Source organism: Dermochelys coriacea, chromosome 6 (genome assembly GCF_009764565.3).
Source record: "Dermochelys coriacea isolate rDerCor1 chromosome 6, rDerCor1.pri.v4, whole genome shotgun sequence".
Lineage (NCBI taxonomy): Eukaryota > Metazoa > Chordata > Testudines > Dermochelyidae > Dermochelys > Dermochelys coriacea.
Window position 1 is genome coordinate 57,358,080 of NC_050073.1, and position 858,482 is coordinate 58,216,561.

At 42.1% G+C, this 858,482-nt stretch overlaps 5 protein-coding genes and 2 long non-coding RNA genes across 37 annotated transcripts; 5 read left to right on the forward strand and 2 right to left on the reverse strand.

The window, feature by feature from the left end:
• Nucleotides 1-910: 910 nt before the first annotated feature.
• LOC122460701 lies at nucleotides 911-29,059 on the reverse strand. Its single transcript, XM_043516831.1, has 4 exons — nucleotides 29,021-29,059; nucleotides 9,791-10,130; nucleotides 9,043-9,238; nucleotides 911-971 (listed from the first exon to the last, which is right to left on the reverse strand). The coding sequence occupies exons 1-4, from the start codon at nucleotides 29,057-29,059 to the stop codon at nucleotides 911-913; spliced, it is 636 nt and encodes a 211-aa protein (XP_043372766.1).
• An 18,843-nt stretch (nucleotides 29,060-47,902) lies between these two features.
• Nucleotides 47,903-592,682, forward strand: GPHN (gephyrin). 23 transcript variants are annotated; one of them, XM_043517379.1, is made up of 28 exons: nucleotides 48,010-48,160; nucleotides 123,770-123,844; nucleotides 218,159-218,237; nucleotides 293,427-293,484; nucleotides 321,222-321,314; nucleotides 344,944-344,982; nucleotides 374,814-374,908; nucleotides 388,070-388,136; nucleotides 396,756-397,028; nucleotides 398,435-398,542; nucleotides 410,243-410,377; nucleotides 421,793-421,903; nucleotides 422,276-422,335; nucleotides 464,462-464,504; nucleotides 481,592-481,729; nucleotides 499,698-499,790; nucleotides 509,242-509,297; nucleotides 519,161-519,280; nucleotides 535,020-535,078; nucleotides 535,301-535,454; nucleotides 537,637-537,758; nucleotides 552,549-552,620; nucleotides 572,959-573,046; nucleotides 579,902-579,975; nucleotides 583,018-583,082; nucleotides 586,004-586,107; nucleotides 589,286-589,382; nucleotides 591,666-592,682. In XM_043517379.1, exons 1-28 carry the CDS (start codon nucleotides 48,097-48,099, stop codon nucleotides 591,797-591,799), a joined length of 2,676 nt encoding a protein of 891 aa, XP_043373314.1. In that variant the 5' UTR covers nucleotides 48,010-48,096; the 3' UTR covers nucleotides 591,800-592,682. The 23 variants fall into 23 exon arrangements, with proteins under 23 accessions (XP_038260374.1, XP_038260377.1, XP_043373327.1 ...); XM_043517383.1 differs by lacking the exon at nucleotides 123,770-123,844 and adding an exon at nucleotides 66,430-66,488 and having other exon boundaries at nucleotides 48,045-48,160; XM_043517382.1 differs by lacking the exon at nucleotides 123,770-123,844 and having other exon boundaries at nucleotides 48,000-48,160.
• Nucleotides 234,734-242,848, forward strand: LOC122460796. Its single transcript, XR_006282305.1, has 2 exons — nucleotides 234,734-235,276; nucleotides 242,679-242,848. It is a non-coding gene; the product is annotated as an uncharacterized LOC122460796 (long non-coding RNA).
• LOC122460797 lies at nucleotides 247,893-258,049 on the forward strand. The gene is made up of 3 exons (XR_006282306.1): nucleotides 247,893-247,903; nucleotides 248,882-248,887; nucleotides 257,873-258,049. It is a non-coding gene; the product is annotated as an uncharacterized LOC122460797 (long non-coding RNA).
• Nucleotides 592,683-658,948: 66,266 nt separating the features above from the next.
• Nucleotides 658,949-816,857, forward strand: PALS1 (protein associated with LIN7 1, MAGUK family member). Of its 9 annotated transcripts, XM_038405029.2 has the most exons (16): nucleotides 659,634-659,743; nucleotides 699,484-699,651; nucleotides 700,273-700,370; nucleotides 743,725-744,237; nucleotides 755,479-755,687; nucleotides 766,608-766,685; nucleotides 769,532-769,678; nucleotides 770,505-770,666; nucleotides 774,710-774,787; nucleotides 779,920-780,103; nucleotides 782,621-782,692; nucleotides 792,747-792,818; nucleotides 794,496-794,663; nucleotides 798,067-798,269; nucleotides 801,550-801,660; nucleotides 813,819-816,857. In XM_038405029.2, the coding sequence occupies exons 4-16, from the start codon at nucleotides 743,871-743,873 to the stop codon at nucleotides 813,993-813,995; spliced, it is 2,028 nt and encodes a 675-aa protein (XP_038260957.1). In that variant the 5' UTR covers nucleotides 659,634-659,743; nucleotides 699,484-699,651; nucleotides 700,273-700,370; nucleotides 743,725-743,870; the 3' UTR covers nucleotides 813,996-816,857. The 9 variants fall into 9 exon arrangements, with proteins under 9 accessions (XP_043373330.1, XP_038260958.1, XP_038260956.1 ...); XM_038405028.1 differs by lacking the exon at nucleotides 699,484-699,651 and having other exon boundaries at nucleotides 659,545-659,743; XM_038405033.1 differs by lacking the exons at nucleotides 699,484-699,651; nucleotides 813,819-816,857 and adding an exon at nucleotides 802,390-803,342 and having other exon boundaries at nucleotides 659,545-659,743.
• Nucleotides 816,858-816,998: 141 nt separating this feature from the next.
• Nucleotides 816,999-837,524, reverse strand: ATP6V1D (ATPase H+ transporting V1 subunit D). The gene is made up of 9 exons (XM_038405039.2): nucleotides 836,979-837,524; nucleotides 830,244-830,361; nucleotides 828,955-829,034; nucleotides 827,647-827,714; nucleotides 825,871-825,915; nucleotides 825,299-825,402; nucleotides 824,586-824,652; nucleotides 820,205-820,283; nucleotides 816,999-818,269 (listed from the first exon to the last, which is right to left on the reverse strand). Exons 1-9 carry the CDS (start codon nucleotides 837,017-837,019, stop codon nucleotides 818,128-818,130), a joined length of 744 nt encoding a protein of 247 aa, XP_038260967.1. The 5' UTR covers nucleotides 837,020-837,524; the 3' UTR covers nucleotides 816,999-818,127.
• Nucleotides 837,525-837,538: 14 nt separating this feature from the next.
• Nucleotides 837,539-853,558, forward strand: EIF2S1 (eukaryotic translation initiation factor 2 subunit alpha). The gene is made up of 8 exons (XM_038405037.2): nucleotides 837,539-837,731; nucleotides 839,656-839,897; nucleotides 842,244-842,323; nucleotides 842,944-843,095; nucleotides 849,380-849,486; nucleotides 851,399-851,496; nucleotides 852,293-852,436; nucleotides 852,999-853,558. Exons 2-8 carry the CDS (start codon nucleotides 839,657-839,659, stop codon nucleotides 853,122-853,124), a joined length of 948 nt encoding a protein of 315 aa, XP_038260965.1. The 5' UTR covers nucleotides 837,539-837,731; nucleotide 839,656; the 3' UTR covers nucleotides 853,125-853,558.
• The last annotated feature ends 4,924 nt before the right edge of the window (nucleotides 853,559-858,482 follow it).

Sequence of the window (858,482 nt, forward strand, 5' to 3'; positions counted from 1 at the left end):
CTCCACATTCAGTAAGTCTCAGGCATTCCAATCATGAAAATAGATTCATATAACGTGAGTATCTATCTGAGACATAGATGCACTGCACAGTAGCAATTAAGGTGATATTCTCAGATTTATTAGTCTCTTAGATGTCAGGAATTCCTTATAAACCTTTACACCACTTTCCATGTGGATCTTACAAAGAACACTGAGCCCTAATCCAGCGGATTCTGGACAACATGTAAGGAGGAGTTGTGAATGGAAGACTAGAATCATAAAAGGATACAGGCTGAGAAACTCAATGCTCAAAAACTTCACCTGTAAGGAACTCTGCAAAATTATTTTGTATGTGCTACCAAGTAAAAACTAGCCCCTTGAACAGCTTCTCTTAAAGAATTATGGATGCCCATCCAATAAGCAAGCAGAAGAGTTCTTTTGGTATTAACATAATTGATAGTTACATAGGCAAATTAGTAGGGGACCATCTGATGGCCTTCTGTAGCTTCCATCACTGTAGTATCTAAACATTTCCCAGATAAGGTTACTCTTATAAGGTCTATGGTAGATTTTGAGAGTCTCCTGCTTTGCCCTCTGCTCTGGCAGAAGAGGTGATGCTTAGAATATGCATGTATAAACAAGCAAGGAGGTTGTTTGTTTATTCGGCAATCAGACTCTGGATCACCATGGACAGATCTTTATCTGTGAGGGAAGAGAGAAGTTTTCTGGAGCCACTTGAAGGGGGAAGAAGACAAAATCCATGAACTCATGCTACCTGGTCTCACAGGATAATTGCAAAGGTCCAAGCTGAAGAGGATCCCTCCACATCTTTGCATCACTTTGACAAATGGGAGACAAATACCTTTTATGGGAGGTGAGGTTAATGATTAGCATCTTTTCTGTCTTGTGTAAGTTATGAGCCAGCTGGTCTTCATCCTGGTATTGACCTCCTGCAGGCATTGTGGCATCCGGTGATGATGTTGGTTGTGTCTCTGGAAAAAGAAGTATACAGCTGGGTGTCATCAGCAAATTGCTGGCAATGGAGGCCAAGAGGAGAATATATACCTACTGTGTAGGCAAAATGAATTAGAGATAGAAATCACTGCTGACGCTGACAATTAAATACTAAGCCAACTCAAAGGAATGAAATCACATATTCATGTGGAAAAAAGCTTGGTGAAATACCCTGGTCTCCAGTAATATGTGAGATGCAGATTGATTCATAAAGGGATATTTCATCAAAATTATATAATCCTCCAAAACAAGAAGAGGCAGTAAATACATAAAATAGAAATGGCAGATGAAGAAGAAAACTTGATCAGGAATGCAAAACACTTACTCCGTATTCTCAAAAGTGAGGCTGACTATATACACATTTGAGTGTTTTTACTGACAACATTTCAAATAAGGTAATCAATTAATCCAGATGATATTATTAAATTAATTATAGTTCCTTAGCCCTTTCTCTCCCCCCTAAGGTACTTCACACCTTCCCTTAATTCCCAAAGTTATCTTCTCCCCCACAACAACACTCAGACCACCATCCTCTTCCCTAGTACTTCCACAGCATTCCTCCCTTTAAAATATGACGACCAGACTCTTTCTTTTTTCCCATGAATTTCTTCCTTTCTCTGACCCACCCACCCATTGTTTCCCATTTGTCTTGTACTGACTACTTGGGCTTATATTGGTTCCCACTCCACTTGCAGGAGGCATGCTCCAAACACACCTTGTCCCAAGACTTGGGTTTCCTAATTGCAGGAAAACATGTTAAATCAGAGATCAATGAAGGTTTCAGTTAGTTAGGATGCAGGTTGGTTCATCACTAGAGTCCTACCTTGTCCCACCACTGCTGTGATGGAGAACATCCCTGACCTCTTGCTATCTACCGCTCATCCAGTCTTTCCTGCCTATACTCATAGGAATTCCCTGTTACCAGGTTCTATCAGTCTTTCTAGGAATCCAGCTAGGTCACTAAGGCTTTTTAAAACAACTCATTGTGCAAAACTATTATTTCAAAGTAATTCTGGACCAATATGTCTGCTCAAGGTCATACAGATCAATGTTTGCAGAAATCATGCTAAACTACATTGCCTTTGTAAATGCCTTTCATCCGACTATCTCAGAGGACCTTATAAACCACTATTAAACCTCGTAAAATCCCATAAGGAAGATGATGCAGACTTTACAAATAAAAAAATAAAAAAACACCTGGGCACCGAGAAGCCAGGGTCAAAATTGCCAAATGGGTGCCTAAAGTTGGGAATCTGAATACATATTTAGGCACCTAAATAAGTGGCCTGATTTTTAAATGTGCTGAAATTTCACTAACTTCAATGGGAGTCAGCAGAGTCTCTGTATTTTTGAAAAATCAAATCACTTATGTTTTGGTACATGAATATAAACATAGATGCCTAACTTTGAAACCTGAATGTTGACAATTTTGGCTTAACTCTGATTGACTTTTGTTTAGCATTAGAAGGAATATGAAAATCTTACATTTCAGCAGCACCTTTCATCAAAGATCTCAAAGTACTTTATAAGCTGTACAATCATTTCACCAAGCACTGAAATGTAGCCATCTCTGGGGTGGATTGTGACAGCTGTTTCACACCTCACAACAACACTACAAAACAGTTTTGAAAATGAAGTGAAGAATATTGTATTCAACTGAAACTGCAGGGAGAATCTAGGTCAGCAGAATGTAATTACTAGAGCTGAGTGAGCAGTTGAAAAATTTTCCACTGATATTAATTCTAAGTCAAAAACAATCAAGCTTTACTGATACTTGCAAAATGTGTGTTTTAAATATGAAAGCTTAAATGGTCAACAAATATATTTGAAATTGTATATTCACATGTAATGTTTGAAACTTGCAGTGTGTTGGTTAGTTACATAAGTCACCCAGTCATGATACAGAAACTTTACCACTTATGTAATTAACTAACACAGAATGAATTTAAAAATACAAATAATGAATATTCACAGCAAACTGTCGATGAGCTACATATAGTGAAAACATTTTCCAAATAAATTTGCAAATTTCACATCAAAATAAGAATTATTCTGGACATTTTGTGAAAAGAAAAAGGGAAGGAATGTATTTCATCAATTACCTATTAGTAATAGTTAGTTCATTTTTATCTTCTGATTATACAACCTTGAAACTAGCTAGAATTCAAGGAATAACAACCTTTTTCTTGAAGAAAACATCATGGGATCTTTAACTACAAATATTAGCATCTCACTTCTGTAATTGTTTTGAACTGTATGATAAATGAAGAGCGGGGTTGCCCCTGTTTATGAACACCCAGCCAGCAAGTTAGCTGTAAAATCTCTCTTGGTGTCTGTTCTCCGCTTGCTTTACCTGTAAAGGGTTAACAAGCCCACAGGTAAAAGAAAAGGAGTGGGCGCCTGACCAAAAGAGCCAATGGGAAGGCTAGAACTTTTAAATTTGGGAAAGAAACTTTCCCTTTGTCTGTCGTTCTCTGGGCTGGAGGGACAGAGCAGCAATATTGTAAGCAGCTTTAAGCCAGGTATGATCATAAATCATCAGATCATACCTAGAACTACTTATCTGAACTCCAAATGTGTAAGTAGATCAGAATGTTTAGCTATACGCGATCAGGTTTACTTCTGTTTATTTTTTAAGGCTTGTGGATCTCCTCTGTGCTAACCCCTGATGCTTTTGTTTGCTTGTAACCTTTAAGCTGAACCCCCAAGAAAGCTATTTTGGGTGCTTAATTTTTGTAATTGTTTCTTTTAAGATCTAGCAAAAAGTCTAAATTCCAGATATAATTTTTTCCTTTTTGTTTTTAATAAAATTTTACCTTTTTTAAGAACAGGTTTGGATTTTTGGTGTCCTAAGAGGTTTGTGCATGTTGTTTGATTAGCTGCTAGCCACAGCTAATTTCCTTTGTTTTCCTTCTTAGCTCTTCCCCGGAGGGCGGTGGGGGAGGGCTTGAGGATACCCCACAGGGAGGAATTCCCAAGTGCTCCTTCCTGGGTTCAAAGGGTTTTTTTTTGCATTTGGGTGGTGGCAGCGTTTACTAAGCCAAGATCAGAGAGAAGCTGTAACCTAGGGAGTATAATACAAGTCTGGAGTGACAAATATTAATTTTTAAAATCCTTGCGGGCCCCCACTTCCTGTACTCGGAGTGACAGAGTGGGGATTCAGCCTTGACAAACTGAAATATCAGTTAATCCAAAAATCAGCACAGTACAGCACCTAAGCCTCATTTAATTAATTGAATAGCACCCCTGCCACTGCACTGGGACAGTATTAACCTAAACAAATGTTACCCTTCACACTGGGACAGTACTGATGTAAAATTTTTGACCTTCTTAGATTGTATGTTCTTCAGCGCAGGGGATGTCTTCTGCTGTGTTTTGTCAGTTCCTGGTATATTTTGGGTGATAACACATGCTTGCTACAATTGAAATACTGATCACACCCCTCTTTCCTTTAATGTATGAGGTCAAGCTAAAATAGACTGATAAAAATGGAAGCCAATTTCAATCTTTATAACTAGTCAAAATACAAAACATTTTTATTTAATATTTGGTTGTGTAAAACAACTGCTTTTGGAATAATATTGTAATATTTAGAGTACACAATAAAATTTAGTATCAAGCTGTAGTAGAGAGAGCCTAGACCATTAGGTCTGGTGCAAGACCTGAGACCTGAACCAGAGACTGTGAACCAAAGTCAAGCCATGCATTAAAGCAAATGCCTATAAGTTCAATGTCTGCTACATGAACTTGGCATAGATACCTCTAGCATTGCTAAAATACACTGAATATGTAAACATATTCCTGCAGACTAACACATGTACACCCCAACCTAGCACAAGATAAGACGAATAGTTTTGTCTGTAACATCGGGGAAATGTTTTGTCTATAACACTGGGGGAAGGTACAAGAGGAGGTAACAAACATCATGAAATGTGTAAGGAGATGTGTAAGTTGTTTATTCCATATTGTTTGCCTCAGTCTATAAATGTTGGGATACCTCGCCTTAACTCTTTGTCTGGCCTATGGGGCAGTGGGAAGTCCTTGTTGCTAATCCCATTGTCATGGGCATACATGTATTAGTGTACCTGAAGAATCTATGGAGTGCTAGTACCATGCTTTGTCGGCAATAAACCGGGTTGAGCGCCTTTGCCACTGAACCAAGTTTGCGGTCTTTCCTGGCAGTTCTCTCAAGGTTTGCTGAACCAGCTACCTGTTCAGAGCTGGGACAGCACACAGAGAGGACACACACACATACCACCACTGACAACCAGTTTAGTAGCGTGCTTTATTTTACTTTAATTCAAAAACATTTCAATATTGTTGTTTGATTCAGATAATATATTACAAATGAATCCCATTCATACAATACAAGTAAGTGTTATATATGAATTTCTGTGGAGTATGTAGGGTACTTCTTATTTGTAAGTATTTTACTTCCCATGGATATCTATAAGAAACTTTACAAGCAGTAATAGCCTTAGGAATGCTTTAGACTAGAGTGCCTGCCCAGCTGTTGAGATCTATTTATTGCTTTCTTAAAAAAAGAAAAAAAAATAGGAATTCCGGGTTCATGATAATTGTGAATTTTTTGCTAAAAAACAAAAAACACCACAACAAAAAATCCCTTTCATATGTTCTTTTTTTGCAAGAAAATCAAAAAGGAGCCCTGCATATTATCAAATTCGATACGGTTAGTGTAAAAAAATCTGCCAAAATATCTTGCCGGTTGTTTTATTGTTTTTAAGGGGGGCATATTTTAAAATAGATTTAATTTAAAAAATGGCTTATTTTGTTTTAAAAATAAAATGTTATGGCTGATTTTACTGTTGATGAAAGCCAACACTGAGATAAGCCAGATATAGTACAGAAAGGAACTGTTAAAGCTTTGTCAATAGAAGTACATTCTGACCTATAGCTGTTCTAATTTCAGGCCCCTCATGAAGTTCTGTCTAGGGCCTTCAGACCTAGGTACCTAAAGTTAGAGTTTCTAAATCCATTTTTGGCAACTAAATGAAAAGGGACTGATTTTGCAGAGGTTCTAAGCAACTCCAGTTCCTATTCAACTCAATGGGAGCCGCAACTGTTTAACAATTTTGAAAATCAGGACACCTCTTAGTACAGGGGCGGGCAAACTATGGCTCAGGGGCCACATCTGGCCCTTCAGATATTTTAATCAGGCCCTTGAGCTCCTGCTGGGGAGTGGGGTATGGGGCTTGCCCCACTCTACGCATGCCATGGCTCCACGCCACTCCCACCGCTTCCATTGGCCGGAAACCAATGGGAGCTGCAGGGGCAGTGCCTGTGGATGGGGCAGCGCGCAGTGTCGCCTGGCCGCACCGATGTGTAGGAGCCAGAGGGTGAACGTTCTGCTGCTTTTGGGAGCAGCTTGAGGTAAGTGCTGCCTGGAGCCTGCACCCCTGACCCCTTCCCATGCCCCCAACCCCCTGCCCCAGCCCTGATCCCCGTCCCACCCTCACTCCCTCCTGCACTCCAACCTCCAATTTCGTGAGCATCATGGCCCACCATACAATTTTCATACCCAGATGTGGCCCTCATGCCAAAAAGTTTGCCCACCCCTGTCTTGGTAGGTGTCTACACTATGAAATTAGGTCGATTTTATAGAAGTCAATTTTTAGAAATCGATTTTATACAGTCGATTGCGTACGTTCACACTATGTGCATTAAGTCGGCAGAGTGCGTCCTCACTACCGTGACTAGCATCAACTTACGGAGTGGTGCACTGTGGGTAGCTATCCCACAGTTCCCGCAGTCTCCACCACTCATTGGAATTCTGGGTTAAGCTCCCAATGCCTGATGGGGCAAAAGCATTGTCGCGGGTGGTTTTGGGTACATGTCATCAGTCGCCCCTCCCTCTGTGAAAGCAACGGAAGACAATAGTTTTGCACCTCTTTTCTGCGCAGATGCCATACCACAGCAAACGTGCAGCCCACTCAGCTAAGCTCACCAACACTGTGGCTGTGTCCTGGGTGCTGCCGGCAGCAGACGGTGCAGTAGGACTGCTAACCGTCATCATCCATTGCTTCCGCTGCAACTCTGCTCTCCTATACTCGGGGAATACATTCTGGTCTTCCTGGGTGCTGCTAACCATAGTCATCCACCACTTCCACTGTAACTCTGCTCTCCTGCAGACACCATACCACAGCAAGCATTGAGCCCGCTCAGCTCACCATCACCGCGGCTATTGTGTCCTGGGTGCTGCTGTCAGCAGACATGCAGTACGTCTGCTAACCATCATCATCCACCACTTCCGCTGCAACTCTCCTCTCCTGCAGACGCCATACCATGGCAAGAATGGAGCCCACTTAGCTCACCATCACCACTGCTGTTGTGAGCATTGTAAACACCTCGCATATTATCCTGGAGTATATGCAGAACCGGGCTAAGAGATGCCTGCACGAGGAGGATTTTGATGAGGACATGGACACAGATGTTCCTGAAAGCACGGGCTGTGGCAATTGTGACATCACGGTGGCAGTAGGGCTGGTTGATACAGTGGAACGCTGATTCTGGGCCAGGCAAACAAGCACAGACTGGTGGGACCGCATAGTGTTGCAGGTATGGGATGATTCACATTGGCTGCAAAACTTTTGCATGCATAGGGCCACTTTCCTGGAACTCGGTGAGTTGCTTTCGCCCATCCTGAAGCACAGGAATACCAAGATGAGAGCTGCCCTGACAGTTGAGAAGCGAGTGACGATAGCCCTGTTGAAGCTTGCAACGCCTGACTGCTACCGGTCAGTTGGGAATCAATTTGGAGTGGGCAAGTCTACTGTGGGGGCTGCTGTGATCCAAGTAGCCAATGCAATCATTGACATTCTGTTATCAAGGGGTAGTGATTCTGGGAAATGTGCAGGTCAAAGTGGATGGCTCTGCTGCAATGGGATTCCCTAACTGTGGTGGGGCAATAGACAGAACGCATATCCCAATCTTGGCCCCAGACCACCTTGGCAGCCATTACGTAAACCACAAGGGGTACTTCTCAATGATGCTGCAAGCACTGGTGGATCACAAGGGATGTTTCACCAACATCAACATGAGATGGCAGGGAAAGGTGCATGATGTGCACATATTTAGGAACTCCAGGCTGTTTGAGCAGCTGCAAGAAGGGACTGACTTTCCAGACCACAAAATTACCATTGGAGATGTTGAAATGCCAGTAGTTATCCTTGAGGACCCAGCCTACCCCTTGCTCCCATAGCTCATGAAGCTGTACACAGGCAGCCTGGACAGTAGTAGGGAGCAATTCAACTATAGGCTGAGCAAGTGCAGAATGTGCCTTTGAACATTTAAAAGCTCACTTGCACTGTTTACTGACTAGGTCAGACCTCAGCGCAGCCAACATTCTGATTATTATTGCTGCTTGCTGTGTGCTCCATAATATCTGTGAGAGTAAGGGGGAGACGTTTATGGTGGGGTGGGAGGTTGAGGCAAATCGCCTGGCATCCAATTTTGAGCAGCCAGACACCAAAGCGATTAGAAGAGCACAACAAGGTGCGCTGCACATCAGAGAGGATTTGAAAACCAGTTTCATGACTGGCCAGGCTACGGTGTGACCATTGTGTGTGTTTCTCCTTGATGCAAACTCAGCCCCCTTGGTTGATTTTAATTCCCTGTAACCAAACCACTCTCCCTCCCGCCTTCAAAATAAAGTAACTATTGTTTTGAAACCATGCATTCTTTCTTTATTAGTTACAAATAAAGGGAGATAACTGACAAGGTAACCTGGGTGGGGGAGGAGGGAAGGACAAGGCCACATTGCTTTTTGTAGCCACACTACAAATCAAACTGTTTGAATGACAGCCTTCTGTTGCTTGGGCCATCCTCTAGAGTGCAGTGGCTGGGTGCCGGAGCCTCCCCGGCTGCATTCTTAGGCATCTGGGTGAGGAAGATATGGAACTTGGGGAGGATGTCAGGTGGTTGTACAATGGATGCAGCTGGGGTCTGTGCTCCTGTTGGCTTTCCTGCAGCTCCACCAGATGCTTCATCATGTCCGTTTGCTCCCCCATTAGCCTCAGCATCGCCTCCTGCCTCAGCTCTTCATGATCACTTAATGCTTTCCTAGCCTCTAACACTGAATGCCTCCATGCATTAAGCTGTGCCCTATCAGTGTGGGAGGACTGCATAAGCTCGTAAAACATGTCATCATCAGTGCGCTTTTTTCGCCTTCTAATCTGCGATAACCTCAGGGATGGAGCTGATCGGGGGAGCTTAGAAACATTTGCACCTGTGGGGGAGATAAAAAGGGAGAGTAAAATTTAAGATGATACGTTTCTGAAAACAAAATGGAGACTCCTTCACAGTGAATGAAGCAATTCACAGCAGACAGCACATGTGCTTTAGGTACAAGGTGGCATTTTGCCTTTTATATTGAGTGCCTGATGGTATGGTGACACATCACGCACAGCTAGGCAACAGAATTTGGTTTCCAGGCAGCCATGGTAAGGCACAAGGTACGCGGGGTTGGCTTCTTACACATAAAATGTGGGAATGGTTTCAAACTGCAGCACCATCCTTTCCCATAGCAAGCAATGGGTTGGGTTTCACATTTAAAAGGAGGGACTGCGGTTTTTGAGTGGATGTGAAGCACACACCTCCCCGCACCCCACCGTGTGGCTATTCTCTGGAATGAGCCCTTCACCTGTTCCCCCATCACGTGGCTATTCTCTGGGATGACCCCTTTCAGCCAAACGCAAACAGCCGAGCATGAATGGGGTAAATCAAACATTAAACACTATTGCTTTTAAACCCTGTAGTGTAGCAACAAATGTGCATTCACCAGAGCTGCCTTCTCCAGCGTCAGGGTTGGGGATCCCGCCTTCGGAGGGTATTGGGTCCAGGATGATGAAAAGGTCCTGGCTGCTGGGGAGAACGGATTCACCACTTGCCTGCTGTGCATTCTCCTCCTCCTCCTCATCCACAAAATCCTCCTCCCTGTTGCGTGAGACTCCCCCCTTGCAGGTGTTCACAGACAGTGGTAGGGTAGTGGTAGGGTTCCCCCCTAGAATGCCATGCAGCTGATCATAGAAGCGGCATGTATGGGGGTCCGACCCAGAGCGACTGTTTGCCTCCTTTGTCTTTTGGTAGGCTTGCCTGAGCTCCTTAACTTTCACGCGGCACTGCTATGTGTCCCTGTGTAGCCTCTCTCCAACATGCCCTGTGCGATTTTGGCAAATATATTTGCATTTCTTTTTTTTAATCAGAGTTTGGCCTGCACAGATTCTTCTCCCCATACAGCAATCAGATCCAGTGTCTCCCGTTCGGTCCATGCTGGAGCTCGTTTGCGATTCTGGGACTGCATGATCACCGGTGCTGCTGAGCTCACCACACTGACCAAACAGGAAATGAAATTCAAAAGTTCCCGGGGCTTTTCCTGTGTACCTGGCTAGTGCATCGGAGTTCAAAGTGCTATCCAGAGCGATCACATTGGAGCACTCTGGGATAGCTCCCAGAGGCCAATACCATCTATTTGTGTCTGCACTACTCCAAATTCAACCCAGCAAAGTCGATTTTAGCGCTACTCCCCTCACCAGGGAGGAGTACAGAATTGATTTTAAGAGCCCTTTAAGTTGACGGAATGGGGTTGGTTGTGTGGACACATCCATTTTAAAATCAACCCAACACAGCTAAATTCGACCTAACCCCGTAGTGTAGACCAGGGCTAAATATGGTTGTAAGAACCTAAGTTTCAAAATCTGGGTCTAGCCTGTTGCATCCATGATTTATCACTTTGGGGCTCTCTATATGGCTTTACCAGTGTGTCTCACTCAGAACTTACAGCAACTCCCGATATGTCAATCCTAGGCTCTCAATGCACCTCAGTTCTGTTGTTCCAGTACTAGCAACCCAGGTGTTCCAGTACTTCTTCTTGTACTGCTCTGCCAAAGAACTTCAGTCCTCAGCTGCGCTCTCCCCACTTGCGATTACAATTTTCATCGTTCCATACCTCAGTGCCCATGCTCTTCTATCCTTATCTATGGTACCCCTACTCTTTACAGTCCTGGACTTCCACTCAGTCTTGCCAATAAATCTCAACCCTAACTTGCAGTAACCTGACTTGGACTCTCACAGACCTATGCCTCTGCATCTAAATCTCCTTTGTCTTGCAGCATCTCTTTTTATTATAGTCCTGCACTACAATCCTGACAGTGTAATAAAACTTTAGGTTTTGAAATCACATTTCTAAAGGTAAAAGTCCACCAACTACCTGGCCTCCCCTAAGCTCTATAATCATAAGCGTACAATTCTGTATGCCTGATTCTCCACTGCCTTGACCTTGTGTGTGTAAATTGCTAGCAAATCTGAATATCAGCATTCACATGCACATTGCACAGATGTAAATGACCATACAAGGCCGTGGAGAATCCGGTTGTGTGTGATTTAAAAGTGCAGGAGTCTGATTGAAATGAGTTTCACATTGCTCTTTAAAGACACTAGCTATTCTGAGAGTCCAAAGTATCATGTTTTATGGGCCCTTATTACTAATCCCAAGACTCAGGCTTCTGGGGAATTGCTAAATCCAAAGCAGGACAGTTACATAGAATGGAAATGAAAGTTTAAAATGCAGAAATCAGAAAAATAAATTTATGTAAAACTGTCGCTGTGGGGCCCATTTTTATTCTTTCACAGATTCCAGTTCAAAATGAAAGTTTACATGTCAAAAGATTTTTTTTTAATTGCCCATTGCACAAATTCTACCTGGCACTAGAGAACCTAGATATGTCCTTTCTGACTTTTATATCACCAGCAATAAAGAACCTGATCCTGCAGCTCTTACTGACATAAATAGTCTAATTTATCACAATAGATTCTTTGATTTGTCAGTGTAACATAAGTGAGAACTAGGTGATCAGTCTCAAATATGCTGTATTCATCTAAATTCTGAAGGTCTAAATTCTACTCTCAATTGCACACAAAGCAGAATAGAGCCCTACTCACTCTCTTAGATGGAGCAACCTGCATGGAACTTGGAGGGAGGAGCACAGGCTGTAGGAGGAGGAAGTGTTTGGGAGACACCCAGAAGTCGATATGTGTGCATATGGCTTGAATGCTAGCTGCCCTGGCAGAATCTGTGTAAATAGTTCTCTTAATAAAAAGTGTGTTTAGTTCTATAGGCATTGAGTCCTCTCATATTATTATCCAGCACACAGCACATGAAACATGGTGGCAGCAGACAACCTAGTGAGAGACCCACAAAAAGTGTGATTAACAGGCAAACAAAGCAGCACCTAGAAACAGAGCAAAGTAAGCAGCATGGAGATACTGAGGTCATCAGGAATTCTGGACTTCCAGACAAAAAAAGCCTTGCACAAGCATGGAAGAAAGAACTGAGTCTGTATACAGAACTGATCAAGGGATAAAGATGAGAAAATGAAGATAAAGTTTTTTACTAATTGATTGAGGAGAAAGGATGAGAAGTCAGAGAAGCACTGTTGCCTGATAATGCCTGAAATACTGGAACAGCTGATAAGTGTTTGATGAGTACCTCAACTTCCAGACAGAATGAGACAGTTTATTTACCTGAAACCAAGACGTAGACGAGGGAATAGATTCTTACATCATAGAAATGAGAACTCTGGCATCCACATCTAACTTGGAAAGATTAAAAATTCCCTAATTAATTATTAGTGGACACGTGATTCCAGTTTATGGAAGAGATTGTTGACAGAAACAGATCTAACCCTAGAGAAATGCCTCCAAAGAGCAAGGACAGCTGAACTGTCATGGGAAAGGATCAAAACAGTATCAGTTACAGTCTCAAGCTAAAGGAATCCAGGAAACAGGAAGGAGACAGATGGACTGAAAATGCAGACATCATTGTCCAGTGTATGTACCTTGGAAAGCAACACAAAAGGCAGAAAGAAAAATGTCCAGCAAGGAGCACAGGAAACAGAACCACTTTATGTCCCAATCCTGCAACTACCCTAGGAAGAAAAAGAGCACCTGTGCATGCACTGTTTGGAGGACATAGAGACTTTTAATAAAGAGGAGCATATCTGCAGTGTGACTTTAGCAGATTCAAACACCTTCAATCTACACATGCTATTAGATCATTGACTAATTCTGTTCCAACTGTAGAGCCAGCTGCATGGTAATCCCAGCAACACTGATAAGCAGCAATATTGGATCAGAAAAATGTGACCAAGTGCTGGTGTTGTATAATATATCCATTCTGAGGCCAGTGGGCAAATGCAGACTGTCAGTAAGAAACCCATGAAATGAGATGTTGTCACTTGGAGTTTATAATAGTTGACACATTGGAGTACCACCCATTGCTGGTCAAGAAGGCAGTGCAAGCCATGGATTTGGTTGCCGTACAAGACCAGAACATCTTCTGCATGAAAGAGGAGGGTGAATAGTCACAATGGGCTCTGTCCAGCAATCTAACAGTGAAAGGATATATTTCAAAGAGATAGCTTGCCTTCTGGATGTCAAAGTTAGAAATAGACTCCCATGTGAAGCACATGAGATTACCAAAATGCATCAGCCAGACCCCAGAGGTGTGCTAGTGTAAACTGAACCAGGCACTAAAGGGACTCCAAGACAAGAAGATTGTAGCTGATGACATTCTTATTGTATGTAGAGAGGACAGGAAGAAGGGATACAGAACCATGATATGAAGCAACAACAGCTCCTGGTTGCTGGGAGTGGAATATTAGGCTGAATGCAAACAAAGTGAAGCTGAGAACTGTGGTCCTCTACACTGGATATCTGTTGACTTCTGAAACACTCCAGCCAGACCCTAGGAAACTGAGAGCCATTAAGGAAATGCCCAGAACAAAGAATGTGAAAGGAGTCCAGAGATCTACAGAGATGGCCAACTATCTTTCCAGATTCTATGCACACCTGTCAGAAGATTCTGAATGATGCAGCATGGAAGTGGTCAGAGACCCAAGAACAGGCAGCTGAAAAACTTTGCACAGGCACTGATGGCACCAATCCTAAAGTATTACAACCCTGCGGAGCAGCTAGAGCTACAGTATAAGGTTTCAGAAGGAGGCCTATGACTAGCAGTCCATAGGACTTGCTAGGACAACCCTGACAGACAGAGAAAGGGGACATGCTCAGATAATAGGAGCTACTGGCTGTGCTCTTTGGAATAAACAATTCCATCTGTTAACGGTTCGCCACAAGGTGGACTTGCAGTCCGATCACAAGCTATAAGAGAGCAGCATGAAGAAGCCACTGCTGTGACTACAGCATGTTACTGAGACTCCAGCACAATGATATGAGGATAAGGTACTGCCCAAGAAAGTCACTATTGGTGCCATACACTTGGCAGGCCATACCTTCCTCAGTACAACGAAGATAGTCTATCAACATGTTACAATGTCTTCATATCTCTGATAGGCAGCTCCAGGCAATCCAACAAAGCACCAAACAGGATGGAGTGTTACAAGCAGTAAAATTATTCCTACTCCAGGGTTGGCCAAACTGCCAGGAGCAAGTGCCACATGAGGTTATACCCTACTGCCAGGTGAGGGATGAGCTGTGTGTGCAAGATGGGATTTTGTTTAAATGGGACCAAGCAGTAATTCCAGTAGACTTAAAAGCTGAAATCAAGAAACAGCCAAGCATGAATGCCCAACTGGGAGTGGGTAAATGGAACAATGTGAGGTGAGCAAAAAATATAGTGATTGAAAATAGGAGACTCTAGAGCCTCCTGAAATCTCAACCTAGCCCTAGGAAAAGTTCTAATTCACTTTTAATGACAGGAACTACAAGGTCGCAGTAGATTACTGCTCCAATTTTCTAGGAGGTGGATACTCAGGCAAGATCTATGTTCAGGAAATTGAAGATGCATTTTGCAAGGTATGGTATACCTGACATGCTATGCTCAGACAATGGACCACAGCACAGTGCAGCACAATTCAAATGATTCAGTGCCAAATGAGCACAAGACATCTTCCCATGGGTACCCACAAAGCATTAGGAAGGCAGAGTCAGCAGTTAAGACATCCAAGAGATTGATGGCAACAGTAAAACAGACAGGAAGTGATCACTACTGGCAATGTTGGACCATAGCAATATGCCCTCCTAGGGATGAGGTAGAAACCCAGCACACAGACTGATTGGCCAGAGAATTAAGACCACTTCCCATGAGGGGCAGTCTGCAACTGCCCAGCAGAGGAACAGTGGACTGGACACAGAAGCAATTAAGAGAACACCAAGCTAGGCATCCCACTAGAACAATAGAGCCAAGGATCTAAGGACACTGCTCATGGGTGACCAGTTCTGGGTCCAACCCTCAAATAGCTACACAAAACAATGGCATAAGACAACAATCCAAGCTGCCGTGGAACACAGGTCAATGCAGACTCGGGACAGCAGTGGAGATGCAACTGAGGACCAGCATACATGGACAAACAGGACCAAAGCCAGGACCAGGAGAACTTAGGAAAAGCCTCTGTTATTAGTTGGCTTCACATAGAAGAGCTGTCAGAAACAAGGTGTATAAGCAATACTGAGGGTGAACAGGATACCCCCCCACCAGACAAAAAGCAGCAACAGGTGGAAGCAAGTCCTGCACCACCAGTGAAAACACAACCATTAAATAGGAGACTGATTTGAAGACTAGCATGCTGAAACACTGAGGCCTAACAGGCTGCAATTGGCCAGTGGTAAAGGCCATGTCCCTCGGGTGAACTGCGTACCAGTAACCTCTGGCCATTACAAGCCAGCAAACACTTTAAAAAAAGACACAACAACAGACATTGTTAAAAAGAAAGCTGTAGCAACATGCATGGAACTTGGAGGGAGGAACAGGTTGCAAAAGCGAAGAGTTTGGAGCAGATGCCAGTAAGTAGATCTGCGTGCATGTGACTTGAATGCTAGATACCGTTGCAGCATCTCTGTAAATAGTTCTCTTAATAAAAGAGCCATTGGAGCCCTTGCTTGTTGTTGTCCAGTGCAGGGCTCCTGAAACACTGTAACTATATTGGCTCTGCAGGGCTAGCAACAAAAATTGTTTGCATCAACAAATTTGTAATTTGTGACTTAACTTGACATACAGAGAACTTGAATAAGAAGGAACTATTTATAGTGCATCCACAATTAATGAATATAGAGCAATCTTTCGAAGGTAACCTGGAAATTGATAGCAAGGAAACTAAAGAAATGAATCAAAGAAAGAGTTGGGGAAAATCTGAGATTTTACAAAAGGCTCTTTCTGATTAATGAATAAAATGCCAAGGAAGGAAGGGAGGATCCAAAATAAGGAAAAGAAGGAGAGTAACCATGAAACATGCATAATTAACCCAGCATATGATTATCATTTCCATTGCCTTACCCTTCTATTGTCTGTCATTATTATCTAAGCATTGACAATCCTAACAATTAGTTTCCGCAGGACAGGGACTGTTTCTTCTGTTAGTTCTGTGGGAGAGAAGCAGTGGGGAAGAGACATGGATTTCTTTCTTGAATCCTGTGTGTCTCATCACACATGTAGAGGGCACCTAGTTAGAAAGGTCCAGAGAAATCTAAAGGGGGTGGGGATGGTAAGTTACTAGACATATGCCCAGTAGCTCTCACTGAAGCTAAGCACAGGGTTCCAAATAAGGGCAAAAGAGCCTAGCGAGTTCTACACATTCATCATCTGAGAGCTGAATCAAGCAGAGCTCAGTGGGGGAAAATTTATAAATAAGGATTTGGAGACAACCCTGTTGACTCAGCAGGTAAACAATGCAGGACTAAGATTTGTCTGTGATTAAATGCAGGGGCAGGGTGGGGTCGCAGAACATCAGGGAGGGTGAAGAGCTATTTAAGCTAAAGAACAATATTGGCACGAGCAAATGAGCAAAAACAAGTTAGAAATTAGAAGGTTTCTAACCATCAGAGGAACTAGGTTCTTGAACAGCCTCCCAATAGAACTGTGAGGGGAAACAACTTAGTTAATTTTAAGAGGGAGCTGGACAAATTTATGAGTGGGATTGTTGATGAGGTTGCTTCCAATGGTGGGGGGAGTGGGGAGCTTTGCAGCCCTGGAGGTCTCTTCTGGCTTGTGTCTTATGTTCCTAAAATTCATGCTTTGGGGCTTCAGCTGGTTACTTGCAGTGGTAAGAAGGATTAGCCCTCCAGCATATTCTGGGTTTTCTGTGGGGGTTTTGGGTTTTTTGTCTCCTTCCTCTGAAGCTTCAGAGATAGCCACAGGTGGAGATGAGACATTGGATGGGGTGGACCAGTACTTTATGGTAGTAACTGAACATTCTCTCTCTCATATGTTTAGCTGGCTGATTCTTGGTCACATGCTCAGGGACTGACCGCCATGTGTGGGGTCAGGAAGCAGTTTCCCCCTTAGGTCAGATTGGCAGTGACTTAGGGGTGCGTTTTGCTTTCCTGTGCAGGATGTGGGTGCAGATCACTTGGCAGGATTATCTGGGTATATCTCATTTCATCATTTTCCTGCTATTACAGGGCCCTCAGGCATGGGTGCACCTCCATCCCTCCTAGTCTCTCTTTGTGGCACATGATCTTCCTGTGGGCTATAGTATTTCAGTGTAACTTTGGTTGTTTGTTTGGTTTAGTGTCCAGGTGGCCTGTGATACACAGGAGGTCAGACAAAGTGATCTGGTGGTTCCTTCTGTCCTTAAACTCTTATTCTGACAAGCAAGTAGTATCTCTCCATGGGGATAGAGGATCTAAGTTTGTGTCAATCTCCTCCTGTCAATTATAATTAACTGCAAATATGTTTACAAACAATATTGATACACAAAGAAAACACAGGAGAAACAAATGGCATTTCCAGAAATGGATGATAAGGCAGATCCCCTGGGTAATGAGTGAGTTGGATTGGTGGTGGAGGCAGAGAGTTCATACTGATTTTTCAGAAGGGTGCAAAGTCTGCCCACATGTCCACCCAGTATTACTGCCCTGATTGTGTTAGGGAGATGACTACCTTAGCAGGTGGAAATGAACTCACTCACCTGCCACCAAGTCTTTGGATGAATCAGGTGAGGCACACTTGATGAACATTAAACATCACTTTGCCCTCTAACAATATTGCTGTGATGTTGATAAAGTTTGTCTTTTAAAGCGCCTATTGATTTGTTCCCTTAAAAGTGTGTCAGACCCAATGCCACAGGTCTTCTTTAGAGTAGCAGCCGTGTTAGTCTGTATTCGCAAAAAGAAAAGGAGTACTTGTGGCACCTTAGAGACTAACAAATTTATTAGAGCATAAGCTTTCGTGAGAAGTGATCTGTAGCTCATGAAAGCTTATGCTCTAATAAATTTGTTAGTCTCTAAGGTGCCACAGGTCTTCTTTAGTTTCACAAGATGATTTTTTATGTTCACATCTCTTGAAAGATAAGTTCACCTGACTACTCAGACTGCTGAGGCCCCATATCAAGAGTATGCCATTCAGTCTTATTTTTCTACTCTGGAAAGCATGCATTCTGTGGTGATTCGTGTGATATTAAAGCTTAGATAGAATATAGTCATAAGGGTGTCTGAGTGATTGTTTTTATCTAACAGGAGAAAACTCATTCAAGCCATGTCCTTCTCAGGACACCAACTGTTATCCAGTTCATGGAGCGATATTTCCATGGTTACTTCTGACCTATTAGCTACAATAAAGAAGGAGCAGCCACACTGCTAGATTAGAACATGCAAGGTGAAAAAGGTGATTCCAGATGGTCAGGTAGATAGTTGCTTAAGCTCTGAGCATGTGGAAATGGTAATTTGTACAGAAAGACTAAGATTCCTATAGGACACAGCAAGTCACGCTCTAAAAATCAAAGCTGTATTGTATATCTTAGTCTGTAGATTGGAGGGATGTGTCTGGCCCCTCTGCAGATATATTGTAGTTAGTGAGAGCTAGCTAGTGGCACTCTGATACTGTTAAAAGAGAGCAGCACATCTTCCCAGCTGTCTCTGTGCACTCCTGCTCTAGCCAGCCAGGGGTCCATTAGTAGAAGAAATGGTGGGCAACATCTTGGCTTTCCAGACCTGTGCTGGCCAAGTCACAATTTGGCCTTAGCTGTTCTAACTAAAAATAGAGCTGTCAAGCAATTAAAAAAATTAATTGTGATTAATCACGCTATTAAACAATAGAATATAATTTATTTTAAATATTTGTGGATGCTTTCTACATTTTCAAATATATTGATTTCATTTACAACACAGAATACAAAGTGTACAGTGCTCACTTTATATTTCTTTTTGATTAAAAATATTTGCACAGTAAAAAAAAGTATTTTTCAATTCACCTAATACAAGTATTGTAGTGCAATTTCTTTATCATGAAAGCTGAACTTACAAATGTAGAAATATGTACAAAAAACCTGCATTATTTTATTTTTGAATGTAAAACTTTAGAGCCTACAGGTCTACGCAGTCCTACTACTTGTTCAGCCAATCACTCAGACAAACAAGTTTGTTTACATTTGCAGGAGATAATGCTGCCCACTTCTTGTCACATGAAAGTGAGAACAGGCATTCACATGGCACTGTTGTAGCCAGCATCACAAGATATTTAAGTGCCAGATGCACTAAAGATTCATATGTCCCTTCATGCTTTAACCACTATTCTCTAGGATGTGCATCCATGCTGATGATGGATTCCGCTCGATAACGATCCAAAGCAATGTGAACTGACGCATGTTTATTTTCCTCATCTGAGTCAGATGCCACCAGCAGAAAGTTGATTTTCATTTTTGGTGGTTCAGGTTCTGTAGTTTCCGCATCGGAGTGTTTCTCTTTTAAGACTTCTGAAAGCATGCTCCACAACTCATCCCTCTCAGATTTTGGAAGGCACTTCAGATTCTTAAACCCTGGGTCGAGTGCTGTAGCTATCTTTAGAAATCTCACATTGTTACCTTCTTTGCGTTTTGTCAAATCTGCAGTGAAAATATTCTTAAAAGGAACAACATGTTCTGGGTCATCATCCGAGACTTCTACAACATGAAATATATGGCAGAATGTGTGTAAAACAGAGTAGGAGATGTACAATTCTCCCCAAGGAGTTCAGTCACAAATTTAATTAATGCATCTTTTTTTAATGAATGTCAGCAGCATGGAAGCGAGTCCTCTGGAATGGTGGCCAAAGCATGAAGGGGCATACAAATGTTTAACATATCTGGTACATAAATACCTTGCAATGCCAGCTACAAAAGTGCCATGCAAACACCTATTCCCACTTTCAGGTGACATTGTAAATAAGGAGCAGGCAGCATTATCTCCCATAAATGTAAACAAACTTGTTTGTTTTAGTGATTGGCTGAACAAGAAGTAGGACTGAGTGGACTTGTTTCCAAAGTTTTACATTTTGTTTTTGATTGCAGTTATGTAACAAAAAAATCTACATTTGTAAGTTACACTTTCATGATAAAGAGATTGCGCTACAATATTTGCATGAGGTAAACTGAAAAATACTATTTCATTTATCATTTTACAGTGTAAATATTTGTAATAAAAATAATATAAAGTGAGCAATGTACACTTTGTATTCTGTGTTGTAATTGAAATCAATATATTTGAAAATGTAGAAAAACATCCAAAATATTTAATAAATTTCAGTTGGTATTCTATTGTTTAATAGTGCAATTAAAACTGCAATTAAGCTTGATTAATTTTTTAAATTGAGATTAATTTTTGAGTTAATTGTGTGAGTTAACTGTGATTAATCAACAGCCCTAATTAAAAACAATACTGCCCTTTCCTGTTTTGACAAAAAAATACCATAAACAGTTTAATATCTAAATTAAGTATAATGCTCTCAAAGTGCAGATTATTAAGGGTCCAGTTCTAATCAGAGGGATTTTTAGACTAATCATGGATGGTATTGATATTCTTAGTTAATTATTCAAAGGGCTAATCTTTTTTTTTCCCTAAATGGCTGTTCAAGTGATTAAAAGAAATCATGGCAATCATCAGATATGAAAATGTGCAATTTTCAGGTGACTCAGGAGATAAAGAATTTACTTGCCATCTCAGAGGAAAAATTCTACCTACCAAAATTTGCTGTGCAGTTTCAGTTGGATAAATTAAAGTAGTTTTTACTTTCCCTCCACTTCTCTTTCCTTTATATTGGCTGTCCTGTACCATCCCAAAAGTAGTTGAATTTCAGTGGTGGGTGAAGTGACCCTATATCTACCATAAAACTGTGGCTTGCAAATTATTATAGTACATGTATAAATTACTAATGCTCAGCAGAGATATGATGGGTCACAGAGTGATAGCATCTCCTCATTTCCAGTTGCTTCCACAGGTGTCCAGGCACTTCTTTGAAAAAACAAGCCTGGATGCCTGTAAAAGCAACTGGAAATGAGGAGGAGGAGCCAGGCTAATTACCTCCATTAATGACAGGTTCCAGAGTAGCAGCCGTGTTAGTCTGTATTCGCAAAAAGAAAAGGAGTACTTGTGGCACCTTAGAGACTAACAAATTTATTAGAGCATAAGCTTTCGTGAGCTACAGCATCGGATGCATTTGCATCCGATGAAGTGAGCTGTAGCTCACAAAAGCTTATGCTCTAATAAATTTGTTAGTCTCTAAGGTGCCACAAGTATTCCTTTTCTTTTTACCTCCATTAAGTGATTGTTACTAAAGGAACAGAGAGAAAAAGAGAGAGTAGCTGCGCTTGGAGACCAGAGCAACCAGCAAGACCAGAGCTACCAAACACTGGCATGACTGCAACTGCCAGTTACTATGAGGAAATTCAAATGGGAGAGAAATGTGAAGGCAAGCAGAAAAAGAAGGACCTAGTTGGGGGAAAATATGTGCTAGGGAGTGTGGGAAAGGAACAGATGAGATGGTAGGAGGAAATAAAATGAGGAGCAAGATGAGATGACTAATTTTTATCTAAAAGGCCAAAATGTTTTTCACTGTGAAAGTTAATGTATTATTACTTTTCCATATAAATAATTGCTGTAAGTTGCCGCAAATATGTTGTATGACTGGAATATTGGGAAGGGAACTGATCCATAAAATGATCTCTCTACTATGATATGATCCACACCATGAAAATGAAGTTTGAGAGTCTCTCCCAGAAAACACTTTCCTTCTTTCAGGATGATGGACACTGTAAAAATTGAAGGCACTGCTGTTCATAAAGAATTACAGGTAGAAACCAGTATTTTCAAAGTGGGGGAAAACGGGTGCTCAGCTCTGTTGGTAGACATTAATGCCCTCCTTTAGAAAATGTTTTAACATCTCAAACTGTCACACACAAACTTTTGAAAATTCTGGTGATAGTGTCCATTTGATGTGGCGGTGATTGATATGAGATTTCAGCCACTTCCTCCCAACCATCTTCATTCCCTAATGATACTCACCCTTGAAAAACCTCAGTCCTGCAACGTGTACTAACTGGGTAGATGATTGCACCCATGCATTGCATTTTTTTATGCATCAGTGGAAAAATAGCCTATTCATTCCATAAAAACTTGCCCTGGTATTGCAAACAAAGTGAGTTTTTGCAATTGCAACATAACTACAGCCGGGAACACACAACTCCATAGGAAACTTAAAGTTAATAGTAGTAATTGGTGTTTTTATAGCACTTTTTCTTCCAGTGATTCCAAAATATTCAAATAACTTCAAAGTGATATATAAACTTTGGGCCCAGTTCTATGGATTACTTGCATGAATAAATACTACTCAGTCTGGGTAAGGGATATAGAATCACTTCACCCTATACTGAAGTACTGCAGCCGTCTTTGGCGTGGAACAGGACAGTTACTTAGATAGAATTTCCTTCAGAAAGTGAAAGAGGAAGCAATATTCACTTGAAACTGAATGGTTGATTTTTAGGGACTGTTGAAGGTTAGAATTTCTAGGTTACTCCTTTGGGGTGAGAGCAGGTCTCTCTCTTCCCTTTTAACCCTATATCATTCTCCCGGCAGCCACAACTCTGTGGTCTAGTTCTGAGGCATGGAGTAAAGCCCTCCAGCTGTGCTTTATAGTGAGTCCGCCCCCTTTTAGTGATATAACACAGTCCAAACAAAAGGAAAATCCTTCCCTATCCCCGTTTCTTGTGCAAGAGAGAGGGAAGCAGTCTCTCAGGCCTCACAAGCAAGTCTCATTTCCCACTATTCAGTGCAAGTAAAAGTCAGGCTTAATCAAGGAAGAATTTCAACAAAGAAAACCAGCCCATCATCTTCCTCTGAGGGCTCAAACAAGTCATAGGTCAGTTAGTGCCACAGGACCCCCAGTCTGGCTCTGCTTGATTCTGATTGTCACCCCTACTGCACTGAGATCTTCCCTTTTAAGAGCCCATCTCCTAGCCTGACAAATCCCATGGGTGCAGTGGTTTACCACTGATTGCAACCCCAGTTCTTTAATCCTTGCCTGGCTTGGTGTTGGGGAGAGCGGGGAGCTCATCTGTCCCATGAAAGCGAAGGAGAATGTTATAAATAGTAATTTAGCTAGGGTAGTAGGGTTAACATATTCTTTAGAGAAGTGCCATGGTATCCTTAGTGACCACATGTATATGCTTAATATCTTTGTTTTACATCTCATTCAAAGGTCTGGTTCTTTCAGTTCCTGTTTGAACACAGTTGCTAACACAGCACACTGATGCACTCTGATATCTTTTTATAAACTGTGTTATTCTTGAATAAATGTTATTCACCAAGTGAGTGACCACTGAGTTCCTATTTAAACTGTGTCTTTGATGAAATGCCTGCATGCACAGTTGCTGCACTAGAGGGAGTAGGAACCTCATCTCTGCCATGGACAGCTTTGTCTCACTTAGGCTTGGACAGTATGCATGGTGCATTGAGGCCATCAGATTGATCAACTCCCCTGGTTACTAAATATAGAATATTGAATACATCATTACATAACAATTCTGGAGCTCAGTGAGAGAACAAGGCTCTTCTAGAGATTAAAACTTTTCATCTTCAAACAGCTTGATATACATGTCAAAAATAATTCTTTTCGTAAGGAATCACCAACCCAGGCACTTTCTGGAATTGCTCCATCCTGAATCTGGGAATCCCTCATCCCAGGCTGTCTGTATTTACTCTTTCCTGTAGAAGAGGAGACTCCTCTGTCCCATTATATAAGATGGATAGAAAGCTAGCTAGATTGTCAGGCTCAACAGGTAGTGATCAACGCTCGATGTCTAGTTGGCAGCTGGTATCAAGCTGAGTGCCCCAGGGCCGGTACAAGTCCCTGTACTGCAGATGATACAGAACTACTAGGCTGAAAGGATGTGGGGCTTGGTCTATCTGTAAACCTGGAGAGCTGCAGTTAGAACCTTACCTTTCAGTGCCGAAAACACAGGCCTCTATCACACCAGCTAAAGGAGGTCTTCCTTAGCTGAAAGTTGTTAAAGTTTCCCAAATACAAAAAATAACCATATAATTCTTTGAGTGATGATCCCTATTATCAAAAATAGAACAGGATACTTGTGGCACCTTAGAGACTAACAAATTTATTAGTGCATAAGCTTTCGTGTTTCAAGTTTAATCTTGAAGCCAGATAGGCCTTTTGCTCCCACTGCTTCCCTTGGAAGGCCATTCCAGAACTTCACTGCTCTGATGGTTAGAAACCTTCGTCTAATTTCAAGTCTAAACTTCCCAATGGCCAGTTTATATCCATTTGTTCTTGTGTAGAAGTAGTTTTTAGGATTTTAAGGACTTTGTGACACCATTTTACTGGTCGCTTCCCCCCCGCCCCGCCCTGCACCCAGACCTCAGTACAGGATTGTGCTGAAGACGCCAGGGTTCAAGATCTGTGTCTCCTGCCCTCATTCATTCTCGGTCAGCGATGAGCACCAGCACTGCCTTTACTGCTTGAGGGAAGCCCACATTGCATCTAGGTGCAGTATCTGCCTCTTCTTCCCAAGCCATACACGGGAATGCTGGGCTGTCCTCCTCAAGAAGAATCTCGTGGAGGTTGCCATGAGGCTGCAGTTGGATGCAGGCCAGAGAACTCCCCCCACCCCACCTGTATGTTGGCCTGAGCAATCAAGAAGCATACCTCCTACCATGGAGCACCAGTTCGGTTTTGCTGGTACTAGTGCTATAGACCCTGTGCCGGGGCCTTATCATGAGGCAAGGAAACAGATCCATAAAGATGGCAGTAAGTCTTCCTCCTGACTGAAGAAGGATACTGCTCCATCCACCAGTTCCAGCCACGAAGAAATGATACATTCCAAGGCTCACAAGCACTATAAAGAAGCCACACAGACTGGCAGATCCTCAGTTCCACCCACTGAGCTGTGAACTCCTTCCAGGTCGGCACCACCAAAGTCAAGGCAACCTTCAGTTCCGAGGCAGTCCTCTGTTCCGGCTCCCATTCCTGCTCCGGTTCTGACTGTGGAGCATGTACTGCTGAGGCCAAGGAAATTTGAGTCAGCCTCCGAGTTTCATGAACTCTGCCTTGGCAAAGGTGAGGTCTCCACACTGGTAAACATACATTAGACTTGCCTCTTTCAGACCATGTTCCTGCTCGGTCCCCAACAGCTCCCATCATTTGAATTGATTCTCAGCATCGGAGGACTTGGATGGAACGCAGGATCCCCCCACTTTTGTACCATCAGCATGACTAAGGTCATAAGGTCCCATTGACTCAATGGCAATAAACTTCCTGCTCCTTGGGGCCCTCCACAGCAACCACCGGATCTGCCTGGTTGGCTAAACTGGGAGTTGTGGCCGCAGTATCCGCTGTCAGATCTCTCCCACTCCTCTTGTGAGGAGTCTCCAAACTTGCCCCTTCAACTGTCATCGAGTAGGCATTTAGAATTGCTGTTGGAGGATAAGCCACTTAGTTTGACTCTGACAGTACTGGCTGAAGCGGAGCAATTCCCCTCATCGTTCCCTGATGCCATGGTGTCTTTGACTCCCTCTTCGCCCCTGGATGACTACTGCCAATTTCAAAACTGCTATGTAGGGTGGCTGATGACCTCCACATTCCACTGAAGGAAGTACAAGACGAACTGCACCAGCTCCTTGACATCTTACATGCCTTACATTACCAGCCAGAGTGGCTCTACCAATCAACAATGCTATTCTTCAACTGGCATGGACAGTACAGCACACACCAGCTACCTGCACACACACCCCACCCCTGGGGGCAGAGAAGAGGTATTATGTGCCTCTGAAGGGGTCTGAGTTTCTCTTCTCTCACCCCCACCTAATTCCCTCATCATTCAGGCAATGATGGGACGGGCCCAGCAGCAACACCTGCACTCCACCCCGGCAGACAAGGAGGGCAAGGGACTGGGCATACTGGGTCACAAGTTCTGCCAGCATCCAGTTTCACATTTCCAATTACTTGACTCTATTCACCAGATACAACTTCCTTACCAGCAGCAAGTTGGTGGACTTCACAGACAAACTGCTCCAGCAGGACCAAGCCCACTTTCAGGCTATCCTAGGAGAGCGGAAGTTGGTTACAAGGACAACATGCCAGGCCACAGTGGATGCAGCGGATATTTCTTCACACATAATGGCTATGGGGATTGTCATGCAAAGGGACTCATGGCTACATTAATCAGATTTCCCGAGGGAAGTTCAGACCACCACAGAGGACCTCCTTTTCAAGAGTCTCATCCCTTCACTCCCTCAAAGACTTCAGGTCCACTCTGTGATTGCTGGGTATCTACAAATGAGCAATCAAATCCAATTCTACCTGCTGCCTCCAATGCAAAGATTTAGAGTTCCCGAATTCTTCCACCAATGATCTTATGAGCCTCCTCGCAAGCAGCAGAAAAACCAACAGCCCCATCCTCTGGGTTCATCATAGAATCATAGGGTTAGAAGGGACTGGAAGGGTCATCTTAATCTAGACCCCTGCCAAGATGCAGGCTTTGTTGTTTCTAAACCATCCAAGACAGATGACTATCCAGCCTCCTTTTGAAAAATTCCAGTGAAGGTGCTTCCACAACCTCCCTAGCCAGTCTGTTTCATTGTTCTGTTCTTACAGTAAGGAAGATTTTCCTGAGATTTAATCTAAATTTGCGATAGTGTAGTTTCTTCATCACAACCTTCAGTGTCTCATACTCAGTCTTTGCAGAAGCCTTATTTCTGAGTGAACCAGAGAGCTGCCAACCACCCTCCCTCACACTGTGCATCTGACCCACCTCCTTTGGGGGGCATCTAGAACTCTTTTTACCAGCTTGGAGTGTGATAACAGGCAAATTGGTGTTAGACATCATTAGACATGGCTATATGATCAACTTCACGATGCTACCTCACCCATGACCCTTCCCCACAGCCCCACCTCAGGGGCCACTCTCACAACAGTATCCTTGCCCATGAAGTAGACTCCTACTACAAAGAGGAATGATAAAACCTGGTCCTATGATGTATTAAGGCACAGGGTTCTATTCCACCTATTTCCTGGTCCCCAAGAACAAGGGCAGTCAGAGGCCAATTTTAGGCTTCCGCCATCTCAACCACTTCATACACAAGCCATACACAACATGGGTGAGTGCATGACTATGGGGACTTGGATTGCTCAGAAATCCCAGATGCACATCAACATCCCGGAACTCCGAGTAGTGCAGAAAGTGTGTCAGGCTCTCATCCATCCATTCCAGTCATGTTCTTGTCATGTCAGACAACACCACCACAGTTTACTACATCAGCAAACAATGGGGCATGAGGTTGCCTGTGCTTTGTATGGAGACTATTTGCCTTTGGGACTGCTGCATTGCACACCAAATCCTGCTGTCAGTGGCACACCATTCTGGGACTCAGAACATATTTGCAGACTCTCTCAGCAGAAAATTTGTGACCGACAGCCAGTGGGAGCTCCATGACACTGAAGTCGCCAGCATCTTCGACCACTGGGAAGACTCTGACCAGATACCTTTTCACTTCCCACCCCAACATCAAATGCACTCAATACTGCTCTGGGGAAGAGGGGGACTCGGCACCCTTTCCCAATGCAATGTTCTGGTCATCTGCTGGTTGGACCATGTCAATTACGCCTTTCCTCCTCTACCACTTCTGCTGTTCTTTCTGCACAAGATCAGATGGGAGTGGTTTCTGGTTTCCCCTTCTTCTCTGTATGTCAGCATGCTCCCCACTTCTGCTGCCACTTCTTCCAGAACTCCTCATGCAACAAAGCACCTGGACCCGACATCCCGATCCACAGAACCTTCACTTTAGAGCATGATTTTTGGATGGGCATATTAACTAGAGTGAGAATGTTCATCAGCAGTTCAAGACATCCTCTTGTGTAGCCTAAAAGAATCCACAAGGTTTTCTTATAGGGCCAAGTGAAAGCGTTTCTCCTCATGGGTGCAACGGAGGGATCATGCCCCTGGGAATTGGACATTCATCTTCTTTTGGTCTATCTCCTCTCTCTGAAGACGCCAGGCCCTACTCTCAACTCCATCAAGGTACACATAGCTGCTATCAGTACCTTCCAACCCCCTGTGGATGGGCACTCTGTCTTAACTCACCCCTTGACTACCAGGTTTTGTAAGGGCCTCCTATCCACCTATCACCCCATCCAACCTTTTGCTCCCCAATGCGACCTCAACATTGTCCTCATGGCATTGACAAAGTCACCCTTTGAACCTCTGACCTCATACTCTCTGTCTAGCCTCTCCATGCAAGTCACCTTCATGGTAGCTATTACTTCCAGAAGAAGGACAGGCGAACTGGGGACCATGATGGCAGACCCCCTTCACCACGTTCCATAAGGGCAAAGTTTCCCTGCATTTTGCATCCCAATTTTCATCTCAGCCAACCCATACACTTACCTGCTTTCTTTCTGAAGCCTCGTGCCTCAGCAGAGGAGTGGCGCCTCCACTCCCTTGATATCCAGAGAGCCCTAGTCTTCTGCTGGCAGAGAATTAGATCATTCAGGAAGTCCCCATGACTGTTTATCACCATAGCAGAAAGGATTAAGGGGCAAGTGATCTCCACTCAGAGGCTTTCTATGTGGGTTTTGAGGTGCATTACGCTCTATCGGGACTATCTCCATCTCTTGAGGTATAAGCCCAGTCCATGAGAGCGCAAGCATCAACTACAGCCACACTTCACAATGTGCCACTTACAGACATATGTAAGACAGCCACATGGAATTCGGTACATACCTTCTCTTCCATTATACCTTGGTGCAAGACTCTGCAAGAGATGCCTCATTCGGCATGGCTGTTCTCTGTTTTACAGTTCCATCATCTTCCTCGCACCCTTCTCCTAACCAGGTACTACTTGTTAATCACCGTCAGTAGAATACAATAGGGACCATCACTTGAAGAAGAAGAGGCGGTTACTTACCTGTAACTGGAGGTTCTTTGAGTGGTCCCTATCTGTATTCCAATTCTGCCCTCCTTTCCCTCTGCTGCAGATCTTTGATTTGTGGTGGAGAAGGAAATGAGGATGGGTCAGTCCACACTGCCCTTTATCACCTTGGATGAAACCATGAGGCAGAGCAAGGGCAGATGTGCAGACCAATGGGTACAACTACTTTCAAAATCTCTGGCTTCAGATACATGGCTCAGTGGAATACTGATAGGGACCACACATCTCAAAGAACCTCCAGTTACAGGTAAGTAACCTCCTTTTTCACCTAAAATTACTTATTTTAGAGTAAGAGTTTAAAACAACCGTCCAGAAATCCATGAGAGAACACAATGTGTGTATATTCCTCCTAGTCAGAGATCAGGGCCTACAGCAGAACCAGTTTCTGGGCAACTTAATGAGCAAAGTAGGCTGCCTGATTGGCTACACCACCCAATTGGTGGGAAGAGTCAGCAGCCCAACTGCTCAAACCATTTGTCCATGGCAGCAATAGCTTCTATGCCTGCTTATTCCCAGCCCTGCCCCCGCCCCATGAAAGGTAACCCAGCTCTGACCTTCTGCTCCAATTCCTGACATCTGACTCCAGCTCTTACTCTGGGCTCCTATTCCTGGCTACCAACCCCTGCTCTAACCACTAGGTAAGACCACCCAGTCACAGTCTGATACTTTTTAATAGTCTGCATTGACCCCTGCCATTCAAAATGGCTGCCTGTAGCTGCAGAGTCCTAAAAGATTAAAAATATTCAGTATGCAGAAAACTGAAGGCCTCCTTTTTATAGCAATGGTGCATACACCTCAGTAATAATGGTAGAAGTAGATCCCTTATTCCTGCTGTATGCCAATCTTTAGGAGAAGACATGATCACACTCTCAGAATCCATAGATAACCTTTTCTTATTTCTCCTACCTTTCCAGGTGCCACCGCATATTCCTGCTCCCTTTCGTATCTAAGATCCTTTGGCATGTAGTCCATTCCCATCTACTAAAGTTTCTCACCTCAAACGCTCCTTGACCCTTTACATTCTGGCTTTTATCACATCTTTTCTATTGAGACTGGCTTCACTGTCATCACAAGTGACCTCTCCCTAGGCCAGTTGGGAAGGCTCCTTTCCAGTCTTGTTCCCTTCATCCTTTCCATTACTTTTGACACTGTTGACCACACTGTCCTTCCAAATGTTCTCCCCTCTCTCGACATTTTTGAGTCCATGTTGACAGGTTCTCTTTCCCACTCTCAAACTACTCCTTCATGGTCTCCCTTGGCCTCCATCTTCTCCTCACTCCTTGCTGGTATGCCTCAGTGCTTTGCCCTTGCCTTTTCTGCTTCTCAGTCTGTGCCCCCTTCCTGTAGCTCAGGGAACCCTATGATCTCTGGCATATTCTGATTGATGCAAGAAATGGTCCTTGGCAATTCTGGGCAGACCACTGTCAGAGCATGCAAAGACACTGTCAAAGTATTTTCAGGCAACAACTCCCAACCCCTTTCATTCCCTGCCCCTTCACAAGAACTTCATTTATTTTCTGGTTGTTAACAATTGATCTTATATAAGTAACCCTTTCATCTTTTGGTGAAAGATATCAAATTGAATTAACTGCCATGGACACTGAAGCATTCTGCTCATTCCCAGAACAGGAACAGTAGCAGTTTAAGCTTCCCACACATGCCCAATGTATTTCAGTGCTGCCGTGAAAGACAAGGTTTCAAGTTAACCTTGCAAAACAAGGAATTGTGGCTCAAGGGATTAGTGATAAGCTATGTGCAGCCTTATACATGCATTAGCTGAACTGTGGAAGGGCATGTATGCTAGGAAGAGCAGAAGGTGTTGCAGGCCTGGCTTGAGGTGCATCACCAGTGCTGCTAGTTCTCAACCCACATGAGCACAAATTCACACAACTTTTTTAAATGCCAACAAAATTAAATTAGTTTTACCCTTTTATGCCCACCTCAATATAGGGGGCATATTGAAGACAGGGAGAGAACCAACTAGGAGTGGGACTAAAGCACATAGCACTCTTCCCAACCCTTAGTTGCTGTCATGGTATCTGGGAGAACCTGCTACCCAGCACAATTTAGGGCAGAGGTGGGCAAACTACCCACACCTACCCACAGGACCATCCTGCCCGGTCCTTGAGCTCCTGGCTGGGGAGGCTAGCCCCCGGCCCCTCCACTGCTGTCCCCCCCCCTGAAGCCTCAGCGCGCTGCGCCGCCAGTGCTCTGGCCTGCTGCTCCTGCCGGGCAGCATGGCAATGTGGCTGGCTCCATCGGGTGGCAGGGCTGCAAGCTCCTGCTGCCTTCAGTGGCATAGTAAGGGGGACGGGAGTGGGGGGGTTGGATGGGGGCAGGGTGTTCCGGGCAGCAGTCAGGGGACAAGGAATAGTGGGATGGGAAGCAGTCAGGGGACGGGGAGTAGGGGGGGTTGGATAAGGGGCAGGGAATCCTGGGGGCAGTCAGGGGACAGGGAGCGGTTGGATAGGCATGGGAGTCCTGGGGGGCCTGTCATGGGGTGGGGGTGTGGATAGGGGTTGGTGCAGTTAGGGGACAGGGAGCAATGGGGGGGTTGGATGAGGAGTGGGGTTCTGGGGAGGGGGTTAGGGTGGGGGGTCCTGGGAGGGTGTGGTCAGGGGACAAGGAATGGGGGCAGGTTGGATGGGTTGGGGGTTCTGAGGGGGGCAGTCAGAGGGTGGGAAGCGGGAGGGGGGAGGGTGCCAGGCTGTTTGGGGAGGCACAGCCTTCCCTACCCGGCCCTCCATACAGTTTTGCAACCCTGATGTTGCCCTCGAGCCAAAAAGTTTGCCCACCCCTGATTTAGGGTATGTCTACACTAGTGCCTGCATGTGTCCATAGGCAAGCTTGTGCCATAACCCCCTATTGTTCATGCTTAAAACCTTGAAGCACATGTCTCCAGGCAAGTAGAGGTGAGTAAGCTAGCACATCTGTGAGTAAGTACACACCTTAGTGTGGCACACCCCCATACCTGTGCTAGTTTTCAGAGTGAATGGGGGTTGGGGTGCATACCAGGCCTTGAGTTTTATTAGTCCTCCATTCCCATTCCCACGATGCACTGAACTCTTTTCTTCCTGACCCTTATACATTCTAGGTCTCTATCCCACTGTGTATTCAATAGTAGCGAAATGCACTGACTGATCACAGCTTTTTGCTGCACTCCTTACAAGTGAAAATGGATCCAGCTCCAAGAGCAGCCGCTAGGCCTGGGTGCTGATCAGTGTATGGGTGGAGTACACCATCCTCCACAATTTTGGCAGGAGCGGCAGGAACATTCACCTATACTGGGAAATTTCATGGAGGCTGGAACAAGTTGGCATTTAGTGGACTCTGTCTCAGTGCTGGGAACTCACAAAGCACTCAAGGCTCCTGTATGGGAAGGCCAGAGATGCCAACAAGCAGTCTGGGAGGGCTCATTGTATATGCCCCCTCTACAAGGGGCTTGACCAGGTGCTCTTGAGGTCCCCGAGCCCCTCCTGAGTGCTGCCACCCTCATTGTCTGACAGGATATTTTTGAGGGTCAGGGCAAGGAGGTAGCAGGGACAGTGGAGGACACCCCAGAAGAACTGGAGGACAAGAAGCATGTGATTCTGCATCTTTACGCAGAGGAACAGGTTGAAGAATCCCCTGACAACAAATCTGAGGAGGATCCCAAGGCGTGGCAGGAACCAGAATACCAGGTTGGTATGTTACAATGGCTCCTCACCTATATCCCCTCTTGCGGTGATACAGTTCTAATTTCCTGATTTTAAGATCAAGGGCATTTGATCTTAAAGTGCACTTACTTTTCTTCCCTGGATAATATGCTAGGCATTGCTTTGTAACATGCCCCATTCCCTTACCAAACTCCTCCAACTTTCCCTTCCTAAGTGCCCAATTTCTCCATCTACTTGAACCTTCAGTGAAGGCATAGGCTCAAATTATTCCTTTGCATGTTTTCACAGGCCCTCACTGAAGAAAACAAGTCCTTGTGCATACCCTTGATTGCTGCACAGTTCTGCATAATTCTGGATACACACCCCCACACACAGGAGTTGCACTTATCAGGAGGTACACTTAAATCCAGACAGAAAAACTATGACCACTTTGTTCATCTTTTTATTAAAGCTGCTACAAAATACATTCCTCATGACTATCATAAGGTCTATACTCCTTGCTGGCAGCCAGAAACAGAAACACTCTTCAAAAACTATGAGAAGAGTGGTGATCCAAATACAGCAAAAGCACTAATAGTCACTGAACTCTGCCCACCTGAAGAGATGGAATGAAACAGTGGAAGTGACTTCACTCAATCCAGTTACAAAGCAGGGCACTCCTCTGTAAGCTTGAAGCCACTGATTCAGTAAGATACTGTCAACTGAAAGGTTTCAGAGTAGCAGCCGTGTTAGTCTGTATTCACAAAAAGAAAAGGAGTACTTGTGGCACCTTAGAGACTAACAAATTTATTAGAGCATAAGCTTTCGTGAGCTACAGCATCCGATGAAGTGAGCTGTAGCTCACAAAAGCTTATGCTCTAATAAATTTGTTAGTCTCTAAGGTGCCACAAGTACTCCTTTTCTTTTTGTCAACTGAAAGTGACAGCCAGTGCTGTCACCTCACATCTTCTCTGTAATTCAAAGACCAAAACTGACAAGCTGATGATTAGACAGAAGGTTCAGAAAGAGCTCTTGTTTTAAACATCTGACAAAGCCCTGACACTTCACCTTTAACATCTCCATATACTACAGAAGAAATAAACAAAGCTCTTGTGGCCCCTAAAAATGAAAAAGCTGCTGGCAAGGATGGCATTTATCCCAAATGCCTTATTCCTAAATTCCAAATTTGGGGCCCAAGGGATGAACATGGTTGGCAGACTTATTCAGTACTGTATGTTTGATGGGAAAGATCCCAAAAAGCTGGTATGAGTAATAGTTATTACCTTCCTTAAACGTGGGAAACCACCAAATGATGCCACTAGCTATCGCTCAAAATCACTCCTCCCTACATCTCATAAATTAACGAAGGGTATTATTGGCCCATCTCATCCCTATCTTTGAGGCCATCCTGCCATAGGAAAAGGCTGGTTTCAGACCAGACCAAAGTTGCTGTGGCCAGTTACACTAAAGCTGCTTCCAGGGAAACCAAAAAACCAGAACAGCAATGATTGATTTATCAGTCGCTTACGACACAATTTGGATAAATAGGCTATTGCTCAAGGGTCATCAAATGCCACAGCACTGTTGATAATAATTGATAAGTAATAATTTGTCAATAATCAATAACTAATAATAACCAATCATTAGATAAGCATTTGGATTGTGATAATATGTTTAGTGGGAGGGGTTCTCTCAAGTCTGGATTACTTTAATAATAACAAACCTTGGATAAGTCAACTCCACTAGATTTATTGATGACCATTAGTAAAGACAACACATACACTGTGAGGGCACACCCGCACTCAAGTAGAGAGGAGGCTAACAAGTTCTTGTGGGCCCAGCCAGCACTAACCAGACACACTTACAAGGCTTGCTTTGCCTGGAGGGAAGAGGCTTTAAAAGGGAAAGCGTACCACAGAACAGGGCAGTGACTAGGTGAAAGACTGCTCTACCTCAGAGACTGCTGGCTATGGAGACAGATCAGCAAAGAGGAAGGCAGTCGCAGATCCTGCTGCCTCTGAGACTGCATGGACCAGATATAAAGTAGGGGTTACCAAAAGGAGGGCCTGGAGGCAGACCTTAACTCTGATAAAGGACAGTAGAACCTGCAGATAAGCCAAACCCCAAGGGGGTGACCAAAAGTCTGCCTAAAAGACTAAACACCTTTGTCTTTTTCTTTTACTTTGATTCTCTCCCAGGAGAAGGGGAGGGAAAGAACCTTTTTGTTTGTTTGTTTTGTTTGTGGCACACAAGACATTCTCCAAACTGGGGAAGGACTCTGTAAGTAGCCCAAATTGCAGTCACATACACAGCGAGGAATATAAATTATCAACAGCAGTAGAAAATGTACCCTGTAGTTCACTGACAATCTGCATCCAGCCTACAGATGATCTTACTCCCTCAAAATCTTTAATGTTTTGAGACTTCAGAGATATACAGTATTCCGTACCTGGATGACTGGCTCCTGGTAGGCCAGTCCTGCCAAAAGGTTATATCAGCAACAAAGTTATGCTACCTTGATGTTTGCATAAATGAAGACAAATCCTTTTTGTCATACACAAGGACAATACATTTTATAAGAGCATGGCTGGATGCAATCTCTGCAACAACTATCTTCCCCGCAGACAGATTTTATGCAATGAGCAACTTGATCTCTTGCATCACCTGAAAACCTCAAACTATGGTGCATCATGCCTCTTCCTGTTAGGCCACATTGCTGCATGCACCTACATGACATCTTTTGCCAGACTCCACTTATGGTGCCTACAAGTTTGGCACCACTCGCCCTACTGACCCAGCAGGAATTGCATTGATTCCAAAGTCACCATTCTTACTAGAGTTCTCACTTCCCTTGCTTGGTGGTCCAACGTGAATAAAGTCCTGGTGGAGATTCCCTTCAGCCCTCCCATTCTGAGAGCCACCATCTTAATGGATGCCTCCCTTACAGGATGGAGTGCTCACTTGGATTGTCACACTGCTCAGGGTACCTCCACCCCACAAGAGTCCACACTACATGTAAACTTAGGGAGCTAAGAGCAGTCCAACCTGGCATGCAAGGCCTTCCTTCCCATCATACATTCACTTCATATATAATGTCAGACAGTATCACTACAGTGGTCTATAGAAACAAACAGAGAGGAGCAAGTTCTTGTCCCTTCTGCCTGAAAGCAATCAGATTTTGGAACTGATGTATCAGAATTCAGACCATCATACAGACTGCATATCTCCCAGGTGTGCAGAACTCCCTGGCAGACAGACTAAGCAGAAGCTTCTCTGCAGACCACCAATGGGAGATCCACAACACAGTCCTAACCATCATATTTGCACAATGGGGAATTCTGCTATGGGATTTTTGCATCCCAGACCAACAGGAAGCTTCCCATTTATTGCTCTAGGGGAACCATAGGCCAAGACTCTCAGGGAGATGATCTCCTGGACAGACAACCTTAGATATGCCTTTCCTCCGATCTCTTTACTACCACAAGTTATACAGAAGATCTGGTGTGACAAAGCCACTGTCATCCTCCTGCCACCCTACTGGCCCAGACAATTCTGGTTTATAGAACTCCTAACAATGTCCACACCCCTCCCACATCAAGATCCCCACATTTCAGGATCTCCAAATTCAGGATGGGAGCAGGGAAGTCAAGCACCCCAATCCAAGCTTACTCCAGTTCCCGGCCTGGTGTTTGGATGGGTGTTGAACATAGAATGCTCATGCTCCATCCTATTCAGGAAATACTGACCCAAAGCAGGAAGGATTCTATTAGGCTCTACTTAGCTAAATGGTGGCACTTTTCGACCTGGGCACATTGCCACCCCAGCATGCCCTTGATACTGTGGGCATTACAGTTATCCTAGACTATCTTCTCCTCTTAAAGACCTCAGGTTTAGCTCTCAGTTCATTGCAATTACACCTAGAAGCAATTAATGCCTTCCTCCCCACAGTGGAAGGACATTCTATCGTCACACACCTGACTACAGTTCAATTTTATGAAGGGCTTGATCAGAACCATCCCAGCTTGATGGGTGTAAGGTAACATATTAAGAGATTGTCCTGCTTAGCTTCCAGGTCTGAGATCCATCTTACAACAGATCCAAACACGGAACAGATTGAGGGAATCAGCAATACCATCTGATTTCTAGCTGTACTCCACAAATAATTCTTATGTAGTAGTGTTCGGGCATGCTTAAAAATAAAAAGGGCCCTGTTAGGTATCTGGCCAAATATTAGTAGTGCAAAGTTAAAAAACTAATAGGTCCATTGTCCTTCTTGCATTAGTGCCCCTGATGTTGCAAGTGCTCCATTATGAGAAACTTGGGGAAAGAAGTTCATAGCTAAAGCATTAACCAAGTTCTTGGGCCAGGATGGAGAACTTCATGCTTCAGAGTTCTGTGCCCTGTTGCAAGTTGTCATAAATATACAGCAAAGGGTAGCATAAAATCCCTCCTTTACCTGTAAGGGGTTCAGAAGCTCAAATAACCTGTTTGGCACCTGACCAAAAGGACCAATAAGGGAAGAAGATCCTTTCAAATCTGTGGGGGGAGGTTTTGTTTGTGGGGTCTTTTGTTGTTCTCTCCGGAACAAAGAGAGACCAGGGCAGGAAAAACACATCTCCTAAAACCCTACCTGAAATAAGCATTTAAGATTACAAATTGTAAGTAATAACAAGGAAAGGCATTAGATTATCCTTTGTTTTAGCTTATGAATTTGCCCTATGCTAAGAGGGAGGTTTATTCCTGGTTTTTGTAACTTTAAAGTTTTGCCTAGAGGGGAATCCTCTGTGTTTTAAATCTTATTACCCTGTAAAATTACCTTCTATCCTGATTTTACAGAGGTGCTTCTTTTACTTTTTTCTTTATAATAAAGTTCTGTTTTCAAGACCTGATTGGTTTTTAATGTCCTAAAAACCCAAGGATCTGGTCTGTGCTCACCTTGTTTACCTATTTGGTTGGTATATTATTCTCAAGCCTCCCCAGGAAAGGGGGTGAAGGGGCTTTGGGGGGTATTTTGGGGAAACAAGAACTCCAAGTGGTTCTTTTCCTGAATCTTTGTCTAACTCACTTGGTGGTGGCAGTGATACCGTCCAAGGACAAGGAAGAATTTGTGCCTTGGGGAAGTTTTTAACCTAAACTGCTAGAATTAAGCTTAGGGGGTCTTTCATGCGGGTCTCCACATCTGAACTCCAGAGTTCAGCGTGGGGAGGGAACTCTGACACAAGTGAACAAAATATGGATGATCCCAAACCACCTAATGGTCAGAGGGACTAGTTGAACAGTTTACTAGAACAGTCTAGTTTTGTGAGATCAGATCAAGAAGACTGGAACTAGCATTGATCTTTTGTCATGTTGGCATACCAAACAAGTGTGCAAGCTTCTTCGGGGTTTATACTTTTCCATATTGTTTTAAATTTATTATTCATATCATCATATTGCCTAGTAGCCCCAGTCATGAACACAGTGTACTAGGTACCGTACACACATTTTTGATAGTGAAGTAAATTTACTAGACTATATAGTTCTCCTTGCAATTTATTACATTTTATCAGTGTATATCAGGTGTTGGGATATGTAAGATCTGAGGCTGTAAAGATTCATTTAGAGTGAGCTGGGGAGAGACACAGAAAGTTCACTGTGATTTAAAGGTAATTCCTCACACTTATAAAGAAGAAATGATTTGGGCAAGAGAGTCCCAATGCAGAATAGGACAATCTGCCAATTTACAGAAATAGTTTCAAAATTGTACAACTGTCAGAAATACTGTATGAGGTGAATAGAGCCAGATCCTGTACAAACTGGTTACAGCTCTACCAAGTTCCATTCTGGAAGTGTTACAAACTCTCTTTTGTTTTCAAAATCAGTACCTATGTTTGTGCTATTAACTCTGCTGATGGTGAGTCTAGATGCTAGAGATGCTGGCAAAAAGCCTAAAAATACAGAAAAAATAAAGAAAACAGACTTTTCTTCAGCCATGTGGGAATATGGATCTTCTGGCATCACCAGAAGAAAGAGAATTTGGAGACACCCAAATAATACCAGTGATGTTTGAAGTCTTAATAGAGAAAAGTGACATTGTGAATAATACCTTATAAAAGAAAATCAAATGCATGACAGATAAGCTGACAGATATATAGAAAATAGACTGATAATATTAGAAGCTAATGCTGAAAACCAGCACTTAAGAGTTTAAAATGATGAATCAAATAACCTTATTCAGAATAAAACCAAAAAGGGAATGTGGCTGCAGAAGAAAGACTACAATATCTGGAAAATCAGATTACACACAAAAGTATAGAAGCTCTTGGAGATAGTTTTGGTACTCTATGCAGTGCTATACTGTGCTTAAATTGATGGGGAAAACAAGTGGTTACGCCATACCACCATTTTTCGCTGCTACTGATTGGGGGAAAATAGGTTAAAATTGTATTTAGAAATAGCTGGAATATGTTGCAATTTTTTTTCTTTTTTTAAGGAGGGGTACAAGGGAGGATGGGCATACGATGGCTTTGTGGGGCACATCATCACATTTTTTCCCTCAGTTCAAGCTCTGATCCTATAGACCTTTCTTTCTCCTTGTAACTGTGTATAAGCATACCCCAAGTATTATTAGCTAGGATAATTTCCTGTTACCGTGGTCTTATGGTGAGAATAGGACATTAGCCATCAAGATTTTGCTGGTGTATACCCAGTTCTGACATACCCTCATTCTATGACCTTGCACAGTCACTTGATTCCTCTATGCCTTATTTTCCTCATCAGTAAAATGGGAGTAATAATGCTTACCTTACACTAGAGTTGGTTGGTGAATCTGAACATTTCAAAAATTCAAAAAAAAAAAAAGGAAAAATCTGCATAATTTCCCCCATTTTTCACTAGGCATGCATACCACACAACGATGTATGGGGATTAATTAATTAATGTTTATATAACTCTTTGAGATCTTTCATAAATGAGGAAAAATAACCATCCAGATGCTATGGAATTTCTTTTTACAATCTTGCAGGGTATGACTACACTGCAATGTAAACCCAGGTTTAGTAGAACTTCAGTTAGCAGGGCTTGAGTGTCTACACTCATTTGTAATCCCAGGTTAGGAATTGTTGAACCCTGGTTCTCAGTGTGGGGCTCCATTGTCTAAATTACATTATACAGGACTGAGTCCAAACACATAGACTAGTCCTAGACTTGCTAGCGCCCTCCGTAAATGTGGTTGCTCTAGCAATTTGTTTATGGTGCAGTATGGAAAAACTTGCCTGTGCACCAAATTTACTCCTGGGGGAAATTCTGCACTATTGTGCATGTGCATAATTAATGAGCCCCACATATTTTTTTTTTTGTGTAGAAAATAACTGCTGAAATGTTGATGTAGTTCTGTTTTTGCCCACCAGAGGGTACTGTGGTGAAAGAACAGCAGCAGCTCCAGGCAAGTGAGGGAAGAGACAGAGGCCTGCCTTCTTTGCAGCAGGCCAGGTCAGGAGATGGGCTATGGGGAGAGAGACAGCATGGGATGCTGGGTGGGGGGGTCAGACAGGGGCTTATAAGGGCTAATGGGGGAGGACAGACTGGCAGGGGCCAAATGGGAGTGGAAGCACAGGGCCATGGGGGCAGGGAGATGCAGGGCCACATGGGCACAGGGGGGAGGGGTACAGGGACACATAGGGACAGGGAAGTGGCTAGGTGGGGGCACAGAGACACATGGGGATGGGGGAAGGGGTTCAGAGCCACAGAGGGACAGAGGGAGGGCTGCAGGGACATATAGGAACAATGGCTGGGTCGGGGATAGAGACACATGGGGATGGGGGAATTGCTGGGGAATTGCTGGGGGAGAGGGTACAGAGCCACATAGGGATGCAGGGAGTGGTGGTGCAGAAACATATAGGGACAGGGGAGTGGCTGGGTGAGGCACAGAGACACAAGGGAATGGGGAGGGGGTACAGAGCCACATAGGGACAGGGGGACAGGGTGCAGGGCTACATGGGGATGGGGGGAGTGGGCATCTGAGTGAGCACGGAGTGACAAATGGACAGGGGGGTGCAAAGACACACAGGGGTGCAGGAGCACATGGGGACAGTGGCAGATGCCTGAATGGGAGAGGCTAGGGGTCAGCCAGGGTCTGCATGTGGGAAGCTCCCTAACAATCCCTCCCAAACCAACAAAAAAACTGTTCCATACTTTTCCCACCCATACCCAACAACCCTCCAAGTTCACACCCAGGCTCCTTCCCAGCAATTTACTTTCCTCTCCTCAGCTCCTCTGTTACCCCTGACTTCCCCAAGCCTTTGCTCTGCTTCTGAGGGGTGTGGGAAATACAGTTCTGAATTTTAGTTTAAATGAATTATAACTCAGAGTTCTGTATTAATATGCCTAATATGGAATCTGTTTGTAAAAAAACATTTCCTGAATCTTTTTTGTTGTCTGTATTGTTACAGACAGATTTGCTGACAGGTATTTTGAAATAAATGATCAAAAATAATGGAAACTGGTATGATTATACTGTGTTATTTTGACAAATGAAATATTCAGAATTTTGCAGAATTTTAAAATATTGTGCACAGAATTTTTAATTTTTTGTTGCAGAACTTTTAATTTTTTGGCACAGAATTCCCCCAGGAGTAACCAAACTTGACTATCTAGAGGACAAAGAAAGTCAGGTCATGGGATTGGGATATTTCTGGTGAACTTCTAAAGGATGAGTTCAGTAGGGTTGTGCCTATACTGCAAAAACAATAGGGCTTGAAACCTTGATTCAGGCTCGCACCCTCCACCCCCCAGGGGGAACTGATACCCTGAGTAAGCACAGAGTTAGACGTGAATCTGAGTTTGAACCTTGAGCTTACATTGCAATGTAGACATAAGCATAACGATCAGATGTGGAGCACACTGGGTTCTTTGTTCCAGTTCTGTCTGAATTGTGACTCAGGTGAGCTTTATGACTCAGTCAGATGGATCATGCACTATTATAAGTTGACATGTTATGTAGATCAAAAAAGTGCCACCCTTATTGACTAAAAAGTATTTGAGAAATTGCTAAATGTGGTTATTATCAGGTTAAAAAACCAGAGGCTTTCTTTTGCTTTCAGTCTTCTTTAAAATTTATTTTTTCTCTTTAAATTACAGGCAAAAACTCAGAAGTATCCCTTATGTTTCTTTACTGATCTATATATATGATGATATGGTTGTGCATTGGTGTAGTAATGAAACAAAATAAAAAGAAGCACCATGACATATGCTGGCTTAGATAAAGAATAATAATTAAAAATTCACTTCCTGAAGAAGCTGTTCCATTGTACACTATTTCTATCTACAAAAAATTATATTCTTGTCATTCTTGTTCTCAGAAGGTGTACAAATTATGGCATTGGCACTCTTGGGTCTCTGTTTCACTAGCATGACTGATGAGTTTCCCTTAGTAATTAAGTATTTGACATCAAGGAGGAAGGCATTGTATGCCTATCCTTGCCTAGAATGCTGACAATCCCTAAGGCAGTGACAGGAAGATCATGAATATAAGATCTAGCAGAAGTGGGTGGTATAGCATTAAACTTGCTTTGCTCAGTCTTTTTTGGCAGATCCTTGAAAATTATGATGAACAACAGTGCTCCTTCCTTGAAAACCTTCCCATAGGAAACCCTTCAAAATTCCATTCTATCCCCTCTCCATGCAAAAACTACAAAGTTAATGAGCCGCAATGTTTTTCTGTACCACCTGTATGTTTACACCCAGCTTTAATCTCAATCTATGCTATCGTTCAGATATCTTAGTGCCTGCATGAAATCAGCTTAAGGATAAACAGTTGGCTAAAACTGAAGCCAGGCAAAACTGGAAGTGATTTTGGTAGGAAGGGGAAAACACTGTAATGGAAATGGCCAAATTACTCCTCTGCAGCCAACTATCCTACAGTCATGAAGGTAATGCCTCATTTTGGACTCATACCCTTTAGACACTCACGGTTAAATTGAAATCAATGGGAATTTTGCTGTTGACTTCAGCTAGGATTTCACCTTCAAATTGTGAAACAGATGATAAATGCTTATGTTCAGAGGACTGCACCCACTCTTAAGCCCAAAGCAGTCTATGAGTAGTTACAAAGGGATCTCACAAAACTGGGTGACTGGGCAACAAAGTGGAAGATGAAATTCAGTGTTGATAAATGCAAATGCACATTGGAAAACATAATCCCAACTATATATATAAAATGATGGAGTTTAAATTAGCTGTTACCACTCAAGAAAGAGATCTTGGAGTCATTGTGAATAGTTCTCTGAAAATATCTACTCAATGTGCAGTGGCAGTCAAAAAAGCTAACATTCATTAGGAAAGGGATAGATAAGACAGAAAATAGCATACTGCTTCTATATAAATCCATGGTATACCCACAGCTTGAATACTGCATGCAGATCTGGTCACCCCATCTCAAAAAAAGATATATTGGAATTGGAAAATTATGGATTATGGAACAGCTTCCATATCGGGAGAGATTAAGAAGACTGAGGCATTTCATCTTAGAAAAGAGACGACTAAGGCAGGGATATGATAGAGGTCTATAAAATCATGACTGGTGTGGAGAAAGTAAATAAGGAAGTGTTATTGACTCCTTCACATAACACAAGAACGGGGGGGTTACCAAATGAAATTAATAGGCAGCAGGTTTAAAACAAACAAAAGGACGTATGGCTTCACACGACCCACAGTCAACCTGTGGAACTCATTGCCAGGGGATGTTGTGAAGGCCAAGACTATAACCGAGTTAAAAAAAGAACTAGATAAGTTCATGGAGGATAGGTCCATCAATGGCTATTAGCCAGTATGGGCAGGGATGCAAAACCATGCTCTGAAGTGACCCTAGTCTCTGTTGCCAGAAGCTGGGAATAGGCGACAGGATGGATAACTTGATGATTACCTGTTCTGTTCATTCCCCCTGAAGCATGTGGCATTGGCCATTGTTGGAAGATAGGATACAGGGCTAGATGGACCATTGGTCTGACCCAGTATGGCCTTTCTTATGTTCTTCTCAGAGGAGCATCTAGACATATTGATCTATACAGCTTCTCCTTCAGGATAATTTATATAACATGTTCTACCTAGGCATGAAAGTCCCAGATGCTACAACATGCAGCAGCCCCTCTATTAGGCAGTAAAAAGGACAGACCACATAGGGGAATGGTGTTAAATATGCCTGCCTGCAAATGAGTTATTGGAAAAACCAAGAAGGAAACTGAGACATGATGCCTGGGTTTGCCTCACCTTACAGTGAGCTGATATGCTCACTCTCTCTCTCTCTGGTCCAATGACTGTTTCACCTGGGTGAGAGCGAGAGAGAGAACAATTCTGTAGTTCTATAGTGGCTAAGGTACCCACAGAGGAGGTGGGAGATCCCAGCTCCAGATCTCCTGTGATTGGAGCAGCTTCAACAGGAGAGTTTGACAGAATATCCCATAGTTCAGTGGTTAGAGCATGCTCCTGAGATGGGGGGAGACCCTGTTTAAATCCTTTCTCCCCCCTGCCAGAGAGTGGGGAATGGACCTGGGTCTCCCATATCCCAGGTGAGTACTCAAACCACCTGGCTAAAAGTTATAAGATGGGCAGCACCACTTCTCTGGCCAGAATGGGGACCAATCCAGGAGGCACGCTCTGAGGCTGCTTACTGGATTGGGTCCTGCATCAGCTTAGGAGTCCAAACATATATCATCCTCTAGTTTGTGAATCGCTCTGGGGTTTAGGTGGCATATAGGCATCTAGACGCCTAGAGGGATGCAGCAGTGTGCATACCCCCAGCGTCTAAATGGCACCTAGGGAACTTTTACAGTGGAAAGTTACCCTATCAGAAACTTCATGGATTGGAGTGGTGCCACACACAGGGACTGAGGTGCCTAACTTTGGAAAAATACAGGTGGATCAGGGGACCAACTTTACATCCAAGGTTATGTGGGAGCTATGCTCGCTACTGAAGATCAAGTCACTGAGGACCGCCATCTATCATCCACAAATGGATGGATTAGTTGAGAGAGTCAACAAAATGCTGAAGGTGATACTAAGAAGATAGGGCCTCTGGTCCCAAGTATTGGGACCAGCTACTTCCTTCCCTTTTGTTCACCATAAGGGTGGTACCCCAAGACTTCACCAGGGTCTCTCCCTTCCAACTGTTATATGGCACCAGTTTCAAGGAATATTAGACCTCCTGTGTGAGGACTGGGAAAGGCAAGACCTGAAGGTATCCAACACAGCTCAATATGTTCTCCAACGAAGGGAGCACCTGAAGAAGCTAGGGGATTTTGCTCATGAAAGCTTTTTTAGGGTTCAGCAGGCACAAGAAAAACCATGCAGCCAAGGTGCACACCTACAGACCTTCCAACCCAGTGGCCAAATACTGTTATTCTTCTCCAGCATGAAATCCAGATTGCTAGCCAGTGGACAAGGGCATTTTGAAGTGATTGCCAGGTTGGCCGAGTAGACTCCGCCTGCCCCATTCCACCCCTTCCCTCAATGCCCCACCCCTCTCCTGCTTCTTCCTACCCCTGCTCCACCCCCGCCCCTTCCCATGCCCACCCAGTTTTGCCCCCTCCCTTGAGCACCCTGCGGCCTTGCTCCTTCCCCCACCCCACAAGCGCCTCCTGATACTGCAAAACAGCTGATCCGCGGCAAGCAGTAGGTGCTGGGAAGAAGGGGAAGGTGCTGATCGGCAGGGCCCCCCCGGCAGGTGGGAGGCACTGAGGGAGAGGAGGAGGTGCTGATAGGGGGCTGCTGGTGGGTGCTCTGCACCCACTATTTTTTCCCTGTGGGTGCTCCAGCCCCAGATCACCCATGGAGCTGGCACCTATGCTGCTGAAGTCCCATCATTCTTGTCTGAAAGCCCGATAGTTCAATGCGCTTCTGTGAGATTGCATTAAATTTTTAGAAGTCTATGTGTAATCCACACACCTCCTGGGTGTGGTGCTCTGTCCCATCTAGTGACACCAAGACCACTTAGAGCAGGGATTCTCAAACTGGAGGTAGGGACCCCTGAGGGGTTCATGAGGATATTACATGGGGGGTCATGAGCTTTCAGCCTCCACCCCAAACCCTGCTTTGCTTCCAGCATTTATAATGGTGTTAGATATATAAAAAAGTGTTTTAATTTATAAAGGGTGTTGTACTCAGAGGCTTGATATGTGAAAGGGGTCACGAGTAAAAAAGTTTGAGAACCACTGATTTAAAGAGAGATTAATGAGTCTGCTACAACTTAGCTAACTGCTACATGGCTTTTAGCTCATGCAGTAGAGCTCATGCATTTAGTTCCTGAGGTCCCAGGTTCATTCCTGCCCGCTGGAGATCAGGGTTTGTTGGTGTTACATATGCAGCTTGACATGTACCCAGTTCCAGGGGACAAGATATTGGAACATTTAGGATCTTTTAGGTATATATCAGTACTTTAGATCTTACAAAAGGGTCTTGGCAGGTCCCCTTGTTGTCTGTGTCACAAGAAAAATCAGCCTTCTCAATACTTTTTGTGTTCTTCCACTTGAGACAGTGCCTTCTCTTGTGTGGAGCAGTTGCAATGTTTCAAGATTAATGGATAGACTATTCATACCCAAGGGGGCAAAAAGAATTTTCCTAAGGAGGGGGCCTAGGTTACCTGTCAGGTAGCAGAGGTTGGTGGGATCCCACCTTATGAATGCATTGCATTCCGAGAGGCACATGCATATATGGGGTTTTCCTTTTCCTTCCTTTTTATTACCACGCATGTCCTTACTGAGCCACCATCTCTCCTTCTGGAGTGGCATTGGAAGCAGAAGGGGTGGAGGAGGAGGCATGAGAAAATGGCAGCCTAGCATTCTGGGAAATGTTCACATAAAACTGGCTTACATATAGAAAAAGAATTGGAGGTAACAAAACAGAAAGGCTTAATGTACACTCTGGATTCAGGTTTGTCAGGAAGGTAGGTAAAACACATTTTATTAACTGCATGAGTACACAGCTCAGTCTATGGGGGTCAAGCTTCTGGAAAACCTGGATAGATTCAGAGCTTTAATACAGGCATAAGAATAGTTATGACCATATTAATATTACATCATTATTAATTTACATGATTGGAGCTTGACCTACTACTGGCCATGGAACTGAAACTGGTGATCTCAGCATTCAGATTTAGATGAAATAAGAATCTGGAAAAAGATCTAAAGGATTTGGCTTTCTAGTCAAGTCACTAGTCAAAGTATATAGTGGGCCACATTTCAGCTGCATATGGATGTTAGTGTCTTTCCTTATCTAATCAGACTGAATTTTATAAAAAGTAAAGTTTAGTTTTATTTATAAATTTAATTGTGTACTGTTCTGCGTGTATGCTAGGGGAGACAGTGAGACAATTTTGGCTGTGGATCATACATAGCTGTGTCTTATTTTTGTCAGCCCTGGTTGGTGAGATATTGCTTTCGAAGACCTGGTCTATATTTAAAAATTAGATCAACCTAATTACATTGCTTGGGACTGTAAAAAACTTAAAGCCAAGTGCTGGAGTTACTTTGATCTAGCCCCTGATGCAGATGCAGCTAGGTCAAAGGAAGCAAACAGACATGGGAGTCTTTTTTTACCGTTTGGAAATACCAATATCGGTTGACATACAAATAAAATCTCAGTGAATTAACCTGAACTGAATTTGAATGGGTGCAATGCAGGTGAGAACAGTACAGCTCGGTGAGCTTGTGTGTGGTAGTGCAATGCTGATGAGCGTGGTGCATTATGGTTAGCATTGCATGGGCAGCTGCAGCGCAGGTGTATGTAGTAGAAAGCCGGTGAGTGCAATACAGGCGAGTGCTGTAAGTATATTATTTGCACAGGTCAGCCAATGTACATTTATGATCTGCAAACATGTAAACAGCGGTGGTTTCTGGCTGCTCTGAGTGACGGCACAGGCACACGCATGAAATCTGTCTCTGACTAGGCAGCGGGCAAGGCAGAATCAGAACAGTCCGCTCACAACACCTCACTGCCAATCTATGCCTCGGCGATAGATTGATGCTGCTTGAGTCCGAGACCGCGGGTTGGTTGCCTCGAGCTCATTCGTCCGCGTTGTTGGCTCCGCCCCACGTTAGCTTCGCCCCCCCCCCCCTTTCACGCTGGCTCCCTCCTCCTCACGGGTCTTCCCTCAGGCGAGCTCCGCCCCTCCGGCTCTGCCTCGCGCTCCTTCCCTTCCCCCCCTCCTCGCGCTCGCGCCGCTCTCGCGCTCCCTTTCCCCTCCCCCCTCCCTGTCAGTGCGGTGGCTGCGCTGGGAAACATGGCGTCGGAGGGGATGATTTTAACCAACCACGACCATCAAATCCGCGTCGGGGTCCTCACAGGTAACGGGCCGCGGCCGGGCACGGCACGGGGCGGGGCGGGGAAGAGCCGGTAGAGGGTCGGTGCTCCCTGTTAGGCCGCCCCGCGGGGTGTCCCAACGGCTGTCTCCTCCCGTGACGGCGCCGCCGCGCGGGGCGCCATAGCTGGTCGCCAGTGTTTCTGGGCCTAGGCCTGGGTTTGGGGGCTCCGGCCAGAGGGGTGGCCCCGGCTGCGGCGGCCGTGCGCGTGAGGCCGGGGGAATGGTTTGGGCGCCGCTGCCGCATGCGGGCGGGCTGCTCCGCGCTGCACTGGGGACTGGCCCGTAAATAACCTGAGCCGTGGGGTGGGGGAGGGGAGATGGCCGGGCCCCGGGATTATTATAGGTGCAGCGGTGCCTGGGATAAGTGTCTCTTCGGCCAAGCTGAGCTCAGGGGAGGTGGACCTGCAGTTCTCACCCGGGCGGGAGGCGAGCTCAGCTCAGCTAAGCTTACGCCCCCGGGGAAATGCCTCTGAGCGTGGCACGCACAGCGCAGGAGGCACCTTTGCAGTCACTCTTTCCCTTCCCTCCTGTGTCCTTTACTTCCAGGAAGGTGGAGCGCGCCTGTGTGTGGGCATGTATGGTGCTGCTACTCATAGCGCACGGTTGATCCTTTAATAAACTCGTAGTACATTACATGCTATTGCTGTAAAGAATGACTTCTAGATCCATAGTGTGTGTTGCAGCTTCGGGGTTTATTCGGCTTTTGAGGTTGTATGGCCTGATGTAGTGTGGAGATTCAGGCTCCTGATTGAGAGCCACACGCCTAAAACCCATGAGGGTATGCCTTTTTACAGAGAATAAATCTGAATATGTGGGTGCAAAGATATTAGAGATATTTATATCATGTCCAGTTCACATAGCTTTTAGCAGAAGTTCGAGAAGGGATAGATGTTAATGAAAAGCTGTTTTATGAACACATTGACGAGTCTGTAGGTGTTCGGGATGGAAAGGGATAAATTAGCAGAAGAGAGACTGAAGAGCTAATCGGAGAGTTATTTATTGAGCTTGGTGATGTTAAATAAGAACGACCCTACCTCTTCTCTTTTTAAAAATGGATTGTATTTGTCTGTGTTCTTGTCGGTCCCAGATATTGGATGAGGGTATGTTCTGCCTATCAGTGTCCTATTGGAAGCTCCCCTGGGTAGGGAAGCAAGTCTGAATGTGACAGGTAGAGGGAAACCCCCGAGTCTGATGGTGTGCTGTTCTTTCCTCCTGGTGCTGAAATTGTCAGCCCACTGACTTTCATCAGCAGTACCCACCAATAGAATTAAAGGGTTAGAACAGGGATAGGAATTTCAAGCATTATTGCAAGATTATTGTGGCAGAATATAAACCTCTAGAAAACTCCACTGTAATAGTAATAGAAAAGTAAATCTGTAGTGTTGGTTTCACAGTTTAAACAATCAGCTTGTTCATAATGACATAAGTGGTTTGACAAAGTGTGAAAGTCAAATTGCAGGAGTTTATTCCTTTCTGTTTATGTACCCTATGGCACAAACACAATTTAATTTTATAAAACTTAAAGTATGGGGGGAGGAGTATGGCAGTTATAGAATATTAATTGCATGTTTTGTACATTTTTATGTAGCTTCAATTTTTCTCCATGTTGATTGGTGATTTCTGGTATCTTGCATGTTACTTTTAGAAACTAAAAGTCTAAAAGTTTTAGTTCTTGTACATTTTAAAGAAATGCAATATAAGCCATAAGTGATGCAACAATTTCTTAAACAATTGTTTCAGAGGCTTGAAATAGCCACATGATATCACAAAGATCTGTTCTCTGTTATATATCTGTGATTATAATTCCTATCTGATTATTAAATTCTTGTACTTGTTACCATAAATTGTGGTTCCAATTGTGGTTCCAAGACAGGGCCTGTCTTTAAAAAGCAAATACACCTGTCCTTGTTCCTTAAATCCATGATTTTTATTAAAATATTCAAGGTTGCACTAAAGTGTTCTTTCCAGTGATAAGAAATGGTTTATGTACTTAATAATTTTTAATAACCCTTTGTAGTTTAGCCAGTGGACTTTTTACAGACTTCCAGTCAGAATTCATACAAATATATTATTTGAAAATAATATCATTGCCTGAGCTTCATTCTCTTCTCTGTGGTGTTTCTGTTTATCCATTGAGAGCTAATATTTGTACTTTGAGGGTTTTTGTCCTCTGGATGTTTTTATCTTCTCTCCAGCTGTGAATTCAGCAAATATAGTATGCGGTCTATTGAAATTTCTCATAAAAATGAACTAATAATTGTATGTTTGGCTAATTTCTGAAAGAATAAGAGTAGGAAGAGAAACATTAAACATAAGCAGTATTTTTCTGGTTTAGTCTTTCAGATTCATTTAGGAATTAGAAATCAGATAATTAACTTAGCATGGGCTCTTTAGCTTTCTACTTAAGATTATATCTATATATTTGTTTCATTATCAGTGAAGTAGTAAAAGTACATATGTGTATGTTTTATCAGTAGAGGCATATACACTTCTATTCCTGTCACACTTTGAAATGTACAATTAGAAATGCTATATTGCATATAGACTAAATCATTATCGCTCCTTTAAAATGATATTCAAATAGAATTTAAATGTACTGTAAAAAGTAAGTGGTTTATATTGATTTGTCAGGAGAAAAGGTTACATCTATTTCAGTGATTGATTATTATGTGGTAGTTACTAATAGATGTGTTTTGCTTATTGTAGATATTGAAGGTTGTTCAATAATAATAAATTATTAATGTCAAGTGAATATTTTCTACCTTATAACTTGAATCAGTTATGTTCAAATAGGCTTTTAGAATACCTTCTGAAAGTGATCATGGTTTGTATATCTTCAAGAGTGTGTATTGCTACTTTTAACAGTTTGCTGTTTAAAAATAAATGTTGCTTCTCACCTCTCTGTTCTTACTGCAACAATTTATTACAATAGAAATTTAGAATGTAAAAGATTCTGCTGTCTGTATATGTGAAAATATATTTAATACTGACATTCAAAAATATACGGAAGATATATACTTGATATCTTAGTTTTATTTATTTTAATTAATGCAGCATATACTATAGTTGTTAAACTTTTTGTTAGCTGGGGTCAATAAGAAGTGGTTGTATACAGAAGCCACTGTCTCAAAATCCAGGAAGAGTCTCTTTGAAATGTAGAAGTGTATTGTGCATTGTACAGCATTCGAAAGCTGACTTTCACATTTTCATTCACATATACTGCTATGTCTTTATTCAAAAAGCTACAGCCTTGACCTTACTCACAGAAATATGGACAAGTCTAAACACTATTGATAAAATACAGAACTAATAAACTAGGGCAGTATTTCCCATATGGACAGAAAAGCTCTTTAGCTAATGGATAGATAATTGTTTCTAGTTTTTGTATAGTGTGCATTCCAAGACATTTCTCAGTGTTAAAAGTATGCAACCTCAAAAATATCAAATAGCGTGCCACTGCTAATGCAGTGTTGAAGTTAAAGAAAGTGATCACACAGATTAATTTCAAAATTTCAGTTTCCTACTTGATCTCTGTATTTATGGTACACATTGAACAATAAGTCTTTATATTTGCTGTGTTCTCATGGGGATAATACAGCAATTAAAAGGTCCTCATAGAATCATAGAAACATAGAACTGGAAGGACCTCGAGAGGTCTTCTAGTCCAGTCCCCTGCACTCAAGGCAGGATTAAGTATTGTCTAGACCATCCCTGACAGGTGTTTGTCCAACCTCTTAAAAATCCCTGATGATGGAGATTTCACAACCTCCCTAGACAATTTATTCCAGTGTTTAACCACTCTGACAGTTAGGAATTTTTTCCTAATGTCCAACCTAAACCACAGTTGCTGCAATTAAAACCCATTGCTTCCTGTCCTATCCTCAGAGGTTAAGAAGAACAATTTTTCTCCATCCTCCTTGTAATAACCTTTTATGTACTTGAGAACTGTTATCATGTCCCCTCTCAGTCTTCTCTTCTCCAGACTAAACAAAGCCAATTTTTAAAATCTTCCTTAATATGTCATGTTTTCTAGACCTTTAATAATTTTTGTTGCTCTTCTCTGGACTTTCTCCAATTTGTGCACATCTTTCCTGAGATGTGGTGCCCAGAACTGGACACAATACTCCAGTTGAGGTGTAATCAGTGTGGAGTAGAGCAGAAGAATTACTTCTCGTTTCTTGTTTAAAATACTCCTGCTAATACATTCCAGCATGATGTTTGCTTTTTTTGCAACAGTGTTACACTGTTGACTCATATTTAGCTTGTGATCCACTATGACCCCCAGATCCCTTTCCGCAGTACTCCTTTCTAGGCAGTCATTTCCTGTTTTGTATGTGTCCAACTGATTGTTCCTTCCTAAATGAAGTACTTTGCATTTGTCCTTATTGCATTTCATCCTATTTACTTCAAATAATTTCTCCAGTTTGTCGAGATCATTTTGAATTTTAATCCTATCCTGCAAAGCACTTGCAACCCTTCCCAGCTTCGTATTGTCTGCAAACTTTATAAGTGTACTCTCTATGCCATTATTTAAATCATTGATGAAGATATTGAACAGAACTGGACCCAGAACTGATCCCTGCTGGACCCCACTCATTATGCCCTTCCAGTATGACACTGAGCCACTGATAATTACTCTCTGGGAATGATTTTCCAACTGGTTATGCACCCACCTTATAATAGTTCCATCTAGGTTGTATTTCCCTAGTTTGTTTATGAGAAGGTCATGCGAGATCGTATCAAAAGCCTTACTAAAGTCAAGATATACCACATCTACTGCTCCCCCCCATGCACAAGGCTTGTTACCCTGTCAAAGAAAGCTGTCAGGTTGGTTTGACACGATTTGTTCTTAATAAATCCATGCTGACTGTTATTTATCACCTTATTATCTTCTAGGTGTTTGAAAATTGATTTCTTAATTATTTGCTCCATTATCTTTCAGAGTACAGAAGTGAAGTTGACTGGTCTATAATTCCCCGGGTTGTCCTTATTTCCCTTTTTATAGATGGGCACTATATTTTCCCTTTTCCAGTCTTCTGGAATGATTCTGACTTTGTCGAAGCAGGAGAATCCCTTTCAGGGAGAATGGACTAGTATAGTTCTGTTGAGCATGAGCTTTGGCTTCACTAACATTCAGCGTGCCAGGTGGCTTCCCTTGGAAAAATAATATGTAGGAGAGATGCAGTGAAATTGATCAGTTTTAGTCAAAGATTGCATTTATATATTTTAAATAGAACTCCTTATCTGAAACTGTACTCCTTTTGCCACCTCACCCCCCAAAATATCAGACTAGACCAAAGTTTATTCATCTTCCTGATCTACATCACCTTCATCTTCCTGATCTACGTGCCTGATATAAGTAGTAGATCACCACTACTATCACCAGTAGATCACCACTGATGCCAGAATATTATTCTGGGCATCAATCTTGGGAAAAGTAAACTTCTTTTACATTGATTTTTCTTTTAGAAATATTTCTGGCAAAACAATCACGCCTCAACTCTGGGTTGTCTCTCCAGTCTTCTCTTCAGTTTCAAGTTGCAGCCTTAGGTACTGTCAAAGGTAAAATTGGTGGCTTCTCATTATGGTCCTTTTCTTAGCAAAAAGATGCATTTGAGTAGCCACTTATCTGAAACCTAGATTCAAGTCAGTGGCTCCTCCCAGGAGCCTCAGATAAGTCTCAAAAGTGCTTGGTTCTCCCCTGAACTAATTGGCTAGATTCCCATGGATTTACGGATCTTTAAAAGAATGCTCTTTGTAACCATCTTTTCAGCTAAAAGAGTAGAGTTTAGGCCCTTCTTCATTTTTGCGGAGGGGTCTTGCTAAATTCATGGAATGTACTGCTAAGTGCAGTTGTGAAGTGAGAAAGTTAACAAAAACCTGTAGGCCTTGCCTCCTTCACTATGCATTTTGCAAGATAAAAATTGAACATATTCAAAGGTTTGCAAAAGAAGTGCTCCCTCCTATGGAACTTGTGAAGAGTGTGGGTTTAAGTGATGCCATGGTATCTCTCAAGTAGTGAAATACTTTCACATAACTCCTCTCACTTTGCCCCTGCCATACATGGAGTCTTAGGTTTCATGATTAATCACTGAAAAGTCCAAGTAATGTAAGTGAAAAAATGTGTTAATTTTATTGTCATAATGGTTTATTATGATTGACTTAGACTAAAGTTCTTTTCTCTTAAAGGTATGTGTTTTAGGGCCTGTTCCTACTGCTATTGGGATAAAGGGAAAAACTTCCATGGACTTCATTGGTAACTCATAGGTCTTGTCGGTACTGCGCTATAGTGCGGACTATTGGGATATTAATTGCAGAGTGCACCAAAGTGTTGTACTCTATCTGCCCTGTGTGAATGCTGCTGGCACAAATGAAAAGATACCTAATTCATGTTAACATAATCCTGTTTGAGAGAGGACTACATTAATGTGAACTAGATACTTTTAAGTTCGTGCCAACAACATCCACATGGGCTAGTTATAATGCAATACTTCGATGCACTCTGCAGTTCACGTACTCATAATCTGCACTGTAGCATAGTGTAGACCAGGGACTGGCAACCTTTGGCACATAGCCCATCAGGGAAATCCGCTGGCAGGCCAGGACGGTTTGTTTACCTGCAGCGTCTGCAGCTCCGACCGATCGCAGCTCCCATTGGCCACGTTTTGTCGTTCCATGCCAATGGGGACTGTGGGAAGTGGCGGCCAGCACATCCCTCGGCCCGCGCCGCTTCCCACAGCCCCCATTGGTCTGGAATGGTGAACCGCGGCCAGTGGGATCTGCGATCGGCTGAACCTGCGGACACTGCAGGTAAACTGTCCCGGCTGATCAGCCGATTTCCCTGATGGGCCATGTGCCAAAGGTTGCCGATCCCTGGTGTAGACATAGGCTTAGTCAGCAGTTACGTACTATAAAATTTATTTTCAAAGAGCAGCAGCAAGACATTTGTAGCTGTAGTCCAGGGGTTGGAGTGACTAACTACAAACCTAATTTAGCTGCAAATGTAAGTGGCCTATATATGCCAACAAACTTCAGTGTTGCTCTCTGGTGTTCTACAAAATGTGTAAATATATTTTAGTGTGTATTTCTTATACAAATGACATTGAAGTGTTTGGCAAATGTAGTACACTACTACGGCATGCTGTATATGTATCTTAGATTGAAGAAAAATTGTATGTTTCAGAAATAGGATGTGATTGTTTAGTTTTTTTTAGAGTGTATCATGATTATGCAGAAGAGGGCAGTGGCAAGGGGGCACATGAATCCTTAACTTCGGCATTTCCTTGACTTTTAGGTACTTAACTGCATGATCTTAATATTCTAATTTTTTTTAAATAATGGTTATATCTTTTTAGAATTTTGAAAACTATATATTACTTGGAAATAGTTTTGTTTTTTTACAATTTTACTTGTGATCTTATTTTGACGAGACTAGAATGTGACTAAATTAAACAGATGTACAAATGTAACTGATCACAAAAGGCAAGAAATAGAACCATAAGGGACCATTTCAGGGTGATTCAGTTGGGGTCTGTGTTTTAATAGTTAAAACTGTTGGTCCACTGATTAAAGATTACTGTTTCAGTGTATACTGTGCAATACGGACAATAGTGTGAGTGTATATTAAGCAGCATCTTAAATCGCCATATTTTAAATAGTAACATGAAATGGGAGGGTGGAAAAACACTTGCATGACTAACCTGTTTGTATTACTAAGTAATTTGCTAGTAGCAGGGTCATGTCAAGCAAACATACTAATTTAAGTTAGAAACATTTAAAAAGTTAACCCTAAAGTTACCATTTTGGAGATATTTTATTGAACAGTAGGCAACCAGGTTATATAAACAAGTAGAATTACAGTATTACTACTTTCTTGTCCTTACAGGGCTTTCCCATTTGTCAGCAATAGCAGTAAAGTCATTCTGGTTAATTTGACTGTGCCCAGAGGTCTTATGGGTTGGTGTATCACTGGCATGATACTTTGTTGGTAGAAGGATGGGAAAGTGACCTTCACTGTCCCTCCCTGTGTTCTTCCCATATTGTGCCCATGTGGCAGCAGAGGATCACAGCTGTGTGACTGGTGTTTCCTAGATATAGTGCTGCTTCTGTGGCTTAGTAGGAGTCCAACTAGAACTGGATCAGCTTAATTCTGTCACTGTTGGAGATAGGAGGAAGGCTCTACTTGCAGAGCTGCACACCTTTAGGGGAGTGTATGGATGAAGAGCTGTGCATCTTTGAGGATCACATTCTATTGCCTGCTGCAGAACTGACCCAGGGAAGTCCCCAGAATGACAGGAACAAGTTGGGGAGTGGACAGAGAGCAGGTGGAACAGGTGGCTCCTCAGATAGGCTGCACAGGAGTGGATTGAGGCAAGGCACAAGGACAAGTCCCACAAGGGTAAGAAGTCTCCCTGCATAGCCTCTTGAAAGGGCATCAAATCACCTGGATAAATGGCTGTAGCTGAGGCTGTGGAAAACAAGTCCCTTTCTACCTAGACTACTCAATGTTGTCTTCCTCCCTTCACAGGATTTCTACTGTGAGAACAGAGAGCAGACCAGACCCCAAAAGCCAGGCAGTTGCTAACAGACCAAAAGGCCCATATTGTCCATTCCTTCCCTCTTTCCCATCCCCCCGTACTCTTTTCTTGCCCCCCTCCGTGAGTCACCTGGTCTTCCACATGCTCTGGGCTATTTAGTTATCTGTAACTGGGGTGCCTCAGGACTTGTCAGGATGATTGCTTTTGCCTCCCTAAAGGGCTACATCATTTCCTTACTTAGAGAATCAGCTAGGATTAAACAACACAAGTCAAAGGTGTTCACACAATATGGTTAGACAGCTTCAGCTGGAGCTTAGTTTTTTCCCTGCCCAATTCATCATGGACATGCACAATGATTCATGGAACTTGGACATAGTATAAAGGTGAAAAAACTCTAGGGTCTCTGTATGCTACCCATTGGAGTCTTCAGAGGGACATCTCTCCCTCTCTGAATTTGACAAATTTGACAAAATTTGGAAATAAGAGCAAAAAAATTTCAGGGAAGAAAAAGGTTTCATCTGCATCTATATCTAATAAGAGGAGGAAATGGTGGTGTGTAGGTTTGAGAGAGATCCTTTCTTCTACCAACAGTGTTCCTAAAACTAGTCTCCAGAAAAACAAGGAGCAAGAGGTGTAGACACTTCTAATTTTCCTTCCTTTCCTTCATCTCTGATTCCCTTGTTTGCAAGTCATATAAGCATAACAGTCTCAAAAGGGACAAAAAGAGTCTAAGAAACTGTTAGGGTTTTCAAAATCTGTTTCATAGGAAGATGAGCCCCAAAATAAGTGTCTCAAGAAGGAGTATTTTGAAATTATTCTCAAGAAGCTAGTAAAGGGACTACGTATTCTGCTGGATGATTTCACCCAAAAAAGGAAACATTGGAGGAGGTGGAGAAGGTGTGTAGCAAGGCCGTGGTCAAATATATGTATTTCTGCTCAGGATCAAAATCAGATCCATATATCTGTCTATATCCTCTTCTGGAGAACACACATTTTGGAAAATTCTGCAGAAGCAAAGCATCTAGAAAGTGTAGCTAAGAAACAATATAATGTACACAAATCTAAATCTGACTGGTTACATTCCCTAAAATGGACACAGCCTTCTCTACTCTGATTAAGATATGGCAATGCCAGTAGAAGGTGAATTTCTCCTGTGGAACATGGCAGTCAGGAACATATCAGAGGAGAAATTTTGAGGACACCTCAGTTCTCCTACATCTGTTACCTCCACCTCTTTTACTGGGGCCATCATAACTTGGATGGATTTTCTCTCTGATACCATCACTCTCAAGGTTACAATATCTTTTGATCTGGGAGCCATATTGAGAGATTTACTCAGCTGTGGCCTTCATGACACACTCCAGTTGATTGACAGATACACCCACTGCTCCTGCACTGTAACTCAGCACCATGTCACTAACTTCGGCTTTAAGACTATAGAAAGCAGACCTTAAAGAAAAATAAATGTGAGTCAGTGGACTACACTGGAAGTTAGACTTTTTGGTGAGTCTATAGATCAAGCAGCAACTGAGTCCTCTGGTAAAGCAGAAAAAGAGTTTTTTAGCCACAAAAACCTCCAGAAGAGATTCCATGTTATTCTGTAGATCCTGGAACTCCTTTTGCTGCTATTCAGCAAAACAATACAGGCAGGATAACCAACCAGCAAGAGGTAGTTAGAACAACCTAAGAGGCTTTGAGAGGTCAGTGAGACTCCACAGAGGAAACTTTGCCTCCTCCAAGCAAGCATACTTACAAGGCAACCCCGTATAGTGTGGGTCCTTAGAAAGAGAGCAAGTTGCAGGACTTCTAAAAGGTTTGGTATGCCCATGTTTGACATATGAGTCCTTATATATAGTTATTCTGGGTTTCACCTTAGAATTAAATGCAGTTCTGAAATTTGAGATTTTGTTTTTTATATCTTCAGCATTGTCCAATCCATTGGAACCCCAGAGTATGAAGATGGCTATAGATCACTTACTTCTGCTTGGAGCAAGAAGCTCAGGGACTCTATGCTTTTCCTAGTACCCTAGTATTCTGGGGAATGCAGGACAGTTCTCAACCTGAAATTCTCAAAAACTTTTCTATGGAAGCCAAAGATCAGGAAGAGAACTTAAAGTCCACCTTAGTGGTGACTGATGAAAAGGACTTCCTGTCATTGATAGACTTGAAGACATGCCTACCTGTGTGTTCCTATTCAATCTTTCTAGAGGAGGTATCTCCAGTTTGCACATGACTAGTGTTACCTCTACATGGCTTTACCCTTTGGCCTGGCAGTAGATCCAAGGTGTTTCCTGAACTGCTGATCATTGTTTTCCCATTTCTTAGGCAGCAAGGGGTTCATGTATGACTATTTTAGATCTCATCATCAGTAAGGCAAGAACAAAGTACTACATCTCGAAAGGAAAAATCCAGCACACCAATACAAAATGGGGAAGGAAGCAGTACTGCAGAAAAGGCTCTGAGTGTTATAGTGGATCACAAATTGAATGAGTCAACAGCGTGAAGCTGTTACAAAAACGTAAAAGTGATTCTGGGATGTATTAAGAGGAGTATCATCTAAGGCATAGGAGTTAATTGTTTTTGGGCAAACACTTTAAGAAAGAGGTGAGCAAATTGGGAAGAGTGCAAAAGAGAGCAACAAAAATAAGAAGTTTAGAAAATGCGACCTACAAAGAAAGAATTGACATGTTCAGTCTAGAGATGAGAGGGCAGAGGGGGGACATAAGTCTTCAAATATGTAAAAGGTTGTTATAACGATGATGGTAATCAATTGTTTTTCATGCCCAGCGAGGATAGGACAAGAAGTAATTGACTTAGTTTGCAGCAAGGGAGATTTAGATTAACTATTTGGAAAAACTTTCTACATATAAGGGTAGTTAAGCACTGAAACAGGTTATCTAGGGAGGTTGTGGTCACTCTGTCATTGGAGGATTTAAAGAATGGATTAGACCAGGGTTTCTCAAACTTCATTGCACGGCGACCCCCTTCTGACCACAAAAATTACTATACGATCCCAGGACGGGGCACCGAAGCCTGAGTACATCTGATTCCCACTACCCTGGATTGGGGAGCTAAAGCCTGAGCCCCACTGCTCTGGGTGGCGTAGTGGTCAAAGCTGAAATCCAAGGGCTTCAGCCCCAGCTGGTGGGCCTGTAACCTGAGCCCCACCACCCAAGGCTGAATCCCTCAGGCTTTGGCTTTGGCCCCGGGTGGTGGGGCTTGGGCTTCAGCCCCGAGCCCCAGCAAGTCAAAGCCAGCCCTGGCAACCCCATTAAAATGGGGTTGCTACCCACAGTTTAAGAACCGCTGGATTAGACAAATATCTGTCAGGAATGGTTTAGATTAGGGCTGTCAAGCAATAAAAAAAAATTATTCGCGATTAATCATGCTATTAAAAAAATTATTTGTGATTAATCATGCTGTTAAACAACAATAGAATGCCATTTATTTTAAATATTTTTGGATGTTTACTACATTTTCAAATACATTAATTTCAATTAAAGCACAAAATGAAAAGGAGTACTTGTGGCACCTTAGAGACTAACACATTTATTTGAGCATAATCTGTCGTGAGCTACAGCTCACTTCATCGGATGCATTTAGTGGAAAATACAGTGGGGAGATTTATATACACAGAGAACATGAAACAATGAGTGTTATACACACCGTAAGGAGAGTGATCACTTAAGATGAGCTATTACCAGCAGGAGAGTGGGGTGGGGGGGAGAAAATCTTTTGTAGTGATAATCAAGGTGGGCCATCTCCAGCCGTTGACAAGAATCTCTGAGGAACAGTGGAGGGGGGGGAATAACATGGGGAAATAGTTTTACTTTGTGTAATGACCCATCCACTCCGAGTCTCTATTCAAGCCTGAGTTAATTGTATCCAGTTTGCAAATTAATTCCAATTCAGCAGTCTCTCGTTGGAGTCTGTTTTTGAAGTTTTTTTTGTTGAAGAATAGCCACTCTCAGGTCTGTAATCGAGTGACCGGAGAGATTGAAGTGTTCTCCGACTGATTTTTGAATGTTACAATTCTTGACGTCTGATTTGTGTCCATTTATTCTTTTACATAGAGAATGTCCAGTTTGACCAATGTACATAGCAGAGGGGCATTGCTGGCACATGATGGCATATATCACATTGGTAGATGCACAGGTGAACGAGCCTCTGATAATGTGGCTGATGTGATTAGGCCCTATGATGGTGTCCCCTGAATAGATATGTGGACAGAGTTGGCAACGGGCTTTGTTCCAAGGATAGGTTCCTGGGTTAGTGGTTCTGTTGTGTGGTGTGTGGTTGCTGGTGAGTATTTGCTTCAGGTTGGGGGGCTGTCTGTAAGCAAGGACTGGCCTGTCTCCCAAGATCCGTGAGAGTGATGGGTCATCCTTCAGGATAGGTTGTAGATCCTTGATGATGCGTTGGAGAGGTTTTAGTTGGGGGCTGAAGGTGATGGCTAGTGGCGTTCTGTTATTTTCTTTGTTGGGCCTGTCCTGTAGTAGGTGACTTCTGGGTACTCTTCTGCCCCCCCCCCACTTTCCTGTTGGTAATAGCTCATCTTAAGTGATCACTCTCCTTACGGTGTGTATGGTAACATTCATTGTTTCATGTTCTCTGTGTATATAAATCTCCCCACTGTATTTTACACTGGATGCATCCGATGAAGGGAACTGTAACTCACGAAAGCTTGTGCTCAAATAAATTTGTTAGTCTCTAAGGTGCCACAAGTATTCCTTTTCTTTTTGCGAATACAGACTAACACGGCTGCTACTCTGAAACCTGTAATTTAAAACACAGAATACAGAGTGTACAGTGCTCACTTTATATTTATTTTTTATTACAAATATTTGCATTGTAAAAAACAAGTGTTTCAATTCACCTCATACAAGTACTATAGTGCAATCTCTTTATCTTCATCTCTTTATGGAAGTTGACTTACAAATGTAGAATTACGTTAAAAAAACAACAACAAACCTACGTTCAAAAATAAAACAATGTAAATCTTTAGAGCCTACAAGTCCACTCAGTCCTACTTCTTAGTCAGCCAATCACTCAGACAAACAAGGTTGGTTACAATTTACAGGAGATAATGCTGCCTGCTTCTTGTTTACAGTGTCACCTGAAAGTGAGAACAGGCGTTCACATGGCACTATTGTAGTTGGCGTTGCAAGATATTTACATGCCGGATGCGCTAAAGATTCATATGTCCCTTCGTGCTTCAACCACCATTCATGCTGATGATAGGTTCTGCTTGATAACGATCCAAACTAGTGCAGACTGATGCATGTTCATTTTCATCATCTGCCACCAGCAGAAGGTTGATTTTCTTTTTTGGTGGTTTGGGTTCTGTAGTTTTGCATCAGAGTATTGCTCTTTTAAGACATCTGAAAGCATGCCCCACACCTCGTGCCTCTCGGATTTTGAATGGCACTTCAGATTCTTAAACCTTGGGTCTAGTGCTGTAGCTATTTTTAGAAATCTCTCATTGTTACCTTCTTTGTGTTTTTGTCAAATCTGCAGTGAAAATGTTCTTAAAACGAACATGTGCTGGGTCATCATCAGAGACTGCTATAACATGAAATATATGCAGAATGTGGGTAAAACAGAGCAGGAGACATACAATTCTCTCCCCAAGGAGTACAGTCACAAATTTAATTGACACATTTTTTTAACAAGCAACATCAGCATGGAAGCATGTCCTTTGGAATGGTGGCTGAAGCATGAAGGGGCATATGAATGTTTTGTAGCCAGCGTTACAAGGTATTTATGTGCCAGATATGCTAAAGTGCCATGCGAACACCTGTTCTCACTTTCAGGTGACATTGTAAATAAGAAGCAGTCAACAGTATCTCCCGTCAATAGCAGTTGGCAGAATAAGAAGTAGGACTGAGTGGACTTGCAGGCTATAAAGTTTTACACTGTTTTGTTTTTGAGTGCAGTTATGTAATCAAAAAAAATCTGCATTTGTAAGTTGCACTTTCACAATAGAGATTGCACTTCAGTAACTGTATGAGGGGAATTTCTGTTTTTACAAATATGTGCACTGTAAAAATGATAATCAAAAATAATAGTAATATGAAGTGAGCACTGTGCACTTTGTATTCTGTTGTAATTGAAATCAATATTGAAAATATAGAAAAACATCCAAAAATATTTAATACATTTCAATTAGTATTCTATAGTTATAAGTGCGATTAATCACGATTAAATTTTTTTGAGTTAACTGCAATTAATTGACAGCTCTAGTCTAGATATATTTAATCTTGGCTCAACATGCGGGGATGGACTAGATGGTCCCTTCCAGACCTACACTTCTATGATTCTATGAATCATCCAGCTAGGAAGGTGAAGCATGTGACTAAGTGACCAGTGTGCCCCTTGTGGCACAGTATTGCATAGCAGGCTTTTCTCCTTTAGCACCACCTGCTGACAGCCTCTCCTGGTGGGCCAGGTCACGTGTAGTCCTGGACCTTCTGAGGTAAATCAACATTCCAACAAATAACAGTCCATCTCCCTCACACTGGGCCTTCTGTCCAATTTTGGACTCAGTCTTTATGCCTTGCCAGAGGGGTTCCAATCCACTTTTATCAATGGTCCAGGAGGGGAACCCAGACCCTCCCTCCCTCTCCACTGGATTCTGGTCCAAGGACCCTTTATTAAGCAGTCAAGGCCTGTTGACACAGAGCCCTTGCCAGTTTTCTGGATCACATCCTACCTTACCCTGTCTTGGGCCTTTTTGTCATAGCAGGTTCACAGTATATTGACTCTTCCCTTTCTAAACTTCTTCCACAGGCTTGCTGCAGAGCTTTCTAGCGCTTTCTGCCATCCAGCTAGTTCTGCTACTGGAGAGTTTTCTCTACTCTCCTAGCAGGGCAGTCCCTAACTTCGTTGGAGTCTTCCTATTCCCTGCAGGCCCCTCCACCAGCATAGAGATTCTGGAGCCTACTTGTTTCCTGTTGCTTTTCTTCACAACTATCTTGGGCTCCCTGTTGCAGAGAGACCTTACTTCTGCCAGCAGTCCAGCTCAGCTTCCAGACTCCAGAAGGGCATCTTTCACTGAGAGAGAGCCAGTAATCTGCTCTCCCTCCTTTGCAGCCCCCAACTGAGCCCAGTTCAATCTTTTTAACTCCTCCTTCCAGGCTTGACACCTACCACAGTTATAGCAGGGCAAGCCCCCAGGCTCTCACTAACCTCCTTCTGCGCCAGTGTGGAGTTAGTACTCTCCATCAGAACGGTTTTAGAGCGTGGGGCTTTATCAATAGAACTGCAGTACTGTACCTTTCATAAAAATAAAGTTTGTGCTGAGAATTATTGTGGCCTTCATACGTAAAGTAAGTTCAGATAGGTCACAGGAAAATATCTTTCCATCTTTCTGTTCTCATTTGAAACATTCCTTGGGAAACTATGGTACCCCTTGAACATCAGGAGAATGTTAAAGACCTCTATTGCATGCACTATGCCCTTCAGAAAGTTTTTGGCCCTGATCATTCTGTACCACCTATCAAGGAGTTAAGGGGAAAAAAAGCTTTGAAGGCTTTCATTTTTAAAGGTGTAAAATGGTGTATTGCTGAGATGTATAAGACCAGAAGCCTGCCTTTCCCCCCTCAAACATTTGTGCATACTTCCTCAGAAACATCCTGTGCTGAAAGATATGTAAGGTGGCTGCCTAGCTGTGCATCCACATACATTAATTGGTATAGGTTAGAAGTTTTAGCCTCAGCTGAGATTATATTTGAAGGTTTCTGCATACTTTGGTCACTTGTTAGCCATATAAATAAAGCTAAGCTTATATATAGTTATTTTATGCACTTTTGGTTCTCTCCCCAGCTGTATACTTTTATTGGAAATCCCATTCTTAAGGGATCTGTAGAATTTTTTACGGAATAGGATAATGTGTCTTAACCTATCTGAAAACTTCCTTCTTTCTCATGGGATGGTTCGCAGATCCATCCCATATGATGCAAGTTTGCAGTTTAGGGGGATGGGTTGTGCCTTTGTTGCTTTTTTTCTTCTCCCTCTTAAGTGCAATTTCTTTCTATACTCTGCTGATGCTTGAAGCAGATTTAAAATTACAGTACATTTTTCTGGTTTCAGAGTAGCAGCCGTGTTAGTCTGTATTCGCAAAAAAGAAAAGGAGTACTTGTGGCACCTTAGAGACTAACAAATTTATTTGAGCATAAGCTTTCGTGAGCTACAGCTCACTTCATCGGATGCATTTTTCTGTGATTGTTTTTGCTATGTTAATTACCTGTTAGTGGAGTTTTAGGAGAATTGGCCTCTATGTGGCAGCTTTGGAAGAATCTCAAACTGGCAGGGTACCCCAGGATGTGGCCATTTTCAGCCTGCTGTGATTGACAAGTTAGGGCTCTGCTTTCAGTGAATTGCAAGAAGGGGAAACCCGCTGTAAAGTATCTACAGACTTTACAGCTAGAAGAAAAGAAATTTTCTGGGTAATTCAAGATACGTTTTCCTGTTATCAAGTGTATATTTTCTGATTGACATGCATAATAGCTAGGTCAGCATATAGTCCGTTCCAGATGTTTGTGCCCAACATAGAGCCAAGCATCCAGGATCTTATCTAGGTGTAAGCAGCTGGAAAAGCTGCATGATATGTTTATAGAACTATTTAAATTTATGCTAAAAACTGAGATAAAAATAATTGGTCTGGCTACGTAAACTGTCTTGGAATGGGGAGAAGTGAGTACTGGATCTAGCATTTGTGGAGAAGCAGGAATGGGTTTTGTAGATTTGTATACCACAATTTAAATAGAATAAGCATAAAAACATCTAGATTAAGACAATCTGTCTCACTTTAGCTAAATTGAAGCATGATAAAGAACAGATATGCAGTACTAATTGCTTATAGTGGTGACATCTGCTCTAGCCCAGTGATTTGCTTGATTATTGTTTCTGTTTTTAGAATTTTAGAAAACTTCAGTGTTCAGGTGCCACTTTGGGAACTAAATAGGTTTGTTTCAGGGTATATTGTCAGTGTTGCTCAAAATGGCAACTGCTTCTGCCTTAAAGGTTTATGGTGCAAACCAAAATGCACATTTGTTAGGGATGGGAAATTTGGCCTAGGAACTTATAGTTTAAACATCAAGGTCAGGAAACCTGTTTCACCACATTTGGCATTATGTATCTCTGAAAATGTGGCTAATAGCAGGTAGTGAGATGGACTGAAGATGAAGTCGGGAAACTTACGCTGTCACAAAAACTGGTTCTGTTGTGATTTTTTTTTTTTTTTTAAGGGATACTGGGGAAGAAGTGCTCTTTCCTCTTCTGTTACTTACCACTACCAGCTCTGGTCTCCCTTGTTTTCACTTTTTCCACAGACCATATGCCAGTCACGCTCTCTGTGGTCTTGTTTACATTGGGAATTGTTAATTGTGTTGAAACACTATTTTTATCAATCAAATTACCTAGCATGATGTTGACTATGAGTTTTTGGTCTGTATAGAAGAGAATGAGTAACCTTTTGGAAGCTAGGCTGGCATACAGTTGTCTTCTAGTAAATGCTAGCTGACATTCTATATTGAACTTGATTTGTCCTTGTATGCACTGACCAGAAAGTCATAGTTAGCATCATGTTAGCAAATTGTTTGGACTTTTTTTTTCCAATTTTTAATTTTTCTTTTTGCAACATCCTTTTGGCCTGAATACTTTCCTCACTGTTGATATTGAGCAGTGTCCTGATCTCTCTCTGGATACGCTCTAGGGTTATCCCTTTGAGATTGATGTGGATGGCACACCCAGCTGCAGGCTTCCCTGAATCAGGTAAATTGAACACTAGTATGCCTGAGGTGGCCTGGAAAAAGAGGTGGGATAAGGATCAGTGGCAGCTTGATTAAACTGGCACAGTTATAGGATCCTGTCTTCCAAGCAAAATGTTAGATGCATTTACCAGAAGACAGCTGTGTGCCATCATAGGCTGCAGACAAATCTGGTACACAGTTAGCTTCAATGGTTTATAATTATGTACTAACCATATTTGTGTGTGGACACAAACTGTGTATGGAGGTAACCAAGTCATGACCTGGTTTAAAATGAATGTTAAAAAGTGTAGTGAAAGTGGAATCTTAGTTATGAAGGCTCAGCATGTAGCAAAAGTAAGGAGAAAATGCAGTTCGAAATATTTGGAATTTTAATGCACGTAATAATCACAGAATAAAGCAATAATGCAAATGGAAAAATAGGAAATGTAAAAGGTTAGTGTGATTGCACAGGGACTTTTTAAGATAAATAAAAAGGGAATCGTAGAAAATGAAATGGAGAAATTACAGGAGTCTAGGCTTATAGTAATGCTATGTAGGTAGAAAGATGTAGCATAAAGTACAGTTTTAACAAAGGATATAAAGGGACACAAGTTATAAAAATGAAGCAAGAGGATGATGCTGGAAAGTACAGATTTGCTGAAAATGAAAAAGAGGTTCGTGTGCTTAGTGTTTACACAGCCTTCACTAGAAAGCCTAGTAGTAGGCTAGTTAATGTGATACACTAAGTAACCAAAAGGACAAAATGAGGAAGGAACAGGTTAAAGAAAAGTTGAAGTAAACTGAATGTAGTAAAAGCAACTGGTTGTAGTCAACTCTCCTTAGTATTTAAGGTGAGCTTTTCATCTTCCAAATGCTTTATGAACACTGAACCTGACAACTCTCTGCGGTAAATATTTTGCAGATGGTGAAATTGAGGGTATGTCTACTCTTCAAACTTGGAGTGTGGATCTCAGGTCCAGGAGACATACTGGTGCTAAATGTTACTGGTGCTAAAAATAGACTGTAGCCATGGTAACGTGAACAATGGAAGGGGCTAGCCACCCTGAGTACACCGCTTGTGTCTCAGATGGGCTGAGCTGTGTTCTACTTTTAGCTCACTAGCTCTGTGAAAGCTAGTGCGAGTGTATCTTCTGAAGCTGAGAATCACCCTCTCAGCTTGAAATGTAGACATATCCTAAGGTGTGCAAAAACTGTCAGCTGCTTTAAGGCAAAGTAGCAGTGCCTGAATTCCAGTTTTGCTCAGTCCATTGACCATGTTGCCTGATCAGAACCATTAACTGTTTGTTTTTTATAACTGTTGGAGGACAAGTGAAATTCCAGACTATTTGTCAAGAATACACATCACATATCATAATTAGGGAGTCCTTTTTTAATTCTCTACCTAAGGGCCAATATATATATATTTTTTTAAATCTTCAGTGTGTGGTAAAATGCTGGAACAAACTAACTGCTGACTTTTTCAGTAACTGTAAGCACCTAGAAGAAAATAAGATACTAAATAATAGGCAACATGGATTTATCAAAAATGAAGAATGTCAAACTGACATTTTTGAGTTCTTCCTGCCAAACTTAATTTTTTTCTTTTGGTTAGGATAACAAGTTTGGTTGATAAAGGAAATGCAGTAGTCTTGGTATATCTTGACTTTAGTAAGGTCACTGATAAGGTTCTGCACAACCCTTTCATAGGGGAAACAGGTAATGGGGATTAGCTAAAACTTTATACAGTTGGCCTCAAAAGTCTTTATATAGTTGGCCTCAAAAGTCTGACACACAGTGATTAATAAAGATTTTATGTTGAGTCGAGTCCTGTATGGTCTATTCTGGATCCAACGTTACTTAAAAGATTATTGATGAGTTTCACTGTTAGCGAATGATTTACAGGAGGGTGTAGGGGAGATTATGTGAAATTGCAAATGAAATTTTAGTATGATATAAACCTGAGAGAAATCACATTCTTATAAGATTTTATTTAAAATTCAGGTCAGCATTGATGAACTGAGAATACCGGGATGAAACCAAAATTATTTACTAAAACTTCAATGAGTAAATAATTCTTTAATAGAAGGAATAATCAAAAGTACAAATACAGACTAGAGGAATAGTGACTAGCTTCTGTATATCTCTAACTGATCTGTGTCCACAGGTGGTCTAAAAATTAAACTTTTTGAGAGCCAAGCATGTGTTGGAAGGAGAGGTGAATTCATAGAGGATTTCTTGAAAAGTGATCTGTAGAATATTAAAATAGAAGCAACACTGGGCTAGATAAGAATGTTTGTTACAAGTACAAAAATGGACTTTGTGATAGACAAGTTGAGACCTGAGCTGTAGCTCATGAAAGCTTACGCTCAAATAAATTTGTTAGTCTCTAAGGTGCCACAAGTACTCCTTTTCTTTTTGCGAATACAGACTAACACGGCTGCTACTCTGAAACTTGTCAAGTAATGCAACACTATCTCAAATAGTCAAATGCTATATTGAGTTGTTTTAACAGAAGAACTAGTCGATCTTGCTGCAGATTAATTAGACCTCATTTGGAGTACTACATTGAATTCTGCATATCAGATTTTAAAAAAGCAGCATTGGGATCAAGCATGTGTGGCTATTGTTTTTAACTCCCCCAAATCTACATTGACAGATTATGTGGCTGGAGTCCCACTAAGTGGAACTTCTAACATTCTCTAGCTTAAGGGAGTAAAATAGCTACTTATTTTGTTTCTTTGGATCACGTTGTTTAGAGTGACAAAGATTCTTTTCTCCACACTTGAAAACCCATACCTCCAGGGGAAAAAAAACCTGGAAAATACTCACAGGTTTACAAAGTGAACCATAAAATGTGTGCTGTATACTTTTCTTTGTAAGTATATTTATTCCTGAAACACAAAAAGGCAGAGATATTGTCAAAAATGAAAAGCTTGCAATTCTTAAGTAAATCACAAATCCATAAATGAATGCATCAGTCTACTAATTAGTTAGATCTACTGCTCTTATCTATCTTTAGCTACCGATATACTTTTGCCAACCTATTTTTTTTTCCAGTGTCTTGCTTTTTGATCAAACAAATATAAATGCAGTTAAAAACAAATAATTAACAGATGTTGAATTGGCAGGAAGAGAGTTATGGGCATTATAAAAACTGGCAAAATTCTGAATTACATTATTTTCTCTTCCGTGCATTTTACTTCCACAATTTTACACAGTGAACTGAGAGAAAACTGCCTTCACAATTGTAAATTTGGGGATAGAAATCTGGTTCTCCCATTCTAAATAGTAGAGAAGAATAAACAAAATTTTGGGATTACCTTCCCTTAGCCACACTTGAGTCTCTCTTTCCTGTTCTAGGCTCAATTTAACATCTTTGCAATAAGGCTCACCCATGTTGGTTAAGTATTGGAAAGGTTCCATACCTTCTCAATTTCTTTTCATTGTGCAATTACAGTTCTTTTTTAATTAGATCAAGCCAGATGTCCATTGAAACTATGAGATGAGTGTCATGAGCCTGTAGTCTTCATTTGCTTTTCTAACTTTTTTGTGCCTTGTTGTGTGAAATGAGTGTTGTGTTTTGATTGAGGAGTTGTTGTGCTCAGTGAAAGTTGCAACAATACTGGATGCAAACAGGTATGACATTTTCTTTCAGAATTCCTACTGGATATCATTAGGAAACTAGGGCATCAATCCTTTTTTCAGTCAACTAACTTTGAGGCTGAGAGTGGTTATGGAACTTTTAAACTTCCCTGGTTGCTTTAGGACTGTTTTTTAGTGTTGGCTCTTACTGAATGAGGTTTGAATAATGTACTGAACACCCATATCTCAGAAACTTGAGAAGGCTGCACTTTTGAAGTGTTCTTACTTCGTTTTGTTTTTCTTGTCTGAGAAGATGACAAGACCTCCTTGTCATATTTTTCTCTGCATTCTTGAATGGCATCATCAGCAACTTGGATAGAATATTCTGTGACTTTTTTTTCTTTTCAGGCATAGACTCAGTAGCATTAAAAAAGAATATATTTTTCCCTGTATGGCTGCTTTAAACCATTATTGTGTTTGACCATGTTGTCAGTTTTGATTCTTCTAAATATTTCTTCAATTTGTCCTTTTGTTTGTTCATTTTGCAGCATCTACTAGTGGACTTACAAGTTATCGACTGTCTGTATAGAGGAGTATATCCAGAGAGAAGTGCTTTAATGTAGAACAAAAGGAGAAATTGAAAGAAATGTTTGAAGGAGATTTTGTCATAAAAGAAGATTATAATTGTCTTAAGTTCAAGTCTTTGCCTTTCACTTTTTCTTAATAGTATAATCACCAATTGATCTCTGCCATTTTTTGGGAGTCAAAAATAAAGACTGTTCCTGAATGAATCTGATGGTGAACGAGCTGCTGGAAAGCTTGGAACAGCAACTTAAATAATCAGCACAATATCAAAAATGTCTCTCGCAGGATCAGCAGAATTATCAAACTCATCAATGTCCCAATTTTTCTAGATTTTAATTTAATGGCATAGTTGTTTTTGAAGTCTGAAGAAACTGACTTTCTGCATTTCTGGAGATTAATAGTAACCTATTCAGTCTTGCTACTTTAATTTTTCTTGCTGTTTACGTCTTAATTTAGAAGAATTACCCATTTTCATGATTTAAATCGCTTGCTCCTTCCACTTCCTTCAGCTTTATCATGTTGAGTCAGATAAATTAATACTGATTTTTGATACTCAAACACCAATTGCCTGTTTGTAATATTGATCATAGACATTTACTAACTAATGGAATTTAACATTGTGAAGATAAAGATAAGATGAAGTAGCCTCCTTTAACTAGAGCATCTGCTAGATTTGAGCAAACCAAGCCCACTCGTTAACAATTCCATCCACTCCCTTCTTTTAGTCATCTAATGACAGTTGATTCCAGTCACTAATTAGACCTCTCTCTCTCTCTCCCTCTCTCTCTTTTTCCACCAAATGCATCCGATGAAGTGAGCTGAAGCTCACGAAAGCTTATGCTCAAATAAATTTGTTAGTCTCTAAGGTGCCACAAGTACTCCTTTTTCTCTCTCTCCAGTCACCACTAACTCCTCCTTTTCTATTTAGGTGTACAAATCATTTTATTACCTAGATTTTTAATAGTGACTAGAGATTTTGCGTAGCTCACCTTTTTTGGTGTCCATTGTGAGATAACTTTAAAAGGGATCAAATGTTCAGAAAATATACCCACTCTCTAAAACTTAGCACCTTTTAAGGTATCTCAAGTTGGGTACCCAGAAATTGAGCCATACAAAGTCACTGGTCACTTCTGAACGTTAGGCCTATGTATATTTTTTCTTGTTCTGTAAGAGGCATAACCTTGATGTTCTTATTGCATCCTTCTAAACTTTTTAGGCAAGTTAAAGGATAACCTAATAAGAACTGGTGGTCGAAAAATTAGAATATTTTCTGTGAAAAGTTTCATAAAAAGATTTGAATTTTTTCAATTGGCCCTAAGCCTAATGGTTCTTCTAGTTGTTTTAACCTTTCAAATGTGCCATCTTCATTAAAATATTTCAGAGTGCAAACAGTACAGAATACTTGAGATAGAGTGACTTCAAAATTGTGTGCAAGAGGTTATTTGGAGTTATTTTGGCTAGACGAGCTGTGTGATGAGGATTTTACATAACTCTGCATCTATTGTCTTTTTGTTTTCCACTGTATCAAATTCAAGCTATTTGTCCCTATCTTTAAGGCATGTCAGGACACACCTGTGAGGAAGGAGAGTCATTGCTTACAGATGGGGAACTGAAAAAACAGATGTCATACAGGAAGTATGTGGCGCAGCTGGGAACAACTGTCTGATCTCTGGAGTGCTAATTGAGTGCCTTAAGAGAGACCACATTCTTCCTTTCATTGTCAGAAAACCCATTCTAGTGGCTATGAGTAGGGAGAGGTCAAGTAGGATTGTGGGACAGCAAAGAATATGTGCAAAATGTATGTAGTGGACCAGAGAAAATATGATGAGAGATGGAGGATATAGTGGGGGGTCACTAAGAAGCAAACTTAAAGTGAAGATTTTTATTTTTTTTGGCTATAAATTCAAGTAACAGAAAGAAACACATGCACGTGACTTGCCCCCACCCCAACTCAGAAAACAAAACATTTTGAACCCTGTCTGTGTTTGGGAGTACATAGATATGGAATATTTATAACCTAAAACTTGATTTTGGCTGTTCAGATGCTTTCATGGTGTCTTCTTTCAATACTAATTCCCCTTAGTAAACATTCAATTAGAATGAAACAATATTAATAATAGTTGGGAGACTGGCTTCTGCTAGCCATTAATAAAAGCAATCAATCATTTAAAATTTCAAAACAATTTTTTTTTGAGTTGATAACGTGTCAGAAAATTTCTCAGAGTTCTCTGAAACAAATGGTGTGTAGGGAACTCGGTCTGCTGTCTCACTTATTTTCAGTAACATTACTTTGTGAATGTTAGACTGCTTGGCAAAGCAGGAGCGGACTGTAGCCAGCGATTTTACTGTAATGCTAATTGATAACTCTCTAGAAATATCAAAACCTATAATAAGCAGTTTGATCATGATTAAAACTATAGAACTGTAAGTCATGCTGCCAATTATAAATTAAATTTAGAAATGGCATGTAGTGATATAGATTTTATGCTATAAAATGGAAAAAAAATTGGTATATTTGAATATATGCTAACCGTTTGTACAGATTCATGATGGACATAGTCTCCTCTTTTTGTAACAGATACTGTATATCAATGCCAGCGTGCTTTACTTTACCAAAATAGTAGGTAGTGTCAGAAAATAGGACATTTTACCTTTCTTCCATAGTATAAGCATGAATGGGTTCAAATTTATCTATTTGCCACTGTGCCTGTTAATTTAGCTCAAATTTCACAAACAAGATTTTCACAAAAAAGATTTAACGAGTTTGATGAAAACTAATATTGAATATTGTCTGGCAATATTATAACCTTGTTTTGGTTTGAGTTTATGGAGCATTAGTTTACTAACTTTAATGCTGGGTTCTTTTCACTGAGCAATTTTTTCTTTGGACAGCATTCTTGCACCAGGACATTTAATTATTCTTAATTGCTGTTTTTATGCATTCACCAGATACAAATTTATATGTATTCAACAGTTGGAAAAGATCTATAAATCAAGTCTGGATGCACAAGATATTCTAGGCATATAAGTTCACAATGTACTGTCTTTCAGGTGTTCTACATAGACTTTTGTGTTGAGACTAAGCATTTATACAAGAAAACTAATCACTACTAATTTCTTATAACATTTATAAAATGAGTTACTAAATTTCTAGAAAGAAAAGGAGTACTTGTGGCACCTTAGAGACTAACAAATTTATTTGAGCATAAGCTTTGATTTTCTCCATACGGCTAAATTCAGTGCCTTGCATAATGATAGGTTTCAGAGTAGCAGTCGTGTTAGTCTGTATTTGCAAAAAGGAGTACTTGTGACACCTTAGTACTCTTTTCTTTTTGCAAATACAGACTAACTCAGCTACTACTCTGAAACCTGTCATTATGCAAGGCACAGAATTTAGCCGTAGGGAGAAATTCTAAGGTGCCACAAGTACTCTTTTGTTTTTGTGAATACAGACTAACACGGCTGCTACTCTGAAACCTAAATTTCTAGAGTATTTTAACTCTGAACACACACCAAAATAACTCTCAAAGGAGAAATGGTTGCATTTTGACTGACTGTATTATATAAATGTTGTTCCTGAGATTTTCTATTACTTTTTTTAGAAGGCACTAGTTTTATAATAGCAAAAGACCTTGCTGTAAGGAATGTTCTTTGGTGGCCATTACATCTGTGCCCCAGTTTTCCCTAGTGAACTTTCAGTATGCCCGGCGAAGCTGATGTATATTGAACAGTACCTCTTCAGAAGTCTGGTTTATTTAACCCAAAGGTTAAATCCAATGAAATTAATAAGCAGCATTAATAAAACAAACAAAAAAAAACAAGTACTTCTTCACACAACACCCAGTCAACCCGGAAATGTTGTGAAGGCCAAAACTGTAACAAGGTTCAACAAACAAGTAGATAAGTTCATGGAAGATAGGAGTATCAATGGATATTAGCCAAATGGTCAAGGATGCAACCCCATGCTCTAGGTGTCTCTAGCCTCTGATTGCCAGAAGCTGGGAGTGGATGACGGGATGGATCACTTTATTGTTGCCTGTTCTGTTTATTCCTTCTGAAGTACCTGGCATTGGCCACTGTTAGAAGACAGGATACTAGGCTAGATGGTTCATCTAGCTCATCAACTCCACTTATGCCTAGATCCCTTACTAGCAAGGCTCTCTTGACCCAGAACCCTCTTCTGGAGCCAGGGTCTCTTGTCATCAGATGAGGAAGGGTCTCTCCTCCTGTGTCAAGATGCTCACAACAGTCAAACCACAACAGCCCTTCCTTGAAACAGCATATAATTCCTCTGATCTGGGGCTTCTACTGCTACCAGGTGAAGTCCTTCCATGGTGGGCTAGGTTCCACTGAGACTTTGCAATCTTTTCTCTCTCCTTTCAGTGCCCCTCCCACCTAGGAGCATTTTCCTTGGTTTCCTTTCCTGGTGAACTCTCTCACCAGATTTCCCCTGAGAAGACCTCCCCTTGGAAACTTTGTTTCTTTGTTCTGAAAACTGTTCCTCTCCTTAGGAACCTCTGTTCTCTAGCCAACATCCCCCACCCCTCCCGGGGAGTAGCAGCCTTTAAAAATGTCTGTGTGTTTCCCTGTGTAATTTACTGCCTCCCAGTTACTTCATGAGTTAATTAGTCCCAGGTGAACCTAAGTTGCCTCATCTCCTCCCTCCGTGGAGCCTGTCAGGTAGGCGTAACCCCTCACCCCTTTGGAGGGCCAGCTATCCTCTGACATATATTTTTAGGGTTTTTCTTAAGCTACCTTGCTTGGATTTATAAAGAGGAAACTTGTATATTAAATTACTTGGGCTTTGTCTGCACTAGTACTTTTGTCAGTAAAACTTTTGTTGGTCAGTGGTGTGAAAAAAATCTCTCTACCTACGAAAGTTTGTGACAAAAACTCTAGTGTGGACAGCGCTATGTTGGCGTGAGACTGCTGCTTGTTAGGGTTGGTTCAATTATGCCAATGGGAGAGCTCTCTCCCGCTGGCAGAGAGCGACTACGTGGGAGACCTTACAGTGGCGCAGCTGCAGTGGTACAGTGTGCTTCTGTAAGGTTTGTAGGGTAGACAAAGCCTTAATAAAACCCAACATTCAGTTCCTTAGGATCTTGCTCGAAGGAGTGAAGCTCCAGCAAGGTAACTTTGAGATCATTAATAAAACAAAAAGAGAGCCAATCTTTTATTTAAGTGAAATCTCACAACTTTTTCTGGTTTCTGGTAATCAGTGGATAAGGGGTGAGGCTGCTCTTAGTGTAGTCTTAAGTTTTGTATAGATTCTGTTGCTCTTGGATTCAGCATCTCTGGAGGCTCTTTCTTGACATCTGAACTTTTATAACCTTTTTGGGGGAGAGGCTGGAGCAGGGACTTACCCCTGTTTCTATTGGATATTGACTCTCAGATTTCTGATCCTCAGGTTTTTGTTCTGCTTCTGTTGATGTCCATTAGATAGTGTCAGTATATCTAAAATCTTGTTTGATTTTTCTTTTTCTTTTTCCAGATGATTTTAGGTTTTATGCATTTCAGGACTGTTTTCTTTAACCCATATTATTAATACAGAATTCTTTACTCAATTCTTTTTAATGTCCTAAAGCTGCATCCAGGTTGGGTGTTTATATCTTACAATATTTTCTTCTGTCTCTATATAATGTAGTTCACATTATTAGAAGATTATTATTTCCAAAATGCAACAACTTTTCAAAATCTTATAGTTCTCATGTTTGGTGGCAGTGTTCCATACATTCTCTGAGTTAAATTACATCTAACATATTTAATTAATAATTTTTGATGTTTCCATTAGAATAAAATACACAGAATTACCCAAATGAAATAAAATGTATTGGTACCGAAAGGCCAACTATCTGATTTGTAACAACAGATAAAACTACTTTCTAGCTTGGAATGAAAACCTATTAGTTTTATTTTTTTGAGGTGATGATAATAAGAGTGAGTTTGCTAGATATAGGCTCTGTCTATACAGGGGGTTTAGTCTGCACTGAGTTGACATGTACTAGTTGGTGCACAATGTGCAAGCTGCACACAGGACGGCTGTGCCCTCTTTCAGTTCTCCTCATTGTGTACACATGGTGGGGGGCTTTGTGCACAGTAAGCGAATTGCTTTGTAGGAGGGTATCCCATGATCCTTTGCTTTGCTGTTGAGCTGCGTATTGTGGGATGCATAATAGAAGCCAGGAGGAAACCATCTTAATTCTGGAATTTGGGGTCAAACTCCAAAAATCCCATGATTCCACTCCCTCTGTCTCATGGATCCTCTCTATCTTGGCAGATTAGTGCCATTTTTGAACTGTGTTGACCAGCATGGATCCAACAATTCTGTGCACCACTTTGTTGGCAACCATGAATATGCAGAGGCAGTTTGCATTTTATTTGAGCTTTCTGAGCCAGGTGGCTTTGGTTTTGGATTTCACTTTGTAGCAAATGATGTGGTTGCAGTAGTGGCTCCTGCTCCTGCAGCAGTAGCAGAGGTGGGAGGACAAGGAAGAAGAGGGCAACATTAAGCAACTGCTACTAAACGAGTTGTTCGTGGAGCATCTTTATACAACGCAGTGTCATTTCTGGGCTTAGGAAACCAGTGCTGATTAGGGGGAAAGGACTGTTCGGCAGACCTAGGATGATGGAAGTGGCAACAGAGTTTCAGGATGGCAAAGACGACCTTTTTTGAGATCTGTTCTGAACTAGCCCCAGAGCTGCAGTGGCAGCATACCAACATGTGATATCCTGTAACTGTTGAGAAGCCAGTCACCATTGCCATCTGAAATCTGTCCACTCCTTAATGTTACAAATCCATAGCCAACAGTTTGGCATAGGGAAATCGATCGTTGATGCCATTGTTATGGAGGTGCCATTGTCATTGGAGGTTTATAAAGCTTGGTAATGCTCTGGAGGTAGGTTATTGATGGCTTTGCACAGGCGGGATTCCAAAACTGTATGGGGGCAGTTAATGGAACCTATGTGCCTTTGTTGTGCTTCCTGCACCAGGCTTGGAGTTTGTAAACAGAAAGGTATTTTTCCCTGGTTCTCCAAGGCCTCACAGATTGCTATAGCAGATTTCACAAACATAAATACAGAGTGGTTTTGAAAGGCCCATGATACTAGGATTTTTTGGAATTCAGCTCCGTTTACCTTAATGAATAAAGGAGACTTTGCCCTCAGGATCACTATGGACATTAATGTTGTGGAGATAGTCCAGTTATCCTGGGAGACCTGGCTTATCCTCTGCTTCCGTGGCTAATGAAGCTGTTCACAGGCCACGTGAATAAAAAGAAGGAACTGTTTAACTGTTGCATCAATAGTTGCAGAATGACAGTGGAGTGTGCCTTTGGACATCTTAACGGAAGTTGGTGTTTTACGAGCTAAGTTGAAAGCCACAGAAAAATAATGTCCTAAGATGATAGCTGATTGTTATATTTTTCACAATATTTGTGAGAGTAAGGAAGAAAGTTTTAATCATGGGTTGGAGGGTGTAATGTTGAGATTTGCCCAGCCATTTGAGAAGCCAGCAAGGTGTCCACTAGAAAATATAAATGACCGGGGCAGTATCGTCAGGGATGCCTAATTGTCCTCATTTTGAGTCTGGGGTGTGAAAATGCAAGGGAGGGGGACAGACTGTGAACACTGCAGGATTTTTTTTGTGGATTGTAGAATTGGCATGTTATGGGAGTCATTTTGGAGTTATTTTGTCGTGTGTGTACGTGTTTTTTCTTTGTAGAAATCTGATTTATGCAAAATTCATATTTTTTGTGTGTACCATGCGTGACACTGCAACCCATATTCTTCACAGTAGTATTATTATGATATGATTATGACATAACCATAATGTATTTCATGCAAGATAGTTCATATGAGAGATCATTGGAAAGGTTATGATTTACTGAAATGATTATCCTGTTTGTATGTATGCATCATTTTTGTATCTGAAGTTAGGAATATTGACTATGTATCTGTATCACAAATGTGTTTACACCTGGGGAATGCCCACTAGGCAAAGGACTATCAGTCTAGATGGTTGGCTGGGAAGAGCCCATTCAGATTACAGGGCCATTAGGAGAAAACAATAGGTTTTAGAAGAAGTTAATCTCTCACCTGGGAGCCTTCCTGAGGAAGCTGTAAACAGCCTCCGATTTATGGCCGCTAGGACCTTACAGAGGCAGGTGACCAGGTCACCTGGTGCTGGACTCTGTCTTGGAATACCAGTGTTTTTCCACTGCCTGGCATGGGAACGAAGCTTGGAGACAAAGGGTTCCTGTCATATGCAAAAGCTATTTAAGGCAAGGGATTGACATCATCGAAATTCTTCACTGACTCCTCTCCCAAAGAAGACTCCTGAAAACACCTGAGGAACAAGGACTGACTGGGGAGAAGTGCTGGACTCAGGCTGAAGGGATTTTTAGCCTGCGAAAGGAACACCTTTGTTTTTAAGCTGTAAGTGCAACTGGCCCCTTAAGAATTTTTGCAGCTGCTCGAATCATCATTTAGGGTGAGAATTTGCTACTCATATGCAATTTCTTTAATATATTAAGATTAGTTTGTGTGTTTTGTTCGTTTGCTAGGTAATCTGCTTTGATCTATTTTCTATCTCTTATACTCACTTAAAATCTATCTTTTGTAGTTAATAAATTTGTTTTTGCTTCTTCACAAACCAGTGTGTGGGAGTCATAACTTGAGGCAAAAAGCTGTTGTATATTTCCTCTCAACATTGAGGGAGGGGGCGAATTTCATGAGCTTATGCTGTACAGATCTCTGTGCAGTGCAAGACGGTATAAATTTGGGTTTACACTCTGTGGGGGGGCCTTAGGAACTGGGAGGTGCCTTAGCTGTGCCTTTCCATGTGAGGGCTGGTTAAAGGTTTCACGTGCAAGGGCTGTGTGTATGTAACTGCAGCTGGGTGTGTTCCTACCTTTATGTGTGCGCTGGAGTCTGGGAGAGAGTTTGGCAGGCTGGTCACAGCAATATAGTGTATAAAGAGCCCAGGCTGGTGGGTTGCGGGGGCTCAGTGGTACCCCAGTTCCAAGTGGCACTCTGAGGGGAACCTGTCACACCATACATTGCAGGTTCTTTATGAATGTATTCTAATGGTTTTTGTCTTCACATTTTTTTTAAATAAATCAACTAGAAGTAAATCTTTGATTAAAACAACAATGAAAAACAGGTGTAAAGTGAAACAGTGCAGTGGATGGCAGCACACAATAATAGTGGGAGAGAAGGCTCCAATTTATAGGCAAGTATGTGTCTTGTCCCTGCATTTCTTCTTCTGTCTTCTGGTGTTGAGTGTCAAGGCTCAACGTTACCAGGGGCTTTTGATAGCTCAAAAGAGCTAAGTTTTCAGGTGTGGTTCTTCTTGCTGCCCTGAGTTGGGGCCAAGGAGGGAAATGGCATGTGGGAACACAGTTGTGGGATACATCTGGGGGTCATCTGCTGTTGCAGAATATGACTGGATCCTATTTAAGAGGACAGGATAGTCTGTGGGCCAGCTTGCAACAAGCACTCCAAAAGAGCATCTGCTTCTGTATTGCATTCAGTAGTTGCCTCTTCATGTCCTTGTCTTTCTCTACAGTGTCTTTGGCCATGACTGAGCTGTCTCTGGCCACTTCAGTGCTCTCTCTGGATATCTGCCTGTCTTTTTCCCTCTCTGACTTCAAAAACAACATCTAGCTGTATGTTGATTTTGGTGAGGTTTTTTGAGTCTTCAGTGTGGTTTCCGAAAAATCTTATTTTGATTTCTGTTTCTCCTGCTCCCCCTGCCCCTCAGGTTAGCCAGCCATTCAGCTGTTGACATTCTGAAAGTGTAGAGAAAAATAGATTTAGTTTTGCACTGATTGGGAGCAGTTAAGGTTTCAAACAGTCTTTTTTTAGCAAGCCTGTAGGGATCTGTAGTCTTATTACTTTAATGGCATTCAGTGCCCATGTCTACATCATATAAACTGAGACTAACAACCAAAGCTTTTTTCTTATAGCCACTGTTCCAGTAAATTTTGCACAACTGAATATTTTCATTGTTTCACTATGCTTGGAACAGGAGGTGGGGCTGAGGTTGGAGCTGCGCCATCCTGCTGGCTGCCATTTTAAGTAGGCAAATGGGGTTTTGAGTGGGAGAGGGGTGTTCACTGGGCAGAACAGAGGTGGGTAAAGAAAATGAAAATAGGTGCCCTCTGTGTCATGGGCTTGTAAACAGTCTGTGGTCATTGTGGCTTTAGCTTGAGACAGAAGCTGATTGCCTGGCCAGTCCAGACACCATTTTAAACACATGATGGAGGGAACAAACAAAAGGGGATAGTGTGGGGAGAGGGAGATAGGAAGGGAGGTGGGGGCTGGAGACTTGGAAAGGCATCTGCCAAAAATGCCTCACATCTGCCAAAAATGTCTGTGGCTGGAAAAGTTAAGCACAGCAGTATAGTATAATAATTTTTAAAAAATAAATACTAACATGCTGAGGTTCCCTTGATAGGATCTGCCTCCAGAGTCCTGGGCTGGATTTCTACGTGGCCACTCTCAGGGTCCGGAGTTCCAAAGTGATCCTGAGTTTCTGAGTAGATCTCTTCACTCCCCTCCTTGTGTTCCTCCTCTGATGACTGGAATAATATTGCTGTGATGCCAGTATGTTGGAATCCGGGAGCAAATGAGCCAATCCTGGCACTGCACCAGCTTTTAAATGGGAGGAATCAGCTTGACTCCTGAGCAGTGGAGGGCACACAGGTGGGTATGTTGGTCATACACACCCACAAAACAGTGTGGGATAGCAGTTGGAGGACAGCTGGAGTAGTCGATGGCAGCATTGCATGCCAACAAACAATAGACTGCACTAACTCAATTTCACATCAAAGTTAGTACACCTTTAAGGACAACTCAAGAGTGCACAAAAAGGGCAGAGTTAGTGCATTCTAACAAGTTGCGTCCTGTACACAGGCATTTTCAGATCAGACCAGCTTAAGTTAATGTGGACTAAACCCGCCCATGTAGAGATACTCATGTATATAGTGAGGGGAAAAAACTCCCACTTTCTTTAGTGAAGCAATCAAGACATGATTATACTGTCAAAACAAATACACACGTACTTGTAATCAAGTTTCATTGTAATTTAATGAATAGAGGCATGTATATATGGAAAATTAATATTGAGAGGCTTGTGGAGTCTTAAAACAGCATAAGAGAAGGAAAATTGATTAATAAAACTTACTTATAAAGTGTTTGACTACATGGAGAGTTTCACTTATTCAACTAAAGATGTGAAGTAAAACCAGTGCAAACCTACACATGGAGACTTTTATTTCAGTTTGAGAGTGACTTTATTGTGGTTTAGTTAAAGTCAGTTTGGAACAGGCTTAAGATAGACCAAATAAGCCACTGTCAAACCAAAATAAGAGTATCTACATGGGGCTTGGCCCTAGTTTAACAAAACCTGTGCAAGTTTGTGTGTAGACAAAGTTTTTAAGATTTTTTTTCATTCTTGATCTGACCAACAGTTTGAGAGCTTTTAAAATATCAATATTTTGAGGAAGTTTGGTTACATATCAAAGATTCTGTATTGCCCATGTCTTGGAGAAAAATGTTTTGACTCATTTGAAAGGGACATGATTCTGGCAGTTACGTTACCTTGGTTTCTGGACATCAAGATATCTTTTCCTATTGTCCCAAGTTTAGGGTGAAACTTGAATAAGCACTTGTTTGGGGATATCTAGAGTTGGATAGCTACATGTTTTGCTGCATCATTGTGATGGGAATAGATGAAAAGGGTTATAGGTGCTTGTTCTGGGAGACGTAGGGCCCCCCACTTTATTAATAGTAGTTATGAAGTACCACTCTATTTAGGTCACATTTGGCATCTATATATACCACGATAGAAAGTGTGCAAAAATAGACTTCTTAAATTTAACATTTCATTATCAAGAAAAAAAAACAAATAAGTTGTAGCTCCATCCCTTAATTGCCCTTTTTCCAGAGTTTTTTCAGTCCTTTTTTCCTGCTGCTCATTTATTCTCAACATGATAGTTTTATACAAATTAGTCCCATTCATGGAAGTAACACCAAGATTTCTCTTCAGAATTTTTTTTTATAATCCAGGTAACTTCCTCTGCTGGCAAATTAAAAATACTTCACCCATGCTTTTTATTCCTAGTATATTGTCTTGTTATTGAAGAGAGAGAGAGGAATCTAGTTAGTTCCTCACAGCTTCTTCAACAAGAAGCTTTGACTATTTTTCCCCCCGTGGGCAGAAGGCAGGGTCTCCTGCCTAGTAGTTAGGGCCCCAGGTGGCAGCTCCACTAATAGGCACAGTTCTTGGTGGCAATCCTGCCTAGTAGGTTTAGTTCATGAGTGGTGGGGTAGGGGGACCCTACTCCACCAGATTCTGACCTAGGCTCTTAAAAAAACCACTTCCCTGAGAGGTGTAGCTACTAGCGCTGGGAGTGCAGCTACCAGTGCTGGTGCACTTTCTATACCGGCGCTTTACAGCGCTGAAACTTGCTGTGCTCAGGGGGGTGTTTTTTCACACCCCTGAGCAAGGAAGTTGCAGCGCTGTAAATTGCCAGTGTAGACAAGCCCTTAGGCTGAGCATACTTTGTATACTTCTGAGATTTTAAAGGGTTTCAATCATGGTCTCTTTTGCCCACTTCATTGCTTGGTTCCCAAAAGGGAATTACTGGTGCAAGTGAAGACATTGTAGCAAAACAGTGTTGCAAGCCACCACCTCTCTTTTAGGTACTGTATTGCTAATGCTTTTACCACCAGGAATCTTGACACCAAAGGTAAGAGTTACATTAAAGTGGTTCACAAAGTTATTCACCAGTCCTTGTTATTCAGCCTCTTTTTTGCTTTTCTCCCTCACTTATCTTTGGGCTGTGTTGCTGACAGTAGTCTTTTGAGAAAAGTCAGGATCAAGCTTATTCTAATTCTTTTTGTTTAGATGTTCCATTGTTATGCTTATAAGAAGCACATGGGATCTTTTTCAGGGGAAAAGGCAACACACCGCATTTATTGAGAGTACAGCAGTTAGCATATGCTTTTCAGTCTCTCTCACACACTCATTCACTCGCTTCTGCCAGTCAATATTTATAGGTACCAGTCCAGAGTCTGGATCAATCTAGTGGCCAGCCAGATTGGTTGCAGAGGGGAGTCGGGCTCTGTTGGTCGCCATCCAATGCTCCTGGAGTTGTGGCAAACAAACCCAAAGTCCCATGGCCAAGCACCCTGTTCTTAGTCTTTTTTTTTTCCCCCTCTGTTGAAGTCTATGGATTTTGCTGTGTCGGTTTGTGACCTTAATTGGTGTTATCTTTTGATGTTAACATTCCAAATCACCTCCGAGAGGGTCGTCCTGTCTTGATTTCGATGTAATCAATTGTCTTCTCTTTGGGGGTGCCAGCCTCCACTTCAGGGTCGTCAATCTGCTCTTCCTCACTTATGGATGCACGTCGATGGTTCTCTGGTATCCTTAAGTTTCTTCACTCCTTCTTCCTTGACCATCTGGCTATAACAGTGGCCTTCACACCTTATCTTGTCCTGATGCATACATTCCTCATTCACACAAACAGTCTCTTACAGAGACCTTTAGACAGAATAACATTTTGGAAAGGATTATATGGTTACTAAAGAATCTTACAGAATTTAGTTTGCAATGCATACAAGAAGCAAGATCTTATAGCAAATTACTGTAATGAAATCTTATCCTAAAACAAAAGCGTGACCATAATCAGTCATAAGGATTGTTCTGGTCTGTCCCTGCCTTAACATCAGTACAGACACGGCAGTCTCTCAGATGCGTTTCTGTTGATGTCTCAGAGGGTCATTCCTTTCTGCTATTCGAAAAGGGTGGCTGGCAGGATGATCAAATCTAAAATTAATTTTTAGAGTACAAATATAAAATCCTGCTCCTACATCATGATGATCCACAGTTAAGGGCTTTCTACTGAGAATACTATTCCCTGTGCTTTCCATGAGTTTTTGCCTTTGTTGTGGTGAGCACTGTTGTTCTCTTTGTGCTTATCTGCCTTAGATCACTGATGGACAGGTGCTTTCTAAATCCACTGGGATTAGACTATTAAGGTAATATCTGGTCCTTGAATCCTTTATAATTAGTTTGAATTGTTGATAACTAGCCTCTACTACTCCAGCGTGATTTTAAAACGTATGGTTTATTAATTAATAGTACAAATAATACTATACACAGTTGCTGGGTATTTGAGAATCATTTATAAATGTATTATTTAATGTTTACATTGCAGACCCTTAGAGGTGACAACCAGTTTAGGCCGCATTATGTTAGGCACTGTACAAACATACAATCAATAATACTTCCTTAAAAGCTTAAAATCTAAAAGACCAGATATTTACAAGTGGATGAGACACACTACTAGAAGACAAATACTTGCTGCCTTTTCTCTGAGGATCTCAAAGTTCAGTATAGAAGAGGGGTGGTATCTTTACTCTTGAAAGTTGTTTCAAGTTACATTTTTCCACATTAAGTAATTGGGAATAACTGTTCTGAAAGCAGAGCATTCACATTGCATTGTTATCCCAGGTTAAATTACTTCTGTTAGGCTCACTGGCCTATAATTGCCCAACTTTAGTACCGGGAAAATTGATAGAAACTATAGTAAAGAACAGAATTATCAGATACATAGATGAACACAGTTTTTGAGGAAGAGTCAATACGGTTTTTGTAAAGGGAAGTTGTCCCTATCATTTTAGGAGACTCAGTTTGCCCTCTGCTTACTTGGTTTATAAAGACTTTTACTGAACAGTTGGATAGGAGAAAGTACAGTTAAACAGCTCCTCTTGAGCAGCTGCGGAATGACAGTAGAATGTGGATTTGGAAGGCTGAAGGGTCGATAGAGATACCTCATGGCAAGGCTAGAGCCTGTGCAGCAATATCTACCCCTTGTGATAGCTGCCTGCTATGTTTTTCACAACCCCTGGGAAAGTAAAGGAGAGAACCTCATTGATAGGCGGGTGCAGGAAGTAGACAGACTTTATGAACATTATGAACAGTTGCAGCTGGTTAGGGATGTGGGCAATAAGTTCCATGGGTTAACTGTGTGTTGTGTGAAAAAGTATTTCCTCTTGTTTGTATTATACCAGCTGCCTATTAATTTCATCAGGTGACCACTGGTTTTTGTATTATGGCAAAGGGTAAATAACACTTCTTTATTCACTTTCTCAACATCATTCATGATTTTATAGACCTCTATTGTATCTTTTATTAATTGTCCCTTTTCTAAGCTGAAGAGACTTCATTTTTTTAGTCTCTCCTTGTATGGAAGCTGTTCCATACCCTTGATCATCTTTGTTGCCCTTCTCTGTACCTTTTCCAGTTACACTTATTAAGTTATCCTTATTGAGACAGGATGACCAGAAATGGACACATTATTCAAGGGGTGGGAGCTCCATAGTTTTATCCAGTGGCACTATGATAGTTTCAGTCTTATTTTCTACCCCTTTTCTAATAGTTCCTAGCATTCTGTTAGTCTTTGACTGCTGCTGTGCATTGATCTGAAGTTTTTAGAGAATTATCCACAACAACTCCAAGATCTCTTTCCTGAGTGGTAACAGCTCCTTGGCAAAGGCTTTCTGAACATCCAAGTGGACTCTCTGCCATAATAGCAGGGCTCTACTATTACCCTTATTCATGATCACCTTTATCCACATGCTTGTTGACATCCTCAAAGAAATCTGTGTTGTGGGCTGGTGAGGAATTGGGGAAGTGAAGGGTATCTCCCACTATGCAGCATTCTTAGATTGCTGCACGGGATATGGCTAGGTTGGGGTGGTGTCCGTAAAGAAAGCGCCACTGTGTTCTCCAGTAGGGCTGTATTTTTTCCTACCATCCGCAGCAGCTGTGCCTGCATATCTCTTGACGGTCCCTGTCCTCTCTCTCACAAAGAGTCTTACCTGGATGTGCACCAGCATTTAATCAGGGAGGTGACATCTTCTCAAGGTGACCTCAAAGAAGTAGCGGTCACACAATTAAATAGACAATCTGATTCAGGTGGGCAGCAAAGCAGTGAGGGATAGCAGTGGGAGGACTGCCAGAGACAGAACAGTAGATCTGGAGTGGGAATGCATCCCACATCTATCTTGTTTTGGAAAAACAAATCTTACAGTTTGGGTTAATTAACATGGGTTGAGACACCAGATGGTTTGAAACAAAAACTTCTGTGTGGATGCAAATGCAGTTGATCACCAAAAAACTCATTAATCCAAAACAATTTTCAAGTATAGACAAGCCCCTACAGTCGGAAAGAGCTAATGGATCTTTGCTTATGTGGAACCAATGGGTGGGAATTCTAACATAGGAACTGTGGAGGGACTGTGGGCTTGGAGTAGCAAATATAGAAATAACTTTGTCATAGCTGCATGGTTTACTTGACGGTTGGAGTTGGATTTCTTTCCTGTTAGCTCCTGCACAAGTCATTAACATGTAAAGCCCAGTTACTTGGACTTTGTACATTCTGACATATAACTGGCTTGATTCAGAAATGCTGAGCACCTGCACCTTCTATTGAAACAATTTTTTTAAAAGTATTTTTTCAAAATAAGAATTGGGGGGGAAAAGATCTAGGCAGCCATTCTTTCAAATCAGTTCTCTGCCAGTTGTCGTCTTTATCTTGCTTTCTGGAGCATTCTTCACATAACTGCACAATTATTTTATTTTTGAAAGATAATTTTCCCTCTTTAATTTAGGGATTACTCTTGCTTCTATTGAATTTAATTGAACTTTGCTTGTTGAGTCCGCTGGAAGCAGGATCAGCCCCTAAATTAAATGTTTTTCTTTTTTTGTTTTGTTTTTGTTTTAAAGTCTGTCAGAGTGAGCTGTTTGTCAGTGGGTTGCTATACTGAAGAACCATACTAAATCCTATATAGAGTCTGCTCAATCCTTTGGGTTTGGGAATTTTCTAATATTGTATAATAATGATTCCTCAAGCTAAATTGTATTTATATGTATTTTAAGGCTCCTAAAGATATTCAGGTATAGAGGTATCACCGGGCCTCAGTGGGTCACAGCTGAGAATGCCAAATTCAGAACACACTGCTGAGAAATAGGGCAGATTCACTCCAAACTGGTGATGATTCTATCATTAAATTATACCAAGCCAATAACAAATGTATACTTCTGTATCACCACACCAGTTAACAAATCAAAAGTGCAGTCACCTTAGGCATTCTATCCCTGGTTCACCATCCAGACACAGGATTTTATGAAAACCAATTTAATCAAATATAGGGTCAGTCTAATCCCAAGAGATCAACCATTTAGCCAGGTCAGTTTATAACTCTGATCTTATCCAATAATCATGCTGCTGCCAATCTTTTAGTAAGTAAAACTAAGGGCTTAATAATAAAATAAAAGAAGAGGAGGAGTTAATAATGGTTAATAGATCATACACATAAAGTGATTTTTCAGTGTTCATAGGTCAGGTTCATAACAGTGTTGGAATAAACTGCTAGCTTGCAAAAGTCTCACTGGAAGTTATCCAATCATACTGGGGGTCATCAGTCCTTGTTAAAAGCTTCCTTGTTAGAAATACAGTCCAGAGAAATGAAGCAGGAAATGAAGACAAGATGGAGATGTTTCCGGGGTCTTTTATATCCTCTGCCAAGTGCATGGAATTTTACTATTCCAAGCAAAGCTCACGGCCTTAGTTTGTGGAAAGTTACTGGCCCAAGATGGAGTTCAGGGTCACGTGAGCGTATCCCATGTCCTGACATGCTTTGAATCACAGGGGCAGCCATTGTCCATATTTTTGCTTAGGCGTCCACAAGAAGAGCTGTCTGGGCAGAATGAGTTTCTTCTATGGCTCACTGTGAAAGCTAAGTGTCCTTGATGAGCCATCAATAAGTAGCTGTCTGGCCTTACTACAAATTCCATCTGGTGCTATTACCCAGGAATACAACACATGTAAGATACCAGTGCATAGCCAATATTTATAACCTCTGATACAAAGTTGATATATGCATATAAACAGGATAATCATACTTAGAAAATCATAACTTTTCCATTGATATCTTAATGACATACTTTGTACAAGATTTATTGCAATTGTTTGACAGTGGTAGCTACAAAGATATAAATGGTCCTGTTCAATCATACAACATCACAAGGGGCCAAAAAAAAGTGCTAAATTAATTAGTGTATTACTGAGATAGGGTGGACTAGGCCCAGAGGCTCCCTGCTCAAGGCCTCAAGGTCCTGCCACACCTATCCCAGGAAAAGGAGCAGTGGAGCTATGTACTCTGAGTGGTCTAGAGAGGCTACAGAGAGCAGCCTGTCAGGGCCAGGAAGGGCCATATAAAAAGGAGCTGCAGAGCCAGAGACAGGCAGGTCCTTGCTAGAGCCAGAGGAGTACAGATGGTCCTCCTGGCTGGCCAAAGGGGACTGCAGCACCATGGACCGCTCAGTGCTAGCCGGTACCTGGGGAATAAGGAAAAGCTCCTGGCTGGCTGCTGGGCCTGAACACAGAAGAGCCCTGAACTAAGGGTGAAACATCAGTGAACGTTGGGTCCACGGGGAAGTGGCCCAGGGAATTGAAGGCAGTTTCATTAAAGGAGCATGGTGGCACGTGGCGGCTACTCTTAAGATCCCTGTGCTGGGACCTGGAGTAGTAGGCGGGCCTGGGTCCCCTCCAGAGGCACTGAGGAAGTGTCCTACAATCAGACAGTGATAAACCTGTGGAAGGGGAACTGAACTGTTAGAGGCCCAGCTGGAGAACTGGAGCCAGAACAGAGCAAGAGGGCAAAATCATTGGCTCCAGGGAGGAAGCCCTGGGGGTACAGCCCAATACCAGGGCTGGGACTCTAAAGATCTCAGACACACTTGACCAGCAGGGGGCTCTTGCAAGAGGTGGGTTTCACCCTGTTACATTTACACTAAAGGAACAGTAGGAGTCCTTGGCCAGAAGGTTGTCAGCTGTGAAGCAGGGCCTTCAGAATTGTCTGCAAAAAGCAGGAAAAATTGTGACAATCTCCTTAGGACTGTGAAAGGAAGTCTGAGATGCTAACATCAAAGCATCTAAATTTTAAGGGTCTTTTTTATTTGGAATGAACTCATCTGAACAAGAGGTATTGTACTCATTTCATGTTTATATTACCATTCTAATTATATAGTGAAACATTTTACAATCTTTTGATAAACTATTTAGAAATACACAGTTGGATACGCTTTTCCCTTTTGCTGCAGGGGAATTGTGTGCAACTGTTTTCTTAATATAAGGTTAAATACAGATATGGGGTATTGGTAATATATTCAATAATGTAAGGTAAGATGAACTCTCCAATTTTCCAGGACAAAAATGAAACAATGGGGGAATTCGAATAAAAGGGGAGAATTACCTCAGGATTGCTGCAGTATGAAATTGCATCACTTCCTAGAAATCAAAATATATAAATACCTCTTGTAGTCAACCAGCACTTGATAAGCAAGTTCTACAAAGATATAGAATCATAGGATAAAAAGTGAGAATTAACAGTTGTCAGAGTGAGTTGTCTTTAATTTGCACTGCTTTAAACTACATATTAGTAGAGATGTTTTGATGAGGTAACTTATTAAATTATCCATCTGGCACTTATGCTACTTTTACTACGTTTGCTATCAAGATTTAATTGATGCCAAGTGTGATAAAATACACCCCTGTATTTACACCCTACACAATATTGTAATAACCTTTGTCCAAAGCATGCCTTGTAAGGTATAATTTGCTGGTCAGTATTCTCCTGGTAAAATATGTGTGGCAACATTGTATGTGAAGTTATAAGATTCCTGTGTATCATGATGTTTACACATGTTCTATACCCCTCAGCCCTGCCCAGGCAGAAGTCAGGTTAATCCTAAGCAAAGGAAGGAATGTGTGCTTACCTTTATTTGCATTTAAGCAATAAACAGAGTTATCAAGCAGAAGTTAAAAACCACACAGGGAATATCCTTCCTCATGGACTTTTTGTCTCCTGAGTCTCAGCTGGAAATATTTCTCAAGAGGGGGACTGAAACTAAAAAGGAAGGACAAACAGCCGAAAGAACCCTCCTCCCACCCATCACATTCTCTGCACCTGAAGAAACAAAGAAAGCAGCTGTTAGACTCTGACAGAGATGTATTGACCTAAAAAGTTTGATCAGTAAGACTGCTGAAAGCATGTGGTTAGAAACTTTGCTTGAATCTGCTATAGTTTGTTGGGCATTAGTAAACATAGTATCTCCCCCCCCCCCTTGTAACCAGTTCTGACTTTTATGTCTCATTGCTTGTACTCACTTAAAATCTATCTCCTTGTAGTTAATAAACTTGTTTTATTGTTTTATCTAATCCAGTGTGTTCAAGCGGAAGTGTCTGGGTAACTCCATTTCGGGTAACAAGTTGTGTGCATTTCCCCTTTAAAGAAATAACAGACTCAGTATATTTATACTGTCTAGGAGTGGGCTGGGCAATACAGGATATATATTTCTGAGGGAAAATCTGGGACTCGGAGTGTGTTGGGATCACCCTTTGGTAATTTTTAAGGCTGGTTAGAACCAAAGTGCAGCTGATTGGCTGCAGCACATGCACAGACATAGCAGGGAGTGAATTGCATGCTGGAGGCTGTGTGTGAGCAGTCCAGGTCGAAGAATACAGCAGCAAGGCATTGTAAGGGGCACTTCAGTTACAGGGCCAGAGGGACACAGCTACTTATTAGTCTGGATTGTATCCTGGTATGTCACACCAAGGTTTCTGAAACTTTATGCTGTACTAGTTGAAATAAGCGGAAGCTTATCTTCTTCACGTGGAGTCCATGTATTCTCCACTTTAGGTGATTGTGTGCACCTGTGCCACTAGTTGGAGAATTTTGACAGTGGTACCTAGCTGGGCTGCACATGCACTCTCCCCATCTCATGCCTGCAGTGATGATTAATTAGCGCTGTGCAGCCATGCCCCCTCCCCTCAGTTCCTTCTCAACCACTGTTGGTCCAAGTTGGAGCTCCAGCAGTGCGTCACTCGATTAACCTCAGACCTTAATGTTAGCAGTACATAACAGCTAGAGTAGTGTTAGTCTATAATAGGTTAGTTTAATAAAACCCTTTCTCTGTTTTTCTTCCCCATTTAAAAAAACAAACAAAACCTTTCCTTTATCATTTCATCCCACTTGGCATATTTTCTTCAAAATGCCAGGATCTCCAGGCTTTAAACATTGCCTCTCCTCCCATGAGGCAATTCCACTTTTGGATGGATACTCACAATGAGTCCAGTGCCTCAGGGAAACATGTACCCCAAAAGTGCACCCATTGCTACAACCTCAAGGCTTGCACAAGAAAGGCTAGGGACCTTAAATTAAAACGTATTCTTATAGAGAAGTCCCTCCGTCCAGCTTTGGACCAAGAGCCTCAAGCTTGTCCCAGTGGCTGATTGCTGAATACCGCTTCTGACAGAGCTCCCTCCTCCTCAACCCTGCACGGGAAGGACCTGTCTCCTAAAGAACATGCAAAGAGGAGTATCACCTCTCTTACCAAGTCCATGTCTAAGAGGCAGTGTTCCCTGACTCGGGCTTCAGCATCGGTACTGACAGTGGTGCAGCAAAGAACCTACAAGTCGGCAAGGACTTCCAGTACTCTCCATACCATTAAAGCCACAGACTCTAAGCAGGCAGGCTCTAAAAAGGAAGGCAGAGAAACGACTGCCCATTCCACCATGGCACTGGCAGTAACAACTAAATACTTGGTGCCGAGTGCCTCTGCAGTTTTTAAGGCACTGACGTCACCTCCTGGCTTATTGCCTCATAGCAAGGATGCATCGGCACTGAAGCTTGCTGTGTCCTCCTCTGTGCAGTTGATGTTGGCACCTATTCCCCAGGTGCCGCAATACCTCCCAGTACGGCATCAACTCTTGGCACGCAGAAATGCAGGCGTCTCTGCCAGTACCAAACTTTCAACAGTTCCTTACACCTATAGAACTGATAGTGGCCCTGGCATCTGAATCGCCTCTCCTTGGTGCAGACAGTGCCTTGGTGTTTTCACCACCATCCTCATGACTGGCTGTATCTGCCCTTCCCTTCTACCGCGAGGAGGATAAGGAAAGGGAAGTGTCTTAATCCCAACACTCCTCACCTCTGCAAGCCAGTCTCAGATCTGAGCCACAAGTAAAGCTTAGGCATCACCCCAGACCAGATATCCATAGGGACCTCCACTAGTTCTTTTCCCAATGTTTCCCATGCACAATCTTTTGAGGAAACAGAGGAGGCTGTGCCCCAGGAGGCTATTCCTGCCACCAACCCTCCTCCCTCCCCTGACGAGACCATCATGCCTCCGCCACCTACTACTGGAGATGACTTCAAACAGTTTCAAGATCTATTTAAAAGGATATCTGACACGCTCCAAATACCCCTCGAGGAAGTCACTGAATCATAGCACAAGCTCTTGGACATACTCCACACACAGACCTTCTCCAAGATCACCCTGCTGATAAATGTTGCAACCATGGAGCCCGCCACAATCATTTGGCAGGCACCCCTCCCTGCCACAATCCCACCTACATGTAAGAGGATAGATTAAAAAATACTATGTCCCTTAGAAAGGGCTGGACTTTTTATTCCCTCACCCCAGCCAAACTCTCTGGTGGTAGACACAGTAAATGACTGGGGCAGGCAACGTTATTCCAGGACCAGCCCGTATAAGAAAGAGTGGAAGAGACTGGACCTACTCGTCTGCAAGGCTTATTCATCAGCAAGATTACAATTTAGAATTGCCAATTATGAAGCCCTAATGGCGAAATAGGACCACATGAATTATTCCAAAGTATCTGAATTTATTGACTGCATACCTGAAGGAAAAAAAAAACAATTTATATCACTCATCTCAGAAGAACACTTCTTGGCCCATATGGCCCATCAGGAATATTTGGATTCCGCTAACACGGCAATTAGGTCCATCACTACCACCGTTGTAATGGGCCAAGCCTCCTCGCTTCACCTCTCAGGATTTCCAAGGTAGGTGCAATCCACAGTAGAGGGCCTCCCCTTCGAGGTTCAAAAACTGTTCGCGGGTAAAACTGAATTCTTCTGCTCACTAAAGGATTCGAGAGCCACTCTCAGATCTCTTGGCATATATACACCGGCAACAAAACGTAAACAGGGAGGGTATTACACCTTGCCTGTCCTAGACAGGCTCCCTATATGCAGACCCAGAGACAATACGATCCCCAGAGGTGCAGACAAAGGCCACCCAAGCATAGAATAAACTCTTCTCAACCCCCTGTACCACAACAACTTACGCCTAAACATCAAAATTTGAAGGTTTGGTCAAGGGCTTGGCTGACCTCCCCCAATTACTAGTGCTGAAACTACTCTCCTACAACCATCCATTTACAGATCATCTAATACTATTCTACCTAATATGACAAACCATCACTTCTGCCAAATGAGTATTAGAAATCATCAAAACAGGATACCCCATCCAATTCTTCTCCATCCCCTCTACCTACTTTCCCCCCTTGGGACCTCTCTCATAAGCTCCTCCTGAGACAGGAAGTAGAGCACCTTTTGCAACTCAGTGCAGTAGAACTAGTGACACTACAACACAGAGGGAATGGGTAGTCTTGATCTCAGGAACCTAAACAGATTTGTCAAAACACAATGATTCGAGACGGTTAATTTGGCAAAAATCATTCCAGCTCTGAAATGAAGGGATTGGTTTGTAGCCCTTGATGTGCAAGATGCTTGTTTTCACATCACCATTCATCCAGCACACAGACAATTCCTCAGATTTGTCCTTGGGCAGGATCACTATCAATACATGGTACTGCCTTTGGCCTCTCCACAGTTTTTTCCAAAGTTCTAGCAGTGGCAGCAGTCCACCTACACAAGCAAGGGGTCATGATATATCCATATTTAGATGACTGTCTCCTCAAGGCTCCCACTCAGAAAGAAGCCATCAAGCCACCATGTCACTCTTCACAAACCTCAGCCTGCAAATAAACCTTCAAAAGTCAACGTTAACACCAGTTCAAGAACTGGAATTGACTGGGGCTCATCTAAACTCGCTAGAAGCAAAATCGTCTTTACCATTTCACAGATTTGTCACCCTAGTGAACCTGATCAATACCACTGTGAGCAGCCCACAAACATCTGCCAGGACTTGCCTCCGACTACTGGGACACATGGTGGCAACCACTTACATCATCTGACAAGCCAAACTGCGCATGTGCTGCCTGCAAGGATGGCCTACACAAACACAGTCTGAAAAAACTTTTAAACATGCCAACAAAAGTCAAGGACTCCCTTCAGTGATGGACCCGCTCACACAGTGTGTGTGTACAAATGTGCCTTTTCTGCAAACTCCCTCTGAACTGATAATCACAAGACACCTCCCTACTGGGGTGGGATGCCCACTTAGACAATCTCACCATCCAGGGCAGATGGTCTTCTTCAGAATCAACACTGCACATAAATGTTCTGGAACTGTGCGCAGTTTGCAATGCTTGAGCACATTTCCCACCTCTGATCAAAAACAAGGCCATACAGATCATGATGGACAAACAAGGAGGAGCGAGGTCACACTCCCTATGCATGGAGGCCATAAGGCTGTGGACATGGTGTATTCAACACAACAGCTCCATATCAGTCACTTACTTACCGGGAACTGATAACATCACTGTGGACATGTTAAGCTGAAATTTCTCCCACGACCAGGAGTGGGAAATAAACACCTCAGTAATTCACAACATATTCCAACAGTGGGTCTTCCCTCTAATAGATCTATTTGCCATGAGTTGGAACAGCAAATGTCCAATGTTCTGTTCCAGAGAAGGCCTGGGACCAAGATCCAGGGGTGATGCGTTCTTCATCTGATGGGGTGTGCCTCTCCTGTATGCCTTTCCCCATACCTTGTTATTAGCTAGGGTTATCCACAAGATCAGAATCAAACGCACCAAAGTCATCCTGATAGCCCCAGCCTGGCCCAGGCAAACCTAGTATCCTAACCTACAACAGATGTCTGCATGCCCACCTCATGTCCTTCCACTTTTTCCAAACTGCTTGTCACAGGATACAGGCCATACTTTACACCTGAACATGGAGACACCACCTGAGAGGTTGGCTCCTCAATGGTTCCAAGGCGAGGAGATGATCTGTTCTGAGGAAGTTAAAGACATCTTGTTAAACAGCAGACGGTCAACTACAGGCTCAACATACCTCCACAAATGAAAGAGATTCTACATGTACTGTCTAAACAAACAAATAGAAGCCATTACCTCTACCCTGCCATTAGTCCTGGATTATTACTCCAATTTAAGAAATCAGGTCTCTCAGTGAGCTTGATACAAGTTCACCTGACAGCGATCACAACCTTCCATAACAAAGTAGATGCAGTCTCAGTCTTTCCACATCCAGTTATCAAAAGATTCCAACAGGGAATCTACCCAGAACCCAGAGCCCCAATCCTCCATGCGACTTCACTTTAGAGCTTCAGTCCCTCACAAGTGCCCCTTTCGAACCTTTGGCTACCTGCTCACTACTACACCTGTCCATGAAAGTTGCTTGTCTTGTTGCCATCACGTCCGCAAGGTGTGTAGGAGAACTCGGGGCCCTTATGGCACACTTTCTATATACAATCTTTCTTAAGAATAAGGTCACTCTAAGGCCGCACCCAAAGTTTCTACCTAAAGTCCCTTCTTCGTTCCACATTAACCAACCCATTCATCTCCCCCATGTTTCTTTCCTAAAATGTTTACACCTGGGGGAATTCTCCATCACTGCACATGCACAGAATTTAGGCCCCCCCCCCCCAGATTTATTTGCTTCCCTGCAGAAAAATGACTTTCTGATGGGGAAGCAAGGGGAAGCCAGAAGAGCTGTCATGCGACCCTCCCCAGCAGTATGTTTCGGGCAGCCGGCAGAAAGGTAAATCACTGTTGGGCAGGAGGCGGGACTGCGGAAGACCTGGCTGGTGGCTCCCCTCATACCCAGACCCTCCTGCTGAGCCTCACCCCCCACCCCTGCATGCTCAAAATCCCCCTGCTGAGTCCTACGCCCCTTGCATCTGGGCCACCTCAACGAGCCACCTGCACATGGATCCCGCACCCCACTGAGTCCCACTTGCCCAGCATCTGGAACCCCCACTGAGCCCCCCCCGCACACTGAGCCCCAACCACCTTCACCCACCTGTAGTCTCATTACCATTTCACCCAAAACCCCCCAACAAGGCCCTATGAATACAGATACCCTCTGCACCCGCATATTCTACTGAGGTGCCCACAACCACATTGCTCCACACAGAGCCCTCTCAACTCACACCTGGATCTCCCCACACTAAGTCCCTCCACACTTGGATCCTTCCTTGCTGAGCCTGCCTGCCCTTACTTGGTGCACTTGGCATAGTGGGGCTGGGCCCTGGGGTGTTTCTGGGGCAGGCATGATCCTTGTACTGTGTCAGGGTTGGGTGCAGCCTCACTGCTGAGTCCGTGTCCGGGGGTGGGGGGGAGGAGCTGCACAGTGATCTCCAACCTCTGTGCAGCCAGTGGCCTGTGCTCTCCAGTGCCATGCTGGAGCCTCCACATTTATTTGACCATAGATTATGCAGAATTTTAAAATATTGTGTGCAGAATTTTTAATTTTTTGATGCAGAATGCCCTTAGGAGAAACCTCTCAAAAACAAATGAGGCAGCATGCCACACCCTGGACATCAAAAGGTCACTAGCTTTTTATCTATAATGGACTGAAGTGTTCAGAAGGACTCCTAAATTATTTCTCTCCATGACAGAACGGTCTAAAGCAAATCCATATCTAAGCAGAAACACTCCAAATGGATTTCTGGCTGCATCCAGCTTTGCTATCCCGCCAACATGAACTGCAACCTCCATCATGGATCAGAACACACTCCACAAGATCCGTAGCCACATTGGTAGCCTTTTTGAATGGCGTGCCTATTACTAATATATGTAAAGCAGCCACTTGTACATCCTGTCACATGTTCATACAACATTACATCATTGATCAGGATTCAGCCTCTGATGCTCGGTTGGGATGCAGTCTTGTAGTCCATTCAGACCTAACTCTGAAGCCCCTCCTTTCCCTTGAGAGGCATTGCTCTACAGTCACCTAAATTTACATTTAGGCATTTACAAGGACTCCACTTGAAGAAGAGGAGAGGGTTAGTTACCTTGTGCAGTTACTGAGGTTCTTTGAGATGTGAGTCCCTGAGGGTGCTCCACTGTCTACTCTCCTCTCCTCTACTTTGGAGTTCTAATTTAGTCCTCTATGGTAGAGAAGAAACTGAGGGGGCGGACAGGGGAGGCACGCAGCTCTAGTTAATCGCCGCTGCAGGTGCGAGACAGGGAGAGCCCATGTGCAGCCCAGCCAGGTACTGCTGTCGAAATTTTTCAAATAGAGGCGCAGGGGCATGCAATCACCTGAAGTGGAGCACCCATAGGGACTCACATCTCAAAGAACCTCAGTTACTGCACAAGGTGAGTAACTCTCTCTTGTTTTGCTCTAATACAGGAAGAATCAGACTTTTGCAAAACTGAAATCCATATAAGCAACTTGTCCAGTAACCAACTTTATGAAAATTACGTGATCAGTTTGCAGCCACTTTCCTTTAATACAGTAGTATGATCTGTGGAGACTATGGGGCCACAGTGTATACTATTCTGTCTTAGTGGGCAGTTCAGATCAAGATAGAACAGTGCAAGCTGGGACTTGCAATTCTCTGTGGGCCACATCTCCATATTAAAAACAAAAAAATACAAGGATAGCTGTACGTCACATTTTCAAAATCCATGGGCTGAATTTGGCCTGCAGATTGCTCTTTGGGCAACTCTAATCTTGCTACAATTATCAACAGTTCCCCTTGCTGACATGACATTGAAGAGCTGGGTGAAGCACCCAGTGATAATGGATCAAAAGCACAAGGTGCTCACTTCAAAGAGATACATTTTCCTACATTCTCTGATCTCCATCTAATTCATTGACTCATTGCTGGTATCGAGGTGCCAAGAAATGTACATAGCATTCCTGGAATGGCCTCACTAATATGGTATAAAAAGGGACTATTCGTTCTCTGTAACAGTATTGCCACAATACAAGCATCCAAACATCAGATTGCCTCTTAGTTTGGCTGATGTCTGACCAAAAGGTTGTTTATACATCATTGGTCAATTTTGTATAAGGCAAGTTCACCCTAATCCAAGTACCCTGGAGTTTTAACACAGAGAATATCTTCGTGCGTGGAAGAGGAAGAGTGTTTTTTCTAGCTATCTGGGATTAAACATGGCGGGGAGGGTGTAAAGTGGTGGTAGTGTGAAGGTTGGTAGGGTTACAGCTGGAAGCTTTTATGCAAGAAAATCAGGTGCAGTACTAATAGGACCACTAGTTCTGGAAGATTACTTTCCAATTTCTTTAAATATTAAATACCTACCTTGGGTCCCTTTCAGTTAAAATATAACTGAGCAACATATACAAATATCAGGCCAAAGCCTAGCTATATAGCCATGTAATCCAGTGTGCATAAAGCAGTTCTGACCTGAACATTAAAAAATATAGAACAAATTAAGAGTTTTTCACAGAATCAGTCAAAATTAATTAAAAAAAGCCCCTGCTTTAAAAAATTAAATCTGACTGTGTTTATCAATGTATTTTAGACTTGCAACTATTGAAACAACATAATTATACTGTCCTCAACCATTCATGCAAAAAGCTGCTGTTTTATTTCCTTTCAGAAAGTGAGATGGTGCATAGGACAAGAGCGGTATGTATTTGCTCTGCACCCAAGTGATAAAACCTAGGAGCAACAGCAAAACCAATAATTGCTAATGATCTGACAAAGGAGTTGTTACCATCCATAGTGACTTAGATCCCCGTTATTCAGGCTACGTCTACACTGGCACTTTTGTCACTAAAACATGTTGCTCAGGGGTGTGAAAAAATACACCCCTGAATGACAAAAGTTTTAGTGACGAAAAGTGCCGGTGTGTACAGCGCTTCATCGGTGGGAGCCATGCTCCAGTCGACGAAACTACCGCCCCTTGTTGGGGGTGGTTTTATTTTGTCGCTAGGAGAGCGCACTCCCAGCGATAAGGAGCAGCCACGCAGTGTACCTTTCAATGGCGTACCTGCAATGGCACAGCTGCGCCGTTGTAAGGTGCACAGTGTAGACGTAGCCTCAGTCGCTATATTCAGGTTGCATGTGTATATATATTTCTTTTAAGCTAGTTACACAGTACAATTACTGATCTACAAATGGTGAATGAGTCACTGACTTCATCACCGTAGACAGCTTCTTTGAAAATGGATGAAGTTGTGAACTAAATAAAAGGGTTCAGAGTACTGTTCTTTTTAAATAAAAAGGGTTACTGATGAATCTTGATATCTCTCCTCCCTCCCTCCCATTTTGAATTTTAGCTCATTTTGCACCCCATCCCTCCTGGCCTAATCCTTCTCATTTTTTTTTTCTAATGGCTATAATTTCCTGCTGAGTCTCTGATGCCATCAACAGGGGAAGGCAGTGCAGTTGAAAGAAGAGAGGCTGCCGCTTTAGAAAGCGTGGGTAATCTGAGGGACAAGTGATAAGATAGTCTTTTGCAAACCAACAGCACTAGACACATCTGTCCGTCTTTCATGCCCAGCTGGTATAAAACATTTAAACTCAGAACTGACCACAGAGAGTTGATAAAACTGGGTAGAATGGAAGAGGAAGGGAAAGTACGATAATCAGCATGAAATAAATTTGGTCTGAAGAGCAAATGTTTTCTAATTCCAGTGTAACATACTTTAATGCTTCTTTCAGAGTAGCAGCCGTGTTAGTCTGTATTCGCAAAAAGAAAAGGAGGACTTGTGGCAACCTTAGAGACTAACAAATTTATTTGAGCATAAACTTTCGTGAGCTACAGCTCACTTCATCGCATGCATTTAATGCTTTTGGGAATCCTGGTCTTCGAATCACAAATTGCATTTTTACCCCTTGTAGTTTGTGAATTATTGAACCTTGGAACTGTCACAGCTCCCTTGGTCTGGTTGTGCTTTTTGAGGTGACCACCTTTCTTCTTTCAGCAGCAGCAGAAAGTTTACTTTCCCCTGCTGTTGATACTGCTCCTGACACTGCTAAGTGTTTCCTGTATAGTTTGAAACACTCTCAAATTGAGGTCTGGTAAGGTGCAGGTACTCAGCATATTACAGGACTGTCCCTATTAGAAGAATTTTAACAGATGGTGATATGACAGCTTTCTAGATCAAGGAAGAAAATAAGAAAATGAAAGTGGGGATAGTGCAAATTCAGAGAAAATTTGAAAAGACCTAAAAATAAACCAAGATTTGAGCTATAAGTCACTATGAATCTTTGATTTAAAAAAAAACAAAAAGAGCAAGGGTCAGTTAAAAGGGAGAGAAAAATGCACCAATTCCATATTGAACTCATAAAGAGAGAAATATACATGTATGCCTCAATTGCAAATATAGAAATTAAGATAAATAATAAATGGAAGACTTACCTTACTAAGAAATGCTAACTTTAATCCAAAACATTTTACATGTACAAATTTTTTTTAAAGGCCAGACATTCTTTACTTCAGGCACTTCTCTGCTAGATATCACTTTTCCTGTTCCTTTTTCACCTCTTAGGCCTTAGTGCACTCAATTTCACATAACTGCAGAGGGGTTTCGAGAGGATGGGAAGAAGTCAGTCTGTAGTGGTAGGGATGGTTGAATTTGTGGAAGGGGTTGCTGGAATCTTGGCATACATACTGATACAGAGTTAAGGTTGTGATGTTTTTTCTGGTGTCTTTAGTGGTTGTGCAGGTAATAATGGATGTTGTGGGAGGGGGACGAGTAGAATGAATCTATTGTTGGTTGTATTAAGTTTTCATTTTCTTGATTTCAATTTTGTATGTTATGCATAGTCAATCCTTAACTGAATAACAACACGGTGCTTTTATGCATTGTTTATATAGTATCATCATAGCAGATTCTCATACTATTGGATTTTTTAGCATTTTTATTAGTTTTCTCTATTTCTGATTCCATATTAGTTATAGGTAAATTTTATAGTTTATTGCAGCATGGTTTATGCCCATTCATCAGCCTATTCATGTGAGCTAATTCAAAGAAATACTTTGGTGACAAAACAGTATTGTCTGTACTTAGTTCCTGTGTATCACAAACGTAACATTTTGCTTTGGATTGTACAGTTCCATCTTTAACAGAGTTAATATTTACATATTTAAAAAGTGCTCTGGTATCAAAAAGCTATTATGAATAAAAAGGACTTATCATGATCAACGCATCCATGTCTCAACTTCCTGGGAAAAGGCTGATGTTCTCCCTGGCATTTATTCATCTATCACATTCACTGAATGCAAGCACTTGCTTCTAGTAAAAATAGTGGGCTGACAGTAATCATCCTGAAGCAGACCTTATTTGGTGTGCCCATCGGCACTGAAGGAAATCAGGCTGTTCAGGTCTAAAAAAAAAGTACACTTCTCCGATCCTAATGTAGTGGAATAAAGTAGAAAATCTTAGATTTGTGCTTATTGGCTCTGGGTGCTGAGAATCTTCACAGGCACATGGAATTAATTGTGCAGTGGGTTAAAAGGTCAGAGATTTGTATAGGTATTTGTATATGGTGCTTATGGGCTTTTTGGAGAAGGGAGGGATGACTAATTAGATTCTGTGGTCAGTATCACCACATTTTGGTCCTGGATCTGTAACAGGATTTCTTGTTATCGCTGGGAATTCAGCACACGAGCAGTTATATTTTGTCATCTTCAGATCAGTCTTCAGATCTTGGCTCCTATCCTTCTCATAGATTCTAAGATTGATAGATTCCAAGGCCCGAAGGGACCATTGTGATAATGTAGTCTGACCTCTTGTATAGTTCTATAGACTATAGAACTTTCCCCAAATTAATTCCTAGAGCATATCTTTAGACAGGTTTCAGAGTAGCAGCCGTGTTAGTCTGTATTCGCAAAAAGAAAAGGAGTACTTGTGGCACCTTAGAGACTAACAAATTTATCGGATGCATTTGGTGGAAAAAGCAGAGGAGAGAATCTCTCCTCTGCTTTTTCCACCAAATGCATCCGATGAAGTGAGCTGTAGCTCACGAAAGCTTATGCTCTAATAAATTTGTTAGTCTCTAAGGTGCCACAAGTACTCCTTTTCTTTTTATCTTTAGACAAACATCTAATCTTGATTTAGAAATTGTCAATGATGGAGAATCCACCATGACCCTTGGAAAGTTGTTCCAGTGGTTAATTCCTCTCCTGTTAAACATATATGCCTTATTTCCTTCAATGCTCATGTGATCCAACTCTTCTTTCTTCTTCCAAGAATCCAGTGTCTGCTCAAATATGTATTCTATGTCTTCCTCCTCATGATGATTTTAATGCCTTCTAAGATTAGGCCCGCAACTTCTTGACACATTGGGGTACTTCTCTCTATAGTCAGTGACAAGTGTCATTGAGTAATGTAAGGTATTTCCTCCTCCTCTGTTCCTTACCATCAGGGGAGCTAATTTATACTATCTACAGCACTTCTGGCCTCAGGAAGTAGGAGTCTGGGACTGGAAATTTTACTTTGGTTTTCCTCATGGTAATGCAAGGCGCAATTAATGGACCAATACACAATTTAAAATAACTTGTTCAATAGTGTATAAATCAATCTAAACCAGTCCAGTTTCCTTTTTGACAGTGTAACTGGCCTAGTGGATGAGGGTAAGCAGTACACATGATATAGCTTGACTTTAGTGAGGCTTAATACACAGTCCCCCATGACATACTTAAAAACAAACTAGGAAAATGGGGTCTAGATGAAATTGCTATGAGATGGATGTATAACTGGTTGAAAGATCATGATAAAATATTAGTTATCAGTGGTTTGCTGTCAACGAGGAGTCCCACATGGGTTCTGTCCTTGGTTTTGTGCTATGCAACATTTTGATTAATGATTCATGTAACGGAGTGAAGAGTATGCTTATAAAATTTGTGGATGACGCCAAGTTGGGCAGTATTGCAAGCACTTTGGAGAACAGGATTAGAATTCGGAAGGACCTTGATAAATTGGAGAATTGGTCTGAAATGGACAACATGAAATTCAATAGAGAAAACTGCAAAGTACAATACTTAGAAAAGATAGCAAATGCACAAATATAAAATGGAGACTAACTAGCTAAGCAATAGTACTGATGAAAAGGATTTGGGAGTTTTAGTGGATTACAAATTAAATGTCCACTAAAAGTCTAATATCATTCTGGGGTATATTAATGGCAATATCATATTTAAAACATGGGAGGTAATGGTTCCACTCTACTTGGCACTTGTGAGGCTTCAGCTGGAGTACACTCTCCAGTTCTGGACACCACACTTTAGGAAAGATGTAGGTAAATTGGAGAGAATCTGGAGGAAAGCAGCAACAAACAGAGGTTTAGAAAACCTGATCTATAAGGACAGATTTAAAAAACTGGGCATATTTAGTCCTGAGAAAAGAAGACTGAGGGGAGCATGCTAACAGTCTTCAAGGTTAAGGTTTGTAATAAAGAGTAATGTGGTCAATTGTTCTCCATGTCCACTGAAGGTAGGACAAGAAATAATCAGCTTAATCTGCAGCAAGGGAAATTTAGGTTAGATATTAGGAAAAACTTTCTAGTTTTAAGTATAATCGTAGTTAAGTAATGGAACAGGTACCCAAGGGAGATTGGGGAATCACCATCATGAGAGGTTCAGAACAGTGAGACAAGCACCTGTCAGGGATTGTCTAGATATTGTGCCAACCCCCACGTGGGACTCAAGTGTTTTTAAATGTCTTAAATAGTGAGCCTGCACCCCTTCCTCTCTGGGGTGGACATTTGCCCCTTTGCTTATGTGGGTCCAGAAACTCCTGATACAAAATTCCTGTGTGTAATTTGGTTTTGTAACAGTGTATAAAAGAATATTAGGCAAGGGAACAGACTGATGGACTAAAATGGGACTGGGAAACTTCGGGGAATTCAACAGTGAAACAATAGCACAGTCCCTTCCTCCACCTCTGGAGGTGAGCATAATCTTTAGTCCCCACCTGAGGCCTTTAATCCCACCAGTGGTGCACATAAAACAGAGATGCACTAGCCTGGTGAGCTGCTCTTCTGGTGGCTGCTCAGTCTGGATCTCTGGCCTGGTTGGTTATGTTGTTTCTCCGCTCTTCAGCCTTTACCTTCCTTTGGGACACAAGTGAGTCTAAATCCAAAATGCTCACAAGTGTGTCTATCAGTGTTCATCACAAGTTCATCCCCTGGGCTCACGTCCATTTGTATTCAGGGCAACACAGCTTTTTGTTTCACAGAGGTCCCACATACACATTACTACAGCCAAGATGGCACCCACCCTTCAGGTCTTCCCAACTGTCATGGAATCCTTCTCCTTTTTGCCCCTCTAAGCAGTTGATCCTCCAGGACTTGATTGCTTGATCCAGAACTTAGGTGCCATCTGCTGACTTATTATATTATCCCCACATCCTACTGTAGCTACTTCAGGTAGTCCTTAAGCCACGTAGTCTGTCTGTGCATGCACTGTGGTCTGCCCTGGGGATCTGAGCCTGGAGCCAGAAGTGGCAGAGATGAATTTCAGGAATGGTCCTCTGCCATAGCTTGCTCTGCCAACACATTGCTCTTACCATTCCCATCTTCATCATGCTGGGGTACCCAAGCTAAGCTTTTTGACTCAAGAACATTCCTCGTGGGTTGCGTATTAGAATTGCAGGGGGATGTAATACAGGACTCCAGAGAATGTGTTGGCTGAGGTTGGGTGGTACCACCCAGGGCTCCTGTGTAGGATCATTGTCCCTGCATTGTGAATTCCCATGAGCCTTCAACCAGTCGTAGTGTACCACAGAAGATTGTCCACTTGGCTCAACTTACAGCTCATACATCACTCTGGACAGTTTCCCGAGGACTATATAGGGACCATTAAACATTTTGTGTAAATTTTTTACATTGCCCCTTTCTTCTAGTCTGGTCCTGTACCCACACCAACTTTTCTGGCTTGTACACCTGGCAACCTTGAGGTCATAGTATTCCTTCTTTCTGTGTGTGGCTGTAGCCTGATGCCTTTTAACAGTCTGTCTCATGGTACTCAGTTACCCTGCTACCCATGTGACATACTCAGATTGCTGAACTTTTCTGATATATCTATCCCAGATATAAGCTTAACAGGTAGGCAGTTCTGCCCAAATAACACAGTATTATAGGGTATATATTCCACAGAAGACTGGACACTGCTCCGATATGTCCTCATAATGCAGGGGGGTAACTTTTGATTATCTGATCAGAGAAGACATATTAACAAATGTGCGGTTGAATCACCTGACGAACCCATTTGATTGGTGGTGATAAGGAGTAGTGTGGATTTTTTTTTTTGGATCTCCAAAAGGTTATGCAACTGTTAGAACAATTGGGATTTAAGATTTTTCTCCCTCATCAGTATGCAAGGACTGAGGCACCCCATGGTAGCACACAAACCTATTGACAAATGCCCTTGCTGCTGTCTGAACTTCATAATCAGGAATGGGGTATTTTTGAAAAACTGTCATCCACTACCAGCACATATTTGTTTCCTCGAGGTGTAATGGGCAGAGAACTCAGGATATCCATTCAAGGGGCTGCCTGGCCAGAGTGGAGGTCATAAGAACCCTCTGTTTACTTCCTGTTTCTTTTTGAGACCCCAACATCTTGTACAACCTACACCAATTCCTCATGTACTTCCTCCACTCCAGCCAGAAATACTGGGACAGGAACTTACGAACAACTTTTTTTTATATCCAAATGCCCCCCCCATATTTACATTATGAAGAGTCCTCAAAATTCCTGGCACTTTCTTCTTTGGCATCACTACTTGAACAAGTTCTGACCTTTGCCTAGATCTTGACAGTGTCCACACCAGTATCCCTTGTCTAACTCTCAGCTCAGGCCACAAAGTCTGATACCTTTTCAGGTGAGGAGGATGCTGAATTTCCTCTGGGAGCTCCCTGCTACCATTTCTTTTTAATAATTTTAACTTTTTTTATACCTGTATCTTCCTGCTGGCTCCTGGCCCACTGATCTTTTCTGAATCTCTGAGTGCTACAACCCTGGTTGACACGCATGTAGAGAATAACAGCATCTCCGCCACCTCATGCTTTTGTTCAATTTCTTCCAAATCAGGCCTCCGGGAAAAGGTATCGGCATTTGGGTGTTGCTTCCCTGGGCAGTATATAATCTGATAGTCAAACTGAGCCAGCTGTTCCAACCATTTGGCTAACTGCCCTCCAGGTTAATGGAAATTGTGCAGGAGAGAACTGTTATCTGTTCTCCCTAGAAGAAAATGCTGAAAATGTTTGTTTGATAAAGGTGACCACAGTGAGCAGCTCCTTCTTTATCATCACATACTTGAGTTGTGCTCTACTTTGGGCTTGGCTACCATAGGGTATCGCCTTCTATTGGCCGTCTTCCACTTGTGACAGAACTGCCCCAATACCAACCTCACTTACGTCAGTATCCATCAAGAAAGGCACTTGAGGATTTAGATACACTGGGATGAAAGATGACATCAGCCATTGCTTCAGCTCTATGAAGGCATCTTGACACTCCTGAATCCAGAGGAACTTTACCTTGTCCAAAATCCTGTGTAAAGGGGTAGCAAAGTATTCTGTGAATCTTTTGTAGTAAGAGGCCAAACCCAAGAAAACGTCTACTCTTGGTAGTTCACTTTTTTCCCTCATCCTCATATTTATATGATGAATAGTTCTTTGTATCTTTCTAAGTAGTTCCACCTAAATTTTGCATGGAACTTAATTTGTATTTTAACCTTGGCAGTGAGACTGCTATACAAAATTAAAAATTGAAAGGTGCTATGTAGGTGATAAGTATTTTGATACTTCTATTAAAAAAAAACCCACCAACTAGCACTATTTAAGAAAATTATTTCCAAACTGAGACTCTGTAGACTAAATCAGAAACCTGAGTGGAATTTTGTAGCTAAGAGTAAGATAGCTCTGAAATTACAAAGGGTATTCCACAGAGATGCTGACATATCCTTGACAATAGCTAGGCTAGTGGGTGCTATTAGAATATTTCACACCTTTCTGGTGAGTTACAGCATCTTGATGGCAAGTATTCCCACTTGGAATTTATTTTCAGAAATGACAAAAACACCTTGTTATAATTAATCTTTTGCACAAATAGTACTGGAATGTAACAAAGAAAATATACAAAGAAACCAACAGTCTCTGGAGTCAAACATAGAATTAATTTTTCTGTGAAGTTCTCTAATCTGTACATTGAGAGACAAGGTGTCAGAGAGAGAAGGAACACAATACCATTTCAGTATCTCTCATTGAGACAATGATACTGATCATACTTGTATATAGTTTTGTTCCATGTAACAGACTTGTTTCTTTTAAGAAGTCTTTAATATAATCTCTGCCATAAAATGTGAACTTTTTGTTAAGTAAAAGCTTTTTATAGGTTATTCTTTTAAATGGTACAAATGCCATTAAGTGTAGACCTGATGGTTACAAATGGCAGCATGTAGAGAAGATCTTTATAATGCAGTCCTTTAGAATAGTAGAATATCCAGTTCATCTACTAATAGGTGATCTATTGACTTAGGGCCCAGCTTACCATGATTTACTTCAGGCTTAAGGCATAATTGAAAAAGGAAAGTCACTAAAAGAAAGGTCTTTGGGACAGGTAATTACATGATGTACTCCTGCAAGCTGTCCATATCCACCCCAGATACAAGGATCAGGACAGCATTTTCTCACGGGTGTTGCAGATGTTTTCCACCATAGCTGGAATACCTTCAAAACATGGGAATGACTGTTAGCACTTTGAGGTAAATTTGTTGATAAATTCACCTTTAATCTATTAAACTCATTTAAATTAAAAAATATTATTAAGTTGTTGCCAAGTTTTAAAGAAGATTAAACTACTGAACTGGTGTAAGTCACTGGCTAAACACCTGAAACCAGAATTTGTTGGTGTGCTACACCAGATTTTGATTGAATGTAATGGCTTTTTTTGCAGGTTTAGAGAGAACGTTCTCCATTTTAGTTTGTCAGTGACTAGTTTGTTCAAAGTTAAGAAAATTGGGAGTTGAAAAATCAGGAAACGCTTGTTTTCCTCTTCTGATTGATGAATGACAGCTAGGTGGCAGGATGAAATCTACTAGTTCTAAAACCCTGAATAACACAATAACCAGAAAGTCAGTTCAGTTCACTAACTACAGATACTTCTTTTGTTTAATAAATCCATTAGTTTTAAATACAAAACATGTTTTGATCAACTTTTTTATGTATTCAGAACATTTAAAGTAGTATTTCACTCAAAAAAAATTTCTTGCATTTTAACTGAATTTTAATTTTCATCAGAGTTTGACAAATCACAAGTTTAAAATTTTTTAGCATCTATTAAATGAGAAATGCACTATTTACCATTTTCTAACATAAACAAGATAACTTACATTTATTTTGATTTTTAATATTTAAGCTATATATTGCTTAAATAAATGTGTATAGATATCGTGTATTCTCCTGGCTAGCAAAAAGAAGCACCAAGTCTTATCCCTGGACCGGTGTAATTTTGTGGGGCAGGCAGGGTGTAGATTGATTTAAATCAGAGTGACTTAAATCACTTATTTTAGTCATGACTTATAGTCATACTTGTATCAGCAGAGAGAACCTTTATTTAAATTGATTTTAATATTGTTTTGAATTTGTACTTTTTAGTTAGTTTCCCAAAGAAAAGTTGATTCTCATTGTTTGTTTCATATAATTTAATTGTACTTTTTGCTAGCCAAAGGGATACACTATATCTATACTCTTATTTAAATAATTATGTATCTTAACATACATTTATTCAGATTGTTCGTTTTAAAAAAATTGTTAGAAAATGGGGAATGCCAAAATAATTTTTTACCCATGATTTGAGCCATGCTGCATTGAGCTAGAAATTGGAATTGAATTAAAAACACACCATTTTACTATAGTTTTATTAGTTAAATAAAACAATCTTAAATGCATTGGGTACATAAACTTTTTTCTTATCAAAATAGTTTTATTTAAAAAGGACTGATTTATTAACCAAAAAGTATTTTGAACTGATTGTTTCCGGTCACCATATTCTTCAAGATTTTGGAACTGGTAGATCTTACCCTGTCACACCTAGCTTTTATTAATAGGATGGAAAACATTTTTTTCCTCATTCTAAACTACCTATTCATTTCTCAACTGTCAAATAATTTAGATTCCGTAAAAAATAATATTGAAGCAGTACATGTTTGCAATCAAAGTTTTTTAAGAAAGTCAGTCCACAGAACTGGTGGATGTCACTGGCTATGCACCTGGAACTAGAGTTTATTGAAGTGTTAAAGAAGTTTTTAATAGCATTAATCTCTTCTGCAGGTAAAGAGAGAATAATTTCATTTAATCTGTTTTTTCAGTGCCTGCAATTTAAACTTATCCTAAAATAAACTCCTGCAGTGTTTCATGAAATTTATTCAAAATGTAAACAGTATCAGAGCTACCTGTTTGTAGTTTAACTTACGCAATGGAAGTAGGCTTCAGTATATTCTCTTTACTCTGTCTTTACTACTTTGGCAGTGATATCACCTATTTTTTTTCCAGAATTTTCTTCATAGTTTGTCCCTAATCCTGTAGTTAAATACATTGTTCAAAACTCCTGTTGTGGAAGATCAGGTGGTTGAGATGCCACTTCTCCTCCTCTCTCATCCCAGCCACCATTCTCTAGAAGCACCTGAATATTACGCTAAAGATTAGGCTATGGAGTTGAGTGGGAAATGGTTTAAGGGGTAAACTTCATCCAGTTTATTAAGAATCGGAGAGAGGAGGACGTGGGGAAAATAGAGGAGCTGGCAAAGGAAGCAGATATGATAGTGGAGGGACCCTGCAAGCCTGGCAACTTTTGCAGCAAAAGGCCATAACATTTTAACAGTAAAACCTGTAAACCTATTATGTGTTTGGTGGGTTGAAAGGGAATTGGGGGAATTTAATAAAAACAGTGGAGAAAAAGTGTGTGTAACCTTTTCTGTTTTTTTTTCTTTTTACTAGGATCTAGTTTTAATATTGTAATAATATATTCTTTAAGGGTCTCTGTTCATTCCCTCTTGTGGGATTTGCTTCCCCTGGTGTTGAGCTGCAGAAATACCTTGAAAAGCAGTGTCCATTCAGAGACTTTATTTAATACAAGAAGGGACCATTAGATTATCTAGTCTCGCTTTCTGTAAATCACAGGCCATTACATTTTACACTGTTAGTTATTGGGTGCAATAAAGGACTATGTTTGACTAAAGCATGACTCCAGAAGGTCATCCAGTCTTCATTTGAAGACATCAAGTTATGGAGAATCCATTACTTCCCTTGGTAGTTCAAATGGTTAATCACTGTCGCTGTTACATGTGTCTTATTTCCAGTTTGAATTTGTATGGCTTCATGTTCCAGTCAGTGGTTCTTGTTATACCTTTCTCTAGATTGAAGAGCCCTTTAGTACCTGGTCTTTTTTCTCCATGAAGATGTCACTGTGCCTCAGTGGGTCACAGCTGAGAATACCAGATTCAAGACAAACTGCTGCGAAATAGAGCAGACTCACCCCAAACTGGTGGTTATTCCATCATTAGGTTATACTAAGCCAGTACCAAAATAAACTGTCTCACCACATTCGTTATTAAGAAGTCAAAAATGCAGTCTCGTTAGGCATTCCAGCTCTTATCTCATCATGCAGACACTATACTTTATGATAAGTGATTATTGAAAACCAATTTAATCAAATATAGAGTCCTTCTAATCCCAAGGGACCAGCCACTTAGCCAGGTCAGTATATAACCCTCATCTTACTCAATAATCGCGCTGCGGCTGGTCCTTTAGTAACTAAAATCTAAAGAACAACAAGGAGTTCGGTGGCACCGGACTCCTTATTGTTTTTGTGGATACAGACTAACGCGGCTACCCCCTGATAAAATCTGAAGATTTGTTGTTAAAAGAAAAGAAGGGAGTTAAAATGGTTAATAGATCATTTACCTACAATAATTGCAGTGTCCATATATCAGGTTTATAGCAGTGATTTTATAGAGTGTTGAATTGTAAAGTCTCTGTGATTGGAAGGTCCTCAGTGCATAGTTCAATAAATTTCTTTTAGTTGTAAATCCGCAGTCCAGAAAATTAGGGCAGGAAAGAGGCAAAATGGAGTCATCCCAGTGGTCTTTTATACCTTTTGCCATGTGCCTGGAAATTTTCTGTTTCATATAAAGTTCACAGCCCAGTTTGTGGAAAGTTACTGGCACAAGATGGAGTCCACAGTCACAGGAACATATAACATGTCCTTACAAGGCTTGATGCCTCACAGGGGTTGCCACTGGCTGGTTGGAGGCTGAGGTGTCCGCAGGAATTGATACCTGGGTGGAATGAGTTTCCATAAAGCTTGATTAATCCATGCACAATGGCTTGCTAGACTGGAAGTAAACTATCTTGTGGATGATACCCCAAGAACAAACACATTTGAGACTAGGGTTGCCAACTTTCTACTCGCACAAAACTGAACACCCTGGCCCCACCCCTGCTCACTCCATCACCCCTCCCTCCCTTGCTTGCTCTCCCCACCCTCCCTTGCTCGCTCATTTTCACCAGGTTGGCTCAGGGAGTTGAGGTGTGTGTGGGGGGGTGAGGGTTCTGGATGGGGGTGCGGGCTCTGGGTTGGGGCCAGGAATGAACGGTTTGGAGTACGTAGGTGGGGGGGTGGAGTGAAGGGTTTGGAGTATAGGAGGAGGCTCTGGGCTGAGGCAAAGGGTTGGGGTGTGGGAGGGAGTACGGGCTCTGAGCTGAGGGCGTGAGGTCCAGGGTTGGCCAGAAATGAGGGGTTCAGGGTGTCGGAGGGGGCTCCTGGCTGGGGCAGTGGGTTGGGGTTCCGGGGGGGGCTCCAGTATAGGGCCAGGGATGAGGGATTTGGGGTGCAGGAGGGGGGCTCTGGGCTGGGGCTGAGGGATTTGGAGTGTGAGAGGGGGCTCTGGGCTGGGGCAAGGGGCTGGGGTACGGGGGTGTGAGAGAGCTCCAGCGGGGAGTACAGACTCTGGGGCAGGGCTGGGGATGAGGGGTTTGGGGTGTAGGAAGGGGCGCTGGGGTGGGACCGAGAGGTTTGGAGGGCAGGAGGGGGATCAGGGCTGAGGCAGGGGGTTGGAGCATGGAAGACGGTCAGGGTGGAGGCTCCAGGTGGTGCTTACCTCAAGAAGCTCCCGGAAGCAGCGGCATGTCCCCCCTCTGGCTCCTACGCAGAGGTGCGGCTAGATGGCTCTGCGCACCGCCCCGTTCCCAGGAGCCACCCTGTTACCAGGCGCCACCGCAGCTCCCACTGGTCACTGTTCCCAGCCAATGGGAGCTGCGGAGTGGCGCTTGGGATGGGGGCAGCACACGGAGCCCCCCTGGCTGCCCCTATGCATAGGAACTGGAGGGGGACATGCCGCTTCTGGGAGCTGTGTGGAGCCACGCTAGGAAGAGAGCCTGCCTTAGCTCCACTGTGCTGCCAACCGGACTTTTATGGCCCAGTCAGCGGTGCTGACCAGAGCCTCATTTTTCGACCCGGCATTCTGGTCAAAAATCTATACCTGGCAACCCTATTTGAGACACAGGTATGTAGCCAATATTCATAACTTGAGATATAGTAATGATACATGGATTTAAAAAGGATAATCTTAATTAGCAAATCATAGCATTTCCAGGGACACCTTACATGATATACTTCGTACAAGACTTGTTGCAATTGTCTAACAGTGGCAATATCAATGATGTACAGGGTCAATCAGACAGTATCACAGAAGGTACTGATAGATTCTGATCAAGTCACCTCTCAATCTTCTTTTTGATATGATAAAGAGATTGAGCTCTTCAAATCTCTCACTGTAAGGTATTTTCTCCAGCCCTCAAATTATTTTTGTGGCTCTTTTCTGCAATTTTTTAACATTCTTTTAAAAATGTGCACATCAGAACTGTACATAGTATTCCAGTACCTGTGTCACCAGTCCTATATGCAGAAGTAAAATTATCTCCATAATTCTTCTTTACTCTGTTTATAATCCAAAGATCACATTGGCCCTTCTTGCCACCGCACCTCTCTAGGAGCTTATGTTTAGTTGCTTATCCACTGTGACCCATAAATCCTTTTCAGAATCACTGTTTTCCAGGATACAGAATCCAATTCCATAACTAAGGTCATCATTCCTTGTTCCAAGATGAATGACCTTGCATTTGGCTGTATTAAGAACACATTAGGTTTGAACGGGCCCACCATAACAAGCGAACCTGTTTGCTCTGTGTAACTGCCGTATCCTTATCATTATGTACTGCTCCATCAATCTTTGTAAAAAGAAAAGGAGTACTTGTGGCACCTTAGAGACTAACAAATTTATTAGAGCATAAGCTTTCGTGAGCTACAGCTCACTTCATCGGATGCATTTGGTGGAAAAAAAAAACACATCAATCTTTGTGTCAGCCACAAATTTTATCAACAGTGAATTTGTTTCTTCTTCAAGTAGTGTCCCTACTGGTACTACACTGTAGTTGTGCTTGGGTCCCTGCGCTGCTGATAGGAGACCTGTGGTAGCAGTGTCCATTAGGCCTGCATATACACTGTCTCTCCGTGTGCTGTACCACAAGGTTAGTCAGTGTGCATGGGGTAACCCTGTTCAACTGCTCCTGGCTTCTCAACTGCCCCTGGCTAGAGATAGAGGTTTTCACAGTCCGTTAGGATCATTGCTTCAATTTGCATTCAGTTAGCCGCCTACGTCTTTGTTTACTCCTGAGGGCATTCTGTGCCAAAAAAATAAAATTTCTGCACACAATCTTGAAAAATTTTGCAAATGTTATTTGACAAATAAATGTGGAGGCTCCAGCATGGCATTGGGGAGCACAGGCCACTGGCTGCACAGAGGTGGGAGATCACTGTGCATTTCCCCACTTGGACACGGACTCAGCGGTGAGGCTGCAACCAACCCTAACACAATGCCAAGGATTGGGCCTGCCCCAGAAACACCCAGGGCCCTGGCCCTCTATGCTAAGTGCACCAGGTGTGGGCAGGCAGGCAGGCTCAGCAAGGCAGGAAGGGCTTAGTGTGGGGAGATACAGGTGTGGGTTAAGAGGGTTCTGTGTGGGACAATCTGGGTGTAGGTGGCTTACTGGGGGATCTGGGTGCGGGGGGATCTGGATTTACAGGGGCTTGTTGGGGGCTTCTGGGTGCAACAGTAATGGGACTCTGCAGGGGGGTCCTGGTGAAGGTGAATGGGGCTCATCGAGGGAGGGTCTGGGTGTAGAGGGCTCAGTGGTGGGGTCCAGATGCTGGGAGAGTGAGGCTCGGTGGGGTCAGGATCTATGTGTGGGTGGCTCGTCGGGGTGGTCCAGGTTCAGGGGGAATGAGGCTCGGTGGGGGGTGTTCTGGATGCGGGGGTGATGCTCAGTGGGAGGGTCTGGGTATGAGGAGGTCTTGGGTGCACGGGGGTTAGGCGGATGGGGGAGCAGCTCCCTGCACAGTAATCGCTTCCCCTGCAACTGAGGAGTGATGAGTACAGGAAGTGCCCAGAGAGCAGGGGGAGATTGCAGAGCTTCCTGCAGCTGGGGGGAAATTTGTGGGAGGGTTTGATCCAGCCCCGGATGCCATGCATGGGAAAAGGAAGTCCCATTCTCCCCAGCCCAGCTGGGACTAGCAACTGAGCCCAGGGCAATGTAGGAGCCACCAGTTGGGTCTTCCCCAAGTCCTGCCCTCTGCCTCACAGTGGTTTACCTCTCTGACGGCTGCCTTAGTCATCTGAAAAATACTGCTGGGGAGGGTCATATGACCGCTCTTGGGTTTCCCTTTGCTTCCCTGTCAGAAAGTCCTTTTTTTGTGGGGAAGCAATGAAATCTGCGGGGGACATAAATTCTGCACATGCGCAGTCATGCAGAATTCTCGCAGGAGTTTTTGTTGTAGTCCTAATTGTAGGGGTTTTTGTTCTTATTTTTTCACTTAAAAATAAATAATAAAAATACCCTTTAGTTTCTTTTCCTGCTTCTTTGCTTCTTGGGGACCCTTCCCCCAACGGAGTATGCCTGGCGCACCGGGCTTCAGATAGTGCCTCTCTTGCAAAGAGGCAATCCCTGTTACAGAGAAGCACTCACAGTGCTTTTGCTGCCTCGGGAAGGCCACATTCAACAAAAGTGTGGTCTTTGGCTGAAACTCAGGCCCAGGTCTCATAAGGATAGAGAGCTCAGGCAGAAAATTATCTTCATAGAGAAGGTTTTCTGACCCTCTCCAGACTTGCGCCACGAGTCACCTGGCACATGTAAGTCTTCCCCAAAATCTTCAACATTTAAAGGTTGTGAATTGAAGAAACAAGTCGCTGACCCTTCCCACAAATCATCAAAAAAGACAGCAGGAAGACTACGTAAATTATTCAAAGCTGAATGATTTTATTGAACAGCTGCCCGAGTCACATCACGACCAATTTAAGGCCATCATTTCGGAGGGACAGTTAGTAGCAAAGACAATACTATAATCTGCCCTTGATGCAGCTGACATTGTGGCCAGGTCCAACTCCACGGTGGTGGTGATATGACATGCATCTTGGCTTCATCTGTCAGGTTTTCCAAAGGAGGTACACTCAACCATTGAAGATCTTTGAGGGCACTAAGTTCTTTGCAGAAAAGACTGATGTCTCTCTTCATACCCTGAAGGATTCTCAGGCCACTCTCCATTTGCTGGGCATCTACACGCCATGACAGAAGAGAAAATTTAGTTCATAGCCCCAGCATAAGCCACGCACCTCCCAATACCCAGCTCAATGCTACTACGAGCCACAAAGAAAGAGATCTAAATTTTTGAGGCATAAACGATCTGGCCCGCAATTTTCCTCATCGTAGCCATCCACTTCCAAGCACCAGTTTTGATCTGTTGGTTGAGGTGCCGATAGACCATTTCCTCCCAACTGCTACAACTGACCACCGCTGCCTTCCCAATTGGCCACCAGTTCGCAGCGTTCTGCAGCACGTGGGAATGCATAACATTGGACTGATTGGACCTAGAGATTGTTAATGAGTACTCTGTCCACTTTACCTCCCTACCTCCCTCCACAACACCCTCCTTGTTCCTCTTCAGGGACCATTCTCATGAGAGTTTACTAAAAGAGGTGAATCATCTCCAATTAGGAGCTATAGAACCAGTACCTCAATATTTACAAGGCAAAGGGTTCTACTCTCATTATTTCCTAATATTCAAGATACCCTACATACCAGGTTGGCGGTTCTCTGCCTCAAGGCATAGCTACTTCTTGGTTCAAACACCTAGAAAGTGCTTGTTCAAAGTACTTGTGAGAGGGTATTGTTACACGGTAGAAAGTCCTCAACATGATGTATTTACCTGCAAAAATTTTCCAGGTTTCGAATTTGGTATACTTCCCAACAAATCTCCCCATCATCTGTGACTCTTCGACACATCTTAGATTATACTCTGGCCCTAAAAAGATTGGAACTGTCTCTAAGATCTCAGAGTCCACCTAGCAGCTATAACAGCCCTTCCATCGTGCAGTGGAGATGTACTCAGTGCTGTAATTGACAGGGATCCACAGTAGACAGAGCAGGGAGAACCTGGTAAGAGACCCTCCATTCCTTAGCATGCCTCTCCCACTCGGTCTTTCAGTGGCTCAGGACTACTCTCTGGCACCAATGTCAGCCTGTCACTCTGTCTTTCAGCACAGCAGGTGGGCTAAGGAACCCCTTTGAACTTTCTGTCTTGGAGCATGGCGCCCCAAGTGTTGGGTCAGCCTAGTTCTAGGCCACGTCCATGAATCTCCCTTGTACAAAGAGTGGGATACTGAGAAGTCCCCTCCTGAATCCAGTCCAGCACAAATCTCCATCCTGAACCTACTCTTAGGGCTAGATATCTTCCCAGAAGAGTAATCATAAGGTTTCCCCCTCCCAAGAGAACTTAGTCTAAAATTTCTGTCTTCCTTTCTGAGGAGGCAGAAGATCCAGGGAGGCATAAGAAGGGGTCCCAAAGATGTTCTGATCTATCTAGTTGCCTGGACAAAAACACTGAGGAAAGAAAAAAAAGCCCCCTGATTCCCTTCATCTTCAGATGACTTTGATTAAGGGAATTCCTCTAGGAGTCTCTCTAAAGAGGTATAAAGTGAAATCTGTTTTTCTGATGCTGCATGAATCTGGAGAGTGCAGCAGGGCAGATAATCCTCAGTGCTTGGTTCACCTGTACACCTTCCTGGAATGCATCATGGAAAAATCAATGCAAAAAAACCCGCAAACAAAACACACAAATCCAGGCCATGGACATGTGCTGATTCTTTTGGGTGTACATATTTCCCTCCCCCCCCAAGTGAATTCTTCCCTTTTAAAAGAGTAAAGCCAGCATTCCAAATCAGAGTTAGAGAATCAAATAGTAAAATATATTAAACAAAAAACCAAAACATGATATAGAGGATAGAGAGTGTATTGAGTATTGGAAACTATTGTTATGTCTGCAGATTTCCTAGACAAATTATAGCTAATTATTCCTCCTTGAGCACCCTGGGAGTATAATTATGGGATAGGGATTTTCTTGCCTCACCTAAAAGACTGAGAAAGTATCAGGCTGTCGTTTCTTGTTGTTGCTGTGGGTCACCATGCCCTCATATCCAGATTATTGCTCCCAGCTCTGTTGCAGGTTCACGTGTCTCGCCACCATCTCTTGCCTCCAGCAGATGGCTATGGAGTGATAAGAGGGATAGCGGTCCAGAAATGGAAGAATTGGCAGGTAGTAAGAGGCTTCTTGGCCCATCATGTCTTTCTTTCTACTCCCTCCCACCCTACCCCAGGCCTCTGTTTTATAGGGCCAGAAGATATTTCAGCATGCACCAATCCATATTTATCTTTGTATCGTTAAACAAAGATAAATGTGCATGTTTTCCTGATAGTCAAGGACTAGTTGTTTCATATAAAAATCTCTCCTAGTTAGAAAGAGTGGCTTCCTCTTCCTTCATTATATAGGTTCTTCATAGGCAGGCATAGTCTTAACCCCCTCCGTTGGTCATGAAAACTACTGGGGACATTAGGCCAACAAGAATAAACAAACCAACAAATATGAGCTATATGTCATGCTAAATGCTCCATATGCTTTCACAAGCAGTGCTGTTATAGTTGGACAGTATTGCAAGTATGGTCCCTCATCCTACCAAAAATGAAAAATCACATGATGTAAGGGCTTCTCCCTGAGTAAGAAGAATCAAGGCATGCAGACTGCCGTCCTAGATTTACAAATGGGAGCAATAGAACCTGTCCCTCTTCTACAGAGCAAATAAGGCCTTTACTTCATATTGTATCGAGTTTTAAAAAAAAGATCAGAAGGCTACAGAGCAGTTCTCTGCTTCAAGTACTTGAATAGGTACATGAAAAAATAAAAATTCAAGATGGAGACCTTAAAATCCATATTAGTCTCTATCAAAACAACAAACTCCATGTCATAAGTAGATTTTAGGCTATCTATCTACGTATCCCAGTTTGACACTCTCACAGGTGCTTGCTAAGCTTTGTTTTTAGATCATGACACTACTAGTACAAGCCCATGCCAATTAGAATGTTAACATCACTGCAAATATTTACAAAATGCTGTTGGTGATGCTGGCAGTTCTCAGACAGAAAGGGGTCCATGTGTTTCACCAGTTGTATATTCCTGAAGAGGAGGCTGAATCCTTCCTCGTCAATATATTCATGTAACTTCTTTCTAATTCACTGGGACATATTAGGGTCTCTAAGCCCTGGTCTACACTACGAGTTTAGGTCAAATTTAGCGGTGTTAGGTCGATTTAACCCTGCACCCGTTCACATGACCAAACCTGTCTTGTCGACTTAAAGGGCTCTTAAAATTGATTTCTGTACTCCTCCCTGGTGAGGGGAGTAGCGCTAAAATCGACCTCGCTGGGCCAAATTTGGGGTAGTTTGGATGCAATTTGACGGTATTGGCCTCTAGGAGATATCCCAGAGGGCTCCATTGTGACAGCTCTGGACAGCACTCTCAACTCAGATACACTGGCCAGGTAGACAGGAAAAGCCCCGGGAACTTTTGAATTTCATTTCCTGTTTGGCCAGCTTGGCGAGCTGATCAGCACAGGTGGCCATGCAGAGCTCATCAGCACAGGTGACCATGGAGTCCCAGAATTGCAAAAGACCTCCAGTCTGGATCTAATGGGAGACACTGGATCTGATCTCTGTATGGGGAGAAGAATCTGTGCAGGTAGAACTTCGTTCCAAAAGACGAAATGCCGATATATTAACCAAAATCTCCAAGGACATGATGGACAGAGGCTACAAAAAGGACACACAGCAGTACCGTGTGAAAGTTAAGGAGCTGAGAAAAGCCTACCAAAAACCAAAGGATGCAAACAGTCACTCTGGGTCAGAGCCCCATATATGCTGCTTCTATGATGAGCAGCATGCAATTCTAGGGAGCGCCCCTACCACTACCCCACCACTGTCCATGGACACCTGCAAGGGGGGAGTCTCACACAACAAGGAAGAGGATTTTATGGATGAGGAAGATGAGGAGGAGGTTGAGGATAGCGCACAGCAGGCAAGCGGAGGATCTGTTCTCCCCGGCAGCCAGGAACTGTTCATCACCCTGGAGCCAATACCGTCCCAAGGTGGGCTCCTGGACTGTGAAGCCGGAGAAGGCACCTCTGGTGAGTGTACCTTTGTAAATATAATACATGGTTTAAAAGCAAGCATTTAATGATTAATTTGCCCAGAAGACTTGGGATGCATTCGTGGCCAGTACTGCTACTGGAAAAGTCTGTTAACGTGTCTGGAGATGGAGCGGAAATCCTCCAGGGACATCTCCATGAAGCTCTCCTGGAGGTACTCCAAAAGCCTTTGCAAAAGGTTTCTGGGGAGGTCAGCCTTATTCCGTCCCCTATGGTAGAACACTTTTACCATGCCAAGCCAGTAGCAAGTAGTCTGGATTCATTGCAGAACAAAGCATTGCAGCAAATTGGGCCGGGCTTTGGTGGCATTCAAGCAACATCTGTTCTTTATCTCTTTGTGTTAGCTTCAGGAGAGTGATATCATTCATGGTCACCTGGTTCAAATATGGAAAATTTGTTTAAGGGGACATTCAGAGGTGCCCATTCAGGGGATCAGGAGAGAAGAGGATACTGATAGGTTAGCAGAAGGGAGAGGGATAGAAAGATTGTTTCCCTACCTCAGGGCTTAGGAAAGAAGTACCTTTCCAAGCAGCCAGGGGAGAATTTCATGTTTTTGGTAGTGCATATAAAATTGAACTTTTAACTGGAAATGTTCAAACAAAAATCAGGATTATTTTTTCAGGTTAGTTTAGTTCCTGAATGTCCCATCAAGGAGCCTAAATAGATCGGGTTGGGGGAATGGAAGGGGAGTGGTGTTGGCTTGAGTTTTTTTACATGAGAAATCAATGTTTCTCAGGCTGGGCCTCATACTAAATGTGCCCAAATCCACGCTGGTCCCTGCACAGAGAATAGAGTTCATAAGGGCTCTCTTGGATTCTGTGCAAGCCATGGCATCCCTGTCCTAGCCATGCTTCCAAGCCTTCAGGGCCATTATCAAGAACCTTCGCCAGTTCCCCACAACGATGTCCAGAAACTGTATGAAGCTGCTGGGGCATATACATGGTCCAGCATGCCAGACTACATCTCAGACCCTTCCAGGCGTGGTTAGCTCAACTGTACAGACCCAGCCGAGACCCACTGGACAGGATAGTTACCCTTCCTCCTCCCATTCTTGAGTCTCTACGTTGGTGGCTATGGCTGCAAGTGGTCTGTGCGAGAGTTCCCTTTGCCAAACCGCAACCTACCATGTCACTGGTCATGGACACCTCAGCCCTGGGTTGGGGAGCACACCTAGGCAGTATCAGAATTCAAGGCCTATGGTTGCAGGCAGAACTATCGCTGCACATCAGCGTGTGGGAGTTGAGGACGATCTGTCTGGCATGCCGAACGTTCCAGAACCATCTTGGAGGTAGATGTGTGTCAGTGCTCACAGACAACACCATGGTGATGTTTTGTATAAACAAACAGGGTGGTGCTTGCTCCTCTCCCCTGTGCCAGGAAGCCCTAGAGCTCTGGGAATTTTACATCGCCAACTCGATACACATACAAGCGTTGTACCTCCGATGGGTGCAGAACAAGCTAGCCGACTGACTCAGCCACTCTTTCCTTAGTCATGAATGGTCCCTCAGGCTGAATATTGCCCTTTCAGTTTTCCAGAAGTGGGGCTTTCCCCACATAGACCTGTTTGCGACATGGAGCAACAGGAAGTGCCAGCGGTTCTGCTCCTTTCTGAACCACAGCCTGAGCTCCATTGCACACATTTTTCACCTCGTGGATGAGTCACATGCTCTATGCATTCTCGTCCTTCCCTCTCATGCACAGAGTTCTCCTCAGTGTCCCCCAGGACAGGGCTTCGTTGATCTTCATAGTGCTGGCGTGGCCCTGCCGGCACGGTTCACCACACTGTTAAGCCTGTCGGTCAACAGACCAGTAACCCTTCCCTTTATGCCCGGACCTCATCACTCAGGATCACGGCAAGCTCCAGCACCCCAACCCGGAGTCCCTCCACCTCATCGTGTGGAAACTCCTTGGTTGAACTCGTTGGAGCGCCAGTGTTCGGACTCAGTGAGAGAAGTTCTCCTGGGAAGTAGGAAACCTTCCACCCAAGCCATGTATCTGGCAAAGTGGAAGCAGTTTTCTATTTGGTCCTTGCAGAAGGTCGCACCGCAGCAAGCTCCAATTCCCCTAGTTTTGGACTACTTACTGGACCTGAAGCAACAAGGGCCAGCAATATAATCTATAAAAGTGCCCCTGGCCACCATCTCTGCTTTTCACCCAGAGGCAGCAAGTAAATCAGTCTTTGAAAATCCCATAGTGGATCGATTCCTCAAGGGCTTGGATAGGCTTTACTCCCGCGTGCAGCAGCCCGTTCCTCAGTGGTACCTCAGCCTAGTCTTGTCCAGGCTCATGGGCCCTCCATTTGAGCCCATAGCCATCTGCCGTCTCTCCTATCTCTTTTGGAAGGTTGCCTTTCTGGTGGCTATAACATTGGCCAGAATGGTCTCTGAGCTCAAAGTGCTTACCTCCGAGACCCCCATACTGTCTTTTACAAAGACAAGGTTCAGCTTTGTCCTCACCCTACGTTTCTGCCCAAAGTGGTCTCCCAGTTTCATATGAATCAGGATATATTTTTACTGTTCTTTTTCCTTAAGCCTGATGCCACTGGAAGAGAGCAGATGCTCCATTCCCTTGATGTCAGGTGTGCCCTAGCCTTCTACATTGAATGCAAAAAGCCATTTTGTAAGTCACCACAGCTCTTTATTGCAATCGCCAAAAGGATGAGAGGGCTTCTCATCTAATCCCAGCGCAATCCCTGGATCATGTCCTGCATTAGAACGTGCTACGACCTGGCCAAAATTCCACTTCGCCATTGACTGCGCACTCCACAAGAGCTCAGGCTTCGTCCGCAGCTTTCCTTGTGCACATCCCTGTTCAAGACATATGCAATATGGCAATGTGGTCTTCCATCCACACCTTCACCTCACATATACCATCACCCAACAAGCGAGAGATGATGCAGCATTCGGCAGGGCAGTCATACAATCATCAACCAGATGAACTCCGACCCCTCCTCCAGAGAAACTGCTTGGGAGTCACCTATTGGAATGGACATGAGCAAGCACTCGAAGAAGAAAAAATGGTTGTTTACCTCTCATAACTGTTCTTCAAGATGTGTTGCTCATGTCCATTCCAAATACCACCCACCTTCCCTCCGTTGGAGTCTTCTGGCAAGAAGGAACTGAATAGGGGGTGGGTTGGCAGTGTTCTATATACACTGCCATGAGGGTGCCACTCCAGGGGGCTCCATGGCTGACCCGACATGTACTGCTATGGGAGAAACCTTCCGACGATCATGCATGCGGCATGCGCACACACCTATTGGAATGGACATGAGAAACACATCTCGAAGAACAACAGTTACGAGAGGTAGGTTACCATTTTTTCAATTTGGATGAGTCCTTAAGACTCTGCTATGAGGGTTTCTCTAAACTTAATCCTGTTTTTAAAAGAGCATGAATGAGGTTTCCTCTGGATCTGATAGGTTTCCAGCTTTCTTACAGTACTTTCACTTTTTTCTTTATCCTTTTAGGATGGGTACCTGATTTGGACCAAGCTAAGGCAACTATGACTGAAGCTATCAGATCACATCTGCTCTTAATCATTGGTTGAGAAATACAAATATTTATTTTTTATTTTGAAAACACAGTGTGTGTGGGTATGGGTATGTAAATGTATAATTTTTAGGGCAGATTATATGTCATACTTTCTTGGTTTATCATGGACTCAGCAATTATTGTAATTTTTTTTTAAAAAAGTCACAGCTCCTAAGTAATCTTGGCTTTGGATTTGTTCAACAAATGATTGATAAAATGTACCTTTAGTTTCAGATGAGGTTTTTTTTTCTTTTCTGTAATTAGTAATTTCTAACACAAATGCTTCTTAGGTCTTGTCACCTAGTTTTCTGATGATGGCTATACAGTATTTCTCCGTTTGGCTGCATTTGCAATTCTTGTTGCTAACAGTGGAAGTGTTAGTACTGATCTTTTTCTGTAGCAGTACAACCACTTGCTTGTCAGTGGTCTTCAACACCACTCTTTCACATTGCTATGTTGCCACAAATACTATAAGGTGATGGGATAGGCTATGTCACTAGTGTGTCCACTTGGAGTAAGGAGGAATTCAGACTAGTGGATTCCAAATCTCACCTTTCCCTAAATGATTCCAACAACTTGGAAGATGAGCTTCATCTGACAGGCTGAAGGTACTGGTTAAGTGCTCTGCCATTTGCTGAAGGAAGCAAGTGATTGGTAAGGTAAAATACTACACTGGACTGGGTGCACACACACACACGTATACATTTTCTCAAACTAGGTCTTTCATTGTGGATGAAAATATCTATATATTACAACTACGAACAATTAAATTTGTTTGCCCACACACACTCAGAATCCAGGATTCTTAGACTGCTACAGCACTGGAAATCACTATCATCTCCTAGGATAGAATACTGGCACAGTGAATAAAGTGACATGGCAGTTCTTAAGAGTAGCATAGTAGAATGGAAAAACTCCACAGATGTGCCATTTAATCTTTCTGCTTTTAGGTCTAGAAACTTATAGAATGATTGTATGGGGAGTTTTATTAATAGATTTGGTGAAACAGTGCTGACAACTGTTGCTAGATTGATGTCATTGTTGTATGACGACCATTTGATTGTGTGGTATTTCATCCAACTAGAATGTTCCATATGTGTTCTTTCCCTAATTTCCTACCACTTTTTTTGCTGTACTCTTTGCTGTTTTTTTCCTGAAATTTCTTATAACCTAAAGCCCTGAACAGATGTGAAATATTATCTTAGACATGATTAATATGGCTTTATAGTAGATAGATATAGTTTTTTCTTATCTGATTGCAATTGTATGTCTTCCCCCTCTTACTTACAGAGGAAAACATTTAATCAAAAAAGGTCAATACTGTGAAATGATTTGAAAATCCAGTTTATTTAGCATTCCTAATATTTAATAGCAAATAATTCTCACACTCCTAAACTCTCAGGTAGAAAAGTGACTCTGAAGTTGCTCTCTTAAAAGGCAACAGTAATCTTCATCTTCTCCCCTACACTTGAGGTTGCACAGGTCTTATTAGGGCATCATTTGAAGACAATGGGATTGCTCTGAAGCCTCTGCAGTTGGTTCATATTTAACAATTTTAAGGATGATGCACATGCTGGAAAAGAATCCTGTTCACTCTCCTAAAACTGTATTGATATTTTGCAGGGCTGACTTTGGAAAAATATTACTGTTAGCTAAGACTTTCAAAGGAGCCTGAGGAAGTTAGGAATCCAGCTCCCAAAGAATTTCAGAGTTGGGTTCCTAACTTTCTTAGGCTCCTTTGAAAATTCCATACCTTGTTATGAAAGTAAATAGGCCATGAATACACACTGAGCAGACTTGCTGAGTGAGAAGTTGCTATTTTTACAGTAATTTTTCAGAGTAAATCTTCACTTTAAGGACATTCTCTCAAATATATAGTATTTAATTTCCTCTGAGTTGCAACCCTCTCCGCCCTTTTAAAAATCTGAAAAGTGGCTCTTTAGCTATCTTAATGACATACATTTTTGAAAAGGTAAAAGTTGAAGCTGTCACTACATTTTGTTTTTTTTTTTCAGTTCACCACCACTATAGAAAAAAATGAATCCTAATTGTGGAAGCATGTACCTATATCACAGAGATTTCTCAGTTTTATGATATGCTTTATACTACAGATAATAATGGTGTTGGTTACAAATCACTGTGGTCTGCTGGCAGGTTGGTGTTATGCTGAAATATTTCATAATTGACCCAAGAAACTGATATTTAAATGCAACCTAAGACCACCTGCATGCATGCAATATGTAATTTTTTCTTATGCTAGTGTGCACACCTTTATTTTGTTATATTTGAACTCCTTGAACCACTTTTGGAAAACTATTTTTTGTAAATGTCTAGTCATCTTGCAAGGTCTTTTCTTAAAATATGAAATATTTCTAAAGCAGCTTGAACAAACTTGACAGGACATTAATATTAAACTTCAAATAACAAACACTGGTTTTTAAAAAACATGAATGGTAGTTTGATAAATTGTATGAAATGAGTTGTTTCCACTTACATAATTTCCTTATGCTTATTTGAGACAGAACTATACACTTTTTAAAATTAGATTTCAAGATCAAGACGGGGACCTTATCTGCCTTGTGGTTTTACTTTAACACAATAGTGCCCAGACCCTGATGGGGCCTCTTGATGTTAATGTAATATAAATAATAACTACAGTTGTTAACATTCTGAGGAGTAAAAATAATATTTGCCTCTAAGTTGCTTGCAAGCAAGTCTTTAAACCACGATTTGAGGACTTCAGTAGCTCAGACATAGGTTAGAGTTTTGTTACAGGAGTGGGTGGGTGAGATTCTGTGGCCTGCGTTGTGCAGGAGGTCAGATTAGATGATCATAATGGTCCCGTCTGACCTTAAAGTCTATGATTCTAGGTAAGCAAACTGGCATTATTTTCAGAAAGCACCAGGTGCCATTTTCAACTGTCTGACATTAACAGTAGAGAGCCTTTTCTAAATATGTCAAGTTGCTCCCCTGCACTTTATGAACTAGTGTCATTTCCTCCACCATGCCCTGCCTAGAAGATAGACATTTAAAAAGAAGTAATTCTATTACTTACTTAAGTAATTAAGGTCAATTAAGTATTAGAGAGGGCCAGCCAGGGCTTTGTGAATGTTGTAAGAGGAAAGACTGATGGTGCTTATAGATCTGAAATTTGGCAGCCTGTAATAAAGTTCCATTTCAATAAATTAGACTGTAGACCAGGGAGGATTGGAAACGTCTCTGGTTTTCCCACACTTTTTCTTTTCTTCCCTTCCTCTATTTTCAATCTTTTGATTTCCAGTTCTGTTCACTTATAGTGATGGATCCCAGCAGCTTTTTATATATATAATTTATGCAGCAATTTACATTTGTAAAGGAGAGAATACTCTATACATATAAATATACATTTTTAATACTGTACTCTAAAGTTTTGTAGAGCAGGTACAAGACTGTCTATTATTTACTGCAGTAGCAGCGGACAGGGTTAAATCCTGGCCTCATTCAAGTCAATGGAAATTTTACCATTGATTTGAAAGAGGCCAAGATTTCACACAGGGTCTTTAACACCATTTTTCTGATTGAGCTGACTAGAAGGTTGCACACTTCATTGCTTCTGAGGCATCAATTTTGAGGGAAGAGGCTTCTAGTATAAGGCACTCATTTCTCTCACTCTGGGAGTGGCAGTTTTCTGTCACCTGATCCTATGCTCTCTCCACTACACTTCATACTAGGAGCTCTCTAACTTTTGTGATTTGCATTCATGACTTATGACTTGCTCTACTTGGGGGATTCCTAGCACTTGTGTTTAGCAGCCGTGGAGCAAGTTTCTGTTGTCAAAATTTGCTTGTCTCATTGCTGTGGGAAAGTACTGCTTGTGTGCTGTTCTTTGGAAATGGGATGTAGTATATGTGGTCATATATTGCAGAGGTTAGTTCTTTCAGCCTCTCTGGAATGCCATAGTTTACAACTTAACGACTCCAGCATTTTTCTCCATCAGCTAGCCATGGATGAAAGAACCTGAATCCTAAGGGTAAGGTCATAGGAGAATCTTTGAAAAAATCGAAGACAACCTTGACCACTACCAGGAGTTAAAAGGGAATGTAACACCTTGATTTATAATAAGGCAATACCTACACTGTTCTCCTTGTTCTCCTAAGGCATATAAGGGTATGTCTACACTACAAAGTAAGACAAAAAAGTTTGTTAGGGGCTGGGAGAATAGAGAACAGTTTGGGGAGAATCTTGACCTTAACTTGGCAGTCAACATAATTCTAGGTCAGACTAGTCCAAAATGGAGCTTCTCATAGGAGGAAGATTACAGAGTACTACAAGAAAATTGATTTGTACCATGATGGACAGACGGGTGTTGTGCCTACGATGCTAAGGCTACATGATAATGTTGTTTCAAGTAGTCTTGGCTCTGAGATGCAGGTGTGTAGCATTCCCAACTTCAGACAATATCTCACCCTCACTTCCTCTTCCCCTGAACAATAAAAAACACAACATGAAATCAGAAAACCCATGAAAACAGCTATACTTTACTCAAATCGGCATTCACACAGCAGATAGGGTTTTATACTCCATCTTTTCCTTGATTCCCAGGTGCTCAAAGGAAGACAGTTGAACTAGATCCTGAACATAGTCGTGCGAGTGCTGCGGGAGGGCAGCCCAGCTGCTTAGGGGTGGGGGCGGGCAGGCGGAAGCGTGCAGCCTGGGACCCCTGCTGGTGTTGGGGGGATTGGGGGGTCGGCAGGATCCCTGCCTGATTCCTCACCTCCCCACCCCATCAGCAGCAGAGTTTCGATGTGGGAGGTGGAAGGAGGTTGCGGCACGGGATGGGGTGAGGCGGGCTTTGGGCGGCATTTACCTGGGCAGAAGCGGCAACATCCCCCTCGCTCAGCTGCTAGGCGGAGGCGTAGCCAGGCAGCTTTGTGCACTGCCTCTGCTCAACTCCCATTGGCTGCAGTTCACTTGGATATGGGAAGGTATCTCAGAGCAGCTTCACTAGTCAGTCCTCCACCATGCTGTAGGATGCAAATATATGAGCTTAATTTGAGCTTTAAAGCATTAATTTAAGCATCCCCTTGAATAGTTGGATGGGTGTACTTTTTATCCCTGATAGTCTTCATAATTGCAATTACTTTTGCACAAAAAATTTTAGAACTTGGAAGAGTGCCTGTTGTGGAAAGTAAAATACTGTGGAACAAGGATTTAGTAGTATTAAGAACAAACTCTGCATCTGTTTCCCAAAGTGTGAACTCCATGTTCCTATAGTCATGGCATAATGTTGCCTACTGTGTGTTTTTATCCAAAGCACCCATCAGAAAAACAGTGGCATACTTTGAAGTGAGAAGCTTTCTCAAGATTTTCTTGGACCAGACTATAGCTTTCCGATGTTCCCTCTCTTTTATCCATGTTCTACCACTTGGCAGCTAAGGACAAGAAAGTCTCAAAGGCATTAATTTACAGAAGGATAAAGAGAAGCATTTGAAAAACATACTTTACTCCTTTTTTGTGGTGCAGGACTCTCTCCCTAAAAGTCATGATGTTTACATGGACAGAAGGGAGGTAATATCTTTCATATGAAGAAATATACAAGCAATAAAGTGGTCACTTGTCAGTCCATTCACCAAATTGTACTAGTTATGCAATTCCACCTCTAGCAGAAGATCCTAGATACAGTGGCTTGTTAGTGATTAGCCAGAGGGGTACTCTTTTATGAATATGTAGTAATATCTGTTGAATTTTTCTTCATTGCTTCACACTACTGCTTAAATCCTGCTGTTAAAGAACTATGTGCTTTCCTGCACAAGAGAAAAATAACATATTTTTGCTTACCTGAAAATTTCCTTTCTTCCAGTGGGAAAGTCCACAGATTCAGCCCCACCATGGACAAGTCTTGAGATTTCTTTTTGTGGGGGCCCGGGTCTTCTGGGAAAGAGGAGTAGACACTCTTCAGTAAATTAGGTTGACAGGACTAAGCTGATTATAGAATACAATTTGTTAAATCAGCTAGTTGCCTGAGAACAGCTATGGAAGTTATTTTGAATTGCCAGTCTTCAGAGGTCGGATGAATCCCTTCCTAACAGCTATTGACAAGTCTGGTTCTGTTTCCTTAGCAGGACACAGGCTGAAGTCCCACAGTTAAAGATTTGTGGACCTTCGTACCACAAGAAAGAACGTTTTCAGGTAAACACAGATGCATTTTTCTATTCTCCTTCCCCCACAACCAAACAGTCAAATATATTAATTTGGTCACTCATTTTTACTTCCTACCTCTTTGTGGGATTATTCTGTTTCTGCTGCAGCCACCCGTGTTGCTCGTCTTCCGGTAGATGGGCCCTCTAAGTCTCCATGTTCTTTCACCTCTACTACAGAAAGTGCAGCAGTTCCAGATGTTTTGCTCTCTCCCCTTCTAAACAAATTAGTGGTGGATGGTCTGCTCTGCTTTCTGTGGCCCATTTCCCTCACATTGAAAAGATTCATGTGTTAAGTGAGGACAGAAACAACACTGGATGTGAGGTCCACTGGAGCTGGGAGTGGTGGGTTAGGACATTTTCTGGTATGGGAGAGCAGAGGTTGAATTACCAGCCTAGTGCCAGAGTCCTAAGGCAGGAGTTCAAAATCCAATACTGTCTTGGGCATGCTGTAAGTTTTGGCAGCTAAATCTATTGTGCTTTATTCTGATCGGCTTTTTTGTATGTGCTACCATTCTCTACAGACATTGGTTATTATAGCATAATATTCAAAATTGACTAGAAAAGGATTTGTTTATCCTAAGGGTGATGTAACTGGAGGTTTGTAATGTTTGATGCTGCAGTGTCACTAACATAGACAAAGTCTTAATTACAGCTAGTAAATTAGTCTTCACAACCTGCATCTGTTCCAGGCATGTGACCAATTTCTAATGGAATTGCTGTTGGAAATCATACAACAGGAACTTGAACAGATGTTCAGTGGATGTTGGTGTATAGCAGACTGCTACCTCTGCTTTGAGTATTCAAGCATATCTGGCAGCACTTTTATATTTTATATACAGCATTTTCTGGGTGAATGAGTTGTATTTTAACAATAACCTCTGCTTGCTGTATCCCAAAATATGTAAAAAGAAGAAGATAGAATAGTGTTCAGAGGCTAAAAGTGTGACCTAGAAGTAATAGTGCAAAGCCCTTGCAATACTTGCAGATTTTCTTTAGAACAAACTGTTTCTTACTATGAAGTTTGATAGAGAATTGACAGCACCTCCTCAGTCTGTTCTTAAAAACCTCTGATGATGGGGATTCCATAACTTCCCGTGGAAGCCTGTTCCATATCTTAACTTCCCTTGTAGTTAAAAATATTTTCCTAATATCTAATCTAAATCTCCCTTACTGCAGATAAAATCTATATTTACTTGTCCTTCCTTCAGTGGACATTTGTTCAATTCAGTGATCAGTTGTTCTCCATTGTTTTTATAATAGATCATAATATATTTGAAGATTATCAGGTTCTTCCCCTGCCCCGTCATCTTTTCTCAAAACTAAACATGCCCAGTTTTTTTTAACCTTTCCTCATAGGTCAGGTTCTTCTTTGAGTGATGGTCTCTATAGTATTCCACTGAGGGTTAAACGCATGTGTCCAGAGCCAGAGATTTTGCACCCTTGCTCTACCTCATGGTTTTGTCCGAAGTGATAAATTGCGGAGTGAACCAACAGCACCCTCAGTTCCTTCTCATCTCCATATGGTGTGAGTCGGAGCCTCTGCTGTTTTGATAGGGGGAATCTACCTTATGTCTTGTGATGTACTTTCTAAAATACAGAAAAAAAGACTTATATTCTTGTAAATAGTATTTTTGTTATTTTTGTAGTGTTTTTAGTGTTAGTAGTAGTTTTTAGGATTTTAAGACTTTGGGATGCCATTTTGCCAATCTCCCACTTCCCTCCCTCTGCCCCCAGTACCCACGCCTGAATATTAGATTATGCCGAAGAAGCAAGATCTGCCCTTGCTTGTTCTTGGTTAGCGATGAGCACCAACGCCACCTTTACTGTTTGGGGGAAGCCCACATTGCATCCAGGTGCGGTATATTCCTCTCCTTCCCAAGCCGAACCCAGGAAGGCCAGTCTCTCTGCCTCAAGAAGCACCTCATGAAGGTTGCCAGGAGGCCGCAGTCAGATCCAGGCTGGGGAATCCTTCCCTTTACATTGGCCTGAGTAATCAAGAAGCATACCTCCCACTGTGGAGCTCCAGTCCAGTTCTGCTGGTACGAGTGCTATGGATATTGTGCCAGGGTCTTGTCGTGAAGCAAGGAAGCATGCAGTAAATCTTCCTCCAGACCCAAGAAGGATACCTCTTCATCCATAGTTCTAGCCACAGAGAAGCAGCGCATTCCAAGACTCACAAATTCGTTAAGAAGTCGCACACACCGTCTGATCCATTGGTTCCATCCACGGAGCCATGTACTCCTTCCAGGTCAGCACCACCAAATTCAAGGGAACCTTCGGTTTTGAGGCAGTCCTCCGTTCTAGCTCCAGTTCCAACTGTGGAGTATGAACTATTGACACTGGGGAGACTCGAGTCATCCCCTGAGCCAAAGGTGAGGTCTCTGTGTCTTCAAGTGCCATCACCTCTTAGGGGGGTACGTTCTCCTACCTTAGATTTGCCTCCTTCAGTTCATGTTCCCACCCGTTCCCCTCTGGCTCCTGCGGTTCTGCCAGTTGCAATGGCCCCGCCATTCAAACTGGACTCTGATTTTTTGGCATTGGAGGATTTGGACGGCACGTAGAGTTCGCCCCTTCTGTATGATATGATTACCCTAAGGTTCCGCTGACTCAGTGGCAGTACCCTCCCTTTCCCCAGCAATGGAGCCATGGTACCCCACTCCTTAGGGCCCTCCACAGCAACCGCTGGATCTGCCTGGTTGGCTGAACTCGGGGTTGTGGCCACAGTATCTGCCTTCATAACCTTTTGGCTCCCCTTGAGGAGTCCCTGACCTCACCTCTTCGACTGTCATCAAGTAGGCATTCTGAACCAATGTTGGAGAATACTTCACTTAGTCAAACTCTGATGGTACTGCTGTAACCGGACCAGTTCTCTTTGTTGTCTACAGATGCTGCAGTGTCTTTGACTCGCTCCTTGCCACCAGATGACTACCATCAGGTCCAGGGACTGTTATGTAGGGTGGCTGATGCCCTCCACATTCCACTGGGGGAAGTCCAGGACAAGCAACACCAGCTGCTTTGTACCTTACACACCTCAGTACCGGCCAGAGTCATTCTATCAATCAACAGTGCCATTCTTCAATTGGCCCAGACTGTCTTGCACACTCCAGCCACTTGCACACCCCACTCCTAAGGGGGCGGAGAAGAGATACTGTGTACTTGCAAAGGGGTCTGAGTTTCTGTTCTCTCACCCCCCTCCACCCAATTCTCTTGTCATACAGGCAATGACAGAGCAGGCCCGACAACAGCACCCATGCTCCACCCTGGCAGACAAATAGGGCAAGCGACTGGCTTTTCTGGGTCGCAAGGTATTCTCTGCCAGCCTCCAATTTTGCATTTCCAATTACTTGGCTCTATTTGCTAAATACAACTTCTTTACTTATGGCAAGTTGGTGAACTTTGCAGACAGACTTCCCCAGCAGGATCAAGCCTGCTTCCAGGCTATCCTACAGGAGGTGAAACTAGTTGCAAGGACAACACTCTAGGCCACAGTGGATGTGGCACACTTCTTCGCACACAATGGCTATGGGGATCGTCTTGTGGAGGGAGTTATGGCTGCATTCGTCAGATTTTCCAAGGGAAGTCCAGAATACCATAGAGAATGTCCCTTTCAATGAGTTTTATCTCTTCAATTAGAAGACTGACGATTCCTTCCACCCCCTCAAAGAGCCACTCTGCAGTCACTGGGTATATACACATCAGCACTCAAGTGCAAATTTTACTGCTCGCTACTGGCACAATGTTTTAGAGTTCCCTAATTCTTCCATCAGTGGTCCTATGATCCTCCTTGCAAATGGCAGAAGACCCAACAACCCCGCTTTCTGGGTTCATTGTCACAACGTGCAGCATCTCATACTCTGTCTTTGCAGAGGGGATATTTCTGAGCTGCCATCCATCCTGGATCATGCTGTACACTCAACATCTTTGAGGGCATCTAGCACTCTTTTTACCAGTTTGGAGTTTGATAAAAATGGAGAAATGGGTCCTGGATGTCATTTGACATAGCTATATGATTGAGTTCATGACGTTACTTCATCCATGTTCTCTGGGACCAGAGGACAGTTCCAGATCCTACAAGAGCTGATTTTCAAGAGGATTTCTAGTCCTCCGGTTCTGGCCAGGACTTGCCTTTCTCTTCTTGGCCACGTGGTGGCTTACACCTACATTACTGCCTTTTCTCATCTCTGCTTTCGCTGCTGTGACTCCAGGGGACCTATTCTTCCACATGCCGCACCATGGACTTCCTACTTGACAGTTCCCCACAAGGTTCGCTCCTCCCTCCAGTGGTGGGTGGACCCAGGTCAGGTCTGCACCGGGATACCATTCCTTCTATCCTTTCCAAGCATAATGATCATCACAGACTCATTGCTTGTAGGATGAGGCACCCACATGGGCAAGCACATGACTTAAGGGACTTGGACCAGTTGGGAATCCTTGATGCCCATCAACAACTTGGAACTTCGGGTGGTGCATAGAGCATGTCACACATTTTTCCCATCCCTTCAGTCCTGACATGGTCTCATAATGTCACCACTGTTTACTACGTCCCAAAATAAGGGTGCATGAGGTCCTTGCACTTTGCATGGAGACAGTTCATCTTTGGAATTGGTGCATTGCCCACAAGATCCTGTTGTTGGCAGCATGCCTTCCTGGCCCTCTGAATGTAATTTCAGACTCTCTCAGTAGGAAATTCATGACTGACCACAAATCAGAGCTCCATGACACTGTGGTCGCCAACATTTTCAAACACTGGGGGACTCCAGCCAGGGACCTCTTCTCCTCCCATGCCCACAGCAAATGCATCCATTACTGCTTTGGGAAGAAGGGAGGCTCGGTGTCCTTTCCCAACTTGAACCCCTAGTCATCCGCTAGTCAAAGCAGATCAATTGCATCTTTCCTTCCTACTGTTCCTGCTGCGTGTCCTATCAAAGATCAGATGGGAGAGATCACCCCATTCTAGTCTTGCCAGTTCCAGTTTCCCCTTCTTCTCTGCATGTCAGCATGTCCTCTGCTTCCACTGCCAGCTTTCTCGGAACTCCTTACACAACACAGTGGTAGGATCCGGCATCCCGATCCACAGACTCTTCACCTCAGAGCTTAGTTTTTGGATGGGAATGTTCGTGAGTGGGACTGTTCATGAGCAGTACAAGACATTGTCTTGAGTAGCAGAAAAGAGACCACAAGGTGGTCCTATAGAGCCAAGTGGAAGTGTTTCACCACATGGGCCCAAAAGAGGGGTCTTGCCCTTGAAGATGTGGACATCCCTCCTCTTTTGGACTATCTCCTCTCCTCCTCTTTACTCATCCCTTGACTATCAGGTTTTGGAAGGGCAGGTCTCCTATGGACTTTCCCTCCCATTCAATCCTTCACTCCCCAAGGGGACCTCAACCTTGGCCTCATGGCGTTGATGACCTCGCCTTTTGAATCTCTGGCCTCCTGCTCTCCGTCTCTCCTCTCCATGAAGGTCACCTTCTTGATAGCTATTACTTCTGCAAGAAGGGTTGGCGAACTGGGAGCCATGATGGCAGGCACCCCCCACTTTACTCCATTCCATAAAGACAAAGTTTCCCTGGCACCCCAAGTTTCTGCCAATGATTGTATCCCGATTTCATCTCAAACAATCCATACACTTACCTGATTTCTTTACAAAAGAATGGCACCTTCATCCCCTAGACATCTGCCCTGGCTTTTTACCTGCCGAGGATGAAATCAGGAGGTTCCTGAGACTTTTTATTGTTATAGTGGAAACTATTAAAGGGCAAGCGACCTCCACTCAGAGCATTTCTAAGTGGGTTTTGGGGTGCGTTACTCTGTGTTATCCCTTATCTCCACCTGTTGGTGTATGAGCCCACTCCACGCATTGACTATGGCTGTGCTCAACGACATACCACTTACAGACATATGTTGGGTGGTTGGGTCGAATTCTGTATGTACCTTCTCTTCCCATTAATCCTTGGTGTGAGACTCTGCAATGGATGCCTCGTTCAGTGTGGCTGTTCTTTATTCCACAGTTCCATCATCTTCCTCTCACCCTCCTCCTAGCTAGGTACTGTTTGTTAATCACCCTCAGTGGAATATAATGGGGACCATCACTTGAAGAAGAGACAGGTAAAGAAATCTCCTTAACTGGGGGTTCTTTGAGATGTGTGGTCCATATCCATATTCTAATCCCTCCCTCTTTTTCTTCTGCTGTGGATTTTTTGGTTTGCAGTGGCAAGGAACTGAGGCTATGGTCAGTTTGCCCTGCCTTTTATCACCTTGGATGAAACCATGAGGCAGAGCAAGGATGCATGTGCAGACCAGCGGACACTTTTACTTTCAAAATCTCTAGCTCCAAACACATAGTGAATGCATATAACCCTGTATGTACGGACCACACATACGGACCACACATCTCAAAGAACCTCCAGTTACAGGGTAAGAAACCTCCTCTTTTCTAAAACAAAAATTATGAAAGCAGTTCTCCTGGGCTGTCTAGAAATGATGTGGGCAAATTGGAAAGTACGGTGCCCAAATTGGACACATTTGGAAGTAGGTTTCAGAGTAGCAGCCGTGTTAGTCTGTATTCACAAAAAGAAAAGGAGTACTTGTGGCACCTTAGAGACTAACAAATTTATTTGAGCATAAGCTTTCGTGAGCTACAGCTCACTTCATTGGATGCATTTGGTGGAAAATACAGTGGGGAGATTTATATACACTCACAGAGAACATGAAACAATGGGTTTTATCATACACACTGTAAGGAGAGTGATCACTTAAGATGAGCCATCACCAGCAGCGGGGGGGGGAGAGGAGGAAAACCTTTCATGGTGACAAGCAAGGTAGGCCATTTCCAGCAGTTAACAAGAACATCTGAGGAACAGTGGAGGGGTGGGGTGGGGAGGAGAAATAACATGAGGAAATAGTTTTACTTTGTGTAATGACTCATCCATTCCCAGTCTCTATTCAAGCCTAAGTTAATTGTATCCAGTTTGCAAATTAATTCCAATTCAGCAGTCTCTCGTTGGAGTCTGTTTTTGAAGCTTTTTTGTTGAAGTATAGCCACTCTTAGGTCTGTGATCGAGTGACTGGAGAGATTGAAGTGTTCTCCGACTAGTTTTTGAACGTTATAATTCTTGACGTCTGATTTGTGCCCATTTATTCTTTTACGTAGAGACTGTCCAGTTTGACCAATGTACATGGCAGAGGGGCATTGCTGGCACATGATGACATATATCACATTGGTAGATGCGCAGGTGAATGAGCCTCTGATAGTGTGGCTGATGTGATTAGGCCCTATGATGGTGTCTCCTGAATAGATATGTGGACAGAGTTGGCAACGGGCTTTGTTGCAAGGATAGGTTCCTCGGTTAATGGTTCTGTTGTGTGGTTGCTGGTGAGTATTTGCTTCAGGTTGGGGGGCTGTTTGTAAGCAAGGACTGGCCTGTCTCCCAAGATCTGTGAGAGTGATGGGTCGTCCTTCAGGATAGGTTGTAGATCCTTGATGATGCATTGCCCCATAACCTCTGCCGTGCAGAACACAATGCCATCCACAGCCTCAGAAACAACTCTGACATCATAATCAAAAAGGCTGACAAAGGAGGTGCTGTCGTCATCATGAATAGGTCGGAATATGAACAAGAGGCTACTAGGCAGCTCTCCAACACCACTTTCTACAAGCCATTACCCTCTGATCCCACTGAGAGTTACCAAAAGAAACTACAGCATTTGCTCAAGAAACTCCCTGAAAGGGCACAAAAACAAATCTGCACAGACACACCCCTAGAACCCCGACCTGGGGTATTCTATCTGCTACCCAAGATCCATAAACCTGGAAATCCTGGACGCCCCATCATCTCAGGCATTGGCACCCTGACAGCAGGATTGTCTGGCTATGTAGACTCCCTCCTCAGGCCCTACATTACCGGCACTCCCAGCTATCTTCAAGACACCACTGACTTCCTGAGTAAAACTACAATCCATTGGTGATCTTCCTAAAAACACCATCCTAGCCACTATGGATGTAGAAGCCCTCTACACCAACATTCCACACAAGGATGGACTACAAGCCGTCAGGAACAGTATCCCCGATAATGTCACGGCTAACCTGGTGGCTGAACTTTGTGACTTGGTCCTCACCCATAACTATTTCACATTTGGGGACAATGTATACCTTCAAATTAGTGGCACTGCGATGGGTACCCGCATGACCCCACAGTATGCCAACATTTTTATGGCTGACTTAGAACAATGCTTCCTCAGCTCTCGTCCCCTAATGCCCCTACTCTACTTGCGCTACATTGATGACATCTTCATCATCTGGACCCATGGAAAAGAAGCCCTTGAGGAATTCCACCATGATTTCAACAATTTCCATCCCACTATCAACCTCAGCCTGGACCAGTTCACACAAGAGATCCACTTCCTGGACACTATGGTGCTAATACGCGATGGTCACATAAACACCACTCTATATCGGAAACCTATTGACCACTATTCCTACCTACATGCCTCCTAGCTTTCATCCAGATCATACCACATGATCCATTGTCTACAGCCAAACTCTACGATATAATCACATTTGCTCCAACCCCTCAGACAGAGACAAACACCTACAAGATCTCTATCATGCATTCCTACAACTACAATACCCACCTGCTGAAGTGAAGAAACAGATTGACAGAGCCAGAAGAGTACCCAGAAGTCACCTACTACAGGACAGGCCCAACAAAGAAAATAACAGAATGCCACTAGCCATCACCTTCAGCCCCCAACTAAAACCTCTCCAATGCATCATCAAGGATCTACAACCTATCCTGAAGGACGACCCATCACTCCCACAGAACTTGGGAGACAGGCCAGTCCTTGCTTACAGACAGCCCCCCAACCTGAAGCAAATACTCACCAGCAACCACACACCACACAACAGAACCACTAACCCAGGAACCTATCCTTGCAACAAAGCCTGTTGCCAATTCTGTCCGCATATCTATTCAGGGGACACCATCATAGGGCCTAATCACATCAGCCATATTATCAGAGGCTCGTTCACCTGCGCATCTACCAATGTGATATATGCCATCATGTGCCAGCAATGCCCCTCTGCCATGTACATTGGTCAAACTAGACAGTCTCTTTGTAAAAGAATAAATGGACACAAATCAGACGTCAAGAATTATAACATTCAGTCTCTCCAGTCACTCGATTACAGACCTGAGGGTGGCTATCCTTCAACAAAAAAACTTCAAAAACAGACTCCAACGAGAGACTGCTGAATTGGAATTAATTTGCAAACTGGATACAATTAACTTAGGCTTGAATAGAGACTGGGAATGGATGAGTCATTACACAAAGTAAAACTATTTCCTCATGTTATTTCTCCCCCCCACCCCACCCCCACTGTTCCTCAGATGTTCTTGTTAACTGCTGGAAATGGCCTACCTTGCTTGTCACCATGAAAGGTTTTCCTCCTTCCCCCCACCCCCACTGCTGGTGATGGCTCATCTTAAGTGATCACTCTCCTTACAGTGTGTATGATAAAACCCATTGTTTCATGTTCTCTGTGAGTGTATATAAATCTCCCCACTGTATTTTCCACCAAATGCATCCGATGAAGTGAGCTGTAGCTCACAAAAGCTTATGCTCAAATAAATTTTAGTCTCTAAGGTGCCACAAGTACTCCTTCTGTAGTTGGAAGTAGGTAAGTAGTTATTTTGGCACCAGCCTGTATAATAATATAGTATGTTTTTATGTATGATGTACATTGTTTTGAACTTCTCAAGGTTATGAAAATAACTAAAACAACAGTCTTGACAGTTTTTCTATCAGACATGAAATGCTGTAATTGGACACCGAAGCATTTATCTATAATCATTCTGTATGAAAATTAGAAGAAGGAATAAGGGGAAGTAGTTCTTTGAACTTGGACTTCATTAGACAGATTTCCCTCCTTAATTTTAATCTCTGTCAGAATACTAGTGTAGGAGTTTGTATTTGACACTGCCCAATGTTTAAAAGATCCTTTAAATTCCTCTGAAGGCTCATTTGGAGTCACTTAGAATAACAGCAGCTTCCCTTTCAAGTTTTCCAATAAAACAGCCTAGTGGAGGCAAAACAATCAAAAGATAACAAGAATCCACCTAGTAAATTACTTTCCCTTTTTTTACAGAAAATGTATATGACTGTTTATATGCTATGACTATTGTGAAATGTTTGTGAAGTGACTATTGTGAAGCAATGTTCCCTCAAATTTTTCACATGCATGTGCAGAATGAATTTTGTTATGTGCACTAATATGGAGGTGATGTGTGGTGGGGGTGGGGCCAAAGGGTTTGAAGAGTGGGAAGGGGCACAGAGCTGGGGCAGAGGGTTGGGGTACAAGGGGGTGAGGGCTCTCGCTGGAGATGTAGGCTCGGGGGTGAAACCGGGGATGATGGGTTCAGGGTACAGGAGGGGGCTCAGGACTGGGGCAAAGGATTGCGGTGCGGGGGGGGTGCGGGCTCTGGGCTGGGACCAGGGATGAGGGGTTTCGGGTGCAGATTGCCTTGGGGTCACAGCAGGGAGAGAGGACTTCAGCCCTCTCTCACCACAGCAGCACCTGGGGTGGGGGGCAGGCATCTCTCCCCAGCTGCAGCAGCTCCGGAGCTGGGGGAGAGCACCTCTCCCCACCACTGCAGCTCAGGAGCTGGGAGAAAGCACCTCTCCCTGCATCTTCTGCCCCCTCACCCCCAACGGCAGCTCCCGAGCTGGGGGAGAGCATCTCTCCTCAGCTGCAGCAGGTCCAGGTCTGGGGCCGCAAGAGAGGTGCCTTCATGTGCCTCTCCCTGCTGCAGCCCTGAGCATCTGCGCAGCCCTTGATAGGCTGCTGCGTGGTTGCGCAGTTTAGAGGTAACTTAGGCCATTAGTTGCTAAAGTAGCTCCTTCTTTTAAGTAATGTTTCTTTGCAATTTAATTAATTTGTGCCTGTCATGATGGAGACATGAGCCATCTAACTTAGTGGGTGCAGGACTTGGGAGTTAGGAGGCAGGCCAGATGGCAGACTGGGAGTCAGGTTCAGTATAGCAGATGGTCAGGATAAGGCAGCAGGAGAAGGTAGTACAGGGGAGGCAGACGCAAGCAAGGAAAAACCCAGTTGCATGGATGACTTCCTGTTCCTCTGCTTGTTTTAAATAGAATCAAGGAACCAATCAGGACTCTCAGAATTTTGGTAATCATGTCCCAGGATTGGCACTCTCTCTGAAAGTTGAGCTTCACATCTGGCAACCTGTTAACAAGGGATGGGTTATAACATACTGGTTCCAGAGTCCTGTGGACCGGGGTTCAAGACCTGTGGCCCTTGACATCACCTTCCTTTTGTTATTGTTCTTCATCTGACTGCATGGCGTTAACTCCGGCAATAAATAAATAATAAAATTTATTAAAAATAACTAGAATTTGAATTAATTAAAAGAACATTTAAAACAGTATACAAGTGGAAACTTTAGCTGAGTTTGCACCTAAACTACCTTTTAGGCCATTCCCTTCATGTTTTATGTAAAATCCTTTTTGCTTCGAAGAACTGAAATTTAAGTGAGATAAAGAGCCTTCTGAAAGAACTGCTTTTACTCGTCTTCTGACTTTGAGACAAGCTTTTCTAGTGACATGTTGGTAGTTTTAGTAACATTGACCTACAATTTCATAAATTCCCTGTGTACTAAGAAAGTGCCACCAGCACTGATGGACTTAGGGTTATTTTACATTGAACATAGATAGACAGTTGAACATGGGTTGTATTTTGCAATATTGCAATGTGGTAACTGTCAGAATCATGACTCAATAAAAATAACATCTGCTTTGAATATTGATTCCTCCGCAGCGACTTCCACATCCATTTTGTTCTGCTTGCATATCAAAGGCAGATACTTCCGCAACCCTTCTGCCCATCAGAGTTGGTAGCACCAAGGGCCGAGTTCAGTATCTAGGGGTTCCATTCCAATAACACAATGCAAAACCGGCTCGAACCCCCACCCAGTGACCTGGGACAAATATATACCACCTCCAAGAGGCAATACTTCCCCTCTCACAAGCACAGAGCCCGAGTGTAGCAAAAAGCCTTTTAATAGCAGAGAGAAACAATGTGGCATTATGTTGGGGAAACACCACCAACAGGATTGATAACACAACCCATGAGCAAAAAACCCATTCCAAGCAAATTGGGGCATGTCCTTTCCCTTTGGTTCTTGAGTCCAGCAAACCAAAATCATTCAAAGTCCCTGTCCCTGGTCAGGGCAGCCCCAGAGTTCAAAAGTTTATCTGCAGAGTTTTACCTCCCAACCTGGGTGGAGATGGGGGGGGGGCGCATCTTACATGGTCCAAAGCTGATTGCCCCACCTCTCCATAGGCTCCGCTCTGCCAGCTGCCCCAGGCATCCAACAAACTGCTCTGCTCCACCAGCTGTCCTGCAAACTGCTCCACAATATATGTTCAGGCCCCCCCCCACTACTTAACGCAACACTCAGTGTTTTCAGCTCTTAGTAAGTTTAGCTCTTTTGTGGTTTCAGCTTGTAGTAGGGGAGCCTCAGTGCTGGTGCACCATTGGCCCAAAGCGAATTCAGTCCAGCAGCCTGTGACTAGACTCCTAATGGAATCAAAATTAGCTCTGATATTCCACAGTGAAGAGAGGAGGAAGTGCAATTAGCATGTAAGGCCCTCACCAGGGGGCCCATGCCACCAAGTATTAATACCTGTCCCCAGCCTCTCTCCATTCACTGGATTTTGGAACCCTGACCCTTGCCTAGCGAGTGCTGCTTAGTTGATGGTGAGTCTCTCCATCAAAACAAAAGGCCAAGTATAGTTCCACTGTCCTTGATTCACATAATCAGAGTAATAACAGTTTATTCCTGCCCCAATAACAGAGAAACTGGGGCTCCTACAGCAGCCAAAGTGACCATCTGGGCAGGGTGTGCCTATGCAAATGAGATCAGCCCCTGAAGTTCTTTTCCACAACCAACCATGACTCGCCACCAGATGTCAGGATAGAGCTCGTCCTGACTCTGCTTACACTTGTAACTGCAGTGTGAGCTTGTGTTGAAAAATAAACCTGTTTCTGCTTCATACATCACTACCAAATAAAGACTTAGGATTTGGAACATAGCTGGCCATATTTTGGTGGTTCATGAAGCTGAAGAGAATCCTGCTTGATTTTCTGTGGCTGTGTCAATTTTGCATGAGTAATGGCAATTAAAACTTTTTTGTCAAACTATGAAGGCAAATTATTAGGGGACAGTCTCACCTAGTTTAGTCGTGTCCTATTTCAGAATGGAGGCTTGCACAGCAACAGTTAGGGTCACAGTGCATGATTGCAGAAAAGAACGAGTGGAGTGCTAGGTTGTATAAATAAGGAGGTAAATTAGGATCTATAGAAATAATACTTTAATAGAAGACATTAAGGTTACAGTTGAAATACTGTGTATATTTTTAATCGCCTAACATATCCAGGGAATTTAAGAATCATTGGGAAAGGTCTCTGTCTCATGAGGAAAAACTATAATAAAGAACATTCTAAAAATACAACTTCCCATCAGTGTGTATGCCTTGAATGCCCAGGTGAAATCAAAACTGAATGATGCTTTTTTGGTGCTAGCTCCTTCTCCCTCTGCAAGCTGTCTTTCTCATTTCTCTTGGCTCAGCTAGGGCTCAGCTAGGGCAACAGCAGCTGGCACCTTGTTCTCCACTATTTTAGAGGATTGGTGCTTCCAAAATAATCCAGATGAGAAAACATGAGGTCAGGAAAGAGGGGCAAGAAGTGCCCATTCATTTTTACCCTGCTTCTGCTTTCAACTTCCTTTAGTTGTGACAAGAAAGCTTGCCCTTTCCCCACTGCATTTTCATTCAGTGCAGTCACAGTCAGACGTAACTGTAAGTTGTTTGGGGGTTAGGGCCAGGGACTGTTTTCTTGTTATGTGCTTTTACAGTGCTGGTTGCATGTGACTTCTAGTATATGTCTCTCAGATGAAGTCCCCGTGATAACACAATTTCTCATTCCACATGTTACAGATATGTGTTTAAGGAGCAACTCTAGCTTGATTTGGTGGTCTGTAAAAGACCCCCACCACAATCGCATCCTGGGCTTTGTTAGTTAACATGTTGATCCATACGGATTCATAAGCCTGTGGCTCTGATTTATCATCTCTAATGTAGAGTGCCATGCCCTGCCTTTTTTACCTGCTTGATCCTTCTTTAAAAAGTTTAGCCAGTGATTTTAACATTCCAGTCATGAGATGCATCCCACCAGGGTTTCAGTAATGCCAATTATATCTCATTTCATATAAACAACAAAAATTTCCTTTCCTTTTGCTGATTACTCATACTCCTAGCATTGGTATAGATATAAGGCTGTCAATTAATTGTGGTTAACTCAAGTGATTAACTAAAAAACTTAATCATGATAAAAAAAATTAATCATGATATAATCGCAGTTTTAATGGCCTTGTTAAGCAATAGAATACCAATTGAAATGTATTCAGTATTTTGGATGTTTTTCTACATTTTCATATATATTATATTCTGTGTTGTAATTGAAACCAAAGTGTATATTATTTTTTATTGCAAATATTTGCACTGTAAAAATTATAAACAAAAGAAAGAGTATTCTTCTTTGAGTGCTTGCTCATGTCAGTTCCAATCTGGTAAGCGTGCGTTGCGTGCATGGTAGCTGGAAAACTTTTCCCCTAGCAGTATCATTTGGGTTATTCTGGGTGTCCCCTGGAGTCACACCTTCATGGCGCTCAATAAAGAGCCCTGCCAACCTGCCACCCCCTAAGTTCCTCCTTACCACCAGTGATGGTTAGCCGGAACATTATTTCTCTTGCTTCGGCAAGCGTCCCCACTTTTGGCCGTGAACTTTTTTCCTGTTTCTGTATGTAGAAGTTAGCAGTTATTATTAGTTATTTAGTTGTCTCTCGGTTTCAGTTGGGGGTCCCCACTCCCCCATTTTCTCCCGGCGCCAGGGCATGCCTTGGTCCCTGGATTTTGAAGCCTGTAAGGTGTGTGGCAAGTCTGTGCCCAAGAGCGACCAGCACACTTTGTGTTTGAAGTGTCTGGGAGAGAGTCATCTCAAGAAGTGCTGCAAAATTTGTAGAGGGGTCCACCCCAGAACCCTAAAGGACTGGGCCCAGCGCCTTCGTATCCTGCTAATGGAGGCCATGTTCAGTCCACAGTCGGACCCCAGCTCGGTGGACCCGGCCCCAAGCAGCTCCTGCTTAGTGTGCAGTGCACCGGCACCGAGGAAGGACTCATCCAGAGACCCTAGGCATGGCCATGGCTCCACCCACAGAGCCCCGGCACACATCTCTGTGTGGCACCAGTCTCAATTCCTGGTGCCCAGAAAAAGAGGAGACTGGCGAGGGGTTGTTCTCTAGCCAAGTCCAAGGACTAGTCGGTTGGGAAACCCGCGGCAAGCCATGCCAACTTGGTCCAGTTACCAAGGGTTGCATTGACTCCTGCCCCCACGGGGGGTCAATCAAGTCCGGACTGCCACCGCTCACCAGCCCGCCATGGTAGAGAGCAGCAGTTCTCCTCCATGCTGGAGGCGTTTGAGACAGCAACATACCTTCTGGCGCTCACAGCCCCATTCTCCCCTACGAAGTGGGAGAGATTTTCAAGCTGATCGGAGCAATACTGTCAGTCGCCATCACTCATATCCATACCTCTCATACTGGACTATGTTCTCCACCTCAAACAGCAAGGGCTATCCATGTAATCAATAAAAGTTCATCTGGTTGCCATTTCAACCTTCCATCCAGGTGCAGGGGGCCAGTTGGTCTTTGCCAACCCCATGGCAAGTTGTTTCATGAAAGACCTCGACAGGATATATCCAAACGTCCATCAGCCAGTCCTGGCATGGGACCTCAACCTTGTTCTTACCAGGCTAACGGGGCCACCTTTTGAACCGCTGGCGACATGCTCCCTGCTGCATCTCTCATACAAGGTAGAGTTTCTGGTAGCAATAACTTCAGACAGAAGGGTATCTGAGGTCAGAGCCTTAATATCAGAGCCTCCTTACACCGTGTTCTCTAAGGACAAGCTCAGGCCACATTCAGCTTTCCTCGCTAAGGTTGTCTCCCAATTTCACATCTTCCTCCCAGTTTCCTATCATAAGCTGCACTCAAGCAGCAGAGAACAGAGACTTCACTCATTGGACGTTCGTAGAGCATTAGCCTTTTGCATCAAGTGAACGAAACCATTCCAGAAGTCATCCAGCTGTTTGTTGATGTGGCAGACAGGATGAAGGGGCTTCCAGTCTCCTCCCAAAGGATTTCATCATGGCTCATGTCCTGCGTCCGTGAATGCCACAAACTGGCAGAAGTGCCTGCCCCTCCATTCACTGCGGTACAGGCTTTGTCAGCAGCATTCCTGGTGCAGGTTCTGACCCAGGAAATATGCAAAGTGGCGACGTGGTCCTCGATACAAACTTTCACATCGCATTTGCAGTCGCCCAGCAGGCCAGAGATGATTCAGCCTTTGGTAGAGTGGTGCTTCAATTAGCAGATATTTGAACTTTGACCCCCACCTCCAGAACTTAGGCTTGGGAATCACCTGATTGGAATTGACATGAGCAAGCACTCAAAGAAAAAATCATTACTCACCTTCTCGTAATTGTTGTTCTTCGAGATGTGTTGCTCAGGTCCATTCCAATACCCACCCACCTACCCCTCAGTTGGAGTAGCTGGCAAGAAGGAACTGAGGGAGTGGCAGTCGGCAGGACTCTTTATTGAGTGACATGAAAGTACTGTAGAAGTACTGTAGTGTAATCTTTCCTCTCAATAGCACTTCTGTTCTTGTCCAGAGACTTGTATGTTGCTGTTCTGATTAGCAATGTATGGTACCTGCGTTAAAAAAATCAGGAAAATAAAAACTATGCTGGATGGCAGATTACTATGAGCACAATATAATTTATTGTAGACCTTTACCAGTTAATGAGATACTATTAATAAAGTAAGCTGTGATAAATGACATGCAACTAGTTGCATAGCAATGGACTGTATAATATGACATTCATTGTATTTTATTTTAAATGTTTGTAGAAAAATATAAGTGCTTCTATGTAGACACACCGAACATATCTGGATGTGGTAGTCGTGATTGATTTGTAGTCATGATAAATTGCAAGCCATGTGATAAATTAACTTCTGCACTTTGGAGCAACTCACCTACCCTGTTCCCATTCAGCCATCTCCCTGGGACTTGTTCTAAGATTTTGAACCACTGAACAGTTCAGACAGCTAGTGCTTTTAATTTAAAATTAACTGGCTAACTAAATGTTTTCTCCTATTTTGAAATGCCACCCCCACAATTGTCCAAAGCCCAGAATGCATATGATTCAGTTCTGCACAAGTGACAACTTCACTGTCACAAATATTGAAGTTTGTTATCCTGCCCCATTGCTAGAAATGGATTACAGCTTTCAAAGCATTGCAGGGGACTTAGTCACACATCTTCCAATATTTTTCCTGGAAGAAGGGTGGCTAGATCCCCTACACCACTTTGAAATTCTCAGCTAGAAGCTTTATGTGATTGGAAAAGGGAGATTCACAACTTTTCACTGGGAGGAAGGGAGGGAATCACAAGACATGTTTCTAGCTCTGTAGAGTCCTGAGATAACAGAGCTTAGTATTGTGGTGCTTTTATTTATTCAAAAGCTATTTCACATTATTTTATGGGTTGCTGACACTTAATACCTACAATTTTACTCTCCCTGTGATCCCTGAACAGTTAGAAGCATGATGCGTAAGGTACTTAGCTTTACAGGTAGAAGGATGTAAATAGTTCCCAACTAACTTTAAATTCCTAAAATATTTTCTCTATAATACGTGTGGCATGAATAGAATGTATGATGGTGTGCTTAGGTATAAAAATTTCATTAGCACACACTTGAAATTGTATGAATTATTCACTTGTGGTTTCAGCATTGGGAGTAATGTGGAAATCCCAAACTCCAGATAAAACCTTTACACCACATCACACTATCAACTAGTCTTCCCCTCTCTCTTTACTGAAGATATGGGGCCAGATCCTAGGTGATGGCCAAGCAGCACTTAGTGTAGTTTTGGGATAGGGTGAGGAACCTAAACCTTGTCAAAACTCAGATATAACTTGGAGCAACCTAAGGCTGCTCTAATTTATGCCAGATGCTCAAAACCCAAAGAGACTGTTCCAGTATCTAGGGACAGCATAAAGTCTTGACTACTCCAGTAGTTTTGACTGCTATTCTTTACTTCTCCAGCCAAATGTCCTGTTCTGGTCAGAAGGAGTAATGGTGGTGTAGGAGCCATTATGGCAGCTCTGTCTCCCAGTATAGTGAGAGAATCTTCACCAGCATTGCACTCGTTGATGGGCTCAAAGCTCCCCAAAGGTAGGGCTGGAGCTGGGCTATAGAATTTATGATCGGGAGATAGAGGTGACCTTGCAAGTCACATGAATTCACTGTTAACTTTTCACTGAGAATGGTCTGAAAATGAAAAACTTGTATTTTACTTTGTTGTTCTGAACTATGCTGTTCCCTCCATGTAATGTATTTGTATTAAGTGCAAATGATAAAGAATTCACGCATAAGTTAAATTTAATTAGAATTGTATAATTCTTAACATTTAGGTCATGCTTTATAACTTCAAAATGGTGTACAAATATTCAGTTTCTGAAAATAGATAAGTATTAATTATGTAGCCACAGACACTTAATTGTAATGTCTGGGTTCTTTCTCAGACCCTAGTATGTAGCTACTGGCTTGATGATTTGGATGCCTTTTGCCTAGCTCTGCCCATGTTATATAGCAATAGCAGCTTCTTTGCCTTAGCTGTTTTTTAAAAAACAGCACATCAGCACACCGCTCTTCTTCACCCAAAAATAAATGGGAGCGGGGGGGAGGGAACAAGGTGGGGAAGAGGGGGCAAGGAATTTGTTTTGCTCTACACCACTACTTGGACAATTTGCCCATGCTTTCAGGTGCTGAGAAGGAGAGTCATCAGACTTGTTACCTGCAGGTTGCAGTTCACCTTCATGCAACAGAACTCAACCCTCATGGGAGTTAGGAATCCTAACAGATTCCCCTTGTGTGGAGGAGGCATAGAGGGGGCTCCCATTCCTCCAGTATGGAATCTGGAATGTCTGTGAAACGACTGTTCCATGTGTCTTTATCCAGAACCAGACCTGGTAGTCAATATGGGGTAGGGTGGGAGAGATCTATCTACTAAAGAGCCTAGCAGTTTTTTTTTCCTGCCTCCTTAGGGGCAGGCTTTTTTTCCCCCCCAAACCTCCCTTTTACAGAACAGAAATTGAAAACAAGAGTGGTGAGAAATGTTTAATTCAATCAGTTGTGTCTTTTTAGAGCTGTGTGGCCAGGTTTGTCTAAGGGTACTTCTTGAATCCTATTTTTTTCAATGAACACTGCAGCAGTTATTTCCCTTGAAGAACCTCTGGAAGTGCAAACTTAGCAGACAAACAAAAAGAAAGGAGAAAGAAAAGGTCTGTATCTCTTGTTTTTCCCCACCCGCTATCGTGGAATTTAGGAATAGAGCTCTTGTTCTCTGGGCATCTAGACCCATTCTCTGAAACTCCACCAGCCAACTATTCCTGAAGACACCTCAGGCTAGACAGGAGCAGAGCCAAACAAGCAGTTGCTTTAAACAGCATCCAGAGGTTACTCATACCCTTCTTCCTCACATGGTAAGCTACCTAAAGCACAGCACAGCTAGTCCAGCTGGAGTGGGCATGAAGTTCCCTGGGCTTCCACCATTGCTGCTGCTGCTGACTGTGATGCCCCATGTGGTTGTACCTTTGACAGCAACTCAGACCCAGTGTAGCACTGGATGCTGGTAAGGGATTTCTGGATTTAGGTGTTCATTCATTTAGTATCTCTCTGACTCCTGTTCTCTAGGTGATGTGCCAGCCCTCATTTCCAGTTGGCCCTTCTTAGGTGGCTTTCATCATTCAGATCCTAGGTGTAGGGATGTCTCAGCACCTCCTGAGTTGGAGGGTAGTGCACCATATTACCTGTATGGCCAACCCAGTTTAATAAAGGTTCACTGACTGATGTGGGCATCTTCATGGCTCCTAAGTTGCTGATTCATTTGGAACTCCTCAGTAGGCAAAGAGAACGTGGGGAGAACCTTGCTCGTCACAGGGGATGTAGGAATGCCAACAGTAATTAGTTGATTGTTCAGCAAGCAATAGCATAGTAATGAGTGGGCACTATATGGTCAGGCAAGTACCAATACAACCTGCTGCCATGGCTCTACTGGCCCTATTGGGGCTCACCCTCTCACAGGTCACAAAGCAGGGTCCCTTCCCATTTCTCAGCAAAGAAGAAGCAATTTCAGTCACCATCAGCATTGATTCTATGATTCTGTGTGTTGGAGTTTGATCTTTTTCTTGTGGCATTTGAAGCTATCTTAAAAGCACTTTTATGTATGTGTGTGTGGGGGGGGACAATATGTAGAACCAATAATGGGGCAGTATTCAGCCGATTTTTAGATATAATGGATTGCAAAATATCATACATTAAATCTTTTCACTGGACCAAGACTGAATATGGACCATCATTCACCTTGGGCCAATGAAATGTTATGGGGAAGCAAAACATTTATCTCTCTGCTTTTTGGGGGTGGGTGGTTCCCCAAAGGGAGTATATATGAAGAAGCTCAAATTTTGGAGGATTGAAAGTGGTTTCAGGGAGATGGATTAGTGGATATGGTGCAGATGGGGTTGTCAGAGATGAGTGATTAAGTTTATCATATGAATTTCAATCCTTTTTATGCATATTCAGTGACATATAAATGTCTTATTGGAACAAATATGAATTTGAGAACATACACACTTGTTATTTCAGTAGTAGTATAAATTATATAATATAGTATAAATCAGGAATGGGACTGGAAAGAGGAACTAGGATCTTATTGAGAAAGGAAGTGGGTAGGAGACCAAGTAAGAATCGCAGCCATTTTGTAACTCTCAAAGAAGGATTTTCTGCAGAAGCTGAGCAGAACAGTGTTAGAAGAACAGGATCTTAAAAACCAAAGAGCTTTTTCACCTAGGACAAAAAGTCTTAAATTTATAAAATTAAAGATACATTTTTAAAAGATTTCCTTGTGTATTTCAGAAGGCAGGAAGTCTGGGGACTGCTAATGTTTATTTTTGGAAGTAAATCTCATTAGGCATCTTCTACAAGTGCAGATCTAAAGACTTGTCTACACTTACTGGGGGATTGATGAGTGGCAATCGATGCATCAGCGGTTGATTTAGCGGGTCTAGTGACCACAGATCATTCTCCCATTGACTTCTGTACTCCACCGGATCGAGATGAGTAGGGGGAGTTGATAGGAGAGTGTCTCCCGTTGACATTGCGTAGTGTGGACCCCATGGTAAGTAGATCTAAGCTACGTCGATTTGAGTTATGCTAGTTACTTAACTCAAATTGTGTAGCTTAGATTTAATTTAAGAGAGATCAATACAGTGATATCACTATATTTACAGTTCATTTAAATGTTAAGATCTCCTTTTGATCTCTGAATTAACAGAATACAACATAGACAGGAACTGTTCGGTTACATTGTTAACCTCTAATAATATATATGTAAACACACAAAACCACAAATATTATCTACCAATATGTCCCTAAAGGTTGAATTTGGATAATTTATCCTTTAGGATGCTTAACATTTCTGGCCATCACAGCAGGTAAGAACAAATTTATCTTTAAAGTGTAGTTACACTCTTAAATTTTGGGAGGCTTCTGGCTGCTAAAATAATTTAGGACCTTAAAATAAATAGAAAATTTTAAATACTTTATTTTACATTTTTATGCATATTTCAGATGGGGGCTGGGGGCTTGCTCCTAGGAAAATGTTCCACTCATGGGAGGAATTGGGACTATTCAGAAGCCTCCAAAAGTAATAGTGTGGTGAGGGTTAGAAATACTTTAACATAGTTTTTTGTTTTGTTTTGTTATTCAAGGGAATCAAAAAGATTGTGTACTAAATGTGTTCTTTTCATTCTGAGTGAGTCAATAGATAGAGATTACATTTGCCATTAGCAGTCTGGATGAACTATACAGTTCTTAGATGTCTCTGGTTGCTCCTACAAGCTTGGCTGATGTCATAGGCTTTCATGGTTCTGGGAGGCACTCTTCTTAGTAACTCATATTGTTTTGGAACAAGTAATACTATCAGAACAGTTGTCATCTTTAATAATGCCATCATAAGGTTCTCATTCTTGGGCCTCTTCTTCCAGCCCTGAAGAATTTGACCTTTTGGGTACTTGTAGCACCTTCTTGCACTTTAGTAAAGGCAGTACCAGTAATGTTCCTCAACATTGGAATGTCAGTTTTGTTGTTACTGTAGTTGGTATTGGAACTCTAGGAAAATATTTCAGCCCACCCAGCTCATGATGCTTTGGTATGCTAATGATTTTTCTTTTCCATGTCTTCTCTGCTCATTCCTTCTTTTGTTGCCTTTTTGTATTGCTGGTTTCTCCAAATATAACTGGACAACAAGAGACGTTAGATATTGCACATTGTTTTATCTATACCATTGTTGCGTCACTACATTGAGTTTTGGTGGACCTCCATTGTGCTTCTGACCCTGTTATGACACCATGATATTATGATATATATATGATGATAATAATAATAATACAAATATAATTAAGGCATTTTAGTGTTTGTGGTTCTAGATTAGCTTTAACTGTTTTTTAAAGACATATTCAGGGTTTTTTCATATTTCTTCCCCTCGCAATATCAGTGCAGGGCACAGTTAAGGATGTTAAGTACTATAATGTTCATTTCCATACTTTAACATGTTTGGATTTCTTTTAAGTGTAAACTTAATTCTAAAGATACTGATATGTGCTCTCCACCTTAAGGCCATTTTAATGCAGTTTTCTGTCTTTGAAGTGACTGATTTTTGTTGTTTAAATAATTAAAAACTTTAAATACTAACGCTAAATAAGTAACCCAAGTAGAAGACTACCGTGTGATATTTGAATATATGCAGTATCAGCTTTTTAAAAAAAAATATTTTAAATGTTAAGGGCAAGTTAATTGGCATGCCAGAGCAACATAAAGCACTTAGAGCACATAGGCCAGTTAAGATGGGTTTACAGTTGTGTTGCATAACCAGAGCAGTGCAGTTCAGCTGAAGTATAGTGGAGAAATCTGACCCTTATTGCGACACATTGATTTATTGGTTTAGAGCGTTGTGTTATTGAGACCAACCCTATGTGACGTGGATGTGAGGAACCCAGTCCTCTGAATCTCAGTATTTCTGTGCTTTAAGAACTTCTCATGCTCCTGGAATATGTTGGTGTACAGTGGAGCTGAAGCACCAGTGTCATTTGGAGACTTACAAGCACAGATGTTCAAGATAGAAAGCAGCCATGGAATCTAAAGGGCACTGACAGTTGACTAAGTAATCTGTCCATGAGAATTCTTGATACTTGTCCAGTCTCCCTTATACTATGGATTCTTTACAACCCATAATATTGTTGCATGCAAATTAGCTGTTGAGAGAGGATTCGTTGAATTACTCTGATGTCATAATGACCCCTCTTACAGAATTTCCTGACACTGTCTGTAGCATATGTAATCACAACAATTAAATATAATTTAGCTTATTGCAACCTAATTTCTTCAAATATAATCTATGCGTAAGATTTCAGTTAACTTTACATGGAAAGTTTGAAGAGTTTGTATTGTTTTGTTAAGGTCATTTGGGACAAATTAAAAAGGCATGGATACTAAGTTTTTTAAAGCATCTATTTTTCAGTTAAATTTAATTTAAGCTAATTAACACATGTAAATTCTCAGAAAATTTATTCTCTGTCCAAAGTGCCAGCTGTTTGGAAAGGATACTGTGTATTTTGTGTAGGGCATGTCTACACTTCCTTGCAGTCCAGACTACAGAGGTGTGAACTGCAGTGTGCGCTGTAACTCCTCTATTTAAGACTCTGCCGGCATGAACTAAAATGTTCTTAGTTCACGTTCCTAGTTCTCATGTTTGAAGAGGGCTAGAGTAACCACATTTTTTGAGGTGGGGGGGTGACTGGGTGCTAGGGACTCTGGGATATAGTTACTTTGACTCAGGTTTGTGCAGTGTGGATGCCAGAGGCCTAGGTTCGAATATGGGTTAGAAATGTCTTAAAATAGAGTTAAAATACGATGTAGATGCCCAAGCCCAGGGTTTCCTTACACAGGTCAGCTGACTCGAGTCCAACTAACCCTGAGCTTACATTGCAGTGTAGATATACCCATGGTGACCTCCAGGTGATCCTAATCATTATATTAACATTTGAGCCTTTGATACTCCATATAAAAAAAATTGGATTACTAATTTCTTTAGCTGAGTTTTGAATGGTCGCACCTTCCAGAGCCTCTCATATATCAGGAGATTCTTCAGAAGATCTAGTGGTGATGGGATTTTTTATTTTTTTTGGCCCAGGTCTTGTGTTACAAGTGGTGTGCAAGAACCTATCCTTTGACTGCTGGGATCGCTAGAGATACTGGTGATTGTATTGTTTCTGTTAATCCTAGTGGGCATATTTATTTAATCTAATCTAATCATTCACACATCATACCTCTTAAATCTCTTTAAATACTCCACTTGTAGTGTTTAAGTGGAGAGCTTCACAAAACATATATGGTAAAGAATGAAAAATTAGGCACCACAGGCAACCACACAACAAAAACACTAACCCAGGAACCTATCCTTGCAACAGAGCCCATTGCCAACTCTGTCCACATATCTATTCAGGAGACACCATCATAGGGCCTAATCACATCAGCCACACTATCAGTGGCTCGTTCACCTGCAGATCTACCAATGTGATATATGCCATCATGTGCCAGCAATGCCCCTCTGCCATATACATTGGCCAAACTGGACAGTCTCTACATAAAAGAATAAATGGACACAAATCAGACGTCAAAAATTATAACATTCAAAAACCAGTCGGAGTACACTTCAATCTCTCCAGTCACTCGATTACAGACCAAAAGTGGCAATTCTTCAACAAAAAAACTTCAAAAACAGACTCCAACGAGAGACTGCTGAATTGGAATTAATTTGCAAACTGGATACCATTAATTTAGGCTTGAATAAAGACTGGGAGTGGATGTGTCATTACACAAAGTAAAACTATTTCCCCATGTTTATTCCCCCCCCCCCCCCCCACACACACACACTGTTTCTCAGACGTTCTTGTCAACTGCTGGAAATGGCCCACCTTGATTATCACTACAAAAGGTTCCCGCCACCACCCCCACTCTCCTGCGGATAATAGGTTACCTTACCTGATCCCTCTTGTTACAGTCTGTATGGTAACACCCATTGTTTCATGTTTTCTGTGTATATAAAATCTCCCCACTGTATTTTCCACTAAATGCATCCGATGAAGTGAGCTGTAGCTCACAAAAGCTTATGCTCAAATAACTTAGTCTCTAAGATGCCACAAGTACTCCTTTTCTTTTTGCGGATACAGATTAACAGGGCTGCTACTCTGAAACCTGACATTAGGAGGTTACAGTACAGCATGATGGAATCAAACAACATTGGATGGAGATAAACTTTGATCAGCTTCGAAAATTTTTGGCAATGCTGACATCCCTTGAGATATCTATGGTATTAAAGGGACAGAGTGAACTTCAGAATCACATTTCTGTTAGAATTCCACCCCCATCCCACATGTTTATTACAAGAAATGTGTAAGTTTTCTGTAACTGGAAGATATTATAGAAAACAGAACAGGGTAGATAAAAATCATATGTTTCTATTTAAATGAAACCTTTGTAATACTAAATTTGAAATTATAACAACCTGCGTTAAGGCCTAAATTTATTATAATCTATTAAATGTGTTCAAATTATGTACATAAAGGGTGTTAAGCAATACCAGTTTGCTGCTAAAATTTTGGAGAAAGTCAAATCACTGAACTGGTGGAAGGTCACTGGCTAAGCACCTGAAAGCAGTGTGTTGAAGTTCTAAACCAACTTTTGAGATCAGGTGCAGAGAGACTAGTTCAGTTTAATTACTTAGTTCATTCGAAGTTAAGAAACCAGCTGAGAGTTGAAAAACCAAGGAGGCTTGTTTTTCTCTTCCAATGTATGAATAAGAACTAAATGTGACAGGATGAATCCCAGTACTTCTCAAATCCTGAAAAAAGAAAAGGAGTACGTGTGGCACCTTAGAGACTAACAAATTTATTAGAGCATAAGCTTTCGTGAGCTACAGCTCACTTCATCGGATGCATTTGGTGGAAAAAGCAGAGGAGAGATTTATATACACACACACACAGAGAACATGAAACAATGGGTTTATCATACACACTGTAAGGAGAGTGATCACTTTGATGGCTCATCTTAAGTGATCACTCTCCTTACAGTGTGTATGATAAACCCATTGTTTCATGTTCTCTGTGTGTGTGTGTATATAAATCTCTCCTCTGCTTTTTCCACCAAATGCATCCGATGAAGTGAGCTGTAGCTCACGAAAGCTTATGCTCTAATAAATTTGTTAGTCTCTAAGGTGCCACACGTACTCCTTTTCTTTTTGCGAATACAGACTAACACGGCTGCTACTCTGAAACCTCAAATCCTGAAGGACATGATGACCAGAAGCAATCAGTTCATTTCTTTAAAGGTAATATTTCCTTTGTTAAATAAATCAGTTAGTTTTACGTACAAAACTTGTTTTGGGAAACTTTTTTGTATGTATTAAACATGTTTAAGGTAGTTTTACTTAACAAAAAAAATTAAAGGCTGTTTTGTGCATTTTTAAATTAAATTTGAATTTCCATCCAGTTAGACCTTGACACAAATCACAAGTAAAAAAGTAATCAACTAGTGAAAATAAAAAATGCATCATTCACCATTTACCGTTTTCTAACATAATAAAAAGCTAAAAAGTAAGAATCTGAATAAAATGTATGTGCGTAGTCCATCTATTTGATTAGCAAAAAGACTAAATTTAGTGTGAAGGCTATATGTTGTTGAAAATCAACATGTTTTAATGATTACTGACCAATGGGAGTCAACCTTTCTTTAGGAAAATATCTAAATAGTACAAATGCAAAACAAGATTAAAATCAATTTAAATCAAGGTTTCCTGCCTCCTGATTTAAATCATTATTAAAATCATTAATTTAAATTTCTTTGAATTAAATCATCCCACTCTCAAACAAAATGTAACTGTCAGTTTGCTTACTTTGACCATTTGGTGGCATTTTGTAAATCATCATCTGTCTAGTGATTTTTTTTTTGGAGCAGGGGGGAAGGGTGGGCTGTTTGTTTTAGATTGGAACAAGAAAGGAAAAAAAGCATTAAAAAATAGAAAATGTTTTTAAGTCCACAAATACTGGCAGAAGAACTTAGTGGCAGGAAGACCTAAAATTAACACTTAAAAATGTACTTCTTCGAGTGCTTGCTCATATCGATTCCAGTTAGGTGTGTGCGTGCTGTGTGAACAGCCATCGGAAAGTTTTACCCTTGCAACACCCCGGGGGTTGGCTGTGGAGCCCCCTGGAGTTGCGCCTTCATGGCGCTTGATATATACCCCAGCCAACCCATTGCCTCTTCATTTCCTTCTTACCGCCCGTGATGGTTGTTGGAACTGTGGAGTCTTGCTTCACTTGCTTTCCACTCTCCTTAGCGTTATAGTTAATAGTTTGTTAGTTATAGTTCTTAGTTTGGTTTTTACTTAGTCTTAGTTGGGTTGGGGGGCTTTCCCCTCTACCCCGATTCTTCTTCTCAGGCTTCATGCCTAGTGCTCCAGGATTCAAGTCCTGCAGTTCCTGCTCTAAGCCTATGCCAATGGTCAACCCCCAGGACTCTTGCCTGAAGTGTCTGGGGAAGGCTCATCAAACTGAGAAGTGCAGGATCTGCAAAGGGTTTCATCCTTGGACTAAAAAGGAGCGGGACTTTTGTTTAAAGCAGCTCTTCATGGAGACAGCTCTTAGCCCTCAGCCTCCTGCGGTGTGGCAAGACCTGGCACCGAGCGCCTTGGTGCAAAATGCCCCGGCGGCGGCAGCAGGGACCGCACCATGGTTGGACTCTGACTGAGACTCGCAGCACCAATGCTCCCTGGTACCGCAACCGATGAAATCAGCCCAGCACCGCTCCCACTTTCCTGGTCAGAAGTGGCGCCGGAAGAGGGAGGCTCTCCTACGCAGAGACCAGTTTTCCTGGAGCCGCCTGTGGTGGCGCATCCCAGAGGGGAGCGCCCAGGAGCAAAGGCTACAGCCCCGGGACTGTTGACTCTGGTCCTGAGAGGGGAGCCGTTGAGTCTGGTACCGCGGGACTCCCTGACCTGCAGTGTGGTAGAACTCCAGCTGCATCTACTCCGGCCACCTTTGTGGCTGCGAGGGACCTTATTGCCATGACGGCATCGGCATCCCCTCAGCTACACGCCAAGACCCTGGTGCCTCTGTTGTACAGCAGCGTCTCGGGGAAAGCCAGCCCTGATTCACCCGTTGGCATCGTGAGTTGAGCTTTGGCACCGATCCCACTCTCAGTACTGTTCTTGCTCTCACCACTGCTCGGAGTCCCGCCGCCACTCAGAGTCCCAATACCGCTCTCCTTCGCGGCGCCGGTCGTACTTGCCGGAGCAGGGTCTTAGCAGGCGCCCGGGCAGAGACCCACTCAGTGACCGTTCTGGATGCCATTGGTGTACCACCAGGCCTAAGGTGCTCTGTCTGGGGCTTCCCGATTGGCCCCTTCCGAGGCGCAAGTGCCAGAGGCTACTGCCAGTCAACCTGCTTCGGGGAGCATGGAGGTGGCGGCTACTCTCCCCACTTCCGATCCTGATTCCTGGGCCAACCTCTAAGATCGGTGACACAAAACAGCGGGCCCCAACACCGCAAGGAGCTCTAGATGACCCTCTTCCTCCTCACCTGATGAGGCAGTAGCAGGTACTTCCGGTCTTGGGTCCTCCTCCAGTAGACCTCTGTGCCCACCGGGACCTCCTGCGCAGGGTGGCATGAAATATGAACGTGCAGGCAGAGGAGGTGATGGAGTCAGAGGACCTTGTGGTGGACATTGTGACTGCGGAAGCCCCGTCAAGGGTGGCCCTGCCTCTCATTAGGACCATCCAGACTAATGCCACGACAATCTGGCAGGCCCCTGCACCCATTTCCCCGACGGCCAAGGGAGTGGAACGGAAATACTTTGTCCCCTTGAAGGGGTAGCATTACCTGTTCACCCACCTGCACCCCTGTTTGCTCGTGGTTGCAGCTGTGGATGAAAAGGAGCGGCATGGCCAGCAGGCTCCAGCACCCAAGTTGAACGACGCCAAGCGTCTTGATATGTTTGGACGCAAAGTCTATTCTATGGGGGGGCTTCCACTCATGATCACTAATCAGCAGGCACTCCTGCGTCATTATAGTTTTAACTCCTGGAACTCCATGCTGAAATTTAAGGAGCTGGTGCCTCCTGAGTCCAGAGAGGAGTTTGGGGCTTTGGTTGACGAGGGCAAAACAATGGCATGGACCTCTTTGCAGGCCTTGCTGGACGCTGTGGACTCAGCTGTGCGTACTTTGTCCTCAGGGATCGCAATGAGGCATATCTCCTGGCTGCAAGCCTCCGGCCTGCCCCCAGAGCTTCAAAAGACACTGCAGGACCTCCCCTTTGTTGGAGAGGGCCTGGTTTCAGAAAAGACTGACTCAAGACTGCATAGCCTTAAAGATTCGAGGGTGACAGTGAAGTCCCTGGACATGCACACCCAGTCTACCCAGCGGAAACCCTTCAAGCCTTAGCAGGCACAGCAGTGCTCGTATCCTCCTCAGCTAAGGGCAGGATTTCTATAGGCTGTGGGGGCATAATGGCAGGAGGAAGCCTTCCAATCCCCTGTCAGGACAGGGCTTGGGACCGACAAAGCCATCGTCGAGCTCAAAACAGGCCTTTTGAAAGGACGCCCGAGGACGGTGTACCAGACCTCATTCAGGATTCTACCCCACCTTTCTTGCATCGCTTATCCCATTTCTACCGTGCTTAGTCTCAGATAACCACGGACCGCTGGGTCCTCCGCATGGTGGAAGTGGGATACTCTCTCCAATTTTCTTCCTCCCCGTCCATCTTGAGGGACCTTTCTCACAAGCAACTCCTTATTCAGGAGGTTCAGGCGCTCCTTGCCATGGGGGCAATCGAGGAGGTTCTGAGGGAACTAAGGGGCAGGGGGTTTTACTCCCGATATTTCCTAATCCCCAAGGCCAAGGGGGGCCTCCAGCCCATTTCGGAACTGTGCGGACTCAACAAATTCATGGTAAAGTTGAACTTCCGCATGGTCTCCTTGGGCACCATTATACCTTCCCTGGTCCTGGAGACTGGTACTTTGCCCTCAACATGAAGGATGCATACTTCCACATAGCGATTCATCCAGCTCACAGACGCTTCCACCACTTTGTGATCAACCGTGAACACTACCAGTTCATGCCCTTCCCTTCAGACTTTCCACTGCCCTCCGGGTGTTCACCAAATGTATGTTGGTCGTGGCAGCCTTCCTTCGTCGACGGCGGGTGCAAGTATACCCTGACCTTGATGACTGGCTGATCTAGGGTCGCACCAGAGAACAGGTGCAGTCCCATCTCCGCCTGGTCAGGGACACATTTCTTTGGCTGGGCCTCCTCCTCAATGTAGCAAAATCAACCCTAGAACCGACCGAGGATAGAATTCATCAGGGCGGTTCTGGACTCTGTTCAGGCCCGAGCCCTCCTGCCAGACGCTCGTTTCCAAGCTATCGTGGACGTCGTCTGGAGCCGTTAGAGCTTCCGAACCTCATCAGCAAGAAGTTGCCTGAGTCTTCTCAGCCACATGGCTTCCTTTTCATACGTGACCAGGCACGCCAGGCTCGACTCCACCCATTATGAGCCTGGCTTGTTTCAGTCTATTGCCCCGGTCATGACAGTCTGAACTTGGTGGTCACCGTCCCGGAGCGGTTCCTGGCTTAGACTGCCTCTACCTTCAGGTCCAGCAGCCTGTCCCTATGTGGGACCTTAACCTGGTGCTTTCAAGACTCATGGGCCCCTGTTCGAGCCGCTGGCCACATGCTCCCTCCAATATCTCTCCTGGAAGATGGCTTTCCTTGTCGCCATTACATCGGCGAGGCGTGTCTCTGAGTTAAAGGCCCTTATCTTAGAACCGCCTTACACTGTCTTCCATAAGGATAAGGTGCAGCTTAGACCTCACCTGGCCTTCCTTCCAAGGTGGTGTTGACCTTCCATACCAGCCAGGACATTTTCCTGCCAGTTTTTTTACCCCAAACCATCCGCTGGTCCCAGGAACAGCGGCTGCATTCCCTCAACATCCACAAGGCACTTGCCTTCTACATAGAGTGCACAAAGCCGTTCAGGAAATGGACCCAGCTTTTCGTCGTGGTGGCGGACCGGATGAAAGGCCTCCCAGTCTCCTCTCAATGGATTTTCTCCTGGACCATGTCCTGCATCTGTGCTTACTATGAGCTGGCCAGTGTACCAACTCCAGCTCTCACCATTCAATCCACTAGGGCCCAGGCCTCGGCAGTGGCATTCCTGGCCCAGGTGCCGATCTAGGAGATCTGTAAAGTGGTGACTTGGTCCTCAGTGCATACTTTCGCCTCGCACTACGCCATTGTCCGGCATGCCAGAGATGATGCGGCGTTTGGCAGAGCAGTGCTCCAGTCCACGTTACTTTACTCCGACCCCACCACCTAGGTAAGGCTTGGGAGTCACCTAATTGGAATCAATATGAACAAGCACTCAAAGAAGAAAAAATGGTTACTCACCTTTGTAACTGTTGTTCTTCAAGATGTGTTGCTCATATCCATTCCAAACCCGCCCCCCTTCCCCTCTGTCAGAGTAGCCGGCAAGAAGGAACTGAGGAGGTGCCGGGTCGGCTGGGGTATATATCGAGCACCATGAAGGCGCCACTCCAGGGGGCTCCACAGCTGACACGCTGGGTGTTGCTAGGGTAAAACTTTCCGACGGCCATGCACACGGTGCGCACACATCTAATTGGAATGAATATGAGCAGCACATCTCGAAGAACAAGTTACAAAGGTGAGTAACCATTTTTTTCAAGTAGACAGTGTCCTTTTAAAGGCAACACAGTCCAGCACTGACGGCTGAAAATAAAAACTGACCCAGGGAAGTGCAGGTTTAACACTCTCTTCTCACCCAACTACCATACCAATTCATGTTGTGAGTCGGAGGAAGGAAAGAGGCCAGCTGAACAGCAACCCTTAGCCTGCCCTGACCACCAGTTTGATTTACTCAAATTAACAAAGAAGTGTTTAAATATTCACAATTAGTAATGATATTGCAAGAAAAATGTATATACATTCTAGTTATTCATAGTTTGTGTCTTGTAAGTGTAGATTCTATTTCTGTCAATTTTGAAGGGATTTTCTGTTTGATATTTTTGTCGGTAAAGCCTTCATTCCATCAGCTCTAGACTGGTGTCCGTTCTGAGATTGTAGAATATGAATAATACTCTGTTGAACAGTAATGTTTTGATTGATATATGTTTTCTTTGTTTGGAAAATGGTTTAAGAAAGGAAAAATTTACTTTTATTCATTCTACAATGCAGATGAACACTTACTGTAGCCCAGCAAATTCTTTTTTAACCATACACCATCTTTGGTATGAAGAGCTTTGAAATTGGCCCTGCAAACTCTGATATAATGAGCTCTCTTGCATCCCTTCCTTAATGCTACATTATTGAGGAAGGAATATAGGAATAATATTGAGGAATATCAGTTTGTGGTAGAGCTGTTAAGAAACTTACTTTAAAGTGTTCATAGATAAGAAAGGAAAAGGTTATACTGTCAAAATAATTCTTCCTGAAAAGTCTTTATTTAGCATAATCTTACTGAACACTTCAAATATCCTTTCTTGCCATGCCCCAAATATATATCTGCACTACACTGTCTATATGTGCAATACTGCATCACATCCTATTCTCTGTACGCTATAAATATATTGGATTGAAGTAAAAGATCAAGATTTCTAGTAGCCAATTTAAAAATAAAATTAATTCTGCTAGATTATTCAGACCAACTGACCGCCTGTTTGCTGAGCTGATTCATGTGATTCTGTAAATCAAAAAAAGCCTGAGTCCAGGACAGGTTTAGTGCTGTACTTAAAATATCATGCCCTATTTTTTAGGCTTCTTAGTGCTTGTCTACACTGCCCCACAATTGAGACAAAAGGGGCATGAATAGCAGTGCGCACTGAAGTGCTGCGCTGTAAAACTCCCTTGAGAGCATGAACTAAAAGGTTCCTAATTCATATTAATGTAGTCCCCTTCAAACAGGGCTACATTTAATGCGAACAAGGAATCTTTATTTTGTGCCCGCAGTGTCCACACAGGCAGCACTTTGGTACACGGTGCTGTTCACACCCCATAATGTGAACTGCAGGGCAGTGAAGACATAGCATTAGACACATTGTTAGAAACATAAATCCTGGAGAGAAAAAAGCAAAACTTAGTGCGACAGTAAGCGAGAATATATACTATTAAACATTCCTAGATCACTGAAGGAGTCCTGCAATTTGTTAAATTAAAACAATTTCATAGTTACTGTGAAGCTAGTGACACTGTAAAAGCAGAGTACATTTTTTCTCTTTTATGTAATATGGCTGCGGTTATTATTGCTGGAAGTCTGTGATTGGTTGAAAGTCACTCTCAGGTAAAATAGATACCTTATCAGGGGATAATTAAATCTGTTAATATTCCGGACAAAAATACATTTTTAAAAGAGTATGATAACATATGTAGAACAATATTTGTAGGTTATAGAGAAAACAATTCCCATTTAGTTTGAAGCAGTGACTTCCATAGTGCCTTACTGCTCTATAGGTCATTTTTCCAACCTGCCTAGAAATATTTTTTTAAAATTGTATTTCCATTATGAAACCTAGTTTTCAGTTGCTATAATTTTTACAAACTTTAACCATTCCATACTGAAATGTTTAATGTTTGTCTGCCTCGGGCTAAATTTTTATTTTGAAAGTTTAAGCAAAAATGGTTCATCCATTTCTGAGAATGAGATTAGGATAAAATGTTATTTTGCCAATGATAAAAATGTCTTACAGCTGTTTCCTTGAGAGGTTCTAGTATGTCTACATGTTTTGAAGCAAGGACTTGAAGCTAAAGAGATGAGGTTAGAGAGCTGCCTTTTTGCTATCCTTGTGAAAATTCATCTAAATTTGGCAGCTCTCAGTTTGGCCACTTTTGCTAGTGACTCAAGCCTGCCCTTCACTCAGCTAACCTCATCACTGGCCAGCATGGGGAAAAGGTAGGAGAACAATCCCCGCAGTCTCTGCTGGTCCACCTAATGGGTTGGGGGACAGGCCAGGGACCTTCCCCTCTGATGGACCCACAGTCCAGGTCAACTCCTCCTGTATCCAATAGGGAGTTGGGCGGAACCCAGGACCATCCTCTACTCCAGGTTCCAGCCCAGGGCCTTGTGGATCACAGCTGTCTAAGTGTTTCATGTAACACCTGTGTGACAGCCTGGGCTACTTCCCCATGGCCTCCTCCCAACACCTTCTGTATCCTCACCACAGGACCTTCCTCCTGATGCCAGATAGCATTTGTACTCCTCAGTCCTCCAGCAGCACGCCCTCTCACTCTCAGCTCCTTGCACACCCCTCACTGACTGAAGTGAGGTCCTTTTTAAACCAGGTGCCCTGATTAGCCTGCCTGTCTTAATTGATTCTAGCAGCTTCTTAATTGGCTCCAGGTGTTCTAATCAGCCTGTCTGCCTTAATTGGTTCCAGCAAGTTCCTGATTGTTCTGGAACTGCCCTTGTTACCTTACCCAGGAAAAAAAGGACCTGCTTAACCTGGGGTAATATATCTGCCTTCTATCACTCTCCTGTAGCCATCTGGCCGACCCTGTCACATCTGCTAGTTCGAGAGGTGGAGGCCTGTGCAATAAATCTAAAGGTTCCAGTTCTGCTTATGACCCATGTGGGGGTCAGTATGTTTCCACATGACAGAATTTCTGCAGTTTCAGTTAATTTTTTGTATATAATTTCCTAGTTATTTTTAAAGCTATATTAAATGAAAATTTAAGATTCAAAATTAAGCATTCAAAAGCTAGGAAATGCCAGAATTAAGGTGACCAAGCAATCTTAGTTCAACTCCTGTGTGCCTGTGGACTATGACAGTCTTTAATTACATGATCACATATTGTTTTTTCCACGGATGCCTGCATCATTCTTTGTTGCAGATGATGTATGTAGTGAATGAAGCCGTAGGAAAAGAAAGGATGTGTTCATGGTGAAGGAAGTTGAGTGCAACTCTAGATAATTTGATTCTATCCCCGCAGCAGACTCTCTATGTGATGCTGGAGAAACACGTAAACCAACGGTTCTCAGCTGGGACTCTGTGGCCCCTTGGGGGTCTGCGAACCTTTTCCAAGGGGCCATGGGGCCCCACCTCTGAAGCTCCAATCCCTGCTGGTGCCAGGAGGCGTGGGGCTGAAAGCACAGTCCCCGCTGGTGTAGTGGCACAAATAGCTCCCTGGCAGAAGAATTTCCTATCTAGGTTGTACTGAGCATGCTCAACTGAACTGAACAGGCTCAGTAGGTAACTGCTATTGGCGGGAAAATGTGCTGGCGGCTGTGTTGGCCATTACACCTGGCAGCGCAGGGCAGCTGCTGCTCTGGCTGGTGCCATGGAGCAGGCAGCTGCAGCATTCCCTCCTCTCCTGCTGGTGCCCTCCCCAACCCGGTTGAAGCTGCTTCTCAGCTCCCAGCCCCCTTTGCTCCCGCAGAGGCAGCTAGTAAGAGCCGCCCAGGTGGGGAGTCCCAGCTCCATGGCTGGCAGACCCCTCTGGGAACAGGGACCACAGGGGAGTCCTCCCAGCACACAGCCTCTGATACCCCTCTCTCTGCACCCTGAGTTACGCCCTCCCTATACCCTGAGCTACCCCCTACCTGCACACAGTCCCAGCTATCCCTCTCCCTGCACCCATGAGCTACTGCCTGCGTGCACACAGCCCCAGCTACCCCTCCCTGCACCCTGAGCTACCCCCTACCTGCACACAGCTTGTAGCTACCCCCTGTCTGCACCCTGAGGTACCCCCTTGCCTGCATGCAGCCTCTAGCTACCCCCTGCCTGCACCCTATGCTACCTTTCTGTGTGCACACAGCCCCTAGCTATCCCCTCCCTGCACCCTATTTCAAATGTTTCAGCTGTTTTCAAATGTTTTGAGCTAAGCCCCCCACCTTTAAGTTATAATTTTGGTTGCATCCCTCACCCCCCAACCCAGACAGTTGGGGTGGCCCGCTGAGGTGAGTCAGGGGGTGGAGGTGGCACTCCCTCCATGGACCCCACCATGTGGAGGTGGCTCGAGCCCCGCTGGCCCCTGTTCCCCCAAAATAGAAGTCAAACTACACCTCTGCCCAAGGCCCCTGCCCTGTGGCCCCCTCTGGGCCCTGGAGTTTTTATAGCATGTCAAGGGGTGCCTCAGAGAGAAAAAGGTTGAGAATCCATGACTTAAACCAAATTTTTTCACATCTGGCCACTGTGAATTCCTTGTTTTTGTGCGTGTGTGTGCGGGGAGAAGTGGGGGAGTGATGCCGTTGGGAATCGCGCAGTCGTGGAAAAGTCATCCAAGGTGGCAAAGTGAGGTTCCAGACCAAAAAATCCAATTCCCCCCCATCAGGTCCTCAACAGAAGAGGAGGCAGACAAAGAGGCAATTTCTCTCAACGGCTGTGAAGCCAGATGAAGGATGCAGCAGGATGAACATCTCCAGTTGTCTTGGTTTCCTTGATGTTGGATTATGATCCTCATTATATCAAGCACTGTGTGGACACTGGTGTGTAATGGTGTCTCCATGTTAAAAGAAATTATGTATATGTGTCTTCCATATAGATCTCCAAGTCCTGTGCAGATCGACAAGTGGTGACAGGAGCAGAACAGAGATGACCAGAAGCCTCTAGTTGTGGACCAGCTTGCAGGCAGCGGCTGTCAGACTGTCTTTTTGGATGGAGGCAGGCGTGCAACTTGGCAGCTGCAACTGTGACTGAGCAGCCCTTTTTAGGACTCACTCTGCTCACCCACTTGGGGAGAGGGCTAGAAAAGGTGCCCTAAACATAGTATGCTTCACCTCCCCCCCACTGGATAACTGCATCCAGAGAGATCACCTTACTGCAGTAGAAACTGAACAATGAAATTTGGAACCTGGAACGTTCAAACCCTGATGGACACCCAAAAAGTAACCTGCCAGGGCAAAGAACAGCCAGAGAACTCCGGAGACATGACATCAACGTTGCTGCACTGAGACCTGACGTGCAGGAGAGATACAGCTCAAAGAATAAGGTGGTGGTTACACTTTTTTCTGGAAAGAACCAGGAGATGATGAATGGAAAATTCATGGCATTGGTTTCACCATCAAAAATGAAATTGTCAACTAACTCTTGGAACTACCAGATAGCGTCAATGAACGATTCATGAACCTCCATCTTAAACTTGCCAAAAACTAGCATGCAACACCCATCAGTGCATACACTCCAACCCTTGATACTGATGATGAAACCAAAGGAGGATACTACGCCAACCATGAGCAGATTCTTTCCACCATCCCCAAAGAGGACAAGCTCATACTCTTTGTCAATTTTAACACAAACGACAGAATGACAGTAAGTGCAAAGCCTTTTGTGCTTGTCAGAACAACATCAATTCCAAGCAGAAGCAGTATGTCCACCATCAACTCAAAGCTGAGGTTTAAAGGAAAACCCGCAAAATGAAGAATAAGTGGTGGGAGAACAAAGTGAAGGAGATCCAATAACTTGCCGACACTCATGAGATGTAGATTTTTCAGTGCCATCAAAACAATCTATGGACCATGACCAAAGGGCTACTCTGCCTTAGATCCAGGGATGGAGCCAACCTCCTCAGGGACAAAGAATTGATCAATGCATGGTGGAAGGAATACTTTGAACACCTCCTGAATCCTGATTCCAGCATTGACAAAAGTGTCTTTGCCTTAATATTTGAACATCCTATCAAGGTTGAGCTCAGAATCCCAACAACACTAGTCAAGATAAAGAAAATTATCAAATAGATGAAGAATAGTAAGGCATCTGGACCTGATGTAATCTCTGTTGAAATTTTCAAAGGAGCAAAAGAAGAACTAGTTTACCAGGTTCAAGATATGGAATTGAGAAGAAATCCCAGCTGACCTTAGGGATGCCATGATTGTGACCATCTTCAAGAAAGGAGACAAATTGAATTATGGAAACTATTGAGGAACCACCTGTTGTCCACCTCTGGAAAGATTCTCGCCAGAATTCTCCTCAACTGGCTGCTCTGCCTTGTCAAGGAAATTCTCCTAGAATCGCAATGCAGATTCAAAATATCTCAAGGTACCACCAACATGATTTTCCTCACCTGCCAACTTCAGGAAAAGTGCGTTGAACAACATTGACTGCTGTACTTGGCCGTCATTGATTTCATGAAAGCATTCGACTCCATCAATCATGAAGCTCTGTAGAGAATTCTCCTTAATTTTGATGCTTGCCAAAATTTGTTGCCATCCTCCGACTCCTCCATGACAACATGTCTATGATGGTCAACATCAGTGGATCCAAAATGGACCCCTTCTTACAGAAGACAGGAGTCAAGCAAGTCTGTATTATCACTCCAACCCTTTTATCTATCTTCCTTGCTGTCATCCTCCTTCTCATCGCTGACAAGCTCCCCTTTGGACTTGACATCCGATGCAGAATGGACAGCAAGCTCTTCAACTTCAGTCACCTCTGATCCAAGACACCAGACTATCTCTAAATCAGTCATTGAACTTCAGTATGCAGATGACTGTACCCTGTGTGACCACTCAGAAGATCTTAAAAAAACAGTCAAAATTTTTACTGAGGCCTACAACCAACTTGGCCTTGCATTCAATACAAAGAAAATGAAAGTACTCCACTAACAGGCTCAGAATCACCAGGATCCTGCTCCTGTAATTAAGATAAATAAAGAGACCCTAGAAAACGTTGAGCACTTTCTTTATCTCAGCAGCCATATGTCACAGAAAGTTGACATTGGTGAGGAAATTCAGCACTGCCTCCAATGTGCCAGTGCAGTTTTTGGAAGCTTGAAAAAATGTGTCTTTGAAGATCATGACATCAAGAATCAAACCAAGTTTCTTGTATACCAATTTGTTATCCCTGCTCTTCTGTATGGTGTTGAAACTTGGGTCACACATAGTAGACTCCTTGAGGTTCTTGAGTGATACTATCAACTGTGCCTCTGCAACATCTTCCAAATCAAATGGGATGACTGATGCATCAGCATCAGTGTTCTGTCCCAAGCCAAAACCTCCAGCATTAAAGCTGTGATCATCCATTACCAATTCTGTTGGGCTGGTCATGTTCTTCCAATGTCAGAAAATCAATTTTCAATGCAGGTCATGTTCTCATAACTGCACCATAGCCAACCGATGAGGAGTGGGCAAAAAAAACACCCTCAAAGCCAACATGAAGAATTGCAATATTTGTATAAACTCATGGGAAACCCAAGCGCTCAACAAACCAAAATGGAAAAACACCTTGTGGCGAGGATCCCAGTATTTCAAGATCCACCAAAGACAACAGGAAACTGAGAAATGGGAAAGGAGAAAAGAATGTGTTGAAGCCTGACTCAACAATTCAGATCCACCCTTTCCACCAGGAAATGTCTGCCCCAACTCTGACAAGATCTGTGGATCCTGGATTGGTCTCATTAGGCACATGCAGATCCATCCGCAATAACTGTCTGTCATTTTATGGAAGACAATCATCCTCAAATTCTGAGGGATCACCAACAATGTTCCTTGTTTTCTGAGCACCCCCTTCAGACCCTTGGGGCCTGATCTGAAAAAGTACAGAGGACTCACAACCGCAACTGAAGTCAGTGAGAGCTGTGCTTTGAATATGTCACGTTGGTCCAGCTTGTCCTCTTCCGTCCCTCCACAAATGCAAGTTTACACCACACCATTCTGTTTTGTTGCAAGCACATTTTTTCTATTTCTGGACAAAGTGTTTTCAGTCTGCCCAGCGGTCACTTTTGGTCTGTGGGGATCTAGTCAGTGATGCGGGTTGTCCACCTCTTGTCTTGCCTGCGGACTACATGACCTGCCCATCTCTGCTTTGTGTCGTACATGGCCTGTTCATTCCGCATCCACTTCATTTTCAGCGTGTTCACTTCCAACCCGATATCATGTGAAAGTGTTTGCAGTTGCTGCAATTTGTTCTCCAGTTCTGCTGTGTCCTTTGCAAATATTACACAGTCATCAGCGAAGAGAGGATGAATTAACTGCTCTCCATCAATTCTGATTCCTTCTTTCCAGTTCAATTTCTCGAATGGCAACACCAGTACTGCTACAAACGGCTTTGGTGAGATTGTGTCTCCTTGTTTCACTCCTCTACATGTAATAATAATAATGCACTGGACATCGAATAATGTTATCTCTGTCAAACAATTGTAGTTAATTTCTTCCAGCAGGTCAATGTACTTTGGGTTGATTCCGATTTCGTTGAGTGCGTTGAGTACAGCATTAATCTCCACCAAGTCAAATGCCTTTTTGTAGTAGACAAATGCAAGACACAATGGTGTCTTATATTCCTTGTATTTTTTGATGAGCTGCTGAACTGAATGGATATGACCAATTGTCGAATACCCTGAGCAGAAACCGGTTTGTTCTCTGCTTTTGTGCATTCCAAGATTCTTCTTAATCCCATTGAGTATGACGCGGGTGAAGGCTTTATACACTTGAGAAGAGTGTGATCGGACGGTAGTTGCTCAATTCTTCTGGATTGCCTTTCTTCATAAATAGTATGTTTTTAGATTTTTTCCCCTGTATCTGGAATACGCTTGCCATTGATGTAGATGGTGAACCATTGCACCAGTGCTTTGAAGAGAGTATCTTCCCCTGCTTTGAGATATTCCAGCCAAATATCGTCCACTCCTGGGCTCTTCGCTCTCTTTATGTTACGAACCGTGTATTCGATTTCTTCCCACATAACGTCGGGAACTTCTTCTGTAGCCTGCTGCCTTGATGGTGTACACAGGACATTGACATGCAAGAAGTAGAGATCGTTGTAGAATTTTGTTCAGATTTCATACATCTTGCTCCTTTCTGATGTCCTTTCACCATTATCATCTTTCAGCGCTGCTGGGATAACCTGTTTCAGCCTAACATCTCTTTCTACCTTCTTCAGTCTCTCGTTCTTTTCAGCTGCCTCTCTGAATTTCTTCTTTCTGAAGTCTTCGTAGTCTTCTTTGATCTTCACGCAAATTTCTTTGCACAGTGTTCTATGTTCTTTGCCTATTTTTCCTTCTAATTTCATGTGTTCCCTCCTCACTACCAGATTCACAAATTCCTCACTGATCCGCTGTCTGTGTCCCAGCATTTTCATTGCCTTTGCCTTCTTAGTTCCTGAGATTATCTGTGAGATAAACTCCTCGTAGTCTTCATTGATGTCCTTGTTGACCTTATGCTCGAGGTCCATTCCACTCACTTCCTGTGCAAATGCCTCTTTGTTGAAGTGCCCTTTTCCCTTCAGTTTCTGGTTTTTCTTGACACCGTCTTTGTAGGCATTGTCAACGCATAGTTTTGAGCGCACATATGATGATCTGAGCCTCTGCAAATGATTCATTCTCCTGTTTTCACTATATTGTTGACCACACAAAGATTGAATATATAGTGATATAAAATATTAAGTAGTCTTGTGATGGGGTCCACAGGGTGCAACCTGGACTGTGGGACCACTGAGTCCCCTGAACCCACCAAACTGGGCTGGCCCTCACACTGTAATGCTGTGGTCCAGCGACAAACCTCTGGTAGCTACTGCAGTTAGACAGCCATCCACAGGCAGGGACACATCCAACTGAATTACATGAATGCTCTCCCACCCACTCATGAACCAACAATAGAGCGGCTCAAGACAATTCCCCCAGCCTTGCACCCCAGAATTATATTGTCTTCCACTGCTCAGAAGCCTGGCCAGTGTAAGTTGAGTATCCAGTTTGCCACTTCTTCAAGGGAAAGTGGACGTGTACCAGCCTTTGTAACTTGAGCAAATTTCCCAAGCGCTTCAACCAAAACACGCTGTTTTAGATAAAATGTAAAACAGGTTTATTAACTACAAAAAGATAGATTTTAAGTGATTATAAGTAGCAGGCATAGAGTTCAAAGTCTTTGTCTTCCAGACATTCCTTCAGGTGTTGAGTTGGGGGGCAGGGAGAGAGAGAAGAGAGGCCAGGCTTGCTGGAAAGATCTTTGCTGTGACATGGGGATTAGGCAATCCCCATTGGTCAAGCAGTCTCCATTGCATATAGTCTATAGGATAGTGAATTCTTTCCTTGATTGGTGTTGATGAGCCATTAATGTTGTCTGGCTACTCTGTTGTTATATCTGAAAGGCTGGTTGTGGGTGTTCCCAACCTCACAACATATTTCAGTAACATATACAGCAATACTTCATAACCTCACATACAACGATAGCACATACAATCCGACAGGATATTAATGGTCAACATAATGTTCAATGATACCTCAGAAGGCGTACTTTGTACAAAACATATAATTATATGACAGTGGTGAATATGGGGGTTCCCGTATGCTGCTTTTGAGGTACAGAGTGTCACAACTCTGAAAACCCAGGTGTCTCAAATTGGGCATCCAACATGAGTGGATGCTTTTAACATCTGAGGCCTTGATCGCCCTGTGCCTCAGTATATTGGGAAACTGCTCACTTCATGGAAAAGAAAATTCATTGCTGTTTGTGAAGCAGTTAGATGCTAGAGTGGTGATTGCCTCTGAAAAGCCCATGAGGAAATTAATAACTGTGTATTTAATGAATGGTTGGGCTGGTAAATTAAGCTTCGAGGCTCACATTAAATGAGCATAAAATAAATACTGCTACACACTCAATGAGCAATATCCAATTAATGCACAGAATGAGGCAGGGGTCTGGTAGAAAAAAAGTATATTGAACATTAATGATAGTATTGTAATGCAGATGCATAAAAGGGATGGAATTAATATTGTACAGGCAACCTAAATTTTGGCATTTTCTAATTTTCGAGTGCTTGATTTTGTAACCTAAATAAAATTCTTTTAATGCAGGTTTTTAAAAATACAATTAAGACATAATTAGGGTCCTTAGATTCTGCAGTGCTCTGGTAGAAACTCATGTAAATTTAGTATTCTTTTAGTATAATTTTACACCGTATTTTTTTTAAAGTGAATGAAACAGCCTAGGATTCTTCTACCTAGAGATATATTAGTCAGGTATTATATTTCTGCTTTTATTGATTCAGCTTTTAAAATATTCTACAAAAATTGCCACTTGCTTTTGTCCTGAATCATTAATTTCACTTTCTTGCACATGAACTGTAAAAATCTTGTAAAGTCAGTGCTGGTGTAGAAGTCAGCCTGTTATTTTTTGTATGGGGGAAGACAGGGTTGCCAGGTGTCCAGTTTTCGACGGAACACCCAGTTGAAAAGGGACCCTGGAGGCTCCGGTCAGCACTGTAGACCAGGCCATTAAAAGTCCAGTCGACAGTGCTGCAGGGCTAAGGCAGGTTAGTCCCTACTTGTTCTGGCACTGCTCTGTGCCTCGGAAGTGGCCAGCAGGTCTGGCTCCTAGGCGGGGGGTCACAGGGCTCTGCGCCGCTGTCCCCGCCTTGAGCACTGGCTCCACACTTCGATTGGCTGGGAACTGCGGCCAATGGGAGCTGGGACAGGGGGGCAATGCCTTCAGGCGAGAGCAGAGTGCAGAGCCTCCTGGACCCCCCGCCTAGCTAGCTGCTTCCAGGGCGCAGCGCGGAGTCAGGACTGGCAGGGAGCCTGCCTTAGCTCCACTTAACTGCTGACTGGGAGCCACCCGAGGTAAGTCTGTGCCCCTACCCCAGCCCTGGGCCCCCCATCCCAGAGTCCCCTCCTGTACCCCAAACCCCTCATCCCCACCCCAGAGCCTGCATCCCCAGCCCAGAGCATGTACCTTCTCCTGCACCCCAGAGCCTACAACCCTGCCCCAGCCCAGGGAAAGTGAGTGAGGGTGGGGGAGAGCAAGCCACCAACGGAGGGGGAATGCAATGAGCGGAGGGTGCGGCCTCGGGAGTGGCGGGGCTAGGGTGTTCGGTTTTGTGCAATTAGAAAGTTGACAACCCTGGGGGAAGGGAAGGAAGCAAGTAACCTAAGTGTGAAAACTCTCCTTCATAATGAACATTGGATGGCTGAGCAAGGAAAGTGCTGATTTTACACACACACACACACACACACACACACACACACTAAACTATTTTAACCTACTGTACTATTTTTAAGCAATATTGCCATATCATTTTCTCTTCCATATGCATACACACCTAATATTAGGCTAATGATTTCTTGGCGTGCAAATTGTTTAAGTACGTTCCTATGTGTTATGAGTATCATATCATGTATACTAACACCTGAAGGCTATTAATATGCATATTTGCGATGAAAACCGAGACAGTGCTACAAATACTTTGCAGTAGATTAGGGCTTGAAAAATATTACTCCACGATGGCATGTTGAACCTTTTCCAGGCAAATAGCTGGCTTTACCATTAGCATCTGCAAAATATAAACTTTAATTTGAGGAAAAAATATATTCTAGCTCTTGCACTTTTGAAGATAAGTTTCCAAATGTGACCTGACCCACTGTACTCTTCTTGAATCTGCCTGGAGCAATAGAGGTGTGACGTGTTTAAGGCCCAAATGCTGGACCCAGTCCATAGCTAAAACATTTTGACTCTATGGCAGGGAGGTTTTTTTTGGGGGGGGGGGTCTAAAAGCGGGGAAGGAATCCTTATAAATACCTGAGGCTTGCAGCAGTGGAGCTACTCTGCTGCCACTGTTCCAGCAAAGAAAGGTTTGCATTGCCTCCCTTAATCTCAAAGGAATTTTCACTCTGAAGCCTTCCTGTCTCTCTGGCCCATCTATGTTGGTAAATTGATCCATTGCTGACAACATTTAATACAAAAGTTATGCATGCCCCCTTAATGTAGAAATTTCTTGACTTTTTAAGTGCTTATCTTTGCAACATTCTATAAGAACAATAGTGGCATATAAAGTATAATCTCTTTGTTGAGGGCTAGATTGAAATTTCACAATCTAGACAGAGCGAGGCTGGAATGTAGCTGCACTACTCCAGGTTTCAGAGGAACAGCTGTGTTAGTCTGTATTCGCAAAAAAGAAAAGGAGTACTTGTGGCACCTTAGAGACGAACCAATTTATTTGAGCATAAGCTTTCGTGAGCTACAGCTCACTTCATCCGATGAAGTGAGCTGTAGCTCACGAAAGTTTATGCTCAAATAAATTGGTTCGTCTCTAAGGTGCCACAAGTACTCCTTTTCTTTTTTGTACTACTCCAGGTTCACACTGGGGAGGGAGTTATGTTGAGTCACATTCCCCTCCCTCATTTCTCACCTTGTTCCATTGCGGAAGTAATCTGCTTTTAGTCTGTACCAGTCTATAGTCTGCTGGTGTCAAAATTCCATGTATTACCCACACCTTTCTGCACCCTCCCCATCCATCTGTAAAGAAAGAGCCTTACTCAGGCTACTCTCCTCCTCCTGCCCTTCATTCACTGTATTGTGACCTGCCTTGCATCTCCTTACTGTGTGGTATCACTGATATGCACCTTCATCTTAACTTTGCTGTAATAGTTGTTTTTGAGTGTGTTTAAAATCACAAGGAAAACTTTAGGACATTTTCTGTTTAATCTCCAATTTGTGTTTCCCCAGAAGTCTCAGGAAAAAAAATCTGGTGACACATGGTGGAAGTCTACTACTACTTTTCTCTAATACACTGCAGCTTTTTCAGATTAATGGAGGGAAAAGTAGGCCATTGACAGAGTGGGGGTGTCCACCTCAAAAGAATGGTCCACCTCAAATTTGTGCTACATTAAGGTAACATAAGCAGCATTATTGTAGTGTAAACACGCCAGGGATTACAGACTCCTGCCTAGGCTCAAAATAGCAGCTCAGTTCTGTTTAGAGTTTGTTGCACTGGATGGATGTAGGGGAAAAGGGTTTTCTATTTTTGAAGAAGCACAGGAATTGTGGTCTCTGTTATTGACTTCTATGGCTGTTTTTAATCAGATTCCTGCTCCTGGGGTTTTTTTATTGAGCTTTTTGACAAGCATCATTAGAGCTTTGGTGAATGATGAGATGGTGCCTTAGCTCCCAAAATGAGAGAAAATGTCTCACTTTGTCAAGATACCAGTAGCTTATATAAGGAGCACCAGTGTTAAGCTTTTAAGACAGTTCCCATCCTTTGATCTGGAAGAAAGTAGCTATAACACAGGTTATTAATCATTAGGGGGATGGTGAAACAGAAAAACTACAAGCAGTGGTCACAGCACACCAGCTGTTGAATATTTATTGTCATTACAGCTAAGGAGGGATTTGAGGTAGGAAAGTGAGGTGGCTTTGTGGATATTCATAGGAAGCTTTTCCCGTGCATGAGGAGCATCATGGGAAAGAAAAGTGAAGGAACTTGTTTGAAAAATTTAACAAATAAGTGATAAAAACAGGTGGTGGTTTTGGAAGAACTGAGATGGGAGTCAGCATATAGGAGATGATAGGTAAGAGTACAGCAGACTGTGAAGTGCACTGAAAATGAAGAAAAGTCATTTGAATTTGATGTGGTGGAGAACGAGCGGCCAGTGTAGGGAAACAAAGAGAGAGGAGCCAGGAAAGTGATTTTTGCAGCAGTGTTTTGACTAGATGTAAGTGTGGCAAGATGGGGTTTATTAAGATGATGAGGGCATGGATAAGAGTTTTAGTTATGTTATGGCGTGGAAAGGCCAGACTTTGCAGCTTCTTCCTGGATACTGGCACTAAGATTTAAACAGAGCCTGGGTGTGAGAAAAAGGGGTTTTATTTGTTTTCTAAAGCCAACAAACTAGCATGGTTTTTGTAGAAATTTGCTGGAATACTATGTGAATTTGAGCATTATGTCTGATGATGTAATTACCTGGCAGTCTGATTCATCATAATAAAAATGTTTTAAAAAAAAAAACAGAATTAGATCATTTACATGTTAGTCCTTTATGGGCCAAATAATAAATAATCTGAATTTCTCAAATTGGAAACATTTAGATAAAAAAAACCTAGTTATAAAAACAAAATTAAATAACATTATTCATACATGACTAAAGCCACCAAAGATCACAAGGATCATCTATAAGGTTATTAAAAAAGTGAAAGGACAGGAATTAGAAATTTAAAAGAAAATTTTTGTTGATTTGCTACTCCTCTCTTTAGCTTGTGCTGTTGTGCCTAAATATTTCAGTACATTGTGGCTTTTGCGAATCTCAGACCATTTCCCCCTTTTTGTTACCCCCGAAGAAGGAGATAACAGAATCATAGAAACGTTGGGTTGGAAGGGACCTCAAAAGGTTGTCTTGTCCAAACCCCCACCTTGAGGCAGGACTGTCCCTGACAGGTGTCTGTCTAACCTGTTCTTTAAAACCTCCAATTATGAGGATTCCACCACCTCCCTTTGTAACTAACCTGTTCCATTGCTTAACTATCCTTACTTAGATAGGTTTTCCTAATAGCAACCTAAATATTCCTTGCTGCAGGTTAAGTTGATTTCTACTTGTCCTACCATCAGTGAACATGGAGAACAATTGATCACTATCCTTTTTATAACAGACCTTAAGATACTTGAAGACTGTTAGCAGGTCCACCTTCAGTCTTCTTTTCTCAAGACTAAACTTGCCCAATTTTTTTAAAACTGTCTTTGTAGGTCAGATCTAAACCTTTTATCATTTTTGTTGCTCTCCTCTGGACTCTCTCCATTTTTTCCACATCTTTCTTAAAGCGTGGCATCCAAAACTGAACATAGTTTAGTTGAGGCTTCACCCAATGCGGAGTAGAGTGAGACAGTTACCTCCTGGGCTTACATATGGCACTCCTGTTAATGTGCCCCAGAATGACATCAGCCTTTTTTGCAGTTACATCACATTGTTAATTCATATTCAGCTTCTTATGGACTATATTCCCACAGATTCTTTCCTGCAGTTCTACAACATAGCCACTTATTCACCATTTGATAATACTGCATTTGATTTTTCATTCCTAACTGTAGTACTTTGCACTTGTTTGTACTGAATTTCATCATGTTGATTTCAGGCCAATTCTGTAAGGTCCTTTTGAATTCTAATTCTTTCCCGCAAAGTGAACCCTCACCCAGTTTGGTATCATTTGCAAATTTTATAAGCATACTCTTCACACCATTATCCAAGTTATTAATAAAAATAATGAATAGTACTAGGATCGCACTAGATATTTCCTTCAGTTTGACAGCAATCTATTGATGTATACTCTTTTGAGTATATTTTTTCAAGCAGTTGTGGAACCACTTTTTAGAGATGAGATTTGGATGCACTATCAGCTTGCCACGAAAACCCCTCCATTCATTTGTCATAATATTAGCAATGCATTTGTTTCTGCTCAAACTTTGTTTTGACTTGTGATCCTACAGCACATCTGAGGCATATACTTACTTAAAAGATAACTTGTTCTTCCTTTTCACAGAATTGCTATATAGACTAAGATAACATCATCTCATTGTAACTTAGGAAAAGAGAATTGACCCTGACAAAAGTAATTAAAAATTAACATGCTATCTGTAGATCACATCCTTCATTTCAAATCAGTCCATGCTTTAAGTTTGTCATTGAATTTTGAAACACCCTGGACTGTTACACAAAGTCTGAGAACAAAGCCGAAATACCAGGACATTTTCAAAATCGAACAAATTAACAAAAATAGTTTGATAAAGATACCATTTGTGCAGGCTTTTTACCTCTGGTTCTTGGATTCTTAGAGTGAGACTGGTAGAACTCCTCTTGCTTTTATGGTTTTTATATCACTGGCAGTGGCGGTATGGTAGAATGTATACAAGATATGCTGCTGGTCTTCATGTGCAACCTGCTGCCAAAGATGCTGTGTTCTGAATTTTCCAAGCAGATTCATAGATATTAAGGTCAGAAGGGACCATTATGATCATCTAGTCCGACCTCCTGCACAATGCAGGCCACAGAATCTCACCCACCTACTCCTGCGATAAACCTCTCACCTATCTCTGAGCTATTGAAGTCCTCAAAATCATGGTTTAAAGACTTCAAGGAGCAGAGAATCCTCCAGCAAGTGACCCGTGCCCCAGCCTACAGAGGAAGGTGAGAAACCTCCAGGGCCTTTTCCAATCTGCCCTGGAGGAAAATTCCTTCCCAACTCCAAATATGGCAATCAGCTAAACCCTTAGCATGGAGGCAAGATGCACCAGCCAGACACCCAGGAAAGAATTCTCTGTAGTAACTCAGATCCTACCCCATCTAATATCCCATCACAGGCCATTGGGCCTATTTACCATGAATATTTAAAGATCAATTAATTGCCAAAATCATGTTATCCCATCATACCATCTCCTCCATAAACTTATGAAGCTTAGTCTTTTGCTCCCACTGCTTCCCTTGGAAGGCTGTTCCAGAACTTCACTACTCTGATGGTTAGAAACCTTCATCTAATTTCTAGTCTAAACTTCCTGATGGCCAGTTTATATCCATTTGTTCTTGTGTCCACATTGGTACTGAGCTTAAATAATTCTTCTCTCTCTGTGCTATTTATCTCTCTGATATATTTATAGAGAGCAATCATATCTCCGCTCAGCCTTCTTTTGGTTAGGGTAAACAAGCTAAGCTCCTTGAGTCACCTTTCATAAAACAGGTTTTCCATTCCTCGGATCATCCTAGTAGCCCTTTTCTGTACCTGTTCCAGTTTGAATTCATCTTTCTTAAACATGGGAGACCAGAACTGCACACAATATTCCAGATGCGGTCTCACCAATGCCTTGTATAATGGTACTAAAATCTCCTTATCTCTACTGAAAATATCTCGCCTGATACATCCCAAGACTGCATTAGCTTTTTTCATGGCCATATCACATTGGCTGGTCAGAGTCATCCTGTGATCAACTACTACTCCGAGATCCTTCTCCTCCTCTGTTACTTCCAAGTGATGCATCCCTGGTTTATAACAAAAATTCTTGGTATTAATCCCTAAATGCATGACCATACACTTCTCACTATTAAATTTCATCCTATTATTATTACTGCCGTTTACAAGGTCATCCAGATCTTCCCGTATGATATCCTGGTCTCTCTCTAAATTGGCAATACCTCCCAGCTTTGTATCATCAGCAAACTTTATTAGCACACTCCCACTTTTTGTGCCAAGGTCAGTAATAAAAAGATTAAATAAGATTTGGTCCCAAAACCAATCCTTAAGGAACTCCACTGGTACCCTCCCTCCAGCCTGACAGTTCACCTTTCAGTATGACCTGCTGTAGTCTCCCCTTTAACCAACTCCTTATCCACCTTTGAATTTTCATATTGATCCCCATCTTTTCCAATTTAACTAATAATTCTCCATGTGGCATGGTATCAAACACCTGACTGAAATCTAGGTAAATTAGATCCACTGCGTTTCCTTTGTCTAAAAAATCTGTTACTTTCTCAAAGAAGGAGATCAGGTTGGTTTGGCATGATCTACCTTTTGTAAAACCATGTTGTATTTTGTCCCATTTACCATTGACCTCAATGTCCTTAACTACTTCCTCCTTCAACATTTTTTCCAAGACCTTGCATACTACAGATGTCAAACTAACAGGTCTGTATTTACCTGGATTTTTTCCCCCTTTCTTAAATATACAAACTGTGTTAGCAATTCTCCAATCATACGGTACAACCCCTGAGTTTAGAGATTCATTAAAAATTCTTGCTAATGGGCTTGCAATTTCATGTGCCAATTCCTTTAATATTCTTGAATGAAGATTTTCTGGGCCTCCCGATTTAATCCCATTAAGCTGTTCAAGTTTTGCCTCTACCTCTGATATGGTAATATCTACCTCCATATCCTCATTCGTCATGCTACCATTATCCCCAAGATCCTCATTAGCCTCATTAAAGACTGAGGCTAAGTATTTGTTTAGCTATTGGGCCATGCCTAGATTATCCTTATCCACTCCATCCACAGTGTTTAGCGGTCCCACTTCTTCTTTCTTTGTTTTCTTCTTATTTATATGGCTATAGAACCTTTTACTATTGGTTTTAATTCCCTTTGCAAGGTCCAACTCTACTTGACTTTTAGCCTGTCTCACTTTATCCCTACATGTTCTGACCTCAATAAGGTAGCTTTCCTTGCTGATCCCTCCCATCTTCCACTCCCTGTAGGCTTTCTGCTTTTTTTTTAATCACCTCTCTGAGATGCTTGCTCATCCAGTTTGGTCTACAACTCCTTCCTATGAATTTTTTCCCCTTTCATGGGATGCAGGCTTCCGATAGGTTCTGCCGTTTTGACTTAAAATAATCCCAGGCCGCCTCTGCCTTTAGATTCATAAATTCTTCAGTCCAATCCACTTCCCTAACTAATTTCCTTAATTTTTGAAAGTCAGCCCTTTAGAAATCAAAAACCGTAGTCACAGATTTATTTTTGTTTATTCTTCCGTTCAGTTTGAATTGAATTAGCTCATGATCACTTGAACCAAGATTGTCCCCTATAACCATTTCTTCTATGAGGTCCTCACTACTCACCAAAACCAAATCTAAAATGGCATCCCCTCTAGTCGGTTCAGCAACTACTTGATGAAGGAATCGATCAGCTATCACATTTAGGAAAATCTGAGCCCTATTATTATTACTAGCACTTGTCCTCCAGTCTATATCGGGGAAGTTAAAGTCTCCCATGATCATGCAGTTTCCATTAGTATTTACTTCATTAAAAACATTAAAAAGGGCTCTATCCATATCCTGATTAGATTCCGGAGGTCTATAGCACACCCCAAGCACTATCACAGGGGAGGCTCTAGTAATTTTCTTCCCCAATGTGATTTTTGCCCAGATGGACTCTGTCTTATCCATTCCATTGCTTCTTATTTCTTTACATTCTACCTCATCATTGATATACAATGCTATTCCACCACTTTTACCTTTATTTCTGTCTTTTCTAAACAGCACATACCCTTCAATACCTGTAGTCCAGTCATGGCTACTATTTCACCATGTTTCTGTTATTCCTATAATATCTGGTTTCACTTCCTGCACCAGTAGCTCTAGTTCCTCCATTTTGTTATCTAGGCTTCTCACATTGGTGTACAAACATCTTAATTTTTGCTGTTTGGCCTCGCTCACATTCTTTACCCGATTAGGCATGGTCATTCTACTGCCAGTGTGACCTATCAGACTGGTATCCTCACTGCCCTTCCTCCTTATGTCCATTCTCCTACCCATGGCTGTATCCTTTCTTACTTTGTTTTCTTCCGTCTTAATGCTAAAATCCGGCTTGGAGATTACCTGGACATCTCCCAGCCATCTCCCCCAAATTCCTAGTTTAAAGCTCTCTTCATTAGTTGTGCCAGCTTCCATCCTAGAAGTTTGTTTCCTTCCCTACTCAGGTGAAGTCCATCCCGAGAGAACTGTCCTCTTTCCATTAATGCCTCCCAGTGGCCATACATCCCAAAGCCCTCCTTATAGCACCACTGCCTAGTAGTTCCTTTTTCACTGGTCAGCAAAGGATCTCCCTGTAAGACATTACACCTCATCAGGAGAGCATAAAGGTGAAAGTAGCAATGGCTAAAGGGAAGACTGGCCATGTCTATGGTACTATATCCAAGAATTCTGAGCTGTGGCAATAGGATTCATTTGGAAAAAGAGATTACCCATTTTATTGCCACAACCTGTTAAATCCTGGATTACCAGATTTTATGGCAAAAGAGAGACAAGGTGGATGAAGATTTATTGGACTAATTTCTGTTGGTGAGAGAGAGAGAGAGAAGCTTTCAAGTAAAAGAGGGAGACACCTTGATCAATCCCCTTCCCCAAGAGAAATGACAGGTGCTTATGAAGTTTTGGAAGCCAGACTACAGGTTCATTGGTTTGATCTGGTATCAGGTTCAAGTATCTTCGGTGTTGTTGATACTGTGTTGAGATATGCTGTGCCAGAGGTGGATGTCTACAAGTCTACTAAGCTTCAGACATCCAGATTCCAAAAAGAGGGCCAGAAAAAGCTCAAGGAGTTGCCTAACAGGAGAGATGCATTTTTGGAGGAGTAGGTAGAATCCTCTTTACAAAGTGAGAAGGAGACATAGGCCATGTTAATTTTGCTCTCCTGGGTTTCATCTTTCATTCTTTCTTTCAACAGAGGGAAAGGAAAGGCTCTGCTTCAAAAGCCTGCTTTCACAATAAGTGGCTTCAGTAGTTTGGTTGATAAAGTGTGGACATAATATACTCTGACTTCTTTAAGGCATTTGACTTAGGGTATGTGTACACTGCAGTCAGGTGTAACTGCAGCACATGTAGACACACCTGAGCTAGCTTTGATGTAGCTAGATAAAATAACAATAGCAGTGAAACTACAGCAGTATGGGCTAGCTGCTTAAGTATATACCAAGAGTCCTGGGCAGGGTTGTACAGCCTATTCTGCAACAGCTTCACTGCTTTTGTTGTTCAAAGGAGCTAGATCAACGCTATGGCTTTGTCTACACTACCTCACTTTTAGCGACACGGCTGTGCTGCCACAGCCATGCTGCTAAGAGGCGCGCAGCGTAGCTGTTGTTTGTTGGCAGAAGAGAGCTCTCCTCCCAACAAAAACCTTCCACCCCACACAAGAGACAGTGGCTTTGTCGGCAGGAGAGTGCTCCTGTCGACAAAGCGCTCTTCACACTGGTGCTTTTTGTCGATAAAACTTTTGTCATTCTGCGGTATTTTTTTTTTAACATCTCCGAATGACACAAGTTTTGCCAATTGAGTTCCAGTGTAGACACAGCCTAACTCTGATATGTCTACAGGTCCACCTCTAATTGCAATGTAGGACTACCCTTAGTCCTACATGACAATTTGACTATATATACACACACACACACACAAAATATAATTTTATCCCATATTAAATGGATTAAAAACTGGTTAACTAATGAATCATAGAAAGTATTTGTAAATGCGTAATAGTCATCTGGGGGAGGAGGGAGGAGTCTCACAAGGTTCTGTTCTTGGCCCAATGGTGTTCAATATTTTTAGCAATAATCTAGAATAAAATATTAAATTATTGCTAGTAAAGTTTGTAGATGACACAAAAATTGGTACAGTACAATATATAATGATGACAGACCAACCTGGATCACTTGGTGAGATGGACTCATGTGAACAATGTGTTTTTAACACAGCCAGATGCAAAGTCAGACATGCAAGAACAAAGAATGGAGGTCATATTTATAAGATAGGGGACTGTTTCCTGGCATGTAGTAACACTGAAAAGGGCTTGAGGGTCATGATAGATAACCAGATGAACATGTGATGCTGTAGTTAAGAGGATGAACATAATCATGAATGAATAAGCATGGCAATATCAAGTATGAGTAAAGAAGTGTTATGAATTCTGAATACAGTGTTAGTGAGACCATTGCTGGAGTCCTGTGTCTAGAAGTGGTGTCCACAGTTTAAAAAGGATGTCCAAAAATTGGAAAGGGTTTAGAAAAGAAGCTACAAAAATGATTTGAGTTCTTGAAAATCTCAACATTAAATCTATACTGAGAGATCAAAGAAGCTCAATCTATGTAACATAGAAGAGAAGGGTAAGGGGTGACTTGATCTCACCTTCCCCACAGCATGAGATGTAGTTCTCTTGTAGTTATGATTTCTTAGTTTACCACCTACGTGCCTTGTGAAAGTTTTCGCAAAGTAATCTACCTTTATTTCATTTGTCCAGCTATGTCTATATATGGTATCTGTGGTGATTTCTGATCTCCATCCCACACTTCATATGTTTTATCTATTTAGACTAAGCTCTTTGGCAGGAATTGATAGTTACCATATTGCACCTAGCACAAAAGTGCCTTCAGCTCAGATGGGGCCTCTATATGCTATTATAATAATAACTAATAGTAGTAGTAGCAGAATTTTAAAAAAAGTTTTATCTGTGATGGGATACCCGGGGTGCAGCCTGGGACCGTGGGACTGCTGTGCCCCCTGAACACTCTCCATCCTGGGCTGTCTCTCACAATGCCTTGCTAGTGACCAGCAGCAAACCCCTCCAGGTGCTGTTTTCACTCAGCACAACCACATGTGGAAACCCCACACCCAACTAGATTGCATGAATGCTCCCAGTGCCACTCAGGAATCACACAGGGAAAGGCATCAGCCAAATCCCCCCATCTCCCAGCACTGTACCTCTGGAATATACCCGTCTTGTACTGCTCAAGACAAGCAATGCAGATTTATTAATTGGTTCACCACTTCATCAGTGGAAAGTGGATATACACCAACCTTTGCAAAACCTGAGCAGATTTGCCACACACTTCATACAAACTTACTGATAAAAATACACAGTAAAACAAATGTATTGACTACAAAAGATAGATTTTAAGTGATACTAAATGATAGGCAAAAAGTCAGAGTTAGTTACCAAAATAAAATAAAATATAAGCATGCAGTCTAAACTCTCAAACCTATTAGACTGGGCAACAACTAGACTACGTTTTTCTCACCCCACTCAATATTGAAGTTCATAGTACACAGATTTCACTCTTGAAATCTGGGCCAGTCCCCTCAGTAGGAGCTTCAGGGTGTCCTTGTTGCTTACAGCATGGGTGGGTGAAGAAGAAAGACCCAGCATGTGGCCACTGTGTTGTTTTATAACCTCAGTCCCATGTGCTTGGGGAGCACAAGTCCAGGCATGTCTGGGGGCATTGCTGAGTCTCTAGGCAAGGTTGAGCAATTCCCCTAGTGTTGTCTCATGCAGGTGAGTCATTTGCATTTAGCTCCCTTGCTGGACAATGGGTTCTGATAGGTTGATTGACACTCTGCCCGGGTGTTGGCTTCTTTCATTGCTGTTGCCTCTGGGGAGCTAATTTCTGGTTGATTCCCCAATTTACAGCATGTTTTAGTTAAAACCATACAACATAATTCTCATAACTTCATATGCATTAAGATATACATATATGGATAGAGAAATGACTTTCAGCAGATCGTAATCTTTGTCCTGATACCTTTCAAGGCATGCTTTATATGTAAGATCATGATTATATAAAAATGAGGAATATGGGGGTTCCAGGTCACTTCCCTAAGGTATAGAAAGTCACAGTATCATGTTTGTGTATTTGAAGAGTTGCATATTCACTTTTAAGATCACAGTAATTAGATGCAGATAATTTTTCCTTAGTTAGGAATTTCTTTTTTTCAGTATCTTCTGTACTACTCAGAAACTTGGGTATAGTACCCCACAGTTCATGCTTCACCCTCTTGAGATGCCATACTGAGACATGATTACCAGTAGATTGTGCAGATGTCTAAAATATGATTATATGGACTCTACTGGGCTCCTTAGGCTTGACTTCCTCTCAGTGGGGTTCAGATAAATCATTGAACAGGCTGTATTATGAATGGGGGAGCTCAGACTTGTCAGAACTTTTGTTTCAAGCTTCTGCAGATTGTGACAGACATCTTTGCATTGGTTTGCACTTGGGTCACATTTTCAAGGTTTTCCTCACATCCCTAAGGGTTATAGACTTACATAATAATGAATAATTAATTAATTAATTAATTAATTAATTAATAGACCCAAACCAACTGAGATTCTCTAGAACAAGTTGGCAGCCTCAAACAAGCAAAACAAGACAAAAACAAACACGAACAAGAAACAGTGCCATGTCACTGACTCAGCGCAACCTGGCCCACTGGCTTGATTTGTGTCTTGTTTATAGTTCATTTCACTTTCTGGTTCCTATGGACAGCTGTAACCTGCTTCCCTTAAGCAAACTGGGAAATACGACGTTTACTCAAACAAAAAGTAACAAAACATTTTGGTTGAGAATACATACCCCCAGTTGGTTGTCAGTCCACAGTTTAGGAATGCTTCTGAATTCCTTAATGTTCATAAGTGGTCACTTAGCACTTGCAGTATCTGCCGCTAATGCTTTCTACCATGTCTAGTTGTGAAGCAGATGGTGTCCCATTCTGGCAAATTATGACCTGGTTTTAGTAATGCTTTCATCACCTCCTAGCCGAACTACAGCAATGCAATCTACCTGGGCATGAAGTCTTCTGCCCTTGGGAAACTCCAGCTGGTTCAGAATGCTGCACCATTTCTCCACAGAAACCGAGGCTATTGTGGAGCACTTCATATACTATGGTCTGCTGTCTATAGTGGGTTCTTACAGAATTTCTATTCAAATTCAAGATCTCTGTCCTTATCTCCAGAGTGCTCAAATGGTCTGGGTGCAGCGTATTTAAAAGATTGCCTGAGGCTCTGACAGAAGGACTGTGGTCAACAGCTCTGCTCCAGAGCCACAATGGAGCAGTCCACAGCAGTTCAATAACAAATGCATTTAGCGTAGAAAACAAAATGAAATAATTAAAAATACATAAATGGAACACATAACTTTCTCATTGGAGAGAAAAGGCGGCGGGGGGGAGGGGGAGAGAATGACACATGACAAATGCTAAACATGTCACTTAATTCAGTGGCTGTCAACCTTTCTAGACTACTGTACCCTTTTCAGGCATCTAATTTTTTTCCCCTCACTTAAAAACTACTTGCTTACAAAATCAAACATAAAAATACAAAAGTGTCACAGCACACTATTTCTGAAAAAATGCTTACTTTCTCATTTTTACTATATAATTTTAAAATATAAAATCGGAATATAAATATTGTGCTTACATTCAAGCGTGTAGTATATAGAGCAGTATAAATAAGTTGTTGTCTGTGTGAAATTTTACTTTGTACTGGCTTCGCTAGTACTTTTTATGTAGCCTGTTGTAAAACTAGGCAAATATATAGATGAGTTGTTGTGCCCCCTGTAAGACCTCTCCGTACCTTCTCTCAATCCCCGTGCCTTGGCTGAAAACTACTGACTTAATTCATTTCTAGAAGGTTTTCATATACTATGTTGATGAGGTAGGTATAAATCAGAATAAAATATGGAAATCTTTCCATTTTGACTAAGAACTTCTTTATCTTAATCCTCCTCCTCCCACTCTTTCCCCAGTCTCCTTTTGAGGGATTTTTTTTAATGATTTCAGTGGTGGGTGTTTGCAAAACAATACTCTAATCCCCTTGTCCTGGGCCCAGTGAAGACAGAGGAGCCTTCCAAAAAAAAACCCCTAAAAAACAAAAAAAACCCAACAAAAACAGAGGGGGACATAGAGGGGAAGTCAGAAGCGGCCTCTTTTAACTTTGTTTAGAGTGAGAATTATGCTGTTTGTGCTTCTAGACTAGTGTGTCTGCACTGAGATTGATCTTTACTAGATATTTCCTGCTAGCTGCTGCTTCACCAGCCATTGATGTTGTGATAGTGAGCCTAGGAGCTCCCTAAGAGCCTCCACTGACAGTGGTAGCAGCTGCTTCATCCATAAGCAGCACAGCTTCCCTTTTGACCTCAGTGCTAGAAGGCACAGCAGCTCCAAAGGGAAGAGGGAGGAAACGTGACTCTAGGAGAAGGGATTGAGATAGCTTCTGGAGGCCCCAGTTGCCATTTAAAGCCAGTGTCATTCAGCCAAGCTCTTATCACCAGTCTCACTGTACTTCTAGCCTCATCACCACAGGCTCTGGCTCAGTGCCTCTTCAGCCAGTCCTAGGCCTGATCCAGTGACTTCCACCAGGATCAGCAGCCCCCCGATTCTCTATGTCTAGATCTGAGTGCAAGACAATGGAGCATTGCAACTTTCGTCATCTCCTGAAACCCTGTGAACTGTGGGCAGTCAGTCTCTCCATGGCCCATTCTCAGCCATGTCCGCAGAGTACCTCATAGTGCCACTAGGGGTCCTTTTATAATTCTGCCAACCAAATGGAGACCCTGCTACAGAAGCCCTTTTCATTTGGATCCTCTGCTCCCTTCATTTTTCCTCTAAAACAGATTTCCAAATCTCTGTCCCTGGGATTTTGAAAGTAAAGATTATCCCAGAGCCTCCTGGGCTCTAGTCTAACTTTTAGTCCAAGTAATGTCCCAAATTATGTTTGGAGAGCTTCTGGACAAAAAAATACGTAAGGCAAGGGATAAGTCTAAAAAACCTACCATCATCAGTACAACAGAGGGAAGGACTGAAGTCTTTCATCAAAATCTCGGCTGTCTTTTTAAGGGTATTTGTATACCAGTTTCTGTAGATGAACTCCTCAAGAGGATGAGAGAATAGATCCCAGGGAAGAAGAGCCAGAAACAATTTATAGTAATCTTGCATCATGACCTCCATCAAGAACATCTGGCTCCCCTTTCCATCTCTTTGAGGAGCATAGTCTTTAGAGGGCAGTCTCCTTCAGTTTTCAGGCCAGTGGACTGTCACTTCTTCAGACTGATTAGTAACAGAAATAGTAATCTTTGGCTGTATTTTAAAATAGTTTCATAACCCCTCTTCCCAAAGATTCCTTCTAAGGGCCTTGTAGCTTCTCAGACTTGCATAAATTAGTGTTCTGACTGAGAACTCTAGAGTGAATGCTCACATAAATTACAGATGAGTTATCTGAACTCACTTAATCTTCTGTGCCACTTTTGTCATGTTTAGATCGATGTTCCACTGCATTGCCTCATTGGACTCACCTAAGAAGTCCATGTGGGTGAAGCAGTAGGCATCAAATAACTCCTTTAGGCTACCTGCTCTACCCTTCAATCCTTGTTTGAAGAGGAGCTAGAAAAGATCCAACAGTTGCTGCCTAGTTCCAAGAATGCATGCCTAATGCAGAACAGGCCTGTGAAGTGAACCTCAAAGCACAATTTTCTAAGAGCAGATTCAGAAATATAGGTTTCTACTAATCAGGCAAAGGGGCTCAAAATAAGCATTAGGAGGGTTCCACAGCATTAGTTCCTTTCTGCACCAAAGAAGAGGTAACAAAACACAGCAAATGCCTGAAAACGTGAAACAATTGGATTGAAGGCATACATGCCTGTTGGTTAAGTCCCATAAGTTGCTTGTCTTATTTTCAAGGCCCTTCATATCCTATCCCCTTCCTATCATCTTGTTCATTACCAAGCTGTTGACCCATGTCTCTGATCAGTTAATGGTACTGGTTAAATTTTCAAACAAGCACCTTTGTGCTTTTTCCCTTGCTGCTCTTCACACTTGGGAGAAGCTCCTCACAAATATTTTATTATTCTCCTTGAAATCTCTCCTTAAAACTCTCCTTTTCTATGATGCCTACGAAAAACTTGTTAGTGGTTAGGTTGCTGGAGTGCTGATACCACAACCTGTTATGCTGACCAATATTATCTCATTGTTTCCTTGTACTATCCCATCTGTCTGTCTGTATCTATGTGTTGTCTCTTGTCTTATACTTAAATTGCAAATTGTTTTTGTTCATACAGCTTCTAGCACAGTGGAGTCCTGGTACATGACTAGGGCTTCTAGTTAATGGGGATATATTGAAACACACCATAAATAAATATAATAGTCATGGTAAGACTGTATTTGGGCCCAGAAAATGTCAGGCAATTAGGTCTTCAACATAATGTGTTGGAGGAGCCCAAGAATTTTTTTTTGTTTCACCAGGAGAGCTGTAACTTGTACTGAAAATGGTCAGTGCTTTTCTCAGGTTCCCAAGCCTTAGGCCTTGGCTACACTTCCAAGTTAGAGCTCATTAAATCAGCCCCAGGCGCCCTAACTCCTGAGACGTCCACACTGAAAAGGCACTTAGAGCGCCTGGACTCTGAAGCTGGAGTGCTCCTGGTAATGCACCTCCACGAGAAGCATAGAGGTTGCTGTGCCTTGGCTGAAACACTGGGGTGTCAGTGTGGATGATGTGTTGCATTACTGCGCTGTGATTGGCCTCTGGAAATGTCCCATAATCCCTTGAAGTCAAGTGGCCATTCTGGTCATTGTTTTGAACTTGGCTGCAGGCATACTTGTATCCCCTTTCAAAGCTCCGTTTCTGACAGCCAGCATGCTTATCTGCTCCGGGACAAAGCAAACCGTTACTGTGGAATGATCCTGCTGCAGAGGCAGGTGTGTGTGTGTGTGTGTGTGTGTGAGAGAGAGAGAGAGAGAGAGAGAGAGAGAGGTGGGGGTGGGGGCTGATGTCGGGGTTTCCCCCTTCCCCCGCCACTCTCTGAACTTACAAGACAGCATGCTGACACACTCTCTGCTCCCCAAAACACACTGTCTCTCCCCCTACGTACGCTCCCTGTCACACTCCATACAACTCCCATTTGAAAAGCATGCTGCAGCCACTTGCATACTGGGATAGCTACCACAATGCACTGCTTTTTGTGGCGTTGCAAGAGCTGCTAATGTGGTCACGCCACTGCACTTGCAGCTGACAGTGTGAACACACATCAGCACTTTCCCTGCTGCGGTCTCCAAGGGCTGGTTTTACTCCTGGTGCTCTAAGTCTGCAAGTGTAGCCATGCCCTTAGGATGGAGTCTTTATAGTCAGTCATTCAGGGAGTGAACTTTGGTAAATTGTTGTACTTCTTCCATTGTTGTGAATTTCTGAAATGCTTCTCCCACAGTGTACCCATCATCTCGTACCCGGATATGCATGCATGTTTTGACTCAGGATGCCCCTTTAGGCTGACAAGAGCACCAAGGACCAATAAAATAATGGTGATACCTGTAGCTGCACTGAGGAAAAAGGGAATGTATGTCCATTATACTTGCCTAGTTACAGCCAAATAAGAGCAAGCAACTAGGCTGACAATCAGAAAGTCTGTAACTTCCTGGAAGTGTATAGGTTAATAATAAGCAAAGAGAATAGCTCTTCACTCCATCCTCAAAACTGGTATACCTGGGAGCAAGGCCTAACTGTAGGAAGAGAAATGTATTTGCTTGTACAAAGCAAAGGGAATCCCATTGTTGGAATGGTTGCCCATAGGAGGAAATTTATTAGGAGAAAAAGTATCTTGTTCTATTCACGTTCAGGTAGATTTGACAGAACAATGTATTTAGAAAAACACTACAAATGTTGAGGCTATAGTATTTGACAAGTCTCTTCAAATAGCTCCAAAATACCAGTGATTCCCTGTTTTGGTGTGCCCCAACTGAAAGCTATTACACTGTTTGTTTTCTCATCAATTTTGCCACTTATGATCTCCCTGTGTAACTTCTGTAAACATAATTAAAAATATATGAATAATCGAATGCTGCATAACTATAATTTCTCCCATGTTGCTTAGCCTAAAAACCAGATTTGCAGTGTACACATTTTATAAAACTGCAACTCAACACGCTTGATTCAAGATACTGAAAGATAGGCAGATCTGTATCAATTCTGCTGTTTTGAATTGTTGTCTTGTTTGTGAAAGTAAGTCTCTCCTGCTTTTTCACTAAAGAAACGTGTTTGATTCTTTCAAAAAGCTTTCAGAACTGCAGGGCATATCAGTGTAAATTTCAAGGTGCAATATTTAAGCTTCTTAAATGCACCCTTGAATGCCCACATTTTTACATAATACTTCAGCAGTGATGTTATGGGGAAAATTAAAACTTTTTTTCTTTTGTAATATCCAGTAAATTGTTGTTAATTTGGGAAAGACAGCTTTCAGAGTGTTCTGCCCTCAGTATATGATCAGGCAATGAGAATTCATTCTGCTGATATAGTGCTTCAAACGGGTTCTTCACTGATTGCATTTGTTATCACTGTATATTATGCAGAGTTCTATGGAATTCTATGAAAGTCAAGAACTAACTCAATTTTAATTAAATTGTTATTAAACTCAGTTGTTACTTTTGAACTCTCTTCTGGGCTCTTAATCTCTATTGCTTCAAACACAATTCATTCCTTTTGTAGTTTTTCTTTTTATGCTTGTGGGATAATCTTGTGGCTACTGACCTTGGGCAGTATGTATTAGGGCCAGTATTTTCAAATCTACTAGCCTAAAGTTAAGGACCAAAAGACCTTAGCCACCTAAATAAGTGGCTTGACTTTCAGAGTTGTTGAGCACGCTTGGAGTGTTTCAGTGAATAGGTTTCCTAAATCACTGCCATTTTCTTACAAGAGTCACTTCAATGAGATTTTGAGAAACACATGCATCTGTTTTTCCAGCCTGCATTATGGATTATATAAAAAGAAAAAGAAAATCACTTTTAAATGGAAACTTGATAAACATCAAAGCCTGTGTTGAAAAATGTTGTTTGTGTCTTGGAAACTCATTAGGCTGTGCACTCAGTCTTTGGGGGTATGCTGCAGGTCACTTTGACCCACCCTTTGAGCAGTAGACTGGCTCTGAAGGAAGTTTTGTCCTATCCTTGGCCAAAGGAAAAGGGAAGATTTCTGTGAGATGGTATCTTTTGAAAGAGGGAGGAAGTAAGTAGCCAGGAGAAAATAGGAAGTCTGCAAAAGAACCCTTCCTTCTTTCTACTTACTCAGACTGTATTTATGTATATTTTTTTCTTGCAAATGTCCGTTTCTCAATCCAGTCCTCTGAATTGACAATGAATGTAATTTGTAGAGATCCAGCAAGCATCTCTTTCTCCTATCACAATGAACACCTGTAAGAGCAGTTGTCTGTCTTTGTAACTTGTTGGGGTGGATTTCAAATTAAATTCTAGAAATTCAAACTGATGATCATTATTTTATATTGACATTGCTGTGAATTATTGCTAATGCTATCAAGCTTTACCTTGTTCAGATCTTGTAAGGTTTAGAAAAGGTACGTTCTAACAGCTGTAACAGGAAATGGCATGATTGCTTTTGCAAGATTAATTCATTGGTTAAATTTAAAGCTTAATGCTCTGGATGATACGTTGCCTGCTTTTGGTCCTGACATTTCAGTGAGGCTTTGCCTTTATAGGTAAAAAATAAAAGAGGAGAGTCTTACTGCCCTTTGGGTGAAATCCCAATATAGCAAATAATCCAAGAGAACATCAAAAAGAGCCAAAGGACATCAATGAGAATGTGGATTTCATGAATATTGTTTGAGAGAATACAGCTGTTCTACTGTAGTTGGTGATTGTATTCAGCTATTGGGTAAAGAGATGAAATAGGAGTCAAGTTGTCTTATCTGAATAATGTTTATTTAAACTTGTACTGCTTGTTTGGTTTTAATATGGTAGTGTCACATAAGATTTATATCTGATATATCACTGAGGACTTCCCTGTACCTAAACATCTAAAATAAGAGTTGTTTCAGACTCATGTTTGAATTTTCTAGCTTTCATGAACTTTCCAGGTCCTTAATGTTAGTTATAGGTAAAGCTAAGATTTTGTCATGGCAGTCATGGAAGTCACAGAATCCGTGACTTCCAGAGACTTCAATGACATTTTCACTTCAGCCCTAGGGTAGAGGGGCTGGAGCTGTCAGCCGACAGGGCCCCCTTGCAACTTCCAGCCACCATGGGTACTGAGCCTCCCTGTTAGCCCCAAGCCACTGCCACAAGGGGCAGGCAGGACCCTGCAGCTCCCAGCCACCATGGGCAGACCTCTATCTCCAAGCTGCTGCCAGCTCTCAGAACCCCCAATCTCAGAAACCATGGGTGAGGGGAACCCTGGAGCCCTGGCAGCGATAGGTGCTGGACCCTCCTTCCAACCCATTTTGTCATAGTTATTTTTAATAAAAGTCAGTGACTGGTCACAGGCTTCTGTGAATTTTTGGTTACTGCCCCTGTCTTTGACAAAAATAACCATGACAAAATCTTATCCCTATAACTAAGGCTAACATCATAGGCTCAACATCTGGTCTGTTTAAAAAAATTTTCTATGTATTTTCTTGGTCCATATGTTCTTTTTTAATTATTTAAAATGCTGTAAAAACAAATATGCTCAGAATGTAGAGTTGCGAAGTAAATAAGTTAAATTTTGGACTTGCTAAATTTAATAATTGTACTTAAATCACAATATAACCGCAACCAAACAACGAAACAGTATGTTAAACATAATGTATGACTTAATGGCCTTCCCACAGAAAAAAAAATCTCATTATTACTTTACCAAAGTGTTTTTTGTTGTTGTTAATTATTCATAAGTAACTTGTCAGCGTGAGGGATATTGAGAGGGTATCAAGTACTCTGACAGTCTTGTAAACCTAGGAAGTTACCATCTGAAAAGTGTAGCATGCTCTTGCAAATCGTAGAACAAAATTCTTAGATATAATTGTTAAGTAAAAGGCAAATTAAGCTCATGGTTTTCTGGTTCTGTCTGTGAAAGGATGATTTAATGGTTAAGATACAAGATTAGGACCTCATGAGTATGCAATCAACTGTTCATCAATCAAGTGTATATGCAACAAAGGTTATAGGCATGTAACTGAATATGCAAATTCAGTCTTGCAAGTAGTTGTCATAGAGTAGGGCTAAGGCTCAGCAGTTATACCATATAACAATACAAATTGCCAAGATTTCTCCTTACATTTAATTATAATAATCAGTTATCAATTCTTTAGTACTTTTAATACATTTATTTCACTTCTAGTACCTCTCCAAGGAGTAAGGATGTACTTGTCTTAAAAGCAGTCTGAAGTATATGGTCCCTGCTATTTGAATAGCATGGTATGAAAGGGACAAGTTTAAACTATCAAAAGCAACTGCTTAAAGCTATTATTTAAACCTCTCTTAGGCCAGTTTGCTTGGGCATACAAAGGAGAGCATGCATATAGCATGAGTTAATTAAAATAAAAAATATATTTATTTGAAGCCTTGTTATAAAGAGTAGAACTCAACAAGGTAACTTTGTTATTTATATTTAAAGAACAGAAAGAGAAATAGACTTTGAAATTAAATCTCACTCCTTTTTCACAGCCCTGTTAACTCTGGAATAGGGAAGAGTCTTTTCACATGACTGGCATGAGCATTAGTAGCACTTTGGGATTCTGCTGCTTTTTTGTGCATTCACTTAACTCTGCTTTGTCCAGTAACACTGGAGGATGGGAGAGGCTGTCCACAGAGGGTCCGCAAAGCTTTGGGGTACCACACTGTGACATCAGGTTTATATACCCTGTTTCAGAGGCTACTGGAAGAAGGCAGTCCTCTTTTCTATTAGACCCTGGCCAACTGAGTACTCAGATTTCAGCTCTCAGTTTTTCTTCAGCTTTCATCAGTACCAGTAGATGGTGGTGGTAAATACGTTTTTGTCAATCCTTCTCTTATAAGAGGGCTTTTATGTTTGATTTATTTAAAGGACTGTATCTGTGTACTAGCCAAACTCTTAATTGGAATGCCCCTCTTTTTAAGCAATTTCTTTTAATAATTCAGTTATACCCTGGTTAGGTAATTATATCGTTCAATATTCTTTTTCCTTGTGTCATATGATTCATACAACTTAAATCTAGTGAACATAGTCCATATTTTCTTTGGTTTCACATCCTTTAGGGCAATAAAATGGCAGATGGAATTCAATGTTGATAAATGCAAAGTAGTGTATATTGGAAAACATAATCCCAACTATACATATAAAATTGTGGGGGTCTAAATTAGCTATTACCACTCAAGAAAGAGATCTTGGAGTCATTGTGGATAGTTCTCTGAAAACATCCACTCAATGTGCAGCAGCAGTCAAAAGAGCTAACAATGTTGGGAACCATTAAGAAAGGGACAGATGATAAGGCAGAAAATATCATATTGCCTCTATATAAATCTATGGTATGCCCACATCTTGAATACTGTGTTCAGATGTGGTTTCCCCATCTCAAAAAAGATGTATTGGAATTGGAAAAGGTTCAGAAAAGGGCAACAAAATGATTAGGGGTATGGAACAGTTTTCATATGAGGAGAGATTAATGAGACTGGGACTTTTCAGCTTGGAAAAGAGACAACTACGGAGGAATATGATGGAGGCTTATAAAATTATGATAGGTGTGGAGAAAGTAAATAAGTGAAAATTACTTCTCAGAACACAAGAATTAGGGGGTCATCAAATTAAATTAATAGACAGGTTTAGAACAAACAAAAGGAAATATTTCTTTACACAACGTACTTTCAACATGTGAAACTCGTTGCCATAGACAGGTTTCAGAGTAGCAGCTGTGTTAGTCTGTATTCGCAAAAAGAAAAGGAGTAATTGTGGCACCTTAGAGACTCCTTTTCTTTTAAATTTATTAGTCTCTAAGGTGCCACAAGTACTCCTTTTCTCATTGCCATAGGATGTTGGAAGGCCAAGACTATAACAGGGTTCAAAAAAGAATTAGATAAGTTCATGGAGGATAGGTCCATCAATGACTATTAGCCAGGATGGGCAGGGATGGTGTCTCTAGCCTCTGTTTGCTAGAAGCTGGGAATGGGCGACAGGGGATGAATCACTTGATAATATCTGTTCTGTTCATTCCCTGTGGGGCACATAGCATTGGCCGCTGTCCGAAGACAGAATACTGAGCTAGATGGACCTTTGGTCTAACCCAGTATGGCCTTTCTTATGTTCTCTTATGTTCTTATCTTAAAAAATCACAGCACCAATTAGTGTGGCTGCTGGCAAAAACCAGCATTTGGTGTTGATGAAAAGTTGTCCATCATAAAAGCAAGATAGATTTTAACAAATCTTCTATAAGAAGATTCTATTGAATGAATATAACTGAATTTTTCTGCTTCCTTCTTTTCTAGGGCACTGTAATTTGAGGTTTGATTATTCTATGTAGCTTGAATGGCCTCACTTTTTCCTTGTTTGGAAGTAAAATTTTCACATTAATACTAAAGCTGTGTATGAAACAGAAATCTTTTTATAATTTTGAAAAGAAAAAAAAATACAATATAAAGTTAATATATTTCATTTCAGGGAAAAGTGTGCTTTTGTGGTTGTGTAAGATAATGGTTAAATTGTAATTAATATAATTGAAACTGAATTGCTAATTTTGGGCTTTGTTCTATCTACAATATGAAAAACATATTTAATGGAAAATGTACATATTCTCTACTGATGACAAACCACTACCAGTCTTTTCATGAATAATTCCTAAAATATCAAATGTCATATTTTCCAAGATGAAATATATTCCACTCCTCATGTACTCTATAACTCCTATCTGTCTGGGGTTTTACCTGCATGGCTCTCTTTAAGGAGAATGGGCATAATTAATGGAAAGTGCAGCAGAATTAATTCAGAACATATCTGATGGTGTTTTAATAGAATACAAAAATCATTAGCTGAATAAATTTACTTCAGTTCATATTACATATGATGTATGCATATTTGATATACATTGTGTATGTTATATTTGTATATATACATACGTGTATATAACATACATACATCTGATGGTGGTATCAGTGTGAAAATAACAGGACCATGTAGTAGAGTGCGTAATACATGCAACCTATACTCTGCTCACTTATCCATTCCCAGAAAGACCACTATTAATATTCTAAATCTAAAATAGCTTCAAACAATCACTATTTTAAAAAAAAATAGTTTGACAGAGAAATGTTTCCTTTTTTCCTCACCCATTATTTATAACGACCTAAGGCCTAGGATCGGTACTATTCACTCTTGGATAAGTGACAGGTTTAATGTCTCAGAAATCTTGAGTGACAGGTATTTGAAGAAGCTTTTTTAACTTGAGTAGCAGAGATTCCAAGCTTTTCAGTGGGATATAGCACTTGCTTCTAGGGATGTAAAAGGTTAACCGATTAACTAGTAAGCATTAGGGTTGCCGTTAACCGTTAACTCTGGCAGCTGGCCGCATTGGGCTGGCCAGCCAGAGGGACCCCATCCCTGGCTGGCCGGTGGGTGGGTAGGCGGGGCCATGGCAGGCTGGAGCAGCTCTGGCCGCAGCAGGCAAACGGAACCCGGATGTGGCAGGCTGGTGGGCTGAAGTGGCCCCAGCCCCGTCTGGGTGGGCCAGAGAGACCTCAGCTCGGGCTGGGCCAGGCCGGCAGGACCCCACCCATGGCTGGGCCAGGCCGGGTGGACTGGAGCAGCCCCAGCCACGGTGGGCAGGCAGGACCCTGGCTACGGCTATGTTGGAGCGGCCCCAATTGTATGTGTGAAGGATGTGATAGATGCCTGTATTATTTTATGAATATTGTGTGTTCAAATGTTGGCTTGATTATTTTTGTGTTGGTTGCTATATGATTACCGATGGTCAATTCAGCCATGTGCTGACTGTCAGACAAGTAGGCAGACAGAGATATCTTGCCCCTTCATCCCCTCATTTGTCAATACTTAAAAGACAATGTAGCCGTGTTTCTCACTGAGTATGCGTCTGCGGAGCAGATTGTCCTCCCAAACCCAGGTGTGGGTGTGTTGGGATAAGCTAAACCTATTTAAACTTTATTAAAACAATTATGAATGTACAGTATTTGTGCTAAAAACATCTTTTCTTGTTATGTTTTCATTCCTTCTACTTGGATTAAACTATACTCTGGTTTGAAAAGGTTGTTTGGGGTCACTATGTACATTCTGGTGTAAACTCCCAAAGGGAAGGCTTGAAGGGTAGCAGAATCTAGTTGAGCCTCCTGAACAAACACAGTTTGTATACAGGAAGTGGTGGTCTAGTATCCTGTTCTGAGAGTGGGAGAATCACAAGATTCCACCCTATGGAGGTGAAGGCAAGAGGCCTGTCACCTAAGGGGTTTACAGTTAACAAGAGACTGAGAGTGGCCAGAGATACAGCTAGCCATGAACTGTGACAGTATGGTATGGTATAAAAGTTTTATTTGTACTTTTATAGGATGACTTGTATAATTCACTCATGGTTTTACCACTTGTGAGTAATATGGCCATACCAAAGTCATGCATTTATGGCCTTCTGCTACACCACAACATCATATGTTGCTTATCTAGTATAGATGAAGCAGCTGCAGCCCCTATATTTAGGTTACCTAGCACATTCTATTGTGAACATTATTCACACTTTTTTTCACAGCTCTAGCACTTCATTCTTTGCAGGAGTGTGACAGGGTGCTGAGTAAGGAGGACTTAATCAGACCCCTGCCACTCCAGCCCCAATCAAGGGGAATGGATTGGGGCTGGTTGAACAGCCCTGTGCCTGCCTGGCAATGAGAAACAGCTGCCAGCCTAATCAGCCAGGGGCTATAAAGGCTGCCAGGAAGGAAGCCACAGGAGGATGGGGGAAAAGAAAGGCCAGACACAAGCGGTGTGGGGCCTGGCCCGGCCCTCTAGTCTGCTGCTGGCAAAGTTTGGCTGTGAAAAACCTGTACATAGATAGTAAGGTGGTGGTGGGAAACAGCTGTAAATAAAGAGCACTGGTGTTTGCATCAACCTGAGGTGTCCCTGACTGATTTGAGAGGGAAGCAGGGGCAGAAACAAGAGGGGTTCAGCTTACGCCTCGCTACAAGGAGGAATTCAGAGTTTACAGAGGGATAGTCCTGGGATCCATGAACAGCCTTTTGCTGTGTAAATTTGTGTAAATTCAGTCAGATTTGGCTGGTTCATGAACTGTTGATACAATTTTCCATAGGTGTTTTGCCTACTACAGTTTGTTCCAAAATAGCTGCCAAAATTCTGAATATTGAGTTAGCACTATGTGATGGGATCCCTGGGGTGTAGCCTGGGACTGTGGAACCGCTATGCCCCCTTAACTCTCTCCAGCCTGGGCTTTTTCTCACAATGCCTTGCTAGTGACCAGCAGCAAAACCCCTCCAGGTGCTGTTATCACTCAGAACAACCGCATGTGTAGACCCAATACCCAGCTAGGTTGCATGAATGCTCCCAGAGCCACTCATGAATCTCACACAGAAAGGCACCAGAGCCAAATCCTCCCTGCTGTACCTCCGGAATATACTGTCTTGCACTGCTCGAGATGGGCAGTGCAGATTTATTAATTGGTTCACCACTTCATCAATGGAAAATGGATATACACTAGCCTTTGCAACTTGAGCAGATTACCAAACCCTTCAGGCAAACTCACTGGTAAAGATAAACAGTAAAACAAATTTATTGACTACAAAAGATAGATTTTGAGTGATATTAAATGACAGGCAAAATGTCAGAGTTAGTTACCAAAATAAAATAAAATAAAATATAAGCACACAGTCTAAACTCCTAACTCTACTAGATTAAGCAGTTTTTCTCATGCCACTGGATATTGCAGTTCATAGTTTCACCCTTGAAACCTGGGCCAGTCCCCTCAGTTGGAGTCTTCAGAGTGTAGGTGGGGGAAGGGGAAAAGGCCAAGCATGGGTCCCCTGTGTTCTGTTTTATGTTCTTAGTCCCATGTGCTTGAGGAACACAAGTCCAGGCATGTCTGGGGGACATTTCTGAGTCTCCAGGCAAGGATGAGCAATTCCCCGATGTGGCCTCATGCCGGTGAGTCATTGCATTGTAGCTCCCTTGCTGGACAATAGCTGTTGATGGGTTGATTGACAGTGCACCTGGGCATTGGTTACTTTCCTTGCTGTTGCCTCTGGGGAGCTAATATCTGGCTGATTCCCCAATTTACAGCATGTTTTAGTTAAAACCATACAACACAATTCTCATAACTTCATATGCATTAATGATATACATACTAAATGATAAAATACAGCTCAATGACTTTCATTAGATCATTATCTTTTCCCTGATACTTTACAAGGCGTGCTTTATATGTAATATCACTATATATATATATATATATATATATATATATATATATATATATATATATATATATATAGTGATATTACATATATATACAGATGAGGAATATGGGGGGTTACTATACCCCCACGGTATAGTATGTCACACACTGTGCATGCACTGCCTCACTTTAGTATGCTATACACACAAGACATCCAAATGGAACATAGACAAAATGGATCCTCTTGCTTTGAACGAGGATACAATGAATTCAAAACTCACTATTTCTCCTGACTGTTGTTAATTCACAATCCTTACTATTGAGCAAAGTCGCTGTGACAAGGTAGAGTGTCCCCTTTAAGTACTCAGAAAAAGCAGGCCCTGTGTGTCTCAGATTGAATGTCTGATCATCGAGGGATCAAAAATTAAGAATTTTGCAAATTTTACCCTTAATCTCCTTGTGCCTCAGTTCTCCAGCTGTGAAAAATCATCCCTACTTCACAGGGGTATGGTGAAGATTAATTTTTTGTTAGGCTCATATACCACAATGATAAGTATGATAGAAGAAAACATGAGGAAAGGAATAATTTTGTATTCAGAGCAGGCTTTGGATGGTGTGCAGTAAATAAAGGATAGGTCTACACATTGAATGAGCAGTATAAAAAATATTGAACATGTGTCTTATTGCTTGAGCACTGAATGAGATAAGGGTCCTTTGCAAAAAAAAAACCAAAAAACCAACCCACCTTATTGTATAATTAAAGACTGTATCATAATAATGCATAAACAGGTGGGCAATTTTAATTCTGACAGTTTCTAACTGCTGAGTGCTTCACTTTGCAACCTAAACGTTCTTATAACTTAATTTTTTACTGCAATATACATAATTTTCTATATATGTATATTTGTTTTTCATGGTATAATTAGATAATAAAACTAAAAATACAAGATTACTCTTTAGTCGTTAATATTTTTATATCTTTCTCATCATAATAAAATAACTTTAAAATATTATACTCAGAAACTTGATTCTGTAAATGACATTGTGGATTCTTATTTATATATCCTAAAATAGTGTCTGCATCACAATTGGTCAAGTTAAGAGGCTCTTTCTGTTTCTTATATAATCTCCGGTAATGAAGATCCTGCAATTTGAATTTAACTGATAATTCTGTTGATAATAAATGAGCAGAATAGATTCCAGCTCATTCTTCCACACCTTTGTTGACTTGCAAGGCTGATAGGATTAGAAACTTATTTGTATTAGTGAAGTCAGTAGCTGTGACTCAGAGACATAAGGATCACATGAATATGCCAGATTGACATGATTTCTTGTCTAACAATTGTAACTATTAACATAGACACAATTTAGGTCTGAATGCCAACACTTGATCTCTATCTCTCCCCTTTCTTGTCTACAGAGTGCCATTTTGCTTGGTATGGGGCAACTTCACTTTTTTTTTTTTTTTTAAGTCAGCTACTCAATGCTTAGGAAGAGCTCCGTAAAAATGAGTGCATGGAAATCAGGGTGGAAAAGCATTTCAATAAGGAAACAGGAATCTATTTCAAGCTACCAAATGGTAATTATGAGAAAAAGTGAGGGGTTAAAAATGGGCTGTTGTTTTCTTAATTGACAAAACAATTAGTAATAGTTAACAAAATAGTAGTTAGTAATTAAGTATTAACATGACATAAAGCTGTGCAGTTTAAAGGAAGAATTATTACATATAGATAAACAAAACAAATGAGGTGCTGATTTAAGAGACATTGTCCAAGGTATTGGACCTGAAAATAAACCTTGGCTTTTTTGCTACATTTTCTCTCTCCCTGCAAGGATTCCAAACTTGATCGTGTCTTAAAAACTACTACCAATCAACAAAACCACTAACTTTATTACATCTGTTTTTATTTTTGAATTCCACAGCTCTTCTGAGTCTTCCCAAAAGTGAAAGTTTCAAACTACCTCAAGCCATTCTCAGAGAACTTCCAGCCTGTTGAGAAGGAAGAATGGAAAACTGTTCTTGTGTGATTTCCATCCCAATTTGGCAGGTTTAGAGGCGAAATTCTTTCTCCATTAAAGTCACCAGGAGTTTTGCTTTTAAATTCAATGAGGCCAGAAGTTTACCCTAGGTGTTTATCCCATCTGAACCATAGAAACCCCTTAGGTTCAGTTTTACTTAAGTTCTCATTAAGAATATTATAGCTGTTGCACTGTTCATTGAAACAAGTGGGAAAGAGATGGTCTTTTGTCTTGTCCAGAACATTTTATTGTCAAGTGTAAAAATGCAGGAGTCATCATACTATGTCGGTTTTTTTGGTCCCCCCGGTCCCCGGTACTTGCTTGGTATTTCAGCATTCATATCTGCAAGTTATTCATGCCTTACTTGTGATCTCCTCTGATTAACAGCTCCCCAACTTTTTTTCTCATTAAAGTGTTTCTTTTGCTGAAATCCACAACACATTTGGTTCTTATGTTTGAATCAAATAAATTTTATTCATGCTGTCTGAAGGAAATACTTCAGTAAGTTACATTACACAGGAAGAGAAGGCAGAGACAAAGTAGAGTGAATGGTTTACTTTATATCTAAAAAAAGGTGAAATACACATTTTTATTGGAGGGAGGGGAAAAGAGATATTGTGTAGTTGAAACTCTGGAGATCTGGGGGTATGTAAACAAATTGAAGTCAGCACACCCTGACTTTGTCATAATAAGTACATGTTTGCCCTGTGTGTGTGTTGTGAGGCAGAATGGGGAGAAATGTATATGATCTCCTCATGACCCATTTTCCTGGTGTGCTATGAATTACTCATTTATAAACAAATGTATTGATCTGTTATATTGATAACTTAGGGAATGCTTGAGTGATGCTCAGCCTTTCTCTTTTAGGTCTCCAGGTATCTGTAAAAAGGAGACGTTTTTAATGGAAATATGTGTTGAAATATGAATAATGAATATTTCTTTAAAACTGACAGAGTCCAATAAGAGTGTATCTCTTAGAGGATTTAATATGATTAGCTTCAAAGTGTTGGGAATTTACAGTAGCATGCAAACTATTATAAGTATCATTACTATTAAATCTTTTGAATGTTCTTCATAGCCTTGAATTATCCTTTCAAACGCTAGCCTGACCACTATTAAGAGGATAGTACAGTTGAATTGAAGCACAAATGAGAGTTATGCATTATATGAATATGAGATTTGAAATACCAAATAAGTTCAGTGGCCCTAGGCCACATAAATATTATAAGGTTTGACGTACATAATTGGAAACAGTTGTAATCTCTGGGGTCAGTGAATACAAAGGATAAATGTCTCATTTAATTAATGTTTGAGAATGTAAGAAGTCTGGGAGTATTTTTTAAGAGTTTCAGAATCTGCAGACTATCTCTTTCTAATTACATTCAACAGCATTTAGGGGATTGTGTGATAAATAAAACTGTGTGAACATTCAGAATTTTTTGTGACTTTTGCATCTAAAAGTTGTCTCTCACTGGGCAGCTATCTATTTTGCATCTGTCCCATGATAACAGTTGGTTTTTTTTCCATTTTCAGGTTACACTGAAGGAGAAGATATCTAAATTTCAATAGAAGTTATTTCATAAGTTATTTTTATTCTTATTTTAAGTGTTTTGTACAAAATCTGTATGATGACCTGAGGGCTCCTCTGTAATAATGGATAATCTTAATTTTGTACAGAGTAGATTCCCTCCATTTTATTTCTCTAACTTATAGCTTTAGAAGCAGAATCATGAATGAAACTGTCATAGTTACAGGGTAAGCTGCACCTCTGAACTCTCTTCAGTCTTTCCAAAATTTACCCTTAGCAGTGACGGGCCCTGGGCCTTCACTCCTCTCAGGATGGAATATAGGGTTGCCAGATGTCCGATTTTTGACCCGAACAAAAGGGGCCCTGGTGGCTCCGGTCAGCAATGCTGGCCGTTAAATGTCCGGTTGGTGGGGCTGGCAGCCCTGAGCCCCCTCCTGCACTCAAATTCCCTCCTGGAGCCCACAGCCCCTCACAACCCTGTGCCCCAGCCTTGAGCCCCCTCCCACACCCAAACTCCCTCCTGGAGCCTGTACTATGCAACCCCTCAGCCCTGAGCTCCCTCCCCCTCCCCCTCCCGCACCCTGAACCCCTCATTTCTGGCCTCATCCTAGAGTCCACACCCCTAGTTGGGGCCCTCACCCCTCCTATATCCCTGCCCTACCCCGGAAAAAACAGGCAAGTGAGTGAGGGTCGGGGAGAGCAAGCAACGGGGGGGGGATGGAGTGAGCAGGGGCAGGGCATCAGAGAAGGGGCGGGGGCTCAGAGAAGAGACGGGGCAAGGGTATTCAGTTTTGTGTGATTAGAAAGTTGGCAATCTTGTGATTCTCGCATTGACATACCTGGATTCCTGGGCTACAGTATCCTTCTTTACCAACAATATTTCCTCAGCAGGTCCGATTGGGTTTGGCACCTGCAAGAGACTTTCTTTTGGGAGCTATATCTAATAGGTTAATGCAGTGACTCAAAGCAGTTCCTTCAGAACAAAGTTTTCATTCTGCTACCCTGCAGATACTTCATCTGTGTCCCCACCATACTGAAACACAACAATCACATAAACAGAGGTATGCATGATATTCAGAAAATGAATACAGACAGGCTTTGGAAAAACAGTCCATAAGGTTTTGGAGATGAGCTTCTGTGTGGGTTATCACTGAAGTGTCATCAGCAAAGAGGAGGTATTGGATAAGGGCTTCCTGAGTCTTGGTTTTAGATCCAAGTCTTGCAAGATTGAACAGCATTCCATCAGGTCTTATAGCAAGTAGATTCCCTCAGTTGAGGAACCAAAAGCTTGTTTCAGTAGCCAGGAGAAGAAGATCCCAAACATAGTTAGGGCAAGTACACAGCCGTTCTTAACTTGGTGACAAATCTGGAAAGACAAATCAGAGACTGTGCCGTTGTATTGAACTGTGCTGTACATGTTTTCATAGAAGGATCGAATCATGCTTAAGAGCTTGTGGGGATAGCCAATCTTTTCTAGAAGTGCAAATAGTACACTTCTACTGACAAAGTCAAAAGCTTTGTGTGAGATTGACGAAGGCTACGTAAAGGGGCTTTTTTTGTTCTCTACATTTGTCTTGTAGTTGTCTCATTGAGAAGATAATGTCGATAGTAGACCTTTGAGCTCTGAAGCTACACTGTGATTCAGGATGGATTCTGTCTGCAAAGGTCTGAAGCCTGGTAAGGACAACTCAGGCAATTTTTCCATAATGCTAAGAAGGAAAATGCCATGATAGTTTTTACAGTCTCTCCTGTCACCCTTGTTTTTATAGAGAGTGATGATGTTGCCGTCTCTCATTTCTTATGGTACTTTGCCTTCTTTCCAGCACAGGCAGAGCAACTCATGAAGATGTTGCAGTAGAATAGGTTTTCCACATGTTATGACCTCTGACGCTATCCAGCCTTTTCTGGGGGCCCTTCCACTAGGGAGGCCATCTCTGGCAAGGTTAACCTCCTTGACAGTTGGTTCATTGTTGAGTTAGTTCATAACAGGCAGGCTTTCGATGGCGTTGATTGCTGCATCTGTAACAATATTTTCATGACAGTAAAGCTTAGAGTAGTGTTCTACGCAGCGATCCATCTGCTTGGTGCAGTTGTTGACTGTTTTCCCTGTTGTTGATTTCAGTGGGGCTGTCATCTTTGAAATTGGACTCAAAGCTTTCTTGATCATGTCAGTGGTCAGACTTGGGATGTTTCCAAGACACTTTGCATTGCGGCTTTATCTGGAAGAATGAGTTTGTTACACAGAGGTCATAATAGGAACAAAGTTCTAGCAGTCTCTGTTGGCTTCCTTTCATCTTACCAGTTCCATGTTGACTAAGACAGTTGGTCCATGCTTCATGATCAGTTTCCACCCTTTCATTGATGTCTCCTAGCAGGAAAACATATTCGTGTTTCGGAATCCTGCTGATGGTGGTGTTCAATTGGTCATAGAACTGGTCCTTGATGTCAAAAGATGAGGAGAGTGTTGGGACATACACACTCACAAAGTTGCTAAGGCAATCAGATGTGAACAAGTGTAGTGCAAAATTCTCTGATCCATTTATGGATGGCTCAATCATCCCCAGAAGTGAGTTCTTGATGGCAAATGTCATTCGGTGCTCTCACGTTTCTTCAGCTCTCACGTTTCTTCTTTTTCCCTGCCAGAAAAATGTGTAGTCTTTTTCCCTGAGAGATCCACTTGATGCTAGCTGTATTTCTTGGGGGGATGCAATATCCACATGGAGTCATTTCAGCTTGTTATTGATCATGGCAGTTTTACAAGCATCGTTGATTTCTTGAAGGTCCTCAGATAATCCGGTTGTCACGGTGCGAACGTTCCAGCACCCTGTCTTTAAGGATCTTTTCTTTCTTTTACTTGACTTGCTTGGTGCATTGGTTACAGTCCGCTTGTCAAGTTATAAAACTCCAAGCTCTGAGCACCCATTGAAGCAGGCAGTCCGTGGGGGGACAACACTCTATTATCTGGGGGCTGCCCAGTTTTATGGCGGGCGATGGTTGTCCAGTGAGATATGATCTATCCCGCTGTCGGAGACAGCCCCCGGTGCCCAACTCTACACCAATTGAGTAAGAGTTTAGAACTGGTGACTGCTGCCTTCTATGTCTTGTCGACGCTCGAGGTGAAGCTGGAGTACCTCTCCAGAGCGCAAGCCTGGGCAGATGATATGGAGGCCCTGAGTTACCCATTAATCAGGACCCCCCACTCGGTGTCATTGGTAAAATTCAGAAGAGAGGAAGAACCAATACATCTGGTACCTGATCCACTGCAGGAGTTGCTGGAAAGATACTAAGATCTTAGTACCTGACTGCCTTTGGGGCTCCATTCCAGATTTTCTGTCTGAATTTACTCTCATAGCCTTACATTCTCCCGAACTCACCCACAAGGCAGTGGGGCTTTTCTGTCAGGGATTGCTCCCTTAGCCTTACATCCTCCTGGGCTACCCATAAGGCAGTGGGTTTGATGACTCATAGGTAGTACTGTCTACTCATTACGGTAGCACGCATATCCTGATCTGACACTGAAATATCAGTAGCAACACAGAAACACTCGCACTGGGTGGAGGAAGAAGAGAGGCTGGTGTTTGAGATGAGTTAATTGCAATCACCTTGCTGCTGTTCAGAAATGTCTCTTCTGAAGTGATTGCATTAGCTTAAATCAGGAAGTTCATTTGTAGAAGATGTGGATCTCAGTAATTTTTCTTATACATCTGCCATTTCTGTTTAAGTAGTTGAGTCTTCTGTAAATAAACTATAATCTACTACTCCCTCCACCTCCATTACCAAGAAAAAATACAGAAGGGAATACACTGATTTTTCAAAGATGTTGAACACCTTCACTTCTTATTGACTTCAATGGCATAAGGGTACTCAGGACCTTTGAAAGTCAGGCCATAAATATTCAGCTGAACTTAGGTTTGAGATGGGTTATGTTCTGCTATGAAACATTAATGTATTTATTGTTAGTAAATTTAAACTGGACCATCCTAAACAAGCTACAAGATTACTCCTAACCTCACTAATTAACCCCCAAACGCCACTCACTGCACACTTCTCCCAGTAAAGGGAGAAACCTTCCCAATAAATATCCAGTAATATTTATGGGGAAGGTTTATTTTGAATTGAAGAAAATTATGTGCAATTTGTGATCTTAAAGAACTGTTAGTATCTGCGTTCTTGTTGAGGCTCTTGATTTGAGTAAGGCTCACTGTCAATAGAGCTATTGATAGTACAGTATATTTCTTTCTATACAATGGGGTTAGATATTTTTAAGACAAATGCACTAATCTAAAAGAAAGGGAACCAAAATTTCTATTGCTGAGGATGAAGTTTTTGAATTTGAATGCTATTTTCAGCTCAGAGCTCATTTAAAAAATATTAAAACAAACCCCTTCTCAATATCATGTGTTCAGAATGATCGATGAAAATAAACAAGACTAAGCAAGTGGAAGTTATTGGGTTAATGTTAAATGACAAGTGCCCCTCATCCTTCCCTGCACACTTGCTGGGAGCTAATTTGGTCCTCAGGTAGTTTACAGAACCAGAACCGTGATTTCTCTTCCTTACTTTGTGTAGGCCCATCAAACTTTTACATAACACAAACCATTTGGGTAAACTAGTTGTGCTGATTTATTTTTCAATTATATTTAGGGATGAAAATTTCCCCTCTATTAAAAAATTACTGGATGAAATTCTATGCTCTCTGTTTCGTAGGAAGTCAGACTAGAAGATCATAGGTTGCTTTTGACATTAAAACTATGGTTCTGTGGAGTACAATGAGCATTTTTCTTTTATAAATATTAAGCAGTACATTCCTGAGGAAAATGAGGCATTGCTAATATTTGATCTGTTTAGACGTTGCACTATGGGTCAGTTATTTACAAAACTCTAGCAATGCGAGATTATGCTAGTATTTGTTCCACCTTCTTGCACAGACTTTAGGCTCTAGATCTCTCACATGACAAACTTTTCAAAGATTAAATGAAAAATGAGTACTAAATTTCTCCTCAATTTGGCAAAGGCAGTAGTGCTTCTAAGATCAGTATGGACTTGAAAATGCTAATTCTGGAAGAAAACCATGCCCAGTGGCCTGTTGCCAGCTATGGGCAAATGAAAACTCACCAAAAAGATTGCCCCATAGGCTTTCAATTTCCTGGAATCACTGCTGCTCACTGTACATGTTCTGACAGTCAAGATGAAGTGAATATCTGAATAGAAACTATAATATTTTGACTTAACATCACAATATTGTCCTATTAATAGCACCCTATTGTATTATTTGAATTTTAAACATTATTTCTTTTCAGTTGAAAAAATCCATTAACATTTATGAACATTTATCTTTGTTGCTTGATCCTTAGTTGGTCCTGTTTCCTATAGCTTTCATGTCAGAATATGTAAACCCTTTGAAGAAGCCAAGATAGTACAATGTCTTCTTTAATTCACTATGTGCACACTTAAACAGCTTTTATAACATGCCTGATTAATTACTATAGGTATCACACCTTTCTGTTACTAAACTGTTTTTCTGAATTGGCTGCATTATGGTATGAAATGTTTTTCATCAGATATTACAGAAAGTGCCTATTTAGTTAATATATTTTGAGATGATATGACAAATTCTGTTATGGCAGGTGTTTGGTATCCTCAAGATGCAAAAGTTTCCATTTTAATTCCATGTTTTCACACAGCAATTTTTAGTAGCGTGAGATTAAAATAAATTGCTTTTTCCCATCTGAAAAATGTGAGCCAAACTTTTTTAGGAAGGCCTGTAGCAAAAGTAAATAATTAGAGCATTTGTTTGAAAATAATTGTTTTTTTAACCATTCTGAACATTTGAATATTGCATGCCGATCATGCACATTTTCAGGTTTTTAAGAGCAGTTGGACAAACACCTGTCAAGAATGGTCCAGGTATATTTGGTCCTGCCTCAGTGCAGAGGGTTGAACTTGATGAGTTCAAGAGCCCTTCCAGCCCTACATTTCTCTGATTCAGTCCATCAGGGTGGGATCCACAAAAGTACTTTAGCACCTACATCCTGTTTTTAGGCACCACTGTGATCCACTAAACCCCCACTCAGCTGCTGCCTAACCTGGTAGGCACTTAAACTCACTTGGTGCCTAAGGATGTTTTTTTGTTGTTGTTTTTTTCCTCTATAGACATGTGAACTGCAGCCTCACTCTAGGTGCTGAGGTGCCAATCTTCTGCATGAGCATGTGCACTACTGCCTCATGATAGATATCTCCAGATGCCTATCTCCCACCAAAGCCCAAGAGCAATTCACAAACTGGGAAAGATAGGCATTTGATCAACTAAGTTATATGCAGGGCAGGGAGGTGGAGGACTTCCCTTATAACCTTTAGCCTAATGGATAGGGTACTCAGCCAGGATGTGGGAGACTCCTGATTCAAGTCATCCCTCAATCTGAGTGGGGGAAGGGATCTTAACCAGGGATCTGCCATCTCTCAGGTGAGTGCCCTAGCCATTACGCTAGAGTCATTCTAACTCTTTCTGAGTAGCAGCCGTCTTAGTTGTATTCACAAAAAGAAAAGGAGTACTTGTGGCAACTTAGAGAGTAACAAATTTATTTGAGCATAAGTGAGCTATAGCTCACGAAAGCTTATGCTCAAATAAATTTGTTAGTCTCTAAGGTGCCACAAGTACTCCTTTTCTTTTTGCTAACTCTTTCTGTGGCCCAATTTATATTTAATTATTCAGTTGTTTAAAGTGGAACAACTTCAATAGGAGAAATTAAGGGAACCCCATATCAGAATATCCCATAGCCCAGTGGCTAGGGTATGCACCTGAGAGGTGGCAGACCCCTGTTCAAATCCTTTCTCCCCCTCAAGAGGAGGGAGAACTTGAATTGGGGATTCAAGTGGGATTGGTGAGTATCCTGTCTATTAGGCTAAAAGTTAAAGGGAGCTGCTGCTCTTCCTCCTTCCCCCTGGTTTTGTTTCGCTGCACCCATCCCCCTTCTATTTTGTTTTAGTCCCCATATGCAACTTAGGTGGCTGAACACCTATCTTCCCCTGGTTCATGGATCACTAGGGAAGCTAGGTGTGGTGTTTGCCTCCCCCCCCAGCCTGGATTTATGCACATGTCATCAAGAGAGGGTTTGGCACACATCCCTCTGACCGGCACACATCCCTCTGACCAGTGTCTCCCATTGGCTAGTTTAGTCAGCACCCAGCTGGCTGGCTTTGTTGATAGCATTCTTAGGTGCCTACCTCTACCCATTCATAGTATTGGGGAGCCTAGGTGTCTAACCTAAACTTTGTGGATCGCAGTGTTGTTTCTGTGACTTTCTAGGCACCTAAAAGTTAGGTACCATGATGCTCAGCATTGTAATTCTTTCATCCCTCCATGGATCCCATCCTAAGAGCATACATAAAGAGATGCATTGTGATTGCTTGTACAGGTAGTTAAGCACAATTTTCAAAACAGGTTTTGCTGACTTTAATGTCCATGGACCACATTCAGTGAAGGATGTGGGACAATCCTCTATGGGATAAGGCTTGCATGATGACTCCTATATATGCCACAGGAAAGGGAACATAGGCAGGGCATGAACTCTGGCTGACAAAACTGTCTGTGGGGCGGTTAGCTGATCTGGTGTAGAAGCAGCCTTCAGGTGCCAGATTGGCATCCACTGGTCACACAAATGTGTCAGCAAAGTTCATTTAAAGCTGCTCTAATGGGATATACTGATCCTTTAAGGCTGATGAAGGAGTCCTCAGCTGCCCGTACTATCCTGTCCCAGGCTATTCTTTTGTAAAGACATACCTATTAAGAATGCTATTGGTGATGAAGAGTAGCCTTTCTGGAAGAAGAAATGGAGTACTTGTGGCACCTTAGAGACTAACAAATTTATTTGAGCATAAGCTTTCATGAGCTACAGCTCACTTCATCCGATGAAATGAGCTGTAGCTCACGATAGCTTATGCTCAAATAAATTTGTTAGTCTCTAAGGTGCCACAAGTACTCCATTTCTTTTTGCGAATACGGACTAACACGGCTGCTACTCTGAAACTTTTCTGGAAGAAGCATTTTGTAATTTGGAAAAGAAACCTACTGCTATCTCTGTTTAGGGCCTAAGATCTGAGTTCCAAAAGCCGTTACTTCTTGTTACAAAAGGATGCATCTTTAAGTTAGAGAGGAGCCGCTCATGAACACAAGCATTTACTGAATCAGGACTTTAGATTGTAAGCTTATTTGGTTAGGGACTGTGTCTCACTGTATATGCAAACAATGCCCAGAACAATGGGATCTGAATCTGAATTGGGACTTCTGGGCAACATTATAATGCAAATGATGATTCTAAGGGAAAATTCTATATAAATGCGAAATAAATCTAATTCTGCTGTGGACTGTTCACAGAAGAACATCATAAAGACAGCTAGGTCAAAGAAGATCAAGACATTTTCGTAAGATAAATCATATTCTTTTTAGGAAATTCTAAGGTACTTGACATTTTAAAAAAACAAAACAAAAAAGGAATAATTTATAAGAAAAATTTAATCATTATAAAATACTGTATAGTAAAGAAATTCTTTATATGAAGGCCAAAGTTCTCATACTTTTTTTGTTGACATACTCCTTTTCAAATGCAATGTTAATCATGGACCCCCCAAGTGAGAAACTGATTGACAAAAGCATATGTTTACTTCATATAAACACATTCTATTAGTAATGCTTTAAGAAAAAGAGTATGAGTACTTACAGATAATCAGTGAGATGGGTGTGCCTATGTCTTACTGCAGTCTGTCTATTCTTGGTGTGATGGTTGACAAGTAAACTCATAAATCATTCTCAGTTTCCAGTCGGGACCTGAACTTTGTCTTCATTGCTGTCATGGCAGAGAATGATGCTTTATACATATATATATATATATATATATATATATGTATATGTATGTTATCGGGAAAGGTAGTGACACTTTCATTGCTTCTGTAACTAAAATTGGGTACTTCGGAGCACCAGTTGGCCAAAACTGTCAAGGTGTCTGTTCCTGAAACTTAATTTTCAGTATCGGGGTAGCCGTGTTAGTCTGGATCTGTAAAATGGCAAAGAGTCCTGTGGCACCTTATAGACTAATAGACGTATTGGAGCATAAGCTTTCATCGGTGAATACCCACTTCGTCGGATGCATGCTTCCACGAAGTGGGTATCACCCACAAAAGCTTATGCTCCAATATGTCTGTTAGTCTATAAGGTGCCACAGGACTCTTTAATGCTTTTAATTTTCAGTGTGCAGAAACAGGATAGTTTGAGCAGCTCCTGTCCTGCTTTTCCACTCCAGTGGCAGGATGACATAGCAAAAGTTGAGAACGGATCCAGAACTCAGTTATATTCCTCCATGTTTATATTATTGAAAGTTGAGCAACGATTCTCTCTCTCATGCAGTCAGTTGTGATGCTATTAGTATTCAGAAATTCTGTCAATAGTGGAAACATCTCTGAGATTCCACTGCTCAGTCTAGTTTTCCAAATTTATATTTTCTTCTGAAAAGCTGCAGTCTTGTCACTCACCTCAAGTATGGTTGTATCGCCCCCTTGTGTGGACAGGTTTAGTGCATTCAACAAGTTAAAAATGTCTGTGAGGTAAGCAAGCTTCACAATCCCTATCAAGTTAGAAAAGTTTACAGTGATCTTGGGATTGTGCACAGAAAGAAAACCCAGCAGCTCTTTGTGGAGCTCAAAAACTCTTTCCAACACTCTGCTTTGAGATAGCCAACACACTTCTGTATGAAACAATAATTTGTCATGTCCTGCACCCATTTCTAAACACAGCTTTGGAAAAAGGCATGAATTCAAAGGCCAGGACTTTATAAAATTCACAACTGTCACAGATGCATTTAGCACATCATTTAATTCAGGTTCCCTTTTTTTTGATGCAAGGGCCTGGTGATGTAACATATAGTGTGTTACAATTACCCATGGGGTTTATGACTCATATTCTTGCAACAGCATCACTCTTATTTCCTACCATAGCAGCACCACCGTCCATGCAAACAGCACCATACTTCTCCAAATTTAGCAATTCAGTTTTCATGAAATATCCAATAATTTGACTATTTCCTGACCTGTTGTCTGTTCCAGTAATTCCTGACAAAAATTAAAATCTTCTAAAATTTTTCCCCAGCCAAACCTAACGAACAAAAATTAATAATTGTACTGCATTACCAACATTGGTTGTCTTATGAAGCTGAATTGAAAACTCTTCACATGTACATAGACTTTCAGTTAGTTGGCATTTTACATCATTTGAAAGCTCTTCAATTATCCTACTAACTGTGTTGTTATAATGCGATTTGAGTTTTCTGTCAGTTGTATTCTTCTTTCATTGAAAAAAGTCTCTAAATTTATCTTTATACTCCAGGTGCCTTGTTGTGTGGTGTCATTTCGGTTTTTCAGGTTTCATTGCTTCGTTTGATAGGATTTGTAAGCATATAAACCCTTGGCTGATGATCTATATATGAATGTGAAGTTTTTATTTAGTTCCTTCCTAGTCAAGATTAACAGTAAAACTGTCAGTAATGGATTTAATTTATGCTCACAATATTTATGTAGGTATTTCATTTTTGCATGTTTATTTTTATGTATTTATTTTGTTTTTATAGTCTATAGCATCTTTTGATTGGTTAATGTGTGTGCAATATTCAGTGGTGCAAGTACATTTTAATTATCTTTCTTTGTTTTGCTTTCTCCAAGTGTACAAGGAAGTGTTCTTTTATGTTGTGTTCAGATCAGAAGCCTAGATAATTACTGTATTAGTGATTTGAGAGATGCAGCTTAATAATCCTGTGATACTCCATAAAACATGCATTGTAGAACACTTAAAGTTAAAACGCTACATGCATTTGTAACAAAAATTGGCATCTTTCAATAAGCATTACATTTTGAATCAAGATGGCAAATATTCTCCTGGGGAATGCATTCCCATAAATGTCCTGTTCAGTCTCTGAGAACTTGACTCTAGACACAAGGATCTGAGGCTGGCTGGCTGCAATGAGGATTGCTCTAACTTGCATTGGCTACCAATAGCCCTAAGAGACCAATATGATAGTTATAGATTTTTTCAGGACAGAAAGGACTGTGATGATCATCTAGTCTGGCCTCCTGCATAACACAGACCATATAAGTTCACTTAGTAATTTCTAGCACAATAAACTGGTTTTGAATTAGAAAAAAAAACCCCAAGCATATAGGGATAAAATTAGAAAGGCCAAGGCACAAAACAAGATTAAACTTGCTAGGGCATTCAGGTTAAAAAAATATTTTACAAATACATGAGAAGCAAGAGGAAGATCAAGGACAGAGTAGGCCCATTATTCAAGAGTAGGGAAAAACAATAACAGGAAATTCAACAATGGCTTAAAGGTTAAATGCCTTTTTTGTTTCAGTTTTCACCAAAAAGGTTAGCAGTGAATGGATGACTAACATACTGAACATCAGTGTAAGTGGTGTAGTGTCTAAGGCTAAAATAGGGAAAGAACAAGCTAAGAATTATTTAGACAAGTTAGATGATTCCAAGTAAGCAGGGCCTGCTGAAATACAACCTAGAGTACACCTCTATCCTGATATAAGCGACCCGATATAACATGAATTTGGATATAACGCGGTAAAGCAGTGCTCTGGGGGGGGGCGGGGCTGCGCGCTCCGTGGATCAAAGCAAGTTCAGTATAACGCAGTTTCAGCTATAACGCGATAAGATTTTTTGGCTCCCAAGGACAGCGTTATATCGGGGTAGAGGTGTACTTAAGAAACAGAAGAAATCTCTGAACTGTTCGTGATTATCTTTGAGAATTCATAAAGGGCAGGAGAGATCCTGGTGGACTGGAAAAGGGCAAATATACTGCCTATCTATAAAAAGGGGAATAAGGCTCACCCAGGGAATTATGGACCAGTCAGTTTAACTTTGGTACCCAGAAAGTTAATGAATAAATAATCTATCAGTTTGTAAGTGTCTAGAAGATAATAAGTAACACCTTGGATTTGTCAAGAACAACTCATGTCAAACCAACCTAATATCCTTCTTTGACAGGGTAAAAACACTTAATGGGGAAGCAATAGATGTGATATATCTTGACTTTAGTAAGGCTTTTGATGCTGTCTCACATGATCCCCTCATAAGGAAACTAGGGAAATATAGCCTAGACAAAGTTACTATAAGGTGGGTGCACAACTGCAGGAAGAGCATATTGAGTGGGGTCCTGCAGGGATCTGTCCTAGATCCAGTTCCGTGTAACATATTCATAAATTATTTGGATAATGGCACAGAGAGTACAGTTATAAAGTTTGAGGCTGATACCAAGCTGGGAGCATTTTGGAGGACAGGATTAGAATTCAAAATAATCTTTCTTGACAAATTGGAGAAATGGTCTGAAATACATGGGATGAAATTCAGTAAGGACAAATGCAAAATATTACATTGTAACAATGCTGCAAAGAGTACTGAGGGTGTGTATATGAGGAGGGAATTATGCAAAAAGTAGCTTTTGGGCTCCAGGTTCAAGCAACAAATATGTTTTTCAGGAAACAAAACAAAAATACATGGATAATGTTCTTTTAAACTTAATCGCCTATGTAATTCACTGTGTCTTGAATTATTTATGGTAAATCTCCTAGGTGGATTATTCCACTCAAACTGTTTTAAACACAATTTTAATATCATTTATAAGTTGTATTAATAATTATACTATCTAAATTATTGCATGTTTACTGCAATTCAAGTAAACAATTTATACCATACTATAAACTATTGAAAACTTAAAATGAAATGTTAAAATATAGCAATTCTCAATATTTTTAGCCCTTTAGAGTATTGAATTATGTGTGATAGACACAATTACACTATAATTTTTCAAATTTGTGTATATTTATGCCTCTAATATCATGTTGGATGAGATTGTGTGGTTGGCTTGTCAGAGCAAGGGATTTAGGAGTATTGAGGACCCTGGCTGAGGCACTTAATGATCCTCCTCATGACAAGTTTTCTGACCTCTTTGTGCTTTAGTCAACATATCTAAATTAGGTGAAATTTACTGAAAAGTAATTTAATGGATGAGCTCTGAGCTTTCCTTTAAATAAACAACCTGCCAACCAAACAAATATTATTATTTGGCTGACAAAAACTGTACACAGTTCTCAAATTTTCATTTCTTGTGTTTCTCTTTTTTAGTGAGCGACAGTTGTTTCAGGAACCTTGCTGAAGATCGCAGTGGGATAAACCTTAAAGATCTGGTCCAAGACCCATCTTTGTGAGTATCTGGCTGCTACAGCTGAGCATAGAAAAGCTATGCTATTATATCCTGTGTGTGTAATTGTAATTAGGAACAGATTTAGATATGATGAAGCACACTTTGCTTTTTAGGAGTCTGTGTACCATGTGCTGAGTCTATAATACAGATAGATGTGACAGGAACCACATTGTGTCTTTCTCTGAGGAGACAGAGGAAAAGGAATGGCATCATTGATTTAACTCCCAAAGAGCACAGATAATAAATGGAACACTTTGTCAGCAGCAGGGTTATTGTTGTAAAGGAAGACACATTGTACCCATGGCCTCTTCCTTCATTTTTTATAGGCACAAAACATTATATAACTAGATTTTAATCTCCTGATTTTGAATTTACTCTGAGTTTTCTTTACTTTGGAAGTCTTTGTTTTCTTCATATCTCATCTGGTTTTCTTCCAGCTGATTTTTTAAAAACTCCTGTTTCTTTCAGTACTTTTTATTTATGCCAAACAAATTTTTGGCAACTTCACTTCATACTAGGAGAACAGGTCTGTTACAGTCACTTATTTGTCCTATAACCCTTTGAAAGTCTAAGGCAAGAGGCCAAAAAACTATGTGCCCATCCTTTCTAATCTTACTTGTTTAGTGGCCAGGACAATGCACACATCCTCCCACTCAGCAGTAGTCCAATATAGGACTGTCTGTCTCTTTCTATAAATCCTATTTTCCCCTTACAAGCCCTGTCACTAGGAAGTGAAGCCATGTTTAGTATTGTGTCACACATGGCTTTCCCCAGGTTCCTCCTGAAGTAATATTAAAAATGCTTTTCCCATTGCTATAGATAAACACCTAAGTGTATCACCTGTTGTAAGAAAATGTGGTCCTGTCTCTTTCTAGCAGAGTTGATTGTGCCTTTCTAATAATGGGTATTGAACATGATTGGCCCTGTCAATATAAACAGGTAAAAAGTTTTCAATATTGGTTGAGAAACAGCAGAGAAGGGGCCTTATTTCAAACATGGAAGATTTTTACTGATAGATGCAAGCACACCAATTAATTTGTCACATTTCTAGAGCAAAAATGCGACATCAAGGTCCTGAAGTTTCAAACTGAGGAAACTAGCTCATAATGTATTTAGTGTATGATAATTCATACCACAGAAAAATATAAAGAAGAGGAGGGGAGATATACATTCATTGCCTGAGAAGTTATTGAATGGTTAGAAACAGAAAGCTAAATTTTCAAAAATGACTAGAGATTTTCGGTGCCTCAGTTTTGCGTGTCCAATTTGAGACTATTTCAAGGGGCCTCGTTTTCAGCTGCTCTTCATTTCGTGGGTTTTTTTTTATTCTTGAGAATTGTGTCTGTTGTAGTGAGATGCAAATATGATTTCAAGAGCTGTACATAATGTACAACAGTGACTTAGGAGTCATGTACAGCTGTAGTCCTATTACAAAGATTCACTGCAGAGATGGTGAACGGTGTTTGTTGTGGAGTATTGGTTTTTCTTTCCACTACCTCAAAGTAATGAAATCCTTTAACTCTTTCCCCCAGCCTATAACTTGTATGATTGTATTGTAATCCAATAATTAGTTTAAACTAGGAAAATCAAAAATAAATTCTGACTATTGTTTGCAGCATAAGTAATAGTAAGTGGCTGCTGAGATTGATTAAAAGGTGAGGCAAGTTTGGGATATTTACTCAGCCTCGCAACCAATTACTTTTTTCAAGAATAGTGATCATAATAGGTATATTGTACAACAAAGTATAATACAAGAAAGAAATAGTATTTTTATCTTCCCTCCTGATGATGTGAATGTGTTGTGCTCTCTCTTTCTATAACTTTCCTGATGGACATTCTTATGAGGTAGGGATTTAATAATGAGTAACTATTTAAGAATAGTTCTTATAAAATGTGCAGTTGTGTGCAGTTGTGTGCCAGTATGGAAAATGACTGAAGTGATTTGACACACAATGCCACAATTTTGGGTCTAGTGCTTTGCCAGAGGAAACCCACCTAGCTGTTAAAGAGAGCTTTTTTGTCTCCTTCTGCCACCAGAACCGTGCAAAGGGGACAAAGCAGGGCCAATGATTGGACCTACAATGTCAATAAAGGTGATATATCAGCATTTTTATGGGAGAAGGGTAAAGCTGAATTACATTCTGAGGAGCAATTGGCTGAAATTATCTTGTATAATTGTTGAACAGAATAGTGTTTCAGTTGCTGGCTGTGTGTGAGTTCATTCTCTCTTTGTACTGTGCCAGCTCTGCGCAGATAGCCAGCCCAGCAGACCTCGGTCGAACTGTCCCAAGAGACCACAGATTCGGTTTAGTGGGGAAGGCACATGGCCAGATTTATTGTCAACGAAGCATGGCCTTAGCTCCCCAGATCAATGTCTACATTTACACTAGCACATGTATACCTGTTACAGTGGACCAGCTCAGTGAGTGGCGGGACTTTCTGCTCCCCCCCCGAGGCCAGACAAAGGGTTAAGGCGAGGCATCCCAACATTTATATACTGAGACAAACAATCTGGGATAAACAACTTACGTATCACCTTATCTGTTTCATGACATGTTTGTTACCTCCCTTTGTACCTTTCTCCTGATGGTTCAGACAAAACATCACTATTTATCACTTCTGTCAAACCATCTTATCGTGTGCTAAATTGGAGTGTTCTTGTCCTAGGCTACTGGAATATATCTACATATTCAGTGTGTTTTAGCAATGCTAGCAATACCAGTGCCAAGTTCATGTCCAGGACAGTGAACTTGCAGGTAAGCATCTGCATTTGACAGGGCATAACTTTTGCTGACTTTGGTTCAGGCCTCGGGCCTTGTACCACACCTCATGCTCCAGACACACTCTCTCTCTCTCTCTCTCTACTACAAATAGCATGTCCTGATTCAAATAAAACAGTTTAAGAGAGCTGGAATTCAAAAGAATGTAGGTTTATTAATATATATTAATACTGATACTTTGTGTATAATATTAATATCTAAATTCACATTATCAGTAAGTGTTGTGGACTACGGTCAGAGGTGGTAGAAATACAGTATTACTCTTACAGTCTGACATTAACAATGTTTTATTGGTGACAAGCAAGATAGGCTAACTGCTGGAAATAGCCTACCTTGCTTGTCACCATGAAAGGTTTTCCTCCTTTCCCCCCCCCCAGCTGCTGGTGATGGCTCAACTTAAGTGATCACTCTCCTTACAGTGTGTATGATAAAACCCATTGTTTCATGTTCTCTGTGTGTGTATATAAATCTCCCCTCTGTATTTTCCACCAAATGCATCTGATGAAGTGAACTGTAGCTCACGAAAGCTTATGCTCAAATAAATTTGTTAATCTCTAAGGTGCCACAAGTACTCCTTTTCTTTTTGCAAATACAGACTAACACGGCTGCTACTCTGAAACCAGTTTAATTTCAGGCACTCCTAAACCATTCCCTTTTCCTGATTTGTTGTCTTTAATTTTCCTGAATTGCCTCCTGCCTGATCCCATTCTTCCAAGGCCTTGTTTGAAGGGGATTGGATTAGATTACCTATTGATGTCCCTTCCAATCCTACACTTATATTATTTGTTCCTTCTTTACTCCCACTTGCTGTCTCCTCAGCTCATATTCTCTATTAGCTTCCCACTCCTGCCTTTTGACTCTGTCCCCTAACTCCTTGCTTTCTCATGGACTACACTGTTGCCTTCTGGACCAGCTCAGCACTCTTGGCTCCCAGTCTGGTCCCCAGCTCCATGTTCTGTATCTTCTGGCCCAACTACCATCTGTTTTATCAAAGAGCAGCTTTTAATAGTGACAGCTCTTCCCTCCCACGGAGCTCCTGGCTGGAGCCAAATCAAGTGGGCAGAGCCAACAGCCCTGCTGTCCACCGGCAAAATTGGGGAATCGCTGCTGTACATTAATAATTTTCTGATGGGACTGTTTCTACATCTAAATATGCAGTATTGTTGTTACCTTGTCATTACCAGGATCTTAGAGAGACACGGTGGGTGAGATAATATCTTTTATTGGACCAACTTCTGTTGATGAGAAAGACAAGCTTTCCAGCCACACACAGCTCTTCCTTAGGTCTGAGAAAGTGTCACAACTAAATACAAGATCAAACAGACAGTTTAGCATAAGAAGTGAGCATGTATTCTAAGGGACCATTTAAGGTGAAGTGACCTGTTAACACACCTGCAGTCATAGGACTAAAAGGGGGGATTAGTGGGTTACAGATAGTTGTAATAAATTGTAAATCCAGTATCTGTCTTAAGACCATGCTTTTTAGTGTCTAACAAAGTTATGAATTTAAGCTCCCAGGCTCGTTTTTTGAAAAAGTTGTGCAGGTGTCCTTTGAGGATGAGAACTGAGAGTTCAGATGTGGTGTGATTGCTTTGTCAAAAGCGTTCACCAGCAGGTGATAGTGGTTTTGTCATCGTTTTCCTGTGTGAGTTCATTCGAGAGTGTAGCAATTGTCTGGTTTCACCCATATAATTGTTACTGTGGGCATGTAAATGCACTCAGTGAAGTTTATAACATGTTGTGATAGGCATGTGTAGAACCCATGGCTCTTCAAAGGTGTATTGTAGGGGGTGTTGATCACTGTAGCTGTGGAAATATGTTTGCAGATTTTGAATCTGTGATTTTGGCAGGGTCTGGTGCCCCTTAGAACTGGTGTGTCTTGATCTGTGGGGAGCTTGCTTCAAATGATGAGCTTGGAGAGCTCAGGGGGTTGTTTGAAGGCCAAAGGAGTGGGTTCAGGAAAGACTTCTTTCAAGATGGGGTCCCCATTGAGTATGGGTCATAGTTGTTTGATGATATCCTGTATGGGTTCCCAAGTGGGGTGCTAGGTATCAAGAAGGGGTATGTGGTTGCAGGAGGGTTTATTTCTGTATTGAAACATTTTGGTAGACCATTCCCTGATGCGATCTACTTCTCTGGTAGAGTGTCTTTGTTTGGTAAAGGTGGTTTTGAGTGTGGAACATATTCTGTGGTATCTGAGTGCCTGGCTGTAGACAACAGATTTCTTGGTGTGTTTGTGGTGGTTACTGGATCTATGGCGGTAGGTGATCCGAGGGTTTCTTGTATATAGTTGTCTGTAGGGTTCCATTGTTGAAGCTGATCATAATGTCCAGGGAAATGGTGCTAGTGTGGGAGTGTTCCCAAGTGAGTTAGTGTATGGGTGGTGGTTGTTGAAGTTGTGGTGGAAATCTATGAGGTAGTTGAAGTCGTCTGTCCAGAGGATGAAAATATTATTGATGTATCTCAGGTATATCATTGGTTTTATGGTGCATTTGTCCAGAAATTCTTCAAGGTGGCCCATGAAGTGATTGGCATATTGGGGAACCATCCTCGTACCCATGGCTGTTTCCATTGTTTGGACAAAGCGATGGTTGAATATAAAATTGTTATGAGTGACAATGAAATAGAACTTGCTGAGGGTGCAATCCATCCCATCATCCAGATCATTAATGAAGATGTTGAACAAAACCGACCGACCCTGGGGCAAACCTCATGATACCAGCTGCCAGCTAGACATCGAGCTGTTTATCACTACCTGTTGAGGCTGATGATCTAGCCAGCTTTCTATCCACCTTATAGTCCATTCATACAATCCATACTTCTTTAGCTTGCTGGCAAGAATACTGTGGGAGACTGTATCTAAAACTTTGTTTAGGCTATGTTTTGTAAAGGGTTGTTTCCTTATGGATAAGAAATCAGTGAAAAGAGTCAGATATAGTCTTAGTGTAATCTTTTTATTCACAAAAAAATTACATAAAATCCTGTTTCCATGAAAACAGTAGAAACAAACAGCAAGCAATTTCCTTGCTCAGAGATCTCAAATGCACCCCTCTCACAAGCTCTGTGCCCAAGAAGCTCTGTATCTTCACTTCCTTTCAGGGTCATGTTCATAACCCCTACTGGCCTGTCCTTCCAACACACACAGCCTACAACCAATATTCTAGCCTCTATGTTCACAACCACAGACTCCATTGTTAATTCAGCTCTACCCTGGTCATGCAACCTAGTTTCTCGAGCTATAGCCCCTATTTGTATGCAACTGTTTCTACTATATAAAGGAGCTTGATTACTCTTTCTGTTGATCCTGAAAGAGGGCTTAGCACAACTATTGGCCTGAATGAGCTCTGAAATTATTTTTGGATCCAAGACCCCTTGATTATAGCCATTAGCACTTTTTCAGTATAACATTTATATTATCCTCCTCATTTTACACATTGAGGCAGCAAGGCCAGGTCTACACTAAAAAGTTAAATTGATCTAGCTCCATTGCTCAGGGGTGTGAAAAATTCCTTACTTACCTAGTTAAACTGACTTATCCCTCCACATAGGCTACATCTACACTACAGCACTTACAGTGGTCCTGCAGCGCTTCTGGTGAAGATGTTCTAAATTGACTGGAGCTCTTAGTGAGAGCTGTCTTGTTGGCTTAATAACTCCTGCCTCTGCAAGAGGCGATGAGAGAATCTCTCCTGATGACATAGCGCTGTCTAGACCAGTGTTTAGCTTAGTGTAATTTACCTTGCTCAGGGGTGTGGATTATTCACACCCCTGAGCAACATAAATTATACTGAAGTAACCTGTAGTTTAGACAAGTTTGTAGACAGCACTAGGTTGATAGAAGAATTCTTTGGTGACCTAGCTACCACCTTTCAGGGAGATGAATTAACTTCAGTGATGGGAAAATGCCTCCCATCGCTGTAATGAGTGTCTTCTACACTGAACCAGTACAGCAGCACAGCTAGAGCTGTGCCACTTTAGCGGTTTAAGTGTAGACAGTGTCTAAGATAGAGAAGCGCTAAATGACTTGCAAAAGTACCAGAGCAAGACTATGGCAATGTCAGGAATGGAACCTAGATCTTCCTAACTACATCTAAATTGGAGTAATTATACTGGATTAGAATCACTTTTATTCCAGAATAGAGTATCCAGCTGGGGAGTTATACTGTTATAGCTATAGTGGTATAATTTCTACTGTAGTTTTGCCCGTAAGCTTCCAGGTGTAGACAAGCCCTTGATTTCTAGTTTTGGAAGTATGAACCAGAGGCCTTCTTCCATGCATTAACCAAGATTAGTCTCCAAATATATTGTACCTTGAATTGTTAAAAATTGTCATGAGTGCTCTCCCTGTGTGTGTTATATAACATTATGCATTGTACTAAACAAACTGTTAAAAATAAACCAGAAAGACAAAAGGGACAAAAGTACATACTGAAGTATGTATATATAAGTGGGAAATAAGGGTCAGAGATTTCCACAAGTAAAATATTCTTGAAGAATTCATAGTTCCTCCTGGCACCAACAGTTCCAACTTTCAGTTTCAATTTCAGTCTAACTTTACTTTGAATCACCTTTAGTTGTAGCAAGGTCCAAAAGTGCAAATTAGGTTTGTTTTGTAGTTCATTTTTACCAGTGCCTTTCCAAATAAATTGTAATTGCTTCAACCCTTTTACCTCTTAAGTTTTTCAAGAATCCTATCATTTTCACTAAGGATATTCTCTGAGAAGATTTGTCATGAAGTATCTAAGAAGTGAATTATAGCCTTTATCAAGGAAAAAACTAGACTTTCGAGAGGCTGAAATGTCAAGTATTGTGTTTGCCTTTGTAAGTCTGAACTTCAAGTGTAGGACGTCTTTGTATCTATTTACAGAGAGATAGTGACCCAACTGAGCACAAGTGCTACAGGAATACTGTTGTTTTCACTACTGGAGGCAGAGGAAAAATAGTGAACTCTAGTCTCCTTGTTTCAGCACTGCCTACCTGATCTGGCTTCAGGCTAGCTGATGCTTCAGTTTTCACTCAGGTTGGAGCTTCTGACCTCCCAGCCTGGTTTACATGCTGCAGAGACTTTTGCAGTGTCTTGGCTATCTAACTAAATGATTGATGCAAATATCCTCAAATTCCAGGGCATCTAAAACAAACATAAGGGACTTCCACCCCAGTCTCAGGTGGGGATCAGCCCCTACTTCTTGAGGATCTGTTTTCTTTTCAGACTTCAAGCCGTCTTCAGCCCTAGTCTCAAGCTGGGCCCAGTCTCTCCTTCTTGAAGGTCCTTCTCTTCTCGAACCCTTCTGGGCTCCTTTGAGATTCCACCAAGCACCAGCTCCCTGGGATTCCTACCCAGTGTCTCTCTTCTCGTCTTTTTTGTTTTCCACAGGCTTCTATTTTATACTCGCCCCCAAAGGCCTACTTTAGCACATAACCTGTCTGTCATATGGCTTTGCTCATTTTCTCCATCTGGGGAGGCAAGGTAAGGGTGTCACAGGTGGGGTTGAGCCCATCTCAGAGAGCCAGTCACCCTGTGACAGTCTTGTTACTGTAAGAGGTGTACACTCAACAGTGTCATTTATAGGAAGTTAAACTCCATTTCAGCAGAGAATAGAAAGTCATAGTTAACTATAATGAAAGCAGATTTTAAAAATCGTCAATCCATTTACAATTGTCCTTGCAGTTCCCAGTTCAGCAGGTGAAATTGTATTTAAAAAAAAACACCCAAAAACCAATTTGCATCAATAATTAGAAAATAAAACTCTTTTAAAAGTAAATTATCTAAGTCACACTGAATGTTACTAAAATACTCTTGTTGTTTTGAAGTTTTGTTTCTCCCAAAATCTTGTGAACTTTCACATGTTCTGGTTGAACTTAGGGTAAAGATTTACGGTATTCAAACTTTATCCAGATATATTTTTTCTTTTGTTTTTATTGGATGCATTGTGTTGAATGAGCTTTTATAAAGGTATGCCATAGTCATTTTCAATTTATTATGGTTCACTCTACTGGAATTAGATACTTTTATTACAAGTACTATATGAGATAATAAATAAAAGAAATATGACTCTTTGTGCTGGGGACTTGTAGCTTCATTGCATAGTAGAATTAATTCCAAAGAACAAAATTATATGCTTTGAGCATTAAGATAGTAAAATATAAGAAGGTGGAAGCTTTGTCCTACAATTTTACCCTTTTTGGATGAGTCTTTTACCCTTTGGAAGGGATCCCATGCGAAAAGGGGCAAAGAAGTAGGTACGATAAAGAGTAGATTTCCACCTATACCTTCCAGAGAATTTATTTATGTGAGACTGGTTGCCCAGAGATCCACAATTTAACAGGACCTGGCCCAAAGCCATAGTGTATGACACTTCTGCTGGGATTAAATCTGCTAATAGGGTCATCATAATTATTCTTTGGGTTGGCTCTGCCGTTTCTCACTTGTGGGATCAAGACACCTTTACTATAAGCTGCCAGACTTTGATAAAGAACAGTGTGCATTGGGGCTAGTGTTTCTATATATTTGATCTGTGTGATTTTTTCCAGAGACAGACTCTCTTTCTAAGCCAGGAGTGAGTATCTCTTATGCATCAATCGTTTATGGGCACTTTAATAAAATTAAAAACTTGGCTCTGTAATTCTAATATTGTTCAGTTGAATTGTGGTAAGGGAAGCAAAAAGACTTAGATTTCCTGCTTTAAGAAATGGAAAAATGAAGTTGATTATCAAGAAAATGTTTTCCTAGTGGTAAGCTCTATTAGACTGCAGAATAATTTCCCAAGGGGAGTTGTACAGTTCCCATTGTTTCTGTCCTTCTAAACAAAAGTAGGCAAAGCTCTGTAACTTATCGAAAATATTGAAGTCTGCCTTTCTCCTCTGATTTTAACCTGTCTGTTGATAACAGCTGGCACACTCTTGTTATTTATCTAGAAATTTCCCCATTATGATATATCTGAGCACCTCACTAACATTAATGCCCATATAATTGATGAGAAGCTGAGGCACAAAGAGATAAAGTGAATTGCCCGAATTCATACAGGAAGTGTTGTACAGAGCACAGGGCTGGACCTAGAGTTCCTGTGTTCCATTCTTCTGCTTTGACCACAGAACCATCTGTTTTCCCTAGCTTAGATGTGTTGAGAAAGGGCATTCTCAGTGGAGGATCCTCTTCATTGGAACTTATTACCTCCTTAACTTGTTTTGACAGAGTTCTCATTTGACTGTTAGGGTATATTGTAAGGCCTATATATTTACCTATGTTTTCTCTGAGGGACAGGTTGAGTAGAAAGGGTCTTAGTTCTTTTAGGTTTGGGTGTTTTTAGTGTTGACATAATTTATTTCAATTTTTTTAGTAATGCTTTCTTAAAGATGGAGTTATTCATGTCCTTAGAGTTTAAAGAGGGTGAATTACCATTACTATTAAAAATTTGCATCTTATTTCTAGTATGAATTTGTCTAGTTTCAGCTTTCAACTATCGTTCTTGTGTGTTTTCTGCTAGATTAGAGAGCAGTGTACTATTGAAGATCTCTTGTAGACAGTGTTCAAATCAATTCTTAACCTTCTCTTGGATAAACTTAAACTACATAGACTGAACTTCTTTTGTTTCTCATTTTAAGGCCTGTTTCCCAGACCTCAGTTTATTCTCGTAGCTCTTTGCAAAATCCTTTCCAATTTTTCATCATACTTTTTGAAGAATGGGACACAATACTTCAGTAATAGTCTTGGCTGAATACAGAATTCCACCTCCCTACTTGTAGCTGATATATCCCTGCTTATTCGTCCAAGGATTGCATTCACCCTCTTAGCTACACCATTGCACTGGAAGCTCATGGTCAGTTGATTGTCTAGCATGACTCTCAAGTCCTTTTCAATGTCACTGTATACCATATGTTTAAGTGTCTAACTCCCAGTGATATTACTGGGAGTTAGGTGCCTAACAGATTTTGCGTGTTTCAGTTTTTGGATCCTCAATTCAAGACATTCTAAAGATGTTTCTGATTTTTAGAAATGCTGAACCCATATTTGCTTCTTAACTGCAGTCTTGTCTCAATGCAGTCACTTGAGAGGCAACCATGTACAGATGCTACTGTATTTCTCCAGTGGTAGAGTCTTCAGCCTCTTTCATGCAGAGAGCACGAGATTGTGTAGTCTTCAGCATCCTGTATAAGAGAAACAGGTTGCAGTAAAATCTTTCCATATCTCTTCTATCCAGGGCGATATGTTGTGGAATCTTCTCTCTCACACACTGAAAACCGCAGTGGTACATATGGTGGCATCTTACCCCATAGTAATGGAACCACTTTGATTTAATTGGGGGAAAGGGAAAATAATGAGGCTAAAGAAAAAGATGGTGAATCATTAAATTCATTACTTCCATAAGCATCATTACAATATGCCACTATGTGTACAATTGAATTGGTGAGAGGCATCAGTAGTGCATCAGCAAAACCGAACACAGACTTCTTTAGTAGAGTGTACATTGTGCTTGTTGTTCCTGTTAACTGAATAAGATCTACAGAAAGTCTTGCAGACTTCAGAAGAATACAAAGCTGGATGTGACACTGGCAGACCAGGTCATGGCAGAGTGTATTCAGGCTAATTCACTTGTGTATTAGTGTAAAGCAAAGTGATTGTTGAAGGTATAAGAGTGTATTTGGTGTTTAGACTTCATAAAACTAATAAAACTAATGGGATGTTACTTGCATTGTTTTCACTTATCTGAATCCTGTTACAATGCAACAGCAAACATTTACATTGTGTATGTTACTAAATAGCCCATCAAAGAAGCATTGTGGGATGCTAATGAAGGATTTTAACAAAAAAGTGCTAAGTTCAAAGCAAGTGGCCATTGTGTATGATGACTGGAGGTCAAAGATTAAAAGTGCATTCCTCATTCACTGTCATCAAAGAAAAAGCCCATCTGGGTAGAGACACTATCAGTTTGGTTTCTGTCAGAAGATGTTATAAGTATAGATTCAAGGAAAGACCCTTGCTTTCTGGACTGTTACAGGGAAGTGTACCAGATGCAAAATGGAGATCAACAGAGACAATCTGGGTATCCTGAAAAGACTTTTGGGAAGTTGGCAGTTCATTACATCACTGCCACCATAGATTCATAGATTCGTACATACTAAGGTCAGAAGGGACCATTATGATCATCTAGTCCGACCTCCTGCATAACACAGGCCACAGAATCTCACCCACCCACTCCTGCGTAAAACCTCTCACCTATGTCTGAGCTATTGAAGTCCTCAAATCGTGGTTTAAAGACTTCAAGGAGCAGAGAATCCTCCAGCAAGTGACCCGTGCCCCATGCTACAGAGGAAGGCGAAAAACCTCCACGGCCTCTTCCAATCTGCCCTGGAGGAAAATTCCTTCCCAACCCCAAATATGGCGATCAGCTAAACCCTGAGCATATGGTCAAGATTCACCAGCCAGATACCCAGGAAAGAATTTTCTGTAGTAACTCAGATCCCACCTCATCTAACATCCCATCACAGGCCATTAGGCCTATTTACCATGAATATTTAAAGATCAATTAATTCCCAAAATCATGTTATCCCATCATACCATCTCCTCTATAAATTTATCGAGTTTAATCTTAAAGCCAGATAGGTCTTTTGCCCCCACTGCTTCCCTTGGAAGGCTATTCCAAAACTTCACTCCTCTGATGGTTAGAAACCTTCATCTAATTTCAAGTCTAAACTTCCCAATGACCAGTTTATATCCATTTGTTCTTGTGTCCACATTGGTACTGAGCTTAAATAATTCCTTTCCCTCTCTGGTATTTATCCCTCTGATATATTTAGAGAGAGCAATCATATCTCCCTTCAACCTTCTTTTAGTTAGGCTAAACAAGCCAAGCTCCTTGAGTCTCCTTTCATAAAACAAGTTTTCCATTCCTTGGATCATCCTAGTAGCCCTTCTGTACCTGTTCCAGTTTGAATTCATCCTTCTTAAACATGGGAGACCAGAACTGCACACAGTATTCCAGTACTGGTATAATGGTACTAAAACCTCCTTATCTCTACTGGAAATACCTCACCTGATGCATCCCAAGACCGCATTAGCTTTTTTCATGGCCATATCACATTGGTGGCTCATAGTCATCCTATGATCAACCAATACTCCAAGGTCCTTTTGGAATTACAAACGGTGACTCACCTGTGCATAAGCTTAACTTGCTTTAACCTCTCAACAACTCTCATTTCCTTTTCTTAGCTAATAATTCTTTAGTTACTTCACTATAGAATTGACTACCAGCGTTGTCTTTGGTGTTAAGATCTGAAGTACCAATTGATCTGGGGCAAATAACTGGTCTCTTGGGACTGGGAGCAGCCTGATGTGGTGTGATTTTTTTGGTTTAAGTGACCTTTTATCACAAAGTCCAATTTGTCTGGGTGACAAGGTAGGCTGGAGAGTCTAAGAGGACTGTCTGTGACTCCGTAGTAAGACTGGTATAGTGATCCAAGAGTTCAAATTTGTTACTGGCTTGGTGAAATCTAATTATAGAATACACCACAAGCTGGAGGTATCTGCCCTATATTATGACGGTCTGTTCTGAGGTAAGCACTCACAGTTATGAGTCACTTCAGACAGCATGACACTAGGAATGGGGAGAAGTAGGAAGCTGAGGGTCTGTTTTCTTTTCAGACTTGCAAAAACGGGCAACGGATCCATAATTATGTGGGGCTCCTAAGTTCCATATACTTGCTCTCTGGTTCTGCATAGTTTGTAGTGTGTTACGAAGCTCACTTGCCCCATTGCAATCTGCACCTTAGGGTAAGGTGTTCTGTTCCCTATAAATATTTCAAACTTTTAAAAAAGTAAGGAAATCTCACACACAAAAATTCATTAAGATTGGGAGTATATATGACTGTCATAAGGGTAAAACTTCTTATAAGAATGTTGTAATAAAAAAACCAAACATTAGAAACCCAGGAAATTCAGAAAAAAAGAAAAGGAGTACTTGTGGCACCTTAGAGACTAACAAATTTATTTGAGCATAAGCTTTCGTGAGCTACAGCTACGGATGGTTAATGTAATACTTTTAAAAAAGTCAAACATTTGAATGTACAGAACTGCACAATTAAAATGAGCAGTTATCCTTTCTCTGTGTGTGTAAATGAAGGGAAAAGTCACGTTTTTAAGACTAGTGTTTCCATTTGGGCAGAGGTGCTACTGAGGCTCTTGAAGGACTTTTTGCCTACTTAGGCTCATTAAGCTGCATTTATGGATTTTTATTTCTTTTGGTTTAGTTCATATTAAGTGACGTACTGCAGTTATAAAATGAATAAAGCATTTCATCTTACTAAAAGGAAGCTATTTATCTTGTAAAAGTTGGATCCTTAGCAAGGGCTAATTGGTGACCTTGACTATAGTTGTATTTTTGTGAATTATTGTATATTTTAATGGCAGTCACCTTAGAACAGAAAGATGAATAGGTGTAGATGAAATACTGCAGATATAAGTTACTTGCAGAACATTCCATCTTTATGTCTTTAAGCTAATAATTTAAAATATGCACAGGTTGTTTTTTTGCAAGATGGAAGAAATAGTCTTCTAAAAATCATTCAGCCTTATTGGCTCTACATCAACAAGTTACCTTTCTACTTAGGTGCATAGAGAACCTTAAAATGATTTCCTGGTGCAACAGTCTTTCTTAGTTATAGATGGGATAACCACTGAGGACCAAATTAGACTTCTGCCAAACCTGTTATGTTGTTGAGGACTAATTTTAGGTCTGCATCAACCCCTGAGGCTTGCCAGGGTGCTTCTTTGCATATGACTTTGCTGCAAGTTTGTGTCAGTGATTTGTCACATGAGTATTGTGTATTGGATTTTCCTGAATTTTAAGGCTGGATTTGTGAGACCTACTTAAACTCAAGTTATTTCTCATTTGTCTGCTCTTAATTTCTAAGTAAATTGTACTATGCTGAGTCATTTCTTAGATATAAATAATTGAATCCACACATGCATGTGTGCAGACATAAGAGTATAATCATAGTTTCTGTTAATCTGATTTTGTAGTAGGGCTTGTGACTAACAGTATCCAAATGCAAGAGGGCCAGGGACTAACTGGTATCTGGTAATGCTTTTCAGCTGGCCTGACCGGTTCAGTGTACCCCAATTCATTAATGTCCTAAACTGTATCTGAAATGTGTCATGTAAAACTGAAAAACTAATTTATTTGGGCATAAGCTTTTGTGGGCTAGAAGCCACTTCACCAGATGCATGGAGTGGAAAATACAGGAGCAGGTATAAATACATGAAAAGATGTGTATTCATATATTTATACCTGCTCCTATATTTTCCACTCCATGCATCTGATGAAGTGGGTTCTAGCCAGTGGCGAGCTGGAGCCAGTTTGCACGAACTGGTTGTTAAATTTTGAAGCAGTTTTAGAACCGGTTGTTAACCCGCTTCCATGCAGGGGGAGCTGAGGCTTTGATGGGCTCTGGCTGGGAAGTGATGTAATTCCTCCTCCGGCCGCCAGGGGCGCTGCGCTGCGGGAGCCATGTGGGCTGATGCCTGACCCTGAGCACGAGCCCTTTTGCTGCTGCTGCTGCTCTCCCGACCCCTGGCCCTGGGGCTCCCGCTGCTGCCTGGTGGGTCCCCGGCTGCTCTGCTGGGCCTCGGCTGCATCCTGCTGCTCAGGCTGCTCTGAGCCACTCTCCCCATGAGCACCCACCACCCTGCCCGCAGCCAGCCCCTGTCTCCAGCCACCCCCTGCCTGCAGCCAGCCCCTGCCGCACCCCCTGCCCTGCCTCCAGCCACTCCCATACCCCCTGCCTGCAGCCAGCCCCTGCCGCACCCCTTGCCTGCAGCCAGCCCCTATCTCCAGCCACCCCCTGCACCCCCTGCCTGCAGCCAGCCCGTCTCCAGCCACCCCTGCACCCCCCGCCCGCAGCCAGCCCCTGCCGCACCCCCTGCCCTGCCTGCAGCCAGCCCCTATCTCCAGCCACCCCCTGCACCCCCTGCCTGCAGCCAGCCCCTGCCGCACCCCCTGCCCTGCCCGCACCAGCCCCTGTCTCCAGCCACCCTGCCCGCAGCCAGCCCCTGCCTGCAGCCAGCCCTTCCCGCACTCCCTGCCCTGTATCCAGCCAGCACCTCTTTCTAGGCTCCCCTGCACACCCTGCCTGCAGCCAGCCTCTGCCTCCAGCCACCCCTGCCTGCAGCCAGCCCCTGTCTCCAGCTTCCCCTGCACGCCCTGCCTGCAGCCATCCCCTGCCACACCCCCTGCCCTGCCCACAGCCAGCTCCTGTCTCCAGCCAGGCCCTAGCTCCAGCCAGCCCCACACCCACTTGCCTCCAGCCAACCCCGCACCCTCCTGTCTACAGCCAACTACACACCCTCTGCCCTGCCTGCAGCCAGCCCCGCACCCCCTTGCCTCCAGCCAATCCTCACCCTCCTGTCTCCAGCCAGCTCCGCACCCCCTGCCCTGCCCGCAGCCAGCCCCACACCCCCTGCCTCCAGCTAGCCCTGCCCCACCCTCCTTTCTGCAGCTGGCCCCACGTCCACTGGTGCCCTGCAGTTCCCAGGGCAGTAACCCTTCACACCTGCTTCAATATGGTAACCCTGTTGGTACAAAAAATACATACTGGGGCACATCCCTTAAATCAGAACTTTTTATAGGGAGCCGGTTGTTAAGATTTTGGCAGCTCATCACTGGTTCTAGCCCATGAAAGCTTATGAATTTGTTAGTCTGTAAGGTCCTCTAACAAGGACTCCTCGTTGTTTTTGCTGATACAGACTAACCCGGCTATCACTCTGAAACCTGGAAAACTAATAACAGATTTATCATTAATATTTTTGCATTATATTTATGATAAATGCCCAAGGGACCAAACAAATATGAAGAAAAAGTCTGGGGAGAGGATAAACAGGTTACTCCCAGACAAAGAACAAGCCATTGCCTCCAAGCATGTTTCAAAATCGATTAGTATTCACATGTCAAGGGCCCATTCATTTGCATTGGAGAAGGCAGGAACAGATTGCTTTGCATTTTAGCAAACACCAGTGGAGGAAGAAACCAGAATGGAACTTCATTCACCACTAGATGCCATGTCTGCTCCCCCCCAGCTTGAATAAACTTTATTTGGAGGAGGGAAGTAGCCTTCAGAAGAATCCATTTCAGAGGTTCAGTGGACAATAAAAGAGAGAGGCAAAGAACCACAAGTTATCTTGTCACCTAAGAAGACGAAAGCATTTTGTCTTTAGAGAGAAATCCTGACTAGAGGGGTGGTCAGCCATCTTGCTTGAAGAAGTGTGTGGTAAGAACATTACCCAATATCTATACAATAGCTTGTTAAAGTCTGAGCATTAGAAAGTGTATTTTTACTTTTGTTTGCAACTCTTTCTAATTTTATTCCTTCTACTTGGTATCCGTGAAAATCCTATCTCTTTTTCTTAATAAACTTGTTCAACTTTTCATCTAAACCAATCCAGTGCTCTGTTTGAATTGAAGTAATTGTTAACTTAAATTAAAGTGATAAGCTGTGCATATTTATCTTTTTGGGGGAGAAAACTAACTTTATTATTCCTCTGAATGGTCCAAGAAAGGAATGGATATTGCAGAGCACATGGTTTTGCAAAAATTTGGGACTGGAGAGTGTTGGGGTCATCTTGACATGTGTAACCAAAGCTGGTGGATACTAGAGTGTGGCTGGAACAACAAGCAGATTGCTGGAATCAGAACTGCTGAACCAGAGCTATTTAACACACAGACACTCAGTGTCATTCATCTGCTGGTTGTTGGTGTGCAGACTGTGACCCACAGCAGCAGAGCATTTAAGTCACCCAAGCTGACTGGACAGGCTGTTAGAAAAACCCCCATTGGTCTGGATTGAACCTCAGAATTTGACAGTGGTAAAAGCTCTTAATAGTGTACTTTAGTGGAGGCAATTTAATATTAATGTATAGACTTGCAGTAATTTCCATATATCAAAGAAATATACGCACTACTGCTCCCACTTGTTTAGCAACAATTAGTGAATAAAATCCTGGCAAAACTCACTGACTTGAATGGGTCCAAGATTTCACTTAGTGTATTTTTAACAGAAACAGAGAGTGGACAACATGTTACCTTCCACTGAGAATTGTAGGGGGAAGCAAAATATGGAAAAAAGCCTCCAAAATGAAGTCAGAAGTTTCACAATACCCAACATGTTGGTGTTCAAATTGTGAAAACGTTAACATATAGTGACTGAAGTAAATAATGTAGCAAAGAAATCAAGTGAACTTAAGGATGCTAACAATTATATTTGCCAGTCTATGGATCTTTCCTCACTTTCTACTTGAAGCAATGTAATCATGTGAAGGTGCGATGACAATTTGTTGATGGGATATTTAATGATAATCGTTATTCAAAGAGAAAATTTGAGATAATAATTAAAGCACTAAATTTAATAGTTCTTCTTCAAGGAGTATCCCTGTGGGCGCTCCATTTTAGGTGTCTTGGCGCCCTGCGCTTGTAATCAGAGATTTGTAGTAGCAGTGCCCCGGTTGGCTGCGCATGCACGGCAGCCGTCTAACGCCACTCCAAGTGGCTACTTGATGTGCGCAGCCAACCATCCCCCAACTCCTTTTCTACCGCCTTTGGCTTGAGTCGCAGCGACATCAGTACCTCTCTAACTTTAGATAGCTTAATATTTTCTGTTTTTCCTGATAGTGATAGCCTATCCATTTTGTTCTTTATAGACCCTATATTTTATATTTACTTAAAGTTTCCCCCCCAAAAAATCCCTTTTTCTTCATTTTTACCTTTCCTTCCACCTGTCACGCTGGCGGGTCCCCGGCTTGAAAAACAACAATGAAAGAAATATAAATGGGCTTCTCCCGTTTCATTCTCCAAAACAAGTATCCTCTCAGGCATGCCCAGGTCTTCTGGCTTTAAACGCTGCCTGACTTGCAGACTTTCGATACCTATCTCAGATGGCCACACACAGTGTGTTTGCTGCCTCAGTGAGACACACATTGCTCAAAAGTGTCCACACTGCAAAAAATTAACTGCTCGGAGAAGGAAGACCAGAAATCTTCAGCTGAAACTCCTGATGATGGAGAAATCCCTCATGCCAGCCTCCGACCCCGAGTCCAGGATGTCTCCTGGCCAACGGTTGCCAGCATCTGACGGGTTCTACCTCATAAATGGCTGCTCAAGTGCCTGCTCCGAAAAATGCTAGTAAAAAGTGGTTTCCCTCTTCCCCACAACGAGACTTGCCCAAAAGAAAGCAATTTCCAAGTGAAAAATCTGCCCCGGTACCAACGCACTGAGAGTGTCGGACTGCGAGGCACCGGGAATGTTCAGTACCGAGACTTCCCAAGGAGTTAAGGACCCAGTGCAGGCAAGCTCTCTTGGAGATATGCGCCCTAAAGCCAAACCTCCCAGTGTGGCACCGACAGAGCTGAAGAAAACCTTGTCACGAAATATTGCAATGGCACTAGCTGCTGTACCTGCACAACAGAGCCAGAGTCATCGGAAGCAACAGTTCTGGCCCTGATTCCTATTCAGAGAATGGTACTGTCCCCAGCACTGGGCTTCATGGTGCCACACAAGTTCATAAGACAGGCAGATCTGACAGTTACTTCAACACTGGGAACTCCTCTGTTCAGTACCAGTGGTACTCCAGCAAGGCTGAGACCAAGCAGAATGACTACTCCCAGTAGCTCAGCACCTCCCCCCTCCAGTGATGATCAGGAGTAGAAGGAGGCAGACATATACACCGCTCGCTACTCCTCCCCTAAACCAAGACCCTCTCATCATCAACCACATGCGGAAGTGCGAGGCTGGCAGACTAAACATTGGCTACTGCATCCATGGGCTATATATAGGGCCCAAAACCTCAGGCCTTCCAAAGGACATGGTCCCCTTCACCAATGGACCCAGCACTCTCTGAGGCACAGGGTGAAGAGACTGAAGAGCCTGAGGATACACCTCAAGGTGATACACTGCTGCCCACATATATTTCGCCTTCGTGTCTGGATGAAATAATAATGCCCTCACACCCCATGGTGGGAGATGATTTTAAATCTTTTCAGGATCTCTTTAAAAGGGTAGCCGAATCCCTGGATATTTCATTATCAGAGCTACCAGAGACCCAACATAAATTCACAGACATACTCCAGGCGTCCCCAACAGCAAAGATAGTGCTGCCTATTAATGCTGCCATAATGGACCCAGCAAAAACAATCTGGCACCTGCCACAGCCCCTCCCTCTTGCAAGATGTCAGACAAAAAGTATTATGTGCTATCTAAAGGGGCTGAGTTTCTATTTATACACCCCCACCACTGCTTGTGGTAGAGGCGGTCAATCAAAAGGGAAAACAACATTAGTCCAAAACCACCCTTCCGATAAGGACTGGAAAAGACTGGACCCTTTCGAGTGGAAAGCCTATTCTTCTGCTATGCTACAATTCTGCATAGCAAACTACTTGGCCCTACTGGTCAAATACACACACAACCTGTTTTCTAAAATGTCAACCTTTATTGAACATCTACCAGATGACAAAAGAGAAATGTTCAAAGCAAACATTTCTGAAGGGTCTCTCGTCACCAGGACGGCCCTCCAGGTCTCCCTCAACTCTGCAGATATGGCAGCATGGTACTTCGCTACATATGTAGTCATGTGCCGGGCATCCTAGCTCCACCTCTCAGGGCTCCCAATGGGAGGTTCAGGTAACTGCCGAAGACCTGCCATTTGAAGGCCAAAAATTGTTTGCAGAAAGCACCAACGTGTCCTTATACACTTTTTAAAGGACTCATGCGCCATCTTGAAAACTCTGGGCATCTGTACACCTGCAAAAAAAAAGAAACAAAGCAGATTTTACAATCAAAGATTCTGGGCCGCGCCATACTCCCTGCCCCCAAAGACATTATAACCAACGACGAAATCAGAGACAGACAAGGTGCCGGCAGAAGCAAGCTCAATCTTCCATGTCTCAACCATCCAGCTCCAGATAATCATTTTGAAGGCGTGGTCTAGTTCCTTACTTCCGGAACTAGAACCAGTCTCCAGACCATTCAGAGACCGCCTGTCACCATATTACCCAGTCTGGAACAACATCACTACAGACAAATGGGTGCTGAAAACCATCCAGAAGGGTTACTTCATCCCGTTTATTTCTGTTCCACCTATCCCATCCCCCCTTCCCCGTCCCTCTTCAGGGACCCCTCTCACGAGCATCTGTTAGCAGGAAGTAAACCATCTTGTTCAATTACGTGCCGTTGAACCCATACCAGTTCAACACAGGGGGAGAGGGTTTTACTCCCATTACTTTCTTACTCAGAAAAAGACTGGTGGATGGAGACCCATCCTGGATTTATGAAAGCTCAACAAATTTGTAGGAACACAATGTTTCAAAATGGTGACTGTATCCATAATAATTCTAGCATTAGAGAAAGGAGATTGGCTCTAGCCCTTTACTTTCAAGCCGCTTATTTTCACGTTATCATTCACCCGGCACACAGAAGAGTCCTGAGATTCACCCTAGGGAATCAGCATTTCCAATACAGAGTGCTACCCTTCGGCCTGTCAGCTGCCCCAAGGGTCTTTTCCAAAGTTCTTGCTGTCGTCGTAGCTGACCTCCACAGACAGGGGAAGATGATTTTTCCATACTTAGACAATGGCCTTCTACAAGCAACAATACAACAGGCAGCAATGAATGCCACTCACACCTTGATAACCCTGTTCATGGAAATTGGGTTACAAATAAATCATCAGAAGTCCACCATGGTTCCTCCCCAACAATTGGAATTTATAGTAGCTCACGTCAACTGTCTCGTAGCATTAGCGAGGTTACCCAAACACTGTTTCCTCACCTTAATCAATCTAATAGCAATAGTGATGGACAGTCCACAAATGTCTGCAGAACATGCTTACAACTCTTGGGGCACACAGCTGCAACAACATTCATTGTAAAATATGCTAGGTTTCACACGAGATGCCTACAAGCCTGCCTCCAAACTATCTGTATACCACACAGACATTCTCTCAACAGACGGCTCACGATGGCCCGCAGGGTAAAGGACTCGTTCACATCATGGGCACAGGCACAGAACGTTTGTTCAGGTGTCGCCTTTCAACAGAAAGCTCCAACCATAACAACCATGACAGATGCTTCCCTTCTAGGTATTACATGACAATACCATCCGGGGCCGCTGGTTCCCTGCAAATTCCAATCTCCACATCAATGTACTGGAGCTAAGGGCAGTCTGAAATGCGTGTCCGCACTTTCTCCCCTTAATTCAGAATAAAACCATCAAGATTCTCACAGACAGTATAGCATGCATGTTCTAGATAAGCCGCCAAGGGGGACCTCGTTCATACCCCCTCGGCGCAGAGGCAATACATCTCTGGAACTGGTGCATCACCAACAACATAGACATTTCGACATCCTATCTACTGAGATTTCAGAACATGACAGCGGACCAACTAAGCAGGGATTTCTCTCAAAAACACACAAGTAGGAGATAGATACCAGAACCCTAACAACCATATTCCAGCTATGGGGGTTTCCCACTATAGACCTATTTGCAACAGCTCTGAATACCAAATGCCCACAATACTGCTCCCAAACTTGGTTGGGACACTGCTCCCTGGGCAATGCTGTCCTTGTGAAGTGCGAAGCCCCAGTATTGTATGCATTCCCTGTGATCCCACTACTGGGTTGTGTCATTCACAAGAGCAAACAGGACAAATCCAGGGTCATTCTCATGCACCCTCATGGCCCAGGCAAACATGGTTCCTCTACCTGAGACAGATGGCAGTGAAACCACCTTGAATTCTTCCTTTAGTACCTCACCTGCTGACACAGGACGCGGGAAGTGTCCGCCATCCCCATCTTGCAGTACTTCGTCTTAAGGCTGGCTACTGGGGGCCGAGAAAGACTGTTCCAAGAAAGTAGAAAACATACTATTGAACAGCTGTAGACTGAGCACAAGAAAGACATATATACATAAGTGGAAACGATTCTGCACTTGGTGCCAGGACAAACAAATTGTTCCACAGTCAACTCCATTACCTAGAATCCTCGATTACATATTGGCAGTTAAAAATTGAGTCTATCCACCATCTCACTCAGAGTATATCTCTCTGCCATGAACTCCTTCCATGGCAAGGTGGACAGAGTCACTGTCTTCACTCATCCCATGATTAAACACTTCCTTAAAGGCATAGAAAACACTTATACCACACTAAGAGATGCTCTCCCCATGTGGGATCTCAGCTTTGTGCTCTGCAGTCTCATGGGCAAACCATTTGAACCCCTCGCAACTTGTTCCTTGTTGCACTTCTCAGTGAAGGTAGCCTTCCTCATTGCTATCACGTCAGCAAGACGAGTAGGAGAATTAGGTGCCCTAATGGCACACTCACCTTATACTACATTCTTTAAGGACAAAGTTGTCCTACGGCTGCAGCCTATTTGTAGTTAGACTACATTGGATATTGTTAGTGTTCCTATCTAAAGTTGCCTCCCCATTTCATTTAAATCAACCAATCTACTTACCTGTATTTTTTCTGAAGCCGGATGCTGACAAAAGATAGGCACCCTTTACATGCTAGATGTCCGCAGAGCACTAACTTTCTATCTAGAAAGAACAAAAACATTCAGGAAATCATCTCTTCGTGTCTACAACTGAACGTTCAAAGAGTCAAACAGTCTCGAAATAGACAGTATCCAAATGGATATCTTGCTGTATCCATTTATGTTACTAAAACAGCAATCCTCCAGCTCCGTCTCAAGTTCACACACTCTCCACCAGAACGTTATCTGTTTGGACTCAGTGTTATCAACCATTAATAAATCAACTCCAAAGCCCCTCTCCTCCATTGAGAGGCACTGCTCAACAGTCACCTAAAGTGGAGCACTCACAGGGACACTCCTCGAAAAAGAAGTAGTAGTAATAATAATAATTTACTCACCTTGTGCAGTAACTTGGGTTTGTTGAAATGGTTGTTCTTGTGGGTGCTCCACAACCACCCCCCCCCCCCACTTCAGCGTTTCAGGCCAATCCTCTGGGGTAGAGAAGGAACTGGGGGATGGTTGGCTGTGCATGCCAAGTAGTCACTCGGAGTGGCGGAGACAGCTGCTGTACATGCACAGCCAACCAGGGCACTGCTATTACAAATCTCTGATTACAAGCACAGGGCGCAAGACACCTAAAGTGGAGCACTGACAGGGACAACCATCTCGAAGAACCTCAGTTACTGCACAAGGTAAGTAACCTTCTCTTTATAAAATGAGAAGATTATTAAAGGATTATCTTAAAGCAAAAACTTGGCTAAAATACGAATCACTTCTGCCCAGAACGGCATAATACAAGCAAAAATATGAATATGACTCTTCAGCTTTGACTGACGGTAGTATGTGTATGCTCTGGTACCAATTAAAGATCTTTTCTTTTTGTTTCCATGCTATTATTGATCATATTAGGTGTTTTTTTTTCAGAAAAAATATAAACTGTCAGTTCAGGCAAGCATGTAGTATTTAATAAAATTGAGAATTTAATTAAAACCAGAGCAGTTTTAAATGAGATTTGCAGTGCCAATGGCATGAGTGTTAGTCCCAGTGGTGAATTACAAAAGAGAACTTCAGCTATGAACAGCCCTCATAAGAAGTTGTTTTGATCAGTAAATGAAAAATCAGTTCTAAATACAATTTTTTTTTTTGCCTTTCTAGTTTGAAATTGGAAAACTCTCCATGGAACATGTTCAAGTTAACCTTAATGCTATTTACTTGGTATGGTCACAGCCAGTCTCAATACAGGAATGTTGTATGGTTAGGTTACTTACTTCTATGTGTATGGTAGTGTTCAGTAACTGTACAAAATAAAAATCTCTGAAAGCTGATGTTCTGTTGCTCTCAGAATTTGCTATTCATATGTTTACATATGTAATTTATATGTTAATTATGTGTAAAATATTGAAGCAGACAGTTCAGTGTAATGATGACTTCAGGATACTTCCGGTTAACTTATAAATAACTGTGCCATAGACTAATAAATACATACGCTTTCAGCCCTGGAGCTCATTTAGCTCAGATTACATTTATTACTGTGGAAAACAGAATTGCCTCAAGTTGTTAACTAAAACTTTAGAAAAGAGAAACTTGTGCCATATGATCAGTTAGGCTCTTCCTTCTTCATGGAGTTGGTGCCTTTTTGTATTCTGTCCTCAACCCATTTTTCAAAATGAGGTTGACTTCAGGCACTAGATGATGTCCTGGATAAGAATGCTCTGATCTTAGTTTTGAGCCAGTTTTTTAAACGAAAAGTATTTTTATTATACCCTTATTATTTCTGTACATAAAAATTGACGTTTTCCCCACTCTAGCTGTAAATTATCCTTCTGTTATAACTTGTTTTTTACATCTATGAATTAGTAATATGTGACATGCAGCCTATTTGTAGTTAAACTACATTGGATATTGTTAGTGTTCCTATATCCTACACACACCATGGAGGATGTGTTGTATGTCCCACTCTTCACCATATTTCCCCTAATTGTGGTTTTACCTAAACTCTGATTTTTTTCTGCATTGTGTATATTTCTTGATTTTGCATAATTGAACCTAAGTGATATAAATACTATATTTTTTTAGTTATTGGGACAAGCTTCCAAGACATTTGTGGACCAGAAAATTGAGAGCTCTCTAAAAAGAGGATTCAAATCTTCCTCTGTCACCTTGCAAGCAACTATGTCTTCTGATGTCTCAGCTTGAGCTGCTGTCTATCATTTGCTTATTGTTACACTAGAAACTGAAGACGTTGTGCAAGGTTCTGGACAGAGATTTGAATAAGAAGGCAAAATATATCGTATTGTCATTAGCTTTCTTGTACGACATCACTTGTGACATTATAAAGTTTTCTGCCACATCCCTCCTCAGCAATACCTTAGCCAAGTGCAATAACTGGTGTAGAGCCTTGGACACTGCCACCCCTTTTAGGAGCAACTTTCAGTGGGGTAAAGCTGTTTAGAGCACCTTTCAAGAAGGCTTTAAAAGATTCCTCAGACCCAACCATTCTTCTTCCAGAGACTCTAAAGCAGGGGTCCCCAACGCAGTGCCCATGGGCGCCATGGCACCCGCCGGGGCATTTTTGTGCGCCCGCAGGACACCCCGCCACCGAAATGCTGCCGAGAAGCGTTGCCATTTCTCGGCGGCATTTCGCGGTGGGGTGTCTTGCGCCCGCCACAGTCTTCTGGGAATAGCAATATGCTATTCCCACAAGAAAGGTTGGGGACCACTGCTCTAGAGTGATCTTCAAGGACTTTAATTGTAGGTCAGATTGACAATAACCTGGCGGGGGTGGGGGGGTTTCACTTTCCTCTGCAGCATTTACCGGGGTTATCTGGGTATATCTCATTTAATCATTTCCCTGCCATTGCAGGGGACTTGAGCACTGGTGCACCTTGGGTCCCTCTTGTTCTCTTCCTGTGGCACATAATGATCTAGTCTTCGGTGGGTCTCATTTATTTTAGTCTCCTTTCCAATGTTGGGTTTAGTGTAGGGGGTGTTTGGTGATGTTGGTGGCCTGTGATTTACAAGAGGTCAAACTAGATGATCTAGTGGTTCCTTCTGGCCTTAAACTTTATGGCTCTACAAAACTTTCAACTGCACCAGAATCAGTACTTTCTGCACTTTCACTCCTTCATGGCAAGAAACTTCTTTCCAAATACCACCAGGGTGGTCCAATCACTCTTGCAAGCAAAAATGATCTGCTGGCTAGGGAGCCCATCCCTCCTGGAAGAAGGCTGAAGGACTTGCTCTCTTTCTGAGTTTGTACCACTCTAGAGAAATGTGTTCAACCTTGTCCACATTGTCCTTATTGTTAATACTCCCAGAGAATTCTAATAGATTGGTGAATCATGATTTCCCTTTATAAAAGCCATATTGACTCTTGGCCAACATATTGTGTTCATGTATTTGTTTGATAATTCTGTTTTTACTATAGTTTCAACCAATTTGCTTGGTACTGAAATTAGGCTTACTGGCCTGTAATTACCAGGGTTTGCCTCTGGAGCCTTTTTAAAAAATAGCAGTAACATTAGCCACCCTCCAGTCATATGGTACAGAGGCTGATTTAAGCAGTACATTACGTACCACAGTTAGTAGTTCTGCAGTTTCACATTTGAGTTCCTTCATAACTCTTGGATGAAGACCTGTGTTCCCTCTAAACTGCACGGTTGGGCAGCCACCCAGTGATTCAAGTGCCATGTACTTGATTAGCAGAGCCGCGCACAGCCAGCAGTGTGTGGTCAGGTGCCCAACACGCCACCCCACTTTGCAGCCATGTTGCTCCTTCAGCTGCTCCTGAGACCCTCCTGCTGGCTGTGCAGAGCGGGGGGAAGGAGGGAGGTGCTGATGTCTGGGTGTCCCCCTTTCTCCGCCCCTGTATCCCATCTCCACAGAGCAGGGGGGAGGAGACAGCCTGGCTCAGGACTCGGAGCAGGAGAGAGCTTCTCAGGTCTGAACCAGCCTTCTCTCCCCAGTGAGAGAGTGCCTTAAAGAGACGGCACATGGCATCTCTCAGAAACTTCCCCAGCAGCCAGCTCACACACTATTTGTGGGTGTCTCTCACTCACATGCACACACAAGTCTTTCACACTCACCTCCCAACACATACTTGTATTATTGTTGTTGTTACTTCTTGGTTCTTCCTGTAATGCACATATATTCTCTGTAATTCTATTCTTTCAAAGAATAGAACTGTTATTTTAGTTCTTTGACTGGTCTATGCATTTCATAATTTTTATTTCTCTCTTACACTTAAATTTAATTCTTTCAGTTGTGAGTTCTAAAATGCCTCACCTGGAGTAATTATCCCTATGGTAACTTTTTAAAAATATATATTATAACTAGGTGTTTTGTTTCTACTGACGGTGCACAGCTGCATATACCTCAGTGCACATAAAATTTATTCCGCACATGGATGGAAAAAATTAGAGGGAACACTGGTGAAGACCATCTGGTCCTGGTGACTTATTACTGTTTAACTTATCCATTTGTTCCAAAACCTTCTTTATTAACATCTCAGTCTGGGACAGTCTCTCAGATTTGTCAAGTAAAAAGAATGCCTCGGGTGTGGGAATCTCCCTCACATCCTCTTCGGTGAAGACTGATGCACAAACAGCTGCAGCAGCACAGGAGCCAGCAAACAGAGCTGTAAATGGGTGTTTGAGTGGGAGTTCTGTTGGAGGAGAAGGTATTTGTATTTGCATTGGTATTTACAGAGGCTGGTAGGGGCAGTGTGCTGGGAGAGATTAGTTTGTAAGGGGAGTTTGGTGGGGAAAAGACTAAGAGAGCCAGACAAAGGAACAGACAGGCTAGTGAAGGGAATGTGTGGTGGTCTGGCTGTGTTTTAGTGCTCATTAGGGATTTGTTTTGCTGTAGGTTGTGGTGTTTTGGTTTGGTTTGTGTTTCTCAGACTAATAGGACTTAGGTGAGAAGGCTATGACAGATACAGAGGCAGCAGTGGTAGTGACCCAAGTAGTGGAAGACACAATGAAGATGACTAGATGTAGAAGCTGTGTCATGTACATGAACCTGGAGGGGGTGCCTGAAAAGAGTTTTGTCTGCATGAAGTGCTGCCTGATAGAGTTGATGGAAGAAAAGATCTGAGGCTTGGAGATGCAGGTGGAAACTCTGGTTGAATTTAGAAGGGGGTTTGAGTGGATGACGGAGGAAAGACAGGTGGAGGCTGAAGGGAAAAGCTCAGACTTGCAGCTGGAAGCAGGACCAAAGAACTCTGAGGGGATACTGCTGAGTGAGGAAAGTTGTTAGCAGAGCACATGGAAGCATGTGACTAAGAGAACCAGGCGGAGAAGAAGATAGCTAGTAAAGGAGAAACAGAGCTCAGGAACAGATTTTGTGGAGTTAGAAAATTAAGAAGGGGCAGCAGGTGGTCACTGAAGGTGAGAGGGCAAGGAAGAAGAGAAAAGCAGCTAGTCCTATAGGAACAGGGCAAGCGTCAATGGAGATAACACCAAATATGAGCCCCAGGAGGATACGGGATGGATTGCAAGGGACAATAGGAATCGAGAGGACTTGCAGCCAGAGGGAACAAGGGGTAGACAGGAGAAGCACAACATCACCAGGAAAAGGCAGGTCTACATGATTGGGGACTCCTTACTGAGAACAATAGACAGGCCTGTAACAAGAGCTGATCCAGAGAACAGAAGGGTGTGCTGTCTGCCGGGTGCTAAGATACGGGATGTGGACCTGAGGCTGAAGAGGATCCTAACGGGAGCAGGAAAGAATCCACTGATTGTCCTTCATGTGGGAGCAAATGATACAGCTAGATTCTCGCTGGAATGTATCAAGGGAGACTATGCCAGGCTGGGGAAGATGCTTAAGGAAATCAAGGCTCAGGTGATCTTCAGTGGGATTCTGCCTGTTCCTAGAGAAAGGCAACAAAGTGTGACAAGATTATGATGCTCAAGAGATGGCTCAAGCACTGGTGCTATAAGGAGGGCTTTGGGATGTATGGCCGCTGGGAAGCATTCATGGACAGAGGACTGTTCTCTTGGGATGGACTTCACCTGAGTAAGGAGGGAACTAGACTTCTAGGATTGAGGCTGGCACAGCTGATTAAGAGAGCTTTAAACTAGGAATATGGGGGAGATGGTTGGGAGACATCCAGGTAATCTCCACGCCAGAGTTTAACATTGAGAGGGAAGAAAACGAAATAAGAGAGGATACAGCCATGGGTAGGAGAATGGACATAAGGAGAAAAGGTAGTGTACATACCAGTCTAATAGGTGATACTGGTAGTAGAGTGTCTGTGCCTAATGGGGTAAAGAATGTGAGCGAGGCCAAACAGCAAAAATTAAGATGTTTGTACACTAATGTGCTACTCTGAAACCTGTAAAGAAATAAGAAGTGATGGAATGGATAAGACAGAGTCTGTCTCGGCAAAAATCAAATTGGGGGAAGAAAGCTACTTGAGCCTCCCCTGGAATAGTGCTTGGACTGCCAGGATCAGATTTGGATATGGATAGAGACCTCTTTAATGTTTTTAATGAAGTAAATACTAATGGGAATTGTGTGATCATGGGAAACTTTAACTTCCCAGATATAGACTGGAGGACAAATGCTAGTAATAATAATAATAATAGGGCTCAGATTTTCCTGGATGCGATAGCTGAAGATTCCTTCACCAAGTAGTTGCTGAACCAACAAGAGGGGATGCCATTTTAGATTTGGTTTTGGTGAGTAGTGAGGACCTCATAGAAGAAATGGTTGTAGGGGACGACCTTGGTTCAAGCAATAATGAGCTAATTCAGTTCAAACTAAATGGAAGGATAAAAAATAATAGATCTGTAACTAGGATTTTTTATTTCAAAAGGGCTAAGTTTAAAAAATTAAGGAAATTAGTTAGGGAAGTGCACTGGACTGAAGAACTTGTGGATATAAAGGTGGAGGAGGCCTGGAATTACTTCAAGTCAAAGTTGCAGAAACTATCAGAAGCCTGCATCCCAAGATAGGGGAAAAAATTCATAGGCAGGTTGTAGACCAAGCTGGATGAGCAAGCATCTCAGAGAGATGATTAAGAAAAAGCAGAAAGCCCACAAGGAGTGGAAATTGGGAGGGATTATCAAGGAAAGCTACCTTACTGAGGTCAGAACATGTAGAAATCAGAAATCCCTGGTACCAGGATAAGTTAAATGGCAGCTGCTCCAGGTCAATTAAGACACTTTCCAGAAGGCAGGGAGAATGCTAGGTTGATTGGGACACCTCAAGCCAATCAAGAGCTGGCTGAAACTAATTAAAAGCCTTCCAGTTAGTCAGGTGGGTGTGGATGTCAGGACCTGTGGGAGGAAGTTGCGCTGTTGGAGAGACTGAGCAGTACACACCATATCAGGCACAAGGAAGGAGGCCCTGAGGTAAGGGTGAAGAGGACCTTGAGGAAGTGGGGATTGCTGTGGGGAAGTAGCCCAGGGAATTGTATGTGTCATGTTTCTTAAAGGTCAGCTACCATAGCTGATACTACTAGGGTCCCTAGGCTGGAGCCCGGAGTAGAGGGTGGGCCCAGGCTCCCCCCTTTGCCCTCACCCCCCGATTAATCACTGAGACTGGGAGACAACAGAGACTGTGCGAGGGAGGAAAGCTTCTTTCTCCTCACCTCCCTCACTGGCTTATGATGAAAATGGCTCAGTAGACTGTGACCCTTGTCTCTAGAGATAGAAGGGTTACATGGAGGGTCACAGTGAGCCTCTGAGGCTCGTGAAATCCGCCAGGAAATGCTGGACCCATGGAGACAAGGACAGAGCTTTGTCACACCATGTAGAGTTGGACCTTGCAAAGGGAATTACAACCAATAATAAAAGGTTCTATAGCCATATAAATAAGAAGAAAACAAAGAAAGAAGAAGTGGGACTGCTAAACACTGAGGATGGAGTGGAGGTCAAGGATAATCTAGGCATAGCCCAATATCTAAACAAATACTTTGCCTCAGTCTTTAATGAAGCTAATGAGGAGCTTAAGGATAATGATAGGATGACAAATGGGAAGGAGAATATGGAAGTAGATATTACCATTTCTGAGGTAGAAGCCAAACTCAAACAGTTTAATGGGACTAAATTGGGGGGCCGAGAAAATCTTTATCCAAGAATATTAAAGGAAGTGGCACATGAAATTGCAAGCCCATTAGCAAAATTTTTTAATGAATCTGTAAACTCAAGGGTTGTATCATATGGCTGGAGAATTGCTAACATAGTTCATATTTTTAAGAAAGGGGGAAAAAGCGATCCAGGTAACTACAGGCCTGTTAGTTTGACATCTGTAGTATGCAAGGTCTTGGAAAAAATTTTGAAGGAGAAAGTAGTTAAGGACATTGAGGTCAATGGTAACTGGGACAAAATACAACATGGTTTTACAAAAGGTAGATCGTGCCAAACCAACCTGATCTCCTTCTTTGAGAAAGTAACAGATTTTTTAGACAAAGGAAACGCAGTGGATCTAATTTCCCTAGATTTCAGTAAGGTATTTGATACCGTGCCACATGGGGAATGATTAGTTAAATTGGAAAAGATGGGGATCAATATGAAAATTGAAAGGTGGATAAGGAAGAGATTAAAGGGGAGACTACAATGGGTCACACTGAAAGGTGAATTGTCAGGCTGGAAGGAGGTTACTAGTGGAGTTCCTCAGGGATCAGTTTTGGGACCAATCTTATTTAATCTTTATATTACTGACCTTAGCGCAAAAAGCGGGAGTGTGCTAATAAAATTTGCTGATGATACAAAGCTGGGAGGTAAAGCCAAGACAGAGAGGGACCGGGATATCATACAGGAAGATCTGGATGACCTTATAAACTGGAGTAATAGTAATAGGATAAAATTTAATAGTGAAAAGTGGAAGGTGATGCATTTAGGGATTAACAAGAATTTTTGTTATAAACCGGGGATGCATCACTTGGAAGTAACAGAGGAGGAGAAGGACCTCGGAGTATTGGTTGATCACAGGATGACTCTGACCCGCCAATGTGATATGGCCGTGAAAGAAGCTAATGCGGTCTTGGGACGCATCAGGCAAGGTATTTCCAGTAGAGATAAGGAGGTGTTAGTATTGTTATGATACCACATCTCATGTGAGACTGCATCTGGAATATTGTGTGCAGTTCTGGTCTCCCATGTTTAAGAAAGATGAATTCAAACTGGAACAAGTAAAGAGAAGGGCTACTGGGATGATCTGAGGAATGGAAAACTTGTCTTATGAAAGGAGACTCAAGGAGCTTGGCTTGTTTAGCCTAACCAAAAGAAGGCTGAGAGGAGATATGATTGTTCTCTATAAATATATCAGAGAGATGAATACCACGGAGGGAGAAGAATTATTTAAGCTCAGTACCAATGTGGACACAAGAACAAATGGATATAAACTGGCCATCAGGAAGTTTAGATTTGAAATTAGATGAAGGTTTCTAACCATCAGAGTAGTGAAGTTCTGGAACAGCCTTCCAAGGGAAGCAGTGGGGGCAAAAGACATATCTGGCTTCAAGACTAAGCTTGATAAGTTTATGGAGGGGATGATATGATGGGATAGCCTAATTTTGGCAATTAATTGATCTTCAACTATTAGCGGTAGATATGCCCAATGGCCTGTGATGGGATGTTAGATGGGGTGGGATCTGAGTTACTACAGAGAATTCTTTCCTGGGTGTCTGGCTGGTGCATCTTGCCTCCATGCTAAGGGTTTAGCTGATTGACATATTTGGAGTTGGGAAGGAATTTTCCTCCAGGGGAGATTGGCAGAGGCCCTAGGGGGTTTTTCGCCTTCCTCTGCAGCGTGGGGAATGGGTCACTTGCTGGAGGATTCTCTGCACTTTGAAGTCTTTAAACAACGATTTGAAGACTTCGGTAGCTCAGGCATAAGTTAGGGGTTTGTTACGGGAGTGCGTGGGTGAGATTCTGTGGCCTGTGTTGTGCAGGAGGTCAGACTAGATGATCATAATGGTACCTTCTGACCTTAAAGTCTATGATTCTATGAAATAATTCGTTTAGCTTCTCGCAACGACATTTCTTCCTTGAGTGCTCCTTTAGTACCTCGATCGTCCAGTGGCACAGCTGATCGATTAGGAGCTTTCTGCTGCTGATGTATTTTTTAAAATTGCTGTTAGTGTTTGGGCCTTTTGCTAGTTGCTTTTCAAATTATTTTTTGGCCTGCCTAATTATACTTTTAGACTCATAGGCTTTAAGGTCAGAAGAGACTATCATGATCATCCAGTCTGACCTCCTGCACATTGCAGGTCATAGAACCTCATCCACCCACTCCAATAATAGACCCCTAGCCACTATTTCCCCATGTTTATTCCCGCCCCCCCGCTGTTCTTCAGACTTCTTGTCAACTAATGGAAATGGCCCACCTTGATTATCACCACAAAAGGTTTTCTTCCCCCCTCCCTTCCTGTTGGTAATAGCTCATCTTAAGTGATCACTCTCCTTACAGTGTGTATGATAAAACCCATTGTTCCATGTTCTCTGTGTGTGTATATAAATCTCCCCACTGTATTTTCCACTGAATGCATCTGATGAAGTGAACTGTAGCTCACGAAAGCTTATGCTCAAATAAATTTGTTAGTCTCTAAGGTACCACAAGTACTCCTTTTCTTTTTGCGAATACAGACTAACACGTCTGCTACTCTGAAACCCTAGTCTTAGTGTCCCATTGAATATCATCATTCCACCAATTTTCTGTGATGCCTATTATATCAGTATCATCATTTAATACCAGGCACTCAAGTTCACCCATCTTAGTATTTAGACTTCTAGCATTTGTATACAATCACTCATAAAATTTGCCAGTATTTAGTTGACTGTCTTCATGTGATGTAATTGAATGGAACTCTTTTCTGTTTGACTATTTCTCTTCAGTTCCTACCTGTACTTTATCAACTTTTATCCTCTCCTCTTTACTAGGATAAAGAGTATCCTCTATAATAAATCCTCTTCTACAGGATGTCTCTGTCTGATGCCTGTGCTCTTCTGCATCTTTTGGCTTTCTCCCAGCCCCTCGTTTAAAAATACCATTAACTTGCATATAAAAAATTTGGCATGCTTTTGTGAGGGTTCAATTGCAAAACAGACTGGGACTGACTTTAAAAGGTGAATATTGCTTTCATTTGCCTATTTTGTAAATAATAAAAACTACAACAGACAACAAAATAAAATAAGGAATCTTGACACTAATCTCAATTAATATAATCTTCAAGAGTTTTGACAATTACAATATAAATGCGAAGTGAGTGTAGCTAGACTGTGCAAACTCCCAGTCTAATGTAGTTATGTTGCTCAGCTGTGTATGCAATATCATATCCAGTGATCTTGAATGTGAGGAATGGTCATCCAGTCATTCAACTACCCTGTTGAGTTGGTATCTAGAAGTTATTGAATTATGTGTTCCTAGAGTTAAGGCTCTGCCAGTATTTCCATTACAACAACTAATTTTCCAAAATTCAGATCTCAGTTACTTCTGATTGTCACCTTGAAATCTTCCTACAAATTGTCAAACACCGTGTAGACAAATTTCTGTTTAGAAAAAAAAGTTTCAACTTGTGAAACTGTTTATGAATCGTAGCACTTCAGAATGCCTCTCCTCCCTCTCTACTCTCTCTATTTGTATAGTTTATCATATTATTTTTGCCTTCCTGCAGTGTAAATACTGGAGTTGCAAAAACTAAAATTTTATTTAAATTGTTTTTAAGGAAATGGCTTCATGAGTCTTGCTTTGGCGCCAGAGCTCAGTGCTAATTGCATGGGAAGTCCCTCATAGAATCATGGAGGTTGTTCAGCTCTGTCATGCATTCTTGCATTCTCATACATCCAGCAGGCCTACTGAACGACAGCAGTGATTACCCTGCAGTTCTTCCTCTTGGTCCCTGAGGGTTGCTATGTGACCAGATTTCATGCAGCCAGGCTGCTTGTCTCTTGTTCTCACAGTTTTCCCCCAGTTGATCCCAAGCTAGCATGGGAGAGAAGACAGCCAGAACTGGAGAGTAGACTTTGGAAGAGGATAGTAGCTAGGACACCAGATTGTTTCTTAAAAGTACAGCGTGACTTAGCCACTGACCTCTTGTGGCAACATGGGCAAGTCACTTCATGTCAGGGGCCCGACCAGCTAGGACCAGCTGCTGGTCTGGTGTCTGATTAACTTTGCTTCTAAAAAATTTTATGAGCCCAGCTGCACTGCCTTGGAACTGACAGAGTAGCCACAGTCCCTGATTGGCTGCTGGTTTATCAGACCTGCTTATAAGTCTGGTTCCCTCAGCAGATCAGCGGTGGCTCAAGGTGTACTTTGCCTACGGTTGGACTTGCCCTTGTTCCAGTCCCTGCTCCTGCTCTGTTCCAGCCTCCTTCCAGTCCCTGCTCTAGCTCTGCTTCAGCTCCTGTTCCCCACTGGCTTCTGGCTTCAATCCCTGACTTCACCTCTGGTTTATGACTCTGGTTGATCCTCTGGCTCTGGCATTTGGCTTCTATCTCTCCACTACTGATCCTTAGCTCTGCCTCTTGCCAACTTTCAAATCACACAAAACCGAACACCCTTGTCCCGCCCCTGCTCACTCCATCCCCCTTCCCTCTGTCGCTCCCTCTCCCCTACCCGCACTCACTCATTTTCACTGGGCTGGGGGAGAGGGTTAGGGTAGGGGGAGAAGGTAAGGGCTCTGGCTGTGGATGCAGGCTCCAGGATAGGGCCAGAAATTAGGGGTTCAGGATGTGGGAGGGGGCTCCAGACTGGGGGGGTTGGGGTGTGGGAGGTGATACAGGTTCTGGGATGGGGGTTATGGGTTCCAGGGTGGGGCCAGAAATGAGGGGTTCAGGGTGCAGGAGGGGGCTCCGGGCTGGGGCAGGTGTTTGTGGTGCGGCGGGGGGACCTTCCGGAAGGGAGTTTGGGTGCAGAAGGAGGCTCAAGGTTGGGACAAGGAGGTAGGAGGAGATGTGGTGTATGGGCTCTGGGAGGGAGTTTGGATGTGGGAGGGGGCTCAGGGCTTGGGTAGGGGGTTGGGGTGTGGAAGGGGGTGTGGGGAGAGGGCTCCAGGCAGGGCTTACCTCCGGGGGCTCCCCGGAAGTGGTGACATGTCCCTTGGCTCCTAGGCATGGGGCGGCCGGACAACTCTGCATGCTGCCTCTGCCTGCAGACGCTGCCCCCACAGCTCCCAGTGGCCGTGGCATGTAGCCCCCGTGGCTGCCCCTACACCTATGAGCCAAGGGACAGGTCACCACTTCTGGGAGACCTGCCAACCGGACTTTTAATGGTCCAGCCAGTGGTGCTGACTGGAGCTGCCGGGGTCCCTTTTCAACTGGGCTTTTACTCTCTGGGTCTGACATTTGGTTTCTATCCCTCTGGTACTGAACCTTGGCTTGTTCCTGGACGTTCGTTTCAACTACCAGGTCTGACTACTGACAGTCCGGTTGGCTACACTTCACCTCTCTGTGCCTCCATTTTCCTTCTTGCCCTTTATCTGTTTTGTGTATTTACAATGTAAGCACTTTAGGACAGGGACTGTCTCTTATGTGTATATACAGTGCCCTGCATTATACTGTCCTGATTTCAAGTGGGGTCTCTAGACACTACTGTAGTACAAATAATAACAGCAGCTAGCTGCTTCAGTGCTTCCCCAGCAGGAGAGTGGTGTGGGACACAGAACATAGGCCAATGGAGAGATGGACAATGGCTGACAGGGAGACATAATGGTCAGGGACCTGAAAGGGGCAAGAAAAGGATGGGGAGCATAATGGGGAATAGTGGCAGAATTTTTTAAATTTTGCATATAAAAAGCACTAAATCATTCCCACCCACCAAAATAGCTGTAGTAGACTACTCTGTTGTCACATAAGCCATTCTGTTGCAGAGGCATTCTGTTTAAAGTATACAGCTACAACTGTTCAGCTAAACAAGCCATCTGTTGAGATGAGATGAATACCTCTGAGTGTTATAGACGCCAGTTGGAAGTACCAATAATACATTACATCATGTGTGTTAAGAATCCTGAACTTTTCTGACTACCCATCCATATTTGCATTATATAGCTTGAATCATAAGACGAGAGTGCTCAGCTCTTCTGAAAACGGTGTTTTCCTAGAAACCATCTGCTAGAGGGAGCTTAAAAGCTGCATGAACTGGTGTAAAATAGCATGATATATGCCCATTGGAACAGTTTTCTTTTAAATTTAGGGGGGTTTCCCCCAAAATTCTTTAGGAGTTTGGTGCCTGACACAGTGAACAAGATCTGAGTACTTTGGAATGATCAGGATGAAAGTCAAATAATGCATATCAGAATATTCTGGACTTTTTGGGCCAAGATTAATTGGGCTGGAAAACTAATAAGAACAAGCTTTCTTGCAATATTTCTGGTACTTAATGTTTCTATTAGGACTGGAAATTCCATAGGAACAATAAAGAGGTATATGAAAAAGAAGAAACAATAATACACCTAATCAGCTTTTATAATCTTCAAAAAGTTTGTGTTTTGTTTTGGGACAAAGAGTCAGTGTCATTTAAATTAGTTCCCTACTCCTTAATGAGACAGAAGATCCACAACTCGGACATCTAGGATGAATAAAATACCTTAAAATATACTGTAGGGAATAATCCTGCACTGCCCCCGGACAATGGTATAGATTTTATTTGAATGGTCTTTTCATTTCTGATTTCTAGGATAGCGATGATAATCAGCTGGTGATGTGGCTGAAGGATCAGTATCATTAACTATAAGTCAGATTGCCCTCTCTTGTGTAAAAACCCCAGGACAGATGTCAAGGGGAAGGGAAACTACGATAGGAGGATTATTCTGTGTGTGTAGGTGAGGTTTGCCCAAATGCAGAACAGGAATTGAGTTCATATCCAAGAGATCTTCTAGAGCCCAATATATATGGCATATGTTCTTCGTCCTGTCCTTTGTAGCATTCTCTCAGGTTTTCCCCATTAAAATGTGTTTACTAATGCAGAGGAGGTAAAGGTAGTAGATTTGTATCTAGCATAATAATCCAACTCCATAGGATTTCCATATACAGGGGATCTCAAACGGCCAACACTCCATTGGCTTCACTGGAAGTTCTGCCAGAAGACAATTTAGACTACTGCCTCCAATGGCTCAATTTTAACTGCTGGGGCATGGAGCATGTTTTTGTACTTTTGAAATGTAAAACTCTTTGATCAGTAGCTGAATATATACATTGTTAATTCTGTTCTGACTCAAATATCTTTCGCTCAATTCACAAAATACCCTATAGTACTGTACACTTAACTGTTCAGTGATATACAGAAGCTCAGAGAATCTTACCAAACTCAGTAATAAAAGAAACTGAACTAGGTCAAAACACATTAACAAACTGTTAATGCGCATCAGCAGAGTCCACAGGGATAGTTAGTCCAGGCCGGCTAGCTCAGGGTAGATTCACACTCTGGCTTGTCATGAACTAATTATTCATGTAGACAAACCCTTAGTCACTGCCACCACTGGGACAAATTTAGGCAGCCTGAATGGGAAATGTCACAATACACTCAAGAGAGAGAAAGACTGACTCATTCAATTTCCTAATCCTTATAGTCTCATACACAGTCATTTTGCCCATTTTACAAATCAAAATACAAATTCTCTAGCTGCCACCACTGTAAATTCAACCTGGATTTGAAAGTCTATCTGTGGTGTTTCAGCCTCTGACATCATAGTCAGTACTATAGATTCTGCAATGAGAATTAAACTGGCAATTATTTTTTATGGATGAGGCAAAACAGAATCTGTTTTACTCCTCCATGTGTGAATTGGCTGCTATACAGTTACCAAGAGTAAAAATGTGGTTTGATTTATTTAGTAGACCGTGGAAGGCATATGTCAGGTATGTTGTATGCAACTATGTTGACTACCACTGCATCTTACACACATGATCAGCTTTTGCCACTGATATTCACATACCTTTTAATTTGCCACAAATAGCTCTGAATTGGCTAGAATTTGTTTTTAATAAATTATAAATTTAAAGCTGTGTAAAGATGAAAGAAACTGAGAGCATATTTTTTCCACTGAATGCTTAGTATTGTATAAGTTTTGTTAACTAAGACAAAAAAGGGAAGGGGGAGCATTCTGTCCGTAAGACTAGAACATCTGGAATATAACCTCCAAATGTGTGATGGGGGTGTTGTTTTTTTTGTTTTTTGGGGTTTTTTGCCGAGACATACTGTATTTGCATCCTCTGGTTTACACAGACCAATGAATCTGTCTAGATAACCATTTTTGCCATCTTTGAAGAGCCATACTGAGTTTGGTGAAACATGAACTTTTAGCAGCTTGGGAACATTACAGCTATGAAACATATCTTGACATTTTTCCAGGATAGTATTATGCACCAGTGAGCATTTCAGGTAGGGTGAGGTGACTTGAGGTATGTCTACAGTACGAAATTATTTTGAAATTATTCTATTTGGATTTTCGGAACCTATTTTATACTTTCGGTCTTCTGTGTCCCCACTAAAGCGCATGAATTCGGCAGATTGTATTCACAGTACCAAGGCTAGCGTCGAATGTCAGAGTGGTGCACTGTGGGTAGCTATCCCACAGTTCCCGCAGTCCCCACCGCCCATTGGAATTCTGGGTTAAGCTTCCAGTGTATGATGGGGCAAAAACATTCTCGCGGGTGTTTCTGGGTGTGTGTCATCAGAAAGCTATGGCAGACAATCGTTTCACACCTTTTTGGCATGCAGACGCCATACTGCTTTCAGCAGATGGTGCACTGCTGCTCTCCTCCTACTATGAATCCACCTCTCCAACTCAACTGTGCTCGGCCATCGTGAACCGAGCAGCACAGCTTCCGCCGCCAAGTCGACTCTCTGGCTATTGCCACGCTTCCGAGCTTCTCCATGTTGTCTATCCTGGGCTCCCACCTCTGTGAAAGCGACAGAAGACAACCATTTTCCACCATTGTTTGGCTACCGTGAACTGAACAGCACAGCTTCCACTGCCACTCGGCTCTCCTACATTTCGAGCCCTTTTTCCAGGATTACCCGTGCAGGCGCCATAGCCATGGATCCCAATCAGATCTCTGCTGCAGTTTGACCATTGTAAATACCTTGCTCATTATCCAGCAGTATGTGCAGTACCTGCAAAACTGGGCGAGGAAGCGACAACAGTGCGATTACTATACTGATGAGGACATGGACACAGACGTTCCTAGGAGCACGGCATGTGGCGATTGGGAGATCATGGTACTGTTGGGCCAGGTTCATGCTGTGGAACGCTGATTCTGGGTCCGGGAAATAAGCACAGACTGGTATGCAACCGCATAGTGTTGCAAGTATGGGATGATTCCCAGTGGCTGAGAAACTTTCATATGTGTAGGGCCGCTTTCATGGAACTTTGTGACTTGCTGTCCCCTTCTCTGCAAAGACACCAAAATGAGAGCAGCCCTCACAATTGAGAAGCGAGTGGCCATAGCCCTGTGGAAGCTTGCAATGCCCAACAGCTACTGGTCAGTCGGGAATCAGTTTGGAGGGGGAAATCTACTGTGGGGGCTGCTGTGCTGCAAGTAGCCAAAGCAATCATTGACCAGCTGTTATCAAGGATAGTGACTTTGGGAAATGTGCAGACCATTGTGGATGGCTTTCATGCTCTCGGATTCCCTAACTGTGGCGGGTTGATATTCAGAACGCATATCCCTGTCTTGGTCCCGGAACACTGGGGCGGCCAGTACATAAACCGCAAGGGATACTTTTCAGTGGTGCTGCAAGCACTGCTGGATCACAAGGGACGTTTCACCGACATCAACATAGGATGGCTGGGAAAGGTGCATGACACTCCCATCTTCAGGAACTCCGGTCTGTTTGAACAGCTGCAGGAAGGGACTTACTTCCCAGAGCAGAAAATTACTGTTGGGGATGTTGAAATGCCTATAGTTATCCTCGGGGACCCAGCCTACCCCTTAATGCCATGGCTCACGAAGCCGTACACAGGCACCCTGGACAGTAGTAAGGAGCAGTTCAACTATAGGCTGAGCAAGTGCAGACTGGTGATAGAATCTGCGTTTGGACGTTTGAAAGCGCGCTGGCGCAGTTTACTGATTTGGTTAGATACCAGCACAACCAATATTCCAATTGTAATTGCTGCTTGTTGTGTGCTCCACAATATCTTTGAGAGTAAGGGGGAGACATTTATGGCAGAGTGGGAGGTTGAGGCAACTCTCCTGATGGCCAGTTTCGCACAGCCAGACACCAGGGCGATTAGAAGAGCACAGCAGGGTGCGCTGCACATCAGATAAGCTTTGAAAGCCAGTTTCATGACTGGCCAGGGTACGGTGTGAGAGTTTTGTTTCTCTTAAAATTATCCACGCCCTATATATATAATATTATTTCCTTTATATATATAATATATATATTATAATATATATTATAATATATATATATATTAAAGGAAATAAAGTCACAATTGTTTTAAAACCGTTCTTTATTATTTGTTGCACAAAACATTGAAAGAAATCAGAAACTAGATGGGGAGGGCGGGGTTAGGGCGGTGGAGGAGGAGGGAAGGACAAGTCCAGAAACCAAATCAAAATTTAGGATATGCCAGCTTTCTGCTGCTTGTGCAATCCTCTGGGGTTGACTGTGTGGGTCCCCATAGCCTCCCCCTACCTCATGTTTTTGGGCATCTGGGTGAGGAGGCTATGGAACTTGAGGAGGAGGGAGAGTGGTTATTCAGGGGCTGCAGCGGCAGTCTGTCGTCTTGCTACCTTTCCCACATTAGATCCATCATATAGTGGAGCTTGTCAGTTTGCTCCTCCATGAGCTTGACCATAGCATCCTGCCTGCTCTCATCGCGTGCATCCCTCCTCTCTTTGTATTCATGTAGTGCTTTATGTGACTCTGCAATTGTTTGCCTCCACACATTCAACTGGGCCCTATCAGTGCGGGAGGACTGCATGAGCTCGACAAACATGTCATCCCGAGTTCAGTTTTTCTGCCTTCTAATCTGGACCAGCATCTGGGACGGAGTAGATAGGGGTTGCATTGAAACATTTGTACCTGCTGTAGGAGGAAAAAAAGGGAGGGTAGTATTTTAAAAGATACATTTTAGAGAACAAAGGGGGACACAGTTTTTCAGTGAAACAGGCAATTCATAGTACACAGCACATATTCTTTCTGTACAAGGTGTCATTTTGCCTCCTATACTGAAGTGCCTGCCACTTTGGTGTGAGTAAGCCATCACATGCAGCCAGGCAACAGAGTTCAGCTTGCAGGCAGCCTGCAGGCTCTCTGGGATGATTGCTTCACACAACACCCTTCCCCCAGCCCCCCTCCCAACACACACATACACCGCGGGGCTCTGATGAGGCTTTGAGCAGGAATGAGCCCTTTAAACTAAATGCAAACAGCCCAGCGTGGCTCCAATGAGGCTCTGAGAAGGGATGAGCCCTTTAAACTAAATGCGAACAGCCCAGCACGGCTGGGTTTTCCCCCATCCCCCACCATGTGGCTCCGATCAAGCTCTCACTCACCAGAAGTGCCTTCTCCAGGGTCATGGTCCGGGAGCATGTTTTGGGAGTAGGGGCAGGCTATTGGCTCCAGCGTTAAGAATAGTTCCTGGCTGGGGGGAAAACAGATTCCGCACTTGCCGCCTGTGCAATGTCCTCCTTCTCCTCCTTTTCGTCCTCCAAAAACTCATCATCCTCACTCCGTGCTACTCCCCCCTTGCAGGTGTCCACGGACAGTGGTGGGTAGTGGTGTCATCACCCCCCATAATTTCATGCAGCTCACGGTAGAAGCGACATGTATGGGGCTGTGACCCAGAGTGCCTGTTCACCTCCCTGGCTTTTTAGTACGCTTGCCTGAGCTCCTTGATTTTTGTACGACACTGTTCTGTGTCCCTGGAGTAGCCTCTTTTCGTCATGGCCCTGGACACTTTAGCATATGTATTTGCGTTCCTTTTTTTGAAACGTAGTTATGCCATAACAGATTCGTCTCCCCAACATACAATGACATCCAATACCTCCCATTCGGACCATGCTGGAGCTCATCTGTGAATCTGGGACTGCGTGGTTGCCTGTTATGGTGGTCTCTACATGGTCGCCTGTGATGGTGTACTGTGCTGATGATCACCTGTGCTGATGCTGACCAAACAGGAAATTCAAAAGTTCCAGGAGCTTTTACTGCCTACCTGGCTAGTGCATCGGAGTTCAGAGGGTTGTTCAGAGCGGTCACAAGGGAGCATTCTGGGATAGCTCCTGGAGGCCAATATCGTCGAATTGCGTCCACAGTACCTGTAACCCGGAACTGCGATCTCTATTTTAGTGCTACTACACTTGCCAAGGTGGAGTACAGAAATCGGAGTAAAGAGCCCTTTAAATCGAAAAAACTGGTTTGGTCGTGTGGACGGAATCAGTTTTATTTCAAGGTAACTCGGCTAATTCCGAAATAACCGCATACTGTAGGCCAAGCCTTAAAGAAACAGCCACTCAGGCTTTGATTGCTGCTACAAGGTGATAGCATTACTGTTTATGGCCTGCATAAAATATCTTAAATTAAAATACAGCTGTCTGTTTCTGTGTCATTAACAAAAAGAAAGGGAGTACTTGTGGCACCTTAGAGACTAACAAATTTATTTGAGCATAAACTTTCGTGAGCTATAGCTCACCTCATCAGATGCATTCAGTGGAAAATACAGTGGGGAGATTTATATACAACAGAGAACATGAAACATTGGGTGTTACCTTACACACTGTAACGAGAGTGATCAGGTAAGGTGAGTTATTACCGGCGGGGGGGCGGGGGGAGGAAACCTTTTGTAGTGATAATTAAGATGGGCCATTTCCAGCAGTTGACTAGAATGTCTGAGGAGCAGGGAAGGGGGGGGGGGGAATAAACATGGGGAAATAGTTTTACTTTGTGTAATGACCCATCCACTCCCAGTCTTTATTCAAGCCTAAGTTAATTGTATCCAGTTTGCAAATTAATTCAAAAACAGACTGCAACGAGAGACTGCTGAATTCAAAGTTTTTTGTTGAAGAATTGCCACTTTTAGGTCTGTAATTGAGTGATCAAAGAGATTGAAGTTTTCTCTGACTGCTTTTTGAATGTTATAATTCTTGACATCTGATTTGTGTCCATTTATTCTTTTACGTAGAGACTGTCTAGTTTGGCCAATGTACATAGTAGAGGGGCATTGCTGGCACATGATGGCATATATCACATTGGTAGATGCGCAGGTGAACGAGCCTCAGATAGTGTGGCTGATGTGATTAGGCCCAATGATGGTGTCCCCTGAATAGATATGTGGACACAGTTGGCAACGGGCTTTGTTGCAAGGATAGGTTCCTGGGTTAGTGGTTCTGTTGTGTAGTATGTGGTTGCTGGTGAGTATTTGTTTCAGGTTGGGGGGCTATCTGTAAGCAAGGACTGGCCTGTCTCCCAAGATCTGTGAGAGTGATGGGTCGTCCTTCAGGATAGGTTGTAGATCCTTGATGATGCGTTGGAGAGGTTTTAGTTTGGGGCTGGAGGTGATGGCTAGTGGCGTTCTGTTATTTTCTTTGTTGGGTCTGTCCTGTAGTAGGTAACTTCTGAGTGTATGTAGCATGTGAAAAATCCTGACGGTCACTGTTTTTTATATTACTCTCATTTTAAGTGTGGATTTATACCAACAGTCTATACGAGAAGCATTGTTTCTGATATATTTCTTTGTTGCGTGGCATATCCACCCTTCCTTAAAATTATGTCATACTGAATAGCCTGAACGTTTCAATATTTTCAATAAAAATCTCTGCAAAGGTCTCAAGAACTAATAATCCCGCCTTAAATCACTCACCATTATGGTTTGTGTGAGGTTTGTTTAGAAAATATAAACAGTAAACATATGGGACATATGCATAAAATAGAAAAGTTTACATGATTTTGAAATGTGTCAAATGTTACTAATAAAACATGCCAGCTGGAGCTGTTCCATCCAGAAATGTCTCATACCTTTAATATCTTTACAGCTTATAGCAGATGTTCATTCAGAATGTATTTGCTGCAAAATTCGTATCTAGTGAATAATAACAAAAACATAAAGTTGATAATTATGAGAATGGCAGATAAAATCTTCAGATGTTTAAAAGTAAACAAAACCCCTACTTGAATTTTTTTACTCTTTCTTAAAGGCGATTTGTTCTAATTTCAGAAATGGGCATGAAAAACGAGGAAAGTTGTATAATGGGCTTATTTCAGTCTTACTTTTAAAATATTTCTACAGCATTAAGACTGTAAAATTGGTGGTGTAGGATATGAATGAAGGCTAATAGCATTAATAATGATGAAGCATATGAAGTTCTATCAGTTATCTCAAACAGTAGCTTGAGTGTTTTTCATATTATTGATTTTTCATACCATTATATTTCTTGTTCTTTCTTTAAAAGTAGATCAGGTAGGAGCAGAGCTGCTCAGGGAACCCCAATACAAAGTAAATACTTCAATAGCAGAGCTGGGGAAATAACTATTTTTCAGTTTGCTGACAGTTTTAAAAAATCGGCACCAAAAATGGGTTCACGAAATGCGTGGCACTGGTAGCGGCTTACCTGAGACATTGAGGGGTCCAGATCTTCTCGTATCTCGACAATTGGCTCATCAAGGGCATGTCTCTGGAGCAGGTGCAACGGAGCCTTGATTTGGTGCAGTCCATCTGCAATGATCTGGGCCTGTTAATAAACACAGAGAAGTCCACATTAACACCAGTCCAACACATTTAGGCTGCTAGGTAAGAGATCAAAGTTCAGGACCTCCATGGTAGCATTCTCTGAAATGCTTCCAGTTCCATGTACAGGACCAGTTAGACAGACAGAACTGCAGGGTCTCAATGCGAGGATAAGATGATGGTATAGGGAGGAGGGGTTTAGATTTATTAGGAACTGGGGAAACTTTTGGGAAAGGGGAACCTATTCAGGAAGAATGGACTCCACCTAAACCAAAATGGAACCAGATTGCTGGCTCTTAAAATTAAAAAGGTCGTAAAGCAGTTTTTAAACTAAGGACTGGGGAGAAAGCCAACAGGTGCAAAGAAGATTCTCTTTGTCCTAGTAAGGAGGAGAGGATGGAAGATGATTAAAATACAGGTAGGATCTGATGAGAAACATTTAAATGAAAAAAAGTTCCATTCATTTATATCATGTAATGGGAGACAGCTAAAAAGTGACAAGTTTTTAAAGTGCTTATATACAAATGCTAGAAGTCTAAATAATAAGATGGGTGAACTAGAGTGCCTCGTATTAAATGAGGATATTGATAATAGGCATCACAGAAACTTCTATCGGAAGGACAGAACAGGTCATGCTGGTGGGGAAGTGACACTATATGTGAAAGAGAGCATAGAATCAAATGAAGTAAAAATCTTAAACGAATCAAGCTGTACCATAGAATCTCTAAGGATAGTAATTCCATGCTCTAATAATCAGAATATAGCAGTAGGGATATAGTACCGACCACTTGACCAGGATGGTGATAGTGCCTGTGAAATGCTCAGGGAGATTAGAGAGGCTATTAAAAAAACAACTCAGAAATAATGGGGTTTTCAACTATCCCCATTTTGACTGGGTACATGTCACCTTAGGATGCGATGCAGAGATAAAGTTTCTTGACACCTTAAATGACTGTTTCTTGGAACAGCTAGTCCTGGAACCCACAAGAGGAGATGCAATTCTTGATTTAGTCCTAAATGAAGCACAGGATGTGCTCTAAGAGGTTAATATTCCTGGACTACTTGGTAACAGTGACCATAATATAATAAAATGTAACATCCCTGTGGCAGGAAAAACACCACAGCAGCCTAACACTGTAGCATTTAATTTCAGAAAGGGGGACTACACAAAAATTAGGAAGTTAATTAAACAGAAATTAAAAGGTACAGTGCAAAAAGTGAAATCCCTGCAAACTGCATGGAAACTTTTAAAGACACCATAATAGAGGCTCAACTTAAATATATACCCCAAATTAAAAAAAACATAGTAAGAGAACCAAAAATGTACCACTGTGGCTAAACAAAAAAGTAAAAGAAGCAGTGAGAGGCTTTAAAAAGGTATCCTTTTTATCCTTTAAAAAGTGGAAGTTAAATCCTTTTGAGGAAAATTGAAAGGAGCATAAACTGGCAAATGAAGTGTAAAAATATAATTAGGAAGGCCAAAAAAGAATTTGAAGGACAGCTATCAAAAGACTCAGAAAGTAATAGCAAAAAAATTAAGTACATCAGAAGCAGGAAGCCTATTAAACGATCAGTGGGGCCATTGGATGATCGAGATGCTAAAGGAGCACTCAAGGATGATAAGGCCATTGCGGAGAAACTAAATTAATTCTTTGCATCGGTCTTCACGGCTGAGGATGAGAGGGAGATTCCCAAACTTGAGCCATTCTTTTTAGGTGACCAATCTGAGGAACTGTCCCAGATTAAGGTGTCATTAGAGGAAGTTTTGGAGCAAATTGATTAAGCAGTAATAAATCATCAGGATCAGATGGTATTCACCCAAGAGTTCTGAAGGAACTCAAATGTGAAATTGCAGAATTACTAGCTGTGGTCTGTAACCTATCATTTAAATCAGCTTCTGTACCAAATGACTGGAGGATAGTTACTGTGAGACAATTTTTTTAAAGGGCTCCAGAGGTGATCCCGGCAATTACAGGCCTGTAAGCCTGACTTCAGTACCTGGCAAACCTCGCCAATCTACTAGAATTCTTTGAGGGGGGTCAACAAACATGTGGACAAGGGGAAATCCAGTGGATATTTAGATTTTCAAAAAGCCTTTGAGCTCACCAAAAGCTCTTAAGCAAAATAAGCTGTCATGGGATAGGAGGGAAGGTCCTCTCATGGATTTGTAACTGGTTAAAAGATAGGAAACAAAGGGTAGGAATAAATGGTAAATTTTCAGAACAGAGAGAAGTAAAATAGTGGTGTCCCCTAGGGGTCTGTACTGGAACCAGTCCTATTCAACATATTCATAAAACAATCTGGAAAAAGGGGTAAACAGTGAGGTGGCAAAATTTACAGATGATTCAAAACTACTCAACATAGTTAAATCCCAGGCAGACTGCAAAGAGCTACAAAGAGATCTCTCAGGACTGGGTGACTGGGCAACAAAATGGCAGATGAAAGTCGGTGTTGATAAATGCGAAGTAATGCACATTGGAAAACATAATCCCAACTACTCATATAAAATGATGGGGTCTAAATTAACTATTACTACTCAAGAAAGAGATCTTGGAGTCATTGTTTATAGTTCTCTGAAAACATCCATAGAATGTGCAGCAGCAGTCAAAAAAGCAAATAGAATGTTAGGAATCATTAAGAAAGGGATAAATAATAAGACATAAAATACCATATTGCCTCTATACAAGTCCATGGTACACCCACATCTTGAATTCTGTGGGCTTTCTGGACCCATGGAGATTAATTGGTGTGGTCTGGTCTGGTCTGTAAAATCCTAGTTCTTCTTTGAGGCTACATGGATTCCACTCTTGGTGCAAATGCACTCACGCGTATGAGATTGGATTCTTTTAGCCAATAGTGTCTATTGAGGCCCACCTGTGTCCTAGATATCCTCATACCCTTGCATAAAAGGACATAAAGGGTGGAGCGGGCCCAGCAGTTTCTCAATTTCACCTTACTGCTCATGGCAGCAAGACAGAACCCTGCAGTGTCCATTTGCTTCTCTGAACAGTGCAATAATGTTGCTAATTAGTTAGTAGTTTTAGTCTTTTGCCTGTTGGCACTTTGTGTGTGTGCTCTGGAAGCAAAGTCCCTGATGTTTAAAAACCTGTTCCTTATGTGAAACCTCAATGCTGCTTAACAGGCACTCCAGGTGCCTTTTTTTTCCCCCTTCCTAGGAAAGGGACATATTCTTGAGCAATGTTCCATATATTGCTTCTTCTCCAAGTGGACAGAAAAAGCTAGAAACGCCCACCTAAAATTGTTCCTTGTGTAGCAGTCTGTTCAAGTGTCCACTGATGCCTAAAGGAAGAGCATAATGAAACCATAGTCCTTTGGTTGGTCCCTGTCTATGAGAACCCCAGTGAATTGAGATTCCACCCCAAGCTCCCAGTTGACCAAGAAGCCCCAGTCGTCTACCTCCATTCTGGGTCAATGATCTCAGGTGGGTAGGAAGGAGCACTGCTCAAGAGATGAGATGGGGCATAAGTTGCCCTTTCTAGTACTTACCAAGTCAAGTCACAAGTGTCAGTAGTATCTGACTAATCTTGAGCTCACAAGTCAAAGAATATTCAATGTCCTGGCATAGGTCAATCTGATGACTTTGTGCTGGCTGCTAAACATGCCTATAGTACCCACTAAACTCATGGACTGCCCTTCCAGCAATACCTATACCCTGAGCTTCTACAGGTTGAAGATGATTGATAGTTGAGCCACCAAATTCCAAATCAATGTGGCAGCTGAGGACCCAAATGGGGAAAATACAGCAAAGCCATGGCACTCCTGACAGGACGACCCTACATTTGGAAGAAGTGTATTCTTTTTCTACCTCCCCATCAAGATACAGTAGGGAGTCATCTTCTACATTCCCTCCTCCATTTAGGTAACACAATGGAAGGCAGGAAGGACCTCTAAGGAGGGCTATCTGGAGCTCACAGAGAAGATCCCTCTTGGTACCTCCCCATCCCAATGCATATCTTTCATCAGCCTTGTCCCTAACAGATGCTTTGGGGTTGCAGCGGTATTTTTAAAAGCCTGCATCTTCTCCCTTCTACAGTTTGATCCCCTCCCCAAAGGGGCAGTATAGACCAACCCCACCAAGTCAACTAGTTCAGCGTCAGCTCCTAGGAAATGATGGAGGAATAACATCTATAAAGGGGAGGAACAACTCATATCCATTACGGCCACCTCATCCTCCCATGATGACACCATAAATCCCTTGTCACTTTCCTCAGCTGGCAGCTTCAAGGTGTTCTAGGACCTCATCAAGTATGTGGCAGAAACTCTGGCAATACCTCTGGAAATGGTTCAAGAGAAATCTCACAAGTTCTTGACTATCATGTATTCGTCTATATCTGGAAGGCTCACCCCAAAGCAACTCCTATGAAAAAAAAGACTACAAAGCTGGACCTGTTTGGATGCAGTCTACTCGTCCACCAACCTTCAGATACACATGGATAACCACTAAGACCTCCTCTCTAAATACGACATTCTGAATTTGGAACAAACTGTCTCAGTTTGTGGACAAGTTTCCAGAGGAACACAGAGAGGAATTTAAAGCCACCACAGTTAAGGGACAACTGATAGCCCATGCTTCCCCTCAGGCTCCAATGGGCACATCTGACACAGTGAGGCATGTTATGTGGTAATGAGAAGATCCTCCTGGCTCTAATCTGGAGGGATTCTCGGGGAAGTCCAGACCACAACTGAGCCCTTTGATGGTAATGAGATTTTTAATTCCAAAACGGATGAAGGCCTCTATTCATTGAAGAACTCCAGGGCATCTCTATGTTGTTTGGGACTGTACATATCAACCACAAAAGGAAGGAAGGAAGATCACAGTCTTCCTTCCTGTAGCATCCCCCTGACCATTACTAATGTCAGCCTCAGAGAATTTTGGAGCCACTGAGAGAGAAGCAAAAGTTCCACTGATGACTTTCCGTCACTTTCTCTGATGCTGCACAATCTGCATCTTCCAACAGGAAGCATATTTGATGATAGTGTCAAGAAATAGACAGAACCTCTAAAGGATCACTTCCCTTCCACCAGCATCCTCTTTGACAATTGTGTCTTTCATTTCCAGGAACCGACTTGTATCATCTAGGACTAGAGGGTCCTAGAAATTATCAGCAAGAAATATTCTATCCAATTCCAGTCCTTATCCATTTTCAGAGACCTGTTCCATGAGATACTGTTGAAACAACAAATGGACATCTGGGAGCTGTGGAAGAGATGCCTTTAGAGTTTGGGGCGGGAGGGAAGTTATTCCAATTATTTCATCCTCCCAAAGAAGAAAGTGGGTTGGTCTCCCATTCTGGACCTTTGACATCTTAACAAATTCATCCATCATTTCAAGTTCAGAATGAGTCCGGCCTTCATAATTTCTTCTCTAGATCCTTAAGACTAGTTTGCGGCTGTCAACATTCAGGATGCCTACCTTCATATATCCATTCATCCAACCCACAGGAAATACCTCAGATGCCTACTAGGAACGTGTCACTACCAGTGCATGGCCCTGCTCTTTGGTCTTTCCACAGCACTGAGGGCATTCACTAAATGTTTGGCCATTATGGCAAGTCATCTAAGGAGATGGGGGTTGCTAGTCTATGCATTTCTCAATGACTGGCTGATCCAAGAAAGATCACCACAGCAGGTGACCAACTCAGTTCAAGTGATGTTTTGCCACACTGGGTCTAAAAGTCAGCAGAGGAAAAAAAAATATACATTTACTCTGACTCATAGGATAGATGGGAACCATGTTAGATTCCAGCTCACCGAGAGTTTACTTTTCAAAATAAAAGTTCCAAACTATAGTGAACCTCATCAGCCAACTCCATGTTCACCCAAGACATCAATAAGAGCATGTGTCAGACTTTTGGGACACACGACTTTATGCAACTACGTGCCACAGTTTACCAGACTTCACCTACATTCCATACAAAGGTGATTGAAATCAATGTATCTACTCAGCAAGCACCACATGGACATGTTGTTCATGATCCTGCAAGAAGCCCTCTCCTTGTTAAACTGATAGACAAATATTATTCAGGTGTGTAAGCAAGGACCACACATATTACACAGCATCTTTCACAAGTGGGGATGCCCAGCAATAGATCTATTTGCCACAGAGCAGAACAAAAAATCCAAAGATGCTCTGCTGCAGAGGGAGCTCCAGCCTAGGCTCTCTGTTAGATGCTTTTCTCATTCTCTTGATGCCAGGACTAATGCATGCCTTTCCCCCCATCTTCATAATACTGAGGAAATTGAGACAAGATGCTGGTATGATAGCCCTGGCATTGGCCAGGCACTTCTGGTATTCAGATCTGGTAAACCTCTCAATGCAACCACCAATCATTTTTATCTTCTATACGCAACATAGCCTTGCAGAATAACAATCCAATCCTATACCCGAACACAGCATCATTACATTTGACAGCTTGGATGATGACTGTCTGGCCTAGAAAAGAAGCTGTTCAGTTGAAGTTCAAATCATCCTGGTCCAAAGCAGGAAAGCATCAACTACATTGACTGACTTCAAAAGCTAAATGGAAGATGTTTTCTATTTGGGCATCTTTGCACCAGCTGTCTCCCTTGACAATGCCCATTTCAGCTATACTGGACTGTTTACTAATCCTGAAACCATATGGACTTTGTTAGTTCTATAATGGTCCATTTAGCAACAATATCTGCACGTCATCCTCCATGCCAGGGCCACATGATATGTTCTCACTTTAAAGTGGCTAGATTCCTTAGGGACCTAATTCATTTCCCCCCCCCTTCCCCCCGAGTTGAGGAGCTTTCTGCCTCTGGGATCTCCAGTATAAACAGAGTTAATACCCTTTGAGCCCTTAGCAACCTCTTCCCTATAACATCTATCAGTGAAGAATGCCTTTTTAGTAGCCATTACATCCATTTGAATGGTAGGGGAGATTGAGACCCTCAAAGTGGATTCCCCTTATATACTGTTTGATAAGAACAGGATTGCTCTTAGGCCTCATTCCAAGTTCCTGCCCAGAGTTGTTTCAGAGTTTCACATGAACAAATAAATTCATCTTCCAGTTTTTTTCCCCAAGCCTCACTCAATCCTGGGGGAATCTAAACATCAAGCACTTGATGTAGTAAGGTTATTGTCATACTATCTTAACAAGACAAAATCCTTTAGGAACACACACAGACTGTTCATGGCCTTTGCTAGTAGGATATGGGTCAGAAATTATCAAAATGGTTCTGCATTTGTATGAGAACATGTTACAAGCTAGCCAAGTTAGATCTACCCAGCCACATTAGAGCTCATCCCATAGAGCTCAGATAGCCTCTACTACCTTTTTGAAAAATGCCCTTATTTCTGAAATTTGTAGGGGAGATGTGCTGAGCTTGGTTCACACATTTACAAGACATTTGTTTTTTCAGAGGGGTTTCCAGATCAGATGTCCATTTTAGTAGGGCTGTCTTCTAGTCATTATTTTAAATAGTATTCCTAGTACCAACTAGGAACCAGACAACTGCTGGTTACTCACCAAAGTGGAATCCATATGGACAATCACTCAAACAAAAAAGAATGGTTACATACCTTACAGCAGGGGTTCCCAAACTTTTTCCCTGAGGCCCACCTGTGCAGCTGCAAACCGCTATTAACACTTCTTGAGGAAAGTTATTAATTTTAATGATTACATAGCTATAAACTATAATACTGTAAATAAGCAATGTATGTTCTTTTTCATTTTAATGTAAACAATTATAATGATAGAAATCCCTAGCAAATAATGTGTGCTCAAATAAATGCTTCAATGCTTTGAAACCAAACAGTTTTAGTAAAACTACACTTTAAAAAAATGTTAAGAGCAAAATGTGGTGTTCAGACAGGGAAAACACACTATATAAATGTACAATGTACAAAACTGAACAATAAGCAACACAACAATGTTAAGAGAATTGTTTAAAAAAATTATACTGTTATTCATTGATTTTAATAAAAAACCGTTGTCCAATTTTTAATGCTTTATTGTGTTTTCACTTTTTTTCAAATATCAAATCTGAATTTCTGTGCTGCGTAAGTAAAGACCCAACCCTACTCTCTACTAATTAGAAATGAATAAAATATTGCAACTACAATATAACTGTTGTTTTACATTTTTAACACACTTAGGCAACCGGTAATCATCTGGTAAAGGGGAATCCAAACTTCAAGTGTGTGTCGTATTTTCTTACTGGCTCATTTTGTGTAGCTGTACATGGTCCAGGACTTTCATTATCTTCTCCACCAGTGCGCCCTTCTTTTTTTTCTAAAACTAAATTGATCCACATCAGATTGAAATACTGCTTACCGGTTTTTATAGTTGTAAATGGTGGACTGTGTGTACGTTGTTAGGTTACTTTGCAGTGAAACACACCATTGTACTTGCAAGAATTAAACTTGACATAGTGCAGCTTGTTTTTTTTTTTAAATAAATAAAGTTTAATAAGGATCTTGTTTTCTTTCTGACACTGTTCAAACAAAATCCACATTACTTACAAATGGGAAGTAAAAAGAAAAAGAGTACTTGTGGCACCTTAGTCGTTACTATCTCAGTTCATGGCAACTGCACCTGTGTTTCCCCTTAGTGGACCAGCAAGGGCATACTCTCTCAAACTTCTAGCTCCCCTCTCATTGGCTTTCTTGAATGGAAACCCACCCATTGTACACCCACATTTCGCTCCCTTCTGACCAGGATATTCCCAGGCTGCACAGTTCCTTCCCTTCACTGCACAGTTCCTTCCCAGCAGAGACAGTCTGCCTCAGCACACTTGCTTGCTTTTTCTTAGAGATGGCTAACAGATATCATTGCTACAGTTATAAGTTACCCACACAGAGCTTCTTATGCAAACCTATTTTATTCTTAAGGAAAAAACACTATAGAAAAAACAGATTATAAAACAACAAAAGAACCTAGACACATACTAATAACCTTACCAGAGAACCTCCCCAATCCTAACATGGGCTCTAGCAAAAGCAGCCCTTCAACACCCCATCTTTAGGGTTTCCTATATAGTCACAAGTTATTCCCAGCTTCAGCTCAGAACACGCAGACTCATAACATGTTTAGTCCATGCTTTATACCAGGGGTCTCCAATGACCGCAGGACGGATCTGGCCCGGGGCTTCCATTTATCCGGCCCTCCAACCAACAGGGGAGAAGCGAACAGCTGAGTAGGCATGCCAAGCAGGCAGGGGGAGGGGCTGCCGGCAGCAGCTCACGTGGGGCGGCAGCACAGCTGAGCTGGGCAGAGGGGTGAGTGCCTCTGGGAGCCGGTGTCCCCCCAAAAGGGGAGCCAACTTAGGGGAGAGTCGTTGCTCCAGCCGAGCAGGCACGGACCCCTGCCTTAGAGTAAAAATACAAGCCAGATGCTTAATTACATCTCCAATAAATGGAGTAAAGAAGATGGAAATTAATGATTTCATAATGGTTAAATTTTAACTACAGCACTAATAGAACCAAACAGTCCCAACCAACTGAGTAGAGTAGTGTTTTTTTAACGATTTTGCATATATTTTGCATATATTTAATTTCTTTCACAGTCGCTTCGGCCTGCAACACCCCTTCAAAAATCTAATATAGCCCTCATCTCATAAAGTTTGGAGACCCCTGCTTTATACAGTTCAGGGATCTTTGATGTGGAGCTAATTAGTAGACAATGGGTTTTCCTCCCCAGGGCATAGCTTTAAAAGTTTGGGTTTGAAGTGGGTTATGTGCATTCCCCTCACTCCCCAGGTATTTCCTATGGAATCCACTTTACATGCATTGTCCCAAAAAGTCTTTTGAAGTTTTTGACTGTAGCTCACGAAAGCTTATGCTCAAATAAATTTGTTAGTCTGTAAGGTGCCACAAGTACTCCTTTTCTTTTTGACTTTTAAGTTAGTCAAGTCCTTTAAAGAGTCACATACAATGCTACAACACAGAAACTCTAGCATTTTCAATAAAATGGCTAACCGCTAAGCCAGGAACCTATCCTTGCAACAAAGCCCATTGCCAACTGTGTCTATATATCTATTCAGGGGACACCATCATAGGGCCTAATCACATCAGCCACAATATCAGAGGCTCTTTCACATGCACATCTACGAATGTGATATATGCCATGTGCCAGGAATGCCCCTCTGCCATGTACATTGGCCAAACTGGACAGTGTCTACGTAAAAGAATTAATGGACACAAATCAGACGTCAAGAATTATAACATTCAAAAACCAGTTGGAGAACACTTCAATCTCTCTGGTCACTCGATTACAGACCTAAAAGTGGAAATTCTTCAGCAAAAAAACTTCAAAACCAGACTGCAACGAGAAACTGCTGAATTGGAATTAATTTGCAAACTGGATACAATTAATTTAGGCTTGAATAGAGACTGGGAGTGGATGGGTCATTACACAAAGTAAAACTATTTCCCCATGTTTATCCCCTCCCCACCCCGCACTGTTCCTCAGAGGTTCTTGTCAACTGCTGGAAATGGCCCACCTTGATTATCACAACAAAAGATTCTCTTCCCCCCCGCTCTCCTGCTGGTAATAGCTCACCTTAAGTGATCACTGTGGTTATGTATGAGTTTATGGTAACACCCATTTTTTTATGTTCTCTATGTATATAAATCTCTCCACTGAATGCATCTGATGAAGTGAGCTGTAGCTCACGAAAGCTTATGCTCAAATAAATTTGTTAGTCTCTAAGGTGCCGCAAGTACTCCTTTTCTTAAAGAGAAAAGGGAGATTATATGGTTGAAGTGACAAGGCAGGAAAACTAACTTTGCATGTTAAGTACATATATAATTTGGGATTGTGTGCGAGTACGCTCCAGATGATTGACTTTTGGCTGGAGAGGGAGAGCAGAGAATAAAGAGGGCAGCCAGATGTGAACCTAACTTGCTCAAGAGCACATAGCAAGTCAATCTCAGAGCTGGGATTAGCATCCAGGGGTGAAATCCCCCAAATCATTGCTACGCTGCCAGTCTCTAAGAGAGTCCAAGACCCTTCTTGTAATTACTGTTGTGTGGAAGTGTTTTAAAGAGGAATTACCTAAGGCCTTGTCTACACTGCCACTTTACAGTGCTGAAACTTTCTCGCTCAGGGAAAAAACACACCGCTGAGCGATGCAAGTTTCAGTACTGTAAAGTGGCAGTGTAGACAGTGCTACAGCGCTGGGAGCCCCGACTACACAGCCACGTTAAAGTGCTGCCACAGAAACGCTTTAACGTTGGTAGTGAAGACATACCCTTAAACAGTTTCTCAAATAGAGTACCTTATGAACCTTGTGTCTTATTCATTTTGGATCTGGACCCTAAACTGTTTGCACATGCCGTCCACACGCTCTCCTGTGTTAGTCATCCTGTTCTGTCATCTTACTGTCATTGACATTTTGTTGCATTGGTCGATTTATTGGGTGCGAACCTGCCTGGCATGAATGAGGAATAGACTACATCTTTTCCATCTAAATATTATGATTCATTCCAAATTGTCCTCCAACACCAACAGTACCTGTGACTTTATCTCAGAAGCCTGTACTTCCAGTATACTATCCCTCCCCCCTTTATTTTTTTACCTTTCTTTGAATAAAATTTACCCTCTTCCTCGATCTAGCATACTAAAAATAGTAGTGTAGCCAGGGCTAGCACTGGTGGGTTTGTACTCAAGCTAGTCCAAGCTGCTGCCCATGCTACCCCTCACTACACTGCTATTTTTAGTATGCTAGCTCAATCAGAGCTAGTGCGTGTCTGTCTGCAAGAGCCAGGAAGCATGCTCTCAGCTGCAGTGTAGATGTACCCATAGAGCGAGTCAGCAAAAATAACTCTACCTCTCTATACAGTCTTCTAAAACCTGGTGTCCGGGTAATTCAGCAGAAGAGTCCTGCATTCCCACGCATAGGATTAGAAACCTCAGCTCTATTATGTGGATACGGTAGCCTGCAGTATTTGCAGATTTTATTTCCATATTTGCTTCATATTATGTAAATTAGGTTTTATTCTCAGACACCCACTTCCCTTCACTTGGGCAATGTGTGACTGCCCCATGATGATCCACTGCTGACTGTACTGCTGCAGATTCTCTGTGCCCCTCATAGAAGTGTACTTACTTTAAAAATACCCATCCCATTGAAAAAAGTGCCTCATGTAGGGCAAAGTAAGAAAGAAGAATGTATTATCTTCGCCCCTATCGTAATAGTCTACTGGGCTTTCTGGAGTCTTCAGACTACAAACTAAGGGTACGTCTACACAGGGATTAAAAACCCTGCAGCACAGCTGTGGCTGGCCTAGGTCAACTGTCTTGGGCTCGCGGGCACCGGCTTCTGGGCTAAAAATTGCTGTATAGACCCTTCACCGTTGCAGGGTCCCAGAGCATAGGCTCCAGCCCAAACCCAAATGTCTGCACAGCAATTTTCCAGCCCTGGAGCTAGAGCCCCATAAGCCCAAGTCAACTTTTTAGTCAGTTTTTTTACCTCAGTTTTTTTTATATGGACATGGCCTAAATCTTCAATGGCTTTTGAAAGGCTTTTTTCTCCTTTGTCTAAACCATGTGAATTTATGGCTGTTTTTATGAGGATGATTTTTCTGGTTCTGCATATTTTTCTCTCATGAAGCTTCAAATCCTGCTCATGTTGTTTAACGAGCTGGCCGGTAAAGTATCCGATGCCCTTGTAGGAACTTTTAAAGTCATTGAGCACATTTTTCCTTAAACCCAGTTGAGATACTTGTCTGTTTGATTTAACGTATGACTTCCATAGTTAAATTACTAATCAGATGGAACAGTCTAAAATCTTTCCTCGGTTCTGTAACCATGTAGTCATCCAACACACAAATTGTTTCTTCTTCTATATGGCAGTATATTTTTAAGATTCCGTCTGCATTTGAAAGCCGGTTAAAATATTTTGTTTAGAAACTGGAAATTCTGAGCAAAGAGCTAGTCTTTCAGCCCAGTTCAGATGCAGTACCACTCTCTCTTCTTGTAATCTACTGGAACCATGGCACTAGAAACCATGAAATACTGATCTTCCTTCTAATAAAACATTTGAAGAGCAGTTTATGTATGGTATTCTTATCCTAAAATGACGTATTTTCAGATGGTATTTCATGTGGCAGTACTGGCAGTACATTTCACAGTATTCTGGATGCTAGATTGTCTGCCAGAGTTTAAAAACTCCTTTGTGCTGCTAATTCTTTCCTTCCTTTATCATTTAGGTAATTTGCATTTTCACAGACGCTTCCTGCTTGCTTTTGGATTTAAAGCCATCAGCAGCTCAGAGACTCTATCTTAAAAGGGACCCAATCAACTTTCACCAGAGTTTTGATTACTTTTAACTTGGAGCCCTAATAGCATTTTAATTAAGTGGCATGGTATGTTTGCATTTCTTTTGCCCCTTCTACAATATACCCTGCACATGTTCTGGGGCAAATGCACATTCCTTCCATAGTTTAACTTCTATAACATTATCCATATCAATTTTTACATAAGGTGTAACTATTTCTTTTGTGCTTACAGAGTTTTCATGTACTTTTTATTCAAGAGAGTCTGATTACACAGAGCCATTTTAAGATTCAGTGTTTCTAACATTGCTTCTTTTTGTTTTGCTCACCTCACCCCTGCTGTTGCTTCAGAAGGGCACTGTCTTTTTTAATTTCTTAATTATTTATTTTTTTTACTACAGCTCTCATCTACTATTTTGTTACAAAAACAAACAAACAAAAACCAAACAAACAAACAAAAAGAATCCAGAATTTTTTTTTCTATTCTCCTGATTTTTACTGACCTGCTGCAGCCACAACTTAAAAACATTTTAAATTTGTAAAGCATTGAGTTACCTTTTAAGGGTAAATGCCAAATCCCAAAGCCAAACAACACTAATTACCTGTGTCTAGCAAAAAGGTCTGTCAGTTTTGTAACTTTGAATTAAAGAGTCAAATGGATTTTTAGTGGCATTATTTAAAATAAAAACAAAACCAATTGGTCCTTAGAACTTTACTTATTTACACACACACAGATAGATACATACACATTTTCCTTTTCTTAACATCCCTTCCACACTGCTCTGTTTTTTACATCTTACATTCCCTTTATACATTTGAGGCAGTTAAGTTCCAATAGAACCCCCTTATGTTCTTTTAGCAAATTTGACTAAATTGTTCAGTCATATGATTTTAATCAGATTGCTTATTTTTGCCTGGCTAATTTACAGACATTCCTTTCGAAAAGGACCCATTTTTCCTTCAGAGTGGCTGCAAAGAAACCAAGAGTTATTTTCCTCCAACACTTTTTTCTTTTTAACATTTTCGCAAAGTTTAGCTGCTTAATTTCCTCCAGCCTCTGCAGAGTTAACTTTTCACTCTCTTTTCTCTTTTCTAAAGCTTATGCTCTAATAAATTTGTTAGTCTCTAAGGTGCCACAAGTACTCCTTTTCTTTTTGCGAATACAGACTAACACGGCTGCTACTCTGAAATCTTTTCTCTTTGTAATTATGCCTGAGGGTGCCCTACATAGGACCTTCTCCCCTTCACCTGCTGTAATGGCTGCTGTTTACAGCTGCTACCTGTTTAGAGGCAAAGCCCAATTTTTGTCTCAGACTCTTAATTAGTGACTTACAACAACTATGATTTGCAGGTGCTCTGCCCTGCTTCAAGGTTAATTTCTTTCCCATATATTGGAGCACATGATTCTCTTTCAATTTTCTCAGAGGCTTTAGCTTGGTCTGCCAGGAATCTTTCTCTCTTTTTGCATTCCTGGAGTGCCTCTTTCACTATTTTCAGCTGACTTTGGGTATCCAATTGTCTGCTCCCTTTTCCATTTGTGCCTTTCCTCTTTACATGAAGACAAGTGGAGGTAAGAATCCTTACATGCCTCCCACAACAACCAAATTGCTGCTGCATCTCTTTTGGCAGCACTAGAAGGTTTGTATATGAGGATATACGGAACCAATCTATCCTCTGGGACCGAAATATTGCAGACATCAGGTAGGGCTTGTTCAGTCTAAGGACTGTGCCCAAATTTTTGAAGGATTTGTTTAAAAGGTGTAACTTCTTTTACAAAGGGGGAGGCTGGAGCTTGTGTTAATTCCATTCCTCCCTCTGTTATTGGCTTCCCCTGTCTTTTCTTAAACATTTTTACAAGCTTACTTTTGTTTCCTTTTTGTTACTCCTGATATCGTTCAGCAAGTTAGTGCCGGGCCTTTCAGCTCTTTATTACTACCTCCCGGAGGTCAGTGAGCTTAGGTACCAATAATGCTGTACTCCTATGAGCCGGTTATGTGCACACTAGTTGATTTACGATAACCAGGACAGATTCCAATATTCCCTCTTCTGCAATTCTCCACCAATTATGTTACACTAATAAAAATGATACCAACAGGATCTTGTAAGAGGGACAAGGCAAATTGCCATGTTTGTTGTAAATACAACAAAATATTCTTATATGCAATTTCTATATAGATCCATTCACACACACAGGCATTCACACACACGTTCTACATAAAGGTTGTTATAGTTACCAGTCTAGATGTTGCTCGTGCCAGGTTACTGGCCAGGTGGCCTGGACTCGAGAGTGGAGCTGAGTCATTGTTAGATGCGCATCTGATGCTCCTGGAGGGTGGTCTTAGAACCAGACTCAAAGAACACAGTCCCTGGACCCAATTTTTATAGGTCTCTGGTTCAATACAAGTCTATGGAAGTTGCTTCATCATGCTGAATTTACAATTGAGATGACCATCAATCAGCTCAATCAGCAGGTGGTATATCCATGACAGCTCCATGATGGCTAGACGTTATCTTCTTGTTCTTCCTGGATGCGTTTTGGGTGGATTCCGGTTCACTCTCTGGGGATCATCCGGTTATCTCCACTTTGCATATTCTTCGGCCCATCGATATCAAGGTTGAAATTCTTAGGATTAGGCTGGCACCATTTACTAACCAATTATTTCCCTGCTTCAGGCTCTCAATTCCATGCACTCATCATTCATTCTTTTACTTAACAACACAATCTATGACTCTTGTTAAATGAATCAAGTTTTATCCCACTATCTATTTTTCCCTCTTTGGATACCAAGATTTACATAGGCATGACAAGGGGCCCCTGCTGGGGAAGAGCATCAGGGTGTTGTTTTAAAGAACAGCATTGTATCCTCAAAGTTCTTATCACTTTCCAGCACAGACTCTTTGTCCTGTACTCGCCTGAAATGATTAGCACTTTGGCCTTGCATTTGTTACAGAGTGAAATTCAACAGCATGGAACCGATGTTCATACCTTTTTACAATACCTATGTACTCTTTTGTCTATCTTTATTTCTACTACTATATATTTATAATTCTATCATACTTATATAACTTTGAGGGTGACCCAACACAACAACATCTCCATGTTGGCTGCATATCTCCCCAAACGTTACCGCAGACACCCTGAGTAGGACTTTTTCACACAAGCATGAATAGGGGCTAGATATGAGAATGCTCCAACTCATATTCCATCAATGGGGTTACCCTACTATAGACCTTTTTGCCACTCAGTGCAATACCCGTTGCCCTCAATTTTTCTCCAGAGTAGGCCTGGGACTCAGCTCACTAAGGGATGCATTTCTCATAACCTAGAATGCCCCACTTCTCTGTGCTTTCCCTCCTTTTCCCCTTCTGTTCAGAGTCTTATGCAAGATACATGAAGACCGTGCTCAGATTATACTAATAGCCCCAACATGGCCATGACACGTCTGATAGACTTACCTGCTTCGCATGACACTATGCTGGTCTATCAACCTTGCTTCAACATCATGGCTCTTCTCACAAGACATGGGGCACATTCGTCACCCCAATCTGCAACTGCTCCACCTGAAAGTGTGGCTCCTTCATGGCTCCTGGGTCCAGAAATAGCCTGTTCAGAGTCAGTAAGACACGTACTAATAAATAGCAGGCACAACGCGACCAGGTGAACCTATGCACATAAGTGGACCAGGTTCCACCTTTAGTTTGTTGCAAGGCAGGTCTACGCAGCTCATGCCCCATTGACTCTCATACTGGACTATCTCCTTCAGCTGAAACAGAATGGATTAGCTAATAGTTCTCTGTGCGTACACCTGGCTACAATTACTGCATTCCACTTCTCTGTGGAAGGATACTCCATTTTTGTACACCCTCTAGCTAAGCATTTTCTAAAGGGTGTTCAAAATTTATACCCACATGTACATGTCCCTATCCCGCCCTGGAACCCTAACCTAGTTCTCCGCTCTTTGACTAGACCTCTATTCGAACGAATGGCAACATGTTCACATCTACTTCTAGCAATGAAAATGGCCTTTCTCATAGCCATCACATCGGTGCAACGTGTGGGAGAAATCTCAGCCCTTATGACATACCTACCATATATGGTGTTTTATAGAGACAAAGTACCTCTTCGTCCACAGCCTAAATTTCTGCCAAAAGTTATAACATCTTTCCATCTGAATCAACCCATTCATCTCCCCTCCATTTTTCCCAAACCGCACAAAAATCAACAGGAAGTGGCTCTCCACACCTTAGATGTGAGACATGTATTATTGTTCTGTTGGGTTAGAACCAAGCCATTTCGAAAATCTCTGCATCTCTTTATATCCACCGCCAAATGGTCTAAGGGTACGGCTTTATCAAAACAATGCCTCTCTAAATGGATCTCACAGTGCATATATCTAGCTTATGAACTTCACAATAAGCAACCACCTACCTCTATCAGGACACACTCCACACAAGCTCTTTCCACCTCCATTGCAATCTTCAATAGTGTTCCCATCATAGATATATGTAAGGCTGCCACCTGGGCGTCCTCAGATACATTAGCCCAACACTATGCCATCATGCAAGATTCCGCCGTGGATACCGTCCTTGGATGTAAGGTCCCATCCTCAGTCATACCAGCAGCTCTGAAGCCCCAACCTTTCAGCTAGGGGCACTGCTTTGTAGTCACCTACAGTGGAGTCCCCATGGGACACCGCTCAAAGAAGGCGAGGATTACTCGCCTTGTGCAGTAAGTGAGGTTCTTCGAGATGTGTGTCTCCATGGGTGCTCCACTACCCGCCCTCCTTCCCACAGCTTCAGAGCGTAACTTGAAGCTCTGTGGTAGAGCAGGAACTGAAGGCAGTCGGATCACACAGCGCTATATTATATGTCCTGCGCACAGTGCGAAGGAGGGGAGCTGCTCACGTGCAGTCCAATGGGCACTGCTATTGAAGATCTCCGACTCCAGACACAAAGGTGCTGCACCTACGGTGGTACAACCATGGGGGGACACATCTCGAAGAACCTCAGTTACAGCACAAGGTGAGTAACCCTTTCTTAAGGAGAACTCTGCTCTGGTATACCCATACACAGGAAAACTACTCTCAGGCCTATACAGAAGTGGGGTTTCCCTTAGCCAGGTAGAGGTGTCTTTTACCTTAGTGCAGTTTGGGTCCTCCCTGATCCATATGCTTAAAGGGTCATTGCAGCAATACAGGAAAGAGTTATTCCTAGTCCTGGTGATGCCAAATTCAGGGCAGCAAAGGCGACCTGCCCCCTATATGTTGTTATTTGCATTAGGAGGAGGGCAATGGGCCTCCTTGACATCTTTACCAAGGACGCAGGATTAGGGAGGGAGCAGCCTCTTACCCCAAAGTAGGGAAGGGTTGGCCATCAGCCTCCCCCCACCACTGCAGAAGATGTCAAAGATGAATAATGGACAGGTTTCTAGGGTTAGAGGAAACTAAGTGGAGTTGGTGGTATCTCCATGACCAGGATATTGAACGCTCCTTTCCCCTTCTGAAGGGAGGGAGAACATCACTTTTCAGTACTTTTAAGCTATTCCATTTTGAAATTTTGGGAAAATACCTATCTCTTCTGTTTTTAACTTTTTTTTCTTTTTCCTTTAGAAAAGTGGGGAATCTTTTACTTTTAACTTTCTCTTTAAGTGAGAGAAAGTAATATAAAGTAATATTGGCATTTTTTTCCAATTGAAAACTGTCAGAAAGTGAGGGAAAACCCATTTTCACACTTTGTTACCGTTTTACCATGATCAAAAGTTGAAAAACAGTAGGAAGGTGGAAGAAAATATAGGTTTTTCCACACTTTCTTAATTTTCAATTGTTTTCAAAGGAAAACCATTTTTTTTCAACAGGAAACTTTTGAATTATAATTTTTCCCATGAAAATTCATGAGGGAAAAAATCATATTTTCTAGCTAACTCTATCTGCTATTGTTAGCAACAAACAGGAACTGATAGAACATGAACTCCCAAATCATTTAATTTCTTAACCAACTTTAGATCCCCAAATGTTAATCTGGACTCAAAATTAGAAACAAAATTGTCACATCCCTAATTATTATAGTCATCTTAGAGTGAAGCTAAGGGACAGATCCTTAGCATCTGTTACATCCTGCAACTGAAAGTGGATGTAATGCTGCCTTACCCCAGGGCAGCTGGTCATTCCCTTTGCATAGGGAAATTCCGGCATATAGCCATCTATATGAGCTCTATACCAACCTCTCTACCTTCCAACATTCAGGACAGCATGGCCAAAACAATGTGCTATGATAATTCCTGGAAGGTTTAACAGCTACTACAGAGCTTTTACAAGATTGCATAAATTAAATCAGGCTGAGTCTGCTTTAATCTTTGCCCCCAGGATTGGGGAAGAGCACAGTTTCCTTTCTTTAGGGTACCTTTGCTGTCTAACCCCCTTCATTGTATGTGGCTCAGCTAGACTTGAAGATTTGGCTAAGGAAGTTTGCCTAAGGTAGCACAAGTCAGTGTTAGAGTTGGAAATAAAGCCTAAGAATGCTGATTCCCAGTCCTCTGATTTGCTTACAAGCACACATTTATTCTCCAATAACATTTCGGGTCTTTAATAGCCTGCATAGTTTATTAATACATCAAAAGAGATTTGTTAGTCTCTAAGGTGCCACAAGTAATCCTTTTCTTTTTATCAAAAGAGAGAGTTCTCTTTTGGTTAATAGCATGAATGTAATTGTAAAATAGGTCTGGAAAAACATGAGCAGAGTGATTTTTGTTTTTGTTTTTTTAAAGAGGAAAGCACAATTTCACTGATGACATGTAGCTTTCTGATAGCAGTGAAAGCCTTGGCATCATTTAGACAGCATGATCTGCCTGAGAAAAGATTAACGTTAATTAAAGTGGCATCTGAAAACTTCTGCAAATGACAGCAGCCAAGCTGGATGCAGTTATTTTAACACTACATTACATTCAGCATTACTCATTCATTAAGGTTTAACAGATGAATCAATAGATCAGCTTCTCATGACACTCCCTAAACATAGAACTGCATAAAAGGACATATTTGGTCAGAGCTAAGATTATGAAAGCAAAACAACACTGCCTCAGTCCAAGGCCACCTAAGAAGTTTAAAAATGCATATATATTTCATAGAAGAATAAATGTATTTCTAAATGATATTTGAAAAGGATGATAATGACAGGGAAAACCCATCAAAATTCTAACTTGCAAACTACATAGAAAATAATTTGATGTATACAAAGAGATTCTGACATGTTTTGGCTTATTTTCAGAATATTAGTGTTTTAAAAAATATAAATACGCTCCCAGACAGAGGTTGTGCTGGCAGTGTCAGTAGAACGTACTTCAGAGAAATCTTAAAATCATATCTTTCAATTTCCCTCAGATCAGATGCACAGATTCTTGGGCTGACCTGCAGTCTTGGTTTGCTTTTCATGTTCTTCAGACATGCTGTTTTCTTATCACTCATCTTGACATTTTAATCATCTATGTGTGACATTGTTTAGCCCTTCCTTCCCCCCCCCCCAATTCTCACATGGTGGGGCTGTCTGTTTGGGACAGCTAAACTGACACCAATAAAAGTGAACAATTTCAGTTCTGCTTTAACGTCCTGTTCGGAGCACTTATCAGATCAGAATAGACAGGTTTTTACTATTCTTGTGTGAAGTGCACAGAATTTTAATGATTGGTTCTGCCCGTTTCTAGCAAAATCAGTGTGGCCACAGAATTGTGTATTGCATTTTGCCCAGTTTTGAACCATACTGTATGTGAAAATGGACTCAAGAAAGGGTGAGTAGCTAATGATACTATTTTAATTTTCTGTATATGTGAATTTTACCCTGATGAAAGGTGCCAAGTAGACACTCCTGGAAACCAAAATCCTTTCCCTATTTGTATAATAGATACATTACAGTATAGTAATAGAGTAAATCCCTCCACTGTTCCCCACCCCCCACCATGTGACTTACTGATGACCTGGAGAAAGTCATCTCCAGGAAAGGCAGACTATGAAAGGCCTTGAAAGTAAATACAAGCAGTTTATGTTTGATGCGGTAGAGAAAGGGGACCCAGTGGAGGGATTAAAATAGAGAGGTTATGGTTGAAGCAACAGACCAGGAAAATTATCATTGCAGCAGCATTCTGAATGGAAAAGAGCAGAGCAAGTTTGTATTTGGCACAGAGAGAAAGATGTTGCAGTATCCAAGAGGTGTGACAGAGTGTTAGCTGTGTGAATGGAGAGGAAAGAATTGGTAATGTTTAGCTATAGCCTGCATGTGAAGACCTAGAGAGAGAGAGGTCTGAGTCAAAGATGATGCCCAGTTGATAGGCCTGGGTGGTAGTGATATGATCAAAAAAGAAGGTACCAGGAAGGGTTGAGAAGGGAAGATTAGGAGCTCTGTTTTGGGCATGTTTAGCTTGAGCTGGCAGATAGACATGCATGAGGAAATGCTTTCGTTTTCTTCATTTCTTTTTTCTCTTTTTCTTACATAGTATTCTATGAATCTTTTCATGTTTCTCCCCTTTCCTTGTCTAACTGCATCCATTTTCTTTCTGTGTGTTTTGCTTTTTCTTCCTTTTCCCCAGTTCTTTCAGGAGAAGGAGAGATTTTGAGTTCTTTTACTCTAAGTTGTGTAAGAATAATTTGGCTCCCTGGGACATTGGTGTTTCATTATATGATTTGATTCCATAATGGTTGTAGGTGTAAGCATATAAATTGTATTGCTTTGCTATTATATTTGTCCCATAGAATTCTAAATCATAATTGTTTTCCATCAAGCCTCACAGATGTAGATGAATGGTGGAGCAGTACATAAGGTGGAGCATTTTGAACTGAATGAGGTGCAGAATAGCTTGACTTCTGTGGCTGAGGTGCAAGTCGTTTATAGGATCAAGTATCTTTGTTTATTTGTGATGCTGGGGTTCTTCTTCTGACTTAATTTAAAACTGTTTAATTGTGGTGTCAGGTAGGTTGAACCAAGGATGGCACTGTGGGATTGGGAAATAAATTGGCTTGTGATAGTGTATGCCAGGTGTGGGCAAACTACAGCCTGCAGGATTGCCAGCCCCGTAGTGCAGTGGAGCTGAGACAAGGCTCTCTGCCTGCCCTGGACCCGTGCCGCTAATGGAAGCCACTGGCACCATGTCTCTGTGGCCCTGGGGGTGGGAGGGAGAGCGTGCTGCCCTCGCTTGCAGGCACCACCCCACCCCCGCAGCTCCCATTGGCAGGGAACGGGGAATCATGCCCATTGAGAGCTTCAGGGGAGGTACCCGCAGGCAAAGGCAGTGCACGGAACCCTCTTCCCCCCCCCTCTATCCCAGGGGCCACAGGGACGTGGTGCCGGTGGCTTCCAGGGAGCGGCATGAGGCCAGGGCAGGCAGGGAGTCTGCCTTAGCCCCACTGTGCGCCACTGCCACCCTGGAGCTGCTCAAGGTAAGTGGTGCCTGGCTGGAGTCTGCACTCTGAGCCCCTCCTGCACCCCGCACCCCTCCTGCACCCCAACCCCCCCCTGCCCTGAGGCCCCTCCTGGACCCCAACCTCCTGCCCTGAGCCTCCTCCAACACTCTTCATCCCTCCCTGCATCCCAACCCCCTGCCCTGAGCCCCCTATTGTACCCCTCCTGCACCCCACCCCCCTGCCCTGAGCCCCCGTCACATCCCGCATCCCTCCTGCACCCCAACCCCTGCCCTGAGCCGTACTCTGCACTCTCGTAATCTGCATTCCTCCTGCACCCCAACCCCCTGCCCCGAGCCCCCTCCCTGCACCCCAACCCCCTGCCCTGAGCCCCTCCCGCACTCTGCATGCCCTCCTGCACCCCTCCTACATGCCAAACCCTGCCCTGAGCCCCCTCCCACACTCCACACCCCTTCCTGCACCCCAGCCCCCTGCCCTGAGCCCCCCCGCACTCCGCATCCCAACCCCCTGCCCTGAGCCCCCTCCTGCACCCAACTCTTTGCCCTGAGCCCCTTCCTGCACACCGCACCCCCTCCAACACTCTGCACTCCCTCCCACCACCAACCCCCTGCCCCAGCCCTACATTCATGACCCTGCATGCAATTTCCCCACCCAGATGCGGCCCTCAGGCAGAAAAGTTTGCCCATGCTGGTGTACTCCGTGAAACAAAGTAAAAGAGGCATGGTTGAGCAACCATTTCTGTATTTAAATAATGACATAATTAGAGGTATCTCATTCTCTTTCATAAATGTAAACAGTGTGATATTTTTTGACACTTCCACTGACATTGAAAGTGCTCTATTGTCAAGGACATTGTTTTAATATATATGTATATTAAGCAAAATGATCCCCTTCACTCTTTCCAGTTTTGCCCTTTTTTTGGTTCATTGTGACATATCTGCGCCTTGGCAGGCTCTGAGCTCTAAGAGGAAGTGCTTTATGTTGATAATTGAAGGCATTGATATGTTTGTGATTCAGTGAGTCCATCCATTATAATGGCACTGGAAAAAATGAAAACCAGTCCAGAACTCTGAACTTAGTAAGGTCCAAGTATGATAATTATCTAAAAGGAAGAACACAGTAAAAGCATGTGAGGTTTCATTTTGTTTAATCTGAAAAATGTTGTCCATGATCAGTCTCATGATTCAGTATTCTTTCCTGAGGTAACTAATTGACAATAATTGCTATTACATCATCCTAACTTTGGATCACGGTCACCTTTCACATTTGGTCTGTGTCTTGCATTTAATTTTCCTATCACATATAGCCCAAGATAAAATGATTAGCCCTTGACACATATAGCTTTGATTAACACAAATCAGTCCTTTGGAAAATGGATTAAATCCACAGGGTCTGTAAAGTTTCATTGCACAGGAAGAAAACTAAACCAGTTTAGCAGTGAAACCACTCTCATATCTAGTTGAGAAATTCCACATTTTCTCTCTGGTAACCATTTCAGATACAGCAGTCAGAATTATGATCAAAACTACTCATCCTTGTTCCCTGTCAGTGAGTCTCCACCACACTATGTGGTTCCAGGCACGCACTTGCAATCCAGTTGCAAAACTGCACCACACAAATCAAAATATTTCTATTTTAAAACATGTTACATTCATTAACATAAAAGTGATAGAGTTTAATTCATCCACCTGAGTTTACTGATTCAGTTATTCTGAGTTATTTATTGACTTGACCTGGGAGAATGGTGAAGGGAAGTTTCAGGGCTGGAATCTCTGGTCTGCTAAGGTCACTTTATTTCAGGGGATGGATAGGGAAGATTTCACCCTGTGCAGAGGAACTTGCATGTAAATCTCACAGTAGTGGCTCTGTTTCCTCCTATTCCCATCACCACTGGTGTAAGGAGAAGGAGGAGGGATATATTGGGAGGTTCCAGGGATAGGGCATGAGTAGGACATGGAGAGGAGGGAGCATGGCAGAATGGAGCTCTGCTACACCTCACCTCAGCTGGTATAAAGTCCCTCATGGACTTTACTCCAAGTAACATTAGGGCATTTTGTGTGCAGCCCTAACTTATACCAAGGCAGAGTTGTTCTTAATCATGTGGCAGCCAACTCCCTGCAACTTTCCCTCAACTATATTTGAGCAAAGCTCAGGCATAGTGGAGAATCAGAGCCCTCGGTGTACTATATTGTCATTGGCAAAAATCAGACACACAGTTCACCACCAGTGAAACTCTACTGATGATAGCAATGGTGGAAGCTGCATAGACAGGGCTGATGCATTTCTACCACTATCCTTGTATCTACCTTGCAAAATAAGACCTCCAGCAGCGAGTCTCAGAGCCCAGGTATACTGACTTGGGATCCTGCTATGGAACTAAAAATAATAGTTTTCAGAGTAGCAGCCGTGTTAGTCTGTATTCGCAAAAAGAAAAGGAGTACTTGTGGCACCTTAGAGACTAACAAATTTATTAGAGCATAAGCTTTCGTGAGCTACAGCTCACTTCATCGGATGCAAGTGAGCTGTAGCTCACGAAAGCTTATGCTCTAATAAATTTGTTAAAAATAATAGTGTAGATGTTCCCACTCGGGCTGGAGCCCAAGCTCTGGAACCCTCCCCACTCGCTGGGTTTCAGAGCCCAGGTTCCAGCTTTAGCCCAAATGTCTACACTGCTATTTTCAGCCCCTTAATGCAAGGCCCATGAGCCCAAATCGGTTGTTCTAGGTTCTGAGACTCACTGCCATGGGGCTTTTTCTTCTTTTTCTTTTTTTTTTTTTTTTTTTTTGCAGTGTAGACATACCCTATGTAATCTAACTGCTCATAAGTTAAATACCATGATGGTGAAAATGCCTGTGTCCTGTCTATGCCTCAGTATCCACTGTTGCTACCATCAGTGAATGTGCACCGGTGGTCAATTATAGGGATAATTTTTCCTACTTTAGACATAGCCTACATCTTTTTCACAAAGCAGTTTCACTCAACATGTAACAGAGTAGCAGCCGTGTTAGTCTGTATTCGCAAAAAGAAAAGGAGTACGTGTGGCACCTTAGAGACTAACAAATTTATTAGAGCATAAGCTTTCGTGAGCTACAGCTCACTTCATCGGATGCATTTGGTGGAAAAAACAGAGGAGAGATTTATATACACACACACAGAGCTCTGTGTGTGTGTATATAAATCTCTCCTCTGTTTTTTCCACCAAATGCATCCGATGAAGTGAGCTGTAGCTCACGAAAGCTTATGCTCTAATAAATTTGTTAGTCTCTAAGGTGCCACACGTACTCCTTTTCTTTCAACATGTAACATATCAGTTTTAAAGGTGACCTGCTTGTAGAGAGATGTATAAGCCAGAACACATAAGCCAAATCTTGTTTGGTTTAAAAAAATTTTTTTTATTAAAAAAGCAAAATGTATAATAAATTAAAGCTGTATTTCATTATATTCTAACTGGATGTATATCTTTCTAACTGAAAGAAAAAAACCATCCCTGCCAAGTAAGAGAGTGAGAATTTAACTGTATAAATATTTGATAATTCTCCAGTGCTTTGTCATTAAATTTTTTTCTAAATGGGTTTCACTTCTGTAGGACCTGGAAAATAATTAGTTCTGTTCTGCGGCAGAGCCAGCGGGGGGAATATTAATTAATTATATTGCCAGAGCTGTACTGTCATTATCAGTGATAGTGCTTCATGATATGAACGGAACCATGGTAGCATGTCCTTGGGGGAGAATATCAGTGCCTGTAAAATAGACACCTAATCCTGCAAATGCATACTACCAGCCGCAGTACTTATTATTGCAAGTCTTAGTCCCATTGCTTCAGCAGGAGCAGTAAATGACAGTAAGGTCTTGCAGTATACAGTCTTAAAATACACATCCTTTACAAAGGCTACTCGAGGGGTTTTGGGTAGGGAGAGCCATAGAATACATACAGTTGGCCAGCTATTTAACAAAGAAACTTTTCTAATTTATTTAGAAACTAAAACTATAACTGGCTCACTCTCCCTTTGTACCAGTACCTTCTACTTAGGCATGATGTTTCTCAAAAAAGTATCTTTTATACAGAATTATACTTTTAATAGAAGCTTTGATTAAGAAACACACAAGTTAAAACCAACATATCAATCTTTGCAGACAACTTTCTTTTTTTAAAAAAAAGTCAATGCATGATATGGTGGGAAAGAATTAGTATAGGCAAATAATGCCAGAGGAATGGGCTTTGATCTGGAAATGAGGACAATCAACCTTAGTTTGTAGTATAATAAAATGAAATTTCTTAAGATATTTTTTCAGTGGTACCTCACACCAGTTTCATTGAAAAATAGAGACTGAATGAGGATAAATATTGGAGAAATTGTGTTCAAAAAAAGATTTTATGCATATATGATGGACATGTTTTAAAAAAATACCACAACAATTACATATCTAGCAAAATAAAGGACAAATAGATACTCAGGTCTTTGGTTACCATTTATTCAATACTCAAAATATCTTCTTCTGAAAAACAGCACTCCTGTACAATATTTTTGAATATTAACATTTGATAGATACCCCTGGTTTGATAAATATGTGTAGAGTCAATAGTTTCATTCCATTTAATAAAATAACCAAAAATAACATGTGCCAGGTGGTATAAAGAGGGTCACTCTGTAATATTGGAAGGCCCTGCTAAATAGAGAAATGTTATGATTGTATTACTGTATGATATTTCTCTAAACAAAATGATAAGTTCAGTCTTGTAATTATTCATTTTTAATATTTACATGGCAATGACTTGTATATCTATTAAAACTTCACAAATAAGTAGTTATAAAAGAAATCACAGAATCATTAAGGAGATGAAATTTAATTTCCAATTTTCTAAGTGGAGATTTCAAACTCTGGAGGATTTTTAAAAATGTGAACTATTAAAAAAACATAACTATGTGACCATGGAATTTAAATGAAATTAATTTCTATAACTCCTTTACTGCTGAATTGTATGCTAGGTATGTGGATCAAAATGAATCTCTACTGCCGCCTTACATATTTGGTAATGTACATCAACATGGAAGTGCCATCATCAACAATGCTACCTTAGGAGTGTATGGCTGAGGGGCTTTTTTTGAGGCATGTTCAATATTTGTTTGCTATTTCAAATCTAACTCAGAGTTGTAGCAGCCAGAAGTTTTCACCTTCTGTAGGCTTTACAATCCAACAGTTCTTGATGGTCTATGAGAAATTAGTAGTTCTGTTTGTCTCTTTCTTCCACAATTATCTCTGCACTTTCTTCCATGTTGGTCCCTGCATATGGAATGCCCTTCCTGAGTTGGTCCATAAAGCCGCTACCCTCTCTCTTTGTATAGGATACCATCCAAAGTCCATTGAAGTCAATGGTTGTCTTTCCAACGGTTGACTTCAAAGGGCTTTGGATCAGAGTCTTCAGTACCTCCTGAAGACCCATGTCTTCCACAATACCTATAAGAAACTTACTAATTAGTAAGGCTCCGTGTTTGTCATAGAGGTCACGGATTCCATGATTTTCCATGACTTCTGCAGCAGCCAGTGTGCCTAGCCAAGGGGCAGCCTGAGCAGCTCAGGCAGCTCCTGGGCCAGTCACACTGGCTGCTGCTGGGGCAGTCTTGAGCTACACCACCCCCCAGCAGCAGGAGTTTCAGTGTCGGGAGGCTCAGGACTGGGGATTCGAGTAGGGGCAGTGCTTACCTGGGGGTGGGGGCTCCCCGGAAGGATGACAGGATCTCCCCTCCCTCAGCTCCTAGTTCCACGTGTTGCCTCTGCCCATAGACACTGCCCCACTGCTCCCATTAGCCGCAATTCCCAGCCAATAAGAGCTGCAGAACCAGAGTTTGGGGCGGAGCAGAGGCAGCACGTGGAGCTAGGAGCTGGAGGTTGCAGGTGCCCCTCAGCCCCCCACCCCCCTGAACCCCATGGCATGTCCCGTCCCTTCCGAGCTGTCCCCCTTTCCCCATGTTTTAGTCTGGGGTATATAGTAAAAGTCATGGACAGGTCACGGGCCGTGAATTTTTGTTTACTGCCCGTGACCTATCCATGACTTTTGCTAAAAATATCCATGACTAAAGCATAGCCTTATATCTTCTACTTGTCCATTCTGTTTAGCTATTTTTACCCCCCAAAACATCTGCTCCATGATGATGTGCACTTCCCTTTGCTGAATAACTGCATATTCCTATTGATATCTCCTCAGTCCTTCCTCCCAGCCCTTCCCTACAATCTTATTACCCCCGTTTTTAGGTCTGGTTTGGAATTAGTTTGCCAACTCCCCAGGTTATATTGTATTTTATTATTTTATCATTTAAAAAAATTAATAGAATCTGGTAATTAATGAGAGTTGAAGTAAAGAATAAAGCTCTAATGATGGCAATTCCTGCTTAGTTGGCATAATCTTATCTCTCAGGCTGGCCAAGCACACCTTGCTTCTGATGCTCATTTTAACTACTTAAAGGTTTTTATTTGGTTAATGAAAAACATTTTCTGAACTGCTCAAATACCAAGTTAACACTCAGAATTAATATACTAAGAAATAACAGTGACAACATGAACAACATTCCATGCTTTGTGATACTGGTAATGAGAATATTTTCTTCTCCCAATTTCAGGTTGGGTGGGACTATATCTGCATACAAGATAGTGCCAGACGAAATTGAAGAAATCAAGGTACAGTATTACTACTGTCTTTCAACACTGGAAAGTGGATAGTGTTTTGCTGGGGAGCATTCTTAAGGTGTTACATGAAAAAGCCCTCCTCCTTTCTTTTGTGCTTTGGAATGCACAGAGTGTGTATGGCCTTCTCTTAATACTCCACCTGATAAATACTGGAAATGGTAAAAAAAAATAATTTTAGATATTGAATAGATGACCTGACTACCATCTGGAGCAGTCTCTAAAATTAAAAACAGCATGAAAATAAAAATGAATTTTTGTCCTTTTTATACATTTTAAAGTCTTTTTTGTCACTGAGCATGACAGATTATATTTCCTATTTCCTATATTCATCTAGCTATAGCTCCAAGGGCAAAAACATGGTTTTAATCAACCTGACAGAATCTAAAAGACTCGATAAGGCTTTTCCCTTCTAATTTCTGACTTGGTACCTTTATTTAAACTGATTGGGGTATTTTATTGTACAACAGTTTTAATCAGGCTTTATAGTTTGTGGCCAGAATTTTAAAACATGACTGCCTAAAGTTAGGTTCCTAAATCCATATTTAGGCACCTTAATAGAATTGATCTGATTTTGAAAGGTGCTGAGCACCTTCAGCTCTCATTGACATTAGCAGGATGTGTTGATGCTTACCAGTAGCACCTGTATAATTCACGCCATTTATGTTTACAGATTCCGGAGCCTAACTTTTGACATCTGACTCTGAAAATGTTGGCCTAATTTTTTTAACTTTTTAGAAATATGTAGGCTTGGAAGGATTAGATTTTTATCAGTAAATGTCGGTAAGCATTGATTTCACTGTACACACCCAAACCAAAAAAAAAAAAATATTTCCATTGATAATCAAAATTTACAGATTGGAAAGGTGAGAAAAATGCAGCTTGAGAACTTATTAGAGTTTGATTTTAGGATATTTCTTTTGTGTATTTTGACATGTGATGTTGACAGTTTGTATTTTAATGGTTATAAAAGCTTTAATTTTGAATCTTGACATCTACTGCCATTAAATTATTGTCTGACCCCCCTCCATTTTTTCCTGCAACTGTGAAAATTTAAATTGCTAAAAAAAGTTGAAAACCTATAATTTTGAAAAACTATGAAAATTGAAAGAAATAAAAATCTTTAAAAATGGTTAAAAATAAATACTGATTTTATCCATCAAAATTATAAAAAAATGAATTGTGTCAAGCCTAGAAATATTTAAACTTTTTTATTTTCTTTTGGCGATCAAAAACCTATCCAGCTCAAGACATATTGTCCTTTTATCCTTCCATCAGAGCTCTGCTGCTCTAAGGCCAGGTAAACAGACATCCACCCCTCCTCTTGTAAAGCCCTGGGAACTTTGAAAATCCCCTTCCTGTTTTCTTGGCAAGTTCCAGGTGACATCTGGCCAGGTGACAATGCCTGCTCCACGGAGCAAACAATCCCCAGTTTACAGCAATGCTGAGCTATTGGAGCTGATCAGTGTTTGGGGAGAGGAGGTTGTGCAGGGATCCAGGATGTCTGGCAATCACCTCCCCTCCCCCTGCCCCCTTCCCACAAGACCTATAGTCAAAATGGAGACAGCTGCGCTGTGAGATAGCTATATTCAGTGAGCTGCTCTCATCGGTGATAGAAGTGCTGCAAATGTAAACACTCTCTGATGCCTGTGGAAGTGAGAGAGTACACAAACCAGCACTTTTCTTTCACTGGTTTATTATCACCATTGAAACTGACAGCACAAAAACTCTGCAAGTGTAGACATAGCCAGAGTATTCTTGCAGTAAAGAGAGGGAGTTTATTCTGTCTGAAGTCCTCCTATAAAAGGAGACAGAGAACAGAGGGTAATGGGAGGAGAAAACAGGAGAAAGAAGAGAGGATGAACAGAAAACCAGAAGTGATTAAACATACAAAGGGTTTTGATGGTTCTCAGGGTAGCTGGGTCTGTGACACCCCTTTCTACCCCTGCCTCCAGCATGAGGAAGTCCTGCTTGAGGTAACTGGAGGTAGACTCCCTAAAACCATCAGCTTTTCAGCCACTCAAGCAGTCTCTTCTGGGCTATGCCAGCCCTTTCTTTGCCTTGCAGGTTAACAAGAGGTGGACCCGGGCCCCAAGTCCCCTCGAATCAGTACCCTGTGATTTCCAGCCCCCTGAAATATTCACAGAAATCCTAAAAGCAGTGTAATCCCATTTTACCAGATTTACCTTAAATCACTGCTCCTGTATAATGCACAGCAATTGTAAAGAAACAAAAGAAGGTTTATTTAAGAAAGAGTAGAGATTCTACCAGAAACAAGAGAGAGTGATGGAAACAAGTGATTACAATATAAAACAAAATAAGAAGACATGAACTAGGGCCTACACTTATTAATATTTACCTTTCCTACCTAATAAAATAGCTTTCCCCCCAAAGTTCAGAGCTGGCTGGCTTCAGAGAAGCTAGGCTCCAGTCTTTCATGAAAAAACATCCCAACTCAGTAGGCTGTCTATCAGTGAATAGATCCAGAGTCCCTCTCTCTGCTTTGTGTTATGCTGAAACAGGCCTTTGTCTTTATTCATAGATTGGGTGATCCCTAGTCTGCTCTAATGTTCCTTTTTTTTTTTTTTTTTTTTACCTCCAAGTGGTTTTGATTGTTTGCAGGTGTTTTGATGGTTTTCCATTGACTGTTCTGGGATGGGGGAAGGCTAGGCAATTGAACAATACATTACACAATTGGTAAGCCAGGGAAGGTGATAACTCCCTTCTGCTTGAATGGGTCATCACCAAGACATAACAGGTTTCAGAGTAGCAGCCTTGTTAGTCTGTATCCACAAAAAGAAAAGGAGGACTTGTGGCACCTTAGAGACTAACAAATTTATTTGAGCATAAGCTTTCGTGAGCTACAGCTCACTTCATCGCATGCATTCCAGACATAACAGTCTCTGGTGACTAACTTTTACTCCAAGACCATAAGAGAATAATTTTCAGTATAGTTACATATATTGTGCCTTAACTGTTCCCCATACACAAATCTGACAATCATTACAAGCTTTCAGTAAAGACCTCACAAGCTACACTCTGTGGATAAATACCATGAAAGTTGTATATTAGATGTAGTGAGTTTGTCAGGTCTGAGACAAGTTGTTCGGAAAGAACAGTGAACCTTTTTCTAGTTGGCACCCATGAGTCTCTGTGTCACAAGGGTAAGAAATGGAATCTCCTCTCATGCACAGTAGTGCGTGCAGAGGAGAAATTCCACTTCTCATCCTCCCTTTTCCCTGCCTAAATGTGAAATTAAAGCCCAGACTTTTAAGGGTAAGGAAAATAACTATAGTTTTAAATACATGATTTATCTTGACATGTTGCTGAACTAAATCCACAGGGTAAAGAATAATCAGATTGCCCTTTACTAGCCTTATAGAGTGATCCCTGATGGGCAAAAGAAGGGGGGTTTCTCAGTAACAATACTAATTATAAAAAATGAAGAAGAAAATTGGGGACAAACTTAGCTTTGCACATCAGTGTCAGAGAACAGAAAGTATCCGACTTGCATGCCACGTATTTTTATCACAGATCAGGGGAAACAGCCTCATAGACAACACAGCAATGTTCTATCTCAACAGGCAGTGGGGAGCCCGCTTTTCTCCATTTTATCAAGAGTGACTCTGCTCTGGGAGCTCTGTGTTTCCAACTCTACAGATCTAGAAGCCTCTTACCTTCTGGGGTTCCAAAACAACCTAGCAGACCACCTGAGCAGATTGTTTGAGTCACCACAAGCGGTCTCTTTGTCCAGATGTGGCCAGGTACATCTTCTAGCAGTGGGGATTTCCCCAAATAGACCTGTTTGTGACAAGGATCAACATAAGGTGTCAGCAGTTCTGTTCCCTACAGTATCACAGCATGGATTCCCTGGCATACACATTTTTACTGCCGTCAGGCAGACTCCTTTACACTTTTCCACCAATTCCACTCATTCTCAGGGTATTACTAAAGATAAGATAGTACCAGGCCAAAGTAATACTTATAGCCCAACATGGGCCCATCAGCACTAGTTCTCCACTCTCCTAGTTCTATCAGTGAAACCTGCAATTTCACTTTCATTAGGACTAATCTCCCAAGATCATGGCCACCTACTCCACCCAAGCATACAAACCCTTCACTTATCTGCATAGATGTTCCATAGCTAGATACTAGAGAGCAGACTTGCTTGAAAGAGGTTCAAGAGATCCTGCTAAATAGTAGAAAGCCTTCTACAAGAACTACATACATCCCCAAATGGAAACAGTTTTTTATCTGGTCTCATCAGTATGGTGTATTGCTGTCTGATTCTTCAGTTCAACATATCCTGGACTACTTATTGTACCTGAAACACCAAAGTTTAGCTGTTAGTTTGATCAAAGTACATCTGGCAGCTATTTTAGTGTTCCAACCTAAAGTGGACAGTCGCTCTATTTTCTCTAATGATATATCCATATGGTTTTTGAAAGGCTTAGTCAAATTGTATCCTCCAGTGTAAGACCCTGTTCTCCAGTGGGATCTAAACTTAGTATTTTCAAGACTTATGGATCTCCTGTTTGAGCCATTGGCTACTTGCTCTCTGCTGCATCTGTCAGTCAGTGAAGATGACATTTCTGGTGGCCATTATCTCAGCCAGAAGAGTAAGAGAGCTATATGTCTTAATGTCTGGGCCTCCCTCTATGATCTTTTTTAAGGACAAGGTTTACTGTGTCCTCATCTGAAGTTTTTATCAAAGGTGGTATCATCTTTCCACGTCAACCAGCCAATTTATTTCCCTGCATTCTACCTCAAGCTGCATTTGAGCAGGGAAGAAGAGTGTTTGAGTACCTTGGACATCAGAAGAGCTCTAGCATTCTACCTGGACAGAACCAGGCACTTTCTATAAATCCTCCCAGCTGTTTGTAGCAGCGGTGGACAGATTAAGAGAATAATCAGTTTCCATCCAGAGAATTTCTTCTTGGGTTGTCTCCTGTGTATGTATATGCCATGACCTGGGTAATATCACTCCATCTAGCAGAGTCAGAGCTCATTCAATGAGGTTGCAGTTGGCCTTGGCAGCTTTTTTGGCACAGGTTCCTTGGTCCGCACTTTTGCCTCCTCCTGTGCAGTGGCTCAAGACTCCAGAGACAGAGTTGATCATGTTTCCAAACATTATTAAAATAGACTCCGATCCCACCTCCTGTTCTTAGGACTTGTGAGTCACCATGAGTGGAATGCATGTGTTCAATCACTCAATGAAGTAAAAACGGTTAATGATCTATTCAATAATTGTTGTTCAAGGTGTGCTGTACATGTCCATTCCACGATCTGTCCTCCTACCCCTCTTCATTGTAGTTCTGGCAAGATGGACCTGAGGGGGGCTAGGAAAAACTCTGCCCTTTATCCCTAATGTAGTGGCATGCAATAGCGGAAAGAGTTTGGGCTGACCAATGGGTACCGCTGAGGGGAAAAAAATCTGATGACTGTGCACTGGGCACACAAACACCTAGAGTGGACATGTGCAACACATCTCAAACAACAACACTTACTGAACAAATTAATAACCATTTTTATAGCCTGGATCAGTGAAAGCCTTATTTATTAAGCGACATAAAGTCAACATAGCCTTGTTGTCACTAAAGAGACCACCATCCCTGTGTAGGGAGGCTTCCTGCCCAAGGATCCAAGGTTGACTTCTTGCTGAGAAGCAGACCTCACCAACTTAATCCTGGTCACTGTGGCCAGGATATATTCATTGTTAGAGCACTCTCCTATTAAAATCCAGAAGTCATATGATCTGGAAGCTTCATTGTTTAAACAAACAAAAATAATCCATCATTTAAGGAATTTATTTAAGGAACCTCATACGATGATCTTCACAATTCAACAGGAGAAATAGACTATAACACAGCTTCCCATTGTCAAATATGGGTATGATTGTAGAGTGCTGACACACAGGTCAACCAGATCCTAGCAACCTTCAGGAATATAAGTAGTACACTCTTCAGAGAGCAGATATTAATGTCATAATAGAGTCCTCTTGGATATCAAAGATGATCTTGACCGCCATTAGCAGTAACAAGAGGGATTATAAACTCCACTATAAAATGAAGCAACCTTTTTTCTCAGATTCCTTTTTGTTCATATGCCTCCTCAAGATACAATAGGAGAGACAGCCAAGCTGGTAGAGGCAAGTGGAGATCAGTGGAGTCTGGGATTTCCCAGGGCAACTGTTGACCTTCTCCAAGCAGTGAGCATGCCTTCAACTAATTCTAGTTCAAAGTGGTGCCCTTCATAGGTTGGACTTTGCATACATCTGGGGATAGATACTAGAATCCACAGTGTGTTATCTTTGGAGGGACTAATGGGCTCAATCCATTAGTTTATCCGTATTTAGGGAACTCAAAGTCCAGAACCTGATGTTTTTACAAGGAATGGTGTCCTGTTATTGATATTCTTCTCTAGGCAACACTTTGCACTCTTAAAAAATAAAATAAAATAAAAATATCAACCACAACAGTCAGTTGAGTATTGGAAGTAGTCCAACAGGATTGTGCAACATAACTGGCTCTAGAAACAGATTTACAGCTCCCAAACTTGAAACAAAAGCAAAGTGTGGTTGCAGATATCTGTCACTTTCTCCAGGTTAGTAGGATAGAAGTTCCCAGAGTGGAGAGGGGGACCTTAAACTATCCCCCATCCTCTTCTTGCTACTCAGTGTTCAGAAGGATAAAGAGCTAGGCTAGATTGGAAGTTCCTAAATAGATCCATCAGCCAAAATATAGGGTGGACATGCTCATATCTACTTTGGCTGCAACATCCCAAGAGAATTGTTTATCTTCAGGCCTTTTGCAGATCCACCATTGATGTATCCTGATAAAATCTTCTTGCAGGAGATTTCTGCACTCCTTCTAAAGTGGCCATTTCCAGCCCATTCTTTACCTTTTGAGTTAGCAGAAGTCCTGAGGGTTTTTGGTGAAAGGACTAGTGGCTCTTCTACCACCTCTCAGGCAGAGAGGTGTATCTCTTCCTAGATAATCCTCTAATCAGAGCATCCTCACAGGAAAAAACAGAAGATACTACTGAGCAAACAGCCCAACTTCTGAAAAAGCACCACTTTGTCGTAAATCAGGAGAAGAGCAAGCTGATACTAGCCCAACTGTGTACATTGGTTAAAAATCTGTATATCTGATCCCAAGATCTGACTCAGAGAGAATTGAGTTTACAACATATATCAATCTGGCTGGAGAACCTATACAGAAGGGAGCTCCGGTTCAAGGGATGTGGTCAAATTAGAAAGCAGACAGTATAAATCATTAGTATGGCTCTCAGAGAGCTGACTGCATCGATGCACTACAGGAATATGTTGGTGGTGATTGATAACACTGCAGTCACAGCCTACATTATTGGTCAGAAAAGAACCAGGTCACTGACACAACAGTGGGATTCCAGCCTTGGTCAGAGAGCAAGATATCATCCCTGCATGTTCGCAATGAAAATGGAAAGTTGTAAGTCTAAGTACACGAGGTAAGCAGTCAATAAAATCAGGAAAGTGGGACCTATGTGTTGAGATATTTGATTTGCTGTTGAAATCTCAGGACAGACCATAACTAATCTGTTAATTTTGAAGTTCAACAGCAATAAAACTCCAAATTTCTTCTCTAGGAGGAGGAACCGCAAGGCCATGGCAGTTGATATCCTCAACTAGAGAGAACCAAAATCTCTAAAGTCTGCTTCCTGCTGTATTGGTAGAGGAAAGAACTTGAACATGATAGGTGATTTATTGTTTGCAGTGTTGTTGTAGATGTGTTGGTCCCAGGATATTAGACAGACAAGGTGGGTGAGGTAATATATTTGATAGTACCATCCTCTGTTGAGGAAAGAGATAAACTTTTGAGCTACACAGAGCTCTTCTTCAGGTATGGGAAAGGTATTCAGGTGAAACATGTTTGACAAGTACCTATTAAACATTTATGAGTAATGTTTTATATATATAATATACAAACCTGTTAAAAGAATAAAATCTGCTCACCATATCAGTGGAAGTGTGCATATGATTATCAATCCATTAAATAGGTTGTGCAAATTCAGTTTGCTGCATGCTAATGCTATATGTGACCATAGATAGGAGCAGACTTATTAAGGAACTAGCTTATTGTTTAGCCACAGGGTACCTGCATGTATCATTTTATGAAGGCCTTACCTCATTCAGTATGTAATGGAATGATAGTGTGAAAATGCTCCTTTTTAAGGTCCTTTTAGTATTCCTGGGAGAGAACATGTGCTGAGTCCTTCCCTGAAATCATCAGCTTCAATAAACTTGGATGGTTCTGTTTGGAAACACATTTATAACTTTAGTTGACTGTCAGTTACTAGATTTCAACCATAATACAATCAAACGTGGTTCAGTTAATTTTACTTTGCCAGCAGCAGTATGAAAAAAATGTATTATGCAATTTTCTCCAAGGTAGATTAAAAAAAAAACATAATATTTTATTTAAAATGTGCTAGCTTCTCTCAAACCCCAGTTTTTTCTACCAGCAAAGATTATTTACCTGTTTGTCCAGCAGTTAGAATAAAAAAATAAGTAACCCCTTCTGTAGAACAGGATTAGCCTTTGACTTCTCAAGAATAAATAAAAATTAATAAAAAATATCAGTTTTAGCAGGTTTTCACTGGATCATGATCCACAAGAAGAGACAGTGATGATGTAAGATTTGACTCTCTCATCTCTTGAAATGAAGTTTGTGATGGATTAATCATTAAAATTGCTTTAGTTTCATTGGCTAATGTTTACTGGTCTTAGGTTTTTCCCTTATATGTGTGTATATATGTATTTAAATAACCACTCAACCCTCAACCTCCTGCCAAAAAAAAAAGTTTTGTATTTTCATTTTGAAAGTGAAAAAAATTATTCAAGTGGTGTGCACTATTTACATTCTAAGTCGACAAGGTTGCTGGTTTGAGCTATGTTGTAGAATCAGTTTTAGCAACAATATATTTACAGTTCTGTCACAGGGTGGCTGGCCCCTTGGGAGGCTGAGACTGGTGGATTGCTTGAGCTCAGGAGTTCTGGGCTGCAGTGGGCTATTCTGATCGGGTGTCCGCACTAAGTTCGGCATCAATATGGTGATCCCTGGGAACCTTGGGGACACCAGGTTGCATAAGGAGGGATGAACCAACCCAGGTCAGAAATGGAGCAGGTCAGAAACTTAAGGAGCTCCACCTCCTCTGAACTCCCACTTGGGCCAGTTAAGAGGGCAGGACTGGACCTGAGGCTATAAAACATTAGGTGGCATTTGAGTGAGGGAGAACAGGCTGCAAGAAGGAATTGGTTGAGAGTGAAGAGAGAGGCAGGACTGCCAAAGACCTGGGAGTAGAGGCAGTGAAAGCCTGAGATACAATGGATGAATGGATAAACTGTTCGTTGTTTTAAGTTTGGTAATAAAGCTGCATAAAAGAGATTTTGGGCAAGGTAGTGAGTCCATAAAGGAACGCCAAAAGAGAATTTGAAGAACAGTTAGCCAAAGACTCAAAGATTAAGAGCAAAAAAATGTTCAAGTACCTCAGAAGCAGGAAGCCTAAAACCAGTGTGGCCACTGGGCGATTGAGATGCTAAAGGAGCACTCAAGGACGATAAGGCCATTGCGGAGAAACTAAATGAATTCCTAACATCGGTCTTCACAGCTGAGGATGTGAGGGAAATTCCCAAACCTAAGCCATTCTTATTAGGTGACAAATCTTAGAAACTGTCACAGATTGAGGTGTCATTAGAGGAGGTTTTGGAACAAATTGATAAACTAAACAGTAATAAGTCACCAGGACCAGATGGTATTCACCCAAGAGTTCTGAAGGAGCTCCAAAGTGAAATTGCAGAATTACTAACTGTAGTTTGAAAAGGAGTACTTGTGGCACCTTAGAGACTAACAAATTTATTAGAGCATAAGCTTTCATGAGCTACAGCTCACTTGTGTGTATATAAATCTCTCCTCTGCTTTTTCCACCAAATGCATCCGATGAAGTGAGCTGTAGCTCACGAAAGCTTATGCTCTAATAAATTTGTTAGTCTCTAAGTTGCCACAAGTACTCCTTTTCTTTTTGCGAATACAGACTAACACGGCTGCTACTCTGATAACTGTAGTTTGTAACCTATCATTTAAATCAGCTTCTGTATGAAATGACTTGAGGATAACTAATGTGAAGCCAATTTTTTAAAAAGAGGCTCCAGAGGCAATCCTGGGCATGTGGACGAGGGGGATCCAGTGGATATTTAGATTTTCAGAAAGCCTTTGACAAGGTCCCTCACCAAAGGTTCTTAAGCAAAGTAAGGTTTCAGAGTAGCAGCCGTGTTAGTCTGTATTCGCAAAAAGAAAAGGAGTACTTGTGGCACCTTAGCGACTAACAAATTTATTAGAGCATAAGCTTTCATGAGCTACAGCTCACTTCATCGGATGCATACCGATGAAGTGAGCTGTAGCTCACGAAAGCTTATGCTCTAATAAATTTGTTAGTCTCTAAGGTGCCACAAGTACTCCTTTTCTTTAAGCAAAGTAAGCTGTCATGGGATAAAAGGGAAGGTCCTCTTGTGGATTGGTAACTGGTTAAAAGATAGGAAACAAAGAGTAGGAATAAATGCTCAGTTTTTAGAATGGAGAGAGGTAAATAGTGGTGTCCCCAGGGGTCTGAACTGGGACTGGTCCTATTCAACATATGCATAAATGATCTCGAAAAAAGGGTAAATACTGAGGGGGAAACATTTGCAGATGATACAAAACTACTCAAGATAGTTAAGTCCCAAGCAGACTGCAAAGAGCAACAAAATGGCAGATGAAATTCAATGTTGATAAATGCGAAGTAATGCACATTGGAAAACACAATCCCAACTATATATAAAACGATGGGGTCTAAATGAGCTGTTACCACTCAAGAAAGAGATCTTGGAGTAATTGTGGATAGTTCTCTGAAAACATCCACTCAATCTGCAGCAGCAGTCAAAAAAGCGAACAAAACATTGGGAATCTTTAAGAAAGGGATACATAAGAAGACAGAAAATATCACATTGCCTCTATGTAAATCCATAGTATGCCCACATCTTGAATAATGTGTGCAGATGTGGTTGCCCCATCTCAAAAAAGATATATTGGAACTGGAAAAGTTCAGAAAATGGCAACAAAAGTGATTACGGGTATGGAATGGCTTTCATGTGAAGAGCGATTAATAAGACTGGGACGTTTCAGCTTGGAAAAGAGACCACTAAGGTGGGATATGATTCAGGTCTATAAAATCATGACCAGTGTGGAGAAAGTAAATTAAGGAAGTGTTTTTCTCACTGAGATCCAATTTTGTGAGTAAAAAATGTTGGTGTCCCTTCAGGCTACCAAAAGCACATTCAGTTGTCATTCTGCACCTGCTGAGCTGGTACTTGAGTCTTTCCTTGGTGATGTTGAGGTGGCCAGTGTATGGCTTCATGAGCATGACAATGGCCCCTACAGTGGATTTTCCTACTCCAAAATTATACCCACTAACTGGTAGCAATCTGGCATTGCAAATTTCACAGTGTGATCACCACTCGCTTCTCTGTTGTCAGTGCAGCTCTCATATTGGTGTCCCTGTGATGGATGGCTGCGGCAAGGTCTGCTCACAAATCCAAGAATGTGGTCTTGTGCATCCGAAAGTTCTGCAGCCAATGTTCATCCCAAACCTGCATTAAGATGTGAGCCCACCAGTCAGTCCTCATTTCTTAGGTCCAGAAGTAGTACCCCATCATTTGCAGCTACTCTGTGAACACCACCAACAATCTCGCTATATCCCACAGCAGTCTCCAAAAAAAATCATGTTCCCTGTACCTCTTCTTGTGGGTCTGCAAATATCGGTGGATTATGCATCCTGTGCTTGCAACACTCATGACAATAGTGTAGAGCTGCGCAGGCTTTGTGCTTCTATCAGAGAGAGTGGACAATGACAATTCCTGCATGGGTTTGTGGGATTTTTAAAATAGGTGTGAAAATTATGGGATAGAGATGACATTATGGGGTGGAGAAAGTAGCATGATGGGAACTTGACTCTACAGTTCCAGTCACCCTGCGCAACTCATTTCTGCCCCAACATGCATTGCCAAAACTTCCCAGAAGACAGTGTGCTGGATGGTGTTGAGTTGCACACGGGGATACTTACCCATGATGCACTACACTGTGCATCGAAAGAAGCATTCCTGATGAGCTCACGTAGTGCCAATGCAAGGAGCTAAGGATGCATGCACACGCGATATGCTAACTGCAGCAGCTTAATGCCGAAGTAACTTGCATCAGCAAAAGTTTGTAGCATTACCCTTACTGCAGTTTAAGGATGGTTTCTCCAATTACATTAGGTAAATCACCTTCCTGAGAGGTGGTAGCTAGCTGGATGGAAGAATTCTTCCATCAGCCTAGTGCAGTCTACACTGGGGGTTACATCTGCGTAACGACATCTCTCATAGATATGGATTTTTCAGATTCCGGTAACGGCTGTGGGCCAGAGGGAGGAAGCACCTCACGCAAAGTTGGGAATGAGCAGTGACATCTAGTTCCTGGAAGGGTCGGGACTTTCTGTTTTTGAACTGGGATCTGGGGGGCCTCCCCTTTTTAGGGTATGTGAGGCCCTCTCCCTGCCCCCATATGTGAACTGTGATGTGGGGGTTGTCTTTCTCTGAGTGGGGTAGCCTGATTTATAGACTATTAATTATATTGATTACTTAAGAATTCCCAGTTATTACTTTGAAGGTTGATAACTCAGTAAGATAAATAGACTACTGAATGTACATTTGCACATCCATATACTCACACCATCCCTTGCAGAACAACCTGAAATGTTAGCATTTATCTTCCTCATCACCTGTAGCCATGATTCTGGCACCTTCCAAGGGCTACATCTCTCTCTCTCTCTCTCTCTCCTACTGCCCACAGGCTGGGATGCAAATTTTATAATATGTTATGCTGACACCACTAAATCTAATGCATATTTAGTAGGGGTTTCCCACTTTTCCTTATTTGTATTTCCTCATCCTACTAATGTTGAGGTGTCCTCCCTCTGTAGGTTAATATATGAATATGTATTGCCACCATTTCAGTTTATGATCATACCCGTCACCCCTTGCTTAAGCAGATTTGTGGTTATTATTTTCATGTTCTTTGCGGTAGCACTTACGGGAACATTCAAACTTTTACCATTGAGCAAGCTTTTCTTAGTTCCCAAAATCTAAAGGTAAGCATTAATGTATGCCAAGGGTTATGGCCTACTTAACCACACACATGCTAATTTATGCTTCAGCTAATATGTTACAGAATACAGGCCTGTAGGTTCTTTGCATTACGGCTGAATATAATGAAAGCAGCAAAATATAATGAAGGCAAGACAGTGAATATAGTAAAGGCAAGCTAGCCTTATGGGTTATGGTTGTGGACATGGGAGGATCTGAGCCCTTCTCCCGGCCCTCCCATGTGTGTACGCTGGGGGCCTTGCCCTCTTGAGGGGTCCAAGGCACTCTCTTTGCCATCCATGTGTGAACCAAGATACTAAATGCCTAAGGAAGACGGGATGAGAACACCCAGTGAGATTAATGAAATAGTTCACACATCTCAGAGCTATTATTTTAAACTGTAGTCATCTCCTTGCAGTGTTCTCATTCAGTTGAGAACATCTCTTGGAAATGAATGGACCACTTCACACCTCAGAGCCTCTTGTGCTGTGTAGACCGTTGTGTGTAGAGTCTCTGCCCTGTACCAGAGGCCCAGATTGCATCTGGGTGTATGCACTTTCACAGCCCCACCACCTATTCCCCCCCCCCCCGTTGGCTCCTCCAAGTTTACCAGGGGAATGGTAATCTATGAGTGTATCAGATTCAGAAAAACATTCTTTCAACTCTGAAGAGGACTCTCCTCCCAAAGACCCCACTTGTTCAGCTCCACTGTAAATAGGGAATGGGGTATCACATAAGAGGCAGCCTGATGAAGCTAGTGGTCAACAAGGTACAGGTCCTAACATCGTGTCACATTCCTCAGAGAAAGAGGCAAGTAAAACGTTTTCTCGGCCTGGCAGGATAATACCAGAGATTTATCCCTGTTTTTGCCTCAGCCGCAGCCCCTCTTACAGACCTCATAAAAGACAACAACTCTAAGAAGATCTAGTGGGATGAGAAAATGAAGATGCTTTTAATGAACTGAAAACACGACTATGCTGGGCACCTGTGCTTTTCAACCCTAATTTTTTCCAGGAGTTTATACTGCACATAGATGCCTCGGACATCCAACTTGGCACCATATTCTCACAAGACTTTGGGAGAGAACACCCATTCTTCTACCTGAGTAGGATACCCTTTCTTAGAGAAAAGGCTTACTCAGTTATTGAAAAGGAAGTATTAGCAATTTATATAGGCTATGGATTCCCTCAGGTATTACCTGTTGAGTAGCCCCTTCTTACTGGACACAGATCACACTCCTCTCTGCTGGATTCACAAAGCCATGCATAAAGGGATGGTACCTTGCATTACAACCCTGCAGTTTCAGAATACCACACTGGGCAGAAAAGAAGCATGCTAACACTGATTTCTTTTCACAGGAGATTAGGAATGGTGACAAACGACCCCAGGATGGCCTGTCCAGTTTAAGGCACGTCCTCTCACTAGTGGAGAGGACACTAATGAGCTCCTTTGTGCCTGCTCAGCCCCAACATTGTGCACCCATAAGGCTTGTTCTGCTTGGGGTAGTGGGGATGGGAGCTTAAAGGGAAAACCTGTCACAGAAAAAGGTGGTGAACTGGAAGAGGACTGCTCCACCTCAGACAGCCGAGACAAGTTCACTGAGAGAGAGACAGCAGCAAGCCTCACCACTCCCGAAGCTGCAAGACCCAGGCTCAGATCAGTATGCCCCATGAGGAGGGGCTGGAGGTAGACCCCATTTAACTAAGCCCAAAGGGCTGACCCAGGAAGTCTGCCTGAGATCCAGGTCACCCTTATCTCTCTTATTTTCCTGTGGACTCCGCTCTTTCATAAGGGAAGAAAGAGGGCAGAGGACTTCTCTTTTGTTTGTCTGCTTCAAGAACCCCCTTGGTCATCCACTGGGGTAGGAGGTGGGGAAGAGAAAGAAACTGTAAGGACCTGAAGCAGGGTGTGGATGGAACTTGAGAGGACCCCGGTTCTTCACAGACATCAGTGACTTTTGCAGATAATTTTATCATTATATCATTTACAATTTAATGTGATATTACTCTGAAAAGGGACTAAAAATAGCATTATTACCTCACCCACCTAAAAATGACATTATTAAGTTCCGTTTTTCTCTTAAGATGAAATCTCATTGACTTCAGTGGGGCCAGGATTTCACCCTCAATGATTGCTATAGTCAATCAAAAACTATGTTAAGAAAATTTTAAGGAGTATGATTAAGTACTCAAAAGTCAGGAAATACAAATATAACGGTTGCATGCACAGCCTTAACTTTGATCTTTTGTGCATAATAATTGTTATATGAACTTTAATTACATGATCACATACTATTTAAAAATATAATATAATCTCATACACTTTTCTACAACCTCTGTTACAAATATGCTATTTATAGTATCTTTGAACACCAGAAAGAACTATCAAGTCATTTTTTAAACATATACAATAAGCAAAGTGAATGAGTGAAGGTTGCCTTATCAAGAGCCTCACTATGCACCATTACAAAGATGAATGAGGCAAGGATTAATTGCTCTGTAAATATTCACCTTAAAGCAAAGGTCTGGAAAATTTCATCCTGAAAGTTGAGTCTTTGAAAATTACAAGAGACTGAAAATAGAATGTGTGAGTCAATTTATAAATTAAAAGATTTGTTTTTCTAATGTTGAGCTATACAAATTCAACCTGGGATCTGAGAGTTAAGTAGGTTCTTTCGTTCTTCTGTATCAGCACCAGTAATAAAGATTCTGGAAGCCTAGTTATGCCATCAGTGTATTTGTATTATTTGTATGTGTAGAGGCTTGTAGGGGCCTTTTGCTGGGAGAGAAGCTGAGCCCTGATTAGGGGGTGGGGCTTCTCTGAGGAGGGGTACTATAAAGGTAGCCAGCCAGTCAGGCAGCAGCACAGACAGCTGCAGTGGCACAGGAGCCAGCAAACAGAGCTGTAAACAGGGAAGTTTGAGTGGGAATTCTTAAGGGGAGTTTGTATTGCGGTGCTCGTTTGGGGTTTGTTCTTGCTGTGGGTGGTGGTGTTTTGGTGTGGTTTAACAGACTAACAGAGTTTAGGTGGGAAGGCTATGACAGATACAGAGGCAGCAGTAGTAATGACCCAAGCAGTGGAGGACACAATGAAGATGATTGGATGTGGAAGCTGCGGTATGCACATGATACTGGAGGGAGTACCTGGAAAGAGTTTTGTCTGCATGAAGTGCCGCCTGATAGAGCTGATGGAAGAAAAGATCCGAGGATTGGAGATGCAGGTGGAAAGTCTGGTTGAGTTTAAAAGGGGGTTCGAGCAGATTATGGAGCAAAGACACAAGGCGGCTGAAGGGAAAAGCTCAGACTTACAGATGGAAGCAGGACCGAAGAACTCTGAGGGGAGACGGCTGGGTGAAGAAAATGGACAGTGGAAGCATGTGACTAAGAGAACCAGGCAGAGGAAAAGATGGGCTAGTGAAGGAGAAATAGAGCTCAAGAACAGGTTTGCAGAGTTGTAAAATGCAGAAGGGGATCAGCAGGTAGTCACTGAAGGTGGAAGGGCAAGGAAGAAGAGAAGAGCAGCTAGTCCTATAGGAAAAGGGGAAGAGTCAATGGAGACTACACCAAATATGAGCCCCAGGAGGATACAGGATGGGAAGAAGAGGACTACAAGGGAGAATAGGAATGGAAAGAACTTGCAGCCAGAGGGAACAGGGGATAGATCGGAGAATCGCACCATCACCAGGAAAAGGGTGTGCTGTCTTCCAGGTGCTAAGATATGGGATGTGGACCTGAGGTTGAAGAGGATCCTAAAGGGAGTGGGAAAGAATCCACTGATCCTCCTTCATGTGGGAATAAATGATACCGATAGATTCTTGCTGGAACGTATCAAGAGAGACTATGGGTATGTCTACACTACAAAATTAGGTCTAATTTATAGAAGTCGGTTTTGTAGAAAGCGTTTTTATACAGTCAAGTGTGTGTGTCCCAACACAAATGCTCTAAGTGCATGTAGTCGGTGGACTGTGTCCACAGTACCGAGGCAACCATCGACTTCCAGAGCTTTGCACTGTGGGTAGCTATCCCACAGTTCCCGCAGTCTCCACCGCCCATTTGAATTCTGGGTAGAAATCCCAGTGCCTGATGGGGCTAAAACATTGTCGCGGGTGGTTCTGGGTACATATCGTCAGGCCCCCGTTCCCTCCCTCACGCCGTAAAAGCAAGGGCAGACAATCATTTTGCGCCTTTTTTCTTGAGTGACCTGTGCAGACGCCGTACCACGGCAAGCATGGAGCCCGCTCAGCTAACCGTCACCGTATGTCTCCTGGGTGCTGGCGGACGTGGTACTGCATTGCTATACAGCAGCAGTTTATTGCCTTTTGGCAGCAGACAGTCCTGGGTGCTCTTTTAACCTGGCGCCTAGGCAAACATCGGAGTGACTCAGCCAGGTCATTTCCCTTGTTTCGTCTCATGGCGATTGAGTCCTACCGGCAGTGTACTGTCTTTTAATCTGCAGCCAGCAGAAGATGATGGCCGATGATGGTCTTCTGCCAAGCACCCAGGAGGTGACGATGGCTAACGTACTGCACAGTCTGCTGCCAGCAAGATGTATAAAGATAGATGAAGTGGCTCAAAACAAGAAATAGACCAGATTTGTTTTGTATTCATTTTCTCCTCCCTCCCTCCCTCTGTAAAATCAATGGCCTGCTAAACCCAGTTTTGAGTTCTATCCTTGAGGCGGCCATTCAGTTTCTTGCAAAGCCACCCCCTTTGTTGATTTTAATTCCCTGTAAGCCAACCCTGTAAGCCATGTCATCAGTCGTCCCTCCCTCCATCAGGGCAACGGCAAACAATCGTTCCGAGCCTTTTTTCTGTGCAGACGCCATACCACTGCAAGCAAGGAGCCCCTCAGATCACTTTGGCAATTAGGAGCACATTAAACACCACACGCATTATCCAGCAGTGTATGCAGCACCAGAACCTGGCAAAGCGAAACCGGGCGAGTAGGCGACGTCAGCGCGGTTACGAGAGTGATGAGGACATGGACACAGACTTCTCTCAAAGCACGGGCCCTGGCAATGTGGGCATCATGGTGCTAATGGGGCAGGCTCATGCGGTGGAATGCCGATTTTGGGCCCGGGAAACAAGCACAGACTGGTGGGACCGCATAGCGTTGCAGGTCTGGGACGATTCCCAGTGGCTGCGAAACTTTCGCATGCGTAAGGGCACTTTCATGGAACTTTGTGACTTGCTTTCCCCTCCCCTGAAGCGCAAGAATACCAAGATGAGAGCAGCCCTCACAGTTGAGAAGCGAGTGGCAATAGCCCTGTGGAAGCTTGCAACGCCAGACAGCTACCAGTCAGTCAAGAATCAATTTGGAGTGGGCAAATCTACTGTGGGGGCTGATGTGATGCAAATAGCCAACACAATCAAAGATCTGCTGATATCAAGGGTAGTGACCCCAGGAAATGTGCAGGTCATAGTGGATGGCTTTGCTGCAATGGGATTCCCTAACTGTGGTGGGGCCATAGACAGAACCCATATCCTATTAACATCTGAATTGTAAGCAAAGTCAAACGAAGTCAAACAACATAAAGGAGAGGTATACAAATATTATTCCAAGGAGTCTTGTTTGTTTGAGGTTTATAAAATTGTTTTTGTAGCACCACTAAAGAGTTCTGCCAAATAGCATGTTCCTGACCTGGAGGGACCATAGTCTGAAAACACAGCAAGTACAATTCTATGCAGGGCATGCAAAAAGGAGGATGTAAGCCCCTTTGTCTCTCCTGCCCTTAGTTGCACTGCAGATTGAGACTCTTGTTTTGAGGTGATTACAACTTTTTAAAAATATTATTGGGGGTAGCTATACTTTTACATTGGAAATACTATTCTGAGTAATTTTTAGAGATTTCTAAAATTGATTTTTCTTGTTTTTCTCCCTCTCTAATGTCTCAGCAGTGGGATTTGGTACTAAAGGAGCCTACATTTACAGGCAGAGGGATATGAAAAGTAGTACCAGTAAAATCAACAGTTTGGGAGGAAGGGTTAAAGTGCTTCTTGTGTGGAGAGGAATTGATGAGAATTTCCAGTTCTCAGTGTTCCAGGGTTAACTGGCTAAACCCTAGTGTTCTGTGAGTTTATAAAGATGAAGTGTTTTTACTGTAATTTGGATGAACACATAATTACAACCTGTTATCATTTCTCTCAGTATTTTGGAAATCAAAAATAAATACATTTAAGATCAACATAGGATAAACTTCTTTGTGGTTTTAAAGATCTATGTGGTCCGCAATTAAAGTTTCTGAAGTAGAATGAAGATCTGGTTTACTGCCTGATATAAAGGAACTGATTTTTCTTTAGTGTAGGCAATAGTTAAAAATTATAATTGTACCTCAGCATATTTATGGAACAGTTATAATATCTAATTACTCACTGTTTAGTTTATGTAAAGAACAGTTTTTAAAAAAATTATTTATCTTTGGCTGCATTGTATGATGTCACATTAAATTTATTCTTTTCTTTTTTAGCAATGCCTTAAAATGTGGTCAGTGGCTACGTTTACACTAGGAACTGAAGATGTAATTCTCAGCGTGAATAGAGATACACACACTAGATCTCATCGAGCTAACAGGCTAAAAATAGAAGTGTAATCGCTGTAGCAATGGGCAGTGGCAAATGGTACCACTAAAGTACTGGTATGGGCTAACCACCTTGATTACAAACCTAACTAGACCCTGTGGGTGCATATGTGGATGGCTACCTAGTGCTTCTGCTCACCTCTGTATATGCCGCCATGGGTATACTATTATTTTTAGCGCCCTTGCTGTCATTCAGGTAGCATATGTTTAGTTAAACTGAGAATCACATCTCCAGCTCCTAAGTATAGACATAGTTAATATGTCACAGAACAGTGGCAAAACTGAAGCTCATGAAATATGTATTCTATAAAGCTGATTGTAGTTGGCAGGTTTTCTTTTGTCTAAATAAGATTATGAAATGGAGATACTGTGTTAAGAAAACTAATACAAATCCTCCTTCCTCCTATTCTGATACTGACAGATTTTGCTCAGTGACAATGAGTTTTTTTGAAAATGTGCAATACAAAACTTTGCAAAAAAAAAAAAAAATTACTCCACTGAAGTCCTGTTGAGTCATCATATGAGACTTACTATTATTGAAAATCCTTAAGACAAATACTGTTTCTAGATGATAAAGAAGCTCTGACAAAATGTTATCTATTTAAAAAAAACAAATTGTTCCTATCTCTTTTGCTGATGAACACCTTAGATTATTAAAATTGAAGGAATTTTAAGGGTTAATCTGCTTTTTACTATTGATTTTGGGTGGGGGAACATTTCCCTCACTTTGGAAGATCAAATTTCGTAACTGCTGAGTTATGTGCTGCTCTATCTGTGATATTTATGCACATTATTTAATATTCTTATATTGAAATAAATTGCATACAACTATAAACGCCTGCTTAAAAAAAAGGTCAGTCTATCTAACCACCAGTGCAGATGGGGAAGTTTCTTGCCCAAATGAAAATGATCATCCCCAGAGAGGAGGAGGGGACAAAAGAATTTGTGTCAACTACTTATAAGGGACAGCTCAAGAGGGGCAGAGCTGGGAGTAATGTCGAAGCTGCAGTAAGGGTGCCAGAAGGGGACACCAAGCCGAGAATCGTGGGCAGTGCCCTCTGCTCCCTCAAGCTGTTGAGGGAGCCAGTGAATGCTACCTAGTCAAACTGTGCCCTAACGTCTGCATGTGTAAGGTCAAGGGAAGCAGCTACAAAGTCACAGAGAGCCTCCTGAAGGTTAAAGGCATCAGCTTGATAGCCTTAGTGAAGGAAATCCTCTGCATCAGCATCTCATTCCAGAGTAAGGTCCCCTTCTCAACCTCAGAAGAGGGATATATCTCCACCTCATTTTATGCAACCACTCTAGAACTATCTATTTATGCCTTGGAAAAGAGATCACAAGCAGATGATCACCCAACTCCTGTATATGTATCTTCCCCAGATGAGGCAATCATGCCTAGATTGTGGCTTCCACTCCAGATGACTATATGACATTCCAGAACCTATTAAGGAGAATTGCCACCACATTAGAGATTCTGGGCAAGATAGTTAAGAAAAATGCTACAAATTTCTCAACATCATCCATACCTCGGTTCCTGGACATCTTGCTTTACCTATCAGTGATGGATTATCATAGAATCATAGAATATCAGGGTTGGAAGGGACCCCAGAAGGTCATCTAGTCCAACCCCCTGCTCAAAGCAGGACCAAGTCCCAGTTAAATCATCCTAGCCAGGGCTTTGTCAAGCCTGACCTTAAAAACCTCTAAGGAAGGAGATTCTACCACCTCCCTAGGTAACGCATTCCAGTGTTTCACCACCCTCTTAGTGAAAAAGTTTTTCCTAATATCCAATCTAAACCTCCCCCATTGCAACTTGAGACCATTACTCCTCGTTCTGTCATCTGCTACCATTGAGAACAGTCTAGAGCCATCCTCTTTGAAACCCCCTTTCAGGTAGTATCAGATCCTGCCAAGCTACTCTGGCAAATGTCTGTATCTGAATCTGCAACATCAGAGAGAGCAGACTTCCATGGCCAAGTTTCTTCACAGGGATTTGAAGTTTTATACTCATTCAACACCTGGTTCACTGGTGGTTGCCACAGCCAATGAACACACATGTCAAGGTCAAGAAAGGTCCATTCCTAAAAATAGATGCCCCAAACAGTTGAACTTATTTGGATGGGAGAATTGTTCTACTTCTAGCCTCCAAATGAGAATTGCCAGCTACCAAGTCTTGTTAGCAAAATACGATTTTATTAATTGACTCAGGGTCAAAATTTTATTTTAAATTTTATTTTAAAATACAATTTTATTAATTGACTCATGGTCAAAATTACATAAAAGATCCCTCAGGGCAATAAGGAGAAGGGTAAGTACAGCAGAAACAGCTTGCAGATCGATGGTGACCTCATTTGCAATGAAGAGTCTCCAGGCTCCATTCCTTAGGGCTCCCTAAAGAAGTTCATTTAACAATTGAGGCTCTCCCATTTTAGGAGTGTGAACATTTTAATTCTAAAATTAAGGCATTTGAGGCATTACACACCCTGAAAGACTCTTCTACAATGTTGAGATTTTTCGGGGTCTAAACCCCTGCTTCCAAGCAGAAGCATTATAGACAACAACCTCAATAGCAACAGTCTTCCATTCCCTATAAACAGATGGAAATGCCTAGAAAATGTTAGAAATTTCCTAGAAGAAAATCTGTGTCCACCACCATATCAACTCATCAGCCTCCATCTACATCTAGATAGAAGCTTTGTCTGCTTGGTCAAGAGCACTGTTCAGATCCCATCATATCCCATTCTTTTGGGAACCATTTATATCATTTATGAGTTCTGGAATACCATCACTACTGACGGGTTTTTGAAAAAGTAGAGGTGGGCTAGACCATCCACTTTCAGACCCTTCAGGGATCCTTCTCAGGAGAGCATCCTACATCAAAAGGTGCAATAACTTCTGACTGTCGGAGCAGTAGTTGTTGTTCCTCAATAGCACAGGGCAAGGAAATGTTATTCTCTTATTTTCTCATTCCCAAAAAGATGGGCGTGTGAAGACTTATTTTGAGCCTAAGACAGCTAAATACATTAATGAGAAAGCTCCACTTCAGGATAGTGTCCCTAGCTTCTATTATTCCATCCCTAAATCCAAACGATTGGTATGCCACACTCTATCTCTGGGATGCCTGTTTCCATATCACTATTTTCTTGGCTCACAGGAGATATCTCAGGTTCCACGTGGACAGTTGCCATTACCAGCACAGAGTATTACCATTTGGCCTGTCGACAGCATCCACGGTTTTCATGAAATGCCTCGCAGTAATGGCAGCTTCCTCAGAATTCTCATACTTGCACAATTGGCTCAGTCACAGGAAATTGCACCATTAAGTAGCAGACTTCATTCAGCAGACTCTGAATCTGTATAACAGGTAGGCCTGAAAGTAAACAAAGACAAGTCAATGCTGACTCCAACTTAAAAAGAAGAATTCACAGGACCGATTCTGGACTCCATGATAGTGATGTCTTCTCTATCTTCAGAAAGATTTCAAGCCATTCTGGAGCTTTGTACCCCTTCCCAGACTCCAGAACATCAATTAGAATGTGCCACAGACTGCTAGGTCACATGACATCATGCACCTCCATGACTCAGCATGCCAAACCACATATGTGCTGCGTGGAAGGGTGGTTGAAGGCTGTATATCAGCAGACATCAACTGGAAATGCTAGTTCACGTTCCACCATGAATCTTATCATTAAAGTGGTGGTTGGACCCCACAAAAGTCTGCAATAGATTCCATTCTCCTACACGCGCTTCCATCTAAAACTGGAGATGAATATCATTTGAATGTAAATACCAGGGTTATGGACTTCTCAAGAGGAAAAGCTTCACATAAATGTCCTGGATTTAAAAGCCATTTATTAAACATGCTCAGTTTTCCCAGCCATCAAGGGTCTTACTATACAAGTCATGACGAATAGCACTACAATCGTGTTTTATATAAATAATCAGGATGGCGCAAGATCTACTCCACTATGTCAAGAGGCTGTATGACTTTGGAAGTTCTGCATTCACCATTAGGGCAACTGAGGGAAGTTCATCTACCAGGAATACAGAACATACTGGTAGATCACTTTGGCAGACAAATTGTAGATGACCACAAGTGGTCAATAAATGACAGTGATTCTGTAAACTATGTTCCACAAATGGAGTCTCCTGACCATATACCTGTTTGCTACCAGAGAAAACTGGAAGTGTCTTCGCTTCTGCTTCAGAAAAGGTCAGAGCCATCTGTTTTCAATGCATTCCTGATCGCATGGTCCTTAGGCCTTCTGTTACGCATGTTCTCTGATTTCATTAATACCCAGGATTCTCGGAAAGCTCAAGCCGACAAAATGATTGTGCTAGCCCCAGCCTGTCCAAGGCAATTTTAGTACCTGTATCTCTGAAATCTCTCCATTCAATCTCTGATACACTTATCTCTAAAACAAGACCTGGTTCATCAGAATTGTGGCCAAGTCCTGCATCCTGATCCATACACTCTTTATCACACGGCATGAATGCTAGCTAACTGATTTAATCAGAAAGAATATGTTCCTTAGAGGTTAAAAACATTCTCATGCACAGCAAAAAGGATTCTAACAGACACATTTATTCTCCAAAATAGAAGACATTTTCAATATGGGAGTGAAGTAGCCTTGTACAACCTCTCAATTACCTTGGTTGTAAAACAGGAGAAATCATAGTTGCCTGCCTCCTGGCCTAGATCATTAATATGGGTTGTGAGCTGCACAGAAATGTTAACAGCACTTCGTCAAAGAGATGAAATCAGAATCCATGGTCTCCTAGCTACCAGTCTAATGTACCCTCCTACAGGCCAAAGGGTGTTGTGTAAGTATCTCTCTGTTTCTATCTTACCTGAGATGTGGACAGGCTTGACAGATTTGCCAAATGCAAGGATCATGCATGCGGCATGACACTTGGCAGGTCTGAAACTAGATTGTTCACTTTCACTCTCTGATTTTCAGGCAAATCCATGACAATTAGAGATGTGAAGAGAAAGGTAATTCCATTTTGTGGAAGATTTAATTCTTTTGTAATTTGGTTTCCTTCTGATTTGGAATAGTATCAGAGGCAGTCCATATGGCAGACTACCTCAGACCCTGGAAACTGTAGAGTCACCAACTTTGAGGCAGTCTGTATGGCTGCCGAGGAACTGGTCAGGTGATTTGGCAGAAAACCAGGTACGTTTTAAAATCTGCTGGGCAGGTGGGATTCCACTGGACCCTTACCTGGGTTCTACTGGAACTCTGGTGAAATCCAAACATCTTGGCAATTTTTTTCAATGTTGACAAGTAGGCAAATTTTGATGAGAAAATGTTTTGATGAACTTTTCCATTCAGTTCTAATAGCAATGTTGTATTTGGGTTTCCAGTATTAAAGGGAAAGGTTCAAATAAAACTATTTTCATTTAATTGGGGGAAAAGAAGTTTCATGAAAAATTTACCATAGGATTTGTAAAATTCTTTTTAAATAAAAGTATATTAAACTTACATCTGGGGCATAAGCTAAATTGATGGCATTTTTTTCAAAACATTATCATTCGTTTCATGACCATCAATACTATTTTAGCCTTTTTCAAACTCAAGACCGTATTCACATCTAATCTCATGTTTCAGATCATCATCTTATCTGTCTCCAGCAGTCACAAAAAATAGTTCTTCCTTTTCCTATATAACATTATAGAAAAATGACAGTGCATTCACCTTTTTCTGAGGAATCAAGTCCAATTGCTAGGGTAGGAATATCTGACTAAATGAAATGCTAGTCTGAATGGTTTCTAGATACTATGATGATGGGCACATTAGAAATGCTGAAGATAAATAGATGCATAGTGTTATTTATGAGGAGGGGAAGATATTTTGCCACTTCTTGCATAGAAGTCTGGTGTGATTGCTGTAGCAGCATCTGGATTCATTAGTAAGTACTAGCTCCCAAATCCAACTTAATTTGAGAAGAAATATCTGAATAATATTTGTTAACAAATAAAACCATCTCTGCTGGCCTAGAAATTCTCTTTTAAAAACTACATTAACAAGTTTTATTAAAGGGACAATGCAAACCTATAAAGACCAGTTTAGATGGGAACAGTCCATGAAACATGTCATGTAATACCTAGTTCTAAGAAGACACCATATTAATGGCTTCAGTTTGCTCCCTATTGTAGGTTTTGAAGGACATACAGTATGATCATGCCTGAACCATTTGCATTTCCTGCCTATATTGAGTTTGTGGTACAGTCCATGTGTTGGTTTAAAATGCAGTTTTGATAGAAAATACAAATTCTGTTTTATTTGAATGAAATTTTCATCCAGTACCAAAAGTCAGTATTGAATTTTCATCATGGAGCTATGAGTTTTCTCAATCCAGTCTTGGAACCATACTCTACTGCAGAGGTGGGCAAACTACTGCCCGTGGGCCACATCCGGCCCACTGGACCCTCCTGCCTGGCCCCTGAGCTCCTGGCCTGGGAAGCTAGTCCCCGGCTCCTCCCCTGCTGCCCCCATCACCTGCAGCCTCAGCTCACTGCACCGCTGGCACAATGCTCTGGGCTGCGAGCTCTTGCCAGGCTGCGCAGCTGTAGAGCCACAGCCTGGCCTGGTGCTCTGTCTGTGCAGTGGTGTGCAGTGGCTCCAGCCGGGTGGCATGACTGCCTGTCCTGGTGCTCTGGGCAGCGTGGCTATAGCGCCGCCAGCCACCGGTGCTCCAGACAGCGCGGTAAGGGGGCAGGGAGCAGGGGGTGTTGGAAAGAGGGCAGGGAAGTTCGGGGTGATGGTCAGGGGGCAGTGCTGTGGATGGGGTCAGGGCGGTCAGAGGGCAGGGAACAAGGGGTTGAATGGGGGCAGGGGCCCTCTGGTGGCAGTCAGGAAGGAGGGGGGGTTGGATGGGGCGGGGGGGCAGTCAGGGGCAAAGGTTCCGGGGCGGTCAGGGAGAAGGGGTGGTTGGATGGGGCAGGAGTCCCGGGGGGGGCAGTTAGGAATGAGAGGAGGGGTTGGATGGGGCGGTGGGAGGCAGTCAGGGGCGGGGGGTCCGGGGCGGTCAGGGGACAGCGTGGGGTGGATGGGGCAGGGGTCCTGTGGGGGCTGTCAGGGGGCGAGAAGCGGGGGGTGGGTCAGATAGGCGGCGGGGATGGGGACACGCCTGGCTGTTGGGGGAATCACAGCCTCCCCTAACCAGCCCTCCATACAATTTCGGAAACCCGATTGGCCCTCAGGCCGAAAAGTTTGCCCACCCCTGCTCAACTGGGTCCTTGAAAGTGCTGATGTGTGAGAAGCAGTAATCACCTTTCTGTTTTAGACATACAGCATTCACTTAATTTGTATTCTTGAATCTTTCCACTGAGAAGCTTACAGCAGTGTTGCTCTCATAATCATCAGGCCGTTCCAGTTGAAATTAGAGCATGGAAACCACAATCACCACGAGGAATATATATGTAGTATATTGAGATATGCTGGGGAATTTAGGCCCAGATCCTCAAAGGAATCTAGATTCCTAACTTCTATTGAAACAAATGGAAGTTAAGAGCCTGTAAATACCTTTGAGGATATGAGTCTATATCTGTATTCAGACCTATGTTGGAATATGTGTGTGTGTATGTGTGTGTAGTTCAGTATTATAATAAAGTTATTAAAGTGTTAAAATTACAATTTTTTTATTTTTTCGTTTGGGACTCGGAAAGGATTCTCAATTTCCATTGAGAATCAATATCAATTTTCATTTCCAAAACACATTGGTATTGTTGCCCAAATTACTCTGTCATATATTTATTGGTCATAAAGACAAAAAGAGAGAGAGAGAGAAAAGTAGCCATATAAATTGTCATGTGGAATGTCTTAAAAATTCTCTTCATTGAATATATGAATCTGAGTTTAATTATTGGTACTTGAAGATTTTTAAGCCTTAGGCATTTTTCAGATTTCTGTATTAACATTATATGCCAGATCTGATAGTGGTGATATTCTCTTTCAGGAGACACTGATAGACTGGTGTGATGAAAAGGAACTTAACTTGATTTTGACAACTGGAGGAACAGGGTTTGCACCACGAGACGTCACTCCAGAGGTGAGATATCCTGGATTCACAACAGTCTGCCCTTCAGCACATAAACTTTCTGGTTTTTAGAAATTTCCTTCATTGCCCTGATTTTGCAGTATCTCTGGACAGATTGGGTGATACACAGCAAAGGAGCAGTAGCAGCAGTAGGGAACAAGTACAGATGAATGTTTCTCATAGCTTACATTGTGAACTCCTGTCTTCAGAGGACCCCAAAAAAAAGGCTTTTTGACTAAAACTTGCCATTGGACAGAATAGAGTTCCATCCCTCATACAAAAATTAAAAAGAAAAGGAGTACTTGTGGCACCTTAGAGACTAACAAATTTATTTGGGCATAAACTTTCGTGAGCTACAGCTCACTTCATCGGATGCAGCTGTAGCTCACGAAAGCTTATGCTCAAATAAATTTGTTAGTCTCTAAGGTGCCACAAGTACTCCTTTTTTTTTTGCGAATACAGACAAACACAGCTGCTACTCTGAAACAAAAATTAAAAATACTATAGTATTCAGGAGTAATGTTCCTAAACACTATGTTTAATTATTCTACTATACAGTTACCTTAGTGCTAATAGAGGGCACAATGTGACGTGCACTATGTGCCTGCAAAAGGGAGAAAGGAGATATAAGACATCCCTTTTATTCTCCAATGTTGGGTATACACATTACAGGTCACAGTATGTGTGGTAGGGAGGGAAGAGAAGCCTCTGCAAGGCTGGTACTGCCCTTCCTACACTGGTGGCGAGAACTTTGACACTATGCCTGCTCTGCTGTGTTGAGAAGGCAGAGGTGGAAGGAATCTGCACTAGATAAAAGGCTGGCACAATTTCCTTCTCTCCTGGAGCAAGTGGGGAATCAGGAACTGTACTGTGACGTTCATGAATCACGATGTGATTTCTCTTCTACTCCCAGGAAAGCACAGCTACATACTGGCTCTTGCTTGGGGCTTATGGTAAAACCATAATCTACTCCACTGTTTTGAACCATACAATATAATTCCCAGACAGATATGGAGATTAAAACAGAGTTAGGGTTGAGAGTATATTTCGGTAACTTAAAGGGAAAAACATTACAGAGAAGTGGAAATTGACTCAAATTGTAACCAAACATTACAAACCCAAGAAATTCAGAGTTAAGGTTACATTTAAAAGATGTCCAAATACGTTAAGGTAAGAAAGTCACAATAAAGGCAACAAAAAAACCATTTAACTCTGCATTCTTGTGACACCATGAAATAACTATATGATTATGATTAAGGTATTTTAGTGTTAGAGTTAAATTAACCTGATATTTTAAATCACCGGCCACGGGGGCGTGGAGGGAGGAGAGGTTACACTTTTTTCCCTTCATGGTATCACTAGAGAACAGAGTTAAGATTGCTTAGGTGCCTTAAATGTGTATTTTTGTAATTTAGCATGTTTGGATTTCTTTTAAGTGCTAACTTAACTCTGAATTTCCTGGGTTTGTAACACTTAATTTTGGATTGATTATAACCTCTCCATAATGCTTTTTACTCTTAAATAGATGTTAAGTACTCTCAACCTCAACTTCATCTTAACATAGTTTTCCATTGTCTGGAAATTTCCTTTTTTTTTTTTTGTGAAGGTCATTAAAAATGTCAAGAATGAAAACTAAACAAGAAACCCAAAGAGAATGTTATGTGATATTTCTGATGATTCAAAGATATGTAGTATCAACTTAAATATTTTCTTTAAACTTTTAAGGCAGATTCACTGGGACATGAGAGCACTGCAAAGCAACCAGAGCATACTGGCCAGTTACACCTGCTTTGCATTGCCAGAGCACCACAAAGTAGCCAAAATGTACAGGTGAATCTGGCCATCATTTTGCAATTGACTTATTGGTTTAGAGGACTGTATTATAGCTAACAACTCTTTCTGAAAGGATGGGCAGGGGAGAGCCCAATTCCCAAGTTCTGATATTGCTGAACTTTAAGGGCTTAACCTGTGCTCCTGCCAAGTTGCCTTGGTCCACAGTGGAGTAGAGGCAGCAGAGTTACATGGAGCCTTTCAAGTAATGTTGCCCACAATGAGCTATGGAACCTCAAAGGGCAGTGGCAGTTGTGCCGAGTAATCTACCAATGAAAACTCTTCACACAAATGTGCAGTTTCCCTCATACCACAGAGTCATTAAAACCAAAAGAATTATTACATTTAAATTAGTTATAGAATGGCAATGATGATTGATTGAGTTATCGCTGAGGCAACAATGGCCCTTTATCTGAGATGTTGAACTGACTTTCCCTGATCCTATATAATCATGACAACTAGATACAAAAAGCATTAACAACTTAGAATGATTGCAGCCTAATTTCTTCTAACAAAACTTATTCACAAGATTTCAATTGATTATAACTATATGCAAAGGTTTAAGTGTCTGCATTATTCTGTTATTAAAAATCACGTGGATAAAAAGGATAAATGCAAAGTACTCCATTTAGGAAGGAACAATCAGTTGCACACATACAAAATGGAAATGACTGCCTAGGAAAGAGTACTGCAGAAAGGGATCTGGGGGTCATAATGGATCACAAGATAAATAAGAGTCAACAGGGTAACACTTGCAAATAAAAGCAAACATTCTGGGATGTATTAGCAGGCGTGTTGTAAGACACGAGAAGTAATTCTTCTGCTCTACTCCGTACTGATTAGCCTTCAACCTGAGTATGGTGTCCAGTTCTGGGCGCCTCATTTCAGGGAAGATGTGGAGAAACTGAAGAAAGTCCAGAGAAGAGCAACAAAAATAGCTAACGGTCTAGAAAAAATGACCCAGGAGGGAAGATCAAAAAAATTGGGTTTACTTAATCAGGAGACGAGAAGATTGAGAGGGGACATGATGATAGGATTCAAGTACATAAAAGGTTGTTACAAGGAGGAGGGAGAAAAATTGTTCTCCTGAACCACTGAGGATAGGACAAGAAGCAATGGACTTAAATTGCTGCAAGCGCTGTTTAGTTTGGACATTAGGAAAAACTAATGTCAGAATGGTTAAGCACTGGAATAAGTTGCCATGGGGGGTTGTGGAATCTCCATCATTGGAGATTTTTAAGAGAAGGTTAGACATACCTCTATGAGGGATGGTCTAGATCAGGGATTGGCAGCCTTTGGCACGCGGCCCACCAGGGTAAGCCCCCTAGCGGGCTGGGCCGGTTCGTTTACCTGCCGCATCCACAGGTTCGACCATTCGCAGCTCCCACTGGCTGTGGTTCGCCGTTCCAGGCTAAGGGGGGCTGCATGAAGCGACGGCCAGCACATTTCTCGACCTGCACCGCTTCCTGCAGCCCCCATTGGCCTGGAACGGCGAACCGTGGCCAGTGGGAGCTGTGATCAGCCAAACCTGCGGATGCGGCAGGTAAACAAACTGGCTCGGCCCACCAGGGGGCTTACCCTGGCGGGCCGCATGCCAAAAGTTGCCAATCCCTGGTCTAGATAATACTTACTCCTGCCCACGAATGCAGGGGACTGGACTAGATGACCTCTCGAGGTCCCTTCCTTTCCTACGATTCTATGAAAAAAGAAAAGACTGATTTAATTTTCTCAGAGGGCCCAGTTTTTAATTAATTTTAACTCAAACTAACGTTTACTTATAAATTCTCAGAAAATTCTATACTCAAAGAGTAAGAGCTGTAAATTTGGGAAGGATATATTATATTTTTCATATATTACAAAAAGGCTGAATCCCTGCTTTAATTGCAAAATGAAACTTCCTTAACTATGAAATTGTGGCCATCACCTCCATAATATTGTCATTTCTAAGGGTTCTTTTGAGCAAATGTAGAAGGAAAAAACCCTGTCTGTTTGCATTTAAGTGATATCAGCATGTTTAAAAAAAAAAGAGCACTTTAGCCACAGAATGAATTATTTTCCTTTGAAGATAACAGGAAGGCAAATACATAATAGAAAAAACAGTAGTTAAGATGTATTTAATTTTATAAATAAATATCAACTAAATTAAAATAACTTTACTTGAATATTGGAGTTATTAAAAATAAAAGTTTGTGATGTAGGAAATTCATAATGAAGGTTCACAAACAACCTTTACTCTGACATTGTATCCCACCTATGGTCCACTTGTTTTTGGAGCAGTATCTTAATCACATCAGGTCATGGCAATTATCAGAGGTAACCTAATGAATATATATTTTGAAGGATGAAGATTGTGCTCATTGCCTTATAAGGAATGGTAGCTATGAGACTGTAATTGGACTGTATATGAAGAGATCAGACGTTATGTGTTTGTTACTGCCACTGGGTGGTTAAATTTGAAGCAGTCTGTCTTTGTAGGTGATCCTGAATGGTGGTGGTGAGGGTGGTAGTTCTTTTTCTATAGTATGGTAGTTGATGATATTTGCAGTATGAACTGGAGCCAAAAGCCAGGAATTGCGATTGCTGAGGTAATCATATAACTCTGGTTGTTGATATCTTTACTCTGTTCATTGGGATATTAGGATTTGGGTGCATATTAGAAATGTGGTGTGAAATTGTTGTTTGGCTTTATGGTGGATTGGTATAATGAGATTGTTGAGTTAAGCTTACTTGTGGAACCTCAGTTTTACATTTCCAGCTTTCTAATCCTTTTTTTCTAGAACTGCAAGATAACAATGTTTTTATTTAATTGATATGCAGATAGAATCTTAACAGAAAGTTAATGATATTTTGCCTTACACTTTTTAGAAATTATTTTAAAACATTGACGTGATAATTTGTTGTAGATCATTATATTTCATTCTGATATAAAAACATATTTTGCTTATGGCAATCAAATAACTTGAGGTAAAAAGTGCTAGTATAGACATATCCTCTATGTACTCCCCCACCTCCATGCACATTCTTTGTCATACACTATCTTGCAAAATACACCTAAAATAGCAAACATACGTTCCTGCATCCCTTAAAAAAACACAAAATTCTTCTGCCTCTCTCCAAAATTTCTCACTCGCTGTAGCCAGCTATTCCACTCTCTTTGAATGTCCCTCTTGTGATTGATCCAAAGGCTACCCTTGTATACCACAACTGGTCACATGACTGTCACTTGGCCCTTAGGGAGCTACAGTTCTCCAGATCCCCCAACAAATTACATCCCACCTCATGCCTGCCCTTAAAGGGCCCAAGCCTGCAAACATGGTCACTTTGCCGCAGATGATTACTACCTTAAAGGGCACAGACAATCCTGTTATGAAGACTAATCCTAATCCCTACAGTACCCTGTTATAGCCCTTAATAATTTGATGCTTTGTAATTTCTTGGTACTGGTAGACAGTTTTCAATCCTTATGAATAGATTTTTATCCAAGCTAATTTTCTGGGGTTTTTTTTATTAAATTCAATTAGGAATTTGAATTACTTGATCAAAAACTTTATATATAGTGTATCAAAAATCCAAATATGATATGTAAACTGTGTTCCTTTAGTCAACCAATTTTGTAATTCTTTTTTAAAAAATTGTAAGGCAAGATTTTTATGGGGAACTGATAGTGACCCCTATATTTAGGTTACTTACTACTTTTCATGATAAAGAATTCTTGCCAATGCTTTTTGCTCCATTCTTTGCAGCAAACCTTTGCTGTTTGGCAGGAGGTATTTCCTCAGGCCAGAAAAGTGCCTTTTCTTTGTCCTGTGAAATTCCAGTCAGATTTAGCTAAATTGTAAAGCTTAAAAATCACAATTTCCCATCTCTTATTTGTGTTCCTCAGGAGAATTTTGGCAGCATGCCAGAATCACTGAACATCTAAAAAACCTTGCCCTGCTGCCATCAGAGCAGCAGCAGACACTGCACTGGGGACACCTATGAGCTCCAAAGCAGCTGTAGCAGGATATGGGATTGGGGAGGGAGGTTCTACTTCAGTTCCATTTACTGAAATGACATTGACCAGAGAGTGGCAGAATTCTGAGGAAGAGTGAAAGGTCTGAGGGTAATATAAATATGCAGAGACAGCACTCTTGAAGAACTCCAGTTATTAGTAAATAACCTTTCTTCTTCAAGATGGGCTCACATATTCTTGCTGCTGGAAATTTAGCAAGGAATACAACCCCAGGAAGGCAAGCTGAAAACTTACAGTTAAATAGCAATTGTAAAGCTGCCCTCCCAAACCAAATATATGACTGAGAGGCCAGATTGAGAGAGTAACAGTATATAAAGGTGTGCATATGACTCCAAGTTGCTTCTCTACAGATTTCCAGGCATGGACAAATCTGAACATGACAAATAAACAAGGGCGTAGTAATTAAGAGTACTGAGGTGATTTTACCTCTGTATACAGCATTGATGAGACAGATACTGGAATACCATGTAGAGTTGTGGTGTCCATGTTTTAAAAAGGATGTTGAAAATTTGGAGAGGTTGCAGAAGAGAGGCACAAAAATGATTCCAAGGCTGGAGAAAATAAGTTGTAAAGACAAACTTAAAAAGCTCAATCTGTTTATCTTAGCCAAAAGAAGATTGAGAAGTGACTTAGGTACAATGTATTAGTGCCTCCATAGAGAGAAAATACTGGGTACTGAAGTGCTCTCTAATCTAGCGGAGAATGACATAACAAGAACCAGTAGCTAAAAAGTGAAGCCAGACAAATTCAAATTAACAATGAAGGCGATTATTAATCATCAGAGTAAACTGCCAACAGGACTGGTGGAATCTCCATCTCTTAGTGTCTTCATTTCATGACTGGATGCCTTTCAGGAAGATATGCTCTAACCAAACAGAAGTAATTGGGATCAATGCAGAAATAACTGGGTGAAATTTAATGAAATTTACAAGTCAGACTAGATGATATAATGGTCCTTTCTGGCCTTAAACTCATATGAATCTATTCATCAAAATTTGTGAGGTCAGTTGGAGCAAATCCACAGGGGCAATTTTTAACTGCATCCTGACTTTTGGATAGCCAGTGGAGTTGTTTGAGGGTGAGAGGTTGATATGATCACAGATCTTTTCTCTTTGTATATGTGAGAAAGCTGGTAATGTCTGCACAGGATGTGATAATGAAAATATCTTTCAAATCTTTAATCAGTTCTGTGAACCTGTTAATATGAGGAGATTGAAAGATACAGAATACCAGATTCTGAATATTCATAGTACCTAGGTGAGAATCCTCAATGAGTCTGGTTGCTTATTTTATTTTGCCCCTTTAATAAATAGTTTTGTTTGCTTCACCACAACTTTCCCTGGTACATTAAAAAGCAAGCTAATAATTCCCACCTCTGTCTTCCCATTGTATTTAAGATATTCACAATCCTCTGCTCAAATTAGAAAAAAACTACAAAGATTTGAATGTTTCATGTACATTGAAAGATAAAAGATGAGATATCCTATTTTCTGGCCTGTGATAGATTTAATTTGACTTCTATAAATCAGATTTTTATTCCATGGTAACACAAGAAAATGGAAGCAGGAAGAAGACTCTGCATATCCAATGAGTAGATAATTGGTCATTTCCAGGCTAATACTAAAAGAGTAATGTGGTTATAATTGACTTATTTCTACACAAAAGTTACCTGTGTTATTGCTGCTGTTGGCTTAATTTACAATCATGGGTTAATATATGCAGTGTTGTTGTAGCACGTCAGTCCCAGGATATTATAAAAACAAGGTGAGATTCATAGATACTAAGATCAGAAGGGATCATTATGATCATCTAGTCCGACCTCCTGCACAACGCAGGCCACAGAATCTCACCCACCCATTCCTGCGAAAAACCTCACCTATGTCTGAGCTATTGAAGTCCTCAAATCGTGGTTTAAAGACTTCAAGGAGCAGAGAATCCTCCAGCAAGTGACCCATGCTACAGAGGAAGGCGAAAAACGTCCAGGGCCTCTTCCAATCTGCCCTGGAGGAAGATTCCTTCACGACCCCAGATATGGCGATCAGCTAAACCCTGAGCATATGGGCAAGATTCACCAACCAGATACTACAGAAAATTCTTTCCTGGGTAACTCGGATCCCACCCATCTAATAGCTCATCACAGGCCAGTAGGCCCATTTACCATGAATATTTAAAGATCAATTAATTACCAAAATCACGTTATCCCATCTTACCATCTCCTCCATAAACTTACCGAGTTTAATCTTAAAGTCAGATAGATCTTTTGCCCCCACTGCTTCCTTTGGAAGTCTATTCCAAAACTTCACTCGTCTGATGGTTAGAAACCTTCATCTAATTTCTCAAGTCTAAACTTCCTGGTGGCCAGTTTATATCCATTTGTTCTTGTGTCCACATTAGTACTGAGCTTAAATAATTCCTCTCCCTCTCTGGTATTTATCCCTCTGATATATTTAGAGAGAGCAATCATATCTCCCTTCAACCTTCTTTTAGTTAGGCTAAACAAGCCAAGCTCCTTGAGTCTCCTTTCATAAGACAAGTTTTCCATTCCTCGGATCATCCTAGTAGCCCTTCTCTGTACCTGTTCCAGTTTGAATTCATCCTTCTTAAACATGGGAGACCAGAACTGCACACAGTATTCTAGGTGAGGTCTCACCAGTGCCTTGTATAATGGTACTAATACCTCCTTATCCCTAGTGGAAGTACCTTGCCTGATGCATCCCAAGACCGTATTAGCTTTTTTCACAACCATATCACATTGGCGGCTCATAGTCATCCTATAATCAACCAATACTCCAAGGTCCTTCTCCTCCTCCGTTACTTTTAATTGATGCGTCCCCATCTTATAACTAAAATTCTTATTATTAATCCCTAAATGCATAACCTTACATTTCTCACTATTAAATATCATCCTATTATTATTACTCCAGTTTACAAGGTCATCCAGATCCTCCTGTATGATATCCCGGTCCTTCTCTAAATTGGCAATACCTCCCAGCTTTGTATCATCTGCAAACTCTATTAGCACACTCCCACTTTTTGTGTCGAGGTCAGTAATAAAAAGATTAAATAAGAATGGTCCCAAAACTGATCCTTGAGGAACTCCATTGGTAACCTCCCTCCAGCCTGACAGTTCACCTTTCAGTAGGATCCGTTGTAGTCTCTCCTTTAACCAATTCCTTATCCACCTTTCAATGTTCATATTGATCCCCATCTTTTCCAATTTAACTAATAATTCTCCATGTGACACGGTATCAAACGCCTTACTGAAATCTAGGTAAATTAGAGATGTATTATCTTTTATTGGACCTACTTTTGTTAGTGAGAAAGACAAGCTTTCAGGCTTACACAGAGCTCTTCTTCAGGTCTGGGACGGGGAGAGGGGAAACAGCTGGCAAGATTGTTAATGTGTTAAAATATAGAACCCGCTATAACAATAATCTGTAACTCATTAACAAACCCTCCAAGCTGCTTTCCCCCCCCTCTTTTCCTCCCTATGACTGGAGGGGTGTGAATGGTCCACTTCACCTTGAATGATCCTTTGAAATATGAGTTAACTCAGTGTTTCCCAATTGGTATAATGCAGCACACTGGTGTGCTATCAAGCTTGAACAGGTGTGCCCTGGAATTTTTTAAAAAAACTACATGTGAGAACAAAAACCTTCCCTTGTATTTTAATTAGTGTTGGAGCCAGATCCCATTCTGTACTTTTGCTCTCTGGGATGAGGCCCCTTTCAAATATTATGCATGTGTCGCATTCCTTTCCCCAAAGATAGGCAAAGTAAGAAAAATGCTGCTTGAAAACTTATTAGCGTTTGATATAAGGATACTTTGTATTTTCACATGTGATGTTGACAATTTGTGTTTTAATGGTTATAAAATTTTAACATTTTGATTCTCAGTATATGTCTATGTGCCTCCCCAGATTTCTGCCTTCCATTTAGCAGAGAAGTGTTCAAACTGTGGGGTGTGACCCAGAAGGGGACGCACCCTATAGTTTGAAAACCATTGCATCCTGCCAGGAGCCAGCAGATCAGAAGCTGGTGAGAACTGCCCAACCTGCTTGGTCCCCTGGCTCTCTGAGCTGTGGGAGCTGGGACGCTGGCTGGCTTTTCTGTAGCCCTCTCTGCTGGTCCCCAAGCCAAGCTGGGCTACCTCTGTATTGCTGGGCGCTCCCCAGGCAGGGCAGGTGGCACAGCTCCAAACTGCCCCAACATGCTCTTTCCTCTCCCCTGAAGGAGCCTGGCTCTGGCTGGTGCCAACCGCAGAGGCCAACTGCCATGAGATGCTCGCCACTGCCCTAACATTCCTGTCTCTGCTGCTGCTCCACAGAATGTGGTGATCACCATTAGTACCAAAATACAATGCTGAAAATTCTGCAGTCTCTCTATATGGAAATAAATACATATCTGATTCTTGCATATAAATACTGAGCTTATTGCTAATAGTCCATCAAATAGTCAGGAGGTGTTAGTGTCTTTCAATCATTATTGATCTGCCTGGGATCTGAACTAGCAATTTAGCAGTGAAAAGCCATACAGCCCACTACCAATCTCTTGAACCATCCGGTGATCTGACCTTAGGAATATTTTTTTCTTTTTATAACATGAATAGTGTTTAAAGTTCCTATCTCCAGAATTTCTGAATACATCTTTGGCATGAAAGGTTTAAAACGTGAGAAAAAAAATGTATTTAGAAAAGTTACCCATGCTGTTGACTGGAAAAAGATTAGGAACTATTAGCATAATAAGATGCCAGCCGTTAATATGTATGGGACTTGACAGAAATGGATGTATATACACAAGCTTCCAAGGTCATCTGACTCCTCCAGTCACATCTTCAAATGATAATTTTTGCAGAGAAAGGAAAAATGAATGCATGGAGGGACTATTACTATAACTAATATGGAAAATCAAGAAATATGAGAAAACAACTTCTTAAAAATGGAAATGATACCCTTCAATGCAATTGGAAAAGGACACTTGTACATATCAATATATATTTATACTTTCATGATATAACGTTCATAACTATGACAAGAATAAAGGAAAAACGTAAAACTGAGTTCGGTGTGCACTTCAGAGATATGTTAATGATTGCATTTTACTGAAATATCAAGGACAAAAGGGGAACCCTCTTTGTTTCTGCACAAAGAGATTGTGTGCCTACAGGGAAACACAGTGCTGGATGGGAGTCTAATCAACATGTACTCTGCAAATTTTGTGTACTGCAAAAGTCAGTGTCAGTTGTCAAGCGAAACTCTCCACATAACTCTGAATATTTAGGGATCAGAATAAAAATAATTGAGTTGGGAGGAGGATGTGGGAGTAAAACGCTGTGTAAAAGCTTGCATATTATAGGAAAAGGGGTAGGATCTTGCAGTACTCACTTATAAAATGTGTAGGTTAGCACAGGATTTAGTGTGCTTGTTGAAACCTTCAACCCTTGCAGTGCAAATCACTGGTGATTAGCCACATTCTTTAAGTGGTGATGCTGTTTTGGAATTAAGGAGATTACAAATATTGGGCTTGATTTTTCACTGGTTTACACCTTGTGCAGCCTCTTGCAGGAATGCAAAGTGGATGTAAAATGCTACTATTTTATTTGGTTGTGTCTCACTCCCTCTTTGCAGTCACATGGCACAGGTGTAAACGACTACACAAGATGCAGTGCAATGGAGAATCAGGGCCATTCTGCTTGTATTTGTTTCTTATGTGAAAGCCTGAAATTCCGAGGTATTTATAGTATTTATTCTCAGGTATTCACATACATGAATAAAAGAGTAACTAAAATGGCCACTGTTGTCTGGAAGCAGTCATTTTGGGTAAGTTTTGCCTCCATTCATACTTACTTGCTTTCTGAGACTATCTGGTATTTTTGCATGGCTACACTGGAAATTTCAAAGCACTGTCACGGGAGCGCTCCCGCAGCAGCGCTTTGAAGTGCGAGTGTGGTCCCGCAAGAGCGCTGGGAGAGAGCTCTTCCAGCACTCCTGATAATCCACCTCTACGAGGGGATTAGCTCCAATTAGCTCCAAGCGCAGGGAGCCTGTTTACGTTAGCACTTTAAAGCGCTCTGACTTGCTGTGCTCGGGGGGGTAATTTTTCATACTCCTGAGCCAGCAAGTTAGAATGCTATAAAATGTAAGTGTAGCCAAGCCCTAAGAGTGCACTGTGCTTCTGAAATCCCGGCAGTGCTTTCTGGAGCATCAAAACTAGTGGTAAGGAGAGTTTGAATCAAACTGCTGAGCTATAGGGTTTTGCTGCCAAGGGTTCTTTCTTTTCCTGCAATCAGATGTGGAGGGGGACATACTAAGGGTGACCAGACGTCCCATTTTTAAAGGGACAGTCCCATATTTAAGCCCTCCTGCAGGTGTCCCGTGTCCCATATTTTCTATCTTCCCTCCCACCCCCAGTACTGGTGGGTCCTGCTGCTAGCCAGATCCCTGCTCGCCAGCCGCCTGACCACCAGTGGTGAGTTGGGTAGTCCAGTTCCTGACAATGGGGGGGGATGTGAGGCTGGAAGTGGGGGAAAGATGCAGCGCGTGGGGCCAGCCGCTCCCCCGCTGGTCTGTCAGCGCAGACTCTGCTGCATGCTGGCTCTTGGCCAGCAGGGCCTTGTCCCCCCATCCCATTTCCGTCCGGCACTGGCTGCACACTGTGAGCTGTGGTGGTTGGTAAGTGGAGGCAGGCACCAGGCAGCAGCCAGATACGTCTTGCCTCTGCTGCCCACCAATCAGCCTTTTACATGCTCCTCCTCTCCGTGTCCTCTCACTGCTTTGCCCTTTCCCCCACCATCCAGCCCCACTGCTCCTCCATATTCCCCCCCAGTGGGGCATGTCCCACTCTCAGCGCTGTGCGGAGAACCAGCCGCTGGTCGGTGTGCTCAGCTCACCAACAGCCTGACCGGCAGGATCCTTCCTTCCCCCACTGCCGACACCCCAGGAAAGCTAAAGACCCTCCAGCCCGGGGCACTGGCTAGGAGGCACCGAACCCTGCATGTGCCAAAGCTCCATACCGCACTGGCACGGGGAAGCATCTCTGCCCCTCATTCCATAACCTATGGAATGGTGTGGAGGGGAAACGATTTCTAGCCTGTTCACGCCTCAAACCTGCAGGCTCCACAGAAACCCTCCAGGCAGGGGCTTAGTACCTTCTTCACCTGGCCCTGGGCCCTGTCCCCGGGATCTGGGGACTAGTCCGTCCCTTAGGCACCCTCCCCTGCTGAGCCAAGCTGAAGCCCTGCAGTCAGGTTCCCTGGTGCACAATGCATTCTTAGGGCTTAACCCTTTCCTACTCATGCTCTACCCAGGGGCCAGAGGCAACTGGGTTATGTCTGTGGCCAGCAGCAGCCTAGAGCTCTGCAAAGACATGGGCCAGGTCATCCCTTTACCCAGTCCTCATCCCCTGTAGCTGGAAACAGCTCCTGTCCCTTCCCACCCACACAGTGCAGAAAGGCTGCTGCTGGCCACATTCTGGTGTGAATCCTGGCATGATTCTTGGGGGCGGGGGGAACATGTGACCCAGCATGCCCCCACCCCATGTGTTGCCTCAGGAAGATGCAGTTCCAGCATCAGGAGAGGTGGGTCCCAGCCAGGCATGGAGGGCAAAGAGTGCCCAGCAGGGAGGGTAGGGTTGGTCGGTCATACGCCCTGTGTGAGAGAGGCAGGGCCAGCCCACAACATTTTGGCACCTGAGGTGGGGAGCTCAAATGATGCCTCGCTTGGGCCAAAACTTTGAAAGGTCTCAATTCTGCTTTCATCCTGTTCTACTCCTCTCATGGTACTGCTCTGCTACCTACCCCAATAAAGGAGAACTAACAACTTAAAATGCCTTGTTCAAAAATCTTAAGTAACACTTAACTTTCAAACGCCTGAACAGCAAATGTAACTTTTCTTGTCTGCATAGTAAACACTGGCATTTTTATCTGTTTGAATAATCGAAGTGGTGCTTTCCATGCCTTCTTGGTTGCAAAGATTTGAACTGCTTCCTGAAGGTACATAGTATGGGCCAGTCCATGCTCTATTGAGATGGTTGCAAAGCCAGCTAGCCTCTCCTATGTCATTGTGGAGCATAGATGTGTTTTTATCAACTTCAACTTGGAGAAGCTGCGATCTCCACTGGCAACTGTTACAGGAAGTGTTAGAAGTATGTGCAGAGCAACAAAAGCATTTGGAAAGAGGGCGGTCATCTTATTTGTGCACATGTATTCCAGAACAGCCTTCAAATCAGACAAATCAGAAGTCAAGAATTATAACATTCAAAAACCAGTTGGAGAACACTTCAATCTCTCTGGTCACTCGATCACAGACCTAAGAGTGGCTATACTTCAACAAAAAAGCTTCAAAAACAGACTCCAACGAGAGACTGCTGAATTGGAATTAATTTGCAAACTGGATACAATTAACTTAGGCTTGAATAGAGACTGGGAATGGATGAGTCATTACACAAAGTAAAACTATTTCCCCATGGTATTTCTCCCTCCCACCCCACCCCCCACTGTTCCTCTGATATTCTTGTTAACTGCTGGAATTAGCCTACCATGCTTGTCACCATGAAAGGTTTTCCTCCTTTCCCCCCCCTGCTGCTAGTGATGGCTTATCTTAAGTGATCACTCTCCTTACAGTGTGTATGATAAACCCATTGTTTCATGTTCTCTGTGTGTGTGTATATAAATCTCTCCTCTGTTTTTTCCACCAAATGCATCCGATGAAGTGAGCTGTAGCTCACGAAAGCTTATGCTCTAATAATTTTGTTAGTCTCTAAGGTGCCACAAGTACTCCTTTTCTTTTTGAGAACAGCCTTTGGAGTTGATCCTGCTGAAATGTATCTTGAAAGGGCTTTCAGTTCATCACCTAAATCACTTGCATCAATATCGTGCATGTCGTCATGTGTCAACACTGTCCTGCATTGCTGGTGTAGGTCTTCTTCAGGTATAGTGAGGAATTTTGGAATATCATACAACATGCCAAATATACTGCTGTGTTCCTTGAGCTGCATGAAACGTTCTTCAGCTGACTATATTGCACAATCTAGCACCTGGTAAAAGAATTCAACTTTGAATTGTTGTTTGGGGTCTCTTATGGGATTATCCCGTGCTTTGTTATCAAAATGTCTGACTCTTGTATTCTTGAATGGGTGGGAAAATAGGTTCAGTGTGAAGTTCCTCTGCCAACTTCTGTGCACTCTTCAGAATGTTTTGAAATCCCTCATCTGACCAGTAAGACTGTAGGTATGACTTTGCTTTCTCTACTTGTTGCATTGCTCCAGCTATATCAAGGTCAACACCTTGGCATCCCTTGCTTACAACATTTATTTCAAACAGTATGTCATGCCACAACACTAAGTCACACCGAAATTTGAAGTTATGTATGGTTCTGGTGATTCCATTTCCCTCTGCCACTGTTCTCCCACGAACAGTTCTGTCATAGCATTATCCTCCAAATTGGCAACTATGGCATCATCTATCTTTCCAATTTGGTGTTTTATAGGCTTTATCGCTTCCACTGGACTTTCCCATCGTGTGGCACTCAGTGGTTTCAGTGTCAGAGAGGATGTTCCCAGATGTTGCTTCAAAATTTGCCATCGGTGAATTGATGCAGACAAAAATACATAGAAGCTTTGAATTACATTGTAACATTCAGCAGCCTCACTAGAAACTGATGCTGCATCACTGACCACCAAGTTCAATGAATGAGAACTGCATGGGACAAAAAAAGCTTGAAGGTTTAACTCTCTGATCTTTGTCTGCACTTCTCTCTTTCCTCTCATGTTGGCACCATTATCATAGCCCTGACCTCTCATGTCAGCTATCGCAATTCTCATATCTTCCAGCTTTTTAAGAAGCACATTTGTCATACCAGCTCCTGTAGTATCATCATTGTCAATATATTGTAGAAAATGCTCTCTGACAGTCACCATTGCAGGGACGTTTGCACTAGGTTCTGTTGTTGTTGTTACAAAATGCACCATTCAGGTCATTTGTTCCTTTTGGCTGATGTCAGATGTGCAGTCCAGACTAACAGAGGAATATCTTGCTGATTTCAGATCTGCCACAATCTTCTGTTTGACTTTTGTTGCCAGTAACTGTAATATCTCATTTTGAATTGTTTTTCCAAGGTAGAGGTGTGTGTACATTTCCTGGGTGAGCATAAGCTTTCATGCGCTACAGCTCACTTCATCGGATGCATTCTGTAGCTCACGAAAGCTTATGCTCAAATAAATTTGTTAGTCTCTAAGGTGCCACATTTCTTTTTGCGAATACAGACTAACATGGCTGCTCCTCTGAAACATTTCTTGGGTGGTGACTCTTCTTAGATGCTCCAAGAGTACAGCATCAAACTCAGCCATCAGCTTCACAATTTTAAGGAAGTTTCCATTGTTTGGCACATACAGCTTATTTGAAGTGCCATGCAGTGCTAGGTTTTGGGTAGCAAGCATTCTCACAATGGCAATAAGCCTTTTCAGAGCATTTTGCCAGTAAAGAGACTCTGATGCAATCTTCTCTTGGTGCTGATCATCTATGGTGCCCTTATCATCTATGGTGATCCAGTCCTGGATCATCTAGACTTAAGGAACTAAACTCAGCAGCAGCTGTTTCTTGCTCCTCCACCACACTCTTCTCTGATCTACACTTTTCTTTAGGAATGTGCATGGTTACATCCATTTGAGACGGAGATATGAATGCTGCAGTAGCTTCCAGGTCACTTGCACTCTGACTAACTGGAAGATCAGGCATCTCCTTACCACTCACATCCTTACTAAGGCCGGAAGGCTCACGTGAACATTTGTGTCTATGTATCTCAGGAGAACTCTTTTTCCTGCTTAGATGGAAAAGTTTCCTTTGCTTGCTTTCTTTTTCTCAATGCTGTCCCAGAGTGGTATTTTCTTCTTTCACTCATGACTGCTGTTCTGTGCCAGCTATAGTGGCTCTCAACACTCAGTTGAAGGGGACAGACAGATAAGCAGGCTGGTAGCAAGGCCTGACTGAGGGAAGATATCAGTGTCTTAAGGGCCTAATTGGCTCCTACTACTTCAGTTGACTGTTCTCCTCAAGTGGGTTCAGGGAAGCAGCAGGAAACAGGAAGCTATCTGAGAAGCTGGTGTTAATGAGTCCAGGCTCCTGGGGATGCTAGAGAGGTACATAAGAGGCTCCTCTCCTCCTCCTCTCTCTCCCTGCAGCTCCTGCTGCTTTCTGTTATTCCCTCTCACCTTTTCTCCTGCTTGCCCGTTATGTCTATTGTGCCCTCCTTCCTCCAGGACAGCACTCCACCATCTCTGTGCATCTAGATCAGAGAGAATACATATGCACCACCAGCAGACACAATTTTCTACACTGTGGGTCTTAGTGGCACCACCCCTCCTTTTATCAAAAAAGGAAGGACTAGGATGTAGAGGAGTTGACAATAGATTAGGGGCTTGGGTCCTGTTACTCCAGATGGTAGAACTCCAGGAGACTCTATTCTCTATTATTCTTTTATAACAAAATGTAGTGATTCTTCGTATTGGAATGTTGGTCCTTCAGAGAGCAATAACAGCTACAATGGACAGCACTAGAGGTGTTATACCTAGTATGTTATATCTGCTATATTGTGCTGCCTCAACATGGTATATTAGTCATTAGCTAGGACATTGTAAACAGTAATGTATGAAATTAAAAGAAAATGTAGACTGCATATCAGGAAACTTTTTCTATTTCCTGTGAATAGTCTCCCATGGGAAATGTTAGAAACCTCTTTATTTTGCTCTTTTACAACTGGATTAGAGAAAGCACTGAAAACTATGTTACAGAGAACAATCTACTGGCAAGGAGAACGGACAAGAGTTTCTATTATTGTGAGTAACAGTATTTGTTACTCTGTGTATTAAAGTACAATCTATCCTACAATCTGTTTACTCCCCACTTACTATTCTCTTATTTTAGTACCAAGTACAAAACATGCAAAGTAATCCATCTATTTCATTTTTATATATATAGACTTTAAAAGCTCTTTGATAGATTCTTACTGTTAAATGGAGGAGGGGAAGAACAAGATGTTTACCACAAAGACCATATTGCTGGACTTTTAATCTTGAACAGGTCTGTTGGATCTTTGTTCTAAACGTCATTGTGGATAGTTCAATCAAAACATCTGCTCATTGCACAGCAGTGGCCAAAGAAGTGAATAAGAAATTACATTGTGTTATGAAAAACATAGAGAATAATACTAAAAATCTGCTAAGTAATTAAATGTCACCCTTGTACTGTGTTCTGTTCTTGTCACACCTTCTCGAAAAGGATATAACGGAAATAGAAACAGTCTAGAGAAAGGAAGCAAAAAAGAGCAGAGACATAGAAGACTTCCATATGAGGGAAGATTAAAAAGATAAGGACTAGGAGGCAAAAGTTTACTTGAAAGGTATACAAAATTCAGAAGTGAAACATTTTGAACCAAACCAGTTAACAAAATGTCTTCTCGGTTGCGCATTTTGTTGTTATTTTGGGGCTTGGGGATAATTCCAGCAACAGACTATTGTTTTCTCATGTAATCCTTTCCTTTTCCCCATCAGAACTCTCTTCCCACCACAGTGAGGAGAGAGACTAGGCAGGGCAAAGACAGTAGTGTGCTTCTATTTGTGTTCAAGGAAATATTAGCATCTCAGCTGTAGGTCATTAATCCCCCTGCCTTTATTAATCCCTATAAATATTATACTAAAAAAATTCATGTGTTAAAATGTTTTCTGCTAATTAGGCATCTGTGGTTGTGCTCACAGGGACTGTTCTTTTCTTCTCAAATTGTGAAACTCTTGTTGATAGTGGGCAAGAAAATAAATATTTTATAAAACCTTCACTAGATCATTTGTGCCCATTATCACATCCTGTGATCTGACTGATAACTTCCAGGCTTTTTCCATCAAAGCCTAACTCTGTCCCATATATTTAGGAATATGATTATCTAAGCATGATGTATATAATCCTAAATTACTCCTTTTATTATTATATTATCCACATTTCAAACCTCTTTCCATTTCTTACATTTCATTGTCTAACCCTGTTCAGTTGCTTCATATATGAAAGTTTGTTTATTGTTTCCTGAGAGTCAATTGATCTAGCTCATTCCCACTGAAGTCTTGGGTAGAATCTCCCCCTTAAAGAAAAGATGCTAGCCATTGTGTTTATGATGCAGTGCAACTAACTCTGGCCACGTCTATTCATGATATCACATGAGCTGCTGAAGCTGCCAGCAGGTATTCTGAGAATCATTTTTACTGTACAATATTAACAGCTACTCTGGTTCCATTGCTTACAGCAAACTATAATTGACTAGTTTGTGCCCCTTACTTATCCTATCATATTACTGGTTACTCTTGATTCTTTCTTAAGCTACATTTTCCTCTACCCTTTTCCAAACCCAAGTAACAGTGCTTGATATTGGGGAGTTGTTTTGGACAGGATAAGGAAGATATTCCACTTCTGTGGCCAGTAGACCCTGACCCATCAGCCCCAGCCTGTCACTGCCTTACCATGCTCACAAACCCTGCTGCACAGGGATGCTGGCTTTGTGACTTTTCTGAGTTTCCCAAATATTGGCTCAGCACCACACAATACAACTAGTGCATCTTTCTCCTGCTTCTGAGGTTCTCTGCAGTTTGGAGAAGAAATAAAGATTTGCCCCTTATTGCTTATATTACCTATTCAAAATGGGATGTAGGTATTTTTCAATCTTGCTGTATGAAATTGATGCATAGGTAGCTGACTACATGTAAAAAAGTACTTTGTGTTTTGTATTAGAAGCAGTTGAAATGGAATTTACAATGACCAGGATAAAACAATGGATATAATACTTGGCCGAAAGAGATACCATTGTAAAGTAGAAAGCCAGGGAAGCCATGACACTAGGGAGAGAGTGCTGACTCAATAAAAGGAGATGAAAGCTGGCAGTCAGGAGAAAAGACACTAATTCAGTTAGTGAGGATGAGATGCAAGTTGGAAGTCAAGCAAAGGCAACAATTATATTGCAAGAACTGAGGTTATGAGCCTTCAAGAAAGCACCAATTCTGTTTAGGGTCTGGTAATGGAGGTTAGGAGGCTTGGAGAAATCCTGGACTATAGGACGATGGGATGTGGAGGACAGAGATTGGGAACCAGGGAGAGGGCTTTACTCCATTGTTGTGAAGGAGTTTGGAAACTGTGGAGGGTGTGGATCCCATTGGTGAGTGCAAGTTTGGCAGCTGGAAATAGAGTCCTGATCCCAACAGAGGTTGAGAAAGAAGGAGAGTGCTTATTCTGTCAATTGGATTGAAGTTGAACGAGAGGACTTTGGTTCCATTAGTGGGGTGGAGATTGAGAGAAGAAGATGCTGATTTGGCTGATAGAAAGAAGGATAGAAGAAATAATGCAGAGTGACAAGACAACTTCAAGGAGGAGGATGGAATTCCAATTACTGGCATCTGTTGTGGTCTTTTCAGAGTCTTTTTGTTCATTCTTTTGAATGTACTGCCTCTGACATGACTCCAAGAAAATTGGGGCACAACAATGTCCAAATAGGGACTCTGGAAACAGAGGTGGGTGAATTTTATAAGTTCTTCTTCGAGTGCTTGCTCATGTCCATTCCACATTAGGGTGTTTGCTCGCCCCAGGCACTGGTTCCAGAAGTTTTTCCTTCAGCAGTATCTGTAGGGGTGCAGCTCTGGCGTCGTCTCCTCCACAGCAAAGTGGTGAGAATCCTGATGGACCATATGGCCTCGATGTTCTACATCAACAGGCAAGGAGGAGCGTGCTCATCAGCTCTCTGCCAAGAGGCTCTCCATCTCCGGGACTTCTGCATCTGGAAGCTGGTCACCTCCCTGGCATCAGGAATGCCCTAGTAGCTCACCTCAGCAGGGACTTCTCCTCTTATCATGAGTGGTTGCTCCACCCGGAAGTAGCTGTGTTAGTCTGTATCAGCAAAAACAAAGAGGAGTACTTTTAGCCCACGAAAGCTTATGCCCAAATAAATTTGTTAGTCTCTAAGGTGCCACAAGTACTCCTCGTTCTTTTTACAAGTAGATCTATTTGCCACCAGGTGAAACAGAAAGTGCCATCGGTTTTGCTCCTGGCTGGGCCTGAACAAGGGCTCCCTCTCCAAAGCCTTCTTCCTGTCGTGGGTTGAGGGTCTGATGTACATGTTCGCTCTGATCCCTCTGGTCAGCCGGCTCCTAGTAAAGATCAAGAGGGACAAGGCACAGGTTATCGTTATCACCCCTGTGTGGCCTCGCCAACACTGGTTCGGCATGCTCATAAACATGGCGGTAGCCCCTCCCTGGCCCCTGCCCTACCATCCGGACCTGCTGTCACAGGGTATAGGTTGGCTCCTATACCCCAGCCTCAAGTCTCTACACCTCTCGGCGTGGATGCTCTGTAGTTGAACCTGGAGGAACATACCTGCTCGGAGGAGGTCCAGCAGGTCCTCTTCGGAAGTAGGTAGCCATCCATGAGACTAACTTACCTGGCCAAGAGGACGAGGTTTTCCCACTGGGCGTCAGCATTTCTCCCTCACGTTCTACAGTGCAGTCCATCTTGGGCTACTTACTGCAGCTCAGAACCTAGGGTCTGGTACATTCTTCCATCAGAGTGTACCGTGCGGCCATCTCCGTGTTCCACCAGCCGATCCAAGGTCACACAGTCTTGTCTCATGCCATGACTGTCAGGTTCCTGAGGGGCCTCAAGAGGCTTTACCACAGAAACAGGCCCCTGTCCTACAGCGGGACCTTAACCTGGTCCTCTCCAGGCTTATTGGCCCGCCTTTTGAGCCGCTGGGCCCCTGCTTCCTTTCCTACTTGTCCTGGAAGGTTGCTTTCCGGGAGGCAGTGATGTTGGTGAGACAAGTCAGAGATTAAGATCTCGACCTTGAAACCGCCTTACACAGTGTTTTGTAAGGACAAGGTCCAGCTGCGGCCCCACCCAGCCTTCCTGCCGAAGGTGATACCTTCCTTCCATATGAGCCAAGACGTATTCCTGCCGGTATTTGTCCCAAGCCACACACGACTGTCAAGGAGAGGCATCTGCACGCGCTGGATGGCTGGAGGGCCTTGGCTTTTTACTTGGAGTGTACCAAGCCTTTCCATAAATCAACCCAGCTCTTCATCACTATGGCAGATAGGATGAAGGGCTTTCCAGTTTCTTCACAGAGGATTTCCAACTGGATCACCTCTTGCATAAAGACCTGATATGTGCTAGCAAAGTCCCACCGCCGCCGATCAGAGGGCCCATTCAACTAGAGCACAGGTGTCTTCGGCGGCCTTTCTGGCGCACATCCCAATCCAGGACATCTGTAGAGCCGCGATGTGGTCCTCAGTCCATGCGTTCACATCTCAGTCCACGTGTTCACGTCTCAGTATGCCATCACTCCGCAAGCCAGAGAGAATGCTGGGTTTGGCAGAGCTGTATTACAATCTTCACAGTTGTGAACTCCAACCCGCCTTCACGGGAACTGCTGGGAGTCACCTAATGTGGAATGGACGTGAGCAAACACTCTAAGAAGAAAAGACAGTTACCTTTTTCGAAACTGGTGTTCCTTGAGATGTATTGCTCATGTCCATTCCACGATCTGTCCTCTTCCCCACTGTTGGAGTTTCTGGCAAGAAGGAACTGAGAGTGGGGGGAGCCAGCAGTGCCCCTTATACCACGCCATACGGGTGTCACTCCAGGGAGCACCAGAGTGACTCCATTAAGGATACTGCTGAGGGGAAAACTTCCAGCACCAGTGCATGCGGCGAGCACACACACCTAACGTGGAATGAACATGAGCAACACATCTCGAAGAACACCAGTTACGGAAAAGGTAACTGTCTATTTTGGAGGTTTGGATAAATATATGAAAGTTTGAATACTACTTTGAACCTTCCAGCCTATAGTGAGAATTTTCCTATGTCCCCTCAGGTATAGCCTCTCCCTCACCCCAAATTGCCTGCTCATCCTTATCTTAAGGGGATGTAATTTGGAGGGCTGAGGAGAGAGATGTCGGTGTCCTGCTGAATTGTAGATCAGTCTGTGGTCCCCTTCATCCCTCCCTAGGCAGGTCCTCATAATTCGCAGTCAAATCCCCACACCAATCCAGCAAGCGGCTACAGCAACTAGATGAAAAGATGCAGTTGTATTTCCACTGGGTCTGGTTGCTTCTGTGACTTTCTTAGCACTTACGTCTCAGATTTTAAAGTGTGTTTTTGAAACCAAACAGCTGGTGAAATACCTGAAACATACTTTGAGATGCAAATATAAGGGATGCCCGAGAGAGCCCCTGAGTTGCAAGAGAATAGCCTCATCAAGGTAAAGTGAAGGCGTTGCTGAATCTCCCCAAACACAGCAGCTGCTTTTGGAGAAGAAAAGGGCCATTCCCACAAAGACTGATGCTTCCTAGGATGGGAAGTGATTATCTGGACAACTTCAAATACCAGCCTATGCTAGAGGTGAGTTGGGGTTAATGAACCTTTTTAATGTATCCCATAAAATGACCTACATCAGCTTGTGCACTGGTGTCTGTCCTCACTAGCTGTCTTGCAATGGATATGGGAGTGAGCTCTTGATGCTGTCTCCGATCTCCACTTGCACGGCCTGCACTAGAGGTAAGTGTGGTTCTTGGAAGTAGAGGTGGGATATCATGAGATGAAAGTGGTGTGGACTTCTTAAACCTTTCTCAGACCTCAATAAAGGCTTGGTTCCAGAGAGAGGCAGAGATTCAGACCAGTTCTTATTTTGCCCAAAACAATTCACCAAGCCCTAAATTGACCTGCTTTTTCTCAGACGGGGAGTCAGAAATCCCTTTTCTCTTCTGTTTTTCTGCTGCAGAAATTCCCAACATTCCCATTTTGTGGGCTCCAGAGAGGGGTAAGCAACATCTTCAATTCCAGCCAATCATTTCCAAACTAATTCTTTGCTGTTTTTTTGTTTTTTGTTTTAATCATCAGAAACAGCTTTCAGGCTCATTTTTCCCATTTGTTTGATTTTCTTTTGGATTCACATAGTTCTGTTAATAGGAGGGTCCTGTGGCCTCCCCAGGCACTAGGGCTCAGATTCATCTGCTGTTTCCATTTATGTACTGTTCTCTATTGGATTTTCATGGTTTACTATGTTAATCTAATGGTGTTATTAGAGAGTGTTTTTTCTCACACTATCCTTCAGTACCTGAAAAGCATTGTCATCCTGCTGCCAACCTATTATCAGGCTTTCATTTTATCCATGCCGAAAGTTGTATTCGATTATTAATGGACATTGCCCTCTTGCTACCCCAGGGATTGCCTGGCATTCATTGCTCTCTTTATGCTATGTCTACCTACTGGCAGCTCAGCATTGCCCCCCGAGGCCCTGGCCTTTTGCTTGATTGTATGGCTTTCCCCTCTTGACCACCTGATTGCCTGACATTGACTATATTTTGCCCTATCCATCTGTTGAGTGGCTTGCATTGATTTCTTACTGCTCTTTACATCAGATTGCACGTGGGCATTGACTTCCTGCTGTCCTGCCTCCTTTCTTGAGTGCTTGATATTGCCCTCCTTCTGTTGTGTGCAGCTGTTGACTTCCTGGAATTGCTGTCCTGCTGCTTTGTGCATCTGCTGATTGCTTGATACTGCTTTATTGACTTGCTGAGTGTCTAGCATTTCCCTTCTCCTTTTCCACCTGCTTTCTTTGCTGCCCTTTGAGTCTGATTATACACTGGTATTGTCCTTTTGCTGCGCTGTCCAGTTGCTTATTTTCTTGGCATTTCTTTCCTGCGTCCTGCCTACCTGCTTAGATTTCACTTCCAAATTAGCTCAATTTGAAAAAAAATCATAGGAAATGTGGAACAGGAAAAGACTATTATCTGGCTCCAATGAGCCCTGCTTCAACCCAATATTCGAGCACTTAAATATTGATCTCTGTATCTTCATCATGCTTTGTAATAGGATTACTCAATCCCTTCTCCTCTTAGAAAAGATTGAGAGATGCAGTAATCTCATTTAAACTCTTTGCTGCAATCTCATCTGAATTTATTCTGTAGGTATATTACAGTTTGCAGGACATAGCATTTATACAATGCTATTCAGTCTAAAATCACTTTACCAACATTATCTTCAGAAATCCTTGCAGTACCACTGTAAGGTAGGTAATTAACTATTAGCCACATATTCCTGAGGCTCAGAGACATTAAGGGCGGAATGCTCAGCTGTGCCCTGTAGGAACTTGGCACAGTTTTTGGATTCCAAGGGTAGAAGGGATCCTTGTGATAATCTAGTCTGATTTCCTGCAAAACACAGGCTCTAGAACTTCCCTCACAATAATTCCCACACTATATCTTTTAGAAAAAAACCCATCCAATCTTGATTTTAAAATTGCCAAAAACGGAGAATCCACCAAGACCCTTGGTAAATTGTTCCAGTGGTTAGTTACCCTCACTGTTAAAAATTTACACTTAATTTCCAATCTGAATTTGTTTAGTTTCAGCTTCCAACCATTGGATCATGTCATACCTAGATTGAAGAGCCTATTATCAAAGGTACCTTCTTGTCCCCCAGGCAGGTACCTATAAACTGTAATCAAGTCACCCCAAGCCCTCTCTTTGTTAAGTTAAATAGATTGAGCTCCTTGACTCCATCATTATAAGGCATGTTTTTTAATCCTTTAATCAGTCTCGTAGCTCATCTCTGACCTTTCTCCAGTTTATCAAAATTCTTCTTGAATGATGGATACCAGAATGCAGTCACACTAATACCAAACGCAAAGGTAAAAAACTTCTCTACTCCTACTTGAGATTCCCCAGTTTATCCAAGGATTGCATTAGCCCTTTTGGCCACTGTGTCACATTGGGAGCTCATGTCCAGTCAGTGCTTCCCAGGATAGAGGTCCCCATCCTGTAAGTATGGCCTATATTTTTTGTTTCTAGATGTATACATTTACATTTAGCCATATTAAAACACATATTGTTTGCTTGCACCCAATTTAGCAAGCAATCTAGATCACCTAGTATCAATGACCTGTCCTCTTAATTATTTATTACTTTCCCAGTTTTTGTGTCATCTGCAAATTTTATCTGTGATGATTTTAAGTTTTCTTCCAGGTAATTCGTAAAAATGTTATATAGTGTGGGGCCAAGAACTATTCCATGTGGGACCCCCTAGAAAGACCCCCACTCAATGATTCTCCATTTATAGTTGAGGAAAGATGCTAAAAAAGATTCTTTTACAGCTCCCTGATTCTGAGGTTGATGCTCTAAACAACACTGGCTTGCAACTGGCCCAAAGATTCCTTTGTAGCTGAGGGAAATTGCCAGAGTGCAGCATATTCCAGACATACACCCTCTCACTCAGGCGTGCCCCTAACACATCCTCAATGCTGAGAGAATCTTCAGCTGTCCACTTATGGCAGCTTTTTGGCCTATTTGTATGGAGCAGGGGCCAGCATCTGACCCTGTGTGATTTGCTCAATGAGACAAGTCATTGTCAGAGCCTAAAATAGAAATAAGGGTTTCCTGCTTTCTTCTCCTGGACTCAAACTACTAGCCCACACCTCTCCTAAGACATGCTGGAGATCTCAGTTACTCCTAATTTTCTTGGTTTTGGATCATGCTTTTAAACCCATTACCATAATGAACTTTCTGTCTCTATAGACTCCTTTCATCTCTGTCATAATTTCATAGAAAAGAATTATGTTACATTAAAGTCTTCCTTTTTACAATTAAAACAAACTGATCTCTCAACTTTTCCTGATAACTTAGATTCTTCAGATTTGATGTTACCTGTGTTGACGTGCTATTCTGAAGGGTGCCTAATTATTATAGAAAAGGTCTAACAATTGCTTTATAATGTAAGAGAATAACATTCCTCAAGGCAACAATCTATTTCCTCTGGGATAGAGCCCAACACAGTATGGGATCAAGCAAACAGTTTTTATAATAACAGATTTTTCAAGACATTCACTTCCCCGTTGTAGGATAGTTCCCAACATTACAAACAATAGTTCAGATAATATCAAACCAGGACTTTCCCTGTGAGTTTTCTGGTTTTCACTTTAACCCTGAGAAAACTGAGAATTCTTGTATTTTTTGTTCTACACTGAGAAACTGACCATTACTATTACTTCCACTCCGACACAATAATCTTGCTCCTCCTGTCCTCTCTGTCCTTCCACCTGCTCTCCCTTCTCAGAACACAAGAGTCCTTCCACCTCTTTTATCAAGTACCCAAACATACTCGACAAGCTCACAATTGTAGAAGGCTGATGTCATCTCATTCCCCAACAACCTTGCATTGCTGGAGGTCCTAGCAAGAGGGCTGTCTGATCTCAATGCCAGTTTCATTCCAGTTCTTCCCCAACTCCCAGCCTCAGCTCTCAATATGACATTTCTCCCTTTGCTGGTTCCCAGCCTGGTGATTGGGAACGGGTATCAAAAGGAGACATTACATTAGGAGGATGGAGGAATGGTTTCCTCCAACAAAGTAGAGGGACTGTTGGATGCATCTAGAACTCATTTCCTACCCGATACACCAGAAATCTCTCCATTATCCCTTCGAAAATAGCTGTCTCTCAAATGTTGTTCATATTTTCTAAGTTTTAAACCAATAGAATGCCACCAAAGCAACTGACTGAGAGGCCACAGAATTTGCTACTTTTTTCAGTGTTAAGAGCTTTATATGTTTTTTCAATTTAAAATTTTAATTGGCAAGAAAACCAGGTCAAAACTGCCCAGGCAGCTTCTCAACAAGCTATCAAACCAAGTCAGTCTTACAGGTGTGATGTTTAAATTAACAAAAATTCTAACCAATTTATTTTAAAAGATTTCTGTGTTCATTTCAGAAAGATATTTATCAAGTCATTTTCACATCTGAGTTATAATTTGTTTAAAGAACCTAGAAAAATGGAAAGCACTAAAGCAGAAATCCTATTTATCAAGTCCTATCATCATCTTTGCTCTTTGGCATTTTGCCCTTCTGATAAAGTGACCCCTATATGTGTTAGCTTCTTTAGTACAGCTGTACACTTTGCAACAAGAAGGGTCTTAAAATTAATTTTTGAGATGCTCAGCTCACTCTCTTTCAAACTTATAAACTTTCCCTGTCTGGCACTTCTGTGATTCCTAATTCAGTCAACTTTTTTCCCTGTTTTATTTCCTGTTAATGAACACTTTGCCTTCCCCACTTATTTCTGAAATGTAATCTTGTCAAATGATTTTTTAATATCTAATGTACATCATCCACTGAAATGTCCTTTGCATGCCTGAGTACTTCTGACTATCAGTCGTCCAGCAAGGTTTTTTCCATGTGTTCTCGTACTACATCCTCAGAGAGTTTCCATACAGTAAAAGATTTTAAACGTTTTGGATTGGTAGCTTTCTTCTTTGTCTCTTACTTCCATCATTTTAAATAAAGGGCCCCTTGTTATTTTGCAGTACTCCACAATCTTTCCCAAAGCTAGCAAAAATTTTATATTACATTGAAGCTTTTCTGGTTGCTGTGGTCACTTCCTGTAATCTCCTGTGCTTTGTTTATTTTAAGGGAATCATAGTTATCTAGGCATTTATGCTGCACTCATCATTGTAATATCTGAACACCTGGCTTCTTTAACGGTCATTCCAGCAAACTGATTCCAGACAATGCAGACCAGCACGCTGTTTCTCTCTAAATAAAGTAACTATTTGTCACTTGTGTTGCCTCCTGAACCTGAAATGAAAGCATAACGCTCTCCTGATCCCCTTGATGGAAATTCACTGTTTTCAATCTCAGTAGAAGCTCTCCTTTTTTAAAGAGAAGTCACTGTATACTCTGCAAACTGACTCTGTAAAAGTTGCATTGTGGAATTCCATGTCTCAATGGCTTCCAGATCAAATTTGAGAGATGTTTTTTTCCTAAATGCTGGTGCCTCAGTCTCCACCTAAAATGTTAACTATAACTCATGTATTATCACCCGTAATAATTTTTTTCCGTTAGAATTTATTTAACAATTCTGTTGCTGATCTACCAGGCAGAATAGACTCTAGTTCTCTCTCTATCACCTCTGTTGACTCTATGGGACTAAAAGGAATACAAATCTATTTTTGTCTGAAAAAATGAGCAAATAAATCTTAATACAGACAGCGGACAGATCTGTTGAGTAAGAAGGTGCCATATTTACATGACTACTTTTCTGATCATCATCACATTTTATCACCAACTGTTTCTTTTACTTTTTAGCTATTACATATACTGTACATTAGGATTTAAAAAAATCAAAAACCTTACACACTCTGTCTCCCTTTCATAAAAAATGTCTCTTCTTTGAGTGTAGATTGAAAAAAATTTCACTTACTGTTCTAATTTGTAAATGTGATGGAAGTATAATCATAGTACAGTCTTGAGTTGACTCCCTGCCCCTGAAATAAAACCTGTGGCTTCAGATAGGTGAGATGCCTCAGGTAATTAAAACAACAGATTTAGAGAAGTCAGAAATGAAGAAGACCAAATAGTCATTTAGTCTAACCTCCGGTGGCCAATATAGGATTGTTCTTTACATAACATTTTTCAGTTGTTTTGTCCAGTCAAATTTTAAATTTTCAGTTTGATGGGGCTTCTACCATTTTTCTTGAAAAACTGAAAACAGCCTAATAGATTTCATGGCCAGGAATATTTATCTGATATTCTACCTGAATTTTTGCTTAATTTAATCTTTTTACTGCTAGTTATAGTGCTTTATAGCCACCTTAAATAATCTTCTCCATACTTGTTTTATATACTCTTCAAATATTTGTAAAAATTGTTATGTTTTCCTTTAATGGTTGCTTAGATGAATTCTCAGTTACAGACCCCTTTGCAGTCCCTCTCAAGTGCATACCTCTGGTGACAGGTTTTGCTACCTTTTGCCATTCTGGGTGGAACCACACAGTCCTACCATTCTTCCTCTGAGTCTCTGGGCTGCAGCCCCTCTGTTTACTATCCATGAAAAAACAACAGGCCCATGTATTTGGCACCTCCAAGACCTTTTCTGTGGGAACATGTGACCAGCAGCTGAATAGAGTGACTCAAAACAGCTTCTTCAAAATAAAGTATTATTTATTCACCCAAAGGTACAAAGCACTCAGAGAAGAGGTTTGAAATGACAAAAGGCCTATCCACCAGGGTCTTTTTCTCACAAATTTTTTTAAGTTCTGCTCAGCCCAAACACCCCTGATTGCTCTGCTCAGTGTTTTGATCTCTGCTGCCCTGCAGGCATGCATCCCTCCCCTTTCAAAGCTCCAGGAAGTATCTATGTGCTGCTCCCTTTGGGGAACAAATTAAGAGCAAATGATTGGGATGCTCCTGTTCTGCCCTGCACTAGGAACACAGCAGCGGGACAGACTGCTCTGCTGCTTAGCCGTTCCTTAGCATGGAGAGCTCACAGAGCTGCTCATGATGCTGCTCTGGGCAGCTGAGGGAGCTGTGGGAGAACTGGGAGAGAATCCCAAGATGCGCAGTTTTCAGAGTAGCAACATGTTAGTCTGTATTCGCAAAAAGAAAAGGAGGACTTGTGGCACCTTGGAGACTAACAAATTTATTTGAGCATAAGCTTTCGTGAGCTACAGCGGATGCATGTAGCTCACGAAAGCTTATGCTCAAATAAATTTGTTAGTCTCTAAGGTGCCACAAGTCCTCCTTTTCTTTTTGCCAAGATGCGCAGCAATCAGTTCTTCCTTCCCACAACACTACACTGTGGGATACCCACGATGCATTGCTCACCCTGTCGATGATGGTGTCCCCAATGTGGACATGATCCGTTGACAGAGGGAGCAAGTGTGAACACCCTTTGGCGATTTTTGTTTTGTCGACTTTTGGGTATTGACATACGTTTTGTCAACATAACTTGTTAGTGTAGACAAGCCCGAGGATATAAAAGGCATTGTAACTCCTCTTAGCCCTGGTCTACACTAAAAGTTTAGGTCGAATTTAGCAGCATTAGATCGATTTAACCGTGCACCTGTCCATACGACGAAACTATTTTTGTCGATTTAAAGGGCTCTTAAAATCGATTTCTGTACTCCTCCCCGACGAGGGGATTAGTGCTGAAATCGAGATTGCCTGGTTGAATTTGGGGTAGTGTGCATGCAATTCAATGGTATTGGCCTCTGGGAGCTATCCCAGAATGCTCCATTTTGACTGCTCTGGACAGCACTTGCAAGTCAGATGCACTAGCCAGGTACACAGGAAAAGTCCTGGGAACTTTTGAATTTCATTTTCTGTTTGGCCAGCATGGCGAGCTCATCAGCACAGGTGACCATGCAGTCCCAGAATCGCAAAAGAGCTCCAGCATGGACCAAATGGGAGGTACTGGATCTGATCACTGTATGGGGAGATGAATCCGTGCTATCGGAACTCAGTTCCAAAAGATGAAATGCCAAAATATTTGTAAAAATCTCCAAGGGCATGATGGACAGAGGCTACAACAGGGACCCGCAGCAGTGCCGCATGAAAATTAAGGGGCTCAGGCAAGCCTACCAGAAAACCAAAGAGGCAAACGGCCACTCTGGGTCAGAGCCCCATACATGCTGCTTCTATGATGAGTTGCATGCAGTTCTATGGGGGGGCCCGATTACTCCCCCACCCCTGTTCATGGACACCTCCAAGGGTGGAGTCTCATGCAACGGGCATGAGGATTTTGGGGACGAGGAGGAGGATAGTGCATAGCAGGCAAGAAGAGAAACCATTCTCCCCGACAGCCAGGAACTGTTTATTACCCTGGAGCCAATACCCTCCCAACCCTCCCAAGGCAGGCTCCCAGACCATGAAGCCGGAGAAGTGCCTCTGGTGAGTGTATCTTTGGAAATGTAATACATGCGTATTTAAACGCAAGCGTATTTAATGATTAATTTGCCCTGAAGACTTGAGATGCATTTGTGGCCGGTACAGCCCCTTCTTTTAAATGGCCAACCCAATGGGTGCTTGGTGTGGGAAAGGAGGGCGCTGCTGTTTGAAACCATTCTCACATGCTATGAAGGTTGAAGAAGCCAAAAGACTGTGGCTTACCATGACTGCCTGCAAGCCAAATTCTGCTGCGCTGCCCTGCATTTGTGATCTCTCATACCAAACCGGCAGGCCCTCAATATAAGAGGCAAAATGCAATCTTGTACCGAAAGTACGTGTGCTATGTAATGTTAACAGCTGGGTTCACCGTGAAAGAGTCTACCCATTGTTCTCTAAAATGTGTCTTTTTAAATACTACTCTCCCTTTTTTTCCTCCTGTAGCTGCAAATCTTTCAACACTCCCCCTATCATCTCCGCCCCAGAGGCTAGCACAGATAAGAAGGCGAAAAAAATGCACTCGCGATGAAATGTTCTCTGAGCTCATGCTGTCCTCCCACACTGAAAGAGCTCAGCAGAATGCATGGAGGCATACAATGTCAGAGTCCAGGAAAGCAGAAAATGAACGCGAGGACAGGAGGGACAAGTGAGATGAGAGGTGGCGGCAGTGTGATGAGAGGAGGCAGGATACAATGCTGAGGCTACTGGGGGATCAAACTGATATGCTCTGGCATCTGGTTGAGCTGCAGAAAAGGCAGCAGGAGCACAGACCTCCGCTGCAGCCCCTGTGTAGCCGCCTGCCCTCCTCCTCAAGTTCCATAGCCTCCTAACCCAGACGCCCAAGAACACAGTGGGGTGCTCCGGGCACCCAACCACTCCACCCCAGAGGACTGCCCAAGCAACAGAAGGCTGGCATTCAATAAGTTTTGAAGTGCAGTGTGGCCTTGTCCTTCCCTCATCCACCACCCCTTCCGGGCTACCTTGACAGTTATCCCCCTATTTGTGTGATGAATTAATAAAGAATGCATGATTTTGAAACAACAATGACTTAATTGCCTCTGCAAGCAATGATCGAAGTGGGGAGGGCGGCTGGCTTACAGGGAAGTAGAGTGAACCAAGGGGGGCGGGTTTGCATCAAGGAAAAACAAACAGAACTGTCACACTGTAGCCTGGCCAGTCTTGAAACTGGTTTTCAAAGCTTCTCTGATGCGCACCGCACCCTGCTGTGCTCTTCTAATCACCCTGGTGTCTGGCTGCGCATAATCAGCGGTCAAGCGATTTGCCTCAACCTCCCACCCCGCCATAAACATCTGCCCCTTACTCTCACAGATATTGTGGAGCACACAGCAAGCAGCAATAACAATGGGAATATTGTTTTCACTGAGGTCTAACAGAGTCAGTAAACTGTGCCAGCGCTCTTTTAAACGTCCAAATGCACATTCTACCACCATTCTGCACTTGCTCAGCCTATAGTTGAACAGCTTCTTACTGCTGTCCAGGGTGCCTGTATATGGCTTCATGAGCCATGGCATTAAGGAGTAGGCTGGGTCCCCAAGGATAACTATAGGCATTTCAACATCCCCAACAGTAATTTTCTGGTCTGGGAAGTAAGTCCCTTCCTGCAGCTGTTCAAACAGACCAGAGTTCCTGAAGATGCGAGCGTCATGGACCTTTCCCAGCCATCCCACATTGATGTCAGTGAAATGTCCCTTGTGATCCAGCAGTGCTTGCAGCACCACTGAAAAGTACTCCTTGCGGTTTATGTACTGGCTGCCAAGGTGGTCCGGTCCCAAGATAGGGATATGCGTTCCGTCTATCTCCCCACCACAGTTAGAGAATCCCATTGCAGCAAAGCTATCCACTATGACCTGTACATTTCCCAGAGCCACTACCCTTGATAGCAGCAGCTCAGTGATTGCGTTGACTACTTGGATCACAGCAGCCCCCACAGTAGATTTGCCCACTCCAAATTGATTCCCGACTGACTGGTAGCTGTCTGGCGTTGCAAGCTTCCACAGGGCTATTGCCATTCGCTTGTGAACTGTGAGGGCTGCTCTCATCTTCGTATTCTTGCACTTCAGGACAGCAGAAAGCAAGTTTCATGGAACTTTGTAAGTACCCTTACGCATGCGAAAGTTTCACAGCCACTGGGAATCATCCCAGACCTGCAACACTATGTGGTCCCACCAATCTGTGCTTGTTTTCCAGGCCCAGAATCAGCATTCCATGGAATGAGCCTGCCCCATTGCCACCAGAATGTCCAAATTGTCGGTGCCCGTGCTTTGAGAGAAGTCTGTGTCCATGTCCTCATCACTCTCGTCACTGCGCTGCCATCACCTCCTCACCTGCTTTTGCAGGTTCTGGTTCTGCACATACTGCAGGATAATGTGCGAGGTGTTTATAATGCTCATAACTGCTGCGGTGATCTGAGCAGACTCCATGCTTGCCGTGGTATGGCGTCTTCAGGATAGCAGAGTTGCAATGGAAGCAGTGGCTGAAGACGGATGCCACGAGAATAGATATTTATAGAGAATGACGAGAGGACCTGCGAGGTGGATTCATGAGAGCAGGAGAGCAGAGTTGCAGCGGAAGCAGAGGAGGATGACAGTTAGCACTGCGCACATTTCCCGAGGAAGAACACATGTACCTGGGAGCCCATGACAGACAACATGGAGAAATTCGCTTTTGAGACAATAGCAGCAGAGCAGAGTTTTAGCTGAAGCAGTGTATAACGACGGTTAGCAGTCCTACTGCACTGTCTGCTGACAGCAGCACCCAGGATGCAACAGCAGCAGTGTCAGTGAGCTAAGCTGAGCGGGCTGCACGCTTGCCATAGTATGGCGTCTGTGCGGAAAAAAGGCGCAAAATGATTGTCTGCCGTTGCTTTCACAGAGGGAGGGGCGACTGACGACATGTACCCAAAACCACCTGCGACAATTTTTTCCCCATTAGGCATTGGGAGCTTAACCCAGAATTCCAAGTGGCAGTGGAGACTGCGGGAACTGTGGGATAGCTACCTACAGTGCACCGCTCTGTAAGTTGATGCTAGCCATGGTAGTGAGGACGCACTCCACTGACTTAATGCGCTTAGTGTGGACATACACAATCGACTGTATAAAATCAATTTCTAAAAATCGACTTCTATAATATCGACCTAATTTCGTAGTGTAGACATACCCTTAGAGATAAAGGGGACAAGCTCTTTAAACCCTTAGCAAACAGATCAGATCCTTGTATCTGGCTGAGGAATGGTGGCTAAAGGGTTGCTGGGAGAGGCAAAGTTGTCTATTACCATTATTACTATAAAGCTATTATTATTAGATACTTCTTGATCCCAGGAGTGAGAATCCTACACAGATGGAATCTCTAGAGAAGAGAAAATTACTTACGTATGATTCTGTTTCTCTGAAGATATTATCTTGCAGAGTACTCTCTCACCTGCCCACATCTCCTCAGAGTTTGGAAATTAATTTTTTTTGAATGCTCCCACTCCCCCGGCCATATTTTTCATCTTATGTTGGTCATCTTGAAATTTTGAATACCCTTTTCTTTGCGGGAGCTTCCCTACCAATGTAATGGAAGGAACTGACTGGAACATTCATAGGCAACTTTTATACTTGGCAGAGGGTAGCAAACAATAAGCAGTAGGGTACCAAGCTTGCTATCAACCATGCTTCTGCTGCCCTTAAAAGTTAGAAAAACGTTATGAACTAAGGGACTTATAACTGAAACTAAGGAGCTAATGCCCAGGAGTAAGAATCCTGCAAGATATCTTCAGAGAGGAATAATTACAGATAAAGATTTTTAATTTTTGTTGTGTCCACCATGAAAGGATATTTGGGTATAGTGCTCTTGACTGATGGGTTGTTTGTGGGGATGTAGGGGTGAGGCTCCTAAAAAAGCAAGGTCCTTTCCTTTCATGAGAATTAAGGCCACCACTGAGCAAAAATTACAGTCCTGTTTCTTGTGGAGGGGGTTGGAGTATGTGGCTCAGAGTCCCCACTTTTTACCTAACTGAGGTCCCTTTTGGTAATTATCCAGGAGCCCAAGAGTGGGACTTACTTTGTATAAAATGAAGCAAACTAGCCGGACTTATCTCTAATATGCAAATGTAGTCTGAAGAAACTATAAACTCACCAAATTAAGACTGAGCTCCCCATACTAGTGTATTTTTTCACAGCTACAACTCCTTATTAATTATTAAGCCAGTCACAGTCATTGTAGAATTGTAAGTGACAAGTTTCAGAAGGACTTTATTTAGCCCCTTTATGCCTATCATAAGATTCCATGAAATAGTAAAACCACAGAAGGTTAAAAAAAAAAACTAAATAGACTTCTACTTTTCTTTGTTCTCAAATTTGGCAGTGCCTCTTGAATGTATACTGTATATTTCACTTCTGTTACACATCAGTGAAAGAAAGTCAGTATGGTGTAGATCATGCTGTGAAACATCACTTATAAAATCAGTTTAACATCTAGTGAAGAGCTGATTCTCTTACCCAAGGTTTTCAGAGATAGTAATGAGTTGTTAGGAGTTGTTGAACTTGCAATTATTTCCAAAGGGAAAAAACAAACAAGAAACAATCCACTGATAGTCTGTGATTATCATCTTACAACTCCAATACGAAAAACAACTAATAAACAAAATGAATGAAATCCAGGCTCCACTGAAGTCAGTCAGGATAAACTGGATACAATTAACTTAGGCTTGAATAGAGACTGGGAATGGATGAGTCATTACACAAAGTAAAACTATTTCCCCATGTTATTTCTCCCCCCCACCCCACCCCCCACTGTTCCTCAGATATTTTTCCACCAAATGCATCCGATGAAGTGAGCTGTAGCTCACGAAAGCTTATGCTCTAATAAATTTGTTAGTCTCTAAGGTGCCACAAGTACTCCTTTTCTTTTTGCGAATACAGACTAACACGGCTGCTACTCTGAAACCTGTCAGATATTCTTGTTAACTGCTGGAAATAGCCTACCTTGCTTATCACCATGAAAGGTTTTCCTCCTCCCCCCCCTCACCCCCGCTGCTGGTGATGGCTTATCTTAAGTGATCACTCTCCTTACAGTGTGTATGATAAAACCCATTGTTTCATGTTCTCTGTGTGTGTATATCTATCTCCCCTCTGTATTTTCCACCAAATGCATCCGATGAAGTGAGCTGTAGCTCACGAAAGCTTATGCTCTAATAAATTTGTTAGTCTCTAAGGTGCCACAAGTACTCCTTTTCTTTTTGCGAATACAGACTAACACAGCTGCTACTCTGAAATCTGTCATTATGCAAGGCACTGAATTTAGCCGTATAGAGTGGAAATCTGTCAACTTCATGAAGGTCCCTTTTGTACAGATACAGACAGACATCATCTTCCTCTCCAAATGCAAACAGATGGACATCATACCAAAAGGACTGAAGGTAAAAAATCCATTACAATCTACATACCATACAGACTATGCTGACAGCTTGTGCCACACACTCTCAAAGAAACTGCGGAACCACCTGATCAACATCCTCTACAGCAACCAGAGAAAGATTAAGAATGAGCTCTCAAAATTGGATACTCTCATAAAGAACCAACCTTCCACACAAACTTCATCGTGGCTGGACTTTACTTTAGACAAGCCATTTACAACACACACTTTGCTTCTCTACAAAAGAAAAAGGACACTAAGCTATCTAAACTACTACATGCCACAAGGGGCCACACCAGTGGTTCCCGGAACCCACCCAGCAATATTGTTAATCTATCCAACTATACTCTGAGCCCAGCAGAAGAATCTGTCCTATCTCGGGGCCTCTCCTTTTGCCCCTCCACCCCCACGAACATGATACAGTTCTGTGGTGACCTAGAATCCTATTTTCGATGTCTCCGACTCAAGGAATATTTCCAACACACCTCTGACCAACATATTAACCCACAAAGACCTTCCTACCAACACTACAAAAAGAAGGATTCTGGGTGGACTCCTCCTGAAGGTCGAAACAGCAGCCTGGACTTCTACATAGAGTGCTTCCGCCGACATGCACGAGCTGAAATTGTGGAAAAGCAGCATCGTTTCCCCATAACCTCAGCCATGCAGAACACAATGCCATCCACAGCCTCAGAAACAACTCTGACATCATAATCAAAAAGGCTGACAAAGGAGGTGCTGTCGTCATCATGAATAGGTCGGAGTATGAATAAGAGGCTACTAGGCAGCTCTCCAACACCACTTTCTACAAGCCATTACCCTCTGATCCCACTGAGAGTTACCAAAAGAAACTACAGCATTTGCTCAGGAGACTCCCTGAAAAAGCACAAGAACAAATCCGCACAGACACACCCCTAGAACCCCAACCTGGGGTATTCTATCTGCTACCCAAGATCCATAAACCTGGAAATCCTGCACGCCCCATCATCTCAGGCATTGGCTCCCTGACAGCAGGATTGTCTGGCTATGTAGACTCCCCCTCAGGCCCTATGTTACCAGCACTCCCAGCTATCTTCGAGACACCACTGACTTCCTGAGGAAACTACAATCCATTGGTAATCTTCCTAAAAACACCATCCTGGCCACTATACATGTAGAAGCCTTCTACACCAACATTCCACACAAAGATGGACTACAAGCCGTCAGGAACAGTATCCCCGATAATGTCACGGCTAACCTGGTGGCTGAACTTTGTGACTTTGTCCTCACCCATAACTATTTCACATTTGGGGACAATGTATACCTTCAAATCAGCAGCACTGCGATGGGTACCCGCATGGCCCCACACTATGCCAACATTTTTATGGCTGACTTAGAACAACGCTTCCTCAGCTCTCGTCTCCTAATGCCCCTACTCTACTTGCGCTACATTGATGACATCTTCATCATCTGGACCCATGGAAAAGAAGCCCTTGAGGAATTCCACCATGATTTCAACAATTTCCATCCCACCATCAACCTCAGCCTGGATCAGTCCACACAAGAGATCCACTTCCTGGACCCTACGGTGCTAATAAGTGATGGTCACATAAACACCACCCTATATCGGAAACCTACTGACTGCTATTCCTACCTATATGCCTCTAGCTTTCATCCAGATCATACCACACAATCCATTGTCTACAGCCAAGCTCTACGACATAACCGCATTTGCTCCAACCCCTCAGACAGAGACAAACACCTACAAGATCTCTATCATGCATTTTTACAACTACAATACCCACCTGCTGAAGTGAAGAAACAGATTGACAGAGCCAGAAGAGTACCCAGAAGTCACCTACTACAGGACAGGCCCAACAAAGAAAACAACAGAACGCCACTAGCCATCACCTTCAGCCCCCAACTAAAACCCCTCCAACGCATCATCAAGGATCTACAACCTATCCTGAAGGACGAGCCATCGCTCTCTCAGATCTTGGGAGACAGACCAGTCCTTGCTTACAGACAGCCCCCCAATCTGAAGCAAATACTCACCAGCAACCACACACCACACAACAGAACCACTAACCCAGGAACCTATCCTTGCAACAAAGCCCGTTGCCAACTCTGTCCACATATCTATTCAGGGGACACCATCATAGGGCCTAATCACATCAGCCACACTATCAGAGGCTCGTTCACTTGCGCATCTACCAATGTGATATATGCCATCATGTGCCAGCAATGCCCCTCTGCCATGTACATTGGTCCAACTGGACAGTCTCTACGTAAAAGAATGAATGGACACAAATCAGACGTCAAGAATTACAACATTCAAAAACCAGTCGGAGAACACTTCAATCTCTTTGGTCACTCGATTACAGACCTAAGAGTGGCTATCCTTCAACAAAAAAGCTTCAAAAACAGACTCCAACGAGAGACTGCTGAATTGGAATTAATTTGCAAACTGGATACAATTAACTTAGGCTTGAATAGAGACTGGGAATGGATGAGTCATTACACAAAGTAAAACTATTTCCCCATGTTATTTCCCCCCCACCCCACCCCCCACTGTTCCTCAGATTCTCTTGTTAACTGCTGGAAATAGCCTACCTTGCTTGTCACCATGAAAGGTTTTCCTCCTTCCCCCCCTCCCCCCCCCCCGCTGCTGGTGATGGCTTATCTTAAGTGATCACTCTCCTTACAGTGTGTATGATAAACCCATTGTTTCATGTTCTCTGTGTGTGTATATAAATCTCTCCTCTGCTTTTTCCACCAAATGCATCCGATGAAGTGAGCTGTAGCTCACGAAAGCTTATGCTCTAATAAATTTGTTAGTCTCTAAGGTGCCACAAGTACTCCTTTTCTTTCAATGGAGCCACTATTTCACCCAATTTACATAGTGTTACTATTTCTGAAAACCTTGGGTAAGAGAAGTTTCATCCTAATTGAAACTATAAATTGCACATGTTTGAAAGAATTTGGGACTTTCATTCAACTTCACTAAAATGGTGTATTGTTATATCTAATTTCACTGTATTTCTTTGTAACACTGCAAAGAAAACAATAAATACCTGTTAATCTTGAGTTGCTCTGTTTTCCCTTTCTCTCTTCTTTTCCTCTCCTGCAAGAATCTAATCTATGCTCATTCCACACAGTTGTTTACATGCCATCTGGTTGCTTTTTGTACAGCGAAGAGCTACAAAGGGATCTCACAAAATTGGGTGACTGGGCAGCAAAATGGCAAATGAAATTCAATGTTGAGAAATGCAAAGTAATGCACATTGGAAAACATAATCCCAACTATAAATATAAAATGATGGGGTCTAAATTAGCTGTTACCACTCAATAAAGAGATCTTGGCGGCAAATTTATTAGAGCATAAGCTTTCGTGGGCTACAACTCACTTCATCAGATGCATAGAATGGAACATATAGTAAGATATAGATATATATAGATATACACACACATACGGGATAAGTTGGAAGTTACCATACAACCTGTGAGAGGCTAATTAGTTAAGATGAGCTGTTATCAGCAGGAGAAGAAAAACTTTTGTAGTGATTTTCAAGTTCTACAGTCAGTAAATTCAGCAGGATATTAAATGCCTGGTAATATAGCAGAGAAGCGGTGGTTGGCAATCTGCTGTAATTTCTGGGACGAATGTTTGCATGTTGGCAATGGTTCCAACTGAAAATTCTTAAATATCTATTTGAGAAATGTTGACGTTTTGGGAATTGGTGTGTGTGTGTGTGTTATTATTTCATTTGATTCTGAGTCATCAATTTAATACTTTTTTGTTTTCCATTCATTTTTATTAAGCTGTTTATTTTCATTCCCCTGAGGCATCCGTGTTTAATCACACTGTTAAGCAATAGAATACCAACTGAAATTTATTAAATATTTTGGATGTTTTTCTGTTTTCAAATATATTGATTTCTATTACAACACATAATACAAAGTGTACAGTGCTCACTTTATATTATTTTTATTACAAATATTTGCATTGTAAAAATGATAAACAAAAGAAATAGTATGTTTCAATTCACCCTATACAAGTATTGCAGTGCAATCTCTTTATCGTGAAAATGTAACTTACAAATGTAGATTTTTTTTTTTGGTTACATAACTGCACTCAAAAACAAAACAATGTAAAACTTTAGAGCCTACAAGTCCACTCAGTCCTATCTCTTGTTCAGCCAATTGCTAAGACAAACACGTTTGTTTACATTTACAGGAGATACTGCTGACTGCTTCTTTATTTACAATGTCACCTGAAAGTGGGAACAGGCCTTGCAAGGTATTTACATGCCAGATATGCTAACCATTTATATGCCCCTTCATGCTTCAGCCACCATTCCAGAGGCTATGTTTCCATGCTGATGATGCTCGCTAAAAAATAATACATTAATTAAATTTGTGACTGAACTTGGGGAGAATTGTATGTCTCCTGTTCTGTTTTACCCACATTCTGCCATATATTTCATGTTATAGCAGTCTCGGATGATGACCCAGCACATGTTGTTCGTTTTAAGAACACTTTCACAGCAGATTTGACAAAACACAAAGAAGATACCAGTGTGAGATTTCTAAGGAATCGACTCAAGGTTTAAGAATCGGAAGTGCCTTCGAAAATCTGAGAAGGATGAGGCGTGGAGCATGCTTTCAGCTGTCTTAAAAGAGCAACACTCCGATGTGAAAAATACAGAACCCGAACCACCAAAAAAGAAAATCAACCTTCTGCTGGTGGCATCTGACTCAGATGATGAAAATGAATATGTGTTGGTCTACTCTGGTTTGGATCGTTATCGAGCAGAACCTGTCATCAGCATTGATGCATGTCTTCTGGAATGGTCGTTGAAGCATGATGGGACATATGAATCTTTAGCGCATCTGGCACGTAAATATCTTGCAATGCTGGCTACAGCAGTGCCATGCAAACACCTGTTCTCACTTTCAGGTGACATTGTAAACAAGATGTGGGCAGCATTATCTCCTGCAAATTGTAACCAAACTTATTTGTCTGAGCAATTGGCTGAAGTAGGACTGAATGGACTTGTAGGTTCTAAAGTTTTACATTTTTTTATTTTTCAATGCAGTTATTTTTGTACATAATTCTACATTTGTAAAGTTCAACTTTCATGATAAAGAGATTGCACTTCAGTACTTATATTAGGTGAATTGAAATATACGATTTCTTTTGTTTTTTTACAGTGCAAATATTTGTAATAAAAAATTAATACAAAGTGAGCACTGTACACTTTGTATTCTGTGTTGTAATTGAAATCAATATATTTGAAAATGTAGAAAATATCTAAAAATATTTATATAAACGGCATTCTATTATTGTTTATCTGTGCGATTAATTGCAATTCATTTTTTGCAAGAACAGCATTCTTAGCTGGCTTTTCCATTTACTGATTTTAATGAAAATTTAAATAATCTGAGAGAATGGTTACTGAGTTAAAATATAACTTAATTTCTTTAAAATGTGATATTATTTTCCCAAACCTGTCCTCTTCAAACTACCTTGTACAACCTCCTCTTATTCTTAGTTCTACTTTAATTGGTAAATGTCAATCCAACACACTAAAAGTACTAGGTCATTCAAATTTAGATCCCCAAGTCCCAGTTCCCTGAGATCAAACTGCTGAATGAACTTCTTCCTTACTGCACTGGAACTGAAAACCCAGCTATTTCTGATCTTGATATAACAGTGAACAGGGTTCTCTCAGTAATAGTAAAACTGATGTAGCGAGGCCTTTGAGCTGAGGGCTTTCCTAGGAGACTGTAGTTCATGCAGATGAAAATGTTAAAATGCTAGACTGCTTGTATCACACTGGGATAGTAGTAAAGAGTTATGAACATTTCAGAAACCCCTCCACATTGCTCCTCTCTGCTACTCCTGGCTTGAAAATGATTTCAGACACATTCTGATCACAGAGATGTTGTAGAAAATCCAGACACTCCTGGCAAAGAGGGTCATCATTCAGTGCCATTGGATTAAAAAGTATCCTAGATACTTCCTGATAATCTAGCAGTCTCTGGCCTACCCAGGATCTCAAGCGCTTTTGGAATTAATATTTGGATAAAAAAAAGTTCAAAGTGGCTTTTTTGGGGATTCATCATGCCTATTCAGGGGAAAGTGACTAGCTGTTGTTCTCTGGGTTTTGAAGATGCCTATACATACATAGGAATACTTCTAGTGCTTGGGGAGTATCTCAGATTTATTGTACGGGAACAGCCCTATCAATTTCATGTTGTGCCTTTTGGGTTGATATTGGTGCCTGATGTTTGCATGAAATGCCTGCCAGTAGTTGTGGCCTGCCTATGCAGGCTTAGAGTGCACTTGCCTATGCAGACTTAGAGTGTTTTGACAGTTGGACAATTGGTTTATAAAGGACACCACTTTTGAGTATATCTGACTATAGGTCTTTTTTACCATCAGAGTGTTGGTATCACTAGGGTTCATGAAAAACTATCAAAAGATTTGTCTCAGCAGACTACTGGGGTACGAAGGAGTCCTGCTATACCCTACTGAAATCAAAGCCTTCCTCCCCTAGGACAGATACAGGACCTCATCATTCTAGTAGAAAGAGTAAGCAAGAACCAGGAGATGACAACATAGAGAGTCTCATGGCCATAGTACACATGACATGTCTCAACGTGTAATGGCCTCTGTGGGCCCTGATCTGATGTTTCTCAAAAGGCTTCTACATGGTACAAATTATGGAAACTTTGTGGTGATACACAACAACTTTGATATAAACTTTGATACAAAACAACTTTGGTACAAGACGGTATCTTCTGCATCCTTGATCCCTGTTTCCAGGTGACCAACAGAAAAAATAGGTGAGTGGATTTGCAGTCCAGAATTTTCAGTCAATCTAGATCCCTCTAAACTCTAATTTCTCAGTGCCACACCAATTGTAGGGAAGTAGCCAATGAATTTGTTGCCAGCGGGGACTTGACCAGCTAAAATGGCTGACCTGTGAATATGAGTAAGTTATAGGCCTATAGATTATCTCTTCATATTAAAAGGAGTGTGGGGAGAAACACTACAAATGAGATTATTTTACCTACCAGATTTACTCATTTTGAAATGAACTAATGAGACCACTCAGGCCAGATTAAACTATCTACTTTCTTCAGTGCCCAGGATTTCTCAATAGGGGAAGAAATATCTGCTGAAAATCTTTGGATAAATCAGGTGCCCTAAATCTTTCAGGCTACTGGAAAGGCCTGCCAGGTGTCACATATCTTGTGTGATACTCACTCATATGACAGCTCTGTAAAATACCTTGTGTTTTTGAGGAGGTAGAAGGACAAGAGAGAGCTCCTCACCCATTAGCTTTGGGGAAAATTAACTGAACTCCAAGCAAGAGACTGAATCCCAGTTCATACCTTGTGATGAAACAAAGTACCATTCAGTTATTTTAAAGGTAAAACACCTGTTTGCACAAGGCCACTCCAGTCAGAGCACAGGTTTCTAATATGACAAAGCCAAGTCTTATCTATTGTTTCCACACTGCTACCTTTCAGAATGAATGTGCCAAATTACTTGTTGGCTAGCAGGGGTGCTAGAACAATTTGTATGGGGGGAGGGGGCTGAGAGCCATTGAACCAAACTGTAAACCCTGTATATGATGGAAACCTCTTCAAGCCAGGGCTGCGTCCCTAGCAGCCCTAGTTCTAGCACCTTTGTTGGCTAGGCTGTCTTCAACCATTAGATCTCACTCAGCTCCCGGAGTCAAGAACAGAATCCAGGAATCCTAATACTCAATAACTCAGTGCTTTCTCCTAAACAGCAATGTAACCCACTGCCAAGTGTGTGTCACTGACCCACTACGTGTGCTTGTCCATATAGGGGATAGCAGCTTATTTACACCAAATTACAGGTATTGCTCAAGTGGATGAGGTGTGTGCCTTTTTAAAACTTTGGGGTTCAAACCCTTTTGCTGATGACCCATGTAGAAAAAAAACTAGTATGTGATCATGTAATTAAAGACAACAGTATAGTGCAATGGGATGAACTGAAATGAAGAGAATCTTAAGACTGGTACATGACTGTCTCCTGCTGTAGCCCCTCTTCTGTCTTCTCTAGAAGCAACTTTTGAGATACTGGCAACTTTTTTCTTCTTGGCTATTTATTTATGGTCATCCTATCCACAGCACAGCTAAGTCCAGAGACCTGCTCCTGACACTGTCTAAGATGACCATTTATAAGTCTAAAGATGAATCTTTGGCCTTTTGATTAAATCAGTTTGCCGTCAGTGCTTGCCACAGAAGCTGCCATGAGGCCTTCTACAGCTCAGGGAATCTACTATCTCATTTACATGGAGTAAAAGAAGGGAAGCAAGCAAGTGGAGAGCTCTGTGAAGCTAGTTGACAAAAAGGGACCTCAAGCTGGATGAAAACATTTCTTTGCTATTACATTTTTACTTATAAAAATGAAATGTAGGAGAAACATTCTCTTTTAGGCAGGGGCTCCATTTCAGATTTTGGTAGGGAATGGCAACTTTAACTGTGATTCCAGGCAGGCTACTTAGGCACTTGAAAACTCTAGTTTTTTGGCAGATAACTTAGCAATTAGCTGACAGGATCCCTGTATCTAATTCCTATATAAAAGAAAGAAAATTATATATATATATATATATATATATATATATATATATATATATATATATATATATATATAACAGAACATGTTATTATTAGAGCAGATTGGGTCTAATATATATATATATTAGACCCAATCTGCTCTAATAATAACATGTTCTGACATCTTGTAGCAAGTCACTTAAGGGACAATGGTTAGGTTTAAAATTTCAATGTATAGTCTTACATTGTTACTAACTTTGCGGAGAGAGAGACTGTGTCAGGACTTCTGGGTTCTATCTCAACTCTGGGAGGGGAGTGGGGTCTCGTGGGTTGCAGTGGGGCAGATATATTTGGGTTCTATATAAGAACATCAGAATGGCCATACTGGGTAAGACCAATGGTCTATCTAGTCCAGTATCCTGTCTTCCAACAGTGGCCAATACCAAGTATTTCAGAGGGCATGTACAGAACAGGCAATCATCAAGTGATCCACACCCTCTCGCCCATTCCCATCTTCTGGCAAACAGAGGCGAGGGATATGCAGAATAATGGTGTTGGGTCCCTGTCCACCCTGGATAACAGCCATTGATGGACCTATCCTCCGTGAACTCATCTAGTTCTTTAGGGAACTGTTATAGTTTTGGCCTTCACAGCATTTCCTGGAAAAGAGTTCCACAGGTTGACTATGAAGAAATACTTTCTTTTGTTTGTTTTAAATCTGTGCCTATTAATTTCATTGGGTAACCCAAATTTGTTAGTCGCTAAGGTGCCACAAGTACTCCTTTTCTTATTGGGTAACCCTGGTTCTTTTGTTATGTGAAGGAGTAAATAACATTTCATTATTCAGTTTTTCCACACCATTCATGACATTATAGACCTCTATCATATCCCCCCTTAGTCATCTCTTTTCCAAGCTGAAAAGTCCCAGTCTTTTTACTCTCTCTTCATATGGAAGGTGTTGCCCTTCTCGGTACCTTTTCCAAATCCAATATAGCTTATTTGAGATGGGGCGACCAGATCTGCACGCAGTATTCAATATGTGGGCATACCATGGATTTATATAGAGACAATATGATATTTTCTGTCTTATTATCCATCTCTTTCCTAATGATTCCCAATTCTGTTAGCTTTTTTGATTGAGCAGATGTTTTCAGAGAACTATCCACAATGACTCTAAGATCTCTTTCTGGATGGGTTCAGCTAATTTGGACCCCATCATTTTGTATATATAGTTGGGATTGTATTTTGTCATGTGCATTACTTTGCATTTATCACCATTGAATTTCATCTGCGATTATGTTGCACTGTCATCCAGTTTTGTGAGATCACTTTGTAACTCTTTGCAATCAGCTTTGGACTTAACTATCTTCAGTAGTTTTGTATCATCGGCAAATTTTCCCACCTCACTGCATATCCCTTTTTCCAGATCATTTATGAATATGTTGAACAGCATTGATCCCGGTACAGACCCCTGGGGAACACCACTATTTATCTCTCTCCATTCTCACCATTTATTCCTACCCTTTGTTTCCTGTCCTTTAACTGGAGTGTCTGCCAGTGCTTTCAGGATCATCTAAGGATCCTTAATTTACTTTAAAATAACAAAAGGCTTGTCATTAATCACCCTGCCTCTGTTTCTAAACAAACTCCCTGCCCCAAAGGCTGTGCTGCTCCCAGCTTCCAAACTCATCACATATTACACTCAAGCTGTGTTGCAGTTAAAAGCTCCGTCTGGGGCTAGGGTGAGTAGACCTCCTGTATGAAACTCAGGGGGCTCTAGAGCCCCCCCATGCCCTCCCTAAATGGCATCCCTGATTTTACGGAACCCATTTTCTGAAATAAACAAATATTACTGGCCTCCACTTATCTCCTCCTAGTCCCCGGGGTAGGAGAAGCTACCATTTTATCCATGTCCATTCCCTCCTTCCCTATCAATATTCTGTCTCTCTCCCTTCTTCATTTTCCTCCCTATTCCACCCAGTCTTCTTCCCACTCCCAGTTCAGCCCCATGCTCCTTCATAGTGTCCTTTTCCCAGCCCAAACCCTTCATTCACATATTCCATCTTTTTCCCTTTATGATATCTTAGCCCTTGTTTCCCCTCTGCCACTCTCCATTCCCTTGCACCTCTTCAGTCTCCGTCCTGCTCATATTCCCATCCCTCTTGGTCTGCAGCCCCCACATTCCACTGTAACCTCTAAGTTTCTCTCCCTGCACTCCACATTCCTGTGTCCATCAGTCTCTCCCCTGAACCCGACATTAGCCTGCAACCAACCCCTTTCCTGTGCCTTTCTGTCTCCTGCCTGCATCTTGCATTCCCTCTGTTTCTCCTGTTCACCTAGCATTGCCACTTTTTAGGGGGGGAAATTAGGGAGACATACGATCCTATTGTATGAACATTTTATGCAAATTGACTAAATTTTGTATTTGCCAGTGATTTTCAATACTTTAAAAAGAAGTATAGATGTAATGCTATTGAACACCTCAATTTGATATTTCTATGAATGAAGCCCCTATACCATTCTGCATTCCTTATTCTATTCCCCTCATCTGCCACTCTGTGTCCCCAGGGGAATGCCACCATTACTGTGTTCCAGAGTGGTAGCCATTTTCAATCAGTGGTAGCTGCTGCAGGCAGACCTGTCTGAAGGTAAGGCGACCCAGAGCTTCCTCTTTCACTCAATGTTTAGCCCCCCATGTATTCCTTTATTTTAACTCATCCCAGGCCTTCTGCCAGCTCCATGCTGGTCTAGCATGGTCTGAAACCCTGTGAGGCTGCTGTCACGCAAAATTGTAACTTTAACATTCCTGATTAACAACCTTGTGGGATGTGTGACAGTCACTACAATTTTGAAACTGTTCTGTAAATTTCAAGACAGGTGGCAATCTTACCTGCAGCCCACATTCCACTGTCTCCTCTCAGTTCTTCTTTGAGTGATGGTCCCTATATGTATTCCAGACATGGGTGCGCATGCATGCCATGCACCGGAACTTGAACTGTTTGTAGTAGTATCCGTTGACCCACACATATGTCATGCATAGTCCATATGTTGCATCTGAGGCTATGCGGGTCAATGCTGTTCCAGTTCCCTCTTACTGCCACATGGCCAGAGTCAGAACCCTTGTTCTTCGGTGCTCTTAGCTTGCTAATAGAACTCTTGTCCATTCCTACTTACTGTGTATAGTTTACTTGTGTGTTAGTTATATATAGTTGGCTTTGCTACGTTCTTAGTTAGGCTCCCTGTAGGACTTGATCCCCTGGTGGGGAGACACCTCTCCCAGACCAAAGCTCCTGGGAATTATGCCCTAACAAGCCAGCTTCAAAAACTGTGAGCGACGAGCACCAACATTCTCTACTGCCTCAGCAAAGCCTACATCATCGCCCGCTGCTCCATCTGCCACTTGTTCCCACCTCAGACTTGGGAAGCTAGAGAACTTCGCCTCTGCAAGTATCTGAGGAGAAGGCTATGTTTCCACATGCGCAGTTGGATGCGGGCACCAGCGGATCTGCTGGAGTGGTGCCTGTCTGCACCAGTGAGCACCTCCAACCCCCCGTCTTCTTCCCGGTGAGTGTCCCTGGTACTGTCAGAACCGCAGAATCCCAACGGTGAACATAACAAACATGCTCACTTCCATGGAGAGAGAACGAAGGGAACGGTAGCTGCCTCGACCAAGGTTCAGCCCCAATGAAAGTAATGAGAGACATTGGCCTTCTGAATGAAGTAAAATTCACAAATTTAATGCCTGCAGTCATAAGAAAATGTGATACTAAAATTTCAGAAAGAAAATATTGCACACACTAAAACCATGATAGTTGACAATTCTGACATTGTAAAAACACCAAAGGTGCATCTATATTAGTGGCTTAGTGCCAGTGCAACTGCACTATTTCTGGCTGTTGCTGTACTATGGATACTAATTTTTCTAGAGTAAATATGTCTTCATGTTCTGTCTCCGGCAGATTGTCCCAAAACCAGTGCCCTTCAATCCTGTCACGTTAAGAAGGGAAATGATGAATTGTTATGTAAAATAAGGAGATGGGCTTCGTTAGGGCTAATATTTGGTTGCTGGTCTTTTCAGGAAATTATCTAAAGTGGTTTATCAAACAGAGTTTTACTGCCTCACTGCAACTCCCAGAGTATTGGTGCAATATCAAGATGCTGAGTCACCTTATTTTGTTAGTGATTTGTATGCAGGAGAGTAAACAGGAGAGCCTGTTAGCTCTTGAGCTGGACACAGATGCAAATGTTATATTGACATTCCTCCTCCTGCTCCAGTCCACAGAGGAAGGATTAAGAAAGGTGGCTAAAAGCGCTGTAATAAAATAACTAGTTGAAAATAACAAAGAGAGTGTTACAGATGAACACAAAACGGTCTACAAACTATCACAGGCCCAGTTATTTCAGTCATATGTACAACTACTTAACTTGCATGCGTCTCAGTCTCAGAAAGATTGCAATTCTTCTTGCTCACTGATTTGTACATACTGTATCTGTGTGTTATTTAAAGACATCCCAAGAGTGGAGTCTCAGGTGGCTGATTTAAACAGCAGATGGAACTGGGAGAATGTTAGCAGCAGCCATTTTCATTAAATCCATCTAGCTATGCTGTGAGAACAGGCAATGTTCTCCTGTTAGCAGAAGTATGCCTGTAATAATAGATGAAGGCATACATACTAAGAATGCAGTATATTTATTGGCTTATACGAAGGGTAAAACTGTTTATCTGGACTTGTTGCCCTTTCAGATTTTGCCGTTGTATAGATGATGCATATTTAATAATCAATCTGCCTGCTAGCAATGACTTTTTATCAAGATAATTTTTCTTATGAAGTTAAAGAATGTGCTTGAATTTCACTGAAGGACTCCCTGGATTGCAAGGTCGTTGTTTGTGGCGCTCTTTTATATCTTGCACTATCTTTGAAGCCTCTTTCAAACATTAACTAATGACATCTTCAAAGTGTCACTCTGCTCAAGGGCAAAGAAAAGGAATCTCAATATATAAATTATGTTTAAAACTAATTTTTAATAACTTAGAAAATATCTATTACTTGAAGGTGAAAGGCATATGTGTGTATAATACATACAGGTGTATAAAGAAAAGGAGTACTTGTGGTACCTTAGAGACTAAAATTTATTTGAGCATAAGCTTTCGTGAGCTACAGCTCACTTCATCGGATGCATGTGATTTTATATACACACACATACACAATTCAGTAGCGTGCCTTCTTTCTTCATTCTTAGTAAGGTGCACATTCAGTAACTTGTCCCAATACTGTGATGTATATTTCTTCTATACTGAAAAACACACCAAATCTTTTAGATTTTCAGTGGGTGATTGATAATTTTATATCAAACCAGGTATATTTTTTGGCAGAACACCTTATTCAACATAGAGATCTGAGCTTTGTTTCTATTGTTTCCAAGTCATGTCTTCCCATTTCCTTTTTGCAGCAATGAAAACATGAAGCTGCGTTTTTATGCCTTTTCTGTTTCTGAAGGGAAGATGGCAGATATTGTACAACACACACTATATGCATGAACTAAAGGGAAATGTAGTTTCTATTACTGCATTCAAATTCTTTGGTTTAGCATAAGCCTAAGCTTCTAGTTTCCAGGACTGAATGCACATACTAGTTTGCATCTTGATGAAAGATTTGAGTCTTTTCTTTGTGGTTATGTTATGTCTGTTGGTATTATATTTACCTTTGGAAGACATTGCTAGTGGTAATGCCTTTGCTTAAGCAATATGCAATAGGCATATTCTTTTTTCTAGGGTTTGGCCTGTAACATGCTCTCTTAGGGACTTAAAGAGACATTCAATTCCTGGCTATGCCTCTGACTCACTTAGTGACCTTAGGCAAGTCATTTAACCTGAGGTTCCATTTTCCCATATGTAAAATAGAGGATATACTTACCTCTCCTGGATAATATAAGAGAGAAATAATTAATGTTTGCAACATGCTTTGAGATCCTTTGATGAGAAGTGCAAAATAAGTACAAAGTGTTCTTAATACCAGCAATGTTCCCCCCAATTCCTGTTTTCTTTTTTGACTGGTGAACTCTATATAGAATCTAGTAGCTGTAACTGTAAGAATTTGAATCTTTACTTTTATACTTGCTGAAGGGATTATTGTTGTGGCATTTATTTCACATCCCTTTTACACACCAGCTCAAGGGTTAGATGCAATGCAGCAGACCTTGTGTTTCCCTGTTGCACCCACTTCAGGAGTGATGTAGTGTCTCTGCACCCTTCCAGATGTGGAGACATCAGTATTGCCAAGCCCTACTGTTTCAGTCAGGCCCTCAGAACTCATGAGGTAGGCTTAAAAAGTGTGCAAATTTCAAAATAGTACATCTGAGGGTTTTATTTGCCTTTGGGGTTTTTGAGCCTTTAGGGCTCACATTTTCAAGCTTTCATCTGGAACCATGAGAGCTAGAATTATTTTTTTTGAAAAATCATGTGACTCCAAGAGCAGGGCTTCAAGAATAACACCAAATATCACAAGGGTTGGCACACTGAGACATAGTATCTTCTTGGGGCATATTGCATGCAACAATTGAGCTGACCACCTGCAAAGCCATTTAGGGTCTGCTGCTTCTGCATGAAACATGCTGGGTAAATGTAATTGATTTGTAATATATTACTTTTCCATGGAATCCTTTACATATTATTTTTATTTTAATTCTTTCAGTGTATCAAATTGCAAAATATTATGCAAAGAGTATTTAGTATATTGAAAGTCACCTTCCTAACAAGGAGTTTCTTGCTTCCCTGTCTCTTCTACTGATCACTACACAAAGAAGTTTGGTTGCATTTTTAAAAAATGAGTTTGATCATTTTATGAGAATTAGTAACTTTCACAACTATTTGTGGTAAGAAAAGGGTAATCCAATATCATGGTTCAGAGCATAAACTGGTCTCTGCAAGGGTCAGGAGGTTTTTATCCCCCATGTACAACATTTACACTATTGGTCACGTGCATTACAAGGAATGGGAGAAAGGAGTTTAACTTTCTTTGGAAGTATCAGGTATTGGCCAGTGCTAGATATTAGAGACTAGAATAGATCAATTTAATCCTATATGACAAATCCTGTGTTATGAAGTGGCAGCAGAAGAGTATGCATGTCCCTTAAAAATAATTTCTCACCCATTTCCTTACATGCAAAAAATTGTGAAAATTTGGTGACTGTACCACCATCCTCCTGATGCCTAATGCATATGGACTGCCTGTGAACAAATGCCAATGGCTTGTTTGGAACCACCACTTTGTCGATGTAACTGATAGGGAAGGCTGCAGCTTTCTGCCATCCCCTGGCTGTTATCATTTTCATTTTCACTATTTTTCCTGTCTGTCTGCTACATGGGCTTCATTTAGCAGGTTCTTTTCCCTGCTCCTACTCAGATTGCTTTATACTTCCCCCTCCTATTCCCCTGAAAAAAGCCAACAGGAAAATTCACATGATGATAATAAGGGGGCATTTACAATTAGTCTTCTTACCTAGTTGCCAAATGCTATTTCATTCGTGATAGAGGAAGTTATCATTATTCATGCAGTGGAACTTAATAGTCCCTGCAAACATAAAGGTCCCAGAGCAGAAGGCTTTCAGTATTCTCTCAGTAATTTGTTACACTAAATCTAACAGTGATTTTGTATTTTCTATGTTATGTTTATTTTCTTTACACAAGCAAGAAAATATTCTTTAGGGGATGAATTTCAGAATCTAGTCTTTGTCATGGGCATCTTCTATATCGCAAGAGGGTAAGACCTCAGGAAAGCTGACTGTCTCTGCTCTGAGTTTGTAACACTCACAGCTGAAACTTTCATGCTGATCACATTTAAGGAAAAAGGGGAATGTTCTTATACAAACTTTAGTTAGTTTCACACTTCTTTTCATTTCTTTTTGTTGTTTTCACTCAGTCTGCTGTTTAATCTTTGATTACAGGCCACTAAAGAAGTAATAGAGCGAGAGGCCCCAGGGATGGCCCTGGCAATGCTGATGGGATCACTTAATGTTACTCCTCTGGGCATGCTCTCTAGGTAAGAATGTTACCAACAAAATACAAAGTGAACTATTTCCCTAGAAATATTCAAGGTGGTGGAATGACTGCACAGAAAAGAACTGATGCTTGGCACATATCTTAAGAATAGGGGGTCTGAACCCCAGATAGGTGGCCAAATTCCAACTCTGGTAGTTGCATTCTGCCTCCTTAAATTCCCCTGCAGTTTCTGCTGGATAATGTATCCTCCTGTACATCTGTCCCAAACTGTATAGTGTTAACAGCTGCTTGATTCCAACCCAGTGCAGTTGCATTTCAGTGATGAGTGAAGTAATTCCTGTATATATAGCTTATAAGCACCAAACCACTTCCTTTAGTACGATAAATGTAAGAGTATTATTTTGACGCTCCAGTATGTTCCAGAATAAGTAAAGAACATCTGTATGAAAATACAGAAAGTTAAAAGTGGCACTGTCACATGTGCTTAGTTTTCAGTCATTTAACTATTAAATTTTGGAATTTACTATCTGATGCTTGATGATAATTTTTCTTTCCCTATTGGTGTTTTCCTTCAAACAACAACTTCTCCCACAATCTTATGTTTGCATGTGTACCATAAAAGAAACATGGGTTTTCCCATTTATTCTCTTGAAGTTCTCAGTATCATGATTGATCTTTCTATAATGGCAGAGTCTTAGTAGAATCAGCAAGTTTTTGTTAGGCGTTGTCTACACTGGAACTTCATTGGCAAAACTTTTGTCATTCAGGAGTCATAAAAAAAACACACACAGACCCAAGCGACAAAAGTTTTACCAACGAAAAGCTCCGGTGTGAACAGCACTTTGTCAGCAGGAGTGCTCTCCTGCTGACAAAGCTGCTGCCGCTCGTGGCAGGTGAAAGTTTTTTGTTGGCAGAAGAGCTTTCTCCTGCCGACAAACAGCAGCTACACTGCACGGCTTTTAGCAGTATGGCTGTAGCAGCACAGCCTTGTCGCTAAAAGCTGCATTATGTAGACAAAGCCTTAGTTAACATGTGATTGCTGTTTATATGTCTCTGAAACAGCAAAGCAACAATATTTCAGGGTAACTCAGAAACAATGACTGCAATGGTTTTAATTTTATTTAGTTTGCAATTTCAGTGATGGATAAAACGAGTATTGTAATCATGAATAATAAAGGGATTTTAAAATCTGAGGATAATTCTTACTCAGATGTGTTCAATTGTAAGGAACCAAGTGATCTGAGAGTTTCCATTTAAACCTTTGTCCCTTTGTGGGTATCCGAAAAGGCAACACCATGTTAGCATCATTAGATTCTGTCCACTGCACCCAATGTTTTCATTTCCATATCCGATATGCTGTTATATATTGTTGGGAGAAAGAATTTTCTTTTTTTGGATACACATGGATTTCAGCAGAGGAAGGGGATAATTTAGCTTCTTTGTTGTCAGCTCTGACTATTAAAGTGGGGATTACAGTGGGGCTGACTTTGCTTAGCTGGTCAGCTTTAGTGAGTCACATGGACAACATGGCTAAAAGTAGGGATATAATGTTTATTGTTGATCAGAGAGAATGCATCATGCTGTCTTTTCTCCTGTGTTCATGGAGTGGAAGAGGAGAAAATGTCCCTTAATTTCAGACATTCCCAAGTGTTGTGGGGCAGAAGGGTGGAATGCCCCTTCCGTACTAACGCATCCCTAGGTGTCTCAAATATAATTATTGTACTTCATTGCTTCAAAAAGGATACCAATTCTCTCTTGCTCCTGACAATCCCCCTTCCAACCTCTCCCCCACCCCCCGCCCGCCACCCTCAATTCAAGCACTAAATACAGAAATTAGCAGACATGCAGAAAATTGGCTGGGACATTTATCTTTCAAATCTTTCAAATTATCTTGATAAACAGAGATTTATTGTACAGGCCTTTGAAATTAGACCTTTTCCAAAACATTAATAGAATGTCTATGTAGCTGGTACACTCCTTTACTTTCCCTTCCTCTTACATTTGGCTTGGTTGGTGGTACTGGTTACAGGCACTGATGCCCCAGGTCTGCCAAAAGACACACCAACCCTTTGAGGCAGCAAATGGCTTCTCTTAGCCCCTCTAGTTCCCAGCTATATAAACTCCAGGCCATGTACACTATCAAATCTCAGGAAAACCACAAGTGCTGCAGAAAATTGTATTAGTGACTCAGTAGGTCATTTTCTTATGTGTTAGTGCTGCACAAATGCTCCATCATTATGCTAGGAAGTACTGTGTTGTTGAGGATGCCATCTTTTGAATAAGACATAAAGTCAAGATGCTTACCATTTTTGTAAAAGAATTGCATGGCACTATTTTGTATAATAACAAATGTTTAACATCATGTTCTGGCCAATTCTAAATAATTCTTTCTCATTCCAACTGGGTATGGTATTATTTTTCATGTTCTCTTACAAACTGTAGTGTAATGGTTCCATGTACTGTTAATTGGCTACTGAATTCCACTCTAGACTTGGGTGTGTTTAAGTAGCATGTAAAAAGTGATTCCTACTTGGGATCCTTTGTGATGCTATATAAATGTAAGGTATAATTATTGTGGTGTAGTTTTCTCATGGAAAAGAAGATTAGTAGAGTTTTAAGTCTTTTTTTTTCATGTCTATAAATGAGGAACCTTGTAGATTGCCAAGCAGGAGCTCCATTGGGTAGCTTGCTGTTCCTCTGTGATAGTCTATCACTGTATTTTCCCATTTACAGGCTTGCCCCCAATCTGTTTAATTGTCTATTTAAATAAACTGTTGCCAGGTCTTGTAGTTTTATTGCAAGTCTTGCAATATTTTTTATTTTTCTTGAATCTCCTCCTGAAATCATATGATTATGTCAGAATCTGAGCTTTCATTTTTAAAAATAAAAGTTTCTAGCCTTCCTGGTTGCAGAGAGAAGTTTGGCAATGTGTACTCTAAAGGCTCAAAAACCAGAAGGCAAATAAAAAGAATTATTATTTTTTTAAGTCAGTCTCATGATTTTTTGGGGCCTGACTGAGGATTTTTGAAGTCTTGGGGTTGGCAAAGCTGTAATATGAATACATTTCAGGAATAATGTAGAATAATTTATAAAGCTTCTCTGTACAAAGTATCTTGCTCAGTGAAAGAACATAAACTAAGGCAGAATCTAAAAAAAATGCAGTGGTTCACATTAATATAGAGAAGCTTTGAAATTGTTCACTGAATGTTACAAGCCCCTGGCCTAGTCAATATAAGAATTATACTGTTTGTTAAAAATATTTCTTTGAGTTACTAATGATATATGGGATTATTAAGATGGATAATTTTAAAAATCAAGGTTAATTTTTACAATGTAATGTATTCTCTCTTTGACTCCGCTTGGATTGTGAAACTAGACTGTTTAATTTCACTTTGGGTCTAGTCAGTTTCACACTCTGATTCTCATGCACTAGCATTATTGGGTTTGGATCTCCAGCGCTGTATAGGGAATGTTAAAATCCTAAAATAGTTTTTTTATCAAAATGTTTTACACTGAGATCACATTACTTGCAGTCATATTAGGTTTTGCAAACTGTTTCCCCCCTTAAACTCATCTGCAGTTTTCCTTTAATATTACTACACAGAAAAAAACTATGTTAAAAGAACATAAAGGTTGCAAAATCAAGCACTCAGAAGTTAGGAGCTGCCGGAATTAAGGTTGTGTATGCAACCTTCATTTGGCTCCCCTATGTGTATGCATTATGATGATACAGTCATTAATTACATGATCACAAACTATTTTTTTCCGCTGACCCAGCTTCATTCAGTGCACACAATGTAGGAGGATCACCTAATGAACAACTATTTAATTTTTTGTTTTCTCCTTATTCAGTGTATGGCCCCAGGCTGTACTGCACGCTATTCAAAACCTGCTCTGAATACAAAATTATTCATTTCTTCCTGGGCTTTTTAGGGGTGTTCATTGCTATTGTATCTGAGTTTTTCACAAATAATGAATTTATTTTCACAACACTTGTGAGATAAAGTTTTACTTTACTTCTCATTTTACAGATGGGGAATTGAGGCATATTGAGATGAAGTTCAAAGATGTACACTAATTCTGGGTGCCCAATTTGAGATGCCTCTTGTCAGTTCAAGGGTTAACTGCACTACTGGTCCCCTCTGTGATTTGTTGAAGGGCATCCCAATCATCACCTCTCTGTGGCTCAGAACCCACGTCCCTCTCCCTCCAGGCCAAAGATTTAGTCTTGCAGTCCCTCTGCCATTCATTGTGCTCATCCCATTGTGTTTTAGCAGAACCTCCCATTCTGCTGTCTTCAGGGGTCTATGACAGTCTTTACTGATGACCAGCTTTCAAAAGCACAGTACATTTATTTACAAAAGCCTTACAGAGAAAACATGCAATAAAACAATATACAGTCTGCGCACATGCGAAGCTTACCAGGTGTCACTGTCTTCCACATCGAGACCCTGGTACGTCTCCAGTCCTTCAACTCTTCCAGCAGGGTTTTTCCATCTTAGTAACAGTCTTATGTTAATTTGTGGATCAACAGAGGATCCCTGAGTCAGTTCAGCCTCCACCTTTAAACCAAAATCTCATTCTTTCATTCTTTGAGTGATTACATTCTATTCCACATTAAATGCATGCATACTTTGTGCACTGAAGCCATAGTAATGCCCATTGGGGCAGTGTATTCACTCTGATCTTCCTTGTACCCCCAGCCAAGGTTATAAAGAGGGAGTCCTTCTCACCACCCATGGATGGTAGTCGGAGCCTTACATGTGTTCTTGCTCACAGTTTTTACCTCTATCAAGAATTATTTTTCTAGTTGTGTATAGTTAGTTAGTTGTATATAATTGTTAGTTAGCTAGTAGTACTATTGTTGTCCCATTTAGAATAATTTACTTAAACTTTGTCTTGGTTTCTGTTCTGGACAGTAGCTTGGTACCAGGGCTTCAACATGCTGAAGTCACCTAGTTTTAAGCACTGTTCCATCTTCAGAGTAACAATGCCTGTTATAAGCCCTCATTCCTAGTTCTTAAAGTGTCTGAGAGAAAAGTGCCAGATGTGAGATCCTTCAAAAACAGGATTGAAAAATCTAGAGAGATGAGGCTGTGGGACTTCCTTATGGAGTGTGCTTTGAGACCTGCCTCTGAACTTGGAAGGTTGGTGCAGAGCAATATAGTGAAAAAGAGCTCCTCTTACAGCAAGAAGGTCTCAGACCATTGTCAACCCTTATCAAAGCTTTCTCAGAATTGCTTGGTTGCCAAAGATAGAGCTTGAGCCCTGGATTGAAGTTCCTTGGTACCATCAACTCTGGTACTGTCAACAAAACCACGGAGACTGACGTCATGTGCTGTTCTGGGCTGAAAATCTGCCTCCACCTCGGTACCACCACACATTGAGGTCAGTCACCATTGTCGATACCAACAATGCCAAGAAGCGTGTGTTGCAGCTATAGATCTCTTGTGCTTGTCAGTGTTAGATTCTCCACTCTTCCTGATGTATGATATGGAGGTTTCCACACTGGTCCTACCCGTGAGGCATACATTACACTGGACACAATACGACCTTTGGTACAATTGGCCCGGCAGTATTTACCTTGGCACCATCAATGAAGAGATCACCAGTAATACCTCATTCAAGCACCTGGTACCTATTGTCTGCAAGCCTCCAGTCCCTCCATCAGTAGTGGCTCTCTGTCTCCTGAAGTTTCCCCTGATACCATACCATCATGACTAATGGATTATTACTTCTTATCTTTGTAATCAGAGGTTTAATTTTTGCCTCACCTTCGATGTATAGAAGGTCTCAAATCTCTCACCTTCCTTCTTTGGGGACATCCTCGCAAACTTGCCAGAAAATGGGTACAGAACCGGGTCAAGAGAGAGAACTCAGTGGAGTCAGCATAATTGAAGCCCAATGCCTTATCTGTTCCTGCAGTGCCTTATTGGAATTCCTGGGGCATCCCTCCTGCCTCTAAGTCACTTTCCCCCAACTTTTTGAGATACAGATCACTTAGTAGGGACACAGTTTTACCTCGTACCAATCCAGTGGATACCATGCATCCCCTTCCCCCACCATCCACCGCGCACAAGGCTCACCAGAACAACCCTCCCACACCGCTCGCAGCCGGGGCTGAACGCCCGAGCTCTGCACCACACGGGGCATCAGTTCTGAAGGCAGTGCTGCCCGCCAGCAGCAAATTTATCCACTGCTGCTGGTGGGCAGTGCTGCCTTCAGCTGACCCCTGGGCAGCAGCTGCCACTCTCCACTCTGCCTTGCAGCTGGGCCAAACGTCCAGTTTTGGTGAAAAAGTAGGAATAGCTGGGACAGAGCTGAAAAAGGGGACTTCTCCTGGCCAAAACGGGATGTATGGTCACCCTAAACCCATATAAAATGGCCAACACCCAAACATAGGGACAATAAAAAATTTGATTTAGTTGGGGAAAAGGTATACCCAACATCTGGGTTACAATTTTGTATAGCCAATCACCAAGTTTTATTGGCTAGATACATACACAGTCACAGTCTCCATTACTCAGACTTCTCATCCCAGTCCCAGTCTCCTTGCCCAAGCAGTCACAATTCTCCCCCCCTGATTTTTTTTTTTCCCATTCTCCTTCTCCAGCTAGTCTCAGACATCACGGCTCTCATATGATTTGTCTCTCCCTTCCCTACAGCTTCCAATCAATCCTCAATATTGCTGTTTCTTCTCACCCACTCGCCCACCCTGGCTCCACCACTAGATTCTAGTCCAAGTATCAGGACATCCCCTCCTCAGTGTGTCTCCTTTTTTGCAACGATTTGCTATCCTCTTCATGTAGCTGAAGGTAGCATGTAGCCCACTGCATATCTTTCAAGTTTGCCTCATTGAGGGATATCACTCATTTATCCCCAAAACGATCAAGAATCCATAGAAATTTGGTATGCTTTAGAGTTGCCAACTACCACAGTATTTTTGTGGTCCTGAAATTTTGGAGCACTTTTATTTGCGTTGCATGATCTCACTAGAAGTTATGGGCAGCTCAGGACTTCAGGCTGAGCTGGAATTGATGTCCAGTTCTGGCTTCACCGGCTAGAAGCCACACTTGGCAACCTAAACGTTAAGCTTTGGGCTGCTGTTCCATTTGTCACCAGTAGAGGCCACTGCAGTTTTTGCTGCCTGCTGCTTTAGTCTGCTTTTGAATTTGCAAGGTTGGCAGTGTTGGTCATCTTACTTTTATTGTTGAAATTATTTAGATCCGAATTAAAGAATCATGAAATTGAGGTTGTAGAAAGAGTTATGTGCATGAAAGGAATGAGTCCATAACATTTAAATTTCCTGCGTAATGTGGAGTTTTGTTATACATTGTATCCCACCTAGGCCTTGCCAGGTGAGATGTATTGTTTATTGTTTGGAAGCCCGCTAAAATCTACTGCTATGGCATGCAAAACCAGGCACAGTATTTATTAAATGAAGCTCTTCATATTTGTAGTGTTGTAGGATACCCGGAAAACTTCTTTCCTAACAGTGAGGATAGATACTGCATAGGAAATAAATAAATATTGTAAAGGTCCAGCTTTAACCAAAATGTAGCAGTTGCTGCTGCATCAACTTTCTTTCTTTTTTTCTTTCTTGACACTCAATGAGTATATTGAAACAGAAACTTCTGGCTTCACACACAGCATGAAATTTAAGTAGTAGCAGTAATATGATTGAACTGTTCAATTTGCATATTTTTCACATATGCAAACTTTCCAAACCACATACAAGGGCATGTCCCTTGCAGAGCAGCATAAATCACAGCTTTTTCACCTGCATCAGTTCAAACCCTGCCCCTCCCCCCTGTTCCTCATGGGTCTCTTCACCCTGGAGGTCTGCAGTAGGGGTTCCCTTCTCCCCCTTCCAGGCTGAAGGGGCATCTCCAAGGGCTCTTCTGCCCTTTCTGCCTCTTCCAAGGCTGGGTGCTGCAGGAGAGGAGCAGGGGCACTGTCCTGGCCCAATTGGTTGTAGGAGGGAGTGGGGAGAAGAGGGAACAGAGCCTCTGAGCTGCTTTTAGAGTAGCAGCCGTGTTAGTCTGTATTCGCAAAAAGAAAAGGAGTACTTGTGGCACCTTAGAGACTAACAAACTTATTTGAGCATAAGCTTTCGTGAGCTACAGCTCACTTCATCGGATGCAGGGCTCACTCCTCCTGTGAAAATGGCTTTGGGCTGCTCAGGGGGAGGAAGGGGAGAGGAGGAGGAGTGGCAGGGGAGGAGAGAGAGAGAACACACTCTTCCTGTTCTAATTGGTTGTTCTGCCCTGGAGATGGGCAAGTGGCACAGACAACCAATCAGAGGATTCATATTCTCTAGAGCAGTGGTTCCCAAACTTGTTCCGCTGCTTGTGCAGGGAAAGTCCCTGGCGGGCCGGGACAGTTTTTTCGGCCAATCGCGGCTCCCAGTGGCCATGGTTCGCTGCTCCAGGCCAAAGGGAGCTGCTGGAAGCGGTGCAGGCCATCGGCCGAACCTGCGGACATGGCAGGTAAACAAACCAGCCCAGCCCGCCAGGGGCTTTCCCTGCACAAGCAGCAGCAGCTGTGTGGTGATTAGGCTGCAGGTTGGAAACTGCTGCTCAAGGAGGGCTGGGTTATCTCACTCATTGTAAGACTGGCTCCACCCCCACCCAAAATGCTGTCATTCGTGAAAAAATGCAAGAGTTGACAATGCTAAATTTTACATGCACAATGTAATCTTCTTTTTTCATGCCATGCCATTTCCTGTGACAGACTAGGGAGGGAAAAGGGACAAGGAAGGAAATATTGTCCTCTCTTGTTAAACATGCAGTTCATGTTGTCAAGTGTACAAATTGCCTCTTGAATCTTTGCAAGATATCTAGTAACCTTAAGCTGTTACTCCGTTCCCCTGGAAGAAATTTCTAAACTGAGCAATATTACACCTGAAATATGCTAATACAAGAGGCAGTACAGAGACTGTAAGACAGAACATATTTGAACTGCACAGTTGAAGGCAAGACTTGTGTTCTCTGTGGGTTAAGTTAGCAATGACATGAAAGTCTCATTCTGAGGCTCTGAAAAGCTACTGTGCCCTTTCATGCTGAACATTTTGACACCTGTCACTAGGAAATCTGTAAGCCTGCCAGAAAAATGCAGCCTCTAAGTGCCATTAAGACAGTGAATTATTTGTGTAAGAAGAAAGCCAGGGAAATTCTCTCCCTCATAAATCAGCTATGGTCCTTGGCTCTAAACATTCAGTAACATCCCAGCAAGAAATATATTTTCCCCTCCCTCCTCTCGTTTTCTGTGGCTTACCTTTTCATTTGCCAAAAAATTGTGACACCTTATTTTTCCCAGACTGATGCTTAAACTTGGGTGTGTGAGTTTGGTTTTTGCTCCCTCCCACCACAACCTAGGATTTTCACTAAAAATTTGTTCAGTTCTCTGTATAAAATGGGAGGTACTCTTATGACTCCATGGCAACATCTAATAATTGTATTCTTTTAAAAAATGTTTTACTAAAAAGAAGAGTAGGCAAACTCCTCCCTATGGCGCTGATTCAAGAAAGCATCCCTATTCAGAACAACATGTAAGGGCTGTCCTGACCCTACAGCAGTGATTCCTTAATGACAGGAACAATTAAATCTACCCACATATTGGTTCACTATGTGCTTTCATTTTGGAGATGTGCAGTTTTCACAGTGGCTTCACTCTTGCCCTTTAGCTACACTCTAATATTTTAGACAACTAAATTGTAAAAAGCAAACATCATATGTCCAATCTCTAACATTTTTAATGAAGAATGTGCAGAGCTGGGTAAGTTTCAGAGTAGCAGCCGTGTTAGTCTGTATTCGCAAAAAGAAAAGGAGGACTTGTGGCACCTTAGAGGCTAACAAATTTATTTGAGCATAAGCTTTTGTGAGCTACTGCTCACTTCATTGGATGCATTCAGTGGAAAATACCCCAGAGCTGGGTAAGTGCTACAATCAGGCAGTCAATATAATTCACCTACTTTTTTTACATGAGTTGACTTTTGCTATTTTCATTCCCCTTTTGACTTTGTTTTCTGCAAACATTTCTGAAAAACAGTTTTATTAGTATGAATGTCTGTAGGAAGTGAATTTTAAGTTCATACCCTTGAGTACTCAGATTTACTTTTTGAAAGCATTTATACCAAGATTCAATCTTTCAGTCAGAGAAGAGAAACAATGTTATATGGATTATGTGGCCAATCACAACCCAGCTGTGTAGCTGGAAATTTAAGATGTTGCGTATCAAGTCATAGAATAAATGTAATTTGTAAACAATGTAATCTAAAATTACAAAAAAATTTCAGTCTCTTCTCAAATATTTAACAAATAGAAAAAAGAAAAACTTGTGGCATAAATTCTTTGCAAATAATTAAATAACTTGCAACAAAGCAGGATTTACAAAGTCTAGCAAAATTATGTAGGAACTCTTGCAAAGAATTCTCATGTAACAAAGCGTGCTGTCAGGAGCTGACTCAGCACCCTGTCACTCAGCTCCCCACCAGTTTATATTATTTGAGCACTGATTGAAAGACAGGTGGTTGGCAGAGGTGACCAATTAAGTGAGAGAAGATACAGTTGAGAGGCTAGTTGGGTGGAAGTATCCAGTGGCTAGGACTATATAAGCAAACAGGAAGAAGTGCTGGGAGGAGAGGAAGACAAATGTAAGCGGAAGTGGCTGCTGCTACTGTACCCTTCCTCAGAGCTAGTGGGAAAGCTGGCAATGATTGTAAATGTAATATATAATAAAGCATAGTGGTGGTTAAGAAGACCTGGAGCATCTGTGGTCAGTGACTGAGGTTGGAAAGGACTCTCAGGATATCCCCGGCACCTTATTATATTGAAATGAAGTCATGAGGAAAACATGCATCTGTCCATATCTGATGGGATTCCCTAATGCATAAAGACAAATTGTGCCACAAATACGTAACATCACTGCATCTAAATTGCTAGTAGACTGATCTGTGCTATCTTGGGGTTGCCTGGTGAAGGACAGGTACCTTCTAGGACTTGCAACTTTGCTCCCTCTTCTCTTGGTTTTGACTAAATGTTCTTTACCTGAGTTCTGGGGAAAAAATCTCTCCTGATAACGCTTCATGGTCCCATAGGTTGTAGTACACTCTGGTGATGCAAATGGACTTTGGTTTAGGCTACAGATGTACATCTGGGGCATCATTTGTGACAAGGCTCACAAAGTTTCTTTATTTTCAGTGTCAAGGCAAACTCCATCCTATGATGTATTTACTGTCTCCACTAATAGATACCTGTGGGTAAAATTTTGAATTTAGGGGCTGATCCTGTAAATAGGTACAAACATGAGTGACTACTCATGTGAGTAGTTCCCTTGCTCTGCAAATAATGTCATCATTGACCACCCACTTACCTACTGCCCCAAACACCTTCTCACTTTCTTCCATGACACCACTTAAACATGGAACATCCTCCCTGAACTGATCCTTAAGGACACTACCCTCCTTCTTCAAATACTTCTCAGAACCCACTTTTGACATAAATGCCTACAAATGTTCACCTGTAAATAATAGTTAGGGTTTGGGGCAGCTAGGAATGTCTAATGAATAGATATAGATATAATGCAGAATATGTTTTTTAAAAAGGAATTGTACATTGTATATAATTACCTGTACATATTTTGATGTACTCATCTGTTCTTCCATTTATATATCACTTGTTTTCTTAGGGGCAGGTACTCTGTCTACCTCTTTCTGCAAAGAGGTACACTACAGGGCCTCAATCCTGACTTCAGGCATCTAGAGGTATGTGTACACTGCATTGTAAACCCAGGCTTAGACTCAGTTTTAAGCCCAACTCTCCCTACTGTCCACACACAATCTGTCTTCCTTGGGTCAGCAAGCACTCAGGACCTTGGTCCCAGGACCCACCTGGGGGTTGGATCCTGAGTCCTGCTGAGACTCACATCCGAACCCTCTCATTTTGCAGTGTGGACACAGCTCAAGCCACAAATCCAAGTCAGAAGGTCTGCATAGTGCAATATGGATGCATTAGCACAGTTGTGAGACCCAGGTCCAGCAATTGTAAACCCAGGTTTACAATGTAGTGTGGATGCTCAAGCATGGGCTTGGAAACACCAAGTCTACAAGCACTGATCCCACAGACCCAGGATTACAATGCAGTGTAGACATACCCTATGTGGTATTGAAATATAAAAGTAATATTTATTATATATACCGTATTTTATATTGTATGGTAGAGATGTTGTGTGAATACAGGATTGAGAGCCTGATCCGGGCTGATTCTGAGGCCTTGAAGCCAACTTCTGCTTTGTCTTTTTGCAAATCATTTATCTCTTTTCTTCCCCTCCTCCCCCCACTCTTTAAAATGGAGGTGTAGTATGGGGTGCCAAAGAAATAAATGGCTAAAGTTGTGAATCTCTTTGAAACTGTTAAGTCATCTACATAACTGCTTAGCAATAGTATTATTATTCATTTTTGATCTTCCATGCTGATCAGATAGGCTCTAATCTCAAATTTTCTGCTTCAAATAACCTCTTTATCTTGGCTTTTTCACTGCTGAATGTGCCTCTTGGAAGTGTAAAGCCGACTCGTGGGAAGAATAAGATTTGAAAATTGCCCTTTAGGTTTGAAGTGAATATACCACCATTCTATCCAGGTTGCTGTACTAACCGTCCTCCTGTTTACATTTTTATATATGAGAATTATTATTATTTCCTTTTGTTCTTTCCTTATGCTGTTATTAAAAAACATAAAATAGAACAAATGGAACTTGGAGTGACCTATTGTTATTTTTAGTTCCTAGTCAAAATAATTTTCTGGAACCATTATTCAAGTTGTACACAAACCAAAGAATTTGAGCAAATAGCAAATAAGCCAGATCCTTATTTGATGTAGCTAAACAATGAAGTTAATGGCGCTACACAGATTTATGCCAAATGGGGCTCTGGCCCAATGAATGTCTTTATATTACACTTGATCAAATGTGGAAATCTGATTGTCTGCCTTACCTAATGCTGCTTCTGGACCTGTTTCTTCTGAGCACGTCTCACCCCCTGTCCTAATTCAACCCTTGATTGGAATGTGACCACTAGGCATTTTGAGAGAGTGCAAACTGAACTGGCAGGCAGTGGTAACTAGTTATAATTGCCCTTTCATGCTGGGCTTTTCCCATGAAAGATGGCACTTGCATACATTTCACCCTGTTTCTCTTTCTTTCAGACCTGTATGTGGAATCAGAGGAAAAACTCTCATAATTAACCTGCCAGGCAGCAAGAAAGGGTCACAGGTAAGAAGTGTTTATATTGAGTCTTCCTTTAGAGCTTGCTGCCATCCTATAAGAAGGACTTCACATTGCTTGACATGGCAGAAAATTAGCTACACAACCTATTTTACAAAAATCCATGTATATATGTGTTAATATAGCCAAAAGCAGGATCAAGTGCATTACTGTCTGCAACCACAAGACTCTGCATTCTGATTCTCAGGGAGAAATAAGAGATCCAGCTCAGTCTTGTGTATGAGGAATTCATTTATTTCTTACTACCAGTTTTGGTCAGGAAAGGGGGGAAAAAACGGTGTAGGGCAACAGTTTTTAAACTGTTATGAAAATAAATATATTCCAAATAATCTCTTCTTTCATTATTGAATTTAAGACTTATTACAACTGAAAGAATTTCAAAACTCAGAGTCACTTTTCACCCTTCATGTACTTTGTTTTCTTTTTGTCTTTTACTCAGCTTGGACAGTGAAAGTAGCTGGTCAGTTTTCTATTTTAAGTTGTTTTCATTTCCTGATTCTAATACACTACCCCAATTATGTTACATTTTAGAGTTTCCATCACAGCAGTGAAAGATTCACATCAAAATAAGAATTTTACCCCATATTTACTATTTTTAAGCAAAAATAAAAAATGAATATTAATAAGCTTGAAAAAGTTTTGACAATGTATAAGTGGTAATCCCAAAGAGACATCATTTCAACACATTATATTGCCCCTTTTTTAGCTTTTAAAGATTGATGTCCCATGTGTTAAACTATGGGGGAGATAGAGTGGCATTGTTTTTCTGTTAATTTTTATTTACTATTTCCAGTAGACCCACAATGTGCTAGGTGTTATCCAAACAATAAGAAGACACGATCTCTGCCCTGAGTTACTCATAATGTAAAGATAGGAAAATAAATAGACAAAGGATGATGAAAAGAGGTACAACATATTGAGAAATAGTTATTTTAATGAATATATGAAATATGTGCAAATGATAAAGAATGAGATCACTCTGCTAAAAAATAAAGGAAAAAAATATGTAATGAAATTTCATAAAGGAGGTGTTTTTGTAACCTGATGTGCTTTCTTTGTCTTTCTGTCCCCCCCTCAATTAGTGTAGTTTAAGAAGGCAAGATCTCTAATTCTAATCTCTAGATTTCAGCAAAGGTTATTAAGACCCATGATAGAGAGGTATACTTATAGGATGTAGGAATCTCATGAACTGAATTGAATGAGTTTATTACAGAGGTATCAAATGAGGATTTACCTTTTTTTATGAACTGTTACTTCCCTTTTAATTTTATTAAAATAACCTTATTAAATGTCACTGGAAGGTAAAAAGAGGGTATGTGGATGTTAACATTCAGAGCTGGAAAACATGCAAGACTGCAATTTCCCTAATAATGGGAGAAGTTAAAATGCCATCATGGTCAAAAAGGTAAATGTGTAAAAATCATTCCTTCTGACTCTGTATATGTTTCCTTCATATTTTATGATTCACAACTGCCAACTTCTTGTGCAGGGAAGTGTTATTCCTCTTAGCTTTGTAGCACAGCTACAGGAGAGGACCCTGGAATCTATTTTAATAAATTAACCTGGAGTTCAATTAATAAATTATTTAAGCGCTGACAATGTACTTAGCTCTGACCAGAACACCAATATAAAGAGCTGTGAATTTAAGTCTTGCTATCAACAGAAACAGCAGCTAAATTCCAAATGCAGAATCTTTATTACTGGTAATGACATGAGTCAGAAAAAGTACCCAGCTGGATTTTTAGATCCTGTTTAGTTTATATCCCTGACAATTAGACAAAATCAATTTTTTACTTTTAAACTCTGCTTATTTATCATGGAAGGAGAATAAATCATGAAGAGAAAATAAATAGCAGACGTCCCATGGTGTTTTATATTCACTTTTCTGACTATACTGATTGTTACTTTTTGTAGATAAATGAAAAGAAGTGTGATGTTTCAAAAGATAATTTTTTAAAGAGATTAAACTGTTAGTGTAATAAAATGGCTCTAGTCATCTTTTAAGAGGAGCAATTTGTTTGGTAAACTCTAGATTGTACCAGGGTTTCCAAACCTGCAGAATTGTCCTGGAGTTTCCCGGAATTAAAGATTATGTCATGTGATGAAACCTCCAGGAATATGTCCAACCAAAATTGGCAATCCTATGTTTGCCTTAGCAATATAGTGGGGGAAGAAACAAACCTTTGTACCCACAAGAAGCTGTACTTTACCCAGTACTTCTGGGCTGTAGCTGTAATGATAGGCACACTAAATATTCCACTTGGCTTCAGAGAGCATTCAGTGTGTTTGATTGAATGCCAAAATCCAGCACATTCTTTTCTGCAATGCTTGTGTAAGGTCTGGGAGCAAAAGGAAAGATGTAAGTGGTGCTGGGATGTGCTGTTCAGAGAACTTTTGTACAGCGTGCCTCAGAATCAAGATTTGTGGGAGATTTCTTCTACTTTTTGCCTGCCCCATTCCTTTATTTAATATGGCCTCAACAAAAGAAAGAAATACAATATTTTATAATCTTTATGTTGAAATGTTCTCAGTTAGCATTAAGTTGTTAAAGATAAGGGTGCAATAAAACCCAACTTAGTTTTCAAGTTCGAGCCTCTAGGTTGGTTTCAGAAAATGTATTTAGTAGAGGACCATGCAGTGACACTTCGAATGATACAACCAAACTATTAAAGTCATGCAGTTGCTGCTTACACTGTACTACAGTTACACTTACGCTCAAAAATCAATCCCTTGACACCAAATGAAGTACAGCCTTATAATCTTAGAACCTATAGTACCCTTTTGATATTAATTAGAGCTCGCTGGCAATTTTAGCAAAACTACTCCTTTTATAAGCAATTTATAATATCAATTAATATTAAACTGATCTTTCCTATAATTGTATTTCTACCACCATCTTATTGGCTATTTACATTACACAGTATTTAAATTAACATCTGCACCAGTATTTAAATTAACATCATCCCATATTATCAATATAGATAGCATTTTAATAAACATTCACAATTCTTAAAAACACTCATTAAAACCTTGCTTTAAACCAGTTATAGACTAAATGTAATAAGTAAAATAACCCTGGGTCATGTCCTTGCTAACTCTTGCTTTCCCATTATATTTTGTGTCTAACTTATCTTTAACTTTCTCACACTAGCAAATTCAATTTCCCATACTTCTCTACACTTAGGCTAACTTAGTCCCAAAAGCTAATTTCAACTTATTTCTTAACCTAAACCATTGTATCTGCTAGAGAGGGGCAGATCACCCTGAGGTACACACTTGGTGTAAATTGTCATAGGCCCACTGATGTCATTAGGCCTATGACAATTTACACTAGCAGAGATTTTGCTCCCTAGTGTTTTAATGTTTGCCAGTAAAAGTTCTGAATACTACAAATAATGTGGGATTTAGAACTCTCTTTTGGAACCTATTTGTCAGTACTCAAACCAAACAGGGTTTTGTTTGGTTGTTTGCTTGCTTTGTTTTTCCCAAAGCAGCCTGTTTACTTTTCTAATGTGTTAGTAATTCTTTGGGTACTTCCTCAAAGATTCACTGCTTTTCATTTTCAGTCAGCTTACAACGTCCTTTGCTTGTCCACCACTTAACATCTGTTTTGCTTTTTGAGGTTTAGCGTTTATTTAAATTAAGAGAGTTGTGTGCTTTGATATTTCCAAGGCTGTTTTATAAAAAATAGTGGTTTTGGAGAAACAGTAGCAAGAGTTTTGCACTTAAAGATTATTTTTAGTATATATGTTTAATGTAGTGTATCTATTCTCACCTAACTTACAGCACTTATATTGAGTACAGAATTAATTTTCAAAGAATTTAGAAATAAACCTGTTAATTAACATGACTTACAATTCAAATGCACTCTTTGAGACTTTTTTTTTATCTTTCTGGCAAATTCATTCATGTGTAGAGTCTAGCATCTAAAGGATAGGCTACTTTTTATTTTGTTAATGTGATCATATTTTACGTCCTGGCAATATTTATTATAACTATTTCTATCTACAACCCACTGTTCATTATTGGCAATGATTTGTTGTTGAATGGATGCTTCAGAATTAGAGATTTCATTTTAAAAAGATTTGCTTCTGTATTTCTGGTTGCAAAGAAAACTTGAAAATGAGCACCAAGTATAACATATGCAGCGTTGTCTTCTCCCCTCCCCACCCTGCTCTATGGCCCTCCTGCCACATGGCTGCTGTCCTCTGTGGCCATCCCATCACACTGCCAATCACATATATACTCACCCCACCCGCCATTCTTTTTAAAATTACACAAAGTACTAGTGTGACAAATTTGGAGTGTTCTGTAATATTTTTATTAATTCCATGTGTGCCTTGGGTTCCCCTTTATGCTGCTTCAAACCCTGTACCTCCTGTGGCAAGCCCATGCCAGTGAGCGACCCACATTCCAGCTGTCTGAAGCATCTGGTGGAAGCTAACGTGTGAGAGCATCACCAGGTCTACCACCAGTTCAAGCCTCGAATGAAGAAGGACGGGGAAGCTAGACCAAGGTCCATCCTGATGGAAGCCACACTTAGACTGGTGTTGGAGCCAAGCTGGTCAGACTCGGCACCAAGTACCTCGCCATCAGTGCGGAGTGCTCCTGTGGCTGTACATGTCTCTCGGCACTGTTCCCCTTAATTAGTGCTGAGGAAGAAGCACAAAAAGCTATGGTCCAAGAAGGGATGTTCCCCAGATCTGAGAAAGGACAAACACGGAGAGTGCAGCAGTGTGTGACTTGCATAAGGACATTCCTCTCCCTTCGCCCTGCAGGCAGCACCGTCAACTCTTCCATGCTGACAGGTGCTGTTGAGTTTGGTGCAAGTCCAACCATCGACACTAGAGGGATATCATAGCACAAGCGGGTTCATGGTGCTGTCCACCCCAGAGGCATTCACTGCAGCCAGGAACCTGATGGCACTCTCAGTACCGCCGACCCCTGCAAAGAAAAATCCAGCACTGGTGAGGATGTCAAGCAGAAGGGGGCATGGTGCCCCAAGCTCCTATCTGGCACCGGGTCCTCTGGTAATGACCAGAGGAAAACAGACTCTGCTGATGTCGGCGAAGGCTTCCCCTTTCTGGCACCATTCCCCAGACCCTCAGCATTGGCTGGTGGAAGCAAGGGGTATCTCCAACCATGATCCCCGCAAGCCAACTTGTCATTGGAGTTGGGGGTGGAGCCATTCACTCAGCCAAGGGGCCGATACCAGTACCTGGCCTATGTTCTGTTGGATCCCGGTGCAGGTGCCCCTCAAAGTATTTGGTCCAGTGGGCAGTGGCCTATGCAGGTCCAGTGGTCTTTTTGGAATCAGTGGGGTTTTCCCCAAGTACTGGGACATCTTCCAGCTGTTCATACTCAGTGGGGTCCAAGAGAAGGCCCTCTCCGCTGCACCATCTGGCACCCGACCTGGACTCTAGTACCAAATACGGTACCGATACTCAGGATTTGGGGCTACATGTTATGGTTGTTGCAGAAGAAAAGGAGGAAGCTCCCCTGCTGGTTCAGGCTTCCTCTTCATCCCCAGATGAGGCTGTGCTGAGTGGCTCGGCGCCTCAGGATGACCTTAAAGCTCACCAGGAGCTACTGAAAAGGATAGCTTCTAACCTATAGCTGGAAGTGAAGATGCTTAAAAAATCCTCCCACAGCCTGATTGACATCTTGGCAACAGCAGCCCTCTCAAAGGTGGCCCTACCCCTCAACCAGGTTGTTATGGGTCCAGTCAGATCCCTATGGCAGATTCTGTCCTCCCTGCCCCCCACTTCAAAAAGAGCAGAGAAAAAGTACTTTGTCCTCAACAATGGGTATGAATACCTCTATTCCCATCTCCCTCCTGGGTGCCTTGTGGATGCAGCAATCCACAAAAGAGACAGGCAAGGGCTGCAGGGTGTGACCCCCAAGGTGATGGACTCAAAGAAGCTGGACCTATTTGGTAGAAAAATGTATTCTACTGGTGGATTACAGCTCCACATCTCCAACCAGCAGGCCTTGCTTGGGCAGTATGATTATAACATCTGAGACCTTGTGTCTATATTCAAGGAGTCGCTGTTCTCAGAAGTCCAGACAGGAATTCTCTGCTCAGGTGGAGGAATAAAAAACTATAGCCAAGACCTCCCTCCAGTCTGCCCTGGATGCAACTGACACAGCTATTAGAACTACGGCATCGGCAGTATACATGCAAAGATGCTCTTGGCTCCAATCTTCAGGCCTACCACCAGAGGTTCAGCAGTCCATTCAGAACCTTCCATTTGAGGGAACTTCTCTCTTCTCAGAACAGATAGACACAAAATTCCATGGCCTGAATGATTCTAGGGCCACTCTCAAGTCCCTGGGCCTCTATGCCCCAGTACCTTTGAGGAAGTACTTCAGACCGCAATAACCAGTCTACTTCTCGGCTCCGTCACTGCGCCAAGACCTGTTTAAGAAACGAAGCTGGGGTTATAAGTATAGGCAACTACCCTCTTCTGCATCAGCCCCATTACTAGGCCCACAGAGATACCTGGGAGGCTCCAAGCAGAATGCTTGAAGGGGCACCCGAGGGTGTTATATCAGTTCCCATACTGGATCCTGTCCCCCTTTTTTTTTCAGACTGACTCTCCTACTTCAGCCCTTTGTGGTCCATCATCATCTCAGAACGTTGGGTGCTGAGAATGCAACTTGTTTGCGCCCATGAGGCTTTGGAACCATTCACAAAACACCCCCTGCTAGATGGTAGCAAGGTACATAGTGGGATAACTACCCCTGATGCACTGCTCTCTGCATCGATGCAAGCGCTGCTACTGTGGATGCGCACCGGCGACACAAAGATCGTAGTGTGGACATGCAGTGGCAGTTTAATTACTTTAGTGCCTGTACATCACTGTAACTTAAGTTGATTTAATTTTGTAGTGTAGACAAAGCCTAAAAGAGACATGGGTATGGATGTCATCTAGCCGTCTGGCCCTTAGTCCCCATATCAATGAAACTTCTGAGAAGACAATATCAGAACATTGACACCTAGCAACAAATGATCCAGAGGGATACAGATTTCCCCACTTCTCAGCAGGGAAGTTGAGCAACATTCCGATGAAGTGAGCTGTAGCTCACGAAAGCTTATGCTCAAATAAATTTTTTAGTCTGTAAGGTGCCACAAGTACTCCTTTTCTTTTTGCGAATACAGACTAACACGGCTGCTATTCTGATTCCCCAGCTTGAAAACAAAGGGCTGGGAGGTGTGAGGCAGGCGATAAGAGTTGGCTGCTGGAAAGAGTCAGGGCTCTCACCTGGAGTCTGACCAAGGAGGTCAGACTAAGGGCAGGTCAGTACTACAGATTTACATCAGGACAGCTGCATTGGTGTAGCTTTGCTGGGCTAACCATAATGGGCTATGCTTTAACCTTCAGTTCTCTGTGCTAACCTAAAGACTTCCTATGCTGTGGTCCAGTTGACTAACAAACCCTATTGTTTTGACAAAGCTATTTGAGTGTCTGCAAATGTTTGCTGAGGTCCATTAATCCCTGAAGAGCATACAAGTCTCTACCAGGAGTCTATCGCAGTTGGACTTGCTGAACAGAGCTTACGGTGTAAAGCAGGAGTGCTGAAGGCCAAGAGGTCCAGTCTAAGGAGGCAGTGAAGCCATGTGGCTTAGCCTGGAGGACAACTGACGGCCTGGAACACTGAAAGGGTTCCTCCTACAGACTGTTCCAAAGCTTGGTCCATAGCACCAATCTTGTGGATCTGAGACAACTAGATTGTTTTAATTTTGTTAAAATATTCCTAAATACATAGGTAGTTTGTGTGTATGTGTTGTAGGAATGCATCACACTTATGACTGATATTATAGGTACAAGGGGTACAGTTACAGGGTCTCTGCAGTTTTTCAGTTTCTCCAACCATAGGATGGAAACTTCTTACAATCTTTTAGAAAAACATAGGACAAATGGAGGTTTAGAGGATAGATTTTATATGGTCACCATTAAATTATCCGGAGCTATAAGAAATTATGATGATATTAATGATAATCTGTCATTCTACCAGCCCATAGGAAAAGTCCAAGAATAAAAAGTAATGTATCTTACCATATGAAAGCATGATTATAGAAACCCCTAATGGTGTGAATAAGGATTTGAATAATCTTTCTCTAGGTATGAAAGGAACAAAAGGGGGACAGTTTGAGTCTAGGATCACTATAGGGGTAGAATAAAGATTGTTTATGTTTTGAATGTCTGTTTAAAAATGATATTTGTGATATGTGTTCTGTGGTTTGGCTAATGATTGTTCATTTTATAAACTGTTGTGGATTGGTTACTGGATGGTGTTGTCAATGGCACTTAACTGTTGACATCCTAGATTTTTATGTTTGTAATATTGGTTGGTTAATTTTAGCTGTTGCACAACGTAGTGTTCTTGTGTATGAATAATAATACTGTATAGTGCCCAATTCACCTTTGATTAAGCTATTAGATTTTCACTTGATTCTCCTCCCATCAGCAACTAGATATTAATTTTTTATCAGATGTCAAATCTGATCTAAACCCCAAATACTCCTTACTGACTGAGAAGTCAAATCCCTATTTTCGTCTGCAGGTAACTCTTCGCTGTCATTTCTCTTCTTATTGTACATAGGAATGTTTTCAGTTTATACTGCCAGCTCTACCTCATGCCATTGACCTTTTGCGGGATGCCATTGTAAAAGTAAAGGAAGTACATGATGAACTTGAAGACCTACCTTCACCGCCACCTCCTCTTTCTCCTCCTCCAACCACCAGCCCACACAAACAGACAGAAGACAAAGGTGTTCAGTGCGAGGAAGAGGAGGAAGAGAAGAAGGATAGTGGAGTTGCCTCAACAGAGGACAGTTCTTCTTCACATATAACTGCTGCAGCCATTGCAGCTAAGGTGAGTCTAAATCATATGCATAAGAGGCACTTAGGTTTCTATCTCAGGTACTTTCCACCAACATCCAATTGCATTTTAGGAACATGTTTGTTTTTTGGTTTTTTACAAACTGATGGATTTTAAATACATTGTCTAATAATCAGTACATCCAACTCCACAACAATATGCGAGCCCTGTTTTGGTAGTTATCACAAACTTTGTAAGGTACCACACATACCCTGCTATTATCTTAATGCTTTTGTGGACTTTACAATACCATTTTCTGAAGTGCTAGAATATATATATATATATATATATATATATTTTACTTAAAACACCTGCCCTGCCTGACTGTATTACCTCCAGTAGGTGGTACTTAATTTCCTGCTATCACAATGTTCTGTTTAAAAGGACAGTATTGATTTTCCCAAACTTAAAATGGAAAAAAAAATATGACAAGTAGGTTGCAGAATAGCTAATAATCTACCCAGGCTACTGGTATTCCCCCATATACATCTGTGTTCTAGGGGCCTAGTGATGTGGAATTCTGCTACAACAAATAGGTCTCTTTACTATTTAGATTTCATTACTTTAGCCAGTTTGATTAGGCAAATGTTACTAAGACTAGGATTAGAAATTTTGGCGTATAAAAGAAAAATGACTTGCAATAATTTGTTAAAATAGTACTTGGAAAAATTTATGATTTCAATGTGTCAAAAATGGTTAAAATACTATTTTCTCTATAATTTTGTTTTTCCAAATCAATAGTATTGTTTTAGTTGCAGCACTGTATCTTTTACCTTTGTTTCATGCATTCAATTTATACATATTTAAGGTTTGTGTATTGCTAGATGCTTGTGAAAGGTTATTTAAGTTCATCCACTCTACAGTTGGCTAAGCTGCTGTTTTTCAGTTGCTGTTGACCAGCGTATCCAGATAAGGAATTCATTTTAAGTAAATCAAAAAGACAGTATACCACTTTTTATTTAAAACATAATAGCAGCATTCCTGCTCCCAAAAGATGAAGCTCAGGAATGAGGCATCATGTTTCCATGATGCCTCCAACCTAACATCATTTTCTCATGAACAAAAAAATCCTGATTACATATAGGTTTGCAGGAATAGAAGCAAAAAGTGATGTAAATTATCAACTGCAAGTTGCAATTTTTGTTAATATTAATTTAAATGTTATGTCTAATTAAGTCAAATAGTTCTTTTGAAATGGCCAAAGACTTACGTATTTAGTGCAATTTTTTATGGGCAGAAAATACCTGAGATCTAAACTGATTGTGCTCATATAAATTTCTAAGCACTTGGCATTTCAGTGTCCCACCTGTATTCACCCTTGTTCCCTCTCAGTCATTTTGCTTGTATAGTTTCATGTTTTCCTGTCACTGTATTCATAGCTGTTATGTATTGTACATTAGAAGCATCCATCCTACACCAGTTCTGCTGTTATCATGGCAAAAGGTGAACAGCCCATCCCGGGTCTCATCTGTTATTCCCATCACGCAGCAGGCAGTGCAGGAGAACCGGTAAGACACACCTACAAGAGGCTTTTGCATTAATAGTATCTGCAAGTATACTGCCTGCCTCCTCTCCTAGCGTGTAAAGAGGACTTGTTATTTGTTTTATTCTAGCAGACATACAGTGGTGCTTTAAAAAAAATTAAATATATGAAAAGCCACTGAGCCTATTCTGTTAAGGACACAGAGTTTAATAAGATCTATCCTATAGCCAAAATATTTGGTTGAGGATTAAGATATTGTGGGTTGTGTCAATGAGTATCCTCATTTGGATGCCAAAATGTTCATTGCTATGAAACTTGTGTCTGTTTCATCATCTCATATATTCAATAAATTATCCAACCTCATTAAAATAATCCCTTAAAATTATTGCTTTGGAGTCTTGGAATCTTGGTGGCTTTTTCCCCCATCAAGTTGCATTGCCTCTTTAAATATTTTTTCATTGGTGAGTGTATCAAATTAGTGTGTCATTTGAATTAGCCATTCATATTTTGCTTGTTTATGCTTTAATCGTTTATAGATTCTACTAAATTCTAATGTTTTCTGTTTAGAGTCAGGATTTCCCACAATGTAGGGGCAAAAATTGAGGATGCAGAATAAAAAGGACTTTTATTATAGATATTGTTGAATTTCAATTGAACAACAGGCAAAAGCGAGAAAGGACATGACACGACAAGTCCACATTTAGGGCAGTCAGCTGCTCTGACAATTTAGGTAGGAGGGCCATAGTTAAGAGTCTGGCAATATCATTTGCTGTTGTTGTTACCCCAAAAAAATTCAGACCAGATTCCAAGGTAAATGAATGAGCTAAGATGTCATCAGAAAAATGTAATTTATCATGTTTATAGCTACAGATTAGTGAGCCCAAAGAAAACCAATTCGTTTGGAGAGACTTGGACTATCTGATCTCATCAAACAGCAAGCTGCTTTCTTATTTATTATTGGTAAAAATTCTCTGGACATTGTAACATTAGTCTTGTTGGCAGAGGCTGCACAGCGTTGCTCTTAGTTTTTCACCTTTTTGTGTCTCCTCAGACGAATGATAATCCAAACCATTGATCAAATAGTCTAATGTGTCTGTATTTCAGACATGACATGTTAAAAATGTAATTTACAAAATGAGGAAAGGACTTTTTTGGAGTTAACACAGCAGATGATGAATCCATGTCCAATATATGAACTTGTACGGGTACTGACACTCTGCTTGATGCTACTGTAATAAGCATCTATATCATTATTTTCTCCAGTGTACACTCTTCATTATTATTAAAATAATGAATTCAACGTCTCTCAGCAATACACTAACAAATTGTCATCTAAACTTAGTTCCAGGGTTTTTGGCTAGCTTGTTTTAAACTCTCATGATACCATTGTCATCCCCCCCTTAATTTGATCTTCATAGGTCAGGATCTTCATGGCTAATTTATAAGAACTTTTTTTAGTGTGTATGCCTTTCGTCTTTTGTGTCTACAAGATGCTTCTGCTCTTCTTATTCATTTTGGACAGTCATGACAATTGCTATCAGCAGTTTATACACTTGACTAACACCTTGCTAGTACTGTCAATCTCTCTTCAGATCCTCTTGGAGGAAAGAGAATAAGGAGCTTTTGCCTTTTTTCCCTCTCTTGTCATCATTTGGTTCTTTGATCTCAAAATTAACAAGAAAAATTGTAAGAAGATAGGTATAAAACCACTTCCAGAAAAGGTGGTGTCAGATAGAAAGATGTCCTTCAGAATCAGAATAAATGTGCATAATAAAATGATGGATAGTGAGATGGATGAAAAGGAGAGGCTTGAGAGAGAGAAAGGATAAGGGAAAGGGGTAGGAGTTCTCCCCTAGCCAGGGGGAGAACCAGTTCCCAATTAATCAGTTCACTGCCCCTTCATTTCAACTGTTCTACTCTTCCATAATTAATCAATTTTTGCTCTACATGCCATTCCAATTGAATTTATTTCCCTTCCCCTTCCCTCAAAACATTTCTTCAGTAAGCTTGATGCTATCACCATTTAAAATCCTTCCCACTGCTCAGCCTCTCATTTTCTACTCACCTGCACCACTGCTGTTTAATTTTCTACACCCCACACGTTCCTTTACCGAAGTGTTTTTTCTATACTTTCCTCATATCTTTGTACTCAAGTATTTAATTTCTGATACTCCATATATTCCTTCTTTCCCTCTGCATCCCTTTGTCAATTGTTTGCTTCCTTCACCTACTCCTTAGACTGTATTTTGATTGAATGTTTTCAGTTAATTATATGTTTTTCAAGGCAGGGGCTTTATCTACATCTGTAAAATATCTAGCACAATTTTGATGCCATGTAAATAATAATAATTAATAATTTAACATTATGTTGCGATAGTGCCTAGAGGCCAACCAGATCAGAATCCTATTGTACTAGGTGCTGTGCAAACATATAAGCTCCAATGCTACTAAGAGAATGAGAAGGGTGTACTTCTCATTCTGGGATCAATGTCAGGCTGATAGGACTGTTCTTTCTAGTAGGGAGTCTCCAGTAGTGTAGACCTACCCCTGCCTGTTTGTACAATTTTCCAGCCTTCCCCCTTCTGTTCTTTCTGGCTGAAAGTCTTTTTTTCTGTTGTCATTTGCAATCTTCTGCAATTCATCATCTATCCTCCTGAGGCTCCAAACTCTGGTGATCTCCACTGGCTCTTCCTCTCTTCTTGTAAGACTAGCTGCTCTTCTCTTCTTTTTTGCTCTTATCTTCTGGTACTGCCTGCCTTTCCCCTTCCTTTTTCAACTCCGCAAACCTGCTTCTCAGCTCTGTTTCTCCTTTGCTAGCCAGTCTTTTCCTCTGCCTTGTTCTCATAGTCACATGCTTCCACTGGTCACTTTCCTAATCTAGCAGTCTGCTCTCAGAGTCCTCTGGTCCAGCTTGCATCTGCAAGTCTTGAGTTTTCCTTTCAGCCTTCTCTCTTCTTCCCTCCATCATCTGCCCCACGCCCCTTTGAAACTCTAGTTTCTAGCTACATCTCCGTCTTCTCTTCTATCAGATCTATCAAGTGGCACTCCATGCAAATGAAGCAACTTTCAGGTACCCCATGGCAAATTGCCAGCACTACTTTGATGGGTCTCGTGCTTTCTCTTCTTGGGGAGGGTTCAGGGCACCGTTTCTCACTCCTGAACTGGAGTATTAACTACCTCACTAGTGTCCTAGAGGAAGGGAGTGGAGACGGAGGGACCCAGGCCTGCCCTCTACTCTGGGTCCCAGTCCAGGGGCCCTAGGGATAGCAGTAAACCACTTGAACTAGCGGTTCCTTCCCCTGGACTACTTCCCTCTCCTGCCCTTCAGCTTGTGGGGCTTCCTGCCCTCCCTCTGCACAAACCAGGTGTCCCTTTACCTTGGTCTTGGTCTTCTTAGCCCACTGCAGCACTTCTCCAAGCTCTCCTCTGCTTCCCTCCAAACTGCTCTCTACTCCAACACCAATCCACTCTACTTCAACACCTCCAAACTGCTCTCTACTCCGACACCAATCCACTCTGCTTCAACTCCTTCCCTTGTCTGATTGAAGCAGGGGGGGTTTATCAGGTGACTGGCTTCAGGTGCTCTAATTGGCTTCAAGTGCTTTAATTAATCTATAGCAAACTTTCTTCCTTCTGCAGGGAATAAGGCTCCCTTCTAACACTCTCCTGCTGCCCTCTGGCCATGCTGTATCACACCCTCTCCAGAATAATGTACATCCCACAGGTGTCACATCCAGTCAACTTCATTGTCTCTTCCCTTCTTCAGGGCCTTACCACTGATACTTATGCAGCTGTCATAACCTTCCCTCCTAAGCTCCTGTCAAAAAAACAAAAACACCCTACAAATGCAAAAAACAAAAGCAGACCAACGCATAGCCCATTCCCCAAGCTTCCAATCAAGCTCTGTTTGCTGTCTCCTGTACCACTGCTCTTTTGTGCACAATTCTTAGTTAATCAAGTCAATAATCACAACTTGCCACCGCTAAGTATTTTCAGATTGAAGTTTACTGTATGCACCATGGAACAGGTGAGTTTTAAGGATGGAATAAAGAAAGATACGGTGATGGTTTTTTAGATTTTTTGGGAGCTTTTCCCACTTGTCAGAGGCAGCATGGGAAAAAGCGTGAAAGTGCTTTTCAGAGAAATGGGCAATCATGGCTGATATCACTGGTAGAGAAAAGAAAATTTACCTTGAAATAAGATAAAAAGTTGAACAAGTAGGACAGAACTAGATTATCAAGAGCTAGAAAAGTTAGGACAAGAAGTTCATGTTTGGTGCTATGGAAGAGGGAGAGCCAACAGAGACAATTGAAATGAAGCATGCAAGGAGGATTATCTTAGCGGTAGCTTAGAGATGAAGTGGTGAAAGGGGATGAAACAATAATTTATGAGAGATAAGGGGTCAAGACTAGACTTTTTTAAGATGGAAGAGACCAGGTATGTTTTATGTTGTAAGAGGAAGAACCCTGAAGAGAATGAAAAGTTGAGAAGGGTGAAGGTAGAAGTGAGAATGGGTGTGAGGAAACTCAAGAGATGAAAGGGGATGAAGTCACTAAAGCAGATGGAGGATTTAGAGAAAAAACCTGTGAAGCAGTCCCAGTGTGACTGAGGCAAAGGATGAAAGAGTGATGGGGGGAGGGATATAAAAAGGAGAAGGCGGGGTCTGTGTCTTTTTTTTTCTTTGTAGAAACTGACAAGATTTATGCAGAGAGGGAAAGTCCTTATCTCCTTATATTAAAGTCCTTATGGCAGCCTTTCAGTCCCTATCATGACTCGTCCCGGACTCTAACCTTTCCTCTTAAGGTTTCTTTGAGACTGAGCTTTGAACCAAAGGGGAATATTCATAAGACTATCACAACCCCCTGTTTGGATTCTTCTGTTCCACTTAATCAATATTCAGTATAATATTAAATAACTGCACACCTCTCTGGAGAATTTAAAACAAAGACCCTTTAAAAACACACCCTCTATATCAATATTTAAATGAATACCAAATAATTTATACTAGAGCTGTCAAGAAATTTAAAAAATTAATTGTGATTAAAAAAAATTAAGCATGATTAATCGCACTGTTAACAATAATAGAATACCATTTATTTAAATATTTTTGGATGTTTTCTAAATTTTCAACTATATTGATTTAAATTACAACACAGAATACAAAGTGTACAGTGCTCACTTTATATTTATTTTTAATTACAAATATTTGCACTGTAAAAAACAAAAGAAATAGTATATTTCAATTCACCTAATACAAGTACTGTAGTGCAATCTCTTTATAATGAAAGTTGAACTTACAAATGTAGAATTATGTACAAAAAAAACTGCATTCAAAAATAAAATAATGTAAAACTTTAGAACCTACAAGTCCACTCAGTCCTACTTCAGCCAATCGCTCAGACAAACAAGTTTGGTTACAATTTGCAAGAGATAATGCTGCCCCATGTCTTGTTTACAGTCCTGAAAGTGAGAACAGGCACTTGCATGGCACTGTTGAGGTTCTTAAACCTTGGGTCGAGTGCTGTATCTATCCTTAGAAATCTTACATTGGTACCTTCTTTGTGTTTTGTCAAATCGGCTATGAAAGTGTTCTTAAAACGAACATGTGGTGGGTCATCATCAGAGACTGCTATAACATGAAATATATGGCAGAATGTGGGTAAAACAGAACAGGAGACATACAATTCTCCCCCAAGTTCAGTCACAAATTTAATTAATGCGTTATTTTAACGAGCATCATCAGCATGGAAGCATGTCCTCTGGAATGGTAGCCGTAGCATGAAGGGACATATGAATGTTTAGCATATCTGGCATGTAAATACCTTGCAACACCGGCTACAAAAGTGCCATGTGAACACCTGTTCTCACTTTCAGGTGACATTGTAAAGAAGAAGCAGTCAGCAGTATCTCCTGTAAATGTAAACAAACTTGTTTGTCTTAGCAATAGGCTGAACAAGAAATAGCACTAAATGGACTTGTAGGCTCTAGTTTCACATTGTTTTGTTTTTGAGTTCAGTTATGTAACAAAAAACACCTGTATTTGTAAGTTACACTTTCACAATAAAGAGGTTTCACTACAGTACTTGTATGGAGAGAATTGAAAAATACTATTTCTTTTGTTTATCATTTTTAAAGTGCAAATATTTGTAATAAAAATAATATAAAGTGAGCACCGTACACTTTGTATTCTGTGTTGTAATGGAAATCAAATTAAAATATATTTTAAAATGTAGAAAAACATCAAAAAATATTTCATACATTTCAATTGATATTCTATTGCTTAACAGTGCGTTTAATCACGATTAATTTTTTTAATCGCAGTTAATTTTTTTTAGTTAATCGTGTGAGTTAACTGCAATTAATCGACAGCCCTACTTTCTAGTGTTTTAATCAAAATGTCATGTGGTACCAAGTCAAATGTCTTACAGAAGTCTAAGTATATTACATCAACACTTCTACCTATATCAGCCAAATTTGGAATCACAGCAAAACAAGATATCGTCAGTTTGACAAGATCTGTTTTCTCTAAACCCGTGTTGATTGACATTAATTATGTTACCCTGCTTTAATTCCTTATTAATCAAATCCCGTATTAGCTGTTCCCTTATCTTGTCTAGGATCAATGTCAGGCTGATAGGACTATAACTACTTGGGTCATTTCATTTACCATTTTTGAAAATTGGCACATTAGCTTTTTTCCAGTATTTTGGGACTTCCCGAGTGTTCCAAAACTTATTGAAAATCAGCGTTCTCAGAAGCCAGCTCTTTTAAAACTCCTGGATGCAAGTTATCCAGACTTGCTGATTTTAAAAATGTATGGCTTTAGTAGCTGCTAATTTACATTTTCCCATTATATTTCATATGTAAAATTGGAATACCTTTATTTTTCAAACCCTCATATTTCACAAATACCTTGCTTAATTAATCTCAAACTTTCCCCGAAATTCTCCTTTGTCAAGAGTTCACACATCAGAAATTCCATGTGGAGAGATTTTGTTTTGATAAGATTAGTGATAGAAGGGTCACAAGTGGGATTATAAAGAAAAGATAGTTGTAATTTTAGGGCATGACCCTGAAAGCCCTCATGGGGAGTGACTTTTGTAAACTACACTTGTGAGTAAGGATTACTCATTTGAATAAAGTTTGCATGATTGGGCCCTTCATTATGGAATTGGTATAACTTTTGCCGTAATTTCTGGGACGAATGTTTTCATGTTGCCAATGGTTCCAAATGAAAATTCTTAAATATCTCCTTGAGAAATGAAAAGGAGTACTTGCGGCACCTTAGAGACCAACAAATTTATTTGAGCATAAGCTTTCGTGAGCTACAGCTCACTTCATCGGATGCATTCAGTGGAAAATACAGTGTGGAGATTTATATACACACACAGAGAACATGAAACGATGGGTATTACCATACACACTGTAAGGAGAGTGATCACTTAAGATGAGCTATTACCAGCAGGTAGGGAGGGTGGGGGGAAGGAAGAAAGTCTTTTGTGGTGATAATCAAGGTGGGCTATTTCCAACAGTTGACAAGAATGTCTGAGGAACAGTTGGTTTTTACTTTCTGTAATGATCCATCCACTCCCAGTCTCTATTCAAGCCTAAGTTAATTGTAACCAGTTTGCAAATTAATTCCAATTCAGCAGTCTCTTGTTGGAGTCTGTTTTTGAAGTTTTTTTGTTGGAAGGATAGCCACTCTCAGGTCTGTAATCGAGTGACCAGAGAGATTGAAGTGTTCTCCAACTGGTTTTTGAATGTTATAATTCTTGATGTCTGATTTGTGTCCATTTATTCTTTTACGTAGAGACTGTCCAGTTTGACCAATGTACATGGCAGAGGGCCATTGCTGGCACATGATGACATATATCACATTGGTAGATGCGCAGGTGAACGAGCCTCTGATAGCGTGACTGATGTGATTAGGCCCTATGATGGTGTCCCCTGAATAGATATGTGGACAGAGTTGGCAACGGGCTTTGTTGCAAGGATAGGTTCCTGAGTTAGAGGTTCTGTTGTGGCTCATTCACCTGCGAACACTCCTGCTAATACATCCTAGAATTATGTTCGCTTTTTTTGCAACAGTATTATACTGTTGATTCATACTTAGCTTGTAGTCCATTATGACCCCCAGATCCCTTTCTGCAGTACTCCATCCCTAGGCAGTCATTTCCCATTTTATATGTCTGCAACTGATTGTTTCTTCCTAAGTGGAGTACTTTGCATTTGTTCTTATTGAATTTCATCCTATTTACTTCAGCCACTTCTCCAGTTTGTCCAGATCATTTTGAATTTTAATCCTATCCTCCAAAGCACTTGCAACCCCTCCCAGTGTGGTATTGTCCACACACTTTTTAAGTGTACTCTCTATGCCATTATCCAACTCATTAATGAAGATATTGAACGGAACTGGACCCAGAACTTATCCCTGTGGGACCCCACTCATTATGCCCTTCCAGCATGATTGTGAACCACTGATAACTCTCTGGGAACGGTTTTCCAACCAGTTTTGCACCCATCTTATAGTAGCTCCATCTAGGTTGCATTTCCCTAGTTTGTTTATGAGAAGGTCATACGAGACAGTATCAAAAGCTTTTAGTAAAGTCAAGATATACCACATCTATCACTTCCCCCTATCCACAAGGTTTGTTACCCTGTTAAAGAAAGCTCTTGGGTTGATTTGACATGATTTGTTTTTGACAAATCCATGCTGACTGTTACTTATCACCTTAATGTCCATATGGTTGCTGAATGTACTATTTGCACATTTATGACAATCTGATTTTTAATTAAGAGTAAAATGTATTTCCTAAAAGCGTGTGTAATAGACACAAGGTCTTAAGAAAAGGTTTTAAGGATAATGAAAGGTAGTTCCTGGGCCCACTAGCCCTTATCCTAACTCAGGGTTTGAAAACCCCACTACTTCATTTATTTCAGGCAGTGGAAAAGCTTTCCTTGACCAGTGAGTCCTCAGACATCAATTTCCAGAGAATCTGTTTTATTTGGTATTTTAGTTAGGTTTCTTGCCATATGGGCTGTGACAATGATCTTCTGAATGTGAACCGATGCATTAATGTCTCTCTCAATCTACAGACAGAGGGTTCCAATGCATCTTTAGCTGCTTATAGCTTTCCCAAGTGCCAGCAGAATGTCCGTGTCACCAATTCATAATCCTGTGTTCAGTAGTGAAACGGGCCAGAATTATCTCCGTATCACCCTGCTGACTGGGAAAGTTGCGAGCAACAGAAAAAACAGCACTCAAGCTAATCATTAGAGGATACAAAGAAGGAACCTGGCCAGCTGGGGCGCTATCACTTCAAACACACAAACTCATATACCTAACATCCAGGATACTGGGAAAGGAGGAGAGTAGTAGAGATCCATAAACAGCTCATCCTTGCAGCCGCAGAGTGGCTGGTGGAAGGGTAGAGTAGGAGAAAACTATTCCTGTGCAGATGGCAGGAAAGGATAGGAGGAACACATTCATGAAGAACTCCCTACCCTTGTGATAGTCAAGAAGATTGTCAAGAACATGGTGAGCCTGAGGAAAAGAGAGATCCTTCTACTTTCCAGCAGTGGAGGGTGGGAGTGGGAAGGGAAGCTTCATAGTTATCAGAACCTAGGGCTAAATTCATTCCTGCTGTGGGGTATGTGCCAGCATAGGGACTAGTGGGGAGGCAGCTTATGCCTCCCCTATTAAGGTCCATTGTTCAGGCTAGGACAGGCATCAAGGCTATCCAAATTGTGCCCCCATTTCAGTGGCCCCTGTATTCCATTTCAGGTGCAGAAATCACCAGGACAGTAAGAATACCCTGGCCAGGCCCCTTGTTGTCCCCAGTCTACCGGCTTCTTCCCCTGGCCTATCCCTGCTCTGCTTCCACTTCTCCTTCAAATTCAGATGCCCTTTATGTCAAGAAGTGCTGTGAAGGGTGTATTAGTTGGTTACCCTGCAGCCCCTAGTAGCCAGAAGCTCATTAAAAAGATGCCTGAGTAGGATCCAGATTGCAGCACCCTGACAAGCCCACCTCTTTCACAACACCTGAAGGAAGATATCTGGCTTCTCACCAAAGCTTTGCCCCTTGTTCTCATTTGTGCCCACCACCGAAACATCTTTCATGTTGGCCTATGGCTAGTCATAGGTCTTGTACTCTGACTAGTGGAAATTGATGATTATTCTTTTGGAAAATGAAAGCAGGATACTGTATTGATCTATTAGACTGTGAAACTCTCATTGAGGAGAGAAATGCAAAAAAATATTATTCTAAAGCTCTAATGTGTTGGAACTGGTGTTTCATGATCAATTCTACATCATACAGTCAGTTGTGATTGGGGAGTAAATACCACTAAATAAGGACAACTTGGCCAAATAGCCATGCTGTCTCAGAAAAAGGAGGAGATTAAAATAATGGAGTGCAACTTTGAAGACAGCTGTATGGAAAACATTACACAGTATAGGGAAAATAAATATATTGTAGAACCAGCCCTCACAGCCCTTAGAACTCACTTCTCTGACTTTTGGAATGCAAAAGTCATGTTTTATGTCTTACAAGATTATAAAAGCATGAAAAAGTGAATGAGTAATTTGAACTGGCAGTCCAATTATAATAGACAATTTTGTATCTCTAGTTTGTTGGATATAAGTATTACAGTGATAGGAAGATAGAAGCTTTCTGAAACTTAATATTTTAGAAGCAAGAAAATCAGTTTCTTAAATCCACCGTGTTTCCTCTTTTCCTTGCGATTGGACAGAAAACTGAGCAAAAGAGCTAGAAAGAAAACTAAAGGCTAGATTTACTTTCATAACCCAGCATACACAATTAAATAGTTAGGTTTGCTCGTAAACTGGTATAAATGAGCATAGTTCCATTTATTTCAAAGGAGCTACACTGATTTACACAAGCTAAGGATCTGGCCCTTAAATTGCAGTTAAAAAATGGCAGGCCAGACATTTGAAAACAAATGACATATGGAAAACAAAAGACCAAGGCACGGCAGTGGGTTGGTAAAGATAACGGTTGTTGTGCTGTTGCCCTTGCTCTATCTTCTCTCTGGATAAATATAAGACTTCAGGTTCCAGAACTATAAACTCAGCACCCTTCATCAACACCAAATTCACTTAATTTTTTTTAGAACAATAACTTCAGTACATGGAATAAAAAAGAAAATGTATTCAGTTCTTGACCTCTGTTCTTAGATTGTCAGAGGGATCAATTAATGCTATGTGTGGTATTGGTCTTGTGATTCGGACACCAGTCCACTAGGAACTGGATTGGGAGTCTAACTCCTTTTAGACAGGCCATGAAAGAACTACTGTGTGGTGGTAATCTTTTGGTCATTATTGGCTTGTGTTGGATTTGAACCTTAGTCTTGGAGGCAAAAAGTTCCATATCTTGTTGCCAATCCCCTGACCCTTTTAGTCCCCTCCCACATTGAATTGGTTGGTTGTTTATATTGTGGTGTATCTGAATGCAGTCGTGAATTTTTCAAGACAAATTGTGGTATGTTCTGTGCATCTGCGGTTAGAATCTGACCTTATATTTGCTGATGGATTGTTTTGGAATTACCAAAGGTGGCATTCTTGCTACCAGAACAGAATTCTGAAGAAGGCTGGGCAGAGAGAGATGGGGTATTTTAAGCAGTTTTGGATTCAGATGTAAGATTCTGAGTCATTTTTAAGTACAATATATTTTGGACTGTTAACTGCATCTCTCGTCCTGTTCAGATTCCAGATTCCATCATTTCTCGTGGTGTTCAGGTGCTCCCACGAGACACAGCCTCCCTCAGCACTACCCCTTCAGAATCTCCTCGTGCCCAGGCCACCTCTCGTCTCTCCACTGCGTCCTGCCCAACACCAAAAGTAAGTACAATGCCTTGCTATCTCCCAGTATTCGGATGTATAATCTGATTGATAGTTCCTTTCCGCTGGTGAAGGTAGGATCGCATGCAAGATTACGCTGTTGAAAACGACGAATGAAAAATAGTGCTGTACATTCTACGTGTATTGTTACACAAATTACAGGGTGGGGCCAGCAATAGATTACGCAAGGTCTTGTATAATTTTGCGGCTCCTGTATTGAACCATTACTGTAGCTCCTATTTGCCAACAGTGAAACATATTACACATATGAAAGCACTTGTCTGTTATCTATTGCAATATTGATCATGAGTATGAGAATGTTAAACCTTTGAAATTCTCTATTCGTTCCCTGAATAGTACAGATAACCCTGCCACTGAATAACAGGATTAAACTAATAGAGTACTTTCACCCAAAGGATGTGTGCATATTTATAGCCTGGGCTGGGGCAGCTCTTTGCCCCAATATAATACTGATGAATTTAAAACACTTTCAAGCCAACTTGCTTTGCTTTATCTTGGATACTTGCTGCCTGATATTTGAAAACAACTCTAAATTGACTAGAAAGAAAGTTTTAATGCCAACCTTTTGGGATTATTATTCAATTCTTGCAGATTATTCCATGCTGATTTAATTTATTCAGGTGAACTCTATTTATATGCGTTTTATATCAGACCTTCAAGACTGTAAATTGGAAGCTAAGGAAATGAACTAGTTGCAAGACCAGTAAATGATCATGATTACTTTCAGCTGGAGAGTTCTCCATTTGCGTTCAGCTAGCGTTGTTCATATCACAAAGTTTTCTTTTTCATGTACGTGATACCAACATGTTAATAGACTTGTAGCAAATGACAAACAGTAACATTCCTTCTCGTCTAATTGATCATGATCCTTAGAGATTATTCTGCTTGCTAAAATGATTGCAGATGTCTGACAATTCATTTTTCTTGCTATCTCATTTCTTTTCTGTCAGCAATTTAGATTAACCTGTAGTCACCCAGGGAGCTGTATCCATTTAACATTTTTGACAGTTTTATGAACTGCATGCCTTGACTATAATAGAATTTTGGTGGCAGCATGTGGTGGAATTCACTAAGCAATTCATTGCTCTTAAAACAAGATTCAGTGAAATCTTCATCTTTGCTTGATTTTGTTTCTTGCATTTGCTTTCCAAAATGAATTGTCACTTATAGAATGGTCTCATTAAAATACAGCCTGGAAGGGTACTAAAATACAGCCTGGAAGGGTATTAAAAAGGAATACCCAGGACAGGAGGAGGAAAGCACAAGCCCGGAGCGGGAAACTGTGGGCCCAATACTCAGAGATTGTGCCTTTTCAAAAGATTGTGAAGCAGGAATGCGCACACACACACGGTCAATCAGAGGTCTAAACAATATTCATTATACTATAGAGAGACTCCCAATGAAGCTGAAGTAGTTAAAGCAATATATGGCAAAGAGAAGGAGCACAGTGTGCCAACTCTGAAACAGAATCCACACTATTGAACAGTCTTCATGAGATAAGGAATTATACAAGGAAGCTAGAGGGAAATGCAAAGCACATGGTGAGATTGAGGATTTTCCATATGAAGTTGGTTGGAATAAGTCCCCACCAACAAGGACCACCACTTTGTAAACTTAATTTAGCCCATGTTTAATTGTCATTTCTTATCAGAAACTTAAGTGTATTTTCAAGACAGGCTAAATCACTGAGCACCTTCTAAAACATAGGAATTGCTGTGCCAGATCAGACCACTGGTTCAGTTATTCCAGTATTGTACTTCCAGCAGTAGCCAGTACAAGCTGCTTCAGAGGAAGGTTCAAGAAAACCCAGCAATAGACAGTTTGGGAATAATTTGCCCACAGGAAAATCTTCTTCTTAATCCCCATTATTTAAAGGTTGGATTAAAAGCTTGATCTTTTATTTCCCATACAAAGCTCTTGAGGTTTTTTTATTCCTTACTGTAAAAATTCAGGTTATTCTTGTTATCCATATAAATGTCCAGTCATCTTTTGAATCCTGCTAAATTTTCAAGAAACAGATAGCTACCAAATATAATCGAGTATATGGTTCTTTCCTCTTCCTTAGGGAATACTCATGTTTCTTGGTGTCTCTACTATTTTCATTATTTTTTCCTTTTGGAGCCTGGATTTCTAATCATGCAACATGCATGCAAATTTCGCTGGAGCTGATGTGAGAGCTCTTGACTCACCCAGGTAATGGGGTTAACTATAAATTCTAATCTGTAACATGCAATTGATTTGTTAGAATCTGTTTATTTTAATCTGCAAGTGTTTAACATATGTATCATTTCATATTCCTGTTTTTGAAGTTCACTTTAGATTATGGAGAATTATAAACACACATACAGGGATTGTAGTGTAAAAGAGAGAAGACTTAGCAGAAAGCAACTCACAATCCACATAATTATACAATAACATGTTGATGGGAGTTGTGATTTAACATAGAAAACTGTTTCCCCAAGGGTATGGGGCAATAGATTTCTTTATGATCGTCTTATACCCATTAAAAGTATATTTTTATCCTATGTACCACAGCCTCAAAGTAACTCTTTACTGAATCTGCTGTTTAGCAAAAGATCATGTGACCCTTTCAGTCAAGAACCAAGCTTCAGCAATTATAGTAGCAACTATGCTGGATTAATATTTGTGCAGACTCAGAAGTGATGGGTTATGAAAGGTATGTTAGGATTATGCAGTAGGGTTGTTGATAGTCTTGGTTTGTTAGGTGGGTAAGGAAAAATTTATAACCTCTCAAGCTTATTTTGAAAAATTCTATATATTGTATATCCATTTATAGCATGTGGTCAGACATATTTTAAAAATCAAAATACATATTTTAAAAATTAAGTTTCTCAGTTTTTGCAGTTTCTCCCACATTTTCTGCAAATTTGCCTCTAATGCAGCACTAACTATAGACTCCACATCAAGGCCGGCCCACAACATTTTGGCACCTCAGGCAGGGAGCTCAAATGACACCCCCATGGCTCCTCGCTTAAGCCAAAACTTTGAAAGATCTCAATTCTGCCTTCTTCCTGTTCTACTCCTCTCATGGTACTGCTCTCTTAACTACCCCAATAAAGGAGAACTAGCAACTTAAAATGCCTTGTTCAAAAAATTTAAGTAATACTTAACTTTCAAATGCCTGAACAGCAAATGTAACTTTTTTGTCTGCATAGTAAACACTGGCATTTTTTTCTGTTTGAATAATCGAAGTGGTGCTTTCCATGCCTTCTTGGTTGCAAAGATTTGAACTGCTTCCTGAAGGTCCACAGTGTGGGCCAGCTCATGCTCTACTGAGATGGTTGCAAGGCCGATCAGCCTCTCCTATGTCATTGTGGAGCGTAGATGTGTTATTATTAACTTCAGCTTGGAGAAGCTGCGATCTCCACTGGCAACTGTTAGAGGAAGTGTTAGAAGTATGTGCAGAGCAAAAAAAACATTTGGAAAGAGGGCGGTCATCTTATTTGTGTACATATATTCCAGAACAGCCTTTGGAGTTAATTCTGCTGAAATGTATCTTGAAAGGGCTTTCAGTTCATCACCTAAATCACTTGCATCAATATCGTGCATGTCATCATGTGTCAACATTGTCTCTAGTGCCCTGCATTGCTGGTGTAGGTCTTCTTCAACTATAGTGAGGAGTTTTGGAATATTATACAACATTCCAAATATACTGCTGTGTTCCTTGAGCTGCATGAAACATTCAACTGACTGTATTGCACAATCTAGCACCTGGTTAAAGAATTCAACTTTGAATTGTTGTCTGGGGGTCTCTTATGGGATTATCCCATGCTTTGTAATCAAAATGTCTGACTCTTGTATTCTTGAATGGGTGGGAAAATAGGTTCAGTGTGAAGTTCCTCTGCCAACTTCTGTGCACTCTTCAGAACGTTTTGAAATCCCTCATCTGACCGGTGTGACATGGTCGGGCCAGATGGCTACAGGAGAGTGATAGAAGGTAGATATATTAGCCCCAGGTTAAGTAGGTCCCTTTTCCCTGGGTAAGGTAACAGGGACGGTTCCAGAACAATCAGGAACTTTCTGGAAACAATTAAGGCAGACAGGCTGATTAGAACACCTGCAGCCAATCAAGAAGCTGGTAGAATCAATTAAGACAAGCAGGCTAATGAGGGCACCTGGGTTTAAAAAGAAGCTCACTTCAGTTTGTGGTGTGCGTGCAAGGAGCTGGGAGCAAGAGGGGCAAGAAGCTGAGAGTGAGAAGGCATTCTACTGGAAGACTGAGAAGTACAAGCATTATCAGACATCAGGAGGAAGGTCCTGTGGTGACAATAAAGAAGGTGTTGGGAGGAGGCCATGGGGAGAAGTAGCCCAGGGAGTTGTAGCTGTCACGCAGCTGTTATAGGAGCCACTGTAGACAGCTGCAATCCACAGGGCCGTGGGCTGGAACCTGGAGTAGAGGGCTGGCCTGGGTTCCCCCCAAACCTCCCAATTCCCTACTTGATATCGGAGGAGTTGACCTGGACTGTGGGTTCCACCAGAGTAGAAGGTCTCTGGCCTGTTCCCCGATCCACTACGTGGATCAGCAGAGACTGTGGGGATTGTTCTTCCTTTTCCCCATGCTGGCCAGTGATGAGGCTAATGGAGTGAACGGCAGATTTGAGCCACAAAAGTGGCCAAGCTGTGGGCTGCCATGAAACCTCTGAGGTGAGCAAATCCACCAATAAGCGCAGGACCCACCAAGGCAGAGGAAGAACTTTGTCACACCGGTAAGACTGCAGGTATGACTTTGCTTTGTCCAGTTGTTCCATTGCTCCAGCTATGTCAAGGTCAACACCTTGGCATCTCTTGCTTACAACATTTATTTCAAACAGTATGTCATGCCACAACACTAAGTCACACCGAAATTTGAAATTATGCATGTTTCAGGTGATTCCATTTCCCTCTGCCACTGTTCTCCCACAAACAGCTCCTGTCATAGCATTATTCTCCATAATGGCAACTATGGCATCATCTATCTTCCCAATTTGGTGTTTCAAGTGGAGGCGATAAAGCCAATTACTTTCCCATCGTGTGGCACTCAGTGGTTTCAGTGTCAGAGAGGATGTTCCAGGTGTTGCTTCAAAATTTGCCATCGATGAGTTGATGCAGAGAAAAATACATAGATGCTTTGAATTACACTAAAAAATTCAGCAGCCTCACTAGAAACTGATGCTACATCACTGACCACCAAGTTCAATGAACGAGAACTGCATGGGACAAAAAAAAAAAGCTCGAGGATTTAATTCTCTGATCTGTGTCTGCACTCCTCTCTTTCCTCTCATGTTGGCACCATTATCATAGCCCTGACCTCTCATGTCAGCTATCGCAATACTCATATCTTCCATATCTTTTTAAGAAGCACATTTGTCATACCAGCTTCTGTAGTATCATCAATGTCAATAAATTCTAGAAAATGCTCTCTGACAGTCACCATTGCAGGGACGTTTGCACTAGGTTCTGTTGTTGTTGTTACAAAATGCACCATTCAGGTCATTTGTTCCTTTTGGCTGATGTCAGATGTGCAGTCCAGACTAACAGAGGAATATCTTGCTGATTTCAGATCTGCCACAATCTTCTGTTTGACTTTTGTTGCCAGTAATTGTATGATCTCATTTTGAATTGTTTTTCCAACGTAGTGGTGTGTGTACGTTTCTTGGGTGGTGACTCTTCTTAGATTCTCCTAGAGTACAGCATCAAACTCAGCCATCAGCTTCACAATTTTAAGGAAGTTTCCATTGTTTGGCACATACAACTGATTTGAAGTGCCACGCATTGCTAGGTTTTGGGTAGCAAGAATTCTTACAATGGCAATAAGCCTTTTCAGAGTGTTTTGCCAGTAAAGAGACTCCAGTGCAATCTTCTCTTGGTGCTGATCATCTGTGGTGCCCTTTAACCTTAGTCTCATCTCAAGCTCTTTCCACCTATGGAATGCTCTCTGGTGATTTGCTGCCTTCTCATGGCATGCCAGATTTCTAGCCAGATTTTTCCAGTCCTTTGTTCCTGTAGAAACCAATGTGGCTGGAACATTAGACTGGAAGAGTTTGCAACAAAACCAGTATACAGCATTCTGGGTTTTTGAGAACATAAGCCATGGCCTCTCTACTTTGTCACCACTGGGAATTTCACGCCAGTAATGTGTTGGATGGACACTTTTATTTTCATTGTCTTTGGGGAACATGAAGTTTTTCATTTGCTGTGGCCCATGCAGAACAAGGAAGTTCCTCAGGCTACTGTGGGTCCACAGTCCTGGATCATCTAGACTTAAGGAACTAAACTCCGTAGCAGCTGTTTCTTGCTCCTCCACCACACTCTTCTCTGAGCTACACTTTTCTTCAGGAACGTGCATGGTTACATCCATTTGAGATGGAGATATGGATGCTGCTGTAGCTGCCAGGTCACCTGCACTCTGACTAACTGGAAGATCAGGCATCTCCTCACCACTCACATCCTTACTGAGGCCGGAAGGCTCACCGTGAACATTTGTGTCTATGTATCTCAGGAGAGCTCCTTCCTGCTTAGATAGAAAGCAAAGGAAGCTTTTCTTTCTTTTTCTGAATGCTATCCCAGAGGGGCGTTTTCTTCTTTCACTCATGACTGCTGTTCTGTGCCAGCTATAGTGGCTCTCAACACTCAGTTGAAGGGGACAGACAGATAAGCAGGCTGGTAGCAGGGCCTGACTGAGGGAAGATATCAGCGTCTTAAGGGCCTAACTGGCTCCTCCTACTTTAGTAGACCGTTCTCCTCAAGTGGGTTTAGGGAAGCAGCAGGAAACAGGAAGCTACCTGAGAAGCTGGTGTTAATGAGTCCAGGCTCCTGGGGGTGCTAGAGAGGTACATAAGAGGCTCCTCCTCCTCTTCTCTCTCCCTGCAGCTCCTGCTGCTTTCTGTTATTCCCTCTCATCTTTTCTCCTGCCTGCCCGTTATGTCTATTGTGCCCTCCTTCCTCCAGCACAGCACTCCACCCTCTCTGTGCATCTAGAGCAGAGAGAATCCATATGCACCAGCAGCAGACACAATTTTCTACACTCTGGGTCCTAGTGACACCTCACCCCCTTCCCCACAGTCTGGTACCTGAGGCGGCCTCCTCAGTTCACTTCATGGTAAGGCCAGCCCTGTTCCACATACGTATTTAGAATCAGTCATCAAAAGCTCCATTGCTTCCCTAAATTATCCCGAAGTTTTGTCCCTGTGTTAGTCTAGTTCTTGGTTGTTAATGAAGCTGGATTTTCACTGAGACTGCAGGAGTAGGGTGATCAGCCTGTAATCAGTCAAGGCCCCCCAAAAGCTCCTTTGGTTGCTCTGATAAGGTTTTAGTGTGTCTCTGTAGAATCCCTTATGTAAAATGCAAACTGTGTTTTGAACAAAGCCCTCTTTGGGCTCAGTGCAAATGTCAACATATTTATAGTAGTTGGATGCATCCGATGAAGTGAGCTGTAGCTCACGAAAGCTTATGCTCAAATAAATTTGTTAGTCTCTAAGGTGCCACAAGTACTCCTTTTCTTTTCTTGAATTAAATGTCAATGTTGGGTTTTTTCTTTAGTATTTCCTCTGTTTCTTCATCTGCAGCATCTCATAGATTCTAATTTGCCATCTACTATCTCAAAGAGCATATCCAGGGCAAATGCTTAAATCATTTCTGTTGGGGTTCTCATGCGAGCTGGACAAAGCACATCAGCCAATATGGTTGGTAGCAAAGCCGTTTATCTATTATTTCCTCATTGCTTTTATACACTCCTCTTACATAACATTTTCAACCCCCTCCCAAGTCCATCATCCGGTCACAGAGACATTTTGTTGGTCGAGCAGCCTTAGCACGGGCTGTACACGTGCATTCTTCCTCTTGATTGGAGCACAGCTGTCCCCTATCTGTTGTCAACAGGATCTGGTGTTGCCAGTCTGTCTGGGTCACGTTCCAGCCTGTAACTCTTTCTCAAGGTTCATTAAAGGGTCATCAAAGGTTCACCGCGACCTTCGCTAGCTCATAAACATTCTTAACTATCTCACAAACACACCATGTTCCCACACATTTCCTTAAACTGCTAATTTTATAGCACAGAGTTTTATGCTGTTACCAGTAAAGAAAATTGCAACTTTTCTTTTCAATTTCAAACCTTTCCCTTTCATTTTTTCTAATGGCACAATCAGTATTTTTTGCCATTTTTATATGTCAGAGACACAAAGTAGATGTTGAAGAACTGCAAGAAGACTAGGGACAGGGTTTTAAATTATCATCATGAATGCATTCCAGCAACAACAATGGTATCAAACATCTTACTTACGAGATCATCAAATTCATCAATTTTTTGCTCTTGCACTTCAATAAACAAAGTTTCATTCAATGGCACATATAGTCATTAAGAATCCAAAGAACCCAGTTTTCTGCATTTTTTGAGATGAGCACATTTTTGCTATCTTGCTTCCCTCTTGAAAATTTTTACATTTTATTTTTAAAAAATTATCTGTTTTCTTTACTTCGCTCCCTTCTTTTCTTGTTGCTTACCCTGTCCTTCATCTTTAGGACCTTGAATCAGATATATTTGTATGCTGATGTTAGGTAATGAGTTCACTCCAGTTTGGAGTAATCAGCAGCAATTTTCACTTTTACTAGGTATAACAAGAAAGAACAAATCAGTGAATTCACCACTTTGAAAGGTAAGATGAGGAAGCCATCTTTGGATGGAGCCCCATTATCATGCCCTGTTAATCTTCCAGAAGTGTTTAGATTCCAGATAATCCAGTCTGTACACAGTTCACAGCTTCACCCATTCCCTCTCTTTAGCATCTAAGGACAATTGATTCTGCCAACTACATCATCCTCTCCCATTACTGGTGGCTACCCATTCCCCTTCCTCTCAAGGTTTCTAGACGGTTCTGTAACTTTCTTATTGAGTCTTAGTAGACTTAATAAGAACTTTATTTTCCTTGTCACTTTTCTTTTCTATCACTTTTCAGGATAATTAAAGTTTATATTCCCTGAGTAAAGGTAGAGAGACCGTATTTCCAGTATAAAAAAATTTCAAATATGTATGTGCAGCAGGACCCCATTGGCTCCTGTCTCTGCTAGGTCCACAAAGTCACTCGGAGACTCTGGGGTTAGTAACCACAGGTGCAGATTATTCACAGGCTTGTTCCCACCACCGTTTCACCACGTACAGTTGGCCTTTCACCGTCTGCAGGTGAGAGGGAGGGAAGAGCTACCTCCCTGCTTCCACTCCCTGCCTTTTCCCTTTCTTTCTGCTCTTCCCCAGCTTCCTTCTCCTGAGGCTTTTATACAGCCTAAGGCTAATTAGGTGGCAGCTGTCTCTGCCTCCCCAATTATGGCCAGGTTATCTCCAGCCAGCTCTAATCTATCCCCCTAAATGGGAGCTGGCATGACAGAGGGCTGAATCAGCAACCCTTTTCCAAGCACCCTGTGACAGTATGTAATGTTTGCGTAAATACTTCAGAAAAATCCCAGAAAAAATGAAAAAACTCTTACCCACCCTCACTAAAACAAAACAAAAAAACACCAGCGTGGTTTATTTCTGGAATAAAAATTCTGTTTTGGGTTTTTCAACCATGACGTCTCATTGCTTCCTCTCCAATATGGTCATGTGAACACCAAATAAAGTGAGATTATAGAATCATAGAGTATCAGGGTTGGAAGGGACCTCAGGAGGTCATCTAGTCCATCCCCCTGCTGAAAGCAGGACCAATCCCCAACTAAATTATCCCAACCAGGGCTTTGTCAAGCCTGACCTTGAAAACCTCTAAGGAAGGAGATTCCACCACCTCCCTAGGTAACCCATTCCAGAGCTTCACCACCCTCCTAGTGAACAAGTTTTTCCTAACATCTAACCTAAACCTCCCCCACTGCAACTTGAGACCATTACTCCTTGTTCTATCATCTGCTAGCACTGAGAACAGTCTAGATCCATCCTCTTTGGAACCCCCCTTCAGGTAGTTGAAAGCAGCTATCAAATCCTCCCTCATTCTTCTCTTCTGCAGACTAAACAATCCCAATTCCCTCAGCCTCTCCTCATAAGTCATGTGCTCCAGCCCCCTAATCACTTTTGTTGCCCTCCGCTGGACGCTTTCCAATTTTTCCACATCCTTCTTGTAGTGTGGAGCCCAAAACTGGACACAGTACTCCAGGTGAGGCCTCATCAATGTCAAATAAATACAGGGGAATGATCACGTCCCTCGATCAGATGGCTATGCCCCTACTTATACAGCCCAAAATGCCGTTAGCCTTCTTGGCAACAAGGGCACACTGTTGACTCATATCCAGCTTCTCTTCTTTCTTTTCTTCTAGGTTCTTTTCTGCAGAACTGCTGCCTAGACATTCGGTCCCTAGTCTGTAGCAGTGCATGGGATTCTTTCGTCCTAACCAATGTTCCCTCTAATTTTTGACAGGCCGTGTGCGCAAAAAATTTCTTGTGTGCAAATTGTTGTGCTTCTGTGAAAATTTCTGTGCGCATGGTGTTTCACCATGTGCACAGGGTTTAGGATCTGTGTGTGTGCACGCACACAGCTTAGAGGGAACAGTGGTCCTAAGTGCAGGACTCTGCACTTGTCCTTGTTGAACCTCATCAGATTTCTTTTGGCCCAATCCTCTAATTAGTCTAGGTCCCTCTGTATCCTATCCCTACCCTTCAGCGTATCTACCACTCATCCCAGTTTAATGTCATCTGCAAACTTGCTGAGGGTGCAGTCCACGCCATCCTCCTGATCATTAATGATAGTACTTAAGTTACAATCTGGCCCTTAATGTCAGTTATTCATATAGTGAAGTGAGTTTTAAATTAAAACCAATTGTTTTGAGTCCCAACCCAGGGTCCTGTTGCTGGCAGGGGTACCCGTTACCAGCTTGGCAGGGATCCTGCCGAAACATGCCAAGCCTAGTCTCCAGTTATACAACCAACTCCCTGCAGAGTTTCCCTGGGTCACTTCCTAACAGTTCCTCCATGGCTTGCCGTCTCAGAGTTCTCAGTCTCTCCTCACTCTGTGGTTTTCCAAGCCTGGGGGTCCTGGGTCATCACTGCCTGGCTGGCCTCCACATCCGGAGTGCAGGCAGACTTTCCAAAGGAGCATGCAGCACACCTCCTTCCTCGACAGACGTTACCCCAGACTGAGCTGAGCTGTTTCTTTTTATAGCCTGGTTCCAGCTAGCACATGCCCAGCAGAGCTGAGGGGGCGGGGCCTCCTCAGCCCAAATAGAAGAATTAACCCTTGCAGAATCAGTGCAGGGCTGCTACACTCCGTCACACAGTGCAACAACTAGGCAGCAGGGCAGTACTAGAAGTTTCTTTTTGGAGGTTCTTAACTAAGCTCCTGGGAGAAGTCCTGCTTTGTATCCCTCCAGGTTTCATTCTATTTTATTCTATTTATACTTCCCTCATTACCATGTTTTCAGTACCTACAGGGAATGAGCAACTCTGACAGATTGGATCAGCTCCAGGCAGTTGACTCCATGGGAGAGGAATCTCATCCTTCAAGTTTTCACAAGCATTTGCCGCAATTTAAGGTATCTTGCAATAGACTAGCTGTCCTCAGTGGTGACTCCTTAATTTTCCTTGTTGAATGTTTTGGCTTTTCTTCTAAAAGTGTTCAAGACCAGCCTTAAAATCTTTGCTTTCCCATCTCTGAAATCATGCAACCATAAGAGAGCGGGATTCTGGTTGGAATTTTTTTTTATTCTTGCAAAGACCTTTTAGTCATCATTTTAGCCTTCACTAGGGTTAGTCCTTTGTTTCACAGGTGTGAATAGGGCCATGCTTTGAGTTTGAGAACACCTTGAAATTGCTGTCTTCTAATGTAGTATTTTTAGTTGCTAACACTTCTGCTAAATGAGTAGATCAATAATGAGAGAACTCAGTTTTTCTCCCCTCTGCTTCAGGTTTCTCCCTCCTCCCCCAAGAAGATAGTTTTTGATCTTCCACCAGACTTCATCCCAATGGTAAATACGGAATTTCATATCAGTTAGCTCATTGTTTTTCCACCCATTGTGTTAATCTGGTTTTCTCCCAGGACATGTTGGATGTTAGATGTTTACATGTGTTCTTAAATGTTATGTACCTCTTTTACAAGAGTTTGAGCCACACAGGTGTGTTCACAAGGGCAAAGCTGCCACAATGGGCCAGAGAATTTACTTCAGTAGCAGCTCAGTCAATCATGCCACTTCTCCAGAGGAGTCTCCACTTTCTGGGCAGTAAGGGCTTAGTTATTCGTATCGGAAGTGTGCAAGGCAGCAACTTATTTTTCTCCCTCACAAGTTTATAGGGCATTACTATACTAGATTTCACTGCATCTTGGGATACTTCCTTAGGTCTTAAATTCCTTGAAGTGGCAAAATAATATAAGCCCTTCTTCCCTGGGTATTTCTTATTACATTCACTGACCATCCTACTGTGTCCAAGATAGGATATGGGAAGAAGGGAAGTATGACTAAGAATTAATTGACAATTTTATTTGTCAGAGGCCCCCTCTTCACAAATATATTGTCATCTTGCTTTCTGGTAGATTAAGCCATTAACACTATGGTTCGTAATGTCTCTGTAGTAGGTGGGAGAAGAGGACTATATCAAAAAGAATTGCTGTTGAATAATTTTCTCATATAAAAACTCAACCACTCCTGCCAATGCTTGCTTTGATGGCTATGTAAAAAAAGAAAGGGTTTTCTGACTGCAGAGAATGAGTAGTGTAAAGTAAAAGCACAAAGAAATATGAACTGAATTCCTTGTGAAAATGATGAGTGATCTGAAAGATGCTCAGCCTTGCTGAGACTTCCAAAGTGCAAAAGCTAAATTATGGTTTTTTTCTTGAATATGATCCCTAATGGGAAATATTCACAACTAACTAGAACATTGTGGCCAGTTTGTACCAACATTGCACTTTATTTTATGCTGGTGACATTTTCAGAAAATGCCACTAAGAATTTGAGAAGTTGAGTGTTGCCAAGAAAAGGAAGAATGAAAAAATATTAAAAATCAGTATCATGCTATAGTAAAATTAAGACATTTGTAAACCTGCACACACACTCAAAATATTTGTTCCTAAGGAGAACTCAGAGCATCATTATATTATTCCCTTGGTCCTCCTGGATTATTTTTGTTTATTCATGAATGATGGTTTCTACAAAAAACAAAAAACCCAACATTTTGCCTCACCTGCTGAATTATAATAAGTCCACATGCCCTCTACAAGAGACCTGTCCTTCCTGTTGTGCTTCATATTCTTAGCCCTCAGTAGCCATAAATCATGGTATGTAACAGCAGCCACCCTGACCCTGATCTAATCTTAATCATCAGTACAAGCATGTGGTTCATTTGGCTGTGGTTTTGGCTCATCAGTGATACAAGAATCCTCCACATCACCTGCTGCTTGAAAACTGCATGACTTCAGCCAGTGTTGCCTTCGTTTTCTTCTCCAATCTCCACACAATGCACCTGATTCTCATGTACACTGGTCTAGCAATGTGAAATAGTTGTAAAGGAGGTGTAAATTATGTTTGCATCCATTTTAAAGTGTATTTATACTGCCAAAGTGATATTAAGGGATGTAAATGAGAATTAATTTGGCCCAATGTTCTTGAGATGTCAGACTGCAAAGGTACCGAACCTATAATACACCATATTAACCATACCTCACTGAAGTAACATTGACAAGTCCTTCAGTAATAACCCCCTTTTAAGGATTTACTCCTTTTTGAAGAATAATTTCAAAAATTACCAAAGTCCTTTGCAGGCAAATGGAATTCAGGAATAATGCAGGGTAGATGACGTAGAAGGCATTCTTCATTCCAGTCATCTAAAGGCAAGTTCAGAGAGCCTAGATATCCTCCTCCCTGGCTGAGACAATAATCTGATAAGAAAGGCCTTGAGAGACCAGAGCACCTACTATAGGCACACGTATCTATTCACAAACATAAAAAGAGAATACCTCCATTTCTTCTTCATTGCATGGGCCAACATAGCCTTGAATTGCTGAGTTCTGGACTACATAGCATCCTTTCTAGATAGAATTGTTTTCCAAACCCTACAGGAAAGTCTTAGTTCAATCTGGAGCTCTTTAAGCATCAAGGGATTCAGGATACTCTCAACAACCTTATAAATAACCCATCATCCCAGTTACCAGAGGATCATAGTGGATAGGGAATACACACCATCTGCTTCACAGCCTTCCAAAAATAGAGTTCTGTATTCAGTCCTGGCTTTCAAGATGGAGCTATTTAAATTGATTACTCAGGCAGTATATTTAGAGAGTATTCACTGGGTCTCTCTAATATTGATACACATCCCAGTTCTGACATCTATTAATTCACAATACTGAAACAATACCTCATTTGGTGTGCATAGCACCCAGAACATTTTCAAAAGTGATGGCTGTCCTAGCAGCAGCAGCAGATTTTTGTTTGAGAGTGCCAAAACTGAAATTCAGATAAAGTAAGCCTTTTCCCAGGTGGGCATGTTCCTAGAGATATATGGCTAATTTGTCATTGGTTCCACTGCAGAAGCGCATGTACCTAGAAGACTAATTCAATAAAGTAGCAGGCAGCATCTACCTGATGCAGGACAGATGAGGAAAAGCAACAATATCAAACACAGCCACTGCTTTACTTATCACTGGTCTGGATGTAGGATTACGTACAAATTCTAGGCTCTGTGGCAAGTATAGCAGTAATCTTCTGGGTCTACTTCCACTTGAGGCCATTTCAGGGCTTTCTTCACTGCAGTGAAAACCAGAGTGAAAGGACTTCAAGAAACTGTTTCAGCTATCAACTTGCTCCTGATCAGAATGGCACTGCAACAGGAGTCTATTGAAAAAATGTCTTTTACACCCTAGCAATGGTTAACCTGGCTACAAATGCCAGTCTGTCAAGATGGGGCTAGCTTATGATCCAAGAGCCTATTACACATGAATGAGGATCCTTCTTACTTCAATCTTGTGGTATGCCTATTAAAAGTACCTCTCAGACAAGGTGAAATCTACCCTTTTGTAGTGAAAAAATTGGTCTACTCTAATATGTATATGAAAATATAGAAAATATTCTCAGTCTGGTATGACAACAGAAACAACTAAATCCATGGTAGTCATATTGGCTATCCTGAAGTAACTAAAAGAAAGGCTGAACCTGGAAATGGATGCCTGCTTATGAGAATAATTTGTTGGAATGTTTAAACAGTGGCAGTTGCAGAATTCAGAATTTATATAAACCCTATATACCTCCCAGTGTACATCTAGACAGCTCTAGCTTCTTCATGGTCATTGAGCAACTGAGACACCTGATAACGGAAAATGGAACACTTGGAGACTTCAACCTACTGCTGAATACCCTCACAGACTATCATTCAAATCAGTTTGGAAATTTTCAGTATGACTCCTTTCTATCAAAGTTTTGTTCTTCGTAGCTCAATCAGACAAGCTTGAGAACTCTCTCCACTTCAGTAAGTTAGGGCTCAGACTCATATCATACTTTTCTGCTAAAGGTCAACTCCATGATTCATCTAAACTAGGGTATAGCCATAACATCTTTTTGCCCATCTAAAGAAGACAGACTGCATCACCCAAATATTTCCAGTGCTTTCATGATTTATCTCAAGAGATACCATTCTCCTCCTTCCTTGACAGGTTTTGAAAAGGAATTTACAAAGTCACTTTTGCTATAAGAGAAATTACATTCTGCTATCAAATTTCTATCCATTAGTTATTGGTTGGAAGAAGGGAGGAGAACAAATGTTCTGCTGAATTATATAATTTTCTGTGTGTGCGTGTGCTGTATCTGTACTGGTTCATTTGTTCCTCTGGTTTGGTTCCTCTGTGCTGAGATACAACAAAAGAATGCAATTTTCTCTGTTCCCCACTTCCTTCCTACTGCAAGCTAACATCTATCCTTCCTGAAGTAAGTCATTGAATACTCAGAACTTCAAACTCACCGTACAAACATAGTTTGTGTTTTGAAAAACCTAATTGCCAATCTGAAATCTGATTTTCTACGTATCAAATTCCTTTTGTAAAAATAGCTTTACTGACAAGACATGCTGAGCCAAAAATTATTATCTGTAATTGTAACAGAGCTTTTAATTTTAAAAAAGGCAAAAACTGTCTTGAGTGCATTATTTACTTAAATGTGAATTATCCTTTTTAGTAAGCAATACATAAAGGGTCTTTTTTGGCTTTCAACTTATATACTACCTTATGCCAGCTAGCATTAACCAGAAGCCTATGATATCCTCAGGAAATGCTAGTAATCTGAAGTCTCATCCTTCCATAGTATCTTGTAATTATGCCAAATATAATAAGTGACAGCATTGGGAAAGGGAGAACTTCTATGGAAACAAACAAAAATTCTGTGAAATAGCAGCAATGTCCACAATAGGGATGATTTAAACTACAATGTAACATCTTTCATACTGCTATTTTTATGAGTCTGTGCATGTATGTTTTAGGAAGTGATTCCCATTACACTTTAGGTTTTCATGTCTGATACCTAGAATCCCCTCATCACCTTAACAATGATCTTATGTACTCAGCCATGATGCCTCACTGCTGCTCTTTTGTCAGCTGTGTGCACTCCACTCACCCACCAGGGAGGTTTTGGCTACTCTGGGTAATTGGGAACCAGGGACACTGATAGAGACTAATATCTAATCTGGTAAACTGGTATATTCACCCAAAAAAGGTTGGGAGACACTATTGTAGTCCATGACATACCAGAGCTTACTTGTATTATTAAATCATAATGAACAATAAGCACTGTCTTTCGTTAACTGGCAAAGCAGAAAACCAAGGTAATGGAAAGGGCTACTAGGCTGTCTGGAATCATAACAAACAGTTTAAGATTCTCTAGTCTGCCTTACTTGTAAATGATCGTTTGATTTCTAAATAAAGTTCTCCACTCAATTAAATAGAGCTCCTACATAGAAATTCTCACTCTTCTAGACCCCCTCTGTTTTTTCCCCACTTCAGTGACAAAAACCCACTATTTTTTCATTCACTTAACATGTGCGTAACATTTCTCCAACTGTTTGTATTGCAGGCAAGCAGTGACTGTTTGACATTATCTGTGTGAAGTGATATGACTGCATCTAAAGACATTCTTATTTAGAGTTGCCACTTTCTGTTAAACACTGCTCCCATACTAGGTCCCCACTGTAGTTATGTGCTAGATAGAGCAGGGGTCGGCAGTCTTTCAGAAGTGGTGTGCAGAGTCTTCATTTATTCACTTTAATTGAAATTTTGCGTGCCAGTAATACATTTTAACGTTTTTAGGAGGTCTTTCTACAAGTCTATAATATATAACTAAACTATTGTTGTATGTAAAGTAAATAAGGTTTTTAAAATGTTTAAGAAGCTTCATTTAAAATTAAATTAAAATGCAGATCTTATCAGTTTAGTGTAATCCTTGCCCTTGCTTTTCCTTACTAAGTTTTCTAATGTCTGGCACGTATTTGGATACTTTAAGCTGCACGCAGGCTTCTGAGTGATCAGTTGTTAACCGACTCAGAGGGACAGAGGACAGATTTCATGTGTGAAAATACCTGTTCACACAGATATGTGAATCCAAATGCTGAGAGCATTGCAAACGCGATTTTCTTCAAACAGTTAAATTTCACTGGCAGGGACGTCCAGCAGGTCAGAATAATCTCCATGATCTCTCTGTAGCTTCAAGTGCACTCCGCAAATCTCCAAACTTTGATGCCCACAATTCTGAGCTTTTTAACTGAATGAGCTGCATTTTGAAATCTTCAACACCCATTCCCTGAAATACAGACAAATCCAAGTTGCTTTCATTGAACTTTTCAGGTTTAATTAGAAAAGAAAGCATTGTGCCAAATTGCTTGAAATCTATCAGAAAATTCTGATTCCAGTTCTTGCATGTACATTCTAATCTCAAAGTCAAACGCAGTGCGCTGTTCCATGTGGCGTGATAGTGATGTAAGCAGCAAATCAGGATTTAAAAATCCCAGTACAGTGGTGCTGGAACAATTTTTAATGTGGGGGTGCTGAGCTGTGCCCCTTCTTGCCCCTGTCTGCACCCCTCACTGCCCCAGTGGGCCTCAGCTTGGGGCAGCTGCAGAGCCCTGGGACGGCGGCCGGGAGCCCAGGCCTGCAGCAGAGCCCCCCAGACAGGTGGGCGGGGCTGGCAGATGGAACCCCGGCTGGCAGGGGGTCAGCGGCCGGTACCTCAGGCCAGCAATTGAGCCCCTGGGATCGATGGCCGGGACCCGGGGCTGGCAGCCAGCTGAGTGGGACTAGCGGATGGAACCCCAGCTGTCAGGGCCAGCGGCCAGTGCCCCAGGCCAGCAGGAGAGCCCCTGGGACCGGTGGCCAGGACTCGCGCAGTGGGAGTGCCACTGAAAATCAGCTCACATGCTGCCTTTGGCACACATGCCATAGGTTACCTACCCCTGTGCTAGAGCTACAGAGAATTGACCTGTTCTGAACACCAGCTGTCAGTCTAACCAGTTTTATATGACTGATCCTAGAAGAGATTTTCTAAGAAAATAGCTATTTGAGTTCACCTACATTTTGTTCCTCCAAACTTGACCAAAACCAAATGAATCATGACATAACTCTGATGCTGTTATGTCAGCCATGTATTAATATGTATGCAATTCCAAAAATGTACAGCGATGAGGGCATTATCTCATTCACAGGTACCACAGGGTAAATATGGGCATGATGATGTATTTAGCATATTACATTAATGTTAATGTAAATGAGATGGCTAAATCACCTTGTATACACCTTGAAAATGTGCTCTTAACTGTCTGAAATTAATTTTGTTATAGTGTTGGTTGTTTGGGGTACGGTGGTATTAAACCAAATGTACGTAATTTATATTTTTTATTTAATTTTTAAACGTCAAAAATGAAGATTTCCTCAGACTAGTAGTTCCTGAAACCTCTGGTTTGAATAAGATGAAATCACATTTACTCAATGGTGCACTTCAGCAGTACACCTTGAAAATGTGCTCTTAACTGTCTGAAATTAATTTTGTTATAGTGTTGGTTGTTTGGGGTACGGTGGTATTAAACCAAATGTACGTAATTTATATTTTTTATTTAATTTTTAAACGTCAAAAATGAAGATTATTTCCTCAGACTAGTAGTTCCTGAAACCTCTGGTTTGAATAAGATGAAATCACATTTACTCAATGGTGCACTTCAGCAGTAGATACGTCTGTCTGTTTGGAAGAAAAAATAAAGGCTTATTTACCTGTTTCTGATCCAATTAGAATATTCTATTACAAGAATTTCTCTATTTCAGGCACTAATTGTGATACTAACAGTTCTTAGTCTATTAAAAATTGTGCCACCCAGGAGATCCAAATTTAAAACCCTTTCTTTCCTAATAAAGGGCAACTGAGTTTCCCAGGAGGAAGGCTTGAGATCTGAACCCAGCTCATTTTTTGTAGTTTAATAGCCTTTTTTAATGACATTTTTGTGAAAAACTTGTGTATTTTTCAAATTTTTCTTGTTTTTCACAATTTTTTGACATCTTTAGCCAAAAATTTTATTAAAAATATCAAAACCTGAATTTTGAATGGCAATACATTAAGCTCATCTGGGTACAGGAATTAACTTTGCAGGACAGATAAATGAATAGTTATTTTTTTCTCCTTTTATTTCTATTTAGCAAACTCATGTGGGAAATAGGTATTAAGAACAGCAGCAGGAATAGATGATGTTTGAGATTTTAAACTCTTTGGTGCATGGTTTTCTTTTCGCTATGCGTACAATGCCTGCCACGATGGGGCTTCGGTCCCTAATAGATGCTCCTAGGTGCTATTGCAATATATATTATAAATAGTAATATGTGACACAAAATTTTTAAACATTAAGAAAAAAGACATCTTTAAGGATGAGGAGAATCAAAGGTGCAAGTTCCTTTTTTTTTTTTTTTTTTTTTTTTTTAAATGTCCAAGTCATTAGTGGCTGTCAAGACAACAATGTTGGGTTGGGTTTTTTAAATTTATATTCCTTCTGTATTTTCTTACACTTTTTCTATTTTTTTCCTTTTCACTTTATAGCTTCCTCTTTCATTTAGACCTAACTCACTGTGGGAAAAACTTTCCTTAATTATGTCTGAGATTTTTCATTACATTTTGTTTGTGATAAAAGGTACTATTGTCATGTGCAGTGGTAGAATTCTTATTTTGTTCTTATGCTAAAGCATCATCTTTTTGATTGAAATGGCTGTTAGCTGTAGGTGAGACAACTGAGTAAATGCTCATTTCTGCAGGCACAACGGAAATAAATCTAGATCCGCCCATGCTAATTAATACAATCATGTCATTGTAACTGCTCTTTTGAGAATTAAACCATTCTGTTTACAAAATTCTGTCATGCATAGTTTAGTGAGATTGGTTCTCCACAAGTTGATCTCAAATCATGTCTGATTCAGTTATCCAAAATCACAAGACTTAGCTAATTCCCTTAATGTATTTACATATAAGTCAATGGATTCATCAGCCATTTGTATACTCAATTTGAATTTCCACCATTCAGATATTACATTTATAGATGGAGTAAAATGCTCGGGAGTACCATGCATTACCCTAATGTTGTTAGTTTCAATTTATCATCTGCTTCATGTAGTCCACTGATGGACTCCTTTGATGAGACTATCTGCATTTTATATACGGCATACAAATTGGTTGCATTCAAGTTGAAAGACTCGAGTAATGGTATATTATGGCTTTCCAGCTTTCTCAAATATCCTCACCAAACTACTGTATCATTACCAAATTGTATTTTCAAAGAAGCGGGGATCTGAGATTTCAGTATAATATGTTAATTTAACTATTACTATCAACAACATAATGGACAAAACCAAATTCAGTCTCTCACTCAGAGAATCTCTAAACTCAGATTTTCAGAGCTACTTAAAGGATTTGGATGCTCAATTTCCTTTAATTATAATTAAGACTATATTTTAATCTTGGTATTTTTAGTAAAAGTCATGGATAGGTCACGGGCAGTAAACAAAAATTCACAGCCTATGACCTGTACTATATACCCGTGACTAAATCTTGAGGCGGGAGGGGCAGGGATGCCACAGATGCTCGGGGGAGCAGCAGGGGGCACCGTGGGTGCTGGGGGAGGCAGGCAGGCAGCAGTGGTGGCATGTGACCCAGGGACTCCTGCTGGTGAGCGGTTGGTGGGGCTAGCAAGCTCCCTGCCTGGCTCCATGCCTCCCCGGAAGTGGCAACATCTCCCTCCCTCAGCTTCTAAGCAGAGGGGCAGCCAGACAGTTCTGAACACTGCCTCCACCCCAAGCACTGGCTCCTCAGTTCCCATTGGCCAGGAACCATGGCCAGTGGGAGCTGTGGGGATGGTGTCTGCAGGCGGAGACAGCGCCTGGCTGCACCTCTTTCTAGGAGCTGAGTAATGTCGCTGCTTCCAGGGAGTCCCCCAAAGTAAGCGCTGCCCAGAGCTCACTCCCTCCTGCATCCCAACCCCTAGCCCTGAGCTCCCTCCTACATGCAAACTCCTGCTACTTGTGGTGGAGGATGGCGTGTTGGCCTGAGATTGCCCCAGTAACAGCTGGTGCATCTAGCCCGGGGTCTGCCTGAGCTACTCAGGCAGCCCCCCAGCCAGCCGCACCGGCCACTACAGAAGTGATGGAGATCCCAAAAAGTCACGGAATCCGTGACTTCCATGACCTCCGTGACAAACTTGCAGCCTTAATTATAATGGTAAGTAGATATCCAAATACTCTAGACATATTTGAAAATCTTGACCTGTAAATTGTCCATGTGTCTCTAACCTGTTTTATCCTCCTTCTGCTCTTCCTGTTGCATACATGCAGTGTTCACAAGATGGGACTATGCCATAAAACTGCTTGAATTGTACAGTATCTTCCTGTTCGACAGTAAAGTTTGGGCCAACTCCAATATTCCTTGAAGTCAATGGGACTGCTTCATTTCATTTCAGTAGACCTGATCAGGTTTCATGTCATGTTTTCAAAAATACTCATCTAGTTCTGCTACTTATTGTTTATATCTTCTTCAGATTTCTGCATAAAACAAATAGGTCTGATTTACTACACTGTGTACAATGAGGGCCAGATTTTCATTTCCACTAAGGCCTGGTGCAAACAAAAATTAGGCCCTTAAATTGTTAGCAACAGTGACATAGTGTGTGACTTTTTTATTCTTTTATAACTCATTTATTTCTTAACCTTTTTGACTACATACTGTAACTGCCAATTTTGAACTTCTAAAATGAAAACAGTTTTGAATTAACAAAACTTTCAGAAAGCACCTGCAAAAGTTATTAAAAGGTGAAAACAATATTTTTTAAAATGAGCAAACTAAATATTACTAACAGCAGCAGAGGAACAGGCTTTGAAAATGTAAACGAAGGATTGGTATAGAAAGCTGTCAGCCATGTGAGTTAACTTTTCTCTGGTCTAATTAGCGCTTTGCACTTTGATGAACTTGACTGTGATAGTTAAGCTTGATTGATCTATGGAAGTCAATAGATAGATGTAAGAAAACAGTTTGCTGCACAACAAGTGTAAACTACCAATGCGTTTACATAATCTGATTTATAGGGACATATTTATATTTTGTTTTCTGTTTTACATATTAACAGGGGATATATCTGGTGGTAATATTCACATGATAAATTGCTGAGCTGTGTGATCAATTACATTATCTTGTACCTTTAATTGCCTGACCTGCAGTCTGCATACTATTCCATCTCCACAATAACTTTTTTTTCCAAACTTCTTCAAATAGGCACCTTTTAAAAAAATTTTAAAATCTTGCTACAAAAATTTGTCTTTCAAACTCCATTTCCCTAAAATTTACAATGGTTTCAGTATATGATGAAAAATATTCAGATATGGACTAATGAAAAGTTTAAGGCCCCATATTTCATGGACTATCATGAAACGAAGAAATGTTTGATTTTTATTGTTACACGCCTCCCCCATTTCCAATGAAATATACAGCACTTGTTTCTAGTCCTGGTAGGTTGTAAAATAGCGCACTTTAAAATTACAATACTGATTATTTTTAAAGAGTCTATTATAGGTAAGTTTTTAGAAGTTACTAAGATATATTAGGTTTCAGAGTAGCAGCCATGTTAGTCTGTATTCGCAAAAAGAAAAGGAGTACTTGTGGCACCTTAGAGACTAACAGATTTATTTGAGCATAAGCTTTTGTGAGCTACAGCTCACTTCATCGGATACATTCAGTGGAAAAAAAAGATATATTAGTTGTTCCTTTTTTCCCCCAAGAAGACCTATTATAGTGTTGGACTCATGTTACTAGTAAAGCCTGAGGCCACAGGCAAAGTGATAAGAAAAATATTACCAACTTTAAAATAAAACAGCTCTAAAACAGTTTAAAAACATAGATGGCATAAAGAAGAAAATACATGATGATGTGATATTGGTTTATTGGCACTTAGTTGGGTTAATTTACAAAACTTGTAAATTGTAAACCACTTGTAATACAGCATTTCCAAACTCATGACAATAAAACCTTTATGCCATGCCACACTATCATGGATATGTGTGTATACGTTTGTTATGGGAATTTTCAACCCCCTTTACTTGAAAACCCTTACCATTTATTTAGGAAGCACCACCTAACTGGTGTTTATGTGATCTATATCTTGTATAAATAAAAGCTTTTTCAGGAACAAGTTTGCTTTTATTATGGGTCAATGAAAAAGTTATAACAATTAATGTAATATTTTTAGCTTTTAATTAAAAAAAGGAATGGATTTGCCATAATATACTAATCACTAAATACACTACAAAAGTATTTATTGGTATGAGGCGTTGTTTTTCAAGGAGAATTGTGAGTACAAAATATATATAGTGTCTGTGCACTTCAGTTCCTCTACAAGTATTTGCTGTTGTTTCTCAGTCAAGCAAGGATGCAGGAGATGAGAGCTTATCTGAATAATTTTCCTTATATTGTCTAGATGTTGGCAGTCAGAATCCCCCAAGATGAATGTATTAACAGACATTATGCAATTATTCTGCTAACTAAAACGACTTCTTCCCATCTTCAAAAGCCTGACTGTTTCTGACCCATTTTTAGTGCTAGCCCAGTTTCAGTTTGTCCTGTACAGTGGAACTTTGACAAATACTTTCTGAGCAGCTCATCCAATGCCTATGGAAGTCAAGTATTACAGGATCACCTTTCTCTCATGTGCCCTAAAAACAGCTCATTTGATGTGAAGTATACACTTGCTTCTTGATTGCCATGCTCTTATTCTCTAAGACTGCCTGCACTGGCCATGAAAAATGGCTAAAATCTTTATGCATTCACTATTGCAAAGAGCTTTCTTTGGGTACTTTGTCTGTATCTAACAGGATGGATGAACTGTTTGTGAATTAGCCAGTATTTTGTAAGAGGCCTTGGAACAGGGCACTGGTTTAGGGATGCATGTGCATATCCCAGTGTACATGTTAAGGTCTGGGCCCCTTAAAACTAAGAGCTGTAGTCACAGGTATATGATTAGAAGCAGGTTTATGACATACAGTAAACCAGGACTGGTCTATGTTACAAAGTTAGGTCAACCTAAATCAACTTACTGTGACATTATGGAGATCATCCACTGGATTCTGTCACTGCCTGCCTGTAACCTTGTGGTGACTTAATGCTGTACATGTTTGGTTCAGATCCCTGATATTAATAGCCTGCCCATAAGCAGAAGGTCTCATTCTAGCTTTCACCAGCCCATTCCTTGCAGAGTAATTCCAACAGTCCTTCCAGTTCCAAGTCTGCATTTGGCGCACACTCTCCATATAGTAGCGCTGCAGAGACCTGCTTGGAGTAAAAATAAACAAAAGGTTTATTTAATAGTATAGCGACATGAGACTTACCCAGCGGTGCCTCCTGCTGGTCGTCCAGGGAATTAGCTCGCCAGCCTCCGGAGCACACTCTGTCAGCTGGTGTCTCGCCTGTCACTGTCCCCCCCGTCCCTCTTGGACCCCGTGCTCCTTTCCCTTGAGTCTTGCCCCCTGGCAGTATCCCCGCAATCTCTGGGTCTCCCCTCCCCAAGGAACCCCCAACTCCCCATCCCCATCTCTCCTCAGTATATGGCTACTGTCAGTCACCAGCTAGCCCCCGTTCACTGTGGAGGACTGCAGTGTACAAGCCACTCATCACAGGCAAGGGGGTTTGGACCTGCAGCCTCTGCCTTGTACCTATTTGGTCTTAGATTAGGCTTGCAGCCTGGGGGGTTTCCAGGCCGAAGCTCCCCAGCTCCTCTGGCCTTCCCCCAGCCCTGCTCCAGTCTATGTACACCACTCGGCTCCCAGCAGCCAGGTCCCTCCCTCTCAAAAGGCTAGAGAGAGTGTCTCTATGCTCCTGGCCCACTGCCCTCTTATAAGGGCCAGCTGGGCCCTGATTGGGGCGTGGCTCCAGCTGGGCCTTTTTCCCCAATCAGCCTGGGCTGTTTTAAGCCCTTCAGGGCAGGAGCAGGAGTTTATATATAAACATATAGAGGCAACCTCAGGCTTTACACTTCTATATTGGATATAATATCTTTTTCATACGAGCTATCTGTTGCCTCATTACAGTTTCCCAATGTACCCCTTATAGGGTGGATCCAGCATTTCACTGACAGCCTCCCACCTAGAGGCTGGCCTCAGTTTCTGGATGAATTTCACTTCAAACCCCTTCCATTTTAAAGGGCTTTGCAGTTTTTTCCTTCAGTCACTTTACTTCCTTTGGTTTCAGAGTAGCAGCCGTGTTAGTCTGTATCCGCAAAAAGAACAGGAGTTCTTGTGGCACCTTAGAGACTAACAAATTTATTAGAGTATCCAATAAAGTGGGCTGTAGCCCTCCTGTTCTTTTTACTTCCTTAGTAAGTAACTTACTGGATCTTACGTTCTCGTGATAGTATCATCTCTGACTGAGCTAGGACACCACCCATTTTTTCATTAGTGATGGAAATGAGCAAAAAATGAATATGAGTGGGAGTAAATGTCACAAAGTCAACAGCAAAAACTGAACTTTTAACCCAAGCTGGACAGAGGATTTTATTTTTAATATGCCACCTTGTTTAAATGCAAAATCTTTGTGTTTAATATGCCAAACCACTGTATCTTCTGTGAGGTCATCAACATGAGATGTCACTTTGAATCAAAGCACAATAACTTCAACGCAGCCTATTCTCCTGGCAGTGTTGCAAGATGTGACAAAATTGAAAATCTGAAGTCTTCGTACACTGACACTTCAAGTGTCATTCTCACAACATCAGCAACTGTACAGGAAAAAGCAACGGCTGCTTCTCTTCGGATAATATGGGTACTAGCTAAAAAGAAAAAACCTTTCCTGGATGCTAAGCTTCTGAAGAAGTGCACATTGGACATACTGGAGGAGCTTTTTTCTGGAAATAAAAACGAACATGACATTGTAAACTGTGTAAAGCCAATTCCTCTGTCTGATTCCATGGCAGTGCGAAAATTGAAGGTAATTTACAAGGATTGTCTGTCAGCACTGCCTTCCAATTTTAAAAATGCCAAATGTCTCTTGCAGTGGACAAATCAAGTGATTTAAGTGACATTGCCAAGGTATCACTGTTTGTTAGATTTTATAATGGTGAAATTTTCAAGGAAGAATTTTTGTGCTTAATACCATCAGAAACCTACACCACAGGAGTGATCATTTTTGCAAAGGCAAAAGGTTTTTTTTTTTGAAAAAAAAAAAAAAAAGGTTTAGATCTGCACAAAGTAAACTTGCTTATTACAGACAGAAGTCCCTCCACGACAGGGAAAGAGAAGGGCATTGCTTCGCATTTGGCAGTGATACACCCTTCATTAAATACACGTCACCGGATCATTCACTAGGACACTGTGTGGTAAGTTGTCTGGGGACTTGGAAAAAATAATGGGTATTGTGATGAGATTAGTAAACTACATATGCTCAACTTCTAGCTTGCAACATTGTCTTTTTAAAGCTTTCTTTCAAGACGTTTCAGCCAAATGCAGTGACATGTTGCAGCACAATGATGTTCGCTGGCTAATTAGGGTGTGTATGTTAGAAAGGTTTTGTGCGCTTCAAAGAGAAATAATATAATTTATTTCAAACCACAATACCAACAATATTAATGATGTCCCCTCTATGTCACAGGTAGCTTTTCTGTGCGATATTACTGGTCACTTGAATCCCCTCAACATGCAGCTCCAAGGCAGTGCAAGGAGTGTAGGGAATCTGTTTGAAAAAATGTGTGCCTTTCAGAAGAATCTTGAAATCTTTCAGACAGACTTAACTGGAAAAACGTTGCACTTTCCCACATTATGTGTTGTTGCTGCAGATGAAACCTTGATGACAACGATGCAAGAATTCCTAAACAATCTGATCAAAAATTTTAAAATGCAATTTAAGAATATTAAAATTCCAAAGGATTTGCTTTTATTTATTTGTAATCTGTTTGTTGTCTATGCTGATGGACTTTGCCCTTCTGAAGCAAAGAACATTCTTGATTCAATTTATGAAGATGCCTTTCAATTAGAAATTGTAAGGCTCCAGAGTTCAGATGTCTTGAAGGCAAAATTCAGAGAAATGGGACTTTGTAGTTCCTGGACTCAATATGCTGACCAGTTTCAGAATAACCAGAATCTAACCATCTATCTTTTAAAAATGTTTGGCTCAACGTACTTCTGCAAATCTAGGTTTTCTACCATGAACATTATAAAAAACCAGCACCGCAATCACCTGACAAATGAGCATCTTCACCAGGGCATGCACCCTGCCCTGACCTCCTACAAACCTTGCCAGAGATCGTCGCTGTCACCTCTCCCATTAGAGATTGCCACAAATACGGGTAACAATTTTGATTTATAAACTTTGTTAAAAGATAGAAACACTAATATTTATGTTGCAATCAAGGTCTTTGTTTATTGACAGCTGAGGTGTTTGGGTTTTTTTGTGAGCCTTCTGTGCAAATGGCCCGCCTCTTGTTAAAATTCTCAAATCGGCCTGCAGGTAGATCTAATTGAGTATCACTGAGTAGACACTTACTATAGCAACAAGAAGGGTTCTGCCATTGCTGTAGGTAATCCACCTCCCTGAGGGGCAGTAGCTAGGTCAATAGAAGAATTCTTCCATCATCCTAGTGTTGTCTAAACCAGAGTTAGGTCAGGTTAACTCTGGGCTTGGCTACACTTGTGAGTTAGAGCGCATTAAAGCAGCCCCGGGCACCCTAGCTCACTACCCATCCACGCTGGCAAAGTACGTAGAGCACTCTGACTCCATGGCTAGAGCGCTCCTAATACTCCACTTCGGCAAGAAGATTAATGCTTGTTGCACCTTGGCTGAAATGCCTGGGCGTCAGTGTGAAAGAGATGTTGCATTCCTGCACTCTGATCAGCCTCCAGAAATGTCCCATAATCTCCTTAAGTCAAGTGGCCACTCTTCTCATTGTTTTGAATTCACTGTAGGAATGCAGATATGCCCTTAGAAAGCTCCGTTTCTGACAGCGGGCAGGCTTATCTGCTCCAAGAGAAAGCAACCATTACTGTGGAATGCTGTGTGTGTGAGAGAGAGAGGGAGGCAGAGGGGTGGGGGAGTCTGCTGCTGTCTGAATTTACAAGACAGCATGCTGACATGCTCTCAGCCCCCCCAAAACCCACTCTCTCTCCCCCCACATACACACAACACAGTCCCTGTCACACTCCACCCCACCTCCATTTGAAAAGCACATTGCAGCCACTTGCATGCTGGGATAACTACCACAATACGCTGCTCTCTGTGGCCATTGCAAGAGCTGCTAATGTGGCCACATCAGTGTACTTGTAGCTGTCAGTGTGGACAGATTGCAGCGCTTTCCCTACTGCACTCTACAAAGGCTTGTTTAATTCAAAGCGCTCTACATCTGCAAGGATAGCCATGCTCTGTGTCTCTCGGGTGTGGATTTTTCACACCTCTGAGAGATGTAGCTATGCCAGTGTAACTTTTCAGTGTAGACCAGCCCCCATGTTAACACATCATCAGCATTCCTGCCATTGTGCCTTAGCCCTGACCTGGAAATATCACCTCAAACACAGAGCAAGAAATTGAGTTTCCCTGGCGTATTCTGTTTTTGGCTTCTCTTCTGAGATTACTAAAAGGGATGCCAGTTAATGCCATTTGTGATGTGTCTCACTCCAGTTTGTAGTGGATACAATTTATTTTACATGGAACAGACATCAAGTGGCAACAACTGCCAACCCAGGCTAGATTCAGATCAGCCACTAAGAGGTGAAAAACTCTGTATCCCCTGTGCTATCCAAGTCTCTCTCCTCTTCCCTCTCGCCTCTCCTCAAATGATTTAGCTTAGTTTTAATTTCAGTTCAGAAAGAAAGAGTTCTTTAGTTGATTCAACAGTTCTGGATGAAACTTTTACTGTAAATGGATTTTTTCAGGACATAGTTCATCTGGCATTTGAAAATTGTGTTTACATGTTAATAGCAATGTGAAAGGTTGGAGCAGCAACTTCATTTGTTTCTTCCATCCTCTACATAATTTAGAAAAGGATTGCTGTAATTGCTGGAAAAAGAACAAGGCAGGCGGAGGTGTTGGGAATGGAGTTAAAATATATGTACTACAGTAAATCTAATGTTGGTCTGGCATTAAAATTTTCTGGTTGGGCAGCACAATTGTTTAATTGGGAATCTTAATGGCAGTGGCTAAAACTTCTATGTCTGAGTCATGGACAGCTGTATTTTATTCTGTCAGGTATCAGCAATGATACTTGTCAGGATTGATAGTTCCATTTACAGCACATCTGTGTTTCTAATCATATGGTTGACACCTTCTAACTTCAGTTTATACCACGAAATTAAAACATTAACTGGAGTGAAAGATACAGGTTTTTTTTCTATCAGTATGTAAGGACCTTACTTTCTCTATGAACCAAATCTAGACAATCACAAAATACTAAGTAATATTTATCCTCGAAGAAGATAGTGACTTCAGCATGCAAAATTGTGCAAAACTGGTAATATAAAGAAAAAAAATCTCAACAAAACCAAGTTTAAGATGACTTGATAAAGCATCACTTATTCCAGAAGCAAGAATCTGTGTCCTTGTCCTCTAGAGATGTCTCAGAGAGTCAAATTAATGTCTTGCATGTACTGCTAATTGATTGTGTGGAAATTTTTTTAAGTTCACTTTTTCTTTATTCTTCTGTCTTTTTACCCATTTTCCCCCATTGTAGCAAATTAGACGGCCGGATGAAAGCAAAGGAGTTGCTAGTAGAGTTGGATCCCTCAAAGTAAATATGTTTCTAACATTTATTTTGCAAGTTTCCTTCTATAGCCTTCACTTTTCCTTTTGGAGGGGAGGGGTGGGGAAGGGGGGAGGGGGCTTTTCCATTTCTCACCATCCCATTGTTTTTATTTCAGTATTTTTATCTCTGTGGGTCACATTTTGTTTGTTTCTGTGCTACACATAGAAGAACCATCTGAAAGCAAGCTGCCAAGTAGTTAGCTTTGAATGTCACCCCAACTAGGAAATAACAACAGCCTCCTTAAGGTGCCTATAATTTGGGGTCATGATTACACGGCTTCTCTGATTGTTGTCATTCAGTGAGTGTTAAGTGCCTGTTATGTATAAAAAAGACTTATTCATTTTTCAGAATACAGTTTCCCCCTTTAAAGAGTAATTAAATTGTTGTTTTAGTGCTCTCATTGTTTGAAATTAATTCTAGAAAAGATCATTGTTATGAGAATTGATTAATTTATTTAGTATTTATATGCTTGAAAATCAGAAAGGTGTACGAGAGAGAGAGCGAGAGATCCATCCATCTGTACCTAGTACGAATGGAGCCACCATTTAGCTAATAGTATTAGGCCATTTCTTTACCTTTGTAAATATAAAGAGCATCTAAATAAGTGCCCACTCTTGTACAGTGTGTCACATTAAAGTTTCTTTAATTGCACATTCTTGCTAATGCTATTATATTTAAAAGACATATCTAAATAATCCAAATTTATCAAAATGCTGAAGGCACATAATATAGGCTATCCTGTTACGGTTCAGCTCCAACAATAGCTTTTTTAAAATCATTTTAATATTTCACTTTTTTCCACTTTATTTCCTTTTCAGCACTTTATGAAGCACGCTTCTTTTTTTTCCTTCTGCAATCTCCTCACCTCTCTGGCCTTTTTGGTTTTTGCTTTTTATTTTATTTTTATATGTCTGTGTGTTGCCTTTGTTCCAGGACAAGCCATCCTCTCTGTTCTCTAACACTGCTATACAGCAGCTCACTGTGAAAATGTTATTTCACTGAGCATAAAGAGGGGGAAGGGAAGGTTTAATTATGCATCTATTTCCGGTAATGACACCATTTAAATTTATTTCAGTGTAGAAAAAGAAACCAGTTTCTGTTTGTTAATGCCAGTGATACCTAGAGGCATCTGTAGCATTCCTCATTGTCAATCTCTGTGAGGTTTTAGTGTTTCTTCTTTAGTTTTGGGACGAGGTTACAGTTACAGTGCAAATGCATTAATGATGCACTGTTGTTTTAGTTGTAGACAATGCAATACAATATGAATTTACAGAAGGGGAAAACATGAGAGCAACACAGTTTCTACTGTGCTGTGGGAATTGCATATGTATATAACTACCTCTGATTTCTGCTTTTGAGTGGAACCCTGCATTATAACTGTATGTGCTTAATACATATACATATGTGTAACATGTATGTATGTATGTATAATTTAAGTAAAAGAAAGCCTTTTATGGTTGGGACTCCATTTTTTTTAATGAGTGTTGCTCAAATGTCAATTTAAAAAAAAAACATGGGGCTCAATTTTCAAATGTGAACACCTAATTTAGAGTTCCAGTTCTGTATCTGACTGCTCAACTTAGCCACCTAAAATGCTAATTTAGGCACAAGAGTCCAATATGAACATCTAAATATAGAATTGGACACTGTACCTGAGATCCCCAAGTTTGAAAATTCACCCCAAAGACGTTTTCTGTGATTAGACAATTTTTGACAGACTATCTTGCCAAAAATAAAACATGTAAACAATCTTGCTGAAAGCAAATACCTTTAGAATGATGTGTCCATTTACTTGTATTTATTTTTCCCATACTAAAAAAAGAGCATTGTTAATCAAGAAAAATAGCTGGTTTCCAACTTCAGAGTTTACTGAGCATGTATATTTCTGTTGTGCAAAGAACTTTGATATTTTGAAATGTTTTGCCAAAGGCAGTGAGAAATGTGTTATGCTATGATCTTGTTTTTTTAAAAAAGATAAAAAGAAAGAAAGAAAAAAGAAAAAAAGTGAAAAGAGAACAGGTTGTTTTTTCAATTCATTTTCTGATGTTTATATGTAGCTCCATCGAAAGCTGGAGGAGCTCAGGGATCACCTAGAAGGCAATGTCAAAGGATGCTCTCTCCGAGTAAATGTACGATTTCACTCGGTGATTTATTTATTTTTAAATTTCTGCTGGTTGGTAACACCAAATCTGATTGGTTTTGTCCTCTCATCTCCATCTTTTTCCTTTCTCTCTTTCTCCCTATGTGTTTCTTTCTTTTCTAGCTGGGGTTTCATTGTAATGTATGAGAGAATTCTAATGGACCTAGTGGGTTTGTTTAAAAGAAAACCCTAGTGCCTTTTTAATTAATTTTGACCATATTATGGCAGGTTTTAATGGCAGCAAATGATTAAACAACAACAAAAACTCCCTTTCCAAAATCAAAATTGTATTTGTAGGTCATTCCTGAACATTATAGTTAAATTACTGTATATACTCGTTCATAAGCCGAATATTTTTGGTAAAAAAGCAACACATCAAAGAGCGAGAGTCATCTTATAAACGGGTCTACACCAAAATTTGATAATTTTAAACTCTATGAAATCATTGAATTAAATATCTAATACATTGTTGGAGTGTCTGCAGGCCTGGAGCGCCTCAATTCCCTGTGGCCGCGGTTTCCCATTCCGGCAAACCGCAGCCACTGGGAGCTGAGGGGCTCCGTGCCTGTGAACACTCCAGGTAAACAAAACATCCCAACCCACCAGCAGCTTACCCTGACCTGCCGAGAGCCAAAGTTTGCCAACCCCTGAAATATAGGGTCAGTTTCTGAAAGGGTTATACAGTTTTTACTATTTTTACCTATCCATCTTGGGGGGTCAGCTTATAAACGAACGGGATAATGAACGAGTATATACGGTAAATCCAGTAAGTATCCCTGGTTTGAAGGGCAGCCATATATCTAATAAAAGCTGTAGTTGAACTGAAAACTGTGGGCTGGTTTAAGGTAATCCAGATGCAATCTTGGCTCAGATATAGTTCTGTTGTTGAGATTCTTTGGGCCCTCATTTGATCTAAAGAAAAAAATAGAAATTTTCATGTTGAATGCACAGTTAATCAAATTTCACAGCTTCTTTGGAGTTAGTAGAATCCGTTTAATAAACATTCAGCACCTTCTGAGATTTTTATCATATTTGTGTTCTAATTAAAACATTCTCATTCAGAATGCAAAAAATCATATGAAATAAGGATTAGTGTCCAGCATATAATTCATGACACCTCTATAAGAGTGTTCAGTGTTAATAGAGCCAAAGAAAACTACAACAAAGTATCCAGTAGAGCATTACAGACAGTACCTCATTCCTAAAAGAGAAGTCGTCTTGACTTTTTCAGACCCGCCTCTTGACTTTATGATAGAATTTGAAGGGAAAATTGCACCATGCAATATGATATGAAAATAAGGAAAGAACATGAGCATGATAGGCATAGCAAATTATGTCTTTGTTTATGCAAAAAGACCAGTTGCATGAGTCTTCTTCACAAAACATCATATGTAGCTCCTTGTCCTGGTTTGTGTTTCCCATACACTGAGGCAGCTGGCTTTACAGTTATAACCATTTTGATGCAAAATCCAATATGGTGCTGTGAAAGAGAAGGGAGAGCTTCAGACTGATAATTTTACCTATTATTTTTGGTGTATCTGAACATTTCAATTTTCAGCTAAATATCAGACATAAAGATAATCCCTGCTCATTATCCAATCCCTGAGCTCATAATCTCTTGCAAGTGAGATACAAAGATGTTAAGCTGCTGGTTGGCAGCAGCTTTCTGTAAAATCAGTTTGATGAGCACTTTGGATCTCATGTCATTTCACTGGCATACATTTCTAAGCAGACAGTCTAATTGTGCGCATGCCTTTTTTTTTTTCATTTGGTAAAACATTGAACTTCTTAGGTTTGATAATGGCAGAGGATGGGTCTTTTATTTTAGGATTCTCAACCCCAAGTCCACAGTATTAGTGGGTGAACATATAGCTAGCAAAAAGTGCATATTGAAAATGAATACTACCAAAAGTTGTACTTGACTACACATCCTCCCACAAAATGTCATACAAAGACAAGTGCAAAGTGAAAATATGTATCTGCAGTAATCTTAGCTATCTCGAGAATTGATTGAGTAGACAACTCAAGATTGGGAGACTGATTAATATAAAGTTGCCCTCTTCTTCCATGCCATATTACCTGTCACATCATGATCTGTACCATATGAAGGGCAGTTATTTTAGATGAGTAGATAGGGCAGAGTCTGATCCCAGATATGTACTGTAGATGCCACAGATGCCCCTAAATTTCCTCTGATGACTCTGATCATTGGCAAGAAAGATATTAAATGGGCAAAATCTGCAGCCAGTTTCCCCACCTTAATTATATATGCTGATGAGTGCCATAATAATGGATGCTTTGCATGAGGCAGCTTTCTGAGGGAGAAGAGACCAGTGTCAGTGCTTAGACCAAATAATGGCAAAAATCTTCAGTAAATGCTGTGCATCTGGAAAGAAAATTGTGAGGGAAGAGTTTATAAGTGCACTTTCAAATTAATTTTCATATTTTCCACACTGTTTTTGGAAAGGGATTTAAATAAAAGTTGCTCACATGACTATGATGGTATGGGACAGGGAATAGGTAGTAGCTATTAGCATTAATTTCTCACTAAGAGGGCTTGCTATTGCACAATTCTGCACTCTATTAAGGTGGAACCTTTGATTAATAATGATTTTCAAATACATGCCTTTCACATTAATTAAAAGATCCACTGGAAATCTGTAGTAAACTTTGCCAGTTTCTGTGGAATTTTTTCCTCCAGATTCTGCTGAAATTGTTTGGAAATCTGCCAGATATTTTTAAAGCACATCAACTCAAAACATATATGCAAATACTAGCAAATTAAACACATTTGTATATTTGTTGGTTAGTTTTCATTTTAAAATGACATTTTATATAATCAGTCGTATCTTTTCTTCAAAAAAAAAATTATCCTGAATTGAGATCTTTCTTTTCCCCCTTGAGATCATCAATCCGATATCTTCCCATTTCTCTTCATCTAGAGATATTCCAGTTACCTTTAAATCTTCTCTTTTCTCGTTAAATAAAATTAAATATTTAATAGAATAGTTAATCATTTCCAACTTTGGAATTTTCAGCCTTATTTTTGTTCTTTCAGATGAATCCAGCTACACTGGATAAAAGCACATTGGCTGCTCAAATGATCAACAGTGAAATAGTTAACAGCAGTGATATTTTAAAGCTCATAATTCATTTTCAGAATTGATAACCTGAGGTGGCTGAGACAATTCATGCAGACTCAGAAAGAACACTGCATCAATTTGTATTTAGATTTTCTTTGTAACACAGGCTAGAATTTTTATTTTTATTTGTTTAAATTCCTCAGAAAAATACTGAGAACATTTAAATTCCATAAGGAGATCTGAAAATACATGGAAATTCTGCATACACAATTTCCTGAAACAATGTGTCCATCAGCCTCTGTGTGCAGGTTAGACAAACATGTATTTCATATCAAAGAGTCCCTTTTTTAGGATCAAGGTAGGAGTTGTCCAAATGCAGCATGGATGCCAAATATCGCCCATGGATGTTCTATAATTAAACCTGGGCTGCTGTCAAAATCTTTCCTATAGAATGGTACCCCATAAGGGTTTGGGGCCCAACATGCAGTGTTTCATCTTGATCTGAGTAAGCTGCCTTTTTTGATTATGATGAAGGATTATATTTATAGGCCATTCAGTCACTTTTGACCTTGTCTCATTAATAAAGACTAGAGCAGATGCAATATATATATTATGCATCAGGCTCATGGCAAGTTACTAATGCAGCCTTTGAGTCACGTTCTTAGCTGCTGTAAGTGGGCACAGCTCAGTTAAAGTTGAAACTAGGCCAGTTTTCAGCAACTGAGGATTTAGCCCCTTATTTGAGTGTCTGTGATATAACAAACAGCTCAACTCTTAGTACACTTTGGGTAGCTTCACCTCAAGCAATGTGCAGGGGCTGTTTGGTGTCATGTGAAGTGAGGAGAGTTCCTCCCTTTAGCTGGAAGGAGATGCATAAAGGTCCACCATTCACATTTACAGATGACACCAAATTAGGAGGGGAATGGAAACACAATTGATTTTAGAGAGAAATTACTGAATGATCAAGAGAGTTTAAAGAAAAATGAAGAAATGGGTTGAAATATCATGTAGATAATGCAGAGTAATGCCCTTAGGATATCTAGTACAAGTCATAAATTCAAAATGGGATGTGGTTAGTCAGAGAGCAGTGATGCAGAAAGGATCCAGGAATTTATCAGTGTGCAGCAAATTAAACATGAGCTCACAGTGTGATCCTGTTCCAAAAAAAAGCAGAAGTTATTCTGGAATGTGTATATGGAGGATCATGTGAGAGCAGGGAGATAATAGTTCTTTTCCTTAAAGCCATGGTAAGGCCACACTTGGAGCATTTTTTGTAATTTAGAGCTCATCACTGTGAGAAAATGACATGGGTAAATTAAAGAGAATCTAAACATGGTTGAATAAAATCATGAAAAAATTATTCATAAAATGAGATGAAGGGAAGTTAACATATACATTTTAGAACAGGGAATATTACTGGCTGACTTTAAATATTTTAAAAGTTATAACACAAGAATAAGTATGTTTTAATATGGTTAAATGTCAGGAGGAATAAGAGCCTGAAGCTAAGGCAGAAATTTAAATTATATATTGATGAAAAAATATCTGAGTGAGGACAATTAAGCCATAGGATAATTTGACAAGGGAGGTCACCTCACAAGAGATGTTTAAGAAGAGACTAAATAAAGCACACACTGGTTTAGTATAGAGATAAGAGGGGAATTTCTATGGCCTGTATTATACAGGAAGTCAGACTGGATGATCGCAATGGTCCCTTCTGGCCTTGGACTCTATGCAACTATAACTCCTGCGGTTGTGTGGGGAATAGAATAGATAGGATGACCCAAGAGATCTTTTCCAGCCCTGATGAGTAAACTTCCAAAACCCCTCATTCTGCTATTCCTGTTTATTTCATTTCTGATGTTTGAAAACATCTGCTATGAAGTTACTTTTTAGTACTGCATTCTCTGGATCTTCACTTACTAAGCTGAAGCTAATGGATCTTCTTTCTTCCTACCCTCCAAAAGCAAAATATGGAAACTATGACTAAAAAAATATACATTGAAATCTTGATTGTGGCTCATCAAAATCTGTATGAATAACGAAATACCGTGCTGTATAATTAAATGAAAAGACACCCAACATCTCTTGGAAAACTTTGAAAAATAATCCTTTTAGAAACAATCTTGCTTTGTATCCTGTTTTTACTTGTTTCTTGACTAATCCTTTTGCAAAAAGAGGATGTAGGAAAAGAATGTTTTGCTTCTTCAGAGTGCATCTTCTGCTGTTTGTATTCATCTGAAGTCATTATTTTCTTTTTGTGACATAATCATTTTCCAAAACAACATGCTGCTCCGTGTTGTCACAAAGAATTATTACATCAGGTGGAGATAATAAGTGTCAGGCAGACATGCACACTTAAAATATTCCTTATTCATACGGATTTCCTTAGTAATAGAATGTAGGAAGACCAAGGGAAATTCATGATATGCAGAATGCTAGAGTGGAGCAAAATTGTTTTTGGACAGAATTTTAAAATATTTCTGGTGATGCATGAGCAGCTCTGTAGAATTCTGTAATCAAGGCATAAGGGAACATAGCTAAGCGTGAAGGGGGGAATTTTTCTGGAATTGGATATTTTATCATATTGATGAAGAAAAAAGTAGATGGAATCATGAGATCTACATGCCTAATATTGAAGAAAGCCAGTTCATTCCATCAAGCTACCTAAGCCAGCAAGTGCTCCATGAGAACAAGTAGCATACACAGAAACTCTCCTTGAGATCATCTTTAATGTATCTGGTCTGATTTTTAACAGGTGCTGAACACTTACTGATTCTACTGAAATCAATTGGCATTTTGGATGCTCTGCTCTTCTGAAAATCAGGCCACTCATTTATCCAGATTTTCATAAAAGTCAAAACAGGATATTTTTAACTCACTTGTAGAAGCCACCTTCTCTTTTTTCTTTGATTTTTTTTTTATTTATTTGACTGTTTTGGATCTTTACATCCAGTTCTTGGCATAACTTAATGGGAAAACCACATTGCAACACTTCTTGAAATTCAAATTAACTGATGACCAAAGACGTGGTGTGTAAGGAAGAACAGAACGTAGCCCTTGGAATTCTTATGCTGTATATGAAAAATGAAATACTTACCATCTGGGAAAGGGGTTTGAGATTCAAATTACTGGGAAAACCAAGTTTCCCGTGAATAAACTGAGACTGTTTCTGCATTTTATTTAAACTGACATAGCTTTTGCGAATGGTAGTGATTTCTCATTCTTTGGAGGAGTGGATGGAAGAGAGATCACTCCAATATCAAAAAACTGACACTGTGCGCCTTACCAGATGACATCAGTAGGTATACAGTAAAGGAGAGAGTCTCTAATGTGTTCCACATTGTGAGCTTTGCAGAGCTAGAGTAAAACCTATAGGATTAAATGAGAGATATTTGGAAAACCTCATTCCAGAATATCCTAATGAGGGTATTCTTATCACATTGCCACCTCTCTGGGGGAGAAAAGATTGAATCCTTACTTCAAATTTCCTGTTTATAACCATTATTTTACAATTTTTTTAAAGAAGCTTCCGCCTAAATAACTAAATTATGGGACGTTCTTACACAGAAGTATCTGGTCTCAGAAACTAAATGAACCCCCTGCTAATGTCTCAGTGCTGGAACCACCTATTCAGAAACCTTCCGAGACCCTTACTGTGCCACCATTTCCTTTTTAACAATGTTTTCTTTTCCCCGTTGCACAACCAGGCTCGGCTCCCTTCGTGCTCATCCACCTATAGTGTTTCTGAGGTATACTTTGCACGCATTTTATCACAGTCAACATGCTCACCCATCACCGTTGTTTGAGATTTTTTTTATATATATATTGCCTTGTAATGTGCACAGATAAGGAAAAAACACTTTGGGGATTGATTCTGCATGCTCACTCTGCAACCACGTCTAGCATGGTTTCAGTATCACCATGTCAGTCTGGGACCACCACAGTGTAAAGTGAAACCAAGCAACTATTACTTACATAAGATCTGAGCTTATATAAAGAAAATTTCTTTAATTACCTATTAATTTATAATGAGACTATTCACATGATAGACACAGAAATGCCCAGACTGCAAGACATTTTTTCAGGCTTTCTGACCATTTTATCCTGTGCTCAGTAGTATAGCTGAAACTTGAGTAATAGGCTATTCAGAAATGGCTGTTTCACTCTGATTAATAATTGCCTCTTTACATATGAATTTCTTTATGGATTTCTAAAGTTCATTTATAGTAATGGAGGCAAAAATGTACAGTTACACTACATTTTAGTCTTTATCTTTTCATGAGATTTTCAAGCAGGTGTCAGAACCACTGACTGTTTCATTAAACATATCTCTTTCCTTGCTCCTTACATGGTTAATTCTTCAGTTTTCTATCAGTTAAACAAGTTTCCCGCTAACAAGAAATGTCCAGTAATGCAAAGTCATGAGTCGGGTTCCTCTAATGAAATTCATTTTTTTAAAAAAAACTTTTATGTTTATCTTTACATTAAAAGAGCCCTATCACTAAGATTCTGTTGTAATTAATGTCTATTTAGAAATATTCCCCTGGGAAAAGATATGATGGGCATATATGCATCACAGGTGCAATGCAGTGATAATATAATTCATTAAGAATTCAGTACAGTAAAACTTCAACACAAAGTTTTTGATACAGAAATATTTTAATAGATTCAGATGGCAGGGGAGAAATTAGATTTCAATAGAAGAAAGATTTTCAGGTCTTTTTTTGTTGAATTTGTGCAGCCTATAAATGATGCTTTGTCCCAGCTCTGTGTTTATAAATTTAACAGATTACAAACTCTACTCTTGCAGAGCTTACAAACTTCATAAGGGCCAACTTTAACCTCCTCTTCCATGGCCATAGAGGTCCCCTAAGGCTGCAGAATTGACTCTAGTCTATTGCATAAGGGACACTGGATGGAGGGGGACTCTACAGATAGTGTGTACCCATGCATTGTACTGAGCTGTGCAGCAGATGGTAGAAGTGCCAGGAAGTCATGGTTGCAGTGGGATGGTGCAGAAGAGCTACTTTTAAACAGTTCCTGCTACCCTTTTCCCATTGGGAATGACATAAGGGCCAACTAAGTCTCCCTCTATATGCATGCACATTTAGGTATGTGTGTTTATATACTGCCACAGATATGTATAAATGTATGACAAAGATATTTTGAAAAACAGTAAAGTCTAGTATTAATTAAGGATTCAAATATCAGCATTCCTTGCACAATGTGTTAGCTCTTTTGCTGTTTTTTAAGTCTCTTGGAAAGGTGCAAAAACAAGATAAATTCAAGACTTGTAGTTTTAACTATTTTAAAGTTATCTGAGTTCAAAATTTCTGATTGGAATATATGGAGGTGAGTTTTTTCATTCTCAAATAACTCAAAAATGGTTCAACTAGTTTTCCTGAAGCTCTCCAAATCCCATTTGGACTGTCACCAAGCTTATAAAATTTCTCTCCAAAATTGTTCGGGAAAGCATTGTAAAAAGAAGGCTGAGAATGGAAGTTGGAATTTGCCCTTAAAGGTGACCTACAAAAAAAAAAGAGAGGTTGTGTATCTTTTCTCGTTTTCTTATAAAACAAAGGCCTGAAAGGTTCATTGTTCAGGTTTAAAGGTTTTTTTCCCCTCTTACCTCAGAAGTGTCAGGAATGTCACATCTAGTCTCTGCTGACTTTATTGGAGGACTAGTTGGAGATGTGAGATGCAGGTTGTGAGTTTTCTCAGACATAAAGGATCAGATTCAAACCCACTAAAGTCAATGGAAAAATAGATTCCTATTGACTCCTATAGGCCTTTTATCAGACCCCAATAGAAGCGGCTGGAACAATGGTTTTTTGATAGAGATCTCTCCCTTTCTCTGTCAACTGTTTATTCAGACATTGACAACAAATAAGTGTTAACTAAACGAAAAGCAGATTTTTCTGCAATTTTTATTCATTTGTTACAGGGCAAAATCTTAGATTGAGATTGCAAAATTGGCAGGTAGCACACAAGATGGATGGGGAATGACGCTGTTGTCAAAGGACTTCATTGCAGAAGTTAGAAGGTTCAAATGCGTAATGGGCTTCAGCAAGAGAAAAGATGATATTGTAGTTTAAGACATTGGAATGGTTCCAAGGAGTACTGGGTTCTATCCCTGTCTCCGCTATGGGATAGATTTCCTATGTGATGCCAAGCAAGTCACTTAACCAACGTTTTCTGGGTGTCTTTCCTAAGACACACAGTGGTTGATTTTCATGAGCTGAGCATTCACAAAAACAACTGAAGTCAAGTGAAGCTCTGGGGGTGCTCAATATCTTGAAATTAAATCCAGCCCTAGGTGTCTCAAGTTAATTAATGGGTACTCTTGAAAAGTTTGGTTTAAATACATCTCTCTTTCCCATTTTGTAAAATGAGAATACTTCCCTAGCTCGCAGGGATGGTGTTAAGATCAATACCTTTCTATTTTTAAGGTATTCAGTGCTTCAATGCTAAATGCAATGGGAAAACCCATGATAGAATAAAATAATTCCTTATTCTGAGCAGGGTTTGGATGGTGTATGATAAGCAAAACATGAGAAACATTGAATCGTGGAGATAAAAAGAAATATTGAACAACTGCCTCATTAAATTAACTAGAGCTGGTTGTGAATTTTTTGACGAAGGCATTTCGCCAGTCCATTAAACCTGACACTTTTTGCAGAAATTTTCTATGAAAATTTCATTGGGAATGTCCAGAGTGGAATTTCTGGTCAAAACAAGAGACAGAGAAACTGGTCTGTCCCAGAATAGCCAGTGGTTAGGCCTTGGATGAGGGAGACCCAGGTTCTAGTCCCTACTCTAAATAAGGCAGTGTAGGGACTTGAACCTGAGACTCTGCTGTCTCAGGTGAGTAGCCTAACCATTGGGTTATTGGCTATTATGGGATAAGTGTCTCTCATTTTTCATTTTAAAAAAATCAGATTTCAGATTTGTTCCAATGCAAAATGAAACAAAATTCTGAAATCTCAGAATTTTTCACAAAACAGAATTCTTGTTTTTTGGCCAACCCTTCATTTATCATCATCCATCTCTGGCAGGTCTCCTGTGGGAAAAATTGTATGTTATCATATAATTTATTTACCATAATCCATACACACATTATGGGGAAAAAATAGGATTGCACAGATAACTTGAATTCTGGTATTGCCTAACTTTGCAACCTTAATAATGGAGTGCTTGACTTTGCAACCTTAATAATGTTTCTTTTATATAGTCTTGTAAGGAATTTATATTAAATTTGATAAACCCTTTTAAAACATATACTTCACTGTCATCCCTTTAAAACAGGTGAGGAAATAGTTTCCATTTCTAACAATATTGTCTGAATTGGGTTGTTGTGGTATTACAATTGATTTGGCTATTACTATGGACAAGGCAGAGAACTGTGAAAGTAGTGATGATTTAGTTGGGGATTAGTCCTGCTTTGAGCAGGGGGTTGGACTAGATGACCTCCTGAGGTCCCTTCCAACCTGATATTCCTTGATTCTAGTGGAAAGCCTCATTTAAAAACAAAGGAATAGGAAAGTAAGATGACTGGAGCACTATTAAAAATGTTAATCATGTTAATGTGTGCTAAGGTCAGAGAGCAATTCATTCTGTGTCAAAAGATAAGACTTCATTTACATCACTATTGGAGTTTCAGCTTTCCTGACAGACACCAAGTTAAAAAGCAATTGAACTAGAACAGGCAAAGGATTTGGAAATGTCCTAATAGTGGTCAGACAGGACAACAAGTAAGACAGTCCTTAAACCAAATGATTCATCAGTCTACTTGCCAGAGACTAAGGTAGTGTGAAAATAAGACTGTGTGGTAGCATACTGGTTACACAGGATGCAAAACTCCCAAGTCCCCACCCCAAGCTTTCTGTATGAGATAAGGGAGCATATTGGACTTCCTTTATCTAATGAACACCATACAACAAATGCACTATAATTATCCGTTGACTCTTCTCACGAGAGCCTGCTACATCAGGAGTTAAACCATTTCCACAGCATAAGAGCCATAGAGCCGGTGCTCACACATCTAAAAGGCAAAGGCTTCTATTCTCACTACTTCCTGATACCAAAGAAAAAGGGAGGATGGAGACCCATACTAGACCTCAGAGTGATCAACAAATTTGTCAAGGCTCAGAAGTTCAAGATGGTCACGTTCATAACAATTATTCCAGCATTAGTAAAAGGAGACTGGTTCTCGGCCCTCGACCTTCAAGATGCATATTTCCACGTCTCGATCATACCAAGTCACAGGTGATGCTTCAGGTTTACCTTAGACCAAGACCACTACCAGTACAGAGTACTCTCTTTTGGCCTCTCATCGGCCCCCAGAGTATTCTCCAAGGTCCTCTCAGTAGTGGCTGCCCACTTACACTCCCAGGGCATCATGATTTATCTTTACTGGACAATTCTCTCTTCGGGACACCTTCCTTCATTGAAGCCGAACAAATCACCCATACCACATTGGATCTATTCCTCTATCTATCTATCTATCTATCTATCTATGCCGGTATAGAGGTCAGAATTCACAGGAGCCGACATCAGCTCCATCTGGGCGAGAGTGCTCCTCCCACATCACAGATTACTAAACCTCTCCATGCTTCAAGAAACAGTGCAATCCAGCCCCCAAATTTCAGACAGACACTGCTTCCAGCTTCTGCGGCTTATGACTACTGACACATAGGTTATAGCTTATGCCAGACTGTGCATGAGATGCCCCCAATCATTCAGTTCGGTTTGGTTTACAGACTGCCCGTCGTACCTACCTACAAAGTAGATTAGATTTCAGATCTGGTGCCAGCCCAAAGGCATCACCCCGGATGAAGCCACTCTACCTGTAATCCTAGACTGTCTATTCACTCTCAAGAAATCGGGACTCTGTATTAGCTTGTGTGACAAAGCTCTGTCGTTATCTCTGTGGGTCCCATGTTTCCTGGCGGATTTCGCTAGCCTCAGAGGTTCACTGTGACCCTCCACATAGCACTTCTCTTTCTAGAGGCAAAGGTCACAGCCTGCTGAGCCATTTTCATCAAAAGCCAGCGAGGGAGGTAAGGAGAAGCTATCCTCCCTTGCACAGTCTCTGTCGTCTCCCAGTCTCAGTGATTCATCGGGGGGGCAAAGAAGGGAGCCCGGGCCCACCCTCTACTCCGGGCTGCAGCCCAGGGACCCTAATAGTACCAGCTACGGTGGATGACTTTTTAGAAACAGGATGCGTACAATTCCCTGAGCTACTTCCCCACAGCAGCCCCCACTTCGTCAAGTTCCACTTCACCCTTACCTCAGGGCCTCCTTCCTTGTGCCTGATATGGTGTGTACTGCTCAGTCTCTCCAACAGCGCAACTTCCTCCTACAGCTCGTGACATGTGCGCCCACCTCACTAACTGGGAGGCTGTTAAGTAGTTTCAGCCAGCCCCTGATTGGCTTCAGGTGTCCCAATCAACCTAGCTGTTCTCCATGCCTTCTGGAAAGATCTTAATTGGCCCCAGGTGTCTTAACTGACCTGGAGCAGCTGCCATTTGCTTATTCTAGTAACAGGGATTTGTTTAGCCTGTGGCTAATATATCTGTCTCCCATTACTTTACTACAGCCATCTGGCTTTGCCCTGTCACACTTGCTAAAAGTCCACTTGGCAGCAATTGCAACTTCCACCAGCAGGTAGAAGGGTACTCCATTTTCTCCCACCCAATACATATACGTTTCCTCTTTCCTCAACCCAGACTTCCTACCCCACAATGAGTAGAGCCCTGCACGGATACAAAATTTATATCCATGGATGCAGATATCCCTGGATATAAAGTGGATATTGGCGGAATTGCAGGGCTCTAGCGACAACAAACGAGATCAGCAGGGCCATGGCCAGCTACCGGATCAGGAACCGCAGTGGCAAAAGCATCAGCATCTTGGGCCATTGCTCGCAGGAGCCAGTGTCTAGCCTGGGCAGCTCCTCCAGCATGGCTGTACCACTCACAGCCCTTCCTACTGGAGCAGGCGCCAGGCTCACAGGTAACTGTCCTTGGTCACCCTAGTTTGTGCAAGCGGCTCACACTCTCCCAGACAGGAGATGCACATTGCTGTGTGGAAGGGACAGCTGGGTGCTTTTGCCACTGTGGTTCCCGGTCGCTGGTCATGGCCCGGCTAATCTCACTCGTTGTCGCTGGAGCCATGCAACTCCACAGATATCCACATCTGCAGATATAAATTTTGTATCCATGCATGGCTCTAACAATGGGATCTTAACCTAGTACGAAAAGGACATCACCATTTGAATCTGTGGCCACTTGTCCTTTAACTCACCTCTCCATGAAGACAGCATTCCTGATCGCCATCACCTCAGCAAGAAGGATAGGAGAGATAGTGGCTCTGAGGGCCCTGTACAGTGTTCTTCCCTGGCAAAGTCACACTTAGACCACATCCGAAGTTCACTCCCAAGGTGACTTCTGCATTTCACATGAACCTTCCACCTTCCAAACTTCATCAGGATAATCAGGAAGCTATCCTCCATATGCTCGACATGAGGAGAGCCTTGGCCTTCTATTTGGACAGGACAAGAGTTTTTAGAAAATCTCTGAGACTCTTCCTCTTCCTTGCTGATAGGTCAAAAGGCACAGCAATTGCTGCTCAAAGCTCTCCAAATGGGTCTTGAACTGTATCAAACTCTGTTACCAGATTTGCAGTGTAACACCCCCATCTTCAATACGCACACACTGTATAAGATCGGCCCCTCGTCTGTCGCCTTCTCCAAGGGTATCCCTATATCAGAAATCTGCAGAGCAGCTCCCTGGGCATCTGCATATACCTTTGCAAAACACTATGCCATCTTGGTGGACTCTTCTTCAGACACCATATTCGGTGCCCCAGTAGTAACATCCATAACAGACTCGACTCTGAATCCCCAGCCTTCGAGATGTATGTTTTTATGGGTGCTCCGTGACCCACCCTCATCCCCTCTACCACTGAATTCTTGTCAGTGACTCTGCGGTAGAAAAGGAATTGAGGAGGGTTCACCCGTGCAGCGCTGGGTAGCCTCGTGGAAGAGGATGACGGGGCACCAAATGCATGGACTGAATGGATACTACTACTAAAGTTCTCCGATCAGCAGGGCAGGGATGCAGATACCCCTAGAGTGGAGCACCCATAGGGACACAGATCTTGAAGAACCATCATTACTGCACAAGGTGATTAACTTCCTCTTGTCCTTCAGCAACACCTTTTATCCTTGTATTATTGCATATATATTAGGCAAATAGATCCATTGCTAATGGTGAATAACAATGGTACAACTTTTTCCTGTGTCTCTCTGGAAAGAAAATATATTAGATCTGCTTCCATTTATACTATCCATTTCTTAAACTGGGAATTTATTCCCAAGGCATTCCTTTTTTAAAAGTAACTTCATTCAACCCTATCAAAGGCCTTTTCAGCAGTTAACTAAAAGAATAATAGAGAATTTTTTTTAATCTTGATGAGCGTAATGTTCCTAGTACCCATATAAGATTATCTGTATTGTTTATAAAAACCTATTTGGTCTCTGATAACTTAATATTATCTCTAAGAGGTAGTCTGTTCACCAATATGTTGGTGAGAATCTTACATCTCAGTTCAATAAAGAAATTGGATTATATGATGTAAGGTTCTTTCCAGGTTTGGGAACAACAGCTGTTGTAGTTGAAAGAGGACTTACCAATTTCCCTATAAATGTTTATAATATTTTTATTGGTAACCCGTCTCAATCTAGGACTTTACCATTTTTCATATCATTTATAAATACTAAATTTTTTCCTCTCTGATGAATTATTCAAGCAGAACTATGTCTAAATGAAATATGAGGAGGTTCACATTATTTAGCACTAAAATGTGTCATCCTTTGTGGCTATATGGGAGTACAAGAAGTAATAAGGCTGCCCAATCCCCTCCCAGTAACCCCAAGCAACCATACAGATCTTACAGTTTGTGACTGAGAGCACAGAACATACAGGGGAAGCACAAGGATTGCTTGCCCAGTACTCCCTCTCTTGTCCCTAACAAGTATCTCTGAAAACTATGCCTTCCCAGTGCTCCTCTTGGGGCAGCACATCTATTCGCTGTCCCATACTCCAGACTTTACCTCAAGGCACAATCTAGCTCATAATTTTTATTTTTCTAATACAAAAATAACTTTTGTAAATATTTTTATAATATGAAAAAACATCTCCCATTTTTTTTGCTTCTCTTCATTCCTAACCATGCGTGGAAGATTATGTTGGTAGTTTGCTTTTCTTTTAGCTTTCTGTCTAACAGTTTATCCCCTTTATTCCCTTTTGTCCCTCTTTTCACAGAATAATTGTTTTGTATATCTGAAGAGCGTTTTCTGTTTTATCATTTAGCAAGGTGTTTAGCTTGCAACTTAAGTTGATGCATTTTTGTAGGATTTTGTTTGAACTATTTTTTTAATGATATGATTTTTGGTTTTGCATCTCGTGTACCAGTTGCAATCTATCTTGTAGTCTCACTTTTTTAATGAGAGACTATTAATAAAATGACCGCTCATAATTGCTTTATTTGCAAAGAAAGCCCCCATAGAATGTAATCTTTGTTGTTATGTTCCAAATATGAGTAGTATCTTTTTTTTTAAATGACTGCTCTGTCTGGATCTTGTAACAGGAAACAATTCAGTCTGCCAATCTGTTTGGAGAATGATTTCCCCCCCACCCTTCAAATTAAATGTTAGTTTGGTTGGAACAAGAGCTGACCATGTAATTCTATGTTTATAGTTTGTTGGAAGACAATGTTAGTGATCAAAATTCAGTCTATCATCATATAAAGTTTATGTGGATGAGAATAAAATGAGAACAGATAAAACTGTCATCATATGTTTATAAAGATCTAGATTGGTATCTCTCTTTTGTTTAGTGTCTGCTCTTTTCAATCTAGCATTCAATGTTAAAATAATATCCTAAAATTATTTCTCCTTCTTGGAAGGAGTCTAGAAGCCTAAAGAATTTCTTTTTAAAATCTTTTTGCTTTTGGGATATACCAAGCTGATTGTAACTTTTTTGTCATTTAAATCTCCTTTGAGGATAATAAATCTATAATCAATAATTGTAATTTGATCTATTATTAGAAATGTACAGTGTTTGGGAAAGAGCATATTCCTCTTTTTAAGATTTGTTAGAGAATAATAGATTTGCCCCAACCATATTTCCTAGAAGTCACTTTTCTTTTGTCTCTTTTAAATGTATTTCCATTATACAGATAAAGGATTTTCTTTAGTTTTGTACTGACTTTGGCTCCAATTAAGTGCTGTCCTGAATGGGGATGCTTTCCTAAATATCAAGGCCTTTGCATCTCTTATCCACATTATGTAATGTTACCATGTTAGCAAAATGTTACCATTTTTATATATATTTGCCATGTGTATGGGTAACCTATTGAGACAAAATTATTTTATATTTTATTTTAATTCAACCAAAACAATTAAAATTTTCTCTGTTCTTTTGAATAGGTTTAAAATAAAAAACAAAATATTTTCTAAAACCATCAAATCCTAGTATATTACTCTGATACTTTCTTTATTTGACTTTATGTTCCGTGACCTTATGCATAATATCCTACAATAATAGTCCAAAACCATTATGGTTTACAAAGTTATAACATAGTGCTGGGATATTTGTTATAAAAGCTGTGATTTTATGTTATTTAATTAGAAATATGTATACATTGTGGGGCAAGGAGAAATTTTTTGTGAAGGGACACCAGAGTATACCTCTGCTCCTAAAAATAGGATAATGATATCTTTAATACCAATGCAAAGTAGACAGGTCTTTAGTATTGGAGGGATCATCCAAAATATCCACACAGTAAATTGTGTGGAACTGCGATCATATAATTACTAATTGTAGGTAAGTATGAGGAGAAAAATTTGAAAGTTAGCAGAATTTGAACAGCCAAGCAGTAGTATGTACTAAATCTTGAGTGGTGCTAAGGTTCTTCTTGCCACTCATGTGCTGCTGACAGTCTGATACTGAAAAGCGATTTGAATGTATTGGAGGTTTTGTATTCCAAGAGTGGATTATACACAATGTATCCACTCCGCCTATTGCATGAAACAGATGGAAAAAGGCAGCAACAGTATACTGCACCAGATCGCACACAGAGTACAGCTGGTTTCTACACAACTGTTGAAGTCTCAGGGAAAGGTGATAAGAGTTTCACACTAACCTATAGCCATGACTTGTAGTACTTGTAGAACACACTGAAAATAATCTTTTCCTTATTTCTTAAATGAGTCTGACATTTATAGTGCAGTTAAAGGAAGACAGTTCTCAAATTCATAACTGCTGTTGTGCTTCACATGTCCTGCTTCCTTCATTGCAACTTGGCTAACCCATACCCTTCCCTGTTGGGTTTCTGCTGGTGGTTCCACATTCTGCATGCTGTCTTAATAGTGGAATATGCTTTCCCTGTAACTATATTATCGGTTAGCCTCCTATGCTCCTGTGTGTTCTTGAGAAATGGGTTCTTTCTACTGCTGCTGGTAAAATCATGTGTTTTGATGTTGTTACGAATTCTTCATGTTGCATTAAACCTCAGTTGAAATATTTCCCCATAAGACTTAGCTTTTCATATTTGGCTGGAAACTCTTCATGTTTGTGTAGCCATTCATTTTACAATAATCTATGGCTTTTAACTGAACCTCCCATAATGAAGAGCTGATTTAATACTCTGTGCTAAATCTTGTTATCACGTATAAAAGGTAAGTAATTTCTCTAACCATTCCTAAAGATTGTGGTCATGTAGTAAAGGCTTCTCTTTCCTCTTTTATTTATTTTACTTTTACTTCACCTGTAGCATGAGCTTTTCGTCATGTCATTTTCTATTTTACTTGTAAAGATACCCTTATAGATGCTATGATTTGCAACAAGTGATTTCATGTCTCAGACCAGTCATGATTGATAGATAGAGATTGTCAGCAGGTTTCTTGTTTTTACCATTTCCTCTGTTTGTTTATTTTAATTTAAAATGCTTTGTTTCACATAGTGTTTGGTGCTTATGCCCATGGGAACAAGGCTTACTCTGCATTATAAGGCAATACAATTATAATTTAAATATAATAAAATCCTATGGACGTAAAGGTCAGGACAGTGGAATGTGGATGCTCTGCTTTCTTATTGTTTCCTCCTGAGCCACCCTGGGAAATGATATTGGATGAGATCCCAATTTATTCAGAGCTTCTCTGCCAAAATATATTGGCAGCTAGGGGAATGCAGACAGAAGAAAAATCAGATTTCCTGTGATATGGGAGACAGGCACAGGTTACTATCTCTGGAGCAGCCTGTGAGTGAGGGAAGAATTACAGTTGTTCCAAAACCATCTGTCCCAGCAAGTCATGATACGGTGTATGATGGTACACTAGAGTATTTACTTCAGGGTTATATGATTTTAAAAATCATTTAACCCTGATTTACGTACAGATTTAAAAAATATCACAGATACAAAACATATACAAATGATAAAATATGAAAAAGACAATTTACACAAAGCGTGAAAGTAGGTTTGGGCTATCAAACACTATTTTTTGACATTTAAAGTAATTTTTAATGGAACAATATTCAAAAAATAAAACAGCCTATGAATGTGCAATATACAGTAAATTGAAGTATTGGCTAACTGATTAATCCTTCAGCTGTGTTGAAGCACAGTTTGTATTCTGCAGCTGTGAGCCTAGGATTGGAAATGATCAAGTCTAGTTGAGTGCTTTTTTCACAGTTATGGATTCCTCTTCTACATCTGCTTTTAAAATTTGTGGAAAACGAATTATTTTCCACAGTGCATATTTTGCTAATCAGGTGAGTGATAAAGGATAAACATTAGGTCACCATGAGACACTGCAAAGCACAGTTTAGCTTTGTCATTGAAGTCCTCTGTGCTCATAGAATAAAAAAAATACCTCCAAGAGCTATGTTTGAAGCCAGCTGTCTTTTGTTGCCATTGTCATCTGGACATTGTAAGAGTGGTATTCTGTCAGCACATTTTTTATATTAGATCTGCAAGTCTCAGCTGCTCTTTTCATTACAAATGTCTTGTTTTTGTTCATACACTAGCTCCATTATAGATTGAAAGGGCTTAAAGATGAACTCAGGAGGAATAGAGGCTACGACTCGAGAGTAACTATTATTGCTCAAAGGCGTTGCTTTCCATTCTCGCAAATATTGCTTTGCGCTATGGGTTTCGGCTCCTTCTGTTCCCACACTTTGTTGAAGACTCTCTCTTGACTTCCCTTTTACTTCTTTAGCACTGTTTTTGTCCACTAACATTTTTCCTCTCTCTGGTAGCTTTTATCTGTGTCCTTTGAGTCATATTTTTACTTAGTTTGTTTTATTATATTGTTTCTATAGTGTTTGTGTGGGTTTTTTGTTTGTTTTTTTCTTTAGGACTGTGTTGTTGTTTCACTAGGTTTCATTCCAAAGTTTGCTGAATTCCTTGATTATTTTGCAACAGGCCCATTCTTTGTTCTCTCTTTCCATATGGTTTTCAATGAGAAATAACATAGCCTCTTCAATTTTAAATAATATCCTATGCAGATAGGCCCATCTCTCCTTTTGCATAGTACATTTTGCATTTTCCCCAACTGTGACCCACTCACCCATCCAGCCCTCCCTCTCTAACTCTCATATATACCATTATACATTCCTTTTTGGTCCAGAATTGCTCTTCAAAGAGAAACATTTTCCTCTTCCAATGAGATTTTATTTTATCATGTACCTGAAAAATGGAAAAACAACTCTGGGCCAAATCAGGGCATCACTAACATTTTGGAGTTTACCTGTGTAGTATTTTTGACGGGAAGGAGGGTGGTTTTAATTTTTAAACATAACAATTTTTTTCAGGGAAGAACAACCATAATCCACTCTAAGTTGCAACATTACCATCATAAGTTTTTTTCATTACAATGAGTAGACTGTGTTATGCTGTAGAATCCAACTTGTTGTGTGAATATGCGTTTGGGGCAAGCTGCTGTGGAATGAAAGAAAGAGGTTTAGAAAACAAGGAAAGATTAGTTTCAGACTTAAAAGATGGCTGTAGTCTGAAAAGAGACAGAAAAATGGCACTTTGGGGTTTCACATTTATCACTCATCAATAATTTCCAGATCATGTGTGCTCAGTTTGCAGGCAGATATTTTTCTAGTTCCCACCTCCACAAACTCAACTTTAGATCTGAAAGTTAAGCTGGTCTCTTTCCTTCCTACCCTTCCTTCTTCAACGCTAAAAAAGGTTTTACAAGGATTATGATGCCCTCAATGATACCTATGCAACCCTATTGCTGTAAATAGGTTTGCATGGGTGTAATTTATTGGCTTGTACTTGAAGTCTTAGTGAACAATTCTGTTGAAGCAGCACATGAAGGAAAAGAATCCAGGTCACACTTCTCACGCTTTCATAGGGCTTGTCTTCCCTTCAAAGTTAATTTTGAGTTATAACTAATTATAACTAGTATTGCCTCTAACTTGAGTCCCATCCACACACAAAAACCTTGAACTAAAGTTTGATGGTGCTTTTTAACTTTTAACAGCTGGCTGGCCTGCGGGTATAGGCCATAGCTCGAGTTAAGACAACTCATGAACTACTAATCCAATTACTCTGTGCAGCTCAAGTGTTATTTCGCAGTGTGACTCTCTGACTCAAGCAAGACTGAGAAAAGTTAACTCAAGTTATCTACGCTCAAGTTAACTCTGCAGTGAAGATATATCCTATATTGCGTTGGCTTTGCACAGCTAACAATAGTTAAAAACCAAAACTTCTGTTAGTCTCCATAGTAAGCAGATATGACTCTACTAGACATGATTCACCTCTGTTACTTCAATATTACACCTGTGAGTCTATTGACTTTACTGGAGTCACACCAGGATAAAACTGGAGTAACACAGTGGGGAACAGGCCCACAAGGAGTAGATCTATTGAGTAAGAAGATGCTGTTTTTACACAATCGCTTTCCAAAGTAGCTCTACACTATAAAAAGCATAGTAGGCATAGTACTTTTCTAAACTAGACTTAAACAGCTGAACAGATTCATCTGTCTCCAGCCAGAAGATGTTTGTGCAGCTGTGAAGCAGAATTGCTAAATGTTTTCACAATCACCACATTCTAACTTGTTAGAATTTCTCTCTTCGAAACCTCAGCAGCTCCACTGACAGAAGCAATAATCAAGTCTTCAAGCAGATTATGTTAATACAGGCATATTGTTGTTCTGGTCTGAATGTAAAACACAAGGACTTAGGTTCAGGATCACTGTGGTCATAATTATATACAATGAACTTGGAATTTAATGTAAAATTGAAGTTTAATATGTATCTTTGAAAGCTGTATATTCATTTCTTAACCTAAAAATCTGTCCTTTAGGCTGGCTTTTTTGTGTTTTTTAATTGCTTATATCAGATTCAGACTGTCAACCAATAAGTTTCTGCTTGAATATATGTAACCTATATATACTCTATATAAAATTGTTAAGGTGTCAAATATGTAGAGCCTCTGACTCTAGATCCCAGGAGCTTGCCCATTAAATCGCCACATCTTGCTGTGCCTGTTGTCTACTGTAGCTCATAGAGTCTATGCTCTCTCTGCAGGTCCAGTCCAGGTGCAGCAGCAAGGAGAACATCCTCAGAGCCAGTAAGTATTGCTGCCTCCCTGATGTACTTTTGAACCATAACTCCCATTTTAGTTAGGAAGTGGGAGAGCAAGGTAGAATAATATTTTGGTGGTGTGGAAAGTGAAGAACAAGGGAGGGTTCATATGACTTTACCCCAGGAATAGAAAAAAAATAGGACAATGAAATTCAATCCAAAAAGAAAACATTAGCAGCTTTCACCTTTCTAAAATAGCAGTTAGAGTCTGTGTTAATAGGTATTTTCCTCTTAATTCTTTCCCCCCGGATATTTCTCTTAGTGACATTAGAGTCTAAGCTATGTATAGTGTGATAAATGATATACACGCCATCATAGTGCAATTCCTGCCTGGGCTTTTATCCCCTTTCTTTGGAGTCATCAGCCCACCTGTTGATCGCTGCATGGTGGGAGATGTACGTGCATTTAATAGTGCAGATATGCATTTAACAGGAGAAAAGAATCAACACACAAAGATAATGGGAAGGTAAATATCCATGATTTTCACTTTTGAGCTTGAAGTATTTTAAGAAATGCTGAGCTAGATGAAAAAAATTAGGTGTCAGATTCAAAAAAGAGGATTTACACAAATGAACTCTTTCTACAATTAGAGTTTGTAACCTTCCAGGTTAAAGACCTCTCTTCATGTGCCCCGAAAATTTAACCTACCTTAAACGTATTACACTCTGCATAGGAAGTTGGTTTAGTGGTCAAAACAGAAGATGGGTAATCAGATCTCCTGAGTTCTGTTGCCAGCTCTCCACCTGATTAGCTGAGTTGCCTTAGGCAAATCACTTGACTTCTCTTACTCAAAGTATTCATTTCTGGAATGAGTACAGCATTATTTTATCATGTAGGATGTTGTGGGATGTAAATAGCTGTCTTTAAAAGGACTTTGAGATACTCAAAAGTGGAAGATGGTTTGTGAGGGCTGAAGCTTATTATTTTTTTATTTATCATCATCTAGATTTTGTAAAAAAAAGAAATCTACTATTCCATACCTGAGAATTAAAAAACAAAATCTTTATAAGTTGGTCTTGGCCATGAACATAACAGGAATTTAAGATTTCTGCTTTTAAATATCTGACATATCTGAAAGAAAAAGAAAAACCAGTGCTAAGAAGAAATAAAGATTAAAAAATGATAGCTCCGTATGTTTCCTTCCTCTTTTTTGCCTTAGCATTATGAAAGGTTACTGTAGACCCAGAAGAGGTAATTTTTTGTTTTGGTTTGTGTCTTTTTTTGGGGGGGGTTGCAAAATTAGGGACTGCTGTTTCATCTGTGATGTTTAAAAATTTGCAAGATGGGTGGATTTCCTCCCTCCCGCTTTTAAAAAAAAAGAATATTTGTAATTTAGAGACATTTCCCCTCTAGATTTTTAACAGATCATTTTGGACATTTGACATAAAAAAAGCAAATTGACAGCTATCTGACACCATGGTTTGAATTCCATAGAATTATGTATATCTTCAGTTCCAGAGAATTCTCACAGTTATGTGGGCGCCATTCAAAAAATTGGACACTGAGTATACATTAAGTGTGGCACTCCAGGGGTTCTAGGAAGTGAAATTGTGGCATCTAAAGTATTTATCAATAACTTTTATAAAACAGAAAACCTCAGAAACCCTGAAAACATGTTTACTAGAATGACTAGAAAATACATGGTGTGCTTGTATTGTCTCTCTCTGTTAAGTAATTATCCTTCTTTAGAGGCACATTTTAATTTTACCCTTAGTTTATAGTTTAAAAGAAAAAAGGAACAGAAAATCACAACTCAAAACACAGTAATCCAATGAAGGTTCGATGGGACCCCACTCTTCTTTTCAGGATTTGCCTTCAAATAGTCCATGGTTCCCATGATCTCACAGGTTTCAGAGTAGCAGCCGTGTTAGTCTGTATTCGCAAAAAGAAAAGGAGTACTTGTGGCACCTTAGAGACTAACAAATTTATTAGAGCATAAGCTTTCGTGAGCTACAGCTCACTTCATTGGATGCATTTGGTGGAAAAAACAGAGGAGAGATTTATATACACACACACAGAGAACATGAAACAATGGGTTTATCATACACACTGTAAGGAGAGTGATCACTTAAGATAAGCCATCACCAACAGCAGGGGGGGGAAGGAGGAAAACCTTTCATGGTGACAAGCAGGTAGGCTAATTCCAGCAGTTAACAAGAATATCAGAGGAACAGTGGGGGGTGGGGTGGGAGGGAGAAATACCATGGGGAAATAGTTTTACTTTGTGTAATGACTCATCCATTCCCAGTCTCTATTCAAGCCTAAGTTAATTGTATCCAGTTTGCAAATTAATTCCAATTCAGCTGTCTCTCGTTGGAGTCTGTTTTTGAAGCTTTTTTGTTGAAGTATAGCCACTCTTAGGTCTGTGATCGAGTGACCAGAGAGATTGAAGTGTTCTCCAACTGGTTTTTGAATGTTATAATTCTTGACGTCTGATTTGTGTCCATTCATTCTTTTACGTAGAGACTGTCCAGTTTGGCCAATGTACATGGCAGAGGGGCATTGCTGGCACATGATGGCATATATCACATTGGTAGATGCGCAGGTGAACGAGCCTCTGATAGTGTGGCTGATGTGATTAGGCCCTATGATGGTATCCCCTGAATAGATATGTGGACAGAGTTGGCAACGGGCTTTGTTGCAAGGATAGGTTCCTGGGTTAGTGGTTCTGTTGTGTGGTGTGTGGTTGCTGGTGAGTATTTGCTTCAGATTGGGGGGCTGTCTGTAAGCAAGGACTGGTCTGTCTCCCAAGATCTGAGAGAGCGATGGCTCGTCCTTCAGGATAGGTTGTAGATCCTTGATGATGCGTTGGAGGGGTTTTAGTTGGGGGCTGAAGGTGATGGCTAGTGGCGTTCTGTTGTTTTCTTTGTTGGGCCTGTCCTGTAGTAGGTGACTTCTGGGTACTCTTCTGGCTCTGTCAATCTGTTTCTTCACTTCAGCAGGTGGGTACTGTAGTTGTAGGAATGCATGATAGAGATCTTGTAGGTGTTTGTCTCTGTCTGAGGGGTTGGAGCAAATGCGGTTATATCTCACAGGAGCTGTTCATCCCTTCTAACAGGAGCTCCTCCGAGCAGTCTCCGAGCTGCAGACAGGCTTCTCTCACATGGGGAGCCTGGGCAGGGCTGAAATGGAGTAGATCTCCTCCTTTTAACTTCCCCTCTCCATGCCTAACATTGCTGCAGGTGAAATGCAGGGCAGTGCTAACTAGGTCCAGAGGCTCTCATTAACCCTGTCAGTGGGACCTATCTGCCACATCACCATGGGGAAAAATGTTTTACTCCTGTTAACCCTGCAGTTAATGCAGGTATAGAAGAGCAAGCTGGATTCTATTTTGCTTTGCACACCATCAAAAAACTGTCAGCTAAATTCAGCTTGCAGAATTACTAATCTTTACTCCCAGTGATGGTTTCAGAGGAGGAAAGAGCCCAGCTGGATTCTCAGATCCCAGGAGCAGTTTGTAGTGCAGATAGTTAGAAAAATCATCTTTTTGACTTTCACGTTTAACATATTTGATCTAGAATCACTACGAGAGAGTATATTAGAATATATATACAGTTGTATTTCAGAATATAAGCACACTTTAAAAAATCATATATTTTATTTTTGTGGAATATGTAACATGAAAGTGAAGCACACTGTACATTAAAACCATGCACTACTTGCCTGATATCTGGTGTTCTCAGTGTGTTGGAATCCAGCAGATACAGGAATTGGATCCAATGAGTGGACAACATGTTACCTTTTCCTCTTGGGAACGATCACATGCCTGCAGCTTGCATTTAATTGTAAAGATCAGCAAGGGGATGAGCGTGAGGGGAAGGGTGAGGAAACCTAACCCTAACCTAAGGTGAATATAGCTGAACTGCTCGGTAATAGCGACCACACTGTAATTAAATTTAACATTCATGCGGAGGGTGAGAAATACCAAAGAAGCCCACCACCATAGCATTTAACTTCAAAAGGGGGAACTACACAAAAATGAGGAAGCTAATTAAACAGAAATTAAAAGGAACAGTCACAGAACTCAGAGTAGCAGCCATGTTAGTCTGTATTCGCAAAAAGAAAAGGAGTACTTGTGGCACCTTAGAGACTAACAAATTTATTTGAGCATAAGCTTTCGTGAGCTACAGCTCACTTCATCGGATGCATTTGGTGGAAAATACAGAGGGGAGATTGATATACACACACAGAGAACATGAAACAATGGGTTTTATCATACACATTGTAAGAAGAGTGATCACTTAAGATAAGCCATCACCAGCAGCAGGAGGGAGAAAGGAGGAAAACCTTTCATGGTGACAAGCAAAGTAGGCTATTTCCAGCAGTTAACAAGAACATCTGAGGAACAGTGGGGGGTGGGGTGGGGGGGAGAAATAACATGGGGAAATAGTTTTACTTTGTGTAATGACTCATCCATTCCCAGTCTCTATTCAAGCCTAAGTTCATTGTATCCAGTTTGCAAATTAATTCCAATTCAGCAGTCTCTCGTTAGAGTCTGTTTTTGAAGTTTTTTTGTTGAAGGATAGCCACCCACAGGTCTGTAATTGAGTGACCGGAGAGACTGAAGTGTTCTCCGATTGGTTTTTGAATGTTATAATTCTTGACGTCTGATTTGTGTCCATTTATTCTTTTACGTAGAGACTGTCCAGTTTGACCAATGTACATGGCAGAGGGGCATTGCTGGCACATGATGGCATATATCACATTGGTAGGTGTGCAGGTGAACGAGCCTCTGATAGTGTGGCTGATGTGATTAGGCCCTATGATGGTGTCCCCTGAATAGATATGTGGACAGAGTTGGCAACGGGCTTTGTTGCAAGGATAGGTTCCTGGGTTAGTGGTTCTGTTGTGTGGTGTGTGGTTGCTGGTGAGTATTTGCTTCAGATTGGGGGGCTGTCTGTAAGCAAGGACTGGGCTGTCTCCCAAGATCTGTGAGAGTGATGGGTCGTCCTTCAGGACAGGTTGTAGATCCTTGATGATGCGTTGGAGAGGTTTTAGTTGGGGGCTGAAGGTGATGGCTAGTGGCGTTCTGTTATTTTCTTTGTTGGGCCTGTCCTGTAGTAGGTGACTTCTGGGTACTCTTCTGGCTCTGTCAATCTGTTTCTTCACTTCAGCAGGTGGGTATTGTAGTTGTAGGAATGCATGATAGAGATCTTGTAGGTGTTTGTCTCTGTCTGAGGGGTTGGAGCAAATGCGGTTATATCGTAGAGCTTGGCTGTAGACAATGGATCGTGTGGTATGATCTGGATGAAAGCTAGAGGCATGTAGGTAGGAATAGTGGTCAGTAGGTTTCCGATATAGGGTGGTGTTTATGTGACCATCGCTTATTACCACCGTAGTGTCCAGGAAGTGGATCTCTTATGTGGACTGGTCCAGGCTGAGGTTGATGGTGGGATGGAAATTGTTGAAATCATGGTGGAATTTCTCAAGGGCTTCTTTTCCATAGGTCCAGATTTCTCCCCCCCCCACCCCACCCCCCACTGTTCCTCAGATGTTCTTGTTAACTGCTGGAAATAGCCTACCTTGCTTGTCACCATGAAAGGTTTTCCTCCTTTCCCCCCCCTGTTGCTGGTGATGGCTTATCTTAAGTGATCACTCTCCTTACAGTGTGTATGATAAAACCCATTGTTTCATGTTCTCTGTTTGTGTATATCAATCTCCCCTCTGTATTTTCCACCAAATGCATCCGATGAAGTGAGCTGTAGCTCACGAAAGCTTATGCTCAAATAAATTTGTTAGTCTCTAAGGTGCCACAAGTACTCCTTTTCTAGTCACAGAACTGAAATGCCTACAAGCTGCATGGAAACTTTTTTAAAACACCATAGTAGAGGCTCAAATTAAATGTATACTCCTGTAGGGAGCCAGAGTGGCTTCCGTCCAAACCAGAGGGTAAAGAGGCACCCTCTCAGCCTGAGTGGGCGGGGCCAGACCTAGCTTACCCCAATCCCCAGAAGGAGAAGGGTGGAACAGGAAGTACAAAGGGCAGCACCAAGGAGGGAGGGAGACCCAGGCTGCTGGCTGTTCCCTCCAGACCCTGCTGCTGACCCAGGGGAGGCCTTGGGCCAGGAGAAACCTGACCTGGAGGAAGAACCAAGGTGACCAGGACTGCCAGCTGAGGACCTGGAGGGGCCAGGCTGTAACCCGGGCCAGCGTGAGCTTGACACAGAGCAGGAGCTGGAGCTGCCAGCAGCTGAATACCCGAATGAGCTGGAGGGACCGGAGAGGCCCGCTTGAGAGACCGTGTTGGAAGTAGCCCAGGGGCAGAACTACACAGTGTGGTGGGTGTATTTGGTCAGCGTAGCGCGGATGGTTCCCCGCTGACCCAGCGGTGGGACCCTCTCGCCCCGCCATTGTCAAGGCCCTGGGCTGGAATGCAGTGGAGTAGGGTGGGCCTGCGTTCCCCTATCCCGGCCAACCCGCCTTGGGTGGCAGAATCCCGAATGCCACTGACTCGGGCCAGCGCTCCCCTGCCTGCGAGGCGCGCCGCAGACTCGTGTTGGTGCTCCCTTGCCTGAGGGACGTGCCGCCAACTCTGGCCAACACACCTTCTCCGCTAATTCCCCAGTGACCGAAAGGGGTGACCAAGGCCTGCCAGTGGGACAGTAGCTCTCCATCGCCCCCTAGAGGCTCGGTGGACCGATTGAAATCTGTCACGAGTGTTGGAGAATGCAGGCACCAATCCCTATCCCTGTAGGAAGGGATCAGAGTGAGGAGGCCTCTGAAGCTCCCCTAATTGAAAGATGGAGATGGAAAGGCTTATCCAGTTTCTGACTGAGAGCCAGTAACAGCAGCAGAACCAACTCGTACAGCAGCTGGGTGCCCACCAGCAGCAGTTGCTTCAAACCTGGGGGCCCAGCACCACGAACAACAAACCCAATGCTTCCAGCAGCTTGCAACTCTGTGTCCGGGCCACGGCGGGGCTCAAACAGAGAGGGCAGCCACCCCGACCCCTCCTGCCCCACCGATCCGTCTGGCCTGAGGGTTATACTGGCCAAGATGGGGCCTGAGGATGATCCGGAGGCCTATATGGTGACCTTCGAGCGGGTTGCCTCAGTGGCCGGTTGGGCACCTGACCAATGGGTGACCCTCCTCGCCCTATATCTGACGGGGCTTGCCCAGAAGGCTTACCGAGGACTCCCAGATGATGAGGCCCGCATTTATGCTTGAGTGAAAACTGCTATCTTGGATGCCTTCGACATTACCCCGGAGACATTTCGGCGATGGTTTCGGGAAAAGGTCTACCCACTGGGCGTCAGACCCCGGGCCGTGGTCCAGGAATTAAAGGATGCAGGTGGCCGATGGCTACAACCCGAGCATCGAACAGCGGCTGAGGTGACTGAACAGGTCATCCTCGAACAATTCATGCACATCCTCCCAATGCAGGGGAGGGCATGGGTGTTGCGGCACTGGCCACAAAGTCTGAGAGCAGCCGTCGCGCTTATGGAGTACTTTCTAGAGGCAGAGGCCCCGATAGGACAGGCAGTCTGCCCCCCAAACTCTGGACCCAGTGCACAGAAACTTGAAAGGGGGTCCACCTCCCAAGCCGATGCACCACACCGTACCCGACGACCAGATGGCGGCAGGACCGATTTTCCCAACGCCCCAAGTCCACACCACGCTCCACCTCTGGATGCTTAACCACCGGGCCCCAGCCAACCCTGCAGCCCCACTGGTGCACCCACACAGCCAGGGTGCCCAAAGGTAGGACCTTGCTTTCGGTGTGACAAGTACAGGCATCTGCAACGGGGCTGTCCTGCGATGGACTGCAACTTTGGCCTGGTGTGCACCGGGAAGTGACGGGCCCGTCTGCCCTCCATGGCCAAATTGACAGCCCCCATGGAAGTCACCGGGACCCACATTGTTGATCTAGTTGATTCGGGCTATGGGCAGACCCTTGTCTGCCAGGCACTCTTCCCGGACACCGAGCGAACCATTGGGGAAGTGTGGATTCAGTGCATATACGGAGACGTGAAATCATACCCCACAGTTCAGGTCCCCATCACGATGAATGGAGCAACTCAGTTAATGAGCATGGCAGTGGCGTCATCCCTCGCCTATCCAGTTATACTGGGCCGCAACTGGCCAGACTTCGTTGAGGTGCTCCGATCCCTACTGACCGAAGAGGCCTGGAAATGGCTGGCCCCCCTCCTGACCTGGTGGACTTTAGCCGAGATCAAAGGGAGTACCCTATGCTCTGGTTTGCCTATGAGCAGCTGGCTCGGGTGGATGGTGAGGTCATGGAGGCCCAGCGCAGCACCCAATGGCCTAGGTTTGAACTCAAACATGAGCAGCTCTACCACGTTGATCGAGACCCCCAGACGCAAGAGGTCCGGACCCAACTCATGGTTCCCCGCATTCATCATCGGGCTGTACTGAAGCTTGCACCTGACACCCCGGCTGCAGGCCATTTAGGGCAGGAAAAAATTGTGGCTAGGGTCCTGGTCAGGTTCTTCTGGCCCAGCATCCACCGTGAAGTGAAGGATTACTGTGTGTCGTGCCCAAACTGCCAACATGCAGCCCCGGCAGGGGTACGGAAGGCCCCCCTGGTCCCTTTACCAGTCGTAGGTGTACCATTTGAGCGGGTAGCGATGGACCTGGTAGGGCCTTTTCCAAAAAGTAAGGCAGGCCATCAATACATCTTTGTCCTGATGGACTACGCCACCCGCTTCCCCGAGGCCTTCCCCTTAAGAAGTATCACTGCCCGCACTATCACTGCGGAGATCGTGAAGATCTTCGCAAGGGTGGGCCTCCCACGGGAGATACTCACTGATCAAGGGACCAACTTCACGTCTAAGCTGTTCCGTCCGGTATGTGCCCTGCTAGGGATTAAGAAACTGCAGACCTCGGTCTACCATCCCCAGACTGATGGATTGGTCGAATGTTTTAACTGGACCCTGAAGGGAATGTTGCAGCGTTTCCCCACCCAGGACCTCCGCCAGTGGGAACAACTGCTCCCTCCTTTACTACTGGCAATTTGAGAAGTCCCACAGGCGTCCACAAAGTTCTCCCCGTTTGAGCTCCTCTATGGGTGGTGACCCCGTGGGGTGTTGGACCTCTTGAGGAAACTTGGGAACACAACCCGTCCACAACGCAGGGTCTCTTACAATACGTCTTACAGCTGCAGGGGCCGCTGGTGCGGGCGGGCAAGCTCACAAAGGAGAACTTAAATACAGCCCAAAGAGCCCAGGAGCAGCACTACAATCGGGGTGCCCAGGCTCGATCATTTGTGCCAGGGGACCGAGTACACCTCCTGCTCCCCTCGGAGGAATCAAAGTTTTTTGCCCACTGGCAGGGTCCGTATGAGGTCCTCCGCCAGGTAGGGCCTGTCACCTACAAAATCCAGCAACCTGATTGCTGTAAGGAAAAACAGATTTATCATGTAAACCTCTTAAAATCCTGGCAGGAATGGGAAGGACTTAGTTGCCCCGTACCCCCCCGAACCAGACCTGGGGCCCCAAACGCCCGAGGAGTCAGATAATGGTGAGCCCCAGCTAGCAGAGACACTCACAATCGAGCAGCAAGAACAGGCCCTCTGCTTAGTAAGGGCATTCCCCAAGACATTCACCACGAAACTCGGGCGGACTACACTCGCCTACCATGTGATCCAGACTGAACCCGGAATGGTGGTCCGAGAGACAACCCGGCCATTGCCTAGTCAAATACGGGAGGCCGTAGAGGAAGAAGTCCAGGCCATGTTGGATCTAGGTATTATTGAGTGCTTCCAGAGTGAGTGGCGGAGCCCCGTCATCCTCGTACCAAAGCCAAATGGGAGTCGGCGGTTTTGCACTGACTTCCAGAGGGTAAACCCCATTTCAAAATTTGACGCCTATCCGATGCCCCGCATCTATGAGCTCAGGGACGCCTGTTATATCACCACTTTTGATCTCACAAAGGGGTACTGGCAGATCCCCTTGGATCCCAGGTCCAAGGAGAAGACAGCATTTGCCACCCCTTCAGGGTTGTACCATTTCACCCGGATACCTTTCGGCCTCCCTGAGGCAACCTTCCAGCGTTTGATGGATCGGATTTTGCAACCACACACAAAGTACGCTACAGCCTACTTGAACGATGTGGTCATCTATAGCAATAACTGGAAGGAACATCTTAACCAAGTAGCAGTTGTCTTCCGAGACCTCCATGCAGCCGGGCTTATGGCCAATCCAAAAAAAATGCCAAATCTGGCGGGAGGAAACCACTTACCTGGGGTACATCTTGGGCCGGGCACAGGTACGCCCCCTCATCAGGAAAGTCTAAGCACTCCAGGAATATCCGGCGCCGACCATGAAGAGGCAGGTGTGTCAATTCTTGTGCTTAGCTGGTTATTACCAGCGGTGTGTACCCCACTTCACAAGCATTACTGCCCCGCTGACGGAGCTCTTGACCAAGGACAGCCCCCGGCGGGTGCATTGATCCGATGAATGCAAGGCGGCCTTTCGAACTATCAAAAAATAGCTGTGTAGCGATCCAGTACTCTTCAGCCCTGACTTTCATTGTGACTTCATCGTTCAGACTGATGCCTCAGGAGTAGGACTTGGGGAAGTCCTCTCACAGGAGGTGGACGGGAAGGAACACCCTATTGTTTACCTCAGTCGGAAGCTGTTCCCCAGAGAATGGAACTACTCCGTCGTGGAGAAAGAGGCCCTAGCTGTTAAGTGGGCGGTCGATGCCCTCCGCTACTACGTCCTCAGAGCCCCCTTTACACTGGTTATGGACCATGCACTCCTGAAGTGGCTTAATAAGATGAAGGACAATAATGCCAAACTGATGTGGTGGTATCTAGCTCTGCAGCCCTATGCCTTCACGATTCACCATTGGGCGGGAAGGGACAACGCTAATGCGGACTTTCTATCTCACCTCGGAGAGGGTGAGGACGCCAGCTCCGATGGTCGGGAGCTGGTTTGAGGGTGGGGTATGTAGGGAACCAGGGTGGCTTCCCTCCGAACCAGAGGGTAAAGAGCCACCCTCTCAGCCTGAGTGGGCGGGGCCAGACAAAGTTTACTCCAATCCCCAGAAGGGGAGGGGTGGAACAGGAAGTACAAAGGGCGGGGCCCTTTGCCCAGTGAGGGCAGCACCAGGGAGGGAGACAGACACAGGCTGCTGGCTGTTCCCTCCAGACCCTGCTGCCGACCCAGGGGAGGCCCTGGGCCAGGAGAAACCTGACCTGGAGGAAGGACTGAGGTGACCAGGACTGCCAGCCGCTGAGTACCCGGAGGACCTGGAGGGGCCAGGCTGTAACCCGGGCCAGCATGAGCCTGACACAGAGAGGGAGCTGGAGCTGCCAGCAGCTGAATACCCGGATGAGCTGGAGGGACCGGAGAGGCCCGCTTGAGAGACCGGGTAGGAAGTAGCCCAGGGGCAGAACTGCACAGTGTGGTGGGTGTATTTGGTCAGCATGGCGCGGATGATTCCCCACTGACCCAGCAGCGGGACCCTCTCGCCCCGCCACTGTCAGGGCCTGGGCTGGAACGCAGTGGAGTAGGGTGGGCCTGCGTTCCCCTACCCCAGCCAACCCGCCTTGGGTAGCAGAATCCCGAACACCTTTGACTCGTGCCGGTGCTCCCCTGCCTGAGGGGCGCACTGCAGACTCTGGCCGGCACACCTTCTCTGCTAATTCCCCAGTGACCGAAAGGAGTGACTAAGGCCTGCCAGTGGGACAGTAGCTCTCCATCGCCCCCTAGAGGCTCGGTGGACCAATTGAAACCTGTCACAACTCCAAATTAAAAACAATAAGAGGGCCAAAAAATATGCCACAATAGGTGAACAGAGTAAGAGAGGCGATTAAAGGCAAAAAGGCATCTTTTAAAAATTGGAAGTCAAATTTTACTGAGATAAATGGAAAGGAACATGAACTCTGGCAAGTCAAGAGTAATAAGAGATTTAAGCAAGTAAAAAAAGAATTTTAAGAGCAGCTCGCAAAAGATATACAAAATAGGAACATTTTTTAAGTACATCTGAAGCAGGAAGCCAGCCAAACAATCAGTGGGGCCACTGATGGTCGAGGTGGTAAAGGAGCACTCAAGGAAAACAAGGCTGTTGCAGAGAAGCTAAATGAATTCTTTGCATCAGTCTTCACTGCAGAGGGAGGATGAGGGAAAATCCCACACCCAAGCCAGTCTTTTTAGGTGACACATCTGAGGAACTCCCCCAGATTGAGGTGTTAACATAGGAGGTTTTTGAACAAATCAATACATGAAATAGTAATAAGTCACCAGAACAAGATGTTCTGAAGGAACTCAAATAAGAAATTGCAGAACTACTAACTCTAGTATTTAAACTATCACTTAAATTATCCTCAATAACAGATGATTTGAGGATAGCTAATGTAATGCAAAGTAAGCTGTCATGGAATAAGAGAGAAGATCCTCTCTATCAGTAAATGGTTAAAAGACAGGAAACAAAGGGGATGAATAAATGTTCAGTTTTCAGAATGGAGAGTAGTGAATAGCCAGGTCCCCCAAGGATCTGTACTGAGACCAGTGCTGTTCAACAAATTCATAAATGATCTGGAAAAGCGGGGTAAACAGTGAGGTGGAAAAGATTGCAGAAAATATAAAATTACTCAGGATAGTTAATTACAAAGAAGACAGCGAAGAATTACAAAGGGATCTCACAAAACTGGCTGACCAGGCAAGAAAATGGCAGATGAAATTCAATGTAGATAAATACAAAGTAATGTACATTGGAAAACATAATCCCAGCACTACATACAAAATGATGGGGTCTAAATTAGCTGTTACCATTCAAGAAAAAGATCTTAGAGTCATTGTAGATAGTTCTCTGAAAACATCTGCTCAATGTGCATCAGCAGTCAAAAAGCTAACAACATTAGGAACAATTAAGAAGGGGATAGACAGTAAGACAGAAAATATCATCATGTCACTGTACCAATCCCTGGTATGCCCACACCTTAAAAACTGCATGCGGTTCTGGTCGCTCCATCTCAAAAAAGATATATTAGAACTGGAAAAGGTACAGAGAAGGGCAACAAAAATTATTAGGGGTCTGGAACAGCTTCCATGTGAGGAGGAATTAAAAAGAGTGGGACTGTTCAGGTTGGAAAAGAGACGAATAAGGGGGGGATATGATCGAAGTCTATAAAATCATGACTGGTGTGGAGAAAGTGAATAAGGAAGTGTTATTTACTCCTTCACATAATGCAAAAACTAGGGATTACCCAATGAAATTAATAGGCAGCAGGTTTAAAACAAACAAAAGGAAGTACTCTTCATACAATGCAAAGTCAAACCGTGGAACTCATTATCAAGGGATGTTGTTAAGGCCAAAGGTGTAACTGTGTTCAAAAAATAATTAGATATGTTCATGGAGGATCGGTCTATCAAAGGCTAATAGCCAAGATTGTCAGGGATGCAACCCCATGCCCTGGGTGTCCCTAAGCCTCTGACTGCCAGAAGCTGGGACTGGACAACAGAGGATGGATCACTCAGTAGCTACCCTGTTCTGTTCATTCCCTCTGAAGCATCTGGCACCAGCCTCGGTCAGGCTACATGCATCATTGGTCTGATCCAGTATGGGCATTCTTATATTCTTCTGACCTGTACACACATACCTGGGATAGAGATCTCACTATGATATGGTACATAATGTCATGCTACATCTTGTTTGAAGTGTTTAATCATATGACATTCAGTTTTGTTATCATATGTGCAATATGTAAATAGAAACATTGAAATCATGACCCCTTAAAAAACACACACACAATGAAAAGCCAGTGTGTCCCCAATGGTAGGTATACTAGGAGACATGAAGTCCAAAGACATGTATGCAACTAGATCTGGAAACTCTTTACACAAGATTGCAAAGTCATTCTGATTATAAAATTTATTTTGAATGGGTGAGCTATCAAATGCTGGATTTTCTAGGAGAAACAGCTTAAGCACAAGCTACTCCCCATACATTCCAAAAAGTTTATGAGTAATGCTGGAGCAGCAAGTTGAAAAGTCAAAAGTATACTGAAAGTTCCTGATAGTCACAGTCTGACATCATCAACAGGAGACCTGTATTCATTTAAAATAATTTTTAAAAAATTAAAGTAGCTGTGAAAATATTTTACTGCTCCTGGTTGTTGTTGTTTTTAATCCTGGACATACTGGTGTGAGCCACAGTAAAAAGGTTGAGTAGTTACAGGCAATGTCCTCATAAAGATTTATATGCATGTCTTGGAGCAACTTTTGACTAGCAAGTTGATGTTCTCTTTTCATGGATTTCTATTTAGTGATGCAGTAGTAGCTGGTGTTCCAGCAGCCTAATGGTAGTGGAATAGAGGGAAATTGCTGTATTGCATTTCCCTTGTGATGTCACTGCTAGGACAGTTCTTTCTTAGTGTTCCCATTCACATGTCTCAGTTTTCCTTTGCAAAAGAGTGCAGTCTTATACAGGCCACTTAAACCTGTTAGGATGTGCAGTATGGCATCCCCCAGGGCTGGAGGAGCTCTGTCATCCTTTTAACCAATGTTTCTTTTAATGGCAATTACACACTAAAGAATTTTCTGAATCTGAAATAGTCTTTCTCTCTTTAAACTCTTTCCCTTTCAGAGTTGTCAGCCTCTTGGGGGTGGTAAATAATAAATATCCCTTTGAAAAGAAGACAAAAGGTAAACTGGAAAATGTAGATATTACTTGGGGAAACTTAATTCCTATGCTGTTCTGAGCCGAGCACATAAGGAGTCAGAAGGAAATGCAGGCTTTTGCCTGTTTATAAAAAATGACATTGAGTTTGGTTTAGTAATAAGATTTGATTGCTTCTGTGTAGCTTTTGAGAGGCTACTATGCCACTAGGTAATCATCAGCGATAGAAATTAGTTCATAAATACTGACCTACATAACTCATGTGAGTGAGGATGTGTTGACATTGAAGGAAGCTTTGTGCACTCAGTCATTACTGTACTGACTCAGCGTCATCCTCCTTAGAGCAACAGCAGTTTTTGGCAGTGTGCGTATAAAGTATTTTTACAGCAGACCACAATGGAAACATCCTCACTTGTTTCAAATAACCTTTTTAAAATAACTGAACATACGTAAAGAAACAAATAGGGAGCTTGGTAGCCAGAGAGACACCAGAGATAAAATAAGGCATTTTTAAAAATACCTAATCTGTGTTACTGATAACACATTATTGCAAGGGAAATTGTTTTAAAAATCAAATTTACTTTTCAGTATTTATGCTACAGCTTTTGGTTTTTAAACCTATTTTAGGAAGTATGGAATGAAGGGAAGGCAGATGTGAGCAAGTTAATAGGAGGAAGGGATTGGATTGGAGACATTGAGGAGGGAAAGTGAGATGGGAGAGGAAGAAGGGAGGAAAGGATGGAGAGGAGCATAGAAGGCAAGGAGATTGAAGCTGACAACAGAGTGACTGAGGGACTGGGGCAACAGGAAGATGGAGCAAATGGCCACCTGGCAAAAAGTAAGACAGTTCTGAAAAAAAAAGAGTCTGGTAAGATCACTCATCACCGGCAAGTAGGAGTTTGGGAGGGGGAGGGCATGAGAGCCCCAGGTTGGCCTCTCTCCTTGCCACTGTGCTGCCAACAGTACTCCCAGGCGAGTCCTCAGAGTATGCCTTCTTTTTTTCCCTCCTATTTCTCCCTTCCTCCTGAAGAGGGAGGTTGCACTTGAGCTCTGGTGCCCCTGTAGCAGAGGATGCCTCCAGTTTCCTCCACATTTAGGTCCAAGCCTGGAGGCAGCAGAGGAGCCCTAATGGGACTATACACCACTGCCCCACTGCTGCAGCCATTGCTGCCTCTAATTTCTACTGTGAAGAGGAGTCTCTCTCTTTAGTGACTATGGATTCATTCGTAAGTTCTTTGGGGGACCCGTCACACTTTGTATTACAGTAATTAAACCTGGAAGTCACAAATGCATTGATCACTGTGGCCCAGTCTGTGTCCGACAGGATGAAAAGTAATCATCTGGCAAGCCAAAGGTGGAAGAAAGTGTTTTTGCTGCTGTTGTTACTTGCTGTCTAGAATTAAAAAGAGTCCAGGAGGACTTCTTGGTTGCATACCATTTTAATGATGGTGGGACAGACACCTTTTTTTGAGGATGAGGGGAACAGTATTGACTGGTGCTTCAGAGTATCTCCGTCTACCCATTAGCATCACCTGTATCATCCGTGGATTTAATTTAGTCAGCTGTTCCTCATTCATCCACCGATCTCATTTAAGCATTAGGATCACTTGGAAAGAAGTGTGATTTGAATTTAAGATCAAGTAGATATGTACTTCAGTATCATCTGCATATTGGCATTTAAAGCTATAGTTTATGACAATCTCTCCAAGGATTTTAACATATATGTTGAATGAGAGAAGAGGAAAGAAAAGAAACATATAGAACTCCTCCACAGTGGAGGGCCCTGACTCCCGAAGAGCAGTTACCCATCACAACACTCTGGGGGAAGTCTGTTCAGGAGAAACAGAACCATCTGAGGGGGTTGCTTGCTTGCTCCCAGAGGTGAATCAGCCTCACATCATAATCCATGGTGTCAAATATAGCACCATCTTTTGAAGATATGTAATAGCGATATACTGTTCTCTTGTCATCATTACATCTCCCAAAGCATTTTTCATAAGAGCAGGGATATTAACCATTGTAATCATTTTCAGTTTTGAAAATTATATTTTGTTTCCCTAAATTTCGCCTTCAATTTTAGTTAATTTCAGAGCTTATGCTTCAAGGCTTCCGCTGGATATCTGAAGGGACTTTTGTTTGTCCCTCAGTGTACTCTGGAGGGTTTTTTTAGTCTCCTTTCTTGAAGCATTAGAGATGGCCACAGCTGGATATTGGGTGCTGGATAGTGTATTGGTAGCTGAGATATACAGGAGGTCCAACTAGATGATCTGGTGGTCCCTGCTGGCCTTAACTCTGTAACTTTATGGATACAGCTTTCACTTCTTAGCTATAAATGCTGTGAACTTGAAGCTATTCCTCTATGTAGTTTGTAAAACACTATATTATTCTTCTGAATGAAAGTTGTTGAATATATGTAAGTCATCCTGTCAGCCTTCCAAGGCAGTGTTATGGAATATTTTCTAAACTGGATGCTCTCCCTCTCTGCAGGTCACAGTGCTGTCGACATTACCAAGGTGGCCAGAAGACATCGCATGTCACCATTCCCATTGACATCTATGGACAAAGCCTTCATCACAGTTCTGGAGATGACCCCAGTGCTCGGAACAGAAATCATCAATTACCGAGGTACTTTACATTTAGTTGGACTCTTTTTTCTTTTAAATTAGAGCTAGAGAATATTACTTCCCATTTGCTTAAATTGATTAAAATAAAGAGACTTCTAGTAATTGTTGGGAGGTACTTGGGACAGGGACAACACTCTATCCTTCTCCAGTGGAGTTAGTTTTAGAAAGTGAAGTGCGAAGAGCAGGCCTCTATTTACCAAATCGGAAGGGTGTGCATTGGGCTCAGTGCTACTTCCTGAAGGAACTATGATCTTCCTGTGACTGGAATCCATTGATAACAAAGAGTCCTAGTTTCAGAACACCTGTTTAAAATGATTGAATTCTGTTTCTATCCATGAAAGAAAAGACTAATATACGCCATCAGGGAAGAATAATAGGAACACTTCTGTTGCAGGTGTGAACTAGAATTGATGTCAGGACCTAAACATTTAATTCACAGAGATGGGTTCAACTACTGAAGAGTGTGCAACATAATTGATGCTGTTCCCCTCATAAGAGCTGGTGTCCACATTTTACCTACTTGAATTCAGGGCTTTATTTTTTTCTCATAGAAATTTTTCTTAAAATGAAATTAGTACTTGTGAAAAATGACAGATAGTATAGACACAGTATAAAAAAAATTGCTGAGAATAGATTACAGCTTCTAGGTCTTATCTGAACAATTCCAGTGAAGTAAAAAATAACTCTTCTGTTGGAAAGAGCAACAAGAAAATTTAAAAAATGTCAGTTGTCTAAGGGAGCAGGGGTGGATTTAACAAGGGGCAACTGGACCTCTCTCTGTTGAATCCTTTTGGCCTCTGCTCTCACCTTGTGGAGCTCATAAAACCTTTTCCAATCTAAAAGCTCAAGGGGTTGCAGAGGTTCAGTCACTGCAGTTATTTGTTCTAACCTACTCTTTTCTACACCCATGTTTCCAGCTCCTCCTCTCAGCCTACCTCTGCAGCTCCTGTTTGGGTCAGAGGCCACTCCAGCACTCTCTTCCTTTCCTCTTAATCAAGCAACTCCATCCTGGTCTCTGCCCTGCCCTGCCCCTAACACTTGACCACTCTTTATTAGTGCTCCTGTCTCCCTTCACATCTTGGCTGCTGCTCCTCTTCCATTTTATTGAAACTCATGATGATCCCAGTTGTTGTGAAACCACACACGTGCCCCAGATCATTTGCCCACTTGGCCTTTATCTTAAATTCATATCTCCAAACTGGCTGACCAGAGTGTTCATTCACTGGGATTCTGCCGGGCAGAGAGAGGCTTCAACTTAGGAATACATTAAGGTATGGGATATCATAGAATCATAGAATATCAGGGTTGGAAGGGACTTCAGAAGATCATCTAGTCCAACCCCCTGCTCAAAGCAGAACCAATCTCCAACTAAATCAACCACTCAGAACTGTCCTTGATACCTGAAATTCACATGTCAGGGCAAAAGCAGCCTTTTGACAGAGGATTTATCAAGGCCATAGAGCTTAAGCTAACTGATATATCCAGAAGCCTGTAAGGGACCAAACTTGTACCACTAAAATAAATGTTAAAACTCCCATTGACTGTAATGGGAGCAGGATTGGACCAGAAGGACAGACTCCTTAGAATTGAACCTATATACTAGCCTGGAGCCTTTTGAAGGCACCTGCTTCAAAGCGGTTATTTGACCCTGTTTCCAAAGTGTGGCCTTACATCTTTGTCCAACAGAGAGGATTTAATGCCAGAAGACGTTATGGTTCAGCATATTGGTTCAGACCTGAAGTCTGTTCATCAGCACAAAGCAGTCCTTTGACAGAAGAAACATCAAGGCAATGGAACTTGAAGTAAGTGGCATCAGAGCAGAGCTGCAACACAGACCCAAAGTTCGGTTTGCAGGAATTGATACTGTAATATCTCTGTGCTCACAGCGTTTATACTGTTCTGTGTGAGACAGGTACTGTTGGCGCAGTACCATTCTTCAATGCTTGTGTTTGGAAACAGCAAGCTGTTATATGCTGAACAATAGACTGGTATCAAGTTTGGCTACTTAAAGCGTGGTAGCCAAGACACTGAACTGCTGCTAAATTTCCTTGGTTTAGAACCACTTCATAAGGCAGAACTCTCAATCCTCAGACACTTCAAAACAGCAGTCATGACTCAGACGCTGTTTGTCTGGTGCACGCACAGTCATCCTATTGAACAAAGCCATCTATGCTTGCCTGCATAAAAGCAATTAGCTTTCATAGAATCGGAAGGGACCTTGAGAGGTCATCAAGTCCAGTCCCCTGTACTTGTGGCAGGACTAAGTATTATATAGACCATTCCTGACAGGTGTTTATCTAACCACTCTTAAAAATCTCTAATGATGGAGATTGCACAACCTCCCTAGGCAATTTATTCCAGGCTTAACCACCTGACAGCTAGGAATTTTTTCCTAATCTCCAACCTAAACCTCCTTGGCTGCAATTTAAGCCCATTGCTTCTTGTCCTATCCTCAGACGTTAAAAAAAACAATTTTTCTTCCTCCTCCTTGTAACAACCTTTTACGTACTTGAAAACTGTTATCATGTCCCCTCTCAGTCTTCTCTTTTCCAGACTAAAAAAACCCAATTTTTTCAATCTTCCCTCATAGGTCATTTTTTCTAGACCTTTAATCATTTTTGTCACTCTTCTCTGGACTCTCTCCAATTTGTCCACATTCTTCCTGAAATGTGGCCTCCAGAACTGGACAGAACTGAGGCCTAATCAGTGCAGAGTAGATCAGAAGAATTACTTCTCGTGTCTTGCTCACAACACTCCTGCTAATACATCCCAGAAGGATGTTCACTTTTTTTTGCAACAGCTTTAAGCTGTTGACTCATATTTAGCTTGTGGTCCACCATGACCCCCAGATCCCTTTCAGCAGTACTCCTTCCTAGGCAGTCATTTCCCCTTTGATACGTGCCACCTCAAATAGCAGTTGCAAGACGAGTCAATGTTTTGTACCCATATGGGAACAATTGCACTTAGCCAAATAAGGCTATTGATATTTGGAAGAATTTGAATCAAGGAGTGTCAACCATGGATTACCCTTTGGTGTTTCATGGTCAAATCAATGCTCCATAGCTTAGGGCAGCAGTTCCCTGGATATGGGGCATGATCACTTTGAGGTTTTAAAGGACTAGCCAGAGACATGGAACAGTGACTGTATAGATTTCCCCTAAGCTGCCTTTGTAATAAGGTGGGGATGGAGGAGAGTTTGATTGGTTTTATTTTCTAGAAGGGCCGATCAACTTAGAAATGTTTGAGAAATGCTGGCTTAGGGGATGTCATCTTGTTACTCCTTCATATAAGGTAAACAGCTTCAATGAATTGACATGCTTCAAATATGTGGTCTGCTTGCTAAAGGAGTTGGTGGATGTGATTGCAGAGCCATTGGCCATTATCTTTGAAAACTCATGGCGATCGGGGGAAGTCCCAGACGACTGGAAAAAGGCCAATGTAGTGCCCATCTTTAAAAAAGGGAAGGAGGAGGATCTTGGGAACTACAGGCCAGTCAGCCTCATCTCATCCCTGGAAAAATCACAGAGCAGGTCCTCAAGGAATCAATTCTGAAGCACTTAGAGGAGAGGAAAGTGATCAGGAACAGTCAGCATGGATTCACCCAGGGCAAGTCATATCTGACTAATCTAATTGCCTTCTGTGACAAGATAACTGGCTCTGTGGATGAGGGGAAAGCAGTGGACGTGTTGTTCCTTGACTTTAGCAAAGCTTTTGACGCCGTCTCCCACCGTATTCTTGCCAGCAAGTTAAAGAAGTATGGGCTGGATGAATGGACTATAAGGTGGATAGAAAGTTGGCTAGATTGTCGGGCTCAACGGGTAGTAATCAATGGCTCCATGTCTAGTTGGCAGCCGGTATCAAGTGGAGTGCCCCAAGGGTCGGTTTTCTTCAATATCTTCATAAATGATCCGGAGGATGGTGTGGATTGCACTCTCAGCAAGTTTGCAGATGACACTAAACTGGGAGGAGATGTAGATAAGCTGGAGGGTAGGGATAGGATACAGAGGGACCTAGACAAATTAGAGGATTGGGCCAAAAGAAATCTGATGAGGTTCAACAAGGATAAGTGCAGAGTCTTGCACTTAGGATGGAAGAATCCCATGCACTGCTACAGACTAGGGACCAAATGGCTCGGCAGCAGTTCTGCAGAAAAGGACCTAGGGGTTACAGTAGACGAGAAGCTGGATATGAGTCAACAGTGTGCCCTTGTTGCCAAGAAGGCCAATGGCATTTTGGGAAGTATAAGTAGGGGCACTGTCAGCAGATCAAGGGACGTGATCGTTCCCCTCTATTCAACATTGGTGAGGCCTCATCTGGAGTACTGTGTTCAGTTTTGGGCCCCATACTACAAGAAGGATGTGGAAAATTTGGAAAGAGTCCAGCGGAGGGCAACAAAAATGATTAGGGGACTGGAACACATGACTTATGAGGAGAGGCTAAGGGAAGTGGGATTGTTTAGTCTGTGGAAGAGAAGAATGAGGGGGGATTTGATAGCTGTTCTCAACTATCTGAAGAGGGGTTCCAAAGAGGATGGATCTAGACTGTTCTCAGTGGTAGCAGATGACAGAACAAGGAGTAATGGTCTCAAGTTGCCGTGGGGGAGGTTTAGGTTGGATATTAGGAAAAACTTTTTCAGTAGGAGGGTGGTGAAACACTGGAATGCGGTAGCTAGTGAGGTGGTGGAGTCTCCTTAGAAGTTTTTAAGGTCAGGCTTGACAAAGCCCTTGCTGGGATGAGTTAGTTGGGGATTGGTCCTGCTTTGAGCAGGGGGTTGGACTAGATGACCTCCTGAGGTCCCTTCCAACCCTGATATTCTATGATTCTGTGACACAGAGCTAGCCCTTGTAGCACAATAGCAGTGAACCAATAAGTTAGGTTTGAATGAAGTATTAACTAGTGCACATTGTTCATAGAGAAATCACAGAAAACATTTCCAACCTAGACTTGTAAGTGTTGAGCCAAGAAATTTAAGCACACATTGAAAGGTGTAGTTTGTCCAAAACTGTGATTTGATCAGTGAAGGACAGTCTCATACTGAGTTATATCAACACAGGTCTTCAATTGCTCTCAAATACATAGCATTCATTAAAAGCCTCTCATTGTTACCAAAAGTCCAAGGCACCAGGCTTCTGCCAGGGTGAGTACATAGTCTTGTATTCTTGTCCACCAAACAAATCAGGAACCAAGTCACAGCTAGTGAAGCCTTTCATCCTTAAGGTCTGATTATGCATAGCTGATTTCTTGGTGTTGCACACCTTTGTATTGCAAGATGTCATCCTGGCCTACTCTGAGATAGCAATACCTAGATTTCATTATCATGTTTTGTTCAACCTGCCTTTTAAAACAGGTACTAGCTCATCATAATTCATAGATTAACTTTCCCACATTTTCATGTGACAGTAAATCATTCATCTTTTATATCATTGGAGCATTAACTGAATAAATCTAAAGACTTTTCAGTGATCACAACTGCCTTGTTTTGAGAAACTACATCGTCTTCTTTCTTAAAGTTTTATAATTAGGACTGTCAAGCGATTAAAAAAATTAATTGCGATTAATCGCATGATTAATCGCACTGTTAAACAATAATAGAATATGATTTATTCAAATATTTTTGGATGCTTTCTACCTTTTCAAATATATTGATTTCAGTTACAACACAGAATACAAAGTGTACAGTACTCACTTTATATTTATTTTTGATTACAATTATTTGCACTGAAAACCCCCCAAAAGAAATAGTATTTTTCAATTCACCTAATACAAGTACTGTAGTGAAATCTCTTTATCACGAAAGTTGAGCTTACAAATGTAGAATTATGTTAAAACAAGTTTGCATTCAAAAATAAAACAATGTAAAATTTTAGAGCCTGCAACTCCACTCAGTCCTACTTCTTGTTAACAATGTCACCTGAAAGTGAGAACAGGCGTTCTCATGGCACTGTTGTAGCTGGCATTGCAAGCTATTTACATGCCAGATCCACTAAAGATTCATATGTCCCTTCATGCTTCAAATATCATTCCCGGGGACATGCACCCATGCTGATGACGGGTTCTGCTTGATAACAATCCAAACCAGTGCGGACCAATGCATGTTCATTATCATCATCTGAGTCAGATGCCACCAGCAGAAGGTTGATTTTCTTTTTTGGTGGTTTGGGTTCTGTAGTTTCTGCATTGGAGTGTTGCTCTTTTAAGACTTCTAAAAGCATGCTCCACACCTCATCCCTCTCAGATTTTGGAAGGCACTTCAGATTCTTAAACCTTGGGTCAAGTGCTGTAGCTATCTTTAGAAATCTCACATTGATATCTTCTTCAAGTTTTGTCAAAATCTGCAGTGAAAGTGTTCTTAAAATAAACAACATGTGCTGGGTCATCATCTGAGACTGCTATAACATGAAATATATGGCAGAATACAGGTAAAACAGAGCAGGGGACATACAATTCTCCCCCCAAGGAGTTCAGTCACAAATTTAATTAATGCATTATTAACAAGCATCATCAGCATGGAAGCATGTCCTATAGAATGGTGGCCAAAGCATGAAGGGGCATACGAATGTTTAGCATATCTGGCACATAAATATCTTGCAATGCTGGCTACAAAAGTGCCATGCAAATGCTTGTTCACACTTTCTGGTGACATTGTAAACAAGAAGAGGGAAGCATTATCTCCTGTCAATGTAAACAAACTTGTCTTAGCGATTGGCTGAACAAGAAGTAGGACTGAGTGGACTTGTAGGCTCTGAGGCTTTACATTGTTTTGTTTTTGAGTGCAGTTATGTAACAAAAAAAAATCCACATTTGTACATTGCACTTTCATGACAAAGATTGCACTACAGTACTTGTCTGAGGTGAATTGAAAAATATTATTTCTTTTGTTTATCATATTTACAGTGCAAATATTTGTAATAAAAATATACACTTTGATTTCAAATACAACACAGAATACAATATATATGAAAATGTAGAAAAATATCTGAAATATTTAATAAATTTTAATTGGTATTCTATTGTTTAATAGTGCGATTAAAACTGTGATTAATCATAATTAATTTTTTTAATCACAATTAATTTTTTTAGTTAATCGTGTGAGTTAACTGTGATTAATCGTCAGCCCTAATTATAATGGTTGTCTACTTACAATAAAGTAGATCAGCTGTGTGTAAAAACTATCCTTTTTCCTTCAAAGGTACCAGCCTGGCAAAGTATTGGAATTCATTGCTTTTTTGTTGGCACATTCACCTACCAAGTAGTGACTGCTGTTGGAAATCTTCATGGACTTTCTCACTTGATGGAAACTTTTTATCCTGTTTATTTATCTATACATCAGTGAGCTTATTCCACTTGTTACATGATTGTATACCCACATATGAGTTCTCATTCCTATCATCTATTTGATATTTGAACTGAACAGGACTCGGTTGTCTATCTTTCTCTAACCATGAAGACTTCAGATGTGCTGCTTTTTCACTGCTGCAGGCTCCCAAGTTCCTACTGACACCTTAGAGAATACCTCAACTGTTTCTGAGTGCAGATTAGGGCTCCAGACCCTTTCCTCCAAGGTTGTAGGCCTGTGCAGTGTGGTTTGAGGTCCTCTCATCAGCCTCACTCCTTTCCGCTTCACCTTCCTGATTTTTCTGTTAAAAAATGACTAGTGTGGTAAATAATGTATTTCTCAGGTTTATGTTATGGAGCTGCTGCTCACACCACTTCTTTACTGCTGTAGACTGGAAAGTCTGCTATCTTCCTTGTACTTTGGGAATGTACATTCATTATAACATCCCAGGAACACATTTTGGCACCCGTAAGCTCTTTTGAGCTATTGCCTTGTAACCAACTGGACCACTGTCAGGAGCAGCCCTAGCCATTTTGCTGACTAAGGCAGAAAGAAAAAAGGACCAGCCAATTAGCAAAGCTGACAATGAGACTGGAGCAAAAAAACCCAAACCTACAGCAGCCTGCCCTGCTTGGCTGTCCCTAGAACTGGCCATGGATGCTTTATGGCATAGTAGAATAATGGTGGCCTGCTTGAAAGTGTTAGAAAGAATCTAACAAATCATTTTAGAGTACTGCCTTTTCAAGATTTTAATTACCTTTCAATTTTCACATTGTACATTGCCCAGAATTAATGTTAATACTGGTCCTTGATTTCCTTTATCTGGTTGCTTCTTGATTTTCTTACCATATATAGTATATCATTTTCTTATCATATACAGTATATCATTTGAGGATTCTCATTATTGTACTAGAGTTCTTCTGAACATAATGGGAGTAGATGTTAGTCTCGCTGGCAATATTATTTCCCCAAGATATGCAACAAAATCTTAGATTTTGATCTCTCGGTGTGACCTCTATGTCACAAGTGTTTAATGATTTCTATAACAATACTACAATATCAAACATATATATAATTTTCCTGTACATTTGCTAGAATTAGATTAATTTATAAGAATGCTTTCTGTTTACATTAATTAATATTTAAATCTTCATTTATTTAGGCTGATATATCTGTTCTTCAGGAAGGGAGTTCAACTGTAGTCCTAGAGCTTTGAATTCTGACCTGTTCTGCAGTAAGGGAGTGTCTCTCTTAAAATTTAATACTACTGAGCTCTTGCATGTCGGACAAGTGGAATTTTTAAAGTTCAAGGACTATAATTGATTTTATAAATAAAGTGCATACACTCGTACAAACATCAAAGCAAAAGAGGAGAAAACAAATCTAATTGATTTGCTTTCCTAAATATATCTCAGTATACACAGTAATGGTGCTAAGTGTGTTGCTACATACAGACATTTGGCATCAGTCGGGCTCTTGCCCTTATTCTGAAGACCAGCTTGAAATCCACACATCTCTCCATTGTGTTCCCTAATTGTGTTCCCCTTTTTAAGCATTTCAACCCTAACTTTATTCTTGACTAAATTGTTTCCCTTTGCTCAGTAATGATCATTGTACACAGATTTCAGCTATGAAACGTTCATCCAAGATAGAGACCAAAAAAAGAACATGGCTTAGGAAGTAACTGGACATCCATAACTGAATTTATGGAATATCATGATGTCTGAGTTGAAGCTGAAGTAAAACTCTTCATGCGATGTATTACTGAGTGGTTCCAGCTTGAGCTGACTAAGCCATGTATAGTGCAAAGCCCTGAAAAGCTGAAATGAGGATAGTTTGAAACCAAAACATTGGCTCCCCTATGATGAGGCGATACTCATGTACTGTTTCCCAGAATCCTGAGCTGCCACATTAGGATTAGTTCTGGAAAGGCCTAACTAGTCCATGGCTGCAGCCCTTTGCATTGTGGGCTACTGAGTCTTCATGACCAAATGTCAGGAAGAAATGGAAGAAAACCTCCAATCTGGTCAGTTTTCTTCTCCAGGAGATATGCAGAAAGCTTCAAAAAGATAATCCACAATGGGGTAGACACAGTTCAGCATCAAGTTCAGGTCCTTTGATGTGCAGATTCAGTGACAAGGACTGCTGTCTTAGGGTTGCATTGCCACAGGTCAGCCTGGTTGCAGGCATCCAGATGCAACCAAGAGGTCTAGTTAGAGATCAAGAATCTGTTTTACAGTAGAGAGCACTTGTCTGGGGAGCAAGTAAATGCCTTTTTACAGAAAGGAAAGGGGAAAATGTCTATGCTACATTCTCTCAGACCTCACACCGTGGGCCTCTCCTTCAAGGGAGGGAAGGATAAAGCTCTACTTCAAAAGATGGCTTTCAGATTGATGAGTGATTTCAAGATTACTCAGTACCTTCCTGCACAGGTCACTTGGCCTCAACAACATCAAAACCCAAATGATCCTAAGCCCTCTTTCACCAACCACAAAACAAAGGGATCTTTAGCAATGTTCCCTCTAATTTTTTACATCCATGTGTGGAATGAATTTTATGTGCATCAATATGGAGGTGATGTGTCACGGGGGTGGGGCTGAGGGGTTCGGAATCTTGGGAGGGGCTCAGAGCTGGGGCAGAGGGTTGGATTGTGAGGGCTCTGGGGTGGGGCCAGGAATGAGGGGTTTGGGCTGCATGAGAGGGCTCAGGGCTAGGGAGAGGGTTAGAGTGCAGGAGGTGAGGGCTCCAGCTGGGGGTGAGGACTCTGGGGTGGAGCCAGGGATGAGGGGTTCAGGGTGCAGGAGGGGGCTCAGGGCTCGGGCAGAGGGTTAGGGTGTGGGGCAGTGAGGGCTCCAACTGGGGGTGCGGGCTATGGGGTGGGACCAGGGATGAGGGGTTTGGAGTACAGGTTGCCATGGGGTTGCGGCAGGGAGAGAGGACTCCCCCCAGCCGTCTCTCGCCGCAGCAGCCCGGGGCTGGGGGAGAGCACCCCTCCCCACCAGGGCAGCTCTGGGGCCATGGGGGAGAGGCACCTTTCCCTGGCTGTGGCTGCTCCAGGACTGGGGCCGGGGGAGAGGCACCTTGATAGCCTGCTGAATGGCCACACAGCTTAGAAGGAATGTAGATCCTTAGCATATAGGATAGCCTGTCGCTACCGTGCGATATTTCGCACGGTTCTTCATGTCAGAGGCCAATTGGCAGCCTTTTACCCCAATGGCCTCTGGTACCTTGGATACGTAGTTCCTGAGCATTGTTCAAAGGGGATATAAGATCAGGTTTCTAGGAAGCCAGGTAGCAAAGGTCCTGTCAATGCTAAGGAGAAATAAAGGTTTGATGATCCTAATATCCTCAGACTCACTCAGGTAGATTTGGTTCACAACTCGGTAGTGGATGGCCAAAGCCAGTCCACCCAAGTTGAGAGGATGGCTTCAACCTCAGAACCAGGGTCCTTTGCTCCATCCAATACAGGAGCCCTGTAATGTCTGTCTGAGCCGGTGTCTTGTGTTCTTTTATCTTGAAATCCCAGACAGACCTAAAATGGAAAAGGGTTGCAAATTGGTCCAGTCAAGCCCAGAGTGACCCCTTCACTTGATCCCCTCCAAAACTCCTTGACTATTTTCTTCAAACACCTAAATTTACATAAAGACTACATTTTTCAACTATTCTAGCCTATCACAAACTAAGTGAAGGTGAACCACTCTGTATGCAGTCCCTTGTCAGTTAGGTCCATGTAGTGACTTAAAAAAAAATAATATTAAAATACCCCCTGTGGTGTGGGATATAGATTTCATTCTGACAAAGCTGAAAAAATCTCATTTTGAACCACTTAGTTCCTGGGATCTGAAATTTCATACATGGAAGTTTATTTTCCTTTTGTCAATTACTTTAACTCAATATGTGAGAGCTTCAGTCCACAGTGACTGATCGACCCTATACCAAGCTTTATGAAAATAAGGCAGTGCTGTGGATTCAACCAAGTTCTCTCCCCAGGACAACATTGTGGTTCCATATAAATAAGACAAATTTTTATCTCATGTCCACATCACACAGTGGACCCTTCTCAACAAAACATTCTTAAGGTTTCTCTGAAGTGGAGTAGACTGAAACCCTTTGAAAATCTATCCAACTCTTTGTTTCTGTTGGAACTAGATCTCTGAGCTATACTGTTACCAAGAGGATTGTGTCTAAATGGATATTCAAGTGGATTTCTTTTTGCGATGATCTGGCTGACCAGAAGCTAGAAAGCCATGTTAACGCTCAGTCAGTGGGAAAAAAAAGCTATCTCTGCTGCTTATTCCAAAGATGTCTCCATAGCAGACATCTGTAAAACAGTGACCTGGTCCTTTTCTCTCCACACTAAGCATTATTGACAGGAAAATCCATTTCAGACTCTTTGTTATCCAGAAGTTGTTTTCAAGGTAAAGAAAGCCAAACATTCCCATCTCAATGAAGTCTTATTTCAGATTGTCCCTTTATTTTAAGTTGGCCTGTTTTTGTGTGAAAAAAATTTTCCCCCAACATCTCTTCTTCCTTTTGCAAGCATGAACATTTTGGTCTGCTTGGACATTGAGGAAGTATCTTAGTCCAATTTTCTCCTTATATATTTTTTAAAAAACCCTTTTTCTTCTCACTGTTGGCAATGGCCTTGCTGTTGATGCTCATTGCAGCTTTAACTGTTTTTTGCTTTGGGGACTTCCCTCAAACTTTTTATTCCACATGAGTTGGAATCCTGACAGATAGTTTGCTTAGAGATGGGAAAATTAACTGTAATTCTGCTTCTTTGAAGAAGATCATTGCTATACAGTGTTCACTAAACCAGCCACCTACCTTCACAGTTTGGGAATTATATACTTTTAGTGTTTCTCTGTTCACACCTAATTTATTTATTACTCAGGCATATTTTTCTAATGTTGTAATCATTTTTAATTAGCTTATTTTAGCTTTACCTTCTGCATAACTGCAGAAAAACACTGAACTGTTGAGGAGGGAAACTGTTTATAACCATCGGAAGGGATAGTGCATGATATCCATTAGGGGGCCTGGCTCACAACTTTATCCCACTAATACTGCCCTGGGGCATCAAAATTCTTAACACCTGTGCAAGCTTCACTTGCACTAAGAAAATAAGACACAAAACTAAGACTCCTATTACAGTGATATTTTCAAAGAAACAAAATTTACAGCCCTTTTCTGTTAACACCAAAAAGCTATTATCATAAGGGGAGTCTGAAGATGCAGAAGATATTTCAGAACTTTTGTTTTTAAAAATCAAAATTAGTCATAAACAATAGGGTGAAAAAGATTTTTAAACTTCCAAGATGAAAGTGCAAACAAAAGAAAGTAAAAAATTGTATTTGAGAGTGTCCTTATTTTTTTGAATTAAATACCCAAAGCTTCACCAAACATTGACTATTTCTCTTTCCTTAATGAAATGATTTCTAGCTGTTGGCTGTCCATTTGTTCACTCCAAATAGCACATGGCAGGATGCCAGGAACATACTGTCCACCATCTCTCTCTAATTGGTGTGATTTTTGCATGCAGGCAAGAAATAAAATGAAGACAGCTTACCTGCTAAAATTAGAAGCATTACTTTTGCATTGGATTTGTGCGTGTATGAAGAGAGGGGGCATTCACTGTTTCTCTGAAAGCTGATAACTCAGCTATAATTAAAATGTTGTGTGTCGTATTCTCCCCTTCACTACAATTACTCAAGCTTCGTAGTAAGCTTTCTAATAAAAAGAAGTTACTTCCACATAAGACAATGTGGAGACTATTAATGGGTATCAACGGTGCCTTTCTAGCTATAGTGAAGAATATGTCAGCAGTTACATGCTAATTCCTACTATAAAAGCAGAAGTTCTAAAATGCGCCATAAATATTCACTCCAGGCTGAAAATTGATGTGTTGGGTACCAGTATGGGAGCAAATATGTAAATTATATATATTTACAATACAACTCCCTTTAACTGAAGTCCAGTTCACCAGTATTCACACATATCAAGGTTTAGTTAACTTATAAGTTTGAAAAGCTTGGCCTGCTGCTGTGCAAAACTAACTTCACATGCACTTTCCCATTTCCCCTTCAGATATCTCACACACAGTCTCTCTCTTTCTCTTTCTCCTCTTAACCCAAAATCACACACATACTCCTGTCTTCCTTAAAAAGAAATACACATACATACACACAGTCTTGTTCGTGGCTCTCACTTGGTTCCCCCACTAAATTCACACATCTACAACTACCCACATTGCCAAAGTTTTTCCCAACAAAATCACACACATGTTAAGATTCCCCCTCACGTACAGGACAGCACCCTCTGCAATTTAACACACACACAAACACACACAGCCTCCATCCTTAGATAAGTCTTCCCCTCCCCAACTCAGACTACTAGCACCCAATCCCCCACTCTCTCGGTAACTCCTCACCCCATACTCCCCCCACTCTCACATACATTGACCCTCCGTCCTGTCTCTCCCTCTCCCACTCTTTTTTCAGAGTTACCTGACTGTGGAGTAGCTCTAAGCAGCCTCCCCAATTGTCCACATTGCCTCCAGCAGCAGGGGAATAAGTTTTTCAGAAGCTGGAGCTTCTTTCTCCTCTGCTGCTTTTGCAAAAGCAGACACAGAACATGAGCCAGGGTTGGGGGCTAACTAGTTTAGGCTGGGGGACACATCAGGCTGAATTAAGGCTATTCAGGGTCTTAAGCATATCCCACATGGCGGACTTCCTGTACACTGGCCCCATCCCTCTACATTATGGTTGTGCCTCCCTCCCCATTTAAGGTGGTAGAAACTGGGGCTTCTGTTCCCCTGGCTGCTAAGAAGTGTGGCAGTGTCTGTGGTTCCCGTCATCCTTGTTTCCAGAGCACCAAATGGAGAGACTTTGGGTCCTCCTCACTCCTTCCTCCTTCTGGGCCACCTCCTCTCAAAGGATTCCCTGCTCAAAAGGGATGGCAGGGTCTTCTGCCCTCTTCACATGGCTAACTGGAGCAGAGGTATTCCCTGCCCTGAAGAGTTTACAATCTAAGTATAAGACTGGATACAACAGAAGGGAGATCACAAAGAAAGGATGAAACAGTACTATCACCTCTACTGCCAACGTGGGGAGGGAAAAATATGAAAACAACCCTAATCCATCTTTAAAAATTAGTTTACTCTAAACTGGAATCACAAACACTAAAATGCACTAATCATAACTGTATGATTATTCCATGGTCTCACTAGGGCCAGAGTTAAAATTGTTGTGAGTGCCTTAATTATGCATTTCCGTATCTTAACGTGTTTGGATTTCTTTTAAGTGTAAGCCTAACTCTGAATTTCCTGGGTTTGTAATATTTGATTTTTGTATAATCAGAACATTCCTGTAATTATTTTCTACTCCTAAATTACTGATGCGTACTCTTTTAACTCTGTTTTAATGTAATTGTTTTCTTTATATATATTTTCCGAATTTGGAAGTACATATCAGTAACTTTACCTAATATATTCAAAAACAACAATAAGTTGGTTATGTTTGCGAAGTGCAATTGAAGAAAAGATGTGCTGCCGAATACATCCATTAAAAAAAATACTAAAAATTATGTCAAGATCACAAGCTAAGTTTACATAAACAACCCTGACACCAACCTTCTCTCTCTCTCTCTCTCTCTCTCTCTCACACACACACACACACACACACACACACACACACACACACACACACACACACACACACACACACACACACACACAAAACTGGCACCTAAGCAATTTTAACTGTGTCCTTGTAACAAAATTCAATTAGCAATTCAAGAGTACCTGAAAAATCTGTCTGTCCCTCCATCCAGCTAAAGTTTCTTATAATGCCCATGAACATAGTATATGAACATCCAAACAACCATATTTTCTTACTGAGCAAAACAATTCCATCTATCTCTAATAAGACAAATATTATTGGAGGTAAAGCTACTTTTGTAGCATGACTTTTACACTAATTCATAAAAATATGTTCAGTAATGTGTCATGTTTGTCTTCAGGGCTCAATCCAGCACCTTTCTCCAATGCAGAATTCTCTTTAAAAAATGCTATTTAAAAAAAAATAGGTTAAAGATTTTTCCTTTACAAATACAAAAAAGATTGTAAATGTTTCTTTAGGAAGTCTCAATGAATGCAAACATTTGTTTTAGTTTCATAGGCCATGTCTAACTTTGGTTGATGTAAGTTATACTGGCATAAAGCCGCCGCAGTTAGTGCATCACTTGTGCACCTGCGTACGTGGCTCCTTGCATCAGCGCTGTGCATACTCACCAGGAATGCTTGTGTTGATGCACAGCATGATATACCATGGGAAGGTATTCCAGTGTGCAGCCTGCCACCATCTAGTGCACTATCTTTTGGGAAGTTCTGGCAAGGCATGGTGGGACAGAAATGAGCCATGCAGGGGTGACTGGGAGCAAGGAGTCAACTTCCCAGCATGCAATTGTCTCCATCCCATAATGTCATCTATATCCCAGAATTTTCACACCTTTTAAAAAAATCCCACAAACCTAAGCAGCCGTCCTCACTGTCTGCCATTGCTGACAGAAGCATGGAGCCTGCATAGCTCTACATTAGTGTGATAAACATTGCAAGTACAGGATACACGATCCTCCGGTATTTGTAGAGTTGTAAAAAGAATCAAATTGGGAGGAACATGATGATTTCTTGGAGGACAGATTGTTGTGGGACATAGCGAGAACCAATTCAAGTTTGTTGGTGGTGTTCACAGAGCAGCTGCAGATGGTAGAGTGCCACTTCTGCGCTCAAGAAACAAGCACTGATTTGTGGGATTGCATCAGAGTGGAGGTTTGGGATGATGAGTAGTGGTTGCAGAACTTTTGGATGCCCAAAGCCACATTTGTAGATCTGTGAGCTGAGCTTACCCTAGCCTGCCAGTGCAGGAACACCAAAATGAGAGCTGCAATGACAGTGGAGAATTGTGAGAATTGCACTGATGGAAACTTGCAATGCCAAAGTGCTAGTAGTCAGTTGGAAATGATTTTGGAGTTGGAAAATCCACTGCCGGGGCCATTGTTATGCAAGTGTGCAGAGCCATTAATTGTCTCCTGCCATGCAGGACTGACTCTCAGCAATGTTCAGGACATAATGTTTGGATTTGCGGCAATGAAGTTCCTCAGCTGAAGCGGAATGGTAGATGACCCCAGACCCTATTTTGGCACATGGCCACAGTGTACATCAACAGAAAGAACTAATTTCCTATGGTTATGCAAGCGCTATTGGCGCACCAGAGATGCTTCATCGACATCAGTGTTGACTGGTTAGGGAAGGTGCATGATGCTCACATCTTTAAGAACATAGGACTGTTCAGAAAGCTACAGGCAGGGACTTTTCCAACCTCTATTATCACTGGCAATGTTGAAATGCCAGTAGTGATCCTGGGGGACCTAGGCTACTCCTGGCTCTTCTGGCTCATGAAACTGTACACTAGCCACCTCAACAGCATTAAGGAAAGATTCAACTACTGGCTCAGCAGGTGCAGAATAACAGTTGAATTCACTTTTGGTAGATTGAAGGGACACTAGTGTTATTTACTCACAAAATTGGATATCAGTGGAAAAAATATACCCGATGGTTACAGCTGCCTGATGTGTTCTGCAAAATATCTGTGAAGCAAAGGGGGAAAAGTTTCCACGGAGGTGGAACAGCCGGACACAAGGACTCCTAGAAGATCTGAGTGCACAGCTATATGGCTCAGGGAGGCTTTGAAAGATCACTGTAACAGTGAGCCACAGTAATGCATTATGATTTACTGCACTGTACCTGGCCCTGCTGATTTGGGGTCTGCTCGGAATTGTGTGGTGTTTGCTGTACATCTGTGAATAACATTATCAATGCGCCTATCAATATTGTGTTGCTTGCTTTACATTTATGATTATTACATTGCATCAGGATCGCAACAGGGGCAGTCAGGGCCAAGGGGCGGAGCAGCTAGGTATGCTCATCAAGCTGGACAATCAGCAAAAGGCATTTCAAAAATGTATGGGGCTTTAAAGGGGCAGGGGGTCTTCTGGTCTCCATAACCCCCAGGCAGAGCAGTCAATGTTGGGCATCGTGGGGCAGTGGCTGGAGGACTCATGGAGTCGACATAAGTAATATAGTATCTACATTCATGCTGCAGTGATCTCAGTACATCAGTGTGGCTCACTGCCACTTGGGAAGGTTGGTGTTACTGCTGTAATGGGGCACTTACATCAGTGGGTGACAAATTTAAGTGTAGATATGCACAATTAGGTCGATGCAAGGCAGCTTATGTCAACCTAACTTTGTGGTGTAGAACAGCCATAGCCTGTATCTCAGCTGACTGCTCTGGTTCTGGATACTGTACATCCAAATCCAATGCCAACAAGCTTGTCTTAACCAGAAGTGCAGGTTGACTGAACCACATCTTTCATCCCTGCTTCCAGGCTGCATCTCTCCATTTATTTCCCTATTGGTTTGGAGAGAAATCAAAAGCTTGACAGACCTGATTACGAGATGTGTCACATACACATGAATTTCATCCATGGGAGCACACTGCTGTCATCTTCTATTCCCTTTGAATATGTTCACTGACATGGAACATGGTCTTTTTTTCTTTTTCTTCCCTTTTAGATGGAATGGGCCGAGTTCTTGCTCAAGATGTTTATGCAAAAGACAACCTACCCCCCTTCCCAGCATCAGTAAAAGATGGATACGCTGTCAGAGGTAAATGCTTTAACTTTAGGTATGCAGTGCATCTTTTGCAGCATTACCCCAGATTGTTAGTACACCTGCTTGTTCCATCGCAGTCTGAAGCACTTCTTTCTTGGATATAACTATTGTTATACACAGGTCTTTGCAGCGGAGCCCAGAGCTGGAGTACGGAGCAGCTCAGGAGCAGTGGATCTGCAGATTTTTGCCTGGAGCTGGAGCGGAGCCCGAGTACAGCTCCAAAGCCCTGGTTATACATTTTATTTGTAGATATCTAGATCATTACTGAAATCATGGCTGTGTAAAATTCAGTCACTTTAAAGGAAGACTGCAGCAATTGGTTCTAATTCTTTAAATGAGAGGCGCAGGGTGAGGGGGAGTGAAAATGCATATTTACAGAGCCAGGTTTAGTAAAATCTTTCAATGTTTTACTCTCTATATCTGTGCTTGGGTCTAGTAAACCTTTCAATGAAAGTTGCCATTTTGCTGCCACTTCCCAGCAAGAAGTCTGGCCTCATGATATAGTTGAGACCCAGGAAATGCAGTTCTTGTATGAGACAGACATGAGAATTTCAAAGATTTCCTTTTATTATATAAATAATTTTTATTATTAAGAGTGTTTCCTATGCATCAAATATTTTATCAGACTGTTACAATTCCATTTTACTGTTTGTTTATTTATTATTCTTTATTATTACAGTTGATAATTTTCAAAATTGTGTATGGGAATGCACGCTTCTGAGTAATTAGATGTAGCGATTAAAATATTTTTTTTATTACGCTGAAAGTTTTCCTAGGAACCTTTCCTGTAAAGACTCCTTAGGGAGTATAACCTAGAGAACAGAGCACTGATCTGGGACTTAGAAGATTTGGCTGTGCCATTGGCCTACTGATTAAGTAACTTCACCTCTGTGTCTCTGTTTTCCCAGCTGTAAAATGGTGGATAATGATATCTTAGTGCATGCTAAAACATTTGAACAGGAACTGATATATTTAAAAATGGTCTGTGATAAACTTAAGTCTGCTAATCTGAAAGTGAACCCAAAGAAATTTTGAGTTGTTTCAAAAAGAGAAAACTGAGGCTGCGCAGAACTGGCCAACTTCCCAGACACTCACAGATGTGCAGAGTTTTGTAGGGCTCTGTTCCTATTACAGAAGGTTTATTTGTGAATTTTCCAATATGCAAAACAATTGCATAGGCTTGGTGAGAAAGGGAAACCATTTCAGAGGTCAGCAGAGTGTGATGTAGCATTTTTGGAGTTGAAAAAGGCTCTTGAGACTGCTTTTGTCTTAGCCTACCTATTATTTTAGAAACCCCTTTTATATTGGAGGGTATTACAACAAATATCTACGTTCTCCTGAAAGAAATTATTTCACCACCCTAAAGGAACCCCTAGCAGTGGTTAAATCTATAGGACATTTTCACCACTCTTTATATGAGAGGAAATCTGTGGTCAGGACAGACCATGCGTTCCTGCAATGGCTGTTTAGATTCAGGAATCCTGAGGGGCTAGTTCCCAGGTGCAGAGCTATGATTTCATAGTTGCACACAGGCCTGGGCACAAGTATGGTAATGCTGATGCTTTCTGGGAGGCTAATTTCCAACATTGTGACTGCGCTCTTTATGATCCAAGACAAACTATAGGGCAGACTTCAGTAAAGGGCAAAAATCCACTGAGTTGATTGAGAAAGTTCCCCAAATGTCCCCTGGGCAGGGGTTCCAAGGAACAGTCTCATTAGGCCCCACAGGCCTGTCCCAGACAGCACAGTCATCTTTATGTATTGAATGGCAGCCATCTATCTCAAAAGGCAATGGTGTAGGTGCCAAAGCAGTTCAGTTATTGTGTCCTGCTGCAGGATTGCAAGTGGCTAAAAAGTCCAATTCTCAAGCAACAGTCCTTGTTGAGTGGGCTTACAGCAGCACATTATCCCTTGCTGACTTAGTGCGGCGTTAGTATATTCCAACACATACCCTACCCCTCAAGTCAGATCTTGTGGAACTGGATGTAGATTCCAACTCCCACGTCCCTTCCCAAGAGAAGAAGTTGGCATTCAGGTGTCCCTTCCCTGCTCATTACTGAACCTGGAGGCATATGACTGAAGGGACAGATATCAACTCATCAGTCAGCTTTTTGGGTCTTTCGTCTCATTCAGCCATCTTAGGGAGCATGATCCATAACCAGGATGACTGGGTTCCCGAGGAGGTAATAATGAAATGCATCCACTGCCCATTTTACAGTCAAGACTTTTTTCTTCAATAACAGAATAGGCCAATTCCCAGGGAAATAGTTTGCAGTTAATATAGAGTACTGGATGTTTCTTCCACTGGACAGAAGCACACAGAGAAGGCAACAAGAAAGCCCAGATGCAGCCAGAGAAACACTTGTAGTGTGACCCTGAAAAAAAATTAAAAGAGGGAGCTTTTTCATAGAGTGCTGGCACAAAAGAGGCTTTGATTTGTGAACAAAAACTATCTCTCGCTGCTTGGTTCCTATTTTGTCGAAGAAAACAGTACTATTGTGTACATTATTTGTAAATAAACAGGATTGCATCAAGATAATACCTGACTCCTCCTTCAGTTTTTCCTCCTAAAAGATACAAACCTGCAAGACACAGAATGTTGGTGAACTATTCAGCTTAAAAGCCATACAGATATTAGTATTATTATTAATATTTGTAAAATGTTTTTCACATTCCATTTCAGAAAAAGATGGCGATATTTGAGAATGGGAGTGATATGTTTGCACTGTTTTATGTGTAAAAGAAGGTGGACAATGGCATTCTGTGCATGCTCAACTCTGGAGAGTTGAAAATTTAGGAGGCTATAGTGAAGAGAGTTGCAGTAGTGGAGACAAGAGGAGATAAAGGAATGGATGAAGATTTCAGCAGAGGTAGATTCCAGGCAGTGAAACTTAAAGGCATTGTTGCAGAGGTGATAAAATGGTAGGTTGATTTGCAGATCTGCGCCCTGAGACGAGAGTTCAAGGTAAAGGAACAGGATAGAGTTTCCCATGAGACATTAGCAGCTATTTAAACTGGAGGTGAAATGCATTGAGCTTTTTCTTGTTCCCAGATAAAAAGAGTTAAATTTTGGCATTTAGGCATAGCCCTGTAGTTGGTATGGTGAAAAGCTGCAGGGGGGCATCAGTAGGCATTCTGCCGCAGGGAGGCACAATGTCTTTGGTTAGCTCTATGGTAACATGGGGCAGAGAACTAGCTCATTAAACATGGCAACTAATTCCCTCCTGCACAGATGGCTAGTTAACAGAACCATGGCTCTTGCTATTCTCCCAGCACTCTCTGACCCCTTTCCAATAAGTTTCTTCCAGAGAGAGGGAGAGCAATTCAGTAGCTGCTCTTGCAGTCCCAAAACATGGGGAATGCAATTCTGGACAGCATTTATATGGGTGATAAAGCTCCTTAAAAGTTAAATCTGCTTTCAATGTGCAGTACATGTTGATCAAACTGACACCTTCGCTCTGCCTGTGTGGCTGCTAGCTACTAGTACCAATCTAATCCATATGATGAGCACATATGGGCCTCACTAATGTGTCCTCACTATTGAAAGACTGTTTAAAAATAGGCTAATATATGAGACCAAGTTGTCATATTCCATATGTTGTAGTTTAACTTCTTTTTTAATTATTTCAGAAAATGAAAACTATTTCCAAAAAATAAAATAAAATCTAATATTGAAAGTTTAAGGAAACATGTACAGTTATATAATATTCTGTAAAACATGAGAACACCTGTTCAGAGCTGAATATCTTAGCCCCAGGACCACTTTCCATCAGTTACTGTTCTTAGGCATAAAGGTGGGGAAAGTTTTGGCTCAACTTTGTGAGTTATTTTCACCCTTTGCTATTTGAGAGTTTGGAGTCAAGGGTTAAGGGACATAGTTGGACTTTTTTTTTTAAGTGAAATTAATTTTCCTTCAAAAATTAGTAAGTTCAGTAGGCTTCCATCTGCAGATTTGTAGACTGGTTTCAGAATGTGAACTCAATAAACCATTACAAATGTAGCCAACCATGCAGAGTAGCCATTCTTCCTGAAAGCAATTCTTCTTAGAGTGGTAAGGGAATCTAGATTTCTCTAGAGGACTCTTTGGGGTATTGAAATGAAACAAAGGTTACTGGATAAGGTTGTCATTGATTGGTCTTCACTGCCAGGAATATTTTGAAACCCAACAGATTTAAAACGGATAAAAGGACATATTTTCAATGCAATGTATAATTAAACTATGCAGCTCACTTCCACAGGAAACTCTGGAAGTAAACAGCTAATAAAGTTTTCCCTAAAGATTAGATATTTATACAGGTAAGAATCATGTCTAACTAGCTAACATGAACAATTACAAAGATTATACATTTTTATGCTCTAGAACGTGAACTACCCATTGGGTAGAAATTTCCTTTTATGGTATATAGTACTGTAGAATTTGATGCATTATGGTTTCTTTGCATTTTTTCTGAAATATCTAGCATTGACTGCTTGTCAGAGATGGATTTCCAGACTACTGTATATAGACAGTCTGTTTCAATGTGGCAATCTCTAGGTGCCTATGAACCCTGTGTTGTTGAGGAGATAATGAAGAAATGCACTTCAGCAGCACAGGGTGTGTTTCACATCAACCAAAGCTACTCACTCAGTTTGAATAAAAGTTAAATCTACTTTTGAAGTGCACGGCATCTTGATTCAAGCTAACTTGAAATCATTTACTAGCATATTGGCAGCAAAGTAATGAAATGCACCTCATGGTTCTCAGTTCATCAATAAACCCTTGTTCAGAGCCGGATTTACACCTTATGAACCCCTCGCTCCCCATGTGGCCCTGCCTGGAGCCCCCCTCCTGCGTTCTCATGTGGCCCTGTCACACACACACACATACACACACACACACACACCCAGCAGCCCTGTGTGGCTCACTCTGTTTCCTAACCTGGCTTGAAGAAGGCTGCTGTGACTTTTTACTTGAGGAAAAAATGCACCCACCACCCACCTGCTAGCTGTTTGTTGCCACCCTCCAGACCAGTCAGCCTCAGCCAGCTCAGACTGTTCTGGTGCCAGAGTGGCCTCTGGTGGGCAAAAGGCAGAACTACAGAATATTTTCTTCAAGGGAAAAAAAATTCTGCCTCCCTTGGACAAGAATTCTGCGCATGCTGCAAATGTCACCTAAGGGGAGGTGGCACGATGTGAGCCAAGTGGTGTGTGAGGCATCTCAGCAGGGAGCGGGACAGATCAGGAAGTTCCCTCCCTCTCGAGAACTCCTGAGCAGTGTGGCCAGCAGCAGCAGGGCAGCAAAATAGCCCAACTCGCAGCAGCTAAAAAACGCTGCCAACTGACAGCTAAAAATAGCCCAATTGGGCTAGAAAATCACATATTTGGCAACTAGTGCCAGTGCCTCTAGACATGCCTGCTGTGCTTAATTGGAAATCCGGCCCTACCCTAGTGCACTTTTGAGCTCATCTGTTACTTGACTTCTGAATAGCAATTGGTGGCACATGGAAAACTCTAAAACATAATTTATTTAGAAACAGATCTACTTATATCATATATTGTCGGCCTTTCTTTCCCTACCTCATGTTTCCCTGCTAGCAACATTGGCAAGAAAACAAGATTTTTGTTTCTTAGTAGTTCATCTGCTCCTGTTATCTTTTTCTCAGCTCATCTTATGTTATAACCCTCCATTAGATACATCATAATCAGTCCATCCCAAAGCAAACACTTGTGGTATTAGGTAAGTAATGAGCAGTAGAAGCAGATGAACAACTATGAAACAAACTGCCTGTTTTCCGGGAGAACAAGACAATATATATACAGAAGATCTGAGAGGTAGGCAAAGCTATTTATTTAACAGCTGAGTACTGCTCTTTAAGGAAAGGAGTCAGTTAACGAAAAACATGGTTTGATTTTAAGATTACATTTTTAGTATGATTTTATTTGGCTAAGAAAATAGCCAACACAACTTATTTAAAATTAAATGAAGTTTTTACTGTGCAGTGTTATTATGTAATGCAGGCCCAAGAGGTTTGTCTGAAACAGCAGATACAGATAGACTTGTGAAATTAACTCACCACTGCAACAGACTGTAGATTTGGCAGAAAGCACTTCCAACACCCCTTATTGGGGTCAGTAGGTACTTACAGTAGTAATAATAATAATACTTAGTACTTTCCATCTAAGGATCTCAAAAACATTGCCAGCCTCAAATATTCAAAAATCATTAGATTTTTTTTAAAAACTATAAATCTGAGATTCTTTTTATTGCTTCCTGATTTCTGAGTCTTAGGATGCACTTATTTCACATTTTCAAGCTTTTCTAACATCAGAAGTGCTAGAAACTTACTTTTTTTCTTTCATGAGAGATAAGATTTTCATGTACTCTCTTGATTCCAATAGCTTTTAAGGGTTAAAGCAAATTTCTTAACCCAATAGGATTTTCAGACGAATACTAAACATTGTGAGACTCGTGATAGACTCTCGTGAGTTGGTGGTATTGTGAAAGACTTGATTCTGCGGCCCTTACTTGTGATGAGTAGTACTTTACTCCATGTGAAATTTCAGTGAAATCAGTGAGGCTCCTTGTGAAGTAAGGTACTACTCACTTAAGGTAAGTGTGAGAGAGAGGACATTGAACACAGTTGAGTAAACATCACAACACCTTGGGGACATAGGTATGGTAAATACTTCCATTTTCCAGATGGGGTCTCTGAGAGTAAGGGAGATTAAGTCATTGTCAGAGCTCAAATTAGAACCCAAGGACTCAATTTTGTTCCGATTAACGTCAGTGATAAAATTCTGATTTCAGTGGGAGCAGGATTTCTAGTCTAGTCTAGATAGGATCTTATGCTGCCCTCATCACTGTAGTTTCGGAGCCCCTTCCAATAGTGCATTTAATGACATGACTAAGATCTGTCACAGTGGTTTGTTCTCTCCCTTATCCTCTCCCTAGGGGGAGAATTTTGCATGCAGCGTAGTGTTTTGTTTTGGTAAGTTTTCTGTTTGGACTAGGTTTTTTGTTTTGTTTTGAATAGAGAAGGCAGGTGCAACCAGGTTGTCTACATCAAAACACCCCTTTGTGGCCCATCAAGGCACAACTCAATCAGCTGTGGTTCCCTGACAGTCAGGTGTCACACTTCATGGATCCAGTGCCTTCGTGTCTTAGCCCTCTGGAGCCTGGCACACTTGAGTCATACCCCTTCCAGGGCATTAGAGTCCCGAATAAAGGAAAACAACTAAAACGCAAGGTCTTTCAAGGATTTGTCGGCAAGACCCTGCCCTTCTACTCAGGGCTTGTCTCCATGTGGCCAGTCTCTTTTGTCAGTCTTCCTGGGTCCGGTCATCCCATCCACTGGGAGTCTCATTCAGGCAGCAAACTGTCTCAGGATTTTATCTAGAACCAGGCTTCCTCATCAAGGAAGACTCACAGTGCTGCTTTCTCTTCTTCCTGGTCAATTCCCTAACTAAGCTGAGCCTCTTCCTTTAGGACCCTTCTCAATTCCTGAGAACTGCTGCAAGCGTAGTGGGGCTGGGCCAGTTGTGTCCACAGGCTCTTATTAACCCCCTCCCTGACAGCGGGGGGCCTATCTGCCCCATTGCAGCAGGTCAAAGAAATACCCCTGGCACTTGGAGCAGAAGGTGGTAAGGTTTGTGACAATTCTTAGTTCCTGTGGGAGTTCATTCCACAAGTCTCAGACCAGTCCACAAGAAAATTCTATCTCCTGCACAGGTGAACTTTACCCTGCTGGTAGAAAGCTTCATTATGCCTGAGGAGTGGTGTTATTGACCCTGGTCTTCACATCAGAGCTTTAGGCAATCTTTTAGCTATGTTGGGCCCAAAGCACTGAGTGCCTTGAAAATAAGGAGAAATAAACCTTGACCGTAATATGATATTCTGTGAGAAGCCAGTGTTGAGGGTGGATGATTAGATCCCAAGTCTCCTGACTTCCAATCCTGTACTCTTCCCCTAGGATGACGTTGCCTCTAGTTATAGAGGAGTCACTTTTGGGTGTAGCATGATCAAATGGTTAGAGCAGGTAACTAAGTGTCAGCACTCCCAGATTCTGTTCCTGACTCTAGCTATGAGATCTTGAGCAAGTCACTTACTCTTCTGTACCTCACATTCTTCTTCTGTAAAATATTGATAACACCTACCTCAGAAGGTTGTTGGGAGGTTTAATTAATTAACATTTGTTAAGCACTTAGAGATCCTCAAATGAAAGGTGCTATAAAAGTATAAATTCAGTTCTTACAGGCAGAACACATAGCGACACCTATATACCTCGTAACACTTAATACTTCCCAGGATTTCAGTTGCTTCAAACTTCAGCTGTTTACACTGATAATTTCTGTGTTTGGTCTCTGCCTCAGAATTATATATACAGCTTCAGCAAAAACAGTTTAAGTGTTTCTGAGAATAAGAGTAGGGAAAATATGCTAGTTATTCTCAATTGTTTCTTTGAATCTTTCTAGTGCCTCCAAAGCAGAAACTCAGCATTTGTCAGCAGAATTATCTTTGCTGTCCTCTTGAAAATCTGTCCAGATAAGGACAAATGAACAGCCCTGGAAAACTGCCATTTGGACATACACAGTAAAATTTGTCCCTTAATTTTCAGAATGCTCCAAGTGCAGTACTCATAAACTTTTGCCCACCTGCTTTCCCCCATCAAAATTTCCTTTTGTCTAAATGAAGGTGCACTGGGCTGGGACTGAGGAAATGATGAGTTCAAATATCACCTCTGACACTGACAGCTAGGAACAGAACTCAAGTCTCTAACATGGCATGTGCGAGTCACATCTACTTAGCCTCACTGTCTTTCAGAGCGAATGCGTCAAATGTACATGCTTGTCTATACTGTCTGTAACCACTGCAGTATACAGTAACCACTGTATACCACTAATAATTAAATCACATTCCTCCCAGAGCTAGGAAGGGAACCCAGAAATCTTGATATCCGAAATTCTGCTGTTGTCTTCCAAACCGTTACGTAACATGTTGGCAAAATATATATATCACGGCCCCCTGTCTAGTGGCAGTTTCACAGAGAGGATAACCAACTATTGCTGTTACCTCTGGCTCGTGAAGTTGAGGCTTTTATCTTAAGAATATTATGTACAATTGGAAATCTTTGATATTAAGATAATATCCAATGGTTTCCTTTTTCATTCTCCCAGACTTCTGCATACCCTTGGAAGAACTAGGAACAATGAGTATATCTGAGCAATTTTGTGGTAGAAATATTATTATATAACCTGTGATTAGCAAATTCATAAATACATCTTAAAATAGACCTAAAAGTTCAAAATGTTTTGCAAAATATTCATATCCTCTCATACAGGTTCTAAAGAAGCAACTCTGAACTAAATCTTGGATTATTCTAAGATTCTCCCATTCTTGGTTTCTAATTTTCCCATTTGCAATGGTTCAGTCTTTTTATCATCTTCTTTCTTCTGTATTGTCTTGCAGCTGCTGATGGCCCTGGGGATCGATTCATCATTGGGGAATCCCAAGCTGGTGAGCAGGTGAGTGCAATTTCTTTTCTCTTCTTCTTTTTCTCTTTTTATTTAAGTTGTTTTTCTTCTCTTGTAAAACTAAGGATCTGACTCCTTTTTTCTTCTTCTTTTAAATGTATGCCTTGCATTTGTGCTCTGGAATCCTCACAAGTGCTCCAAAGATTGTATTTGTTATTGAAGTTGACATTAAATAAATACAAAGTTGTGTGCACTGTCTAGCCTGCAGCCACACAACTTGGGACATGATCTCAAATGCTAAGTAGTGTAAGATCAGGTCAGTACTTGCATAAGAGACTCAGAGGGAAACCCCAGAAGACCTTAGGGGGTAGTGTTGGTGATTCAGTAGATGGTGGTCTTATGTATGAATAAGCAATAATCCAATGCCTTAGGATGGTGTTAGGAGATGCTGTGCTGTTGATGGTGTAATTTTACAGAAAATATAGAAAACCAAAGTCCTAACCACTTGTCATTAAGAAATTTTCAAAGACCTCTACCCAGCATCTATTTGTACATGCACAAATCACTTGCATATTGAATTTTTGTTGTTACTTGTGTGTGCAAGTGATGTGATTAACATGCAAACCAAAATTGATTAGAAAATTGTCTAAGAAGTCTTAAAATATGCAGTATTACATGTAAGTGATTTTCCCTTCTTCTGACTCTCTGAAGTAGCTGACTCTTTACTAGGGCAGTGAAGCGATTAAAAAAATTAATCGTGATTAATCACACTGTTAAACAATAATAGGATATGATTTATTCAAATATTTTTGGATGTTTTCTATATTTTCAAATATAGTGATTTCAATTACAACATAGAATACAAAGTGTACAGTGCTCACTTTATATTATTTTTTATTACAAATATTTGCACTGTAAGAAACAAAAGAAATAGTATTTTTCAATTCACCTCATACAAGTACTGTAGTGCAATCTCTTTATCATAAAAGTTGAACTTACAAATGTAGAATTATGTACAAAAAAACTGCATTCAAAAATAAAACAATGTAAAACTTTAGAACCTAAAAGTCCAATCAGTCCTACTTCTTGTTCAGCCAATTGCTCAGACAAACAAGTTTGTTTACATTTGCAGGAGATAATGCTGCTTGTGTCTTCTTTATCATGTCACCTGAAAGTGAGAACAGGCGTTTCCATGGCACTATGGTGGCCAGCGTCGCAAGAGATTTACATGGAAGATGCAATAAAGATTCATATGTCCCTTGATGCTTCAACCACTATTCCAGAGGACATGCATCCATGCTGATGACAGGTTCTGCTTGATAATGATCCAAAGCAGTGTGGACTGACGCATGTTCATTTTCATCATCTGAGTCAGATGCCACTTGCCGAAGGTTGATTTTCTTTTTTGGTAGTTTGGGTTCTGTAGTTTCCACATCAAAGTGTTGCTCTTTTAAGACTTCTGAAAGCATGCTCCACACCTCATCCCTCTCAGATTTTGGAAGGCACTTCAGATTCTTAAATCTAAAGATAGCTGTAGCTATCTTTAGAAATTTCACATTGGCATCTTCTTTGCATTTTGTTAAATGTGCAGTGAAAGTGTTCTTAAAATGAACAACATGTGCTGGGTCATCATCCGAGACTGCTATAACATGAAATATATGGCAGAATGCAGATAAAGCAGAACAGGAGACATACAATCCTTCCCCAAGGAGTTCAGTCACAAATTAACGCATTATTTTTTTAACGAGTGTCATCAGCATGGAATCATGTCCTCTGGAACGATGGCTGAAGCATGAAGAGAAATATGAATCAGCACTATCTCCTGTAAATGTAAACAAACTTCTTTGTCTGAGCGATTGGCTGAACAAGATGTAGGACTGATTGGACTTGTAGGATCTAAAGTTTTACATTATTTTATTTTGGAATGCAACTTTGTATGACTCTCAACAACTGGTTCACCTCAGGAGACAATGATTTTCTGCATATGGGATTTGCGTGGCTGGGAGTTAGAATTTCCCAGCCTGGGGACATGGCAAATAGAGTCAGAGATGGTATTAAGAAAGGGTGCTGTCCCCTGGCTGGAAAGAAAGAGAAGACAGGAAGGACTCTACACATAGCCTAAAATGCTGACCAAACTTCAGGGCTTTTCTACACTTACAGCACTTGAGCTATGGCGCTTAGTGAAGACACTACCTACCTGACGGGGGAGCTTCTCCCATCAGTATAGGTACTCCACCTCCCTGACAGGCAGTAGCTATGTCAATGGGCAAAGCCTTCCATTCAAAACAGTGCTGTCTACACTGCGGATTAGGTTGGTATGGGAGTGTGGATTTTCCAGGCCCCTGAGCAATATAGTTATACTGAGATAAGTTCCTAGTGTAGACCAAGCCTCAGACTCACATGAGGGTGGGGAGTGAAATCAGAATAATGGGGGTGCTTCTGTCACGGTGCCTCAGTGGGGCCCAGCTGAGACTATTCACCAGATTCAGGACAAACTGCTGAGAAATAGATCAGACTCGCCCCAAACTGGTAAAAAGAAAAAGATGCATCCGATGAAGTGAGCTGTAGCTCACGAAAGCTTATGCTCTAATAAATTTGTTAGTCTCTAAGGTGCCACAAGTACTCCTTTTCTTTTTGCGAATACAGACTAACACGGCTGCTACTATGAAACCCAAACTGGTGGTTATTCTATCATTAGATATACCACCAAGTGAGTAACAAAAGTAAACTTCTGTCTCCCCACATTGGTTAACAAGAAGTCAAAAATGCAATCTCCTTAGGCATTCCAGCCCTTATCTGACACCCCCAGACACTGGACTCAATGATGGGTGGTTACTGAAACCAATTTCAACACATATAGGATCTTTCTAATCTCAAGAGACCAGCCATTTAGCCAGGTCAATATATAACTCAGCTCTTACCCAATAATCACACTGCTGCCAATCCTTTAATCCAAAATCTAAAGGTTTATTAATAAAAGAAAAGAAGAAGAGAGTTAAAATGGTTAATAGATCATATACCCACAATAATTACAATGTCCTTATATCAGGTTTATAGCAGTGATATTATAGACTTCTTATTTGTAAAGTCTCTCTGCTAACTTCCAAAAGGTTGGAAGGTCCTCACTCCATAGTTCAGTATGTTCCTTTTAGTTATAAATCCACAGTCCAGAGAATCAGGGCAGGAAAGAGGCAAAATGGAGTCATCCCAGGGGTCTTTTATATCATTTGCCATGTGTCTGGAAATGTTCTGTTCCAAACAAAGCTCACAGCCTAGTTTGTGGAAAGTTACTGCTCTGAGTCCAGGGTCACATGAGCAAATCACATGTCCTTACATGCTTTGATGACTCTCAGACACAGCCATTGCCAATATCTGTGCTGAGGCGTCCACAGGAAGATCCTTCTGGGCAGAATGAGTTTCTTCTATGACCCGCTGTTAGAGTGAACTGTCCTTAATGGGCCATCAAACTTGATAGTCCAGTCACAATGTGCTGGCTAGACTGGATGTAAACTACTTTGCGAGTGTTACCCCAGGAACAAACATTTGAGACACAGTTATGTAGCCAATATTCATAATTTCAGATACAGTGGTGATGCATGGATTTAAACAGGATAATCTTATTTAGCAAATTATAACTTTTCCATTGACACCTTACATGATGTACTTAGTACATGATTTGTTGCAATTGTCTTAATGGTGGCAAAATTATTGATATACATGGCCATATTTCAATCATATCACATCACAGCATCTCAGGACCATTTGTTATATTGCAAAGATTTGTAACTCTAGTGCTTTCTTGAGGGTAAAATGACTGTCGGTAAGAGGTTCTTTGACTAAGCCTGTGTTCCTTGTTTGCCTGCCATGTTGTTCCTGAAGGGGTTAATCAAGAAGCTCAGAGCATCCACAGTGAAGTGGAACTTTGAGGGACGGTGCATAAGCCATTGGGGGCTCTGGTTGGCTGATGCACTGGTTTTGGAATCTAAAACAGTGGGGCTGCAGAATCTCATGTCTCAAGGAAGGGTGGCAGATATGAGGTCTGCACCGGGGTGTATGCCTTAGAGACCCAAAGCTAGGAATCGTGACCTGGCTCTATCCAGACCCTGCTGTCTTAGGAGCACGTGGGATCCAGTGATAGGGTCAACTCATAACATACTGGTGTCCGGCTACAGTCTCAAACAGGTTGTGAAAGACAGCATGTGGTGCAAGCTACCCTAGTTCTGGAAGGAGGAGAAATATGTGTCCATTTTCAAAACTTGGTTAGATCTTTTGCTGCTAGACAAACAAAGGGCTGCTAAGGAAATAACACATTTAGTCTGAGTGAGGAGCAAGAGTACATCATATCATTCTGTAGTGACTCCCTTTGTTTGGTTCAGGAGAAAAACAGCTAAGTTATTAAAGGATTTGTATCTGTTGCCTTTTGAGTGGAAGTACATTTATCACAATTGGAAGTTTGGTTGGAGGGAATAAAAGGTGTGGTCCTTACGATATTTTAAAAGGCCTTTGAGAATGCCCCAGGACCCAATGCAAGTGGGGTACATTCTAAGCTCAACATTAGCTTGATCTGATTACTGTAATAGTCTAAGACAGGGTTCTCAAACACACGGCCCACAGAGTTATTTTCTGCAGCCCGCCAGCTCCCCGTGGGCCTCCCCCCACCCCCCAGCATTTATCTAGAGCAGCTCCAGCCTGGCATGCACCGGGGGCAGTGCAGGCTCCCTCCCTGCTCCCAGCACCACTCCGGGAAGCGGCTAGGATCTCGGGGGGGGGGGGGGGGGGCACAGGGGTCTGTATGTTGCCCTGGCCGCACCTCCAGGCACCGCCCCCGAAGCTCCCATTGGCCGTTTTTCCCCATTCCCGGCCAATGGGAGCTTCAGGGGAGGTACCTGGAGGAGTGGCCAGGGCAACACACAGACCCCTGTGCCCCCGCTCCCGGCCGCTTCCCCAAACCCCTCCTGCAGCCAAACCTCCTGCCCTGAGCCCCCAGCTGCACTCCACACCCCTCCTGCACCCCGATCCACTGCCCTGAGCCCCCTGCCGCACCCTGCACACCTCCTGCACCCGACCCCCTTCCCTGAGCCACCTGCTGCACCCCGCACCCCGACTCCCTGCCCTGAGTCCCCTGCCACACCCCGCACATCTCCTGCACCCCAACCCTCTGCCCTGAGCCCCCTGCTGCACCCTGCACCCCTCCTGCACCCTCTGGGGGCAGGGAGGGGGCGGAGTTGGGGTGGGGATTTCAGGGAAGGGGTTGGAATGGGGGCAGGGAAGGGGGGGTCAGTGGTATGGCCCTCGGGCCAATGTAGTCCTCATGTGGCCCTCCTGGTCATTTGAGTTTGAGACCCTTGGTCTAAGACAACTGAGGATTTTAATTAGAATAATTATTAATAGTCTATGTTCTCTAATGGCAAGAGCAGGGAACACATGGTCAGGACTCCAGGGTTTTGTTTTCATCTCTGCCACAGAATCACTTTGTGACATAGATAAGACACAGCCTCTATATGTGCCTCAGTTTCTCTACATCTGTAAAATGGGATTTTGATGTTTGTAAACCATTTTGAGGTTCTAAAATGAAAGGCATTATAGAAGTGCAAATGTTATTATTACTGTGTATTTTACAACTTCACTGTATTGAAGCAACGTCTTTCATCTTAATTGCCATTTTCTTAGTTGTATATTTCATATTGATGATTGCAGAATCTGGGCTGTTACCTGAGGGTGAAGACAACGTTAAAACAAAAATATAATAAATAATATTAATAATATGTTGTGTAGCACCAATAGCTTTATTCATTCTGCTTTACAGTGCCAATGCACTTGGGTTGGTGTAGAAAAGAATAAAGACAAATTAATGTAATAAAACATAATAGAATATCACTCTCTCAAATACATAAAAACAAATGAATATGTTCAATTTTAAAAAGGAAAGAAAGGGAAGGTAATAAATATACAGGCAACAGTGCTTACTGTAAAAACAAAAACACCCAGTCACATTCACAGGTGTGTTTGGATGCTTTAAATCATTGGAAGTTTATAAATCAGAAAAGAGTAATTATGCTAATTCACTGGGCAGTAAGCTGAAAATGCAGCACATTTTACAACAATTGACCATGTTCCTTATGAGGCCAAAAGGCAATAAGTTTAAAATGGGAGGAAATTTAAATTCTGTTTTATGCAATATACAATTAACCTGTGTAAGTTGCTGCTATAGGAGACAAATAGCTTAGTAAGTTTAAAACACTATTAGACATTTATATAAACATAAATAGTGTATACTTTTACAGTATAGCTAGGACAAAAATTATACGGGGTGTAATGATTCCGGACATAAAATAATGGTTTAGCCTTCTGAAGCATCTGTTCCAAGTGAAAAACAGAAAAAGGCTACTACAGTGGTTCTCAAACTTTTTTTTTTTTGCAGACCACTTGAAAATTGTTGAGGATCTCAGCAGACACTTAATGATCTTTCCAAATGTTGTTTGTATCATTAGCTAGCTATTGTAAAGCACTTTGGATAAAAGCTATATAAAAAATAACTTAATAATAGTTGTTTTTTATTCTACAAATAAAAGCACACAACTCATATTTTAATATCAATATTCTTACCTTTCTAATGCGAAGGATGTGCCCTCTCTCCCCCACCGTGGCAGCCCCCCAGCTGGGGCTGGGAGGGAGGGGGTCTCCCCCGCCATGGCAGCCACCGAGCTGGGCTGGGAAAGAGAGGGTCTTTCCCTCTCTCCCCTGCCATGGCAGCCCCTGAGCTGGGGCTGGAAAGGAGGGGGGTCTCTCCCTCTCTCCCCCACCGCAGCAGCCCCTGAGCTGGGATTGCAAAGGAGGGGAGTATCTGGGGCTGAGGCTGGGAAGGAGGGCCGTCTCTCCCCGGCAGCCACAGCCCTGGCGTTGCGGAAACTCACCTCTGGCCACCACAGCCCTGCACATCCCAAATTCCCCCCATTCCCTCTTCTCACCCCATTACCCCCTCCCACATACCCCCTATTCCCCCCAAGGCAACCACCTCACCTTACATGTGCATCTTCTCCAGGGTCCAGGCACCTAATTAGTGGAGCCACGCCTGTGCCCTTCTCTCGTGTGCGGCCGCCCAGGTGCACACCTTAGAGGGAACTATCCGCGGACCACCTGAATGGAGCTTGCAGACCACTGGTGGTCCGTGGACCACAGTTTGAGAACCTCTGAGCTACTAGATTAGATGGACCATTTGTCTGCTTGGAGAAGGCAAATCCTTTTTTAAGGATTTAAAAGACTTTCGGATAAAATTTACTGACAAATAAAGCATATGTGGCAAGTTGATTGTTCCTGGGTCAATTTATTTCCCCGAAGGTCTCTTAAAACTGAAGAGTTTTATGAGGGACCTATAAAATGTCTTAATCTGAGCCATCTGTGAATTTGCTAAATTTGTAAAATGCACAGCAATGATCTGGATTCAAATCTTGAATAACTTAAAACCTTAAGATTACTATACTGATGGAATCGGATGGCTCCTGGGTAAAGGAAAGCTGCAGACTTGATATATCTTGATTTTGGGAATGTGGTCTAGATGAAATTACTATAAAGTGGATGCACAACTGGTTGAAAAAAGAAGAGTAGGTACTAATGGTTCACTATCAAACTTGGAGGGTATATCTAGTGGGGTCCTGAAGGGGCCTTTCCTGGGTCTAGTACTACTCTATCTTTTTGTTAATGATTTGGATAATGGAGTGGAGAGTATGCTTATAAAATCTGCAGATGTTAACAAACTGGGAGGACTTGCAAGCACTATGGAAGACAAGATTAGAATTCAAAAGGACCTTGATAAATTGGAGAATTGGTCTGAAACTAGCACGATGAAATTCAATACAGAGTGTCAGGAACCAGGGGGTTGAGTACCCTCAGTTAAGCCTGCAGCTAGCCAGTTCAGCTTGTAGGCTGGTTAATGAATCCAGTGGCTGCAGCAGACTTGCCTGATTGGCCAGCCCACCTGAGTGGCTGAAAGGAGCCAACAGGTCTGCATTTAAGCTCACTAGCGGAGTCACTAACTGCTCAATGCTGACACCAGCAGCTACAATTGCTCCTGTGCCTGACTTATTCTTGTCCTGTTCCAGTCTGCTCCTGCCTGTTCCAGTTCTGCTCCAATCTTTCCCAGCTCTGCTCCCTTGCTGAGCTTCTGAACCCTGCTTTGACCATTGGCTCCAATTACTGGCTTCTGACTCCAATTCTGCCCCTTGGGTCAGGGATGGTCTAGGTTTCTTTGATCCTGTCTCGGCAGGGAGAGATGGACTAGATCAGTGGTTCTCAGCCCTGGGGGTCCGCAGACTATGTCTAAGGGGTCAGCAAAAGGTTGTTGTTACCATAGAACAGTGGTTTTCAACCTGTGGTCCGTGGACCCGTAAGAGTCCGCAGACTACATCTAAGATTTCCAAAGGGATTCACACCTTCATTTGAAATTTTTTAGGAGTCCGCAAATGGAAGAAGGCTGAGAATCACTGGACTAAATGACTTTTCAAGGTCCCTTTAGCCCTACATTTCTATGATTCTGTGGTTAGTGGAATTCCAGATATGTACATGATAACTGTGCCATTTTTAGTTCTCATTACCATTTTATTTATGCCCTGTTGAAAGACATTTGATCTCCTTTGTCCTTAGAATAGGCAAAATTAAATACAGCCTCAACTCTCAATTTTATCTTGGTAGATACTTTAATCGCTTTGATGCTGCCTGATAAATCAGGTCAATCTCACCTCCTCCCTCAGTACTGCCCTAATGAACAAGGTACATCAACTTTTGTCTTACTGATATTCCAATTTTATGTTGGCACTTTAGGGAATATCACCACAAGAGACTACAGCAGAAGGATGGACAGAGTAAATGAGGAGCTCTGCACAAAACAAGGAAACTTGCACATCCATCCCCATTAGCTTCCAGTTGATTTTTATTAGCGAGGTTTTTTTCTTTATTTATTCTTTTCTCAGATGATTAGGGTCAAATGATGATTTTACTATGGATTTTGGAAAATGTATATTATAAAAAATTTCTTAGTGACAAATTAAAAACACACTTTTGTTTCACATCGTTTATTTTTTCATGTTGCTACTGGTTATTTTTTCTGTAATACATAATGCATGCTTCTTATGAAGTTAGATTGTTTCTGCTAGGACTTTGTTCTGTACCATGGTTTTGTGTGATTACTATAGAGCAACTTCTAACTCCATTACAAATTTTAGGCCTCAGCAAATAGATCTGCACGAGGGCAGATGCCCCAGGCAAACCTCAATGTTTGGAGTTGATCTACCTCACAGTAATGGAGAAACCTGCTCAGAAGTAAAGCAATGGGACATGTTTTTTCAGGAAGAGTTTTTCCTAACCAGCTTTGTTAGTTCTTTCATTTTCAAAAATGCATTTTAGTGCTAGTGAAAGTCTGCAGCCCTGGAGACCACAGTCCTCTATCCAAAGACCATATACCACAGTGGCTCTTTGCCTGTCTGCTTCATCCCCAACTCAGAATGACCACCTCTCCCAGGGGAGTTAATTCTCCTGATCTAATCATTCTTTGGCTTCTTTACCAGCAAGGGCACCAATATATTACCCATTGTGATAGTTTCAGTCATTTTCCCAGAAGATAGGTTTCCACATCACAAAAAATAACTACCAGTTTATTTCATACTGCCATCAGATAATAATGGCTTTCAGTTACTAATGAGCTGAGTCAGATTTGAGCCTGTGTTATTCTTTAATTACCTAGGGGATTTACCCATATTGACTCCACTAACACATATCAAGAAAAAAATAAGCCACACTATGAAAAGGATTTATTACTCTCCAGTTTATTTCTGCAATGTTCAAATGTTTTCAGGTTTTCCCATTCCCTCGTTAAAAGTAAATTAGTTGTCATAATTTGCTTGTTTGTTTATTTTTTTCAGCCAACTCAGACTGTGATGCCTGGTCAGGTAATGCGGGTTACAACAGGTGCTCCAATCCCTTGTGGTGCTGATGCTGTGGTGCAAGTAGAAGACACAGAACTCATCAGGGAATCAGATGATGTGAGTCATAATTAAAAACTCATTATGCTAGTAGTTCTCTGTGCAGTAGCATGGCACCAGGGATTGCAAAGATTCATTGTGCAATCCAGTAGCCTCCAGGGGGACATGGTATCCTAGCGTCCATGCCATTCGTTTTTGGGTTTTTTTGCCCTATTTATTAAGATTAGAGTACCAAATCCAGGAGTCAAATACGCCATACCTGACTCCTCTTCCTGGAATCTCATAAACCTCTCAATATTCCTGCTTCATATAGTATCCTAGTCCATGCAGTCCTGTTGAAGGCTTATTTATTCTCTTCTAGTATCATGATTTGGACTTTGAGATGCTGCAAACTTTTTATGCACTGAGAACTTGAGAATCTATATTAGTTGCATGCCCACTGGAAGCCTCAATGACTTATTGCATTGATATACATTTCTATTACCTATTAGGTAATAACAGGTTTGTACTGAGGGCCTGTCTCAGTATTCTTAGCACAAGGAAGATAATACTAATCCAAATATCCCACCTGTTAGCACATCCTCAGAGGAGATGTAACATGTTCATCAGAAGGAAATCTCAGGTTAGCATCTCTCAGTTAGAATCCGCATCATCAGCCCAAATTGTGCTACCTAGTAATCAGGCTCTGCTAGATCCTGCAAAAGTAAACTAGCATACTCCAGCAATAATACTGCCCACCTGTAAAAGGGCTGATAAATATTATATTCCATCTAAAGATTAGGAGTTTCTGGTTTCTCATCCCTCTTCAAACTCCCTGGTTGTTGAAGCTTTAATTGAACATGGAAGGCAACACCGCCACTAAATCAACACCATACGTCAAAGATCAGAAGCATCTCAATTTGTTTGGTCACAAACCATATTCATTTGTAATTCTGCAGTTTAGAATCATAAACTGTCAGACACTTGATGGCAAAATATAATCACACCAACTACTCAAAGTTCAATTTATTTATTGAGCATTTACCACCAGAACAGAGGGACCAATTTCAAGCAATCATTACAGAGGGTCATCATCTTGCCAGAACATCTGGGCAGGCCTCTTTGGATGCCACTGACATAACTGCTTTCTCTGTTTCTACAGTGGTAGTCATGAGAAGGGCCTCTTGGCTTCAGCACTCAGGATTTCTGAGGAAGGTCCGGAACACAGTAAAGGACCTTGCCTTTGACAGCTTAATTTACACAACTGTGCATAAAAGAAAATTTAGTAAATCCCACACAGTGCAGAGATCTCATCCTGTTCAATTCTCCAGCTTCCAGAGACCTTATGAACCCCAATGAAAGAGGCAGAGGTTCCAGAAAAAGAGGCTGTCAGCTGCACAGGCATTGACCTCAAAACCCTCCTCATCAAAAAAAACAATTTTAATGGGGTGGTCAAGGTTCTGAGTTACCTCCCCCTTACTATCTGCAATGGTTCACATGCCTTCCTTGCTTCAGGGACGACCTTTCTCACTTCTGACAAGCTTGGAAGCATATCACTATATAGAGGTGAGTTTTGGAGATCATATCAGCAGGGTACTCCACTTTACTTTCCTCCCTATACCCCTTCCCTCTCCCTCTTCAAGGACTCCTCTTGTGAGCATCTTCTAGAACAGGAAATAGACTTCCTCCTGAACTTAGGTGCTATAGAAACAGTCCCTGTAAAAGATAGAGGGAAGTGGTTTTATTCCAGATACTTCCTGGTTGCAAAAAAGAACGGCAGGTGGAGACCCATTCTAGATGTAAGGCTTCTCAACACGTTCGTGAAGATACAGAAATTCAAAATAACACTTGCAACAAAAATACCATCATTGGACCCAGGAGATTGTTTCTTGGCCCTCAACCTAGAAGATGCATATCTCTATATAGTAATTCACCGTTCCCACAGAAGGTTCCTGTGTTCCACTCTAGCTCAAGACCACTTTCAATAAAGTGCTTTCATTCAGTCTCGCTTCTGCTCCCAGAGTGGTTTTGAAGGTTCTGTCAGTCGTAACGACTTATGTTTGCAGAAAAAGGAATCCTATTATTCGCATATGTTGATGATTGGATGCTAAAGAAGTGCTTCTGCAGCAAGATCTCAGTCGCAATTAGCACTATTTCTCAGCCTGGGACAGCAGTTAAATATTCAGAAGTTCACCTTGACCCAGGTGCAAAGATTGGAATTCATAACTCGATGTGGTAGCAGCCAAAGATTACCTCCCAATTCGCAGGTTTACAATCACATCAAATTTAGTCCCTATAGTTCAAATCAGTCCCTAAACATCAGTCAAAAAAATGGATCCAGTTGTTGGGACATATGGCAGCTGGTACTTTTGTGATAAGCCAGTGAGGTTGCACATGTGTTGCCTCCACCGTTGGCTCAGAACTGTTTATTCACCAAGCAAACGCAGCTTGAAGAAACTACTCTCAGTGCCTATAGTTGTGAAGAAGTCCCTCGACTGGTGGAAAGACCCTCACAATGCTTTCGCAGGAGCCCCCTTTGCTCAGCTGCCTCCAGTGGTCATAACAACAACAGATGCATTCCTGTTCTTCTTTGAGTGCTTGTTCATATCGATTCCAATTAGGTGTGTGTGCGCAGTTCTCCGGAAGGTTTTCTTCCTAGCAGGATCCATCAGGTCGGCTCTAGAACCCCCTGGAGTCGCGCCTTCACGGCACCGTATATGAGGCCCTTCTTACTGCCAGTGACAGTCATTGGAGCATTTTATCTCTCGTGTTCAACGAGCAATTCTCTAGCGTACTATTTCTGTAAATACTTAAAGACAGTTTTTTAAAAAATTGTTTGTAGTTAGTTAGATATTTGGAATCAAGGTACTGGGGTGTGTTTTCCCTCCCCCGTTTCCCTATCTCTCTCCTGGGCCCATGGCATTTCTCGGACCCAGGGGTTTAAGCCATGTGGGGTTTACCAGAAGCCTATGCCCAAGGGCAACCCACACTTGGCTTGTCTAAATGCTTGGGTGAGTCCCATTGAACAGACAGGTGTAAGATTTTTTGGAGTTTTTGCCCCCACATGAAGAAAGAGAGGAACCACAGATTAAAGTTACTGCTAATGGAAGCAGCTCTGCGTCCTCAGTCTGAGTTGAGCCCCATGGACATGGCATCAGGCTCTTCAGCATCGGTGCCAGCTTCAGTCCGGGAGGTGCCAAGGAAGGACTCTGGGATCAGCACTCCCCGTTGCCAAGCATGGTGCAGAATCAATCTCGGCACCACTCACAGTCTCCTGTCCCAAAGAAGAAGCACAGGAAGACTGATAGAGGGTGCTTCCCTTCCCATGCAAGGGAACGGGAACCATCCAAGGGAAGGCAATTGGTGCAAGACCGCACCTCCCCTCCAACTCAACAGCCAGCACCGTCGACTCCAGGGCCATAGGAGGGACCATTGAATCCAATGCCAATGGAGAAGACCCAGGTGGAAGATTTGGACCTTCCTTCCACACCTGAAACTTATGAGGCAGTGCGGGACCTGATAACTCTGACAGGTCCGCACTCTCCTGACCACGGTGTCACTGCACCAGCTCCGAGGCCCCAAATGACACCAGTGAAATCCAGGGGCAAGCTGGCTATGACTTGGCAACAATCTCCATCATCCTGGTGCACGGTGCCACCATGGTCTCTGCGCACAGACTCACTGGAGTCCGAATCAGACACGGACTCATGTGTGTCCCGGAGAAGCCGGCACAATAGCCACCGGCACTCCCAGACAGCAGGGATGACTCAAACCTTCCCCCCTGTACTGTGACCAACACAATGGCAAGTACTGGCTCAGATGCCAACTTAGCGGCCCTTCTGGACACCATGGGCTTACCACCAGTCCCAGGGGTCCACCTCGGCATGCTCCTTTTTGGTCACTTCCTAGACTGTGTCTAGGGCCAGGGAGCTCTCCCAAGCATCAGCCACTACTAGTACCACAATTGGTACTGCACCCATCACTGACTGCAGAACCGGTGCCGGCACTGACAGCAGGACCAGCACTGACCTGGACAGCAAAGCCGGCACCGCAGCTATGATCAGTTCCACGGAAGGTACCACAGCCGGGTGCCACGACCAATGCTGTGGCTGGCACCAAGGCGGACTCTGATTTGGGGGCAGAATCACAGTGTTTTGAGAAGCCAGATGGGCAGGAGGGGCCCTCCCTTGTTCGGGGCTCCTGATTATCGTCTCCAGATGAGGCAGTGGCAGGAACATTCTTGGGGCCTTGCCTTCCCAACAGCAGAGCCCACCTTGAACTTCTCAGGTGGGTCGTTCAGAACCTTGGGATACAGATGGAAGAGGTCACTGAGGTGTCAGACTCAATGGTGGACATTTTATCCCCGGCATTTTATCACTAGGGTGGCTGTCATAAATATAAAGGGAAAGGTAAACACCTTTAAAATCCCTCCTGGCCAGAGGAAAAACCCTTTCTGTAAAGGGTTAAGAAGCTAGGATAACCTCGCTGGCACTGACCAAAATGACCAATGAGGAGACAAGATACTTTCAAAAGCTGGGGGGAGGGAGAAACAAAGCCTCTCTCTCTCTCTCTCTCTCTCTCTCTCTCTCTCTGTGTGATGCTTTTGCCAGGGACAGAACAGGAATGGAGTCTTAGAATTTAGTAAGTAATCTAGCTAGATATGTGTTAGATTCTGATTTCTTTAAATGTGAAAATAAGCTGTGCTGAATGGAATGGATATTCCTGTTTTTGTGTCTTTTTGTAACTTAAGGTTTTGCCTAGAGGGATTCTCGATATTTTGAATCTAATTACCCTGTAAGGTATTTACCATCCTGATTTTACAGAGGTGATTCTTTTTACTTTTTCTTCTAATAAAATTATTTTTTTAAGAAACTGAATGCTTTTTCATTGTTCTTAAGATCCAAGGGTTTGGGTCTGTGGTCACCTATGCAAATTGGTGAGGATTTTTATCAACCCTTCCCCAGGAAAGGGGGTGAAAGATTTGGGAGGATTTTGGGGGGAAAGACATTTCCAAACGGACTCTTTCCTAATAATAATACCTGTTAGACATTTGGTGGTGGCAGCGAAAGTCCAAGGGCAAAAGGTAAAATAGTTGTACCTTGGGGAAGTTTTAACCTAAGCTGGTAAAAGTAAGCTTAGGAGGTTTTCATGCAAGTCCCCACATCTGTACCCTAGAGTTCAGAGTGGGGAAGGAATCTTAACAGTGGCCCTTTCCCTGATTAAAACCATTCAGAAGAACACAAAAACTCTCTAGCAAACACCATCTTCTCTGGCTCCTACAGCTAAAGGAGTTGAGAGAAAGTACTTTGTGCCCTCCAAGGTCCACCCCCCACCAGACTCATTGGTGGTGGTGGCTGTCAATGAGAGGGAGAGTCAAGGACAGCAAGGGCCTACCCCTCAAGCTAAGGATGCAAAGAAGCTAGACCTCTTCGGGAGGAAGATAAACTCCACCAGTGGGCTCTAGCTTCAAATCGCAAACCAGCAAGCGATCCTTAGCCATTATGACTTTAAGTCATGGGACACAATGTCAAAATTTTCAGACCTTGTCCCACCAGACTCTAAGCCAGAATCCTTGGCTCTCATGGATGAGGATAAGACAGTCACCAGGATGTCGCTGCAAGCGGCATTAGACTCGGCAGTCTCTACAATGCAAGTGATGTCCTTGGGCATCACAATGCGCCATTGCTCATGGATGCAGGCCTCAGGCCTCCCCTGGGGAGGTCCAACAGGCAATTCAGGATCTCCTGTTTGAGGGGGCCACATTATTTTCAGAAAAAACGGACTTGAGACTCCACAGTTTGAAAGACTCCCGAGCCACTCTGAGATCGCTGGGACTCCTGCCACCCAGCATAGACAATTTAGACCTCATCCACAACACGACTATACCAGGGGCAGTCTAGGCAGGACCAGAACCCTAGGCGACCTAGAAATCTGAATCGCCATCATCAACCCCAGCCCTCAAACAACAGGGGCTCTGGGTCGAACAGGCAACCAGCAGGCCCTAGGCAGACTTTTTGAGGATGCACTTGAGGACATTATACAAACCTCCCAAATGGATCCTTGTTTCCTGTTTTTGGCATGTCTGTCCCATTTCTACCGAGTGTGGTCCCAAATCACCTCAGACCGTTGGGTCCTCCACACGGTAGAAATGGGATAATCTCTCCAATTTTTCTCACTTCCCCTCTCGGCTCCCTTCACTCATCCAGGAGGTACAAATCCTGCTATCAGCAGGGGCTGTGGAGGAGGTTCCTCTGGAGCTGAGCAGAAAAGGTTTTACTCCTGTTATTTCCTAATACCAAAAGAAGGGGGGCCTCAGACCCATCTTGGACCTGCGCAATCTCAACAAGTTAATGAAGAAACTAAAGTTTCTTATGGTCTCTTTGGCCACTACCTTCCTGTCCCAGGATCCTGCAGATTGGTATGCCATCCTTGACTTGAAGGATGCATACTTCCACATTTCCATAATCCCGCCACATAGGCGCTTCTTAAGGTTTGTAGTCGGGAGTTCCCACTACGAATTCACAGTACTACCATTCAGCCTATCATCAGCACCTCGGGTGTTCACCAAATGTATATCGGTCGTGGCCGCTTTTCTGCGGAAAAGGCAGGTTCAGATATTTGTTTTCCTAGACGACTGGCTAGTCAAGGGCCAGTCCAACAAACTGTGGATCAACGTGTCTGTCTCATAAGATCCACCTTCAGCGCATGGGGCCTCCTCCTAAACACTCAAAAGTCAACGTTCATGCCTATTCAGAGAATAGAGTTCATAGGGACAGTGCTAGACTCAAGACAGGCCAGAGTGTTCCTACCTCAATCCCGCTTCCAGACCATTCATGACATCATACAGGACCTCAAACAATTCCCTATAACCACAGTAAGAAGTTGCTTAAAACTCCTAGGTCACATGGCATCTTGCACGTATGTAGTGCAACATGTGAGGCTCAGACTCAGACCTCTCCAAGCTTGGCTAGCATCTGTGTATCAACCGAGCAGGCACAGCTTAGACAAGGTGGTTACCCTTCCACTGGGTGTTCTCAAGTCTCTTTACTGGTGGCTCGACCCACATTTGGTGTGTGCAGGGTTTGCATTCTCCAAACCCTGATCCTGACTACAGACTCCTCGTCCATGGGGTGGAAGGCGCACTTTGGAGAGCACAGAACTCAGAGTCTCTGGTCTCCGAAGGAACTGATGCTTTACATCAAATGTGAGGGAGCTCAGCGCAGTCCATCTGGCATGTCAGGCATTTTGGCCTCTCGTGGAGGGCAAGTACATATCGGTCCTGACAGACAATAAAACAGTGATGTTTTATATCAACAGACAGGGGGAGCATGTGCCTCTCCCCTGTGTCAGGAAGCCCTCAAGCTCTGGGAGTTCTGCATAGAAGACTCCATTTTTTGGAAGCGTCCTATCTTCCAGGGTCACAGAATGAACTAACAGACTATCTCAGCAGGTCTTTTCACAATCACGAGTGGGCCATCCACCTGGATGTAATAAGCAATATCTTCCAACGGTGGGGAGTTCTCCAGATCAATCTGTTCGCCACAAGGACCAACAGGAAGTGCCTATATTTCACCCCTTCCTGAACCACAGCCCAGGTTTATTGGCAGATGCTTTTCTGCTTCCATGGAAGAAATGCCTTTTCTACCTGTTCCCTCCTATACCGCTGATTCACAAGGTCTTTTTCCCGAAATCTCATGCCAATAGCTGCAAGCAGAGGCTCCACTCCCTGGAAGTGCAGCATGCACTGGCATTTTACATTAAATGAACTAAGCCATTCTACAAGTCGAACCAGCTGTTTGTTGCAGTAGCAGACAGGATGAAAGGCCTCCCAGTGTCCACGCAAAGGATATCATTGTGGATCACATCCTGTATCCAGACATGTTAAGACCTGGCAAAGGTCCCTGCCCCCGCTCTGACTGTGTACTCCACCAGAGCCCAGGCATCCTCAGCGACCTTCCTGGCCTAGATACTGATCCAGGAGATATGTAGAGCAGCAACATGGTCTTCGGTCCACACCTTCCCTTCACATTACGCCATCGCCCAGCACACCAGGGACAATCATAGAATATCAGGGTTGGAAGGGACCTCAGAAAGTCATCTAGTCCAACCCCCTGCTCAAAGCAGGACCAATCCCCAACTAAATCATCCCAACCAGGGCTTTGTCAAGCCTAACCTTAAAACCTCAAAGGAAGGAGATTACACCACCTCCCTAGGTAACCCATTCCAGTGCTTCACCACCCTCCTAGTGAAAAAGTTTTTCCTAATATCCAACCTAAACCTCCCCCACTGCAACTTGAGACCATTACTCCTTGTCCTGTCATCTGCTGCCACTGAGAACAGTCTAGATCCATCCTCTTTGGAACCCTCTTTCAGGTAGTTGAAAGCAGCTATCAAATCCCCCCTCATTCTTCTCTTCCGCAGACTAAACAATCCCACTTCCCTCAACCTCTCCTCATAAGTCATGTGTTCCAGTCCCCTAATCATTTTTGTTGCCCTCTGCTGGATGCTTTCCAATTTTTCCACATCCTTCTTGTAGTGTGGGGCCCAAAACTGGACACAGTACTCCAGATGAGGCCTCACCAATGTCGAATAGAGGGGAACGATCACGTCCCTCAATCTGTTGGCAATGCCCCTACTTATACTTCCCAAAATGCCATTAGCCTTCTTGGCAACAAGGGCACACTGTTGACTCAATATCCAGCTTCTCGTCCACTGTAACCCTAGGTCCTTTTCTCCAGAACTGCTGCCTAGCCACTTGGTCCCTAGTCTGTAGAAGTGCATGAGATTCTTCATTCGTAAGTGAAGGACTCTGCATTTGTCCTTGTTGAACCTCATCAGACTTTTTTGGCCCAGTCCTCTACTTTGTCTAGATCCCTCTGTATCCTATCCCTCCCCTCCAGTGTATCTACCACTCCTCCCAGTTTAGTGTCATCTGCAAACTTGCTGAGGGTGCAGTCCACGCCATCCTCCAGATCATTAATGAAGATGTTGAAGAAAACCGGCCTGACCATTGGGGCATTCCGCTTGATACCAGCTGCTAACTAGACGTGGAGCCATTGATCACTACCTGTTGAGCCCGGCAATCTAGCCAGCTTTCTATCCACCTTATAGTCCATTCATCCAGTCCATACTTCTTTAACTTGCTGGCAAGAATACTGTGGGAGACCGTGTCAAAAGCTTTGCTAAAGTCAAGGAACAACATGTCCACTGCTTTCCCCTCATCCACAGAGTCAGTTATCTCGTCATAGAAGGCAGTTAGATTAGTCAGGCATGACTTGCCCTTGGTGAATCCATGCTGACTGTTCCTGATCACTTTCTTCTCCTCTAAGTGCTTCAAAATTGATTCCTTGAGGACTTGCTCCATGATTTTTCCAGGGACTGAGGTGAGGTTGACTGGCCTGTAGTTCCTCGGATCCTCCTCCTTCCCTTTTTTAAAGATGGGTACTGCATTAGCCTTTTTCCAGTCATCCAGGACCTCCCCCGATTGCCATGAGTTTTCAAAGATAATGGCTAGCGGCTCTGCAATCATATCCGCCAACTCCTTTAGCACCCTCGGATGCAGCTCATCCAGAGCCATGGACTTGTGCTTGTCCAGTTTTCTAAATAGTCCCGAACCACTTCTTTCTCCACAGAGGGCTGATCACCTCCTCCCCATGCTGTGCTGCCCAGTGCAGTAGTCTGGCGTGAAGACAGAGGCAAAAAAAGCATTGAATACATTAGCTTTTTCCACATCCTCTGTCACTAGGTTGCCTCCCTCATTCAGTAAGGGGCCCCTTACAATGCAGTATACGGCAGGACTATGCTTCCATCAGTGATTCCATAAACCCTGATTCCACCTCCTAGGTAAGGCTTGGGAGTCACCTAATTGGAATTGATATGAGCAAGCACTCAAAGAAGAAGAAATAGTTACTCACCTTCTTGTAACTGTTGTTCTTTGAGATGTGTTGTTCATATCCATTCTAAACCCACCCGCCTTCCCCTCTTTTGGAGTATCTGACAAGAAGGAAATGGGGAGGGGTAGGTCGGCAGGGCCCTATATGTGGTACCATGAAGGTGCGACTCCCGGGGGTTCCAGAGCCGACCCGACGGATGCTGCTAGGGGGAAAACCTTCTGACAAACTGTGCACGTGACGTGCACACACCTAATTGGAATGGATATGAGCAATACATCTCGAAGAACAACAGTTTCGAGAAGGTGAGTAACCATTTCTTGGGATGGGAGGAGCACATCTCAACACATACTTCTCAGAGCGGATGGTCATCTTATGAACTCACTCTACACATCAAGTTGATGGAACTCAGGGCAGTCAGGAATACCTGTCTCCATTTTATACCATTGATCGGGGCAAATTTGTTAAGATCATAACAGACAAAGAGTCATGCATGGTTTATATCAGTTGTCAAGGAGGAGCTAGTTCACCCTCCCTCTGCACTGAAGCAATGAGACTCTGGAATTGGTGCATATGAAATCACCTCAGCGTCGCAGCAGCTTACCTATTGGGCGTTTGAAACATCACCACAGATACCCTTAGCAGACACTTCTCTAAGGATCATAAGTGGGAGATAGATCCCTTTATGCCCCACCACCTATTTCAGTGTTGGGGCATCCCACAGATAGACCTGTTCACCATGATCAGAAACAGGAAGTGCTTCCAGTTCTGCTCGAGAGGGGGACTGGGTCGCCACTCCTTGGGAGATGCATTTCTCCTTCACTGGATATTGAGTCTCTTGTATGTGTTTCCTCCAACCTTTTAATATCCAAGCTGCTGATCAAGATGAGGAAAGACAAAGCCAGAGTTTTTCTGGTGGTCCCAACATGGCCAAGACAAACATGGTCTTCTTACGTCATCCAGTTGGTTGCTTATCAACTGATCACCTTCCCAACCATCCTCCATCTTCTCTCTTAGGATTCCAGTCAAATTCTTCACCCAACTTCAAGATTCTTCATCTCAGAGCATGGCTGATCAGTGGTTCATGGGAGGAAGTGAGAAGAGTATTGTTACATAATAGGACGCAGTCTATCTGTCATAGCTACAGAAGTGGATGAGATTCAGCCACTGATTTGACCTAAGAAACCTTCTACCTGCATCTGCTTCACTGTCAGGTATACTAGATTACACCCTAGACCTGAAGAAGCCAGTTTTGTCTTTGAGTTCAATTAGGATACATATGGCAGCTATTACAGCCTTCCATTTCCCAGTGGAGGGCTTTTCAGTGTTCAGACATCTGTTGATGGTGAGATTTCTCAAGGGGTTGGGGAATTTCTTTCGGGGAGAGAAACATCCTGCCCCGGGTTTGGGACCTTAACTTGGTGATAATATGCTTTATGAGGCCTCCCTTTGATCCAGTGGCAACCTATCAACTGATCTATGAAAACAGCCTTCGTGGTAGCCATTACTTCTGTACAAAGAGTTGGAGAGATAGGGGCTGTGATGACATATCTCCCCTTCAGAGTATTCTTCAAGGACAAGATCACATCATGACCACATCCCAAATTTTTACTGAAGGTGTCACCTAACTTCCACATTAACCAGTCTATTCATCTTCCAGTGTTCTTTCCTAGACCACACCTGAACAAGGAGGATGTGGTATTACATACACTCAATGTCAGAAGTGTATTAGCCTTTTACTTGGACAGGACTAAGTCGTTTAGAAAATCTCCCTGATTCTTTGTGTCTATTGTGGACAGATCTCCAGTTTCCAAACAAAGACTCTTTAGATAGATATCTGGCTATATTACTTTTTGTTATCAATCTAATGATCTCCAACCTCCTTCTAGAGCAGTGGTTCCCAAACTTTAACAGCCTGCGAACCCCTTTCACTAAATTGTGAAATGTCATGAACCCCATCCTAAAAATGAATATTTCCAGGGATTTAAGTTTAAATTTCCTTTGCACTCCGTGAGGCTCCTGCTGTTGGACCCCGTTGACTGCCCCTGTCAACTTAGCTCCACTGAGCTCAGGCTGCAGGTCCTGCTGACCGCTGAGGTTCGGGCTGACAGCCCCAACTGCCCAGCTCCACTCTTCCTGGGGCTCAGGCTGCCAGCCCCGCGCAAAGCGCTGGGGTTTGGGCGGCCAGCTCCCCCACTGATGGGGGCAAGGCTCGGGCTACCAACCCCAACTGCCCTGCCCTGCTCTCCCTGGGGCTCGGGCTGTCTGCCCTGCAACCGGGTCCCACCTGCAGCCTCCAATGCCCGGGGTCCTCTGGCTGCTACTGTTCTAGAGTACTAACCTATTCAACTCTCTTGCTACTTCAGTAGCCTTTCTTATGAATTTTCCCATTGCTGAGGTATGTAAAACTGCAACTTGGACCTCCTTACACACCTTTTCTGAATATTATGCAGTAATTCATGACTCATCTTCTGATGCTGTGCTGTCTTTGATCTTGGACTTGACTCCAAAGTGCCCCCCACTTAGAGGGTTCTGCTTGAACCTGCTTGAGCACCCTAGGGACACTATTCAAAGAAGGAAGAAAGCTTACTGACCCTGTGCAGTAACTATAGTTTTTCGAGATGTGTTCCCCTATGGGTACTTCACTACCTTCCCTCCTTCCCCTCTGCTTTGGAGTTCTCTTCTGTGGAGCTTTGCAGTAGTGAAGGAACTGAGGCAGTTCATCTGTGCAGCTCTATATAGCCATGGTGCAGAACACAAAGTGGAATAGAGAATATCCATGGCCTGAACGGGCACTGCTACCTGACATCTCTTATCAAAGGCACATGGGGTGTGTGGGCACCTGAAGGGGGGCACTCATGGGGACAACATCTTGAAGAACTACAGTTGCTGCACAGGGTGAGTAACCTCTCCTTCTGGGTCATAGGACCTCATGCACTTACGTAATACAGTAGGCCTGACTTCACCTATGCTCCATGCAAGATAGCATGTAGACATGAGACTGCAGATCGCCCCAAGAAGTCCTCTAATTGCTACATTGATGGAAGGACTGTCTCCAGGTATGCAAAGGAGTGCTGTTTTCTCCTCCTCTGCCTACCGAGAATGTTAGGAACCATTAGGAAAGGGATTTATAATAAAACAGTAAATATCATATAAATCCATGGTGTGCCCACACCTTGAATACTGTGTGTATTCTGCAGTTCCGGTTTCCCCATCTCAAAAAAGATATATTAGAATTGGAAAAAGTACAGAGAAGGGCAACAAAAATGATTAGGGTATGGAACAGCTTTCATATGAGGAGAGATTAAAAAGACTGGGACTGTTCAGCTTGGAAAAGAGACGACTAAGGGGGTATATGGTAGAGGTCTATAAAATCATGAATGGTGTGGAGGAAATGTTATTTACCCTTTCTCATAACATAAGAACCAGGGGTCACCCAATGAAATTTAATAGGCAGCAGGTTTAAAACAAACATAAATAAGTACTTCTTCACAGAACACACAATAAACTTGTTGAATTCATTGCCGGGAGATGTTGTGAAGGCCAAAAGTATAACTGAATTTAAAAAAAAATTAGATAAACTCATGGAGGATAGGTCTATCAATAGCTGTTAGCCAAGACAGTCAGGGATGCAGCCCCATGTTCTGGGTGTTCCTAAATCTTTGATTGCTGGGACTGGACAACAGGGGATGGATAAATTGCCCTGTTCTATTCACACCCTCTGAAGCATCTGGCACTAGCCACTGTCGGAAGACAGGATACTGGCCTACATGGATCATTGGTCTGACCCATTATGGCCATTCTCATGTTCTATCTATACCATCTATCTATGAAAATAGCCTTTGTAGTAGCTATACCATCAGCTCTAAGGGTAGGGGAGATTCAGGCTGTCATGGCTAATCCACCTTAAACAGTGTTCTGTAAAGACAAAGTAACTGCTGAAATGTCTATCTAATTATATTAAATCACGTTATGAGTTAGCTAGAGTAGATCCACCCATGCAGGTTACAGCTCACTCCATCAGGGCTAGGAAGCTTCAACAGCTCCTCTGAGAAGCATAGCAGTTTCATAAATTTGCAAGGAAGCAACATGGGGTCAGTCTTTCACCTAGTATTATTCATTATTTGAGGACTTAAGATCAGATGCCCACTTTGGCAGAGGTGTCTTGCAATCAGTGTTTAAATAGGACTCTTAGCACCCATGTACTGTTTATGAGTCACTGTGTGCAAGTCACCTGAAGTGAAATATATGTGAACAGTCACTGGAAGAAAGAACGACTACTTATTTTACAATCACTGATTCTTCGAGATATGTTGTCCGCCTGGATTTCCATGATCTGTTGTCTTTTCCAACTACTATGGAGTCTTATCCCAGCTGGGATTCTATGTTGTCAAAAGAATGGAGGGACAGTGTAGCTCACTCCACCCTTCATGCCTTCAGGTTGGGGGGGAACTTGAGGGCACCCAGGATGCAAGCATGATCCCAATGAATACTGCTAGACAAAATAACCCAATCTCACAAACATGGGGGCACATGCACATCAGAAGTGCAATCCATGTGGACAACACATCTTGAAGAACCACAGTTACTATGATGTAAGTAATTATCCATTGTCAGCAGATTAAGATAGCATTATCATAACTCTTAATTTATTGGTTTTCAGAAGTTTACAATCTCCATGTTCTGGAAGAGTACAAGACATCACAGGGAAACCTTAACTCTGCAACAGTGTTTTTTGGGTGTTTAATTTAAACCAAAATCCTTTCTGCTTCTCTTTGTTGTCTGTCCTGATGAAAATGCCAAATTCTCTGGCACTTTTTTAGAAAAGTAAAGGGTAATCATAGTGTGCTGTCCAACATTGCCTTACTCTGCAAAACAGGTTCTAATGTTCCACATGGCAAGATAGGTATTTCTGAACACATAATGGCTTGCCATGTTTGCCTGCATTGTAAAACAAGTGTCTAACTCATGGCACTGGGGTGCCTCAAGTACAAAAGGTGCTAATACAAAAATAAAATTCTTCTCCATTCTCAGCACAGTATAAATTCAGTGCTGCTGACAACCTACCACTTTCTCACAGCTGAGCATTTTTATCATCTGCCCACTTGCAAAGCTTATAAAATTAAATATTTATACATATCCTGTAGTCTATAAATTAAACTGCCCCAATGGATATATTGGCATCAAGCAAATCACCAGAGCATTGAAATCCTGAGTATGTGAACACAAAAATTCTATCAGAAAGCAGAGCTCAGGCTTTCCTACCACTGTCTTGTTCACAGTACATAACATGACATATTAACCGCTCGCTGATGTTCTGAAGAGGAGAAAAGGTTCCTGCACTACAGAAATTCCAAATAACCCAACTGAAATTTGGGCACACAAGTGGTTGCTAGGGTGGGTTTTTTCTTACTACTTATCTGTTGGCATAGTACAATATGCTTTACGATGCTGCTTGATTTTCTCCCTGGAGAGGCTACTTCTGAAATATTGCTCGAACACAGCAGGTTGGCTGAGAAAAGGGGAAAGAATCCCTGTGGTAAATAAGATCAACACACACCCCAAGGATATTGTATGGGGAAGACACATAAACAAAGCAGTCAAAAAAAAGCAAGGCAAAACTATGTTTTCAGTGCAGGTCCCTTCTTAGTGAGCTCAGCTGGAAAGTAATTATTTTAAACTCTTTAAATTAGAGCACACATTGTAATGCACTCATGATCAGCAGATCAAGAGAAACAAGAGGATGCCTGAACCATAATATGACAGAGTAATCGCTACTGTGACAAGATCAGACTGTGGCATGGCCATTTTGTGAACCATTAAGAAACAGTGCAAACTGGTGAGAAATAAAAGCTGATTAATTTTGTTTAACACATCTGGAATTGTGTGACCTTTTTTTGTTTTTGTTTTGTTTTGTTTGTAAAAAACAGGGCACTGAAGAGCTAGAAGTACGAATTCTGGTGCAGGCTCGACCAGGCCAAGATATCAGGTCTGTAAATAACCTAGTTTTAAAATACTCTAATATCTCTTTAGATAATATAATGGATAGTGCATTTTATAGTCATTGTTTTACCATAAACAGTACTGAAATTTTGAATTTATGACCAAGGCACAGATGCACACTCATCACTTGGAGCTTAACCAGGTAACGAGAGTCATTTTGAATTATATTCTATTTTTCTTTTTTCTTTTTTTATGGTATGGTTTTCAGACCTATAGGACACGACATTAAAAGAGGTGAATGTGTGCTGGCTAAGGGAACCCACATGGGTCCATCGGAGATTGGTCTCTTAGCAACTGTTGGGGTAACGGAAGTAGAAGTTAACAAGTTTCCAGTCGTTGCAGTCATGTCAACAGGGAATGAGGTAAAAAAAATATCTTTAAACTCAAGACTTTTTAAATTACTTTCTTCTGCAGGCACAGGAATAGTATTTTGGATAGTAATTTCCATCCTAATTCCAATTGGGCCTGTTTTAGTGGTGCTGAGCACCTAAGGATCAGGGAAGCAGTTCACATGTCTATGCATCAAAGCTCCTTAACCCTCTACACACAGGTCCCAAAAGAGATGATGCCTACTCTTAGCAGGTATATATTGTAGGAAGGAGCTGTGCATGAGACTGGTCTCTGCCAGAATATCTTCTTTAGCATATGATACAAAACTATAGTCCTACACATTTTCTTTGCAGAGGCTTCAAATGCACTATAAAACTCAAATCCTCAGTAAAACTAGATGTTATTTCTTCTAGAATGTTCACAGAAATAAACAGCACCCAACTGGCCTGTAATTGTTCTCTTATTTCAAATATTCTTTGCAAAATTTTCAAAATTAGAAACATGAATGTTAAAGGATTTATGAAAGACAGGATGGGTAAGGTAATATCTTAGTTGGTTCAATAAAAGATATTACCTCACCCATCTTGTCTCTCTAATATCCTGGGACCAACATGGCTACAACAACACAGCATTCAAAGGATTTACACTAATACCAGGGGAATTTTTAAACAGCTGGCTTAGGTACTTGTGGGCAATAGCCCTGTGTGGAAGATGAAGCATTTGGACCAATTTCTATAAAAGACAACTTATATCTTTAATTGAATTAAAAGTTCTCATCTTTACCAACTAGAAAATCACTTTACTTATTGTAGCAACTGTACTGTATTTAAAAAATTCGGTTACCTCAAACAGGCATTTTGACCTAACATCTTGACTGTGCTCTTTTGAGACAAACATTTTGAAGTCTAAACACTAATATAACCCCCTGGCAGTATTCTCATCCTATTGGAAGCCTTTGATGTGTTTAAGTTTTAAATCTTTGATGAGTAAAATAGAGCCATAAAAATAAAGCTCTGTTCACATTTGTCTAAACCATGTCTGATTGATGCACCCTGTTGAAATACTTAATGCTTACACAACCCCAATGAAAGTTATTCTGTGACTGCAGAATGCCAACCCACCTTAGCCTGCAATCTTAACAGCTATCCTAAGATAGACAGGAGTAAGCTGGACAGTCGATACCTCCAGAGAAAGCCCAGGGTGCCCCAAGGAGTGGTGGTGTTGAGTTAGTAAGTGAGACTCTTCCCTGTGAGCATCTTTTATATAACATTTTAAACCTAGATCCTGCCCACTTGTGTTCATTAAACTTCCTGTGAAACTTTTCACAAGAACGGGTGCTAGTCACAGTCTTGTGACCTAGCCAAGTTCCAACCTGAGTGATTATATTCTTACTACCTAACATCCTCACTGTCATTTCCTTCATCTCCTGTCCTCAACAGCTGTGTTGCTGCATGCTGTTAATCAGCATTATGGTCCATCCCAAAGGCCGAGGTGTTTCAGATCTGGATGAAAGGATTCCTATTGTAAAACGTGTCTGTATGTTTGTTAGATACTTTGGCATCCTTCAAGATGAAAGATGCTATGTAAATGTACGATCATCATTATCATCATTGCCAGTTTTCTACCCCTTAAAAATAACACCATTTTTCATCTAAAATGGATGTTATGTTATGAATTACATGGTCGGCATTTGAAGCTGTGCTTAAGTTTTCATCTGTTAGGCTATTGTATGTTTCCACATTTAAAATGTATCTTTCAAAGTGAGTAGACACTAGACTTTATTATTCTTGGTGCTGCAGCATCAACACAGATCCTTAAAGTTTCAGTAAGATCAGAACAAACAGATCTATCCATCAACCTGGAAATAGTTACAAATTTAGAGTTTGTGATTTGATTTATACTGCATGAGTTTGGAAGCCTGGTACCCCATGAAAAGAGGGTTTGCAGGCATGGATGCATTGAAGCAATTTAAGAGAGAGAATCCGAGGAAAAAAAAATTATTTTGCTCTACCAGTGTCTCAGCCACATGTCTTTTTGGCTTAAATTGCTGCATAGACTGAGTTCACAGAACCTATTTACAGACACACACTGACTGACTTGTCATAGGTGTCTGTCAGCAGAAACCTATCCAACTTCAAAAGCAAGAAGTTTCCCATGAGCAAAGGCACATAACACTCTAAGGAGACTGATTGGTAATGTGGCTCTGTTTTATAGTTGTTGAATCCTGAGGATGACCTCTTACCTGGAAAGATCCGAGATAGTAACCGTTCAACTCTCCTAGCTACAATTCAAGAACACGGCTACCCAACAATCAACTTGGGAATTGTGGGAGATAAGTAAGTAGCACATGTTAATAAAGATTGCCATCTGTTGTCACTTTATGTTCATGTGGTGCAGTTTAACGTAGCAGTGGGGAAAGAAAACATTGCAGAAGCTGCATTCGCTAGCTCACTTCAAGTGCCACAGCATTGTGAGGGTGCTCATTTTGGAAGAGGAGTATTCTGTTATTTTTCTTCCCAGTATAGAGTTTAGCAAGCCACATCCTAGTAGTAAGAAGACTAGTCAGATAAGGATGTTTTTAATGAGAGATGTTTCTCTTGTTTAGTTTTCCTCCTGTTGTACAATTCTAGCATTGCCTCTACTCCCTGCAGTATGGGCTGAGTATAAATTGGTACAGGATAATAACACCAGCACTTGAATGGTGAAGTGTTTTGGTATCTATTCATGCAGCCTCATCCTGGATATAAACACACTGTATTTAATAAGGCAAGAACCTGCATCTGGGGAATATATTCTACAGAAATTCCAGTTCCTGATCTTTAAGAAGGTGTCTGTCACACAGTTTTTCCATATTAAGATTAATTTAGAGGTCAACTTTTTGTCAGATTTCTTGAATCACTATCTTTTGGACAAGGCCCCACTCTTGACTGTGCAGTATTGCTAAAACAGAATTCTAGAAATGCATTCAAGGATGCACAAAGTTTTTCAGTGTTGTCCTCAAGTGAGCTCTCTGTTTTGACTCTTGTTATATTTCTGTGATCAAGTCATTTTAATCATCTGAGAATAATTTCTCCTTGTTTCTAACTAGGAGTGAAAATGAGTTCTGCTTTTGAGAGCTCTAGCAGAAATGTTTGCAGCCTTTGGTGCAAAAGGTGCTCTATGTGCCAATGTGAAATCCAGAGCTTCCTTGTCAGGAGCACCAATTCTCAGGATGCAAGCTTGTGCCTCAGTACAAAAAGTGGTCCAGCTGTGCCAAGAGGACCACTGATACAGGACAAGAGGAATGCTCACCTGGTTCATAGTACTTTGTGGCAGCCTCATAGAAGATTATGACTGATCATGGTGGCTGAGTATATACTAAGTCTCTGGAATCATCAGCCCTGTCTGTGGACATGAATGTGTATGTGGGAGGGAGAGTGAGAGAATCTGGAGATTTCAGTAAATGTGAAATCAAATGCATGGGAGGCTTCATCTGATGCCAAATACATATTCTGTATGGAGGAGCACCAAGAAGGTAACTCTTCATGGGATGATACCACCTTTCCCTAGTTTTTCCGACATAAATCCAAGATGGATGATTTTTAGTTTAATTACAATACTGCGCCCCAGAATCCAATGCTGTGCCTTTGGATTCATTCAAAATAAATGTTTACCAGTCTATAATTACAACCCTTCCGATCACATACTGCCAAGACTTCATAGTCAACAGTCAGATGAAACTATCAAAGAAAGACTTTACTCTAGTCAGTTTTCTTCATCCTTCTGCAATCTAATCCAGAAAGGTGAAGATTTAGCTTGGGCAGCTTTTGATGTGAGTGATATAGTTTCAGAGACTACTGCCTAGAGGTGGATGCCCACAAGTTTGCTTTGCCGCAGACATCTGAATGCCAGCAAGAGGTCCAGAGAGAGCCCAAGGATCTACCATACACTAGAGAGAATTGTTTTGGGGATCAAATGGAACCTCACTGCAGAAGACAAAGAAAACAATGGCTGTATTGGGTTCTGTTGGACCTGTGTCTTCTCCTTTCGGTCCCTCGTTTGAGGGAGGAAACGGAAAGTCTCCACTTTAAAACCTAGGTGTCACGTTAACATATGGCTTCAAGGAAGCTCAGTTTCCCCTGCACAGGACTCTTGGTTTCAGCAGCCTCTTTCAGCAAGCACCAAAACCCAAAGGGTTTTTGAAGGATTCTGGAGCATTTAGTTAACCTATAGTTACCAGTAATCTGCCAGGACCTGTTTGTCAGAGGTTAACCTGAAGCCCTTTACTCATGATGGCCCTGGTCACTTCTGACACATAGGTCATGAACATTTTTTTGGGGGGCTACAAGATCAGATTTTCAGAAAATCCTCCAGATTTTCCCACCCCCAACCCCATCTTAAAACGCTCTCGGGCTCCTTTATATCAGGAAAAGATGATGCAGGAAATCCAATCTATCCTGGAAGAGAAAGCCTTCAGGTTTGTACCATGAGGTGATAGGAATCAGGGGTTTTATTCCAGGTGCTTCTTGATAGTCAAATCTGGGGACTTTAGCTTAACCTGAATTTCAAGGAACTGAATCACTATGTAATCAAAGAGAAATGGTCACCCTGGGATCCCAAAAGCCTCTTCTATGGGAGCATGAATCAGCAGTGTACTCAGGACCTTGACCTGCACACAAGAATATTTCCCAAGCAACAGAAGTACCTCATATTTCTTGAAGGAAACAGCATAACCTATTTTATGTGTTTACCTTTTAGACCAGAATGGGCTGGTCTTTGGCAGTTGTCATGGCCTAACCGCACAGGATGGGAATTAATGTGTTCCCCAACTTGGATGATTGGCTGATGAAGGACACCATTCTCTGGTGTATCAAAAGATTAATAGCTATTACCACTGCTTTGGAGTTAGTAGGGTTCATGATAAACTACCCAAAGCCCCAACTTGTCCCCAGCAGACAACTGGGGTACCTAGAAACCATGCTAGAAATAACTCAATTCAAAACCTCCCTGTCCCAACACAGGATTCAGGATATCACCAGTCTCGTAGAAAAGATATGAATAAGTCAGCAGGTCACAGTTTGAAACATATTATATGAATGTTGGTTCTAGAAAATACAGCTGTATTCATAGGACAACTCCACATGCAGTAACCATAGTGGATCTTGAGATCTCAGTGGAAGTAAGCCTCACAAAGACTTTCACATTGCATCCAGGTAAATCCAGATAATGGATCCTGTCTGGCCTGGTGGAAGTCCAGGGCAGTTTTCAAACAGGAATGGGCTTCCAAAACCCTCCTGTCCAAATCCCAGTGACCATGAGTCCTTCCAGCCTGAGATGGAGAGCTAATGCAAAGGGACTCTACAAGCAGGGAAGTTGATCTCTACGGAAACAACCGCACATAAATAATTTAGACATAAGTGGGATCATGTAGATCAGAAACCTAATATCCCAGAACAAGGTGGCACTTGTTCAAATGGACAATCGCATCACCATACTTTACATAACCAAGCCAGAAGGCACCAGATCACACGTTCCGTACCTGACAGGGGAGAAAATCACACACAGGCTGAGTTAATCTGTAACAGATCCTCCTGAGCGATCTCTGGATCAGGGAGTGGCAGATCAGCTCTTCCTACAGCTAGGGATATTGGAGGTACCACCCACTTGAACAAGAAACTGCCAGTGTTCTCGTCATGGCACAAAAAAGAAACTGCATTAGCAGTGGACTCCATCCTCTGATAATGAGGCTCCTGAACACCTTCCCATCAGTCCCTCTGGCAGCACTGGCTCTGGCAAACGTAAGAAGAAATAAATGCTTAATTTTTCTTTTAGCCCCATACTGTCCCAAACAGGTATGATTCTAAAATCTTTTGCCATTGGCTAAAGGGGATTCCATCAAACTGAGATTTTGACCTCAGATCATCATGCAAAACCATTGCGCCTCACTCAGTCCCAATCAGGAAGCCCTTGTCCTGTCAGGATAGAGCTTCATATGCACAATATGTCTGAGCAGGTGATTCATGTCCTGCTGCCATCATGGAAACCTTTTGCAAGGACCTATGATTCCAAATAGAAAAAAAAATTGCAATGTGATATAATTTGGCCCTGGGGAACCTCTTTACTTTTCAAGCACAAAAGTTGTTTTTCAGAACCTAGCTTAAAACAAAGTAAACTCCATCCAGGTGTGTCTCACAGCTCTTAGACCTCTCAGTCAAAGGTAAACAAGTGTCTCTGCAGCCCCTTACTCTCAAGTTCATGAAAGGCTTGACACATTTGAACTCTCCCCATTAAAAAGCCCATTGCGTCTTGGGATAATAATATGATACTGATTAAGCTGATGAAGATCTGTTTCAACCACTGAGATTGATACTTGGACAGTCATTTTTCTGGAGGCAGTCAGGTCCATCAAGAGAAATTTGGGGCCCTAGTACATCATGTTTGCTGGGTCCCCACCTCCCACTTCAACCTACTTACAGACATTTTGAGTGGGCCCCTGAGTGCAGGACCCCAGTACAATTGTTCCCCCTTTCCTCCACTCTGATCAGTTTGTACAGTCTAAAGAATTAATGAGCTTCCAGATCTAGAGTATGACTAGAATTATTTTTATTATTTGTTGCTGTGGACTCATCTGAGATTCCTCACCAAGTAATCTTAGAATTCCACTTAAATGAGCCTATCGTCCTTAAAACATTATTTCCACACCAAATGCCCATCCTTGGGGAGGCTTTTTCTGTATATTTGTCAAAATGTCCTGGAGTTCTACTAGGGTCAAACAATTGATTTTAGAAAATCACTCAACTGTTTTTTTTAAACATTTTATGCTAATTCATGATGCAGTGCTGTTACCAAGAAGACGGTGTCTTCATGGGTATTTGAGTGTGTTTCCTTTTGTAATGACCTGGTTTGACTTAACCCTGGAAGGCAACATCAAGGCACATTTGGTCCCAGGCAAGATTGTCACTACTGGCTATCTCAGAGGCCTTGTTTAGAGCAGGATTTTGATGTGTTAGCTAACACATGTTAATAGCCTAATGTAGACAAGGCAAATATGCCTCTAATGTATTTAGTTGGTCTAGTTAAAGCCTAGGTTCCCTCATTTCTAAAGTCTAAGGTTTATATATATATATATATATCACATAATAAAATCCTGGGAGATATCTTTAGAGAGGGGAAATTCCATCTGCTTCTTTGAAGAGATAATTGTGACACAATTCTCCCTTCATGTTTTGGGAATTATATTCTTTTAGTGTTTCCCTGCTTACACCTAATTACTATTTTTTTTCTTTTTCTGGGGCATACTTTTTTAACTTGAATAATTTTTGAATTACCTTATCATCATGAGAGCTTCACTTCCTATGCAACTGAAGGAACTGATTGGAAGGTTTAGAGGGCAACATTTATGTACTGCTGGGTGTGGCACATAACATGCAGTAGGGGGCACAGATCCTATGTAAATTGTTAATGGTGCTCTCCAAGATCAGAATTCTTTAAGGGCTATAGAAGTTCTACCAACCTCATACTAAGGAGCTAAAAATCAAGTGTGAGAATCCTTTTAGAATGATATCTGCAGAGAAACAGTTTTACAGGTAAGTATTTTTCTTTCATCTCAATTCTCTGAACCATTCACAGGTGTTAATTTAACAAAATAGCTCATCCAGGTTAAGGATATTCCTGGTGGCAGCTACTTCATAGCCCAATACTGTATGGTGCACGTACGCACATTCCAGTCAAATATTTGAAAGGATCAGGAGACACTTGAACATCATGATAATCACCGTAGAGCACTTAGGAGCACTTTAAAATCATTCTTATCACATATGCAGTTTTCAATGGTCCACTCAGAATTGGACGTAAAGTCACACAGAGTACTTTGCCACTTACTCTATCTTTTGACTTTAAATCTATACCTACATTTTATTTATTTTCATTATTTCATTATTTATTTCAATGTTATTGTTTAAACAATTTCTGAGCTTCTCTCCATTGCTTGTGTCCATTCTCTTGGCCTACATATAAGGCTCAGTATGCAAAAATTCAGAATATCAATTCACAAAACATGTCTACCTGCAGTGAAAGTCCAGGAAGTCTGGAATACAAGAGAAGAAGGACCAAGAGAATGAAGTGGTGCTGAACCTAGGCTAAAAGCTAAGCCTCCCTCCCAATACATGAAACTGTATTGTTTGAGGAGCAGACATTTCAAAAGTTATTCTGAGAGGTGAGGCAGAATGGAAAGAAATTCCTGCAAGACAAACCCAAACACAGACCCACACAGCAACAAAGCCCAGAAGCCTGGAATTCTTTGTTTAGTTCTTGACCTGGTTTCCTACATCTCCAGCCCTCTGGTTTCCCAGATCAACTTCTTGCTAACATAGTCTAAGGGTGACCTTCATGCTGAAGGTGATACACAAATGTTACTTTTGACTATTTTGTTCTGCATGAACAGGGTCAAAATAGGCTTATAGTTGCGTTTCATTTGCTCATAATCTATGAAATTGTAATCTGATTCTGTGGAAAACTATTATTAAAAATATGTGCATCTCTGTTTTGAGTAGCTGATCCCCATTAATTATTTATCATGGAATTTTTGTGTGTGTTTGCTGCTTTTAAAAGTTTTGTTCCTGGCCTTCCTTGTATTTACTTTCTGTAAAAGTTGTATGGCTTAGCTCTGGGGAAATGTGCAATAAATTAGGCCAGTGTTGCAAAGGGTTTTTTTAACATAACCACGCTCCATTTTTAGAATTTCTTCTGGGGGAGCCCCTTTAAAATAGTTTACTGATGGACCTCTGAATCTTAGCCTCTGTGCCTGGTGAGTTTTAATTTCCTTTCCTGTTGTTTACCTCTCTTGTTTACCTCCTGTTTACATAAGTAAATTTGCCCCGTCTATGGGTTCTTTTCTGAACTTTGTTGTTTCCCCTGATCATTTTACACTGTAGCAGCTGTGTAATGTTAATTGCTGTCGTCTGTATTTTATCCTGCAATCATGAAGGTTCATAATGGAGAGAGAGGGAATTGCTACAGAATTTCACCAGACACTTCATAAACTTTACATTAAATGTGCCTTGTTGAGATGCTAAAAAATATTGCACATATTTCTTATCAGAATAGTCATAAATTCACAGGCAGCCTGTCTTTCTTTTACTATGTGTGAAGAATCAGCATATAGTTTTTTTTGTGTCAGAAGTAATTATTTCCACACTGATGATATAGTTCTATAGTGACACATTGTTTGACATAAAGCTCCCAAGGGACATCTAAATCTTAAAAATCATCTTTGCTATTATGACAGCATCACTTTATGATATTGCCAGAAAAAAAGCTTTGAAAAAGCTCCTTCTCTGTTTTAAAAGGGATACCAAGGCCTGACTCATATCAGGATTTTAGAATACTTGAATGTTACGCTTGCCATCCAGGAGGTCTAAACCTTTTGTAGCTGTGTCTGATGCATATAATTACCAAATTTTAATTCACAGACCGTGAAGATCGCTCGGGTGTGTGGGATATTTTAAGGCACCTGTCACTTTGGAATATATATCCCGCTGGGGTTAAGCATACATACAGAATGTGGCAGCAGAACCGTAGGATCTTGTCTGCACTAAATACTAGTCTGATGTCCACATAAGACAAAATTAAATAGGTATTCCAAATAGTATGATATTTATGAGTATGATTAAACAAAGGCTACTACCATCTGTTAGACTTAGTGGGGAGGCAGGAATTCAAGTGTTGAGTTGTTAGTTTCCACAGAAGTGTCTTCTAGATTTGCTCAAGCAACATGCAGGTTTCAGAGTGGTAGCTGTGTTAGTCGGTATCAGCAAAAACAATGAGTTCTTGTGGCACCTTAGAGACTAACAAATTTATTTGGGCATAAGCTTTCATGGGCTAGAACCCACTTCATCAGATGCATGGAGTGGAAAATACATTCGTAAGTATAAATACACAGCACATGAAAAGATGGAAGTTGCCTTACCAAGTGTGAGGTCAGTCTAACGAGACAATTCAATTAACAGTAGGATACCAAGGGAGGAAAAATCACTTTTGCAGTTGTAATGAAAGTGGCTCATTTCAAACAGTTGACAGGTTGGGGGGTTGTCTGTAAGCAAGGACTGGCCTGTCTCTGAAGGTCTCTGAGCGAGAGAGATCGTCCTTCAGGATAGGTTGTAAATCCTTGATGATGCACTGGAGAGGTTTTAGTTGGGGGCTGAAGGTGATGGCTAGTGGCATTCTGTTACTTTCTTTGTTGGGCCTGTCCTTTAGTAGGTGACTTCTGGGTACTCTTATGGCTTTGTCAATCTGTTTCTTCACTTCAGCAGGTGGGTATTGTAGTTTTAAGAATGCTTGATAGAAATCCTGTAGGTGTTTGTCTGAGGGACTGGAGCAAATGTGGTTGTATCTTAGAGCTTGGCTGTAGACAATGGATTATGTGATGTGGTTTGGATGAAAGTTGGAGGCATGTAGGTAAGTATAGCAGTCAGTAAGTTTCTGGTATGGGGGGTGTTTATGTGACCATCGCTTATAAGCACTGTAGTGTCCAGAAAATGGATCTTTTGTATGGACTGGTCCAGGCTGAGGTTGATGGTGGGATGGAAATTGTTGAAATCCTGGTGGAATTCCTCAAGGGCTTCTTTTCCATGGGTCAGATGATGAAGATGTCATCAGTGTAGCGCGAGTAGGGGCATTAGGAGACGAGTGCTGAGGAAGCGTTGTTCCAACCTGAAGCAAATACTCACCAGTAACCACACAAGAAAAACACTAACCGAGGAACCTACCCTTGCAACAAAGCCCATTGCCAACTCTATCCACATATCTATTCAAGGGACTCCATCATAGGACCTAATCACATCAGCCATCAGGGGCTCGTTCACCTACACATCTACCAATGTGATATATGCCATCATGTGCCAGCAGTGCCCCTCTGCCATGTACATTGGCCAAACCGGACATTCTCTATGCAAAAGAATAAATGGACACAAATCAGACGTCAAGAATTATAACATTCAAAAACCAGTCGGAGAACACTTCAGCCTCCCTGGACACTCAATTACTGACCTAAAAGTGGCAATTCTTCAAGAAAAAACCTTCAAAAACAGACTGCAACGAGAAACTGCAGAACTGGAATTAATTTGCAAACTGGACACCATTAAATTAGGCTTGAATAAAGACTGGTCATTACACAAACTAAAAACTATTTTCCCATGCTAATTTTCTCCCTACTGTTACTCACACCTTCTTGTCAATTGTTTGAAATGGGCCATCCTGATTATCACAACAAAAGTTTTTTTTTCTCCTGCTGATGATAGATCACCTTAATTGATTTGTCTCATTACAGCTGGTATGGCAACCCCCATCTTTTCATGTTCTCTTTATATATCTATCTATCTATCTATATATATCTATATCTTCCTACTGTATTTTCCACTCCATGCATCTGATGAAGTGGGTTTTATCCCACGAAAGCTTATGCTCAAATACATTTGTTAGTCTCTACGGTGCCACAAGTACTCCTCGTGCAAACAACATTGTTTTTATAGATTTCAGTCATAAGTTAAAGAATCCAGGGATACCCAAACCCAGTAATGATTTGAAAAAATTTGAGGGTTCAAGGCTGTTACAAAGAGGATGGTGATCAGTTGTTCTCCATATCTTCTGAAGATAGGACAAGAAATAATCAGTTTCATCTGCAGCAAGGAAGATTTAGATTGGATATCAGGAAAATCTTTCTAACTATAAGAATAGTTAAGTGCTGGAACAGGCTTCTACAGGAGTTTGTGAACTCCTTGTCATTGGAGGTTTTTAACAATAGGTTAGAGAAACACCTGTAAGGGTGGTCTAGGTATACTTGGTCCTGCCTCAGTGCAAGGGGCTGGACTAGATGACCTCTTGAGGTACCTTCCAACTCTACATTTTATGATTCTATGAGACATGGAGGCTCCCTCTTCCATCAAGCCCTGTCAACCAGAACATTCTCCTTTCCAAGTGTAAATGTTTTGTAGACAACACAACTTTTTCATGATCATTAGACCAAACTTTATTGCAAATGTCATTCTGATATCATCCCTTCCTCTCTGTTTATGTGACAACCCATCTTGTTTTAATGTGTGTACTTGAACCTGAAAGCACAGAGCAACATCTAAAGGTGAGAAATAAAAGAGCTTCTAAAACTGTGCAACTGGTTATCTTCTATAGCAGGTAACAAACTATCCAATGTGGCACAACCTGAGGGTGAAATTTTCATTTCTAAAGAGGACCAGTCATTTTGATGGTCCTCACGCAGGCATGAATTTCTCCTTGAATTAGCATTTCCGGAAGACTGTTTCTGAAGAGCACAGCACAGCATCAAACAGCAAGTGAATAGTGAGGAAGGTACCACTCTTGCTATATTTGATGGTACCATGAATCTTTATAATTTTAGCTGTTACACCTCCACGGTGGGAAAAAACCCACAACTCCAATCTGCTTCTGAGGCATGGGGTAAAATTTTCATAAGCCACCAAATTACTTTGGAGCTTAATTCCCATTTTCAAAAGTGACTTAGGGATTTAGAAGCCTATGTTCCATTGACTTTCACTTTTGAAAATGAGACACTCCTAAATAATTTCGGTACTTTTAAAATGTTTATGTATAGTGTCCATTAGATGGAACAAAGTAGTTAAGTAGGAATTTGAGGGGGCAGTTAAAAGGTTTTCTCACAAGAATGAAGGTGCAAAACCATCTGAAGTAGAAAAGATCACTTGAGATTATCGTTTCCTTCTTGCAGAGAAGAAACAGTTAATTTGAAAAACCTGGCAAAAAGGAGCAGAGAAGAAATATGAAAAAGCAGCCTGCTGAGAAATTACCAAAAGCTTGATTAGCCTACACTGAAATGTTAAAAACGTATACTGATAGTTCAAGTAAAAAACAAAACAAATTAATTAATTAGCATAACAAGGTTTTCCAGTTTTAGTATAGTATTTCTAATGTCCAAGATTGTGAATTTACCACGTAAAACAAAATAACACCCACTCCCTCTCTGGCAGAAATAATCTAAGGATCTATCTGACTGTGGTGCATTCTCTACTTTCTCCTGAGCTAATAAAATCATATTAGATGAATTCCCAGTGGCAGGAGAGGAAAAGGATTCTGCAGCAGTTACTAAATAAAAGGAAAAGAATAACACTCATATAACTTAAAGTTTATGTGTCGGGCAGTTCTGGAGAAATCCAAGATCTCTGCTTTTCAATGGTTACAATTCCCCTATAAAATAATAAAAATTGCTTAATTTATCTATTGCTCTTGCATCTTCAAAGGCCTGTATTGATATTGACTAAAACCTGTGAGGTAGCTAAATATTATCCCTATTTCACAGATGTAGAAATTTGAATTAAGCCACTTTACCTCTCTTCCTCACTCAACAAAGTCAATGACATCTCACAACTAGAACTCAAGACTTCTTGACTTCCACTCCTATACTGCAGAGCATGCTGTCTCACGTCTTTAAAAAACTGAAAGTGAAGTTCTCCCATGAAAAGTGTCAGGGACCCACAGCTGAACCCAGACCCAGCTTGTTGTCCTTAGCTGATTCAGCTAATGAATCTGGTCTTCTGATTGACAGAAAACTCTAGCAGGCACATTCTCAAATACTTCAGCGGGTCTGGGTCTCCAGCTGTTCAACAGTATTCCATGCCTTCAGCTGTGTTTCTGATCCTCCTGTCAGTGCCTTCCTTGCTCCTGTCCCATGCTCCTTGTTCCTGGCTCGCAGTCCTGGTTTCTTCCCCTGGCTCCTGGTTTCTACTCCTGTCCCTGTTCTGGATGATAGTCTGGCTCTAAGCTTTGGCTCCTGATTCCTGGTTCTTGCCTCTGGCTTTCTCCCCGGACTTGGTATTTGGCTTCTAACCTCAGCTCTGACATTCGGTTCCTGATTCCTGGCTCTCAGCCATAGCTCATTCCCTGCGCTTGATAACTTGGCTCCTGATTCAGGTGCTGACCACTAAGCTTGGTGACTTCTACTCCAACCACTAGGCTAACCTCCCTGCCCACAGCCTTGTCCTTAACAAAAAGTGACTGCAAAAATGGTATGGGTGAGGTTCAGTGTTTTTTCCCTTTCAGTGACACCAGATCAGATTTGTTCTGTTTACATATAAAGCTGTTTTTCTAATGGTCAGTCCTGCAAATTCATTCTAGATCTGAGAATCAATAACATTCTTTTCTTCTACTAGCTATTATGCAAGGGTCAGCTATTGCATTTAAAAAAGCAGTCATATTTAGATTATGAGGTGAAAGATGATAGGGCTAAACGCAGAGTAAAATTCCTCTTTTTTCTCTCTCTCTCTCGCTCTTTCCTGAGACTGTAATGATCAGTTTCCAGAAACTTCTGTCAAGCTTTTCTAGTCTTGACGTATTTAAATTGTGTAGCATAATTCAAAGCCCTTTAATTGCTTCTCATTGAAAAATGTTATTGCAACATTGCTTTGAATGTAAGTTTAATTTTTTTAAAATGATCACTCCAGGATACTTTAACAGCAAATAACTTCGTTCTATAACCATTTGACTGCTTCTGTATCTACCAGGCAGAATGCTGCTGCTGCATTATGGAATATGGTACCTATATGTACTAACATTCCATTGAATTCAAGTATATGTTAATGGTTAATAGGTAGTAGTACCCCAGGTACAGAAGACCAGCACTAAGAGGGTTAACGATTGATGAATAATATGGCAATGATTTAGAAGGATAGAATACTGGAAATTAGACTTTGGTTCTTTTGAAATGCTCTGTTTCAAATGAATTTAGAACTTCTTGGCCTATGAAAAGATGCTTTGGATTCCCTTATAACTAATTTTGTGGTTCTCAAAATTTTGTACTGGTGACGCCTTTCACATAGCAAGGCTCTGAGTGTGACCCACCCTTTTAAATTAAAAATACTTTTTATATATATTGAACACTATTATAAATGCTGGAGGTGAAACAGGGCTTGGGGGTGGAGGCTGACAGCTCACGCTCCCCCCCATGTAATAACCGCTTGACCCTCTAAGGGTCACAACCCACAATTTGAGGACCCCTTGTATCATTTAGACATGTCCATAGTCCCATACAGTCTTTTTGTAGCAGAAAAGATTGGGTGACAGAATATTCTATGAGAGACAAGGTAGTTGGGGTACTATCTTTTATTAGATCAACTTCTGTTGGTGGAAGGTACAAGTTTTCGAGCTACAAAGAGCTCTTCTTCATGTCTGGAGAAGGAAGCAGGCTGTCTGAGCTAAATACAAGTTGGGGCAGCTTGTTAAGCAGAAGGTTTAACACATGTCAGGGACAGTCATTTGAAATGATCTGAGCAGTTGGGGGTTAGATTGTTATGCATAAAGGGTTTGAAGTGGGCAATTAAGGTTAGCAGGCAATTAAGGTTGTGGTGCCTGCTAACACATTTGTGGTGTGCTACAAATTGTAATGAGCCATAAAACCAGTGTCCCTGTTAAGTCCATGATTTTTGGTGTTTAGCACAGTTACGAATTTAAGTTCCTAGGTTCACCTTTTGAAGGTGTTGTGCAGGTTTCCCTTAAGGACAATTATTGAAAGATCAGGCATAGAATGGTTGCTTTGAGACCAAGACAGCTACAACATATCCTGGGACCAACACAGCTACAACAACACTGCAAACAGAATATTCTATAGACAATTTAGCAACCCCACTGAAAAAAATAAATTTGGTTCTTGACGCTGCTCTCTTTAATGCTGGAGACTAGAGCAGTGACCAGGATCAGGTAGGAACTTTGAAGATGGCTTATTATAGCATTTCTTCCCCAAATCCTGAGCTGCATTGAGACTATATCTAGAAATGAAGGTACAGGTTGCCCTCTGACAAAAGCAATGGAATAAGAAATAAAGCACTAAGATTAAAGCCTTCTTCAAGGATGGCTGTCCAAGGAAGCCCATCAAAGAGAAACTGAAGTCTAGATGTATAGACTACTAGTTTTTCAGAACAGCTTAGTTTCAGGATTTTTTTTCATGCATGCTGACATTGTTTAGCAAGTATCTGATCATATATAACAGAAATTTTTGCTGGAATGGCTAATGAGGACAAGCTACATATTATTAAGTCAATATACCTGAAAAAATCTTTAAGAAAATGGATTATATCTGCCATATTCTTCTGCGGCATCCCTTGGCCCCTGAAAAGTATTAAACTTCTTGTTGTTCAAGAGTTGCAAACCAATGTCTCACGGTTGCTGTGTCCATTTTGGTTTCAAACATCTTATTTTAATATTCCAGAAGATGCATTCTAAAGATTTCATATCAAGTTAATTGTCTTAAAAAAAAGAGGGGGAGGAGAGAGAGAGATTAAAAGTACTTTTCTTTGTGAGGGAAATGAAATGTACTCATCTGTCATCTGATACCACAGAGTAAAAAATGGACTTTGGTTTGGTTTAGATTTGTAGCACAGAGGGCCCCAAACATCTGAAAACAGGGTCTCCCCAGCCAAATTGACTTGACCAGAGTACATGCTAATAGGAACACCAGCTCCGTAAGCTAGCAATTTAAAGTAAGACATCAGCTGGTTCAAGTTGAGTCCTAAAACCAGCTACCTTCCATTCTGGATACTTTTGTCTCTATTAGTCTTTCTCCCTCATAACAGCAGTTGTATCCTATAGTTGAGTAGAGGGGATCGTGCCTTTGAACCCATTTCCTGAGGAACAAGTTAGGTTTCCTGCATGGCAGTTCAATGCACGAACCACAAAACTTTAGGTCTGACCCAAAGTTTGCTTTCCCCTTCCTCTTACTTTACTTTTGTATGCCTCCACTAGGCATGTGAGAGTTAAATTTTTAGTTGGAGGCCTCCAAAGACTGTCCATTTTCTGAAGTCCTTCACAAAACTCTGTGTGCTTAGCGCCCTTCATTTTGATTTCTCTTGAAGTCAAGAGTGAAGAAGTTTCTTCCTAGACTCTGGAAGAAAACAAAACATGCTCACTATGCTCAGCAGCACTGTTGCTAGCAGATGGGCATGCTCAATGTCCTCAAATGCTGCCACGGCTTCTTCACATTTCATCCATGTGAGCAACCCTTTGAACAGTCTGAGCCACTCGGGAATGTGGCTGGGCGTAGACCATTCCTTTCTCCCCAGTAGCCTCTCCTCTTCCCAGGCTCTTTACTCCCCTTCTACTTCCTTTACCCTCAGGAAGCCAGATGCTTTTAAAGAAGAAGGGACAGAGAGCTTCCAGAACACAGCGGAGACAGGCCTTCCAGATTGGTGAGCACCATTTTTAAAAACACTTGAAACGTTCAGGCACATGCATGCCAGCACAGGCAGGGAAAACTAGAGGCTATTTGTGCAAAGCTTTGATCATGGAAAATACCAGTTATTGTTATACTAAATAACATTTTATCCTCACTGGTTGAGGACTGCTAGCACCAAATTGAATGTTTATGACCAGTGCACTGGCCCATATGGCACCCAAGACTTTGATAAAGTTAATGGTACTGCAACTGTTTCACATTCCGCTAGTACTGAGAATGCTGATATTATTCACCCATACCAGGAAACAACTTTATCCTTCAGGAGTTTGCCTTTTAAAGATAGTGCAAGTTAGGAATAAATGACGTGTTATAGAGGCATTCCAGAGAGGTGCTACTTCACTGAAGTCATTATTACAACTCTTTAGTCATACTCACATCCATATCATGCCACTCATTATCATGCCTATGCTGATAATTACTCCAGTAGGTCGACTTTAGATCTCATGGAGTCCATGGAACTATCTAGGGTTGTTTCTGCCCTGAAATACATATACCATCATATATTGGATCTTATTTGGAGTCTGGATTAGGAAATAATGTAAGATGAATGATAATTATATTCTTGTCATATACAGGGTTTACAATAGATAGTGATAAAAGACGGCAAGAGCAATCTATCATAGCTTCTGTTAACAAAAGAGAACCTTTAGCATAATTTTAAATTCTACTTATAGAGCCAACAAACCAGAAATAATTAGAAAACTCATGAAAAGCACTAAAACTCTAGCCTGAAACCATTAATTGTGAGTATCCTCATGAAAGTTAAGGGAACTACTTTTATAAGGGGACTACTTTTAAGGGCCCAGCTGCAGGGCTAGGCCCTTAATTAGCTAGTAGCCATTCCTTCTGATTACAAGGTATCTGTACAACATATGAAAAATCTCACAGAAAAGACACGTCTTCTCTGCATCCATCATTGGCTCAAGAATAATATCCTTAGCCCTTAGATGATGTGGATGAATTCAGCAACCCACTGTTCTTGTATCTGCAGTTGCTAAGGCAAGATTATCATAGCTCTAGGTTCTCCTCATAAAATTACCAGAACAGATAAACCGTATCAGAATCTCTCACTATGTTGTGCATATCTCAGAACTGTAGCAGCATGGTCTTCCCCTTTAAGGGACAGGGGCCCAGGGAGCAGTCAATCCTGTTCTATAGAGGAGCCCAACAAGCAGTTGCTGGGATTCATTTGATGGAGCTGGACAACATCTAGTGATTAGGTTTGATGATTCCCAGATAGGGGATATAAAGAAAGGCCTCAGCTACATGAGGCTGTCTGGAACCAGGAGAGGGCTGGGTGTACACTCTCTTGTGGCTGCAGCAGAAGGCTGCAAGAACAGCCCTAAACACCCACTAGGGGAAGGTCCAACCCATTAAGCTATCACAGGCCAGATGGCCTCACCATCTCAGTTAAAAACAGGACTGTTGCTTTTTGTTATTGTTCAGTTTTCCCAAGTTAAAGAATAAACAGAGCCCCGAGGTAAGAAATATAAACTGAACTGGGTGTGGCTGATTATTTGATCAGGTTCACCAGCCTACAGAACCCTTATAAACAGTTAGCTTCTAAGGAGGGCCATGAGACAAGCCCTCCTCATTTCTCCCCCACTACACACGCACTCTTCTTTAAGCAGATCTTGGCACACAAGAGAATGTGGCCTAGAAATTATAAAGCATCTCCAACTCCCTATGTTGATTTGATGCCAGTCAGTGAAATTCTGAACAGATGGCCTCAGGCAAAATCTAGTTTCTCTTTCGCCCCCTTTTCCCTACTTATTTTTAGTAAACTGTAATTATTAACAGGTTTCAGAGTAGCAGCCGTGTTGGTCTGTATTCGCAAAAAGAAAAGGAGTACTTGTGGCACCTTAGAGACTAACAAATTTATTAGAGCATAAGCTTTCGTGAGCTACAGCTCACTTCATCGCATGCATTTGGTGGAAAAAACAGAGGAGAGATTTATATACATACACAGAGAACATGAAACAATGGGTTTATCATACACACTGTAAGGAGAGTGATCACTTAAGATAAGCCATCACCAGCAGCGGGGGGGGGGGGGGGAAGGAGGAAAACCTTTCATGGTGACAAACAAGGTAGGCTAATTCCAGCAGTTAACAAGAATATCAGAGGAACAGTGGGGGGTGGGGTGGGGGGGAGAAATACCATGGGGAAATAGTTTTACTTTGTGTAATGACTCATCCATTCCCAGTCTCTATTCAAGCCTAAGTTCATTGTATCCAGTTTGCAAATTAATTCCAATTCAGCAGTCTCTCGTTGGAATCTGTTTTTGAAGCTTTTTTGTTGAAGGATAGCCACTCTTAGGTCTGTAATCGAGTGACCAGAGAGATTGAAGTGTTCTCCAACTGGTTTTTGAATGTTCTAATTCTTGACGTCTGATTTGTGTCCATTCATTCTTTTACGTAGAGACTGTCCAGTTTGGCCAGTGTACATGGCAGAGGGGCATTGCTGGCACATGATGGCATATATCACATTGGTAGATGCGCAGGTGAACGAGCCTCTGATAGTGTGGCTGATGTGATTAGGCCCTATGATGGTATCCCCTGAATAGATATGTGGACAGAGTTGGCAACGGGCTTTGTTCCAAGGATAGGTTCCTGGGTTAGTGGTTCTGTTGTGTGGTGTGTGGTTGCTGGTGAGTATTTGCTTCAGATTGGGGGGCTGTCTGTAAGCAAGGACTGGCCTATCTCCCAAGATCTGTGAGAGTGATGGGTCGTCCTTCAGAATAGGTTGTAGATCCTTGATGGATGCGTTGGAGAGGTTTTAGTTGGGGGCTGAAGGTGATGGCTAGTGGCGTTCTGTTATTTTCTTTGTTGGGCCTGTCCTGTAGTAGGTGACTTCTGGGTACTCTTCTGGCTCTGTCAATCTGTTTCTTCACTTCAGCAGGTGGGTATTGTAGTTGTAGGAATGCATGATAGAGATCTTGTAGGTGTTTGTCTCTGTCTGAGGGGTTGGAGCAAATGCGGTTATATCGTAGAGCTTGGCTGTAGACAATGGATCGAGTGGTATGATCTGGATGAAAGCTAGAGGCATGTAGGTAGGAATAGAGGTCAGTAGGTTTCCGATATAGGGTGGTGTTTAGATGACCATCGCTTATTAGCACCGAGGTGTCCAGGAAGTGGATCTCTTGTGTGGACTGGTCCAGGCTGAGGTTGATGATGGGATGGAAATTGTTGAAATCATGGTGGAATTCCTCAAGAGCTTCTTTTCCATGGGTTCAGATGATGAAGATGTCATCAATGTAGCGCAAGTAGAATAGGGGCATTAGGGGACGAGAGCTGAGGAAGCGTTGTTCTAAGTCAGCCATAAAAATGTTGGCATAGTGTGGGGCCATGCGGGTACCCATCGCAGTGCCGCTGATTTGAAGGTATACATTGTCACCAAATGTGAAATAGTTATGGGTGAGGACAAAGTCACAAGGTTCAGCCACCAGGTTAGCCGTGACAGTATCAGGGATACTGTTCCTGACGGCTTGTAGTCCATCTTTGTGTGGAATGCTGGTGTAGAGGGCTTCTACATCCATAGTGGCTAGGATGGTGTTTTTAGGAAGATCACCGATGGATTGTAGTTTCCTCAGGAAGTCAGTGGTGTCTCGAAGATAGCTGGGAGTGCTGGTAACGAAGGGCCTGAGGAGGGAGTCTACATAGCCAGACAATCCTGCTGTCAGGGTGCCAATGCCCGAGATGATGGGGCGTCCAGGATTTCCAGGTTTATGGATCTTGGGTAGAAGATAGAATACCCCAGGTCGGGGTTCTAGGGGTGTGTCTGTGCGGATTTGTTCTTGTGCTTTTTCAGGGAGTTTCTTGAGCAAATGCTGTAGTTTCTTTTGGTAACTCTCAGTGGAATCAGAGGGTAATGGCTCGTAGAAAGTGGTGTTGGAGAGCTGCCTAGTAGCCTCTTATTCATACTCCGACCTATTCATGATGACGACAGCACCTCCTTTGTCAGCCTTTTTGATTATGATGTCAGAGTTGTTTCTGAGGCTGTGGATGGCACTGTGTTCTGCATGGCTGAGGTTATGGGGTAAGCGATGCTGCTTTTCCACAATTTCAGCTCGTGCACGTCGGCGGAAGCACTCTATGTAGAAATCCAGGCTGCTGTTTCGACCTTCAGGAGGAGTCCACCCAGAATCCTTCTTTTTGTAGTGTGGCAGGAAGGTCTCTGTGGGTTAATATGTTGGTCAGAGGTGTGTTGGAAATATTCCTTGAGTCTGAGACGTCGAAAATAGGATTCTAGGTCACCACAGAACTGTATCATGTTCGTGGGGGTGGAGGGGCAAAAGGAGAGGCCCCGAGATAGGACAGATTCTTCTGCTGGGCTAAGAGTATAGTTGGATAGATTAACAATATTGCTGGGTGGGTTACGGGAACCATTGTTGTGGCCCCTTGTGGCATATAGTAGTTTAGATAGCTTAGTGTCCTTTTTCTTTTGTAGAGAAGCAAAGTGTGTGTTGTAAATGGCTTGTCTAGTTTTTGTAAAGTCCAGCCACGAGGAAGTTCGTGTGGAAGGTTGGTTCTTTATGAGAGTATCCAGTTTTGAGAGCTCATTCTTAATCTTTCCCTGTTTGCTGTAGAGGATGTTGATCAGGTGGTTCCGCAGTTTCTTTGAGAGTGTGTGGCACAAGCTGTCAGCATAGTCTGTGTGGTATGTAGATCGTAATGGATTTTTTACCTTCAGTCCTTTCGGTATGATGTCCATCTGTTTGCATTTGGAGAGGAAGATGATGTCTGACCTGCTGCTGGTGATGGCTTATCTTAAGTGATCACTCTCCTTACAGTGTGTATGATAAACCCATTGTTTCATGTTCTCTGTGTGTGTATATAAATCTCTCCTCTGTTTTTTCCACCAAATGCATCCGATGAAGTGAGCTGTAGCTCACGAAAGCTTATGCTCTAATAAATTTGTTAGTCTCTAAGGTGCCACAAGTACTCCTTTTCTTTTTGTAATTATTAAGCTTACTTGTATAATGTCATCTTATGTTATGTACAAAAAAAACCCTGTAACTTTTCCTATGACTTCTCCTCATATGTAAACATTTGTTTAAGACATGGCTGCTGACAAGGAGAGGTTTCAAAAATATCATTTTTGAACATACAAAATGTCTGTATCTGAGCAACACTGTTCATATCAGTTTTGCCTTGAAGAGGAGTGTGTAGTCTTGTGTGTATGTTTTTTTCTTTGTTTTAAACACCCTGAACTCAAGTTAATCAGGAGAGGTGTTTTGATGTTCTCTTACAGGAGAAACTCTTAACACTGAGGCTTTGGGTCCAGTGTAAATGGTAAATTCCAGCTTCAGTGATCTGACAGTCTCTAAGGACCAAATTCATTGCTGGCATAACCAGATATATCTCCCATGTACTTGAATGGGAGTTGCACCCACTCACATCAGGGATGAATTTGGCCCTCTACCTTTGTATTCATACTCAAATCTTAATCCTTACAAAAATTATTATAAAGTAAGAAACAATTATAAGAAACTATGTCCGGTTGCCATTATTAGACTATGAGATTTCTGTACCATTCTCTGTTGTTTTGAAGAACTTGGCACTGGTTAAATTATCAGCCCCATTTTTGTCTTGCAGCCATCTGTCAATGTATGGCATCTATCCCATCTTGCATGAGGGCTCTGGAAGAACTTCAACTTTGGCACCATGTCTAGTCTTAGACCCACCTGTGCACTGTCATCTTTCTTAGTGCCAGCAACCTTTTTGGTATTATTACTTTGTGTAGTATCAATCATCAGTAACATTCCCTTCCAACCAAAAATGTTCCACCTCAGAAATGAAAACATTTGAGTGCATCCATATTATCTGTGAGGAAAAGGACAAAAAAGAACTTAACAGTCTTAATGGTCTCCAGACTCATAGGTGAAAACCCTCCTATCTTTTTGGAAGAATTAAGGGATCTGCTGATAAGTATTATGCTGGAATCCTCAAGGGTCGCTGATCTCAGCTTCAGTTCACAGGCCAGGAATAATTTAGAATTTAATCTCCTGGTTCATATCGAAACCATGAGATTCTGTCCGGCTGACTCTGGATTCTCACACTGGACCTGACCTGCAGCCTAGGATGGGCCTTTGGAGACACCACAAACACCCAACCTCCCTGGTCAGACCACTATCCACTATCCCCATCCAGGCAAAGGTCAGATCCTTGCCTCCATCCTGCCAGGGAAAATCAAAGCTGGTTTGCCCTCAATAATTCTTGAACCCTTTACAGTTTCAACTTGCCCTAGGAGAGCAAGCCACTCAGCTACAAAGCTAAGACTCACAAGTTGGTATGTCACTACCTGACAATCAGTACTGTCAAAGCCTTGGCCCTGAGTTTCCCAGGTCACCAAGAAGATCACGATAGTTCACAGGTAAACTCCAGTGGATGGAAGTACACAAGCAGAAGACTAAAATGCTGATGACATGCAACCGGATCTGAATCCAGGTATCAACAGTATGATGACTTCCTACAGGATGATGCCACCACAGTAAAGAATCCTCTACCATCACCACGTCCTTTGTCTCCCCCTTCGTTGTGTCTCTGTCATTCTGTGTCAGTCTAATGGGTAGCTGCCAAAACAGTTCATAAATATACTGGAATAAAATAAGTTACTATTCAAATGTAGAGAAATGTTTTAAAGGAATTAGGAAGATCTCTCAGATACATTCATGTCATTCTGAGAGCTCTGACATCTTTAGCCCACAGGTGGAGGCATGAAGGAAAATTTTTCTCTAGGAAATACTATTCCTATTAGCAGTAACATCAGTTAGGAGGGTAGTAGAAGTTAATGCCTGAGCCTTTTAGCTGATATCTGACAAAGGATGGAATTTATACAGAACCCTTTTTTATCTAAATATCCTAAGTTAGTATCATTATTCCAGCTTTACCCTGAAAGTGACCGAGACAAAAAGCACCATTTTGAACACATGCAAAAAGGAAATAACAAAGAAGGTGAGAGTAATGGAATGCTGTCAGAACATTATAGAGCATACTGGAGAATTCTGAAACTCAATTAATCTGCTGAAATTATTTTTAAGGCCTCCATATGCTTCTATATCCACCACCAAAATGATAAGATTGTCTGAGGAAAACATATGAGCCAAAACAAACCCCTTTACATTCAAAAGTACACTCTGCAAGGGGAGTAGCTCTTTTTTTGGCCGAACTAGATATGGTATCTGGTCATTATTCTACATCTGGAAGATTTCTGATATGCAAAACATTCTTCTGATCCATGACAGCATAGTCCTAAAATGGGTGACATATCTTGCCTTTATGCCCAGCTGCATCCATGATTTTGCAAACTGCCACCTCTACTGAATGAACATGAGAAGACAAATAAACGTTAATCACCATGGGCCAAGTCCTTTTTCAGTCCTTCCTCAGAAAAAAATTGAATTGATCTCAATGAGAGTTTTGTCTGAGTAAAAATAAGTTCTTCAGAACTTGGCCCCATGAAAATGATAACCTTTCCCTAACTGAAGTTTTCCTCCAGCACACACTTCCATCCTTATCTTTCTGGAAAGGAGATGTTCCTTAATTTATCTCAGTCAAAACTGAGAGTTTGCTGTGATTATACAATGGGAAGGAAGTCTTAAGGTGACTGGGGGAATTCCTAACAGGACGTAACAGCTTTTTTACAAGCCATCTCCCATATTGGGAATTCCCTTAGCATGGGGAAGTCCCCAGGAAGTGTAGACTCACATAGCCAATTCTTAACTTCTCCAACCCCTTGCAAATCCTTAGTACAGGAAGCGAGGAGGAGTGCAAAAGGGTTGTGGCTGGAGTATACTACACTCCGGCTATCCCCAAATTGGGGCTCATAGCCAGCTGGTGAAATTTAGAATAGCCCTCCGGCTACTCTGATCTATGGTGAAGTTGATATAGAACCAGCTCCAGCATCACTGCAACCAGCTCCCTCACGGCCCCCAGGCTGTACCCATCCCTACAACTCTACTTTCTATGATCTTATGAAAAAAAACGTTTGATTCTTTAAACCTGTATCTGTCTTGTTTTTAAGTACGGTAGCTGGAGGCCAAGAAAGATGATCCAATTCTGCCCTCGTCTACACAGGCATACATCTACAGTACCCGTGTTGCATGCAAATCTCCTCTGTCTCTCACTCTCTCTCATGAATTTGTAAAGCACCCATCACAATAAATTCAAAGTGGTAAATGACCAACAGATATTGAAAGCTTCATTTGAGTGAATGAGACTAGTACAAAAGAGAACTCTGTGGAGATGGTCCAGGAAAACAGTAACGAGCTCTGAAAGTTGTAGCATGACAGCACCTTGATAATTCAGTCCCTGCTAAATGCTCCAGTTCAGTTTTGCAAACTCTGCTGATCGTGTTGCAGAATGATAGGTGATGCTGCATGCTATCTGTGTTGTTACTTGTTTTCCGGATTAAGTAGCATAACTGAATGATCTAACTGTACGAGTTTCAAACTGCTGATATAATGGGTTGTGTCACAAAAGGGGTTACCTGCTTTAAAAAACAAGTTACAGTAAAATCTCATTAAAAATCAACAACAGGATCAGCAAAAATGAGCTGTCTAGCAGACATTGGTCTCTATCTGAAGGTCAAACAAAATTGTACTATAAATTTGGGGATACTTTAGACACTGAATTGTTTATTGAAGGATTCTTTGGTGCAGTTTTATTCATCAAGAAAAAATAAAACCTTTTGCAAGTTGGTGTATGTTTTGCTGATGTTTGCATCGCTTTCCAGTCAGGTTGCTGGTTCAAGTTATTGAGTTCCTTTGTACTTTTCTAGGTCTGCTTAAAGACAGCTCAGTAATCATAACTATTGATATATGCTTTCTACATACTGGCCTGGAGGGCTGGAAGATTTCCATGATTGTAGAAAGGATTCCCCTTCTGGAAAAATGCCATCGTCCAAGCCTTTTCCAAGCTGATTAAATCAAGTTGCACTTCTACATCAGCTTGTTAGATTTGTATTGCATGCTGCTGCTGCCAATTTACAAAGCCCACCCTCAGTCTCCACACCAGAATGCATTGTGCAGTCTGCTCTACAGAAGAGAGAGAGGAGGGGCAATAAAACACACAGCAAAACTGGTGATGTGCTTGTTAAATTGGCACAGTTAGCAGAGAATATTAAAATAGACTTAACAGCACACTGACTCTTGAAGCAAAGCGCAGTGTCTGCAGTTTCCAAAATATGTAAACAAAGCATATCCCTGCTTCTTAGTGCAGAAGTAATCTGCTGAAAGTGGAGATTTCTGATTATCCAGGGAAGTTTGGATCGCTGCTTAATTAGCTACATGCACAGCTTCATAAATTTCATATTTTCCTTACAGAGAAAATATTCTCATCAGCTCTATCTCCAGTACATACAAAGTTGTAAGTAGCAATAAGATACAAAGATTATGATTTGTGAATCAGTATTACCGATGTACTGTTCTTTTGTGTCAAAAAAGCTGGATTTTTTTCTCCTGTGAGACTTTTCCATGGAAAACTCATTTAGGTGTAAGTTACTTATCTGCTCTTCTTCACCATAATATCTTAGTACCTGTCATAATTTCTCAGTGAAGGAAATGTCCAGGAATGCATTTTCAACCAAACATATGAAATGATTTGCCATGCCAGATCAGATCATTAGTCCATCAAATCCAGTATCCTGACTCTAGTAATAGTTGGTGTTTTCAGAGTAAGCCCAAAATCTCCAATCTGTACCTGCCCAATTAAGCAGTGGTGTAAACAGGGTTTTTAACCTGCACTTCTCATAGACCTGAATTATGCCCTGAAGAATGTTGTTGATACTGTTCTTAACATGTCCACTTACAAATGTTATTTTGCCTTTTATTTTAGAATTCAAGTTCTTTCCAAATACTTTTTCTTTCCCCATCTATCCAGAATGAAGCTGTTCATTGTTTGTACAGCAGATGAAGCCAGAGAAAAATTAACAGCTGTTGTCTGGGTGTGATTTAAATATTTTTTTAAATGCCATTCAACTGATAAAACTTTGCCTTCATAGTGACAACTCAGCCAGCAAACTCCTTCAGTTTATAATAATAATAATAAATAATACATTAATATAGTATAATATAATTAATAGTTATGTAGTGTTTTTCATCCTCAAGGATTGTAAAGTATTTTGTAAACATAGCTAAAAGGAACGTGGAATGGTGTGATTATAAAGATTTTATAAGGTATGAGCTGTGGATGCCCTATATTACTCAATTGGTGAAGCCAAGGGTGAGTTATGCAGGTCATCCCAAAAGAATTGTAATAAAATCCTTACACAAATCAAACAATCAAGGACTTTTTATATGACTCATGTTAAAGAAAAACTTTCAAATTTTCAGAAAAGTTTAATTTAGCCCTCAGTTACTCTAGTTTTCAGATGGCATAATGCCATTGAAATTAGTGGCATTATGCCATCATAAAACTGAAGTAAGAGTGGTGAATTGAACTGTCAATGGGGATTATTTTTCATCTTCCTTTATCATTGTTACTTTATGTATTTATTTTGATTTATACATAAAAATAGCTAAAAGAACTCCTATTCTATTGCTCTAAGTGACTTTGACAACAACTAAATATGCATTTACACATTTTTTACAACTCCCTCCAACAATAACTAATAAATACAGAATCGCTATTAACCCACCTCCTTGCTATGCTTACAATTCCTTACCCTTCCCAAAAGCCAGTCAGAAGAGATGGGCTTTGCAGCATTCCCTTAAGAATAGATTTGGGCGGTTTTAGACTGAGGGTGAAGGTGGGTTCCAAATTAATGAGCCCCTGATGAGAATACCCTGCTAGAAACTCACTCTCTTTTATAAAAAGAAGGCTCAAGCCTCTGTTGACCACAGCTGCAATGGTATAACATAGGGAGAGATGTGGATATAAAAAAGAAACCTTCACAATATCCTGGCCATATATAAATAAAAAAAGCTGTCCTTGCTGTTGCTACTACCTGACCACCTAGTAGCAGCTGGTAATCTAGCCCAATCCTTAGATCATGGACATTAACAACAAAAACAGGACATGAACCCTCAAACTATGGGGCAGATACTAGCTTTACCATATCTTCTGGTCACTTCAACCAACAACCCAGTCTTACCCAGACCTAGTTTCAGCTAGCTAGACCTCTCCCATTCCTCCCCCATTCCTCCAGCCAGATTTTGGGTAAGGCAATTCACTTCTCTGGTTGGGTCTGATATGACTGGTTTTCAGAGCTAGGTATCATCAGCACACAGAAGGCCCAGCGATCCATGTCTTCTCATTAACTCTTCCAACAGCCATATAGCCACATTAAACAAATGGGGTGACAAAATAAAATTCTACAGAACCCCAAATTAGGATACCCTCAACAGAAAGAGTAATTGTCCACTACCAGCCTTTGAGAAATTAAGCAAGATAAGAATAAAGCCACCCAAAATAGTCTCACATACTCTCACGAGGGTCTGCTGGTGAGTCAACACCATCTCATACTCAGTGGTATTGCAGGCAGCTCCTAAATTGGAAAATATCAGCATGGACACCTGACAGTTATCTGTTGCCAGGAGGAGATCCATCCAACAATGCAACCCACACAGCCTCCATGCTGTATCTGTATCTCAGTCTGTACCCAAGCGGACAAGGGTCAAGGAGAACTGGGACAACTAAATATTGGAAGAGTTATCTTAATCAAAATTGGAAGATTAGATATAAAGTGATAATTGGCCACATCACCAAAATCAAGCAATTGTTTTATGAACAGCAGCTGCACATGTGCTTTTTCAAGGGAAGCTGGCCTTCAACTCATCTTCAAGGATTCACTGATATTTTCCATCAACAGTACTTCGCCATTGGCCTCCAGAAACCAGGAAAGACCTGAGTCTCAAGCACAGGTTGTTGAATAAAGTGATCCTAGTACCTTAGACTCTAGAGGGTGACACTGGCCAAAACTCCCATCAGAGAAGCCTTTTCATTTTTCTTCTCCAGAACACACACTTTCACACAGAGGGAGACACTTTTGCTTGAATCTGAGCAATTTTAAATGCAAATTAAAAATAAATTTCCTCACAAGTGGAACTTAAATTAGCCATCAAGTGTAGGCAGCTTGAATTAATCAAGCGGCCCAGTATTAAAAACAAATCTGCTTATCAATATTTTTCAGATGCTGTCATGGAGTCACGTGCCTCGCACATAGCCACCCCTGGGCAGTGTGTATCACAGGCCAGGGGAGGCTGAGCCTCCCCAAACAGCCCGGCATGGCCCCACCCATGCTTCTCCCCAGGCTCTCTCCTGCCTGCTCCCAGTTCCCACTCTTCCCCTGTGGCCCAGGCTGGGGCTGGAGTGGGCTGGCCTGCTGCCAGGACTCGGAGCAGGTGGGGCCGATGCTTGCGCCACCCAGGTCTCTAGGGCTGGGGACGCTCGGGCGGCCTGTGGCGGGGGTGCCTGTGGCCATGGTGGGAGTGCTCTGGGCTCCAGCAGGGGAGAGAGGGCAGAAAGGGTGGGGGAGGAGGGAGGCCTCAGGCAGAAGTGGAGGGGCCAGGGGCTAGCCTTCCACAACGGGCGGTTCACGCGCCGCCCATGCAGTCAAAAAAAAAATCTTTAAGATTTAAAAAAAATCTTTATTGCAGTCGATTGACTATGGCCTCCATGGCACCATCAGCACTCTGTCTTTCCTCCTGCTTCACTTTGTTGCAAGCCATCTATAAACCAAGGTGACCTTTAAGGCCAAAGCCAGGGGAGAGGGTGAAAATGAGGACCACTGATAGAGAACGGTCTATCAGAGGAACTTTTTTCTCCCAAGCCTTCTGGAAATATTCAGGTTTAAGTAGTTTCTGAAGGCAGACTCTTGGAACAGGCCCCTCATCCAGATGAGGAGGTATCCCTCATATTGAATCGAAGTAGTGGTTGGTTCATGACATGAATTTCCAAATTCCCTATATCCAGTCCCAACCCAAAAACTAGCAGTTACTTTGTGGTTAGTAGCATACTGAATAAGAAGTATTGTGGCAGAGGAGCCAAGCACACAATCACAGAATTAATCAGTCTTCCATTGGTTCAGGATTGTTCCATACACTGTGTATGTGTGTCAAGGGGTGGGGGCACTAGTTTATGTTAAAGGAACTCACATGTAAATGCTGTAGATGTAAACTGATTATAAATTAGCTAACTTCAATATTTTGGAAGTTCTGTATGGTTCCTTCTGCTCTGCTGTGTTTAGTTTGTATTAGTAGGAAGCTTCACCCCTCCATGCTCCCAATTCACATAGTAGCATCAGTACTAATGTTAGTCATTATCCTCAGATGTTGATCAACATTTCAAAAATGAAAATTGCAATGTGTGTGTAAGAAAAAGATTGCTGGTGTATTAGAGACAGAATTAGGAATTGAGTTTGTTTTTATTTTTCAATATCTGTATTTTAGTTGCATCACATCAGACTCCTCAAATATGCAGAGTCTTTATACCAACGTGTTTTCCCACCACCGCACTGTTTCCCATGAAAAGTACAGAGAGGCTTGTAATATGTGTAGCAGAATGTGTAAAAGTGTGCATGTTCTAAAGAATGCAGATACATGAATGGCTTTATCAGAGTCCTCTAGTGGAGATGAGAAGCAAGTTTCAGACAAAATAAAGTTGAAGGTTTTTTTATGCCTATTTATGTCGTGTTTTGGTTCCATTGTTGTACATATTGAATAAATTGGTCTGGTGATGAACAGGATTATAATATGTAATATTTTAATCAATGGGGGTTTTTTTGAACCACAGAGGTCCTTCCTACTACAGTGAGTCTCTGGAAAATAATACGGAGATTAAAGAAATGTCATGTTTAAAAAAATACTAAAGATCATAAACACAGTAAGTGAATCAGTAATTATGAAGCCTGTCATCTGATTTCTTTGGTCTGTCTGCTGAGACCGCCAGCAAGGTGGCCAATTAGTGCCTAATGTAGTGGGTATTGTGCTGTGGCTATCTATCCATGAGACACAAAACTAACATAGCTAATTTTCTATAGGCTGGACTAGCCATCAGATACAGGTGACTTTTGATTATTACTAACCTAAATTGAATAAAAATGAGTGACTGTAGCCTCCATCGGAGCCATCCAGTCTCCCAGAGAAAATATTCCTACCAGCATGGAGACGAATAAGAGGGGACATGCTAAAAATATATAATGAATGGTAGAGAGAAGGTAGACCAGGAACGTCTATTCTCCCTTTCTTGTACAAAGAAGAGCAAGAAAACTTTCAGTGAAATTAAAAGGTGGCAAATCCACAAATGATCAGAGGAAATACTTTTTCAATAATGCATAACTAGACTCTGTAACTCAGTGCCACAAGAATTTAGCAAGATTCTAATGTGATTGTATATTCATATGGATCTCAAGAATATCCAGACTCGTAATTCTTCTTCAAGTTATTGTCCCTACAGGTGCTCCATGTCAGGCTGTGCATGCGCCTGTGCACTCCTGATCTGAGATTTTGTCAGTCGTGTCCACAGGTCCAGCCTGTGCCCAACACCCTCATACTCTGATGCAAGGATATACGGGGGGGTGGACCGGCACCACCACTCCAGTTCCTTCTCCATCACCTGTGTCTTGAGATGGAAAGTCAGTGTCAGCTTACTAGCTGACCCAGCTTGTTACTCTTCTGTCTTATTTGTCTTCAATGCCTGGGCCAGATGGCAGCGTGTACATTTGTATCACCCCTGGCAAGACTACACTTGTGATATCTCCACACCTAGCTCAGGTCTGCCTACACCCACAACAAGCACAACGTGTCCAAGCAGGTGTCAATACCTGTGAGGTTCCTTGACTGCCTCAGCTAGTGGAAGGATCCCCTGAAGGTTTGTGTGGGAATTCCATTCATACATACTTCCACCACAAAGAACATCAAAAGCACTGCCTCCATTCTAGGGTGAGATGTTCATTCCCAGGATTTCACAGCCCAAGGCAAATGGACCCCCCAAAAAATGTCTTTCCATATCAGCATTCTCAGACTCAAAGCAGTCCTTTATGCTTGCAGCAACTTTCTAACCAGCATCAGGAGCCACTCAGAGTAATGCTAGACAACAGGGTTGCAATGTATTGTATAAATCACCAAGGAGATGCAAGATCCCAGGCTTTATATGCAGAGTCCATAAAATTATGGAATTGGTGCATATCCTACTGCATAGAGATCTCAGCGATTAATGATGATGATTAATGATCTGGAGGATGGTGTGGATTGCACCCTCAGCAAGTTTGCAGATGACACTAAACTGGGAGAAGTGGTAGATACACTGGAGGGGAGGGATAGGATACAGAGGGACCTAGACAAAGTAGAGGATTGGGCCAAAAAAAATCTCATGAGGTTCAACAAAGAAAAGTTCTCACTTAGAGCTGTGCAGGAATTTTTGGACAAATCAGAAACTATTCATGAAACCAGATTAAGTTAGACAGAAAAACATTTAATTTTGAGATTTTCAGAAAAAATCTTTTGGTTTTTTTGGTTCAAAATGACTTTTCATTTAGAAACTTAGGCTAATTAGACTGGGAAAAGTTTTTTAAATGTTCAAAATCAAAAAGAAACATTTTGAAATTATCAAAACAAAGTGTTTCGACTGACCCAAAATGGAAAAAAAAGGTTTTGTTGTTTTTTGGGTTGGTGGTTTTTGTTTTTATTCGTGAATATTTTCTAGATTTTGACTTTTTGTCTCTTCGATTTGAGAAACATTTCAAAATCTTTAAAATATTTACAAGTTAGGAAAATCATTTTCCACCCAGCCGTACTCTCACTGCATTTTCCTAAAGAGAAAATACCACATCTCTGAACAACACCTGCATTATGCCACACCAGTTATGGAGGATTATGCAAAAGTGCTGGCAGGTCACTCACTCCCTACACATCTGCTATATAAATGATGTCTGTGGACTCTGTCTGGTTTACACTACAATAGATGGTGTTACTTTTGTATCTAATGTTGTAGAAAATATTAATGACACTATATTGTATTATTTAAGAAAAATTCCCAAAAATGCTAAACCCACACTTGAACCACGGATTCTAGCAGATGCCTCTAGAAACAGCAGACCTTGGAAGGGATTGTCTCTTCCTATATGTTTGTACAATGCCAAACATATTTTGGGCACTACCGCTATAGAAATATAATTATCAAATAATTAAATACATTATTATAGTATATATGCAGAAGGAGGCAAAGCTAAGATTATTCGTGCACTCTTTGTATTTATCAAGTTTTGAGTGCTTGTTTGTGCTACCTTTACATTTTCTACATGTTTTTCTATGGAATGGATGTATAGACAAACAGGAATCCACTTCCCTTAGCTTCTCATGGTAACTGTACTTTCCTTAATTCAGACTGAACATCTTCTGTTTTATTCATCATTATAATAGTAGCTGAACAGTAATAGACAGAAAGAGGTTGCAGTGAAAGCTATAGTCCCAGCCACTGCCAGAGCAGCAATGTCCACACTGCTATTTTTAGTATGCTAGCTCAAGCCCCACTAGCAGGAGTCTGCCTACCTGGGCTGGGAGGCTCCCTCCCAGCTGTAGTATAGTCATATCCCACGTGTCCACCTATGAGGTCTGTGCAGTGAGCAGGCTCAGTAAGTGTTCACATTGTAAGCACTAAAACTGGGGAACTGCTCCAGCTATGGTTTGCAGGGAGAAGGAGGAGGTCTGAGGCTGAAGGTCTGCTGTAAGCTCCATCATTAGCCCCAAAGACATTTGGGGCAGTAAGAGATCAGCAGCCCCTCATGACTTTGGGAGGAATGCGAAGGTGAGCAGCAACAGAGACCTTTGTTGAAAGGGGAAAGCAGCCAAAGTTGTGGGTACAGAAGAGCAAGAGAACTGCATTTCTGGTCTTTTCTGTGTAACATGCAATGAATTCTGGGAAACATGGCCTTGAGAGGAAAATGTGGGTAGTTTGGGGGGGTCAAAAACAGAAACTGTTTGGGAACACCTGCTCTAAATTTATGCTTTTGAACATGAGTACAGAATAGAGGAAAAATCTGATGCTGAAGATTGCTAAACACTACAGTTTGTTATGGAGTGTTGAATGGAAATCCTACAAAAACAAAACACCAGAAAAATGGAGTGGGTAATATCATCTGTCTGCAGAAGTTTAAAGGGAAAGAGTTTGAATGTAATATACTGGAGAAAAATAATTCTAGTATTTATTTTATGTTAACTTCGTAGGGGGTTTTTTTGATCAGTGCCACTGTGTTTTATCTACTATGTACTATAAGGGGCAATTGACTTAATACCATGTACTGGAAGATACACTAATTTGCACATAATCGGAGTCAGCCATATACTGGAAGGGCTGGTTATTTCAGTTAATGTTCCCCCTATATTGGCGAAGTACAACTCTTTATTACCAATGTCTGTTATTTATCAGCCCCTAACCATTTTCCTGCACACCCAACCTCCACCCACACCAAACAATATTGCCTGTGAACTTTCCTAGTCAGTATATGGGTCTACCCTTTAGTTGTGTGTAATGACTGGTGGGTAGTAGGTCATTGTGGCTCTCCTGCAGTTTGCAACTGCATCCTAGCATCGCTGGTGTACAACTATATAAACAGTAGAAAGGATAAATGGTTTGGAACTTGAAAGTTATTTTAATCCATGTCACTCAGATTTGAAGATGAAAGTTTGGATACTTAACAATAAATAGGAGTACTTGTGGCACCTTAGAGACTAAAAAATTTATTTGAGCATAAACTTCATCAAGTGAGCTGTAGCTCACGAAAGCTTATGCTCAAATAAATTTGTTAGTCTCTAAGGTGCCACAAGTACTCCTTTTCTTTTTGCGGATACAGACTAACACTGCTGCTACTCTGAAACTTAACAATAAATGTTTATTTTTCAAAAAATAAGATGTCAGCATGATAGTGAAGAACGGATTGATTAGATATGTTATTAAGGGGCCTTCCATTACTCAGCCTCATTTACAGTATTTTCACCATTAAATACAGTGTTTTCCTGAGTCTGCATCAGTTTGAATCTCTACTTCGACATAGGATGCAAAGTATTTATCTGTTTGAAGGGCTCGTGTGTGAATCTGTGTCTATTCTAGTGCATGTTATGTCGGGTGACAGCCCGACTTTCCCTTGGTTGACTGTGGAATAAAACTAGTAAAGAAGCTTGGAAATTGGAATTGACTTTAGACAATGTGCTGAGGACCAAGCAAAGGGATCACTCTCACCTTTTTTTATCTTTATTAATGGATTTATTGCTCATGACAATGGGAGACTAATAGCATGGACTAGAGCCTGGCAAAGTGTAGTCAGGCACTATGCAAACTTCCCAGAAACAACTGTTCCAATGCACCTAAATCCTAACCTGAAGGTAATTTTCCTTTTCCAGTGCCAGATCCCCTTATGCTGCTCTGCCAGTACACCTCAGTCCTAACCTGTAATGCACCCTATTGCTCTAGTCCTGCACATTTATATACCTCTACCAATGATCCTCATAGACCTCTTGGCCAGAACTGTATCAAATTGCGTGGTGTTTGATTAGATCACTTGCCCATGAGTAAAAGTGGCTTATCTACTTAAGAAGGGTGTGCAGTCTTATGAAAGAAAACAGAGAATGGTGTAACACTACTGCAAAAAAGCAAACATCATTTTGGGATGTATTAGCAGGAATATTGTAAGCAAGACACAAGAAGTAATTGTTCCGCTCTACTCCGCGCTGATTAGGCCTCAATTGTAGTATTGTGAGTGCCACATTTCAGGAAAGATGTGGACAAATTGTAGAAGTCCAGAGAAGAGTACCAAAAATGATTAAAGGTCTAGAAAACATGACCTATGAGGGAAGATTGAAAAAACTGGGTTTGTTTAGTCTGGAGAAGAGAAGAATGAGAGGGGCATGACAATAGTTTTCAAATACATAAAAGGTTGTTACAAGGAGGCAGGAGAAAAATTGTTCTCCTTAACCTCAAGATAGGACAAGAAGCAATGGTCTTAAATTACAGCAATGGCGATTTAGGTTTCACATTAGGAAAACTTCCTAACTGTCAGGGTGATTAAGGTTTAGAATAAATTACCTAGGGAGATTGTGGAATCTCCATCATTGGAGATTTTTAAGAACAGGTTAGACAAACACCTATCAGAGATGGTCTAGATCAGAGGAGAGCAAACTACGGCCCGCGGGCCACATCCAGCCTGCAGGACTGTCTTGCCCAGCCCCTGAGCTCCTGACCGGGGAGGCTAGCCCCTGGCCCCTCCCCTGCTCTTCTCCCTCCTCCATAGCTACGCCGCCATGCAGGCAGCGCTCTGGGCGGTGGGGCTGCGTGCTCCTGCAGGGCAGGGCAGCACAGCAGCGTTTCTGGCTCCAGCCGGGCAGCACGACTGCCAGACATGCTTCTCTGAGCGGCATGGTAAGGGGGCAGGACTGAGGGCCGGGGAGTTGGATAAGGGACGGGGTCCCGGGGGACAGTCAGGGGACAGGGAGCAGGGGGCAGAGGTTCTGAGGGGAGGTGGTCGGGACGGGGAACAGGGGGCGGTTGGATAGGGCAGAGGTTTGGGGAGGGGGCAGGAGATGAGGAATGGGGGGGTGGTTAGATAGGGGGTGGGGTCCTGGGGCGTGGTTAGGGGCAGGGGTTCCCGGGAGGGGGCGGTCAGGGGACAAGGAGCAGGCTGGGTTGGTAATTCTGAGGGGGGCAGTCACGGGGCAGGAAGTGGGAGATGTCGGATAGGGGGTGGGGGCCAGGCTGTTTGGGGAGGCACAGCCTTTACTACCCAGCCCTCCATACAGTTTCGCACCCCAATGTGGCCCAGAAAGTTTCCCCACCCCTAGCCTAGATAATACTTAGTCCAGCCATGAGTGCAGGGAACTGGACTATATCAGTGGTTCTTAACCAGGGTTACGTGTACCCCTGGGGGTATGCAGAGGTCTTCCAGGGGATACATCAACTCATCTAGGTATTTGCCTAGTTTTACAACAGGCTACATAAAAAGCACTAGCAACATCAGTAGAAACTAAAATTTCATACAGACAAAATGAGAAAATAAGCAATTTTTCAGTAATAGTGTGCTGTGACAGTTTTGTATTTTTATGTCTGATTTTGTAAGCAAGTAGTTTTTAAGTGAGGTGAAACTTGGTGTATGCAAGACAAATCAGACTCCTGAAAGGAGTACAGTAGACCGGAAAGGTTAAGAACTGCTGGACTAGATGATCATTTCAGGTCCCTTCCAGTCCTACGATTTTATGATTACCTCATATTTTGTGTGTACAAAGATCTATTTATGTTTTACTTTATGCAGTACCTAAAAATATTTCTCTGGCTATTAATCTCTTCGCTTTGATTTTCTTGCAGCCCAGATGATTTACTGAATGCACTGAATGAGGGTATCAGCCGTGCGGACGTTATCATCACATCAGGAGGCGTGTCCATGGGTGAAAAGGTATAAGCTGATGCATGGTTGCTACATTGCAATAAGAATACCAGGCATGAGGTCAGGAGTTCCTGATGGCAACTGCAAATGTATTCATGATTATTACCAGGACATCCCAGGTCCCTGGATCCAGCGCTGGTGGATTAATTAAAAAAATATTTTTAATACTGTCCTTTTTTTATGCTTTTGTTTCAATACTGTAGTGGGTGTATGATATTTCTGGGAAGATTCTAAGTGTTGTTGGAATCAGCACTTTCCAAAATCTTGTTGTATCTAGTTTTCATTTAAGGAGTGATCATATAAATTTAGTGCTGGTGAAAGGTGCTGAATTGACAGCATCTGAAGACTGAAGACTTCTTTTTATCCACAGAGTAGGGAAAACGTGGGTAGTAGCAGTAAAAGCTACTCTGCAAGTGAATGTGTAAAACTGGCTCCTTCTTACTGAAAGATTTGTTCTCTGAGTGTATCAGAACTATATCTGCTGACCTTAAAATAGTTTTTGTTGTGTTTTATTCCTCTTACCTCTGCAGAGACAGCACACATAAAAGACAGTGAGCTAGATTCTTTGCCTTCTTGTGAATCATCAACAGAATTGTTTGCTAAGTTGCAGTTGGTAGTACCTGTGCAAAATCAGTGAAGACAGATGTCACAAAGAGCATAAATGGGCCTGCAGAACCTTTAAAACTTCTGGTGACATATGAGAAGGAAAAAACTCAAAATGACTTTTTTATCCCAGGTTGTTTTTGCAGGAATGGCAGTTAAAATAAACATTTATCTAGGTGTAACAGAGCAGATTTTATATGGAGTCACTGAGAGGTGATAAACAGTAAGCTCAATGGTTCCATTTTTAGAGTCAGTTTTCTGAGCAGATCCTCACTTCAAAGGTCTAATATCTTGCATAAAGGGAGAACTAGAAACATTTTGTTGGACCAATAAAAATTACTTACAGGTCCTTTAAAGTCCACAGTCACTGGCCCTGGAACAGTGATCAGAAAGAAAAGTGTTGATCGATCCATGAATTTTTAGAACAGTGGTGTCAGGCAGACACATGGCCACTAGGAACTGAATTGAGACCACCACCTCTTTTCACAAAGGCATCTGAACAGCCTTTGAATGCCAGCAATTTTTGGTCACTTCTCATCTAGACTGGATTTGAGACAGCAGTCTAAAGCTGAAAGGTTCCGTATCTCATTACCAGTTCCTTGAGGCATCCCATCCTTTTTTATCTGACTCTTGGTAGTGTACATGAAATATCTGAAGATATCTTAAGGAGAATTTAGATGGCAAATTAGAGACAAGGACTTAATGTACCTAAAAGTCAAGTAGAGTTGGACCTTGCAAAGGGAATTAAAAACAATAGTAAAAGGTTCTATAACCATATAAATAAGAAGAAAACAAAGAAAGAAGTGGGACCGCTAAACACTGAGGATGGAGTGGAGGTCAAGGATAATCTAGGCATGGCCCAATAGCTAAACAAATATTTTGCCTCAGTCTTTAATAAGGCTAAAGAGGATCTTAGGGATAATGGTAGCATAACAAATGGGAATGAGGATATGGAGGTAGGTATTACCATATCTGAGGTAGAAGCGAAACTTGAACAGTTTAATGGGACTAAATCGGGGGGCCCAGATAATCTTCATCCAAGAATATTAAAGGAATTGGCACATGAAACTGCAAGCCCATTAGCAAGAATTTTTAATGAATCTGTAAACTCAAGGGTTGTAACTTTGATTGGAGAATTGCTAACATAGTTCCTATTTTTAAGAAAGGTAAAAAAAGCAATCCAGGTAACTACAGGCCTGTTAGTTTGACATCTGTAGTATGCAAGGTCTTGGAAAAAATTTTGAAGGTGAAAGTAGTTAAGGACATTGAGGTCAGTGGTAAATGGGACAAAATACAACATGGTTTCACAAAAGGTAGATCATGCCAAACCAACCTGATCTCCTTCTTTGAGAAAGTAACAGATTTTTTAGACAAAGGAAACGCAGTGGATCTAATTTACCTAGATTTCAGTAAGGAGTTTGATACCGTGTCACATGGGGAATGATTAGTTAAATTGGAAAAGATGGAGATCAATATGAAAATTGAAAGGTGGATAAGAAATTGGTTAAAGGGGAGACTACAACGGGTCCTACTGAAAGGTGAACTGTCAGGCTGGAGGGAGGTTACCAGTGAAGTTCTTCAGGGATCAGTTTTGGGACCAATCTTATTTAATCTTTTTATTATTGACCTCGGCACAAAAAATGGAAGTGTGCTAATAAAGTTTGCGGGTGATACAAAGCTGGGAGGTATTGCCAATTTAGAGAGAGACCGGGATATCATACAGGAAGATTTGGATGACCTTGTAAACTGGAGTAATAGTAATAGGATGAAATTTAATAGTGAGAAGTGTAAGGTTATGCATTTAGGGATTAATACCAAGAATTTTAGTTATAAGCTGGGGAGGCATCAATTAGAAGTAACGGAGGAGGAGAAGGACCTTGGAGTATTGGTTGATCGTAGGATGACTATGAGCTGCCAATGTGATATGGCTGTGAAAAAAGCTAATGCAGTCTTGGGATGCAGCAGGCGAGGAATTTCCAGTAGAGATAAGGAGGTTTTAGTACTGTTATACAAGGCACTGGTGAGATCTCACCTGGAATACTGTGTGTAGTTCTGGTCTCCCATGTTTAAGAAGGATGAATTCAAACTGGAACAGGTACAGAGAAGGGCTACTAGGATGATCCGAGGAATGGAAAACCTGTCTTATGAAAAGAGACTCAAGGAGCTTCGCTTGTTTAGCCTAACTAAAAGAAGGTTGAGGGGAGATATGATTACTCTCTATAAATATATCAGAGGGATAAATACCGGAGAGGGAAAGGAATTATTTAAACTCAGTACCAATGTGGACACAAGAACAAATGGATATAAACTGGTCATTGGGAAGTTTAGACTTGAAATTAGATGAAGGTTTCTAACCATCAGAGGAGTGAAGTTTTGGAATAGCCTTCCAAGGGAAGCAGTGGGGGCAAAAGACCTATCTGGCTTTAAGATTAGACTCGATAAGTTTATGGAGGAGATGGTATGATGGGATAACATGATTTTGGCAATTAATTGATCTTTAAATATTCATAGTAAATAGGCCCAATGGCCTGTGATGGGATGTTAGATGGGGTGGGATCTGAGTTACTACAGAAAATTCTTTCCTGGGTATCTGGCTGGTGAATCTTGCCCACATGCTCAGGGTTTAGCTGATCGCCATAGTTGGGGTCGGGAAGGAATTTTCCTCCAGGGCAGATTGGAAGAGGCCCTGGAGGTTTTTTGCCTTCCTCTGTAGCATGAGGCACAGGTCACTTGCTGGAGGACTCTCTGCTCCTTGAAGTCTTTAAACCACGATATAAGGACTTCAATAGCTCAGACATAGGTGAGAGATTTTTCACAGGAGTGGGTGGGTGAGATTCTGTGGCCTGCGTTGTGCAGTAGGTCGGACTAGATGATCATAATGATCCCTTCTGACCTCAATATCTATGAATCTATGAATGGAGTCAACAATCAAGAATTTGTGTCATGGTAGAAAAAGGTCACAGCTTTCAACAAAATAGATTTAAGAAAAAGTCAGAAATCTGTGTAGGGACCTCAGGTTCATTGCTTCTAAAGCCTCTCTTTACTGACAATTCTAACAGGTGATAACCTAATTTAAGATGCATGAAGTCTAGTAGAAATAAACTTATATAGGCTTGTTATTTTCAGTTATGATACTCAATTTTCTCATGTGGGCTTTTTTTAATAGCAGTGTAAGTTCTTCCAGGATGAGCATTTGACATCTCACTCAGCCCCCAGGCAAGATTATCTACACATCTGTGAGCACAGCTATTGTCAACAGAGAGACAGCATAAGGAATTCTGGACTTCTTGAACATTGATTGTGTTGATCCAAAATAATTTAACTTGAACCAACACACAAGAAGTGGAGGCTCACTAATTTTCCTCTAGAGAAACTTTAGTTAAATAACCTATAGCTGTGAATTCTATGATGTCCCCAAGAAATTACAAAAACTATAGTGACAAAGTGGGTGAGGTAGTATCTTTTATTGGACCAACTTCTGCTGGTGAGAGAGACAAGCTTAAAGCTTAAAGCTTGTCTCTCTCACCAACAGAAGTTGGTCCAATAAAAGATACTACCTCACCCACTTTTTCTCTCTGATATCCTGGGACCAACATGGCTACAATAACACTGCAAAGAACTACAGTGACTTTTTAAGAGACTTTGAGGTCTACAATGCATCCTAGTTCTGAAAGGTACTGGCTGATCACTGAATTCCACTAGTAGCTAATTTCCAATCTCCAAAGAAAAGTAGTTTTATTGGGTTTGAGTCTTAGCCCTGACTTATAAAGAAAAACGTTTTTGTCTTTGGAATCTATGCACAAGATTTCACAAGCTGGTATTAAAAATTTCCTGTAGTGAATATCTTTGGACACTTTAAAGATGCCAGTACTGCAGTTGACTATGCAAAGATCCCTGCATTAACACTGAGGCCTGGTCTACACTACGGGGTTAGGTCGAATTTAGCCACTTTAGGTCGATTTAAAAATGACTGCGTCCACACAACCAACCCCATTCCGTCGACCTAAAGGGCTCTTAAAATCGACTGTACTCCCTGATGAAGGGAGTAGCGCTAAAATCGAATTTGGGGTAGTGCAGACGCCAATCGACAGTATTGGCCTCCGGGAGCTATCCCAGAGTGCATTGTGACTGCTCTGGACAGCACTTTGAACTCTGATGCACTAGTCAGGTACACAGGAAAAGCCCTGGGAACTTTTGAATTTCATTTCCTGTTTGGTCAGCATGGTGAACTCAGCGGCACTCAGCAGCACAGGTGACCATGCAGCCCCCTGAGAATCGTAGAGCATAGAATGTTTCTACGCTCCCCCTATCATCTCCGTCCCTGAGGTTTTTGCAGATTAGAAGGTGAAAAAAACGCACTCGTGATGACATGTTTTCCGAGCTCATGCAGTCCTCCCGCACTGATAGGGCACAGCTTAATGCATGGAGGCATTCAGTGGCAGAGGCCAGGAAAGAATTAAGTGAGCGCGAAGAGCGGAGGAAGGATGCAATGCTGAGGCTAATGGGGGAGCAAACGGACATGATCAGGCATCTGTTGGAGCTGCAGGAAAGCCAACAAGAGTACAGACCTCCGCTGCATCCACTATATAACCGCCTACCCTCCTCCGCATGTTCCACAGCCTCCTCACCCAGATGTCGAAGAACACGGCGCGGGAGGCTCCGGGCACCCAGCCACTGCACTCCAGAGGATGGCCCAAGCAACAGAAGACTGTCATTCAAAGAGTTTGATTTTTAGTGTGGCTACAATAAGCAATGTGGCCTTGTCCTTCCCTCCTCCCCCACCCCACCCACGTTACCTTGTCCATTATCTCTTTTTTTTTAATTAATAAAGAAAGAATGCATGGTTTCAAAACAATAGTTAATTTCGAAGGGGGGAGGGTGGTTGGCTTACAGGGAATTAAAATCAACAAAGCGGGCAGGTTTGCATCAAGGAGAAACACCCACAACTGTCACACCGAAGCCTGGCCAGTCATGAAACTGGTTTGCAAAGCCTCTCTGATGCACAGTGCGCCTTGCTGTGCTCTTCTAATCACCCTGGTGTCTGGCTGCTCAAAATAGGTCACCAGGTTTTGCCTCAACCTCCCACCCCCCCATAAACGTCTTCCCCTTACTCTCACAGATATTATGGAGCACACAGCAAGCAGCAATAACAATCGGAATGTTGGCTGCGCTGAGGTCTGACCTAGTCAGCAAACAGCGCCAGCGAGCTTTTAAACGTCCAAAGGCACATTCTACCACCATTCTGCACTTGCTCAGCCTATAGTTGAACTGCTCCTTACTACTGTCCAGGCTTCATGAGCAATGGGAGCAAGGGATGGACTGGGGTAGGTGCGACTGCGCGGTGCTGCCGGCTGGGAGAGCAGCCTGAAGCAGAAGCCTCCAGCTTGCATGATATTCCGAGCAGGACTGAATCTCCATGAGATGAAACGTAAAGAAGAGAATGACCTGGAGTCTCTGGCTCCCATTCAGTGCTCTAAGAGGAGGATAGCCATGTCTGTCCAGGCGCCCCGATCGACCTCACCGAGGTCTGCCAGGAGCACCCAGAAGATGTATGACGGCTATCAGTCCTACTGCACCGTCTGCCACGAAGGCAAGGAGCTGCTGCTGTGTAGCAATGCAGTACCATGTCTGCCAGCAGCACCCAGGAGACGTACGGTGACAGTGAACTGAGCAGGCTTCATGCTTGCCGTGGTATGGCATCAGCATGGGTAACCCAGGAAAAAAGGCACAAAACGATTGTCTGCCGTTGCTTTCACGGAGGGGGGGAGATTGACGACATGTACCCAAAACCACCCGCGACAATGTTTTTGCCCCATCAGGTATTGGGAGCTTAACCCAGAATTCCAAAGGGCAGCAGAGACTGCGGGAACTGTGGGATAGCTATCCACAGTGCACCACTCTGTAAATCAATGCTAGCCACGGTAGTGAGGAGGCACTCCACCAACTTAATGCGCTTACTGTGGACATACGCAATCGACTGTATAAAATCGGTTTCTAAAAATCGACTTCTCTGAAAATTGACCTAATTTCATAGTGTAGACATACCCTGAGTCAACTGCACATTCAGAATCTAAAAGAGTTATAGCTCCCTCTTCCTCACCCATCTTTCTGCAAGTTACTCCTTTCTAGTACTGGAAATTCCCTGCTGGTTTATAACACTTTAAACAGGCCCTTCATGTACATGACATCTTGGATGCGGTAAACCACTGTAAACAACTTTGATGTTACTTTAATATTTTTTTCTTTTTTTAATGTAAACAGGACTATCTTAAACAGGTACTGGACATTGACCTTCATGCACAGATTCATTTTGGCAGAGTTTTTATGAAACCAGGGTAAGAAATACTTTAAATTTTGTGGCCCTGATGGACTTTACCTTGTGCCAAATATGCTACATGTGGTTTTTGTTCTGTTTTGGTAGAGATGCTATTTTAAAACCTAATATAAACCATTGAATAGTTGGATATGGGAAAAGAAGTAGTATCAACCCTAATTAAATCAGTGCTTACCATTGCTAGTGAATTTAACCAGAATTGAAAGCTTACTGCTGAGTAGCAACAGATATTTCTATGCTGGAAATCATAGGAAAAAAATCAATGCATTCAAAAACGTGCAGAGCCCTAAATATGTTGCCAGAGCTCAGACACCAGCTTTGCTATGAAGCAGCTGGGAAATGGACGGACATTCTGGCTGGCTCATTAAGCATTTCACTTCACTTCAGAATTCACGTGACCCATACATGACCCATATTGGTACAACAAGGAGCTTTTAAATAAGAGAAGGGTGGAGTAGGATCTAGGTTGTAATGCTCCTTGTTGTCTAAATGTTGCATATAGGAATTCTGAAGTGATGCAGGATGTTTTATATGCTTTTTTATATATATAAATACACAGAATGTACTGCTTCTGCCTCACCACTACTTCACTGTAGTGCTGGTACTACACTCTGTGGAGACACTGAAAAATGTGGGACTTCTGGGAGCAGAGAATTCTTTTCTGCAAATCCAAGACTATGGAGTCTTTTCTCAGCTCCTTGTCTCAATAACTATTGAGTGTGGTTTGTTTATAAACTAGGTAGTTCAGAATTCTAAATTCTGATTGTAGTTAAAGCTGGTGCCGGGCTGGTTGATTGGTTAGTTTGTTTGTAATAAAGCCTCTGTAGCCTCATATAATACATATCTAATATATATTACCAAAAAGGTGTTAGGAAATCCATTGTTTTTGCCAATTCTCCCATTTTCATTTTAGGCCATAGAAAGAGACTCACTATCATTAGCAAAGCACATGGGCCTCTCAGCCTCCTGAGACTTTTAAACAGTCATACATCTTCACTGTCCCTGGTAAAAGATCAAATGTACAGCTTTATATTTCATCAATTCTATCTGTGAAGACATTAAGCTTGAATTGCCACTATTCTATGCTGACCTAGATTTGGAAAAATCCCCTGGACCTAGACAAACAGAGCCAGAAGAGACTAGACCTTGGATTATATTTTGAGGTTTCAGGATAATATAGTGCGACTCCTGGAGTAAAATATTCCCCATTTGGCCTCTGATGCTGCTGGATTAACATAGGTGGGTGCCATCAGGGAACAGTATGAGAGGAATAATACTGGAAAGCCTCAACCAGAATGTTGTTTACAGAATAATACATGTCACACTATTAGAAGCTTTCTGGTGACCATCTATATATTAGCATTTAAAGCTGTTACAGCTGCTGTGTGTATGGAAGGTAAGATACTGTAGAATGTTTAATTTGGGGTAGATGTGGCTCCCGTGGGGTTAGATAGGAAAGAAGGAAAATTTTAAGTACCAGCCTTTCCTTGTGAGGTGCATCTGTTCATGAGTCTTCGTTAACAATGAATTAATCTGTAATCTGACAATGAATTAATTTCAAATTGTGGGTCATTTCTTGGGTATTAATGACTGGCTGGGTGCTGATAGCCCAAAATGCAGCTGAGGGACCTTATTCGTTATTCCCATGAAAATGCCCTGCACTGGTGTTTTATAAAATGAATAAACATAGTTGTATGGAATAGATTTCTTTTGAATGGGTGATACTTTTTCAACTGGTACAAAGAGCACATTCCTAGAGAATCAATGCCTCTTAAATTAGCCAGTCAGATTGCTTGAACTATCTCCCATTACTCCATTGGGCTGATTATTTGTGATAACTGTCTGAAACCTGAGTAATGAAGGAACATTCTGGAGTAGCTGAGGAAAAGAGAAAAGGGTGCTCTTTACTTAACAGACCTCAGTCCCAACTGACTACAGTTCTGCTTGTCTGAGTCACTACCATTGTAGTCACAGGAGGAAAGGGACTCTAAGGAGACACTGATGCATTACAGAAATCTTTGGAAAGCCTTATAGTTCAAAACAATTCTAGCTCTATACAGTAGAATTTGTGTACTTCCACTCTCATTCTTGGTGTCTTGGGCTATTTGCATGAAGACAGGATCTGGATTTCTGTTGATTAGAAGTTTATCTTCTCTTGTTGATGCTTCCTTACCTGAAGCAGAATGCTCTGCCTGTGATTTCATAGCTGGATGCCACTGAAAAATTATTCTGTCATCACAGACAGAGATTCTGGTTCCAGGTGGGAATAAACAGCAGCCACTAATGAACTGCTAAGAAAGAAAGAGATCCTTTTTTTTTTTTTTGCAAATGTTCTTAATACTAAAGAACATTTATGAAAAACAGAAAATACCTGTTGTAGCAGCAGGACTCTTTCTAAACAGAATGAAGGTATTTGGCAAGTCCTTAACCCTTGGAACACTAAGCAGGTTCCAGGTGGATGACACCTGGAAACTCCATGTTTTAATAGTATGGGAGTGAAATTGTGTTTGAGTTAGTACTCTAGGGTCTGGGTTAATTGAGAGTGGCTGCCCAGAGGCTCAAGGAATTGAGACAAGAGTCAGCAGGAAGAGAGAGATCCATGGAGTGCAGTGGGAGTTGTATGGTTAGAGTAATCAGTCCTTTGTTGGGATTCTATGGGCTACTACAATATGAATAAGTATTAATAATACTAGAGCAATTTAGGAGGAAAGGGTATTAGCATGTGGTCAGGAAGCTGGGAGGAGATTTGGTTACTAGGGAGAATGATCAGCATTTGATGAGTAGGTTAAGGTGATTGCTGGGAGAGAGGGAAGGATGAGGACAAGGAGATGAATTTAATCAGCTTAAGTTAAGTTCTTTAACACAATTTAATTAGGATGATTATGCTCACAATGCTCTAAGGGTTAAAAAGGCAGTGACAATAAAGAAGAGAAGGAAAATTTCAGATTATGAAAGGAATGGAAGGTAATCTATACATTGTAATAGCACAGCCACGTTAGATATGAGTTCAGTGTATTTATTAAACAACTTTCTTTTTCCCTAGCCTGCCAACAACATTTGCAACTTTGGATATTGATGGTGTACGAAAAATAATCTTTGCACTGCCAGGTAAGATATTTTTGTAATTATTTTTCTTGCTCTCCACAGGTACAGAGATCCATAAAATAAAACCAGGATGTCTCATGAAGGTCAGAGGCCTGACACTTGCTCTCCTAAACACAAAACACTTGAGATTTTTCCACCAATTTTTAAAAAGAAAAGGAGGACTTGTGGCACCTTAGAGACTAACAAATTTATTAGAACATAAGCTTTCATGAGTTACAGCTCACTTCATCGGACGAAAGCTTATGCTCTAATAAATTTGTGAGTCTCTAAGGTGCCACAAGTACTCCTGTTCTTTTTACGGATACAGACTAACATGGCTGCTACTCTGAAACCACTAATTTTTATTCAGGAAAGGGTTTATTTGAGGGTATGCTAGAGAGTTCTTACCTCTGTCTAACATGTGATGGCGCACAGGACCTACAGTTCTTCTATCCAGAGACTTCCTTTGTCGTTTTAAAGAATATTGTGCAGTTGTCCTTTCCTCCTATTTCCCCACCCTCCCAATAGATATTCTCTGCAGGAATATCTGTGTTAGTTAAATCACAGAATCTGACGTACCACTAATATAGACAAAAACTAGACAGTCCCAGAATATGTCACAGAACTGTAGTCTTATTTGTCATCCTCAAGCTGTGACAAGGTGCGTGAGGTAATGTCTTTTATTGGACCCACCTTGTCTCTCTAATATCTACTCCTGAGGGCATTCTGGACCAAAAAAATTCTATGCACAATAATTTGAAATTCTTCAAATTTTATTTGTTAAATAATTTTGGAAGCTCCAGCATAGCACTGGGGAGCATAGGCCACTGGCAGCACAGAGGTGAGAGATCATTATGCAGCTCCCTCCCGAGACACAGACTCAGCCGTGAGGTTGCACCCAACCCAGATGCAGCGCAAGGACCAAGCCTGCCCCATAAGCACCCCAGGGCCCTGCCTGTCTGTGCCAGGTACAGGTGGGCAGCCTCAACAAGGCAGGATCCAAGTGTGAAGGGGCTTAGTGTGGGTGATCCAGGTGTGGGTTGAGAGGGTTCTGTGTGGGGCAGTCTGGGTGCAGGTGGCTCAGTGGGGGATCTGGGTGCGGGGGGATCTGGATGCACAGGGGCTTGTTGGGGGGAGGGTTCTGGGTGCAACAGTAATGAGACTCTGCAGGGGGTCCAGATGAAGGTGGTTGGTGCTCAGTGAGGATCGGGTTCTAGGTCTAGGGATAGAACTCGGCGGGGGGTGTGGGTGTGCGAGGGTCCAGATGGTGGGGGAGTGGGGCTCAGGGGGTGGAGATCCAGGTAGAGCTGGTTGGGGCTCGGTAGGGTGGGGATCCAGATGCGAGTAGCTCGTTGGGGTGGTCCAGGTGCAGGGGGGAGTGGGGCTCGTCAGGGGGTCTGGATGCACAGAGGTTGGGCAGATGGAGGAGCAGCTCCCTGTACAGTGTCCCTCTCTCTGCAGCTGAGAAGTGATGGATGCAGGAAGCATGGGGGGAGGAGTTTGCAGAGGCAGAAATCTGGGGGTGGGTCTGACATGGCCCCGGACGCCATGCAGGGGAAGAAGAAGTCCTGTCCTCCCCAGCCCAGGTACTGGCAGCTGAGCCCGGCGCACAGTAGGAGCCACTATCCAAGTCTTCTCCAGTCCCAGCCCTTGCCCCACAGTGGTTTATCTCTCTGCTGGCTGCCCTGGGCACCCAAAACACACTGCTGGGGATGGTCGCATTACCGCTCTTGTGGCTTCCCTTTGCTTTCCCATCAAAAAGTCATTTTTCTGCGGGGAAGCAAAGAAAACTGTGGGGGACATAAATTCTGCACATGCGCAGTGGCACAGAATGTCTCCAGGAATAAATATCGTGGGTCCAACATGGCTACAACAACACTGCATGCTCAAGCTGTATGAACCAAAAGAGGGCAGTATTGCCTCACTTTGCTGTATCTCTTTGAAAACCAATATGCACAGAATGAGGGCAGGTCTACAATAGAAGCACTACATAGGTTCAGCTGCAGGCGCTGACATAGTGCCGGTGTGGACAGTGCTCAGGTTGATATATCTTGCATCGCTGGGGGGGGTGTTTTTCATACCCCTGAGAGATGTAAGTTACATCGACTTAAGCGGTAGTGTAGGTCTACCCTCAGTGTTGCATTAGCAGTGTGGACAGGAAGCTGCATATTCTGAAGCTAGGAAGAACTTCCTTTACTCTGTTTACCTTGCATGCGTTTGTGACCACAGAAGAACTGCACTTCTTCATGAGATCGTGATTTATTTTATTTTATTTTTTTAGATACGTGCTTAGAGTTTCTTTCTCTACTCTATTGATTGTTTTCAGGAGGGAGATGAGTAGAGCATTTATTTGATTGTATAATGTATATTATTAGAGTTGTCACCAAGGCCAGCCCAGGTGTTGGCAAGAAGTGTTGTTGGTAAAAAGTAGGTGGCACTCTTTTCTCTGTCAATACTAAATCTCAGTAGCTGGTGCTAGTCCCTCTGAATTAGTACTAAAACAATTTGCTGGCATGATGTTAGGGGTCATTATACTGCCAAAAACCAACTTCCCAGTGAATACATAAAGAATCTGAGCACGTGCAGTCATTAAAGATCCCATGAAACTTTTTACAAGAGAGCAGGTATTAGCGCAATGTCTAGTCTGTATTATAATCTGATAAATTACATTCTGCAGCCCTAAATTTCCCTTTCAATTTCAGTTGGATACAGTACTCTGCTTCACTTCTTGTCCTAAACTCCTTAGTGGTATAGTTGTGTACTGCTTAACAACTGCCAAATGCCACTCCAGATTTAAGTGAAGTTTTTCCTGTGTACATAGTGTAAAAAACTCTTTGGAATCCTTCAGGATGAAAGTTGCTATGGAAATGTAAGATTATTTCATCATTTCACATTTTAACTCAAAATTACTCACATATGAACTACTGTTGTGTTTTGCTCTCTAGGAAATCCTGTATCAGCTGTTGTCACCTGCAATCTCTTTGTTGTCCCAGCACTGAGGAAAATGCAAGGCATCCTGGATCCTCGGCCCACCATTATCAAAGCCAGGGTAAGGACTTTCAAATATAGGCTATATTTGAAATATATAGCTTCTTATATCATGTTGAGATCCTGCTGTCTGACAGCCCCCACACATACTCTAACTTTGGATATGTCAGCACTAGAGATATGACGATAAATTGAAGAGAATTCACAGCAGAGAATAGATCAGATGACTAAAGGAGCATGATTTGGAAAGATTTAAAAAAAGCTAAATATACACTGAATTTGATTAAACAACAACTAACAGTCATAAGACAATTGCGTGAAAAGATGTAATGGGTGTTTACACTGAGAAGGAACAGGAATAGTTTAGGGTTGGCTTAGAGGTTGCTATTGGAGGCCCTTTCTCCATTCTCCTCCCCAACCCCAGGGCTGAGTGTAAAATTTCCACCATGCCTCTTCCAAGCTACTGTCAGCCCAGAGAAAGGGGAGACTGGATCAAGGAATCAAGCAAATCCCAGTTTCCTGCATAACAGTCCAGAGAGTCCTGTTAGGCCTATCACCCCAGCCCATCCACATACTTGCAAATTTGCTCATTTAACATCATTCCTAGCATCATTTAAAGATCATTTTAGCTCCTGAAATCACTGCAAGATGGATCCATGTTTTTCACTTACACATTGCTGCATCTCTGTTCCATTTCTCCCAGACCTTTTACTTTGAATGATGGGTAATATCAATCTCATTCATGCATGTTCCTGCCAGTGCAGGTTGCAATTCACTGAGCAATGGAGGCCATTTAACACTTATGCATTTCATAAGCAGCTGGGTTTCCCTCTAGCTCATTCCTCCAGCCATTTTCTGGATTTGGGAGGGGGCTAAACTCTTCCAGGCTGGAATTTTCTGTAGGTACTGTGCCATTGTAGAACATGGCAGTGTTTCTGTGAAGTGCTGCCATTTCATTGGATGTACCAGCTGTGCTTTGGGTACCACTGAAGATGTACATGGTCCACTAAGCAATACTGAAGCAAGTCAAAAAGTATTGCATTGATATCTAATCTAAGAAGGATAAGAAAAGCAATCCTAGCAGTTCAGCAAGAAGTGGTGGTGTTCCAAGCTGACACTCATAAGCTTGCAGCTGACATAATGTACTAAAATATTTATAGGTCATTGATATCAAGAAATGTTATGCTGAGTCATATTGATGTTACATTTAAAAGAACTGACTGTCCAAAGCCCAGAACTATGGCAGGGGCAGGGGCTTTTTTTACCAGAATTTTGAGTGCACATAGGATCTAGAAAAGGAGTACTTGTGGCACCTTAGAGACTAACAAATTTATTTGAGCATAAGCTTTCGTGAGCTACAGCTCACTTCATCGGATGCATTTGGTGGAAAATACAGAGGGGAGATTGATATACACACACAGAGAACATGAAACAATGGGTTTTATCATACACACTGTAAGGAGAGTGATCACTTAAGATGAGCCATCACCAGCAGCAGGGAGGGAGGGAGGAAAACCTTTCATGGTGACAAGCAAGGTAGGCTATTTCCAGCAGTTAACAAGAACATCTGAGGAACAGTGGAGGGTGGGGTGGGGGGGGGAGAAATAACATGGGGAAATAGTTTTACTTTGTGTAATGACTCATCCATTCCCAGTCTCTATTCAAGCCTAAGTTAATTGTATCCAGTTTGCAAATTAATTCCAATTCAGCAGTCTCTCGTTGGAGTCTGTTTTTGAAGTTTTTTTGTTGAAGGATAGCCACCCTCAGGTCTGTAATCGAGTGACCGGACAGACTGAAGTGTTCTCCAACTGGTGTTTGAATGTTATAATTCTTGACGTCTGATTTGTGTCCATTTATTCTTTTACATAGAGACTGTCCAGTTTGACCAATGTACATGGCAGAGGGGCATTGCTGGCACATGATGGCATATATCACATTGGTAGATGCGCAGGTGAACGAGCCTCTGATAGTGTGGCTGATGTGATTAGGCCCTATGATGGTGTCCCCTGAATAGATATGTGGACACAGTTGGCAACGGGCTTTGTTGCAAGGATAGGTTCCTGGGTTAGTGGTTCTGTTGTGTGGTGTGTGGTTGCTGGTGAGTATTTGCTTCAGATTGGTGGGCTGTCTGTAAGCAAGGACTGTAAGCATAGGATCTAGGAAGGTCAGTATAATAGTATAGTACAGTATAATAGTATAAGAGCATAAGAAAGGCAGTGCCTGGAAGAGTAGCTCAGACAATTGCAGGAAGGGCTGCTGTGGGAGGACACAGGATATGGTGAGTTTAAGCACGTGGACTGAAATTATGAAAAGAAAAAGAGGGAAAGCAAAGGAGATTTCTGTTAAGTTTTCTCAGCTGTTAAGTTTGTATAGAAGGATTACCTAGAGATGCAGGAAACATATAAACAGCCCAACTTACTTAACCTATCAGAATGCTCTCTGTTCACATCAGAATGTTGAATGAAAATAGGAAGATTCTGAGATAGTGTATATAAAATCACTGTTGTGTCCATGTTTCTCTCCTCTTAATGATGTCTGTTTAAAATTTGCTCAGTTTAGAAAAAATCTATGGACTTGTAAACTGTCAGTGCTGCAAACGCTACCTGCAATCTCAACAGCAAGCTCTATTCTTTCTGTCTCTCAACCAGTCATGCCACTCTGTCCAGTGATCCTATCAGATCTCACAAGGATTTGGCTGTAGGAAGTGCTGATGGTGATTAAATAGATGCCACTCTTCCCTCTGAGTCAATACCCAACTGATACCACAGACTGTCATTAGTGGGAGCTGCACTGTTTGAAGCACTATCTTTCGAATGAGATATAAGCCTGAGGTCCTGACCACTTCACTTGCCCATGGAAATTTTGACAGTAGTAGGGAATATTAGCTCTTGGGTTTTAGACAAACTCCGGTTGAGATAATTACTTCCTGCCAATCTCAATTCTTCCTACAATTTCAATTGCATAACTTACTCTACACTCCTAGTACTAAACAGTTATATAATGCTGCTCTGCAGTTAAAAAATCTGTTTTGTTCCACCCCAGAGGTGGATAGGTACTTGGGATAAAATGTACTAGCTGTGTGAGTTTACCCAATTTTCACCAGTAGTAAATACAGATTCTACAGTCAGAACTGAGCTGACAATCCTATTGCTGATGACTGAGGCAGAATAAAGTATAGCTTGTCTAATGAAATGTGAATGACAGTCTGTTTCTTCTTCTTCTCTTTGCTTCTCCTGCAGTTATCATGTGATGTAAAATTGGATCCTCGCCCAGAATACCATCGGTGCATACTGACTTGGCATCACCAAGAACCACTGCCTTGGGCACAGAGTACAGGTTAGCCACTTATGTAGGCTGACACAACCACATAACAGGCTCCCAAACACCCACCATACAAACAATCAAACACATCCACATATTAAACACTTATGCCTATAACTGCACATTTGCCAACAGATACATGCACACACACATACCTGCACATACATGCAAGTTCACTGAAGCTGTAGAACACACACTTGCTAGCCTACTCCAATTTTTTACACAATTGCTTGACACACATTCATTTGCATACACACAGCCTGCCTATTTACACATGTTCTTTTGCAAAAACATTCACTCTCACTTGTTTATGCTCACTCACAGACATGCACTTCCTCACATGCTCACTTCCACACTCATACATTGACTAAATACAAGTTGGGGCATGGATGGGAGCTGGCTGATTGAATTTCATTCCAAATAAACAGAGATGTTGCTAGCTGAATACGAGAAACATCTAGTCGAGATAGCTGAGCGTGGTATCTATTCTCTCAATCAAGAAGATATGCCACCTTTTATACAAGATTCAATCTTCTGCTGTTCGATCCTCAGCTGCTCTGCTCTAGATTTCTAGGTAGAAGAAGTACTTGAATAGTTTTTCCATCGGCATGTGGCTAGTAGGTTGACCTTGCCTATCTCTCAGATGGATGTAGATCATGCTGCAATTACCCATGCTTTTGTCACCTCCAGATTGGTTTAAAACAATACATCCTACATGAAGTTTTCCTTGAAGACTACCTGGAGACTTGTTAGTATTGATTGTGTCTCACTGCTTACATAGGTAGATTTCGCACACGGAGCTCTACACCATTGATTCCAAAGACTGAACAGGCACTTTTACAGGTGCAATTCAAGATGTTGATTTTTATCTGTAAAGCTTTACATGCTTTAGTTCCTGGTTATTTTACGCACTACCTCTTTTCTCATGTTCCAGGCTGACAGTTGATACCAACTGGAATGCTCTCACTGTCAGTCCAGTCACGGGGCAAGGCCAGATGGCTATAGAAAAGTAGTGGGAGATAGATATATTAGCTTCAGGTTAAACAAATCCCTGGTACCAGGATAAGTGAAATGGCAGCTGCTCCAGGTCAAGTAAGACACCTGGGGCCAATTAAGAACTTTCCAGAAGGCAGGGAGAAGGCTAAGTTGCTTGGGACACCTGAAGCCAATCAGGGGCTGGCTGAAACTAGTTAAAAGCCTCCCAGTTAGTCAGGTGGGTGTGCATGTCAGGAGCTGTGGGAGGAAGTTGCGCTGTTGGAGAGGCTGAGTAGTACACACCATATCAGGCACAAGAAAGGAGGCCTTGAGGTAAGGGTGAAGTGGAGCTTGAGGAAGTAAGGGCTGCTGTGGGGGAAGTAGCCCAAGGAATTGTACATATCATGTTTCTAAAAGGTCAGCTACCATAGCTGATACTGTTAGGGTACCTGGGCTGGAGCCTAGAGTAGAGGGTGGGCCTGGGCTCCCCTCTCCCCCCACCTTTGCCCCCTGATTAATCACTGAGACTGGGAGACAACAGAGACTGTGCAAGGAAGGATAACTTCTCCTCACCTCCCTCGCTGGCTTATGATGAAAATGGCTCAGTAGACTGTGACCCTTGTCTCTAGAGAGAGAATAGTTACGTGCAGGGTCACAGTGAGCCTCTGAGGCTAGCGAAATCCTCCAGGAAACGCGGGATCCATGGAGGCAAGGACAGAGATTTCTCACAGTCCCTAGGTTTGAACACCAAGAAGCCAAAGGCAGGGTATTCTCTCTCAGGACTTTTGCCTCTGTATTTTGCTTCATAATTGGTCCAGCAGAGCTGAAATTGTTCACTTTTACAACATATTGCAAGGCTGAGGGTGTCAAATGGGAGTGGGAGTTCTGAGTTTTTTTGAGCGGATGAATTATGTAGATTGTGCTAGGTTTTTAGTTATTGTATGAAATGGATTAGATACTCTTACAAATTGTAAGATAACTATGATATCATTGGAAACTGGTGGGAAGGCAATCTGAAAATGGGAAGATTTGAGAACACAGATGGAAAGGTGGGGTAGCAAGGGGGAGAAATGTGGGAGCTTGGATAGCAAGGAGGACAAGTGAGTGAATGGAAGTTTGGAGAACCTGGAAAAAGTAGGCTGAGAAATTCTCTCTCCTGGGTATTCTGTAGATATTTGCCATGTGTCCATTGAGTATCCAGACCCCACACTCCATGACTAAATTAGATCCATGATTCTCCTCCTAAGAATAGCTCTTTTTTCCATCTTCATATATTGTGGTAGTAGTAGTGTTAACCATAATATTTCTCTCATTCTGCTCTAGGGAATCAGATGAGCAGTCGTCTGATGAGTATGCGTAGTGCCAATGGACTGTTGATGCTACCTCCAAAGACAGAGCAGTATGTGGAGCTTCACAAGGGCGAGGTGGTGGACGTTATGGTCATCGGAAGGCTATGATGTCACCGGCAAGGGTGAAGCTTTGATGCATGTCCACATATCATTGACTGTATCCTGTAATATGCAACGGCACAGCTAGTTTTTCTGATTTGGATAAAAGTTGATCAGTATAGTCAACATCTTGAACTATATTTCAAATGGAATTTAAATAAATACCTTTTAAAAAAAACTTTAAAAAAAAACAAATCTTAACCAAGAAATTTATTCTGATTATATCAAAGCAACTTTTTCCTTTCTTGCAATTGCTTTGTGTGTTCAATGCTAGTTCTGATAGCAGTAGCTTTTAGTAGACAGCAGTAGGTGCCTGCAGAACTTGTGTTTTTTCTCATCTTTAAGATACAACTACTTACGCTCTTAAAACAAGGCTGTCTGCTTATTTATACTAGCGTAGACAACACTTGGATTTCCCTTATTAGTATGCTTCATAACTGCTTCACAGAGAGCTTCTGCTTGTTCTTTATCTTGTATCTCGTGTTGATGTGCACAGTGCCAAAAGCAGAGTGATTGCACTGGGAACCCGATCAAGCCCTGAGGTTTCCCCCCTCGCTGCGCGTTCAGGGATATCTCTCGGCCCAGCAGCCATCCAGCTCAGTACTCTTGGGCAGTAACTGGATACCTTTTATTTGAACAAACAAACAAAAATTGCTTCCTTAAGTGCTGACAGCCTTTTTAACCAATACATTTAAAAATGTACAGAATTAAAAACTAAAAAAAAAAAAATCAAAGACTGATCTTGTACAGATATTAATGTTACCAGCATTCATGTGGAAATCAAATGAGCAAAGAAATAAAACTAATGTTAAACAACTCTGTACCATAACATTTTCTGTAATGATATTGAAACTTAAATGAATAAAAAAAATTCCTTGATCATTATTTAAAATTTCACCGTTTTAGCCTTGTTGTTTGAAAATAGGGAATAATGTTTCTTTCAGTTTTGGGGGGGAATGGCTGAGATAAAAGGAATTGTCTAGGGTGATATAATGAGTGAACTGGAATTAGACCAAAAGGACATTTAGAGTGTTCTAAGTGTAAGATCTGTGGAATAGTCTCCCAGTTGAAGAGGTGGAAGAACCCATGACTGGGTAATTTAAAACTAAACTAGAAAAGGCACTGAAGAATGTGCTGTGCTTTTGTTGAATTTCATGACAATTCTGCACTAATCCCTGAGATGTACTAGTGGTGGCATGACTAATACTATAGGTCCTTTCTCTCCTTTTCATGAATCTTTGATTAATACCTTGTCCATTCACAGCTTGCCCAAATTGTGTGCTCTGGTGTTCCATGTATAGCTGTAGAGTCCATAAATTACATCCCTTTAGAATGACCCTACACTGTGGAGTCTGTGCTATCATGCCTGCTCCATTAATGAAGTCAGACCAATTCTGGCTGTAGTAGTTTTGTAGTTAAGGTGCTGGAGGGGAACTCAGAAGATCTGGTTTCAGTTCTTGACTGCCATAGACTCTGCCACTGTGTGACTTTGGGCACAATTAATTGCTCTGTGCCACAATTCCCCCTCTGTAAATGGAGATAATATTTATCTGCCTCACAGGGATGATGCTAGGATAAATACATTAACATTTATGAGATGGTCAGATACTGGTTCTGCAATGATGGAGACCATAGAAATACCTAGTGAGAGAGACCTAAAGTAACAAGCCTTTTGCAAAATGCGCTGGAAGGTGAGACTCTTAAATATGATGCAGACAAATTATTATTACATCAGTTACAAGACAAATATCAGGCAGCACAGAAAATAAAAATATGATTTATTAACCACATTACTAAGAACAATCTGATGGCAGGTTGTTCATAGTGTTGGAACGTTTTGTTACAGAGAAAGATAGCAAGACTCAAGAAAATTTACAAGTAGCCATCTTAGGCCTGGTCTTTGTTACAAAATTTCACTCTATCTGAATATGGATGTGAACAAGCACGTTAACTAACGCAATGTTGAACATTGTATATCAGTCAGTGTAGAACAAGCTAACTCATCTCAACAACCAGCTAACCATCACTGTGTATAACTAAAACATTTAAAGCTAAAAATGCCAGGGAACAGTCATGTTGCAGCTACAGCAAATGGTTTGGCACATTATTCATATTTGGCCAGACCCTATTCCATCAAAGTTTCTGAGAATCCCCTCAGATGTGGATTAGTATCCAGGGCAACAGAGTGTGTTGTATAGGTGGCTCAGGAAGTTGGTAATAGGCTGTGGAGCCTTTTAAATCACTTTCTACCAAGCCTAGATTGTTAGTGACCGAACAGCATTACTATTTGAACAATATTTCTTGGCCTGTGTAAAATAGATTGATAAACTCAGAACAGTTCCTAGTGGACAGATGTTCACATAATAATTTACAGTCTTGTTGGCAGCTTCGAAAAAGAAGTCAAAGGTCTCGATCCTCTCACACAGGCTCAGGAATGAGAAAGTGGAAGGTCAATTTGAGGGATATTTGCACTAATTTTACCTTGCCAGCAGATAATCAGAGTATTTCAGATCCAGAACTATCAACAGGGTAACGTTCATCATAACTCAATATAATACTAGAAAATATATAAAGTGACAGAAGGTAGGGCTTGTATTTTAGCTTTTCTGTTTTTCTCTTTTTTGACTTGGTTCCCCACTTGTCTTGTAGTCTGGAGATTTCTTCAGCACTGTATACAAGGCAATGCACAACAGTAGAAGCTTATGCAAAAGTCTTGCTAAATCATATTCATCCAATTGGGCTAATCCTACAGTGACTTATGTGCTTACTAGCATCCTGATACCAGAACCTTTCCTGGGACTATGGGTAATATCACATATAGAAATTTGCTGCACTGAATTGGACAAGTGGAAGGATAAGATGACCTAATAGATTTTTTCTGTACTAATCTCTAAGATTCTAAGTATAATTGCAACCTTCATTCTATACTGTAGAGTGATATTCAACTACATCAACCCTCATGTTACATGGAGGAGATCAACTGCCTTTAGGGAAGTGGATGACTCAGAGGAAATGAGTGAGATGAGATGACTCTTAATGGAAAATTAATCTTTAACCTTTCTGTGACTAGTTCAAATCTGGCCTGAAGTGTTTGTAACTGAAAGTTATCATCTGAAGGCTCCTTGGTGGGCTATATGAACTGTATTGGAGGAAGGGTCTTCTTAGTTCCCAAAGGACAGATATCAGCAACACAGAAACCACAGTTTAATTGACTGCATTACTGACAGGATGAGCATACAAGCCAAGGACTTAACTCTTCTTTTATGGGGAGAGATGGAGCCACTACATGCAGTGGTGTGAAGAAGCTTGTGCTGCTGCTGTCTATGATGTAGTTCTTGCACAGATAAATTAGAGATGTCGGCTTAGCTTCTTTCACTAGCCATACAGTAACTTTTAAAAATTGTAGTAGCCCAGCAGTTACAGTATCCCTGCATTTGCTTTCCCTTCCATGATATTTCTTTCCTGTTATTTCCATATTTGCTTCGGCACAGCCCAGGATCAGAAACTGTCCGTTTTCCCTCCACAGTGATTGGCCAAGGAGTGACTGAATTTCAGTGATGAGTTAGAGTCCAGAGGGGGACTTCTTACTTTATGTATAGCTGGAGGCTAGGATGCATGGTATTTAGACAACAAAGACAGAGATGGAAGGAAGAGATGCCTGGAGGATAGATGGGACTGAACCTTTCTGCCAGAAAACAATGAGATTTTGGTGAGTAGGTGAGCTTTTCACTCTGAGTCAGTACTGAATCCAGTATGATGCCAAGCTGTTGCAGATAGTAGGTTTGGGTCGGTTGGTTTTGGGAGGTGGGGGTTCAAACCAAGGTTCTCAACACTTACGATTACTAAATATTTCCATGTCCTTTATCATAAGTTGGGATCATAGCCCCCACGTCCTGACCAAATTCCTCTTTGTGTAACCACATTTTCCCTCTCTAACCATCACCAGCAATTTCAATTTCTTTCTCCACCCCAATTTCTCCACTCCACCAATAGTGCCCACCTTGACTGCTCACTGGTTCACTTCTCCTATTCTGTCTTCCACATCTCACACACACAATGCCCTTCTGAATCTGCCATGTAGTGCCCAGCCTCATAATGTCCTCATAATCTGATGTGACAATGAGGCCCACTGACAAGGCCTATCTCCAAGAGAGATGCTGTAATAGATTTAAGGTCTTTGGACTATGCACCACCTAACAAAAGTTATGCTAAGAAGAACCTAATACATACTGGGACCTTTGTTTTGAGCTTTTTTTTTTTTTTTTTTTTTTTTGCGAATGGGACTGTTGTTGATATATTTCTGGGTTACAATTATTTGGGTTAAAAGACTGATAATAGAAATTCTCTCCAGAATTTTTCAAGGACTGAGAAGTTTTCCAAGGACTATACAGTTATAAAAAGCTAAAGAATTCTGAAGTGAAGGGAGCATTTTTGCCAACTTGATTTATTGGCATTTCAGTATCTTTTTTTTTTCTTTCCTATCCTTATTTATGGTATGAAGCTTATTGTACATCAGGTCAAAACTGTTCCTTGTGTTTTAAGAATGTGGTATGAAGCTTATTGAACATCACGTCAAAACTGTTGCTTTTAAGAATGTTAACCCTAGCCAGTCCTGGATTAGTATCAGCCTGCTCATCTGACACTGGGTCAGCTGGCTCTTGGCCACAGGAAAGAGGAAGAAACTTAGTCGAACAGCCAGACCTCATCTTTACATCAGTCTTCCATCCTGATCTCAGATGAACCAGGAACTGAGACAAGAATAAGGAGATACTAGCTTCAACCCACATCTGACTGTAAAAGAGCATTTTTTCCCTGTCCCCCTGCTTTTTCGCGCTTCTTTTTGTGCTTGTTTGTCTTTGGGGAGACTGATTTTTGGGCGTTGTGAATATAATAAGTTAATGTGACCATCATTTAAGAAAACTGTTTTTGGGGAGGGGAGGGGTTTGTTGTTTGGGTTGTTTTTTTTTTTAATTTATAATTCTCCTTTCCTCTTAAGTTCATAGAACAAAAGGTTTATATGATGATGTGAGTTTTGAGATATTATGCCTTAGAACATAAGAATGAACCCTGGGAACTCTCAACCCAGGGAGAGAGAGGGCTATGGGAGCTTTAAGTGACCTTTGCTCCCTCCTGATCCTTGGCTGTTCCAGAGGCTAGAGAGGCCCCGAGCATACCTTTGCCAACCCTAAGAGCCTATCTAAGTTACAGCCGCCGCCCCATGCTGCTCTGTGAGCTGCAGCGCTGCCTGGAATATCTTCAAGCACTTGGTGTCTGCGGCCAGCCTGCTGCAGACCCAGTCTCCTGGCAACCCAATGAAACCTGGCCCTGATAGAAGCTATCTAATTAACCTCGCCACCTGATTGGCTACAGGCTGACACTTATGTTCAGTAGGAGTACCAGTCCAATGGCTATTCAACACATTCTAGCCTGCACTTATTGAAGCACTGGGGATGGGAAAGTGTGGGCCTGCCCACATCTAAAGGCCCCTCTCCTCACATTCTCCCCTGCAACTGTGCTTAGTCCTGTCTCTGCCTCCACTGTCTCTAGCCACAGCCTGTACCTGCTCCTGCTCCAGCCCCCAGCTCCTTCCTGATCTCTGACTTCCGGCTCAGATCTTCAGCTCCACCTCCTGATTACGATTCCTTCATCTTAGGCTTTGATCTTTGACTCTTGGTTATGACTCCTGGACCTGCCCCATTGGGATTCAGCTCTAACTGGTAGGCCAGACTCTTGCTCCAGACACTAAGCCAGACCACTCGCAGCTCAGTCACTGATAGTTTGAGCAGCTCAAAAGATTGAACAAGCATGTAATGGCTGGACTGCCCTTCAGATGGATTCTGCAGAGGCAGTTGTGTCTCTGTTGGACATCGTGGCAATTCTGCAGACCTTATAGGCCCAGGTTATGGCCTTGCAGGTACAAACTGCAGCCCTACATGCTCAAACCATCCTGCCCATAGCTGCTGCCCTGGCTTCTAAGAAGCCAGGGAGTCCAATGAGAGATAAGTTTGATGGGGACCATAACTACATCTGCAGTTTCAGGAACCATTGCTGGGTCCTGTTCATGCTTTGGCCCTAGTCATTCTCCTCTGACCAGACCCGAGTAGGACTTATTACTAGATTACTAACTGAGGATGCCTTGGCCTGGCCATCTCCCCTCCTGGAGACTTTTAGCCCTCTGCTGAAGCAGTTCAAAGAGTTCATCTAAACTATGGCAATTGTGTTTGATTACCCGAATCGCACACGATCTACCAAGAATGCATTTCAGAGGCTGTGACAGGGAAACAGATCAGTCACTAAGTTTGCCACAGAGACCCAGCACCTGGCAACAGACACTAAATGGAACAAGGTGACAAACTGCTACCATATTCAATGTGCTCTAAGCAAGGAAATAAAGAATGATCTGGCACAGGTGGAGCTGCCACCCAACCTGGATGCCTTGGTCAAGTTGTGTATCAGTATTGATGACCGCCTGACCAAACACCGGCTGGAGGCATTGCTCCCCTTCCTGGTCTCATCACCAGGGCCCAGTAAGATCAGCTGGGTCTAGTCTTGCCTCTCTGATGCAGAGAAGGGCTGGCATCATGCTTTGGGCTTATGCCTATATTGTGGAGAATTTGGATGCTATACTGTGGGATGCCCCACTAAGAATCAAGCTGTGTTTTCACCAGAAAGACTCCTGGTTTCAGCTCCAGTAAAGAGAGGTCTGGGCTGAGCCTGTGTTCTCTCCCTCACAACAGGACCTTGAATTGCTCCTTGAATTGCTGATGTCTATCAGCATCCTGACTATGGATGGATGCCATGCCAGTACCCTCCAACTCCGTCAAAACAGAGCTCAAGCTGAGGGCATGCACAGGCCCAGGGGCTTCCAACAATTTCATGGACTTAAACTTCGCTCAGGTTCACAAAGTTAGAACTCTGCAGGAAAGCATCCCCAATTTGATGGAGTCTATTGACAGATCCCTCCTCTCCTCTCGCCTGGTTACTCATCAAACAGCATCCTTGATGGTTACAATGTTCCAGCATCACTGGGATATTCTATCATTCATTCTGATTCATGCACCTCACTCCTCCATCATCTTCTGCATTCCTTGGCTCATCACCCATAATCCATGCATCCACTGGGGGCCAGGCACAGCACACTCACATCAAGACTCCACCATCAATTTTGCATCCCAAAAACGTGTGCTGGACCAGAAGCCCCCTGCAATCTCTGCCAGCTACCTGAGAATTCAGAGACCAAAGGAGGTACACTGAAGGGGACTGCCGCCATCCCTGCAACTCCCTTGGTAGCTTCAGGAATCCCAGTGAAAATTCTGGATTACTGATATGTTTTTGATAAAAAGAGGGCAGATGCTTTGCCACCCCATTATACTTATGATTGTCCAATTGACCTGCAACCCACAGCCAAGATTCCTGTTGGCCGCATACAGTCCCTCTCAGAATCTGAACTCCAGATGCTCTGGGAGTACCTCCGTGACACCTTAGAGAAGGGGGTTCATTTGCCCGCACACACACACATCTCAAGTGGGGGCTCCAATCTTCTTTGTGGCAAAGAAGGATGGCTCCTTATACCCTTGTGTTGACTATCGAGCTCTGAACAAGATGTTAGTCTGAAACTGCTCCCCTTGCCATTTATTAATGAACTCTTTGCGAGGCTCTACTCAGCCAAGATTTTTTACTAAGTCGGACCTACATGGGGCCTATAACCTGGTCTGAATCAAAGAAGGTGATGAATGGAAGACTGTACCACACCCAATATGGACATTTTGAAGAGTTAGTTGTGCCTTTTAGGTTGTGTAGCACTCCGGCAACGTTTCAACATTTTATCAATAATATCTTTTGGGACATATTGGACCAGTTTGTGATTATTTATTTGGATGACATTCTTTTTCTGAAAACCAAGTACTGCATGATCAACATGTACTCCACACGTTTAACAGACTCCACCAAAACCATCTGTACTCCAAACTGGAGAAATGTGAGTTTGACAGAGACACAGTCAAGTTCCTCGAGTATATTGTTTTCCCCGAAGGGCTAACAATGGATCAATGGAAAGTATTTGCCATCTCTGGATGGAATGCCCTGAAGGACATAAGAGGCATTCAGTAGTTTCTTTGGTTTGCCAATTTCTATAAGCATTTTATCAAAGGATTCTCTCACGTAGTTGCCTCAATAACTGCGTTTCTTTGAAAGGGAGTTCATTTCATCTGGTTGCCAGAAGCACACTTCACATTTGATCAGCTAAAAAGATTTTTTACCTCAGCTCCCATTCTTGTGTACCTGGATCCTGCCCAGCCCTTCACCATTGAGGCAAATCCTTTTAACTTTGCCATCTGAGCCATTCTGACACAACGTACTGGCTCACATAACTAATTCCATCCCTGTGCCTCCAACCCCTGCTCAGAAGAGTTATGATATCTAAGGCAAAGAGTTACTTGCCATAAAGGCAGATTTTGAAGAATGGTGACACCTTCCAGAAGGAGCTTTGTTCCTGGTCCAGATCCTTACTGACCACATATATGCTGAGTCAGACATAGCTCCCTTGGGTACCATTTTACACCCATCCAGTTTTCTCCAAGGACAGCAAACAGGAACCTGATACCCATCTTCTGGTCCCTGCTTCCCCAAGATCTCCATGCCACTAAGAGCTATCAGACTCTAGATCAGGGGTGGGCAAACTTTTTGGCCTGAGGGCCACATCAGGGTTCCAAAACTGTATGGAGGGCTGGGTAGGGAAGGCTGTGCTTCCCCAAATAGCCTGGCCCCTACCCCCATCCGCCCCCTCCCACTTCCTACCCCCCCTCAGAACCCCTGACCCATCCAACCCCCCCGCTCCTTGTCACCTGCCCGCCCCCTCCCAGGACCCCCCACGCCTAACCGCCCCCCCGGAACCCCACCTCCTATCCAACCCCCCACTCCCTGTCTCCTGACTGCCCCACCCCCTATCCACACCCCTGCCCCCTGACAACCCCCCCGGGACTCCCATGCCTATCCAACCACCCACTGTTCCCTGTCTCCTGACTGTCCCTCGGGACCCCCTGCCCCTTATCTAACCCGCTTGCTCCCCGCCCCCTTACCATGCCACTCAGAGCACCAGGACTGGCAGCCAGGCCGCCTGGCCAGAGCCAGCCACGCCGCCACACAGTCTAGAGCACGTGGGCAGACCAGCAGCTCTTGCAACTATGCTGCCCAGCAGGAGCTCACAGCCCCTCCACCCAGAGTGGTGGTGGCATGGCAAGCTGAGGCTGAGGGGGAGGGGGGACAGCAGGGGAGGGGCTGGGAGCTAGCCTTCCCAGCTGGGAGCTCAAGGGCCAGGCAGGAGGGTCCTGCAGGCTGGATGTGGTCTGCAGGCCGTAGTTTGCCCACGTCTGCTCTAGATGGTCCTAACATTCTGCCCCACTCAAGCTTTCACTTGAAGGATGGTCTGTTGTATGGCAGAAGGTGCTTTTATACCCCAGACAGACAATCCAGACTCAAGGCTGCAGAATTTCTGGTAGCCATGGTTGAGTACTGACACTAAAAATAACCCCCCCCCCTTCATGGATGCCTGCTAGTGCGCCACAGGACCTAACTTCAGGAGATATTTCTGAAGGAACGTATATATGAGTTCTAGAGCATGGACATTTTCTACCAGCTCCCATGATTGTGCTTCTGATCCATAGCACACCCAGTCCACCAGATATTAGTGTTTGCCACTTGGACTCTAGAATTTCCTGGACCTCATACTCCTGTTGGCCTTGCATATCTACTAGAGGTGGTGGTGGAGTCGAGTGAACAGGAAAGGAAAAATTCTCCATATAGGACTTCAGAAGAGACGCATGGAAAACTGAGTGGACTATCTAGCAACTGGAGCCTAAATGCTACAGGGTTAATTGGTCCTGCTATCTTAAATGGGTACTGATGATCCAATTTGGCTGAGGGACAGGTGGATTTTAGCAGTTTGAAAGACAACCAGACCTTGTCTCCAACAGACAGGGTCAGTGTGGCTTGGCGTTTTTGGTCAGCATGATGTTTATGTGTCTCCTTGGAGACTTCAAGGTGTTTACTAAGCTCTCGTTGGACCCAGTGAAGGTGGGCAACTAGATCTGCTGTGGAAGAGACTTGGGAATCTGAAGGTGCAGCCAAATTAAGTTTAGGGTGGAAACTGTAGTTTGTATAGAAAGACCTATGTTGGGTGGATGCATGAGTGCAGCTATTATATGCAAACTCTGCATATGGCAGGAGGACAACCCAGTCGCCTTGACAATAACTGAGAAAGCAATACCAGTGTTGCTCAAGGACCTGGTTCACTTGTTTTGTCTTCCTGTTGGTCTACGGATGACAGGTTGAGAAAGTAAGAAATTTCATTTCTAAGAGCTTGCACAGTTTGTACCAATAATGGGAAGTGAATTGTGAACCTTGATCTGAGACTATTCTGGTTGGCAGTTCATGGAGCCGAAAAATATGATCTAGAAAAAGGTGGACCGTTTTCCTGGACAATTGGGAGGGAGTGAACATAAATAAAGTGTGCCACCTTAGTGAGGAGGTTGACGGCAACAAGGATGACAGTGCAACCATGGGAGTAGGGTAGTTTTACGATGAAGTCTGAGGATACCGAGGACCAGTGTCGAGATGGGGTAGGCAAAGGCTGAAGAAGGCTGAGTTGTTTGGCACATGGGCACTTACTCCAACAGCACAGATCTCCATAGTAGAAAGTTAAGTAGGTGTTGCCATTCTAACAGAGTGGGTGAGAAATTTTAAAGACCAAATTCTCTTCTCAGTGGCACCTGTGTAATTCTGGAGTAATTCTATTAAAATCTATGAAAGTACTTTGGATTTATACCTATGTAAATGAGAGCAGAGCTGGTCCCTGAAGAGAGATTGAAATACTGCCCCCACCCAAACTGGCACATCTGATCTAGCTCCAGAGTTGAGCAAGTAATACATCATAAAGGTGTGAAGTGAACTGCATATTGCAGCTTTACAAATTTTAATACATACAAGGAGATGAAATAACTATCACAAAACAGAATGAGCTTTCAATTCTTCTGGATAGATGGAGTACTATTGAAGGCTTTAAAGTCCATTCACACTGATCCTGGCCCTTCTAAGACCTTGTCTACATTAAATTTACACCACTAAAATTGCCCACCATTGCTATCACTTGTTCCACTGGTAGTACCAAAAGTGAGAATGCTAGTGTAGACAAGGTACCATCAGCTACCAGTGTTTTAAGCACTGTGTGTAGCCTGCTCTAAGCAGCATTACACAATACAGTGTTTAAAACAGACATGCCCACCTGTAGTCCATTGCCCCTGAAACCAAATCTTCTCCTTTACTTAAGGAGTTAATACGTATTTAAAATATTATTTATGAATGCTTGGATTTTTCTACAGAGGCTAAAAGAGTTAATCAATAAGAGTGCCTAACACTAAGCCCTGGTCTACACTATGAGTTTAGGTCGGATTTACCAGCATTAGATCGGTTTAGCCCTGTACCCGTCCACACTACGAAGCCATTTTAACCAATTTTAAGGGCTCTTAAGACTGGTTTCTGTACTCCTCCTCGATGAGTGGATTAGCGCTGAAATCGACCTTACTGGGTCCAATTTGGGATAGTGTGGATGCAATTTGACGGTATTGGCCTCCGGGAGCTATCCCAGAGTGCTCCATTGTGACCGCTCTGGACAGCACTCTCAACACAGATGCACTGGCCAGGTAGACAGGAAAAGCCTTGCAAACTTTTGAATTTCATTTCCTGTTTGGCCAGCGTGGTGAGCTGATCAGCAGAGGTGACCATGCAGTCCCAGAATCACAAAAGAACTCCAGCATGGACCGAACAGGAGGTACTGGATATGATCACTGTATGGGGAAACAAATCCATGCTATCAGAACTCCATTCGAAAAGATGAAATGCCAAAATATTTGAAAAAATCTCCAAGGGCATGAAGGACAGAGGCTATAACAGGAACCCGCAGCAGTGCCACGTGAAACTTATCCCTCGTCTACACTAGGCGTTGAGGTCGAATTTAGCAGCATTAAATCGATGTAACCCTGCACCCATCCACATGACAAAGCCCTTTTTTTCAACTTAAAGGGCTCTTAAAATTGATTTCCTTACTCCACTCCCGACAAGGGGATTAGCACTGAAATCGGTTTTGCTGGGTCGAATTTGGGGTACTGTGGACGCAATTAGATAGTATTGGCCTTTGGGAGCTATCCCAGAGTTCTCCATTGTGACCGCTCTGGACAGCACTCTCAACTGAGATGCACTGACCAGGTAGACAGAACAAGGCCCGCAAACTTTTGAATTTCAATTTCCTGTTTGGCCAGTGTGGCAAGCTGCTGGAGACCATGCAGAGTTCATCAGCAGAGGTGACCATGCAAAGCTCATCAGCAGAAGTGATCATGATGGAGTCCCAGAATCGCAAAAGAGCTCCAGCATGGACCGAACGGGAGGTACAGGATCTGATCACTGTATGGGAAGAAGAATCCGTGCTATCAGAACTACGTTCCAGTTTTCTAAATGCCAAAACATTTGTCAAAATCTCCCAGGGCATGAAGGACAGAGGCCATAACAGGGACCCGAAGCAGTGCTGCGTGAAACTTAAGGAGCTGAGGCAAGCCTACCAGAAAACCAGAGAGGCCAACGGCCACTCTGGGTCAGAGCCCCAAACATGCCGCTTCTATGATGAGCTGCATGCCATTTTAGGGGGTTCAGCCACCACTACCCCAGCCATGTTGTTTGACTCCTTCAATGGAGATAGAGGCAACACAGAAGCAGGTTTTGGGGATGAGGAAGACGATGAGGAGGAGGTTGTAGATAGCTCACAGCAAACAAGCAGAGAAACCGGTTTTCCCAACAGCCAGGAACTGTTTCTCACCCTGGACCTGGAGCCAGTACCCCCTGAACCCACCCAACGCTGCCTCCCGGACCCACCAGGCAGAGAAGGGACCTCTGGTGAGTGTACCATATAAAATACTATACAAGGTTTAAAAGCCAGCATGTTTAATGATTAATTTGCCCTGGCATTCGTGGCTCTCCTGGATATACTCCCAAAGCCTTTCCAAAGGTTTCTGGGGAGGGCAGCCTTATTCCATCCACCATGGTAAGACACTTTACCACTCCAGGCCAGTAGCACGTACTCGGGAATCATTGCAGAACAAAGCATTGCAGCGTATGTTTGCTGGTGTTCAAACAACATCCGTTCTTTATCTCTCTGTATTATCCTCAGGAGAGTGATATCATTCATGGTCACCTGGTTGAAATAGGGTGCTTTTCTTAAGGGGACATTCAGAGGTGCCCGTTCCTGCTGGGCTGTTTGCCTATGGCTGAACAGAAATGTTCCCTGCTGTTAGCCACGCGGTGGGGGGAGGCAAAATGCGACCTTGTAACGAAAGCACGTGCTATGTATGTAATGTTAACAGCAAGGTTTACTGTGAAAGAGTGTACCCATTGTTCTATAAAATGTGTCTTTTCAAATACCACTGTCCCTTTTTTTTTATCCACCAGCTGCATGTGTTTCAACGATCACAGGATCTCCTCCTTCCCAGAGGCTAGCGAAGATTAGAAGGCGAAAAAAACGTACTCGCGATGAAATGTTCTCTGAGCTCATGCTGTCCTCCCACACTGACAGAGCACAGACGAATGCGTGGAGGCAGACAATGTCAGAGTGCAGGAAAGCACAAAATGACCGTGAGGAGAGGTAGCGGGCTGAAGAGAGTAAGTGGTGGGCTGAAGAGAGGGCTGAAGCTGAAAGGTGGCGGCAGCATGATGAGAGGAGGCAGGATTCAATGCTGAGGCTGCTGGAGGATCAAACTAATATGCTCCAGCGTATGGTTGAGCTGCAGGAAAGGCAGCAGGAGCACAGACCACCGCTACAGCCCCTGTGTAATCAACCACCCTGCTCCCCAAGTTCCATAGCCTCCTCACCCAGACGCCCAAGAACGTGGTGGAGGGGCCTCCGGCCACCCAGCAACTCCACCCCAGAGGATTGCCCAAGTAACAGAAGGCTGGCATTCAATAAGTTTTAAACATTTAAAGTGCTGTGTGGCCTTGTCCTTCCCTCCTCCACTATCCCTCCTGGGCTACCTTGGCAGTTATCCCCCTATTTGTGTGATGAATTAATAAAGAATGCATGAATGTGAAGCAACAATGACTTTATTGCCTCTGCAGGCGGTGATCGAAGGGAGGTGGGGTGGGTGGTTAGCTTACAGGGAAGTAGAGTGAACCATGGGGCGGGGGGTTTCATCAAGGAGAAACAAACAAAACTTTCACACCGTAGCCTGGCCAGTCATGAAACTGGTTTTCAAAGCTTCTCTGATGCGCACCCTCCTGTGCTCTTCTAATCACCCTGGTGTCTGGCTGTGTGTAACCAGCAACCAGGTGATTTGCCTCAACCTCCCACCCCGCCATAAACGTCTCCCCCTTATTCTCACAGATACTGTGGAGCGCACAGCAAGCAGTAATAACAGTGGGAATATAGGTTTCACTGAGGTCTAACCGAGTCAGTAAACTGCGCCAGCGCACTTTTAAACGTCCAAATGCACATTCTACCACCATTCTGCACTTGCTCAGCCTGTAGTTGAACAGCTCCTGACTACTCTCCAGGCTGCCTATGTATGGCTTCATGAGCCATGGCATTAAGGGGTAGGCTGGGTCCCCAAGGATAACTATAGGCATTTCAACATTTCCAACGGTTATTTTCTGGTCTGGGAAGAAAGTCCCTTCCTGCAGCTTTTGAAACAGACCAGAGTTCCTGAAGCTGCGAACGTCATGTACCTTTCCCGGCCATCCCACGTTGATGTTGGTGAAACGTCCCTTGTGATCCACCAGTGCTTGCAGCACTATTGAAAAGTACCCCTTGCGGTTTATGTACTCGCGGGTTTGGTGCTCCGGTGCCAAGATAGGGATATGGGTTCCGTCAATGGCCCCACCACAGTTAGGGAATCCCATTGCAGCAAAGCCATCCAATATGACCTGCACATTTCCCAGGGTCCCTACCCTTGATATCAGCAGATCTTTGATTGCGTTGGCTACTTGCATCACAGCAGCCCCCACAGTAGATTTGCCCACTCCAAATTGATTCCCGACTGACCAGTAGCTATCTGGCGTTGCAAGCTTCCACAGGGCTATTGCCACTCACTTCTCAACTGTGAGGGCTGCTCTCATCTTGGTATTCTTGCGCCTCCGGGTAGGGGAAAGCAAGTCACAAAGTTCCATGAAAGTGCCCTTACGCATGCGAAAGTTTCGCAGCCACTGGGAATCGTCCCAGACCTGCAACACTATGCGGTCCCACCAGTCTGTGCTTGTTTCCCGAGCCTAGAATTGGCGTTCCACCGCATGAACCTGTCCCATTAGCACCATGATGCCCACATTGGCAGGGCCCGTGCTTTGAGAGAAGTCTGTGTCCATGTCCTCATCACTCTCGTCACCGCGCTGTCGCCTACTCGCCCAGTTTCGCTTTGCCAGGTTCTAGTGCTGCATATACTGCTGGATAATGCGTGTGGTGTTTAATGTGCTCCTAATTTTGCCAAAGTGATCTGAGCAGGCTCCATGCTTGCCATGGTATGGCGTCTGCACAGAAAAAAGGCGCGGAATGATTGTCTGCTGTTGCCCTGACGGGGCAGGGCAGGGGCGACTGACGACATGGCTTACAGGGTTGGCTTACAGGAAATTAAAATCAACAAAGGGGGTGGCTTTGCGAGAAACTGAATGGCCACCTCAAGGATAGAACTCAAAACCTCAAGGATAGAACTCAAAACTGGGTTTAGCAGGCCATTGATTTCACAGAGGGAGGGAGGAGAAAATGAATACAAAACAAATCTGGTCTATTTCTTGTTTTGAACCACTTAATCTATCTTTATACATTATGCTGGCAGCAGACTGTGCAGTATGACCGCTAGCCATCATCACCTCCTGGGTGCTCGGCAGAAGACAGTGCAGTATGACTACTGGCCATCGTCTTCTGCTAGCTGCAGATTAAAAGACAGTGCACTGCCGGTAGGACTCAATCGCCATGAGACGAAACAAGGGAAATGACCTGGCTGAGTCACTCCCATGTTTGCCCAGGCACCCAGTTAAAAGAGCACCCAGGACTACGTCGACGACAGCTACCAGTCATACTGCACTGTCTGCTGCCAAAAGGCAATAAACTGCTGCTGTGTAGCAATGCAGTACCATGTCCGCCAGCACCCAGGAGACATACGGTGACGGTTAGCTGAGCGGGCTCCATGCTTGCCGTGGTATGGCATCTGCACAGGTAACTCAAGAAAAAAGGCGCAAAACGATTGTCTGCCCTTGCTTTTACGGAGGGGGGAAGGGAACGGGGGCCTGACAATATGTACTCAGAACCACCCGCGACAATGCTTTAGCCCCATCAGGCAATGGGATTTCTACCCAGAATTCAAATGGGCGGTGGAGACTGCGGGAACTGTGGGATAGCTACCCACAGTGCAAAGCTCTGAAAGTTGACTGTTGCCTCGGAACTGTGGACACAGTCCGCCGACTACATGCACTTAGAGCATTTGTGTGGGGACACACACACTCGACTGTATAAAAACACTTTCTACAAAACCGACTTCTATAAATTCGACCTAATTTCATAGTGTAGACATACCCTTAAGGAGCTCAGGCAAGCCTACCAAAGAACCAGAGAGGCAAATGGCCGCTCCGGGTCAGAGCCCCAGACATGCCACTTCTATGAAGAGTTGAATGCCATTCTAGGGGGTGCCCCTACAACTACCCCAGCCCTGTGTGTGGACTCCATCAATGGACTCTCACGCAACATGGATGCGGATTTTGAGGAGGAGGAGGAGGAGGAGATTGAAGCACAGCAAGCAAGCGGAGAAACCATTTTTCTCGACAGCCAGGAACTGTTTTTCACCCTGGATCTAGTACCCTCCCAACCCACCAGAGGCGGGCTCCCGGACCTAGAAGGCAGAGAAGGGACCTCTGGTGAGTGTACCTTTGTAAATATAATACATGGTTTAAAAGCAAGCGTATTTATTGATTAATTTTCCCTGAAGACTTGGGATGCATTCGCGGCCAGTACAGCTACTGGAAAAGTCTGTTAACGTGTATGGGGATGGAGCAGAAATCCTCCAGGGACATCTCCATGAAGCTCTCCTGGATGTACTCCCAAAGCCTTTGCAAAAGGTTTCTGGGGAGGGCAGCCTTATTCAGTCCTCCATGGTAGGACACTTTACCACAGCAAGCCAGCAGCACGTAGTCTGGAATCATTGCATAACAAAGCATGGCAGCTTATGGTCCTGGTGTTTGCTGGCATTCAAGCAACATCCATTCTTTATCTCTCTCTGTTATCCTCAGGAGAGTGAAATCATTCATGGTCACCTGGTTGAAATAGGGGAATTTTATTAAGGGGACATTCAGAGGAGGCCGTTCCTGCTGGGCTGTTTGCCTGTGGCTGAACAGAAATCATCCCTGCTGTTAGCCACGCAGTGGGGGGCAGCGGGGAAGCGATCATTCCAGAGAATTTTGTGTGTGTTTGGCAGGGGCGGGGGGAAGGTTAGTTGGGTTGTGCTGCATGTTAACCTGAAAACTGCAGGCCCTCCTTTTAAATAGCCAACCCATTTTAAAGGGCCAACCCAATGGATGCTTGCTATGTGCAATGAGGGTGCCTCTGTTTGAAACCATTCACACTTTAGGAAGAGTAAAGAAGCCAAAAGACTGTGGCTTACCATGTTTGCATGCAAGCCAAATTCTGTTGCCCGCTGGCCCTGCGTGTGTGATCTCTCTCACCATACCGGCAGGCCCGCGATATAAGAGGCAAAATGTAACCTTGTAAAGAAAGAACACATGCTATGTAATGTTAACAGTTTGGTTCACTGTGAAAAGAGTCTATCCATTGTTTTCTAAAATGTCTATTTTTAAAGACTAATCTCCCTTTTTTCCCCTCTCGCAACTGCAAATGTTTTATCGCTCCACGTATCATCTCCGTCCCAGAGGCTATCAAAGATTAGAAACCGGAAAAAACGCACTTGCGATGAAATGTTCTCCGAGCTCATGCAAGCCTCCCACGGTGAAAAAGCCCAGCACAATGCATGGAGGGACACAATGTCAGAGTCCAGGAAAGCACAAAATGAACGCGAGGACAAGAGGAATGAGTGAGAGAAGAGATGGCATCAGTGTGATCAGAGGAGGCAGGATGCAATGCTGAGGCTACTGGAGGATCAAACTGATACGCTCCTGCACATGGTTGAGATGCAGGAAAGGCAGCAAGAGCACAGACCACCACTGCAGCTCGTGTAACCGCCCGCCCTCCTCCCCAAGTTCCATAGCCTCCTCACCCAAATGCCCAAGAACGCGGTGGGGGGGCCTCCGAGCACCCAACCACTCCACTCCAGAGGACTGCCCAAGCAACAGAAAGCTGGCATTCAGTAAGTTTTGATGTGCATCGTGGCCTTGTCCTTCCCTCATCCACCACCCCTCCCAGGCTACCTTGGCAGTTATCCCCCTATTTGTGTGATGAATTAATAAAAATGCATGATTTTGAAACAACAATGACTTTATTGCCTCTGCAAGCAATGATCGAAGAGGGGAGGGTGGTTGGCTTACAGGGAAGTAGAGTGAACCAAGGGGGCGGGTTTTCATCAAGGAGAAACAAACAGAACTGTCACACCGTAGCCTGGCCAGTCATGAAACTGGTTTTCAAAGCTTCTCTGATGCGCAGCGCGCCCTGCTGTGCTCTTCTAACCACCCTGGTGTCTGGCTGTGCGTAGTCAGCAGCCAGGCAATTTGCCTCAACCTCCCACCCCGCCATAAATGTCTCCCCCTTACTCTCACAGATATTGTAGAGCACACAGCAAGCGGTAATAACAATGGGAATATTGGTTTTGCTGAGGTCTAACCGAGTCAGTAAACAGTGCCACTGTGCTTTTAAACGTCCAAATGCACATTCTACCACTATTCTGCACTTGCTCAGCCTATAGTTGAACAGCTCCTTACTACTGTCCAGGGTGCCTGTGTATGGCTTCATGAGCCATGGCATTAAGGGGTAGGCTGGGTCCCCAAGGATAACTATAGGCATTTCAACATCCCTGTCATAAATATAAAGGGAAGGGTAAACAACTTTAAAATCCCTCCTGGCCAGAAGAAAAACCTTTTCACCTGTAAAGGATTAAGAGGCTAGGATAACCTCATTGGCACCTGACCAAAATGACCAATGAGGAGACAAGATACTTTCAAAGCTGGAGGGGGGGAGAAACAAAGGCTCTCTCTGTCTGTGTCTCTGGGACTGGATCCACTACTGCTGTTGCAGATTGGCCTGGGATCCGGGTCCATCACCTCTGACTGGGTCCTGGTAGAAGTTTCCGGAACAGAGCTAGGCGTGACGGCTTGTTTAGTCCATGCTTCCTTAGTGGACCCCAATTTAATCAACCCAGAGATCCAAGTGACGATTGAAACCTTCAAGTCAAACTCTTTCAATTTGCCTACAGCCAAGTTGCCTGTCCAGTACAAGGGCTGGTCAGGAATGTGGACTTTTGCAGTCTATGATGATTATCCCATCCCCATGCTGTTGGGGGAAGACTTGGCCAATCATGTGAAGCTAGCCAAGAGGGTGAGAATGGTCACCCGCAGCCAGGCTAAACAAGCCGTCACGCTTAGCTCTGTTCTGGAAACTTCTACCAGGACCCGGTCAGAGGTGATGGACCCGGACCCCAGGCCAATGTCTTCAATAGCAGTAATGGATCCAGTCCCAGAGACACAGACAGAGAGAGCCTTTGTTTCTCCCCCACTCCAGCTTTGAATGCATCTTGTCTCCTCATTGGTCATTTTGGTCAGGTGCCAACAAGGTTATCCTAGCTTTTTAACCCTTTACAGGTGAAAGGGTTTTTCCTCTGGCCAGGAGGGATTTTAAAGGTGTTTACCCTTCCCTTTATATTTATGACAATCCTCAACGGTGATTTTCTGGTCTGGAAAGTAAGTTCCTTGCTGCTGCCATTCCCACAGACAAGAGTTTCTAAAGATGCGAGTGTCATGTACCTTTCCCAGCCATCCCATGTTGATGTTGGTGAAACGTCCCTTGTGATCCACCAGTGCTTCCAGCACCATTGAAAAGTACCCCTTTTGGTTTATGTACTGGCTGCCTTGGTGGTCTGTTCCCAAGATAGGGATATGCGTTCCATCTATCGCCCCACCACAATTAGGGAATCCCATTGCAGCAAAGCCATCCACTATGACCTGCACATTTCCCAGAGTCACTACCCTTGATAGCAGCAGCTCAGTGATTGCATTGGCTACTTAGATCACAGCAGCTCCCACAGTAGATTTGCCCACTCCAAATTGATTCCTGACTGACTGGTAGCTGTCTGACTTGCAAGCTTCCAGATGGCTATCACCACTCACTTGTGAACTCTGAAGGCTGCTCTCATCTTGGTATTCTTGAGCTTCAGGGCAGGGGAAAGCAAGTCACAAAGTTCCATGAAAGTGCCCTTACGCATGCGAAAGTTTCGCAGCCTTTGGGAATTGTCCAAGACCTGCAACACTATGCAGTTCCACCAGTCTGTGCTTGTTTCCTGGGCCCAGAATCGGCGTTCCACGGCATGAGCCTTCCCCATTGCCACCAGGATGGCCAAACTGCTGGGGACCATACTTTGAGAGAAGTCTGTGTCCATGTCCTCATCACTCTCCTCACCGCGCTGCCGTCACCCATTCACCTGCTTTTGCACGTTCTGGTTCTGGTTCTGCATATACTGCTGGATAATGCGCATGGTGTTTAGAGCAGTCACAACTGCCGCAGTTATCTGAGCGGGCTCCATGCTTGCCATGGTATGGCGTGAGCAGGAAAGCAGAGTGGCAGCGGAAGCGGCGGGTGGATGACAATGCTGACAGCAATATGGCGCCCGCATGGAAAAAGGCACGAAACAATTGTCGGCCATTGCTTTCACGGAGGTAGGGAATGACCTGAGTTACTCCCATTTATGTCCAGGCACCCCTGGCAGACCTCACCGAGATCTGTCAGGAGCACCCATATCTGCCCAGGTGCCCCTGACAGACCTCACCGAGATCTGCCAGGAGCACCCATGTCTGCCCAGGCACCCCGACCGACCTCACTGAGGCAGGCCAAGAGCACCGAGGAGACAACGAGGACAGCTATCAGTCATAATGCACCATCTGCTGCCACAAGGCAATGAGCTGCTGCTGTGTCCTGCATCTGCCAGCATCCAGGAGACGTATGGTGACGGTGAGCTGAGCAGGCTCCATGCTTGCCGTGGTATGGTGTCTGCACAGGTAACCCAGGAAAAAAGGCACAAAACAATGGTCTGCCATTCATGGGGGATGGGGGAAGGCCTGATGACATGTACCCAGAACCACCCACGACAATGTTTTTTGCCCCATCAGGCATTGGGATCTCATCCCAGAATTACAATGGGCGGTGGAGGCTGTAGGAACTGTGGGATAGCTACCCAAAGTGCAATGCTCCGGAAGTCGACGCTAGCCTCGGTATTGAGGACGCACTCCGCCGACTTAATGGTCTTAAGTGGGGACACACACAATCGATTGTATAAAATTGCTTTCTAAAAAATCGACTTCTATAAATTCGACCTAATTTCATAGTGCAGACATACCCTAAATCTCCTTTGAAAATCTCAATCTAATTATATTTCTAAAAGATATTGGAGACACTTGCTTCATGTATAGAATTAAAGGGCTAGACTCACTGGTATGCTCTAGCTGCTTCACGTTACTCTGATGATCCAAAACAGCCATAAACCCGTCTTAATTGCCAGTTTAAATGGATTTAGAGCTACCTTGTGTGGCTAAAAGAACCCAAAAACTTTTGGTGGCCTGGGCTAAAAGGGAAGGATCACTTTTGAGGGCAAAGGAAAATATCCATGATCTTAAACGATTTCATTCCAAATATTAATGTGTACCTGTACTGTCTTTTGAAGGATGATTATGAAAATAATGGATCATTCAGAAATACATGTAACAGTTTCCTTCTCCTTAGGGTTACAGGGTCTCCTATTTTTCTCCACAGTTACCCTGGAGCAGGCCTCTTGGCCTGGATGTTTCCCTTAGAAGAAAATTTCTGACTTCTCTTGTGGGAGAAATGAGAAATCTGTGCAAAACTCCTACATGTCCTGTCCCAAGGATAGAAGAGGATGCCAGAAAAATGGTAAATCATTCCCCACATCCTTGTTAACTCCAGCATTCTACTGAGGTATTATTACCTCACCACTCAGAAGGCATTGCTGGAGTGGAGTTGAAATCTTTGCCACACTGGCAGCTACTGACTGCTGACGCAGACTATAATCACCCTGAAGGAACACAGGAATATCATTTGCTGAAGTGGAGATTGAAATCATGGTAGACTATCAAAGCTTGGCAAGACCCCTAGTATTTGGGAACCTTCTCTTACTCTGAAATGCATTACGCCAAATTTCCAGTCAGTGGAACAACACTGATTTACATCAGCTGAGGATCTGTCCTGCCCTGTGCAGAAAGGCCCTCTTTACAGCTATGCTACATTATCATCACTGGTATTCTCTTAATACCAACTTTTTATTGCAGGGTTACTACAGCCATTTGGATTGTCCACTGGCAGCCTAGTGATATGAGCTGCTGTTGCATTACTCTGAACTGCCAGCAGTCCAGTAAGGTGCTAGCCTAGGCAAAATGCGCACATGGAAAAACATGGAAGAAAAAGTTCAGGCTTATCTTTTTCTGTACATTCAATGTTTGTGGATGAGCTCCTGGCTCAGGCAGTTTCATGGTAAGGGCTGGTGGGAACCCCCTGGGAATATAGCATTTAATAGCCATCTGGTAGGTGAAAAATTGGTGCATTCCAAGGGGATAAGCACAGTGGTACTCAATTACAGTAGAGCAAATTGAAGAATTTGGCAGCTTGTTTGTTATAGGGTGCATTTCTGATGCAATGATACCAGTGCTTTTGGTCTCCACTGGCTTGCTGTTAGCTATTGGTAAAATTTAAGACATTGGTTGTGACCTACTTATCAGACAGACCCCCTGTGTATGTGCAGTGGCACCTTAGGTCACCTAAGAGAAAGAGGGGAGCTGGCAGTGTTCTCCATAATGGCCCCTTTGAAACTTGTGCCTCACTGGCCAAGTTCAATTGATTTGACTCAATATTTTATAGGGAGCCAGAGTGAAGGACAGGTTTGATATGCTCATGGCAGCCTGTATTGCTGAGGAAATGCGCTGCTGTGTTCCTACTAGTTAGAGTTTCCTAAAGGCTGATGACTAGGGCAGGCTAGAAAACAACAATTCTGATTTCCAAGAAATTTAGAGGTTTCAAAATGTGGTTTTGGTTTCTGCAAAAATCCTTAATATAGAGTAGCCTGTATACATGCAACATGTCTGGACTGGGTAAATTCATATCACCCACACTCTTCCCTGATTTAGTCAAGCAATTTAATTGGTCTCTGTATCCTCTGAGAGCACACAGGCCATACCAGTGGATTATGATCGAAGCAGCCCCTGCCCAACTCTGCCTTCCTATTATGACATGACTTGCTGCCTCACCTGTAAGCATTGACATATCATCACTGTTTAAGGAAATTCAAGAGGGGGAACTTCTATTCAAAAATCTACTTGAATTTGCCAGTCATGGGTTCCTAGTGTAGCAGACTTCTAGAGAGCTCTTCAGAAAAAACTAGAGCATTTGTATCTTGTTCTTACTTTGGTAGACTCCTCCATGTAAGAAATGGGCTCATTTCAGTAAAATGAAGCATGAATTACTAGAAGTAGGAGTCTACTTAGGGAGTGTACACAGTATTTAAAAAAAGGCAAGACAAGACATCTTGAGTCTCTTCATGGCCTTGCCGCTGACTTATTACTTGGCCTTGGAAAAGTCATTTAACTTCTGTATTCACAAGCATAAATGTTTACCTACCAAACATGGGGGAGCACTGTGTTTATGAAGTTCAATTAATTATTAGCCCTGATCCTCTCCTGAAGCGTGACCACTTTATGTTGCTCCATCTTCTGTTTGTGCCTTAAAGTCAGTTTAGCCAGCTGGTAGAGGACACTCTCTTCCCATTCCAAGCACAGGAGGCATGTCCACAGATAATAGACATGGTTGGGGTATTCCTTTGCCTCAAGGATTCCTGACTGCTGGAATATCCCTTTCAAGTTTTAGACAACTGACTCAATTTAGAGCAGTACTAAGGCTGCTCTAAATTGCATCTCAAGACGAGACCAGCACCTGGGAGCAACATGAACAGGGGGCACTAAGATTGTGCAAGTCATCTTGCCCCTGTCCCTCTTGAGCTGTGCTGAGCAGACCCAAGGATCTAACCCATTATTTGCAAGATATATTGGTATGCTCAAATGAAAGGGTAAAATGTTGTTGGTATCCTCATCACCCTAACAATGGCAAACAGTACTTTGATCAGCCCTACCATTATATTAAGATTCTTCTCTTAATTATAAGCAAGAGGAACAATCTGAAATACAGCATAGCACATGTGATCTAGTTTGTGTTTCAACTATATTTGTGCAAGTTTCATATGTGAAGTATCTATATTTATTCATAGAATTATGTTATGTGAGATTTGATGATGAAGAGGAGGAAAACATGAAGCCAAAAGAGTAGGTCGGATAACAGAAACAGAACAACAAAGGCACTGAAGGTGGGTTTTGGCAAGATGTTGCTTTGTAAAAATAATTCCTTTTTTCTGGCCTATATGCCCTCCCCTAAGTCTGATCAGCTCCCCAAGCTGATCCCCTCTCTATCACCAAATCCTGTCCAGCTTCTGAAGTGCCTTTGAAAGTTCATACCTTGAAGGCATGTGCATGTTTTTTAAAGAAGTCTTATTGAGGGCGCAGGAACAAACCATCCCAAAGTGCAGAAAGAATAGCAAATATGGCAGGTGACCAGTTTGGCTTAACAGTGAAATCTTCAGTGAACTTAAACTCAAAAAGGAAGCTTACAAGAAGTGGAAATTTGGACAGATGACTAAGGAGGAGTATAAAGGTATTGCTAGAGCATGCAGGAGTGTAATCAGGAAGGCCAAGGCACAACTGGAGTTGCAGCTAGCAAGGGATGTGAAGGGTAATAAGAAGGATTTCTACAGGTATGTTAGCAACAAGAAGGCTTGGGAAAGTGTGGGACTCTTAGTGAATGGGGGAGGCAACACAGAGACAGATGACGTGGAAAAAGCTGAAGTACTCAATGCTTTTTTGGCCTCAGTCTTCACAGACAAGGTCAGCTCCCAGACTGCTGCACTCGGCAACACAGTATGGGAAGGAGGTGAGCAGCCCTCAGTGGTGAAAGAACAGGTTAAGGACTATTTAGAAAAGCTGGATGTGCACAAGTCCATGGGTCCAGATCTAATGCATCCAAGGGTGCTGAGGGATTTGGCTGATGTGATTGCAGAGCCATTGGCCATTATCTCTGAAAATTCGTGGTGACTGGGGGAAGTCCCGGACGACTGGAAAAAGGCAAATATAGTGCCCATATTTTAAAAAGGAAAGAAAGAGAACCCGGGGAACTACAGACCGGTCAGCATCACTTCAGTCCCTGGCAAAATCATGAAGCAGGTCCTCAAGGAATCCATTTTGAAGAACTTGGAGGAGAGGAAGGTGATCAGGAACAGTCAACATGGATTCACTCAGGGCATGCCTGACCAACCTGATTGCCTTCTATGATGTATAACTGGCTCTGTGGATATGGGGAAAGTGGTGGATGTGATATATCTTGACTTTAGCGAAGCTTTTGATACCGTCTCCCACAGTATTCTTGCCAGCAAGTTAAAAAAGTATGGATTGGATGAATGGACTATACGGTGGAAAGAAAGCTGGCTAGATTGTCGGGCCCAACAGGTAGTGATCAATGGCTCGATGTCTAGTTGGCAGCCGGTATCAAATGGAGTGCCCCAGGGGTCAGGCCTGGGGCCGGTTTTGTTCAATATCTTTATCAATGATCTGGATGATGGGATTAATTGCACCCTCAGCAAGTTTGCAGATGACACTAAACTGGGGGGAGAGGTAGATATGCTGGAGGGTAGGGATAGTGTCCAGAGTGACCTAGACGAATTGGAGGAATGGGCCAAAAGATATCTGATGAGGTTCAACAAGGATAAGTGCAGAGTCGTCCACTTAGAAAGGAAGAATCCCATGCACCGCTACAGGCTGGGGACTGACTGGCTAAGCAGCAGTTCTGCAGAAAAGGATCCGGGGATTACAGTGGACGAGAAGCTGGATATGAGTCAGGAGTGTGCCCTCGTTGCCAAGAAGGCCAATGGCATATTGGGCTATATTATTAGGGGAGCATTGCCAGCAAATAGAGGGAAGTGATTATTCCCCTCTATTCGGCACTGGTGAGGCCACACCTTGGCATTGTGTCCAGTTTTGGTCCTCCCACTACAGAAGGCATGCGGACAAATTGGAGAGAGTCCAGTGGAGGGCAACAAAAATTATTAGGGAGCTGGGGCACATGACTTATGAGAAGAGGCTGAGGGAACTGGGGTTATTTAGTCTGCAGAAGAGAAGAGTGAGGGAGGATTTGATAGCAGCCTTCAACTACCTGAAGGGGGGTTCCAAAGAGGATGGAGCTCGTCTGTTCTCAGTGGTAGCAGATGACAGAACAAGAAGCAATGGTCTCAAATTGCAGTGGAGAAGGTCTATGTTGGATTTTAGGAAACACTATTTCACTAGGAGGCTGGTGAAGCAGTGGAACTGCTATGGGTTGTCTAGGGAGGTGGTGGAATCTCCATCCATAGAGGTTTTTGAGGCCCGGCTTGACAAAGCCCTGGCTAGGATGATTTAGTTGGTGTTGGTCCTGCTTTGAGCAGGGGATTGGACTAGATGACCTCTTGAGGTCTCTTTCAACCCTATTCTTCTATGATTCTTCTATGATTCTATATTTGTGTGGGTTTTTGCTCTTGAGTAACCTGATGCAGCCTGTGATAGGAAATGGAACAGACACAGGCTTTTCTATCTTCTGCTATTTCCCCATCCGTTGATTATTTGTGTTTTTCTGGAACAGCCCCTCTTGACTTGCTAATTATTTCCTGTTTTGTGTGTAGGCAACATTAGAAGCTACTTCTCTTTTACGAGCTTCAGTGTGTGTGCAGCCTCCAGAAGCCAGATCTCCATTATGGGAGATCTTCAGAGAGTTCTCAGCAAAGGAGAATATGCCCCCTTCACATCTGCTCCTATGTTTGAAAGCAACTTTGTCCAGGTAAACAGCATTTATATGAAATTGTTTGGCATTGATGGTTTGACATACCTTACATAGAGAATTTCCATTTTTATTCCCCAATGTGGTTGTTGCCCACTCCTTTGTTCATTTCTACTATTCTCATTCTCTGTCTCACTCTAACATGTGTTTATTCCCCTTCTCATACACACTTATCCTACTCTACCCTCACATACATTGGGCCAGATACCCAGCTATGCTACTGCTGCACGCAGCTCATCTGGAGGGGAGAGCAAAGGTGGCTTTGTGAGCCCTTTTCTCTCTTCCACACCCTTATTCTGGGAATAACTGGGTGCTGATTCAACCCCTTGTGCAACTTAGAGCAGCCTTAAGGTTGCACCCAATTGCAACAGCTCCTAAGTGGTCATTCTAGCAAATCTTGGCCTCTGTCTCTGATATCTCCTCATAAATATTTAACCATCAGCTCAAGATCAACATGGCAAAAACAGACCTCCTAATCTTCCCCAACCAAAACCTTCCCCACTCCCTCCTTTCTCAATCACTGTGGCCAACACCACCATCTTATCTGTCACTCGGATCCATAACCTGAGTGTCATCTTCGACTCTGCCCTCTTTCTGTGGTCCTCGCATCCAGGCTGTCTAAATCTTGCCAATTCTTTCTCCAAAAGACCCCTAAAATACAGCCGTTCCTATCCATCAGCACTGCTGAAACTCCTACTCAGGCTCACCTTATCTCGCATCTCAGTAACTGTAACAACCTTTCTTTGGCTTCGACAAATGCAATCTTGCTCTGCTCGTATTAATTCAGAATGCTGTTGCAAAGACCATTTTCCTAGCCCATCATTTTAACCAAGTCACCCATCTCTTTACATCCCTCCACTTCCTTCCCTTTCCCACATCAAACATAAGCTGCTTGTCTCCACAATCGATCCCCTCCCTATCTTGCATTGCTTATTTGCTATCAAGATGTTGACTTCTGCCCCCAGTCAGCCCATGATACCAGCCTCTATCACCCTCTGGTTACATTTTCAAACAAATATCTTAGTGTTTTCTCTCATGCTGTCCATTTATCTTTGCAAGGTGTTCCCCATAAATATCAAGAATGCTGAAACCATTGCCTATCATGCTGACCAATATTGTGTCATATATTCCTTTTACTACCCAGCCGGTCCACCTGTCTCTATTTGTTATCTCTTGTCTTTATACTTAGATTGTAATTCATTGGGGCAGAGACCGTCTTTTTGTTTTGTTTGTAAAGCACCTAGAACAGTCTTGATGCATGACTAGAGCATTTAGGTGCTATAGTAATACAAATCAACAAATAAATAATAATTATTAATAATAATAATGGATCACCAGAGCATTGCAGCTCTCTTGCCATGCCCCCTTCACCGGAGGCCATGAGAAGTGGTAATGCAGAGATGGCTCTGTGCCATCCAAGGATATTAGGCACTCAGATACCACAATGATGGGCACAATATAAGAACTAATAGCTGAATATATCTCCATCTAGCTGATTATGCCAGCTTTCCAACCCCTCTTCATTCTTACTCACTTCCTTCTCCTCCCTTTCCCTTTCTTCATACACACGCCCCTCTCATTCTTTTACGTTCCCTTATCTTCTCACCACCTGAGTTGTGAGAGTCCCAGACAAGTGATACCACAATAGGTCTGTGTAGCGTATTATCATTGTGATGGCTCCATGACATACTGCAGTGACTTTGTTTTTGTATGCAGGTTAATAGGAGAGGTGAACCAATTTATGTTCATAACCGCCCGAACTGTGTGACTGTAGGCATCTGTGCATCCAGCCCCAGCCTATCACTGCCCAATGTGATGCTGCTAGCACACACAGTGCCTACATCTTCCCAGGAAGCTGTGTCAAAGCCCTGGAAGGCCTCAAAGCAGCCATCCTCCATGGAGCAGCTAGTACTCAGCAGGTAAGTTAGCACTAAGAAGGGGTGAAGGTCAGTTCACAGAGCACGCTTTCCACAAAGGCTTTTTGTGGATCTTGGTCATATCTTGGACAGGTTTGTAACCAGGTGTCTCTCCACTAGTGTCCACTAGTAATGCTGTCCTTTGGATGAAACATTAGCTAAAACATGCATCCTTTGGCCAATCTCCAGTGGCCATTCCAAGCCAAAGGCATAAAAATCACTTAAGTAAATCTGTAAATATATCAAAGAAATTGTCTCTCATCTTATACGTAGATTGCTCTGTGGTTGTACAGTGCCTAACACAATGGCCTCCTGGTCCATGTCTAGGCTCCTAGGTGCAGCCAGAATACAAATAATAATGAATAATATTAAAAGCAGGACAGCCTGTAAGAGAATTGGTGGACTTGCTGGGTCATCAGGGAGCAATCAAGGGGAATAGGGCATATCAGAGAAGCTAATGTTGTTTGCATGAGTTTTTACCGTAAAGGATGCTGGGGAGACACCTACTCAAAATATACTTTTTTCAGGTAATAAAAATGAAATATCAACAGAGGAGGTGTTGGGACAAAATGATAAAGAGCAACAGGTCATCAGGAATGGATGGCATACATCCAAGAGCTCTGGTAAATTGGAGAGGGTTCAGAGAAGAGCCACAAGAATGATTAAAGGATTAGAAGACATGGCTGTATAGTGAAAGACTCAAAGAGCTCAATCTATTTATCTTAACAAACAGAAGATTAAGGGGTGATTTAATTGCTATCTATAAGTATCTACATGGGGAACAAATATTTAATAATGGGTTCTTCAATCAAGCAGAGACAGGTATAACACAATCCAAGGATTGGAAGTTGAGGCTAGACAAATTGATACTGGAAATTAGGCATAAATTTTTATCAGTGGCAGTAATTAACCATTGGAACAATTTACGAAGGGTCATGTGGATTCTCCAACTCTGGCAATTTTTAAATTAAGACTGGATGTTTTTCTAAAAGAAATGCTCTAAGAATTATTTTTTGGAGAAGTTCTATGGCCTGTGTTATATAGGAGGTAAAACCAGATGATCACAATGGTAGTTTCTGCGGAATCTATAAGAATTAAGTGGTTGAGCTGATAACAAAATATACAATCTCTTTAAAATCTTTAACCATACCAAAAGACCAGAGGGTAACAAACGTTTTTACTATCTGTTCAATAAAGGCCTTATGGATGGTAATTAAGAGATATTGTAACTTTAGTACTAGGAAAACTGGTTGAAACAATAATGAAAAATAGAATTACTAAATACATGATCATGCTTCTTTAAATTGTTCAATTTTTTTGAGCATGTCAGCAAAATTGTGGATAAAGGAAAACTGGTTGATAGAATTTATTTAGATTTCAAAAAGCCGTTACCAAATTTTCTCACAAGAAGCTAAATAGTTCTGGAGCAGGAGGTGAACTATATCTTGCTTTTGAAACAGGCTGAAATACAAAAAACAAAGTAGGAATAAATTAGTTAATTTTCAACATGGCCAAAGGCTAACATTGGGGTGCTCTAAGTTTTCATACTCGGACTAGTATTGTTTAATATATTTATTGATTATCCGTAAAAGAGTGAACAATAAAGTGGCAAAATTTGCAGATGACACAAAATAATTTGGGTTACTTAAAACCAGAGAAGACTGTGAGAAACTCCACAGGAACCTAACAAAAGGAGATAAATGGGCAATCTGATGAGAGAGGAAATTCATTGTTGGAAGGAATAATTTGAACTACTCACTCTGAAACAAATTGCTAGGTTATATATATTAATTGTAACCACTTAGAATAATGATCTGGATACAGGGAAGGATTAACCTTTTGTGGGCCCCGATGTAGTCATTGTGGGCTCTGAGTGTGGGCCTGGTGTGGCAGTGCCATTGGTGCCATAGTATACCCAGTACTGAATTTCAGAGACATTTTTCATTTTGATCACACACCTCTACATGACCATATGCATTGCCATACACAGTTCCCTCAGCCCTCATTTTTTTCATTGAGCTATAAACTCATGTGAGTTTACCAATGTCCACAGTGAGTAGAACTTTCATAGTGATCAGGGAAACTCCCCACAGATTTATCTCCTTCCTCATTCAGACCTTCTATAGCCATGTCTCCAGTACCACCCTATTTTACCAGTCATGATATGTGGTCCTAGTCTCAGCTCCAAGTTCCAAAGCCAGCAGATACCTGATCAGTTCTGACAAATCCCTCCCTCAGCACCCATCCTGCCATTTGAGCAAGCCACTTGCAAACACCGTTTCCCCAAAGTGAGGACTTAGCCCTTGGGAATATAAAGATACCAGCCTTTCTCCCTCTGCTCCCATCTACATGCTAGTCTACTACCTGATCACCACCACCTCTCCCATGCTTGTTTCCTTTCTACTTTGGACATGCTCCCCAACCAGCTGGGGCTATTCTCCCGCTGCAAGCCTGACCTGCTTCCTCTTTCCCTGCTTCCCTTGACATTCCTTTCCTACTGGTGACGTCTGTTCCTTGAGGTTAATTCCAGTTTCTTTATCTGCTCTAGCTTAATGGCCCCCAGTAGTCACAGAGCCACCTGCAGCTTCTCTGGCTATAGCTATGGGGCCAATTGCCAGAGGCCAGCCTTAGATAGCTGCAGCTACTAGTCAAGGGAGGGGTGGCAATTCCAAGGCTGAGCATGTTTGAACCTTGCAATGGCAGCACTAGGGACTCTAAATCCTCAGCGCTGGCCCTAGACAGCTGCAGACTCTGTAGTTAAACGATTCCCTCCTCTAGGCCATGGCTTTAAGTACCTGAGATGCCCATCACTTGCAGCAGTGGCCACCAGTTCCCACGTACCCCTCAGCTAGTACATAGTTGTGAAGAAAGTGCAGCCTCAATGATTTTGGAGGCTGGGGTGCCAGGAGGTTCCCATCCCTGAGCAGCAACTCTGCAACAAGCTCACATGGCCCCCTGCGCTGTGGGACCAGGAGCCTGTGAAGACCACGGAGTTACCCTGTGTATAACCAGTTCTGTCCAATGCCTGTTGAAGTGAGTGGGAGTCTTTTCATGATCTTTAATGGGCTGAGTATAGAAGCAAAGGACCCAATTCTAGTCTCTAGAAGCAAAGTGCATTCTATGTTGCACTGGTTTACTATTGTGACAGGAAGGTCTCACATTACTTAGTGCAGTGTTTCCCAAACTTGGGACACTGCTTGTTCAAGGAAAGCCCCTGGTGGGCCGGGCCAGTTTGTTTACCTGCTGCGTCCGCAGGTTCGGCTGATCGCAGCTCCCACTGGCCATGGTTCACCGCTGCAGGCCAATGGGGGCTGCAGGAAGCAGCACGGGCTGAGGGACATACCGGCTGCTGCTTCCCACAGCCCCCACTGGCCTACAGCGGCGAACCGCAGCCAGTGGGAGCTGTGATCAGCCAAACCTGCGGACGCGGCAGGTAAACAAACCGGACCAGCCCTCCAGAGATTTCCCTGAACAAGCAGCATACCAAGTTTGGGAAACACTGACTTAGTGAATAAGCAACACCTCCTACAGCATCTAACTTTTTCTGAGAGGCTTCTCACGCAATTACTAAATGTAAACCTGCTTCGCTTACAAGGGCTGAAAATATCAGGTAGTATGGTCACAAAAGCAAGGCATTTCTGAATTCAATAGGAATTTTGGATGTGCACAGAACACAGACAGGACTGGTTCCCGTACGGTTACAGAACTGCAGTAAAGTGGAACAATTTTCAGGTTGTGTGATTGGAGGATATCTGAATCCATATTATTAAAGGTTTCAGAGTAGCAGCCGTGGTAGTCTGTATTCGCAAAAAGAAAAGGAGTATTTGTGGCACCTTAGAGACTAACAAATTTATTAGAGCATAAGCTTTCGTGAGCTACAGCTCAATATAAATGAGGAAAAGTTGAGGTGCCTTTGTTATTCTTTTGTTCCACCCTTCGTTTCTATGGGGAATTTGCCAATGCAATATTACTGTCTTCCAATGAAGTGAGCTGTAGCTCACGAAAGCTTATGCTCAAATAAATTTGTTAGTCTCTAAGGTGCCACAAGTACTCCTTTTCTTTTTTCCTGAATTTTGAGAGTTTTCAAATCTGGAAGGCAGGGGCTAGATTCCCTTTCTGAATATTAGATAAATCTGGAAAGGAAAAGCCAATTTCTGCTTCCATGGCTCAGACGTGGAAATCCTCCTATGTGCCTGGTACTGTATCTAAAGCTGCCCAGGTCCACTAATAGAGCCTTCCCTCCCTTACTTATCATTTTAACTTCTGGTGGGATCTACATACCTCCCTCGCTAGGCTTCAGATAAAGAGGTGCACTGTCAATTTAGTCCACCCAATTCCTTCTTTGGGGGCTGCCAGGCGAGGTCACACCAGCATCCCTAATCCAGTCTGGGGAAGTCATCTGAGGGTGATATCTGGGCCAAAGCCTTCTACTCCTTGGGCATACTTGTTCCCCATTCACAGTGCTATCTCCTTCTAGCCAACCAGCTCTCCATTCACAGGAAACTGCAGTGCATGGAGTCTCAGCTTCCCCACTCCCGCCCACTCCCTTTCCTGTTGATAGCTGCCAAGGGAATGCTGGGAAACATAGTTTCTTCCCTGCTCCAGGGCCGACTCCATAGGCAGTGAGCTGGCCAACGAACTATAGCTCCCAGGGCCCCTTGGGTTCTCAGCTCCCATGCTGTATCCCTGCTGCTCCAAGGCTGCTCTCAGGGCCTCTGCTTCTGCAGCGCTGTGAGAGGGGAGGATGTGAGTGTTATACAGCTCCTTCTGAGCTCGGGTCCGGTGCTATGGAGCTATTGGGTAAATCCAGTACTGTCTGGACATCATTGTGTACAGCGCAATAAAACCTCTGTTCAATGTGAAGTAGCAATCAAGAAGTTAAACAAAATGTTAGTACATATAAAGGATGGGATAGGATATAATAGTGAATAGATAGACTACTGATTGATCATAGGAACATAGAAATTGTCATACCTGGAAATTAAAGGCTCAAGGGCACTTTTCAGAAAGAAGAGGGGTTAACTTTAGTGTCCTAGTCAATATACTGTGCCCTTTCTCAAAAATCAGGCTTTAATGTCACAGGTGCTGTGAGCTATTGCAGAGCACCTCTCCCACGAAGGGCATAGTGGCATCTGAAAAGAGAGTCTCCAGGTACACTCACCATACTTTTCCCAACAAACTTCTCCCCTACAGTCAGGATGTGCCCCCAAAGAAGACAGACATAATGCCTTCTTTGAGAAGAGTCTGCATGCATTTCCCTTCAGACTACTCCCCCTGCATCCCATTTCCTGAATCACGCAATGGATATAGAAAAGGAGTACTTGTGGCACCTTAGAGACTAACAAATTTATTTGAGCATAAGCTTTCGTGAGCAACAGCTCACTTCATCGGATGCATGCAGTAGAAAATACAGAGGGGAGATTTTATATACACAGAGAACATGAAACAATGGATGTTACCATAAATACTGTAACGAGAGTGATCAGGTAAGGTGAGCTATTACCAGCAAGGGAGGGGCGGGGGGGAAATAACCTTTTGTAGTGGTAATCAAGATGGGCCATTTCCAGCAGTTGACAAGAACATGTGAGGAACAGTGAGGGGGCGGCCGGGAAGGGGTGGGGGAATAAACATGGGGAAATAGTTTTACTTGTGTAATGACACATCCACTCCCAGTCTTTATTCAAGCCTAAGTTAATGGTGTCAGTTTGCAAATTAATTCCAATTCAGCAGTCTCTCACTGGAGTCTGTTTTTCAAGTTTTTTTGTTGAAGAATTGCCACTTTTAGGTCTGTAATCGAGTGACCAAAGAGACTGAAGTGTTCTCCGACTGGTTTTTGAATGTTATAATTCTTGACGTCTGATTTGTGTCCATTTATTCTTTTACATAGAGACTGTCCGGTTTGGCCAATGTACATGGCAGAGGAGCATTCCTGGCACATGATGGCATATATCACATTGGTAGATGTGCAGATGAACGAACCTCTGATAGTGTGCCTGATGTAATTAGGCCCTATGATGGTGTCCCCTGAATAGATATGTGGACACAGTTGGCAACGGGCTTTGTTGCAAGGATAGGTTCCTGGGTTAGTGTTTTTGTTGTGTGGTGTGTGGTTGCTGGTGAGTATTTGCTTCAGGTTGGGGGGGGCTGTCTGTAAGCAAGGACTGGCCTGTCTCCCAAGATCTGTGAGAGTGATGGGTCATCCTTCAGGATAGGTTGTAGATCCTTGATGATGCGTTGGAGGCGTTTTAGTTGTGGGCTGAAGGTGATGGCTAGTGGCATTCTGTTATTTTCTTTGTTGGGCCTGTCCTGTAGTAAGTAACTTCTGGGTACTCTTCTGGCTCTGTCAATCTGTTTCTTCACTTCAGCAGAAAGTGGGTATTGTAATTGTAGTGGGTATTGTAGTTGTAAAAATGCTTGATAGAGATCTTGTAAGTGTTTGTCTCTGTATGAGGGGTTGGAGCAAATGCGGTTGTATCGTAGAGCTTAGCCGTAGACGTTGGATCGTGTGGTGTGGTCTGGATGAAAGCTGGAGGCATATAGATAAGCATAGCGGTCAGTAGGTTTCCGGTCATTACACAAAGTAAAACGTCTTGGGAGACAGGCCAGTCCTTGCTTACAGACAGCCCCCCAACCTGAAGCAAAACTCACCAGCAACCACGCACCACACAACAAAAACACTAACCCAGGAACCTATCCTTGCAATAAAGCCCATTGCCAACTGTGTCCACATATCTATTCAGGGGACACCATCATAGGGCCTAGTCACATCAGCCACACTATCAGAGGCTCATTCACCTGCGCATCTACCAATGTGATATGTGCCAGCAATGCCCCTCTGCCCTGTACATTGGCCAAACCGGACAGTCTCTACGTAAAAGAATAAATGGACACAAATCAGACGTCAAGAATTATAACATTCAAAAACCAGTCGGAGAACACTTCAATCTCTTTGGTCACTCGATTACAGACCTAAAAGTGGCAATTCTTCAAAAAAAAAACTTGAAAAACAGACTCCAACGAGAAACTGCTGAATTGGAATTAATTTGCAAACTGGACACCATTAACTTAGGCTTGAATAAAGACTGGGAGTGGATGTGTCAATACACAAAGTAAAACTATTTCCCCATGTTTATTCCCCCCCCCTGGCCGTCCCCCACTGTTCCTCACATGTTCTTGTCAACTGCTGGAAACGGCCCATCTTGATTATCACTACAAAAGGTTATTTCCCCCCACAGCTCTCCCTTGCTGGTAATAGCTCACCTTACCTGATCACTCTCATTACAGTGTGTATGGTTCATGTTCTCTGTGTACATAAAATCTCCCCTCTGTATTTTCTATTGCATGCATGCGATGGAGTGAGCTGTAGCTCACGAAAGCTTATGCTTAAATAAATTTGTTAGTCTCTAAGGTGCCACAAGTACTCCTTTTCTTTTTGCGGATACAGACGAACACGGCTGCTACTCTGAAACCTGTTGCAATGGATATAGTGCCTCCTGTAAGCAGAGACTCTAGCTGGTCTCACACCTGAGTTTTCTTGTAGGTTCTTCCCCTTGAAGTTTGTGGAGATCACCGTTCACAATGCTGAGAAGCGTCGCCTCAAGCTGAAGCTGGCAAGTGGCCGCTCCTTCTATCTGGAGCTCTGTGCCCCACCAGACAAGCAGTGCCTGCTCTTCTGTCAATGGTTGCAGCTCATTTCTCTCTTGAAACTTCCCCAAGACCACTACAACAATACTCAAGTCAATATAGTGTATGAGAATTTTAATGGGCAGCAAGCTGAGAGAACGCAAGGCACAAGGAACCAGTCAGACAAAGTGAGTCTTTGGCATTGGTTCGTAAAAAAATTCACATGCTTGTTCCACCATTCCTTATAATTGCACAAGTCAGAGCTTGTGCAATAGATAAGAATTCAAAGGAGTTACAATTCTGTTTATAAGGAGTTTATATAAAAATAACTGGCCTGTCAGAAGCTCCCTACAGAATCTGAGGGTGGTGGCAGCCAGGTGGCAGCCAGTAGTGCAGACCTGCTTGGTTATTTGGATGTCAAGAAGTTGGGTAACTGACACCATTGTTCTGGATTTCATTTTCCTGACATTTTGGGGAATGGGATGCTGTGGCCTTTAGTGGTGCTTCCCTTCTGAATTTCCCCTCTGATGTTGGGGCAAAGGGCAGAGCAGAAGAGGTATAACATAGCTGAGTTTCCTATACTTTCTTTGCATTGGGATAGTTTGCAGTTGTGACTTTTATATCATCTCCTTGAGAAGTAACCAGAGCCCTTAAACCTTAGCCATCAGGCAGCACAAAACCAGGTCTCTGCTCCCAGATCAGAGCAAAGACAGAGGAAAACCCAGGGTAAGGATATATGAATGGGGTGAAGAAAGGGAAAAGAAAACTTGCAATGCAGGTTATTAAACAGTGCTCAGAGGTTAATTTTGGTCAGCACTGACTTCCATGCTCCCATGGAGAACAAACTCCTTACTTGTGCCCAGAAGAGGTTTCAGGGGTGTAAAATGTATGATCCATGGACTGGATCTGTTCTGTGGATTTCCCATGAATCTTCAGGCTTGTCTTCATGACCCCAAAGTCAGTCCACACTTTGGGGGTGTGATTTATACAGTGTTCCAGCGTGCTGCACTCTAATTCACCATGTAGACTCTGCTAGTGTGCATTAATGCAGTCTTCTTTCAAACAGGATTACATTAATATGCGCTAAGGAACAGTTAGGGCACACCAGTAAGGTCCACATAGGGGAGTTGGAACAACTGGTGCTTTCTACAAATCACACCCCAATAGTCCAGACTCTGGCGCAGCAATCCAGCAAAACCTCGTGCACAAGGGTAGAACCACTAGATTGCATTTAAGAGGCGCTGGAGAGGTATGGGTCTGATGGTTGCTGGTACTTGTCCGGGTAAGGGAAAATGGCACTGAGAAGAGTAGATATGCCAACCTGACAAGTCAAAGAAAAGGAAACTTCCAGGTGAAGCTAAAAGCAATTGTCAATATGCGTTATCTTTAGCTATTTCTATTTTAATAACTTTTTCAGAGTGTAACCCTACAAAGTGGCAGGGTATTGGACCAGGCCTGCCATATTGGTCAATTGTCAGTGACAAAGGGACAGGGTGGGGAAGTATCAGGGGGTAGCCTTGTAAGTCTGTATCCACAAAAACAACGAGGAGTCCAGTGGCACTTTAAAGACTAACAGATTTATTTGGGCATAAGCTTTCGTGGGTAAAAAACCCACTTCTTCAGATGCATGGAATGAAAATTACAGATGCAGGCATAAATATACTGACACATGAAGAGAAGGGAATTACCTTACAAGTGGAGAACCAGTGTTGACAGGGCCAATTCAATCAGGGTGGATGTGGTCCACTCGCAATAATTGATGAGGAGGTGTCAATACCAAGAGAGGGAAAATTGCATTTGTAGTGAGCCAGCCACTCCCAATCCCTATTCAAGCCCAAATTAATGGTGTTAAATTTGCAAATTAATTGTAGGTCTGCAGTTTCTCTTTGAAGTCTGTTTTTGAAGTTTTTTTGTTGAAGTATGGCTACTTTTAAATCTGTTATAGAATGTCCAGGGAGACTGAAGTGTTCTCCTACTGGCTTTTGTATGTTACTATTCCTGACGTCTGATTTGTGTCCATTTATTCTTTTACATAGAGACTGTCCGGTTTGGCCAATGTACATGGCAGAGGGGCATTGCTGGCACATGATGGCATATATCACATTAGTAAATGTGCAGGTGAATGAGCCCCTAACGATGTGGCTTGTGTGGTTGGGTCCTCTGATGGTGTCCCTTGCATAGATATGGGGACAGAGTAAGCAATGGGGTTTGTTACAGGGATTGGTACCTAGGTTAGAGTTTCTGTGGTGTGGTGTGTGGTTGCCGGTGAGTATTTGCTTCATGTTTGGGGGCTGTCTGTAAGTGAGGACTGGCTTGCCTCCCAAGGTCTGTGAGAGTGAGGGATCGTTTTCCAGGATAGGTTGTAGATCGCTGATGATGTGCTGGAGAGGTTTTAGCTGGGGGTTGTACGTGATAGCCAGGGTAGGGAAGTTTTCACTGCCATAGTCCCTGCTATATTAGTCCCATGGGTAAGTAATCCCATTTCTCAGGACTGTCAGTCTGACACTCCTAACCAACAGAAAATTCAGTATAAATAAAGAATTGATAAATATGACTAAATATAAATAAAATAAAAATTATCGTTGCCAACTCTGCCCACATATCTATTCAGGGGACACCATCATAGGGCCTAATCACATCAGCCACACTATCAGAGGCTCGTTCACCTGCGCATCTACCAATGTGATATATGCCATCATGTGCCAGCAATGCCCCTCTGCCATGTACATTGGTCAAACTGGACAGTCTCTATGTAAAAGAATAAATGGACACAAATCAGACGTCAAGAATTATAACATTCAAAAACCAATTGGAGAACACTTCAATCTCTCTGGTCACTCGATTACAGACCTGAGGGTGGTTATTCTTCAACAAAAAAACTTCAAAAACAGACTCCAATGAGAGACTGCAGAATTGGAATTAATTTGCAAACTGGATACAATTAACTTCGGCTTGAATAGAGACTGGGAATGGATGAGTCATTACACAAAGTAAAACTATTTCCCCATATTATTTCTCCCCCCCCCCACCCCACCGTTCCTCAGATGTTCTTGTTAACTGCTGGAAATAGCCTACCTTGCTTGTCACCATGAAAGGTTTTCCTCCCTCCCTCCCTGCTGCTGGTGATGGCTCATCTTAAGTGATCACTCTCCTTACAGTGTGTATGATAAAACCCATTGTTTCATGTTCTCTGTGTGTGTATATCAATCTCCCCTCTGTATTTTCCACCAAATGCATCCGATGAAGTGAGCTGTAGCTCACGAAAGCTTATGCTCAAATAAATTTGTTAGTCTCTAAGGTGCCACAAGTACTCCTTTTCTTTTTGCGAATACAGACTAACATGGCTGCTACTCTGAAACCTGTCATTATTTTCTGATCGCCACTCAGAGCCCCAATGGTGCTGATCAGCTCCACCCTGAGCCTTTACTTTGTGCCCATTCCTATTGTCTTATTTGTTGGGTGTCTTCCTTATTCCCTACAGAGAGACACCCATCTAGAGACTCTGTATTCTATTGATATCCCAGAATCAGAGAAGGAGGAAGTTGCTAAGCGAGCGTCCTCCAAGCGAGTCACCATCTCTGGCATAATGGGTCCTATCGAAGAGTGTGGCAGCAGCAAGAGAGGGCTGGCAGTTGCCTCACGCAGCTCCATAATAAAAGAGATAAAAAGAGATCCCAGCATGCAGTCAAAGAAACAACAAAGAAAAGATCACCTGGGGGTAAAGAAGAGCAAAAACACAGAGAAGAAGAAATCCAGGTATGTGTGTTTGGGGATATATTGATGCTAAGACAGAGGGTCTCCACAGCTGAACTTTAGAGAATGAAAAGTGGCATGTCCCTGTCATTAGGGAGGTTATTCTTTCAGCAACACTTTAGAATTACTATGATATTTCTGCTGCTGTATTAGGTTGAGCTGCTTAGGAATATAGAAAGGGATTTTCAAAAGCACTTAGACATGAGCTCCTCAGTCATACAGGCACTTTTGGAAATCCCATCCATAAATCCATAATTAGGACCTAAATGAAAGTGACCTGATTGTCAAAGATTCTTAGCACCCACTGCTTACCCTGACTGCAGAAAGAGCTGCAAATGCTCAGCATATCAGAAAATCAGGCCACTTCGATTTAGGTGCCTAACTTTAGAGACTCATGTTTGAAATTTTTGACCATACTATTTGCCATACTAGATCAAACCAGGGGTCCAGTTGGTCCAGTATCTTGTGTCCTGAACTACATACTGGCCTATGGAGTTCAGTATCCTGCCTTCTTCTGTGCTGGAGCAGGTCTAACTAATTTCCTTCCTCTAGCAGTGTCCACTGACTTATGGTTCAGAGCAAGACAAACCCCCATGCACCCATACTGCACCTAATTGTGCCATATTGCAAGAAGGAACTGGGGAAATTCCATCCTCCTCCCATCCCCAGCCTTTACCCCGAAGGTGGCTTTACATCCAGAAGTGTGAAATCTGATTACCTTTATCTTTACCTAAGTGTTGACAGTTACAAGTGTTGGGAGAGGTTTACAAAGACACACAAATAATAATTAGGTATCCAGCTCCCACTGCCTTTACATCTGTGCCCTTGAAATTTCCACCCATTATTATCTATACAATTATCCAAACACAGATACAATGCACATAAAGAAGAGGTTTCAGAGTAGCAGCCGTGTTAGTCTGTATTCGCAAAAAGAAAAGGAGTACTTGTGGCACCTTAGAGACTAACAAATTTATTAGAGCATAAGCTTTCGTGAGCTACAGCTCACTTCATTGGATGCATCCGATGAAGTGAGCTGTAGCTCACGAAAGCTTATGCTCTAATAAATTTGTTAGTCTCTAAGGTGCCACAAGTACTCCTTTTCTTTTTATAAAGAAGAGGGGAGATCTTGGCACTGTAGCAGACTCTATTTGTAGAGAATAAAGCACTATCTAATTATACATGGAAAGCCATGAGCACATGCACCATATTTTCAGAACATTCAGAACTCATCACCTGGGGTAGGGGTGGAGGGCTTTGTGCACATCACTCTATCTGAATGTATATGTTCAAATGAGCATGCTGCAAACCTCACATTTAGTCTGGTTCTTGAAAATGAGTTGGGTCTTTGTCCAATTTCTAGCAGTGAGGTGTTCAGATCCTAAAACAACCACCATGTTTAGCTTCCAAGAGTGTAGTTTCATTGCAGAGACCATGGATTTATAAAGTTAGGGAAATTAACTTTCCCTCTTACCCCAAGAGATGATCTCTCTAGCTCAGAAATTAGATGAAATGTCACGGCAGTGAGGGAGAAGACTGCATTGCTACTGTTCATGCTACACCTGTGGATGAACAGAAGACTTCAGTTTCTGAGAATGTCAGAGTGGCACTTTTCACTAACACTAAATTCAGACACACAAATACACACTTTAATAATCAAATATAAATATTTTAATAATATTATTGTAATGGATAGTTTTTAATTTTATATACAATGGTTTCCAGCTCATTAGCACATTTATATAACATATAAGGCAGGGGTAGGGTCCCACTGGCATTTCTGCCAATTGGGCTTAGCCCACATCTTACTCTTCATGGTGTGATTACAAGCAAAAAAAGTAACTTTGTAAACGTGGCATTGTGGGGTTCCATGTTTGTCTTTTAATTACTCCATATCCCACATGCTCAGTTTAGGGTAAAAAGACATCTTTCTAACTGACAGGATCACAAACCCAATGTGTTATCTTAATATCTATCTGTGTCATTTTGTCTCCAGCAACAATGGTAATAATAATTCTTTAAGCAAAGCTAAGCTGATGGCTGGGTTGGTGATGTGCAACAACATGGACCAGGAAAGTAACCACCCTTTCTATACTGCCCCAGCATACCTACACCTGCAATGTTGCATTCAGGTCTGAGAAGCACTAAAATACATAAAAGGTGCAAATTCCAAAGGCCAGATTCTCATTACTTCAGTGGGAGTTGCAAGTGCTGAATACCTCTTCAGATTTAGGCTATGTCTATACTTTACAAGGACTACAGCAGCACAGCTGAAGCACCGCAGTTATGCCACTGTAGTGCTTAATTTACACACTTGCTACAGTGATGGAAGGGGTTTTTCCATTGCTGTAGTAAATCCACCCCCTCAAGAGGCAGTAGCTAAGTTGATGGAAGAATTCTTCCATCCACCTAACAGTGTCTATAAAAGGGCTTAGGTCAACTTAACTACAGGAGTGTGAATTTTTCCCAGCCCTAAACAACATAGGTTGTTTGACCTAAGTTTTAGGTGTAGATCGTAACTAGGGCCCTACGAAATTCACAGCAATGAAAAACACATCATGGACTGTGAAACCTTGTCTCCCCATTGTGAAATCTGGTCTTTTGTGTGCTTTTACCCTATACGACACAGATTTCACAGGGGAGACCAGCATTTCTCAAATTGGTGGTCCTAACTCAAAAGAGAGGTAAGGGGGTGGGGTTGCAAGGTTATTTTAGGAGGGTTACAGTATTGCCACCCTTACTTCTGTGCTGCCTTCAGTGCTGGGTGGCCGGAGAGTGGCAGCTGTTGGCTGGGCACCCAGCTCTGAAAGAAGCACCCCGCCAGCAGCAGTGCAGAAGTAAGGATGGCAATACCATACCATGCCACCCTTACTTCTGTGCTGCTGCCTTCAGATCTGGGTGGCTGGAAAGTAGCAGCTGCTGACTGAGGGTCCAGCTCTGCAAGAAGCAGTGCAGAAGTAAGGGTGGCAATACCATACCATGCCATCCTTACTTTTGCGCTGCTGCTGACAGCGGCTCCACCTTCAGAGCTGGGATCCTGGCCAGCAGCCGCTACTCTCCAGCTGCCCAGCTCAGAAGGCACCACAGAAGTAAGGGTAGCAGTACCGCAAACCCTCCCTCCCACCACACACACACCATAACCTTGCAACCCCCACACACAACTCCTTTTTGGGTCAGGACCCCAACATTTACAACACTGTGAATTTTCAGATTTAAATAGCTGAAATCATGAAATTTATGGTTTTTAAAATCCTAATGACCATGAAATTGACCAAAACGGACCGTGAATTTGGTACGGCCGTAGCCATAAAACCAGGCCTTAGTCCCAAGAACAAAGAATAGTTATTTAGAGTGGTATACAGAAGTATGAATAATTCGATGAAATTAAGAAAGGGAATATTTAAGATCTGTAAGATAGTCAGTGAGATCTGTTAGGCTCTAGAACAGACTCCGGAGGAGAGTTGCACATGCCTCGTTATTTGGGAGTTTTAAAACAAAACTGGGGAAAAATAATAAATAAATGTAATACAGAGAATAATTTGGCAGTGGCAGGAAGATGACCTGGATGACCTAACAGGTGTTTTCTAAATGTATATTCTATGAATTTATGATATACAAGAGAATCAAGTTTAAGGTGCTGTAGCTATATTCATTCTGCAGGACTAACCGAAGTGAAAACTTATTTGTGTCAGTAAAGCTGCAGATCTGGGTCAAAGTTAACCATGGAGCAGATACTATGGGCCCTATTGTGCTTTTAAGACTCAAGCCTGTGTTGAGGGCAGGCAGTCTGGTGTCAGTACTAAGAGGGATTGTACCTTCCCAGTACACAACGGAATCATACAAGATACACCATCCTACGTAGGTGTAGCCTGCTTCCTCTCTCTGCTTGGCCAGCTCTGTGATCTAGTGTAGGAGCCCCACCACCTCCCTACCCTCTTCGGGGCTATTGCACCCTCTTCATCTGAGTCATAGAATATCAGGGTTGGAAGGGACTTCAGGAGGTCATCTAGTCTAAGCCCCTGCTCAAAGCAGGACCAATCCCCAATTTTTGCCCCAGATCTCTAAATAGCCCCCTCAAGGATTGAACTCACAACCCTGAGTTTAGTAGGCCAATGCTCAAACCACTGAGCATGGGGATATAGGAAAGGAGCAGATTCTTTAAACTCCTGAATGCATGGAGACAAGTGGAAGAGAAGTGAAAACTTACTGTGACATTCACCTAGGCACCCATGCAAGGACCAAGGATGATCTAGTTCTATATATGGAGTGACAAGGAGATTTTTATTTAGTCGCTTTTCAGGCCATAACAACACATTAACAGCATTAAATAGTTCAGATGCATGTTATGTAAGTGCAGTCCATTGCATCTAAATTTCCTGTATATTCTATCACACCTCCATTTCAAGGGCAGCTCTGTTATACAGAGTTAGAAAGGCATGTTTCAACTACTGGCAGAGAGAGTTTAAAATAACAGAACGTATTATGTAATCCTCTTGTGAGTGTTTGTGACAGAACTGAGCAAGATTTTATCTTAACTTTCTGTTTCCAGGGAAAATGTAGCAGAGTATAAAACAGAAAACAATTTGCAGGCTTCAGGTATGAATTAAATGTTTTAATATTTATTCCCCTTTCCACTCCCACAGACAGTGTTCCTACACTGTTTCCTACAATGACTGTGCACAGGAGAGGCTGAAACTTGAGTAGCTGGGAGTCCCTACAGCCAGGATTTCTACACCATGGCCTATAGTGATTACTGCTGGGAGAAGCTAGGACTGGAGCACCTAAGAGTTCCCCATAGTCAGGATTCTTAGCCCATGCCATACAGTGTCTCGTGCAGAGTGAAGTTGGGTATCTAGTCAATTGGGAACTTCCTGACCGCCTGTACTTCTACAGCCTTCCCAACAATGCCTCATTCTGGAAGAAACTGGCAACTGGACAATAAGCGGTCTCATAGTCTTTAGTCCTGTACAACTCCCTGCGTTAATATTTTTTCCTATATTTTCAGTGGATAAGTGGTGCTGTCTTTGCCTGCCAAATGGTAGCAAAACACTGAAAGTGGATTTAATACATTATTGAACTCCCCCACCCCATGGCTGAATTTGCTGTGTGCGCATCTTGCATACTAGTAAAGCAGAGACTTGAACCAGAGTTTTTGTGATCCTCCCCCATGAACTTCCTCCTCCAGCCAAGCCACAGAAATTGGAATGAGTGGAAGTCACTCTGCATATTTTATGCTATTACTCTCTCCACCTCTTTCTACTTGGCTTTTTGGTTATGGGCCACTCCTTTTCCTACCTGCTATGTGGTGATCTTGCAATGGCTCACCTGGCGTGGATGGTTCTCAGGATCCTATTGTGTTTTATTATGCACCCACATTTAATTTTTTTAAAATTATAATAATCTCAAAACATTTTCTACCTGCACAAATCTCTTTTTCCTTAACTCACTTAATGTGTTAGTTCTTGTCCATTCATCTGGCTGGCTAAGAGTCTTGCTGCATGTCTCTGTTTGCTTGTGGTTATATACAGTATATGAATCTTTGTGACTGTCTCATCTATGATTCTTTTTCCTCCTTCTCCCACAATAGCCATTAAAGCCCACTTGGGGCAAGGCCTATGGGCAGATATGAATTAGCACAAATTCAGCACACTATCTCAATCCTTCCACCATATATACATGTGCAACATTTACATTTCTCCAACATTAACATTTATGTGAAAAGTATTAAATTGAAAGGGGTCTGGGATTACCCTTTCTTAGAAATTATTTAATTTCAGTGCAATTTCCCACATTTTAGAAGATTTTAAGACAATCACACATAAATTGTGCAGAAAATGTTAACTTTGACATAAATTGTGCAGCAACTAGAATTCAATCCTTGAATATTGTGTCTATAGTAAACTATATTCTGGTAAGATACCATACCTAAGGCTAAGATTTTGTCATGGATATTTTTAGTAAAAGTCACAGACAGGTCACGGGCAATAAAGAAAAATTCATGGAAGCCTGTGACCTGTCTGTGACTTTTACTAAAAATATCCATGATAAAATGGGAAGGGACTGGGCAGCTGAACCCATGGAGGCTCAGGGCTCCAGGGTCCCCCTGTCCCCTGAGGCAGAGGGGAGCTTCAGGATCTCCCTCCCCAGCGGCAGGGAGCTGCAGGAATCCCCCTGCACCCCATGGTGGCCGGAGGCTGCGGGGGTCTGCCTGCCCCCCCTGCAGTGGAGAGGAGCTGTGGGGTTCCCCCGTCCCACCACCGCAGTGGGGATCCCCCTGCCACCACCATGGTGGGGAGCTGCAGGGGGTCCCCTTGCCCTGCGGCAGTCACCAGGGGGCTGCAGTGATCCCCTTGCCCCATGGTGATGGCAGGGAGCTGCCGGGATCCCCCTGCCCCATAACAGTGGCTGGGTAACTACAAGGGTCCCCCTGCCGCCACAGCTGGTGGGGAGCTGTGGGGATCCCCCTGTCCCCTGCAGCATCCGGGAGCTGCGGGGTACCCACCCTGCCCATGGCAGCTGGGAGCTTGGGGGCCTGCTGCCTCAGGCAGTGGGGGTACTTCACTGCTCCCTGATGCTGTGGGAGGCGGCGGGACCCTGTTGCTCCCAGCCACCATGGTGGAAGTCACGGATTCCATGACTTCCATGACCTCCGGTACAAAATCGTAGCCTTAACCATACCTAACAAACATGTATCAAAGCCACCAGAACCAAAATACCTTTGCATATCTCCCCATCTCACACACACACTCACACACAACCATTAAAGCATTCAGAAAACAGTATCAATATTGCACACACAAAAGCATCAATGTCGCAAAAAGCCATGTAAAACCAAAGCAGATTTTATTTTGAAACAATGGTCCACCTGCCTCTTCACTACCAGATTTCCTAAGCATCCCTCCTCAACAGTCCTGTCTCCATTTCCTGATATATAAAACCAATCATTTATATATATTTTGTGGTAGTGTGTTTTGAATAACCTTTTTATAAATAATAAAGAATGACTGACTTTATCTCCCCTGGTTCTTTCCTTTCTCTTCTTTCACATCATTGTTTTTCCTCCTGTGTCTAATTGCTTCTTTTCCTCAGTAATTTACAGTTTTTCAGCTTTCTCTCTAATTAACATTTCGTTCCCCCCTTTCCCTCTCTAAATCTTTTATCCTTTCATATTCTTTCTCTTTCCCTTCCATATTCTTTCAATCCTTCTCCATGTTTCCTCCTCCAAATGTTTTTTTCCTTCTCTGTGTTGCCCCCTCTTCCATTTTCCATTTTTCTTTTCTTCCTTCCTTGCTCCTCTCTCATTTCATTTGTTCTGTGATTCTTCCATCTCTCCTTCCTAAGGCCACTCTCAGGCAGAGGAAGTATCTCCTCATCCTGGGCCAGCTGTGGCCTGCAGATTGTGCACATCTCTCAGTTACTGGTCAGCTTTTATCAGGAACAGAAATGATCTTCAAACCCTGCCTAACAGCTGAAAAATGTGACAGCACCCTGCAGGGGGTGTCAACTGGTGTCAGGTATACCCAGACTTTTTACATCTCTCAGCTGTTCCATAGAGAATGAACCTCACTTACTTCTGGTGTGAGGTTAACAGCTGAAAAGTGGCTTGTGGGAGCAAGTGAGGAGTAATAGCTGTAGGACACCCTACTATGGAACACAAAGCAGTGATTCTGGTAAATTCAATGCTGTGACCTCTTAAAAGTGGTGACGAAAAGAGAAATGTCATAGCCCTGAATTGTGTATGTGTGTCTGTGTATCTTTATGTGTGTTCTCTCTCTCTCTCTCTTTTGATTCCCTGCTTTCCTGGGCTTTATTTTCCTCATGCTCATGCTGTTTCTTTACAGGAAATGAAAAGAGTGGCAGTAAATCTGGAGTAATCTGTTGCAAGTAGTATTTCAAAGGGGCTGATCAACAGGAAAGAATTAAAAAAACAAAGCAAAGCAATCTGAAGATGAGATACAATTGGAGCAGGAAAGAGATAGAAGAAAAATTACCCTAAAAACATCAAAACTGTCTCCTACTTTTTAATATTATGAAATTAAACATTGTTGAAACACTAACACTACCTCGTTATTTTTCTAATCCAATATGAACAACCAAAGAGATATTAGTTTTGGTCCCTGACCGTGGGCTCTTGATTCCCAGTGAGATATATGAGACCATTTTTCAGTGAAATGGCCATTTTAATTTTAAATACTTATGCCAAAATATATGTCACACTTTTATGTGATGAAATGTGCTTCTTTTCAGAGCAACTTTCAGAGCGTTGTAGTGAGACAAATGATGGCAGAATATAGAATACTCCTTTAATCAGTAGAAGCATTGCTTTCCTATTGGATTTTGCACAGGACATGCCTGTTGTGCTACTGAACTTATCTGGCAAGTTGAGGTAGAACTCATCTGCTTTATGTACTATTGCCCCTTTTGACCTGAGTAACTAAGTCAGCTTTCGGGGCCCTAAAGATGTTCCAGTTGGAAGTAGAAATTGATGGAGTATGATTTTCTTTGATTCAGTTTTGTTTATTTACAAAGAATGTACAAAGTCCTGTGTCTCTGAACACAGAAAGAATCAAGAACAAAAGGAGCAGTTTCTTGGATAACACCCCAAGGGTCTTTAGCCAACAGACCCTAATTGCTCTCTCTAGCTTTTTCCAGGGTCATACTGTGCTCCGTGGCTACTCCTAGGCTCTCTTGGTTTTTTCCTCTGCCTCTCTCTCTTGTCTGTGTCCTCAGTTTCTGAGTGTTCTCCCTCTCTCACACACAATACACCTACCCAAAACACTATTTAGCCCAAAAGCACTAGGACTCTCTCACACATACTTTTTGTGTTAGGTAGGGCTTATGTTTACAGCTGTGTTATTTGAAGGGTGAGTTCACACCTACCAACCTCAAAGGGATTTTAACCCAACCTATAACAAGTTTTCATCCAGCTCGTAACAGTACCAATATTCCATTGTTAGCAGGATGGCAAAGAGCAGTAGTAGTGAATGGACCCCTCCAGCAACACGGTGCTCATTCTCTCTAGGTCAGGGCTTTCATTCAATATTGACTCAAGGAGAAGAGTGCCATTGACTGAATCACAAATACCATTTCTTACAGCACCTAATGGTTACCAGGATATGTCCCATTAATGTACTAAACAGGCCAAGAACCACTAAGCATATGCTATCTAACAGACTTATACTTCAAGATATGAGTGACGTTCATGCTACAATCTCTCCATTCATTTGAGAATCTAATGGATATTGCCCTGTTTTTAAAACCCACAATGGACCTGCTCCAACTTACCTCATGATCCTTCATTCTCTACTTCCCATCCTTCTTCCTATGTTTGTCTAGCAGCCACAAGCTCTCTCACACATTCTACAATCTCACTGGGTGCAAGAGCCTTCCCTGCAGCACCTACCATTTGAAACAGCCTTCTTGTATATCTCCACCTCAACAGTTTCTCCATCTCTTTAAATCTCATCTGAAAGCTATAACACTGAATGGACTGTTGTCAGCATAAAACTCATAAAATAATACCTCTGTTCTTTAAAAATTGGAAGAATTTTTAAACTCAAATTTACTTTATACCCTTGGCACTGCTTGTTTAATGTTTGCATTTCACTCAGAAAGTAAAATTAGACTGGATAGTATAACTTCCTGGTAATCATGCATCAGCACAATTCACAATTCTGCAGGCAACTGTTTAATTGCAACAACTTTCAACTTTAAAAAAAAAACATAAAAACATTTATATTCTCATTAAGTGGTGTAAAACCATTATTTCTTTATAAATGGATTAAAGGGCTCTATGTAGTACTTGAAGATGTGCTTATTGGATGGAGCATCACTTTGGGGTCTACCACAACTACAGCTCTGACAGATGGGGTTAAAGCAGAAACTCAATACAATATTCCAATTAGGAGGCTTGAGAGTTCTTAGGAATGCCAGAAGATTAGGAAACTGCAGGCAGCTATGGGGAGCAAGATTGGATTGTGGGGTAAGTAGAAGGATCGTTTTCATTATAATCCAGCTCTGGAAGGAAGACTAGAAGCTCCTGATTTCATGGACTGGACTGACCCAAGCTCTGAAAATGGAGGGCTGGGGACCCTAGCTCAAGGAGAGACGAGAGTGAGGCACGTGAGTGGGAGCCAGAGACTGGAGCAAAGATAAGCGAGACAGCAAAGAAGGCCTGGTAGGCCTTGCATCTCCTCCAACTGCTCAGTGAACAGAAAGAGAGAGTCCCCCAGGGAGAAGAGGATGAGTCCAGCTGGAGTCTGAGCAGACGAGATTTTATTTTTTAGTTCATTTGGATTTTCCAGGCATTCAAGAAGGAATAGATGCCCTGAGGAGGTCACAGTCTAGCCAATGTGGTGTTAGCAAGTCAACAGTTGGTGCTGTGGTGATGGGGATTTTTGAGGCAATTATTGATGTGGTTTGCCCACAGGTGTTGAAAATTGCTAATGTTCCTGAAATAGTAGCTGGTTTTGAGAGAAAGGGGTTCCTGAACAGTGCTGGGACTATGGATGACAGATACATGCTCATTGTCCTCTCCTTACAAGATGCATATGAATATGTCAACCAGAAAAATGCTACTTGCTCATTATACAAGCCTGGGCTGATAATTGCAGGAAGTTCATGAATATCAATGTGGCCTGTGCTGACAGGGTGCATGATGCCAGGGTACTCCAGAAATCTGGTGTTTATATATTTCGACAAGGAGGGACTCTCTCCCAGTAATATGCATATCAAAGGGGACTTAAGTTGATTCTCATTGACCCTGTCTCATGAAGCCATAACCTGATTTCAGAGCACCTGAAAAAAGGAGGACAGTGGTGGTATGAGCATTTGGCAAAACGAAGGCAAGACGATGCTGCCATAAACCTCTTAGGATGCCAGTATGCCCAATGCCATTCATGATAGAGGGGTGTGCTGTGCATTGCACAACATATCCAAGGATAATGGGAAGAACTTTTCACCATGAGTGGTTCAAAGACAGTGTTGGTTTACAGGCCTGGTATGGGCAACCAGAAAGTGTGCCTCTGATAACTGTGGCTGGGTCCAGGAGAGCAAGGGAAGTCAGAGATGCCCCTTAATTTAGGAATTATTTTGGACTCCTTTCTCTCCTTTGCCCCACACATCTCCAGACCATACTCCAATCCTATCATTTGCTGTTGAGTAAGAAAAAAATTACAGAATTTGTACATGGCTTGGAGATGGGGGGGGGGGGGAGCAAAGGAAAAGCAGGAGTAAAAAAAAATAGCTGAGGCTCTTAATCTGAGAGTTAAGGGGTTGATGCTGTTGTTGTCACCAGTGACAGAGAAAGGCAGATGTAGAGAAAAGTTGGATGGAAGATCAGAAGTTCACTACTGTTCATACTTAGTTTAAGATAACAATTAGGTGAGATTGCCCAAAGATGGGGTGCAAATGGCTAGTAACAAAGGGCCAAGAACAGAGCCCCAGGGAAGCCCCAAGGACAGTGGGAAAAGGACCCACCTACAAAGATGCTAACTGAGTGGTCAGAGGTAAAAGAAAGACAAGGAGAGAACAATCTCAAAAACCAAATCAAAATGAGAACAAGAAGATGATGATGGAAATTGTCAGAAGCAGCAGAAAGGTTGAGGAGGGGGCAGGTGGAGTAGAGACATTGTGATATGGTGAAAAGGAAGTAATTAGAAACCTTAGTGAAAGCAATGTCAGCAGATGAGAGGGCTGAAGCCAGATTGGAAGGGATCGAAGATGAAGTTGGAGGAGAAAGTGCATCTGTTGCAGATTGACAGGTTTCAGAGTAGCAGCCATGTTAGTCTGTATTCGCAAAAAGAAAAGGAGGACTTGTGGCACCTTAGAGACTAACAAATTTATTTGAGCATAAGCTTTCATGAGCTACAGCTTACTTCATTAGATGCATGCAGTGGAAATACAGTGGGGAGATTATATACACAGAAAACACGAAACAATGAAGTGAGCTGTAGCTCACGAAAGCTTATGCTCAAATAAATTTGTTAGTCTCTAAGGTGCCACAAGTACTCCTTTTCTTGTTACAGATTGAATGCTTCAGTGAGTTTAGAGATAAAGGTGAAGAGGCTAATGGGGCAGACAGATGGGAATTAATCCCCCACCAAACAATATTGACATTCCCAGCATCTCCATTGTGATTCTGGGTGTCCCAGTATACCCGTTCTACCATGTGTCATGAGCCGATTCCCAAATTGCACAAGTCTAGTAAATGACAATTCTGCTACAGATACAGGATGGTGGTGTTTAGAAGACTTGGGTCCTGTCTCTCCTCCATCATAAGGGCCTCTACAGCTCAAACTGTGTCCTGGGATGAACTCTTGCTATAACCATTTTAAAGGAATCGTACATGAATGATATAAATTCATTTTACTTTAATCATTTTGTAATTTTTCATTCCCTCTCCAGAGGGCAGCAGTTTCACAGAAAATTCTTGATCTTGTCACAGAATGGGTTTTGCAGACACCTTTCCCTTTTGTGTAGATTAGGGTCAACTGGATTAAGAGACATTAAAGACTATATTGGCAATTTACTAGGAGCAAATTTACAAATCCCTTACTGATTTCCATACAAATGTATTTATCAAAGATAAGTATTGATATCTACCTGATTGATAGTACTGTGTTCTTCAGTATACCAGTTAACTGTATTCACCAGAACACTAATGGCATTTCCTTGGGATCCACCCATTTAAATGCTCAAAAAAGAAAAAAAAAGTCTCAATAGCCTTTTTGGGAAATGGACAGTGAAAAGAGAGCACAGGAAAATTATTTATGAACAGCTGAAGAAACATCAGCTGGGTGAACTATGCAGAGAAAGGCAGATCAGCCCAGAGGATAGAACAAAATCACAGCTAATAAATTTACTATAGTCTAATGATCAGAGAACCTCCAGCCTGCTGGCAAAGGGTTCAGCAATACTCTTGAAGCCAATGCCCTGAAGGGATGAGGCTGACGGGCAGTAACTATGTTCTGATCAGATCAAGCATGCTAATGCAAAAGGAGTAGTGAACAGTTCAACAGTTGGAGAAGGAGAAGCTGCAGCTGGAGAGGGACAGAATGCATCTGGAAATCCCCCAGAGAGCAGCTCAGGAAAGGCAGCATCAGTACAAGAGAGAAGAGAAGGAAAACCAGTGGCAGCACTGGGAGGGGTGGGGGGGCAGGGGGGACGAGACGACACCGGGCATCAATATCAGCTCGTGATGAATAGACTGCACCAGCAGAACCATAGTCCGGGAGGTGGAGCTAGTCCCCAGCTATCTGTTCCAGTTGTTGGTGTAGACCAGGGGTTCTCATCCTTTTTCTTTTGGAGGCCCACCCAATGTGCTATAAAAACTCCACAGCTCACCTGTACCACCACAACTATTTTTCTCCATATAAAAGCCAGGGCCGGCGTTAAAGTGTAGCAAGCAAGGCAGTTGGCTGGGGCACCACACCACAGGGGGCATCACGAAGCTAAGTTGCTCAGGCTTCAGCTTCAACCGCAGGTGTTGGGATCTGGGGCCCCAAGCTGCAGTCCTGCACAGCAGGGCTTCGGCTTTCGGCCCTAGGCCTGAGCGAGTTTTATGCTGGCCGTGCCTGGTGGACCCCCTGAAACCTGCTCAAGGCACCCCAGGGGACCCTGGACCCCTGGTTGAGAACCACTGGTATAGACATGCATGGATGTGTTCCTACATGCTTCTAAAATGGGATGTGATTTTAATATGGTGGGAAAAGGGGATGTGATAAGGTACCTGGCTCCACTACTGTTTGGGATAAAGGCCTTGGACATTTTACCCTTATGGAAAGCGAAGACTATAAAGATTATGATGGTTGTAAACAAGTTTTGTTGCAAATTTAAGGGGACTATTGGCCCCTTACTAAAACTCAGTGGGGGTTTTTTGGTTGGCTAGCTCCCAGTACCAAAAGAAAGGGGAAGGGTCAATGCAAAATCAGGACCCTGAGACTGACAGTCCCCGGGGCAATGGGGAGAGGCCAGTGCTCCAGGTCAGCCTGTTTGACAGGGCAGGCAGGCTAATGAGGGAGTCAGGAGGCCAGGGGGGTTCCATCCTCTGTGTCAGCAAGAATTGACTGGGTCAGACAGAGTGGGGCCAAGCTAAGGAGAGACCAGGGGCCTGAGCTGAGCGGGGGAGCAAAGCTGTGCCAGTCAGAGAGAACCCAAGAAGCAGCCCAGGGAGCGGATCCGTGCTGGGTGCAGAGCTGCAGCAACAAAAGCCACAGAAGCACCTCAGAGAGCAGACCTGTGCTGGGAGGAGAACTGCAGCAACCAGACCTAGAGGAGCCAGTAAAAGCAGCCCAGGGGGCTGTAGGCAGAGCAGCAGCGCTGAGGCAGAGTGGAGCTGGAGCAGTCCGGAGCTGGGTTTCGGTGAGCAGCTGGAGAGAGCGAGGGGGGGCTCAGTGCACGGAGACACCCCCAGCCAAAAGGCCTTGCAGGCTAGACTTGGAATGGGATCGTAACCCCAACGGGGCTGGGGGGGGGAGTGGCTGACACTGATAAGAAGGGTCCTGCCACCTAGAGCCTGAAGGTGTGGGGCCACCACCAGAGCAAGTGTCCAAGAGAAGAAGGCCTGGGACGTGTGAGGAACAGACTTTGAACTTCCCCCTACATCCCAGAGATGTTTTCCTTTAACCTTTCTCTTTTTTTCTTCTTTTTTAAAAACTGATTGTATTTGCTTTGAACTATATGTAATGATCATTGGGTCAGGGCAGCGTCCACTGCTGAGAGAGCACCCCGGAGTGAGGACACCCTAGCCCTTGCCTCAACTGACCACAAGATTGGGGGTCAAGCCCCCCAGGAATCCTGGGCCCAGCCTTGTTGGGGTAACAAGGACTCTGCCACACAGAAGAGTAGAAAGGGAGCCCTTGAGGTCAGGCAAGCCTACAAGTAAAGGAAGTAAAAGCAAGTACTCAGATCATTTCACTAGCCTATTTCACCGGGGTAGCATATAAACCAGAAAAGTGCCCCACTTACACAAACATTTAAGCTAATCCCTGAAGTGTATAACAGAAGATTTCAGGGAGTTTAGAAAAAAAGGAGTCATGTCCTATGCTGAGGTTTCAACTTAGGGGTTATGTGGGGAACTGGTTTGGGGGTTACCATGATCAAAGCGGCCTATGAGTTAATGGATTTAAAACAATTCTATGAACTCTGCCACCCTGACCTCAAACCATGGGGGTAATAGAAAAAAAGCCCAGAAATGTAACCATAGCTGGGAAATGGGCCGACCACTATGCAGATAGTCAGCCTGGGTTTGATAGGAAATCTAATTAGAAGAGTTTGGGATCAGAGGACAGGGATAGGGCCCAAGCCGAGACCTACACCAAGTGGGGAGGGAACCACCTCTCAGGAGCCCTCGGCTGAGTGGGGAGAAGAGGTGAGCCATATGTAGCCAGTGGGGTCACTTTGCCTGATGCCCACTGGGTCCTAATGCAGTGCTGGAAAGACCAGTTGCACTCCAAACTCATAAAGTTAACTTTATGACTCAACAGTCAGGAGGCAGAAAGTCACACAATCAGTTTGCCAATGTCACATAATATGCATGCTGTACTATTCACACCTCATACCATTGTGTACATGTCATGCTGCACCCTCCTGGGTAAAGATCTATCCCATTGCCAGTGGAAGCAGAAGACTGGTGTTTAATGGGGAGACATTTACTGGCTGGAAAGCTTTGGGGACTGATAAGACCATTGTTAAGCCACATGTCATGAAACCCCAACAAATGTTCCCAATGTGTGAAATGACAATTAAGGTTCCTGGTGTAAAAGCCTTTGATCTACATACAGCACAGATATCTGCACAGACCCAGGAAGATTGGGTGCTGGTTGTAGGTGTGTTGTTAAATTATAGTTCACATTCTTTGCTTAAGGAAAAATTTATGGCTTTGAATATAGAAGGGCTGGATCAGTCATCATCAGATGGCTTCAGACTGGCAAGGCATGGTGTCAATCAAAATGCAAATAGAATAGGTCACATTCCCTGGTCAGACTCCAAGAGGAGTTGCATCCAATCAGGTTACATCCACAGTATATGCAGATAAATACCTGAGGCAAGAGAGGGGTCAGATAGGCTACTTTTCTGGAGAAAGGACAGAACCTACTGACTTGATAGAAAATTTGCTGAGTCCTAAAGCCCAGATCAATCTGCCAACCCTTAAAAGGGAAACCAAAACAAAAAAAAAAACCATAGTGTTGGCAGTGTCTGCAGCCAAAAGTAGGGCCATTGAAGCAGCTGTAGTGCTCTACCATATCTATAGCACTCCCCCGCCCCCGAGTGGGAAATGCCCAAGTAGAGGGACAGCTACTTGAGAGATGACACTCACAGGATCCTGAGCCAGGTGGGAAAGGGAATTCTGCTCACCTTAACTCAGTATGTGGAGAACAAAAGGCTACACCAGTGGGGTGGGGGATCAATACTCCTTCCCCCACCCCCAAAGTAGCAGAGGTGCGGCCACTGGAGGCACCAGGTCCTGACCTCAGGGGAGGTGAGGCAGAGACAGAAATTCTCTTATTCTGTTAAAAGCATGCATGGTGGAGAGCCACTGCACAGGGAAGCAGCCCTGACATATTTCTCCCTTTTGTCTGAAGAATGGCTGCTTGTAATATTCCTGGGAGGAAGGTGGGGAACCTCGATCCAGAATTGAAGCAACTGACCTATTGGGGAACAATGTAAAACCACACTATAAGAATAAATTAGGCTTGCACAGGAAGTGCTATGTGGTAACTTACAGCTGTTGACAATCCCTCTGTTATTAGTGTCTGAAAGGAAAGCAAACAGGTGTCCCTGGGCAACCTTTCTGTGCTGGGAAATACACAGTGAAGGCAGGGAACTATGAAGCCCGGGAATACCTCAGTCAGAAGGGAGAGAGATACAGAGCTCCACCTAGAAAGACAATGGCTGGGGAGCTGGAATCTGAGAGTGGGTGCCCTTGCTGAACCAGTGAGGAGAAATACGGGTGAAGTAGCCCTGAACTGTGACAATTTGTATGACAATAGTGTCTAGAGCAGTGGTGGACAATCTGCAGCCTGTATGTGGCCCATCAGGGTTATCTGATTGCGGGCCATGAGACATTTTGCTGACATTGACCATCCACAGGCACGGCCCCCCGCAGCTCCCAGTGGCTGCGGTTCACCGTTCCCAGCCAATGGGAGCTGTGGGAAGCGGCAGCCAGCATGTCCCTAAGGCCTGCATCTCCCATTGGCCAGGAACGGTGAACTGCAGCCACTGGAAGCTGCGGGGGGGCCCATGCCTGTGGAAGATCAACGTCAGCAAAATGTCTCGCGGCCCACAATCAGCAAATTACTCTGATGGGCCGCAGGTTGCCCACCACTGGCCTACAGATCCTATTCTGGTTGATGCCCCCCTGTGTTAGACTTTGTACAGACATTTAATAAAAGACAGTCCCTGCCCCAATGACTTTACAATCCGAGAGCTTGATTCTTACACGGCTCTGACAGAGTAAAGACTACTTTAAATATACAATGTGTAATTTACATTGACTTTTAGGCCACTTTACACTGCGAGAAAGGTTTAAAGGGTGGCTTAGTTTAAGATGGGTGTTAACAGATGGGTTGCTGAAACCAAAAAAAAAATAGAGGCACAGAAAATGAGGATGGGGTAACAGTAATAGGAATATATGTTTTTGCATAGATTAGCTGTATGCACAATTTGTAGGCAGGGTGGATTTGATTTAAATCAAATTGATTTAAATCATGATTTAAATCACTAGTCAGGAAGACTTGATTTAATCATGGATTCAAACATAAAAGTGCTTTTTTGTTGGTTGTTATAACCTAATACATATTCTTTAGAAAGCGATTTTATATGTCCCCACAAAACACAGTAGGTCAGCGGAGTGCGTCCTCAATACCATGGCTAGCATCGACTCATGGAGTGGTGCACTGTGGGTAGCTATCCCATAGTCCCTGCTGCCCATTGGAATTCTGGGTTAAGCTCCCAATGCCTGATGGGGCAAAAACATTGTCGCGGGTGGTTTTGGGTACATGTCGTCAATCTCCCCTCCCTTCATCTCTCCCTCCTTGAAAGCAACAGCAAACAATCCTTTTGCGTCTTTTTTCCTGGGTTACCCACGCAGCCGCCATAGCGCGGCAAGTATAGAGCCTGCCCAGCTCAGTGCTGCTGTTGTGAACATTGTAAACACCTTGCGCATTATCCTGCAGTACGCGCAGAACCTGGCTAGGTGACACCAGCATGAGGACGATTGCGAGGAGGACATGGACACAGACATTCCTGAAAGCATGGGATGTGGCAATTGGGACATCATGTCGGCAGTGGGACAGGTTGATATAGTGGAACGCCGATTCTGGGCCCGGCAAACAAGCACAGACTGATGGGACCGCATAGTGTTGCAGGTATGGGATGATTCCCAGTGGCTGCGAAACTTTCGCATGCATAAGGCCACTTTCATGGAACTTTGCGAGTTGCTTTCCCCTGCCCCAAAGCGCAGGAATACCAAGATGAGACCTGCCCTGACAGTTGAGAAGCGAGTGGCGATAGCCCTGTGGAAACTTGCAACGCCTGACTGCTACTGGTCAGTCGAGAATAAATTCGGACTGGGCAAATCTACTGTGGGGGTTGCTGTGATCCAAGTAGCCAAGGCAATCAGTGACCTTCTGCTAGCAAGGGTAGTGACTCTGGGAAATGTGCAGGTCATAGTGGATGGCTTTGCTGCAATGGAGTTCCCTAACTGTGGTGGGACGACAGATGGAACGCATATCCCTATCTTGGCATCGGACCACCTTGCTAACCAGTACATAAATCGCAAGGGGTACTTGTCAATGGTGCTGCAAGCACTGATGGATCATAAGGGACGTTTCACCGACATCAACGTGGAATGGCTGGGAAAGCTGCATGACGCTCGCATCTTTAGGAACACCGGGTTGTTCAAACAGCTGCAAGAAGGGACAACTTACCAGATCAGAAAATTACCACTGGGGATGTTGAAATGCCAATAGTTATCCTTAGGGACCCAGCCTACCCCTTGCTCCCATGGCTCATGAAGCCGTACACAGGCAGCCTGGACAGTAGTAAGAAGCAGTTCAACTATAGGCTGAGCACGTGCAGAATGGTGGTAGAATGTGCCTTTGGACGTTTAAAAGCTCGCTGGCACTGTTTGCTGACTAGGTTAGACCTCAGCGCAACCAATATTCCCATGGTTATTGCTGCTTGCTGTGTGCTCCATAATATATGTGAGAGTAAGGGGGAGACATTTATGTCGGGTTGGGAGGTTGAGGCAAATCGCCCGGTGGCCAGTTTTGAACAGCCAGACACCAGGGTGATTAGAAGAGCACAGCTAGGTGCACTGCACATCAGAGAGGCTTTGAAAAACAGTTTCAGGACTGGCCAGGCTACAGTGTGACAGTTGTGTGTTTCTCCTTGAGAAAAAAACCGCTCCCTTTGTTGACTTTACTTCCCTTTAAGCCAATCCGCCTCCCCCCTTCGACCACAGCTGGCAAAGGAAATAAAGTCCCTATTGTTTTGAATCCATGCAATATTTATTATTAAAAAAAAAAGGGAGATCACTGACAAGGTAGCCTGGACGGGGTTGTGGAGGAGGGAAGGACAAGGCCACATTGCTTATTGTAGGTACACTACAAATCAAAGCTGTTTGAATGACAGCCTTCTGTTGCTTGGGCCATTCTCTGGAGTGGAGTGGTGGGGTGCCTGGAGCCTCCCCCCCCACATTCTTGGGCATCTGGGTGAGGAGGATATGGAACTTGGTGAGGAGGGCAGGAGGTTAAACAATGGATGCAGCAGTCTGTGCTCTTGTTGCCTTTCCTGCAGCTCCACCAGATGCCTGATCATGTCCGTTTGCTCCCCCATTAGCCTCAGCATCTCCTCCTGTGTGTTCTGATCATGCTCACTGAATGCTTTCCCGGCCTCTGCCACCAAATGCCTCCATCCATTCAGCTGTGCCCTATCATTGCAGAATGACTTCATGAGCTCGGAAAACATGTTATTGCGAGTGTTGTTTTTTTTGCTTTCTAATCTGCCATAACCTCAGGGCCGGAGCTGATCAGGGGAGCATAGAAACATTTGCACCTGCAGGGGGGATAAAAAGGGAGAGTAAAATTTAAGAAGATACATTTCTGAGAACAAAAGAGAGACTCTTTCACAGTGAATCAAGCAATTCACAGCAGACAGCACATGTGCTTTAGCTACAAGGTCGCATTTTGCCTTATATATTGAGCGCCCGCCAGTATAGTGACACATCACACACAGCTGAGCAACAGAATTCAGTTTCCAGGCAGCCATGGTAAGCCAAAGCGTATGCGGAATTGGCTTCTTCCGCCCTCATAACATGTGGGAATGGTTTCAAACTGCAGTGCCCTCCTTTCCCATAGCAAGCAATGCCGGTTGGGTTTGCCGTTTAAAAGGAGGGGCTGCGGTTTTGGGTTAGATGTGAAGCACACCGCTCCCCACACCGCGTGGCTATTCTCCGGGATGATCCCTTTTAGCCAAGCGTGATCCCTTTTAGCCAAACAGCCCAGCATGAACAGGGTCCTTTTACTGTTCCCTTACAAAAATTCCCCTAGTTCAACCAGGTGACCATGAATGATATCACCACTCTCCTGAGGCTGACACAAAAAGATAAAGACCAAATGTTGCATGAATGCAACCAAAACCGAGGACCATTCGCTACCATGCTTTGTGATGCAATGATTCCAGACTACTGGCTTGGCATGGTAAAGTGTCCTACCGTGGAGGACGAAATAAGGCAGCCCTCCCCAGAAGCCTTCTGCAAAGGCTTTCGGAGTACCTCCAGGAGAGCTTCATGGAGATGTCCCTGGAGGATTCCTGCTTCATCCTCAGACATGTGAACAGACTTTTCCAGTAGCTGTACTGGCCGTGAATGCACCCCAATTCTTCAGGGCAAATCAAATATTAAACACAATTGCTTTTAACCCCTGTAGTCAGTGGTGTAGCTGGGGGGGGGGGGGTGCAGAGCCGCGGCCGCTCCCCCACTGAGCACAAGTGGCACCTTGTCAATGTCTTGGCACCTTTTAAATTTTCCCCTGTTGAGGGAACAGGGGGAGTGATCCAAAAAAAAGGTGCTCTGGGTTTTCGGCGGCACCTTGGCGGCGGGACCTTCACTTGCTCCGGGTCTTTGGCGGCACCTCAGCGGTGGGCCCTTCAGTGCCACCGAAGACACCCAGAGCAAATGAGGGCCTGCCGCCGGGTGAGTAAAAGCGCTGCAGCAGATGGCGCCTTTTTTTTGGATCGCTCCCCCTGTTCCCTCCACCAGCTATGCGGCTGCCTGTACTGTAGTTACAAATGTGCACTCACCAGAGGTGCCTCCTCTGCCTTCAGGGTCCGGGAACCTGCCTTGGGAGGGTATTGGCTCCAGGGTGATGGGAAGGTCCTAGTTGCCGGGGAGAATGGATTCTCCACTTGTCTGCTGCACATTCTCCTCCTCCTCCTCTTCCTCATCCACAAAATCCTCCTCCCCGTTGCGTAAAAATCCCTCCTTGCAGGTGTCCACGGACAGTGGTGGGTACTGGTAGGGTCCTCCCCTAGAATGGCATGCAGCTGATCATAGAAGCGGCATGTATGGGGCTCTGACCAGGAGTGAATGTTTGCCTCCTTTGTCTTGTAGTAGGCTTGCCTGAGCTCCTTAACTTTCACACGGCACTGCTGTGTGTCCCTGGTGTAGCCTCTCTCCACCATGCCCTGTGCGATTTTGGCATATATACTAGCATTTCTTCTTTTGATCGGAGTTCTCCCTGTACAGATTCTTCTCCCCATACAGCAATCAGATCCAGTGTCTCCCATTCGGTCCATGCTGGAGCTCGTTTGTGATTCTGGGACTGCAAGGTCACCGGTGCTGCTGAGCTCGCCATGCTGACCAAACAGGAAATGAAATGCAAAAGTTCCCAGGGCTTTTCCTGTGTACCTGGCTAGTGCACTGGAGTTAAAAGTGCTGTGCAGAGTGGTCACACTGGAGCACTCTGGGATAGCTCCTGGAGGCCAATATCGTCAAATTGCACAATGATGCATCTGCACTACCCCAAATTTGACCCAAGAAGGTAGATTTTATCACTACTCCCCTCGTCAGGGAGGAGTACATCAGTCAATTTTAAGAGCCCTTTAAGTTGACGGAATGGGGTTGGCTGTGTAGCTACACTGCTTATAAAATTGACCTAACGGAACTAAATTTGATCTAACCTCGTACTGTAGACCAGGGCTTAGAGAGAGGTAAGCGATTGACTCCGTGTACACAAATTTGCAGAGGGACAATAGGGTTGAGGTCTGTTATTTCTCATCTCTATATATTATTTATTTATTTAAAAACATTTTTGCTGTTAACAAGCATGTTATCTCTGAAGACACAAATCCACAGTTTGAGAACTGCAAAACTAAGCATCTCTGATGGTATCTTCTAGACTGAGCACTGAGTCCCATTGGGTAGATAGAAAAATTAACCTAAATAATCTATACAGAAGCTCCTGGAACCTCATAAGATTGGTTCCCTAATCCATGAACTTTTGAAACTCATTTACAAAACTTTTCTTGAACATTACATGAATATATTGTCTCATACTATAGAATTAGAATTTATAATCCCTATTCCATTATGTGATATCTTTGAGCTATAACGTATCTTAATTAAAATGATCTTTAGATAGGTTTTTTCCTCAAAAAGCATTTTATCAAAAAAATCTAATTTAAATAAAAATAAATCCACTTTTTAATTTTTTTTTTAAAAAATCGTTGATTATTATTCTACCTTGTTTGTAGGTATATATTTTTGGTTTGTTAATGGAGACAAATAAGCAGATCAGTAGCAGAAATCTCAGTTTGACACTTCCTTAGACATTAGCAGTTGGCAGTGTTTACTAGGCACCAGAATAGAAATCTGTTTTAAGAAAGGATGTGAAGGAGAAAGGTAAGGTAATGACTAAGGTAATAGATTTTACAAGGAGGGCATTTTGTATATATAAGGGGCAGCATGGATGGATGCACATAGGCACTCGCTCAGAGAAGCAGATAAATGGATGGTAAAGTCTGGTATTGCTGGCAGAGTTTTGGAGGTGACAAGTGACAATAATAAAGCAGATAGGGCCACAACCATAAGGATGAGAAGATTGTATTTGATATGGAGAAAGGAGAGCCAATGAAGGGACCCAAACAGGTGGCTGGTCAGAACCACAGGCTGGGAAGATTATCATAACAGTAGCAATTTGAATTGACCTGCACAGTCCAAAGCTTCACTAAACAAGGCCAGCAAAAGGCTACAGTAATCAAGATAAGGGCTTGAAAAAATGCTACAAAGAGGGTTAATATGTTTACCAATTTGAAGGGAACAAAAGAAAATATAACTGGAAATTTTTAACAATTTATTATGGAGAATGTATTCTAATCACTAGACAATATGTATTGTGGTATCAGGAAGAAAAAATATTTACCTTTTTAAAATTTCTCTAATTTGATATAGGAAGATATTTTTAAACTAATAGCTACAATGTAGTGTTTGTAAGACAATACAGGATTTTATTTCCTTGTATCTGTCCCTTATAGAACAGAAGAGAAATGTCCTATGACTATATATCATAACAGGAGTTGATGGGATCATGCTAAATCATGTATGTATCACAATATATGTCTATGAAATGCTAGGCAGTCAACTCTTTTCCAACAGATTCCAAGGGCCTTGTTGACACAATAGAATTATACCAGTGCTAATTAAACTTGTATAATTGCATTGGCACACACTCCAGTGGTGCAGTGCCATCTCCAGCCATCCTTTTTCAGGAGCAATTCTGTCCCGTGTCCACAGGCAGACTTGATTCAAATATTGTAGCTGCATTGCCTCCTGGATGTCTATGGATGTGTTTACAATAGATAAGGTAACAATTTTTTTTCCTATATAGGCTGATACACATCTTGAATTCTTACACAAAAGAACTTTGATCAATTATTAATGGAGTTAAATGTTTCAGACTACTGTTTTTGTGGGAACTAAAGCACAATTTGAGTCCCAGTCATTCCTGCCTCAGTTCTTTTAATGCCAGTGTGGTCAAGTTTCCTACCATGCTAATACAGTAAGTGCAAATAGTCTTCTCACTGCTGCCTAGATATATCCTGCAGAAGTAGCTCATTGCAGCAGTAGCCTCTCTGGTCATCTTTTTGCAGTACACTACCTAGGGGCTGACTTGCCTATGACCCACCTACCTATACAAATAATGTTGCTCACAATGTGCTCTGCTGTGAGGCATTTATGTAGGGAACACCTTCTGCTAAAACTTTTTCATCTTTTCATCATTTAACTAAAAAGTATGTCTCAGCCAAGCATCTTATTAATGTGCTGCTAGTTGGCTAAAGGCCAACATTAATGCTTTCTTAGCATTATGGAGCAAGGATGAGATCCAGAAGGCTGGATGGTTACCAAAGAAACAAACAGGTCTTCAACCAGATATTCTGGAGACTTAGAGATCTCAGCATTAACCTGGTCTGCCAACCTGTACTGGCAGAGGATCAAAACCGTCAAATATAATTATAAGAAGGCAACAGACAGAAACAAAGTCGAAAGCTGGTGTCTACATTTGTCTTCTCAATGAAAAGTTGTACAAGATACTGAAAAAGTGTCCCTCCACTCAGCTGAATCTGCTCTTGGACAGCAAGCAAACCCCAGGCACCGAGATTCCCCAGGAAGGAGAGGAAGGTCCCTGCCATCTAGGAAAACTACACACACACAGAAGCCTGAACTGAAAGCTTGTGGGCTCATAGGAGCTCTCCGGGTAAATCTTGGATACAGAGCTGCTGATCAAGCTGGATGAGGACGACTCAAGGAAGGATGGAGTTTCTACAACCAGTAAGCAGCATTTTATTGCTAAAAGCATCCAGTTAGCCACTGTGCCACTTTCATGCAACCATCAGGGTTTGAGGAAGTCATTTGTGGATTCTTACGATCGCTGCCATTAGTGCTCATAAAAACATGGATCTAGGTCACATAAGGCCAGCAGAAGTGTCCACCTCTCTTCCTATTCTGCCATAACTGACCACCCTCACTCAGCCACTCCCCCTCTTTATGCCTCTACAGAAGGCATGGTAGTTCTGCAGTCTGCCTGAATTTGGATTCCATTATTCCCCAAGTGTCTTTCCCATCCAGTTCATTTGAAACATGGACCCCTGTTATTAATCAGAGTGGAAATGCTTGGTTTGTCATGCAGCCATAACACATGGTTGCACAAAAAGTGGAATACAAGTGGGGAAGGAAGCCTTAAAAGACATACAACATCTACAATGTAAAAAGACTAGAAACTGGAGGTTTTTAATGCTTCTGTGGAAAGGCAAGCACACAGCTTGGCACGGTCCACAGTAATGGAGGATTAGCTGGCCAGTTTACATGCCAAGAAAAGAAAAACCAAAGAGGATCTGTTTGAATTTAAAAGAGCATTGGAGTATATAGGTTTCAGAAAAAAGAGATACAAGATAAATATGGGCAGACAGGTTAAGTATAGGCAAGAGGATAAAAAGTGGCTGGACACCTATATGACAAACTACATGAAGCATTTGGTGAACCTGTAGCAGATGGGAAAAGATTTAAAGAGGCAACTGTTTGCTGACTTTTTGGTGGTCCAAGAAACACTTGCTGACATTGTGTCCTTAGCCACCCTCTACTCCAGCACCTCCTACCTAATCACTATCCTGCCCTTCAAAATATGAAGACTATAAGATAATGTGACCCTGGAGTCCCAAATCTTGTTTACATACTGATCCCTTCATTGAAAGTGGATGAGTGAAACTCTCCAATAGTTAGTGGAGGAGAAAAGAGGAGTGTTTCGTTAGCAAAGAGTGAAGTTGAATGCACGTTAAACTGAACACATAGATTTAACCCTGTGGATTGCTTTGTCTGTGTGGCTCAGTTGCTACCTGGGTCCCACCGTGTCTACAAAGAACAGTCTCTCCAGAGAACATGGGCTCTCTTACTCCATTTCTATTGATCATGATACATCTTTCCTATTTTGCAAATATTTTAATATAAACATTAAAAGCAAATAATTGATGCCCAGACACTCACCCTGTGTCCTTTTGGCCAGAGATTGCTGCACATAGCCAAGTTGAAGCCTTGTCTTTACTGGTTATGCAGTCTTTGAGATAATCTGGTCTCAACAGGTGACCATGCCAAGAGTGACCTATCTCCTTGTCACTTGTCTCTGACTGTAGCAAACTCTCTCTTAGTGGAGTCCTCTTCCTCCCTATGAGGTTGGCCTCTGGATGGTTCTCTTTCTGTTCTGTGATGATCTGGGTGTTATGTCTATTGGCTCATAAGTGTCATGAATTTTTATGAATCACTTGTCCCTCTTGCATAATGACTTTTATGAGCTGGGTACCACTGCATCCCTCACAACTCTGTTAGTCCCTTCCTTCTGGGGTCTAATAGCTGGATCCTCAAAGTAGTGCCTATCTGCAAAGCTGGTAGGTCCTTGGCTGGCCTATAATCTAATGCCTGCTTTCTCTGATGACCATCTCCACTTGGGAGTATCCCCATCCTTCTGGCTGCCCAAGGTCTCTCCTAACTGGTATCAGTGCTTTGATCTTTTGTCCCATCACTGCTTCGGCTGGACTGTTTTACAACCATGATGGGGTATGCCTCTGTGTCAAAAATGCTAACAAGAGTTCTGAGCCCCAAAATAGCCTTGTGCAACAGTCTCGGAATCAGCTGTGAAAACTAGCTTGGGGTTACTCTGGCCCTCTGACTCCAGTTCCACTGATCAGGCGACAGGCAGGAGCGGGGCTGAGAGCAGCCGAGGTGTAACGCAGCTAGATGCACCAGGAGCGAGGGGCGGCGCAGAGGAGGATCTAACCGGTGGCCAGTCCAGCCAGAAGGAGTTGGTGGTGGAAGAGAAGGGCTCAGACGCGACGAGAGCAGGGCGGGAGCGGCGCTTAGCCAAGACAAGGGCGTTTTGAGAGAGCTGCCGTTTCAGTGAGTCCGATGAAGTGAGCTGTAGCTCACGAAAGCTTATGCTCTAATAAATTTGTTAGTCTCTAAGGTGCCACAAGTACTCCTTTTCTTTTTGCGTTTCAGTGAGTGGGAGCCTTGGCTAGTCATGAGAGATGCGACGGGCCAGAGGGGCCATTACTGCGGGCGGGGAACAGCAAGGGAGCCCCTCATTCCCCCACTCACGCGCCACAGCCCCCGCTTCTCCCTGCGCAGCGAGCTCCTCTCCCTCAGGCGCTCCGCCGGTGGGGAGCACAGGCGGCGAGCGGGGCGGGCGCACCCCAGCCCGCCGCTCTCCAGCCAATGAGGCCGTGCGGCTGTGGGAGGCGGGTGGAGCGCGTGCGTGCGTGCGTGCGGCCGTTGGGGGCGGGGCCATCGCTGGGAGGCGGGGCGGGCGCCGCGGTGCGAGGTGTTTGTCTCCTGGTCTGTGGCCGTGGCGGCTGCGCAGCTCCGGGGGTCTCCGGTGTCTCCGGGCCGTGCGCGAGGGGCTTAGATGAAGGAGCTGCTGGGCGCGTCCGTGCTGAGGAGGAGGAGGGGGTGGCAGCTGCAGTAGGAAGGTGAGTCCGCCCCTTCCCCCCCCCCCCAACCGTGTGATCGACTCTCCGGGGGAGGGAGGCCGGGGCGGGGTGCGGCGAGTTCCCCGCGGCGCTCTGGCTCCAGCTCCTGCTGCGCCTCTGGCTTCCTGGGGGAGGGACGCAGGCGCGGTGCGGGCTCTGCTTTCCCCCTCCCCCTCCGCCTTCCGCGTGAACTTTGTCTGGCAGGGTCCCCGCGGCGTGACCCGCTCCCCGCCCGTGTCTGTGATATCGGGTGTGTGTGTGTCTGTCTGTCTGTCTGTCTGTGTCTCCTTGTAGGGTGGCGGCCTTGCAGTTTGTATATCCGTCCTCCTCCCTGCCCGAACTAGGGATCCCTGATCCTGCAGCTTTTGCCTACATGATCCTACCTGGGGCTTACTCTCTGGTGCAAATATTGCAAGTTTAGGCCTTAAAGTTGTATTAGTAAGGACTCCTGTTGAGTGTTATCTTTTTTACTTTTTGAATATATTTATTTTAATAATGGACTGCACTTAATCCTACTCTTCTTAACCATCTATTGGCAAGCCAGCGTTTGGAAATGATCTTCCTGTAAAGAGATTGCCCTGTAGTGATTTATAGGGCTTTGCAGGATTAAGTTAAAGTGGCTTGGAAACCAACACACTCAGTGTTCCACAGTAGGTATTGGTCAGACTACTGATTAAATAATCAATACAATACACAGATGAGTGTTATGGTAATGTTTAGGAACACTAATCGAGGAATTGGGTAGGCATTGTATACACAAGCAACAAGAAAGACTGTTTCAGAGTAGCAGTCGTGTTAGTCTGTATTCGCAAAAAGAAAAGGAGTACTTGTGGCACCTTAGAGACTAACAAATTTATTAGAGCATAAGCTTTCGTGAGCTACAGCTCACTTCATTGGATGCATCCGATGAAGTGAGCTGTAGCTCATGAAAGCTTATGCTCTAATAAATTTGTTAGTCTCTAAGGTGCCACAAGTACTCCTTTTCTTTTTGTCTATCCTAGAGAGCTTACTTTAGAAAGAGTGATAAGATATATCTTGCTGACTTTATTAGAAAGCTGACTGTAAGTAAACGATCTGCCCAAAACAATCTCTTACAAAGTGTCCTTGCTGTGTTGGGTATACAGATTTTTTTTGTTTTTGTTTTTTTTACGAAATTATTAAAATTACTGTAGCTGAAAGAGATTGGTGTGAGGGATGACACTATTCAGTTTTATTTGTGGCATTTTGTATTTTTTGTCTAGTTAGGTTTCAGAGTAGCAGCCGTGTTAGTCTGTATTCACAAAAAGAAAAGGAGTACTTGTGGCACCTTAGAGACTAACAAATTTTATTAGAGCATAAGCTTTCGTGAGCTGAAGTGAGCTGTAGCTCATGAAAGCTTATGCTCTCATAAATTTGTTAGTCTCTAAGGTGCCACAAGTACTCCTTTTCTTTTTGTCTATCCTAGAGAGCTTACTTTAGAAAGAGTGATAAGATATATCTTGCTGACTTTATTAGAAAGCTGACTGTAAGTAAACGATCTGCCCAAAACAATCTCTTACAAAGTGTCCTTGCTGTGTTGGGTATACAGATTTTTTTTTGTTTTTGTTTTTTTTACGAAATTATTAAAATTACTGTAGCTGAAAGAGATTGGTGTGAGGGATGACACTATTCAGTTTTATTTGTGGCATTTTGTATTTTTTGTCTAGTTAGGTTTCAGAGTAGCAGCCGTGTTAGTCTGTATTCACAAAAAGAAAAGGAGTACTTGTGGCACCTTAGAGACTAACAAATTTTATTAGAGCATAAGCTTTCGTGAGCTGAAGTGAGCTGTAGCTCATGAAAGCTTATGCTCTCATAAATTTGTTAGTCTCTAAGGTGCCACAAGTACTCCTTTTCTTTTTGTCTAGTTAGTTTCTCTGTTTCTGTGGGTTTTCACTCAAACAAGGGTAACAATTTTCAAAAATAGGACAGTCTGGTTATAAAAACAAAAAATGATAGTGATGTGAGAGGAATTGTAAAATCCAATTTAATTTTAAAATAGGACATTAAAATGTCTGTTTCAAAGTGTGAGTTAAAGTAATTTTGAATTCTGTGATAGAAGCAAATGTTGCATTTCATATCTAATGGTGCCCTTGAAATAGGGCGACTTCTATAATGTTCTGTTTAAAAATACTGTCCCGGTGATGAGCAGTTTGTCTCTCAATATATTTTCTGATCGCTGAACCAGGTCCCACTGACAATGTTTTGTGCATGTTTATATGAATTTTTCAAGTTGTTGCAGAGGCATAGAATTAAACAAAGATTATAGGTAAAACATTAAATTCTACTAAGTATACAAGAAATAAAATAATCTGTAGTTTAGAAATGTAATATATTTTTATTGTAAATTTAAAAATCAGTTTGTTCTAGGGCCACTGAAGATATTTAATCAAAATCATGAGGATCTTGCTGTTAAAAGCAACATGTTTTGAGTCCATTTATCATTTAATTTGAACTCTGAAATAAAAGCATGCTTCCTCGTTTATTGCCTTGTTATGTAACTGTTGTCCTAGGCAATCTTTTGTTTAGAGCCTTGTAAAGCACTTCTGGAATGATAAGAGTCTGAGTGGTAGTCAAAGATCTTCATAAATGCATTGCAACTGCTTGTTCTTAGTGGCCTTGATTAGGATACGTCTGTACTACAATGGCACAGCTACAGTACTGCATCTCTGCTGCTGACGACCATGGTCTGTTGATTGTAGCTAGGTTGATGGAAGAATTCTTCTGTGGACCTAGCAGTGTCTACACTGGTGGTTAGGACTACATCACACAGGGCTTGAAATTTTTCAATCCTGAGCAAAGTAGCTAGGTGAGTCTAATTTTTGGCCTTTGTTACATACTGTAACTTCTTTGGTTTGAATTTGTTCTGAACTCTGATGATTGGATATATCTCACACATAGCTGATCCAATTGGAAAATCTTCTATTTTATTTTTTTTCCAAAACAGTAAAATAATATCTTCCCGGAACACCGTTCTTATTGTCCTGCTTCTTGAGAAGCATTACATAGAGACTTGGACGTGGAAGTCTTTTTAGGTTGAGAAATGAAAATGTTTTCAATGTGATAACTACAATCCTTCATAGTTAACTTATGTACAGTTCTGGTATTTGATGATGCTATTACGTCTTGGTTACTCCTGCAATGGCAACATCAACCAGGGTTTTCAAAAGTGGCTAGTAATTTTTCAGTGCCTCATTTGTAGTGTATGCAACTTCAGACACCTTATAGGGGTCTGATTTTTTCAGAGGGTGAGTCCGCCACACTTTCTAAAAATCAGACCTCTTTTAGGTGTATCATGCTGCAAACCTGAAATCAAGGTGGATAAATATAATTGATTTTCAAAAATGTTTTTTAATTTAAATTGGATTTTTTGATTGTTTAAATTATAATTTTTCTTTTTTAAAATCTGTTTTAAAATCTGAATGTAATGCAAAATTTGTAAAGGCCTAAATTTATTATAATCTCTTAAAACATTTAGATAAAAATATGTTAAATCCATGAGGCTGTATCAGAAACTGAGTTAAAGGCTGATTTTCTGTATTCGCAAAAAGAAAAGGACGACTTATGGCACCTTAGAGACGAACAAATTTATTTAAACTTAAGCTTTCGTGAGCTACAGCTCACTTCACATCCGATGAAGTGAGCTGTAGCTCACAAAAGCTTATGCTCAAATAAATTTGTTAGTCTCTAAGGTACCACAAGTCGTCCTTTTCTTTTTGTGAATACAGACTAACATGGCTGCTACTCTGAAACCTGTATAAAAAAAGATGTTTTTCCCCTTATTTTAACTTTTGAGGTCAGGCTTCATAAATATGGCACAGTAGCTCAGCCAAAGTAACTTAGAAGACTGTCTCATTGTCAAGAAACTTAGGCAATAGGACAGGGGTGGGTAAACTTTTTGGCCCAAGGGTCACATCGGCTTTGCGAAACTGTATGAAGGGCCAGGTAGGGATGGATGTGCCTCCCCAAACAACCTGGCCCCCGACCTATCCAACCCCCCTGCTCCTTGTCCCCTGACTGCCCCTTCTTGGGACCTCCGCCCCTAACCACCTCCTGGGCCTCCACCCCCTATCCAACTCCTCCCTGTCCACACCCCCGCCCCCAGACAGGCCCCCGGGACTCCCATGGCTATCCAACACCCCTTGTTCCCCATCCCCTGACACCCCCCTGAACCTTTGCCCCATCCAACCTCCCCTGCTCCTTGTCCCCTGACTGCCCCGACCCCTATCCACACCCCCATCCCCTAACAGCCCGCCCTCCCTCCCTCCCCCTGGGACTCCCACGCCTATCCAACCGCTCCCTGACTGGTCCCGGGACCCCCTGCCCCTTATCCAACCCCCCCACTCCCCTCCCCCTTACCATGCTGCTCAGAGCAGCAGGCGCTCGCAGCCCCGTCGCCTGGCTGTAGCCAGCCACGCCGCCTGCACTGCACAGCAGGAGCGGCAGGGCAGAGTGCTGGTGGTGCAGCGCGCTGAGGCTGTGTGCGACAGCAGGGGAGGGGCCGGGGGCTACCCTCCCTAGCCAGGAGCTCAGGGGCTGGGCAGGATGGTCCCTTGGGCCGGAGTTTGCCCATCTCTGCAATAGGAACTTAAGTTCTGGTAACTTTCACTAAGGCATATTTGAAAATTTTCCCAGGCTTACCTGAAATAATCAGTTTAATTAATTAACTGTAGTTAATCCCTCTGTTTAATAAATACTTTAGCTGTAAACATGATGCATCTTTTGATAAGAACAAATTATGTATTCAAAATATTTAAGGTTTTGTTCAATAAAAATCAATTTTATGTTGAGTTGTGTGATGTAGCTATGTTGCATAATGACAGGTTTCAGAGTAGCAGCCGTGTTAGTCTGTATTCGCAAAAAGAAAAGGAGTACTTTGTGGCACCTTAGAGACTAACAAATTTATTTGAGCATAAGCTTTCGTGAGCTACAGCTCACTTCATCGGATGCATGATGACTTCATCCAATGAAGTGAGTTGTAGCTCACGAAAGCTTATGCTCAAATAAATTTGTTAGTCTCTAAGGTGCCACAAGTACTCCTTTTCTTTTTGTAGCTATGTTGGCGCTACTTCTATGTGTAGACCAGGCCTAAATTCTGAAGCAGAGTTGTAAACAAAAACAGAATCCTAATGTCCAGTATCTTCTTTAACCAATACACATGTTCTTTCCTGATAACGTTTATTCCTGTATGGACATTGCTGCTACTGCTCACATTACTACTGTGATTCTCAAAATATGAAATGTTTTTCTTTCTGAAAATCTTCTCTTTAGTATGTGTAGCTTTTGATCACTATAAATTAGTCAAGTACCATATATACTTGATCATAAGCTGGTTCGTTTATAAGCCGACCCCACCAAGATGAATAAATAAAAATGGTAAAAACCGTGCGACCCTTTCATAAGCCAACCCTATATTTCAGGGGTTGGCAAACTTTTGCTCCTGGCCCGTCAGGGTAAGCCACTGGCAGGTTGGGACATTTTGTTTACCTGGAGCGTTCGCAGGCACAGAGCTCCTCCGCTCCCAGTGGCCGCGGTTTACAATTCCCAGCCAATGGGAGCTGTGGGAAGTGTATTAGATGTTTAATTCAATGATTTCATAGAGTTTAAAATCATCACATTTTGGTGTAGACCCGTTTATAAGCTGACTCCCGCTCTTTGATGTGTCATTTTTTCCAAAAATATTCGGCTTATAAACAAGTATATACGGTATACAAATGATTGTTAAAGTGTCCGTAGATATACCTCTAATGTTCTTTGACATTAATTTCTTCAGGATCTTTCTTCTCTAGCAGGTGTGCTTAGATATCATGGTGGTATATGCCTTCTAATATCCCTTTCTTCTAGATAATGCTATATTCAATATGTGGGTATTAACAACTGTATTGACTCCTTAGAGCCAGTCCAACTTCAGTTGGAGTTGGTGGAGAAGCTCCACGTTAACTGCATTAGGATTTGGATCAGGCTCTTTAATCTTCATGTTGTCTATCTCAAGAAGACTTGTATTTGTGTTCTGGCAGCACCTGCAAAGTGATGGGCGTTATCCACACACAGGAAAATAGTATTACTGTGGAGAGCTTGCAGTCTAATAGACAAAATTCCAGTTACAATTTATTAACATAATTGGAGGCAGCAGGTGGGACCCGGTTGCAGGGCAGACAGCCCAAGCCCCAGGGAGAGTGGGGCAGGCCCCTTGGGGTTGGCAGCCCAAGCCCAAGCCCCGGCCCCTGGGAGCGGGGCTGGCAGCCCGAGCCCCGGGAGCCCGAGCTCAGTTGAATGAGGTGGTCAGTGGTGTCCTGCAGCAGGAGCCCCACAGAGTGCAGAGGAAATTTTAAACTTAAATCCCTGGAAATATTCATTTTTAGGAGGGGGTTCACGAGATTTCAGTGTTAAAGTTTGGGAATCACTGGCTTAGGAACACTTCTTTTAAGCCGTAACTAAAAGTACATTCTTAAAGTGAGAGCGCACAGGAAAATACACCAACCAACATTCAGCCATGACTCTGACCATGCTTATGTGGATTCATTGATTTACGGACCGCCTGTCTTTCATAAATTTCATTATCTGTAGTTCTGTATGTGGTTTTGTATTGGCCTGTGTGTGTAAGTAAGGTATGTTAGATGTGAAATGTCTTTCTGCAGTGTTCAGGAAAAATTATATGAATGAGTGATCTCTACTAGTGACTTATAAATTTGATAATCTTCATGTAGAAATAATTGAAAGCTTCAGGAAAGGGAGGATTCTGGGAGGTGGAAGGAAGGTGAAGATAGTTTAATTACTTCATTGGTTATTTCCTTGTCTTTTACAAACTGCAGTGGTGGGATATAAAATCTAGCAGCCGTAACTAAAATTAATAGTGTTTTGTGTGGGAATAGATATGCAAACACCTAAAAATGTTAATTTTGAAATTGATGCTCAGATATGTCAAGAAATCTATGAGCTGCCAATGTGATATGGCTGTGAAAAAAGCTAATGCGGTTTTGGGATGCATCAGGAGAGGCATTTCCGGTAGGGATAAGGAGGTTTTAGTACCGTTATACAAGGCACTGGTGAGACCGCACCTAGAATACTGTGTGCAGTTCTGGTCTCCCATGTTTAAAAAGGATGAATTCAAACTGGAGCAGGTACAGAGAAGGGCTACTAGGATGATCCGAGGAATGGAAAACTTGTCTTATGAAAGGAGGCTTAAGGAGCTTGGCTTGTTTAGCCTAACTAAAAGAAGGTTGAGGGGAGATATGATTGCTCTCTATAAATATATCAGAGGGATAAATACAGGAGAGGGAGTGGAATTATTTAAGCTCAGCACCAATGTGGACACAAGAACAAATGGGTATAAACTGGCCACCAGGAAGTTTAGACTTGAAATCAGACGAAGGTTTTTAACCATCAGAGGAGTGAAGTTTTGGAATAGCCTTCCAAGGGAAGCAGTGGGGGCAAAAGATCTATCTGGCTTTAAGATTCTACTCGATAAGTTTATGGAGGAGATGGTATGATGGGATAATGGGATTTTGGTAAGTAATTGATCTTTAAATATTATGGGTAAATAGCCAAATCCCCTGAGATGGGATATTAGATGGATGGGATCTGAGTTACTATAGAAAATTCTTTCCTGGGTATCTGGCTGGTGAATCTTGCCCATATGCTCAGGGTTTAGCTGATTGCCATATTTGGGGTCGGGAAGGAATTTTCCTCCAGGTCAGATTGGAGAGGCCCTGGAGGTTTTTCGCCTTCCTCTGTAGCATGGGGCATGGTTGACTTGAGGGAGGCTTCTCTGCTCCTTGAAGTCTTTGAACCATGATTTATGGACTTCATTAGCTCAGACATGGGTGAGGTTTTTCATAGGAGTGGGTGGGTGAGATTCTGTGGCCTGCGCTGTGCAGGAGGTCGGACTAGATGATCAGAATGGTCCCTTCTGACCTTAGTATCTATGAATCTATTGAATGAGTCAGATAAAGTGCTAAAAGTTATAATGTGAGTAACTTTAGAACTACTGATCCAGGATGTGAAACTGCGTATTTATAAGGATTAACAGCAGCATGATGGATAGCTGTGATGACTGGAATACAGATATTGAAGGCTATGAGCTTTCCAGGAGAGAAAGAAATAAAGGTAAAAATGGTGGGGTAACATTTGTATATCAATAATGTGGTAAACTGTAAAGAAATAAGCAGCGATTGGCTAAAACAGTCTTGGTCAAAATCACTTTGGGTAAGAATTATAAAAGAGGTTCTGTTAGGGAGTGTTAGGTGTTTGCTGTAGGCCTCCAGATTTGGTTTTGGATATGGAGAGAAATATCTCTCTAATATTATTAGAAAGATAAAGAATACTGGAATAGTCATTATGGAAAACATTAATTTACCAGATATAATTGGAGAATAAATGCTACAGATAATTGTAAAGCTGAGTTACTCCTGGATATAACAACAATAGCTTTCTTCACCAATTAGTCAGTTAACCACCAAGAGGTGATGCTATTTTAGACTTGCTTTTGGTAAGTAGTGAAGAGGTTGTAGAAAATAATCTTGGATTGAGTGATCATGAATTGATACAGTTTAAATTGAATGGAATAATAATCAAAACACTTGAATAAATTTAAGATTTTTAATTTCAGAAGGGTAGATTTTGGAAAATTAAAGGAACTAGGTAGTGAAGTTGACTGGACTGAAGAGCTCAGGGAAATGCAGAGGTGGCTTGAAACTTCTTTAAATCCAAGGGACGAAAGGTATCTGGAATTTGTACCCTAAGCCAGCGGGCAAAATCTTGTAAGAGAGGGCTCCAGATCAAATTGGATGAATAATCATCTCAAAAAGAATATTGGGAGTAAGCAGAGAGCATACAAGGAATGGAAAGAAGGGGATTGATCAGCAGAGAAAGCTACATCTTGGAGGTCATAAAGTGAGAATTTTCAAAAAATCAAGCTGTTAGATCTTGCAAAGGAAATTTTAAAACAAATAGTAAGGTTCTAAACCCAGTGTTCCCTCTAATTTTTCCCACACATAAGCAGAATTAATTTTATGTGTACCAACATGGAGGTGATGTGTGACACATCACCTCCATGTTGGTGCACATAACAAAATTCATGTGGTGAGGCTGAGGGGTCCAGAGTGTGGGAGGGGGCTCAGGACTGGGTCAGAGAGTTGGGGTGCAGGGGTGAGGGCTCCAGCTGGGGTGGGGCCGGGGATGAGGCGGGTCAGAGTTGGGGTGTGTGTGGGAGGTGAGGACTCCGGTTGGGGGTGCAGGCTCTGGGGTGGGGACAGGGATGAGGGGCTCAGGGCTGGGACAGAAGGTTAGGATGCTGGGGTAGGGCCAGAGATGAGGGGGTTGGGGTGCAGGAGGGTGCTCCGGGGCTACAGTGGGAAGAGAGGATTCCCCCCAGCTCTCTCTCCCCACAGCAGCACCTGGCTGGGAGTGGAAGGTGCCTCTCTTCGCTGCAGCAGCTCTGGGGCTGTGGTCACGGGACAGGTGCCCTTCCCCTGGCCTTGGCAGGTCCGGGCTGAGTTTGGGGGGGGCACCCCTCCACTGGACACCCCTCCACCGGTCGTGTTATGCCGTGTTATGTTATGTTAACCCACAAGATGGGTTCCCTGAGTGCCTGTGCGGTGCTAAATAGGCTGCTGTGCAGTGCAGCTTACAGGGACCTTAGCTTAAACCTTATAAATAAAGAGAACAAGAAAAATAAGGAAAGTGTGGTAAAAGGAGAGGGTAGAGATTAAAGATAATCTAGTTATGATCCCAAAATTAAATGAATTCTTTTCCTCAGTTTTCAGTAAGGATGCTAATGGAACACAGGGGCAAAGGTAGGATGGGGAATGGGAAATAATTCAAATGGTAATTACCACATCCATTGTGGAAGAGAACCTTCAAGAGCTGAAGTCTCAGGGACTGGATAGTCTCCATCCCAGAATACTGATTGAACTGGTACATGAACTTGCAAGTCTGATAGCAAGGATTTTTAATAAATCTATCAGAGCAAGTGCAGTACCTTGTAGCTAGATAAAAGTAAACATAGTACCTATATTTAAAAAAGCGTGAGAGGGGGAAGTGATCTAGGCAACTACAGACCCATTGTTCTGATCTCAGTAGTAGGAAGTCTTTATAACAAATCTGGAAGAAAAGCATTACTGAAGACAGAAGTAAATGCAAAATGAATAAAATACAGTGGGGGTTGATAGAAGGTAGATCATGCCAGACTAATAAATATCAATTTTTTATAAGATAACTAATTTTTTTTAAGACAAAGGCAATGCATTAGATCTAATCTATCTGTACTTCAGTAAAGCATTGGCTGCAGGACCACATGGGAAGTTATTTGTCAAACTAGAGAAGTGGGTGATTGGTACAAGAATTGACAGATGGGTAAGGAACTGGTTAACGGGAAGACAACAGTGTGTTGAGCTGAAAGGACAGCTGTTGGGCTAGAAAGAAGTTATTATTGGAGTTCTTCAAGGATCAGTCTTGGAACTGATTTTATTTAATATTTTCATTAATGACCTTGGCACAAAAGGTAGGTGTGCTAATGAAATTTGTTGATGACATAAAGTTGGGAGGCATTGTCAATACAGAGGAGGATCAAAATATTATACAGGAAGAATTGGATGACCTGGAGGCTGGAGTAATAGAAATGGGATGAAATTTAATACTGCAGAGTGCAATGTTATGCATTCAGGGACTAATAACAAGAGTTTCTAGTATAAACTGGGAGTTCATCAGTTGGAAACAACAGGAAGAGGAGGAAGACCTGGGTGTATTAGTCATCCCATGATCGACTATGAGCCACCAGCATGGTGTAGCCATGGAAAAGATAAATCTCCTAGGAAGGATTTCTAGAGATGAGGGGAAAGTATTAATGCTATTGTACAAGGCACTGGTAAAAACTCATCTGATATTCTGTGTAGAGTTCTGTTCACCTCTTGTTCTTGAAAGAATAATTCAAACTGGAACAGGTGCAGAGAAGGGCTACCAGAATGATTGGGGACTAGAGAGCCTCTCTAAAAAGAGAAAACTCTAAGGATTCTTTAAGGAAAATGACAGTTCCCCAGGATGTTGAACCATGGAAATATTACTCGGCTGTTTACACTGTTGTTGACCAGGGAACATACTTCAGAGGTTCATGGTTTCAATTTACAAAAAGTAACCCCCACCACTTGCGATGCTTTTTGACACATTCCAAGTTTTAGACTTGGTTTTGACAGTCCATGGAGAGTACACTTGTTCTACTTCAGGAACTATTGATGTACCTGGGACAATACTTTAAGAAAATGAAATGTTGTGATCTACAAAAATCTCATTAACTGACTTCACATCACAAATTTCATTTTCATGACTTTAAAACTTGTTGAGTAAGTGGGATTGTGGTTGACTTTTGGTTCTAAAACATATAATATGTTTAAACTGAAGGGTGGGGGGAAAAAACCTTTAATCAGTTTATGGTGCTCTGTGGCCACTCTGCTGCTGTTAATGCACTAGCTCAAATAGAGCTATCGTGTGTCTGTCTATCTGCTCTGGGAAGCATGCTCCCAGCTGCAGTGTAGGCATAACCTTAGGGCAGTGGTCCCCAAACTTCTGAGGGTCATTCCCCCCCCTCACCCCCATGATCTGTGTCTGCACCCTGGCCATGGCTCCAGGGGTGGCAGGGAGGAAACAGGATGTGGACGGGGTAAAGGGGCCAAGGGTCTGGGAGTGGGGGGCTAGAGCAGAGCTGAGCTGGGCTGCGGTGGGGGCCGGCAGCCAGGCCTGTGGCCAGGTGTGGCTCCGCTCCCAGTCTCGTCTCCAGCCTCTACCCTGGCCAGGAACAGGGCTGAGGCTAGGGGCTGGCACAGGGCTTGGAGTGGAGCCGTGCCAAGGCTGGGGATGGGGACAGAAGCCAGAGACTGGGTGGTGCTCCCTCTCTGCCCTCCTTGGGGGCTGGCCCATGCCCTGCTGTTCCCCATGGATGTTCCTCCATGATCCCCTTGAGGGGAGTGTCCCTCAGTTTGAGGATATTTAGCTTAGGGTACGTCTTCACTGCAGTATTAGCCTGATTTAACTTAGAATGGGTGGAGTGTTCCCACACAGAACCCTACCCTTGCCAGACCTATGTGACTGTATCCACAATGGTGCTGTACTAGCTCATGTGCTGGAATGGACTTCTAGCAGCATATCCTAAGTTTTTAGTGGTGCTTTAAACTTAGTTCTCCTTCTTTGGGTTTTTTTGTGAAAGTGCTCTTGTGGGTCTTTCTGATGATTACTTCTCAGCTCTACCATAAGGCTGGTGTCAGCTACTGGCCAGCTAACAAAACGTGAGAAGGATTTCTTGGGTGGCATCTCTGTTCAAATGCTATGGAAGTGCAACAGACCTGGAACAGACAAATGCAGAGTTAAAGCACAGTGTAGAAAAAGAGGACTTAGACAAAGTACAGCCCAGATAAAAAAAAATCTTGGGATAGGATTGGAGGTTGATCTGTGGTTGATTAGTCTGCATTCTTACTGCAAAATAAGTGGGGGGTTGTTGAAATCTGAGCTCCAGCCCATGCCCTCAGCCATGTCTGCTAGCTCTGGTTTAAAGCACCCCTAATCTCACAAGTTAGTTTTTTCTGTGTGGATATAAGGGGGCTGGGGCAATACCCAGGCTACATCTACAGTGAAGACATAGCCTTAAAACAAATTGATTCTGGAAAACAGCAAACGGTGTAGAAAATTAAATACTGATTGTCATTTGCTGCTATTTAATGCATAGCAGCCCTTAAATGATGCTTCTATCTTAAATTTCCAGATTGTTTTAAGGTGTAACCCCATGTAGATAGAATGTGTTTGGAGTAATTCATTCTGGAGGTGTCAAAAGCATCAATCATACACAGTAGGAAGGCCTGCGTCCGAAAAAAAACAAACTGTTGCAACCTGCTGGTGAGGTATAGATGGTAAGAAGTGATGCTAAACTTTAGAAATGTCAAGGCTGAAAGTTAGGTTTACCATCTTTGATTTGCGTCATATGTGAAGTTGGCTGATATTTGGCAATCAAACTCAGTGACCTGGGTTGTCAGCTGATTGCTCAGAGTAATTAGTATGTGAACAATGTTGTAGTTCTTGTTTAGGAGACTCATATTTTTCATGATTGAATGTATATTTAACAGCTGAAACATTATTTTGGTATGCTCTTGGAATAAGTTATATTTTGGGCCTGTACCTTAAATATTTTTCTAGGTTTTGTCATTTTATAGTAATGTAAAGCCAGTGCTGATACTGTCTCCCTAACTCAAAAGGTTTGTTACAAGTGACCTGTTGGTTTCAATCTGGAATTTCCTGACTTTTTGTCTTTAAAATATAATACAAAACTACAGGTTTCAGAGTAGCAGCCGTGTTAGTCTGTATTCACAAAAAGAAAAGGAGTACTTGTGGCACCTTAGAGACTAACAAATTTATTAGAGCATAAGCTTTCGTGAGCTACAGCTCACTTCATCGGATGCATTTGGTGGAAAAAACAGAGGAGAGATTTATATACACACGCACAGAGAACATGAAACAATGGGTTTATCATACACACTGTAAGGAGAGTGATCACTTAAGATAAGCCATCACCAACAGCAGGGGGGGGAAAGGAGGAAAACCTTTCATGGTGACAAGCAGGTAGGCTAATTCCAGCAGTTAACAAGAATATCAGAGGAACAGTGGGGGGTGGGGTGGGAGGGAGAAATACCATGGGGAAATAGTTTTACTTTGTGTAATGACTCATCCATTCCCAGTCTCTATTCAAACCTAAATTAATTGTATCCAGTTTGCAAATTAATTCCAATTCAGCAGTCTCTCATTGGAGTCTGTTTTTGAAGCTTTTTTGTTGAAGTATAGCCACTCTTAGGTCTGTGATCGAGTGACCAGAGAGATTGAAGTGTTCTCCAACTGGTTTTTGAATGTTATAATTCTTGACGTCTGATTTGTGTCCATTCATTCTTTTACGTAGAGACTGTCCAGTTTGGCCAATGTACATGGCAGAGGGGCATTGCTGGCACATGATGGCATATATCACATTGGTAGATGCGCAGGTGAACGAGCCTCTGATAGTGTGGCTGATGTGATTAGGCCCTATGATGGTATCCCCTGAATAGATATGTGGACAGAGTTGGCAACGGGCTTTGTTGCAAGGATAGGTTCCTGGGTTAGTGGTTCTGTTGTGTGGTGTGTGGTTGCTGGTGAGTATTTGCTTCAGATTGGGGGGCTGTCTGTAAGCAAGGACTGGTCTGTCTCCCAAGATCTGAGAGAGCGATGGCTTGTCCTTCAGGATAGGTTGTAGATCCTTGATGATGCGTTGGAGAGGTTTTAGTTGGGGGCTGAAGGTGATGGCTAGTGGCGTTCTGTTATTTTCTTTGTTGGGCCTGTCCTGTAGTAGGTGACTTCTGGGTACTCTTCTGGCTCTGTCAGTCTGTTTCTTCACTTCAGCAGGTGGGTATTGTAGTTGTAGGAATGCATGATAGCGATCTTGTAGGTGTTTGTCTCTGTCTGAGGGGTTGGAGCAAATGCGGTTATATCGTAGCACTTGGCTGTAGACAATGGATCGAGTGGTATGATCTGGATAAAAGCTAGAGGCATGTAGGTAGGAATAGCGGTCAGTAGGTTTCCAATATAGGGTGGTGTTTATGTGACCATCGCTTATTAGCACCGTAGTGTCCAGGAAGTGGATCTCTTGTGTGGACTGGTCCAGGCTGAGGTTGATGGTGGGATGGAAATTGTTGAAATCATGGTGGAATTCCTCAAGAGCTTCTTTTCCATGGGTCCAGATGATGAAGATGTCATCAATGTAGCGCAAGTAGAGTAGGGGCATTAGGGGACGAGAGCTGAGGAAGCGTTGTTCTAAGTCAGCCATAAAAATGTTGGCATACTGGAATTAATTGGAATTAATTTGCAAACTGGATACAATTAATTTAGGCTTGAATAGAGACTGGGAATGGATGAGTCATTACACAAAGTAAAACTATTTCCCCACGGTATTTCTCCCTCCCACCCCACCCCCCACTGTTCCTCTGATATTCTTGTTAACTGCTGGAATTAGCCTACCCGCTTGTCACCATGAAAGGTTTTCCTCCTTTCCCCCCCCTGCTGTTGGTGATGGCTTATCTTAAGTGATCACTCTCCTTACAGTGTGTATGATAAACCCATTGTTTCATGTTGTCTGTGTGTGTGTATATAAATCTCTCCTCTGTTTTTTCCACCAAATGCATCCGATGAAGTGAGCTGTAGCTCACGAAAGCTTATGCTCTAATAAATTTGTTAGTCTCTAAGGTGCCACAAGTACTCCTTTTCTTTTTGTGAATACAAAACTAATTTCACTTTAATCAATTTCAGTGCCCACTTCTAGAGTAAGAACTCTCCTATATAAAAATTTAGGAACAGCATCGTGGAAAATATTATTGAGGCTATAACATTCTAAAATAAATGTTTCACGAAAGGGGGTCTCACACTTGATAGCTTCTGAAGGCTAAGTTTATTGTACACATTAGAGGCTCCCTGTATTACTCCATTCCACTTCACAAGCTTCCTATGTGCCTCTCTTCATCTTGATCTATTTCAGGGACTCCCTGCAGCTCCCTGTTCCCCTCCTGCCATGATTTCTGTGTGCCTCCTGTTCTCCCCCAAATGCCAGGGGCTTCATGTGCACCCTTTTGCCCTTACCCTCCTCCCCAAATGCCGGGTGCTCTGCCCCCAGTCTCCTCTGACCAGGGGTTCTTTGTGTTCACCCATTCCTTCCCCCTCCCCCTCCACAGGTTCTATATGCACTATCATTCTCCTTTTCTCCCATTATTTGTCTGGGAGATAAGTCATTCAGGTTGTCAACATGTTAAACTCTCGGTTTTCCTCCTTCCCCCCCCTGCTGTTGGTGATGGCTTATCTTAAGTGATCACTCTCCTTACAGTGTGTATGATAAACCCATTGTTTCATGTTCTCTGTGTGTGTGTATATAAATCTCTACTCTGTTTTTTCCACCAAATGCATCCGATGAAGTGAGCTGTAGCTCACGAAAGCTTATGCTCTAATAAATTTGTTAGTCTCTAAGGTGCCACAAGTACTCCTTTTCTTTTTGAGAATACAGACTAACACGGCTGCTACTCTGAAATCTACTGGGAGGATGACAGAGGTATTGATTGTTAGGCTGGAAGGCATTAATCGGTGCCATCAACCAGTTTGATCTAAAGACAATTGCAGAGTTTCTTAAAGCTGTGGCAGAGCTCCATGTGTCCCCTATTTTCCCCTTTTGGTTTTTTTCCCCAAAAATCAATAGGGTTTTTGCCATTGATGTCTAGAATATTTCTGGAAATTTTGAAAATGATCAGATGTGGCATTTAAAGATTATCACATTATATACAGACAAACTAACCCAGAAATGCCATCAAGTTCAGTGTAAGGCCTTTGCAAGGTCAGTCAACTAAAAAACTGTAGAGTGGGTTAAAACTTAAGAAGGACTTGGAATTGCATGTCTGTCAGTCTGATATAGATCTCAGACAAGAAAATAGAGTGGATGATATGGGACTCGGTTAACACAGAATCACAGGAGGGTAAAAAGGTTTTTTTCCACCAAATGCATCCGATGAAGTGAGCTGTAGTTCACGAAAGCTTATGCTCTAATAAATTTGTTAGTCGCTAAGGTGCCACAAGTACTCCTTTTCTTTTTGCGAATACAGACTAACACGGCTGCTACTCTGAAACCTTACAGGAGGGTAATATCACTAATGCCAATCAACACAGGTTTAGGGAAAATAGATTCTGTCAAGCTAACTTGGGATCCTTTTTTTTTTTTTAATGACCTTACAAGTTTAGTTGACAAAAGTAATAGTTTTGATCTAATATATTTCTGGAAGGAATTTGATTTGGTACCATATAATATTTTGATTCTAAACCCCCACCCCAAAAAAAAACTAGAAAGATATAAAACTAAAATGCACACATTACCTGGGTTAAAAGGTGGCTCTGATAGCTCTCAAAATGTAATTGTAAGGGGGAGTAATCGTTGAATGGGTGTGTTTCAAGAGGGGTTCCACAGGGATCAGTGCTTGGCCCTATGCTACTTAACGTTTTTATTAATGACCTGGAAGAAAACATAAAATCATTCTAATAAAATTTGCAGATCATGTATAGATTGTTGGAATAGTAAATAATAAAGCGAATGGGTCACAGATAGTGATCTGGATTACTTGGTAAACTTGGCATAAGCAAACAGTATTCGTTTTGATATGGCTAAATGTATACCTCTAAAAACAAAGAATATATACCATACTTACAGAATGCGGAGGGGAAGGGGCGCCTGTATCCTTGGAGGCAGGAAAATGATATGGGGGTCATGTCAGATAACTAGCTGTGTGAGAGCTCCAAGTGTGATGCTGTCGCCAGAAGAGCTGATACGATCCTAGGATGAATAAACAGGGGAATCTCCAATAGGGGGAGTAGAGAGGTTATTTTACCTCCCTATTTGGCGCTGGTGTGACTACTGCTAGAATACTGTGTCCTGTTCTGGTGTCCACAATTCAGGAGGAATGTTGATAAATTGGAGAAGATTCAAAGAAGAACCAGAAGAAATATTAAAGGATTAGAAAACATGCCTGATACACTCAAGGAGCTCAGTCTACTTAGATTAACGAAGAGAAGGTTAAGGGGTAACTTGATTATAGCCTGTAAGTACTTACATGAGGAACAAATATTTAATAATGGGCTCTTCAGTATAGCAGAGAATGGTATAACACAATCCAAAGGTTGGAAGTTGAAAATAAACAAATTCAGAATGGAAATAAGACTTAATTTTTTAACAGAGAAATTAATGGTTGGAACAGCTTACCAAGAGTTGTGGTGGATTCTACATCACTGACAGGTTTTTAGATCAAGATTGGATGTTTTTTCTAAAAGATCTGTGCTAAGAAAATTTTGGAAAAGTTCTATGGCCTGTATTATACAGGAGTTCAGACTAGATGATCACAGTGGCCTCTTTTGGCCTTGGAACCTGTGAATTCCTTGCCAGATATTTGCTCATCGCACAGACTGAAGGCTTCTTTTAAAAAGTAATCTCTCTGTCTGGGAGTATTGACCTGATTAGTGAGGCATTCTTTCCTCATTCACAGTAGACACTCCAGTATACCAACTTACCAGCCCTTTTGGTAGCAAGTTCTTCTGGCAAAACTTGGACAAAAGTTCTGGTATTTTAACGAATCCTTGCTGGCCTCGTAAGGAAAGTTTTGTCTTGTCTCCTCTAGATGGTCAATGAGGGTATTTTCTGTCAGGTGAAGACCTCAGTTTGGATTGTTGATCAGTGTTAATTCAAGAACACAAGGTTCTTTTACCTGGCATATCAATTCTTGATGGGGGTAGAGCTCCATAAGCATGATATTTGGATGCTGGAACAATTTTTATAGTGGAGGTGCTGAAAGCCATTGAACCAAACTGTAAACCCTGTATACAGTGTCAACCACTTCAAGTCAGGGGAGGTGGCAGCACCCGTAGTTCCAGCAACTATGCATGGTATATATGAGTAGATGACCTAACTGGAATTTTTTGGGGGGGGGGGGGGGGAGGGTTCAGCGGTTGGGAATTATCCCACACCTGGATTGTATGTCTTCACTTTTGGAGTCTAATTCTAATATTTGCTCTGTCTACTTTGGCTAGGCTAGTCTAAAAGTAGAGGATCATGTCAAGATTTGTATGGTGCCAGGGGAGGTGACCAGTACTGCCAGCCAGCAGCATTGGGTTGCCAACTCTGACTGAAGCTATTCTGGGAGATTTTTTTTTCTCCCCAACATGACGTAATGTCATTTTCTTAAAATATCCTATTAAAATCTCTTAGATTGTTTTCAATAGTCACTGGGAGATTGATGCCGATTCCAGGAGACTCCAGGCCAATCCTGGAGGGATGGCAACCCTACAGCAGGATGGCAGTGGCATAGCATGTGTCTTTACATACATACGTAGAGACTGACTGACTACATGGCCACGTCCAATGTATTCTTTAATCTCTACTGCTTGTATTGCATTTCCTGGCTATGTTTCAGTCTTGTTCTCGCAGCTTTGAGTTTGCATCAGAGGCATAGCGCCAAAACTTTCCCTTCCCTGGAGTACTTTGTTTTTTTGGGCGGGAGAGGGTGAGGGGTTCACAATATCTCATTTCAGTTGGTCAAATCTAGAAACTCTTCCCAGGTCTTTGCTGGTTTGACTTCATCTTTTGCCAAACTTCATTCAGTAACAGTTGCTGGTATTTTCCCTTGGGGCATCTGTTACTTTCCAGGAGTGAGAATCCAGTATAGGTGATATTGTTAGAAAAGAGAAAATTACTTTCATTGTATTTCTGCTTTTCTGAAGATAACTTGCTCGTTCACCCAAATCTTTTTAGAGTTTTGGGCTTTAAATGATGATCTGGGTACTCTCTCTCTTTTTCAGGGATGGCTCCTTTTTGTATTTAAAAAAGTGGTAGTGTGGAGAGGGATAAATTCTTTTCCTTTTCTATTTGTGGATATTAATGGAGCTGGTTTTACCTGCTCTTAAAAGGAACTGACAAATGTTGGTGGCATGGGAAAGAGTCCTTAGGTACTAAGGTTTGGAGTATGCTTAGTAGGGCAGAATCCTCAAATCATCCTACAAGTGTAAACGTGCAATTGTTTGTGTGAATCATAATGGGCAAATGAGACCTCAGGAGTACTAATCCTGCAAAATATCTTAAGAAAAGTAGAATTGCAAGTCGTTTTCTCTCCTGAACAGACCATCTAGGTTAGGACTTGTCTACACTGGCACTTTACAGCACTGCAACTTTCTCGCTCGGGTGTGAAAAAACACCCCCTTGAGCACTGCAAGTTTCAGCGCTGTAAAGTTCCAGTGTAGACAGTGCACCAGTGCTGGGAGCTGCGCTTTAATGTTGCTAGTGAAGAGGTGCCCTTATTGTCTTGGTTAACATTATTCAGTATAACATCTTTCAGAGAAAAGTGCAAGAATTATGAAATCTGTTTCTAGGGGATATTTCTTCCTAAACCTATTAGTTGGGTGTTAACTTATCCCCTGAAGCATGAGGGTTTATATCCCTATGTTTTTCTATTTTAAATTAAACGTGATTGTACCCATTATCTATATATGTATTTTTGAATCCGTCTGAGCTATTGGCCTCAATAATATACAAAGCATTTTGTTGCCTTTCAGTGTAATTGAATGTCCTTTGCTTTTGTATTTAGAATTGCCTGATTTAACTTCTCCATACCCCTTGTTGTTTTATATACTTATGTAACCTTTTCTTTGTCTCCTCTTTTTAAATTAACAGTCCCAATATTTCCAATCTCTTCACTTGGGAGTCTGACCATATCTCTAATGATTTTCATTGTAAGTTTCTGGATCCCTTATCTTGTATCTCTCGAGACAGGATGAGCAGAATTTTATTTTGTATTTCAGGTGAGAATGTATCACTGACTGATACAATGGCATATTTTAGTATTTCTTATGCAAACAAATAAAAAGTGACAACACTGAAACTGCACTTCTATAAAACTTCCCAGATTTATCTGTCTCTGAAACTGTGACAGGGTGACTTAGAGCCCCCTTTTTACACAACGAAAGATCCAACCATTCACCCTCTAAATTCCTAATTATAGTAGGTCATAATACTCTGTTTTTTGTATAAAAAGGTGCACAGACTTTACTTTACTTCTGAGGCTCCACTGAAATGTATTCCAGACTTCTCTAGACGCAAGCAGCTTTTGCGGGTGGGGGGAGCTCAAAGAAATAGCAACAAAATGTGAATTGTTACATTTTAGCCTAATTATAGAGGGTGACTTATTCTTTGCCTATATTTAGGAAGAATATTCTAGTTTACTTCGCAGCTCTTGTCTTCCAGGCAGAGCCCAAGCCCCATCTTTTGTAAATGGGACCCAAGATTCACATCCCTAGAACATCTATAGATGAGATTCAGCAGAAGTTGGAGAAGTACATTACAACTATGATTCTAGTGGGGGCTATCAGCCAAATAAGGGAATTCAATTAATAAGTCACTTTTCAATCTTTGCAGCTTCCAGTATTTTTCTTTCTTTCTGTCCTGCACTCCTTGGGAGAGATGTACTCTTGCTCCAGAATGGTCTTGAACTGAATCTATTTATCCCTAGGAATACAGGCCACCGTCCTACTCGGACTTAGTTCTCAGCCAGCTCTTGTATTGAAGACTCATGCACAAAGGACTTTTATCTTTCCTTAGGGCCCAGCCTCTTCACCCAATCTCATCCGTCTAGAACCACTTTGAATGCTGAATGCAGTTTTGGTCGCCCCATCTCAAAAAATGATACATTAGAATTGGGAAAAATACAGGGAAGGACAACATAAATGATTAGGAATATGGAACAGCTTCCCAGTCAGGAAAAATTGAAAAAAACTGAGACTGTTCATCTTAGAAAAGAGATGACTAAGAGGGGATATGGTAGAGTTCTACAAAATCATGAATGGTTTGGAGAAAGTAAATAAGGAAGTATTATGTACCCCTTGCATAACACAAGAACCAAGGGTCACCCAGTGAAATTAGTAGGCAGCAGGTTTAAAAGAAACATAAGGAAATACTTCACACAGTGCACAGTTAACCTGTATAACTCATTGCCAGTGGATGTTGTGAAGGCCAAAAGTATAACTGGATTTAAAAAAAGGAATTAGCTTCATGGAGGATAGGTCTGTCAATGCTATTAGCAACCCCATACCATGGGTTTCCCTAAACCTCTGACTTCCAGAAACTGGGATTGGATGACAGGATGGATCACTTGATAATTGCCCTGTTCTGTTCATTCCCTCCAAAGTATCTGGCACTGGCCATTCTTGAAGACAGATGGACTGGGCTAGATGAACCATTGGTTTGACCCAATATGACTCTTATTGTGACAGACTACTATCAGGTTCAGAAGGGAAGATGCCTATCCAACATCTAAATTTTGTGCCACCTTGGCCAGCTCTCCACCCGCTCTCTCCAAGATTCTAGAGATGGTAAAAGAAAAGGACGAAATAGTCTGAGTCCAGAAGGGGAAACTGTCCATTAGGTAAATACCTGATTCAGTCTGAAATTCACTTTCAGAGTCTAATTGAAAAGATACAAAATCTTTGTGTATTAGAAACAATAAGATATTGGGAATCCTCACTCTTCTCTGAATTCTCACATGAACCAAGAAAAGTCTGGTATTTATTGAAAATTGGTGCTTTGTCTTCTAGGTTCATGTGTAGTTTGTGGGGTTTGTTTTTTGTTTGTTTGGTTTTTTAAATGAACTATTTACAATTGAGGAGTTTACATTTTTAGGTAGCCCTGTCTCCTTTTCTTCTTGTGGTTTGAGTATTGTAAGCTGCTAACAAAGGCATGGTCAAACTTTTTAGAGACCAGTACATGTTCTTAAATTAGAGCAGAACTGACTTTTCTCAATTATTACATAATACAAAATAAGGTAGAGTGTCAAAATATTGTTCCTGTTCTTAATTAGTATTTATTAGAAGAGCTTCAGTCTGTCTTTGAGTAGCAGATGGTATTCTGGAACAAGATCCAGAGAGGATCTGGTTAACAAGATGACATGACTGTTCCCTGACCCATCTTCGTGGAGGCAAGACAAATAAGCTTACCACTACAAGTAGCTCCAAAAATAGTGGGCCTGATTGCCTCAAGGTCGTCTGATTTATATTCAAAGTGTAGGTCCATCTGCTTTTATAACAATGATTTTGTTAGAATTTGCAGAAGTCATTTTATGCTACCTTTTTAATAGTTGAAAACTGTCAGTACTAATATAGAATCATATTGCACAAATGAACTATTTATTATACTGTAGTTATCATGCAACTAGTACTTAAATACACTTCTCTATATAGATTACACCATCTCTGATACAATTAATCACGTTTAATACAGTTACCGTTTTTCACTTGAATGGTTAGCCAGTATTTGAGGTCTTGCGGGCTAAGTTCCCTCTAAGCTGCACAGCCACGCAGCTGTCTGTTGTGCTCAGGGCTGCGGTGGGGAGAGATGCCTCTCCCCAAGTCCTGGACCTGCTGCAGCGCCCCTTCCCCGGCCCCGAACCTGCTGTGGCCGGGGACAGGCACTTCTCCCTCCTTTGCCCCACTCCCCAAGTGCTGCTACAGAGAGAGCGAGCTGGGGTGGGAGGAGTCCTCTCTCCCCACCGAAGCCCTCATCCCCCCCCCCCGCACTCCAACCTTCTGCCCCAGCCCTGAGCCCCCTCCCACCATATGAATTTTATGTGCACCAATATGGAGGTGGTATGTGACTCATCTCCTCCATATTGGTGCACATAACAAAATTCATTCCGCAGATGGGTGGGAAAAATTAGAGGAAACGCTACTTGCAGATTGTTTCCATTTCCAATAGGAGAAATTGACAATGGAGTCAGGTGTTTCTTCGATGCAGTCCTGTTTATTTACAAAGAACGTACATAAAGTCCTGTTTTCTTCAACATAATAGGAATCAAACAGGAGGCAGGTTTTTTTGCTCCCATTCTAAACCAGCCAGTAGTCTACCCAAAAACCTTTTAGCTTTTTCTCAGGTTCTTATTAATAAGTGCTTTTTTTCTAGCTGTCCTGGGCTTTCTGCTGTCTTTTCTGTCTGCTTCTGTTATGATTCTGGCTGCTTCTCTCACACACAGCTTTATCAAACAATACCTCTGCCCACATGATTGTGCTGTCTGGCCTAGTTCATGGCCTGTATTTTGTGCGGTAGCTTCTATTATGTTGGCTAGCTTACTCCAAAAGAGGCTTAACTGCTTCTTGCATTTATCCTGAATGAAGGGCAGCTATTATGCCCACCAGCTTCAGTGAAGTTTCACACAACCCTCAGAATAACAGTACAGTAGCTATTTTTGTAGATTAATACAAAAGGTGTAGGATTTAGTATAGGGTAGGGAGTCTTCATTTGTCTACTAATAAGTTGATTTATGAAGAGTCGCACAACAATTTGAGAAGCAAGCTTTAATGTCAAAATGTTCACAAGCATTACAATTGCACGTAATAGGTATCTTTCTTTGTTCACCAAAGTAAGAACATAGAAAATGTATCTTCTAGTGGTGTTTCCTAATTTTTATTTTGAATCTAGTTCATGATCATATTGCTGTGCAAGTTCTTCTTCTCTCCATCAGGTTTACATTTAGAAGCTTGCACCATAAGTGGTGTCAATTCTCATTCTGAATGGCTGGTAAAATATTATACAGTTATTTCAGGTATAAAGGTCAGTTTCATTTTTTTCCTCAAGATGGTGGTACAGTTACTCCCCACTTAATGTCCTCTCACTTAACGTGATTTCGATCTTATATCCCTGCTCAGTTACAGAACATGCTCCATTTAAAGTTGTGCAATGCTTTGCTATAACGTCGTTTGGCTGTCTGCTTTGTCTACATCTGGAAGCCCCCCATCAACTCCCCTACATGTCCCGTCCCTCCCTCCTGCGCACCATGTCCTCACTCCTCCCCTCTCCCTCCTGAATGCCGCAAGCCAGCTGATTGCCACTGGCAGGAAAGGGAGGGGGAGGAGTGAGGATGCGGAGTAAGGGGTGGGGGAGAAGAGGCAGGTGTGACAAAGCTCTATCCTTGCCTCCGTGGGTCCCGTGTTTCCTGGTAGATTTCTCTAGTCTCAGAGGCTCACTGTGACCCTCCACATAACCCTTCTTTCTCTAGGGACAAGGGTCTCAGTCTACTGAGCCATTTTCATCATAAGCCAGCAAGGGAGGTGAGGAGAAGTTAACCTTCCTTGCAGTGTCTCTCTTGTCTCCCAGTCTCAGTGATTAAACAGAGGGCAAAGGTGGGGGGAAGGGGGAGGGAGCCTGGGCCCACCCTCTACTCCAGGCTCCAGCCCAGGGACCCTAATAGTATCAGCTATGGTAGCTGACCTTTTTAGAAACATGACATGTACAATTTCCTTGGCTACTTCCCCCACAGCAGCCCTCACTTCCTCAAGCTCCACTTCACCCTTACCTCCTTCCTTGTGCCTGATATGGTGTTTACTACTCAGCCTCTCCAACAGCACATCTTCTTCCCACAGCTCCTGACATGCACACCACCTGACTGACTGGAAGGGTTTTAACTAGTTTCAGCCAGCCCCTGATTGGCTTCAGGTGTCCCAATCAACCTAGCCGCCTCCCTGCCTTCTGGAAAGTTCTTAATTGGTCCCAGGTGTCTTAATTGACCTGGAGCAGCTTCCATTTCACTTAACCTGGTACCAGGGATTTGTTTAACCTGAAGCTAATATATCTATCTCCCACTACTTTTCTATAGCCATCTGGCCTTGCCCCGTCACACAAGTTAAGTGTGGGGGCTTGGGGGAAGGGGTGGAGTGGGTGGACCGAGGGTTGAGCCCCCTGTCCCTGGTGCTTGCAGAGTAGGGGAAGCTGCTGCTGCGTGACGTGTTTCTCCTAGCCTACAGCATCTTCAGCCTCTTTGCCTACCTCATTGTCTCCAGTGCCCCTGGGCTGTGCCTTTGTGGGGTAAGGCGGGGGTACCTCCCAACTATAGTACTGTACCGTATGGCAAAAAAATTTCCCTGGAACCTAACCACCTCCACTGCCCCCCCCCCCCATTTACATTTATTCTTATGGGGAAATTGGATTCGCTTAACATCGTTTCACTTAATTTTGCATTTTTCAGGAACATAACTACAACGTTAAGTGAGGAGTTACTGTAATTCTGTTTTAGAGCTCACATTAAACAAGGTCCTAAGTAGCTTTTTCAATTCAAATTTTAATCTTAAGGGAGTTCAATTAATACAGAATGTTGTCTTCAAATGCTTGACCTTTTTTATAAATTTAGCTGGCTTGTAATGAGTATGTTCTCTTGCAAAACTAAATGTGTGGTGACCAAAGGATACTGGGAAATTAATCTGCTTATAAAAACAACCTAAAAAGACTTCTTTTGCTGATGATTTATAGAATTGGCCTGAAAGGATTTTTTTTTTTTTAATTTCTTTACATTAGAAATTTAAGGTCTTGTTATACCCTGTTTTTCCTGGAAGATCGGTGGACATCTGCGGAACTAGTAGGAATTATCACACAACAACAAAATAAAATCTGGTTGAGGGTATGTCTACACTGCAGCTGGGAGTGTACCTCCCAGCCCAGGTAGACACACATGCTAGCTCAACTCGATGAAGTGCACTAAAAATAGCAGTGAGGACATTGCAGCATGGATGGTGGCCTGAGCTAATCCCTTGAGTATGAATCCAGGGAGTCAGGTAGGCTTATACGTGAGTGGTTAGCCCATACTGCTGCCCATGCCACAAAGTCCACACTTCTATTTTTATTGCAGTAATTTGAGCACAGCTAGTGTAAGTCTCTCTAACTGGACTGGGAGGCACGCTCCCAGCTACCGTGTAAACATACCCTGAGAGGCTAAATAGTCTTATTCAGTCTGTTAACACCAACACCTGTCTAAGTCAAATACTTTGCCAACAAAGACCTTCTGTCCCAAATATTTTAAAATTCAATCCCCTGGCCCTCAGGTAAGAGCTTAAAAAGCTGCTGCTTCATTTTCATGTCTTCTGAAGATGTCTTCAGCATCAAGAGTGAAGACCAGACTTGAAATTCTTAATATATTTAAGGTAGGAAAAAAGTGGAATGCCTTCCCCAAGGAAATGTTCAGGCCAACTTTATGCATCATTTAAAAGAAAAAAATGAAACTAATTTTTTTACCTTTGTGGCTTACCTTTACCTTTCTTGACCATGACTTCAGTTTTTTATTACAGTTCTGCAATTTTTTGTGCTATGAACCTTCTAACCTGTTAATTTCATTGGGTGACCCCTAGTTCTTCTGTTATATGAAGGGACAAATACCACTTCTCTATTCACTTTCTCCATACCATTCATGATCTTATAGACCTCTATAGTCTCTTTTCCAAGCTGAAAAATCCCAGTCTTTTTAATCTCTCATCATATGGAAGCTGTTCAATACCCTTAATCAGTTAGGGTTGTGCTATATTTGTTGCAGTACACTCAACTTGTTTCGCTTGTGAGTGATTGAGAGTTTATCTCTGGACGCTCTGTGAATACAAGACTTGCTCTTGATTTGGGTGATATGAAGGGTGTCTTCTCTGATTTACTTTGATGATGTAGTCCCTTTCAGCTAATGGTATTTAGAATTTTTGTGGATATATTGTTTTATCACCTGTACTTACTAAGAACTTCAGAAGTTGGTGCCTCAAGTTTTTATTTGACATGTCCATACTAAAACAGACTCTACAGCCCTGTTAATGATTTATTTTCCTTGAGGATCTCTGGGTTGAACCAGCAGGCCTGTATAGTAGCTGACTTGTGTGCAATTAAAAATGTTTTTGACCAAGTATTGTAAAAGTAAAAATGTTAATACATTTTTCTTAAAACTTAGTGTTCTGTTGTACAGAAAAATTCTCTCAAGATTCTATCAACAATTTTTGTGAAATGAGTAGCCACCAAAGAAATTTTTCTTTATTTTATTATCATTATCAGTCTTTACTCATTCATTATATCTTAAGCTAAAAAAGAAAATTACTCAGAATTGGTTAAAATGGTATTGATAATCCTAACCTTTACTGGATATTTAAACTATGAAACAGAACTTGCTTGTACGGTGGTTAAAATTGGTATCAGTCACTTTGATTACCTGCTGGGAAATGGGCAGGATTTCAATGTGACTCTTGGTAACTCCAGTGATTCTATTCTTTTTGGTTTGTGCATGAACTCGATATTTGGAAAAGGTTGACAGGACTCATAGTAAGGCTACAGGTATACAATTTCTAGCACTTGTCCTGTAAATTCCCTATTCTGCTACCATTTTTTGTAATTACTGTATTTTTAAATTGGTATTAATCTAGCTCATCTGTCTCCAAGAATAGCCTAAAAAGAAAAGGAGTACTTGTGGCACCTTAGAGACTAACAAATTTATTTGAGCATAAGCTTTCGTGAGCTACAGCTCACTTCATCGGATGCATCCGATGAAAATGCAAGAAAATGCATCCGATGAAGTGAGCTGTAGCTCACGAAAGCTCATGCTCAAATAAATTTGTTAGTCTCTAAGGTGCCACAAGTACTCCTTCTCTTTTTGCGAATGCAGACTAACACGGCTGCTACTCTGAAACCTGTCAAGAATAACCTAGTAAGCTTTATTGATATAATGCTATAATATTGACCAAAAATACTTGGAATTATATTTCTATATGAACATATTCCATAGAAAGAATTAATAAGTTAATTACAATACATCAGCCAAGTAAAGTACATAGCAAAAGTAATTATGCTCTTGACTATACTCCCTTAACTACTATTAAGGGTTTTATACTGTACTGTGGAAATTCATTTGGATTGAAACTTGAAGAAAACACCTCAGGGTTAAGAAAATTAAGTATTTTAACAATTTGGAGGAAGATACAATTTGAAAATATTTTGTGACAATAATTTTGGAGTTTTTTGAACTTGTACCTTAAAACACTGCATGGTAAGCCCAGGGTTCAAACTCAGGCTCAGGTGTAACCCTCTCCCTCCCCTCCATCTACACGCATCCATCCTGGATTGGTCCTGGGATCCCAAAGGAGATGTGAAGGGGTACCTGTGTCAAGCTGGTACCCAGTGGTCAAGCTGTAGATGCAGTCCTACTGGACTCATGTTCTGGGAGTCCACCAAAAGTCTCTCTCCCATAGGCCGGTTTTCTTTGTTCTCTGAATAGTCAAGTTTTCCCACGCGGTACCATGAACAAAGGCCACATTTGGGAGGGCTCTAGGGAGTCTGATACGATTGGTTGCACTTGGGTCTGCATACTGCATTGTTCAGGATATTTGAAGCCAATCCCAGCAACCACCTCTAACCAGCACTAATCCGGTTTCAGCATCTTTCTAGATATGGACATTATTAGAATGGCAGCTCAACAAATTCCAAAGTGTGTACCAAGGAATGTCACTAGATAGCCAGCAATCACATGGGTGTCAAGAGCTTCAGTGGCATAAGATTGCCAGTGATGGTCAGAAACTAAATATTCAGCCAGACCACCTTAAAGACCTAGGCAAAGATTGATCCAGGTGGGACTCAATCTGCAAGGAGATCATGTCCCTTTGTGAGTTGATATAAGAATGCTTACCTTGACAACCACTTCTACCACATGCATATGATTCCTGAGATTTTCAGACACTTCCAGGTCAGTTCCCTGTGTGGTATTGGTTCCTTGGAGAGTCATCAATATGTAATTATCATAGCAGCTTTAGAAAAGAAGGTCTCTGTAGTTCCTTAGGGCTTGTCTACACTGGCAATTAACAGCACTGCAACTTTCTCACTCGGCGCAGCAAGTTGCAGCACTGTAAAGCCCCAGTGTAAACCGTGCCCCAGCACTGGGAGCTAGACCACTCTTGATGGTGGCTTTTTTTAGAGCTCTGGGAGAGCTCTCTCCCAGTGCTGCGCTGTGACCACACAAGGCACGTTAAAGAGCTGCCACGGCAGCACTTTAGTGTTGCCATTGTAGACTAGCTCTTAGTAACTGGCTGGTCTAAGTCAGCACTAGTATCTACAGTGGTTGATGGAATTTCTGCAACTGATCAGGGACTTGAGCCTGGTAGTAAACTTGGATAAAAATCAGTCTCCCTCCTCGATGCAACTGTCAACAACACAGAATGAAGATTTCCCTTTTCCCAGCAGGATCCTGAAATTGGAATCTTTAGGCAATTTCACGTCAAGTTGTATGTCTGTATTGACAGCATGCTATTCCTGTGGGCTCCTGATGTCCTTCCAGGATTTGGTCCTGTGGGTGCAGTTTCATATCCAGGGCCTTCAATAGTACCCAAGAATCTCTCTGCACTCTGGAGGGAGCTGAATGGCTGTTTGCTTCCCCAAAACATCAAGAATCACTCCATTTGTGGTTGGAAAATACCAATTATCTAATAAGGTTCCCCTTTTCAAGTTTGTCCTAGGATTCAGGTGGCCACAGATGCTAGCCTGCTCAGGAGGGAGCCCCATTCTACTATGGAATTAGTTCAGGGGCACTGATCACAGTGGGAATGCAAACTGCATGCCAGCATCTTGGAACTAAGGGCAGTTTGTCTCTCCCACTTCATAAGGCCTTCACCCTTCCACAGTGTTCTAATCAGGCTTCACAGCACAATGAAGGTACCGTGTGGCCCACCTATAAAGGAGGGAGTATAAGCAAACTTGTCTTGTGAGAAATCCCACCCTCTTCGATGAATGCGGGCAGGAGGAAGAGGGAGAAGAATCTGAGGACTATCAAAGCCCTTCTCATCCCAGGCCACCTTAATTGCTAGTTGGGCTGAGCTGCCTTCCTTGGTCATGGGGAATAGATCCTGTAGAAAGAAGTGTTCCCCCAGATAATTGCCAGGACTCGGTTGTTAACAATCAAGTAGTTTTTCTCAGCAACTTCAAATTACCCAGATGCTGTATCAGATTTCACAAGGTTTGGGCTCAGGATACTTCCTCTGTGGGAAGTATGTGGAGGGGGAAGAGCCTATGTCTCCCCTCCCTGTAATCTCTAAATGACTGGAAAAGATGGAGAGAGGCTGATGCCTATTTATTGTCCCCCTCCAAATTAATTTGCAGACCTCTTTCCTCTGGGGACTGAATCTCCTGGTATTGGAAAGAAGGGACATCCTGTCCCAAGTTCTTGTTCTTTATTCTCACACCCTCAATCTCAGGGCGTGACTCAAACTCACCCTCTTTCAACATTAAGAATCTTGGCCCTTCCTTTTTTTTTTTTTTTTTAAATAACTTGGAAGGGGATTTCTTAGCTTACTATTGGGTCTCAATGGTCTTTGCCCCTTAGATTTCAGATAGCGCTCCTCGAGTTCAGACTTTGACTCTCAAGAAGGTCTGGGTGGGTTCCCAATGGGATCCCTTTCCCCCGAAGGGTAACTGCTGACTGCAACCTACCGTATATACTCGATCATAAACCGGTTCATTTATAAGATGACCCTCCACAAGATGGGTAGGTAAAAATGGAAATTTTTTTATGATCTATTCATAAGCCAACCCTATAATTCAGGGGTCAGCAAACTTTGGCTCCCGGGCCGTCAGGATAAGCTGCTGGCTGGCCGAGATGGTTTGTTTACCTTGAGTGCCTGCAGGCACGGAGGTAAACCTAAGTAAACAAAGTGTGCCATTTACATACCCTGATGGCCTGGGACAGCAACTGGTGGGGAAATTTTTGTGGGGGGGGGGGGGAAAGCTGGGGGTCAGGGTAATCCCTGTGACCACCCCCCTAGCCTGGGACCCCCACACTCTCCCCATCCCATCCCTTCCTCCCTTATCTGGGGAGGATGTCTCTGGCCTGGCTGCAGTCTGCTCTGGCTGGCTGGGCTGGGTGGCGTGGCCACAGCCTGCCAGCTCTGGAGCTGCAGCTGCTTCGGAGGCTGGGGGGAGAGTAGCGTGGCCAGAAGCGTAGAGACTCTGGCCCCGCCTCTTCCCTTCTTGCTCTGCTGGCTGTCCTGCCTCTCCTTGCTCTCTGTGTTGGGGGGGAGGGGCTGTGTCCCACTTCTCCCTCTCTATACCCGTTCATAAGCCGACCCTCTTCTCTGATGCTTCCCTTTTTTACTAACAAAATTTAGCTTATGAATGAGTATATACGGTACTTTTAAATCTTTATTCTTCTGTCATCATGAATTTTCTCTCTGCAAAACCTTCTTTTAAAGCTCCTCCTTTGCCTTCCAGGTCAACAGGGAAAATGGCAAATCCTATCATTCTGAAAGGTTGGAATTTGCTGATATGATGTGATCCTTTCCACCCTGTTTTCAATAATTTCCTTCTACCCTAACCAGGAAATTCCTCCTCTTAGAGAGCTGCATATGTAGACACAACGCATATTGTGTGGGTGCCCCATCGTAGCAGTTCAGAATGTTTTCACTGGCAGTGTCCAGGAGGGGTAATGCATGTTCCTCCCTCTTCTCCTGCAAGGGCATAAAGAGTGAGGCAACCCCAACTGTCACTCAGTTTTTTCAGAGCATCCTAGACAAAACAGTAGGAACATCATTGTGAAATCTGGTCTTTTGTGTGCTTTTACCCTATACTATACAGATTTCACGCGGGAGACCCGTGTTTTTCTTAAATTGGGGGTGCTGACCCAAAAGGGAGTTGCACGGGGCTCACAAGGGTATTTTGGGGGGGTCAGGATATTGCCACCCTTATTTCTGCACTGCTGCCTTCAGAGCTGGGCAGCCAAAGACTGGCGGCTGCTTACTGAAGGCCCCGCTCTGCATGCAGCAGAGTAGAAGTAAGGGTGGCAATACCATACCACGCCATTCTTTCTTCGGTGCTGCTGCTGACAGAGGCTCTGCTTTCAGAGCTGGGATCCTGGCCAGCAGCTGCCTGCTGCTCTCCAGCTGCCCAGCTCTGAAGGCAGCGCTACCGCCAGCAGCAGTGCAGAAGTAAGGGTAGCAGTACCGCAAATCCCCCTACCATAACCTCATAACAGCCCCACAACTTTTTTTTGGGTCAGGACCTCTACAATTACAACACCATGAAATTTCAAATTTAAATAACTGAAATCATAAAATGTTATGATTATAAAAATTCTATGACTATGAAATGACCGAAATGGACCTTGAATTTGGTAGGGCCCTAAGAATAGTACTTTATTTTTTAGTAATTGTTACTTTTTTTAGGGGGGTGTCTAAGTGGGTGAGAGAGTGTGTGTGTGGTCATAGTCTTATGTTTCTTAGTGTAGGAGAACCTTGGTATATGCATGGCAGAGCTGAGATCTCCAGGCTTTAAATTATGCCCCTCTTGTAGGGGAGCTATTCTGCTAACAAACTCTCAGGGGAAAAAACCCTTACTGCCTCAGTGAAGAGCACATTCTGGTTTGGTATGTGGTTTGTAAGTCTTTTTAAAAGCACACACAAAAGAAAAGGTAGTCCATGAGAAAAAGCTTCAGCCTTGAGAAATCTGCGAGAACTGTATCAGATCATGCAGTAAAGCAAAACTCCTGAACTGCTTTAATGCAGCCTGTCTGCCAGTGCTTCAGTCAGTAAAGGTGTGACTCTGAGCCCAAGAGATATTAAAAAAAAACAAAAACAAAAGGAGAGTCAGATGCTTTTGGAGCAGTCAGGAACCCTTACTGTCCACGCACTGGGAGAATTGAACTTTAAGTCCACTAACCAACACTATTCACTATCTCCGGTGCCGAGAGCTTCCTCAGAGCACTCATTGAAGTCAATGCAGAAGAACTCAATCCCAGAGTCTTAGAATCATAGAATCATAGAATATCAGGGTTGGAAGGGACCCCAGAAGGTCATCTAGTCCAACCCCCTGCTCAAAGCAGGACCAAGTCCCAGTTAAATCATCCCAGCCAGGGCTTTGTCAAGCCTGACCTTAAAAACCTCTAAGGAAGGAGATTCTACCACCTCCCTAGGTAACGCATTCCAGTGTTTCACCACCCTCTTAGTGAAAAAGTTTTTCCTAATATCCAATCTAAACCTCCCCCATTGCAACTTGAGACCATTACTCCTCGTTCTGTCATCTGCTACCATTGAGAACAGTCTAGAGCCATCCTCTTTGAAACCCCCTTTCAGGTAGTTGAAAGCAGCTATCAAATCCCCCCTCATTCTTCTCTTCTGCAGACTAAACAATCCCAGCTCCCTCAGCCTCTCCTCATAAGTCATGTGCTCTAGACCCCTAATCATTTTTGTTGCCCTTCGTTGTACTCTTTCCAATTTATCCACATCCTTCCTGTAGTGTGGGGCCCAAAACTGGACACAGTACTCCAGATGAGGCCTCACCAGTGTCGAATAGAGGGGAACGATCACGTCCCTCGATCTGCTCGCTATGCCCCTACTTATACATCCCAAAATGCCATTGGCCTTCTTGGCAACAAGGGCACACTGCTGACTCATATCCAGCTTCTCGTCCACTGTCACCCCTAGGTCCTTTTCCGCAGAACTGCTGCCGAGCCATTCGGTCCCTAGTCTGTAGCGGTGCATTGGATTCTTCCATCCTAAGTGCAGGACCCTGCACTTATCCTTATTGAACCTCATTAGATTTCTTTTGGCCCAATCCTCCAATTTGTCTAGGTCCTTCTGTATCCTATCCCTCCCCTCCAGCGTATCTACCAATCTTCAATCCATCTTCAATCCAGCATCAACATAGAGAGTGGAGGGATCTCTGTACGACATCTGTGCTGGGGTAATCATTTGTGCTGTCTGTTTAAAAAAAAAAAAAAAAAAAAAAAAACCACCTCTTGCACCCTGTGTGGGACCCTATGTAATTGAATTAGTATAGCTCATCCCTTATTGGCCATTGCTTGCCAGGGGCTGCCCACACCAACTATATAAGAATTCAGCGAGCACCACTAAGTGTCTGCTCAACACGATGGCTTTCTGGCTCCTTATCTGTGCTGTGGTGTGTTCTCGGAATAAAACCTGATGCTGTCTCAGCTAACCCCAAGTCTCTTGTGGGTGGTGTTTTTGTTCCATGACACTGGCACATCAATCACAGTCTGCCTGAGCTCTGCCTTTGCTGGCATTGCCTTGGTTGAAAAAACCTTTGTCGCCATCCGCATTCTCAGCTTCTGCCTCACCTTCATCTTAATTACAGAAAACTGTGAATCCCCCATTACAAGTGTCCTCGGGGGGGAGGTGGTGAGGAATCTCTTGGTTCAGAAAAGCTCGTTTGTCTTCACTGGACCTTAGACTAACTCCAGAGCTTGTGTCTCAGTTATTGTCCTCTCCCATTTCATTCCCATCAAAATCTCCTTGAGAAGGTGCTTGGTTACATGTGATAAATCTCTATAAATCAATATGATAGTGGAGATGGGAATAAAAGCCCTTCTCAAGTTTTAAAAATTACCAGTGTTTCATGATCTACATAGGGGTTTTCCTTTTCTGACTCTGGCTTTTCATCAGACTCTGTCAGGAGCTCTACATCTAAGAGGCAAACAAGTCAACAAAAAGGAAAGAAAATAGAAAAGAGAACTTTAAGGAAACTAATCTCCTTAGTTTCTGCCAAATTGAATAAATACATTTTGTCTCTTTGGGTTGCAAGCTTCATCCTATTGACTCCGTGGCCTGAGTACCACCTTGTTCTCCTTTCTTTCCTATTGAGGATGTCATCTCCTATGCCTGCATCAACGGATGATTTTAAATCCTTCAGACATTATTGAAATACACGGAGCAGATTTTGGAAGCGTCTTTAGCAGTTGTATAGGGGAAAGTGAATTGCTGTTTGATATTCTTCAGTCAGCTTCTCAAAATACAATTGCTCTACCTATTAATGTGGGAATTTTAGATCCGTCAAAGGATCTCTGGGCTATTCTGGCTTTGATTTCATCGACTTCAAAATGTGTGGATCATGGATATCAGGTACTGTCAAAAGGCTTTGAGTATTTTTATACTCCTCCAACTCCATCATCGTTACTTGTTACTGCTGCAGATGAAAAATCAAAACAAATAGGAAAGTCAACTTCCAAAGAGATTAGAACTCTTAAACTGAGGAATAATTTTTCTATCGTCTTTGTGTGAGTATAGCTAACTATCGAACCATGCTATCTAAATATGGTTACCATCAGTGGAATAAATCATCTGAATTTAAAAACAAGTTACCTTTAGAATTTAGAGATGAGTTTAAATGAATCTTTAAGGAAGATCTGCTAAATTGCTAAAACCTTGTTTCACACTGCACTAGATGCAGCTGATATGGTTGTCCGTTTGATGGCTATGAGATGTGCATGATGGTTGTGTGCATGAGGGTTGCCAAGGGAAGTGCAGACAACCACTGAAGATTTGCAGTTCGATAGACTAAATTTATTTAGTGCTACAATGAACAAATCTCTTCATTCCTTAAAGGATCCAAGAAAAGTTTACACTTCTGCTTTCAGGAGGAAGCAGTCTTGTTGTAAATTTCCTACATATAAGAACACTACTTCTTCCCCATTTTTATCAATAGAAAGAGAGGCCCATGATCCTCTTCAGTAACCTTGCACTGGGACAGACACAGAGGCATCAGATTTGATGTGACAGTCAAGCATCTTGGGACTAATCTACAAGGATCTATACCATCTTCCTTCTTTCCTTTGTTCTGAACTCTTTTCCCCCTGCCCACCCCAGGGAGCTTGGATGGCAACCACCACAGATCAGTCAGTCCTTCAAGTTATTGAGGATGGTTATGTCATTCAATTTCAAACTTTGCTTCCCACCCATTTGCAGTCCCAATCTCACTACATTCTCATGAGAGTGGTCCCTGAAGAATGTCAAGAGATAGACTATCTTGTTGATCTAGGAGCAAGAGAACTGATTTGCTCAAGAATTTATAGGAAAGAGTTTCTGTTCCCCTTACTTTCTTATACTGAAGAAGGGAGATTGACATCAGATCCTAGAGCTCAGGAATCTAAACAGATGCACTTGATGCACCAAAATTTGTATGGTAGCTCTTGCTTCAATTATTCCCGCTCTAGATTCTGTGTTTAGAAATCACCCTGTAGGTTGAGGGTAATGATCTATCAGTAGTAATGACTTATCTGTGCAGACAAGGGCCACATGTTTATCTGTGTCTTAACAATTGGTGACATTGACAGCATGTTTGGGTAGGGTGGCAATTTATGATCTTCCTGTTTACAAAACATTTTTCTCTAGTGACTGTTCAGTGTTGAGACACCCATTTTGGAGAGCAGTTCTACAGTCTCTTTTCAAAAAACTCCTAGTTTCCACCTCTATTGAAGATGACTACAAGAATGGGGTCCGCATGCACAGCGCTCAAAGCAGAAAACAGTTTTGTTTTACAGTAACTAGACCTTAAAGATGTCTGCATGTGTGGATCCTAGGACCTGCCTTCCTCCCCACAGCTTTGAGTTCTATATTTGAGGTTCTAATCGTTGAAGGAACTTAATGGCTGTTTGGGATCGTTGTGCTCTATATGCCCTTGGGGTTGAGGGAGGAGAGAATGAAGACATGAGGAGCACGTGTGACCCCTACTGGAAACTGCTGGTGAAAACATTTGAACTGCTGCACATACTCTGAGTGGGATCCACATGTGCAGACATCTCAACTACAGTTACTGTAATGACTGACTGACTTCAAGGAGATCACTACAGACTACGTGGCTCTGGGAAGGAGGGTAAAGTTTGGGGCGCAAGTGGTGGTCTCGTCCATCCTCCCTGTTGAAGGAAAAGGCCCGGACAGGGACCATTGAATCATTGAAGTAAATGTGTGGCTACGCAGGTGGTGTCAATGAGAGGGTTTTTGCTTTTTTGACAACAAGCTAATGTTACAGAAAAGAGGCTTATTGTGCTGGGATGGGCTCCATCTATCAAATACTAGTAAGAGCATCTTTAGATATCATCTAGCTAACCTGATAAGGAGAGCTTTAAACTAGGTTCTATGGGGGATGGTGAGACAAATCTGGCCAATGCACATCTAGGCTTGAAGACAAAGAGAAGGGGATAATTTCTGGAGCAGAACTAGAAATCACACCTGTATTAGAAAGGCAAGAAGAAAAGAAACAGGGCAGTCTGCAAAATATCTTCAATGCCTGTACGCAAATACAGTGAGTATGGGGAACAATCAGGAAGTCATGATATATGAAGAAAATTATTACTTAATTGACATTACAGAAAGTTGGTGGGACAACTCCTATGATTGGAGTACCTGTTGAGGGACATAGCTTGTTCCAAAAAAGGAATGGGGGGAAAAGGGAGGTGGTGTAGTGCTGTACGTCAAGAATGTATACACTTGCTCTGCGGACCAAGAGGAAGTAAGCGACAGACCTACTGAGAGTCTCTGGGTGAGGATAAAAAGGGAACAGTAGCAATGTTTTGGTGTGGGTCTATTATAGACCACTGAATCAGAGGGAGTGAATGAATGAAGAGGAAGTGAATGAATCATTCTGCAAGCAGGTAACAGGATTAACTAACACACATGAGCTAGTACTATTGGGGGATTTTAACTTCCCTGATATCTGTTGGAAGACTCTTACAGCAAAACATATGTCCTGCAAATTCTTAGCGTGTGTAGGGGACCACTTTCTGATTCAGAAAGTTGAGGAAACAATTATGGGGTCACCAATTTTGACCAACAGGTGAATTGGTGTCAAATGTGAAGGTGGTCAGAACTTGGGAGAAAGTGATCATAATCTGATAGAATGCAAGATCCTATGGAAAGGAAGACATGAGACTACCAAAACAAGGACACTGGACTTCAGAAAGGAAGATTTCAACTGACTCAGAAATAGTAGGCAAGGTCCCATGGAAAGACCAATTAGGAAGAAAAGGAGTCAAAAGGGGCTGGCATTTTCTAAAAGATGTAATACTAGAGGCTCAACGTAAAGATATTCCATTGCAGAGGAAAGATAAGAAGAACCACAGGAGGCCAGTGTGGCCGCATAAGGAGCTTTTTAGGTATCTAAAAACCAAAACGGATACATACAGGAAATGGAAGGAAGGGCATGTGAGCAAGGATGTATACAGGGACAAAATCAAGAAAGCCAAGGCAAAGAATGAGTTTCAGCTGGCAAGGAATATTAAAGACAACAAGAAGGGGTCTTCAAATAGGTCAGACAAAAAAAAGAGAGATTGAGGACAGTGTGGGTCCACTGATCAATGCCTACTTTGCTTCAGTTTTCTCTTAAAAAACATGTGATGGGACAACTAGTAAAGTTACCATAGACAATAAAAGGTAAGGGATGCAGCTTGGGATAAGTAAAGAAAATGTCACAGATCTTCTGACCAATTTGAATTCAAAACAGTGGGGTCTCATGCTGTTTACCTGAGATTACTGAAGGAATTAACTGAAAAAATCTGAGCCACTGGAAATATTTGCAAATTTAATGGATGGCCGGAGCAGTCCTGGAAGACTGGAGAAGGGCTAACATAGTGCCCATCTTTAAAAGGGGGGGGAAAGGAGGAACTGGGGAACTATAGACCAGTCAGCCTGACTTTGATACTTGGGGAAACTACTCGAGCAGGGGCGGGCAAACTTTTTGGCCTGAGGGCCCACATCAGGTTTCCAAAATTGTATGGAGGGCCGGTTAGGGGAGGCTGTGCCTCCCCAAACAGCCAGGCGTGGCCCGGCCCCCAACCCCTATCTGACCCTCCTGCTTTTCACCCCTGACGGTCCCCCCAGGACTCCTGCCCCATCCACCACCCCCTTCTCCCTGTCCCCTGACCACCCCCGGATCCTCCGCCGCCCCATCCAACCCCTCCTCTCATTCCTGACTCTTCTCCTCCCCCCCGCCCCGAACCCTGCCCCATCCACCACCCCCTTCTCCCTGACCGCCCCGGAACCCCTGCCCCTCACTGCCCCATCCAACTCTCCCCTCTCCTTCCTGACTGCCCCCCCCACGGGACCCTGCCCCCATTCAACCCCCTGGTTCCCTGCCCTCTGACCATACCGACCCCTATCCACACCCCTGCCCCCGACCACCCCCCCGAACTTTCCTGCCCTCTATCCAACCCCCCCCCCCCCCGCCCCTTTACTGCGCTGCCTGGAGCACCGATGGCTGGCGGCGCTACAGCTGTGCCACCACACAGCACAGAGCACCGGCTCAGACTGGGCTCTGCAGCTGCGCTGCCCCAGGAGCTCTCAGCCCCACTGCCCAGAGCATTGCACCAGTGGCTCAGTGAACTGAGGCTGCAGGGGAGGGGCCAGGGCCTAGCCTTGAGGGCCAGCAGCTCAGGGGCCGGGCGGGAGGGTCCCACTGGCGTAGTTTGCCCACCTCTGTACTAGAGCAACGTATAAAACATTCAATTTGCAAATACCTGGAACGTGAAGGGCTAATCACTAGCAGCCAGCATGGATTTATCAAAAACAAATCCATGTCGAACCATGTTGATTTCCTTCTTTGACAGGGATCTGGTTTGGTGGATAAGAGGAATGTGGTGGACATAATATACGTGGACTTCAGCAAGGCTTTTGACACAGTCCCACATGACATTTTGATGAGTAACCTGGAGAAATGCAGACTCAACAGAACTGTCATTAAGTGGATCCATAATTGGTTAAACAACCACAAACGAGTAATTATTAATGAAATGATGTCAGATTGGAGGGGAGGTCTCAAGTGAGATTGCACAGGAATCTGTTCTTGGTCAGGTGTTGTTTTAACATCTTTAATGACCTGGATGTAGGAATAGAGAGCATACTCATCAAATTTGCAGATGACACAAACCTGGGGGGAGGGGCCTGCCAGCACTTTGAAGGATAGAGCTAAAGTTCAGATTGGAGAACTGGACTATAGATGACAACAGTGAAATTCAACAAAGACAAATATAAGGTGCTACTCTTAGGGAAGAAAAAACAAATGCACAAATACAAATAGGCGATAACTGGCTTGGCGCTCGTATGGCTTTCTTTTCATTAAAATTATTAGACAATATTTGGACCCTTTGCTGTGTCCACAGCAATATTTACCAGGATTACAAATGTGTAGAGCCACAGGATATTTGGTTAATATTACAAATTTTCATTCATTGAAGTAGCTTCATGGGATGTAAATGTTCTAATCAAGCTTCCAGGGGACAGCATGCTACAGTTTAATAGAATATTTTAGCACTATCCATAACATAATGCAGGACAACTAATATAAAATGACAACACTGATCAGTCATAACATTTCCACTCTTGGGCCTCAATTCTAGTGCACAGCACATCAGTCTGCATGATTAATGCTGGAGGTGTGAGACCCAGGAAGGGAGAATCCAGTAAAATGATGCCTTCAAAGAAGCAGGATTACAAGGTAAGTAAATAATCCCCCTTTTTTTTGGCTTTGGTATATAAAAATGCATCTATCCAGAGCTGTAGACACATGTAAAATTAACTTTTTTTTAAAGGAAACATGTCCAGAGTTCTTTGGCCCTTTTCATTCAAAGGATTAATGTAGTAAAACTTGTTAAACTTGTTAAAGTCCCATTTACTGAAGGCATTACTCAGTAACCCAACGTACAGCTGCCAAATATCCAGCTTATTTTATTAGATTAGTGTAATTGAAGGAATTCTGGCTCTAAGGTTTTTGAATTTAATAGCTGTTTATCTTCAAATGGATGGCATCATTGTGTTCTTATGAGGTTTAAACTTCTACAGTACTATGTTGATTCTTTTGGCATGAAACTAAAAAGATGATTAATGAAGGTACTTCTACCTCAAGTGGGTGTTGCCTTATGGTGACATTGTTTTAGGTTTATGTCAACAAGTTTATTTTTGGAATTCTCCCTTCCCAACTCTGAAATATGTGGGATTGAGTTTAAAGTATTGGTGGAAGTTGTAGAAAGAAATACTGTTCTGTTTAAGGAAACATCGAGATTTAAACATTTGTTTAATGAAAATAAACTTGTTTACATCTAGTATCCCTCTCATATGGGACTTGTACAAACTTATTCCTATGTTAGGTATTTTCTTTTTGAAGTGTGTGTGTGTGTGTGTGTGTGTGTGTGTGTGTGTGTACACACACACGAGTCTTGTTTGAAGTGTTGCTCAGTAAAACAGTTTTTGGAATTGTTATGATTACCTCTGCTTGGTATAAATATCCATCCTGTTTACTTCACTGAGCTATTAAAATGCAAATTTATCCTACATTCACCAATTCAAGAACATTTTCCCTGTCTCATTATATGTAATGAAAAAATACAAAAAAGAGCAGTTCAAATCTATCTGATGCTGTTACTGAAGGGGCAGGATAGGCCTCTATGGTATAATTAGGTGACATAGGACATGTCTACACGTACAGGGCTGCTGCTGCAGCACGTCTGGTGAAGACACACTATGCCGACGGGAAAGAACTCTCCCGTCAGCATAATAAAATCACCTCTGCAAATGGCAGAAGCTGTGCACATGAGCACTTATGTCAGGGCAACTTATGTCACTCAAGGGGGTGGTTTATTCACACCCCTGAGCGACATAAGTTTTATGTAGACATTGGCTGTAATGTAGACATAGCCATAGTTATCTCCCATTCTTTCAATTCCAACTTCATTGAATTTGATCAATGATACCAGCTTTCTCTCAAGAAGCAGGACTGGCTTCTGAGTACCTCGTACCTTTCTTATCAATTTCTTCCTTCCCTTCTGGCAAAAGGCAGATTTTGTTGAGTTTTTTTTAATTAGATATGTTGGCGTAGGAGTACTCTTGAGGAAAAACTTGACTGAAGAAGTGAGTTTTGCACTTTTACAGAAATTGATGAGAGTTGGTTAGTCAGTCTTTTTATTTTCCCTGTCAGTGAGTTCTGTACTCCTGATTCTTTCTCTTGCAGTCACAAGTCTCCCCACTATTGGTTGATGTTGTTGTAGTGGAAAGTAGGTAGCTGGTATGGTTGTGAAAAGACTTTCTGATGATTAGGACCATACAAAGCTTTGACAATTGGAACAACAACCTTAAACTGGACTCTGCGCTCACTGGGGAGTGAGTCCAAAGAGTGGGGTATTTGAGTAACCTGTGTTGAGCAGGAGGAGTGCTGCATTCTGAACCCAATTGGAGCGTTCTCAAGATATACCTCTACCCCGATATAACGCGATCCGATATAACACGCATTCGGATATAACACAGTAAAGCAAATATGGTTTTCTGTCTTGTCTACAACATTGGCTCTCAAACTGGGAGGGTTGCAACCTTGTTCTGTGGGGGTTGTGAGCCCCGACCCCAGCGAGTGGCTGCAAGTTGCAAGCCCTGACCCCTGCGCCGGGCTGTGAGCCCCAACAGGGACACGTGGCTGCAAGCCCCAACCCCAGTGTACTGAGTTGTGGGGCTACGAGCCCGAGCCCCGGCGCGCAGCTGTGAGCCCCGACCCCAGGCTTGATGTGACGGGCGACATCAGATGTGCGCTTTCTAAAACAATACCAAGAATAAAACTTGTGTCAAATACTGTATTAATAAGGGAAATTCCCAAGGACAAAACAAGTTTGATATAACGTAGTCTCGCCTATAACACAGTCAGATTTTTTGGCTCTCACGACCTCATTATATCAGGGTAGAGGTGTATGTGATTTCATTCTTGCCTATAGACAGTTGCAGCAGTCAAGAATAGAGGCTAAAAATCCGTAGTTGCAGATACTTCTAATAAACCCATTTAGGTTTGGTCTAGAAAGAAAGATCTGACAGTTTACAGGCATTTCCGTTCACCTCTGCTGCCTCCAGGAGGTGGGACAGAGTTTGGCAAATAGCATTAAGAGCAACAGTGGGGTTCAGCCAGATAAGTATGGACATTTTCTTCTATGAAAAAGTCATCCATCAGAGTGACCAGTGCTGTCTCGGGAATCCACCAGAGAGGTGGCATTGAAGACTATTTTTAGCTAGGTTTTCAATCAACTTAATGAGAGGAAAGAGTTGGAAGCTACGTTGTGGCTTATAAAGTTGCTGGAATAAAGTTTCTTTAGTGCCAGTTGGACTGTTGCATGTTTTAGATGTGTGAATAGAGTTCCTGCTTTAAAAAGAGATGTTGAAAATCTGTTGGGGAACATATAAGACCTCTGCCATTCTTACATGAGGCAGAAGGTACAAAGGATCAGAGTTTCAGTATCCCCACAAGCAGGTCTTTCGGGTTTCCATTACTTATTCATAGAAAAGAGATTTATTTTTTTTTGTTTTTAGACATATTGGGGAATATTTTGATCTTTCTGTAGAACATGTCAAGAGTTCCAGAAATTGTATATTATTTTTCATTCATTAATTTAAGGTTTGGTGGTGGTGAGTCATTAACAAATGCTACTTTTTGCCCAATTATTCATTTAAATTAAATATTGTTAACAAGTTTTAAGCAGTCTGGCTAAAAATCCCTTTTGCTCTTTATAGTGATGTTCATTTCACTGGTTCTCCAGCCATCATAGGATCTGTGAGAAAAGGACTTAAATTTTTATAACAAAAATCAAGCAATATTTAAAACTTTCAATTTTAAATCACTGAGATTTAATTAGTATATAAGCTACAAGAGTCTTGCTAAAGTATAGGGAAAAGACTTGGTTAAATCATATTTTTTCTATTATCACTGTCAAAGGAGTTATCTTCTGTGATTCCTGATAATTTGAGGAAATATTCCTCCTCCTCCTTTTTTTGGAAACTGGAGTAGGAAGTGACTCTGTTATACTGGCTGATCAGAGAGTCCTCTCTTGGCCAGGTCTACACTAAAAAGTTAGGTCAAACCAGCTATGTTGTTCAGGGGTATGAAAAAAAACCACGCCCCAAGCAACGTGATTAAGCTAGCCTAACCCCCAATGAAGCCAGTGCTAGGTTGACAGAAGAATTTTTCCATCACCCTAACTCAGTGGCCTCCAAACTTTACATCCAAGATCACTTTTTGAATCTAAGGGCAACCCACGATCTGCCCTGTCCCTTCCCCAAAGCCCCACCCCACTCACTCCATTGCTCCCCCTCTCTGTTGCTCACTCTCCCTCACCCTCAGTCACATTCACCGGGCTGGGGCAAGGGGTTTGCAGTGTGAGCGGTGGCTCTGGGCTGAGCCTGGAGCAGGGGGTTGGGGTGCAGGAGGTGATGAGTGCAAGCTCTATGAGGGAGTTTGGGTCCTGGAGGGGGCTCTGAGCGGGGACAGAGTGTTGGGGTGCAGGGTGTGGGCTCTGGGAGGGGCTCCAGGCTGGGGCAGAGTGTTGGGAATGTTGGCTCTGGGAAGGGGGTCAGGGCTGGAGATTGGGGTGCAGGAGGGGGTATGGGGTGCTGGCTCTGTGAGGCGGCTCAGGGCTAGGGATTTGGGGTCCAGGAGGGGGCTTGGGGTGCTGGCTCAGGGAGGGAGCTTAAGGTTGGGGTGCAGCCACTCGCTCGGCAGCACATACCTCCGGTAGCTCCCAGTTGGTGGTGGGTGCCGCGAGGCTAAGGCAGGCTCCCTGCCTACCCTGGCCCAATGCTGGTCAATGCAGCCCCGCATGTTGCCCCTCTCTGCAAGCATCGCCCCCGCAGCTCTCCCCACCAATGGGAGCTGCGGGGACAGTGCTTGCAGGCAGAAACAGCATGCAGAGGGAGACCCCTGGTCGCAGGGCTGCTCTGGCCGCTTCTGCGGGCGGCATGGAGTTGGGGTAGGTCGGGTGTCTGCCTTAGTGGCAGCCACACTGCACTGTCGGACATCGCGATCGACTGGGAGATCCTCTAGGCTCAACCAGTCGACTGGGATCGACCAGTTGGTGACCACTGCCTTAGCTACTGCTTCTTGCGGAGGTGGATTAACTACAGTGATGGGAGAACCCTTCCATTTGCTCTAGTGAGTGTCTGCAGTGGTGCAGGTGCAGCGCTGCCACTGTAGCAGGGTAAGTTTAGACATAGCCTTTGTGTAGACTGCTGCTTTGTGCCTCTCAACTTCTAGTTTCTGTTCACTGATTCTGTATTTGGTGACAGTCTGCCTAATTTGCAGACTAAATTTGCATATCTCATTGTATTGAGTCCTGTGTAAGGATCTGCAACAGTCTAGCTTATTGCTTTTTTTTTTTTTAACATGCTCTTCCCAGTGACTTCTGTATTGAAGTTTTTGGTGCTGGGTCTAGCATCTTGACCATTTTTTGGCTTTGAGCAGGGTTGTATGTTCCACTGAACTGCAGATAAAAAAATTTATGCCTGACGAGCAATGATATAAAAATGGAGGATGATCTCATTTGGTTTCAGTTTTTGATCCTCTAGTGCTTTGCAGTGGAGATATTTGCTGCTTTGGAGGAGATGACACTAGAAGTTTAATGTTTCTTGCTGTATGTTGATTAGCAAAGGGAATTAGCCCAGGTCTTCTGCTCAGCAGTCGTTGCTGGAGTTCCTTCTGCACGTGGGGTATTTTGTTTGCAGACCTGAATATGTAGGGTTTCTATCAGGGTTTTATTCTTGTCAGTGTAATTTAGTTGAAGTTAGGCCCCGACTTTACTCCCATGTAGTAGAGTAAGTAGAATTAAACTGTTTTACTGGGAAAGTAAGTTTTTAGAAGGTGTATATTTCTTTGGTGGTCTTATATAGGTGATAGTATGACTAAATCAGCAGATAGCACATGTTGTTTTTGTCATTTTTGGGGAGTCATAGGTTTGGGAATTGTTCCTGTACGATTGATAGGTAATCGATGTAAAAGTTTGGGCTAAGGTTACATCCCTGGTTCTCCCTGTCTTGCTTGAAGGTCTATGGTGTGCTTTTTTTTTTATCCTGCATTTGATGGATCTGTGCAGGGGTTTAATGGAGCTGGTTTTCCCATCAGTGATGGCATGGTATTTACCAGAGGTAGTTTTTACGAGGTAAAAATATAATCGTTTTAACCATCCCAGGAAAAACTAATTAGTTCCAGTTTTAGGCATTTTTTATTTTAAAAACTGCTTCATTAATGCGCACTACATTACACTTAGTTTTAGTTACATAGTCAAATTGGGGTTACATAAAGCAGTAGATTTTTTTTTTTAGCACTGTACAAATAAGAAATAAAACTGCAGTGGGCGTAATATCAATATATATAATTGTAATAGTAAACATCAGAGTGTCTGTATACAGTATTTTCTCCAAGAAAGTTATACATGTCATGACACATTTCAGTTTTCAATATTGTATATATACAAAAGTTGAAAGCATTTGATTATGTGAAAACGACAATAATGCCTGAGTTGTGGGCTTGGAGCATTAAGCAGTCAGAAGCATGTGGAGTTGCAGACTACCAATCCAGGTCCAATTGGCCATACTGCAGTTTGTAGCAGTAAACCATCTTTAGTGTAGTGGATAGACCAAGCCTATTCCTGAGGTTTTTTGAATGGAGGTATCCCAAGTTTTTGGGGGTTTTTTTGGTAGTTTTTTTAATAAAGATTTGTTCTATGCTTGCTGAACTTGCTGGATCCTGATGCAATTATTTTTTCCCAGTTTAATCCAGTATTTACCAATGCTCTGTCCTAAACTAGTTTTTCCCAAGAAATTGCCAACCCTGTTTTCCACCACTTCTGTTTTGCAGCAAATTTTTAAGGTCCAATTCTCAGGGCCAGATTGTGTTAAAGGGTTTTTTGAGTCTTTTTTGAAGCAGGTAGATATTTTCCTTGTTTTGTTTTTTATTTGTATGTTAATGAGTGTCTGTAGGCTAAAGATGTAGTTGGTCATTCATTTCCCAGGGAGGAGGAAAAAATTGGTTTGAATGGATTATGTGGTGACTTTCAGGCCTCCTTTATTATAGGGAAGATAAGGTGGGTGAGATAATACATTTTATTGGACCAATTTCTGTTATGGGGAAGTAATTAAACCCCTATGCTTAGATTGCCTAATGTTTTCCATTATAAAAGTCATGCAAACTTTTTTTTTTTTTTTTGCGCTGGGAAGGGTGGGTGGGAGAAACTCTAACATGTCCATTGTTTGCAGTAGGACTTTTAAACTTGGGATGAAAGCCCTCAGGATACAGACATGACCTTTCTTTGTTCCATGAAACGCTGTTTGGTTTTTGCTGAGAGAAGCTTTGGACAATCACCATTTCCCTTCTGTTACTTGCATTTCTCAGGAAAATTTTGGCAGCATGCCAAAATAATTTAATATTCTTAGACTGTGCCCCCACCACCTCCAAAGCAGCAGTAGTAGCACATGTTGAGTTCTGAGGCATTCACAGTACTCCTTAATATTTTACAATGTTCAGTAGGTCAGTAGAATCAATGTACGCTAGTTCAGAACCATTAAAAGTGTTCCAAGAAACCTGATGAAGTATAAATATCTATTCATCAGACTACTTCTCTTGTTTTGGATGTCTCTTCTATGCAACTTTCTGGTAAGAATGTTTGGACAGGTAGTCAAAAAAATACATCTGTACTTGAAAAATATTTTGTTGTGTTTAAAAGCATAAGTTATTCTTCTTCCATCTCCAGCAGTTGACTATAAGATGAGGCATTGGGCTCTTCCATACATTTACAGTTATATACCTTTTGTGGTTAAAAATAAATACCTTTTTTTTTTTGCCCTTCTAATTTTTGGTTACATAGCTCCAAAATTTCTTCAGGTTGCAGTATAACCTTCATATTGGTGAGCTATTAAACCACCTTAATTTTATCCTATTATTTTTGGGAAATGCCATTCAATATGTTCTAGAGATTCTACTTGCCCAATTTCTCCAGCACCTATCAGTTGAGCTCAGTTTTAGATATCCAACTGACTGGAATAAGATATCCATATATAGTATTATATAATGTCATAGAACGAGCACTAGTATAGACACAAGCCTCTGACCGTTCTTCTGTCTTGACATCAGAAGCAGCCAATCCTTGTATAGAGCTGGGGTAATCAATTATTTTTTGTAAAGGTTCAAATTTCTTGGTCAATGTATAGTCAATGTCCAGACGTCAGAGAAAATGTTGATGATGATTTGATTGATTGATTGATTATTAATAATAATAATAATAATAATAAAAAAGTAAATAAAAAAGATTTTGGGGTCCGTTCAAAAGAGTCTAGTGGTCCAGATTTGGCATGCAGTCCACCTGTTCAGTATCCCTAGTATAGAGCATTGTTCAAAATTGGATGTAAAATGTGTCCCCATAATGTCTTCCTGTTTGGATATTTGGAAGGATAATATCTTTATATTTTGGGTTTCTGTCTGCTTTTTTAACATATAGCTTAGCTTATTTATGAAGCTGGAAATACAAATATAATGGGAATGTTGCCAGTTCTGGTTTAGCTTGTGTCTAAACCTATAAAATTCCCTCTATACTAAATGATGATAAACCATCTAGTAGAATATTTTCTCTTGGCCTAAACCTATTGGACAAAAGCATGAGGATGCACTAAAGGAGGATATGGAGGTGTATAGTTAATAAACATTTAATTTTCTAGTCTTTGTCCATATGTCTGATGATGTAAAACATCGGTTGTATAATATGTATCTTTTTTTCCTTCAGAAACCAGAGTATTGATTGTAGGTATTTTGACTCTCTCCCTTGCTTTCATGGTTATCTAGAGACATTCTCATATGCTTATATTTTCCTAGAGATTAACTATGTTGGTCAGACCCTGTCATATCATGATCTTCTAGATCTTTTGTATTCTAATTATTGCTTCAATAAATTTAATAGGTACAGAATGAAGTTTACTAGTCTGTAATTCTCTGGTTGCCCCAGTGCCTTCCCAGAATAGTAGGTACAGCACTTGTATATTAGTTGATTTTAATCAGGGTGAATAAAAGTTGCTTGTAAAAAAAATCAATGTTTTTTTAAGTTGGATTTTTGTATTTAAAATATATACATTTTTCTTTTTTAAAAAAAAGTTTTAAAACTAAATTTGAAATCATGACAAACTGTGTTGAGGGCTAAATCTATAATATCTTAATCATTTAAATTAAAAAAAAAAAGCGGCATTAATGAGCACTACTCAAACTTGAATGTGTTTGATGCTTTTTAATTGGATATGTGGAATTGGGGAATACTTTAACTTTAGAGGTTAACTCAAGCTTACTTAAGTGTTTATTTTCAGTCATTACAGTAGAGCAAGTGCTGGTATTTTACATTTGTCCAAATGTAAGTACTTTCCATTTCTGTTGCCCAGAAAAGCTTTTGCCTTTATTACTTTTGGTTTCATGTATCAGATGCAGAGAAAATATTTTCTTTGCTTGGATTAGATCATTCAAAGTTATGAAACTGGAAGTTGAAAAAGCAAGAAACCTTGTTTTCCTTTTTTAAAATCAATAAAAAGTAGATGGGTGAGAGAGCTATTAATTGAAAAAACTTGAAGGACATGAGCCAGTTTTTTAAAGGTGTTTTAGGCACTTAAGGAGGCACTTATATGCATCTTTAGGTACTTTTTAAAAATCCCTCTAGATATCTGTCTACATCTTTCAGCAACTAAATTCTTTGAAAATCATCCCATAGTGACCAGAAACAATTTGTCAATTCACTAACTACAGTTAATGTACTTCCTTTATTTGATAAATCAGTTTTTAAATTCAAAACCTGTTTTGATAAATTTCAGAGTAGCAGCCGTGTTAGTCTGTATTCGCAAAAAGAAAAGGAGTACTTGTGACACCTTAGAGACTAACACATTTATTTGAGCATAAGCTTTCGTGAGCTACAGCGAATGTATCTGATGAAGTGAGCTGTAGCTTACGAAAGCTTATGCTCAAATAAATTTGTTAGTCTCTAAGGTGCCACAAGTGCTCCTTTTATTTTGATAAACTTACTTTTCTTCTTGCGTATCCAATACATTTAAGATGGTTTTTACTTATCTAACAAAAAAAAAGACTTCAAATTGATGGTTTTGTGCAAATAGCTTGAATAAATTTGTATAGATAGAGTGTATCCTCCTGGTTAGGAAAAAGTACAAAATTTAGTGTAGAGGCTACATATATTTGCAAATCAGCTTGTTTTAATGGTTATCCCAATCAGTGAGAGAATCTTTTTGGAAAATAAAAAGTAGAAATGCAAAACAAGATTAATTATTTCAATCATCGTTTCCTGCTTGCTGATTATAAATCATGCTTAACATTGGTAATGTAAATAATTTTGATTTAAGTCAATCCACCTGGATTTTCATGAGTGCACATTTCTGATCGCTACTCAACAACCTTATTCTTAAGGGCCTTCAGAACTCTTCGATGTAAGATGCAGCACAGAATCTCGCCCCTTCACTTAAAAGAAGCTTTTAGCACTCAATTGTTCCACAAAATGGAACCTGGGGAGATCCAAAAGTTTGCCACGTTAGTGCTATTTGTGCAGTAGCTAAACATTTCATTTATAAAAAGAAAAGGAGTACTTGTGGCACCTTAGAGACTAACAAATTTATTAGATCATAATGCTCTAATAAATTTGTTAGTCTCAAAGGTGCCACAAGTACTCCTTTTCTTTTTGCGAATACAGACTAACACGGCTGCTACTCTGAAACATTTCATTTATAAAAATTCTAAATTACTCTGGAATTTACAAGATAGCATTAATTGTGGATCAAAATATATTTATATCCATGAAATGAAAGACTTTAAAGTTAGATTTATGATTTTTTTACTTGTTGATGCATCCACTTGCAGATCTGTACTAGAGCAAAAGTCAGGCTTGGAATATACTACCAACTTATGTCAGTATAACTGTCGCTCAGGAGTGTGGAAAATCTACACCCCATAGCAACGTAATTACACCAACCTAATCCTCTATGTAGATGGCGCTGTGTCAACAAGAGGGCTTCTCCCACCAACATAGCTACCACCATTGGAAAGGTGGAATACCTACGCTGATGGAGGAAACTCTCCCATCACAGTAGGTAGCATCTTCACTAAGCTGTACAGCAGCATAGCTGCACCAGTACAGTGTTGTAAGTGTAGACAAGTCCTCAGTTTACATCAGATTTGTGCAGGAGGGAAAACTTATATCTGTGATATAGTAGACTTGGAATTCAAAGCTGTTGATGCAATTTTACAGGAAATAATAGTTGTGGGCATCAAAACAAAAGAGCTTAAATAAAGTTCTGGTCAGAATGTAGATGGTGCAGAAGTGAATATGGTCTATATAAAGTATTTAAGGCCATGTTTAGGCAAGATACTCACATTTTGTGTACTATACTGATCATGATTCCTGAGGGAATTCTGTGCCAAAAAATAAAAATCCTGCACATATTTTAAAATTCTGCAAATTTTATTTGTCAGTAAATAAATGTAGAGGCACCAGCATGGCAGTGGGAGCACAGGCCACTGGTTGCACGGAGGTGGGAGATCACCTTGCAGCCTCCCCCCCTCCCGCAAGGTGCCCTGTTCCTCTGTGCCAGGAGCACCAGGTGTGGGCAGGCGGGCTTAACCCAGTAGGGTCCAAGTGTAGAGGGGCTTAGTGTGGGAGGATCCAGGAGTGGGGTTACAGGGTTCTGTGTGGGGCAGTCTGTGTGTGGACGGCTCAGTGAGAGATCTGGATGCACAGGGTCTCAGGGTTCTGGATGCGAGGGGGCTTATTGGGGTGGTCCAGGTGCAGGGGAGGTGGGGCTCATTGGAGTGGGCGCTTGATGGGATGGCTTAACAGGGGATGCTGCATGCCCACCTCCCGCTCTCCCCCCGATTCCCTTACTCCCTTCCCTACCCCATCTTCCTCTTCCTCCCACCTCACCCTCCTTCTCCCATTTCCTCCTCCCCTCCACACACATACCCTACTCCACCATGGGCAGTCACTGTTACACAGAAAACAGGATGGCTCCCAGCACACAGAAGGGGAGCACAACTGGCACTAGGACCCAGTAGGTGGTGTCCAGTTGCAGAATCAGCAAGGGCAGAGCCAAGCGGCATCCTCCTTCATCGGGGCAGCTCTGTGCTTGCAGAAATGGGGAGAGGGCGCAGTGGCACATGACCCTCTGTACCCCCCACCTTGCCTCTGTTTGTTTGGGAGGTCAGTGCCCCCCCTCCCAACTATCCCTATGGGCATCTCCAGTCTGGGTCTCCCCCTGCCCCCCGCCCCCAACCGCATGGCTTCCCTTTGCTTCCCTGTCACTTTCTGAAGAGAAGCAAAGAAATCTTGGGGGGGAGGACACAACATGTTTTCTGAGTGCATGCAGTGGCATAGAATTGCCCCAGGGGTAAATCATGCAACCTTGAGTTTTCTGTTTTGGATTTCAAAGATTTATGGCTTTAAAGAGCTTTAATCTATTCCGAAAGGTATCTTCAAATTTTATTATTTAAGTCCCAAAAGACAGTGGCAACTTGAAACCCTTGCTCATGACTTTTGAGGAAAACTGAGTTATATGGAGACAGGTATAATTATTAGCTAGTTTTTCAGAGCACTGAAAATAAGGATAAAAAAAGTGGATCACTTGGCTGTCACACCTTTAGAACATATTGCAGAAACTAAGTCGGGAGATGTATTCCAAGATAGGGGCATTTTCAGTTTGATCAGGGCATGATAGTGTATCATGATTTACCTAATAACCATTATGAGTCAAGTTTCAGAGTACCAGCCGCGTTAGTCTGTATCTGCAAAAAGAAAAGGAGTACTTGTGGCACCTTAGAGACTAATAAATTTATTTGAGCATAAGTTTTCGTGAGCTACATGCATCCGATGAAGTGAGCTACAGCTCACGAAAGCTATGCTCAAATAAATTTGTTAGTCTCTAAGGTGCCACAAGTACTCCTTTTCATTATGAGTCAAATGTCTTTCAAGGGTTATTGTTAAAAGCTGCTGAAACTTGCAGCAGTTAAATAAAATATTAGCTCTTTTTGTCTCTCCCTCATATGGGCTGGCAGATTTGAAGTAGTAAACACATCAGGGTCTTTGGAGGCCAAAGCTGCAGGAAAATTGGATTTATATGCCTGAAGCTGCCCTTAAAGATATGGATGCCAGACTCACCAGATTACAGCAACCCCGTTTTACAGGTTTTCAGTGCCTTGACTTCCCTCAATCTTCTAATCAGTTTTACACAGGCACTGAATGAGAAAAAGTGTTGTATGTCAGTGGTAATCTCGAATATTACACTTAAATTCTGTCATATCCACAACAAATGATAGTATGTTTAACAAAACACCGAGCCTCTTCTCATTCAGGATATACTGTATTGCTTTCAGTAGAAATGCTGTTCTTACTGTCTTGTAGAACTGTGGGTTTCCATAACAAACTTTAAAATAAGCCCATGCACACACATTCAGCAAAGCACATTCCCAAGACTTGATGTAGATATGAGTAAATGGCCCAAATGTAGCTGTTTTACCAGATTCATCTACCAGTTTGAAGGAACAAAACCTGTTTGTGCACAGTGTCATAGCAGTCAACAGTAAACGATACTAGTCAAGGACTAGACTAGTGCCCTTCTGTATTAGTTCAAGATTTCAAACTAGATTAGATATTCATATTATATTTTGAATTGAGCTTGTAATAAATGTGCATAGTCTTAGTTTCAACTCACAATCTCTCTTTGGTGTACCGACAACATTTTAAATGGTTGGTTTGTATGAATGGACAAAACTTTACATAAGATAAGTGAGAGTCAGACATTAAAAACAAGGGAATAAAAATAAGACCCTGGCAGAATAGTCCAGAACAGGACAAGCGGAATGCAGAGAAATACCTTTTAGATAACCAGAACAACAACGCTATTTAATTTTAATTTTTCTGAGAGAATGCAACCACAGTTTGAAACTGGAACAGACATGTTTACTTTTCAGTCAATGAAATTTGAAGTCTTAACTATCTGTGTACAAGTGATAAGAAAATAACTTGACTGTTTTCAAGCTGCTAGTTTTCCTTTGAGATCTGTTAACATCCAGTGAGAATTCTAAGAATTTCTTTACTGTTTATATAATGCCCTTCTGGTCTGAGGCTTTCCAAATTGGGATATGTGCTATAAGAATGAAGGAAAAGCAGAAATTCAGTTGAGCATTTTTCTTTTAACTTGGATTGTTAGAATGGACCTTGTTCTCCACTGCAATCTACAATATATTGATGGTATAGTAAGGGGCTGGTTTGGCAGAGAGTTCAATGGTGAAACTAGATGTTTAGTTGTATATGCACACATTTTCATCCTGTTACCGTACCATGGTGCAAGCTAGCAAAGCAGCCCATGGTAATGAGTATATAGAACTGCGGGGGGGGGGGGGGTGTTCTGACACTTAGTAAGCTTTATAATTGTTCATTTATATGGGCTCCTTTTAGTTAATATAAAAACTTTTGCTCTGACCAGACTTTTCTTTGCCCTTCATGTTCATCTCCATCTCTTGTCCTTTCCAGTCCCTTTCTTTTAATTACTGTGGAGACTGCCCTCTGCTGTACTGTTTGTTTACTTAATACAGAGATTAGCTCTCATGAGCACTAGCTGCATTATGGTTAGTAAGGTGTGGAAGCCACACTATAGGGGTTAAACTAGGGATGAACTTTGTTGGTGGAAACACAAGATGATAAAATGCAAACAGAGGTCAAAAGGCACAATGTTAAATTCCTAATTTGCCTTAATTACATGGACACAAGTCTTTATTTTCAGTCTCGAAATGGTGAATTTTAAAAGCTAAACTTCAAGAGTGTTGTCCATAACTATTGAGAAATTGCAAAGCTTTCTTTTAAAGCTATAATGGTAGGCAGCTCTACTGAAATTCTGTTGTCAGGATATTCTTTCTCTCTCTCTCTCTCTCTCTCTCTCTCTCTCTCCTTTTTTATCTTGTCTAAGGATTTTAAGATCTATTTTAAAAATATTTAGAGAGGGAGTTGGGACATTAAGAAACTGTTCTTTGCTGACATGATCAGCAACTATTCCCCCTGCACCAGGCTTGAAAACAGTTTAGTTGTTACTGTTACTGGAACAAAACTATTCAACACTTGAATAGAAAGTTATTGCTGAGGCTCATGCTTCCTGTAATCGTGTTCAGCAGTCTTGTCTTATCTCTCTACCATTTAAACTAACCTCCACATCAGGATGGATTCGATTTTAAATTACTAGTCAGGAAGACTCGATTTAATCATGGATTTCTACATAAAAGTGCATTCTTGTTGGTTGGTATAACCTTAATACATATTCTTCACAGGTAGAGGAACTTCATTAAAATATTCCCAAACTGGATTTTCCTTTCTAGTGAGAGAATGGTATGGTAGATATCAAATCAGGGAAGGCTACGCTCAGAAAGACCTCAAGACTTCTGGAATATGCTGCTAAAACAGTTTCACTTTTGTTTCTACTGCCTGTTGCTCCCTTCTCATATTTATGTACAGACTTCTTCTCCTTGTCCAGATCTATTCTGCCCCCAACAATCTTTCTGTTCGTTGAACTTTTTGAAACATCACACTTTTAGAAAGAGGGATTGACTCTGTGTACACAAATTTGCAGAGGGACTATAGGGTTGAGGTCTGTTATTTCTCACCTCTATATATTATTTATTTTAAAACATTTTTGCTGTTAACAAGCATGTTATCTTTGGAGACACAAATCCACAGTTTGAGAACTGCAAAACTAAGTATCTCTGATGGTATCTTCTAGATTGAGCACTGAGTCCTATTGGGTAGATAGAAAGATTAATTTAAATAATCTGTACAGAAGCCCCTGGAACCGCACAAGATTGGGTCCCTAATCCATGAACTATTGGAACTTATTTACAAAACTTTTCTTAAACATTACATGACTATATTGTCTCATGCTATAGAATTAGAATTTATAATCCCTATTCCATGATGAGATACCTTTGAGCTATAATGTATCTTAATTAAAACCATCTGTAGATAGGTTTTGCTCAAAAAGCATTTTATCGGAAAAAAGATTTAAATAAAAAACCCCAATTTTTTTTATTTTTAAGAACGTTTATTTTTATCCACATCAGTTCAAGGGGATCCATTGCTGACAATTGTCAGAGAAGGTTCAATTTCCTAGTTTAATGCATACCATTGCTTGCCCTGTCCTTTACAGAAATCATGATTATATATAAAGTGAATATAGAGCTTAGTGGTGGTCTTGCCTTATTGTGTGAATGAGCTGTAATTTTATTCTATTTTATGAGGGGAACCCCAAAATATCCAGTTTTTTCAGGTTTTCAAAAATGCTAATAAGGATTGCTGAATTTAATGGAATTGAAGTGTATTCTTAAAAGTAATCTACTGTTGTGTATCTTACATATCTCTTAAATTGATTTCACTCACTTGAGTCGTTCAGGCTTTAAGTGGTCTCAAATGATTGACATAAGTAGAGCGGATAGTTTAAGCGCTGCTCTTTAGAGGTTTTATTGGTACTGTATAATTACTGCTGCTTACTGGGAGTCTTTAGCCATCTGCCAACTGAGCTTGATAGTTAGCAGAAAGGAGTTTTATGGCTTTGCATTTGAGTAATGGTCAAATTTTCTATGTAACAGGTTTAGAAAACTAACCACTATTGCCTAAAAAACAGAAGAGGGGCAGCTGAGTGAACAGACTGAGTTAAGACATTTCTGATTGTATGATGCAAGTTCTTTCCTCAACCCTTTGCATGAATTTCATGCTAGCTGACAAAGATGTTGCTATAGAAACAAATAGTCCAGCTCCAGAGAATGTAAATGGAATGCTAATCTGATATGAGGAGTTGCGGCTGCTGTCCAAAGGCAGTTGTAAGAGGGAGTAACAAGAAGAGGAAGTAACATCCCAGTGTTCTAGATGAGTGTGTCTGATCTGTGCTGGTGTCATAATTTTGGATACTTGACAAATGCATAACTGGAAATGAGATCCTATTGTTACAGTTGTTAATAGTAATTAGAAATCTTTCCTCACTACTTCAAGGCACTGAAAATGTCTTAGCCAAACTATTGTCTTTGTCATGTTGGGGAACTAAGGTTAAGAAAAAATGGCATGCCATTTTATCAGCCTTTGACAATGCCCTCTATTTAAAAAATTCATTTAATAAAAAGTAAGTTATGTTAAAGTTACACTAATTACCAAAATGGATGCATAGTGTGGTGTTAAAATGAAAATTACTTGATCAAAATAAAATTAACTTTTAATTAAAACTGATTCATAAGGCAACTTCTTATGCTTCCAGATCTACAATAAAATAGATCTGGATCCACAAAATGTTACCCACGAGCCAAATTTAGCCTGTAACTAAAAGGTGTCTTCTGTCCATTTTCACTACAGAGACAGCCCATGGAGACAGGTCACAACCACAAATTGCTTCATATTGGTCCAAATGACCTGGCCATTGCTTGATAGGACTCTATATGGGGCTTGATGGGTCTTAATGGGGCCATCCTTCCCATATTAAATGTACAGTTTTTTCCACTAGGCAAGTAAACTGTAGCTCTTTGGGTCTTTTCAGGTTGACAGTGAAGGCTTGACAACATTTTGCCTGCACTTTTTTAGCTACTATCACTGAACCTCCAGATAAGCATTTGGAGTTCTGTTTGGTTTGTTTACATCAAGTAGTTCATGATTATTAAATCTTAAAAACCTCTAAGGATGGAGATTCTACCACGTCCCTACGTAATCCATTGCAGCGCTTCACTAGTAAAATACTTTTTCCTAATATCCAACCTAAACCTCCCCCACTGCAACTTGAGACTTGTTCTGTCATCTGTCATCACTGAGAACAGTCTAGCTCCATCCTCTTTGGAACCACCCCCCTTCAGGTAGTTGAAGGCTGCTATCAAATCCCCCCTCACTCTTCTCTTCTATAAGGATTAAATAACCCCAGTTCCTTCAGCCTCTCCTTGTAAATCATGTGACCCAGCCTCCTAATTGCCCTCTTCTAGACTCTCTCCAATTTGTTCACATCCTTTCTGTAGTGGGCGGCCCAAAACTGGACACAATACTCCAGATGTGGCCTCACCAGTGCAGAATAGAGGGGAATAATCACTTCCCTTGATCTGCTGGCAGTGCTCCTACTAATGCAGCCCAATATGCCGTTAGCCCTCTTGGCAACAAGGGCACTCTGTTGACTCAGATCCAGCTTCTAATCCACTGTGATCCCCAGGTCCTTTTCTGCAGAACTGCTGCTTAGTCATTTGGTCCCCAACCTTCAGTAGTGCATGGGATTCTTCTGTCCTAAGTGCAGGACTCTGCACTTGTCCTTGTTGAACCTCATCGGATTTCTTTTGGCCCAATCCTCCAATTTGTCTAGGTCACTCTGGACTCTCTCCCTACAGAGTATTTACCTCTCCCCGCAGCTGCAGCTTAGTGTCCTCCGGGAACTTGCTGAGGGTGCAATCCATCCCATCATCCAGATCATCAATTAACTTTAATTAACTTATCACCTTATTATCTTCTAGATGTTTTCAAATTGATTGCTTAATTATTTACTCCATTATCTCTCCAGGTACAGAAGTTAAGATGACTGATCTGTAATTCCCCAGGTTGTCCTTATTTCCCTTTTTATAGATTGGCACTATATTTGTTTGTATAATTTTTAAACCTGCTGCCTATTAATTTCATTGCGTGTCCCCTAGTTCTTGTTTTTTGAAGAGTAAATAACACTTCCTTATTTACTTTCTTCACACCAGTCATGATTTTCTAGACCTCTTATCGTTTCCCCCCTTAGTAGTCTCTCTTTTCCAAGCAGAAAAGTCACTTTTTATTCTCTCCTCATACAGAAGCTGTTCCATACCTCTCATCGTTATTGTTGCCCTTCTCTGTATCTTTTCCAATTCTAATGTATCTTTTGAGATGGGGCCACCAGATCTGCACCCAGTATTTAAGATGTGGGCACACCATAGATTTATATAGGGGCATTATAATATTTTCTGTTTTATTATCTCTCTTTTCTAATGGTTCTTAACATTGTTAGCTTTTTTGATTGCTGTTGAACATTGAGTGGACGTTTTCAGAGAACTATCCACAATGAATCCAAGATCTTTCTTGAATGGTAATAGCTAATTTAAGACCCTGTGATTTTGTATGCATTCCCCATTTTGTAGTTGTGCATTTGATTTTTCCTTCCTGCATAAAGTACTTTGCATTCAGATTTAGTAAATTTAATCTTGTTGAATTCAGACCAATTCTCCAATTTATCAAGGTTGTTTTGATTTCTAATCTGGTCCTCTAAAGTGCTTGTAACTCCTACCAGCTGTAGGTATCATCTGTACATTTTATAAGCATACTCCACCCTCCATTATCCAAGTCATTAATGAAAATATTGAATAGTTCTGGACCCAGGGCTGACCCTTGTGAGACCCCGGTATATGTGCTCTCCCAGCCTGACAGCAGACCATTGATAGCTCTTTGAGTACAGTCTTTCTGCTTGCTGTGCAGCCACCTTTTAGTTATTTCATTTAGACCGTATTTCCCTAGTTTGCTTGAGAATATAATATGGGACTATGTAAAAAGCCTTACTAAAATAAAGGTAAGCACATCTACAGCCTCCTCCCTGTCCACTTGGCCAATATCTCTGTCAAAGAAGGAAATTAGGTTGGTTTGGCATCATTTGTTCTTGACACATCTATACTAGCTGTTCCGTATAACACTAATATCCTCCAGTTGCTTACAAATTGGTTGTTTAATCATTTGTTCCAGAGTCTTTCCAGTTATTGAAGTTAGGCTAACTCGTCTATAATTCCCTGGTTCCTCTTTGTTCTCCTTTTTAAAGATAGGTACTATGTTTTCTCTTCTCTTGACTTCTGGGATCTCACTCATCTTCCAAGAATTCTCAAAGATAATTGCTAATGGTTCCAAGATTGCTTCAGCTAGTTCCTTAAGTACCCTAGGAGGAAGTTCATCAGGCCCTGCTGACCTGAACACATCTGTCTTTTCTAAATAGCCTTTAACCTGTTCTCCCTATTTTGGCTTTAATTCGTTCTCTCTTTATTAATATGAATTGGTGAGTACCTGGTCACCATTATCCCCTTTAGTGAAGATTGAAGCAAAATAGACATTAAACAGCTCAGTCTCCATGATGTTATCGTTAGCCCTGCTAAGTAGAGGACCTACACTTCCCTTCATCTTTCTCTTGTTCCTAATGTATTTAAAGAATCTCTTTTTGTATTGGTTTTTTTGTCCCTTGCTATGTGTAACTCATTTTGTGCCTTATCTGTTCTGATTTTGTTCCTACATGCTTGTAATGTTCTTCTGTACTCCTCCTCCTCCTCCTTAGCAATTTGTCCACTTTTCCACTTTTTGTAGGGTTTCTTTTTAATTTTCAGGTCATTAAAGAGCTCCTGATGGAGCCATATTGGCTGCCTCCTGTTCTTCCTATCTTCGCTTTGCATCAGGATAGCTTGTAGTTGTGCTTGTTTGAATCCACGTGTTCCATTTTTATAAAGTAGTGAATAGCAAGGACCTAAACCTCTGTATCAGATGACCTAATTACTAAGGTTCCTTTGACACCAGGAGACCCAAAAGCCATATTGGCATGTACAGCATGCAGAAGCATCCTTCTTATCAAGTAATGTCCCTACGGGTGCTCCATTCCAGGTATGTGTGCACCTTCAATTGGAGATTTTAGGTCGAAGTGCCCATTTGTCCTGTGCATGCACTGTACTCTGCCTCATGCCTGCCCTCATTTTCTTCTCAACTGCCTTGATTCGAGACAGAGCCTCAGCAGTTTCTGAGTTGAGATTACTTCAAATGCAGTTTCACTTACCTTAGTTACAGTAGTGCTGTTAGTGAGTAATAGTAATAGTAAGGACTGTTGTCCTTTCTGTCTTGTTCAGAACTTTAGATTGCTGGAGAGTATGCCTGGCTGTCAGGGCTTTCAGTGTTGTCTATTGTGCTAGGAGGCTATCTCAGTGAGCGATGGGCGTTCCCGGTGCGTCCATTGCCTTGGGGCCTCACACATCCCCCAAAAGTATAATTTTGCCTGGCATTAAAATTGAGAGCCATAAAGAACCGGAAGATTAAATTGTACCTCATCATGATGGAGAGCTCCCAATGTCTGGCTTCTGTCCCAGGCCAAGAGACCCTCCCTGTATATCAGTCACCGAGCAAATCGAGTGCCTCAACCGTTTCAACACAACATTCCCCCAGAGTTTCTAAGGCCTTGTGTACACTGGCAAGTTTCTGCGCAGTAAAGCAGCTTTCTGCTGTGTAACTTCCAAGGTGTATGTGCTGCCAAGCCACTTTGTGCGCAGAAACTCCTCAGTTGCAGCATTGCAAAAAAACCCACCTTGACTAGAGTCATAAGCCTTACAGCACAGAGGATCCAGCTGTGTAATTGCAGTATAAACACATTGCAGCACAGAAAGGAATCAGTGGCCTCTGGAAGTGTCCCATAATCCCTCAAGTGGCAGCTCTGCTCATTGTTTTGAATTCGGCTGGGTGCCCTGAAGATATGCACCCCTCCCCTTTCAAAGCTCTGTTTCTGACAGTCCTTTCATGCTGTGCTGATCTGCTCCAGGACACACAGCTAACCATTATTGAGAGACTGCTGTGGGGAGCGCAGGGAGTGATGTTGGGGTTTCCCCCTCCTCCTGCCTCAGGACTGGTTGCTTCCTGCTGTCTGAACTTACAAAACAGCATGCTGACGTACTCTCTGTCCCCCAAAACACATGGTCTCTCCTCTTCCCCCTCCCCCCTGTTACATTCTGCCCCACCCCTTTCAGTTGAAAAGCAGCTGGCAAATGTAGTAGGATGTCCATGGAACAATGGGTTTGGGAAACCTGCATCATGTGATGCCTACCCCATTGCAAATCCTTTCCAAAGCACCCTGCAGCCAGTTTCACAGTGGGATAGCTACCGCAATGCACTCCTCTCTTTGCTGTTGCAAGAGCTCCTACTGTGAATGCTCTCTACCGTTACAAGGAGCAGTGTGGACGCGCAACAGTGGTTTAATTCCAGCGCTTTAATAAAAGTGGTGTAACTTGTTGGGCAGAAACTTGCCAGTGTAGACATACCCTAAGAGAATACTCAAGAATTCTCTCAAAGAATTTAGGAAACAGTTTTCAGTTCCCCAGCTAAGGTATCTAATTCAAAGAAATCACAGTCACTGATTGAGACAACTACCTCGACACCCACTGGTTCTCGACTCAGTACCCATAAGTCTGCAGGTTCCTCAGGTACTCTGAGCACTACTATACCCAAATAATCTAAGGTTTCAGAGTAGCAGCCGTGTTAGTCTGTATTCGCAAAAAGAAAAGGAGTACTTGTGGCACCTTAGAGACTAACAAATTTATTAGAGCATAAGCTTTCGTGAGCTACAGCTCACTTCATCGGAATGCATCCGATGAAGTGAGCTGTAGCTCACGAAAGCTTATGCTCTAATAAATTTGTTAGTCTCTAAGGTGCCACAAGTACTCCTTTTCTTTTTCCAAATAATCTAAGGGTTCCAGCTCCAGAAGATCATCAGTACCATCAGGGGATCAAGGCAACAAGGAGAAGGCAACCCTTTCTTAAGTCAGTACTGGTAGAATCAGCCAGGCTCTCAGTACCTACCATTTCAGTACAGGAGAAGATTAGACTATCATCTAGTGGACAGTTCTCGGAGCACATAAAGCCTACGGTATCATGTACTCCCTCTGCCACAATCACCTCTGCTGAGGCTGCTACCTCGGTACCGACCACCATGTTGGTACTGCAAGAGTTCAGGTTTTACAAGACCTCATGCTGCCAGATTCCTGACTCCCCCTTGTTCAGTAATAATCCATCCTTGGTACCAAGGACCTTTAGGTAGACATTCACCTGATACCTATAGAGTCACCACCTTTTTCTACCATTGCTCCATTTTTTACAAGGTAATGTTGAAAATGGTGGTAATGCTGATTTATCATTCCTCAAATTTTTGTTTAGGGCTCCCCTGCTCACTATCACTCCAAATGGTGGAGCCTCACTAAAATCCTGAGAGCTATTACTACTTTTCAGTCCTATGATTTGCTGCTGTACATTGCCCTTTTAAGTATATCAGCACTCAAATAAGACGCAGCAGCAGCCACCAGCAAGCTCCCTTTATCCCACTCCTAAGCCTTGTTGCGTCCTGTCCCACTCACCCTGCACTCTGTAGAGATGCAGTACAGAGCCTGACATCAGTGCCCCCCTTCCTCCCAGCTCTGCATAGCAAGCAGGAGGCTCCCGGGAGCAGCTCCAAGGCAGAGGACAGGTGCAGTGGGCAAAGGGACACCTGAAGTGAGCGGCACTTGATAGCTTGCTGGGCGGCCGCCCGGCCATACACCTTAGAGGGAACTTAGATCAGCATTTCAGGAGCTTACCTTCTGGGTTTCTGAAACATCGTTGTAGATACCCTCAGCAGATGCTTCTCTGAGGATCATAAATGGGGTATAGAGCCCATTGTACTCCATTGCATATTTCATTATTGGGGTGTCCCACAAATAGACCTGTTCACCATGACCAGAAACAGGAAGTCTTCTACTTGTGCCTGAGTCGGGGACTGGGCTGCCACTCCTTGGTGTAGCTGAGGCCTGAAGTGACATGAGCAATTAACACATGGAGGGAAGCATCACTTCTTGGAGGATAGAATTAGGGAGGTAAACAGAGCATTAGGCTGAAACAGAATGTTTGTGCTAAATAAGTAAGTAAATAGATCAGTAGGCTAAAAAGATAGAATGTCTGCACCAGCTGAGATAAGAGGTAGAACACCCAAGGAACCATTTACTTTGAATAAAATAACTATGGACAAGATAAGTAAGGACTGTAGAGATGAGTAGGTTGAGCATGGACAGAGCATGCTGCACAGGGATTGGTTCTTGCAATGCAATCAACCCAATCCATGTGATGCAATATATAGTACAATAGAACTTCAAAGATACGAACACCAAAGTTACGGAATTATTAGTCAACCAGACACTTTGTGCAACCAGAAGTAATCCATAGGCAGCAGGGGAGACCCCAAAACCAACACCAAATACTGTACTGCCTGGGGCCTTTAGCACTGAGCCCCAGGGCTACAGCCATGGAGGGGTTGGGGCTACAGTCGCAGGGTAGGGTATATTAGGGCTCCGGGCAGTGGAGAAGAGAACAGAGTTATTCTAGTGGTTCTGACATGGCCGAGACAGACATGGTTTCCTTGCTTTATCCAGTTGGCTGTTCGTTAACCAATCACCATCTAGACCAGGGTAGGGAACCTGTGGGCTGGACCTGGCCTGCTGCTTCATTTAATCTGGCCCTTGGCAAGTCTGTGCACCGCGGGCCAGAAGCCCCAAGCCTTGCCCCACCCCCCTGGGGCTGGAACCATGAGCACTGGCTCTCCTTGCTGTGTGGGGAAGCTGGGGTTGCCTGGACGTTAAAAGTCCCGTCGGCTCCGAGCAGCTCCCAGAAGCGATTGGCGTGTCCCTGCGGGCCCTAGAAGCTGCATCGCCCACCAGGAACTGTCTGAGGTAGGCACTGGCTGGCCGGAGCTGCCGCCCCAAACCCCCAGCCCCAGGTCAGAACACACTCCTGCACCCAAACTCCCTCCTGGAGCCTGCACCTCAAACCTCCTCCTATGCCCCAGCTCGAAGCCCCCTCTTGCACCCCAGATCCCTCATCCCCACTCAAGAGCTTGCACCCCCAGCCAGAGTCCTCATCCCCACCCCGGAGCTTATGGGGAGTCTCTACACTCCCCCTGCAGGGCTGGAGCTGCGAGTGCCAGCTTGCCCTGCTGCACTGGGAAGCCTTAAGCCTCCATGCCCCCTGTGGGGCTGTGTGTGACCCGCAACTGATTTTTTTTTTTCTGTGGGTCAGTGGCTTCTGGTAGAAAAAAGTTCCCCACCCTAGACCATCTCTCATCTTCTCTCTCAGGATGCCAATCAAATTCTTCACCCAACCTCAGGGTTCTTTGCTTCAAAGCATGGCTGATCTATTGTTCATGAGGTTGGAAACAGCCTGTTCCACAGAAGTGAGAAGAGTATTGTTATTTAGTAGGAAGCAATCTAGCTCTAACAAACAACAAAAGTGGACAAGATTCAGTCACTGGTGTGACCTAAGATGCATTTCACCTTCATCCTCTTTGCTGTCGGATATAATAGATTACATCCTAAAACTGAAGACAGGTTTGTCTTTGAATTCCATTAAGGTACATTTGGCAGCCATTATGACCTTCCATTTCCTTGTGGAGGGCTTTTCAGTGTTTACACATCCGATGACAGTGAGGTTTCTCAGCGGTTTGGGGAATCTTTCCATGAGTCAAATGTCCTGCCCCTGTTTGGGACCTCAAGCAGATGCTTAGATGCCTTAGGAGACCTCCCTTTGAGCCAGTTGTGACCCGTTCTCTTGACTTTTTTGTGAAGACAGCCTTCCTGATAGCCATTACTTTTGCTCAGAAAGTTGGGAAGAGACAGGCTCTGGTGGCAAATCCCCCACTTCACAGTATTCTTCAAGGACTAGGTCACATTGCAGTCACATCCCAAATTCTTACCAAAGGTCTTATCTGACTTCCACACTAACCAGTCAATTCATTTTCCAGTGTTGTTTCCTAAACCACACCTGAATAAGGAGGCTGTGGTATTACATAAACTCAGTGTCTGGAGGGCATTAGCTTTTTACTTGGACAGAACTAAACCATTTAGAAAATCATCTGAGTTGTCTGTATCTGCTGCAGACTGATCTAAGGGATCTCCAGTTTCCAAGCAGACTCTCTAGATGGATATCTGACTGTATTACTTTTTGTTATCAGGCTAATGATCTCCAACCTCCTTTTAAAGTACTAATCCATTCAGCACGAACTTTCTATTTCCTTTCTTAAGAATGTTCCCATTGCTGAGATGTGTAGAGCCACAACTTGGACCTCCGTACACACCTTTTCTGAATGTTATGCAGCAATTCATTACTCTGCTTCTGATGCTGTTTTTGGCTCTACTGTGCTGTCTTCAATCTTGGACTCAACTCTAAAGCCATATATACCCTCCATAGAGGGTACTGCTCAGTAGTCACCAAAAGTGGAATAACTATAGGGACACTATTCAAAGAAGAAGAGTTTACTGCTCCTGTGCAGTAACTGTAGTTCTTTGAGATATGGGTCCTTATGGATGCTCTACTACCTGTCCTCCTTCCCCTCTGATTTGTAGTTCTCTACTGATCACTGCAGTAGATAAGGAACCGAGGATGGTTCACCCACACATATAGCCACAATGTAGAGCACAAGTTAGAGTAGAGTGCGTGCAAGGGTTGAATGAGCACTGCTCCCTAAAATCTCCAAGCAAAGGCACATGGAGCGCTTGCAAACCTGAAATAGAGCACCCATGGGGACACCCACAGGAAAAACTATAGTTACCACAGAGAGTGAATAACTAGATGGTGTTGCTTTAAAATTCATTTTACTCAAGTAGGAAGAAAGACATGTTGAGTGAAGAAGTGTCTCCTTAGCAATCAATTCTTCCGGAAACGGATATTCTTCTTTGAGTGCTTGCTCATGTCCATTCTATATTAGGTGTGTGTGTTTGCCATATGCACCGGTGCCGGAAGATTTTCCCTCAGCAGTATCCATAGGGGACCAGCTCTGGCGCTGTCTGAGTGGCGCCCGCATGGCACGGTATAGGGGGTGCCACCGGCTTCCCGCTCCCTCAGTTCTTTCTTGCCGCCAGTGATGGTGCTGGAATGTCTGCTGCTTCAACTAACATTGTTTCATTCTTTGTTCTTGCGAACTTTGAAAACCTGTAATATAGTTTGTTACCCTTAGCAGTAGTTCTCAAACTCTTTCTTAGTCCCAAACAGGACTCAGCCGGGGGATGGGGCATGCCCCGGTCCCCAGGCTTTAAGCCCTGAGATCGCTGCAAATGGCCTATGCACATGAGTAATCCACATACCAGCTGCCTAAGGTGCTTAGACGAAGGGCACATAAGTGACAAGTGCCATATATGCAAGTCCTTTAAACCTAGGATGAAGGAGCGCAATATCCATCTGAAAGCACTCCTGATGGAGTTGGCACTCACTCCGGCACCGGAGCAGCGGTCCGACTCCACACTGAGCATCGTGGCCTCCGTGCGCAGTGCTTCGCTAGTGCTATCACGAGCTGGCACCAGTCCCCCTCCATGGCTCTAGTCAAGAAGCCAAGAAAGACTGTGCAAGGAAGATCTCCTACCTCCTGTAAGGGAAAGGAGAGGGCTGGGGGTGAGCCACAACCAATGCTAGGCAGCTCAACACCCCCTTCGGGTGAGCTTGAGCTTGAGCTCCAGCTCAAGTTGAGTGGTGCAGCCCATCACATACTTCGCCTGCGACTCCGGATAGTGGTGCAGGCCTCGGCCAGCTTCTGGTGCCATCAATGCCCAAAGTCCTACAAGCAGCTCAGGAGATCCTGATGCTCCTTGTGCCACCCACACCGGCTCCAGCAGTACCCCTGTCTTGGGGAATACCCACCTTGGGATCTATGCATGTGTCCCCATCACAGCGGCACCATTCCCCATCGAGAGGGACGTCCCGCCATCGCTTGCCCACTCGAAGCCATCACGTCTCAGGATTAGAGAGGGAGGCTCAAGGGAGCCCTTTTGGGTCTCCACATGGGCCACCGATGGAGGGAGTTGAGGCGTACCTCACCGGTAGGTTGGCATAGACCCTCTGAGGCATGCATCACCCGTCAAGAACTCCCGGATTGGCCCCGACTGTCTCCAAGGGCCCGGGACCGATTGAGGATCGCAGATCGCCGGACCATCATTACCCGTCTCCAAGCAGTAGTTCACCCTATTCAGGAAGATCCTCCCAGCAACCAGCCCATATTAACTCCTGGTCCCGTTCAACGTCCTGGTACCGTTCAAGTAGAGAGAGGCGTGGATCGCCTGGTGTCCAGTGCAGATCTGCAGAGTGCCATCGGTCCCCGAGATCCTAACCAAGAAGCCCATCTCACTCTGACAAATTGGCTTCAGGATGCAGTGACCAGCACTGGTCAGACAAGAACCACATCTCCTCCCGATCCTGGTTTCCCGGTACTGACCACTCCGTTTATACCTTCCGGCATGGAATGAGGTTCCCTGACTGTGGGACAAGCCCTGGTACCTGCAGTGCTGTCTATACTGTCACTGTCACCATCACCACCACCACCTGTCCCATAGTACCCGTGGAACCCTTGGAGGTTCACCCAACCTTCCCAGGCTGCCCGGTTGGCATTGGGAGCTTGGAGAGGCCAGCAGCCTTGGTATCCCGTCCCTCTCCAGTGCTTTAGGCTTCAGGGGGTAAGACCCCACAGGTCCAGGAAGACCCACGGGAGCAAGCTGCTGGACCACCAATGGAAGTGGAGGTTGCCACAGCACTGGCATTGTCCTCATCATTGCCAGAAAATGCTATGACAGGGTCCCCTCACCCAGTTTCTCAGGATGACGCCAAAGTGCACCAGGAACTTTTGAAGAGGGTTGCTTCCAACCTGGGGCTTCAGGCAGAGGAACTGGAAGAGCCATCAGACTCAGTTTGAGGTCCTCTGCTCCTGCCAGAGTAGCCCTACCCCTTCATGAAGGCATTTCCAAAATCACTAATGCCCTGTGGCAGACCCCCTCTTCACTGGCTACCTCTAAAAGGGCCAAATGCAAATACTTTGTGCCAACCAAGGGGCATGAGTACTTATACTCCCACTCTGCCCTCAACTCCCTTGTGGTAGAGGCGGTTAACCACGAAGAGAGGTGAGGACAATCTGAGGCCACCTCAAAAAATAAAGATTCGAGGAGGCTGGATCTCTTTGGACGTAAGATTTATTAGTCTTTCAACCTTCAGCTAAGCGTGGCCAACCACCAAATCCTCCTTGGCCAATATGACTTTAATATGTGGCAAGCTATGGCCAAGTTCGAAGGGTTGCTCCCTGAAGCTTCCAAGGAGGAGTTCCGGCCCCTGCAACAGTGGCTGGGGACAGTCTATTCCCAGTCCAGAGACCCCCTGGAAAAGATTACCATTCCCCAGGTGATACATGCCTCGCTGCGATGGTGGGCCAACTGCAGGACAGTCCTGGAGGGGGTTCAGTTTGACACCCTCGCCTCATTCCGTCGAGTTGGTGTTGGATGCTTCGGCTGGGGTGTGCATCTTGGTGACCTCCATGGTCCCTGGAGGAGGCGAAGTTGCACATAAACATCAAAGAGCTCCGAGCAGTCTGGCTGGCGTGCAGAGTCTTGCTACCCCACTTGTCAGGCCAGATGGTACGAGACCTGACTGACAACACAGCCTCTATATTCTACATCAACAGGCAAGGGGGAGCATGCTCATTGCCTCTGTCAAGAGACACTCCCATCTATGGGACTTCTGCATCAGCCACGAAATCCCACCTGGAAGCTTGTCACCTTCCTGGCATCAAGAATATGTAGGTGGACCAGCTCAGCAGGGACTTCTTTGCTCACAATGAGTGGTCACTCCATCCAGAGATAGCCAGCATGATCTTCTAAAGGTGGGGAATTCCCCAAGTGGACCTGCTCGCTACCATACAGAACAGGATATGCCATCAGTTCTGCTCTCGGCAAGGTCTGAGCAAGGGTTCCCTCTCTAATGCCTTCCTCCTGTTATGGTCAGGGAGCCTGATGTACGTGTTCCCTCCGATTCCACTCATCAGCAGGGTCCTGGCAAAGATCAAGAGAGGCAAGGCACAGATTGTCATGATTGCCCTGGCATGGCCTCACCAGCATTGGTTCGGCATGGTCATGAACCTGTCAGGGCCCCCCCCCCGGCCCCTGCCCAACCAACCGGACCTGCTGTCACAGGACCAAAGTTGGCTCTTACATCCCAACCTTGAATCCCTCCACCTCTTGGCATGGCTGCTGTGTGGCTGAACCTGGAGTAACGGACCTGTTCAGAAGGAGTCCAACAGGTCCTCCTGGGGAGTAGGAAGCCCTCAACTAGACTGACTTACCTGTCCAAGTGGATGAGACTTTCCAGCTGAGCATCTGAACATGGTATCTCTCCCTCGCATTCTTCCATACAGGCTGTCCTTGGACTACCTGCTCCATCTGAGGAACCAGAGCCTGGCACACACTTACATTAGAGTGCATCTCACGGCCATCTCCTCTTTTCACCCGCTGATCCAAGGACAGACGGTATTTTCCCATGACATGATGGTCAGATTCTTGAGAGGGCTCGAGAGACTCTTCCTGCAGGTACGGGCTCCTGTCCCACGGTGAGATTTTAAGTTGGTCCTCACTAGACTCAGTGGCCCACCCTTTGAGCCGCTGGGTTCCTGCTCCTTTTCCCACCTGTTCTGGTGGTGGTGACTTCACGAGCTGGGTCTCTGAAATTAAAGCCTTGACCTCAGAACTGCAGTACACTGTCTTCTACAAAGACAAGATTCAGCTACGGCCCCACGCGGCCTTCCTGCCGAAGGTGGTATCCATTTTCCATGTGAACCAGGATATCTTCCTCCCGGTGTTCTGTCCCAAACTGCACAAGGCCAGTGAAGAGCGCCATCTTCACGCCCTGGACGTCCAAAGGGCCTTGGCTTTTTACTTAGAATGTACCACGCCTTTCTGTAAATCAGCTGAGCTCTTCATCACTACAGCAGATAGGACAAAAGATCTTCCGGTGTCCTCGCAGAGGATTGGATTACCTCATGCATAAGAACCTGTTACAACCTGGCGGAGGTTCCACAGCAGATTGTCAGAGCCCACTCAACGAGAGCACAGGCGTCTTCAGTGGCCTTCCTGGCGCACATCCCTATTCAGGACGTTTTGTAGAGCTGCAATGTGGTCGTCCGTCCACACATTTACGGCTCATTATGCCATCACTCAGCAGGCCAGGGACAATGCTGGGTTTGGCAGAGCTGTGTTGCAGTCTACACATCCGTGAACTCCTACCCATCTTCAGGGGTACTGCTTTTGAGTCACCTAATATGGAATGGACATGAGCAAGCACTTGAAGAAAAGACGGTAATGTTTTCTGTAACTGGTATTGCTCATGTCCATTCCACAACCCGCCCTTCTTCCCCACTTTTGGGGTTTCTGGCAGGAAGGTACTGAGGGTGGGGGGAACCAGCGGCACCCCTTATACCATGCCATGTGGGTGCTGCTCCAGAACCAGTCCCCTATGGATACTGCTGAGGGAAAAACTTCTGGCACCGATGCATGTGATGAGCACACACACACCTAATATGGAATGGACATGAGCAAAACATCTCGAAGAACACCAGTTACGGAAAAGGTAACTCCCTTTTCTCCACAACATGCAATCTCCTTTTTGAAGTGCTGCCTCCCTTAGATAGGTTGCTCTCTCAACTGTTTCTATTTATGAAGTTTCTTGGTCTGTCTTGTGTATTTTTCCTCAAGCAAACAATGCAACAGGACCGATCACTGGAGGACTGTTAGTTCTAGTGGCTGTAGAAGCAGGGAACATGTTACTCTCTGATCAAATTGTCTGTTTTCTTTGCTGCGTTCAATACAACTCCAACATGTGCCAAATTCAATTTGGTTGTGTGTTTCTGAAATCAGACCCTGTGATATAGGGTATTGGTGGAACATCCTCTAAACAAGAAAACTCATCCAGTAGTCTCCAATACAATTAATCTCTCCTGGCTGCTGCTTCCAGCATCACAGAATTCTCTCCAACACTAGCGGCTTTTGGCAGTTTTGCATTCTTTAGATTTTCTTGACAAATAACACTTTTTTTCAAAGTTTTTGTAGATAGTAGTGTAAGCTTTAAGATGCTTGTATCCTCCATATCTTCATATACTGTTACTTTCCTATAGAAGTAAAATTTGCAAAGTATATTGTTAGCATTGCCACCACTTTTCATTTTGTCCAATTAATAGACTTGTGCTAAATTAGATATAAATTAGATCTATATATTCATATCAACATTGCCATTTTTGCTTAGTGAGCACTTCTGATTGAAACCCAATATGAAGCAGTGTATTGTCATCTCTAACACTAATTCTGACCTGTGCATTAGTGCCACTGAATTAAAAAGCTAGTTTCTAAAATATTTTAAAGGCTAGTTCTGCATATGTAGGCAATTACAAATTAAAACCTTCTACTAGGCAGACTAGATGCTATATTGTATGCGCAAAAGCTTACAAGTGGAGAAGCATTACATTAAGGATTCATGTCTACTCACTGTGCATTAAAAACAATCGGCATGTAATTTACTGCTTTTTGTGTAAAACCTTCAGTGTGACCTGGTCAACAAATTTAAATTGAAAATATAGAAAACTTATCACTTGTGAGGTGCTTTTACAATTAAGAATATGTGATGTGAAAACATTTCATGTTAGTATATTGCAAAATGTTATTTGTCATGTGCTAAACAGCTTCATTTCTGAAAAAAATGCAAAACCAATAAAAATTTCTTAATACAAATGAATACCACATTAAAGTGTTTAGGTTAATTTTAACAGTAAAACTTGTAGTAATAGTCAAGTTGCCGTGTTTCTGGAAATTGTGCAAAAACTGACACTTTCTCATTTTGGATATTGCTGTTTCATCTTGTCTACAAGCTTACAGCACTACTTGACAAATCCATAGCATACCTCATATAAAAGTACATAAAATAAGCTTTCAAATGATGTGGGTGTGTAGGATGGGTACATTAAACTCCAAAAGTATGTCCCTTTTTGGAGAATTGCTGCATGCCTATTGAGAGCACCAGTGGATCGGACCATTCAGACTGTAGGATATGAACTATTTCACCTGCTTGTGGGGAATGGTAGGTGAGATGGGAGTAGATGAGTGTCCTCCGAAACACTTAATGTTGAGAATTCTAGCTAGTTTGTACTAGATGTTTGAGATCAAGATTAAAAGTCCTGTGTGATATCTTCAAAAATGTAGAATTTCAAAGTAATTTTCCCTTCTTAATCACATTGTTGTCAGTGTCTTTGTTCTTGCTGCCTTTTGCAGTTTTTACTATTTTGATACAGTTCTTGTGCTACTTCTTTTTTGGCATGGCAGTTCTATGCAAATGATGCCTTTAAACAAGGGAGAAATTATTTACTTTGTAATTCTGCTTCTCTGAAGGTCTTCTACCTGTCCTTCCCCTAATTTTGAAGAAAGTCTTTGTTGATTTTGTCTCTTATCTTTAGTATTCCTTTCTCAGGCATTGGCTTCTTCGTAGGTCATTAGTTTTATTCTTTGTAAAGCCTTCCTGATGACTCAAGCACTGAAAGGAAAGTACCAAGAGTAGTGGCTAAGTCTGTGCCCTCTTCCTTACTATTTTTGTCTTGGGCTCAAAATCCCCACATCTTTTAAATTGAGTATTTAGTAGGGCTGTCAAGCTCTTAAAAAAAATTTATCACGCGTTTAAACAATAATAGAATACCATTTATTTAAATATTTTGGGATGTTTTCTACATTTTCAAATATATTCATTTCAGTTACAACACAGACTATAAAGTGTACAGTGCTCACTTTATATTTTTATTACTAATATTTGCACTGTAAAAAACAAAAGAAATAGTATATTTCAATTCACCTAATACAAGTACTGTAGTGCAATCTCTTTATAATGGAAGTTGAACTAACAAATGCAGTTATTTTTTGTTCATAATTCTACATTAAAAAATAAAACAATGTAAAACTTAAAAACCTACAAGTCCACTCAGTCCTACTTCAGACAATCGCTCAGACAAATGAGTTTGGTGACAATTTGCAGGAAATAACGCTGCCCATGTCTTATTTACAATGTCACCTGAAAGTGAGAACAGGCATTCACATGGCACTGTTGTAGCCGGCATCACAAGATGTGCTAAAGATTCATATGTCCCATCATATTTCAACCACCATTCCAGAATAAACGCATCCATGCTGATGGCTGGTTCTGCTTAATAACGATCCAAAGCAGAGCGGACTGACGCATGTTCATTTTCATCATCTGAGTCAAATGCCACCAGCAGAAAGTTGATTTTTATTTTTTGGTGGTTTGAGTTCTGTGGTTTCCACATTGAAGTGTTGCTCTTTTTAGACATCTGAAAGCATTTTCCACACTTCGTCCCTCTCAGATTTTGGAAGGCACTTCAGATTCTTAAACCTTGGGTCAAGTGCTATGTCTATGCTTAGAAATCTCACATTTGTATCTTCTTTGCTTTTTGTCAAATCTTTTGTGAAAGTATTCTTAAAACGAACATGTACTGGGTCGTCATCTGAGACTGCTGTAACATGAAATATATGGCAGAATGTGGGTAAAACAGAACAGAAGACATACAATTTTCCCCCCAGGGAGTTCATTCACAAATGTAATTAATACATTTTTTCAACGAACTGTCAAGGTTTCTTCCCCACTCTGAACTCTAGGGTACAGATGTGCGGACCCGCATGAAAGACCCCCTAAGCTTATTCTTACCAGCTTAGGTTAAAAATTTCCCCAAGGTACAAACTTTGCCTTGCCCTTGAATGCTGCCGCCACCAAGCCTTTTAAACAAAGAATAGGGAAAGAGACCACTTGGAGACGTCTTCCCCCAAAATATCCCCCCAAGCCCTACATACCCCCTTTCCTGGGGAGGCTTGAGAATAATATCCTCACCAATTTGTTACAAAATCATCAAAGACCCAAACCCCTGGATCTTGGAACAATGGAAAAATCAGTCAGGTTCTTAAAGGATTTTATTTAAAAAATAAAAGGGGGGGGCGGTAAAAATTATCTCTGTAAAATCAGGATGGAAAATACTTTACAGAGTATTCAGATTCAAAACACAGAGGATCCCCCTCTGGGCAAAACCTTTAAAGTTACAGAAAACAGGAATAAACCTCCCTCTTAACACAGGGAAAATAAACATAAAACAAAAGATAAACTAATCTGTCTTGCCTGGCTTACCTATACTGGTTGCAATATTGGAGACTTGGATTAGGATGGGTTGGAGAAGATGGATTTCCGTCTGGCCTCTCTCAGTCCCAAGAGAGAACAAACACGTAAACAAAGAGCATAAACAAAAGCCTTCCCCCTCCCCCCCCCCCCAAGATTTGAAAGTATCTTGTTCCCTTATTGGTCCGTTGGTTTAGGTGCCTGCCAGGTTAACAAGCTTCTTAATCCTTTACAGGTAACAGGATGTTGCCTCTAGCCAAGAGGGATTTTATAGCACTGTATGCAGAAAGGTGGTTACCCTTCCCTTTATATTTATGACACGAACATCATCAGCATGGAAGCATGTTCTCTGGAATGGTGGCTGAAGCATGAAGGGGCATATGAATGTTCTGCATATCTGACACGTAAATAACTTGCAACGCCGGCTACAAAAATGCTATGTGAACACCTGTTCTCACTTTCAGATGACATTGTAAATTAAGAAACAGTCAGCAGTATCTCCCATGAATGTAAACAAACTTGTTTGTCTTAGCAATTGACTGAACAAGAAGTAGGACTGGGTGGACTTGTAGGCGCTAAAGTTTTACATGGTTTTGTTTGAGTGCAGTTATGTAACAACAACAAAATCTACATTTGTAAGTTACGCTTTCACGATAAAGAGATTGCACTACAGTACTTTCATGAGGTGAATTGAAAAATACTATTTCTTTTTTTTACAGTGCAAATATTTGTAATAAAAATATTAAGTGAACACTGTATACTTTGTATTCTGTGTTGTAACAGAAATCAATATATTTGAAAATGTAGAAAAACATCCAAAACTATTTCAGAAATTTCAGTTGGTATTCTATTGTTTAACTGTGCGATTAATCACAATTCATTTTTTAATTGCAGTTAATTTTTTGAGTTAATCGTGTGAGTTAACTGCGGTTAATCGACAGCCCTAGTACTTATTGAAAGAGAGTTGCCCAATATTGAAGGGAAATAATGAATCTTCATTACTATTCAAGTGCCAAAATATTTACTACTTGAATGGTTTCAGTAACTACTCTGACAACAAAAGCTAAAGAGATGAATTTTTCCAGGAATGTTTGTATGTTGCTTTTCATTAAAATGAAATGCAGCACTTCAGATTTGCAAGTGCAAGCTGGCAGAAACTTGTGTAGGCTTTACTGCCACTCCTCCATTATTGTACCACTTACATTTAGTTTTCAGCATTATTTAGAACTCCAGTAGCCTCCTCTAAATTCATAGCATTCCCTAAAAACAAAACACAAGCTAGGGTTTTAGACTACTATATTTAAAAAAAACACTCTGATATTTAATTACTGATATTTAACTATTTAAGACAAAGGGAATTGACTAGTTTAAACCAGAGGATTTTTAAAATTTGAAAAAGAAGGGAAAAAAGCTTAATTGGCATTGCCGTGGTCATTTTTTACTGTTTTTTTTTCCCTCCTCAAATTTGTTAGTAATGTTGTATCTGGCCCATTGGCCTAGCAATAAAGGAAGTTGAAGGAAAACTGCAGTGTGATCTCAAAGATATTTTTAATTACTACATTTAATGACAGAAAAGAATGAATCACTAATATTGTAAGTATGATACGTTGTTAATTCTTTAGGAATTCAAAATCTGAATAAATTAATTCAAATAAGCTGCCACCCTGACCATCCTATATAGAATGGGACTTGACGAGGAAGAATGTCTTCTATTTGAATGTGGGCCATAAAGGACTTTCAGAGTTGCCATCAAGTCTTAAAATTGACTTTTAACTGCAAATAGAATTTTTTAAAGGTATTCTGACTTTCCAGTGTCCTACTTTCCATAAGCAGCTGGGCCTTCTACTAGGGAACTATCAGGAAAACATTACTAAACGTTCCGTTATGGAGATACTGAAACAATTACTCATAACAGTTTTTATCTTTTATTACTCAACATATATTTTTAATGTTTATCTGTACAAAGTATAATTGCTGCAAATTTCCTTAAAACATTCTTTAAAGAAAGTGAGAAATTTGATTTCTTCACTGGGATGGCTGTTTATCAAGTTGTCCTTTTAGGAAGATCAGATCTCAAAATGCTTTTCCTGACTTAATCAGAATGCAGAAGAACAGATCTTGGCAGTTGCAAGAAATAGGTTAGGCTGCCTTTTCTCATTGCTAAAGAACTGCCATTTGTTGAGCTCACCGGGATATCTGCAAGAGGCTTCCCAAATGGTACAATGGTACCTATGGGACTGTGTTGTTCGTTTCCTGGTAAAACCATGCGGAGGGAACAGGCTCAGGAAAATCTAGTTACACTTTATGGGTTTCTGTAAATGCAGCTCTCAATTGAAAGTGGCAGTTTGTGGCATCTGAATCTTATCAGTCCAACAAAGTTTCAGCCCTGTGGTTGTGGTTGTCCTAGTTTGGCAACGTGGCTCATTCTGGAGTTGCAGTGCTATTGGTGTGTCTGCTTTTAATTGCACAGATGCTCTGCCTCTCTCTGAATGGGGTGGATGGAAACACAAGGAAACTTCTCCAGTGTGCCATCGTATCCTTTACTCATACATTTTGTGGAATTCATTGGTTTCCATATGCCCATAAATCAATAAAAGGAAGCTCAGGTAGAGCTGTGGTCTTGAGCTAAGAAAGTGCCACAAATGACAGGGAATTGTGCTGGCACTGTGTCCTCAGACCTTCAGTGTGCACAGAGTAAGCTCATATTATATCCACCTTTTTCTCAAACACTGCTATTGTTTCATGCAGATATGTCATTGCTGTGCTTCATAAATGTGGTGTATTGGCTTTGAGAAATAGCTATCGTCTGTACTATCGAGTTCTGAGACAGTCATTTTTCCTCACATAAATTAACTTTGTTCCATCAGACCTCTTTATTTAGAAGAAAAAAAAAGGCATTTTACTTTGTATAAACATGAAAAGTTGAATATAATGTATTTTTATTTCAGCAGCAGGAATTTATCAAGTAATTTTAGCATGCAAATGACATTCGCAAAAGTAGATACCATTTGTTAAGTTGGATTGAGAAGTTTCCTAATAACTAACTAAACGTTCAGAAAAGTAAATCTTATTGATATGACATTTAATCAACCACACACAAAAACTACATTAATAGAACACTGAGGTTGCACAGTCAAGCACTTGAAGGTTAAGAAATGTCAGAATTAAGGTTGTCTTAATTTGGTAGCCAAATACTTACATTTTGTGATCAAGTAATTAAAGCCTAGATAGCACAGGAACTCTTAATTCTGGCACTTCCTAACTTTTGGGTGCTTGATGTTGCAACCTCAGTGTTCTTTTAATGTAGATTTTTATGTATAACTTTCTTGGTTTTAAAAAAGCAAACTGGAAAACCAGAAACTCCATCTATGTAGCATAATATTGAGACACCTGCATAGCTGATCATCAGGGTTTGAACCTTTTAAATCTACTGTATGTATCTGCCACTTGAACTAATGAAGTTACTGATAGCAGTAAAAAATTGTCATCTTCTGTGAACCTGAAATAGAGGGGAATCATGTTTTGCAAGTGGGTTTTAAATTCACTTCCTGACTGCAGAAGGAGGGGGAGACTCTAAAATCTTTTGTTACATTCCAAGCTTTCTAGGGAAGTGCTGTCTAGTGTGCACAGGCTCTTCTGCCCTTCCCCCTTGCACCCTCAAGGATGATCCTTCCCTTCTGCTGTCCCCTCCAAACTGTCATGCTCCTTTCTCACCTCTTCTCTATTTCCACATTCCATTCCTATTCTCACCTAGCCAGTCCCAATCACCACTTCTCAGGCTTCTTATCCCAGTCTCTTTACGCAGCCACTCTGTCTTCTCTCCCATCCCCAGCTTATTTCCCACTCTCCTTTCCCAGTCTTCCCAGTCTGGATGTTTGTACCAGTCTCCCCCCATGTTCTAGATGGGTAGGGTAGGGAGACCAGGAAAAGAGTTAGAGCAGAAGCTGGGATTGGGAGGGAACACTGAGAATTAGTTGGGCAAGGAAACCGGGAAGCGGGGAGAGCAAGACTGGAACTGTCTCCTTGTCCAGCCGTTACCAGTTTCAGTCCCCGTCCTTCCATGTTCCAGTCAGTGTCCTCCTGCTTAGCCCACTTGACAACTCTGCAGTTGTCAGGCAGCTCCCTCTTCCATGTTCCCTTGGCACCAGGAAGGGGTGGGTGAGAGCACAGAAGAGACAGTTCTACGGTTTTCAATTCTGGTGCCTCACCTGGCCCTGGCCCTAGCCCTGGCCCACAATGACCAGAAGTTGCAGGGAATGTCCTAGTGATAGTGACCACCTATTGCCCTGGGTTGGAACTGGCCCATTCCATCTGTGGGGATGGCATATACACAGTTTGGTCACTTGTAGAGCAGTGTGGAAATGGAGCATGTTCAGAGCATATGGAGATTTTAGTTGCTAAACTCTAATGTTTCTAATGATCACATGTTACTTAAGATTTATCAAAGGTTGTAACTTGGCCAAATGTGACAGATTTTCACTGAAACAGCAAAAGGCACATCCATGGCACTAAAGCCCACTCTGCCAAATTTCAAGTCCCTGTTCCAAAACGTTCAGTGATTAAAGCTTCTTAAACATTCCTAAGAATATTTTTTTAACTGGACAAAATGCATTTTCCCCTAACCTCATTCTCAGAAACAGACAGATGTTTTGGCTGAATCATTTCACTCAAAACCAAATCAAAACAAAACAAAAAACACCCCTCAGCCTGGCATGGAAAATTTCAGCCCAGATAGTTTGGCAGAGATTGAGCAACTGAAAACAGGGCTGTATAATGGGAAGTTATTGGGCGACCTGAGGTGATGGTGGTGGTGGTGATGGTGGTACTAGCTCCACCTATGATAAACATTGGCCATTAAACACGTGATATTTTGTGTAGCAGTTATATATTAGGTTAAAGTTGCAACTCTGTGTACACGTAGAAATGGTACAGATGGGAATGTTGGATGAGGCCTGGGCTTGGAACTGGCGTAGGATTGCTGCTAAGCTTCCTGGTCAGTTTTTAAGATGCTTCAGTAAAATGACAGGAGCAGTAGCAGGATGTACATAACTTCTCTTCCAACCTGGCTTCTCAATGTACATGTCTGGTGTGACAGGGTCAGGCCAGATGGCTATAGGAGAGTAATAGAAGGCAGATATATTAGCCCCAGGCTAAGTAGATCCCTTTTCCCTGGGTAAGGTAACAGGGAAGGTTCCAGAACAATCAGGAACCTTCTGGAGACAATTAAGACAGGCTGATTAGAACATCTGCAATCAATCAAGAAGCTGCTAGAATCAATTAAGGCAGGCTAATCAGGGCACCTGGGTTTTAAAAAGGAGCTCACTTCAGTTTGTGGTGTGCATGTGAGGAGCTGGGAGCAAGAGGCACTAGGAGCTGAGAGTGAGAACGTGGACTATTGGAGGACTGAGGAGTACAAGCATTATCAGACACCAGGAAGAAGGTCCTATGGTGAGGATAAAGAAGGTGTTGGGAGGAGGCCATGGGGAAGTAGCCCAGGGAGTTGTAGCTGTCGCACAGGTGTTCCAGGAGGCACTCTAGACAGCTGCATTCCACAGGGCCCTGGGCTGGAACCCAGAGTAGAGGGCGGGCCCGGGTTCCCCCCCCCCCCCCCCCAAATCCTCCCAACTCCTGGTCAGACACAGGAGTCGTCGACCTGGACTGTGAATTCAGAAAAACGGCCAAGCTGAGGGCTGCTGTGAAGCTCCAAGGCGAGCAAATCTGCCAATAAGCGCAAGACCCACCAAGGTAGAGCAGGAACTTTGTCACACTGGCTTTTTGGGGTCTTGCTGTCCTTCCTTCTCCCTCCCAGCTCGGGGCTGGTTGGAGATGTGCAGGAAGTGCACTGTAGAGTTTTGCATGTCTAGTTGCATGGCAGCCAGTTGACCTTCTAGGTCCCTCTGTCCCAGGGCTCCAGAAAGAAAAGCCCTCCCGTCAGCCTCTCAGGAAGCCCAGATGAGCCCACACCAGCTGGAGGAGATGGGGGGAGAATCTTGGGCTCCATCCTCCTCTCCCCAGCCTGGAGGTGGGGGGAGATAAAATTCCATGTGGAGAATGAGAGGGATTATGTAAAAGAGACCAGGTGCTCATGAGGAAAGAATTAACAGTGAGAGTCTCTGTTGAAAGCAGTGCACAGAACCACTATGTGGAAGCTATACCTCTGAAAGCCTGCTGTTGTCATTATCTTCCAGCTGTCCCTCTTTTACGTGTCCACTTGTCAGTGTGCTGCCCCTACCTCATCCACCTAACCTGGAAAGTTCCCCTTTAGAACTTTGTTACACTTGTAGATCTCAGAGACAGGCTAGACTGTGGAGCTCAATAGAACCAGGACTTGCACCATAGTGACTGCTCATACAGTGTAAATGAGGGAAAATGGAAGATTGTTGTCTGCTTCTATGCACTTCAGAGAAAGTAGCCTGAGCTTCAGAGGAAGAATTGTCTCCATCTCACTTCTCATTAATAGTACTTAGCCAGTCATAGTCAACATGATTTTACTTTGCAACCAACCAGTATATATGATGTAATGTATTAATCATATAACTGATCCAGCAGCACAATGAAATTCAAGTTGTCAGTCCTTATCTTCTGGGTGTTTAGGCCAGGATGTCTAAAAAAAGACTTAAAGCTCTAGCAGTAGGACCGTTGCCGACAACTCCATTCCTCAGGGATTGGAACTTTCTATCATGAGGTAAAACATGACAGCTTTCTTGGGAACTAGTCTGGGACTATGGAACAAACTAATATTTAAAGAGGCGACTAAGGGGGAATACGATAGAGGTCTATAAAATCATGAGTGGTATAGAGAAAGTAAATAAGGAAGTGTTATTTACTCATAATACAAGAACATGGGCCACCGCATTAAATTAATAGGTAGCACGTTTAAAACAAACACAAGAAAGTATTTTTTCATGGAACGCACTGTCAACCTCTGGAACTCCTTGCCAGAGGCTGTTGTGAAGGCCAGTACTATAACGGCGTTCAAAAGGGAGCTAGATAGATTCATGGAAGATAAGTCCATCAATGGCTATTAGCCATTGGTGTCCCTAGCCTCTGTTAGCCATAAGCTGGGGTTGGGTGAGAGGGCATGGATCACTTGATGATAACCTGTCTGTTCATTCCCTTTGGGGCACCTGCAATTGGCCACTGTCAGAGGACAGGATACTGGGCTTGATGGACCTTTGGTCTGATGCAATATGGCTGTTTTTATGTTCTTAAACTCAGGACTCTCACAGCTAAAAGTATCTGAAAAATGCAATTTCAGTAAACCTGAAACTGCAAATTTATGTCAAGCTTGCCGAATAGTTTCAACCAAACCAAAAAAATCAAAATGTTTTGGAAATGTCTAAACCAAACATTTAAGTTTGACGTGACTCAACTTTTCATTAGATTTTGGGCATTTTTAACAAAAGCAAAGGAGGACTAAATTCACAAAATGTCTGGAAGAGATGTCCTCCTTATGCCTTTTAGCCCAGTGATTAGGGCATTCACCTGGAGTGTGGGAGACCCAGATTCAATTCCCCTCTTTGTGGAGAAAGAATTTGAGCTTGGGTCTCCCATGTTGCAGGAGAGTGCCCTGTCTCCTGGGCTGTGATGGGATATTCTGTAATGGAGTTTTCTCCATTTTGCCTGGTGAAGCAATTACACTTTGTATAAATAAGTAATCATTGGAGCAGGTTTTGATATTGGGTCTCCTACATCCTTGGCAAGTTCACTATTCATCACTGGATCAAGGAAAGAGTAAAAATGATTCTGCAGTCTGGTGGTTAGGTCACTCAACAAGTATATAGGAGACCCAAGTTCAAGTCTCTGCATTAATGACTATTTACTTATACAAAGTGGAATGACTTCAATAGGTGAAATGGAGAAAGCCACATAACAGAATATCCCATGACAGCCCACTCTCCTTCAATGTTGGAGACCCAAATTCACATCCTTTTCCACATCAGCCAGAAGGGGGAGTTGAATTTGGGTTTCTCACATCCCCTCTGAGTGCCCTAGCAACCCAGTTAAAAGTTATAAGGAGAGCATCATACAGCTCTTTTTCCTCTTCCAGCAGTTTTGTGAATCCAGTTCTCCTTTGCTTTTGTTAAAATACCCACAACCAAAATGAAAAATTGAGTTAGGTCAAAATGACTTTGTTTCAACCCAACCCAAATATTTCTGACTTTTTGATTCACCAAAAAGTTTTGGTTTTGGTTCAGAAACTTTTTCTGTAATTGCCAGAGAACCAAAATATTCATTTATTCACCCAGCTCTAATAACTTTTGTTCCAACTGATATGCGCACTGTGACCTGCCTTCTCCAATAGACATGACATAAAGGAAAAACAAAATGAAATATAAGAGACAACAAAAGTCATACCAGATCACTACACTGAACAGATAATTCTCTCTGAAGGGAGATGAGAGAGAAAACAATCCACACATGACAGATGTTAATAGTATCACTTAATCCACTAGTGTGAGGGATTCAGAAGTCACAGTGCTGAGTGTGGTATAAGAACCTGTATAGGATAGATATAAAATTTTACATGAAGTGTGAAAATGGATCCTGACAACATCCTTGAGACACTTTTGATGAAAACAGGATTATCAATAATGGTCAAACGCCAGTCCTAGTGAATTTCATTCAGTCCACTTTATTCCCCTTTCAATTTCAGCTGGATACAATATCCTTTATTATGTGTTCAAAACTGTAGTGTAGTTTATGCTGTTTCCTTTCAAGCAGGAGCTGTCTTCTACGTTGCCTTTAGTGGTAGATGAAGTAATTCTTGTATGGAAACGCCCCAGTCCTGGGAACACTTACACATGTGAATATCTTTACAATGTGCATAGCCTCATTAAACTCTGACCACATTCATATATAAGTATTTGTAGGATTGGTGGAATAGCTTGAGAAATGTCTTGCAGTCCTTCAGAATGAAAGGAAAAATGTAAGAACTGTGAACGGCAAGTTTTAGAAAACTGCCAGTTTGTAATCTTGTACATTAAGTGCAAAATCTTTACTGGAAATTTCATCTGGAAATATTATGAATTTTAATTTTTTAACAGAACAGTCTTCTAATTTTTATAAACTGTGTGTGAAGGCTACTAAACTGTTAATTGTGTGGCTGCTACATCAAACAATGCTTGAGTTGGGGAAAGGTACGCTATATAAACGTAGAGAAAAATGTCAGGATCAGGAAGTTATAAAAGTCTTACTGTTTTTCTTGTTTAGTAACTCAATTATTCATTTTTTCACTAGATTTCTTTGCTGGCTATTTCTTCAACCTTGGTCTTCTGATGTAATATCCTTTGAAATTATAATGGCTTTTAAGTGGGAGCATGAAGAAAACTGGCCTTGTAACAGAATTTGTATGTGAGCAGTGGTACAGATTACTATAAATAACCATGACAACTTCTCATATGAATGGACATGTTACAGAAGATTCTGACAATGAAACAAAAAATATGGAGCTTGCATCTTCTGAGGAACCTCAGAAGCACAGAGAGATGGCTGTTGATTGCCCTGGGGATTTGGGCTCCAGGATGATGCCAGTACGACGAAGTGCTCAACTTGAGCGGATTCGCCAGCAACAGGAGGACATGAGGCGCAGGCGAGAAGAAGAAGGAAAGAAACAAGAACTAGACCTTACTGCTTCAATGAGGCTTAAGAAACTAGCGCAGATTCCTCCCAAAACTGGAATAGATAATCCTATGTTTGACACAGAAGAAGGAGTCATTCTGGAGAGTCCTCATTATGCTGTGAAAATACTAGGTAGGTATAAAGTACAAGCTAGAGGAAAAATACTTGTTTATCTGCAAATACTGTTTTAGGCCAGAAAACATTAGTTGGTTAGGCTTATGAGAGAGTTACAGCAATAAGACACAATTTTCAACCTCTGTTGGTGGAAAGAAACACTTAAATTCCAGCCTGCAGTTTCCAGTAAAAGTTGAAGATAGTACAGATCCAACAAAATTCTGTTAGTGATGGAAATTTAATCAATAGTATAAATTATACATTTTAATTTTACCTTTTTTTTTTTTTTGTCCTCATTTAAGGCCAGCTGGAAAATATTTTGGGTTTGTCCATGTCTGGCTACCTTCAAATGTATATTTAAGTTACAGCTCCTAATGGAGTTGTAGTAAACAACTGATTGCAGGAGTATACATTCATGACCATTAATTAGACACACATTCCAAACCAATTTTTAATGTCTGGGTAGTATTCCAGTTACAGGGCCTCCCCTCTTTCTCAGAGTGGAATCTCGTGATTCTTTCACTCTTCTGTTGGGAACCGGGTATACTACCCCATGATCGCTTGTCACCCTGCAGGCCTGAATGGGTTTTAGGCCCCTGTGTGTGTTCACTTCAAGAATCTGACCAGTGATATTGACCCAACAGCCTTCTTAAAAGTTTTATTTAGCAGTTGGATCAAAGCATTAGAGAACAAATGTTTTAAAGCAACAAACAGTCTACATGCATATTTAGTCTTATCAATTGTTACGCTTCATTACAAAAAAAATTGTTACCCTCTTAAATTACAGTAACAGAAGTGACCCAACTCACATTCTCCTTGAAGGCCAAGAAGTCACAGCAAGAACAACAGGATATGCTCTTAGATCTTCCTCTTTTCTTTCAGTATGTCCCCTCTCTCACACACAAACTGTGTTTTAAGGAAGATCTCACTTTCCATGTAGGTGTTTGAGCCCAAATACCATATTACTCAATAGTGTCTGTTTTCAGTGACCAATATGTTTCCTGGTGTCTCAGACTGTTGGTTTTTTTTCCAGTCAACCCGGGCATCTACAGTGCCTATCCAGGAGAATACATCTTTGATAGCTGCCCCGTTGTTTGGGCAGTTGGACTCATTGAGACTCATTGGGTTGTAATCATTGGATTTATAACTCTCTCCCCTGTGGTGACAGTGTTGAAAACTATATGAGAATATGAGGTTCCTTCAGCCTCCTTTGTTAGTCTAGCATATAGTCTTAGAAGTCACACACAAATTCTATTTTAGACACATCAAAGTACGTTGTTAATGCAGACAGGGTCATATTTCATGACAGTAAATCATTTTATTTTAACATTTCAAGTATAATCCTGTTGGCAATCTGTATTCTTAATTTACATAATCCTATAGTTTGAGAGTCACACTGTTACAACTGGACAGGAAGACGTGTAAATAGTATGCTGAATTAATATAACTGTGCAGCTAATGCTCAATTTGAGTTGTTTCAGTTATAAATAATTTCTTTCAGATTATTCAGAATCTTTCATTTTCAAAAGGAGAGCCACGGTGAGCATAAAATAAAATGAATGTGGAAAAGGAAGTAGTATCTGCACATTGACAATGCAAAATTAGTAGTCAAATTGATTCTTTACCGCAACAGCTCCTTAACTCTTAATTGTATTCAGAGAAAACACTACACCCTCGAAAAGCTGACTTTGATTAAAGTGACCATATCTTGATTGTTGGAGGCCCTCCCCCTGTCTCCCACTAAGGTTAACAAAAACTGGTATCCTTTTGTTTTTCTCTTGTCACCACCACCCACGAGCGTCCTTACTGAACCCTTTCTAGACCACGACGTGATCACTTATGTGCAGCCAGATACCTCTGGTTCAAATGCTGATGTGCTGAGCTTTCATAGGCTCTGCATAAGTAAATTTTTTAACTCTTGTCTGTGTAACTTTCTAATGAAAGTTGTCTTTTTAAATTAGTGGATGAAAAAAATTACTTTTTTTAGATTGCTGAAATATTTTATTAGCTTTTAAACTAGAACAATTCAAACATAGTTAACCAGTGATAACTGAAAATAAATTTCATTCCAGAATTAAACAGTTTAAACTTATTTATATAAATATTCCGTCTTTCTTCTGTTGGGCAGAAAGTTTTTGTTTGCATTAAAGGGTTTGTCTGCTACTTCTATTAGTTGTATGCGTTTTCCCAGCCAGAAAGAGTAATTAGGAGTTTGTGGCAATCTAGTTGGTAAAGATTAGCCTTGTGTTTTAAAGAAAAAATGCTTCTGAGCATTTATATATAATATAATATAAATATAATAGACTCTTGCCCCTTTAAATCAAGTGCAAAGATTCTCTTACATTTCTTTGTACAGTACCACTCTTTCCCTCTTTGCTCATATTTATGAGCAGAGAAAAGAAAATAATCCCTGAACATCTACAACTGAGCTATTTCCCACCAACTCAGACAGCAAAGCCAAAAGGGATGTTGCCACCTTGCATGTCAAGTGCTACCTGGATCTCTGGTTAGATCCTCAGAATAGTCTGGCAAGATATCAGGATATGTCCATCTCTGGCAATTTTATAATCCCTTATAAACTATAAAGTGGGGGATCCATAGGATACCAGTCTAACTCATTCACATCTTCCAAATTCTGCACTGCAGCCATCATTCTGGTCAAGAGATTCCTTTCAGAACAAGTTTATTCTTAATTAGATGCAGAGATTGCTATTGAACAGTGCAAAGAGACAGATCAATTGTTCATTCAGTTGGATATCAAGATCAGAAATTGCTATTTCTTTGAGATGCAGACAGGATTTAATTGTAGTGATTTTAGTCTGGTGTAGCAGTTTGCAGTTTCTGCTTGGAGAAAGGTAAATTAGCTTTAAGCTATTTGGATGTTTTTGACAGAAATGCACATCCATTGGAAGTTACCCCTTATGTAATGTGCTATGGATTTGGAAGCATGTCTTTATTGCAATACAATGGCAATTTGAATATCTGCCAGTCAGGTAACCACATATAATAGGAAGAGGCCTATAGTCTCTGTTAGGAAAGTGACAGTCCCACGTAGTACAATAACTCCTCACTTAACGTTGTAGTTATGTTCCTGAAAAATGCAACTTTAAGTGAAACGATGTTAAGCTAATCCAGTTTCCCCATAAGAATGAATGGGGGGGGGGGAGAGGGTTGCCTTCCAGGGAAAAAAAATTTTTGCCATACACTACAGTACAGTACTATAGTTGGGAGGTGCCCCCGCCTTACCCCACACAGGCGCAGCCCACGGGCACTGGAGACCATGAGGCAGACAAGGAGGTTGAAGGTGCTGTAGGCTAGGAGAAGCACGTTGCGCAGCAGCAGCTTCCCCTACTCTGCAAGCACCAGGGGCGGGGGGCTCAACCCTTGGCCCGCCTGCTCTACCCCTTCCCCCAAGTCCCCACCTTTAACCCCCCTCTTCTTCCTCCCCTCCTCCCCCTTTATTCCGCACGCTGTGTCCTCGCTCCTCTTCTCCCCCCCCCCACCTCCTGCCCGCAGCAATCAGCTGGCTTGCGGCGTTCAGGAGGGAGGAGCGAGGACATGACGTGCAGGTTCCCCCTGCCTCCTGAACACCACGAGCCAGCTGATTGCCGTGGGTGGGGGGGTGGGCAGGCATGCTGCGTCCTTGCTCCTGCCTGTGGCAATCAGCTGGCTTGTGACTTTCAGGGGGCAGGAGGGAGGGGGGAGGAGCAAGGACTTGGTGTGAAGCCTTCCCCCTTCCTTCCACCCCCCCCCCAGTTAGCACAGCTGTATCATGGAGGAGGAAGACTCTGATTAAAATGCAGCGGGGACAAGAGCAGGACCAGCAGGGAGGGAAAGGAAAAGTAGACTGCAACTAGAATCGGGGACAGGGAGGAGAAGAGATACAGTAACTGAGTTGCAAGGGAGAGACTGAGAGCTGGATGGTGGTTGAAGGCAGGCTGCAACTCACTGGGCTAGGAGACTAGAACTGGGAGCTTGGGGGAAAGGGGAAGCTCAGACTGAGGTTGAGCAGTAGGCTGGGAGCTGGTGAGAGAAATGGGAAGGGTCATACTGAGATTGGATGAAGAGTTGGGATAGAACTGGTATTCGGTGGGCAGAGAGACTGGGACAGGAAGGCGTGAAGGACTGAGATTGGCTGAGGAGCCCAGTGAAGGGAGAGGAACTAGAAACTAACCAGTGGGGGGAGGAAGGGGGGCATGTGGAGAGAGATCAGAAGAGGCTCTAGGAGGAGGAATTTGGGGGCAAGAAGACTGGGGGACAAGAAATTGGAGTGGGAGGGAGGGAACTGGGTGCATGGAGGGGAAGAGACTGGAAGCCAGAGGAATTTGGACTTCGACAGCTAGGTACTGGAGGGGGAATAAATTGGGCTAGGGGTACTTGGACTATGATGAACCTGTGGAAGTGTGGCGATTGGGACTGGGACAAGGATCTGGGGAGGCAAAGAGAGAGGACTAGGACCCATTAGAGGAAATGGGGAAGAGGGGTCAGGGTTGGAGGAAACAGGCAGAAGAGTTTGTGCCCACAAGAGCACACTTGCTTCCAGTGACTGGAATGGGAGCCCAAGTATCCTAAGTTTCACTTTCTTCTGCTGTCATCAAATGTTTGTGAAATCCTCTAAGTGTGTCTCATCTCATTCTAGCACTTATCCACTAGAGCAGTGTTTCTCAAAGACAAGTCCATGGACCAGCAGAGGCAGCAGCCAGTCCCTGGTATCAAGAAGGTTGAAAAATACTGCACTAGAGCACTAGGATATCATAGTGATAAGTGTTCTAGAACAGCAGGGTTTGAATAGTGTTCAGTAAATAAGGCCTAGGATCAGACATTGAACAGAATAAAACAAAATATTGATTAGTTGCTCATTAATTGAGCACAATCTTGTGCACTGAAAGAGGTGGGGTCTTGTGGAAAATAGTGTGATCATATCATTAAAGACTATCAGAATGCACACATACAAAGGGGCTGAATCAAGGTTGCATAGGCAACTGTTTCAGCCTAATTTGAAGGAATGACAACATGTTAGTAGTTGCATATGGTTAATACCCAGTTTAGGATGACATTGGGGTCACTGGTCAAATCTGAGGTGCTACTGGAACTACTACTACGGGAACAAAGGGTAGGAATAAATGGTAAATTTTCAGAATGGAGAGGGGTAACTAGTGGTGTCCTAGGACCAGTCCTATTCAACTTACTCATAAATGATCTGGTGAAAGGAGTAAACAGTTAGGTGGCAAACTTTGCAGATGATACTAAACTGCTCAAGATAGATAAGATCAAAGCAGACTGTGAAGAACTTCAAAAAGATCTCACAAACTAAGTGATTGGGCAACAAAATGGCAAATGAAATTTAATGTGGATTAGTGTAAAGTAATGCACATTGGAAAAAATAATCCCAACTATACATACAATGTGATGGGGGCTAATTTAGCTACAGCTAATCAGGAGAAAGATCTTGGAGTCATTGTGGATAGTTCTCTGAAGACATCCACTTAGTGTGCAGCGGCAGTCAAAAAAGCAAATGGGATGTTAGGAATCATTAAAAAAGGGATAGAGAATAAGATGGAGAATATCTTATTGCCCTTATATAAATACATGGTACGCCCACATCTTGAGTACTGCGTACAGATGTGGTCCCCTCATCTCAAAAAAGATGTACTGGCATTGAAAAAGGTTCAGAAAAGGGCAACTAAAATGATTAGGGGGTTGGAATGGGTCTCATGAGGAGAGATTAAAGAGGCTAGGACTTTTCAGCTTGGAAAAGAGGCGACTAAGGGGGGCGTATGATAGAGGTAAATAAAATCATGAGTGGTGTGGAGAAATGGGCAGCAGGTTTAAAATAAATAAAAGGAAGTTCTTCACTCAGTGCACAGTCAACCTGTGGAACTGCTTGCCTCAGGAGGTTGTGAAGGCCAAGACTGTAACAGGGTTTAAAAGAGAACTGGATAAATTCATGGAGGTTAAGTCAATTAATGGCTATCAGCCAGGATGGGTAGGACTGGTGTCCCTAGCCTATGTTTGTCAGAGGGTGGAGATGGATGGCAGAAGAGAGATCACTTGATCATTACCTGTTAGGTTCATTCCCTCTGGGGCACCTGGTATTGGCCACTATTGGCAAACAGGATACTGGGTTGGATGGACCTTTGGTCTGACCCAGTATGGCCATTCTTATGTTTTTATGTACTGCAGATCTAAGGAAAACTGCATTTCAGATTAAATTGTGTGACCTTTAACTCTGTAATAGTCAGAGGAATCACTAATACAGCTAGAATCTCCAAATTGTAATATAATGGAGAAGACAAGAAAGTAACCAACAAAAAGGCTCTACAACAATTATGCTGCCCTTTCCTAGGGTTTTAACTTGTATGCATGTCCTTTTCCCCCACATTCTGGATTCATCTAAGAACTGACAGTTTTGCTGAATTTCAAAATAAGACTGTGTCATTCTGAAAGCTGTCTCCCCTGTTTAGCTTAGTGGGTGGGAAAAAAAGCTAGTTTAAGAATACATTTTAAAAAAAATCAAATATGATGGGGGAGTGTGGGAGTCCATTATGAGCAGTTCAGCTCTTTTGTTGAAAACATATTGAATGCCTTCCTTTCAGAGGCCATCATGCTAATTTTAATAATAAACAGCTTCGGTTGCTATGAGGTTCATAGTCAATGATTTTTTTAAAAAGGAATTAGATGTGTTTAAAACTTTGAGCAACCTGAGGACCCCCATTTTTATTTAAATTTTTTCCACGGACCCCCCAAGCCGCCCGCTCAGCCCCAGGCCCCCACACCCACTTTACTCTTTCCCCCTAGCCCCGCTCCATCACTGCCCCACCTCTTCCCTCCCCCAAGTGCACCCTGTCCCCACTCCTCCCCCTCCTTCCCAATGCCTCCTGCATGCCGCTGAACAGCTGTTCCCCCGCGTGCAGAAGGCACTGGGAGGGAGGGGAAGGAGTTGATCAGGGATCTGCGGATCCCAGTTTGAGAAACGCTGAATGACAGTATTACTTCATGTCTGGTAATCTGCTAAGAATGCTACGTTATGCTGCTTGGCTTCTTCCTGACTCAACCCTTGTTGTCCAGGAGTGGGTCACTATCATGTAATTCTGAAAGAAGTATTGCCAAAATCCTTAAATGATCATTGACTGATTTTCATCAGGGTTAATATAGAAGAAAATATTAAACTGTTATCACTCAGTGACTAAAAAGCTACAGGAACAGTTGATCAGTATTTTACAGGCTTTTTTAAAACCCTAATGAAACTCTGAACAAGTGCTAGGCACAAAGAGCAATGCTGGCCCAATTAATATAAACTGTCCTCATTTTCCATTGTTGAAAATAATTTGTTTTATACTCTGTCTTTTAAGTGCCAGGTGACATACAGAGATTTAAGCAAGGGAATATATTTGGATTTTAACATATTCTGATTAGAAAGCACCATAGCTATTTCTTAACCCAGATGTCTAGGTACAGCGGAGGATTAAGGAGAACTTGAGGTCACAAAAGAATATGAAATAAATTAATCTATTGACATAGATGATTTGCATAGATTAGCAATACATGTCTCAGTTAATATTGTCGCTCCTATCCATATTGCACTTTTGAGGTATATGCAGTATGTAACCTGTATTTAAAATAACAAATGACCGCTATTATTTCCTTTCCCTCCTTTTCTAATCTGCTAACATGTCAAACTGCAACAGGAATCCTCCCCTGCAGTTGCATATTTCTTTTCTCCTGCCAGACTTTTGATTAATACACACGTTACATAGTGCTCAGACCTCTTCCCTGCCATTTCTTAAACTAGCAGGAAAGGCTGCAGCTTTTCTCATAAACGGGGAATAAAGCAAGGAGTATTTGGGTTCAGAAATAGTCTTTGATATATAATGGACCTGCAGTATCCAAAAGAAGCCTCACTTTCTCTGTGAGTAGAGATGGTTTACCTTTCTTTAAGTAGTATTTCTTAACTTTTTTGTCTTAAGGAAAATATTTATAATTGAAAAATGTTCAAAGGTGGGAGTGGATGTAATAGACTGATCTCTCATTGGCAAAAGGTGGGGGAATGAACTGGAGCTTATTTAGGTATACTGTACACAGATGTATCCCTTAATCTAGGATTCAGAAATATGAGTCTGGGAAAATATTAGTTTCCAGTAAGCTCATTATAGATTTTTATGTATATGACTGAAATATTTATTAATTGGGTAAATTGGGATGTACAGGCATCTATCTTTTAAAAGTCCCTGCCCTGTGGGAATACCTAATTCCATTCCCATTCCTCTTTTATCTTCCCATGAAGTCTCTCCCCACCATTTCCTTGCTTGTTCCCTGTTACTTTCATGTGTCTCACAGATAGTATAGAACTCTGGCCTTTAACACACGTGCATGATCAGGGCAAAATAACTGCCAAAGGAGAACAGTGTGATGGACACATGGGGTGCAAGACTTTGTAGGGGGCTAGAAAGAAAAAGGGAGATGGAATCAGTCAACTGTTGGTGGATTGGTTGGGGAAATGTAGAAGTAGCCAGGAAGTGGGCAGATGGGGGTACAGCTGTGGCCTGTATAGAGGGAGAATTTTTAGGTTTGTAAAGAGAAAAGGAACATTTAGAGAGAATAAATAGAAGTGGGAGGAAAAGTACATAACAGACAAGGAGAGTGAATGGAGAGTGATGGAACGAAGTAAACTTGAAAGAGAAAACTATAGAGTGTTTAGTTACATTTATTGTATATGTCTGGTTAGTATCCCACTGGCAGAATGTGAGTCAGATTGCTGAATGTAATTAGGTGTGTAACAAGGTTAATTGGACAGGTATTTCTAAAAAATTGCATGCTATAGCACCTGAATTTTTCACTTTTCTGTGAGTCCAAATGTTTTCGTTCATCAGAACCAGTCACCATTTTGGTGATCTACATCACTCGTTTTACAAGGGGTTTGCCATCTGACAATGCTCTGTTGGTGAATACTCTTGCCGGCTGATCTGGATGGAAAAGTAAAGAACAAACTTTAGATACCACTGTGGGAATGGGGATCAGGAGCATGGTTTTTTACATAGCTGCATCTATAGCTTTCTGCTGAGACACTGATTACCTTAGGATACCTTATTCCAATATGCATTTGGCCTTGTGTATGAAATATCCAGTATTACTATAACCTGACTATACTCCATGGTATGTCTCACAGGGATGAGACTGGACAGCTGGTGCTGAACTCCAGTCCAGCTGCTGCAGCATACCCTTTCCCCCATTTCCCTGATGGTACAGGGGACACTAAGGTCGGGAAAAGGGATAAAATGGTAACTTTACAATCAGGGAGTCTTTGGTCTGTGCTTTGCAAAAAAAAAAAAAAAAAAAAAAAAAGTGCCCCTTCCTCCAGGGATCTGCCTTTGCCTAATTCTAGACACTGCTTCTCAAGGTCCAAAGGTACAAAAGCGTGCCTCAGTTTCACAGAGAGGACAGTTGCCTACATCTCCCCCAAAACACCTTCATCCAGGTCTAATGTCTCCATTCCATACTCAGTGTCACTCATCTCCTTCCTCAGTGATCTGGCTAAACAAAACAGACAATCATTGCAGCTCTACAAGACTTCAGAAGAGCGTTAGAAAAGCCACAAACTTAATTCCAACCCTTATGCAAGGCATTTCCCTGTTCTATCTTCCTCTAATGCCAGAATAACTCACCCCATCTAGACCAAAAATGTCTAACCTTGTTTCTAAACCCAGCTTTCCCAGGAAGCCCAACAGGCCCACTCTGGTTCTGTGATGGATAAACACTCAAGGCAGCACAGAGTGCCAGATGCTTTCTATAGCCTACAAAAGAGACTTCAACCCAGAATCCTCATCAGAATTTATGATGAAAGGGGCCTTTAAAGCATTTAGAGAGAGCGGAAACTACCGCTTTAGAAAGATGATTGAGCAACGGGCACATCTTACAGGCAAAAATATATATATGCATGCAACACATTGGTGCCTACTTACCAGATTGGGATCTGCACTTCAAAGATTTACCAGGAGCACCAAGAGTTGTGAAGTTAGAACACCCCAGAGGATGAAGAAATGCATGAGGCAGAAGACCAATGGGGAATAGTCAGAAATTCCCTGATCCTCAATCTCAAAAGAGGGAAGGCTTCTCCCACAGAGGCTTTTATAGTCTTAATCTGCCTTCATGTGGTTCAAATGCTGTTCAGATCACCCGTAGTTTAATTTGCGTTCAATATAGAACACTGCATTGTCACCTTCTTATTTATCCTTCTTCCAACTTAAGTCCTCAGCTGCCTTCTAGAGAAAGTTGTTCTACTGGATTGGTTCCATTTTCTTTTGTAACACAGCTAATTAACTTTTTATAGTCACTCAAAATGAAAACATTAAGATTAGTTTTAAATACTGTATATTGAAATACCACACTCTTGTAACAATCCTAAAATTCTACTTTCTGCTAAGAAATCTAAGCCTTTTAAACTCTCCCCAAAAAGCAAGTTTAGTAAAGTATAAAAATGCAATGCTAAAAGTTATTAAACCCTATTCAAATGTATGTCCCAAGTAGAATTCACAACCTAATAGGTAAAGTGATTTGTAGTCTGAATTTTCCTACTCTGACACACTAAAAATGTACAGAATTCGGTATGGTAAGAGGATTTTTTTGTGCTTCTTCCTCTTCCCCCGTCCTCAAACCTTTAAGTTCAGAATTGCTCAATATAATTTTTAATTTTGTCCTTGTCAGAAATGCTCTGTAAAGAGGAAATGGCACAAATGTACCTAATACAAAAACAAAGCTTTTAATGCAAATATTGTAAATGTGTGAAGAAGATTGTATTTGAAATAGGGTTCTCTATTTATAAATATTCAATAAAGCATGTAGATTAGTTTAGCAAAGCTGCTAACTTTTTCATATCGTAAAAGAGGGAATATTTTACAATCTGTTATTAATGGGTTTTGATTATCAAACCCTTTCATAGCAACCAATTATTTTGGAGAAGCTAAAGAATGTGAGGAATGAATTGCTGCTGTGATCTGGAAGTTATCTGCAAAGATTTTAATCAGCTTTTTTTATTACTCCTAATTATATTAATTTGTTTCCTTTTCTTTAGTTATGATCTGCTCTTCAGTGTGAAGTTTATTATTAGTGGACTAAATAATGAACAGTTGTGCATGCATCATTGCTCATTCAGTCAAGGTTGAACTGCTATCTTTTGTACAAATCTTAAAAGTTTAGAATGTGCATAACAAAATAAGCTTAACCTAATTCTCACATCTTTTTTTTTTTCCCCCCTCTGTCCAGAAGTGGAGGAGCTGTTAGCTTCTCTTAAGCATATCCAACACACTTTGGTAGACCCCCAGAGCCAAGAGGATATCTCACTCATTTTACAACTTGTCCAAAATACTGATTTTCAGAATGCATTTAAGATACACAATGCTGTCACAGTGCACATGAACAAAGCCAGCCCTCCATATCCTCTTATCTCCAATGTACAAGAGCTAGCACAAGAGGTATGTATAGTATACATCTAAATGCTATATTTTGGAACTTGTAATTTGTATAATTGGAAATATATTCAGTTTTATCTGTGTATATCAAGCTTGTCTGAGTTATTAATAATCAAAGATGAAATAAAATGGATCTTAATATATGAATAGTCACTGATGACTGCATCCACTTTTTCCAGAATTAAGCATTTCATCCAGGAATGAAATAACTTTCAACTTTGGGTTAATAGCTCAGTTTTTCATAGTAAGAAATTTAACAGCAAAAAAAGTACAGTACTTAAGTGCAAAATATTACACCATTTAAGTGCAATGAAAGGAAGGGTGCTACAGTAATAATGGGAACATTTTTCATAGCTCTTCATATCCAGTATCGGTAGATATTGTTCACTTACAATGGATTTGGCATTCTTCTGAGTTTTGAACAGTACTTCAGGGATACCCCTGAAAATGAATCAAAATGAAATCCTTGAAGGAAGTAAACTTAACCATATTTAAAGTTCTTCAACTGTTCAAATCCTTAGGTCTTTGCATCTTGGGACTAAAGATTCTGTTGTATATAACTCAGTAGTTCAGAGTTGCTTGGCCATCTGGATTGGTGATATCGTCTATGCCAGTGGTTTCCAAACTTGTTCTGCTGCTTATGCAGGGAAAGCACCTGGCAAGCCGGGCCGGTTTGTTTACCTGCTGCGTCCGCAGGTTCGGCCAATCGCTGCTCCCAGTGGCTGCGGTTTGCTGGTCCAGGCCAATGGGAGCTGTTGGAAGTGGTGGTCAGTATGTCCCTTGGCCCGCACCACTTCCAGCAGCTCCCTTTGGCCTGGAGTAGCAACCGCGGCCACTGGGAGCTGCGATCGGCCGAACCTGCAGACGTGGCAGGTAAACAAACCAGCCCGGCCCGCCAGGGGTTTCCCTGCCCAAGCAGCAGAACAAATTTGGGAACCACTGATCTATGCCTACCTTAACTACTGATTTAAAAGTGTCGCTTAAAATCAGATTATTTTATCCTAATAGATCCCAGGTGACACAGGAGAAATGAATTTGCAGAGTTCCTATGGCTATCAGTCACTAAATAGCTTTCATTTCAAGGCACGGTCAGAAAGAGAGGCTTCCTGAAAACTCAGTTGAAAACTGCTAAGACTCCTAATTTAGTTTAAGAATGTAGGAAAGAGCTGAATTATCCCTATGCTAAAAGCCCAGTACATAAATTTAAAAGGGGTGGTATGTATACTTGTTCGCCACTTCTCCTTTAGATCTTGGGGTTGCCAGGGACCAGTTCAGCCCCAAGCACTGGTTAGAGCAGGTTGTTCCCCTCCCTCACCTTCTGATCCTGTAGTGATCAGGGAATAGTCAAGACATAAAACTTTACTGGTCGTATCCCTTCCCATCTGTGGAATATCCCCCAGGTGTCCCAAAAGACTCCATGACAGGGTCTCTGCCAATTCTGCAACCTCCTGTTCTGGGCAAAGGATATTTATCTGTAGACAAAAGAAATATTGTACAAAATAAGTAAGATTGAATTTATTGTGCTTTGAGAGAATAGAATATATTACATTCATTTGTTAGAAGTCCTTGCATTTAATGAAATATTTTTGGCTGTCATTAAGGGGCCTCATTGAGCAGAAATGATTTTTGCTAGCAGGATTTGTTAAAGGTCAGAACCAACAGACTGGAAAAATGCATATTTAGCCAATAAATGAATACTGCAATTGAGTGCATCAAACTTCCAATTCAAATCACTCTAAAGTAATTTAAATTTTGAGAGCCATGTACCCCGGTCACCATTTTCACCAAGTCATGCCATTTAGGAACAAGTGAGCACCTGATATTTCTTGGGATTTTTTTAAAATTACTCTCAAACTGCACTTGAACAGGAGTCTAGTTTAATTTTTTTAGACCTTTTCTAGTTTTAGAAATCATATAATCATAGAATTGTAGAACTGGAATGGACCTTGAGAGGTCATCTAGTTCAGTCCCCTGCTAGCAGGATTTGTTAAAGGTCAGATAGACCAGCAGACTGGAAAAATGCAGATTTTCATTCCTTTCTTCTCCCTCCCCCCGCACCCCACCCCTCCCCCGTTAATGCAATTAACTACAACTTTTGGGTGTGAATCTTTCCCTCTTGGCCGCAGGTGAATTACTTGCATTTTTTTGAGAGTATGAGGAAGAATATAGGACATTCATATTTTTTGTTCACACATAATTTGAACACAAACTTTAAACCATTTTAGCCATAAAGATATGGCTGGTCTTTTAGGAGCTGTTTAGTAATTTTCTTCCTCTTCCCCACCCTTTGACTTAGCTTTACAGAATGGATGCTGGTTTGATCTCTCTCCTTTAATGCCTGTGTCTTCACTGCCTGATAACTGGGTACAAGCAGCCTTAGCATCCAGGTCCCCCCACTTTCTCTGTAAGAGCCTGGCTTGTTGCGGGAAAGCTAAATATCCTCATCCATAAGTGCCACCAAATAGGCCTCAGCGTCATAAGCTGTGGGAGACGGTGCTAGAAGATGAGTGGAAAACCATTTTTCAGAAAAAGTGGAGAAGGTACCTGACTTTGGAGACCTCTTCCAAATATTAATTGCAGGACAAATATGCCTGCAATTCCAACTAAGCAGCCACATAGAAGCCAGTATTTGTGGTGATACGCAATAGCCTGTGGATTTGTCCCTAGGCAAGAAACCTGTCCTCAAATTGAGTTTCCTGTTCTTCCCTTTAAGGAATCCAGACTGTTTGGAGATATTCTTTATTCAGCCCTTAGTGCACTTTCTAGAAGAAAACCTCCTTTCCAATTCTTGTTTTACTGTCCTGCAAGCCAAAACCTTCTTCCACATCCTTAATGGGAGAGTCACAGAGCCCTCTTAATGCAGGAAAACTTGTGTAGGCTCACCCTTCGTAATGCCATTCTCCCACTTCCATCCTTCCCTGTTTTAAATCCAACTTGAAACCTTTCAGGACCAAAAAAAACTGGGCAGAGCCAGTTCTGATTCTTTTTGGAGTGGGAGAAGAACATAAATGTGCAACTCCATTGTTCTGGAGGTTAGGTTTTTGTTTAACAGAAGGAGGTTGCAATTTATAGAGTTCTGGCTGCACAACTTCAAATTGTAGCAGCTGTGTGTGAATGTGCATTTTTTTTTTTATTGAAAGACAACACGCACAGGCAAGTAAAAAACAAAGCTTATTCATTGTTAAAGTTACAAATTTGAAATGGATAAAAATCAAGAAATTGCTCTGGCACTCCTATTTCATCTGCCACATTGTACATATTTTGGATTACTCTTTAAACAGTTGAATGTATAATGTAACATACAGTATAGGTAATCACAGGTTTCAGAGTAGCAGCCGTGTTAGTCTGTATTCGCAAAAAGAAAAGGAGTACTGGTGGCACCTTAGAGACTAACAAATTTATTAGAGCATAAGCTTTCGTGAGCTACAGCTCACTGCAAATGCATCCGATGAAGTGAGCTGTAGCTCACGAAAGCTTATGCTCTAATAAATTTGTTAGTCTCTAAGGTGCCACCAGTACTCCTTTTCTTTTTGAGTATAGGTAATATGGGTGAACTAAAATTGCTGTAAGAACTTTGTTCGTGCTTCTTCATCCTTATTTTAAATTTGGAATCCTTAAAGAATTGTAATGAATTACTGGCTTTATCTTTTAAAACATTTTAGAATTTTTTACATAATTGTACTATGCTAGTTTAGCAATTCAGCTGGAGTGTTTGTGGGAGAAAATGTGTAACTGATAAGCGGTCAGCAAAAACTTGTGATTTATCTATTTTTTTTTTTAGGCACTTTAATTTAATTAAAAGGCTAAGTAAAACATGCAGGCTTAAGGAATTTATCTGGAGATTAACTCCCTAAACTAATTTGGTGCACTCTGACTCTTGAATAAAAATAGTGTTAAACATCAAATGTCATTACATTGGTTTAAAAGTCAGTTAAACTTGACAAAAATGGGGGCCAGGATTAGAGGAACATGATCTAAATGTTGATGCTCTAGCAGCGTTTGATACAGCATTCAATACAGTTTATAATTTTTGACATAGAAGAGCATCTAAAAGAGCACATTAGCAAGAACTGTCTCTCTAAACCTGGACTAGTTAAACTTAATTTGATCCTGCTTACACGGAATGAATTCTAAATGCTTCAGAGATTGAAAAGTTTTAATTTTTTTTGCAAGACCAAATGTATGTAAATAATGAAATTAGACCAACATTTTTAATGGGCTTAACTGAACACTTACTATTGTACTTATGTATAGGGCTCCTTGTTTGTCATGGAGGTCGCAGAAGTCAGATTCCATGACTTTCCACTATCTCTGTGACTTCTGCAGGGGCGAGTGTGGCTGACTCCAGGGCCACCCAACCAGCTGTATCTGGGACCACCTGTTCAGGTGGCACCAGGGACAGCCACACTGGCCGCTGCTGGGGCGGCCCCAGGCAGCTGGCCCTGGGAATCATCTGAGCAGTGGTCCCAGGGTGGCTGGTGTGGCCGCTGCCACTGGCCCCCAGCAATGGTTTCCGGGTGCCCCTGGTGGCAGTGGTGCCCAGGCAGTGACCCCATTAAGATTTAATTAGGCATATTTATATTATGTCCTGGACAGGTCATGGGCTGTGAATTTTTGTTTATTGCCCATGACCTGTCTATGACTTTTACTAAAAATACCGGTAACTAAATCATAGCCTTACTTATGTAATATAAAAATGCACACATCCTACATTAAATAAGATTACATTAATATGGAAGTTAATATTAAAACTGAGTTGCTGGTTCTGTTATAAATAGGGCCCTATCAAATTCATGGTCTATTTTGGTCAAATTTCACAATCATAGGATTCTAAAAATTTAATTTCAGCTATTTAAATCTGAAATTTCACAGTGTTGTAATTGTAGGGGTCCTGACCCAAAAGGAGTTGGGCAGGGTGGGTCGCAAGGTTCTTGTAGGTGGGGTTGCGGTACTATTGTCCTTTGCGCTGCTGCTGGCGATGGTGCTGCCATCTGAGCTGGGTGGCCGCAGAGTGACAGCTCCTGGCCAGGAGCCCAGCTCTGAAGACAGAGCTGCCGCCAGCAGCAGCGCAGAAGTAAGGATGGCATGGTATGTTATTGCCACCTTTACTTCTGCGTTGCTGCCTTCAGAGCTGGGCCCTAGGTCAGCAGTCATCACTCTCTGGCTGCCCAGTTCTGAAGGTAGCAATGGAGAAGTAAGGGTGGCATGGTATTGTATTGCCACTCTTACTTCTGCACTGCTGCTGGTAGGGTGCTGCCTTCAGAGCTGGGCATCCAGCCAACAGCCACTTGCTCTGAAGGCAGAGCAGAAGTGAGGGTGGCAATATTGCAACCCCTTGCTATAACCTTGCAACCCCCCTGCAACTCCTTTTTGGGTCAGGACCCGCAATTTGAGAAACACTGGTCTCCCCTGTAAAATTTGTATATTATAGGGTGGAAGCACACAAAAGACCAGATTTCACTGTCAGTTATAAACTGTTCTTCAGATGACTCTCAAATTGTGGAATGTAATTTGGCATGCACATTCATGGCTCTGATGTAGCTATTTGAGCTAAAATTAGATGTTTTGGTATTGGTTTACATTTTCAAATTAATATCTTATAAACAAAATTTAATCTTTTTGGTAGAATTTGGTAGAATTTTTTTTAATATGGCAGACTTTTTGCAAAGCATTTATGGGGTAGAAGAATAATGTGGCAGATGGTGTGGATTTATTAACTACAAAACTAAGCCACTGCAACGAAGAGGCCAGTATAAAGTTACTGTTGCCATGTGTGCACCAAAGACCACTAAACAGGATAGAGAATAAAGTTATACACAGAAAAGATTACTTCAGAACTGTTGGAGACTCCTGTGGCTTTACCAATTTAAAAATAAGAGGCAGTGCAGACTAGAGCCTTTAGTTTTAATACTAGCTCTGCCATTGACTTGGTCTCATTTTTGGCAAGTCAACTCTGGTGCTGAATCACAGTTACCCCATTTGTGAACAGTTGTTCACATCTGCAGACGTTATTACAGACCATAGCATAGTAATCTGACACACTGTAAGATGCACATGTTCTGCATGCTATTATATCTGCCAGAATTAAATCTTCTCACAGATGTAATAAAGGTACTAAATATATAGAGGAGAAATGTAGTATTTCACCTGAATACATATAATGAAAGCATTTAAAGAACTATGAAACTATTCCAAATAGCGATCCAATTTGAATGAAGAAAAACACAATGCATGAAAAATGTCTCAATTGGCCAAGTTGGTAGGCATGGATACTTCAAAAAAGAAAAAGGGGGGTGGGAGGAAGAAATTTAATTTCTGACATTGCCTCCATAAAACCACTGTGTAGGAATCATGGCCATAAACCCTTTTTGAAGCAGTAATGTCTGTGGATGTTCATATGGGGCAACAGAATAAATAGCTTGCCCGAACTAATGGTCCCCATTTCTGATTTCTGCCAGATGTAGCAGTATAGAAACCTGCCCATTCCATGTATGCATTGTGCAGTAGCTTAGGAAAAAGTCTCAAATTCTTAAATAAACCAAACAAAAAAGTATATAATTGTAGGTAGTTCTTTGTATTAGGTATTTTTTGGTTTTATATAAATTCCTTAGATTTAGAGGGGATGTCGGATCCAACTCTTACAATGGATTTGATGACAAAGAAATTATTTCAAGAGGTGCACCTTTTGCCTCACTAAATCTCCAGCCTCTGACAAGCATTCAGAATGTTGTCTGGCACTGCTGAGGGGCACTTGTCAAGGAATTGATCTGTGTGCTCGTCCTTCTCCAAAGGGGTCCAAAAGGATTGACAGATGAGGCTGCAGAATTTCTTAATGCAAAAAACTTCATCAGGCAAGGAAGAAGGGGAGATCTCAAATAAGTATGGGTTCTGTGAAGTTGTTTGGGTGCAAAAATCAGTCAAGCCAAAACAGATGGCGAAAGATTGCTCTCTGGAGAATACATCCTGTAAAGAAGGTTCCTCATGGCAACAGACTTTTGACGATTCAAGCTCGCCAGACAAAGCTGGCAGAAGTTCTTCTGGTTTCTGGCAGCTCTAAGAAATCATATGGCACTGACAGGAAGGAGTCTCATAGTACTTCAACTGATGGACGTCACCAGGCCATGGTGCAGCTGACCTACCTCAAACCTCTGGGCGCTGCAAAGAAGAAGAAAAATATACATTCAGCTCTGAGCTGGGTCATTTCCATCCTTCTTGAGATCTTTGTTAGATCCCCTTGGCTTGATCTCCCCGAAACAGCTCAGTGGAGATGCTCTGAGGGTTCACCAGTGTTCTCAGTACCAAACTGTCTAGTGAATCTCTGTCTAGGGACTTCTGCTTTGGTGCTAATGGATTTTTTTGTTCTACTGTGGCGATGTCAGCTTCATAGATTTCAAATTCAATAGGGACCATTGTGATCATCTAGTCTGACCTTTTGTATAACAGGCCATAGAACTTCCCCAAAATAATTCTTAGAACATATATTTTAGAAAAACATCCAATCTTGATTTAAAAATTGCCAGTAATGGAAACGCCATCATGATCATAGGTAAATTATTCCAATGATATTTCCAATCAACACTGTAACCTTTATCAAACAAACTTGTAATCTCATCAAATAATATAAATTTAGTTTGACAGGATCTATTTTCCATAAATCTGTGTTGATTAGCATTAATTATATTCTACTCCTTTAATTCTTTGTTATTCAAGTCCCATATCAGCTGCTGTATTACCTTGCCCTGGAATGATGACTGACAGGCCTGTAATTACTCAGGTCATCCTGTTTACCCTTTTAAAATAATGACGCACCAATAACTTCTGGTATTCCAAGACTCACTGGAAATCAACATTCACTGTTCAGCGAACTCCTCAGCCAGCTCTTTTAAAACTTGGATGCAAGTTATTTGGACCTGCTGATTTTAAAATTTCTAACTTCAGTAGATGCTGTTCAATATTCTTCTGATATACTAGTGGAATGGAAAGTGTTATCATATGATATTACTACATCTATTTTTCTCCTCAAATACAGAACAGAAATATTAATTGAACATTTCTGCAATTCTGCCATTTCCATGTAGTAATGAACCAATATAATTGTAAGGATTCTTTTTGAGCCTATTATTCTTGAAAAAACTCCTCCTTATTGTCCTTATCCCTGATGACCATAGAGTTCTCCTTGTGGCCCTTGGCTTCCCTTACCAGTTTTTTACAATTCCAGGCTTCTGATTTATATTCATTACTATCAATTGCTTCCTTTTGTTATATATTATTTTATTGTTTGTATATAGCTGCCTTCACTTTCCCTCTAAACTAGGTCAGTTTTTTAACCAAGATGGCTTTCTTCCTTGATTTGTAGGCTTATGGCTTTTTGGAGATCTAGGAAAGTGTTTATAAACAAACAATTCAAAATTATCATTTACATTTTTCTGATTAAATTCTTCCTCCCAGCTGATTTGGCTCATAATCTTAATCATCTTTGTGAAACTATCCCTTTCAAAATAGTGTGTGTGTGTGTGTGTGTGTGTGTACACACACATATATATATAATATTATTGATCTGTACTTTATTCTGTTTGCACATTATAAATGTGATCAGGTCTTGTATGTAAGCTACCATTAATTTTTAGTTCTGTGATCAGTTCCTCTTTCTGACAAGATGTCTAATATAGAATTCCCCCATGTTGACTGCAACACTTGGAGTTAGAAAATTGTCCTCAGTAATATTTAGAAATTTCCAGGATGTTTTAGCATTGGCAACATCAGACCTCCAGCACATCACTCAAATTAAAGTCCCCCATGATCACACAGCTTTTCCCCCCAACACACACATTAAAGATAGGTAAATAAGGAGCCAGTCATCCTGTTCCAAAGTGTGATTTGGTACTCTGTAGCAGACACCAACCAAAACCCCATCTGGTGTTTTTGTTAGGACATTGATCCATAAGCATTCAGGATCATTTTCTTCCAAGTTATCAATGACTGGGAAACAGGTAATGCCATTTTTGACATTGCGTCACTCCCTCTTCTCTTTTTTGTCTACTTGATCCTTCCTGAATAGGTTATAACCATTTTTTTTAACATTCCAGTCATGAGTCATTCCTCCGCATTTTTCTGGTGGCCACACTGTGCCACTCTTGCCTGTCTCTAGATGTTGGAATGCCACCCTGACCTCTTGTCTCTGGCGATTAAAAACAACAAGGCCTCTTTTCCAACTTCCTCTTCCTTTCTTCCTTGAACCTGGGGCACAGATGTTCCCTGAACCTTGCTATTTAGGAACTCCTCACCTTCTCTGATTCTCAGTAGTGTCTCTACTTGCCTCTCCAATCCAGTAATCTTTTCCTCCAACATAGTGACCAACTTGCACTTCATACACAGGAAATCTGTTCTGGCTACAGGCAGGAAAGAAAACATGGCACATCCATTGCAGGTCACCAGTACTGTTCCATCACTGGCCATCTTGAAATCGCACAGAGCTGAACCTGGAAGGAAAGCCTCTTTCATGACCTGTCTAAACTCTCTCTGAAACTCTTAGGTAATTCTGTTAGCGGCTCTCATGTAACAACAAATTACTTTTTATACCAAGTACCCTGCTTAGCTCAGCTCTGCCTCTCACTACCATGGAGAATTAAGCATTTGGAGACGTTAAACAGCGAGGCTGATCAAAGCTCCAAGGGCATAGCCATGTGGCCCTTACCATGGGACCAGATATGAGAGAGGAGTTCCTAGCACTGCTGCAGGTGCTCTTCATAATCAAATATTGCATTAGAACGTCCTGGGACCTTCAGATGTTTTGCTGGACCAATCATCTTTCTCTTTTCCCTTTTCTTAGTGCTTCTGGGTATCAGACCCTCTACCACCACTCTCTGATAAGTCATCAGCAAGAGTGGAGGATGAAAGAATATCCTAAAAGTTGAAAGAGAGCAGTCTCTTGATCCTAAAAAGGGGGAAGGCTCTTGTAATGACATTTCAGTCACTTTCGCCTGACTTTCCAAGGTCATCAGTGCTTCTGAACCCATATATTATTTTCTCAGAGGAGGATGAGACTAGGAATAAGGGCCATGGATGGAACCCCCTTCAGCCTCCTCACCAGATAAGGGCGTCCTTTCTGCTTTGTCTTTCCCTCTGAGCGATGGCAGGTCAGGACCTGGTAGTCAGGATGGCATGAGATTTACATCTTCTTTTGACAGCTTTCCCAAGTAAATCTTGTAAGCTTTTTGACATCCTGAGTTGCAGAAGAAAAGGGCATCCCTCCCTGTCAACAGGGATTTTTCAGAGCCAGACAAGGAAGCCTGATGAATCTGTCAGGGTCTGAGGGAAGGTTTTGACATGGTCTGTTGAAACCCTGCATCAAAATCATTGTTTTTTTGCTGCCGGTGGAAACGGCAATTTGAATAAAGTGAGACCATATTCCAATCCTAGGAAAAAGAAGTCTAAGCAGTTTAATACATTAATAATCTGGAATTATCTGTAATCTGAGTCACCCAGATGACATTTTAGAAATGTCTGTAATGGTATGCTGTTTGGTAAATAGGCTACCTTTTGTGGGGATGTGTTCATTTATTGTTTTTTAATGACTGCCCTCCTTTTACAGATCTTAATCTTTTATTCATTCCCTATGTAGCCTAGTCCATCAGTAGTCTCTGCTCATGTCACTCTAATGTACTGGATAACAGCCTAGATAGAGAAGCACAGTTCTGATTTGACACATTAGAATAGTTCATGTATTCGGATTGCATAAATGTCTTATTTCTTAAGGGTTTTTTATAAATATATTGAGGCAGAGTAATAAATATACAGATTTGCTTTGTTTCTCTCAGTAAAATAGCTAGTTACATTTAGTTTTTTTTTTCTTCAAGATACCTTTAGTCAGAGCTAAATTAGCCAACTGTACAAAGCAGATTGTCACTGTTTGGTCTCTTTTAGGTACAGTGTGTTTTGAAACCCAGTCACCAGAAAGATGGGCAGGAGCTTAGCGCTTTGCTGAATGCCCCTCACATTCAGGTAAAACTAGACAAAGCTGGTACTGTGCAATCTAGACTATGTAGATTTTAAAAATGTTTTTATATATTTTTATATATTTTATTTCTTGCAAATAAATTATTTCTTGCACCTTAAAAACACCGGTTTGAAACTTTTTTCTTGAGGCTAAAAACTGAGTGTTCTTCATATATATGGAAAATCTCCACATGATTGAAAAATGAAACTTAATGTGTTTCACGGGGGACAAAATTGTAACTTCCTGCTACTAATGAAATTTACTATTGAAATGCACACTTAGAGTTCAGTGCCAGCCACCAGTCTTCAGGTGTACTTAGTTGCATACCTATGTTCAATGTTTATGCACAAGGCAGAAGATTGACTTTAAACATAACCATTGGAAGTGTGAAGCTGCACTAGGTGCATGGGTATATAATACAGTATTTTCTTCTGCATTGTTGCCCGAAAACTCAATCGGAATTGGGGCTCCATGGTGCTAGGCACTGTATAAACACATAGGAAGGCAGACTTTTGCCCCATACAGCTTACTATCTAAACAAGGGAAGGGAAAAAAGTGCGGCATACAAAGTGAACAGGGAGATAAAGGCTTATGGGGGAGGGAGAGTGAGACTGACAACAGAGGACCTGTGATAGGAAATAGCTAAGATAAGTTAAGAACAAACAGTCATTCATCAAATGCCTGATAATGACCAGAGTTCAGATGGATTTAAAAAGGGGGGGGGGCAGGTGGTTTGCTGCTATTGGTGGCGTTGAGGTGCTGTGGAAGTATTAACTGGATGGGGGGCCTTGGCTGAGTGTAATCATGCCCTGCTGCTTCTGGCTGTTTTGGGGGAATATTTGCTGTTCCTTTTGGGCTGATGCTGGAGCTTGGAGGCTCTGGAGTGGGGTCGTCTTATTGGGAAAGTATTCTTTTTCCTTCCCAACTCTTCCACCCCTCCCCGTTTAATAAAAAAAAAAAAAAAAAGTGTTCTGGGAGCGTGGAGGAGTCTGAAACCATAGGTATAAATTCCAGCATATATCACTACTGTACAAACAAGAATTGACAACTAGTGAAATTTACAGTTGTCGGTTACAGAAGTATGTGATTAATGTGCATTGCTTGCAACTTATAAGTAAAATAGATTCTACTACATTTCTTGGCAAAGACTTAATAGCAGAGTGCTACAGTGTGGTCCCTTTTTACTAAAACTTCATTATATTTTAAAAAAAATTATAGTATACCCTGTTTACTCTGACAAGCTGCACTTAAATTTTGTGGCAGAGTCAACTAATTTCTGCAGTGCTTTAATGGAAATAATCAAAATACAGTGACAGCTTCAAATATTAAAACTGGAGGTTTTGTATTTAATTATATATGAAAAAGAATATAAGCAGTACAACAGCCCCTGTTTCTTAAACTGATTTTGTCATTAGATTTTGTTATCAGCGTATGTTCAGTAAGCTACAGATTGACAAGGTTGTTATCTTTAGGTTTCAGAGTTAACGTGTGAAGTAAAATGGGGTATTGAGACCCCTCAGAGCCATTGATTCAGACTAGTGAATGGCAAACTCAGGAGGACAACACTAGATTAGTTTACATTCACTTCATGTTTTCCAGGTTATCGTTACAATCGTCTCTCAAAACTGGGTGACTGAGCAACAAAATGGCAGATGAAATTCAATGTAGATAAATGCAAAGTAATGCACACTGGAAAACATCATCCCAACTATACATATAAATTTAGCTGTTACCACGCAAAAAAGAGATCTTGTAGTCATCATGGATAGTTCTCTGAAAACATCCACTCAGTGTGCAGTGGCAGCTAAAAAAAAGCTAACAATGTTGGGAATTATTAGGAAAGGGATCAATAATAAGACAGAAAATACCGTATTGCCTCTATATAAATCCATGGTATGCCCACATCTTGAATACTGTGTGCAGATGTGGTCGGCCCATCTCAAAAAAAGATATATTGGAAAAGGTTCAGAAAAGGCCAACAAAAATGATTAGGGGTATGGAACAGCTTCCGTCTGAGGAGAGATTAATAAAACTGGGACTTTACAGCTTGGAAAAGAGACAACTGGTGGGTTATGATAGAGGTCTATAAAACCATGGCAGGTATGGAGAAAGTAAATAAGGAAGTGTTGTTTACTCCTCATAACACAAGAACTAAAAATAAGTCACCAAATAAAAGTAATAGTCAGCAGATTTAAAACAAACAAAAAGGAAGTATTTCTTCACACAATGCACGGTCAACCTGTGGAATTCTTTGCCCGAAGTCACGTGAAGGCCAAGATTTTAACAGGGTTGAAAAAAGAGCTAGATAAGTTCATGGAGGATAGGTCCATCAATGGCTATTAGCCAGGATGGGCAGGGATGCAAAACCATGCTCTTAAGTGACCATAGCCTATGTCTTCCAGAAGTTGGGAATGGGCAACAGGACATGAATCACTGTTCTGTTCGTTCCCTCTGAAGCATCTGGCATTGGCCACTGTCAGAAGACAGGATACCGGGCTAGATGGACCATTGGTCTGACCCAGTATGGCCCTTCTTATGTTCTTAATCATAAGGACTAGAATATTAGCTTTTTAAAAACTAAGATTCTGAAGTACACTTTCGCAGCAAGGGTGAATTCTGCAGCTGTGGAATATATCTGGCTCTCACTGAATTAGTATAATTAAAACGTAATCATGCTATTGTGATAGAGATCTTTAGGATTTTTTAATTTGTTTACTAGATAATTTGCACAATTCTCTAACTTGCAATGGATATCCTAGTTAGTACAAATTAGTGCATTTCTGTTGTGCTTCATGTAGGTATGAAAGGCATAATTTTCTTAAACTGCATTGTCTGTTTTGTTTAACACTAGGCACTTTTATTAGCTCATGATAAGGTTGCAGAGCAAGAAATGCAGCCAGAGCCAGTGACAAATGAAAAGGTTTATGAGAACTTTGGCCTGTATGGAGGGGAGACAGTTAAAATAGTTCGCATTGAGAAGGCTCGAGATATTCCATTGGTAAGTATTGTTACTCTGACAGCAGATCCCTTGCTCTGGAAGAAAATGAGGCTAGAACTGTCCAATTTACTTTTATTCTTCCAGACTCCCTTGTGGGGGAAGTTGTCCTAATAGTAGTGTTGAAACCCGCCCCTCCCCTTTTTTTTTTCTTTTTTTTATTATTATTATTGAGAGAGAGGTGTTCTCTTTATAGGTGAAGTAGGGGACACAATTTTTTTTTTTCCTTTTGCAGGTCGTTATTTTGTTTTGGAATTTATCATGGGTATGCAGTGTAAACTTTGAGAGCTAATAGTAATTTTGGTTCATGATATAAAAAATGTTTATGGCTGATGCATATTTCTTATACTGAGGGTATATTAATTTATTCTAATACTGAAACCTAAGTTGCTGCCATTTAGAGCAAAATCAGTAGTACATCTGTTGAAAAGTCAATGGGTTTGAAAGAAGGCCTTCCTAAAGAAGGCAGTATCTCAGGGTTTGCTGAAACTGAGTTTTAATCCTTGCTGCGCCAACAACTGCATTTTTTATCTTTCTCATGTTCTGTTTTTCATGTTCTACATAAACATATTTGGAAAAAAGTTGTTTAAAACATTTCTGTCATAATGTACAACTCAAATTTAATCACTGTTGAGCAGATTAGAAGTTCCTGTTTCTGCTTTAAGAACTGAAAATCTATTTTTAAGTCAAAGCTTTGGATGTGTTCATCTAAGTTTGTTTTTCATTTGTAGTATATGAAATTTTATCCACTGGTTTAAAATATATGCAGTATATATCCACGAGTTTCATATTTGTTTTACATTCAGAATATCTATTTGCAATTGTATAGGGTGCTACAGTGCGCAATGAAATGGATTCTGTCATCATTAGTCGAATAGTGAAAGGGGGTGCTGCAGAGAAGAGTGGGTTATTGCATGAAGGCGATGAAGTTCTGGAAATTAATGGCATTGAGATTCGTGGAAAAGATGTTAATGAAGTTTTTGACTTGTTGGTAAGTGGTTCCTTCTTTCCCTGCCCTCCCGAGGAATATTTGCTGTCTGACCTTTTCAAGTTGCCACTCCTTTGTTTAAAAAAAAAAAAAAAAAAAAAAAAAAGTTGGATCCAAACATCATAATTATAATTTTAATTAGTTGTTAACTTTAAGAAATGTATTTTGTTTTTGATAATGTTGTTAGACCTAGAGAATTTTTTCACATCTGGTCTTTTGGCAAGTCTGACAAAGCATTGTTTTAAGAGGTATGAAAATAGTTGTCTGAAGAAAGTAGTCCTTCAAATTCTCCAGATCTCGATGGTCATCTTCATTAGATTTCTATTCTCAGAAGTCCAAGCACTCAGTAAACCAGGCTCACCTACATCAGAGGAGTCTGTGGTCTTTCTCTTCAGCATTACCCACTTCAGCCTCAAATGGTTCTGCCTCTAAGCAGCAAATTTGAAGGGGTATGATAGCATGCCATATTAGACCTGATTAAGACCAGTCTTTTGTGTCCGTCCGTCCGTCCGTCCTTCCTTCCTTCCTTCCTTCCTTCCTTCAAGGATCATTTTGTTTCAATTTTTGTCAGCAATGATATTTCTAATTTCTTTGTCACAGTAATCTCAGAAGTGTGTTGTAATGATGTGAGAAAATTCAATAGATCAATTAGATGGAAGTGTGATTTTTTTAAGCTGATTGGTATCCTCTTAACTTCATTCAAGGTGGCAAAAATGTTCAGTATCACTTTTATTAATATGGCAGCTGAAAATATTTTTGAAACTGGAGGATAATCACATTAGTAACTTGGGATAAATTAAAAGTCCACTTGGAAATTATTTGCATACTGACACAGAAGCCGATCAAATGTGCCCCTCTCAGCCACTCACTAGACTGCTGTGAAGGGACCCAAAACCATGGTCCCAGGTGCTTTAAGCCTTTGGAGCCTGAATGAATCCCAGTCATGCCCCAGTGTGTGGGGTCCTTAGGCACATTCCAGAGCACAGATCTTCTGTCTGGTACCCCCTTCTGAAAGCTGGAACCTATTGTCTAGCTGCCTATCCCCCTGAACAAATATAGTGGCCCATCAGATTATCCTGAAACTTAAATACACCCTCTCCTAGATTCCCACCAAATATTTGAAGCCTTCTGAGTTGGGTTACTGTTTACTCTGTCAGGGGCCCTGTGTTAGGTGCAGTTTCCTTACCATCCCAGGGCATCATTTGAGCAGGGTTCAGAACTATCAAATCCATCTGCTGCAGGGCATTCCTTGGGTTCCTGAAACATGGATGGATACTTCCTGATCTCACCTCCTCTGACCTTGATCCAACTGTTCTTTTTCTTCCTCCTGCTCCAACTTCCCGTGTATTTCAAAGGAACATCATTAACATTAAATATTCACCATTGTCCCTGGTCTGGGGAAGACATGGCACAATCTTACCAGTTCATGGTAGATACACATACAGAGGTTTTCCTTGATGCAGCAATTTAATGATATATTTCATAAGATGTATAGACAAAACTCCAAAATCATCACACCTGCCAGTATCAGAGTGAAGGATTCTAGCTTCCCCTACAAGAGAAGACTGCTTCAGTTATAGTTGGAGCTGGTAACTGTCTGTAGTTACAATGGACGCTGTTAGTCAATCTTAAGTCCCTGTTATAACTTGCTTATAACTTAGTCAAACTTTAACTGTTTAGGCTGTAACTTTCAGCCTGAATCTTGTCTGCCTCTACCTGAATCTTTTTTTCCGAAAGTTTCAGCTAAAACTGTTCAGCTCTTTGAGAGAGAATTTAGGGAAGAGTACATTTGTCCAAGTTTAAAAAAAATCTTACAACCATTTGATTCAAAATATCTTAGACATCCATACTTTTGTAGCAGGGACTTGAAATTTGTTGGGGTTGGGGCTAAAACTAGGGATGTCATTTGCCCTCCCTGCAAAATCTGTCCAAATTTAGCCAAGTTATGAGCCTCTGAAAAATCAGTTTGTATGTGCTTAATAGAGGTTTATAAGATTTTGGCAGTATTGTGTTCTGAAGATTGTCTGCAAAGAACTTACTCCAGGGGTGGGCAAACTTTCTGGCCTGAGGGCCACATCTGGGGGAAATTCCATGCAGGGCCATGAATGTAGGCCTGGGGGAGGGAGTGCAGGGTGTGGGAAGGGCTGCGGTATGCAGGAATGGGCTCAGGGCAAGGGGTTGGGGCGCAGGAGGGGTGTGGGGTGTACAAGGGGGCTCAGGGCAGGGGTTTGGGGTGCAGGAGGGGTGCGGGGTACGGCAGGGGGTCGGGGTGCAGGAAAGGGTGCGAGAGGGGGCTGGGGTGTGGGCTCCGGCCCAGCGCCACTTACCTGGAGCGGCTCCGAGGTGGCAGCGGCATGCAGCAGAGCTAAGACAGGCTCCCCACCTGCCCTGGTCCCACGCTGCACTGCTCCCGGAGATAGCTGGCACCACATCCCTGCGACCCCTGGAGGAGGGGGGCAGAGGGCTCCGTGCACTGCCCTTGCCTTCGGGTACCTCCCCCCGAAGCTCCCTTTGGCCGCGGTTCCCCGTTCCTGGCCAATGAGAGCTGCGGGGCAGGCGGTGCCTGCGGGGGAGGGCAATGCACGAAGCCCTCTGCCATCCCTCCCCCAGGAGCCGCAGGGACTTGGTGCCATCTGCTTACAGCCGCAGCGTGGAGCGGCAATCCTGCATGCTGGATCCAAAGCCCTGATGGGCGGGATCCAGTCCAATGGCCATAGTTTGCCCCCCCTGACTTACTCCATACTGACATAGCTCCTACCAGGTAGAATCATATAATGGAAGATTGAATGTAGTATTGTGTAACTAAAGACTATATAGTATTGTTGCGCACACACACACACAAGGAGCTCAAGTTAGGGTTTTATGGGCAACCTTAATGCTAGGATTTCTTAACTTTTGAGTGCTTGACTTCGCAATCTTTTAACATAGTTTTATGTATAATAATTTTCTGGTGTTTTTAACTCTAAAATGCTTCACAATCATTCAGCAGCTAATCCATGCAACAGAAGATAAATTTGTTATCCTCATTTTACAAAAGGCCATACAACAAATCAATGTAATTTAGGATAGAATTCAGGAATTCCTGGCTCTAAGTCCCATGGAAGGGTCAGCTGATCTCTTTCTGTATAAATGAGCTGTATACACTCCATGCACTGCTTTCATAAGACTTGATTGTGCAAACATAATTGAGTGTAGTGCTTGCTACACCGTGTAAATCGGGTCCTAAGAACCCCATTGTGCAATCATTTACACACGCACTTTATTTTAAGCACTGTGAGTTGACGTGTCAGTCAGGAGAACTATGTGGTGTGTAAATTGAAGTGTATGTGTAAGTCTTTACAGGATTGGGATCTTAAGTATGTGAGCTCTTTAGGGCAAGGACTTCGTTGACTTTCTTTATAGGACTGAGCACAATATCTGTGGTTAACAATTAAATATTTTAGCTGTTAGTGATATAATTTCTATGGATGATGGTTTTGTGCCTTGACATGTGAGGAAAATACTGTAAATTTGTTTATGTACATTTTGGTAATGTTTCAGTATAAGCAAGCACTCTCTTTCCACTTGAGTAAAAACACTGTTTTATAAATAAAAGAAATTTGAGTTCACCATGAACATTTTCATCTTTGTTTTAGCTTCTATATTTTCTATATTTTCCAGTATTGACTGACTTATTAACAACTCAGAAGAGAGTGGCAGAATTGTAATCCTTGTAGTTCTCTAATTTCCCCATCTTTTCTCAATAAAGTTGTATAGAAAAAATAATTTGTACAACCAAGCTTTCTAGACTTCCATCATCTGGAGATCAGCATCAAGCTCTTTAGTCTTTCCTACTGTGTCACTTTTCTGTAGGAATGTATGTATATTGGGATTATTATAAATCTTAACCCACATAGTGATATAATGATGCATTTGATTATAGGGCCTGGATTTTCTTGGAATTGGTATTGCATTTTGAAAACAGTAAATGTTGTTTATTGGAATCCCTAATTCAAATAGTCAGGTATTTATGCTGTAGGTTACTGGAATCTTGTTTTTTGTTACAGGCTGACATGCATGGCACTCTGACATTTGTGCTGATACCCAGTCAACAGAGCAAGCCTCCTCCTGCCAAGGAGACAGTTGTGAGTGAAATTTATGTTAATCTTACAACCATTGTTTTTCACCCAATGCTTACAGAGGTCTTTTGTGGGTCATTTTACAGGATGAAACAAAAGAAATTGATTTAGACCTCAAAGATTTGAGTAACACTGCTGAAAATAATCCACAGATGACTTCCTAGAGCAGTGGTTCTCAAGCAGGGGTCCGTGTACCCCTGCAGGTACACAGAGATCTTGCAAGGAGTACATCAACTCATCTAGATATTTGCCTAGTTTTATAACAGGCTTCATAAAAAGCACTAGCAAAGTCAGTACTAACTAAAATTTCATATAGACAAAATGAGAAAGTAAGTAATATTTCAGTAAGTAAGTGCACTGTGACACTTTTTTGTATTTTTGTCTGATTTTGTAAGCAAGTAGTTTTTGAGTGAGGTGAAACTTGGGGGTACGCAAGACAAATCAGACTCCTGAAAAGTTGTCTGGAAAGGTTGAGAACCATTGGCCTTGGCAATTCCACCAAAATGTGATCATTTGTTCTCAGTTTATGGCCTTGTCTGTGCTTGCAGCGATGTGTAGAGTACATGTAACTACACACCACAGTGAAAGACTTTAGTGGGGGGAGACAGTGTAGTCTTTCATTGAGGCAGCGAAAGGCTCCAGCAGCTCCCTGTTGCTGGAGTCTTTTACTGCAACAGGAGGCAGCAGGACCCTACACTGCTAAAAATAGTGTAGACATGGGAGGCCCTGCTTGGGCATGTAGAGAGCTATGCAGGCTATATACGCTAGAGTTCTGGCATGTCTGTACTTTACTCACATAAACAGTGTCTCACCATCTACACTGCTGTTTATACCTGTACTAGATGGGCATCCAGTGTCTATACTCTACATGCTGCTGCTACAAATGTTGACCTACCCTATATAGCATTGCTTACTGTCAGTCACTAACCATGTACAAGTAAGAAATGCTAAATCTAGAGCTGTTTGCACTTCTGAAATGTTCTGAAGTTCTATTTTTTTTTCTTTTGAGAATATCCATTTCTCCATTACAGATAGGGGGTGGAATTAAAAAGTGGTGGGTTGTGCCTTAACTTGCAAAACTTATCTGGAAAAAAAGCAGTAAATTGAAGATCTTTCTAAAATGTCTGTCTCTAGCTAACAGTATCTTGAGTTATCTTTAACTTTGGACTACAGTAGCTTACGTAAAGCGTTATGCAACATTTATTCAAAGATGAACAAAACCTTTAAATTGCAATAACATGGTGGGAGGACTGATAAGCAAGCATCACTTATAATGAAACCTCATCTATAATTCAGTAAAAATGGGTTTCAGAGTAGCAGCCGTGTTAGTCTGTATCTGCAAAAAGAAAAGGAGTACTTGTGGCACCTTAGAGACTAACTAACAAATTTATTTGAGCATAAGCTTTCGTGAGTTACAGCTCACTTCATCAGATGCAGTGAGCTGTAGCTCATGAAAGCTTATGCTCAGATAAATTTGTTAGTCTCTAAGGTGCCACAAGTACTCCTTTTCTTTCAGTAAAAATGAAATCTCTGTTATCTTTTTAATGCATTCCTATGGAGTTGTACTACTTTTATAATGAAACACAGATCTAGATACAAGGAATTTTGGTCATCTGATGCTGACCAATCAGAATAGTTAATACTGCATTCACTACTCTTTATGTGCCTGTAGGTTTTTTGCTGTCATTGGATGTCAGTAAAAGTAACCTGAGACCTATAATTATCTCCTTAATCCAGTTTAAATGTCCAAAATATTAGAAAAACATCTTTCTGGGGGCTGAGCAGAAAAATGACAAAAAATAAAAAGGTGGTGGTGGTGTTTTTTTTTTTTTAAAGATCAAAGAGAGCTTGTGAAATCATAAATAAATGATTAATAATCTGTAAATTTGGCACTGATGTGACCACTACTGGACTACTGTGTCCACAAATCAAGAAGGATGTCGATAAACGGGAGAGGGTTCAGACAAGAGCCACAAGAATTACTAAAAGATTGGAAAACATGCTATACATTGATAGTGAGAGACTCAGTGAGCTCAATCTATTTAGCTTTACAAAGATAAAGTTAAGGGGTGACTTAATCATATGTTATAAGTACCAGGAGGGGAACAAAAATTGGATAGTGGGCTGTTCAATCTAGCAGCGAAAAGTATAGTAAGACACAAAGGCTAGAAGTTTAGGCTAGATAAATTCAGACAGGAAACAAGGTTAAAAAAAAAAAAAAAAAAAACACTTATCAACCATTGGCACAATTTACCAAGGATTGTGGTGGATTCTCCATCACTGGCAATTTTTAAATCAAGTTGGATGTTTTTCAAAAAGGAATTAATTCACAGAAGTCCTATGGCCTGTGGTATGCAGGAAACTAGATCACAGTGGTCCCTTCTGGCTTTATAATTTATAATCTGTCAATTTGTTTCTTACATATAGCCACCATTATGTGGAAAACTGTAATTCAGACAGTAATAAAACTCTGCTACTAATGAAGTGATCTCTTCCCCAGAAACATTATTTGACTATAAGCAAGTTCCACAGCACATACAATACTGCCTCTTAGGATTTTCTTTACCTTCATAAAAATAGACAATTGACTGCATTTTCACATTCTGTAAAAGAAGTGTGTGTTCTCAGTTCTCCTCACCAACCTTTTCAGCGTGTATGAAACTGTGTGTATTCTGTGACTATAATTCCTATTTAAATTATTACATAGTGAAAAACAGTTGTATAATGGAAGATGGATGCTGCAGTGTGAAGTGAGATGTTTTGTTTTGCCACATAACTGTGACTAATAGTACTTTGGTAAACTCCCTTAATTAGATAGTTTAGATAGTTAGTTAGTTAGTATTTTCATCATACTAAAGTCCATAGTCTATCACAGTGAACTTTCAAACTGTTGCAGCTTGGAGACAAGGTCAGACCCGTCAACCTTCCTGCCAGTGACTATGCCCCTCCTCTGACAAGCCAGCTAGTTTCATTTTTGCCTTCACAGAAGCAGGTGCATGGTTCCAGGCCTCCCTGTTTTCAGACCTTCTTTTAAAAAGACTTTTTTCCTGTTTAAGAAACTAATTTGGCTACAAATTCTCAAATTGTATTCCAGAATTACCTCTTTTTGGCAAAGGGAATAGATTCCTTCCTTCCCAAAGATATTATAGCAGTTGGAACCCCCATTTACCTATATAGAATGCAGCATGATGGGGAAAGCAGAAATGTGTGCCTCTTGTATCCATCTTCAACTGTCTTGGTGGGGAGTTTTGCCTTGTCTGTGGGCAGGATCTAGGCTTTTCACAAGTTTAGTGCTCCTTAGCACAAATCTAATAGAATTCCCATAGCACAGTAGTTTTTGGCACTACAGAGGAATAGCAGTGTCATGCACTACCTATGACGGACTACATATACCTCTGCCTATACCAGTTCCTTCTTGAGCACACCTAGAGAAGAAACTTCCTGCTGTGATTAGTCTTGTGTGGCTATTAGAGGATCAGGCATATCTTTATACTTTTAAGCTAAATTCCTTATTAATTTGGGTTTTGTGCCTTGTGATACCTAGCTCTGTCCCGCAGTACATTTTCCAGTGCTTCGGGCTGTCTTAGGAGGTCTTGGTGTTCAGTTGCTGTAATATTAGTGATTTGGTGCATTTATTCTTGGCACACCTTTTCAGCACACTTAATTTCAGTTCTCTGTCACCTTGCATATCCTGGATTTTACTTGTCCATGCTTTAGCCTACTTCGCCTTATCACATATTCCTTATGTGACTACTGCACCTGACTCAACCAGGCCTGTGTGGCCAGTGGCAGTTGTAGAAAGGCCTTTGCCCTGGTTGATTTTCCTGCAAAGAGAATTACCAGGAACTCAGAAAATTATCCATTATGGTGTAGACTTTGCCTTATGTTAGGTGTGAGCACCCTTTAATGCAGGATATGGCTGCAAAGGCTGCTACTTTGAGTAGATTCCTTCAGGTTGGCTGCAGACATCTAATTTCCAGCAGAAGAAATTCAAGGACCTGCTATATGTCAAAGAGAACATGTTTGGGAAGCAGATGCAAGCCTCTTTACAGAGGGGAAAAATAACATGCATACTAGTGTCTTGGACCTGTTTCATGGCCCTCATTTAAAAGATGCAAAGGAGAAAAGGTTTTTTTTTCTTTTTATAAGCCATCTACAACTGATTTCAAAGGATCCCAGCTCCAAGGTCGTCAGCCTCATCAGCTGCAGAAACTGACTGGTTCTAAGCCCAGTTCGTACAAGCAGCAAAAGCTGTAGATTTCCAGAATGTATACCATATGTGCTAGTTTCAGTATCCTGCCAGGATATTCCTGCTTGGAGCAAACTTAAAAGCTTTTTACACCTAGTCAGCCCTGGCCACCTTGGACACATGGTGCAAGCTCAGTTCGGTGAAGCAATTAAATCAGGATTTCAGAAATGCTTCCAGATTGTCATGCCCAAGAATTCTCTCTTTTCTCAGTATCAGGAAAAAAATGCTTCAGGAAATCCAGTCCCGCCTGGCAAAGACAGTCATCAATGTGTGCCACTTTGTGAAAAAGGAAATGGATTTTATTCTAGGTACTTCCTGATGAGCAAAAAAGCCAGGAGGACCCCGACCCTTCCAGGATCTCAAGGAATTAAATCAGTATCTGGTCAGAGAAAAAAAATCTGAGCTAAGGGAGTTGTAGAGGTTTTGTGATAAGGAGTGCTAACACAAGAATCAGAGTCCAGAGTAATGATGTCTTCAGAGAAGCAGAACTACAGATAAGTAGTCTTCCCTTTTAGCCAAAATTAAGTAGCAAAACTAGGAATTTGCATTTAAAAGTGCTACCAAAACCCATACGTGTGTCTCCATTAACTGGATTGAACTATTTCACCTAAGTGTTTTTGGCGCATAGTCATTTGTATGAAAGGATTTTCATGCCTTCATCTTCAGTTTCTAACCTTCCCCCAAATTGGTACAGCTTTATTTTGCCCACCATTATACATATGTTAGTAGTGCCGTCCATACCTGCATACAAGAGACTGACTCAAATATTGAAATTGCAACTTGTCACAGACTTTTTCACAGCCAAAGGGAGAGAATGTTTTAGGGGATATGAATTCTTGGAATTACTAAATATTTTTTCCCTTTTATTTTTATATCTCTTGTTTCCTAGATACACGTGAAAGCACATTTTGACTATGATCCTTCTGATGATCCTTATGTACCTTGCCGAGAATTAGGTCTGTCTTTTCAAAAGGGAGATATACTCCATGTGATCAGCCAAGAAGATCCAAACTGGTGGCAGGCCTACCGAGATGGAGATGAAGACAATCAGCCTTTGGCAGGCCTTATCCCAGGTACAGTGCAATGTAACCAAAAACACAGATGTGCAGAAATTTTGAAGTGTCGTTGTTTGGGATACAAGCCACTACAGCAAGTGAAAAGTCTTGAAAGAGACTTTTATATCCTGGAGTTTGGCTGGTTAAATGTCCATCTGTTGCTTGAACCTCTTTTGAGCAAAGAGAACCACTATGATGGTGTTTTGTGATATAGAAATTAATTTACATGTTCCAAAATAGTTACCTATTTCTTAGCAAGCAGGTGTTAATTTTCTCATACATAGGCATCCACTGGCATGTCTGCCAATCACAGATTAGACCTGATCATTCCATCAGTTTCTGCTTTTTCCCCTTTGAGTTCACATTTCCTCTGCTGCTTGCTGCAGCAACACTGCACTTTAACCCCAGTTTACTCTGCCGCCCTCTGAGAGAGCACATTTAGGCTCAGTAAATACAGAGAGCAGTAGGTAGAGAAATTCCTCTTTCAAATTGCTGGGAGCTTCAGATTAATTGGATTTTCAATCATTGGAACCAGTGTTTACCTTCTATTGTGGAGCATCAGCAAGAGAGTTATTTATTAAGAACTTATCTGTTACATCCATGCAATGCATTGGCAGCAATATGGTGAACAAGAAATAATTTGAAGACAGGTGTTTCACAAGGGTGACTTCATTACTTTGTGATGTTTGGATGAGATGAAAAGGAACCCAGTTTGATTCTTTAAGTCCAGGCTGATTTTGCAGGGCTGGAATTTATTTGAGAAAAAAACAAAAAACATCTACATTTTTTACTTGCAAATTGAGCATATTGAATGTGAAAATCGTTGCAGAACAATGCCATTCTTTTATAATCACTCTTCAAAACAGAATTGCTCAGAGTAATACTAAGGATACACTCCTCTTCCTTGAGAGGTGTATATGGAAACGCTACAGTGAACTACAGTTTTTCTAAATAACTTTCTCCTTTTATAAGTGTTTGCATGGTATTTCTCAGAGCTGAATCCTTCCATTTAAGAATCATAAATGTTAAAGATGGAAAAATCTTATTGGATCTTCCAGTCCCTGTCCTTAACAATACAGGATTGTTCCCTATATAGTAACTCCTCACTTAATGTTGTAGTTATGTTCCTGAAAAATGTGACTTTAAGCGAATCCAATTTCTCCATAAGAATTAATGTTAATGTGGGGGTTAGGTTCCAGGGAAACTTTTTTTGCCAGACAAAAGGCATTATATACATTTAAAACAATTTTAAACAAGCAATTTAATACAGGTATTAAACAGGCTGGCAGCTACTCTACATGCCCCTCCCCCCCCCCGTGCCTCCCGCCCACCGGCGGACCCCATGGATCAGTGTCTTCTCCCGCTCCTCCTGCCATGGCAATCAGCTGTCTTGTAGCATTCAGGAGGCTAGGGGGAGGAGCGAGGACACGGTGCACAGCCTCCCCCTCCCTCTCCTACCTGCAGCAATCAGCTGACTTGTGGCATTCAGGAGGCTGGGGGGGAGGAGCGAGGACGTGGCACGCAGCCTCCCTCCTGCCCATGGCAGTCAGCTGGTTTGCGGTGTTCAGGAGGCAGGGGAGGAAGTGGGGAGACTGTGTGCTGCATCCTCGCTCCTCCCCGCAGCCTCCTGAACGCTGCAAGACTGCTGATTGCTGCGAGCAGGAGGCGGGGGGAACAGAGGGAAGGCACTAATCCACAGGGTCCCCTGGCAGGTGGGAGGCACTGAGGGGAGGGGCGTAAGGGGGCTGCCAGATGTGGACAAAGCAGGCAGCCAAACGACGTTATAGGGGAGCATTGCACAACTTTAAACAAGCCTGTTCTGTAATGGAGCAGGGACGTAACATCGAAACAATGTTAAGCGAGAGGACGTTAAGTGGGGAGTTACTGTATTACACCACCACTTGCCCTAAGTATGTATGCATAGGTGCACTTACTGATGTTGCCACGGATGTGACAATACTGGTATATTTGAGCACAAAACTAGATCTTAAAAGGAATTTATGTTTTTTAAAAGTTGCTTGCAAAAGTCATACAGCTTGGTCCCATGCACCATTGTGAAAAGTTAACCATAAATGTCCATTTGCTTAATTAGGTCACTACAACCAAACTGCAAATAGAACCCTCTGTTTTCACATGCAGAAATATAAATTGTACCTCCAAATATCCCTTATTTTGAAGGATTACACTTTAGTCAGTTACCTGCATTCCACATAAATTCACCATCTCCTTACTTTCATTGTTTAAAATTATAAACATCAACTGTAGTCATGAAACTGAGATTATAGAAAGTTATTTACCCTAAAAGAATGAATTCCATAAAATTTAAGTTTCATGTATAACACATTGTCCCTCATTTTTGGATCTTTGTCACACAGTGTGTACTACTTGGGCCTTAGCAGATTGAGAGGTATGATAATAGTGTAGTTGTGTAATTCTGAGAAATTAGTTAAAGAAAACTGGCATCTTGCTTGTAAAAGGAAATAGGAATTGTTTCCCAGTGCTAACTGCTTTTATGTACCTTTTTTATACATTAAGGAAAGAGTTTTCAACAGCAAAGAGAAGCAATGAAGCAAACCATAGAAGAAGACAAGGAGCCAGAGAAATCAGGTTGGATATATATTCTAAAGAAAATTTCTGCAGCTGTCATACCAATGTTAATTCAAGTGGTGTCTGCAGTTTTGGTATCAAAGGCTCTTTCACGTGCTTTTTTACATGCATGCTTTTTTGTACACCATGACTTCTTTCGAGGTTACGCTCTACCAGCTCCATAATGGATTTTAACTTTGCCCTGAAATCAGATACCAGTTCAGTTACAGGTTGCCCTTCTGAGTCATTGTTCCCTTCCCACGAATCTGATCAGATCTAGTGGGCCCTCTGACCTTTCTTCTGTATTGGAAATTGAAGAGGCAAACACTGTCAATTCTTGAGGTACTTCTCTGTAAGCAAACAATAGATAATGCAATAGCATGTCCCAGTCCCTTGCCTTTCTATATACATACACTGTTAGCATGAATTTGAGTGTCCCATTAAATCTTTCAGCTAACCCATTTGTTTCTGGGTGATATGGGGTAGACTTTAATTATTTTAGCCCACACCTTTTACACAGTGAGAGAATGTGGGATGTGAAATTTGACCCACAAACTGGCGATATTTCTTTTGGAAAACCCACTCTAACAACTGTGAAAATGAGTGCAGTTGTCACTTTTTCTGCCTTAGATAGGGCCACTGCCTCTGGGTATCTGGGGTAGCAAACAGTTACCATCAATATATATTTCTTCCCATTTTTGGACAGCTTATGGAATGGACCAATAATGTTCATGGCAACCCTATGTATTGCTTCTCCCTTTACAGGTAATGGTTGCATTGTGGCTTTGCAGAGACCTGTAGTCTTTTTCCACTTTTGCACAAGTCTCAGGGCTTACAGTATTCCTTTACTGCTAGGTTTATACCAGGCCAATAAAAACTTTTCTGAAGTTTTTCAAATGTCCTCTCTGCTCCTAGACATCCAGCATATTGACAGTCATGGGGTAAACATAACAACACTGCCCTGTGCTTATTTGGCACTAGGAGCTGCTTGTGGGGTTCCCCATGGCCCTTGTTTGTTTCCAGTGGGGCTTTCCTTTATATCCTACCCTCTTTTTTCATTTAAAAAAAAATTCCTTCTATTCTCCTCTGTAGAATTGCTATAAACTGCTTCCCTAATGCTCTGGGGAAGGGTCTGTGTCCTGATCTTTAACAAATGCTGCTTGACTCTGGTTGATTTGGAGGCTGCCTCAGTGAGAGGAGCTGATGCCCATAGGCACTGACTGCATGGGTGCTTAGAGGCTCAAGCACCCATTGCAGCTGTTCGGCAGCTGGAGGGAGGTGCTTGGGGGAGGGCAGAGAGCAGTGGGCAGGCAGGGAGCTTGAGGGGAGGGGCAGGGTCTTGAGACAGAGCAGGGGTGGAGCACTCACAGGGAAAAATAAGTCAGCTCCTATACTGACACCCACTCCCTGGAATGTATTCCCACCGTGCAGTGCAGGCACAGTGTCTTTTCCCGTTTCCTCTGTCTGTTCCTCACCTGAGTTAAGCAAAAGGTTTCTGGGGTGCACGCTTTCCCACTGCCAGTTACCACAGTAAGAACTTTAGACACAGATATTATATCACTTCCAACAAAATGTCCACTGGAATACCATCCCAAGTTCCTACTTTTAAATTGTATTTCATCCTCCCACTCCAGCTGTATGTGAGCTATCGGTGCTGTGATTTCAAAAGTTCATGAAGCAAAGAGCTTTACGTTTTCCCCTGGGAGCATGTCAGATTCTTTTTACCATTTACTTTGGCATCTTTGATTAATATCTTGTCTACCTGGATGGGTTCAGACCATACAAAGTTTACTAATACCCCATCAGGGACTTCTGTGTTAACCTGGACAGGATGGGGCTTGAATTTGAGGCAGTACCTCTTTATGTGCTCAGTCGCACACAAAACATTTTTCTTGTGCCCTCATCCTGGGTCAGTGGTTTGTAATTGGGGCTATTTGGAGGATACCTGTTTAGGGTAAATTTGGCCTCGCCTCCATCCTCTTGTGAACAAATCTGGGACCAGATCTCTGCCTATTTGTTTGGGGCTTTTTTTCTCAATATCCATTCTGGCCTGCACATGCAAATCAGCAGCCTGAGTGGCCACCTGTACCGTTTCAGGAGACTTCTCTCGTATGGTAGCTCAGAAAGATTTATCTGACATTTTGGGGACCAGTACAGACTTTTTTTGGTTAGGGATGCCATAGGCCTGACACATTCTTTCAAAAGCCGTTAAATATTCTTCTATACAGTTTCTCACAGCTGGTTGAGTTCTAGGGGGGATTCCCCACAAGGCTGAGGAATGCCTTTCTGCTGCTCCAGTACTCCGACCTGCATTTCATGTACCTCCATTTGCCACTTACCTGCTCTCCCCTCTGCTTCCATTACCTCCATTCATCACTGGTGGGCTCACTCCCCTGCTACCTCATTGGCTGCCTTCTCAGCTCTGCCATCGGTACCTGGTCGTCATATGCTTCTTGGTCTCTGCAGAGCTGCAGTTTGGTCAGCTCTGCCTGAGCAGCCACCTCCTACAAGGAATTGAGGTCTGGCTGGTGTCCCAAGCCTGGGTCATCTGCACTTGTACCGTCCTCCTTCTGCTTATAATAGTCAGTGAGGTTCTCAGATCCTCTGTTGATTTTCCCCTTGTGAGTTAAACTATATTGTGCAGACAAACTCCCAAGCTGTTTTTATCCATTTTTTCCAGTGACTCTAACTGGCTCATTTTCTCCTTTCCTTGTTGTATTTCTCTTAACCTGAAATAAACAAAAGAAAACAGTAAACCATAATCTTGTACTTTGCTCCCTCTCTTCTAAATCCATTAGGATCTGTTTAGCAAGTGTTTGGAATTCACTGATATTGAGTTCCTCAGTTCGCTGATATTGAGGTGCAACTCTTGCAATGATAGCAGGGATGTTTCAGTGTCTTTCCATTAACTCTGATGGTCTAGTATTCTCTTTTCCTGGGCTGGAAAATAGATGATTACTTGGAGCCAGTTTTATGTACACACATGGCTTAGGAGGTGTGCCCCTCCCTGCTATGAGGTATGGTCGGGGCTGGCTTTTGATACAGGCAAATAGGGCCCAATTTAAGGAAAATGGCACCCTGGAACTTGTAATTTGGGGCCCCCCTATGGGTCCCCCCATCCCATCACCAGTGGGCCCCACTGCCTCCCTCAGTGTTTAATTTGTATTGAAAGAGATGACAGAGCTCAGCCCTGGAACAATTAAGCACTGGCAGGTTGGCCTGATACAGGTGGGTGCTGGCCAGGTGCCCAGCTCTGAAGGCAATGTCACCGCCAGCAGCAGCGCAGAAGTAAGGGTGGCATGGTATATGGTGTATTGACATCCTTACTTCTACGCTTTTGCTGTGGCTTGTGGTGCCTGGTGCTCAGCATGTGGCTCAAGACGGGCTTTGTGCTGTCACACGGGGACTGCATCTTGCCAGAACCCACGGCCCTCCTGCAGCCCTCTGGCTACTCCTGGCGGGGGAGGGGGAGAAGAGAGGCAACTTTAACCATGATTCCAGGGGATACTTAAGCAGCTGAAAACTCTAGGGGTTGTTTTTTGTTTTTTTTTTTTTCTTCAGATAACTTAGAAATTAGCTGTTGATTTCACTGTAAACACACAAATCCACAAACATATTTTCATCAGTAATAATTTAAATTTTCTGATGGGGAAAGCAAGAAAAATGCTGCTTGCAAATTTTAGTCAAAATTCAATGATATAAACTTCTGGATTAGGATTGTTACAAATGGACTACTGAATGAATATAGTTAAATCAACAAATCATTTCTGGTTTTAGGATATTTATTTTGTATATCTTGACATGTGATATTGACACCTAGTGGTTTTTGCAGTATTGTTGTAGTCCTGTTGGTACCAGAATATGAGAGCCACAAGGTGGATGAGGTAATATCCATAATTGGACCAACTTTGGTTGGTGAAAGAGACAAGCTTTCAAACCCCACGGAGCTGTTCTCCAGGTTTATGGAGTTGAAAAACTTCTCTTTCACCAACCAAAATTGGCCCATACAAAGATATTACCTCACCCATCTTGTCTCTGTGTTTTAACAGCTTTTAAAGCTTGAACTCTTTGAACCTCAACTTCTACTGACATTAAAAAATTATCTGACCTTCCCCCATAATTTCCCACAACTGTGAAAATTAAAAATTATAAAAATATAAAAAAGCCTAAAAATAAACAATTGATATTACGCATCAAAGTAATAAAAATTCCATTCTAGCAAGCCTATTTATAAGTGACCAGAACAGCAGGGATGAAGCAGGGGGGTGGTGAGAGCGCAGATCCTATCCCCACTAGTGTTTGTCCCAGTTTAAGGGCCTGAAACTGTAAATTACAGTCTCATGTTGTCCTCACACTAACAGCAGGAACCCCATTGACTTCCCAGGTTTGCAGGATATGGGATTAAGTCAAAGATAGGAGTAAAGAAAGGAGTTTATTTATTCTTCTTGCAGTATAGATATGTATAGAGCACTTTGCCCAACAACTTAGACAAGGCCCTACCCCAGGGAATCTCAGTATACTGTAAAGTACAATTAGTTACTCCTGAGGGAATTCTGCGCCACTGTGCATGTGCAGAATTTGTCCCACTCAGATTTCTTTGCTTCCCTCCAAAAAATGACTTTCTGAAGGGGAAGCAAAGGGAAGCCACAAGAACGGTCATGCAAGTCTCATGTTTTGGGCCCCCAGGGCAGCTGGCAGAGAGGTAAATCATTATGGAGCAGGAGGCGGAACAGGGGAAGACTCGGCTGGTGGCTCCTATCCTGCGCCGGGCTCAGCTGCTAGTCCCAGCTGCTAGTCCCAGCGGGGATGGGGAGGACGGGACTTCCTCTTCCCCCGCATAGCATCTGGGGCTAGGTCAGACACACCCCCAGATTTCTCCCCTGGCTGCAGGAAGCACTGCAAATTTCCCCTCCCCACTTCCTGCATCCATCACTCCTCAGCTGCACAGAGAGGGATCCCTGTACAGGGAGCTACACCCCCATTTGCCCAACCCCTGTGCATCCAGACCCCCTCATATTCAGACCCTTCCACTGAGCCTCACCCCCCAGCACTCGGAACCCCCCTGATGAGCCCCACTTCCCCTGCACCTGGACCACCCCAATGAGCCTCCTGCACCTGGATCCTCACCCCACTGAGTCACACTCTGCCAGCATCTGGACCCCCAACTGAGTCCCCCATACCCAGACCCCCCCCACCAAACTCCATCCCCCCCACTGAGCCCCAATCACCTTCACCTGGACCCCCTTCAGAGTCCCATTACCATTAGACCCAGAATCCCCCAACAAACCCCTGTGAATCCAGGTCCCCCTGCACCCAGCTCCCCTACTGAGCTGCCTGCACCCAGATTGCCCCACACCTGGATTCCTCCACACTAAACCCCTCCACAGTTAAATCCTGCCTTGCTGAGCCTGCCTGCCCACACACAGAGGTAGGGCCATGGGGTTTCTGGGGGCAGGTTCGGTCCTTGTGCTGTGTCAGGGGTGGGTGCAGTCTCATTGCTGAATTGGTTTCATGTCGGGGGGGATGGGGGGGAGGAGCTGCACAGTGATCTCCCACCTCTGTGCAGCCAGTGACTTGTGCTCCCCACTGCCATGCTGGAGCCTCCACATTTGTTTGACAAATAAAACTTGCAGAATTTTGCAATATTGTGTGCAGAATTTTTATTTTTTGGCGCAGAATGTCCTCAGGAGTAAACTAGTGGAAACAGAAACAGTTACAAACAGACTACCTATCCCCACCCTCAGACTATCAGGAATTGAAAGAAAGGGATATGGGTTTCAAGGAGGTCACGGCAGGCAGCACCTACTTAATGGTTAATCTGCCATTAAAACTACAGAACCACTGTGTTGGGAACATCTCTGGGACAGGGCACAGCGCGCAGTGAGTTTGCATGCTACTCCCCTATCCACTGTTGCCCCAATTCCCCCTTCTGTTCAGATCAGCGGCAGGCACATGGGTACATCTCTCACCCATTGATCTCCTGTGCACCCGCCTGCCTGACTTTTGAGAGGCAGCCCCTGGAACCAAGCAGGTGAAGCTTCTGAGCCAAAGGAGCAGGGAGGACCCTTACCTGCTGGTGGGGGGAGGGGGCACAATTTAAAGGTCCCCCCCCCAACAGCTTGAGTCACTCCTCCCCCTTACCCTCAGTTCCCCTGTGGGAAAGCAGCTTTTCCTCCACTACCTCTCCTTACAGAGCTGAAGCAGCAGCCCCTCCCTACAGCTCCCCGCTATTAGTTTGCCTCTCCTCAGTGAAGGTGGGGGAGGGCTCAGCAGGCGAACCCTGGCAGAAAATGGGGGGGGGGGATATGACCCTGCATGCCCCACTCTGCAGGGAAGTGATGGGCTGGGATTGAAGACTGCAATGCCCCTGGTTAGCCTGGTGCTCACCTGTGCGGAGCTAAGTGTGCGCTCCTGCTGACCGTGCTGGTGAAAAGAGCAAGCCCTTTCTTGGACAAGAGGGGCAGGCTCTTAGGGGGCGTTTGTACAGCAGGCACACCCCCACCACAACCTAGATAGCAGGGAGGCTGCTCCAAGCCTCCATCTGGTGCACAGAGGCAATCTGCTGGCGTACGCATCCCTCTTCCTCCCCCTCCCCCACCCCTCAACCTCAGCCACCCATCCCAGAGATCCCATCAGGAGCCTCTTCAAGCCCGGCCCCACTCCCCAGAGCTTCTAACGCAGGGAGCTCTCTGTCTGGGGAGAGTGGGGAGCCCTGGGCACCCACCTCTGCTGCTCCCACCGGAGGAGTTATCTGAGTGCCGAGTCAAAATGCAGCTTGGGGCTGCCCTCTCCAGTAATGTAGGTGTGTCTCTGTCTCTCTCTCCCTCCCTGGCTGGCTGGCTGGCTACCTCCATAAGCCCAGGTGGCTCTTCGTCAGCAGGTCAGGTGAGGTGGGAGGTATCAAAGGCACTCCCTGCAGTACCATTGCCCTGAGTGCCCTGGTCAAAGGCCAACCCTGCGGGTGAATCGAGTGAAAACCTGGGGTGCCATTACAAGCAGGATGCCTCTGGAGCAGGGGTATCTTTCCCTCCCCTCGCCCCCCTGCCCCCGCTGTCATGCTGCTCCTGCTCCCTGCCTTAGAGCCAGCCCTGGCCAGCTGCTCCCGGGAGCTTTCCTGTCCGTTGGGGAGCAGGAGAAGAGGGAATGCTGATGTTAGGATGTCTCCCCACCCCACCCCCCGCCCATGTACCCCATCTCCTCAGAGTGGAGGAGGGAGGAGATGGCTCAGGAGTGAGATGGCACTGCTGGGGGTGCTGCTGTCTGAACAAGCCTTCAGACTGGTGAGTGCCGCTCTGCTTAAAGGGACAGCATGCTGTCTCTCATACACTTCCCCCAATACACACACGCTGTCTCTCACAAACACCCACACTGTGTTTGTCTCTCTCTCACCCCCCCCCACACAGTCTCTCTCTTTCTCTCTCACACTCACCCACCCCCCTGCACATACTTGTATTATTATTCTTATTACTTCTTGGTACTTCCTGCAATGGACGTGGAGTCTCTGTAATTCTATTCTTTCAGAGTTGCTAAGGATTAGAGTGCTATTCTTTCAGTTTTTTGACAGGTCTATGCGTTTCATAATTTTATTTCTCTCATATTTACATTTAGTTCTTTGAGTAGTGAGTTCTAAAATGCATAACCTGTCCTGGCAGGAGTAATTATCATTATTATTTTTATTATCATATTGTGCTTTGTCATTCATTATTTGAAGTGGTACAATCAAATAATCATATCCTTCTAGAATTCAGAGTAGCAGCCGTGTTAGTCTGTATTCGCAAAAAGAAAAGGAGTACTTGTGGCACCTTAGAGACTAACAAATTTATTAGAGCATAAGCTTTCGTGTTGAGCTGTAGCTCACGAAAGCTTATGCTCTAATAAATTTGTTAGTCTCTAAGGTGCCACAAGTACTCCTTCTAGAATGTAACTTTAGCTTGTACTAACCTTAGCAGTGCCAGTTTAAAAAACATTAGCTAAACACACAACTTTAGAGACTGGACAGTTGAAGATTGCTTATTTTCTAATTGTATTTTTAGTTGTATCTTTAAAATAACTTAAAATGCGCATGAAAATAAATGCAGTTCCAACTATCATACCAATAGCAATGATGGATTCAAGTGTTAGTGAGTCACGTACGTTATTATGATCAGTATGAACATAAATGCCAAAATAATTAGAAAAACTTATTCCCTTTCTTAATAAAAGAGGGGGGAAAAACCTTAATCACATATATTAAAATTATGTTTCTAGTGGAATGAAAAACAGTTGACTAAAATAAAGTAGATAGTGGCAGTAACACAGAGTGTCTGTTAGAGAAAGTAAGCAGATTTTATTTATTTTTATTTTAGTAGAGATAGTGTACGACGTATCAACCATGTGTTTCTGATATGTGTGAAAGCTCCAGAACTGATACCTCAAGGTTTGGGATTGGGAATATTTTGCTGTATTATCTCCTGATTGTTCTAAATTAACATATAAACTTTATATACAAACTCCAATTGAAGCCATATTTATTTTTTTCTTTATATAGCAATTACATATAATGCTCCTGTCAGCTAACTACTAAATTATCTGCAAATCCCCCCCCCCCAAAAAAAAAACAAACCTAGAGTTTTCAGATGCCTAAGTAGTCGCTGAAGTCATGGTTAAAGTTTCCTCTTACCCCCCAAAATCTGAAATGGTGCCCTTGTGAGTGAGGAGTGGCCAGAAGGCTGCAGGAGGGCCGTGAGCTCTGGCAAGATGCCACCCTTAATTCTATTTTGCTGCTGACTGTGGCATTGATATCAGAGCTGGGAACCCAGCCAACACCCACCAGTATCAGGCTGCCCTCCCAGTGCTTAAATTGGGCCAGGGCTGAACTCTGTCATCTCTTTCAGTACAAATTAAACACTACGGGAGGCAGCAGGGTCTAGAAATAATGGAAGGGGGGAAGCTCAGGGAGCCTGTGGGAGCCAAGGATGATGGGTGTGAGGTGCCAAAATACAAGTTTACCCAGGGTGCCATTTTCCCTAAGGCCAGCCCTGGGTATAGTTGAAGTTGTAGTAAGGTCATGAATACAGTTTTCTATGTACATAAATATGTAGATTCATAACCACAGTTGGTAGATATGTCCTAATGACCATTAAGTTCAGGGTTTCATAAAAGACCTTACTTGATACACTTTTACAGTACCATAATACAGTATGCAGTCAGTTGGTTCAACTGCTCATTTTTGGGGTTTAAACCTTTTGTTCTTTCCTTGGAGTGTCTGGACTCTGATTGTCAGTGTCTCTGGAGCCTTGTCTACATATAGAATTTTAGGGAATTCTTCCACCTGTAGATCTAGCCCGGATGGGATAATTCCCTGAAATTCTTAGTGTAGGCAAGAAGTTTGTGTAGGAGCTTGTTAGTTCTCAAATGATGTTTTCATAGCACATGCAGATCTCATTGGAGTAATTCAAGGAGATGAGCCTCACATCCTCTCTGAGAGGAATTTCATCCATCACCCCTCACTTGTTACAATAGTGACAGAGGTGGGTTAGAAGAAAACTTCTAAAGATCTGTGTACTCTGAGACCACCTTAACTAGACAAGGGTGGATAAAGTCTGGTCAAAGCAACAAAGAGGAGGTTCTTAAGAAGTGTCTTGTATGAATTGGCAGGGAGATAAGGGATATTAAGGCAGTCAGAGAGTAAGAGTTTATAATAGTCAAGACACAAAATAAGAATGTATGGTCAAGACTTTTTAACAGTAAAGACCTAACAGAAAGGATGGCCCTTGGAAATGTGGAAGAAAAAGTGGGTGTATTTGAACTCTACTGGATGTATTAGGTAAGAGAACAAGAAGAGTTAGATGACCTCACATTATGAGTCTGAGCAATGGAGGAGGCAGTTGGTATCGTGTAGTAGGAGCTATATTAATCTAATACTACATAGCTATAATCTATAGAAATTTATATTTCTTAATTTACTTAAATACATGTAAAATATTTAGAAAGAAAAAATGTATCCTACCATCTTTAAGTACACAGCCAGGAAAAAGAAGCTTTGTTTTTGTGTACAAGCATTTCTGATTCTAGTGATTTTTAATTTGACTTCTAGGAAAACTTTGGTGTGCAAAGAAAAATAAAAAGAAACGGAAAAAAGTTTTGTACAATGCCAATAAAAACGATGGTAAGTAGTAATAACTCTGATGTGAACTGTATGTCAGTTTTAGAATTATATAGTTAAAATGCCCTGAACATTCTTTACCTTGCTATAACAATGACAAATCTATTTCTTATGTGCTAAATAAAGCTTGTCCCTGCTATTTCTTATTGAATGTTGTATGCATATTCGAATGAGACTGAAACTGTGTCCCCAGAAAGTTCCTTCCAGTAGAGTTCTATATACAAAAGTACCTTTGGGATTTATGATAAATGCAAATTAGATGTATTACAAAATCTGAAAAAAATTGAATTTTGGTTTATAAATATAAATACCAAGAAATAATTGCTGAATTACTATTTCTTTATTAGAAACCTAATTTATAAACATATCAGCAAATTTGTTCCCCAAATCGCTGCCAATAGGGCCTAGCAGCACACTTTCTTCTGACAGGAAGAGGAATGTATTTCATTGCTGAATAGCGCAATCCTGGAGAAATAAACAGAGGCAATGAGATCTCTCCAATTCTCAACCAAAAGGCTGATATACCTGTCAGAGGGACTCAAGAGCGAGAGGTGCACAGTGAGAAAGGAAGAGATATGGGTTTCCCTAAGCTCCTTACATTATGTGTCAGGCTCACATTGCAGTTAATACTGCCATATAGTAATAGTGTTGTTATACCCATGTTGGTCCAAGTGAGCCATAAAACCAGTGTCTCCATTGAGTCCATGATTTTTAGTGTCTAGCAGAGTTGTGAATTCAAATTCCCAGCCTCTTCTTTTTTGAAGGGGTTATGTAGATTTCCTTGAAGGATGAAGACTGAGAAATCAGTGATGGAGTGATTGCTTTGTGAAAAGTTTTCACCCACAGGTAATAGAATGTTTGTCTTTTTATCATATTTCTGTGAGAGTTTATTTGAGAGAATAGAGATTGTCTGGTTTCACGCACATAGTTACTGGGGCATTTGATGCACTGATGAGGTACACCGCATGTTGTGATCGGCATATTAGGACTCATAGATCTTGAAGGGTGTGCTGTGGAGGGTATTAATCATTGTAACCATAGAAATAGGTCTGCAGGTTTTGCATCCGTTGGTCTGGGAGGATCTGGTGCTGCTTTGAGTTAGTGTATCCTGGTCTGTGGAAAGCTTTCTTCTGCTAATGAGCTTGGGAAGGCTGGGGGGTTGTTTGAAGACCAGAAGAGATTCAGGAAAGATTTATTTCAGGGGTGGTCTCCATCTAGTATGAGCTGTAATTTTTTGATGATACCCCATATGGAGTATAGGGGTGGGGGGGTTGTTTGTTTGTTTTCCTGTACTGAAGGAAGTTCTCTTGAGCATATTCTGTAGTATCTGTGCCTGGCTGTAGATAAGATTCCTCCTAGTATCTGCAATGGTTATTGGATCTGTGGAGATAAGTTTGATGATCCATAGGTTTCTTGTTACATTGCAGGAGACCACTTAAAATGAGTTAACTCCTTATGCTTAACAAAATGTCCCATCTTGTATTTAGCTCTGACACTTTGGTTACCTTTTCCACACCTGAAGAAGGGGTCTGTGAGAGTTGGTTCAATAAAAGATAGTATCTCACCCACCTCGTCTTTCTCATGTAGTAATAACATCAGTCATGTTTTGTATCTGGTTGTCGTCTTTGTTTTAAATAATATTTTTCAGGTGTTTTTTTTGTTTTTGTTTTATCTCTGAAGATTATGACAATGAAGAAATTTTAACCTATGAGGAAATGTCACTGTATCACCAGCCAGCAAATAGGAAAAGGCCTATTGTCCTGATTGGCCCACAGAACTGCGGCCAGAATGAACTACGTCAGAGGCTAATGAATAATGAAGTAGATCGCTTTGCAGCTGCAGTTCCTCGTAAGTTTAAGGGGAGGATGTGACAGTAACAGATTTTTTAGACAAAGGAAATGCAGTGGATCTAATTTACCTAGATTTCAGTAAGACGTTTGATACCCTGCCACATGGGGAATTATTAGTTAAATTGGAAAAGATGGGGATCAATATGAACACTGAAAGGTGGATAAGGAATTGGTTAAAGGGGAGACTGCAACGTGTCCTACTGAAAGGCGAACTGTCAGGCTGGAAGGTTACCAGTGGAGTTCCTCAAGGATCAGTTTTGGGACCAATCTTATTTAATCTTTTTATTACTGACCTTGGCGCAAAAAGTGGGAGTGTGCTAATAAAGTTTGCGGATGATACAAAGCTGGGAGGTATTGCCAATTTAGAGAGAGACTGGGATATCATATAGGAGGATCTGGATGACCTTGTAAACTAGAGTAATAGTAATAGGATGAAATTTAATAGTGAGAAGTGTAAGGTTATGCATTTAGGGATTAATAACAAGAATTTTAGTTATAAGCTGGAGACGCATCAATTAGAAGTAACGGAGGAGGAGAAGGACCTTGGAGTATTGGTTGATCATAGGATGACTGAGCTGCCAATGTGATATGGCTGTGAAAAAAGCTAATGCGGTCTTGGGATGCATCAGGAGAGGTATTTCCAGTAGAGATAAGGAGGTTTTAGTACTGTTATACAAGGCATTGGTGAGACCTCACCTGGAATACTGTGTGCAGTTCTGGTCTCCCATGTTTAAAAAGGATGAATTCCACATGAGCAGGTACAGAGAAGGGCTACTAGGATGATCCGAGGAATGAAAAACTTGTCTTATGAAAGGAAACTCAAGGAGCTTGGCTTGTTTATCCTAACTAAAAGAAGGTTATGGGGAGATAGGATTGCTCTCTATAAATGTATCAGAGGGATAAATACCGGAGAGAGAGAGGAAGTATTTAAGCTCTGTACCAATGTGGACACAAGAACAAATGGATATAAACTGGCCACCAGGAAGTTTAGACTTGAAATTAGACGAAGGTTGCTAACCATCAGAGGAGTGAAGTTTTGGAATAGCCTTCCAAGGTAAGCAGTAGGGGCAAAAGATCTATCTGGCTTTAAAATTAAACTCGATAAGTTTATGGAGGAGATGGTATAATGGGATAATGTGATTTTGGTAAGTAATTGATCTTCAAATATTCATGGTAAATAGGCCTAATGGCCTGTGATGGGATATTAGATGGGTGGGATCTGAGTTACCCAGGAAAGAATTTTCTGTAGTATGTGGCTGGTGAATCTTGCCCATATGCTCAGGGTTTAGCTGATCGCCATATTTGGGGTCGGGAAGAAGTTTTCCTCCAGGGCAGATTGGAAGAGGCCCTGGAGGTTTTTCTCCTTCCTCTGTAGCATGGGGCATGGGTCACTTGCTGGAGGATTCTCTGCTCCTTGAAGTCTTTAAACCACAATTTGAGGACTTCAATAGCTCGGACATAGGTGAGGTTTTTCGCAGGAGTGGGTGGGTGAGATTCTGTTGCTTGCGTTGTGCAGGAGGTCAGACTAAATGATCATAATGATCCCTTCTGACCTTGGTATCTATGAATCTATGACACACCAGGGTACAATTCAGACTAGTGGGGGAGCTGTCAGCCCTGCCCTGCAACCTTGGATGTCTTACAATGCGTTGTTGAAGTAGTTCCCACCTGGGCTCCTCATAAACAGCCCTCAAGCATGCAAGCCACACCCTGAGTGTCAGTGTGGAACTGCAGTCTTCCAGTTAAACCCTGGCTCTCAGAAGCCTCTGTTATACTGACTCCAACACACTTCCAGTCATGGATTTTCCCCAGAAATGTACGTCCTGTACTGCCTAGCCTTCTCCTGGACAGTACAAATACATTAAGTCCATTATTCCTTTAAGGGAATAATATGCTATTTTATTACCTTAAATAGTTACCCAGACACTTCAATTTAAATACAATGTATTAGATAAAACAATAAAACAAGTTTACTAACTACAAAGAGAGATTTTAAGTGAATATAAGTAATAATGCATAAAAGTCAGAAATGGTTACAAGAAAAATAAAGATGAAAATGCTTACTAGTAAGAAGCTATCTTAATCGCAAAACAAACTTTCTCACCACATGCTCCAATAGATTCCTGATCATATTTTCAGGTCAGGACCCCTCCCCAAAGTCCAACAGCTGTTTCCTTTTGTCTTCTCAGGTGCAGAGAAAGAGATGTACAGGGAGAGGGGTCCCTTAGGGTGTTTGTCCCTGCTTTTCATAGTTCCAGTCCCCCTCTTGAAACCTATTTCCAGCTGAGATCTAGGAGACAGTGTCTGTACGGAAGAATATTCCCTGCTGGGTTTTGTTTTGTTTTTTTTTTTCCCCTGTTTGAACTTCCTTTGTTTTCCCTTCCTGCTTGATGACTCTGTTTCCTGCTAAAATGCAAATAAAGGCAAGCACACATTCCTTCATTTAGGACAGACCTGTTTGCCAACTTCTGCTTGGGCAGAGCTGTGTGATTTGGAACATACGTTAATAATATCATACAGAAAAGTCTTAAAGCTTCACATACAGTGTTGCTACATATATTTTTATCAGGACACTACTGACCAATGAATTGAGTTTTCAAAAGATGCCTTACATGGCATACCTTGTACAAAGATGATTACAGTAGTTTGTAGGGTGTGAATACAGGGCTATGTTCCGTCAGACGGTATAACCACTATCCTAAATATAACCTGCCACCTGATCACCTCAGGCTATGATCTTCGTGAATATTGCAAGCTAAGCAGGGTAAGATCAGTTCTGGGTAGGAGGATCAGTAAAGAAAACTTTTGTGTGCAGAAAGTGGCTTTGATAAGTCAGTACGGAACAGTGCCCTAGCATGGTGTTGGGTGCTGCTGGAAGTGCTTTTTTTTTTTTTCTTCTCCCAGATGGGACGTAAAATTGGGACACTTACACTAGTTAAAAATCCCATGGAATTCTTCACAATAGTGAGTGATTTTAACATGGGGGTCCTGGTAAGTTCAAATTTGGAATGATTGTGCTGTGCTTTCCTAAATTCCCCCTACAGTTTCCATTGAATGTGATATTCTCAACTATGTGTCCTGAATTATGTTGCTGTGTGTTATTAAACAGCTGGAGCTTTCCGTCCAAAGTGGCTGCATAGTGAAGGGATTTCTTTTCTAGTTGGTAAAGATTTCCAGATCATTCTGCGTGAAAAACACTAAATGCAAGATCAGTACCATACAATTGACACAGACTAATCTGTTTAGAGATATTTATTTTTGAAAAGAGAATAGCTGCCCTTTTGTCTAATTGGATATTGCATAGTACTATAGCCTAAAAAGGTGCATTACTCCTGAAACACTTGGAATTTGAGAAGTACACCATTTTTTCTCAACTTCTGTTTGGTTATTGTTAATTTCAGATACCACTCGGAATAGGCGAGAGAATGAAGTAGCTGGCAGAGATTACCATTTCATCTCACGGCAGACATTTGAGACTGACATATCTGCAGGGAAATTTATTGAGCATGGCGAGTTTGAGAAGAATCTGTATGGTACCAGCATAGACTCTGTGCGGCAAGTAATCAACTCTGGCAAGATATGCCTTTTAAATCTCCATACACAGGTATTACATTTCATTGCAGCAGTTGTTATGAAAACTGAACGTGTTACTAAAGGAACAACATCTGGCATTAGTAAAACGACACTGGTGACCTGTGTGAAAAGAACACCTGGTAACAATCCATTTTCTACTAGTCCGTCTGCATGCAGCCTATTCAATCCCTAGGGCAGCCCCTTTTATATATTGTTCACGCATCCTGGCAGACAAGGTATAGGAAGCTTGTATATCTACAGCCTGATCCATATCTGTTCTGTAGATAAATAGTACTTGTGAAAAATGCTCTGGAAACTGAAGCCCTATGTACTTTTAACTTTTTTTAGGAGTGTTGATAATGCCCACCTTCCCCCACTACCTTGGAATTCTCTTACTGTCCGGACTCTGAAATCTTGCAGAGGGTGGAATAGTTTGGGGAAGGTACCTCTCTCTTCAATCTAAGGCACTGATTTTCAAGGGAGCACTTATGCAGTCCCCAAAAGGAACAGCTCTAGCAGGTGGAATGTACAGCAATACTTTTAAACAACTCCAGTTACTGATATGACCTCTTTTTAGCCTTTGCTACCTTGTAAATTACAGCAAAGGCTGTAAAACATGTTATAATGAGTCCTCCTGTCACTGTTCCACAGAGGGCAGTGAGTTTGCACCACTTCACTGTATGTGTGTGTTGACACAGGGATAAATACAGGTGAAATAGGATTGATAGCGTGAATGCTCAGTAACATACCATCTAAACATAGGCCAGTGCTATAATTACATATGTAATTAATCTGTGTAGTTGAGAGACCCTTGACTTAAGTGGAAGTTTAAGGAAGGATGTTCTGAACTTTGCGGGATCAACCTTTTTTATTCTAAACATATTTGAAACATATGGTAAAACTTCAGCTCAAGTTGAAACTCAGTGTGCAGTTTAGAGGGGAAACTTTCATCTAATGCTTGGAAAAGTGGGGGAGGGGTTTCCTCAAATTAAATAATAACTTTAAAACAATCTAGTGGTTTTGAAATTCAGAATTTTTTTCACTCAAACTCGTATGCTGGTGGGATTTATTTCAGAGAGACAAACATAGGTAGGTGCTCGCTATGGTGATGAGTACAGTATAAGAACTTACATAGAGTAGAATAATTGATCTGTAATGTGACTAAATATTTTGTGCTGGTTTGGTTCAGGGGGAAATTAACTTGCAATAATGGAGGGGTTATGATTAGCAAAGTACTTACTTCACTTGTCTAGTAATTAACGATTTGAAGAAATAACATTTATTTTTCAAGAATCTACCAAGGGATATTTAAGGTGGTATAAAATTAGAACTGGTTGGAAATTTTCCAATGAAACAGTTTCATTGTAAAATGCCAATTTGTCAACCCCAAAATATTTTGTGAAAACCTCTCAGGTTCACTAAGTTGTTGGTGAATCAAAGGCAGGGTTCTCATGGAGCCATGGGAAACCTGCCGGCTTGCCGGTCTGCTAGGGAGCCAGGGTATTACAAGTTCAGTGGCTCTGGGACAGCTCCAGCCTATGGGCTGCCACGAGCTTGAGGACCTGGTCTTGCAGATTCCATGGCTCTGGTGCAGGCAGACATGCCAGAACTTCCATGCTCACTTCCTTGAAGCTGGGAGCCTGAAACCCATAGGAGCTCCAGCTCTAACCAGGGCTTGACTCCCAGCTCTACTGCAGAAAGCCTGGAAGACCTTAGAACACCTATTAATGCAGGGGCTCTCAGGCTTTCCAAGCTCCCTGTTGCAGAACCTGGAAGACCTGGGATGCGCTCCCAGGATGTGCAGCTCTGGAGCTGCCACACCATGCAGAGCGCCCCAGGTTGGGATGGTCCACATGGCAGCGCTGCCCCAGAAGCACAGACCCCACTACCCTAACAGCTGCTAAGTGAAATTGACATTCTTGTTGGTTTCAGTCAACCACTGTCAGAGTATTGGGGAGCAGATTTCATTTAGAGAAAGCCATATATCTGTCTTTCTGATTCATGAAATATTTTGGGGATTTCTAATTCACTAGAAACCTTGAAACAACTTGAATTCTTTCCAATGTGGAACAAAACCAAATTTAGAAAAAGCAAAACTTCCCGCAAATCAGAAATCCCATTTTTGGTCAGCTCTATGTACAGTAACCAGAGCACGTACTTATTTAATAACAGGTAAAACTGCACATTAGAATTTAACTTTTAGTAAAACCAAAAGGATTTGCCAGTGCATTTTTATAGTCTTGTTATGGCAGCTACAGTATCACATACAATTGCCCTGTATTTGTTAAGCCTGTGGTGTAAAATAGCAATTAGATAATCAAATACAAACAGTGAAAAATTACATTGGTATAGTTACAAAAGAATTATTTAAATTATTTCCATTGTTTGTTTTTAAATATATACATTTGGAGAACTTTAACCCTATTTCAGAAGTTTTAAAGAGTCACATTTACACTGACCGTGCATTCCAATCTGTATAGTATAATACTTCACGTTTCTCTAGAATGGTCCATGAGACAGACTCAAAGCATATAACAAAAAATAATTAATTAAATTTCTTAATACACACTGTGAGGCTGGTAAGTAATCTTATTTTGAAAATGAGGAAGCTGAGTCACAGAGAGGTGATGACTTGTCCAAGGTCACAAAGAAGGAAGCTCTTGAAGAGCCAGAAATAGAATCCAGTTCTCCTGACTCCCTATCCTGTGATCTTACCACAAAACTATGCAAAATGGGTGCTTAGCACATCATTAATGCACTTGGTGTGTCTTGGTAAGATAAACTGTGAGGGGATAATTGGTTTGTTTTTCTAATTTTAAGGTTAATGCTGTGTATGGAATTTTTGACAGTGTGTAACAAAACGCATTATATACTGGTTCTCAGTTGTATATGGAGAAATTGCAAATGTAGTTTAAGGCTATTTGTACTTTCAAACACTGAAAGAAGTGTAATTAGACTGAGTTCATATATTTAGTTTCTGCCAAGCCAAGTTTGGTGAACAGTTGACCTACTTTTCTACGAAGAACTCTTGAGCAAGAGCAAATGTTGAGGTTCCATAAGCAAGAAAAAAAAGGTTGTAATACCAATTGCATAGGAAAAGGTGAATGGCACCAGAGTTAGTGAAGATTAACAATGTCACATAGCCAGACAATCATGCTGCTATTAAGGAATGTCACAACTTTTAATAAACCCTTGAAATTTATACTGAGTTACCTTAGCATTTGAGAACATTATGTGAACAGTGCATCTATACTTTTCCTTTACAAACTTTAGTGAGATTGAAGAAAAAAATGTTCCATTTATTATTTCAGTCATTGAAGACCCTACGCAATTCAGACTTGAAACCATATATTATCTTCATTGCACCACCTTCGCAAGAGCGGCTTCGTGCTTTATTGGCCAAAGAGGGTAAAAATCCAAAGGTAATTTAACATTTCTTAATAAATGGGTATTGTTTACAAGTCTGGAGCTCCATTGATAAAGACAACTCCAAAGAATTTGGCATAAAAATATTAAGCATTATTAATGCAAGTGAAAATATGTAATATGAAAAATGTTAGACCCAGACAATTGCATTTAAATATTTAACTTTAGGAACCCATGCCTCAGTGAGTGTGCATTGTGTGGGAAGAGAGCATTCTAGTGCTGGTCTAGCAAGAAGTTCTATAGTATATTTCTCTTTCCTGTCATTTTCCTTTAAAAACAAAAATCTAAATCAAAACAAGGAAATTATTAGTGTTTTTTTTAATTGTTACATGTCTCATTTACTGCATACTACCCAGCCTGCAACGGTTGGTGGCTTTGAGCAACTGACAGTGACATTCTTTTGGGCTTGAAGATCTGCTTTGTAACCTGGGATCAGTTGCTGCTTTAGTGCTTTTACTCCATGCATGCCAAAGAGTCAAGGGTCAAGCTTTGAAGTACTTAACTCCAGACCTATGGGTGAGCCACCAGTTAAAAATATTTGAATTGGGCCAGCAAAGCAGTCTTCAAGATAATACTTAAAATTTAAAGAATAAAAAAACTAGCAAAAGTGTGCAAAAACAAGCAAAGATTTAAAATATGACAATGACTAATACAGGACAAGTGTACATTGGTGCTTCAATTCTAACCACCTCTATACCCTTCTCCTTTTCTCATGCCACTGTTAGCTCTTCGCCTGCCGCTTTTCTCTGTGGGTTTGTCTTTCCTAGAAAACCAGCTTGTGTTAGAAGACAACCTCGAGCAGTTGTTTTATCTAATACGTTTTAAAGACGGTGTTTTGTGTAGACCAGGGTCATAAGTAACATTACTGGAGCCAGACATTTCCCAAGAGCAGCTGGCATGGAGTTGAACACTACAGCGATGGACTCATGACATTGGAAGTAATTTGACCAGTCTTAAAGTGCAATTAACTTGTGTAATTTGTGTGCCTCAATCCTATTGGTTAAAAATGCCTTAGCTGTTTTGAGTTTGAAATCCTTTTTTATTACAAAAAACTAATCTTAGCTTCCTAAGGTGTTTTTTGGTTTTTGTTTTTTTTTAATTTTCTGGCCGCACATATTCAAGCATAGCTCAAATATCAAATCATATCTGAACTGCAGAAGTAGTTTCCTGAACAGATATGCAGACTGGATGCTATTTTTTTAGAATATAAACACATTTGAAAGCATTTGTAGTTTGTGTTAAGACAAAAATACTTTTGAGTCTTTAAGCAAAGACTGTTCAGTAATTTTACTACTATAATATACCAGTCACTGAGAGATATCTTAATGTATTAATTCAGAGTCCAAACATGACTGTGGGATACATAAGTAGCGGAATATCAAATATGAATAGGGAATTATCTCATGGTATTATCTCTTCAGACCTCATTTGTGAGACCATTATTGAAGTTCAGTGTTCAGGTCTTGGTGTCCACGCCTCAAACAAGATGTTAAAAATTACAGAAAGAGCTGTAAGAATGATATTTAGTTTTAAATTCAGATTTAATTTTAAACATGTTTGTTTTTAAAAAGAAAAACTTATAATTTAAATTAAAAACTGATTTTTTAAAAACATCAATATCAATTTTTATCCACTCTGGCTGTTGGTGATAGGAAAAATAAATAAAAATATTTTCTTCTCGCAAACAGTCTCAGTTTTCTTTCTGATTATTCTCATTGGAGTTACAGGACAGAATATTTTAGTTCTTCGAGTGTTCTTCTGGGTGCTCCACTGGAGAATGAGTGCTCCACTGTAGGTGCAGCAGCTCCCCCTGTGCTGGGGATCAGAGATTTTCATCAGCAGTGCCTGTCAGATTGCATATGCACACCTCCCCATCTCATGCTGTGAGCGGGACGTATATATAGCATGGTGCAGTCCGACCGCCCCCCAATTCCTTCACTACCGCCTTTGGTCTGGGATGGAATCTGCAGCAGAGTCTGCTTCTCCTTTTTGACCTTTAGATAGTGCCTTACCTGTTAGGTTTGGTTTAGTTTAGTAATTTCTTCTTCTTTCCTCTGCACTCCTCCCTTCTCCCCCCCCCCCCAATTGTTTTCACTTTACCCTACTCATTACTTCATAGCTTAGGTTTTCATTTCTCTGCTTTCTGACCAGGAAGCTTTTTCCCTCACCCTTATGCCTGGATCTCCTGGGTTCAAGAGGTGAGTGTCTTGCTGGGTCACCTTCCCGATAATGGATAGCCCCCACAGTGCAGGGATGCATCCCACAAAAGTGTTCCCACTGCCACAATTTGACTGCCAAAACCAGAAAAGACTGGGACATTTTGGTTATGACTTCTCCTTATGGAGAAAGCACTCGGTCAAGAATCAGACCTGGGCCTGGACTCTCCCCTGTGCAGCTTTCCCCACACTGCAAGTTCATCTGCTGATCCTCATCTCCCACATCCCTTTCTAAGAGAAAGTAGTCTCTTTCCCACTTTGACAAAAGAAATGGGATCCCTCAGCAGTCCCTGAGACGCCACCTATGAGAAAATCATCCCCTGCGAGGTCAGAAAGCACTCGGTCAAGAATCAGACCTGGGCCTGGACTCTCCCCTGTGCAGCTTTCCCCACACTGCAAGTTCATCTGCTGATCCTCATCTCCCACATCCCTTTCTAAGAGAAAGTAGTCTCTTTCCCACTTTGACAAAAGAAATGGGATCCCTCAGCAGTCCCTGAGACGCCACCTATGAGAAAATCATCCCCTGCGAGGTCAGTCGCCTCAACATTCTCGGACGGGGACATAGCTCCAGGGCCCTTCCAAGTACATGAATGAAACAACAGTCTAAAGATCCTAACCAGGCAGACCTAGAGCCCTCGGCACTGAGCAGTTCTTCAGCTCCACCTGCTGGCTGCTCAGGAGAATGCATCTCTTTCTCCGCATCAATTCGTACACCGGTACCGATGATGCTCCTACCTCCTACCTCCTCCCCAAGGATTCAGATACTCTAAAGACCTACTTGTATCTGACATGCCTGAGTCACCATTACTCAAACATGACCTCCCCCCACTTCCACCCTCTTCTCCAGACTCTCACAATGTTCTTCCCTTTCCTCTTCGAGGATGGCATCCTCCTTCCTCAGTGACAATGAGGAGAAGAGGAGGAGTGGTCAATCACTCCTTTTTACTTGAGACAGGAGCAAATGACTTCCTCTACATGTCCTCACTGTTCACAATTCACACCTGAACCAGAACCCTGGTATAGACACCATGGATGCAGCCCCATGTTCCACTCTCTCCGCACTGGCCAAACTGGGACCCCAAGCCATTTACAAGAGTCCAGTTTGGGAAGCCTCCCATGGAGCAAAGCTGGAGACCTATACCTTTGCTTTATCCACCAGCTTCTCGTCCACCAGAGACTGAGCCTCTCCCTACAGTAAATGAGGAGGAAGAACAAGAGCAGGAAATTCCACCACCACTCTGCTTCTTCACCTAATAAAGCTATCATGCCTCCACCCCCTACTGCAGCTTACAACTTCAAACATTTTCAGGAGCTTTTTTGCAGGATTGCAGACTCCCTCCCCATTCTTTTGGAGGAGGTGAAGGATCAACAACATAAGTTGCTCAACATCCTGCACACATCCTCCTCCTCCTCCTCCTCCAAAATAGCCCTTCCTATCAATGAGGCCCTTTTCAGTCCTGCCACGGATCACTGGCAGACCCCAGCATCCATCCCACCAACTTGCAAGCAGGTAGACAAAAAATATTATGTTCCCACAAAGGACTTGGAATTTGTTTTCTGAACCCACCCCAAATTCCTTGGATGTAAATGCTCTGCCAGAAAAAGGACACCTATACCAATCTTGAGTTACACACCATTCTAGAGACTGGAAACAATTCGACCTATTCAGACGTAAAGCTTATTCATCCGCTGCCCTTCGATTCTGTATATCTAATTACGAGGCACTCATATAATGGGCTAACTATAATTACATCAGCTATTCTAAAATACAGGAACTCTATCAAGACCTTCCTGATGACAATAAAGAACAACTCCAGGCACACACAGCTGAAGGACAACTCTTGGCCCACACAGCTCTGCAAGCCTCTTTTAGACTCTGAGGATACCACTGCCTGCTCCATCACAACCACTGTTGTAATGAGACTGATGTCATGACTGCACTTCTCAGGCTTTCCTAAAGAGGTACAAACCACTACTGAAGGCCTAGCCTTTGAGGGCCCCAAATTATTCGGGCAGCATACAGATGATTCCCTTCACTCCCTGGACATTTACACTGCAGCTCCAAAGAGACGCCCGGGAAAATATCAATTTCTTCCATGATCCCGATCACCGTAATACGCTCCCCAGCGACAATATGATACCCAACAATATTGACAGAAGCCCCCTACCAAATGCAGACATACAACTCCATGGGATGCTATTTGTCATGCTCCTCCACCCAAACAGCTATTTTGGAAGTGTGGTTAATGTGAGGGGGTTCCCAGGCTGCAACCTAAACTGTGGGACCACTGAGCCCCTCTTCTGTGATGCAGTTGGCAAGCTACAAACCTCTGGCAGGTACTGCACTTACACAGAGATCCACAAGCAGGGACACAACCAACCGAGTTATATGAATGCTTCTTCCAGCCATTCATGGACCAACAATAGAGAGGCTCCAGCCAGTTCCCCCAGCTCCCCAGCTTTGCACCCCAGAACTGTACCATCTTGCCCTGGTCAGAAGCCTAACCAATGTAAATTCATTGCCCAGTCTGTCCCCCCCCTCGAAGTGGAGAAACATATATTAGCTGTTGTAAACTGAGCTGAGATTTCCCAAGCACTTCAACCAAAGTACGCTGTTTTAGGTAAAATAGATTTATTAACTACAGAAAACTAGATTTTTAATGATTATAAGTAGTAAGCGTAGAGATCAAAGTTGATTAAGAACTTTGGGGGATGCCATTTTAGATTTAATTTTGGTGAGTAGCGAGGACCTCATAGAAGAAATGGTTGTAGGGGACAATCTTGGCTCAAGTGATCATGAGCTAATTCAGTTCAAACTAAATGGAAGGATTAACAAAAATAAAGCTGCAACTAAGGTTTTTGATTTCAAAAGGGCTGACTTTCAAAAATTAAGGAAATTAGTTAGGGAAGTGGATTGGACTGAAGAATTTATGGATCTAAAGGTAGAGGAGGCCTGGGATTACTTTAAATCAAAGCTGCAGAAGCTATCGGAAGCCTGTATCCCAAGAAAGGGGAAAAAATTCATAGGCAGGAGTTGCAGACCAAGCTGGATGAGCATTTTAGAGAGGTGATTAAGAAGAAGCAGAAAGCATACAGGGAGTGGAAGATGGGAGGGTTCAGTAAGGAAAGCTACCTAATTGAGGTCAGAACATGTAGGGATAAAGTGAGACGGGCTAAAAGTCGAGTAGAGTTGGACCTTGCAAAGGGAATTAAAACCAATAGTAAAAGGTTCTATAGCCATATAAATAAGAAGAAAACTAAGAAGAAGTGGGGCCGCTAAACACTGAGGATGGAGTGGAGGTTAAAGATAATCTAGGCATGGCCCAATATCTAAACAAATACTTTGCCTCAGTCTTTAATAAGGCTAAAGAGGATCTTAGGGATAATGGTAGCATGATAAATGGGAATGAAGATATGGAAGTAGATATTACCATATCTGAGGTAGAAGCGAAACTGAAACAGCTTAATGGGACTAAATCGGGGGGCCCAGATAATCTTCATCCAAGAATATTAAAGGAATTGGCACCTGAAATTGCAAGCCCATTAGCAAGAATTTTTAATGAATCTGTAAACTCAGGAGTAGTACCGAATGATTGGAGAATTGCTAATATAGTTCCTATTTTTAAGAAAGGAAAAAAAAGTGATCCAGGTAACTACAGGTAAGTTAGTTTGACATCTGTAGTATGCAAGGTCCTGGAAAAAATTTTGAAGGAGAAATTAGTTAAGGACATTGAAGTCAATGGTAAAGGGGACAAAATACAACATGGTTTTACAAAAGGTAGATCGTGCCAAACCAACCTGATCTCCTTTTTTGAAAAGGTAACAGATTTTTTAGATAAAGGAAATGCAGTGGATCTAATTTACCTAGATTTCAGTAAGGCATTTGATATCGTGCCACATGGGGAATTATTAGTTAAATTGGAGAAGATGGGGATCAATATGAACATCAAAAGGTGGATAAGGAATTGGTTAAAGGGGAGACTGCAACGGGTCCTACTGAAAGGCGAACTGTCAGGCTGGAGGGAGGTTACCAGTGCAGTTCCTCAGGGATCGGTTTTGGGACCAATCTTATTTAATCTTTTTATTACTGACCTTGGCACAAAAAGTGGGAGTGTGCTAATAAAGTTTGCAGACGATACAAAGCTGGGAGGTATTGCCAATTCAGAGAAGGATCGGGATATTATACAGGAGGATCTGGATGACCTTCTAAACTGGAGTAATAATAATAGGATGAAATTTAATAGTGAGAAGTGTAAGGTTATGCATTTAGGGATTAATAACAAGAATTTTAGTTATAAGTTGGGGATGCATCAATTAGAAGTAACGAAAGAGGAGAAGGACCTTGGAGTATTGGTTGATCATAGGATGACTATGAGCTGCCAATGTGATATGGCTGTGAAAAAAGCTAATGCGGTTTTGGGATGCATCAGGAGAGGCATTTCCAGTAGGGATAAGGAGGTTTTAGTACCGTTATACAAGGCACTGGTGAGACCTCACCTAGAATACTGTGTGCAGTTCTGGTCTCCCATGTTTAAAAAGGATGAATTCAAGCTGGAGCAGGTACAGAGAAGGGCTACTAGGATGATCCGAGGAATGGAAAACTTGTCTTATGAAAGGAGACTTAAGGAGCTTGGCTTGTTTATCCTAACTAAAAGAAGGTTGAGGGGAGATATGATTGCTCTCTATAAATATATCAGAGGGATAAATACAGGAGAGGGAGAGGAATTATTTAAGCTCAGCACCAATGTGGACACAAGAACAGATGGGTATAAACTGGCCACCAGGAAGTTTAGACTTGAAATCAGACGAAGGTTTTTAACCATCAGAGGAGTGAAGTTTTGGAATAGCCTTCCAAGGGAAGCAGTGGGGGCAAAAGATCTATCTGGTTTTAAGATTCTGCTTGATAAGTTTATGGAGGAGATGGTATGATGGGATAAAGGGATTTTGGTAAGTAATTGATCTTTAAATATTCAGGGTAAATAGCCAAATCCCCTGAGATGGGATATTAGATGGATGGGATCTGAGTTACCCAGGAAAGAATTTTCTGTAGTATGTGGCTGGTGAATCTTGCCCATATGCTCAGGGTTTAGCTGATTGCTATATTTGGGGTCGGGAAGGAATTTTCCTCCAGGGCAGATTGGAGAGGCTCTGGAGGTTTTTCGCCTTCCTCTGTAGCATGGGGCATGGTTGACTTGAGGGAGGCTTCTCTGCTCCTTGAAGTCTTTAAACCATGATTTATGGACTTCATTAGCTCAGACATGGGTGAAGTTTTTCATAGGAGTGGGTGGGTGAGATTCTGTGGCCTACACTGTGCAGGAGGTCAGACTAGATGATCAGAATGGTCCCTTCTGACCTTAGTATCTATGAATCTAAGAAATAAAAGTAAATTTGCAATCTGAGTTCTATAAACTAAACAGGATTTGAATCCAGAAGTATCTCACTCTGATAAATGGAACAAACAGGTCACAAATCTTCAATACACAGGCTGGAATTCTACTCTAGCCCAGGGCCACCCTCACAAGTTCAGTCTTTGTCCTCCAGCTGTGTTTCTAGGTGGAGGTGTGGGGGGGGAATGAGGCCAAGTTATTGTCACTTCCCCTCTTTATAGTTTCTTCCAGCTTGCTGGAAAGATCTATGCTTGTGACATGCGGGGGGGGGTCCCCACTCCTATTGGTCAAGTATTCTCCATTGCCTACATGCTCTCTCTGAGAAGTCTCCATTTTATACAGTTTCTGGGATAGTGGATAATATTTAATGGGCCATCAGCATGTCTGGCTACTCCATTATTGTGAGCCTGAAAGGCTGGTTGTGGGTGTTCCCAACCTCCCAACATATTTCAGTAACACACACACACACACAACAAAACTTCATAAATTCACGTACAATGATAGCACATACAATCCAATAGGATATTAATGTTCAGCGGATCAAGACTTTCAAAATGATACCTCACAAGGCATACTTTTTACAAAACATATTATAATTATATGACAGTGGTCAATATGGGGGTTCCAGGGTGTTTCTTTAAGGTACAGAGTGCCACAGTTGAGGCCATGAGAAGTCTTCCCCTGTTTGTCACATCAGCCATCTTTGACATCCCACAAATTGGCGACCGATTTAGGCCATTTAGTTCTTTCCATCACAGAGGCTGATTACCTCAGACCAATGGGTCATAGAGATCATCAGGGAAGGATACTCCATCCCTTTTCTTTCTATCCCACCCCATCTCTCTTCAGGGACCCTTCTCTCGAACTCATCCTACGAGACGAAATAAATGACTAGGAGCCATAGAACCAGTCCCATTCCAGCACACAGGAAAGTGTTTTTACTCATTACTTTCTGGTCCAAAAGAAATCCGGCGGATAGAGCCTGAATCTAGACCTTTGAAACCTAAACAAGTTAATCAAACTGGAACGCTTCCAGATGGTTATCGCCACCATCATCCTAGCACTGGAACTACTGACCCTTTCTCCCACTGATAGCACATCGCACCAACAGACATATGATGGACAATATCACCTGCATGTTGTACATCAACAGGCAAGGTGGAGAGAGATCCCACTCTTTTTATGCTCAGAGGCACTGAAATTATGGAATTGGTGTATCCAACATGGCCTTACTATCTCAGCCACATAATTCCCTGGACACCAGAACACCACTGCAGACTCATTAAGCTGGCAATTCTCCCACGATCACAAGTGGGAACTAGTTATGCAAGCCTTTCAGCACATCTTCAACTGCTGGGGATTCCCCACCATAGAACTTCTCTAGTGTGGCAAAAATGCCTGCTACCCTCAGTTTTGCTCCAGCGGGACTGGCACACAGATCCCTGGGAGACTCATTCTTCCTCGCATGGGATGCTCCACTACTCTGTACCTTAGCTCCCTTTCCCCTTCTGTTCCGTGTACTCCACAAGATACAGAGGGACCGGGCCAGAGTCATCCTTATAGCTCCGACATGGCCATGACAGGTCTGGTATACTTACCTCCTTTACGGAAGTATGCCCTCCAATCTCTCTCTGCCTGACTCTGCGACTCTTTTCTCAGGGTGTGGGTCTTATTTTCAGTCCCAATCCACAGCTACTCCACCTCAAAGCATGGCTCCTCTATGGTTCCAGGATTCAGAAATAACTTGTTCATAAGCAGTTAAACAACAGCAGACATGACACAACAAGACACACTTACCTCCATAAATGGACTAGGATCTAATGCTGGTGCATCTCCCATTAGGTTGATGCAATGAATGCTCATTACCACTTATCCTGGACTATATTTTACACCTAAAATGATCAGGAGTATCCACCAGCTCCATCTGTGTGAAGTTGGCATCTATCATGACCTTTCACTGCCACATAGATGGGCATTTCTTGTCAGAATCACTTCTGCCCAATGGTCAGTGAAATTGGAGCCCTTATGGTTCCATTGTGTACAAGGGCTATATACTATATATATGTACAGGTATATACCCCCTGTACACAATTTTTCACAAAGACAAGGTTATGCTGTGTCTACATCCTAAATTTTTACCCAAGGTATCATCCTCTTTCCATCTCAATCAACCTATCCATCTTCCTTACTTCTTCCCAAAGCCTCACAGTAACCAACATGATTGCATACCCTCCATGTCACAGGAGCATTAGCTTTCTACTTGAACACTAAACCCTTCCAAAAATCATCATGCTACTTCCTCTCAATGGCCAAAAGATCCAAAGGTGCAGCCATCTCTAAGCAAGACCTTTCAAAATGGATCTCTCAGTATATAAATCAGTCCTATCCAACTACATAATCGACAACCTCCTCCTGGAACTAGAGCACATAGGTTACCCTTCATCTCTATTGTTTTCCTCAGTAATGTCCCGATTATTGACATTTGCAAAGCGGCCACATGGACATCATCCGACACTTTTTCCCATCACTATACCATTACTCAGGATGCTTCAGCAGATTGTCCTATCATCTGCAGCAAATACCGCTCCCAAGCCAGAGCCTTCCAATTAGGGGCCCTGATTTCTAATCACCTACAGTGGAACATCCAGAGGGACATCAATTGAAGAAGAAGAGCAGGTTACTCACCCTGTGCAGTAACTGATGTTCTTCGAGATGTGTCCTTGCGGGTGCTTCACTATCTGCCCTCCTCCCCTCTGCGTCAAAGCTGAAACGTTAGCTCTGCCACAGAGAAGGAACTGGGGGCAGTCAGGCTGCACAGCACTATATATAGCTCATGGCGCGAGATGGGAGGTGTGTATGTGTGATCTGACAGGCACTGCTGATGATGATCTCTGATCCCAGACACACAGGGTGGTGGAGCACCCATAGGGGGGGTCACATTTTGAAGAACCTCAGTTACTGCACATGGTGAGTAACCCACCCTTTTATGGAAGCTTCTATTCTAGCCCTTTACCCAAAAAATATTTTGTTTGGGATTTTTTTTAATTAAAGCCTAACAGAAATCAGGTTTAATCCTAAAATCTCTTTTAGGTCTGTTTGAAAATACCTGCCTTACTTACATGTACCATAGGGAAACAATATTTTTTGCCTTAGTTAATGCTGCAGTGGAATAAGGACAGGAAGCTTTGAGAAATCTGACATACTTCTGTAATCTGTTTACACTGATGATAAAAATCCTGAAGTAGAATGATCCCATTCCACTGCTAACTTCTTTCCCAGTTCTCCCTCTGCCTCTCTTATCTGGACATTCATTTCCAGCCCACCTGCAAGTTTCCTGCTTTTCTGCCACTTGCCCTTTCACTTCCCTGAAACTCCCTCTTCTGTTGTTGTTGCAACATTTACTGAATGGTGAACTGGTTTCAGCAACTCGCATTGTGTGGCTCTTAACATTTCTTCATTATCCTGGTGTAGTTTTTTATGAAAAAAGAAAAGGAGTACTTGTGGCACCTTAGAGACTAACAAATTTATTTGAGCATAAGCTTTCGTGAGCTACAGCTCACTTCATCAGATGCATCCGATGAAGTGAGCTGTAGTTCACGAAAGCTTATGCTCAAATAAATTTGTTAGTCTCTAAGGTGCTACAAGTACTCCTTTTCTTTTTGCGAATACAGACTAACACGGCTGCTATTCTGAAACCTGTCATTATGCAAGGCACTAGTTTTTTATGGTAACTCTTATCATGAGGCTCTGTCCCTTTTCCTTTAAGTTTTTTGTTTGTTTTTAAAGACGAGCATATTTTAAATACGTTTTCCTAAACTTTGTTTTGATGTAATTGTGTTGTTACATGTTCAAAGTCATGGTTCCTATTTCTGTAACGCAATCCAAATTTTAATCTAAATAAAGTATCTCAGCACTGTTCATTTCACATTGCTGGTTTGGGTTTTTTTGTTTAATGAGAATTTGGCTCATACATCACTTTGGCACTTTTGAAACTCTTATCCTTTTTTTTTTTTTTTTTTGAAACATTTTCTTTTTTTCTCTTACTTGGTGCCTTCGAGGGCACTTATTTGCTGGGCAGTTAATTGCAATAATCATTCTATCATTTTCCTTTCGTGTCTTTAAAAGTTTTTTCACTCAGTACTGCATCATCATCTAGTGATGGAATAAGACTGGGCACGATCAGTGGAATTTCCTGACCAATTATTGCTAAAGACTTAAGTCTTTTAGAACACACAAAACCAAAGTACCACATTTTGGATAGTTATTAAAATGCATAGAAATGTCTCATGTCCTGCCCTTATTAAAACACATACCTGCTGTAAACATATTTGTTGTAGTTGTACAGCTTCATACATTTTCAGCCATTGTGTGTGGAATTACATTTTTCTAGCCCACTGGAGCAGTTTCCAAGCCAAACTTGCTGTGCCATGAAAATTTTGTACAAGACCTTGCAATCCCCTAATCAGTAGTTTTGTTCATTTTTTCAAAATGAACATTCAGAATGTTCATATAATAAGATATAAATTAATTCCTCCTATGTTTTCATTACAGCCAGAAGAGCTAAGAGAAATCATAGAGAAGACCAGAGAGATGGAACAAAACAATGGCCACTACTTTGACACAGCAATTGTGAATTCTGATCTTGATAAGGCATATCAGGAGCTACTTCGTTTAATAAACAAACTTGACACGGAACCTCAGTGGGTGCCATCCACCTGGTTACGGTGAAAAAGAACAGTTCTAAGGGACAAGCAGACTTCTATCCAGCAGTCTGTCAAAGGGAGATTGCACATCAATCAATACAATTTAAATATTAGGTGGCAGTGTGAGCTCTAGACCTCTGTGGGTGCACCCTTTGATAGTTGGTGTATTAGTGAAGAAAATCTATTAGGCACTTCATGAACAGAATGATATACTGATTAAAGATTGTCTGGGTTTTCTTCTAATCTTTGGACTAGAAATGGAAGCTCTGAACAAGCCAGTACAAATTTGAATAGTTTTAAATAGCCTTTCTAACACCTTCTTTACCTTTTCTATCTAGAATCACCTTTCTTTAAAAGCTAAAGATTTTAAATGTATGTGTGTATATATAGTCCATGTTGTCACATAGTTATAAATATTATTATTTAACACTGTTAACTTAATGACCTTGTGGGACATGACAGTAGTTTGTGAATATACCTTTTACGAAAACATCAGGCAGAGAAATAATCTACATGAGACACTAAGGTTTATGAGAAATTCTCCCCTTTTAAAAATACACAGAATTAGGTGCGCTTTGGTCTGGAGCTGCCTGGTTAGGCTTGAATTTATTTTTTTTAATTATTTACATTCCACTTTCTGAGAGCACTGTAATTTGCAAAATGTGTATAATGTAAGTATTTCAACCCTTTGTGTCTTTTTAGTCAGACTTTATAAATCAGATTTGACAGCACATTAACCTTAGGTCCAATGAGAGAGGAATATGTACTGATCTTTTAGATGTGATATTTTTATGGAATTGTGTTTTTCTTTAAAGCTTATCGGTTGATTTGGGAGCCATTGCTCCCCACAGATTTGTAGAGATGTTTAGAAGGCAGAGGTTATATTTTTATTAAAAAAAAAAAAAAGACATTCTTATAAAACGTGGATTTTAAAAAATATTCTTCCTGATAATGTAAACAGTTCTTATGTTTATAACATAAAGGATACCGACTGAATGGGCAGTTGTGGTGAGTGTCTTTTTATTTTTGGCCCTGGTATGTATTGTGGCTAATGGTCCTACAGGTAATTAACTGGAATTAAAACCGCTGAATGTAACTACTGTAAGTAAACCAGTCACCTTAAGGAAAGAACCTCAGCTATAGAAACATATGTATTGCACGGTCTATATCCTAGCATGTTCTGCCATCTAAGTTCAGCATGTCCCTATAGACTAGCCTGAGCTGCAAAAGTTGTGCAGCTGTCAAATCTGCAGCAGGGCTATTCCAAGCATTTAAGTGAAATGTTACCTTTAGCTTTTCTTTGTTCTGGGGGTAGCGTGAACAATCTTGAATGTGAATGTTGATTCTCCTCTTGTTTAGCCACAGTCTTCCCTTATTCCCACAGTTAAACACTGGAGTTATGTCAATGTGTAGTTGAATTCAGTGCAACAGTAAGAAATGAAGAGTTAGTTTGTTTTTCACAGTCTTGTTTTGTGTATATATTTTCTTCAAAGAACAAATGCAGGCAAAACTCTTGCCTTCTGTGTATCTATAGCTGAAGGAAGAGCTCTAGGCTACACAGAGAATGAGTATAGTGTGAAAAGATTGTTTTAAATCACTTTTACTAAACGTTCCAGTATTGCAGGGTGAAAGATTGTACTTTCTCTATCTGTAGTTAACCTAGATGAGCTCTAGCACGTTATAAGCTGTTCACTTGGGTTGTAGAACCCATGGTACATATTATCTTGAACATGCTATGAGAGAAGAATCATAAGGTCCATTCACTAACATACCTTCAGCAAGGCAGGTGTTGGAAGCCTTAAATGACACTGAAATTAACTGCATATCATGTTTGGGTCAACAGCTAGCATGTTACTAAATTAGCTCCAAGTCAAGTATTCAAGGTAAATGCACCTGCAGTGTGAGGCAGGGAGCCACTAACTCTTTAGTCTGGTGTGAGACACTACAAAATTCGGTGCTGGGGGGCTACAGCACTATCCATCAATTCTGCCCTTCAAAGTTTACATCTCTGTAGATTCTCAACTGATTGTAAAAAAAAAAAAAAAAAAAAAAAAAAAAAAAATTGCTAAAGTGAAAAGTTGAAGTGCAATCTTTAGAGAGGCATCTTTAAGGATGTCACAGGTGAATTATCAAAATTTCACTCAATATTATTGAACCCTAACAAATTCAATGTTACGCATTGTTATTAAATAATGCTGTGAATGCTGGTAAATCTCACCCCCTTTTCTCTCCTATCCTTTGAATGCAGTAGGTTGAGAGATGTTTAGCTGTATCCTCTTGGTTTTTGAAGTATTGGGGGGAAGGGGGAAGAGGGAAGAGAGGCTGTTATGATATTTCACAGAGATCCATTTATGGAAGTGAAATGATCAAGACTAGAGGAGGCAGTGTTGGCTTTGTATCTAATTATGTGAGCATGCTGGAGCAGTACTGAGGAACAGACCAGGCTCACTGATATCCATCTGAACTCTGTACTGGCACCAGTTTTAGAGTTTGATCCCAAATTGCCTGAACCTGGAGTAAGTAGGAAAGCATTTTCTACCATTTTGTCATGAAGGAAGAGTGTTTTTTCAGTCCCTTTGGGGGGGTAAAAGACTTGATTGCTGGAAGAACACACTAGGCATGGTCACCTTTTTAATAGCCAGCTGAAAGGGGATTGTATCTTCTTTTTTACCAATCCAGATTTATTGAAATTGTATCATCATCTGAATTAAATATTGAAAAGGATTATGAATTGTATAAGATGACAACTAATTTCACTGATCTGTGGTTAGCCCCAACTTCTACTCATGTATCTGCACTCTGTATTTTGAGACCTCATGAACTGCACACTATGTAAAAAATGTAAAATATTTCTAGACAAAATAAAATCACTACAATTTTTACCTGATGTAGCTACTGTTGAAGTCTTTTCTGCCATCACTCAAAGGCTGCTTTGGGGTTGGTTGAACGTAAGTGCTTAAGTATTTCAATTGAAGAGTTCCATTCTTCCATAATTTTTTTTAAAAAGCACTAAGCGCCCCTTAAGCTCAAAATAAATACCATAAGTATCTTAACAGTGTGGACACAGCTTAGGGGCATGCATGTAGTTGATAGAGAAGACTACAAATTAGGCTGAGCTCAGTCAAGTGGGAATGGGAAGCCTAGCAGCAGCCTCACCACCCCCATCACAGCTCTAGCTGTAAGCCTGTACCACACATGGGAGCAGGAATGTACTCAGTCTTCAAACTCAGACATGCCATAAATAATGTTGCCTCTGTGCATGTATTGTACTGCTGTGTTTAACCCCTGAGAAGAAGAATAGCCTTGTCTATCTACACTTAACACAACAGGGATTTTAAAGTCCTATATAAAGCTGCTCAGTGGCCTGTAGAAAATGGCTTTGCCATTTCAGTCAAGGTTACACTAGAATGTGATCCATAGCACTCATCCCCCTTCATAATCACCTCAGGAGAGACACAAAGGGTCCAGTGGTCCCCTCTGGTTCAGGAATAAGGTACAGTTGCTACAAAGCAAGGGAAAAGCTTGCACTGTTACTGAGCCTGCTATGCCAGTTTCCAGGGTCATGAAAGTAGCAACTTTGTCTCCTACTTAGCAAAACCTTAGGGTAGACACCAGACAGTAACATTTAAAATTCTTTTACTATCCTACAGCATAGACACGTGAATTTTCTCCCACAGTTACACAAAATGGAAGATGTCTTCCACCAATAAGTTTAGCCTGAATAATCATTAATACTTTGCAAGTTAATTATAGCAACACCTACTTTCACCTGTTAACATGCACATAGGGTTTTTTCCCTCCCTTATAAGGAGTGTTTTCCACTGTTTTAAAGGTAGGAAGGACAGGAAAGGAGGGTATGATTGCTATAAATACATCCTTAATCAAGAGCAGTAGAGATTCAGTAGCCATTAAGAAGCAAACAGGTGGTGGTAGATTGGCAGTAGCAAGAACCTCTCCCTTACACTAGAGACCAGACTTCCTGCTAGTCTCTTTTTTCTGCTTCTACACCCCACCAAAAAAAGCCCCCAGAGTTCTCATCTTGGGAAAAACCACAATCAATGGAGCTCACAGGCTAATATACCAAATGAAGAGCCACATAAATGTCCAGAATTACATAAGTTAACATGCTGCCGTCTAGGTCTCCCTGTCCGACAGAGCTACTCAAAGAGGAGGTCTTCATCCTTCTCTTCTGCTAGGAGATTGGCAGGTTCATGTTCCCCCCCAGCAGCTTTCCGTAACGCCCGCTCTCTCTCATTCTTTTCTTTCAATATTTTTTTCTTCTCCTGGATCTTCTTTAACCTGTTGTGAGAGAATTGGGGTGATATTTAATGCCTGCATTGATGGTGCCTCTTCCTAAGAAATTAAGATATGCTCCAACAGTTCAGCTTTTCCATCGGTCCTCTGGGGAGCCCTGGGAAAGACAGCTGATGCAATACATTTGACATGTTAGGTTACATGTAGGTACAGCAAGATACTCTCTGGGCCCCAATATGCTGACCTGTAAAACATACTAAATCTGTCTTGTCTGAAGATCCATCAATTCCTACTCCAGCAAGAGAGGCACCTTACCTGTATACACTTGGCATTCTATAGGCATGTTACTCTGGAGTGAACTAGTTTGACCTGCATGCAGTTTACTCCTCACTTTCCTGTTCTTAGCTTGAACCTTAGATCTGAACTGAGCACCTGGCTTCAGCTACTCTCCAATATTTTTAGCCACAATTACAACCTTAAAACCTCTTAGTGGTTTTGTTTTTTTTCCCTTCTATCTCCTTCCCCCCCCAGCAAGAAAGAGACCATTTCTTTTAACCTTTCCTCAAACTTCAGCTTCTTGGCACCAGGTTGCCTGTCTCTAATGGGCAATAATTTCCTTCCAGTGGCACAAAGCCCAGGACTAGAGTAGGCCATCCCTCTGCCACCAAAAGGATAGGCTGAGTGGCTGATTAGTGTTTAACTCCCTCTGCTTGATTTGAAACTAGATTAAGACTGAGTGTCCCTCTCTATGCAATGAGCTGTTCACCCTGGTGAGCTGGCCAATCAATGCCATACCATCTCCTAACTTAGTCCTCTCCAGCTTATAGGAGAGCCTCTGAACACTCCCCACAGTGACTGGGGAAAATCTAAGACACCTGGTGGGATTCATGGGAGAATGAGTCAGCACAAGGAAAGAATAAAGGTGCAAAGGAACAGACAGGTAGAGAGCCTTTTTAGAAGTTCATTAATTGAGAAAGCTTAATGCTAAACAATGTAAATAAATAAAGGGGTACAAGAGATGGACGAGCCAGCTTCCTTCAATCTGAATTTCACATAGGACAGAAAGATGTGACTGTTTAGCCCTGCCTCCTTTCACCTGGTACTAATGTCTTTCCCCTAGTCCTATCCTGTTAAGCTTGACCTTTCCAAGATTCTCTCACCACAGCCCTTGAAAGTTTGCAGAATCATCCATCAAAAACACTCTGGACCGGTATTTTTCTAGTTTGCCTCTTGATCCCTTAAACGAGAGGGTTTTCAAACTTTTGGGTGGTGAACACATCGTAATAGATTGAGAGCTGAGTATGGATCAACCTCCACCTCCCCATTCACAATTGCACAGACCATTTCTCCCCCCCAGCCCCCATTGTGATCACATCACATCCTTGTGGCACCTACAGCAATTACTCTCAAGGGCAAATGTTAGAAAGTTTTTTGAAGTCTCTTGGAAAGAATCACACCCCCACCTGCTCTATTTCTGTCAGCTGGAAGCAAGGAAAGCCCCATTTTGCTTAAGGTTTGATTTTAGTGGCTCCATCACTTCTCTTCTCAAGGCTCTGGAAACAGCATACACAGGAGCAGCCACACCAGCTAAGGAAGGTGTCCCAGAGCAAACTCCCATAGAATCTGAGAGGAGAGGGCAACTAGATCTACAGAATAGGTCCTTAAAGCAGGACATTCAATATGCACTGCAGTGCTCCACCATTCCCTCCCAAGACCTCTGCACGGGGTGTCAAGAACCACACAGCATAGTAGCAGAGGTTTACTCCCATCTAGGAGGGAAGTGGCTGTGAACCTGTGCTTGGGCAGCACTGGTGACCTGCACATGCAATAAGCACTGGATAGTTTCTAAAAGCAGAATGTCAATAGTCAAGCCTCCTGCACAGTTCTTCTCTACGCCATCACTACCATTTCTTTCTCAAAGGAGTCAATTTGTGAGAAGGAAGAGGGACCAGCACGACCCCCTCCATTCAGATCACTTACCTGTAGAACTCCTCTCGCTCTCTCTCATCCAGCTCCGTGATGATATAGGACAGTGTGCGCTCAATCCTGGGAATAATCACTAAAACATAGGAAGAATCACTACCATATTATTCATGCAAACACAGAATGTACAGTGAGGAGAGATCACATACATTCAAAGTCAGCCAAGTGATCTGCTTGTCTGAGGGAGTGTAAATGCCTCCCTTATTTTGACAGAAAGAACTGCAGTGTTTCATTAAGAGCGAGTAACCAAACACCGCACTTTTCTTTAACAGGGCTCAGCATTTCATAACCTGCACCAATAATTCAATGGAGGCGGCAGCTTGCACCAGCTTCCAATGAAGGTTGAATGGGGAGAACTAAGTAGTGAAGTCAGTAAGTTTTTTTTCTGTGGACAATTCCCCCCCCCCATGTCCAACTTAAAACTTTTCATTCCACAACTTCAGGTCCTTGTCCTACAATAATGAGACTGAATGATTTGCTTTCTTTCTGCATCCATATAATCTTACACAGATCTCCTCAGATGAGGCTGAGGCTTGACATGGGAGGCCGGCAAGGCAAACCCATTTCTGTAGGTACGGAACCAATATCCCGGAGAACAGAGTATGTGCTGAAATAGGTACTCTTTTGGATAAGGTGTAACAAGATCTTTGACCACTCCTGAAGGTCAAGGTCCCAGGCCATTTCCATAACAATGAAGGTCTTAACCACAGTGTATTGGCCAAATTTCAATTTCAGAAACATTCTTCTGCCTATGTTCTTCTACCACTGGTTCTTTCAGCATTTTGTTGGATGTGACTTTTTTTACCCACTACTTCCTATCCTGAATGATTGCACAGCACTGCTCTGCAAAGTTAAACTTTGCAGTGCCATGTTTAAGTTATGCATGATAAGATCCCTAATTTATAAAATGCTTTGGGCTCCTTTCTGGATGAAGGGTGCTATAAATTTAAGTTGTACAATATCTTTCATACAAATTCTATGCCAATGGAGACAATGATGTCAGACAGTATGTGGTGCAGCAGCATGGTATGGCATGTCAGTATGGCAAAATAAATTCAGTCATAAGGACAAGAGTAGGAGATGACATTTTCAGCACAGCTTTGACATGAGAGCTAGTCAATTCTGAAAGACTACTGCCAACAATAGGATCTGCGAAAGAGAAGGCTCTCTCACAAACAGTGTCAAGCTTGTTTGGAAGACCAGGGCGGAGGTCACTGCTAAATGAGTGAAGTGTGTGAGCAGTGAGGGGAAGAAAAGACAAGACCTGTAAGCTTGAAGGAGCAAGTCCATGGAAAGCTGCATTGCTTAACAAGGGGGACAATTTAGACTTGAATCCTGAAGTAAGCAGTGCAAAGGAGTTGAAGATGGAGTTCAATGTCATGCTTCTTTGTATATCTGAAAAGGCAAAAGAAGTCTGGAGATCTGGATCTTGAGGAGGCCCTTGAAATAATCTAAGTGGCAGGAGGTTAAAACTGGATGGCTTAGTAGAGGGACCTACAGCAGGGTTGTATACAAGCAACACAGCAGAGTGGCAAAAGACAGATTCCACCATCAGGAACAGAAGGGACAAGGAGTTCAGGCCCAGAGATGACACCAAAGGCAAATGAGAGAGATAGGAGTTACTCACTGGCATGGAGGATATGAAATTGTGTTTGAAGACATAGTTTCCTAGGAGATAGCACAATCTACCATAAGCGTTTCTAGAGCCCTCATTACCCTGTGTGATGATGCACTCCATATAATTTTATGAAGATATGCTAATGTGTTGAATATAATACAAGTGGAATATGCTTCATCCAAAAGGTCTTTAAGGTATCATTACAAATCTTATAGTCTACTGAGTGTGGTCATCCTATTTGTATGAATGTATCATTCTTGTATCTGAAACTAGATGTATGAAATAGAACTGAAGTCCTATTGTAATTATGCAAATTGTGGGCCATTAAAGGTGGTTTGGAACCTTAATGGCTCCCACCAACTATGACAATGGCTCTGTTTACTTGCAAGCCTTCCTGTGAGTCAGGCCAGGAAGAATGAAGGCTTGGGATCTCACAGGACACGTGATCATGTCACCTGGTACTAGAATCCATCTTAAACCTGGTGCTTTTCCACATAGAAGGAGGACCCAGAGAGACAAAACATCCCCCCCTTGTGCCAAAGCTATAAAAGGGGATGGAACAGAACAAAGGGGCTGCAGTCCTGAGAAATCCCCTAGCTACCACCTGAGCTGGAACAAGGACTCTACCAGGGAAAGGATTGGGCTCACACTAGAAAGGAGTCTAGTCTGTGAAAGAAGCATATTGGAACATCTCTGAGGGTGAGATTTACCTATATTTAGTTTCTTAAATGTATTAAGCTTAGACTTGTGTGTTGTTTTATTTTACCTGGTAACTTAATTTGTTCTGTCCGTTATTACTTTGAACCACTTAAATCCTACTTTTTATATTTAATAAAATCACTTTTGCTTATTAATTTACCCAGAGTAAGTAATTAATACCTGGGGGAAGCAAACAGCTGTGCATCTCTCTATCAGTGTTAGAGGGTGGACAATTTGAGTTTACTCTGTATAAGCTTTTTACAGAGTAAAATGGGGTTTGGAGCTGGGCGCTAGAGACAGGAGCATTTCTTAAGCTGTTTTCAGTTAAGCCTGCAGCTTTGGGGCACATGGTTCAGACCCTGAGTCTGTGTTGGAGCAGACTAGCATGTCTGGCTCAACAAGGCAGGGTTCTGCAGGCCCAAACTAGCAGGGAAAACTGGCTCAAGGTAGTCCCAGCATATGAGGTGACAGTTCCAAAGGGGTCTCTGTGACCCAACCTGTCACACCCTGTACATCTGAGATATTTAGCAGAAGAAAGTTGAGACAAAGCATGTCATTAAAATTACTTTAATGATAGTTGTAGCCCAATCATAACTCCCGTGTCTTCTCTTTCCTGCATAAGGAATTCTCAAAATTCCTCAGAACATGGTAAGAAAGTAATTGGTAATGGGAGGGAAAACTTCCATGAGACAATTGTGCTGATTGTGACATATCTGGTGACAATGGGTGTGGGATCTAGGACAGTGTGAATTGCTATAAGTGCCACAACAGTGAAGAGAAAAGCCTCAGATTTTTCAGGAAAGGAATAGTGAAGAGAAATAGGGGGAAATGAATTTTGAACAGCTGATGAAAAATCAACTACTTGAGCTATGCAGAGCACGGTATCTCAACAATAGGACCAGGCAAGGATCCTTCTTGTTTGAAAAGAAGTTGGCAGTAATAGAAAATCACTAATAGGCAGAACAAAGGAAACAAGTGATCCCAGCAGGAGTCTGAAGGATATATCAGAGGGGAATGGGGGAAGAGAGCCATTTTGCACCAGAGTTACATGAGGGGCTGCAGGGGCACAGGGTAAGCAAGGAGGTGAAAGACCCTGCCTGCTAACAGATAGAACACAGATAATCTCCCAAGGGAAGGGTGAGCAAGGGAGGACATTGTTTAAGGAGGTTTTATGTAATCTGTACTCTCCTGTGCTTTACGTGGATTAAATATAAAAAAAGAGCATAAAGTTCACAGATTGAACAAAGAGTGAGAGAGTGTTGACTGCTTCACAACTACGGTGTACCCTGGAGAGAGTTATATTGTTAACCAGAAGCTTCACACCTGTTGAGTGGAGTTCTGGGTGGTGGGGGTAAGGGGGTTTGAGTACTGGGGAGTCTGAAGGGTCAGCGCTGTGCCCAGCAGGGCAAGGTGGCCAGAGAGCAGATTCCAGCACTCAGAAGGGTGATGCTAAAACAGAAGATATGCACCCAGGGACCCCAGGATCCATTCAGGGTCAAGAAGCTTAATACACCCCAGGAGATTCAAAGCACAGATGCTTGGATTCCACTCACTGAAGTTTCAGTGGGGGCCACGAAAGGGATCTCACTAGAATCTATGACTGACCACCTCCCATCCCCACCCCATTCAAAATCTCTTAACACCTCTATGACAACAAAAGCAATCACTTACATGGAAAAATGACAAAGTTATATTCTTAGATCTCAATGCAAGATAATGTCTGAAAACAAGGGGGAGAGTTGGCATCATGTGGCTAGACAGGCATCCATGGAGCATCAGCAAATGCTCTATGGACCACAGTACAGCTTCCTTTCATCTAGTCCTTGCAAGACTTGCAACCCATATCTAATGCACATTTGCATTTTTATTTACAATATAGTTCCTGGTTTATTCTCCACCTACGTAATATTGTTATAGCAACTCCTGATCAAGGCAGAAATCCCCTTAACAGCAAAGCAGACCAATGAAGAGTTGCCAGGACTCTATGTTGCTCTTCTTCTCCTAAGGAGGCTCAAAAAATCAGTTAAGTGTCTTAAAGGGGAAAGGCTCCAACTCACTCACCATGTTCAATAGCATTCACACGCCGGTTTGTTATCTTAATGGCTTCATCCAGTGTAACAAACGAAGTCTATGACAAAGTGAGATTAAATAATACAAAACCAAATGAGACACAGTATTTTTACCATCCAACAAGTGTAGATGGCTTTAGGGAGCCAAGCATGCTTGCTTTAAAGGCTAAATTCTGCCCTGCCCTTGTGCAAACGGGTACATTCTCATGGACATCAGGTTAGTATGCTGTGACTAAATACTTGCCGTAACTAACCTAGTGTTACATGCCAGTAACCCAAAGGGGGGCGTTTACTAGCCAGGCATCTTAAGAGTTCAAAATAACAGTAAGAAAACTGGCCACAAAAAGATCCCTGCAGAGCTATACTTGTGAGTAGCTAATGCAGCTATTCAGTCTCTCTCTCACGCATTTTCAGGAGGAGAGGCTGCAGAGGACAAAGAGAATTCAGAGGAGTGATTAACATGCAGTGTCTATGCCTGCCAGCAACAGTTGCAGGTGTGGGAGAAGTAGGGTAGAAAAAGGAAAGAAGCTCAAGACCCTGATGAGAAGACAAACTGAAAAAGAACTGCAGTATTGTGAGCAGCCCTTCGTTCTCCACATACAACGCTCAGAGATCAAGGGGTTACTACATCCTTAGCCACCAAGTTCGTCCATCGAACAACAGAGAAACCGGAACCCCTTTAGCTCATCTTCTGCTCCCACCTACCTGGAGCGAGGCCAGTTCTACAAGCAGCTCCACTGCTTTGGCATAGTTCCTCTTCAATTTTGCCAGCTGCTCTCCACCTCTAGCTAAGCCAGTCAACTCATAACCTGAAATAACCCATCAAACAGCAGTGGCATTAGGAAGAATGAAGCCTCTCAACAAAATTGCCAGAGCACAAGTACAGGAATACTTATGGGACTGCTAATGGAATGCTGAATCCTTCACCTCTCAGTGAGCAGTTCTAATATTGAAAACATTCTTAGTTACTGACCATCACTACTGTTGGATGGCTGTTCAGTGGACTATAAAGTCTGCTAATCCCACTTAGTCACTCGCAGACAGGTGTCTGCACCTCAGGAGTGACCTCCTATTAGGAATTTCAGCATACAGAACAAAGCTTCACTCCCCTCTGGCCTCAAAGGCAACCCCTGAAGGTCAGCGCTGGCAGAGCAACATGGAGAAAACTTGCATTACCAGTTCCTGTGTTGTCAGGGTTTCACTGATAAAGGTTTCCAGGACACCCAAGTATTTTTCGCAAGCACCTGAAGACAAAAAAAACCTCATTTTGTACTTACTGTCACCTCCTTCTTGGTAATGTTCAAACACTGGTAAGGTTACACCTGTTAGACACACAAGAGTTTGTGTAAGAATCACTGAATGTTTTATTTATTTCAGACTACAGTATTTTTTACAAAGGCAGAACACGCTGTAGCTAATGTTAGTTCAACTTCAATTCTAGCCTCTTCCTTCTCCCATAATTGCTCCTAACATTAAATTCTTTGGGTGCTGAAACTCTCCATGCTCCCTCAGCTAGAAGTCTATTTATTTATTTTAAGTTTGAACCAACTTGGCTTAGACACTTGCATATTCAAAACCATGATTTTCTTCTTTATCATCCAGTTATCAGAAATTGTGAGCAAAGAGAAATAGTTATGCATTGTCTGATTGTCAAAAGTTGACCAGACAGCAATTTATGTACTCTCACTTCATTTAGGCAAGGTGAGGGACTGGATTTATAGATCCTTCTTCCCTTTCTGAAGGCAGAATCCTGCCTTTAGGGTGCATCTGGTTGTTTTGAAGTGGTGCACATGCACACACAGTATAACTGAGGATGTTCCGAGACATCTGGAAGCAGTGATGCTTAAAGAGATTTATGGGGGATACAATACAAAGGTCGTGAATAGGAAAGTGTTTTCTCCTTCGCCTAACACAGAATCTGGTTCCCCCAATGAAATTAATAGGGAGCAGGTTTAAAACAAACAAAAGAAAGTATTTCTTCACATAGTGCACAGTTAACCCATGGAACTCATTGCATGGGATGTTGTGAAGGCCAAAAATAATAAGCTGGTTCAAAAAGAATTAGATAAGTTCATGGCAGATGGCTAATAGGTCCACCCATGGCTAAGATAATCAGGGACACAACCCCATCCTCTGGGCGTCCTTCAACCTCCAAATGCCAGAAGTTGGGATTGGACAACAGGGAAAAGATCACTCGAAATTACCCTGTTTTGTTCAGTCCCTATCTGTACTGGCCCCTGTCAAAACCCAAGATATTGGGCTACATGGACCATTGGTCTGACCCAGTATGGCCATTCTTATGTTCGTAATGGAATACAACAGCAAAAACAGCCAATGAGATTTTAAGGGTTGTGTACAGAAGCATGTTATAAAACAAGCTGTTAAGTCCTTCGTACAGCCAATGAGATACTAAAAATATGTTCATAAGTTAAAGGAAGCATAGAGAAGAGGAACAAAAATTAAGTGGTTTGAGAAAATGATCTGAGGAAACATCAAAAGATCCTACGTAATATGTGTAGTTGGGTTAAGTGATGTCTGAGGGGAATATATTTGCACAAGTATTTGAAAGGAACTGTTCCATGTGATCTAGGTTGTATAACTAGGAATAACAGGATGAAAAACGAAAGTTAGAGCTGCATATACTAAAAAACTTCCACACATATCTACTAGAACATGGTGTAGCTGGCCTGAGGGAAGCAGTGGAAGCCCCACTGCTTGGGACATTAAAGCTGGACTCAACAAAGCTCTGAAGAATAGGCTGCAGTGGAAAACCATACCTGGCACCAACAAAAGTGGACTAAATGACTTAATCCAAGGCCATCCTCCCCTGTTTCCCTGACTGCAAAATTTCTTACTGTAACAATTATGGAGACCAAATGAATTTGTAGTCTTATTTTCACATGCAAGTGTCCCTAGTAATAAAAGGAGGAGGGGAGAAGAGAAATGCAGAAGAGGAGACGTACATTCTGTTTACAAACCATCCGTGTATTTTCCAGGAAACATAAATGGACCTGTGACATACTTGTACTTGGCTAAGGTGGGGAGATAGTCACCTGCTACGTTGTCTTTCTTAGCTCTGATCTTGACTTGAGCTTTGTTCACATTCTGGATCACAGTGGTACTGAAGAGAAGAAAATGCACCTTAAATGGGTAAAATCAAGTCATGAATTCATCAGTGTGTGCAATGGTTAAGCAGCAGTCAAACTGCTTCGAGGATTCATGGAACAAGTCTCCAGCTCTGGCATTGAGTTTTCCGAAGATTAGCTCATCCACACTAGCAGTTCAATGAAGAAAGCTTTTACATAGAAATCAAAAGCTAACACAAAAGAGCTATGAAACTAACTGAGGAGACTGCATCCATTAGTAAATTTAAAGAGGCCAAGTATCTAGAATGCACACCTGGTCCATCAAGGCTCTTTCCAACGTCAAATCAATGCCTGAAAAGGAGTTATTTATCTGGCAGAAAACCACACAAATATTCTAGTAATATTATGGCTCTAATTTACACGAGAACTCAAAAAACCTGAAATCTGGGCCAAGGTTCCAGCATTAAGTTGGATTTTGTGTGACTGTGCATAGAATCATAGGACTGGACGGGACTTTGAGAGGTCATCTAGTCCAGTCCCCTGCACTCATGGCAGGACAAGTATTATCTAGACCATTCCTGACAAGTGTTTGTCTAACCTGATCTTAAAAATCTCCAATGATAGATTCCACAACCTCCTCAAGCAATTAATTCCAGTGCTTAACCACCCTGACAGTTGGGGGGGTGGAGTGAATGCGACCGATCCTGGATTGCCCTTAAATTCAAAAAGTGATTTTGGGCATAAAAAGGTTGGAGACCACTGCCCTAGACAGTCATCAGCATAGTAATTCTCCCTGGGAGTTACTGAGAAAAGGTGATGAAACCATGGAAGAGGAGAATCTGACTATACAACTCAGCAATACAGAGCAAAAGGGAGAACTAGACCAGCCTTCTCTTACACTTTCTGATTTCCCTGCACTTTAAATTCCAAGCTGCAGAAGCAACCACTGGCTCACCTAAGGGATTTACATTTACACTTAGCTGAAAGCTGCTTCTTCCAGCTGATGTGCTTGTTTGACTTCCAAAGTGATGAATATTTCCTCAACACAAACTGTTTCTCTCTCCTTTACCCACCTTCTGCTCCCACCCTTGATTGATTGTACCCAATTTATCATGAGGCTGCCTTTCCCTTTCCCAGCATCTATTACAGAACTTTCCTTTCTTCCACTCTTCTCCTAAGAGTGGAAACAACAGCCTGCTGGTTGTCCTCTTTTCCTGGGAAAGGAAAGTTGGGGATTCTCCAGGTAGCAGTACAGTACAAATCAGTGATCCTCACCTGAAGTCTCCAGCCGTGAATTTTGCCTCAGCAAGTGAGAATGCAGCTTCTCTCATCACCTCACCCATTAACATCTTAGTCTATAAAGAGACCAGACGCAATTTTAAAACTGAACAAAAATAACTCAACCCTACAGCTGAAAAGCTGTCACCTCAGGATGGGACATTAATCATTGACAGCTGTTTGCTGTACCTAGTTAAAGACAAAAGAATCCTGTATCCTGAGGTTTCCCAACAGTGGGTCACACCCAGCAAGGAGGCAGCACAAAAAAACTAAAATGTAAAGGTGACTTTTTATATCTTTAGGATGTATACACAATGTAAGACTGCTTATGGCATGCCCCTGTAAGGCCACCATATAATTGTGAACTGAGAATCCCAGGATTTAACATGGAAATAAAAATGGGCACAGCACAAGAGGGCTCCAACAGCTTTTTACAGCGATTCAACTGAACTACTGGGAAATCTTTTTCCAAGTCTTCTCAGCACAGATAAGATTTAAGCATTTCTAGCCCATACAGTTAAAAAAAATACTGAAGCCAAAAACTTGAGTATAAGCCAGTGCACTGCTGCCTCACTGAGTCTGCAGGAAACCAGACAACACTTCTGAGGCCTTATCTACACAGTGAAATGGAAACATTGCTAACCAGGGATGTCAGCAGCAATTGTAGCTAATGTAATGCTGAACACAGTTCAGTTATAAGAATAGACAAACATAATTCATGTTCAGCATCATTTCACTCACCATGGTTAAATCTTGGGTTTGCTGCTACTGCTGCAAAGTGCACACAAACCCATATTAACACTGTACCTTTACAGAAAAAGGGATAAGATCAAGCTGGATAGAGTTTACTGTCTCTACTTGGCAGTTTGTTTAACCATGCAGCTGATACCGATGGTCCATGGCAGACAGAGTGAAGGAAGCAGGTTAAAGTCAGTCTCATGATGCTCAACACCATCAGGACTGGCCAGTTTTCTAAAATTCAGGAAAGCCTGTAGGCAGCTCTGGGTACAGAAGGAAGCAGGGTTTATGGCTGACTGGAGAAGAAATAAAAGGGGTTTAAATTCCTAAATAGAGTTTTAGGCCTCTTGCACAGCTTCTTCAGATAGAAAAAACTAAAATCACTTCAGTGTTATTTACCAGACTACAGGTTACCTGCAAAATTGCACCAAATTCTAACCTATGTGAAAGCGATATCAATGGAAGCACTATGGAAAAGCATGGTTTACAGAACATAGAGAATTTCCTAACAGAGCAAGGCAGACATGGTAGAAACTGAATTCACCTACCTCAATGATTTTCTTTAGTATCTGTCGGAATCGAAGAGTCAGAGCATCAGATTTTTTCTTTAAGAGGTTGCGACCTGTCTGGGCCCCTTTCAAACGAGCCTTCATGATGGTCTGAGCCCTATTAAGCAGGAAAAGAGATTTTTTTTTCTACCACTCAGAAAGATCAGAAGAAAGCAAAATAATTTCTGACATGGAAAATGACAGACACATTAGGAAGCATTTGAAGGCATGTTAATCTTCTTGGTCTCCTTGACCATGAGCAACCACTTGGCGTGGCTCATTTTCTCATTTGTAAAAATGGGAATTATACTTACCCATCTCAAAAGGTGGGTTAGTGTTTGTAAAGCTGAAGAGCTCAACAGGCTGACAAGTGCTACATACGGACACTGTTATTCAAATCCTTGCTCAGCCATTCCATTATAGAAAGCCACACAATACGCAATCAAAATTCTTTGGAATGCAACTTCTCTAGAGCCATTCAATAGGAACCAAAACTAGCCCATTGTCATCCTGAGGACATTTGTTCTACTTTCTAATATTCTTGTTTTTGGCGCTTCTCAAATAACAAAGGCAACCAATTCTTCATGAAACTTTAGTCTGTCTATTGAAACCAACAAGAACTGGCTTTTCTGAAGAATCTCAAGTCTTTAAAAAAAAAAGTCAGCAACAGGTAAGATGAAACAGCAGCCACACTTTCAGCAGCAGCTCACTCTCTCCTTTGGAAAAGAGCAAACACTGTCTAGAAAGTGGGGTTATTCCCTACCCTCAGAAATCCTGTGGGAGATTTCCAAGTCAGTGGAGACAGGTGGAAGCAGTCCTAATTTGAAAGTACTACCCACTGAACGGTCCGGACTGAGTATTAAACTCAGTCCTGTGGAAGATTTGAGAACTGAAACCAAGGTCACATCGCTGCCATAAGCTGTGTCTTCACTGGAGAGCACCTCTTGAGTTCCCTCTTGCTTCAGCAAGGCTGCCACACTGTGAAACGCTTGAGTTACTCAGAACAGTTACGTTAGCAGCTAACTTGGCTAAAGCGTAGCCCAGCGTTTCTCAAATGCGGCCACCAGGAGCTTTTGCGGGAGGGAGAAAACAAAGCAGCAGCCCCTCCCCTTCCCTGTTGTTCCTCGATGCACCACCTTGACGTTGGCTGCTGGGACTGCAAGCAGGGGTTGGGCCGCCCCACGCTGGAGACAGCTAGATACAACGCTGAAGGAGCAGGCAAATGGTGAGTTCCCCACCTTCCCAAAGGTGGTGGGGCTCAGGCTTTGGTCTTCACCCCTGGGATAGCAGGATGGCAGGCTCTGGCCGCAGGGCTTCAGATGCCGGCTGCACGGCAGTGGGCCCCAGGCTATGCAGCTTCGGGCTCTGTCCCCAGCCACAGAGATTCTCCCCTTGCCCCCCGCCCCAATTCCATCACCCCTGGCCCCTGCTGCCTACCCCAACCCCCCATCCAGGGTTTAATTTGTCCCCAGGCTTGCTGGGGCTGAGTAAGTCTGCTGTGAACAGTGATACTTGCAGGTTTGTTAACAAACCTGCAAGTATCACTGTTCACAGCAGACTTACCTCGCTAGCAATAAATAAATTACAATGATTTGGACCTGTATACGTGCATATTTATTTTTTTCCTAAAGCTAATTAAGTATTTTAGAAAAAAGCATGAGTGGCCACCAGCAAGAGTTGGTGGCCACACTCTGAGGCCACCAAAAATTTGTCATGAGAACCTCTGACCTAGTCTATATACAGAGAGAGCGTGCATAGCATATATGCTAGAGTTAACACTTGGGTTATAACTTGAGTTAGCTTTGCAGTGAAGGCAAGCTCAGAGACTTCCTGTGTGACCTCGGAAAAACACTTAAACCATGTCTACACTAGAGACCTTACAGTTGCACTGCTGTAAGATAGCTTGTGTAGCGGCTCTCTGTGCTGACAGGAGAGAACTCACCCGTCAACATAATTAAACCAACCCCAACAAGCGGCAGTAGCTATGTTGGTGGGAGAAGTTCTCCCGCCAACATAGCGCTGTGTCCTTATGCCAGCCAAACTTATGTTGCTCGGAGGGTGTTTTTTCGCACCCTGAGCGACACAAGCTTTGCCGACAATAGCAGTAGTGTAGACATGGACTTAATTTCCATTTACCTCCACATCTATAAAGTAAGAAACAACACTTTTCTACCTCACAGGCATGTTGAGGCAATAAATTCATTCATGTCTGTGAAACTATGAGATACCACAGCAACACAGGCCATATAAATTCCTAAACAGACAAGAACTCAATTCGCACTGAAACTTCTGAATGTTCACAGTAGATTGCAATTCAGGGAATAAAAATGAAGCCTGCTTTTTAGAAGAAATCAATGCCTGGAATTTTACACAGGTTCAGCGATTTCACAGCCATGCACCAACTGGCTTTTTCCAAGATCTCACTATCAAAGGCTGGCTCATTTTCTAGTCCAAGCAAGATTTAACAGACTCCATGTGTGCATTAAACACAGTCCTGTTTACTATCAAGCCAGAACAGCTAGAACAAAAGACTTCACCAAGCATCTTTGATGTAGAAAAGATTTATGCCAATAAGAAACTTCACTAATAACAAGATGGAGTAAGAAATTCTGTTCAATTGAGAAGACAGATTACTAACAGAACTTGCTGAGTTTACTTCTCTGCTGAGACCCTAGTCAAGTCACCTCCCATCGTTTTTTTAGAGAGAGCACTCTCAAAATAAGGTATAATTCTCAGAATGAAATATTCTAGACAACTGTGAAGACTACAAAAATGCTCACAACAGTGGAAAAAAAAAATCCACCTATATAATAGGCTCCCTACAAAAGTCATGGAAGATCCATCACTTGGGACATTTAAAATTTAACTGAACAAGAGCAGTAGCGAACAAAGTGAAGAGGACAATTCAGTAGCAGTAACCAGACAAGGCAGATAACCTAATAAATTATCTTTGTGTCCCACATCTATGATTCTGCATTTCTATGAATGCAGCTTGAATGAATGAAGCTATGAATTCAAGCTCTGCTTTGTAAGTATAATAATCTTTCTACATGGGATGCATTTTTGATCTTAAGAAGAGAAGAAGATCTGGAATATGACAGGTATTCAAAATTTTAAAAAGTCAGTTATGCCTCGGTTGTTGTACATTAACATTGCACACTAATTTGATTAAGGATCTCAGAAGTGCTTTTTAAAAGACAATTCTACTGTGAGGAAGATAAATGTTATCCCTGTTTTACATAAGGGTAAACTGAATCAGAGGAGTTAAGTTCACGCAAGTCAGCAGCAGAGTCAACGGAATCCAAAATCCCAGACTTTCAAATGCCTTCCCATAGCATTAACCCTTCTTCCCAGAGCGATTTGTACTCAGAACACTACATGGAAAGATCTTGTGTTCTGCTCTCTGGCCCCTAGGGATTAGTCATGTTTTACTTTGCATAACAAAATTTTTTTCTTTTGAAATTCTATCAAAATATCCCTCATTCAGAATTGGTCGTATTCTTCTGGAAATATGTTGAAGATACACACCAATTCTAAACCTGGGGTGTCCCTGAATCCACATTTGCAGAATGTTTAGTGATCTGTGCTTCAGGAGTGACAAGCAATAGAAAATGGAGCTATCTAGATAAACAGTCAATGAACCTTTTGGGACCACATACACCTATTCTCAACTTCAACAAGGAGATGTAGGCAGAGACTGCAAACTGACCACTTAGATCAAGATGGAGTATGATGTGCTGGGACCCACCTACATATTAAAGCTGACAGCAGCAGCCATCAGCACAATTTTATACAAGACTAACAACCCTCTCCTGCTCATGCTCAAGTTTGGTTGCTCCTACCCTGGAAATCTGAACAGTTTTTGAGTAGAAACATTACAAGACTGCAGTTTCATAACTCAAACTTTCAAGTGTCTTGTGTTCTGCTGTAATGATGGCCATATTCCATGCTTTGTCAAAGACATCTGACTACATGACAAATCAGCATCTGGAAAATTACAGAGAATAGGGATTATTCTCTGTTTAGTTGACTTCCTTTGTCAACACAATTAGCTGTGAACCCTACATATCCCACTTGCAGTAGTTAAAATATCTGGGAAGTTAATAATTTCTATCTGAAATTAAAGGAAAAGCGCATTTCAGTGGATGTCCCCATTCTCAGCTATATATCAAAGACTGTAAATGTCAAGTTCTGCCTTCATACGTGGCTTTCCTTAACCCTAAGCATAGAGTTTGCCTCCCATCACAGGTCTCATTTTCCAACTTACATAAAGCTACCCTCTTTCAAGTAAAAGCAAAACCAATACATTCTTCTCCTGTCCCATGTCCCATTCTTTATCAGTTTTATGTATAAAAGCTTAAGCCAGCTCTACACTACAGTCTCTGATAAGCTGTGATTTGTGACAGACATAGCTATGCAGGCAAGAGTCCTTAGTGTAAATACAGTTACACTGGAAAAACTATACTTTTGTCCAGAATAGCTTATTTTGCCTATGCCAGGCAAAGTATTCCTAGCATAGACCTGGCCTCAATCTCCAGTTATATGGTCACTGAATTTCTGAGGTCATTACCAGTCTCAATCCTGAGATGGTTTCTCCAGGAAGAACTGATCTAGTTTCACAGCTCAGTCTTCATGCTCATTCTCCCCCATGTCCACAAATACAAACAGAGCATGGGCAAAATCAAGAAGCTTAAAATGTGACCTCTGTTTATGAAGTCTGTATTTTTTGTTGTGTGTTTAACAGAAAAATGGTGTGCAGAGACCAACTGTAGAGCAACCCAGTATATTATGTGATGGATTGTTTTTCTTTAAATGTGAAGTTTTTTTTATATTTTCAAATTTTATATTTTTATTGCCATAAAATGGAATATATCAATGTGGCCCAAGCTTTACACACCCAGAAAACTGCTGGTTCTGAGGATCCCCTTTATTTATGTTTATAGCATTCAGTGGAATTTGTACCGCTCAATAAAAACACTACAAAAAAGTAAGCTACTTGGATCTCTGGTTATAAGGAGACAAAGGGAAGTTAAGTGAATTATGACATTGCAAACTACCTCTGCAAGAGCAAGGGAACTACAGACATCTGCACAGGCCATATGATCATCTCCTGAAACAGTTTCCATAAAGAGAACATAAGATTCTCCATCACTGGCAATTTTTAAATCATAAGAATCGCCATACTGGGTCAGACCCATGGTCCATCTAGCCCAGTATCCTTGATGCTGACAAGGGCTAGTGCCAGATGCTTCAGAAAGAATGAACAGAACTGGGCAATCATCAAGTGATCCATCCTGCGTCCAGTCCCAGCTTCTGGCACCCAGAGGCTCAAGGACAACCCATGCATTGGGGTTGCACCCCGGACCATTTTTTTTAACCCAGTTATAATTTTGGCCTTAATGATGGAGTTTTGTAGGAGACTAATGTAGCAGTATAAGACAGAGTCCAATTTGCTTGTAAGTTCCTCAGTGATACTCAGTTGAATGGATTCATTAAAAAGATTGCAAACGCATTGAAGATACTTGGAGGGAATGCTACTGACATGGAGTAGACTTAATAGAAACGTATGTTGACAGAACTGCTAAGAATGAGGGGTTTCAGTATTGGACTGGTTTCAGAGTAGCAGCCGTGTTAGTCTGTATTCGCAAAAAGAAAAGGAGTACTTGTGGCACCTTAGAGACTAACCAATTTATTAGAGCATAAGCTTTCCTGAGCTACAGCTCACTTCATCCAATGAAGTGAGCTGTAACTCACGAAAGCTTATGCTCTAATAAATTGGTTAGTCTCTAAGGTGCCACAAGTACTCCTTTTGAGTATTGGACTGAGAACTCCAGGAATGCGTTAGATGCTTGGACTTTCTGGCACAAATTAGCAGAATTTGACATCCACAGGAGTAGGCAGGATCTCAGTTCAAAACTCTTAGCACAGGTATTTGTGAGTTGCAATTTCTGCAGGAAATCAATTCCTGACAGCTGTTCAAACATACCTCAGCAAGGCTGAGGTTTTACTCAATGTGGAGTAAGTGGCTCACCAACCAAGACAAATGTTACAAGCTGGCATGGCTGTCAAACTCCTTCCTCGCTGTGCACTTTTCCTAATAAATACAGGGACCCCAGCTGCCCTGTACAACCCACGTCAGATATAATCAAGATTAGAGGTTTTTCTAAAAGACACGCTCTAGTTCAAACAGGAATTGACACAGGGAAGTCCTATGCCCGGGTTACACAGAAGGTCAGGGCAGATGATCACAACGGTCTCTTCCGACCTTGGAACCGGACAGTGACAAAGCTGGGACGAGTCACACTCAGCGCGTTACAGCCCCTGCACCTAAACAGCAAAACCCGAAATTTGTAGAATCCCCAACCCTAGTTTCAGAGCCTGGGCCGTTCCCCGGGGGAGCGTGATGGGCCGGCTGGGGAAGGGGTCCGGGAACAGCGACTCGCTGGGGCCGACGTGGCTCCCACACCCCGGAATCCCATCGGCAAAGCAGCGACGGGCAGGGCCACTGGGCGAAGCGGGCGGGCTCCCCCCGGCTCCCATCTGCGGCGCGGCTCCGAGCCGGGGGTCCAGCTGCTCCCTGACTGGCCCCTAGCTACCACCGTGACGCCGCCCGCCCGCCCGTTCCCCGGTCACTGCGCTAGCCCCGGAGCCGCCTCTGCCCGGGCCCAGGCGGGGAGCCCGGCTCCGGCAAGGGAGGGGCCCCGGCAGATGCCGCCGCCTGGGCGAGTCACTCACATCCGCGAGGGGAAAATCTCGATTCGGTCCTTGCCCGACATCCTGACCGCGGCGAAGAGCGCTCGCGACCCGCTGCTGCGTCCACTGCCCCCCGGCTCAGTCACGTGTGACAGCACGATCGGTAATCAAGGGAGGACCGGACTCCGCTTCCGCTTCCGCTTCCCGCCGCTGGCTCCACCCCCCGCGCAGAGACGCCGGGCGCAAAGAACATGGCGGAACTAAGACCCGGATGTTGGGCCTTTCCGCCTCCGTCGCATACGTCGCGGATTGACGCATATGGGCAAAACAACGCGCGCCTGTCGGGCAGTGGTCGTCACGTGCCCTTCACTCGCTGCAGCGCCACCGTGGGACAGAAAGGAAAATGCATGACTTGTTCCTAGGCCGGTTTGTACCGCCAGGAGGTCCTCGACTCTATGGTTTCTGCGAGTTCTTGCGCGCGTGCGTCCCTTTCAGAACCCCCCCCCGCCCTCCACCGGGTTTGGAAGTTCCTGAGCCGGTCCGTGCTTCCCGAAGATTTCGCACTCTATGATGGATCCTCCAGGGTCCCTCTACCTCGCCCAGCGGTTGCGGAGACTCTATGATGAGGAGTATGAAATCTCGCGCGAGCACTACAGGTCCCACGCGCTGTGTGAGGTGGGAAGGGGCGGGTTCGCGGCTGCGCAGTGAGGTGGAGGCTGGGTGCACGCTGAGGCGGACAGGGAGGCACTAGAGCGAGACCCCCGGAGCAGAGAGCGGGACCCGGATACCGAGCAGGTAACGCGGTCGCCGGAGTCTCCCTCTCCTAGGAGCGTATCCCCGGTGCCCGGGCCCAGCTCGTGGGGCTGGCGGCGACACTGCGTTGTTCGAGGCGAACAGGCCGGGGGCGGCCCCGTCAGAGCCTGCGTGCGGGGCGCAGAGAGGGGGGAAGCGGCTCCCGGGAGCCCGCTGCGTCCGGCCTCTGTCCCGAGGAGCCAGCGCCGCCCGCAGGCTCCTCGGAAGTCCGGGGTAGGGGCTGGCGGCGGGGCACCAGGGCCCACCTGTGCGGGGCATCCGGCAGCCCCGGGAGTCCGGCCGTCGCTTTCTTTGCGCCGCTGCTGCGGGAAGCGTTGGCGCTGTCTCCGCGCAGACTAGCGAGATTCACCAGTGGGTTGAGAGAGATTTTGAGACTCAGTGTTTTGCCGAATGAAAATGTCTCGCCAGCTGTAGGCTTTCTGCCTCTCTCTCTCTCCTGTCGCTGGGTCGTCTTGCCCGTTGAGCCTCTGCTGGCTTGTTCCTATTCTTGTGTTTCCTCCTTCCTCCAGGGAGGTGGTGAGTGGAAGCCTGATATAGCTGGGTCCTGACCCATGGATAGCTTTCGAGATCAGGACCAAAGCTTTGAACTGACAGATGAAACAGAATGAGAGCTAGTGGATACAAACCCAGGCCTGGTGTACTCACAGAGGCTTGGCCTGCTGCATTCTGCCTGGCATTAAATATTCAGGCCCATACACTGAGTTATGGAAATTTAGTTTAGAGGTGACAAACGTGTGGCTCTTCATACAGGAAGAAGAAGCAAAGTTTCCTAGCAAGCTAGAGGTAGTAGAAAGCATTTTCTTTTCCAGTGATGCTGATCATTTTGTTTTAGTGAGGATTCTAATGGGGTCTTGGTGCTTTGCTCCATGTTGCGGCTGGTTGGCCTCAAGGGAAGGAGAGGAAAGAGTCCCAGCTGGTTCTTGGTATTTCCCTCTCTGATCTTGCCTTACTTAGTTTTCTTTGCACCAGCTGTTCTTTCTCTAGGGCATCATCAGATCTGGGCCAGTTAGTGTCATCCTCTGTATTGACATCTCCTTTGGATCCTTGTGCTCTGACCCCCAAAAAGTGCCCATTTTGAGGTGTTTTTAGAGCGTCTTTCCAAGGACTCTGCACTGAGCCTGGAATGTTCCCCTGTGGGATACAGAGATGCACTACGTTGTCCAGAATCCTCCTCCTTGACCTGTAATGCAAAACCATAATTCCAGCCTCCTACTTTCCCTACACCATTTTGTGTCTTGCCCAGTAAACTGGACTCCAGATGTTTTCCCTGCATATATGCTAGTGTTGTTAAAGTCTGAGTTATGATTTTTGTGTCACTTTGAGAGTCAGGTGAATGCAGAGAGAGTAGTTTGTATCTCTGTCCTTTTTGAAGTTCCCTATCTGGGGTGAGGTAAGGTGTTTCATAGATAATGTGATTCCTGGGTGACAAGCTCAGAGCAGACGTCTCTCTTCAAGAAGGTATTTCCTTACTTTCAAGGTTTTGGGTGATTGGACAGGTTGTGCCCTGAAGCAACCTTAACTGGTTTTAAATGGTTTTGTTTTTCATGTTATTCTCCTAACATAGATATCAATTTTTAATGGAATGGCCAAAACCCTTTTGGTTGGATGCTTCCTGGCAATTGATGACCAGATAGGTAAAGGGCTTGATATAGTTTAATATTAAAGTTGTTAATAATTTGTAAGGCTTAATGAGTGCTGCTAGTACTTAAGCATAAGTTCTACATGCCAAAGTTTGTGCATCAACTAGCTCATGATTTCATAATTTCAAATTGTGAACAAACAGGGAAACATTTTTCTTCGTCCTCCACCTGCAGTCGAAATCTCAGTATTTGCCACAATAGTGGATTAGTGGTGGCCAGTGCGGTGAGATGAATAATAATCTCTGCTTCTTTTACTCAAATCACAGTATGCCTGGACTAAGCTGTAGATTCTACCAGCATAAATTTCCAGAGGTGGAAGATGTAGTGATGGTCAATGTTCGATCCATTGCTGAAATGGGAGCTTATGTCAGCCTACTGGAATACAACAACATTGAAGGCATGATTCTTCTTAGCGAACTATCCAGGAGACGTATCCGCTCCATAAACAAACTCATCCGCATAGGCAGGAATGAGTGTGTTGTGGTCATAAGGGTCGACAAAGAGAAAGGTATGTTGGGAAAGTAGGTGGAATGACACTTCCGATTGTAATTGTAAAAAGCAATGCTGTAAAGCCTGGGACCCTAGCTTCTCTTTGAATTTGTAATTGGCTTTTTTAAATATATAGTGGCACAAAGTAAGGCCTGATGCCGCAAGCTGCTGTCCTTGCGAGTTATCCTTACTCAGGCAAGTAGTCCTGTTGGCTTCAGAAGGACTGCTTGTAGGAGAGAGGAGAAGTCATATCAAGGAGGATTTGCAGGATCAGGCCTTAAGACTTCTAAAGTTCATGCTTAGTCAACAAACCATAGTGAAGTGACATTTTCTTTTGAAAGTTCAGTAGTGCTTCTGCTTGTTGATATTGAGTGAGGAAAACCATGACCATCGATACTACTGGCGCAGTGAGAATAAACATAAATAATGAACAATTTCCTCATTCACACCACACAGTCCATCCTGTGCACCAAATAAGGCAGAGGCAATGTGTACATAATATTATATGATCATGTAACTATACTGCATGATATAATGCATACACACATGGGTAGAGGTAAGGTTGCATAGGCAACCTTAACTTTGGTATTTCCTGACTTTTGAATAATTAGCATTACAACTTGAAAGTTCTTTTAATGCATTTGGTATAGGATACAGCATACAAGCAATCCCCTGAGTATTTGCAGATAACGGTGCCACATCTGTGTTCTGACCTGTCTCAATAGTTAATGAAACACACAAGCATCCTGTTTTAGAAACAGGAAAATACAGTTGTTTCATTTGGATAGTCCAAGGGTGGCCAAACTTACTGACGCTCTGAACCATATAGGACAATCTTCAGAAGTTTGAGAGTCGGGGCACACTTGCCGGGGCTTGTGGCTTCAGTCCCTACCCCACCACCTCACGGTAAAGTAGAGGTCCCATGTTCTCTTCTCCCCACTCCCTTCTCCCCCAAGTCTGGTAGGTGGAGAAGGGGCGGGAGGCTTCACAAGCCACACTTTAACTGTAAAATAGCTGCATGTGGCTCATGAGCCACAGTTTGGCCACCCCAGTATAGTCTTTCATATAAAATGTATTCCTAAAATATTTATCAGAATTGAATCACAGATAACAGCAGATAGAGAAAGTGAGAAGCTTAATAAGGGAGAGGAAACGTTTTCAGGTGAGATTTGAAATGAGTTGGAGAGATGCAGAAAGTCTGTTCCAGATGAGAGAAGCTGCACTGAAGGATACTCTTTACCTTTTCAGATTTCGTCCTCCTTTTAAAAAAAACTCTCTTGGGGTCATCTGTGTCTCTTAGTGAACCCTTAGAGCAACTCCTGAGATGGACTAGTTGGGATGCCATTTGATTAAGCAGCAGCACTGATGGGTTCCAGACAGGATTAAGCAATGGAAGACCTGCCTACCTGTAGTATCTGAGCATTCTGTGCTCTCATTTCTTACATAGATGTGATCAAGGAACTGCAACAGAAATTGAGCCCAGATCTTGGCTAGATACTGTAGAGCAGTGATTCTTAACGTTTACTGCAGCCTGCACCCCTTTGGTTCTCAAAATATGTTCTTGCACCCCTTATCAAAAATCTTTGAAGTAGGTCAGTTCTTTAAACCTGTTTGTATATTATAGTAGTTAATAAATACATAGGTTTGATGAAACAAAGTAGTTGTACTTACATGCCTGTACTGAATTTGTGATTTATCTTCTAAAAAAAAATCTGGCATGTTTTGCACCCCCAGAAAGGCCATCTCGCACTCCCAAGGGTTGCGTGCACCCCAGGTTAAGAACCACTGCTGAAGAGTCTTACACATCTAAACTACCAAGAATGCCAACTTCAAATGGTTTCTTGTGAAATACTACCAAAAATCTCTCTTATTTACTTTTCTGTGTGCTGGCGTCGTTGTCACTAAGAATGTGCACAGTTCTTGGAAGACTAGTGACTAGTTAATCGCTGAAGTATAGCATAAGGAGAAATTTGTACTGAATTTTGGGACAAATGCTCTTAAATGGAAGCAGTATTTAAAAAATGTTGGTGACGTGAAAGGTAGCTGTTTTAAGTTGATTTACAATCCAAAGAACAAATTTTAATTTGCTAAAACAGGTTCACTCTTTGTTGTTCATCTCTGATTAAATTATTCTGGAAGTTCTGCTTAGCTTGTAACTGATCTCAGTGGCTGATGTGTAAGGCACGGAGAGAAGGCAAAGGGAGAGCCCTGATCCAAAAGCAAAGTATATTGCTAGCTTTTTCCTTGAAATAGTAAAAACTTTCAGATGTGGTGGTGAGGATTGGCATTTGTCTCTAATGTAAGCAAAATGTTTGTATTCTGTACACTGAAACTGAATCTTTCAAAATGTTTTGCTTCCTGTTAGGTTACATTGACTTGTCAAAAAGAAGAGTTTCCCCAGAGGAGGCAATCAAATGTGAAGACAAATTCACCAAATCAAAAACTGTAAGTTCGTGTCTGTGCTTTACATTACTTTGCTGCCTTTCAACCACGTACATTGCCAACTAGCTCCATGCTAAGAAAACCACAGAGAGCTGAACTGTTGTGAAAATGAAATGCCATTCTAGTTCCTTTAACATACTTTGAAATATATGGCTGGGGTTTAGACTGGGAGCTGGGATTCCTGGGTTCTGTTTCCACCGCTGTCACTGACTGACTCATGTTGTTCAGTATAACACTCCTCAAATGGGTATTAATAATATCATCCTCACACACGTGCAATATAGGTTAATGTTGATAAAGCACTTTAAGATACTGAATAATTTTATAGGGTGTAGTATATAATTGCTCTATGCAATGCCAGGTAGGGAAAATCATATGGTGTCAGCAACCTAAAGCTTTCAGTTTATAACTCCTATATAATTGCTGCCTCTTATATGAATATTCTATACTCTTACTATTTGTATTACAGTAACACTGGAGGCTCCAACAAAGAGCAAGCTCTATTGTGCACTGTACAAACTCATAGTAAGGGGGGATAATTCTTGTGCCGAAGAGATTACAATTTAAATAATCTTCACTGAGGTCCTTCATCCCCTCCTTTTTTGTTTGTTTGTTTGTCCTAGGTTTACAGTATCCTTCGCCATGTTGCTGAGGTGTTGGAATACACCAAGGATGAGCAGCTGGAGAGTCTGTTCCAGAGAACTGCCTGGGTATTTGATGACAAGTACAAAAGACCAGGATATGGTGCTTATGATGCATTCAAGCATGCAGTCTCGTAAGCGCACCTTTTTACTCTTATTGTTTTAGTTCCATAGCTGTAGACTAGTGTTTCTCGGAATAGGGCCATCAAAATTTTCCTCTTAGCCCATTGGACAACTGGCAGTGTTTGTCACACACTGGTCAAATAAGTTTCACTATTCCCAATTTTTGTCTGCCAAATGCTTGTTTTAAATAACATCTGTTTCGGTCAGCACCAATGTGGTGTTTTCATTGGAGCTCTTTAACACTGGGAACTAGATTCCAAGGATTCTGCCGTATTCTCTCTCAAGCGTGTCACTTTGCACAGGCCTGTTTTTAAAAGTAATGTGCTTTGGTATGGAGAATTATTGAGGAACTCTGAGTAAGGTGTTTGAACACAGAAGAATGGGTTTATAACTCCTGCCAGTCTGGAGGAAACATGGTATCGTTAAGGAGCCTTACAATACTTTTAAAAAAAAAAAAAAAAAAAAAGGGAAAGGGGTTGGCCTTTGTGTCTAATTTCCAGCTCACTTAAATTGAGCTCCTCGTTAACTTGTTTTCTTCTGTGGTCGTTGCTAGGGCCCTACCAAATTCACAGCCATGAAAAATGCATCACAGACTGTGAAATCTGGTCTTGGGTGCTTTTATCATATACTATACAGATTTCACAGGGGAGACCAATGTTTCTCAAACTGGGGGTCCTGACCCAAAAGGGAGTTGCTAGGTGGGGAGTTCACAGTATTGCTACCCTTACTTCTGCACTGCCTTCAGAGCTGGTTGGCCAGAGCACCCAGCGGCTATTGGCCAGGCGACCAGCTCTGCAGGCAGCAGTGAAGAAATAAGGGTGGCAATACCATACCATGCCATCCTTACTTCTGCATTACTGGTGATGGCGGCTCTGCCTTCAGAGCTGGGCTCTTAGCCAGCAGCCGCCACTCCAGCTGCTCCACTCTGAAGGCAGCGCCACCACCAGCGGCAGTGCAGAAATAAGGCTAGCAGTACCACAAACCCCCCCTACAATAACCTTGCGACACCCTCCCTCCCACCCCCAACTACTTTTTGTGTCAGGACCCCTACAATTACAGCAATGTGAAATTTCAGATTTAGATAGCTGAAATCATGAATTTACGATTTTTAGAATCCTATGACGGTGAAATTGACCAAAATGCAATGTGAATTTGGTAGGGCCCTATAGTCCTTGCAAATCTTTTTTTTTAATGACTTTCAGGATGGTTCCCTAATGTATCAACTGGATCTCATTTCACTTGTCTCCAAATTAGGTGTTCCCAAGTATATGCCTGTAATACAGAAATACAAATGTATTGAAACTGATCTGTTTGAAGTAGATGATGTTTACCTGTAATGCCGGAGGTTTGTTAGATTAGACCTTCTTTTCAAATGTATCAATGAGGCTGGCTTGTCATTCCTCTAAGGCAGTGTTTCTCAACCTTTTTTGATACCAGGGACCGGCTTGCTGCCTTCCTAAACTGTATCAGGGATATCTCCAGGACCGGCACTGGTCCATGGGCCAGTTGTTGAGAAACACTGATCTAAGGGATTGGAAGCAGAAGCTGTGCATCAGTTGAAATAGTTTGTACTGAGATACAGACCATTCACTTAAAGACTGATCTGTTAAGACATGCAATTCCTCTTAATGGTGCCGTCATAAAAGGCTCAATTGGCAAACCAAAATTGGATTTCTCAGAAAATTCTTCCTGCTCTTGTTTCTTCCCATTCTAAAATACAAAATCTAGAAAAGTGTAACTTCAGTCTGCCTCTAGGTGTCTGTGACTGGTTATTTCAATCTGTGCATGTTTTCTTATGTCCACCTAGAGATTCAAGGCTTTTATTACTGGTTTTTAATCCTCCTTAAATTGTGTCTGTATATTGTTTTGAGATAATCCAACTGACAATACTTGAAGTTAACAAGGCTCTTCTGTGGTATTTAACATATGCCTCCCATGGAGAAAGAGTTTTAGTTTAATGAAGGGATGCTCACTGATTAATGGCACATCAGGGCACATTGCTCCAAAAGGGACCCCAAAGCTCACTGTCATACTGTGAGGCAAACACTGTGGTATTGACCTGGAGCCCTTTATATAACTAGGGCTGTTTTGAGGATTAAACCTGGAAAACTTATTACTCAAATCTAATTTTCAGAATTAGGGTTAGGGAAACCCACCCCACAACTTTTTAAAGAGTTACAAGAAAAAAATGTATCTAAGAAGTCAGTATGTAATCATGTAATTTATCTAAATACATATGTGGAAAGGCCAGAGTTAAGATTCCACAGGCAAACTTGATGCTTTGTGATTTTTTTTTGAGAGTTTAATTGTGCAACCAAAATGCATAATTGAATATATATTGCAAACAAACTACATTTAAAAAAAAAAAAAGTTATTGGCATCGCTATGCACTAGGTGCAGAAAGCATCCTCATCAACTGTAGTCTTAAATCTTAACCTTTGCACTGTTCACGTGTATAAACTCAAATTTTGGTTTACATTTTCAGGGGCTGAACATATAATCGATTTGATTCTGATTACTGAAAAGTGATTGGCTGTGGCACCATTTGTTTCTTGGTGTGTACAAGGACTAATTTAACCCTCAAAACAAATATACCATTTACATAATAGCATACCCAGGGCCAGATTTTTAAAGGTATTTAGGCACCTAAAGATGCAGGTTGGTGCCTAGGTGCTTTTGAAAATCCCAGTAGTTGCCTATCTGTATCTTTAAGCATCTAAATAACTTAATCTTCCCCCAACTGTCTGCTCATTAAGGGACTGTTGAATTTTGTGGAAGTCTTAATTGGAGTATGTGCAGGATCAGGCTGTAAGTTAGGAGACTGGATATTCAGACTTAAAAAGGGCACCGTATTCCCCCTATATAAATTCATATTTTTCAGGATATAAACAGTATGACATAAAATCTGTTGGTTATAGTTTGACCATGTATGCCCTTATGCTATATTTCTGCACGTAAAATCAATAAAGTTTGCATCATAAGATAGCAGAGCATGATGTCCAAAATTAAGTCTGTTATGCAAAGCATTCATAGATACTAAGGTCAGAAGGGAGCATTCTGATCATCTAGTCCGACCTCCTGCACAATGCAGGCCACAGAATCTCACCCACCCACTCCTACGAAAAACCTCACCAATGTCTGAGCTATTGAAGTCCTCAAATCGTGGTTTAAAGACTTCAAGGAGCAGAGAATCCTCCCTCAAGTGACCCGTGCCCCATGCTACAGAGGAAGGCGAAAAACCTTCAGGGCCTCTCCAATCTGCCCTGGAGGAAAATTCCTTCCCGACCCCAAATATGGCGATCAGCTAAACCCTGAGCATATGGGCAAGATTCACCAGCCAGATATTACAGAAAATTCTTTCCTGGGTAACTCAGATCCCATCCATCTATTATCCCATCTCAGGGGATTAGGCCTATTTATCCTGAATATTTAAAGATCAATTAATTACCAAAATCACATTATCCCATCATACCATCTCCTCCATAAACTTATCGAGTAGAATCTTAAAGCCAGATAGATCTTTTACCCCCACTGCTTCCCTTGGAAGGCTATTCCAAAACTTCACTCCTCTGATGGTTAGAAACTTTCGTCTAATTTCAAGTTAAACTTCCTGGTGGCCAGTTTATACCCATTTGTTCTTGTGTCCCCATTGGAGCTCAGCTTAAATAATTCCTCTCCCTCTCCTGTATTTATCCCTCTGATATATTTATAGAGAGCAATCATATCTCCCCTCAACCTTCTTTTAGTTAGGCTAAACAAGCCAAGCTCCTTAAGTCTCCTTTCATAAGACAAGTTTTCCATTCCTCGGATCATCCTAGTAGCCCTTCTCTGTACCTGCTCCAGTTTGAATTCATCCTTTTTAAACATGGGAGACCAGAAATGCACACAGTATTCTAGGTGAGGTCTCACCAGTGCCTTGTATAATGGTACTAAAACCTCCTTATCCCTACTGGAAATGCCTCTCCTGATGCATCCCAAAACCGCATTAGCTTTTTTCACAGCCATATCACATTGGCGGCTCATAGTCATCCTATGATCAACCAATACTCCAAGGTCCTTCTCCTCTTCCGTTACTTCTAATGGATGCGTCCCCAACTTATAACTAAAATTCTTGTTATTAATTCCTAAATGCGTAACCTTACACTTCTCACTATTAAATTTCATCTTATTACTATTACTCCAGTTTAGAAGGTCATCCAGATCCTCCTGTATAATATCCCAATCCTTCTCTGAATTGGCAATTCCTCCCAGCTTTGTATCATCTGCAAACTTTATTAGCACACTCCCACTTTTTGTTCCAAGGTCAGTAATAAAAAGATTAAATAAGATTGGTCCCAAAACCGATCCCTGAGGAACTCCACTGGTAACCTTCCTCCAGCCTGACAGTTCACCTTTCAGTAGGACCCGTTGCAGTCTTCCCTTTAACCAATTCCTTATCCACCTTTTGATGTTCATATTGATCCCCATCTTTTCCAATTTAACTAATAATTCCTCATGTGGCATGGTATCAAACGCCTTACTGAAATCTAGGTAAATTAGATCCACTGCGTTTCCTTTATCTAAAAAATCTGTTACTTTTTCAAAAAAGGAGATCAGGTTGGTTTGGCACGATCTACCTTTTGTAAAGCCATGTTTTTTTTCCCATTTACCATTGACTTCAATGTCCTTTATTAATTTCTCCTTCAAAATTTTTTCCAGGACCTTGCGTACTACAGATGTCACACTAACTTGCCTGTAGTTACCCGGATCACTTTTGTTTCCTTTTTTAAAAATAGGAACTATATTAGCAATTCTCCAATCATTCGGTACTACTCCTGAGTTTACAGATTCATTAAAAATTCTTGCTAATGGGCTTGCAATTTCAGGTGCCAATTCCTTTAATATTCTTGGATGAAGGTTATCTGGGCCCCCCGATTTAGTCCCATTAAGCTGTTTGAGTTTCGCTTCTACTTCAGATATGATAATATCTACCTCCATATCCTCATTCCCATTTGTCATGCTACCATTATCCCTAAGATCCTCTTCAGCCTTATTAAAGACTGAGGCAAAGTATTTGTTTAGATATTGCCATGCCTAGATTATCTTTAACCTCCACTCCATCCTCAGTGTTTAGCAGCCCCACTTCTTCTTTCTTAGTTTTCTTCTTATTTATATGGCTATAGAACCTTTTACTATTGTTTTAATTCTAGTTAATACGGTCTAGCTAGTGGTGTTACAGGTGGGGCTTGTGTTGCATTTCAAAGAACTATGATTTGTTTTTGGTGTGACTAATCAGGGCTTGCAAATGGAACTATCAGAATGTTGGCTCCCTAGGGAATAGAGGATGACTTGCTCAGCAGATTGCTCTTATGCAGCAGTGAAATAACAAGGGGAGGTCTAATGGGGAAAACTTGTTTGTGAGGAGCTTATCAGTTTTTAGTTACATGATTGTTTTTTTATTATTGCTAGTCATGGAGCAGGCCCTATTGTGCTAGGTGCTGTACAAAAAGACTATTCCTGCCCCAAGGAGCTTACAATCTAAGTAGGCTATGCTTGTTTGTTTTAGTAGTGTGCTGAATGGAGCAAAGCAGCACTAAAAGGAAATGCTACCACTTGTTACACCTCACCGCTGACTAGGTCAGCAGTAGCAGCGATTGTACCCGGAGCTCTAGTTCTTAAAGCATCAACCTCTACTGCCTGAGCTAAAAAGACCTATGTCTGTTAGCCAAGTGTGGTGCATCTACCACAAGAGGGAGTCAAAGTGCCATACTGAGTGGGTGTGAGCTATGTAGTCTTATTTTCTCTTTCATTTATAGGGTAGTATTTACCTCTGACCAAAACATTAAGGTATTTGAATAAGCCATTACTTTAAATCTCTGTGTCAGGGTTTCTCTTTCACAAAGCATAGCCTCCTCTGCGTAAGGGATGGAGTATGAGCTCCATATAGCTGGCTGCATTTTTCACTGCAAATATAATGTAGATTTGATGCCAAACAGAAGTTATTCCCTCCTTTTGATTAAAATGAGTTTGTCATGCAGTCTTATTTCCTCCATATAACTTGAATGAAAGGCTGAGACAACTGTGCTCCTCCCTTATCAAGAAATATGTCCGCAGCAAAGGTATTTTTAAGTGGATGCCTTTATTTCTCTCCATTGTTTAAATGTTTTCTTAACAAAGCTTCCCCTTTCTCTTTGCACAGCATATCACTTTGTCATACATAACACTATAGGAGTAGTACTACACGTTAATAGTGCTGCTTGTGTCTCATCTTGTTTATAGATCACTAACATGTTTAACATTGCTTTGTTTGACTCAGAGACCCTGCAATTCTGGATGGACTAGATTTGACAGAAGATGAGAGACGTGTGCTAATTGACAACATAAATAGACGTCTGACACCACAGGCAGTCAAAATCCGAGCTGGTGAGTCCTAAATGGACAATAAGTTGAAGACCAGAGCCCCTAGTCACTGAAATCAAGTTACTAAGCACAATGTAAAATTATAAACCCAATTCAAACAATTACTACCTCTCAGTGACAATATTTGAATGAAATTGCTGTTTCAGAATTGGCTATCCTTGAATAAAATGCCTTTCATATTACTGTCCATGTCCTCCTACCTCTAAATCCCATGGTACTTTTGTATATTTTTTTTGGAGGAGAGAGACTGTGGCTAAGGTATGCTGAAATGATGCTGTAACAGTGGACCTACTAGCCCAGTCTAAGAAACATTGCGGTCCTCCCTTAAGTATTCCATAGGCTTCTTTCTGATGTTTGAATGTTTGTATTGCTAATCACAGAATCCTCTTCTCTGAAAGCAGCTTCTTGATGAGTAATCCAGTCCATCCCCTTGATCTGGCACAAAGACTTATTAAAATATTCATCATCAGCTGTTATTGATTACACCTTTGAACCTGTCTAGTGATGATGATTTACAAAAATGTTAGTTTCTCTGTCTGAGTGTTAAGCTCATTGCTGCTTGTTATGTCTTCCCTGACAGCATGATTGAGCCCAGTGTGCTTTGCTAAAAGCATTAATCTAGCTGTTCAGCCAAATAATTGAACATTGAACAAGCCACAAGCACAGTTACCAATGAAATATAGTGGATAGTTACAAATGTCACAAAGGGGTGGAAAATGCCTCTAGTAAAGCATTATAAGGCAATTAGTATTATGTTTTTTATTGTTTTGGTTGGGGTGGTGAAAATAAGCCATATCTGGGTTTAGGGAAGTGAAGGAGATGGCTCAAAGTGCAGGGGAGTGAAACTGTTTGTGCTAATACCTAAGGCTGTTACTTCATTACAGCATATGAATTAAAATTAAGATTTTACATAGATGCATAGATTTTGATTTCCAAATCCTGTTCATATATTGAATTAAATCTCCAGAACAAGAGCTCTTTGACTGGAGTCTCATAAAATTACTTAGAATGAATGTTCCCTCAGTTAGTTTAGATAGCCTGTTGTTATTTTGACAGGCTAAGTTGGATTTGAACTCTTGGTCTTGTAAGAAAATAAGGAATTTTCCTGTCGGCTTTTAGAGATCAGTCTGAGTCTGACTAAGATGTTTACTTTGTTATCCACATTTAATTGCAACTACTAAAAAGGGTGGGGTGTTGTGAATCACCTGGGTGGGAGAGTAATCAACAAATGACTGCTTTGTGCAGCAATTGTATATGAATATAGACGTACAAAAACCTTTGACTGGTGACTAATCAGGTAATAATTAGCAAATACAAGCTTCGTGGTTCTGAGTCCTCCTCAAACAGACAATAAACAAAACAAAACATGGTAATCATTTCTACTGTAAACTAATACAATAGTATGAAAATTCCCAGTGATGCAGGGGTGGAGCCTCAGACATTAATGTTAGCAGAATTTCTTGGGTTTTAGGTGACATTTCCTTTAATTTGAGCTTTTTTGACAGTGCTTTCATTTTGCAGCCTTGTTATCACTTTTTTTATTTTTTGAAGTTGCATCTAAGTCTCTTTCCACTTTATGAAATGAAATTACATGGTTACTGACTTAATTCAGTTGATTCTTTTATTAATTATTCAGTATCTTACAATTTCAAAGCACTCTAATCTATAAAGACTGTTAATCATCAAAGAACTCTTCTGAGTTATGTAAGTATTTTCATTATTTTATAGATAGGGAAACTGCAACATTCCTGGGCATCCCATTTTCAAAGGGTACTGAAGCTGTCCTGACAGCTGACTAGTAGTGATTAATTTTTTTAAAAATAGTTTTCCTTGAAATAATTGTACAGTGTTCTATAATTGGGGATTTTTGAATATTGTATTATTCTTTGCATTAATTGGGTTGTCTTTGTCTTAGACATTGAAGTTGCCTGTTATGGTTATGAGGGCATTGATGCAGTGAAAGAAGCTCTGAGAGCTGGTTTGAACTGTTCCACAGAGAACATGCCAATTAAAGTAAGTGACTCTGACCTGTGTCAGGTGACTGGTGCCAGGAAGTAGTTTAGTGTCTTATCAGGGTGCCTATTTATCATGTGCATTTCTCACCCTCTTCCCAACTAGGTGGGCAAGTCATTACTTTGTCTCTGAAGGGACCTCAGAGTCCATTCTGCTAAATTAGCTGACAGGGGTAACCAAGGCGGGCCATGTTGTAAATAAACCCTGTTTCTTAACACCTGTTGTTCCTGGATATATTCCTGCAGTATTTATTTCCAAGGACCAGTTTGGGAAATGAGGGGATCTTTTAGCCCCAGTGGGTTTGGGTTCTCATGCTGAATTTCAAAGGCACCCAGTCAATCACACAGTCTTCTACCCAAACAGTTTTAGTATACTGGGTACATTAATAGATGATCATTTTCCAAAGACTCTGAATCACCTTTTATCTTCTGGGAGTAGCTAAAACAGAGATTGGCAACCTTTGGCACGCAGCCTGCCAGGGAAGCCCCCTGGTGGGCTGAGGCAGTTTATCTGCCGCATCCGCAGGTTTGGCGGATCTTGGCTCCCACTGGAGGCACTATACAAGAATTACTGATGAATATAGAAAAGTAGACTGTACATTCTCCTGTAAGCGTCTAAAACCAAAAGCTTGTTTTATCATAAGTGGTTCATGCTGCTTGAGAAATAATGGATACATGTTCTTTGCACTGTGGTATATGTCAAATCCTTTTTTAAAAGGGCAGTATTGGTCGCTTCCGTTTTTGTTGTAGTCTGTTTCTTTATGATTGAATCTGCCTTTTTTCTTCAATTTTTATAGATTAATCTGATAGCTCCTCCTCGTTATGTGATGACCACCACAACGTTGGAGAGAACTGAAGGCCTCTCTGTTCTCAACCAAGCCATGGCTGTCATTAAAGAAAAGATTGAAGAGAAGAGAGGAGTCTTCAATGTGCAGATGGAGGTGAGAACTGTTTCTGTATTAAAATGCTCCTTTTTTCCTAATTATTTTAGAGCAGAAGAAGAAATCTCAGTGGAAAACTACCGTTACTAAAAATAAGTGGTACCTGCTTTATATTGAACAAATATTGTTCCTGCTTAAACAAAACTGTCAGTAACAAACTTTATTTACCAAAAATTCTTCCCTGTGTTCCTGATAAACTTTATTTATTAAAAACTCAGATTTTTAAAAACTTCTTAAATACTAGGTAGAAGTGGTTTGTTTAATTTTTTTTTGCATTTCCAGTCAGATTCTCTGCCAGGTTTTCTTTGCACTAACACGCTAGTGTTTTCCAGTACTGCAGAGAATATAGAAACTATAAAAAGTCACAAAATCATATTAAGTAGTAGTATTTGTTTTTCATAGTGTAAATTTGAATCAGTTTGATATCTTGCTCTACATTTAGGATGAGTACCAGCAGAATAATTTGGTTTATTTTCTTTCCTATTGGTGATATTTTACACAAAATATAAGAGGTTAAAGAAAATCAAATGTTAATGGTATGTGTGTGTGTCCTGCCTTTCAGCCCAAGGTGGTTACTGACACAGATGAGACTGAACTTGCAAGGCAACTGGAAAGGCTGGAGAGGGAAAATGCTGAAGTGGATGGAGATGATGATGCTGAGGAAATGGAAGCTAAAGCTGAAGACTAAATTTCCTGGGATGAGTACCAGTTAAGGAGAATATATGATAAATTAGACACCCAGATACAAAAACCCTGGACTGAAAGCTTCCAGTATCAAAAACTCCAAAAGCAGATACTTTCTTAAAATATTTGAATGTTTTAAACAGACCAAGATGTGGAACCCTCTCTTAAATGTCATTTGCTCTTATATAGCGGCTTGCACAAATTGAGTTCTTCAAAAGGAAGGTACCTACTCTCACTATAGACTCAAATCCAATGGGCCAGGGAGGGACCATAGACCTTTGCTTAACATTTTCATATCTAACAACTCCAGATTGGCAACAGTTTCAGGTCAGTGCCTCTGTCAGTGAGGTTTCCTGGGAGCACCAAAACCGAGCGAGCCTAACACTTCTACACAGAATGTATTCAAGCAAATACTCAATAAATTTCTGGGATATTTAACTCCAGGCTTCTTTTTTTCTTGTCACATGTTCTATAGTATTATGAATGAGGCGTTGAAGGATGCAGTGAGACTTCAGTTTTCTTTTGGAATGGAAGCAGTTTGTTTATATATATATATATATGAAGTATAATTTCCTTAGTTTAAAAGAAATCCATATATTTTTCTTAATACATTTTATAAATGCAAACTTGACTCAATGGATGATGTTTCCTTTGCTTTTGTCTGTATGGGTTGTTTTACAGAAGAGACACTTTGAACAGAGCTTGTTACCATTTCAATAAATACAGTTAATGAAGAAAAGATACATAGTTGCACTTTGCTCCTAGAGGTGTGCATACCAGAATGACACAACACATAGCTGCTGGCATCTTCCTTTGCTCATACTTTAAAACTAAGATTTACTTGGTTGTCCCTGAGTGGATGCTGCCACATAAAAACCTTGAGCTGAGAGGGACTTTGCAGTGATTACTGAAATGTGAGCCCCAAATCTGGTGAACACTAAAAGTGACCATTTTAGATTCTTGGAGGTGGATGATAGAGAAACAAGATTCCCCCACCAAGCAATCTGCAAGACGGCTCTGTTATCTTCCTTTTAAATCTCTCAATAGAACCCACCTTGGCCGTGATGCCTACAAAATGCTTAACAGTGTTTAGATGGCTGGTGTGCTGTGACCACTGTCTATTACACCTTATGCACCCCTTGTCTGTTGTATTCACCTATTATTTTTTTGTCTTACAAGCTGTTTGAAACAGACTGTCCTCGCTCATTATGTGCGTGTACAGAGCCTAGCAGAATGGGGCCATGATCCTTGATTGGGCCCTATAGGTACTATTTACAAACATTCTCTCTTAGTGTAAATCACCATAGAGCACAGATTTCAGAGTAGCAGCCGTGTTAGTCTGTATTCGCAAAAAGAAAAGGAGTACTTGTGGCACCTTAGAGACAGTGAACACAAGACACAGGACTCGGCCAGCAATCTTCCTCCATGTTTCAGTCTTCTCACCACCTTGAAGTGTGCCATTCCATATCCCAACCTGAAAGGCTCATAGTCTAACCACACTTGCCATGGGGCCCTGCCCTGCACCTGGCACTAGTCCCTACAAAACATGCTCTCCAACCCACATAACCTGCAAACTCAAGTTTTCTTTGTCTGGTTGTCTTGATATCTGGTACCACTCCAGTTACGCTTTTAACTTGGGAAATTACCTCCTCATTACTCATTTGAGAGGTGTAGCTAATGTACAGCAATCGCCTATAGCATTTCAGTTTAAAGGCAGAAAACCTCTTCATGTCCTTGTTTTTTAGCATCCATGTCTTGCATGCATTGAGCAAGATGCTAAAGATAAGGGACTGCAGCAGTTTCATTTTAACTTCATTAATACCTTTGCTCCTCCAAATCGGGTGAATGTCACTAGAGCAGCAATTGCAAGTCCAATTCTATGTCCGATCTCTAAGATGTTTAGTGACCCTGATCGTCCTACTACTCAGATATGTGAAGTGCTCAATGCACTCCAATGCCACCTCAGATTAGGGTGGAAATATCTTTTGCCTTTTCAACAGACTATTATGTCACCATTTTTCTTTCTTTTTCATGTGATATCTTTAGACCTAGCTTCTCTGCTTCTACTGCTACTCTTCTTAGCAATTTTTGCACCTCTTCTTGTGACAATCCAAAATACAAATAAGTGCCATTGCAACATGGGAGGGAAAGGAATGCAGAAGGGATTCATCTGGTGAACAGGTGTGTTGCAGTCTATGCTTGAGTACCGATAGAGGAAGTTGGCCTGATTCCTGTTTTTTTTTAAATATCAAGTCCAATGATCAAACTTTCATTAAGTGTTCATTTAAAAAAAAGAAGGGTGTATGCCTTCATTAAAATGTACAACAAAGTGAATTTGCAGGTAGTTTCTTCTTCATGATACCCGTAAGTCACTTGGGTTGTCTTCTAGAAAGTTAGTCTAGAAAGTCACGTCAAGACATGAAGTCCTGTGTATGTTTAACAGGCTGCCCCTCTCTGATAAAGAGGGAATTTAGATTATCAGGTCATTAGAACTCTGTTCCAAGCCTGTCCCACAGAGGGTGGTTTAAAAGAAAACCACACCCAAAAATAGTGAATTGACTTCCTGGGCTTGGAATATATTTGTATACCGACAGAAGAATTGTATGTATTGTTTAAAGTATTTTCCTTCTGTCCTGATCTGTGAACCACATTAATATACTAAACTGAGGCACTCAGAAGCAAGCAAGCTGGCTACCATAATTCTAGCTTAAATGAGACTTAAGGAAGAGTTAGAGCTATTTCTGTCTGCCAAAAGGCTACAATTTGTATTCGCTCAAAGGGTTGTGTAGATAGGTTAATGATGTAAGCTTTGTTTCCATCTCTCATAGTCCAGTCTAAAGCTACCTAAATCTTGAGTAATTTCAGATCATTCTCTAAATAGAGGCTCAGTATACTGATGTACCTAATTCTTTGATATTCTCTGCTGCTCCTTTAGAGATAACTGAGATTCAATGACTGGCACCTTCCTGAGCTGATGAGGCCAATATCAGAGCAACCTATGATGATTGCATTTCAACCACTTACCCCCACACACAGCCCTGACAGATGGAGTAAGGCTCTGCTGTTGTTGCTTGAACGAATCCTACCTAAGAATTTTGAATAAAAGGGGAAAAAAAAAACAGCTGTTTTTCATTTGTAGTGAAGGCACTAGCTAGAGCAAGGTATTGATTATGTTTAGAGGTTTGTCAGCTAGTCGTGCCTCATGGAATTGGATTTTTTGCAGCATGCAGTACACTGCTGGCCTTGGTTACACTGGTTTTCATTATGTCAATGGCTGTGTCACAAAGTCACTGGGGATGATCTGGAATTACTCTGTACGAAGCCAGCCAAGACTCTGAGGGAGCATGCCTCCTCTCTCTGAGCATAGTAGCTCTAGGGCAAGACGCTTACAAAGCTTCAACCTTCCTGGGTCTGACCTCAGAGCATTCAGCATCTCCTTCCACTCTGTTCGCTTCCTGTAGTGAGTCTGCCCGGGCGGGGCTCCTGGGGAAGCCAGAAGACTCTGCACCCCAACTCTGCAGTCAGATGTGATTCTTGGCCAGCGAGAAAACGGAAGGTTTATTAGTAGGATCACAGCATAGAAAAGATCTTGTTAGCACAGAAATCAGTGACTTTCAGCCAAGTCCATCTTTGGGTGTTCTGGGCCAGGTGGCCTAGACTCCCCCTCTTCCAGTCCCCCAAAGCAGACTGCCAGCTTCCAGTGACCCAACCTCAGATATCCCCATTGCTGCTGCTCCTCTTTGTCTCGCTTCCCGGGCACTTGCCTGGTTAGTTGCATCCCCCTCCTGGGTCTCAGGTTATAAAGGCACCGGTCATAGCATATGTGCAGGCAGCTGAAGCAGCTTCACCTGCCCCAGAGGTCTCAACCAAAGTCACACACCCGTATTCCTACCACCAAGGTATTGGTGCAGCGCACAGGGAAACTGAGGCACACAGTATTTATGCAAAACAGTAAAACTCGCATAGGCTCAACATAAGGGAAAATCCCTGCTTTGTCACATCTCTCCCCCCTTTGAGATCAAACTGATAGGGGTCACTTTAGCCAGTGGCCTGGGGAAGTTCAGATCCCCTCTCCCAGACAAAGCATCAGCTATAACATTTGCACTCCCCTTAACATGGACCACCTCTATCTCATACTCCAGGAGGGAAAGAGTCCACCTCAAGAGCTTGACATTGGCCCTTTGTATCTGGTGCAGCCATGGCAGGGCGAGTGGTCAGTGCACACAGTGAAGTAGCACCCAAATAGATCTGGCTGCAGCCTTTTAAGAGCTCACCTCAGGGCCAGGCATTCCTTCTCTATGGCTACTCCCAGGACAGTAGCTTTCTGCTCAGGTACATGATGGGGTGTCTCACCCCCTTTGCATTCGTGTGCATTGGCACCACACCCAGCCCTGTGTGTGAGGCATCGGTCAATACCATAAAGGGCTTCTCAAAGTCTGGGTTTCCCAGCACCAGGCCCTTGACCAGATCCTCCTTCAGCATGCAGAGAGCCCTCTGGCACTGCCTGGTCCAGACCAGCCTGTCTGACTTATTGCACAGCTCAGTGATGGGAGCTGACACAGCTAAAGTGGGGCACAAACATCCAGTAGTGCCCTGCCATCCCAATAAATACCTAGGCCTGTTTCTTAGTCTGGGGAGCAGGCCAGTTTCTAATTGCCTCCACCTTGGCCAGCTCTGGCTTTAAGCAACCTCTCCCTAGCTTGTGGCTCAGGTACAACACCTCTGCCATCCACACCTTGCACTTGCCAGCTTTTACAGTCAGCCCTGCATCTTGGAGGTGACCCAGCCCACTCTTCACCTGGGATACATGGTCCTCCCAGGTCTGGCTAATGACACAAATATCATCAATTCTCCATGCCTCTCAAAGTAACTGATCCCCCTGGTGCTGGCAGGTGACCGGTGCCTCCTTGAGGCTGAAAGGTAGGACCAGGGATTTGTACAGCCCCAAAGGGATGACAAAAGCAGGTTTCAACCTGGCATCTGGAGCCAAAGGCACCTGCCAGTAGCCTTTAGTGAGATCCCTGGTCGTGGGGGAACTGATTCTCCCCCAACTTGTCTAGGATCTCATCAGGCATAGGGCAGGCACTAGACATGGTGATGGCATTGAGTTTCTGATAAGCCACATAGAATTGGATTGACCCACCTTTCCTGGGGACCAGCACCACGGGAGAGGCCCTGGAACTGGTGGATGGCTGGATCACCCCTAAAGCTAGCATGGTCCTCTGACCTCTCCCTCCAGGGCCTGGGCTGGCTCTGAATGGGGAACACCTGATGGGAGTGCTGGCTCCTGGCTCCCCACAGTGGACAGCTTGGTTAGTGAGCCCAGGCCAGTTGGAAAGCAGCTGTTGGTATTAATGTAGCG

Coding starts and splice junctions, on each gene's coding strand:
- LOC122460701 (XM_043516831.1), bottom strand. CDS start 29,059: ATGCCGAATGAGGCATCTCTTGCAGAGTCTTGCACCAAG. Junction 10,131..29,020: donor TTGCAGAGTCTTGCACCAAG/GTATAATGGAAG, acceptor GACACATAGCAG/TGCCGCGTGAAAGTTAAGGA. Junction 9,239..9,790: donor CGCTGGAGAAGGCAGCTCTG/GTGAATGCACAT, acceptor TCTCCCCCACAG/GTGCAAATGTTTCTAAGCTC.
- GPHN (XM_043517379.1), top strand. CDS start 48,097: ATGGCGTCGGAGGGGATGATTTTAACCAACCACGACCATCAAATCCGC. Junction 293,485..321,221: donor ACGAAATTGAAGAAATCAAG/GTACAGTATTAC, acceptor ATTCTCTTTCAG/GAGACACTGATAGACTGGTG. Junction 321,315..344,943: donor CACGAGACGTCACTCCAGAG/GTGAGATATCCT, acceptor TTTCTGCTGCAG/AAATTCCCAACATTCCCATT.
- PALS1 (XM_043517395.1), top strand. CDS start 743,871: ATGACAACTTCTCATATGAATGGACATGTTACAGAAGATTCTGACAAT. Junction 774,788..779,919: donor CTCCTGCCAAGGAGACAGTT/GTGAGTGAAATT, acceptor CTTGTTTCCTAG/ATACACGTGAAAGCACATTT. Junction 792,819..794,495: donor CAATGCCAATAAAAACGATG/GTAAGTAGTAAT, acceptor TTATCTCTGAAG/ATTATGACAATGAAGAAATT.
- ATP6V1D (XM_038405039.2), bottom strand. CDS start 837,019: ATGTCGGGCAAGGACCGAATCGAGATTTTCCCCTCGCGGAT. Junction 829,035..830,243: donor TACTAAAGAAAATCATTGAG/GTAGGTGAATTC, acceptor GTCTCTTTATAG/ACTAAGATGTTAATGGGTGA. Junction 825,403..825,870: donor TTACCAAGAAGGAGGTGACA/GTAAGTACAAAA, acceptor GGGTTATTTCAG/GTTATGAGTTGACTGGCTTA.
- EIF2S1 (XM_038405037.2), top strand. CDS start 839,657: ATGCCTGGACTAAGCTGTAGATTCTACCAGCATAAATTTCCAGAGGTG. Junction 839,898..842,243: donor AAGGGTCGACAAAGAGAAAG/GTATGTTGGGAA, acceptor GCTTCCTGTTAG/GTTACATTGACTTGTCAAAA. Junction 843,096..849,379: donor GCATTCAAGCATGCAGTCTC/GTAAGCGCACCT, acceptor TGTTTGACTCAG/AGACCCTGCAATTCTGGATG.